Source organism: Alligator mississippiensis, chromosome 3 (genome assembly GCF_030867095.1).
Source record: "Alligator mississippiensis isolate rAllMis1 chromosome 3, rAllMis1, whole genome shotgun sequence".
Lineage (NCBI taxonomy): Eukaryota > Metazoa > Chordata > Crocodylia > Alligatoridae > Alligator > Alligator mississippiensis.
In genome coordinates, this window is record NC_081826.1 from 79,300,732 (window position 1) to 80,247,500 (window position 946,769).

The 946,769-nt window shown below is 43.9% G+C and overlaps 3 protein-coding genes and 3 long non-coding RNA genes across 9 annotated transcripts in view; 2 read left to right on the forward strand and 4 right to left on the reverse strand.

Annotated features, from left to right (window-relative positions):
- The first annotated feature begins 156,779 nt into the window (after positions 1-156,779).
- NOL4 (nucleolar protein 4) lies at positions 156,780-449,495 on the forward strand. Of its 3 annotated transcripts, none has more exons than XM_006267299.3 (11): positions 156,780-158,268; positions 205,544-205,693; positions 234,774-234,885; positions 235,393-235,505; positions 243,318-243,450; positions 328,558-328,841; positions 375,663-375,842; positions 376,540-376,731; positions 399,072-399,185; positions 431,320-431,500; positions 447,580-449,495. In XM_006267299.3, exons 1-11 carry the CDS (start codon positions 158,017-158,019, stop codon positions 447,771-447,773), a joined length of 1,905 nt encoding a protein of 634 aa, XP_006267361.1. In that variant the 5' UTR covers positions 156,780-158,016; the 3' UTR covers positions 447,774-449,495. The 3 variants fall into 3 exon arrangements, with proteins under 3 accessions (XP_006267361.1, XP_006267362.1, XP_019354247.1); XM_019498702.2 differs by lacking the exon at positions 156,780-158,268 and adding an exon at positions 158,449-158,916; XM_006267300.3 differs by lacking the exon at positions 376,540-376,731 and having other exon boundaries at positions 156,784-158,268.
- Positions 447,581-461,278, reverse strand: LOC109285988 (uncharacterized). Its single transcript, XR_002093920.2, has 3 exons — positions 456,836-461,278; positions 453,804-453,981; positions 447,581-447,666 (listed from the first exon to the last, which is right to left on the reverse strand). It is a non-coding gene; the product is annotated as an uncharacterized LOC109285988 (long non-coding RNA).
- A 2,371-nt stretch (positions 461,279-463,649) lies between these two features.
- LOC132249323 (uncharacterized) lies at positions 463,650-517,423 on the reverse strand. The gene is made up of 3 exons (XR_009460735.1): positions 516,707-517,423; positions 513,681-513,764; positions 463,650-469,767 (listed from the first exon to the last, which is right to left on the reverse strand). It is a non-coding gene; the product is annotated as an uncharacterized LOC132249323 (long non-coding RNA).
- A 3,465-nt stretch (positions 517,424-520,888) lies between these two features.
- On the reverse strand, positions 520,889-728,795 carry ASXL3 (ASXL transcriptional regulator 3). Of its 2 annotated transcripts, XM_059724136.1 has the most exons (12): positions 728,453-728,795; positions 671,832-671,914; positions 635,164-635,272; positions 633,728-633,839; positions 608,055-608,176; positions 591,648-591,765; positions 590,603-590,722; positions 586,094-586,257; positions 545,268-545,364; positions 544,680-544,785; positions 532,639-534,589; positions 520,889-529,484 (listed from the first exon to the last, which is right to left on the reverse strand). In XM_059724136.1, exons 1-12 carry the CDS (start codon positions 728,504-728,506, stop codon positions 525,795-525,797), a joined length of 6,726 nt encoding a protein of 2,241 aa, XP_059580119.1. In that variant the 5' UTR covers positions 728,507-728,795; the 3' UTR covers positions 520,889-525,794. The 2 variants fall into 2 exon arrangements, with proteins under 2 accessions (XP_059580119.1, XP_059580118.1); XM_059724135.1 differs by lacking the exons at positions 671,832-671,914; positions 728,453-728,795 and adding an exon at positions 636,234-636,284.
- Positions 728,796-752,916: 24,121 nt separating this feature from the next.
- LOC132249324 (uncharacterized) lies at positions 752,917-767,670 on the reverse strand. Its single transcript, XR_009460736.1, has 4 exons — positions 767,534-767,670; positions 762,459-762,614; positions 762,071-762,235; positions 752,917-754,612 (listed from the first exon to the last, which is right to left on the reverse strand). It is a non-coding gene; the product is annotated as an uncharacterized LOC132249324 (long non-coding RNA).
- The window catches only part of CCDC178 (coiled-coil domain containing 178), a 381,945-nt gene continuing 202,759 nt past the window's right edge, over positions 767,584-946,769 (forward strand). The window contains exons 1-17 of the mRNA XM_059724137.1: positions 767,584-767,762; positions 828,243-828,322; positions 831,135-831,274; positions 833,779-833,810; positions 839,068-839,147; positions 840,329-840,529; positions 841,913-842,133; positions 848,508-848,650; positions 867,854-868,007; positions 886,090-886,185; positions 886,294-886,430; positions 895,818-896,001; positions 897,677-897,739; positions 900,576-900,737; positions 910,488-910,601; positions 927,964-928,109; positions 934,952-935,111. Of these exons, the coding sequence (XP_059580120.1) occupies positions 767,737-767,762; positions 828,243-828,322; positions 831,135-831,274; positions 833,779-833,810; positions 839,068-839,147; positions 840,329-840,529; positions 841,913-842,133; positions 848,508-848,650; positions 867,854-868,007; positions 886,090-886,185; positions 886,294-886,430; positions 895,818-896,001; positions 897,677-897,739; positions 900,576-900,737; positions 910,488-910,601; positions 927,964-928,109; positions 934,952-935,111 (2,139 nt within the window). The 5' untranslated portion in view covers positions 767,584-767,736. The remainder of the gene's footprint in view (positions 767,763-828,242; positions 828,323-831,134; positions 831,275-833,778; positions 833,811-839,067; positions 839,148-840,328; positions 840,530-841,912; positions 842,134-848,507; positions 848,651-867,853; positions 868,008-886,089; positions 886,186-886,293; positions 886,431-895,817; positions 896,002-897,676; positions 897,740-900,575; positions 900,738-910,487; positions 910,602-927,963; positions 928,110-934,951; positions 935,112-946,769) is intronic.

Sequence of the window (946,769 nt, forward strand, 5' to 3'; positions counted from 1 at the left end):
AGAAATCTCATGAGGTTCAACAAGGACAAGTGCACAGTTCTACACTTTGCACTGAAGAATCCCATGCACCAGTACAGGCTGGGGGCTGACTGGCTGGGCAGCAGCTCTGCAGAAAAGGATCTGGGGGTTACAGTGGACAATAAGCTGAATATGAGCCAGCAGTATGCCCTTGTTGCAAAGAAGGCTAATGGCACACTGGGCTGCATTGGTAGGAGTGTTGCCAGCAGGTCAAGGGAAGTGATTATTCCCCTCTTTTCAGCACTGGTGAGGCCACATCTGGAGTATTGTGTTCAGCATTGGGCTCTCTACTACAAAAAGGATGTGGAAATATTGGAGGGTAAGAAAAATAGTGAGGGGCCTGGGGAATATGACTTACAAGTAAAGACTGAGGGAACTGGGCTTATTTAGTCTAGACAAGAGAAGACTGAGAGGGGATTTAATAGCAGTCTTCGATTACCTGAAGGGAGGTTCAAAAGAGGATGGAGCCAAACTGTTCTTAGTCACGGCAGATGACAGAACAAGGAGCAATGGTCTCAAGTCACAGCAAAGGATGTTTACACTAGATAGTAGGAAGAAATTTTTTACTAGGTGGGTAGTAAAGCACTGGAACAGGTTAACCAGAGAGTTGGTACAATCTCCATCCTTGGAGGTTGTTAAGACCTGGCTAGACAAAGCTTTGGCTGGGATGATCTAGTTGGGGATGATCCTGCCTTGAGCAGGGGTTGGACTAGATGACCTCCTGAGGTCCCTTCTAACCCTAATTTTCTATGATTCTATGATAGAAGCCTATTCTGGCTCACCAGCCCTATAGTGTCAACTCATACCTTCAGCTCCTAGTCCTGCCCCTGATCACCAGGCTGCCAGTGGCAAGTCACAGTGGTACAGATGGGGGACAATCAGACAAGGTTTCTAAACTAAGCTTGTGACTGATCCAAACTCCAAGCTAGCATTCACACTGATCAACATTTGTGCATCTTACAGCATAAGATGCAACAAGGCCCTAATGCTGTCACAACCTTACCCCAACAGCATTGTCCTTTGGAGATGGAAGCCACTGGAAACAGCAGCCCCTCTGCTTTTTCTGAGAGCTAACAGATATTTGAGCCCACGTCTCCCCTTTCACACACTTCTTGTAATGCTTAATTAATTGGGGCTTCAGAACCTACCAGCCAGAAGGATTTAGACCCCATTCTTGCAAACAGTTGTTTACATGCTTAGCTTTACTCCTATGAACAGTTTGTCAATGGGACTGCTCACAAAAGCAAGGTCAAATATGCTTGTGTTTGTAGGGTTGGGGCCTCAGGAAGGCTATAGGTCCATAGAATCATCAAGAAGTAGGGCTAGAAGGGACCTTCAGAGGTCTGATGGCTTGATTTAGAAACGTGATGAACCCCAGAAATTCACACTTACTTCAGTGTTTCTGAAAATCCTGATATTTAGATGGCCAAAGATGGGTTTAGGAAGCCACCTTTAAGCACTTGTTTCCAAGTACTAGAATTCACTTATTTTCCCCAAACACAGTTTATCTTACCTGTACAAGAAGCATTCACTGTTGTCCGGATACCACAAGATGCCTAAGGAACAGGGAGTGTGGCACTATGCTGCATCACTTTCTTAAATGTATATTGCCTTCAACCAGCACACACTACCTGAAAACGAAAGGGTGGTATCTTTATTACAAATATAACATGCACTGTTTAAAAAAAACACAGTATTTTAAAGTGGTTGTCTTTTTCTGGTCTGCTTTCACAGATTTTCCCATCTGGTTTCGGCTACATGTGAAAACTGTGACTTGACAATGTGTATAATTTGTTAGATAATGCAAAAATAACCCTTGAGGTTTTGATCCTGCAAAGCACTACTCATCACAAGACTTTTGGGTGAAACTGTGCAGACATGAGGGTCAGTGCTAAATGGACCCTGTTGTTGTTCTGGGATTTTAATTGACAGAAGAGCAACATGAAGAGATGACAGTGTCAATTGGGGTAAAGAGACAAGAAACTGGGTAGAGGGATGTAGAAGATACAGTATCCTGTGAGATATTTAGTGGTTTCATATATACACACACATATAAGATGGTACTCCATCTCAAAAGAGTGACTTTGGGTAAGCAGCATAAAAAAGAAGAAAAGGGAAGCTTTGGAGATGTAGAGTCTTATTTACATTAAAGCCCCTTTACACCACTTCCCAATCATTTTTAAGGCCCTGTTACACTGCTGAAGCAGTGAGAATAGTATAAGGATGTGTGGAGGCATGGAGAATACCATAGACACTGGTCTGATGATACCCTCTGCTCTGTTAAAGTGTAGAGGGCAGGAGTGAATAATAGCTGACAGACCAGAGTTAGAGAAAAGTGAGAGGAGGTGGAGGACACTGGGGTTGAAATGACAAGCTTAAATTTGATATGGCAGGTAATAGTTCCATTGTAGGAACTTTGTGAATGTCAGAAAATAGTTTTTGTGTTAGGAGAGGTAGATTATTTTCACTATAGGGCACAAGAAAAATATTTGGGAACTGTGGCCTGCAGAGCCATCGCATCTAGCTGGTGGGGCTTCCCATGGATCTGCAAATTTGGCAGTGGGGAGCAGTGGCCACTAATACAGACACCCTTCCCCCTGCCAAACCCCAATCCCTGCATGGCTGGTGGGAATCAAGCTATGCCCCTTTCCCCCACAGAGCCTGGCCACATTCCCCTTCCCACTTCTGGATTGGGGTCAAGCCATGCCCCCTTCCCTCCACCAGGGCCAGATCAAGCTCTTTTCACCTGAGGGGCTGCATTGCAGCCAACCTACCCCCTGCTCCCCTCCACACAGCCAGATGGTGCCCGCTGTGCCCATCCCAAACACCAGATCAGGACCACTGCCTGGATCCGGCCCACAAATGGGACCAGGCACTGCCAATCTGGCCTACCAGGAAAAAAGGTTGAGCAACACTGGCATAGGAAAAGGTCAGATGACAGAACAATGTACTCTTTAAATTATCCGTTTATACACACTGTAAAATCATGGAATGCATCGGGAGGAAATTAAGATGCTCACTCAAAATTGATATTTCTGTATCTATGTTTAGCACACACATGTGCATGCACACAGAGTCCTGAGTCTTTAATGTACCACCTATTCATGAGTTTCCTGCCTTGGAAAGTGAAATTCACTGAATCATAATGAGTTCCTGTTAAAAAGACCAGGTGGAATTTTAGCATTCTGGGACTCCTAGTACACTCATATAACAAACTTTTTTTTTTTAAATGACTTTAAAAATAAACTCCTTATAGGGTTATAAATAGTCACAAGTTCTCATTTACTGGGTAACACACATTGCTCTTTGTCCCTGCCTTGGGCCTCCTGCCTGAGGTGGGACAAGGGGCAATGTGTTCCTTCTATCTGGGGTTTCCCTGGGTCCCTTGCTGCTCCGTATCAGGTCCTGGACTGACCCGTGGCTCACAATGAGTCAAAGGTCTTGGTGCAGAGGCACAGGGTGGTGCAAAAGCTGTGGAATTCCCAGCACCCTATGCCTCCACTTAGGGACACACACTGACCTGTGCCCCATGTGGAGCCATGGGTCAGTGTGAGGCAGCACAGGAGCTGGGAAATCCTTAGTACTGCATGCCTCCACATGGAGATCTGTGCTGATCTGTGCCTTTGCCTCTGGCAAGGTGGTGCAGGATGCCAGGGGTTCCCCTGCTGCTGCACAGCCCTGCACTGGAACCAATGCTGACCCATGCTTCAGCTGGTATTACCAATTCCCATGCCACTCTGCACCACCCCACGCTAGGATCCGTGCTGACTCATGCCTCTGCATGAAGCACAGGTCAGTGCGGGTCCTGGCAAGAAAGTTTGGGGTGGTGTGGGAGCCAGGGAATTCCCAGAGCCCCGTGCCTCCATGCTGGGGCTTGCACCAAATCCTGGAATTTCCTCGCTCCCATGCCACTGCATACCTCCTTGCCAGGACCCACGTTGACCATTCTCCACATGGAGGCACAAGTCAATGTAGATCCTGGTGCAGAGTGAAACAGGGGCTGAGAAAAACCCCTTGCCTTGTGCCTCCACATGGGGACCCACACAGACCCATGGCTCCATATGAAGCACAGGCCAACATAGGTTCTGGTATGGGAATGGGCACAGGAGCTGGAGAATCTCAGGTGCTCCATGCCTCCTCACCAAGACCCATGTGAACTTGGGCCACCATGAGACCAACACTGGCCTGTGCTTCACACAGGTCTGCACGGGTCCACATGTGGAGACACGTGGCACAGACATTATCCAGCTCCCATGCCCCTCCCTCAGTCAGGACCCACACTGACCTAAGCCTTTGTTTGAGGCACAAGTCAATGCAGGTCCCATGGAGGCCCAGGGTCACATGGGTTCCAATGTGGAGGCATGGGGTGCTTGAGATTCCCTGGGTCCCAAGCTCCATGCCACCATGTATGCAGACTTTCCCCCACTTAGTGACATGTATCCTAAGCATCACTGCAAGCAGGAAAAGGCAGGCACATGCTATGGGGCCTAGAGGAGCTTGTTCCTGCTTAGGGTGTACAGAATTGGATCCCTCAAGTCCCAGGAGCACCTTCCCACACTCTGGGCTGCCCACACTCTCCTGCCACAGAGCCAATAGATGTCAACTGCAATAAAACTGAACAATTTATTAGTACATTTTATTGTACTGCTGATGTGGCAGAACCAAAGGTAGGGACATCTATTTGCTTGATATTTAAAAACTGTTATGGCAGCATAAATGCAACATCAGACAATGTCTGTTTCTACACTAAGATCTACTGTAAACATCTTTGTCTTTTCCAAAAGTCATACATTACAGTACACAACAGGCCAGATGATTTGGCACAGACCTGGCCAGAGTAATCTCTTTACAGGATAAGGGCCAATGTTTTTTAAATAGGAATTTAGCTTAAAGCTGATTGGAAATGTTCTGATGAACCTCTTAGGTTCAATGAAGTTTTTGTTGAATGTAAGCTGGGTTTTCATAGAAACTAGTCATATGACTTTAAATCATGCTTTTGGGGGAAGGAAGGGAACTGAAAGGCAGGACTTTTCTGAGGGATGTTTCAGATAATGGATAATTTGAAACATATTGATTTCAGTGCCAGGCTATGGGCACAAGAACAGATTACCACTAGGGCAGGAGCTCTGGCACACTTTGAAGCAGATATAGAAGGTGAGTTGGCTGCTTCTTGCTTAGTCTTTCAATAACTTTGCTGAGCTAGAGCCCTCCTTTTTCCTTTTTCATACCTCATCTCCCCAACACTCTGAGTGTGTCATCTTCGTACTGCAGGGCCAAAATTTCGCATATGGTTTCCTAAAGTCAAACACCTACCTGTACACAGGCTCCTGAATACGATGCTGGATTTTCAGCAACACTGGGAGCATTTACACAAGACGCTATATTGCCATAGTGACAAGCTATGGCGATGTAGCTTGTCACTACAGCAACGTAGCATCAGTGGGCACGAACTGTGATGCCAAAGCTGCTGCACAGCAGCAATGAGCTTGTTGCTACTGCACAGTAGGGTTGGAAACAACCTTTGCACTGCATATACACCACAATAGGGTCGGAAAAGACCCATGTACTCGCTAAAGCAAGTACTAAATGACTGCACAGTAGCAATTGTGCAGCCAGGGGCACATATAGACACACCCACTGAACACTCACACCATCTTTGAAATGAATGGGAGCTATAGGTTTTCAACGCCTCTAAAAACTCAGGCCACTTTACATAGATGTTAAATATGGTGTTAAAAATGTCTTGCTTTAGTGAATTTTGACTGGGCACGTGTACATATTCATTAACATGCCGTAGTTACCCCACATTAAGTTTAGTACATGGTTAACCAAGTACTAAATCAATGGGCAGTACTTACACTACTGCGCAGTAGTGCCACTACATGGGTTTTTCGTGACGCTTACTGTGCAGTAGCCTAATACTACTACTCAGTAGTGTATTAGTACAGTTTTTCCCCAGCATGCTACTGTGAGGTATTAGGTTACTGCACAGTTAGCAGCTTGTGCAGATGTGCCCACTGAAAATGTTGCTCTTAACCCTTTTAACTAGCAGCGGAGATAAAGCATCTACTCTTTCCCTAATTCACCTCTTATGACACCATCTAGGCATCCTTTTAACAGATTAAATGTCTGTTAAATCAAATTATAAACTGCATTTTTTCTATTTTGTGACTTTTGGATAAATTATCATTATTATCTTAACTACCAATAGATAGCACAAAAGAGCTATATTATTGTTATTATTTGCTGGCTGCTAACAGTTTGCTTGCTTCAGTATAAGACACAGAGCGAGACCCATGCTTTGTCCCAAAGAGTTTATAATCTAGTATTGATTGATTTTTATATGGATAGTTAAGCTTTTGACTGACAGCATGTTAACAAGAAAGCTCAAGTAATATAGTATATACTGCATTTAATAATTTTTTCATCATTTTTGTAGTATCTGTAATTTGTAATTACAACCTGTAATGTAAAATTTCTAATTTTCTTTGTTCCCTTCCTAAAAAGAAAATGTCTGGGTGTGTTACTATGTGCAGATTGCATTAGTAACCCCTGTGATTTAGGGCTTTATCCAGCTACTGGAGTTGGGGTAACGGCTTTAAGCTGTTACCAAAGAAATAGCTTTCTAGCAGCAGATTTATGCAGAAGATGATAGCAGCCTCTAGAGAAGGCAGACTGCATCACAAATAAATTGCAATTGGACATTTTCCTTGTTTGTTTGCAAATTGAGGGCACAGTTCTTAGTTAAGAAATATCAAGCAGTGGTCAAAGTATCCCTTATTCTAGTCTAAGAGTAGTTTAAAATGTTCTTTTAAACTGTGAGAGTGCCTAAACATTTCCTGTAGTGGATGAAAGCAAGCAGCATCCCTGCCCCCTCTTTTTAAAATTGCAATAGTGTGACTACATTTAAGTTCACTTCTCAAAGACTTGCATCCATGTTGCACTAATTTAGCCTGGTTCCCAGAGAGAATAAAAAACTTCAGGGGACCTAAATAAAACTAAAACGTTTTATAGCAAAAAAGAAAAATGCATGCCATGAGCTACATATGCAGCAGAGGTGTAGAGAACAAAGCTGGAAATACAGAGTAATAAGTGACTCTGAATTAACTGATGTTTCAATAAACTATTTTCCTTTAAAACAGTTAAATTTCCCCATTTCCAAGAGGAGGTATTTTAAGAGGTGTACATAAACTAGAAACATAGTAAAAGACTTAATTGCTCATGCATTTTCTCTTCAGTTAAATAATACACACATCACTGACAGGTGCCATCTTTTTAAAAATCAAGAACTGTAGTGCCATGCAATCATGTCAAAAATACATGCAAGGATATTATTATTGATATTAATACGATGTTGAGAGGTTCTAATCAGGACTGGAGTCCCATTGTGCAGGTGCCAATGAAAGGACCCTTTCCTAAAGAGTTTACAGTTAAGAGACTAAAATAAGTAATGGTAACATTATGGAACTGTATATATCCTTCCATCCCATTAGAATATTGTTATATTCCTTGTCCAAGATTAGCCAAACAGATAAATAAGAGACAATATTTTAAAACAGAAAATAAAGGTAAATGTATTTAATATTAAATTCTGTCTAAACATTAGGAACTTAATCAAAATTCTTATTCCTTGAAGACCAGATGACCTAATAGAGCAGTAGACTGGAATTCAGAATATGTAGGTTTATTTCTTGCCCTTCACAGGATGACCTGGGACAACACACTTTTCTTCCGGTGCCTCAGTTTTCCCATCTGTAAATCATGGGTAATGATACGCTGGGAACCTCCTTCATAAATTGCTTTGAGATCTACTTATTAAAAATGCTATATAACAGTTAAGTATTATTATTGTTATGAGTAGGGTGTAACAGATGCTACAGGATAGTTGGAAGGGACAATTAAGCTCTGCTGTGGAAATGGACAAATGAAATAAAAACTGCCTCCAGCCCAAACACAAGCAGTTTACCATGCAACATATAAGATTTTGTCTCTGCTACAAAATGCTGTTGGTAGAGCTATGTTGGCTAGCGTTATGAAAAGAGCACACACTGTACCCAGGACAGCTTTGCAGGCAAACCCCTAATGTGGAAGCAGCTCTGCTGGTAAAAGATGGTTTCTGCTGACAGAACTGCTGTTTCCTGGGGTACCTGGCATAGCTCTGCTGGCAGAAAATGACCTTCTGGAGACCTCATTGAGGAATAGTGATGAGGTACCCAAGAAATGGAGAAAGGGCAACATAATACCTATTTAAAGGAAAAAACTATGAATTATAGACCAGTCAGCCTGACTTTCATACCCTGGAGACTTTTGGAGCAAGTTACTAAATAATCAAGCAGCTAGAGAATAATAAGCTGATCAGAAACAGTGACCATAGATTTTTTAAGAACAAATCATTCCAAAATAATCTACTTTTCTTGTTTGACATAGTAACTTCCCCGGGAAAGGGGTGAAGCAGTAAGTATTATATGTCTTTATCTTAGTGAGGCTTTTGTCAATAGTCACACATGACAGTCTCTTAAGCAAATAAGAGAAACATGATCTAGATATAATTACTACCAGTTACTATACATCTGACTGAAAAAAAACTATGCAAAAAGAATAGCTATGGTATGCTTTTGGGCTGGGAGGAGAAATCAAATGGGATTTTGCAGGGGTCCCGAGTCTGGTATTGTTCAATGCTTTCATTAATGACTCAGCTGATGGACCAGAGTATGCTTAGAACATTCATAGATGACAAGGTGGGACATGCTGTACGTGTTTTGAAAGATAGGATCAGAACCCAAAATGCTCCCAATAAATTGGAACCATGACTTGAAATCAATAAGATTATATGCAATACAGGCAAGTATAAAGTACCCACTCCTAAGAAGAAAAATCACATGTACAATTACAAAATGGGAAGCAAGCAGTTAGGTTAGGCATAGGAGGTAATTAATTATGCTGCCCTAGTCAATGCTGATGATACATCAACTGGAGAACTGTGTCCAGTTTTGGGCATCCCACTTCAGGAAAGGTGAGGACAAGTGGGAGAGAGCCCAGAGGAAAGCAATGCAAGCTGATAAGCAGTTTAGAAAACATGAACTATGAGGTAAGATGGACATTTCTGTATGTATTTAGTTTGGCAAAGAAAATACCAAAGGGTGACATGATAGCAGTATTCAAATATGTAAAAGATGGTTACAAAGAAGATGGTGATCAATTATTTGCCATACCAACCAAGAGTAGAACTAGAAACAATTGGCTAAATTTTCAGCAAGAGAGATTTAGATTAGATATGAGGAAGAAAGAAATCAACTTTCTAATTATATAGATTTTCTAACTACAATGCTTCTCAGGTTGTGAAATCTTTGTTACTTGTGATTCTTAAGAAATATTTAGACAAAACTCTGGTAAGGGATGGCCTAAAGATACTTGATCCCATCTGGAGAGCAGAGAGATGGACTCAACATCTTGATGTTTCTCTGAGCCTGATATTTCTCTTATGTCTTTGCTTTAGCTTACTACAGAGGTGAAAAAGGAGTAACATTATTATTGACCATTCATTTTTAAAAGGTTGAAATGTTTAGAAACACTTGTCAGATAATTCTGAGGTGATGTTGGACATGAGAGCAGAGGACAAGACTGGGATGTTAATAAAGCAAGATATGTTGTCATAAAGTAATTCTTTCCACTTTGGGTCCAGTTCAGTGAACCTTTCTATATCTAAACAGTCTTTAGTTAACTGGATCGCATGCAGAAGGAAAGACTGCCACAATTAGTATGAATTGCAGGATTAGGATTCTGCTCAATTTAAAAGCATAGTGGCAATTAAATTATCAAGGTGGCATGATCTTTTTTAGGTTTGTTTTTCTTAAAATCATAGAGAAGCATGGCCAGAAGGGACCTCTCAAGGTCATCTAGTACAACCCCCTGCCTAAAGCAGGATCATCCCCATGCAAACTATCACATACAAATCATAATCTAAACTCTACATGAGACTACCATCCCTGACACAACACAGACCTAACATCCTAACTTCCCACAGGTAAAGCAGAGGAACCACAGCAGACAACATCCTGCTTTTATGAAACATCAATACACATTTCACGGGTAGAGGGCCAGGCCCCCACTACAGAGGAAGGCAAAAACATTCACCAATACTTGTTGATTAAGCCCATCTAAAATACAATTTGGGGGCAAATTAAATAACTGAAATGAAGAGTTAGAAATATGAGAATAGTGGGCCAGGTTCTTAGCTTAGTGTGAATCAGTTTTGTATGCTATATTAGTTACAACAGCTGAGGTTCTGGTGTGAAATGTTCTTAACAATATCACTCTGCTGTTTTGATAGCATGGCCCTAAAAGCACATAATTTATTATTACCACATACATTCCATAGTTGTATTATAGTATCCTCCTTTCATTTCTTTCTTGTGTAGTGGACTTACCGATGGTTGCCCAGCACATCCAGGCCCAGAAAATCTTTATTGTGGTTGGCAAAACACATCCACCAGTCAGGTAACTGCTGGGTGTGGCCTGCCCCACCCCTACTCGGGGCAAGGTGAAGGGCTACAGACTGGGTTGAAGCCTGCACTTTGCAGATCTGACAGGTCTCTGGGGCTTGGAGCTTCCAGACAGAATAAAAGGAGCAATGTGCCCAGCACGTGGCAGATGCATCAGGGGGACAGAGAAGAGAGCGGGGCAGAAGAAGAGTAGGGAAGAGCTGCCCAGCAGGTGGAGCCAATGCCCAGAAGAGCCCAAAGACTCCCCATGCCAGTCCAATGCTCCAACCCCAGCTGGTGCACAGCACAGCACACGGTGCCCAGACTGCTCAAGGTGACCTGGGTCTGTAACCCCTGGCAGGTGGCTGGGAGTGTGATGCACGGCTCAGTGCACAGAGCCAGGACCCTGGTAGCCATTTGAGGCAGCTTGGGTCCCCATTGCTGGCTTGAGGCCAGGCCCTCAGTGCATGAGTGGTGCACAGAGTGGACCAGGACCCCAAGAGCTGCACCAGGCAGCTCAGGTCCCTCAGCCTGGCTGCTTGCCAGGGAATTTCTCGGTGCATGGCAAATCAGAGGCCCTGAGAGCCATTTGAGGCAGCTCAGGTCTGTGGCCACTGACACTGGGCCAGTGGCTTGGTGAAGACAGAGGGCCCAGAAGCAGATCAAGCCCCGGTACCACACAAGGCACCCTGGGCCTCCAATCTCCCCCCCACGCCCGAAAACGCTGAGCCCTCAGTGCACGCCACAGTGCACAGGGCATCAGCGGACAGTAGCCCTGGGGAACCATTGGCCTCAGAGGCCTTGATAGAGAGGAGCAGCGGGAATGAGGGGACACAGACCATCCATGTGACTTCCCCTGGAGCATGAGTTACCTGGGGACACGGGATCTCCTGCAGGGGAGGGAACGCCCAGGTCGGGCCTCTCAGGTGGGCTGTTTGGAAGGCGACCTGCCTAAGCCATGGAGCAAGAACACCAGGGAAGCTTCCCTTTCTCATTGGTTGCAGGAGCACTGCCAATGCACCAGGACCAGTCAGGGTACTGGGGGGGCTTAGAGGGTTAAATTTAATCTGAGGCTGATGTGCCTTATATTTTGTTATTCATAGTGTGATTTGTTGTTCAATGTTATTATATATGTGTATGTATATAGTTGGGATAGCAACACTTGGTTGATACTTTCCCTGGGGTCTACCAGTATTTACCTGTACTTATCCAGATTTATCTGTACCTAGTGATTGTTTATTTATTTGGGTTAGTATGTATCTATTGATTGTTTACCTGTATTTAACCTGAATTACCTGTTGTTCACTTGTACACACCTGTGGTTATAATTTCCTAGTCACCAATTATAGAATATAGCCCTATATGTAAAGTATATATTTATTAATATCATTTTGGGGGGGTTTGTGTGTGTGTATTAATAAACCTGTACATAGTTAAACTATTTTTCCCCTGGCCTGACTCCATAGAGAACAGAGGGAACAGGCAGGTATTGCATATCCCTCTCACACCACTCCTGCCTGGCCACCCATCCCTTCTATTTGGAGAGGGGAGCGCATACTTGGGTGCACATAGGTTACACTTGAAAGAAAGACTCCCTGGTTTGGGAGCAGAAGAAGCAGTATTACTGTTTAATGGCATAAAAGCAATCTGGCTGCAGTGAGATTCTTCCATCAGTTTCTCCCTCTCTTCTCCCTTCTTTTCAGCCAGTAAGGTTTTAACCACATTTGCTGAACACTACCTATATTTTGTTATTACCATTTATTAGAATCTGTTGAGAATTCAAGAATTCCATTTCTACCACCCAAGAAAACATAGAGCCCACATTCCATACACTTGTGATAAAAGCTGGATCAAATCTCATCGGGATCAAATCTCATTTGTAAAAGCATGGTGTACACACCAAAATATGATCATTAAACCAAGCAAAGCAACCTTGGACTGTAGATGTAGAACTGTGCGTGTCTATGCCTTTCAAATCATGTGAACTGTGAAATAATTTCCTATGTATTTCTATAGACAGTAAAATGTCTTTTAATTTTACCAGAGCATCTCTCTTGCACACCCCAGCAGGCAGAGAGATGACAAAGGTGACTTTGGGCTGTGTCAATCTTGGTACCAACCAGGACCACTTCAGCTCCTAGTACAAATTAGAACAGCATCAGGGCTCTTATATATGTGCTAGTTAGTAAAAGATACTGCTACACCATCAAAGATTGCTTGAGCTCTGTGCATTCTAATCATCATAGGTGACTGATAGGGAGTCACAGGGGGGCACATGCCCTCCCTGACAGGGCCATTCCCTGACGCTGCTGTCCCCCGCTGCCGCCACTGCTGGCAGCTTCTGCGGGTGCTCGCCAGCCCCACCCCCACCTGCCACCACTGCTGGCGAGTTTCTGCAGGTGCTCACCAGCTCTGTCCCCACTGCCGATGCTGCCACTGGCTTCGGCAGGTGCCTCCCCCAGACTCAGAAGGCACCAGTTGCCCATGCTGATTATTGTCCATTTCTGCTTCTGAGACCAATGCTGAAAGGTTTGGTGCAGTCCAAATCACCCAGAGAAACCCCCACATAAGTGAAATCCCCTTTTATTCTGTTAAGGAATCAGTTAGCTCCTTTGAAGCACAGGCACAGAAAAAGGAGCCAGAGTGAAGACCAGCACATTAACCCCAAGAAGTCAGTTTTGTTTTCTTGTTTTAAAATACCTCCAGCTGAAAAAGAAAGATTATCTTTCAGATGGCACATTTCAATGTTACAAGAAACACTTTAGGGGTTGTAACACTCAACCCCTAAAGTCTCATCCAATAGTAAGCATCAATATTATCTTGCAGTTTCAAAGTACCATAATTTCTCTCAGATAACATGCCCCCACTATAATACACACCTTGTTTTTTGAAAGATATTATGAAGATTTTTTCTCCAGAGTTATGGCTGCAGAGAGCAGGGATAGAGCCTAATCTTCATTTGACTCAGCATCCCTTTCCTGTTTATCAAAATCCCTAACTTCTGCTGAAGACCGATCCCAACTGCTAGACCTATGGGTCATGTCCCCATATACAGGGGCATGTGCTTGCAATAGCACAAAAAGTAGTGGCACAAATTTGTGACACTACTTTTTGCCACTGTGCATGCCCTTGGACGTGTGCTGCAGTGTAGGGCAAAATGCTGCACTTCAGGGAAAATGCTGTTTCCCTACTCCTTCTAGCTTCCAGCACACTGGAGGAGGGGAGATGCTCTGGCTGTCAGCCAGAGCATCTCCCTGAAGGACCCAGCCTCCAGGGAGGCTGCTTTTTTTGTGGCAGTTTTTTTTAATACTGGGATGTCCCAGTATCAAATTTTGGCACTGCACTGCAAATTTCCAGCACAGTAAATGGTTGCACATGTGCTATGTGTAGTTTGAGTCGAAGTTTGAGGTACCACAAAATGCATGTGAGCACTCGTCTGGATGCACCCATGATCTTGAAAAGAGCTAAAGAGCTGTGAAACTGGAACAAAACAGAAGCCCTAGCAGAGAGCAAAATTGCCATAAGAAAAGATAGTTGGATTAGTAGAATCACCATTAAAAAGGAAAGATGTCTGTGATCATCCCTAAAGTGAAGAACAATGGGCCGTTAACTCCATGGCCCATTAATGGACCATTGACTCTGTCAGCTGTTTGAATAGTAGTCCCAGAGCTGCTACACTGGGGACCAAGAAACAAAAGAATTCTTCTATCTCAGGCAAACAATCAGCTTCCCCAAATTTGGGTGGGTTGACTTTGGAGGGGAATAGTGCTTGCTGTATGTGAGAAAATATAAGTCTTGACATAAAATCAGTTACCTCTCTATTCTAGATCCTTTTTCTTTGCTTCTGCAGTTGTAACAAGTGGGCCATCCTGGGGCTGGTCCTGAACATTGGCCCGCCCACTTGTCTAGGGCACCCCACCCACCTGCCTCATCTGCCATGCCTTTAATGTAATTCAAGTTGTTCCCAAGCAGGAAGCTGCCCATTTAATTCTCCTGACGCCAAGGGCAAATACACAGCTCTGAACCTCCCCTAATACCATGTTCCATGCCTTGCAGACAGTATCCATACCCACAAACTCCCCCGGCCCCTTAGCTGGGCTGCACTCAGCCTCACCCAGCCTAGACTTGGCTTTAGGCATCCTCAGACCTACCTGGGCCCCCATGCTTCCACACTGGGGCTTCTTCCCATGCCCCCACACTGGGGTTTCAATGCCCTGCCCTTCACTGGGGCCTCAACACCTGGCTCCCCCACTGGATTCTGGGCCTAATGCTCCATGGGCTTCAGGCCTCACTCAGATGCCCTGGGCCCTGTCTCAGGCCCCCTTCTCCCAGCCTGGACCCAGCCTCAGGCCCCACTCAGCGGGCCTTGGCCCTGTGCTTTACTGTCAGGGTGTGCTTCCCTAGCCTTTCCCCTCCACGGGGTCACCCGCAAGGCAGTGGGGGCTGAGGCTTTCTGGCGTCCCATACTTGCCTTTCACTAGGGAGGCACAGGTGTGGCATTTCCTAGAGACTGCCACAGGAGGTCCCACCATACCATCCTCCCTAGCAGAGTGTAGTTTTAAATCATTCCCCAGGACCAGGGACTTCTTCCATCCCCATAGTTCTTACCCTGAACCTCCAAGCTGTTCTGGGAGCAGCAGATCTCTGGTTGGACGATGTTGTTCCTTTGGTCGCCTGCAGCACCTGCCAGCTCTGCTTTTGGGGCCTAGCCTTATACCCAGACTCCCAGCCTCTCCACCAATCAGGCGGCCTTCTGCTTAACATGTGACTGCCTGATTGGGCCTGCTCCCACCTGCCTGCTTGTTCAGACCCCTTAAAGTAGCAGGCACAACCTGTGCTCTACAACACAGTATACACAACTAAGAGTGCATCATTTTACCTTCAACTTTCCTTAGCATGGGCCTTAGTAAATAGTAAACATGGTTAGGTCTGCAAGTGGTTAGCAGTTCACAAAATTTTTGTTCAGAGTGAGTCACATAAAATCAGATGTGTGATGGAGTTGATCTGTTTAAATTTGGGATCATTGTAATGCACCTACAAGCTAGAATGCTTTTTAAGAGGTGTGACTGTAAAAAGACTATTTTAAAGAGTAAAAGAAAAATATTAGAAAGTAGCACATTCCAAAGGCTTTGTGGCACTCATTTAAAACAATTGTATGCACTTAAAACTGAATAATTTAAAACATCATTAGAGATACTTTTTATCTGCCCTTGAGTTTAGATCACTCTATGTCAAAAGACAAGGCATACAGGGATTTTATATAAGTTATTTTTATTTCTATTAATTGTACTCAGAGATTTCATTCAGGCCTCATTGTGCTAGATGCTCTACCAAGATTCAATCTGATTTATTTTCAAACATTACTTTTGTTACATTCCCATGTTTCCCTACCCTCTACAGTACAATATCTGTTTAAAATCAGTTTGAGAGATCGTACAAAGACAAATTTGAAACTTTAAGTTTCATAAACTTTGACTTTGCTAGCCTTGGAAATTTTAAATGATCTTGGGTAACCATATTACTACTTGGCAGTACTATCATTCCTGCTATTCAGGCTTTAGACACCAGAACATCAAAGGTAAGTGAATAACAGTTAGAAGTAAGAGTGGAGTATCCAATTCTTTTCAACCTTTAAGAAGCATTGGTTAAGTAATTGAACAAAGTGGATTTAATTTTACAAAAGGATTAGACTTGATGAAAACAGTTAACTGGGACTGTAGAAGAGATTGGATTGTTATGTCTGATTTAACAGCATTGACATTAATGCCAGGTGTGTGGTGTGCAACATGCACAATCACTGAAACAGAAGGCCTATTTACCCTACAGAATAGCTTTAAGATCTTACTAGAACAGCCTGAGTAGCATAAGAGTATGTCCAGGAATCTACAAAGTCAAGTGACAAATGCAGTGTGTGGCATTATATGATATGATATAATCTTTTATCTTGTGAAGAGAGGGACAGAAATAGACAGACAAGGCCCAAGGGGTTAGGGACAACTAATGTCTTAGAATACAAAAAACAAGCAGATGGGTTAAACTTTTGTGCACAGTTACGTGGAAACAATGGATAAAAATAGCAAGGCAAAGATAAGACACAGCTGTGCTTTACAACTAATCATGCAAGGAAATTCTGGAGATTATTACTTGAATGTATGTATATCCAGTTAGTTACTGAAATGGCTTATTGGCTTTACTCTACAGCTGATGATGATCCAGCTATGTTTGTTTTATCCATTTAGATACTGATTACTCCTCTTGGTCTGTGTATTCATCCCGCTCCTTTAGTCAAGAGAGGGAATTGGACATAAAAAAGAATTAATGTTAATATCGGCAAGAATGTTTTTCGTGAATAAACACATTGACTTAAAAAAGACTACTCCTACAAGTAAGAGCTTCACAACCTTGCCCTGGATAGAATAAAAGTGATGACATTTTGTTACCTCCCTAATTTAACAAGGCTTTGATGTCTTTTATTTCAAACCAATGATTCAATGGGAGTTGAAGGCCCTCAACTCCATTCTCAATCAGGCTCTATATGAGCAACAGAAAGACAAAGGAATGGAAAGAGATTAGGAGAAAAAATATACAATCTTGTTTTCTGTTCCATCTCATTTTTGCACCTTCTCTTTCTCTGCAAATATTTCTCCCCTGGATAAAAATCTTGCTCACAGAGGAGCCACATTTGGAAAGGCAATTAAACTGGAGATTATTCGATTTTCAGAACAAAGCCAATAATATGTGCATTTTTCTCAGATGCCTATCAACTACTTGAATTTTGTCCAAGTGTCTAATATATAAAGTATTCTTTTCATTCGTTCACCTGTAGTATGTTGAACTATAGTGAATATCAGTCTTATTATTTTACTCTGTTGGAAAGGATTTTCCCCAGAGGCAGAATTTGCTCAAGTTGTAATTTAGGCCAGAAAGCTGAATAAGGCTTAAATAACTAGAAAACTGTCAGGTACATGCTGCTTTTCCAAGAGTTGAATAGAGCTCACAGAGTAAAAATAATCACACCTTGGAGAATAAGTGTTAACAATTAAAATAACATTTGATGGGAGGGGAACATGGTAGGAAACAAGCGAGCAAGGAGTTTCTAAGGCAAATATTCAGACTTTCAGCACAAAATCTTATCAGCCAATGGAGGGGTGATGGGTGCCTTATGTCAACCTGATTGCCTTCTATGATAAAATGACTGGTTCTATGGATGCAGGAAGAGCAGTGGTTGTGATATACCTTGACTTTAGCAAGGCTTTTGATATGGTCTCCCACCACATTCTCACAAACAAGCCAAGGAAGTATGGAATGGAGGAATGGACTGTAATGTGGATAGAAAACTGGCTAGAGCATCAGGCTAAGAGGGTAGTAATCAATGACTTGATGTCTAGTTGGCATTCAGTATCATGTGGAGTGCCCCAAGGGTTGGTCCTTGAGCTGGTTTTTTTCTTCATCAACAACCTGGAAAATGGGATGGAGTGCAACATCAGCAAATTTGCAGATGACACAAAACTGGGAGAAGTAGTAAATATTCTGGAGCTAAGATTCAGAGAGACCTCAACAAAGTGGAGGATTGAACCAAAAGAAATGTCATGAGCCTCAGTAAGGACAAGTGCAAAGTCCTGCACCTAGGACAGAACAATTCCATACACCGATACAAGCTGGGGGCTGGCTGGCTGGGCAGCAGCTGTGTAGAAAAGAACCTGGGGTTCAGAGTGGACAATAAGCTGAATATGAGTCAACAGTGTGCCCTTGTTACCAAGAAGGCTGAAGGCATACTGAGCTGTATTGGTAGGTGTGTTGCCAGCAGATCAAGGGAAGTGATTCTTCCCCTCTGTTCGGCACTGGTGATGCCACATCTGGAGTGCTGTGTTTGGTTTTGGGCCTCCCATACAGAAAGGATGTAGACAAACTGGAAGGCATCCAGAGAAGGGCAACAAAAATGGTTAGGGGGCTAGGGGGCTGGGGTACATGACTTATGAGGAGAGGCTGAGGGAACTGGACTTATTTAGTCTGGAGAAGAGAAGACTGAGGTGGGATTTAATAGCAACCTTCAACTACCTGAAGGGTGATTCCGAAGAGGATGGAGCTAGACTGTTCCTAATGTTGGCAGATAATAGAACAAGGAGCAATGGTCTCAAGTTGCAGCAAGGGAAGTTTAGGTTAGATAAGAATGGTAGTAAAGCATTGGAACACAATGTCCACAGAGGTTGTGGGATCTCCATCTTTGGAGGTTTTTAAGACCTGGGTAGACAAAGTCTTGGCTGGGATGATATAGTTAGGGATGGTCCTGCTTTGAGGAGGAGGATGGATTAGATGACCTCCTGAGATCCCTTCCAACCCTCATTTCCTATGATTCTGTGATACATTCTGTTGTTTTCACATATGCTCCCCATTCAGTCCTTCCATTTCCACTGCCTTCTTCCATCCTTTCCTGACAAAAAAATCTCCCCGTCTTATTTGAAATCTGTTTTTCAAGTTCACTGTTTTGAAAATTGTACAATGAGAACACCCCAGAATTCCACATTATGTTGAGCTCTTACCTCATGTACCATAACAAGTGTGTCTGAACTTTTGCAGCCTTTATACTGTGATACCCTTGCAGTTGGGGCCCTATCTTCTTTATGTTTGTGCAGCACTGAGCACACTGACAGAAGATCTCTCTTGTGCTAACACTAATCACCCTAGGACCAAGCCTGAGATGCCCAACCAGCAAATAATTTAAATAACTAGCTTTGGAAATAGCAGTAACAGGGAAGGGGAGTGGGGCAGGGGGGGAGGAAAGACAAGAAAAAAAATCCTCCAACCTGGGCCTATTTCTGATATGATAAAAATATGCATTTGGTTACAGCTCTCATGTGTTCATAGACCGTTAAATTGGAATCCATAATTATTCTATGGTCTTCAATAGTGGAGGCAAATAAAAACTGAACCCCATTTAGTGATAAGACAGTAAGTGTTTGTGAGTACTTTCTATTACCAGCCTTACATTTTGATCAGGGTTCAATTTGAAGACAGGTCAGTTTCCAGAGTCAGAATAGATGCACTGTATAGATGCACTTTTGTTTAGGACCAATATAGTATCAGCAACATGAACTCAGAATAATTTGATAGGAAATCAAGAAAATTAATTGATTCTTTTTGCTGTCTTTTAAACCTATATTTTCTGAATCAGTTAAAAATACAGCTCCATGTCCCATAGAGGAATAGTTCTGCATTCATAGTATGATCTCAGACCCAGCATGCACCATTCTGCTTATGCTGATAGAAGACTATCTTAGCCAGTCAGTGTGTCTACATGTGCAAATGCTGTGGGGTGGGTTTACTCTAAAGTTAGTCCACCCTGGGCAAGCGTCTACACATGCCAAGATTTGGGACCAGATTTGCTGCTCCTGGCAGCAGTCTGCCCCTGCCCGCTCCAGCCCTGCACTGGCCCCTTGCAGCAGCCAAGGGGAGCTCTATGCTGAGAGATTGCTCCCTGCCCCAGGAGCTGCCTGGTGCCTGGGCAGGCTCTGGTGGTGGAGCCTGGGCAGGGACAGTGTTCCCCTCCCCCAGTAGCAGGGAGCTCCCAGCCCCAGCTCCTTGATTGGGGACAGAGGGCTTCGAAAGAGCTTCAGGGGAGGGGCTGCTCCTAGCCCACTACCCCAATCTGCTTGTGAAGTAGCTAGCAGGGAGCCTCTGGTTGGGCAAGGCTTCCCCATCCAGTTGGGGGCTCGCTGCTAATTGCCCCACTGGTGGATCAGGGCAGAGGTTTGGGGCCTGCCACTCCCCTGCAGCTCTTTCAAGCCCCATGTCTCAGTTGTCTGATTGGGGCATGGGGCTAAGAAAAATATGTGGGGCACCTGCCCTTGACTGGAACAGTTCCTGGTCAGCCCTGGGCTGCAGGGGAAGTCTGCATGTGCAACCTAGAGCTGACTGGGGACTGCCTGAAATGGGACAGTTCCCAGCCACCTCCAGATTGCATGTGCAGAATTCCTCATGCAGCCCAGGGCTGGCCAGGAACTGTCCCAGTCAGGGGCAGGTCCCAGCCAGTTCCAGGCTGGGTGGGGAACTCTCCTATGCAGGGAGCTACCAGCTCTTGCTCCTAGTTGTGGAGTGGGGACTGGGAACTTGTTCCCAGCTCCATGATTGCAGAGTGGGGGCTGAAGAGTTTGTTCCCATCCCCTGTTCCAAGATCACAGAGCTGGGGTGGGAACAACTCTTCAGCCCCTGCTCTGCAATTGCACAGCTGCGACTGGGAACAAGCTTCTAGCTTCCTCTTCATGATCTCAATCTCAGAGCAGGGGCTGCAAATTCCCTGCTGCTGGGCAGGCAGACATTGTCCCCACCTGGGCTCCGGTGGCAGAGCCTGCCCTGGAAGCAGGCAGCTCCTGGGGGCAGGGAGAAATCTCTTGCCTGCTGCTGCCCAGCTGACCAGGAGCAAATTTGCTCCCTATCAGCTGTCCACATGTGCTGTAGTGTGCAGTAATTACTTGGTAGTTAATTTGCTACTTGCATTTTCAGGTACCAAATTAACTGCCGAGTAGAGGAAATTATTGCACAATAAGGGTCAACACATTTAGACAGTGATGCTTACTATGCAGTAATTAGCTCTACTGCTCAGTAAAGCATCTCATGTAGACGTGCCAAGTGATGACTTTATATTATCTAGGAAGCCTACCCAACTCTGAGCTTTTCTATATACATATCTGTAACAGTCAGCATGTCATAGGGTCTTACTGATGTGACAGAGAAAGTTGAAAGGGAGCACACACATCTTATTTTACATGGGCTGTAAACAGACAACTCATCTGAGGTGGTCCTGATTATTCCAGTTTTGGCCTGCATCAAACCATTTACACAGTAGTCCTTCCAAACCACATTGCTGTCCTACTGCCACTAGGTGGCCAGCAAGAGCACACAACCTGGCAGGCCTGTCCCTGGAATTTGTCATAATAACCTTATTAAGGCACACCACAAGGCTGGGGGGAAGAGAGGGAGGTTGGAGGAGTGCTAGCATATTTTATCCCACATTCTTCACAGGTACCTGAAGCAGGACAATGGATGTCTAATATCCCAAGACAAAAGGCTTTCTCCCAGGAGAAATGCTACATCTGTTTACAACCATAGGGGCCTAAATAACTCAGTCCTTGACTTGATTAGTTCCACAAGTAAGTCTGAAGAACACACCTGAGTTGAGGAGGTTATGTACAATAGGACTAGATATTGGTACTGATCCGTCAGATAATTAATGCAGAAGGTTTTAAAGGGTTTGGGGGATGATTAACCATAGCAAAAAGACCAAAGAATAGACAACGCAGCAAAAAGATTAATCAGTACGCAGCACCATCATAAATTGCCATGGAATTTAGAAGGAGCAGTATCAATACGAAAACATGTCAAAATGAGGCTAAACTCCTTTGCATCAGCTGATCATTTGATACAAATGATTTCAGCCTCATTTAGTCTTTTTGCAATTGCCACTTCTGGAGCCCCAGGTATAATTGTATTTCAAGAAAACAAGCGGGCCTTTACAATGTTTGACAGGATGAGATCCATTATGAAAAGACAGTCCTTTTTCAAAGGCCATCACAGATCTAAACATGAGGTGGTGGTTCATAACGTTCTTACAAAAGACCCCTTTAGGTTGAATGGCAGATCCAGCCCCACCTCATTCAATTATAAGGAAGCAAATGGTTTGCAAAGAAAACCTACTTAAAAAGTCTCCCAGCCTGCATTATGGTTGCTGCTCAGTGTGAGTTACAAATTAGGTAAGAGGAAGGCAAAGAAATAACAGGCTTTAATAATGTTAGGACTCAGCTAGGATTAGTCCACTTCTCATCTGAATCATATTAACAAAGACAAAACCCTAGCAGTGCTTAAATTAATATGTAGAGCTAAATGGGCATATAGACTCCAGAACATTGTTTAAGTCATGTTGATCTTTGCTCCCTGCATCCATCAGAATCTCTGATTAATTCAGTAAAGCTTTATTAAACATGTGAGAATTCATATAGTGGAATGAAATTAATTTTAATGCTTGACACACTTTAATCTCTACATTAATTCATTAGTACAAAAGAGCTATATGTCATTTAACATTCATGCAATATATGTCCTCCCAGGCCTCTAAAAAGCTTTTATAATAGAATAAACACTATTAAAGAATTCCATAAAAGAGTGACCAAGAACAGTGGAAAATTGCAGAAAATGATTTCTGAGTATTCAGAAAGTTGCAGGGATTTCCCCATTTTTTTTTATGCACAGACTTTTCTGGAGATTTTCCTAATTAGCACATTGCACAAATGCATGGTGCTGGCTGTTCACAGAGTATGGCCAAAACTTCTTACCTTACTGAACTACCTGCACTATTATTTTGTCTTTCATATGCTGTAAGTACATACACTTAGCCAGAGACGATCCTAGCAGGATGCGGAGCCTGGAGCAAATCAGTCAGTGCGGGGCCTGGATGTGAAGAAGTCAGTGGCGACAATGTTGGGGGGGAGACAGCCAGACACAAAGCCGGTGGCAGCGGTGCAGGGGCCCTGCAGGAGGGGCCACGGCCAATCCGCCTGGCTCTGCAGGGCCCCCCAAAGCACAGGACCAGGGAAGTCACTCAGATTCCCACCCCCCAGGATGGCCATGCACTTAGCCTACAAGCAATAATTCTGCAAGGCTGTAAATGGGGGTGTGTGTGACATTAAGAAGAAAAGACCAACATTTAGATCTGTTTTACCTTCCCCTCAACAGCAGTGTTAGGCCACTTATTAACCCCCTGTTGTATATATGACAGATGAGGGCTGCTTTCATCAGCCAGCATGAATTTGAAACTGGATTGAAAACACCCTTCCCTTCTCCTACCATAACCCAAAAGTATATTAGAGATGCTTTTGCATATGCAGGAGGGATTCTTTCTACCAAGTGCAGACTGTCTGACCCACTAACACAGCACAGATTTTAGCAAAAGAGTGTCATTTTAATAAAGAAGAAAAATGTAATTATCAACCATGAGATCTACTGAGATATGGAAAGACATAGCAAAAATATTAATCACTTCATGCAAAAAAATGAGCTTGAATATCCTGAAAAGAAATTCAATGAATATTTTGTCTTTTGCTTCTTTTCTGCAGCCTGAAACCTCTTCTCCTGCACAATTACTGCATTTTACATGCTAGATAGAAATCCTGGCTGATCATTTTCCAACAGTGGGGATATGGAATGTATGTTTGTACAGCACTTAGCATATTGGGGGTGCTGATTCTAACTGGGCCTCTGGTAGCAGCTGCAATATAATATTAACTAAGAAACAATAATCAATGTCATTAACATTCCTTGAGTATAGATAATACCTAATGCTTCATATGGGAAAATAATAAAAAATGTTGGCATTAGAAGATCTTCATTCAGGCCCTACTTTACCTACTAGGCACTTACATGCACTTGTGAGCCTAAGTGAGATCCTCTTCTACTCTGCTCCAGTTCTCGAAAAACTTTTAATACAAAAGGTGGTTGTCTCCTCCTTGTTGCTTTTTCATGATTCAGTCTTCAGGGAAAGATAGTGATGTGTTACAAAAGTAGATATATTAATTAAATTCCAGGGACATGAGCAAATTGGAACAGGATCACACTTAGGTATCTAATAGGTGGAATACGATCTGGTCTCTGGTGTTTACCTTGGTCACTCAGGGATTTGCACAAAGGGATTTAAAGGACAGTGAGATTCTTCAGTGTCACATATAAATATTGGCTGGCATGGCACAGATCTAAGCAGACAGTATCTAAGCTTTTACTTCACCTTGAGTCATAGCAGCCAAAGCTTTCCAGATGGGTATCCCACTCTCTTGTGTGCTGCTGCCAGCCTTTGTGCATTGCAGACCTGTTCTCATAGCATACAGTGGAATATGAAACAGAAAGTAGCAGAAGATCTCCACATCTGAATATCAGGCTCTAAAATCCATAGGGAGAAAGGAGCAGAAAGGGCCTCCCAGACCACTGAGTCCAATGTTCTGTAAATTATGCTTGGATGTTCCTAGGAAGAGGACCATGTCCTTTCTCAAGAGACAGAAAAAAGTGATGCAATTAGTCCTTTCTTTCCACCCCTTGATCTGATTCTTGGGCTAGGGAAATTACACATAAACCGTTATAAATTATTGGAAACTAGTTCAAATATGAAACACAACAGAAGTTCAGTGCACATAAACTGCCTTTAAAATAGCCGAAACTGGCTTAGGATAAACCTGGATGTATGTAGTATCAGACTTAACTGATTTAGATTAAACCAGTTTATGGAACTTGTGTCCCAGATCCCCTCCAGATTCAAGTTAACTCACAGTTCCTCAGCATCCCATGATACTTTGCACCTCCCTCACAGTTGCTGACTCCATCAGGCAGATACAGTAACAAACAGTTCTTGTTCATTGTTTGGTTTCCATGGTAGCAAAAATAAAGGTTTTTGACCCCATAACTTTGAGAATTCATCTCTGGAGCCTCTTTCTGGACTTGGGAGATGTCGAAGATAAGTGCTTTTCCAGCCCCTCTCATTCTCACAGTGTGCTGGTACATGGAACCTCTTGGGCTTAAAGAGCTGTCATTTTGTGGGATGCAGTTTGGTTATAATTGGTGCTCCATACTGCAGTTATTATTGGTGAGGCTCTCCAGGAGCAGAGGTCACATGGCCTGGGGAAGTTCCTAGGGTGGGAACGGCACCTGATGGGATAGCTTGGTGACAGTATTTGCACTTCCGCAGTCAAACCTAACATTGGAGGATGTCTCTCTCTGTACTGTAATGACCTATTTCATGAAATTGCCTATTTGTGAAGTCTAAGAGGACTCCTGCAAGGTGCACATTCACTAGATAGCTGCCTCTTGTTGACGTTTTGTGTAGCTGGAAGGTCACCTATGAGGGAACCAGAGAAAGGCAGTCCTACCCTACAACGTGAGATCCTTCCTGGTGTACTCTCTGTATGCATAAGTCTATTTTACATCTCCTGCAGCCATGCTCAAAAAGATGTCTGTACCGCTGATGCTGCTTTGCAAACACTTTCAGGAATTTAATGGTGTGACAGTGTTTGTGCCTTATAATCTATGCTTTGTGATGTGCTGCCTGCATGTGATTTGCATATTATTGCTATATGACTCATAGTAAAGCTAAAAACCACATTGATAAAGGCTTTAACATTAAAAGGGCATTTACAAGTTACATTAAGTTAAGAAGAATAGAAGAGATGGAAAAGTATGCTCATTCAGTTGTCCTCCAATATGAAAGCAAAAAAGGGTTAAAGATGAATGAAGCACAAAACAGAAAGCACTAGAAACACTTCATTGTTACTTCAGAGCTGATGGATGGGACTACAAAAGAAGAATTATGCTGATATGAAGAAAAGTCTTTCTAAGATTTCTGCTGATATTAAAAAAAAGCCTTTCCAAGATTTTACTGAAAAACTGCATGATAATATTTTAATGATGAGATTGTAAAAGTAAGACAGAGATTGTAAAAGTAAGACACTTGCATTGGTTTTCTGTACCAATACATTACCAAAATGCTGCATGTACTCTGGCATGGTTTGGATCTGAGATTATGGCATGGAGTTCTGCGCAGGTAGGAGGGACAGCTGGCTTTGCAACAGACTGTGGCAGTGTTAGGAATGGGGCAGGGAAGGGACTGAGTGTAGATTCAATCAGGTAGGTAGGACAGAGTACTGGGAAAGAGAGGTACAGGGCATTTTTGTATATCAGCCAGCAACCTGAGCATTTAAAGGGAAGCCATGACCAGTCTAAGGGGAAGCAGAATGAGGCAATTGCTCATATCAACCAGAAATGGCAGTGTCCAGTGCAGGGAATGACAGTAAATGCCAGGTGGATATCCCGGAATGCATTTCACTTATAATAAAGCTAAATGCAATGTTTCCTATTATTCTCCTTGGGTATGATGCTGGCAACTTGAGTACTATCAAGGGCAGCAGTCTGGCTAGCAGCAGAGATGAGGCATTGTGGGGGGTGATACATCTTCATAGGATGAGAAAGTCCAGGATCTGAGAGCAGGTGTGACCTAGCAGGTAAGGCACAGGGGTAGCAGGTAAAATATGCAAATGTGTTGGCAAGTGTTTGATTGTAGAACATGTGAGTGCAAAAAGGTAGAACCTGGCCACACCTAAGCATTTAAACAAGGAGGTAGTGTGCAGTCACCCTGACCCCGAGGCAGCAGAAGCCACACAAACCAGCTGGCAGACCCTCAAAATGCTTCAGAGCAGAGGTGTGTTCCTATAACCATTCCTATGGTATTATTGGCATCAATGTAAAATTAGTGCTGGTCCCAACAAAGGTTAAATCCCTAGAGTAGGTCACCAGCTACATTAAAGCAAAGAGTTATATCACATGGACACAGTTTTTTTCTGTTGATGCAGGTGGGTTTCCACCTCTGGGAAATTGCTTACAGTAACATTGCCTTGTCTGGTTCCCTGGCTGCATTTTGTCCATTAAAAGTGTATGCTATTTATTCCAGGGATGACATCCTCTTTATCTACCGTATGATCTGTATTACAAAAATAAAATATTAAAAGTTAATGCAAATTATTAATAGTGTTAATATCTATCTAATTCACTGTGCCATAAGTTCTGGGAAGAGGAAATTAATTCCTGACCCATGTGGCTATCAGCTCTTGCATTAGCAAATTATAAGATAACTAAGTACGCCAAGACTCCTCTGCCTACCTAAAGATGTAGACAAAGAAAGCTTCAAGATGATGGGTTTTCAAAGGTATTGAAGGCAGTTAAGAAATAGAGGCAACTCCTCCACTAGTTTATATTGGCTTGGCCACAGTCAAATGAATGTTGATTTATATCCTGTGGAGAATCTGGTCCAATTTGTGCTCTGGGATCAATTAGAGACCATTTTGGATTTAATTTATTTCTGCCAATAACTTCAGTGAAAGCACAATGCACTGAAGCACAATGGGACTTGTGTCCTATCACAATACATATTTTTAATACTAACAATAGTGTTCCACACTGCAAATAACTAACAGTTTACCAGACTCAGAGCTTGACTGTACCAGCAAACATTCCCTCTCAGTTACTCATGCTCTAGCCTGTACGGGATATTGTAGTGGTTTAAATCCTGTTCTTGTCAACAAAGCTGTTGCTTAGAATTAGTGAATGAATGAGAGGTTGGTATACCAGACTGTGTTATATGAGTCTGTGTTCATACCTGAGTTCTTTAAGATTGGGCAAGGGAAGCCTGAGGTACACTGACCTAGTGTTTATTAGTTAACTACTTTCCCATGTTTCCAGAGCAACATTTCCAATTCACATGATCTGCATTTTGCCAGTATGTGCATTCTACACATGGTACTTAAGGAAAAATCCCTAATGCATTGTAGTATATGAAGCAATAAATGGCTGCTGAGATTAATAGGCTGAGCAAAGCTGAGGCATTTAATCAATCTCTAGAAAGTGTTCATTGCCAGCAGACTACTGAGAAAAAATATCCCTACTATACTATAAACCATAATAAGAAAAAGCAAAAATCATCTTTGCTGGTGAGGGTTGAATTGCTGCACTGCCTGCTTCTTCTCTCCGTCAGTGGGAGGGACCGAGACCCATAGCCAAGCTGGAGAAGATTTAAAGGCCAGCATGAGAAATGATCCGCCTGAGCAAATATATTGCCAGTGAGGGTTTATATGCCATTTTGATGGAGATCATTTTTGTATTTGCTGGGATAAGCTACTTGACTGAAACTGTTCTTGAGTTTAAGGCAGACGAATCATAATAACAGTTAGAATCTCTTCCAGGTATTGAGAAAGGACAGGGAGTTTGTATAAGGGAACCTGTTGGGACTTCTTTGTTGAACTCTAGCTTGGACAGAATTTAGAGCAGCTTCTAGGCTGCTCTGAATTTCAGCCCTAGCAGAAGATTCTTAATGGGCCCTATGCCAGCAGGATGAACGTGGCAGATCTCTTCTCTGGCAAACCCCTGATTTGTCCCTTATGCCAGGCACAGGACTTAGCTGTAGTAAACTGGCTGCTGACCTTCATGGAAAAAAACCCCATCTGCATAGATCATATGCTTCAGCAGGTCTTTTTGGCCCTTTTATCTAATAGCTGATTGAATTATGCAATCTATACAGACATTGGGCAAGCCAGGTCAAACCGATGCAGCTCTTCTCCTGGGCATGTGCTGCGCTTGTCATGGGGATGTGCTGAGCTGAAAGTAAAGCTCCATTTTTTTCCGCACACCTGTCAGCGGCCACTGTGACTGCGGTGTGATGTAAACAGAACCAAGCTAGTTTAAACTATCCAGCTCAGGCACTGGTAGCATTGTAAATGAAGTAGCATGGCGCTCAGTTGGGCTGTGAAACCTGCCTGAGAAAGATTAATGCACTACAGCTCAGACTTACCTTACGTGGAAAGGGAGTGATAAAAAAATGTGGCCTGAATGACATAGAGGGCTCATAACATAGGAGGGAGCTTGGCTATAAAAATCCTCTGGAGGCTTTTATTTTTCAATAAAGCAATATATTACTAGTCTTCCTGCAGCATTCTGTCTCAGAAAGTGCTATGTTGTCCAGGTCATTCAGTAACCCAAACCACAGAAGTAATTCAGCCAAGGCCACAGAACAGAAGGGACACCCACCTTTTAGGATGCAAAACAGAGATGATAAAAAAAAAAGAGACAAGCACTGAGGCCAAGGGGATAGGAAGAGGATGGGGAATACCAAGCAAGATATTTGCCACTGTTCTGTGTGCTAAGTTATCTCCACTTTTGCCTGTTTCTTGACTGCTGCTACCTATTAATTTTACTATCATCTTATGCACTAACTGCTACTACCACCATTTACTCCTTATCCTTCCCTGAAGTCTCACATACTCTTTTCCTCTTATCCTTTCACTCTCCCCTTTAACCTCTCGCCAACCATGCTTGCTCCCACACTCCTTTCTCCCTTTTCCTTCATCTGGGCCCTTGGCCTCTCTTCTGCTCCTTTCCCTATGCATGATGGGTGCTGACAGACATGCAGGTCCCTGCTCTAACTCATGGCTTTTAAAAGAAAGTGCCATGAGGTTTAGCGACACCACCTGACCCAACAGATGTTTGTCTGCTGGGTTGGGGGAGGGAGAATTATGCTCCACTTTGGAGCCAATCCGGCAGAGAGAGGATGCCTGCCTGCAGCCTCTTTCCCCTAGCCCTTCCCATGTCCCCAACCCAGCTCCAGTGGTATCTACAGAAAGGGAGGTGGGAAAAGGAGGAGGAGGGAGCTGTGGACTGGGTTTTGCCCAGCCTGAACTGAAGGGGAAGGGGGTTGGGGGTGGGCTGTAAGGCAGGGGGCTCCAATCCACCTGCTCCCACCTCTAGCTCAGGTTGGGCAAACCCCAGCCCAAAGCTTCTCCCCATTCCTCCCTTCCCTCCCTTGTCATAGACAGCACTGGAGATGGGGCTGGACTGCATCAGCCCAGCTCCTATCACACTGATAAACTGACTCTAGGGAACAGAAGTTTCCTAAGGCACTCCACTTAAGAGTGCTTCATCTGATCCCCCATTAGATGAGAGTTAATTTGCCATGCGATTGGACACTTTTAAAGCATTCTGTAGCCATGCACGTGTGTCACAGCATGGCTGTGGAGTGCTTTCAGGATGCTGACGGCACAACAAATGTTACTTCTGTCAGCATCCAAAATTATATTCTAGCTGCTTCCACATCCAAAGCTGTGGTCCTTGTCTCCATCTACAGCTACATCCCTGTTTCCTTCTTCCCCTTCTCCCAAAACTATTGATTTTGCTTGCCTTGAATTTTGACTTTCCAGTCTGAAATATTTTTAACTGATCATCTTCAGAGACTGGGTGCTCAGCTATTTCTGAAATTTGGGCCCTTTTAAAGCTCTCCAAATCACAAGTCACTTTGAAAAGGACACATATCCTGCATAATCAGTCCTTATTGGGCACGTGTACACTTGCAAATAAGTGGGACTAAATTTAATGTGCATAAAGTGATTTTTGGCAGGTGTCTACACGTGCAGGGGCATGGCAATAAAGTTAGTGCCAAGGCCCTCCAGTTCTGCCATGCCCCCCTAGTAGAAGGGCAGACCCAGCACTAAAGTTAGTGCCAGGTTATATCTACACATGCATTAATGCACTTCAATGAATTGCGCCTAAATTTGATACCTGCATTTGCAGCTATCAAATTTAGGCATGATTAGCCTAAGTTAATGCTGTGAAGAAGAGAAAAAAAACCCGCTTAGACCTGCAATAGCTGGAGACCCACCTGCCACGCCAGAATCAGAAATTCCAGGAGAACAAAGGATGCCACCGAAACTACATTTTATCAGCAGCTGTTTGGTCTGGATCAGACTGCCCCGCAGCTGCGTGGGTATTTTTGGCCTGCTGTGGGGACTGGGAGACAGGTAAGACAGGCTGGGAGAGACAGCCCAGATATGGGAGCTCCAAGGAGCTGGAGGAGAGGCTCTGGAAGGTGGGGAGCTGGCTGCCTGCCAGTCTGAGAGCTCAGAGGGGCTCCACGGATCTGAGAGATGCTGGCTTTGAGTCTGCAGGAAGGAAAGCAGCAGGAGCTGGTGGGAAGCCTCGCCAGGGGATGAGCCAGCCATGGGAGAGGTGGCCATGCCCAGTTTAAGGTCCTGTTTCTTTTTCCTTTGTTTTTTTTTCTTTTGGTTGCATCAGGGTTTGCCAGAGGGCTGCCAGCTAGGCTGGACCCCAAACCTGGGAACAAAGAAGGGGAGAGCTGGCGATGCGCCAAGGACAAGGGGAGCGATGCAAGGTGGATGCCATGCTCTTGTCTCCAGGCCTACGTATAATATACGCATGAATAATATAACATGCCAGTTAGGGCTGAGGAAAGGCCCAAGTCCAGAGGTACTTGGACCTGACTGAGAGGTGATGGACTATCATGGAAGCACCCAGGGCTGGGGACCTAAATACCACAGGAAGACAAGCCCAGCTGGGATTTTTCTTTTGTTATTCCTATGGTCTAGAACAGGCTGGCCCAGTGAGGAGGGGAAAGACTCCACCATCTTGTGGGCCCTAGTGTATAGCAGCAGAAAGACTCTGCCTGTAAGCTGCCAAGCCCAAGCACTCAGAAACTTACCTGAGTTTGAGTTGAATGTCCTGTGTTCTTCTTTAGTTCCTTTTTCATACACAATGCTCCAACAGGGGACTGTTTGGGCCCAAGTGGCCATCATACAGGGGAGGTGGGCTCAAAGAGACCACAATTCTGTAAGTCCTAAAAAAGGAAAGAAGTTGCTTGGTGAGATCCAAGGGTGAGACTGACACTGTAACATCTGGGGGACATGTGGTTGGGGTGTAGGGGAGATAGGAGCCCCAGAAAAAGAACTAATCCCAGTGCATCAAAGCAAGCTGCGGTGCAAATGAACATCTCCCAAGTACCATCCAATATCAAGTCATGGCAGGTGAGAATTGGGCAACTCCATGGTGTGACTGAATCAATTGCACTCATGCCCCCACAGCCCAGTCTGGTCAGGGACAAGGCCTATGGATCCTGCGGCTCTACCCTGTAACTGTACCAATAAATGCACATTAAGGACATGTGCATGCACCCGTAATGCATATTAAATTAGGCTAATGCATATTAATGTATTAATTTTGCCCTTTTTTGTTGCAAAATGAAAAATAGTTTAAATACAATTTACCTGCATTGAGCTCAGATGATCAAAAACCAGTATAGGGGGAAGGAGAGGGTAAGAGAAGAATTCCAGTTTAAGCTATTCTACCACCACCGAGTTTATAACACTTACTTCTTCCTTAAAACTTTGGGAAGAACTAGCTGAGTAAACCAAGGAAGATATTAGTTATTCATTATAGAAACTTAAAGAAACAGACTTCCCTTCTCCTGAAGTCAAGGTAATCCATCTTTCTCTAGCATCTTTGTAATGAATTCCCATTTGTTTACAAATTGGGTAGTAGCATTTTATTGTAACTGAATAATATAACATGCTATCTTTTATCTATCTTCATTTGTTTGATGGATGCCAGTAGCATCCAAGGGATGTCCCTGCATTTGACCCCAGGACAGCTGATATTTTTATTAATACTTAATCCATTACACAATACTGTACAAGTTAGTGAAGTTTAAAGAGGAGATATTTGAACAATACTGACTGGCTACCAACAGAGAATTATTTAAGAGGGTCAGATATGAAAAAGGAGCACCACCATGCCACTTTCTGGCTTTATGTTGATGTTGATATTTATCCCGCTTTGATGGCTATATTAAAGATTTATGATGATGTCAATCAGAGAAAAATAATTTATTTCATTTCACTGACAGTGTTCTCCAGAAATATTGCCAGAACAGAGGCAGCTTATGTGTGTTTATCTTTCACTGAATGTAGAACAGTTTGATTAGTTGATTGTATGTTATTTCTTCCACATAAAAACACATGAAAGCTTTTGGGAGATTTCTGGAGCCAATTAAGTTAATCATTCCTTATCATGCCCAGTTCAGAGACTCTTAAAACCCAAGTTAGAGCAATTAGCATTGCCAACTTTGAAGAAAATGGCTTAATGTTACATTCTTCATTATTAGTCTCTGATAAATAGTTTAAAACTATATCCATGTCCCAGAGCTGTTTATGTCTGTATTTTACAGAATTTGTAAAAAAAAGCTGACATCAAAATGTTCATTTGTTCCCTTCAGAATATAACAGCTAGAAAAATTAATGCTAAAGTAAATGGTTATATTTCGACTGTGGCAATTCAGGACTAAATTAATATGATGTTATCAATTAGCTTGGACTCAAAGCTTGACCTGCTTTAAAATTATTCTTGTATAATGAGCTGTGTTCTCTATCTTAAGTAACTATTTTTCATTAATTTTGCTATTTTGTCTCTGAAAAATAAAATAAACACTGGTACATTTGCTATGTTATGCATGATTTGTTCTGTTGCAGAGGGAAAGATCTGTCTAGGTGGAGGAAACATAAATTAATAAAACAAAATCCAATCCTATACTTTTTACACAGACAAAAATCCTGTTAAATTAACTGATAAAGAATAAAGAGCATGGGACCAGACTGTAAATTTCATTCCCAGAGCTCTGTTGATATTACTGATTACATCACAGATACTCATGAAAACAAGCCACATAAAGCAGTTTCAGTTTATGATGCATAAGAAACATGGGATGGGGAAGAGAGAGAATCAATCTATATTGATTCAATGGGAGCATTGTGTCTAGAAGAATTAGGTCCTTAGAAGAACAAATAAAACAGCATGAAAACTCAGGTCAGTTGTACCTAGCCCAGGTATTTTGAAGGACTACTTTCTCCATCCTTTTCTCAACCATCTTATTTAGACTCTTCTTGAATATCTGCAGTGACAGGACCTGATTCACTAGTGCCCTATGCTCTGTACATCCATATATACCAATGAAAAATATATTCCAAAACAGAACTAAATCAGAATGGCAGCACTTTAAAACATCCTAGTATCTTTTTAGATCCACCCTGTACTGCACTATGAACTACCTCTGGAGGAGCAAGGCACAGCTTTGGTTGCTGCATCGAGTAGGATCAGCATAAGTTGTGCTTTGGGCTGGTGCAGCATGTTTGTATGAAGGCAGGGGTATCAAATGTATGAACTGCAGGCCAGTGCTATATCACATGACCTTGGGTGCTGGCCCCATGTAGGGCAAATCAGGGACTTCCTCCCCTACATGCTGGATACAGAACCTGTTGCACCTGCTCTGGCTAGCTTGGGACTGCACACCTGTTTTAGCCAGTCTGGGATGTTAAGCACACTCTGTTCCTGCTGTAGCTGGCCTGGAGCAGGTGCCATGTGAAGTATGGGTCCTGGAGCAGGCAACCCATGAGGAACAGGCCCAGACCAGCCAGAGCAGGTGCTGGATCTGGCATGCAGGGGGTGGGAGTGGAAGGGCTGAGCGGGTCCTCTTCATGCTGGATCTGGCACATGCTCCAGTCAGTCCAGGACCCACGCCACACACAGTGCTCACTCCAGTCCTGCTGGAGTGGGTGCTGCATTTGGCTCACATCTCAATCTGGTCAGAGTGAGTACCATATGGTGCTGTCCTTGATTAGCTGGATTGAGTGATACAGGTGCTAGATCTGGCATGTGGGAGGCAAGGGATTGTGGATCCAATCCAGCCCAGGGGGCTACCCCACCCTGTTCATCTGGTCAGTGGGTCAGTCCTGTGTCACCCATCTGGCCCATGAGCCAGAGGAGTTTGACACCTCTGATCTAACCTAAACATTCCCATCCATAGCTTCAGACTTTTTTGTCCTTGACCTATCATCTTCTGAGACTAAATAATTCCCTTCCTTCATTTATGTTGTTAACATGATGGTATTTATAGACTTTGCTCATGTCTCCCCTGAGTTTTCACTATGCTAGACAGTATATATTTAGCTACCTTAGTTATTCTTCATGTAGTATGTCTTATTCTCCAACCTGGTATAGTTTTGTTGCCCTGCTCCATGTTTCTTTTTTTCGTTCATTCTTTCATTCTGTCTTTCTTCCTGTGTGTCTGGGCCAGGCCAAAATGGTGACTGAAAAGCCACAGAAACTGGCTTATAGGGGCCAGCTCCTAAGACACCCTCCAACTCTTTTGCTTCTGATTTAGGTGCATGTCACATTTGAATGTGGACACTTCATTTTGCAACAAAATGTGGACCAGTTTGTGTCACGCTGGGCCACCCAGAGGGCACTCTGCCAGGTGAAAGACAGACAGCTGGTCCCACATGTGTAACCCCACAAGGCCCATGGGTGAGGGAGTTTCATTCTGCAGTGACATGGTGTTTTTGGTTGTTGACAGGTGTTCCATACTCAGCTCCTGGGAGGGCCACATACTTTGCTTTTCCACCATGTGTTTTTCATATTTGTATAATAAAGGTTTAAAAGGTCAGTCTTCCTTCCTCTCTTCCTTTCTCTCCTCCTCCCTCACTCCCCTGTCATTTTAACAATTTGTGAAATAGAGCCGTTCACAAAATCCTAGACGTGCTTATAACGGAGCTATGAAGAGTAGTTCTACCTCTGGGTTTCCAAAGGATCCCGCCTTAGTTGTACACTGAAAAATGGCAGTGGTGTCACACTGAAAATTCTCATTTAGTTTCCTGCTGTTCAGGAAAGGCCTAATCCAACCCTCAGGGAAAGATGATATTGAAAACATTTAATTAATTAGACATAAAGGGAGGAAACAAAAAGCACACAGAGGCCCAAAGCAAAGGCAGCTAAGATGGGGAAGTCCACAAGAAAAGAAGCAGAAGGGCAGGCTACAGGTATATAAAGTGACTCCCTCAAGGGTCATGAAGTAAACCCCATGCAGGTAAGTGTGAAATGAGGATGTGCAGATTCTTTTATGTTCATACCTTCAAAAGGGTCATATATGGGAGAGTTTTTCAGTGGTGCTGTCTTTGTGAACATGATTCCTTTTTGTGGTTTATCAACACAAGATGGCTTGAAAAATATATTTGAAAGGAATCAGCAAAACTTCAGCTAGATGCACTTCCTACTTATGTTTTGACCTCTGTTTTTGTCGTAATCATTGCCAATGCAGTGAGAGAAAAATAAAACAATAACAAAATAAAAATGCTGCCAAACTGTGAGATGCAACTATGTATTTGTTGGCAGAAGAAATAATTATGGTGTTTTGGTATATAGCTGGAGCAAATATTTTTTCAGTAGGCTGGGATGCAATGGCAGAGTGGTTGATGCATTTCACTATAGATTCAGGGTGTGAGTATGAGACTTGTTCTAGATATGTGCTGAGGGAAAAGTCAGGCCAGTCCAACTATGAGTATATAGATTAGCTGGTCATGTGGCTGGGGAAAAAAGTTGTGCAAATATTATGTGGCTTTTCTGTTCTACAGATATTTACTATAGACAGTCGTGTGCCTTAATCATGCTAGCCCAGAGGGCTGCTTAGGTTTGTGGTAGATCTCGGAAACATTAAAACAGTGATTTTCCACCAGGGTGCTGGGACATCCTGTGGTGCCTTGAGATCCAAGGGTGCTGTGGGTGTCACACAAAGTTAGCAATGTTAGGTGTGCAATCATGCTTCACAATATAAACCAGATGATTTCAAATAAAAATCCATAATGTTCAACAAAATATGACCTGTTGTGACCCTTCTGAGTGCTTTGCAATAGAAAATTGCTATATTTTTCCTTAGTCAAGAAGTGAGTGAAAACTAAGAGTTGGCACTTCTAGTCTAATAAGGAGTGCCTCAAGCCCAAGAAGGTTGAGAACCACTGCATTAAAAAGTTGTAGAGGAGAAACTCTTGCACTATTCATTTTCTGCATTAAGTTTTTCCAAACACCTTCTTCTTTGTTATTTCTAATCCAGATTTCTGCAAAGGGACCTGAGCTAAAAGTGATGACAGTTTCCATTTATTTTAGTGGTCTTTGGAGTGGTCTGTAGTCCAAATAAAAAAGTTTGACATATTTTTAAATCAGACATCTTTGTTTACATTAATAATAATAAAAAAGCATGTGAGAAATATCTTAAAATGTGGACACCATAATACAAAAAAATCACACCCTGATAACTCAGTGGCCAATTAAGCAGAATCATTTCACAATGCTAAAAATTTTGTTCTGGGATCAACAAACCAGTTTCTCCTCAGAGAGTAATTTTTTAAAAGTTATAAGCATCTGATATTATGGCTTCTAAAGAAAGTATTTGCTTCACCATAAATGCAGTGTTACTAAGGGGAAGCTGTACTATTCACTTGAATAATTAGTTTTGTCATAAAGTAGAATAATTTCACGTGTATCTCACACTTAACCGAGTCTCGATGATGCTCTCTATGCCAGACTCTGACCCACCACTTTTATTTGGTATAAATCTGAAGTTTCAATAAAGAACTGAAGCAGCTGACAAGTTCAACGTTCTTACAGTAAGAAACCCCTATCTTATTGCTTTCAGTTTCTTTGTAACTGGGTACCCGGCAGGAGCCCTGCTGCAGGTGGTTAATAAGTAATAGCCTGCCTGCTCCTGAGCACAGGCCAGCTGATAGGGATGATTGCTTGAGAGGGAAGGCTGCCTTGCAGAGGAGGCAGTACAGAGCTGGGTTTGCCCTCTCCCAGTCCAAGGAAGGACCACAGGCTTTGAGTTAACCCTTTGTTGTTTGTATACAGGCAGTCCTTGGACTTATGACACAATTGGTTCCTGAAAACCATGCCTTAAGTCAAAAAGTTGTAACTCAGAACCAATTTGCTCATAAGAAACAATGTTATAAATGGGGAATTGGCTCCTGAACCAAGGCCTGATACCCTATTTTCACCAAAAATACCCCAGAATTTTGTATTCAATCAATTATAGATGAGTAATATAGCTATACTAATGTATATATATTGTAAATAGCAATCATATTGATTTAGAAGAACTTCTCTGAGGTGACTTTGCTGGACTTTTTGAAAGGCTCTTGGCTGGAGTCTTCTCAGGAGTCTTGGCTGCAGGGTTTTCTGGAGTCTTGTCTGCTTTCTTAAAGAAAGTGTCCAAGGATGTTTGGACAGATGTTCTCCAGGGAGATGAGCAACGCAGCAAACTTGTTCACTGGTGTGGCGTTGCATCAGATCAAGCGTTGTAAGTCGAAAATGATGTCATAAAGTTGAAACAGGGTGTTGATTTATAAACGTTGTAAATGCAAAATGTTGTAACTCAAAGCACTGTAAATTGAGGACTGCCTGTATTTGTTTGTTTATTATCAATGTTGTTTCTGGTGGGGACAGGTTTGCCCCCAGGGAAAATAAAAGCTGAGTGACAACCTGCTACAGTCTTGTTGACAAGAGTAATTTTTTAATAACTTCTGATAGTTAAAGTATCCACAAGGGCTTTTAGACATTTCACTACACACTGGAGATGAACAGACATAGTACAGGCTGCCTATACAATTAGGTATTTCATGTTGAAATCTAACGTTGGGAAGATACATTTTCTCAATAACAATCAAACATGGCAAAGTTCAAGTACATTATCATGCTCTGGTTTCGCCTGCTGGCAACCCAGCATCCTAATGGACAAATTTCCAGATAAATCATATCTACTTATATTACTTTAGCATTATTATTAATAATAATAATTAGGATGCTCAGGGAAAGCCGAGTAAATCTTTGTTAGCTGAAACAGCAGTTTGGTAGTGGCTGGAGTTTTATTTCTCATTGATTAAGCAATGTACACAAATTGGTCCAGTACACTCATGTGAAGATTACAGCTGAATACCTTAGAGATTTGTGTGAATTCTTATGGTAGTAAGACAGATAGGTCTATATATACTGTCCAGAGCAAAAGAGCACAAGAATAATGGTTCCGGAGAGGGCTGCCACAGCGCACCATTGCAAACAATTGCTAATTCATTTTAGTGTGAAATTCTCACTTGAACAAAGTAAACCATATAATTCAGGAAGTGAATGCAACAATGCCACCTTTCTGTACAGTGGCAGCGGGTGTATCTCTTATGTTACAGATCATGTGGCCATTGGTTCAATAGTCTTAGATTTACCTTGCATTTTTCTGCTAGTTTTTGTCAGCCAAAACTCCCAGGTAGGAAATGAAACAGATCATGACAAGACAACCTGTGCAACTTGACTGTACTCATTTTTACTTTTTGCCCTCTCTACTCCTTGCACCACAACTGTGACTGCTATACGTTGGCATACCTTTCTGTATCCTTGATGTCATCCCTGGAGACCCTGCGAAGATATAGAAGATACATTCAATCAGCTGGCCAGCCTTATATAGGGGAAGACTTGAGAGGCATAAAGCTGATATGACTAATGTGCCACATATTCCTCTTTCTCTTATCATCTATCCCATTAAAGGCACATGCCCAAAATGCTGTGTGTTCAAACAGCCTCTGTCTGCTTAAATTTTTGTACCAATAGTTCAATATAATCTTACCAGACTGAACTCTTTGATTTAAAAAACGTAAGGGAAAACAATTGAGAGTTCTGAAATTCCCATGTAAAAAAGTGTTCCTCTCCAGTGTTTCTTTTACTTGCAATTGGGGTGTTCATTTTAGCCTTTGATCTGTTGTCAATGCAATCATCTTCAAATTAAAGGCCTTGTCTTGAAAAAAAAAAAAAATTCAGGCATGTTACTTCAACAAAAGAGAAAATTCTTCCTAAAATAATAATCTGAACAATGGTGTATGCCCTGTTTTTAAAAGGGCATATATACAAATGCTTCTCTGGCTGTAGGAGGGTTTGAATTGGCAATAGGGGGGTTCCTAAGCCTCTGTAGGTATGGAGGTATGGCTGCTGTCTGTAGATGGTGAGTACTGGTTACTCACCAGTCCCCATTTGCTGTTAGTGGTAAGGAGGAATAGCATACAGGTATCATTTTTGGAAATATCTTTTATGGTTGTAGAACTGATGGTTCAGTTAAATTTTGGAATTTTTGTACTTGCTGAAGGCTAGAAATGCAACCTTCAAAAGGGAGCCTGAAGACAGAGAATAGTTATTTTCTCCATTATCTGATGTTGCACCTGCTAGCAGTCATGTGACAATTAATAGAGCACTTTTTGCTTTGAGATTTATAAGAACAGCCCCTGTTGACTTCACTGGGAGTTGTACATATATTTACAAAAACTAAATTTGACCCATTGTGTGAAAAGGTCTTGTATGAGCTGTTAGCATGTGCAAATGAAAAAGAGAGCCTGTTAAAACTAGATGGTACTACTGAAGCTGATTTTTAACTGTCTGCAGATGCAAATTTTCATATATTAAATACATTAGATCAGTGCAATCAGATAATCAGTCTATTTTACTGTATTGAACTTACCGTTTTTGCATTAAAATGTATTATGTCATATTCTTGTCTGTGCTAGAGACTCTACAATATGTTCATGTTAGAATGATTCAGGAACTTTGCCTAGGAGCAATACAAGGTCTGTTTATCTTCTTCTCCCTCAGGCAGGGGCCAAGGCATTATTAGTAGCAGACTGTACTGGCCTGTGGGGAGCTCACATTATATTTTTTCCATGATCAGCCAAATCTCCTGATGCTCCAACTTTACCCAACAGGAGATACAGAAACGAGAAAGGGAGGCAATGACAGATGGCATCCCAGGAGGTGGCAATGGCTGCACATTGCACTTTGGCACTAAATAGCAAGGGCAACATTAGAGTAACTAGTTTGCTTATTTATAAAAGGATGACTATTATTTACTACTTTATTTCATAATGTCAGGCTTTGTTGTTTTAAAAACCAGAAAAATGACTAGCTCTGTACTACATTGTGCTACCTAGATTTAAAAAAGCATTACATGAAGGGTCACACTGAAAATTATCACTTTAAAAAAGCACTGATATAATTTTGTCTCATGTCATATTCTCCGCACACTAGGGATCACGTAATTTGGAAAAGGAAAGGATTTTGTTCACCTTAAATAGCTAACCCATATCTAGCCTGTTTCACTTGCAGTTATCACACCAGTTTTAATATGGCTGATTATTTCCTCTCTTTTCTACTAATTTTAACACAATATAAAGCTAATATTTTGCTCTGAGTTGACTAACAAAAATAAATATAAGTCTGATGAAGTGTTAGTTTCTCATGTACAGATCAAGTGGGAGATGATCTTCAGCTGTTGTAGACCAACATAGCTCCATTTTAATTAAAGTTGCAAAGACTGTTTACGGCAGCCCAGCATCTTGTCCTTGGTTCTGAGCAGATAATAAAGGAAGGAAGACAGATGAGACCCAGCATTAGCATTACTATATTTTCTGCCTTTCTGTTCATAAAGAAGTTCTTAGACTGTGGAAGAAAATGGGAATTTAGTTTTTCTTTATTTTCTTGAAAAATCTCTCCTCTCTACTATTGTCCATTAGAATTAATTTGGTATCTAAACCATCTTCTCTGAATTAATTGTGCTCTCTGTTTGTAGCATCTCCCCAAGGAACACAGTAGTGTCATGCAACTGTGTGTTTTGGGCTGACTGAGATATTAATATACCAATAAAGCTATAGAAATAGCTAAAGGGGCAGGTTTCCATTTCTATCTTCCTATTTATATAGGAGTTAAACACCCATTCTCAGAGCTTATTTCTTGTCTTCTCTTTACCCAAATATCTTCTATTGTGTTAATCTTCACACAGCATAGGGTGATAGGGAAGTATCATTATCCCTAGTTTACAAATGAGGAACTGAGGCACAGACAGGGTAAGCTATTTGACTATAGTCATGCAGGATGTCTGTATTAGGGCATTGGGATGTGCCTGCTCATTTTAGAGTCCGCTTGCCGGTGGCAGAGGGGAACTAATGAGGAGCTCACCTTACTGGGAGAGGGCCCAGGCTGGTGCTATATAAGCCCAGAGCCTGCAACCAAGTGAGGAGCTCCTGGCTGCAGGTCTCCTGAAGGGAATGGATATTGCTGGACAACCCTGCAGGTCTGGGAACTAAGGGAAGTCCCCTGGGCAATGAAAGACTGGGTTTACAGGTGAGTGGCTTTTGTTTATGTTAAACCCCTAGAGGGGAGAGGCATCTGCCAGAGGGCAGTGATGCCTCTTGTTTATCTGAGTTAGGCTGATTGTCATAGGTAGAGGGATAAGATATTATTTGGGGGGCTGAGTAAAACTTAAACTTAAAAGATACTTCTACACACGCACAAGGCACACAGACAGATGCACACACAGACAGACACAAACAGATGCACACACAGACAGAGACACACACACACACACACCATCCAACAGGTAAATGTGTGGATGGGAAGGGCCACGGGGGAGGGCAGGGGTATGGGAGGGGCATTGGGGGGCAGATTGAGGCCCCTGTGGTGAAGGAGGGAGTAGGGAAGAGGCAGGGGCATGGGATTGGGTGAATGGGGCCCCAGGGCAGGTTGTGAGAGGGTCAGAGCCAGGGCGGCTCACCCGGGGTCACAGGGGGGTCCTGCCGCTGTGTACAGCCCTGGGGCAGGCATGGGGGGCATGTGCCCCTTGGATCTGTGCACAAGGCTTCGCAAAGGTGGGCTGCTGCTGTGGGCTGGGTTCTGCACCTTGCTGTCGATGCCCTGGCAGCCGCGTAATGCCATGTTCTTCCTGCGTGCTGGCTGTACTGTGTCCCCTGCCTGCCTGGTGATGAGGCATGTGGTATCATGCAGCTGCTGGGACATCGGCAGCAGGGTCCAGAGCCCAGTCCACAGCAGCAGCCCACCTCCACAAAGGCCCATGCACAGATCTGGGGGGGGCCTGCCCCTAAACCTGCCCCAGGAGTGCGCATAGCAGTGGGAGCCCCCTTCACCTCTGGATAAGCCACCCCAGCTCCAACCCTTCCATGGCCTGCCCTGGGGCCCCATTCACCCCAGCCCATGTCCCTACCTCTGCCCCACTCCGTCCCTCACCATGCGGGCCTTGCTCTGCCCCCTCACACTCTTTCCCTTCCAACCTGTGCCCCTTCCCATCCACACATTTACCTGCTGGGTGTTGCTCCACACATGGCCAGGCTGGGTTGAGGTCCTAGCCACCTACGGGCTCTGGCTGCTCATCTGTGTCTGTGTGTGCTCCTCCCCCACAGTTGAAGCCACCCAGAGCCTGTGCTCACGCTGCCCTGCAGTGTTCTGTGTTGCCACCACTGCCCTGTGTTTGCAGGGGCTAAGCCCCGTTAGCCCTGGTCATCTTCCGCCTATGCAGTTTGTTCAGCCTTGAGCCTTGCTGGGGCAGGCTCAAGGCCAGGGCTGGGCAAAATGTGGCCCACCAGGCCATTCCATCTGGCCCTCAGGGCCCCTAAAAAATTAAAAAAATATTAATCTGCCTTAGGCTGCCTGTCATGCAGCCCTCGATGGCTTGCGAAAACTCAGTAAGCAGCCCTCCACCCAAAATAATTGCCCTCCCCTGCTCAAGGCCTATTTAGAGGACTGGTAACCCAATTGCCTCAGACTGAGACTGGGCCCCAGTGAGGAGCCCAGAGCCTAGAGAAAAGCTGAGACCCAAAACCAAAAAGTCCAAGAGCCCAAGGAAAGGTGGAGCTGTGCCAGAGGGTACACAAGCCCAGAGCAGGCCAAGTCAGATGAGGGGGCCCGAAAGCCCAGAGGGGCTGTGTGCAGGACCAGGGGTCCAACAGTGCTAAGGGAGACTGAGTAAGGGACCAGGAGGGGTGAGGGGCCTAAAAGGGGCTGAGTGTATAAAGAGAAAGACCAACGAAAACATCCGTGAGGGTTGGGGTGCAGTATAGGGAAGGTGAAGGAACCATGAAATTTGCCCTTAAGGCTCTTGGTACACTACAGGGGCCTAGTCAGGCTGAGAGGGACTTACCAAGCCAGAGGGCTGGTTTGAGGCCAGTAGGGTCTCAGGAGAGACCCAGTGGGAACTTACTGAGATTAGGGCTTATTCTAAGCCCTGGTGGCAGCCACCCTGAATCAATTTATAACATTTAAAAACAAGGCGTGGCAGAAGAATAATGTAGGGAGAGTGGAATTAGTATAAACCAGGGAAAAGAGACAGGGACACTATGGGGTGGCCATGATGCTCCCATGGCAGTGAGCCTGTCACAGTGGTGCACTGACTGGGAAAGGCCATGTATGGGGAAAAACCTATGTCCCTGAGAAGAGGGAGCAAACCCTTGGGGCAAAATAGAAACCCCGTGATTCTCACTATAGAGGAGCAGTGCCAGGGTTCAGGAAGAAGGCCCGAGGGCTAAGAATACTGCTGGAGGGGCCAGGAGAACCCAAAAGCCTCAACTGGTCTGATGGGTGGGGCCAGGGTCAAAGGAGACCAAAGATCCAGGAGGGCAACTAGGGGGCATCACAGCTGCCCAGGTGGCAACACGCCTGTCACAATGTATATCTGGGAAACAGAACCTGTAACAGGGAGCCAGGGGCTCTTGTTACTTTAAAAGATGCTGCAGCAGGCCACGCTGGCTGTGTGGGGGCCAGCAGCTAGGAAGCAGGCTAGCCTGTAGGGAGCTAGCTGCCAGAAAGCTGGTAGACTAGAAGATGCACAGATAGGGACTACCTTTGGAGGAGTAACTACCCCAGGAACTAGTTGCAAAGCAGTAAGCTATGGCAGGGTAGGCATGTAGGCAGCCCAGAAGCAAAGAGCCACAAACAGCTGAGCTAAGCTGCAGCAAAGGCAAGCTGGTCATCCGGCCCCAAATGAAAACCACTGTGGGTGGTTCGAAAACTACCTGACAGGAGGGGTGGGGCTTTGGAGGTACATAAGACCAGTGCCTGGGACCAGGCAGTCAGTCTGGCTCTGGAAGCAGCAGGGAGAGGAGTACCTGAGAGATAAGGGTTGCAGAAGACAGCCTGGCAGGCACCTAAGCAAACCAGAACCCTACACATTGTCCTATTGTACCTTCCTCTGTACAGCACTAGCCTCATGAGGCTACTGGCTTGGATGTACAGGCTCCTCCACCCCAGCCACCCTGGACCATGGAGGACTTCAGAATGTTTTTGTGGAGCCTGTGAATGCTCGACCCTGGAGTCTTCAGTTAGCGGATGTTTGGGTGCCTGGGAGCCCTGCAGATAGTCTCCTACCCAGACACCTGGTCAATTCCAGCTGGGACTTGTCTAAACACCTTGGTCCTTTCCAGCTTCCTGACACCATTATCTCTGGATGGGACCCTGAGCTGTGCTTCTCCCCACAGAGTGGGTGCCTCCTTGAGAGCTGGACCATCATGGGGCAAGTGAGACCCATGAAACTGGGTTGCCTGATGTTCTATTCTGCAGCCTGCCCATCATCTTGTTGGGTAAGGAATGGAGATGCTCTTCCTCTCCTGAAGACATCAACAAACCAGCTGAAGATATCAAAAAAAAAAAAAGCTTGCAGGGAAGTATGACCCAGTGTAGGGGTGGTTTTATTATACAGCCAGTGGGCTTGTGTTTATGCTTGGATACTTAAAAAATGGAGGATCAGATTGTGGCTATGGGGGAGGTCTGGAGGCCACAGAGAGGTGCCTTGCAGGCAATCAGTAGTGGACATTCTAACCTGGCATCAGGGACCCAGAGGGCGGAGGCTGGTGTGCAGTTTTACGCTAAGGCTAGGAGAGCTAAGGCCAGTGTTAGGCAGCCTGGGGTCAGAGACCCAGAGGGCTGTGGGCTGGTGCAAGTCAAGTCTGGAAAAGCCAACACCAGCAGAGGCAATCAAGCCTTGGGTCAGGGACCCAGGGGGCTGAGGCCAGGAGAGCAAAGGTTAGAGGGAGCAGCCCAGCCTGGGGTCAGGGACCCAGAGGACTGAGGGCTGGGACAGAGGCACAGTAGCCAGAGGCCCAGACAGCAGGAGGCTAAAGTGACAGTAGGGAGAACGAGGCCAGAGCAGGCTTAAGCCAAGGAAGGTTAAAGCCTAGTGCAGCTGGAAGTCAGGCTAGGGCTAAGGGCCCAGGGTGAAGAAAGCCTCACTGGAGCTAGGGGCTCAACAGCCTAGGTAGATTTATTGCTTAACAGATAGGGTCATCATGCCCAGTAGAAAATCTAAGGTAACATCTGTGAGGCATGGGGATGGCTGCAGGACAGAAGGACGCCATCAATTGCCCTTAGTGAAACTGAGACACTAATGGGGCCAAAATGGGTACCCACTTAGGGCTTGAAGGACAGGACTGAGGGTCAGCTGGGCATGGGAAGGACCTCCTGGCCAAAGCAGGCTAGGGCTCACTCTGGGATCCTGGGGCACCCTCCATTCTAGAATAAATTAATTCTAGGGATGGCAGGTGAGAGGACCATGAGATGATGGATTCTTGGACCACAGGATGATGTTCCAAGAAGAAGGATTGCTGGGAAAAGATGGGATCCACCTGATGAAGAGAGAGAAGGCTTTGCAGACAGGCTTGCTAACCTACTGAGGAAGGCTTTAAACTTGGTTAACCAGGGATGGAGACCAAAGCCCTGACATAAGTGGGGAAGTGGATGACCTGGAGGAACAGCAAGCAGGAGTGGGCAACAGGGAAGGTGTTCTCAATCTTCCTGAGAAATCAGGGCAATTAACTAGTTACTTTAGGTGCCTGTACATGAATGTACAGAATTTGGGAAACATGCAGAAAGAATTGGAAGTTCTTGTACAATCACGAAACTATAATGTGATTGGAATAACAGAGACTTGGTGGGAGCTTGCATGACAGGAGCACTGCCTTGGATGGGTATAAACTGTTCAGGAAGGACGGGAAAGGGAGAAGAGGAGGAGGAGTTGCATTTTATTTAAAAGAGCCATATGATTGCTCAGAGCTCCAGTATGAAATTCAGGATAGGCTTCTCAAAAGTCTCTGGGTTAGGGTCAGAAGAGAGAGCAACAAAGGCGATGTCATGGTGGGGGGTCTGCTATAGACCACCAGACCAGGAGGAAGTGGTGGATGAGGCTTTCTTCAAACAGCTAGTGGAAGTTTCCCAATCACAGGCCCCAGTTCTCATGAGGGACTTCAATCACATTGACATTTGCTGGGTAGGCAACACCGCAGTGCACAGGCAATCCAGGTAGTTTTTGGGGAGTGTTGGGGACAACTTCTTGGTCCAAGTGCTGGAGCAGCCAATTAGAGGAAATGGTCTTCTTGACCTGCTGCTCACAAACAGGGAAGAACTGGTGGAGAATGTACTATTAAATGGCAACTTGGGCAGCAGTGACCACAAGATGACAGAGTTCAGGATCCTGAGGAAAGGAAGGATGGAGAGCAGCAGAGTAAGGACTCTGAACTTCAGAAAAGCATACTTCAACTCTGTCAGAGAGCTCATGGGCAGGATTCCCTGGGAAACCAGTCTGAGGGGGAGAGGAGTCCAGGGGAGCTGGCTGTACTTGAAAGAAGCCTTACTGATAGTGCAAGAACAAACCATCCCGATGCACAGGAAGACTAGCAAGTATGGCAGAAGACCAGCTTGGCTTAGCAGGGAACTCTTCAGTAAACTAAATCACAAAAAGGAAGCTAATTAGAAGTGGAAATTTCATAGATTCATAGATGTTAGGGTCGGAAGGGACCTCAATAGATCATCGAGTCCGACCCCCTGCATAGGCAGGAAAGAGTGCTGGATCTAGATGACCCCAGCTAGATGCTTATCTAACCTCCTTTTGAAGACCCCCAGGGTAGGGGAGAGCACTACCTCCCTTTGGAGCCTGTTCCAGACCTTGGCCACTCTAATTGTGAAGAAGTTCTTCCTAATGTCCAATCTAAATCTGCTCTCTGCTAGCTTGTGGCCATTGTTTCTTGTAACCCCTGGGGGCGCCTTGGTGAATAAAAACTCACCAATTCGCTTCTGTGCCCCCGTGATGAACTTATAGGCAGCCCCAAGGTCGCCTCTCAACCTTCTCTTGCGGAGGCTGAAAAGGTCCAGTTTCTCTAGTCTCTCCTCGTAGGGCTTGGTCTGCAGGCCCTTAACCATACGAGTGGCCCTTCTCTGGACCCTCTCCAGGTTACCTGCATCCCTCTTGAAGTGCAGTGCCCAGAATTGCGCGCAGTACTCCAACTGCGGTCTGACCAGCGCCCGATAGAGAGGAAGTATCACCTCCTTGGATCTATTCGTCATGCATCTGCTGATGCACAATAAAGTGCCATTGGCTTTTCTGATGGCTTTGTCACACTGCCGGCTCATGTTCATCTTGGAGTCCACTAGGACTCCAAGATCCCTTTCCACTTCCGTGCCACCCAGCAGGTCATTCCCTAGGCTGTAGGTGTGCTGAACATTTTTCCTCCCTAGGTGCAGCACTTTGCATTTCTCCTTGTTGAATTGCATTCTGTTGTTTTCTGCCCACTTGTCCAACCTGTCCAGGTCTGCTTGCAGCTGTTCCCTGCCCTCCAGCGTGTCCACTTCTCCCCATAGCTTTGTGTCATCTGCAAACTTGGACAGAGTACATTTCACTCCCTCATCCAAGTCGCTGATGAAGACATTAAAGAGTATCGGTCCAAAGACCAAGCCCTGCGGGACCCCACTGCCCACACCCTTCCAGGTCGAAACTGACCCATCCACCACGACTCTCTGGGTGCGACCCTCCAGCCAATTCGCCACCCACTGGACTGTGTAGTCATCCAAGTCACAGCCTCTTATCTTGTTCACCAGTATGGGGTGGGATACCGTATTGAAGGCCTTCCTGAAGTTTAAGTATTTGGATGAACAACTAGGGAGGAGTATAAGAGTAGTGCTCGGGCATGCAGGGATGAAATCAGGAAGGCCAAAGAGCAATTGGAGTTGCAGCTACCAAGGGACATGAAGGGCAACAAGAAGGATTTCTACAAATATGTCAGTAATAAGAGGATCAGGGAAAGTGTGGATTCCTTACTGAATGGGGGAGGCAACATAGTGACAGAGGATTCAGAAAAGGCTGAAGTACTCAATGCCTCTTTCACCTCAGTCTTCACAGGCAAGGTCAGCTCCCAAACTAGTGCACCTGGCAGCACAGTTTGGGGAGGAGGTGAGCAGCCAACAGTGGTGACACAACAGCTTAAGGACAATTTAGAAAAGCTAGACATATACAAGTCCATGTGGCTGAATGGGATGTACCCAAGGGTGCTGAGGAAGTTGGCTGATGTGATGGCTGATGTGATTGCAGAGTTGCTGGCCATCATCTTTGAAAACTAATGGCAATCAGGAGAGGTCCCAGATGACTGGAAAAGGGCATACATAGTACCCATATTGAAGAAACGGAAAATGGTCTTAGTTCCCTAGATCCTCCTGTCAGCCTTACTTCAGTTCCTGGAAAAATCATGGATCAGATCCACAAGGAATCCATTTCTAAGCACTTTGAGTAGAAGAAGGTGATTAGGAACAGTCAGCATGGATTCACCAAGGACAAGTCATGCCTGACCAACCTGATTGCCTTCTATTATGAGACATCTGGCTCTGTGGATATGGGGAGACTGGTGGATGTGGTGTACCTGGATTTTAGCAAGGCTTTTGATAGTCTCCCACAACATTCTCCATCCATACAGTATGGGCTGAATGAATGGGCTGTAAGGTGGATAGAAAACTGGCTAGATCATTGGGTTTGGAGGGTAGTAATCAATAGCCTGATGTCCAGTTGGCAGCTGGTATCAAGTGGAGTGCCCCAGGAGTCCTGGGGCTACTTTTGTTTAATATCTTCATCAACAACCTGGAAGATGGCATAGAGCGCACCCTCAGCAAGTCTGCAGATGACACTACCCTGTGAGGAGTAGTACATATACTGGAGGGTAGGGCTGGGATTCAGAGAGATCCAGAGAAATTGGAGTATTGGGCAAAAAGAAATCTCATGAGGTTCAACAAGGACAAGTGCAAAGTCCTGCACTTAGGGCAGAGCAGTCTCATGCACTAGTACAGGCTGGGGGCTGATGAGCTGGGCAGCAGCTCTGCAAAAAAGGACCTGGGGGTTATAGTGGACAATAAGCTGAATATGAACTAACAGTGTGCCCTTGTTGCCAAAAAGGCTAATGGCATACTGGGCTGCATTTGTAGGAGTGTTGCCAGCAGGTCAAGGGAAGTGATTATTTCCCTCTATTTAGCATTGCTGAGGCCACATCTGGAGTACTCTGTTCAGTTTTGGGCCCCCTCTCCAGAAAGGATGTGGACAAACTGGAGAGCGTCCAATGGAGGGCAACAAAAATGGTTCAGGTCTGGGATACATGGCTTATGAGGAGAGGCTGCAGGAACTGGTCTCCTTTAGTCTGGAGAGGAGGAGACTGAGAGGGGATTTAATAGGGAGGTTCAAAGAGGATGGAGCTATACTGTTCTCAGTGGTGGCAGATGACAGAAGAAGGAGCAATGGTCTCAAATTGCAGCAAGGGAAGTTTAGTTTAAATATTAGGAAGAATTTTCTCACTAGGAGGGTAGTAAAACACTGAAACAGGTTACCCAGAGAGGTGGTGGAAGCTCCATCCTTGGAGGTTTTTAAGGTGCAGCTACATAAAGCCTTGGCTGAGATGCTCTTGTTGGGAGTAGTCCTGCTTTGAGCAGGGGGTTGGACTAGATGGCCTCCTGAGGTCCCTTCCAGTCCTAATTTTTTATGATTCTATGATTGATTCTATGAGAAGGGAGTCTACCCAAAGGAGCTGGAGTGAGGCAGAAGGGAGTCTTGGCCATCTCTGGGGCCTGGTCCTGATAGAAACCTCAGCCTTCTGAGTCCAAAGCTTATGCCCTAAGCAGGGGTGGATTAACACATGGGGCCAGGGCCCAAGGGCCCCTGCCAATCAGGGGCACCCTGGGGCACCAGGGGCAGCACTGGCCACAGGTATCTGGGACAGGGCATGCGTACCTCCTCCCCTCCAGCTGGCCAGGGCCAGGCCAGGAACCCCATGGGTGGGCTCACTCCTGCTCCCTGACATCTATGGGAGGCCACCGGCACCAGCGCCACTGGGACAGGACGGAACAGCCCCATTCTGCCCTGCCCTGCCTGGCCAGCAGAGGGGCAGGTGGGCAGCCATGGGCAGAGCTCATGTCCTCCCATCACCAAGCCAGCCCCAGCCCGTACCACAGCACTGGGGGACTGCAGCTCCGGCTGCGCAACACCTGCCTGGTGGGGGGGGCTTCTAATTTTTTGTTTGTCCAGGGCCCCAATAAATCTTAATCCACCACTGGCCCTAAGCTTCACTACTAGACAAGCCTGTGTCCCCAACCCTCCACTTCTGGCCCAAGGCAAGGGAATGAAACTGTTTGACTGACATAACACTGGACTGACAAAACATTCTTTACTAATGGATTGACACAGTCTTTATTTTCACCAAACTTTGTGAGGGTTGGTTTAGGTATGGTTGTCATTTTTACCTACACTACCATCTCTGTTCACTAGTTAATTCTATTTTCTGTTGTAATTTGATAAAATCCCATTGGTTGTGTTCACTAGGAACTTTTTAAAACCTTTCCACCATTATAAACACCAATTGAATACCAGTGGTATTAGTAACACTGGGAGCCCTATTGGTTGCCAGGGTGCAGACTTCACATACCCACCATGGACTTCCTTCCATGTAAGCAGCAGGCCTTCAAGAAGACAGGACTGGGTAGACCTCACTGATGTCTTGCCTACCCAAGTCTGCTGATGTGTGCCAGAGCCCTAATTTAACCTGTGAGCCTGCTCCAACCTTGTTCCCAGTGCAAGTTCTTAAGTCCTCTGCATCCAGTGAGCCTCAGAGCAGCACTAGGGATGAGTCTGGAGAAGCGTCACGGGTGAATTTCTAGGTCTGGGATGTGTCAAAGAATCAGGTAGGTGGGGCATGCTTAGTTTGGTAATCCCCACTGATGTGGTTAGACAAACTCCATATTTAACTGAACTTGATCTGCACCCAGGGTGAGGAGGAGCTCATCTCCATTAACTTTCCAATATTAAGAGAAAAATGCATCAAAAAGCAGGTTTTTAAAGGCAATTTCAGCTGTTAGTTTCAAGCATACATGAAATTGAGGACATGTCAATTTGCAAGTTACTTTGGCACAAATAACATGATATGCCTGGATTCCCAGGACCATAGACAATTGCACTTGATGGTAATAGTATTGCAAACTTAAAATTGCCTGTATTTACATAAATGCCATATGAGCACAATAATAACTGGTATGTTATCTGAGGAGCTGAACATACCAACAAAGGAAACAACATTTCTTTTAAATGTTACGTCAGTTGACCTGGTTGTTTTTAATTTCTTGAGAATCACCCCAAGCCAAGTGGCTATTATAGACAAAGCTGATTGTCTGACAATTTCTTCTCTAAGTTCCTGATTACAGCTTTAAAACTCTGTCAGTTTTTAACAGTTGGGCTGAAATTTTCCATTGCAGTTTCATTCAAAACTGAAAACACCAGTTGAGAAAAGTATAGTGTTTCTGTCCAAGCTAAAACATTCTGGAAAACTGCTTTTGAAAATCTCTTGCACCCTCACAATTAGCAGCAGGAACTTGAAATTTGTGATGGAGTTGGCTTTTGTGTCAGGGAAGGGGCTTTTTGACATCCCATGGCATGAAATCTGACCACATCTGATAAGTCTTACAAAAAGCATGGTGCATACATGCTCAATAGATTTTAAAAGATTAATTGTTTGGGAGTTCCTTCCACACTAAGCATGCTCCAGCTTGGGACTGAGCAGGACCTTCCTTGCAACTGCAGCTGTAGGCTGCTGCAGGCCCTGTCAGGTCTGGGTAGAAGAAACTGAGCAATGAGCAGGGACCCTGTATATCTTGGGTCCAGGCAGGTGGAGAAAGAAGATGCCCGATTTGAAGGTAAGGGAGACAAAAGCTACACCTAAAGGGAAGGTGAGATAATAGATTTGGTAAGAAGCCTGGTGTTGGTGACTGGGAATAATAGAAAGAGGGGAATGGGACTGGGAGGTGGACTGGGAGTGCTGAAAGTGACTGGATAAGGAGACTAAGACTGTGAGCTAAAGGTGGAAAATGGAGCCAAGGGAAAGCTAGGGCTGGCTAAACAAGGACAATGGAACTGGGAACTGGGAGGGCCTGACTAGGACAGCTGGCAAGGGCACTGGGAGCCATGGAAGTGGGTGGGACTGACTGACTAAGCAAGGAGACTGATGGTAGGAAATGGAGAAGTAAAGGAAAACAGGGAGCCAATAGATAAGGGGAGATCAATGTCAAGTGAGGAGCTGAGGTGTAGATGAGTACTGAGCAGGCAAGGAGGCTAAGACAAGGTTCATATGATCCTTGCATGTATAAAAAGAACAGCGAATAGAAATATGAATGTGATTTTTACCTCTATATGCAGCAGTCACGAGGCAGATACCGGAGTATTAGAACGTGTGTGCTTTTAACATGTTCAAAAAGATGTTGGAAAACTGGAGAAACTGCAGAAAAGAGCCACTAAAAGGACTGAAGGACTGGAGAAAATGCTTTACAATGAAACACTTAAAGAACACAATCTACTTTAACTACCAAGGAAGAAGACTGAGGGGTGACTCAATTACACTGTATAAACTTTCATCAGAGGGAGAAAGAAGGGCTACCAAGAGTTCTTCACTCTAGATACAACAAGAACCAGTGGCTGGAAGCTGGAACCAGTTTAAATTCAAATTAGAAGTAGGGAATATATTTTACTAGTGAGAGGGATTAAGCATAGCAACAAACCATGAAGAGAAATGATGGATCCCCCAACTCTTGCTGTTTCCAAATCAAGACTACGTTCTGGAAGATATACTTTAGAGAAAACAGTTGTATAGTTTAGTCAGACACAAGTTATTGGGCTCAGTTCAGGGTCAGATAAGTGAAATGTAATGGTCTATGTTATATGGGAGAGAAGTCTGAATAATCTAATGGCTCCTTTCGGCACTGAACTCTATGAGGCATAGAAGCTGCAACTGTCTGGAATGAGGAAAGTAGGGCTGGAGTGTGGAACTGGATCGGGAAGAGACAGGACTAGGAAGTGGACAAGCTGGAGGCAACAATGAAGGAGGGTTTCATGATTGAAGACAATGGGTAGACGAATCTATGCTCACCAGGTCATACTCCTATTCCCCTACAGAATTTCCACATGAGACCGAAGTCTCACAATTGTCTTGCTTGTAAGTAGCTTTAAAACCCACTAAGTGGTCCATTCCCCTCCGCTGCTCATCAGAGGCGGCCACTAATTGCATATTGCTCATTTTCTGGATAATCTTGAGACCCTGGGTGCTGATTTGTGGAATGTTGGACACTCCCAACTGAAGTCAATGGAAGCTGTGCTTAGACATATGGGGCATGTCCACATGTGCTATTAGCATGGAGCAATAAACTCTGCCCCCTGTACTGAAGCACCCTCATGCCCCGGCCAGCCGAGGCAGAGTCTACACATGCAGTGCTGCAGAGTAAAACACTGCAATGGGGTAGCACTTGTATTTAGAAGTACTATCCTGCTGCAGAATTTATTAGTTTACTCCAGCCTAATAGCCCTGAATGTGTAGACGCTGAGATGTTTACTGCAAAGCTAATTAGGCAACTGTGCAGTAAATGCCCATGCAGTGTTATACTGGGTGCATCTACACTTGCAATTAATGCAATGCAATAAACTCCGCAGCTGTTTGAGTCAAAGGAAATGGCTCCTAGACACAGCATCTACATGTTCACCCAGGACAGAAGCAATTTGAGCCAGGGTGGAGCAGGCCTTTGACTGGATAGGCTGCCTGGGCACAATTTACACCCGTGGCCAGCATCCACACGTGCGTTTCAGTGCAGTAAATTACTCTGTCATAAGATAGTGCTGTCTCCAATAGTACTATTGTATGGTGGAGTTTATTTAAGGCACCCTGATAATAGCACATGTGTAGCTGGTGATGCTTTAATGCAGAGCTAATTAGTCTACTCCACAGTACAACATACATGTAGATGTACCCTCTAGGTGCATCTATACATGCAATTAGCATGTAGAAATAAACTCTGGTGCAGTTCACACTGGAGTTTATTGCTCCCAGGAGCAGCATTGACACATGCACCCAGGACCACAACACGTTGAACCTGGTTGGAGCAGCCCCAGCTGATGGGGTCTGAGGTTCAACCTGCCAGCCCAGGGCTGCTCTGCCCCAACAACATGCTGCAGAGGTGCTGGCTGGGGCACAAGAGTGCTACAGTGCAGATCTAGCTAGCAGACAGCCCCTGCACTGTAGCACCCTTATGCCCCAGCCAGTCCCAGTCACCATTTACATATGCATTTCAGCTCACATAACTATTCTGCTGTTGGACAGTCGTTGTCCTAGACAGTGCTATCCTATAATGGAGATAATTAATTTACCATGCCTTAATATGGGAACACATGTAGATGGTGATGCTTAACTGCAAAGATAATTAGTTAGCTCTGCAGTAAAGTGTACATGTCTAAGTACTGTCTCTCCAAGTGGGCTCCTCAAATTCTTGAATAATTTTGATTTAACCGCTATGTGCCTTCTTTCCCCTTTTCTAAAACACTTCTTAGTACTGAGGTGGTATGAAAATAGATGTATTCATATTTGTGAAGCAGTTAGGACAGCAGTGAGCACAACTGAAATGTTTAGGAGTAAAGTAATAACTTTGTCTTCAGAGTAAAATAATGTGTAGTAAATAAGGCCTTGGGTAACACTAAGCAATAAAGAGTGAATGAAATTGCACTGCATGAGTATCATCTATCCCATTCACTGAAGAGACAGGAGTCATGTGATCATACAGCATTATAATCATATGGTATCAAAAGGCAGTGTTTCTGAAAATATGCAGAAGTAAAAGGAAGACCAAGGAAAGGTAGGTTCCTTACTGAATGTAAAAGGCAATTTAGTTACAGATGATGCAGAGAAGGTTGAAATATTTAATGCCTTTTTACTTCAGTCTTCACAAAGTCAGCTACCAGATAATGAGTGCATTTAGTGACAAAGATAGGAAAGGAGACAAACAGCTTAGAGTAGCAAAAGAACTAGATTAGAGATTACTTAGAGAAGCCAGATGCTTTCAGTTCAATGGGGCTGGATGAGATGCACACTAGTGTACTGAAAGAATTAGCTGAGGTAGTTTTGAAGCCATTAGCTATCTTCTTTGAGAACTCATGAAGGTTGGGTGAGGTCCCAAATGACTGGAAAAGTGCAAATACAGTGCCCATCTTTGAGCAGAGGAAGAAGGAGAATATGGGGAATTACAGACCTGTCAGTCTGACCTCAATATGTGGAAAGATCGTGGAACAGGTCAAGGTATCTATTTCTAAGCACCTAGAGAAGAACAAGGTGTTCAGGAACAGCCAGCATGGATTCACCAAGAGTAAGTCATGCCTAATTAACTTGATTTCCTTCTATGATAAGGTGACAGCTTTTGTGGATAGGGGGAGAGCAGTGCATGTGATATACCTTGACTTTAGAATGGCTTTTAACACTTCTCACAAAACTTTCTCATAAAAAAGCCAAGGAAATACAGTCTGACAGAAAGATGAAAGTACTGTAAGGTGGATACATAATTGATTGGATCTTTGTACTCAATGGGTCAATGTCTAGTTGGGAGGAGGTATCAAGCAGGGTTCCCCAGTATCTCTCCTAGGTACAGTATAGTTTCATATTTTCATTATTGATTTGGGGAATGGAATTGAGTGTACATCTAGGAAATCTGCATGACACAAAGTTGAGTGGAGCTGGAGACACTATGAATGGTGGGGCTAAGATTCAGAATGAGCTTGATAAACTGGGGAAATGGTCCCAAATCAACTGGGTGAAATTCAAGGAGGACAAGTACAAAGTCTTGCACTTAGGACCGAACAATTGCATGTACAATAACAGACTGGAGAATGCTTGGCTAGGCTGCAGTACTGCAGAGAAGGACCTGGGAGTTACCGTGGATCGTAAGTATACTGGGTTATATGGGGAAATTATCCTTATGCTCTATTTGGCTCTTGTAAGGCCTTACTTGTAGTACTGTATCTATTTTGGGTGTTGCACTTCAAGGAAAATGTAAACAGATTGGAAAAAGTCCACCAGACAGCAAGAAAAACAATTAGAGGCTGGGGAAGCATGGATTACAAGGAAAGAGAATTATTTAGTGTGGAGAAGGGAAGATTGAAGGTGGTAATACACTGGAACAAGCTACCTAGAGAGTCTGTGGAATTTCCATCCTTGGACATTTTCAAAAGTAGGTTAAACGAACACTTTATTGACCCCAAATGTAGTCAGGAATGATCCTGCCTTGAGCAGATGGCTGAACTAGGTAGCTTTGTACAGTCCCTTCCAGCACTACTTTTCAATGATTGTATAATGCATATGTTCAAGGGTCTGAATTAGAGGTTGTACAGGGAACATTAATTCTGGTATTTTCTTAAAGTTGACCTTGCAACTTTAATAATGTTTTAAACATTGTGTTTTTTGTGTATGTCGTCATGTATGTGTCTGTAAAGTTCAACAAAGTCTGATGCATGAAGCTGGATGCTAATTGTCTTTGCCACTAGATAATTGCACTGAGACCATTGCATAAATGTATATAAAATCATAAATATTTAGTTGGAACAAGAAATTAGTGCTTAATGTGCCATATAGCTCCTTACCGAATACTTTCAATTGCAGTTTTCTGTTGCTCAGCAGTAAACATTTAGCATTCCTGCAATGTGCCTATTTCTTTAAAAAAGGAGTGTTTTTATTTTAATACAAAGTTTAGTTTTATAATGTAGCAGCTGAGCTCTGACCAGAAACATTTACATGTAAAAATTCAGCATTTTTTTAACTAAGTATTTTCCAAACAGGCAGGTGTTAAAATTGCCTATGCCCCTACTCAAAAACTACCACCTCCCACACACCCCATCAGAGTGAAATTCAGGTGAACAGATTGTAAATGATTGCAGGTGGATACTTTCCAGAGCATGCAAAAACAAGAATTCCTGTAAGAGACACCTCTTCACAAAGCTGAAAATCTTCCCCAGGATCTCGATGTTTAATTATTAAGTATCTGATACTTTTGAACACGCGAAACCTTTTGAAGGCATGTAGAAGTAAAGTGAGATAATGGTAATCTTAGAAATGGTTAAATTATATGCTAAAGCTTTCTGAGACCATGTAGACCACCACTAGATTGGAAAAGTACCGTCTGTAAGGTCTCCACAAGCTATCCGTTTCTGAGCTCAAGGAGTGTGTGGTCTTCTTAAAAATGTGATGGTATTTATGATATCATTTGGTCCATCATTTTAGGATTCATGGCATTTAGTAGCTTTCCTAGGAAACTGGCACTGTAACTCATAGAAGTATCTCCCATAAACTGTGCAAGGATTAGATTCTGTTCTTGGTTCAATGAGACTAAATCCAGACTAACACTATTAACTTTAGCAATATTAAGCTAGATTTACTCTGGGGTAACTGAGATTAAAATATAGTCCTTGTAATTTCCATAAATTGAATATTTCAGTCTGAGTCATTCAAACTTCATGCTTTGTTGATTTCATGGAGTCTGTAGGTACCATTGGGAAAAACATTCTTGGAAATTACAATGTCTAGATGGTGTAAATTCTGTAAGACTATTTGTTCCAGTTCACCAAAAGTACAAGCTCCACTGTTGGCATTGATACAGGGTGGTTAGTTTTGTCTTCCTAATATTTAGGATTTAAGTATCTCCAGACTTTTCTGGCAAAGCTTTTAGTGCCTGTAAATGCCATAACACTGATAGCCTGTGTTTGAAGGCACTCCTAATAAAGGTGAAGGACCTTCAGATTGAATATGGAGAGTTGTGTGTAGCTTCTAACCTGTTAAAAGAAGAAGGTAGACTAGGCTCCTTTGCTTCAAGTGGAATGGAGGAAGATATAGCAGATGGACTGTATAAGGGAAATAATATGTAATATATAGTCAACCCCTGACTCTAGTAAGAAGTTAGAACATGAAACAACCAAACTTCTGATCTGTGCAGGGAGGCCTACAGGTATGATTTAGGTGTGTCCAGTCTGCCAAAGACAAGTGAAGTGGAGTCTGGTGTGGCTTGGTTTGTGAATTATAACTGGGGTGACTTGACTAGTACCTCAATCTCATAGACAGTTTTGAAATCCTCACTCCTGAAGTCTATTTTGGAAAGGAATATGAGAATCTGTACAAATGTGACCTAAGCAGGTCTGTTATTGCCTGTCTAATGGGATTACTGCATGGCAGTGCATTTGAACATGCCACACTGCTTTGTGCGAGCTGCTTCCTGAACTAAAAGCAGTGTATCTGTGTTTGTGTAGTGCTGAGGGTAAGAAAGTTCAGTCAGTTAGCTTTCTTGTTGGTCAGTGTTTCCCAAACTTTTGCTAGTTTTTTTCTGGATTAAAATTGGTAGTGTGCTTCAGTCTTACACCCACTAAAAGGGTACTCATGTATGTGTGTAAGACTTATGCAGTGGTGCCCAGCATTTTGGCCCTGTGGGCTGGATGAAGAGAACCATATTAATCTTCAGGCTGGATCTGGTCAGTGACCCTGATTCTGCTCTGCACGGTTGGAGCAGTCAGGGCCCAATCCCTCTGCGACGTATGGGCATGGCAGAGGCTCAATCCATCTAAACAGAGCTTGGAAATTTGGAGGCGAGTGAACAGCGGTAGGATTAATTGTCATCACTCCCCCAACACCAGTTTCCAGACCGATGGAGACCCCCCCGTGGGCCAGATGACATTGCTCCACAGGGCAGATCAGATACTGATAATGAATAATTTTTTATGGTACACTTCTGTTGTGTGCCATGGCACACCCTTTGGGAATCACTGTTGTAGACAGCTAATTAGGCTGCCTAAAGTACTATGTAAACTTGGTGATAATGCTTCTTGGTTAGTAGGGAGCCAGTGTGAAGTATCAATACTGTGTTTGAAGGTGCTGCTTCTTGGAACAGTAAGTGTACAGTGCAGACATGGTGTGGGACATCCAAATTCAGATCTAGGTATCTGAATTCTGCAAATGACTCCTATCCAAATGAAAGCCTTGGATCTGAACACCCTCCAACTTCGCTTAAGAATGCTGCAACTTGAGCCCACGTGTATTTATTTACATATTTAGATCTACCTTACTCAATTATTTTGGTTTCTAAATAAAAATTCCATTTTATTTTGAAGCTGTCCTAGCTAAAATATAGGCTTGTCATAACAATCTTAAAAGCTCCAAGATGAAATCTTAGATAAGAATCTGACCACAACTCCCTTTTTTAAGTATTTAAGCGTAAGAAAGTAAATTAATAGTGCTTCTGTCTTGCTAACAACTGTCAAAAGGATGAAAAATAAACCATTTTGAATGTAGGCAGTCAATCACTCTTTTTAGCATGTGTGAAATTCATAAAGACATTTATACTGAATGTTAATGGGTTTTATGGAAAGGTAACTGGTCGTTTTGTACAATAGATGCTGGTCCTTTACATAGCAGTTCCTGGAGCTTTAAGAGGTGCTCTGAGCATGTGCAATTTGTAGGAAAAGATGAGTTTGCATTTTGGCTGTTTCTGTGAATGAATATTTGGTAACCTACACTCAGAGATGTAGCTGGCTCACCAGGAAAATACGCATTAGCCTGTCTTAACGTGCATTAGCTAAAGAGCACAGTTTTTAAGTGACAATGCACATTAGGCTATTTTAATGTGCGTTAACTAAATAGCATGGTTATTTTAGTGACACTTTAATGTGCAGTAAAATAGGCTAATGTGCATTAAAGTACACGTGTAGATGTGCCTAGTTAGTTTTTCTGTGGATACCTTTGTGAATAAACAATCCTTTAATCAGGTTATCAATGACCTGAATCCCCCACCATATACTAATCACACCCCTCTTCAGGTAAATTACTGAGGTTGTGATCTTGAAAATGCTTATACCCATGTGTATAATTTCACTACACTGATTTCATCAGCACTCCTCATGGTATAGAAAGTACAAGTGCATTACTGTTTGCAGGTCTGGAGTCTTAATTTCTCTGTGTGGCAGTGCACTTTTGGGTGCCTGCCAGTTTAAGGGCAGAGTCAAGCAGCCAGCAGGTGCCTGGTGGTGGCAGCCATTTTGAGAACAAGGGATATAAAGGCTGCAGTTTGCTGCTGCCAGACCAGGCGGAAACATTGCCTGGCTGAGCTGTAGCAGGAACATCAGAAGGTAAGAGCAGGAGGCTCTTGGTCCTGGACATGATCTAAAACTGCACCCTGCTGGGGATGGGTGCCCTTGTGGGGCTCCTAGTGGCATGGGAGCCCCCAGGAAATGCCAAGCCAGTTACCACCCCAGTGAAAGGTGGGTCAGAGCGCCTTAAACCCTAGCCCCTGGAATTTGGTAGGCATGTGGGCCAGGCATGGCTATGGCCACCTGAGCCCACAGGGGAGGAAGACCCCAGAGGCCCCTGGTTGAGGATAGTTGTGTGGCCCTGGAGAGAGAGGGCAGTTGTGAAGGCCCTGAGAGGGCAGGGATGTAGGTGGCCCTGCACAGAGTAGGGTTGAATGGGAGCAGGCCTGAAGGGCTGTGCATGACCGGGGCTGGGTAAGGCTGAACTGGGAGTAAGCCTGAAGGGCAGTGCAAGGGCCAGCCCTGTGAGTATTTGAGTGTGAGGATGATGAGAAGACCCCAGGGTGGGGCATGGTATAGAGGCCCTAGAGTGGGCATAGTAGGAACCCCATGTGTGGGGAAGAGACCAAGGTACGTTCATGGGTGCCTGAGACCATAGTTTGGGCCAGAGGTTGAGTTGGGGGGGCTCAGCCAGAGAGTTAGGGGTGAGTCCTGACCCCAGTAAGTCCTCCACTGCAAGGAGGCCAAGTGTGGGTTGAAAGAAAGATCTGAAGGTTGAGCACAATGACCTGCTGCTCCAGGGAAGGAGTGAGAGTCCCTGTGAGACTCTGGAGTACCAGTCATGGTGTGGGTTATGAACATTATGTGGACGCCATCTGCGAGGCATGGGCTGTGGTGTAGGAGAGGTTTTGGAGCTGCAGATAGTGCCCCCTGGCATTGGGGCAGGAAATGGGCAGCCTCCCACCTGGATAATATCTTAATCATTTTCCATCAAGGTGTGGCAGGAGAGAGAGGCAGGAAGTTGGCCCAGAAACAGGTGGTGGGCCAGCTTCTAACCAGCCCCAGGAAGGCCCCCTGTTACAATCTGTTTCAGTTTTCCATTTGTAAAAAGAGGATAGTGTTTCCCAAATCATGAGCCTATGGCTTGGGACTAATGTCATGTATATATCGTATTATATATAAGTAGGTGTTGGAGACCAAGTGGCTAAGCAGCAGCTCTGCAGAAAAGGATCTAGGGAAGGGGCGGGCAAAATATGGCCCATGGGCCATATCTGGCTTGCCAATTGATTCTATTCAGCCTGTGGGTGGGTGGCACAGGCAGTGGCTCCAGCTTCAGTTCTAGTCTCTGCTGGCACGTCAAGGGGCGCTGGGTGGAAGCAGTCCTACCCACCTGCTTATCTGGCATCACTTGACAGACCCTGGGTGAGCTGTGCTCTGGCCCCAGCAGCTCTGGCTCCAGCATCTGCTGGCACCATGAGGGACACTGGGTGGAAGCAGCCATGACTGCCCAGCTCTGCATGGCAGGCACTGGGTGAGCTGCATTCAGGCATTGCGGCCCCTGCTTGGGTTGAACTGGCAGCATCCTGGCTGCCTGTGACTTGAAACAGGTGGGAGCCACCCTGGGTGCTAAAACCATATGGCAGGTGCTCTGCACCTGTGCCTGGAGTCAGCAGAGCTTCCCCAACATATCTTGGCAGGTGAAGCCCCAGTCCCAGCCTTGGCCCATGTCTCATGTCACAACTGCCCTCTCTCTCCTGCCTTGCCCCATGCAGTGTCGTGAGCTGGCCTAGCCACCTCCCACTTCCTAGCTGCAGCCAGTGTGGCTTCCATCCCATCTACCCAGGTGAAGCTGCCCCCAGCACTCTGAGGCTGGGGCTGAGTCTCTTCCTGGGGGTAGGGGGACCCATGGGCTGCAGGTGGCTCTGGTGTGGAGCTGGGGCAGGCTGAAGTGGGCTGATGGGCTTCCCTAGGTTTGGTGGGGGCAAGTGTGGATGGGAAGGGGTGGGGAACATGTGGGTTTGGGGTGCAGGCTGAAGCAAGATTTCCTTTGTGGGGTGGTTGGATCATCGTAGGGCTCTGTTGGGAGTGGGGACATCCTTCCTTGGCCAACTTTCCTACTGGCTGGTTTTGGTTCCCTTTGCAGACAGACTTATTTTGAGCTATTATGTAATTGCCTGTATATGCACTAATCAGAAACATAAATCAGGACAAAAATATTTTTTTGAAATAAAATTAAAATATTTACTATTAGATGTTTGATTCTTAGCTTGTGATTTTTTTTTATTATCTATAATTGTTAAAATGATATCTTCACCATTAATTTTGTGTGCAGCTCTCAGCAGCTCACCAAAACTCACTAAGTGGTCCTGCAGTCAAAATAATTGCCAACTCTTAACCTAGGGGTTATGGTAGACAATAAACTGAATATAAGCCAACAGTGTGTCCTTGTTACAAAGAAAGCTAATGGCATATTGGGCTGCACTAGTACGAGTGCTGCCAGCAGATTGAGGTAAGTGATTCTTTCTGTCTATTTGGCACTGGAAAGGCCACATCTGGAGTACTGTGTCCAGTTTTGGGGCCCCCACTAAAGAAAGGATGTGGACAAATTGGAAAAGTCCAGCAGAGGGCAATGAAAATTGTTAGGGGGCTGGGACACATGACTTATGAGGAGAGGCTGAGGGAACTGGGCTTATTTAATCTGGAGATGAGAAGACTGAGGGGGTATTTAATAGCAGCTTTCAACTACCTGAAGGTTGGTTCCAAAGAGGATGGAGCTAGACTGTTCCCAGTGGTGGCAGACGACAGAACAAGGAACAATGGTGTCAAGTTGCATCAAGAGAAGTTTAGGTTAGATGTTAGGGAGAATTTTCTCACTAGGAAGGTAGCAAAGCATGGGAACAGGTTACCCAGAGAGGTGGTGCAAACTCAATCCCTGGAGGTTGCTAAGACCCAGGTAGATGTGCTCCGTGGCATGGTGGGGAACTCAGAAGCTGCCAGGTGCTGGATTGCGGAGAAAATCCAGCCTGGAGGAGATCCAAGGGAAGCCTGGGAAAACCCCACACAAATGGGATGTGACAAAGAAACAGTGGGCGGAGAGGCCTGTTGATTGGTTGTCCAGTGTCCAGAAGGAGAATTAAAGGTAGCCGTCACCGAACAGAAAGGGGAAGCGAGAAGGAGCAGAGGCTTCCAGCTGCAATGCTCGCAGATGTGGGTGAGAGGGGCAGATGGCCCCAGCATTTTCTGTTATTGTATATTTCTGTTATACAGGTGGATGTGGCCTGGGCACCCACCCCTGATGTGCCCACATGCAGCAAACAGTTGGAGTGGAGTCCCTCAGTAATCTCATCTAGCTATTGGCTGCAGCTCTGTATTCCCCCAGATACTTTGTAAACCCTCACTTTTGCAGAGGGTTAAGGAGCCTAGCCCTGCAAAGTATCTGGATTCCACTGTATCTACCCACAGATACCAGTCTGTTAAGAAATTATGACAGCATTTGTGATAGATGCTACATTGATACTGCTGGAAAGTGAAGCAAGCACTCTATATTTGTACTCAAAGAATATTCAGCACTGGCTGCTGCAGGATAAGCATGCCCTGTGGAGTTTTTCCACTTGTGAGACTGGTTTTACACACTACTGAAACTCAGTGGATTTCATTTGATGTATGCACACATAAGGGAAAGGAGCCTTAATCCCAGAATGTTTCTCCCCTCTTGAAGAAGAAATCACCTCAGAACATTTCTCATTCATAAATATAGTCTTGATCTCTGCCATTTCAGCTGATACTCTCCAGAATGAACTACCCAATTAATGCCAGTTTTCATGGTACTTTGTGAGATACATATCTCCTCACTGGGAATTGATATGAGACCTCATTTCATTTTCTGTAGTCCAACATGGGACATTCACTTGCCTTTGATATTTCCTAGTCTTCATTCTAAACTTGTATATTAAAAAAGATGTAACATTGTCATCTAGGTTATTCCTTTTAAGAATGTTACAGCTAAAGAACTGGAACAATGATCCCTCTTGTCTCCAAACAATAGTATATTTTTCATGCAAGTGGCTTCTAATGCATTGTAAAGGTAAAATTAGTGAAATAATTGGTAAAAATCATATTTTTACCTTTTACCTAATTATTAGTAGGTCAAAATATTAACTAAATTATTCAATACCTTTTGCAGTGTATTTTTCAAATGTATTAGTAGACTGTGCTTGTTATTCACCTTATTCTAATTCTGCAACACTAATCGTAGAAGTCCATGAAACAAACCATACAATTTCTAATGAGAGGGACATGTTCTGAACACATTATCCAAATCTTGACACTGAATTTTCCTTTCAGGGTTTGAAAGGGCATGGGGCATTTTTTATAAGTAATTTCAAAATAGAAATGATGAATCTCAAGATGGCTATAGGGCTAAAACTGGCATCATGATTCATGTCCAGCCTGAGGCCATAAGTAAAATAAGTAGCATGGTCTCAACTCAGTTCCCGGCAGACATTAGTTTGGAGAATGAAAATCATCCCACAGAAAGATAGTCTCTGCAGAGGAAATGGCCAGGGCTGAGCAAGCGTGAAGACTGAATCATCCGCAGAGGTGATGGTTAAACCAGTTCAAACAAGAAGGTCATCTGTAAGGCAAACTTGCATTATGCAACTGCCTGCAGCCTGTTAAAGCAGTAAACAAATAAGGGTGTTCAGTTTCTAGTCCCTCACCTTTCAGGAGCCTAATTGTTTCCTTAAATAATTTACATACTTTATACCATGTAACTTGCTACTTATTTTCATTTTCATTCTTGCTCTCTCTTTCTCCAAGTCCATCCACGTGTTTGCTAATTTTTCCCATTTCACTTCACTCAAGTATCACCCTCATCATATTGTAACTTATACTAATCGTACATATTGGTAACAAAGGTACAATATTGTAAGGTTGACTAACACAAATCCATGTATTTCAGTATGGCTTTGGTTTGGCTTTAGACTACTGTATGTGTGGGTTTTTTTCTTCTTTATGCAGATATATATGTCACTATTAGAGTCACAGGAAAGTAGGGCTGGAAGAGATCTCACAAGGTCATCTAGTCCATCCCTCTGCTCAGGGCAGGATCGTCCCTGACTAAGCCATCCCAGCCAAATGTCTGTCCAACTTGCTCTTGAACATTTCCAGGGATGGAGATTCTACAACCTTTCCTGTTCCAATGCTTGACCACCCTCATAGTCAGAAAGTTTCTCCTCATTTCTCCTGCAGCTTGAGGCCCTTGCTCCTCCTTCTGTCCCCTATGGCCACAGAGAAAAGCCCATCTCCATCTCTATAATTACCCTGCAGGGATTTGAAATCTATTATCAAATCCTCCCTCAGTCTTCTTTTCTCCAGACTAAACAATCTAGTTCTTTCAGGCTTTCCTTGTAAGTATTGCTTCTCAGGCCCCTAAACATTTTTGTCACTTTGTGCTTCTCTCTTTCCAAGCTGTCCACATCCTTTATGAGGTGTGTGACCTAAAACTGGACACAGTACTCCAGGTGAGGCCTCACCTGTGCTGAACAGAGTGGAAGAATCACTTTCCTTGGTTTGCAAGTGGCATGCCTGTTAAAACAACCAATTATGCTGTTGGCTTTTTTTTGCAACAAGAGTACAAGCTGGCTCACATTCAGCTTATGGTCTACTGTAATCCCCAAGTCCTTATTTACTGTACTGCAGCCTAGCCAATCATACCCCAGTCTGTTCAGAGAATGCAGCCTTTGTTCTACTAAAGCCCGATCCTTTGAAGGACTAATTTCTCTTGGTGAGCGCTGAGTGCCCTCCGCTTCTACTGAAGTCACAATTCTTAACTTGCACCAGGTCTCACAGCCGATACTGTTTTGCATGTTGTCTCCTACTGTGAAAACTCATAACTAAGGGAGCTGTAACTTTTGAGAGCAGTTTAACTTTAAACAAAAAAACAAAAACAAAAAAACCTAAAAAGAAAACCTCTTTTACTTTTCAAAGTAGCTCTAGATGTCCATTATGCTGTATCATCCAACTCATGTCTACCTGTGATTCCCCATGACTCTCTATGGGAGTACTAGTCCGTTTTCACTACAGCAGGAATACAGCATTCACTCCCATCTGGAGCTTTTAGCCACAAATATTACATTAAACCTTTACGTTAATTCCAAGTACCCAAGCTTGCATACCTGTGAAGACACCCCATTTTGAGTCAGTCAGTTGGGTTTTGTTTGAAATCATCACAAATATGATGGATTTTAAGCAACTCTTGGATCTTATCTGAGTATCTGCCATTCATTAAGAGTGCAGTCTCATAATCTTTATTCATAATACCCAATTTTGCAACTAATCCCCCTAAAATCAGGTCCTGTGAACTTGCCAAAGATGATCCATATGAGAAAATGCTGCAGAATTGGTCTTTGCATGAATTGCAAAGGAAGAAATGTTATGCAGCTTCAATTTTAGGAGAACTAGACAATGTCCTCAAGGTAGAAATGAAAGTCAAAAGGGGGAGTAGAAAAGTAATGTGCAAATGGTTCAATACTGAAAGGTAATATAAAATAAACACACAGATGGAAATAAATATGTTTTTCTATTAAAATTTATGGACAGGCTTAACCAGTACCATGCAGGCTCCAACATAGATGTTTGTGCTGCTCTATTGTAAGCAAGTATCATGTAGTATGTTATATTCTAATTGTATGCAGATTTGGCATCATGTGTGCTCTTTCTCTTTCTGACCTCAGGAGTGGAGAGCTTTTCTTGTTCTGTTAGACTCTAACTGAGGTTATACTGCCTGGCAGGCATCATCTCTGAGGGGGATGATTTTTACAGGCAGTGACACTCCCACATATGCAGAAGCAGAACTGTGGCCAAAACAATCAAGGGATACCTGGTCACATGCTGAAATACAGTATTATGAAAATCCTACAAGTGAGTTCAGTTTGTAGGTCAGTTGACTTTTCCAGTTTCTGAACAAGTAACTTTTGTTTTCCTGTACAGAAAGACAAACCACAAATTATCTAATTAGCTATGCATTACGTAAAATCAGTCAGGTATGGTTCTGTTAACTATTTAGGATGTTTGGCAAGCAACACTGCTTCATCTTCAGACCCTCACGTTGGCAAAGAACATCTTTTCTCATGGAAGGGCACATATGGGAGATCCCTGTAGGAAATCTCTTTGAGGTTTCCCTTGAGGAAATCCCACATGCTATATTGTTGAGCAATGTGGAAAGGGCCATAAGGCCTGTCTTCAAACTTTAGACCTTCTGGAGGATCCACTGAAGACCAAGTCCATTTATATGATGTCTCTGTATTGTTATACTGATTCTATCCCTCATAAATGGTACTTCACCTGAACTCCTGGCTCTGTGGCTTCACAGGATACCTTAGTGGCTGTGATGTCCCACCAGGGTCTGAGGTAGAAATCCATAGTTTTGGTGGCTCTTATGATATTATTGCAAGTTTTGAGATTTTTGGTGTAATTTTAGGTCCCCAGTTTCTGGAGTAGAGAGATGAAAGAATAACCTAGCCCTCTTAGCTGTGGAAAAAAGCTTAGAAATGTAATCTAAGTAGAACAAAAATGACAAATAGAAAGAACTCCCAAACATACTATTAAATTATATGATAGGCCAGTTACATGACTGAGCGGGCAGGAGGAAGAGCTACATTCTTTAGTGTGGGATTGGCAATACTGGAATTACCTTCACTGGGAATTCATAAATGATCCAATGATGGGGCAATTATGTGCATCCCAGACCACCTTGCTTCTAATGTTCCCAGTATGCCCAGTCTCCATGTCCTTATGCGGAACCCAGCACTACAGAAAGATTTCATGATGTCTAACGAAATGAACACCGCAGCAGAAAGCTAAGTCTCTTATATAGAGCAGAGGAAAGACCCCTATCCCAGCGATTCCTTCCATGAAAAGGTCTGAGTATAGGGGAGGAGTGGGTGGAATAGAAGATGACAAAGACCTGGGCCCCAAGCAGATCTGTTTTTATTTTCACTTTGCAAACCTAGCCATTGTCTCAAATCCCTATTTTAATATGACTGTTAGGCTGGAAAAATCAAAGCTGGATATTAAAGACCTGTCAGGAGCCAAAAGGGGTAAAATATATCTGTAATTCTGTAAATGCAGATAGATGGTAATATAACTTGTTTATAAACAGCAGTGTTTCTATATTACTTAGAAATGACTTCATGCCTGAAGAATTCGTGTAACCTTTTTTTCCAGTTGATTCTTTTATTTTTCTACTACATAAATGTCATGTGAGGATGTGTTACTACATTATGTGAATGTCAAAGAAGAGCCTTGCAACTTTGTTCTTCTGCTACCATAATACTTTCCCTCAAAGTGGACCCTTCTTTTTTGTTGCATTTGTGAAGAAACAGGATTTGACAACAAAATCTTATCCTTGTGAAGTCCCTGCTCCCCCTCCCCCAGCAAATGAAAGCTGTAAAAAAGACGCACTTAAAGTGCAACTCCTGGAGCATGACACATTTACAGCAGTGTGATTTGCATCAGTTTGGTACAGTTGTATAAATTACACTGGGATCCTGTAAATTACACTGCAAGCCCTTGGAGTGGACACACGAGCAGCTCTCCTTGAGTGGCTGCTTGTAATAGGCATTATTTCAGTGCTTCATCATTAGGTGGCAGGGAAGCATGTAATAGTTCATCTGTAGCATATAACTATCCAAGGACTGAGGTGAACAGACAACCCGCTCCATCAGCACCACTTACACTGGTGTATTTTCACTACAATTTTTCCCCCACGGTAACTTTACCTTGAATACAAGACACTTAAAATGGAGTTTGCTGTCTATATTCTTGTTTACACAAGGATAAAGGTTGATTACAATGGTGGAAACATGTTTTGTCCAAGCTCTTTGATACAGTGATCACAGAGATGAACAATGGTGATTGATCATCACTTTATCAAATTGTGTCTACTTTGTTGGAGCACCGTAACGAAATGAAACTTAAATTCTGCACCAGCTTCTGGCCTAGAAAAGTGCTGGAACTTATCAGCTCACTTTGAGCCAGGGACCCAGTCCTTGGGCACCCTGTGTATACACAGAAGACTGCCCCCCGAAAAAGTCTTGATGGCTAGAGGCCTGAGTCTTATTCATTTAGTCCTCATTAACTATTCCTAAATAGCTCCCTGAGTGGAAACACTTGGAAATAAGAGTGACTTATTCTGAATTAGCTCAACCCATTCCTATATCCTATATCTATATCCTATATCTATATCTATCTAATTGTGGCAGACTGTAGACTGACAAATGTCAGGACATTGAAACTTAGTTACACAGGGCCCATATTATTATCTCTATGTTTTTTAAAAAAATCATTATTTTAAGGTCAGCATGAGATAAGGAAAGTAATATTCACTTTGACACTGGATTGCTGGGCTTTTTTCTCCTGTATTAGACAACCCCCCAACAGCTAATTTGCAGTGTGCATGTTTGCAGCTAGGAACCTCATTGCCCATTGCAGTACATGCTTTGTTTCTTCCTTGTCCAAGAGTTCATAAAAAAGCACCACATGGTGGCGCTCTGGTTGTGCTCAAATTAATGAGCTTTTCATTTTAACGAAACAAGTTCCTCACAGTAGTGATAAAAACAAATCCACTTTCCCCTCAAATCTGTCATGTGTCGTAGGGAAGCACTTTCTTTAATGTTTTCTCTGCCTTCCCCCTGTGCTCGTTCCCCTACTGCCTTACAGGGCTGCGAGAGCCCTTTACTCGTCTGCCCATGGTTGCAGTCACTGCTGAACCGAATGGGAAGCCACAGTAGCCCTTCCCACAGCAGTGTCTTTCCAATGTCACACAACAGGAGGCTGGTTTAATGATGCTCCCAACCTCTCCTTCTGAGTTTCTCTTCCCTCATCCATTTAGAACAAGAGGGGCCCTTTCCCATAAAAAGGGCCTCCACTTCACTTTGTTATTTCCAGCAGAGCCATGCTTTCTGGAGTGCGGCATGGGGCAATAACAGCTAAACCAAAAGCAGTATTTAGCAAAGAGGATATAAAAGGTCTGAGTACTGAAGTTCTGAGAGAAAACTATTCTGATGTAAGGCCTGATCCATAGCTCCGTGAAATCTATAGAGAAGTTTCTATTTTGTATCGGGCTCTTAAAGCTAAAAGACATTTAGGAACATAGGTCTGGAAAGGACCTTGCAGGCCATTAAGTCCAGGCCTCTTGATTTGCAGGCAACCAAAAGGGTCCACAAAATCAGCCACTACAATCTTTATGCACCACAGCCACAAAGCACCCTAAGGTGACAAAACTAAGTCCTCTATAGTGACCCACAGGAACAGAGCAGGGGAGACAAGGGTGCCACCAAGGTTTTCCCATGCAATGGCAAGGAATTTGCTAGGTTAATATCTGTTTAGATGACCTGAGGAAGGGGACCACAGAGAAGGGCAGAAGTGCCTGTGGTCCTTGCCAATCTGATTTGGGGGAAAATTCCTTCCCGACTCAAATCTGGTGGTTGGTTTGGTCCTCAGCATATAAGCAGACCTGCCAGCTAGCCACTAAAGGTTCCTAAGCATCACTGAGAGTACCAGTGCACCATCACCTTGTTGTAGCCCAAGTGTAATGTTTCGAAGCAAAGCAAGAGGAACCACAAAAGCCAAATAAAGCATTCATGGGGGGTGGGGGGAACAGATAACCAGAAGAAACTCTGAGGACTGGGATTATCAGACACCACCTACACAGAGACTGAGTTCCTTTTCAACAGCATTTAGGGGACACATGACATGCTTGAAACTATATATTACATACATTGATTAGCACTCCAAGAACAACCATATTGTCCCTTCCATAAACTTATCAAGCTCTATCTTAAAGTAATTCAGGTTGCCTCTTCTACTTCCTTTAATTTCTAGTTTATATCTGTTCATAACTAGTTTGTAGTCATTTGATCTTGTAGCAATATTATTCTTTAAATAACTCGTCTCCTTCCCAGAGAGTCACCTGTAGATGTATTTTATAAAAGTAATCATATCTCATATTTATCATTTTGTCACGCTGTTTTACTCTCCTTGTGTAAATCAGAGTCTCCATCCTCTATTCCCCTAATCTTTCTAGTTGAACTTCTTTCTGCTTGTTAGAGTCTGAATTTTTTTTTTTAAACATAGGTGACCAGAATGGTACAAAATATTGTAAATGGGGGCTTACCAACACCTTGTATAATTGCACTAATACTTTCCAGTCTCTTTTAAAAACACCCTGGGCTAACAGACCCTAGAAGTGAATTAACCTTTGTAAGATCATTAGCAATCCTATGATTGGCTGGTATAACCAGATTCCTCTTTTCCTCTGTTGCTTTCACTCTGTGATCACTTCAGCTTGTAAGAAGACTTGTAGGTATAAATCCCTAAATACAATTTAGGACTTCATACTGTTAAACTCTGTAGCATTTCTGTTCTTCTGCTCTACAAGGCTACCTAATTCTTTCTAAATAATGATTGAATCCTCATTCTCCATATCGGCAATACCCCCAGCTTTAAGTTGTCTGCAATGTAATAAAAATACATCTAATTCTTGCACCGTGGTTTTGGCTGTGGAGCCATACTCTTTAGCATTCAAAGACCACTCTCTGAGAGATGTGATAGTAACTTCTCTCCACCTTACAGTTACAGTATTCATTTTCATCTTCTCCAGTTTAGTTAGTAATTTCCCACAAACCAGTGTCAAATGCTTTACTTGTATCTACAGGCGTGTAGGTTGTAGCCATGTTGGTCTAAGGACATAGGCAGACAAGGTTCCTTGGGTGAATCTGATATCTTTTATTAGACCAACCCAAATAGTTGGAAAATAATTATTAAGCAAGCTTTCGGGTTCAAAAACCCTTGGTCAGGCTAAGGAAGTTTCAGCAGTTGGTGTGTGCTCTTCCTGGATGCAATGAAAAGTAAAGAAGCCAGCGGCTAGGCTGGTATGCATACAAGACAGGTAGTCAGTGACAATGGAGATTGAGGAGTCAATGGGTGAGAGACAGGCTGGGGTGCGGGGGAGGGGAGGGGAGGGGGAAGAGAGAGAAGGGAGATGAAAGTGGAGAGATACCTGGGGAGTCAGATGTCAGGCAGGTTATAATGTGTCATAAATCCAATGTCTATATTTAGTCCATGATTTTTAGTATCCAGGAGGTTGATGTAGTGGAGTTCATAGGCTAGTCTCCGGCAAGTGTTTTGTAAGTTTTCTTTGAGGATCAGGACTGAGAGATTGGAGAGAGAGTGGTTTTCTTGTGAGAAATGTGCCCCCACCGGTAAGTGGGTATTTCTGTCTTTGATAGATTTCCGGTGTGCATTCATTCTGGTGCACAGTTGTTGTTTGGTCTCTTCTACGTATTTTCCATCAGGGCATTTGGTGCATTGGATGAGGTATATTACATTTCTGGAGGTGCAGCTGTAAGATCCAGGAATGCTGATGGCTCTGTTGTGGGGTGTAGTAATTGTGGGGGTGGTGGAGATGTGTTGGCAGGTTTTGCATTTCTAGTCATGGCACGGTCTGGATCCTTTTGATGTGTTCTGGGCTTGAGGAAGTTTGCTTCTGGTGATGAGGTTAGCAAGGTTCGCTGCTTTTTTGAAGGTGGCTCTGGGAAGATCTTTTCAAGAATAGGGTCTCTTTCTAGTATGGGTTGCAATTGTTTAAGGATATCAGATTCACCCAAGGAACCTTGTCTGCCTATGTCCTTAGACCAACACGGCTACAACCTACATGCCTGTAACATGGAAGATATCGAATTCAGCCGTCTGAAATGGAAACTGTACAACATGAAAAAGAAAGAAGCCAAACTCAACAGCGACATATATTTTCTAAGCCTTTGCAAGAAACACAACTTTGTTCTCCGAGGACTAAACTTCTACAATCCTCAGACTACTACACACAACTCCAAATATGCTTCACGGCTATGCAGAAGAACTTCAGAGAAAATTAGAAATCATCTACTTCACCTACTCTACTCCAAAAGAGACCAACTCAGGAAGGAAATCATCACATACTACAACAACTTAAAAGACAGAAATCCAATCATCTTCCCTAACAATATACAATGGATACAAAGAGACTATGAAAAAAACTTTCTACAACATTCATCCTACATAAAAAGAAGAAATGGAACAAATTACTCCAAGAACAAGCTCCCCAACCACAAAACAACCATCAGAGGAACAACACCAACACCTTATAACATTTCAGCCTCAGACTCGATGAAACTGAAAGCAACAACCAACCCACAAATATTACCAATCTCTCCACACACACGCTTACCAAAACTGAAAAATCTGTGCTTTCTAAAGGTCTAAATTTCTGTCCAGAAAAATACCCTAATAAAATACTTCAATGTGGAGAACTAGGAGAATTCTTCCAACGCCTACAACTCAAGGAATATTTCCACAACCAAACTGAACCCATTCCCAACAACAACTCATCCTCTGACAACATTCAGGAAAAGATCAACACCAAAAAGCCCCCAAAAAATCAGATTGGACACCTCACAGTGGACGAAACCCTAACCTTGACCGCTACATTGACTGCTTCAGGGAAAGAATGAACAATGAAATAATCAGTAACACACACCACCACAACAACCTCTCTACCAGAGAAAAAGGCCATAGAATCTCTAAGATCTAACCACCAAATAGTAATAAAACCAGCAGATAAAGGAGGAGCCATAGTCATCCTAAACTGTGAAGACTACATAAAGGAAGCTAACAGACAGCTCTCTGACACCACCTACTACAAAGAACTACAAGAAGATCCTACTCCCCTTTTCACCAAAAAACTCAACAATACCATCAAATCATTCCCATCAAGACTACAAGAAAAACTACAGACCTTGATCCCCCCGCTACCTAACCCGGGGACTTTTTACATGCTCCCTAAAAATCCACAAACAAGGGAACCCTGGCAGACCTATCATATCCAACCATGGGACCCTAACTGAGGAAATATCAGGTTTCGTTGAATCAATCCTAAAACCGCTCGTCACCCACAGAGCAAATTTTGTACAAGACACTACAGATTTTCTATGGAAACTTAAAAACATAGACCACCTTCCCAGCAACACACTCCTAGCCACCATGGACGTTACCAGCCTATATACCAACATCCCACACCAGGATGGCATCCAAGCCTGCCTTACATATCTACAGGAACAAGATTACAACTCAGAATACAGACCCAAAGATATTACTGACCTTATACACTTCATCCTCACACACAACAATTTCACTTTTAATAATCAACACTTCCTCCAGATGATGAGAACAGCTGTGGGCACTAAAATGGCCCCACAGTATGTCAACCTTTTTATAAGCCACCTGGAAAAAGACTTCCTCAAGAACTGCACCATCAAACCCTTGCTATACTTAAGATACATCGATGACATCTTCATCATTTGGACTGAAAACCTACAATCTCTGACTGAGTTCCATCAGAAATTCAACAATCACCATCCCTCCATCCGACTTTCTTTAGTATACTCCAGCACCAACATCTCCTTTTTTAGACACGATGATCAGTATCCAGAATGATAAAATACAGACCACGTTATACAAGAAACCCACAGACCAACATATATATCTGCGCAGAACCAGCAACCACTCTAAACACACCAAAAAAGCTGTGATATACAGCCAAGCCCTCAGATACCACCGCATTTGTACTGAAGAGAACACCCGGGATTGCCACCTCACCAATCTGAAAAAGGCTTTCACCCAACAAGGACACTCCTCCAGAGAGAGAGATTGCACATTTGAAAGAGCCAGCCGGATGCCACATGAAGAACTGCTGCAGTACAGAAGAAAACCCCCCACAAATCACACACCACTGGTTATGACATATCACCCCTCCCTTGAACCTGTACAGAAAATCCTCAAACAACTGCAACCCATACTAGAAAGAGACCCTATTCCTAAAAAGATCTTCCCAGAGCCACCCATCCTAGCCTTCAAACAAGAACCAAACCTCGCCAACCTCATCACCAGAAGCAAACTTCCCCAAGCCTAGAACACACCACAAGGATCCAGACCGTGCCATGACAAGAAATGCAAAACCTGCCAACACATCTCCACCACCCCCATTATTACTACACCCCACAACAGAGCCATCAGCATCCCAGGATCTTACAGCTGCACCTCCAGAAATGTAATATACCTCATCCAATGCACCAAATGCCCTGATGGAAAATATGTAGGAGAGACCAAACAACAACTGCGCACCAGAATGAATGCACACCGGAAATCTATCAAAGACAGAAATACCCACTTACCGGTGGGGGCACATTTCTCACAAGAAAACCACTCTCTCTCCAATCTCTCAGTCCTGATCCTCAAAGAAAACTTACAAAACACTTGCCGGAGACTAGCCTATGAACTCCACTTCATCAACCTCCTGGATACTAAAAATCATGGACTAAATATAGACATTGGATTTATGACACATTATAACCTGCCTGACATCTGACTCCCCAGGTATCTCTTCACTTTCATTCCCCTTCCCCCCGCCCCCAAACCCCCCCAGCCTGTCTCTCACCCATTGACTCCTCAATCTCCATTGTCACTGACTACCTGTCTTGTATGCATCCCAGCCTAGCCGCTGGCTTCTTTACTTTTCATTCCATCCAGGAAGAGCACACACCAACTGCTGAAACTTCCTTAGCCTGACGAAGGGTTTTTGAACCCGAAAGCTTGCTTAATATTTATTTTCCAACTATTTGGGTTGGTCTAATAAAAGATATCAGATTCACCCAAGGAACCTTGCCTTACTTGCATCTAGACAGATTCAGGTCAGGTCAGTCCTGAGGCCACTGCAACTGTTGGGGCACTTTGGATGCTGTAACAACCCTTCTCCATTCTGGCCTGTGTTTGCCTAGTTTTGTGCACTCCCAGTTGAAGCCCTGTCCAGTCCTTAATATTGCTTCCCCAGTTCTTCTTGGGTTTATCTTTTTTTTCTCTTCTTTCCACTGTGCCCTGCATTATGGTGTTAGCAATGGTGTCTGGCCTTCTCATGAAGTGTCCAAACCATTGTAGCTTCCTTTATCGCACAACCTCCAACAATGGTTCGTAGGTTCCAATTTCTTACCTGATTTGGTGCTTGACAGTCTCATTGGTCCAGTACTCAGTGTACAAGACATGCAACAATCTCTTAAAGCAAAAGGAAAATACAAGGAAAATTCAGTGGACCTCATCTGCTAGACAGATGAGAGCCACTGAATTTTTCTTGTAATTCTCTGCTTACTCTTAACATGCTATTTCAGGTGCTTGTTCATCCAAGTAAGTCTGTAGTCCTCCCCTACCAATTTTTTTCCTTTAGCTTTGGATACAGGCACCAGATAGTGTTTGTACATTTGACTTACAAATAACTCTTCCTGTATTTAAGATCTCAAGTTCCCATATCCAGTCACTCTCCCTTCTTCCTTATTTATCAAAATTTGCCATTCAGAAGCCCAAAACCCCAGTTACACATTTATTCTTGTCTATATGCAATTTAGATTGAACTGAATCATCTTATGGTCAGTAGATCCAAGGTTATTTTTCACAAGCAGCTCTTCTATAAGATCCTTACTACTTGCTAAAGCCAAATTAAAAACCCATTGTCTTTTATTGGTTCAGTGACCATTTGATAGAGAAATCTATCAGATACCTCAGCCAAACTTATCTGTGTTCTACCAGATTTGGAAACATTTGTTATTCTGTCTTTGATAGATAAGTTAACTTGTCTCAGTAATTATTTAATTATCACTATCACAGAATTGATGATCATATAGCTAGAGAGCTAATCAGGTTGCAATTTTGTGGATTTTGTGGAAACTGCAAAATCAGGCATTGTCTGTGAAATCAGGCAATGTCCATGAAATAATATAAAATAAAACTTACAAAAATGAAATGCTAGTGCCCCAGTGGCAGCCAGAAGTCCTCATGGCTGCTGTGGCCTAGCCTCACAGCCCATTAGGGTGGAGCACCAGGAAGAGAGCTGCCAGCATGAAGGAGAGCAGTCAAGGTCCTGGACACCACGCCCACCCCTTGCTGAGGATTGGCTGCCCATTGTGCAGGCCCCACCCCTTTCTACTATTGGCTGAGAGGGCTGCCCATTGTATGACTCCACTCTTCACTGCTGGGTGGCTGAGGGGGCTCCCCTCTCCACTAATCAACAGCGTGGGGTGGGGCCTCATGATGGACAGCCCTCTTGGCCAATCAGTAGTGAGGGGTGGAGTCATCAGGCCCCCTCGGCATTGAGGGTGCTGGTACCATAAGCCTGTGAAAATGGTGGCCAGCCCTGTGATCAACCTGTGAAATCAGTCGTCTGCCTCAATTTCAGTAGGTCTCTACATATAGAGCTCTCCATCCATTTCTGGACCTGGGGTGTGTAAAAAACAAACAAACAACAAAAATTTTTACACAGTCCCTTTGGGATCCTTCTTAATGGTTCTTTCTAGTGTAATTTTCACCAAAACGGATTCCGTTTTCTCTCAGCCACTGCATACCATACTACCTCACTGATATACAATGCTATTCTACCTCATTTATCCTGATTTTGATTCTCCCTAAAGAGCTAACACTTTTCCTGGCTCTGGAAAAGTGGGATACTGTTCCAGGCAGAAGCTCCCTGCCCATCCAAAGCTGAACTGTACTTTGGGAATGGGTACAGCACCCCTGGAATACAACTGTACATGAGCCAAGAGCTGGACTTACCCAACCATGGGACTGCACTGCACCAGGCAGTGAGCGAAGTGAGGAGCACTGTCCAGGGAGGGGTCTGGAGTTGGGCCTACTGGCAGATGCCATGGGGGCAGCGTGAATTTCTGCTCTGGTTATTTTTTCCCCAGTTGTTTATGTTGTTCTCCCCCAGCCCCAAGTAATTGTCTTCTGTTTTAAGCCCTTGGTCTCCTGATTTGTGTCTGGGGAGTTGTCTCCCAGCCTCAGTACCTTGAAAGCATCATTTGATTTCTCCAGCCACATTTCTGCCTAGTATCTGGCCAGGGTCTCTAGCTTGTTGTGTCAGTGTTGCAAAAGGGGATCCTAGGGGACTGAACCAGGTTCTTAAAGTGTGAGCAGCATGAGGGAGATGGGTCCTCTCCATAGAGATGTGCTGATTCAGGACTCCTTTTCCAATTTAGTTTGAAGAGAAGAGAGAGGGAGTATTTGATAATGGTTTTCAAAAATCTGAATGGTGGTTATATGGAGGGTGGAAATAGATTGTTTTTTCTGGCTGTGGGAGACAGGACAAGAAACAGTGGTTTTAAATTGTAGCAAGATAAATTTAGGCTGGATATTTAGAAGAACTTTCCCACTATGAGGGTAGTGAAGCATTGGAGCAGGCTACCCAGAGAAGTTGTGGAATCTTTATTGCTGGAAGTTTTTAAGAGCAGGTTAAACAGATATTTGACTAAGGTGGGGTTAGTCAGGGCTGATCCTGAGGGCTGGACAAGCTGACCTTCTGAGATCCCTTCCAACCCTACATTTCTATGATTCTATGATACAATATCCATATTTCAGTTATAGCTACAATTTCATCCTATTTCTAAAATGTCCAGTTTCATGCTGTAAATGAGTTCTATTTCCTATATTTTATTGCCCAGGCTCCTTGTATTGGCATATGTGGCAAAGTGGGGCTCCCCAACTAGCCACAGTGATAGTTTCCCCACTTGCCTTTGGGCATGTTGCCCATCTGACTCACCTGCCACGTCTTGTTCTTAATTAATTACAATGTTAATTAAGGCAGGAGGCTGCCCATTCTTGCCCCGATGCCAGGGGGCGCTATCTGCAGCTCCAATCCTCCCCTACACTGCAGCCCAATCCTCACAGATGGCATCCAGATGACAGTGCTCCCAGCCTACAGCCGGACCAAGCTTAGGCCTCGTCATCAGGCCTCAGTCACACACATCCATACCGCCCTCTTCTCACTAGGGCCTCTCACACTCCACCCTCCCTCACAGGGTCTCTCATGCATCAACAACTTATTCTGCTTTTCTCCCTCTTAGAGCAGGCTCCTTAGGCCATAGGCTTTATGTAGTTCGTACCTTGGGTGGCAGACTTACCATTTTTGGGGCCTCTCCCGCAACCCTCACCAGGGTAGTGGCCAGCCAATTACCCAACCAGGTCTAAACTTGCTCTGGCCCCTTCCTGGACAACTCTATACACACACACACTCTGGGCCCTCTGGTTCTTCTCCCCCCATTGGGGTCCCTCCTCTCTGCCCCATTTCTAGGGCCACCCCTCACTGGGGGGTTCTTATCCCACACCATGACTGGTACTCCGGGGTCTCATGGGGACTCTCACTCCCCACCTGGAGTAACAGGTCATTGTGCTTACCTATGGGTCTCACTTTCGACCCACACTCAGCCTCCCAACAGTGGAGGACTTACTGGGGTCAAGACTCACCCCTGTTTCACAGACTGAGCCCCCTTACTTGGCTTCTCACCCAAACTATGGCCTCAGGCATCCGGAGACATACCTAGGCCTGCTCCCCTTCACTCGGGGCTCCAAACCATCCCCTTCACTTGGGGCTCTACACCCCAGTGGGCTGAGGTAGCCATAACTGTGCCTCGCCCCAACTACCTTTCCTCATGGTCTTGTACCCCACAGGGCTCAGGTGGCCACAGCCATGCCTGGTCCCACTCCCTCCAATGTTACATAACCCACCTGAAGGTGAGGGCTAGGGTTGAGGCACCCCTACCCACCTTTTACCAGGGTGATAACTGGCCTGGCATTTCCTGGGGGCTCCCGCACCACTGAGAGCCCCACCAGGCCATCCACTCCTGGCAGGGTGCAGTTGTAGGTCATGCCTAGAATCAGGAGCCTCCAAACCATCCCCTACAGCTCCTCCCTTACCTCCAGGATGATACATGAAGCCTTGCAGTGAGGCAATGTTGCTGCCTGGCTTGCTAGCAGCAAACTGCCCTATTTATATAGGCAGCCAGAGATCTAAAATGGCCGCTGCAATCCAGTACCTGCTGGCTGCTTGGCTCCGGTCTTAAAGTGGCAGGCACCAACAGTTCCCTGCCACACACCTTCCCCCTTAAAATGGTACCTGGGGGAGGTTTCCCCTGCTGCTCCTCCAAAGCAGGCTCCCCTTAGAGCCTGTGAAAACCCTCACATGGTGAGCACCCCCAAAGGTTCTCCGCCACACACCTCCCCCCTTAGAATGACATTCAGGGGAGCTTTGCTTGGCTGCCTTCCCTGCTGGCTTTGTCCCAACCTTCTGCAGCCCCTGCCATGTGGTGAGCACCCCAAAGGTACTCTGCCACAGCATATAAACATTTCAGTTGTTTCTCTGAGATTATCCAGGGTCCCAGTTGGTACAGGTGCAGTGAACCTGTCAGTCTTGTGTTTCTAACACTGTTGTTGCTAACCATTTTTCTCTCCTTGGTTAACCTTTCTCAATAATCACATTCTCATTCCCCCTATTTCTCTCCTGTTGTATACTTATTCCTGGCATGGAGGTGTTATGGTTCTCTCTCAATCATTTTCCCTGATGTCTTAAAGCTTTTCTTATCAGTTGGGCCAGCCTTGATACCCCAAAGACTTTTTTCTATTTACTTAAGTGAACCATCCTTCAGAATCCATTCACGGAGGAAAGCCTTCAGCCCATGAATGCCTGTGAAACATTCCCAAACCTTCCTGATAGCTCACCTTGCCTAGCCATCCACTAGTCTTCATTATCACGTCCAGCCTTAATTTTTCATCTTTTGAGGCAGGAAGAATCCTAGGAAAGCTCACTTGAGGTTTTACTTGTTCACTTGTCTTTCTTACCCTAGCATAGTTCCTTTATCCTTGTCAGTGAGTATCTGGTTGCATAGGTGGATCAAGGATCTCAGCAAACGGGGAATGGCTGTATGGTGCATGTGCTCACTGGCATGTCTCACTGGCTTCTGTTAGGCTCTGCCTATGCTGCGAGTTGTCTGAGTTCAGCAGGTGATTGGCACAGGCTCTATCTGGAGACCTTTTTTCCTACAGCTCCAGAATCCAGGGCATGAGCACCCCCACTGTTCACCTTCCCTTCTTCCCTTCTTCCTTTCCCCTTGAATTCATTATCAGCTTAGTGGCAGCTTTAGAATCCTCAGTCCTTTTATATTACCTGGTGCTTTTAGCATAAAAAATAGAAGACCATTAATTGATAATGCATCCTCATTTTTTATTAACTTTTTGTTAAATGTTGACATATATAAAGAAATACAAGACAATTATACACAAACTTCTCATAATAGAAAAGAATTTACAACCTGACCTTGACTGCACCTGACATTTGTGTACAATCTGAATAGTTAATTATAGGTCAATTATTTGTATTATAAATATTGCTTGATAAAAATCCAACTAGCTTCAGGTCTTATTCTCTCTGGGTACATCTATACATGCATTAATGTGCTTTTTCTAATGTGCATTAAATTTAATACTTCCAGGCATTCATACACATACGTTTGTCTGTTTCGACGTGCTAAAGATTGCGTGCACTTGTATAAATGGCAAAATGTGTGTCATAGTTTCATAGTTGGTAGGGTTGGAAGGGACCTAAGCAGGTCATCAAGTCTGATGCCTGCCATGGGCAGGAAAGAATGCTGGGGTCAAATGACCCCGGCTAGGTGATTGTCTAGCCTCCTTTTGAAGATCCCCAGGGTAGGGGTGAGCACCACTCCCTAGGAAGTTGGTTCTAGCTCCTAGCCGCTCTGACTGTGAAGTAGTGCCTCCGGATGTCTAGCCTGAACCTACTCTCAGTCAGTTTATGGCTGTTATTCCTTGTAACTCCCGGTAGTGCTCGGGGGAACAGGGACTCTCCCATTGCCTGCTGGTCCCCCTTGGCAAATTTGTAGGTGGCCACCAGATCCCCTCTCAGCCTTCTTTTATGGAGGCTGAACAGGTTCAGGTCCCATAGTCTCTCCTCATAGGGCTACCCTGCTGCCCCCTGATCATGAGAGTGGCCCTCCTCTGGACCCTCTCGATACTATCCACATCCCTCCTGAAGTGCGGCGCCCAGAACTGGACGCAGTACTCCAACTGCGGCCTGACCAATGTTGCATAGAGGGGGAGGATCACCTCCCTGGACCTGCTCATGATGCATCTGTGGATGCATGACAAGTTGCGGTTAGTGTTCCTGACCATGTCCCCACATTGGTGGCCCATGTTCATCTTGGAATCAGTAGTGACTACACAATCCTTTTCTGCCTCTCTGCTGACAAGAAGGGAGTTCCCCAGCCTGTAGGTGTGCTGCTGGTTCTTCCTCCCTAGGTGCAATAGCTTGCACTTGTCCATATTGAAACCCATCCTATTCTTATCTGCCCACCTCTGTAACCTGTACAGATCTAGTTGTAGCCTGTCCCTCTCTTCTAGAATGCTCACCTCTCCCCACATCTTAGTGTCATCTGCAAAATTGAACAAGGTGCTTTTCACTCCCTCATCCAAGTCGCCGATGAAGATATTGAACAGTGGGAGCCTGAGGACCGAGCCCTGGGGAACCCCACTACCCACGTCCCTCCAGGTTGAAAATGACCTGTCCACCACCACTCTCTGGGTGAGGCCCTCCAGCCAATTTGCGACCCATCTGATTGTGTAGGCATTGACACTGCAGTCACCCAATTTTTTAATGAGGATGGGGTGAGAGACAGTGTTGAAGGCCTTTCTAAAGTCTAGAAAGACTACATCCACCACGACACCTGTGTCCAGAGCTTTTGTGACCTGGTGGTAGAAGGCAACCAGGTTCATCTGACAGGACCTCCTTCTAATGAACCCATGTTGATTGCCTCTAAGCATAATCTCCCCTGCTGGTCCCTTGCAGATGTGCTCCTGGATAATTTTCTCAAAGAGCTTCCTCAGGACCGAGGTAAGACTAATGGGCCTATAGTATCCTGGGTCCTCTTTCCTCCCTTTTTTGAAAATGGGGACCACATTGGCCCTTTTCCAGTCCTCTGGCACCTCACCAGAGCACCACGAGTGCTCATAAAGTTGTACCAGGGGTCTCACAATGACTTCTGCCAATTCCCTCAGCACTCTGGGGTGGAGATCATTGGGACCTGCTGATTTGAACATGTCTAGTCCCTCCAGAAGTTCCCTGACTAGGTCCTCCCTGGCCCTGGCGCTGGCTGCGCCTCCCCTGGGTCCATCTGGATTCCCAGTGTGGGGGATGTCCCTGTCCCTGCTCAAAAAAATGGAAGAAAAGAAACTGTTAAAGAGATTAGCTTTGTCACCTGGTGTTACCACCAGATTACCAAGCATGTCCTGCAGAGGCCCCATGTTACTTGGTACCTTCTTTTTACCCCCTATTTATTTAAAAAAGGACTCCTTGTTATCCTTGATCCAGGTCACTAGTTCCAGTTCCATCTCTGCCTTAGCCTTCCTAACAGTCCCCTACTGTCTCGGGCAATGGAGGTATAATCCTCCTTGGTGAGGGACCCTCCCTTTCATTGGGTGTATGCCTCCTTTTTGACTTTCAGACATTCCTGGATGCTTCTGGTGAGCCATGGGGGCTTTTGAGCACTCTTGCCCACTTTGATCCACGTGGGAATTGTCACCCTTTGGGCTAGGAGGATCATCTCCTTAAGGAACAACCATTCCTCTTGGACTCCCAACTCCCCTCTCCCCTGGGACCTCAGTGCCTCCCTGACTAGTCTCCTTACCTCATTGAAATCTTCCCTCCTGAAGTCCAGGGCTGCTGCCTTGCTGCAGGCCTTTGACACCCTGCACTGGATGGTGAATTCTGGTAGGCGATGATCGCTATCGCCCAGGTGGTCAAGCACCCGCAGTCCCCTCACCAAGTCATCACCTGTGGCCAGGACCAGGTCCAACATGGCATTTCTCCAGTGGGATTGTGCACCTCCTGGGTTAGATGGTGGCCCTGTAATTCAGCTAGGAACCTACGTGAGCAGTCCTCAGTGTCAGCACTGAGAAAGTTTTGGTGGTGCGCTTTTGAACTAAAACACCTTCAATATGTTTAGTTCAAAGGCATGCTGCTGATCCACATTTCACTGTTTATACAAATGCATTTGCCTCAGTGACAGGAGCTTTTAAAAGCACCTGATGCTGTGGTGCAAGCATGTGTGAGGTACTCTGGTATGAGGTACTAAATGCCCTCTGATGTGAGGTACTAAATTAATACGCATTAGGCTGTGCTAATGCACAGTAACACATTTGCACACTTTTTAGTGATGCTTAATGCACAGTAGACTATCTAACTGCACGTTAGTGTAATGTCATGGTTTTTTACATGTTGATTTATTGTGTAGTAAAATCGTCTACTGAGTATTAAAATACATGTCTAGATGCGCTCTCTGATCCCCATCTTAGGTACAAAGTGTTGAAATAAATCAGCAATGCTTCCTAATGTAAATGGAGCAGGGTTGGATAATATTTTTCATTTTTGGTATGACACAGCATTGTAAACATCTCTGTGGAGCCAAAATCAGCTCCACAGAGCTGAACCCCCAGCACTTCCAAACCAGTGAACCAGTGATCCCCCAAATCTTGAGTTAGGTGCACCCCCAAGATAGCGCTACAGTTTAATTTTTTTAGTCGTTTTTTACTAAAAGTATTGCTTGCCAGAAGGATATTGAGTTCTCTCACCAGTGGCACACTAAAACAACAGGATATCTACGCTTTAAGCAAATCCGTATTGCTTTGTTTATTCCTTTAAAAGTGAGTTTAGTGCTTGAGAAATTGACAGCACTTAAGACTAATGTAATCTATTTATGCATTGAAAATGTACAGCACAGCCACTTCCCTTGCCCCTGACCCTAGCAGGACCCTGGGTGATGGGTGAGAAAGTAGTTAAGTCTAGTCAATCTTTGGCTCTTTGGTGTGACAGCTAATTGTGATGTAAGAATCTGTCAGCATGGCCTAGAGTGAATGCACAAACTAATTTTCATAGAGTAGTAATCTGCAGTCAGAAAACAACTTATGGTCACAATTGAGACAGATCAGAGGGGAAGCCGTGACCTAGAGGTGAAAGGGAATGCATCCTATTACCAGGACTCAACTGTCTAGTGACCTACACGCCTTCCCACACACTTGCAAGAGAAACCTGATGCCTCATTAGAAGCCACACTTTAATGGCTTTTATCAGCCTGTCAACATTGAAAATAAAACGGAGAAAACTAACAACAGAAGGAGTTGGCAGGCATTTTAAATGGAGTTAAGATAGCCACAGAATTAGAAAATTCAAAATGCATGGAGATATTGTTTCCAGACTAGTGGAGACAATGGAGTAGCTGAGCCCCTGTGTCTAGTTATCACAAAACAGCTGAGGCAATTTCTCTCTTTCTCATTCATGAATTAGCTAGGAGTGTAATTAGTTTAAATATAGATCTGCCAGGTAACTCACTTACTCTCCAAATATCTTATTTGACATTACAGAACTGTTAGTGCTCAAATAAGGCACTGGCCAGCCAGCCTGAAAAACAGGTGCTCTTTGTGCTATTTAAAAATACTGGGCTGAATTCTCCTTTTACTTAAAGATCCACTAAGATCAATGTAACATGCTGTAAGTAAGAGGGAAACCAGACTCATGTGGCTTGATTTTCAGTTAATCTGTTACAGAACTTGAAGAAGGATGGAGCAAGGAGGGGATACAAAGATGCTTTATAGATTCATAGATTGTAAGGCTGGAAGGGACCTTGGAAGATCATTGGGTCCAGCCTCCTGCACCAAGCAGGAAAAACCGTCCAGGTGACCGTCCAGTCTCCTCTTAAAGATTTCCAAGCTAGGCGATTGCATCTCTCTGGAAAAAGCTTATTCCACAGTCTGGACACCCTGACTGTGAAGAAATTTTTCCTAATGTTGAGTCTGAAATGACCTTCCAAGCGTTTGTAGCCATTACTCCTGGTTTTCCCCAAGGGTGCCCTGGTGAACAGTTGTTCACCGAGCCTTTGATGTACTCCCCTAATGTAGCAGTAAGCTACTAGCAAGTCCCCTCTAAGCATTCGCTTTTTCAGGCTGAAGAGTCCCAGGTCCCTCAGCCTTTCCTTGTATGGCTTGCCATGCAGGTCTCTGATCATACGGGTGGCTCTTCTCTGGATTCTCTCAAGCTGGTCCACGTCCTGGTTAAAGGGCAGGACCCAGAACTTTCAGCTAGTCTGGCACTTGTTAATCTGAGGCTGTGCAGTCCTATTCATCCCAAGATCTGAGTTAAACCACACAGAAAAGCCAGCCAATCAAGACCATACTTTAATATGATCTTCTACCCCTTGCTATGTTCCTATCCCAAGGTCTTAAGAGTACCATGTCCCATGCCAGAAATGTACCATCATGAAATACATAGGCACAGGGGTTATTCTTGGGGGTCATTTCTGCCGAATATACTATCGTGCAAAAAAAAATCTTCTTGTAGTTAAGAATCTGGCCTACTGTGCTTTATCTCCCAAAAGACTCATAAATTTAACATCATCATATTAGAAATTGAAAAGTTTCAGGTTTATTTAAATTTACGTTAAGAAGTTACACAGTTCATCTGATTTGCAGTCTGTGGGTGATGAGGACATGACAATGGATAGGGCTGAAGAGGGAACAGACTGGATCAGAGGCTGATGACACTTGCTGATGATACAAAGCTGGGAGGCATCATCAATACAGAGGGGCATCAAAATATCATATAGAGAGAGATGGGCTAGTAAGGGCTAGGATAATAGAAATGCAATGGAATTTTATACAACTAACTGCAAAATACTACACTTGAGGACTAATACTATCTCCAAAGAGGGGACTGAAGGAGCCTGGTTGGGAGGTGTTTCTCTATGATATGCTTTCTCTCTATAAACACACTGAGAGAGGGAAAAGAACTCTTTAGGGTAAAGGAATTGTTGCGCAGGATTGAAGTGTGGGATGGGGTATATAAAGTTAATGCTGGTACACAGGGGGTTAACAGGAACAGAGTTCTCAATTATTGGTCATGGCTGTACATGATGCCCTGCAGAATCTCTAGTTTTAAACTTTTGACCCACCTCCACTTTCCAGTTTTCCCTTCAGGGCATCTTGTTGCCCTGAACTGTGGTCTTTCCTTTCTCATAGTGGGGAAGGCTTTTACCTTGGGGAACCTAACTATCTCCCATCTCACTCCAGTGCTATAGCTCTACATCTGTGTCTCCCAGTGTTGTGGAGAGTCTTTAGTCCAAAAGCCTGCCCACCTACTCTACCTACAGCTACACTAGCTGTACCTGATGATGGCAAGTAATTGAGTCAGTAGACATGGCTTTGGAGGACTTGGCTTTACCTTGAAAAAGGAATTGGGGAGGCTCAGCTGTGAGATGGTGTGAGAGAAGAAGTGGAGTTTGTGAGCTATGAAGTAGCTCAGAAGGAGAGTTAGTGCCAGGTGTGAGTCTTGAAAAAGGTGTGGTGTGTTAGCTCTGTTTCTGTCCTACGAGAAAAAGCAAGGAAGCTGAAGTTCTGTTCAGGAGGAGCTAGAAGTTCAAGGCCAGGGTGGGTAGGAGATAGTTTTGTTTGCGGTGTTTCTGGAGTAGCCAGGGAGGAGCCCTGAGCTTATGATTCTAAGAGAAGAATGGAGCCCAGGTGTGTTGTTGAGAAAGGGTGCTGTGCAGCAGTATTTGTTGGGGGTATATTTGCCTTTATTTAGACTCTTGTAGTTAATTCCTCTCCTGGAAAAGTAGACGTAAGTGTGATCTGTCCAGAGGACTGAATTGCAAGGAAGTCAGATGATGAAAGGCTGGAGCAACATCTATTAGGGGAAATAGAATGAAATCCAAAATCTGCTAAAGCTGTCCTTAGGTAGATGTGGGAGAGGCATGCTTCCCCTATGGTTATAAGCTTGACATGAATAAGGTGAATAAGCTGGAAATTGGAATGAGCCTTTTGGCTACCATGAACAAGGTTCTGGAGCGGGCTTCCAATGTAAGTAGAATGGGAAGGGGCCTCTAGGGATATATCCACTAGCTTCAGGTCGGAGCTGGATCCTTTTCTGAAAGACATTATGCATTGCAGTTGCGTGTAGGGGTAGGGACTGATTTGGGTGTGGGGCTGGAATTGAACTCCTAAGTTGTCTCTCACGCTAGTATACCCTCTACTCAAATGCCTACAAAAGTGAAATAAACACAAGTTCCACCCTGTAAAACTGTAACAAAATCTGGCCATTATCTAACTTAGGAAAATGGACTTTGAGTATCATATTGTTTCCAGCTATCTTTTTCTGTCCCTTGCTTATGTTGTTTATTACATCAATGTTGCTATATAAAAATGTACAATCAGCCTTTATAAGCAGTTATTGGTTAAATTAGCCTTGTAGCGGAAATGTTTCTCACTCCTTGCACTCTTAAAGCTAAATTCTGCTTTCACACTTACTAATGTAAATTCATTGATATTATAATTAGTGTAACTCCATTGATAATATTTTTAGAAAGGTTGCTCTGGGTTTGTGCTGGTGTATGCATGACAGCAGGACTTGAAGTACTAGCTCTGTATAGCACCACTGGACTGTAAGTGCCCCAGAGGCTATGGAGGCTATTGGGGCCTGCATTCACAGGCAATCATTTATCCCAAGAGTTTAAAAAATTGTCCATTCTAATGCTTTGCACACCGTAACCACAAAATAAATTGTGAAAATAGCCAAAAACATCCAACAATGGTCAAAAAACAGGGGAGACCAGGCACCACGAAGACCTTGATATGGCGATACTAGAGATCTTACTTGGCCAGTGTAGGCTCAGAAGATCTTAAGAAGAGGACAATGGAGCGTGCTGTGAAGCAAAGCACATCTTTCCTCTCCCCTCCTCCCCCCCCCCCGCAACACATATTTGTCATCCATTTGATCAGGTGGAAAAGATCCTTCTTGGGCTCGAGTTTGGCAATGAGTTCATGCTGAGTAGAAAAGCAAGATCCGCCATTTTTTTCTTAAAAGAAAATTTCAGAGTTGTTTACCCAAGGAAGCTCCACCAGTATAATTTAAGTTTGTTTTAAATTTATATAAATGAGCAGGTGCAAAAGCCTATGTAGACCCCCTGATGCTTTTATTTAAGTAGCTTACGGGGTTTTTTAATAATTAAAACTGTCCCTAATTTCATACATTAGTTTGAATAGCTTACCGTGGTTTAGCTTATATCTATTAAGTATTACACATACACAGAATTCAAATACAATACAATAGAAATAATGTATCAAAATAAGGAAGTTTCCATAGCCTATCACATTGCTCTTGGTTTAAAACAACTCTATAATTATACTGGTGCAATTTGCTCAATGAAAAAGCTCTGTGTCAATTGAATATCAAATGCCAGTCAGAACGCAACAAAGCTACAAATGCCAAACTAGCCTCTTTCATAAGGTATGATTTGTCTTAGGCTTTAGAAATACCTTTCCACTGTTCTTTTATTGAAGTTGATGTCTTTACTGAACAATAGAAAATTGGAGACTCTTGACCGTTGTATTATAGTAGAGTCCTAGCTCTGCTATAATTATGGGTAAGAAACCATTTCTGTTTAAAGATCAGTACTGTATTTTAAAAGCTATATGCTTGCTGGAATTGGCTATAAAGAACTTGGTGTACCTCATGGGGTACACAATAGGGATGGCTTTGAAATGGGTTTTAGTTGAAGTAGTAGTTCCTAAGATACAGCTCCCTTGGACAAAATACCATCACCTAAGTTGAGACCCTCTACTGACTTCTTTTGCATACTTCCAGGGATCAAACCATGACTCTAGTTGTGCCCAAAATGTTTTCAGTTGCCCCAACTGGTGTTTCTCCATGAGGAGAAATAAAAATGAAAATAGTGTTCTGGATAGGAATGAACCAAACATTGTATTGTACATGTGCACCTGAAAGGCACTCTCATTTGCTGATTTTCACAAGCTGGATGGCTAAAGGGTGAAATAGCCATCAAACCTGACCTACACCCAGCCAGTGTTGGTTTAAATCCAACTCCTGACAGAAATGTCAGAGTGAACTTCAGGCACATTGCTACATTCTGCGTCTGTCCAAGGCAGGTTGTGGGAAAATGTAATCTGAATAAAACTGGAAATTCTGAAAGCAATCAAACTGCTGTTGAATAGAAATAAATCATACATGTGAATGCTTGCTGGAAGTGGAGTTAAAGGGCAAGAGGGAGGGGTAGGAGCTGTGGAAAGGGAGGGTATGCAACTAAATAGGCATCAGTGATGGGGGAGGGGAACTCATACTGAAGATAAGGTAGGGAGTGGGACTGGGAGTGGGGGGCACCAGGTTAGTTTAGTGACAGGGTAAGTGGGGGTATTGGGTACCTGTCAGTGCCAATTTATTGTCCTATGTGTCAGAAGATGGGGAGACCTGCTCTGGGTGTTTCTGAGTCCTTTTCTGTCTCTGTGTGTGCTGGCATTAGGGTTGCTCCCTCTCTAATGGGGTTTTAGTCCTCTCCTTGTCTTCTAGCCTGATCTGGAGTGTTTCTCCTCTGGGAGTACCTAAACCACTCTTTCTGCTTCCCTTGTGAACTGAGGCACAAACTCTCTCCCTGCTCAGCTATGTGGCAGCCATAATCTAAATGGGTTTGCAATTTCTGGGCAAGTCATATTCATGGTCCCTGTATTTGTACTGTATTAAGAGGGCCTTAGACCTTCTTGGCCAGTCTGAACCCATCTCTCTGGCTTCCTGTGTGAGTCAGCATCTGAGGAAGCCCTGCCCTGCTGTGTGAAGAGCTGAAGCATGAACCTAGCATGCAGTGCTGGGACTGGGGTGAGGAGATGAGCATATGCATTTTTGATGAGAACACCCACTGAGATGATAGGCACTTGTGAAAACAATATTGAAGGTGGTATTAAACAAAGGGTTATACTCTGTAGATAGGCCTAATGTTCAGTATCTGGGGGTTCTCTGCCTATATCTGTGCATCCCTCCCCTACATGGCTACATGTGAACTGGGATTGGAGGGGTCTCAGCCCCTTTCCCTGCTCCCTTAGCATAGAACCAGAATCTCTGGGGGCTTTTGCCCCTTGAAGATGTCTGAGCCTCTTCCCACCCCTTGTGCATATGCTGCTCTCTGAGATTTTGTCTATCTTGTGTGTTCTTTGCCTGTGTCCTTCCTTCCATATTAGTTAGGATCTGCACTGACCTTAAAGAGAGCTGAAATTTGCATCTCTGGAAATCAGGAAATGCAAATTTTAGGTACAGACCCATTCTTTATGTGAGGGAACTAGCAGTGAGGGGGAAGCGTGCTGGAAAGGCCAGAGTTATGGGTAAGATGCTGAAGTGGGTTGAGGGTAGGAGAGGTGCAGGGCTTGGTTTGGTGTATAGTTCCAGTTGTATAACCAAGGAAGAATGACCATCCAGGAAACTGCTGCCTGTTATGCATACAGGCAGCAGCTGAGAGTAGCAGCAAGGAGCAACTTCTTACGTACTTAATGGCTTCTAAAATGTTAATGATTTAATGAGGTGGAAAAGGGAGAATGAGTTGGAAATAGAGGTGGAGGTCAGGTTATATGCTGTGGGGGATGGTAGGGAAGGGAGTGAAGAAGGAGAACATTTATCTTCTCTTACATACTTAAGATTATTGTAATCTCTGTCTAATAAAACCTCAAGATTTTGGGACATACATACCACAGAATGCCAATGAATTCTGTCACTACCCCTGTTGGCAACGACACGCTCCAAACACTTCAGTGCTGGCCATTAATCCCTGTTGTGCTCTAACACACTGTGCAGCCTCTCCTCTGCAAGCCTACATGATGGCTATAACTGCATACATGGATACTAACTTCTGCAAGAATAATTTACTTCATTTAAAAAATAGAAAGATTAGAAGTCATTAACATAACGATGAAATTGCCTGGTGGAATCCTGGGCCCATTTACAATGCTGAGGTCAGCAAAACTCAAACTGCTGAACACCAGGACATGCATGTATAGGACTGCCCACATGAGATTAACTCTGACCTCTGTGAGTGATGCCTTTGAACTGCATGAACAAGAGCTACTGACACCCGTGTTACAGTCTAACAAGTAGTATATGTGGCAGGGCACACCTGCCACTTTGAGAGGATGAGCAGCCTGCTAAGCCACTGGCAGGTGGGAGTCAGGGGATGTTGGAGCTTGCTGAGGGACCCAGTGTTGGGGTCCAGAGCCTTGATAAGGGGGATGAGTGCCTGGGGACTATTGAGAGGGTGGATGAGCCCAGAGAGAGAGGGGCTGAGTGCACAGGGGTCTAGTGAGAGGCCAGGTGAACTCTGGGAGAGGGGCTGAGAGTCTGTGGGCCTATTGTGCAGCCATGTGAGCCCTGAGAGAAGGCCCAAGTGTTTGAGAGATCTAGTGAAGGGTCTGGGTGAACCCAGTGAGTGGAGCAGAGTATGGGGGCCTTTTCTGTATAAGCCCAGAAAAGGATGTGTCTGTGGTAAGATCGACCTATGGAGAGATGAAGGACTCTGAGCAAGCCCAGAGAGAGGGATCATGGAAAGGAGTCTGAAAGTGAGCTGGGGGTCAGAAATGGAGGACTCTGATGGGAGATGGAAACAGGGCCAGGAGGGCCAGGAGGCCCAGTAGTTAGGAGCCCAGGAGGGGTGTAAAACATCTTAGGAGGAGCCCGGAGAGGAAAAAATAAGATCAGGAATGCATGAAGACTGGTCCTGGGTAAGGCCTGAAACTGCACCTTACTGGGGCTGGTTAGCACAGTGGGGTGTGGGTCCAGTGTCCCAGTGAGGGGCCGAGGAATAGAGTGCTGCTCAGTGAGGGGCCAGAGAACAGAGTGCAGGATCAGATGGGTCCAAAGGCTTGGATAGTGAGGCCCCATGAGGGACCTACAGCATATAGTTAGGCCCAACAAACATCGTGGGACCAGAAGGGTCCAGCAGTCCAGCGAGGGGCCAGGAATAGAGTTCAGAACTGAAGAGGTTTGGGGGCCTGGAGAGCTGCTGGGAAGGTGGAGAACTAAGAAAGTCTAGGATGAGGGACAAAAGGGCCTGGTAGCCCAGAGAGGGACAAGGAAGGGAGACTGAGGTGTCTGGTAGCCCAGGGAGTGGTTGTATGAGACCAAGGGGTCTGAGGCCCCAGACAGGGGCCAGAGGAAAGACCAAGGGCAACCTGAGCGGGGCCAAGAGGGAGACCAAGGAGTCTGGCAACCCAGGAAGGGACTGTGTGGAGAGCCCAAGAGGTCTGAGGACTCAGAGTGGGGCTGAGACAGAGGTCAAGGGGTTGGAAAGCCCAGAGAGTGGCTGCATCAGCAATTGGTAGAACATCTGCAAGGAAGCCACCTGCAAGGCATGGAGCATGGTGTAGGGTAGGTATGGAGCCATGTAATTGGCCCATAAGGCCAGGACCAGAATCTGGGTGGTCATTATAATAAGACCAGGACAGCCTCCCGCACTCTGTATAACACCTAACATCAAAGCGTGGCAGGAGAGAGCTGGGCAGGCTGCCCATAGAGCAGGTTATCTCAAATTTTTGGGGGGTACCCTGTGACAGTATACTCCCCAGAAAGAATATCATATTTATTAAATGCCAACAGATACTGGATTTTCACTTAGTTATTAAACCCATAGATTATGGTCATCTTGCATGTCATTTGAATCATAGAAAATTAGGGGCCTCAGGAAGTGATCTAGTCCAACCCACTGCTCAAAGTGGGACCATCCCCAACTAAACCATCCCAGCCAAAGCTTTGTCTACTCAGGTCTTAAAAATTCCCAATCTCATGCTAGCTGTCTCCATGGCAAAAAGGCCTATGCTATGCTTCTGTAGTCCAAAATGAGGCACATAGAATCACTCAAGAGACACATGGGCCTCTTTCCTTTGACTCTATACAAGAGAATCAGGTAGGACACCTCTCCTGCTCCCAGGGGCATGATCCACCCAGATTGTTTCATACCAGAATCATAAGTCGAGCAAGCTGCCCCAAGTAATTCTCCACCGTTCAGTGTAGCTACAACTTTCCAATGCTTGCAAATAATTCTTAGTATCTATTATCAGCTTCTGGAAAAAAAAAAAACAGAGTAAAGATAACATGTATATGTACCTCAAGTTGTCATTTGTAGCTTTCCAGAATTTTGATTTCTGTTCAGCCACACATTCCACAAAGGCACCAGATATCATAAGGCAGTACTAACTTTTTGTTAAGTAGGGGTTTTTTTATACTCAATAGTTTGAGGAAGGGCCACTTTTGTTTCCAAAAATGTCCACTTAGTGCACCAGAATACCAGAACCCATCACGAGGACAGTCATTGATACTAATGACTACATCACTCTCCACTATGGTTATATTCTATGCCTCCAAATTGATAAAGGAAATGGCTGTTTCAAGTACCAAATCAGAGGGGAAAAAAGATGCATTGTGGCTATTCTCATTTGTTCTTTGGAAGTCAGTAGATTTTACCTCATAAAATCAAAAGTAAAAGGGCAAGGCCTGGTGTAAAAATTCATTGCTGTAAATCACAAGGAGGCAGTAACCATCTTGGCATCTCTAGCCAGCTTCTGAAAGCAAATGACCGCTCTCACTTAACACCAGTAGCCTGAATATAAGATGTCAGTATTAAAGATTAGCTCAGTATGTCAGCACAGGAAATGTCTTAACGTACTGAGACAGGGTGGAAGACTCACAGCGAGTGATTGAGGACAAGCAGCTCTACTGAATGAGTATAAGACTGACAAAAGAAGAGCAAATCTGATAGAGACGGGGGGAAGAAGGAGAATGAAGACACCCTGATTGAGGTCAGGACGATTTACTTTTTAATGGGGAGAGACAGAGCAACATTAAACAGGTAATGACAATGTAAATGGAGGAGAAAGATGGAGTGATGAGACTGCATGAAAACCAGGATGTTACAGAAGTATTAGCTATTTGTAACTCAAACTCAGGGACTTATATAGTACCCATCAATGTGCTGTCTGAGCATGCTGCACTCTCTGCAATAAAAGAAAAAGATGTTTCAGGTGCTAGCAGAAACAGCATCCACAGCCAGCCATCCCAGTAATTCAAATGGTTCATGTTCTGGACTCAATCTAGTTCTCACATAAGTCAGTTTAAATATCAAAATTCAGAATATATACATGTAAAGGAGAAGAAACTGGGCCCAAACTCTGAGACCTTGGTCTCCCATTTTAAAATATAAGCTAATTGTCACCGAAGGCAATGGGAGACCTTCATATTGGGTCTGATTTAAATCTCACTGGACTAAGTGAGAGACTTCTCATTGGCTTCAGTGGGCTTTGGATCAGACCATTCTGAGTTCAAACAGCAGGACTACTAGAATTGTGAAGAGCTTCAAATGCATCAGGGGTTTTTTGTTTTTTGGGTTGTTTTTTTTCAAATGAGGGAAAATCTTGCAGTGGTGCATAATGCCTGGCAGAGTAAGGTAGGTATCAGGAGGGCATGCTTAGTTGTTACTCTTAATGTGACTATTTGTAATATAATGCTGCTAATGCTCCTAGCTCACAGCCTACTTTCTGACAGTACTCCTTACCATAGTCTGACCAATTTTGAAAGTAAAATCACGTTTCTTTCTGCCTGATACCAAGGCTTATGGAAATTTACTTGGCTTTTACTCTAGCATGTGGTGGCAGCAACAAAGCCATCTCAGACAAGAGTTTTTCATGTTTTGTTCTGAAGGCTCATTTGCACGGACATGTTTTGGGTGTGCATTCCCAAGCTGTGGGCCAGCTGCCCAGATTGCTCTGTCTCCAGCACTTGCTGTTCTCATTTTTGCACTTCTCAAATCCATTCTTTCATGGAGCATAGCTGTTGGGGGCTATCAGAGCTATGGATTGCTGTTGGTCTGTTGTAATTATAGTAGGCAACAAGCACAAAGGATGTTAGTAATACCTTCATTAACATGTCCTACTTATGCACCATTCCCTAGTAGTAATACAGCAATACAACACTTAGCCTTCACACCCCTAAAGTGTCAATAGCAGTCCTACTGGATCAAATACTGTTCTTTTAAGAAGTGCAAGTGGAGACGGAAAGAAAAAAGACCACATGTGCTCCAGAATAATGCATGTAGCAATACAATTTTCATGCAGGCATGCTGTGAAATGTCAGGATGTCAACAATTTTGTTTCCATTGCAACATTTTCTAACCAAGGAGCTGCACATCTGGGAAAGCCCAGTAAAAAAAATCAGTTGAAAATTTCAGCTGTCTTCTACTACTTACTAGATAGAGCCATTTGTAGATCAGAGCATTCAGTCTATTGCTGAATTTCTGGAGGAATTCAGACTAAAGCTGTCAATTTCTGAGGGAATGATTCTTCAGTAGGCCCCTGCTCCCCACCCCCTAAAAAGCAGCTGCAAGATTCTAGTGGAATCTACTGGAATATTTACAAGTAAAGGTGAGCTTCATCTGAAAACAGATTTCCGTTTGAAATGTCAACGGTGTCACTGGGAGGAAGGTCAACTAAAACAACATAATTATACGAAACCTGACACTGTCAGGAGAAGCAGCTCAGAAGGCTCTTGCCAGAATTTTATGACACTTTTGCATCTCCTGTGAACCTACCAGATTTGGCTGCTCTGACCAGTAGGGAGTTTATTCAACATAAATTCAATCTACTGCTGTACCTTAGGCCACCAACTATGGCCCCAAAATGTTATATCGGTACTTTGGAATGCCCTGGTTCCCACAGCCATGCCCCATACCATGGGATGGGGTAGAGTTGATACAGGAGCCACATCCAAGAGGGTTTTGAGAGAACCCTTAAATGGTCATTTGTTCAAGCTTCAGGGTTGCTTTGTGCAACTAGACTGGAGGTTTTCACCCAAATACTTCAGTCCTATATTTACTTCATGAACAATACTCCCACTGAATTTCAGCATGTCAGTTTATAGAGCAATTGCAGAAGCAGGTCTGTTATGTTTTTCTTTGGGGCATTTTTTCGAGTCTAAAGAATACAGTATTGTATTACTCAGGAATAGGAGTTTTCTCTATATGAGCTGGATGGAAAAGTCCTAATATAACTTGAAAATTGACAAGCCATAGACACAGGGCTGGGAACATTATTTCATCCACATTTTATAGCATTCAAAGTAATCCCACCTCTTCTATTGCTACTCACTGAGCGTGTCTACACATTCTTCAGTGCGCAGTAGTTACTGCGCATTTAATTTAGTACTTGCTTAATGAGGTACTAACTAAAGGTGCAGTAACTAGAGTTCCTGTGCAGTAGTGCCGACGAACACCATTTTAGTAATGCCACTGTGCAACAGCCTAATAATACTGCGCAGTAGTGTATTGGCATTGTCCGTGCTGTGATATGCTAGTGTGCAATGTTTTTAGGCTACTGCGTGTTAAGCATCTCGTGTAGATGCGCCATCTAGAATGATCAAGGGAGCACTGCAGAAAGTGTGCGCGCCGGGTCTGACCCCAGGTCGCTTTTGTCGTTCTGTACGCGGGCTGTGGCCAGCAGCCCGGGCAGGCCGGATCGGAGAGGGAGGTCGCCGAGCTAGAATTAGGCACAGAAACGTAACGGTTGATTTTAAGATTATTTTACTTACACTGAGATGGTCGTGGTGTAGGCTGAGAACTTGCTTGAGTTGCAGTTACAACAAAAAACACGAACACACGTGGAGGTTGCAAGGCTCCACGCAGACAGAACACGAACAATCATGTGGAGCTTGCTAGGCTCCACGCAGACAAACTCCGGATGTCCAGGACAAGCTCACATTAAACTCGTCGTTACGTCTTATAGTAGGCTCCGTTCGAAGACGGGAAGAGGTGGGCGGTGTATCAGGCCGCCAAACTCCTCTGAGCGACACACAGGGTTTCTATTACCCTGCCGCGCACACCCAGAGTCCCCACGAGATGGATGCGGAGTCCTCTTCGGCTTGGGCAGAAACTGCTCAAGCCTCTTATAAGGCTAGCAGGCCAATCGCTAGCCGCCACGTGTGAATAATTTAGAACTAGCCAATTGCGGGGCACGAATTTGCATACGACGAGCGGGAAACCTTTGCACCGTGCATTTCTGTGTTGCAAAGGAAATGCACCCTGCAAAGACAACTGCAAAGTGGCGGGAACACTCCCCTGCACGCGGGTTCTCTGCGCAGCAAAACTCCTCTGTGCAGTGAAGTTGCAAACCCACGGGGATAATTCTTAGTGCCGAAGCACACACAAAAAAATCAGACCTTTGGGTCATGACAGTCAGGAGATCTCTCCTCTCCTTGTTGTGAGGAGTTAATGACAAGTGCACTTCAGGATATGCAGAACCTGTTTTGACATTGCTAGTTTTGGGACTTGCAAACTAAGCAATAACTAAAGACATTAAATGAAGGAGCCTGAGAGAACAGAGGAATAATTCTCAGTCACCTTCATGATACAGTAAGAATGAGCGCAGCCACCTTAGTGATTCGTCTAACTTACTGGGATAGACTCTGGTAAATTAAGGCTGGTTTGCACTGTTTCAGCTCTTCCTGTTTAACTGCACTGTGGAAAATTTATGCTGAATGAGGCATCTTCTAGTGGTGTAGGGCCAGTGTACTGGCTCCTGTTCCATCCACATTGTTCATATCATGGAGAGGGGCTGTACCCAGGCTCTCTCCGTGTCCTGGTGATTTCTCTGAATCGTTAAGCATCTGGAGCTAAAGTAAAAGGTTCCATTAACCTTCCTTAAGGCTATTCTAATCTAAACCAGGGATGTAAATGCTGTGCGTGGGAGGTATAAAATATAAAAAGTTGGACGATCTCTTGTATCTTTTATCATTAGCTAAACTACCAATACACCTGTAATACAGCCTGTTGTGGCTTTAAGGTGTTGCCTGCCTTGGGGAAGAGATGATTAAAAACATGCAAGGCAACAGCTCTTAGAGACTGGGCTTGATTCTCTACAGCCTTATAATCATGGGCACTTTGCATAGTGGGTGGAAAATGGTACCAGATCAGAATGCCCCCAGTACCTCCCAACCAGGAAAGAACATGCACACAGCCTTAAAATCTCCTGGGGTCCTTTTTTCAGTCCACTTAAATTGAATGAAGATTTTAATGTTAAGGTGAGTCAGGTGTGTTTAAAAGCAAGTATCAGTAGTTAGCACAGGGACAGGCAATTATTTTGGGCAGAGGGCCACTTACTGAGTTTCAGCAAGCCATCGAGGGCCGCATGACAGGCAGCCCAGGGCAGATTAATATTAATTTCCTAAATGTTTTAGGGGCCCTGCGAACCAGATAGAATGGCCTGGCAGGCCACATCCAGCCCCCAGGCCGCATTTTGCCCACTCCTGAGTTAGCAGTTGACATGAAGCAAGTAAAATGGTAGTAATCTGATAAAAGATCTCTTTACCTGAGACATAGTAATGCATACATGCTGCTGGCATAGTACTGTTTTGTGATAGCATCCTAAGGACATCTCAGTTTGGGGCCCATTTGTGCTAAACCAGTGGTACTTAGCCTATTGGCTCTGTGGGCCAGATGAGTGGTGTAGGCCTGGTTCTCAGGCTGGATTGAACCCCCAACATACTATAATCAGGCCTTGGGGCCCAGCACCACTCTGTCCTGCTGTCATGTGCTAAGACTGAGACCCAGTGGCTTGGTGCTTCCCCCTCCTGCCAGGATTGGGCCCTGGGGGCCTTGTGCCACCCTTTCCCGGGCCCCCATATCAGGATTGTGCCCGGGGCCTGGCACTGCCCCCACCTGGCCTTGCACAGGAATTGGGTGCCCAATCCCAGAACGCACGACTCAAGGCTCCCCATGGGTCTGGACATTTGACAGCAGGAGAGCAGTGCCACCACTCCGCCACTGTCAAATTTCTGAATGAGCTAAATTTGGGCTGTGGGCAGGGGCTTGAGTACATTTGTGCTAAGTTATATGCCCATAATGAAAAACAGGTTCCTTGTCCTGAGAAGTGTGCGGTCCAAGGTCCCAGTCTTGGAAACATGTATAAATGTACTTACCTCTAAACAGGTGACTCATCCCACTGAAGCAAATTATATAACTCATATACTTGGAGTTAAGGACGCATGGATTGGGTGGTAGAATTAGGGGTTTAGTTTTTTCCTTTCATTGTTTTCCTCCTGTTTTCTGGACTATTGACAAGCTTTGTTTTACTTCCCATAGTTTAAGTAAGACTTCTCTATCAGGTCATGCTTTAGCACTGAGAACCAAATGGAAAAACTTTGTACTTGTACCACGGTGTATTCAGTAGGGGTTGTGTAGGTGGCTTTCAGTAAAGGATCAGGGCCTTGGCACATTATCCTTCTCTGCGAGTGTTGTCAGATAACTTTAATCAATTGGCTTCAAGAACTCAATCAAGGTATTTTATCCAAAGGCTGTAATTTCTTGGGGGTTTTTTTAATTCTCAATTAGTCTGGATGGTCTTTAACCTTTTCAATATAATTGCTTAATTAATTTTCAGTTTCAGTTTTTTTCTTAGTTGTAGAAATGTTTTCTAAAACAAGAGAAGGGTATTTTGATCAATTGAGATCAAAGATTGTGCTGTTGCTTCCTTTCCTGAGCAAAATCTTCTCCCTCCCTCTCCCCTTTATGCCCCCTCCCCTCAGCCCTTCTTCTTTGGGTAGGCTTAGCTCTGAGGTCACTTTTGTGTTAGAACATTAGCCATTTTGCCATCCGTTATGTCCTTATTAATGCAGTTAATTCTCTTTGGGCATATTTTTCTCTCTCTGATTGGTGTAGCTTAGCACTTTCTTTTGTAATTTATTGCAAACTGGTTCTCTCAACCTTACTGTGAACTAGATTATTAGTTTTTGATTTGGAGAATATAAATTCAGTCTCCTGAGAGCAAAAGGGATTAATTGATATTTACAACTGCTAAACCTGCGAAGGTGGCAGATACTTAGCTTTTCTTAAAATTAGACTTTAAATTTGCTTAGCTGAAGTAGAGGAAACATTGAAGTAGATTCCTGCTTAAAAAGCAGAAGACATTGAAGATAAATGCATTTTAATATGGCAAATGCAAAGTTATACCTCTTGGAACAAGGAATAAGGGCCATGCCTACAGAGTAGAAGACTGTATCATGGAGAACAGGAACTCTGAAAAGGATTTAGGGGCAACAGTAGATAACCCACTTGACATGAGTTTTCAGCCCAGGGTTCTGGAAAAAAGGGTTATGTAATTCCTGGATGTACTGGTATATCCAAGGGCACTGGGGAGACCAGTACCAGAAAACCACATGAAGCTCTGATGTCTGCATTTTAAAAAAATGTGAAAATATCTAAGAGGGTACAAAAAAAGGTAGCAAAATGGTTCAGGGGATAGAGAAAATGTTTTGAAGTGAGAGATATACTGACCTCAATCTGTTTATCTTATCAAAAAGAAACTTAAGAGGTGAATTCATTACAGCAACTTGATTGCAGAGAAAGAGTAATGGGTACTAAAGGGCTTTTTATTTTAATGGAGAAAGACATAACAGAGAGCAACTGTTTGAAGCTGAATGCAGAGAAATTCAAACTGGGAATAAGATAGACATTTTTAACATGAAGGGTGATTAATTATAGGAGCAAAAGTCCAAGGGAAGCAATCATCTCCAACTCTAGAGGTTTTCAGATGAAGATGGGATGCCTTTCTGGAAGAAGCCTTGGTCAAAGACTAGATAATGGGCTTAATATAAAGTTAACTGGGTGAAATATAATGGCATGAGAAATACAGGAAGTCGGACCGGATGGCATTATAATTTTGTGTTGCTTTAAACTTGATTAGGTAATGAATGATTGATACCCTGCACTCTCAATGGCTTGCAATTGAACATTGGGCAAGTTTCATAGATTTCATAGACATTAGGGCTGGAAGGGAACTCGGAAGATCATCGAGTCCAGCCCCCTGCCCAAAGGGCAGGAAGTCAGCTGGGGTCATAGGATCCCAGCAAGATAAACATCCAGTTTGCTCTTGAAGGTGTTCAATGTAGGTGCCTGAACCACCTCCGGTGGCAGGCTGTTCCAGACCTTGGGGGCTTGGACAGCAAAGAAATTCTTCCTTATGTCCAGCCTGAAACGGTCTTGTAGTAGTTTATGACCATTCGACATAGTCGTTATCCCTTGGGGCGCTCTGGTGAACAAACGTTCCCCCAGATACTGGTGGTCACCCCTGATAAACTTATAGGTGGCCATCAGATCACCCCTGAGCCTGCGCTTTTCCAGGCTAAAGAGCCCCATGGCTCTCAGCCTGTCATCATAGGGTCTGCTTCCCTGACTTCTGATCATGCGCGTGGCTCTTCTCTGGACTCTCTCAAGCTTCTCCACATCCTTTTTGAATTGTGGAGCCCAAAACTGGACGCAGTACTCCAGCTGCAGCCTCACCAAGGCCGAGTACAAGGGGAGAATGATGTCCTGGGATTTGCTTGAGAAGCATCTATGGATGCAAGCCAGCGTTTTGGTCGCTTTACTAGCCGCAGCATCGCATTGCAGGCTCATGTTCATCTTGTGGTCAATGATGACCCCCAAGTCTCTTTCTTCCATAGTGCTAGCCAGCATAGCACTGCCGAGCCTATAAGGATGCTGCGGGTTTTTCTTCCCAAGGTGGAGAACCTTGCATTTATCGGCGTTGAACACCATCAGGTTCTCGTCTGCCCACTTGCTGAGCCTGTCCAGGTCAGCCTGGATCACCTGCCTGTCTTCTGGTGTGGATGCTTTGCCCCAAAGTTTAGTGTCATCGGCAAACTTGGCCAGTCCGCTTCTGACCCCAATGTCCACATCATTAATGAAGATGTTGAACAGTATGGGTCCAAGGACAGAGCCTTGGGGGACCCCACTGGTCACAGGACACCATGATGAGTGACTTCCATCAATTACTACCCTCTGGGTCTGACCACGGAGCCAATTTTCCAGCCAGTGGATTGTGGTGGACCCAAGGCGACAATTGGCCAGTTTCACCAAGAGGTGATCATGGGATACCAGATTGAAGGCTTTTTTGAAGTCAAGATATATGACATCAATCTCTTCTCCCTTGTCCAGGTGATAGGTCACCTGGTCGTAGAAGGAAATGAGATTGGTCAAGCAAGACCTACCCGTGACAAACCCGTGCTGGCTATCCCTTAAGATGTTGGCATCAGCCAGTCCATTAAGGATGGCCTCTTTAATAAACTTTTCTAAGATCTTCCCTGGGATAGAAGTCAGGCTGATGGGCCTATAGTTAGCCAGATCCACTTTCCTCCCTTTCTTGAAGATAGGCACCACATTGGCCTTCTTTCAGTCTTCGGACACTTCACCAGAGCACCAAGAGTTTTCAAAGATCCATGCTAGAGGCTGGGATATGATGCTCGCCAGCTCCTTGAGTACCCAAGTTATTAATCTTTCTGTGCTTTTGTTTATCCATCTGTAAAATGGGGATTTTACTATATACCTGTTTCATTAAGCCTCACAGCATCTCAATGTTTAAATATAATATCAGTTATTATTATAAATATAATAGGACTGTGTGAAACAGCACCATTTTGTTTTGACTTCCATTTCACTGCTTCAAAGGGACAGTGTTTTGTTTTGCTGTTTTGAAGCACTGTTCCATTTCATTTCATCAAAACTGTTTCGCTGTTTTGACACTGTTTCAACGCATTTCGACGTTTTGCCCATAAGCTATAATGGGGAATCATGAAAATGCTTATATCTTTGTTATTTCTTGCCTGATTCAGGTGAAAATTGCAGGGATGGTAGCACCTCCCAAGTTTCAAGGAGATAGGTGCAGGGGTTTCTCAAACTGCTCAAAGCAAAATTTGTATCACTTACTGGCATTGGCAGCCTGCTGTCATGCTGCACACAGATCTGGGGGTCTGTGCCCCCCAGGAGGGGTGCGGGGCTGTGCCAGACTCTTCCTGGGGGGTGCGGCCCCCGGATCTGCATGAGGGATGACAGCAGGCTGCCGCTGCCGCTGCCAGTTGGGACCAGTGCCAGCACCCAAGTCTGCCCGGTGCAGCCCATGTCAAGTGCCAGGAAGAACCCAGTGCTGGTACTGGCCCCAGCTGGCAGCAGCAGCATGCTGTGATCCTGCATACAGATCCGGGGCCCCGCACTCCTAAGAAGAGTCTAACACAGCCCTGCAGCTCTCCTGGGGGGCACAGATCTATGCGCAGGATGACAGCAGGCTGCCACTGCTGGCTGGGGCCAGTGGCAGCACTAGTCTTCCTCATGCTCGGAATGGGCTGTGCCCGCTGCTGGTCCAAACTGGCAGTGGCAGCCTGCTGTCATCCTGTGCGCAGATCTGGGGGCCTGCATCCCCCAGGAGGAGTCTGGCACACCCCTGCGGGCCCCCAGATCTGTGTGCAGGATGACAGCATGTTGCTGCTGCCAGCTGGAGCCAATGGTGGCACCAGTCTTCCTGGTGCTTGGTACAGGCTGCACCCAGCACTGGTCCCAGCCAGCAGCAGCAGCCTGATGTCATCCTGCATCATGCGGGGACCCGCACCCCCCGGGAAAAGCTGGGGGAATGTTCAGGCATCTGAATATTCCCCCAGGTCCTGGTTCAATTCCCCAGCTCCTGGTTTGATTCCCCAGCTCTCTAATCATTTTCCCAGGTGTTCCTGGGGAATGCGGGCCCCCAGATCTGTGTGCTGGGTTTCAGGAGGCTGCCACTGCAGTTTCAGCAGCAGCGTGCTGAAATCTCATGTGCAGATCGGGGGTCCACGCCCCCTGGCAAAAGCTGGGGAAATAATCAGAGAGCTGGGGGAAGAAATCAGAGAGTTGGGGAATCTAACAGGAAGCTAGATGTTAATATCAGAGCAGTCCTTCCCCCCTCTTCCCCCTCCCTCTCCTAAATGAAACTTTCAAACTGTTTTGAATGCCCTCGTTTCATTTTGAAGCTGTTTCAAAGCCTTTTGTTTCATTTCGATTTCACTGTTTTGAGCTTGAAATGCATCGAAACAGCTTCAAAACGAAACACCCGTTTAAATTTTGCACAGGCCTGAAATGTAATGTTTTCAGGACCTTGGATAAAGGCCCTTTCAAGAATGTTAAATATAGTGGAAGCTGTCCCAAATAACATTCTGCTTTAATTTTTTGTCCTGCTAGAAAACATACATCTGGGTGCACTGAAACTAATAACAAAACACCCCTTGATTTCTGAGGAGCCAGGATTTCACCCAAGCTAGAAAGTATACACTGATCCTAGTTCTAGATGAACAGCTAATTATCTTTTTATATGAACTATCATGTGAGAAGAGTAAGCTGGCACTGAATCTTATTCCCTCTACACTGTTCTTGGGGAAGAGTGTTGTTTTTATAGGTGCCTTTTACAGTTTATATAGTATTAATTAACTGCTAAAATTGCAGTTAGACTATTGAATCTTGGAGGACAGAGGCTATGAGACCTTTTGTCTGACAACTCACCCAATAGAGATCTGAGGTGTATTGAAAGTAAAACAGATGTTTGATTTGCTTCTAAATTATTCTTCTCTTGTTTACTCCAGCTGCAGATGTTGGTCTCATTTATGTCCTTGTTAATGGAGGAGCCAGATTCTATAAAGTTACCTCACCTTTTACTTTGATGATTTTATGTTGAAAGGGGAGAAGCCATGACAACAGTCTGTGGGTGGGATTTTAGTGCTTTTATTGTATTATGAATTAGAGTTCCTGCCTTCAATGTAATATGTTACATCTAGAAGACAAAGCTGCTTCTGGGATCCTGCAGTAATACTTACCTGCTAAAATAGGTCCCAAAGCAGTGGGTGCCCAGTTTTGGAGTCTTCAGGAAAAATTCTCTGTTGTATGTTCTGGCTTCTTCAGCCCCTAACAAAGTGTTTATATCAGAATGATTCCTCTTGCTCTGTGAACTGGTAACAACATTCATGGAGTACTCAAAGGGGTTACACTGGGTTGTCCCAGCAGGGCCTGATAATGATGCTTATATTGTTCAACTCTAGATATGAACTACTGCAAAAAAATATGCATTCAAAAATACAGCTTCAATTGTATGTTTTAGATATACATGCAATTGCTAAAGCTGCATGTGTAAATTGATTGGGCAAGTAAACTGACAGTTGCCTTTTGTTTAACAATTTTTCTTTAGCGGCTCCTTTAGAGTTCAAGGAAATCTTTTCTATTGCTTATGGTGGAAATTAAATAGACTAATACTGATCTCTGTAAGGACTGGTGTCTCTATTTTGGTAGCTTATAAACAGCAGTGAGAAGAAGCCAGATCTAACAGGTATGTTCTTTTATAGATGACCAGCACGGATCCTGGTTTTCTCTGATAAAAAAATTGTAAATTTTGGGCATCCTATTCTGGGCTCCACAATTTAAAAAGGATTTGGAAAAGCTTGACAGAGTCCAGAGGAGAGCCATGTGCATGATCAGAAGGCAAGAGAACAGGCCTCATGATGAGAGGCTGAGAGCTATGGGACTCTTCAGCTTGGAAAAGCGCAGGGTCAGGGGTGACTTAGTGGCTGCCTATAAGTATATAAGGGGTGTACATCAGGATCTGGGAGAACGCCTGTTCACCAGAGCACCCCAAGGGATGACAAGGTCAAACGGTCACAAATTCTTCCAAGACTGTTTTAGGCGGACATAAGGACAAACTTCTTTACTATCCAAGCCCCCAAGGCCTGGAATAGACTGCCTCCAGAGGTGGTGCAAGCACCTACTCTGGACTCATTTTGGATGCCTGTCTTGCTGGGATCCTTTCACCCTGGCTGACTTCCTGCCCCTGGGGCAGGGGGCTGAACTCAATGATCTTCCGAGGTCCCTTTCAGCCCTAATCTCTATGAAATCTATGAAATCAAATTCTCTGATAAACCCCCTCAAATCCGTGATTAAAATAAAAGGCCCATCATTCCCCCACACAAGCCCCCTGGCCCTCCTGGTGCCCCTCACCCCCCACTCACAGTCCCTGCCCCCCACAGCCCTGCCAGGGCAATGGGGCAAGGGGCCCTGGTCCACAGCCCTCCACCCCCAGTAGGAGGTGAGAGCTGCTGCAGCAAAGCAGAACCTGCCTCCCCTGCCCCTGCTGCCTGCTTTCTGTGGGCTCAGGCATGGCGGGGCAGCTCCCTACTGCTGTGCATGTGGGCGGTGGGCTCAGGCTCCCACCCTGTTGCCTTCACCTGGGGCCTCTGCAGTCCAGCAGGTGTGACCTGGAGCTGCAAGGAACAATGGGGCCAGGTGGGGAAGCTTGCTACTGGTGTGAGCTCTATGATTCCCTGGCAACATGTCCCCTGTGCACGCAGTAGCAGTGAGGGGTACAACCTCATGCCGCTGCCCCCACTGCTGCTGCATATGCAGGAGGTGTCTTGACAAGGCACTGTGGAGCTCACAGCAGCAAGCAGCTTTCCTGGGTGGCCCCACTGTGCCCTCCAGTGCCAGATCACAGCCACTGGGCTGCAGAGGCCCTGGGGGAGAGGAGCAGGGTGGGAGCCTGAGCCTCCAGTGGGCAGCCCCCCACACCTCCACCCTGTGCACAGATCTGGGGGGCACAGGACCCCCTCCCCCCAGGAATATGTGCAGTGGCAGGGTGCCGGTCCCACCCACTCCACCCCCCAGACAAGCCACCAGGGCCCTGCGGCCATGCATTGCAGTCCCAGGCTCCAAGCCCCACACAGCCCTGGCTGGGTAGCAGCCCCAGTCCTGCCCAACTCCCTCCCTCCCTATGGCAGCCTCAATCCCATCCTCACTTACCTGCAGGAGCTGCAGTCCAGGTTGCCTGGAAGCTATGTGCATATACATGCACATGGTGCCCCTTGCCTAACTGCCCTCCTCCCACTCCTTCCCAGCCCCCTGCAGGATAGAACTCTACCAGTCTGTGGAGAGCTCTTTACAAAACTACAAAATCTACAAATTTATCTGTTAAAATGAGAAATCTGTGCTTTCCTCCATGTAACAGGGAACTCTAGCCTTGTTACCAGAAAGCAGGCTGGCCCCTTTAAGACCAGAACTTTGTGGGCACAGCCTGCTGGCAGGGTAGGGGTTAAGAGCTGAGCTCTGTCAGCTGGTCAGGTGACTGAAGGGGGGCAGGCCAGAACTATTAAAACCCTCAGCTGACCTAGCTGAGGGGGGTTGGCTGCAGAGAGTGTGGACTCTAGATGACTCCCAGAGAAGCTGTGGCAGCCCCACAAGAAGGAGTACAGCAGACCATGGGAAGCAGAAGCACAGAGCCATGGAAAACTGTTAAGGAGCTAGAGCCTCAGAGTCAAGCCCTGTCTGGTGGGTTTAGGCTGGTAGGCCTAGCTAGAGAAAAACATGGTGAAAAGCCCAGGGTGGCTGAGAAGCCCAACAGAGAAGTACAAACAACATCTGCAAAGCATGGGACATGTCTAGGGGTGGTTGGAACATGCAAGGACAGCCCTAGTCATCTGGGCGTACAAAGGGGCAGCCTCCCACCAGAGTAACATCTTAATCATTTTTCTATCAAGATGTGGCAGGTGAGTATAGGCAGAATACAGGACCAAAGACAGGAGTGAAGTATCAAAGGGTGCCCCTCAGAGGCTGCTAGAATGCCACTGGGGATGGCAACCTGTTATACTCCAGTAAAGGGGAATGTCCGTGTTTGCTTCCTTTTTCCATGGGAAATGGAAAACCCAGAACCCTGGTGATCAACAGTAATTTGACCTTCACAAATGGAGCACCCTGGACCAGTTCCTTGCATTGGTCCATTCCTATTACCTTCCATACAATTTTCCCCCTATATTTCTGCCATAGATAAAATTTCAGATGGATGAATGATTATTTCATAGAAATAATGTACAAGCTGTTAAGAAATGTCTATGGGTGTGTACAAGCATTATATTTTTATTTTGCTAAGCTCAGGACATGCAAGCATTCGCAGGCCATTGGCCGTTGGTCGCCCTAACAATGCATTAACCCCCCCAAAAAATGGGTTAACCTGATTACCAGCACAGCCCTGGGGCTAGGAAAGCCTAGCCACTATCTATAGCCCCAGGGCTGTGCTGTTTTTGCACCCTCCCCAACACTGACCAGGCTATTTTTAGTGCCTCCTCCCCAGCCAGCACACTCCCACACCAGGCAGTCCACTTCCCCACCTCTGCAGCCAATAGACATGTTAGCCTCCCTTCCCACACCCTCCATGGACCCATCTACTCCCTCCCACCCCATGATTTACCTGCCTCCAGCTGCAAACATACCAAATGGTCAATACTTGCACACAGCAATCCCAATTCATGTTTAGGCAGCTTAAATTAAGCCTTGTAACTTGAGTTGGTGTCATGCTGGGTTGTGTGTGGCAGGGCTAGCAATCACTCAAGCATCTGGGGGAGAAAGCCAGACCAGAAGAGGAGTGCGCAGAATCTGAATGTTGAGGAGCCAGGAAGTGGGAAGCTTGGTACAAAGAGCTGCGTCAGAGAGCTGGAGGGTTAAGCAGACACTTCCTCTTGTTGTCCAGACACTTCCTCTTCCTGGTTAGGGATTCAAACTGAAAGAGGTGAAGGGCCAGTTGACTCTGGTTGGCCACTTTGGTGGCAGGGAGTGGGCAGGTGGCTAGACCTAGATGGACAGTTTTAGCCACCTGTATCCAGCATGTCTGCTCAGCCAGAGAGGTGGAAGACTGGGATGAGCAGCTGTGTCAGGTAGGCTCAGGCCCCAGGTTTGAGGCCACAGCTTGACAGGCAGGTCCTGTAAATACTTGTTTACACCCTGTATGTTTTAGCTACTTGCTGGACGTGTCTACACATGCACAGTTACTAAGCAGTAACCTAATAATTACTGGACAGTACAGCTGGCATCTACACATTTACGCCCATACTATGCAGTAACTATGGTGATGAACACCCAATTAGTTACCGCACAGTAAGGCATGTGTAAATGCCTTACTGCACAGTAACACTGGGCGTGTCTACACCTGCACCCTTACGGCAATATAATACAATTAATGTTGCATTAGTCGCCTTAACACTATGCGTGATGAGCAGGCTAGAGTCTAACCCATGAGGCAGTATGCTGTCTCCGGGTGCCACAGCGCATGCTGCTGCAGATGCTGGAGCCACAGTTCTGGCAGCAGGAAAAGGTCCCCCTGCAAGTCCCTGCAGGGGAAAGGGGTAGGAAAACCCAGCATGTGCCTAGGACGAGGGTAGGTGTTATGGGGAAACCAACACCAGGAGCTGGGAGCAGATGCATCTCCAACCCTGTCTAGGCGGAGCCAAGCAGAGCAGCTCAGTTGGTGAGGCAGGGAAAGCAGTGCCAGGTGCTGCAGACAGACAATTCAACCCCAGCCATGGCCCTGCTGCACTGCCTTCTTGCCCTGCAGGAAGTCATGGTGGGGCCTTTCCCTGCTGCTGGAACCACAGCTCCAACATCTGCAGAAGTACGCTCTGTGGCACCTGGTGACAGTGTGCCGCCCTGCACTCTGGGCTCCGGCCCACTCTCCTCAGATGGGAGGGTTGAACGTAGGAAGATTAGAGCTGGTGCTGGGGCTGTCCAGGGTGCTGACCAGGGCAGGCTCATGTGGCTACCCAGCAAGCCGCATTACAGCGCCTTAAGTTGTTAATGGCTGCATGTGTAGATACCAGCCTAAAAATGGCTTACTGCTCAGTAATTTACTGTGCAGTAATTTACTGCACTGTAAATGCACATGTAGACACACCTGCTGAGTGAGCTTTTGTCTTTCTGGTCTTTTATATATCTTCTGTTGAAAGTAGGAAGAGTAGGAAGAGTTGTACGTACACAGCAGAAAGCAAAAACGGTCTTATAAGCAGGAATCCTGGTTTTCTCTGTTTAAAAATTACAAATTCTCTGATAAAAATCACATTCTCTGATTAAACCCCCCCAAATCTGCAATTAAAATGAAATGCCACTATCTATCTATCTATCTATCTATCTATCTATCTATCTATCTATCTATCTATCTATAGACATAGATATCAATTGAACATGTTTTATTGATGCATTTGCAATTTTAAAGCAATTTGGAAGCTTACCAGTACCTCAACCACTATAATAAAATAAAGTCTAAGTATTTGATTTTGGATTTTTATTATGGAAAATCAGAATTCCCCCTGCTCCCTTTACTCACCAGGATGCAGGTTCAGGCCCCTCACTCCCAAGCCACAGCCTCCCACCTCACAACCCTGCTGGAGGGGGCCCGAAGATACCAGGGCTACAGAGCCATGGGCCCAGGTCCACAGCCCTCAAGCCCCAGCTGCTGCCTGTGGGAGGCAATAACTGCTGTGGTGGAATGGAGCCTGGATCCCCCTCCCCCTAGGACAACACAGCCAGAGTGGAGCCTGTTGGCGGGGGTGGGGGAGGGCAGATATGGGCTGCCCACTGCGAGCTTGTGGCTTCCCACCCTGTTGCCCTCCCCCTGGAACCTCTGTGGCCCAGTGGGCAGGATGCAGCATGGCAGGGCAGAGTGGAGCCAGGCAGGGAAGCTCATTGCTGCCACTGGGAGTTCCACGTTGCCCTGGCATGGTGCTTCCTGTCCGCCCTGCAGCAGTGATGGGCTGCTACCAGCCCTGCTGCTGCTGGGTGGGCAGGGAGTGCTTTATCAGGGTGGTGTGGGGCTCCCGGTGGCAGCAGTGAGCCTACCCATGCAGCCCTGCTCTGCCCTGCCATGCCAGATCCTGCCCACTGGGCCATGGAGGCCCCTGGGGGAGGGCAGCAGGGCAGGGAGCCCCAAGCCTGCAGAGGGCAGCCCATTTCTGCCCCCACCCCATGTACAAATTTGGGGAGCACATGCTCCCTCTGCCCCCCACCAAGAGTGCTCACAGCAATGGGGAGCCAGCCCCACCCCACCTGCCCCTGGGATGAGCCACCCATGTCTCTGTCTTGCTCCCCGCTGGGACCCTGCAGCCACACATTCGAGCCCTGGACCCCAAGCCCCATGCACTTCCCCAGCTAGGCAGCAGACCCAGGCCCAGGCCCAGTCTCAGCCCCAGCCCTGTCCAACTCCCTCCCTCCCTATGGGGGCCTCAATACCAGTCCCCCCCCCCCCCCCGGCCCAGCCAGGCTTACCTGCAAGAGCTGCTCTCCAGGCTGCCTGGTGGCCATGTGCATGTGTGAGCATGCACACTCATATGGTGCCCCCTGCCTGACCACCCTCCTCCTGCTCCCCCCAGCCCCTTGCAGGCTGGAACTCTGCCAGCTGGCAGAGAGCTCTTTGCAAACGTGGAGAAATCTGCATTTCACCATTAAAATGAAAAATCCGTGTTTTTCTCAGTTAAAAGGGAAATTCTGTTTTTTCCCCATTTGTTTTTTATTTTGTATAATTAGTAATAGTAAATTAAAAGGTTAGAAGAAGAAAGTGCACCTTATTTTAAAGGGAAAATGTTTTTCTTTAGAAGAGACTACCTAGAGTGCCAGTCAATCTTCAGCGTATTAAAGACTGTATGAATACTGCTTGAGATGACATGCAATCCTTCATGGCATGTCACCTCTGTGTTTAGTGATGGTTTCTGCAGAGCAGTGATTGCTTCTCTTGCTGATGTAGTGAAGACTAGACATGTGAACTCTGCCCTTGGCCAGTACAACAGTGCCATCAACTGTGTACCTTCTACACTCAGAAAGGAGGCCATATGGCTTTCTGTGAGTGGTTCATGCCCTCATTCTTGCTGTCTCATTCCTGAAATGAGGTGACATTTATGACCTGTGAACAGCTGAACTGAGCCATGAGGAGGTGTCTCTCTGAACCTGCTGGTCAGGGCAGTTAAGAGGCTGTGCACAAGATTAGGCCACAATTCTGATTTTTCCAGGGATTATTTTTATATCTCAAGCAGGATACTAAGAGAAGTAGTAAATACCAGTACCTGTAAGTGAAAAATACATTCAAGAATGTTGTCATTTTTTTTCAATAAAGCAAACATTAGAAAGCCTGAAAATTCAAAGCTGGTATGATGTTATACTTTAGATCTGAGCCAGAAAGTCGGGGGGGAAAAGAGACATTTAATACTAAGGCTATCTAGTCTCTATGCTGGTCTCCTGCCAGCTTTTACATGTGTATCTTGTATAACAAGGAGGTGTTTGGATGAAGGACTTAACTAGTATGCATTCTATGGCACAAGCATCTGAAAAGCACACAATTTGCCGACTTTCTTGAGAGTATTCATTTTACAGCTTTGTAGATGCATTCTTATGGCCGTTACCCTGATAGTTTATGACCCTGGCTTGTAAGCAACCAAGTATTTGATCTAGTTAATGAGGTTATAGCACTGGATACAAGGCTGCATATCTAGGCCAACTCAAGTCTTTAAATAAATAAATAAATAAATATATCTATATATCTATATAGCTATAGATATATAGATATATCTATATATTTGAAGCCATGCATATTTTGGAAAATTGCTGGAAATGCTATCTCTGGTTGAAATCCTGTATTTTTTTAACTGCATATGACAAGAAAAAAAGGCAAGTTTTCTATAACAACATATAGAACAACGCAATTCAGGCGTACTGTTTAACACTTTACAATTAATATGGAGAAAATACCATTTACTACCTCAGCTTCAGAGTGAAATTTAAGGTGTGGTTGGCCCTGAGGTTCAGATTAACCCACTTTCTCTTCCAAACGGGACTGTTATATATGGGCAGAATTAAGATTGTTTCTGAAGCATTTCTAGTTTTTTTAAAAGCATTTATATGTAAACTTAATTTTGTATTTCCAGAATATTTGTGATCTTTACATTTTCCCCAAATAAGTTATCCTAATTTTTCTTCCTGAAGAAGAACCAAAAAAAAAAATTAATCTACTCAGTGTAACTGTGAGAGGCTCTACCTCCAGAGGATGGCTGTGGTGTGCCCTACCAGCCACTTTAACCCTATCCCACTCCACTGGGCTCTGGAGCCACCACCCTATGCTCTCCTGCCATGTCTTGATATGTAAATAAGAAATATGGAAGGCTGCCCTTGGAAACCAGAGAAAGCCTTGTGTGCTTTATTCTGTTTTGCTAATTCCTGGGAGGTCATGTTCTGGCCCCAGTCCCTGCCTGAGCAAAGCTTACTCCTTTGTCCTTCCTCTCAGTTCTGGGCACCCAGACTCTGCCAGCCCTATCTCAGTGTCACAGATCCCAGAACCTCTAGCTAATTCTCCACACCAAGCAGGCACCACTTGTGCACTGTCAGCACCAACTATGGCCCTAGTCTTGTCTCTCTAAACCCTAACTGCCTTAAAGGCAGTAATCATAACCTCCAGCCTCCCACATAGCCATGCCTATACCTTGCAGATCTTCCTCAACAAACCTCCCTAGGGCTCCCAGCCCCACCCAAGTGCCAGCCTGCTGGGCACTTGTTTGCCCTCTAAGCTTTAGTCCACTCCACCCACCAGAGCCCTGGTCCTGGCAGGTCTTTCCCTATTCACTGGGCCCTGTCTCAGCATCTGCCCACACAGCCTATCAGGTCCCCAAAACTTGCAGGGCTGTATCTGGGCTTCACCCCTTCTCTGCTCATTTCTTGGGCCCCTGGCCCTATCTCAGCCTCTGCCCTTGCAACCCACTACGTCCCCAACCCTTGCAGGGCTCTTTGTCTTGGCTTCGGCCCCTAAGCCATTTAGCTTAAGCCCACTTGAGTAGAATGTCTCCCAGGCACCCTTCCTGTTGTTTCCCAAACACCCCAAACCTCCAGTTGGCACATAACACAAACTCAAAAGCACTTCTGTCTAAGAGGTATTCAGCAGCTCCTCCTTCCTTCAGGGTCAGAACCAGTCTGAGCCTTTAACCCTGGGCTGGGCATATTTAACCCTTCCTCCTTCTCCTTCTGACCTCCAGGCTTCAGGGCTAGGCTCCAGAATTTCCTTTTCTACCTAATTAGCAGGCTCATTGCCCTGGCCTGCCTCTTTACAACCTGCACTTGCTTCCCATCTCTCTTGGCGACACACTTACTGCTTGGTAGCCAGACTCTTTGTAGCACTGCACCAGTCTCTACTAGCAGCGGGGGGCTGGGGGAATGCTCTGCTACAGTAATATAGAAGTTACTAGGCCCTAGAAGCTTGGAACAGAGCAGTATGCTAAGGGGTATGAGACACTTGAAGAATTCATGGAAGGTGTAGTTTCCATAAATTTTAGCTTGGAAATATTGTGTGTATTTAGTGGAAGCATGATCAGCTTTCTGCTATGAGCAGTCCTTTTATAAGTGGCTGAGACTTTTAGAATTTATTTCCAGTAAATACACAAAAGCCCTGCTGCTCCTGCAAGATGCACAGAAGTAGGGAAATCTCATTATCAAAACAAATTCCTTTCAAACAAGGAAATGTTGAGAGAGAGTTAACTTTTGTGCATGGTTGTGTACCTAAGGCAGATCCGCTTTTGCCCTGAGTCTTCAGGGCTGTTGCCTTTCAAAGAGTTTGTGTGAAAAGCTTTTTGTGTTATTTGCATCCATTCAAAAGAAAGTTGAAAAGCAATGAATGAAAAATTTCACATATCCAACCTGAGAGACAATTGTAGGAGGGAGCACAAATCTGAGGCATTGCATGGAATGGTTATTGCCCATTTACAGCTTGGCTTTTAGTAGTTACAGTTTCATGTTTTTTCATGTTTGTATTTCAGCACTGGTACGAACAAGGCCGTCCCTTGTGGGGGGCTCCACAGAGCGGGGCGGAGCAGTGGCTCCGCGTCCAGCCGCTTGCTACCCCCCCCGCGCCCCGGATGCTGCCATTGTCAATAGTGGAGGCAGCTTCTTTGGGTCTGGGGCCATGGGATTGGAGTGGAGGCAGGGCCCTGCATGGGCTGATTTGCCCCAGGCCCTGCACCCTGCTCAGGTCAGCTCTGGGTACAGAGTTGAAGGGAGCACTTTGCTGAAGAAGCAGAAAGTGATTCTTTAACTATCAGCTTTTTAAAAAGTACATTAGCAAGTAAAGATGTTACATCGTCCCCTGTTTTAAATGGTTTTCATTTGGATTTCAATCAAAGCAACACTATAGCTACGCGTTATTCAACACACTACCTATAACAGCAGTTAGTTGGCTGGCAATAACTTTATAAAAACAGAAGTGAAAAGTTCTTGCAATGTAACACACTGCCACAGCAACTTCACATGGTATGAGCAATGAAGGAAACTGAGAAGAGGAGGGCCACAGCTTTGCTACTTTGTTATTTTAGGTCACTGACAGAAGTAGGGGAAAAAAAACAAAAAATGGTGCTTTACTTTCATTTGGTGCACCCTGCACCAAGTGCAGAGCATGCCTGAAGAGGAACTATGTCATTTTACCTGGCTCGCCCAGCTTCTGTATAGATCGCATACTTTAGCGGGGCTTTGTGGTGCTTTTATCTTATTATTCATCTTTCAAATTCAAAGATGACCAAGACTTCACTGGTTGGTTTGGTTTCTGTGAACATGAGAATGGCTGATCAGGCCAATTTGTGCTTTGAACTGTCTATGGCACACTGAGCAAGAGATGCCACTTTGGGTTGCTTGATCACAGTGGACATGCTGCTGTTGTGAGATTTATGCTGTGTGCTTCTGCCTCAGCAGTTCTTCTCAACTCATAGACAGTAGCTCCAGTGTGGATGAAGTTTTGCCAGGTGGAACAATCATAAGTGAGATCTTCCTAAAACTTCAGGTTAATGTTGAAATGTTTCAAGGATGACTTGAGGGAGTCCTTGAAGCATTTCTTCGAGCCTCCCTGAGAGTGCTTTCCCTCCTTTAGCTCACCATAAAAGATCTTCTTTGGCAGTCACTCCTCTAACAACCTGGAGACATGGCCTGCCCATCTCATCTGTGATTTCATCAACAGTGTGTGGATGCTTGGAATGCCTGCCTATGTGAGAACCTCAGTGTCTGGGACCTTGTCTTGCCATCTTATCCTCATCAGTTTCCTCAGACAGCCCATGTGAATGTGTTTCAGCTTCATAGCATGGCATCTGTACACTATCCAGGTTTCACACACATACATCAGGATGGGCAACACAATGGCTTTGTAGACCTCCAGTTTTGTTTGTTGACTGATGCCTCTGTGCTCCCACACATTTGCACATAGTCCACAGAAGGCCACACTTGCTTTAGCATTTCTGGCATTGCTTTTATCATCAATGTGAACTGCATGTGACAGCCTACTGCCGAAATAGGTGAACTTGTCCACTGCCTAGAGGGTTTGGCCAGGCCATTCACTGTGATGGTAGGCTCCACATAAGGTTTTCCTGGTGCAGGCTGGTGCATCACTTCTGTCGTCTTAGTGTTGATTGCAAGACCAAAGTTGTCGCAAGCTAAAGAGAAGTGGTCCATAATCTGCTGCGTGTCAGACTTAGATTTGGCATTCAGGGAACCGTCATCAGCAAACAAAAGATCATGAACAGTCTCTTCCTGTAATTTCATCTTTGTCTGTAGTCTCTCTAAATTGAAGAATTTGCTATCAGTCTGGTCACTGATGTCAATCCCAGTGTCACAGTCATGAAAGGGATCTGTAAGCATGGCAGAGAACATCATATGGAAGAGGGTTGGGGCCAACACACAGCCCTGATTGACTTCATTGGTGACTAGGAATAGTTCAGATGACTCTCTGTCATCCACAACATGAGCTAGCATGCCATCCATGTACTTCTGGGTTATAGTACTTTGAGTCCAAATTGACTGGAAGAGTTCAGTCAGTTTCAAAGCCATGTGCAAGCCTCCAGCCTTGTAGACCTCTGCTGGTATCTTCCCCAGGTGCTTTACCATTTGACAGTAGGTTAATTGCTTTTACAGCCTGAGTCGGCATTGGAGGATCAGCAAGAGATATGTTAATGTCTACCTGGGACAGTCAATCAATTGCCTCCTCACTAATAGATGATTGTTGATTGAGGATGTTTTTGAAGTGTTCTGCCCACCTCTGCAGTATCTTTCCTTTATTGATGAGCTTTGTGGTGCCATCAGCACTCAGTATTGGAGAAGTTCCTGATGACCGTGGCCTGTAGATTGTCCTTAGCATATCATAGATGTTCTTCATATTATTCCTGCCTGCATAGGACTGAATCTCATCTGCCTTTTTGCTCAGCAATGAGTTTTGCATCTCTCTGAGTTTGAATTGATGTTATTGAAGGCTACCTTTTTAGATATTGAAATGCTGTCTTCTAAGAAGGCACTATGGAGCTGATGTTTTTTATTCAGTAGTCTCCCTATGTCAGTAGTCAGTATAGTTTTCATCATTTCAATCTTAATGTTTATGTGTGGTGGGACCGAGGGTATCGGATGCAGTCGAGTAGACAGAGTATGTGAAGGATGCCCAATTTTCCTTGATGTTATTGGAGTTTACATCAATCGTTACTAGTTGGCTGCACAGTTCTTCCATAAATGCCTGTTTCACATTCTCCTGTTTCAATTTGGATACATTGAGCTTCCTGGCTGCTTTTTTGCCTTGTGGTCATCTACTAGGATGTATCTGGATATTTAGCTTGGAGACTATGAGCCTGTGGTCAATCCAGCACTCTGTACTTCTCATGGTCTTTGTCATTGACATCCTGTCTGTCTCTTTTTCTAATGATGGCGTAGTCAAAGAGATGCCAGTGCTTGGAGTGTGGGTATATCCAAGAGGTCTTGTTGCAGTTTGGCAGGCAGAAGACTGTGTTGGTGATAAGGAAGTCACATTTGGCACAATTCCTCAACAGAACGAGCCCAATGCTCTTGCATTTCCCAAGGCCATTTTTTTCCAATGATGCCTGGCCATGCCTGGTGATCTGCACCAACTCTGCTATTAAAGTCACCAAGGATGATGAGCTTGTCTGCCTTCAGCACTTACGCAATAAGAGATTCCAGGTCCAGCCCTGCTCTTTTATTTAATAGCTGATTTAATCACCTAAACCCACTCTTCCCACTGTGGTCATGGGAAGACAGAATCTGCGTCCTCCCCTGCAGTCCTGCATCAGAATTTTAGTGAGAGATCCAATTTAAATTCTTCTGCTGCCTGATTCAAAGGAGGGACCTGAATCTGTGTCTCTTGTAGCCCAAGGGAGTGCCCTAATCCAAGCTATTGGCATTCCTATGATACATCACCTGCCTGTTGGTGCAGCTCCATTCAGCATAATATCATTAAATAATTTGTATAAGTGATAAATAAATACATTTTTTATAAATAAGTGGACTGGAGACACTGACTTGCTGGAGCCCAGGGGTGAAAATGGATACCTGAGAGGTGGGCTCAATTTTTGCACTAATAAATATTGAATTGTTTATACAACCATTTACTCCCCCTGGTTCCTGCTTTCCCCCATCCTGGTGCATGCATAGTCTGGTGCTTGCCTCCCCTGGCACTTTCCCCCCAGTACCTGCCGACCAGCTGCAACCTATCCACCTCTCTTGCACCCTCACCACCCGCTGTCCCCCCCCGGCCAACTCTCCCCAGTCCCTCACCCTCTGACTGCCACTTACCTTCTAGCTGCAGCCCCAGCCCTGCTCTGGCATGGGGCACAGAGCACATGGTTGCTTCAGCCAGGCAGAAGTGGCTGAGGTGGCAGCAACTCCAGCCCTGGGCCCTAAAGCTAGGCCTGCAGCTCCTGCCATCACTGGTGCTGCTGTATGGCCAGGTGGGGGCCAGAGTGACCATGTGCTCTATGCCCTGGTATAGAGAGGGGCCTAGATAGCAAGTAGCAGTAGGAGGCTGGTGAGGCAAAGGTGGTAGCAGAGGAGTAGAAAGAAGGATGGATGTTACTGGGGCAGTGGGGGGAGGTGGGGGAGGGCAGCACTGCACCGTTAACTCTGAATCTAACCCCTGATCAGCGCCAAAGCAAGAGCTGCAGACAAAGGACACCCCCCCCCCCCGACACACAGACAATTTAAATGGGGGAGAAAAAAAACTCCTCTTGGATTTGAGTAAATATGGTAATTCAGTGTCAATCAAAATGGTCAATTAAGTCCTACCACATGGCCTCTTTCATGGCCTCTACTCCAAAGCCCTTCTACTGTCTAGTAGATTTCTCTAACCTTTTTCATTAATTTCTGTGTTGCTAGTCTCCTTCCAAGACCTTACCCTGACCCAGGATCTCCTGTAAGTTTGTCTCTTCCCTAAAGCTCTCTCCCTTAAGCTGCTTGTCAGTCTCTTATCCACCAGCTTGGAGACAGCTGATTAATCACTGGTAGGGGCTAAGCCCAACTCCCTTAAAGGGCCACCTCGCACTGTGACGTATTATAGACATGATAATTTTAACATCTCCTTTTCTGAAGTACATACTTTAGAAAATCTCAGGTTACTGGGATCAATGAGCAAGGGGTAGCTTGGTGAGATTCCATGGCCTGGATTATATAAAAGATCATATTTGCTGATGTAACAATTCCTTCTGCTCTTAACTTTTATTAACGTAATGGTTATTTGGCACCATAAGATATTCTAAAGTTATATTTACTATGTTTTTAAGTTGTTTGGGTTTTATAAATGATATGCTGTAGTAAGGAATAATGTTGTCTCACAGTAATTTTTTAAGTGAAGTGTTTTGCTTTGCGTGTTGAGGAGCTGCCTACAGAAATGGCCTAGCTGGAATTTGCACAGGAGCTTCTCAGTGTATTAATTTAGGATTTTAATGCTATACTACTTGTAATGTATATGCCTGTCTATTCTGCCTCTGTGTATAAAATCTCAAGAAGAACTGGAAAGCACAGAAACTGTTTCCTGGTGGCTCAGCTTGAGTGCTGTGGGAACAGCAGACAGAATCTTGAGCTAGAAGGCCAGAAGGGCTTCCATGGTTAGCTACATTTAAAGGCAAGTGGGCAAGACTTTAAGAAACTGCCCATTTCTTTCTTCGGAGCTACAGCTGCATATTTACAAGCACATCTGCAGCAGAACAGACCTGGTGTTATGCCTCTACTTTTTTCCTCTGCTTCATGCCTTCTCAGACTAACAGTCTCTAAAGGATTTGGTCTCCAGATTGAGAAATCTTGTAGATCCTAGGTACTTTGCAGGGTTAGGTTCCTTATCTCTCTGAGAAAATGAGGGTTTGAAAAATAACTGAAGGTATACAGAGCTGCAATCAATAGCTGTGTACCAATGAAGTCCCCCAACTGTTTGTAGTGACCTTTTATTTCAAAGGGTGCTGCTTCTGTGATCAGCTGCAGGGGACAATGGCTGTGCTCCAGCAGAATGAAGAAACACCACCCATCGAAATCATAGCCACAGCAAGAAGCTGTTAAATTCTTCACTTGGCAACTTGCTGCAAATTAAGCAAGTTGTGAACCACCCAAGTAAGAAAGATCTGAGTTCTACTGTACCTTAAAACAGGGGTTTTCAACCTTTTTGGATCAGTGTACCCCCGGCAGCCGGATGCGGAACAGTGTACCCCCAGTGGCCGGATGCAGAGTGGGGGGAAAAGGGGGTGGCAAGATGCGGAGCAGTGGTAGCCGCCACATGTGAGCTTCCCCTGCCCCCTGCGTCCGGCCAGGTGGGCAGCGCCTACGCAACAGCGCAGGATGGTGCATGGTGGTGCTCTGTCCCCACCCACCTGCATGGACCCCCTAGGGCCTTTAAGTACCCTCAGGGGTACATGTACCTCTGGTTGACAACCTCTGCCTTAAAAGATACCTTGAACAAGCTAATGCCTCTATTCTGCTTGTGGCAGCACCCTTTTGTCTACCTACTCTAAGCAGAAAATGATTTGACCCCATTTGCTCTTCAGGTTTTTCAATGTATGATTTGTGGAGTTGTACTCTGTTTACCTATACCTTCAGACACATGGCTTATAGATGCCCATTTTTGCTTCCCTAGCCTGTGCAGTTCAGAAACAGCAGCAGAAAAATGCTTAGCAGGGCCACCTGACTGTTGGTTGATTGCATACCTGTCTTTCAATGAAGATTGCATCAAAAATACTAGATCTTGGGAATAAAGTAGTCCTACCGAACACTGACTAGTAGCTGTCTTTTTACAATCTGACATTTATTTAGCAATCTGGAAAGGCATTCTCTATGATCTCATCATGGTCTGCTGTCAGTTCCAAAATGAAGCAGAGTAAATTATCGAAACTTCTACTGGTACTCAACATAATTATTTTGAACTAGGCTCAGGTATCTCTACACCATCTTGTAATCAGTTCTGCTATTGTCATAAGTTATATCCTTAGACTTGACCATGAAATTGGCTGTATATGTTTGAGACTAAATGCACATGCTGAAGAAAGGAAATGATGGATAATCACTTTCTAAGTACTTATACTTTAACCGAGTATTACACATGTATGAGACTTGAGACCCACTCTACTTTAGGGCTTCTAAAGTTGCTTCTGCTAGAGAAACTAGTGCAGTTAGCAAAAAGTGGTAACTTTTTTTCCAGAATCCCAATGCTTTACAATACTACTTTGTTCCACACTTTGCCCCGCAAAGACTCTCAAAGTGGGCTGACCATCTATGCGTGCTAATATACATGGGTGTTAATCAGACCACTAACTGAGATATATCCCTCTCGTAATAATTCTCGACTTAGAGCAGTGATTCTCAACCAGAGTGCTGTGACACCTCCACCTCCATGATTCACAAGATAAATCCAGACTTCAAACATGAATCCATAGTGCCAATAACATCCTGACTTGTTGTGGTCTTTCTGGGCTCTCTGCAACAGTAGAATTGCTATATTATTTTTCTATAGTCAAGAAATGAATGAAAGCTAAGAGCTGGCATTTTCCAAAGGGTGCCTAACAAGGTTCAGAACCACTGGCTTAGAGACATGGAATATATGCAAGTTGAGTCCAGTTCAGACATTTCTAACAATGCAGAAGTACAAACTTAAACCCATTCATGAAACAATAGAACAGTCTACAGAATGGAACTTAAAGACAGAGGAATATTTTTTCATTCCTAGAATGGTACTTCCTACCTCACAACTAAATCGTGTAGAAGAGGATTATGACATATACTGTCTAAATTGTGGTTGTTGACTTAATTTGAGAACTTGGTACTTTTTCTATTGGGCAACTGACATAGTTTTTCTTTGATTTGCTACTGCAAGACTTGATTGAGAAACACTTTCTTCTTACTTTTAAATTTGGAGTGAATTTTAGGCCCCTTTCAGGGTATTCCATTACATTTGTGGTGTAAAGCACAATAAAAAAAACTTATTAGGGAACAAGGTAACTGGAGTTTTCGCTCTCTACAGTTTTTCAATTAAATTATATGGGAGAACATTTTAAAAAATATATAGTTTGACTTGCATCATATTTCCAGTGCATGACAGGAATCTGAGGAAAGTGGTAATGATATGACCTTTCTCCACGGAGGTGACTGAATAACCTTTTGGGTGGTTATAGCAAATAGATCCAACCTGTATATAAAGTGTGCATGAGAACATCTTCTGAAATAGTTCAGCTTTTTAAACAATCACATTATGTGAATTGCCTCTTTAATTCTAATTTTACATGTTTTTGAACAACAAATATTAATGTGGGTGGGAAAAACTTTTTTTTTTTTTTAAATACCCTTGCCATTTCATTCTCCTTAAAATGGATCTGAGAACTGGTGACCTCCTCTTTGCTTTTTAAATTTTATTTGACTGATTTTTTTCTCACCAAGAATGTACTACAATTGCTTTTATTATTCTTCTCAGCTTCAATACATTGTGCTGTTATGTAAAAGTAATCAATATTGTTTATGTGGAGATACACATTCTAATGTCTTTACATTAGTTCTACATAACTACACATAGCATAAAATGATTACTTGTAATAACTTTTCTAATAGATAGTGTTTATAAGTAGTGCCCTTCATACCTAGTATCGATGGCTTACTGCCAGAAGGATGTTTGTCAATATATCATACTACTTTCTTAGAGAGTTTTTCACTTTCCTTGGGAAAAGTAATTTTCTAGATCAAACAACATTTCACATTGTACATTGTCTGATTTCTATACTACTGTTCAATGAAATGGTTGTTAAAATCATTGAGAGTAGTTTAGAGAGATGTGATTCTATTCATCCTATCAAAGTAGATGTTTATGCATGGGCATGAAAGGAAAACAATAGAGGGGCATGGGGTAGATGGTAGGTCAGAAATTTACTGTACCACTATCTTAAATTTTTCATATTAAAGCATGAGGGCAACTGTCAATTGTATTCCTGCATCTTTCAAGGTTCTGAAAGGAGACTATAAGTAGCTCTATGGCTGGCCAACACCACTCCATTTTTCTTTGTTGATTCTTAATATTCAGTGTGGACATCTTCTGAGAACAATGCTAATTGTGGTTACTATCCCTACCCTTTCTCTCATCCAGTCCGTAATAGTATTTTGCACAATGGGGTCCTAGTCGAGGACTGGCAGAGACGCAATTCATATTATAATAATAAAAGAAATTATTCAGTTTATCCTTGAATACATCCACATCTTTATTATTGTTCCCAGCCATCAGTACTGGTGTGGAACACACAAGCAGCAAGAGAATGCTGGGCTTCTTAAATGATGCTTTCATGAGTTCCATGAAAGAGCTTCCAAGTTTGCCTGGATGTTCGCTAGGTGCTTTGGAAGCTGAAATCCCAAGCTTGTCCACTGACCAGCTTCAATGTAAGTAGTACACTTGCAAGTTTCCCCCATCTACCCTGTCCTTATTCCTTGGAGAAACAATGTAAAAGAGAGTCATTTTTTTCTCAAGCCCATTCTTTCCCAGCCTTACTAATTGAGGCTGTGAAAAGGGGTATTAATTCTGATGAGTTTTTTTTAGACTGTGGGCGGTAGCAGCTGGATTGAGATGGTCTGTTATCCATTGCTACCTGATAGCTGGTTAATCCACTCTTGTCTTCCTGGAGATGAAAGGTTATTTAATTGTCAGCCCCATGTTATTCATTGCTCCTGAGTGTTCTGTTTGTCAACATGAAAGTAAGCATACCAAGGACCTCCACCTCCCCTGAATTTACCCATGCTCAGGTGGGAGGCAGTCAGCCTACATACTGCTAGTCCAGTCTGGATTGTTTCCATTTCTTGCAGAAAAAGCAAGGAGTGTAGACTACCAGGATATCTGCATCTGAGTTTTTCACTATCATAGAATCACAGAATCATAAAAAGTAGGGCTGGCAGCGGCCTTGGGAGATCATCTAGTCCAGTCCCCTGCTCCAGGCAGAATAATCCCTGAATAAAACATCCTGGCAAATATTTATGTAATCTGCTGTTAGCAATTTCCAGCTTCTCTGGGTAGCCTGTTCCAATGCTTAAACACCCTCAGAAGGAGAAAGTTTTTTCTAACATTAAACTCAAATTTCCACTGCTGCATCTGATGGATCCCCAAGGCAAAGAAGGCTTAGTAGCTTGAAGTTGATCGTATACTCTTCATGAAGTTCTCTTCTGGATACTAGCATGAGAGGTGCGAGATAATCCACTGTTCATTGTCTTCCACAGACAGATCCTTGGACATGTCAAAGCTCCCTATCCTACCTCTGCAGTGGAAAGAGTGAGAGATACTAATACAAGAGACCCTTGCATATTGTTTTCTCTGGACCCTTACTATATCCCCTAAAGTGTGTGCACAGAAAACTGGTTGGGCAAGTTCTGCATGGGCATGTCTTAATGCCTCCACAGTGCTTTCAAGATCTCTAGCATGTAGAGAACAGTGGTAGGTGGACATATAAGAAGTGTCCTCACTGCTTCACTTCTGAGTTTGGAGGATATGGAATCAGAGTAGATAGGAAAGGCTTAATTTTTAGCAACAGCCTAAGTACTGCAGGGGCAGCGCAGACCTGTCTTGTGGGGACAAACTGGGAATTTTTGTATGGTAGCTTGTTACAGACATTCAGAAATATTCATTTCTTTAAGCAGTTACTGACTCCGCACCCAAATATGGGTTTGCTACATGCAGGTAATGGTGCCATTTTTTTTATTTTTAAGGCTGGAGTTCTGTAAATTTGCCCCCTAGGGTCACTCTCTGCTTTGGAACAGAATTAAAGACATTTGTAAAGCAATAGAACAAAGCAGGATTTAAAATTTAAATGCTTCTCAAATAAATGTTTGCTGCCCTATCTTTATGATGCACTGTAAAAAAACAAAACAAAAAAAAAATCCTGAAATAAACATTTCGCCTGTTCTTGCCCTTTTCTGTTGTCATATATTAAAGGTTTCCTTCTTCCTTTATTTTAAGCTACACAGCAGTACCTTATCTTTAGGATCACAAAAATGGAAACTTGAAAGGAAAATTTATTCCTACAGCTGCACTGACTTGCTGGAGATGAACAAATATATTAAAACATCTATTTAGCTTGTAAATTCTAAGAGGCAAAGACTATCTTTTGTTCTGTGCTTTGTTTCGTCATCTGCAGTCCCATTATATGTGGATGACAGTTTTGCAGTAAATAAGGAAGTCACTGAGTCTGGAGTTGACAGAAGAGGCCAATTTGAAATTTGCATGTTTGACTGCAGATGCGGCAAATAGTTCCAGGAAGAAGGAATAGATCCTGGTGATGTTGGGTCACAGCTCTTTTCCTTTGTCTCTCTTGTCTATAAGCCTCCATAATGGGATAAGTACCCTCAAAACCTAGGTACAGACATTCAAAAAGCCCAAGGCAGCATTGATCTAAGTTACGCAGTTTTCTGTAAGCAGCGTAGTTTAGATCAGTAGTGAACAGAACACACATACGCCCTTTGGGAGAGAGGGGCAAATCTTAGATTGGGTTCTGCCATTTTTTCAACCAGTCTACATGTGCTGAACTTCAGTTCTGTTATGGGTATAGACTGGTTTCTGATCACTTATACTGGTAAAAGTGTAATGTCTGTACCTGGCCAAAATGATAAATACTTTGTCATAAATCATGGCTCCACTGGGAACTATTCAGTGCTTGATTCTCCCAGGTGTTAATGTTATATTGCATTTCTTCAGATTGCTGTTCAATGTGTCCTTGAATCTTCTTTTGCCCACCTCTAGAATAGTGACGATCAGTGAGCTGGGAGTACAGGACCTGTTTTGAGAGCCAATTGTCAGGCATCCTTATGACATGTCCTGTCCAATAGAGTTGATACTGTATAAACATGGTTTCAATGCTAGTGGTGTTTGCTTGAGCCAGAGCACTGGCATTCATTTTTCTGTCATTCCAATTGATATGGAGGATTTTCCAAAAACATTGCTGACAGTAATGTTCCAAAGCTTTCAGGTGTTTCTGATATGTCATCCAATTTTGACTTGGGAATTTCCAGTGATGGTCAGTCTACCAACACGTGGTAAGTTGTTCCTGTAGCAACCCTCACTGCTAAAATCATCTGCAATATTTTTAGTATGAAGCCTCTAAGAGGCTTCAAGTTCATGCCAAGACTCCCAACTCCAGTGGGGTCAGGCTTTGAGCTGCATTTTTGGAGCTTCTAAGAGACTTCAACTTTCAGCTCTTGGTTCTTGTTATACTTTTGCCTACTACACTGAAATGCCCTCTCCCGTTAAATTTATTTTCCTCATATAGGTACTTACAGGCTATAATTAGGTTACCCCTTCACTTTGTTAAGCAAAATAGATTGAGCATCTTGAGTTTTTCATTATCATAGGATCCTAGAAAAGAATGGCTGGAAGGAACTAAGAAGACCTGCTAGTCCAGCTTCCTGTTCAAGATAGCATCATCCCTAACTAAAGCATCTCAGTCAAGTGTTTGTCTAACCTGCTCTTTAAAATTTCCAAAGAGAAGATTCCACATCTTCTCTGGGTAGCTTGTTCCAATGCTTAGCCACCCACATGGTGAGAGTTTTTCCTAATATCCAACCTAAATTTCCCCTACTGCAATTTGAGATCATTGCTCCTTGTCCCATTCCTTGTCACCACAGAGAGTAGTATATCTCCATGTTCCATATGACCACCCTTCACATTATTTGATGACTGTTGCTGAATCTTCCTCTGTATTTTCTTCTCCAAATTAAATAATCTTACTTCAACCTTTGCTTGTAAGACATATTCCCAGGGCCTCTAATTATTGCTGTCACTCTGCTTTCTCTAAAACTCTGTCCACATCTTTCTTGAAGTGCAGGGACCAAAACTGTAACAGTACTTAAAGTAAAGCCTCACCAGTGCCAAACAGTGGAAATATTACTTCCCTTGATCTGCAAGAGGCACACGTGCTAATTTAACCCGGTATGCTATTGGCCTTTGTTGCAACAAGAGCATACTGTATGCTTGTATGCAGCTTTTGGTCCACTCTGATCCCCCAGGTTCTTTGCTACTCTTCTGCAATCTAGCTAATCATTCTCCAGTCTGTATTTGGGCATGAAGTTGTTCTATTTTAAGGGCAGGACTTCACACTTACCCTTATTGAATTTCATTTGATTTCAGACCATTTCTCTAGCTTATCAAGGTCATTCTGAATCCTAACCCTATCCTCCGCCCAACTTAGTGTCATCCAAAAATTTGCTAAGTGTGCACTCAATCCTGTCCTCCAAATCATCAGTGTCATTATAAGGCATGTTTGCCAATCCTTTATTCATTCTTGTGGTTTTTCTCTGAAACCTTTCCAATTTATCAACATCCTCCTTCAACTGTGGACACCCAGGGCCTCATTCTATTCCACCTATTAGACACCTAAGTGTTACTTTGGCATGGCGGGGTCAAATGTCATTCTGCCTCTAAGAGGCTTCTAGAGGCTTTTATATGTTTAAATTGATAAATGTGATCCTATTACATCCTGTGAAACAGCTACCAAAGCATTAGGATTTTTAGAGTCCTTCATTTTAATCATATATGTGTTCTCAGAAGCATTCCACTGAGATACTGACCTGCACTTATGCTCTTTTGTGATCCCAGTCTGTCTGGGAAGTGCCTAACTGTAAATCTCCAAATCCTTAGTCAGAGGACAAGCACAAGCAGTGACTACTGTTGGAGGATGACCTACTCACCTTTTAGCTCAAGAGGTCATTGGTTAATGCATTTCCTCATGCAGCAGAACATGGATGTTCTAGACTCTCTTCAGCCAGGGAAGGCTTTTGCTCACATATGGCACTTGGCTGGGAAAAAAATAACTGCCAGGCCATGGGCTAGGTAGCACCAGAAGCACCCTCTGTAACTTCTGGTGAAGTTGGTTCACTGGGCAGCCAAGGTTGAAAGATTTATGGGGCCAAAAGGACAGCATGAGAGAGGGAGTGTGATTCACCAAGTAAGGTGAACGCAGCCTACACAAGCAGGGGTCCCTGGGTTCTGGCTTCTGTTCCCAAGGTTGTTTACACATTTTGCATGGAATAAAAGTCTGGAGGTGCAGCAGGAACTGAATCCAACTGTCTAAGAACAATCCTATTCCATGCTGTTCAAGTCCACGTAAAATGGGTTGATCCTCCTTCTCTACTTTGCTGCCTTTTGTGACATAATCTGAAAGTTATGATGAAGCTGCCATACAGTAGTCAACATGGTAACAGATTCTCAAGGACTTGAGCTGGGTGGAACAAGATGGCATTTCACAATTAGGCACCTAAGGCCACATCCCGATGGGCATGGCCATTCGGTATGTGGTGCTGCAGCACCACACACCATACATTCAGATGTTATCTACACTGTAAGGTGAGGATATCCCAGGGTCAAAAAACCCATGTGGAAAAAAAGATGGGCAGTGCACGTTGGGGTAGTGTGTGCTGCCCAAAACCAGACCCTGGCCAGCCGGAGCCACGCTTCAGCTGCCAGAAAAGCTCCAAGCAGCAGGATCACCATGGCTGCAGCTCCCCAAGGTCCCCAGGACCCCAGGTAAGGTTGCTGGGGCCAGCACAGTGCTGGGCCCAGCCTCTCCTACCTCACCCAAGATAACTTGCCACGTGCCACAGGGCACATGGCACAGGCATTCCCTAGGGACAAGTAGCAGTGGCACAAGGTGTGCTACTGCTTCTTGTCCCTGGGGAAACAAACGTCCACGCTCATGTGGACACAGCCTTAGTGTCTACTTAAATGTCCAAAAAGGTAGAATAGACTACATTCTCTATACTGGACACAGATTCCCAGTAGTATTCACACAAGCACCAAAACTTGAGATATTACAACCTCACTACTCACACTTTTCACAAGTTCAAGCTCAATACTCAAACATTGAAAAAAATGAAAATTGTTTTTCAGATATATAGGGAGGAAAAGGAAGGCCCAGGGCAGTATAGGACCACTACTGAATGGGTAAAAGCAATTGGTGACTGACAGGGGAGACAAGGCTGAACTCCTCAATGAGTTCTTTGCCTTAGTGTTCCTAAACGAGGGGCAAAATAAATCTCACAATGGGATCATAGAGAGACAACAGCAGGGTGCCAGACTACCAAGCATTGACCCTGAGATGGTGCAGAGTCACTTGGAAGGACTGGATGCATTTAAGTCGGCAGGCCTGGATGAGCTCCATCCAAGGATACTGAAGGCACTGGCTGATGTCATTGCACAGCCACTGGCAAGAATATTTGAGCACTCATGGCGCATGGGCCAGGTCCCAGAGGACTGGAAAAGGGCCAATGTGGTCCCTATTTTCAAGAAGGGGAGGAAGGAGGATCCAGGCAACTACAGGCCAGTCAGTCTCACCTCCATCCTTGGTAAAGTCTTTGAAAAGATTATTAAGGCTCATATATGTGAGAGCCCAGCAGGAAAAATGATGCTGAGGGGAAACCATCACGGGTTCATAGCAGGTAGATCATGCCTGACTAATCTAGTCTCTTTTTATGACCAGGTTACAAAACACCTGGACGCAGGAGTAGATATTATTTACTTAGACTTCAGGAAGGCCTTCGATACAGTATCCCACCCCATACTGGTGAACAAATTAAGAGCCTGTGACTTGGATGATTACACAGTCCGGTGGGTGGCAAATTGGCTAGAGGGTCATACCCAGAGAGTGGTGGTGGATGGGTCGGTATCGACCGGGAAGGACGTGGGCAGCGGGGTCCCACAGGGCTCAGTCCTTGGACTGATACTCTTCAATGTCTTCATCAGTGACTTGGATGAGGGAGTGAAGTATACTCTGTCCAAGTTTGCAGATGATACAAAACTGTGGGGAAAAGTGGACACACTAGAGGGCAGGGAACAACTACAGGCAGACCTGGACAGGTTGGACAAATGGGCAGAAAACAAAAGAATGTGATTTAACAAGGAGAAATGCAAAGTGCTGCATGTAGGGAGGAAAAATGTCCAGCATACCTACTGCCTGGGAAATGACCTGCTCGGCAGCACAGAAGCGGGAAGGGATCTCGGAGTCCTAGTGGACTCCAAGATGAACATGAGTCGTCAGTGTGACGAAGTCATCAGCAAAGCTAAATGCACTTTATCATGCATCAGCAGATGCATGACAAACAGAACCAAGGAGGTGATACTTCCCCTCTATCGGGCACTGGCCAGACCGCAGTTGGAATACTGTGTCCAGTTTTGGGCGCCTCACTTCAAGAAGGATGTGGATAACCTGGAGAGGGTCCAGAGAAGGGCCACTTGTATGGCTAAGGGCTTGCAGGCCAAGCCCTACGAGGAGAGACTGGGGCACCTGGACCTCTTCAGCCTCCACAAGAGAAGGTTGAGAGGCAACTTTGTGGCTGCCTATAAATTCATCATGGGGGCGCAGAAGGGAATTGGTGAGGCTTTACTCACCTAGGCACCCCTGGGGGTTACAAGAAATAATGGCCATAAGCTAGCAGAGAGCAGATTTAGACTGGACATTAGGAAGAACTTCTTCACAGTTAGAGTGGCCAAAATCTGGAATGGGCTCCCAAGGGAGGTGGTGTTCTTCCCTACCCTGGGGGTCTTCAAGAGGAGGTTAGATGAGTATCTAGCTGGGGTCATCTAGACCCAGCACTCTTTCCTGCTTATGCAGGGGGTCGGACTCAATGATCTATTGAGGTCCCTTCTGACCCTAACATCTATGAATCTATGTTCCCATGTTTACACATCCAAAGGCCACATTAGCACTTTAGGGTACAGCATTCTACTAGAAGTTCATGTTCAGATGATTATCTCTCATAACTCCTAATTTTTCTCATGAGGTCTTTTATACATAAGGACCAAGTCATGGGTGCTATCTATCATACTTTAAACTGGGCCAGAATGTCCTGCTTGCTTACCTACTCCCTCCCCATTCCTCCCCCCAGGAACCTTTCTGCAAATACTAAATCATATTTAAATTCATGCAGGATGCAACCTGGGACATAATGCAGCAACCCACAGACAAGCAGAGTATCTTGCAGTGAGCACATCTGTACCTACCACCTGTTTTCTGGGTGGAATTTACCAAGTCAGCACTGACCTACAAAGACCTGAATAGCTTAGGAGTTGCCTGCTTGTGAGATAGCCTTTCTCCTCAATTCATGTCCTTACAGTTTAGGGTGTAAAATCCCTAAAGCTGGAAGCCCCTCCCTATTAAAGAAGAACTGCTGCTAGGGTGATCACTACAAAGGCCTTTCCTCTAGAGTTAGCTCCTTTCTGAGCTGTCACAAAATCACCAGAAAGCATTGACCTTCAGGGCATGTGTCAGAGCTCCTCCTTTATAGAGAGTTGATGAGGTAATACCTAATGGAGATTGGAAAGGGCTCTGCTGAGGGAAAGAAGAGGATATAATTTATACCTTTTCTATTATGTGGGTATCTGTTTTTATATCCTCATGAAGTTGGGGTTTGCTTTCTCTGTATATTGATTATATTGATGGATTTATTGTGCTTTTAAATCATTATGGTAGGCACAGTAAATTGTGATAGGAACCCTCCTAATTCATGAATCTAAATAAATAAATTAAGATGACAGGAAAAACTCAAGACAGATAGGCTATGTAACTTGCCAGCATATAAATTTTGGCTGAGGCCATGCTTTTTTGGGTTAATAAGGTTTCCCTGCTTAATTAATAAACTGCATACATGACATAGAAAAGTGTTAACATCATAGCAGGTGGCATTCTACGACAGACTAATAATGGAGCCAGTATTGATATGGAGGAAGAGTGCCCTCCCGCTTTTTCCTTCCCTTTGGATGATGTGGGAGACGTGTAAGAGGACAATTTAGTCTGGCAAAGAGAAGACCGAGGTGGGGGTTTGATAACAGTCTCTAAATACCTCAAAGGTGATTATAGAGAAGATAGAGTTGGGCTTTTCTTTGTGGCTGTAAGGACCAGAAATAGGAGCAATGGCTGTACACTGTAGCAAAGGAATTTTAGGTTGGAAATTAGGAGGAACTTTTTGACTCTCAGGTGGTCAAGCATTGGAACAGGTTACCTAGAGAAGCTGTAAAATTTCCATCCCTGCAAATTTTCAAGAGCAGGTTGGACAGACACTTGGCTGGAATAGTTTAGATAGGAATGATCCTGCCTTGAGCAGGGGGCTGGACTAGATGACATTGTGAGGTTCCTTCCAGCCTTTCTTTCCTATGATCCTATGAACTTTACATAGATTTCCTTCACCAAAGCTCCCTGGGAGGAGATGGCCTGGACTATTAGAATGACTTTCAGTACACAATATTATTCAACATAAGTGTACCTGATGAAAAATGTCCTTTATAGTTATTTCAAAGTGGCTTGAAGCCTTCTCTGATAATTTCAGTTTTATTTCCTATAAGGATCTCATTATGAAGGAGAACATGTTTATTTTGAAGAGCTTAATAAGTACTTTTAGTGGGGTGCATGATGTAATTAAAGCAAACAAAAACAACTTCTATTTCCCATTACATATCAAATGACAAGCTTGGTCTATACAAAAGCCAAAGAACAGAAATACTGGCGACTTAACTCCTGTTTCCTTTCTACACATAATTGGAAAGCAGAGCATTGGGTACCTTGGGTTCTTTAGTGTTTCATAGTTGCATAGTAGCTAGGGTTAGGAGGGACCTGAACAGATCATCTAGCCTGACCCTCTGCCACAGGCAGGAATGAATGCTGGGTTCACAAGACCCCAGACAGGTGATCGTCCAACCTCCTCTTGAAATTGCCCAAGGTAGAGACGAGGACCACTTCCCTGGGAAGTTGTTTCCAGATTTTGGCCACCCTAACTGTAAAATATTGACTTCTGATCTCTAACTTAAACCTATTCTCCATCAGCTTATGACCATTGTTCCTTGTCACCCCAGGTGGTGCCAGGGAGAAAAGGGCTCTGCCTATTTGCTGTTGATCCCCCTTGATGAGCTTGTAGGCAGCCACCAGGTCCCCCCTCAGCCTCCTCTTGCTGAGGCTGAACAGGTTCAGGTCCTTTAGTCTCTGCTCATAGGGCCTGTGCTGCTGCCCTCTCACCAAGCGAGTGGCCCTCCTCTGAACCCTCTCCAGGCTGGCCACATCTCTTTTGAAGTGCGGCGCCCAGTACTGGACACAGTATTCCAACTGCGGCCTAACCAAAGCCGCATAGAGGGGGAGTATCACCTCTCTGGACTGGCTTGAGATGCACCTTTGGATGCATGACAAGGTATGGCTGGCCTTGCTGGCTGCAGTCTGGCATTGGTGGCTCATGTTCATCTTGGAGTCAATAATGACTCCAAGATCCCTTTCCGCCTCTGTGCTTTCAAGAAGGGAACTCCCCAGCCTGTATGTATGCTGTGGATTCCTTCTCCCGAGATGCAGCACCCTGCATTTGTCTACGTTGAACCCCATCCTATTCTTGTCTGCCCACTTTTGTAGTCTGTCTAAATCTAGTTACAGCCTCTCTCTCCCTTCAAGTGTGTCCACCTCACCCCACATCTTAGTGTCATCAGCAAATTTGGACAGCGTGCTTTCCACCCCCTCGTCCAAGTTGCTGATGAAGATGTTAAACAGTGCGGGCCCGAGGACCGAGCCCTGGGGTACCCCACTGCTCACATCTCGCCAGGTTGAGTACAACCCATCCACCACTACTCTCTGGGTGCCCCTCCATCAGCCAATTTTTTACCCATCCAACTGTGCAGGCATCAATGCCACAGTCACTTAATTTATTGATGAGGATGGGGTGAGAGAGAGTGTCAAAGGCCTTTTTAAAGTCTAGAAAGACTATGTCCACAGCGACACCATCATCCAAGAATGTAGTTACTTGGTCATAAAAGGCAATCAGGTTGGTCAGGCAGGACCTGCCTTTGGTGAAGCCATGCTGATTGCCCCTGAGCATGATCTCCCCTGCAGGCCCCCCACAGATGTGCTCCTTGATGATTCTCTCCAAGAACTTCCCGAGCACCGAGGTGAGGCTTACAGGCCTATAATTACTTGGGTCCTCCTTCCTCCCCTTCTTAAAAATAGGGACCACATTAGCCAGTTTCCAATCCCCTGGCACCTGGCCACATGACCACGAATGCTCATACAGCCGGGCCAAAGGCTCTGCGATGACCCCTGCCAGCTCCCTCAACACCCTTGGGTGGAGGTCATCTTGACCTGCAGATTTAAAAATGTCTAGCCCTTCCAGAAGATCCCTAACTACATCTGCACTGACTGAAGGCTTGGTAGAGCTATCCCCAAGATTGTCCCTACCCCTGGTAGGTGGGATATCCCAGTCCCTGTTCAGGAAAACAGAGGCAAAGAAACTGTTAAAAATATCAGCTTTCTTGTCTGGCATGGCCACAAGATTACCATTTGTGTCTTGCAGGGGCCCTACATTGCCTGGTGCCCTCGTCTTGCTTCCAATGTACTTGAAAAAGGACTTTTTGTCATCCTTAATCCTGGACGGTAGCCTGAATTCCATCTCTGCCTTGGCCTTCCTAATAGCCCTTCTACACTCCTGGGCCGAGGAGGAATACTCCTCCTTGGTGATAGCTCCTCCCTTCCACTGGTTTACGCCTCCCTTTTAGTCCTCAGGCATTGCTGAATGCCCTTGCTGAGCCAAGGGGGTTTCTGAGCACTCTTACCCACCTTGCTTCTCTCAGGGACTGTTATCCTTTGGGCCTGGAGGATCGCCCCCTTAAGGTACGACCATCCCTCGTGGGCTCCCATCTCCTTTACCTTCTGGGCCCTTAGTGCCTCCCCCACTAGTCTCCTAAGCTTACTGAAGTTGGCCCTTCTGAAGTCAAGGGCTTTAGCCTTGGTGTGAGCCCTAGATGCCCTGCATTGGATAGTGAAATCCAGCAGGTGATGATCGGTATTGCCCAGGTGGTCAAGGACCTGCAGTCCCCTCACCAGGTCATCCCCCGTGGCCAGGACCAGGTCCAGCAAGGCGTTACACCTAGTGGGGCTGTGCACTTCCTGGATAAGGTGAAGGTCCTGTAATACAGCCAGGAACCTACGCGAGCGGTCAGACCTAGCTGTCTGCTCCTCCCGGCAAATGTCTGGGTAGTTTAGGTCACCCATGACAATAACATCCCTTGACCTAACTGCCTGCATAAGCTGACTGGAGAAGTCCTGGTCTAGTTCTTCCCCCTGGTTGGGTGGTCTATAGTAGACACCCACTGTAAGGTCCCTTTCGCCATGCTCCCCTTGTAGTTTGACCCATAGTGTCTCTGCCTGACCCTCCTCTAACCCAAAGCTAATCTTTGATGATGTGAGGTGCTCTTTGACATAGAGCGCAACTCCCCCCCCCACCTTTCCTCTCTGTCCTGTCTCTTCTATATAGGGTGTACCCCCAAATGCCCACCGCCCAGTCGTAGGTAGGGTCCCACCAGGTTTCTGTGAGCCCTACTAAGTCTGGGTTCTTACTTGCAATCAGGAGGCACAGTTCCTCCCGCTTACACCCCATACTATGAGCATTAGTATAGAGGCACCTGAGGCCTTCTGAGGGTGCTCATGCCTTCCTCCCACTCCCAGGACAGTTGTGGCCCCCTGCTCCTCGGACGTTGATACTTACCTGTGCTTCCCTTCCTCTTGTCACCCTGCATGCTGGTGAAGCAACCTCTCCACTCAAAGCGGCCCCTTCCCCCGGCAAAGCTAGTTTAAAGCCCGCCATACGAGATCAGCCAACCTAGAGGAAAAGATACGTCTGCCATTAGGGGAGAGGTGAACCCCATCCCACCCCAGCATGCCCTACTTACAAAAAACATGGGTCGTTGTCAAAAAAGCCCAAAGCCTGCCTCGTGGCACCAGCTCCAATGCCGCCGGTTAACCACATCAATGCAGGCCTCATGACACCTACCCCGTCCACTTACCGAGACAACGGAGGAAAATACCACCTGAGCTCCCGTCTTCTTCAGTTGGTGTCCCAAGGCCTTATAGTCCTCCATGATGTTATCCGGCTTGCCCTTGGATGCATCATTTGTACCGACATGGACCACAACCAGTGGGTAATAGTCAGAGGGCTTGATGATTTTAGGGATGGTCTCTGTGACATTGCGAATCCTCGCTCCAGGCATGCAGCAGACCTGCCATGACCAGGGCTCCAGGTGACAGATTGGACCATTGGTTCCCCTCAGGATGGAGTCCCTGATGACCAGAATTTTGCGTCTCCTTCTTCTCGGGGTATGCCTCTTCTGAGCCGGTGATGTAGGTCAAGCGGCTTCAATTCCTCTGGGGACCAGTTCTTCTGCCTCCTCCTCCAGGGTGGCCAGGGCTGCATACCTGTTCCTGAGGGGTGTCTGGGGAGCAGGCACAGCAGTTGTTCAGACTGCCCTGGCCTTGACTGGAACCTGCTGCCACCGATTAGTTGGGTGCTGTGCACACAGGGTCTCTCCGGTGGATTCCTGTCTCTGCAGAGAATGGAAATACAGGTCAATTTCATCCTCTGCTGCCCGGATCCCCCGCAGCATGCTCACCTCGGCCTGGAGCTCTGCCACCTGCCCCTCCAGAGCCTGAAGACGCTCACAAGAGGGGCAGGTGGGGGAGTCACCAGACCTCAGTCCCACCCCCAGAGATCCCACCCAGCCACCACCACAGCTCAGGGGGGCAGGTGGTCGCCAGGCCCCCCAAGGGCTCCATCTGGGTGGCAGCCTCAGAGGAGCCCCAGAAGGGCGGCACCACAGAGGCAGGACCCCTGGCAGCACTGCGAGTCCTCACCATGGCTCGCAGGTAGTCCTTACCTCCCTTCTTGTTGGTGGAGTCTCCTCCCTCCTGAGGAAGACTCTCTTGCTGCCCTGCCTGCTTCCGCCTGCACGAACGCCAGCACGCCCTTACAGAGCGTGCCTATTTGCGCGCTCTGTTCGCGCGTGGCTCGGGAGCGCGGCTCCCTGCCGGCTCAGCAAAGAGGGATCCGGGGCCTTCCCCTCCGGATCCTCTGCAGCTGCGCTGGCTCCTGCCCCACTTACCTTCAGGGGGTTAGCTGCTGCTGCCCCCGCTGTTGCTTCTCAGCCTCTGCTGCCTCAGGAACGTTGCAGGGGGCATACGTGTGCTGAGAGCCCACACATATGCCCAGTCAGCCTCCTCTTCCTCCTACTGCATCCAACTAGAGAAATTTAGTTCAGTGTGAGGATGAAGCAGTTATAATCTGAGGATATTTCACCCTTGTTCTTGTTTATGTCACAGTGCTTTGAAAACAAATGATGACTTTCTAAAATATGAACAGACCTATTAAAAATGAAGGAAGCATAAGCAGTGGGAGAAAATAGTATGGGGGGGGCTGTGGGGGTGCAGGAGCACACGGTGGGGGTGCTGGGCACGACACAGAGCTGAAAGTGCATTGGGGCATTGGCCTTGCTACATGCCAAGCGGTGCCAGGTGCTGTGGGACAGTAGTGCCATGGTGCTGCAGCTGTTGCCAGCTGCTGTGAAATAAGTTTGGCGGTGCTAAGGCCTGTTAGCCCCAGGCTTCCTCTGCCTATGTGAAGAAGTAACTTACAATACACACTGAGGGCAAGACAGTTATTTGTACATCTAAAGTAGAAGAGTTGATGCATATGGGATATGGCAATTTCCCCTTCCTCCCCCAAAAGTCACATTACCAGTTCACCAAAACTACTCAAGCTGTTGTTGAAAAAGCTTATAAAATCCCATATTGCATTCCTGATAGAGGGCAGAGGACTGGAGGATTTGAGTAGTGAAGAATCTCCTTGTCATGACTCCACCTGTGCATACAGCAATACAGGAAGTCCACAGCCCACTTGCACATTTGGACATTCCCAGTGTAAAACCCTAGAATTCTTGCCTGCATAATTTCTTCCCATGTATGTGATAATAGGAAAAAGAACAATCTGTGTCGGTTATCTGCAAAACTTTTGAAGAAACTGTATCACAGCTAACAATAGGCATTTTTTTCAAGAGTAAAGGCTAAAATTTTCAAGCCTAGATACCTAAAGTTAAGTTTATAAATATATGTGCAGGTGCTTAACTATGGACTAACTTAACTGTAGGCATCTAGCCTTGAGCATTTTGGTGTATGTATTATATTCTGTCAAACTGACTGTATAATAAGCTGTTACAACACCATCTAGTAACCCAAGTGATACTATAACAGGTGCTAGATGTGTACTCGAATGAGAGATATATTTCTCTTTTTTATAAGGGCAGTGGCCAACCTGAGCCCTCCTGCTTGTGTATATACACTTACGTTCTCCCCTCCTGCCCCAACTAAGTGCTGGCATGCTTGAAAATAATAAAGGCAGCCTTTTGCCATTTGAAGTTATTAGTATATTATGCAGTGAATCGTATTCCCCTATTGAATCACTATTTCTCTAGCATGTAATAGCTGTATAGCAGATTGGGCAAAATTTGAATACTGCATATGGCTTTTTCACACATGAACACATTTTTTATCACTGTACTTATTTGAGACAGGATATCAATTTCAGAAAACAAAGTGCACCTCCAGTTTGTAAAACTTGTTTAAAGCCCGAAGAGCTCCAATTTCACTCTCTTTCATAAAATCCATTATGTAAAGTACAATAGGAACAACATGCAAATATATGGAGCTGAACAGTGCAAAGTTCAGCATGTGTTAAGCAGAGTGTGGTCTTTGCTAAAGCAGCATCATTCTCAATAGGCTAGTGATCATAAACAAAAATATTCATGAAATTCTTCAAATTTTAGGCTTAGTGCCATCCATGCTGAGATCCTTACTAAGCAATTTTTCAGTTTTAGAGTCCTGGTGTACCATCCTTCTAGCTGCTTTTTCTCAAATGGCCTTTTCTTTTCCTCTGGGAAGAAAAAGAAACACAATGATACGAGAGAGCATGCTGGTTCCAATGAATCACTCAGCCTTTGCAGTGATGGGCAAGACTCAAAAGGTACCTTGGAGACTTGTTTCAGCTAAGTATCCAAAATATAGGGCACCAGGGTCTCTTTTTCTCAGGCCACTTTGCATTGCTTATACAGCACAAAGTGGTCCTAAAATGGCTGGAGACAAGCAATGGTGAATTCCCTGTGTGTAAGAGAAGACTGTGTTGGCAGAAGTAGCTCTACTGCCTCCTATTTTGTCTGTCTTCTTCCCTCTCTCCTCGCATACCCCTTTCACAGTTAAGGGAAGAGGAGGAGCATGTCAGAGGCATTCTGGAAGTGGGATGCATATCAGTTGTGTGTGTGATTGCTGGGAGCAAGGAGTTCAGGGTTCTGTTCTCTGCTGTCAGGATAACTTCTATTTCTCCCATGACTGGTTGATGGAAAATGCTTAATCAGTCAATGGGAGCAGGGACCAGCACTCAGGACTCCCCCTGACTCTAGGCTATTAAGTGTCCTGACTCCAGGCTCTTAAGTCATGTTCCTCCTTGCTTGCTGTCTTCCTGGCCATAGGGATCTAGTATTCTTGCCTGCATATTGACAGAACTTCAACCAGGGTCCCCCAGCCAGTCTTTTCCCTAGCACAATGATTAGGACACTCTCCTAGGATCCACAAGAGTGTGTTTGCGCCACTGTGGGCTGAGGAGTTCCTATAGCCCAGGCTCTCTCATCATGAGCAATTGCTTTAGCCACTATATAAAAGATGGGCAGTGACAGCAGCACTACTACCTCCTCCTACAGCTGTGTTTTAAGAGAAATGTCAGCTACAGCTGCATTTTGAGGGGAGCCTGTCAATGTATGTTAGGAGTCCTCTGAGCACATTTACTGAACAGAGATCCTCAAGGACATAGGTGCCATGCAGACATAGGTGCCATGCTACCTAGTTCCTGGATCCTAGTTTTTGACAAGCCCAGAAACAGAACTGTAAGCAACAAGAGAACTTTCCAGTCCGAAAGTAGGCTCCCTCGAGGGGTTAGGTAGCCACAAAGCAGGCATTTTAATTGCTATTTTAGATTTCTGGTTCCTGGCAGTTGTTACATTAATTGTGCAGCTAACATGTTCATTGCATGATAAATGGCAACATGCCACACGTGCCAGATAGTTAAGATGTGCTAAAATGCCACCCACCAACCTCTAAGACATTCTGCATATAATGCCCAGCTGCACACCCACGTTTTAAAGGTCCTGGGGCAGTGTGAGCCAGAGATCAGGAAGAGGCTCCCCAATGTCTAGCTCATGCCTCCTCTGGATCTTTAAGTAGCAAGAGAACAGGTTTCCCCATGGCCGGGCTGCATGACTCAGCTTTTAAGTTGCTGGCAGGCAGGTAGGAAGCCTGCATTGGGGACCAAGTGCCAATACTGGGCTCCTTGCACTAGTAATTGTATGATTCAGATCAGAGGATTTGTATCCCCAATCCCAAAAATCATGCATCTTGCCTGCATGTCTGGCATGGCAGGATGCACAGTTTTTAGGACTGGGCATAAAATTCTTCTGATCACAATTTTTAACATCTGCCAGGAGCCATGGAGGCCTAACAAAGTGCATCTATAGCTGGCCCTCACAGACTTTGCGCTAAATGGCAGAAGCTAGGCTCCTTGCTGGCTCACAATCAGTTGGCAAAGGATCAGGGAATCACAATTCCTTGTGGTCATCATCCTTGTCAGCTGCTTTCAAGTGTTGACCAGGGTGTTGAAATGACCCTGTTGGCCTCTGGCAGTTATTTCCAAATCCCTGAGTGTGTCTACATGAGACACATAATGCACAGTAGCCTAATAAAACTGTGCAGGTGTGTGTCACAGCACAGAGAGTGCTTTTACACTCCTGTGCCATATTATTAGGCTACTGTACAGTAGTGTCACTAAAAAGGTGTTCACTGGCACTGCTGTAAAGTAACTCTAGTTACTATGTGCATTTTGTTAGTACTTCATTAAGCAAGTACTAAATGAAATGCTCAGTAACTGTTGTGCATTAATGAACGCATAGATGCGCCCTCTGTTTCCTATCTAGTTTATATTTGGAATTCCCGTAACAGGAGCACTACTTTCTTCAATGACTCTCTCCTCCTCCCAGCTTACATAAGTCCTTTTCCATGACGTAGGGTAGGGAAAGGTAGGTTGTCCCATTAGCACAAGGAACAGCAGTGGGACCTACCACCTCTGATGAGACTCTATGACAGGATCTTCTACCATGGACCGTATGTGTTGGAAGCTCTGAGGGTCTATGCTTTGTGATGTCTTGAAAGTCCTAGGAAACATGAAGGTTTCATTAAATGACAGGACCCAGTATAGACACTCTTGGTTGTACTGATGAGATCACAAAGAAGTTAGGTAATGAAATGCCAGAAAATGGCTATAGGTCATAGAATCATAGAAGTAGGGTTGGAAGGGATCTTGTAGATCTTCAAGTCCGACCCCCTCCCTGGGCAGGAGGAAAACTGGGCTCAAATGACCCCAGCCAGTTAGGCATCAAGCCTCTTCTTAAAGACCCTCAGGGTAGGAGCCAGCACCACTTCCCTTGGAAGTCGGTGCCAGATCCTAGCTGCCCTAAAAGAAACACAATGATACAAGAGAGAAACTAAAAGAAACACAATGATACACCCTAACTGTGAAGTAGTTCTTACAGATCTCTAATCTAAACCTACTCTCCAACAATTTGTGGCTGTTATTCCTTGTTATCCCGGGGGGTGCTAGGAGAAACAAGGTCTCCCCCAAACCCTTCTGGTCCCCCCTAGTGAGTTTATAGACGGTCACAAGGTCCCCCCTCAGCCTTCTCTTGTGAAGGCTGAACAGGTTCAGGTCCTGTAGCCTCTCATTGTAGGGTCTGCCCTGCTGTCCCCCGATCATGTGGGTGGCCCTCCTCTGGACCCTCTCAATGTTGTCCACCTCCCTCTTGAAGTGGGAAGGTAACTGACACCAGTTGTATGCTAGGACTGCTTTCCTGGTATGGCTATGCTGGCATCCTGTCCCAGCAGGACAGACCTAGTGCAGTTGTGCCTTGTGCCCCAACCCCCTAAAGCAAAACAAGCTATCCCAGTAAGAGCCTTGTTTTGTTGTTATAACTTTATTTAACCTAGGGTATTTGGCCAGCACAGCTATGTTGAACAGAAGCAAGCAAACAGGGGCAGCAAAAAGAGCAAGCAGTTTGCAGGAAGGAAGGGGAAGACACCATGCCCAGGGAACGTAAGTGATCCAGAGCTGCCTCTGCCTTTGCTTGCTGTGTGTTGTTTGGTGGGCTGCATGTGTGTTTGGAGCATGTGCTCTGAGAAGCTGGGAGTGTTACTAGCTGAGTGATTGCTGCCTGTGCCTGACAGAAGCCCTAATGAGGGGGCAGAGCCAAGCCAGGCCCAACAGGGTATAAAAGGAGACTCTCCAAGTGGCCAGGGAGCCAGTAAATGGGGCAAGCAGTTTCCAGACAGTTCTCAGGTCTGTTTCCTGCCCCTCACTTTCAGCTTGGTGTAAGGAAGCAGGGAAAAACAATACTTTGGGGCAAAGGAACAGTAAACAGGCCAACTTCCATGTGAGTTTGCTTGGGAAGGTGTGCTTGGAAGAAGGGCAGTAAGAGAGAAGAGGAAGATTAAGAGACCCAGGGAAATGGCTGGAGGGCATTGCAATGCCAGAGCCACTGCCACTGCCTCTGCTTGCACCTGTGAGCTTTCTGTTCAGGAAGGACCACTGACCATTGAGGCTTCCACCCAGGTCCAGGTTTGGTGCTGTGGGGATTGTGGCTAGCACGTTCCTTCCAGTGATGGCCAGGTGGGTTAGTGCCTGTGATGTAAGCGGTGCTTCCTGGTGGTGTGTCTCAGAGAACAGGCAAGAGAGCTACAGGAGGAGGTGGTGAGGCTCTGAAGCATCCTTCATCATGAGGAGTTCATCAATTTAGTGCTGGGAGACCTCTGGGACTATGGAGGAAGAACTGCCAGAGTCAGTGCTACACAAGGGATAGAACATGGACTCCCAGGAAGGCAAAAGCTGGAAGCTTGTGACATCTGCCAGCAAACAGAAATCTTCATCTCCACCTGCAGCAGTTCATCTTATGTAGCCCTAGCAACAGAGGGAGAGAAGCATGTTCCATTGGTGGAGAAGGACAGGACAGGCCTCCCCAAGGTGAAAAAGATCAAGACAACCGCCACCAAAAAAAAGTGACAGGTGGTGGTGGTTGGAGACACCACTCTGTGGAGGATGGAGGGTTCCATCTGCTGACCTGGCCTGTTTTCTTAGGAAACCTGCTGCTTGCCCGGGGCCTATATCCAAGATATCATGGAGGTATTACCAAGACTCATCCGGCCCTCTGAATACTACCCCATGCTGCTCATCCATGTGGGCACCAATGATACTGACAGGGAAGACCCTGAGCAGATTAAAAGTGCTCTGACAAGGGTGAAGGGGACAGGTGATCAGGTGGTATTCTCTTAAAACTTTCTGGGCAAGGGAAAGAGCCCAGGTAGGATTAGGTAGCATCCTGCAGATCAATGCTTGGCTGCTCAGGTGGTGTTGCCTGGGCTTTGGCTTCTTTGACTATGGGATGATGTTCCAAGAAGAATGATTGCTTGGAAGAGATGGGATCCATCTGACAAAGAGAGGGAAGAGCATCTCTGCAGACAGGCTCACTTACCTAGTGAGAAGGGTTTTAAACTAGGTTTGCTGGGAGACAGAGACCAAAGCCCTGAGGTAAGTGGGGAAGTGGGTGACCTAGAGGAACAGCAAGCATGAGGAGGCAACAGGGGAGGTGTTCTCAATCTTCCTGAGAAATCAGGGCAATTGACTAGTTACCTTAGGTGTCTGTACACAAATGCACGGAGCCTGAGAAACAAACAGGAAGAACTGGAAGTCCTTGCACAGTCATGGAACTATGACATGATTGGAATAACAGAGACTTGGTGGGAGCTTGCAGGATTGGAGCACTGTCATGGATGGATACAAAATGTTCAGGAAGGACAGGCAGGGGAGAAGCAGAGGAGGAATTGCACTTTATGTAAAAAAGCCACATGATTTCTCAGAGCTCCAGTATGAAATTCAGGATAGGCCTGTCAAAAGTCTCTGGGTTAGGGTCAGAAGAGAGAGCAACAAAAGCGATGTCATGGTAGGGGGTCTGCTATAGACCACCAGACCAGTAGGAAGTGATGGATGAGGCTTTCTTAAAACAGGTAGCGGAAGTTTCCAGATCACAAGCCCCAGTTCTCATGAGGGACTTCAATCACCCAGACATCTGCTGGGTGGACAATACAGCAGTGTGCAGGCAATCCAGCAAGTTTTTGGAGAGTGTTCAGGACAACTTCCTGGTGCAAGTGCTGAAGCAGCCAACTAAGGGCCATGCTGTTATTGACCTGCTGCTCACAAACAGAAGAATTGGTGGAGAATGTACTAGTAGATGGCAACTAAGGCAGCAGCAACCATGAGATGATTGAGTTCAGGATCTTGAGGAAAGGAAGGATGGAGAGCAGCAGAGTAAGGACCCTGGACTTCAGAAAAGCAGACTTCAACTCACTTTGGGAACTCATGGTCAGGATCCCGTGGGAAACTAGTCTGAGGGGGAGAGGAGTCCAGGAGAGCTGGCTGTACTTTAAAGAAACCTTACTGAGAGTTCAGGAAAAAACCATCCCAATGTGTAGGAAGACTAGCAAGTATGGCAGAAGACTAGCTTGGCTTAGCAGGGACCGGTTCAATAAACCAAATTGCAAAAAGGAGGCTTACAAGAAGTGGAAAATTGGACAAACAACTAGGGAGGAGTATAAGAGTAGTGCTCGGTGTGACGGGGCAAACTCCTAGGCCTGATCTCAGTATCGGCCCGTCTCCTGTCTCTGGGCAAACCACCTACCTCATTTCCCTGCCACACCTTGTTGTTAATAAATCTGGACATTAATTAGGCAGGAGGCTGCCCTTCAAGTGCCCTGATGTACCAGGGTGATAAGTACATGCTCCAACCTTCCCTTAACATGTCCCATGCCCTGCAAATGTCATCCAGTATGTTAATATTGGTCTGGCTTGCAGCTGGGTTAAATTCAGACCTTCATAAGGCCTCTCACTGTTCAGGGCTCACTCACTGCCCCTCTCTCACAGAGGCCTCTAGCATACTGCCATCCCTGGGCCACACACACCCTGCCCTGCTTCCTTGAGCAGCTCCCGTAGGCCTTCAGGCTTGTCCTTATGCTTCTAAAATAGTCCTTGCTCAGCCTGTTGGGTCCCTTCCTTAGCCCTTATATGAGTGGTGACTGCTCGATTAACCAAACTCTGGGCTGACTCCACCCCTAGTCCCTTACCAGGCCACATCGCCCCTTCCTCGGGCCAACACTGAGGCCCCAGGGTTGAACACCCCTTTAGGCTCAGGTGCCTCTACTCAGCGTGCCTGACTCATCACTGTCAATGACGCACCAGATGGTGGGGGCTGGGTTTAAGGCACCCCCTACCCACCTTTCACTGGGAAGGTTAGCTGTTCTGGCATTTGAGTGGCACTGCCCTGCCACAGGCCATCCCACCAGGCCTCCCTTCCCTATCAGGGTGCAGTTTCAGGTCATGCCCAGGACCATGAGGCCTCCTCCTTCCCCATAGCCCCTCCTTACCTCCAAGATGTTCCTGGAGCAGTAGCTTGGCTGGTTGATATTACTCTTTTGCTGGCTGGCAACAAACTGCTGCCCCAGCCAGCCCTGAGAGCTGGGCTCTTAAATGGCCATCCTAATCAAGCACCTGTCAGCTGTCTGCTCCAGCCCTTAAAGTGATGGAGTACTGAAGCTGCTCTCTCACACTGTGGCATGCAGGGAAGGCCAAAGTGCAATTGGAGTTGCAGCTAGCAAAGGATGAGAAGGGTAACAAGAAGGGTTTCTACAAGTGTGTCATTAACAAGAGGAAGACTGGGGAAAATGTTGAGTCCCTTACTGAATGGGGGAGGCAACCTAGTGACAGAGGATGCAGAAAAGGCTGAAGTACTCAATGCCTTTTTCACCTCAATCTTCGCAGGCAAGGTCAGCTTCCAGACTACTGCACCTGGCAACATAGTTTGGGGAGGAGGTGAGCAGCCAACAGTGGTGAAAGAACAAGTTAGGGACCATTTAGAAAAACTGGACATGTACAAGTCCATGGGGCCAGATGGGATGCATCTGAGGGTGCTGAGGGAGTTGACTGATGTGATTGCAGAGCCTCTAGCCATTGTTTTTGAAAACTCATAGTTATCAGAAAAGGTGCCGGATGATTGGAAAAGGGCAAACATAGTGCCCATATTTAAGAAAGGGAAAAAAGAGGATCCAGGGAACTACAGACCAGTCAGCCTCACCTCAGTCCCTTGAAAAATCATGGGGGAGATCCTCAAGTAATCCATTTCTAAGCACTTGGAGAAGAAGAAGGTGATTAGGAACAGTCAGCATGGATTCACCAAGGGCGTGTCACGCCTGACCAACCTGATTGCCTTCTATGATGAGATGATTGGCTCTGTGGATGCAGGGAGACCAGTGGATATCTTGATTTTAGCAAGGTTTTTCATAGATACAGTCTCCCATAACATTCTCACAGACAAGCTAAGGAAGAACACACTGGATGAGTGGACTGTAAGGTGGATAGAAAACTTGCTGGAGCATCGAGCTCAGAGGATAGTAATCAATGGCTTGATGTCTAGTTGGCAGCTGGTATCAAGTGGAGTGCTCCAGGGGTTGGTCCTGGGACCAGTTGGCCAGTTTTGTTTAATACATTCAGCAACGACCTGAAAGATGGCATAGAGTGCACCCTCAGCACGTTTACAGATGACACCAAGCCGGGGAGAGTAGTAGATATGTTCAGTTACTTAGGCATATTGGGGGATTGGGCCAAAAGAAATCGCATGAGGTTCAGCAAGGACAAGTGCAAAGTCCTGCACTTAGGACAGAATAATCCCATGCATCAGTACAGGCTGGGGGCTGACTGGCTGGGCAGCAGCTTTGCAGAAAAGGACCTAGAGGTTACGGTGGACAATAAGCTGAATATTTGGAGCAGTGTGCCCTTGTTGCCAAGAAGGCTAATGGCATACTGGACTGCATTGTTAGGATTGTTGCCAGCAGGTCAAGGGAAGTGATTATTCCCCTCTATTCAGCACTGGTGAGGCCACATCTGGAGTACTGTGTTCAGTTTTGAGGCCCCCATTTCACGAAGGATGTGGACAAATTGGAGAGAGCCCAGCAGAGGACAATGAAAATGTTCAGGGGTCTGGGGCACATGACTTATGAGGAGAGGCTGAGGGAACTGGGTTTATTTAGAAAAGAGAAGACTGAGAAGGGATTTAATAGCAGCCATCAATGACCTGAAGCAGGATTTGAAAGAGGATGGAGCTAGACTGTTCTCAGTGGTGGCAGATGACAGAACAAGGAGCAATGGTCTCAAGTTACAGCAAGGGAAGTTTATGTTATATATTATTTTTTCACTAGCAGAGTAGTAAAGCACTGGAATAGGTTATCCTGGGAGCTTGTGGAATTTCCATCTGTGGAGGTTTTTAAGACCTGGCTAGACAAAGCCTTGGCTGGGTTGATCTAGTTGGGGATGGTCCTGCCTTGCTTTGAGCAAGGGGTAGGATTAGATTACCTCCTGAGGTCCCTTCCAACCCTAAGTTTCTAAGATTCTATGATTCTATAATATCACACCTCTTCACATCTATGCTGTTAGAGCTATTCTAGCAAAGGGATTCTATTTTTTTTACCTATAGGTCAATGTGGTTGCATGTCTCAGTTGTAGTAGATCAATCCTTCAAAATTCCTTTGGGACACTGGAGATGTTCTAATTTTTTATTTCATCATTTAAAAAAATGTTAAAAAAACAAATAATGTTCAAGACATAGCACTAGGATTATAGGAAAGTAGGGGTGGAAGGGACCTCAAAAGGTCATCTATTCCAGCCTTCCATTCAAGGCAGGATCATCCCTGACTAAACTATCCCATCCAAGTGTCTGTCTAGCCTGGCCTGGAAAATTTCCAGGGATTCAGATTCCACAATTCCTCTGGGTAGCCTGCCCAATGCTTTGACCACCCTAATAGTCAGAAAGTTCTTCCTAATCTCCAACCTAAATTGACCCTGAAGATTGAGGCCATTGCTCATAGTCCTGTCTCCTACCACCACAGAAGAAAGCCCATCTTTATCTTCTCTGTAATCACCCTTCAGATATTTGAAGACTGTTATCAAATTCCCCCTCAGTCTTTTCATCTTCAGACTAAATAACCCTAGTTCTTTCAGCCTTTCATCATAAGTCTTGCCTTCCAGGCCCCAAATCATTTTTGTTGCTCTGCACTGGATTCTTTCCAGACTGTCCACATCCTTCTTGAAGTGCATGGACAAAAACTGGACACAGTACTCCAGATGATGCTTCACCAGTGCTGAATAGAGTGGAAGAATCACTTTCCATATTTGCAAGTGACAGTCCTGTTGATACAACCCAGTATTCTGTTGGCTGTTCTTGCAACAAGAACACACTGTTGGCTTATGTTCATCTTGTATTCTACTATAACCCACAGGTCCTTCGCTGCAGCAGCCTAGTCAGTCATTCCCCAGTCTGTATTTGTATACGCGATTATTCCATCCCAGGTGCAGCACTTTGTACTTGTCTGTGTTGAGTCTCAGCTGGTTGACTGAGGACCATCTCTCCAGTCTATCCAGGTTATTCTGGATCCTAGTCCTACCCTCTAGAGTATCGGCAACTCCATTCAACTTAGTGTTGTCCGCAAATTTGCTAAGTCTGCCCTCAAACCCATCATTCTAATCATTAATGAAGATATTAAACAATATTAAATATATTAAACCTAGAGTTATAATGACTAGAAATTATGCTGTCAGGAACAAGTGGCCTAGTGGAAATGGTCTGCAATGTAGTAAGCAGTTTGGTGTGAGCAGAAGAGTCAAATGCAAGCAGATACTTATTAACACTATTCCCTTGCTCAATCTGACTTCTAACAGCACAGATTCATGATGACCTCATTCAGGATGCCAAAGTTAGTGGGGGAAAATCTTCCCTGATGAGAATCAGGTACATATCACTGAGTCAGAAGCTGTCAATAGTGATAAAATCCAGCATTTTTAAAGTGTACTTCTGTAGGACCATTTTATGGCCTTAAGAAATACCACTCCATATCTTTCCCAGGTCTTTAATTAAAAGAATACAGGTAGCTTATCTTAAACATACAGTGACATGACTTTGGGAAGTGCTTTCAACAGATTTTGCAAGTGAAGCAGGATCAGTGTAGGTCAAGCATCTGAATGCACTTAAATACTGAAGGAAGGTATCATTTATGATTAGAGCTAGCGCCCATTTCTTCTGTAATTTTACACTAAGCTCTGTGGAGGCTCTGTGCAGCTGAAGCTATCTTTTGAATAAATTGTAAAACTGAGATTCTGAAGATGTGAACTAAAGTTACCAGGGCATATTTCTGCAAGAGTAATGGAACACTATAATGCCCCAGTGACCTAGCCAAATATTCAGGTTGAGTAATTACTTTTTTTTCCTACTTAAATTACCTTTTCAGTTCTATTATTCTTTTTTACTATACCATTGTTTAGCATTACCATGTATTAAAATACTATGTCATGCCACACTAGAACTGGCTTCATTTAAGTGATGGTTGAAGTGACCACACCATGGTCATATCTATACTAAACCTTTTTTAGTAAAATTCTCAACAACGGTGGTAACACTACCTATGATAGCAGGATTAGGAATGCTAGTGAAGGCAGATAGCCAGGATTTTAACTTCTGTGTCTTCTAGACATACTACTTTAGAAAACTTGGTCAAAATTTCAATTTAGTTTGTCCAGTGTCACTGCCATTAGTAACAATGCAATAGTGATAGCAAGAGCAGAATATTGTAAAAACTTGTTAATTTACATCCAACTCGTCTCCTCAGATAAGAAGTGTTAATATGCAGTATTATCACTACATTACAGAACAGTTAATGCCACATGGAAACATATGATATTTCCATATTTGAAACTCTTCTGCCTATACTGTGTCATATACTTCGTTTTTTTTCAATCCTTGTAACTAAGGAAATGAGGATATTTGCATGAAAACAAGAGCTTAGTTTCTTTAAAGTTCATCTGTTTCTGCCACATATTTCTCATCTGAAGCCATCAGAACCCTCTATATAGAATATTATTATCATTTCCACAACAATGTGTTGCAATGAATAAGAAGCAGGAGCACTTAAACAAAGATCCTGTTTTCATGCAAATATCCTTAGTAATAAAGCATGGGGAAAGAGAAATATGTTTACGATATACAGACTCACCAATATCAAAGCAAAGCACTTCCACAGGGCAAAGTTCCGGATGTGAATGTTTCTAAAGTAATAAGGGAAAACAAGTTTATGTACTTTCTCCAGTGATAATCAAATATGTATAATTTCATACACTTTTATTTTTCTTGTGTGTCATGTGGCAGTGCTCAAAGACCCTAATCAGGATTGTGGCCCCATTGTGTTGTGTTATACACAAATCCACAGTAAGATATAGTCTGTGTTCCAAGACCTTAAAGTAAATTTTTACAATTCATCTCAACTTCATCTAGTTATAATCCATTCCTAAGTTTCCAAACTACATGCAGCAATGATCAAGAGCTACCAAAGCAAGTAGGGCCAAAACCGAAGTGATATACCAATACTTACACCTGAGTTTTAAAAACCCTAGAACCAGTGAGCACTCATATATTCTTAATTTTCAATGATAATCATAATATATCATGTACTAATGTCTATCTCTCTGCATATACTTCTCAGTTCTCCTCAACGTGTGTCACTAAGCAGTGCCTGTCCTGAATTATCTGCAGTTATTGCAAACAACGTTGTGGTATTTGGCTATCCTTTGCCACTATTATTAGGATTTGAAATGTGTTTTCCTTGTGACCATTGAGTATCATTGAAGATACACCTCTGAAAATTTTGTGAGATGTTTGATTAATTGAATGTTTAATGAGATTTGTTGTGCACCTGAAACCTCAATGGACACATATATGGGAATCCTCTGCTGCATATAAATGCTGACTCTTTATCTCCACCAAAATTAGAACTGCCTGGGTTCATATTCCTGTAGATCACCAAGTTGCGACCTTTTACTGGAATAGCCTTCTACCTCCTGGAGTAAAGGATGTGGTAGTGTTCATACAATATAAAGGAAGTTGTTGTTGATTATAACTTTTCTGTCTTAGTGAAGAAGCTTTCCTTTCAGATCTTACATGGGAGATTGAAATATTAAAAAAATTATTTCCTTTTAACTATGACTAGGGACCTACTGAATTCACGGTGGAAGCAGGCTCCTTTAATTTTGCAGGTTTCCCTGCACACCCTTCCCCCTCGTTGCTGATTGGCTGAAGGGTGCCAGTGGCCCTGCCATACTGAAAATGGTGCCATACTTAAAGCCACGGTTTTGCCTTCCTACCAATCAGGAGCGAGCAACAGGGCCCCTCCACCAATTGGCAGGGGAGAATGCACAGGAGAACCTACAAGATTAAAGGAGCTGCAGCACAGCCCACTTCCGCCATGAATTTGGTAGGTCCCTGACTATAAAAAAAACCCGTTTATGACATTTCTTAAAATGTGTTCCCTTATCTACTGATACCTTTAAATGCCCAAAAGATCAGGATCAAATCTTTTGCAAGCTATCTTTTAGGAGAACAAGTATGACAGATTTCAGGCCAAAGGCTCTTTTTATCCTTCTTGAGGAAGTTATCAATACCTGAGAGTACCTTGTCAACCATATAGCACCAGCACTATGTTGTCATAAGACTGTAATTTCACCTCTAGATACAAATAACTTTAGCAAAAGACACCAGGTTCCCCTACGACCCAGTCTTCACTCTCTTTACCTAATGGAGTTGCTACACACTGTTTGTGTTTGTAACTCCAAATATACAATATTTATAGCTTGCAAATATGATTTATCTTAGAATCCCTTTAACAGTTTTATGCACATGAGGCACTTTAAAAGTTTAAAACTCTGCTTTGTACTGTAGCTAACACTTCATTACAATGAATGGGAAGTTCACACATCTGTTGGTGCTATATTGTTTCAGTCTGGTTGCAAAGTAAATAATACAGCAATGCGCTGATTTGCTGGATGAAAGCTATCTTCACGACCAGTAAGACAAGAAATTTTAGTTTTCCAGGAAAGAAAAACCTTGGTTGTGCAGAACACAGCAGAAGAACCTCTAACCTCTGGAATCTTTGCATGTTCGTAGCCCAAATTCAAAAGGATGCTAAAACAGATATTTAAAGATCGAGATCAAGGGATGTGTGCTTGTGTGTAAGAATTCATACAACACTCCCATTTGTGTGTAATCAGAATTCTAGCTCTTTCCTTTATGGAGATGCTTCTCTATAATACACCATGTTAATCTGGACACAAAACCTGGGCCTGACCTGACTCACTTTTCCTAAGCTAGATAAACCTTAAAAGCTTATATTCAGAGTCTCCTTGGGATCATTTAAAAACGAGGGCTTGCTTCTGTGTTCAAATACACCATAAAATCCCACTGAAATAAATAAAATACAAATGTACATATAATTTATTATATATCAGTAATAAAACGGAACCACAGGCTCTAACAGTCATATTACTTATATTGTAAACTCTTAGTGGCAGGGTCTGTTTTAAGTATGGTTTATTCAGTGCCTAGTACAAAGGAGCCCCATCATGGGCCAGGACTCCAAGGACTTACTGCCAAGCAAATAATAAATAATATAATTATTATACATTGCACCTAATGCTGTACATGAATCACAAAACCTAAGAGTAAAATCAAATATAGAAACAAAACCCTTTGGATAAAAGTCTGTGGTGGGTTACACTCTCCATACAACTCTATTGTTCAGCCTGGCCTGGCTTGTGTGGATTTGCTGCCCATTCCATTATTTCCCTCATTTAAAGGTATTATTGTCCCCTTCAGACCTAAGCTTGCTTCTACTGAAGTTAGTGAAAGTCTGTCTCTGGTAAGAACAGGACGAGGCCTTTTTACAGGATCCCCGTCGGAAGCTGTACTCCTGGGCACAGCCTTATTTTTCCACAAGCTGCAGTTCCCCAGTTCACTTTAATGTGGAATGTTACACGTTAAATTTGCATCACCTGTATATATGCTGTATTTTTTCTTTCCTCCATTGCTCTGTGAGCTTGCTTCAATGTCAAGCATAACATGGTATCAGCATGATGTGGAAATAACTGAGAGACCCCCAGCAGGAGGTTGGTGTTGAGAACAATTATGTCACAGTCTAGTTCAGCAGTTCTGTCCAACCTATATTATGACCTTTTTTCAAACATGGACATAATGTCATGCCAAAATAATGTTACTTGCTGGAAAGCCTTCTGAACAAGGGTTCAGGGAGGTTTTCTATTTCCTGCTTTTCTCTTCTATGTAGTAAGAGGTCCATTGTTGTGCCTCTCCTCTAGCTCCTGCACTAGACACACATGAGCTGTTACCTCATGTTAAAATGGGGATGTCAAGATAGTTTATGGGCCTAGTGGCCAAGAAAAAGTAACAGGCCTTCTTGACCTTCCTGCATGTCTTATTTTTCTCTCTCCATTGTGCCTATTCTTTTCCAAATCTGGATGATGCTAGCCACAGTTCTGGGAACAAAAACATTGCTTCCTAATGCTGTCAGTTTAGAGTATTGCTTTTATAAAAGTGTCATCCTCTTCTTGGCCCACCTGTGCGTATGACAGATTCCTCTGCTCAAAACACAAAACAGCAAAGCAAAGACAAAGATAATGGTGGCACATGAGTACCATTACCAGCACTCCCAACTTCATGCCTGGGTTCCCTCTTGTTGGGTGAATTGTCTGTAAATCCCAGACAATTGGGGGGGGGGGGGGTTAGTGCTTTACAAGATACAGCCAAGATAGAGAGCAAACCTTAACTGAGGCAAAAAAACCCCAATGTGAAAGTTTTAATTTAAAAAGAGCTTTGGCATAGGTTATCTAGCATGAGACTCTACTATGTCTGGATAATGGGAATCCCTTCTATCAGTGCCCCTGTTCAAAGGATTCCTTCATCAGTCCCCCTGTTGTTTTGTTGTGTGACTGTACAATCGCTAGGCATGGCAGTCATATAAATAAAAATAATGTTCATGTAGCACAAACGGCCTAACCAGTAGAGATGGGGAACAATAAAGACTAGTACCTCCCTGCAGAGACACAAGTTTCCTTTTTCTTAGTTGATCTCTAACAGGCCTGAGGTTGTTGAAAACCTAAATACAGCATAGACCGTACCAACTTCTGATATGAAAGAAACACCAGATGAAGCCGAGACCTACATTTCAAGCAAAAGGAACGGTCATTATCGTAGGTCAACAGGAGTAAAGAGCAGCAGCCTCTTCCCTCCATCCCTTTGCTCACCCCCACGTCCATTGTGGGGCAACTCTCTTTCATGCCTACAAATCAGCAGCACCAACAAAAACATTGCCGCTGAAGTTACCCCTGGTGTCGTTTGTGAACAAGCAAATAATGGTGCATTTTTAATCATCTCTTATTCTAGCAGGGATGGGAAATCCTGGCTTCGTGTGGGGCCTTTTCTCTGCATGTGCGACCTGAAAGGTCAAGGCATAAAAAAAAAATCAGAACCCACTTTCCTTTGGACTAGGTGTCTGATACCAGCTGCACACGGGTGAGGTGCCTCTGTGCAAGGTTTCATCTGTGAGGAGAGTCTCAATGCATGGCAAAGTTCCCCAAGGAGGAGGGGGTGGATATTCTTGGTGAGAAGCTTTGCGCAGAAATGTCAGGAGCTGTTCCACCACTGGGAAGGCATTAGAGGCCCTAACAAGAATAAAGAAATACACGAGCGCACGGGTGAGGATTCCCTTTTTTTCTAAATGCAATGAAAACAAGGCGGGCCTTTTGCGAGGGGTGCCGTTTTTCCACGGGCTGGCTGCACTGCCCTCTGCCAGCTGCAGCTGCGCTTCGGGCAGGGGAGCGCAGGCCCAGCTCCACAGGCCAGTTTCTTTTCAAGGCATCAAATGCATCCCCTCCCGTGCATGGCAGGGGTGGGGGAGCAGGAAGGGATGCGTGTGCGTGTGTGTGTGTGCGCGCGCGCGCGCGCGCGGGTGGGGGTGCAGCGATTTGAGCTTGGCAAGTTAATGAGAGCCCACCCGGGACTGCCAGCCAGCGCTGCCTGGTGCAAAGGCAGAGCTCCGGCTCCCGCAGCTGCCCCGCTCGCTCTCATTTGTTGCTCCAATAAGCAATAATTAGGTCCTAAGCTAATGATGTGTCAGCTGATCTGCTCCGCGTGTGCGTGGCGCGGGGGTAGGCCAGCCCCGCAGAAGTCTCCATGGAAACCCTCCCCCCGCATCCTCCCCCCACCTGGCTGGGGATGGGGATGGGGATGGGGATGGGGATGCGCCTCCCCGCGCCACCTTGCTGCGCCGTCCACCCGCCCGCCATCCATCCCTAAATGGGACAGCGCCGCCCGTCACGGCGCCGCTCCGCCGTCTCCACAGAAACTTTTGTCCCGGCGGCCAATCAGAGCGCGGCCGGGCGGGGCGGGGGGGCGTCGGGGCTCCGCTCCGGCCCAGCCCAGCCCGCGCTGCCGCTGTCAGGCCCGGCCGCAGCCGCAAGACCGCCCCGGCAGCGGCGGGAGGAGGCGGCGGCGGCGGCGGCGCCCGCCCGGGACGCGCGTGTGCGCGGAGCTCCCGGCCCCGCTGCAGCCAGGCGGCGGCTGGAGGCAGGGGGCGGCCGGAGGGACTGTGCCGTGCCGCGCCGCGCCGGGGGCAGGGGGCCAGGCGGCCGCAGCGATCTCGTGCCGCCTGCATTGAAGCTGTGGCCAAGCCCAAGGGAGGGGGCTGGGGGGCTCTGAAACAACAGCAACAAAAGGTTTCTCTCAAGCATCTCCAGGCAAACTTCCCGGCCGGGCCGCCAGCCCCGGGAGCCCCGCATGTGCGAGCACCGGCGGTGCCCGGGCGGGGCCGGGCCGGGCACCTGCCCCCTCCCCTAGGACCCGGCTGTGGCGGGGGCCGCGCCCCCGGGTGTGCGAGACGCGGGCTGTGCGAGGGGGACTCCCCCCTCCTCCATCTGCTGGGATATTTTTTTTTAAGTCCACAAATGACAATGGCAATAAGGGCAAGGGAAATCCAGGGAGACTGAATGGGACTGAAAGGCTGCCCCCATCCCCCCAGCCATGTGCACTGGAGGTGTCGGGCTTAGAAAATAACAGGTAAGAACTTTTTTTTTTTTTGCTTGCTTTCCAGGAGCTCTTAATGCCCGAAGCGATCCCGGAATAAAAGGGGGGAGCAAGCAGAGAGAGCCCGATGTGCCCTTCAGTGCCTCCTCCATCCTGCACTGGGAGGCGGCCGGAGCAGAGGCGCTCCCCCGGCTTGGGGGCGCTTCCCACCTGGCCCGGCGGGGCCGCGGGGAGGGGGACAGCAGCCGAGCCCATATTGGATGCGCTCTCTCCCCCCCGCCCCCAGCCACGGGCTCGGATTGTAATGATTTATCCCTCCAACCCCTCTGGGCAGGCGCTGCCGGAGACGCTGGGATGTCCTGCCTCGTGCAATACTAGACACTGATCGCCGGCCTCCACCAGACCCGTCCGCCTCCCGGATCCGGCACTGCCTTTTTTTTTTTTTTTTTTTTTTTTTTTTTTTTTTTTGGGGTGGGGGGAGAGGAGAGAGAGAAAAAATGAAGGAGGACGCGGTTGCAGGGTTGCATTGATCGCTGCCCCCCTCGCCCATCCCCCCAGCACAAAACCCAGCCGGGCTCCGCTTGCACCGGGACCTCCTCTCCTCGCCTCGCCTCGCCTGGCAGCGCCGCGGCGGATGCATTTTTCATGAGCCCGAGGTGAACAGGTGCAGGCGGCGGGGCCGGGAGCGGCAGGATGGAGAGCGGCGAGCGGGACATGTACCGCCACTTCCAAGACTGGTGCTTGCGGACCTACGGGGACTCGGGCAAGACCAAAACGGTGACCCGCAAGAAATACGAGCGCATCGTGCAGCTCCTCAATGGCTCCGAGTCCAGCTCCACGGATAACGCCAAATTCAAGTTCTGGGTCAAATCGAAAGGCTTCCAGCTCGGCGGCCCGGACGACGGCGGCGCCAAGCAAGTGCTGTACGTGCCGGTCAAGACCACGGTGAGTAGAGGCGCCCGCCTTGTTCCCCGCGTGCTAGGGCCCGCCCGCCGCGCCGCGCCGCACCGTTCCTTGCTCCGCTCTACCCCGGCTGCATTGCCCTTCCTTCCTTCCTTCCTTCCTTCCCCCGCGGGCCGGGGTCCGGCCTGGGCTATTGTCCCGTCCCCTCCATTGTAGGCAGGCCAGGCCAGGCGTGGGCTTGCAGCTGCACCTTCTCGCTCCTAGACGATCCCGATCGATCCAGCCCGCTGTCTCCTTATTGGCACGAAGCCCGCGGTGGCGCTGGGCGTTTATTGGGGGGGGTTTCCCCAAGGCTCTCTTATTGTTAGCCCGCAGACGCAGAGAAAATTGTGCCTCGATGCCTCTCTGGAGCGGTGCCGCGGTGCGAAAAGGAAGCGAGCAGAGGAGGATCAACAAAGAGAGCTAGGCTGCTATACGAGCGAATGGGAGATTTGTGTTCCCCTGCCTGGGATTGCGCGAGTCTCAGAGCCATAAAGCTTAAACTCAGGCGATGCGATCCAGTAGCGTTGCAGCCCTTAGCAGAGGCTGCAGCTGAATCGCTTAGATGCGGGGCTAACAGCGGAAGAGCTATTATGCTTGGTGGTGGCAGGAGAATTTCCTATTTAAGAAGATGGGAACTATTGGCTACAAGTAGGTTTGCATCTTGAACTCGTTAATATGTCATTTTTCCCCTCTCTCCCCCCTCCCCCCCTTCTCTTTTAATGCTGCTACCTCACCCGAGGTGAGGTGTTTAAGATGACACGGACAGAAATGTCTAGTGTTTATTTGGGGATCTAAAGAGGGGAAACATGGGCAATCCTGTATTTCTGCCATAGCAGTTCAGCTTGAGGGGCAATATTTTTTTTTTCTCTTGCATCAAAACCTCATTCTGGTCTAATGAAATACACTCCTGGCTGGCACAATAAAGAAGGGTTTTTTTTTTCTAGAAAAGTATCCTAGGTTTAATTATGGCATATGCTGTTAGGGAAAATCCAGAAATTCTGTTCATGCATCTGCTTTGGGAAATAATAAGCTGGTACCCCAAATGCATTGATTTATATTTGTCCCCTTCCAGTCATTGCTGCTTGTTGTCAAGAAGTATAGATGTGGAATTAATTTTTAAGGCATATAAAAATATGAAAATTGAAAGTGAAAGAGAATGTGCTCAGAGCAGTGTTTATGTTCCCTCCCACTGCTTTTATTCACAAAGGGTTCTAGGTCTACCTATTGGTCTGGTCTAGGCATATTACTGTTCAATAGCAGGTTGTTAATCTTTGATCCTAGAATTTATTATAGAGCAAACATATTTGGGAAAGAAGTTTGAAACTAAAGCCTAGATCAAAATCTTACCTAAGACTGAAATATGATTTTTAGACTGATGAACTGCTTATTCTTCCACTTCCTGGGACACCATATTTTGAATAGTTTAAGAAGCAAGATATTTTCATTCTTAAGGGCTTCCTTTCCAGAACAAGTTCATAACTGCAAGCTAATTCCTTTATTTTGTGGTAAAACTTAAATTAGCTGATGGACTAAAGAAAAAGACTTCTGAAAATGAAGAGCTGTTCAGGGCCTTTCAAAGACCTTTCATGATAGCACCAACTAGCACATTTTCTATTATTTTACTAGGCCATAAGGGCTTCATTTCCCTTCCCCAACCTTTTTTTTTCTCTTAGCAGATCCCTGTGTCTGGTGGCACTCTCATGTTTATTTGCTAGAAATGTTATTTAAGTGTTGGTATACATAGTGGCATTACTTTATTTTGATTTGGAACCCTATGACTATGTGTATGCTTGTATATTTAGCTACCTATTTCTAGTGATTATAAAAACCAAAGAGGTCCCATAACAAAAGCAAGACCAGAAAATTACCATGATACTATTTATATGTATTCTAAAAATATGTATACATAATTTTGATTTATTAAATATAAAATATTAAGGAACAGACCCTGCAGTCTTAGATCAGGTAAAGCTTCCAGGTAACTTCTACTTGCCTGAGTATTTTGGTTCCCCAAATCTGCTTTTCACTGTAAACAAGAACTGAATAAGCACAGAATTCAGGTATAACTAGCAGCTACTAAAAACAAACGCCCCCCCCCCCCCATATGCACACTTAAACACATTTAACCAACTTCACGCTCCATTCTTAGAAGGAAGCAATGTTATCAAGCACATCTTTAGAGTGGCATTTATCTGAGAAAATAGTTTGTGTAGATTATGTGCTGAATAATCCACAGAGTATTGTTGTATGTATTATTTGTAGAATCTCCATCCCATTGACTGAATAGGCCTAAAATTTGATCCTGTAACATCAAATGATATTTTAGGCACAGCAAGCCAAGGTTTTCAGGTGGCAACCTTGAGTGTTATTGTTCATCCTCTCATTCATTTAATCAAATCCAGATAACACTTTGAAGGGTTTATTCATTTATGATCATTCAGGGCTATGCTTGTTGTCTTGCACCATTTTTGTGTCAGTGTTGCCACAAACTTGATCTTATCCTGCCCATAGAGAAAGCCACAACTGAATATCAAAACTTAGAAGAATTAAAACAAACAAACAAACAAAACTTTGCATCACTGATCTCTCCATAGGTGCAAGCAATTTCAATGTAAAATTAATTACCATTGGTAATTCTGGCCAGCAGTAGTCTCTCTGAATTCATAACATGGATGAAATTGCAGTTTTAACTCCAGAGTCCTAAGCTGGTCAAAAATAAGCAAATAATATTAAACTACTTTGTTAGGAATTCTCCCCTTGAAGCTTCAAGGTTTGTTGCTCATCTTTGCTGTCAGCCAGAGAGATTTGCTCCTGATGGTGCTATAATCCACTGCTGCTGGTAATTAGACATCATTACTGCTATGTTAAAGGGAAAGAGAGAAGGGGAGAGGACAGGCTGGGGCTAATTAACTACTTGATTCTAATGAAAGAAGGAGAGACTGATAGCAACTGGGAGGTTGCACCAGAACAGACTAGACATACAACACAGACTTAATTGAAGCAAGGGTATCTTGCAGGTTTATAGTAGCTAAGTCTTGGTCCACTTCTCATATTCCATGGACAGTGAGATCCTTGCTAGGTTTTGTTCTATTTTTCTGTTACTACTTTGGTGAGCATTTTGAAATCCCAGGACTGCTTTAAATATCAATTTAAACATGTAGGCAAGGAGAATATATATGTAGATATGTGTAGGCTTAATCTATTTTGCTGGCTTAGTTTCTTCAAGAGCAACAGGAACGAATCAGTCTCTGAATGTTCACATCCCTCTGTGGCCTAGGAGATGCACTCTTGGTCACCAAGCAACAGCATCCTGCAAAACAGCCATTTTAGGTCCAGAGTGGGATAACACTGAGTGAAGTATTTGCATATATGGTCCAGTGAACATCCCACTACTGCCACTTTTCACATTGCTGCCATTCTTGTCAGATGTTCTCTTTCATTAAGCCCAAACTGCACTTCATAAGAACAGTGAAATGATGCTTAACCTAGACACATTACATAAACATGTTAAACTGAGAAATATGCCAAATGGCTGACAATAATTGGTATAAACTTGTAATGGTTGCGACCCAAAATCACTTATGTGTATGAACAGCATTACTAATATAGTATCTTTTAAAACTATATAAATTATTTTTGTGATGGGTTTCCTTGTGGTCTGTCTAGTTGCTTAGCTAAAATTAGTGCCTGATGAATAATTTGAGAACACAGAAAAAAAAAATTATTAGTGTGATTCATAGGCAAAAATGGGGATCCTAAAATCTGCCTGAGTTTAGATATTGTTGTCTAAACTGAGATAATGTCCCATGTCATGTCAGAACTCCATGTTCCAGGTAGCAATCTTTTGCCTAAAAATAAGTGGCCCAATGTACAGCCTATATACTGTGCATAAATCTACAGGAACAGAAACACAAGTGGCAGATTCTTCTATCCGTTACAACCATGTAAATCTGATTTAACTCTATGGACTAGAATGGAGGTACTTTTGTATAAATTAAATCACTATCTACCCCTATGTATGAATTGTCCTGTATCTCCTCATATTTTCCCTACTTGGGAACATAAAACCAATCTTTCAGAAACAAAACTGTGTTAGCTTTGGTTAGAACCTTTGATCTTGGTCCTTCAGGAAGGTCTGGTAGTATGTTGATTTCCATTAGCAGAATAATGGAGCTTTCTGATTACAGGATTGAGGACCTTTAAGGGTTAGTAGATTTAGTAGAATTGGTTGTATCCCCACATATTCCTTGTTCTGCTATTGAGAGAGATCTGAGTGAAAATTTGGTTATAAGAATTCCATTCATTTTAATTTTAAGGGATGTGGGTTTGATTATGAACACTAACATATAAGAAGTGCATCAAAGAGAGATAGTTTAGATATTAAAAGTGGAGATGTTATTGTTATCATGTGGTTTTAAATTACTTTCATTCTTGTGACTTTATAGCAATTTGAAAATGCGAGCATTGCTTCAGTACCTTTTGCTTTATTTTGTAGCAGTCAGGATCACAGATGAACAAATGGGTTTGGAAAATATATTTTGGTAGCTCTGTAAACTAATGAACTGCCAGCATACAACAGGAGTAAGTACCATGTAAAGGTGAAACAATATCATTATTAGCGTGATGTTGAGGGCTGGCTATAATTTATCCCAAAGTATGCTTCTGCTGCAGTTCAGTTCTGTTAAGCACTCCCCTCATCACTCAAGAGCCCTCCTCAATCCCCAGTACCCTACAACATCTTGTTTATTCTGCCTATCCTTCACATCTCTGTCAGACCTTCAAAGATCCATCTCTTCTCAATTCCCATTCCCTATTTCCCTTGCCTCCTTTTCTAATGGGCTCTGTGAGGAGTGAGGCTAGTAAGTCAGATGAACCCTGTTAAAAACCAGGCATAGCTAATGGATCAAAACCACATAGGTGGCTACTCTTGGCTGTAGATGGGTTAGATTTCCATTAATAGTGTTATACAATTTGTTTTTTAAATGTCTTTATTAAAGCTGTTGTTTTTGTGTATGTATGATATTTTAGACTTTTCAGTTAAGTGTTTGTTTAGCTTGAGGTACTTCTAGAAATGTGAAAAAGCCCACTTTTTGGAAAAGGGAGCATTTTTAAGTACTACTTTTGTAAACTAGAAACTATTGTCTATTAACATTACTTAGAAAGTATGGTTGGTTTGAAGAGTCAGTGCACCAGATTTAGAGACTAATGTAAATCATGAAACCTTAAACAGGGATTTTAATCTTATTTTCAGTGCAACATTGCCTCTATACAACTAACTACTTGATGCCTCCATTTCATACACATATACATAAATGTACACACACATAACAAAAGGCAAAACAATATGCATATTAGCATGATTAAATACATTATCTCAATGAAGAGCAGGCATCTGGTTTAAAAGTCCAAGTCCACAATTAATGTGCTTGGTTCTCCTTTTTTTCCAGCAACTTCTAGAAGCAAACTTCATAAAATAAGTTTCCAGTTTAACTTGTGAAAACCTTGTAACTTTGCGGGGAGGATTATAGAGATAATGGGCTTGATTCTCTTGAATCAAGAGAATCTGCTGTGATAACCTGTAGTAAGTGGTGTTACACTGATGAAAAAATGATGCAATACAGTGGACAATGAAGTTCAGATGCTTTCTGTAACGTAAATTTGCTTCAAACGGACCAAGTGCTCCTTTAGCTTGATAAAAGTATTCCCTGAGGATTGTTGATTTATAAGAGGATATTTAGAGCTTAGTGATTAAAAGGAGGCTGGTATGCACTGTACAAGTTTAATACTTGGAGGAATCATGATTCTCAGGGAGTTGCCCACTATGGAGGTCCTATTATAGAGCATAGGCAACAGGGAGGAAGCCTGCTGCTGAAGGAGGAGCTAGTGATTCAAGTTTTATTTTATCTTGGACAGGCTAAAACTGGCAGAAGCCCCAAACTCTTGAGTTTAGGCTTGTCTCGGAACATAAGCTGCAGCTAGTTGTGTGGTTGGCCTTAAGACACAGTTTTTTGGGTCCAGACCAGGGTGCAGATGTTACTGATTAAAGACCAACTCTTAAACAGGTCCACTAAAGTGAATGTCTAGGTAAGCTTACCACAGGGAACGGGGTTGAGCATCCTGATGCATGTTGTCATTTTTTGTCTAATGAATGGAAATCTTTCCTATTTATGTTGGTATGAGTTTTATGGATATTTATGTAGCCTTCTGGCCACTAAAGGCAAAATTTTGTAAACTGTGTAACTAGTCAATTGAACATGTATACTTAAAGAGACTAATGATGGTTCCTAGTAGCGTTTGAACCGCTGACATGTACATGGGGATGTGTCAATATAAGAGACTATCTGTAGTGGACATTTGAGTTAATAACTCTATCATCGATCAGATTTAACCTTAAGCAAAGGCTCTTTTCAGAAATAATGTACAGTATGGACTTGGAGTGGTAATTTTTATTAAATGACCTACTTGAGCTTGGGATGAAACTCATTCAACCATTTCCACTTGAGGCTGTAATTAAGCTTCTCTGGGGAATGACAGGCTAGAATTTTACCAATAAGGTCACTGTATCTGAAAGTTTTGTAAACTGTTGCCTAAAACTCTGATTTAGCAGGAAATCCTCAATATTATTATGATTTGGCTTTACTTAAAATTCGGAGTAGGTGATTTGAATCATTTTCACTACAGCCTGAAGTACAATTTCTATGCAATTGAAAAAAGTAAGCACTGTCAGTCGCAACCTTCTGGCTGTATCCTGTGTGGGACTGTCCACAGGATGTCACTGACTGACTCAGGCAGAAAGTTTCCAATGTAGCCTTTCCTCAAAGCAGATATTTCTCCACTTTCGATTAAAAGCAGTACATGGTATTTTCACCTAAGCTTTTCTTCTGCATAATCACTGTGATGGCATTTTTGGTTGGTGCTAATACCAAAATACTATTTAACTATTACAATTTGAGAAGAAAAGAAGAAACAAGAGCAGAACTGTGAAAAGAATGGCAAATGTTAGAGGTGGTAAATTAATCCAGAAGAAAAAGAGGTGGTAAATTAATCCAGAAGAGAGAGGATTCGTAGAGGACAATGTAGAGCCTTTTACCTGGTAATTTGATAAGAAAGGTCACTGAGCATATGCATTTATGATACATAGCTTGCTTCTTACAAGATGCAACAAGGGGGGACATGTCTACAAGATACTTTTACTGTGGAGTTGCCTAATTTGCTCCACAGTAAACATCTGTTTCATGTATCTGGCCCTATTAGGCCACAGTAAACTAATAAACTTCTCAGTTGGCTAGTACTTGTAAATACACTGCAGTGCACGTCTAGATGCTGACCCAGCTGGCTGGGGCACAAGGGTGCTTCAGTGCAGGGGCTGCCTGCTAGCTAGCCCCATACTGGTGCACCCTTGTGCCTCAGCCAGTCCTTATGCAGCACAATGAGCCAGGTCAGAGCAGGCCTGGCTGACAGGTTGACCCCTGGGCCCCCTACCAGCTGGGGCTGCTCTGACCCAGCTCAACATGCTGTGGTACCTGGCACACATGCAGACACCGTGCTCAGGAGCAATAAACTCTGGCGCCATATACGTAATGCAAATTTGCTGTATGTTAATGGTAGTTCTCTACTTGGCTTTACTTGTTCAACCATATTGACTTTTTTGGACATGTAACTGAGAGGTGAGTTTGATGCAAGGTGAACTTTTCAGGGGTTAAATGTCCATTAAAAAAGTAATACAGATCCAATTAAAATAATACATTTTTCCTTCTTAACTGCCCCTCAGTACAGCAGAATCCAGTATTATTCTCTCCACATCTTTCTGGATGGCAAATTTGGGGCCAAGAGGGTGATAAAATAGTGGGACTTAAAAGATTGCTTTGCTGCTATTCCTGTTTGAACAAAGCTTTTTTTTTCCAGAAAAGGAGGAAATCCCTCCTTAAACAGAAGATAATGAGCTGAATATTTTATAATGTTAGAGTTAAAACAAACAAACAAAAAAGACCCAAACTAGAATTCCAATGGATTTTATTACCAATTTTATTGGTAACTATGGATTTTTCTTTTTCCTGTTTTAGTTTTTTATGCACTTTGCGCTGTGCTGTTATCTGCCTATATGATTTTAAAAATGGTTTAATAAATTAGCAATTATTACCATCTATCATGGTTTGAAAGTAGGCAAATAAAATGGGATGTACCTGTCCAGGTAAAATATTGACTCATTTGTCTTTTATGGAGTGTATTTCATAGGGCCAGAGTGATGTGGAATATAGCATATAGAAAAACTAAGGAAGTAAAACAGTAAGACATAAGAAGGAAATGATTTTGGGAACTGGAAGCTGCCTGTAAGCATCCAGCCAGTAAAATTCACTCTGGACAGGGACAGCTTCCTGCACCCAATTTTGAGGCATATGCACATTTTTGGTTGACCTTATATTGGAATCCTATGCAGAGGTGGAAGTCACCCATTGGCATTCTTACCACAAACAGATCAACTGTATAGATGAGTGATGTTGGCTGATTGGATTGTAAATAAGATTCATGCACATTAATCTTAATATAATCACATACAGAACTTAATGTAACTATAATTCACCTGCCTACCTTGCAATAAAATATTCCAGTGAAACAGGCTATTGTCTAGTGCGTAAAGGGACAAAAGCCTTTGATTTCACGTAGGACTCTGATGGAAAAACTAACCATCGCCTCAGTGATGTTGCACAAGCTTATGCCATTCTTAAATTAGGCCCTTATTCTTTGGTTATAATATGCTCTAACAAAATGCAGTTGTCTCAGCCAAGCACAGTATAGTCATAAATTATTACTTTTTAGTGTGACCCTGTGTTTTGATTGGTTAAGCGTGCCTGAGTTGGAGAAGGTTTGATTGACTTCTGTCCTTTGAACTCTACAGCCATTTTTAATGTGCTTCAATATGTATATCTCATCCTTTTTCCTTCCCAGCTAGATTCTCCTGACAGGGTAACTGAGAAAAAACAGTCTTTATTTTAAAAGTTTTCTTTTCTCCCACTTCTACAACTTCCACCTTGGCAGCTTTGATTGTGGGGAATTCAGATCCTCCATCTCTTTAAAATGACTTTAAATGAGAAGAATACTACTTCTAAATAAAACTGGAAGAGTGGAAGAAGGAGAGCTTCAAAATAAGTAAAATACAAATGCATTTACTTTTCTACAGCTTGAACCTTCCTTGGACAGCAGGGTCAGCAAAGTGTGGCGCAAGTTGAATGGTACAGAAGAATAGCTAGTGCAAATTTCATAATAATAAAAATAATGAGTTAAAACAAGGAAGAAGTTCCTTTTTAATTTGGCCTAACTATATCCTAGACTACTGAACTTCAGCTGCAAACTTTATGAAGGCCAGCATAGAGTGCTACCTAGAAAGGGAACAACCTGAAAGAACCAACTACCTAACCACTAGAACAGGTTGGAATATGGAGGTAGGAAGGAAGATCATAATTTTCTTTTCCTAAAAAGGTTTGTTTCAATGAAAGCTTTCCCTGCAAACTATGAATGCTGCTCTTATTTCTAAGCTTAGTTTGTTTCTTAACATGTAGTTGTAGTGTTAATTATTTTAATCATTATTACAATACCTATTATGGTAGCCTGTTGTTAGTTAACTAGAATACATTTGTTGCTAGATACGGAAAGGTTTCTATCTTTACACACACAAACACACGCACACTTCAGGTATACTTTGCAGTTTATATCTGAACATATTCACAGTCTGATAATAGCATTCATGTTTATTTGATATGTGTTGTCCTACACATTGGCTTCAGTGCTTGTTATTTTTGCTTTTGCTACTGCAGTTTGGTATATACTAATAGGTAAAGAAATGAGCTTTTTTTCCTTACATGGCCTGACTTGTAGACCTTGAAGCTTGCTGCTTTTAATTTTGAATTCCAACCCAATGGCAAGTGCCAAGATTCAAATGCATATCATCTATGGGCAGTAGGATCAGTGTGCTTGTGTAACATTAGTTAGCTGAACTGCTGAGCTGGCTATACTTTAATGTTTTTAATCTTTGCTTGGAAGGCATATTATTTTGGTGAGTAACCAAATGCAGTCTAAGTTGTACACAGAAGAGGAGATGTACTAGTGGGCTTCTAAATCCAGGTTACTGTAAAATGAAATAAAAAAATACTTAACTGGAAAATCTATTGGGTTCAATCCACACCAGCCATCTGGACCAATATCTTATCTATCTTATTTATCTAAACAAAACTTGGATACTACATGAGTAGAAATATGTTAAGCTTAGTTGAAATAATTTGTATGATAATCTTTTCAAATGCCCAAGGCCAGACTCAGTGAATTTAGTAATCACTGAATAATATTACCATTGTAATCTGGGCTTTACTATTTTAGGACCCATATAAAGTCAATAGTCAAGGATCGGTTTTCTCCCCACACTATTCAACATCTATATTCCATTATTGGAAGAGCTAAATAGACAACATAGCCTAAAGTATCAGTAGATAAGCAATACTCTGCTCTGCATCTAATTATGTGAAAAATAAACAGCACTATCTTCCAGCGTAATACTTGGCCCCATCCACACCTAGATTAAAAAGCAACTTGCACACACACAGGCCCTGGCTCTATTGGTAATAAAACTGAGATTCCAATGACAACACTTAACTTACGAGCAACGTGCATGTTTCATAGCAGGATCTGTGCCATGTTGGTTAATGGCTATGGGAACATTAAGGATGTTAATTGTTGTAGGCTCCATTTTTTGCATTATTCCAGGCTTTTGCATTTAGTGTCGCAAGTCCTCTCTATTGGCTTTTACTGTCCTTCAGAACAGAGATCAGTGCCGCAAGTTCTTCTATAAAGTCCCATTATTTATATCTGGTTAGCACAAACACAACTGGAGTGCAGGGCAAACCGTTGAATTTTGAGCCAGAACATTTCTCTACCTACCAAAAAATAGTGCAGTATTGAACTGCACAGGGCAGACAATTGAATTTTGAGCCAGAAAATTTATCTCTAATAGAATAGTGTAGTAATGAACTTGGCAGGTTTTTTTTCTGTTACCTGTGTGTGTGTTTTATCAGAACATGGTATTGAACCTTGTGCTCACCATTGAATTTTGAGGCAGAAAATTTCTGTCTAACAGAATAGTGCAGCATTGAACCTCACAGGTTTCTCGTACCTATGTATCTCTCTCTCTCTCTCTTTAACCCATGTATCTGTCAGACTAGCACAGGATTGAACCGTGGAGGGCAAAGCACTGAATTTCAAGCCAGAAAACTTCTCTCTGTCTGTTTGATAGGACAGTGCGGTGCTGAACCTCGGAAGAGCACGAGATCGAACCTCTTGGGTCGGTGTGTCTGTCTGTCTGTCTGTCTGTCTGTCTATCGGAATAGCACAGTATCGAACCTCATCTCAGTATAGCGTAATCTTGAAGCCAGCAGGTTTCTCTCAGTCTCTCCTGTATGCATCTATCTCATAGGCTAGCAAAATACTTAACCTTTCAAGTTTCTCTCAGAATAGCGCCGTATTGAACCTTGCAGGCTTCCTGCCTGTCTGAACAGTGCCGTGGGGGACCGCCTCGGCCTGTCACACCCGCGCCGGCCTGGCCCCGGCAGGTCCCTCTCGTGTCCGCTTGACACCAAAGCGCAGCGTCAGTCTCGGGGCCGCGCAGGCCGAGCCCTCGCTGGTCCCAGCCCGGGAGCCGGGGAGGTCGGGCGTGGGGCGGCGCTCATACACCTGGCGCGGGGCCGGGCGGGGGCCATATGCCGGCCCCGGGGGACCCGGCGAAACAAAGGCGGGGGTCGGGGGGGGGGGCTGCGGCAGCCGCTGGGCCGCACGCGGAGCGGGGAGCGGACTCCCTCCTGCCCCTGCGCCGGCCGGTTCCTATGGTAACAATGCCGTGCCTCCCGGCCGGGCGCGCACAGCCCCGGGCTGGCAGGGGCGCCGCTCTGGATTGGCCGAGCCGCGGGCGGGGGGCGGGGCCGGGGCAGGCCCGGGGGCGGCAGCTGAGCTCACTCCCGCCCCCCCGCCGCCGAGCCGCGCGTTCCCATGGAGACGGTGCCTGCGCGCGGCGGCGGCACCTGGCCGGGCAGCGCCCACCTCCTCCCTCCCGGCGCCGCCGCCACCTGCACTCGGACAGGCCGCGACGCGCGCGCGCCCAGGCCCTGGCACGAGCCGCCCCGCGCAGGCACCGGCGCGCACACGTGCCGGAACTGCCAGCCTCGCCCGCCCCCGGGCCCTGCAGCACCAGGAGCAGCGCCCGCCGCAGCTGCACGGCGGGGGATGATCGGAGCCGCGGGGCGCCGGGAGCGGAGGCTGCCTCCCTTCCCCCACGCAGCTACACAGGTCCCCGCGGGGACGGGTCACAGATGTCCTTTCCCCCGAGCTGCCTGCTTCGGCAGCGGTATCAGCATCAGCATCCTCCCACTGTCTTCGCGAGAGCTGGAGCCAGCCCCCAAACCGGCGGAGTCCAATCCCGGCCCCCGCACAGAGCCTGGGCGAGACGGTTGGAGGCCTGTTGTGGGCAGCAAACCACCAACCTCAGCTTCACTCTAGAGACATATGGGGGGGGGCAGGAAGACGCTTGTTTTTTTTTTGTTGACTTAGATTGAAAATAGAGTGTTGCCAGCCCTTGTGGGTCCCCAGGGTTTGCCATTTTCCTTAAAGGCCCAGCTTCCTCCCTTACGTAGTTACGGTAACAGCTAGGTTTTCAGATTTCAAAAAAGGAGGTTCCCAAAGCTCATCAAGACTGAAAATGTGGCCAGAGCGGATGCTCGGTGCTCGGGAACCAGGAGACGGTCACGAAGAATGCAGAACGTATCATTTTAAAATCATACGACATTCAAATCAAACTGGTGACATTTCTGGGAGGCCAGACACATGGCTATTGAATGCTCGGGTTGGCATGGCTGAGACTTGCACTTGTTCTGGCACCTAGTGTTGAACTGTATACATTAGTACAAACGAGAATTTGTGGAAAACGTACCACCGATTTCAGTACAGTCGTGAAGACATCAAATGTACACTAAAATAATTAACAGGAAAACAGAAATGGAAACCAAGAATGTGGAGTAAAACGGATATGGCATCTCAGCCCAACCTTTAATGACAGAAGACCTCTTTGGGAAAATTCCCAAATTTTGCCTCTGACTAAGTAACTCGGAGATAAATTGTCTCGGCCTGCTCATGCTTGGACATTCTGCCACCTTCACAAGATAGTCCATGAAGAAGCTTAGATCTGCTAGAAACCTACTGTGAAACATTAGCTTTATAGGTAAATTCGGAAAAAATCAGAAAAGGCTCAAAACAAAGTAGGTTAAAGTTTCATGATGAAGACATGAAAATTAAACACTTCTTAGACTATACATAAGGGGGCATCAGAATCGAAAAGTCATAGATTCAAAGAGACTTCAGAAGATCATCAGGTCCAGCCCCCTGCAGCAAGCAGAAAAGACAGCTGGGGACAAATGACCCCAGCAAAGTGACCATTCAGTCTCCTCTTGAAGATTTCCATGGTAGGCGATTGCACCACAGGCTGAATGACTGGAATGGGACCTGCGTGTAGGTGGATCCTTTGTGGGGCTGGTACACAGGATTGGGCCCACATGTCGAGATCAAGTCCTGTCCTGCCCCAGCCCGGCCCTGCATGCATGGATTGGGGCCCACACAACATCAGCATGGTCACATGCTCCAGGCTCCAGCCATGCACTGCCCCAGCTCCACATGGCCCACCTAGCACATAGGGCTATGCTGTCTAGGCTCCCCACAGATCCAGAAATCTGGTAGCGGTAGAGTGGCAATTAGTGCTGTCAGTGCTCCCCCACGACCAAATTTTCAGACGCATGGGGAGCCTGGCCACTTGAATGACATGGCTTCACGGGCTGGATCTGGCCTGTGGGCCGGGGGTTGAGCACTCCTGCCATAAAGAAAACCTTACCATGCTGAAATAAAACTCTAGCTATAGAATATTTCACAGTGATGACAGCTCCACCAAAGTAACAAACATTGTCTCTGTTGTAAAGTTTAAGATCAAATATTAAAACCATATGGAAACACAATCTACTCGGCATACGGCCATTCTCCGGGCTTCATAATTCTAATGTCCTGACTTGGGCAACCTTGTTTAGAACTAAATGTTCAGGATGCAAGAACAGTATTTAAACCTTTAATAATAAACAATAATTGATTCAGCAAAATTCCATGGTATATGTTATACAGGAGATCCATTAGATTTGGGGTACAGTTCATGGGCCAGATCTAGCCTGTGGAGCTGTGTCATCTGGCCCACCAGGCTTCTCAGAGGTCTGAAAATTTGGCAACAGGAGAAGTGGCAGCATTAATTGCTGATCCCCTGCTACCAAATTTTCTGCCCCGTGGGATGTCCAAATAGCATAATCCTATGTGTGGGGTGGGACAGAGCTGGATTCTGGCACATGGGGCTGAGCCAAAGTGGTGTGGGGTCAGATCTGGGCACATGGGGCCCAACCTTGTTCACCAACCCTGCGAAGGATCTGGCCTGCGGACTCAGCCAGTGCCACTCACCTGTCCCACGGGACCAGAAGTTTGAACACCATTGCATTAGACAATCAGGATGGTTCCTTTTATTTCCCCAGTTAGTGTAGATGTAGATTTTGAATTCATGATGTCCCTGGTCAGGATGAGCATGTTTTACATGGTAGTATGAAAGTGATGTAGCTGTGATGGTCCAGGAATTATGTGAGGGTCAGGGATTTCTTAGGGTGATATCTTTTATTGGACTAACTGCATTTGGAATAAAAGATACTACCCTTAGAAATCTTTGCCTTTCAGAGGTTTTATACATAACTTGGGTTGGATTTATAAGAAAAATAATAAATTCCCTTCAGCCCAGGAAGCAAGCAGAGGAAATAGCCTACTAGTGATGGCATTCCTATAACCATACTCTTTGCATTTCACATTAGACAGTTATTGATTTAAAAAACAGAAATACCCCTAGCAGCAAGGCCCAGAATGCAGGCTTCTCCTCTTCCAGGGGAAGGTCATTAGATTACAGATTCAGGTTTCTGCTTCCCTGATTTCTTTGTGTCCCATGACTCTCACAACCTTGCACATTTTGCTGTTTAGTGGCCCAGCTTCAACAGGAATAGAGAGTGCCCTCATGTACCCTATACTGCAGCCTGGTGGCTAGTGCACTCCCATGAGAAGTAGGAGATATGGTTTTCAATCTCTTTAGGCTGAGGAACGGCTAGAATCCAGGGCTTTCATTTTCTGGCTGAACCAGGTCATTTGGCAAAAAGTGGGTGGCACCATCAGTGGGTTTTAGTTGAATCCAGTGCTGTCAGTGTGAGTAAGGTGGGCTTAGAGCATGTCTAATGGATTGGATCCTTACAGGGACTTAGAATCTTAAGTAGTATTAAGATAGATTGCAACAGAATTAGGTGCCTAGTGGGGCCTCAAAGTCTAGCATGGAAGTGCCAACCCAACTTGTCATAGATTTGGGGGCTTGTGTGTCAGGGCCTAACTGTGTTCTTTGGAACTTAGGCAACTCAATTCCGTCCTTTAGGTACCTCTGAAATAAAACTGGATCTCGCTCTGTGTTAATATCATTCACAGTTGGTAATATAGCCTTTGTGGTAGGTTTTTGCCATAGACTCAATATGAGTCTGCAGTGTAATTCAGCTGTGCAAAAAGAGAATGTGGTTGTGAGATGCATCAATGAAACATTAGGTATAAGGCAAGGGAGGTAATAGTGCCTCTCTACTTGGCATTTGTTAGGCCTCATCTGGACTACTGTGTGCAGTTCTAGGCTTCACATTTAATAAGGATGGAGAAAAGCTAGGGTCCAGAGGTGGGCAGCAAAAATAATCAAGGACTTGGAAGGCAGGTCTCATTGAGGAGAGGCTGAAGGAACTAGGCATGTTCAGCTTGTGGAAACGGTGCTTAAGAGGGGACATGATAGCAGTCTTCATTTACTTGAAGGGTTGCCATAAAGAATAGGGAAGCACCTTTTCTTTCTTGTTGCAGACAGGCAGATGCAGACCAATGAATGGCTTGAAGTTGCAGCAAAGTCTAGACTGGAAAAACTTTTTGACAGTGAGGCAGTGGAATAGACCGGGTGGAGCAGCTGTGGCCTCTCTATCCGGCCTCTCTCCGGGTGGAGGTGTTCAAGAAGAGGTTGGACAGCCACTGGTTGGGGATGATCTAGGTATAGCTATGCCTATGTTCTACCATGGTAAATCCCATGCTTCTGTGCTTTGCTTGTTGTCCCCACCCCTGTCCCTTCCCTTTCTGGTTGCTGTGGTTCCCCTGCTTTATCTGTGACAAATTAGGGTGCGAGGTCTGCATTGTGTCAGAGTTGATGCTAGGCTTATGTAGAGTTTAGATTATGATTTGTATGGGATGGTTTAGATAGGGACGATCCTGTCTCAGGCAGGGAATGGACTAGATGACCTCTGGAAGTCCCTTTAAGCCCTACTTCTCTATGATTCTATGACTCAGCCCGAAATTTTGTATTTCTGTCTCTGGGATTGTGAGAGAGTCTTCCCAGAGGAGGTGGCAAAAGCCCCATTAGGCAAGTCATTTAAAACAAGTGGACAGACACAAAATATTAGACAATAGAAAACACTGCTGCACCATCAAGGGATAGACTAGATGACCGGAGAGGATTTTAGCATCTCTAATGTCTCAGCTTATTTAGTGGTATTCTTCACAAGTGATCCCTCAGCATATCTGAACCTATAGCCCAAGAAATGCAACCACATCTCAGGTGGATGTCAGGAACTATTGTCAGTGTACATGTAGCATGCTGTACAGTAATGAGGAAAAGGAAAATATTATCATTATTGAGAAAATCTGAGTGCTGCATTTTCACGTTCATGCAAGTATACACAGAGGAATGTAAAAATGGGAAAGTCACTTACTGTTGATGCAATACAGTTATGCTGTAGACTTAATGCACTGTCATTTAAAATGGAATAGGAGAAAAAAAGTTCTGGTGCACTCTTAAGTAAGTCACTGTATATAACACATCCTTTATATCCTAACTCCTTGTTGTGCAACCTAACTATGGGTGGTTGAGCCCAATCTATTCGAGTAGGTTGGGGACAAAAGGGTTCGGGCCTTTCCTCCTCCTTCTGTCTTTCCCTCCGTCGACAGAAACACACTGGGGAGGTAGTGAGATAAGAAAATTGCTTTTACTCACTATTCAGGCAACAATCTCGTACAGCTGTGTCTGGAATCTAGTTCGCCGATTCCTCGGGAGCTCTTGAGCATACTTGGGTGGTATACCAAATCGTTATGGGGCCGTCCAGGTTTTCGTGGACGCAGGACCTCCGGTGAGGGTGATCAGTCCTCTCCGATATTACGCGGGTCCCCCCCGTTGTTTTGGCGTGCTCCCCTTTTAACCGGGCAGCGTCTGCCTGCCCCCTGCGAATCAGCACGAGCGGGAATGCTGCTAACCGCGCCCATCACTCCTCCTCCCCATGCTATGAGCATGGCTTGCTCTCATGTTGGTGTTTGGTCATATCTTTCTCATTTCTTTACCACATGCCCCCTTGACCAAATGCCAATCTTGAGCATGGTTGGGCTCAAGAACTCCCTCCAAATACAGCATCTAATACAGGTATATAATAAAATACTAAACAATGACAGTCCAATCAAGTCCGTCTGGATGCAACACGACGTTTCTACTGGGGGTCATCGCCAATGGGTTCACTCGTGGCGACGAACCTCGCATCGTGTTATGCATTGACGACTTCATGCCGCTTTGGGCTGGAAAACAAAACTCGGGGTTCATTAATAACATGTACTAAACTGTACTGCGTCGACTTAGCCAATTATGATGAGCTAAGACGGTGCGTGTGGGTATGACTGCTTCAAGGGAAACAAGATAGGTGTTTGGGTACTCGCCGGGCTCAAGTACAACACCGGGAACTGGAGTCGGACGCTTACTGGTAGCCATGGGAATAGTCAGCCACACTGTTTCTTGGGATGAATAACATGGCCTCCAGGCCGGACGTGGCACCGGGGTGCGTTCATCCCATAAAGCTTTAGTGGAGTTCATGGCAATTAGTACATCGTTATTGTACTTGGTCCAGTTCTTAAACGATCCGTTTTCCCTCAGTCTTAGCTGTTCCTTGTACAGTCCTATCTGCCGCTCCACGACACCATTCGACTGCGGATGGTAAGGTAGATGATGATGCCACTGAATATTGTGCTTTGTCACGAACTGTTCTAAACTTCTGGAGTTAAAAGGTGGTCCTCCATCGGAATGTATGACATGGGGTACTTGCCAATGAGCGAAGGCAAGCTGTAGACATCCCTGAATTACGGGATCGGTGGTCTTCCTTGTGGGGAGAACGAGGATTTGACGGGTTCCCAGGTCCACAATCACTAATCCTTTATTCGGTGGTTTGGCTCCTGGGAGTGGCCCGAGTAGGTCCACTTGCCACACCTTTCCTGGAGCAAAGTGTGCTGGGTCATAGACGCCTCTTTGGTGCTTGTGATGCACCTGTTTCTCTTGTGCACAAGCAGAGCAGGCTTGGACTATCTTTCTCCATTGTTTTACACTCGGTCCTTCGCTGCCTTCTTCCCTCCAGCATGCTTGTGCTCTTTTTGTTCCAAGGTGTCCCCAGCGCTCGTGGAGCCAAACGAGAAAGGGATCAATGTCTACAACGTCGGCGACATGTAACTGAGGCACTTCCTTCTCATCCATGGATTCTTGGTGTGCCAGCAGCTGATCTATAATGGCATGCACAGGCTCTGTATTGGGTTGGTGAGACCATGTGTGTTTAATTAAGGGGCGAACAGAGAAGTGTGACAAAATGGTCTTGACATTGTCCCAGAGAGTCGTGTGTTCCGTAGCTTGCGCCTTTCCGGTGACAATCCTGTATATATATTCTGAATCTACGGCTATAACAGGTACCGGAAGCATCCCGTCGTGGTGACGGTAGGCATGTTCAAGAGCTAGTTGGAAACCTCGTAGTTCAGATGCTTGAACTGACTCTTCTGGATGGGACGTTTTGAGCTCATAGTCATGACAAGGGTCACAATAATATCCATATCCTCCACCATCGCGGGATGTACCGTCTGAAGCTATCCGTGCCAGGGACGTGGTCCCATACAATCGCGGGATGCTGGAATCGTCCTCTTCAGTAACCGAGATCACCTCTCCATCAGCAACTTGCCACGCCGACCAGTGATACTGGTGACGAAGGACTAGGGCGCTCCAAGTCTTCTCCGTGCCGTGATACTCTGGATGGACCCTGCTGGGATTAAGCAGTCCTAGTGTGGTGCCGCTGGGTGCCACAAACACACCTGGGCTCGCTGCGAGGTGCTCCCCCACCTGGGCCGCGAGCATAACCTTCCCTAGACAACCATATCAATGTTGGTGGCTTTAGTGTGCAATGGCCTGTATATGTGAGTTCCCCCGTTTCGGTGTCATTGGCTGTAAGCCAGATATGCTCCGTGGTGTAGCCTACATGGATCGTCAGGAGGCTACCGGCAGGAGGCGCGATCAGGCGCATCGCTTTGACCTCTGCCATAACCTGTTCTAGGGCAGCTTGGTCATGCTCACTCCATGGGACTCTGTGTCGCGTCTTCTTACGGATTTGCTGTTGCAGACGCTGGATAACCTTTAGATGTGATGGCGTCATGAAGTTACGGAACCAATTTAGCTGGCCTAGCATGCCTTGAAAATCTGCCTGCGTAGTCGGCCAAGGCGAGGACAGCTCCGGGGTAGCATTGTGTGCTGTCCCCGATCACCATGGTCCAGTGAATTGTGTCCCTAAAAACTTGATGTCTGAGGACGGCTCACTCATGGACTTTGTCGGATTCACTGTCCATCCCTGATCGCTCAAGTGGTCCTTCAGGTTTGCAGTAGTGATGCGGACCACGGCACGGTCGTGCCCCATAATAACAACATTGTCGACATAGGTCCAGATGTGGACGTCTGCAGTCTTTGGGCGGGTACGGACAAAGCTGTCGATTGTCCCTTTCATCGCTGTAACTGCTAGGGCTGGTGCGTTGCGGTAACCTTGGGGACAAACCTTCCAGGAAAACATCTGTCCGCCCACACACACATTAAGGATCCCATACGGATCATGTATAGGAATTGAGTAAAACATGTCCTTTAAATGTAGCGTGGTGGCAAACCACTCTCCGTCTCTCTGTATGTCGGCCATGCCATCGAGGAAGTCCGAGACAGTCTGCATGGCGGGCATCTGGAGCGGCTTACAGCGACGATTCGCTTGTCGGTAGTCCACCACTAGATGAGCCTCCGTCGGCTTTCCTGGTTTGGGGATTCCCCATCCGGCTGAGAGGTAGTTGGAGGACTTCACGGGCTGGATGCACTCTCGCTTGCACAAATCAGCCAGAAGATCTCGGATCTGGAGCTGCAAATCAGTGTGCGTTGGGATTGGCTGATACCGCCAGGGTGTAGAGCTCGCTAGCACTGGCTGGTGTTTTTCCCTTGATGTCACAGTCAATGGGAGTGCTAGATATGTGACGTTTTTTAAGGCCAGCGTCTTTATCGCAGGGATACCCAAGATATTTATGCCCCCTAAGACTCCATGCAATACCCTTTTGTTGATCCAAAACTTGACCACGGGCACAGATGTCATGGCATTCAGCCCTTGTACTAAGATGACCTTGGATGTCTTAACGTGGGGTGTCTCAGATCTCAACACATTTACTTGAGCTCCCTTATCTAGCAAAAAGCGTACAGGGGTAGGGGTAGAATCTGCAGTCGCACTCACGTCATAAGTTGCATGCGGGCGTTCATCATCGGTAGGTCGGCCGTCGTTACCCGCCTCAACGGCCGCTACTCGTTTTTTCCCCTGTCTAGCGCCTGCTCCCTAAGCTTGAAGCCTAGGTTCAGTGCCAGTGTCCTTTGCCCCTCAACTCCTAACCCACGAAGCTGATTCTTTCTCAGACCGCTCTTGCTCAGCAGGAAACTGAACATAGCGCGTTCCTTAAGTGTGCGATCTGGTGGTCGTCCACGCGGTGAACGATCAGTTTGGGGTTTTCTAGGCGTTGCTTTCCACGCTTCTATGGCCTGTACCTCCTGTACTATCGTTGGCGAGGTAGGCTTGTTTTCTGCTTTATGCTCTGTGGTGAGCTTTCCCAAACTGCTAAGAACATTCCCTATCAGCCCTCCCACTAGTGGGTGTAATAACAAGCGGAACATGAGTGTATTCGTACCTCCATAAATCTCAACACAGGCCTCCACTGCTGACGCTGATACAGGAACTTTACCAGGATCCTTATGTCACAACCCAATTAAGTAGTGCCCATGTCACAAGCAAGAGATACCATTCCAAGCAGTTTTATTTTACACTAGGTTAACTAAGGGTTAACTAACAAGATGATAGTAACAGCTTTTTTTTGCTGCGCATGTCAAAAAGAAATTTATTGCTGCGCCACTAACAGAGATAAAACTTTTGCCTTCTTTGCTTTACATAAATCATTATAATTGGTCAAAGAAAACAGGGATTAGCCGTGTGAAATAACACCCTAGCGAAGACCGCTAGATAATTGGCGATTCTAATTCAATTTATGACGTGGGAAAAGCAATTGGCTATTACACCAATAAAACCCACATACACTTCCGCAAAGAAGAAGAAGAAGGGGGACCTCCGCACCCACCTTGGAGACCTCTGAACGTACGTGTGAGAGTAACTGACAATTTGATCACTTGTCAGTTCCCCCCCCCCCGTCTCGACCCAATCTCAGACGTAAATCAACGACTGCCGGCCCGACCATTTCTGTCCGAACAGCGAACACTTATGCAGACCGACCTGACGAACTCTAAGCTGTAACTAACCAAGTACCTCTGACCTCCGTCTTTCACCACCATGACAGCGTGAGTAAATAATCTTGCTTTGCAACCGATAAGCGTCTGCCTAATTAATTCCACTCCAAGCGTCACAAGTACCCACCTGACGGCCTGCTAAGGCCCTGGACCCCCGGCCCCCCCCCCCTTGCTGCAGTGCACGGCAGCGACACCTTACACCAGCGATGCGGCCAAACATTGTTCGCCTGAAGCGAAGTCAGGGTTAGTGGGTCCTGTCCGGCGTCCCAAGTCAAGTAACTGACCCCCACTATCGCGTACAGCAGCTGTGCAGGTGATGGATCATCGGGCGGGTCCGCATGCCAAACATGAGTTCAGCTCAGCAGTGCTGGAACTGTGGCGGCACACAGGGATTGGCCAAGCCTGATTGCGCAATACTTGAGTCGTGTCTCTACACGCTCCTCCACTCCATGCGAGCTGGCGCATTAGGATAGCACACTCCTCTGGGTCTACTAGGTCTTCCCCGTGCTCTAGTATCAGTCGTCCTAACCATACTGCCAGTGTTTCACCCGGATTTAGTCGGGTATCCTTTGTTAATTCTTGGAGTTCCCCTCTAGTACGCGTGCGGAAGGTAGTGAAGGTGAGGGTTCCTGCGTTATCGATGACAGTCTTCACTATGGCTACAGGGTTCGCATGCAGAATGAATGTGCCTACGTCGGTGGGGAGGGCGGAGCGTGGCTCTGGCGGGATGTTATATGGAGGCGATTCCTCGGGCAGGGCCGACGGGGTCTCTCTAATGTTGGGGTTTCCCGCCCGGGGCTCTTTGGCTACGCCTTCTTCTTCATCCGCGGCGCCATCTTTAAGCAGTGGCTCAGGCTGTGCGGCGCTCTGCTGCTCAGCCGTTCTAGTCAGCGTATCTATTATGCTGGCTTGGTTCGCTGCATGCCACAGCCAGGTAGTCACTGAGCAAAACAGGATATTAATCATTTTCCCCTTGTTCCACCTCTGTCCCGTCCACCCTGCGGCATCCCGTCCATCGGCCTCAAGACTCTCACGGAGTGCCGTTAGGATTTCATTTTCGGTGCCCCCGAGATCGAGATCAGGGCAGCTGAATTTATCGGGAGGGGTTTTGTAGCCGCTCCCTTCCTTTAGGTACTGTATACAATTGGCATACTCTTTTGCAGGAATACGGTCATCCGTGTCTGCGAGCCTAACACGGCTAAGTAACGCCTCAGGCTTTTTATCGGGTGGATGATAAAGAACTGCAAGGCTGGAAAGGAGACATCCTAGGGCCGCGGGACTGAGGCCCGACATGACCCATTCTTTAGGCGGCTCCTCGCTATCTTTGGTCGGGCGGATGGAAACATAGCCTCCCATCTTCCCGTCCTGCCCAGCTTGATGATACACCACATGAGCCCATAAATTGTCGGCGTTTGTGGTTGGGGGCCAGTGATGGTTTCCCCACAGGCGATGCCTAATTAATTCATCGGCATCTCCTTCATTTCCCCTTTTCCCTGAGGATCCCATCCTCGTTGCCATGTGCAACCTAACTATGGGTGGTTGAGCCCAATCTATTTGAGTAGGTTGGGGACAAAAGGGTTCGGGCCTTTCCTCCTTCTTCTGTCTTTCCCTCCGTCGACGGAAACACACCGGGGAGGCAGTGAGATAAGAAAATCGCTTTTACTCACTATTCAGGCAACAATCTCGTACAGCTGTGTCTAGAATCTAGTTCGCCGATTCCTCGGGAGCTCTTGAGCATACTCGGGTGGTATACCAAATCGTTATGGGGCCGTCCAGGTTTTCGTGGACGCAGGACCTCCAGTGAGGGTGATCAGTCCTCTCTGATATTACGCGGGTCCCCCCCGTTGTTTTGGCGCGCTCCCCTTTTAACTGGGCAGCGTCTGCCCGCCCCCTGCCAATCAGCATGAGTGGGAACGCTGCTAACCGCGCCCATCACTCCTCCTCCCCATGCTATGAGCACGGCTTGCTCTCATGTTGGTGTTTGGTCATATCTTTCTCATTTCTTTACTACACTTGTTTCAAATTTGTTCATGTTCTAGTGAACATTTATAGAATAGACAACTTTATAGTCATAAGAGATTTAAAATGTAACTGAGATATCCTGTTGAAAAAAGTTAATACAAAATCAACAGAATAGTGTGAGTAATTATGAAGAACTTTGTAGTGTGCAGGTTATCTGTTGCAGACCTAAAAGGATAGTAGCTAATTGTACAAAAGCAGGTAATTTCATCTAAATTCCTGTGTTGTTTTCACTGATAGTGGTTAAGTTTGATAATATTAACACACTATGCATTAGTAAAAGCATGGACATATATAGAAAAGGGCAGAAGGGTATATGCAAACATGCAGTGAGAATAGATCACTTTCCTTGGAAGTTCCCTAATCTCTCTCTCTTTCCTTTGGAGATCTTGGGTGAATTATCTGGTCTTCTGTTTTTCTGAAGCACAGTCCAGGAAGAAACAGATCTTGCCTCATTGTTTTTTAATTTTGATTTGTTCAAGAACAGGAGAGGCTCAGGGCTTGAGTGCATGCCTTATCTTAAACAGGGAAACAAAGAAAAAAACACCTGATCAAATGGTATTTGCATATTCTGACTATTTCCAGCAAATTACTCTTCTAATTACAGATGTATCAAATTGCTTATTGTTTTGGGGCATGCTCCGGATATTTAATAAAATAACATTTTGAGTAGAATTTGAGTAGCTGGGAGTGCTAACCTCTGTTACAGAGAACAACTTTCTTTTACAGTAAAGTGTTAAAATTCAGAGACCCAAATGCCTTTCATCAGAACAACATTCCTATGGGAAAATAATTCCATTTACAGTCTTGATTGTATGATCAATGAGATGCATACACTGATCAGATTGCTGTAAATTAGGAAGGAAAGTACAGAAGCAGTTCCCTAAATATAGGCTTTGAAAATTAAGAAATATGATGGAATAAGGATCTGAAAAGAGGGATGTACAGTAAGCATGAAGTTCATAAATTTCATTGCTAGTAGCAGTTTAGAAGGAGATTTTCATTCCCAGCCTTCAGAAGAGTGGTGTCTGAACATGTCTGAGAGAAGACACACATAGTTCTTGTGGAAGGTGCTAAGTCTGTTAAAGCCTTAAAAGAAATCCTATGCTTGGAGTCTATGAGTAGCAGCAGACAGACTGAAAGGAGGAGAAAGCAACTGGGAGGAGGTGAGGAAAGTACATTATATCTTATTACTTATCTAGGAAGGGCCAAATCTGGTTACCCTTACTCATAGAAGTATAGTAATTTCATTGCCTTCAAGGAAGGCTTTGAGTAAAGCAAGAAAGGCCTTATTGGAATGGTTGAAAAGAAGGCAGACTGGTTTTATTTGAAAATAACTGAGTCTGTTGGGGCTTCAAAGTAATTAAAAAGACTGTTTTAGCTGGTTCTAGTCTCTTACTATACAGCCCTACAGGGCAAATAAAGTTAAGAAGCTTCATGGCTTTGCTTAAGGGTTCATCAAATCTAATGCTTGCAAGTATTTCCTCCAGTGTGAATCTCTTGAGGGTAACTTTCAACTAAATATTTGCTATTGGAGATTTTTCCCTATCAGATAGGTTACCAAAATGGTTTACAAAGGTTTATTTTTTTGATTACCACCTCATAATGCACTTTCTCTTAGATCCTATTTAGGTATTTGGTTCCTTCACATCACAGGGCTGTAGCAAGCATTAATTGGAGGGGTGACACTGTGCCAGAGATGAAAATTTCTGCTGGGCAAAAGTCCTGTTCACATTGACTCCAATGTACAGTAGCAGCATGTTTCATCTGAAGGGTGAAATGAACTCTCCATCTGCAGATGTCAGGCTCCTAACAATCATGCTGGTCAGGACTGAACATATGGCTGAGCAGTTGTTTTTTCAAAACTTGGTTCTGCTGGCAGGAATTGGCCTGTTTGTGCCGTGGACTTTGTTTACAGTGGAGGCAGGGAAAGTGAAGTGTGGGAGAAAGCCTGGGAATAGATAGTCTGAATATTTCCAACTGTCCCTTCATTGCAGACTATATAGACTTTTTTTGTTCTGTTTTTTTTTCACTGCAAACCTTCCATTTGGGAGGAATGGATTTGATTTCTTCTTCCCTTACAAATGAATAGCTGTTAGAAGACACACAAAAATAAAAGGAGGCTTTTCCTTGGAATTCTAGAGACACAGTCTAGTCAGGAAAAATGATACAAGTAACTCTTGAAACCACATTAAACAAGTATATTTAATTTCTCAAAAGTTTATCTTTACACAAACAAAATATACTGCAAACATGGAGCACATCTGTGAAGGACCAGCAGGGGGGATGATGCTCAGGGGCAGCCAGCATGGGTTCATTAGGGGCAGGTCCTGTCAGACCAACCTGATTGCCTTCTACGATCAGGTCACAAAATCACTGGATGCAGGTGTCGCGGTGGATGTAGCCTTTCTGGACTTCGGGAAGGCCTTTGACACTATCTCCTACCCCATTCTCATTAAAAAGCTAGGTGACTGTGGCATTGATGCCTACACAGTCAGATGGGTGGCAAATTGGCTGAGGGGCTGGACCCAGAGAGTAGTGGTGGATGGGTCATTTTTGACCTGGAGGGATGTGGGCAGTGGGGCTCCCCAGGGCTTGGTTCTCAGGCCCTCACTATTCAATTTCTTTATTAGCTACTTGGACAAGGGGGTGAAAAGCACCCTGTTCAAATTCGCTGATGACACCAAGATTTGGGGCGAGGTGGGCATGCTAGGAGGGAGGGACAGGATACAGCTGGACCTGGACAGGTTACAGGGGTGGGCGAATGAGAATAGGATGGGCTTCAAGACTGGCAAGTGCAGGTTGCTGCACTTGGGCAGTAAGAACCAGCAGCATACCCATAGGCTGAGGGATTCCCTTCTCGACAGCACAGTGGCAGAAAGAGATCTTGGAGTCATTATCGATTCCAAAATGAACATGGGCCACCAATGTGAGGACGCAGTCAGTATAGCTAACTGCACCTTGTCATGCATCTGGAGACAGCAGGGCAGACCCTATGAGGAGAGGCTACGGGACCTGAACCTGTTCAGCCTTCACAAGAGACGGCTGAGAGGACCTGGTGGCCGTCTATAAATTTACCAGGGGGGACCAGCGGGGAATGGGAGAGACCCTGTTCCCCTGGGCACCTCCCGGAGTAACAAGGAATAACGGCTATAAGTTGTTTGAGAGTAGGTTCAGGCTAGACATCAGGAGGCACTACTTCACAGTTAGGGCAGCTAGGATCTGGAACCAACTTCCAAGGGAAGTGGTGTTGGCTCCTACCTTGGGGGTCTTTAAGAGGAGGCTTGACAATTACCTAGCTGGGTTCATATAAGCCCAGTATTCTTTCCTGGCCAGGGCAGGGGGACAGACTTTTAGGGTCAGAAGGGACCTAAGTAGATCTTCATCTATAAATCTATGAATCATGTATCAAATTCAAATATCAAGTGAATTGCTTGTGAAAGGCCGTAGTCCAATAGTCCCAGAGATCAGTCATTTATCCACAGACTGTATATAGCAGGATATAGCTTGTACTGCAGAGCAAGGCTCCATCTTATGCCCTCACTATGGGGCTCAACCACTTTTTATGGGGACATATTCTCAAGCTACTTAATTTAGGTTCCATGCTTATTAGAATTGAGGGTAGGTCTTTGATCTCCCTGGCAGCCTTTTCTACCCATACTGGCAATATGTCTAGGGAGATGGGGTGTTCATGAGTTGCCACTGTGCTCTAGAAATTGCTGGCCCCTTTCCCATCGTGACAGGGCATTTTACTGCATCTTCTCTGACCTGAACTAAGGACTGAACCAGGGACTTGATCTCAGAATGATAAGGGTTTGCACAAGTATGCCTTTTTGTGTGAACCTAGCATCTGCTGCATGAGATACAGTAGTAGTGCAGTTTAAGACCAGGTCCTTGGTATCTTTGCTGTGATTTCTAACAAACGGGCCAATTAATGGTAGCGGTTTTAGTGATGGAGATATCTGTCCTCTGGGAACTGTGCTGAGACAATGAACCCATTTCCCAAAGGCCTCTAAACAGCTGTCACAGAAACATAGATGGAAGAGAGTAGGTCATACAGTTGACCCACTCGTTAGTATAGGATTGTTTCCTACTGGGAATGTCAGGTAGTAGCAAGTTAAATGGACAACAGACCTAGTCAGAATTTGAACTGAAGATCAAGAAACAAAGACTCTGTATCTCATTGTGAGCCCTCTGATCCATCCAATCCCTTTGACTCTTCAAAACTTGAAAAAAAATTAGGCGGGATTATTTTTAAGTAACTTAATTTTTACTTATTTATTTTTTAGTTTTGTTTCTGAGCTGTGTTGATCTATGGCCATGGAATCCTCCTGGAACCTGACTACACAATTTGTGGCTTTCAGAATATGTGTCACATTATTTATTAAAACTGTTCCCTCTGGGAGCACCATTACATCAGAGGATTAAGAGTATTTGGAATATAATTAAAAATTACACATTTAATTTTACCAGCAGCACTTTGGAATAATGAATTCACATCATTTAAACTTTACTTCAGCCTTGGGTTACTTTTGGCATACTGGAGCTGCATTTCGTCAGTCTGAAAAAAGGTGGCATTATAGATCTACATTGCCTTCTCCTAGTTCATGATTACCTGAAAAGTTAAGCGCTTTTTAAAATTTAACAGGGACATTTCTCTATTTTCAATAAAAAATATAGAAAGCAAAAATGTAATTATTAGATTTCCTATTATTTTTCAGTAACCCAAAGAAAACAATTACTATCGAAATTACATATCAGAGGATATAGTCTTTTTTGAGTCCATTCTCATTCTTACTAAATATACTACAGCTTCAGAGTACTGGCAGTTTCCAGATTAGAATAAGCACCGCAGGAAAAGCAAGTTTGGATTTCTAGTATTTTTTTAAATAGAAGTGAATTTACTGTTGTGAAAAGTGTCAAATCACCAACACTGAGTGCTGAAGTGTCCTCTCCTTAGTATACCATATTTACCCAAATCTAAGACAAGAACTTTCCCCACAAAGAGCATGGGGGACACACCCCCTCGTCTTAGGTTTGCGTATGAAGTGGGGGGTAGGGAGGAGGCAGGTGACTGCTGGGCTCTAACTCTCTGGTCCGGAGCCCAGGTTGGGGCCAGTGTCAGGCCCACAGCAGTTGCTTGCTCCCATCTCCACTTGCCTTCTGCAGCTTCTGCCCCCCACACCTTCCCCTTACTGTCAGGCATGTCTCTGCTTCGGCTCAGGCTGGATTCCCCCACAGGCATAGAGCGCAGGGAAACTGTCCCCAGTGGCCAGTCAGCAATACCACCACTCTTGCATGGCCCTGCAAGGGCTGCGCTTCCACATGCTGAGCCCTGGTGAAGAAGTAGAGCCTGAGCAGTGTCTGATAGGAAGGTGTGGGTAAGGGGAAAGGGCAGAGACTGTGAGGATCTGGGGGTGAGAATGGGATGATGCAGGTGGCCAGGAGGCAGGAAGGCTGCAGGGGGAAAAATGGAAGGGCAGAGGACATTCTGGGGTGCCTGACCCCCCAGCCACCACTTTTCCTGTTGTAGCAGTGGGGGGGCGAGGGGGAGAATTCAAGACAGTCTTCTGATTATTAGAATCTATCGTTGGAAAACCATAACAAAATTTCCCATATATAGAATCTAATTAATAGAAGTTCATTTTAAATTCAGGGTCATCTTAGATTTGAGTAAATATAGAATGTAAAACAGTAGAGTCAACATCACTGAATTGCCTGTAGGACTGACAGGTAGTTTAGACACCCAGGCTAAAAACAGACAAAGGATTTCCCTTGGGAGAAAGCCTACAGCTTTGAGATGCTACAGATGTACAAAACGTATTCTCCCACTTTATATAACTGTGAAATATGAGAACTCTTTTTTTGGACAAGGTGGGGAGGGGGCTAATTCTAGTTAATTGCTATTCAAGCTGTATGGTGTAAATGGCTGTCCTGAGCCTGTTTTGATGAGAGTCAAAAGTCCCAGGACAATTGGACTCGGGATTAATCTGATGTCAGTTTTTACCCAGAGTTTAATCAGTTTTTGGCCTTTTCTTTGAAATGCTTTTCACTATTAGTTAAGTAGCTATTTGCAGCCCAGCTGATAACATTTTCCCATACAGTAATTTAGAAAATTTATCCTGTCACATGAAAAATGAATTTAGGGGATTTTCATATATTTTACCATTTGTAGTAGCTTCCAAGTCTTCTGGTTTGTTTTCTATCCATGTCTTGGGTTAGCCAAATGGCATCCTCACTTTTTTTTTTTTTGAAGAGAACATGTACAAGAAGAGGTTACCTTCATCCTCATAACAACTTGCTTGAATGTTTCACACTTTTTTGTCCTTCCAGTGAGTGCTTTATGTGGTCTCATGTTTAATCTTACATCCAGTTTTATTTTTCGGTCATGAACTACACACTAGGTGAGGTAAATTTTCTCATACTTTCTGCACTTCTGAAGCTGAAGTCTTGCAGAAAGTCTTCAAAGTGCCGGCTTTTGTTTCTAATATTCATACACCTGTGAAAAATTACTGTAGAACTTACTCATAGCCAAGCAAACCCTCCAATTAGTTATAACAAGGAAAGAATGCACAAACCTCAGATTCATTTTGGCTGCCTTGCCTTGCCTTTGTAATAATTTTTGTTAATATCCTTTCTGATGAGTTTACTATTAGAAATGTTTACAGAAAGAGCAAGTTTAAAGTGACTATTACTGAGTATTCTCAGAAACTTGGTTGCTGAGTATTCAGGAAGTATTCTGTCACTGACTCTGGGGTCACTGTCTTTTGGGGAATAGAAAACAATATCCTCTGATTAATATGGGAAATAAAAAGTAGCTAAACCTTCTGAAAATTCAGATATAGAATATTCAGATCAGATTGTTAGGAAATTGTCTCAGGCCAAGACTTATTTTCCAGCATAATTTTTTAATAATGTATTCATCAATGAAAATCATGACCTGTAACTTTTAGTGTAATGTACAATTTACATAACAAAAATACAAAATCCATTAAATAAATTATTTTATAATCTTTAAGAATCAAACCTCGACTACCTTTCCAGTGTAGGATGCAAGTATAATGGAACTGTTACATATGCTTCTTTTCTTGCTAATTCTAGCTTTAGTTCAACTGCAGTTGTCCCATCCTCAATCACCAAATATAATTTGCTTAATGCGTTGGTTTATCATTCTCATATTAAACATAAATAGAAACAGTATAGTTATGCAGGCAGTACACAATGTATGATTAGAGAAACAAAGAAAAGAAAAGGGATAGGGTGTGTGATAAGACTGCATCTAGTGATGAAAGTGTAATTCTATAATCTGACATTTTAACAGATTGAGCTCTAGCAAATATTCAAACACATCATAGGTGCTCAGTGGACCCAGCAGTTTGCAGAAAATTCATCACAAACTTCAGTGAAATATTTGACTTCACTCCCTGATTAAAGGGATGATGGTGTTTACTTGATTTAGTGAGATCAGTCTCAAATAGAAATTTGTAATCCGTGCTATGATGATATCAGCTATTGTTGCCTTAAGAAGCATGGTCATAAAAAACAAATCTGAGCACCAGGGTAAGTAAGAGTACAGACACATAATCACATTAAATCAACTTAAAAGAAGTAGGGACTTAGTGTTATATAACTCAGGGTAGTGACAGAAATTACATTTGTTATATGATTGGCTCCCTGAAAGTGCTCTACAGCCCTGCCATGACACATTTTAAAAGTGGCCAATCGCGTGGTAAATTAACCCTCATCTAATGAGGGTTCAGATGAAGGCCAAAGTGGAGTGTCTAAGAGAACTTCTGTTCCTTAGGTTCAGTTGTCAGTGTGATTGGGACAGGGCTGGTGCAGCCCAGCCTCACCCCTGGTGCCAGTGCCATACCTAGATTCCTGGTGGCCCTGGGCAAACTTCTAGTATCAGGCCCCCTTCACCAGAGATAATGATTTTTTTGTTGCAAAAGTGTTTATTACATCTGTGGTATTGACAGCTTTAAATATTTCATTCTCAGCTGAGAACATTGCCAGTCCCATATATGCGCCAAAATAAAACTTTTTTTTTTAAATTGTAATTTTTTTTTTTTCATTTTTGGGTCCCTTTTCTGTCCAGGCTATGGGTGGCCACCAAGTTTGCCCATGCCTGTGTCTGGGTCTGCCTGGTGCTGTCTGCGGGAAGGGAGGAGGGAGAAGGGAGGGGGAGGAAGATGCAGGCTGGGGTTTGTATCACCTTCATTGATGTTGTATGTAATATGTCATCCCCTCCTACATCGCCACTCTTCAGGATGAAAAAGTATCTTCACATCCTATTTATGTAAAGGCCTTTAAATATCTGACCCTTGGAAGCCATATTACATATGGGCATTCATAGATTTCATAGACATTAGGGGCTGGAAGAGACCTTGTGAGATCTCCTCTCCCTGGCCACAGGCAGGAAGTCAGCTTGGGTCAAGCTTGGGTCAAGTGATCCCAGCAAGAAAAATATCCAGATTTTTTTTCAAAGAGTCCAGAGTAGGTGCTTGCACCACCTCTGAGGGAAGTCTGTTCCAGACCCTGGACACTCGCACTGTAAAGAACCTTTTTCTTATGTCTAGTCTAAATCAGCCTTTCTGGAGTTTATGGCCATTAGACCCTGTTATCCCTTGGGGAGCTCTGGTGAACAGCTGTTCTCCTAGGTCCTGATGTACCCCTCTTATATAATTGTAGGCCGTTACCAAGTCCCCCCTGAGCCTTCTCTTTTCCAGACTGAAGAGTCCCAAATCCCTCAGCCTCTCCTCGTATAGCCTGCCATCCAGGCCTTGAATCATATGAGTGGCTCTCCTCTGGACTCTCTCAAGCTTTTCCAAGTCCCTTCTGAAGTGAGGGGCCCAAAACTGGATGTAGTACTCCATCTGTGGCCACACCAAGGCCGAGTAAAGCAGGAGGATGACATCACTGGTTTTGCTTGAGATGCGTTGGTAGATGCACGCCAGAGTTTGGTTTGCTTTGCCAGCCACAGCATCACATTGGTGATTCTTATTCATCTTGTGGTCAGTCAGAACCCCCAAGTCTCTTTCAGTGGTGCTAGTGACTGTAACACTGCTGAGCTTGTAAGTGTGTTGAGGGTTCTTCCTACCAAAGTGCAGCACCTTACACTTCTCAACATTGAAGACCATCGGGTTTTGGTTAGCCCACCTTGACAGCATGTCCAAGTCAGCCTGTATCCCCAGCCTGTCCTGTGGTGTGACCACCCTCCCCTATAATTTGGTGTCGTCTGCGAACTTTGCCAGTTTGTATCTGACTCCTGACTCCAGATCATTAATGAAGATGTTAAAGAGAACTGGCCCAAGTACCGAGCCCTGAGGGACTCCACTGGTCACCCTGTATCACATTGATTTGCACCTGTCAACTAGTATTCTTTGGATCTGACCCTGTAGCCAGTTACCTAGCCATTAGACCATAAGACGATCAAGGCCATAGTTCCCCAGCTTAGCCATGAGGACATGAGGAACTAGGTCAAAGGCTTTCTTGAAATCCAGATATATGACATCTATGTCGTCTCCCTTGTCCAGGTCTCATGTCACCTGGTCATAGAAGGAGATGAGGTTGGTCAGGCAAGAACGGCCAGTCACAAAGCTGTGCTAACTGACCTTCACAAGCTTGCCTTCCGTTAGTCTGGTGTTGATGGATCCCTTGACAATTTTCTCCAGGATTTTGCCAGGGATGGACATCAGACTGATTGGTTTATAATTCCCTGGGTCATCCCTCCTCCCTTTCTTGAAGATAGGGACCATGTTGGCTCTTTTCCAGACTTCTAGGACCTTGCCTGAGCACCACGAATTTTCAAATATCTTTGACAAGGGGAGTACAATAATGTCTGCCAGCTCCTTCAAGACTCTCGGGTGCATTCCATCTGGACCTGCAGACTTGTGAATGTCCAGTTTCTCAAGGTGTTCCTTCACCTGATCCACATCAATTTTGGGCCTGCCACCCACTCCCAGGCTGGTTTGTGTCCTTTCTGACAATGTGATCCCCTTGGGAGGGTGCAAAACCAATGCAAAAAAGTCATTTAGGGGATTGGCCTTTTCTTGGGCATCGGATGTCAGCTGCCCCATTTGATCTCACAGGGACCTAATGCTATCTTTGTTCTTTTTTCAACTTCCCACATATCTGAAGAAGGACTTTTTGTTGTCCTTGATCCCCATAGCTAGCCTGAGTTTGGTTTGGGCCTTGGCTTTTCTGGACCGCTCTCTACAGGTGCGGGCGAGTGCCAAGTAGTCCCCTTTGGTGATGCTTCCCATTTTCCAACTGGAGTAGGCTTGCTTCTCTTTTGAGTTTAATGAGGTCTAACAGTTCCTTGTTCAGCCAAGGGGGCCTACTTACCCGTTGATTACATTTCTTGTGAGGTGGAATGACTTTCCCCTGTGCCTCAAGGATTATGTTCTTGAGCGTTGACCATTCCTCATATACTCCCTTATCTAGTGGGGGTATGGCTTCTAAGTGCCTGACTAACCAAATCTCTGAGTTTGCAAAATCAGCCTTCGCAAAGTTAAGGATTTCTGTTTTACTGAGGGATTTGCCTGCTCTTCAGTGAACTGAGAAGGTGACCATATCATGGTCACTGTCACCAAGCTTCTCCTTGATCCTCAGATTGCTTACCAGGTCCTCCCCTTTGGCCAGGACCAGATCAAGCAATACCTCTCCCCTAGTCAGCCCATAGACCTCCTGTGTTAGGTAGAGGACATCAATGAAAGCGAGAAAGCTGCGCAACCTGTCAGATTTGGTTGTGCACTCATCCCAAGAGATGACAGGGAAGTTGAAGTCCCCCATGATGATCATGCATCAGGAGCATGTGGCCTCGACTAGTTCCCTATTGAATTCCCGATCAAGTTCTTCCTCTTGATGGGGAGGTCTATAGTAGACTCCTATAAGAATGTCACCCTCCCCATGTTCTCCCTGTATTTTGACCCAGAGGGTCTCAAGACGCCCTTTCTGGTTAGAAAACTCAATTTGCAGGGAAGTGTACTGATCCTTGACGTAGAGAGCAACAACCCCACCCCTGTTCCCAAGATGCTCTCCCTGTATAAGGTATAATCCTCCAAAGCAACAGACCAATCATAGGTAGAGTCCCACCAGGTTTCCGTTATCCCTACAAGGTCATAATCATTTTCTCATAAGAGAAGGGCCAGTTCCTCTTGCTTGTTTCCCAGACTCCTGGTGTTTGCGTATAGGCAGTTGAGTCTGTCATGAGAAGTCCCATACTTCCCTGTGGGGTGAGGCGGGACCTTTCCTTGGGCTGTCGTTAGAACGGGTTCTGTTGGGCTGCCCAAGTTATTAGTAATGTGGCTGACATGACCTGGGCTAAAACTGTTGATAGGCTGCCCATCCCCCAGTGATCTTAGTTTAAAGCACTGTCAAGAAGGTCAGCCATTCTGACTGAGAAGAGCTTCTTCCCCTTCCAGTTGAGGTGGAGGCCATCCCTTCTCAACAGTTCACTTTCTTTGAAGTATGGACCGTGGTCAAAGAAGCCAAACCCCTTTTGATGGCACCATCGCCGGAGTCTTCTATTCATCTCACCAATGCACCTTTCTCTCCGAGCGCATGTCCTGTGACTGAGATGATCAATGAAAAAACTATCTGTGCCCCCAAACCCCTGAGCTCAGCCCTCAGAGCCCTGTAGTCATACATGACCTGGCCTGGACTGCTCCATGGCACATCATTTGTGCCCACGTGGATGAGTAGCATGGGATGGTGGTCAGAGGGCCGGACAAGTTTGGGCATCCTCTCTGTCACATCCCAGACATGAGCTCCAGGCAGGCAACAGACCTCACAGGCTAAGGGGTCAGGGCAACAGATTGCTCCCTCTGTCCCTCTAAGGAGGGAGTCACTCATCATGATAACTCTGCGCCTTCTTCTAGGCGCAGGTGCTGGTGGCCCTCCCTCCTCACATGATAGAGCTGGTGGTATGGCTGGTTCAGTTGATATGAGAGGTGCAAAACAGTTGTGCAGCTCCAGGGGAGTGGTAACCCTGGTGCTGTGCCTCCTTGGGCTGGAGACAAATATCATCCAGGCAACCCCAGGCTGGACTTGATGGCGGTTCCTTGGTTCCACCACTCTGTCATCAGCTGTCAGGGGGACAAGAGGGATGTTTTACAGTGCTGTAATTTAGAGCACTTTAAACTGGGGGACAAGATTCCAAGAATACTACAAACTAAATGTGATACAGCATCATTGTGGCCTAGGTTGCTCAAGGCAAAGCTCTTAGTGTTTCTATCAGGAGAGTGTAGAGGGCCCTTTACTGGAACTAGTCACTTCATAGAGAAAAATTGAAAATGCCCATTGCTGTTCTGCATTACTACAATCAGAGTATCTCATCACTTTTTCTATAATGACTACAGAAAACAATAGAACTAACTACACTGATTCATACCAGATGATGTCACCTAAACTACAAAGGAAGCTGTAGTCATGGCTTTGGAGGAATGGCTTCTGGAGACAGCTGTCTACTAAATTTAAGACATAGCTTAGGAGGCTGCCAGTGTTCAGCCTTTTGTTATGTGTAGGGGTTTTGCGTGGGTGCTTTCCAGTCTTCTGGGTGTGTTCAGAAGACTGGAATGTTTTCTATGTATGTTTTACAGTGCTGTGATTTAGAGCACTTTGTACAGCACTATAAAGTTACAGCACTCTTAAACATGACAGACGTGCAATGTTTGTTGGGGTGGGGGGGTGGAGAACTCTGAATCTCCCTGCACTTTCCAGGCTAGGAGGCCAGGGGGAGCTCTGCAGCCTTTTGGGGCTTTTCCACTGGTCAGAAATTTGACCAGCGCACAGAAGTTATTTAAAGCATTGTAGGTTGCTAGTGTTGTAAAATACAGTGCTTCAAATTTAAGACCTCATTTAACAAGGGTTACTCTAAAGTGCTCTACACATTTTTAAAGTGCTGTACAGCTGTGTACTTCTGTTATATCACAGCAATAAAGTGCTTTAAATTGTATAAAAGGCAACACCCTAAGTTAGTCTACATGCTATAGGAGGCAGGGGCTATTATTGGTTTGGTTTCTCTTGGTCCCTGATGGGGGGGAGGGGAGGCAGAAAGCTTTTAATGAATTAAGCATGTTATTTATTTTTAAACTTCTATCTTTTATGGTATATTAAATATTAACAAGGGTTGCCCATTTTACCTCATTTGATTTCTCCTTATTTTCATTACTTATCTTTCTGGATTTTATTCCTCTGCAAGATTCCAACACCAGATTCTTCAGCTGGAAATGATCCCCCTTTCTGTGTCTGATGTAAATTTTTTGATATTTTTTTGTCCACCTACTGGTAAAAGGTGATAATATCCATCTAGACTGGTACAGCTTAGCAGGAACTAAATTTCAGGAGGTAAATTTTCCTCTTCCTGCTATACATATTTTCTACTAAAAAGCAGATGGAGACTATCAATTTATTTCTTAGGCTACTAAATATGAGCTATCAAATGGTAGTAACTTTTGATAATTTATTGACTTGAACTGGATTGGAAGGGTTGACTGAGGTGTTGCTATGTATGTCATTAAACATTCCCTGAAACATTTATTCTCCAAAGTGTGTATTATTTTGAACTGTGTTGAGGTTGTGGTTAGGATTCCTAGTAATGCTCTAATGAAAACTTGCTTTGTTTATTTTGAATTAGGCAGGTGACACTCCTGAATGGTTGTTAATTCCTATACAGAATAGTTTTTTCCTATAGGCACTGAAAGAGCATATCTTATTATGGGATTTTCAACCCCTCCTACTTTTTAAAAGTTTTTTTCTGAAAGGCAGTATATATCTTGTACGATATTCTTCTTGTATGTACACTAAAATTGCTTTCTACTAATAACTATATCAACAATTTACAATGTTTAACAGACTAAATCCTATTTTCACCGTCATGCATCTAAATGGCATTTCTTCCTCCATGTAACTACAGGTGTTGGCATTTATTCACAGTTTGGGATTCAGTAGGCTACAACTTTGCTGCATAGGTGCTTGGCTAGAATAGAATCAGCCAGGCATGCACAAAATGCTGGCTAAGCCCTAACACTTTGATCACAGTGAAAATATGACTAGTGGGCATTAGATACAGGAAGAGAAGATGAGTCTTTCCAACTTTTACCTCTGTAGTCAAGCCACTTTCCTAGGGTGCAGGAGATTCCAGAAGGGATTTGACCCTGCAATTTCTGCTTCCTAGCACTTATGCACTAACCACCAGGCCAATGGTTAGGTATTTCTGAGAGTACTTGCCAGTTCTCCTCTTGAAGCTGTTCCCACTAGGTACCCAGGAGCAGAAGATATGTTGGGTCAGGAGGAGAAGGAGGCGAGCAAGCCAGAGGTAGAATGGATCAGTGACATGGATGCTGCCCCTGGCAGGCAGAGGGGACCCTATGTTCTACTTTGAGCCCCTGTCCCCAGAGGGCCTCAAGCTATCTTGGTGATATTTATTCAGTGAATAGCAAATGCAAGGTACAGTGGATCCTCTTTAAGAAGAGGGTTGGAAGGTGTTGAGTTAGTGCCTGTGTCTGGCTGGTTACATAAATTTGTTGAGCTGCAAGTTAAAACCTGAGGGAGGTGGGTACGTGCCCTTGCCACTAAGCTAAAGGGCTGCTGTTGTCTGGTAGGTATACATGTAAGCTGATACCTTTCCACCACAGGTGGACATAGAATCCAACTTGTGCAATAGAAAATAACATTTTTCCTCCAGTTGGAAACCAGTCCTCAAAGCTGCAAAATCTGCAGCCACTTAACAAAGAGGCAATAATATGCTCCTTGGTTTTACTCTGCCATGTTCATAAACTAGCGGATACCAGAATAATTTTACACATCCTTTCTGTTGCATTCAGAGTGTAATTATGTGTGTGTGTAATTTATGTGACATAATAAAACATTGAGTTGATTGTTGTTAATATTGACTCCTAATGTTTTGTAGGTGCTACTGGTTTTGATGCTTTTACAACAGAAGTTTTTATGCCCCCAAGCAATTTTTATGGAACAACCAGCCAAGTTTTTACTTTTATCTTTTATTTAGATCCATCATATGTTTGTTTTATAGGAGCGATTTTCAAACACTGTAAAGATTCTGGTAGACATAGTCATTCCTGAAGAAAGAGGATGTTTTATGAGACCAATTTCTCCCAAGAAACTTAAACAAGAGATTACTTTCAAACAAGGAACCGCATGCATTTTTGTTTCAATGGCTTTGATTTTAAAGACGTTTATGGGCTGTTCTGCTGTAGAAAGTGACTGTTAAAATGGCAGCTTTTTAGCTAATAGATCTTTTTCCTGTCTTCATTCAGAGTTATATCTATTCCTTTTAGTGACAAAAACATGTATTTTTACTGTCTTTTATTCCTGTTACCTATAGAGACTACACTGGAGTGTGTGTGTGTGTGTGTCTATCCACAAAACCCCCTGAACTAGAGTCTCTCTCCCCTCCTACTTAATTGTTCATGAGCTTTCTATTATCCCCCTTATAAAATGAGAGTGGCACAAGTGTTGCTAAGGTTTTATTTGTCCAACTGAACTTTTTTTTTCTAATGTTGGTATGTGAGAAAAAAGACCAAGTGTGATTCTCCTAATCTAAGTTGAGTTTGCAGGGCTGGCAGGTAGAGGAAACAACAGTTCAGCTGTAGCCTAAAAATGTTTGATAAGGGAAGTTGTTAGCCCCACTGACCACGAGTGCCCCCCTGTTTTATCTGTGGCAGATTAGGGTGTTTTTCCTTGTGGCTGTGTCAGGATTGACTGTGTAGTTTTACTAATAGGTTAGATAATAGATTTGTATAGGATGGTTTCTATGATCCTGCTTCTGGTGGGGGGTCAGATTAGATGATTTCTAAAGGTCCCTTCCAAACCTACTTTTCTGTGATTCTATTGTGACACAAGAAATGTGGTACCTTACAATGTGGTTTTAAAAATAAAAACATTTTAAGAGTACCTAAATGATTTAGGAATCCACATTCCATTCTCAAAAGTTACTTTAAATTAGACTTAGGCTCCTAAATCACTGTTGACAATGAAAATTAGGCTCTTAAGTCATTTGAGGTAAAAACATTCAAAAGTGCCTCAGTAATTTAGAAGGACAAGTCTTACTGACTTCCATGGGGATCTAGGATAGTATATATACCAAAGTCACTTTGAAAATAGGCTTTGGACATCTATGCTAGGGACAGAAGTTATACATAAACTGTTTTAAGTCAACATAAACTGGTTTAAAACTGTAACAAAACAGAAGTTCAGCGCACAAAAAACAGTTTCAAAATGGTTGAAATTGGTTTAAGGTAAACCTGGTTGAATGTAGTACAGGCGACTCTCGCCATTCGCGGGGGATACGTTCTCGTATCCCCTGCAAATGGCAAAATCTGTGAATAAGGCACTGTGTTCACAAACGCAGTCTGTGTTCATGAACACAATACCCCTGGCGGATGGTGGTGGGGCACAGCTCCGGTGGTGATGGTGGGAGTGTGGTGGCAGGAGCTCAGCGGCAGCAAGCGCAGAGCTCCTGAGTAATTCCTGGAAGTGTATAAAGTGTATTTAAAATGCGGGTTCAGCATTCACAAATATTTGAAACTGAGAATGCTAAACCCACAAATAACGAGGGTTTCCTGTATTGAACTTAATTGATTTAGGTCCACCCAGTTTATAAAATTTTTGTCCCAGATCCCTTCCTGGTTCAAGTTAAATCACAGTCCCCCAACATCCCAGGATTCTTGGCAGCCCTGGGCTATGCTGGGCTGTGCTGTCTGCTCCAGAGAGCAGGGCTGCCCCTACTCCCTGGCCAGAGCACTACGGGCTGGCTGACAAGGGGGTGGGGGTGGAAAACCTGGTTGGGTACCTCAGCTGGGTGTGTCTGGGGGTGGGCAGCCCTTGCTAGATATTTCCCTGCTGAAGCAGAGGGGGCAGGGAGCATGAGCGGGGAGGCTCAGGTGGAGGGGAGGGAGTAGGGTTTAAACCCCTTCTCCCAGCAGCATGGGACCCCAGATGGTGACTCCTTGGCAGGGGGCCGTCAGGAGACCAGCAGACTCCATCCCCTCCCACTTCTGGCAGGAGCTGAGGCAAGTAGTAGATGAGGGGGAGGGGGCGTAATTCCTCTCAGCTCCCCTAGGCCATGGGGAGGGGGAAGAGGCTGGGGAACCGGGGCTGGAGAGACCGGTCCCCTGCCACCTGTGAGCACAGAGCCAACCCCTGCAGGACCAGACTGAGATGGGGGAGGTATTGGCAAAGACCTGGCACAATCATCACATGTATGTGCTGGAGATGGAGCTAAGGGAATAGGAGAGGGGCCCAGACTGCATTATAAAGTAGAACCTGTAAAGGTCGGAGACTGGAATACCTAAGTAGAGACAAAAAGCACTGTATGCATGAGAGTCCTGTCAAAGGTGCTATAGGTGATAAGCATACTAATGTCAATTCATTCAATCCAGGAATTTATACACCAACTGCAGATGTTTCCTTAGCCTGACAAAGAGTTTTTAAACCTGAAAGCTTCCTAAGAAAATTTTTTCCAACTATTTAAGTTGGTTTAATAAAAGATATCAGATTTACCCAAAGAACCTTGTCTGCATATATCCTTAGACCAACATGGCTACAACCTACACCCCTGTACTAACAACAAGGCACCCAAGTAGGGGTAGGGAGTGCAAGTTCACCTGTTAAAACCCAAGTAGAGATGAGGCCTGTGGGATCTCCACTGCAACACCTAAGGCCACCTGATGATTCCCCAATAAAGGCTTTCTGAATACCTGGCTGTAAGGAGATACTCTGCCCTCAGGATTACACAAGACTTATGCAAGGCTTTCTCTTGTCTTTTTGGTTTATTACATTCCATTTTAAGTTTGACTGAGTTGTGTGCAGTCTCACTGTTTTACTCAGCTGTATCTTAGCTTAGGCAAAGATTTTTGGTTATTCTTTGTTGTGTGCTTGAGGTTACAAATTGTTGTGTTCAATACATGTTCACTTCAAAGAAAGGACTATTCTTGTTTAAGCTTTTATGAATTCAGTGCCACTACTTCCCCTCCTCCCACCCCCACCTCAGCCTGGCAGGGGCTGTCCTCCCTCTCCTTGAGCAGGGCTAGGGGGGAAGCCTGGTAGGTACTGCCTTCCTGCCTAGGCAGACTAAGGCTGGGGTCCTGTGTGAGCCAGGGAGGGGATTTAAACCCTAACCCTCCAGCATGCTAGCCCTGGGCTGGGGCCTGGCCAATATGCCCCCTCAACTCAAGCAGTTAGTGGGGAAAAGTCTTGGATCTTCAGTCCCTTCCATTTGGCAGTGGCTGGCAGTCTGGGAGGTGTGCTGTAGATCCCCCCAGGTCTGAGCCACTGCAGGCATGTGGCTGCATTTCCTAAATCAAAAGTGAATGTCTGTTCACTTGCTTCTCAGTTTAATCTCTGCAGTTTAAATTAACCTGCAAAGACTGAATTGATTCAGCCTTGGTCTTTTTGACTGCCTGTACTTAGCCCTAGGGATAGGTCTATACAGTCAACTTACTGTGCCCCAGAGCAGAGGTCTTGAGCACTCTGTGCTGCTCTGGGCAGGCTAATTCATAAATTAGATGCACCATAGCTACTTTCATGTAGCATTTGGGGTGTAAAGGGGGAAGCTAATTAGTACAGGTCTATGCCAGTTAGCCTGCACTAAGCTACTTAGCCTCGTTGTCATGCAGCTGTGGTTACACTGCTTCCAGGTTAGGAGGCAGGTTTGCTGGAGCAGGCAACAAGTGTGAGACAGTAAATGTATTATACAAATGTAGCTGAAATCACACATGTAATTTAAAAAATGCTGTCCTTAGGCACTATAGAAAATTTTACTTGGTGTCAACTTTTAAATTAGAGCAGCATGTTAATATTTTAGTCGAGTAGTGATATTAGTGGTGAGGTGGCATAGAGTAGCAAAAACTTAGTATAGCATGGTCCACTTCCAAAATGTGATGATCGGGGTTTGGATTTTATCATTCCCTCTGCCTTTTTCTGACTGGGTTTAGATCATGGTGTTTATTTAATACTGATAAATTATACTGGAATCAGGGTATGGACAAATGTACATTTTAGCTGCTCCAAAAGGGGAGGTGAAACTGCTGCTTGGGAGCACACAGAAGCTGTTATGCTGTAACTGTTAGAGCTGCATGCTCCTGTAGCCATAGAAGTTAGTTAAGTCACTTTAACTTTGAACCTAAAGGAACAGGGATAAGTTAGAGCACATTTGCTACACTTGTATCAGATCATGTGAATGTAACAGTTACAGTATAACAGCTTGTATTGGTATCTTCTGATAGTGATAACATTGATAGGTCTGTCTCTACCAGTGATTCTCAACCAGGGTGCCAGGGCACCTTAGGGTGCTGCAAGATTGTTTTAAGGGTGCCACAAAATGTTGGCACTGTTAGGTGTGAAAACATGATTCAAAAGATAAACCTAGAGGTTTCAAATAGGAAAACATAGGGTTAAAAACATTCTGACCTGTTGTGATCTGAGTCTTTTGCAACAGAAAAATGGCTCTATTATGCGTCTGTAGTAAAAAAATGAGAGAAAACTAAGACCTGGCATTTTCACGGGGTGCCTTGAATAGAGAAAGGTTGAGAACCACTGATCTATATCCTCTCAGTCAAAATCCTTATCCTCATTCAAGTTTATCATCAGAACCTGCCACTGTTGTAATGCTCCAAGGAAACTTCAATTTGATAAGGACTAGGCAGGTGAAATTTCTAACATTTGCACACAAACTACTGGTTTTGTTTTGTTTTTTTATCCCTAATTGCATCTTTCCTTTTCCTTGATGACTTGCTTGCTGATCTTACACACCAATTATGGCTTGTCTTTTAGATTCCAAGCTCTCTCAAACAAGAGCTGTCACTTTATGTTTACAGCACTTAACAGAATGGAGCTTGACCTGACTTTTTTCTAAGGATTACAACAAATATAAATCTTAAATAATAATACTGCCTTCATTTTAAATGTGCCATTTAGTACATGCCATTTATTCTTTTTCTTGGTGTCTGACTAGATTTAAAAATTTGTTTGGATTCCCTGGTATTTGAATTAGAAGTTACAGGTGGCATGGTAGTGAATAGTAAGATTTGACTTGATCATTCTTTTTAAAAGTTGCGACTGCACCACAAAAGCAAAAAGAAATAACACAGCATACTATGGCCACCAAAGACCTCAAAATGCCTTTTCTCACAATTTCCTTTGTGAATATAATCTTGGAATACCTTTCTGATGCTGTGTGTTTCAGCTCTGCTGATATGGCATCTTTGATATTAAATTAATATTGTTGTAATATATTTCCCTTTAATTAAAAGAGAGAACATGCTAGGAAATTTCCTAACAATACTCATTAGTAATACACAGATTAAGTCCTTACCAGCTAATCAACAAAATAGATTTCTAAGTGTTCTGAAAATGTCATGAGATAACACTATCATAATAAGAGTGGTTGGAAACATTATGGAATTCACAGTGTTGTTTGACTAGTAAGCAAGTAATGAAAAAGGTGGGTCAAAACTACAAAGTTTTAATTATAAACTTCCCCAAAGTTTGGAACTGTTCAGTTCCAGGTTTTAGGTTGGACCCATTTTTAACTACAATTTTTAATTGTAGAAACATCTTCAAGGGACATTATGTAATATTGAGAAATGTATTGGTATGACTGGTAACATTATGATCTTTGGGAAGAACGTTCTGTAGAAATGCAAAGCGTTCATATCCACTGTGAATCTCCATAGGAACTTAGATGGAAATGCAATAAAATGAATGCGATGTAACAAAAGACCACAAATAAAAAATTAGATGTTTATGCATACCAAGGAGGCTTTCGGATATAGCTTAATGCAAGTTGAATATTGGTGGGACTACAGTTTGAAGTTAGAGTACAGCCAGTATCTATTAATTTTGTCAGTTTGGGGCTTTCTGTGGTGGTAGAAGTGATCACTGAAAGTGTATTGTTACCAAAAGGTCATTGTGAACCCGTTCCTTAAGTGCATTAATCATTAATAATGGCAAGATGAAACTTGTTAAGTTCTGAGAGCATTTATTACATTAAAAAATACATGTTGGAGGTTTAGGTAGCATTGTTGCCTCTAGACCTAAAGGCAGATTCTGTCTTGGCTTGCAGGTGAAAATGTAGTGGCTGTTCTCATCCTTGTCCACACATGCTTATATTGTATCATAAAGACCAGCCTGATGCCTAGAGTAGGAGACCAGGAGCCTCAAGACTGAGGCTCATTGGCAGGATTATGTGGAGAAACTGGCACAAACTGTGCTTGCACTTTAAGGCTAGTGACAGAAGTGTCCCCTGGCCCCCCAGCCCCACAGTGGGGGAGGAGGAAGAGGGGGAGAGCCCTGCCCACCTCAGCAGCTCCATAACAGTCTGGCCTGGCTTAGGCATGGGAAGCTGGGAGCAATCCAGGTGCACAGCTCCCATGGCCCCAACTTGAGCCCCAGCTGGCTGGGGAGGGCCCTGCCCCCGTAACCTGGCCTCTCTGCACCTGCCCTCAGCAGCACCCACAGGCTGGCCTGGCTCAGCCCCGCAGCCCCAGCTTCAACCCTGGGCAAGGCGGGTGGATGATGGGGATGTGCCAGGCTAGGCCAAGGGGCCCTTCCCAGCTGGATGTGGCTCAGGCTGAGGCCACGGGAGCAGTGTACCTGGGTTGCTCCCAGCTCCCCACACCCAGGCTGAGCCGGGCTGTCACAGAGATGCCGCAGTGGGCAGGGCTCTCCACCTCCTCCTTCTCCCCTGCTGTGGGGCTAGAGGGTGGGGGGCTCTGTTCAGTACTGCCTCGGGGCTCAGGGCTGGAGAGGCACAGTGCTGGGCCTTGCTGTGGGGCAGGGGGTGAAAACCAGCTACAGGAAGCCCTTGGTGGCTTTTTTCCCTAGCAGTACAGAGCCCCCTGGCGGGTGTTCTTAGTTGTGGATACTATGAGCAAACCCTCCACTCTTTAAATTGTGCTTATATGGCATGGGAGGGTCTGGCCAGGGCTCAGGCAGGGGCTGGCTTTCCCCCTACCTCCCTGCTTTGCCTCAGGCTTGGGGCCAGGGTCTGGCCACACCCCTGCTCTCCCTGCTTGACACTTCGGTGCCATCTGGGGGTTGGTGTCTGGCCACGCTCCTCCCTTCCCTCTGAAAAAGCCTGGCAAAGGTTGCTTCCCTCCTCCCTGTCCAGGCATACCCCAGCTGGGGACTGTGCAGGCCCAGCTGGAGGTTTAAACCCCTTCCCAATTGTATTCAGGACCTGTAGGGACCTGGCCACACCCCACTCCCCTCAGTTCATCTTCCCTCCAGTCTTCCAGCCACTGCAGAAGGGAAGGGAGGGCTTGTTCTAGTGCACCATTTCCCAATCTTTTTTGCCCCACAGTACACTTACCTAAATAAAAAAGCATGTGGCCAGCTGGACATCGACTCGTGGGGGGGGGGCACGTGGCCACCTGGACACTGATGGGGAGGGCTGGCATGCAGCCAGCTGGATGACATTTTGAGTTAGAGCTAAGCTCTGTGCCTGGCTGGAGCCACGCTCCCTGTCTGTCTATGTCTGCAGCAGGCGGGAGGTATGGCTGAGCCAGGCAGGGGGTGTAGCCCCAGCGCAAAATGCCGCAGCACATCTGGACGTGCCTGATGGCACACTAGCGTGCCACGGTACACCAGTTGGGAAACGCTGCTCTTCTGATTCCCAAGCTTCTAGCCTGGGCCACTACAGAATTGTGGCTGCATTTCCAGAATTAAAAGTGAAAGCCTAATCACTTACTTCTTGGTTCAGTCTACACAGGTTAGACTAACCTGCAAAGATGAAATCAGTTCAGGCTCAGGCTTTTTGAACATCTGTACTTAGCCTAATTCCTTTCGTTAGCACTAAATTTGCATATAGTTTGAAGAGATCTGATGTGGACAGACTCATCTGAAAGAGAGCTATTGAATTTTGTTCATTTACTCTAAAGATGAATATCTGTAATTTTTTAGAAGTACTGAACATGCGCAGTCCCGTCTCACCTTAAATCAACTTGTACACATCAACAACATGCTGTTACTTGAGTCGGTTTCCTTCATGTTGTGAGAAGCCTTCATACAATAGATTGGCAAATATGTTTTCCAGTGGTGAACCATCTGTGGCAATAACTTCCTTTGCATTAATAGTTATGTGCTATTCAGTTATCAGTGAATTAATACTTTTTATCAGAATAATTCTACAAAATGCTGTTTGGGGATTTGGAGAAACAAGTGTAAATGATTTTTTAACAGATAGCGCAATATAAAGAAAAGTTCTAGATTACATAATATATCAGATCAGCCAAATGATTTATTTTTAAAAGCAGCCTCTTTCAGGATTCTTATGATCTTACATTCATTGTATAATGATGTTACTGTCATTCATTGAATTGTTAAGTATTGTTCTGAAATGGTGAACTTCAGATCTCAATGCAAAGGGTCTTTATCTAATCAGATCTAGCTAAAGGATGTTATGTTATATGATGATCATAATTTATTTATTCATCCTGCCCTCTTTATCCTTTTTTTTTTCAGGATGGTGTAGGTGTAGATGAGAAGCTGTCTTTACGGCGGGTAGCCGTGGTTGAAGATTTCTTTGACATTATCTATTCCATGCATGTGGAAACAGGGCCCAATGGAGAACAAATCAGAAAGCATGCTGGACAAAAGCGAACTTATAAAGCAGTAAGTACAAACAGACAGACCATCTTTGCATGTTCTCTCCAAAGAATAATAATTATTTGGATGTAGCTGCATGATTTGTTTTTCATGGCTGGACTAGAACTATTATACTCCAATACTTTCAGCTTCATTTCTGAGGTCTCTCAATGTATAAGTACCTGAAAACAGAAAGAATAAAAGATATTAGGGTACAATTTTCTGCTGGTGTAATTAGAATCAGCTCTATTGAATGCAATGGAATTCTGCCCACCTATACCAGTAGAAAATTTAGCCTTTATATTGTTATTTGATAGTTTATAAAAATGAAGCTCCAAACTAATTGTATTTTTGAAAATCATTATTAGATCATATTTCACATATTTTTCCAGTTTAGAAAAACTATCAAGATACTAGAACTTAGGCTGGCTTAATAAACTGCTGTACTGCAGTAGATGTCTGAAATCTCCACTATATTTTATTTAACAGTGTGAAAACTTACACCTTCCTAATATCATAGCTGAAAGCAGTAGATTTAGTGGCAAATCTGTTGACGGGCCAGCTGTCATGCCCAAATGAACTGGATTACAAGAAAAATAGTTCTATCTAAATTCCTGAATTGTGCTTTATAGCTTGGACTAGACTCTTCTGGTAAACCTCTGACTTAAAATAATTGTAAATCAATATTTAATGGAGAAATATCTTTCTGCAAAGACAAAATTTTCTTAAAGAGAACTAATAAAATGTTTAGTGCCATTTCCTTTGGTCACTGAAATGTACAACCATGTTTGTGTACTGGTGACCTTCCTCCCACAAATGGCCCCACTGTCTTTAGTCACATGATACAGTCAACCAAGCTTTTGGCACATGAATATACTGGGTTAGAGCAGGAGCATTCAGTAGTTTCCCTTCAGTTAGGGGCTGAACATTGCTCTCCTTTTCTGGAACCACTATGCCAGCTGTTTCCAGCTGTAGTAAACTGAAACTTTGCACACCTGTTAGCCCAGATATAATTTAAAAAAAAACAATAAAAAGGTCAGTTGAGTCATTGTCCACAAAGGGTCAGCAAAAAATATAAAAACTCAACGTTTCAGATACCTATATGTGAAATCAAGCTATTGAATGTAAGAAATAACTAATTTTGTATAATGATCTTTTCAGCTTTAAGTGAAATCTTGCAGATGCACACCTCACTTTATTTTATAGCACATTACTTCCTGTTAAAATATTTTCTTTTTAAACTGTTTTAGTATGGTATATGCAAGATCAGTGCAACATTTTTATAACTTGACAACAGCAATACTATTTTTACTACTTGACCTTAGTAATATTGAGGACTTGCAAAATATAGGTATATGGGAATACAGTTTTAGTCATTGTGACAGACTATACCAAATTTTGTAGTGTTCTTCCTATGTGAACAAACAGTAACTGTCTAAATTAATTTTCATGTGTCACTTTAGCAAGTTCTGTAGCTTGGTCTTCAGTAGTAAAAGGCATTACTAAAAAGTAGTCTTATTTGAATTGTCCACTAGGTATACATTAGTTTTACTACTAGAGTGATTAGTTGTAAAGAACAGACACTTGCCTCATTAATTTAAAAAAATACTTCATTTAGTAGGCTAATACACAAGTATATTGAATGTTATTGCCTATAAATAAAGTACTTTATGGAGTAATACTGAAAATATTTACCAAGTATATTCACCACCATTTACTATCCAATAGATGTCAACTGGATTGGGCATTTATGTATTATGAATAGCATAGAATGGCAGCTAATGTGGTGATGAGAACATTTTATGTAGATTAACTTGTTCAGTAGTTTCATTTGATGTTAATTTTTATTATGCTGGTGACATGAGTTTATTACCTACTTATCAACTGATGGTGCAGCAGTCCAAGTGCAAGTTTCTGTGTAATTACCAACATTTGAAATATGTGTGCATTAGTTTTATTTATAAAATGCATCCAACTACACGTCACTTACATGTCCCGAGGACAGGATGAATATATGTCATTAAAATAATTGTATGATGTCGCGGCGCACCTTGCTGCCCCGCTCCTAGAGAGGGAAAAACTACTGGGGAAAAGCCCTAGCAGCGATAATGAGTACAGCTGTGGGTTGCCAGGGCGACTAATAAGAGTCAGCTGCCTGTAGGGGGCAGGGCCTGGCTCCTATAAAGCCAAGAGTCAAGGCCAGGCTAGCAGTTCTCTGCCAGCGGCCAGGGAGGTAGGAGCTCCTGGAGCTAGGAGGCGAGCAATGCAGGAACGGCTCTAGCTGAGAGAAGGATGGCAGCTCTGAGAGGTTTGAGCACCATGGTTTAGCCAGGAGGCTTTATGTTTGAGTTATAGCCAGGAGGCTCGAGTTTATGTTCAGGCTTTGATTTTACACCGGTGGTTTGGGTGAGGCTATAGGGGTTGGAGGAGGCCTCATAGGGACCCCAGAGGTGTGGGGGCCCTAGCGCCAAGAGGGCGCATTATCCTCAAAGGGACCCACAGTGGTGTGGGGGCCCTAGCACCAGTGAGGGGCGCAACTTGCGGGGTGTGTAGACCCCAGCCCAGAGAGGGGCATTTAAAGAGCCCAGTGTGGGCACAGCAAGTCCCAAAAGAGGGGCGATTTTATTAGAAAGCCCAGGCTGGGCATAGAGAGCCCCAAACAGGGGGCGGTATTATTAAGGAGCCCAGCGGTGGGCCCGGAAGGTCCCAGAGAAAGGGGGACCATGGCGAGGCCCAACACGGGCAATGCTTGAGAGGCCCAAGGGGACAATACGTGAGAGGCCCAAGAGGGGCCAGATTGAGAAGCCCAGGATGGGCATAGTGAGCCCGATAACAGGCTAGCATTATGGAAAACCCAGGACAGGGGCAGGGTGCTGCGGTGGACCCCGATCAAAGGGGTTAGCAGCACAGCGTCCCAGAGAAGGGCAGTGCTGCAGTGGTCCCCAGGAAGAGGGGATAGCAGCACAGTGCGCCCAGCCAACGAGAGGTTAGTAGTGCGGTGGGCCTAAAAGACCGGTGGCTCGAGAGGACGTCCCAAAGTGGACTAGATTATTTTAGAGAAGGCCCAGAGTGGGCCTCAAGAGTCCCAGTGAGGGGCACTGTATATTAGAGAGAGCCCGGAGTGGGCTAGATTACAGAGGAGGCCTGGGGAAGCGGGCGTGTTGACAGACCAATGTCTAGGACAACTATGAGGCTTGGGGCGTGGTATTAGGGGTTGGTAGGAGCCATGCATAGCCCATAAGGCTAGGGTGCCTGGGGAGCACCCATCATATCGGGAGACCCCCAGGGGGTCTGGGAACACACGGGGACAGAGGTCCCAGCTATCCGTGCCCAGGGAGTCGTAAGGCAGTCTCCCAACGTATACTAAACAGCAAAGATGTGGCGGGCATGAATCGAGGGTGCCCTTGGGCTGAATTGGCATGGAGAGAGGGCCTTAAGCAGATCACGGCCCTCCTATAGGACCCCACCATGACATATGAAAAAAACAAAAACTTCAGAGCAAACACATACCAACTGTTGCCACTCTACTCCTAGCTGGGAACTTGATTACAGGAAAGAGGCCCAGACTTTGCTGGACTAACTGAGGAAGCAAATTTCAGTGTCCTAGACTCGCAACTCAGAACCTCTTGTCCCAAGATGGTTAAATCAAGGGTCTATTGGTTTGAGCTACCTAGCTGACTTCTGTTGCTGTAGTGTGTCCCAGGCAACTGGCTCAAACCATTTAAAACTCTTTACAAAATGAAGCTAGTTCTATAGCTGGTCTAGTACTAGTTGAATCAAAATGGTGAAGAATTATTTTCCATGAGTAAGTATTTATTAAAGAGTTTAGGTGAACTGTTTTCAGAGGAGAGGTAGTTCACAAAATGCACAGAAGCTATTTTGTGGCTGGTTTTTCACAAGTTATGCCATGCCATTAGATGTATGGCACTGCTTCTGCTTCCTGATAGGATAACTGATTTTTTTTTTTTTTTGAGGAAGGAGTGATTAAGAGAAAAATCTGAAAGCCAATTCTCCTTTGTTAGTGTAAATTAATTAATTTGGTGAGGGCAGGGTGGGGAGAGGGGGAAATTCAAAAATACTTCCAGAAATTCTAGCAGCTCTTCGAATACTTGTAAATAATGAATAGTATGACTCCCACATATAGCAGCAAGTAGTTTATTTGCTTATACAGTTCCATGTTCGTGTTTTTTAATTATTCAATCAGCTGTAGTCAAAAGTATGAATGGTGTCCAAGTCTGATTAGAATAGTAATGATATTGTCAAAGACATAATAACTTCACTTAACTATGGTTTGTATTTATGTGGTAAAGCAAGTCATATAAGAAAAATATGAATCTTCTCCCATTCTCTGATCTGAACCGAGTCTAGGACTTCTTCAGTTTTGAAAGAGAGCTCTCTATTTCCCCTCGTTCTTTCCCAGATGCTAACATGGTAGTGTGCAAGTCTGTCATGCTGAAAGCAGGCCCAGTAGTCCATGCTGGCTTCGTTTGTAAATTAAGCATCCCTATTATTCTTTACAGGACTTTAAGTTGCAAACCTTTTTGGAAGTGAATGGGCATGTGCATCTTCATATGGATTGATGCTCCTTTTTAAATGTGCATTAAATCCAGTACCTCCAATATGAAGTACTAAATTAATGTGCATTAGACTGCGCTAATGCACAGTAGTGCATTTGCATGCTTTCTTAGTGACACAATGCTCAGTAGACTATTTTACTGTGCATTAGCATAATGTCACGGTTTCTTACGTAACACTTTAATGCACAGTAAAATAGTGTACTGCGCATTAAAGCACACGTGTAGCTGAGCTCAATGACATCTTCACAATTAATTTATGGAGGACTTAGCATAACACTGCTGCCCAGGAAGATAACTGTTATTTGGGAGCCCTAGTATTTTAGAGTGAGCCATTGTAAATTTCATCAGCTGAAAAATATGCTAAAGAAACAGCAGGATCCCTCAATATAGATTCTGTAAATTGCTTCTGAAAACACCTATACTACAAATGCAGTTTTACAGTAAAGTCACATTCTTCTACCTCTACTTGCAGTACCTTCTACTGATCGCACAAATCATTTTATCTAAGAATTTTCACAGTACATTAACTAAAAAATAAGAGCAAGTTTCCAGTATCAATAACGTGGAGAAGAAGTAGAATATACTGAAACTGGTTGACAGTATGCAGCACTCAGTATTCCTCCCTGCACACCTGGAGGCTCCAAAAGGTATTCTCCTGCCTTGAGGCAGAGTTCTTTCTAGAGCATTGGTTGCAAGCCCATTATGGGTACAGACATCAATACCTGAGAGGAATCTTGCAATGGCAAAATGGGGGAAAAAAGAGAGGTTGATGGAAAAGCTCAAGAGAACAGGTTTTTTTTAAAAGATTTTGTTAAAATAGTTTGTTATAACAGCAAATAACATAACATTAAGTAGTAAACAATGCTTTCACTAAAACACCATTTCACTGTTGAAGGAGTAAGAAATTAAATGAAGGCCTGCCTGATTTAAATGCAAGAAGTTTGGTTGTTGATTGTTTTCTTTTTCCCTGAGAAGGCAATGTAGGGAAACGCATGATAGTCTCAGCCTAATTCTTGTGGGGAGCAAAAGAAGTATACCATTTTTTTGTAGGCTCTGGACTGTGCCTCAGACTGTAGACTGGTTGAAAGTTTGATTAGGAAATTAGACTCAAGTCCATTTACGTCACTCCCAGGAAACAGGACACACTGCTTGGTTCTTGTGCAGACAGGTGACCCTTGAACCTTCTTCTTGAACCTGACTAAACCAGACTAAAATTAAGCCATGGTGTAACTGTATTGAATTCAATGGCCTGTAAACATTGGTGCTTACTTTTGCTTGTCTTCTCATTTCTTCCCCCTCTCACCCTTTCCCCCGCTTTACAGCAACGATAAAAAAAAATGTATATTTAGTCTTATTACTGAGTTTACTCAGGAAACTCAGTAGTCTTAGTCTTATTACTTGTTAGTAACACTTGTTAGATTAGAACTCAGGAGTACAGTCAAAGCCTGATTTGCTAATGTTAGCTTAGTATTACACTCAGCTACCTCCCAAACTGAAATAAAGTATTGGTAAATTTAGGGCCTCAGATGTGTTTTGCAGAAGTCTTAATATCTTTATTTTACATTTTTTGTATATACTTTGACATTATCCAGGAACCAGGAGCAGAGTGGTAATTTCTCAGGTTAAAACACAATAAAATCTAACTAACTTTTATGTGTTCTGGAATTAAATAATATGGTTTCTTGTGGCCTATCCAGATCATTGGTCTGCTTTATGTTACCTGGTGGTTCTTTGTGAAAATGCTCAAAAGGGAACAAGGAACTTTAAAGAGGAAAAGAAACTTCATTGGTCTAAATATGCCTGTCCTGTTTCAGTTCATTTATTCCTTTTTCATTCCTGATTTTTATATTTAGTTCTTAGGGGTTTTGGGCTATCAATGATTTAAAAAGAATGTAAGACCAGTTCTTTCCACAAAATCATTCTTTAGAAGTAATATTCATAGTATTTAGCACTTATATTCAAATGCATATTAAGCTGTCTTGGATCCAGGCCCAATGGTGTGTGGGGTTCAGAGGTTCATACACATTATACTTTTGTTACTAGCAGCATTCACTTCATTCTTGTTGGTTTCTATATTGTTAGAGAAGGTAGTGTGTAGTTATAGCAAGATTGTGAATGTAAGTAAAGCTTCTGAGTGAGTCATGTTGCTCGGAAAAGGCCAGAATGCAGCATGGACTTAGAGGGATGACCTAGGATTTGTTGTATTCAGATCTGTTATCCCTCAGGGTTCTGTTCCCTGTTGCATCACTGTATTTCCCTTTCTCCTGACAAGAGAAAGCAGTGGACTTCTCTAGGTCAGTGTTGTTCAAACTGTGGCAGGTGGGTGACTTCCAGATGGTATGTGAGAGGAAGGAGTAGGACAACAGAAAGAAAAAGTGAAATATAAATGGAGGATTGGGGTGGGGGGCAGAACAAATGAAGCACAACTCCATAATAATGTGTCATAGGTTGTTGAAGAGATGATAGTGTGATTTTTAGTCATATAAAGTGTTACTGTGTTATCCATAACACCAAATCATAGGTCTAAACAGCCATATGGCAAAGTTAGATGGTTGGTTGCCCCTTCTGGCAATACAAAGATGTTTGAAAGCCAGTGTGATCAGATACCTGAGTATTTCTCTAGTGTCAAACGGATCAGTCACTGGGCCTGTGCTGTTCCCTGACATGGAGAGCATGTCAGGGTTACGGCTGGAGGACAGAGGGTAGTGCAATCCCCACACGACGTAACAGCCCTTTGTGATCCATTGCAAGCCAAAATAAGTCAGGCACAATGCTTTATATTGTACCAGGATCAAAAATGGCCTTAAGTAGTCTTCAAAATCAAAAGCACATTTGCCTTCTTCTAGGTCTAATGCTGAGCACAGTTAAGCCACACTTGAGGAGCAAGCCTTACATTTTGAAGCACTTTTCCTTTTTCTTGTGTTTCCCCACACAAATTAGCTCTTAACATAGCTCTTTTTCCTTTTCCTTTGGTTTTCATCTAACTTACAATAATACAGGGGATGACTTACAATAACTGCAGTGTGACATGGGGACCTTGCTGTGTATGGTTGCTAGAGCGAAAGCTAAAGAGAACAAGACAATCACAGGGGATTTAGTACCAACTTAATCAAAGCCATATGGAGCTGTCGTAGGTGTTGAGCCCTTTAAGGACAGTTAGGCTCAGCCCTGCCTGTGAGGGACCAGTTATTCCACAGCTGGTTCTGATTACGTGGGGATCAGTTATCAGACTCATGTGGGAAGGAGATGGCTGGTTGCCCTGGTTGGAAAGCTCAGCTGAAGGGGAGTAGTTGTCATAGAATCATAGAAAATCATAATCATAGAAGATTAGGGTTGGAAGGGACCTCAGGAGCTCATCCAGTCCAACCCCCTGCTCAAAGCAGGACCAACCCCAAGTAGGTCATCCCAGCCAGAGCTTTGTCCAGGCAGGTTTTGAAACCCCCTCAAGGATGGAGCTTCTACCACCTCTCTGGACAACCTGTCCCTTTTCACTGGGGTAGAAACTGGTGTAGCAAGGGGTAGTAGGCTTTAAAGAGGGACATCCTGAGCAGATAGTCTGGAGTTGGACTGGGAATAAATTTTCGGCTGTGGAGATCTGAACCTGGGTAAGGAATGCAGGGAGAGAGTGTGTTTTGGGAATAGCCAGTGTTCTGTAAGAGAAAAGATCAAAAGGATAATTGAAGAGGTGTGTCTCCTTTGGGGTTGTTATTTTCCTTGCCAGTCCTAGGTAGGGTATGGATAATTGCCTAAAGATGTAGGTGGTCACAAGAGGCTGATAAGCAAAGGGACTATATCTAGCCAAAAAGTGGAAGGCAAGTTAAAACCTTAAGACTGTTGTCAGGCAGACGGAGTATTCTTCATTTGGAGCTCTATTATAACTTAAGTCATCACTGCACCATGACCAGACCCTGTTGCCACGGAAGGATGGGGAAGAAACTGAGTCTAGTGAGCAGTGCCATATCAGGTCACAAGGGGCTGCTACAGAAAGTGACCCTGTAACACACCTGTATGCTGTTTTCTCTAACTCTCTATTCAAACTATTCTCTCATTCTACCAGTGTAAATTCAAAATTTCCCTATTGAAGTCAGTAATCTAGGTAAGTCAGTGTGTAAGTTAGACTAAATTCTTCAGGCAGGTATAAAACTATGTGGTTAACATTTACACAACTGCAATTACAAGTGCAACTATAAATAATCATCAAAACAGAAATATTTTGTGTTCCCAAAAAGCACATCTTTTTATTTTATTTGAAAAAATAACCTGTGAACAAAGAGTAGTGGAGTTTGTTTTCCTGCCATGGTTAGCCAACGTTTCCCACACATTTCCCACAGGATCGGATACAGTGCTAATTTAAGTCATGAATGACTAAAAATGATTCCAGGAGAGGGAGCAGTACAAGCGTTTAATTTGCAACTACCACATCTCCTATGCTCCTTGTGCTTTCCCAAGACTGGGATGATTCTGGTCTGGGCAAAGTGTGTGCTGCTCCAGTCCTCCCATTCCTGGGGGGACTGGAGTATCAGGCAAAGCCCCCCAACAGGCTTCTCATACCAGGGACTCCAGAATGAGAAGTGGGTAGCAGACTTGAGGTGCCATTCCTCCATCTCGCTTCTGGTGCCTGGGAGCTGAGTAGACAGAATAACCCTGCTGTGTGGAAAGCTGGCAGGGAGCAGCTGGTAACTACTCCTTTTCTCCCCCCTTGGTTCATGGGAGGGGCAGGAACAGCTCCCCCTGTGCCTTCTCCATTTTGGGATGACCCCAGTTTCTGGAAGGCCTTTGCTCTTCCTGGTCCCTGGGAGGAGTTAAGCCATGAGGAAGCATACAAGTGGTTGTTCTCCTGGGAGAAACTCTAACTGGGTACAGAGGGAAGAAGTGTGTGTGTGTGTGTGTGTGTGTGTGTGTGTGTGTGTGTGTGTGTGTGTGTGTGTGTAATATATATATTATGCACATACTATCTCTCTCTCTTTTCCTATACATGAGTTGTTAATGTTGTTGCCAGTCAAAGGAAAGTTATTAGGATGAAATTCTCTGATTGTGTAGGTGGCACAGGTGGAATAGAGGTTCAACATGCTAATATTGGTTATGGGAGCAATACATGGAGGTGTAGCAGTTCACCCAATTGGCACAAAAATAGTTTTTTCATTTGAGTGATTTATTTTGCCCTTCATCTTCCCTCCCACCCTCTCAGGTAAGTGTACAGTGAAACATCTATCATAGCTTAGGAGAAATAAGATCATGCAAACATCTTGTTCAGTTCCTTGTTAGTATTCTGCCTACTGCCTTCAGGGAACTGGTACTCGAAGCTACCATATTCCTATGTGGCGCTGCTTCAGTAGCTAGTACAGAGGTAGAACAGAATAATTGTATCTTGTTCTTGGTTCAGAACAAGGACTGCAATTGTGCCCTGACTTTGCAAAGGTCTCAAAGTATAGAAAGACTCCTTGCGCCTTCCTTCACACAAGCATGCAGGGCCAACCAGTGTGATAAACCCCCTGCAAGTCTGTCTGTATTTGCTAGTCTTATTTTGGCCTCTTGCCCAGGAAGAGGATAGCACACCTTGACTTCCACCACTGATTTACACACTGGTCATCAAGTGATTTGGTTCAGTTACCCATTTGATGATGTGGGGCCTTGAACTATATTATTACTTTTTTTTCTTCCTTCTATTTTGTCCTTATCTGATCATTTAAAAAAGAAACAAAATACCAATCGTTTTTTAAAAACATCTCTTCCATGTCTGAAATGGAAACTGTACAACATGAAAAAGAAAGAAGCCAAACTCAACAGCGACATATTTTCTAAGCCTTTGCAAGAAACACAACTTCATTCCCCGAGGACTAAACATCTACAATCCCCTGACTACTACAAACAACTCCAAATATGCTTCACAGCTATGCAGAAGAACTTCAGAGAAACTTAGAAATCATCTACTTCACCTACTGTACTCCACAAGAGACCAACTCAGGAAGGAAATCACCATATACTACAACAACTTAAAAGACAGAAATCCATGCATGTTCCCTGACAATATACAGTGGATACAAAGAGACTACGAAAAACTTTCTACAGCATTCATCCTACATAAAAAGAAGAAATGGAACAAATTACTCCAAGAACAAGCTCCCCAGCCACAAAACAACCATCAGAGGAACAACACCAACACCTTACAACATTTCAACCTCAGACTTGATCAAACTGAAAGCAGCAACCAACCCACAAATATTATCAATCTCTCCACACACACGCTTACCAAAACTGAAAAATCTGTCCTCTCTAAAGGTCTAAATTTCTGTCCAGAAAAATACCCTAATAAAATACTTCAATGTGGAGAACTAGGAGAATTCTTCCGACGCCTGCGCCTCAAAGAATATTTCCATGACCAAACTGAACCCACTCCCAACAGCAACTCATCCTCTGACAACCTTCAGGAAAGGATCAATGCCAAAAAGCCCCCAAAAAATCAGATTGGACACCTCACAGTGGACGAAACCCTACCATTGACAGCTACATTGACTGCTTCAGGGAAAGAATGAACAATGAAATAATCACCGACACACGCCACCACAACAACCTCTCTCTACCAGAGAAAAAGGCCATAGAATCTCTAAGATCTAACCACCAAATAGTAATAAAACCAGCAGATAAAGGAGGAGCCATATATAATCCTCACGGTTTAGGATGACTAAAGGAAGCCAAGAGACAGCTCTCTGACACCACCTACTACAAAAGAACTACAAGAAGATCCTACTCCCCTCTTCACCAAAAAACTCAACAATACCATCAAATCATTCCCATCAAGACTACAAGAAAAACTACAGACCTTGATCCCCCCGCTACCTAACCTGGGGACTTTTTACATGCTCCCTAAAAATCCACAAACAAGGGAACCCTGGCAGACCTATCATATCCAACCATGGGACCCTAACTGAGGAAATATCAAGTTTCGTTGAATCAATCCTAAAACCGCTACAGAGCAAGTTTTGTACAAGACACCACAGACTTGCTACAGAAATTTAAAAACATAGACCACCTTCCCAGCAACACACTCCTAGCCACCTTGGACATTACCAGCCTATATACCAACATCCCACACCAGGATGACATCCAAGCCTGCCTTACATATCTACAGGAACAAGATTACAACTCAGAATACAGACCCAAAGATATTACTGACCTTATACACTTCATCCTCACACACAACAATTTCACTTTTAATAATCAACACTTCCTCCAGACGATGAGAACAGCTATGGGCACTAAAATGGCCCCACAGTATGCCAACCTTTTTATGAGCCACCTAGAAGAAGACTTCCTCAAGAACTGCACCATCAAACCCTTGCTATACTTAAGATACATTGATGACATCTTCATCATTTGGACTGAAAACCTACAATCTCTGATTGAGTTCCATCAGAAATTCAACAGTCACCATCCCTCCATCCCACTTTCTTTAGAATACTCCAGCACCAACATCTCCTTTTTAGACGCAATGATCAGTATCCAGAAGGGTAAAGGGTAAAGACCACAGTATACAAGAAACCCACAGACCAACATACATATCTGTGCAGAACCAGCAATCGCCCTAAACACACCAAAAAAGCTGTGATATACAGCCAAGCCCTCAGATACCACCGCATTTGTACTGAAGAGAACACCCGGGATCGCCACCTCACCAATCTTAAAAAGGCTTTCACCCAACAAGGACACTTGTCCAGAGAGAGAGATCGCACGTTTGAAAGAGCCACCCGGATACCACGTGAGGAACTGCTGTAGTTCAGAGGAAAACCCCTCACAAGTCACACACTGCTGGTTATGACATATCACCCCTCCCTTGAACCTGTACAGAAAATCCTCAAAAAATTGTAACCCATACTAGAAAGAGACCCTATTCTTAAAAAGATCTTCCCAGAGCCACCCATCCTAGCCTTCAAAAAAGCACCGAACCTCGCCAACCTCATCACTAGAAGCAAACTTCCTCAAGCCCAGAATGCACCGAAAGGATCCATACCGTGCCATGACAAGAAATGCAAAACCTGCCAACACATCTCCACCACCCCCACTGTTACTACACCCCACAACAGAGCCATCAGCATTCCTGAATCTTACAGCTGCACCTCCAGGAATGTAGTATACCTCATCCAATGCACCAAATGCCCTGATGGAAAATACGTAGGAGAGACCAAACAACAACTGCGCACCAGAATGAACGCACACCAGAAATCTATCAAAGACAGAAATACCCAATTACTGGTGGGGGCACATTTTCTCACAGGAGGGCCACTCTCTCTCTCCAATCTCTCAGTCCTGATCCTCAAGGGAAACTTACACAACACTTCCCAGAAACGAGCCTATGAGCTCCATTTCATCAACCTCCTGGATACTAGAGATCATGGACTAAACATAGACATTGGATTTTTGATACATTACAATCTGCCTGGCAACTGATTCCCCAGCCCAGCCCCTGGCTTCTTTACTTTTCATTCCATCCAGGAAGAGCACACGCCAACTGCTGAAGCTTCCTTAGCCTGACGAAGGGTTTTTGAACTCGAAAGCTTGCTTAATAACTATTCTCCAACTATTTGGGTTGGTCTAATAAAAGATATCAAATTCACCCAAGGAACCTTGTCTGCTTCTCTTCCATGTGACACACACATTCTCTATTGTGTCAATGCCTTAGGGGAAGGTTAATAAGTTCAATTGCAGAATCTCACTTCTTTAATCGTACTTGCCCATCCTGTTCAGCCTTATTTATTCTAAAAATCTGCCTTTTACTTTAAAGCTCATTTGATGTCCAAATAATTTATCTAGAAAAACTAAGTCAAAATCCAATAAACATTAAAGGCAGATCATGGTGGAAATTATCTTCACTTTTCATAGTTATGCTGGTGAGGCAAAAAAGCCTCAAGAGGAGCTTAATCCATTTCCCATAGAAGTCTATCTGGTTTCTTAAGTTGCCCCATAATCCTAAAATCGCATCTCTTAAAGTTAGTAGGACTAATACCAGCATGCACCAGTTCCTGTAGGTCAGTACAAAGATTCAGTGATTTTTAATTTTAAGGGCACCTACGCTTCATTTCTGCTACTTTTGTAACACTCAGTAAGTAATGCAGATTTGCAGGAGCATGAGATCATTAAGTGTCTTATCTTAAACTCATCGAAGCTAATGGGAGTAATTTCATTAACCACAATAGGCTTTGGATTCAGCCTTTACACAACAGGTGTTATGTTTTTTGTACTGCTAGGAAGTATTTTGACTCTTTTCCTGTTCCTTTTATGGAATAAAAAACCCATCAAATTGTGTTGCCAGTGTTCACTTTCTGTTCTAGATGTCTGTTTTCTTGTGGGTTGAATAAAGCCAGGATGTAAATTTCTCCTTTGTATTTGCACACATTTCCAGTGTAAAATGCAAGTGTTTCTCTGTGCATGTTTGTAAAATCTGTGTATGGTACTGCAACTCTGCTAGTACGTGCTTATTATATTTCGTGTTAGAAACACTAGATACTGTATACATATAAGTTTATGGGTTTTTTCCATTGGTAATAGGAGATGTACAATAAAAACCTAGCTAAAAAAATATTTTTAGAGCAGCATATGTGAAGCAACATACATTGTCTTATAATTAGTTGGTAAAGCAGTCCAAGTATCCTTCCCTGTGTTGTGACACTAGGAGAGACACATCCAACACAGTGAATAGGCAATTACTGTTCATCTCCTATGATTTGTAAGGGCATTTGTGTGATCAGTTTGCTGTACATTGTGCTAGAGAGAGATTCATCTGCATTATCAGTGTAAGGATACAAACAATACAATACCTCTCATCTCAATCTACTTTTCAGCCTGTTTTATTCCTGTGTAAAAAGTGTTTGTGTGGAAATGCATTAAAGCAACTTTTTGTTGGAGTCCAAATGAACAACCTGTAAATGGGCAAACCCTAAAATACAATGGAGAGCAGGATTGTTTCTTCTTAGTACTAACTTATGGGGGATGTGGAATCTGCTGTGAGGCAATGTATCTCAGGATTGGAAATCACTCTGTGCCTGATGACTTTGAGGATCTTGTGTACACTCCTTTCTGTAGTCTACTAGCTCTACATGCATCTAAAAAGAAGTGGGTAGGAAGATGGCCCCTGTCTGCTTACTTGTTCCTTCCACTTTGTAATGACTAGTACTGCTGCTCAAGCTTATCTGTATAGTCTTTGTGTCCACTGAAAGACCTGTAATTCTACTTTGTCTGTGCAAGCAGGTGGAGAGGCTCTTGTGACTTTCACTCTATGCACGGGCCAGTGAACTATTTGGTGCTGAGCTGGCATGCCTCCACAGAGAGAGGCAGGATTCATAGATTCATAGCTGCTAGGGTCGGAAGGGAACTCAAAGGATCATCGAGTTCGGCCCCCTGCCAGTGGCAGGAAAAGGTGCTGGGGTCACGTGACCCCAGTTAGGTGCTTGTCCAGTCTCCTCTTGAAGACTCCTTAGGTAGTGGAGAGCACCGCCTCCCTTGGAAGCCCATTTCAGATTCTGGCAACCCTAACGGTGAAGAAGTTCTTTCTGATATCCAACCTAAAGCTATTGTCCATCAGCTTGTGGCCATTGTTTCTGGTTATTCCAAGGGGTGCTCTGGTAAACAGAGCATCTCCTATTCCCTGCTGCAGAGCATCCCTATTCCTTGTCTCTCCTATCTGTCACCAGCTGCCCTTGTTTATCCTGTAGGGGTCCTATGCTGCCCTGAGCCTTCTTTTTGCTCTCTATGTACCTGAAAAAGGACTCTTTCTTGTCCTTAATTTTTGTCGCTAGCCTCAGTTCTAATGCTGATTTGGCCTTCCTAAGTGATTCCCTGAAAGTGCGAGCCAAGGAGGTATACTCCTCTTTGGTAGTTACCCCATGACTCTACAGCCTATATGCCCCTTTTTTTGCACTTAGGCTTTCGTGGATTTCCCTGCTTAGCCAGGAGGGTTTCTTAGCCCCTTTGTCCCCTTTTCTACAAAGTGGGATTGCCTCCTTCTGTGCCCAAAAGATCACTTCCTTGAGGAATGACCACCCTTCCTGGACCCCCATTTTGTCACTGCTCTTGAGCTTTAATGCCCCACTAACTACTTTCCTAAGCACACTGAAGTCAGCCTTTCTGAAGTCTAGCACTTCTGCCCTGCTGATTACTTTTCCCACCCATTGCCGAATAGTGAATTCAGTCAATTGATGGTCACTATCCCCTAGGTTGCCTTGTAACCGGCAGATCCCCCACCAGGTCGTCCCCCATAGCCAGCACCAAGTCCATCTAGGTGTTCCCCCTAGTGGAACTGTATACCTCCTGCATCAGGTGGAGGTCCTGTATGCAGGTTAAGAACCTATGTGAACAATTAGACAGGCCAAGGCAGGACTTGAGCTCAGGCTGGCTTCAACAATCAAGGACAATAAAAAGTCCTTCAGGTATATAACAGGCAAAAGGAAAGCTCAGAGCAACATAGGGCCCCTGCAGGACAAATCAGGACAGTTGGTGATTGACGCGGGGAAAAAAGCAGAGCTCTTCAATGAGTTCTTCGCTTCAGTATTTCTGTGTACTGACCAAGCCAATTCCCCCACCTCGATCATTGACGGATGTCCACATGGTACCAGTCTGCCTACAGTTAGTTCTGAAATAGTTAAGGAGCTCCTAGAGGAGCTGGATGGGTACAAGTCAGCAGGCCTGGATGACCTCCATCCATGGCTGCTGAAAGAATTGGCCAGTGTCATAGCTGAGCCACTGGCACAGCTGTTTGAGCACTCGTGGTGCTCCGGCCAGGTCCCTGAGGACTGGAGAAGGGCCAATGTGGTGCCCATTTTCAAGAAAGGGAGAAGGGATGAGCCGGGTAACTTTAGACCAGTCAGTCTTACTTCTCTTCCTGGGAAAATGCTAGAGAAAATAATCAAAGAACACATTTGTGCAGGCCCAGCAGGGGAAACGATGCTGAGGGGAAACCAGCATGGGTTTGTCACAGGTAGATCCTGCCTGACAAACCTTGTAGCCTTCTATGACCAGGTCACATACTGCCTGGATGCGGGAGCCAAGGCTGACATCATCTTCCTGGACTTTAGGAAGGCCTTCGACACAGTTTCGCACCCTATCCTCATTGGGAAGATAGCAGACTGAGGAGTGGACGCCTACATGGTAAGGTGGGTGGCCAACTGGCTCAGGGACCACACCCAGAGAGTGGTGGTGGATGGTTCCTTCTTGGCCTGGAGGGAGGTGGGCAGTGGGGTCCCACAGGGTTCAGTCCTTGGACCAATATTATTCAGTATCTTCATCAGCGATTTGGATGAGGGCATGGAGAGCACCCTCTCCAAGTTCGCTGATGATACCAAGTTATGTGGCAAAGGTAGTACAGCGGAGGGCAGGGAGCAGATTCAGGCTGACCTAGACAGGTTGGATCAATAGGCAGAGATAAATAGGATGCAATTTAATAAAGATAAATGTAAGGTACTCCACCTGGGAAGGAGGAACCCCCAGCACAGCTATAGGTTAGGGAGTGTCCTTCTCAGCAGCTCGGAGGCAGAGAGGGATCTTGGAGTCATAATTGACTCCAAGATGAACATGAGCCGGCAGAGTAACGAGGCCATCAACAAGGCCAATCGCATCTTGTCGTGCATTAGCAGGTTTTCATAGATTTCATACACATTAGGGCTGGAAGGGACCTTGGAAGATCATTGAGTCCAGCCCCCTGCCCAAAGGGCAGGAAGTCAGCTGGGGTCATAGGATCCCAGCATGATAAGCATCCAGTTTCATCTTGAAGGTGTTCAATGAAGGCGCTTGAACCACCTCCAGTGGCAGGCTGTTCCAGACCTTGGGGGCTCGGACAGTAAAGAAATTCTTCCTTATGTCCAGCCTGAAACGATCTTGAAGTAGTTTGTGACCATTAGACCTCGTCATCCCTTGGGGCGCTCTGGTGAACAAACGTTCCCCCAGATACTGGTGGTCACCCCTGATAAACTTGTAGGTGGCCATCAGATCACCCCTGAGCCTGCGCTTTTCCAGGCTAAAGAGCCCCAAGGCTCTCAGCCTGTCATTGTAGGGTCTGCTTCCCTGACCTCTGATCATGAGCGTGGCTCTTCTCTGGACACTCTCAAGCTTCTCCACATCCTTTTTGAATTGTGGAGCCCAAAACTGGACGCACTACTCCAGCTGCGGCCTCACTAAGGCCGAGTACAAGGGGAGAATGACATCCCGGGATTTGCTTGAGAAGCATCTATGGATGCAAGCCAGTGTTTTGGTCGCTTTACTAGCCGCAGCATCGCACTGCAGGCTCCGTGTTCATCTTGTGGTCAGTGATGACCCCAAGTCTCTTTCTTCCATAGTGCTAGCCAAAATAGCGCTGCCAAGCCTATAAGGATGCTGCGGGGTTTTTTCCCCAAGGTGGAGAACCTTGCATTTATTGGCGTTGAACACCATCAGATTCTTGTCTGCCCACTTGCTGAGCCTGTCCAGGTCAGCCTGGATCTCCTGCCTGTCTTCTGGTGTGGATGCTTTGCTCCAAAGTTTGGTGTCATCGGCGAACTTGGCCAGTCCGCTTCTGACTCCAGTGTCCACATCATTAATGAAGATGTTGAACAGTATGGGTCCAAGGACAGAACTTTGGGGGACCCCACTGGTCACAGGACACCACGATGAGTGACTTCCATCAATTACTACCCTCTGGGTCCGATCTCGAAGCCAATTTTCCAGCCAGTGGATCGTAGAGGCATGACTAATAGAACAAAGGAGGTAATATTCCCCCTCTATGCGGCACTGGTCAGGCCGCAGTTAGAGTACTGTGTCCAGTTTTGGGCACCGCGCTTCAAGAGGGACGCGGGGAATCTTGAGAGGGTCCAGAGGAGGGTCACTCGCATGATTAGTGGCCTTCGTGATAGACCCTATGGGGTAAGGTTGAGAGAGCTGAATCTCTTCAGCCTTCACAAGAGACGGCTAAGGAGAGATCTTGTGGCCGCCTATAAATTTATTAGGGGAGGTCAACGGGGAATAGGGGAAGCGCTGTTTACTAAGGCGCCCCAGAGAGTGACTAGGAATAATGGCTGTAAACTAGTTGAGAGTGGATTTAGGTTAGATATTAGGAAGAAATTTTTCACAATAAGGGTGGCCAGGATCTGGAATGGGCTTCCAAGAGAGGTGGTGCTATCACCGAGCTTGGAGGCCTTCAGGAGGAGGCTAGATAGTCACCTGGCTGGGGTCATCTGACCTCGGTCCTCTTTCCTGTCAGGGGCAGGGGGTCAGACATGATGATCCATTGTGGTCCCTTCTGACTCTACAATCTATGAATCTATTAGTTCTGGCTGACTCATCCTCACAGCAGATGTAAGGGTAGTTTAGATCACTCATAACAACCATATCTCTCGACCGTACAGCCTCTGAGAGCTGCCTGGAGAATTCCAGGTCTAGCTCATCCTCCTGGTGTGGCTGTCTATAGTAGACCCCCACTACCAAGTCCCTTTCCCCTCACCCCCCTTGTATCCTAACCCACAGTACCTCAGTTTGGCCCTCCTCTGATCCCATCTTAATTATAGAAGATGTATATTGCTCCTTAACACAGAGAGCTACACCTCCTCCTTTTTTCCCCACTCTATCCCATCTGTGGAACCTATAGCCTTCAATGCCTGCCGCCCAGTTGTGAGTAGGGTCCCATCAGGTTTCAGTTAACCCAACCAGATCGAAGTTGTTGTTTGCAAGCAAGAGTGCAAGTTCCTCCTGCTTGTTCGCCATGCTCCTAGCATTAGTATAGAGACATTTAAGACCCCTCCCCTCCCCCCCCAGTGGGTGCCCTTGGTATTCCCTTGTCCTGATGTCTGTCAGGTCCCTTATAACTTACCTGGGCTGATCCATTGCATGGTGCATGATTCTCTGAATGTAGGTTCTTGTCCACTGCATCCCTGTCCTCCGATGAACCTAGTTTAAAGATAGGTTGTGATGAGCCTGCACAGATGGTCTTTGCAGCCCTTCAGGCTTTGGGGATAATTGAGATAATTTCCTCAATGGGTGGGTAGACATGGAGAGGCCGGGTGACACACTAGCTAGCAGAGACAACAGTAGCAGGATGCAGCGGGGACAAATCAGCCTGTGCGGGGCCCAGACATGGCGCAGGGGAGGTGGGGTGAGACTGAGTGAGTGAGTGAGTAAGACTTTGTCACTTAAAATAATTGACTGAATCCTTTCACTTACCTTTCCTACCTACCACATTAAGCCAGTATTACTTCTGTAGCAACAAAGCTAAGTATGGTTACAGCCTCATATTTATTTCTGTACTTGCAGAATCTCTTAGTGTATGAGTCTCCCTCTACTGTTCCTCTCATTCCATGCTTGTGTAAGAGAAGTTGGTTTTGAGTACAGGGAGAAATTAAAGGGCTCTCCTAGACACTGTTGCTAAGTATAAAGACTAAAGTCAGTGAGAGTACTTGCACAAGTGATTGCAAGACTGACTTCTTGCAGGTTTATTGGAAGACAGAAAAATATTACTTTATTAAGATCACAGATCAAATCTTGCTGTCCTGACTCCCAGTCTAATAGGACTCATTCATAGATTCATAAATTGTAAGGCTGGAAGGGACCCTGGAAGATCATTGGGTCCAGCCCCCTGCACCAAACAGGAAAGACAGGTGGAGTCAGGTGACCCCAGCAAGGTGACTGTTCAGTCTCCTCTAAAAGATTTCCAGGATAGGCAATTGCACCACCTCTGAAGGGAGCTTATTCCACAGTCCGGACACCCTAGTTGTGACGTAATTTTTCTGAATGTCAAGCCTGAAACGGTCCTTCAGGAGTTTGTGACCATTACTCCTAGTTTTCCCCTCGGCTGCCCTGGTGAACGGTTGTTCACCAAGCCCTTGATGTATGCCTCTGATGTAGTGGTAAGCTGCTACCAAGTCCCCTCTCAGCCTTCTTTTTTTCAAGCTGAAGAGTCCCAGATCCCTCAGTCTTTCCTCGTATGGCTTGCGATGCAAGTCTCTGATCATACGGTGGCTTTTCTCTGGACTCTTTCAAGCTTTACCACATCCTTGTTAAAGTGCAGCACCCAGAACTGGACACAGTACTCCATCTGCGGTCTCACATTTTCCCAGTTCAAGTTAACTCACAGTCCCCCAGCATCAGAGGATTCTTTGCAGTCCTGAACTGTTCTGTCTGCTTCAGCAGAGCAGTGTCTGCCCTGCCTCTCTGCTCCCTAGTCAGAGCACTAGTACTCCTCTGGCTGGCTGAGGAGAGGGTGGGATGGAAAAACCCACTTTTCTGGTTCACTGGATCCTCAGCCAGGTGCAACCTGGTGCAGGGACGGGGCAGGGTGAGGAGAGTGTGGGGGTGGGGACTTGGCTTCAACCCCAGCCATACTCCCCTCCTTAGTCTCCAGCCAGCAAAGGGGGGGACGGGACTCTAGCCACACTCCTGGCTCTCAGCCCTGGCAGGGAGGAGCCAAGCCGTAGTGAAGTCTTTTCCTTCCCACACCCCCCACCCAGACCAGGGACTGAGGCAGGGATGGCTGGGGGACTCCTGGCTCCAAGCTCTGGGGGGGCAGAGCCAAGTCTCATTGCTGGCTTTCCCTGCCCCCCACAGCTGGGCCAGAGACAGGTGGCTGGGGGATTCCAGCCTGTTCTTGGCTCTGGGGGGCAGAGCCAAGGCCCAGTGTGGACTTCTCCACCTCCTGACTCAGTTGGATCAGAGCATGAACTACGCATGCCCCCAGAGGCTGGGGGGTCATGGCAGCTGCCTGCAAGTGGCAGCAGGGGCATGGTGGCGGGGAGCGTGGAGCTCCCTCAGGGGGCTGCGGCAGTGCCACTGGCAAGGGGTGGGGGTGGCGAGCGGTGACCACCCACAGGCACCGCTTGCAGCATTGGCAGCACTTCTTTCAGGGGGTACACCACCAATTTCAGGGGGTGCACGTGTACCCGCGTGCACCCCCTACGCATCACCAATGGACCAGAGACTGAGTGGGGCTGTGGCTGTGGGACGCCAGCCCTGCCCCTGACTCTAGGCTCTGGGGGGTGGAGCCAAGCCCCAGTGTGGGCTTCCCCTGCTTCCCCCCCCTTCAGCCAGCCCAGAGATAGACTGGGGGGGGAAGGGGGTGGCTGCAGGACTCCAGCCCTGCTCCTGGCTCTGGGTGAGAGGAGGAAAGTTCCCAGTTTGGGCTTTTTATCCTCCCACTGTGCTGGGCTGCTCCCATCTGGGGGTCCTGTGCCAGGCCAGAGGGGTGGGCTTTTCTCCCCACCCCTTCCTCAGCTGGCCCAGAAGATAAGGTGGGGGTGTAGCTGGGAGAATCGCCTGGTTTCCAGCCATCTGTAGTGGCCAGCATGTTGGGAGGCATGCTTTCATGCCCCTCCAGCTACTGGTATGAACTGCTGCAGGGGTCTGACTGCCTTTTGTGTTTGCAGAGTAGAAGTCCATTCACTCGCTTATTGGTTCAATCTACGCAGTTTAGAGAGACCCACAAAGATTGAATTGATTCAGCCTTGGGCTTTTTGGTTGTCTATACATAGCCATTCTATGAGAGAAACAAGCAGAATCTATCCCCACACTTTCAATTTATTTTCCTCGTTTTTTAAAGCAAAATATATAATTTTCTAAGTTGCTAACTCTGGGAGAGGATATTGCTAGGCATGTCAAGCAGGATTGTGGTAAGCTCCTAGAAAACATATTTTATCCTATAAAAATAAGTGCACACAGATATAGGAGCTATATCTCTAATTGATGTAATTTGGCATTACTACTTTGATGCGGTGCCTGTTGAGTTATACTAATGACATGGACTGCACTTTCACCTCAAATTTGACTAATCTGAGCCAGTTCACAAGGTGAAAGAGAGTGGATGTTAGCTAAGGATTTTAACCTGAATAAATACATAACTACATATACCTACATACATATATGGATTTAGGGAAGGCTAATCTTGACTACATGCTGCATAGGGAAGTTGGAGAGTAAGAGCCATCCACCATGTAGACAAATTTAGTTGTGATTAGGTGAGCTATAAAAATCCAGCTTCCTTATAGTCAGTGCAGCATACTTATCAAATCTGGCCTTAGCTCAGTTACTATCCATGGAGGATTTGCATCTTGTCTGAGCGGAGTGGGAATTTGACAGAAATGCCTGATTAAAATAAATGGAGCATTCCTATCAAATCCAGGCCACTAATGAATCCATGGGTAAGCCCCATTAATTTCAATACAGTTCTAATTCTGTTAAAATGTTATGAGAGGTGGCTGCATATATACATTTACTACTTTTCTGAATGTTACGTTTCTAGATGATTTTAACTTAATCTTTTTTAGATGTTTTAAAGTTTCAATCTAACCAAAATTTCTCCATTTTTGGTGTGTAGAAATGGGCAAAAATGATCTGAAAGAAGAAGCTCAAATGTAGCTTAAGTTAATGTTTTTGGGTTGTTTTCCAAGAAATTTACTCTGGGACCAAATCAGTTTGTGCCAAGTTGAATCTCAGAAGGGAATCTGTTCTTTCTGTTATCATGCCCCTAAAACAGAATTTTACGAAGGAAACAATCACAGTGTCTTAGTAATAGGATGATAAATGGAAGGTTACAGTCAAGGATGTAAATTATTTTTGACATATAATTTCTTGCTATTTCCTCCACAGAGGCTAAATTAACAGGTGAATCTAAGGGTCCTATCAACAAATAAATTACACCAATTTAAACTTGCATCCCTTTATTTACATGTAAACATCACTTAAGAATTTGGTCCACTGAGTTTGGGAAAGTATAACTCTCAGGATACTCAGGTACAGCTAAGGGAGCGAGAGCCCCCTAAAACTGGCCTCCTAGCCTTCTTTCAGCTCTTCAGTAATGCACTTGAACCCTGCTGCAGGCTTCTGAGGAGCAGAATGCAAGTGGGTGTTTACCTACTCTGGTTAAGAAGTGAAGCATTTCTAATCTCAACTGTGAGAACATTCTTGCCGTCTCTTCAGGAGTTACGGGCTTGAGAAATTGGGTCCTAAGCATTGCCTGAGATACTAACTGTATTTATTGATCTTCATGTTATTGATGGCACGCTAGCCTCCTCAGCAAAGATTACCAAATATGTTCCCCATCAGGTGCATCTACACGAGACTTTACTGCTCAGTACTGTAGTTTACTGCAGAGTAAGCGTGCATGTCTACACGTGCACATGTTTACTGTCCAGTAAAAATTGCTACTCGCAAGTAAATTTGCTACTTGCAAATGCAAGTAACAATTTTTTTCATGAGTAGATACTGTGCAGTAACATGCATATAGCTGCCAATCAGGAGCAGATTTGCTTCCTATCAGCCCCAGCCTCAGGCCCTTAAAAGCCTGCAGGTGCTCAGAGCCCTGCAGTACAACCAAGCAGCCTGAGGCCACTCTAGGCCCCTGTGTCCCCTGCTCAAGCCACAGGCCAGCTACACCAGTGTGCCTGCACCCTGGCACCACTGCCTGGCACTGCAGTGCTATGCAGCTGCAAGGCCCATGCTGTCCAGGCCTGCAAGCTGCTCCAGGCTCCTGCTAGGCCTATCAGGACCCAGACTTAGCTGCAGGCAGCTCCTGGCCACTGGGGCCAGCTCCAGCTTCCTGCAGCCCATCCCCAGCAGCCTTCCCAGAACTTGCAGGTTCTGTGAGGCATTGCCTCACCATGTGGCTGCCAGTCCTGTGCTGTGGCCCTGCACTGGGCATTGCAGGCAGCTGCCCAGGCCCAGCAGCACAGGGACAGCTGTGCAGAGACCCAGGGAGCCGGTGCGGGAACCCTGATGACTTCATTGCCCATGCCACACCCCACCATCCAGGGCCCTAACTGGTCACAGGAGGAGACTGGTGACCTCATGGCACTGGGAGCTGAGGTGGAGGTACATCCGCAATTTATGCAGGGCTCCAATGCCCATGTCTGTGAGGGTCTATCAGGCCAGATGCAGGAGTGCAGGCACAACTAGTCGGCATGGCAGTGCCGCATAAATGTCAAGGCCTTCTGGGGACAGTGGATTTCCATCACTGACCACAATCATGCCCTTTATGCAGCAGCTGACAGACATCCTTGCACCCTAGGACCTAGGCTGCAGCCATGCTGTGTACTGCAGCCCAGGCAACCTGCCTGAGCCCCTGCCCTAGCCTGGCACCTGTGGTGATGTGTCACCAGTGGAGGGCCCCTCAGGGTGCCAGTAGCCCATCCCACCAAGCTCCCCATCTGCAGCCTCCACCAGCAGCCCTGGGAGCCTGGGCCAGTGCCTGCCATAACAGTTCTGCAGCCTTGGCGCCAGCCACAAGGCATGGCTGGCCACGTCCATTGCCAGCTGCCAGCAGTGCCAGCTCCTCCCCTGGCTAGGCACCTCTACAACACAGCCTTTCATCCAGTGAGTCCACCTGGAGCCGCATGACGTCACCACCAGCTGGAAATGACCGGAGTTGCTGGCCATACCAGCCCTGGCCATGTGGTAAGCCCTGGACTGGGGGGAGGGCTCTCCTTGCCTCGGCCCCAGCCCTTCCCCTGCCCTAGCCCCTTTCCTTGCCCCCCTGCTTCCCTCCTAGGCTGGCTGCACTTCCCCGGCCCCCTTATTTCCCCCCAGCACCCACAGCATGCAGGGAGGTGGGAGACAGGCTGCTCAACAAATTTTTGCACTGTGCATCTGCAGCTAGGTAGGCATGGGTCTTTCACATGCTGAGGAATATGTCAATGCTGGTTGCGATGTCTTCCTCAGTTGTGGGGGGCAGGCATGTGTAGTGCAGCCACAGGTATCCCTCCAGGCATGGCAGAGGTTGCAGGGCAGCCCAGGCTTCCCCCCACACCATCAAAGCTCAGGGTCCCATGCCAGCTGTGCCCAGGCCATGGTGATCAGCAGCAGCAGGGTATAGTGGGTCGGGAACCCCTCAGTCTGCACAAACAGCTCTTTGTGCAGTGCTGGGGACACACACAGCAGGGACATGCTTGGGGTGCAGCGCTGCTGTGGGGGGAGGCCTGGCCCTGGGGCATCTCCCCAGAGAGACCCCCTGCAGGGAGGGTGAGGGCACGAGCAGCTCCTTTTTCCAGTCACCTTTGAACTCTGCACCCTCCCCCAAGCCTGGGTGCTGTGGGATTGGTGGCAGCACAGGAGACTGGTAGGCCTGCAGGAGGAGACGTGGGGTCAGCAGGGTCTGGAGCCATGGCAGCAGATGCAGCCAGGAGCCTGGCTGGTCCTGGCCTGGGAATAGGGCAGGGGAGGCAGGCTGCTTGTGGCCAGCACCCATGGCCCACTGGCCACAGAGGAGCAAGCGGGATGGGGGGCTGAGCCGGCAGCCTCCTGCTGCAGGCCTATCCAGCTGACCTATCATAGTCCGTGGGCATCCGTGCCGGATAGCATATGTGCCCCGGTACAGAGCATCTTATTTCAGAAATGTTGCAAACTCTCAAAAACAGCTTCTTTCTCATGCCTCTGCAGGCCCTGCAGCTGCACGCAGGGGCGAGGCCACCGTTGGCAGCCAGGATGCAGCCTCAGAGTCACCGCTGCCCATAGCCAGGGCCCTGCAAGTGCACTGGCTTTGCCAGAGGAGGACCCAGGACATGATGCTCCTCCTGGACTGGCTGGTGATGACGTCAGATGACTCTCTGGTGGAGGACATTGCCTGGCAGAACAGGTGGTGGGCGAAGGACGTGGCCTGCAAGGATGTGCGGGACCAGGCAGACTGGAAATTCAGGGCGCAGCTCCTGGCCCTGGAGTGTGAGCATGTGTAGGCCCTGCAGGAGCAGAGTGCAGGCATGGGCAGGGCAGTGGAGGCCATGGAGTACAAGTGTCAAGTGCTGGAAACCATCCTGGCCCTGGCGGTTGCTGCCTCTGCTGCCTGGCCCCCAACCCTAGCCCCACCTGCTTTCTGGCAGCTGCCAACTGCCCAGCAGCAGGCCCCCTCCCTGGGCCTGGGCAAAAGTCCAGCGCTCTTTCCATGGGCCAAAAGCCCCTGCCCCATCCCCTGCCCTGGATCCCCTGCAACCCATCCCCCCGCCCTGGGCCCAGGCCTGTTGCTCACCCTGGCTCCATGTGGGCACAGAGTTGCCTGCAGTGGGACAAGGACCACATACCAGCCCTGTTAGCCTTGGACACTAGTTGCTGGAGGGGAAGATGCCCATGCCAGGGGACTACCGGCCACCGTTGCCCCTGGCGAGCCCCACACTCACCTGTCTCACCACAGCGTATGCACACATAAGGCAATGGCCAGAGGCCAGTGTGATGGCTGTCTGTCCCTGGGCTCTGTCCCCTAGGCTCCCCCAACCCGTGGCCACCCATGCCAGGAGGGCATGCACACAACCACATCACTTCACTTGTAAATAGTTGCGTGAGGAAAAGGGTGTTTTGTTGGTGGTGGAGGGGCTCCATTGTTACAGAGGGAGGGAGGGGGAGAGGTCTGCTTGTTGTGAGGGAATAAAGTATCTTTCTGAGAACTGTCTTCAGTGAGCACGGTGCTGGGGGTGTGTGGTGGGGTAGGGGATACGTGGGCGTCTGTCCAGGTAGGCTACAGCGGGGAGTGTGTGAGGAGGTGGTCGGGCAGTGCCTCTTGCACCCTTTCTGGTGGGTGTGCCACTCACCTGGGTCCTCAGCAGTGGGGACCCACTGGGGCCAGCAGGGCCAGCACCATGGCCAGCAGGAGCCTGGGACACTGGATGTTGCTGCCAGGGGCAGGGGCTGGAGCAGCCATGGTGCACGGAGGCAGAGGCTATAGCAAGAGAGCTGCCATTTGCTGGCCCTGGCCTCTGCACACTGCTCCTGACCAGAAGAGCAGCTGACAAGGCAGCACAGAGTGGAGCTGCCTTTAAAAAATGGCTGCCAGCTGCTGGCAGGTGCTCTGGAGCCTTGAGCTCCCCTTGGTGGTGGCAGGGGACCATTGCAGGAGCAGCAAATTTTCTTCCACCTCCCTGCATGTGTAGTCAAGTGCCCAGGAGCATTTACTCATGAACAGGGATCCTGGTTGTCTCATAAAAAATCAAAAATTCTCTGACAAAAAATTGTAGATTCTCTGATTAAAACCCCCCAAATCCGTTATTACAATTAAAAACCCCCTCCAGCCCCCCCTAGCCCTGCTGGTGCCCCTCACTTACCCCCCCAAAGCCATCCCAACCCTGCTGGTGCCCCTCATTGCCCCCAAAACAGCTCCTCGCCCTACTTGTGCCTCTTCCCCCACCCACAGCCCCTGCCCACCAGCCCTGCTGGAGGGGGCCCCCAGCTCCCAGGGCTATGGGGCCAGGGCCCCAAGTCTGCAGCTCCCTGCCCCCAACAGCAGGCAGCTGCAGCAGAAGCAGCATGGAGCTGGCTCCCTCACTGCTGCTGCCTGCTCAGGTGGGAGTGGGGCTGGCTCCCTCCAGCCCTGCTGGTGCCCCCAGCCATGACCCATAACCCCCCAGCCCTGCCAGAGGGGTCCCCCGCAGCCTGCAAGCCCCATTTACCTCAGGCTCCAGGAGTGAAGAGTGAAGCTGAGCTGAGCAGAGCTGTGGCTTTCTTAGAGCCTCAGGCCCCGCCCTTCTCCCTCTCACTTCCCCTCTGGGCAGGGCTTGGGGTTTCCCGCCCTGTTGGCAAACAGCTCTTGCAGGCTGGAGCTCAACCAGCTTGAAGAGCTGTTTGTAAAAGTAGGAAATCCCCAGGTTTCTCTGCTAAAAGGAGAAATCTGCATTTTCTCTGATAAAAATGGGAAATCTGTGGTTTTCTCTGTTTTTCTGTGGGAAATGGAAAACCAGGATCCCTGCTAATGAGTAGTTTACTTGCAAGTAAACTGATCCCAGATCAAATGCATGTGTAGATGCACACATCAAGAATAACGATGCATAGTTCTTTGTGAACTTAAGGTATGAAGAGGTGATTCTTCTGGAATGAGTGCCCAAGGTATATTATTTCAAGGTGCTCCCAGTTTCAGGTTAAGGGGTACATTTAAGATTTTTTGAGATGGTAAATATAAATTTTGAGATGGTAAATTTAAAATTCCAGAGCTGATAGCAGTAAGAATTTATTTAAATAGTTACATTTATCATTGACTATCTGAGAGTATTTTCAACAATAGATGAAACTTACACAAAGGTAGAACATTAAGGGGACTATCTTCCTTGGTTACTTACCATTTCTAGTATCTTTTTGTTGACTCTGTGAAATATTAAAATTAAATCTGTGTAGTATTAAAATTAAATAAATAATATAAACACAGAAAGTTTTGGTGATAATAGCTATGAGAAGCATCAGTATTTTTTCAGCGCATTTTTCTAGTATATTTTAGGGGGGAAGAGGATTTTTTTCCCCTACATAATGTCTCACTTGGATGTCTGTTACATATGAGTCTTTTTTGCTGAAAAGAAATTACACAAACTATAAACAGACAACTAAGCTGCTTTTGAAATGAGTGGGTTTTCTCAGTTTTAACTATTATTAGCCATTAGATGATAAGTAGCTAGATTAGAAAGAGGTTTCTTGAAATGTTGCATAGTATGCAGTGCATGCTTCCATTATGCTTCCTGGCATTATAGGATAATATGCCTTATTCGGAAATATAACAATCAGCTCTGTTAAATCATGTTCAATCAGCTTATATAATAACACCTATATTTTGTTATTCATTTCAGATTTCAGAGACCTATGCCTTCCTACCGAGAGAAGCGGTGACACGATTTCTAATGAGCTGCTCAGAGTGCCAGAAAAGAATGCATTTAAACCCAGATGGAGTGGATCATAAAGGTAGTTGTAGTGTTAAATAGTGGGATGAAAAGTAATTTTATTCCTAATACCCATTTATATTTTCCTAGTGTAAGTGAAGGTTCATAAAAATTTGGTAGACTGGAACAGTTCAACAAATCAGATCTTCTTATTTACTTAAGTTAGAAGGTAGTGAATCTTTAGTATTTCCTTAAAGGATGGAGTGTAGTGCTATACTTATCCCTAAAAGAAAGATGATTTTGGATAAAATAATTTATTTTCCTATGGAAATGCCTGTATGTCCATATAACAATAAATGATGGATAGGGCACATCTGCTGTAGTCATTTAGGATAGCAGAGTTTATAATTTTTCATGCTTATGCTTGATTTACTTTCTTTACATGGAAATGGCTATCTGTATATTGTAAAAGCAATTGAAAATGCCAAAGTTGGAGCCAACCGAGAAACAGTTTGGCATTTGGCAGCAGATTATACTGAGGTAGCTTCCACAATTAACATATCATGCATAATAAATATTTTTATTACAGATAATGGAAAACCTCCGACTTTGGTGACTAGTATGATTGATTACAACATGCCAATTACTATGGCCTACATGAAGCACATGAAATTGCAGCTACTGAACTCACAACAAGATGAGGTAAAAATCAAATATTCAAAATCTATTCATAGTTCATTGCAGATTGTATTGTTCCATGGTGTGATTCCACAAAATTTAATGGATTAAACCAAGGAGGAATGTGACCCTCTGTTAACAGTTTTGAATACTCTCAATAAAGCAAGATATTTCTTTAAAATGCTGTATGATATGATATAATAAATATCCTGTTCAAAACTTGTAGATCTCCTCATACCCTCTGGCTTTGGAACAGCATACTATTCCACACTGTTCTAATAGAGATCTTGTTTCAAACGTTGGGCATTGTACATCAACTGCTAGGGTCAATTTGGGATGGAAAGAATAAGGCGGCAACATGTGCCACCATGGATGAGTGCTGTGCTTAGCATGAAAGGGCTCTTTCTTTAGCTCCTGAAGTGAATGCCATTCAAATGCGAGGTTACTAGCCATGATGCAGAACAGCAAAGGAATGTGTGTAGGAGCAGTAACAAAGTGATTGGGATCTTCAGGACAGAGGCCCTGATTGGACAGTTTATGGGGAAATAGAACCTCCAACCCTAATACAGCAAAGTACTAAACATGGACTTAAAATTAACTCCATGATTAAATTGATCCTCATCCGGTAAGAAATTCAAGTATGCACCTTGTACCCGCCGGGCATTGTACATCTTAACTTGTGCTTCCTTGATCCGAGTGCTTGCTGGTACTTGCCTTGCCATTGCAGAAGGCCTTCCGGGAGGTCTTCCCACGTGCTGCAATCTGCCCCTTCTCGCCTGCCACGACTTGAATCTTTCAGTGGGTGGGGCTTTGTGCGGCGCGGTTGCCCTCGTTGGTCACCTGCTTCTTAGATGTCTTTTGCGAGGCTCCTCCTCCCCTGCACCTCGCCCTTTACCCAGCCCGGCGGATCTTGGCTGTTTCCGTGGTTGACCGAATATCCCCTACATACTTAAACAATGAGCTCACCTCTCGCTCTAACTTCCTGCCTCCACCGCCTCAGCCCCTTCTAATGCGGGGAAACACAAAACTCCCTCCGGAACTCAAACGAAAAGCTCAACGAGCCTCAAGAGAGGCATAACCCTGCCCCTATTGGACTTCCTTATGGAGCTGACAGCCTCTCTATCCCTCCGCTTGTTGACAGGGCCACCTGCCCGTGGCTCGGTTCTGTGGCCCCGCTCTGCCTATCCCAGCCTCATGCCACTCCTTCTCCGGTATTCTACCGGCATGACCCTCTGTCTGGGTCCCCTGGGAGCAGTCTCTCTCTCTCTCCGGGTCTTCCCCGAACTGCAGCTCTCTTTCCGGGTCTTCTCCGGCCCATTGACCTCTCCACGCCGCTGGGGCTCTTACCATTTCCTTTCCTGGCTCGCCTGCAGCTGTCGTGTTGGCCTCAGGCGCTGTCTCGCCCCCAGGTTCCTTTAGTTCCCTGTGGTGAGCGCGGGCAGTCACCTCTGGCGTTCCACGCCTCCAGCTGACTCCACCGGCCAGGCTCCCTCCCGGCAGCCACGTGCGCGCCCCGCTCCTTTTCGCTGCCGGCCCTTTTATTTCCGCCAGCTGGAGATTGGGAATGACATCATCTGCCAGCCGCAGGTAACTTAAGGCGTGATCCACGCCCCACGCTGGCTTCTCCTGCTGTCCCTGCTCCTCCTCCCATCCTGCGGTGAGCAAGTTACCCTTTTTTGTTTTCCTTCTCTCCGTTCCATCCCTGGCTTCTGGCCCTGGGGCTCCCCCCTTGGACTCGGGAGTCTCCCCGGTCTTTCTCCCCCTGTGACACACCTATACATTTGCATTTGAATTTCTGTCAGAACTAATTCAATACATAGAAAAGGAGACTCAGGCTGAGAACTGGACTTCATCTAAGGAAACTGGAAATAATCTGCTTTTTTAATTATTTCTTTTCTGTGATTCATGCAGATCTTTTTCAAATTTTGACAAGTGCTTCATGAATTGGAGGGGAGCTGGCAAATTATTTGTAATAAACTTATTTTGTGAGAAAAGTGTTCATTTATCATGCAAGCTGCCAAATAGTTAGGAGCCCGGCTGTGTGCCAACCAAAAGCAGTCCTGCATGCTGTGCCCTTCTGCCTGCCTGGAAGAAATAATCTGAATTTGATTATTTTTTTTCCTTTAAAAGAAAAACCTTTAAAAACAACCTAAACAGCTGGTTTATGGCAAAGACCCTGATTGACTCTTGAGTTCTGTAAAGCCAGCCAGATTATTTTTCATAATAAGTAGATATGGACTATTGATGGAGATATATGAATTATTCAAAACCCCACAAACACAGGGAATTGTCAATACTTTTCTAAAAATATCAGGGATCTCTTCTTTTGTAGAAGACATGTCTATCTCTTTTACACTTCTCCAGGAGCACTTGATGCAACTTCAGCTTGGTCTTCTGTTCCCAAAACTAGGCCTTCCTTATGTCGGCTACCCCAAGTTGAGAAGCTGACTGTTGGCAAGCAGTGGGCTGGAGGCTTTATCTTTACAGTGAAGTTTAATGCTACATTATTTTCCTTGTTCCCACAATTCTTTCTTCCTGCTACATGGGGCAAAACACTAATGTTGGAGCACAGCCATCTAGTATAGTACATCCTTCTTCTATCATAGCTTAAGCATTTTAGTATTGTCCTTTCTGGCCTGATGACATGAATCAGGCCCCTTTCAGTGTACCACTTTTTCACTGAAATCAGGCAGCTGATGTGACGGTGGTAGTAGGAAGTAACAACTCCTGCCCTCCCCACACCTATAACTGAGAGCATTCCCACTTGAACTTGGCACACCCAATCTTGCATTGTGACCTTTGGCTCATTGCAGTGAAGCATAGTGTTGCAATTTTTAATGCATTTCCATTTCATGATGTGCACTTGCCAATAAGCACCATTGTTGCAAGTGAAGATCTCATGCTTTTTTAAATTTGTATCTCTAGATATGTACTGTCATTGCATTGATATTAGTCTGGCATTAAGAGCAAAATGGCAGTAGGGAGATAGCAGTGCGAAGTAGGGGTGTTTCTGATATGTGTTTTCAAATTACTTCATACAGTTTTAAAAAAATCCACCCTCTGATTTTACAGTAAGGCTCTGTTTCCAAAGTTTCACAAAGCATCTTTGTATTACAGTGGAGGGGAGGATCTGAGGTGAGAAGTAACATAGTTACCACTGCTAGCATGCCTAGTAATTGAGAATATCTTGTTAGTAGTAATCAGTCACCTTGACCACTTCAGCCTAAGTCATACTGTTAAGCTGAAACCTTTGGAAGGGGTGGTGCAGAACTGCTATGGCCCAATAGAAAGACCCAGCTGCACAGGGAAATTTATTTCAATGCTGCAGCTAGCACAAGGGGACCATTAACCACCAGCTTCAGCCACTAGCACCTGCATGCACACAGATAGGGGTGTAATAGAGTGCACAATATTTATAGAGACAGTGGAAGATTTGCTCTTTAGGGGGCCAGGAACAAGTGGAGGCATAACCACAAATACCCCTATGCCTAGTTATTCCCCAACTAGTCTGTTCTGTATGGGCAGCCAAGGCTTCTGTAGTTTGCACTGGGAGACAAAACAGGTGTCAGCAACCCCAGAAATAGTGAGGTACAAGCTGACTCCAGATTGTAGCCCACCATGCCTGGAGAAGATGGAAGCTTTCCAATGGGTAGAGGTGGTATGTACACTGGTGCAGCCTTTGAAAGAGAGCAGAATGCATTTTCCCTGTGCAAAGGTGGCTCTACTGGCTGGTGCTTTGGTAGGGGGGAGGGGAGAGCGGAGTGAAGGGGGAAGAGAGAGAGAAAGAGGCAAGTTCATGGGAAGTCTGGTGCTCTTGTGGACTCTAGCCTCCGGCATTTCTTACACTTTATCTAAGCTCTATGAGGACATTGTTCATCATGTTATATCTGACTGTTTCCTATGTTAGATTGTATAACCCAAGTACCAGTTGGAGAAGCTTTGCCTTTTTCAACTTTTATGTTGTATAGAGTATTGCTTGGGGTAGGGTGTTTTATCATAAGCTGTTGTGCACAGGTACAAGAGGAGATTCTTGGCACTTTGATTCCACTCTTAAAACATTGGTATTAATGGTAGTTTAGCCCCTTCTATGCCTAGTTCAGGGATTCTTGACACTGACTTTAGGGAAACATCCCCTCAACTCAAGAAACATAAGCGCAGACTGGAAAATCATTGAGATACAAAAGAGTGGAGCTTGCTCAGGGGCCAGCTGTTCACAGAGAAAAGAGACTAAACTATATTCATTTCCATCCAGATAGGTATTCTATAAACATATTGATATCAAATTCTGGCATTAGCTATATATTTCTAGATCACTTCCAGTTAATGAGTACAAAAATAAAGTACTGTAACTGGCAGGCAATTGACTATTTTAGAAAGACCTAATAAGTATAATTCATATTCCAAATAAAGAACTTATTTTTTTCTTTGGTGAATACCAATCATGAACTCAGTTATTCTTAAAGTCTCCTGTCTTTTGTCAGGAAAGCCCTCGGCAAACTTCTGTTCTACTCAGAAAAGTGACTATGAAAAATATCATTCTGACTTTCTGTTTCTCAGCAACTTCCAGATCAAAACTTGTGACCATATTAAACTTTAAGCAGGTGCTTGAACTCATTGACTAAGTACAGACAGTCAAAAAGCCTGAGGCTGAATTGATTAAATCTTTGCAGGTTAGCCTAAACTGCAGAAATTAAACTGAGAAACAACTGGACAGACGTTCACTTTTGATTCAGGAAATGTAGCCACATACCTGCAGTGGCTCAGACCAGAAGCCAGGAGGGGTGGAGAGGGTGCTAGAGCATGGGTGTCTGGCATGTAGCCAGCATGGGCTGTGCATTCACTTCTTCTTCCTGCTGCCCTTGAGGTCTCTGGGATTTGTAGTCCAGAATTACAACAGCAGGACTCTACAGGGTTGCTCATCACCTCCTCTTCATGCTTCCAGGTGCCTCTGGGATTTGTAATCCACAGTTGCAGCCAGCACTATGTTTTTAGCCGTGCAGGGAAGCTCTGTACTCTGAGGAAGGGAAGTTTAACCCACCTCCCTGACCCCAGCCAAGGTTTGCCTGGGGGAGGGCAGTCCCTGCCTCCCCCCTTCCCCCAACAGACCTTTCTAGACACCCCAGCCCAGCCCAGGGCTGCCAAGCATGCTGGGATGCTGGAGGACTGTGATTTAATTTGGACCAGGAAGGGGTGTGGAACAGAAGTTTCATAAACTGGTTTGATCCAAATCAGTTAAGTCTGATACTACATTTGACCAGTTTTACCTTAAACCAGTTTCAGACGTTTTGAAACTGGGTTATGTGCACTTGTCGCGGCACACCTCGCTGCCCCGCTCCTAGAGAGGGGAAAGCTGCTGGGGAAAAGCCCTAGCAGCCATAATGAGTACAGCTGCGGGTTGCCAGGGCGACTAATAAGAATCAGCTGCCTGTAGGGGGCAGGGCCTGGCTCCTATAAAGCTAAGGGTCAAGGCCAGGCTGGCAGTTGCCTGCCAGCAGCCAGGGAGGCAGGAGCTCCAGGAGTGAGGCTGCGGAGAGGAGCCTAGCAGCAAGTACCGCTGATATGGAGCAATGTTGTCGGAGCCATAGGGCTTTGAGTTTAGTTATAGCCAGGCGGTGTGAGTTTGCGTTTGTGTATTTTACACCGGAGGTTTGGGTGAGGCTGTAGGGGTTGGAGGAGGCCTCATCGGGGACTCACAAGGGAGTGTGAGGCCCTGGTGCCAGTGAGGGCGTGCTAGGCCCTGAGAGTTACAGGGCAGAGTCGTGAGGTCAGTTAGCTCAGAGAGGAGCGGCTGAGCCTCATAGGGACCCCAGAGAGTGTGGGGTGCCCTAGCGCCAAGAGGGTGCCGTGTCCTCATAGGGACCCCATAGGGGCGGGGTGCCCTAGTGCCAGTGAAAGCGCAGCTTGCGCGCCAGTGGAGGCGCAATTGAGTGCAACCAGTGGGTTGCGGGCGGGGAACTGAGACCCCGGGTTGTGTGTGGGGTGCATAGACCCCAGCCCCAGAGAGGGGCATTTTGAGAAGGCCCAGTGTGGGCACAACAGGTCCCAGAGAGGGGGACCATTTTATTAGGGAGCCCAGCGTGGGCACAGTGAGCCCCAAAGAGGGGGCGGCGCTACTAGGAAGCCCAAGGCGGGCACAAGGAGCCTGAGAGGGGCAATATGTGAGGAGCCTGAGAGGGGCAATATGCGAGAGGCCCAACGGGGCAATATGCGAGAGGCCCAAGAGGGGCCAGATTGAGAAGCCCAGGACGGGCGTAGTGAGCCCGGTAATTGGCTAGCGCTGCAGGGAAAAACCCTGGACAGGGGCAGGGTGCTGCGGTGGACCCAGACAGAAAGGGTTAGCAGCACAGCGCCCCAAGAGAAGGACAGGGTGTTGCGGTGGTCCCCAAGGAAAGGGGATAGCAGCACAGTGTCCTGCAAGAGGGGAAGCAGCGCGGTGCGCCTGAAAGACCGGAGGCTCGAGGTAAGAGTCCCAAAGTGGACAAGGGTCCCCGAGTGGGACAACACTTTTAGAAGAGGCCCCAGAGAAGAGGGGCAGTGTTAGAGAAGGCCCCAGAGAGGGGGGGCAGCATTTTAGGAAGCCCAAGGAGGGCATGGCGAGCCCCGAAGAGCGGAGTGCCTTGTGAGAGAAGACCCCAGAGAGGGGGCAGACTATATAGAGAAGGACACACCAACGTCAGGTACATCAGCGAGGCTTGGGGTGTGGTATTAGGGGTGGTAGGAGCCACGTGTAGCCCACAAGGCTAGGGTGCTTGAGTAGCACCCATCGTACGGGGAGACCTACGAGGGGTCCAGGAGTTTACGTGCCCGAGGAGACGCAAGGCAGCCTCCCTATTACATTTTCCTTAAGAGCAAAGACGTGGTGGGCGAGTATGGAGGGTGCCCTTGGGCCGAATTAGCGCGGAGAGGGGGCCTTAAGGAGATCACGGCCCTCCTGAAGGACCCCGCCGTGACAGCACTGAAGTTATGTTCTGTTACAGGTTTAAACCAGTTTCTGATCACAAGCCAGTTTATGTGTAACTTCTGTCCCTAACCATTGACATCAATCGGACTACTAAAATGAGTCAATTTAAGCAGGTGAATGAATGTTTGCTCGGCTGGGGCCCAGATTTTCTGTCTGCAACAATCAAATGAGCATCAGAAATTGAAATTGGATTTTTGGCTTACATGTTGTCATCGTTTTCATCATCAGCATTGGAGATCTTTTTAATTGATAGTTAACAAATATATTGGAAGTGTGAGAGCCAGAATAAAATCTTCCCTGCTTTCACACTTGCGAGTTGCCTTGTGATTGAGTTCATTGCGAACAAGATCAGGACTGGACTGAGTAAGACAATGCCACTTTTCAGTCACTTCTTCGAACATATTTACAGTTTAAGGATGAAATCAAAGGAGATTAGCCATTGTCTTTGATAGATACAGCATTTCATTAAAATCTTATGTACTCCCTGGCAATGATTATTCAAATAGAATGAATAATTTGGGCACAAAAATGGAGATGTCTCCTCAACAAAGATTTAATAGAAAAGAGCTGTCATGAGTTCCCAGATCACTAACATTTTTCTGCTTTTACAAAATATTCTAGAAAGCCACTTAGTATTATATTTGGAGTATTATCATACTTGATTAAACTTTAATGGCACCTGTCAAATGATCACAGTCCATTTTGTGATTAATTATACTTGCTCTTCTTATAGCTTGCTTGTTTACTTACTAATTCAATAAGGGTATCTCAGCTATTAATATGAATTACTAAATAATGATTTTAGTTTGAATAACATATTTGGAAGTATTTTTTTGGGTGTTTCCTAATATGAAACAGGGAATTTTGAATTGCAGGATGAAAGTTCCATAGAAAGTGATGAATTTGATATGAGTGACTCAACCAGGATGTCAGCTGTGAACTCAGACCTTAGTTCTAATCTTGAAGAGAGAATGCAAAGTCCTCAGAATCTTCAGGGCCAGCAGGATGGTAAGCCTTTTTATTAAATAAAGAAGATACTGTCCTTTTTCTATGTTATGCCCGCCCTCATTTAGCATCTTCTATACCCTTTCATTGGGAATGCATTTCCTCAGATAACTTGAGATGAGTGCACTTTGCTGCAAAATAAGGATGATTGTGCTGTTTTTTTGGTAGACTAACTATTGCTTAGATTGCTTAGATGACTTAAATAATTGCATTTTGGGTATTTTTATATTAAATATACAGTTGGCCTGCAAATGGGCATAAGTGAAAGTAAAATTCCCCTTTTTCCTTGTGCGACTTACTAAGAATTTGAATCTTGACACATTGGCTCCCAGCAGCAATGCACTTCTCCCCAGCAGCAAGGAGAAAAGAGAAAGGAAGCTGCTTCTCTGAAATTACCTGGGGATGGCAAAACAATGGACTGAACTATTTCCTGCAGGTATATCCTAGCCCATAGTTAAGGTAGCTCATATCTTTTTATGGTTTATTCTTATCACAGGTTATACCTGTATCATAATGCAGTCTGTTCTTGGGCTGCACAAGAAAATTGCAAAAAAATTCACTGTAAAACACTTTCTTCATTATACAGGACATCTAAATAAATGGAAGAATTAGAATTAATAGGCTCCTATTAGAGTTGTGGGGAGCCTGCTCCGACGTGCTGGAAATCCAGTGATTAATCGAGTCTGCTCCGACATGCTGGAAATCCAGCGATTAATCAAATCTGCTGGAGAACGGAAATTGACACGCTCCGGCACTCTTCCGCATCATGTGTATCATCCTTGTGCTGAAAAAATGGCGGCAGGGCACTTTGAAATGAAACACATTTGATGAGCTTTAGTTCAAAGCCCTCCACCTCCATTTTTTCACTGCAGGGATGCTGATACATGTGATGCACAGACATTTTAAATGAATACGGTTCTCTAATTAAAGTATTGTTTCGGTGCTGCGTCCCAAAGCACGTGTAAAAATGCCAAATGTGAGCAAGACAAAGAGCAAATGCAGGTGCAGTACATCTTTAATTTTCCTCATGTGTATTGTAGATACCAGTATATACAATTTCCTTGGGGAAAGGGTTCATAGTTCAAGGCTGTCACTCAAAGCAGTGATGTCAAATATATGGCCAGATCTGGTTCACTTGGTCCTTGTATTTGGCCCAGCAGAAATAGCCAGTCCAGAAACCAAAAATGTTTGTGTTCATTTATTTTTTAAAAATCTAAGTTTCTTGTCTTTAGGATTGCAAAGAAAATGTTGCATATGTGAACTTCAGGTATGGACAAATGAAATATTTACTGTGGGCTAAAGTGGGTAGTGATTTATTTCACAGTACCTGCTCCATGGCAAAGCCTCCTGTGTGTACACCCCATGGGAAGTAAAAGCTAAGCCATGCTAGTGGAATCATATTTCACATGATTTAGCTTCTAATATCCATGGGGTAAGGGCTTACACACAGGCAGTTACTACAGGCTAGCTACTGAATGATAAATCCCTACCCCTTTTAGTCAACACAAAATTGTTCATAGGTACCTACCCTTTCGAAGATGTCACTACTTTTAATTATACTGGCAAACAGCTTCAAACTGTAGCTTAGAAGTGTGAAATTCCTGGTTAATTGTTACTCTAATAGAGAGAAGGCAAGGAGTTTAGTGGCTTTATAGTCTAACTTGTTTAGGGAATATGCAGATGTTACACTTAGATCAGGCAAAAAATGGCTAGCCATATCTAACTTAGTTCACCTAAGGAGTTCCACTACATAGATCAGGCTCACCCAGGCCTGATCTAATGAAATGTATGTAGCCATGAGGAGCACAGCCCTGGAGCTGGGAAAGCCCAGCAACTTGCCTCAGCCCCAGGACTACGCTTTTCTTACCTCCCACCCTGACCAGGCTATTTTTAGACCTCCAATCATCCCAACCCCCAAACATGCAATTCCTCTGGCCTGGACCTACCAAACTCCTCCCTTGGATGTGCTAGCCCCTTCCAATCCTTCCCCCCCCCCCGCACCACCGTGACATAGATCGCATTCCCAACATGGTTCCCAGCACCAATGAATGTGTATAAGTGAGGACCTTCTATGATCATGTGGGTTTAAGCAATCCTCTTGATCATAGATTGGGTCTTGTGAACATGTGCACGTGCCCTCAGAGAGGCATGAGCTTTCATAAGCTACAGCCTTCTTTATCAGATGCTATGGCAAAGTAAGTCTCTAAGATGCCTCTATGACAGAGGCAGGCAATTATTTTGGGCGGAGGGCCACTTACTGAGTTTTGGCAAGCCATCAAGGGCCACATGACAGGCAGCCAGGGGCAGATAAATATTAATTTTCTAAATTTTTTAGGGGCCCCGCAGGCTGGAAAGAATGGCCTGACAGGCCGCAGGTGGCCTGTGGGCCACATTTTGCCCACCCCTGCTCTATGACCTAGTAGTGTAACTAAGGTGTGGAGACCAAGGCAGCAGCCCCAGGTGCCGACTTGAAGAGAAGCATTAAAATAACAGCTGCCACCTGTGCTTGTGGTACCAGCAGCCGGAAGTCATTGCTGGTGCCCTAGATGATCAGCTGCTCTGTTATGCCTCTGCCCCACCTTCAGCTTGTTAATCTAATTGGACTAGAAGCTAGTGTCAATGTTAGCTGTTAAATCACTGATCATTTTACTAAATGGAATGGGGGTAAATTATGGTAATGAAGCACAGTGGCTAGGAGTTCCTGTAAGACAGCAAATTCATAGAAAAGAACAGGAGCGATGAACCAAGATAAGGCAGAGAAAAACTAAAAAGGGAGGATAGTGAAGGAAGAGGAACATAAAAGTAGAAGAAGGGGAGGTACAGAGTTTAAAATCTAATCATTAAAAATGGGTCAACAGATAGCAAACTTCTGCCTTGATATCAGTGCGAGTCTGTTGTTGACATGAGTGGAAATTTTGTTTTGAATTGGGGGGAGTTTGGACTGAGTTTTATATCTTGATGCAATAACCAGTATAAAAAATGGAATTCAACCCTCATTATAGAAAGAATCTGAAACCACTGTCTTAAAGTGTCATTCAGCTTTGAAAATAGAGTTCACATGAGGATTATGCACCACAGATGTGAAGTCTATCATGTGACATGAATGGTGCATAGGCCAGGTGCCAGGCTTTTGCCAGGGTGCCCCAACTGCAATTTGACACTCCCTTTAAAAGGGACTGTAAAAATACTTAGTGGAACTTCATGCTTATTATTCTGTCAGAATTTGCAGACCAAATATGCCCAATAATCAAGTAAAAGAGGCTTCTTTCTAAGTGTCCACTCTGAAAAAGCAATGCAAATATAAACATTAAGCTAGGTTCTTTCCATCTCACATCACCAATAACTGGATTATGAGAGTTTCAGGAAAGGACCATGTCCTCCTCTGTGTTTTATGTGGCATCTAGTGTAATGGGGCCCAGCAAAGATTGGTGCCTTTGAACACTATGATGGCGCCAATAAACAAATGATGACAATAGTTGTTTAGGCTAAATTCCATCCCCAGTTACATCTTTATTTCATTGTTTTCAGATTATTCCCATGGAGTTGTGTAACTGTGAGTGTGTGGCTGGGACATATGCAGCCAGGCCTGTGGATAGACCCTGAGGGCAACTAGCAGGTCATCAGGGCAGGAGCATGGGTTCCTGGAGCATTGGGTCATGGTCTGAGTAGTTGGATTAGAGAGCATGGGACCAAGTTCCAGGGAAAAGCTGGGATAAGGGTCAAGGCAACCAAGGCAAGTCAGGATGTCAGGGAAACCAGAGAAAGCAGAACCAGCACCAAGTTTCAGGGTAGATCCATGATCATGGTCACGAAAAGTCAAACCCAGGTCAGAAATCAGAAAAGCTAGGGAGAGCTATGAATGCAAGGCTTGCCAGAACAGACTGAGGCTGATTTAAGGCTTGCATGGAGGCTGAGGCTGCAGGTGTTGTAAAGGGGTGAGCGGTGCTTTCAGTAGCCGATCTGGTTGCAGAGAACTGGGTCAGTTGCATTAGTTGGGGGTCAGCGGCAGATATGATAACTTCAAATGCTTGGCCCAACCAGGCCTGCTTGATCAGTGTTCCTGAGAGTTTCTGCCCCTTCCCACCCCACCCTCCCAGATGGCCTCTTCTAGGCAGCCTGGGACCAGGCTTTTCTGGGTATTTTCAGTGGAAATCTTATACTAGTTTAGGGGTGTGAACATGGTCATCCGGTTCCCAAGATCATTCTTCCAGGCCATAGCCCTCCCAGTTGATGAATTAATGGAGCTTGCCTCAGACGTCTCTGGAGCCTAGAACCTGCCTTACAATATATTCCTTGTGACCTTCCACTATCATGGGTGCGGGGGGAGCAGGTTCAGGCAGTCAGTAAAGGGTTTTTTATGCAAGGTTTGAGTGGGGATATGTGGAAAATGAGGTGTACTTTTAGTGTTTTTGGCAGCTAGAGCTTGAATACAACACAGCTTATTTGTTCCACAACCTTGAAGGGGCCCAGATATTGGTGATCCAGTTTGGCAGGTGGTCTTGGGATCTTGATAGTCTTTGGAGAGAGCCAGACCTTGTTACCAAGTGAAATGGTGGGGCCAAAATATTGCTGTCATTATTTTTATATGTGGTTGACTGTGTCGAGATGAACCTTTAATTTTTTGCTAAACATCTTGGAGATTCAATACATGGTCATTCGCTGTGAGGACCTATGGGAAGGTAGACAATGCTAGGTAGAAATGAGGATGGAGTCCATAGTTGGAGAAAAAGTGGGTCTGGTGTGTAGAAGTATGGACAGCATTTTTGTACGTGAATTTTGCCAGGGGGAACAAGATCATTCAATTATCCTGATGAAAATTTAAAAGCATCTGAGATCTTGCTCAAGGGTCTGGTTTATGCACTCCGTATGACTGTTAGTCTGAGGGTGATACATAGATGAATGAAGAGGTTCCATGCCCAGAGCCTTACAGAACTCATGCCAGAAGTATGAAATAAATTGGGGACCATGGCCAGAGAGTACCTGAGATGGACAGCTATGTAGGCAAAATATATGTCTCAGAAATAGGTGGGTCATTTAATTGGCAGTGGGGACAGCCTGGGCAAAGATAAAATGGGTCATCTTAGTTAATGTATCCACCATGACCATGATTATGGGTGATGGGTCTAGAGCAGAGAGTTCATTCTTATGGGATAGAGTGAGTGTCTGCCTTCTGGTTCTTGGCTCCTGGGCAATATGTGATTATGAAATTAAAACAGGAAAAGCAGAGTGACCAGTGGACCTGTCAAAAATTCAGTTTCTGGTTTGTGTGGAAATATTCCAAGTTCTTATGGTCCATTATTACCTGGATGGGGTGGCAATCTGCCTTCAGAAGGTGCTGCCACTACTCGAAGGCTGTGTTTGGAGTCTAGACCCTGCTTCATGATGTATTCCTTGTGACCTTCCACTATCATGGGTGGGGGGAACAGGTTCCCAATCCCAAATGTCAGTGTGAGGGGTTTCCAGTATTTCAGATCGAGAAGTTCCCATGTTGATGCAAGGAGTTCCCAATCTGAAATGTTGTAATTCCTTTTGAAGGGAGTCAGGGACCAGCCATAAAAGTGGACGGGTGCAATTTGTTTGGGGTGTCTGAAGCCTGAGATAGAACAGCTCCTATGGTGCAGCTCAAACAGTCAGCTTCCACTATAAATAGGATGACCATAGATCCTGGTTTAGCCAGGATAGTTCTGGATTTTGGAGGCTGGTGAGAATTAAATTGAGGGAGTCTGAAACCATTTATAATTAATCTGGCCATAAGGAAATCTGGGGCATCCAGGACAGTGCCCAGGAAGGGCACAGAGTGAAAGTCCTTTTCAGTATCTCAAAGGCCATTCAGACTTCTGGAAACCATTTGAATGGTACCCCTTTCTTAAGAAGGGTAGTCAGCAGGGCTGCTACGTGCGACAACTCTCTAATTAAACATCTACAAAAGTTAGCAAAGCCCAAGAACCATTGAATCCCTTTAATGTCATATAGTGCAGCTCATTCGGTGATGTCAGTTACCTTGTGGGCCATTACTAGGCCCTTGGTGAAAATAATATAACCTAAAAATTCAATTGAGGTCTGATCAAACTTGCATTTCTCTAGGTTAAAATATAGGTGGTTCTCTTGGAGCTGGAGTAGGACCTGACACACATGTTCTAAATACTGGGCAGGATCATTAGGAAAAACTAAAATATTGTCTAGGTAAATTGTAACAAATTGTTCCAACATACCTTGATATATACCATTAGCAAAGTGTTGGAATGTAACAGGGGCATTGCAGAGTCCAAAGGGCATAGCCAAGTATTCAGAATGCCTATAGTGGGACCAAAATGCGGTTTTCTACTTGTCCCCTTCCTGTATACAGTAGGCCTCTCACAGATCCAATCTTGAAAAAAATCTAGGCTTGATGGAACCTCTCAAATAATTCATTCATTACTGGCAGCAGGTAACGATTATGAATCTTAATCCTGTTTTAGGCCCTGTACTCAACACGGGGATGGAGAAAACTGTCTTTCTTGGCCACAAAGAATATCAGGGCCCCAGCAGGAGATGTAAAAGGCCTGATGAACCCATTACAGAGGTTCTCCCTAATATATACTTCTTGAGCACTTTGAGCTCTGGCTCAGAATAAATAAATGTGTCTGAATGGAATCTGTGCCCCTGGCACAGGATCAAATGGCAATCATAAGGGCAGTGTGGGGGAAGCTGGTCCACTCCTTTCTTGTTGACTACATCAGCCAAGTCCTGGTATTTGGCAGGGAGAGATGGGGGAGGGTCTGGAGCATATGTTCTGTCTGTGAAGGCCAGCCTGGAATCTTATATGGTTGTTGTAAGCCACCTGATATCTTTGGCTCTGCTACCAGCCTTGGGTAATGGCCAGAGAAATCTACTCTAAACCAGAGTACAAGCAGTAAGATAAGTTGAAACAGAGTTCCTTTAACCCACACATGATGTCCCAGGTTATGGAGGAATAATTAGGGGGTTCCCAGTATAACCAAAAAGTGAGGGGAACGGATAAGATCAAAACAAAGAGACTCTGGGTGATCACTGATTGAGACTTCTAGTGGGACCATTTTACTGGTGACAAGACCCAAAGAGGGAGGGAATCCATTCATGGCTTCTGCTATCTTGGGGTTCTATTTTGGCTGACCTGGTAGAGTCAAGTTGTTCTGCAAGGGTCGAGTCCATGAAATTACCCCAAACTCCTGTGTCAAAGAGTGCTGGAGGAGAGGGGTGCTGTAGGTGAAGGGCAACTAGCAAAGGTGAGTCTTGGGGCTTGGTGGCTCTCAAGAGTTTACTGCGAACTGGAGGCATTGGCTGAATGATCCGTGGCAGGCCCAGACAATGCCCCTTGACCAAGGCTGGATCAGGTAGTTTCTCAAAGAGGAGACAGCCATTTCTTTCCTCAGGCAGATCTGGGCAAAATGCCGAGACTCCCCACAGTACTGGCAGAGGCCCTAGGCGCAACAACAAGCCTTCTTCTCCAAGGGGGAGCCTTTTCCTAGCTGCATCTATCTGCATGGCCTCCATTGGGGGTAGTATCAGAGCTTCCAAGGGCCTAGCCAACCCCGAGAGTTGAAGTCCAGTCCTCCTATTGTTGCTTGGACAGAGAGGCATCAATACAGATACTAAAATCAACAAGTCTGTCCAAAGTAGCTGGGAGTTCCACCTGAACCAACTCGCTTTTAATGCAGCCCTGAAGCCCCAGACAGAAGTGGAAATGTTTAGCCACCTTGTTCCATTACATGTCAGAGGGCTCCACAATATGGACCCAATATAGGTCACCAAAGATTTTCACTATGGCCTGGATAAAATCTTCAAGGTTGTCAAGGAGAGGGCTTGCTGATTCCAAAAGTAGGGAAGCCCAGGCCAGGGCATCACCAGTCAACAAACTGCTAAGTCCTACCTTGGCTGTATCTGAAGGATAGGTTCTAGGACAGAGACTAAATGTCAGGCAACACTGATTAATTAACTCCCAGAAACAGCAAGAGTCTTCATCAGATTTGTCAGACAGTGGGACCTGTGGTTCAGGGTATGCTGAGTGCGTTGGCTCCCCCAGTTGGCAGGAAGTGGGGTACATTGGGTGTGCAGGGCTGTAATCTGGGCCTGCAGCCCCTGTAAGGCAGCCATCAGCTTGCCTGAGGCTGCAGGTGTGTTTAAAAAGGGAGAGTAGTGCTGTCAGCAGCCAATCTAGTTGCAGAGAACTTGAATCAGTCACATAACCAGGGACCAGGGGCAGGTGTGGTAACTTCCCTGCTTGGCCCAGCACACAGTATGACTGTCAGCTTAACTGAAACATGATGGGATTCTACACACGACTGGGCGGCAGGCTTTGAGGGGTACAGGTTGTATAGGTGAGACAGAGAAAAGGCGGAGGTGTAACTCTCTATGTTAAGGAGCAGTACACATCTTCTGTCATCAAGGCAGGAGTGGAGGAGGAGAATACCGAGACATTGTGGGTCAGGATCCAGGGGGGTCCAAGGGAAAAGGACTTGGTAGTGGGGGTCTTCTACAGACCTTCTCACCAGGATGATGAGCTAGACGAGATATTCTCCAAGCAGCTCTCAGATGCCTTACAGGCGAGGGGGACAGTGATCATGTGGGACCTAAATTACCCGGACGTCAGCTGGGAGGAACAGGCAGCCAAAACAAGCCACTCAGGGAGGTTCTTACATTGTGTGCAGGACCTCCACCTAACCCAGATGGGGTCCAGTCCCACCGGGGTAGCGCCTTGCTAGACCTGGTCTTAGCAACAGGGAATGATCTCGTGGGGGTCCTCTGGGTACACAGTAACCTGGGTGATAGTGACCACCACTTGGTAGAGTTCAGTATCCAGCGAAGGGTGAGAAAAATATCCAGTGATGCTAAAGTTTTAGACTTCAGAAGGGCCAACTTTAGTAAACTTAGAAACCTAGTTAGTGAAGTGGTGGAACTCCAGAGCATCGAGCTAGTGGGGGTCCAAGAGGGTTGGAAGTTTCTCAAGGGAGTGATCCTTGGGGCACAAAAGGAGTCTATCCCCTTACACAGGAAAGGGGCTAAGGGGATAAAAAAAAAGCCCCCTTGGCTGAACAGGGAGCTTCAAGAAAGACTGGAGGCAGCAAAGAAAGAGATGTATAAGCAGTGGTAGCAGGGGGCAGCCACCAAGGAGGCATACACCACCCTGGTGCACTATTGCAGGGAGTCAGGCAGGCCAAGGCAGGACTGGAGCTTAGGCTGACTACAAAAATTAAGGACAATAAAAAGTCTTTCTACAGATACATAGCGAGCAAAAAGAAGGCGCAGAGTAGGATAGGGCCCCTGCAGGACAAATCAAGTCAGTTGGTGGTTGACTCGGAGAAAAAGGTAGAGCTCTTCAATGAGTTCTTCACTTCAGTATTCCTTAATACTGACCGAGACAATCCCCCCACCTTGAGCATAGACAGATGCTCAACAGGCACCAGACTGCCAAAGGTTAAGGCTGACGTAGTTAAAGAGCACTTGGAAGGGCTGGATGGGTACAAATCAGCCAGCCTGGATGACCTCCATCCATGGGTGCTAAAAAAAATTGGCCAGTGTCATTGCTGATCCACTGGCACGGCTGTTTGAGCTCTCATGGTGCTCCGGACAGGTCCCTGGGGACTGGAAAAAGGCCAACGTGGTGCCCATTTCTAAGACAGGGAGAAGGGGGGAGCCGGGTAACTTTAGGCCAGTCAGTCTTACCTCTATTCCTGGGAAAATCCTAGAAAAAATCATCAAAGAGCATATTTGTTAAGGCCCAGCAGGGGAAACGATGCTGAAAGGAAGCCAGCACGGGTTCATCATAGGTAGATCCTGCCTGACAAACCTTATAGCCTTTTATGACCAGGTTACACACTGCTTCGACACAGGAGCTGAGACTGATGTTTATCTACCTGGATTTTAGGAAGGCCGTCGACACAGTTTCGCATCCTAGTCTCATAGGGAAGCTAACGAGCTGTGGAGTGGATGCCTATACAGTTGGGTGGGTGGCTAACTGGCTTAGGGACCACACCCAGAGAGTGGTGGTTGATGGGTCATTCTCGGCCTGGAAGGAGGTAGGCAGTGGGGTCCCGCAGGGTTCAGTCCTTGGGCTGGTGTTATTTAATATCTTGATCAGTGATTTGGATGAGGGTGTGGTGAGCACCCTCTCCAAGTCCGCGGATGATACCAAATTATAGGGCAAAGTTAATACACCAGAGGGCAGGGAGCAGGTACAGGCTGACCTGGATAGGTTAGATCAATGGGCGGAACGTAATAGGATGCAATTCAACAAAGATAAATGTAAGGTACTCCACCTAGGAAGGAGAAATCCCCAGCACACCTACAGGTTGGGGGATGTCCTCCTCAGCAGCTCAGAGGCTGAGAGGGATCTTGGAGTCATAGTTGACTCCAAGATGAACATTTGTCAGCAGTGTAGTGAGGCCATCAACAAAGCCAATCGCACCTTGTCGTGTATTAGCAGATGCATGGCCAACAGATCAAGAGAGGTGATGCTCCCCCTCTATGTGGCATTAGTCAGGCCACAGTTGGAGTACTGTGTCCGGTTTTGGTCACCGTACTTCAAGAGGGACATGGAGGATCTGGAGAGGGTTCAGAGGAGAGCCACTCACACGATTAGTGGTCTCCGTGAAAGACCCTATGAGGAGAGGTTGAGACATCTGCATCTCTTCAGCCTATACAAAAGACAGCTGAGGGGTGACCTTGTGGCCGCCTATAAATTTATCAGGGGAGGACAGCAGGGAATTGGGGATGCGCTGTTTACTAGAGCTCCCCAGGGAGTAACTAGGAATAATGTGTGCCAACTAGTGGAGAGGAGATTTAGGTTAGACATTAGGAAGAATTTTTTTACAATAAGGGTGGCCAGGGTCTGGAATGGGCTTCCAAGAGAGGTAGTGCTATCACCTAACTTGGATGTCTTCAAGAGAAGGCTTGACATTCACCTGGCTGGGGTCGTCTGACCTCAGTCCTCTTTCCTGCCAGGGGCAGGGGGTCGGACACAATGATCCATTGGGTCCCTTCTGACTCTATAATCTATGAAATCTATAAAATCACAGTCCCTGACACTAAACCTTATTTTTGCTGGGTTTGCTTTGATGTAAATAAATGAGCGGTACTTTTGATGATGCACAAGGAAGAATAGCTCTCAGCGTCCTTTTTCTTAGCATTGCTGGATCTCCAGAATCAACAACTTCAGACACTGCCCTTAAGTTTTTTTTTTCCAAGTTTGTCGATATAATCCTGTGAATACGGTCTGTTGTACTCCTGATATGTGGTCAGTTTCTGCTCGTCTCTGCCCCCAGTGTATGAAGATCACAGCATATGCAAAGATCAATCGCAGGCACAGTTTGGTGGTGAAAACTCAGCAGGATTATTTACAATAACAAGGGTGTCAAACCTATAGTCTGCAGAGCTGCTCCATCTGTCCTGCCGGGTTACTGGCGGGCCAGGGAATTCAGGGTGCAGCGAGAGTGGGTTGGAGCCTGCTGCAAAATCCAGGGCCTTGTTGGACATGGCCTTTGGTGGCAAGGGAGCAAGCATGAGCTGTGCCAACACAGCCATGCTCACCCTGCAGCTGATTGCCCTGCCACATGCACCTCCTCCACTTTCACTGTTGGCCATTATTCCAACTGCTGCTGCAGCCATTGCTGCTGTAGACCCTTCCACCACTGCTCCTATTGCTGCTGTCGCTTGCTCCATAGATGCAGCCTTTGAGGAGCCCCATAGTCTGGATCCAGCCTGGGGTACAGGGTGAGTTTGACACCACTGGACTACAAGACTGTACTGAGATCATTCCAACAGGGCATTTCTGTATTTGAACAACAATGGTATCCATATAAAAACACTTTTTCCAAACAAATACAAGATTCCAGGTTTCCTAGCTCTTTCTTTTATAGACTGCTCAAAGCAATACTAAGCATTACATATTTCTCTGGTATCTTGAATCATTCTATACCTGTTATACATCCTGATCTGTGTTTTACCATTCTGTCCACATTACACGCTTTTCTGGCAGTACGACATATATTGTAACATTTTCATTATTTTTCTGTTCTAAAGCATGTAGTACCAGTCTTATCAGTTGTGATAAATTTGCACAACCTAAATGTGTATTCATATTCCAGGTTAAGCAGTTCATATATCAGTCTCGGCTCTAGTGAGGCCTAAGTTGGGCAATCCTTCAGCAAAGCCTGAGCAATGTACACATTAATTTAATACTTATACTAACCACTGCTCCAGTAAGGCTTACACTGTCCAGAAAGGAGACATGTTTTTTATACATTCATTCATCAGTGTAGAACTACCCTTTAGTGATTGTAGTTTGCTCTTGGGAATTCTTTGTTCTTTGTATAAAAGTAATTTCTAATATATCGGTGTATATTTTGTGTCCTTTCATACATGTTTGCTTGAACATTTTTGGCTAAAGAATGATTGCAAATTAATATAGTGACCTCCCAGTAACGGATTGGTAGGTCACCTCTTCACTTTAAATAATAAAGAACATTTTGTACAAATAAATAAGATATTGCAATTTTTCTCATTTTTTGTTTTTGAATCTCTATCAAAGAGGCTGCAGGTTTTGTACAAGAAATGTTATCATGCAGGCTCCCTTTATATCTCCTCTCCCTCCTTCTCTGAACTCCATCTTCACCTCCTCAACCTCCAGGTAACCTCTTGCTGTCATTCCCCTTCCTCCTTCCGCTTCTTGCTGAAGTGTTTGTTGTGAGTGGGAAAGAGTTGTTTGGGGCTCTTTTGATATGGCATGGCTTAGCTGAGGATGGCTGGCTCTCCTTTTGAAGAGATGGGAGGAGTTTAGTGCCTCGTGAACCTCCCATACTTAGATTGTTTGGTATTAAATTCTAAAAGGACAAATTTAAGAACAGTGCATATACAGGTTGAGAGTTCTGCTACTGTTCTGGACACAAGCATAGTTCTATGTTTCTTTGGAAGTTCTTCATGCAGTAAAGTATATAGAGAATAGTTACCCTAAAAGCCCTCTGATTGCTTCAAAGGAAATTCTGTGCTAGTTTGCAGTAGGATGGCACTGGGGGAGGTGTATTGGAAGAGCTAGAAACTCATGTAGGGTCAGCAGCAACTACTTCACCACATGCTGGGATAATAGTCGTGCAGCAACTGAACTGCTACCTGTGTGTTGAGGATGAATTCTGTCTGTCTCCCATTCTGCCTGGCTGTCACTATATAATGCCAGTTTACTTAGGATTTGTGTGTGTGTGTGTGTGTAAGAGAGAGAGAATCTCCAGTAATATCATTAAGGGAAGTTCCAACTATACATCCTTAAACAATAAGGCCTTGATTCACATCTGCTAGTGAAAGCAATGAAAATAACATCCGAAGCATCTGCAGGGTCACTGCAGCCAGGAAGAGCTGAGCAAAAGGTTCTCCCCTCTGTCCCTAGGGGTTCTGCAAAGAAAGGCAGCTATAATTTGCAATCAGTTTATTTCCCAGCTGCCTTGGTCATATCTCCTACTGGACCAGCAGCTGGACACTTCTGCCCCTGCAGCAGGGTAGGGTGTGGGTGGGGCTGCTACAGCTCTAGCTTCTACATGCCAGTTAGATAATATGGCTGTAAATCACCTAATTCCCCTGGGACCCTGCCAGACACATACACATCTTCTGGGAATCCTAGGTCTTTTTCCTCTTTTCTGCTTCTCATTCCCTTGTCCGAAGCTGATTCTTTGTGAGAACAATCACTTCTGTATCATTCCCTGCATGCAAGTTCCACTCTTCAAGTTATGCTTTGCTTGTATGGCCCCTGAGAGTGCCCTGAGGACACTAGTATTATCAGACTGGAGCCAACAGCCCATACCTTAGACCACAGGCTAAAGAAAAGGTTGATAAACATTTTTAAAAATAAATCACTGTGGTTTTTAATGGGGGATCACTATATTTAATGCCTCAGAACTTACAAAGTAAGGTTTTGGCAAAAAAGCTGACCTTTAACTAGGTCTGTAAGAAGCTAACAAGATATATAACCTTTGTAAGAGGATACAGGAATGGTTTTGTTGGTCTGTCCTGTTAGCAAGAGTTACAAACTCATGCAAAACTGAGCAAAATCCTCTTGTTCATCAGAGCAATTTAACTGCTCTGATTTCGGAGAGCTGGGGGGAAGCCTTGTCTTATAGACAGTTAGAATTAGGAATTTGTACAGGTGAGTCCCTAGAAGCAGTAAGTCTTGGGGAGAAATGTTATGCTGAGGTTTGTGCTGTGTATTATTTGAGTTACTGAACAAAGCAGACTTGGGATGGGGTAAATAGGACTGTTTTATCTACACTTTTAACTAGAGAAGGATAAAACCTTTACCTCTTCATGGTTCTTATCACTATACTAAAAATTCCTGAAGTGAATTAAAGTCTCTTTTTGGATTTTTGTACTTTTTTTGGCTTGCTTCCTCCTAAATTAACATTTAAAAAACATAGTTAATGTTTTAAAATAACCTTTAAAATGTATACAGTTCCTCCATATAAGCATTCTTTGTTAACATGATATGAAACCTATGCTTTTAGATATTAGTTATGATAAATGTCAAGTTTGTACTTTAGCCAGAATTTTTTTTTGTAGGCCCTTATTGATATTGCTGGGATTTTAATGAATATTTGAAATCTATAAGAACAGGGCAGTAGTTCTTTAAATAGTTTGTGAGCCCTCTAGTGGCAATTGCTTTATTCTGTTTCCATAGCAACCAGAACAGGAATGTGTATGCATTGCTAAGTGCTGCATGGTGCTTAGATTTAGTAAACAGTTACTTGGATGTAACCACTTCCATGGGGTTCTGTCATGTTGGGTTTGGGGCTAAAGACCAAGTAGACACAAATGTATGTCTCCCTATGTTGAGAGTGAAACATTTGAAATAAACTCCTGAGAATCATTGTCTTCTGAGTAATTAAACAATAACAGAAAGTCTGCCATACTCACACTGTTCATTTTATTCTTTTTTAAATGAATTCTGAGTTTCAACCAAACATTTAATACAGGTGAGTTACATCAGGTACCTGTGTTCTTCTCTTCATGCAGAGAAAGGCTGTGGACATATTAACAATAAATAAATAAAATAATCAGCAGCACAAAACCCTGCTTAAATTTTTACAGAAATTATATATACTGTGCAGTATGTTAGGGCTGTGCGAAGCTTCGGTAGCCAATTTTATTCGGAGGAGATTCAGCCCAATTCAGTGACAGAATCTCCGAATCCAAACTGAATCAGGAGACCAACTGAAAGCTCTGAATCAATTCAAAGCCTCCAAATCAACTCAGAAAAGCTTTGGGAAAGATTCGGCTGATTCGGAGATTCGGCCACAGACTAAACAGGCAGCTGACAGTTGCCTCCAGCTGGTAAGTCTGTTGGGGTTGGGAGAGGGAAGGGGCATGGGGGAAGGAGGGATTGGGGCTGGGGCTGGGAGAAGCTGCCCAGCTGGGGCAGGGGGGTGGTGGGGGCATTACTCAGGGAGTGGGGTGGGGAGGTGGGATGTGGGCGAGGCAGCACTTGGAGTGGGGCTGTGCCCTGCTGCCGCTTGCCCAGCCGGGTCGATGTGGGCACAGCTTGTTTCAAGGGGAAGAGGGCAAGCGGCAGCAGGGCAGAGCTCCTGCTCCCAGTGCTGCTGTGCCCACATCCTACACCCCCCTGTCCTGGCTGGCAAGTGGCAGCAGGGCAGAGTCCCCGCTCCCAGCGTTGATGCGGGCGCGGCAGCATTAGTAGCGGGGGCTATGACCTGCTGTCACTTGTTCCCTTCTACCCGGAGTGAGCCGTTCCTGTATCGCATGCCCCCTGCCCCGTGTCAGCTGGGCAAGCAGCAGCAAGGCAGAGCCATTGCTCCGAGCGCTACTGCACCCTCATCAGTGCTGGGAGCGTGGAATCTGCCCTGATGATGCTTGCCAGCTGGTGCAGCAGGCACGGGGAGGGGGTCAGATGCTGCCGCTGCTTGCCAGCCAGCACAGTGGGGGCAGGCACTGCCGCTGCTTGCCATCTGGCACAGGGGGATGCAAGGGGGCAGGTACTGTTGCAGCTTGCCAGCCGGGGCAGGGGGCAGGCGCTGCCACTGCTTGCCAGCTGGCACGGGAGGGTGCAAGATGCAGGTCCAGCAGCGCTGGGAGTGGGGGCTTTGCTCTGCTGCCGCTTGCCCCCTTCTGCCCAGAGCAAGCCACACCCTCATCCCGCCCCCACAGCCCAGCTGGGCAAAAGGCAGCAGGGCAGAGCCTCCACTCCCAACGCTACCGCACCCGCATCCTGCACCCCCCTGCCCCTCTCCTCAAGTAATGTGTTTCCGTGCCCTGGCTGGGCAGGTTGTCCCAGCCCCAAGCCCTTCCTCCCCCATGTCCCTTTCTTCCCCTAACCCCAACAGACTTACCAGGGAGAGGCAGCTGTGTCAGCTGCCTGTTCAGTCTATGGCCAAATCTCCAAAGTGGTGCCGAAGAGGTGTTGAATCTTTCAGATTTGATTCAGCCGAATCAAATCAGGACAGCGATTCGAATCTCTGAATGGAATCACTGTCCTCCGAGTCAGCCGAATCCAAATCCAAAGTGAATACTTGCTGCTTTGCACAGGCCTACAGTGTGTTACTAATTAGGGGGTGGAATTCTGTGAAGTGCTTAACCCCTCAGATCTCTGTAGTCAATGGAATTAGAGGTACTCAGGACCATGTTCTCTGTGCACGGTGAAGATTTCCATGGTAAAATGTTAATCTCCTCCCGTGATATCTAGTCCAAGATACCCAATTATGCCAGTGGGAAAGAATGGGAGGAGAATATAAGAAGAATGCCAATAGCATAAATAAAATATTGTATCTGATAGTGGTCCAGTTCCCAATGGACATTTAATTATGTCACAGAAACCACCAACAAAAATGGCATTGTCATCTTTGTGGATAATATCAGCTGGAGGATAAAGAACTAAGTAGGCATAAACACCAAAAAGTCTCTGCTCGTAAAATTGTCCCAAAGTTCAGGGCTGTGGCACATTTGCAGGATGCAATGAGGAAGCTGCCTACTTGTACTGTCTGTCATCCGTTCTGGGTATAAACAAGAGGATTTCTGTCCCCTGGCTGTCAACCTACCACCTTTCACAAACACTGAATTCACTTTAAATAAAGAAAAGAAATATGACATTCATATATGCATGTTACTGAATTAGCCTGGGGGCTGAATTGAGGTAAATTTTGAAGTGTTATCTTATTCATGTCAAAATTGCAAAGGTTTCTTCAGACAGTGATACAATATAGCTTATTCCATTTGAGAGAAAATTAATACCTTGTTCACCTAAACAGAGTTTAAGTGAACTTGAGAACTTGGCATATGGCAACACTATTAATTTCACTTAATGGAGCTACACCCAGAAATGAATTTGGCCCGCTGGTTTGTGAAGATGTGATTAGATGCAGAAATGAATGTGTTAACTGGAGAAAAAAAATACACTAAAATAATAATTAATATCAATGCAGTTGCAGAAAAGCAAGTTCCATTTAAAAGTTAATGATATCTTTGGAGCTGAAATGGTATCAGTGGTAGTGCACAAGGTTTTGTGGACAATATTATAATGGCTCTTCAGCACTGATACAGTGTCAGTGATAATGTATTGTACTGAGTCTGTGCACCAGTTCTAAATGTCAGTGTAACTGTATTAGGTACTTCTAGTTTCTAACATCATTAATGATCCTGTGGAGAGTTGAGTGGAATTTTCAACAAATCAAGTATCTTAATATACCATTTTCTACTAATGTGGCAGTTTATTTTTTTTTCATTGACATAGGAGTATCTTCTTTAGTAGGCAAGTGTATGATGTATAGTACTTCTGTTAGGTGGTAGATGGAAACCTGATTTTGATCTGTGTAGCTCAGTGCTGGTTTTCAATAAAATGTTACTGTCTACTTCCCATAAAAATATTAGTTCCTCCTCTGATATTAATGCTGTTAAGTTACCTCAGGGTCAGATCTGGATTTAGAGACACATGCCCCTCATGGTGATGCTGTACATGAGAGAATGAGTACAGAGAGAGCACATTGCAAAACTCTTTTATTCTTATTTTATGCTTCACGTTTGCAAGCATCCTGTGAGTTCATTTTGCTGAAGAATGTATCTGTTGCCTTTTCTCTTGACTTAATTTCTAACTACATATGTTCTCCAATCCTTTTTTAACTTCTGTTTCTTTTTTAACATGCCTTTGTTTGTTTTTATTTTATACTGTAATTTGCTTTAGAGACTCAAATATTATTAAACATGAATTATGCATTTAGCAGATTCTGTGCTGCATTCTGACTGGTCTGTTGTGACCAGGCAACAATCACATTTTCCACACTACCATCCCAGCTGCACAACTGTCACTTTCTATTACTCCTGCTTTGAACAATTGAGTATGGCTTGTAATGACAATAATTGCCTCAAAATTGTTTGTCGTGTTTGACTTGTTAGCAACAAACTACTAACTGTTGGTTACAATCAAGTTCTCAGCTATTATTGCATAATTACATGAGGGAATACTTTCAGCCAATAATAGCTCAAAAATGAGACTTATCCTTTATACAAACAATACTAAAATATTTGCAGATGCTCCATTCTAGGCAAATCCATCCATTTTGTATCAGGCAGCCAGTGCTGAGTGGATTTACCTCTAGATAAAAGACCAATTCAGGCCTATCTACACTAGCATCCTCAGAATAGATCTTAACTAAGATTTAAGTGGTATTCTGACACAAACCTTCTGCCAATCAATTAATTTCATTCACTGGAAATGACCGCTAACTGACCAAGGCATCTCTTTCCCAAACAGTTATTCACCCGAGCCAATTTTTTATTGATTTCAGTTGAGCAAACCCAAAAACGTTATTCCACTCAAGCTAAATAGCCTTTTTTTTTTAATGTTACATTTTTTTCTAATTAATGTCCTTCCTTACCTTTGCATAGTATCAAAGGTATGGAAATATTATTGTCTTGGTGATAATTTTCCTTGTCCAGTAGACCAGTTTTGACCAGTTTCTCCTTCAGATATGTACTGGTAAACCTCAGTGAGATCTGGATGTATGCCTGGATTGACACTAAATTTGGCTGCCTTCTCTAATCTAAATATAAAATAGATAATAGTTTAAAAAAAACCAAAAAACCCTACTCTTAATGTAAAGTAAGCTTAGACTCCATTGTTTTTGACTATTTAATTCAGTAAAAAGCTAATAAACCATTGCTACTTTAATAAAGATATGTAAAACTATGTGCTTACTAGAATAATACATTTTAGCAATTATTTTTTTACTGTGTTATGTTTTAATTAAGGAAGCTATTAAAATGTTTTTTTCCAAGCATAAAATTTCCTAGAGACATCAGGTTTTTTTTGTCATTGGAATTTAAAAAGTTTTCCTTTGATAGACTATTTTATGATGCTGAATAGCTAAAATTAAGAGTTATTTGCTAAAAACAAAGCAAGTATTTTGCCTATAAAAAGAATGGTACTTTTCAGTGTTTTGTACTATTTAATATGTAGGAAGTAGCTGTATTTTCCTAAAATGAGAAGCACTGTTTTTAAACAGGATCTGTTTATTTTTTGAAACATTAAAATTGTTTTGTTTATTTGAAGGCAGGGAGATGCACCGTCTTTGGTATTCTTTACTATAGGTATGGAAGAAGCAGTACAATCACTTGTAAAATTTGCGGGATGGGATGAATTTATTTGGCCTGAACAAATGTATTGCTTCTACAACAGCCAAAATATCAGTTTTAGAGCAAGAGAAGGTACAAAGGAGAGTTGGAGACTTGAAGGATGCAACAAGAAAGATAGGCCCTATGATCAATGAAGATAAAACTAAATACATGACTGTAGGCCAAGATGCTAAACTTCAATAAGATTAATTAGCAGTCACTAACCACAGATATCTAACAATTTAGGCAGTTTAAATCTGTAGGAGTTTTAAATTCCTAATAAAAAATGATGGAGGAAATTAAAGCATGGGTACACAATGGGAATGCTGGTATTTTAGGGTGCCTAAAATAGGGCAGGCATTTCTAAAGGTGCTTTAACTTTTGCACTTTACGTGAAGCGCTTCAGGTACAGCACCTTCAAACTTAATAGATGTTCCATGCCTTGACACGAGTTTCATGCCTTGTTGTAGTTTGTAGAGTAGGAGCTAGGGGATGCCACACATTGCCTGAGGCTGCAGGGAAGCCCCAGTTAAATACACGTTCAAGACAAACTAGATAGGCTGAGACACACTACCGCAACTTGCTTTACATTTAAAACACATACAACAAGGATTAATTAAGGCAACTTCCACCATTTTAAAAACCTAATTGCTCACATGTATTAAGTGATGGCTTTAGAGCCCTTTAAATGCCTAAAATCATAAAATATCTGTAGAGAACTTTTAGTTTTCAATGCTACTGAGAAAAATCAAACTTTCAGATATACAGGACTTATTCTTTTGTGAGGCATGAGACCTAAAGGTACTTTTCAGCACTTCGGTGTTTTGTACTATTGGATCAGTAAGAAAGAACGTATAGAAAAACATTTAGTTAGGAATTATGGAAGGTCTGTGAAGAACCAGGTAAAGTGAATGTAGCGAAATCCCCATGATTTCATTGGGCTGAACATGTAGTTTGAATGGCAGAAGACAAACCAGCTAAACCTTTCTTGGGTGGCCATTTCTCTGTTATTTGACTTCACAACCAGCTGAAGTAATGGTGGAGGGCTAGTATGGAACAATGCTTGAGTACATATTTTTTTCTATAAATGGTAATGCTTATCAAGAACTCTTGACAGAAAGAAGTGGTAAAAATTCCAAGAGCAGGCAAACAAGGTTCTTTGGGTAGATGTGATATCATTTATTAGACCATCTAAATCGTTGTAAAATTGTTCTTTGCAAACTTTCGGGCACAAACACCCTTCTTCAGGCATAGAGAGAGTCTGCTGGTTATATGTTCCCCTGGGTAGAATAGAAACCAATATGCAAAATGCAGGTCTGTGAAAATGCAAATGCATGGCAGTGAGCATCAGAGGGAATGGAAGACAATAGGTGTGAGACAGGTAGGTGAGGGGGGAAAGGAAGGAATGTTAACCTGGTGATAGAATGTAGCTGGTAAAATGCAGACAGGTTACCTGTGGTTATTAGATGGCAGGCAGGTTATAATGTGCCATAAATCCAATGTCTATATTTAGTCCATGGTTTTTTGTATCCAATAGATTAATAAGTGAAGTTCATAGGCTCATCTACAAAAGATGTTTTGTAATTTCCCTTTGAGGATTAGAAGTGAGGCAGGCTCAGGCAGGGGGTGGGCTAGCTCCCCACTTCGGTACGCACTCCCAGGGGTAAGGGGGACCCATGCCCCCCAAATCTGTGTGCAGGGCAGGGGTGGGGAGGGTATGCGCTACGGGCTTGGGCTCCCATCCTTCTGCCCTTCTGCAGTCCGTGGGTGAGATCTGGCACTGCGGGGTAGAGCACAGCTGCACAGGAAAGCTGCTTGCAGCTGTGAGCTCTGTTTTGCCCTGGCGATGCATCTCCTGTATGCACAGCAGCAGTGAGGGCCACAACCCCATGGCACTACCCATGCTGCCCCCGTACATGCAGGGGACACATCGCCAGGGCAGCACAGAGCTCACAGTAGCAAGCAGCTTTCCTGCACAGCTGCACTCTGCCCTGAAGTGCCAGGTTGCACCTGCCAAGCTGTGGATGCCCTGGGGCAGGGCAGCAGGGCAGTAGCCAGAGCCAGAGCCTGCACTGGGCAGCCCACCCCACCCCCACCCCACCCCACCCCCAGATCTGGGGGGCACAGGTCCTTCCCACCCTGGGAGTTCACACAGTGTTAAGGAGCTGGCCCCACCCCTTCACCCCCAGACAAGCTACCTTGCCCCACCCCCTCACCCGTGGACAAGCCACCTGCAATCCTGTCCTGCTCCCCACCGGGGTCCTGCAGTCGCATATTGTGGCCCCAGACCCCAAGCCCCACACACTGCCTGGCAGGGCAGCAGCCCCAGCCCTGCCCAACTCCTTCCCTCCCTCCCTACTTTCCTCCCTCCCTCCCTATGGGGGCCTCAATCCCTCCCTCACTTACCTGCAAGAGCTGCTCTACAGGCTGCCTGGGGCCATGTGCATATACATGCACATGGCACACCCTGCCTGACCACCCTCCTCCTGCTTCCTCCCAGCCCCCTGCAGGCTGGAACTCTGCCAGCCTGCAGAGAGCTTGTTGGAAAACTGCAAAATCCATGGGTTTCTTTGCTAAAACAAGAAATCTGCATTTTATTTCAGTAAGGGGGGAAATCCATCTTTTACTCTGTTTTTCCATGGTAAATGGAAAACCCAGATCCCTGGTAATGAGGTTGGCAAGGTTTGGTGCTTGTTTAAAGGCTAGGATGGGTGGTTCTGGAATGATCTCTTTAAGAATTGGGTCTTTTTCTAGTATGAGTTGTAATTGTTTGAGAATTTTCTGTGTAGGTTCCGGGGAAGGATGGTATGTCATAACTAATGGTTTGTGATTTGTGGGGATTTTCTTTTTGAACTGCAGCAATTCTTCATGTGGTATCCAGATGGTTCTTTCAAAAGTATGATTTATCTCTCTGGAGGAGTATCCTTGGGTGAAAGCCCTTTTGAGATTTGTGAGGTGACAATCGCAGGTATTCATCTCAGTGCAAATTCAATGGTATTAGAGGGCTTGTCTTATATTACAGCTTTCTTGGTGTGTTTACTGGTTCTGCGTAGATATATATGTTGGTCCATGGGTTTCTTGTATATGGTGGTTTGTATTTTACCATTCTGGATATTGATCAATGGGTGCATCTACACAAGATGGTTTAAGGAGCATTCGCCAACATTTAAGGCACATTAGGGCACGTGTCTACACATGCGCGTCCTTAATGTGGTTTAAAAATGGCCAATTTAGGCTATTTGTGTCTAAATTTGATACCTACAAATGCAGGTATCAAATTTAGCCATGAATAGTTAAAGCACATTAACGAACATGTAAATAAGTTAAAGCACCTTAACGCTATGTGTGTGAACTGACTTGGGAATTAGTCCCAAGTCAGTCCACAGATAGTGTTAAGGTGCGTTAAGGCCTGCACATGTAGATGCCTACCTAAACCTGCTTAATATGCATTAAGATAATGCACATTAAATTAAACATGCTTAAATGCACGTGTAGATATGCCTGTAGTGTCTAAAAAGGAAATGTTGGTATTGAAGCATTGAAGAGAGTCTGATGGATGGGTTAGGGTTATCGAATTTCTGGTGGAAATCAATCAGAGACTGCAGGGTTTTGGTCCAGATGATGAAGATGTCATCTATATATCTTAGATATGGCATGGGTTTAATTGTGCAGTTCTTGAGGAATTCTTCTTCCAGGTAGCCCATAAAAAGGTTGGCATATTGTGGGGCCATTTTGGTACCCATAGCTGTGCTGTGGTCTGGAGGAAGTGTTGCTTATTGAAAATGAAGTTGTGTGTGAGGATGAAGTGTATAAGTTCAGAAATATTTTTAGTTATTAGCATCTTTAGTTATCAACAGAACCATGACAGTTCCTGGATCTTACACCTGCACCTCCAGAAATGTAATACATCTCATCCGGTGCACTAAATGCCCCATGGAAAATGTGTAGGAGAAACCAAACAACAACTGCATACCACAATGAACGCATAACAAAAATCTACCAATTACCTGTGGGGGCACACTTCCCACAAGACAACCACTCTGTCTCCAATCTCTCAGATCTATAATCCTCAAAGGGAATTTACCAAACATCTTTCATAGATGAGTCTATACTTCACTTCATAAATCTACCAGATACAAAAAAATCATGGATTAAATATAGATATTGAATTTATGGCACATTATAATCTGCCTGCCATCTGATAACCCCAGATAACCTGTCTGCATTTTTACATTCTATCACCAGGTCAACAATTCCCTTTCCACCCTCTTCCCCCCACACCGCCACCTACCTGTCTCACACCGATTGTCTCCCATTCCCTCTGATGCTCACTGCCACCATTTACATTTTCACCCAGGGGAGCACACAAAACACCAGCAGACTCTCCCTATGCCTGAAGAAGGGTGTTTGTGCCCAAAAGTTTGCAAAGAACAATTTTCCCAAATATTTAGTTAGTCTAATAAAACAGATCACATCTACTCAAAGAACCTTGTCTGCCTATGTCTTTAGACCAACACAGCTACAACCAACAACCCTAAGAGCAGCCAAGGATTTCTAATTCCAAGCAGAGTAGATACTTGTACAGTGTAGTCAGGGCCGTTAGAGGCAGGGAATAAACTGAAGCAGCTAAAACTTGCATCTCTATTTTAGACACCCCTGCTAGTTCACAGTTGATCTATAAAGTATCATAACTTGCAAGCTATAAGGCACCTTGCAAATAAAGAAAAGTGGGTACTTGTTGATTTTTCTGGGTTTTCTGAACCTTGTGCTTTGCTGTAGGAAGACATCTAATAAGAGAAACTGATGTCAATAGGAGATTTTCTAGAGAATAGGCCGGCATCTTCAAAGGTGTTGAGTAAAACACCTAACTACCTTTGCAGTTCTGGGCCCAAGAATCTCTTGTTCCTATGTCATTGGAGGATGTTAATCACAGATTTCTATGGGACCAGGACTGGACTAAATTCTAATGAAACTGAGCACTTCGAATAAAATCACATCTGCTTGGACCATAGTCTCTTGAATATGCCATGGTCTGGTAAGGCATCTTTCTGAGGCTGTGGCTCTGATGAAGAGTATTATATTTTTCTTTGGAGTCATAACACTAGTACTTACATGCTAACATTTTCAATATTAGGAAGTTGCTCATGCAGTGAATGTGGATGGAAGAGGAATTCAAAACTGAACTGCAAATCAAATCAATAATTATGTTCTTATACTTTCTCATTTATTTCTTCCTTCTCCTAGATTGCTCTAATTCTGTACTAGGTCTGAAGATGCATGTGCTCACTATGAACTGTGCAGATGCTTAGATTTCTGGCTCAGAGTACAATCCCTGATGCTACTTGTAACTCTGTAATCACAGACTTGTACTTGCACGTATTATTGAATTGTTTACAAATTCACCCTCTTTTGATTTTTAAATTAAAATGGAGATATGAAATCTGGTAGCAAAGAAAGAAAATTCTTTTGGTTTTTTTTTGTTGTTCTTTGAATTAGGTACTTTTTGGTGTACTTTCCTTCTCTCCCTGGAAGTAAATGTCTAATCGGCTCGTTTAGTTAGTAAAATGGTAAAATGGTGGCAGCCTAGCATTAAAAAGTATGTAGCGTTGACAAGCATCTCAAACTAAAGATGACAACTTTACCATGGTCTCCACAGTAACTGAAGAAGCAGAGTGTTAAGTTGATTCTTGAACCTTAGTGTCCTGTCTGCCATCTGAGAAAGTGGATTTCCATAGAAACCCACTTAGAATTTTGCCCTGAATACAAGAAGAGGGAGGGTACAGGAAGAATAACTTCATTTTGGGAAGCAGTTAATCACTGTCAAGTAAGCTATGTACATCTAGAATTGTACATGAATTCATTAATTAGTCATACTGCTGCCCAATGCAAGAATAGTCATTTCCTAGAGAAGCAGGTACTTCATGGCTATCTTAGGGATACCTACTTAAGCCCTGAGCAGGCTCCTTGCCTTTTCACTGTCTACTTTTCCTACCCCCATAGCATATCAATTTGTAGAACAGAAGTGGAGGGGCCTAGTAGAACCTGATATAGGGATCTGTGTGATATTCTTGGTATAGCTCATGCATATATGGTCAAGCAGACTGTGCTGCTGAATAACTGTTTTCTGTTGTGTGTTTATGCTTGTGTACTATTCAAGTTCAGTGCCATAGGCAAATTTCCACGCTGCCCTATCTATTAAAATATAATAGAAACAGATATTTTGCTTTTATCCCGTCTTTGGCATATTTTTCTCCAGCAAGTTGTATCTTCTTTCCCTCTTTGGCATGCTCAGCTGCAAGCAGAGCTCAAACAGGTATGCATGCTGGATTGTCCCATTTTGACACTCTGCAAATATGGTCACCCTCATGATCAACCAATGAGTGAGACTGGAAAGTGAGGCAAATAAACATTTCACAAGAGCTGGGTCTAGACCAGCGGTCCCCTCCACCTTTTTAGATTCAAGGCACCCCTCATTGATTCTAGGCACCTTTCAGAAAATGACAACTCTTAGTTTTAGCACTAATATTGCATGGCAATCTTAAAAGGATCTCAGGTACCTTCTCTTGTTGAGAAGCACTGGTTTAGACTGGGGTGCTCAAACTTTGGGCCATGGGTTAGATCTGGCCTCTGGAGGTGGGTCATTCAGCCTACAGGGCTCACAATGGGTCCAGAAATTATACAGTGGGGGAGCAGTGGCACTGCTGTCCTGCTGTCAAATTTCTGAAATTGGATCAAGCTCCGTGAGACAGATAGCATGGCCCTGTGCATTGGATCAGGCAAATAGAGTGGCATGGGGCCTAATTTCAGTGCTATGGGGCTGGATGGGGACAAGTACAGGGCACCGGGCCCCAATTCTTTTGCATGGGAGTGGTGTAGGGCTCTGATCCCGCAAGAAGGGACCTTACTGCTCTGCTGGGGGGTCAGAGCCAAAGGGTTCCCCTTCTAGTGACTGGGACAGAGCAAAAGGGTTTAGTAGTATTTGTGTGGTTGTTTGCTTGTTTGTTGCTTAAAGACTGTGCTTTATTTGGGAGGACTGGCTGAGGAAGTCTTCAGGGAGCAAAGCATGCTTGCAGAAGTCAGAAAGCTAGGCAACCCTTTACAGGGGGTTCTTTCTTACACTAACTCCAAAGGTGTATAAATTTATATATGTGTCACATGCCACATAGTAACAGATGTTTGTGAGCATGTCATGTTAATATTCAGAATTGGAGACTTTCTTGTACTGTTCCAGCAAATTCTTCATATATACATCCAACGCACTCCCTCTCATATTCTAAATACTATCAGGTAATTGTTCCCATTCTCTTACAGGTTGGGAAAACGTGAGTAGAGTGAGATTATGATCTAGGTCTAGTTCTTTCCTTATGAATAAGTGTTATTCTAGTGGTCACTAATTTCATTGGTCGAATAGATGGTAAGTTTTAAGGAGAGGTGGTGATCACAGAGGGAGACATATTTTTCCAAGTAACTAGAGCTAGTCTGATCAAGGATATTAGATTAGGTGGACAGAGCTAGTGCAGAGAACACTGCAATGATGTGGTCATGGCAACCTGTACTGCTAAGCAATGGGCTGCTATGTTTTCTACCAGCTACAGCTTTTTTATGTGACTTCATTCTTGGATATAAATAACAAAACTTTAAGGTCATCTCTGGTTGTTCCAAGGTAACTTTTCTCCTGTAGCAGCCATTTTTGCTGTGGGAGAAAAATCCTGAACTTCTGTACGCTCATGGTTTTTGGGTTTTTTTGGAGGGGGAGAGGGGTGGGAGCCTTGAGAGAGAGAGAGCAGTGACTCTTTCAGGAGAAACTGAATGTCTGTACATGGCCTAGATCTTCAGTGGAACTATGCTTTGTTATACTGGCTGAAGACCTGGCCCTAACTATTTAAAAAAATCCAGGCTACAAAGTTGTTTTTTTAATGGCAAGTAAGAAGAGTAATCATCTATCACATCAATATAAGCACACAGGTCCACATTTACACCCAGGCATTTTGTAGACATGTTGAGAAGCCCAAAGTGGAGCAGTAAGTCAAATGTCCCTGCTACTGCCTACCAGTCCACCATTCTGGTCTCTGTATAGTAAACTGGTCAAATAGATGTTTGTGCTAAACTCCAGATTGACATGGTACATCAAAATCTGTTCAAGATTAGTAACTACTAAGTAATATGGTAAAAATGGCATTTTATGTTGTCTAAATTCTGAAAGAGACTCTGTTACCTGTTCCCTCTTAATATGGAAAGCCTAATGTTTTCAAGGCAATATGACAGTATTTGCTTGTGCATTTAAATGAAAAGCCTGATTCAGTGGCTTTGTCTTTTTAATTAGCAGTGCTAAAGGAATCATTTTCAACTGGAGCATTTGGGGGAATATTACCAACTTTGTCAAAAGTACCCATCCATACAACTAGAATGACATCAATTTCAATCGAGTCAGAGCACCTGGAGTGACAAGGAACTATGGTAATAAGCTGATGGAGAATAGGTTTAGGTTAGAGATCAGAAGGCAATATTTTACAGTTAGGGTGGCCAAAATCTGGAACCAACTTCCCAGGGAAGTGGTCCTCACCCCTACCTTGGGCAAATTCAAGAGGAGGTTGGACGATCACCTGCCTGGGATCTTGTGAACCCAGCATTCATTCCTGCCTGTGGCAGGGGGTCAGGCTAGATGATCTGTTCAGGTCCCTCCTGACCCTAGCTACTATGAAACTATCATTAATCTGTAATGTTCAGTGATATTATCCAGAACAGCAAGTATCAGAAACGTTACTTTCATATCTTCCTAGTTAAATCAGAAGGCCAATGGGGTCAGGGCAATGAAGCAAGGAGGGGTCTTTGACAAAAGAAAAATGTTTAGGGACTCAAGTCAATCTTCTAGGTTATTCAGAGTCCTGAGATACCAGAATATGCCAGTAAAATGACTGATGGTCAGAACAGAGGTGGTAGGCACTGGCAGTAAAATAAGAAAATATAATCCAGAAGAGACGGTTTTAAAAACTGAGTTATTTATTTGGGGATATTGGAATTTATTGAGAACTCTAAGTAGCATGTCCAGGAATTCCACTGAAAGGATAAAGAACAATAAAGGAAGGACTTGTTACTTTCATCCCTCTCTGGAGAATGAAGGCAGGTGAGGGATGTTTCCTGGCTAGTGTAAAAGTTGGGGAGTGGGAAGAGGAAGCTGTAGAGTCAATTGATAAAATTCTACCCTCAGCTAAATCTGTGCTACACCTCAATCAGACATGAGCAGCTTGTACAAGGAAAGACCGTCCTTGACAACTGGAATTGATTTGGAATTGCTTCTTCCAGCATGCACTTGTTTGACAACAACCGCACATTAAATGTGGGTTTCTTCTTATTGACAAAGAGGTAGTGTACTTTTCTGGTAATAAAGAGGACTGACTTTCAATCTCAGCTAGAATTCTGAATAATATTTTAAGATTCATATTTTTCTGGGATGTCATCTTTACCTCTATAAATGAAATAGAGGTACATGACCAATAAGAAAACAGCCAGTTCACAAACGTATAATATTCTAACCTTTGTTATCAATTAAGCATTCCACTTCAATTGTGATGGACCCTTTTACGGGTATTTCAGACCTGGAACAAAAAAAGATGCTAAAAATACAGTCCAGGAAGATTTGCTGACATAATTTTTACTCATTACATGCCATTATTGCATACTGACCCATGTAGGGTCGAATATCTCCAATATGTCTTCAGGAAAAGGCTGTTTTGCTTGGATTCAGTTTTTAGCTGATAATTGCAAGCCTTGTTGAGTCCTAAATTGGTTTTTCAGCCAGTGAACCTGTTCAGGTGTTTTGTGGCCATAAGACCAAATACTTGAATTAGTTCATAGATTTCTTAACTTTTTAATTCAATTACTACTGAACTTTTAAACAAAACTTTGATAAAAATTATTGTCCTTAATAAATTAAACAAGCTAGGAACCTCACTTTACTACAAGAATCATATTTTCCCAGCATTATTTTATAGTTCTTTTGGCTAGTTGCCAACTCAAGCAAATAGAAGTTAGTCATTAATTGACTGTTTCCTCCTTAATATCACTATATCTCTGGCATAACTGCCATTCTCTGGTTTAATATGTTATGAAGTTGCTGAATTGTAATGGTTTGAAAAGGAGATTCGTTACTTTAGTACCTGCTTGAGAAGTCAACTCTAACTGAGACTATTCAGTCCTAGTTTACAGTAGAAATGCTAAATGTACATATTAGTATATTCAGTACTTTTCTGTCATATACCATCCCATTAATTGGGGTTCTCTACAATTAACACCATTCTTTATTTTAGGTGCTGATTGTCTTTGTAGGGTTCCAAAACAAAAAATACCACATGCTTATTACATGTATTACTTTTAGTCACAAGTGTGAACAGAGCAGATCAAGAGCAGATATAGTTGGTCATTTAAATCACCTCTTACGGTTTTAACAAATGCATAGTAATTAATGCGCTTTTGATAGACACCTTTGGGTGCTAAAATCAATTAAATATTGGGGACTAAGGCATTTCTAAAACTATTTGGCAGGCTGTATTTTAGCAAACATTGAAAATCCTCACAAATAAGTTAACTAAATAGTTACAAATCACTTACAGCATCATTCAGCCTGCTGTAAAAAATGGCTTGCTGTAGCAGCATTGTATCACTGCTGTCACACAGTAGGAAGTTTCTGCAGAGTAGATGTTACATCTGATGTTATACAGCCTGCCCAGCCAATCTTATCATTAGCAGGTTTGGCAACACCCTTAGGCAAGGATATGATTTGCTTATGAGCTACCATCAGTCTAGCTGAGTAGCTAAGCATGACATATACACAACCAAGCAATCATCTGTTTTGGAGGCTTGATTCCCAACTGAAAAAAAATTATAAATTTTATCTTGCATTTCTCAGGGTATAGTAATCAGGGAAACAATGGAAAAATACCTTCAGTGGCCTTGTTCTTTCTCGAAGGAAAAATTCTTGGTGTGATAAGTGGAAAATACACACTATGAAGCACAAGTACTTTATGAGACAAAACTTATGAGGAAAAGCTGTCAGAGCTAGGATTATTTAGCCTGTAAAGAGAAGACAGGTGGGATTTGAGAACAGTCTTCAAATACCTAAAGAGTGATTACAGAGAGGGTGGAGATGGGCTTTTGTCTGTGACTATAGGAGTAGGAACAATGGACTCAGGCTGCAGGAGGGGAAATTTAGGCTGGAAATTACCCTCATGGTCATAAAGTTCCTTCTAATCAGGCATAGGAACAGGCTACCTAGAAAAGTGGAATCTCTATTCTTGAAAGCTTTCAAAAGCAGGTTAGACAGACACTTGGCTGGGATGGTGTATTCCAATCCTTATTCAAAAGTCTCACTTTTGCAGTGTTTCTTCAGTGAAAACAAGGAAGTTTTGAACACCCCTAGGTTACTTAACTATTCATAAAATATTAAGTTGCCATACAGCCCTTCCTAGCTGTCTTTCTATTTTCAAGTGTTGTCAAGATCCTTTCTATTTTAGGTAACAGATGAGAGACAGAGGCAAAAAATTCAGAAGGCCAAACAAAGTCCATTGTCTGTGTCCCACTAGCTTATATCATCATGGGAAGATGCCATGACAACAGAAAATTCATTGCACGTAGTACATTTAATATGATTTAAGTCACAACCATTGTAAGGCTGAAAAAGAGCCATTTGTCCCATCCATTAAACTTTGTTTATTATTTTCTTCAGTAATGAAGGAGTTCAGTAGAAATTCACGTAAGTCCTTTTTAGGCATTTTAGGCTCTGTTTGAGTCTTTTAATTGCTTTATGCAGGTTTTCAAGGTTATAAAATTGTCATCCAGTTTGGCTAATTATATAAGCACCAACATTATTTCCTTTGTAAATTAAGTTATAGGTGAATTGTATCCATTCAGTATATTCAGAGTAACCATAATGGAAGGATTTAATGAACTCTACCTCAAGTTGGTAATAGGTATAATATGCAAACTGACTCCTAGAAAGAGCCAGTGGAAACACTATGATATGATATACTTAGATGTTCAAAGTTTTAAAGTTGAGTGCCTATATTCAGGCAGGGGTGGATTCAGAGAAGATGTGATGGTATGGTTGCATCCCCCTTTTGGGCCACACTGCAGGAGCAGAACCCAGAGACTTTAAGTCATCAAAGCAGATAAGAACACATTTCTTGCTCTTGGTACCCCTCCCCTTCTCTTTCATGCTCAGTGGTACCTCCCTTTCATTCTCATTCCTCTCTACCACCACCTGTTGCTGCTGCTTTTACAGGCTGACCTGGAGTCAGGGGAAGCTCCAGAGCTACTGTTGTCTTGTTCCAGCAGGTTTGCACAGAGAGCCAGGCTCAGCCCAGAACAGCAGCAGTGGTTGGGTTCCCCTTCCCTTTCAGCCCAGGAGCAGATGAAGGGAGGAAGAACGTGTCTGCTGTCACTACTATTCCTGGCTGAACCCAGCTCCCTGCACAGTCAGTCCCCATAGCCCGGACTGCAGTGGGGAGGAATGGCTGGGACAGTGGCAAAGGGAGGCAGGCCGCCTCTTCTGGAGTCCAGAGACATAAGTAGAGAAATTGAGGGGAGGGGAGATGGGATGGGAGATGGGATGGGAGCTGCTGCTGAGTATCGGGGAGAAGGAAGGCAGTGCCAAGAGCTAGGGTGGGGGGAGATTCTTACCTGATTAGGGGACTTTGAAAGGTCCCTGGTTGCTGCTTCTGACATGGTACCTTTGTGGGGAGCAGAGGAGACTGGGAGTGGGGGTGTAGCTACTCTGGTAGCACTCCCACATACCCCCTTTAAAATCCTGGATCCACCTGTGTATTCAGGTAGTTAAATTTATGGTTGTGTACTTGCCTAATTAAAGGTAGCTTGATTTTCAAATGCCCTCGCAATTAACACTTCCTTTACTGGGCATTGGAGGCACTCAACACCATTGAATATATTACACTGCTTTATTTAGGTGCCTAATAATTATTTTAGATTCCTGTCTTGGGCATTCAATTTTGCTATTTTTAGCCAGATCAAATGAGGCTATTGTAGAAATTTCACAAAATGCTAATTTTTTACCATAATGACTCTAAAATATTTCCAGTTGTCTGAAAACAAAATGTTTTAGTGTTTATTTTAGTGTGTACCCAGGGCAAGTTTGATGGTTTATGATCTGCAGCTCTCACGGAAATTTATGGAAGTTGAGAACCTGAGTGATTTTAAAAATCTGGATGGAAATGTAGTGGCTGTATTTTTTGTTTTGTTTTTATTTTATTTATTTGTGGGGGGCAGTCAAAATATTTGTCTGAAAATGCATAGACTCAGAGGAAAGTAGGGCTGGGAGGAAAGTAGGACTGCAGTCATCTAATCCAGTCTGCTCAAGGTAGGATCACCCCAACTAAACCAGTCCAGCCAGGTATCTGTCTAGTCTGCTCTTGAAAATTTCCAGGGATGGAAATTCCACAACTTTTCTAGGCAGCCTGTTTAGAAAGTATTGTATAAAATATTCTAGTGTATATTTTAAAACATTGTTATGCTGTATATTTCATGGAGCATAAGATTTGCTTTATTGAAACAAAATGTTAGTTAACTTACTTTTGTATTTGGCCCTTCATTGGACCCTTGAACAGATGCATCAGGACAAGTGAAACTTTCATAATGAAACTGGCACACCATACAGTGCCTGACTTTGGAGTGTGATTCTGGCTGAGACTTAAGACTCTTGAAAATGGGCTTTGTAACAGGAATGCTGACACAGTCTTACCTAGCGTGGCTTTGGGGACACTGAAGTAATAGTGTTATTAGAAATGACAGTTCCAATTTTTTCTGTAAACTATCCACCTTTATATTCTCCACTTGTAGATTTGAATGGCGTGACTGATGCTGACAGATTGTGCTTTGACCACTGGTCTATGAGATCCACATTCATTACTTTTCAAACTTGTTTAGATTTAAAGTGAGGCTGTTGACAGTCTCACTTTCAATCAGGAAACATACTGCGCGTTCATGAAGCTTTGGACTTGTTTTACCATAGGAATATATTTTACTGCTCAAGATTAAACCTTATCTTCTAGCAAACATTAATGCATAATTTGATTTAGCTAGATCACAGGATATTGAATATTCTTTTTGTGAAGTTTTTTTCATTAGATTATAAATTTCAATTGTCAAAAACAACTTTCTTTATAGGAGAAAGTGGAGAATATTCTTCCTAATAAAATTGGAAAATATTGCAATTTTGTTAGTTAAATATATTACAGAGAATGCAGGAACAAATATTAAGAGATGGAGAATAATCTTGGGGTTCAGAGTTTACTTTTGGTGACAGTATAGAATTAATGTACCTAATACTGTCATAGGGACTAGTATCTAACTATGCATGGTGATTTTATTTGTAAACATTATTTTCATTTTTAGAGGAAAATAGTAAAGAAAAATAATCATCAATTACTGTAATAACCACTAGAGGTCTACGGATATCAAAATTCTGCCAACATCAATTATCTCTACAAGTATTAAAAATCTGCTGTTTCATCCAATATAAAGTGCATCTCATTAGACATTAATTGTTTGCTTTGTGATGTGTATCTTTTAATCCTTAGATTTTTTTAACCTCTTAGGCTTGTTTTTAATTAAATAATGTTTTATTGTACTAATGAAGTAAGGAGCAATTACAATAAAAAACACGTAATTGAATGAAAAAGTGACAAAACAGATTTCCAAGTATATCCACCTAGGAACTACATCATATTGTCATTCACTAGATGAGTTGTTTTCTTTTTACTGTTAGCCTTGCAGCAAATTCTGCCTTAGTGCATCTTGTTTTTGAACTTACTCATTGTATGATAATTTTGAATGACTCCTGATTTGAGACTCATTTTAATTTTCTGATCATTTAAAAAAACACAAACACGATTTTCCAATCCATCTTTTAAAGTTCTCATTTTACCTTGATGCTGTTAATTTTTTAAGGAAATTGGTAAATTAAATTAAATTTGATTTAGGTGCAGCTTGTTCTTTAATATAATAATGGTAATGTGCCCATTAGAAAAAAAGAGTAACACCTGAGATCAGTGACTTCCCTTTGGGAGATTACCCAGTAGCCAAGAGATAAGTGTTGCTGCTGACTGAGGAAAAACAAAATAAAACAAAACGTTGTATGGCCTGCACATTCATGTGGTGATCTGCGAATATATTTTCCAAGAGTTTGCAGGTGTGCACGCGAATCAAGCAAGGGCATAGGAAGTCCCCTATATGGGCAGCTTGACCTTTACAGCTGAATGTGAACTGATCTCTTCTTGTTCAGTAATATGATATTAGGTACCATTTTGCTATTGTTCCAGAAAATGTTAATCCAGAAACATATGGTGCGCACTTCTCAGTTGCCCTTTACCTGCTACTTTCTATTATTATGTTTACAGTTAGGATTCGTTCTTTTTATTCTCCTTTCTTCAGAGAGAGAATTTTTACTTAAACAATTTTCAACAAATAAGAAATAGGTTTGAATGCTCTTTTTTTGTCCTCCTCCCAAACAAAAGAGCCAGGTCAGGTCAGTTTAGTAAGTCATGCAGTTGTCATGTGGAGGATCCATAGAAGTGACAGTTCAGCACAAGTGAAGTTTTGCTGAATAGGGCCAGGCAGTGGCATAACTAGAGTAGGGCAACCAGGGCATCTGCCCTGCGTGGCCGACTGGAGGTGTGGGGGGAGGCACGAGAAAAAACAGCTGCTGCCAGCACCCACACAATCATGCTAGTAGCACAGTGGCAACCAGAAGTCGCTGCTGGGGCCACTGGTGGGGCACTGGGACCACTGCTGGGGCCACTGCTGGGGCTCATGCTTTAAGTATTTGCTGAAACAAATATTGATGAATATTTCTCAGTGGGACTGTAGCAGGGTGGCATCTCCAGGGGAGGTCGTAAGCCCCTGGAGGCCCCAGAAATTCCCTTTTTGCCCTGCTCACTCCAGGAACAGTCTCCCTTTCACTTTCCTGCCATGTCTTGGTGTCTTTTATGGTTATAAAAGGGAGGCTGCCTCAGGGCTTCTCAGACTTGGTCTTGTTCTAGTGATCACCTGGTGGCTGTGGTCCTTTCCCTTATGAGCTAACTGCATGGCTTCATACCTCCCACACACCATGCCCCATGCCTCACAGATGGCATCATCATGGATGTTCTCTTTGCCATACTCCTACACACTTGTAGCCCTCCTCTGGCCCCTCAGACCATCAGTCTCTCACACAGCCTCATTCTGAGTCCTCAGACCTCTCAGCTTCTCAGCCAGCCCCTCTCTGGTCTGTCAGGACCCCTGGTTTCATTCTTGACCCCACTCTGGGATCAAGACCTTTTTGGTCTTTCACGTGACCCCTTGCTGGGCCTCACTATTCCTGCCCCTCGCTGGGCCACTAGACCCTTCTTTCTGGTCCCACTCTCTCATGGCCCTGCCCTGGGCTGCTGGACTTTTTCAGCCCCTGCCTGGGCCCCTGGGCCATCTGGTCCTGCTCTTCCTTGGCCCCTTATCTGGACCTCTGTACCCTTGGGTCCTGCTCTTGCTTTTATTTTGGGGTGTACTCCCCTAGCCTTTCCCCACCAATGGGTTAACCTGGAAGGCAGCAGGGGCTAGGTTTTAGGGTGCCCCGGACTCACCCTTCCCTGGAGTTTGGGCCTGATGGCACTTCCTAGGGGCTGCTCCACCATGAGCAGTCCCACCATTGTGACCCGAAACCCCAGTAGGGTGCAGTGTTCAGTCATACCCAGGACCACTGTAGGCCCTGGCCTTTTTCCTCAGAGCCATGCTGTCTTTCTGGGCCAACAAACCTAGCTACGAGCTCTTTGGCCCTTACTCATGTCATCCCTCAGGGCTCCTTTGGGCCAGGCACTCTTTCTTTCTGAGCCCTGATCTCACTGGCTCTCATGCATCCCCCTTCTGGGGTCAACTCTTTCCTCCAGGCTACCTCTGGCCCTGGTTCTCCTACCTCTGGGCTCCCTGGTCTCAGTGCTGTCTCAGACCCCTTCTCAATATCTGATGGCCCTGTTCCAGCCATCTTCATTCTGGGCCCCAGTTTCTCTGGCCCCTTCCTCTCTGGCTGTGGCCACACCTGTACCTTTAGCCTCTCCCAGGCCATGGCTCCATCTTGGGCCAGTCGAGAACTCTAGGCTCTCTCTGGCTGTGGCAGGCTCTTGCTGTGGCTGCGTCCAGCCTTTGGCCCCTCTCTGAGCCTTGACCCTGCTAGCAGGCCAGCAAGATTCTCTGGGTCACTCCCTTTTCTACCTTCTGCTTTGTGCCCTCCTACTCTTCAAGTAATCCTGGATTGCCCATCTTCATTCTAGGCTGCAGGTCCTAGAATGATCCCCCTTTCTCTCTGGCAGTGGTCCTTTCTGACCATGGCCTCTCTTAGGCCCTGGCCCTGACCCTACCTTGGGCCAGTTGAGAACTCCAGGCCCCTCTCTGGCTCCAGCAGTGTCCTGCTGTGGCTGCCTTCAGCCTTCATCCCCTCTCTAGGCCCTGGCCCCACTAGCAGCGAGATTCTGTAGGGCTCCATTCTTCCACTTACAAGTCCACACGCACTCGCAGGTCCGCTCAGGATAATTAGCAGGTATCTTAAGCTCTCAGCCCCAGTCTCTGGGCTGACCTGAGCCCCATTCTAGGTCTTATATACTGAGCCCCTCTCTCTGGGCTTCACTTGGAGCCCACAATCGGTCTTCTATGCTGAGTCCCTCAATCCAGGCTCCCCCAGGCCTCACAATATGTCTCATGTCTTAGCCTCTCACTGTGGGCTCCACCTGGGTCCTAGCCTGGGTCCCTAGAAACTTCCTCCAACCCCTTAGTTACTACCCAAACCTCCAGACTGCTTCAGCTGTCCTCTCTGTGGTAGTGCTCCAGAGTTGCAGTTCTTCTGCTGAAGTAATGTTCTCTTAGCAGGGTCCAGATCTTACTGTTGGGCTTCTCTCAGGGCCTGAGCATATACCTGCACTAAGCCTAGCCCTTCTTTGGTTGCAAACTACCTATCTACTGTTAGGATAGCATTTAACTGTTGCCTCATAGCTACTTTCCCGGACAGAAGGAGGTGATGGTGGTGGTGGTAGGTGACTAGCATTTAGGAAAATAAATACACTGAAAAAGGACAGATTTTTACAGGTATCTTAACATGGCTAACATTCCCGAGGTCATATCTGTCAATCTTCATCTGTCAATCTTCTTGTAAAGCATTGTGCATTCTCTGTACATACTGTTTGAAAAACAATCCTCTTACTGGTACAGAACACCTTGCCTCAGAAAGGTGGCATCATTTATACAGTACTAAAACAACTTTAGGTAAATATTTTATGAACTGACTTGGTGACCTTTTGTTTAAATCATTCATATTAGTCATTTTTTTTTCTCCTTTCTGCAAGCATTCCATTTTCTTTTCTTTTTGTATTTTAAACAGCACTTACCACATAGACGGCAAGGTCTTTCTCTTCTTTAAAAGCCACCCACAGAATCGGTTAATTTAATGGCCTTCTCATTTCCACCGTAGAACAGTGCAGTAGCCAGTTACTCTTTTGTGCAAAATGACAAAAGACTATATTCATTCAAGCTGGTCCTAGAAGGTGTAATTACATCTCACCCCAACATAAATTCACCTTGAGGGAGAGCAGGTGGTGTAGCTGCTACCACTACACCCTGAGGGTTTCTGGAAGGGAAAGGTAAACTTAAGTTGCAGCTAGAGCTCAAAAAGGAGTTTTGCCAGTGTAGCTTTTTAGAGGATGTACTGCATTTTCTAGCCACTCTGGCTACGTCTGTTCTGTTCAGGTATTTATTATGTACCCTGACATCTAAACACCTCCCTGGATCATACTATCTACTCTTTGGTCCATGCTAACCCACTGTTAGAACCTGTGGATAAGAAAGATGGCTCTAACTTCTCACTACTACAACCTTCTTTTTCCTAACCCTCATTAGACATTCAGCCACCAGGGGCCTCTAAGAGCATCTATACTGGGATAACGGTTTATATCCTTTAGGTTGGCTGGGATAGGAGTCGGGTGAAAAGCAAAATAATGGATTTGTCTAACTCCTCGGAGCATTCTCTACCTGGCTGGAATGAATTCTACAAGTGACTGGTGAAAAAAATGTTCAAGATATATTATCAGTATGGGCTATTATGTTTTTTATATTTAAGTAAAAGCAGATGTAAGCTGTGTGAGGCTAATGGAGCATCACTTACAGAGCCTCAATGTAGCAAAACTAATGGAAACGTTTTTCTTTTTAACTCGAAAATATAGTGTTTAAAGGAACTGCCTGGCAACAGAGGTGGAGCTTTCATGGAATTTATTTTTTCCAGATGTTTGAATTCCTAGTTAACCTTGCCTCATAATTTTTGTAATTTCCCTCTTCAGGGGTTCTTTTCCTACATTCAGAGGTCTACCTCACACGTTAGTTAGTGTATCCTCAGTGTACATTGCAGCAAGAAACCTCCAGTGCAAATGCCAAAGTACAATCTTCACAGGCATCCTAGGCAGTAGATCCTTTCTCCTCATAAAGGAGGGGGTGGGGAAGAGAAGGGACATGTATAATAGGAAAGCCAACCTTATGTGTCTTCCATGGTGTGGCATGTTTTTATTCTGTACTACTTCTTAAGCAAAGAATGAGAAGACAAGTGGCAGCTCATGGCAGTACCTACTCTCTCCACTTTCCTTGCCTGGGACCTTGATTGGAAGGCAGGCCCAGGCCTCAGGCAGGATTGCCAACTGTGTATAAATTTATGGACGGTCTATTAAAAACACAACTAAAAAAGCTTGTTAGTAGTCTGTTAAGAGATCAAACTGTCCATAAAAAACAGACAAACTGAGAAGTCCTATGCTTGATTGAAGATGGACAGACAGGCAGAGCAGAGCAGAGCAGAGCAATCTTGTGTCTGAGCAGGAGTATAGCTCAGTGCCCTGTAAAGAGTCCTCTGGGCTTTGTGGCCTCCATAGTCCCCAGATGCTGCCTCTGCTTCCTGTTGGCAGTTTGCCTGGGTGGTAAGGAGGAGTGCTATGCAGCTGAAATGGAGCTGCAGGGCTGGGAGTGGGGAAGAGGCAGCAAGTGAGGGTACCTACCAGGTATGGGGGAGCAAGGGTGGTGGAGGGTAGGCTGGGGGAGAAGCATGGTATGGGGTGCGGTTGGGGTGTATCAGGGTTTGGGAGTGAGTGGGGGGACCCTAAGGATGGAGGCAGCATGGTATAAAACTACTGGTGAAGTCATGCAAGACTAATTGATATTAAACCTCTAAATTTGGACCTGGCCCAGCTTACTGCCATCCAAGATCTGGCACAGGAGTTGCATTTACATAATGTGAAGCATCTGTCAGCAAAAAAGTTCTGTCATCAGTAAAAAGCTTGCAGATTTTCAGTTGAAAAACATTTTTGGGTGGGCAACTCTGGCCCCAGGAGTAAGCAAAGGGAAGATTATCACTGCAGGGCTCTAGCCTGACTTCTATATCTGCCAAGGCAGCCAGCAGATGAACATTGATACATGTCTGGAAGTATCTTCTGTCCCATAAAAAGCCAGAAACCTAAAAATACCTCCAAAACAACAACATCTAAAATCTCCACTCTAGCAGGATCAAGCCTCAGGGATGGCCATGATGCCCCTTGGTGACTGCACGGTGCCTGTCCCACTCCAGCCCCTCGTGGTACCCCCTGTTTTTCTCTTCCCTGCCATGCCTTGATAGAATTATTTTGTTGTAAAAAGGGAGGCTTCCCCAGGGTCCCAGTAAGCCCTGGCCTACTTTGTCCAGCAGGTTCTCCTGTGCCTTCTTGCCCTGTTGGCCCCATCATTGCTTCAGGGCACCGGTTGCCTTATGAGGCTATTCATGGCCTCCTTCCACCTCTACCCCTATGCCCATGCCTTGCAGATGTTACTTTAAGTTGTCCACGGAGCCTGTTGGCTCCTTCCGTTTCAACCAATCTACCTAGCTTGCCAAGCCCCTGGCACTGACAAGTCTCTTCTCCCCGGGCCCCAGGCCCTAGTCTGGCTTCCACCCATTTTAAGCTTCAGACTCTTTCCAGGCTTTAGCCCCCTTTGGCTTAAGCCTGCTCTGGCCAAAGCCTCCTTCTGGATTTAGCCTCCCTGCTGTGGCCTTAGCCTTCCTGTACCTGGGCCCCTGACCCCTGTACAGTTGCTGTACCTCTATCCTTACCCTCAGCCCTCTGGGTGCCTGACAAAGCCAGGCTGTTCCCACTGCTCTAGTCTCTTGCCCTCAAGGCTCCTGATCCCAGGCTGGACCACTCCCACTTGGCTGGGCTGTCCCAGCTTCAGCCTGCCCTAGCCTCAGCCCCCTGGGTCCCTGACCCCAGGCTAGGCTGCAAAACAGTGAGGACCCCACCAGGCACCTCTCTCTGGCCTCCACACCTCCCCTGTAGCCACAACCCAGCTGTCTGGGTAGCCTAATCAAAACAGAAACACAAGCAAGCTGCTTTGCAAACTAAAAGTCTTCCGCATTCTGGGTCAATGTCCCCATAAGCAAATGTCCCCTTGGAGTCCTCTCATCCTGGCTCACTTAGATGCCTGCCAGACTGCCTCCTGAAGCCCTTTTCTCTCAGGGACTTCTCTCCCTGCTGCTGGCAGGGCCAGATGAACCACCTGGTCTGAGGCATTGGTTTTATGTGCCTCCAAAGCCCCACCTCTCCTTTCAGGTGGCTTTCCAACCACCCACAGGGGTTTCTATTTTGGGCTGACAACCAGCCTCCCTTTCTTGGCTGCGGCTTAGCTCAGCCCCACGCAGCAAGCTCCTGGGATAGTCCTGTCTCCAGGGTAGCTCCTATCCCAGTTATTACTGACCTGCTTGTTTCCCAGCAGCTAGCCCTTGCTCAGGGGCTGGTCCCACCCAGCAAACTTAGCCTGCTGCAACATCCCTTTAAAACAAGGGTGGGCAAAATGTGGCATGTGGGCCGGATGCAGCCCACCAGGCCATTCTATCTGGCCCGCGGGGCCCCCCCAAAATTAGAAAATTAATATTTATTTGCCCCTGGCTGCCTGTCACATGGCCCTAGATGGCTTGCCAAAACTCAGTAAGTGACCCTCTGCCCCAAATAATTGCCCACCCCTGCTTTAAAGTAATCTCTGGCTCCCTGCTACAACCACAAAATATCAATATGAATAACTTAGGGAACTATGGGCAGAAGTACTTAAGCATTACTTTAGGTTTGGGCACTTGAATGAAACCCCAACATCTCTGGACTAAACAAAAAATCTTTCAAACTACTTGCAACACAGAGATGAATCCTGGGGTATAGGTTGTAGTTGTGTTGGTCTAAGGACATAGGCAGACAAGGGTCTTTGGATAAACCTGATCTCTTGCATGCATACCAGCCTCTGGCTTCTTTACTATTCATTCCATCCAGGAAGAGCACACACCAACTGCCCATGCTTCCTCAGCCTGATGAAGGGTATTTATACCTGAAAGCTCGCTGAGACGAATTTGGGAATTTTGGTTCTTGTTTTGGAACATTGGGTAGTAAGGTCATAAATGCAGAAGTATTTATCATTTTAAACTCACTTCGTATATTTCTTGTCACTTATATGTAAAGATCAGAAACATTGGATCTAAACCATATAGGTATTATGTTCATGTTAAATAAATTAATAAATCTCATCAACTCAGTGAACTATATATAGACTTTATGGTAGAGAAAGTCATCTTTCATTCTGGTTTTATTAACTGAATCAATGTACTGTATGTTTTACTTAAGGCTAAGGTATCTATACATAGAATGTTCTTGAACCTTGGTGATACATGTATAAGCCCTTGGTTCATGTGCATCAAGTTGGGCAAAAAGAAGTTTGAAAGGGTTTTCTTACAATTTTGAGTGATATTCATTTTAAATGTGAGAAAATAAAGAATATTATATATACTATACATTCAGCATGTTAACATATTAATATGTCTATGTTTAATAAAACACTCAGTATACTTATTGTCTATTCTAGATTGAGTGTCTTGCATCATATTGTTTATGTTGTATGGAAGGATGCTGAAGTGAGGTTGTCTTACTGCTGTCCCCTTGGGAAACGCAGGAAGATGAGATGTACTGAATTTTCCTTGAGGCTAGCCCAAGAAGCAACACTTTATATAAATAATCATATTGTCAGAAGGATCATCTAGGACAATAGCCATTATATTATTTACAGGGTATTTTCCTATTATAGGACTGCAGCTAGAGTGTGAAGGTAGGGTGCATCACTTTAACATTACCAGTGGTGCTCAGTGAATTGCACTGACCTTCTAACTATCAGTGTAATTTAAGTTGTATGTATTATGTGGGGATGAGGATCAAGATTTCTTAGGGTTCCTCTCTCCCTGTTTATCATCCCATTGACTGAGGCATGTTGTCTGACATTCCTTAGATATATATCCTTGGAGAAGGTATCAGTGGTGTGCATGTGTGTGTTTTAATGAAAAGCTCTAAAATTTTGTTCCTATTGTTATTCTTCCAGAACCAGAATTTGCAGAACTTCAGGGCATGATTGAAGACATGTTTTGTTCAAATATGTCAAATATTTACATTAAGGAATAGTTAGGGTATGATTGGAGGCTACCTGTCTGCATCTTGTGGGTTAATATGAACATGTGAAGTGTTTTACATAGTCGAGCACTCAGAAGCCATAACAATGGGGGCATATGAAAAAAAATAAAAAGTAAATGTAAGCACAGAATGTTGCTGTACTTTTAGTTAAAAATCCCATCTTGAGTTGGACAGACAGGAATAGAAAACTGCTGTTATCAGTGTCCTACTTTTTTGTGCATCAAATAATTTGGCCTCTAGTCAGATAAGGAGAAATACTAGATACAAATCTGCAACACTATTAAAATAAACTATAATGCATTTTAAATACTGTTTAAAAAGTCATTATACACCATGAAGACACAAAATCTCTCTAATTTTACTTCATCATGTGCTCTAGTCCCTTGTTTCATGGTATGTGCTATAAAAATACTGAACCTTGAATAGTGAGTTTAGATAACAGCAAATATTGAGTTAGATATTGCAAGGCACAATAACTTGGGCTCTGTATGGCATGTACTACACAATATGTGACAATAAAGATTTTCTTTTGCAAATCGAAGAGTTGATGAAATTCACTTGTCCTGGTACTGCAGTTGAAAGGCAATCCCTAATAATTCAGAAAAGGTGGCAAACTTGCATGCACTATAATCAGTGTACTGTTTGAACCTACAAACAAGGTTTGTTAATTATCATTATGCATCATCATAATGCTACAGGTATCTTCATTTTGTTTCCTCCAGCAGTATCATACATTTGCAGAACATCAAGAGAGACCAGAAATTTCACCAAAAGTATCTGGTCGTTGTATTCAAAAACCCACCTGTGTTTTTTCTTATTACTATGCATTTCTTGCTGACAAAATTATAACCTATTTCATGATCGTTTAATTGGTGTGTTAGCTAATTGAACCAAAAATCAAATATGTTACTCCAAAAAATGTAATAATTTTGGTGTGCTGGAGAAGATAGATGATTAGAAAAAAGGATAGCAAGAAAGTGAGCAGATTTTGTCCCAGTTATTGACTGTTCCAATAAGAGTCGATCTCTTGAACAAGACGGAAGATTGGATTGAGGAAGTTGAATTCAGGACAGAAGTTGAATTCAGGAAAATTTCAATCCAATTCCTGACTGTGCTACTGGCTTCTACATGTGACCTTGGGCAAGCCATTCAATTTTTCCTTGTCTCTGTTACCCATCTGTAGGGATTATAATGCTTGGTTGGGGTGAGCAATAGGAATAATAATACTGTCTTTATTCCACTGTTTATTTTACTTTTTTAGGCTATGAGGTCCTCATGCCAGCTTAAACATTCTGTGCATGCACAGTGCCTTGTTTAATGCTCCGTGTTCTAAGATGGGACATGTAGATCCTTCTGTAATAAAAGATCATTTAAAAAATCTGAGCTCAAGTAATAATCTCAAATCCCCTTATTTTACATGTCTTTTTCTCCTCTTCTCCTTGTTCTCTGTCCTTCTATCTTTGTATTCTCCGTGTTTGTCTCTAGATTCCTTTCTGTACTCTGATTCCATCCTCTCACTCTTTCCTTAATTTCCATCAAGCAGCAGCAAAAAATGTTTTTAAAACAATAAGCAAAATCTTGGCTCCCTGTTTGAAAGAAAAACTTAAAAGTTTTATGGAACTGCTGTCTGCAGTCAAGAGAGCTCACCTGCTTTCTCTAGCTTACTTGCATTGGTACTTAAGAATGCTGCTTAATGTTCCTTTGATGTTGCAGCTGAACCCACCAGTGCTGCTTGTGAAAACCTCTACTCTTCTCTCCAAACTGCCACACACCTACACACCACAAGGAAATATAAGAGAGGCACAGGTATCTCAGGCAGCACTACAAGGTGGGCCCACTGGCCACATCAGAGCTGCATTACTACATTGAAAAAAACCAAAAAACCCATCTTTCTCAATGGGGAACACAAATTGACCCCCCAAAATGCCCTAAATTGCTCCTGGCCCTTAATGCTTCCTTTTTTTTTTTTTTTTTTGTGGGGGGGGGTGGAGATTTAAAAAGTGTGGTCTCTTTCATCAGTGAAAAAGTGCTTGTGAATAATCCAATATTAAAAATGAGGTGAAGTTTTATGTGTGTAGCCCAGGTACACCCTTGGGGTGTGCCCTGTCCTCAGTTGGAAGGGATGGGGTGGTCAGGCAAGAGTGCTGTGAGAGGAGTGTGTCATTGGAGGATAATTTCCTCTTTCCTCTCTAGAGCCAGGCCAATACCAACTCTTAACTATATACAGATGTCTTATTATTAACCCAATAATAAAATAGCTATTAATATACAATACAACAAGAATATTTACAAATTGATAAGGATTATAAAAGAAACAAATATATACGATAACCACAGATAAATACACTTAAACAAATAAACACAAATATCTGTCAATAAATTTACACATCAAACAAACCAACCAACCCGAATCATCTTAATATTATTACAACACGTGTGTGTGTGTGTATCAATATCTATAACTATCTCTAAAGTATAACTGGTTCCCACACGGAAGGCACCAGTCTTCCCTCCCTTTTCTACACACTCTATTCGGTGAGACCTGTCAGCATTCCCTCTGGGTAGAGAACCTGGCACCTCCCCTGTTCCTGTTAGGGGAAAAAGGGGGACCTGTTCCCCAGGTACTCAGAAACCCAAGGATCCATCTGGGAGGGATCTCCCAGAGTCATGGGTGGTTTGTTGTGCCATCCTAGTCCCTGCCCTTTGGATCCTCCGTCAGGGCCTGGACTGCCTTGTGAGGGTCCCAATGCCCGCTCTTGCCTTCTGCCATTTGTTGGGGCTCAGGCCACTTAGTGCAGGTCCCGAAACCTGGACCTCATCTTCTGCCTTTTGTTGGGGCTTGGGCTGCCTCATGTGGGTCCCAAAACCCAGACCTCTAGGCTCCTGTCACAACCATCTGGTGCCTCCGGGTGCTTGGCCTCATGCCAGGGAAGTGGCTGCAAACTCAAGCGGCCTGGCACCACTCCAGGGTTTGGGACACTGTGCACTGCCATGTGCACTGGGTGGCTGACTGGTCCTCAGGAGTTGCAGGCTCAAGCCGCTGCTTGCATCTCCCAAAGCCTGAGCTCTGTGTGCCACACTGCGATGGACCCGAGCAGTCCCACACTGCTCCCAGGGCCGTGTCTCCGCGCACCAACAGCCCGAGTGGTCTCGCACTGCTCCCAAGGCTGCTCCTCCAGTGGTGGCTTCAGGAGCCTGGGGCCTATTGCCCACTGGGAAAGAGCTCCCCAGCTTTTCTTGGCTTCACTCTTCATAAGTGCCTCACCACATCTCCCCAGCATGCTGAGCATGTTCTCCTTTTATACACTTCAGGGGCCCTGCCCCTGAAGTCCGGCGGACCGGCTGTACCACAGTTCACAATCATGTCAGGGAGCTCCTCTCCCCCTCCCATTGGCAAAAGGGGCAGTGTCTGCTTTCCCCAGCTTGTTTCTGATTGGTGGCTTGGCTCCACCCATCAAAAGTGTGAATTCCTGAGCCCTGAGATGCGTCGGAGCTTGGTCAGATGAATCTGTCACATGTGGGAAAAATTCATTGTGCTTATTTTGACTTTTACCCTGTAATTCCACTGTCCTCAAAATTCTGTATAGTTTAACATCTCTCATTTTTCCAGTCCTAAATTAGAAGTTCATGGTGCCCCCAAAGTTACAAGTGGGCTATATATAGCTAAGACATGAAACACTGTATGGCCAAACTCCCTAGCCAGGTTTCAGAATCTCAGTGCATACCCTTCTCACAACTGGTTTCAAATTATCCTCTCCCTGGAGTCAAATGTTGCACCTTTGAAACACTTAGGTTCCAATCCAGAACCTATTCAGGTCTTTCCATTGACTTCAATGGGCATTAAACCAAGCCCTCAATAAGAAATGAAGGTATTCTGGCAGCATGTATAATATATGCAATTAAAAAGCTTTCTTTTATCTTTGTAATGGTAGGTAAAATATTGCCAGTTGTATCAGCAATTTTGTATTATGAACCTGATCTAAAGCCCACTGCAATCAATACAGATCCCAAGTGACTCCTCTATACCACCATATTTTTGACTAACCAATCTGTCATAGCAACTATCCTATAAGTTTCAGATCAGCTTTTTTATCCTTCTCTCCAAATGCTGTAAGTTACACTGTTGTATTATCAGAGACATTCTAGGCCCCCTTGCATTGTACTTCAGTGATCCACCTGCTGCATTATCTGTGCCATATTGCTTGAGTTTCTAAGAGAAACAGCCAAGGGAAAGAACTTTTCAATTTTTAGTCCACAGAAGGTGAGACATGTAAGACTTTTCACTGAAACAAATTGTTAGCAAAGTTCATGGATTTCACCGGTCTACTGAAAATGTCAGCTACCATCTTGACTTGATGTCTGTTTCTCTTTTTTTTGGCCTGCTATGGTGTTATTCATCTAGTATTTATGTAGTTTACTTACTTTCAGCATTGTGATATCGTATGTTTATGATATTTCCACTCTCTTATTTTAGAACAATCAATCTTTGGTCATTTCTGTGATGACCTTTTAATTCTGTCCTTGTGAGAATGTCCACCACTGGAGCATTGTCTTTCTGTGAGAAATGAGGAGAAATGGAGCAAGCAGTCAAGGGTGTAACTCCTATTTTTCCTTCATATAAACATAATTACCTCCGAGGAAATATCCTTAAAGAATTTTTCTGAGCATAATCCTCTGTTTCTGATGCTCATTGAGATTGTATCAATCAACTGCTATCTCTTCTAAGAGGTATTTAAGAGTAAAATTTAAATCTGGCACTTCCACAATCCATACCCAGGACACAGCTTAGCAATTGTTTTCACATAGGTCAAAAGGTTATTCTCTATGTGTTCAGTGAAAATGAAACCTAATATAACCAGTTGTAGATGGCATACTTGTTTCTTTGGTATTTCTGTTTTGTAGTAGTAGGGCCAAGTTACTGCTAGTTCTTCTAGTTACTAGTACAGTACTGCAGCCAGTCTTTTTTTAGATGCATTTCTAGGCAAAACACATAGTTAGTGTAGTACAGTAATCCCATAATAAAGAAGCTGTTACATAGCCTGGATCTCACTGCATAGCTGGATGCTTAGAAAGCAGCTCTCTTATGGCTTGCATTTTCTGTTGCTTTACTTTATTCTCTTTGTCCCCATTTTCCTACTTAATGGACACATCTACACAAGATGTTTACTGAGGAATAGACTAATTAGCTCCACGGTAAACATCTTGTGTCTACATGTGTGGCCCTATTAGGCCACAAAAACTAATTAACTCTGCAGCAGGGTAGTACTTTTATTTACAAGTGCTACCCTGCTGTGGAGTTAATTAGTAAATACAAGTACTACCCTGCTGCAGAATTTTTTTACTCAGCACCTCACATGTAGATATTGATGTGGCTGGCTGGGATCCTTCAGTGCAGGGGCTGCCTTCTACCTAGCCATGCACTGGAGCACCCTCATGGTCCAGTGAGTCCCTCCGCAGCACATTGAGCCAGGTTGGAACAGCCCCAGGCTGGCAGGCTGACATCCCAGGCTCCCCGCCAGCCAGGGCTGCTCCAACCTGACTTAGTGTGCTTCAGTCCTGGGCGCACGTGTAAATGCAGAGCCTGGGAGCAATACATTCCAGCATGATAAGCACCAGAGTTTATTGCTTTGCCTTACTAGCACGTGTAGTCGTGCCCACTGACTTGAGACCTTGGCATAGTCTTGGCAATTTATTGAGCAGAAATACGAGTGCTTTAATTTTCTTGTATCTTACTTATGAGGTTTTATGCAGTCAGGTCTTGCCAGTATCACTATTCTTTACAGGTATTAAATATTTTTTCTTCCTTAAAGACACCAATATGTTCTCAAGGTGTTTTTGGCTTTGTTGTAGTTCTGTGTTTTGATACCACAGAACCCTCCCCCACCCCCCCCCACCCCCGTTTTGCACCTAATACTCATGCAAATCCATTCTTAAGGTTCACATAGTACAGTCAAAATAAGTTCTTCTGCTACTTTGCTGCCTTATTAACATGGAGGAAAGGGTGTCAACCAATGTCAGACCTGTAGTCTTTTTCATCTTTCCTTGTTCACTAAGACAGCAAGTTCTTGAAACATTCTCCTCAGTTCAGCATTCAGAGAACTACGAGTTCAAAGTCTTACCCCGTATAAGGGAGAGCACTGTGCTTTTCTTTGAATCACGCTTGGCCTTTCAGAAATGCTTGTGTGCAGAGAGCCTGCCATAAAGTCATCCTCATGGTGAAGGGATTTCAGCCCTCAAGGGTGAAACCCATTTACAATACTTTTAACAGCAGAACTTTTCTTCTGACTGGTTAAACAGGAGAATTATGTTTCAGGTAACAAAGTGATGGGGCAAAGAGATGTACACACAGGTGTTAGCTTTCAATAAAACTGAGTACTAGAAGCCGGGAAATTCACAGCTAAGGCTAAGCTTAAATCTAAACATATTGGAATGCTCAGCTATGGCATCTGAATAACCATAGTGAACAATCAGAGTAGCATGAGAATTTGTTCTTTCTGAAAAAAAAAATTGATTGGAATCACAAACACAAAAATGTCTTTTAAACATAGCTATATTGTTATTGCTTGATTCATTATTCCCTGGTTGTGTGGAGATGTTTAAACAACAGGAAGCCTTATATTAGGACAGCTATTACTGCTACTCAACAGGCAGCAGGCCAATAGGAAATATATACAAAAGATGAGAGAAGAGAGGTGAGCCCTAGCATATTGTCCACCATCCCTTGTTGTGAGCCTTTTAAACTTGGGGAAGGGTGTTTATTTGTGAAGTGGATATACAGTTTAAAGAATACACCAATGGTAACTTGAGCTCACTGTTTTTGGCATTGAGCTTAAAAATTCAAGATGATCAACTCTAAACCAGAGTGCTTCACTGTGCACAGTGCCTCACTCAGACTCACTAGCTCTTTTAGGATTTGGCTAGATTATGGATGAAGACTCATTTTGTCCTCAAAGTAAGATGCACATAAATGAAACTAAGCAGAAATTCATAACTTGTTTTAATAGGGGTAACTATAACTGGCTTTATTAATTCCTTTCAGGTTATGTAATTTATTCTAAATAGTTTCCTGTGTAGCACAGAATAATGGCAAATACCAATGACACCAGAAATCATACTCATATAAACGAACTATTATTCTGGAGTTTGGATATGGTTAAATATATTTTCCTAGCTAAAGTGTTTTACTAGTAAAAACCTATTTCATTAAACATTTTTCAGCTACGATAGCTTAAATTTATTTCTTAAAAGGTTGCAAACTCAATTTTTGTGTTAAAAAATAAATAACTAGACAATTTTAACTTCTTTGCCCCCAACCTGCCAATTTGGCATCTAAAATGTATGTGTACAAATCCATATTTAGTTATTTACATACATGGTCTGCTCTTCAAATATCTTTGGCACCCATATATCACATTATATTTAAGGGAAGTTGTAGATGCTCAAAATCAATTAAAGGGAAGCCACTTTAATTTAGGTAGCTAAATATGGACATGTGTGTCTTTTCTCAGGTACTCAAATTTGAAACTCTTAACCTTTGTCCAAAAACTAAAAGAGGTAATTTTCCCTTTTAACCTGGTGACACCTATTTTCAGTATATTCCCTTTTGAATAAGCACATCTATTGAGTGAGAATATAGTAAAACCTTTTATCATCAGTCTTCCTCACGAGAGACTGCTCTTTCTCACAGTAGCCTCATGCAATTGCCTGCTTTAAAAAGTGATGAAATTCGATTTTTAGATGTATAAATACTTACTGGAGTAGTTTTATCACTCTGGCGTTTCTCAACCTCTCTCAGCCTAACAAACCAAACTCCCAGAGCTGGGAAGGAGTACATTCTATTACATCTTAATTTCTGACCTAGTTCTACATTTCTGATTTTCGTGTAGAAATGATCTTGTTTAACGTTGAAAAATATGCATCTTCCTATGTGACACTTTTTGTAGTCTATACCTATTTACACGTCTACATTTAATGGTACAAATAGAAAATGCAAAGAACCTAGTTGACTAGACACATTTATAACTAGACAGATATTTTGCATGTGCAGTCCTGTTTAAAAATTACATGATCTTTTCTTTTTATAAGGGATGACCCATTTATTCTGATTCACAAACCCTGAAACCTTGATTCAGCTATCTCTAATCTCACATTGTCATAAATGTGAACTATCTGTGCTGAAGTGAGAGGAATTACAGATGGAGAAAAACAGGGAAAATGAGATTAGAATTAGGCCTTGATAGCTTAAGTGATAGAGGATAAAATTACAGAGGAAAAATGCTAATTTAAATTACCCATGTTCAAGAATTTAAAAGATTGTTTATTATGTTATAGTTTTGTGAGTCCTCCATCAGATTTTCATATGCAATTTTCTTAGTATTACTTCAAAATCACCAGTTTGTATGTTTTGACTGTTAAAACTGAAGTTTTGAACCTGTGAGGTGCTCAAGACCTTCACCTGTGGTAGACTTACTATTGACATTTATTCACTGCCCAGTTATGGGCACTCAGCATCTCATATACAGTACTCTTGTGATGGGATAAGGTACTGAATTAGCAAGGCATATGAAAATATTTAGAATTAGAGGTGATGAAATTCCCTATCATCCAAGCAAGGAGCATTTTGCCTCTGTTCCAGCAAGATTTATATGTTTAAACACTTTGTTCAGGCAAAGTGCTTTGCACAATTGAGTTTCAAATGAATAGTACTACCAAAAAATGTGATATTTATAGCATATGGTAAATGTCATCCAATGATTTCAAAGTACTCTTAAAATAAAGGCATGGAAAAGTTATATGCAAGAATCTATGATGATTCAATGTTTGTTTCATAGTTAAGAAAAAGTTAGGAAATATAAAAGTGTTTTCTGCACGCAATTTAATTTTTCCATGTTGGACTCATAATCTTTCTCTTATTTTCTTCTTCATAATAGAGCAAATCTGTAAGTCCTTTTTTATAGCTACAGAATGGCTGAATCTGTGCATCTACAAAGGTTTGTAAGAAACATCCCCTCTATACTCCTGGATGGTCCAGTGTCCCCAACCTTTGTTTATTCTACATTTTGTGGCTCCGGTTGCTGCCCAAACATATAGTCACAAAGCAGGTAAAGTTTAAACTCCACTCTAGATGCCAGGGAATACAGCAGAGCTGGCACAGGAGCACAAGAAGTAATTGTATTATCTTGAGGCTTGTGATCTGGAAACAGCTCTTCTTTATTATGTACAGAAACTTGTATACAACTATTTGAAGTACAGAGGTAACAGGTTTTTTACTACTGTCTTGCAAGGGGCTTGTGGCATCCTATTCCTGTTCTGCCATCCATCAGTTCCTGCTGATTTCACTTGGGGTGTCTCCTGGGAGGTCACACATCCTGGACACACTGGGCGCATCCACACATGCAGGCACGTGTGCTTGCAGCAGGTCAAAAAGAAGCGGTGCAAATTTGAGCCTGGGCTTTTTGCCTCAGCGCACGTGCCCAGACTGCACTTTGGTGTGGGGCAAATTGTGCCACTTGGGGCAAAATAATAAAAAGCTGCCCTGTCAAGTAGCTCAGGGCTACTCGCTCTCAGGAGCTTCTAGGGCCCAGTCAATTGGTACCTGGGGACACTACCCCTTGGGCTAGCTGGACTGCTGAAGCAGCCCTGAGAGTTCCCTGCACCCTTTACTCACTGCAGCAGTCTGGCAGTGGGGGCTGCTGCCTGGCTGTGACCTGCTGCGCACCTGCCAGACCCGGATGGGGACTGCACAGCCAGTAGAGGCATCTGCCCCTCTGGACCAGCTGCCAGTGGGCTGTGGCTGCAGGGTTGGCCTTTGTGTGGCACTGCTGCCATGTATGCTCCCTCCTCGGCCATCTGGGCAGCTATCACCTGGAAAATGTTCCGGGTGTGGTGGCCTGCTTTGAACTGTCAAAGCATGTCCTTCTGGCCCCAATTGGCCAGGAGGTCAGCCACAGCCAGCTGGTCCAAGGTGCCAACTCTGAGCAGGCAGAGTCCTGCCAAGGGCCTCCCTAGCAGGAATCCTAGTGTTCCCTATTGGAAAACTGAAAAATCCCTGATAAAATATCCCAAAGTCACTCTGTTAAATACCCTGAAATCCATGTTCCTCCATAATTAAAATAAAAGTCCACTATATATATAGAGAGAGAGAGAGTGAGAGACAGTGTTCAGTTGGGCAAGGTTTTATTGATATATCTACAGTGTTAAAGCAATTTGGAAGTCTACCAGTGTCTCTATCATCATAATAAAGTGAATTCTAAATACCTATATGTTTTGCTGCCCCCCACAGAGGCCACAGCCCCCACCCCCGTAGGGGTTACAGCCCCTCCACAGGGGCCACAGCCCCCCCTCATGGGTCAAATGGCCCCTGCAGGGGCTACCACACCCCTTGCAGGGCCCACATGCCCCACCCCCACTTGCTCCCCCAGCCCCCTGGGTTACTGCCCTGCCTGGCCTCATCCCCCACTGGCTCTTGCAGCCCCCGTGATGGGTGCCCCACCCAGCCCCACCCCCCACCTGCTTCCCCAGGCCCCCCAATGGCTGCCCCACCCAGCCCCATCCACCACTTGTACCCCCAGTCCCCCATGGCTGCCCCTCCAGCCTCCTGCACTTCAAAGGAAAAAAAAAAGCATCTACTCACCATAGGAGCAGGGGATGTTGGGGCTCTGGGGCCTCCTGGCAGAGCCCACCCCACCAGGTAACAGGGGGCAGCAGGGCCTGGGCTGGGGCTTCTGGGGCTGTCACCCGGCCCTGCATTGTGCAAGGGGCCCCAGTGACCCCTGACAGCAGCTGATGGTGCTGGTGAGTGCCAGTGTGTTTTTTGGAGGTTTTTTTCCTTGCCAGGATGCTGGGGTGGGTGGAGGCAGCGATCAGGAGGGCTGAGAGGGCTAGGACTGGGTGGGGTAGTGATGGGGGGTTTGGGGGGCTCGGGGGCACGCAGGGGATGGGGCCAGGTGGGGCAGGGATTGAGGGGGCTCAAGGGGCAGGCAAGGGTTGGGGCCACATGGGGCAGCCATGGGGAGGGCTCGAGGGACAGGCGGTGAATGGGGCCAGGTGGGGCATTGATGGGGAGGCTCAGGGGCAGGGGGCAGGGGGCAGATGCGGAGTGGAGCTGGGTGGGGCAGGGATTGCGGGGACTGGGAGGGATGGGGTCAGGCGGGGCAGGGACCAGGGAGTCTGTGGGGAATGGGGCCAGGTGGGACATGGATCGGGGGGGCTCAGGGAGTAGGTGGGGCTGGGCAGGGCAGGGATCAAGGGGCCTGGGGAGTGGGTGGGGCCAGTGGGGATTCCCCTCCTCATGGTCCCCTCCCCCTGTCCAGGCCTCCCGAACCCTTACTTACCAGCACTGGAGCCTGGGTCCTGCTTCCTGTGGCTGGCACGCTGCCTGCCCTGCCTGCCTCTATGGTTGGTGAGGGCCAACCATAGAGATGCTCTGGCAGCCAAAGCATCTCTGTGGAAGACCCTGTCTCCGGTTGCCTCAGCTGCCCCGCTCTTTTTCTCTGCGGGCTTTTTTGACCCCTGGATATCCAGGGGTCTAATTTTGCCCCCGTGCTACAAATTTGCAGCACGGGGAACATTTTCTCGTTCCTGCACATGCCTCTTACAGCATCTCCACAGAGTTTGAGACGATGCAAGAGGCACATGCAGGCTCGCCTGGATGCGCCCTCTGTGTCCAGAAGACTTACTTTATCTCATAGCAATGTGATTCTGCTCCAGACTGATTACTGGTCTCTTAGAGCAAAGGCTAAATGGGATAGAAATGTAATTCTGGTCTGTAACCAGGTGTTACAGCCACATGCTGCCTTTTTCTCAGACCACTTTCCTTAGTTTTCTCAGACTACTTTCCTTAGTTTTTTGTTCAACCCATGCCTAGGTAAGCTCCTGTTGAAGAAGTTGACTTTCTAGAGGGGCCCCGAGGGGCCCTGTGGAGTGATGATAGCTCTGGCTTCCTGTACATCACCAGAGATCTGTGAACTTTGCAAATTAAACATCTTTTGGTTCTACAGGAAAAGGGCAATGCTTTTGCTCGAATGGTCTGACAAAACTTCTGAGATTCAGCTCATGAAGCTTCCAGTCCTGTGTGGGAATAATTTGTGCAATGGATGATTTGGATCCAGTTTATTAAACTAGCTGATGTTTGGCTTCAACATAGTGGGGGAAGGGTGGAATATAAAAGTCCTCAGATAGTCAATGACTGAAAACATTCAGGATTTCTATTTCTTTTGAAATGTGGTATTTGTGGCAGCATAGCATCCTCCAATCTTGCTGCATTATCAACTGGAAGCCTAATCAACTGGAAGTCTGCAGGCAAGAAATGTTGATATTCTGAGGCCATTATTTACTGTCTTCTACTGTGATATCTGGTGGTTCTTCACTTTCATTAGCTGCAATAGTAGGTTAGCTATTGTCATGGTGTTAATCTTCCTGTTAGCCATTCCCTTCATGTTGTGAAGAGACATGAGATAGAAGAAATCTGTAACATCCAACGTCTGAATATATGCCCTCTCCTCCCACCCCAACCAATTTGCATGCCTACAAATATCAGAGTTTCCCAATGGAATAGAGGGTGTAGAAGATTACCGTTTAAGCTGAAAATCATTTAGCCAAGAGACTGTTCAGTGTTTGAGACTTCTGGTTGGTTGGTTACAAAAGTGAAACCATATGTCATTTACACAGTTCGGCTTTTCTCCAGTTGTGTAGGACATGAGTGGAAAAATCCAAAAAGAAAAGATCGCACTCTAATGAAATAATAATGAATACAGATGCTATAATTGTTTGGCTATAATTAATTACATTAATACATCTTCATAGCAAGCTGTGGGAATAGAGTGAGGGCCAATGAGACTTAGGCTAGATACAGATGTTACACATAATCATCATTAAGTGATCAGAATTCAAAGCAAACCTATAACCGTACAGAAGTTTGGAGCATGTAGTCCAAACTAAAAATGGTGGAACCCAGTACAAGGTAGTCCTGGATCTACATGCACTTGAACTTATCTGAATTAGGTTAGTCCAGAGCATCAAACTTCTGTACCAGATCCCCTATCAGATCAAGTTAATTCACTGTTCTCCAGCATCCCAGGCTTCTTTGTGGGTTGCCGCTAACCTCCCCACCCTGCAGGATGACGTGCTGGAACTTGGCCTGTGCTTGGCTGCTCTGGCCAAGTACCCAGCTGGCCTTGCCTCTGGGTTTTCATAGACCAGAGTCAGCGCAGTGCCTGACGATGATGGCAGGTGAGGGGTGCTTGCCCTACCCAGCAGGCTGCTCATGCTCCATGGGTCTGTACCCATTCACGGGGTCATGGGTCACTGGGTGGGTGTGATGCTTTTCTGTAGCTGACAGATGCCTGTGGCTGACCAAAGACTAGCAGGGGGAGAGGGGTGTGTGCACAGCAGGCAATCAGGGGTGGCCTGGCTCCTGAGCTGTGCTTAGCAGTGCAGGAGTGCCCCCAACCTGCTGATTTCAGCCAGTGCAGGCAGTTGCATGTCCTTTCCTCCCCGCCCCCACAAAAGGGCAAACTTGTATTCTGTTTACTACCAAACTAACCTAGTCCGTGGTTAGAGAAACCTGCATAAGTTAGTTTGAATCCACCTTGGGTTTTTTGAATGTCTGTACCTAGTCTTATTGTTTTGAACAGGTATATTTGCAGAAGTATGCCAAGATTCAAATCTAAATGCTTTGCATAATTCTACAAATGCTGTAGCAAGGCTCAGAGGGGCTATCAAATGCAATACTATGTGGCCTTGAAAAACATGTTGTACATAATTTCTTGTTTGTGAGATTCTCGCTGAACATACATTAAGTGCAGCATTGAAATACAATGTACCTTACTGACAAATCGCAATCTATATATATATGTGTTTGGTATACAGGGAAAGCTGTCATGCAGCCCACACGTTGACTTGGCTGGCGGAAAAACAGATGACTGTAATCAAATCTGACCCCTGTATTCTTGCTCCTTTGGTGGACAAGAATTTTTCTGTGGTCCTTTTTTAATTTCTCTACTCAGGGAGACATAAACCAGATCCATCTATATCTTCTTTACTTATTGATACTGGGAATCGCTAGAGACTGAGGGGATCTGCTGTCACAACTGCTGCAACATGCATGTAGCAGCACATATGACATGTAGCAGAAGGGAATGAGACATGAGGATGATAATGGATAATCAAAGGGGAAGGGAAATCTGTTCCGTAGAAATGGATAGCTGAAAACTCCATTTCATACAGCTCTGATATCTTAAGTTGCTGTTTCTCAGAGAAAAAAGATTCGTTGCATGTACACATGGTTGAGATAGTAAATGATACGATTATCCTTAGATTTTCACCCCAATTTTTTTTAAATTCAAGTTAAACAAAAAAACCTCCCTCAAAAATATTTTCTTAAAAATTTAAGATTAAATATTTAAAATAAGTAAATAAAAAAAATACACATTCTAACAGCTTTATTGAACTTTCATTGAGGAACAAGTTTTTAAAATGTAGCATCAGATATTGTTTTGTGGCTGTAAATATGTTATATGCCATGTGGATTATTCAGTTTCCTTTTCCCTTGATGATCAGGGTTCCTTAAGCTTATTGTGGTTGTACTCTGGTTTATATGAGAGATGTGGTTGCTGGGATTTGCTTTTGTCAGCATCCCTTCCCCCACCTTTGAAAATCTTAGAGCTTCAAACACTGGTGCTATATTCTGCTCTGTGTGTGTGTGTGTGTGTGTGTGTGTGTGTATAAGCATGTATGTATGTGTGTATCTAACCTTTACAAGTATGGATAAATGGATAATAAACAACAGGAAAACAAGAGTTGAAGGACAGGACTTAGCTCATGACTTTATTTTTCTCTTGTTGGTGAGAGGCTGGTACAGGCTATGTGTAGGACTAATGTATATGAACATGTGGTGGTTTAAAAACAGCTACGCTGCATAGAAAATCAGCAATTTAATATAACCAAGAATGGCAGTTTTATTAAATAATGCTGTGATCTTTCAACCATATTCTTAACTAGTAATCTCCCTGTAGCAAAATACATAGATAATCAACATCCCAGCCTGTCAGTAAACTTGTTGGGGATTTAAATCCTAGAGGAAGAAGCCCGTAGCCCCAGAGGAAGGCTGAGTGCATGTTTCGCTGTCGTCTTTTCGGCTCATCTCAGTAGTCCCACTGCTAGAATGTGCTCTGTTGTCATAGCAACACCATCTCCTGCTTCATACAGGAAAGATTAGCTCTTACTGTGCAGTGGAGAGAATTTAGGGGAAGTCAAGCTAATCCCTGGGTGCACTGCAAGAGAAAGGTTGGACCTCGCCTGAGGGATGCTGTAGCTGCAATGATAGAATTGGCCTGCCACAGACACTGGTATTTAAGTTGAAGAGGAGAATTCACAGTAAGTGTCAGCTCCTCCAGAGTGGAATATTGAATGAGGTTTTCTAAGTCTTGTTGAAGACTGTCCCATGCCAACAGTGGAATGACAGCAGGAGGCTGTGTTTGGAATACCAATGTTTCAACTACTTTAGATGGCATTTCATTTATTAGATGCAAAGCTTTAGCTCCTAAGATCTAGGAGCTATAATTGTAAAGCTTCACCTTGAGATGCACACCTAAAAACTCTAAGCACATCTCACTGGGTGCACAAAACTGGACAAGTGATAATGAGTATGGCTTACGAATTTTAGTGAGCAGGCGGTTGTGTACGCAACATACGGCAGTCCTGTGTACTGAAAAATAAGCGGGAAAGCATGAGAGAAACCTGTTTGTGTGTGCTGCTACAATCCTCAACTGTAAAAGTGCTGAACTATCAATTTTAACCATGAAAATGTAGAAATAATTTTGCAACATTGATTTTTAAAACCTGCACAGAGAAAATAAGAGCTTTCTAAAGGTACAGTCATATTGTAATATACTACCTTTTCTTTCAGGAAAAGTAATTCTGATTTAGTTTACTTCAGGTGATGCTTGACACAATACAGCATAGGCAATGTGGCTATCTTTCTCTGTTATTTTGCCGGTAGCTGAATAGATAGCGCATTTATGTCAGATGTTCTGCGGTGTAATTATTTTGTTGTTTTACCTTTTCTTTCATGTCCGTTTTCACTTTTAATACTTAAGCATTCTAGCTTCTAACAGAAGTGTTAGCTGTAACAGAACTCTGATAGTGACATTTTAATTGTTATCAGCTTTCTCTCAAAGTTGATTTTTTTGTGAGCAGAGTTTATACATTCAACATATGGCTCATTTATTTGTATGTAGTGTTTTATGTTGATTTTTTCAAAGATGAAACAGTAGTATTATAAGTATCTGAAATGTACAAACACTGCAATTGAGAACAAAGATAGATAGATAATTTTTTTTTATCGAGAGGCCTTTGTTAAAATTCACAATAATAATATAGCACAGGTTTTACACAGGTCATCTTAACATTATCTTAAACTACTATTGAAACAGATCTATTTTCTTTGTCTAAAGAGAAACATAACTAGAATACTTTGTATGTCTGAAATTTCAATTTGCATTCTCAGTCCACTGAAGCTATTTTCCTCTTTTCATGAAGTAAAAAAACAAACACACATCTTTGTTGGCACAGTGACAGAACAGTGTGTGTGCAAAAGACCTTAATTCTTGATGGAAAGGACCCAGTGGTAGAGATGAAGAGGCTTTGGGTCTTTTATATCCTCTGCCTTTGGAGCACAGGAGTTGACATACTAGAACCCTAGTTTCTGGAACTAGAATCCCTGTTTTTATCATGACAGTATCCCTCATTGCAAGCATTTTCTCTTGGCTAATGTGGCATTGGTACTCAGGGATGCTCATCTCTTTTGCAGGTGCTGAATTCAGTAAAGGTGTGTACTATACAGAGAGAAAGAAGAATGTTGGAATACATAAGGAAAAATGCTAAGGCAGGAGGCCACTAAGATGGCCTTTGAGTCAATGTTAGTCATATAGTGTTGGGGAATCTACAGAAATGGCCAGCAAAGAAGGGATGTTGAAGAAGGGGGGGTTTGGGGTACCCTGACAAAGAGTTCACGGAAATTCTTTCCCTTTAAATATAAAAGAACTAACACATTTCAAAAATCCTACAAGATTAAAAAACACAAAAGATTTATCAGAGAGCTCACTATGTGTTTTCAATCTTTCTTCAAGGCTGTGTATCGAATCACTGCTTAACATAGATGTTTATACAATTATAAAAAGTGTAGGCAATAACTGGCATGAACTCACCAGGCTGTCGATCCCTTTGTTAATCTGGATGTTGGAATCTTTCATTCTGAAATCATATGATTGTGTTTTTTTTCTTTTTGGGGGTTTTATTTGTTTTTCTCCAGTCTTTAACCTGTCTCACATGGAATATGGTTGGGTGATTGCTTGCTGGATTGATACTTCAGAGAGCTTTTAAATGGCACAGGTTTTGCTTCTGAGATTTATACTGACTTCATTCTTCTGAATTCTCTCTGCATCCATTCCACAAATGTGATTTTAATATTTTTCAGAAATGATAGTCTAGTGGTTGAATATATGTGATTTTCACATAGTTTCACTAAGGGAGTTGAGTTCTGAGATAGATAGATAGATAGATAGATAGATAGATAGATAGATAGATAGATAGATAGATATTTCTACACAAGTTTAAAAATGTGCAGACACAGAGCTGATTGTGGAAGTAAGGTGTCAGTATAAAGGGTAAATGTTGCCTGAAGTGTGTATCCAGTACATGTGCTCGTGAACTTCCCCTCCCCCAGAAAAGGAATTGCCATAAGGGAGGCTTCATAGAGGTTTCCTCTCCAAAACCACCTCTAGTTTCTGACAGAGTGGGATGATATAGCTCTTGCATGGTGAAGCACATTCAGTGAATGCAGGTATTATAACTATAGTTGGTTGGAATTAACCATCAACATTTTTTCAGTGGAAAATGTAGTTTTCATAACATTAACATTTTAATGGAAATTTCTTTTACCCGAAACTTTCCATTTTTTGTCACCAAAATCCAAACAGTCCAAATCAAGATGTTCCAGATCAGCTCAATATTAATCTGGACTTACTAGTGCTTCTGTAGTTCCTCAGGAGAGTTGTAGTTTGAGTGCCTTGTGCCCCCATTTTTCTCATAGCATCTAAAGATTCAGGCAACCACAGTGGATAATAGGAGATGTAGACTTGCTGGGGAGCCCAACCCACAGAGGAAGATAGAACTACAAGGTCTTGAACTACATTTCCCATGAGACATTGTGTTAATAGAGGAGGACATATTAATACTGAACCAAGCTGGAAAAAATATGTATTTTTATTCAGTTCAGTAAATCAAAAGGAAATGTTTTGATATGAGAAATTAAAAACATCTAATCTGAAAATGTCAAAATGAAATACAAACTTTTAGTTTCTGATCTCAATGATGGATATAAACAAACTTCAAAATACTTCTGTTTTATGCATGTTCTGATTTTTCTCTTATGCCCTCTCCTTTCTGTACCACTTCTCCTTGTACTCTGTGGATTATGACTAGCTAATGGATAGATGTTGAACAGGGCAATGGAGTGGTTTCTGCTAGATCCTTCTTCTCCTGATTAGCCAACAAGGAAAGTTCCCTAGTAATGAGCCAAAAGGTTCATTCCAGTGTGAACATGGGTAATTTTGTTTAAAAACCAGTTCAACAGCCTCAGAGCAAGAAATTGTAGGTGTAATTAACAAGTATTATTGTTAGTGTTTCACTGCACTGATGCTTTTTATTTTCTTTGCTTGAAATGTTTCTGTTTTATTTACAAATGTTAAATAACTCAGCCTCCACTTTCAGCTGGATTCTGCCTCAATTGAAGTTGGTGAATGATTTGTCTCTGGATAAGTACAGACAGTCAAAAAGCCTGAGGCTGAATCAGTTTAATCCTTGCAGGTTAGTTTAAGATGCACAGATTGAACAGAGCAAGTGAACAGACATTCACTTTTGATACTGGAAATGCAGCCACATGCCTGCAGTGGCCTAGGCTAGATGCCAGGGGGTGCTATAGCACACCTCCTTGTTTACCTGTAGCAGACAGCTTGGGCCAGGGCTAGCCCACCCATCCTGCAAGGGGGCGGGGGGATGGCAGGCAAGGTGCAACACATCCTGGGATGCTGGGGGACTGTGAGTTAACTTGAATCTGTAGAGGATCTGGGACAGAAGTTCAACAAACCGATTTAACTTAAATCAATGAAGTCTAATATTACATCCATCCTGGTTGATCTTATACCAATTTTGGCCATTTTGAAAGCAGTTTAAGTGCACTGAACTTCTGTTGTGTTACAGATTTGAACCAGTTTCCAATCACTTACACCAGTTTATGTGTAATTTCTGTCCCAAGTCTGTGTTTCATTGAGATCCCTCAGAGGGCAACATACACAAGCCATTCAGCACCTCCCAGGTTGCATTCTTCACTTCCTAGGACTTGGCTTCATATTAACAGCCACAAGTATGATAAAATTAATGTCTGCTCTGTCTTAGCAGGAATTTTACTGATGTTCTCATTAAAGCAATTGCAGAAGTCACAAAACGCCCCAATTTACAGCTTTTACTACCCTCAAGCCACTTTGCATTTATGCACACACAGTACATGTGCTTCTTCTAGCTGGGTGTCTGTTTTTCAGAGATTATTAAAAAACTGCCCCTAACACTGGTGGGATTTTGTATTTCAGTTTGCAGACGCTATGCTTCAGATATGCGTGCATACCCTGAAGTCTTCAAAAAATGTTTATACAAGATCTATTCAGAGGAACCTTACATGGATAGAGAAGGGCACAGAGTTCACAAGTAGAATCCAAGAATTTGGGTCTGGAAGCTGGAATGGAGAGTTTAATCTTACTGGGTTTGGAGACCTAAGCTCACAGTCTATTTTTCAATGTTTTAAGTTGAAAACGTTCCACATTTTTTCATAGTTAAATGAGGAAAATTATTGATAACTTTAAATCTGCTTGTCTATTACCTTTTTCTTCCTTTGCAAAAAAGGTAAAACACAATAGTCACTAATTTTGTGTGACGTAGATGAAATAGAACAAATTATTCTTTGGGCTGAATGCATTGGAGCCTGTTGACTTTAGTGAAGTACAGTCTCATAACTGAAGGTAGATTTTGGCCCTGTAATTTGTATTCTTCTGGCTGACTTCGTAGCAATTAATTAAAAAACTATTCTCAGAGCTGTGCTGCTGACCTTGTTTTTGCATGACAAGTTTTTATATTAGCTGAAGTAGTTATTTATTGTTAAGCAAAACAATTTTGTTACTTTTCAGTAATGCTTAAGAGACAAGGATGGGAAAATTGAGTGGGGGTTTCCTAGTCATTCCTCAGGATTTCTCTTTTTAATGGCAGTGGAGACCAGAGGTATTCTCTTACTTGTAACACTAATATAAAAGGTCTGGCATGGTTCTTCTGACTTTCAGCTACATTGGTTTCTGCTCTGTGTGCTGTTAGCCTCAGGAAACTGAAGTATTTCAAACTGGCCTGGAGGCCATTTGTGAGGTCATGAATACTTCTGCCTGTAATGGCAGGAGTGCTTGCTTCTGTGCTGGCATTAGGAAGCTTTCTAGTCCTCCTGTCCTTCACTGTCAAAGTTGCATCTGTGGTAGGAATTGCCCAGTTGGAATACAGTGGTTCTTCTTATCCCCTTCTCAAAGATGCCCCCTGGGGCTGAGAGGTGTCAGGAGAAGAATTCTTGATTTAAAATTTGGAGCAAGCAATCTTTGTTTGTATGTACAAAGCTTTACACATTCTTAGTCCCTGCTGCACAATGTGATGATTTTCCTTAAGTGGAGAGTCTACTTTTTATTAAATGTATTGTTTATAAAGTCATTCTAGTTATAATGTATGTTTTGAAACTTGCCTAGTGTGTGGAAGAAAGATAGCACTGACATTTATTTTAATGCTAACAGGTTGCACACTTCATTATTTAACTAGGCAATCTCTGGGTGTTATCCAACTTGTAAGGGCAAATAATTTTTCAGTTGTTCCAAAATACAAAAACCCCCAAATCATGTATGGATTCTATAAGGTGGATTCTATAAAAGTACAGGCAGTCCTCGGACTTATGACACAATTGGTTCCTGAAAACTGTCTTAAGTTGAAACGTTGTAACTCGGAACCGATTTTCCCAAAGGAAACAATGTTATAAATGGGGGATTGGTTCCTGAACCAAGGCTCGATACCCGATTTTCACCAAAAATAACCCAGAATGTTGTACTTAGTCAATTATAGATGAGTAACATAGCTACACGAATGTCTTTATATTGTAAATAGCAATCATATTGATTTGGAAGAACTTCTTTGAGGTGACTTTGCTGGACTTTTTGAAAGGCTCTTGGCTGGACTTTTTGAAGGGTTCTTGGCTGGAGTCTTCTCAGGAGTCTTGGCTGCAGGTTTTTCTGGAGTCTTGTCTGCTTTCTTAAAGAAAGTGTCCAAGGAAGTTTGGACAGATGTTCTCCAGGGAGATGGGTGATGCAGCAAACTTCTTCACTGGTGTGGCGTTGCGTCGGATCAAGCATTTTAAAGTTGAAACTGATATCAGAAAGTTGAAACAAGGTGTCAATTTATAAAAGTTGCAAGTGTGAAATGTTGTAACTGGAAACATCGTTATTCGAGGACTGCCTGTACTGAACTTTTAGCAAATTTACAGCATACCTAAGTTAAGTGACATCTCTTGTTTTATCAATTTCATATATAGCTTTGGTACTACCAGTCCTTTATCTGTCCACAGATTTGTTCTTAGCGAAGTCAGTATTCAGTACCAAATAACAACTTAGCTTCTGGTTTTTGTACTGCATTGCAGTTTGCTTTAGCAAAAGTTGTATTCATCGCATCTGACAAATTAAATTGTTACCTACCAAAGCTTACACTTCTCTGAACCAGTCAGCCTCTGAGGTGCCATCCTGCCTTACCTTCTGCCTGACTTAAGATTAGAGGGGCTAGAGAACATGTTCCAGGGTTCATGACGCTTAGGTAGGTGTGGGAGATGCCAGTCCAAGTCTTTTCTCTGATAAATATTTAATTATTTGTACAAAGATGAATAGCTGTACCACAAGAGATTGAAAGGCCCATTCCAAAATTATCAAGTCACCTGGTTTTTAGCTCATTTGCTTGTTTTGTGAGAGAGTGCCAGAGTGAGAACTAGAACCTGGGTTTCCCATAACTGACCAATAGCCATGACCACAACACTAGTCTGGCTATCCTGGGGTGGAATTTTCTCAATGTTCATGAAAAAAATTGTAATCTCTGAGTCAGAATAGGACTTTTTTGAAAACTTGAGAAAAGCTGTGCAGAGTAGGAGAGCCATTTCCTTCCCAGTTCTACTCTCAATACTTGTTCAGTCTATTGTCAATGATATATGAAAACAAAGAATCCTTTTGAAAAATTTCTAAAAGACAGTTGTATCCTCAGAGATCAGACAGTCAAGACTTGATGGCAGCTGTTTCAAATTGCCAAGCAAAGAAACAAACATTTCTTCAAGTGGTTCAGCTTACACTTGTGGCATCATTTGTCTAAATCTTGGATCAATATTTTTAAGTAATGAACAGCCAACTATCCTCATTTAATCAGCAATAATCAAATTGTCATTTTCCAAATTGGTTTATAAGTTCTGAGCCAGTTCACCATTTAACTCTTTAAAATTTCTGTCATTCTCATTTGCAAAGTAGAATGAAAAGTGGTCTTGGAATCATTTATAACTGAAACACTTGGAGATGCCAACACTAAAAAAGGTTTCAGGCCCAAGTTCACTGTTCAAAGTGCAAGTAATAGATTTGATCATAATGCTTTTACCAGCCCCGGCTTTCTCTCAGATTATGATTCTTTTTGTCACTCCAGTGATATTATTGTGTCTGATGGCAGCTATTTGCAATTGTAGAAAATCAAAAATCTGCTGTTCTGCAGAAAAGACCATATTTGGCACTTCATACTGCTGAACATCAGTATTGTTGTTGTTTGCTTTTGCAGTACATATAAAATATAAAAGTCCACCCATATTGTTGCAGTTCTCATAACTGGTACTCCATTTATGACTGAGATCTGTGTCATGTGTTTGGCATTTCAGCATGCATTACTTTTGCTTTTGGTCCTCTACTAGCAGCTACTGTCCTTTTGTGAGTTACACAATTATCCTCAACAACAATGGCAATATTTTACAGTTAAGGTGGCCAAAATCTGGTACCAACTTCCCAGGGAAGTGGTCCTCACCCTTACCTTGGGCAAATTCAAGAGGAGGTTGGATGATCACCTGTCTGGGGTCTTGTGAACCCAGCATTCATTCCTGCCTGTGGCAGGGGGTCAGGCTACATGATCTGTTAAGGTCCTTCCTGACTCTAGCTACTATGAAACCATCCTTATAGTTGTCTCCAGCTTCTGGATTTCCTAATAACAGAGGCTGTTGCAAAACATCTCCCTCAAAATTCTCTCTCCCTGAAGAGAATGTTTTATTCCTCCAAGGTTCACTAAGATGCCTTTTAAAATAACTTATTATTTAAGCTTAACCAGTGTATGAAAGGCATCATACAGTGTATTTTCCTGCAACAGCTGGGGCTTGGACTTAAAAGTCCAAGGGGATCCCTTTAAGTCCTATCTGTATTTGCACTTAATTTAAGGCTCACAGAAAATCTAAGCAGGTGTTCATTTAACCCATACTTGTCTTCTTTTGTTATATTTTGAGAGCAACTCTATTATTGACATATAATCATCTGGATGCTCTGGGTAAATTTCTAGTAAATAAGTAATAGTAGCATTGTCTGCTGCTCTGCTTGCAGCATGGATTGCTGCTGGCCACCTATATGATTGAACATAAACTCATACAGATGCCATGTTGCAATGAAATAATAGCCATCACATTACAAAGTAAACTTTTATTGGGTAAAGCATTGTGGGCCATACAAAATTTGAGTGGTGGAGGAGCCTATATTGCAATTTTTGCACTATTGTTACCCATTACTTCCTTCTTTTGAATATAGTCACACAATTCTATGAGGATTTTCACCTAGGACTCCCTGTTCCCTTACATAGTTAGATATGTATTTAAATACAGCAGTAATGGACACATACATTTTTTCAGGGTTGACACTCCAATATTCAAATGTAAATCTATCATGTCAGTTCATAAAATGGTCATTTCTCAGTTTTATGCTGTCCTTTACTCTTGGTATACTGGAGATAAAGTGAGCACTCTTCATTACTCTTGTTTGCTTGTTTGTTTCCTGTTCTGAGCTTCAGTTACTAGCTGTACATAATTTTCGTCATGATCCTGTATTTATAAGTGGTTATGGGAATGATAGCTACTAAAATTTCATCATGAGGGTTTCATTAACTGACATTGCAACCTTGCCAAAATTGTCTCATTGATAATGGTTCCTCAACAGTACGGTCAAGGTGTCAAAGGTGCTTCCTTGAGCTGTAAAATACCATGATTATATAGACTTGTGCATTTTGAGACTTACCAGGTTAAAAAAAAGTCTTTAATATTAAAACACAGTCAAATTATTTTATGCATAAAGAAACTAGCCTAATCTTGAAAGAATCATGAACAATTAATGGTTTTGTATTAAGGGGGGTTTTGTGCACCTGTTAAATATGTAATTTGCTCCTAAAACTAACTGCTGGCATTGCATAAATCAACTGGGCTTAATATGAAGAAAAGTGTTGGGAGTCCTCAAATTGTATAATGTCCAAGAGTTCATCCCATTGTGTGTACCAGGATTCCCCTCAGATAGGAGTTTTAAAACATTAGCTTTTATGCAAGTGCAAGTTCTCTTTTGAGTCTTTCCTTCAGCTCATTTTCCACCAGTTTACTTATTCTTTATATCTTACATTGTTTAGTGCCAACAAGCAGTCCACTGTCTTGTGAAATCCACGGGAAAGAATCTAAATTTAGATTTTTTTAGCAAATCTGCCATCACTACAGTGCATCAAATATTTGAAATAGTCGGATGGATTGACAGTCTTAACTCTGGGCAAGTATATACCCATAACTCCAGTGGGAAATGGATTTGGAAATGCCATAGCAATGTTTCCAGGAGTTTTAAACTCATTGACAAGTGCTGTGGAAGCCTCTGGCCATGGTACCCACTCATTTTCTATATGGAGAACATTTGTTAACTTTTTCTGTTTGTAATGGTGTATCAGTGATGGAATAGCTAATGTCCTCACTCCTTTTTTATTTTCAGCTACCTCTGAGTGTATAAGGCAGACAAACTGTACCGCTCCTATCATGGTGTGTGAGATAACTAAACTGTGGTAACTTTAACCCCTGTTGCAGTTTCCAGTTACAATGGGTTAGGAATGGACACACAGAACAGTTACTTACAGTTACAACTGAAATGCCATGTGCTATTTAGAGAAGCAAAATGCAAAATTATATGGCACTGATTCAGCGTTGTCTTACACCTGTGCTTCATTTTCTCCATGTAAATATTACCATTGAAGACACTGAGAATATTTGTAAGCATAAAGTAAAGCATAATTGATCTCTGAAAGACTCCTGGTTTCCCCTGGATAGAGATTTGACATAATTCTAAGTTTTATAACCAATTTTTTGCCAACAGAACTAGAGTTCTGATTTATCTCTGGCTGGAGGTACATGCAATAGGAAAAAAAGATGCACTCCTTTTTGCTTGCTCCCTTCTAGAAATTAGGCAAGTTATTGAAGGCAAACTATAAGATCCTGCTTTCTCCTCAGAGAAATCTACCATTAAATTTTATTCGTGGTTAGGGCCTACTACAGTTTGGGGCATCATGCAAATTGCAAGTTCTAACAATATCAACAACTTAAAGCAGTCATAAAGGGGGTGTGTGTGTTGTGGGGGGGGCTTCCTTTCTGGTCTTGCTGTTTAAGATATGTACAGATGAGTCTGCAGCACCACATACCACACATGCATGCTTGTCTGGATGGGCTCCCTGGGTTCAAAATTAGGAACTAAACTTGACCCTTTTGTTTCTGTTCCATTTGAGCTGGTGATGTGCCAGTTCCTTGCTGCTGTGCACAGCAGGCTCTAGCTGGAAGCATGCATATATTTATTATGCTAAGCAAGAAAGGGAAGAAGGAAGTCAATGGAAGCTGTTGAATGCTGAGCACTTCTGAAAATCTAAATATGTATGCAAGCAGCTAATAATTGATGTTGGATGAGACTAACTTTAGGCTCCACTTTTTAATGTTTCTTGTGCACTTGTTAATACTATGCATTATTTTATCTTAGTTGAGCTCCTTGTGTTAAAAACTAGTCTTTCTAGCACTCCAACCATGTTTTTTAATCCCATCTTTCACATTACTCCTTTTTCTTTCTGGTAAATGCTCCGTGTCTTCTTCTCTGTCTCTTAAAAGTGCCTCTATGTCAGCCTTCAACTTTTTGATGTGTCTTCCTCATTTGGTTCATATCTTGTTTACATTTACAACCTTGGGTGTCATGCCTGTGCATATGAAACCCAGCATTACATCAACCTTAACTCCTCTTCTAACTTTTCTATCTCCCATTTTTCCTAACTGTTCCAACCCCATAACTTTATGTTACTAAATTTTTCAGAGACCAGAGCCCATTTTTTGCAAAAATGTTGGTCAACTGATGCCTCTGGCATCACTAACATTCTCTTTATTGCAAAATTTATTATTTCAGCCCTTGTTTAGCCAAGACTCTCAGCAAAGTCAAGTCACAGCTCTTGACTTAGGGTCAGTATTTTGCCTGAGCTGCACAAAACCCTAAATACAGAAAAGTGAACTTAGCATTGCAAATTTTTTGTGTTAAGACCTGGTCAAGATAGGCTATCATTGCAGGATAATGCTCCAAAATAATACCTAAGGTTGAACCTAGGGGTTCAGGACCACAATTTTTAAAGAAGATTCACAGGTTCAGTATACAACCATGTGCACAGAAGTGCTAGTTAAATTGTTCATCCCAACTTGTTGTCTGGCAATCCCTTTATTAATACAGATATCTAAATCGTCATTATGTTTTGTCATTCCATTTACATGTGCAGTTATGGTAGCTGTGCATGCAAAATAAGCATACTATTATGCACATACATTTATAAATGTGTCCTTTTCCCATGACACTTTTGTACTGTGACTGTCTTGACTATCTTTGTGTGTCTAGTTGCTGGTCAAATTCTGAGGTTGTAGTATGGCTATTATTCATTGTATTATTTTTAATTACCTTACATTATAATGCAATATAATATAAAATTATTGTTATTACATTGTAACTGGAAAGGAATATCTGTCTCTTTTGTTCATCTCCCAAGAAGAGAAATTTGTCAAATTTTCTCTACTCTTCTGAGTAACTACTATTTTTAATTTGTATAATGAAAGAAGACTTGTGCTCTTCCTAATGCATCTACATTCATGCATGCACACACATGTACACACACACACACACATACATGCACGTGTGCATGCATACATACATTGAAGTATCTGTGTGTGAGACAGTGAAACCTTTTATTTAAAAACCATATTCTACTTTGATTGAAAATGGTGGGAACCTTTATACTGAATTCAGAGAGAGAGATCAGTCCTAAATTCTGCTTTGTTCTTTCTTGCTTTCTATCCATTGTGAATGGTCATATGAAGTATCCTTGAGTCTAATCCTTGTAGCATTGAAGGTAGTGAAGAATCATTCTTTTTATTTATTTATTTTTGAGTAGCATAGGATCAAACCCTGGAAATATAAGCTCCATAAGTTAATTAACAGATGGAATATTATGCTGGACAAGTGAGAACAATTTTGGACTGCATTGAAAAGGGAGAACTGGTTGATATTAGTTGCCTTGGATAAATAGAACTGTGACAGGATCAGGCCCAAGGGCACTCCTGATGTCCCCTGTTGGCCAAATGGCAACTGCCAGCCCTGGCACTAAGGTATGCTTCCTTTAATGTTCACCCACCATGCCTTGAAGTAATTGATTGGGTTTGGGTTTGTCGAGGGAAGCTGCCTAAGGGTCCTAAAGCAAGCCCCAGGCCTACAGTCTGCCAGTGGATCCCTTCTTGGAATCCTGCTCATCTCAAACATCATCTTCATGCAAGACGGGGCTCCCTAGCCCATGCATGCCCCAGGGCACCCACTGTCCAATCAGTCTTCCTTGTTGGGACCTCAGCCCAGTGGCCTCCACCCCTTTTCTGCTGCTGGGCCACTTAGCTCAAATCCACTGTGATGGACCCAGCTTCTGGGTCCCAGCCCTAGTTCTGCCTTTTCCAGTTCTGGCTTAGCCTCTCTTAGGCTTCAGGCCCCTGGCCCTGGTTCTCATCCCTTGCATCACTGCCTCCCCACCCTCCTCCCCCCACCAGCCCAGTTTCTCACCCTTCTCAGGCACTGGTTCTGCCCTTCCTGGGCTTTGGGCCCCGGCCCTGTCTCTACCCCTCCTGGGTGCTGAGCCTGCTTCAGCTCTCACTGGGCCACTGGTGCCTGTCTCTGTCCTTGACAGGTGCTGGACCCCAGGCCCTTTCTGGATTCCACCCAAGCCAGGCTTCAGCCCCTACCCCCAGTAGGGCTCCAAAACATGGGTGTTCCCCTGGCACCCTGCTGTGGTTAACCACCATGCACTCCTCAGGCACCCCACTTTGGTTACCTGCAGTATGCCCCTCCTGGGCTATAAACCTCTGGGGTCTCTGGCCCCTCTCCCACTTTGGGGCCAGCTGGGACCTCCTTGTCTCATCTTAGGTCCCTCCACAAATCACCAGTCTATCCATCAAAGTCAAAGAAAAGCACATAGGTACTTCAACTCTAACAAAACTCCCAGCCAGCAGGCTGTCTGCCAGGCTTCCCCCTGGCTTAGGTCCTATCCCCATTGCAGTAAGCAACCTGTGTCTTACTACTAACACATCATAGGTATCCCAGAGGTCAGCAGAGTCTCCCAGTGTAGCTTTCCAGGGCAGGAGCTCTTCACTTGGGGCTAGCAGGGTCAGGCTGCCTTTTTCCTCCCAGAGACAGGCTTTAAGAGTCTCCTAATCCCTGCTCCATCTGGTCATGTGACTCTGGGGGCACTACCAGGAGTTTCCCTCCTGTGCCTGATGACCTGCCTGCTCTCCCTGCTAGAACTAAGGTCACTGGTCTGCAGCCCATTTCTGGGCTGACTCCCTGACTGCCCTTGCTGAATTTTTCTGCTCTGCTCAGGGTGTTCAAGGCAGTTTCTCTACCTGTGCCTTGTACCCTGGGCTGGCTGCTGGCAGCTATTTCACTAGCAGTTAGCTTGTTTCCTATCTGCCATTCCTCCCTGGTTCAGCTCAGCCTGGCATGCTTTCCTTTTAAAGTAACAGGAGCCTTCTGGCTTCCTGTTACAAGCATATATACATATTCTTTATCATAAGGTGAAAAAGCATAAAGGCATTGATGAATAGTTACAGTTGCTTCTGGTTTTCTTAAAGTTATGAATTAAATTTGTGCATAGAGGTATCTTGTGTTATAAATAAACAATAACTGACTACAAGTTTTTGACAAATTAATATTAAATTATCACTCTCAAAAACTGGTAGGAGTAGAATTTGATCTACCCTTTTGATTTACCCTCGTACCCAGATGCACATTAATATTGCACATTGCCATGGATTCCCTTATATTACTCAACATGCTGCATTCCATTCCTGTTGTAAAGCTCAACTTGCTCATTTGGTTGCATTATAGTAGTCTTTTTGATAGCCAAATCTGGCAGGATCGTGCCTCTCTGATATACAGAACTCGAAGAGATGCAGTATTTCTGAAAGGAATTTAACTGGCAACTTAAACTTTAAAATATTTATTTAAATACAATGTGGATATCTTTCAAAAAAATAAGTTACCACATAAATACAAAACAGGAACTTCCAACATACAAACAAATAATATAAAAAATACAAAAATACCTAGGGGCTGATTTCTGCCCCAGTTATTTCATGCAGAATTGTACTATTCACCCAAGGATGACACTTGCCAGAATCTGGCCATAAAAAATTAAAACAATCTTTGTTGTTCAGGATTTTAGTACACCGTCTGAAAGAGTGGGTTTTATGACAGACAACCCTATGTTTGCACATGCATCAGTTTCAGTCTTGCTAATCTTGCTCTTCCCACTCAGCTCATTCATGTCCAACCTTCTACTTTAAGAAAGAACGGTACTCCTAAAAGATGTTCTGTCTGTGACAGTGCTACTTTAGGTGCTCCGGCAACCCATACAAGTGAGATTGGAACCTTTAGCCACAAGTGACTGAATTACACATGTGGCTTTGCACAACCTCATGCTCACCCGTGCACTGTGATAAGCATAAAGGAGAAAGTAGACACAAGCACCAGTCGGTTCCCTGGTTGTACTGAATCCTTGCTAACCAAACTCCATAACAGGTTCCAGGGTTTTGGGGTTCCATGTGGTCAGAGCATCTCCAAGAACCACAGTTTACTGTAAGGTTAGTAATAGTTTCATAGTAGGTAGGGTTGGAAGGGACCTAAGCAGATCATCAAGTCTGACCCCCTGCCATGGGCAGGAAAGGATGCTGGGGCCAAATGACCCCAGCTAGGTGGCTGTCTAGCCTCCTTTTGAAGACCCCCAGGGTAGGGGCAAGCACCACTTCCCTTGAAAGTTGGTTCCAGCTCCTAGCCTCCCTGACTGTGAAGTAGTGCCTCCTGATATCTAGCCTGAACCTACTCTCAGTTAACTTATGACCGTTGTTCCTTGTTACCCCTGGTAGTGCTCGGGGGAACAGGGACTCTCCCATTGCCTGCTGATCTCCCTTGGCAGGTTTATAGGCAGCCACCAGATGCCCACTCAGCCTTCTTTTGTGCAGGCTGAACAGGTTCAGGTCCCATAGCCTCTCTTCATAGGTCCTGCCCTGCTGCCCCCTGATCATGCAAGTGGCCCTCCTCTGGACCCTCTCGATACTATCCACATCCCTCCTGAAGTGTGGCGCTTAGAACTGGATGCAGTATTCCAACTGCGGCCTGACCAATGTCGCATAGAGGGGGAGGATCACCTCCTTGGACCTGCTTGTGATGCATCTATGGATACATGACAAGGTATGGTTAGCCTTCCTGACTGCGTCCTCACATTGGCAGCCCATGTTCATCTTGGAATCAATAGTTACACCAAGATCCTTTTCTGCCTCTGTGCTGACAAGAAGGGAGTTCCCCAGCCTGTAGGTATGCTGCTGGTTCTTCCTCCCCAGGTGCAACACCTTGCACTTGTCCATATTGAAACCTATCCTATTCTCATCTGCCCACCTCTGTAACCTGTCCAGATCTAATTGTAGCCTGTCCCTCTCTTCTAGCATGTTCACCTCTCCCCGGATCTTAGTGTCATCTGTGAACTTGAAAAGGTGCTTTTCACCCTCTTGTCCAAATCGCCAATGAAGATATTGAACACTGTGGGCCCTAGGACCGAGCCCTGGGGAACCCCATTGCCCACATTCCTCCAGGTTGAAAATGACCTGTCCACCACCACTCTCTGGGTGTGGCCCTCCAACCAATTTATGACCCATCTGACTGTGTGGGTGTCGACACCACAGTCACTTAATTTTTTAAAGAGGATAGGGTGAGAGTCAGTGTCGAAGGCCTTCCTAAAGTCCAAAAAGACTACGTCCACCGCAACACCTGCGTCCAAGGCTTTTGTGACCTGGTCATAGAAGGCAACCAGGTTGGTCTGACAGGACCTGCCTCTAATGAACCCATGTTGATTGCCCCTAAGCATAATCTCTCCTGCTGGCCCCTTGCGTAATCTCCCCTGCTGGCCCCTTGCAGATGTGCTCCTGGATAATTTTCTCAAGGAGCTTCCCCAGGACTGAGGTAAGACTAGTGGGCCTGTAGTTTCCTGGGTCCTCTTTCCTTCCTTTTTTGAAAAAGGGGACTACATTGGCCCTTTTCCAGTCCTCTGGCGCCTCACCAGAGCACCATGAGTGCTCATAAAGCTGTGCCAGGGGTCCCGCAATGACCTCTGCCAATTCCCTAATCACTCTGGGGTGGAGATCATCAGGACCTGCTGATTTGAACACATCTAGTCCCTCCAGAAGTTCCCTGACTAGGTCCTCACTGACCCTAGGCCTGGTTGCGCCTCCCCTGGGTCCATCTGGAATCCCAGTAGGGGGGATGTCCCTGTCCCTGCTCAAAAAAATGGAAGCAAAGAATCTGTTAAAGAGATTAGCTTTGTCATCTGGTGCTACCACCAGATTACCAAGCATGTCCTGCAGAGGCCCCACATTACTTGGTACCTTCTTTTTACCCCCTATGTATTTAAAAAAGGATTTCTTGTTATCTTTGATCCGGGTCGCTAGTCCCAGTTCCATCTCTGCCTTAGCCTTCCTAACAGCCCCCCTACAATCTCGAGGCAAGGAGGTATAATCCTCCTTGGTGATGGCCTCTCCCTTCCATTGGTTTTTGTAATGATTTTTTCATTTTTTGAATATGTGTCTGTGATAGGGTGCCTGAAGCACCCTGCCACAAGCACAGTCAGGGAGGCCTTAAGGAGGAAGACTTACCTTGTGGAGCCGAAGGAGCTGCAGCGAACTCCAGCGTGACCTGGATGAACGGAGAAGCTGGCTGGGGCCACGGCAGATCAAAGGCTGCTGTGGCAGACCCAGCCACTAGAATCCAAACACAGGGGAAAAAAGGACCAGCGTGGGAAAAAAACAAAGGGAAAGAAAAAAGAACCACACCGGGGAGCAAAAAGGGAACAGCTGGGTCAGACAGGCAGCCAGTGGGGAACTGCCATGGGGAACCCAGCTGGAGAGAGGGAGATTTAAGGCACGAGGAGGAAGTGTCCCAGGAGGGGAGGAAGAAGAACTAAAACAGAAGAGAGAAGGAGAGAGATCCAGCAAGTGAAGGTGAGTGGGTAGAAGGCCAAAGGATAAGTCCTGACCCTACTAATTTTCAGATGAGGTTCAGCTGAGAATGGGAGCCGGTGAAGACCCCTGAGTGACCAGTGAGTCTGATTCTGGGGGGTGAAGGGAACCACTCCGGGGACCTAAAAGAAGAGGAAGGAAAAGGTGACCTTACTTTCACAGAAGGGAAGAAGAAGAGGAGGATCCCAGTCATAAGAGGCGGATGAGAGGAGAAACAGAGGAAGAGGTAGCTGTTTTGGGACCTATGCAGGGAAGAACAGGGCAAGCAGCCAATTAGGCAAGGACCTTAGTCAGGATCCTTCTAGTAAAGATAGTGACAAACCTTTGAGGTAATCAACAGCACCCAGAACATCAGGTGTGGTGAGGGCAGGGGATGTGGATGGTGGAGCCCTGCGAAGAACTTCAGATGTTCTGAGCCCATAACCATTCTCAGTTGTCTCTCAGTAGTGTCTAGGTACATCTCCCCTAGCATTGAAAGCATGGCAGGCAATCTATTACAAGACACTACTGTTCCAGCCAGGAGGTGACATGACTCAGGGCGGCATGGGAAGCCCCCATACAGTGCCTATATGCAGTTAACCTGATAACAACTGTTACAAATCTCATTTCTGGAGACTATTTAAACATGTCCTAGAAATTTCTTGAGCTCCGGTTGAGTGGTATTTAATTTGAGATGGGAGACGTAGTTTATTCAAGTCATATGTGATCTTAATGCAGTCTGAGAGGTCACAGAATACTTCAAGTAGATGGTTTTGCCTCTCCAGATGACTGGAGCTGGTATCTTCACATATTTGTTTGGTGAAAATCTGATACTACCTTTGGTATAAACTTTGGATGATATTTTAGTCACTGTGTCATGAATAACAGTGATCAGGTAATTACCAGAGCTATAAAAAATGTGTGTGACAGCTTTGGTGTGAAGACAGTTCCATTAGAGATGGAAGAATCATATTCAAGTTGCAAACAGGAGGAATCGTTCTAATTGGAGTGAATGCATTTAAGTTCATTCAGACATCTAGATTCCATTTGTTGAGATAATTCAGTCCAATGTATCAGGGATGGATAAAGTTAATATTGAATTGCCCACTCTGAAAAACATTTCCATTATGCCTTGTGTGTTAATCTAGAGGATGCATTCTCTTGTGCTGAATGAGAATTTTGTGAACCTCTGCTGAGCAACTTTTACCCAAGCTGCTAAATGCAGAGATAACCAGATCTGGGTAAAGAATTATACTGTGGTTTTGTAAACCTATATCTAGAAAAGATGGTAGCATGATGGGTAGTTGAGCATTGCTGAGAACCAAATTGGCACAGCTAATCGGTGCTATGAGCATGAGTTGGTTCTTGTCTTCTCTTGCATTCCAAAGGATTTGAGGAATTAATGGAAATGGTGGAAAGGCACACAAGAAATCTTTGCTTGTGTACTTGATCAGTCATCATATAGACACATTTTGTAAATACTCTTGTAGAAATGGGAAGAACACAAGTAAATGTTCTTAATTTGTATTGTATGATTGCTGCTACAAATCACACCTAGTTCTCATGTAATGGGTGAACAGACACATGGAAGAAAGCATCCTGTAAACTCACAATTATAAACCAACTCATTGGATCTGGAGATAAAGTTATCAGATGGATAAATCTGCTGAATTTCTTGAGGACTTGCAAGGGAAGGCGTGAAGGCAATCTCCTTCTTCTTCCTAATTCCTTCTTGAATTAGGAAATAAACAGAAAAGAATCCTTCACTGCAAAAATTGAAAGAGACCCTTTCTCACGTATCTGATGCCACATTTAACATTGAAAAAGACTCACATGAGAGATTCCCAAAGAGGAATAGGGGTAAAATTGAAGTAAAGGCAGACAGTTGTATCATCCACTTTCAGTTTCTCAGTTGACCAGGAGCTGTTGGTTTATTGCAATTTGAACCCATGTATCCTTATTCAAATGAAAATGTATACCAGGTAAAGAGGAGCAGAGATAAAGATTCTTGCAGAATAGCTTATAGTGTTTGACTATGCTACCAAAGCTGCTGCCTTTTGGTAAAGAAATTAGGTGACCTCTGATGACAAGACTAAGAATAGAATGATCTCTGCCTGAGGTCTTCTGAGGTTTGAATTGTTTTCTTATATAAACCAAGACATAGAGGCCTATATAACAGATGGCTACTCTTGAATTCTGGAATGAGTGTAATGCTTAATTTTTTTGTGAATGATATAAACCATATTTTTGAGAAAAACAAGTTTTCTATTGGTAGTTGCACCTCTTTGGGGCTTTTAAATGCAATCAGCCAAAATACTCTTTTCATTATGGTGCCTTACACCATCAATCTTGCAGCTGTATTTTCAGCATCGGGTACTGCTGTCAATTAGGCCTGTGACAAGCAGCAAGTATTCACTTTGGATTCAGATTTGGCTGATTTGGAGGACAGCGATTCCATTCAGAGATTCGAATCACTGTCCTGATTCGATTCTAGTCCAGGGTGGGCAAAATACAGCCCATGGGTCAGATCCAGCTCACCAGGCAATTCTATCCAGCCTACAGGGCCTTTCCTTTAGCCCTTTGTAAGCCCTGGTCCTGGGCTGCCCCTCTGCAAGCCAGCACATCCCTGCAGGAGGTTTGTCTCTAGTTGCTAAGCAACCAACCCCCACCCAGCCCCAAGCCGCAGGACACTGGAGACAAGAAGCCTCCACATGGCAGAGCTTGTGCCTGGCCATCCCATGGCTGTTCCAAACCTTCCTCCCTAGAAAGTGGGAATTCAGGTACACCCTTACTGAGCCAGGGCCAGGGACTCCCACTGGAGGAAAGAGGGCTGGGAGCATGAAAAGCCATGTGCTATGGGGCCAGGCTGGGCTGGCCCCACATGCTGCAGGAACACAGGAGCTACACACTGTGGGGGTGAGCCAGGCTGGACTGGCTTGCTGCCAGTACATGTGGCCAGGGACTCTGGTGGGAGCTCAAGGAGTAGCATGTTGTGGGGCCAGTAGGGCTGACCCTGCATACTGCTATCACATGCAGTCAGGGACTCAGGCGCGATCACAGGAGCTGTATGTTATGGGGTGGGGTGGGGCTGGCCCTGCACCCTGCCACTGTGTGTGGCCAAGGACACCCATGGGAGTGCTATTGGGCTGGATGGGGCAGGCCCCGCACACTGCTGCCACCTGTGTCTGGGGACTGGGGTGGGAGTGTGGGAGCTTCATGGTGTGGGAATGGGTGAGGCTGGCCTGGCTTGCTGCCACCGCATGCAGCTCCAGGGACTCACACACTCAAGAGACTCCAAGCCCCCCCCACTCCAGACACACACACATCCCCACCCCACACCATCCCCACACATCCACCTTCTCACAGCCCCCCCACACACTCCCACCTCCCCACCCCCCCACCATACCCATACACACACATCCATACCTTCACAGCCCCCACAAACACTCCTACCCCCACCATAACCCCACACACCCCCACACCCTCTCACAGCCCCCGCACACCCCCCCACACCCCTCCACACTTTCCCCCATACACCCCACCCACCATACCCACATGCACACACCCCACCACACACACAGACCCATTCCCCAACCACACCTCCCCAAATACAACCTCTTTCCCTCTTATACACAATATAGAAGAGTAAGACTGTATTTTGAGCTATTATGCAATTGCCTCTAGATACACCATGAAAACACACATCAATCAGGATAAAAATATTTTTAAAATGAATTTAAAATAAGTTATAGTAGATGTTTGATTTTTTTAGTACATTGCTTGGTTTTTTTTCTGGTTTCAAAATGGCAAGCCCATCTTCCAAAAAAAGTACTCCCAGGGCAAGGGGAGGGACTTCTGCTGGCAAAGATCAGGAGTTAGGGGTGGGACTTCCAGTTCCAAGATGCCAACCAGGGCACAGGGGACCTGTCAAGGGGCGGGGCTACCCTTGCAGCCTTCAACGGCTCACCAAAACTTGTTAAGTGGCCCTAGAGCCAAAATAATTGCCCACCCCAGTTCTAGTCACTTTCAAGCCAGACAGTGCAGATGGCCCAGTGCTGCTTGTACTGTAGTCTGTTGCCCTGAGTCAATGATTAGTGAAGAGTTGGTACCAAGGCCATTTAACTGCAGTACTCATATTTAGGCATTGTTAGCTGCTGCTTTGATGGTTCATATGAGGGAAATCAATACCAAACCCCAGGCTTTTTGACAGACCACAGGAGGTGCTGACTGATCTGAAGGAATCTGCAATGCCAGCGTAGAGACCTTTCCTGAGGGGTGTGTGTGGCTCCAACAGATACAGCAGATACAGCTGTTAAAAGTGCCAGGGCACATATACACAGGGGTGGACCCAACAGGGACAGATTGTCAAAGAAGTAACTAAGTCATAGCACAAACCAAAAACTCAACTGCCATCCTGACATCATCATCTATGAGTGAGCAAGCGAGTGAGCACAATCTTCCTGTTGGTTGCTACAACAACCCACATTCTCTATGTTGCTAAGGGCCCTGGATGATCATATTTTTTCAACTTCTTTTTTTCTCCTTGTAGAAAAGCTTCAGTGCTGTGTATTTCTAAAAATAAATCACTGTAAACTGTCCAGTAGAAATATTCACAGATAGCAGCATGAGTGTATTTAAAACCTAATTGTCTATGTGCACAAGATGGTGTCAGGCCCACATATATACATATTAGGACCCAACGTATATCTCTATTTCTGAACTTGTTATCAACTGTTCAGTAACAAACCAGTGTCTCTGGATGATGGAGGGAAAATATTTGGTAAGAAAACAGATTTTGCATGTCAATCTATTGCTTGATGGGGTTATGATACATAAGCATTAGAAAAACATGCCAGTACAACTATTAAAATTACCTTGACCGTGCTTTGTGTGGAAGGAACCTTAATCTGGATGCTTCAAAAATAAAAGAAGATACATTTTCAGTTCCAGAGAGATTTTATAATCTAAGGACTAGATTGTGACAAGCTTTTCTTGGAACGGTCAAGACACAGAGTGCAAGTTGTCTGCTTCTCCCTCCTCCTGTATGTTGGCCAGGTACAGTCACAAACTCTAGATCTAAGCACATGGTGAACCACCCTGAGGGCACAAAGCACAGCACAACAGACAGGAAAAGAAGAGGAAGTTATCAGGACCATGGCAGTAGAGACTATGGAAGTATGCTTCATCTTTTAGGTCAGGCTCCATAACAGTCTTAAGTCAAATGGTTATGTATATGAGTAAGGCCTACTCGCTTGAGTAAGGGTCTGGAAGCCTTGTAATTTCAGTTACAAAACAGCTGTAAATTGTTATTTTATTCTCTGCAAAGTAAATCAAGAATGAAATGTGCTAAGAGGTGAAATTTAGTTACTGTAGTAACATCTATAAGCAGAAATCAGTACTAAAATACTGTATTTTTCTGACTGCCTTTTGGTAATACATCTTTTACTCCTCAAAAATGAGCTTACAAGATGCTGTCAGACATGGAAGAAAATGCACTCCACTGGAAGCAGCAGTGCATTATTTCAACCCAGCTCCTCAACATCTGTATAGATCACATGTTTCAGTGGAGCTTGTTGGTGTTTTTAGCTAAAGCTGATTCAGTCAGATAATTGAATAGATAATTAGTGCCAAATTAGATAAAAGCACTAAAAAAACCTCACTAAAGTGCCCGATCTCTACAAATGTTGGGGAAGTCAGGTGCAGCTAACATGCTGCCTCTTCTGAGCATGCTGTGAGCTCAGTGCAGGAGCATGCAAAGTTTAAAGTGCCCCATTCCCCCCCACCACCCCCACAAACATCTGCAGGCTGCTACAGTTTCTGAATATTTTTCTGATAGAGAATAGTTTTTCCTTCTAGTGAGAAAGGTGGAAAAAGGGTTGTTATATTTGTTGTGTTTGACTTTACAATAGAAACAGAGGTTTACCATTCAGTAACTGAATTACTATTTAAGGGCAGTCCAGGTTATGTTGATGTCACTTGACCTTCTGTTTAAAAGTTGCAGAGCATTTGAGCACATTTTTTAACCAGAGGAATTTTAAAAAGAAAATGGCGCAGAAATGGCTACTATTCATTTTGTAGTCTCTTTTTGTAAAAATATCAAATATATATGTTAAATTGTCTGTTTATTGCATTTGTACTTTTCTTAAAGTAATTGTTGAATATTTCTTTCTTATGCTTTACTATAAGGCCTTTTTTGGAAAGAGTTGTAAATATAACTATTTACTGAGAACAATATGCATTCTGGAGAAGGTATTGTGCTAGAACAGGGGTGGGCAAAATGCGACCCACTAGGCCATACTATCCAGCCCGTAGGGCCCCTAAAAAATTTAGAAAATTAATATTTATCTGTCCTTGGCTGCCTGTCATGCAGCTCTCGATGGCTTGCCAAAACTCAGTAAGCAGCCCTCCGCTCAAAATAATTGCCCACCCCTGTGCTAGAAGGTGACATATGGATTTCTTTTTTCATAATGTGATGAAACTGCCTATTTCTAGAGTTGCATTTTGAAATGTTTAAAATATTTATTTCTGCACAGTAGGCACGTGTCCAACCAAAGGCTGTCAAGTACCTATTTAGTAGTTTTATATGTTCATTTATGAGGAAAGTGATGACGTGTTTTAGAAACTAACACATTAACAGCTGTTGCTAATAAAGTATTCCATTATGTACCTTAATGTAAAGCATTAACAAAATATTATCACTATTGTATGTGTCCATGAACATGTATATCTTTTCAGGAATCATAAAACAAATTTGTATATGCAAAACATGAGCCACATCCTACTTGCTTTATTCAAACAAGAAGCTGTATTGGATAAGTACAGAAATCAGGGCAGGGATATATATTGGTTTCATGTATATGATTCTGAAAGAATCTTCATATTCCTCTCTAAATATTGGATTGCTTAATTATATCTGATTACTTTTGTCTTATACAGCATATTTTTTTAATTCCTTTATATCCTTGATCTGGAGGTAGAAGGAAGTTAGGTAACCATTAAACCAATGACAAAGAGACATAATATCTTTTTTTTAACAGACTAATTTCAAACAATTACATTGTCTGATAATGCATGCTTTAAAAAATGTCCTGAATATTAAAACAAATCCATTTTACACATGCTCATGCATATGTGAAATACTTTGTTTACTAGAATCCAAGACAACTTTGAATTTAAGATGACCTCCCAAAAATTAGATTCTGTACATGGAAAGTTTATAAATGTATTATAAATGTTCATTAATATAATATAATAATTGGAAGATCATCTTAAATTCATCTTCCCCACTGCTGCAGAAGAAAAAGCAGCAGCAGGGGGGTAGACAGTGGGCGAGTCAAGTAGCCTGCCCCCTGCTGCCTGTCCCCCCACCACTTGTCCCCCTTGCTGCCTTCCCCCTGCCCCTGCATGCCCCACCCCTCCTCATGGTGCCTGCACCCCCAAGCACTTGCCCTGCTTCTGCTTGCCCCTCCTGCATCTATTCCCCACCAAACTACCCACTTAAAAGACTGCCCCCCCACCGCTGGCTGCCCCACCCTCTGCTGCCACCTAGCCTTTGTTGAGGCTCTGGATCCAGCTTTTCTCTGGCCCAGGTCACAGAGAACATAATTCCTTTGGTCCCAACCTGGCTAGGCAGCAGTAGTTGCAGGGGCAGCTCTGGCCCTGGCCTCAGTTTAGAGCTAGGGCCAGGGCCAGAGCTGCTGCCACTGCTGCATGACCAGGTGGGGGCTCCATGCCTTGGGCTGGAGTTGGAGCCACATCTGGAGTCATGGTGGAGACTATGTGGAGTGTGGCATGAAGGCAGCAGTAGGCAGAGGCGGCACCAGAATCAGGCAGGGGAGCAGAGGCTGCAGCTCCATCTCTGACCCCAACCCTGAGGGATTTGTACTCAAAGCCAAGATGAGGTGCTTTTTCCCCCTCATGTTGAATTATGGAAACAGCTTATCTTGGATTCAAGTAAATATGGTAGTGTGTGTATGGGAAAGGAGGATTTTTCTGTTCTCCAGTTAATGTTTAGAAGATCTAGTAACTATTACGTGACACATGCTCAGATCCATTCCCTTTTGCACTTACAGTGCAAACCTATATTTGCTTTTGGCTTCAGGTTTTTCAGTTTCAGTTTCAACTTTGCTTTCCTGGTAAACCAAGCCTTGTACAGCCTGGGGAAGAGCATGAATCATTCTCAAATTAGTGAAAAAGACAAACCAAAAACTGCTGCAGGCACCAAATAAGCAAATGGAGGACCAGATTCTTCCACCTTTTCCTCTACTGAGAAATACAATATGCAAATAACTAAGTTGATTTCAGTGGGACTGTGTGTAGAGAAAGGCACTACTCAGTTAAAGTTCCAGTGTGAAAAAACTGAAAGAAGAGGAAAAATATACTTACATTTTCAGTTCAATCTTCAGTTATACCAATCTCAGGGGCTAATTTTTTTCAACAGAGCATACCAAGTTTTCAGGTTAAAAGGTGACTTTGAAATAGAAGGTGTCTGCATAATCTTTTATTAACCAGTATTTTTTATTATTTCAGTTTTGAGTGTCACATATATAATTTGAGAACAAGGAAAGAATCTTTGGTCTCAGAATTCAGCTTTCCCAGAATAATTTCCAATGCTAGCAATGAATACACCAGATTAACTGATGGCAGGGCACTAAGAATTTTTTATAATTGATGGGGTTTTTTAAATGGGCTAATTTTTATGTCGCTTTTAAACATCTGGTTTATTGTACATTTTCCACATCCTTCAGAACCGAGTCAGATTCTGCTCCAGCACCACATGCAACTGCATTGGTTTAAAAAATATGTGATACTAGTGATGGACTTGGATGGATGGACATATGGACTGACAGATGGATAAGAATAGAATTTGTGCCCAAAATTCCAATATGACATACTGTTGGGTTTTTTTGTTGTTTTTTTGGGGCGGGAGGGAGGGTTTGGAGGGGGGGAGGTACTCACAATTGTATTAGGACATGAGCCTTTAACTTTTTCCATAACTTTGTCAGCCTTTAACTTTTACCATAACTTAGACTATCATTTTATCATATTTTGCCCCAATCTTTCTTGAACATTTTTATTTGCGTGTTGCAAAAACACATTTGGGGCTAGTAATCTTTTAAACCATTTTAATTTTGCTATTGGAAAATGTATAAATTCTGTTTGATTTGGTACAAGATAACAATGGTGGCATGTTACTGAAAATATATATATTTTTAATAGATGATTCAGCTGCAGAGAGTTTTAATGGCAATGAGACCGTGGGACACAGTTCCAATGCTTCAGAAGGAACACACTGCAGGGAGATGGCAGAAACCAACAGTAATGGCAAAACAAATCTGGAGCAGGATGAGCAGCCTCTGAACCTGAGTGATAGTCCCCTCTCTGCTCAGCTGACTTCAGAATACAGACTAGATGATCACAACAGTAATGGAAAGAACAAATACAAGAACCTCCTAATTCCTGACCTCAAGATGGAACAAGAGGCAAGAGAAAATGGAAGCAAGGTAAGATTTCCATTCTCCAAATATGCAGTGTTTAGTTTAGGAAAAGGAAGTATTAACAAGACTGACCCAAATATGGTCATGAGAAAAGCCCATAATGGAATCTGTGTGGTATATGTCGCATCATTACCCAAATAGTATTCATAAATTTGCATGAACTGTTATGTGTATAAAGTATATATTTATGTCATGTATATGTATCTTACAGCTATACCCTGATAAAAATGAATGTGGTTCTCTTTCAAGCACGGACATGATAAAATGCTTTGTTTTGGGAACTGTCTATCATTAGTTATCTTTCTACAATGTTTTTAGATGACCATCATTGTCACATGTAACATATGTCTACAGAATATATCAGTTTGAATATACTGTGTGTATGCCCCTGTGGATTATCTCATGGAAATTGTCAACATCAGAACAGATCTAGTTTTGGTCGCTGTCTGATTGTTTATGTATTATAGAGCCACCATACTTTAATTAAAACTGACAAGTTTGCTTTAAGAAGCTGGAATTCCCTGAAGGGTTTTTTCTGTGGCCTTCATTCTGTGAGCAGGAGAAAAGTGATGTGGTTACGTTGTGATAAAGACAGATTTTACAGATTATATAGGTAGCCTTATAGGAAGATATTTGTCAGGAGTGTGTATTTTAAGGAAGATGAGGAGAAGGTCTATTTAATGGAATTTTTCCATTGATCTTCTCTGATCTTACTGATGACAGGTCCTGCTTTTTAACTGAAACTCCCAACTAAACTACCATTTTTACAGTAGGAATAATTGAGTAGTACTGGAGAGTACTGGATCCAAATACTATTAATGTTTGTCCATAGCCTTCAGTAACATATCATAAATGAGCCTGACAGCATAGCTATGCTTTGAACTCTGCTACATTTTCTTGCAGGGTTTTGCAATTGGAGTGATGTGGGCAACAACTTTTCTAGGTGTTTCCAGAAATGTCTCTTAACTGAGAGATATCTGGAAGATAACAATACAGCATCTTTTTCGGATCTGGCATTTGGTTCTCTTGATTTGAAATAAAAATGAAAATAAAATCTTTCAAATGTTTTCATATGATTTAATTTCTGATTTTGAGGGGTGCAAAGAGAGAGACTCTCTACTTTGCCTCACACTCGGTAGCCTGGTGGTTAGGGCACTGGGATGGGCTGTTAGAGACTCAGGTTTGTGTCTTCTCTATCTAATCCAGAGTAATCTGGGATGAAAAATTTAGCTCTGAATCAGGCAGAGCAGGTCCTTGAACATGGCTCTTCCATGTCTCTTGTGAGCACTCTATCCAGAAGGCTGTAGAGTTTAACACTCTCTTTAGCTGTTCACATTGGGCTAGAGTGGCGTTTCTCAACCTGTGCATTGCGACCCAAAAGTAGGTCTCAAGAATATATGAAAGGATTGTGAACAAACTTTTAAAATGTGGATTCTCCTTTAAAGAAGAAAAACTTGTGAAACTGGCTTTTCCCTTGCAGGATGGCAGAGTTCCAGCCTGCAAGGGGCTGCTTGGGGTCCCCCCTGCCCCATTCCTAACCCACCCTACCCTGCACACCCACCCCCTGCCCCACACACTGGGACCTCGGGGCAGCGGGCAGCGAGTTGGGAGTGAGAGGCACTATGTTGGGACTGGCTATTGATATTTACAAATGGGTCCTGGTACAAAAAAGGTTGAGAACAACTGGGCTAGAGAACCATAGATGCAAAAAGGCTTCCTAATGAAGGTTTCAGCAAAAACAAATGAAGTGTCTCCCACTAAATGTTTTGGCTCTGAAAAAACTCTATTCAGTCAAAAATATTCCAGACACTTCTAGTCTTAGTGTGTACATATATTGTAGTGCTGAATTTACTCAACACTTTCAGTAATGCACAGTGACTCCTAAGTTGGCTAAATGTATGCTGTGCCTTCACTTACTGTAGGGCATATTGTTCTAGTGATCCCTGTACAAGCCAGTTACCCAAATATTGATAGACACATTGGTTCATTTGCCTGAGGTATACTGCCGCTACTGTCATTGCTTTTGCAAACACACAAATAAGCTGGTGAAAACAGTAGGGAAAGCTTAAGGAGCAACTAAGATATAGCTAAGACCACAACATGGCTTCATATTGCACCTCCAAATGTAATCAGAGCCACAGGACCTGAGAACAATGGTAAAAACTGAAAGTCCTGTTTCATTGAATCCCAGCTTCCACCCAGAACTGACTTGAAACTTCCTTTGCTATAATTCTAGACTTTAAAAATCAAATCCAGTCAGTCCCTCAACAACCATGCTATCTTTCATCACTCATTTTAATATTACCTAGCTTACAGTGCCCCAGAAACTTAATTTGCTCCTTCTTTTGTCCTGGAATGGAAAAAAACCCAAGTGTAGGATGTAAACTGTTTGTTTTTATACGTGTTCACTAAATGTTTAGTGGTGATTGTAAAAGAATGGCTGAAGGTGTACTAACTTACGTAAGTTTACCCAAAGTGCAGTATGTTGGTAGAGTAGAAGAGTAGTTTTATGAATAAATGACATCTTTATTAATAAATCCTACTCTAACTTTGTACATTTAAAAGTATTTTTAATTTACTTTTTAGAAGCAATGCCAAAGTATTGCTCTATAATTGCAACTACTATCATGCCTTTGTGCTGAATATTAGCTCAAGAATGTTTGGATATCTAGTGTACAACTTGACAGCTGTTAACACTCTCACACACTAGCCATATGTAGCTACTAGCTACTCATAAATATTTTGTTTTTTATATAGCCCCTTACATACTGAAGATCTCAAAATGTTTTGCAGTCTCCAAGTATGAACAAGGAAGTCCTGAACACTCAACACTTCTCACTCTCTTCTCCCTTTAGGAATTGAGGATATTCAGCACTTCCCATGACCAATTTAAAGTTCATATAGATATCTCTCTCTATATATACCTATAGAGAGAGATATCTATTAATATAATCTGTATCTATATCTATATGAACTTTAAATTGCTCATCAACATGTCAACCCTTCTTTTGAAGCCCTGACTCTCTTTCTGTCTCTCTTTATGTGTGTGTGTCTCTCTCTCTCTCTCTCTCTCATATATATATAGTGCCATGCATGGTGCTGAGCCAGCGGTGGCCCAGTCCTTTACAGCTGCATTAGTCCTAGCTGGGCTATTCCTCAGTGTATGCATTGGGCCCTGGCTCAATCCAGGTGCATGGGTATAAGGCTGGATCCCTCTGCATTGGGCCAGCTCGGCTAGGGCCAATCCAGCTGTCTGGGGGCTTGAAAATTTGGTGGCAGGGGAGCAGTGGCAGTGTGAATTGCCACCAGTCCCCCACCACCAAAGTTCTGGACTTATGAGAAGACCTGCAAGCTGGATCTGACCTGCACCTGGGGGTTGAGCACTCCTGCTCTAAACTAATACCAGGGGCAAAGCTGAACTTACTGCAAAATCAAAGAGCTTTAGTTTTTTCTTTATGTTTTCTGACTCTGTATATATAGAACATCTGACTCTCTCTCTCTCTCTCTCTCTCTCTCTCTCTATATATATATATAAAGAAAAAACTTTATGCTTTCTCTCTATATATACAAGTCAGATTTTCTATATATACAGAGAGTCAGAAAGCATAAAGAAAAAACTTTATGCTCTCTCTCGCTGTATATATATAGAGAGAGAGAGAGAGCTCTTTGATTTTGCAGTAAGTTCAGCTTTGCCCCTGGTATTAGTTTAGCAGTTAACACTGCCACTGCTCTCTTGCCACCAAATTTCCAAGCCCCCAGACAACTGGATTGGCCCTAGCCAAGCTGGCCCAATGCAGAGGGATCTATCCTCATACCCATGCACCTGGATTGAGCCAGGGCCCAATGCATACACTGAGGAATAGCCCAGCTAGGACTGATGTAGCTGCAAAGGATTGGGCCACCGCTGGCTCAGCACCATAAATTGGATCAGGCCCATGGACTGAATCTGGCCAGCAGATGGATCTGACACTGGTTATCTGGCTTGTGGGCCAAAAAGGTTGAGCACCACTGATTAAGAGCTTCTTGAGTGCTGCTGTAATTCACTGGTGCTCAACCTTTCTCCACATTGGGCTGGGTGAGCACTGCCTTGTCTGATCATGGACTGGAGGGGGTTGGGGGGCAGCCTGGCCTAAGCCCAGCCCCACAGGGGTCAGAAGGGGCTTGACCTGGCCCCATGGCCACTGCTCCCCCACCACCAAATTCCCTGACATGTGGGGAGCCCTGTGGGTCAGATGTGATGCCTCCATGGGTCGCATTTGGTTCATGGGCCAGAGGTTATGCACTCCTGCTCTAATTTATGTGTAGGGACCTACCAAATTTATGGCAAGAAGTGGGAGGTGTGCAGCTTGTTTAATTTTGCAGGTTCCTCCACACATTCCCCTTCTCCCCCCCATTGCTGATTGGCTGAGGGACCTGGGAGGTAAAAACGACGCCATATTTTAAACCACAATTTTCGCCTCCCTGCTGATCAGGAGTGAGTGGTGGGGCCAGCTCTGCCCACCACTCACTCCTGATCAGCAGGGAGGGGCCTTAAAGGCCCTCTGCCAACTAAAGAATAGCAAGCATTAGTCTCTGTCCAACCCCCACCTTCTATTGTTTTTTAACCCTGATGCATCTACCCCTCATGTTGAGGTGGTATACAGTTCACCTGAGCATTTTCTCCATCCTAAGGAGTTCTGGCTGCTTACACATCTAGCTCTGCACTACCAGGATAGCATGAGGCTATTAGACTGCAGCAGCAAATCTGATCCTATCCCAGTTTATAAAAGTATTGTATTTAATTGAGCCTTAGCAATGGCATATTTGCAATTGTGGTTAAGTATGAAAAATGTACTTAGTGATGCCATCTAGAATCCACCTGACTGTGACTTACATCAGAGAAAAAATAGATTCCTGTTCACCAGGCATCAAATTGATATGCATTTCTTATGCGTGTTAAAATTGTCCCCTTAATTAATTGAGCTATATGGGCCACGAATACTGAGAAGAGTTGCAGGAAAGTTTAGAAATATTATTAGTTTCTAGAGTATAGAACAATGGTGGGCAGGTGCGGTGAGGGGATTTGAAACTACAGGGCCACCTGTTGCAGGAAATGACAAAATATACTTCCTTAAACCAGCTAATCTCTCTGTGGCATAGTTGGATTCTCCTTGCAAGAGACATGAATTTATTATGGCTAAAGCAGTCATGAAGCCCAGCTGGCAAAACTTGCTGATAGGGACATTCTTTCCTCTGTTTTAGCACTCTCAGTTTTTTGACCATTCCACCTGGCCATTCCACATGTTTTTGAGAGAACTTTTTCTATTGTTTTTTGCATCCAGTCAGACTTGATGATGTAAACTGGCACAGATCACAGCTGAATCCAGGCAAGCACATTTCTTTGGAATGATAAAAAGTAGGGGAATGCAAGAATGTCACATTTTTCTGGAAAGAGATCAACATCTGTAATACATCAGCTATGAGTATTAACTTTAATACTACCTGAAGACACTTATTTTCCTGGAGAGTGAGCAATTTTACATAAATCACATTGTAGATTGGGATTGACTTTATCCCATTTTCAGAAAAGAGCATTTGGGTTTTTTTATTTTTGAAAAATGGCTTGATAGACACCTTCAACTTGGAAATCCTACTTGCTTAATACTTTTATATTATTAAAATAGTAATACACTGCCCCAACCCATGTTTTGCCTTTTTCTGAGCTTGGTGACTCCTGGCTTAATATTTTCAAAAGCAGCTTCAGTTTTGTGTTCTCAGCTTGAGATACCTAACGGATCTTGATTTTCAGGCAAAACTCAGAATTTTTTTAAATCAGTCTTCTTTAATGTATCTTGGCCCAAGATCATAAACCACTTTTAGAAATCCTGGCCTTTTGTATAAAGTCACTCATTTTCACTTTCTGTGATGCACTATGTCGCCGTATGGTGTGCTACAGTGGCGTGGCAATCATATGTGTCTAATCACCCATACTGCACCGTGCTTTAGTTCTTCCTAAAAGAATTATGGCACCATAGCAATGTCGCCATATGGGGACATGTAGATACACCCAAGAACGGACATATTAGGAGTCTTCAAATATTTGAAGGGCTATCATGGAGGGAAAACACCTTTTCTTTCTTGGTACAGAGAGTGTAACGTGGACTAATAGCTTGAAGTTGCAGGAAAGTAGATTTAGATTGGATACCAGGAAAAAAAATCATTGTTAGAACAGCGAGGCAGTGGAATAGACTGCCTAGAGAATTTGTGGAATCTGCACCATTGGAGGTGTTCAAGAAGTTAGCTAAGTGTTGATCAGAGATAATCCAGGAGTTGCTATGCCTATGCCACACTGTGGGTATTCCCCATGCTTCTAGGCTTTGCTGACTACCACATGGGTCCAGGAAGGAATTCCCCCCCAACCATCCTCAAAAGCGTTGGGTATTGTCTGTGGCCAAGGCTGGGGATTCTGACTGGGGCATGCCAGAGTTCCTGCTGGGACTTTAACCTGAAGATTCCTGGCCTCAAGGGTATGGCCCCTACACTCAGGGTCAAATTTATCACCATATTTGGGATCAGGAAGGAATTTTACCCCATGGTCAGATTGGGACAGACCTTGGGGGGTTTTGCCTTCCTTTGTAGCCAGGGGCGTGGCCCTCTTGGGTCTCTCAAGCATATTCTAATGTCTGCAGCAGCAGGTTGTTGGCTACCTCGGTCCCCCTGGATTACCTGTGTCAGGTTAGGGTGTTATGTCTTGCTGGTGTATCAGGATTGGCTGTGTAGTTGCACTAAAAGGTTAGGCAATGGATTTGTATTAGATGGTTTGGATAGGGATAATCCTGCCTCAGGCAGGGGGTTCAACTAGGTCTCTTCTAGCTGCACTTTTCTATGATTCTATGGTCTCTTAGCATAGCGTTGTTGAATTTAGTGGAGTTTCATACAGTTGTAGGAGTCGATCTGCATTGTTTCCTAGGCAGGATCATTATTGATTTCCTATAGATTGTAAGAGTCATTTATTTAAAAAAGTTACAGTGTGTAACTTATCTGTACCACATTTTTATTGAGATATAGTAAACTATATTTTTCTCATCTGCTCTCTGATAATAAGATTGGTATTCTGATACAGAATGTCAGAAATTGTGGTTATATAATTCTGCATACTCTTCTTAGACGAGTTAAGTATGATGAATTATATTTATCTTATTAAATTAGGTCATGAGGCCAATATTGCAAAATGCCTTGTTAATGCCTTATGATTAATTCACATGTTTAAACAGTTAAGCAGTACCACAGTTTTAAGGGTCAGAGCTATAAATAATGAATATTGTAACGTATGACCTTTTATTATAATGTTGTTGTGATGTTATATATTTATAATGTGCACATCACTGTAGTTTCTACTTGCTTTACAGAAATATTGAGCTTTATCAGTATGCCTTTAACAGGAAATGCTTACTTTCTGTTACAACTTTAAGGCTGCTGTTGAATCTCAACAGTATCAATTATAATGGTGATATATGATATTGCTACTTGAGGATTGCCTGGGCAATAAACAGTGTTGCATTATGCTTTAAGGGACAAATGCCTACCAGTCAGTGGAGGGTCTCCCGACTTTTTTGGTGCCCTGCAGTGTTATACTGTTATTTGGTTCCAAGGCCATAAGCCCAGGAATGTCTTGCTCTCAACCTGTGCATGGTTAAACTTTGGTCCTGCTGCTAGAATCATTCCCATTGAGCATGGCTGCCATGGCAAGATACTGGAACAGAGTCTGTTTCTGACCCACCCAAGATACTGGGTGGATCCTGTTCCAGATAAGGTCAGGGATGGGGAATGGGATCTTGATCTAGATCTGCAATTATACTATAAGTCATAGCATTATAGAGCCCTGAGCTGAAGTTTTCTTATAGGTATAGTAAAAAATAAATGCATTTCTGCAAGTTGCTCCAGATCAACTTTCCTAATTAATCCCAGTTAAAATATTTTGCTGCACCTAGATCACTGGAACTAGGCCTGTATACAAGAAGGAAGGGGCATAGTCATCCAGGCACTTTTGAAGTGAATATATTAGTTAGTATTTCAATTTGATGGTCCATACATCTCACTGAATTCCAACAAAGTACATCACCTTCAGCAGAGGAGGGCAGGCACGGTCAGTAGTGATAAAGATGATAGTTTCAGCCTGGTTTTCAGAGCTATGATTATATCCTAGCACAATATTAAAGGTTAGACTTAATGTCCAAAGGGAGTCTCATCAGAGCTGACATTATGTCTGGGAGGCATGTGGAATCATCATCTAGCTAGTTGTCTTTGACTGTGACTCTGTTTTCATTCTTGCTTGGGGGAAATTTTTAGAAATGGGGGTGCTTACAACCTTTTCCAGAGAAAATGGTCCCTTTAGGAGGTTATAGCAGCCTTTATACACAGACTGAAGTCTTTAATGGAGGAGTTTAGAAATCAGTTAATTAACTTAACTAGAAAAGAGAAGCCGTTCAAGAAGACGGAGACATGAGTTATCCAGTGTCTTCCTGAAACGAGGTGCATAAAACATGATCTGCTTGAGTATGATGGATGTGGCTGTGAATACTTCTTTCTTTTTTGGTGCGCAGCTGAAACCTTTTTTGCCCCTTATCATCTCTTTTTTGCTTTACATTACCACCCAGCCAAGACTGCAACACCATTGCATGGGCCCTTGAATCTGTCCTGGAGACCATATTTGGAAATGGCAGCAGAGTGCATTCAGCCACTCTTACTTCTCTAACAAGACCCAGTTTTGGTTTTGTGCAAAGAAAGTAAATTTCTGTCTTCTATTGTTGTCGTCCCCCCCCAACAATCCAACTTGATAAAGCTAAAGAATAGAAATGAGCTCATATCCAGATTCACAAGCTTTGCAGAGATGGGATAAGTCTCCCTTGCATTTGGGGAGCCCACTCCTTGCCTAGAATATAACAGGTTACTGATTATTTTTTTAACTCTGAAGTGTTCCCTTGACCTCAACCCTGCAATGTCCTTGCAAATGCTTCTAGTAATTGTGGGTTTTGTTGCACGTGGGATTTTTTGTTGGTATAAGTATTGCACGAGTTTAATGCATAGTTGCCAAGCAGGATGTTAACAATGAAATTCTTTTTCATTACTGTATTAGCTCTAATTTTCCAGAAAAAAAACAAACAAAACAAAACAAATAAAAGAAAAAGTATGGAGAACACACCATTACTCTTGGTCATGTTTGGTGTGACCTTATGCTTTTGATCGCTCATAAACATTATGGTAGGCACAAAACTATCCCAGTACAATGTGTGTCTTCTAGTGGAGTATTTTGTAGGATCATGCTGAGCTTGTAGCAAACTTAAACATCCTCTTGCAGCCCACTTCCCCCAGCACAGAGGGAAGAAGGGTGAATTCCTCCAGCTGGTCATTAATAGTAATGAGATGAGTTCTGTAATCAACATCTTTCCCTAAATAGGCAAAAATAGTTTGAGTTGAGATTCTAAATAGGAAATAAATGACTTAAAATAAGTAGCTTTCAAGGCAAATTTACACCTTGAGCAATAATTAACATAATGCCATAATGTACATGGTTTCAAGTATGGAAGACATGAATTGAAAGTTACTGTATCCCAGGGAAAACATCCCAGACTTCTAGTATACTGGAGATGAAAAGGAAGTGTCAGGGCTCAAACAGCCTTCTTGTATGGTGTACCTAGCTTTCCCCTATGTCCTCAGCCAGCTCTATGGGCCATTGCAAAGATCATAATTAAGCCTCTGCTTCTCTCCAGCCCCTTTTGAGGTCAGTTACAGCAGACAAAGCAGTATCTCTTTCCTCACTCTCTCCCACTTACCAACATGAGAGCCAGGGGTAAGCTATCCCTTTGTCCCTCTTTCCCTGGTTCTTGTATAATTTGTAGTGCTTCCATATTATCCCTTAATTGTGAATAGTTAATTCTTTATATATTCATATACAACTTATAAACGTAATGCTAATTTTATTCTTCCCTACTGTTAGGAAATGAGAGGGGCTGCTGAGAAAATGATTTTGTAGTCCCAGAAGTCAGTCTATTGGCAATGCTGGAGAAAGCACTATAGTTTTAAGAACAACATTTTTCTAAAATGGTTTTTGTACCACATCTGTCACTGTTTCTTTGTAGAGGGAATCAAAATTAATGGAGTAATGAAGATTGCTGAGATGCTGCTGGTCACTAAAGTATTCCTTGTTCTTTGACAGCAGTGGTAGACCAAGTCTTTCCTTTGAGAAGAAAGTATATTGTATTAAGCACTATCTTTGTCACCCTCTTTCAGCTGTTGATCTTAATCCTGGAACTGGCTGGAGAGAAAAGGATTACAAAGACAGACTGAACCACTTGATGTACATATGCTAAAAGCCATTTTTGTCTGTTCATTAGGAACATCTGACTGTGGTAGCAAACACATGTGCATCATCAGACTCCTTTGTCAGTCTATGATAATACTGGTGCTGTCTTCCATCCCCTTAGAGGTACAGTTGGTGACTGGAGATTCAGTTCAGTGAGAACTCTTAACATTTCTCTGCTTGGTGTACATTACACTGTTGTAAATACAAAATAAATTATACTGAAATCCATAAAATTTCTCCAGATTCATGCAGTTGTAATGGAGAGTAGAATCTGGCCCAAATACATGTGTAAAAACCTTGGCCTTCTAGTATACTACTCTTCTGGTGGAGGATCTTTTCGTGTGATCCTCCTTAAATTTTCTCTGAGATGGGAAACAATGCATTTTGGTCACACGCTGTATAGTGGTTCTGTTGATTCCTGGTTGCCTGTGCCTGGCTCACATATTAATCTGTTCACTCCATGAATTCATTCATATTGACCTTAGGAGATACTAAGCCCTCACACAGAAGCAGAAACAATAGTAACTGAAGAGGACAATAGAGCTCTGTTGAACTGCCTCTAAATTCAGTAACCAGACTTCTGCTTGGACAAGGGTTAAAGTTATTGAAGGCAACAGTAACAGCAAGAGAGGTAAGTCATTTACAAAATTCCTCCCTGCTTCCATATGTGTAGACCCAACATTTTTAAAATTCCTCATGTCTGGCACCCAAGTCTGTACCTTTCAAGCAGGCTCTCTCTGCCACCAACGGGGCTTGCTTCTGAGTGTGGGGGGGTGCAAGGTTGGGCATTATGTTTGTATTTGAATGTCAAACCATGTACCTTTGTGTTTTTTCCACCATTAGGAAGGAGGATGACTTTTTCAGAATAACTTCCACTGGGTCAAAGGCTTTAGAGAAGCTGTCTTCTCATTGTTGCTTATATGGCTCCTCTGCTAACTAGAGAGATTCTGGAAGAATGAATCTTATTTTTGAAAGATTGAATGCTATTTGATGGTAAATTAAGTAAGATATAATGGGGGTGATAACTGCTATTCATAGTAACTGAATTTAGTCTTAATATTATTGTCAGCTAATGAACTGTCATCTTTTATTTTTCAGATGTCAAAGGTTGAAGAGCTGGCCCTCACACTATTTTCTGATGGATAGCTTGATAAGTTGCCACTCCCTACACGCTTTATGGTCCTCCAGAACTGCCCTGTTATTTAAAGAGCTGTCAGTCATGGAAGACTGTCCTTCTTGCTTAGTCATTTTAAATTTCAAATTAAGACGGCATTCTTATTTCTTTTTTTTAAATTTCTTTTCTTTTTTAATACCAAGAACCAGTCAGGAAAGAGGGAAGAGAGGAAAGAAGGCAGTGTTTTTGCTTTTCATTTTTGTGGTGACATGTTTGTAGTCTGGTTTTAAAATAATTTGTTAGGGCATTTTTTAAATACTATTTTATTACTGATTTTTAATGTGTATCTTTCTTTTTAATCAGGGGCAAGACATTGCCTGGATTTTCTTAAATAAAATCTGAAATCAGTTGACTTACTGTTTGCTTGACACTACTGAGACATGCTTGCTATGAAAAATTGCTCTCCTACCTACAGGAAGAATTAGTAAAGCTCATTAAAAATTCCAACAAATTGTGGGAGGGGCAGCACAGTACTTCCAGTGACCCAGAGGCATTGGTTACTGCTGAATCTTTGCAATTCAGACTAATTCCTGGGACTGAACATTCAGGAATACTGATGTGTATTTATAAGTGTAGAGACTTAAGGCTCTGCATCAGAAACTGCAGCAAGAAATCTTGCAAGTGAGGTGCAGTATCATTCCCTTATTCGGTGCATTGTAAAACATGAGACCAGAATAGATAGCCAGCTAGGATGAGAGAAGTGAATTATTGCACTGGGGTCTATTTCCATCTATGGACAAAATAGTTTTTGCAAGTACAATCAAAACAGAAAACATAGATGGCACAGTAAAATCTGGTTAAAAAAAAAAAAAAAGTATGTGATGACACAACATCACTACTGATTCTACTGTTCTTAGTATTGTCCAGTATACTATAAAATAAGGAATATAGATAGTGCTGCTTCCTAGTTGAGGGACCTCAACTTTCAATACGTGATAATTCTGTGGAGTTATGAGGTCTACAGCTTGGCTTCTACATTTATTGCTCCCAATTTATTTGTATAAGTACCTACTAATGGAAAAAATCAACACTTGCCAGGAAATTACCTTGTTACCTCAGTATAGGCCTTGATTCACTTAACTCTGTTGTCTGTGTTGTCCTTAGAATTAGTCTTGTCCCTGATGATTTCCAGTGTGAGAAGGCTCTTAGGTGAGGTCAGTGAGGAAAATGTTCCTTATGTTTTGTGATCTAGATCCTTACCTAATCTTCCTGGAAACTGCTTTTCTGATACGCACTTGCAGAATCCCTAAGCAGAAGTGAAAGGTTCTGGAGACTGAGTATATCGTAAATTGGCCATATCAGGCTGATAATTTGGCCAATAAATGGCCCGCACATGTTTGTAGCCACAGTGCAGCACAGGCAGCAAGGAGCACAGCCCAGCAGCAGGGAGAGCTGCCTCCAGCTGGCAAGTCTGGTGTGGTGCAATGGGAGTGGGGAGGGAAGGGGCATGTGAATTCAAGGCCCCTGCAGTGAGGGAGGAGTGGGGCTGGGGCAAGAGCTGAGTCAAGTGCTGCCCAGCCGAGGTGGAGTGGGCACAGGACAGTGCCATGGCTCATCCAGAGGGCGCAGGGAGAAAGGGGCAGCTTCCGCCACTGCATGCTGCTCATTCGGGAGCTCCTGATCCAGTGGCTCATCTGGCACTTGCCTGCTCATCCTGCTGCTGCTCCCGCTGCTCATCCGGAAAGGCATGGCAGGGGCATGTGTCCCTGGATTTGGGTGGGCTTGGGCCGGGGCTATGCCAAGCTCTTTCCGGCAGGGAGCAGTTGCGCTGGGAATGGGGCTACAGGAGAGACACTGCAGCCACAAATTCACCGTAGCTCCTTCCCAGAACAGTTCTGCCCTGCTGGGAAGAGCTTGGCACAGCCCCAGCCCACCCCACCATGACCCATGCAGATCTGGGAGCACAACCACACCCCCCACAATCTGTCCTGGATGAGCAGTGGGAGCAGAGGTGGAAACTGCTGGATGAGCTGCTGGACCAGCAGCACCCATATAAGTGACACACAGCGGCGGGAGCCACCCCACCTCCCTGTGCCCCCCAGACAGGCTGCAGCACTGTCCCTTGCCCATCCCACCCCAGCTGTGCAGCACTTGCTCCAGCCTCTGCCCAGCCCCAGCCCCACTCCTTCCTTACCATGGGGGCTTGATCTGCACCCCCATGCCCTTCTCTCCCCCCTCCCCTTCCACCACACCAGACTTACCAACTGGAGACAATTCTCCACACTGCCAGGCTGGGTATCAGAAATTGGATCAGTATCGGTGAATATTGCTCCTTAAAAATCGGGTATCAGCTGCAAAAATCTCTATCAGTGCACCCCTAGTTGGCATACAAGGCTGTATAGGGAACACAGCTGTTTATATGATTGCTTTTGACTTTCTGACACAGTTTGTCTTGCCTGTACAAGAGGGAACCAGCAAGACAGGAGCCCTGAAATGCAAAAGTTGTTTTAATACTGCATAAATTCCATTCATGACTGAAGTTTAGAGACTGCAATATTGTTTAACTGGACATCCACATACTTCTATTACATAATCTAAGTCACCACATAGAGTACCTGATGGATATCAGGCATAGTTCTGATGCTTCCACAGGCATCTGGGGTAGGAACAGAAGTTACACATAAACCAGCTTAAGTGATCAGAAACTGGTTTAAACCTATAACAGAACAGAAGCTCAGTGTACACAAACCAGTTTCAAAATGGCTGTAACTGGTTTAAGATAAACCTGGTTGAATGTAGTATCAGACTTAACTTATTTGGGTCAAACCAGTTTATGAAACTTCTGTCCCTGATCCCTTGCTGGTTCAAGTTAAATCACAGTCCCCCAGCATCCTAGCATGCTTTTTAGTCTTGGGCTGGACTGTCTGCTTCAGAAGGCAGGGCTGGCTGATATGGGGGAGAGGGGGCAAGCCCGGCTGGGGATACAGCCCAGACTGCCCCTGCCCAGGCAAACCCCAGCTGGGGTGTGAGGCCAGGGAGGGGAAGGTTAAACACCCTTCCCCTGCTCAAACTTACTGCTAGCTGCAACTGTGGACTACAATTCCCAGAGGCACGTGGAAACAGGAAGAAGAAGTGAAGAGCAACCCTGCAGAGTCCTGCTGATGTAATTCTGGACTGCAAATCGAAGAGACCTTGGGGGCAGCAGGAAGAGGAAGTGAACACACAGCCAGAGTTGTATTCTAGCACCCTCCCGGCTTCTGGCCTGAGCCACTGCAGGCATGTGGCTGCATTTCCTGCATCAAAGTTAAATGTCTGTTCACTTCTGTTTCAATTTAGTCTGTGCAGTTTAGACTAACCTGCAAAGACTGAATCAATTCAGCCTTGGGCTTTTGACTATCTCTACTTAGCCCTGGTCCTTCCCATCCACCACTTCAGGCTGGACTGTCATTCTGTGTATCTCTGCACCTATCTGGTTTGATGACCCTCCCCTCACCACCATGCTTAGTTCCCTGGTTCTGGTGGGTGTGTAGAGTTTTATATTTATATAATTATCTTCTCTCATTATCTAATACAAGTAGTTCCATCCTGCCTGAAGCTGCCTGGGTACTATCAGAAACAGCCACCATGTCCTTACACACAAAGACATCAGAGGAGAGTCAGAAGTGTATCAAGAACACCCTGGCTCCCTTCCCACATCTGTGCATGTCACACTGGGATCCGTTATAATAAACACCATACCTTTGCTCAGCCAGGTAAGATTCAGATATATTTTAATTAAAATCAAGATGGTGTCCTGTTTGTCACCAGTCTCTGTTTTGCTTATCAGAGTTTGCTATTGCTGACAGTCATTTTCCTCCCTTCTGTTTCCCTCTTGTCGTCATCCTTGGCACTTGAGAATGATCTGGCTCCAACAGGAAGACATCTCATAGTTCCACTGGCACTGTTGTTTCAGGCTTTCTTCAGTCCAGTTGAGTCTGTTGTTATGCATCTTGGAAGGGAACAGGGGAAGGCCAGTAGCTGTTTATAAAATGCAGAGGTAAATGGATTTACTTGAGGGTTGCTGGGGATGGAGTGGCTCTAATGCTGTGTCCTTAATAATGCCCTGTACTGTGTTTTCAATCCCAAACTCTCTCTTAAATTATACAGTTACCCATTTGCCTTTTAAAATATTGTTTTGCAGATGGAGCCCCGTGGGACCAGATCTTCCCCAAAGACTATGTTAATTAAGGACAATTAAAGTCTTTAAAGCTAATTAACTTCTCTGTGTCATTGCTTGGAAAAGAAGGAGAAAGTAGAAGGCTTGTTGAGAAAGACTGAGCTAAGGCTACATGTGTGCTTTCTACTATGCTCTTGGCACAACCAGGAATGGAGGAGGAGGGTGGGTTGTGGATGGCAGAAAGAGAGGTATCAACATGCTCCTCTGAGTTGCACCTTACAGATAACTATGTCAGAGAGAGCATGACACTTGGATTGGGTCATAGGGTATCCAGTAAGCACCAAACAATATGAACATATCGCCATTCTTGCTTTAGGGAGCACATTGTACCCAGAAGATTACCCTATATTGAAAAAAGGTAGTTGGAAAACTTGGGTGAGTCCAAGGGAGAGTTACAAAACATTATTTAAGAACTTAGTAATTTACTGTACAGTGAGTGAGTGAAAGAAAGTTGAACAGGCACTTTGGTCACAATCTGTAAGAAATTACTGAGGAAAAACATATCTAACATTAAAAAGTCTTTCTGCGTAGCAGACAAAGACATAAGATTAATTAACTGAAAATCAAAGTTAGAAAAAAATCTTAGGATGTAACTAGGAGTCTCTTAACAATGATGCCAATTAACTGTTCCTACAGCTAATGAATTAATGTGTTAAATTCATCATCCTAAAGAATCATTGAATCAAACAGGGGTGTTTTTTAATTAAAGGTATGCTTTTCTACACTAAGGGTACAGACAGAAGTACAGCTCCCAGCTCTAACTCAGAATGCTTTCTTCAAAGCTTTCTGAGGTACACCATTACCCCAGACCAAACAGAAATTCACTCTTGGTTCCAGGGGGCAGGGGGATCCAACTGCGGGCTGGGAGCCTGCAGCCAGGGTCCCCTAGCAATGGCCACAGCTCTTTGCCAATGCTCACTGTTTTCAGAATGGGAGAGGGGAAAGAAAGTGGAGGGAGCTCATTCTTGGGGTCTCCCCAGCTGGTGCTGAAGGGTGGGGTGAGTGAATTGGAGCCCTTCTACCTCGGAATGAGGGGTCAGATTCTCACCTGATTGGCCATTTTTAAAGATGTCTACAGCTATGCACTTGTGTTTGGTCACAGCTATAAACTGTTTTCTGTGGCCAGATTGGGCAAAAAATTGTCACTTCTGTCTGCACCCCAAATTATTGGGCATTGTTGTCTCCGCTTTTGAAGTGAGTGGGATTAATGCCTTCCACTATAGGTCTTACTGAGTGAAATTCTATTATCTAAAGGTCAGACTAGATTATAGACCCTTTTGACCTAAAACCTGTGAATCTATAGAAATGTCCTGAGTACTCAAAATAGCCAAAAATGGTTTTAGCATCCAAAACAACATCATTCTACATAAATGATAGAAAGCTCTGTTCTAGATCACTAGGTCTGATGACCTTTACTAGATCTCAGCACTGTTCTGTCCCTGTACAGGGTACTCAGCTACTCTGCTCATCAAATAAGATGTCCCTTAATATTTATCAATATAGTGGGTAAGTTACGTTTATATAACATCCCCACTATATTAGAGAAAATCCTTCTCTTCCTAATATAATTGTCACCATCATGCCAATATGTCTTAAGAATTCCTTGAAATTCTATAGCACGTTATATTTGAGTACCTCCAAACATGAACACAAATAATGTAATCTCAGAACATTTCTGTCAGGTAGGTATGTTCTAAGGCATGAAGGCAAATATACCTAGAAAAGAGACAGTTTATTCAAAATCACAATTAAACCTCTACTGAAAAGATTCATAGCACTTCCATAAAAGCTATGTTCATTTATCTTAAAGAAACATAATCAACTTAAAACTCAGACATCTAAAGAAAAGTTTAACATATTTTGGTACAATTAAAACCTAACATAGAAGGTAGAAAAAGGGATTAAAGAATAATGATTTTTCAGTTTATTTAACTTTGTGCTTTAAAAACATTTTGCTTATAATCATTTCCAGTGTTCCCCTGGTAAAGCCAGTTGGCCTTTATCCTACGTACACATAGGCACATGATTATATTTAAATATACAAATGATTTCATTTCATTCATTGGTAATACTCATGTGAATAAAGATAAGCAGGTGTACAAGTGCAGTTTCAGTGCTAGTTTCTGTGGTTTTTTTATAGTTACAAGGATAAAGGAAACTTGATTTTTTGGAAATATAAAGATGTTATACAATCATGAAAATGGGCAGGTAACTGACTTTGGACTAGGTATAGTATTTCATATAATTTGTAATTTTTAAGTATGTTTTTGTTTAATTTGACTTTTAGTCCAAAGGTAACTTGAGAAACAGAAGGCTAAATCTTGTGTGAATAAAGGAAATAAATATATTTGAATTGTTATTAAGCATTGTACAGAGAAAAATATTGCAGAATTTGAATCATAAATTAAATATAAGCTTTAATATTGCATAGAAAGGGAAGCCTTAAACACATCTCATTAACATTTACAGAAGAGCTGTGAATGCACTTGACAGTGGATTTACCCTCTGAATCTATAATGTCAAATGTTTGCTAGTAAAGCCTATATAAGCCAAGGTATCAATTTGAAGAATTTTGCTGTAGATTCCATCATTAATTTTACAAGAATGCTTTTATTATTTCACTTGTATATGCATCAAAACGGATAGTGCGCAAGTAGTAATTGACTATTTGAATTACTTTATGGGGTCTGTATGTTACATAGAGTATGTTACATGCTTATACATAACAGCAGCTATATCCTAATATGGTTTGGTGAAGGGTTGCACAGGCCTTGATTTTTTAATAGGAAAAAGCATAGTATATAGTAAAATAATTATTATAGAATTAATTAATTAAAAATGATAATTCGGTAACAGTTTATAACAAAATGTTTAGTTTTCTTAAAATTAACTGTTTTGATTGTTGGCAATATATTACAATTGATTATGGCTGAGCTTTAAATTTAGAACTAATTTTAGGACTTTCCAGACAACATTAGAAGATGAATGCGATGGGTGTAAATTAGATAGTCTGTCACTTACATAGACTTCTTTACATCATGTTTGACCCTTTAGCAGCTCTAGACATTGGTCCAATTGCAGCATAGCTTTTCTCGCATGATGAAGACATTGCACCATGTACACAGCTACACAAGCATAGGGCAGGCTGTCAGAAGGAGGAAAAAAGGAACAACAGCTTGCAATGACTAGCTGTGGGAGCTCTCACTGGTCAGCAGCACCACTGAAATTAGATGACTGTACAAAGAATTTATCCCCCAGAACCCCTGGGGTCTCCCAAGGAAACAAGCTGTGGGAGAAGGGTAAATCCTCCCCAACCTGTACATGGATCTGGGGACACCCTGCCCAGCTGGATCAGAGCCCAGGGTCTCCCAAGCATGGGGGAGAGGGTGTTGGGAGGGGGAGGGGAGGGGAATCTGTCCTCTCCACCCCACCCCACCCCCAGCTTGCTGTTCCCCAGGCGACCCAGGCTGCAGTGAGGCCAAATAGGGCATCCCTGGCTCCCTGCACTTGTGTGGGAAAGTGAGGGGAGCATTCCCCCTTCCCCCATGCTTCTGCTGCCTGGGGTACCCTGGGCTCAACTCCAACAAGGCAGGAGTATCCCTGCTCGCCTTCTCTGTGCTCACATGATCTTTGTCCCAGATCTGTGCTGGGACATAGGTTTCTGTCTTCATTTTCAGAGAGGTTTACATTGGAGATGGATACCTGTGATGTCAGAGGACTGTTAGATTGCTATCAGATAATGTATTCCTTGCTACATGTGCATAGCACTCAGCTATAAAATTAGTACACGTCTTCAAGATCTAACTTTATAGCTGGTTTGACCTTTTAATAGCATGATAGGTACTTTGTACATATACTTGGTGTCAGTTAATTGTGCAATTAACCAGTTAATTACACAATAATTGTAACATGTATCAGGGGCCTTTAAGATCAACTTACATATCCTTTGGCTGTGAATTTAATTTACATGCCAAGAAACCAGGAAGTATAAAAACGTGCAGATTGCAATTTGGAAGGTGTAATTTAATTCATACTTTAAATATTTGCTTTTCTGCTTACCCTCATTTCTTCTGGCTCCTAGTTATTCAGGTTGGACCAGTTCAATCAATTAGACTAATTTTGGCCAAATTTAATGTTTTGTAAGGGGAAAGGTATAAACTATTGATTTTGGTTTATATCCCCTTTCTAAAATATAGAAGGTAGTCTTGAGCGGATCTCACAAATGGGAATGTGCAGTTTGCGGCACCCGAAAACCTTTTAATGTTAATTCAAGTGCAACACTGCTTATTAGCAGCACAGAGGCAAAATTAGATACCAGAAAATCCCCCATGCACTGCCAGAACCTGGCCAGCCAGAGCTTCAGGAAGGCTGACTTCAATGAGCTTAGGAAAATAGTAGGAGAGACCCTATGGGAAGAGGGACTGGAGGGGAAGGGAGTTCAGGAAGGGTGGTTGTTTCATAGATTCATAGATGTTAGGGCCAGAAGGGACCTCAATAGATCATCGAGTCCGACCCCCTGCATAAGCAGGAAAGAGTGCTGGGTCTAGATGACCCCAGCTAGATACTCATCTAACCTCCTCTTGAAGACCCCCAGTGTAGGGGAGAGCACTACCTCCCCTGGGAGCCCATTCCAGATTTTGGCCACTCTAACTGTGAAGTTCTTCCTAATGTCCAGTCTAAATCTGCTCTCTGCTAGCTTATGGCCATTATTTCTTGTAACCCCCAGGGGTGCCTTGGTGAGTAGAGCCTTACCAATTCCCTTCTGTGCCCCCATGATGAATTTATAGTCAGCCACAAGGTTGCCTCTCAACCTTTTCTTGCGGAGGCTGAAGAGGTCCAGGTGACCTAGTCTCTCCTTGTAGGGCTTGGCCTGCAAATCCTTAACCATACGAGTGACTCTTCTCTGGACCCTCTCCAGGTTATCCACATCCCTCTTAAAGTGAGACGCCCAAAACTGGACACAGTATTCCAACTGCGGTCTGACCAGTGCCCGATAGAGGGGAAGTATCACCTCCTTGGTTCTGTTTGTCATGCATCTGCTGATGCAAGATAAAGTGCAGTTAGCTTTGCTGATGACTTCGTCACACTGACGACCCATGCTCATCTTGGAGTGCACTAGGACTCCGAGATCCCTTTCCGCTTCCGTGCTACCGAGCAGGTCATTTCCTAGGCAGTACGTATGCTGGACATTTTTCCTCCCTAGGTGCAGCACTTTGTATTTCTCCCTGTTAAATCGCATTCTATTGTTTTCTGCCCATTTGTCCAACCTGTCCAGGTCTGCCTGTAGTTGTTCCGTGCCCTCCAGTATGTCCAGTTCTCCCCACAGGTTTGTATCATCTGCAAACTTGGACAGAGTACACTTCACTCCCTTGTCCAAGTCACTGATGAAGACATTGAAGAGTATCGGTCCAAGGACCGGGCCCTGCAGGACCCTACTGCCCACATCCTTCCAGGTCAATACCGACCCATACCACTTTCTGAGTATGACCCTCTAGCCAATTTGCCACCGACCGGACTGTGTAATCATCCAAGTCACAGCCTCTTAATTTGTTCACCAGTATGGGGTGGGATGCCATATCGAAGGCCTTCCTGAAGTCTAAGTAAACAGTGTCTACCCCTACTCCTGCATCCAGGTGTTTTGTAACCTGGTCATAAAAAGAGACTAGATTAGTCAGGCATGATCTACCTGCTATGAACCCATGATGGTTTCCCCTCAGCATAATTTTTCCTGCTGAGCTGTCACATATATGAGCCTTAATAATCTTTTCAAAGACTTTACCATGGATGGAGGTGAGACTGACTGGCCTGTAGTTGCTTGGATCCTCCTTCCTCCCCTTCTTGAAAATAGGGACCACATTGGCCCTTTTACAGTCCTCCGGGACCTGGCCCGTGTGCCACAAGCGCTCAAATATTCTTGCCAGTGGCTGTGCAATGACATCAGCCAGTGCCTTCAGTACCCTCGGATGGAGCTCATCCAGGCCTGCCGACTTAAATGCATCCAGTCCTTCCAAGTGACTCTGCACTATCTCAGGGTCAACGCTTGATGGTCTGGCACCCTGCTGTTGTCTCTCTACGATCCCATTGTGAGACTTGTCTTGCCCCTTGTTTAGGAACACTGAGGCAAAGAACTCATTGAGGAGTTCAGCCTTGTCCTTCCTGTCTGTCACCAATTGCTTTTACCCATTCAGTAGTGGTCCTATACTGCCCTGGGCCTTCCTTTTCCTCCCTATATATCTGAAAAACAATTTTTTGTTATCCTTAACTTGGGATGCCATCCTCAGCTCCATGATAGCTTTGGCCTTTCTAACTGCCTCCCTACAACTGCAAGCTGAGGAGGCATACTCCTCTTTAGTAATTTCTCCCTTTTTCCACTGCTTATATGCCCCCCTTTTTGCCCTTAGGCTGCTCTGGATTTCTCTGGTTAGCCAAGGAAGCCTCTTGGCCCCTTTCCCCCTTTTCCCCCTCATCGGGATCGTCTCCCTCTGTGCCTGAAGGATCGCTTCCTTAAGGCACAGCCACCCTTCCTGGGCTCCCATCTCACCAAATCTCTCACCCTGCAGTGCGTCATTGACTAAACAAACACCTGAGCTCGCTGAAGTCAGCCTCCCCAAAGTCTATCACTTCCACCCTACTAGTTAGCTTTCCCACTCTACGCCTTATAGTGAATTCTATTATTTGGTGGTCACTGTCCCCCAGGTGACCACTGATCTGTAGGTCCCCTACCAGATCATCCCCCGTTGCCAGTACCAGGTCCAGTAAGGCAATCCCCCTAGTGGGACCATGTACCTCCTGCGTCAGGTGGAGGTCCTGCACACAGGATAGGAACCTGTGTGAACAGTGGAAATTTACTGTCTGCGTCTCCCAGCAAATGTCAGGGTAGTTTAGGTCCCCCATGACTACCGTTTCCCTAGTCTTTAGGGTCTCTGAGAGCTGCCTCAGGAGTTCCAAATCTAGTTCTTCCCCTTGGTGTGGGGGTCTGTAGCAGACCCCTACCACCAAATCCTTTTCCCCTTGACCTCCATGTATCCTAACCCACAATCCTTCTACTTTCTCCTCCTCCAATTCCATTTTGATAAGGGTCAATGTATAATGGTCCTTGACATAGAGTGCAACCTCTCCCCATCTCCTCCCTACTCTATCCTTTCTGTACAGCTTATAGCCTTCAATGTGTACCACCCAGTCATGGGTAGAGTCCCACCGGGTTTCTGTTAACCCCACTAAGTTGTAAGTGTTTTCTGCAAGCAGGAGTGCTAGTTCATACTGCTTGTTCCCCATGCTCCTAGCATTAGTGTATAGGCACGTGAGCCCTGCGACTGGCGCCTTTGTTGCCCCCCCGGCTCTGATGCCCATTGGGCCCCTTATTGCTTACCTGCTTATTGATTACCTGTGCTGTACTGCTGGATGTTTCATTGATTGCGGGTTCCTGATCTCCTTCTTCTGCCTCCCCGTCCCCCATCTAAGCTAGTTTAAAGCCTGATGTAGGAGATCAGCCAGCCTGTTGGAAAAAAGACTTTTACCTTTTGCTGAGAGGTGAAGTCCATCGTGTCCCAGGAAGTCCCTTGCCAGGAAGTGTGGGTCGTGGTCCAGGAAGCCAAATCCTGCACAATGGCACCAACTCCTGAGCTGCAGGTTGACCTCTCTGATGCAGGCACTGTGATGCTTACTGCGACCTTTGACTGGGAGGATGGATGAGAAAACCACCTGCACCCCTGTCTCCCTAAGCCTGGCCCCCAGAGCCCTGTAGTCACCCATGATATGGTCAGGACTACTCCTGGCTTCATCATTGGTTCCCACATGGATGAGGACCATGGGATAGTAGTCCAAGGACCAGATCAGGTCAGGAATCCTTGTCGTGACATCCCGGATCTTGGCCCTTGCCAGGCAACACACTTCACGCGCCTTGGGATCTGGGCGGCAGATGTTTCCCTCTGCTCTTCTTAGTAGGGAGTCGCCCACTACAATCATACGTCTCCTCTTCCTCCAGTAGCTTGTCTGGCCCTCAGCTTGCTCGGGGATAGATTGGGTTTTCAAAGGGACAATCCTCAGAGCACAAAAAAGTGTATGCAGGAAAGGTTGGAAAGGGGCTGGGAAAACCTCTTGGCTTACCAGAGGAGTCAAGGACTGTTTAAAAAAGAAAAAGGAGGCTTATGGACAGTGGAAACAAGGGCTTGTCACCAAGGAGCAGTACACAAGTATAGCCCATATTTGTGGGGAGAGGATAAGGAAGGCAAAGGCAGCAACCAAGATCTAGTTGTCAACTGAAATCAAAGACAATAAGTCCTTCTTTAGGTATATAGGGTGTAGGAGGAAGACCAAGGAAAATGTGGGGCCCTTACAGAATGGAACAGAACAGCTGATAACAAAGTCATGAGAAAGCTGAATTCTTTAATGAATACTTTGCATCAGTGTCCCTGCATGCAACTGGTGGTCACCCACCTGTTCAGATACTGGATGGATGCAGGGCGGGCAGAGGGTAATTGCCAACCAGTGATTCGTGTCTAACTGATGAGGGAGCATTTGGAGTGGCTGAATGTCTTCAAGTCGGCAGGACCATATGAACCACACCCAAGAGTGCTGAGTGAATTGGCTGGGGTCATTGTGGAACCATTGGCAAAGGTATTTGAACAGTTATGGTGCTTGGGAGAACATGAGCTGCCAGTGCGATTCTGTAGTCAGCAGCACATCGGGATGCATTAGCCAATGCATTGCGAGCAGGGCTAAGGAAGTGATACTTCCTCTCTACTCAGCATTGGTGAGACCTCAGCTGGAGTATTGTGTCCAGTTCTGGGCACCACACTTCAAAAAAGATGTGGAGAATCCTGAAAGAGTCCAGAAAAGGGCCACAAGAATGATTAGGGGACCAGGTGCTGGTCCCAGCCTCTCCCACTCAACCCAGGGCAGTTTTCACATACTAGAGCACACAAATATGTGCTGCTGCTAGTTGTCCCCAGTGAAACACACATTCCTGCTCACAGGGATGCACCCATTAAGGGGGTCAGAATACACTGTTACAAAACTCTATTTATACTTATACATTAATTTATATTTCCATGTATTAGAGATCAAAATCTGGCCTAAAGACCTACTCAAGAATTTGGTACTTGATCTGTAGAGTTGGAAATTGTACTTTTGTTTCCAGTGGTTGGACTAAGTGGATGCAGTGAGCTTATAGCTAAAAATGAGAAAAACAGAAAGAAGCGACTGCAAAAGTGTCTGCCTTTCCTCACCATCTTAGTATTTTGTTTTATGGATGTTCTTTGCATAAGTTCTGAGAATATTGTTAGAGAGAAGGTTCAGGCTGGACATCAGGAGACATTACTTTACAGGTAGGGCTGCCAGGCTCTGGAATGGGCTCCCAAGTGAGGTGGTACTCTCTCCTACCTTGGGGGGTCTTCAAGAAGAGGCTGAGCAGATACTTGGCTGGGGCGATATGATCGCGGCACCCGTTCCTGCCCGGGGTAGGGGGTCGGACCTGATGATGTGTTTAGGTCCCTTCCAACCCTAAGTATTATGATACTATGAATACATAATACTGTGATGGGAATTTTTCTTTTTTTTCAAACAGAACCTGCACATAAGTCAGAGAGAAAACCAGTTGCCCAAAGCGCTGGAGTGTTGACTTCTGCAATGCAGGTTTCAGAGTTATCATATAGCTTATGCACTGAGTCCAGTGTGCATATTTTGGATGATGTAGTAAATTTCTGGCCTTCCTTCTTGGAAATATATAGTAAGAAATTATATATAAGAGCAAGGTTATTATACCCCTGGTATGGCTTCCTTGGCTGGACACTCTCCAGACTGCTGTTTAGACCATACATGTTGAGCCTGTGTCTGAATTTGAGCAGAGTCCATACACTGTCCCTGGCTTTGTGTCTTTAAGCACACGCAGAGGGGATAGATTCTCTACCTTGTTCTCCTCTTCTGAGATGGCAGGATGCTGAGACCTAATGATCCAAATGACTAACTTGTGTGATTATTGGTAGCTGTTACAAATTCCTCAATAACTTCTCTGGAACACAGTTTCTTGTTGCTCCTGCAGCCAGATTTTGCTTCTACTCTGTGGCACCTGGATCAATGGTGAGAGACAATTATTATTAATTTACTAAATAGCATCATTTACTATGTGAACATTTGTTAAACTATATAATATACATAGATTTCATAGACATTAGGGCTGGAAGGAACCTTGGAAGATCATTGAGTCCAGCCCCCTGCCCCAGGGCCAGGAAGTCAGCTGGGGTCAGAGGATCCCAGCAAGATAAACATCCAATTGACTCGTAAAGGAGTCCAGAGTGGGTGCTTGTACCACTTCTGGTGGCAGTCTGTTCTAGGCCTTGGGGGCTCGGACTGTAAAGAAGTTCTTCCTTATGTCCAGCCTGAAATGGTCTTGGAGGAGTTTGTGACCGTTTGACCTTGTCATCCCATGGGGCACTTTGGCGAACAGGTGTTCTCCCAGATCCTGATGTACACCCCTTATATACTTATTGGCAGCCACCAGGTCCCCTCCAGAGCCTTTGCTTTTCTAGGCTGAGAAAATAGTCCCATAGCTCTCAGCCTCTCATTATAAGGCCTGTTTTCCTGCCCTTTGATCATGCATGTGGCTCTCCTCTGGACTCTCTCAAGCTTCTCCACATCTTTTTTAAATTGTGGAGCCCAGAATTGGATACAGTACTCCAGTTCCGGCCTCAACGAGGTTGAGTACAGCAAGAGGATGACATCCTGGGATTTGCTAGAGAAGCATCTATGGATGCAAGCCAGAGTTTTGCTCGCTTTGTCTGGGGCAACATCACATTGGTGGCTCATATTCATCTTGTGGTCAGTCATGACTCCAAAGTCCCTTTCGGCCATGGTGCTAGCAAGCGTAGCACTGCCGAGCCTATAAGCATGCTGCGGGTTTTTCTTCCCAAAGTGGAGTACCTTGCATTTTTTAGTGTTGAAGGCCATCGAGTTTTTGTCCGTCCATTTTCTGAGCCTGTCAAGGTCAGCTTGGATGGCCATCCTGTCCTTGGGTGTGGATTCTTTACCACAAAGTTTAGTGTCATCAGCGAACTTGGCCAGTCCACTTCTGATACCCATTAATGAAGATATTGAAAAGAATAGGCCCAGGGATGGGGCCTTGGGAGACCCACTGGTCACAGCGCACCACAATGATTGAATTCTGTCAACTACCACTCTCGGACTGGGCCTGACCTCGGAGCCAATTCCCCAGCCAGTGGACTGTGATATAGCCGAGGCTGCAGTTAGCCAGTTTTCCTTTGAGATGATCGTGGGATACTAGATTGAAAGCTTTTTAAAATCAAGATATATGATGTCAATCTCTTCTCCCTTGTCCAGCTAATGTGTCACCTGGACACAGAAGGAGATGACATTGGTCAGGCAAGACCTACCCACAACAAGCCCATGCTGGCTATCCATCAGGAAGTTGCCTTCAGCCAGTTTGTCAAGAATGGTCTCTTTGATTATTTTTTCCAAGATCATATAGCTTATGCACTGAGTCCAGGCTGATGGGCCTGTAGTTCCCTGGATCTACTTTCCTCCCTTTCTTGAAGATAGGCACCACATTGGCCTTCTTCCAATCTTTGGGCACTTTGCCTGAGCACCATGAGTTCTCGAAGATCCGTGCCAGTGGCTGAGCTTGCCAGCTCCTTAAGTACCCTGGGGTGTAAGCTGTATGGGCCAGGTGACTTGAAGGTGTCCAGCCTCTCAAGGTGTTCCTTTACATGACCAACATTGCTGAAAGGTAATAGTTCTCCCTTGCCCTGGCCGTCCCATACCATATTGAGCAGGGCCATCCCTTGGGGCTGGTGAAAAACTGATGGAAAATACCCATTAAGCAGGTTGACTTTTTCCTGGGGTTTGGTTGTCAGTTGACCCATATGGTTTAGCAGGAGTCCAATGTTACCCTTGCTTTTCCTCTGGCTCCCCACATATCTAAAAAAGGACTTTTTATTGTCCTTGATACATGTAGCCAATTGGTATTCAGTCGAAGCCTTGGTTTTCCTAGTTCGCTCCCTACAGGTCTGGACCAGTGCAGAGTACTCCTCCTTTGGGTTGGATCCAGCCTTCCATCCTTTATAGGTCTTTCTTTTTAGATGCAGGAGTTCCCTGCAGAGCCAAGGGGGCTGCTGTGCCCTTTTGCTGCCTTTCCTCTGAGCTGGGATAGACATTGCTTGAGCTTCCAGGATTGCTCCCTTGAGGAGCAACCACTCTTCCTGAACTCCCTTCCCCTTTGGATCATGGTCCCTTAGGGCTCACCAACAAACCTCCTGAGCTTTCCTGAAGTTGATATTATAAAACCCTAAGTCTGTCTGTGTGTCTTTCTGTCTGTCTGTAACACTTTATTCGTGTTCTAATTGGCTGGCCTTGCACCTCCCTGCCCTGCTCCTTGGAGGCAGTGGCAACAGAGCAGAGGCCCTGCGGGGGGGCCGAATTGAGGGAAAAGCTCCCCCACCGTGGGGGGGGCAGGGGGGGACAGCAGGCCTGGCCTGACAGAGTCATGGCAGCAGCTGCGAGAAGGAAGGAGCAAGCCTCCCCCCTCCTCGGGCCAGGGCCCACTCCTCCCCCACCCTCCCCCCATGTTGGCCCTGAGCCAGCTACTCCCATCCTTGAGCGGGCCCAACACAGGGTAGGGAAGAGCGGGCACACTGTGGCATCAGCAGTGATGGTGGGGCCAGGAGTGGGCCCAGATGGGGAGGGGGGCCCAGGTCTCCATCCCCCCTTACTCCCCCCCCGTAATTCTTGACAGGCAATTGGCTAGTATAAATATATTTGTACATATTAAATACACTAACATATTTATTAGTTTAATATAAGTTAATATATTTATTAAAATATTATCTCAAATAAGTTGATATTTTTATTACCTTTTGATCCCTTTGCCAAATGACACCCCCTGTCCTCCTCCTCAATCTTATTAGCTAATCAAGTTGCCTATGAAGTGATCCGTTGCTCAGCCACTAATCACGTAGTTCAGAGTTGATTTGACTTATGTGGTATCTTTCTCTTTGACTAAGAGTATCAGCTTTGAATAGATGATGATTGGTTTTAACAACCCGCCATGGTTAGACTTGTACCAGGTACAAAAATTAAATCTACCACTTTTCATGGCTTTTTGCTCAAAATGTAAGCAAAATTCAACAGCAGAGGAAAATAAGTCCTTAATTCAAAATGAAATTCACATACAAAATATGCTTAGAAAATTTCCCAATAACTCAGTTTATAAATTATACATATATAGATTCCTCAAACTTTTACACAGAAACTTATTTTACTTATTACTGCATTACTTTAGCAGATTCTTTCTCAAATATGTTGGCAGTTATATCCAATAATAAGTAATACAGAGACCCATCAGAAAGGTAGAAAATGCACTGAAATCAGAAATTGGCATCTTCATATGGCCATGAGGCACCACTCTTCAGGTAACTTTTATTTGTACGAATGTCTCACTAGTTTAGTACAGTAGAGCCAGCTCAAAGAAGATGGAAAAAAATGCAAAAAAATGCAAGAGAAAAAAGAAGAAAGAAGAATTTTGTAATGTACTAAAGTATAATATACATGAAGTATAAAATGAAGCCAATGGGACATCTGGGTTTCATTGTAATGAGAACCTGATGTAATGCAAGATTTTGTTTTGAACTGCCAGACACACATAAGAACAAATGAGAGAATCATGCAATGGAGAGCAACTCACAAGTATACAAACATTAAGGTAAAGGATTGGTAGGGAGTGTAACTTTGGCTGGCTTTACATATGCTTCAGAGTGGAGGGAAACCGCTCTAATTAAAGCGTCTGCAGCATCATGTGTATTCAGCATCCCGTACATCAAAACAGCAGTGGGGGCACTTTAAATCTTGTTTGATGAACTGTAGTTAAAGTGCCCCTGCTGCCATTTTGATGCACAGAGATGTTGAATACATGTGACATGGAGGCTTCTGGAGTGTGCTAATTAGCACACTCCAGCATACTCAATTAATCGAGTTGGCTCATGCGTCAGAGAAGATACCTGGCACATGTATAGGTGCCCTTTGTAAATGGCATTCTAGGACTTGCAATTGTTTTGAAGGACCATCTGTGACTCAATAACAGAAAGGTGTAAGTGGCAGTTTACTACTGTCAGTACAAAAAGTTAAAGGGCCAAATTTAGCCGCTACTCAAACCCACTTTTAGAGGGCTCATACTTATTTTGCAAAAACAGAGTTTCCCTGGGCTTCTCCTCAGATTAGACCCAGCTGTGACACCACATTTAGATGTTTGCTTCTCAGACATTGAAAAGCCAGGTAAGGGTTGTAATTGCAAGAATATCTGAACTGCACTACATGATCTCACTACGTGATCTTGTCTTCACTGCAACAAAGCTGTGTTCTTAGCTCAGCTCAACTAATATGAATTAAAATCCTGATGAAGACAAAGGAGTTTATAGTTTCATATGTTTCAGACTTGCTTAGAAAACTATGACGGAGCTAAGAAAACACCCTTTGGTGCACTGAAATCAAGGTCTAGAATGACTTTTCATAGTTCCAGTTCAAGAATTTGTGCACCATGAACTCTGCTAGGTGTAAGGGAGCAGGGCACAATATTTGGCCTGTAGCTCTCAGGAATTTTCATGAACATGCCACTTTAGAGCCCAAGACCTGTATTAATCTTTGGTGACCAGTTCCCTACAGATGCTTCACATTTTAGGATCAAAGAGATTTGAACATGGTGTAGTTTTTAGCATTGTTCAGTATGCCCCCCCTGTACACATGTAAGTAAAGGCATGTTGGGATCTAATGCATGATTCACACAATCACACCTACTGCCATGCCTTGCCACTGGCAAGAAATTAGCTCCCACAGCTGTGAGCCCTATTGAGCCATGATTCCCCAGCCCCAGGGATACGTAGGGCATCCCTATAGCTGGGAGCCCCTCAACTGACAGGCCTCCCAGCCACAGAAGCTTGCTTGCTTCTTGCTGGTGCAGGGGGAGCCCAGGATCGGGCTCCCCTTGCACCTGCAATAAAGTGAAATAGGATCTAACGTATGATCCCACAATCACGCCTCCTGCCATGCACATGTGGTATGGGAGGAGGTGGTATTGTGTGGTTCACCCATTGGATTCCATTGTACCTTTACCTGCACATGTAGAGGGGGCCTTTGAAATGCAACTTGTCAGAAAGTTAAGGCTTACACGAAGATCAGATAGTGATCATTTTTTCTTGACGAGGATATACTTTGCCTTTAAAGCATAGCTTTTAGATAGCATGCTTGATTGTGCTTTACATTTCCCCTCCTAATTTTTATTTGATAGAGAATAGAAATTATATATTTTCTTAAGATACTAGAAGGGGTGCTTTATAAAATGGGGTGATAGAGTGGGAGTAATAGTTTGATACTGAAATATGAAGTGGGAAGCTAAACTAACCTATGGAGAGATGTTCCTCTTGGGACCCAGTGCAATGGTTGGACAAGATTTGTCATGGGTTTCAGTGAACCTGGAGGGGGTTAGGCTGAAATCCTCTGGCGAGGCATGGTAAGAAAAGAGGCTTGAAACCTTAGCAAAAAAGTTGCTTTTTCTTCCCAGTGGGATAATAATACCTGAAGGAATAATTTTCAGGGAAAAACCTCTTGAAATTCATAAGTTTAAGGGGCAGATGGACAGTGGGTTTCTTACAAAACCACAGCTGCATGCTTCTCTCATTTTCTTTCCATCTGTAGGTCTGTTTAATCAGTAGTTTTGCCTACTTGTGTGCTTTATTACTTTTGCTCACTTTGGGCATGTCTACACATGCATTATTGAACCATAATTACAGAGCATTTAGTTTAGTACCTGTAATTAGGGGTGCACTGATAGAGATTTTTGCGGCTAATACTGATAGCTGATTTTTAAGGAGGCATATTGGCCAATACCGATCTGATTTCTGATACAGCATGGACAGCTACATGCAACTAGTAAGTCTGTTGTGGTGGAAGGGGAGGGGGGAGGGAAGCGGTGTGGGGGAGCAAATCAAGGCCCCCTGCAGTGAGGGAGGGAGTGGGGCTGGAGCAGGGGCTGGGGCAGGCATGGGATGGAGCCGCAGCTAGTCCGGGGTGTGTGGGGAGGGTGGGGTGGCTCCTGCTGCTGTGTGAGCACCAGGAGGGCACTGGGGGGGGGGGCAGGGTTATGTGCCCCCTGGATCTGTGTGGGGCAGGGTGGCTGCCACTGCAGGCTGGGGTTGGGGCCAGGGCTGCACCAGCTTCTACCTCATGGAGGCTGGGCCTGGCTACACTCGGGGTGGGTGGTGGTGGTGCTGGGAGGAGGGGCTATGGGTGGGGGCTGCAGCCACCACCCCAAAATTCACCAGAGTCCTCTCAAGCCTCCCTCCCAGCACTGCTGCCGCCTGCTCCAAGTGTAGCCTGGCTTCAGCCCCAGCCTGCAGCGGCAGCCTCTGTGCCTCACACAGATCTGGGGGGAACATGTCCCCCCCTCTTGTGCCCTCCCAGTGTGTGCACAGCACCGGGAGCCACCCCACCCTCCCCGCACCCTGCTAGATGAGCCGCGGCAACGTCCCACACCCATTCCGTTCCAGCTGGGCAGTGTCTGCCCCAGCCCCTGTCCCAGCTCCCCTCGCTCCCTCACTGCAGGGGCCTTGATCTCCCCCCCCCACACCCCTTCCTTCCCCCTTCCCCATCCACCACAACAGACTTGCCAGCGGCACACAGCTCTCCAAGATGCCAGGCTGTGCTCCTCACTGCCTACATGCTGAGCTGCGGCTGTGTGTGTGCGTGGGCCATTTATCGGCCACATTGGGCCGATTTTCAATACAGCCAATTTTCTTAATATCAGTGATGACCCAATATCAGACAGATGTATTCATGCACCTCTACCTGTAATAACAGGTATTAATTAAATGTGCCATAATCAGTGCTCCTACGCACTGGCACACACTTCTTAAGTGACACTAATACACAGTATACTAATTCTGTTGTACATTAGCATGATTTTTTTGTGCCATGCTAATGCACGGCTGAATTAGTCTACTGTGCTGCTAGCGTCTCATGTAGACACGCCCTTTGCATAGAAAGACTGTTTGCAACTGGTGGAAATCAGGTGTGGTTTCAGTATAAAAGCCAGGCATATTCTCTTTAAGAAGCTAATACTAAAGTCACCCTAGAACAAGTGTGGCAACCTTATTAAGCATAGCACATAACATTTACTAGCAATTACAAAATACTGAATGCTCCATTTATCATATACTATGTTTTAAGAGTGGGCCAAGTAGATACTGCATTGATGGAAATATGGTTCTGTACAGACATATTGTTTATATCAGTTAACCTACCATAGATTTGTTAAATATAAGTAGCTGCTTGCAAAGTCAGACCTTTTTCAAACCATTACCCTTTCAAATCATTTTCATGAAAGAGTTATTTCATGCCTTGAGCATATTTTGTATAACCATCACTTTACTTTTCTGGCCTTTGATCAAGCTGTGAAGTGAAATTATATTAAATAAATATAGAAAGATTCTCTCTCAGTCCCATGCTCTGTTGTGCTTTGCATAGTAATGCCAAGTCACAAATGCATACTTCACCACATTTCTAAAAAAAAAAAAAGAGTAAATGTTCAAAATAGTATAAAGGTGATTAACAAATACAGGCTTCTTCCCAGACCAGTCTCACACCATTCATCAGGCTTGGGGCCAAAATACTGAGCACCGCTATTCTAAACAAATGACTCATGTCCTTGTGTTTTGGGGTTTTTTTAATTATTATTTCATATTGATGAACAAGTTTGCTGCGTGGAAAAATTGAAAATCTAACTCAGGTTTATGTTTTACTAAATGAGTTGTTCATAAAGAAAGAGCCAGTAATATTGGAGATCTTCGGAACAAAAACGAAGAGAGTCATATTTATCATAGAAAATACAGTTCTATGCATCTTTACTGCCAGTACACAGCTACTCCCAATATTTTAGAAATAATTACGGAAAACAATCTACAATAATATAAACATTACTGGCCCCGAGCTGCAATCTCTTGCATGTGGACAAACTACCTGTGCCTGCATAGAAGTCTGCCTGAGTGTAACACATTTTAGGATGAACACCTACAATTTTAACTTGTGGCATTCTTTGCTTACTGAAGTTAGGAGAGATTGAAATATACAACAAAAAAAAAACAAAACAACAAAGCTAGGAATGATTACAAGTAAACACTACTGCTTCAGAAATTCTTAGCTGACAAAGCTTGACTGCTTACATTTAAAAAAATTACACTGGTACAAAAATGTTTGAGATATATATACCTGTGGCTTGGCAAGATATGTCATGTATGATTAAATTTGCAAAAAAAAAAAAAAAAAAAAGAGTAGGACTTCTATTTAAAGTAACTTTAATCTCCTGAATCACAAAAAAAAGTAATCTTGTTAAATCATCTTCAGATTCTTTGCAATGCTGAATCATAGTCTGGTCGAGGGCTCTTAAGTGTATGGATTCTTTAATATTGTTGTCCAGATTCTAATTGAAGAAGCAACTGAGATGCATTCCAATCCCAGATGCGCTTCAGGTGATCTCATAAAGATCTGTTGCTATGTGAATGAGAATAATGATATTAGATAATGATTTGACCCTTAATTGGCTACAGCTGATTGTAAGAAGCCAGTAGAGATTATGATATTAAAGGTTTATTGCATTTCCTTTAATATACTCTTCACAGAGCTTTTGCTCTCTTTTATTTCAAAATCTACTTAGACTCTTCTTAGTTTGTCCTAAGTCAGAGCCATTACATCTTGTAAATGAAGATGTGGGAGTGCATTAAGAATCCAACTCTCAAGTCCCTTAGACCCTGCACACCCTAGCTCTAGTTCTGAATAACATGAGACAAATGCCAGTTTTGACTCAAGTGTTTAAATTATTCAGAATCAGCATCCTGCTAAGGAAAAGGTGCTGCCTGTCTTGAATTGAATAAAGTTCTGTTAAGAGGAAGAATGAGCGAGAGGAAGTGGTATCAAATGGGTCTCTTTCTAGGCTTTCCAAACTAGAAATATTGATAGCTTTTTCTCATTTTTTATTCACCTTTCTCCATCATTTAAAATTCTGTATACTGAAGCTGAAAACTCCTTGTATAAGTGAGTGTACTTCACTTGTACAAGAAAATTACTAGTGACATGCCAGGACACCAGTGATATCAGAGTTTGAGCAAGTTCAAATTCCAATCTGGATCTGACTGTTTCAGATAATCCTATTGCCATCATACGCTGAATTTAAACCCTGGATCAAAACCCTTTCCCTCAAGCTTTGAGAAGGTTCAAACCTACATTCAGGACTCCATTTTTCCAGTGTCTGAGCTTTGCTTGGCACAGGATGAGGAAATATCTTCATGCAGCTGCTTACAGGTCACTAATCCTTCACTGATCCAATCTTGGCATTGAACAGAGAAGTCTAGGGCCTGGTCTGACTTATCCCACCCCCAGATTAAGTTATTTTTTTCTTCCAATTTGGTGGGTTGAGGATGGTTGGGGCAGGACCTGGCTTTATGCCTATGCTTTATGCCTGGGAGGGTTTAACAGGCTTTATGCCTGGGAGAATTCTCCACTAGCCAGCTGTGACCAGATTCCAGCCTTTTGCACTGACCTTAGCACAGAGGCCAAAGGTCAGAGTGTTAAGCTAAAAACAGACATCTGGTTTATCAAAGTCTGATTGTCCTTGCATTTGACTTGTATCAAAACAGGTGGGAACAGTAGTTTACATAAGCAGCTTGAACAGCAGTTCAGTTGAATTAGTCCTGATTGTCCCAGGGAAAAAGTGTTATCTTGGTACTTCACGAGTACTTTAAGTAGGACAGTGGGTTTGTACCTCTGTAGGATCCAAGAATAAAAGGCTTTGTCCAGGGAGAAGTCCAACATTTGTTTTTAGCCTCCAAGTGTCAGCAGAATCTGGTTCCCAGATTTAACAATTTAGGCCCATGTCTAATAATAACTAAAAATAGCCTTCATCTATCATTTACCTTAAGCAGTATTGCAGTAAATCAGACCTGTATTTGTTTTCAACTGAATATGAGAGATAGGTAATCTTATAATTCGGTGCTTCTCCTGAATTGTGCAATTTCCTCTAACTGAGCTGCAAGTATCAGTGTGACAAAGACATCCTTCAGACAGTAGCACCGAGATAGCAAAGAGAAGGCATGAAGAGAAATGCAGTCAGATGTCAAATTCTGAAGTAACTTCTACTGCTCTGCCAGGCAAAAAAAAATGTGCACAGTTTATTGGCCAAATCAGTAGATGTTATGGGAGCTCACCACATACTCTGCTGCCAAGCTACCAAGAGGAAGAGGAAGGGCTCCAGCAGCCTGAGGTTAAGAGGTTACATGTAAAATCATGATAATGCTGCCCAAAGGTTCCAGGTCATCTTTGTAACAAACCCTACCACCGAATGTTTATATAAATTCAGAGTTTGATGCTGTTATCATACTGCAGGAGAAATTATGGACTTAATTCAGACTTTTTTTTTTATCAGGACTGAAGTATGATGGCTATTACATGTCCAGGTTGAGAGAGATTTCATTTTACTGATGGGGACATAAAAGGAAAATAAATGTGATGAAAGGAGGATTTCTCTGGTTCTTCCCAGAGAGAAGTTGCATCCACACTTGTTGGCTGGCTATTAGCAAAGTTCCTCTGAACAGTGTAAACAGGGATTTCCTTTCCTCTGGAGAGCGAGGTTAGATATTTGTTATAATAGATGTCTTTAGTAGGAAAGAATGAGGAAGCTACATAGGGATCCTTTTGTCATTGTTGCTTCTTGATTCCATTTGTGTTAATGCCTAGGATGAACTTGACCAGGGAGCAGAAGCTAGAGGTCACTTCCATGATATTAGAGGAAACTTCCTTTACCACTCCTGTGCCCATGAGAAAGCTGCATTCCTAGCTTTCTTTCTTTTATGTCATCTGATGGCCAACACCAATTTGTAAAATGGCTGTTCAGTACTGAACAGATAATTATGGATAACATGCATGTGATTAACCAATTGGCTTTGTTTTTGCATGAGTCTGTCTCTCAATGTGTTACCGTTGCTGTCTTTTTTCCTCCAATGTGTACTTCTCAAGATGTAAATGATCTGTCAGACTCACATGATCAGAAGAGCAGGAGTGACAGGACTGTCTCCTCTCACCTATTCTGGCATATGACTCTAATGACTGAGCAACACAAACTGAAGGAGGGAGAGCCTAGATTTGTTTCAAAGGATGGAGACAGGTGAGTTGGAGTTCTCTCCTCCACTGCTTCCACCAATTGTTTTTGAATCTCCTCCCTACCCTGCTGTACTTCTGTGCTTCCATAGTGCTCAAAGTGGGAAGGAGAAAGGTGAAGGAACCTTTGTGATGCTGCTATGCAGGCATGCAGTAAGAAAGGGAAGCCAGGATGGATATAGGGAGGGGGAGGAGCTAGGCTAAATTAAGAATGAGTACACCTAGAAGTTTCTCAGAACCAGAATTAAACTGTTCTCTTCTATCTTCTTGCTTTTCAGTTTTAGTTCCTCAATGCATTCTTTGTTCTCTGCACTCAGGGTTTTATACTCATAAAATTTAAAGGAAAAAAATAAGAAAGGCTGATGCTCCTCCTATACTGGGGAAGACAATACCATAGCTCAGCCAATAGCTGTCTGCACTTAATGTGTTCAGTAGCTCTGTGATCAGAAACTGGGTTTTGAACCTATATCAGCAAATTCTCAAGCCTCAAAGAGTCTTTGTGCCTCCCAACAGGGCAGCTTGTCACAGACAGCCCCTGGCAAGAGGGCAGGACATCACTATTATTTTTTCTTCTGGTTTGACTCTGGGTGAAAAAGAAGATATTGGTGACAGTGTTTAAAGTCTTAAATGGGGTGCAGTTACCCCAAAGAGTTGGGCTATTTTATGGCAGGCAAGATAAGCTGTACAATATTTTCCTTCCGTTCCTGGGATAAAACTTTTTGGAAGAGATGGCAGAACATATCATTTGAGAATCCTTGCCACTGAAATTTCAGTCCTCTTGGAGATCTGAGACCTAACAGCCCAATGAACTTTGGAACATGCTGGTAAAAAGTCAATTAAGTCTTTGTTTGACTTTGATCCTGTTTGGCTTTGACTTTTTAGTCCCACAACGGACAGCCTGTCTTACAAAAATGTCTATAGGCAACAAAACTGTTTTTTGTAATAAATAGACAATTACAAAAGATGTTTTGAGCACCTTGATTACAAGTGCCTAGCTTCCTCCACCAATTTACATATAAATCATAATAAAAGAGACCTTTAGGAAGCATGTAGGCCCCCAAAATTATTAAGTCTGCTGTTCTGATTTGTGTTTGGCTTGAATTTGATGGAATAACACTACTTGCTAATTTTGATGATCAGCCAGAGATTCCTGCTCTTTCAAAATGACTGGGACAGAGTTAAGTGGATGAGTAGGATGTGGACAAACCAGATGAATAGAAATGAGTTCTGGAGGAATTCAGAATTGGGAAAAGGTTGGTTAAATTACTGTTACTAAGCAGATTTGCTGTTAGTTTGGCAGGGGTATTCTGTTTCCTCTATTGCTTCACACTGCATTCAGGCTAATTTCTGAGATTATTTCTGTCAGGGAAAAGTGATGTGCCTCAATAATGTGGGTCAGTACCTGTGGGGATAGACCAAGAATACAGTGTCTTTTAGTTAAGAGAAGAAAACATAGAGGGGAGAGCTCTGTTTCAGAGGGCCTTTCAATTATCTCTTATCTTTCAATTATCCAGACTTGTATCTATCCTGATAAATCCCTCTGGAATAGAAGTGTCTAGATAATTGAGAGTTTACTGTACTTATTGTTAATAAATATATCTCTTGTAATAGGGAACATCACCAACAAATAGATAATATCATGTAGTCTGGTTAATTAACTTACTGAGAAATGGGGAATAGGTGGTCTTTGGTATAAAACAAGCCACTGTTCTCTGAGTGACTTTTGCAGAAATGCAAGGGATACAGAAATAGCTTGTCTGAGGTGGTTCAGAAAAATAAACTCTTCATTTTCCAGGTATTATAAGAGTTAAGCGAGCAGTTGTCTTTCTGGGCCTCATACTATGAACTCATAAAGGGTGTAAAAGAGCCATTGATATTATGATTCCATAAAATACAATTCCTGTTTTATGTGGCTTTTTCATATAAACTGTACTGCAAAGCACTAACCCTTTGAAATAATTAATTTACTGAATCATGTTTATGTAGCATAATGCCATTTTTGCACCTCTTCATTTTCCCACAATAGCTCCCAGTGACAGGAGCTAGAGAGGACAACTTCTTCTACCGTTAGGGATAAGATTGTATGAAGGAGCTGAAGAGGCCAGCTGTGGTCTAGCAGATGGAACAGGATGTTCACTTACCAAATATAAAGTTCCAAGTGAATCTGAGCAAGGCAAATTGCAAGTTTAAAAACAATGAAAGTAAACTATAATTTCGATCCTGAAATGTGTGGAGAGCTATTAGATTTTTTTAAGGGTGAGACATCAGACTTTGTACAGTGAGAAACGGGGATATTAAAGTTCCATATACAGTGTAGTCTGAAAAACTGGGGCATGAAGAGAACATGTGAAGACCATTACATCACTCAAGGTTGAAGAAAAGGAAGCCATGAAGAATTGTAGTCCAAGAAGAGTCACAGGCAAAATAGGCAAATGGGAAGACTAAGTGGAGGGGTTAAAATACATTATGCATGATTTTTATTTTCAAATACATTGTCTACTTCTTTTGATTTGAAGAACAAAAATTCTCCTGTATTTAAACTCTATCCATCCTGACAAACTCACAATCTGAATTGTAGAGGCATACAAACTTAGAATTTAATAAAAGAAGTGAATATTTGAGCCAATGGATAAAATATATTTCATTTGTCTCCCAATACTTGACACTACTAAAAAATATCTATGACTGAGTTTTTTCTAATGTGCCTTATGTATTTGATTTTTTTCTAGCAAAAAGCACAAAATGTACCCTCACTAATTCATAGTATTGTCCTTTCCAAAAACCTTATCATAATAAACATAATTGGATTTTTAAAAACATTGTTTTTCTGTCCACTGAAATTTGAAATTTTGAAAAAAAATTATAACCAATTTTCAGAACAAGTTTACCTGGTTTAAATGCAACTATTGTCATTTCTTTCTTTTCAAAGGAGTGACTTCAAGAACTATACCTTCATTACTGTATTTGGAAAAATGTGTATGGAAGTGCATACCTAATATGCAAGCAATTTTACTGCATTAATTAATTGAGATGCATTCAGTGTGGAGGAAAGATGAAAGAGACTGAGATGTGGAGGGAGGAAAGAGAGGGAAAGAAAAAAATGAAGTGAGGGGAAGGCAGAGCAATGTAAAGGGAAAGGAAAGAAGGTGGTATGAGGAAGTAATTTTAAAAAATATAATTTTTATGCATCGTTTGGTAAAAATCAGAATATGGAAAACCAGAATATTTTACCATGTGCATCTGCTGGGAGAGAATTACATGACTTGTAACTTCACCCAGTCCATTTGCAAGGGTGTGGGTGAAAGGACTGGCATCTTTTACATTTACACAATCAGGAATAGAGAGCTTCCTGGTAAAGTTTGCAGATGACAGAAAACTGGGCGACATAGCAAACACTTCGGAGGATAAGTTAGAATTCAAGAGAACTTGATAAACAGGAGGACCTGATTTTAGACACACAAATTTAATTCAACCAAACAAATGTAAGTTCCTGAGCCTAAGGAAGAAAAGCCAACTGCACAAATAGAAAATGGGGGTTAACTGGCTGGGCAGTAGGGCTGCCAGGTTGTGGTAGATCACAGACTCGACAGTAGCCAGCCATGTGGTGCAGACACACACAAAAAAAAGTAATTGGGTCTGCTTTAACAGGAGCATTTTTTGTAAGACACAGAAGGTGACAGCAACACTCTACTCAGCACTGCTGAATCTCAGCTAAAGTACTGCAAGTAGTTCTGGGTTCTACATTTATGGAGGATGTAGAGAAACTGGAAAGAATCCAGAAGCAAGTGACAAAGATGTTGAAGATTGAAGTCTCTACAAGGAAAGTTGAGAGAGTTATGTGTAGTTTGGAGAAAAGCAGATTAAGGTCGGGGGAGGAGAGTTCATGATAGCAGTTTTCAAATATTTGAAAGGCTGCCACGACAAAGAGGGAAAACAGTGGTTCTCCCTTGCTGAAGAGAGCAGGACATGAAGCAATGGGTTTAAAATGAATCAAAATAGATGTAGATTAAATCTCAGAAAAAAAAATCCTGGCTGTCAGAGCAGTAGTACAGTGGAACAAGCTGCGTAGGAAGTTAAAGTATCTTCTTCGTTGGAGGATTTCAAGAAGCTGGCTAAGCATTTTTCTCCACTGGTTTAGGAATAGAACATTTTGCATTTGTAGAGGGAGTTAGACTAGATGCCCCAGGAGATCCCTTTCAACCCTATGATTTTGCAATAGGTGGACAGCTGTGAATACTTGAGAATCCCTAAGCTCAAGTTGCTGTGCTTTTTCTTTCCAGGTACAATCCAGGTTCTTGATTATGATTAAAGCTGGTTGTTAGTTATGCTGTCATGGCTTATCACTGATGCTATGAATTTGTGCAATGTCTGCAAAAGTCATGACTGCTCAATAACTGCCTGGAGGGCTCTGTGACCTTTTATTTATTTATTGGGAAAAATAAGTGTGTAACCGTTCTGTTGTGAAGACAACCTTCAAAATGTGAACTATATGTAACCATCCCAACTTCACTAATAAACTTGGTTTTTTTCTGTAGGGTATTTCTGCCTTTACAGAAATATGTGTTTAGGCATGACAGATCTACAAAATCATGTAGCTAAAAATATAACAACTACTTTATGTAAAAATAGAATCCAAAGGGATGTCTGGCATACCAAGCTACCACTCAATCCAGTTACTGGGGCAAAACTGAGCCCTTAAAAATATTCTTCTGAGAGCATTCAGCTAAATTGAATCTTTGCTTTTTTTTTTTTAATTTGCAAATTCAGGATTTTCCTTATTTAAGAATACTAACTTGATAATAACCTTTAAAACCCTAATGACCCAGGTGGATGTGACATCTGGCAACTTGCTATGAGACAGCCTCTTGCTGTCAACACCTAGGACTGGGTTTTCTGGGATCAGTGGCAACATTTTCTAAATTTAGCTTTACTGCCTACAAAATTCACTCCACTTGGTCATCCCCAAGGCCTTGAGCCTGGCAGACATAGAAACACTATGGAAGTTAATAAATTATTGACTTAATTTTCCCAACAAAAATTACAGTATGGTTTCTATTGACAGCAACAGTGTTTCTGTATTGCAGTCCATTATGTGTAGCTATATATTAAGTACATTTTTAAAAGGGCTGCTTCAACAATATGCAATTTACATCTGGGTAATTCTGATACTTTCTTACCTTTGATAGACTTGTTGCCAACTTATGATTTTTATATTACATTTTGCAACATTTGGTGCTTTTCATAAAGCCTTCTTTCTGGAGCCACCTTGTCATGTAAGAAGCTTTGCTTCCATTTTCAAAAATATAAGTTTCTAGCTCTTGTGGTTGCAGAATGGTTTGAATGAGTAAACCCTAAAGGCTCAAAAATGAAAAGGCAAGCAAAAAGCAACCAGATTTTATTTATTTTTATGTATATAATTGCTCAATTTTTAACACAAGTTCAGTATTTCTTGGGGGCTCAACTGATGTTGTATGCATTTGGTTGACAATACTCTTGGCTTGAGTGGTCACTGGCCCTTGTCATCATTTGTTCTGCTTGGGTGCAACATGTGTTGATTGTACATTATGCTGTTTGTTCTCTCTCTCTCTCTCTCTTTCTTTCAGCCCATACATGTCAAACTACCACAATCCCATAACTTATGCCTTATATTCAGAATTTAGGGGAGAAACTAAGAAAAAATGTGGCTATAAAAATGGTGACATTATTCTACCAACCTGTTCCCTGTGTTTATTTAGAATTTTACATTTTTACCTAACTGTCAAAAGTAAATATTTACTATTTTTAGTTTATACTTCTACTAACCCTTCATGAAGAGGCAACACAAATGAAATAGCATGATTGCCACACAAAAAAAGAAAAGACAAAAAAGAAAAGAAAAAGTTAAGAAGCTGCTAAATCCTGCTCTCAATTTAATTTGTGGAATGACTTTGCTTACTTTACTTGTGTTCACAGGCCTAACAGCTCAAAAATCACCTACAACCCTGAGAACTTGGAAGTCATATTGAACCCTGCAATTCTACCCTTACACTTTCTCAGAGTATGATAAAATCTACAGCTTAAATTCAGAAGCTAACATTTTTTTTCAGACTATTTTTTGGTGCAAATAGTTGATGGGCTCTATAAAATGCTTTTAAAAACAAAATAGCATTGCTATTTTTGGAGGGTGATATTTAATCCCATTTGGCCTAAATTTTAATTTCCATCAACAAAAGGAAATTCTCAGTTCAGGTTTATGATTTATGTAATCTCCTTGGTCAGTACAAACATACACACATGTGCTGTATTTTTAAAAATCAATATTGATATGATTAAATTGTTGCACTTGATAGTCTTATTAAATTTAGTTTAATAAAGGGTATGTCTATAGGAGATGCTTTGAGGACAGTAGACTCATTCTACTGCACATTAGTGCAGTGGGCAAAACACATGTTAATGTGCTAATGTGCATTAGAATTAGTCTACTGTGCATTAGTGTCACCAAAAAAGCATGCGTCGCCACTAATGCACAGTAGGACCGATTATGGTGCATTAAGGTAGTACCTGTAATTACAGGCACTAAACTTAATGAGCCATAATTACAGCACATTAATGAATGTATAGACACACCCAGAATGACTCCAATGCATGAAGTTAAGTATATGCATTTGCAGAATGAGGGCTTGAGACTGTAAACTCTTCATGTAGCAATCATCTCTTCCTATGTGTTTAAGCATTGCCTAGTGCAATGAACGGATTCTTAATCATGTTGAAGCCCTATGGGCATTACCCACAGTACTATAGCTATGTAGTAATATAATAATAAATACGTTAAATAGAGGAGCAGAGTAACGCCAACTTTCCAACCTATATCATATCTCCAACTGCATATTGTTTCAGAAGTTATTAAAATATGAAAACATTGTGAAAGTAACCAGTTTCTATGCCCACTTTTTATCCTAAATAACAGCTCTATGCTGGGATTCTCTTCAGGATCAGGAGAAAGGAATTATCGCCCAAGGCTACCTAGAAGCTGCAGTAGTCCTTGAGACTCCTCACGTTTCTTATCTAGGTGCTAAAACAATGCTTTTCAACCAGAGTGCTATGAGATTGTTTTAAGGGCGCCATGAAGTATTAGCACTGCTAGATATGCAAATACCTATACACAAATCACAGGATACACCCAGTGTTATCAAATAAGAATCCAGAGTGTCAAAAAGATTCTGACCTGTTGTAGTCTTTCTGAGTGAGTTCTTTGCAACAGAAGAATTGGTCTACTATTTTTCTGTAGTCAAAAAATGAGTGAAAGCTAAAAGCTGGCATTTTCCAGGCGGTGCCTCCAGTGTAACAAGGTTGTGAACCACTGACATGCTAGGGAATCTTCAGAGTGAGAGTTCAGTCTGTTTTGTCCCTACACCCCAAATCCCCTTGTATGAATAGCACAGAAAACCTACAGGGAGCTCTCCATGGTGCTCGTTGATCTCTGTTTACAGGCTCTAGAAGCTTGGCCCTACAAAGCAAACATCACTAGCACTTGCTATAGTGATCTCTGCAGCAAGATTGTCACATTTGCTTGGTGGTCTCTGCAGTTGTGGAAGGATTTGCTTCACACTGTGGAGATCTGATAACTCCATGAATTACAATTTACATGTGATTGCTTTTAGGATAACTCCATTCATACTCAGTACAGTATTTACCTGACAGCTCACAGACACATAAGTTAAATAGTGTTGCTTGCACATGCTAAAGTTTTATGTGGCTTTTGACAGTTTTAACTGTCATCTTTTCCAAGGCAAGATTATATTTCTCTCAGGGCCTGATTCTGTGGTTAGTTCAGCACTTTCTATGAGCAGGAGTCGACCTATGAACAGGAGTCCTGCACTGGAACAGGTCTTCACCCATCACTGGCTCCTTCAGGTCCTTATTTTGCCATCATAATCAGTCTTGGGCCCTCTGACCTACAGGGAGCACTAGCAAACCTGCTTTGCCCCATGTAGGTTAACTGTAGGAGAAGGAGTGCTGCTGAGCTTCCTTCTCTGCTGAGTGTCATGGACAGGCAGTTGGTTTCCTGTTGCCTCATCTGTTGTTCCTCCTAGCCTTCCTCTGTGTTGCCTACAGCCACCACAGGGAAACAGAGTATCAAAGTTCAGGTGATCTGAGAGTCCAGGAGAAGGGAGGGACTCTAAAAACCATCACTGAGGGCAGGAAAGCCAGTGTGAGCAGGACACAAGGGTTCTAAAAAGAAGACTGAGGTACCGGGTGGGAGGATTAGAGGATTTGTTCTGTAGGACTCTGAAACCCTATAGTTTACCCCAAACCTAGAGCATACAAGGCAAAAAGGGAGTAGGAATTGGAAACAGAGTGTGAACATCTAAAAGATAAGGAAGTGAAAGAGACAGTTGCAAAAATAATATGGGAAATAAAAGAAACAAGGTAAAGAGAAGAAAACGAGAGTAAAGGGAGAGGAAGAGAGGATTAAAGGCAATGGAGGAAGAAAGAAAAGCCAAGAAAGGAGCCGTTAAAACTGCATTTTTATATTGGTTTTCGTGTCTAGATTTTTCCCATGTCCATACTATGGTTCAGCTATATGTTGAAATCACAATAAATTGCCCCTGTCTGCAAGATACAGGGTAGGTGCCATATATTCTATTTTATAAGTGGGGAGAGAGGACAGATAAGGTAATCTCTTCAGGTCCCTAAATCTGGATCAGGCATCATAATTGTAGGCACTTGTTTGAAAATATGACCCTTTTTGTTTTGAGCTTTGTCCTCATTCTTGTGAAATGTTTAGATATTCCATTGCATAAAAAACCCTAGAAATGTGTATGCTGATCTGCTGAGAGTCAGCCTATAGGATTTGATACCAAGCTGTCTGAAATTAATGGACTCCAGCATGCTTTGGAGTAGGCCTATAAAATTATGTAAATACCAAAAATAAAAGAGGGAAAGTGGAGATGTTGCAGATCAAATTGAGATCTAAATAACAGTAATAACTTCATTAGAGTAGTTTCAGATTTTCATTTATGTAGCAAAGAACAGAATATGGTTCTGTACTTCTGTCTTTAGGTGGCTTTTTCTCTTACTATTTTTGCACGCTATGATTTTCAGTACAAAGTATATGCACAGAGTAACCATCCAACTAAAATCTGATACCATTATGGAAAACCTACAATATTTGACTTACTTAGTAGCTGCCAAGTTTCTTGACACTCTGAGTGAATAAATGTTTAATGAATGTTCATCTGAGATTTATCCAAAATAAAAAGGCTTCTGCTCAGGGAAAAATTCTGAATAAGGATATGTGAATTCTTACTTCTGAAATTCTGAATACTGTTATGTGAAAAGAACAACTTCAAGGATGAAACACAGATGTGTATGTTTGTTACTATTATTAATGCCTCTTAGAATTCAAATCTGTTTGAATTAATGGAAATGAAAACAATAGCATTATTATCTTCATATTATGAACAACTTACTGAAGCTCTAGGCAATAAAGATTTATGTTGATGGATGAACATCACTCCTTCTCCCTGACTTCTGCCCTACCTTAAAGTATGTCATTTTCATTTAGTTCTTATGTAAGTCTTCAGGAATTTATTTACATTTTAGCTGATGTATCAGAGGTAATCTGGAATAGTCTTAAATTAACAGTTCAAACCAAGACTTCAGCAAACAGTTCATCTTGCATTTAAATATCACAGGAGAGGCATATGTACACTGATTTACTTGACTTTACCTCATATGGCTGCTTTCAGGTTTTGGAATGGTAAGACCATGGAAAAGTCCCCCTATATGGTGAACTTTTATGCCAGGGCTGGATAAATAATTTTATGCAATAAATCATGGAGTTTGTTCTATACACCGTTCACCGGCATGCTAATTTAAGAAGGACTGTATTTGACAAAAAGGAGCAAATTTGATCACTTGGTGCAGTCTTCTTTTAAAAAAAAATCAATTTCTCTTTTTTATTCTCAGTCCCCAGCACATAGTTACTCCAGTTATGACTCTGGCAAGAATGAAAGTGTAGACAGAGGTGCTGAAGATCTGTCTCTGAACCGAGGAGATGAGGATGAGGATGACCATGATGAACAGGAAGATGCTGAGAAGGTTAATGAATCTGATGGGGTAGAAGCTGAGCGACTGAAAGCTTTTAATGTAAGTCCCACAGCACTTACTGCCTTGCTTAATTTTACTACTTTCCTTTTGTCTTGTTGTTTATGGATTTGGCAATATTAGAGGCACATTGATTTATCGAAGGATTTTTTTAAAGCACATTAAACTTATTATTTGTCTTGCCAACAAATACCAGTTTTACTTTGTTCAATTTAGAACTTTAAGGCAAAATACCATCTTTATCAGTGAGGAAAACCTAACTGTGTTTTGTGTGTGTATGTGTGCGTGCATGTTGGCCCAATAGATGGAAAGGGGTTGCAGCTAGTTTATCTTAAGAGCAGTCTAGTGGTCAGCTATTTTTTGTTGCATTCCCAAGATATGTAATTTTGCATGATAACACGAGCAATTGTTCAAGGTTGAGAAATAGTCAGATGAAGTTCAACAAACAATATAGCAATCATAGCTTATTGTTAATGGTGAAGTTTTGAAATAGGCACTACTTAATCTATTGTGATTCATCTCACAATTTCTGCACACTATAGTTTATTCTTTTCTTGTCTTTTTATCAACACTAAAAAGTCCTTTAAAGAGTTGTCTGCTTAACATTTCTGGCTTCCCATTACCAAGCTCTTCAGTACATAGAAAAAAGTGTCTTCCTATCAGTATTCAAGACAGGAAACTAGGAAGAGAAGAGAGCAGCCCTCCAAACCCTTCTCCTCTGTCTCCCTCTTGCCAACAGATGTTTGTCAGGCTGTTTGTAGATGAAAACTTGGACCGAATGGTCCCAATCTCTAAGCAGCCCAAAGAAAAGATCCAGGCTATCATTGACTCATGCAGGCGACAATTCCCTGAGTATCAAGAGCGTGCCAGAAAACGCATACGTACTTACCTCAAGTCCTGCAGGCGGATGAAAAGAAGTGGTTTTGAGATGGTGAGTTTTGATTTAAAACCCAGCCCTAGTTTCCATCAAAACCCCATATGTAAATCCATGACACTATTTTGTTTTCATCTTAGTGTCTTTTTATTTATTTATTTATTTATTTGGTAATGTCAGGTCAGAGGTTTTTTCCCCCTCACACACCTTCCATCTTTCCTGAATTTATTCCCTTTGTTCACTAATTTAAAAATATCTTGACAGTTTGCAGGTTTGTCTAGCATGAATCCATAGGAAATTAAGATTTGAGCATAATTTGAAGAGAGAATTGGGAAGCCTATTATCTCATTCATATACTTTTCAACACCCTTAGAGAAGCTAGTAATTTAGTGAAGGCTTCTGCTGATGTGGAATTTCTTTGGAACTCTTCTGCTAACACTTTTTTGGTGCGATCTATGGAAACAGGGAATAGAATCCATCAGGGTAGTACAGTATCCATGGTATGGTCAATGTAGAAACAGATTGTGGAAGCTTAGAGCTGGAAAATGAAAGAATTAAGGAAGCGTTTAGGGAAAAAAAAGATGACCAATGCACTGGTTGTGGCTTTAAGTTTTAGTTTTATTTATTTATATTTTTATTTATTTAGCAGTCAGTTAAAGACAACTTATTAACCTCTTCTTTTGAGTTGATAACCATTATAAAACATACCTGGAAGATTTTACATTTCTGTCATTCCCATAATTGATTCTTCATGATTTATTCACATACCATGATACTATGTTAGTATATTAAACAGGTAACCTTTTTTAGACAATTCATGTCCTTGACCTGTTGTATTGCATAAAAATGGCAATGAATAGATCTCACAGATTCAATTCGTCAACTTCAGAATTTTCAAACAATTTTGAAATTTAAAAAAGCCAGAAAAGTCACCAGCAAACGTAATAGTGATATATGCTATGTTTGATTTATCTCTTTTCCCTTTGGATAAAAGTAAAATCACTTCATCATTATAAACAAACATTTGCCTATCAAGTGTCTATGCTTTTATAAAACAAATCATCCAAAAACCCATCCACATATTGAAAGTCTGTGGACATTTTTAACTTTATTCCTGTTTCTTTTGCTTTCTCTTTCTCTTTCTTTTCCTTCAGTCTGTGTGTAGTACTGATGGCATTCATATATGTTGATTAGCTGACAGCTTTAAAAACAAAGTAGTAGATTTGTTTGTGGGGTAAGACTACTGTTCTGTGACACAAAATATAGAGGCAGAAACATTTCTCCTTTATACATTTCATAATTCTAACTTACCATGCTGTTTTATTGTTTGAAACACTGGGCAAATGTTATTTGCAAACAATGGAAAGAGAAACAGGTAGAATAAAGGACAAACAGATAGAATAAAGGACATATGTACAGATATAAGTGCTGAAGCCTGACTGACTGGTGTGTCAAGTTGTATAGTCACCCAGCAAAAAAGATGGACAAAAAGGAATGAACTGTTTTATCCAATGTAGTATACAGCATATGTTCACATCCATTCCCATTGGATAAAAATAATTCAACAGTAGCAGATCTAATGATATATGCCAAGTGATACTGGTAACTGTCTCCATTGTGTATATACAACCAGCTTATGAACGCTTTGCTTGCTTTGGCGAGCACCGAGGTCCGTTGAAGTCACTGGGGACACTTGTGTGAGTAACTGCTCGTCATTTAAGGAGTTTAGAATATGACCTATAACAATCTACTTCGGTAGACTACTAGTGTTTACCAGTCACCCCCAAGAGTAAAGGATGCAGGATCAGACTTATTCCTTATTATAGAAAGACTCTTATGGTATTTTAAAAAAGCAGGTAATTTTTCATGGCACAAAAAAATTCCCCACTTTGGAAATGTTCAGCATGTTCTTTTGGTAGTTTCTTTGTTTTTGGATCATATAGATAAATTGTACAATCTAACATTAAAAGTATGTGCTTTGGTCTCTTCAAATTTGGATGGTATAGCATCATATTCATGCCAAGAATTGCAGCCCTGACCACCAGTCACCTACCCCACAGACAAGAGCATGAGGAGCAGTGTTGGAGATCAGTGGCAATGCTGCCATTGACTTAAAGAAACAATGGATCTGGTCTCTGCAAAGCTAGTACAGTAAAACCTCGTTAGTTCAACTTTAGATAGTTCAAGTATCAGATACTTCAAAGCTATGGTCACTCCCCAGCCAAATGGATACATTTATGTGTGCTTTACAATATGCATAATTCAGAATACAGCTACAGGAGACCCTCGCCATTTGTGGGGGATACATTCTCGTATCCCCGGGGAATGGTGAAATCTGTGAATAAGGCACTGCATTCATGAATGCTGTCTCCGTTCATGAACGCAGTGCCCCCGGCAGCTGAGGAGGGGCCACGGCTGCACTGAAGGTGGCGGGAGTGCGGTGGCAGCAGCAGGAGCCCTGCGGCGGCAAGTGCAGAGCTCCCAAGGAGCTCATTTAAGTGTATTTCAGATGTGGGTTTGGCATTCACGAATATTTGAAACAGCGAATGCTGAACCCGTGAATAGCGAGAGTTTCCTGTACTTTGAAATTTGAAACATGTTCTGGTCCCTTGGACCAGGAAACCTTGTTAAATACATTATCTACCATTCAACTGCTGCAGCTTGGGTTCAGCCATAGACACCAACTATGAAGTTGATTGAATGCAGCCTGCACTGAGCATGCCTATAGAACACTTAGCACAAAGCAAAGACCCATAATTGGCAAACATGCTGGTGGAACCTGCCCATAAGCTTGGGTTAATTTTGCCCATCTGCATAAAGACATAGTAGCCATTGCACTCAGTCGCCCTCAGCATCAACTCTTTTCCAAGCCATAGTGAACCACTACATCAAATATATTTTGATTTCCCCTTCAGTTTCACAGCTGAGAAGTGCCTTTCTTTCCTGTTTCCAATTATTTCAGTTTCTTCACCAGCCTTAAAGGTCTGGCAAGCATCACCAAATTCTGTGTAGATGAGAGGCTCTGTTCCCCCATCTCTTGGCCTATTGCATGTGACTGGTGTGGCTCTACCCTGCATGGGGTAGAGATAGATGAGGCAGCCCTGTGCCTCATCTACACATAAATTTTGGGGGTGTCCTGAGACTTATGACAAGAATACCTGGTTTCAATCATGAGTGGGAGGCTACTTAGCATGTGGATCTTTTGTTGGGGGATCTAGATTACAGATGCATACAGAGTAGTGCTGGGCTGTGGGTTCACCATGCTTGAAATGTTGATACTGCTGGGGCGAAGCCCAGTGAACTATATGCTAAATCATGAGCCTTTCGGCTTTGGACTAATACCACATGTAGTGGGCACATCTACACATGCTATTACTGTGCATGAATAAACTTGAGGGCTTATTGCTTCAGAGTTAATTGCCCCCAGGGGTGCCATTTGGACATGTGCCCAGGGGCAATTATGTCTGGAGCAGTAAGCTCCTGAGTTTATTCATGAGGAGCATGTGGAGCTGGGTCAGAGCAACCCTGACTGGCAGGGGGCCCTGTGGGTCAGCCTGCTAGCCCGGAGCTGGTCCCAATGGCTCAACATGCTGCATTGGGGCTGGCTGGGGCACAAGGGAGCTTCAGTGTAGGGCTAGCTGGCAGGCAGCCCCTGCACTGAAGCTCCCTCATGCCCAGCCAGCCCCTCCAGCATTTACACATGCACTGTGGTGGAGTAAACTAGTTTACTCCAGCCTAATAGGGGTGCATGTGTAGACGCTGAGACATTTACTGCACAGCAAATTAGTCTAGTGTACTGTAAATGTCACGTGTAGACATGCCCAGTTTGTATTATATATAAGCAGATACAAAAGTGCTGCTCAGAAGTGTGTATGCAGAATACCTGTGCCGAAACTTGCAGTGTTTTGCAAAAAGATAATCATCAATTGCGAGTGAACGAAGCCTGTGGATACCAATACTGATTTGCATCAATATGGGTACATTTATTTCAAACCTGTTTATTTCACTTAGTATTTTTTTGGTCCCCTGCATTTCAAATTTAACAAGGTTTTATTGTATTGTGTTGCTTTCATAGTTTGATTTCACCTATTTCTGAAATGTAATATGGATTGTTTAATGAATTTTAATTGCATTCTAATTTTTAAATTAGCTTGTCTGCTCATAACTGAAAGCAACTTTGAAAAATGCTATCTTGGGTAGAGACATTTGACCCACTGATTATTTTAAATATTGTAGGGGAAAATAATTTGTCTGGATAACGCCATTTTCACAGGACTACCATTTGAATCGGGTGTTATGCTGAAAAACAGCCAAATAGGGTAATGATACCTTCAGGAACTGGTAGTGCCACTGGTATAGTAACTAAGAGGTCACATAACGATTCCAATAGGAGATGCCTTTTTACAAACTCATTAAATTTTATGGTAAAGAGTCTTTGTCATCTTGTTCAAGACAAAAATGCTACATTTTGAGTGTGTAGTTGCAAGACGAAATAAAATAATCTCAAAGCCCTTGTGGCAGATGACAATTCAACAGTGTTTGTGGAATAGTTTGACTATCTATGGCTTGGTGTTCTGGAGTTTAATAGAAAATGTAAATACTAAGGTTAATTAGTATATATGGTAAAGATGAGCGAGAATGCCTGAAGCTTGCTTCTGTCAGTTATTTGCCATCTGTAATCCAGACAACACCTCCAACTGCATAAGAGGCCAGTTGTACTTCTGAGGCAATGGGAAAGGCTCAGTCTCATGTTGTTAGCTACCATGTCTCTCAGTACTAATATCCTCTTTTTAAAGCATGGCTTACAGTGAGGCCATATCAGTTTGTGACAGCTGACCATTGCAGAGACCCCAAATCATTTTACTTAATTTCCTGTTAAAAACATTAATCTTGGGAAAAGTAGGATATGCTTTTACCCTTTGACTATTTTATTCTTATTTGCATGCTTCTGTTTTTGTTCTGTCTGAATATATCCATTAACAGCATGCTGTCAGAATATTTCTTGTCAGCTGTAAAATTAGTTTCCCTCCCCTTCTTTCTCTCTCTCTCTCTTTTTCTCTCTCTTTTTACAGTAACCTATAGGAAGCTTAAAACCAGATAATGTGACTTCTTAATTTTACCAAATTGTGTTTATTATACATGCATGCATGAGGATGACAGTAAGCTTACGTAGCTATAAAAGCAGATTAAATGCAGTACATCTGAGCTATAGTTTTTAGCTTTGCCACTTTCTGAACTTGAGGAATTCTTTTAGCTTCCTTCTATTTTTATTTCCCCTTAGGTAAAGGTGGGTTCATAATTCTTACCTATCGCACAGGGCTCATGAAAGGCTTAATTCAATAACCCCAAGTTTTCTTGCATACAACATGCACCCTTTTCTTAAAATGCAGTTGCTGAAAATTGGGTTCCACATTGAGTGAGACAATGCAGTAATAGTAATTCCAGCCTCTGCCACAGGAAAGCAAAAGTGCTGTGCTGAACATGGAAATCTTTAGCTGTTGTCCGTGGACACTTTCTCTTCCCCTCCAGCAGAGATGCCTTCTGCAGAAGCAAAGAAAGCTCTATTTTCTTCTTTTTTCTTCATTCTGCTTTTCAAAAACAAGCCTAGTACTAGGCAACAAAACACTACTCAGTATTGTTTACTTATTCAGGCATGTGTAGCATGTGAGACAATACAGCAGGGGCAGGCAATTATTTTGGACGGAGGGCTGCTTACCAAGTTGTGACAAGCTGTCAAGGGCCACGTAGGTAGCCCTGCCCCTTGACAGGTACCCTGCCCCCTTGTCACCATCTTGGGACCAATGTCCCAATGTCTTGGGACCAATGTCTCAGGGCCAGCACCGGTGGGCCCCAGAGTGGGGTGCAGGCTGGCAGGGGTTTGTGGAGCCAGGCTGGACTGCACCAGCAGGGAGAGGGGGAAGCTGGCCTGGCTCCATAAAGCCCCTGCAGGCTGAGACCTTGTACCTCTGCCACCCTGCTCTGGGCCCCGCTGGTGCTGGTCCTGGGACACTGGTCCCAAGACATTGGGACATTGGGACCCTGTGGCTTGCGCTCTCTGCTGCAGCCTCTCGCAGCCCACACAGGGCTGTCCTGAGCAGGCACAGGCAGCCCCAGGCAGGCTGCGAGCAGCTGCAGCGTGGGGCACCAGTGAGGAGCTGTTTTTCCCGTGCTTAGCACCAGCTTGTAACCCACCCCCACTGCCAGCATGGACCCCGTGCCAACTCTGGGCTTGCCCATCGGGGCTGCGCTGCGGGGGCGGCAGCTGCGGGCCCCCCCCCCCCGCTTGCCACGCCGGGCAGCATTTGCTGCTGCTGTCCAGTGTGTGAGCTCCAGGCAGGCAGCAGCAGCAAACACTGCCCGGTGGCAAGCGAGGGGGCCGCAGCTGCTGCTGCCACATGCAGCCCCAATGGGTGATCCTGGAGCTAGCGCGGGGCCCAGGCTGGCAGCAGGGGTGGGTTATAAGCTGGTGCTGAGTGCGGGGGGAAAAGCAGCCGAGGCCAGCGCCCCACACTGCAGCTGCTCACAGCCTGCGTGGGCCTGCCTGTGCCTGCTCAGAGCAGCCCTGTGCGTGCTGTGAGTGGCTGCAGCAGAGAGCTCTGGCCACAGGGTGGGGGAGGGGCTGCTTTTCCCCCCGCACTGTGCACCAACTTGTCCCCTGCCCTCCCCCCATCACCTTACCTGAGCTCCCTGTGCCAGTGCAGCCACATAGTCCCAGGCCAGAAGCCTCTGCTGGGGCTCCTAGCTGTGGGGGTGGGACCGGGCAGGCCCTGCTGTTGAAGGAACCTGCCAGGGCTTCCCCTGGGTCCTACTGCCCTTGGTTCCCGTCATTTTTGGAACCACACGTCATTTTTGACAGGAGCTAAGGACAGATAAATTTTAATTTTCTAAATTTTTTTAGGGGCCCTGTGGGCCAGATAGAATGGCCTCGTAGACTGGATTCGGCCTGTGGGCCGTATTTTGTCCACCCCTGCAATACAGTGTACATATAATGTTTGATGCTTTTGGATGGAAAGTGTTCTGTAAGAGGGAGAGGTGGCCTGGCTCGGTGAGGTGTTATGTGCCTTCGGGTAGCTCCAGGCAGTGTGGGCTGTCACTCGGGGTCCCATGCCACTTGTGGGGACTGCCTGTCGTGCCTGGCTGGGTTCTGCGTGTACAAACTGGTCAGTATAGTTATTACTATGCTTCATATCTCTTCTTAAGGCCTATGTGCCTACAATAAATTGCCTACTGAAAATAGTTAAGTCAGATCCCCCCATGGAGCTGGATGAGTGGTGCAGGGCCAGTCCTCACACTGGATCCAGCAGCAGTGTGCCCTGGCCTGTGTGCCATATTCAGGCTTTCACACTGTGTGCACTACACTCTTGGTCCGGTCTGAGACCCACGGGCAACTCTGTGGGCCAGATGATAGAACCCTATAGACCAGATCTGACTTACAGGCCATATCTTAAAGGCCACTGTGGATACCTGATGTGTATTTACTTGTTTACCGTCTAGATAAGTGACCACTTTGGAAACTATCAAGTCGTGCATTTACTCTTTTCCTTCCCCTAGCCATCTATCCTAATTCTCACTTGTTGTATCTGCTCTTAAATTAGGTTCTGATCCTGCAGCATGATATGTATGAGTGGAGCCTTTTGGCCATGTGTATTTATAGTACAAAACTGAGGCCTTAAATTATGAGCTGTTTGGGGCACAAATTGTTTCCTTCTGTGTGTTTTTACTATACCCAGTACAATGGAGTTTGGATGCTGACCAAGGCCTTTTGGGTACTTTTATAATCTAAAGCAACACTGTGAAAAGTCAAAGTAGAGGTACTGTATTGTCTCACATACAGCATGCACTGTTTTTCCAAAAACCATATGCTAGAAATTAGTGTGTGCAAGGAAATACAATAACAGCAGTTTCTGCCACTTAAGTTTTATCTGGGCAAAAGCAATAATAAAGTCTGCACATGATCAGACTTGGCTCGGTAGCTGCTGCTATTCCATTACTTACTGGTGGAAAGACATTTTTTCTTTCATTGTGCCTTTCAAACACAGGGTGTGTATCTTGCTTTGGGGTGTGCTGTATGTGAGACAGTAGGATATTATTATTAATTACAATCTGGCAAGTAAATGTCTTTTGTGTCTGAAATAAAAAATTCAGTTTGCCAAGGGCTCAGGATGCAGTCTAATCCAAACCCCTGCTCAGGACAGGAGCATCCTTGTTTAAACCATTTCAGCCAAGTATTTCTAGAGTTCTGTTAAAACTTCCAGAGAGAGATTCCACAACCTCTCAGGGTAGCTTATTCCAATACCTAACCCTCGTAGTTTGGAAGTTCTTCCTAATATCCGACCTAAATTTCCCTTGTTGCAATTTAAGACTGCTACTTCTTCTCTGTAACCCCACAGAATACTCCAGTGGTTTTCCACCTTTTTTAACAAGTGTACACCTTCTGCCTCAGAGTTTCAGCTCATGTACCCCTTTATATTTTTCCTTATTTTTAAGGGGCAGGCAGTGGGGTGCAGATCAAGGCCGAAATGGTGAAGGAGAGAGTGAGAGTGGGGCTGAGGAAGGGCAAGGGGTAGGTGCTGCACAGCCAGGGCAGAGTGCGGGATGGAGCCATGAGAGTAGTTTGTCGGGGGGGGCCTGGGCAGGAGGTGGGGTGGCTCCCGCTGCTGCGCACACCCTGGTGGAGGCCCAGAGGGTATGTGCCCCCCAGATCTGTTCTCAGGGTGGAGGCAGCTGCTGCTACAGGCTGGACTCTGCACGCCACTGCCATTGCCTCAAGAGCCGTGCGACGCCATGGGCTTGCTACCACTGGCTGGGCAGGGGCAGACACACTCACACACACACTCACACAAACACACACGCAGACACACACACATGCACACAGATGCAGACACACACACACAGATGCAGACACAGATGCAGACACACACTCAGAGGCAGAAACACACACGGACACCCCTCCACCAGCAAGTAAGTGTGTGGGGGGGGGAAGGGGCAGGGCGAGGCCAGATTGAGAATGAGGAGGGGAGTGTGTCTCTGTGCCCACTCCCAGGAGCAGAGCTCAGGGGGCAAAGGCAGCAGTGCCTCTCTGCAGGCCACACACAGGCCACCTGGATGGCTGGATCGGGGGGGCGGGACTCACATGGAGCAGCCACCGCTGCCATTGTCGCTGCCATCATCACCATCCCGTGCCGCCGCTGCCACTGCTGCCATGCCCCATGCCTCTTTATCACAGACGGTCTCACATGCAGTTTCCTGGGCTGCTGACAGGCCCTGCACTTGCCCAATTGCATGCTGCCCATCAGCAGCCCATGGAGCCACACGTGCGACCGACCATGAGAAAGCAGTGCAGGGTGCAGCAGTGGTGGTGGCGCACAGCGTTGATGGTGGCAGTGGTGGCTGCTGCACATGGCCGGCCAGGTTGTGCATGTGCAGCCTGCAGAGGGGAACCACTGCCCTCGCTCCCCTGGCCCTGCTCCTGGAAGCGAGCACAGAGAGTGAGCTGAAGTGGAGGGCAGGGAGTCATTGTGGCGTGCCATGTGGGGCAATGGCACCCAGCGCACCCCTCCCCTTCCCCCGGGGTAAGAAACAAAGTATGGGAATGCAATGGGGGAGACACCACTGCTGCATCCCAGGGTGTGCTCCATCCCTGCCTGCCTGCACATACCCCCTACAGCCTTTATAAGTACCCCTGGGGGTACGCGTACCCCCAGCTGACAACCCCTGGAATAGTTTATTGCCATCCCCTATAGTACCACTCTTTATGAACATAAGGACTGTCATCTAATCCCCATCAGTCTTCGCTTCAGCAGACTAAATAATCCCAGTTCTTTCAACCTTTCCTTGTACGTCATGTTTCCTAGACCTCCAAGCTTTTTTGTTGTTCAGCATTGGAATCTTTCCCATTTGTCTATATTTGCTAATAAAGATTAAAAAATCATTGTTATATATGATGTGAGGGAGCGATCCTCAGTGCACAAGCTAAGTCTATTCCATCTCGGAGGAAAGGCAGCAAGAGGGCACAGCAGCCCCCCTGGCTCTCCAGGGACCTAGCAGACCTCCTGAGGCTAAAAAGAAAGGCCTACAAAGGATGGAGGATGGGAGTCACCTCCAAGGAGGATTATTCTGCACTGGTCCGGTCCTGTAGGGAGCATACCAGAAAAGCCAAGGCTGCAACTGAACTCCAACTAGCTTTGAGCATCAAGGACAATAAAAAGTCCTTTTTCAGATATGTGGGGAGCCGGAGGAAAAGCAGGGGCAACATTGGACCCCTGCTGAACCAGATGGGGCAACTGACAACTGACGCCCAGGAAAAAGCCAACCTATTAAATAGGTACTTTGCGTCAGTCTTTCATCAGTCCCATGGGACACCCATGCCCGCTACGGGACAGGGAAGTCCGGGTGAGGGTGATCCCCTGGCCTCCATTAATGCTGACTTCGTGAAGGAACATCTTGAGAAGCTGGATACCTTCAAGTCAGCCGACCCTGACAATCTTCACCCCAGGGTACTCAAGGAGATGGCGAGCATCATAGCCCAGCCTCTAGCACGGATCTTTGAAAACTCTTGGTGCTCTGATATAGTGCCCGAAGACTGGAAGAAGGCCAATGTGGTGCCTATCTTCAAGAAAGGGAGGAAAGTGGATCCGGCTAACTATTATTATAAGTTTATTAAAGAGGCCATCCTTAATGGACTGGCCGACGCCAACATCTTAAGGGATAGCCAGCATGGGTTTGTTGCGGGTAGGTCTTGCTTGACCAATCTCATTTTCTTCTACGACCAGGTGACCTATCACCTGGACAAGGGAGAAGAGATTGATGTCATATATCTTGACTTCAAAAAAGCCTTCGATCTGGTATCCCATGATCACCTCTTGGTGAACTGGCCAATTGTCGCCTTGGGTCCACCACGATCTACTGGCTGAAAAATTGGCTCCGTGGTTGGACCCAGAGGATAGTAATTGATGGAAGTCACTCATCATGGTGTCCTGTGACCAGTGGGGTCCCCCAAGGCTCTGTCCTTCGACCCATACTGTTCAACATCTTCATTAATGATGTGGACACTGGAGTCAGAAGCGGAGTGGCCAAGTTCGCCGATGACACTAAACTTTGGGGCAAAGCATCCACACCAGAAGACAGGAGGGCGATCCAGGCTGACCTGGACAGGCTCAGGAAGTGGGCGGATGAGAATCTGATGGTGTTCAATGCTGACAAATGCAAGGTTCTCCACCTTGGGGAAAAAAAACCCACAGCATCCTTATAGGCTCAGCAGTGCTATGTTGGCTAGCACTATGGAAGAAAGAGACTTGGGGATCATCATTGACCACAAGATGAACATGAGCCTGCAATGCGATGCTGTGGCTAGTAAAGCGACCAAAACGCTGGCTTGCATCCATAGATGCTTCTCAAGCAAATCCCGGGACGTCATTCTTCCCCTGTACTCGGCCTTGGTGAGGCTGCAGCTGGAGTACTGCGTCCAGTTTTGGGCTCCACAATTCAAAAAGGATGTGGAGAAGCTTGAGAGAGTCCAGAGAAGAGCCACGTGCATGATCAGAGATCAGGGAAGCAGACCCTACGATGACAGGCTGAGAGCCCTGGGGCTCTTCAGCCTGGAAAAGCGCAGGCTCAGGGGTGATCTGATGACCACCTATAAGTTTATCAGGGGTGACCACCAGTATCTGGGGGAACGTTTGTTCACCAGAGCGCCCCAAGTGATGACGACTAGGTCGAACGGTCATAAACTACTACAAGACCGTTTCAGGCTGGACATAAGGAAGAATTTCTTTTCTGTCCGAGCCCCCAAGGTCTGGAACAGCCTGCCACTGGAGGTGGTTCAAGCGCCTACATTGAACACCTTCAAGAGCAAACTGGATGCTTATCTTGCTGGGATCCTATGACCCCAGCTGACTTCCTGCCCGTTGGGCAGGGGGCTGGACTCGATGATCTTCCGAGGTTCCTTCCAGCCCTAATGTCTATGAAATCTATGAAATCTATGAAATATATGGCATTGTACAGGTGGAACAAAATACAAGACCCCCACACATGGTGGCTACATGGCACATAGTTGGCACATGTTGACACAGTCTAAGACATGCAGTTAGTCAGCCAGCCGACCTTAGCCTGGTGTATAGGGGTTAAATTCCAATGCTATACTGTCATAGGAAAACTTAGGATTTTATGCATGGTAACCATATTGGTACAAAGTAGTAAGGCGGCTAGGTGTTCTGTGGCAATAGATTTAGTACACGATATGCAGTTGCTGAGATGGGGAAGAGTCAAAGACATTAAAAGTTGTTGTCAGTATCATGTGATTTTCATAGATTTCATAGACGTTAGGGCTGGAAGGGACCTCGGAAGATCATTGAGTCCAGCCCCCCGCCCAAAGGGCAGGAAGTCAGCTGGGGTCATAGGATCCCAGCAAGATAAGCATCCAGTTTCATCTTGAAGGTGTCCAATGAAGGCGCTTGAACAACCTCCGGTGGCAGGCTGTTCCAGACCTTGGGGGCTCGGACAGTAAAGAAATTCTTCCTTATGTCCAGCCTGAAACGATCTAGTAGTAGTTTGTGACCATTCGACCTCGTCATCCCTTAGGGAGCTCTGGTGAACAAACGTTCCCCCAGATACTGGTGGTCACCCCTGATAAACTTATAGGTGGCCATCAGATCACCCCTGAGCCTGCGCTTTTCCAGGCTGAAGAGCCCCAGGGCTCTCAGCCTGTCATCGTAGGGTCTGCTTCCCTGACCTCTGATCATGCATGTGGCTCTTCTCTGGACTCTCAAGCTTCTCCACATCCTTTTTGAATTGTGGAGCCCAAAACTGGACGCAGTACTCCAGCTGCGGCCTCACTAAGGCCGAGTACAGGGGGAGAATGACGTCCTGGGATTTGCTTGAGAAGCATCTATGGATGCAAGCCAGCGTTTTGGTCGCTTTACTAGCCGCAGCATCGCATTGCAGGCTCATGTTCATCTTGTGGTCAATGATGACCCCCAAGCCTCTTTCTTCCATAGTGCTAGCCAACATAGCACTGCCAAGCCTATAAGGATGCTGCAGGTTTTTTTTCCCAAGGTGGAGAACCTTGCATTTATCGGCGTTGAACACCATCAGATTCTCGTCCGCCCATTTGCTGAGCCTGTCCAGATCAGCCTGGATCATCCGCCTGTCTTCTGGTGTGGATGCTTTGCCCCAAAGTTTGGTGTCATCTGCGAACTTGGCCAGTCCGCTTCTGACTCCAGTGTCCACATCATTAATGAAGATGTTGAACAGTATGGGCCCAAGGACAGAGCCCTGGGGGACCCCACTGGTCACAGGACACCACAATGAGTGACTTCCATCAATTAGTACCCTCTGGGTCCGACCCTGGAGCCAATTTTCCAGCCAGTGGATCGTGGTGGACCCAAGGTGACAATTGGCCAGTTTCTCCAAGAGACGATCATGGGACACCAGATCGAAGGCTTTTTTGAAGTCAAGATATATGACATCCATCTCATCTCCCTTGTCCAGGTGATAGGTCACCTGGTCGTAGAAGGAAATGAGATTGGTCAAGCAAGACCTACCCGCAACAAACCCGTGCTGGCTATCCCTTAAGATGTTGGCGTCGGCCAGTCCATTAAGGATGGCCTCTTTAATAAACTTATAATAATAGTTAGCCGGATCCACTTTCCTCCCTTTCTTGAAGATAGGCACCACATTGGCCTTCTTCCAGTCTTCGGGCACTACACCAGAGCGCCAAGAGTTTTCAAAGATCTGCGCTAGAGGCTGGGCTATGATGCTCGCCAGCTCCTTGAGTACCCTGGGATGAAGATTGTCAGGGCCGGCTGACTTGAAGGTATCCAGCTTCTCAAGATGTTCCTTCACGAAGTCAGCATTAATGGAGGGCAGGGGATCACCCTCATCCGGACTTCCCGGCCCTATAGCGGCCCTATATTTTGCACTCTATAGGGTAGATTTTAAGAGATTTTATAGATTTTAAGCATGATGATCCAGCCAGTTATTTATCCACCTTACAGTAGTTTCACATAGACTGTCGGTGAGGAAAGAGAAAGAAAGGAAAGACTCATCTTTTCTGAAGAAAACCCACATCCCATTTGAGATCTTGGTACGATATGTTATTTTTGGGATCAGAGATAAAATTCCTAAGACCCCAATCATGGAACTGCTGCTGCATCCCTGATTCAAGGCTCCCCACACCGGGACCTTCAAAGGGCAACACAGTAAGTGTGGTATCAGGGATAGCTCCCCAGTGCTGTACTTCCTGTGGTGCCCCTTTAAGCCACAAAGATGTTCCATCTTTTGAACATTTTTGTGACTGGTTTGTCATTTTATCCTGACAAATTGCTTGCATGAATGGCCTGTTACAGTTTATCATACGATCAATAATGTAATATCTGCTGAGGGCCTATGTAGCCAAGATTCTGAAAAATAGTTGTTTGAAGTATCTTAATTTTCTGCTGCTGAAGCTGAGGGGATGATTTTTACAGGCTGGGTGCTTAGCACTTTCTGAAAATGTATCTCAAGGTAGGCACCCAAAATCACTAGCCACACTTGAAAGCTTTAGCTTTGAGAGGAAGGGCCATTCACAATTAATTGAGCTGACTGCTGAAGGTCAGGTGGCCTTGCTAGTATATACAGCCTTCCAGATCTTCCAACCCACCTTGTCTGGAAAAGGTGATGGGCATTTTTAGCAACATTGTAACCTAAGGGTGCAGAGATACATAGTTAATGCTGATTGAGCTGGGAAACATTTAGAAAATTACTGGAAAGACCAATGTATACAGATCTTCCATGTGTAGCTGTAAAAGGTATACTACTTTATTTATTATCATATTGCTTCCTTTTCAAAGTGTGCAATTCTTGTCTGTAAACAGGAAAACTTTGACTAGGTCAAACAAGCTTGCTAAGCAGAGCTAGTTGAAAAAGGAAAAATGGTTTTATGAAAAAAATGACCAGGTTCTTTGGGAGAATCTGATATCTTTTTTTTTTTAAACCAACTTAAGTAGTTGGAAAAAAATATTTAAGCAAGCTTTAGGGTTTAAAAACCCTTTGTCAGGCTGAGGAAGTTTCTGCAGTTGGTGTGTGCTCTTCTTGGATGGGATGAATAGTAAAGAAGCCAGAGGCTGGGCTAGGCTGGGCTGGGCTGCATGCAGAACAGGCAGTCAGTGAAGATGTAAATTAAGGAGTCAGTGGGTGAGAGACAGGCTGGGTGGCGGGTGGGGAGAAGAGAGGTGAATGTAGCAGTTAAATAGTGGAGAGGTACTTGGGGAGTCAGATGTCAGGCAGGTTATAATGTGTCATAAATCCAATGTCTAGATTTAGTCCAATAACATTTAAATTTTTTCTCTTTCTCAAAAATTGTAAAATCCAAGAATATTTTCTTAAGAACTTCTAATTTTTTAATGTTTCATTTTCCTTCTTTGCCTTTCCTACAGTGGAATAAATTATTATTGAGGTGGTGTTCAGGTTAATTTGTTTTACCTGCAAATGTGTGAGGGCAGCAGGCAACAGAATATAGCTGTGAGTGTTATACACAAGCATACCTGTGCATATGTTGGTTGAACACTACTACATATGTCAGTAGTGTTCAACCAACATCCAGCAATTCCTATGGCCCCCTTATTTCTCTATGCATGTCTCTATATACTTAAGTCCAAACCCTATTTACTCTTCCAATGCAAATAATTTGACCTCAATGAGATTACTCCCACGAGTTACTGGAATATATCCTGGTCCTTTGTGTTGGTAGAACAGTAGGGAGGAGATTTGTAATTTTAAGAGACCCAGGGAAATGGCTGGAGGACATTGCAATGCCAGAGCCACTGCCTCTGCTTGCACCTATAAGCTTTCTCTCCAGGCAGGACCGCTCACCATTGAGGCTTCTACCCAGGTCCAGGTTTGGTGCTGTGGGAACCTGAAGCTTGCAGGTTCCTTCCAATGATGGCCAGGTGGGGGAGTGCCTGTGGTGTAAGCAGTGCCTCCTGGTGGTGTCTCTCACGGAACAGGCAAGAGAGCTACAGGAGGAGGTAGCAAGGCTCTGAAGCATCCTCTGCTATGAGGTGTTCATCGATTTGATGGCTTGTAGTTGTCACTTAATTGCCTTTACCTCTCATGGTTTTCCTATGCATGCTGTTGTTGCCAAATGGGTGCTAATGTAGCTTTATCTTTCTGCCTTAGACCAGAAAGGGAAGTTCTAAGGAATGCTTGAAGTGAAATGGAGGCCATTATGGAATATGGAGTGGACTTGAGTCCATGAAGTAGCCCCCTTAGATTCTCAGATTACTGCATATATGAGCTGTCCTTAGGGGTACACCGTACAAATACAGTTGCACACACACATCAAACTGGGGTCTCAATGTCAGCAAAGAGAAAGCATGCACATTATTAAGAAGCATAACGAAAAGTATAATGTATAGATAGAAGGGTGGTGATGCAGTATTTCAATTCAATATATTTCATTTCTGAAAATGGAAAAATGATATGGTCTCCACAGAGCATATGACAAAGTCCCTAATGTGTTTAGAATGTTTCTTATATTGTGTCTTCTGTTTCCATAATAGATTTTGTATATTTATGACAACTTCTACATGGACTGCAAGAATGAACAAAATATGTCAACATTCAGGACAATATACAGTGTAACAAACATTAAAATAATAGTAAAATTCTTCATATTTTACTAAGGCCTACCCTGTACTAAATAAAAATTAATCTAGTTTATCCAATAGAGTGCAGTACTGTACTTCAGTCTTTAGGCAGTATAACGCTCAAACAAGCCTTATGAGTAAGGTTTGAATAGCACAGTTCTAATCTGTTGAAGTGCTACAGAAGAAAACGTAATTCTTAGGAAGTCTTTGACATCCAAATTCTTTAAAAATATGTTGGTGAGTGTAAATTGTATGGTATCCTTATATGTTAGATTTTTTCTAATTTATTGACATTAGAGTGTTATGTTGACCTGAAAAGATGAGATAATACAAATATGCCAGTACAGCATATTTATCTATAATTCAATTATTTGTCTTATCCGTGTTAAAAATGTATACCTTGAGGATAAAATACTTACCCTCCAGTTTAATGCATTTTGATATTTTCATATGAGACATGCTCTGAAAGTGCTAAATATTAATAATATAAATATGCTGAGGATCTTAACTATTACTGTGCAGAAGTTATGGCAACATTTTTGTATTAATATTTAGCCAGTTTTATCATGTAGATAAGCTAAAGTGTATTTAGTGTACTCTGACCCAAAATTTTAAACATACTTGGATGACGAAAGATGCAGTAAGTACCTCTTAGGCATCTTGGCACTTCTGAAAATGCTAAATTGAGGGAAATAAAGATGAGGTAGATACCCTGAGCACTTCTGAAAATCAGATCTTTAGGCTCGTAAAAACCTTGGCTCAAATGCTTTTTCTGTTAGAACACATTTGTACCAGTGCCTCTAAGCTAAAAAGAAAATATGTGCTTGTTCTATGATTATAAATATCTCATATTTTAGAGGTTCTGTTTTTCAGCGCTATTTGGTCTTATAGGGGAGTATTTTTGTACAAATATCCTGACATAAACTTGGTGTTCCAACAGTTCATGCGCGGGTGAGGGTGCGCATGATCAATCTGATTGTTAACCGCCTGCGTTTTACAGATCTATTTAGACCTGTTCAGAACAGACCCTTGAATTATTAGACCAAGTTTCTGTATGAAAATGTCAAGGTTGATGTTCTAAGTAAATGCTAGTACTCATGAAACATGTAAAACTACTACCCTTAGAGACTATACTTTTCTATCCACAAAACAGTTTTAAGCATGTGCTATACACAAGTTTATCATGTAGTATCACAAACTTCTCCACGTTGAATATTTAGATGGTCTGTTTAGATTCCATTTAGAAACACAGTGTTGCACTTGTACGGTAAAAGGAGTATTTATGAACATTCCATGAATGCAAGTCACTCTAAACTGAGGACATGGCTGTATCAAGTGTTGATATCTTGTGCAACAGATGCAAATTATACACCTGAAAAAAGAAAAATGACATTTTTTATGTATTGAACAAACAGATAGTATATTCAGTCCCATCAATTTTTAGTGACTCAGGATAAGACTATTTGAATTTCAAGTTGCATTGTATTAAAATATCAGACATCTTGCAGGATGTCACCAATACAGTGAGTTTCATTAATTAAATATACTTACTGATAATTGATTTACCAATATTGAGTTCCCTATGCAAAAAGTCAATGAAGAGTTTGTGTTGACTGCCTTTCCCAGCAGCAGCACTGTGGGGCAGCACGGCTCAGCCCTGGCTGGCTGGCACCCGGCGCTGCCTGTGCCAGAATGCGTGGCCCTGGCCTGGCTCGGTGAAGTGTTATGTGCCTTCGGGTAGCTCCAGGCAGTGTGGGCTGTCACTCGGGGTCCCATGCCACTTGTGGGGACTGCCTGTCGTGCCTGGCTGGGTTCTGCGTGCACAGAACCAGCCTGGCCTGATGGCACATTGGGCCCATGCATGCAGAACCCAACCCAGCATGACACGCAATCCTTGCGAACAGCGCCAGCCCCTGGGTGACAGCCCAAGCAACCTGGAGCTGCCTGAAGGCACATGGCACTATGCTGCACTGGGCCAGGTCCATGCTATGTGGCACAGGCAGCTGGGAGATTATTTATGAGACAAAAGCAACAATATCAATGACAAAAAGAATAAACACATAGCATGACAAGTAATAGCTTGATAGGTATCAAGCCTTACAGTTTTACATACATACATATGGAAATAGATACCAAACAAGGACCACTCACTTGCTATATCCCAAAAATCTCAGTTGACTCCCACTCCACTCTCAGATAACCCTCAACCTCCTAGGAAATGGGAGAATGAGACCCTTCACTCGATCACTCTTCAACCCTGATACCTTTCTTTAGCTGAGGATCTTCAAGGAGCAAGTTCAATCAACAACAGTCAGTCAAAAACAGTCAACATCAGAAGTCTCAGACACCACACATACCAAAACCCAACAGCCAGCTGGAACTACACACACTCCTTTGGTCAACATCTTTTACACTGCTCAATCATACCATATTCTTTAGCCAGTCATTGTTCTTTCTTACCTATTAATCATCTTGTCAATCATACATCTGATACATTTCTCTCTGTTCTCTTTCCAATCATCTTTCAGACCACCTCAGTCAGGTAGCTGTCAATTATCTTGCACTTTTCCAACACTTATTGCTAGGAAGTGTGTATGCTTCAACTAATGTCACTGGGCAGATTTTCCTAAAAAGTCAAAAGTTCGAATATTCCAGCAATTTCTGGAGATTACCTCAATGTAGGCACATCTGCACATGTGCAAACCATCAATAACCATCACATCAAACTGAAAACCAGAGGCTATACTTTGGTGGTGTGTGTGTTTGGGGTTCAACCTAAGGCTCTGACCTGGAGAAACTTCCTAGTTATTTGCTCCTGGATTTTTTTACTCTTGAAGAAGGTTTCTCTCTGTCATTACATGACTGTTTCTAAGAAGCAGACATGCCAAGCCCCACAGGCAATATTCCTTGAGGAGTAGTAAGACAGTGACATAAACAGGGAGACTTGGCCATCTAAAATATAGAGGGGAGCACAGCATGAAAGGAATATGGTTAAGTATTGGACTGATATTTGTAGTTATGTGTTCTGAAGAATTCAGTACTTGTAAAGGATTTCAGTAGTGCAAGAGCTCTACATCAGTTAAAACTTCTTGTTCTGATAAAGCTACTCAGTGCTCTAGAACAATGGTGCTCAATCTTCAGGCCCCACAGGCCAGATGAGTGGCATGGGGCATGAGTCAGATCAGGCCCCGCACTGCCTCTGCCCAGACCCCTACATCTGGACTGGCCCTGTGCCATCTCTACACACCAGGGTCAGGCCCCACAGCTCCACACCACTCCCACTTCCCAGTATAGAAGCTCAGTGCTGACCCCACACACCAGGATTAGACTCAGGGGTTCCATGCCACCCTGCCCAGCCATGCCTGCCAGGATCAGGCCCCATGCACCACAGAGCCTTGCTATCCAGCCTGAAGGGCTCCCTGCAGGTCCGGAAATTTGTCAGCATGAAAGCAGTACAACTGCTCCCCCATCTCCAAGTTTTGGTACTATGAGAAGCCCCATGGACCAGATGACCTGACGTTAAGGACCAGATCTGGCCTGCAAGCTGGGGTTAAGCACCTCTGCCCTAGACCTGAGGAAGGCATTTGCTTAAGTTACAATATTTAATTTCCTTCATAGTTCATGACACCAGAATTTAATATCAGAGATTCAAGTGTCTTTTTAAACAAATTTGATTTTCCTGTTAAGCTTATGGGCACTCACTGCTGAATATGTTGAAAAACAAGTTCTTGAACTTGACTTCTAGATTGCCTATTATCAAATCTCAGTAGGTGCAGCTACACATGCCATTAAAGCGATGTGATAAACTCCAGCACAGTTTGTGCTGGAGTCAGCTGCTCCTGGGTGTAGCATCTGCATGTGTGCCCAGGACTGCAGCACTTCGAGCTGGGGCAAAGCAGCCCCAGGCTGGCAGGGGGTCAGCACTGGGCTCTGGGTGGTGGCATCAGGGGGACTGGCTGGGGCATGAGGGTGCTAAAGTGCAGGCTAGGCAGCAGGCAGCCCCCACACTCATGCCCCAGAGAGCCCCTGTCACTGTCTACACATGTGTTTCAGCGCATATAATACTCTGCTGTAAGATAGTCCCTGACAGTACTATTCTACAGCAAAGTTAATTAATTTACTGTGCCCCAGTACTGGCGCATGTGTAGACAGTGACAATTTACTGAGGAGCTAAATAGTCAACTCGGCAGTAAAGCACATTTTGTAGATGCACCCAGTATCTGCTTTATCTCTTATCTGCAGTAGTTTTACAGCAGAGGGACTTCACTGATGTTAGTGGATAGGCTTTTTATTATACGCTTGTGTAAATGTGGGGTTTACTTGTGGGCTTTAGGGATTGAAAGTCAGTCTTTCTGAAAGGACAAGACATAGTCCCATCTGTTATAAATAGCGCAATATCAGATACTAAAGTAATGATGCTACATTTTAAAGTACAAGGAATGTAGTGTGTTGTGTTTTTATTTAGTAATGGTGAAGTACTGGTAACAGAATGCTCATAATTGTAGTATACTTTACAAACTGTAAAATCCATTGTGCTAGTTTAAAGACTCTGCTCTGGGGTTGTTTGAGGGGTAAGTGGAAATGCCTTAAAATTTGTTTTCAATACACTGTAGCATTTCCTGGCATGTACACATGGATTGGCTGTCTCCAGATAACTGATACAATTAAAAAAAAAAGAAATGTTGGGTCAGTTCCTCCATTGGTATAAATTTACACTGCTCTAGTAAGTTCAGTGTCACTATGCTAGTTTAACAAAGCTGAAGATCTGCTCTGATATTTATTTCCAAAATACATGTATATATGTATAACAATGTGCATGGCATTATCCTCATTTGGCTTATTCTTCTTGACATTTTTTATGTACTTTGGTATGTGTCTTAATTAAGAAAATTAGTTTAGATATTCATTATGAGATTTATCATTCAGTCAGATGATTTTGAATATAATTACTGAGAAAGGAGTGCAAATAGTCTTGGATTCTCCGTGTTTAATTGATATAGAAAGTCATACTGCATTCACAACCAACTGCAGAGCTAATAAGACTCCAAGACTGATTTGTTGCCATGGATTATGTTCAGTTTTACACCTAAAACAGGTCAATGTAAAATAAATAAATAAATAACACGAGTCTATGACAGAATAACTTGCCGTCTTCAGAAGGCCCCATAAAGTACCTACATTTGTTGAAGGACTGACACAGTATTGTGTCACACAAGATATCGATTTAAAAAAAACCCAAACATTTGAATCATGTCAGTCATATTGCAGCTGGGAATGTAAATATCCATAACTTTACATATTGAGACTGCTCTGAAATGTACTGGCAATCTGTTATGTTTTGAGTGATGTCTCAACCTTTTTGCTTGGTTTTTCATGATTTAAAAGAAGCGCTACTCATCTCTGTCATATTCTGTACAGGATAAAAGGCTTTTCACTTTTCTTAGCAAGAATCAGACAGAATGCTGCTGGAACACAGAGAATATGCTGCTGTCTGTTCAAAATACAGCCTAATGAGGCAAACTAAATATAGTGGACAGTAGAGCTCTGGAAAAATGTGCTTTTGATGGATCTGTGGATCAGCTACAGCTTTAACTTCTAACTAGTTTCATTTTTCATCTTTACAATTTCCATTTCCCCTTTTTGTTGATATAAATTACATTTCAATGAATGGACTCTCCTGCATCTGTGACAGTTTTGTGTGCTCTGGTAAGGACACCGTGGATCTGGCTCTTGTCCTAGTCATAATTTTTTCATGTTTTTTCTCTCTCTTAGTCGCGACCTATTCCCTCACACCTCACTTCAGCAGTAGCAGAGAGTATCCTGGCTTCAGCCTGTGAGAGTGAAAGCAGAAATGCTGCAAAAAGGATGCGACTGGATAGACAGCAGGTACGATGTTATTTGGGGGGGTCTACCTCATCCATATCTATAATTAAGTAAAATGAAGATAATTTGCAATTCTTGTTACATGAAGAAATTGTGCATGTCAGATATGTCATGTTAGCCAGAATAATTAAATGTTTATTGATTTTATATTTAAATAAATATGTGCAATATATGAAAATGCCTTATAACATTATATACATATGGGGTTAGCATATCTACTGTACATGTATGGATAATATTGTACATTAGTATGTATTCTATACTCTATGTACAACGTGTGTACCTATATTACCTATAGATACATATGCATGCATGTTAACATGTATAACATGCAGCATAAAGTATATAAAACTTAAAATATAAACTGTATGTATAGATGTACATGTACACACACACATCTTTTTCTGTATATTTGTAAAGATAACAAGTATTCTCATAAACTACGAAATTTGTACAATGTGCTTCAAGTAGAAAGGTTACTGGATTATTTCCCAAACTATAGTGTGCTCTCAGGTTCCTTGTTAATCAGCGTCTTAACATCCATATCAATTATTTTTCCATACATGATTCAGTATCTAGCATACTGCACGCTAAATTAAACTATTGCCTTTTATTTGCTGAAAACTGCATGTTTCCTTTCTTAACTTCTTGAAACAAAAGTGGCAGTCAGTTGTAAGGTTTTGGGTATTTAACTGCTCTAATGACATGTCTGATGAAATTTTCTTGTATACGGTTGTTGGAAAAGATGGACATTTCCCCCTTAGAAACAGCCTGCAGCCTTTTTTGACACGTGTTTCTAGAGCACTGCAGTTTAGAATTATCTTTACAATGCTGTTAGTTGGGACACTGGAAATGGATATCACTGTGTCATTTTTTGATGTATTTTGTCTTTTGTGATACTTTCATTAATGCTATGGAAATGCCTTAAGGTTTACAGATTTTAGTGAAAGTAAAAAGAAAAAAATCGTACTTTAAGTACAGTGTTGGTCTTGCTAAAATTGATTGTGAAGATTTTATGACTTGGCATCAAGTCTGATCATAAAGAGGAATAGGTATCAAATAATTCTCTCCAAAGTGATTCTCTCCAAGGTATGAAATGACAATTGAAATAGCCCTTTAAAGGTTTAGGCAGTAGCAGATCTTGGTGTCATAAAGATATTTGCCAGGTTTAAAAAAATTCTTTCACCTGAAAGTTTTGGTACTGGTTATTGCGGTTTCCTTTTGAATCTAAAATTCATAAATTACAGCACTTGAAGCCCCTAATTAATGATGTAAATGAAAAAGCAGGTAGCCAATGCAATAAGGACTTGTTTGGTTTATGGTATTTTTTTTCCACTCCTATCCATAAGCTTTGTTATTTTGGGTTTTTTTTAAAGCAGGAACTTGCAAAGCAGTTGTACCTACTATGCATACAGCATCATAATTCAGGGCTGCCAAATGTCAGTTCAGTAAAAAATGTTGTTTTATTTGTCCTCCAATTATTTGTGAATCCAGGTCAATTTTGCTGAATAGTTCTTACTGGAAAAAATGCAGCTAGAGTCATAGACTAATAGAAAAATATGGCTGAACGGAACCTCAGGAGGTCTTCTTGTACACCTTGTAACCTAGTCTTAAAATTACATGAGCAACCCTCATCCACAACTGCCAGTCACAGTACCTGAAAACACCCTAACTTACCACAGGTAAAGCAGGGAGGCAAAGGCACTGCAAGGACAGAGAGAAGTTTGTTAAAATACACTCCAATGAAGTGCCATGCCCCCTACTACAGAGGAAGGCAAAAACCCACACAATCCATGGCAGTCTGACTGTGGGGTAAAATTCCTTCCTGATTCTAAATGTGGATCAATCTGACCCTGAGTGGAGGAGCAGGACTCTCTAGAAAATTATCTCTGTTCTTTTCTTTTTTTTTCTTTCTTTTTTTCTTTAATTCCTAGCAGAGGCACAGGCACACCCCAGTCAAAATCCCCAGCCATGGCAACAACAGCAGTGGAAGGAAATAAAGGAAGGAAAATAAAAACCCCTCACACGTGTAGCAAGAGAGGGGATAAAAATCCTTCCCAGCCGCATGTGGCAATCAACAGATCCCAGAAGCGTGGAAAAAAAAGCCAAAAGCCTCCACTCTGCACTGCGGTTTGGATAGCACAAGCACAACTCCATGCATCACAGACCCTAACCTAGGACTTGTGTTTCTGTCATCCTATCCCCTCCATAACCTTGTCCCAGCAATTCAAACTTGTTTCATAATCAAGCCAGTTATAGTTTCCAAAACATCTGTGGAATCCCAACTGTTGCTTCTTACAATCCACTCCAGGAATTGCTACTCCTAATCGTCACTGAACAATGCTTATCTAACTTGTTCTTGAAAACCTCCAGTGAAGGAGACCCCACAACTTCCCTAAGCAGTTTATTCCACTGCATCAGTGTTCTAACAGTGAGGACTTTTTCTCCTGTTATGCTGTCTAAAACTATTTTACTGCAATTTCAAGTCATTGCTGCACATCCTAGTATCAGCAGTGAAGGAAGAAAAGGTGTTCTTGCTGTTCTTTGTGGCAGCCCACTAAATATCTGCTATCTCTTAATCACTTTGTGCAAGCTGAACATGCTTAGTTTAAGATTCACTAGCCTGATGAAGAGAAAATTACTCTCTGAGCCTGTGGGTAGGACACTCACTTGACAGGAGAGACACCTTGGTTCCAGGCTCTGCACCAATTATTGTTTAAACATTTATACAAAGTACAACAGCATGAAGAAGTGAAATTGGGAGCACCCAATTTCACAGTATATCAGGGTGCTTTCCTGGTGATGTGGGCACTGTCCTAGAAGGTGGCTGACATATTCAAATCCATATAGGCAGAGGAGGTAACTAAGCCTGGGGCTGTACACATGCTCAGAAAATCTTGGAGAATTCCTGGTAGAAATACTTATGTGGAGATACTTGTACAGACATTCAAATTATAAGCCCCTGAAGAGCAAAGAGCTTTCAATGCTAACGCTGTAGAGCCAGGAAGGTTCTGTGCACACATTTCAGCATACTGTGCGAGCTCTGTCAATCTCCCTGTAGACAGATGGCAGCAGTTCATAGGAAAGTCCTGATTGGCTGACCCAGATTGCTGCATGTGGCCTGGGTCTCCTACAGTCTAGTTGAAAGATATTGGATAAAATGGTCATGTCATCATCACTACCTCCTTCAGTTTTTGCATCTAGCCTTTAAGCTCATTTGCTGTCCTGCAACTGCCCCAAAATGAAACATCTTATTCTGTATAAAATTTAATTAATTTTGTTTTTAATTTGGTGGGGAAAAAAACCAAAAATGTAAATTGGGTTTGTATAGAATTAAGTTCTATTTTTCAGTTTAGCAACTAGCCCTAGTCATAACTGCAGTATTCCATTCTAAATGTCTACCACTTATTCTTGATTTATTTGCCCACGTACACTAGCAGGGCCTTAGGCAGAACTCCCAGCAGTAGAACTTAGTAGGTAGATGAGGTTGTGGTAGTGACATAATTATGTTATCAATTATCCCAGGGAGACCTTCAGAGGCAAACATAGAGTAGCACAGAAATCAGGTAGTCATATCTGAAAGGAAGATTGCTGAGAGTAGCTGGTGAGAGCATTCATCTAGCAGTTTCCCTCGGTCTCAAACTTAAGGACCCTTGGATTATTACTGTCTACTCTCATGCAAACCCATTGTGGGATTCTACCATTTCTTTTCCAGAGGAATCAGTTTGCCCTGGGATACAAAGTGAAATTTGCATTCTTAACAACAGTTGCTCAGAGTATGGTCTATTAAGTATTTGTGTGTAGTTGTATCTATCATAGATAGATTGTGTGTGTGTATTAAACACACACATGGGATTTTCAAAGGACCCTTAGGGGGTTAGTCAACCAGATCTCATTGAAATCTGATAGGAGTTGAGTACTTAACTCCTTTAGGCTCTATAGATAATCCTGGCAATGGTTGCTATATATATATCCAGCTATGCAGAAAATGTATATGCATCTATGCTGAAAACTGCCCAAGGCAAGTCTATGAGAGTTATAAGGGTTGTGGAGTTGACAGTGTGCATTTTGAAAAGATAGGATGTTCCCATTGCTTGGGGCCACATCTGCTTGGAATATGGAAGGGACTTAGGCCTCTTGCCAAACACTTTAGGAAGTCTAATAAAATCAGACTTGGTGGTAAAATCAGCCTGCGGTTGTGCCTGACCCCATACCCTGGGCCATAAATGAGGATGGGTTCTTGAAATTAATTTCTTTGCTCTAATAGGCTGTTCTGGGTGCATTATGTATGGATCTCAGATAGGAGTCTGAAATCTTAAAATATTTTACTTTTCGAAATAATTCATTTTAAAATGACTTAAAGAGTGTTAATTTTAGTAATGACTCTGATGAGCAATCAGCTCAAGAACTATTTAGCAGAAAGAGCTAATGCACAAGTCAAATTAAAGAAAATCTCCAATTGTATTACTCAATTTTTCTTAAAGCCTTACAGAATCATTGACAACCTTAATGTATTTTGGTCAAATGTATTACTATAGAAGACAAATAATATAAAAGTATTTGAGGTTTTTATTCATATACTATGCATATGTGACTTCTTATCCACTGAGGAAAGAAAAATGCTTCAGTAGTATATAAACAGCTCTATAAAGATTCAGACTCAGTCTGTGCACTTCTTTGATGTGACAATGACAAATATTATATTTTATAAGCAACTACCTTGTTGTATTCTTGATAAAGGATGAAAGTTTCCCTGATGCGGCAAAGCACTTACATGTTGTTTTGTTTTTTTTACCTGAAGGAGGGAGAAATCATTAAGGTCTTCCTTTGTTTAAAACTCAGCAGGCACGTTCTTGCATTTTGCTAAATCAGGGCTTAAATGCTTTCCCTACAAACTAATATTGCAAATTAAGACGAGGAAAACTGATCTGCGGGAAGTAGCTACCTGTTTAAAAAATTGGTGATTTATTAAAATCAGGGTCATAATGGGAAACTAGTTTTAGCTTTTACTAAGGACATTTCCATAGTACCCAGCATCTTTCCATAATGCTTGAATGTGTGATAATAAAGCATTGTCAGTTGCAGAGATTTTTGTTCCTGTTAGTATAAATGTTAGGTTATTGTAGTTGTATGTAGTTGTATGTATGTAATGTTAGGTTATTGTAGTTGAAGCCAAAATGCTTTAGGTGTCTAATTGTGTTAAATGTTGTACTGTTCTTTTTAACTTGAATACTTCTAGGTTATTTTGAGGTACAGTTAACATGGTTGGCCTGGTATGTGAATAAATGTAGAACAGCTACATTTAAAGGTTGGATATGCATCTAGCTGGGGTCATCTAGACCCAGCACTCTTTCCTGCCTATTCAGGGGGTCGGACTCGATGATCTATTGAGGTCCCTTCTGACCCTAACATCTATGAATCTATGAAAGCACATATTACCTAACTTCAGAGTATTATAGTTTACATTTATTTTAATCTTTCAGCTATTAAAGTGTGCAACATGCAAAATTCCACTATGTTGTTAGGTTTATATGTTCTAACTGCATATATTTATTCTTTACTGCCCCTGCACTAGTAACTGTCAACAGAAGAAAAAGCTTATGGACAAGATATGGAGGTATGTCCAATTGGCCCAGAACTCAGGTCAGGAAGTGGTGTACAAAGGTAATAGAGAGCTGGCTTTCTATTATCATGGTCCTGCCTCAGAACAGTTCAAGATCAGTTCCCTGGCCTGGGATTTTAGCCAGAATGGACCAACTGTGTACTGTATTTTGAGGGCTCCTCTAGCTTATGCTGACGACAAATGGCCACCAGGAGCTCAGACTATAGCAAAGAATTTCATGGTTCTTTTTATCTTCTTCTGTAGAAGCAGTCAGACATCCTTGCTGCTGCTACATTAGTGTCCTCTGTCAGCTCTGCACTAAGGAAGGATAATGCTAATGCTAGGACAACCTTTCCAGAGCCACTATCAAGCTGGATCAGGAGCCGTATTCCAATGGTGGAATATGGTGCATAACAGTTACATTGTACGAGAAGGTCCTGGATTGCTGTGAGCTAGACAGTGTTGAATGAAACTTAGGACAGAAATACTTTTGCATATATGTCTTGCATATTGTAAATAGGATGTTGTGGTGACAATATTCAACACTTGATAAAACCTGCCAGCACTGCCTTTGGCATCTCTGAAATCATGTCTTCAATTATCAAGACAGCAGGAACCAAACCAAACTTCTTGTCTACCAACCTGTTGTCATCCCTACCCTATTATATGCATGTGAAATTTGGGTAACATATCAAAAACACCTGAAAGCTTTGGAACATTATCATCAGTGAAATCTTTGGAAAATCTTCCATATCAGTTGAAAGCACAGAAGAACAAACCACCAGTGTTCTGGCTCAAGAAAGCGCCACCAGCATTGAAGTCATGTTTATATGGCACCAGCTCCATAGAACAGGATGCGTCATAAAGATGCTGACAGCTGGTTCCCAAAACAGGTCCTATACTCCCCACTCACCTATGGTCACTGCTGTAGAGATGGGCAAAAGAAGAGATTCGGGGACACCGTGAAAACCAATCTGAAGAAATGCAATATTAACACCAATACCTGGGAGTCCCAAACACTGAATCATCCCCAGTGGTGCTGTGATATACTACAAGACATTGATCATTTGAAACAAACTCACCTCACTGTGGAAGCAGATAGATGAACGAGGCAAAAAGGAAAAATACAATATCACTAGGATCTACTCCTTCCTCCTGAAATACTTGCCACCTCTGCAGTCAAACGTGTAGATCTTGGACAGCCTCCTCAGTCATCTGTGGACTCACTGATGACTTCTCTATTTTCTGGCTGACTGTAATCCTTTTATCTAGGGACTGCTGACAACAGCAATTCTTTGTGTTAGGCACTAAATTATGTCTAGGTTGACTGGACTGATAGAGAACGGTTGTGTGTAGCAAACTATGAAATAGACTGTTACTTCACTAACCCCACAGGGCAGGCAATCTGTATTGAAGTTAAGGTGACTGTGGCAGCATCAAATTTTGTGTGCAACTCCCCCAAAAGGGTTGCCTGCTGTTCCATCTTTGCTCATTTAGGTGCTTTGGATTTCAAATCTCAGCTATGGTAGCATTGCTTTGAGATCTCAACTTTTAGCCATTTCTGACTTTCTATTATTTTAGTGATTTAAGGGGAGTATATATTAAAGAAGCATGAGCTGATTTTATAAAACTATGCCAGGAACTCCATAAGAACAGCTTAGACCACTTCGGGGATCTGATTCTCAATGAGAAAAGTGTGCTGAAGGTTAGTTTCAGGATCCTGTCGAACAAAAAGCAGAGACTGTGGCCTCTGGGGAGTCTCCCAAAACCTGTGAATGCTCTAGGCCTTTGGGAGAAGGTAGAAACGTTGCCCTTCCCTCATCCTTCTCTCCTAATGGAAGAAGAAACGCTGATTTGTTTTCTTTGCTTCTGTATGTCACTGACATGCCTATGGGAGTTCCTGCCCCCTCCCTCTTATAAAAGTGAAAAGAACTCATTCCGAAAATGGGAAAATAAAGAAATCAAAACATTTATGGGGAAAAACAATAGTGGATCCAAGAATGGGGCAAATGGAATGCAGTCCCCCACTTTGATCTTATCATGTAGGCATGGTGAGCTCTGAGCTTACAGCCTGGACAATGTAGGCTCTGGGCAACTGGGTAGGGTCTGGCTTGAGTCCCTGCTTTTGCATGGCTCCAGATGCCAGGAGATAAATGCTGTTGCAGTTTGCCCTTCCCTTCCCTCCTCCTTCCACTGAATTGAGCAGCAGGGGAAAAGAAAGGATGAACAGTGTCAGCAGCACTTACCCACTGGGCTCTAGACCCACAGGAAAGCAGGGGCTTTTGCAGCACATCCAAAGGGGGAATGCAGCTGCACCATTGCACTGCCTCTGGATCTACCCCTGGGTTAAATATAATGTCTTGTTGTTTATACATACACGTTGTATACAACTTTCTGCATTTTTTCCTGGTACGTTTACAATGACTTCTTGTTGCTTTCCCCATTTGCTTGCATGGTAGACTTTACAAATGACCAAAAAAAAAGAACAAAAGAAAAAAAAAAGAAAGGTGAAATGAAAGGACACTTGCCAGCAAAAGAACTCCTGGGCTCATGAGATGCTTAGGGTGGAAAGAGGAAGGTAGCAGATTAAAATAGACCAATCAGTGTCTGATTTACATCAAGCCACATCTATAGGAGTTATCTATAAGAGCATCTGTGCATGTATATATAAATATATACATATGTGGCCAGTTCCTCATCTGGTATAAATTGGCATAGCTCTGCAAATGTCAATGGAGCCACTGATTCATGCTAGGAAAACGATACATCATGAATTTATTAGTATATATGTGTATGTATGAATAATAATCAGATATATGTTTGAAGACAGTGAGCCAGATTCTATTCTGAGGTCATGATGGCTCTTTATGCTTTTACTGCTCATACAAAGTGATCCTCAAATTAATATATATTCTGCCATAGAAGGATCACTTTAGGGCATAGAAATCCTCCTGTGGTGTACAAGGCAATGCCTTGTACTCTCTTTCCTGCTCTGTGCTCAAACTAAGGTTATGTGGCCAAGAGAAGATGTCTAGCCAGAATTTTTCTCATTATAGCAAAAAATGGGTCACACAGATAGTCAACTCAAGATTAGAAAAACATTACAATTTTGTAAAAACCATATTTGCACCCAATTTATTTGCACACTTTGGGCACGTCTACACATTCATTAATGCTTTGTAATTACGGCGCATTAAGTTTAGCATTACAGGTACTAAACTTAATGCACCATAGTCGGCACTGCTGCGCTTTAGCTCAGATGAGCCTATTTTAGTGACGTTAATGTGCATTAGACTATATCTGCACATTAACTCAGTAACACGGGCTTTGCCCACCACTCTAATGCACAATAGAATTAGTCTTCTGTGCATTAAGCATCTCATGTAGACGCACCCTATACTATGTATTCCTTGACCACAATTGAGAGTTCAGCCTGCTATATACTCACTACTTTTAATTTTCAAACCAAAAATAAAACAGCAAGCATTTGTTATTTCAGAAGATATCATTTTCATGTGGCTTCATTATAACAAAATAAGGAGATTTCAGATCTTTAAATTAGTAAAGCCCTTCAACATTGCCAAGCTGTCAGTATTTTACAGAATATACAAGTTAAGAGCCAGGCTTCTGTATTTTCCTGTTTTATATTTTTTCCCCTTTGATTCCAAAGACCAGTTCTGAGTAATGAAAATCTGACTGCTTCATAGCTAACCAAAGCTGGTGTCCTCATACATTCCTTGCATAAAAATATCAGAATAATATGTCTCATGCAAAATGAACAAGTCCAAATTAGTTTAGTTTGATTGAATTCAGCTATTATTTAGTATTGCCTATAAGGCAAATGTGAGGTAGTACGATGAAGCTGTCAGGATATGTGTATGTCTCCATATGTGCACAGGGGAGAATTTTTGAACAAACCAGCAATATACAGATTTTCTTTCTTTTTATTATGGGATCACACGCTTGTGATGGCTTCAAGACAATTCTACTTCCTATCTATCTCCAGATTTATTATTTTTCAACTATAGTGTGTCTAGAGAAGGTTCTCTTCATGTAGGTGTTAAATCACTTATTCTGAGTGAATCACAACATAAGAATTAGTATGCATATTATATTGTTAAACTCCAGGAGAACAATCACTTTCTTTAAAAATAAAGAGAAAACTTTTTAAATTAGTCAATCTGTTCACTACCTTTTGAGCCTGGTAAATTACAGCAATGATGGTGCATTCTTTGTAATTATTTAACAGTCTTTTAATTTCATTTAAATTAATTTAGTTGTATTTTATTTATTTCTTGAAGCAACCTTTCCTTCTTAAAGAAACCTCTGTCTTTCCACACTATGATTTGAGGCCCGGCAGATAACTTATCAGTATTGACCTGGTGTAGTCGGAGGAAGTATCTAGCTCCCAGAGGCAGTAAATGTTTGAGAATCCTAGGTCTACTCTATACAGAGCAGCATCCTGGAAAGGTAAATTGGCAGATAGGTGGATAGTTTAAACAAGATACGCCTCTCCTCCACCATTCTTATTTCTGGCAAAATAGAAGCAATGCTCTATGAATACTCTAGGAAAGGTTGGGTTGGGGGGGAGGTTTACAAGATTTTGCCTTGTTTAGTAATTTTAACAATATTGCTTTTAGTTGTTGGAGGAGTAGGAGTAGGTGGCTATTAGGTTTCTGACAAAGCAATTATGGCCTAGACACATATGCTGGGAGATGACCTGACATTTGCCTCTGGATAGTTGTCATAGCAGCAGCCTGAATAGAGCAGCTGGAGACAAGTGCAGACTGGATAAAAGTTCTGCACTAATGCAGTACACTTGAATGTTAATAAAAGTGCACACACATTGCCACTTAGTTGAAGTTACCAGTCCAGTGTTTCCTTTCATTCCTAAATGTTCAATTTTAAAGAAAGCTGGGTTTACAAGGTTATGTTAATCTCTATTTCCAGACAATTTATGGTGCCATTCTCTGTAGGTAGCTCAGCAGTTCCAAGGGGGGAGCTGGGGAGGTGATCCTAGGGGGAAGACTCTTTGCACAAATTTATTAACAAAAGAGATGTCCAGCTGCTGTAAACTACGAGCAGCCTGTATCACCATTAAGAAAGGAATTATCTGTGGACAAATTATAGATAATTGTGAAGCTGCTTTGGAAGAAACTAATTTATATCTCAATGGCAATGAGGGCATGGGGCATTCCAGGATCACTGTATCTCATCTTCTGCACCAAGGAAAAAAAAGGCCTCTGATCCTTTGTGTTTTCGAGCTGGGCGTCTGACTCTTAATGCTGCCACTAAAGCATAGGTTCTAAATCTTGACACTGAACAGCTATTTCCTGTATTACAGTACAGACAGCAGGAAAGGAGGAAGTGGGGGTGGGGGGGCAATATACATTTGTGTCACTGTGCGTGTGTTGTTCTCCTTCCTGATCAATGGGCACTGGAGCTCATGGGAGGAAGGAAGAAACAAATTGCTGGGTACTTAAAATGCCTCTTTTTATTGAGTTATTTATATTCTTTATTTTTATATCAAGTGCAGATGTGGCCAATGGTACTTTGCAGAAAAAGAAAGCACAAAAATGCTCCCAGGAAAAGGTTTCATTTCATTTTTAAAGGGATGGTTGCAGTAAAGAGCTATATGAAGCTAAACTGCCCCAAAGAGAACATGAGGAGGTGTTTTGCCTCAACAAGGCAGAATGATTCCCAGAACTCTTTAGTATAAAAGGACAGTATGTATGCATGCCATCGTACCCCTCTAAAAGGACAGCTTATTTTCCCTCCTGCTTTACACACTGATCCACATCAAGTGCTATGCTGAAGGTGGTGGAAGCATTGCCAGCCACCAGCTATGTTGGTGGTTATTTATGTACCCCACCTCCAAAGGCAGTGCTCAGGGCTGCTACCCTGGTTATTATCTCCCTCCCCCTCTCAGTTGTGCTTGCTGTTGATTGGTCTTATCCTGATGCCAGTGCAAAGGGTTGTAGAAGCAGAGCTCATGTGCTATCTCTCATCACTGTTTATCTGTATAAGGAACCACCAGAATCGGGGTGAAGTGACTGACCTTTGATAAGGCTTGCTCATTGAAGTTTGGGTATAAAATAGCAATTAGAAAATTCTGGTCTAGGAAATCAAAGGCAGCCTGGTAAAAACTGGCATCCTAACAAACACATTAGGCCAACAGGGAGCTGCAGAAGTATCAACACCTCTGGAAAATCCACCCCCTGGAATAAATTCAAATATGCATTTTGTCCTCTGGATAGGGTTTCAGGTACTTTATCTCATCTATCCAAGTCAGGCAGTTTTGGTCATTGCTCTAAAAAATAACATAGTGTCCTCAGTTTCACGGACACTAGCTGTCGATTTAGGTTTTATTCCTTTCCATCGCTTCCCACCTAATGGTTGTTTCACTTATAATTTGGTTTACAGTTTCCTTTGATAGAGCCAAATGATATGTTTGAACAGGAAAGGCACAAAATGTTATGCAGGCACAGTTTAGGTAGACATGGATTATCCTTAAGAGATCCAATTACGTATAATCATTGAGAAATTTAGCATTTTACCCACAAAGTAACAGCCATATTGTCAGGAGGAGGGATATAATCAGTATGCATTGTATGTTTAAATCCTTTAAAGTTGATGGCAAAGCTTTGAGTCATTGCAATGGTACACGGTAAGTTTCAGTTGTTAACACATACAGTTGGAATGAACTATTCAGCAATACAGACAAAAATATTCCCCAGTCCAAAGTATATTAAATTTGATAGGTATATTTGAAAAGAATTATTCTCACCGCATGCATTTACATGGCCTGGACACATAGTGAGGCTTAAGTGTGAACACATAATTTTTTTGCTTAAACAAAGATATTGGATTAGAAAGGGTATGGGTTTATTTTTTTGAATATTGTCGTCTTCTCTTTAACATTTTCTAGAGGAACTGTCACATAGCAGAAGCTAAGCACATACATTTGAAATCCAAGCTGATTGTTTCAGACAAGACTTTAAGGATCCAGAGCTGTAACAAGATAAAGTTTGAAGAGGTTTAAAAGTAATACATTTTTTTTCTTTTTGAGATGGAGAGAGCTGAAGGATCAGGGCTGAACTCAAGTAGCCTACATGGTATCTTTACAGCTCCTGCAAAACTTGTTTTTTTTCCCTTTTTTGTTTCAGGTCAGAGGAAACTGAACATGAATCATTTTCTCCCTAGTGTCTGGGGGTATGAATCTTGGGTTCTCTTTTCCCTTCCCACAAACTGGGTAGGAAGAAAGGCAGACCTCTCTTCCTCAGCCCCAAAGATGGAGCTAACAGAAATGTACTCTTGAGAAAGAAAGTTATGTTTTTGAGAGTGCAGCCTTATCTTCACACAAACTTACACTGGTTTAGTTAAACCAATACAAATCTGTGCATAATAATGTCTTGATATGAGTGGCTTCTTTTGATTTAGTTTAAACCTATTTCTAAATGGGTTAAGAGAAACCAAAAAGTGGGATATCCTCACAGAATTCAAGTACATTGCCTTAAATCCTCACCTTCAGTTAGGCCAGTCATGTAACTGAGGCAGGGACAACCAAGGCAGCAGTCTCCAGTGCTGCTATTAGAAGGGGAGGGAGACACAAAAATTGCCACCACTGCAGTGTGGCTGACCACGCTGCCACCATCAGCAAGGAGGCAGTTGACACTTTCCCATGTGTTATATCTGCCCTGGGCCTGGAGCTGCCCTGTTACATCTTTGAGTTAGGCCACTACAACTCTACATAGACAAACTCCATTTGGCCAGACTGCTGATGCAGTAGTGGGAGGGTTAATTTCATCCAAAAATTACTCTGTTGCCTCAAAAATAACTTAGAACTAATTTAGAACTAACCTTTAGGGCAGTGCACAAATGTAGTACTTGTTACTTATTGGTGTTTATTAATAGCTGCAGACCTAACAATGCCATTTGTGAACTATCTTCCTAAGGCCAGAAAAAGTTTGTATTTTTTTGCCTTTCCCATAGTTTATTTATTCTATTATGAGGTTTTATTGGCACTCTCTTAAGAAAAGGAGAGGGTCATTCCCCAAGTTGCTGTCTATTCATCTGCTGAATCTTACTTATAATGTAGAGAGCAAATCTTATCAAAAAACATGGAAGTGAATTAAGCCCCCAAACTCCTCGATTAACACATGGAAGTGAATTAAGCCCCCAAACTCCTCGATTATCAGGGTAAAGCAAAATCTGTACTAAGAGAGTTTTCTTCCATTCAGCTTTGTTTTCTTCTTTCAGTAGCCAAATATCTCCTTTCCATTAAATACATAAACAAACTAACAGTTAATTTGTAAGGATTTTTTTTACTTCATAATGTAGAAGGCAGGTAATACCTCTGTTTGAAAGAAGACAGCACACATGAAATGCCAGGAAAAAAAATTAGTTTTCACAGATTTATATTTCAAATTTTAAAAGGCAGACTTGAAATAGAGTAGCTACACATCAAACAGCTGTTATGAAATACAAGGCAAACCACTGTAGTGTGTATAATTCAGTATGTTCATTTTATACATTAGCTATTCAAAGCTCCCCAATTGTTTTCTTACTCTGCAGTGAATTTTACAAACTGGAACCAGGCTGTAAGCATTAAGTAGGATTTAATTCTGTTTAACTTTAGAACAGAATAATTCCAAGCTGCTAAAAGCAAACAGAATAAGCTTGAGAGGCACAGTCCAAATAGCAGAGATCCCTTTAAATATCCTTTTTCTTTAATCTTGCAAATTTATAAATCTAAATGATAAATAGCTATGCCCATGTTTCAAAATAAGTAGTAGGTATCAAATGCATGCAGGAAGGTGTTCACTCACTTCTTATTTTCTTTAGGAGAGGAAAAGCAACTTTGTTAGAGAGTTATCAATCACATAGTACAAGAATTCACCCATCAGGGACACAGTTTACATAAATTTTGCAATACCAAAAATCCTATTTTTCTTCTAAAAATGTAACTATTAACACACATATATTTTTATTTAGTTCAAACCAATAAAGTTAATAAAGTTCATGCAGCATCACCCTTAGAGTATCCATGTCAAGCCTGTCATCTTCTCTTTCTTAACAAAGAAGAATTTAATTCAGAATCAGATCTAAACAATCTAATCTGCATATTCCAACATATGTAACATGAATACTCGAAAGAATATCTAGCTAGAAGAAAATCTCAGGCATGATAAAAGAGAAAAAAGCTCCAGCCAATGTGGCAGATAACTCTGTCCCCCAATTTTTTAGCGCAGACCTTTTTAACAGTTATTTCTCCACACCCCCAAAGCTGCTTGCTATTAATAAAATGGGCTGTTGGTAATTAGAACTGTATTGGTTGCAATGCTCCTGCAGAAGAGATCGGAGTATGATGACCATACAGAATTGCAGTAATACATGCTGCAAAACTGTTGCAAGCATTGCTCCCCCCCAAAAAACAATTTCTAAATATTTAAAAATTCTTTTTTTTTTAGTACTGTCGTACTCCCATTGACCACAATGGAGTTATCCAGAGCTGCTCTACAGCAGCTGAAACCAAGCCTCACATATTAATTGCAAAATATGCATATGTCAAGTTAAAAAAAAAAAAGTTTGTCAACTTAACTAGTATTGCTAGGATAAAATATGTTCATTTTAATCAGGCAATCTAAATATTTCAAAATAATCTTCAGATTTATATATGCCATGTTCAAAAATGAATCACAGCAGAGGAAAGCTTGTACTGAATGAGAACAATAAACAAGGGGTGAGGAATTCTTCCTGCTTTGCATCCTTACAGTTCAGCAGGAAATACTACGTTGTTGTCATCATGCATCAGTATCAGTAGTAAATTGATTCATCCAACACCATTTCCTGAAGGCGAAACTGTTCAAGGGATGGGAAAAGATGACATTGTTTCAGTGGCTTTATTTTGCTTTCTGTTCTGAAGAAAGGTCAGATATTCAGACTCATCCATTTGTACTGCCCATACATTAGAAAGTAGGAAAACTGATCAGCCTCTGTCCTCTGCACACTCTTGTCCATTGCATAGGATATTGGCTTTCAAAGGTTTCTAGACCCTAAGAATGTTTCCTGAGCAGAAATCTATATGCCTTCCCTGTTAAATCTTTGTCTTGCATTTATGTATGCTTTCATATTTTCAGTTAAATTAATTCTACTAGGAGCTGTCCTGGAAACTAGACGCCTTTATTTAGTGATTCAGCTTTAATGACAGCATAGCCATTATGTTACAACCACATAGAGCTGGCCTGGTGTTTTATAAGCTAGCTGGTTCCATATTTCCTTACTCAGATGCTACTGGAGATGCTTTGCTGTATAGAGGTGGCACAAATTAGTATTTTACATCTCTTCTAATCACTGTTTTCTGGCAGGCTTAAGGAATAAGTGCTGTGAGTCTCTTGTGGCTTTATTTACATATTAAACACCCTACAGCACACACAGATCTCAGCCATGTCTGGGGTTACAGTCTCCCTTTGTCACAATAAAAAATTCCCAAAGCAATTGGATGAGGCTACTAGTCTCTACTCAAGACTAATATAACAGAGCCTGCAGAACTAAGTGGGAAATTTTGCAGTACGCTTGGCTCCATTATACCTTTTCTAAGCAAATGTGAATGCTGAATTCTACCATCAAATTTAAATGTAAATTATTTTTGTTTTGTGAGAAAATCAAACTAACTAATCAGTTTTCTAGACTTCAGCTAAGGAAGGGCAAATTTTCTTAGATACTGTACTGATAAAGAAGAAGGATTTTTCATTTGAAAAGGTGTGGAGGTCATACTCTTTAAAATAAGCAAGCTTCTCCTCTTGTAACCTACTCCCACAGCTGTCCAAGTTACAGAAGTATCTCATTCAGGTTTTCATAACTGACCACCTACACTGACCTGAAAGTTTTTCTGAAACTGAAAGGTCAGAAAAAGGATATTTTGGTCATCATTTATTACAGTTGATAATGAACTGGCTAAAATATACATTGATGTAAATGATCCTAAAGCACTTCACCACCACTTGCTGCTTTCACCATTTTGGATTGACTTTGAGTGATCCTTCTGGGAAAAAAAAAGATTTTAGAAAGATGAGAGACTGCAGTGACAAAGAAAGGCAAGATGCCAGTGACAAAAGAACAAGACTGAAATAGTGTAACGTAGAAATGCTAACATTTTTATTTAAGGTTAACTCATCAATTTTGGTCTGGAAATCAGATGTCATTCTCAGAAATGCAGAAGATTGAGGTCCACTTTCCATTCTCCTATACAGTGGTACATTTTTATTTTGATATTTTTGCAGATCAATCCCATGCTTTCAGTTCCTGACAAACAGTAGCCCTGTATGTTGCAAGTGACTGTTGACAATGGCGATGTTGACAGTTCATTTTAGTCTTTATTGTCTGAATGTGAAAGGAATTTGCTGCCTTTCTAACCTGAAATTGTAGTGCAATATATTCTTTTTCTTGTTCTATAAGCTGTAAAGGGTCTTTATGCAAAATATTTACTATGTTTTTCCCTTAAAAATCCAAGGAGTTGCAGAGAAGAACCAAAGGTAAATATCTGGGCTCCAGATTAAATACTGTAGTCCAGAGTATTTGCATGGTAGCTGTATTTCTTTTTACAATGTTATGGCTATACCAGAAAAGTTTAAGCTATGGCTGAAATGCTGCCCTTCTTTGCAAGCTGAAAAGGTTCAGTTTGTGGGTAGAAAAGACCTGAAATTTTGGATTTGGAGGTCTGCAAAATGGGGCTGTAAATCTCATGAGAACAGGCCCTAACCAGATCTCTATTAGTGTCTATTTCTCTTTAGGCAAGACATACCACAACGACAACACTTAATGTCCATACAGAACTATGTAGAAGTGAGGAAAATAATAGGAATGAAGTTATCAAAGTTTTTTTTTTTAAACTACAATGTTTGGTTGAACTTTTGATGGACAGTGCAAGTTGAGTTCAATGTTCTGTTTGAAGCATCTGTATCTTTAAATCAACCTTTGGGGATAAAAGAACATTGAAGTCCTTCTCGTGGCTCATGTTAAGAATTAGTTCTCAATCCTAGCAACTTGCGTTCTCACGGAGACTATGAACACAGCCTTAAAGGGAAGGAGTCTTTGCATCTTTCAATAATAGCTCATTTACCAGACCTATCAAAAGACTGGTACATAGTTTATGAGGCTTTAGAGGAGTGATACATTTAAAGGATTATTATGACCTAGCCCAAGATATGGCAAACCTTTTGGCATTTCAGTCTTCCTTGAAATATTATTGGAGAATGAGGACTTTCCATCTAATAAAATACATTTTTAATAACTATTTATTAAATAAGACTATGAAGAAAGATTATGTTGATTCATTTTCTAGGTAGAAGTTATGCAGAAGTATTTGCAACCCAAAGTAAATGATCTTAGCCAAAAGGCTGAGATGTGAAACATTAACCAGATGTATTGAAAGGAAATGTTAAGTCTCTTTCTAGAGACATGAAATCAGTATTCAGTACAGAGGTAGACTGATACTTCTGAACATGCAATAATCTGTGCACTGTGGGACAGGACCTCACCTGGTGTAGGTGGGAATACGTCTGCCAAAAACAATGGAGCTATCTATGGTAGTATTGGAGCAATGTAGCTGTAATGGTCTGGGAATTATGCAAGAGGCAAGAATTTGGGGGGGTGATGTCTTTTATTGGACCAACTGCATGATTGGATTAAAGTTAGAAAAGCTTTCAAATGGAACTGTGCTGATCTACATCAGGTGAGCATTTGGACCACTCCCTTTTAACTTTTTCTCCTTTTTAAAGGAATATCATAGAATTATAGAAGATTAGCATTGGAAGGGACTTCAGGAACTCATCTAGTCCAACCCCTTGCTCAGAGCAGATTAAGTCCCAACTAGTTCATCCCAGCCAAAGCTTTATCTAGCCAGATCTTAAAAACTGCCAAGGATGGAGATTGCATCACCTCTGTGGGTTACCTGTTGCAGTGTTTTACTACCCTCCTAGTGAGAAAATGCTTCCTAATATCTATCCTAAATTTCCCTTGCTGTAACTTGAGACTGTTGCTCCTTGTTCTGTCATCTGCCACCACTGAGAACAGTATAGCTCCATCCTCTTTCGAACCTCCCTTCAGGTAGGTGAAGCCTGCTATTAAATCCCCTCTCAGTCTTCTCTTCTTCAAACTAAATAAGCCCAGTTCTCTTAGTCTCTCCTTTCAAGCCATCTGCCCCAGCACCCTCCACCATTTTTGTTACCTTCCACTGGACTCTCTCCAATTTGTCCTCATCCTTTCTGTAGTGCGGGGCCCAAAATTGAACACAGTACTCCAGATGTGGCCTCACCAGTGCTGAATAGAGGGGAATTAATCACTTCCCTTGACCTGCTGGCAACATACCTGACAATGCAGCTCAGTATGCCATTAGCTTTCTTTGAAACAAGGGCACTGGTGTATGGGATTGTTCTGTCCTAGGTGTAGGACTTTGCACTTGTCCTTGTTGAACCTCATGAGATTTCTTTTTGCCCAATCCTCCAATTTGTTTAGGTCACTCTGAAGCCTAGCTCTGTCCTCCAGCATATTTACTACTCTCCCCAGCTTGGTGTCATGTGCATACTTCCTGAGGGTGCACTCCATGCCATCTTCCAAGTTGTTGATGAAGACATTGAACAAAACCAGCCCCAGGACCAACCATTGGGGCACTCCACTTGATACTGGCAGCCAACTAGACATTGAGCCATTGATTACTACTCCCTGAGCCCAATGCTCCAGCCAGTTTCCTATCCATCTTACAGTCCATTCATCCAGCCTGTACTTCCTTAGCTTGCCTGAGAGAATGCTGTAGGAGACCGTATCAAAAGCCTTGCTAAAATCAAGGTGCACCACATCCACTGGTCTCTCCACATCCACAGAGCCAGTCATCTCATCATAGAGGGCAGTCAGGTTGGTCAGGCATGATTTGCCCTTGGTAAATCCATAATGACTGTTCCTAATCACCTTCTCTTCAAAGTGCTTAGAAATGGATCCCTTGAGGATCTGCTTCATGATTTTTCCAGGGCCTGAGGTGAGGCTGACTGGTCTGTAGTTCCCTGGATCCTCCTTTTTCCATTTCTTAAATGTGAACACTATGTTTGCCCTTTTCCAATCATCCAGGATCTCTCCTGATCGCCACGAGTTTTCAAAGAGGATGCCCAGTGGCTCTGCTATCTCATCAGCGCTCATCCCATCCAGCCCCATGGATTTGTATACATCCAGGTTTTCTAAATAGTGCCTAACTTGTTCTTTTGCCACTGTTAGCTACTCACCTTAGCTACTCCTGTGTTAGCTTCCCCAAACTGTGCTGCCTGGTGCAGTAGTCTGGGAGCTGACCTTGCCTATGAAGACTGAGGTGAAAAAGGCATTGAGCACTTCAGCCTTTTTTGCCGCCTCTGTCACTAAGTTGCCTCCCCCATTAAGTAAGGGACCCACACTTTCCCTGATCCTCCTCTTGCTACTGACATACTTGTAGAAACCCTTCTTGTTACCCTTCACATCCCTTACTAGCTGCAACTCCAACTGTGCTTTGCCCTTCCTGACTTCATCCCTGCATGCCTGAGCAGTGCTCTTATACTCCTCCCTAGTTATTTGTCCAAGTTTACACTTTTTATAAGCTTCCTTTTTGTGATTTAGTTTACTGAAGAGTTCCCTGCTAAGCCAAGCTGGTCTTCTGCCATACTTGCTAGTGTTCCTGTGCATTGGGATGGTTTGTTCCTGCACTCTCAATAAAGCTTCCTCCAAGTACAGCCAGTTCTCCTGGACTCCTTTCCCCTTCAGTCTGGTTTCCCAGGGGGTCATGCCCATGAGTTCCTTGAGTGAGTTGAAGTCTGCTATTCTGAAGTCCAGGGTACTTACTCCACTGTTCTCCATCCTTCCTTTCCTCAAGATCTTGAACTCAATCATCTCATGGTCACTGCTGCCCAAGTTGCCATCCACTACTACATTCCCCACCAATTCTTCCCCGTTTGTGAGCAGCACATCAAGAAGAGCACAGTCCCTAGTTGTCCGTGCCAGCACTTGCACCAGGAAGTTGTCCCCAGCACTCTCCAAAAACTTCCTGGATTGCCTGCACATTGCTGTATTTCCCTCACAGAAGATGTCAGTGATAGAATAAAACCCTGAGGACTAAACCCCCGTCATGTGTACAAGCACCCTAAATGTATTGTTGTGTGTCTATTTAATTTGTTCAGACCCCACTGAGGTTAATACATCTTTGTCCTATTTAGTAAATAGTGATGCTAGAACAAACATCAGTAATAGGGTGTAATGAAGTGAGAACTAAAAATTAGAGACAGACAAAATCACATCCATTCCCTTTTCACAAATAAAATTACCATCACTGCTGATCTTACTTAGTTGACAACATTATTAAAATTAAAGGGGAAGTTTGCTCTCTATTATATTCCAACATATTATTCAGCTACCCCAGCTTCCAGAATATTTTTCATAAAATTTAAATCCTAAAGAATTAATCTGATGTAATGAAAAACAGCATTTTGTTAGGCCAATATATAGTATAGGTTGGGGCTGGAAATACAAAGACCAGCACTTCTCAGTAGAAGACCCAATTTTTAGTTCATAACTTTACTAGACCAACTTCTTGAAAGATATTTTCCATTCCAGGCTGACTTTTTAATGGAAAATATAAGCCAAAACACTGCAGGCCTTTTAAAAAATGAAGCCAGGGAAAATATAGAGCTTTGCCTATGTTAAAAATGTTGTTGGTTGTTTCTTCAAGACCTCTAGTTCCTCCATGCTTTGGAAATTAAATTTGAAAAAATGGTCCTTCTGTCAAGAATGTGTCTTTAACTATCCTTATGAAAAATCCACTGAAATTTAACAGTTTAAGCCAAATATCCATTCAGACACAATCATTAAGGAATTCATAGATTTTAGCAGCTAAATTCCCGGAAGATTCTGTCCTCGCTGGGCACTGCAGCCTAGGCCTGAGCAGGAGTTTTCCTGCAATTGCAGCTCTGGGCTGCTGTGGGCCTTAAAGCATATAGGTCTGGGCACTTGAACTGTCTTTCCTGTGCTCTTATGATCTCTGTGTTTGACCCAAGGAGTATGAATTTGTATGATCTGAATGCAGAGGGGAACAAGAATGGTACCTCCAGGAGGGTAATCTTAAAACAATGAATCTCCATGGGATAATTAGAATAAAGGGTGGCAACATGGGAAAAGGAAGATAACTTTGAGTTGTGTATGTTTGTGGGGGGCAAGTGACTGGGTATGAGGACTGGATCTGGAACCAAGAGGAAACAGGATCTGAGAACAATGAAATTGGAAGAACAGGAATGAAACTGGAACTCTCTGGGTCAAATGGCAAAGGAGAAAGATCTATGGGAATGCTGAAACGGGACAAAGGACCTGAGGAAGGAAATTAAGAGCCTGTGAGGATAGGGAAATTGCATGGAGGGGCAAGCTGGAGACTGGGGCAGATGGCCTGAGACAAGATTAAGTAAAGGGATAGAGGATGTGAAGACTGAGACTTAATATGGAGGAGAATAAAGCAGGGATTCTGGTAGGGTAAGTCTAAGATTTGGTGAGCAAGAGGCTGGGACTGGGATGAGAACCTGAAGATTAGAGAATGGGACTGAGTAAGCAAGGAAATAGGATGAAGAGCTGGGATAAGAGAAAGGACTTTGGGGGAGAGGGGGTGCAGATTGGAGGGGACCGGGAATGTGTTGCCAGGCTTTAGGGAAATCATCAGGAATGACTGTGCCCAGTAGAGCATAATTCCTTTCAGAAACTGCAGTTGAATGCAAGATTTCTGTCTGCTCTTGTGCTGGGAAAGTGTCTCATCCTCCCCTGCTGCAGTCCACAGACAGTATGGCAGTCTGCACTGCAATCAGCAGGGATCCAGGTTTTCCATTCCCCATGGGGAAAATGGAGAAAAACATGGATTTTCCCCTTCACTGGATGAAAACACAGATTTCTCATTTGAATGGAGAAACCTGTGAATCTTGCAGTTTTGCAAAGAGCCTGCTGCTGCGTGCACTCCCAGAGGGCAGGGAGGACCTGTGACAGGGCTGGGGCAGGCTGCCCACTGTGGGCTCGGGCTTCCACCCTGCTGCCCTCCCCCAGGGCCTCCGCAGCCCAGTGGTTGTGACTCAGTGCTGCAGGGAACAGCGGGGCCACGTGGGAATCTCCTTGCTGCTGCGAGCTCCATGCTGCCCTGGTGTGGCATCCCCTGCCTGCATGGCAGCAGTGAGGGGCACGATCCCTCACCACTGCCCCTGCTGCTGTTGCATGCACAGGGGATGTGTTGCTGGCAGGATGTGCCCACCCCACACAGAGATCTGGGGGGCACAGGTCCCCCCTACCTCCCTAGGAGTGCACATAGTGGCAGGGAGCTGGCCCTACCTCCCATTTGAGCCCACAGTGGGCAGATAGCAGGTGGGGGTGGGACAGGCTCTGCTCCTCTGCAGCAACCACAACCTCCTGCTGGGGGCAACAGTCTGTGGACCTGGGTCCCTGGCCCCATAGCCCTGGCAGCTGGGGCCCCCCTTGGGCAGGGCTAGGTGGGGCAGGGGGCTGAGGGTGGGAGGCAAAGGGGCACCAGCAGGGCTGGGGGAGCAGTGAGGGGGAGGGAGGCGCTTTTCATTTTAATCACAGATTTGGGGGGGTTTATCAGAATTTGCAATTTTTTTAAATAGGGAAAACCAGGATCCCTGACAATCAGTTTCTCTCTTAACTCAAATAGGAAACTTCTGTACCAGGGTTCTAAAGGTTTCAGCCCTTCTGGTGGTCAGTGTGAGTGTCACTATGATGCCACTTGAAGGAATTCCTGGTTTTGAATTTGCTTTTTTTAATGTTACATAAGAAGAACCCCTTTTTTAACGATTATTAAGGTTGTAAAGTCAGACACTCATATGCTGGGAAATGACAGAAATTAGGTTTGGCCCTCTATGTGAATAAGCTCTGATATGGTCTTCAGTTAGGGGTCACATAGCACCTTTCTCTAAGCCCTTGACCTTGGGCAGTTCTTAGGGTGGGCCTGCCTTGGAAACAAACTGGGGTGGTTTAGATCAGGGCTGTACAACTGGTGGCCCATGGGCTGCATGCAGCCCACAGGGGGTTAAGTTGCAGCCCCCAGTCTGGAAGCATGATGCACTGTGGGTGGGATATCTCTGCAGCGTGCAGTCCCCAGCTGCTTAGAAGTTGGACAGCCCTGGTTTAGAGAAAAAGATTTATCTGTATGAGCCTGCTTCATTTTTTGCAGGGGTCAGAAGATAAGTGTATACAATAGGAGATTTCAGGAAGGGGAAAAGATGGGCCCCTGGGCAAGTTTGTCCAGAGTCTGTGACAGAGTTCCTGTGTGATTTTGGGCAAGTCACATAAATTGACTTTTCACTACTTAGGTGTTCATCATTTTCTGGGTGCCTACTGGAGAACCTAACCATCTGATCTGCTTACATGCTGATCAGTTCCAGCTGCAGCAGAAGTCAATGGGAAATATACTTTGGTCACAGAGTGCCATATAACGTTATCTTCTAAAAAAAATTGATCCTGGGTGTCTTAAATTGAGTACTCAAGTAGATGCTAAGGAAATATGTTTGACTTTAATCTCTCTCTCCATTCCCCATCTGTAAAATGGGGAGAATAATACCACCTTACCAGTCAGGGAAGCTGTTTGACTTCATTAACATTTGTAAAGCACTTACATGTGATAAAGATGAGCACCACAGAAATGTCCATGAGGCACTTAATCATTCTGACTTCAGAACAGTACTACAATAAAGTGAAGTATATGCAGCCTGTGTATTAAAGCACATTAAAGTTTATGTGGCTTTTTAATAAGTATTTTATGTTGTTCAAAAAATGAGATGATGCACATGGTGGGTTTGCAGCTTGTCTAGCTGTTTCAATGCTAATCTGCATTTAGGTTTTTGTAACCTCAAAATGGTGTTCTAAAAGAAATATTTATTGACTGTAGCAACAAGGTATCCTCCCATTCAAACAGAAAGTTTCAAAGAATATAAGGCAACATTTTCTATTTGTTTTTTTCTCCATTTTCTACTTAATTGAAAAGATTTTCCTTGACCCCTGGGCACTTAAAAGCTGCCAGCCTAGAAATTAGACATTTATCAATCTGATAAGCAGAACATTTATAAAAACAGTAAACTGAACACATTTTGTCATCTTCATTTTATTTAGGTATTAGTATTTACAGACTTAGTCATAAAAGTTTTATCAATTGTTGGTAGGCCAATATCACAAGTATGGGGTGTTCAAAGAAATGTAAAAACCCAGTAGGGATCCATACAAGGTACTAATGTAATCTATAATAAATATTGAGTCACTTACAGATTCACTACTCAAACTATGGCTACAAGAGACCTGCACACTGGTAGGACAAAATATCCATCATGTATGTAGTGGTTCCACAGGTGCTATTACAGGACACAGATCACAGAATCATCTAGCCATGCACTCTCTCTGGGTTTTTTATTGGTGCCTGTTACTGTAGCACCTGAGCATCCTACATGCAAAAATCAACGACTACAGCAAAGTATTTGATGGAAGTTCATAGTAACACTTCTCCTTGGGGAAGGATTAATGAGGCTTTTTAAAAAGATTTTATTAATTCCCTTTGTCCTTGGTGGTGGTGATCAGCACTGCAAGTGTCATTCTTATTATGGAAAGGCTTTGACAGAGAAATCTCTGCATTGTATCTTCTTAAGACTTGGGAGAAGCAGTTGTGAAGCAATGCTCTGTGGCATACATTTTTACAGTCTCTCAACCTCTACCTGTTTAGTGGAACCATGCAGGTTCTGCTGTGCTTCAGATCTTACACACCCACAGACGATTGGAGGAAATAATGTTTGGTCCACCTTCTTGTGAACATTATTTTCTTTTAAACTCATCTTTAGCTGTTTTGTATTTAAAACACTGAGGTTTTCCTTGTAATGCACATTTGATAGAATATAGGTACATTGTTTAGAGCAAGTATGTCAAAGATATGGCCTGCGGAGCCCTAGCATCCAGCCCCCTATGCTGCCTCTGGGTCTCAAGTGGACCCACAGGAATCATGTGGGTTGTGCCAGCTGGCCCTGCGTGCCCATGTAGTGCCTGCTCTGGCTGCTCTAAAAGCATGCTGCATGCAGCACCCATTTCAGCATAAACCTGCTTCAAGCCAGCCAGAGCAAGCACTATATGCAGCACCCTGGAGGTCTGAAGTGGGCACTGTATCTGGCATGGTCTTCGACTGGCTGCTCTGGGACATGCACCACACACAGCACCCACTCTGGGACACACATTGGATCCAGCATGGAGTGGAAGCGCACTGCAGCAGGTGCTGCCTGCACTATGGCACTGGAGTGGCAAGAGTGGGTGCTGCATACAGTGCAGTCCTTAAGCAGCTGGTCCAGGACCACACTCCACACAGCACCCATTCCAGGGCCACACCACATGCAGTGCCTGTTCTGCCACTCCAGGATGCATGCTGGATCTGGCATGGAAGAGATGCACATTGGAGTGGGTGCCATGTGCAGTGCAGATCCGAGCTCCAGGACTTGACACCTGCTCTGGGGCACTCATTGGATCTGACATATGGAACCAGCCCCATGCTACTAATCCAGCCCATGGGAACAGATGAGTTTGACACCCTTGGTTTGTAGTATAGTATCCTTTACTGGTTTCTTAATTTCTTCTGTGATTAGAAGTGTGAATACACAAGCAAGTTATTGCAAAGTAAACAATCCCTCTTTCACTGGGGGCTAAGCTACTGTGGTTTAGTATTCATTTACTGTGGGGTGTGAGTACATGCACAGAATAGCTGATGTACTACAAATCTCCATCTTTGTTTAACCCATGGTAACTTCATCCTGTGCCCACACTAATATCTATGCTTTTGCTCCCTCTCTCTCAAGAAAAACTGTCAGGGGGATGATTATATGAAGCACTGACTTATGCTTCTGTTGTCTAAAACAATTAAGTAACTGATATTTCAACTTCACATTGCTTCCCATTAAATGTGTTTATTAAAGGTATAAACAATTTAGAAAGGATTAATAAATGTTTACTAAGTTGTATAAACAGGTAGTATATTTTCTAGATGGCTTTGAACAATCTTATAATCTGTTGGACTCTAATAATTTGGTACAATTGACTAACCCCTTAATATAACCCATACTAATCCTTTATTAACTTTTCTAACTTTTTCTTTTCTTCTATTAACTTTTTCAACCTTTTTTTTTCTTTTCTTCTAACTTTTCGCCTAACTTTTTCCTAACATTTTTTCTAGCCCGTTTTTCCAACTTTTTCTAACCTTTGTCTATAAATGTGCTGTCGATATGTAGTACAGTCCATGTAAACTATTTAATGTGCCTTTCATTGTGTCATTTGTGTACATCACAACTAGTCAGCACTTGGCAACCTAACTAAAAAGAAAAAATCTAAAGTGCATGCAGTGTTCTGCATTTGTAAGCTATATACACCTTATTGCTCTAAAAGGCTAAACTTATTTTGTATTTCATGTTACAATATGTGCAATGAATCTAAATTCAAAATGAGACAAAAAGTCGTGCCAGTTTCAACAACATAAAAAGGCCAGTTTGCATCGTTAAAGCAGGCAGAAATGGAATTGTAAGGAGGTACAGCCTTCAGGGGCTGAGACCCCAGCGGCAGATAGGCAGCAGTTCATAGATTGCTTGGCTGGAAAGCTGGGGGTCATCTGCAACTGGTGATGAGTGAAGAAGAGTAGAGTCACAGAAGTGAGAGTAGAGGGTTAAAAGCTGCAAGAGCAGAGTTGAAAGGAGAGAGAGGAAAGGCTGTGGTGCGGGGAAGAAATACAGATCCTGGGTTGCCCTCTCAGAAGAAAGATAGCAGGTTTTAGTCTGTTCTGTCTGTCTGTGTTTGCACACTTAGTTGTTTGTTTTGTTTCTATGGGCAGTGCCGTAGCAAGGGAGGGTGAGCGGGTTGACTGCCCTGGGCACCAAAGTGAAGGGGCACCAACAGGCGCTGCCCAGCTGGGGCAGGGCGTGGGACAGAACCATGAGAGGCTTGTTTGGGAAGGTGCAGGGATGGCGGCAGGGCAGCTCTCACTGTTGCATGCACTCCTAGGCAAGCATGGGGGGCGTGTGCCCCCCAAATCTGTGCACGGGGTGAGGGTGGGCTGCTGCTGCAGGCTTTACCCTGGTTGACAAACTTCCTTGCCATGGTACTGTCTGTGGAGACAAGTTTTCCCCATGACAAAATCAACTGGCTGAAAAAATGAAAACTCAGAGCTGACTGTCCTTGAGAAGGGAGCTGAGGGAGTGACCTGCTTACAGGAACAGTGCCAGTTTCTTATCAATTGTTGTTAGCTGTTATCTGTTCCAGCATTATTTCATTTTATTTGGTTAAATCAAAGGGCATCTGACCTTCCTGTCTTGTATGAAAATTGTGTGGCCCCATCATTTTGTCTTTAAAAATACACACGGAAGTTGCAACCTCTCTGGTTTCAAAAGCATCTAAGAGCTGGTTCAGATGCAGGCAGATTAGGGTTTTAATCTTTCCACGTGGGAATACAAAGTGATGCACTGGCTCCCACCCCTTTCTGTTATGTTACCAATATAATGGAAATGAAGGTTAGCCCACATGTATTTAGGGATAAGTAAATGCAAATTCTTGGAAAATAGGGTCCTATTTTCTTACCCAGCTATTGAGTTCTGTGTCTTTTTCAAGGTGTTCATAGGCCCTGAATATTCCAGAGCGAATAACTGAAACAGTTCTATATTTTGGGTTTTAGACTTAATTTGGTATAGGTGTATGGCAAAAAAAATTGAATGAAAGTGTGCCAGAAATATTGTTTGTGCCTGAATGGAATGGCAACAGTCTCAGAGTTCTGGACCTGTAGTAAGTATGTTTCATTTTCACACTTTTAAAAAATCAAAAATAACTAAACTAATTTGACCCCAGCAGCCTTTCCTGCCTAGAGCAGGGGGGCTGGACTCGATGATCTCATGAGGTCCCTTCCAGCCCTAAACTGTGAATCTGTAAAGAGGAAGGAATAGAAAAATATCTGTCAGATATGAATTAGATATACAGTGATGAATATGGCAAAAATACATATGTCAAAAGTGAAACAGGGTCATTTATCCAATGTACAATTGCAAGAAGGAAGGAGGATGATGCTATTTAAAGCAATCTAAGTCCTCACTGGGTCTAATGAGATCCTTTCATTGGATGTAATGGGAAATGAATCAGGCCCTGGTGCATCTGAGTCTGGAAACATCATCCAGTTTTAAAAGAAAGCGATTTCCCATCAAATCAGAAAAGAAAGTGTCAGTTTTGTGAATTTATGGAACGGTTGATGTTTTAAGTTTGGCAAGAAATATTTCCTTATTCTCTGACTTACTAAATATTTTTTCACAGAAAACATGCATTCTGTTTTGTTAGAGACAGCTATGATCTATGCTGATTAAAAAGTGAATTACATTAAAATGTAATCTCTGAAAAATCCGTTACTGTTTTTTACCCCTTGTTTGGAACTTTGTATGTGTATAAAACAAAATATAGTGCAGTTTGGTACAGCTGAGTATCTTAATGAAAAACTATGCCTCAGTTCAAATTAGTACCCACAAGGCCACTATCTGGTTGTTAATGGAATGAATTTTCTGGCTGCTCTATGTTCTGCTGTAACACACATGGAACATTTTCTCTAAAAAAATGCAAATTGTTTCTCTTGAATGATCTTAGTTGTGTCTAAATCTTTAACCTCATTTATAACATCAACAAGTGTAAATGTATTGTCTCAGAAAGTTTTGTAACCCCTAAAATGGAACATGCGAGTTTTATGTGTTCAAAGGAAAAGCTACGTTAGGTTCTTCTTAGTTGCAAACAGAAATAGGCTAATTGGGCTATTGTTCAAAGTATTTGAGGAACCCAGGAATGCATTGTGCTGATAAATAATCCCTTGCTTTAATAAAAAAAAACAAACAGTGGGAAGAAGCTCCAGGACATTTAATCAAATTCACTATAATTCACCATTTTAGTAACCATAATAGAACCATGCAGAAGTGGAATAAATTGAACAAATTATTACATGGGGGGGAAGTTTTCACTACCAGATGCCAGTTCATCCCCGTTAACCACTCTGAAAATGCTTGCACGTTAGATCTGGCTTGTGTACTTGACAGGCATGTCTTTCCATGGATCTATTATTTTTTCAGACATTGAAATATATTTCACTGAATCTGTATCAGGAAATTATCCTAATTATTACTGATTTGTATCTAATTAGTGCCTAAAGAAACTCAGGGACCAGGATTCCATCATGGTTCATGGTAGACCAGGGATGGGCAATTATTTCGGGTAGAGGGACACTTACTGAATTTTGGCAAGCCATCGAGGGCCACATGACAGGCAGCCAGGGGCAGATGCATATTAATTTTCTAAATTTTTTAGGGGCCCCACGGGCCAGATAGAATGGGCTGGCAGGCCGCATCCAGCCCACAAGGCCGCATTTTACCCACCCCTGTGGTAAACGCATGTAGGGTCAGATTTTTTCCTACCTATTAGGGGCCTATGTGTGATTCTATTCCACTCTGCTTGAGCCGTGAAAAAAACATTAATACAAAAGATGGGTAGGTCCTCCTCATTGTTTTTTCTTGACTCAGTCTTAAGGGTAAGATTGGTAGAGAAGCATGTTACAAAAGTAGCTGCAATATAGATTTTCAGCAGCTTGAACAGGGTGGAATAGATTTGCCCTTAAGTCTTTAAGTCCACCTAGAAGTTCAGTAGGTGGAATAGAATCTGACCCATAGTCTTTGCTTCTAAATAGCTTACAATGCAACTAGTATATAAAATCAGAAACCATGTCTGTTAGTCATTCAAATTATTCCTGAACCCTACTGAAGTACAGCAATCTCAGCTGAATTTGCATGAAGTACTCTACAGATGTATACTGTCATCTTAGTCACAGAGGGCTAGTTCAGGTATCTTTACTAGGCTCACTGAAATCAGCTAAACTACCCAAGGAGTTAAGTGTTACACATCCAGAATGGTGGAGCCATAATTAGACTGAGAAGAAAACAGAAACAAAGAGGTACATAATAGCTTTTAAAAAAACAAGTGCCAAATAAAACTAAATCAGAGGTTCTCACGCAATGGTCTGTGAAGGGGCTATCTGGTAACATGGTGCTAGTTCTCCTTTTTCCCAGCATCAGATATTTCCACTGTAACTTTTCTATGTAAGTAATTGCTCTTATTGCTTTGGGAATGTTCTGTGGTCACAAATGGTAAGAGGTGGTCCATGTAACAGTAAACAAGTGGACAGGTAGTACAAGACAATCTCTCTAGGTAAATGTGATCATACTATGCAAAAGTTTGAGAGTCCTCAGGCTAAATCCTGCCCATCCTCATGCAAAAGTACCTAAGAGGTAGACAGGTTCCTTCCTTTTCCTGTCCTTGTGACAGGGTATTAAGCAGAATTTGCAGATTCACTGGAGTCTGACAGGTTGCACCGTGAGTACTTCTACTATGGCCTCAAGTTTGTAATCTCTGTCTACCATGTGCCTTAGCACCTCCACCACTCCAGCCCCCATTAGACAAGTAGTATGAGGGGACTGTATGGTACAAAAGCTGTTGCATACTATTGAGCCCAGATGAGTTACTGGCAGTGAATGCTGGAATGATTTAAAAAACCACCACATGGGGCTACGCATGAAGGAATGAGCACAAGGTGTGCCTGCTATACAAGGTGTGCTTGCTAAACTGGTCAGCTCATTTGCTCATGTCCATATCTTGCTTTAACCATCAGGAGAAGAGAGTACCTCCAGCAGGTTCTCTCACCACCCCACAGTAAATGAATATTAAATCACAGTAGCTTAGCCCTCAATGAAAGAGGAATTGTTTACTTGGTAGTGTCCTACTGTGCAAAGATTGGTTTCTTCCACAAGCAGATTATATATTCATATATCTATATATTTATTTTTGCTGAGGCTACCCATTCTGCTGGCCCATTTGTGTAGGGGCAGTAACAGCCCTTTGCAACATAGTATCTTGCAACATGCCACACATATAGTAATTCCATTTTTTTCCCTGCTGTTACCAAGCATTCATGATGCTGATGCATCTATGGAATATATGAATGCATTTTATAGTGGTTGTTATATCAGGAAAAAACAATTCTTTGCATCAGGAGGGTAATTTTTTTAATACCAGAGAGCAGTCACTTGCTCCCAGTTCCTTCCAGTTTTGGGGGGTTTTTTTGGAATCCAGTTTTGAGGAAGATTTCAAGTACCTTAAGATAATGACCACATCTTCTTGTGTGTTTGGATGGTGCTGAACACATTTGGATGTTCAAGCACAATACAAAGAAATAAATAATAATAGTGCATGTGGGGAATCTGGGTCCCAAGCTATTCTTATTTCTTTTCAGGTGGAAATCTGTCAATTGGAAACATGCATGTTCTTGTTTTGTGTTTATTATCCCATTGTGGAAGCCATGCATAGGTTTTTAAATAACATTAAAAAGCCCCTCTGGTTCAAGTTGTAACGCAATAAATAATTTGGTGCCTTACAATGAAATATTGTTTTTTTCAGGATGAGACTGCTCCAGCTGACAAACAATATAAACAAGAGCCAGCCCAGGTCACTTACTCAACATCGGCTGTTTCCAGCACGCAGGAGGTGTTGTACATCAACGGAAATGGGACCTACAGTTACCATAGTTACAGAGGGTTAGGAAGTGGGCTGCTAAATCTCAATGATGCTTCTAACAGTGGTGAGTTTTCTTATAGATGTGTATGTTCGCATGTTTGTACTTCTATCACTCAGTTGGCTGATTCTTAAGGCCCAATTTTGCAAGTACTTTAAAAAAAAAAGCTTAATTTAAAGAAAAAAAACACCCAAAAATCTATTAGGTCAGATCAACAACTTATAGCTATAGCTTTAGTAGGACCTACCCCATGAATACATTGTCTCTTAAGTGAAGCACAAAAGGCGCACATTAGTGTTTTTGTAGTTAATGAGTGAAAATACAGTAGCCTCCTTTCTAAAACGTAGACCTAATTCTCAGCTGTTAGAAATCAACTTGGGTTCATTGCCTACAGTAATTTACACCAGTGAGGATCTGGCATGACAGGTGTTAAATTAGTAATCAACATTTCTATTTACCATCGTCTAAAAATAACGCAGGTAATTGTGCCACCACAAAGGATAGGGGGGGAAGGGAGTAGTGGTGTCATTTCTTTCACCAAGGTTTCTTTCTCATTACAATAGTAAACAACAGTAGCAAGCAATGAATTGTTTGTTTGGAGTAGCAAAAGCATTGTTTTAATATGAATACAGAGCATAGGAAGTGATTTACCCTTTGTGGTAATAAAATTATACTCTTATCTGCCAGTCCAAAGTGATCACACTGAAAGGCTGGGGATTTCTGCCTGCACTTCTGTTCTCCAAGAGGAGGATTTAAAGAATGTCTCAGAGGACAGGGATTAATGGGCTTTTGTCCTGGTTGATCCTTCTCTGGATGAGGAGAGTGGTGCCTCAGGTATAAAAGGAAAGCAGTGTTTTTTAAAGAAATTAATGATGAAGGCCTTTCCTTGATTTTGTGTGCTAATCAGTTTTCTTGAGCATTTTCACAGTGTTATCAATGCTATGGGGACTACTGCTTGTACAGAGTTAGCAGAATGTGATGTTCCTACAACATGCAGGCATATCCTGTGCTTAGAAATATCCTCTGTCTCTAAAACTGGTAAAAGAGTTGCACGGAATTTTTTAAAGGCTTTAAAAAAAGAGCATTTTAAGCTGTCAAAACTCTTAGGCTTAAAGTTGGTAAATTGCAGTTGTAATTTGTTTCTGCATACACAGAAGACATATTTAAAAACATATGCTGTAAATGACCTCTGATAGAATATTTTCATGGGAGTAAGACACCCTGTAGAGAGCTGGAATTCTTAAGTATATCTCTCACCTTTTCCATTGCCTTTTTAAATTGTGGGCACAAGGGGATTGATCCATTTCTCACTGAAAGCAGTGGATGCCTTCCCATTAACTTGGACAAGAATAGAATTGGGCTCGTAAACAGTTAGCCATGTCTTATTACTCACCCGAGGCCATCAGTGCTGTCTTGTTACACCTTACATAATACTAGATTGTGATAAATTACTACTGTTTTTAACTCTGCTCTTGTCTTCAAGATGTTTATAATAGAACACATTTCCATTATTTCCATTTTTATTGAACTACATCACTTGGCAGAAGTATTCTATTTGACTTCAGTAGGCAAGTTAAAAAATTAGATGAAGTTGTCAGCACCCCTGTTACTTTAGCTATTGGTTGCGACGATAAGCTTCCTTTCCATTATTTTCTTTTTCTCTCTCTCTCTGTGATTTTCAGGCTCTTTACCACAATTAACAATCAAGTTAAGTTAAGTGTTTTGCAGCAAACCAAGCACTGGTTGAAACTTTCCCAATACTACACAGCTGAACGTATTCAAGAAACCAAGCATTAGTAAATCCACTAGAGACTGTAGTTTCACTGTGGGATGCTGCTGTTCCACCTCATGTGCAGTCCCAGTGGATGCTCACCTTCTGTGTACTGAATCTTCCCTCTTCACCCCACCCTCCACCATTGTGTGTCTTGTACTGAACGGTGCTTTCCCATTTCCCCTGTTCCCCTGGGTGGCTAGCAAACCATTTCTCAAATCTGGCGTAGACACATACTTAAACAGACCCTGGCAAAAGAGTGCCCACCCCTTCCACTAAAAATAATTAGGCTTTTTTCAATGGATATTACTCCCCTAAGGATATATGCATGTGTACAGCTGGTGAAATAAATCACATAATCCAGACCCATTTCTGAAATCCTCTTATCACAAGAACTCTGGGCACCAGAGTTCAGAAACCTAATGCTACTGTCAACAATCTGGCTAACTATTGACCTGTATCCCATCTGCCAACTTTAGGGAAGGACACTAAGAAAGTTTTGTCAGGGCATCTTTTGCAGATTCTTGATTCTTCAGATTTCTGTGACAGCAATCAGTTGAGTTATTGGCTCGGCTATTGGGTAAAAGCTCTATTGGCTGCATTACTCCTTCTGATAGTGGAAGAAGCTAATGATTCCTTTAGACATTTGAGACAGCTGACCATGAGATTTGCTGACTTGGTCAAAGGCACTAGCAGGAGTGGATCAGATTGCTTTTGAGTGGCGCTGTTGATACTTACCCTCCCCTCTCTCCCCAGCTCAAAGGAACAGTTGTGGGAAGTTTTTGCTCTGCTTGAAGGGCTCCTATTCATTGTGTACTTGAGGCTGCTTGCAGGCATCGTGAGTTCCCTGTATAGAGCCGAAGTTTTGTTTGTTGATGTCTTCACTGAAGGAGTTGTTCGGAGAATCGTTTCCTTCAGAATTTAATAAGCACCATCAAACATTCTTGCCATGTTTGCAAATGTTCTGATAATGTAAAATAAGTCTACACCTTACCCAGGATGTGTGTATAAACACATGCTGTCTGTTGTCTATATCTGCTACAAAATAAGCCTTATGCAAAAGCTGGATAATTCTTATGGTTTGAATACCTATTTCTGTTATATTCCCAGTAATATAACATCTGCATCAAAATTGACATTTCTTTGACACGTTTTGACTCATGCATTTGTTTGCCCCCTTCCCTGATGAAATTCTTCCCTAGTCTGAACCCATCTTTCAATCTTAGCATCCCCCAGCTCAGCTACTCCCTGTCCCGCTGCCTGTCCCCTTTATACCTTGCTGTTGGAGGATTTGCCTCCTAAGCCAGTGCTTCCATCTGTGGCTAATTATAGAATGGTAATTAGCTGCTTATACAAGTGAATGGGATGAGCCATCATGAAACTGCTCAGCATGAGCCTCAAGGATGGGGAGAATGATGCTCCAGCAGCTGTCAAAAGGGGCACCTTATTTTTCAAAGAGGGAGTGTGGGGCAGAGCAGAAAAGGAATTGAACAGAGCATGCCAGATTTTTCTCTCCTTCTCAGTAAACAATGGCCATTTTTTTTCTCTTTTTTCCCTTTTTTTTTGCAAAGTCTACAATAACATGCTTCACTTCTCTCTCTTGCTATGCAGTTGCTGGGCTGGCACAGCCCCTGACAGCCCCTGGGCACAGACAGAAATGCAGGTCCCATGAGTTAGATCGATCCTCCTGACCCAACAGACATTAGCTGCTGGGTTGGGAGGGTGGAGGATCAAGCTGCAATTCGGAGCCAATCCAGAGAGAGAGGTTATGTTTCTGCAGCCTCTTCCCCAGCCCCAGCCCCAGCCCCTCTTCTAGCCCCCAGTGCTGTCTCAGGATGGGAGGGGGAGAAGGCAGGGGAGGAAGGTGCTGGAGGGTGGGGTGGGTGGATTAGAGTCCCCACCTTGGGAGTGGGGGGCTCCAATCCACCTGCCCCACCCTCCAGCTCCAGCTGGGCAACCCCCTACCCCTTCGCTGCTCCCTTCCCCCACTCCCATTCTGAAAACAGCACCCAGAGCTGGGCTGAGCAGCCGTGCTCCCAGCACATGCAGACACAAGTTAGTGAAGGCGCTTCGCTTGGAAGTACCTTCATCTGGACCCTCATGTAATGAGGGTTCAGATTGTCAGGGGATTGGGCCCTTGTAAAGTGCTCTGCAGCCACTTGAGTTAGATCACAGCTGTAGAGCACTTTCAGGGGCCAGATTGGGCAAACATTGTCACTTCTGTCAGCACCCTCAGTGTGAGTCAGGTTGTCAAGGAGCTACAGAGAGTGGTGGAGAGGCCAGGAACCTTTCAAGCAGATTGCCATTGGCTCTTGTAAACTGCTGAAGGGGGTCTGACCTTTTAGAAGGTTGAACCCTTTTGGGGCAGAGAGATTTCCTTACTATGCAACTGAATAGAAAAATTCCCGGAGACCAAATCTGGTCATGTAAAGGGGCTTTAAAGTGTAAAGGAGCCAAAATGCAGCTGAGAATCAGCCTGCAATGAGTTGTGCAAGTTGCATCCCAATCACAGAGGACTTACTTAGCCACAGCTTACTGCACTTTGGCCATCTGTTGAAACCTGGGCAGTCATCTTAAAAGGACAACAGGCCAACAGTTAGGCTGGTCCTGTGTAGCGAAGGAAGAATCCTGGCTGGAGCTACAAGTCATCTGGGTACTCCAGCTTGTTTCTATTTTTAAGGCTCTGCCTACTGAATGTGCCCCTCCTGACAGAAGCAGAACTACTTGGGTTGATGAAAATGACGCCACCCACAAAGACGCACAACCCGTTGCTCAAAAGTACAGAATTTGAAGACTGCCATTTGGCCTTAGCTTTGCCAAGCTTGGAAATGCCTTTTCAGAGCCTTCCTTTCCCAGAGGTTCCCAGTTGACCCCTGGCTCCTTTTTCTTGACAGAGTACAGAGGCCACTCTTCTTACCAGCACTGATCTTCCTGCTGCTTTTGCAGTCCTTGCTGGAGCAGATTTAGGTCTTCTCCTGCTGCCTCATCAGCTGGAGGGCCCCTGCACTCCATTTGGTACTTTACATATGCAGAAATCTCAGTTGCTGCCCTATATCCCTCCTTCAGAAAACTGAGGTTTCAAAACATCAGAAGTGTCTACTAGTGGCAGCCTGCCCACCACTGCATACCTCTTTGTTGGATGCATTGGCAGTGCAGCTACTCTGTCTCAATTTCTCCAGCTGATGCTGAGCTCATATCCTCCATGGATATGACCTGTAGCCCATTTGCCACAGAGCAGCCAGTCAGCTTGTGAGATAACAGAGTCCTTCAGCCAAGTTCCAATGGACAGACAAATCTTCAGCCCACCTGCTTTCATCCACCTGCCATGACTGACTGTCCCCAGGACCAGTTACCTGTTCCTAGCTTGCCGCCAGAACAGCAGTCCTGGCCCATATGGTTCCTTCATACCAAAGACTTGGACAGACTGTAGTCCCTAGACACTTCTTGGCTCTAGTGGAGACCCCCACTGCAGCCTGTTGGTTCTCTTGTCCTCAAATGCTGAGCTTCCTCTTCCTTTTAAGTCTACTTTGCAAGCCTAATAGCCAGTCCAATGACGGTGGGACAAGACTAATTAAGTCCATGCCAAGTCCTTTGTTGAGACTGTTGCAGAGGTGTTTCTCCCCATCTGATTGCCTCTGCCTTCTGAGTTCCCAATATTTGAAAAACAAGGGTGTGAAGAATTGACATGCATACCTATGCTACTGCGAGTCAGCCTAGGAATTGCGTGTAAGCACATCAGCTGCATTTGCTGTGTTAAACATCACTGTACTGAAAGATGGAGGGATTCATAGTCCTACTTCTCCAGACATGAGTGACTAGTGCCTCCTGAATCTCGGGAGGACACCCACAGAAGCTGCCCCCTGTCAGGCAGGGCAGCAGCCCTACTGACAGTATCAGTGTCAGCCGTCTTGAGGGCACCGGCCCCGTTAGGTGGGGCATGTGCACCCCCTACCAGTCGCCTATGTCTCCAGAGCTATTTGTGATATGAGGCCTTGATACTTTCTGGTGGGGTGGATGAACATGACCCCCTCAGCATGACCACAAACATGCAATCAAAGGAAAAGGTTACATGAATCTTTTGGGTGATGATGAGTCTTTTCAGAGCTGCTTTGGATTGATTGTATTAGTAGCAGGACACAGAGTAGGGAGGTTTGCCCTGGAACCTGTTAGCGGTTAGATGGGACATGGGTGTGGCCAATGGGTTTAATGATGACTAAATGAAAGTGTTGTATTTGGTGTCATCATGTGCATACAAGTGATGAGGTTTGAAAATTTAGCAGATGTGGTGTTCTTTTTAATAAGTGAGTTAATATTTGACTGCAATCAGGGGTGTAAGCAGCTCTTACTCATTCCTGTTCAAAGACAGTGTGAATATATATATATTATGGTCATATTGGAGCATCATGCAAAAAAGGCAAAGTGTTTATCCTCTACCTTAACTGGCTGCATCCTGGTTTTCAGAAACTTGAGTTTTGCTGAGGTTGACATCCTGGGCGTGAACAAGTAGCAACTCTAACTCTGCTTTAACAAAGTGTTTTCATCCCTGAGGTTCCTCGCGTATTTTGAACAGAAGGAATTTTTTTGTAGGAGTTATAGACCATAGACACAATTGTATTTGTTGTGTTGGTTTCTGTGGGAGATAGTGTGATTGGGTAGGGAAAGTCAAAGAGTGCTGCTAAGTGATTCCTAAATTCTCCTGTTTGCCTTGCTATAGTGGAATGGAGATTGTGGTTACACAATGAAAAGCTTGGAGCTGTTAATAGAGCTAGCAAGAGAAATCAAATGTTGACAGTTTTATTATACAGCAGTTATAGTAACTTCAAGCGTGTGAGAAAAAACGAGCGTGTCTTTTTCCTTACCCGCTCTCTCCATTATACAGCCTTAATTTCACTGGCTTATAACCTTACTGAGCTTTAACTGTTTGACCTGAAATTTTCCACCAGGCATCTGCCTCGGGATAAATTTTTCTCAAGATGTTTCATAAAAAGGTTAATCCATTCTAAGGAAAACGGTAGAGGAAGAATATTTGTTTTTTCCCATGTTTCATTGAGAAGTTCCAGCTCCTCCACGATATGACACACTAGTTTCAAATACTGTGCATCTGAGAGGGGTGGCAGGTGTTGCCCTGGTATCAGGGGTGTGCCTTTTGCTGTCTGCATGAAAATACTTTAACATTTGATCAGCCTATACATCTCCTTGGATTTGGCAGCTAAACTCTCTACAAATTCTGTCTGCACTGGGCACACTCTGACTCCTAACAACTCCCACATGTGTCATCCCTCCAATGTGACTGGGCAAATCATAGGTATAGCTGGGCAGCCATGATGCATGGGGCAGTGCTGGCTGCTGCCCTACCAATTGCAGCAGGTAGGGTCTGCTTTTTTGCCCTCTCCCCTACATCCCCCACACACACCCCCAAAGGTAGCTCCCAGGGCTGTCCCAGTTGCCCCTTCCGCCTTGGTCATACTACTGGGTCATGTTTTACCCAGGGCTGTAGGAGCTGACCAGGACATTCACTGCAGTTTCTTCTGGATGGTTAGGCCTGCCACCCTGCCAGGTACAGAAACTGTGAGTAAGGAAACCTCTCTTACTATGCTCACATTGATACCCCATGGGCATGCAGCCTGGGTTAGAGGGGAAGGAGTAAGGGGCTTGATTCTCATGCTGATGAGGGAGAGAGAAAATGTGCTGGGTTGCAACAATGGATCAAGAGTTGGGGCAAGTATTACTGGCCTCCTTTTGCAAAGGAGAAACTGAGACTCAGAGAAGTCAACTGACTTGACCAAAACTAAGACACTCCACTTCCTATATGATTTAGTAATATCATCCAAGCTTTCCTTCCCTTCACAAACAATAAAAGGAACAGTTGTCAGATATGCCCGTTCCTTCATAAATTGTTTGGATACCAGTTGGTTTATAAGGTTTTAGTTATGGTGATTCTTGCCGACATACCTAAATCTCCATATTTGGAGTCTGGATGAAATACCTCTGATGGTATATATGGGAAGGTACCTTATTTTTTCACCTTTGTCCACACAACAAAGCAATCCATTCAGATGGATTAACCTACATGCCCATGGTTGCTGAGAGTCATGCTCACTGGAGCTGGAAGTAGCCATTAGGAATTATCTGCAAGCACTGCAGCTATATTTGCATTGTTAGGTGTAGCTATACTAAAAGAAGGAGGGATTCACAGCAGTAGTTCTCTGGAGCTGTCAGTGCACTGGGACATATTCCACCCACCAGTAACTTGGCTCCCCTCAAAACATCCAACGTGGTCCACCCTTTCAAAATCCTTTGACTTTTCCTTACTTACTCGATGGCATGAAGAATGGTCAGCACAAGCACCAATTGATCACCACATCATCTCTGACCCTACAGTCAGTCAACCAGGATTTAACTGGCTGTGCCATTATTGGGCACTTCTCAACCATTTTCGAACTGGACAAGGTCATTGTGCCTCAAACCTATACCAGTAGGGCCTCCACAATGACAACAAATGCCCTTCCTTGTGGGCAAGTTCAAACTATGTCCCACATTGTTGACTCGTGTCCATTTGCTATGCTACCTGGTGGCCTTCAGGTTCTTCACACTGTGATGACATCACCTTAAGATGGCTGAAACAATATGCTGAAACCACATATGCTAAATAAATAAATCCTGAGCTGTTTGACCAGGGACAGAAGTTACACATAAACCAGTTTAAGTGATCAGAAACTGATTTAAACCTGTAACATAACATAAGTTCAAAGCACATTGACCAGTTTCAAAATGACCAAAACTGATTTAAGATAAACCTGGTTAAATGTAGTGTCAGACTTAACTGATTTAGGTCAAACCAGTTTATGGCATTTCTGTGCAAGATCCCTTCCTGGTACAAGTGAAATCAACATCCCAGCATGCCTTGCAGCCCTGAGCTGGGCTGGGCTGTCTGCTAAGGCAAAGCAGGGGTGGCTCTTGCCCCTCTGCTCCCTAGCCAGAGCAGAGAAGGCTGGTTGACAAGGGGGTGGGGGTGGGAAACCCAGCTGGCACAGCCCAGTCTGCCTGGTGAGGATGGAACTGCCCCTACCAGACTTCCCTGCTGGAGTTGAGGGGGTGTTGGGCATGGGCCAGCAGGCTTAGGGGGAGGGAGGGTGATTAAACTCCCCTGTCTCCCCTCTCTCCCACTGGCACAGGGACCCCAGCCAGGGTCTGCCTGGCTTTCCCCCTTGTGCGGTGGGTGGCATGGCCAGAGTTGGCCCAGGCAGTGCCTCAGGCTGCTGCCCAGGCCAGTTCTGGCCATGCCCCCCTGCTGCACCAGTGGAGGAGAAAGCTGGGCAGACCCTGGCTGGGGTCCCTTCTGGTGGGGGTGCACGAATCAGACATGTAATCAAAGGAGGGGGTGCATGAATCTTCCACATTACTTCCTGTAGGGGAAGGGACAGATACTGGCAGATCTCAGTTAACACTTCTATCCCCAAGGGAGTGTCATTTGAAAATATGTGATGCCAGATAGCTATAGGCATCTTTCTGTTCTACCATGTCTGTCCTCAGGCTACAAAGCTGTTTTCTACCAGTTAAAGTAGCTGAGGTTTTTTGCTTCCCAGTGAGTAAAAAAAGTAGTAGTAGTGAAGAAGAAAAGCATACGGGTGGAGAGAAGGGGAGAGCTAAAACATGTGCATTTCATTAGTCCCTTGTATTATTGATCTGAAATGTCCCAGGACTTAGAACAGTAGCTTCACATGCATCTGCCTGTGAGGAGAGGGAAGAGGAAAGAGAAGTATAGTAGATGTAAAATTGTAATAATAAATCTTACATACAATAAAAATGTGGCTGATTTGGAAACAAAATCACAGACTTTAATATTTGTGTTTGATTTAATTTTATTGGAGTAGAATACAGAACAATCTGAATATATGTTAACCACTTGTAGAGGCACTCAAAGAGGAAAAGTATTTCAATAAAAATTACACAGTAAAAATGCTACACATAATAGATTTCAAGGTATGGGCATTCACCCTATTCATGAGGAACATGTCTTTTGTTATAACTAAGTGCCATTGCTTTTTGCATCTTGATTGACAAAAAATGTTGGTTAATTGTCGGGGGGTGGGGAGATGGGGGAATAATTTTACATCTTAACACAGATGCTTAAACATACTTCAGTCTTTTTTTTAATGATCTACTGCTGTTATAAATTAATGTCTACAATAGTAACAACCAATTTGAGGGTCACTGATACGTTTATTAGAGCATTATTTGCTTCCAGTGGGCTATTAACTATCAAATTGGTTGTTACCACTGGTAGTAAACAATTCTGAAGGGATTTTTGCTGAAATAGTTCACATATGGCTTTGCCATTCATGAGCTATCAGTGTTTTAGCACCATTGGTGAAATAAACTGCCATATCACACATCTTACCCACATTCTGGACTATTAAATAATTTACACAGCTAGCAAGGAGTGTATGAAGCAATAACTAGTTCACTTCAAATCTTGCAATTTACAGCAAAGCCATTTATCCAACACTGTATTTAGTGTCTGATAATTGATTGTCTCGTCTGATAAATTATTGTCTCTACCCTTGAAGAGTGGACTCCTCCAGTTTGTATATTTTGAATGATTTTGGTTAAAGCTAGAACCATTTTAACTTTACAAAGGAAATGAGGTTTATGTAATGGAACTGATGCGCAAAATTCAGAGTATTTGCTAGTTAAAATGTTAGTCAGTTGGTCTCTGTGGTGGACAGAGAAATGATACCCAGAGGGTTTCATAAATAATATAAGATGGAATATCTGTACTAGCACTTTCAGCTGCTTAAGAATTTGTGCTGTAGTAAGTGTTCAACAGAGAACAGAACTAACTAGATAGAAAAAAAATCTGCAGTGAAGGGAATATGATACTTTCTTCTTTATTTCATGAAGAAACAAGTGTGACCAGTGAAGCAACATATGAGTCATTATGTTCATAAAGTAGGCATGCCTAGCATTTAGAAACACACAAGAGGGCTGCTGTGTATCAAACCACACCATTGGGGTAGAGGAGTACCAATAATGGGCAGGGTTTTTTAGCCCAAACAGAAGAAACTCCACCACCAAAACATGTTTGGAAATCTGCCCCTCGTGAAATCCATTCCCAGCTCCTATCATAGGAGCTATTCCAGCTCATTGCCGGTGCTGCCAGCCTTGTTTGTTCCTGTCACTTTCTCACACAAATGGCACTGTGTCTCCCTCCATGCTGCTCCTCACATGAGACATCCTCTCTGGTTTGATTTATTAGGCCACAACTCTCCCATTCAGCTTTTTGACTGAATAGATATAAGAAACAAGTTCCATAACTAGCGGCTAAGTTGACAGCTGATAGAGCCAGCTGGCACGTCACTGAGCTACAGTCCCCCAAAATGCAATACCTACAAATGCATACTTGATGCCATCTCTTTCCTCTTATCCTTCCTCAGTGAGTTGTCTCAGTACAAACTTTTTAGGGTAGGGATCATGCATGTGCTTGCACAGTCCTCTGCACAGTGCAGTCCCTCTCCTGGTTGCAGGTTTCAGTGATATTAAATCATTATGGGGATGGACCCAGAAAAGAACTGCCATTTTAAGCATCTAAGTCCAAAAGTTATCTCCTAAAAGCCTGAAGTCCCTAGGCACATGTGCCTTTGCCAGTGCAGCCCCGTACATGCCTAAATGTCTGCTGCTGGGTGTGTTCAGAACTGCTTACATTTTGACACTGCCAAAAAGCTAAGCACCTCTCTCATGTCTGAACCTGATAGGAATTCACAGATGGGGCTTCTCCCTCTGTTGCATGCAGGGCTCAGTCTGGCAGGCATGTTTACACTTACATAAAACAACCCACAGGAGGAACTGGTGGTGGTGGTGCTGGTTGCAGCTTCTTTCACTTGTGCTCAGTAGTTAGAACATTCACATGTGAGAAGGTTCAAGTCCTTCCTTTTTCTAGGGGACTTGAACCTATATCATTCACTGTGGTAAGGAGAAGATCCTGATCTTTCTTTTTTCCCTAACCAATAACCATCTAACATAAAATGCATAAACACTTTTAGGAACAGGGAGCTGAAGCCAAGTAGTTTCCCCCTCCTCTCAAGGAATGCCCTTCTTCACAAGGTTACAGGGCCAGGCCTCTCTGAGGATCATCACCTTGTTGTGGAGAGGCTTGTGTGTTCCAGTGACCCTGAGAATGATGCTATCTGAGCTCATGTTCCTGGTAGGGCCACCCATGGCAGTAAGGTTGAGGGGGAGGTTCCAGACAAAGACTGATCCAAGAAGTCCTCAATGGTGGAACAGGCGGAGGAAGGCTGTGGTCCCAACAGCTATGAAGTCAGAAGAAAGCTGCAATGGAAAAGTGGCCCCAGTCATCGTGGTTTGCCATGCCACTGAACCCAGCCACCAACCACCAAGACTGCATGGACCTGACTGCGCACCAGAGTCCCCACGCTAAACATGCCACAGGCAGGCTTCCATTAGGTCAAAAAAAGCCCTGTGGCAATGGAGGATTGGCAATGGGGGCAGGGCTGTGATACCTGGAGGCCCCCAGCCAAGAATCTGCACACAGGCGACAGATGCGCAATGGTCGTCGGGCACCTGTGTTGGGACAGGGGTGCTCTTCAGCAGCTGCATCCATGGCTGAGCAGCCCTTTTTAGGATACCCTCTGCTCACCCTGCTGGGGAGGGGGCTAGAAAAGGTGCCCCAGAAATAGGCTGTCCTATCTCTCCTGGCTGGGAAACTACACCCAGCAGGAGAAAGAGACCAACCTGGGGCTGCAAATTCCACTCCCCTGCTCAACAACATGCCCCCATTGCAGAAGAATGTGTGTATCCAGAATCGAGCTTCTCAGTCACCTGAGGACCCATCAAGTCTAACGGACATCAGCCTTGACTTTGAGGGACTGCTGACAACATAGGCAGGGTCTCTCTTGCTTGCTATCCTGATGTTCTCCTCCCTGCCTGGCACCTATATGCTCCAGGTCACCCTTTGGAGGCAGCTCACTCTTCCATGCCTGCAGAGGGATTCTGAGTGCCTAAACCTGTCAATTTGGGTCACCCTCCTGGGGCCAAGTGCCTTAACTGTAGGCACTGCGATGTCTAAGTGACACTAGCTGCAAGAATAATTTGGATCTGACTCCATGTGCCTCAGTGACCCCACTGATACAGTGAATGAGACAAGGGCTCAACCTTGCCTTTAAGAAGAGATAATTAAAACATCAATGAAGACATGATTTACTCATTTACAACATTTAAAATAAAGGAAAAAGAGCAGAGAGGAGGATGTCATGTTTGTGCCTTTAAGGCCCTTCCAGATTGCATGCAACACTTTTCAGGATGTACCTGGACCATCAGCCCTCCCAAAATCTGCTCACTGCATGACAGATTCTAAACTTGCAGCATATCCCTCTGTTTTAAACAACACCTCTTCTTCTTTGACCAAGGGCTGTGTCTATACTGGATGAGTCCTAATTAATCAAAAAGGTTCCAGAAGAGTAGCACACTGTCAGGGTGTGAGCTTTCACATCTTTTGTATGCTAGCATTCCGTTTACCATACATATTGGTTTATCAGAGGAAGGCAAATTCTGATTGAGTCTTGATGATTCCTTGTATATGCAGAATGCAATTTATTTTAATTAGTGTATGACTTGCATCTGCATAGACTTTTCCTTCCAATTTCCTGAAGGAGTATAGAAAAATGTATTCAGCAGAGTTGAACAACGTTCTCTGTGGGATTTAATCAGCCCATTTACAGATCCTGAGTCAGAACCTCAGCTCATATAAATCAATGTGTGGCTCCATTGACTGGAAAGAAGCTAAACTGATTTACACCAGGTGGGCATCTGGCCTCCTGTTCAGAGGGATGCTTTAGTGCATGGGTTGAATTAGAATAAGTAAAAGCTAAGGAGAACATCACAGCAGTTTTGTACTTTGGAGTGAAATAAATTGAATATCCTATTTGGCTATTTTAAAATCTGGATTACTGAGGAGAAAAGTCCTTCATTCTTCTCTTGGAAAAAGATTTGTTCTGCTATATATATTGTGTGTTTTTGGCATGACATAAATGAGAGTCAAGGAAAGAACATAAAGTAGGTTCATCTGGAGCACAGTGCCCTCAATATGTCAACAGTCACTTTTTCAGCACTGGCTCAATAAATATAGAAGTCTTTAATGGCTTCTTACAGCCATTCAGTTGAGCTGACTCTGATTTGTGCACTGTTCTTCAGTGGACTGTGCTTCTTTCTTAGTATTCTCCTTTTGAGCTTCATCATGATGTAGTCATTGCACTGTAATGTAACCCAGGTACACCCAAGGGTGTGCCCTATTCTCAATTGAATGAGATGAGTAGGCAGGAGGGGGGTGCTGTGAGAGAGATGCCAGAATTTCAAGCAGATCCCTCTTTCATCTATAGATTTAGCCCAAACCCAAAGTTCTTAACTATATACAATTTATTGAGTTATAATATACATAATCATAAAACTAAATATTATAAACATATATTTACACAGTGAACATTAACCAATAACCAAGGTCAAACCCTAAATAACACTATTTACAACATCACAATACAACATTTCAATTACAAAATATAAGGTGCAAACATGAACAATCTTAATAAAACCTATTCCTTAATATAGTCTCTGACCCATGACAAGAGATAGTCCTTCTTCCAATGGGGTCCCTTGGGGGTGTCCAGGAAGCACCAGGGACCTCTCCCCTTAGGGTCTTGACTAGGTGGGGGGGGCTGCTCACCCAGCCCCTTCTCTGGGTTTGCCTGCCCCAAATATCTATCCCTGTGGGACCCAAGGGCCCAATGACTTGTGCTTCCTCAGGTGACGGTGGTCAGGGCGCAGCTCAATGGCGTCTCCTCTGCTGAAGCATCTCTCCAGGCCTCTCCTGCACCGCTGGGCTCCTCCCCACCCTGTGCCCTGCTATGGACACCAAGGGCTCAGCTCCTCTCAGCTACTGCACCACTGCTGCTGGCTCCTGGGTGCTGGGCCTCACGCTGCAGCACTACCATTTCCCCATGCCCTGGCTCGGCACTGAGGACTCTCTTAGTGCAGGCCGGGCCCTTCAGGCTCCGGCTGGCTGTCCTCACACCAGGTGGCTAGCCCAAGCAGCCTCCACTGCTCCCTGGCTCCCAAGGCTCAGGCCCGTGTGCCGCCCTGTGCACTTTGGGACCTGGCCGCTTGCTGGGAAATGAGGCCTGAGCCGCCTCACTGCAGCCCCAAGGTCTTTGCCCTGTGTGCTGCCCCATGCACTGTGTGGTCCACTGGCCCTGCTGGGGTTGTAGGCTCAAGCCGCCACTTGCAGCTCTCAAAGCCTTGGCTCTGTGCACCGAACCGCACACCATGAGGGGCTCGAGCAGTCTCACACCGCTCCCAGGGCTGGGACTCCGCAAACCATCCCTGTGCGCCGTCAATAGCCCGAGCGGTCTCGCACCGCTCCCAAGGCTGCTCCTCCAGTGGCAGCTTCAGGAGCCGTGGGCCTATTGCCCACTGGGGGAGAGCTCCCCAGCTTTTCTTGGCTCTGCTCTTCTCAAGTCCCTCGCTGCATCTGCCCCTCGTGCTGGGCATGCAGCTCCTTTTATACGCTCCAGGGCTCCACCCCGAAGTCTTCTGGACCTGACAGTTTACAGTCTTCAATCAGGTCTGGGGGGAGCTGTTCTCCACCCCCTCCAGCAAAGGGGTGTGGCTTTATTTCTCCTGCTGCCTCCTGATTGGTGGATGGGCTCCACCAATCAAAACAGCAGGATCTCAAGCCTGGGACTCAACCCAAGCTCTGAAAAATGAGCCTGCTACAGTAACATAGTGACAGTGAGGTAGATTCACAGGCCTAATTCTCTTAATATCTACCCTATGCATTCAAGAGAAGCTCTATTAAAGTCCATGTAGTTACACCACTATAAACTTCCTTAAATAGGAGGGATAGGCCCTCTGTACGCTTTATATGTTCATGCTGTCGATTCCAAAGCTGGAAGTAAGAGTTGTCTTAATGGTACAGGCTGCGGGTTATTGGTTCTTTTTCAAAACTCTATATGTAGCTCCAAGTCTCCTACGGGAGAGGTGGTTCTTGGTGATTTACGCTGCCGGAGGAGCACATGAAGCAGACTTTCCAATAGCGCTAGTCTGCAAACCTCCCTGGATTACAAAAGCAGAGCAGAAAGAGAGAATGAAGCTTGTTTCATATAAAAATGAATGGTTTCATTTCCTACCTGGGAAATCAAAAAGTGAAAAATAGGTGCCGATCTACAGTGCTTCTCACCATTTACTAACCTTCAGCTGTGAGCTATAGCTGAAGCTCTTGAACTCCATTTACAAATATTTCTTAGTAAAAATTCTCTGGCAGCAGAACCTTATGCTTCCACTTTTTTTCATTTTGTATTACCAGGTCCAACAGATCTCAGTATGAAGAGGCAGTTGGCAACCAGCTCTGGATCCTCCAGTAGTACAAGCTCGAGACCCCAGCTGAGTCCAACTGAAATAAATGCAGTGCGTCAACTTGTGGCAGGGTATCGAGAATCAGCAGCATTTTTATTGCGTTCTGCAGATGAACTGGAAAACCTTATTTTGCAGCAGAACTGAGTCATGTGACATTCACACTGGTCTGGTCTTAGCTTGGAGTTTCCACTAATGACATTTTGATTTCCCAGAGCAGACACTTCAGTTACTGCACAGTCTTTTAGGAGAGTTAATTACCATAATGCCACACTGTTCTTGATCCATAAAGTGATGTGTTAAGGTTCTTCAAGTGAACTTCGACCTCTGATATTTCTGAGGTACTTTAATGTGTCCAGCATACTGCTTTTTGTTTTAGTGTGTCAGCATAAATATTGAAAAAGTGGCTATAGATTGTTAACTCATTCTAACAAGTGGAGGAAACAGAAGATGCTGTGATGGCAAATATTGGTTCAAGATCCACGTGCAATATTAGTGGAATGTGCTACTGACTCATTGGACTTAAAGCTGCAGTATATGGCAAAACATTGCCAAATGTCCTGTTACTATAGGACAGAATCGCAATTAAAAGGATCTTGTATTTTAAAAAAAATGTAATTTTTATAAAAAACAAAACAAAAACTTTTGTTTTCATTCAGAATTTTTCATTTTTACTTTGGTAAACTTTTTCACTGGTCCTACAAATGTTTTGAGGAGCTATTGTAAGTCCCCCTTTTCCTCTCTGGAACCCCTGACTGTGCCCTTGTCTCCAACTTCATATTCTTTCTACAAGAAGTAACTCAATGCTGGATAACCCTTCCCCTGTGTACTGTAAATTCTCATCTTTGGAATGCCTTCCAAAAGAAGCATGCATTTCATGCATTCATGCCATTCTCAACTCCATCCTGTAATATATTGCAGCTTTATTAGGAAATTAATAAAGGGTTAAGGGTTTTTTTAAAAGACATATCACTGAAAAAAAAATTGATTTCTTACAGCTAGCTCATTTAACTCCACAATTGCTGCTGATGTCTTGTATAAGTCCCTCTAGTAGTGATTGGATGCAGATGATTGAATGTGAAGAGGTTGCAAGTGACAATCTGAAAATTTGCACTCCTGTGTGTATTTATTTTTTTCCTTATTTAAAGAAAATACATACAGAAAAAGGCCATTGACAATTCTGTTATGATTTGTATAATTCCCACGCCTAACTACGGTAAAAACTGTAAATGGATGCAGCTGCAACTTTAATTAAACTCTTTCCCCCTTCTCCATTCCCCCATCCCCCCTCTATTTCTTATTTTATAATGTTGATTACACATTAATGGTGTTTTCTTTGTGCACTAAGGCAAGCTTATTTTTAAGTATATAGAGAAAAGTACTTTAGTTCTTGCTTACTGTACTGTCTGTTCTGTTGTTTAGCTTTTGTTGAATAACAAGTTCCTTGTGCATTCCTAAATTTGCCTTATTTCATGTAATTCAGTTTTTGACAATGAGTTTAAGGCATCGGTGATATTTTATATCTACTTGTTACATATAGTTTTCCAAGTAATGACTGTGATTGTGACTGAGTAATGTGCACTTTTTCTTGTAACTGTGGACATTGCTATGCTTTTTTTTCTCTAGTGTTTCTAGAATTACTGTTGCTTACAGTTATGTAAAAGAAAAAGAACTTTTGTGATACTGTTGGTGAATATTAATGTGAAAAAGCCTATGAAATATGAGTATTTTGCAGGTACATAGATACACAAACATCTCTACGCTGTGGACTATTGTTCACAAATTTAAATGAAAATTCAAAAACTGAGGGCTGGAATCATTTCCTCTGTTTTGTTTGGGTAAATAAACAGATTTCTGTGTTTAAATACATGATTGTGAAACGTTGTAACATTTAAACTGCTTAATGAGTTATGAACACTGTTTTCTTTAAACAGGAAAAATGGACTTCCACTGTAGTTCATACAGGTACTGCAGTCATTTCTCAAAATTATTAAGCAAATCCAGGAGGGTGCCATAGCTTTGTTTTAATGAAGAATTTCTTCAATAAGGGCAGAAACAGGTGGTGCATAAATCATGACACTAACATTTACAATTTAAACTTGGCTTTAGGCAACAACATTAACTGGTAAAATGCATTGAATGTATCTTAATGGCACTTGTATATCAGTGTGTGAACATTGTGAACATTGTAACCAATTCTTGTTAGTTGCTGCCCATCATTTAATAGATGTATTTTCCCGTAGTGTGAATAACCATATTCTCACTACTGTCTACAAGAGAGTTCTGTAGCTGACTCCCTAATAGAGATCATGTGCTAGTCTTTCCCTCTAGTGTCAGTCAGGCATTGAAGGATCAGTGAAAAGCTAGAGGCTTGATGCCAAGCCCCTTCCATTTTTAGGCAGTGTCTTCAGGCTCTTTTGTCTCTTTCTGCCTCTAAATCAGGCTGGTAGCAAATGCTTCTAGCTAAGGTGTCATCTCTAGTCCTTGGTTACAAAAGCCATGGAAGTGAGCACAGTTAAAAGTGGGGAGTTCCTGCAGACATCAGCAGCGGGGGGGCCTGGCAAGTGCCAACCAGGGGTTGATGACCACTGACAGACACCACCATCAACGTCAGCGGTGGCCAGCAGCGATCACTGACCACCCGCAGGCACCACTGGCAGTGTCAGTGGCGAGGAGGGGGGGGTGGCGAGTGGCAACCACCCACAGGCCTTTTCATAGGGGGTGTACTGCCACACTCAGGGGGTGCACATGCACCTGCATGCACCCCCTACGTGTCACCAATGCTCTCAGAACTAAGTCTCGCTAGCAGTGACTTAGAAGAAGAAAAGCTCACTCATTATTTCACAGTGCAGTATGGAATGACTGTAGTCTCAGCTACAGTTTAGCCTTCCCCATTTCCAGGAGGATCATATTATAAGATTATATAGTATATTATAGGATTATATTAGAATTTATGGTGTAACCAGAAGTTCTAACAAAATTATAACTCTCAATCTACTCTGCATGTGAAAACTGGGTACCCAAGTATCCTGCCACGATTTGGTTTGCTGTGCCCTGCGTAATTCTCAAACATCTCTGCCCTGAAAGCCTTTCACATCCTAATGAACTAGAATCTCCAGATTAACTGGCTGAGTAGCTCTCTCCCCATGGGGGAGATGGGTCATTCTGCACAGGAATCATTCAGAACCTTGATTCCTTTTTTCCCTGAACCTTTTTGAATCCTGACCCTATCCTGTCTAGATAACCCAAACTAAAATCATACGAACAGAATGCCCTGTCTGCCCTTATGTTTTCCTTCTTCCCAAAGCTCTGAAGGGTTCTAATGAAAGCGCAGAACAATGGGTGTTAAATAATCCAAATTACTGCAGAGTGATGGAGGAGAGTCTGGTTTGCTCAGCTGCTGTGGAAGATGCCCTGTCTTCCTTCTAGACAGTGCAGATCCATTCCAGCAAGGACCCATTCTTCACTCCTGTCCCCCAGTGTTCATATTCAAGCCCTGATTTGTAAGAGCAGCATCCTTTAAGAATCAGGGGTGTGATCTTCACGGTCTTGTTTCACTAAATATACGGTTTAGTGCAGAACATATGCTATAGGTTCTGCCTAGTATAGGTCCCACTAGGCCCAGCCTAAAAAAGCGTTCTTCCCAGATATGCTAGATTTTCCCCACAGTTGGGCCTGCAAGCCCAACCTTTGATTCTTGATGCCCTTGTGACTGTTATTAGTGAGGAACTGATGAGGCTCTATCCCAACTCACTAGATTTCCTAAGGCCACATCCTAATTTAGTCCAGGTGGTAAAATCCCTCTCATATTGATTCCTATTCTCAAAGGGCTGTAGGCTTATAAGACTTATCACCCACATTGGGAATGCATCATTCAAGCACTCTTTTTCCTTTATTTTTTCCTTAACTGCCAACTGGTTTTCTTTGGATGGCCACTTGTAAACACCTACCTTATTCCTCAATGTGAGGGCAAAGGGACCAGTTTAGGAACTAATCAGATTTATTTGTAGTTTCTGAAGTCACCACAGGGAGAGTGGACATGGAGTACTTGAAAACAAAGTCACTTGGTGTCACATTTCTTGCATGTTTTGGTGCCTGATTGTCAACAGAGGAAAGGAACTGCCCATTATATATACTGGATTTCAGAACCACAGAAAACCAGTTATCAGGTAAGGAAATGTCTGTTCTGCTTACTATTTGCCCGAGTTCAAAGGCTGAATCCACCACTGGCTGTCTGCTCAGAAACTGAGGAACTTAGCCATGTTAGCCTGAAGATAGGCAGAAGGCAGAGCAGGTTTTCTTAGGCTAAGTACAGACAATCAAAAAGCCTGAGACTCAATCGATTAAATCTTCACAGGTTAATCTGAGCTACATATATTGAATTGATAAGCAAGTGAACAAACATTCATTTTTTATTCCAGAAATGCAGCCACATGCCTGAAGTGGCCGAGGCCAGCAGGCAAGGGATGCTAGAGCATGTCTCCCTGCTCCATTGGAGCAGACACCTTGAGCTAAGGCTAGCCCACCCATCCTATGAGAGAGTGTTTGTGGGGGAGATGCAAAGCATCCTGGGATGCTGGGGAACTGTGAGTTAACTTGAAACTGGAGGGGAACTGGGACAGAAGTTCAATAAATTGATTTAACCTAAATCAGTTAAATCTGATACTACACTCATCCAGGTTTATCTTAAACTGGTGTGGGTCATTTTGAAAGCAGTTACTGTACATTGAACTTCTGTTGTGTTACAGATTTGAACCAGTTTCTGATCAACTATGCACATTAATGCGTAATTTCTGTCCCTAGTCTTATAGACTAACTGGTTTAGAGAGGCATGAAATTTTGTAGGGTAAGATTACTTCATCACTATGAAAGTGTGTGAGAACTAGAAGACTAAGGTCACATCTAAGAACTGTGAAAACAAGTTTGGAGTGTATAATCCCAGGTGTTCCCGCTACCTCAAATGCCACCCTTCCACTTCTAACCCCAAAGTAGGATGCTTTTTTTACAATGATCAGTGAAATTTCTGACTATAGTTTAAGCAAAACTTTGTCATTTGGCTCCAGTGTTAGGGCTCCATTGAAAAGAAGGAACAAATCCCTCTTCTTAAAGATACTGACATGTTTTAGACTATCTGTAGATTTGGTGAGACATTGCTATCCTCATCTTCAACAGATTGGCAATCACAATGAAGAGAAACTTATTTCTACTTCAATCTGATATTCTAAAGATACAGAAGATGTTGGGCTACCAGAGAAGGTCTACCTTCACGTTCAGCAAATCAAAATAGTAATAAAAACCCCAACCGCAAGAAACAATGCCACTAATGCAAGGTGAGTGATGGCACAATTCAAACAATGCCCTGCATGTGATGGTGGCGGTGATTATTTGTTATGCAAGTTATGATATCATGTAGAAGGCCAAACATGATAAGGGCCCTTTACAAATAGAGTCAGCCACAACCCTGTTCCAGAAACTTGTAATCTCCATGGATAAAATTAATGCTGGGGGAAGAAAACCAATGTCACACAGCAAAACAGTGGCTGAACTAATAATAAAAGCCAAAGATTCTGACTTCCAGTCCTATATTCTATCCACTAGACCACAGGCTACTATAGCAAGTTGTAGATGTAAGATATAATAAAAGATATAGTTGTAAGATATAATACTTTGTTCCCTGAAAACTGGTCACTGGACAGGAACAAAAGTTGAGGGTTGGAGGAGGATACAAGGATGGTTTAAGCCTTGAGCTTCCCAGGAATCTGTAATGCCCTTTTAGAGCACTGGAGCAAAACAAAAAAACTGGAAGGAATGATGAATTGGCCCCAAATCTATGTGTAAAGAGTTTTAAAACTGCCAACAATTCGGTTATTTTCCATGAATGTAGAAAGATTTGCATATCCAATGTTTTTCATTCCCTTCCCTAATGATGAATTTTTGAAAACAAACTTGAAAAGTTTTCTAATAATTGTAAATTGATCCGTTTGTCTTGTAAGTATACCTTTGTTCTTATACTGTATTTATCTTATTAAAATTATGTTGCTAGAAAGTTCAAGGAAGGGTCCAGTATATCAAATTACATGTAAATCTATTTTTCCCTGATGCCCCCAAGGAACCAAAAATGCAGCAGTGCTATGAATTACACTGGCTAATTAAGAAGTCATTTTTCAAAATACTTACAAGGTTTTAAAAAATATTTTTACTTGAAGTTTTTTGTTATATCCCACTGGAAGCTTAGAACCGATTGCTGTTCTCCTTCATTGTATATGGCTGTCAGTTTATTGTTGCAGGGTTACTCATGAGTTCTCAGATGCTGCCATTTTTGTATAATTGGGAGTAAGAGCACTTCATCATTGTTCTAGGGGAAAACAGAGTGGAAACACAGAAGGAAAATAGGGATAAGTCAATTCTGGTTCATCAACCTCAACAATGCTTCAATTACCATTTTTTAATTTGATTTTATTACTTATGATTACAGACTTCCGAGAAATTTAGGGCTGTAGTCCTGACCTACTTATTTCCTTTTATTTTCCATAAAAAAGCAGAGTAGGATTTGATGTATGGAAGAACAGAACAGAACTGCCTAGCCAGCAGGCAGCTTTACTTTGGTTCATTTGCTGGATCTGATATTTGGAAAATACAAACTTTGGTTGCAGTTCTAGGCCACTCACTCAGTAAGTACAGCTGCATTCTGTTGGGTTTTTGTAAAAAAAACAAAAAACAAACAAACAAAAAACAAAACCAAAAAAAAGCTTATTTTTTACTTTTCAGTATCAAATAACAGAAAAAAATTTTACGTGCAAAATTAGCATATGTAAGGTTCAGCTTAACATTCAGCAGAAAACATTTTAATAATGTTAATATTAAACTACAACATATTAATCAGTATTTTACACGGAGTAAATACAGAAAAAGCAGGGAAGGGGAGTGTAAAAGCAAGGGATATGCAAAATGGGAAAGAATCAGGATCAGAAAAGAGGGAAAAAAAGATCTGGATCAGATATGGGTGTTCCCTTAGATAACCATTCCTAAAAATGCACTCCAGCTTTCTTTTCTTCAGGTGGGTGGACCAAAACCCGATGATGTTTAACAACAAGAAATGTAAAGTGCCCCATCTGGGAAGAAATAATCCACAACACACTTACAGGCTTGGCAGTGCTACACTTACTAGCATCACAACTGAACGAGAGCTGGGAGTCGTGACAGACCATAGAATGAACATGAGCCACCAATGTGATGCCGTAGCCAGAAAAGCAAATAAGACACTGGCATGCATCTATTGATGCATTTCAAGCAAAACTAAGGATGTCATCCTTCTACTCTACTCTGCTTTGGTGAGGCTGCAACTGGAGTACTGCATCCAGTTCTGGGCACCGCACTTCAGGAAGGATGTGGAGAAGCTTGAAAAAATCCAAAGGAGGGTTATGCATATGATTAGAGGTCTGGAGAACAGGCCATATGAAGAGAGGCTGAGAAACATGGGACTGTTCAGCCTGGAGAAGAGAAGACTTAGAAGAAACTTGGTGGCAGCCTATAAATATATAAGGGCTGCTCATCAGGGCCTGTGGGAACATCTCTTCACCAAGGCCCCCCAGGGGAGGACAAGAAATAACAGTCATAAATTGCTAGAGGATCGCTTTAGGCTGGACATAAGGAAAAACTTATTCATGGTCCAAGTGTCCAGGATCTGGAACAGACTCGTTCTAGAGGTGGTGCAAGCACCTATTCTGGAAATCTTCAAAAAACATCTGGACGCTCACCTTGCTGGGGTCATCTGACCCCAGCAGTCTTTCCTGCCCAACCGCAGCAGGGCTGGACCTGATGATCTTGTGAGGTCTCTTCCAGCCCCTAACATATATGGATCTATCAATCTATACTCAAGTAGCTGAGTTCAGTAGCAGCCAAAGAAAGTGGGACCTACTAAGTCAGATGTTAGAATACCATTGCTGTAGTCTGTGAATTGGCTTCCATTTCCTTCCTGTAAAATCATGTGCTTCCTGATCATGCCCACTATCAGAAATCATGAATGGTTTGCTGATGAGAAGTTCAAATTCATAGTCAAGTATCTTCAATGTATATTAGTTCCAGTTGGGATGAGACATTGCATGAGCTTCCCCAGGGGTCATAATAACTTCATTAATTATTTGGAGGATGGAACTAAGTAGCAAACTTAGCAAATTGGTTGATAATACCAAGTTGGGTGGAATTGTAGACTGAAAGTAAGGCTAGGATTTAGAATGACTATGATAAACAGGAAAATAGTCAAAAATCAGTGAATTAAATTCAACAAAGAAAAATGCAAAGCCCATAGAATGGAACAATCGTATGCACAAATGCAAGCTGGAGAATGACTGGGCTACAGTACTGCAGAAAAGGACCTGGGGGTTACATCCAACCATAAGTTGAATATGAGTAAAAAATGTGCTCTTGTTCCAACCCTCCCCCCCCCAAAACCCCCCCCCCAAAAAAACAAACAAACCCCAAACCAAAAACTAACAGCATATTGACTGGATTTAACCTGTAAAACAAAGAAAATGCTCCTTTCATTCTATTTGGCATTGCTGTGACCATCTGAAATATTGTGTCCACTTTTGGGCCCTGCACGTCAATAAAGATGTCAAGAGACTTAAGAGGATAGGCTGAAAGAACTAGAATTATTTAGTCTGGAGAAAAGATCAATGGAGGATTTGATAATGGTCTTCCAATACGTGAAGGGAAGTTATAAGAGAATGGAAGTAAACTCTTCCCTGTGGCCACAGGAGACAGGACTAGGAGCAATGATCTCAAAGTACAACAGAAGAAATTTAGGTTGGATATTAGGAGTACTTTCTTACTAGGAAGGTGATTAAGCATCAAAACAGGCTTCACGTAGAGGTGATGGAATCTTCATCCATGGAAGTTTTTAAGAACAGGTTAGACAAACATTTAACTAGGACACTTTAGTCAGGCAGGAGCCTTGAGCAGGAGGTTGGACTAGATGACATGTTTAGGCCCCTTCCAGCCCTATTTATAATCTATAATCCTATTATTTTAATTTGTGTCAATTTCTTTCTGCAGATGAGAAACCAGACATTATTCCTGCAGTATTTGCAGGAGTGCACCTACCCACAGTACCCACATGTACCTGAAGAAAGAAAGAGCTTTCATCTTATGTAGTATTTGTGGTGTTCACTACTGATGATAGGTAGGCAACTCAAAAATGTTCATCTTACCGGCGCTAATTTTCCCACCAAGGTTCAAAGAAAGTACTCGTCACTGATTGGTATCTTATGGTGTCTATAGGAGCACAGATTCTAAATTCATTTTATCAAAATTTTTTTTTGGAGATTTTCTGCATTTTCATCCCTGGATATTTAATTGACTCTGAGTCTTCATGCAAGTTCCACTGGAATAAAGCCTGCAAATGAATCAAGATCTTGGGTTAGTACTAGAAGATGGGATTTGAGATTTGGGGAGTAGGACATAATTGGCATACAGCAGGTGCTCAGACTTCTGGATATGTGGGCCAGATAAGTGGCATGAGGCTGGATCCTGCAGGCAGGGTCTGTTCTCAGGCCTGATGCAGCATGGGATTAGTGCACGGAGTCAATCCACAGGGATCTAGCACATTGAATCCAGCCGTGGCCCAACCCTGTGCACCAGATCCAGCCACAGAGCAGTCCTGTACACTGAAGTGATCTAGCCCATGGCGTCACATCATTCAGAACACAAGCCTCCCCATAGGTGTAGGAATTTGGTGACAGAGGAGCAGTGTTAGTGTTACTTGCTGTGGCTCTAGAAGGCATGGCAATTAATATTGCTACTGCTTCCCCATTGGTAAATTTCCAGACCCATGGGGAAGCTCCACGCGATGGATGACTTGGCCCTGAAGGCTGGATTCTGCCTGTGGGCCAGAGGTTGAGCACCACTGGTGTACAGCATCAAACAGTACTCTAATGGGCAAATCTTGATAAACGAAATATTTGAGTGAGTGTACGGGTATCACCAGAGCCTCTAGGACCAAAACAAATATGAAAGAGCATGAGTGTTCCTGGTACCTCTGAATCTGAATCTGAGTTAAGTTTCAAATCTGAATGGTTTTATCTCATAATCTAAGAATAGGCCCAAATCTAAGGATAAATAGAATGTATTCAGAGTTCACTTGGTCAAAGGTCTTTTCTGCGTCCAAGGTTAGAAGTGCAGGAGACCAGGGATTATCACATTGTGCTGCTATTATAATTACCAAGGACCACATTCACAAGCATATTTAAGTCTCTAACTCCCATGGAAATGACCTGCCTGTAGACCTTTGTAGATTTGTCCCTAACTGTCTTAAAGAATCTGGACTGTGCATGACACTAGGAAAACATTTCCCACCTCACCTGCCAAAATCTTGGCCAATGCTCGTATATCACTACTTTTGTGTGAGACTGTGAATGACAGATCAGTGTGAGATTCCACCTCAGGGTAAGGAATAACCCAACTAAGGCCTCCCTCAACCTGAAAGAGATGCTACTTACTGGAGGAGTTACTGAACAATAAAAACATTCAAAATCAAGAGGATGCCAACTAGACCAGGGTCCTAATTCAATCCCATGGATTTCAAGGTACTGGGATTCTCTGTTTCTAATGAAGTGTCCATGCTCTCCCACTGGACCACAGCATTTGTATTTTAGCAAACACAGCTTCCATGTGAAGAAGCAGAGTCAAGATTATATCCTAAGAACTAAAAGATTGCTTCTTTCTCAGGGTTCTGTATATAATTATATTGCGCATCTCTCAGACTGTAGTAACAGTTCCTCCCACAGTGACAACCCAGTTGGTAAGCCAGTACAGTGTTCTTTCTGCATGATGCTTCACAGAGAGTTGGCTGAAGTCTAAAGCAGAGATAAAAGCCCTATTACTGCTGACAGCTAATGAAGATTTTTCCTTTGTTCAGAAGTAGAATCACCTAGTTTTAGAGACAAAAATCCTAATTCCTTGGATGGTTCCCGGATAACCATGATGTTTGCTGCTTGCCAGGTTCAGATTAGTTAGTGTAGAGTAGTCACTGAGTACTAAACTACTGTGCACAGGATAATGAAGGGTAAAATGTAATCTGAGCCCATTGAGTTGCAGTGATTGCCACTCAGACAAATTGGCGCATAGTGCCAGCATCTTGTCACCCATGTGCCATTTCAATCTCACAAAGAGCAGGGCTTCCTTGGAATAAAGGAAGCTGTAGAGGTAAATATAATGCTGTAAATCTCACAGCATTATTCAGACTAAACAAGGGCCTGGTTTTCACTGGTGCTGAGTAGCAGGAGCCTCAGTCAACTTTAATGGGAGGTTTGGCTGTCCAAGCACTTTACAAATTAGGCCCCAGAAATGGAGCAATCCTGGGCTAGAAAGAGAATAACCACTCCTCTATGCCTACACTGGAAACAGAAATGGAAAATAACAGTGCTGTGTATACTAAATGTTACAAAATACAGGCCATCACCTCTTCTTCCCTGCATGCAGAAAGGAGTAGGGTTGGGGTTGCTACTATAACTGGGCTTTATGCCAGGAACTCTGCTAAGTTCTGGGGTGGAAGTTACATACTAGTACCTCTGAGAGCCTATGGGCAGCTTATGTCTGTTATTGGTCTTCCAGACTCTGACCTGAAACAGTAATTGCTGCTGCTCCATGACAGTTGTTTAGGGCTTTTCAACCACTGCTGATCTTTGCTGCTGCAAAGGTTCCCACTATTGGTTCATCCCTAATGGCTCCCCACATAATGTTGTGGTGAGCTCCCCACATAATGTTGCAGGGGTGCTCAACTCCTGGCCTGTGGGCCAGATACAGCCAATGAAGCCATGTAATCCAGCTGGCAGGTCTGCCAATTTTCCAAGCCCTGAGCAGCTTAATCAGTCCTGGCTGGAGTCCCATTCCCCTGCAACTGAATTGAGCCAGGGACAGATGCCACCATGCAGGAATGACCCAACTGAGGCCGAATGAGGCCAGCTGGAAATGGCCTGGATGGGGCCTAGCCCAGCCGTGCATGATTGGGATCCAATGCAGCCATGCAGGAATGGGTTAGACCCTATGCAGCCATGTAGGAATGGGATAGCTGAGACCCAATGCAGCTGCATGGGGGCCAGCCTCCAGCCAGGCTGTTCCCACAGGACTGCATTGGGCCCCCACTGGGTTATCACTGAGTGCCAAATCTGGCCCACAGACCAGATCCAGTCTTCATATGCAAGGTCAGCTTTCAGACTACTGCACCAGGCAGCACAGTTTGGGGAGGAGGTGAGCAACCTTCAGTGGTGATAGAACAGGTTAGGGACTATTTAGAAAAGCTGGATGTGTATGAATCCATGGGGCTGAATGCAATGCACCCAAGGGTGCTAAGGGAGTTGGTTGATGCGATTGCAGAGCCACTGGCCATTGTCTTTGAAAACTCATGGTGATTTGCAGAGTCCCAGATGATTGGAAAAGGGTAAATCTAGTACCTATCTTTAAGAAAAGGAACAGGAAGGATCCAGGGAACTGCAGACTTGTCAGCCTCACCTCAGTCCCTGCAAAAACCATGGAGAAAGTACACTAGGAATTCATTTCTAAACCCTTGAAGAAGTAGGTGATTAGGAACAGTCAGCATGGGTTTGTGCGGGCCGGGCCCCGCTCCCACCGCCACACGCAGGTCGGGAGGGGCGATCCGCGGCCCGTCTTTCGCGCACGCGGGCTGTGGCCAGCAGCCCGGGCACGCGGGGTTGGAGAGAGCCGGCGACGAGCTAGAGTTAGTCACAAACGCGTAGTGGTTGATTGAAAAGATTGTTTACTTACACCCAAAGATAGTAGTGGTGTAGGCTGGACAGGTTTCCAGGCACAGCTCCCGCTTAGATCCTCGCTAGAGGACCACGACAAATTCGATTGCTCCCACGGAGTTGTTTAGGCTCCGCGCGTCCGATTCGGTTGGGTTCGAAGGGTTCCCCGGAGTTGAGGCTCTGCGGGTTCGAAGTTCACAGGAAAGGGATACGTCTGGGATTGCGATAGGTGACGGGGAGAGGCTAGAAGCGAAAGCTCCATAGGATCGGTTCTATTGCCTGCTCAGGGGAGGCGCGTTGGGTCCGCAGCTCTTGGAGATCTTCACACAGAGTTCTCCCTCTCCCTCCTCCTTTCTCTCCCTCTCCGACTTGGGCGGAAACTACCCAAGCCTTTTGTACAGCTAGCAAGCCAATAGCTAGCCACCACGTGTGCCTACATTTGGAATTGGCCAATAATGTGGTGCGAATCCAATTACAAATGGCGGGAACTCCTTTGCAACGTGCATCACTAGTATGCAAAAGAAATGCACCCTGCAAAGAAGCTGTAATTTGGCGGGAAATCCCCGTTGCACCAGAGTTCTCTCTCGCAGCAGAGAACTCTACCGTGCAAAGAAAGCTACAATCGGCGGGAAAATAATTTATCGGTGCCAAAGCACACACACAAACAAAAACCACACCTTTGGGTTGTGACAGGGTTCACCAAAGGCAAGTAATGGCTAACCAACCAGATTGCCTAGCATGATGAGATGACTGGCTCTGTGGATATAGGAAGAGCAGTGGGCATGATATACCTTGATTCTAGCAAGGCTTTTGGTATAGTCTCCCAGAACATTCCTGCAAACAAGCTAAGGAAATATGGGTTAGATTAATGGACTGTAAAGTAGCTAGAAAACTGGCTGGATCATCAGGCTGAAAGGGTAGTAATCAATGGCTCAGTGTCTAGTTGGCAGTCGGTATCAAATGGACTGTCCCAGGGGTCAGTCCTGGGACTAGTTTTGTTCAATCTCTTCATCAGTGACCTGGAAGATGGCATAGAGTGCACCCTCAGCAAGTTTGCAGAGGACACCAAGCTGTGGGGAGTAGCAGATCTGCTGGAGGGTAGGGCTAGGATTTAGAGAGACCTAAACAAATTGGAGGATTGGACCAAAAGAAATCTCATGAGGTTCAATAAGGACAAGTGCAAAGTCCTGTACTTAGGACAGAACAATCCCATGCACCAATATAGGCTGGGGGCTGGCTGACTGGCTAAGCAGCAGCAGAAAAGGACCTGGGGGTTACAGTGGACAATAAGCTGAAAATGAGCCAACAGTGTGCTGCTGTTGTGAAGAAAGCTAACAGCATATTGGCCTGTTTAGTAGGACTATTGCCAGCTGACCAACCAGATTGCCTACCAATTGCCAGCAGATCTAGCTATACGTGTACTCTTTTCTATGGTGATGGCAGGGTTAAAAATATGGGTTAGATTAATGGACTGTAAAGTAGCTAGCAGATCAAGGGAAATGATTCTTTCCCTCTATCTGGTGCTGGTGAGGCCACAACTGGAGTACTATGTCTAGTTTTGGGCCCCCACTACAGAAAGGGTGTGGACTAATAGGAGAGAGTCCAGCAGAGAGGAATGAAAATGGTTAGGGGTCTGGGGCACACAATTTATGAGGAGATGCTGAGGGAACTGGGCGTATTTAGTCTGGAGAAGAGAAGACTGAGAGGGGACTTAATAGCAGCTTTCAACTACATGAAGAGGGGTTCCAAAGAGGATGGAGCTAGACTGTTCGTAATGGTGGCAGATGATAGAATAAAGAGCAATTGTCTCAAGTTGCAGCAAGGAAAGTTTAGGCTAGTATTAGGAAAAAACTTATTGTGTGGAGTATAGTAAAGCATTGGAACAGGTTACCCGGAGAGATTGTGGAATCTCCATCCTTGAAGATTTTTAAGACCTGGCTACACAAAGCCTTGGCTGGAATGATCTATTTGGGGATGGTCCTGCTTTGAGTTGGGGTTTGGACTAAATCATCTCCTGATCCCTTCCAACCCTAATTTTCTATGATTCTATGATTATCTCAAAATACAGTGGCAACCATATCCTTTTATAGAATAGCCAAGGGCAGGGGTGTCAAATGCATGGCTTCCAGAGTTATGTCATTTGCCTTAGGTGCTCCAAACAGTGGTCTATCTGTATCCTACCAGATGTAAACTTCTTGAGGATGCACGCCATCTGATCTTCCAGGTTGTTGATGAAGATATTGAACAAAACAGACCCCAGAAATGACCTCTGGGGCTGGTTGATACCGGTTGCCAACTGGATATCGAGCCATTGACTACTACACTTTGAGCCTGAAGATCCAGCCAGTTTTATAACCACCTTCAGTCCATTCATCCAACCCATACATCATTAGCAGAAAATGAAGACTCAATTTCTCATTTTAACCCTCTGATGCTTGAAAGTTCAGAGCTTCTACCACAAACATTAGAATGTTACAATAACAGCCCGAAGATATTGGTTGTGGATGCATTAATAATACCTAAAGTAGATTTAAACTATCTCAGAAGCTTAAAGAAAGAACTCTTCAGAGAACATGAAGCAAAGGCTTTATGGAAGATTTATACATCTCTAATAAGATGTTATATTCCATTTTTTTTCCTTCTCTCACTGAAGAGTAACAGATTCTTTAATGTAAGCTGCTTTTTTCAACCATAGCATTTGAGACCTAGGATATATAAAAGCGTGCTCTAACAGGTGCTACTGCATTTTGGGGAACACATGTTAAAGAGCTAAAGTCAGAAGGGCAACAATTTCATTTAATTTTAAAGCAACAGAAGTTCAGTCCTTATGGCATATACGTGTAAAAGTCTGAGGTCTGAGTAACCAAAGATCTCATTCTGTATGTTGATGGTTACTCCGAGGCAAGGGACAGACATTCAAAAAGCCTGAGCCTGGATTGATTCAATCTTTCCAGGTTAGTCTAACCTGGCTAGGCTAAATTACTTTGTAACTACATAGACATCCCAGACATTCAGTCGCATGCCTGCAGTGGCTCAGGCTAGAAGCCAGGGGGTGCTAGAGCAGTCCTCCCTTCCCTTCCACAGGCCTGAGCTGGGGGGGAGGGCATGGTCAGGCCCCAGTAGGATTAGGGAGGGGTTCCCCCCCCCCCTTGATAACAGAGCATTTATCAGCTCTGTTATAAGCATTTATCACCCCATCAGAAAACAGCCTCTCTCATTAGTTCAACCTCTTCTTAAAGAAGGAATGCAGGGACATTACCAACTGAGCTGCTGATTAGCTCCAAAAAGCCCTAAGCCGACACTGCTGTCTCCCACAGTACAGACTGTAAACAGCATGTGGTCTACTAGCTAATGCTGAGGTGTCTGTGTAAGGCAGAGGGGACAGGGGATCCCTACTTGCAGGGAGTGGTGAGGGGAGGGGGAGAGCAGGAGGAAGCCAGGCAGATGCTGCTGTGCTTGCAAGTCTCTGCCAGAGCTGCAGCCAGGGAGCAGAGGGGAGGAGCCAGCCCTGCTGTGGAGCAGAGAGCCCTGCCCAGCCCAGAAAGCATGCCGGGATGCTGGGGGAGTCTGATTTAACTTAAACCAGCAAGGCACAGTTCCCACTGAAAGCTTACTGCCTATTCAGAACACAAAAGTGCCAAATGATATAAATTGCTAGTAATTTCTTTACGTAAATGTAGGTGTGCATGTGCATATTTTCCTATGCTCCCCAGTTGTTCTCAGTTATACCCACAATCCTACTCATTTCAGTAAAATGAACAGGGCTATACAGGATAGCAGAAACTGACTCATTACACATATACCAACTGTAGTCCCCAAACTTGTATTATTAGTATTACTTGAAATGAAGTTTTTGGGAGCAATAGTTATTGCCAAGAAGATGAAACCAAGGTCATTTTAACTTTTAACAGATCTAGCTATACGTATACTTTTTTCTGTGGTGATGGCAAGGTTAAAAATATCTACATGGATTGGATAAATAAATATTACATAAACATGCTACATCTATCATCAGTTTTCAATCCTTCTGTACATCAGGAGAGGTTTTAGGTTGTTGTCACTCTTCATTTTCTTGCTCACCCCATTATTATTGCGTTCCACTGAATAGCAGGTGAGGTGCCTCGTGCACGTAAAAACAGCTGTATGAGAGTCATCAAAAAGAAAATTGTTGGGTAGTGACAGCTGTTTTTAATGTAACACTGTATCACACAGACAACAGACTCCCTGTTTTGGGATGCTTAACATCATTAACCACTATTTTAACCACCAGCAACTAATAATTTAGCTAGCATTCATTTATTGATAGTGTATGTTTAACCATTTAACCCTCTAGTATATTAAGAAATTTCACAGGTTGCTGTATCATGACACCTACTGGCAGAGAAAACCAAAAATTGAAACAGGTACAACTCTCTCTAAACAGTGGTATGTACTCTTTTGTCACAAATCATTTTTTTTAATTTGGTTTGAGTTTTCCCTTCCTACAAATTACATTTCTATTTCTGTTTTTTATTTTTACAGGAGGAAAAAGGAAGAAAAATAAGTGTATAAACAATTTAGTTGCCACCTGAAAAGGATAATAAAGAAATGGTAGAAATTTGAACACTTAAAGCTATTGCTTACCGCAACTCTTTTGATTAGTGTGAACAGGCTTGGTATGTACAAGGTGCTCTGTTTAAAATTAATTTTAAAATACCAAAATGGTGTAGTGAAATAACTAATTAATTCTAGAATTACAAAGGCATGTACAAATAACATGCTCCCCCCAGCCTTAATGCAGAACCCATGCACAGAGTTCAATACTGCACCAGTGTCAGGCACTGGCACTGTATGACCCTGAACCAAACACTGTGCACCTTTGCCAAGAGGGTGAATGCTGAGGCCTGTGCCTGAATGTTGTAGGTTGGACTGATTGCTACTTCAAGGCTAGATGAAACACTGTCTTTGTGTGGTACATATCCCATTGTTTTTCATTTGCTACTTGCTGTGAGTATAGGATCAGTGTGTAAAACAGGTCTCATTAGCTCTGTAGACTTCCTCTGGGACGTACTGTTCAGCAGCAAATTGCTTCTCAACTGAAGTACAAAAGCTGTAGCAGTCTTGTCACTAAACCACCATCTCCAGAGATTTCTGGCTGTTACAACCCCTGCTTATTTACCCTGTGTTACAGTCAAGTAACAAACACTGAGTCTGAAAACTTCTCTCTGAAATCTTTGCTAAAGGACACTGTTTTCTTCATTAACTTGTGCCAGATAAAGAGGTCTCTCAGAGGCATTGTTCCTTGAATGAAAAATAAATAGTACAATCACTTCTGTAATCTGCCTGGCATAATCACCTCTAAGATAGTTCTTCCTCCTGGGTACACATGTACATAAATTCACATGCAGGCCAAATTGCTTTTCTAGGGATTGGCTGTCTTTTTAACAGATAATTTCCCTGGGCAAATTCTTTGCTGAATATGAATCAGAAAGGTACAATTTATCCCAACACTATATGCTGTAGGAGCGCTCAAATGATTGTTCATGAGTCCAAGTATATCCATGGGCTGTTTCAAACTTGAGGAGCCAGCCATGTCTTGTACAACTGTGCACTCAAGCAGACAAGATGATTGCTTGAAACACATTGAATACAGAGCAGAGCATCTGTTTGGTTAGAGGGAGGCAATTAAGATAGCAGTGGTTGTAGAAGAAGAGGTAACTAATTCAGGTAAAATTCTGGTTAGTTTTATAAATGCTTTTATTTATTTATTTATTTTTATGTATTAACACTTTTTAAAGGTTATATGATGTATTTTGATTCATCATCCTTCATTTTTCTTTCTTGTATTTTCCCTCCAGGAATTTGGTGACTAAAGACCCTTGGTCTGATGCATGGTTCTGAGGGAAGTGATCAAGGGAAAAAGGACCAAGAGAGCACTGCTCAGTCTGGGCTATCAAACACATGGCAACCTTTCTTTCTTTCAGACATATACAGAAGTCATTCCCTTAAGGATTCCAGGATCCCGAGATACAGCAACCATTTTTTTTACCTCCATTCAGGCAATCAAAATCTGAGCTTATCCTCCACACATTGAATCTGGCATTTCTTTCCTTCATGCGGCATTGTGTGCAAGAAGGAAGAGCATGGATCAACTGCTGCCTTTAGTCAACACAGTCAATCGGCTTAAGAATGTAATCGTCTAGAGAAAGGAAGGAAGGCTGTAAACTGCAGTCACTTGCTGCTAATAAAAGTTACAGTATTAAGCAACAGCAGGAGACAAGCTTTTGTTCACTAGAACAGAGCATTTGGTTCTCTGTGTGCTTTATATTGTGGCATATTGCACATTGAGAGAGGCTCTTACAATGCAAAAAACGTGGAAGATACATTTATACAACATGCTATTCATGATGTCAAGCATTTTCAGTGTTCCCAGGCCAGTACTGGAAACATTTGGGCAAAGTAAAGACAGTCAAAAAGCCCAAGGCTGAATCAATTCAGTCTTTGCAGGTTAGTCTAAGCTGCAGAGATTGAACTAAGAAACAACTGGACAGACATTCACTTCTGATTCCAGAAATGCAGGCCAGAAGCCTGCAGTCAGAAGCTTGGGGGCACTAAAGCACAGCTCTCTGGCACGTAGCCAGCATGGGCTGTGGATTTGCGTCCTCTTCCTGCTGCCCACAAAGTCTCTGGGATTTGCAGCCCAGAATCATATTGACAGGGCTTTGCAGGGTTGCTCATCACTTCCTTTTCCTGCTTCCAGGTGCTTCTGGGATTTGTAGTGCACAGTTGCAGCCAGCAGTAAGTTTTTACCAGGGCAAGGCAGCTCTGTACTTAGGGGAAGGGAAGTTTAACCCCATCCCTGCCTCCCCTATACCCCAACTCTCCTCTGTTGGAGCAGACAGCACAGCACAGCCCAGGGCTGGAAAGCATGCTGGGATGCTAGGGGACTTTGATTTAACTTGAACCAGGAAAGGGTCTGGGACCGAAGTTTCATAAACCAGTTTGACCCAAATCAGTTAAGTCTCATACTACATTCAACCAGGTTTATCTTACACGAGTTTCAGTCATTTTGAAACTGGTTTATATACACTGAACATCTGTTCTGTTACAAGTTTAAACCAGTTTTTGATGACTTAAACCAGTTTAACTGTAACTTCTGCCCCTAGCCTAGGAGCTTCCCCATTCCTTACCTTATATTTCTCCTTAATCAATCACAATGCAGTATTTCTGACATCAGTTGATTGGGCTTGGTATAGTAATTAGTGGGTACATCTACACATTCATTAATGTGTTGTGATTACTGCGCATTAAGTTTAGTATCTGCACAGTAGCGCCAGCACACACCTTTTAAGTGATGCTAATGCTTAGACTAATTCTACTAAGTATTAGTGCAATAGCCTGGCTTTTGCTGTGCTCAGTAGAATTAGTCTCCTGTGCATATAGTTCCTCATGTAGACGTGCCCACTGTCACATAATTTCTGTCAAGCATAATGATTTCACTGGAGGACCAATCAGGCTGACTAGAAGGTCTTGTTTAAACAAACAAACACAAAAGATTTTCAATAAGAAGTAATAATTGCAAGAAAAAATACTGCAAACATTTGAAGTAAAAACTTCCTGAGAGTTACCTGAGAGATGCCACACTCAATGCTTTCCTCTTTTCAGAATACTATTTCTTTCTTTTACATGTATATTGAATTTATTTCTTGTTCTGCATGCTGGAGTCATATTTATCCAAAGAACAGTAAGGAACAGTACAAAATTCTCTGCACTGCCCAGACAATATGGCTAAACCCTTACATGGAGATACCATCTCAAGGTAGGAGGAAGTTGATTTTCTATGATCATTTGTGCAGCTGAGATTATCAACAATGGTGCCGGTTCTGCTGGTAGTTTCTGTGATGTGGATACTTACTTTTCCAATGCAAACTGAATTGAAACAATCAAAGTCTGTTAAGAGAAATTCAGAAGCAACTTCAAAATGGTAAAATTGTTATTTTTTGTGAACACTGACTACATGTTGATTTGTGTAAGTTGCTGCAACACGTCAGTGTTTAGAACGGGAACTAAGAATGGCATCCAGATACCATTATGTGGTAACTGTGGATGAATGATAACTGTAGTTATATCAATTAAAGTTAACTCCCTCTATAACTTTACAGCTGTTTTCCACTGAATAAATATACAAGAGGTTAGTGATATATATTTCAGAACAACATGCCTCAAATGCCTAAGGGGACAGGATTATAACAGCAACAACCAACAGCTTCTCATTTGAATCATGTCTGGTCATTCCCTGTAGGACAATTCCATGCTGCCAGAAACGTTTTTGCCAGCTGAGGAGAATAGGGACCTACTGAAACTGCAATTTCACAGATTTTGTGAAATCTGGCATTGCCCACAAAATCCAACCCCCCCTAAAACTTACTGAAAATAAAATGCTCCTTAGAGGGCGCCAGTAGTGTTCAGGGTGCTGCAGCAGTGCTCTGGGGCGAAGGGGGAGGCGGGGTCTCCCCACTCAAAGGGCTACCAGTAAGATGGCTGCTGTCTCCACCCCTCACCACTGATTGGCTGCAAGGGCAAGGGGTGGGGCTCCATGACAGCCTTCACAGGCAGTGGTAAGGGGCAGGGCCATATGACAGACAGCCCTCACAGCCAATCAGCAGTGAGGGACAGGGCCACTAGGGCCCCTTGGCCAATCAGAGGCATGGGAGGGCTCCTGCACTCCACCTACAAAATGGCTGCCAAGCCCCACATTGTGCCCTCAAAATCAGGAGCAGCCACATTGATTTCAGTGGGTTCCCAGCTGTGGACCACCAATAATGGTATTCTGGAGGTCATTCAAGGAGGATCACACACCTAAGTGAATCTGATAGTTTCCCCTCCAGGGGCCGCACGTCACATTGCCTGCATTCCCCATCTTCTGGAATTCAGGCTTTGGGTCTTGTTTGGATGCTGATGTTTTGAGGCCTAAAGGCTTGCTCTTTTTGAGCTAGGATTTAAGCAGCCAGTTTCTCTCTAAGTGAGGCTTACTAGGTAGAGTTTCCTTCACAATGTGAAGTACTGCCTCATTCCACCTAAAAGTTTAGCACTCAGCCTAAGTGTCTGAACTGAAAGTGACAGTCTGAATCTGCAGAGCCACTCAAGGAAGAAGAGAAGAGGAGCAGTCTTTAAGCCTGACAGTTATGTGCCTCTCTTGTAGGGTAATATCAGAAACATGTCATGGGAAGATTTAAATAGAAACTGTTCCATTTAATGGGATTTTGGTCACAGTACTGTGGATCTTTTTAGCAGCGTAAAATGTGTATTTGAAGCACTCCCCCTTTGCCTTGAACCTCTGGCTTGCTTTTCTTCGATGGAGGTTTAATGGTGGGCTTTTTTTGCAGTTTTTTCAGAGCACTCTGAAAAAAAGAAGAAAAAAAATCTGCAGTACACGTACAAGATGTGATGGCTTAACATATTGCATTGCCTGCTGCTGAAGGCAAAATCCTGACAAATGCTTTTTCTCTTTATCTGTGTTATATGCTAATTGATGTAACTGCAAGAAAAAAGAAATTAATTATCGGAATATACAGTTAATTCCATTGAATTTGAACGCTACACTTGCTAAAGCAACCAACATGTCAAGCAAGTTTTACAGCATTTTTTCCTGACCCCTATTAACAGCAAGAGGTTTTATTTCTTCCTCCTCAAAAAAAAAAAAAAAATCTATTCTTGGCTCTAAGCAGGCAGGAGAAATAGGCTGGGTGGGCAGAAGGGATAGTGAATGAGGTGATGAGTGAATTGACAAGTTCAAAGTGCAGTAGAGGTCTCTATAGATCAAGGGAGGGGTGGGAGTTGGAGGTAGGAAAGAAGTGGGTAAGAACGGCCAGAATGAAATGTTGATTTTTCTCTTACCATGCCTTTTTATTGCAAATATTTTAATACCAGTGAAGATCCCCACTGTTGAGGAAATCCTAAATCCTGTCCCAACCATCTGAAACACAACCCACTTGCTTCCAGCAAATACCAGCGCCCTTAGGAAGGAACCCGAAAGATGAGTACTGCTCCCAACAATGCACCACAATTTTTATCTAAACAGGGCCTGACCTCAGGCCATGTGAGGCAGTGAGACCCCATGGAAGTTCTAAGGGTTAGGTGCACATGTACATTCCCCAGCAATCGCACAATGTACAGAGTGGTACTCTCCAATCCAATTCATATTTCACCCAGCCCTGCCACATCTTTCTCTGTGGGAACTGCAAAGTTGTCAAGGACTTCATTCTGAAATCTTTCAATGGACAGTCTGTTCTCATTGCCGCAGCTCAGTCTGGACCTCTCAATTTAGTCCAGCTGCTTTCTGGACCAACACCCTCTGTGTTGACTTCCAATCGAGTCCACCCATGCTAGCTCTAGACATAGAAACCAGGGTGCAGTGTGGATAATTTCCACGGGTGCAGTGAGACATACTGCTGAATCCTGCTCTATTTCTTAACCTCCCCCATTTCTGCAGGCCCCAAACCTCCATTTTGCCTCTTGGCAGTGCTGAGCTCAGCTGGTATCTGCTTTATTTTATTCTGACTTCTAAAATATTCATCCTATGTTTCAATCCACAAAAGGGACTGTATTCCTTGTTCTTGAAGCATAAGGGTGCATATTCATATTTAAAAATGCTATTTTGGACTTCATTTTGAAATTGCAGCATACAGTAATCACCCTTAAAGGATTCAGTATTTATGTATCATTACCACTTCGTGGTAACTAAGATAATGCAGTTACTTCTAAGGATTAGAAGAAACAACCTCAGATACCACTGACTTATTGACTTTTTATATTCAAGAGAATATTTTTGTTCCATTTGAAATTCAGATGCTGCCCTAACCTTCAATTGAAACCTCTCCCTTTCTAGCTCCCTCCCCCCAACAACATCCTCAGCAACTTCAGGGGGTCCTACTTAAAAAAGAAATTGTAACATGACTCCTTTCATAGTCAAAACTAAACTTAAATACATTTTAGAAAGTAGTTTCAACTAAAGCAATGAGGTACATGGCAGAAATTTAGAGTTTGTGGGTAAATGGTAGGCCAATTTCTCTGAAATGAGGTAATCTCTGCATCACTCTGTGATAGTCCTTTAAATGCGACCTTAATTACGAATGGTGCATATTAACGAAGGTTCTCATCGGTTGAAAGAGAACATTGAAGGGTGCATGGAGCTTGATGAACTAACTTTAAGATGCGAGAAAATTGAATCAAATGGCTTTTAGCTACTTTCTGGAAGGATTAAAAAAGGACAGATGATCTACAAAGCAAGGCTTTTTTCACAGAAAGGAGTAAATGATTTACATACAGTGTTCGCTAAAAACTGCAGGGGGCAAGAGACTGCAGGTTTTCCTCTCCAAAAGCAAGAAAAATGTGTGTACAGTAATTGCTGGTTCAAAATTCATTGCAAATATATATATATACACTCTACATGTTAAAGAGATCTGAATAAGAGCCATTTCCCTTTCCATTCACCATACAGAAATATGGCTAAGCTGTTCACAGGTTATCCACACAATAATTGTGGGATCTTTTTGTCTCAACCAAAAGACATTTGCATATAATTGTGTAAATGTTCTAAGAGGGTCACGAGCATCAATACAAATAGGCAACGACAGACAGCCCAGGCAAAACAAGCAAAACACGTACCTCTGTATGTAGACAGTGACCCAGCAATGCTGTGTGGAATCACACCAATTACACATGCAGGGGATATTTTATTGGTTTAATGCTAGCATTTTTGTTGAACATACCATCCTAGTTATTTAAAAAAAAATAGATGCTGAATATCATTCCTTTTTTTCCCCCTAAGGAAAGAATACAGATCAGATCATTCATTACCTCAGTATTAAATATAAGGAAAACTGGACATGTATATGCCTGTAGAAAATGCTAGGTCCTGATGTAACCCAGCTGGGCAACATTGAACTGAAAAGTCCAGGACTCAGCGTCTCCTCTCTGGTTCCTCCTGCGTGCTTCAAGCAACACCTACACTTTTTTTCATATTACTGCTCTTTCTGGGACCAGGTTCTCTAGCCAGCTCCCATGAGCATCCAATTCTCCCAGTGCAGACTCCTTGTCACCACAAAGACAATGTAATTGGCTACTAACCCTTTCCTTCTTCCCTACTAGTAACAGCCCCAAGGCTAAACCTGAACACAACCAAGGGACTCTGAATAATTCCTTTCTCAGGCTCGTAGGTTTGGAAGGGACCTCAAGGGTCGTTGAGGCCAACCCTCCTGCTCAGAAGCAAGACATATTATTTCTAAACCATCCCTGACAGGCATCTGTTACAGCCTGCAGAAATGGGATACAGCAAACAGCCTGGGCCTAGATGTTTAATGGAGTATTTTCCAAAGGTGCTGTCCAGCATATACACTCCGCAGAGTTTGTTTTATATAGTATTTCAAAGGACAAGTTTTGACCAATTGCATCTGTTTTTTTCAGGCAAAAAAAACCTGCCCAGACTTACTAACTTTCACTGTTGGCCCAAGTATAAGCAATTAGAAATCTGAGAACATCTGCACATCAAGTAGATGTCTCTGTGCTAGTGCGCCTGAAATCATCAGACAGCACATGTGTGCTCCCAGAAAAGCAGGAGACCAGGGATGAACAATCTGGCCCCCTGGCAATGCACACATGGGGCTAATCTGTCAGGGTGTGTAAGTCAGTGCAGCTCCAGTCATAACAGCTGAGGATCTAGCCCTGAGGGTATAAAAGGGTAAAATCTGAAGGGATCGTTTCATTTCGCAAACATCCAGGTCATGCATCGGTTGAAAGTAAGGCCCCGCTTGCATATCTTATCTTTTCCAACTCTTACAGAGATAGCTAGTGTGCACACTGCACTGTCAGCTAAACCCACAAATGCTTTAATGGCAGGTACATAATAACCTGTTAGTACAGGTTTGTCTGGGATCCTGGCAGGTGTTTACATGAAATTTTGCCCTGCTTGTCATAGCATATAGGACAGCCAGCACCTGGCAACCTCCTGCCAAACAACACATTCTTTAATTGCTCTGAAGCAGCAGCAGCAGCTGCTGCCAACCTTGTTAAATAAACAACAGGTTCTGCACCTGCTTGAACAAAAACCTGACCTCACTCTCAGCCAATCCGGCAGCACTCAGGTAACTCTGCCTGCCTGCCCTAATACACAATGGCCTCAGGGATTAGTAGGAGTCTATCAGTATTGATTTGTCCTTTCCCTGCTATGATTTGCCCTGCCTTTCTCTTGAGAGTATTCCATTCAGCCAAGAGACATGAAACTCTCACTAATTAGATTTCTGTTTTATGGCCAATTTTTCTTCATACACACACACACACACACACACACACACACACACCCCAGACATAAAGGCAGAATGGTAATGAGAAAAAATGACTGAAGCATAATATCCACCTGTCTTTGGGCTTTGTAGGGCACCCTGATTTAACACGCAATGATCACAAGGACTTTCTGCAAATATACAGGCTCACTGCATAGTACCATCTATTCTCCAAGGGCAAGGTGAGATCATCATCTCGTATAAAATGGCTCTGAAGTGAAGGAAGCTATGTATGACAACTTAAGACAGCTGAGGATCTGCCCCAAAAGCTATAAAGCAATTTTTTTTTTAATTCCAGCTGCAACCAGGGACAGTTTAATTAAATCTTAATGACTGCTGAATGAGCTCCCACAAACAAACACATTTGTTTGGATCTGTGAACTAAACAGAACCAGCAAAATTACCTGACATGGATCTGTAGTGCCAGAGGCTTATTTGCCTGCTGAAGGTGTTCCCCCTGCCCCTTTTATTCCACACTTTTGAAGAAAACACATTTTGACTTACGCAACATCATAATTTATTTGAGATTTGTGCCCATGACAGAGGCCTGTAGGGGCTGCACGTGAAACACAAATAAGAAAAAAGGAGAATGAGTGCAAAGATCCTGGTTATTCGTATGTGAAACAAAAGGCCAACTGCAGAAGGGAAACTCCTTGGTAAAGCCAGGGAGGGGAGGAATTCCCAGTGATGGTAAAAAAAAAAAAACCAAACAGGTGACAAAATAGCAAGACTGCCCACATAAAAGCTGCAGAACGCTTAGGTCAGCAAACACAGTGTCTTTGTAAGAAAGAGGATCATACGAATTGTATATATTCTTTTGATCCATGGAGCAAAATTTCACCCATTTAGAGGTTTTCCTGGAAATTAAAAAGAAGCAAGTGGATAGAAGCTGCCTTTATGCAACATTCTCAACAGAGAAAGGACCATCTGCTGGGACTCTCGACAGTGCAAGAGAGAAGATGAAAGGAAAGAGGTGAAACAGGAGTGTTGTGACTATTTTCTAATAAAGAAAAGCCCCAGACTCCTCAGTGTATGAATGTGTATAGCTACTGATCCCAATGATGTTTTAGGTCAAAAACAATAGTGAGTTTTACCTGGTTGCATTTTTTGATCTAATAGAGATCTGTAGATGGGGACTGCATCGCAGGGTGCATTAACTCCCTGATGGGGGAAGTTATTTATTTATTACTAATGATTCTAGGAAGCAACTCGGCAGAACCAATTTTTTCCCCCTCACAGCTGCAATTCTAAGAAATAAATAACGATTCCCAAGAAATGTCATTATTTGCAGTTAACTATTTTTCGATAAATTGCCTTAAGCTCATCAGTTTGCAAACACAATAATACACTATATTTAATTTAAATACAAAAAACTGCTGTTACAACACAGCACCGAAAGGCCCACGTACTACATTAACCAATGTATCTTCCTATACTTAGCTTTGAAAATGCCATATGCTGGAACACAAATGTTGAGCTTTTAATGGCTCCCCTTCTAATCATGCATCTAGTTAACAAAAGTGGCTACGTTAGAAAAGAAGAGCAGGATTTGATTAATTAGTTTGGTGAGAGTTTAGGTTTTAGCTTATTTTGTGTGATCATGTTGCCTTCTAGTGGCTGGCCCCATATCCAAAGCACAACATTTGTTTAATTTCGAAGTGGAACTACACTAAAAAGTTAGCATTATTTCATATGTAAAAGTGTATTGATTTCATGACATGGTCTTAACTCTTCTGGAGAGCTAAATAATGGCCCAATAAGACCCATGTACTGTAACTGTACACAGACTGTAACTTTGTCCTTGCTTTTTTTTTTTTTTTTTTTTTTTGTAACACATCCCTGTTTGTTCTCATTGTCTTTTGGGATAACTCTGAATACATAACTAGCAAAAACAATGGGAATGCATCAGTTATGTAAATATAGTGAGCCGCTTTCTCTCTCCCTCTCCCACCATGACTTCACTTCTGTAAAAGCAGGGTAGGCAATGTTTTGGGGGTTGGGGAGAGGGTGCAGAATGACCTGGTTCAGGTCAGAGGTAAGTGGGCATTAAGACCCAGGGGCCACAGTAATTTCTCTCTACCATCCTGCTGCATTGTGGGACAGTGAAAGCTCTCCCTTCACCAGAGCTCCAGGCAGCTGACTGTAACACAGCAGACGGAGAGCTCCCTGCCACCCAATGCTGCTGAATCCACAGCTCTGCAGGCCAGATCCAAAGGCTCCTGGGGCCAGATCTCGCCCACAGGCTGTGGGTTGACAACCAGCATTCTCTCTAAGCCAGGGACAGGCTATTATTTCGGGCGGAGGGCCACTTACTGAGTTTTAGCAAGTCATTGAGGGTTGCATGACAGGCAGCCAGGGGCAGATGAATATTCATTTTCTTAATCTTTTAGGGGCCCCATGAGCCGGATAGAATGGCCTGGCAGGCTGCATCTGGCCCATGGGCCACATTTTGCCCACCCCTGCCTAAGCTGTGTGGCGTGCGTGGCAGTGCAGGTGTGCTCATGCCGCGCTGCCAGGTGCACCTGCGTGTCTGCGCGCACCATGCAGCTTAGAGAGAACGCTATTGCTAACCTGTCTACAAGTATATAAGCTAAAGAACTAATGCTATTAGCTAGTAGCAGGAGCAAACTCTTGCCCTCTTATACAGCCCACTGAAAAAGAATAGATAACCAGCATCATCCAGGACCATTATCTTCCTTCCTATTTCTAGAAACAAAAAGAAAAAGTTGAAAATCCAAAGTAGCTGATTCTACCTAACACTCAGCAAAAGTCTGTTTCTCCTAATGTAAGCATAAAGTAAGAAAATAAGGAAAAAGAAGTTAGTAAAAGCAAAGAAAAATGGAGATTGGCGAAACAGAGCGAGGCAGTGTGTGTGACAGATGCTCTATTTCTCTACGTATTGCCACAGTCCTTGTGTATCTAGTTCTAAGCAACTTGCACTAAGATAATGACAGAGCTTATTCCTTTAACCAGGCATCTAGCATGGATATGGAACTTCTTAAAATCTATTTTCAAATTATACAAATCCCTTTGTGGGCTGGGGAAACCTTGTTTTAATGAGGCTGAATTTGGTCCACTGGGCCACAGCACAGATGGGCAGACATTAGTCAGAATAATGGTAAAATCAGTAGTGGTCATCAATACTGATAATAATGATATAAGGAAAAGAAAAAGGTATCATGGGAAGTTGGGAAACAAGTCACATTGGAAAGATTTAGAAATGAAGGGCAAGGATTTTTGTGGGCAGTATGTCAGCTGTAATGTTGGGAGAGATATACAGTTGGTCCAATGAAAATTATCACCCATAAAAATCCTTGCCTTTCACATTTGTCCTGGACCATCATGTCTTTGTCAACCCAATTCTTACACATGATTTTTTAAAGACATCTTCTTCACACAAGACCCACTAAACAAAATAAAAAGAGCAAGAATGCAAATAGTAGCTAAACATGACTGGGGTGAATATTTAAATAAGTGAATGTGGGGAAAGTTCCAGAAGAACTATCCATAGTGTTAAAGCCAGAAGGAACTATTATGATCAGGCAGGCTGAACTCTGGCATAATACAAAGAAAGACGTTTCTAACATGGTAAATAAACAAAACCACACCACAAGATGAGTCCCAACATGCTCATGTGCAAATGCAAGAAAATTCATTAAGAAAACAAGATCTAGAGATGCTACAGAAAATGCTGACTTCAGTATGTCCCTGAAAGCTGGTGCAGGGAAGGATACAGGCTATTTAAAAAGAGAGACAGGGGAAGACAGTTTTATATGTCAAAAAAGACCAGGGAAAATGCAAAAGTTGGCCACACTCCAGAAACAGGAAGAGGAAACAGAATTAGGGTGGAAGCTGGAAGCAGTACTAGAAACAAAACAGAACTCATCAACAGCTCAGGAGGAGGAAGCAAATGTGACAAGTGAAATTTCAAAGGCTTCTTGCAAAGGAACAAAGAAAAATGAAAATATAATTTTAAGAAACGTGAAGATGTGACTTTACAACTGTACAGAATCAAAGGAGCAACAGGTCAATGAAAGACTGCACACTACTTAAGGGCAGTGTGGGAAACCAAGTGACAGGTGAGGTAGACAAATGATTTTTTTTTCTTATCTCAGTGAGTAACCAAATTATTACTACATATTTTTGTATAGCAAAATCAAGTGAAGTTTTTCATCACTTAGATCTACAAAAGCTTGGCCCTTTGCAGCATTTGAAGAACTGTGTCCATTCTTTTAAAACTATTTTGAAGTATTCTGTATTACTTTATGGTTTTGACAAAGTATCAATGAATGTGAACAACCTTGTTAGCAGTAGCTGAGTTTTGATCCTCTTCATGTATGCCATCAAGAAGACAATAGAAATCTCTCTCAGAACATCTCACTTCCACCAGTTTTCTAGGTTCTTGTTGGTCAATGTTCAACCTTCAGCATGACACCTGCATTCGTGGATGATCTAAGGCCCATGGACAGTGTCAGGATACCGGCTTTGATGGAACGCCATGGCTCATATGACACTACTCATCAGAGGGTATTAACTGGCCTCCCTGCAGAGCCTAGCTGAAATCAAAGAGATTCTTCATTCCTCTCAGAGGGTCATTAAGGGGCACACCCTTATCCTCACCACAGTTTTCTTCCTGCAAAATCACACAAGGTGTTCAGGAGACAGTGTAAGATAATATAGTCTTAATTGCAAGCAAACTGTCACCTGGGCAATTAGAGGCCTTTCAGCCTGACAGCAGTCCAAGGTAAAATAATGACTAAGGAATTAAAAGGCAGTAACAGAATTCATACCAGTCACTATGGATTTATGGAAATTAGATCCTGTCAGACTAACTCAGTATCTTTACTGATGAGATTACAAGTTGAGCTCATAAAGGTAATAGTGTTGATGTAACTGACTTCTGCAAGGCATTTGACTTAGTACTGCCAGATGTTTTGATTAAGAAATCAGAATAATACAAACCAACATGGGATACATTAAATGCTGACTAAGTGACAGGTCTCAAAATGGACCTCTAACTATGGAATCATTGTTTAGCAGATGTGCCAATAGCCAGACCACAGTGGGCTTGATCCTTGACCTGACAAGGTTACAATTTTTTTGTTATCAATGACCTGAAAGAAAACATAAATATAAAATCAGCGCTGAAATTTTGAAAATGAGACCTAGATTGAAGGAATGGTGCATACTGACCTGGCTACTTGGCAAGCTGGGCATAAACAATATAGATGACAATATTCTCAATGTGAAGTTATACATCTAGGAACAAAGAATGTAGGTCATGCTAACAGGATAGTAGGCTCTCTTAGGAAGCACTGACTCTGAAAAGACTGGGTGGTCACAGGGAATAACCATGTGAACAAGAACTCCCAGTGCAATGCTGTGGCCAAAACCCCCCAAAAAACAAATATGGTTCTTTGAAATAAGACAGAGCGCTATCCCACAGGGATAGTGAGGTTATATCACCTCTGCATTTGGTAGCAACACAACCATAACTGTGAAACCCATGCCCAGTTCTGGTTTCCACAGTTCAAGGATGCTAGAGACCATACCTTACAGCAAAAGATTTAAAGAACTCTATTTAGTTTATCAAAGAAGTGAAGGAGTGATTCACCCATAGGCTATAAGTACTTATCTATGGAACAGAAAATTGATAATATGGCTTTTGAACCTTCCTGGCAAAGGTATAATAAAAACCAATGGCTGGAAATTAAATTTAGACAAATTCAGACTTGAATTAAGGTGCAAGTTGGTATTGGCGAAGTTCATTACATGTTAAAATAGTGTGCCCAGGATTGTGGCAGGATTCTCAACACTGGGAATCTTAAAGTCAAGACTGGATGATTCTCTAGAAAGGTGTGATCTAATTCAAACAGGAATGAATTCAGGGAAGTCCCAATGCCTCTATTATACATAGGAGATCAGTTTAAATAGGCCCTTTGGCTTCATTGGTCCTAAAATCTCTAAATGTATTTATGATACATATCTGAGCCATCATTCTCATTTGAAGCACACGATGGTGTCATTCCCCTGTCTGGAAAATGGATGCACAACAGCTCATTCAGACTTCATCCAGAAAAGATGCTGTTGGACCAAGGAAAACATCTTGCAGAATCCAGGACTGTGTGTTCAGTTCAGAGCCAGTGACTGCCAGGGACATGCACAGTCTTAGAAAGCTTGAACATTCAAGCTGCAGAAGTGGCGAGAACTAACTTTTCCCCATCTCTGGTTGACAAGAAAGCTGTACCTGCTCTTCGCAAACATGCACTTTAGTGCAATGAGCCACATCTTTCTTATTCCTACATTATACGGCTTCAGTGCTTTCTGCTGGAAAATGAAAGACAGCCCACAGAAACCAAACAGCTTTAAAGAGCAACTGCAGTGTGACAGCTGCCATTTTAGCTGCACAGACTGAACAAGGACCTTTGGAGATAAAATTTTCTACAACTGAGCTAAAATTCCTGGCTCTGTAGCTGGAGGCTGTAAAAGACTTACATGTGACATAGTTGTACACACAGACCAGTGGGTTACAAAATTCCTTTGGACAAGCTTAGCACAGGTCTCTGTTACATGGTCATTTCAAATCAAAATGTTAGTCATAATAAAGTCTTTAATAAACTAGGGTCCAGCTGCATTAACAGCTGGTTTGACAATGAGTAAATATGGTGCTAGTAGCTGCAGCATTGAGTATGTCAAGATAAGTGAACCAACAGATTCTTTGTGTAACTATTCAGCATACCTAATATTATTTGAATTTCACAAAATTATTAGTTGCAAAATAGGGCCACTAAAAGACAACCCAGGTGCTAACATTTTTACTGGAAACTTCCTGTCCATTTCAATTCCTTGAAAAAAGGGGGCCAAAAATTATTCCTTTGTTTTAATCTCATGCCACCTGAATGTGTTCAGAGACAGAAAATAACTTAGAAAGAGGAAAATTCCTGACTAACTTGATCGCTATGGGCTAATTAACAAGAACTACCAGAAAGGTAGTGAGTGCCATGAACTTCCATCAAAGTCAATGGCAGTAGATGTTACTCATCACTTTGTAGGAATTGTTAACACTTTCATCAAACTTTACAAATGACAACCTTTTATCACACAGACCAAATTAAATTAGGGTGTGGTACATAAAGGCATTTTTGGAAAGATTTAGTAATTACAAAGGCAGACTTTCACAGTTGGAATAACATGGTATACAAAAACTCACTACATTTGAAAACACTAGCAACTTCTGAAGAAATCTGTTCTCTTTCCTTTGAAAAAAGTAACAGACTTTTTTTTCCCCCAATATTTTGATAGCTCTGATAACAGGGCACAAGGTTTCTGTCAAAGAGTTTTTAATTTAACATTTAGGAAATATGTTTCCTCCCATATTTTACATAACTGGTCATAATGACTAACACGTACACAGCCAGGCAAAATAACGCGACAAACTGGATTATCATGAAAGCAAAGAGTTCATATTTTAATTATATTTTTAAACTCTACAAATCTCAGAATCTATTTGATAATGATAAGGCACAGGAAGACCAAAAAGCTTCTGTATTTATGTTGTCTGTAGCATGCTAATTAAAAATAAAAATACTTATTCTTTAAGTTTCTAATACTTCAAAAAGATGAATGGATACACCAAGCATTAAGGAACCCTGTTAGCATTATTATCCAGGATCTTAGCTGCTGTCTCTGCAGCTCTTAAATTTCATTTTTAAATTCAGTTAGCTAGGGTTACCATATTTTCAGTTCCAAAAAAAGAGGATAGCTGTTGTGTGGGGGGAGGGGTGGTATATGATTGGGGGGAAATGTTATATGGCAGTGCCCTGCCCCTACCCATTCTGTTACCCCTCAATCCCAAGCCACAGCCCCCTATCCTCCCCAGTGCCCCTCACTCCAAAGCCACAGTCCTCACAGCCCTGGCAGTGCCCCTCACTCCCGACCTGCAGTTCCCTGCTCCTCCCAGCCCTGCCCCTGTGAGCACAGGCAATGGCCCCAGTGCCACTGGGCCAGCCATGCAGCTCCCTGCTGTTCCCTCCCCACCCCCTTCCCTCTTCCCCTTCCCCCACTGGAGAGGCATGAGTCCGGGGCATGCTCCTCCCCTGCCCTGCTGCAGCTCCGGACCCCCCCCCCCCACACACACACACATGCATAAAGACACACATGCACACACACAACCCCTGCCCCCCACAGACTTACCTGCATCCAACTGCCAGGCCACTCCCACCCCCTGCCTGGCTACTGCCGGCCACGTACATGTGCGCCCTGCTTCCAATCACCCTGACTCCAGCCCCAAGAAGCTCCTTTCTGGGGCAAGCCAGGAGAAGAGCAAAATCCCAGATATTTGATCATATTTTAAAAAACCACCTGGACCAAGATCGGAGGACTAAAAAGAGGACATGTCTGGGAAAACCCAGATGTATGGTAACCCTAAGTTAGCAATCTTTGTGACTGAGCACAAAAAACCAGGCCTGATCCTCCACTTCTTAGAACCTTAGATAATTATAGAAAGCTTGAGGAGAACCCAAGATCATTCCAACCCATTCAGTCCCTTTAGAGCTGGCTTTGTCTGCAGTGATTTGCCACTCTAGCAACTGTACATCAGTTTGTTGTTAGTAGGAAATGCACAATGCAGAGGCTAAGTAATAGATTCCAACTGCTAGATTGCAGCTTCCTAATTATTATTTTGGTCAGAGAGGTGTGAATTTTCAATCCATGAGTCAGTCCCCTAAATGTGGGGAGCTCAGGGGCTCCAAAGACAACAAAGAACCCCAAGAAGCTGTTTACCTGTACTCTTGACTCCATAGACCAGCTCCCTGAATACCCCTGAACTGCTTGGATCCTGGAAGAGCAAGGACTCCCCAAGTTGAAATAATTGAGTCCAGAATCACTCTAACAACATACAGAGAAATATTGGCCTCCATGTTTGCACAGGATGGGAAGTGGGGTGGGGAGAAACAGAAGTTTCTTAGGGTACTGGCATTCTCAGACATGCTCCTCAGTCACAAGTTCCCCTCCCCTGACTGAAGCAGACAGGAGCCTTGGTGCCCAAGTAGGCAGTTGTGCTCTTCACTGTAAATCAGTGGTCTCCAATCTTTTTGGGTCGGAGATCACTTTTGGAATTTAAGAGGAACCAAAGATCTACCTCCCTGCCCACGCCCAGCAGGTAAGTCTGTGGGGCAGGGAGGGGGGAGGAGAAAGGGCCATAGCGGGGGAAGGGCAGATTGAGGCCCCAGCCCTAGCCCCACTCCCTTCCTCACCACTGCGTCCTCAATCAGCACCCCCCCAACAGCAGTGTGGGACGGGCAAGCCCTGCACAGCCAGGGTGAGGCAGGGGACAGAGCTACAAGTAGCTGGCCCAGGGGGCACAGGGAGGGGAGGCACACAGCCCAGGAAGACATAGGGGTGTGTGTGGGTGGGGGGAGTGGTGGGCTGGGGCAGCACCTGGCTCTTCCTGCCCGGGTAGCTGCGGTGGCGGTGCTGGGAGAGGGACCACAGGGGGGTGTCCCCCACTCCTAGTGTTGCCACTGCTCACACAAAGCGCAGAGTGAGCCAGGCCCAGCAGGAACAGTCCGGCACAGCCTTCCAGCCTGCAGCTACAGCCTGCCTTCCCCCATGCCCACCAGCCCCTGGCCGCCATGTCCTCAAGGGGAGGGGAAGGCTGTGCTGAGTGCAGCCTGAGTGCAGCCTGACCAGGAAGAGCCCAGCACTGGCCCAGCCCCAGCCCATCCCACCCCACCCCACCCCACCCCACCCTATGTGCAGATCTTTTGTATGCCCCCTCCTGCCCCCCTGGATGAGCCACTCATGGCTCCATCCCCCACCCCACCCCAGCTGTTCAGGGTCTGCCCCACTCCCTACCTGCAGCCTCTGGTGCTGCCCCATGTTTGGGGGGGGCACATGCCCCCCTGATGTGTGCGGCAGAGGTGGCTGCTGCTGCAGGATGGGCTTTGCACCCCAAATCCCGATGCATGTGCTCCCTGGGCCTCCGCCCCTTCCCTCCCCCACTGACTGACCTGCTGAGCTGCGGGGGGGGGGTGGGTGCACACGCATATACATGCGTGCTCAGCCCCGCCAGCACAGGATCAACTTCAAGAGGCTCCAGGATCCATCGGTTGACCCCAATTGACTGGTTGGTAACCACTGGACTGTAAACAAAGCTTCCTCCAGCATTACATTAAAGTGAGCACAAATACAAAATTCTAAAGTGGTTCTTTTAGCATCATCAGGAAGAAATAGGCTTTTAGGAATCCTGTGGTTGGGCGCACACTGGTATCTCTGTACAAAGATGAGATGTTCATGTCAAGGAACGTATAATACAGGCTTGGATTAACAAAAGAAGCTGACAATAGATGGTTGGTTGATTTAGCACAAAGAGTCATGAGAGAGAAAATCCTTTGAACTCTAGTTTCGCAGGCAGGGTTGATGCAGAAAAATATCTCTCTTTTTTTTTTTTTTTTACATGAAGCCTTCCCAAGTGAAAATGTTAAAGGAACAAACTTATTAAAAACATGAAAAATTCATAGACTGAAAGAGAACATGAGCAAAGGAGAGAACTTTACTAAATACACACCAGAGGCTTACATAGATAGAGATTTGGCTCCAACCATTCTCCAGCATGCCAGCCAGCCCTATCTCACTGGCATAAGAAGAGGCTAAGCTTTACCAGTAGCAAACAAGGGGCAGAACTTGGTCTATTCCTGTATTAACGCAGCTATGTACTGAGTCTGAATGCCTTTGGAAACAATTGAGACCACAATCTACCTGGAATAATTTGGTCTCTTATGTGCATTATAATTATGGAAAAATGAACTTTATAATGTCTTAGAAAAATGATGCACTATCAAATTCTTGGGCAGGTTTTTTACTGTAAATTAATCTATACTTTAGTTTTTAAGCCTTGTAAACCTCTATCACAGATTCCCTCCATACTACAAGCATCCGACAAAAACAAAGCAACACCAGAATATGAAATGTTGCATGTCAGAAATGTGATGTGAAGACATGTGAGTGTTTTATTTTCATTTTTATGCTATACCTTACAGAGGAATGTATTACACTAAAATATTGGCAGCTGCCTTTCAACATGGAAGACTGCCTTTCACATTCCATGAACTCTTCAGGCTTTTGACTGTAAAATATTTAAGCAGGCTCCTGTATATTGATATTCATTACCTGTACAGTTTGCATATCAGGCACACAAACAGCCTAATCAATAATATCAGCTCATATTGACTAGCTATTTCTACTCTGAAATAGGAATGCCAAGCTTCAATTGATTCACATTCATACTCTATGTAAACATAATTTAAAATTAACATGTACAAGATAGAGCACATGCTATTAGTATCATGTAGAATAACCCAAAGGATATACTAATATATGGAAAGCTGGTATATTAGATAAAATTAGTCAATAAACGGTGAGGTGTAATTTACCATCTAGATGTACTATGGGCTCCAAATGCCATTGACTGCTACAAAACAATAGTGATAGCTTTGCCTGCAGTACAACACATTGTTCCTCACTGCTCTGAAGGAATGAATTCTAACATATATGTTGAGCAACCAATTAGAAAAATAAAGATCTATATCCACTATGTTGTGGGATGTAATTTATATGGCTGCATTTTAAAACTGAATTCTAGAACTGCTCACAGTGGGGGATGAAGGCATGATAGCAACACTAAGGAAGTGGTCATCAAGGGCTACGTTCAGTGCACTTTCCCCTGTTCCAGTAGTACACTGAATAACAATGTATGGGAAACCTAGGGAGGTAAAGCTGCAGAGTTGTGGGGTGAATGGGAAGGTGAAAACACAACAAGCAATATAAAACTAATTAACTGGATAATCAAAATATAATTGGAAAAGGACTTCCTAACTTGCCTTAATTTGGCAGAATTTCTGATTTCAAATAACCTACCACTAGTACATGCAAACTAGGCATACTGAGAGTCATGGCGAATTAGAGCTAGCCAAATTGAAACAAATCTGTCCTAGGAAACTGGCTCTTTCATGGGAGGCTGCTGCCAGTGCTGGGGATGAAACCAAGGGAATCTTGTCTGCAATAAAACTAGTTGAGACAGTAGAGGCCAAACTGACTTTGAGAACAGTGAAATCATTCTGCAGTCATACGGAGACTTCAGGCAGTAATCTCTTGTAGTTAAGAATTCCTTACCTTCTTGAAGCCCAATGGCATCTGGGGCATTTTTTTATTGAGAAAAAAAACAGTAAAGAAGAATCCCAAAGAATGATAGGAAGGGAAAAAAATGACTAACAGAGAATCCACAGCGGTCAATGGTAATTGACTTAAGAAACAGAGGGTGCATCTACACGAGACACTACCGCAGTCGTTACTGCGCATTTATTTAGTACTTCCATTACCAAATACTAAATAAAAGTGCAGTAATCGGAGTTACTGTGCAGTAGCACCGGTGAACTTCTGTTAGGTGACACTACTGTGCAGTAGCCTAATAATACTGTGCAGTAGCGCATTAGCACTGTCCGTGTTGTAACGCGCTAATAAGCAGTATTTTTCAGCTACTGCAAAGTCAGCGGCTTGTGTAGATGTGCCCAGAGAAGAAACAAAAACCCAAGAGTGTTTTCACTGGAAGGCCAGTGAATTTTTCTAGCCCAACTAGCTGTTCTGTTCTGACAAAAGAAGAGCAATCCCTTCCTTAAGAATTGCTGTACTACAAAAGGAGAAATAAAAAGCCACAGGATTTACGTTTCTGTTTTCTTTTTCTGAATTTTAGCATTAAAGATAAATTCTACATTTCTAAATCTAATATGAATTTTAAATTATTCATTAATACTTTGGTTGGTGAGTTGCCCCCAAACAAAAAACAATATAAACCTGATTGTATCCCTGAGATTCCCACACAGCTGAGAATGCTGCCTCATAATGATACATACTGTTGCTGTTACCATGTTGGATAGACTTGTGGACTCTAGAGAAGATGGGTTCCTCACTGGAAGATAATGGCATCAATAGCTTTGGATCAGCCCTGTAGTGAATCTATGTATTCACTTCTCAGCTGTGTTACAATATACATACAGGACTTTACGCATGACAAAAATAGGAAATGCATTATGAAGGCTCCAGAGAACAAGTGTACCTTTCACTCTGTACTTTCTCTGATTCTGTCTCTTCTAGTATTCATAGAATCATAGAAAATTAGGGTTGGAAGGGACCTCAGGAGGTCATCTAGTCCAGACCTCTGCTCAAAGCAGGACCATCCCCAACTAGATCATCCCAGCCAAGGCTCTGCCTACCTGGGTCTTAAAAACCTACAAGGATGGAGAGTCCACAACCTCCCAGGGTAACCTGTTCTGGTGTTTTACTAGCCTCCTAGTGAGAAAGTTTTTCCTAATATCTAAACTAAACTTCCCTTGCTGCAAATTGAGACCATTGCTCCTTGTTGTTATGTGCCACCATTGAAAACAGTCTGGCTCCATCCTCTTTGGAACCCCCCTTCAGATAGTTGAAGGTAGCTATTAAATCCCACCTCACTGTTCTCTTCTCCAGACTAAACAAGACCAGTTCCATCAGCCTCTCTTCAAAAGTCATATGCCCCAGCCCCCTAACCATTTTCACTGCCTTCCACTGGATTGTTTTCAATTTGTCCACGTCTTTGAAAAGATTATTAAGGCTCATATATGTAAGAGCCCAGCAGGAAAAATTATGCTGAAGGGAAACCAGCATGGGTTCGTAACAGGTATGTTATGCCTGACTAATCTAGTCTCTTTTTACAACCAGGTTACACAACACCTGGACGCAGGAGTAGGGGTTGACATTGTCTACTTATACTTCACGAAGGCCTTCGATACGGTATCCCACCCCATACTGGTGAACAAGTTAAGAGGCTGTGACTTGGATGATTACACAGTCCAGTGGGTGGCAAACTGGCTAGAGGGTCATACCCAGAGAGTGGTGGTGGATGGGTTAGTATCAACCTGGAAGGACATGGGCAGTGGGGTCTTGCAGGGCTCAGTCCTTGGACTGATACTCTTCAATGACTTCATCAGTGACTTGGACGAGGGAATGAAGTGTACTCTGTCCAACTTTGCAGATGATACAAAACTGTGGGGAGAAGTGGACACACCAGAGGGCAGGGAACAACTACAGGCAGAACTGGACAGGTTGGACAAATGGGCAGAAAACAACAAAATGCAATTTAACAAGGAGAAATGCCAAGTGCTGCACCTAGGGAGGAAAAATGTCCAGCACACCTACTGCCTAGGAAATGACCTGCTTGGTAGCATGGAAGCGGAAAGGGATCTTGGAGTCCTATTGGACTCCAAGATGAACATGATTTGTCAGTGTGATGAAGTCATCAGAAAAGCTAACTGCACTTTATCATGCATCAGCAGATGCATGACAAACAGAGCCAAGGAGGTGATACTTCCCCTCTATCGGGTGCTGGTCAGACCGCAGTTGGAATACTGCGTGCAGTTTTGGGTGCCATACCTCAAGAAGGATATGGATAACCTGGAGAGGGTCCAGAGAAGGGCCACATGTATGGTTAAGGGCTTGCAGGCCGAGCCCTACAAGGAGAGACTAGGGCACCTGGACTTCTTCAGCCTCCACAAGAGAAGGTTGACAGGCGACCTTGTGGCTGCCTATAAATTCATCATGGGGGCGCAGAGGGGAATTGGTGAGGCTCTACTCACCAAGGCACCCCGGGGGGTCACAAAAAATAATGGCCATAAGCTAGCAGAGAGCAGGTTTAGACTGGACATTAGGAGTTACTTCTTCACAGTTAGAGTGGCCAAAATCTGGAATGGGTTCCCAAGGGAGGTGGTGCTCTCCCCTACCCTGGGGGTCTTCAAGAGGAGGTTAGATGGGCATCTGGCTGGGGTCATCTGAACCCAGCACTCTTTCCTGCCTATGCAGGGAGTCAGACTCGATGATCTATTGAGGTCCCTTCTGACCCTAACTTCTATGAATCTATGAATCTTTCTGTAGTGGGGGGCCCAAAACTGGGCACAATACACCAGATATGGCCTCACCAGTGCTGAATAGAGGGGAAGAATCACTTTGCTTGATTTGCTGACAGTGCTCCTACTAATGCAGACCGCTATGCTGTTGGCATTATCATTAGCCTTCTTTGCAACAAGGGCACACTGTTGGCTCATATTCAACTTATTGTCCACTGTAACCCCCAGATCCTTTTCTGCAGACCTGCTGCTTAGCCAGTCAGTCCCCAGCTGTACGGGTGTACTTAAGGGTTGTATACTAACCCTTAAGGTCTGCTCTGAGCTCCCTCCCCATTCCTTGCTGAAAGCCACATCTGCCCTGCTTACAGAGCCACTTCTGTCTCAATCCCAAACATCCTGGTGATTTTGGACAGCTGCTATGCAACACAAAGGAACAATTCAAGAAGCACCTATTGTATCTTGGATTCTCTCTCCAGACAATGAGGGTTTTTCTGTTTAGTCACACACCACCCCATAATTACTATGGTTTTGGACTTTTGCTAAGGCCCTTTTATGTTTAATCCTTTTAGGGTTAATATGCTAATATCCTGCATAAGGCACCCTGATAATTCAGTATACTGCACCATTTCATTAGCACCATTGCCCTAACATTACTCACACCAAAGAAAATAATTATTGGAAACCCTGCATGTGCTGCAATCAATTAGAACTAAAGACATTTACTGTCATTAAAACACTGTGGTGTATTGTTATGCTTCTTTGGCTAATGTTGCTGTGCTTGAGCAAACTCCATGGCCCCAGTGCTAGTAAAAGCCCTCAGTCTACCATTTAATCCGTATCAGCGGGATGCATATTTAAAATGAAACAGGAAAAAGAGCAGGGAAAAACAGAAAACTACAAAATCTTCCTCCTAAAGAGGAGACTTGGTATGAATCCACTTAATGAATAGATTGTTTCCTTTCCAGTGACATTTGTACAAGCCAATTTGCAACACTGCATGCCTCTTTGCAGTGAAATACATTACAAATCTTCCTTATAGAGTCATTCAAGTGCTTAACAAACATGCAAACAAATATTCACTACAGCATTTCCTTCTCCCCATTATTCAAATGATCTCCCCTAGTAATGTTAGACTTAAGCTCTAAAAGACCATTTAAGAATAAATTTTCAGTATCTTGGATCTCATCAAAGTGGAGACCCACTTTAGTTTTCATTCCACTGAGAAGAGATTGCTTCACTACTAAGATGTGAGATAGAGCATGAGATGGCATTATTTGTGATAGAGCTTTAAAACAAAACAAAAACAGAGGCAAACTCTGTTTATGAACATGCATGAGGTAATTTTCAAGAAGCCTTTCATTTCCTCCTGGGAGAAAAAAGATCTAGCTAGGAAATAGGTCTAAAAACTGTAATAAGTCTGGTATTTATGAAATGGCAATATTTCAAGATAGCCTTAAAAACTCTGTTTGACTTAGCATCCTGCATCAGGTTGGGTACCTGCAGGTGACCTGCAAAGTGGGTCTGGTTCAGGTGGGAATGTGAACTACCTTGCATTTTGTAGTTTGGGTACAGGCCTGAAAAAAAAAATCAGGTTAGACTTGGGTCAGAATATAATCTCACCGCTAGCTGCTGACAGATGTGAAAAAATTCACTTCACCAGAAGAAGTGCAAATAAGATCAAATAAGGAAGAATGGCTGCAAAGGAGATCAAACAAAAGATGGATCGGGGTGTCTTGCTGGGTGTCACACAGGGTGAGATGCCCTGATCTATCTTTTGTTTGATTCTCCTTTGCAGCCATATTGAATGCTAACGCACTCCTTCCATGCTTTAGCATTGTACAGCTGCTTTCAGACATTAAAAAAACCAAAATGGTGCTTTACTTTAAACTCAGCACACTCCTCCTGAGCTGAGCCTAACATATGCCTAGAAGCAGCAGTATGTTAGCTTGACCTGGCTTGTCCAACATCTGTATAGATCACATGTTTTAGCGGGGTCTTTTTGGCACTTTTACCTAATTGTTGATTGAATCAGCTTTAGATAAAAGTGCCAAACAGCCCCCCTGAAGTGCCCAATCTATAAAGATGCTGTGGAGCTGGGTTGAAATAACATGCTGCTGCTTCCAGGAAAGTATTGGGGAGAGGGTTTTCACATCTGTCAGCAGCATTTGACTTGAACAGAGTTTGGGTCAGGTTGCAAGTTTGCCTAAAGTGGGCTGGGTCAGTCCACGGGTAAGAAGTTGTTGCTAATGAGGGTTGTGGGTTTGGGTCTCTTTGCATAATATTGAGTGTGCATAAGATGCAGGCCTTTAAAATCAGACCTGCGCAAGTCTCTAGTTTGACTGTAGAGGAAGTTAGATCCTGGTGAAATGGTATCTGTCAGTTTTAGTTCAGTTCTTTTTTAGAAGCTGCACCAGTCAAACTTTTCTATCTCATTGTTTCTGAATTAATAATTTCTCATGCACAGAACTATTGTCCACAAAATAGGTGTACAAAGAATATCAAAATATCACTTCTAAATATTATTCCTATTTCTGCTAGTGACCTGATATGCAAGTTTGAGAAAATTGCTTAACTTCACTTGGTCCCTTATTTCTGCAAAAAGAGATAATATTTACCAAAGGTATTGGCATATATTACGCTAAAGAGATCGTTGTTACCAACAGCAATAATTTTGCTGGTGCACAAAGCCTTCTCTTAGGCTGAGTGAAAGTTTGCTGGTGCCAGAAATATTTTCTTAACATGGGCCCAGCTCTGTTAACCAGTATTGTTATAATTTTCATTTTGAATTTGACATTAAAACTGTGCATTATTTAAGGTTCTAAAAACCTGAGTTGCAGAAATACCAATGCTTTTAACATCATAAGAAATAGAGGGTCATAAAATATAGAACATGAAACTTCTTGGTTAAGTGAAAAAAATACATGGTTGGGCTTTTGGAAAAGAATCTCAACTCAGTTGTCTTGGAGAGTTGACTGTTTCAGTAGAGTAGCAAGTAAGGAAAAATATATTCTTATGTAATACTAATTTCCTGGTTTCAGTCAATCCAATAAAATAAAATAAAATCAACAGATGATGGTTTACCTACTCAAGTGATTCATAAAGGTCCTGAAATGGCAGTACTGCAACACGGTACACCATCTGTGCTGGAGATTTTGTTAAAATAACTGATTGACCAAACAGCAGTGATAGCCCATTATCTGTCAAGCAGAGGACAAAAAGCCTGTTATTCTTGTATCTATATATCTGAGGATAAGTGGGCACAGACAGGATTTTCTCTAATAATTTTCTATCTTTTGATTTTGCAAACTCTGTAGCTACAAATAAATGAAAAACCAAAGAAATAAATAAAGACTGCTTCCATGTTTCCATTTCTTCCAAACATGATACTGTTTGGCATGTACTGTCAATAGCACCGTTAGTAGAAAATAATTAAAATCCAGATGGATCTACACACAGATAAAAATAAATAATGATAATTATATAAACCTTCTGGGTAGCTGGATGTGGGTCAGGGATCAAATCTGCAGTTTAAAATTAAATACTCTATCAGGTCTACACACAACCAGTAAGAAACATTAAGAGTCTTTAGAGTTGCAGAGTTTTTCCTCCATGCTTTGAATTATTTTATTTAATATTTACAAATTGAACAGCATGAAATACCATATTTCAAAGCCAAATACTATAATTTATAGACTTTCTGTAGGCAAAATATCCAATTCAGTGGAGTTTTGTCTGCAAAAGCAAAACATTTGGCCTTCAGGAAACATCTTATTTAAGAAACTCCTAGAGCACAACCTCAAAAATGTCCTTGGAAATTTAGATTCCCAGTCAGTAAAACACTAAGGGCACATGCTCACCTGCTTTGCTGAAGATGGATCGAGTACAGGCATAACAGTTTTGCCAATCCGGACTGTTATTTTAGTGAGTCAGACCTTTAAAGATTGATTTGAGATTGTGTTCTAATATTTCTGAATGAACACATTCATGGAAGAAGGCCCAATCTGGTGCTATTGAATTTAACAGAAGCTTTGTCTTTAACTATAGTGTGAACCAATAATCTTACATCCTTTATTGATAAAAGACCATGAGTTCTCACAGAAGCTGACGGGGAAACTGAAAATACTCATTCCTCGTACAGATCATTACACAACTTTGCTTTCATATAGCACTTTTCTTCCTGGTATATCAAGTGACTCTTATGTTGCTTTATTGTTCAGACTAGGTGCAAGAATGCAAGATGCTTATAGAATTTTAAAATTGGTGTCTGTCTTGCTATATAGTAAGTACAGACTTGCAAACAGTGTAAATTAGTTTGGGGTAAATGGTTGGTCCCTATGAATAGTACTATCCTACCAAAAACAAAAGGCACATCCAACAATTTATAGATTAGAAGTGAGAATAGGTCACTGTGGTTAAACCAGTCACTTCCATAGATTCATAGATGTTAGTGTCGGAAGGAACCTCAATAGATCATCGAGTCCGACCCCCTGCATAGGCAGGAAAGAGTGCTGGATCTAGATGACCCCAGCTAGATGCATATCCAACCTCCTCTTGAAGACCCCCAGGGTAGGGGAGAGCACCACCTCCCTTGGGAGCCCGTTCCAGTTCCGGTCAACCACAAGCCAGAGGACATCACTGAATAATTGCTGCTTAATGTCCAACAGCATTAGTTGAACTACCATTTCTTTTAGGAAAAAAGCATCCAGTGAGTCCTAATTTTTAAGAATTTCGAGTGATCAGGAGTCCACCACATCCCTTGGTAAATTGTTCCAATGATTAGTTACCCTCGCCATTAAAAATTGTACCTTATTTCTAGTCTGAATTTGTCTGCATCAAATTCCAGGCACTGGATCTTGGTGTACCTTTGCTCACGAAACCAAAGAGCCCTCTATAATCAATTTTTTGTTCCCATTCTGAAATGTATACTCTTTGTGAGAGATGATTTATTCTTGTGGCCAGCTTACTAAGTGATCCATATCAATCTGCAGCAGTGACTTATCCTTCATTACTAAACACTCCCCCTAGTTTCTATGTTACATGCAAACTTTTTGCAGTGGTAAATTTATATTTTCTTCTAGATTACCTATAAAAATGTTATATCACTTAGGCCAGGGGCTTCAAGGTCGCCCCTCCTTGTGGGTAGGAAGTAGACTGCAGGGCTTTTTGCAAGCCAGATCTGAATGTAGTGGCAGTGGCAAGATGAACAGTGGTGGCAAAGGAGCAAGTAGCGGGGGTAGCCATGGAGTCTACCACAGATGTCATTCACTTTCACCTCCAACACTTTTTGCACTGCAAAAAGGGAGTGTACAGCCATTCAAACAGTGGAGCAGGCGAGAGCAGGGAGGACAGTGGGGGGCAACAGGGTAGAGGTGGGGAAAAATCCCTCAGTGGGTGTAGTTCCCAGATAGCCAACCAATTGGCACTTTCCTCTCCACTGAAGCTGTCCTCAGGAAACTCTGAAGACTGGGACCCCACCACAAAGCATACTAAGGTCACTGCACATCAACCCCCCAGTTGCAGTTACAGCAGTACATGCTCTTGCCATGCTTTTCAGGGCTGTGGATGACTGGACACTTGAATGGCTTTATGCACATGTCACACATTTTCATGACACTGCAAAACTCCCAGGAATTTTTGGCACTTCAAATGAACACCCCTTAGATAACTATGTCGAGAATTAACCCCACTAGAAACACAACCACTCAAGGATGAGTGTAAAATTATATTTTGAAACCTATCATTTATCCAGTTTATAATCCCTTTAATTTCTGCCCTGATGATTTAGAAAGATTCTAATTTCTTAATCAAAAAGTCATATAATACTAAGCCAAATGCCTTTTCAGAAATCTACTGCATTGCATTATTTTACTTCTCCAATCAACTCTCTATAAATCTAATCTTCTAATTTAATTTATTGCCATAAACCAGTGGTCTCTAACATTTTTAAAGTGAAGATCACTTTCTGAAGGGCAATCCAGGATCTACCACGCCGGGCCGAGGGAGGGTTGGAACCCAGGCAGCTCATCCAGGCACGCAGGGGAAGCTCCTGCTGCTGCATGCACCCCGGCAGAGACCTGGGGGGCACATGCCCCCCAATTTGTGTATGGGGCAAGGCGGCTGCTGCTGTGTGATGGGCTTTGTGCCCCAGGCTTTGCACCCCAAGCCCCGAGCTGCAGCCAGCAGTGGTGGCAGGGGGCACAGAAGGGGACTGTCCCACTCACTTGCCCTGGCCATGGTGGCAGGGGGCATGGCTCAAGCCAGGCACTGGTACATCCTACCGCTGGTACATCCTGCCACTCCTGGACTGTGTCCCAGCCGCTCCCCACATGCATCCCGCTGCTCCCAATTGCAGAGCCTCTGACAGTCAATCTCAGTCTGTCTGAGATCAAGTGTCAGGGGGTCCCCAATCAACCAGTCAATCGGAATCGACCAGTTGGTGACCACTGCTATAAACTTTCCCTTTGTTATACATTATTTAATACTTCCATTTCCAGCTATACTTTGCTTTTAATATGCTCCCAATTTCAATGTAATCAGTAATGTATGCCAGTAAAAGACACGTCGATTCATTAAACGAGCATATATGAAAGAGGAGCACATTTTCATATGGACCTTAGGACTGCACCTTAGGACTAAGTGAACCCAACACACATATTAGATGAGCTACACAGTTGCTTACTTTCCAAAGAAAAATATCTGGCTTACGTTTTGGGGTTTTTTTGGAGGGGGTTACATAACAGTTTAGGCGTGTAAGTGATAAAATGGGTAAAAATAATTCAGAATAAGTCATATATTTAAGTGCTGTGCATTTTTTAAAAATATGCAACTAGCAATTATAGCCAAAAAGTGTTTTTTAAAACAGCTTTTTTTTCTATTAAAGGAGATATGTTAGGTTCATACAAATTTCTGATGTCATAAAAAAGAATTTAAGAAATCCAGTTATCCAGCTAACATACTCTCTGGCTTCTTGTATAGTTTAACCAGCATAGAATCTCATCAGTTTAACTTTTTGACTGAGAAGTTATTTTTATAGTGAAATTCTAATTCTACTTGCTAGGAGAGAAAAGCCCAGGACTAGGCTATTTAAAATCAGTTATAAGCAAAAGATAGTGGACACGTAACTGATTTCTTTATATAGCTGTACCTCCATTGAAATACACTTCCTTGAGTCAAGTCACTTGTACCAGAGATATATCTAGATATCAAACAGAAGTGAAAATGGGGCAACACTTCAATAGCTTTAGATTTACCATATTAGTAATTATAGATGTCTCTGCGGTGCCTGAGGCATTTTAACCTATATTAATTCATTTCCACGTGTCTATGTCTCTTATTATTTTAAAGTGAGTTCTGCTCAAAGGAAAGTACATTCAAGGAATTCAAAACCAATAAGTACCTGCTTAACCACTGAAAAACATTCTTTAAGTTAATCCTATTTACCTATGTCATATATAATTGTCAAGCTTATGACTTACACCATATATGCATGTCAAGTGGGACTTTGGTTTCTCAGGTCAGGTGAGGCATGTCTATACTACAGCAATAGCATACCTTGGACATGATGGTCCCAAGCAGGCCCCGATCACCTGCTCCCAAAGGAATTCTCCAAACCTAGAAATATGCTGGTGAAGCTATTTTTGGCCTTCCATATGAAGTCATTCTTAAGACCTGGTTTCCAATGTGGTTGAGAGGCTGCTGGGGGTGGGTGGGTGGGTGGGTGGGTGGGGGTGTGTGTGTATGTGTGTGTGTGCGCACACAAAGAGAAAAGAGGAGGAGGAAGGGAGGGAGGGTCCAGTGGTGACAATACTGGAGCAGTATTGGCTGCATATTCCTGAGTCTGGTACATGGGGGTGACAGTGGGCATAAGGGCATGCTTAGGGCCATCCTGGCAGTAACATGCCATTACTGCAGTATAGATATACCCCTGGTGATGACCTGACCTGGCAGGACTGATAGATGGGGTTACTTATGCAGGCTGATTTCCAGGAAGGCAACTTATTTATTTTGCACATCTAAAGTAAAACATAAAAGTTGGAGCCAGTGCAAAAGGAATGATCATTGAGTGATTTCTTTTTTCTTCTTCATTGCATGCTCTTTTAGCAGAAAATGATGAGATTTTTATTTTCCTATGCCTGGTATTATCCAAGAATAAGAAAGATTATTTTAGGACTTCTGAAGATATGTATAGTTTTTTTCTGTAGCAGGGCACCAAACAGATGGACTGAAGAGAGTTTAACTGAGATGCTCTATAATGAAAAACAGAAGGAAAGGAAGAGAAAGCATGAACAACTTTAGGGATAAAAACTGTTTCTTATTCTAAAGTTTCCACTTCAGTGTTCGGAGAACACTGCATCCTTCTTCTCACACAACACTGCTGAGAAAACAAAATTACAATGTTCAAATTAAGATGGAATATTTTATATGGTGGTGGCACTGATGAACATTATTAATTATATAGAATATTACATGCCTAGGAGTCTTAGACATTGACCAGGACAGTCCTAGGTACTATACCCACTCAGAACAAAGATCAAAGAGATCTTTACATGACAAAACAGAGCAGCAATCTTACCACTCCAAGTTTTCTATAGGCATTGCAAAAAAGAAGAGTGTTAATGATGGCTTTGAAGGAGGTTAATGAGCTTGCTTTGTGGATTTTTACAGGAAGCTCCTCCCAAGTGTGTGGGCCAGCATGAAAGAAAGTATGAAGGTGACTGTTTGAAAAGCTGCCAAGTAGGCAATGAAGGCAGACATCATGGATCTATTGGAGTGGACAGCTTCGCCATATTGAACCAAAGATGAGAAGTAAAATGGGGATAAACTGTGAAGTACTTTGAAAGTGAAGAAAAGCAACTTATGTTTGATGCAACTAAGGAGGATTCAGTGAAGAGTGATATAAAGAGAGCTGAGTGTTAAGAAGCGACAGGCCAGGAGAATATGCAAGCAGCAAGGATTTTTGTGAATGATATCTTTTATTGGACCAGCTGCATGGTGGGATAGATTTAGGGAGGTAGTTAGCTGTGTTAGCCTGAAGTCAGTCAGAAGGCAGGGTAGATTTGCACCTTATAGACTAACTAAATTAGACATATATGTAGCATAAGCTTTCATGAGCTCAAGCTCAGTTCATCAGAAGTTGTAAAAGGACATATGCAGAGCAGTGCATAAAATAGAGAGAGTGATCTGGATATAAAAGGCAGGAAGCAAGAGAAGGAGGGAAGGGGGGGGGCAGGGCTGGGAGGGGCAAGCAAGGAGGCAATAGATCCATAGGACCAAAGGGGTAATAAAAGCTAATCTAGGTAATGAAATAAGAATCCATAGTCCCTGTTTAAATCATACTTAACACAACCCAGTCTGTGGATGATTTCCTGTTCCACAGTTTCCCATTCAAGTTGGTTTTTCAAGTTTTGCTGCCTAAAAACAGCCACTCTGAAGTCAGTAATGGAATGTCCAGTGACGTTAAAGTGTTCTGCCACTAATCTTTGTTTCTTTCTGGAGCTGATGTCAGATGGCTGCTCATTAATTCCTACATGTAGGGATCACACTGACTGGCCAAGATACAATACAGAGGAGCACCGTAAGCAGGTGACGGTGTATATGTTGTTGGTAGAGCTGCAGGTGAATAAACATGTTATTCAGTTCAGTGGTGATGTGGTCTATATTAAATGAAGGGGGCACAGCTAGCATCTGGGTTTGCTGAAAAGCTTGATGCCTCCGTGAGAATGGGAATTAGGTAGCTTGTTGCTGGAGAGATGCTGGTTGAGGTTGAAGGGCTATCTGTAAGCTAAGACAGGTTTGTCCCCCATGGCTGCCTTAAGACATCTTTTTCAGGAGGGGTTGGAGGTCATTAATGATGTGTCTAAGGTGTTCAAGCTAGGGACTGCAGATAACAACCAGATCGACTCTCTTCTCCTTGTCCATAGGTTGGTCAATATCCCAAGTAGCACGTCAGAGCAAAGTTTGAGTCTGGCTTTGTTGATTTGAGTTGCTGCAATATTGGGGTTGTGTTGTGATTGTAGGAATACCTGCTCCAGATCCTTAAGGTATGTATCTTTGTCAGTGGTATCAGAGCAGTTGTAATGCAGAGCTTTACTGTAGACAGTGGATCTAGTGTGCTTAGAATAAAACTGGTGGCACAAAAGTAGTTGTGACAGTGGGGTAGTTTCTGATACAATCTGGTGGCAATGCAGCAATTGTAAACCTTCACTGTAGTATCTAGGTAATGAATTTCATAGGTGGAGTATTCCAGAGTTAGCTTGATGGAGGGATGGAAATTGTTCCAGTCCTGGTGAAATTTCTCTAGCAATTCCTTCCCATGTGTCGATATAATGAAGATGTCAACAGTGTACTTTAGATCAAGGGAATGAGAAAGCAGCTGCAGAGACTTCAGTTTGTCAGTTTTCCAAAGTCTGTTATAAATATGTTGGCATATTGGGTGGGTTATATATGTGGGATAGTCTTAAATAAGCTATCAAGTGCAATACATTCTTCTTCAGGTCTGAGAAAAGACAGGCACAGTAAAAATTAGAGACAATCTGCAGGCTAATTTAAGTTCAACCCAACCATGCAGTTGGTCCAATGAAAGATATCACCCACAAAAATCCTTGTGTATTTCCTGGATCATCATGGCTACAACATCACTCCAACACCACCAGGCTGAGAGAATGATCTTTCCATCAGCATTTGGAATGTAGGGCAGCTGCATCTGTAAAGGCCAGAGAAAGATCTTGTAATAACTGATATGCAAGATGACAAGAGCCCGGATAGAGCTTTAGCTGTATGGATAGAAAAGACAGGCCTTATCTGGACAGTCTGGACAGACTGGACAGTCACCTCACTGGGGTCACTTGACCCCAGCTGTCTTCCTGCATAGAGTGGGGGGACTGGACCCAATGATCTGCAAGGTCCCTTCCAGCCCCTAACAATCTATGAATCTGAGCGATGTTCTATGGAATGAATCAGCAAGACTTATACACAGGGGGCAAGTCTACATCAGATGCTTAACTGCGTAGTAGCATTGTTTACTGCACAGTAAGGACATGCTTACTGCACAATAAATGATGCAATTTACTGGGGAGGGTGGGGGCACAGGCAGCTCCTTGTTCCAGTCATCTGGAAGCACTACACCCTCTGAGCCCAGGTGCCATGGGCTGGGCAGCAGCACAGGAGAGCAGCTGGCCTGCAGAGGGTGGGCAAGGGGGTCTGAAGCCATGGCAGCAGGTGCTGCCAGAAGCCTGGCCTGTCCTGGCCTGGGACCAGGGCAGGCTGTCCACAGTCAACACCCAGTGGCCCATCTGCCCCGAGGAGTGAGTGGGGACAGGGGAGTTCAGCTCTGCCTGCGTGACTTACCATGGTCCCTAGGTACCCATGCACACCCAACCCCTGATCTGAGGCCAGGCAGTACAAGGCCCCTGGTACAGAGCATCTAATCTGAGAAATGTTGCAAAATCTCACAAACAGGTTCTTTCTCATGGCACTACAGGTCCTGCAGCTGTATGTGGGAGAGGGGCCACACTTGGCAGCCAGGATGTGGCCTCAGGGTCGCTGCCACCAACAGCCAGGGTCATGCAGATGCCCTGGCTCCACCACAGGTGGTCCCAGGAAGGCACTGTCCTCCTGGACTGGCTGGTGGACAAATGGGGCTGGCAGGCAGAGGATGTCGCCTATCAGGATGTGTGGGACCAGTGCAAAGAGGTGTGGGATTGGGCAGACCAGGAGTTCTGAGTATAGCTCCTGGCCCTGGAGTGTGAGCAGTTGGAGGGAGAAGAACGTTATCTTAGGCAGGGCAGTGCAGGCCATGGATGATGACCACCAGGTGCTGGACACAGTTCTAGCCCTAGCAGTTGCATTTGTGTCACCCACTGCCTGGTCCCCAACCCTAGCTCTGCCCATCAACAGGGCCCCCCACGGGCCTGAGAGGAGGTTGCAGCAGGTGGTGCTACCACTGCCAGGCATTCTTTGCCCAACGTGCCTCCTCTGTGCAGGCCTTGTGGAAAAGCTCTCCCCGGGCCTTGCAGACATTATGCACCATGCAAACTCTGACAAGGACCTGGGGTAGGTTGTCCTTGGTGAACTCGAGGCAGGTGGTGAGGGTGTACCAGCATCCCTCGAAGCAGCTGAAGCCGCACTCTAGAAGGGCGCAAGGTCTGTCCCAGGCACCAGTTAAATTGGGCCTGGTGTGGGTCTATCTGGCCAGTGTAGGGCTGCATGAACCAGGGAAGGAGTGGACAGGGTCCCCGATGAGGAGGGGTGGGACCACCATGGCACCCAGCTGCAGGTCCAGCATCCCTGGCCCACTGCACCAGACCTGGAAGAGCAGAGGGTGGAGTTCTGAAACACACAGGCATTGTGGGTACTGCCTACACAGCTGACACTCAGGTGTGTGAAGGCATCATGGTGGTCCACAATGGCCTGCAGCACCATAGAGTGAAAGCCTCTCCAGTTATAGTAAGGTGGTCACCATAGGGATGGCAGATGAAAGGGATGTGGGTCCTGCCCAGGGCCCTGATGCACTGGGGGAATCCCAGAGCACAGAACCCCGCCACCACCACCAGGGGTCATGCACATGGAGCACCATGTGCTCCAGCACATCCTGGAGGGCACCACACACCTTCAGGATGGCCTCCCAAGCAGCAGCTTTGCCCACCTCACTGATGGCCCATATAGCGGACGCTGGCAGGCATGGCCAACTTGAGCAGGGCAAGGGCCAGTCGGAGGTCTGTAGGAAGGAATTTCTGTGGGGAGGGATGGCCTCATGGCAGTGTTCTGCCACTTCAGGTGTGGCCAGAGCTGCTCTAGGAGGTTCCAAAAGATGGCCCAGGTCATCCAAAATGCCTCCAGCCACTACTCATCTTTCCAGGTCTGCTGGATGATGTGCAGCCGCTAGTCATAGCTGGCCTGGTGGGTCCAGATGGGGGCAGGGAGGGGGCTAGAAGCCCAGGAAGGTGAGGGTGGCTATGGTGGTGACATTCAGCAGCGTGTCGTCAGTGTCCCTGCCAGGGTCCAGCCACCCGGATGGGGTCTAGGCAGCAGCTGTGCAGTGGCAGCAGCCCTAGGATGGTACGCTGCAGAGAGGCAGGTAGTCACTGCATGTGGTGGATCTGGGCAGGCCCAGACACCCATGGGCCAGCCAGTAGTTATCACAGCAGGCCACCAGAACCAGCGCAGTGGCAGGGGTTGGTTGTTGCTGCCAGGGGCAAGTGCTGGAGCAGCCATAGTGTGGGGAGGCAGAGTTGGGCAGAAGAGACTTGCTATGTGCTGTGCACACTGATCCTTCCCAGGGAAGTGGCTGGCCAGGGAGCCGAAAGATGTGCTGCCTTTTCAAGAGGGCTACTGGGCAGCTGGAACCTGGAGCTCCCCCTGGTGGCAGCAGGGGCCCATTGAAGGGCTGTAGGAAGTGGCACGAGTTTGGTACTAAAAGCAGCAAATCTGATGCCAAGTCCCTGCATGTATAGACGCGTGCCCAGGAGTACTTGCTTACTCACAAGTAGTCTTGCAAGTAAACTGATCTTGGATCAAATGCATGCATAGATGTGCCCAGGCTTGATGTAAGGACCTAAAGAGTGGTCTGAATAAAAGATGAAACCAAGACTACTGGTCCAAATGACAGACAGGTAGCAGTGTCAAAAATTATTAAGAAAAAAAAGGCAGTGGAGAAAATTTAGGGAAAAAACGAAGAGCTCTTGTTTAGTCATGTTGAGCTTGAGCTGATGACTGCAATTTTAGGTTGAACAGAAAGGACAGGTTTGGACTAGAGAGAGATCAGAGTCATCTACCTGGAGATTTTAGCTGAATTTCTATTTGTGGATGAGATTACCCAAAGAGAAGTTGTAGAGGGAAAAGACAAAGAGACCAAAGTTAGAAAATTGTGCAACCTGGACAGAAGGTGCCAGGGGTGATGAGGAGGATACTCTGAAGGGAACACTGAAGGGATAATTAGACAGATACAAGAAGAACCAAAAAGGAGAGCCATGGAAGCTAGGGAGACAAGATTTCAAGAAGAGCATTGCTGACTGTGCCAAAGGCAGTTGACTTATCAAGCAGGATTACAGTGGTTCATTGGTTCCGAGTTTTGACTGCAAGGAGGCCCTCAGACACTGTGGTAAAATGGTTCCAGGTTGTACACATGGGGGTAAAGCTGAATTGAGAGGATCTAGAATGGAATTGAAAGGGAGCTCCAGAGTACGAATGTAAAGAGCATAAGCAGTTAGCTTACAGATTAAAAGGGTAAGGGAGCTATCTGGAGAGACAAGAGGCCACAAGAATAGTTTTTCTTTTTATGAGTTTGGAGACTAAAACATGTTTATGTTGTGAAGAAAAGGCAAAAGCAGAGGGAGAAGTTAAAAAAAGAATAAAGGAAGGATGAGTGTGGATGAACTGGAGATCAGTAGTGGGGATAATAGGGCAAATGGAAAGGTTAGAGGAGAAGAGCAGCTAAGAACTTCTGTGTCAACCCCAGGGGTGAAAGAATGGAAGAGTTGTAGAAAGCGGAGGAAGGCCAGCCAAGGAGAGGAAGAAGGGGCACTGCACTTTGTCATTTTTTTTTCTTGGGAGATCCTGTAAGGTGAGGGAAGGGAGGGTTTCAGGTAGGGGGAAGGGATGGTTCCAGTGGTGGATCTGAGATGATGAAGATGCTCCTAGGATTGCAGGCATAGGATTTAATCACATGGGAAGAGTACAGTTGTTTAGGGAGAATGACAACAGAGCTGAAGGAGCAGAGGGTGAATTTGAAGTGGTAGAAGCCACAAGATCTCAATTAAAGTTGTTCCACAGCACAAGAGCAGAAGTGGGGGAAATGGCTGAGATGGGGCTGGAAGTTGGTAGAGTATAACATTGCAATGGGAGAGAAGAGCAAAAGAATCAAGGATGGAGGAGACTAAAAAGTGGAGAGAATCAGCAATGATGCCAATGAAAGGAAGAGAAGGGAAAAAAAGAGAGGGGCATACTTGCTTGTGTGACCTAACAGACCATATTCAAAACCCCTTGCACCATCCTTTAAGAATACAGCAACCATGAGGGGCTGGCAATAGACAAAAACTATCCTTAAATACCCAGTCCATTTGCTGGGTCCAGAACATGGGCAACAGTGAATATGACCTCCTAAACCCTGAAAACATGATACTAAATAACCAGCTCGATTAGAACACATACAACAGAAGAGATTCATGGGATTTTGACGATATACAAAAGGTTGGCAAGATAGAGTGGGAAGCAAGGAGAAAACTAGCTGTGGAGAAATGAGAAAGATGGGGTAGGTAGGGAAAGAGAATAGAAAACATGAGAAAGACTGCATTGATGAGAGACAAGAGATATGGGAACATTTACCTTATGACTGTTTGTATTTGAGGAAAAAGTCAGATTCTGCTTAGGACAGTGAAAACTGAAGAAAATCCCCACCTCTGCCCAGTCAGTTTTATGTTTTGCTTCCTGCAAGAACAGAATTTGCTATTTCATATTTAGGACTAACAGATGCTGCATGGCTAGAGAGAAGAAATAAAGAATCCAAAGAACACTGAAAATACTGCTATCATCTTGAAAGCAAGAATTAAATAAATAACACGGGGTCAACAGAGAGGGGAGGTACTTATGTGTTGTTTCTGTTCAGGGAATAAACATAGCATATAATAGAATAGCAAACACTAGTGGGAAATGCAATGAAAAAGAGAAAATAATTAATAAACCAATGGTCATATTAGACCTGCAAATCCAGTTGTTTGTCTGTTTGTTTGATTTAAAAAAACAGTGGTGAATTATGTCAGGAAATCCATATTCCTATTATCAAAGGATTAATAAAATGCTTGTTGTTGATCTAAACCCAGACTATATTCTTACCACCACTCTAAACCTAAGTTGTAGATATCTAGCATTATAGGTCAGACTGGCAGCTAGACCTCAACCCAGTCTCTGTTTGTTTGTTTTGAAGTTTACACCCAAATGCACCTGTAATTAATTAGTAACAAAGGTAAGTAGGAATTTAACTCCTTATGGACATTTTGATGTATATTACAGAACCTGCTTACATTCTGTAACATTTTCTTTCAGATTTATTCATTCACTTACATCAACGGCACTAATTGTGGAGTACAGTATGTTTCTATGTGAAGAACTGTATCCAAATTTGGCCCTTTCTTTGTGGGTATAAAGAGTTAACCAGTGAGATTTTAATATTAAAATGTGAGGAGGATCCTGATGAAAGCCTGAGGGTATAACCACAACAGTATCATTATCAAAGGATGTTGGTGCAAGTTGTTATGCCAAAACATGCCTGTGCATTTTTGTAACGATACAAGTACAGCTAAACTGCTCCAAATTGGACCCTCCTTCATCCAGAATCAATGTTGGGTTTATTTAGCTTTTTTGCACCACCATGGGACCACGTAAACATAACAGAGCATAACAGCCATTGTGGACTTCTGAGCAGCCACTTTCCCTTTTTTTAAGTGGCTAAAACATATGTTTGTCTATGTGCGGAGTATACCCCCAAGAAATACTGTCCATCTTTTAGGCCCAATATAACTTCTTCACTAAGTCATAATTTTGACATATGCATTCACAACAAAATCCATGTCTGAAAAATGCACTTATATTCAATAAAGCATTTTCAAGATCCATTACCATAATTGTTTTAATAAGTAAAGAAGGAAAGGATTGAATTTTTAATAAGTAAAAAAGGATTAAAATTAATTTCCTCTGCTGTTGTTTACTTGCCATACCTGGGCCTTGCTCTTCTAGGTAGGATGACAAAGAATTCATTTCTCTTCAGCAATAGCTGCTCCTTGGCCAGTTGACAGGGGGCATTACTGCACTGTGCTTTGTGCTTACATCAACAGCATAAGTGTTTGCCTTTCTGTATTTTGTGGACTGTTTATGTTTAAAGAGATTCTTGGTTACATATTCTTTCTATATATTAATTCTGACCGCAATTCCACACCAGCACATTCTGAATAAAAAGCTGGTCAATCAAAACATAAGAAACACAGCATTTTTTTTTAGTCCATGCTCTGAATATCTATGCATCAAAAACAAAAACTATAAATCTGCACAATATGAATACTTCTGTAGTGGTCCAGAAGCCAATACTTAGAGTACAGGCACCAATTTATTGCTTCTTGGCATCTTGTATATTTATTTGTACTAGCATAATGTAAAGTACATTATGCTGTGATATCCATTTACACACATTTCATGCTAGAACAAATAACTACACAAGGTGTAGAACTATAGTGAATCAGAACCATACTGCTCTAGTTACTTAGTTCTGTAAAATTGTTATGAAAGTAACAAGTTAGTGTTAATTTCAGAGTGAGGAAATTTTATGAATAATTCAAATAGCTCCTGGCAATGTGCATTACCTTGCATTATCTAAAATGAATTCCATCCATTATGTTTTTCAGTCATTCTGCTTTGTTGGATGTTTCTACAAACCCTACCAATCTTTTTTAATCTCAGCTGGTATTTTCAAATAGTATGTGAGGCTCTAGAACAAAGTTTGTAGTAAAGAATAATTAAGGTCTTGAAGGTAAAAGAGAAATAAAAGAGAATGCAACAGACTAACCTAGTATTTATCTCTGTTAAGATAGGAAAGAGGAGCAATTTTTTAGACACGGGAAATGTAGCTGTTCTAATTTATTTGGACTTCAGCAAAGCATTTGATATAGCAAGACGTGGGAACTTAGTTTAGAGGGAAAAGAAGTAGATTGGTACAAACACTGTAAGCTGGGTAGGGAACTGGCTAAAAGGGGAGATGACAATCAGTTGTGCTGAAAGGAGAATTATCAGGTGCTGCGAACTTACTAGTGGAGTTCCTCAAGGACTGGTATCAAGACTAATCTGATTTAATATTTTAATTAATCATCTTTGCCATAGAAGGAGAGTTCAAATAAAATTTGAGGGCGATACAAAGTTGCGAAGCATCATTAATGCAAAGGAAGCCTGGACTATCCAACAGGGACAACCGAATTATTGGGAAGACTGAAGCAATAGAAATGGAGTGAAGGTTAATAGTACAAAGTGTAAGGCCATTCACTTAGAGACCAAGAACAAAAAATTCTGCTTAAGATGGGGATCATCATTTGGAAACAATAAGGACGAGTCTTTGTATTGATCATATAGGATAAGCATGAGCCACCAACATGAGGCAAGGCCTTACTGAGGTACTTTGGTAATGTGGTACTTGGAGCCACACAAATGTTGATCAGTGTTAGTGCTAGTTTGGGATCAGAGCAATCACACCCTTAGGCTAGAAATCTTCTGTGGGCACCTATATATATGCAGGGAGGCTGCTCCGACATGCTTTAATTACAGCTTGCCAGAACAGACTTGATTAATCGAGTCCGCTGGAGCGTGATAATTACCGCACTCCAGCAGACACCAGTATCATGTGAATCATTGTCCCCACCACCATTTTCAGCGCGGGGATGCTGATACACATGACACTCCAGGAGCTTTAATTAGAGCGACTCTCAGAGCCATTTTAATTAAAGTGCCCCACCCCACTCTTGAAGCACATCTATAAATGCCCTTCCTCCCCAACCTGTATGGCTGTGACTTGCCACTAAAGGGCTAGCAAGCAGGGGCCAGGCTAGGAGCTGTCTGTGTGAGATGCCACTAGATGGCTGGTGAGCCAGGATAGGTTTCTATCCCTGCTCTACATGCGGGTGTCTGAGAGATGGGTTGCGGGGGTGGGTGGGAACATGAAACTGGGAAAGTTAATGGGATGTGGGTAGGTAATGAAATGGGATGTAGAAAGTAAATCAGGTGGAGGAAAGGTGGTAAAATGAAGGAAGTCTGCCACTGTTAAGGATAAAATAAAATAACAAGAAAAAAAGAATCTAAAAATAAAGAATAAATTAAATGAGGTCTCACATTCTGATGTATTGTGATTAGGGATTAGGGTGTCAGGGGGTGCTGGCTGTGCTTCCAGGGGAGGCTGGGAGCAATGAGGGAAGACACTTGGGAAAACTACTGCCCCTGCCCTGGGAAGGAAACCTCAGTTCATGAGGATCTGATTTGCCCAACCTTGTTTTCCTCTGCCTAGAGTGTGGGGCTTACTGGAGCCAAGCCAGGTTTGGAAGCTCTTTGACTCTGGCCACACACTCCTCTGCTCTTGGCGCGGAGGCTCAGTCCTGGTAGAGAATGGTGCCTGGGCCCATTCTTCATCGACTAGGTGCCAGGATGGGTTGGGGGCTGGAAATGTAAATGCCACTCCTGTTCGTTACTGTAAGGAAAGCAACACAGATAGTAAATGGTGCTATGGCTTTTAATGGAGTTTAATATACAGTACAGTGTGATGGGGTCCTCTAGAATAAGGATCAAAAGATGTTTCCATAGTTTTATAGATTGTTAGGGGCTGGAAGGGACCTTGCAGATCATTGGGTCCAGCCTCCCTGCTGTAGGCAGGATGACAACTGGGGTTAGGTGACCCCAGCGAGGTGACTGTCTAGTCTCCGCTTGAAAACCTCCAGGGTAGGTGACTGCACCACATCTGGAGGGAGTTTATTCCAAGTTCTGGACACCCTGACAGTGAAGGAGTTTTTCCTGGTATTAAGCCTGAAGTGGCCTTCCAGGAGTTTGTATCCATTGGTCCTGGTCTTCCCCGGGGATGCCCTAGTTAACAGTTGTTCACTGAACTCCTGATGCAGTCCTCTCATATAGCGGTAAGCCGCTATCAAGTCCCCTTTCAGCCTTCTCTTCTTTAAGCTAAAGAGGCCCAGGTCCCTCAGCCTTTCCTCATATGGCTTCCCTTGCAAGTCCCTGATCATACGGGTGGCTCTTTTCTGGACCCTCGCAATTTTTTCCATGTCCTTATTGAAGTGCAGCACCCAAAACTGGACACAGTACTCCAACTGCAGTCTCACCAGTGCTGAGTACAGTGGGAATATCACTTCCTTAGTTTTACATGAGATGCATCAGTTAAGGCATGCCAGCGTGTTGTTTGCCCTGCTGACCACCGCCACACACTGATGGCTCGTATTCATGCGATGGTCAATCATTACCCCTAGGTCCCTTTTGGCCATGGTGCAAGTCAAGCTATCACCACCGAGTCTGTATGTATGTTGAGGGTTGTTTGCCCCCAGATGGAGCACCTTACACTTGGGCAGACCGGAACCAGATGAAATTTAACAGGTCCAACTCTTGAGCCTGTCCAGGTCTGCCTGTGTCTGCAACCTACCTTCTGGCATGACCACATTGCCCCATAACTTGTCATCCACAAACTTGGCCAGCGAGCTTTTCACTCCTCCATCCAAATTATTGATAAAGATGTTGAAAAGCACCGGTCCAAGCACAGACCTCTGAGGGACACCACTGGCCACTTTGTGTCAGGATGACACAGATCCATTCATGAGAACCCTACCCTGTAGCCAGCTTCCCACTCACTGAACCATCAAGCAGCTGAGCCCGCAATCTTCCAGTTTTCCCACAAGGATATCATTGGATACTAAATCAAAAGCCTTTTGGAAATCTAGGTATATAACCTCTACCACATCTCCCATGTCCAGGTGGCGAGAGACCTGGCCATAGAAAGAGATGAGATTGGTAAGACAAGACCTATCTGCAACAAAGCCACACTGGCTATCATTCAGAATCTTACCTTCTGCGAGCATATTGCACACAGATTCTTTAATGAGATTTTCCAGGATTTTCCCTGGGATAGAGGTTAGGCTGATTGATCTATATTTGCTTTTCAAAGTCTTGCTTTTGCTGTGTCTTCCCTACCAAGCTGAGTTGGTAGTTTACACAGGTAAACAGACATCAGGCTCTTTGTGTGAGTTTTTGCCTGGCTGGGCTGACTGAGGGCTGGTGGAGAGAGCCAAAATGTACTTGATTGGTCAACTGCCAGCCATGGGCAACTCATGCCACCTTAGTCGGGGGGGCATGTGCTCCCCCAGCGACCAGTCAGCAACCGAGGAGGGGGTCCCCCCGCAGCCAATCTCATTAAGCGGGGGAAGCGTGGCCGGTCAGGGGGTGCACCAGCACTCTCAGGGGGTGAATGTGCACCCCTGTGCACCCACTACACATCGCCACTGCTGCCAACAGCTGGAAATTCAAATCCCCTGGCCAGGCACAGGTCTGGTCTGATTCTAATCTTGACCAAGCTGACTGTTCCAGCTAGTTTTGGATCTTTGAGATGGTGGTTGGTGGCATCACAGCAAACACTGCCCTGGCTAAACTCAGATGAAAGATGCATCGGTGTCATCAGCTGCTAGCCTGCAACATCTCGCTATGTTGAGGACAGTTGCGATTGGCACACTGATAGTCCTGCTGCACAAGGCACAGGATGACTGCCTTGAAGCTGCAGCTCTGCATGCCCAGTTTTACATCCCACTGAGGTGCTGGGCTCTACCTCTGCATTTGAACTGGTGGGCGCATCTGTGTTTGGGACCTGGGACAATGAGCAATGGAGACAGAGTTTCAGAATATCCTGTGGCACATTCATGGACCTTTGCTCCAAGCTCAATCTCCCGCTCCACCACCAGGACACTGGGCTTCGGTACCATATGTCCATGGAGAGAGAGGTCGCAATGATAATCTGGAAGCTGGCAAATCCTGACAGCCCACAGTGCATGCCCAACCAGTTTGGCATGGGGTGGACAACAGTGATACTTGCCATGCACAAAGTGTGAGAGGCAGTCGTTGGGGCCTCAGATACTCTGGCTTGGGGATCCACAAGAGGTGATAGCTGGCAAGCAGTGGTGGTTCCCAAACTGTGTGGGGGTGGAGGGTCACATTGGTGGGACCCACATCCCCATTCTGTGCCCCCTTCATTGTGCCTTGGATTACATCCGTATGAAGGTCATGTTCTCTGTCATCCTCTAATTAGTGACTGAGCAGCTGCTGGATGGTTAGGGCTGGGCTAAATGCTCAGGTGGCATGGCCCCATCCTCTGAAAACCTGGCGCCACTCACAGGGGACAGGGATGGGGACAGGGACTGGGCTAGGCTTGGCTGGTGCAGCGCCACCCCCTGCGAGCGGCGCTGGTGCAGCCCAGGCAGCATCGCTCACAGGGAAAGGGGCCACACCAGCCGAGCACCAAGCTCAGCCCCATCCCCTCTGTGCAGCACCAGCCTCAGCACCACTCACAGAGGATGGAGATGGGGCCAGGCTTTGTGCTCAGCTGGGGATGCACCACTTGCAGAAGATGGGGATAGGGACAGGCTTGGTACTCAGCTGGCATGGCCTCATGCCCTTCAAGCGGTGTTGGCAGGGGATGGAGCTGTGCCAGCCAAGCTTGGCCCCAACTTATATACCGTGCCTATGAAAATCCTTACCTTTCAAATTGGAAAGCCAGGGGCCAACCTATACACCATGAAATATGGTAATTGGAATTCTCCCACAACTGCTCCAGGTTGCAGGGCACAGCTCAGTCCAGGAGGTGGGGCTGGGAGTGTTGGTAGTGGGGAAACAAGGCTGGGCCAGATTGGGATCTTGCACCCAGGGATTGCAACCACTAGGGTGTAGGGGGCAATCAATCAGCATCTCCTGTAACCCTAGCACCTAGCTAATCCAATGTGCAGAAGTGCCCATCCACAAGCTAGCACCCAAGCTAAGAACCACCCCAAATCTCCAATCTCCCCCAACAAGCCCCCATCCACCACCTTCCAAAGCTCCCAAACACAATGCTAGTCAAAGATTAGCCACCCTTTCCCCCACCCAAATCCCAAATTACCAGAGAGGCTTCCTGCAGGGTTCTTGTCCATCTTCTGAGTTGTCACCATCCTGTCCCACGTCCAGCTCCTGGGTCTTCTGAGGATCAGACAAGGGCCACAGGGACGCCAAGTCCTTGAAACTTTCATAGGGTGGCAGAAGGTGACTGCTAGGAGGAGGCTGACTCACTGCTATGCCTCTCTTGTGGGTCACAGTGGACCTGGACGTTAGGCACTGGATTGCACAGCGAGGAGCCACAGTGTGATTTCTCTCAAGGATATCTGCAAGCACTTCGCAGAAAGGGATCAGGGTTCCGGCTGCCCTAGACACCCTGTTGGCATCCCTGCCCCACACAGTGTGATTTCAGGGAACTTATCTTGATCCTGACCATGAGCCAGACCTGTCGATGCCCCCATGCCACCATCTGCTGCTGGGGATGGTGGCAATCCTCTCATAAATGGCCTGATTTTTCCAATTCCCTTTAGTTTCCTTCACTGTAGTTCCAATGCTCCTCTCCTCTCCCCATATTGCAGTGAGGTTCAGCACCTCAATGTGGCTCTAATTAGAAGCCTCCCTGATGGAGTCCAGAGGGGACATGCTTTGGTTCATGCTGGCTGACTTGGAGGTAAATGGACAAAAAGTTTGTGCTTGCTAGCCGACTACCTGGCTTGTTGTCTTGAAGTTGTTTGCATGGGGTTACATCCCTAAAGGGTGGGAAGGTCATACCCCGAGACGTGGGGGAGTGTATGGGATAGTACTCCAAGAAGTAGGAGAGGGAGCTGGCTTGGTGTTAGTACTGCCCCCTGGGCAGTACAGTTCAGGGAGTAGAAAGTCTGTCCACACAGAACAGGAAGGTGGGGGAGGAACCACTGCATCTTAGGATACTGGAGGACTTCAATTTGGGCAGCTCATCTGTGAGGAGTGGCCACACCATAATGGAACATGAGCTGGATAGCACATATCAGAGATAACCCTGCCCTGGAGTGGTGTAGCTTTAGTGACAAGTACATAAAACTACTTTAAGGTGTTAATGTGTGGACAAATTAAGTGTTAAGAGCTCCAAGAGCTGCTCAAAATTACCACGTAACAAGGTTCTTAGAATATACTGCACATAACTTTAAACAAGAAAATTGAATTCAAACTGGAACAGGTACAGAGAGTTACTGCTAAAATGATCAGTGGAATGGAAAGCTTATCTTACGAGAGAAAACTAAAACATCTTGGCTTGTTTAGACAAGAAAAATGAGGGGTAAAAAGGGACAGAGGAGCTATTTAAGATAAAAGACAATGCAGGCACAAACATTAATTGTACAGATTGGCAATGAATACATTTAGTCCGTAATTTAAAAAAAGGTCTCTTAACAATTGGAATTATGGGGCAAGAAAGTGAGCTAACTTCAAGATGGAAATCAATAGATTTGTGAATGGGATCATATGACATGGCCACGTGAAATAGCAGGGGGTTGGGCTCAGTGATCCAGAAGGTCTTGTGTACTACTATGTTTCTAACCAACCAAAGTAATTTTGTTTTGCTCATAAATTTTGCTAGTACACTGTTAGTACCACCTAATCTATCCAACACTGGTTTGCCATTCATTTTTGGAACCTATGGCATGATAGAGACAAGGTCTGTCACTGCTTTTGCTAGCGACAGAAATATTGTGATATATATACTTCTCTGATTACTCATCTTAGGCCACAGACAAACATGTTGTTTGAAGCACGCCAAATACCTTGGACACATTCCAAACAGCCAGGATGCCGAAGGTGATGGCTGAAGGAGTATTTAAAACATGGCTAAAGGGGTTAAAAACAACAACAAAAACAACCTTTGAAACCTTTGTATAATGAGGAACATTTTTTAAATCCTTCATTTTGATGTTGTTCTTGAAATGTCTGTTCCCCTTTGTTCCCCATCTCAGGGGTGCCCTCCTGTGTACTGTGCAGTCCTCAGGAACCTCCAGAGATCAGAGGTGCTATTTACTCTTCCTCTTACAATTCCTTGCAGATTGTCAAATAAGAAAGGACTTCATCTCAACTCCAAAAGACACTACATAAGATAATGCCCTTAAAGTCCTTTGACCAAGTTTCAATCCACAAAATAGTTCTGCTATGCAAGCCAAATTAAATCAGGATTATTAGAGTAGCTTAACCAAAATCCAAATGTATTAAGTACTGTATTTCTCAATTTATTGTGTGAGATGGTTTTTAAAAAATCAAGTTTGTTTGGCAACACAAAGCTTTAAGAAAAATAGAAGTCTAAAGCTGGGCCTCTATATTCCTATTTAGAAATTGAAAATAAAGATCATGATTTTTAGGAGGGTTGAGCACCCATCAGTTATAAAGGATATGGACTAGTGAGGAAATTACACTGAGCTAAAGGGAGAGGAGTAGACTTACTGTGCACCAGGTGCTCCACAGTAACTGTTGTGTGCGTCTGTTCTTATCCCATGGTAAGTGAGATATAAACCAAGGTGGCTTATCCTGAATAAAATAAAGGTAGGTTACTGGCATTTAGCTTCTACTTCTTGTAAGGAACACATTAGAGGCCTTGGCGTAAGCACCTCTATTATACATGCATCTGCTGTTATATAAAGATAGGAACTGTATGCAGTTGTTGTAATTGTATACGTAATAGAAATTCTGGTCATCTTTATATAAAGAGAAGCTTGTAAGGTGATTTTCAATGTTTTTGCTAATTTGAACAATGACTAAAGGTTGTGTTACATGTTCAACTTAACACTTACAAAGCGCAGTTGAAATTTAAGCAGCCACACGTTCTATCAGTTTAGTACGTGTTGAGCGCTCTCTTAGGGTAAAGTTACACATTACACTAGACCCTGCTAAATCTCTGATATGTTAAGCAGTGTTAAAATTAGAATGTGCTGTAAGCAGTTGAATGTTAAGGATTAATACCTTTTCTTGCCTGCACAGCTCTGACTTCCCACTAGAGGGCTGGTGAGCAGGGGTATGGCTAGGACTCAAGACACCTGGGCTTTATCCCTGCTCTTGGTAGGTGGGACTGAGAGCAGTACTTCCAGAAAGGCTGGAGAACTGCAAATTGCTTGTTTTATCTCCATAGTGCAGAGTGAAGTTGCCTTAGCTAAGTAGCATGGCCCAGAATTAATCCTCACCTGAAGTAGTGTAACTTTGAGATTCTCAGAGGGCATTTAGCATGAGTTAACAAGGCTTTGTGTGTAGATGCTCATTTTTTAAGTGCCCTTAGTATGGTCTAAGTGTAATGTGGAACTTCATCTTTAGCACTGCAAAGTTATTCCTTTTCAGGCAAGGATTATCTCCTTAGCACATACTAACTTTAACAGATGACTACATCCCAATGATTTGCAACTGTGAGAAGCAAACACACCCTAACTTTAATACACCACAGTACAATGATTTGCAACTTTTGAAAGTGAATGTGTGACAAGGCCCTAAGTGTTTTACTGTAGTAACACAAAGTAACTGAAAACCATCAACTTAAGCAACTCAACTGTCAAGAGCTGAGACCTGATAACCTCTGGGCTGTGTCCAGGTGAGCATAGCTGTGCGGTATGTGGTGCTGCAGATATGTCTGCAGCGTTACACGTGCCACATTCAGCTGTTCTCCACATTGCAAAGGAGCAGCCCAAGGGTATTTAGACCCCTGGATATCACTGCAGCTGCTGGCCAGGCTCCTAGCAGCAGGATTACTGCTGCTGCAGCCCCAGGAGGGCCCCAGGTAAGGCTGCTGGGGGGGTCAGTCCAGTGCTGTCCCCAGCCTCCCCTACCCCACCTGGGGTAACCAGCGCACCAGCAGGTACATGGCACAGGCATTCCCCAGGGACAACCACCAGTAGCACAAGGTGTTCCACTGCTAATTATCTCCGGGGAACAAAATGTCGACGCTTGTGTGAATGTGGCCTTGCAGACCATCCTAAACAAACTCTTGGTTAAACCATGAACGTGGAACCTTATAATAAATTCTTCACTTAGCTGGAGTGGGGCAGTCTTTATGACCAAACACAAAGTAACAGGAAGGGATGCAGGGGAAAGAAGGGGCATGGGGGTGCAAATCAGGGCCCCCGCAGGGGCAGCAAATGGGGCCCTGGGGCAGGTCATGGGACACTTGATGCCCAGGTGAGTCATACAGAGGCGTGGGGGGGCTCCTCTGCTGCCTGGACCCCCTGGGCAGGCACAAGTGATACGTGCCCCCCAATTCGTGCTGTGTGTGTGGCGGAGGTGGCTGCCACTGCGGGCTGTGCTCGGCAGCCCCACGACACCATGTGCCTCCAATCACTGGGCAGGAGGTGCAGCCAGTGTGCAGGAGGCACGTGGTGTGGCACTGATCCTGGGGCACCAGCAGCAGATTGCAGACCTCAGCTCACAGCAGCAGCAGCCCGCCTCTGCCCCGCACACACAAATGGGGGGCATGTGCCTGCCCCAGGGGTGCACACAGTAGCAGGAGCCCTGCAACAGCCCTGGATGAGCCACCCGGGCTCTGAGTCCCACAACCCACCCTGGCCCCAGGGCCCCATTCACCCTAACTCTGCCCTGTCTCTGCCCCACTCCCTCCCTCACTGTGGGGGCCTTGATCTGCCCCCTCACACACACACTCCTTCCCCAGAACAGACTAACTTGCTGGGGGGGTGTGCACGTGCGCGCACACAGCCCCCCCAAATCATATTTTCTTCCTCTGCCTATGTTTGGAGGAATGAAGGGCCCGAGTTGAAAGATCAACCAGCAAGAACTCAGGGATCCTGGGGGCCAGCTACACCTATCCTCCCAGGTGTGAGTATGTTTCCACATTCCTACTGCCTTATCTGAATGCCGTTTAAACTTACACTAACTTTCAATGAAGTGATTCTCTTGAGAAAAGACAGAAACGCACTCCCTCAATTCCTAAGCCCTGTCAGACAAAGCAAGTACCTTTGCCCTATTTTGGGGACAGAGGGCTTCTCTTTACTCCCAAGGGATAGGGATGAACATAAGAGTTACCATGGGGTACCTGTTGAATTGTAACTTCCTCCCACAATTTTACTTGGTGTTGTTTGTTCATACCCAAAGTTTCTTAGGAACTTCGCATACATCTCTACATTTTAATTCTTAACCATCAATTTTTAAAATGTTATGCTACCCATTACTGGCAGTTCCATTTTCCTCTAGGCATTTATGGTATTTTTTACTTAATATTTGTAATTTTAAGATGGACAGATACCAGATTCTTGGAATAGTATTTGTTTAAACCATTCTTTTGAAAATTGGAGCTTCATTTGCTTTTCACTAATCTTATACTCTCCAATTATCATACTGTTTTAAACATTCTTCCAGCATATTAAGTTTGTTAGCTATATTCTCTGAACACTCCAAAAACTGTAATTTGGACTTGCTGATCAGCAAATACTCACAATCTTCTAAGTGTCATTGCTGGATAAGAAGTCAAGTCCTACCTTGCCTGTTAGGATTTAGCTGCTTACAGCCTCAGAAAGCTCAATCTCTGGCCTTTTTTCTGCCCAACCTGAAAGGAGGCAAAAATGAATGTTAAGATTATCACATTTTAAAGGACTTAACTTAGTCTTTGCCCCTAGCCCTATAGGTTGCTCAGGCTCTGTAATATGCGGAAAATGTAAATTTTCTGTGGGGATGGAGAAGCTCAATCACCCATTCTGAAAATCTCTTCTCTCTTCATCTGTGTTTACTTAAAAACCAAAACAGCATGCATGGCTGGTAAGGATCCTCATATACAATGGGCATTGGGTTGAGGGTTTGGAATGATGCAAAGATAAAAAGAGTCTGAAGGGAAAAACAGCAGTTCTCAAAAAAGTCTGAGCCAGAAAAGAAAAAATGCTTGGTTGAAGGGCTAATAGTTTCCAACATCATGTCCCTGTTCTTTCTTAGATTACCAGGAACGCTGTCAACCCAACACACCAACATCATCTTTCTAAAGAAATGGAATGTCCAAAATATTCATTTTTTCTTTGGATGCTATTTTTCTTCTTTGGTTTCCTCATTTGTATTTATTTTCATTCTACCTGCATGAGGATGCTGAGCTACACACAGAAGAAAACTGTTTCTCCAGGATGAAGGCCACAGAAAGGAGAATATTAGGAAGGTGCCCTGCACATGGTATGTTTTCACCCAGGTTGTCAGCATCTTGGCCCTGCGAGTTGTTTTCCAGAAAAAAAAACTTAGGCTTTCCGAGACCAGCACAGTTAAGAGGAAGTACATTTCTGAAACGCTTAATTTTGAAGCTCTTTTGTTCTTAGATGGGAATAGTATAGGAAATTACTGCAATTCAATGGCACTCAATTGCCAGCCAGGTGGAATTATGGAGCAAAAGCTGTATAAGAGTAGGGCCAGGAGCTTTCTGTACATAAGACACTGAAAAGTGAACATACTGGACTTACCCTGAGACAAGAACCAATACAATGAACTGCTACAATTTACTGATGTTGTCTTTTCAATCTAGCCTGGTCATACGTTCTCAACCACCCCCACCCCTCCCCAAGTGCCATATCTACCCTGCCACAATAACTGACAAAGGAAAAACATCCTGCTTCTTGCCCAAAAGAATCAGTATCAAAATAATTACAATAAGAATTATAACAAGGTGCCTAACACCATAACAGTGATCTTCAGAACTAACATAGCAAAATATTGCTGGGCTCAAAATGACTTTGATGTAGACCAGCCAAGACAGGAAACCAAAAGTCTGTGCAAGCAGGTTAAAGGAGGGTAGGGCTTTATTTACTTTAGTCTGGCCTCAATAAAGAGCGGAGGGTCACATTTGCAGTAATGCCTATCATCAATAAGACGTACCATTCCTCAAGAGCCATCTGTACATGGAGCTTTGGTAAGCATAAGAAAAGAATTAAAACTATTCTCCAAGAAGCATCCTACCCTGGACTGTTTAATCTTAACAAGGGGAAGGTTTGTTGTGGCAGAGAGAGGGAACCTACCCAGAGCTGCATCTTTCCTACCAAGGAAAAAAGTTCTGCTTATGCAGAAAAATGCCATGTCCCTTTACTATGAGATAGGGAAAGAGAAGTGAGACAATCATTCTGAAGGAAATGAAGTGGCACATGATTTTCTCCTTTTTACACCTATTGATCCCGTCTGGGCTGACATAGTCCTGCCAGAGATCCACATGTGATCTTTGAAGAGTTATTTCATTTCTCATAGAACCACAGGGCTGGAGGGAACCTTAAGGGTCATTTACTTGAACTCTACACTACGAGCCAGGTTTTACTGTGCTTAAACCATTCCTGACAGATGACTATCTAGCCTCTTCTTAAAAATCTATAATAAAGTTCTATAATTTCCCTAGGGAATTTTTACTAGTACTCATCTATTCTGACATTAAGAAACTTTTCCTTGGGTTTAAACCCATTGCTTCTTGTCCTACCCTTAAGCATCCGGAGAGAACAATTGTTTACTATTATGTCTATGGCAACTGTTCAAATGCTTCTTTGAGCTCTAAGGTTAACAATTCAAAAAGATGCTGCGAGGCTTCATTTGAGGGCACTTATGCTAGAAATAGATGTCACTGAATGAAGCAGATCAACTAGACCATGTTGTTCTGTGGCACAGCTGATCCACTTCATTGGGTAAAATACATGTCTAAGTTGTCCCTTGCCTCACCCTTGATGGTGCAGAACAAGGGACAATGTTCTTTCTGGAGGTGGTTTTGGCTGAGTAGGGAAGGTGAGGCTTTCCCCTCTCAGCCAGAACCATCTCCTGAGATTGCAGGAGTGAATTTGGCTGAGCTGGGAAAACCCATTTCCCCTGCTCAGCCAAATTCTTTCCTGTCATTGTGGGGGATAGGTCTGGCTGAGCAGGTAACCTCAACCCCCCTCTTTGATAAAGAACCACCCTGAAATTCCCTAGGGTGCCCCCCCTGTGAGTGGGGAAAGCTGAACATGTGTTCCAGGGCCTCAGGGAACACTTATGCCCCCAGAGCAAATGCCTGGGGTGGCTGGAGAGTGTAAGCAGCTTAGGTTGCCCATACTCTCTGCCACAGGTCTAATAGATATCTGCTACAATAAAGTGGCAGAGTCTATGACTACCTGTTGTTGAGCCACTGATTTTTATTTGATGTGGGGTGACTAAAGGTGGCAATGTCCATTCGCTCACAATTTGTGCCCCCTTATAAATTTTTATGGCAGCACAAATGAGACATCAGATGTTTATTTCTGCAGTACAAGACAGAAGAAAACTGAAGAAATGCTACATGTGGCTTAAAAAAAGTCTGGTTAAAACTTAAAAACTTATTACACATTTTAAACCTAACATAAGCACAAAAGTAAACATCTAACTTTTATGTGGGTGGAAAACATTATTTGAATTCTCTTAATAAAGAGTCGAGATGAAAAGTGTTACTGTCTATGGCTGAAAACCAGTTAGTGAATAAAACAGCCTGGCACAAGGCATTGCCAAACCCATTCCGAAGACAGGCATCTAAAAAGATGCACATAACCTAAGAGACAGCCTACATAACATAACCGAAGGTGAAGGATTTGTCAGCTGGGTGTGGAACTTAAGATAACTGTTATCAGGTTAGTGCAGACACTGTTTCCGTTTTGTGTTTGACTAGTGCCTGCCATAACAGGCCCCACTCCATGGCTGGGGCCAGTAGGTACTACTAAAATTCAAAAACTTAATACAGTAAAGGGGAAGAGAGGATTTGCTGATCACCTTAACATTTCTAAGTGGGTCTACAAAACAAGCCCTTGTTGCCTACTACTCAACCCTAACACAGTGGCCACGTCTACATAAGCAGAGGACTGCACAGTTGTTACTGTGCAGTCATTTACTACTTGCTTATGCGAGTAGTAAATGACTGGGAAGTGACTGATGTTATTGCACAGTACCATCACTGTAGTTTTTTCCTGACCTTGCAGTAGTAATGAGTTACTGCAGTAGTAATGAGTTACTGTGCAGTAACTCATTACTACTGCATAGTATTGGTGCCGCACAGTTAGTGCCTGGCAACACTACTGCACCATAGCGTCTTGTGTAGATGCCCCCAAAGTGCACTTGAAAAACATTTCAAGTGTACTTACATAGGTTTCTTTGCAAAGTACAATGCTGAAAATTTTCTTCCATCCCCATTTCCTTTTAATTTCATGACTATCTCCATTATTTTGCTAGCTTGTTTAGGCACTGATTGTTTAGAAGCCAACTCTCATTTCATCATAAGGTAGAGGGTATGGATTGAAAACATTTCACTGAGGGGCCACTGAGCTATGGATCTTTAAGTTCCTTTTTAGTAAGAGAGGGGGCAGATGCTCAATAGGAGAATAAGGAGTGCACAGGGTCCTAGTTCCCAAATTTACACAACATATAACTAGAGGTAGCAAAGGAAACAATGCAATCTAATTGATCTAATTACTCAAATCTACTTAAAACACCACAAAAGACCTAGTTTTATTCTCATAATTATTTTAAAATGGCAAGAGCTGTGTTATATTAAGATACTGCTCAGATACAGTCAAACAATAAATGGTCTTCACTTTTGGGATAACATACATTTTCCTTTTGTGTTTCTCTTTCACCAAAACAAATATTCAGTGAAGAAGCAGACAGAATACCCCCCTAGCACACTGAGCATAAAATGAACAAACAAATGATAATATATTTTACTTTTTTATTTTTTTCCAGAATATTTTAATATTGAAGCCCAAGTTGTTATTTTTCTGAGACAGGGAAAATGGGAAAGGGAGGAGAGAGAAAATAGAGACACACAAATCATTTTACTTCATTTATGGTTTGGTGAGCGGTCATTTTTGTAGGCAACAAATGTTTTGTTTTTTAAAAAACAAATAAAAATGACAGCACCATTAAAGAAAGCATGATCCCTGAATTTTAAAGAAAACACTGTCCTTAAAAAAAATTGTTAAAATGCTTGTTTCAGTCAGTCACATTTATTCAGGTAACAAAGCAAGCATAACAGTATTAAATTGTAGCAACCCCATTGAAATCAACTACTCCCCCTTCTGAGGATTCAGAGAACCATTTCTGGGCTTGTCCTATGGGAATAATATTTTCTTTGGTAGAGGACTGAAGGAGGGTTTTTACTTCATGGTATGTTGATAGAAAAAAAATATCTATGCATGTCAGGGATTTCCCCCTTAAATCTATATTTCTCATGCATGTTAAGTATGAGAGGATTTCACATTGCTGTTATACTGTAGGACTAATACTGCCTATAAAAAGGCATTGAATGGCTAATGTCAAACAGATGTAAACATTCCGAATACTGACAAATAAAAAAAAAATACATACAAACACCCCCCCCAAAAAACTGTACTGAAAATGTGAATTGAGTTAGGTTTCTGTAAAGCAGAAAAAAATGTACAGCAGTACAAGAGAATCATGGCAACAAAGTAAAGCACTTTTTTTGTAACATTCAGGAACAGTACAAATACAACAAAGTTATTCTACAGACTAAATTATTCTGTAACTATCAAATATAGTACAAAGCGAATTATGTGCTATAAAAGAAGCAGCTCCGTTAAATTAGACTAAAAAAATGTTTTTTGTTGGTTTTACAGTGACAAAGCATGATGACTGAAGACAACAGGATTTTTAGATTCAGAAACATTTAGCTACACAGGTCCATGATATTCCACTGAATATTGTTTTGTGGGGGTTTTTTTGCTTCTCTACAATGTTGTACAGAAACACAGATGGACAACTGCTGTGCTGCTGTCACAAAGCTGTAGAAGTTATTCAGTGTTTAAAGCAGGGCCATTCACATGTGTCAGCTAAGATGATCCCTTTAGATGACATTTCTGAGCTCTTGTCTTGAGTGTTTATCCTGGTACTTCACCACACCTTGGAGAAACTGTTAAACCAGAGGCTACAATAACTATTTTGAAATTGTGCGTGTGTTTGTAAGGGGGAAGAGGAGTGCAGCATAAGGTAATTTTACTTCAGAAATTGCATTATAAAGCACCATATGCACCAGTTGATAAACTGTGCAAGGAATTCCAGGGCCCTGAAAACACCTGCACATTCTGTAGCTTACCCTGACAACACACATCACCCTCATCGAGCAAGTCTATAGTACAGAGGATATAATTTCTGCTTTATGGCTCAACCTTGATTTTTAAAAGTTTGTTCATTTCATACACTAAACCTCAGCAGATAAACAGAATGCAGATCGGGAATGCCCAGTTCAATTTTTAAACATTATTTCAAGAAATGGAACAGGGAATTTCTGCTTGGAAAAATGAGTTGTGCACAGGAAAACACATACACACACATGCTGCAAATGCCCTAATGTTATCTACACACCTCAAGGATATGCAGATTTAAAGAAAAAAAGGAGGAGAAAGGAGCAGAGTAGTGTTTTTTCTTTCTCCCCCCAAAAGTGCTGCTACTAGGGAAAAGGCTTTGGAGATTTTCCAAAAATGCATTTGTTAGATTATTCCTGCTGGACAACCCCCGGACTCCCCCCCAGCAGTGCGTTCATAAGCAAATCTTTCTCACCACTTTTCAGTGCATAAATTATAAATGCTCAGTGGAACAAACTGCATGATTAGGAGAAACTAGAGGCACAAAGACTGAAATCTAGTGAAAATAAGAAAAAAAAAAGAGCAATACAAAATTAATTTCTAAATGTAGCTGTGCTCTCATTTGGATTAAGACAATGGGTAAAAATTTGCATAAGCACGCGTGTAATATATTTTCACAAGGTACTCTTGGCTGTCGTAGCCAAAGTCCAAAAAAAAAAAAAAAAAAAAAAAATCAATGGGATTTAGGTTCCTAAATCAGTTAGGGCTCTGATAATTTTACCTCAGAATTATCTATCATTAACAAATACTCTATAGTATGTCTAAACTGTGGGTCAAATTTATCCCTGGAACAACCCCAGCGACATCAAGAGAAGCCAATGGAATTGCACCTTGGAGGAGTTTGCTTAATTGTGTTATAAAACTCTTTAGGTTCAATGCCGTTTTTAAGATGACTTCATCTTATCTCAAACATGCAAGTTGCAATCACAGTACAAACACGGCAATATGAATTTTCTATCAGATTACTTACATTCTTATCCTTCATTCAAAATTAAATAATTCTGAAGCTATTATTACTTTCAATCACAATTTGTTTCATTCCGTTTTTACAGTCACTGACAGAATATATTTCAAGCTGCAAGTACACATACTGCCATATGTGCTGCGGACAGGGAAGTCTGAGCCAGAAATAAAGATACCCAGCTCTGAAAGGGTTCATATAAACACAGGTTATCATCATTCTAAAACTGGTCATTCTGCCTATTTAAATAAGAGAATAAACTACTTTATCTAGCCCATGTACAGATACAATATAAGTTCAATACAAACATCTCCTCAAAAATGCAGTTTGATATGCCTGAATATAATATCCTCAGGTTTACCCATTTGGTCAGCAATTGATTAGCATACTGCTGGAAATTCATTTCCAAGTGTTTATCATTTAATTATTTTATTTATTGTACAGAAAGGTTCAAAAGTGCTGATATGCTGCATGATTTTCACCTTTCCCAAAGGAACACTTTTTAAAAAGAAGAAAATAAAACATTGTATCAAAGCAAGAGTTCTGTTAATTATCAATGGCTTTTGTAACACATGGTGTCAAAAATAATGTTTAGACATACTACTAAAAGTAAAACAGAAATCAGGTTGCACCATAGAGCTCTTGATGGCAGGAAGGTAATTCCTATACGTTCCAATTCATTTGTAAGACAACCCAAGGGAATGGTATTTTTCATGGTCCCACAAGAAAATAAAATGTGGCTCTCCCATTCAGTAGAACCTCACCAATATACAGTTCTCCCAGGGAAACTAATTATAAGTGACAAGCTTATTAATGAGTAAGCAACGGTAATACAAACAATATAAAGTACAGCAATGCACTGTTTAATTTGCTAAGTGTAGTCTTAATTATCATACTTCAAATTAATGGCAAATGTTGTATTATAGGTTTTATATAAACAATTAAATCTAAGTAATATAACATCGTACCCATCTCACTGCTATGTTTCAGTGAGAACTGGGGACGAAACCATTTTTTGTGTGCAGACTGTAACATGGATTAGTGAGGTCACACTGTAAGGGTTTTTTCCCCCATGCTCTCATTGTTTGGGTGGTCCCAGCCACGTCAGCATATGGGTTACTTGCACTCCCCATTTTGTGTTTGTGACTCTGGAGTGGAAAAAAGACAGGCATATTCATCTTCCCAACAGCTGCATATGTTTTATCCCTCTTTAATTTCCATTTAGGTGAAAAGGGCCCCAAAATTACTGCTGCTTTTCTCTGATGTTATGGTGGCTAATGCATCTGGAATGCAGCTATAGTTCTCAACATAAATACAGTACTGGATAAATACTGAAGATTATTTAAAAGATGCAGTATCCCTTTAAAATGCCCCTTTTACTCTCTGCTTTCTGAAAGATAAAATAAGTGGCCTGAATTCTTTGAGAACAAAATGGTAGTGTTATAAGCCATTAAAAAATGTTTTAAAGTCAAAACATACTTAAATAGAAAATAATCACATAAGAGGCAAAGTAACTTTGATTTCCTACTATTCAGCTCAACACACAGTTAGAATCTCTCCTTAAGCATTCATTATATCAAAGAATCAATTTTAGGCCTTGGAAATGCTATTAAAATCCAGACCTTACTTATTACATAGATATGTACCATATCAAAGTTTGGGACAGACAGACAAAGAAGGTTTGGATAGGGTCAGGAAAAGAGAGGAAAGTGCTTAGCTGTATAGAAGTATTTACTTTCTCCAAATTCTCTTAAAGCCAAGCAGATTCTAGAGCTGGTCCAGGTAACTCACCACGTTTAACAAAACTAAATCTTTCAGGGAGTCAACAGCAAGAGCTGACCATTAAAATCTCACCTTCATAATGTCTTGTGTAGGAGCAAGCAAACTCCTCTAATTTAAATTTAAGTTTCATTCTCATTTGCTAGGCAGACTGTCTGTAAATTAGTCATGGAGAGGAAAGGTGAGTTCAAGAAAGCAATCATCCTTAGAAAAACTGCAAGCCAATTTTAATACCCATGATGGTTGATATGTAGCAGAACTTCAAGCTACCCCAAACCAAGCAGTCTTTTCTCAATTAATTACTCTTCTTCTTACTTCTGCACTTGCAGTTCACCAGCAGCTGCAATTCACGACACAAACCTGTTGTTTTTTAACCTGGTGGTTATGTTACTTAAATGACAGTGGGGAAAGCATGCTGCACTTTGTGCAAATAAATAGAAGCTAGGAATGACATTTTAATAACTTTTCTTTAACACAGCAAGAATGCTCAGAGAAGCTTAGTGACGAGTTTGTCATTTTTTAAAAGCAGTTCTAAGGGTTTCTTCTTCTTTCCAGGGAATGTCATCCAAGCAGAAAGAACTAAATCCTGAAACAAAGTATCACCAGGGAAAATAAAACAAACCCTCCCAAACCTGTTATGGCCTAAAATGTTACAATTTTTCCACTTCTTTGCTCCATGCTCCCATGTTGACAAGGGATACTGCATCTTTGATTCAGTTTCTACCGTACAACCAAACAAGCTACACACAGTTTGGAAGGGCCTATGCAGTCATCATGGCAGAAGGCTCCGCAGCCTTTGCACACAATCATGGCTTTCAGCCTGCAAGAGCATTTCAGTTCCAGTTCATCTGTGTTGCTACTGTCAGCAAATTTCTGAACTGGAATCTGAGTGTTCGGATTAGGCAGGCCTGTGGCAGGATTTGAACCACTTCCTAAAATTCCAATAGATTTTTCAATTGCAGATGCTGCCCTTTTGAAGCTTGTGCTACCAAAGTGTATGGTTGGATAGTTTCCACAGAGCTGCTGCTGCTGCTGTGGGTGCTGCGTCTGTATTTTCTGAGCAGCTAATTGGGTAAAAGGCTTCTGTGGCTCAGATAGTAAATAGGAAGAGAAATCTGCATTTTTTAATGCAAATGCTTTTAACTGTTCTTTTACTTCGTTCTGATCATAGGAAGCTTGTTTCATGCCCAGTTCGCAGCTGCTGCTTAGACCTTCCTCAAAAGAAACAGGTTCAGATTTTATATTGCTACAGATGCTTGCTGGCTGAGGCCAACTAAGTCTTTTAGTGGTTTCCATAGTAACTGTAGGTTGTTTTTGATCAGATGGGACTTCTGTGTTAGGAAGAGAAGGAGGAGGGGGTGGTGGTGGGGGGGGAGGTGGAGGCAGCGGTGGGGGAGGGGGAGGGTGCACTAATGTTTTATTCTGTAGTGTTTGTGAGGCACTGGCAATGTCATCACTTTCCTTAATTTGAATATTAGGGGAAAACACACTTCCTAGCCTCAGCTGGTGAGCGGCTGTAGAAAGACTGACCTCCCCCAAACCCTTCTGTTCCAGGTGTCTGTTGAAAGCAAACGCACTGCAGCCAGATGGGGCTTTTGAAGTAGGTTGCAACAAAGCTGCTGTAGGGATGGGGCCTCTTGCAGCCATGGACATTTGGTAGAAATGCTGTCTGTGTGAGGTACTAGCTTCTGCATGAAAGCTGCCATTTTTGTCAACATGAAATAAGCTCTGTTGGAAACTGCAGGAAGCCAGTGGCCTCTTCTGCTGCTTGATCTCCGGGCTGTGAGCAATTCTGTTCTGAACTGCATGCTTGTTCAGCCACTCTTGTTTATATGGCTGACCGTGCCCTAGTTGATTCATGTTGGAACTGATTATGCAAGGAGCCACTTTAACATCTGTGTCCATTGACATCTTCCCAGGCTCGCATTTAATTTGAGCATGGTCCCCTACAGTCCTGGCCAGCCTCTTTTTTGGATGGTTTTCACGCTTTCTGATCTGCATTGGGACTATGCTGCTTGCTGTAAATCCTTTACCATCTGGATTGGGAGAGCTGGAAGGATTTTCAACAATATTTCTCTCAGACGCTGCTGTTTTACATACTGAGGTAGTTTGCAAAGGCAGGGGAAGCCTGTTAATTTCTAGTTTGGCTCCAGATCTGGGCTGCGGCAGCACTTTTTCCAAAGGCAGGTTGCCTTGCAGTAACTGGGTCACTAGAGGGTTGTTGGCCTCTACTGATGATAAACGACAGCTAGAGCTTCCAGCACTTGCAACTCTTTTTAGGGTTTCTGTTGTCAATGACAGAGAGTCCTCCATGGAATCTGTAACAGATGTCTTGGAGGTCTGTGTCGGCTGTGCACTTGTGGCTATTTCTGCAGTCTGCGAAGGCATTTCGGGTCCTGTAAAATCTTCAGTGTCCATCCTAAAGCACTTGTCAGATTCATTAGTTTCTGATTTAACAGAAACACCAATACTTGTCATCAAACTCCTTGACTGCAACTCTGACAACTGCGTGTAATTCAAAGGTTCAGTTTTGACATTTTTTAAACAGTTTTGCTCGGTATATTCTTTATGCTTACTTGAGTTTAGATGGCTGACCACTGGTTGGTCCATGTTCATTACCTCTTCATTGTGCCAGCAAATTCTGTTATTAGTGTTATACTGATTGGCACAGGCAGCATCTGTTTCATTTTTAAAGGATGAAGGACCTCGTAACTGCTCAGCAAAACCTTGGCTAGGAGCAACAACCTCAATTAATTTTTCTTGAGGAGTAAGAGGCACTTCTCGAAGACTTGAACAACCTCCTGCCTGCAAGTTTTTGCCACCTTGCTTTGTTGCAACAGTGATAAAGCTGGAACTGTGCTCGAGACCTTCATTAGTGACTATTTCAGGCCTGCTTATTACAGACACTTGAGGACATGCTATATTTTGTAAGGCAGTTTCTGTCCTCACAGGTCTGCTTTGCAGGTCTGTGCTGTTTTCTGCATTTTCAATGGAAGCAGCCAGCGACAAACTGGAGTTCAGTGTTGTAGTGTGATCAACAATGACTTTGCATGGTATAGATCTGTTCATGGCTGTCTGCGTAAAGTTCACTGCCTGGGATTTACCAGACAGATCTATTCGGTTTCGTGTTCCAGAATTTTTTTCTAAGATATCAGCACTTAATTTAGTAGCATTGTCATAAGAACTTATTGTCACCATATTACCAGTAAACATTGAAATGGTTGGCCTTGCAACAGAGTCTGCTCCTGGAACTGCATCACCGCAACTTAAAGCTGATCTAACAGTAGTGTTAATGGATACAGTACTTTGCTCATTACACCCACTTATGGCTATCTTGTCAGAAGAAAATCTGTTGGTAGTCCCCACTGGGGGAATCAGTACAGAACTACCAGAGAGATGATTTGGCAAATTACTTGCAATGGATGAAGCTGGCACAGTGGTATATTGACTGGAGGCTGCATTATTTGCACTGCTACTTGATATTGGCAACCTTTTCTCATCAATGGAATTTGATAAGACTGCATTGTCTATCGAGACTGGAACATTACTGTTATCAATACATTTTGGTGCAACAGCTATGCACGGAGTATCAGCCCCTTGGATGGATTTCAGCATGTTCATATTACAAGCTGACACCGTTGGATTCGTACTGTCAACAGACATTAAAACAGAGGATTTATCAACAGAACTTGCAAAGGGAAGTTCTTTAATTGCTCCTGACATAGCAGTGTTGCAAATAGACACAGAGACTGAATTTTTATTATAAAGCACTGGCACACTGTTATTTTCAGTAGAGGTAGATGAAATAATTTTTTCACACAAATGTGGCATAGGTATATTTTCATCAGAACTGTGCACAGATATGTCGGTAGCAGTTTCTGGTAATGTAGCTGTATTAAGTGACTGCTGCAATAAAGTGGTCGTCTCACGGAGGTGAGTGGACTTGTTGCTAGGAGACCTGCAGTTAGGGTTAACTATAATGACACCAGTAGAACCTTCAATCTTTGTGTCAGAAGAAGCTGAGACCTCCAAGGATGAGGTACCTTCCTTTGAGCTCAGCTGTGATTTTGCTTCTTTACTGGTCTGGAGTAAGTGGGCTCTGGCTTGATGCTTTGCAAATAGCTTGGCCTTGGTTTGCTCCTTGATATGTGCCAGCGTTCTTGTCTTCCCACCTTCGCATGGACTCCCCATAGCTCCAGAGACTATGCTTGCGGCTGCTGCCACCGCAGCTGCAGCTGCAGCCTCTCTCTGGGCTCTAGCTTGCTGAGCTCTTGCCTTGATATCTGCAAGAGTTCTAGCCCCAGTGTTCCTCCCGCTACTGACTGACGTACTCGGGGAAACCCGAGGTTCTGGTTTGGAAACAGGCTGGCTCTTGATAATAAAAGGTGGCCCAATTTTTGAGAGCTGAATCTAAAAGAAGAAAGAAAGTAATAAATGAACAGGATCCTATACAAATTAAATTTCTTTACTGTCTTCTAAAAAGTTCAAGAACTTTTTTAATGAAGGCAATTATTCTTCATTGTACTTAGGAAAAAGCTAAGTATTAAAGATACATTTTTATGATTTATCATGCTCTAACAGGAGTAATGGTCATCTGTGTCAGCTTCTATGGGACCATCCTTTCATTGAGAGAGAAAGAGGACTGAAATGAATGCAAAGAAAATGTTTATCTGATATAATTCATCATGCTTTGTTGACCTGCAGTGTACCTAGGAGGAAGAGCTCAATGGGCCTAGTGAAATGGGGCAGAAAAAGGGCCTCCTACTCAGTACTTACTGCAAGTATAATAATAATAGTCATGTAATGCTTTTTCTCCACAGTCTATTATTGGAAATTACTCTCCTTCCCCTTATGACACCAAGGTCAGGTACAGACATTACACTTTTACCAGGATAAGTGATTGGGAACCTATACCCATAACAGAACAGGACTTTGGCACACATACACTGGTTTAAAAATGGCAGAACCCGGTCTAAGATTTGCCCTCTCCCCTTCCCCCTCCCCACAAAAGGGGGAATGTGTGTTTGTTCACTACTGATCTAAACTACACCACTTACAGAAAAACACGCAACAAATCAATTCCACCTCAGGCTTTTTGAATATCTGTACCTAGTATAAGCACTTACTGTAATAAGCAACTGTAACTAACAAAAATTTTCTCTAGGATGATGGAGGGCTGAGTTTCCCCTGAGACTGATTCACATCATGCCAAGAATCAGTCAATGGCAATGCCTTAAAAAGAGTAAATCTAAAAAAAAAAGAGGCTATTTTCCTCCCTGACTCACTAAACCTTGTAGGAGATCTACCTAGTGTATCACCTGCCCATCACACATACACGTGTTTTCAGAATTAGGGCATAGGATCATTTTCCAAATCAGTTTCTATGCTGGTCAGCCAGGAATGCATCAAGCCAGCTGGATTTTAGCTTCTTAATACAGATGTGCACCTATCAGCTGCTAGCCTCACAGGGTCTCAGTGCTAACTCTCACAACTTCCCTTCTAGGAGTAATGGAGATGGGAATTGTGGGTGGGTTACGGGAAATAAGAAATACATCAGAATGCTTATGGGATATAGACAGGATTGTTTTTATAAAGGAAAGATAACAGCAGTCAGTGGCATCGCCTCTGAGAATTAAATATTTACTCAATAAAATAAGCATTAAAAATGAATTTCCAAAATAGTCTATAGAATTGCCTGCCTCTTGCAGTGTCTTGCTTCAGTGAACAGTGTCCCTTAAACAGTCTTTAAAGGTAGGAACTGTAGACAGACTAACTTGCTGTGAAGGACTGACAGAATCCCCCCCACATTACAAAGCAGTGGGAAACAAAGTTCAAATACTACAACTTATAAACTTTATTCATAGTACAGAAAAGACCATAGCAGCTGAACCTTAGTCAGGCAGCTTAACCAACAGGCTTCTCCTTGTCAATTCAATTCTTGACCTCTGCTTAGTTACTGGCCTATGCCAGTTACTTCCCATTAAGGTGGTAGTTTGTGTAATGTGGAAACTTCTGCTAGGAACTGGATAGAATGAGACCAACTCATTTTGCATGTGCCAACAAAGACCCTTCAGATGGTAGCAATTTTTGGTTTCTACTGAATGTTGATGGGTTTGTACTAGCAAGATGCCATTTTCTGCAACTACTCTCTTAAATCATTTGTTTCCCCTCTAATTTAAACATATTGGACAGTTTAATAGTTAGTAACTCTAACATACTTTTCAACATCTGTTCATTTACCACCTTACAGGTACTTTGAAACATTTTGCTTCCCATTTCAGCAGCACAATATTTTGTATAAAGATTGATAAAATGGTAGCAACCTATTTGACCATTAATTTATTGTGGGGGGGGGGGGGGTTCTCTGTAGTAACATATTTTTGTGACTACATAGAATCCACTTATTAGGAGAGAGTCCTTCAAAAAAAGAGAGTACTACTAAACTTAGAATGGACAAGCTTCTGGTTGCATAACTCCTTATGAACTACCACTGCTCATAAATGCTGCACTAGTGTGGTTGATACATTTCCTGTATCTGCCCTCCTGGCCAATGTAAAAATGTTCAATGATTGCAGCAGTTATAAATAAATGTAAAAAGGAACAGTTCTGACTAATCAGCAACTTGCACTGCAAAAGAAATGGTCTGCGTATTGCCTTAAATAGTTGCACACAAAACTTTGAATGGACAAGACATAAGAAAAACTGAGACACTAAATAAAATTACAACTATATTACAGTTAATCTATAGTAGAATCCATACGACCATTATCCATACGACTTCCTCCTAACTACGTATTAGAAGAACTTTTCTACTGCAGTTAACTTAAATAGAAGAAAGAGATGTATAAAGGAATAGGATGTTTTGCCTTTTGTTTTACTACTAACAAAGCTATCTGCATTCTATTAAAGATGTTCTTTATTATGGTTAAGCTTTTGTTTAACATAAGTCATCTGGGGAATCTTATACTTCAGCCATGGGTCCCACCGTGGCAAAGAAATGGATATTACTCAAAACAGAGTCCTACAGTCTTTGCCCTGCCCCTTTACTGGATTACAACACTGATTAGTTTTCATGAGAATGGTGCTGGGGTAATCACTTTTCTAGTGTAACTTATTTGAAGGTTGAAGGTCTTCAACTTGAAGAAAAACAGATGGTGAGAAAATAAGCCCCTGATTGTGAGTATTGTAGATGTATTCATTATCAAATATAGCAGGAAACTTTGTGAAAATAATGGGAAAGTTCCCTGAATTTAAGTTAAATATATCTGGAAAACTTTTCCTCATGTGAATGCAGAATTAGAATAAAAGAGCTTGCTCAACAACTTCAAAACACAGAAAACAATTACAGAGGACAGCACCTAAGAAAAACAGGAAAAAAAAACCCAACATGGAATCAGGCAGGAGGTAACTTATCTTTATGCTGTATACCACTGGTCCTCAACCAGGGTGCCATGGCACTCTGGGGAGCTATGAGATCCATTAAAGGGTGCTGCAGAGTGCAAACCCAGGGATTTCAAACAGTCTAATGAAACTGAGAACCACTGCTTTATGCTGTTAGCATTACCTTGAGGGGTGGGACACGTGGCTCTTCTCTAGGTGGCTGCTCTTTCTCAAAAGGACTCGTCAACAAAGCATTCCGATTAGACAGATCGTCTTCTATCCTAGCTCTCTTCTCTTTGCAGATTCCAAAACTGTGCTGCTCTGCGGTCTTCCTCTTTGGGATCTCTGGGTCTCTAGTTTCATTTCTTACTTCAGGAGACTTTGTTGGTTCTAATGACTTAGAAGAATGTGAATTCTCCAACCGGCTCTGTGCATTGGTTGGTGGTTTGTAAGCCTTACTTCTGCACACTTCTGAGAACGAAGCCTTCTCTAAGGATGAGGTATATAGTTTATCCTGGGGTTTTGACGGAAGGAGTTCACTGTTTTTACCCACCGTTGCTTCTGATAAAACAGATACCTCTGATGGTGAGAGTGTATTTTTCTTTTCAGCTCTTTGCTGAACATTATTTTTAATTTTGATCACTTCTGGAGAAGAGTGTTCTGGAATGGAGACAACATAGGATTTCTCAATTTCAGAATGCGATTTGCAAGACTGATGACTCAGGTTTTTGCTCTGGGACTCTTCCAATAATGACATTTCAGGTATAATGGTCTGCGGACCCACTTTCATATTTTCAGGTATATTCTGAAACTGTTTTTGATGCACAAGATTTTCCTCTTGAGGAACCTTAGGAATGGAAGAGGTTTCTTCTCTTAAAATGGGAAGGGACTCTTCAGACAAACATGGGGATTTTCTTTGCTGTAGAATAAGTCTTTCACTCCTTGGAGAATTAGAAATTGGAGATGTTTCTGATGGAAGAGGTAAACTGGTTGCCAGAGATGTTTCAGAAGTTAGAAGCACAGAAGACACTGAAGAGGTTTCTGATGTTAAAGGTACATCAGACATTGGAGAAGTTTCTGATGTTAAAGGTAAATTAGAAGCTGGTGATGCCTCTGATGTCAAAGGCAAGTTTGACATCAAAGATGCTTCTGAGGTTACAGGTGAAGTGGACATTGGAGATATCTCTGACATTAAAGGTGTGTGTAGATTTTCATCAGAGGTCTTCTGCTGACTATCAGCATCAATATTTTCAGTGCTGGAAACCTCAGATGAGCAAGCTGTTTCAAGAGATGCTGGAGTACAGGGCTCCTCAGAAGTGGACTGGGTATCACCCCCTGGGGATGCAATACTGACACAAGGCCCCTCTGGGCTTTCAGAAGAAAAGGAAGTTTCAGAAATACAAGCATTTTCAGACAACCGTTCCTCTGGATCACTCTGTAGTTCCATATCCACAGCAATGCCTCCAGCAGCGAATAACGAGCCCTCTAAACTGGTGCTTTGTGTCTCTGAAGTACTTAGCTCCTTTGTAGACTCAGGATCCTTCCCTGCTGCATCACTGACAGAGTTTATAGATGAAGCAGACTGTGCAGGTGATACACAGTCCTCCAGCTGGTCAATCACAACTGACATTTCTTCCTGAGGACTTTCTGATTTCAACTCCACTTTAATTTCAATGTGAGACAAAGTATCTATTACATCATTCATCACAACACAGGACTCTGAGCTATCTGCAAGTTGCACTTCTGTTTCATAGTTTGTAGCACTAGGATTTACCGGATCCTCAGAAAACTCATGTTCTGTTTTATGGTTCTCCTCCTGGCATTCACAGATACTGGTCTCAACCTCCTCAGCAATCTCCTCCTGAATTACTGATTCTTCAGGTATCAATATATCCTCTGACTCTGATTCTGTCATTAGATCTTTGACTGGAGCCTGCTCCATGTTACTGAGAGAGTGACAATAATCTCTTTCTTGGGGAGGTGGAATTTTAGTGCTTTTCTGTTCATGCTCCTCAAATGTTGCTTGCTTAGAAGGACCTGGTGTACCAGAAGATCCACATAGTAAGCTACTCTCATCTTCATTACTGATCTGTACTGAAGTGAGCTTCATAGATTCTCCTCTTGACATTCCCAACCTAAACACAAATCATGCATGTTAAAATGTTTTTCATGACAGAAACAGTTAAGGCGTGGCTTCATTTTTCTCTTATGCCTATTACTCAATGCATGTCATAAAGATGATACCATTGTGTTAAAAATAATGGGTTAGATTCAACATCTGAGCTGAACATTTCATTTTATACAGTTTGGAAAAAACACACTTCTTAACCTATATTACCAACACTTTGGGATTTGGAAAACTTTAGAAATGTTAAATATGCAATTTAATTTTCACTATTTAACTGTTTCATAATTTCGTTCAATTTGCACATAACAAACAGATTGTATGGATTCACTTTTATTTATAATCTGTTTCAGTTCTTGGTTATATTATATTAGTATCGCAAATTCCATAGAAGAAATGTTAAACTAAAAATATTTCTACTAATATGAGTTTTAAAGAAACCCTCTGCGCTTCCCCTTTCACCTATATTTTTGGACCAAATTAGCTGACATCATGCATTACAATTGCACTTCAAATAGTCATTAGGTTTCAAATGGATAAAAGAATGCAAGTATTTCACTTCGGTTTTACAAACCTCTAATTATTTTTTTTAATGAAAATTGCATTAACTTGACTTCATTCTCATTTTTTCACATCGAGTCTATTTTACAGAGTATAAAAATATCAGTTATACACCTGCATGTTTTTCATTACATTCTGTTTCAGCAGACTATAACTACTTCATTTAAAGTATTGAACTATTTTTAAAAGATATGTCTATGCATAACAGATTCATCAGATTTCATTACAATTATAAAAGTAATAATATCCTTAAGTACAAAAGAAGAAACATTTTTATAATCTGTATGCTTTCCATTTTTCACAGTACAAAGACCTGAACCAAGAGCCCTTGTTACCTTTTCATTCTGGCATATATTTTTTCTCATTCTTACCCGAGATGGATTTTTCAATAATTTATGTATTATTATGTTTCTCCACAGAAAGAAAACCAAAACAAAACTAGGAATTGCTGATCATTGGTTTAAGTTCAAAAATGACAACTGAATCTAAGAAACAGATCTACCTCAGAAAAAAACTTACTCAAAGCACCTAAACTCGTGAGGCCTCCAACATCCTCATTTTTCTTTGAAGTCAATGGGCTTGGATGATACTCAGAACCTTTAGGAAAGGGGGCAGATAACTAGATGCTGTATAAGCCTCTAACAAAAGCTAAGCTATGGTAGATGAATAGATATCGTAGCTCTACTGATCTTATGTCAATCAGGAATAATTGTCTGTGGCCCCATTTTCATATTTTCGGGTTTATTCCGAAACTTTTTCTGATGCACAAGATTTTCCTCTTGGGGAACCTTAGGAATGGTAGAATATAACTGAATAAATAAGAGATTTTATGCAATCACGAAAGATATTGAGAAATTAACCAAGAAACATGGATTTGAACAACTTGTACAGTATGGATAAAAGACATTGAAAGTTCTATATTATCCAAGCATGGAATAATCAATGAACAAATCCAACTTTTGGTCGTATGTTCTAGAAGTATAAAATAGACAGTATCGTTGACTGTGACAGTAAATAGGTGTGTTGCAAAATAATTGATCAAACATTTTGAATGAAGAAAAAATTCTAGTCTCAAGGAAGTGAGGGAAAAAAAACCCAGATAAACCAAATATATTTGAGAGTTTCTGTCACTGAGATGTGCTCAAATATATTTATCCTAATAATTTCACTGAAGGGAAGATGTACAAAGAAAATAATAAAAGGACATAGGATTAACATGTTAGGAATATCTTCTTGCTCCTGACAGGACAAATCAGAAATACTATATAGTCTTAGAAGAGAAGTTCATATGAAGAAAGAAACTTGAAGCACAGGAGAATCTAGATATCACTTTTTTAGGCAATGATTTGCACAATAAATGGCTGTAACTTAAAGAAAAAGAGACCCCAAGCTTGTAGTAAGGTAGAAAATATCCCCACGACAATAAAGGTGTCCATTGTACTGACAATGCCTAAACAAGCAGCTGTAGGATTACTTTGGCGAAGTCCGATAGCAGCCAGCCTTCAAATTAACAACCCCCCACCACCGAGCAGGGAAATATAGGGGATGATACAGTAATCAATATCAAAGGGAAAATCAGTGGGACAATGTTGGCACTTAATTAAATGGTTAAATCTGCATTAAAGGTCAGAGGTTATTGGTTTAAAACTTGGCCCTAGAGCAGGGGTGGGCAATTATTTGAGCTGAAGAGCCACTTAAGAAGTTTTGGCAAGCTGTTGAGGGCCAGGGAGATGCCAATTGAGCCTATCTGACAGAAGCCTGGGGAGGGAGGGCTGCACCCTGTACTGTTCTGCTCTGCTGCAGCTGGGGCACGGCTGGATAGCGCACAGACTCCTCCTGCTGCCCCCCCCCCCCCCCCCGCAATGCCCATCCCTTCTCCCCCTGCCTGGCTTTTTGCTGGTGCTGCGCAGTCCTGGCACCATGGCCACTGGCAGCAAGGCCTGCATGGGACAGGGCATGATGCAGTATGTTAAACAGCCATCTCGCCAGCTGCAATAAGCCACTATTGCCTCACCATGCTGGGAAAGTCAAGGGTAGCTGCCCCAGGCTAAGCGCCCCAACAGCCAACATGGATGCACTTCTTTGTGCTGCCACAGCAGCAGCAGTTCATTGCAGCAAGTAGGCAGCGGGACATACTGAGCATAATGCAATGCATCTCATCCTGTTTACGCCTGGCTACCAGCGGCTGCAGTGCCAGGAAAAATTGGAAGTCCTTCGAAGTCACTGCACATTCATGGAACGATGATGTGACTGGAATAACAAAGACTCTGTGGGCCTGGAACAATGTTATGAATGCATATAAACTGTTCAGGAAGGACAGACAGGAGAGAAGAGGAGGAGGAGTTGCAAAAGAGCCATAAGATTGCTCAGAGCTCCAGTATGAAACTGGAGATAGGCCTATCAAAAATCTCTAGGATAGGGTAAGAGGAGAGAGCAACAAGGGTGACATTGTGATGTGGCTCTGCTATAGATCACCAGAGCAGGACGAAGTGGTGGATAAGGCTTTCTTCAAACAGCTAGTAGAAATTTCCCCATCACAGGCCCTGGTTCTCATAGGAGACTTCAATCATCCTGAGATCTGCTGGGAGGGCAATACAGTGATGCGCAGGCAATCCAGGAAGCTTTGAGAGAGTGTTGGGAACAACGTCCTGGTGCAAGTGTTGGAGACGCCAATTAGGGGCCATGCTTTTCTTGACCTGTTGCTCACAAACCAAGAAGAATTAATGGGGATGTACTAGTAAGTGGGTCCCAACCTTTTCTACACTGCAGACCAGCACAGGAGCAGGACAGGGCACATGGAGCCGGCCACCCCCCACATCCCTCCCTGGGGCCTCCCTACTGCCCAGCTCCAACCCCACATTTGACTACTGGTGGTGGAAACTGACTACCCAGGTGGACAGATGGGGGACCAAGTGGGGGGCCTGCACCACAACTCAGCAGCCAACCCTTTGTGGCCCAGTACCGGGCTGCAGCTGGGTGGTTGGGAACCTCTGTACTAGTACATGGGCAGCAGCAACCACAAGATGATCGAGTTCAGGATCCAAAGAAAAGGAAGGATGGAGAGAAGCAGAGTAAGAATCCTGCACTTCAGAAAAGCAGACTTAGACTCGCTCAGGGAACGCATGAGCAGGATCTCCTGGAAAGCCAGTCTGAGGGAGACAGGATCCAGGACAGCTGGTTGTACTTTAAAGAAGCCTTACTGAGAGTTCAGGAACAAACCATCCTGATGTACAGGAAGACTAGCAAGTATATCAGAAAACCAGCTTGGCTTATCAGAGAACTCTTCAGTAAACTAAATCACAAAAAGGAAGCTTATAAGAAGTGGAAACTTGGACAAACAGCTAGGAAGGAATATAAGAGTATTGCTTGGGCATGCAGGGATGAAGTCAGGGACAGTGTGGGTTCCTTACTGAATGGGAGTGGGGTGCAACCTAGTGACAGGGGAGGCAGAAAAGGCTGAAGTACTCAATGCCTTTTTCACCTCTCTCTTCACAGGCAAGGTCAGCTCCCAGAATACTGCACCTGGCAGCACAGTATGCAGAGAAGGTGAACAGTCAACAGTGGCAAAAGAACAGGTTACGGACTATTTAGAAAAGCTGAACATAAACAAGTTCATGGGGCCAGATGAGATGCACCTGAGGGTGCTGAGGGAGTTGGCTGATGTGACTGCAGTGCCGCTGGCAACAATCTTTGAAAACTCAAGGTGATTGGGAGAGGTTCCAGATGATTGGAAAAAGGGAAATATAGTGCCCATCTTTAAGAAAGGGGAAGAGGATCCAGGGAACTACTGACCGGTCAGCAGATCCTCAAGGAATCCACTTCTAAGCACTTGGAGGAGAAGAAAGTGATTAGGAACAGCCAGCATGGATTCACTAAGGGCAAGGCATGTCTGACCAAACTGATTCCTTTCTAAGACAAGATGACTGGCTCTGTGGATGCAGGAAGAGCAGTGGGCATGATATACCTTGATTTTAGCAAAGCTTTTGATATGGTCTCCCACAACATTCCTGCAAGCAAGCTAAGGAAGTACGGGTTAGATGAATGGACAGCATGGTAGCTAGAAAACTGGCTGGATCATCAGGGTGAAAGAGTAGTAATCAATGGCTCAATGTCTAGTTGGCAGCCGGTATCAAGTAGAATGCCCCAGGGGTCAGTCCTGGGACTGGTTTTGTTCAGTATGTTCATCAACAACCTGGAAGATGGCATAGAGTGCACCCTCAGCGAATCTGCAGATGACACCAAGATGGAGGGAGCAGTAGATGCACTGGAGGGTAGGGCTGGGATTCAGAGTGACCTAGACAAATTGGATGATTGGGTCAAAAGAAATCTCATGAGGTTCAACAAGTGCAAAGTCCTGCACTTACGAAGGAACAATCCCATGCACTGGTTCAGGCTGGGGACTGACTGGCTGGGCAGCAGCTCTGCAGAAAAGGACCCAGGGTTTACAGTGCACAGCAAGTTGAATATGAACCAACAGTGTGCCCTTGTTGCTAAGAAGGCTAACGGCATACCGGGAAGCATCTGTAGGAGTGTTGCCAGCAGGTCAAGGGAAGTGATTATTCTCCTCTGTTCAGCACTGATGAGGCCACATTTGAAGTACTGTGTTCAGTTTTGGGCCCTCCACTACAAAAAGGATGTGGATAAATTGGAGACAGTCTAGCAGAGGGTAATGAAAATGCTTCAGGGGCTGGGGGACATAACTTACAAGAAAAGCCTGAAGGAACTGGGCTTATTTAGCCTAGAGAAGAGGAGACTGAGGGGATTTAATAGCAGCCTTCAACTACCTGAACAGAGGTTCAAAAGAGGATTGATCTAGACTGTTCTCAGTGGTGAAAGATGACAGAACAAGGAGCAAACATCTCAAGTTGCAGCATGGGAAGTTTAGGTTAGGTATTAGGAAGAATTTTTTCACTAGGAGGGTACAAAGACACTGGAACAGGCTACCCAGAGAGGCTGTGGACTCTGCATCCTTGGAAGTCTTTAAGACCCAGCTAGACAAAGCCTTGACTGGGATGATCTAGATGGGGATCGTCCTACTTTGAGTAGGGGGTTGCACTAGATGACCTCCTGAGGTCCCTCCCAACTCCAATTCTCTATGATTCTATGACTGTGCAACTATAGTGCCCACAGGAAGCCAGGCAGGGGGGATGGATATGGGGGTTAGGGGATGGAGGGGAAGAGGAGTCTGCACACTGCATGGCCAAGCCCTGGCTTCAGCAAAGTGGAGCAGCATGGGGCACAGCCCTCCCTCCTCAGGATTTTAGCCGCAGCTGGCAGGCTGGAAAGGATCAATTAGCAGGCTGGATATAGCCCATGGACCATATTTTGCCCACCCTTCCCCCTGAACTAACAGTATCACCACTGCAACATAAATCTCTTAAAAAGAGTAAAAAGAGCATTTGCTATGGAATGAGGCCAATTAAATGAAAAATCTATAAGAACATAATATAGAAAGTACCATAATGGGTCAGACCTATAGTCCATCTAGACCAGTATCCTGTCTCTGGCACTGGTAGGAGTGGATACTAAAGCGAGAACATTGAAAAAAAATCATGGTTTGGTAACAGTGGAAAGAGTTTATGTATCTGGAAATACACATACTGGTCAAGGATAATATGTCTATTGAGAAAGGATACAGTATTTCAAGGAAAGTTGAGGAGATGCATAGAGTAGACACAGGAAAAGGGACAGAGAAAAGGAAAGCAGGAAATAAAATGGATATAGGTGAATGACAATAGGAGATCTTATATTAAGGGAAATGAGCAGATGTATGAAAAGGTATAAAAGACGTAATGTCTACAGTCCAGATAGAAAAGGCTCTCCAGTACCTTTGAGAGCTATGAACTCAAAAGGGTTGTAAACAGAGTGATCCCAATGGTTCTCCATTTATTAGAGGTTCTCCTCTAAGTAGATGATGAAACTGCAGCCAAATAATGGAACATTTCTAAGCAAATTAATTCAGCTGAGGGGATGATAAAATGCCACTGATTGGCGAGCAAAAAGTCAAATTCCAGTATGAAACCTATTTTTCTGTCATTATAGCTTAGTCACGACTTGGATCTAATGGAATGAATTAGCTCAGTGACAAATCAAGAGTTAATGGAATTAAGGTATTTGAAAGTACACAAAAATCTAAAACATCTAGAATAAGCCAAAGAAAAAAAACAAAACAAAAGCTGGAGACACACAACATGATTACTAGAGTATTTTAGCATATTTATTAATCTACAGTAAATTTAGTCTGTAGTAAACAGTAGGGCTGTGTAAAGCTTCGGGTGCTGCTTCAATTCGGAGGAGATTCGGCCTGATTCAGCGGCCGAATCTCTGAATCAAAATCGAATCAGGAGACCAATAAAAAGGTCCAAATCGATTCCAAGCTTTCCAAATCAATTCGGAAAAGATACGGAGAGCTTGGCAGATTCAGGCGGTTCCCATTTGCCATTGCAGGGAGCTGGACCTGGACTCCGTGCTGTTAAGTAGGGGGCAGGGGTGGGAGAACAGGAGAGGGGACCATGGGGGAACCCCTGCCAGGCCCCATCCCCTACCTGCTCCCCCAGCTCCCCTGAGTACCTTTCATCTGCTTTCCCAGCCTCACCCCCATGGCTACCCCGCCCAGCCCCAGCTCCTGGTTCTTAAAAGAAAAGCCCCCATTCACCAGCTGCTGCCAGGCGGGGGGGCATCCCCATTGCTCCTCACTATGTGTGTGTGTGTGTGGGGGGGGGGGGGGGCTCTGCCACAAGCCCCCATCCCCTGCCCACTCTCCCAGCCCCGTTGATAGCTGCACCACCTGCCCCCAGCTCCCGCCTCTTTAAAAAAAAAGAAAAAGCCCTGCACTCACCAGTTGCTGCAGTGGCCATCGGGGCTTCTGGGGGCCTGTGGCAGAGCCCCCCCACGCAGTGTGGGGCAGCAGGGATTGCCCTCCCCCCGCCCCAGCCCTGAATGACAGCAACCATTGAGTATGGGGCTTTTCTTTTCTTTTTTTTTTTTTTTTTCAAAGAGCCGGGAGCTGGGGCTGGGAGAGTGGGCGGGGGATAGGGGCTCGTGGCAGAGAACCCCCAAGCAGCATGGGGCAGCAGGGATCGGCCTCCTGCCTGGCAACAGCCAGTGAGTGGGGTTGTTTTTTTTTTAAAGCCAGGAGAGGTTGGGGCCAGGCAGGGCAGCCACTGACAGGGCTGGGAGAGCAGGTAGTGGATGGGGTCTGTCTGATTTGGAGATTTGGTCGATTTGGCGGCAGCTGAATCTTCAAATCAGATCAACCAAATCAATTTGGGACAATGATTCAAATTACCAAATCAAATCACTGGCCCCTGAATCGGCCGAATCCGAAGCGAATAATAGCCACTTCGCGCAGGCCTAGTAAACAGCAAAGTACCAGCTCTCCCAAGCTATCTGCAATACATGCTTTTAGGGCTCTTGGCCACCAGGTGGCAGAGACTTGTTTGGTTGGGATCAAATACTCAGTCCTGGATGAAAATAACATAGGGTGCAGACATATGACATCCCACATACTAAACCTCCCCACATAACAAAAGTTGCTACTTATTTTTTTCAAGGAATAACTTTGCCCTCAAATTGAGCAGGGTTCTTCATCATACATCTGTTCTATTTTTACTTACACAGTACAGTCAATTTATGACAGTGAAAGTGTCATATGTCTACACCTAAAATAAAAAACAGACCTAACAGACTGCATGCGACATGAAAGCCATTACAGAAGCTGCCAAATATTCAGCAGCATGACATGGCAAGAAGCAGAGAAACCAGAAACAATGAAATGGCAGCAGAAGTAGCCAGCTAAGTAAAACATAGGTGAAAAACAACAGGTGGAAGAAAAAATAACTCAAGCTCTGTACTGTGGTTATAAGAAATGTTGAGTGAAATGGCACCATGCATAATGATCTGCAAGTCAAGAACCTCTTGTAACAAATGACATGTGTCATCAGCATTGTAGACTGAACATTATCTGTCAACCATTGTGGCAGTCAGTATTCAGCCAGCATGGCAGGACTCCTGGCTCCTTTTAAAATCATTAATACTACCCGCTATGGATGTGTTACCCATCAGTGAATTTGGAACACTGTTTGCTAAAAATAAGGGAATTGTTTTTTCATAGTTGTGCTTAAGCTTCTAGTAGTCGTAGAAAGTCCCAAGGCAATCCCTATAAGCAGCCTTCCCCTCAATACAGAGTTCTGTAACTATGCCTTTTGTACTAGCATGCATAATTAAAGGCCACTAGGATTCTTATATAAGTGGCTAACTAATACATATATTTACATGAAGAGGTCAACAGCTGGAGTAGATCCAGTTCTCCAGGCTTTCAAGGAGAATGCTTTGCCATTTAATCAAAAAGAGCAGTTCTGTTACACTAAGGCATCAGAGATGCTTTCCCAGTAGGATAACACAAAAATGGTGCAGAAATAATGCTCCTGTAGTGAGAAAACTGCCAGCACAAAAACAATGCTAACTTTAAATTAAGTCCTTCAATTTCCTGCCTTGTTTTGCCCAAATACAGCAGGGATCTCAGACCAATAGCTTGTAGAAGTTTGATGTGTGCTGCAAAGTGCAGACATAACGCTCTGGTTAGCACCATAATCTTACATGTAGTTGTACATAGGCTTTGGTGTATGAATACCCATGATTTTGTAAACAGATGGTGCTTTAAAATAACAAAATTAAAACAACCCCTCAAAACATCATAATGTTCATATTAAGCATATGAATTATCCAGAAGCTTTATATAACGTACTAATACACTAAAGCCATTTCAAAGTTACAATTGCAAATAAACTGCTTGGACGTAAACTTCAAAAGAATTCTAGTATTAATGGAACTTGAGACTCCTGGATTGACTTTTTTAAATGACATTCTTCTAAACCCCTCCCCCCCCCGAATAAAAGACCATACTTATATGGCACAGTCATAATGACATCAGAGGAAGGATGCTGATTTACACCAGCTAAGAACCTGGACCAATACACCTAATTTTCTTTATCCATTTGTTGCTGTTTGTTTATCTTTTCATCTCCTCTCTGAGGATAAGATTAGTAAAGTTTTACTTTCCTAGTTATTCTCTAGGCCATATCACCTCCACCCCTCTATGTGACTAGCACAATGAAGCAATGTATAACCTAAAAACATCTTATTTATTTAAACAATTGTTCCAATGAACTCCTCTCACCTTAAATCACCTATTGGTATTAGGTTTTTTAAAAGCTTTGTTTATAATGTTGGGTAAAACTGAAATACTTTCTTTTAAAACAAATAAATCATGCCTATACTCAGTTCTTTTCTTGTGTCTTAAGTTCTTCCTAGAATTATTTTTTATGGATAAGCAACAAATACCTGAAAATGAATTTTAATGTAAGTGCCGACACACCACTATGATTTCAGCCACAATTTCTTATACGGGGGGACTGCTACCTTCGATACTTGTTTTACTATATTTTATAGCATGACTGTGCTATGTGAAGCAGGGAAGTATCTTTTCATTTCCTTCTAAAAGAAAATGAAAAATGTTTTTTTTTTGCTTCAATACTTACTTTTCACCATAAAACCTCTCAAAGAACTTTTCTTTCCAAGGTTCAGTTTTCTTTTCTTTTTCAATCTCTTGTCTGATGCGCAACTGCATTTCTGGAGTAAATTCTCCTATAAAACAAATACTAACATATTGAATAAAAGTGGTCAAGGTTTACTCTAATCTGGGATTATTACATATTACACACAGGTAAATTATACTGCTGTTTGTGATAGTCATCAACCAAACCATTCAATAAGAATTTGATGCCAAACAAAAGTGAGTGTGGTCTGCAGGATTTCCATAAGGGTATAGCTTTTGGTATTTTCAAAATGTATTGGCAGGATTTAGTCACGTGGATTTACGTTTCCGAAGCTGACAGTGATGAAAATGCTTATTATGTGCATTTTTTAAATTGCCCACATAAAACTACCATAGCAAGCTGTAAATTATTAACTGAAGAGAGATTTTTTAGGCTAAATTCAAGTTCAACTATTACTGTAGCTGAATTCGCTTTATTACATTTTTCATTCTAAATGTTTTTCTCAACTGAAAAAGGCTCTCTCTATTAACACTATTAATATTTGTTAAAGCTGATAATAAGTAGAGTTACCTTCTGCCAATCGTTGTTTCCATCCCTGTGCTGCATATGCAAAGAATTCATTATTTAGAGCAGAACTACTGAGGCGCAAAACTCCATCACTTCCCATCTAGAAAATAAGTTGATAGTAGCAGAAGATACTGTCAGAAATAGCTTTAACTAAAATTACATAAGAATAGAGTTCCAATTAAGGGAAATGGGGAAGGATGGGAAGTGGGAACAACAAAGAAAATCAACCTACTAGTATTAAAACAGCATTTCATTATGGTCGTTATTGTAAATGCAAGTGGCCTAATCCAGCATCAATGTGCCTACTCCAATAATCATCAGTATTACTGGTAACTCAATTTACAAGTGATTGATGTAGTTTAATAATAGCCCTCTATCTTGAGCCTAATATGTCTAGTTTTATACAACTAAAAGTCAAGATCATTATTCTACTCGTGCATCTGCCTGAATACAGTGAAAAACAAATTAATTAAATGTAATGAACACAGTAACTTTACTATATTCCTCAGTGCAGAAGAAACCTGGCTCTCATACCACAGTATACTATGCATACTGACAAGAGAGCAGTTAACAATAAAGTTTGCATAACAGAAACTATGAAAAGCAAAAGAAAGTAAAGAAAGAAAGAAAGAACTAGTGCAACCTCATTACTAAAAGCAAAAACATGTACGTGTAACGTTGACTGCATTATAAGGTTGAAAATGTGGGAAGCGTACTATAATTAGTATTTATTTTTACTAAATTTGTAAAACTCATAAAATTATTTTAACTACCTAATCTGATTAAGAATAATTATAATAATGAGTTCCCTTTACTGTCTACTGAACAATTCTTTTCATTCCATGGGGATATGTTGAAATAAAGTATTTAGGATTTTACTAACTGGGAAAAAAAATCAATAAATAAAATATATTAGCTGTTAGTATCACACAGCCATTTGCTTTAAAAAAAGGATAAAAGAACACCACATAGAAAGCAGGTCAATTTTGCCCAGTCAAAGGCACCTCCACACCATAGCTTCTTACACATCCTTTCAGGTTGCTAAGAGATAAATGCTTGACAATGTCCTCTGTAATCTGGTGGTACACAGTGGTACACTTCTTAGCATGCCAGCACACAGGTTTTAACTACACGGACAACCCCAGGCACCCTCTTTTTTCTCAAAATGGGACACAGAAAAGAAGCTGAGTACACAGCCACAATTAATAACATATAATTAATCAATAATATATAGATTGAAGTCCACCAATTGACCCTACTGAACAACTAATACCAACTAATTCTGGTATCAGGCTTCAAACCAGTTCTTACTCATTCAGTTATTTCACAGCACATGACCTACCCCACAACACCTCTTTCATGAACAAAGGTGCACAAGATACATTTTAAGATGTAAACTGGCGAAAACAGGAAGACTGTGACAAAGATGGATTCTGGAAGCCAGGTGAGAACTGTAAAGGCACTGATACAGCAAGAAAAAAACAGAAATGTGTGCTAAGACATTATCGTGGTGCTACAGAGAAGATGGCCCTGCAGCAATTATTGTGATTCTTTACTATGATTAGCCCATATGACACAGAATGGAGAATCGCAAGCAAAGGATTAAAGTAATGAGGGAAGTATCAAGAAATATCAAAGCGTAAAGAACAATGAACGTAGAAAGGAAGGACAAGAAGATAAGAAAAGACAAAAGCTGACAGAAGAGGGCACAAATGCTGTAGGAGAAAGGTGATATGATAGGAAAATGCCCTTGATTCTCCCTGGACAAAACAACTAAGGGTTGAAATATTTAAATTCTAACTTCATGTCTTAAAATTAGATGTTTTAAAAGCATGCTGCTTTTGCTTACAAGCAAAATATTGTTCCCTTGAAATTACCATCTGCTAACTTCCTAAGAAAAATTCCATGCAGCACTCACACATGTTGAATATGTGATCCTAAAGCAACCTTAATTTAAAGGCAAATGTCTAAGAATAAACACCTGTGCCCTTTTAAGTCCATGCAAGTTTTATTGTTGGCTACACTAAGACCATAATTTCATCCCAAATCTTCATAACAAAAAGAATAACAGACATGAAACTGCATCAGTGGAAACGAAAAGGAGCTCCTGTCACGAACTCTGTTGGCTATAAAGCCAAAACCACAGCAGAAGGTTGCTAGGTTGCTCTATTGCCTCTCCCAATATAGCAGGTTTATGTATTGCTGCTGCAGTGATCTACCCTCTATGCATAACCAAATCAAGGTTTGAGTCATGCATTATTTGGTCAGTTTAGATGCTAGTATGAGTCAAAGGAGGGGCACCATTTTAAAGGTACCTTCAAGAAAGGGATGCTGTAAAGCAGCAGAAAAATAAGTATCTATTGTGATATTATACAGTTTACAAGGACTTAGGAATTATGTTGAGATGACAAAAATAGTTTTTAGAGTTATACAAAATTATATAAAGATATGGAATGGGAAAACAAGGTTAAATGACTGAAAACATCACCTTTAGACTACAATGGGACTAAAAATTCTTGAGCCAACTTTGCAGAAACCAGTCATTGGGTAAAAATACAGCATAACAGGCAAAATGTGAATACTTCCAACATGACCTAGAAAACCACCTTGTGATCCAGAAAATGGAATCATCTTAATTAGAGGAGCTGCTGCCCACAAACTACTTTTAAAATAATCTGAAGGAACTGATTTAGAATGAAAAAATAATAATAAAAATAACCATGGAAGCAGTAATCACTAGCTAAGTTAACACAAAGTCAAGCAGTGATTCTCAAGTGGTGTCACAGCACCCCCTTGAACCCTGGTTCCCCTCTCACCTCCCAGACCTCATGTATTCTGCAGCTCATTCCCTGCCCCTCTGACACTCAGAGCCACCCCCATGTGCCATGTGTGCAGCCCAGCACCTCGTCCCTGCCAGCTGGATGTCCCCAAGCTCTGTCTGCTTTGGCCCTAGAGCTGGAGATCAGGGGGGATTGGCATAGGATAACTAAGGGCAGAAACTGGCCTGCCAGCTCCTGGTTCCCAGCAATGACATAGACCCCTGTATAGGGAGTCCAGATGTACTGGGAGAAATATGCAAGGCTAGGCAGAACCAGGGGAGCACTCCTCACCACTGGTCTGAAGAGGTGAATATTATAATTATACTTTATATTACATTTTAATATAGTAATACATTAGTAACATGAATCAATACTATAGTTCTAATGCTACTAAATTGTGAAAACTTAGAGAGGTGACTTGAATCTAAGTTAAGAATCACTGAAGTTAAGAATGGAATAACACAGTGCAGGAGTAATAGATTTCAAGTGAGTGAATTTTGAGTGACTCAGAATTCTAGCCGCATGCAGCTGCCATTAAAGTCTATCAGCATGAGAAAATGCTGCCGAATCCTAAGAGTCACTGGGCTAGATCTGACTCCAAATTAATCAAGGAACAGTCAAAATCTCGCTCTGAAAACAAACAAGAAATAAGAAATGGCCAGCAAGTGTGACTTTGCCAGAGGTCCTCAAAAGATTGAGAGTAAAGAAAACCTTCTCTGGAAATGGAAAACAACAAATGTGCACATATAGTTAAAGCTTAAAAGGAAAAGAGAGAACAAAAATAGCAAAGCAAGTTATCAGCAGCCAAAAAAGTTGAAGTGAATAAAAGACAACACTGTAAGGAGAGAGGAAAAAAACAAGTGCTAAGGAGAAAGTTGGCTCACTAAAAAATGAAGAAAGGACTCAAGTAAAAAATAGCAGGGATTCTGAACTCCTTTTTACATGTTTTCAAAGAAACAAAGAAAAAATATGAACATTCAAAACATGCAAAATAAGCTACTGGTCATAGTAGCAGTTAAGGAGAAGACAATGGAATACATGAAAAAATAGCATCTGTTATATAAATCAGTTGGCTGAGTGACACAAATCCTGTAGGATTAAAAGAAGTTGTTGAATTTATAGCAGTTCTGACATTATTGCTGAAAATGTATAAACAAGATGCTGCAATACTGGAGAAAAGTAAACATGATTTTTTAAAAAGTAATCCCGGACAGTTAGCAGCCTGAAAATCTCACTTCTCTCTCAAGTAAAAGCAAAGATCAATTACTAAAGAAAAAACATTGCATGTTTGAAGTTTGGATTCTCTAGTTTTTAAATCTACAACACTTTCATCAGGTATAACAACTGCAGAATTGAGTCTGTGGGGGGGGGGGGGGGGAGGACAACTATAGCACTAAGCAAAAAAGCTTTTATAAATCCAATGCGCCTGGTGTGATTTATTGATTGACAAAGATAATATTATTGCACAAAAGGAGCATACAGACGTTTTATATTTGTATTCTATCTGTTACTGTTTCAAAACCAGAGCTGGATAAAGTATTTACTCTATGGATCAATCCTATATCACCACAGAAAAAGACTGGATGACCAAATAAGTCACATTCTATATTCATTTAATTTCAAAATGCTATGAACTACTTTATTCTGAGTAGTAAAGAAATGGGTTCAAGGATTGCAAGGGAATATTGTCTGCTTTAAAATATTGAGCTACTCTGCATTCAATGGAGCAAACCATAAATAAGGAAGTGTCCAACAGGTATGAAAAAGAAATAAGGTTTCTCACATGCTCTTCAAACAAAAAGTCTAGCAAGCATTCATGCTGATAAGAAAAAAATGCATGCTTTTAATCCTATTCTTAATATACTAGCCAAGTGAAATTGAACTTAAAATTTTCTACAGGATATTAAATTTAAAAGGAGGATTAAGTGTCAGGTGGTGAATAATGTATCAAAACCTTTGTGTGTCTTGTCTACCTCCAAGGATGCATTTCTACTTGACCTGAAAAAGCATAAGTAAGAATTAAAATTTCTGAAGCCAAAGGGAGTATTTACTTCTGTATCCTCTGTCCATAGAGACAGCACAATTAACCACTAGAGCTAAATTAGAATTTGAAGAAACATGCCAATAAAGCACTTTTTAAATACGCTATTAATTTTTATGGTCTTTAAGAAATGCTGTCCAACAGAGACAGTGTGTTAATGAGCTGGAACAACAAACATTTCTTGAAAGGTTTATGTTTTATTCTGTTGGGCTTTGAATTCATGTTTTGTCTGATTAAGCACAATGGTGGTGTTAATTTTAAAACACAAACAATTCTTTTATGAAGAATTTGCATCAAAAACTTTAAAAAGTAATTCTTCTCTTTTCATTAAGGGAAAAAAAACACTATTTTCCCCAGCTGTAGTGACTGTTACATTACAGTGTTAAACATTAGTAACAAGAAGTTAAATTGACAAGCAATTTTCCTGTCAAACTCTAGCTTAAATCTTTTTCTGACAGTTTCCACTGAAAGATCTGCATGGCGATAAATGTGGCAAGGTTTTCTGTAGTTCCACTTGAATGTGCAAGCTGGCAGTTCAGTGGAGACGCAGCAATATTCACAGAGGTACATTTTGCTCCATACAGTTGGTATGTTAGGAGCCTCTGAACTTACAAGTCCATCACTTCTTCCACCAAGGCAATAATTTTTTGCCCCATTTATAAAGCCATCAATAATTGATATTATGTAACTAAGTTGAAGTATCTTATGTATTATTAAATTAATTATTACATACATGAGCACCTTTCTCCCAAGAAGCAATAACATATATAGAAAATTTGAACACAGTAGATTACAATACTAAAATGTATTACATTCAATATTAAAAGAAAGGTCCTGTTTAAGTTAAGTGCAGTATGTCACATAATTATTCACTTACACACTGCTATTAAAATTAAAACCATACAAATGGCCCTTCTCTGGACCCTCTCCAGGTTATCCGCATCCCTCTTGCAGTGCGGCGCCCAGAATTGCACGCAGTACTCCAACTGCGGTCTGACCAGCGCCCGATAGAGGGGAAGTATCACCTCCTTGGATCTATTCGTCATGCATCTGCTGATGCACAATAAAGTGCCATTGGCTTTTCTGATGGTTTCGTCACACTGCCGACTCATGTTCATCTTGGAGTCCACTAGGACTCCAAGGTCCCTTTCCACTTCCGTGCCACCCAGCAGGTCATTCCCTAGGCTGTAGGTGTGCTGGACATTTTTCCTCCCTAGGTGCAGCACTTGGCATTTCTCCTTGTTGAACTGCATTCTGTTGTTTTCTGCCCACTTGTCCAACCTGTCCAGGTCTGCCTGCAGCTGTTCCCTGCCCTCCGGCGTGTCCACTTCTCCCCACAGCTTTGTGTCATCTGCAAACTTGGACAGAGTACACTTCACTCCCTCGTCCAAGTCACTCATGAAGACATTAAAGAGTATCGGTCCAAGGACCGAGTCCTGTGGGACCCCACTGCCCACACCCTTCCAGGTCGAAACCAGCCCATCCACCACGACTCCCTGGGTGCGACCCTCTAGCCAATTCGCCACCCACCGGACTGTGTAGTCATCCAAGTCACAGCCTCTTAACTTGTTCACTAGTATGGGGTGGGATACCGTATCGAAGACCTTCCTGAAGTTTAAGTACACGACATCCACCCCTCCTCCTGTATCCAGGCGTTTCGTAACCTGATCATAAAAAGAGACCAGATTAGTCAGGCACGATCTGCCTGCTATGAACCCGTGCTGGTTTCCTCTCAGCATAATTTGTCCTGCCGGGCTCTCGCAAATGTGAGCCTTGATAATTTTTTCAAAGATTTTGCTGAGGATGGAGGTGAGACTGACTGGCCTACAGTTGCCCGAGACCTCCTTCCTCCCCTTCTTGAAAATGGGGACCACATTGGCCCTTTTCCAGTCCTCTGGGACTTTGCCCGTGCGCCACGAGAGTTCAAATATTCCCGCCAGTGGCTCTGCTATGATGTCGGCCAGTGCCTTCAGCACCCTCGGATGGAGCCCATCCGGGCCTGCCGACTTAAAGGCATCCAGTTCTTCCAAGTGACTCTGCACCATCTCAGGGTCTACGCATGGAAGTCTGGCGCCTTGCTGCTGCCTCTCTACAACCCCAGTGTGAGATTTGTCCTGCCCCTCACTTAGGAACACTGAGGCAAAGAACTCGTTGAGGAGTTCAGCCTTGTCCCCCCTGTCCGTCACCAATTGTTTCTGCCCATTTAGCAGGGGTCCTATTCCTCCCTGGGCCTTCCTTTTACTCCCTATATATCTAAAAAACAATTTCTTGTTGTCCTTTACTTGGGATGCCATCCTCAGCTCCATGGTAGCTTTGGCCTGTCTAACTGCCTCCCTACAAGCGCGAGCAGAGGAGGTATATTTGTCTTTGTTGATTTCTCCCTGTTTCCACTTTTTATGTGCTCCCCTTTTGGCCCTTAGGCTGCTCTGGATTTCTCTGGTCAGCCAAGGAAGCCTCCTGGCCCCTTTCCCTCTTTTCCCTCGCATCGGGATCGTCTTGCTTTGTGCCCGAAGGATCATTTCCTTAAGGCATAGCCACCCTTCTTGGGCTCCCATCACTTCAAAACTCCTACTGTGCAGTGTGTCTTTGACTAATCGTCTGAGTTCATTGAAATCAGCTTTCCTAAAGTCTAGCACTTTCACCCTACTAGTTACCTTACTCACTCAACGTTTTATAAAGAATTCTATTATCAGGTGATCACTGTCCCCCAGATGGCTATCGATCTGTAGGTCCCCTACCATGTCATCCCCCATTGCCAATACCAGATCCAGTATGGCATTCCCCCTAGTGGGACCGTGTACCTCCTGTGTCAGGTGGAGGTCCTGTACACAGGTTAGAAACCTGCGTGAACGGTGGGACTTTGCCGTCTGCGTCTTCCAGCAGATGTCTGGGTAGTTTAGGTCCCCCATGACTACCGCCTCTTTAGCTTTTATGGTCTCTGAGAGCTGCCTCAGGAGCCCCGAATCTATTTCTTCCCCTTGGTGTGGGGAAGAAATAGCTTGCATACATTTGTTGTCTTTGAATACATTTATATTCAATTATTATTAAATAGCTCGCATACATTTGTTGTCTTTGAAGAGTGTTGAGCCATACTACAATTGAAGGAAAGCAGGACCATGGGAAGACGGGCTGTAGATGGCTTTTGTTGCCTGGAAAAAGCTATACATGTCATGTTTGTCATCACAGAGCTAGATCTCCTTGGCTTTATCTTGCTACCGCTGATTTTAATTTTTCTGGATCCTCCCCTTTGAGCTTCAGCTTTGAGGAGCTGATAAAATCTCCTTCTTCTGCTGAGATGAAGTGTCATCTTGCCAAGCAGAACGAGGGCTTCTCTTCTGGATGAGGAGGGCTTGGATATCAGAATCACTCTCATCAACAGTTTTGCTGTTGACGGGTGGTATAACCAATGTATTCAGCAAAGACTATGTGGACAGTAGTTTTAAACCACTTCCAGAGTTGTCATCATTTGTGGACAGGGCAGAGAGCTTTTTATGGAGAAACTGTTGTAGATCCTTACAGACATTTGGCTCCTGAAGAGATCTGGTGTTGAGAGTCCCTTGAATTGTTTTTGGCTGTCTTTGGTACTTCGGAGCATGTCAGATGTTCATGATGGCATGTGTCCAGCAGTCATCAGTTCTTTGCATGGCTCACATGATACAGACATCCATTTGATTATGGGCTCTAATGATGACATAGTCATAGAGGTGCCAGTGCTTAGAGTGAGGGCATCTCCAGGTGGTCTTGTATTTGTCACTCTGAAGAAGGTGTTTCCGATACCAAAACTGTGCTCTGTGCTTTTGCTCAGGAGAAGGATGTCATTGGATTTGGCTTTCCCTACTCTTTCCTTCACAATGGTGCCATTCCAGAGTTCCAAGTCACGTCCATCTCTGGCACTGAAGTCACCAAGATGAATGATCTTGTCCTTCTTGCAAGTATTAGTCAGTGGCTGGAGTAGAATTGTTCTTTGATATCATCAGCAACATCCAGCATTTGGGCATACACATTGATGACAGTGGCATACTGGTTGTTGCTGAGCTTAACAGAGGGTCATAAGAAGTTTGTTTAATGCGCTCAGGGAGTTGATTCTTAATGGAAAAACTAGTGCTGTGAGTATTTCCATCCTGGACCAGGTTCCCCTTTCAGAAGGAGGTGTAGTCTTCCTCTTCATGGACTGAGACATTGTAGTGATGGAGAGACTTGTGTGTCCAATGATTCTCAGAGCTGACACCTGGAGTCTCATGCTACTGGCAGCATCATGCATGGTGAACAGGCCTGAGCAGAGGTTCCAGACAAACCATGGTCCAACCGCAAAGTCCTCAACAGTGCACCAGGCAAAAAGATGTCAGGACCTCAACAGATGTAAACACAGAAGGATGCAGCAAGATGGAAGTCTCCTGTCATCTAGGGTTCCCCCTTGTCACTGGACACCAGATCTCCACTTTGTCAAGATCATGTGGCTGCTGTTTCTGTGCACCAGCTCCCTCATGTTAAACAATGTCATGCACAGACTTCTACCACAGGAAATAACACACGCCCCTGTACCAACCTCCAAAGCCCTGCAGCAATGGATCAGTGGTGACAGAGACAGGGCCAGTGTTCAGCAGTCTCCAGCCATGAATCTACATGCAGGCAGATGGTCATCTTGCACATAGGTTGAGACAGGAGTGGAATTTGGCAGCTGCTACCGTGACTGAGCGGTCCTATTCAGGATCCCCTCTGCTCACCCTACATGGGGAAGGGGCTAGAAAAGGTGCCCTAAACCTAGGCTGTCTTATCTGCTTCTAGATGGATAACAGTGTCTAATGGATCACTCACTCTGCAGCGCAAAACATCATAAGATGACAATGATTTTCATAACATAGAATGTTCTCACCTTGATGGATAACCAAGACAACAAATGGCCAGAAAGAACTTCAATGGTCTCCCGGGAACTAGTGAGCTATAATACTGATATTGCAACTCTGAGTGAGACAAAACTGGATGAGGGTCAGCTCAGAGAAGTGCGCCAAAAATGCCATGTAGATAACTAAAAATTGCTACAAAGGCCCCTGGCAGATGTTAAAATAATTGTATGATTTGAATCTGAGAAATTTTATGTCTAATCCCCATAATCATGCATTCTGTCATGCCAGATGTGCATAACAGGATGCATGGTTTTGGAGATCAGGCATAAAATTCCTCAAATCCAAATCACACAATGGAGCTGGGAATTGGGAGCCCCCCAACTCCAGCTGCCTGATCTGCAGTGAGGCTTTAAATATCCCTAAATGTGGGGAGCCAACAGGCTGTCCTGGACCCTGGAGGTGTTCTCTGCCTTATGCTGACCATCAGCCAATCATTGGTATTAGGCAGGGGGTAGCCCTGAGTTTGGAAAAGATGTTACACATTCAATTTAAAGCTGGATACAAACCAGACATAAAGATGTTCTATATTTAATGTGGAATGTGTTCCATTTAAATTGGAACATCTTTGTGGCTAGTTTGCCATTTTATCCCACTAAAAATACACTGAACATGTGGCATGTTATAATTTATAATGCAATCAGATGACTAAAAAGGAGCCTTGGATGACTTGGATGAAAAGAAATAAAAGTCAAGGAATGAGGAATACAACATCAGACACTGGAGATATGACAGCCTAGGGAAACACTTAGCTACAAAGAGAGACATTGTAACCATACTAACTCCAGCTTTAGGATAAGGACATTTAATAGAGTAAGACCAGCCCTTTGGATAGAGAGCCTAGAACAGGAAGACATCACCTGTCCCTGTGGTACCTGAAAATTCATGACAGGATAGAAAAAATGAGGCTGGAAGCCTTATGGCTTATATACAAAACTGGCAAAAATTTAGATTAGCTCTTTCCAGAATCTGATCTCAGGCCCAACACCTGACATTACCTGCATCGGAGACCTAGTTAGATGGTGTGCTAGGTTTAACATATATCGATCTTCTGTTATGCAGTACAATGCAACCTAGTGGTGGCAAGCACGGAGTAGTGTCCGCATTCTCCATGCCGTCTCCAGTACACAATAGGATTAATTCTCAAGACAGAATTGCTGGACCATAATGGTAGTGGACCAGAAATGCTGGACACACATAATGCCCGAGTTTAGAATAAAATCAATATAGTATTCTGAGGTATACTGGATGCCAACAACACTCTCAATGGATTTCTTCAACATGGCAACATAGGACTTTGTATCCATGGTGAGTTCCAGCAAGATATTAACCCCAACTGGAAAACCAGACATATTCTTCATGTAATCTGCTCAGGTGCAGATACCTGATAGTTTGATCATCTCCTTTTGGATACCTCACACTTATTGCACGGGGAAGACCAAGTAGGCCAGGTCACAATCATATGATCATAGATCTCATACATTTCCATAATTTCTGGTTGATGATCAATGACCAACTGCTAGTCTGGGGAAAACAGAGCCTGGTAGGAATGTTACAACTACTTACCATCCAAAAGCATTATGGAGTCTGTTGCATCAAGTGCTACTTCACAACACATGTCATCATAAAACATAATGGCACTGATGAGAAAACACAAGACCCACATTTAATTAACAATGGCCTTACAAGCACATGCTGTGATGATGAGTGAAGGTCTTTTCTCTAACCATCACTTTTGCAAAATCCTTGTGGATTGCCTACTGCTGTCTCCACTCCTGAGCCCACCTTTCCCTATTAAAGATCTAAACATCCCCTATTTGGAGCTACCAACCAACTTAATGAACCAGATTTACCTTGACAAATATTTTTCCAAGCCTTGTTGAAGCACTACTTAGAGTGGAAAAGAAAAAGGTCATGGATTGTCCCAAATTAGTTTTGGCTTGACTCACAAGCACAGGTTCACAGCATGTCAGCAAATATCTGTGCCACTATGAACTAACTGGATCCTTGCTCCTTTCAATTAGCAGTTCTGGGGCCATAAATGACAGACATCAATCATTCCATTTGGAAAGGGTACCAGCTAACAACTATAAAAAATCATTATAGGTTGATCTGAAATCATCACTCACTGGCAGTGATCTTGTTAGTTATTATTTTTCCCAATTAATATTTCTATTATGGTAGTGTATGGAGCACTACTTAGAAGCAGGGCTCCCTCATTTTACATAAATATGTAATAAAATCTAATCGCAGACAGCTCATAAATTTTATGAAGAAAAGATGTAAAGAGAACAACAATGGAATTGTAACAACAAATAAACTATTGGAATTGTAACAATAAATAAACTATTGGCACTGTTTTATTTGCTTTTTTAAAAGGAACAATTAATTAATCTCTGTAGGCCATCAATCTACCCAGTGCCAGTTGGCAGCTTATCAGGGACATCACAATAAAAGCTGGTCTTGAGAAAAGCAGTGTAGTTCCTTAGTGAATAAAGTTTGGAGAATGTGCCGCATGCATAAGCAGTAGCAAATGTGTTTTTGGCGCATTGGTGGAGTGGTGGCAATGGTCACAATGCAGTAAGATAATTGTCCTGGACACTGAGGGTCATATTTTTGCTCTTTCAAAACAGCACATATAAAATAAGCAACTGCATGCTTAACAGATACTTTAAAGCATAACAACTTATTTTAAATGTGCAACTGCTCATTTTCCAAGTACAAAATGCACATATAAGTGTAAAATGCACCTAAAACGCATTCTGTATTTACTTGAATATAAGATGAGGTCGTCCCCTCCTCTCCCCCCCCCCCTTTTCCCACCAAAACAGCATGGGGGTGAAAAGCTCCTCATCTTGCATCTGCATACAAGGAAATCTTATTACATATACTGCCTATCATTAAACTGCTACCAAAACAGCATGTGCTCAGTCAGGGAAACCAACTATGAAGCTGATTTAAATACTGCCAACACTGAGGACAACGATAAAACACATGGCCCATATGGGGCAAAAAAGGTGAGGGCCAGAGCCAGCCCTGACACCCTCTCCCCTTGGTGCCAAAAATGCTACATTTGACCTTTGCCAAAAAGGCTGCGATTCTGATGTTGATGGGAACCTACCACAACAAGTTAATGGAGCCCATCTGAATAAGATATATGATTGTGCCCATTGAACATTCCTCCTCAGCATCAACTCTTTTTCAAGTCATGGTGAGCCACCACATTGCATACATTTCAACTTCCTCTGCACTCTCACAGCAGAGCAGCACCTTTCTTTCTCATTTCCAATGATTTCTGTTTCTTCTTCATGAGCCTTAAATGTGTCTGGCAAACATCACCGAGTGGGACACCAAATAATTTATCCAGAATCCCTGTTGGCCCCTTTCTCAGCCTATTGCATATGATTAGTGTGGCCCTACCCTCCATGATGAGGTACTGGACCAGGTTTCCCTGCACCTCATTTGCATATACATTTTTGGAGGATCCCAGGACTCATGACAAGAGCACCTAGTTTCAGTCATGAGCAGGGAGCTACTTAGCACACAGATCCTTTTGGGGGGAGGGTTAATCTGGAGTACACATGCATACTGAGTAGTGCTAAGCTATGCGGGGACCCAGCCCGATGAACTACAAGGTAAATCATGAGCCTTTTGGCTTTGGACTAATAACATGCATAGTTTGCACTACATATAAGTAGGCACAAAAGTGCTGCTTAAAACTGTGTACTATAGACACATTACTAGAGGCATGTTTATTTCAAGGTCAGTGCTTTCAAGTTTGCCCCTCACTTTCATATGATTAGGGAAAACAGGATCTGACAGCAAGGGACGGTGGTGGGGGTGAGGAAGAGGCTACAGGGGGAAGGCAAAGGGGCTACTTGACCCCCCTCCCCAGATTTATTTGCCCTGGTATAGCAGTGGGAGGGAGACAAATTCAAAGAATCTCCAATAATTAGGTTCTATACCTGGAAAATTATAACAAATTCATAAAATCCCCATATAATCTAATTACTGGGGAGGGGGTCATGTTATACTTAAATAAATATGGTATTAACAGGCTTAAAAACTCTATATTTAGATACAAGCATAAATATAAATATTTAACAATGCTTTAAAGTCCCCAGAGTCTGTACATGTCATCACAGTCCTTCATCTATACATTTGCTATCCAAGTGCATCACTTCAAAAAACTTTTAATCTTTTCTCTGATCTCCTCTGACCAAGTGCTAATATACCAGTTATAAGAAAGTAATTTTTTTTTTAAAGTTAGCTGCATTCCACCTTCAGACCAATTTATGTTAATATGTCTTTCCACTTTTCGACTTGCTTTCCAGTTATGACAGTGCAGAGAAGCTACCATTGCTGAGCTACAGAGCAACCTCTTTTATGGTATGATTGACTACACTTACTGAATCACTGCAGAAACAACCAATATGTCTGGATTGCACATTTTGGGAAATACTAAGATGCAGTAAAGTGTTATTTTGGCACTTAACTGAACCTTGGTATTTCCCATGGATCACACATTGTTTCCTATCTATCATAAGTGAATGCCCTCAAGTGGCATGCAATACCTCAACTCCTTGCACACAATGGACAAAGATGTGTTTCAACTTTAAACCCCTTATTATGGCCACTGTTCCTCTAGCTGAGAATGGCTGATGACTATTTATAGTACATCAAAATTCCCTTTCTTTAACAAAGGAACTTTTTCATAAAGCAAAATGAGGTATTTCCTTCTTCATAGGCTAGGTATATCATCTCCACAGTACATACTCCCCATCAGGCCAAGGGAGAAAGAGACAAGTATTAGGATTTGAATCACAGGTCTAAAGCATAGCTGCATGTGTGCTTTTATCAGGCCATCTGTCTTGCCCACTACAATTCTTTTTAAAATAAATATGCCGCTATTGCAGATGGCAAAGGGTATAACAATAAGCAAGCAAAACCTAAATATACTTGGCTTTTTATGTTTGCTCCTGTCAGTCTATGGATTGCTTAACTATTCAGTCTTCAGAAGTTCCTAACAAGCCTTTCCTCTAAGACTCAGGCCTGCACAAAACTGCAGATCAAGGCTCTTTCCTGGCCTTCACTTTGTTTACACCACTTGGGAACCTATTTTAACCAGGGAGTTATCTGAAACTGTCAGCTTTCCATAGTCGAGCACAGGATGAACTACTGGAAAGTAGCTACATAAGTAGGATTGGGTAAATGGGATACCAGTGTGAAAATGACAGCCACTGCTGCTGCCAAACCAGACACCACAGCCACCACTGCCAACCAGCTGCTGCTGCCAGTGCCACCTAGGGCATAACACCTGGTTGTTACGCCTCTGCTGCCAGGCTCTACCTTTTATTTTTTGAAAAACATCTGCAGTGCAATATACCTGCTGTCTAAGCAGAAGCTGTATGACAGCTTTCCCTATTGTGTTCTTACTAGTATCTGAAATATTTGCAATTCTCTGTATTCTTCCTATGCCACTCTACAAGTGATATTATACTCATTCAAAAGGCCTGTAATAAATAGTACCATTTTAATCTGCTTCCATCTAAAACAAGTTTGTTTTTTTTAACCAATCTACTTTTCCCAGAAAATGTAAATGCTTTCTTAAACAACAGCTACCTTAGTGATAAAATGTCCATGTTTCTACTAAACAGCAACCAACATGCTGGGTTTCTCACTTGTTAAGAGTGTGGGACTGATGATATTAGAGCAGACCAGTGGTCTTTCAAGTAAGGTATCATGTTCTCCAGTCACAAGAATCACATTCTTCAGAGGAAGGTGCAGAAGGACTCTGCAACAGCTTATTGCTAATTACTAAGTGAGCTGCCAAAGTAGGAGGTTCCTCCTTGATGCCAGACAATACCTGGCATACATCTTGAAACAAAGAAGTTTTTATTGCTTATGAAGTTTAGTTTATGAAATGTATTTATCCTATTTAATGCAACTGTGGATGTTTTGTTCATATAAGCAGCATTTTTAATTAAAAAACAATAAATTCTTGGCTTACAGTATTATCTTGTAGTATAACAATGAGTTCCATAGGTTAACAGGATATTGTGTAAAAGTAGTATTTCATTACTATAGGTTCTACTTTCAAACTTACATGTATTCTGGCATTGTAAAAAAGATGGTATTGAAGATCTTGATTTACTTTCTCTACACTTCATTATTTTATACTTCCACCATGTCACCTTTTATTTATCTCCTCTCTGAATTACATTATCCTAATCTTATTTTCTTTCAAAAGTCTTTTCACAGCACAAATATCTTTTGCTGCCCTTCTTTGGACCTTTTCCATTTTTGCTTTATGGCTTTTGAGATTGGCTAACCAGAAGTGAACACAATGTTCTAGGTAATAGTTTACTACTAAATTACATCATTAAGTAAATTAAATACACATTTTCAACATTTTTTCTCTCTCTGTCCAGCCTAACATATTATTTGCTTTATTGTTCATTAAACAGGTTTCCACTGACTTAGCCACAACAACAGTGAGACCATAATTTCTGAGCTAACTTAGAATTGACCAAAAGTTTATATATTTCAAACTTCCAGTGCAAATCACTTTACACTTACCTACACTGCATGTCATCTGCCATCAACATGCCCCACTTGTCTCAGTCAGCTACGGATCTCTGTCACTCCTCAATCTTGACTAACCTACATAGCTGTCTGTGATAGGATATGTCAATTCCACAAGGACAAAGGACTAAAGGGAGTCTGAGATTGCAGTTATCCCTTACAGGGGTACGTGGAGGTGATCAGATTTCCCAGAGAAGGCTTAGGTTGGAGTATTCTCTCAGAGAAATGAGGCTTAGAGATCTACTTCATTCAGTGATGGGCCGTACAGAAGGTTTAAGGCTCTGAGGTGAATGTTTTGGAAAAGGAAGACAAGAACTAGAAGAACCCACGAAGGACTAGAAGATCAGGCTTGAGGTAAATGCAAATTACTAAAGCTGAGTTTGGTTTGTTACAGGTTTTCTTGATTGCTGCTTGCTGGCTCTAGGGAGAGGCCTTGGGTCTTTTGATTCTAAAACAACAAAGGAATTGAAGAGAAGCACAGGAGGGAAAAGAGACATGATACTGATGACCCATATGGTATGTGGAACAGGTAGGATTGCATGTAACCTGGCCATGGAGCTAAACTATGGAGAACAGTAAACTACCATAAGGGTAGTGTGACTACTGGCATAAGTGACCCAAGAAATAAGTCACATTTTAACATGCTTCACCTGGTGAGGGGTGAATGGAGTTACAAGTTTAAGTCTTGTATGATATTACCTGCATATTTTGCAGCCTCACTGATCACTTGGTTTTCTGGGTATTATAAAACCAGCCACTCTACTGTAAAACTGCGGATCACCATGCTACTTATCTTCACTGTAGCTGTAGGCATTCACATTCACGACTTATCCCCATACCATGATTCTCTGTACTTCTGAGTAGACAAGGGAATGGAATTAAAGAGTAGGTCATGCCTGACAACCTGATTTCTTTCTATGATAAAGTAGCAGGCTTTGTGGATAATGAGAGATAAGTGGATGTAATATCTCTACCTTAGGTTTCTGATACTAATCACCCATGGTATCCTGATACTATCACCCTTGTTATTTTCATTAACAAGGTAAGGAAATACAGAGTAGATGAAGGTTCTGTAAGCTGGATACAAAACTTGTTGGATCATTGGGATCTATGAGTAGTCAATGACTCAATTTCTAGTTAGGAGGAGTTATCAAGTGGGGTTTCTCAGGAACCTGCCCTAATTCCAGTACTGTTTAATGATTTCGAGGATAGGACTGAGCGTATGCTCTGGAACTGCAGACACTCTGGAAAGTAGGGGTAAGTTCTAGAATGACCTGGATGAACTGGAAAAATGGTCTACAATCAATCAAATTAAATTCAACAAGGACAAGTACAAAGTCCTACACTTGGAACAGAATAATTGCATGCACAAATACAGACTGGTGAATCATTGACTAAGCTGCAGTAATGTAGAGAAGGAACTGGGGGTTATAGTAGACTATAAGCTGAATATGAGCCAAATGTGTGTTCTTGTTGCAAAAAAAAAAAAAAGAGAGACAACAGCATGTTGAGTTTCATTAACAGGAGTCTCTCTTGCAAATCAAGGAAAGTCATTCCTCTGCTCTATTCAACACTGATGAGGCCTCACTTGGTTTACTGTTTCCAGTTTTGGGCCTCATACTTCAAGAAGGATGAGGGCAGATTGTAAAGAGTCCCATGGAGAGCAAAACCTGATTAGAGGCCTGAAAAACACGACTTATCATGAAAGGTTGAATGATCTAGGGCTTTTTACTTGGAAAAAGGGAAGACTGTGGTGGGATTTGATAACAGACTTCAAATACCTAAAGGGTGATTGTAAAGAGGACAAGAGAGACTTTTTCTGGCTATGAGAGACAGGACCAGGAGCAATGACCTCAAGCTGTAGCAGAGGAAATGTAGGTTGGAGATTAGGAAGATGTTCCAACGAGGGTGGTCAGGCATTGAAAAAGGCTACCTAAAGAGGTTGTGGAATTTCCATACCTGGAAATTTTCAACAGCAGGTTATACAGACACTTGACTGGATGGTGTTGTCAGGGATGATCCTGTCCTGAGCAGGGGCCTGGAGTGCATGGCCTCCTTAGGTGCTACTTTCCTATGATTCCCTAAAACATCTTAGAGCCCAATCCTGAAAAAATAACCTTTATTACAGTGCCAAATGCCTGCAGTATGCTCTGTAGCCATGCACAGATTACAAGGGAAGAAAATCCAGTGACATTTAGCCTGACCTCTTGATGCATATTTACTTGATTGAAAAGCTCTGCTTTACCAAATTTCTATTCCTCAAATAGGTACTTAAAGACTGATCAAGTCATCTCTTAACCTACTCTTTGATAAGCTTTTACTATAAGGCATGTTTTCTTAATCATTCTCATAGTTGTTTTTAGAACACTCTCCATTTTTTCCCATGTCCTTTTGGAATTATGGATTCAAGAACTGGACACAGGATTTTAGGCAAGGTTGCAGGATTCCCAAATAGGTAACAGAACCTTCAATTCCACTGTTAATAAATCCAAGGATCACATTAGCCTATTTGGTTACAGGAATGTGGGAGGTGCTCATCTTCAGCTGTTTATCTGCCATATACCATCCCCTTCAGGGTTACCACTACCCAAGTTAGTCACACATTCTGTTAGTATGGCCCACATCTTTTGCTTCTAGATGTTTGTCTTTATATTTGGCCATATTACAAGAAAGTTTTCTTCCATGCAGCTTACCATGCATTCCAAATCATTTTATACCATAACTTGGTCCTCTTCATTAGTTAACATTTCCCCAATCCTTGTGTCATTTACAAACCTCATCAGTGATGATTTTATACTTTCTTTCAGCAAATTAATGTTAAATACAGTAGGGTCAAGAACTTAAGCCCAGCCTGAACTGACTATAAATTCTCTTACCTGATGATTCCCTGTTTAAATTACATTCTGAGACTTATTACCTCATTTTGAATCTGCCTTCTACTGTTCTAATTTCCAAATCAAAATGCTATACAGTATCAAGTGAAATTCCAGGTCTAAGCATTAAAACCTAAATAAACCAAACCTTTATGATTATCAAAAAAGATATAAAAAATATTTTACAGCAGTTGCTTTTCATAAATCAATGCTGATTAGGATTAACCATTTGTCCAGACTTTAATTCTTTCTTAATCAAGTTCCTTATGTGCTATTCCATTATTGTGTCCAGAACTACTGCCAAGCTGACAGATCTATAATTAATCAAGTCATCCTGCATACCCTTTTTAAACACTGGTATAATGTGAGCTTTCTTCCAATATTCTAGACTGTTCTAAGTGTTCCAAGAGTTACTGAAAAGTCATTATTAACCATCCAGAGAGCTCTATACCCAGCACCTTTAAAATTCTCTGATTCAATGTGTCCATATCCAACAAAATAAAAAATGCTAGCTGCTGTATCTTCCTGAGTTTCCACTGTGATGGAAAGCATTTAATTATCATCCCGTGATCTGACTGTATTTGATTTTTCCCAAAGAACAGAAGTATTTATCATTTTTTTGGTTTCTTTATTGAAAATCCTATTACAGTATAATCTCTGTTATCTGGCATGAGTAGGAAATTGGGGGGGGGGGGGGGCAAAGTGGGGGGTGTGCCAGTTATATAAAAATTCCAGTTATCTGAGAGAGATACTCAAGGAAGGCAGTGCCATACTTGCAGGGCAAATTTTCAAAGAATTAGTGTACAGTACATTACAGTATAACATACTATATAAAGAATAAAATAGTATACAGATAAAAATGCGATAATAGTCAGACACCCCAAATGCAGGGCAGCCTAACTAAACTATACTGCTAAGCTATAGCAGGGGGGAGGGGTGCGCACACTCAGATACCCTGTGCAGGTACCCTCAGAGCGGCGCAGCAGGCAGCAAAGAGGCACAGCACCATATGTGTCCTGCCACTAAAATTCTGGTTAATTAAGTATTCTGGTTAGTTAAATGCTAGATAACAGAGATTTTACTGTATTTATATCTAGTAATAGACCCATAATTTTGTTAGGATTCCTAGGAGGTATACAAAACTATTCCTTATTGTCCTTAATTCTTAGTGTAATACATTTCTCCTTATGTCTAAGTACCTACTTAATTCGTGGTTTCAGGGGAAAACCAGGGAATGTCACTAAAATCACAAAAATCAACCAAAAAAAAAGCCTTAATAAAAATAAGTGGGAGCCAGTGGTCCTTGCTCCTGGGAGGGGAAGGCACTGGCTGGTAGGGTGGCATGAAGGGCAGCAGACAAGATGGAAGTTGCCCCCTCAACCCTTTCCCCCCCACCAGGGCCTCTTCACAAATCAGTGCCAAGGACAGCCAGCAATCAAAATGACAGCCACCCCCTACTCCCTCCTCCCCACCGGGGCCTCTCCATGAATCATCAGTGAAGAGCAGGGCCTCTCCACCAATCAGTGTCAAGGGGTAGGGCTGCCACAAAATGCTTATGAAATTGTCTCTGCACACTGCAAAAACCCTCCGTCTCACCATGATTTAAGTAAGTCCCTACTTATGTCCTTTCCTTTCTCTAACCATTTCCTATAATTCACAACTTCTGATTTATATTCATTACTATCAACTTCCCACTTCTTCCAGTTGTTATTGATGGCTAGAAAAAGAGATTTGCTTTTAGGAATTGGCTAGTAGGTAAAGTAGATATGTATTAGAACAATGGTCCAGGGTTATTTTGTTTGTCTTGGCTTAGAAGAGAACTTATTGGTGAGCTTAAACGTAAAAAGGAAGTTTACAAGTAGTGGCAGCTTGGACAAACAACTTGAGAGGAGTATAAGAATATTGTTTGGGCATGCAGGGATGAAGTCAGGAAGGCCAAAGCACAACAGGAGTTGCAGCTAGCAAGGGACGTGAAGGGTAACAAGAATGTTAGCAGCAAAAGGAAGGTCAGGGAAAGTGTGGGTCCCTTCCCAAATGATGAGGAAAAGGCTGAAGTACTCAATACTTTTTTTTTTACCTCTCTCTTCACAGGCAAGGTCAGTCCCCAGACTACTGCACCAGGGAGCACAGTTGGGGAGAAGGTGAGCAGCCGTCAGTGGTGAAAGAACAGGTTGGGAACTATTTAGAAAAGCTGAATGTGTAAAAGTCAACGGGGCTAGATGCAATGCATTCAAGGGTGGTGAGTTGGCTAATGTGATTGCAGAGTTGCTGGCCATTATCTTTGAAAACTTGTGGCAACTGGAGGAAGTCCTGCATGATTGGAAAAGGGTAAATATAGTGCTCATCTTCAAGGAAGGGAAGAAGGAGGACCCAGGTTGCTACAGACTGGTCAGCCTCACCTCAAGTTATCAGAAAAATCATGGCACGGGTCTTCAAATAATCCATTTCTAAGCATCTGAAGAAGAAGAAGGTGATTAGGAACAGTCCGCATGGATTCACCAAGGGCAAGTCAAGCCTGACCAACCCGATTGCCTTCCACGATGAGAAAACTGGCTCTGTGGATGCAGGGAAAGCAGTGGACATAATATACCTTGACTTTAGCAAAGCTTTTGATATAGTCTCCCACAGTATTCTTGCAAGCAAGCTCAGGAAGTATGAGTTACATAAATGGACTGTAAGGTGGACAAAAAGCTGGATGGAGCATCACACTCAACATGTAATAACCAATGGCTCAATGTCTGTTTGGCAGCCAGTATCAAGTGGAGTGCCCCAGGGGTTGGTCCTGGGGCCAGTTTTGTTCAGTATATACATTAACAATCTGAAGGATGGGATGGAGTGCACCTTCAGTAAGTTCACGGATGACACCAAGCTGGGGGGTAGAGTAGATACACTGGAGGGTAGGGCTAGAATTCAGAGTGACCTAGACAAATCGGAGGATTGGGCCAAAAGAAATCTCATGAAGTTCAACAAGGACAAGTGCAAAGTCCTGCACTCAGGATGGAAGACTCCCATGCACTGTTACAGCCTGGGGACTGACTGGCTAAGCAGCAGCTCTGCAGAAAAGGACCTGGGGGTTACAATGGACAATAAGATCGATATGAGTCAGCAGTGTGCTCTTGCTGCCAAGAAGGAGCATTGCCAGCAGACTTAGGGAAGTAATTATTCCACTGTAGCCTTCACTGGTGAGGACAAATCTAGAGCAATGTGTCCAGTTTTGGGCCCCCCACTACAGAAAGTATGTGGACAAGTTGGAACATGTGCAGTGGATGGCAGTGAAAATGGTGAGGGGACTGGGGGACATGACGTAAGAAGGAGGTTGGGAAATCTGGGTTTATTTAGTTGGGAGAAGAGAAGACTGAGAGGGGATATGATAGCAGCCTTTAACTACCTGAAGGGTGGTTCCAAAGAGGATGGAGCTAGACTATTCTTAGTTATGACAGAACAAGGAACAATGATCTCAAATTGCAGCAAGGGAGGCATAGGATGGGTATTAGGAAAACCTATGTCACTAGAAAGGTAGTGAAACACTGGAACTGGTTACCTAGAGAGATGGTAGAATCTCTATCCTTGGAGGTTTATAAGGCCCAGCTTGACAAAGCCCTGGCTGGAAAGATCTAGTTGAGAATAGTCCATCTTTGAGCAGGGGGCTGGATGACCTCCTGAGGTCCCTTCCAACCCTAATTTTCTATGACTGTATGAATGGCAAGGGTTAATTGGTTTCTAAAAGCTTTCTGGTGACAAAGTTTCACAGACTTCAATGTCTGAGGCCAGTGGACAAACAGGCTGGGAAATCTGCACAGAGTTCATTGAAAATCCATAACAAAGATAAGAGACTGAAGCACTGGCATTTGGTCATAGTGACCAGCTGCAAAGCCCCTGGGATTTCCAGTTTTGATAAATGACCAAATTAGAAGGCTGGGCATGTCCAAATTAAGACACCGGTAAATGACCAAATTAAGATGTATACATGTGATGGGTTTGTGGAAACAAAGGAATATCCTGATAGGAAAGAACGTGGACAGTATGACAACCACAGGGAAACCAATCAATGATACCTGGAAATGTGGAGTCATCAGAGGAAAAAGAATACTAAATGAGGGATTTCAGAACAGCAAAAGCATCCTCAAGGGAAGAACTGGAGGCCACCATTGGCAGAGGGCTCACCACTGGCCCGTCTCCCCACCCCATTGGGGGGGGTGGGCTTCTGCCCTCAAACTCGAAGGGTGCTGACATCTGACATTCAAGAAAGAACCAGAGGGTGAAGCTCATGTACTTGCCAGGCATACCTTTCCTTTGTAAACCATAAAACTGGTAGATCTAGAACTGGGGAGGGGGGCGTCATTTTGTTTGCCTTGCCTGCATTACTCTTATCTGCTATCACTGTGCATCAATAAAATTTACCTATTATCGAGTGGAAGAAGTCGTGATCGGGCTGAGGGTTTGGGTACGCCCAGAATAAGGTATCTGGGTCATAAATCCAGTGTCAACAATTATATATGGTTTTCTTTTTTTTTTACATATATCTGCTTCCCTTTCTTCATTAAGCTAAACTACTTGTATAACTAATATAGCCTTCTTTACCAATTGGTAGGGCTGTGCAAAACAGCACCATTTTGTTTCAACTTCCATTTCACCATTTCGAAGGGACAGTGTTTCATTTCACTGTTTCAAAGCACTGTTCTGTTGTTTCATTTCATCAAAATTGTTTAGCTGTTTCGATGAGTTTTGACGTTTCACCCATACGCTATAATGGGGAATCATGAAAATGCCTATAACTTTGTCATTTCTTACCTGATTCAGATGAAAATTGTAGGGATGGTAGCCCCTTCTGAGGGCATGAAGCCTGCCAAGTTACAAGAAGATAGGCAGGGGTTTCTGGGAAGCTGCACCTCAAACTGTTCTAAACAAATCTCGTATCATTTGCTGGCAGTGGCAGCCTATTGTCATCCCGCACGCAGATCTGGGGGCTTGCATCCCCCCCAGGAGGGCTGCAGAGATATGCTGGACTTTTCCCAGATCTGCGTGTGGGATGACAGCATGCTGCCACTGCCAGCTGGGGCCAGTGGCAGCACCCAAGTCTGCCCAGTGTGGCCCGTGCTGAGCACCAGGAAGACTGGTGCTGCCACTGGCCCCTGTCAGCAGTGGCAGCATGCTGTCATCCTGCGTGCAGATCTGGGGTCCCATGCCCCCTGGGAGAGTTGCGGAGCTGTGCCGGGATCTTCCCATGGGGTGCAGGCCCCTGGATCTGCATGCAGGATGAGAGTAGGCTGTTGCTGCCAGCTGGGACCAGCACTAGGCGCAGCCCATGCTGAGCACCGGAACGACTGGTGCTGCCGCTGAGCCCAGCTGGCAGTGGCAGCCTGCTGTCATCCCACATGCAGATCCGGGGGCCTGTGCCCCCTGGGAAGAGTCCGGCACAGCCCCACAGCTCTCCCAGGGGACGTGGGTCCCCTGATCTGTGCACGAAATGACAGCAGGATGCCGCTGCCAGCTGGGGTCAGTGGCAGCACCAGTCTTCCCAGCACTTGGCACAGGTTGCGTCCAGTACCAGTCCAAGCTGGGATCAGCAGCCTGTTGTCATCCCGCATCATCTGGGGGCCCATGTCCCCGAGTAAGAGCTGGGGGAAGGATTGGGGAGCTGGGGAATCCAACCGACAACTGGGAGAATGTTCAGGGACTTGAACATTCCTTCAGCTCCCGCTTCAATTCCCCAGCTCTTCCCTGGGAGCACAGGGCCCTGGATCTGTGCACTGGGTTACAGCAGGCTGCCCCAGCCCACAGCGGAAGCCTGCTGAAATCCCACACGCAGATCAGGGGCCCCTGGGAAGAGCTGGGAAAATGATTAGAGAGCTGGGGGAAGTGATCAGAGCTGGGAAATTGAACAGGGAGCTAGATGTTAATATGAGAGCAGTACTTTCCCGCTCTTCCCCCTCATTCTCCTTAGTTTCTGTTTAGCTGCAAGCAAGCCCAGCTTTGAAACTCGAAACATTTCAAGTACCCTTGTTTTGCTGCAAAGCTGTTTCTAAACATTTTGTTTTGTTTTGATTGTGCTCTTTGGAGCTTGCAATGCATCGAAACTGCTTTGAAATGAAACACCCCTCAAAATTTCGCACAGCCCTACCAATTGAAGCTAGACACAGGGAATGCCCACAGATGTGTGGGATGCTTGCTCCGATGCACTCTAATTGCAGCACATTAGAGCAGACTCCATTAAGGCTAATTAGCATGCTCCAGCAACTTCAGCGTCTTGTGTAACCAGAGTCCCCACACTTTAAAAATAGCAGTAGGGGCGCTTAACTAAAGCTTGTCGAACAAGCTTTAGCTAAAGCACCCCTACCGCCATTTTGAAACACGAGATGCTGAATACATAAGATGCTGCAGGTTCTTTAATTAGAGTTCTTCCTAAGAGCCACTCTAATTAAAGCGGCCCCCACCACCAAAGCACTTGTAAAGACATCCACAGTTTCTTAAACGTTAAACAGATTTAGGAATCAAGCCCTTTGAGAAGAGGGCACAAGTATGGGTTGCTTCTCATTTGTTTCTTAGATGGAACGGATGTAGTCAAATCCACGCCTAGCATAATAGCTTTGAGGATTTTTCCCATGGTATATTGATCAAGATGACAGAATACATGGAAAGCAAAAACAAACAAACACATACATGCGGAAATCTAAATAAGTTTGATAACCTAATTACTATGGCATATAAATACAGTCCCTACAGTGAGATGCATAACTTGCCTCATGTAATTTACAAGACTTGTAAAAATGTATTTTCTTCCCTGAGCTTTTCTACCCTAAGTGATTGGTGGGGAATCTGGTGCTCTCGCCCTGCCTATGCACTCTATTATGGCATATCCAGTGCCTTCTTATGGAATAATGGTATCACCAATGCCAACCTCATGGTATACCACAGGCTGTCAAACATTCCACAGAGGAAAATCAAACAGGAGAGAGAGAGAGAGAGAAGGAAAAAAATGAAAGTCATGAACCCATTTTACCACAGAACTTCTAACCTTATCAGCATATCATACATATCCATAAAAATGGTTCAAATAGATTTCAGTGGTCATTTGCATGCCAGTCACAATGCTGTTGGTTAGTCAAGATCCGACGTGATTTGATGTGATGAGTCAGGGTTTGTCTAAACCCAACTCATTACATATATCACTATAGTGTGACACTTCACTATCTCCACTAGTTTTCCCTTCATCAACAGACTGATATTTTTTTTAAAAGGAAGAACCTTCATATGAAAACAGGAGAAGAGAAAAGAGAACTAAATACCTACAAAGAAGAGTGATGGAGGAGGAATAAATAATAACAGAATTAAAAAATATGAACTACAGTACAAAACACATTTCAGGTTCTCAAGGACACAGATGGTGGGAATATGCAGGAAATAATGTCAGCTGGAAACTAAAGAACATTTCATAAACTTGTCAAATTTGCCAAAAACTAAGACAAAAGGCCAGCAACTGGTGTTTCACTGACAGAAGATGAGAAATATTGAGAGGTTAATATGTAACTCAGAAATAAAAGTATGTGGGGTTATGCAAATATGCATGCACATACACATTTATTTTTTACTAGCCAATTGCCCATCAAGAATGACGGGGGAGGGGGCTGAGCAGTGATGGAGCGGTGCCACCCAACACCCTGCGCTGCCGCTGCTCTGCCTCTGGCCCCATGGACCCTTCCCCCACCCCTGGAGGGCTGGCGCTTTTCCTCAGCTGGCCCCACCATTAATTGCAAAGGCTAATTGATTTATTTCAAGTGGATGAGAAAGGGGTGGAGGGAGCCACTGGACTGAAGCATTGAGGAGGTGGCAGTGTCAGCGGAGAGGCTATCATTTTAATTCAAGTAGCCCCGCCCCCAGTGAATACCATTTGGATAAAACTGTTACAAAGGGGCTTCTGCTTCAAATCAACTGGGCTCACCCCTGTCTGGGAGGGGGGGCATAGCCATCCCTTGGATGCGGCAGCAAGGCATGCGCTACATGGCCAGCACCCCACACTACTGTCTCCAAGGAGAATGGGGGGGGGTGGGCCTCAGTCCCTGCTGACACGCTAGCACCGTCCCTGACATTCCCCTCTGCCTCCTGAGAGGCCCGAGGGGCAGGGGGGTGACAGTGGGGACTGAGGGGCTGGATCATGTTGCTGGCCTCGCCTTCCTGCTCCAGACCCTCAGTCCGAACTGTCATGGTGGCACCATCCTTGCTGTCCTCCTCTGTCTCCAAGGCTGGGGGGGGGGGGGGGGGGGAGGGCGGCAAAGTCAGTGTTGTGTTTTTTTGTGCTTGTGTTTTTTTTATTTTCCTTTTGCATCTGTTGGATGCAGCAGTGAAACTAGATCTGCCTCCAGCCCCGTGTGCCCTCCCACATCCTGCATGTCTGGCCCTGTGCACCAGAGCGGGAGGACGAGGCCAGCTGGCCTCACCCACCCGCTCTGGTCCCTCAGGATATTATATATATTATATATAACAGGATATTTCTTGGACAATATAGAAGTCAATATGAAAACAAAATATAAAAAATATATACATATTCAAACATGCCAAACAGCTATAGCCTCAAAATGAGGGTAGCTGACAGTAATCATGCTTTATGCAAGTAAATGTATAACTAATTATTGCCCTCAAAATGCAGTATTTTTTCATACACAAAACACACTCAACGTTATATTTCATCTATCTGGCAAGAAAGTATCAAAATGAATTTAAATTACACCTCTCAACTCTCAACCATTTTGATGCAATATAACGAGTACATTTCTTTATTCAGTAATAATGCCTCTTATAAAGGTGTCATCCTACATCTACAGAGATTATTTAGTCCCAAATATGACTATTACCTCACTGGCAGAACAGAAACTAATCTCAGAGGATTATCAACATAGTACAAATTGGCTACAGCTGAATATAAAAGGAAAGCCAGATTCTGCAAATAATGGTAAACATTATTTTAACTAAAATCTAAATTTGAAGGGGAGGTACAGAAAGCAAACTAAAGAAAGGCTGCTGATAAATAAATATTTGTTCCAAATGGGATACTGGAGCAAAGTACAAAGCAAAGAAGCTCTCCCTCCCCTCCAATTAATGCAGGAAATATGCCAAGTTAGACTGCAGAAATGCAAACATATGTTTTCAAAATGAAATGTGACTTGGTTAATTTAGACCTTGCCTAAATCAAGAAAACAAGTGGGATAGCTATATTCATTCCAATACACAGTGGTGTCAAAATGACAATAGGATTCAATCTGGTTGAGCTGAAATGCAAGAAAATAAATGAAGAATTTAAACACTAATAAATCTGGCCAAATGAAGAGATAAAGCAGCAGATTTTTAAACCAAGCAAAAATGAATTTAAAAAATGGGAAAAAATAATGTGCAGCAAATAGCATATTTTAACTGGATCCATTTTAGAAGAACTGAAATTTATTTGCATATAGTACCTGTCATGCAAGTGGAGCCACCAAATGCTTCAGACAATGTCAATGTAAGAGAGGCAGAATTTATTAAGATCATATGATAGGGGGATAGAAAAGACAAAGAAAAATGAGGTATTGATATGTGATCAGCATAAGTATGAATCAACATTTATACAAAAGTTCTAAGAATTTGCAAAAGTAGAAAATTGTAAAGTTGCCAAGGAAGGCTGAGGGCAAAAATGGGGTAAAGACCCACAGATGCCTTTAGATTTATCCACTGATAATAATAAAATCCATAAACATTTTCCCCTAGAAAACAGGAGACTAGTAGAGTATTAGGGATATACATTTGAAACTAGTCAGCAATTGCCACTGACACTGTATAATTTAGCTTACAAAAGAAAATGGAGTCTTTTACAAAAATAAAAATGCTTTAATGAGAAGAGCTTACACACATATTTAGTAACGAATTTAAAAATCTTTATGAGAATTCAAAATAGATATAAAACTCTTAATTCTGCGAGGAAAAAAAAACTAGCTATACCTCATCCAAAAACAAGAAAACAAACAGCAGCACTATTCTGTATTGCATTTGGTGATTTTAGGGTTGACAAAAATATCCTTACAACCCTGCTGCAATGGGGTATGTCCAAAGTCATGGGTGAGTGGCAGAATTGGGACTAAAACTCTGGAGTCCTTCCTCTTAGTCCCTTACTCATTAAATAATACTGCCTTCCTATGTTTCGGCTGAGCAATATATCTCTGGTAAGTACAAGAGTGACACAGAAAATTTCAGTTCAAACAATCCAAAGACAAATAGAAGTAGCTTCACAAAAGGAAAGTATAGAACAAAAAGCAGATGAAATAGTAAATACTTGTCTCTTAACCCCCCTTTTGCAGGACACCATGTGAAAGGAGAAAAGGTAACTGGGAAAGAGAGAATGAGGGTTTGTTTGGCAAGTTAAAAGAGGAGAACATGGAGGATACCCTCCTCCCTCTCCACCATCTGTGAAAACCATTCTGCCGATAAACCTTTGTCAGGGTCCCCACAGATAATTTTAGGGAATTCTAAAACTTCACTGTCAACCTAGCCCCAGTGCAATTCCACCGAGGGCTAATACTGCTGCTCTTAACATTTTACTATTATATGGTTACAGCAAGACAACTGAATCATTTTTATTTGCTGCAAGGCAAAATGTTCTCACCAGTCATACTATTTCAGAAGCACCATTCATACAGCTTCCAGGTATGCCAGTACCTGCTACCATAGCAATACCTCAGCCAGATGTGAGCAACTATACCAGGGGTGAGCAAAATAAAGCCTGCAGGCTGAATCTGGCCCACCAAGCAATTCCATCCAGCCCACAAGGGCCCACCAACTAATTGTACATAACTTTGCTCCCACCCTGATATGCAGCAGGGCTGGCCCAGCCAGCACGCAGCTCCCAAGTAAGACTGCTGCAGCTGCTGGGGGACCTGCTCAATTTCCCCAGCATCCAGCAGCTCCTTCTCATCTCCCTGCTGCACCACTCATTCCAGGCAGCAAGTAGGGAAGCAGCTGCGGGAGGGGGGCGGGGGGTGGAGCTGCAGCTGGGCAGGGAGCATGGGGCTGGAGCTGGTGGGAGCATAGAGCCCATGCCCAGGTGGCTGGCAGGAGCGCAGACCTCAGGTGGGTAGTGCATGCGTGTGAGGGAAGGTGGCAGGGTGGGAGAATATCGGGGGGGTGGGAACCCCCACCACCCATGGTGCACAGCCCCTGCCATCAGTGGTGGCAGCAGCAGCAGGAGGTGGGCTCTTAGGGCACTCATGGCCCTGAAGAGAGGTGAAATATATATCAGGAGAAAGAGAGAGAAAGAGACTAGGGAATCAGAATAGGTAGCTAGGCACTGCCCAGCCACAAGGGGGTGCCCGGTTGTCCTTGGAGGAGTAGTCTATTAAAAGAGTAAGAGCAAGCTTTTCACATGTGCAAGGTTACATAGGAACCTGAGTCCCATTTTCAGAAGTGGCTTTGGCACTTCAGGCTGCAACTGAAAAAGGGACTAAACCGTGGTGAAGCTCGAATGGCCTGTTAGGTTCCCAACTCTGGTAGTAGAAGTCATAAACTTTATTTAGACATCTAAATTATCACAGACTGAATGACTAGAACTGGTCATCTACAAATGAGATTCATGACACCTAGCAGCTTGAGCAGCTGACACTTAAGCCAAGTGACAGAAAATGCTGCAGACAGGGGCATGTGCCTAGAAAATGGGAGACAGGGAATCCAGACCCTCCTTAGCCCTGAAGGATTCAAATCCACCTCCCAAGAGGATGACATAAAACCAAGCTGTAGGCTAGGTTCTCTAGCCTTCCTGTTCAAGCCAAACATTTAATCTAAATCTGCTTTGCTGCAATTTAAACCCACTGCTTATGAAGCCCATGAGAACCATTGTTCACCCATTTCTTTAGGGGCAGCCTTTGAAATATCTGAAAACTGTTATCTTTTCTAAGCTCAACCTTCTTACTTCTCTCAATCTTTCCTTGGACAGCTTACCCAAATCCTGTTATCATTTTTGTCATTTATCATTGAATCTTGTTCACTTTCTCTACTAGAAGTGTGTGGTTGGTGCATCCCAAGCAGCTCTTAGGCAACAGATAGATGACAAGACACTTAGCTCAGTCAAGATGTCATCACATATGGCCATGCACAACTGCAAATCCTTAAGTGCCTAAGTACCTTTTGCTAGTGAAAAAGTAGGTACCTCCAAACTTTTAGCCACCTACACAGTTAGGGAGGGATTTTGTGGACTGTTTGCTTGAACTTAAATGCTAAATTCCTCTTAAATTACACTTTAAGCATCTAAGTCTTCTTCTTGAATATGGCCATGAAGACCCTAAGGACATGTCTAGACTGCAAAGGAATGCATGAGGGTGCACCGCAGGGAAGCAGGACATTCCCATTTTGTACACATTACTCCTTGAAATGCATTTAATAGAACTGGCTAAGGACAGGAATGGGAAAGCATCCATAAGCTTCCTCTCTTGGAAGAGCTCCTTGGTGTACACTGGTAACACAATTAAGGGGGCTACATTATGTGCGCGCCGGGTCTGACCCCGGGTCACTTTCGTTGCTCTGCACGCGGGCTGTGGCCAGCAGCCCGGGCAGGCTGGGTCGGAGAGGGCGGGCGCCGAGCTAGAATTAGGCACAGACACGTAACGGTTGATTTTAAGATTATTTTACTTACACCGAGATGGTCGTGGTGTAGGCTGAGAACTTGCTTGAGTTGCGGTTACAACAGAAAACACGAACACACGTGGAGGTTGCAAGGCTCCATGCAGACAGAACACGAACAATCACGTGGAGGTTGCTAGGCTCCACGCAGACAAACTCCGGATGTCCAGGACAAGCGCGCATAAAACTCGTCGTTACGTCTTATAGTAGGCTCCGTTCGAAGACGGGAAGAGGTGGGCGGTGGATCAGGCCGCCAAACTCCTCTGAGCGACACACAGGGTTTCTATTACCCTGCCGCGCACACCCAGAGTCCCCACGAGATGGATGCGGAGTCCTCTTCGGCTTGGGCGGAAACTGCTCAAGCCTCTTATACGGCTAGCAGGCCAATCGCTAGTCGCCTCGTGTGAATAATTTAGAGCTAGCCAATTGCGGGGCACAAATTTGCATACGACGAGCAGGAAACCTTTGCACCGTGCATTTCTGTGTTGCAAAGGAAATGCACCCTGAAAAGATCGCTGCAAAGTGGCGGGAACACTCCCCTGCACGCGGGTTCTCTGCGCAACAGAACTCCTCCGTGCAACGAAGCGGTAAACCCACGGGGATAATTCTTAGTGCCGAAGCACACACAAAAAAATCAGACCTTTGGGTCATGACACATTACACTAGTGTCAGGGTGCAGATACATTTGAAAAAAAGACTTTGGTGCTTTTAAATATGTTACTGTATACTTCTTCACAGGCTGTTTATTATAATAAATACACATATACAATACTACATTTTTCCACCTATATAAGCAATTTATACTGTGAGAGACACAACAGTGCACAATACAAGTGTACAGAAAAGTGCCTGACTTGAGCATTGTTTTTTAACCAATAAAACCAAAAGGAAAAAGAAAAAAACAAAAATCAATCAAGGATGATGTTCCTTTCAGTTACCAAATACAATAGGGTCTCATTTTAATGACTTTAATGGCTAGGTATAGAAGACATATGGTCCGTTTCATGCTGTACTGTAAATTTTTCCTCTGAGCTTGTGTATGTTGCTGTAACAACCTTAAAATTAATTCAGTATAATTCTCGGTTGGGTAAACAAAACATTTACATGAACAATTATAATAAATATCAAAAAGCTCTGTACCTACCCAACAATACAGAACTGAGAATGATAATCAAAAAAATTAGCATTAGCACAACCAGGTAAAAACAAACAAATACAAAAAATGTATGTAAGGTAAGATAAGGTAAAAAGTATAGTTACTGCTATTACATGGTAATTCCATGGAGACAAATGTAAACTGAATCATGAAACAAACAGTACAAAATAAAGAATGACTTCTGAGTAACTAGATGTCTTAACACAAAAAGGTTGGTAAGGTACTGTGGAGAATGTCAAAGCATTTGCCTGAAGTATAAATGCAGCAAAAAAGCAATCAAAATGATGTGCTGTGTTGTGCTGCTGAAAGGAATAAAGTGTGAAAAGTAAACTTGCTCTCTCCTAATATAACAGAGTTATACATTACAATAGTATTTACAAAGATGACAAAATGTGAGATACCTTTTCAGCACAGCTGGTATGTACTATGCACTGCCCTCTCTTTACTGCAATATTCAGATAGATCAACCTAAACATATGTGCAACTTGAACATAAATAACACATTACAAAGACGACATTTAAAAAAGGAAGTTATTTTTATAGATGTTCATTTACTTTTGCATAGCTCAAGAGAAAGAGTATTTCAAAAAAGAGTTTTGTAGGAGACTGTTCCCTAAATTAGTTTTGAATTAAAAAAAAACGAGAGAGATGAAACTTATTTCATTTCAAACCCTCTACACTTTTCCAAGGGAATTTTAATATGGAGTCTTGGTCTCAACACAGTGTCAGCATTAGTCCAATGGAACGAGTCAATGACAAGGAAAGGAAACTAAACATTCACAAGACAGAATTAACCTTACCATAGCAGGACATGTATTAACTATGCATTAAAGCAGCAGTCCTGGCACAAAAGCAGTAATGCAATTAGGGGCAGGGATGGGCAGGGCACTAGCCTTGGGTGCCAGCTCAGGGAGGGCAGCTAAGTGGCACCCACCTAGGGAGTCTTTGCCATGGCGGGCACAACCCTGCACCTACTAATGCGTCAGGGTGGAGGCGTGAGTATGGCGAGTGGAATGAATGGTGCTCCCCCTGGAGTCTTTGCCATGGGAGGTGCCGCTTCCTTCCCTCCCCCCCACCACACTTCCTAACCTATGTAATCTCCTCCCTCTCTTAGGGCACTGAAGGAGCTCGCTATGCCTCTGTACAGAACCACCAAAAGATATGTATCAGTTGTGGTGTCACTGAACAATAAACCAGGAGAACTTGGTAACATCTTGTCATATTATTTTGATTTAGAAGTCATTGTGAAGTGCTTAATATCAAGAATTAATTCTTACACACTTTAAATATTCCCATACTATTGTTAATTATGTTATTTAAGTAATTTTAATGGTATTTAAATGTAAAATTCTCCATACTGGAAGACTGATCTGTACTCCAACCAAGAGACTTCTTACACTATTGCATCAAAACAATTGTGGCTAAGAAAAGACTTTTTGCTAAGGCATCTACTATTGCTCTTTTAAACGCTCCAAAACAGATATCTCATCGATGCATTATTTACGCAATTCCAAGATGAGGTTTTTTCCCCCATACAACACAGGGAAAAATTCCCCTTGTCTTGGAATCGAGTAAGAGGTGGCAGGAGGGGCAGGTTGCTGTGGTGCTCTGCCCAGGCCCCAGAGCTGGGGTGAGAGCTACCATACCCCTGCCTCCCCTGCTACCGGGCTGGAGCACACTTGCTGCATGCTCCAGGATGCCCAGAGCCAGAACAAGAATAAGTGGCAGCTGGGGAGGGTTTGGGGGCAGGCACAGGGAGGTAGGCAGCAAGGACAGCAAGTGATGGAAGGACAGGCAGCAGGAAGTGAAGTTTGGGGCCACAGGGCAGGGGGTCAAGCTGCTTGATCTGTTTCCTGACTGCCTCCAATAATAATTAGATTCCAGGCATGGAAAACTGTAACACATTTATAAATTATCCATGTTTAGAATCTAATTATTGGGGGATCAACTTAAATTTAGGGTTGTCTTGGATTTGGATAAATTTGGTAAATTAAGACTGTTAATGTAAACTGACATACAGGTCCAATGAGGCTTCAAAGTCCTTGCAGCCATCTATATAGGATGAAATCCAACTGACCTAGATGAATGTACTGGGCCAAGTTCAGATGGAGGCTTAAGGAACCAAGTACTATGCCAAGAGAAACGATGTTGTTAAGAGTTATATTTCCACAAAGCAGCACTTCTAAAGAGCACACTCTGTTATAATGAGGGAAAGATAGAGTTTTTCCTGAACCTTAATCTATCAAAGCTGGTGGCACTTACATAATAAAGTTCCTCATTAGAAGGCTGCATTTCCCTTCTAAGGTCTTGTCTACACTAGGAATTTTTTTTCGCATTTGTTGCCTTGCATTCAGCTTCATCAATAACAGCAACAGAGGAAGCACTGGTGTAGAAAAGATGCTGCCACCTGACAACCCTTTAAGCTATACTTAATATAAATCTGATGTACATGTATGTGTGTGTGCGCGCGTGCGTGCGTGTGTGTGTGTGTGTGTGTGTGAACACATACGGTGTATGTTTAATGGAGGCAAGAATTGTTGTAAGTGATATCTTTTATTGGACCAACTGCATTTTTAATAAATGTTTACCTCAAAAAGTTTCTGATGAAATCTGATAATTCTATATGGAGAGGGACTTGGTGTTTCCAACATGAACACTGGCTGGGAGATACTTACAAGTTTGTGGAATAGACTGACACAACTATGCAAACTTACACTAAAAATATGTGTTTCTTGATCCTAACTCCAGTGCTGAAGAAGAACAGAAATATCCTTAGTTGCGTTGGTCAGAACAAGTCTGGTGAAACTTTTTTTTTTTTACTAGAATTTGTGATTATCAAAATATTTCCTAAAGGCAGTTTAGTTTCAGCAACATTTCAAAAACCACATGCCTGGTTTCCTGCTGGCTTGTCCACTCAGCTCCTTGGCAGCCTGCCTAATGGGCTAATTGGGAGCCTAAGCTAACAGACTCTTGTACCCTTCAAACTTCCCCAGATAGTACTGGAGCTTCCAGGCAGGCTTCTGCTAGGAGTGGAGATTCCTAAGCAACCCAGGCTATCAGTTTTCTATGGTCCAGCAACATCCCACCTTGTTAACTTTCCTGGATCCATGATTCCAATCCCTGTTACAAGGGATTTCATAATTTTTTGGGGGGTGGGGGGGAGGGGGTTAGTACAATGATATCAAATTTTGAAAACAACATTTTCCATACCACCAAATTTGCTTTACCAACTCTAGTCCAAATTTCCATTAATGGTGTTATAAGTACAAAGAATTCTGCACAGGAATCTTCACTACTGAAATACAAATTAAACAGCATGCAACTCAAAGCAGCCTAAACAGAAATTGTGAACAGCAGATGGTGTTTACAGAATACATAATTCTCTAACAAATACCTTGGATATTATAAATAAATGCTTTAAAATTACAAAAACAATCCTAGCATTTACTAAGGCAAAATTCTGCCACACGCAATGCTAATGTAGTTTTTCTCAACCTCTTTCATATCTGTAGCTATTCAGCAATATGGAAAAATTGGGTGGTTGTAACCCCCTACACCAAACTGCAACCCCCTCCCCATTATAAACCTTTGCTCTAAAGTTCACAATTTGGTCCTACACTTTTCAGACAGGTCAGCACAAGCTGAGTTAAACAGAGTTAATATTTTTTGCTTACAAAAAAAAAGGGAAAAAAAGGACTTTCTTTACTTACATAATGGCTGCTAAAAATGCTTGCATTTGAACAAACACATATGACAGGTTTCAGCCCAATGTAATTTAAGAAGGCGGACTTATATGGTCTAGAAAAATGGTGTTTATGACAGAAATGACAATTGACCATTCATCATATATTTGTTCTATCTGGAGCAGTAATAAAGCCTAAATGAGGCTGCACTTTGTCGACAGTACATTTCACCGATCATTGTATATTAAAAATAACATCATTACATTTTTATAGCATTTCACGTTATATCCTTATAGCTCTACAGAAATGAAAACAAATTTAGGGAGGATGGCAGCAGTCAACTGCTGACTGCACAACAGTGTGGGCACAGGGAAAATATTTCTAGTAAGTGTAATACAAATAGAAATTATGAGGCAAAAAGTTGTGGATATATTTCTGTGGAGTCTGGACATCTCTGGGATTAGAGAGGTAGCGATACTATCAATGGGCAAGGAATGTGGCAAAAAACCCAACAAATTTCCCCACACATCTTCTTGCCTCTGCTATGAGAGCGGAAAAGTCCCACCTGCTCAAACAAGAGAACCAGGAAATTAGAATCCTGAAAGAAATTTTGGCTGGAGCTCCCCCTGTACCTCACTAGGTCTGTGGCAAATGTACGGGTGCCCTGAACTCTACCTTCAGAGAAAGATGCGTCAAGAGTTCAATTACTTCCATCCACTTACGACAGAGGACATCTAAAAAGATGCCCTACCAGTATATACCTCCATTTGCTATTACAACCCTTTTAAAGTGAGGATCAGGGACAGAACAAAATTCTGGGCCTTCAAAATTTCCACCCTCCACCAGCCAAGTATCCTGAAACAGCTGCCCTCTCTCCCGTCTACTTTCACAATTCCTTAGGCATGTTCCCACTCCCGCCTTCCAAATATATGTGGAAAAGACTACCTGTGCTTTTTACAGATACATACAAAACAAGTAAATCACATCTTTAAGTTGTGACCCAGGCACAAATTCAATCACTTAATGGCATGATAAAAGGAAGAATAAGCCACTAAGTTATTCCACAAAAAATGTGTATTAACTAACTTTGTGGCTGGGTCCTATCATGCCATTAATTGAACATGTGGCCAGGTATGCCCCTATGACTGGGAGTCTGGTCAGCTGAGGGTGCTCCCAGTCACGAGGGTATGCTCCTTGCCAGAGGAGCTAACCATGATCCCAGGCTCTGCCTGCATCAACAGTAAGGCACAATGGGATCCAAAGCACAATCCCACAATTGTGCCACCTGCCATGCATATGTGGCATGGCAGCAAGCACTTCTGTGTGGATCACACATCAGATCCCATTGCACCTTTACCTGCACAACTGGAGGGACCCAAAGAAGAGCGGGAATAACGTTAGAATAACATGTATAGATAAAAAAAAAGCCCTACAATGGCATGAGAGCAATGGATATTTTTTCAATAACTACTTTTCATGGAGATTGAAAGAGTTGAGCTCTGTAGTAGGATCCCAGGCAGATTAAATGCATGTGTGTGTACTTCACCGTGATTTACTGACACAAGATTTAGAGTAGGGCTGTCCAACTGGTGGCCCCCAAAGGGTTGGCATGCAACCTGGTGGTTTCCAGTACATCCACCACTGCCTTCCCCCTTGAGTGTTGCTCCAGCTGCAGCATCTGGGTTCTTCAGGCTTCCCCACCTTCCTCCAGCTTCTACTTCCTGCCTCCACTCCTGGGGACAGGGCAACCCAGTGAGAGAGCCAAGGTGCCAAAGCTGCAACTGTGGCAGGGGAAAGAGCCAGGCTGCTCACACTATGTGCAAAAAAGGCAGAAGTTAGGTGGGGGCATGGGCCAAAAGAGGGGTGCTGCATGTGTAGCAAAGGGGAGCCGGGCTGCTTGCGTTGTGTGTAGTTTGAGGGCTGGGGGCACTGTCTGTGCAGCCAGGAGAGGGAGGAGGCACATTAGGCCACCCACATGGTGGGGGAGGGCCACCCACACAACAAACAGACCTCTATCTGTGGCCCACACAGCATGCAGCCCTCAGCTAACTGGAAGCTTGGCAGCCCCGAGTTAGAAGAGAAGGTTTTTGAAACATATCTTAGTAATTTAAGACCAAATTAAAAACATATTCTTCCCGTCTGTCAGGCTAACAGCCATGCCACTCTCAAAAGATAAAATTTCCCTAGCATTGATAATGGGTAACGTTCTTTAGTGAAAGCTGATCCATTATGCTCTCTGGCCGTGTATAGACTAAATGAGGGGCGTGTGCACACAACACTTTAAAGTGGGCTAAATGATTTTGCACTTCTTTAACGGTGTCAGTGTTTGCACGCCTTGGTGACATATTGCGCATTAATTCCAGCTGCTGTAGGAAATTCAGTGGCATAATGCACCTTAAATGACTTGGGGATGCAGCAAACTAAAACTCTGAGGAGGAGTTTTAGTTTGCTGCCCCTACAGCCGTGGAGCGAAGCACCAGGCTCCATGGCTCTGCAGGAAGCCCTGCAGGCATCCTGGCAGCAACCTGGGAAGGTGGCTCCGCCCAAGAAAAGCAGCGACCCTGCTTCAATTTAGGGCCCCCATTTCATCTACACACGGCTTCTTATGTTATCTTCACATTAAGAGACTTGAAAACAAGGCCAGGAGTTTCACCAGTTACAGTGGAACTGGATAGAAAATAGCATCTCATCTAACAGGCAATCTTACTTCTGTTGATACATTAAGCAGAGGGGACTAGAAACATGAAAACTATCAATAAAATTGTATTTGTGCGCTAAGTTTAAAATTTAAGTAATTTTGTCATTAAGTTTAAAATTTAAGTCAGTTTTCTGTCACAGAAAACATTCGGTTAAAATTGCTAATACCAATTCTAAAAGCACTTAGGGAACTTGAGAATAACAACATTCCTTAAAATACAGTATCTACATTGTTAAACTCTTGAGTTAATCTACATCCGTGTTTATTCTGTTGTGACTCTCAACCCTAGAAAGCATCTGCTCTTTTACAGCGGCCACCATCTCAATGAACACTAAATAAGGAAGCAATGACCTAAAGAGCTAAAACCATGAAATTCAACAGGCAGAGATAAAGACAAGCTCTGCAGCTTGGGCAGTAAGAGACTTGCATCCTCTGGGTATCAAGTGAAGACATGTAGCACATTAACCACCTGAGCACCACCTGCAGCCCTGACTCAGCAAAATGCTTACGCGTATAGTCCCACTGAAGTCAACAAGACTCTTCATGTACTTAATATCAGGGAAGTGCTTGAATATAGGTGCTTAGTGCCTAAGTAGTATTGTGCTTTGCTTACCAATTAAAACAGACATTCCCTGCCTGTCCCAAGCAGCTTACAATCTAAACAACGGCTGCAAAGAGCACAACACAATGAGAAACCACACATAACTTAAAAATGTTTTCATTTTTCCTCCCACTTCCGGTATAGTTATGTCCAGAAAAATGGGTATATAACTAACATGAGTGTTTGCAGGCCTTGTACAAGAAGTAAGTTGTTATGAATAGCTTCAAAGGTGAAGGCAAAAAGACAGGTGCCTAGTACAGTGGAACTGAGATGTGGAGTACGGAAGAAGGCATGGACACAGTGGGAGAAGGAAACAAAGTAGGACATTTACATAATCTTTGTTGCCAAATACAGAGGCAGAGGGGGAAATGAGATCTTAGGTGGAGCTGTGCATGGCCTTAATGGCAAAAAGCACAGGGGGGCAATGTTCCCTTTAAGCTGTGTGGTGTGCGTGGCTGCGCAGGCGTGCCCCTGGCAGCACGGCATGAGGACTCCTGCATGGCTGCACACACCACGCAGCTTAGAGGGAATGCTGCTGGGGAGCTGGTAGAGAGATTCAGCAGGTTTATTAGACTGCATAACCAGCTGCATTTAAAACAAACTGAAAGGAAATGCCCTGGGTTCAGGGCCCTGGGGGTGGGGGTTGGAGGCAGAAGGGAGGCAGCAGCTGATGCAGCTGCAGGTAAACATTACTACTAGTATACATCTCCTAGTTTTAATCGGGAAAAAATATGTATTTTGCAAGTTTCATTCTTCAGAGATTTAGGGAGAAAAGTCAGCTTTCAAAAACAAAAGGCTCATTAGTAAGGAAGCAAACATTTTATGTTTCTACTTACCTGCCTGTCTACTTCTGGAAGCAAAAGCAGGAGGTATTGTTGAAAATGCTGAGGTAAGGAAGCAAAGGTGTGTTTGTTTATTAAAGCCCTCAGGTTAGTGTTCACGAGAATAGATCCTGGTGTTTCTATGTCTATATCCTCAGCTTTGGTCCATTTCAAATGACCTAGAGTAAACAAAAAACCAAATTTAACTTTACCACAGATGCAAAGGGGGAAGGAGCTAGTCTTCTTTCAAACATGCTTTTCATAATATGCATATTATATAATATAGGGCTCTCCAATTAAGTAGGACTTTGTAAAAGGAGAATATACAGTCCAATTAAGTAGGACTTTGTGAAAGAATTTTTCTTGGAATCTAGGAGCTTCCTTCTATACATCCCATGTTTATTTCCTCATCTTCCAGGGCCTCCACATTCCAGTCCACACCCTAAAAATATGATCCTATTTCTTGTTCAACAGAATTAAGATTCAGCTGAACAAGCAAATGCTTCTGTCATTTCATCAACCTATTTATAAAGCATCTATTGCCAAGCAAAATTAAACATAAGAATGAACATTTGTTAAAACAAGTGGATGAATCATTACACAGCATTAAGATTTTATCTGTGCTTCTGCATCTGCAGCCAATCGTTGTCCACGTAACATTCATTAGACTTATCCATATGCTACCTCTCTTCTATTAATTATTATTCTCTCTCAAAAGGTGCGGTTATTAACGTTTGTAACTACTATGACGTCTAAGTTATTGGTGACATTAACTTACTGCAGAGAACTTTGTATTTTTGAATGTTCATAAAATCTAAAAGATGTAAAGAACATCCCGCAATCATGCACTAGTCTGCTAACAATTGGTTATATGACAACAAGCAGACTCAGGAAAAGAACTATTCAGTTCCAGCACCTCCAAAAGAAACTATAAATTCCAGTTGAGATTAAAAGAAGAGATTTCAATCCTGATAGAAGCACAAGTATGAGAGAGAAACTATAGAAACATTCCCATTATCATGGTTTTCTTTTTTAATATTTCAAAAATTCCACAAAACATAAACTTTATCAAAATCACACTTAAGTGCCAAGGTGAGTCATACAAAGTTCCTAGGGAGCCTCCATGAGAATTTCTGCATTTTTCCACTTTTATTAACAATAAGGACACTAAGCATTTTTACAGGGCCTTTGATGTGAGAATCTCCAAGTAAGGAGAGTGAATATCCCTATTTAATAGACAAATGCATTAATCTCTCTTTGCCCAAATGTCAGACAGCTTTAATGGCAATATCAATAAAAATGCAGAATTCTTATAGATTTCATAAAAGCCTTACAGTTTACCATGTATTAGAAAGCTAAAATTCTCTATTGAAAAGAATGAAAATTTTGCAGACAATTTGAAAATGTGCAAGTTTCTCCTTTTGAATGAAAAGAAAAACCACAGCCTCTCAGATTTTCTTGCTATTTTTTGCTACTTTTTAGCACATAATAATGACAGAATGAGATTAGGGGTTAGTCAGCCTTCAGCATACTGCAACCTTATGCAATTTTTACTTCCAACGCACTGTATTTCAGTACAGCAAAAGCATCATTAAAACCAATGAATGCCCTGTTATAAAGGACAATCGTGTGGAAGAAGTGCTCTTTTTAATGAGTGCATCACATTAAAATATCTTCACCATCTGTTCCACCCACCAACTATAAATGCAGAAGGAATATAATTCCCAAGTGTAACATGAGTAAGTATGATATATATGATTTAAATGCATGTGTGTGTTCTTTTCTTTAACCAACGTGGGATGCATCTGTCTTCATTTTTTAAGTGTAAATTAGAGGAGAGTTGTTTTCCCTTGTTCATATAAATAAAACCATAAGAAGGGTTATTTTGCTCTTCAAAATAAGATTGAGTTTAACATTGCAGAGTTGCTACTGAAATAACTTCTCTAGCATGAGAGATTATGAAGTGACATCAGGAGATGCCTTAATCCTGTGAAAACCCAAAGAAACAATCAGAAAATTGGTCCTCCATTCCAAAACCTGGGGCAAGTACATTGTCCTGATCTCCTTGCATTACTACCAAATTCAAGCTCTAAGAGGTTATAAGAACAACTGCTTTAAAACCATAGCATATCAAATACAGATTACTGGGCTGACAAAGTTCCAATGAAACTTTGAAAAGCCATTCTCCTTTTGTTCAGGATGATGCTTAACACCAAAATTAGATTATCTATCCTGTGTTGTTTTACAAAGGTAGATCTCAAGCAGCCAGCTTCAGACTATTACATGATTGCTAACCAAGAGTCCCCTTCATTATTAGAGCTCTGGAAACTGGAGTCAATTAAAAATAGAACCTTCAGTTACAGACTATGCCTTGAAGATAGGAAAAGCTTATTCAAGCTTACTGAACTGACAAAGGAAAATCTAACACTGACACCAATAAAACTGACAACATGGTATAACTGGGCCAAAATAATTAAATATAAAAGTAGAAGAGCTTTGCTTCTGCTCCAGAGAAGCAAGATTAGGTTAGATTGCAGAATGGAGGAAAAATGTAAAACAGGAGATTTCTATATTATGAATTACTTCACCCAATAAACTACAAGAGGAAAAACTACAATGTGTCCTTTTATTAGAAGGGTTTAATGAACCTCATTTACATTCAGGTTTCCTGGCAAATGGTATATCGGAAGGCAGCCCAGGTGAAATATACTGGACATCTAAAATCTCTGGGAACTCAAAGAGTCAAGCATTCTCTGGAACTGAGCAGGCACAGAATAGATATTTGTACTTATTCGTACAGCAATTTAATTATTTTGCTAGTAATCCAAGACATACTATGGCACTAATTCACACAATAGTTTCCAAGAGCCATAAACCCATACGAGAGGTTCAAGTATGTATACAAATGGATTATACCTTTGGCAGAAAATAAAAAAGAAAACATGCTTTCCTTAAAAGTTATCGAATCTTAGTAGCTATTGCATAGATAGGGAGAATCAGATTCTGTATATACTCCAGAAAAATTAAATGTCATATCTATGTTTGGTAATTATCTGCTGGCAAGAAATGACAAAATACTATAAAACTGGATTTGGAAAATATATTGTAACTCTATTACTAAGCAAAATCACTGGAAGATCATCTTGGATGCAACATCTGATTGTATACAATAGAAGCTGTAACCTGCTGGGATTTCTTCCAGTTTATTTATTTGTTCGACATGGGATACCAGATACTCTTCAAAGATTGACAGATGATCAGCTGAAAGATTATGTTTTAAAAGGAGATACATAAATGGGATACCATACTGGTATTTAGCAGGACTCTGATAAAATATTTGGTACACTTAAAAGTAGTAGTCTAAGATTTGTAACAGATTTAATAAGCAACCTGGAGAAATGATGTAAACAGAGAAATAAAATAACCGTATCTTGGGTTTACTGTGCACAGCTTACCTAAAAAACTAAAGCAAGACAAACTAGATCATTAAGTAAATGCAAATTTCCTAACCTAAGGAAAAAATTGCATCCTTTTCTATGATTAGCCTACTATTATACTGTTTATTCCCAACTTGTGCAAGATGGCAGCTGTACTAGAATATTTCAGTAAAAGCAAGTCAAAAGGATTTAGCTCCTTGCTGAATACGAACAATCATTTTCAGAAATAATAAAAGTTATGGATTATAATGTTTAAAAAAATCCAGACTTTGAAAAAAAAAAAATCTTCTGCATACAGATGCTTCTAAATTTGGTATAGGAACAGAACTGAACCAAAAATATCAATAAGCAGAATACTATATTATGTACACAAAGAGAAGGCGGTTCCCTAATGAACAGAAATAGTCAACATTAGAGCAAGAATATCTGGCTATCAACTGCGGTATTGAAGAAGTTGCTCTATGATCTTTTAAGATAAGATTTTATATTAATTAGAAATCATCATTTATTATCCTAGATAAAGAATATGGAAAATAAAAATGTCTAGATTACTAAAGGCTATTTAGGACCCCACACATACAGTTTTAAAAAATAGGTGGGTAAAAAAATTAACATGAAAATGAAGGGACCACATCTTAATATAAGATGAAATACAACCGAAGAAACAGGTTTGGTCCTAACAGGACCATCCTCTCTAAAAATAAGAATAGAGAAGACAGAGGGAATGCACAACTGAAGGCAAGAATACCTGCTAGCTAGTAAAAAAGGATAATAGAGCAATCAGCAGCTGGCTGCATATTCGTCACATTGCCCTAAAGCTTCTTGGGTTTGTCATATTTAAATAGACACGTGCCTCAGAAAAGCATTCTGGGAAAAATATTTCAAGAAGAAAGGAACTCTGCAGGGTTCAGAAGATAAAATAGCCACCAAAGAAGTCATGCTCCTGGGGAAGAGCCTATCTCTGAACTGAAGCCTATCTCTTACAATTATAGCAAGGAACTTTTCTATATGAAGGGTACACTTAAAAAAAGAATTAAAATATTATAGTAACAAAAAGGTACAGAGGGTACCTCAGAGTCCTACTCACCTAAACCAGATTTTTTTAATCTCTTTAAGTGCTGACTTGTTTGTTTACCAGTTGGAGATTTTTGTCCATGTTTCATTTCCTTATCAGAACTGTCTGCTTCACCATTTTTAGATTCAGACCCTTAAAAACAGAAAAACAGTATTAAAGTAATATTTTCTTCTCCCCCCCCCAAACAAAAAACAAAAATAACATTTTTTTTTAAATCAAGAATGACATCTACTTTGTTAGTTACTAAACATAATGCACTTTTTTGGTCACAATGCAATTCTGCAGCACTGGAGGAAATAGAAGTAAAAGCTCAATAAATCAATTAAGTGTTGAAAACTAAAGTTTACTGAATACTGCAGTCAATAAAGATGCTCAATGATCTAATATAAATAATGGTTTACTATGATGCCCAGGAGATATCTTTAAAAATAATTAAGCTCTATGTTATGGGATGCTAAAGCAATCTAAGAAAGAAAAAAATCATTCCATTGCAGAACAACTGTTACAAAAGAGGTAAGCTTGGAAAATACAATTATCAATCTGCGATAAACACAGATGTACATCTCTGTAGAATCCTTTTAAAATGAAGCAACTAACAACCAGAACTAAAGGTCAAGGTTGCGCTGTGGTGATAAGAATGGTGCCAGAACACAAAAGCTAATAAAAGGATCCTGGTATTGCAATGGAGAACTGAGACACAAATTCACACTCACAGAAGAGCTGTTTTTTTGATGGCATTGAATGCCAGCATGTGGTCCCCTCCATTAGAGTTCTACAGCCAAACAAAAATGTTACTGTGCATTCCTTTAAAGCTGCTGCTAGTATCAATTGTCATTTTATTATGTACTTTCAGCTCTTTATTAAAATAAAGGGAAAAAAACCCTCCCTCTTTGCCCATTTGAGTCACTACATTTAATAAGGAAATACAGAAGTTAAACAAAACCACTGTGTGGAAACATTATTTTTAGCAATTCTAAATTTTGTATGCTACAGATCTCACTCGGAGGAAGGCTTTGTGACTAGAACTGATCTTGCACACAGTCCTTTAGCTATTTACCTGAAGGTGAATCCGACTGCTCATCAGACACCTTTAATGGTGTCAAAACAACACGAGGAACAGTCTTGTTTACCATCATTGAGACTCCATTTCTTCTTTTCTGCTGTTGTCTTAAAGCCTATAAAATGATAACAGAACATAAAAATGTAACAAAAATACTGCTTGTAAGTGAATTACATGAGACATTTGCCTATCATTAAACTGAACCCCCTAAAATAACTATAATTTACATAATTATTGATTTGACAAGACTTCACACTAGTCCCCTTTATGTCATTTTCCTTTAAAAACATAAAATCAGGCTTTTGGTTATAAAGATAAAGAAGATGCACCTCAGATCATTTTCCAATACAGTTTTGACAACAAAGAAGCATATAACTGTTTGCTCTACCTTAGCAGCACAACATGATAACCCAAGGAATTTGAAACTAAGACTTCCAAGTAAAAAAAATGTAAAATAGATGTTTCAAAACCAGAATAAAAATATATGTGTCTGCACATCTCTTGCAGGTGCATCCTCTCCAGTATACTGCTCAGTCAATCAAGTTAACACAGAGTGTCATCAGTATGTACAGCATGTAAGGACTACAGTATTGATGCACTCACTCAGCCGTGAGTAGTGCTGCACAAAATCACTGAACATGGCAGGAATCATTTATTTCTGTGAAGGGAATCAGTCCTAATCTTGGAAACCTTGCAGCACTTGGCTTCTGTCTGCTTGACTTTGGGCATTAACCTTCAGAACACGAACATGATGGTGTTCTGGCAAATCTCGGGAAAAATGATACACGAATAAATCTCTACAAATGGGAGTGCTGCGTGTTTCATAAATGGATCAAGTACAAGGGTGATAATGTAATACAAAATATTAAAGTTTAGAAACAGTGATCATCTGTCCAATTGTTTTATATAGAAATTTGACACCACATTCAAAGGTCTTAAAGTTTAAAAATATGAATATTTGCCAGTTAAAAATTAACAAATAATGAAACCCTGGAACAAATCAGAATGGACTGGATTCAATACTGATCTTTTCGTCTTCTATTTTTTTGTAATCTCAACAAAACATTCCATCTTTCTCCCTGTGATTTGCGAGGACAAGAGGATATGGTTGGAATGAGTTATTCCTTTAGCCTTTACGATCAAAGACTGATGACTGATGAAGTTAATTCTTTCATAAAAATTCACTTGTAGTATGTTTGTAAAATATTTTAGATAGGTAAAACCCTTCAAAAACCTAAAGCAACAATTTCACCCCATTTTGCTAAATAGCATAATATAAAACTCACATAAAATTAAATATACTATAAAATGGGTTTGTACATATCATTAATACATTTCTAGGACACTTTTCAAGCCAACTAAGTCCTGTACAATAAAATACAAAATACAATATTTGAAATCAAATAAGAGAGAAGCTGCGCACATCCACATGACCCACAGAGTTAACCACAAGCAGAAACCAGTCCAGTGAAGATCAACCTCAAATTTCACACCCAACTCAGCAGGGGCAGTTAGGTGAGCGTGTAAATAATAGAAAAAAGCTCCTTAAACAGTTCTTTCAATTCATAGTTTCACATGGATAAAATTTAACCAAAATGTCCAGCATCCAAATAACAATATCAGCTAGTAACTGAAAATCAGCTCATAACAGATTAACTGAGAAGGAAGCTAAGGTATGTGGTGGTATCAGAATACTGACATATCTACAACTCCACAACTCTATGGCTTATCCCCATCAGCTTCATACATTTTCAATGGCAAGGAGAAAATATAGAAAATGGCCATAACTACACACTGCTCCTCCAATCAAGACAATCTCAACTTGCCTCCACAAGCAACTTGAATTTTGTCACCAGCACCTCATGACAAAGGGAATTTTCTATGTTACATTTTATGTGCAACCCAAAAGCAGATCTGCTTTCCAAAGTAACATAGCTTATCATCACTAGAGGTGCACTGATACATTGGTTCGATATCGGATCGGTACCAATATAAAGAAAATTGCTATTTTGAAAATCAGCCCAATGGGGCTGATAATTTGGCCGATAAATGCCCACTCTGTGCACAGCCGCAGCGCAACATGCAGGCAGCTAGGAGCAGAGCCGGAAGCTTCAACAGCTACCTTGAGCTGGTAAGTCTTGTGGTGGGAGTGGCTGGGGAGGAAGGGGCACAGATCACAGATCAACACCCTCCGCACTGAGGGAGAGGGCAGGAGCAGGAACAGGTGTTGCCCAGCCGGGGCAGCTACCAGGGGAGGGGGGCTCCCACCGCTGCTTGCACCTTGGGAAGAGGGAGAGGGCACGTGCCCCTGGATCTGCGCAGAGGGGGTGGGCTGCAGCTGCGGGCTGGACCCAGACTGTGCGGGGCGGGGTCAGAGCGGGCGCTGGGAGGAGGCTGCAGCAACCCCAAATCTTGCCACAGCTTCACTCCCAGAGCTGCCACTGCGCACCCACCCACCACAGCCCAGGCTCAATGCCCACCTCCACCCAGATGCCGGGAAGCGCCAGGGCTGCGCTGAGCGGCTACGCAGCAATGGCACTGGGAGCAGAGCTGCGGCAAAATTTAGGGTGGCTGCAGCTTCCTCCCAGCATGGCTGGCACTTGCTCCGAGCCCGGCCATGTCAAGGAGAGCCCCACGCAACCTGGCTACAGCCAGCAGCTGCAGGTCCCCCACCCCACCCTTTGCAGATCCACGGGCGCACCCCCCCCCTCACCTTCCTGGGGTGCAAGGAGTGAAAGCCACTTTCTACTCCCCACAAGCCACAGTTCTGTCCCGCACCCACCCTGGCTAGGCAGTGCCTTCCCCTGCCCCTCCCTCACCACAGGGGGCGTTGATCTGCCCCCCCACATCCCTTCCCTCCCCCCTCCCCTTCCACCACAACAGACTTATCAGCTGGAGGCAGCTGTATTGGAAATCGGATTGGTATCGGCCAATATAGATTCATAGATGTTAGGGTCGGAAGGGACCTCAATAGATCATCGAGTCCGACGCCCTGCATAGGCAAGAAAGAGTGCTAAGTTCAGATGACCCCAGCTAGATGCCTATCTAACCTCCTCTTGAAGACCCCCAGGGTAGGGGAGAGCACCACCTCCCTTGGGAGCCCATTCCAGACCTTGGCCACTCGAACTGTGAAGAAGTTCTTCCTAATGTCCAGTCTAAATCTGCTCTCTGCTAGCTTATGGCCATTATTTCTTGTAACCCCCGGGGGCGCCTTGGTGAATAAAACCTCACCAATTCCCTTCTGTGCCCCTGTGATGAACTTATAGGCAGCCTCCTTAAATATTGGCCCCCAAAATCTCTATCGGAAATCAGATCGGTACCGGCCCCCAAAATCTCTAATCGGTGCACCCCTAATCATCACTGATTCATACTGACCTTAAAAGAGATTGCCATGATGCAAGGAAAACAAGAGATGGGCCATTTTCTATCAACAATAGAATTTAGTCCATTTCTATTTATGCGTGCATTTCTAGCATGACCCTAAGCACGATATCCGGGCATCACTAACAAAATTATGGGATTTTTTTTCACTCTGATACAAAGATGGGTGGGTTGTTTTGGTGGTGTTGGGGTTTGTTTGGGGTTTTTTTTTGGCGGGGGTTGGTTTTCGAGGTGGGTTTAATGCCAAACATTTATTATTTCAAGCATTCCTGGTCTTCTTTTGCAACCAAGCACCTAAGTACAGGAACAACTTTGCCAAGTTTTCTCTGTGCATGGACCCTTACTTGAGTGTGCAGCTCAAATCTTCCAGCGGGACTCTGACTAGAAGACAGATATCTGCAGACTGGGTTTCAGGATAATGAAGATTATAAAGATACACTGACATTTATATCCAAATCTAGTTTTAATACAAAGCACCAAGGAAAGATGTTGTTTCCAGAAGGGAAAAAAAATCTAAACAGGTATCCCATCCCCTGCCTATCTGTCTTCTTACATTCCAAGGGAAAGATATGGAAAAACAATCATATGAATAATTTAGAGTCAATATCTACTGTAAGGGGCTAACAGGCCTTTGTTGACACTGCCTGTTTTGCAGAATGTGCTGACCCTTGCTGACTCATCTTGGCAGCTGCAGCTCATTAATTCCATCCTAAATTTAAAGCTCTGTGGACAGTGACATGATGCAAGGTCTAATAGGCACACGTCTTTGCAAGACGTGTCCCTATGGGCAGCCATATTTAGGGAGGAACCTCAGACTCCTGCTTGTGCTTTTATCCTTATTTTAGTCACCAATAAAGCCAGAAGGAGTTAAATCTGAACCAAAGACAATATCATGTGTACCCTAATCCAAGACTATTTTGAATTTAAGGCGGTTCCCCTAAAAAAACTCTATACAAGAACAATTATAAATTTGTTATAATTTTCCATGTGTAAAATCTAATTAGAGGAAGGTTGTTTTAAAATAATTTTACCCTCACTGTTGTGGTAGGAAAAGGAGTAGTGGGGGGCAAGAGGCTATACACCTGCCCCTTGCTCCCCTGTGCTTCTGTCTGTCCCTCCCCACACCTTTCCTGCCCTATGCTGCCTGTCTGTCCCCATGAGCCCCCTGCTCCTCTATGCCTATTTCTGCCCGCCATGCTTGTGCCTGCCTCTCCACTCTAGTCTGTTCCCCTACCCTTTGCTCACCTCATGCCAGTCCCCCATCCAATTTACCTTCTGCTGCCGGTCTGCTTTGGCTCCTGGGCAGTCACCAGCAGTGGCAGCCCTGACCCAGCCCCAGCCAAGCCTGGCCAAGGAGAAGCAGTGGCAGGTTGGGGCTGGAGGGACCAGAGTTGGAACAGAAGGTAAGGGGGGGAGGAGGAGGCAGGCTTTCAGGGGAAACAGGGGATGGAAGTAGGCACAGGCATGGGAGGCAAAGGATGGGGTGGAACAGCTGCAGGGTTTCCCCCATTCCATGATTCTCTGACACTCCCTGTGGCTACATGCTCCTCCTGCCAAATGAGCCATTCCTACCTGGGGCAGATAATGGCTCAGCTCTGGATTCAGCCCTGAGTCAGGGACCAAAGCCAGAGCTGAACCACTGCCTGTCCTGGGCTAATAGTCAAATCCAAGACAAGTCTTCTCCTTATCCTGAGTGGGAGAAAAATCCTCATCTTGGAGTCATGTAAATACAGTATATGCATACTATAGAGGAAGATTCTAACATATGCCTAGCCTGAGGGGTATCAATGTTACAATACAAGACTGTTGTAGGATAAGACAAGAAACTTGTATTCTAAGATTAATTCTACTTAGCTTGAAGTCAATGGGATTATTCAAAGTGAAGTATAGGCTTAAATGCTTTACAAGACTGCAATTTAGTATCCCAGACTAACTTACTATTTCCACAATCCACCATTACCACAGAAATCTCTAGGCTCAGATCATCTGATGAACTGGGAAAAAAAGAAATAAGCTAATTTTTTAGATAATATTGAACAAAATAGGAAATCTTACAATTTCTTTCAAAACAAAACAAAGTGACTCCAGATATCAGAGTGGGTACAGAAAAAGTAACTGTGAAAAACTACATCTGCATCTTTTACAGACACAGCCTATCCCTTGTGCTAGATCTTTAAGACGCATGAGCTTCTGCCTGGGTTGTTATCAAATTTACAAGAGAAAACCTATGGTTCCACAAGAGGGAAAAGAGGGAAGGCATCTTGGAGCCATTTTTAAAAAGGAAATTAGGTATAGAAACAGTCATACCCTATGTGAGATGTATTTTTTTATTTAAATAACATAGAAGACTTAGTTTTAAATGCATCTAATCATTAATTAAATATTTATATTTAGGACAGATGCTAAAGTTTATAAAGCAAACATGGAATATGATCATGGATCATGTTTTAACCACTCCTTGCAATCCTATTACCATCTATCTATTATGTAGACACATGTTAAAGAAAGAGGAAGAAAGAAAAAAAATGACAGAACATTTAGTTAACAAGTTAAACATAAAAAGTTGCCATTAATATCAAATATTATAATATTTAAAAAACCCATCAAGCTTATATTAAAGCATTCACAAACAGATTTGGAAAGTACATGCCCAACCTATGGATCTCTTACTGATAACAACTGTTAATATTCCTTATTTCTACACACAAAAAACAAAATTATTGATCTTCATAACCATCACAGAATTCAGCACAATAAATTTGTTTACCTTTTTAGAAATAAAAACAAGTCTTAGTAAAAGTAACTCATCCAGCATTCAATCTTCATCCAAAGAACTCTAAATGGCATACAAAGGGAAATCGAGGTACAGTGACTTCCTTTTGATTATATCTTTAAAGCAAGACCCATGTTTTGTGACATCAAGTCACCATAATAACTGTAGAATTTTCATTCCAAACGGCTTCTTACACAGATGTTGTAAAAGGAAGGCCCAAAGAGTAGAAGTGTTTTTGGAGGTTTTACCTGAAATATAGACCTTTCATATTCAATTTATTAAGTTGGGAAAAGGCTTTTCACCCATGTTGGAAAAAAGCAGTTTCTCCCTAATAATAACTGTAAGGAAAAAAAACCAACTCCTCTTAAGGGAGAAATAAAAGAAAACAATACAAGCCACACTGTTACTGAAGACAAGAGGAAAAGCACATCCCCTCAATAAGTATTACTTCCCACCTAAACCCAGAACATCAAAATGTCAAGCTTTGTGTTTCTACTTTACACTGTTCAGAAATCCATGTTTTCTGACTGCAACTTTATTTTGGTACTACTCTAAAATTCATAACAAAACAATGCAACATAGAGATAGATCAACCATTAACGCAGAAAAAAAAACAACATTTCCACTTGAGTTTAACTGGATGACATGCTGAGAATGTTAAAAATTAAGTTATTAACAACAAAGATATGTAACACTTGGCTGCAACAGACATCATCATTCTGGATTGCTATTTGTTCCATAAATGTCAAGTCTACAGTCTGAAACTTCCGTCATGAAACATGACCTTTGAAATTTCACACATTATGGATCAGAAATGCAAATCTATGGAATTCTGTTCCGCCATGTAAAAAAAAAAAAAAATCTATGAAATGAAGAAAATCTGTTACAAAAATACATAATGAGTCTACATCACAGCCCTGGATTCTAAATTGGCAAAAATGAAACATTAATATTTTATCATAAATTTATTTAATACCACCACAAAATTCAGTCTTTGTCCTTTCTCTCACCCTCATACTCTGAGCAAATTTAAGCTTATCAAACTTTCATTCCCATCTGCCCACTAAATTGTCTCACTGACAACTTCTTTTATATTTACATACAACAGAAAATGGAAAAATAACAGAAAGCACTAAAAATCATCAAAATTCAATGTGCCGTATGTGCTATGCTGCTGCTACATTCATTATTTTTAAGATCTATTAAAACACTGGAATGAGAAATGTATTAATATAACAATAAATGTCATATACAATAATACTAAAGTTATCTCATGAATCCCCCTATTAAACATTAAAGTAAGATTGAAATACATGGGAGGAATTAATTTACTTCACTCCAGGCTCATTGATCATGATTAGTTTTATATGCGAGCATCAGAGGTAACAACCTGGAATCAGTGTAGTCCTGTTCACAGAGCAGGTGACTGAAACTCAAGAGATCTAGGTCCTAATACTTTTGGCTGCTAAGTTGTATGACCTCTGGAAGTTCCACTTCACTAACCTGTACCTCTGCTTCTATTTCTACACGTTATGTCACATCCACATAGATAAGTGTTTCCCAACCTTTTTAGACTCAAGGAAGTGCCAGCTCTTAGTTTTCACTCATTTTTTACTACAGAAAAAAATAATAGAACAATTCTTCTGTTATTAAAAACTCAGAAAGACCACATGTCATAATGTTTTTAACATTATGAATTCCTATTTGAAATATGTGGGTTTATCTTTAAAATCATATGGAGGTTTTTCCATACCAAACAGTGCCAGCATTGTGTGGCACCCCATGACACCCTTAAAAGGATCTCACGCAACTCCTCTGGTTGAGGAATCACTACTATAGACGGCTTCTGTGTTAAATTGTATTAACAGCAACTCATCATGTGGCAGCCTTTGTGTTATGCCAAAACTTTCTTTTATAGGTGACAGGATCATACGTTCATAGCTACAATTTCCACAGGTCAATAGAAAACTTAAACCTTTTATGTTGCTTTTCAACAGTAGAAACATAATAGAAAAATGAAAGAGATGAGGCAGATAATCATTCTGACTTGCATGTGAATGGGAGAAGAATGACATGGGCACTGACTCACTAATGGATTTTGCTCTCTAAATAAGAAATGTTTGTCTCAAAACAAAAAATGGTTTCTGTAGTATTAAACTATTAGCATTGGTCAATTCAAAAATGTTCAGCAGGAAAATCTCTCTTTCAACATAGCAAAAAGCAGACCAAATATGCAGGAAGCAACTTGTATCCCAAAATTTTGATTATACATTTTATAAAATGGCAGCCGTAGAATAAATTCACACCTTTCCTTTACAACAAACACCCCCAACACAGGATGCACAAGGCATAAGGGAGCTGCCCAGAAAGATTAACTCTTTGCCTCTGCCCAGACAAAGTATGTATCATGCCATTATTAAAAGAAACCCCTAACAATATTGCACCAGTGTCATCAATAGGAGTGTAATGTATATGTAGTAGGCATTGTTTTAGCTCCACTAATGCCCCATGCCTACATGCAGTAAGTCAGTTAAACACTTCAGGCATACTGTATTCTGTATCTATCCCACAGGATACATTTCCTGGGGTAATAGCTTGTGAGAGATTTGGAAAGGAGATCTCAGAGCCTACAGGAGGGTCCATAAGCTAGTGGTCCAACTCCTTTTTGTCCCAAGCACAATCATTTGTAGAATATATTTTCAAACTGGCAGCCTGACTGAATAGGCCAAGGCCAGGTACAGACATTACACTTTTACCAGTATAAATGGTAAGAAACTGGTTCATATCCATAACAGAACAGAAGTTCAGCACATACAGACTGGTTTAAAAAGGTGGAACCCGGTCCAAGATTTGTGTCCCCCACCAAAGGGTGAATGAATATGTGCACTGTTCGCAACTGATCTAAACTATGCCACTTACAGAAAAGCAAGTAACTTAGATTCCATCACAGGCTTTTTGAATGTCTGTACCTAGCTTTTAAAAGTAAAAGTTTACTTTTACTGAGACAGACTTTTATGTTAGAAACAATGAAAAGCATTTTGCATGACCAAAAGCGGCAGAAGAGCAAGTTTGAGTAAAGAGCCAGATGACCAGTGCACAGAAAACATGTCATAACTAGGTCTCTAGCATTTAATCATAAAATCATGGAAAAGAAGGGCTGGAAGGATCCTCCCTATCCAAACCATCCTATACCAATCCATAATCTAATCTAAAGACTACATAAAACTACCGTCAACTCTGACACAACACAAGACAACACCCTAACCTGTCAGGGTGGTAAAGAAGAGGAACCATGGCAGCCAATATCCTGCTTCTATAAAAGGTTGTAAATGTTCACACAAGAGAATCCAGGTAAAGGGCTATGCTACCTGCTACAGAGGAAGGCAAATACCTCCAGGTTGTACCAATCTGTCCTTGAGGTAAAATTCTTTCCTAACTCCAAATACAGTGGTTGGTCTGACCCTGGGCAGAGGGGCAAGATCCTCTAGTTAGGAACCTCCCCACATACATAGCAGGACACGTGATTTTGGGATCAGATCAAAATTACACCATTAATACTTGTCAGTGCAGGGGAACCATGATTCTAGGCTTCCCTTGTACTTGCAAGTTGAAAGCTGGGTACTCTCAGCCCAGCCTGAACCAGTGCAGGCCTAGGGATGGAACAAACATGGCAGTCAACCTGTCAGGGTGTGGGGATCACCATGGTTCCCCCAACCCAACACCCCAGCCCAGCTGATGAGCTCCCCTCAACTCAACACCCTGAAAGCAGGCAGATGCAGCCTCATGCAGGGCTGCACCACACAGCAGTCAGTCTGCTGACAACTGGGAGCTGTCAACCAAGCCCTGACATACAGCTGTCAGTTAAGATGTGATGGAAACCAGCCACAAAAATGTCACATATTTTGTAAAATATTTTTTTTGCGTTTTCCTGTTTTGTCATGCCATTAATTGCCTGAATATGTGACAAGGTTACTATTTAAGATATGATTAATGGGTTAATAGCGTCTTAAGCATAACAACTTCCAGAGGTCTTTGTGAAAGGAACTCAAATCCATGATTTGTACAGAACCTAGCACAATGGAGTCTAATCTATGTCTAGAGCTCCTAAACACTACAGTAACAACAAAAATCCCCATCCTAGGCTAAATGGCTGCCTGAGCTACTTAAAAAAATGTTTATAGACTGCCACATTTAGGCCAGACTTTTGATGACCAACTGGTATAATGAAGCAGAGGGGTGATTTAGCACAGCAATGCTTTAAAGCTTAATAAGAAATTCTGCTTAATAAAATCTCAGAGAAAGAAATACTGAAAGCAACATTTATTAAAACACAAAACATGCAGGGCCATCTACAATAACCAGCCAATACAGACCACCACACAGGGGAGAAAAAACAAAACAAAACACCTTGCAATTAATTATTACGCATAATAAAAACAGAGAATGCACCTCATATGAATTCCTATTCTCTGCCTCTTGGTAAAAGGCAAGTTCTGAGTTCCACGGGTCTTACCAGGAGAAGAGTCCTATGAACACTGCTACAGTCCCACACTTTGGTATCATGTTGAAGAGCTGATATATGCTCCCCAGGCACAGTGGCCTGTAGAGGAACACACTGTACAATTTGCCTTTGGGCTCTGTATGTACTCCCTGAAGAGCTCCCTCTGGAACTCTTGTCCTTCCAGCCTCATTTCCCTGTCACACTGTTTCCTTGTCATGACAGTTCTGTCCTCTTCCTTATATGACTTGACAATCAAAATAGCAATACAGATTGCCATCTTCAAACTTCTATTTCTTGATTACATCTCTCAAGTTCTGTCACTGTCCCTTTTCCATGTCTCTCTGAAAGGCAAGAAGTAATTCATCTCTCGTTTTCCACCGATTAAAATGGATATTGTTCAAGCACCTTCCCACATCTGTTGCTTGATCTCTGGTCACTCTTAGGTTATGTTGGGCCTGCATTTCCCAGTTGTGGCTTTAGTGTCATGGTGCTGTCTGAAATGAGATAAGGAAATGGTTAACAAACATTATAATAGCCTGGACAACTGTAGAATACTAAGGAATGCAATACAACTAATGTTTTTCAGTTTGTGTTGATATTTGAAAACCTTTAATGAGGGCACTCTTTACTGGGATTTGAGACAGTAAAGGCATAATCACAATGATCTTCTGCCTAGCATTCATTTCCTTTTCTTCACTCATTGCAGGAAGGAGTAGTTAGGAATAAAAGGGTTTGTAAGGTGTGTTCCTGGGGGTAAATGAAAGCTGTATACTGCAATACAGAGACAGTGACACAGAATTAGTTACTGTAGGCTGCAAGGTGCCTGGAGAGCACTCTACATCACATTCTAACAAAGGAAAGAAAGTCCTAATAGAGTGAACGCAGGGGGCAAGACTGATAAGTTTGCTCTAGTTATTCTCTCGAGTGGTAATAAAGGATGTGCACTGAAGCAGAAGGTGAAGTGAGTTTACATGAGGGTTCAGAGAGTTTAGCAATACTCCTTATAATTTGGCTGCCAAACCATAGCACTGTCTTTATGTCAGAGATTTCCTTGAGATTACTCCCAAGAACTTGGCAATGTTAGGGCTAAATTTCATTATTATTTCTATTGCTCTTTTGAACTTACTGGTTTGTAGGAGGGACCTTGGACACAGCCATATTGTTTGACCTTTTGGTCCTGCTGGTGCTTTAAAGCAGCTTACATTTGATAGAAAGGCATCTTGAAATGTGGTTAGAGCTAAAGAAGTGCCTACAGTCCTTTTCCTCAGAAGCAGCCCATGGAGTCCACCATAGTTCTCACCACACAATCTTTTTAAAGTATTCTGTTTTTCCATTTTAAATATATATGTGTATCTAATTCTGTTTTTTAAGCCTTGCTTGGTCACTATTTGGAGTCTCTTCATGTGGTACAGCTCAGTAAAACATTCTGAAGAACTCACAAATATTTCTATTTTTATTTGAAATAGGAATAACTGCAGCTAACAGGAAGTGTGCTGTGCATGTGATTTATAGAGGGGGCTGCTGAATATGGCAACATCCACCTGAGGAAGGTATATGGAGCTGTATCGTCTGCTACTGAAACAGAAAAGGGCAGAAGGGGTTCTCCTCCCTCACAAGAGGCTTCATCTACTCTTTTCACAGCTACAGGGGCACACACTCATGAACCCAGCCACCAAGCATGCAGACAAAGCCCAAAGCAATAAAAACAATGGCAGTAACATACCTTGTGTAGAAGTCCCCTTATTTCCTTAGCTCTCTCCCAAACCCTCTGGCTGTTGTCTTTGGAGCTCTGCATCTAACAAGAAGTTTTGGGGCCCCAGCACAAGTCACAAACATTTCTGGTCCACACACCGATTCTAATCCTCCTTCTCCTCTTCCTCCAGTCAGCAGCCCATTGCTGTGTGGTTTGGTACTGATTCCAAAGTGCCAAAAATGAGGCAGGTTTCTTTTCTTCTCTTAAGGTCTACTGACATCACAAGTACCTTCAGTCTCTTTATCTTCTCTTGGCACTGCCTCAGAGACCAAGTGATAACAAAGAAGGGATCTAAGATGCTCTTATACACGGTCATAAGAGAATGCAGCAGACACCATCACCTCAGTATGTCTGAAGTCCATGTGTGCCCTGGGCCATCTGCATGAAGCCAGTTTGCAGACAGGATCATCAGATGGTTCTTTCTGAGCAATATTTCAAGCGTAGCTTGGCAGACACAACCCAATCTGCACAGCTAAGGGTTTCCATAAAATTTGAACTCAGGCCAACAGAACAGAAAGTTGACCAGAGAGAGGCAGTATGAATGGAAATGTATTGTTGCAGTGGCCATGCAAGGATTTGAGGCTTGTACTTGAGTTAGCCTTGTTCAGAGAAAGTACAATTCACAGTGGTGCAATCTGTGGTAGGATCTATGAACATCTGGTGTATTGCTGGCACATAAAGTGGTTCCCATATTAGTCAACATGTCAAAATTAATCTTCTTATGTTCTTAACATGCCAAAATTCTTTAAAGTAGAAAAATTTATTGAGGGCAAAACAATGTAAGAATGCATGCCACATCACTTCCCAAGGGTGCTGGGTAAGCAAGAGCTGTACAGTAAATATCCATTCGCAATAACAAGGAAAGAAACATCTAGTAAAGAAGAACCTGCCACTGGAAAGCCAAACACAAATAAGAGCTTTGCCCTAGGTACTCATTAAGCACAAATCATCCTGAACAGAAACCAAGCTGTTCCAGCCTCCACTCAAATACCATCAGGAGCAAACGTCAAGTGGTAAAAATCCCACCCCCATCCCTCCACAGAAGACACAAATGCACCATACACTGAAATACACAAACCCTTGTCCCAACAGAATGACCAAAAAGTATGACAAATGTTAAAAAAATACCTGAGACTGGGACACATAAGCACAGACCCTGTCAGATGAGGACATGAGATGCAAGTCATCACACACTCTTTCAAAGTAGACTAGCACTGCAAACCTCACTGTCTCTGAAAAGCAGAGGAAACCAGGGATTCATCAATAGATCCCTCACTGCCACTCTGAGCGAGTCAAGGGCAGGAGGCATGGCTCAAAGAGTGCTCTGGCTCCTTAACATACCAAGCATTGCTGAGGAAATGCAGTAATCTTGGCTCCAAGCCTAACAGAAGGCAAAGGAGTCCTAAGACTGTTGTAGGAGAAGCCGAGATTACCATCAGTGGCCAGGATTACCATCAGTGGCCTAAAATAGCTTTCTAGAAACCTTTAAACAAAATAAGTCCAGCCTATAGTATTTTAAAGTAGTACTTCTTCAACATTTTTTTGGCTAAGTACTACTTTACCTGCAAAATAATGCTGCCTGTACCCCCTGTATCTGGCACATCTGTGCATCATTCCTTAGAGTGTCAACACAAACATCAACATGCAGCCATACCATACCTTAATACACACTGACCAATCAGAAACCCCACTGAGAATATTAAAATTTAGGCATGTATATATTTCAAAGCATCACACTGCCCCTCTGTAAACCAAATTCCACCTGCCTACAGTAGTTAATGTCTCTCTTTCTCTCTCCCGCTACACACACACACACACACACAAAACTGCTCTACTAAGGGGGGGGGGTGTGTGTGTGTGTGTGTGTGTGTGTGTGTGCGCGCGCGCACGCACCACATAATTTCCTCATGGCTTTGTGTATTCATGTAATAGCCAGGGCCGAATTAACGCATAGGCAAGCTAGACACATGCCCAGAGCCCTGAGCTGCGGGGGCGGGGGGGCGCCGATCCTTCCCTCCATGGCAGCAGCACAAATGGCCCCATCCACCTCCCTTCTCTTCCCCTCCCCTCCGCTGGCCTTGCCACCACTGCAGCTCCTTCCCAGCAGCAGCCCTGAGTCCCATTCCCCATGCGCAGCAGTGTTGGGCTGGGGAGGGGGGGGGTCTCGACCAGCCCAGGACCCATGAGTTTGTTTGCCTGGGGCCCACTAAAGGATTAATCCAGCCCTGGTAAAAGCACAGGCTCTTCTTGTACAAATTTAACACATGGTGTCCATAAAATCCACAGAAATACTGAAGATACATGATAGGTAAATACACTTTCAAGAGCAATTTTCTCAATAAAATCGCTTCATCTATCTCACATGACTTACAGTTCTGGAAGTGGCAGTGGCAAATATCTACTGCTTTAAAGCAAAGGAAGAAAGTGGGGGGAAAACCAAACCACAAAGGCATGAAATACATATCCAATTCTGTAATCTCCATGGAGAACCTATTCTTTATAGACAGCTGTAATAATTAGCTCAAAAAACAAAGTACGAGGTCTAACTGACATAATATTAATTATAACTGTTTTCTGTTCCTCCTACTGATTATTTACCTTTCTAATGCTGCTGAAACAATACTGTCCTATGGAAAGTGTTGCAAGGACTTCCAGCCCTGGTCTTTATGTTCATTATCTGTAATATCTTTTTTGTTTGTTTTGTTTCCCCACAGTTACGCATACCCTATGCTTCCCAAAACAGCTGGAAAAGAATGCTAAGCCTAAAAGTTCAGACATATTTTACAGTAGAAAAAAGCCAAAATTTAACAGGAAAACAGAAGTGGATTAATGAAATTTCAGTACATTCATAAAAAAAAAAAGGCTTCCAGATACAGTCTGCCTCATTCACAATTTAACCATAGCCTTCACAATTAGTGAAGTCTGTTATACCCACTCCTCCACTTCATCTGACTTACTGGGCCAGTTCTGCAAAGTGTTTAAATATGACTTAATGGGACTTCTGATTAAATTTATGGATGAACTTAAATTATTTAAAAAATTGTTTAATGGGAATTAATGTAAGCATGTGCTTAGGTGCTTTGCTCATATGGGAGCTAAATTAATATGTAAGATACCATATTTCAGCTATCATACATTTTTTGCTAAATGCAAAAACTTGGATACAAGGTCAAGAAAAAACTAAAGTAACACAACCTCATGCAATCTTTTAGAAAGGTTTTATTTTACAAATCAATGAGTAAATAAAATCTTTATGAAATGGGGGACATTTTGCACATGGTAACAAGATGGAAGGGATAGAGATGTCTTCCTTTTTTATGAGATTTTCTGTGCTTTTGTCATTACTTCGTTGTGATGTAAAACCAATTTAGCAGCATTTGGAACACATCCTTCACACAGCTTTGTGTTCAGTTTACAATACCCAAATCACATGTGCTAGAAGTTTCACTATGTATTGCATAAACTACACACATGCCAATGCAGTTTACTTAAAACAAAGACTCTCTCAGATACAGTATTTACCACAAAAAAAGTATCAGAATATAGACATATTCTACTTAACAAACTATTTGTAGAAACTGAACAGCCAATGTATTCGTTACTGTAACCTCTCAGTACACCTTCTCTGAGAACATATTTTGCAAAGGTTTGCTTTGGGGTGGGGTTTAAGTTTAACAATGTTCAAATAAAACAAAATATGGGAAGGCAATAAAGTATAAGAAAATCAGCTTGCTTGGAAAACATCTTTTGGATCCCTGAATTATACAGTTAGAGGACTATGGCTCTAGTGAACAGAACACACTCCAAAACTTTCCTATAATGTATTGTAGCTCAAGTAGCAAAAAAAGCTCAGATAGTTAAGCTAGTAATTTTATTTAAAATGTACCAGTAATTTTATTTAAAATGTTTCCGAACCTTGCTGCAGTTTTTTTCAACTGGTTTCTTTCTTAAATAGTCTGTACGATGCCACACAATAATCAACCAATACCAGCTTACCTGCTTAAGCGCCTTTTTGGTGTGCTGCTGAAAGGAAGACACTAGCTTGCTTTGCACTGGTGTGTTAGTAAGGCTTGAGTCTCTATTGGAAGACGCTTCTTCAGGTATCTGCTTTGGACAAACTAGAAAAAAAATGGATTTTTAAGAAGTGAAGTTCATTTGTAATCTTAAAATGCTCCTGAAAAAAATGGAATAATGTCTTCTGCCAACAGAAATCAGTCTCCTTGGATGATTGTACATGAAAGCAGCAAGCTCTAGGGTCTGCATAGATATGAATTTTACACTTGTGTCCTAACCTGTAATGCATTACTTCATAAATGTTTGTTCCTATTCATGTCCAAACCTGGGCTGCAGGAGTCCAGTTCCAAAAGAGCATCCAAACAAGTAGTATTTTCTTGTGTAGACAAGCTGTAAGCCCTAACTGCTAGCACAGCCTGGACGATCCATATGAAATATTAGCACTGCTAGTGATGCAACCGTGATTCACAAGATAAACCCAGAATTTTCAAAAAGGAATTCATAGTATTAAAAATCATTCTCCCCTGCTGTGGTCTTTTCAAGTTCTTTGCAACAGAAGAATTACTCTATTATTTTTTGTAGTCAAAAAAAGAGAGGGAAAACTAAGAGCTGGCATTTTCCAAGGGGTGCCTCACATCTGTCAAGGCTGAAAACCACTGCACTAGGGTGTGGGAAGCTAAATTACCTACATCACGCTCTGATCCATAACCTACCAGACAACTCTCTAAGTCAGCAAAATAATTATTCTCTTGTATAAGCTAGCCTGCTATAGAGTCAAATTCTGTATCCTTTTGGATGGCTTGCTAGGCCAAGGGTACTGTCTATGCAATCAAGACTGGAAACAGCAACTGAAATATTTTAGAGTTTTACTATGGTTTCTATGTTGAAGGTAGACAAGAACTATTTTCTCACAAGCTTTATAATGCATTATTCTGTGGCTAAATGCACACTTAGAAAAAAAGACACTGACAGCCTTGTGTTCTACAAATATTTATAAATATGTAACTGCATAACAGATTGTAATAGCTTTTAAGGAGCCATTCTAGTCTATCTGGTAAATATGCCTTGGTAAACCAACAACACACACATTCTTGTTTAAGTGATGGACTAGAATAGCTCACAAAGAAGATTTCTGGTCTCAGGCAAATACATGTTGCTATTTTTCAGCTCTTGATAATATATATATTTAATCAATAAGTGTTACAGTACTCACTTTAAATAGCCACTTGAATGTATGTTTGCTTGGGAGACTGTAAAAAGTCTCTCAAGCCACCTTGATTTTAACAATATTAAGACTGCAAACAGCCAAAGAATCCTGTTAGGCTTGCTCTTCAGCAGATTTAACCAAAAAGGGTACTGACAATGCCCAACACCACTGAAATCATATCTTTTCTTCTACTCCCACCCATTTTAAACATCAGTGCAGATGAAACAGTTCAAACTAGTTTGAACCCAACTGATAAACTCCCACAATCCCCTGTGGTGACTTCTTCTTTGATACGCTGCAAAGGTTACTACTTGCCTTGGAATGCATTATTAGCACTATGCAGTTGTACAGAATCTGGTAGATGGTTTCCTAACATGTACAAGTGTGCATCACATATACCAAAGCAACTCTAGTATCTCTGAAGAAGCTGCACCTGCCTACAACACCTGGAAATGTTGGCCTCTGCCTTACTTTATTGTGGGACTTTTCCTTTCGCATTGTTCACTGGGCCAAGCAGAAGAATAAATTCCATTCTGTATTTCCCCGTCTTCAAGACTGCATTCTAGCATTGATGTTATTTAAACGTTTCTTGTATTTATGAGATAAAGTATGGAATTTGGGCAACCTAATTGTCAATAATTCACTGCCGGCATGAAATATGACTAGTAATATATTGATCATTTGTTTTCATCTGGAAAGGAAAAAAACTGTCAATACTCATCTCACAAATGGGACAAAACTGCCTACTTTTTATGGCTATGTCATTATGTCAATATCATTATCATAGTGAATTAGAAAACCAGGTCACTGAAATTATGCTTCACAATATAGGGGGGAGCCAAATGGCAAAGGATCCTTTGAGCTTACAGTATTATGTGGTTTGGATCAATCTTTTTCAGACAATCAGCAAAGCTCACTATAAAAAAGCAACTTAAAGGAGTAGGGAGGTGTCAAAAGTCAGCATACACAGCATTTATTGCAGGTGTTTATATCAGTCAGATCACTGTAGCATCTGAGGACCTGAAATATTGGACAGACAACCCCCCAAAAATAGAACTGTTCAATATTTGTTTCCAAATCCTATCTTTAAATAGAATGTTCAAGACTTTATTTTTCTATTAGGTTGTTTGTTTTGTCGGCAATGTAGAGGGGTCAAAGAACTGAAGAAACAGCAACTGCTGTGAGCAGATAAAACCCTTCAAAGTGAAAAGAGGTAGAATAATGGAAGCAGTTATAAAAACAAACAAACTTTAGAAAAATTATTACTGCAAATCCACAAAGTATCTTCCATCAGAAAATAAAATGCAACATGTCCAATCACTAAGCATTTGTCCTATTTCTCTAGGACAACTAGGAACCTATATACCTCTTATTTAAGTGGGCAGTCCCAGTTTTGATGGATCTGCTTCCAAAAAGGTTAACTCAAGAATCTTGCTTTTACTGCAGTGATGACAGAAACTCATCATGTGGTTATACTGCATCACCATGTGGTGATACCGCATCACTACATCTGAATGACAAAATGTCAGGGAGCAAATGTCAAACTCCTGACACAACAGCTAGGATAAAAAATATGACTGTTAATGTATGTATCACATCAATGACGTTTAGCCTAGATATCTTTCTTCCTTTTAAAAAATAAGCTTATTTAAAATTAAGTATGAAATTAATATTTAGGTGTATATTAAGGCCTAAATTTACTATAATGTATTAAAATAATTTAAATTCCTTAAAAAGAGTATACACATGCTGCTGATTTTTATTTTATGTTACATTTGGATAGCCAAATCACTGAACAGAGGAAAGTTACTGGCTAAGCACACTGAACCATAATTCATTAAAGTGATAACCTAGTTTTGAGCTGTAGTCTGCAGGTGCAGAGAAAAGATTATAGTTTATTCAGTTTAGAACAGTTCTCTATCATTTCTATTCAACGGTTGTGAAATCAGCTGGAAGTGAATAAGCAGATAAGTTTGTTTCCTTCTTCCATAAATAAATCTATAAATCAATTAATCTATAAATACAAATGAAGTTTGAGAGCCTGAGATCTACTAGTTCTAAAAACCTGAAGGATACAGGAACCAAAACCAACCAGTTCTATTTGCTAACTACAAATATTTCCTCGTTTAAAACATCAGTTATTGTTAAATGAAACATGTTTTGATAAACCTTTTTAATGTACCCATCATATTTCATACAGTTCCACTTGACTAAAAATAAACAGTTTTAAAATGCTTACTTCCTGCATTTTTATTGAATTCCAATGTTATACAAAGCATGTTGACATAAACCATGACTCAGAAATAGCCACCTAGGAAACAGAAAATATTGGATGATCTTTCCTAACATGATATGACTTAAACATTTAGAATAACAAGATATATATATTTAAATATATAACTACTTAAATGCATAGACTTTCTACTGATTAATGAAACGTGGAACTAAAAGTAGCAAAAGCTATATTTATTTAGAAATTAACACACTGTAGTGGTTATAGTCTAATGAAAAAAATCAACCTTCCTTTAAGAAAAAATGTAAAAGTATACAGAACACAATCAATGTTTTAACCAAAGTTCTCTCCTACTTGGTTATTTAAATCGGTTCACCCTACAGAGAAACAATCTCAGAACAGAGGTGAATTATTAAGCAGGTTTCATATACAGATGAAGAAATATAAAAGCTTAATATTGACTATGAAATGGGGAGGAGAGGAGAGGTCTCCTCTTTAGACACTGACTTGGTTGAGGGAGCAATTTTGATGGAAGGTGAACATATGTCTTTATTGTATACTTTAGGCCAGGGGCATCAAATTCATTTGGCTCCTTGGGAAGGATGCCTGAGTTTCTCTGATACCTCAAGGAGCCATGGGCATTAATGCCATTTTCGATTGCCCCACTACTGCCAAAATAAAATCCCAGTGGTGCTCCACACCTCAGAATGAAGCCACAGGCCCCTTAGAAGATTGGATGCATTTTTAAATCTTAAACTTGTTACTTGATAAGCTGGATTTGTTATAGATAAAGTTAAAAGAATACAACTCAGAACAAACAATGGCTGCAACCATAAAAAACAATGGGAGAGGCATCCAACTTCTCATTTCTTTCGACTGAGAAATGATAAAAAGGCAAGCTAACATGGAAAAAGTCAAAGTGAAGCAACAGCAGTAGTCAACAGCAATGTTATATCATAAAAAAAAATTACCACAACAACACAACAGCCAGTTTCAACATGGAATATAGAAGAATAGCATAACAAAAGAAAAATACAAGAAGATATATTAGCCACAGGGTATATGTCCACATACACAAATGGTAGGTAGCTGTAACCACCACAAATACCTACATCTACAACTCTCAGTAAAATGGGATTCTTATTCTTCTGAATTATAAATTAATACAAGCAATGCTGGCAAATATAAATCCTAAGAATTATACAGAGTGGGTAAAAGCATCCGAGTAGGGAGCAGTAACTACAACAGGCATTATTGTGTTTCATTCTTTATGTCATCTCCTCCAAGGGCATAGGATCCACAGGAGAAAATGAGTAAAAGTGGCTACTGAGTCATAAACAGTTAGGTATGTAAATTAGAAGATCATCTGGGTTACTGGAAAACAGGGGGAAGGGGGAAACCTCCTAGGGCACATCCAGATGTGCGGACATGTGAGGTTTGTGGTGCCACAAACCACATATATTGCACATTAAACCATGCACAGCACTGTGAATTTGCAGCATGGGGGCACAATTTGCTACCAGGATTCCACCCCCCATCTTTTCTCCCCCCCCAAAAAGCGACACAAAGCATGCGAAAATAGTGTATGCTGGGACAAAGACAAGAGCCAGGGGCACAATGAGGGCACACTGCACCCCAGCCAGCCGAGGAGTGGAGCAGTTGGCTGGGGTGCTGTGTGCCTCAAGACAGGGGAGTAGACAGCCCTGGGCTGGTGTTCCCGTCCTCACATGCCTCAACCTCCGTGTGCTGCAAGACAAGGGAGCAGGCAGGCCTTGGCTGGTGCTCCCCTATCTCAGTGTGCCTCCGTGAAAGGAGAAGAGGAAAGAACAGGTTAGAAAAAAAATTATAAAATGAATATGCCAAAAAGTAAGTTCACTTAAGTTTTTACTATTTTCTTTTATTTTTTTTCTTTTTTCCTTCAGCAGGAACTATTTTCATCCAGGAAGGGTATGCTTTCTAAAATCTATGAAGCCGTCTTTTTTTTAAAAATAACATATATAATTAATGATTTACCCAGAAACATGGTGGTTTTCTATAATTCTCTCCAAAACTTTAAAATTAAATGAGGATGGGTATATCTTCATTTACAAAGCATATCAACCAGGAAAATAATTGTTAAAACCCTATAGCCTGAAATTATACTGCAGTACTAACACCGTAAGCTATTAGGGATAATAATAATCAGATGCATTTATGTCTACAAAAGAAGAAAACTTCCCTGAACGCTTTAGGGAGATTTTTTCCCCCAAAATAAATGGTACAGTTCATTTTGATTTCAGGCAGAACACACTGATTTAAAATCAGACCCAGGAAAATCAACAGCAATCCATGTCCTTCCCTGTCATGGTAACCGTAGCAGATGAGAAAGATTATCTATTAATGGCCACATTACAAAACACAAATACACTAAATATCTGCAGTCTGCCTCAAGCATAAAAGTATGCCTATACTCTTGAGGCATTAAACTACATACAAAGCCACCTTGGAAAACATGCACACAAATCTCTCACTAAAATATCCTATAAAATTCAATACATTTTATTTAGGTGACACAGATATATACTTGTATTGACATAAATGGTCATGGGTTGTCAACACAGATATATCAAGTAATTCACCTAAATCACTCTTTGATCTCTAGGGTTTAACTTACAAAATCACAGCAGTTCACGTTTCCAGTCCCAGAATCTGGTTCCTGATTCTTTTTAAAATGAAAAACAGTTTGCAATTTAGTTAATTTTACCAATATACCAGTTATACTAAAAACAGATGCATTTAAACAAGATACCTGAGAGTCTTAAAGTGACTGCTGTTCTTTCTGAAGAGCACCTACTTAGATTGGGAAATGTTTTGAATGATTTGAAAAAATATGCAAATAGCTTACTTTGAAGGAATCAATGTAAAACAAAATGCTTTGGATCTTAAGGACTACACAAATCCCCCCAAAACTGTTGGTTCTCATTCCTGACCACTTCTTTCCATCAGAAGTATATGGTCTAACACTAATGAGGCACTGGCTCTTTAAGCTCCATTAAATCTACTTTCTTATAGAGAATAGCAAAGCTTTGAAGCTCACTCAAACTAGCTCCTTCCTTCTAACTTCACAGAACTCTAGTACTTGGGACCTCCCACCTCTGGCAATGAAACACAGGGTGCATCTACACGTGCAATTAATGCAACTGAATATACCCTGGCTCAATTTGAGCCAGCATAAACTAACCCTGATGTCTTCATATGCATGTGCACTTAAGCGCAACAATTTACTGCAGCACAGGATAGTATCTGTCTGATGGGACTATCCTACACCAGAGTAAATTAATCTACTAACCACTAAATGCAGCACACATGTAGACAGTGATGCTTTACTGCACATTAAATTAGTCTCATGTGCAGTAAAGTGTATATGCACCCACAGGGTAGTAAAACCTGCTTTATGCTGGAATAGTTTTTCTTTATAACTACTGGTGCAGAGATGAAGAAAATCAATGAAAATCTGGCTTTCTTTCTTTGATACGTCAGCTAGAGCCTATATATTCAGACTACATTACCATTATACTTTTACTAAGGAAAAATCTGCCTAACACTCAGCTATCAGGAGGTATTCCAAACATGTTTGGTAGAATCATTCAACATTACCTTCAAGAGCTAGAACGCTATAAATGATAGGCTGCTTTGAAGGAGTCGGAACTTCCTTTCCTGAAAAAGTTTGGTATTTATATACAGTCATAGCAGTGAGAGGGACCAGCTCTTCATGACAGGATTTAACGTTGTGGCTTCTTAGTTCAGAAAACACCTGGAATTTCAACAGACAACCAGTTGCCAAGCCAATATTTCAGGACTCAACATGAATCTGGCCTTCCAACCACTAGCCGCTTTTCTGCTACTTACAACAGTGTTGCAAAGACTGAACTGTACTCAGCTTCACTTTTGCACCAGAAGAACTATGAAGTGTACTGTACTGTATTTACAAATTAAATGCATTGTATTAAATGCATTAAAGACATGACGAGAATTTCAGTCTCTCTTGGCAAGGAATTAAATCATCAGTTCATATCCTGGCAACCTTCAGAGCCCATGTTTGTACAGTGATTGGGGTGGCTGGCCATCCTCCTGTTTGATTCAATATCACTGTTGTACTGGGGTCATGGTTATTGTAACAAAGAGCCCTGGGCTCTATGTTACTTTAAGACAAAGGCATCCCAGCCAGGGAGCACTGAAGGGCAGGCAGGACACAGCAGCTGCCAGTGGCCAGGGCAACAGGGCAAATTAAGGCAGACAGCAGACACCTGCAAGTGGTCATCTCACCAGATATAAGCAAGGCCCTGGAAACATACAAGCCCAAGAGGAAGGAGCTCCTGCCCACGGGAGCCACCCAGAGATGCTGGGCTGATTGTTTGCTTTCAACAGGAACAGGGAGGCTCAGGGAACTTGCGAGGTACCCTGGCTAGGAGGCACACTATGCAATGGGTAAAGGTTTGCCCTAGTAAAGGGACAGGGAGCTGTTACTTTGTTATTATTATGTTATAGCCCAGGGGCTTATGTTATATTGTTATTACACTGGTAGGTTTGGGATGAAGCTGGAAAGGGAGATAAGGAGGCTTCATTAGCACCCAGGGGACACTCGACTGACTGCAGTTATTGAGCCCAGAACAGGCAGAGAAGCCACATAAGAGGCCTGGGGCCTGGTGACAGAAGGGACAAAGAGAGCTAGAGCCTTAAGGCCAGGTCCAGTTCAGTGGGCGAAGGCCTAGCAAGATTAAAAGGGCAGAGGGCATGGAGGCTGAAGCCCTACAGAGGGAACGTTGTTTCCATGGGTGACTGGTGCCTCTTGAGTCAGGGGGGGCATGTGTTCCCCTGATACCAGTAAGCAACCGGGGGTGAGGGGGGTGTCCCCTGTGGCTGATCTCACTCACCAAAAAGTGGCCGCACTGCTTCTGCAAGTCCCACAGCTTTTGCTGGCAGCCCTGCTCTCCAGCCAGCCCTGGTGCTCCCACCTGTCCCCCTGCCCACCGGCTAAACAGGGTGTGCAGCCTGACAGGGGGTGCACCAGTGCTCTCAGGGGGTGCACGAGCACTCCTGTGCACCCCCTACACATTGCCACTGATTGTTTCTGTAATACCCATGAGGCATGGGGCGTGATAAAGGGGAGGATTTGGAGCCATGCAATTAGCCCTCAAGGCTTTGGTGCCCTTCGGTGGCACAGTTACAGACTGAGGCCCGGCAAGGGGCCTGGGTACAGACAGAGACCAAAAGGGTCCAGTTGGACTGAGGCAAAGGCTTGTGGGCAACCTCCGTATTCATTTATATTTCCATCAAGGAGTGGCAGGCGAGACAGGAAGGCACCCTAGGGGCAGAGCAAGGCACGGTCACGGAGCCACTAGGGGGTGTCACAGCTACTCCTGGGACTCCAATGTATTACATTCATCCCCCCTCCCCCCCCAACCCAACACTGGAGTGAAGGTCTTCCTTTTAGGGCAGACGGAACTTTCTTTATTTCAGACTCCAGGGATGAATGCTAGTTTGACTGCAGACCTTAAGTAACACAGTACAATATTAAAGTCACCTTCTCTCCACAACATTAATGTTTTGGATCTTAAACGCTCTTTTCACTGTTTTCATTTTTACAAGCAGCCATGGTATTCAGATAATCTGCAATTTATGAAGGAAGAGAGAGGATGATGAGACAGCTTGTGGTAGGAATCATGTTCCAATCATGCATATCGTGATAGTGCAAGAAGAAGAAAAGGTTTCCTATAAAATCCTGATGTGCAGCCATTCCAAGCATGGCATTAGTTGATCATCTAAGATGGTGACATACCACTCATTTGAAAATTGTGTTGATCATCATGAGTCCAGGTCAAGTAGTTTGCAACTAAGGTGGAGAAAACTGTACTGACTAGAGACTAATAGGATTCCTCTCTGCTAGAATTTCAGCTGGTAGTTTTCCCTGAGAGAGGGAGCTGAAGGCAATAATCTAAAAGCAAATGGAGAGAAACTGACTGAAGTTAGTACCTCCCCTCTGGGCATCAGCAAAAACTACAAGCACTAGCTAGGTCAGTGATTTAATTTTTTTTTTCAACCAGGATGGCATGTAAGTCACAAAATAAAACCAGAGATGTCAAATAAGAATCCAATGTTGAAAACATTCTAACTTATTATGATCTGAGTTTTTGCAATAGAAGAATTGCTCTATTATTTTTCAATGATAAAAAAAAAAGAGGGGAAGCCTAGACTTGGCATTTTCTGAGGGGTGCTGAGGCTATCAAGGTTGAGAACTGGTAAGTTAGATCCTTCCTCAACAAGTTCCCTGTATGTTGATGATTTCTCCAATTACCGTCATGTTTTGACTCCTCTGTTGGGGGAAATATTATGAAAAAAGATGGCTGGAACTACTTTGGTTGCAGCTGAAACAGAACTCGTAAGTCCCCTGATGTCAAAAGCCAAGGCAATAGTCTAACTAAATTGCCCCCAGCTGGCCTTGGTTACATGAATGGCCCTGGTTGCCAGCTAGCCTCCGTTGCCTGCATAAGTGTGGCTGCCTACTTATAAACAGCTGCTCTTTCAGCACCCAGAAGACTACTCAAAATAGATGTCTCTCTTTCTAGCCCTGGGTTCCTGATTCCTTTTCCCTAGTTTTGTGGCTCCCACCTTGATTTTTAGTATCGCAGTCCCTGGGTCCTGCCTATTTACTTCTAGTGTCCTAGGTCCTCCTTGCTAGTTCCTGGTTTCCTGTTCCCCCTGTCATGCTTCCTGGCTTTGTGGCTAAAGGTATACCAATACATCAGTCCCATATCAGATTGCCACCAATATAAGGAAAATTGACAGTACTGGCAATAGGCTTTTTTGGCTGATGTGGCCAATGTTGCCAATAAATGCCCCATCCGTGTGCGCAGCCCCAGTGCAGCACACAGGCGGCTAGGACTGCAGCCAGCAGCATAGAGAGCAGCCAGGTCTAGCTGGTAGGTCTGTTGTGAGGGAAGAGGCACGGAAAGAAGTGGGACAGATTGAGGCCCCAGCGTTGGGGGGAGGGAGTGGGGCTGGGGAAGGGGCTGCCAAACTGACGGCCCCATGAGTGATGGAGCCATGAGTGGCTCATCTAAGGGGCATGGGGAAGGGGGGCCGGGCTCCCAAAGCTGCACGCACCTGGGAGGGCATGGGGGGCATGTGCCCTGGATCTGTGCACGGGGCGAGGGCAGGCTGCCACTACAGGGTAGGGCAGCAATGGACTCTTCCCAGTGTGGGGACTGAGCTGGGCTGCACTCAGGGCCAGTGGCACAGAGCTGGAGGCACACACCTCACCCCATGCCCTCCCAGGGTGCGTGCAATGGTGGGAGCGCCTCCACACCCACCAGACGAGCCGCTCGTGACAACTGACGCCCAGGAAAAAGCCAACCTATTAAATAGGTACTTTGCGTCGGTCTTTCATCAGCCCCATGGGACGCCCATGCCCGCTACTGGGCCAGGAAGTCCGGGTGAGGGTGATCCCCTGCCCTCCATTAATGCTGACTTCGTGAAGGAACATCTTGAGAAGCTGGATACCTTCAAGTCAGCCGGCCCTGACAATCTTCACCCCAGGGTACTCAAGGAGCTGGCAAGCATCATAGCCCAGCCTCTAGCGCGGATCTTTGAAAACTCTTGGCGCTCTGGTGTAGTGCCCGAAGACTGGAAGAAGGCCAATGTGGTGCCTATCTTCAAGAAAGGGAGGAAAGTGGATCCGGCTAACTATAGGCCCATCAGCCTGACTTCTATCCCAGGGAAGATCTTAGAAAAGTTTATTAAAGAGGCCATCCTTAATGGACTGGCCGACGCCAACATCTTAAGGGATAGCCAGCACGGGTTTGTTGCGGGTAGGTCTTGCTTGACCAATCTCATTTCCTTCTACGACCAGGTGACCTATCACCTGGACAAGGGAGATGAAATTGATGTCATATATCTTGACTTCAAAAAAGCCTTCGATCTGGTGTCCCATGATCGTCTCTTGGAGAAACTGGCCAATTGTCGCCTTGGGTCCCCCACGATCCACTGGCTGGAAAATTGGCTCCGGGGTCGGACCCAGAGGGTAGTAATTGATGGAAGTCACTCATCGTGGTGTCATGTGACCAGTGGGGTCCCTCAGGGCTCTGTCCTTGGACCCATACTGTTCAACATCTTCATTAATGACGTGGACACTGGAGTCAGAAGCGGACTGGCCAAGTTCGCAGATGACACAAAAACTTTGGGGCAAAGCATCCACACCAGAAGACAGGCGGATGATCCAGGCTGACCTGGACAGGCTCAGCAAGTGGGCGGACGAGAATCTGATGGTGTTCAACGCCGATAAATGCAAGGTTCTCCACCTTGGGAAGAAAAACCCGCAGCATCCTTATAGGCTCGGCAGTGCTATGTTGGCTAGCACTATGGAAGAAAGAGACTTGGGGGTCATCATTGACCACAAGATGAACATGAGCCTGCAATGCGATGCTGCGGCTAGTAAAGCGACCAAAATACTGTCTTGCATCCATAGATGCTTCTCAAGCAAATCCCGGGACGTCATTCTCCCCCTGTACTCGGCCTTAGTGAGGCCGCAGCTGGAGTACTGCATCCAGTTTTGGGCTCCACAATTCAAAAAGGATGTGGAGAAGCTTGAGAGAGTCCAGAGAAGAGCCACGTGCATGATCAGAGGTCAGGGAAGCAGACCCTACGATGACAGGCTGAGAGCCCTGGGGCTCTTTAGCCTGGAAAAGCGCAGGTTCAGGGGTGATCTGATGGCCACCTACAAGTTTATCAGGGGTGACCACCAGTATCTGGGGGAACGTTTGTTCACCAGAGCGCCCCAAGGGATGATGAGGTCGAATGGTCACAAACTACTACAAGATCGTTTCAGGCTGGACATAAGGAAGAATTTCTTTACTGTCCGAGCCCCCAAGGTCTGGAACAGCCTGCCACCGGAGGTGGTTCAAGCGCCTTCATTGAACACCTTCAAGATGAAACTGGATGCTTATCTTGCTGGGATCCTATGACCCCAGCTGACTTCCTGCCCTTTGGGCAGGGGGCTGGACTCGATGATCTTCCGAGGTCCCTTCCAGCCCTAATGTCTATGAAATCTATCCTGTGCTCCACCCCAGATGTGCAGTGCCTGCCCTTGCCCCAGCCCCACTCCCTTCCTCACCACAGGGACCTTGATCTGCCCCCCCAACATGCCACTTCCTTCCCCCCTCACCCTTCCCACACAACAGACTTACCAGCCAGACCTGCATATCGCCAATTGGATGGGTATCAGCTAATATGGTTTGTTAAAAATCGACCATCAGTATTGGCCCCCAAAAAATCTCTATCAATGCACCCCTACTTGTGGTTCATGGTTTCTAGTTCCTGCCTGCCAGCTGCTTGTTCCAGACTCCAGCCTAAACCCCTGTGCTTCCAAACTATTTTGTCAGCTTCTGGACTCCAATCCAGAGCCCTGTCACTTGACAATCAGTGCTTGGCTCTTGGCTTAGCTTGGTCCTATAAAGCTACTCTACTGGACCCCTGCTAGCTACGGACTGTGGTCTAGATCCCCACCTCCTATGAGTGGCCTTCCCTCCCTTGATCTGTGGTTCTATCCATAGTGACTGCCTACATCCCAGCCATTTACAAACATCAGCCTCCTGACCTCAAGGCTCTTGATCCCCCGGCCTTTGGTTGGGGCCCTTGCTTTCCTGGCCTTGTCTGTTCCAGACCTCCTGGGTTATGACTCTTTAGGGCCAAGCCCCAACCACCTGCATCCTGGTTGTCCCTCTGACACCTGAGTACAACATGGAGATTATGCCAGTTATGTCTGGAGGCTGGTACCTACTAGCAAGGGAAGAAGATCAGGGTGCTCACTCTGATTCGTTGACACTACTGACCATGAAGCTATATCGACTCATTTGCAAAAACAACAAAAGTGTAGTGTAGTTTAAGTGGCTATATTCGCTTGGTCCAGGGAAAATCCAAAAGGTAAAATATGACAGTTGTTCTTTTACATTTAGTGCTGTCATGCTAGGCCCCATATAGGTCCTGTCTGCCATCTTATCTGTTCAATATCTATCAGAGTAGGGGCCATTTTACCCTTCTACATTTGTCTAGAACTTAACACAGTGGAGTCTTGATCTATGCCAGAGATTACTAGGTGCTACGATGAAACATCTGGTAATAAAAGAAGTAGAAGTATCTGGGACAATTAAGAAACACAGTATGCAAATGATACCCAGTCTTAAATAAGCTGTACAAATTTATAGATTAAAGGGCAAAAGGCAAATAGACTATTAAAATCTTCTAGGCTAATTCCATGTGCAACAGGCAAAGAATTTAATGCAAGTATACCAACGTGAAGGCTCAACTGTTGTTTATGAGCCACAGAACATTTTATTTAGAAGGTCATCCAGTTTTCATTTTAAGACACCAACTGAAGGAGAATCTACCATATCCTTAGTACACTGTTACCTTACTTCTAGCCTAAATGGATCTAGCTTTAGATTCTAACCACTGGATCTTGTCATGCCACTGTTTGCTAGATTGAAAGGTATTCCAATGAAAATCTTCTCTTTGTACAGACTATGGACCAGATATTAATCCAGTTTTTCTTAGTCAGTAAACACAACCCTATTTCACCCTGTATGATGAGACTTGGCCTACTGTGCATGCTCAGAAGCACTCCAATACAGTCACCTAGACATCTAATTTCTGTATCATGATCCAATTCTATCTGGGAAAGTGCATAAATTACATGCAAGACCCTGAATCCTTACTGGTTGCATTAGCAGTGCCTACCTTTTAATCAACAGTGTACTGGTTAAGACACTTGCCCAGGAAGTAGAAGACTGGGTCCTAGGCCCATCTTGCCTCTAAGTTATCTGAACTCATGTCTCCCATTTCCCCAGGAGAGTGCCATCAACACCAAGGCCTGGCTAGGCCAGACAGAGAGCACCCCTCCACCCCTCCTTTTGAAGCTGGGTCACTGGACAACAACTGTGACGGATACATGGAGCCAGCAAGAGACAAAGCAAAACAAGTTTGGCTCTGTATTTGAGTACAGAGGGTACTCAGGGAGTGCCCTGGAATGATTTATATAGATATTAAACAACAGTGCACCAAGAAAAAGATGCCTGTAATAGCATACGAGGAACACCCGTCTAGATAATGATCCCCAATTTACTAACCTTTCAGAGCATCTACACATAGTGCTACACCGCTGTATGGCGCCCTACAGTGACATAGCAATCATGTGTGTCTACATGTGATCGCCAGCTACGTCACTGCAGTGGCACGCTGCCTGGGTACAGCGCGCCACTACGGCAACATAGCGGTGATATCTAGCCATGCACCCTGTGCATGGCACAGTAACCACCCATACTGCACCATGCTTTAGTAGTTCCTTTTGGAAGTACTAAAGCATGAAGCCATAGCAATGTTACCATATGGCAACATATAGACACACCCTTTGAACTGTATAAGTTGGCTAGTTTTTCAGCCAATGAACATGAACTACAACTACACTGACCATGTATGATGCTATATTTTAAGATTAATTTTGTAAATCAAAAAACTTACAGATTTCTAAGCATACTGTACCAATTCAGTTACCTTCATTAAACAAATTATATCATGCATAACTATTTTCCATATAATTCTCTGCTAACTGTATCCTTTACCATTACATAATTTTGCCTGGGAACAATGTCAGTGTAACTAGAGGATAGTCAGCTGGGTCAGCCTTCTTACTCTTTTAAAATACTGATGAAACATTAACCTTTTTTCTAGTCCTCTGTAATTTCCCCATGTACTAAAAGATTTGTTAAGAGTCAGTAACAACACTTCAGAGAGCTCATTAGCTGATGGATGGATGGATAGATTAATGGATGAATGTAGTGATTTGATTGATTGATACGCTACCTTTCCAACAAAGGCTCAGGCAGCCAGGCATAAGAGAACAGAGTAATTTATAACTCTGGAGTGGCTCCTGGGCCACACATTGCATGGGACAAGATGAATGGGGCAGGTGCCCAGCATCTCCCCCCACCTTGGCCTCACGGACAGTACTAGCAGCACATGGCTCCCTGCCATACAGACAGCATGCGTCCCCATCACCCCCCCCCACCCTTACACCCCTAAGAAATGCTGGCAGTGCACAGCCTCCCCCTCTGGACTTTCCATTACTGCACAGATGTGGGAGAAGAGGCTGCCAGAACCCACGGGCTGCCACTTGGACAGCCCTGACTTCTTCTTGCATATGACTAGGACAGGCAACAGCAGAGAAGGTGCAGATTAATTAAAGTTGAATGTTGAGTTTTGATAGCCAGTTGATGATATCTGGGCCAGTTAAATGGATTGATTCAACCCCTCCATGATATGCAAATTCAGGGCAGGAGTTTGTAATGTGGCTCCTTGACTGTACCTCATTACATATGCAGTTTGGCAAGTCCTTAATGCCCCATTTGCTCAATAAATGGGTACACCTTCCATGTCCTATACAAATGGGTTCAGCATGGTCCAATATCTACACTGCAGGTAGAAATCTGGAAGCTTGATGGATGGGTCTACAACCAATTTTTTGTTGCACACTGTTGCTGCAGACCAGATTTTGCACCAATGGCTCTCAGTGTCCAGATTGTTTGATGAAAGTTGGAAAGTGTGTAACCAAAAAGGTTTTCTCAACTTAAGCTACATCTTGATGGGTGGGCAATAACTTCATACAACAGAAGTACTGGAACAGCCGTGATCTTTTCATGCTCTCTAAGTATCGCTGAATCCCTTCTCACCGTGGAGGGAGCGATATTTAATAACACTGGCAGCCATGGAAGTAGCATGAATTTTAGAGCACCGCTTACTACTTGTATGACAGCATTCACCTATGTGTCAACATGACAGGTGTGAGGGCTTTGGCATCAGACAGAAGCACAATATTCAGCTGTAGAAAGTACCAGGGCCTGGATCAACCGACGGAGGATAGGAGTATCATTTCCCCAGGATGTTCCAGCAAGCTTCTCTACATTTACCCTCATCACAATCTTTTTGCCAGTAATCTCAAGGTGCTGGCAGTAACTGAGAGCGTGATCTAGACTGACTCCAAGGTACCGTGGACGTTTTTCATGCATTATTTTAGTTCCACAAAACTGTATGTTTAACTTTTCATTGGCCTGAGTGTTGTTTAAGTGGAACAAGGAAATGGCTGTCTTAGCTCCCTAAGGTTTCAAGTGCCAAGTTTGGAAATAGTCCTCCAGGGTGTGCAGATTGTTCTTGAGGACTTTTTCCTGTTGCCTCGAAATAATCAGCTTGTGTGGCTAATAAAATACCATCAGCATAAATAAATTTAAGCAATGTTGTCAGCAGGATGTCACTGGTGTATAGATTGAAAGGATCAGAGAAAAGACAGACCTCTGAGGGAAACTGTAATTTGCACTCACCAGCAACTCAAATCCTGGCCAAGATGTACCCAGAATCTACTGTTTGATAGTTACGTGTTTATTAGTGCAGAAGCTGGTCTGTACTTGATGACATATGCCAAGTTTAGCAAAAGTCCTTTTCTCTATATAGTGTCATATGCAAAGTAAGGGTCTATAAATGCTGCACTTGTTTTTAATTTGGACTGAAATCCAGCCTTAATACGACTGGTCAATACGACCTGATCACAGCAGCTTCTGTTTGTCCAAAAGCCGGCATGCTCTTTGGGTATGAAGGCTACCTGGGTGGGTTTCAGACAGGCAAGGATTAACCACTCCACAAGTTTATAAGCTGTGGACAGAAGAGAAACTGGCCTGTAGCCTTTCGTGTCATCAGCAAACTTTCCAGGCTTGCAATGACTTTCACATCTTTCCACTCTTTAGGGAGGCAACCAGTGGTATGCATATTGGTGAAAAGATTCACAAGCCAATTCCATGAGAATGGTCCCAGGTTCCTAAGGAACTTTGGGATTACTCCACCAGAGCCAGCCGCTTTCACAGACTTTGTGGCTGCAAGCCCCGACTTAGAAAACAGGAGAACAAAACATCTTAAAAGGCAACTTAAAAGTATCAAAATAAAACAGAGGTTCCCCCTTCACCCCCACCTTAGCTCAGCTTAGCTTTGTTTCCTAAACACCTGCCCAAATAGGAAGGTCTTCAAGCAGTTTTGGAATATGTCCAGTGTCAGGCTCTGGAAGCCCTCAAAAGATACCATGTTCCAGAGCTGAGGAGCTACAGCTGAGAACAACTTCCCATGTGTTTTCACCAAATGGACTTGATGTATTGCTAATACTTGCAGGAGGTTGGTCTTGCCTGACTTTAGGGGTTACAATGGGACATAAGGGAGGTGGTCCCCTCAGTACATAAGGTTCAGCCCATTTAAGACCTTACAGGTTAAAACCAGCACCTTGAGTTGTGCCTGGAAAGCTATTGGGAGCCAGTGCAGCCCCTGCAGCCCTAGGCTATGGACAGATATTACAGATAAACCAGTTTAAGTGATCAGAAACTGGTTTAAACCTGTAACCAAACAGACGTTTAGTGCACATAAACCAGTCTGAAAAGGGCTGAAACTGGTTTGAGAATGTAGTATCAGACTTAACTGATTTGGGTCAACCCGGTTTATGCAATGTCCTGATTTAAGTTAAACCAGAGTCCCCCAGCATCCCAGATGCTTTGCAGTCCTGGGTGAGGCTCTGCTCTCAGCTCTGCAGCAGGGCTGGCCCTGCCGCCCTGCTTCCTGGCTGGAGCTCCAGTACAGACTGCAGGTACAGCAGCATCTGCCTGGCTTCCTCCTGCCCACCTATCCCCTCCACCACCACTTCCTGCTGAAACAGGGATTCCCCCCTCCCCTCTGATTTACACAGATACCTCTCAGCATTAGCTAGCATACCACATGCTGGCTATGGTGCATGCTGTGGGAGACAGGACAGTGTCCGCTTAGGGCTTTCTGGAGCTAATCAACAAGTAGCTGGTAATGTCCCTCTGTTCCTTCTTTGGAAAAAGTTGTTTAAGAGCTTGAACTAATGAGAGATGCTTTCGTTTTGTTTGATGGGCTGATAAATGCTAACAACTCCATGTTTTACTCCCTGCTGTGTAACTCAATGCTCGATTATCAACTGTGGCTCCCTAATCAGAGTACCCTGCCAGGGCCTGGTCATGCCCCTCTCAGCTCAGCACTGTAGAAGGGAAGGGAGGACTGTTCTAGCGCCGCCCAGCTTCTAGCCTGAGCCAATGCAGGCATATGCTGGCATTTCTTCAGTCCAGAGGAGATGTCTGTTTGGTTACAAACCGGTTCAACCTAGCCAGGTTAGAACTAACCTGCAAAGACTGAATCAATTCAGGCTCAGGCTTTCTGAATGTCTGTCCCTAGCCCTGGAGTTAGGTGCTCCTGGTAACCCACCCCTCTAAAAAGATGAGCCAGATTCAAGGGCAGCCCTATGTAGAGTACACTAGTACTCTAGCCTCAAGGTTAGCAAGGGAATGAATGATGGTGGCCAGATCTGAATCTGAAAGAAAGAGTTACAGCCTTCTCACCAAATGGAATTCACAGAATCATAGGAAAGTAGTGAGCGAAATGACCTCAGTAAATCATCTAATCCAGCTCCATGCTTGGGGCAAAGTCATACATGGCTAAAATATCCCAGTCAAGTATCTGTCCAATCTGCTCTTGAACTTTTCCAGAGATGGATATTCCATAACTTCTCTAGGTAGCCCATTTCAATGCCTGACCACCTTCATACCCAGAAAGTTCCTCCTAATCTCTAATTTAAATTTCCTCAGCTGCAGTTTGCAGTCATTGTTCTTAGTCCCATTCCCTACGGCCACCTCCACCCTCTCTATAAATTGCCTCTCAGGTATTTGAGGCCTGTTTTCAAATCCCCCTTCCGTTTTCTCTTTTCTTTCAGTTTTTCCTCCTAAATCACGTTTCCCAAGCCCCTAATCATTTTTGTTGCTCTCTGCTGGACTCTCCCAATTCTGTCCACCCTTCTTGAGATGTGGGGCCCAAAACTGGACACCAATACTACAGTGTCAAACGGAGCAGAAGAATCACTTTGCTTGGTTTCTAATGATCCTCCTTGTAACAGGACACTGGGGCAGTTCCCCAGTCCCCATGTTGCAATGTACCCAGGCACCTGCACTGACCTGGAAATTCACAGAACTTACCCTTCAGACGACATCTGACCAGGAGCCTGGCTCAGTCAGCACAGTCTTCAGCTCTCTGAGCCTGACTTGAGGGTGGATGTCGTATACTTAGACTTCAGGAAGACCTTCGATACGGTAAATTAATCTACTACTAAAATCTAGTAAATAGTAGTAAAAACTAGTAAAAATCTAGTAAAAGATATCTACTACTAATCCCTAACCTATTCTTTCACTACTCCAGGTTGTTTGTCTTCTTACCTAGCTTTGTTGCCAACTGTACTCATCATCTTGTAGTTGACTATATTCATGAACACTGAAGTAAAAAAGACATTACATACTTTATCCTTCTACATATCACCAGTTACTAGACTATCTTCTACATTAAAGAAGGCCCCAACACTTTCGTTAGCTTTTCTCATACTTCTAACACACTCCCTTTTTACTGCCTTTTATGTCCCTTGCTAGTTATATCTCAAAACATGCTTTTGCCTTTGTCATATTCTATCTGCATGCACACACAATAATCTTATATTATTTCTTGTAATATTACTAAGTTGGTGAAAGGTGCTTGTAGTCACCAGTGATACCCGAGATCCAGATACTGTACAGAATCCACAAGCACCCCAGGGCTGCTAAACTGAGTGACAAAGGGAGGCTGAATCCCATTAATGATAAGTGTCCCAATCTCGCTTCAGTCAAACAGTGTTACCACCACCATAATCTCTGTCTTGTCTGGATTCAGTTTCAATTGGCTCACCAACATCCAGTCCCCAGCTACAGCCAGACACTGGGGAAAAGACTAAAACTATGGGACCAGTGTCAAAAGAGAAGGAGAAAGTAAGCTAAGTGCCACCAGCAAACTGATGACACCTCACTCCAAATCTCTGTGCAATCTTGCCCAGCAGTCTCATATACTAAATGAATTGGAGTGGTAACAAGATGGACCCTGAGGAGACTCAAAAGGAAAAGCCCTGAGGAAATGACAAGAAGTTGCCCATCACTACTGTCTGGAACCTCCCTACTTGGAATGAGCAGAAACAATTTAGAGCAAACCCATGAATACCTACTAGGGGACACACACTTTATCAGCACCTCATGGTCAAACTCTAAGAAAAGCGACTGAAATGTCTAGTAAGAGCAGGACATAGTTTCCCCTGTCAATCTCCAGGCAAAGATAAATCAACCAAGGCCACAAATGCATCCCCTGTGCTATATCCGGGGTGAATGCCAGAGTGACAAATGTCCAGGAAACTGATGGCATCTAGTTGAAGGTTGGGGACAGGGCCATGACTGGCTGGGGAGTTAGCATCAAGCACTGGTTTCTTAAGTAGGGGCAGGCAATCAGACTTAAGAATGCCAGGCACCCTGTCCTTCCCAAAGGGAGTTGTTGACAACCCCTACCAACAGTGGCCCCAAACTTCCCCCAGGCTGGCTCCCCACATACTGATCCAGTTTGCAACTGGTTACCCTCATCCCTACCCCAGCATATCCCTACAATGTAATGGATGTCTACCCAGGACCTCTTGAGTATATACTGACAACATTTTCTAGAAGCAGGACACTGGCTGCCATGGTTCCCCTGCTTTACCTGTGGCAGGTCAGGGTGTTAGGTCTATGTTGTGTCAAGACTGACAGCAGTCTTACACAGAGTATAGATTATGGTTTGTATGGGATGTTTTGGATAGGGATGATCCTGCTTCAGGCAGGGGGCTGGACATGATGACCTCAGGAAGTCCCTTTCAGCCCCACTCCTCTATGACTATATGACTATGAGAGTAGCTGTCAAGGTCAGTGGGAGTGTCCTTTAGGGAGTGCTGGAATCCCAATGGCTCCATAAAACTCTAGAACCAAAGCAGCCTTGCTGGTCCACCATCTTGATGGGGATGATACAAGAAAAAGACCTGTACTTCTAGGAGGCAGTGGTCCAGTCATGAGAAACGCTTCTTGACAACATTCGCAATAAGCTTCTGTACCTAGACTTGTATAAAATGTTAGGTTGAACATGTGCCCCACTTCATCAGTTGTCCCCCATACTGTCTGAAAATGCACCACAGTTGACACAGATGCCATTCAGTCTTATTGCAGACCTGAAGAGCCGACTTCCGCCTGGATGTGGAAGTCCTACAAGACAGCAAGTGGGTGGGTGTCCTCAACTTCTGCATGTAAATTATCAGGCCCCAAAGTTTAAAAAAATGCTTAGTTTTAGCTACTGGAATATGAAGCATTTCTTTATCATTATAAACTGTTAAAATATCCTCATGCTTCTTCACAAATAAAGAACCTGTTGCTTCTGCCATTGCTGACAATTTATTATTCTTATGTTGTAACAGATGTATGTATGCCTTTGCAAGAGTGTCTTTTCTTTTTAATATTAAAAAAATCCTTATCATCCTAACTGTTCTTGATCATACAGATTTCACTGTCAAATTTCACTTCCCTTATCCATGGCCTGCTTTCCATAACTGCTAATTTATAATCATTATTACCAATTTCCTTTTTCTGTTCCCAATTACTTCATTCCTTATGTAAAAGGCAAGGATTCTTGGGGGTGATATCTTTTATTTGACCAATTGCATCGTTGATCTAGACATAGGCAAACTTTTGGGTATCACAGTATCTTTCCTCAAGCCTCTGAGACAGAACCAAACAACTAAGCTAAACAGAAGATAAAAGCTTTTTAAACAGGATCATGATCTATTAAAGTGTAGGGGTTAACATTTCTAGATACTGTCTCCAACTCATTTAGCCTATTTAGTTTGATTTAGCAAATTACCTAATCCAAGAGTGACCAAGATATGGGCCAAAGAGCTGTCATCCGCAGGCAAGCAGTGGCACTTCCTGGAGACATGGCAATTAAACAATCCCACTGTTCAATCTGCTGCCACATTTCCAGAATGATAGGGAGCCCTGCAGGCCAGATCCAGATCATGGAGTTGCATACCTGGCCCACAGAGCTAGAAATTTGGTGACAGGAGGAGTGGCGGCTGCTATGGCTGCAGGAGCCACAGCAATTAACATGGCCATCACCAAATTCTAGCTGCACGGGCCAGATAACAGCTGCAGATCTAGCCTGCAGACTGGTCCTGTGCCATTGATCTGACCCATGAGGCTAGAGGAGTTGGGTGCCACTAATCTTGTCTGAAGGCATTAGGTTTGAGATGGCTGAAATGATAAAAATGCCATTAATTTATTTATACACTGTATACAGCCAAAGTTAGTGGACACAATGCACCCGACACAAAACTTCAAATCAAGGGAATGTAAAATAGAATCATTTAACAGTACATGACCTCTACAATCTAACCACCGTTCATGCACATCACTATTAGATTCACATCGCACTAGCTAGCCAGCTACTTTAGGTACACAAATGACATCCTGGCACTAAAATATGAGCATCTTACAATAGAAGCATATAAAATTAGGGTTGGAAGGGACCTCAGGAGGTCATCTAGTCCAACCCCCTGCTCAAAGCAGGACTAACCCCAACTAGATCATCCCAGCCAAGGCTGTGTCTAGCCAGGTCTTAAAAACCTCCAAGGATTGAGACTGCACGACCTCTCTGGGTAACCTGTTCCAATGCTTTACTACCCTCCTACTGAGAAAGATTTTCCTTATATATATCCTAAACTTCCCTTGCTGCAACCATTGCTCATTGTTCTGTCATCTGTCACCACCCAAAACCATCTAGTTCCATCCTCTTTGGAACCACCCTTCAGGTAGTTGAAGGTTGCTATTAAATCTCCCCATAGTCTTCTCTTTTAACATATATGTCCTAGCACAACCATTATAAAGTACAGAAGTGGTAGTATCCTCATTTTACATATAAGGAACTGAGATGCACAGAGAGGCTAAGTGACTAGTCCAAGGTCACAAAGGAAGTCTGTGGCAAAGGCAGAACATGACTCAGTGTCTTCTATGCCCAGGATCAGGGCCCTAATTCTCTTCAGGAGCATCCTGGAGCCTTCCCTATATTATCTGAATAGTAGAACCCATAGACATTATAGAAGTCTAAATAATGCTATTCATCTACCCCTGCTAAACTTACTGTAGCTCCAAAATGTGATAGTTTACTTGTAGGACAGGATCCAAGAGAGAAGGCAGAAGACAGAAAATGTCAAAAAGGTCTATTTCAGCAGCATACAGTCCTATAAAGTTCCATTACACTGTAAAGTAAGCATAATGTAAACGCTTCTCTCATTAGTCTTTAATGCTTATAGCATTCACAGTTATTTATCAAGAGTCAGTTAAGTGGTTATATTTGGTAATATAGACTCCCACTGATCCACTTACACACCGTAGGACTAAGAGCAAAGAAGAAAAATAATAACCTAATTAAAGGTGCATCAGTACATAGGTCCATATCAGATCAACACCAACAAAAGGAAAATTGACATCATCGGCAATCAGCTTTTTTTTGGCTAATGCGACTGATAACATCACCGATAAATGCTGTGTGCAGCAGCGTGTCCACAGCATGCATGCGGCTAACCGGCTTGTAAGCCTGTTATGGGGAAGGGGCACAGGGAGGGAAGGGGCATGGGGGGAGGGTAGATCAAGGCCCCCCGAGGTGAGGAAGGGAGTGGGGCAGGGGTGGGGCTGGCACTGCTCAACTGGGGCAGGGTAGGACATGGGACAGAGCCGTGAGAGGCTTGTCCAAAGCCCGCAGGGTTGGGGGAGCAGCTCCTGCCACTACATGCATCCCTGGGGGAGCCATGGGGGCCATCTGGCCCCCGGATCTGTGCACGGGACACGGGCAGGCAGCTTTTGCAGGCTGGGGCCAGTCTTGGGTCCTTCCTGGCAAGGGGGTTGGGCCGGGGCTGTTCTTGGTGTGGGCATCAGTGGTGCTGGGAGGGGGAGCCAGAGCGAATTCTAGGGTGGTTGTAGCCTAGAAGAAAAGACACTCTTGCAAAGGCATACATCCGTTACAACATAGGAATAATAAATTGTCAGCAATGGCAGAAGCAACAGGTTCTTTATTTGTGAAGAAGCATGAGGATATTTTAACAGTTTATAATGATAAAGAAATGCTTCATATTCCAGTAGCTAAAACTAAGCATTTTTTTAAACTTTGGGGCCTGATAATTTACATGCAGAAGTTGAGGACACCCACGCACTTACTGTCTTGGAGGACTTCCACATCCAGGTAGAAGTTGGCTCTTCAGGTCTGCAATAAGACTGAATGGCATCTGTGTCAACTGTGGTGCATTTTCAGACAGTATGGGGGACAACTGATGAAGTGGGGCACATGTTCGACCTAACATTTTACACAAGTCTAGGTACAGAAGCTTATTGCGAATGTTGTCAAGAAGCATTTCTCATGGCTGGACCACTGCCTCCTAGAAGTAGCGCCCCCTTGCCCTCACACCAGCACCACCACTGCCCTACCCAAGCACAGCTCAGACTAGCCACCCCCCCCCAGGAAGAGTCCAGCACTGCTCCCAGCCCCAGCCCACAGCTGGCCCTTGCCCCGCGCACAGATCTGGGGGACATACACCCCCTGGGTCCCCCAGGGGTGCACACAGCGGTGGGATCCGCCCCACCCTTCCCTGTGTTCCCCAGACAAGCCACACGGCTCCAGTCCCGCCCCACCCCAGGTGGGCAGCCCCTGCCCCAGCCCCACTCCCTCCGTCCTCTCAAGGGTCTCGATCTGCTCCCTATTCCCCTTCCCTCCCCTCCACCCCTTCACCTGCAACAGACTTCCCAGCTGGAAGCCGCTCTCCAAGCTGCTGGGCTGCATATCGGCAATCAAATTGTAATTGATCAATATGGCTCACTAATAAATTGGCCATCAGTATCGGCCTAAAACATCCTTCACGGTGCACCCCTAAACCTAATAGTGGGGGTGAATATTTAAACATGGATCTAACCAGAGCGCTAAAAATAGTACAAAATTGTCCCGCTACACATTTTTTCTTTTATAAACAAAAAAATGTCATGTTTTCCATATGGCTCCAGCTCCTTTACAAGGACAAAACTGAAAGGAAGCTACTCAAAAATATTTTACTCAACTGCAAAAGAAAAAAATTATACTTCAGTTTGAAAACATGAATAACCAAAATGAAATTACCAAATAACAGGCAGGTATACATTCTCTCCATAGATAGTTGTATAAAATTAAATTAATACCCACCTCCATTTTCTTCTCCATTATTATTGTTTGTCTCTGCCATTTCAGTGCCATCTAACTCAGATTCACATCCTAAATCTAATGTTCCATCTGTAGGGCAAGTTGATTCTTCTTTCTGAAATTTGTAAGTAGGAAAGGGGGAAAATATCTATAATCACCAATAAAAAAGTATTATTATATTAGTTATGTTTCCCTGAAAATAATTTGGTCCAACACATTTGGGTATCTACATTTCAAAAACATGTCATGCTTTCTACATGAGTTACTGTAGGGAAGAAGTAAAATATGACCTTTATGCCTTTGTGAGATAACGTGAAAAAAATGCAAAAAAGAGCCATTTTATAAGGTCACAGTTTCTGCTTCTATACAAAGTTATTAATCAAAATGCCCTTCATATATATGTGGTAGAAACAGAACTGTTTGGCTTTTAAAAATTGTAACATATCCTTAGTTTGGGAGGAGAAACACAAATCCTTTAATGTTTGTCTTTTGCTTATGTCTGTTTCCTGAATTCCAATAGCTGCAACAACCTGAAACTCACAAGCCATGGGAATAATTGAGAATACCTGGATTTTAGCCAAAGATGTCTTCAGACTTTAAATAAAACAAAAACACTTGGTTTAGTAAATGAGAAAATGGTGCTTCTGAAATCCATTAGCTAAATCAAAAATATACCCCGTTAGTTCTTAGGACCAAGATTAACTATACTGCCTTTGTTGTTTCTAAGTATAATACAAAACACAATTTGTCCACTATAAATATTAAAAGATTTCCTCTGAAATTTCAAGAAACCAAATCTAGTCTGCAGAACATGTATTCTCAACATCATTGTTTTCTTGCCTATATTTTACCCTCCCTTGCTCCATTATGAAGCCCCTGAAGTTTGATCATATATCAGCGAGGAAATTTTCACACACACACACACACACACACGGTGGGGGGAAAACATTAGTATCAAACCAGTCAGGATTTTATTGCTGTAATTATATTTCCAATTAAAAACAGTAATATGACCTATAACTTAAAAGCTATTTATACTGAACTTGGAAACATTCTTCTACTGCTCAAAAAAGAAAACCCCCAAAACCAAACATTAATACAATTACTTAATGAAAAAGTCAGCGATCCTCTTGAGCTCCCTGCTTATAAAACAAAGGCCTTTCTGTTAACAACTGAGAAAAAGCAGCATTTTAGCTAAGCTACAACATGCTTTTTTTACCATATGCCAAATTCAAGAACATGTATATTCTTTCTAAGATAAAACGTTCAGTGTTTGCTTTCATTATAAATTCTTTTATAAGACATCTGAAAGCACTTAGGAGGACTTTCAAGTCATTTCCTCCCCAAAGAATCTAATCTGTTTACCTTTATATCTATTGAGACATTCATAAAGTGGATTAATAGCACTATGTACTTTCTATATACAAAATTCAACTTACTTTGAGAGCATAGAGTCCCGACTTCCCAGGGATTTTGAAGAATGTTCCATCACCTACACGAGTGTTAGTATGAAGCATTGCATTCAGACAAGCTAATGGAGAGGTTCCACTGAAAAATAAAAATGTGCAAAAATAAAGCAGTCTGAGATTGAGTGCCTTTTGCAAAAGTATTCCCTCTGTCTATTTTTTAAACTCATGCTTGCCTTGCCTTTTTTTTTTTTAATTCTCCCAACCCTGAAAACATCTACATTACAATAACAGGCCAGTTTCAAACTTAATCATATGCATCTGTCCCCAAGGCTTCAGGCAAAAAGTCTGTAAATTATAATTATGATTTTCTTCATAGAGCAACCAGCTCCACATTGTAAAGGAACCAAAGTCCAAATATTTATGTGAAATTACTTCATAAATAACACCATAAGCCTCATTTTAAAAATGTTACAGACAATGTGGCTGCTGCACATGAATGATCAAAACAGCACCAAGTTCAAGGGCAGCTGTATCCCATAGGATGAAAAGCAACAAAAGAATAATAATAAAGAGCCCAGGAAGAACACATTTAAAATTACAAGCAATATAGTTACCATGGGCAGCATTCTCCTGACCCGGCGAACAGAAGTTACCCCACACACACACACACACACACACACACACACACACGACCTGCAACATTTTCCTCCAATTACAATCTTTTTAAAAATTAGGAGACTGACCTATTCAGATCAGCAACGAATTTAACACGGTGCTGGAATGCACTCCAAGTACCTTTTTAAATAGCTTAATTGCAATGCACTCAAAATATTTTCAAACAAAAGTTAAATATTTACAAATACCTTTACTTAATGTACACATAAGATCAGTTTGTATGAGAATCAGAAAAACAAAGTATGCATTTTCATCTCAGAAGAATTTAAATTATCATGAAAAGCTGATTAGGGGTTATGCTGTGGGACCACAGGCATTCCAAAACTTGTCCTGTTCTATATTAATGTAACAATTAAATTTAACTATAGGGTTGATAGTTGCATCATCATTATATCTATTTTCCCCACATATGCTGTTGTACATACTGTGCTCAGAGACTGCATTTGTGACTGTGCTTCTTCACACAGACCTTTATCCTGCAAACACAAACACATGCTTCATTTTATCCAGGTGGATAGAATTAGTTAAGTGGAATAACACTTGTGTATAAAGTACATGTACGTGTTTACAGGATCAAGGCTACACTTTGGTAAAAGTCACAGCATGAGCTTTAAAGTCCACTGGAAACTAACCTTCTTCATTAGGCAATATAAAAAAATACAGTAATTATAGTTCAGAAGTCCATTATAATTCTAAATCATTTTGATCCCGATTCAAAACTGATTGGCTGAAAAAAACTGGCGTACTGCCCTGACAGGAACTAAATTTTGTCCTCTGATGAAAACAGTTTCTATGGAGTTTAATGGTGGAATGACAGCAGAAACTGTCCTTGCTGCATGTAAATTCACTTTATGGCAAGATGGATAGTGTGCTAATATGGTGTTCCAGTAAAAAAATTAGATAAAAATACATTATTCAGTGTTTCCTGTCTTGAGGATACCTTAAGAATTTATTACTGGTTACCTAATGTACCACATTACTATAATATCCACTTTTATCACACTGACATTTAGCTTACATAGTCATTCTTTATTAAAAGCCAATAATACAGTTAAAGATGTTGCTTGGAGACTGTCATGTCAGATATTAAATAGTAACTTTTAAAATATTACGACATTTTACTGATCTATTCTTAAAAAAACAAATTTTATTTTTCCCAGTACATAAAACTAATTCCATATCTGTTTTTGATGTACTACTGTGACCAGACTAGGAATATAAAAAGATTACAAAACAATTATACTAGCAGTAAAGCAGAAAACCCAAAAAGGACTTGTTTGTTTAGAAGTTACCTAGGACACACTTTAAACAAGGTGTGCATCTCTAGAATATCTGTCATTGAATAAATGTTTGATATATTGTTTGTGCGTGGTATTTAACAGAGCAAGGCAAGCTGATTTTTTTCTAGTTACATTTTTCAGATAGCATCTCTAACTTGAAGATACTGATAATGGTGTCTGATTCTTGGCATTTCTGCTTAGTAAAATGCTGTTAGAAATTAAGACCTTCAAGATGGCAGGAAGATGACAGCACAAAGGAAACTGAATTCAATTAATGAAAAAACAAGAAACAGAGTTGTGTGTGTCTATATATTTAAGTTTTGCTTTTTCTGTATTTTTTAAGTCCGCCTGGAGAGAGTATGGTCACAACATTTGTTTTTAGACATCACATCATTAGGCAATTAAAATGATACAAGATACAAGAACTCAAAATAAAGGATCTGGCTATATCCCATCACCAGCACTGCCGTCACAGTGGGTATCATAATCTTCAAATTCTGGCCAGTTGGCAAGTAGACAATAGTGACTCCTCTCAGAGTTATAAAGGAATCCATGTCAGCTACTGAGCCAAGCAGCATTTTAAGTACTGTTATGCATGTTTCATACATATAGCTGATGTGCTAACTTCAGCAATTCTTGCAGAATTTGCTGAAAAAAGACAGGGGTTTAGGTTGTAGACGTGTTGGTCTAACGATATAGGCAGACAAGGTTCCTTGGGTGAATTTGATATCTTTTATTAGACCAACCCAAATGGTTGGAGAATAGTTATTAAGCAAGCTTTCAGGTTCAAAAACCCTTCGTCAGGCTAAGGAAGTTTCAGCAGTTGGTGTGTGCTCTTCCTGGATGGAATGAAAAGTCGACCACACTCTCCTCTTCAACAGAACACCACAAGAGAGGGAAGTGGAGATCACTAAAGGTTAAGCCTTTTAATACAAGTTAATAAGAAGATGTGGCCTTAATCTGAGTTGAGTAATCTGAGTTAAGTAACTCAATATTAAAACAGAAACGAAGAAAAGGCAGCGTGGGTCTTAACACTGGTTAGCAGATCAAGCTTGAACCAACTTGAGCTGTTCACTCACAGCTTAAACCCAAAGTTGCCTTGTCTTCAAAGTTACTTAATTCGGGTCAGTCAGTTCAAGAGCACACCTGTTTTTTATTTTTTTTTATTTTCAGTGAAGATTTCTTTTTTTCCATCATAAATGCCCAATGTTTTTTATAAAATGTTATATAGGATTTTTTTTAAACATTTCCTTTCCCCAAATATTTTGTGACTTCAGTTGCCCTTATTTTATTCTTTGAGTGTCAAAAGGGAAGGACAATTTGACCTGAAGTTCTTAGAATATCTTAAATTGAGTTAATTCTATTTTATATAGGACCTATGGCTCTTCAGAACCACAGCATGTTTTAAATGTGCATAACCTTTAAATACTGTTTTGTTTTGTTGCTGCAAATCAGCATCTGTGAAAAGTATTTTAGACTTTCAACCTTTAAATGCAGATATTTTACTATATACAATTTTTCTGATGAGGTGGTTTTCAAAATATTTTGCCATTACAAAAAATACACTCTCCTTTGCATTAATATGGTTTTGAGGTTATTTGCTGTTCCCCACAAGAAAAAAAAATCAGTTCACTTGTGTACACATTCTTCTCAACCAACATACTTTTAGAAAAAAATTCAAAATTATGAAATATTTTTAAAGATACTTACTTTCTGTGATGACGATAAGAAGGCACAGAACAACCAGGTATGAAATAAGAAAGAGAAACAATAAATTGGTTAGTCTTTCAATATAGAAAGGTGTCAGGACTTTTTGACAATATAAATAGTACTTTAGGGTCTAAAATTTTGTTATTTTCCACATTTGTTATAATGTTATAACTCTGTACGCCATCTTTCTTCTCATTATAGAACTCAAATTTCAATATACTACAGGAGCCAGCTTCCCTTCCACCCTTCCCCCCCCCCCCCCCCCAATCTGTATTTTGTAAATTTGAGCTCCCTCTGCTGGCTCTGCAGTAGGAGTTAACCTCAGCAGACTAGGCGACATCAGACTACTATTCTCAGCTATGCTCCACAGAAACATCTAAAGAGAACTGAGAAAGGAATTTTACAAAATCAATTGAGGGAAAAAAACCCTTACTTTTATGCTAGTCTTATTAAACCCCATCTGCAAATAAATTAGAACCTTTAAATAACTTATAGCTCCTTTAATTCTAACCATCTCTGCTAGACCGATTCCAAGGGGAAAATTTTTAAACTCGCCAAAGTATATTGTTTTGAAAAGGGAAAATGGATTGACTCACCATACAACTACAGAACAGCAGACAGCAAAAGCTTCCCTACACTGCATAGTTAAGGAAACTCAACTCCAGGTGCCTGAAAACCACTCACTAGAAGTAAAGTAATTCAGCCTCCACATTCATTGTTTACTTCTCTTCACCTAGGCAGCAAGATACCAATTTGTTCCAAAGATGATAGTGATTTTTGTAATGTGGTTATCTGACTACTGTAAATGGTACCAAAAAAATAAATAAATCACCTACTCCTTTTACACAGGCCACAAATTAGCCACAAACAGCAACAACTTTGACCGCTGCCAGAAACAACAAGTAAAAAGCTCTATAGCCCAATTCCTAGAACCAATACAAAGTCACATCTTAGTAGGACTTAAATTCTGTACAGGATTAAGAATGGTATAAACGTAACAATGTATTTCAATACGCACAGCGGCCAGAAATGATGGGAACAGCTTTAAGTAAATGTGTTGCTTGCCTGTTGTAAAGAAATACACACAAGGCGCATCTACAACTGCCCCTACAGTGCCATTGTTACTGCACCATCAATTAATGACAGCACAGTAATGGCCATTATTGCACCTTGCACAAGGTTGTTTTTAGCCACTACATTGCTGTAAAGACGCGCTATAGCGAGGGAGTGCATCGCTATAGTCTCAGGTAGACATGCCCACAATGTCTGATCCAAAGTGTGATGAGCTCAATGGAAAGATTATTATTGATTTCAAGGAACTTTGTATCATACCCTTATCCCATAGTATTCAGCATAAGTTACTGCCCCTCCTTTCCTCAAGGATTGGCCAACAACCTTAAAAAGAGGCAAACATTTTAAACTAAGCAAAAAAACTACATAAGAGTGCTTCTTATGGACAGACCCTGAACCCTCAAAATACTGGGCAAAGCAACAGAACCTTGTTTGCAAGCACATTTACTAAAAAGTCTGATTTTAACACCTTTGTTAAACACCTTTGCTTGTCTACCACCATCATTTAACAGCTACACTTATAATGATCCCTTAAGGGAAAAGTGCTTCAATATCATTTGCCACTAATGAAAAGCTTCAGATTAAGCAAGTAAATGTAGCAGGAGGCATAACCTCACGATGTAGGTATTGCAGATGCTATGACATATGAATAACTTACATAACGTATTCTTTTAACAGTTTTCATGGATTTTTTGGGTGGGGGAGTTACCCACAAATATAAGCAAACTGGTGATAATAAAAAGTAGTGCACTTTACTCATACAGACTACAGTATATCGATAGACAGTAGCCTGCTCTACATCTATAATTGAGGCACTACTGAATATGAATTTCATGCTTAACTAGAGACTGGTGAGGTCTTTAAAACTTCTGCAGCGCATGTGTATTGTTTGAGTATTATTAATCTCTACAACTACATAGATGACACTAAAATTTAGAGTTTATCAATTGTCACAATTTTATACTTCATTTTAAATCAGCTTATTTTTTTAAAAGACTACTGCACTTAAACAAGATCAAAAAACTTGTTTTTTATTTTATTTTTATCCATTCTGTCAAAACTAACCCTGATTTTATGAACATTTATAGGTCATCCAAGATTAAAGGATCAATAAAATGTTTGCTGGTGATATCTTGTCAGCGATGGCTGTGAAGTACCCTTAATTTGTCAACTTGGGAGATATTAACTCATTTATCACACAGGCCATAAATTGCCCCTAAATTACCTCCTAATTTGCCCCACCCCAGGACTTCTACAGTTTATTTTTGATCCAACCCATGTACCTGGTTTTCAGCCTAGACATCAAGACCAAGGATGTCAAACACAGCCACCCTCTCAAACCAACATCACCTCATGAAGGACTTCATCAGGGAGCAAGAAACATTAGCAAGAACCTGTATCAACCAGAAAGACTTCTGGTCTCCAAGTTTCAAGCTAAAGGACAACTCCTCCCAAAGGCTGAGAAGTCATGACTTGGTAAACCACTGACACAAAGACACACAAAATGCTCCTCCATCCCCCATTGCCTGATACCCACACATTTTCTTCGTTTTCTGACAGTGTCAGATGAAAGGAGGAAAGAAACTCAAGAGCTGTAAAACAAAGATTGATATAGACAGGATGTCATAAATTCCTTTAAGTCTATTCTGGAGCTGTATTACAGACCAAGAAAGCCCTTTTATCAGTATACATTGAAACTGCCCGATTCCACCCAAAAGAGCTATACAAAGTGACAAACTCATTAAATCTAGTTACCTAGCACAAGCAAAAAATCTGAGAACCAAGCACTGAAAAGAACTATATATTAATTTCACTGACTTTGGGGACATCTTAAAGAGCACAAACCCATTCCATCTGAACTTAGTATATTAATTCACCAAGAAGTTCTTATACCCAAGATATGAGAATTCAATCCTTGTCCTTCCTAGCTTGTGAGAGAGGGTCATACAACTTAACTGAAATAACCAATACACCATTAAAAAAAATAATCTTCCTTCTTTCAAACATAAAATAGTCTGAATGATACCGAAGCAGTTAACCTTGGAAGCAACAGTTCTAGCTAAAAACCCCAGGCTGTCAAACCTCCATTAATAGATAAATTCATAGATTGTAAGGGGCTGGAAGGGACATTGCAAGATCATCGGGTCCAGCCCCCTGCACTAGGCAGGAAAACCAACTGGGGTCAGATGACCCCAGCAAGGTGACCATCCAGTCTCCTCTTGAAGATCTCCAAGGTAGGTGACTGCACCACCTCTGGAGGAAGTTTATTCCACAGTCTGGAAACCCTGACTGTGAAGAAGTTTTTCCTAAAGGTAAGCCTAAAACAGTCTTCCAGAAATATGCAGCCACTACTCCTGGTTTTCCCCAAGGGTGCCCTGATGAACAGTTGTTCAGCAAGCCCTTGATGTATTCCCCTGATGTGGTGATAAACTGCTACCAAGTCCCCTCTCAGCCATTTTTTTTTTAGGCTGAAGAGGCCCAAGTCCCCCAGTCTCCTCGTATGGATGCCTTGCAAGTCTCTGGATCATATGGGTGGCTCTTCTATTCATTCCTGAATAGTTGCTCAGAAAAGCTCACCGAAAATTAAGTGCAGACTTTGCAACTGAAACTAGCATTCTGGTTTCAGTCCATTCTGGATTCTGGCAAATATGAGGAACCAAAGCTGATTTAGTAGCACTACTGATGCTTCTACTAGTAATGGATTGAGAGGAGACATTTAGTTTCATCATCCTGGACCTCTCTGCAGCATTCAGCAATACTCTTAGAGGTGAGAGAGTGAACAAAAATTATGAGAGCTCTTCTCTGAGGGACACACCCAACAAACAGTAATAGGAAACTATACTAAATTATACGGTGAGATGACATAGACACAAATATCAACAACACGCAGTTGATATAAAATCATACAACATATAGCTGCATAGAATATACAATATCTACAGTTAAAACGCTATTACGATAGCTCTGTATCTGAATAAGTGGCAACCGTCGATCCTCCTGGATCGTACTGTATGCATGAAGGCCTCCCAAAACTTTGATGCATACGCCTAGGCAGGAATGTTTGGAGGAGTAGAGACTGTATCTGAGTAAAATTATTCATGAATGAAGAGCAGCAGCCTGAACCTGAACTGGGGAAAGACAGATGGCTATGGGAAGGGCAAGCATCTTGATTAGCTCACAGTCTACAACAGTGTTGCTTCCTTTGGTTAAAAGGTTTACACCTGGCAACTGCTCAATTCAGTCTATAGTTTAGAACTACACTTGGATTTTCTGTTGAAGCTATACTGTTATATAAGCAGCTACTAGTAACTACGCACCAGAATTAACGATCACAGAAAAAAAGATAAACCACAGATGCACACAAAAATGGATGGAAGAACTCTTCACAGAACTACCTCTCCCTTTCTGACCTCATTATCCTTGTGCTCAAGGGAAATTTACAAAGCACTTTCAAAAGACAGACCTGGGACAAAAAACATGCAAGCTTACTGGACACTAAAAATTAGGAAATGAATACAGACATTGACTTCATGGCTCATTATAATCTACCTGCTAAGACCTTGATTGATGGAACCATTAAAAAGGAGCAAGGGTTGTTAACACCTGTGGAATGAAGAATTTAGAAGGAATTCAGTAGATTATGAGGAGACATGAAGTGACTCCCACGCTGCTGCCGGAACTGAAACTGAAGAGCATCACCATCTTGTACTCCAAGAGCACAACTCATTTCTTTGACCTCAAATTCTTTTCCTTTTTTGATAAAAAAATGCAAAAAACTCACCTCCCTCCTCCCCCAACAAAAAAGCCATACCAGCTTGATCACCAAGCACTGTTGATATCAATCTTTAGCCTAAAACGTGAAGCTATTTCTCTGAACAAAGAAAAACCTTTTTATATGGAAGTATAGTATGAACAAAATTTCTTTTGCTTTTCAACAGGATGCCAACAATAATGTGGGTGGCTAAATTAGGAAGAGGATGCAAATATATAACATTCAAATGTCATGATGGGATTTTGTATAGACAGAAAAGATTATGTTTTACTAACATTTACAAATCTTTGGTTTTTATTTACTTATTTTACTGATCATCAGTATCCCTTTGTCGGACACTCTGCTTAATAAATTATACTGCATATTTTTAATGTTGAAAGGTTCTCAAACATGCAGCATTAGGATACATCTTTAAATAACATTCACATATGGCAACAAGTATGTCTTGGCCACACAGGAAATAAGAATAGAGTTTACAAAATATTTTTATGTTGTATGTTATTCAGTAACATTTAAGGAGGAGTACCAAGGAAAAACCTCCTAAAGATGAGACACGTTGTAAACTCATTTTCATTCTTAGGAATCTTCTCCCTTACGTTAGGCAGGGTAGAGGTGCACCTTACAGAGTAACTGAATCAGAGCTGTGTCTGTGTCTGCAAAGTGCTCCTCTGCTCCACCTTCTGCCTGACTTCAGACTAACATCAGCTATTACCTCTCTTTGCTTACACTAGATATATTAAATGGAATACAGAAATAATGCAAAGTCAGTAAATAAGTATAAAATATTCTTAAAATAAACATTTATGAAATAAAGCGTCTACACACGCACTTTAAATGTGCAGTAGCCTTTATTAATGCACATTAAAGTGGCACATAAAAAACATGCTGTTATAATAATGCGCAGTAAAATAAGTTACTGCACATTAAGCATCACTTAAAAAGCATGTGCCTGTGCTACTGCGCATTACCACAACCTAACAACCATTAATTTAGTACCCCACACTGGAGATACTAAATTCAATGTGCATTAGGAAAAGCTCATTAGTGCACATATAGATGCACCCACTGGCAAAATTTGTTTAAAAGCCTTTTGAAATTATCACTAAAACATTTTTTTTTAGAGAGACACTGAACAAGCAAGAATTCAGCATATGTTAAAGGTGATCAGAACAATCATTAGCTAAGGTGATGCAAGACATAAGACTTTCTTCTTATTTATATTAAATCAAGACCTGGTATTAGATTTTTTTGGCAGCAAATACTTAAGTTAGTAAAACAGTATAAGGATTTTGTAATGGTAATGGTTATTTCCTTTATAAAACAAGATGTTATGATTTCGCTTTTCTGTTTCAAATATAATTGGACTTATTAATAACTTCAACTGATTTCACTTATTAGCAAATCTAGCATTTGATTTTTGCTCCAGTGTTCAGGGCCAGTACGAAGGACAAAATGTAACAGAAAATCAATTGATGAATTCCTGCCACAGAAAAGGGAGAAGAGGTAAGAGTCACAAAAGGTGGCTTCCCTCAGGACCACTAAAACAATTCCTTTTACTTGAGACATTATAGTTCTGAGAGTTACTTATGTCTCATTTTAGAATCAAACTTCACAGGCATGCGGTTTTAAAATATATCTGTTTAAAATGTGAAACAGCTACTGGGCAAAAACCAGAAATGTATTCATTTCAATCTAAGTACTGCCATTTATAAGGGTGAGAGATAAAAAATAAATGTCTCCAAATCTCATCCTTGAGCTGAATATCACTTGCATATAATTTTTCTTAAAGAAAGTTTGAAAGTAAAATAACCACATTGAACTATATATAGTTAGCATTACTTTAATGCTCTTCTTCTCTAGAATGTAAATCATTCCACAGGGAGCTCTGAAAAGTTATCCCAAACTTTCTTGTTTAATTTGGTTATGCAAGTAACTCCTACCACACAAACTTCTTTGAATTGTTTTTGGAAATGCTACACCGTGACCTTTTCTTTCTCTAATTGTGCGTGTGTGTGCATGCAGACACCAGTCAACATTAGACTAGCTAACCAAAAAGGAAGACTAAGAAAAATTATCAGAGATCAGAAAAAGAACTGTGCTCTTCATAGAGATCCACAAGGACCTGAATTTTAGTAGTAGGCTAACCAACTTTGGTACATAACAGCAGCAGGAATTTGAGTGTTTGGTTTTCCATAGAGGGAGCCCATTTTATCTCTGAAAATGGCTACTGTCACACATACAGAAAAGGGCAAATTTATCTGGCAGTGAAAATCCAAACAAGTCCAGTATAGGCCATCTACCCTTTGAAGGTTTTGCTGGTATAGCTTACAAGGGTATATTACACCTCCACCCCTGTTCCTACCATAAGAGAGCTTATTCTTTTGTGGTTTTGCTGACGTAGCTTGCCTAGTCCTGCTTGTAGCCCTATCTAGACACTTTTCTCAGGACCACTATGTCAGTCACAAATCACACCTCAGCTCACTTATGACCAATGATGCTACACCAGTAAAGTTTGTTGTGTGTTTACCAGGCTTAAATTATTGGAGTTGTACCTTTTTACAGCTCTAGAGATTTTGACCCCTCCCCCTTTTTATGACTTCTCTAAAAATATATTTTTTTCAATTCAGAACAACTGCCAAGACAAATGCAAAACATAAGTAAAATTAAATCAGGGAGATGAGAAATTCCTATAAGTGGAAAAGCGTAGATCAGTTCTCTTCACTCTTATCTGCAGCCCAAAAACTCTGTACACATTCCTAAATTATTGTAATTAGATTAGAAAGATAAAAGTATTTCAGGAAAAGGAAAATAAAGTGTTGTAAAGTTGTTCCAATATCTAGCCATTTTTTAATTATTCCAAGAACACTATTTGGTACAACACTATAATTTAGAAATTGCTTAGTGTGAAAATGTTGTATGACAGAAGAATTTTCTCTTTTCAAAAGTTTTTAAACCTTGAGTAAGTAATTGCCAGTCTGATCACTAGACTGTGATATAAAATTGATGGCTTTACTAATGGAAAGATTATTTTATACAAAAACTGAATTATGTTGATAAGGCCACTTTAAACGCACTGTACAAAAAATAATGTTGCTGATTCCACGGCATCAAATTTCAATATATTTAGCTGATCCCAAACAGTTTATTACTTTAATCTTGTCTGTTAAAACTGACGAGTGCCAGACACTGGCATGTTTGAACCTGTTATATCAATGGCATTTCAAACATATGCTTCTGAACTGGTAAGACAATTTGTGATTCCCACTTTAAATTTCTAAGGAAATTTTTCTTTCAGTCATATTCCCAGAGGCATACCTGGGCACTGCTGCACCCTGAGCCACAGTAGCAGCACAGGGGCCAGCAACACAACAGCACCTATGTTTCCACATACCCCCAAACTTGGTGCCCAAACTGGTACCTGGTCTCTCCCCATTTCCCACCTGCTTAGACATTGCAAGCATAATTCAACTTTCTCCGCACTACATCCATCCAGTATCAAGAAATCAGAGGTATTACAATAATGTGAAAAAGTTACTGTTCTACTTAGCAAAGGTGACTTCTTAGGCCTTGCCTAAATGGAAACCCAAACAATGTCCGAATAGCTTCATCCACTTAAACTGGACCTTGCTGCTAGCAGCAGTCTAGCACAGTTCTCCTTATAGCAGTAGATATAGGATTTGTTCATTAAAAACTTTGAAATACATTTTGTTTGGAAACAATTCTGACCTCGGTGACTGAATTCCCCTCACCTGATGCCACCCTTTCCTCTGTACAAACAATATTTAATAGCACAAATGGGATCTTTGTTCTTCAGCAGTTCATCTATTCTGTACTTTATTCCTCAAATGCTGTGTTTCTGAAGTCACAGCAAAGATGAGGCCAAGAAGAGAAGACAGATTTCAAATGAGAAAAAAAAAAAATATCAGTAGAAACATACAAACTAAGGAACAAAGACGCTTTCATGGTAATGCCATTAGTAACAAAAAAACATAGGCACCAAGCAACTGGGACAGTGGAGGAAGGTGTGGGGGAGGAGAAGCAAGGAAAATACAAATTAAATTTGCTCCTATTATGTTCTTCTTCCTCCACACAAAGCAATTTATTAAATATTTGCAGACTTTTCCAAATGTGCTATAATTTTCTTTTTTGTTTTTAGATCTAAGGTGATCTGAGTGTTCAATGACATAAAGCTACAGGGGTTAAAAGAAAATCTGATCGCTATTTGCAAGCTGTTTGCATGTGGCGCTTCTTGACTTTCCTCATAGTGCAGGAAGGATATAATAGCAGATGCTAATGCTAGAGAAAATAGTCTTGAGGTGACATGTGGCTTCCTGGCAGTAGGGGGAGGTTGAGCATTATAGCAGTTTTTGTCATGGCAGTGGTAGGATGGCAACACCTCAATGCTCTTGAGACAAATTCAATGCCTCTCCAAGGATACTGTTAGTTTAGATGGCAGGAAATTCTGCAGTTTGTGTGCAAGTGAAAAGGGCTGGGCTGGGTAGCTGTAACAGCCCCTGTCTAGATGAGGTTTCCTTCTTTTGTTAATCCTCTTTCCTCTTGAGCTTTCAGAGTGCCTGGGATACATCTTGCACTGTATTTATATTGCATTTAATCATATTGTATTTAATTAATCTCATGCTTCAGAGCTTCTGCTGATAATCTGTAGCATCTTGGAAGATTTCTTTCTCCTCTGAAAGTGTAGTTTGGCTTGTGGGGGGCAGGCTGGTTTTAGTCTGATGCTTCAAAGATTGGCTAGGGTTCACTGGTTCTGCCTGCTACTCTGAGAAGCTCCAAAGATACCTGGCTGGTGTGATCTTCCTCTCACACTTAAAGCAGGAGTCAGGAAAGAATATTCCCTTACATTAGAATGGCAAAGACCAATAGAGAGGAGCTGCTTTCCTCTGATGCATGGGGGCAAGACTCACTTCCTAGGATGACCTGGATACACTTTATCTAATGAATTCCCTGACACTGGATGGGCCCAAAGCACTGATGCCACCCTTGGTCTCTCTTGCTCTCTTTCTGTGGCATGGTATAATTTTTTAGATATTTTTTTTTTTTTAGCAAAGATCCTACATTTATGGTGTGCTTTGTGGTTATGGTATCTAGGGCAAGGAGGATAGGGTGGATGTGCTTGTACATCCTTCTGGGCTTAATGTCTATAATATAGTTGGCCAAGATTACAAGGGTGTACCCAGTGACTCAGGTGGGTCCCTTTCAGTTCCATGTTACTGTACCATTAGTGACTGACATGTTGAATATGTAACTGATATACTCTGAATGAAATCCCATTCAACTGTCTTGGCCAGGAGGAAAAACACCATAGCGAGAAGAATAGCAATGGGATGCACAGCAATAACAATAATATTGAGGGAAAAAATAAAATCCCCAAATCTGCAACAACACAGAAAAATGTTATCATGGGGAACAAAGTAATGGATATCAATACAGCAGGTTTATATAAATCATTTAGAAACCAGCTAACTTGTTAGGTCAATGTACTCCAGCATTCAAAAGTAATATTGAATCAACTAGCTAAAGCTAAAAAGATTAGCTAGGTCTTATTGTTTCCCTTACTTCTGTTCAAAGCCTTTGCATAGACAGTATTCTTTATTCCACCTTTAAAAGAGATGGAAAATAGCTTTTGCCTTGGTTTAGCCATTTAAAAAAATTTTCTCTGCTTAGCCTTTTATTTTCAGTTAAATTGTTTGTTTCGAGTGAGCAATGATTCTGAATTTTGTCACTGAATATCAAGTTATTTTTTTCAAAATGTCATATTTATTTCTAAAATATAATCAACATTTTTACATGCTAGGGGGAAAGGAATACAAGATGTATAGGAAGATACCCTCCTAAGTCTGCATCTTCATTTAATATTTACATAATAAGTATAATTACTTTAAAATAATGTTGTATAGAAAAATCCTATTTTGTGATGTATTAGACTAGAAAGTAGAAACCACCCCCCTTCCTTCCTCTGTAACAGGACTCTCCCAATCCAGCTATATTTATGGAATAATTTACTCTCTCTCTATCCTTAATTCATAACTCTTTGACATGTAGAAAAATGAAATTTTATTATAAATGGAGTATCTATCCTTAAAAATCCTAATATGGAACCTTATATCAGATTAAACTATATCAACAATATATTCAAATACATATAACTGCTAAGGTTTTGCAGCTTAACAATCAAGCATGTCTTTAAAATGTTTTTGTTTACAAATCTTGTTATTTTACTAACAACAAGGAAAGACTAGAAGAAATATGTATTGTGCCATTTCAGCATATACTGCATAATTAAGGGGAAAAGAAATCAAGTAATACATGGCCTAACATATTCACTCAAGCTAAGATTCCCTTTTGGGCAAAAACATATTTTAAATATGGAAGCTATGTTGCTTGTTTTGGAATATGCACAGCTAACTACTATTTTGAAATAGTTATACTTGGCTGGGTTCCATTACAGAAGCCTCTTTCTTCCACTCTGTGAAAGCACTAGGCAGATTATTTAATCTTCATGTTTTACTTTAGCCCAGCTGCAGATATTGCAATTGCATTTTATGTTATCATGAGCCCTTCTTTTTTCTTTTCTGACCTAGAGTGGTTTATTAATTCTAGGATCAGCAGATTTAAGTGCTTAGTTTAACATCTGCATTAAATTAAAGTCAAGGCAATTTTGAAACTTCCTTACATAACCAGTTAAGACTCTTAAGTGACAACAGTGTTATCCATCACATCATTTGCTAAATGTAAGCGCTGAATAGGAAAGAAATGAATAGTTAAACACATAATAAATCTCAAACTGCCATCATAATTTAAAAGCATATACTTCATCTGAGGAGAAATTGTGAGCTTACATGTCAACAACAATCAAGTCCCATTGATTTAAATGGGACCAAGAAACATGAAAAGTAAATCTGGTCCTAACACAGCCTCAACTCTGATCCAGGAATTAAGACTTCATTTGTTATTGTCCTTAGGTTCAGTTTCTAAATACTCCTTTTAAAGGAATGCCAATATAGGGTAACCATTATACTGTATATACTTTAGTAAGGATCTACTTAATCTTTTTATTAGTTATTTATGGTAAAATTAAAACCCTGAACCTGCATGCACTTCTGTAGACTGCACCTATATATGTATACTTGCATCAAAGTTTGCTCAATATGCATCTCTCAAATATACAATTCATAGGATTCTTTTAAAAAAACAGGGTTTTTTTCTTTATTTCTTAAGTATTTATTTTGGCTTACAGTTATAGATGTCTGTTATTGTGCATTACCTAACACTTGATGACAGTTGCATTTGTTACCTGATAACTATAAACGTTTTGATTCCTTTACCTATCCTTAAAACCAAATAAATGAATGAGAGGTTTATAAACTGAGAGAACAGGCAACAGCATTTGGTGGTTGCATGTTAGGCATCTTTATTTTCTTTTATTAACACTTTGGGACTTTGTCCAAGGTAATAATGACGGGGCACTTATACACATGACAAAAATTGCCCATTTTTGCAGTTTAATTGCATCATGCTGTATGTGTGCAGGGTTGTTTTTTTTTACGATTTAAATGAGTTTGTTATTTTGCAAAAACCACATCCACATGTAGTTTAGCTTCCCAGAATCATAGAAGTAGGGTCGGAAGGGACCTTGTAGATCTTCAAGTCCAATCCCCTGCCTGGACAGGAGGGAAACTGGGCTCAAGTGACCCCAGCCAGGTAGGCATTGAGCCGCTTCTTAAAGACCCCCAGGGTAGGAGCCAGCACCACTTCCCTTGGAAGTCGGTTCCAGATCCTAGCCACCCTGTGAAGTAGTTCTTACAGATGTCTAATCTAAACCTACTCTCCAACAACTTGTGGCCGTTATTCCTTGTTATCCCAGGGGGCGCTAGGGGAAACAAGGTCTCCCTCAAACCCTTCTGGTCCCCGCTAGTGAGTTTATAGATGGCCACAAGGTCCCCCCTCAGCCTTCTCTTGTGAAAGCTGAACAGGTTCAGGTCCCGTAGCCTCTCATTGTAGGGTCTGCCCTGCTGTCCCCGGATCATGCGGGTGGCCCTCCTCTGGACCCTCTCAATGTTGTCCACATCCCTCTTGAAGTGGGGTGCCCAGAACTGGACACAGTACTCCAGCTGCGGCCTGACCAGTGTCGCGTAGAGGGGGAGGATCACCTCCGTGGCCCTACTTGAGATGCACCTGTGGATGCACGATAAGGTCCGGTTAACCCTGCCGACCGTGACCTCGCATTGTCGGCCCATGTTCATCTTGGAGTCAATGATGACTCCAAGATCCCTTTCTGCCTCTGTGCTCTCAAGAAGAGAGTTTCCCATCTTATAAGTGTGCTGCTGTTTACTACTGCCCAAGTGCAGCACCCTGCACTTGTCAGTATTGAAGCGCATCCTGTTTTTGTTAGCCCACCCCTGCAACCTATCCAGGTCTCTCTGCAGTCTTTCCCTCCCTACTTACTTGCCCACCTCACCCCAAATTTTGGTATCATCAGCGAATTTGAACAGGTTGCTTTTCACCCCGTCGTCCAAATCGCTGATAAAGAAATTGAACAATGCGGACCCAAGGACCGAGCCCTGGGGGACTCTGCTGCCCACTTACCCCCAGGTCGAATATGACCCATTCACCACCACCCTCTGAGTATGACCCTTCAGCCAATTTGCAATCCATCTGACTGTGTAGGCATCTATGCCACAGTCGCTTAGTTTTTTAATGAGGATGGGGTGGGAGACAGTGTCAAAGGCCTTGCTGAAGTCCAGAAAGACTACATCCACAGCGACACCTGCATCCAGTGCTTTTGTGACCCGATCATAAAAGGCAATCAGCTTGGTCTGACATGACCTGCCCCTAATGAAACCGTGCTGGTTGCCCTTGAGCATCATCCCCAATGCTGGCCCATCACAGATGTGCTCCTTAATGATCTTCTCAAAGAGTTTCCCCAGGATTGAGGTAAGACTGACAGGCCTATAGTTGCCCGGATCCTCCCTCCTCCCTTTTTTAAAGATGAGGACCACATTGGCTATCTTCCAGTCTTCTGGAACCTGGCCCGAGCACCACGAGTGCTCATAAAGCCGTGCCAAGGGCCCAGCAATAACCCCTGCTAGCTCCCTCAACACCCTGGGGTGGAGAGCATCTGGACCTGCTGACATGAACACGTCCAGCCCCTCCAGAAACACTCTAACCCGGTCCTCCTCAACCTTAGGTCTTGAGGCGTTCCCCTCGAGTCCATCTTGAAACACGGTGGGGGAGTCCCGGTCCCTGCACAAGAAATGGAGGTGAAGAATTTGTTAGAGAGGTCTGCCTTCTCCTCTGGCGCGACCACCAGATTGCCCAGCGCATCTTGCAGGGGCCCCACATTTCCCGGTGCTTTCTTCATCCTCCCTATATATTTGAAAATGGACTTTTTATTATCTTTGATCTTGGACGCTAGTCCTAACTTTATGTGCACCTTAGCTTTCCTAACAGCCCCCTTCAGGCCCGAGCAGTGGACGTATACTCCTCTTTAGAGACAGCCCCCCCGCTTGCACTGGGTGTACACTGACTTTTGCAACATAGCTATTTGTAATGTTGCAGCCCTTTGCTCACCCTCCCACCCACCACCACAGGAGAGGCAGGCTGAAGGCAGAAGCAGTGAGGGCCTCCCCCCCATGGATTCTGCTCATATCTCCCACGGCTGAGGGCAAGCTGCAGGCGGGCCAAGCAGCCCCTGAGCTGCAGCCAGCCCCGGCCATTCCTTGCATGGGGGCAGCGCCTCCTGGGTCTGCCAGGGTGGGCTGCTAGCAGGCCAGATGCTGCCCCAGCTCAGGTTCACAGAAAAGTTGGATTGGGCTGGGTGCTGCCTCTGAGCTGGGGCAGCACCCACCCATTCGCCAGCCACCCACCCAGACAGCCCCAGGGGTTACCACTGCCATGGAAGGAAGGACCAGGGCCCCCTGCAGCTCCAGACCTGCCAGCAACTTGCCCCCAGCCATGGAACAAGCAGGCAGGCTCTGAAAAAAAAAAAAAACCAACAAAAAAAACTCAGGCTTCTCACCCCTTTCTTCCCTCCCCCCCACTTCCCCGCAGAGCCTGCCCACGCAAGCTGCCACTGGGCCATGCAGCCCCTAAGCTTCAGGGGAGCCCAGTCCTTCCCTCTGCAGTGGCAGTGCACCCCAGGCAGGGTGCTTGCAAGCTGGGGGCTGCCCCAGTTTGGAGGCAGCACCCAGCTGGATCCAGCTCTTCTCCGAGCCTGCCCATAGAGCAGTGCCCAGCAGATTTCCAGAGGGTGGGCTTGGGGAAGATTTGGATCTGGCAGGGTGCTGCCTCCAAGCTGGAGCTTTCCTGGCTCACTAGCACACTGCTGCCATGGAGGGAAGGACCGGGCCTCCTGCAGCCCAGGGGCTGTGTAGACCCCGGTCTTTCCCTCTGCGGCAGCGGCACCCCCCCCAGAGCTGCCTGAGTGGGTGGCTAGTGGACAGGCACTGCCCCTGCTTGGAGGCAGCACCCAGCCTGATCCAACTCTTCCCTGAGCCCAAACTGGTGCAGCACCTGACCACTAGCAGCACACCCAGGCAGCCCTGCCCCCACAGAGGGAAGCACAGGGGCCTCCTGCACCTAAGGATCTGCTTGGCCCAACGGCAGCTTGCCCCCCCAGCCACAGGCAGGCTCCACAAAATAAAAGAAGAAAAAAAAGGATCAGGCCCCTTGGTGTAACAGTGACAGAAGCCCCTAAAATTGACAAGGTGGTTTTTTAATTGTTCCAATTAAAAACCCACCATTTCAATTTAGGGGACTAAACTCTAGTCACATGTACAAGTGCCCACACTTGTGGAGTCCTTTGTTCTAACATAGCCTTAACATGATACATAAAAATTAGATACAGCTATAAGTATATGATGAAATCCATCTATTTCAAGAAAGACTAACTCGGGGGTTTAAAGCCATGCATGTGCTAAGTACGTTTCACGGGATCAGGGCCCAACAACGTACACTGGAAAATACATCCAGATCGCCCAATGGGGTAAGCTGGACCTATGAACCTAGCATAGGAAGTATAGCAAAACTTCACTTTCAATGTTAATAAAATGTGACAGCAAGTTAAACGATGTACTTTAGAAGAGAACCACAGCCAGTGTCAACCCTGTATACAGCAGCAGTTACTTCCAACAACTAGGAAACGTTGCAAGTGGCAAAAAGGAAAATGGGTTTCTCCCCTTCTCTCACCATCCAGGAAGTCCATGCTCACTCTCATTAGCAGAGCAGGACTGGAGATCCTCCTTAAGGATTGCAGAGGAAAACATAAATGTTTTGGTGTTCAGAGGTTTCAATAGATGAGGATATGGATGAAAACAGAATTCAGGTGTAGTTCTTCAGCTCATCTCCAATCACATCATTGCATACGTCCCCAGCAGAACTGGTAAAGGCAAGCTGAATGGACAGGGTAGGAGATGTCCCCCCCTCTCCCTGGGGCTGAGGATGTTGAAGATAGGAACCCTCACCCATTAGGGAAAAAACTGTATTTATCCTCCCTTCCAAAACCTTTATAAAGGAAATTGGGCAGTTGGCTACTAGGTTAAGAAAGGCTACATTTGTCACACAAACACTTTAAAGCTAGTCTTAGGAGGTCCCTATTTCGCTGTAGTAGCTGCTGGCAAAGAAAGCTGAACATGAACATTACATGCTGTGGATATGGAAGCAGGATATCTGCAAAAATCAATTACAAAGATATTGATCCTCACAGCCCAGTGTTATTGAACAAGGAAAAGAAATTGTGTGTAATGTCGGACTGGAATAAAAGAACGTTAACTCAGCTTTCCTAATTTTTCCCTTCAGGATATTAGTCTGCAAGCACCAAAGTCCCATTCTTTAATTACTACTGTTAAATAAAAGATCTGAAGTTAATAAAATTTCAGTTGTCCATCATTCAAGTCAGGACAAGGTCACCTTCTTCTGGGGCACTGGGGGGTGGGGGGAGGAATCAGTGCTATAGCTGTTATTTGCATCGAAATATGAAAAGCAAAAATATACAAAAATAGAACTGAAAGTAACACATTCATATTATACATTAAAAGATCCCAGAAGTTTGGGGGAAGTTCTGGTGTATCCAACACCCCACTCTGCTTCTTGTGCTAAGGAAGGCACACAACATGCTAGCCTTGATGTGGATGTCAGATATCTCCAATGAAAAATCATTTAAAAGTCAAAGAATCTCACAATCCGTGTAGAACTGCCATAGATGGATATCAGCTCAACTGATAATAAGTAGTCACATTTGTCGATTTAGCTTCTACATTCACTTTGGAGGCTGGGCATTTACAATTTTAAATGGTGTCAAGGGCAAACCATTACTTCCTATGGTTTGAGAGTGGACTACTTCCTTTCTGTTTGAGTGAGGTCCTTTGTTAATAATTGATCCTTCAGGTCACAACCTGTGACTTGGATCTATTTCTTTTTGACTGATAAAGGAATGAAAAAGGATGAAAGGATTTAAATACTGGTGGCTGTCAATGTCTCCTTTTGGAAGGGCAAGTTGCTGGCCCTTTCTCAAAATCTATGCTCAAGAAATTATCACAGTTTGAAACTGGCAATCAGCAAACTGCATCTAATCTTCTATTTCTGGGTAATATTGTGGAACAGATTATAGCAAAATGATTCTCAATATTTAGATGTCTTAGATCCCTTAAACTTTATCAAACTGAGTGCAATACTAGGAACAGCTATTCTCTGCTCATAATACCACCACTACACTTGATGCAACAGGGATTCTCATCAAGTAACAATGCTATGTTATGTTGATGTCCCTGGTTAGGTTTACAACTTTACACTATTAAAAACAAACAAAAAAACAGATGTAGGAGAACTTGTTTTAAGATATACGATGAATTTGAAATTGGACTAGTTTTCGCATACTATCAGTTTATCATATGACCAAAGTTCAGTATTCCTTTAAAAAACTGTTTAATTGCATTATGTTTTGTAAGCAACTTTCCCAGCCTTTTCACAAGAGTTGTTTTTCTCCATAGGTATTACTCTCTTTTTTTATTCACCCTTTGGGATAATTATAGAGGAGAGATAGCATTTTTGACACAACGTGCTTCCATTTTTAATTGGCTCAGCTATTTAAAGTATTTTAATGGTTTATTAAAGAGATGGATTGGTAATACAACTGAAAGAAAGAAACATAAGTAGCACAACACAATGGTGGTTATTTTCAGAACAAATGAATTGTCTTGAGATTTATATAAGCTACATGATGATAAGCGACACACTCTTGTAGAAAACCAATTAATATAATGGTAAGCCTTAGTTAGATTCTCTGTAACAAATTAATTTATATCAGTAGTATCTTAAATATCCCTGTAATGAAACAGGTAAAAGCTGTAATTGTGGCTATGCAGTAACAGATATATAACTACTAGAAGCTTGTTGTTGTTTTTTTTTTTTTTTTTTTTTTTTTTTACAGGTTTCATCTAGAAGAAAAGCTACTAGATTTTATATACTTGCTCTCCAATTGCAAATAAAGTAGAGCCCACTTGAAAGGAGAAAAGGCATCCTACTTTGTCTCTTTTACCCTTTTAAAGCAAATAACTGAAAGTCGGTCTCTCAAAAAAACTCCTCTCTCTCCTCACATCTTTGCAGATCAGAAAATGCTCATGAACCCAAGTATTGTTTGATTGAACTGTATTTACAAATATAGAAAAAAGTTTTTGCTTGCCAGATCCTTCTTTGAATAGGTGCCAATCAAAAGATTATCAGCGTTAGCACACAAACATCATGAAGTGATCCATATTGACGAATACTGATTTTATGTAAACTGCATGCAGATGATGGGAGCTTTCCACATGGCTTGCCTCAAAATGGATTTTACATAAGTGGTAAATTTTCCCCCTTAGTTACCATTTTAGTAGCTAAGAAAAAAGTTACTATATCAGGATGTTAACTGCTTTTTATTGTTTGTATTATTTTTTATTTTATCATTTGAAATGTCTACCACAAGCACTGCTGACCTATGCCATAAGCCTAGCACAGAGAAATTTTGCAATCTTTTCTTGCTTTACATTCTATACAGGCATGCTCTGAAAGTTAAAAAATAGATTATGCCGATGCATAAAGAAGTGACAAAAAATATTCCGTTGAATACAAAAAGAAAAAAAAGTGCAGGTGAAAACTAAATACAAAATCTCAAATACTTACACAAAACTCTTTTTCTTTTCAATTAATTATTGGTTTGATTACAGAGACAGAACTACAGAACAAAGATTCTCACTGTGAACTGTTCGAGAAGTTACAATTATGACCAGGAAATGCTGCTGCCTTAAGAATCCCGATAAAATTTTCTCCGTTTAAAATGAATTTCAATGCAATTAACACAACATATGGAAAATGTATACATTCCCCCTATACCAAAACAGGTTAACAATGGAAACTAAGATCTGGCAAGTTATCGAATAAAATGAAAATTTATAATGGATCATTACATGCATTCCTGGTAAATCTAAGCTTCATATCTTTGTGAATGATTTTGATAACTGGGGAAACAACATATCAATTAGTAGATTACACCAATCTGTAAGGTATCATAGACACTAGTGAAGACACAACATTAGGGTTGCCATACATCTGAGTTTTCCCGGAAATGCCCTCTTTTTTGAGTCCTCTGATCTCTGCCCAAGTGTTTTTTTGAAATAGGAACAAATGTCCAGGATTTTGCTAGCAGAATTGCATTTCCCAGTTTGCCCTCGCATCATGCATGTTTATCAGGGATCCAGGTTTTCCATCTGCTGCAGAAATTTATTTTCTAGATTTTCTTCTTAACTGCAAGTTTCCCCTTACCGGCTGGTAGCCTTCCAGCCTGCAAGGAACTGCTTGGGGTGATTCAAGGCAGGGGGCACCAGTGTGCACCTGCACATACACACAGCCAGCATGCAGCCAGATAGGGTGGTGGGAGGAGCCCCGGCAGCTGGATGCAGGTAAGCGTATGGGGGGCAGGGGTTGGAGGGCTTAGGGACTGTCCAGGGGAGAAGGGAGCCTGTGCACACGTGTGTGTGTTGGCAGGGGTGTGGAGTGGATGGGTGTATGTGGAGGGGGGGAGGGAGCAGGGGGGATGTGGGTCAGGAGTGAGAGGAACCAGCAATGATAAGGGGTTTGCAGGTCAGGAGTGAGAGGCACCAGCAGGGCTGGGGGAGAGGGGGTGCTGCATGTTGGGAATGAGGCGTACAAGCATGGCCTGGGGGAAGGGGACTGTGGGTTGGGAGTGAGGGGCAGCAGCAGGGATGTGGGCTGTGGTTTGGCAGTGAGGGGCACACCAGGGGAGGTGGGAGGCTATGGGTCAGGAGTAAGTGCAGGACACTGGCAGCGCCAGGGGGCTGCAGGTTGGGAGTAAGGGCTCTCCCCCTGCCCAGACAGGTGTCCTCTTATTTGGAACTGGAAATATGGTAACCCTAATTAATTGCTACTTCTCGGTTTCTCCCAAAAATATTCTAACAATGTTAATAAGTGTGACGAATGATTTCAGCTGGTTTCCTTTATTGGATTAGTTATCAAAAACAAATGCTAAGCCTATATGTTTCAATATGAAAAAAAAATGCTGAACTCTGAATTTGTGAATAGGTATAAACGATTGAAATTAAGCTGCTTGAGTTTTTCCCCCATCTCTAAACATTTTTATTGTACCATATATTTGATAATTTTTACAAATAAGACTATCAATTTTTATACTGTTAGGCATTATTAATTGTAGCATAGCTGTTCAAACTCCCATTAGTTAAAAAATGTGAGAGCGCAAATTTCAGCAGTTACACTGGAACAATGCATATGGGCATTTCTTCAAAGCCAAAACATTCTTTCCATTTATATTTGAAAGGACAGAGTTTTGTAAAGTGCTAAATACTGTTATGTTTACAATTATGGCAAACGCATGTCTTGGCTTAAAGTCCTTATCAACTTTCACTAACTGTGTTATAATTTCACTTTGTAACCAAAATAGAACATCTTCCCGTTAAACAGGCTTCAAGCATTTAAGCAACATTTTTAGCCAGCCTTGGAAAAAAAAAAAAAAAAAAAAAAATCACACTGTTAAGGAAACCTAAAGTATTCTAGAAAAACGAAAATATTTTCATAGATTCATAGATTCTCTTGTGGTTTTTTGTTAGTTATACCTAGGAAAACTAGCTTCTCATGCACTCCCATTTTTTTAGTCTTCACAGAAGCACTTTCCAGTGGTAGTTCTTGATTTCAAATACGTTTATAATTTTATTGCCCACCATTTAGGAAATAATGTTGCTTGGTTTTTTTATTAATCCCATAAAAGTTGGAGAGGTCACTGTGCCCATATACACAGAACTATTGTATTGATGAGTAAGTGGAAGACTGAAACTGTGCAAACAAATATAAAGGTAAAGATGGAATAGGAAATTAATAATGTTAATTAAGAGAACCAAGCATTCCAAGAGCCTAGGTCAACAGCAGCACATAAGCACAGGCTTAAATGATTTGATAATTCAGCCCAAAGGGGAAGAACATTTTAACTGTTGGGAAATTATCTTCTACTGAAGAGAGAATAACTATTTTGTTGCTTTTATTTTCCACTTAATAAATAAAACTATAGATGATTTCTGTGGTTGGACACTCACCTAAGCACACAGTAGACAGAGTTACAAACTGTACACTGGAATGTCTAGTGGCTAAATTACTGGACTAGGAGTTATGAGACCAGGCTTTCTTCACAGCTCTGCCAGTGACCCACAAATCACTTTAGGCTTTGGACACAACTCACAAGTTACACTCGTTCCATTATAAATGCACAGCACTACACAAAGCTTACATGCACATGTTCAGGGCGCCTGCAGTGCTACAAATGTGGTGGATCTATTACAAAAAGAGTTTCTGTTTCAGACAAGAACTTCTTTAAGTATTATGTTTTGTGGTGCCACATGTAAAATGTGGGCAGTTATATATCTCTGTCATTATAGAAGGTCTTTTGGTCCCCCAGTGTCTTACAGTGAAGGGCTATGGCCTGTGGGCCAGATCTGACATGCAAAGCCACTGGATCTGACCCTTGGATGCAGGGGGCTTCAAAGCAGCAGGGAGCACTTTGCTTGTGCCACACCTAGGCAGCACAACGATGTAGTGATGGGGTGATGACAGCAGTGGTAGCAGGCAGGTCCTAACACCAACCAACCTCAGACCCAAGCTGCATCATTCTGGCCCACTGCCACAGTGCTCCACTCTCCCTCCCAGCTTCCAAAGGGGAGAGAATGCATCCGATTCCCTGACAGCTGGTGGGAGCACAGCTGCAGCTCTTCTCCTGTGGCAGCTGTCATAGGTAAAGGCTGTATCTGCAGGATGAAGGCAGCTGGAACAGCTGATGCAGCCCTATCTGCTGGTACCACTGCAGCTATGGAAGCAGGGTCCCCCAGCAGAGCTGCTAGCCTCAGTTCAATCCAAAGGAAGGGACTGCTGTTTGTACAGATACTCCTAAGTGCACCTAAGTATTCCTAGCTTTAAACTGGCTAGCTTGGGTACTAATAACAGTGTGGGCTACCAAAGCTGCCTAGGTTCAGGTTGCTATCCTGTCCCAAATTATGGGACATCATGGCTACACAGCCATCATTACTCAAGGTAGTGAATTTAAAGGTAGCTGAGGCATGTTTTTTGGACTGCAGTGCAAACAGGCCCACTAGGTTATACCCTGGCTAAGTTCCATTTTGCCTGAACAGAAGTCCCAGAAATGACTGTCTCTATCTCAGTGTGCTTGAGCTAAAAAGACAGAAGAGAAACAAGAAAAACAGGGCAGGGTAGAATGGCAGACAGCGTTCAACAAATAAATACAATAAGGACGCACAAAGTCCTTGGGTGGTCAGCTGCAGTGGAAACAGTTGCCAGCATCTTAATCATGATCCATGAAACAAATTTTCTGTTACCTGACTGGAAGAGGAGAGTTGAGAAAATATTTCCAGGAGGACAAGATAGCAGATGTGTGTACAATGAACGGAAAGATGTTACCCAAAGCCAATTTCTCACTGCACCCAAGAGCCAAAAGCAGAGGTATAAACATCAATTCACTCAAACCAAGGGAAAGAATATGAGCTACAGCAGTCTCTCTCTTGGGAGCAAAAGGCATGAGAAGGATCTTTGGGCATCTATACATATGCTCAAGGGTGGAGGGAGGGGCACTTTAATTATAGTGGCCAAGAGACACTCTAACTAAAGCGTCCACAGCATCATGTGTATTCAGTGTCCTGTAATTCAAAATGGCACCAGGGGTGCTTTAACTAAAGCCCCCGCCACCATTTTGAATCATGGAGATTCTGAATACTAGATTTGTGCAAAGTTTTGGTAGCCAATTTGATTTGGAAGAGATTTGGCAGCTGAATCTCCTAATCGAATCAGGAGACCCATTACAAGGTCCAAATTGAATCAGAAGCCTTTGAATCAATTTGGAGTGATTCAGAAGGCTTGCAGCAAACAGAAACTGAGAAGAGTGAGGGGCATGGGGTGATCTTCCATAGATGGAAAAAACTGAGGGGGAGAAAGACAGCTCAGGTGAGGCAGGATCTAGCCACGGTTGCCCGGCAACACCTGTCCTGTCCACCGACCAGTGTTCCAAGCGAGAGGATGTTCAGCATTGCTGGGGATGTAGTGACACCCCACCGCACCTCCCTGGATCCTGGTTTGGCGGAGCAGCTGGTGTTCCTGACAGTGAACCTCCTGCTGCTGGGGTTCCCCAAGCTCCACCTGCAGACGGAGCGAGTGCCACCCTCCCCACTCCGCACCCATTTGCTTTTTTAAATTTGGCTTCAGAACCTTGAGGCGCACTTTCACAGAAACCCCTGGACCACTCTGCCTGAAACCTGGCAAGCCTCATGCCCGCATGAGGGGCTACCAACCCTGCTGCATTCATCCCACTCCTGCTTAACACACACAACTGATACCAGTTTTGCTTTCAACAGTTTGAGGTACGCTTCCACAAAAACCCCTGCACCCATCTCCTTGAAACTTGGCAGGCTTCACGCCCACAGAAGGGGCTACCATCCCTGCTGTTTTCATTCCAAGTGGCAAAAAAATGACAAAGTTATAGGTATTTTAGTGATTCCTCATTATAGTTTATGGCCGAATCTCCGAATCTGAATCAGCTGAATCGAATCAGGACAGTGATTCAAGTCACTGAACTGAATCGCTGTCCCTCTGAATTGGCTGAATCAGAATCGAATACTTGCTGCTCCACACAGGCCTACTGAATACACAATGCGGAAGCTGCTGGAGCGCACTAAGTAGCACATTCCAGCAGACTCAGTTAATCAAGTCTGCTCCGTGTGCTAATTAGCACGTGTCAGAGAACAGCATCATCACGTGTAAGGTGCCCTTTATTTCTGCATGACTAAATCTGACTGCCTTTGCTGCATAAAAGTTTCCTGGGCAGCTAGCTCATTTGCCCTACTTGCAGAAAAAGCAACTGGGAAAGGATTTTTAAAGATATCAGCTCCAAGGATATACAACTCAAAGGCTTAAAAAGAGAGAGGCAGAAAGATCAGGGGATGATGGTAAAATGCGTAAGAGGTAAAACTTTCAAAATGATTCTTCTCATTTAGGAACATATATCCCTTTAACTTTTAAGGAGGCTTGGACTATTAAGTACCAAAACCATTTTGCAAGTTTTATCCAAAATGCTTGAGAGGCCAAAAGACTAACTGGCCACATGAAAACAGGCTGCTAAAATGTGACCCACATGTATTGTACTGAGGCTCCAGTAAGTTTCTCAGGTCTACCTGTGCCTTCATTAAAGGTCTGAATTTGAGAATCCTAATGCAACTTTTTCCTGGGGGGTCGGGTGGTGAAGGTGAGAGAGTCCTCTTTTACCTGGCTCATCTTGCACCCAAGATTGGGACTGATCATTACTAAAACTCAATCCAGGAGATCCACTTAACTAGGTGATTTTTCTTTAATCAGCAAAACAAGGACACTTTCCACAAGTACAATCTATGAAAAGGGACTTGATTTTGGTATGTGTGCTCCAGAAAAGATGAGAAACTGACTGAGAACTTGAAGCTACCAGACATTTCAAACAGTATATCAGGTAAGCCAGAAGATGCAACTACTTCTGTTGGATATAACAGCAATATTGTAACTGAGATCAGAAAAAAAATAATGAAGATTAAATATAATCGCCTGGGCCAAAATCTCTGTATCAAGACATTTGAGAGCTAAAGGGTGTATCTACATGTCACCATATGGTGACATTGCTACAGCGCCATGTTTCAGTACTTCCTTTTGGAAGTACTACAGCATGGAGCAGTTCAGGTGGTTACTGTGCTGTGCATGAAGCACATGGTTAGATTTTGCCGCTACATCACCATAGTGGCACACTAAAACTGGGGAGCCTGCCACTACAGCAACGTAGCTGCTGATCACATGTAGACCTGCGTGACTGCTACAACACCGTAGCGTGCCATACGGCAATGTAGCACATCACTACATCACTGCAGGGAGACGTGTAGACATGCCCAGAGAGACGGAAAACACATTCAGACATATCAGGTTCCTATACACAGAACAGGTGGAAGGAAAAAAAATATACCACACTCCAGTTGATCATCTGTTTCACTTTTGTGTCCAATAAACACACTGTTCAAGATAAATCAGGGAGGTTCTCATTTACTGATATACGACTCAAAATTGCACAGTCAGGTACTTCCTTCTTGACTTAATAGGAAGAAGTGGACTCAGGTAGCCTATTCATTTAATAATCCGCTAATGGATTTATGCAGGCACATCTTGCACATGATCACGGTCTTTCTCTAGTTCCAAGTCTAAGTTCTAAGGCTCAGAAGACTCCATATCAGTCTAACAGCTGAAGGGGGTATTCTCACCTTGGAGGATAAGTAGGAGAATGCTTGTCACTGCTGGCTCAAACCATTTCTTCTTGGTCTACACAGAGTTTATCATTAACAGAACATGTCTGAGCCTAAGCAGAAAGCATGGCTTTGGCTTGTAGAGTAGCAGCTGCATAAAGACCATCACCAAAATGCAAAATACTGGTAGAGTAGCACAGGTGATAGATCACTCTATACATGCTTTATTTTTCATACTCCTGTGAACAAACTGCCACTTGTCAAAGACAGGATACTGGATGTCTTCAATGGACATTTTGTCTAACCTACTGTGGCAAGTCTTATATTTTGAAGGACAAAAAGGGGGGCTTTCTTATGGTAGCTGGAAAGGAATTGAAAGAGAAGTCACATCAGAACTCATACTGTCAAACTGAAAGGAAGAAGTAGAGAATAGGATTTTTTTTTTTTATTTCTTCAATAGATTCACAGGACACAAAAGACCTTGAAGCTACTGAGGTCAAACATTCCAAAACCACAAGACAACTATGTCATGCCCCAGGGTTCAGAGTCCTGCGCGCAGTGGGGGAGGACAGCAAGTAAGCAGAGAACCTGTCTGTGGCCTAAATCTGCACTCTAAAAATTAAACACCTCCCACCCCCTTTCACAGTTGGTTCGCTTTTTAACTCATGTTAAGTAACTTTTCTTGCAATCTTTTCCAGACAGAACAAGGGTGAATTTTTGAGCATTACCAACCAAGAATGAGGGAAAAACAAGGTCTGATCAGAAGTTATTGGTACAATTTAAATAGGTATACTCCTGAAAACTCTTAGAATAAGAATGAGTGAGGCCAAGCACTGCAATTTCAAGATCCGCATGGGAAGAAACAGCAAAACACCAGGTTACAATGCTGCTAACATATCTACACCTTCTATTATACACTTTAAAATGTCAATCTATATATTATTCTGTTATTACTGTCTTTCTTTTCTCAGATGAACAGTTACTCTACAGGTGTGCAGCTTATGGTGTTCTTTATCTACCATATTCAACTATGAGACACGTTTTGTAATGAAACAGAAAGAACACGCGTTAAAATAACTCCTAATAAATTTTCAGAGTAGAAATCAGAACCTCACAGCCTTTTGCTTCCTTTTTCCTGGGGCCTGAACTGTTTTCTCTGCTTGGGCTGCAAGTATCTTTCTACAAAGCAGCATGCTCTTTAGGGCAGAAGTTCACTGCTGGAAGGTAAGAGTATGCATGCACACATATGCACATGCATGAGTGTGAGTGAGTGTGGGAGAAATTCAGTTTATGTGAAAATGTGTGAAAGTAAGCGTGTGCTGTTGAGTACTGCAAGTCATCCATGGTAAGTACTCCAAACACAGCTTTGGACATTATAATACCTTCTACACTTTTCCTAAATAGGTTAACAAAAACTGCAGCTCAAGGAAGCAGAAGTCAGTAGATAAGCACAAATGTAACAAGCAAGCAAAACAACCCCCAGAAAGATCATGGAAGAAAAAGATAGGAAATGGAGGAAGCCAGTGGGTTCATAATATTTTTGTCTTATTTAGGAGCTTCCCCACTCCCCCTACCCCCTTTCTTTAAAAAAATAATAAAGTAATAGTACCGAGTCATTAGAACCAGAAAACTCAAGACACATTTAGCACTTACTTTTAGTGCTTTTTTTTTTTTCTTCATTCTTATAGAGCCTTTTCATCCTTGGGAAGCCCAATTGGTTTTCATTTTCCTCAACACTGAAAATATACTTATTCAGTGCAGTATACTTATGTAATGCACCCTAGAAGATTCTCCAAGGTGTGTACACACACCAGGACTTGAAACTTCACTTCCCTTTAGAGAATAGTTAAGCTTTTTCATGAGTGTGAGAGTCTAAGTCATCAATTTTGGCAAAATTTAAGCTTTCACTTGAAAGAAAAAGCTCCAAGCCTTTATGGATCTAATGAAAACCTTCCAAATGTGAATGAACCATAAAACAGCATAATACATTTTCCTGAGTCTGCAGACTGAAAGCTCCAATGCCTTTACTGCTGTTCACAGCTTTCTCAAACAGAAACAGTGAATTAAGTTGCTATAGATCAGTTTCACTATCGCTGTTCAGAAACCCATAGGTAGCACTGAAATTACTATGAATCATATCAACTTAGGAAACCTGTACGAAGCAAAGGTAGTCAGATACAGTCACAGAGGAATAAAGAACCTTCTCACCCCCTAACTGGAACAGGTCTACAGGTGGGTAGAGCAGTCAGGACCTGCCTCTTAACAGGGGCCAGAGTCCTCTGGAAGCTCCAACTAGCTAAAGAGCATTGGGGGAATGGCAGAGGGAAAATGAAATATATCAAACAGTTAGTAGACAGGCTCATTGAAAAGCAAACCCCACAACTTAGCTAAGAGTCATCATCTCCAGCAAACAGGTGAACAAAAACCCCTCCAATTTTTGAGATCACACAGAACTGTATTTTTCATTACATCATTTCTGTAGACTTCATGGGTAGAACATCCTTCTTCCTTCATTTACTGCTAGTTTGTAGATTCCTGGTACTTTTCCCCCTCAGTCCCTGTAAGTTCTTTTAATAATAAAAGATGTCCATTTTCAGCAAGTTGCTTCTCTTCAAAATCCTTTTTTTACTCAATTTACCATAATAATTCTCTTTAAGTAGATAGCATCCCAAGGGCTTCTGCACAAAGATTTCTCATGAGTTCTTCCCAACTATGAACCTTCTGGATTCTGACCGGTACACAGAAAAAGGAGTATAAAACCAAAAAAATATAGAAGCCCCCCCTAAACAAACCCGGGGACAAATTTAACTGCGAGTTAGAAGTCAGCACTGTGAATGGTTACCAGAACATTAATTTTGCCCCATCTTTCTAGCTCCCTACTAAAATAAGCACCTATATTCAAGTACAAGGTCATCACCAAATACATATTTTTTCATGCCTGAATATCTGCAGCCTTAAAGGATGCAAAGCTGATGTTCCCTACAATATAATTAGCATAACTGCATTATCTGTCAAAATTTAAACATTTCCTCCCCAAATCACTGTGTATTTGTCTCATTTTAATTATAACAAACCTTATGTCCCTTCTTAAGTTCATCTATTCATCTTTCAGGTTATAATAGGCTAAGTGGGATGGAATTAAAGAAACATGACAGAAAATAGAGAATTCAACTAAAATATGTGCCACCGGATACACTACTAATTAACTATTCTGAGTACACGCAAGCATTTTTTATTTTTAAGAGGAAAGAAGTAGGTTGGAATGTCATGAAAACTGTTATGGGGACAGGGAACAGTCGTCACCAATTCAAATTTGATCCACCTCATTATTGTCCAAAAGCTGCTATCACCAGACTCTACTTAAGGGCCCAGGTGAAAAAACATGATGGTTTCAATCCAGTTTAAAAGTTGCCATGTGCTGCAACTGATACCTTCATTTCAAGAGCAGGTTATAGAGGCACTTGGTTGGGTGATTTAGGGAGGTATGATCCTGCCTTGAACACGGGGCTGGACTAGATCTCATGAGGTCTCTTCCAGCCCTACCAGTCCTCTGATCCTATAATCTACATCCTAGCAAGGGATTCTTTCCAGGTAGGACTCAGAGATACCAGGTCCTATTTTACACTTGCTCTGTCAAGAGAAAATTTCAGTAATATTAAGCAATTCCAAAGCAACAGCCCTTGGAGACTGAAGGTGTAAACAGATTTTAGAGCTATACTAGTATTAAATTATATTGATACAAGATATTCTGACAGCTCTGTCTGCTCCTATAGCAGTGTAAGTGGGACAAAACTGTTGTAACTTTGTTTTATTCTGTGTTAAAGTTACAGTGGTTTAACTCATTTATACCACTACAGGAGAGGGCAGACTTAACAGCTGAACCAGAACAATAGAGGCAGACTTCTGAGCTCCAGGTCCCCCCTCCCCTTTTAAAAGTTTAAAGTTATATCTGCCCACAGCCCATAAGTATGTCCACAAAACATTTTTTTTAATTTGGCTATGAAAATCTTCAACCTTTTAGGTCCCAAAATTGTTTACCTTAAAAGTTGTTTTTCCTTCCTGGAACTGAGAGGAGGATTGCCCAGATGATGATCTTTTTACAACTGATTGTCGCAGCAGGAAAGATATTTAAAAAACAAAAACAAAAACTGAAATGTGTACCCCAAACACAATATACATCTATGTAAGTGTACTCTCCATCAGAGCTTGTGTTGATTTTTTCTTTTTTATTTCTGAGACGTAGCTGGGTGTGTGCTACCCATTTTTGTTTTTTAATTTTCTCCCTGCTGCATTCAATGATTTAGGCAGAAAGAATGTTAGGAAATTGTACCTCTTTATAGGAACAAGAAATAAATGAAAGTTTTTAAGTCTGATGGTATCTTTCCAAAATGGGCAGCTCAACAGTCCCAATTAAACTGACAGAAACCTAGAAGTGATTAATTCTGAGTTGCTCATAGAGCAAGAAGTATAGTTACTTTCACAGCATACTTTAAAAGTGACCAAAGCAAGTAGTTCTGTTCAGCTATACACTGAACAGGACTAGGGGTGCACCGATAGCGATTTTTGCGGCTGATACTTATAGCCGATTTTTAAGTGGGCATTTCAGCCAATACTGATCCAATTTCTGATACCAGCCCAGCAGCTTGAAAAGCAGTGTCCAGCTGGTAAGTCTGTGATTGGGGGGGGGGGGGGAAGAGGAGGGAGGGAAAAGAAAGGAAGGGGCATAAGGGGGCAGATCAAGGCCCCTGCACTGAGGGAGGGAATGGGGCTGGGGAGGGGCAGGGTGAGGGACAGAGCCACAAGCAGATCATCCGGGGAGCATGGGAAGAGGGGGCAGCTCCTACTGCTGCGTGCACCCTGGGAGGACCCGGGGGGGGACATGCACTCCCCAGATCTGCGCCAAGTGGGGTGGGGCAGGGCAGGCAGGGCGGGCTGGGCTGCCGCTACCGGCTGGGGTCAGGGCTGCACTGCGCTCTTCCCAGCGAGGGCTGGGCTGCACTCAGGGCAGGCAGTGGCAGCACTGGGAAGAGGGCTACAGTGGGGGTTGCAGCCACCCCAAAATTCACTGTAGCCACCCCAGCCTTCCTTCCCAGTGCCACCACCTGCCCCACCCCGAGCACAGCCCAGCCAAAACCCTGCCAGGAAGAGCCCAGCACTGCCCCAGCCCCAGCCTGCACCTGCAGCCCACCCTGCCCAGCCCCACGCAGATCCGGGGGACACAACCCCCCCTCCCCCCTCCCCCAATGCCCTCCCGGGTTGTGCACAGCGGCGGGAACTGCCCTCCGCTCCCTGGCACAAGCCACAGCTCCGTCCCACCCCCGCCCCACCCCAACTGAGTAGTGCCTGCCCCAGCCCCACTCCCTCCCCCACTGTGGGAGCCTTAATCTGCATCCCCATGCCCCTTCCCTCCCCTCTCCTCTTCCACCACAACAGACTTACCAACTGGACGCAGCTCTCCAAGCTACCAGGCTGTGCTCCTTGCCGCCTATGTTCTGCACTGCGACCGTGCATGCACAAACCATTTATCCAGCACATTAATCAGCCACATCAGGCCAATTTCCAATGCAGGCAACTTTCTTTATAATTGGTGCTGATCCGATATCGGACCGATGTATTGGTGCACTTCTAAACAGGACAGTGGAGAATTTCAAGAGAACTTAATCTAGAATTGTTACAATTTTGCTCATAAAGATCACCAGTAAAAAATGGAAGAGGGTAAAGAATAAAGGAAATTTTAAGGCTAAACTGGAGGTCATTAAACAACAAAGTCATTACACAAATGGAAATTACTCAGTGGCCTATTACACACATTATGATACTTCACAAAATCTCCACTACTTGTCTGTCTTCATAGATAATGGTGTGGGAACACATCTACACCTTCTCACCACTAACAATTAATAACCTTTGGGTCATCCTATAATGGGGATATTTCCACTGCTGGCTATTGCAGATAGAGGATTGTAGCCTCCAATATTGTGGATCTAGAACTTTTCATGATCTCCAAAATAACTTCAACATTCTTTATATGCAGCAGAAACAATATTTTTGTATTATTTAAATTAAATTCTAAAATAGTTTCAAAATAGAAAGATCAGGATAATTATTTCTAATAAACTAGCTTCACTCCTTGCCCAAACACAGTATGCAGCACCCCATTCTGAAAAACATTCTGGGAAGACAGGAATTATAAGAATTAAGAAAAGGTATTATAACAGCACAACTGGAATTGTTGGCAAAAAATACAAGAAGAAACAGTAGCTTATTTGCAGCAATGGAAAAGAGCATCCTAAACAACTTTCAGGTAATTGTTTTTCAAGGTTTTGTTTATTGTATGCATATCCTCGTGGCAGAAAGCTTATGCACAGACATTTATTTTCTGAGGTTTTCTCCTCGTTTCTTGACACTGACAAATATTTTGAATGACTTCTTAACAGCAACTATAACACTTGAGAGCCTTAGGGCTGGGAGGGGGGAAAGAGGGAAATCAAAGCTCCACTTGTATACTGTGCTATCCACTCTTGCTTTTTACTCCTCCACCAAAACACTTTATTATACCTTACAATGCACTCACATCTAGTTTACCCGTAAATTGCATGTTATGAATTGTGAATGATTCTGTACTGCATTATTACCTCTGTTTCTTTGGAAATGCTTCTGAACAGCAATAAATGCAGCATAGTACCTCAGGCAATTTTTTTGGGGTCACCAAAATAAATTCAGAAATAGCAGATATATCGTGTTACTACTCTTCTAGGATTCCTGTCTGTAAAGCCTGCCCTATATTTGAGGTGCCAGGCAAAAGGGCACAATTAAACTAAAAGCAAATGCCTCCATCAGTTTGCTGCCAGAGGTCAACACCTATTAAAACAATTTATTCAAATAGAAAATTATCTTACCAGCAAACAGAAGCCAAGGAAAAGATAGCCTGAACTGGAGAATATTGATACCGTTCTCCCATAACCAATATGTTGTTTGCTATTAATCTGTCTGCTGTGACTAAGGACTGAGAAGCTGTATGCCCATCTGAAGTACAGTGTACCAACCTTATCCAAAACCCACTAAAATGAACAGAAAGTCTGCTATTGGCTTCAATGAGCCTTGGACTCCCATTAGTTCTAACCTGGTCATCATCATAAGCTTTAACACCTGCAACCTATTTCTACATCAAAATCACTGTGCCATTACTTAAATCAGTACTAAAATAATTTAAGAAGTCCAGACCAGATCATCTACAGCTCATGATCCCACCTAATGTAATGGAATAATGAATTATCCTATACCCATTGCTTCAAGAAGGGTACACAACTTTCACAAATGTGTTATTTTTGGCGAAGAATTCATACAAATACTGACCTTGTTTCTTTTAACCCTTCTTTCTGAATGACTTCTAGTATTTGTTTTGCAGTCATTGGTGAGTTGGGGTGTTTTTCCAATGCCTAAAAAGAAACAACAGACATATAAATGACAAGACAAAGTCATTCTGTAAATTTGAAAGATTGTGATTTCATGCACTTTTATTTAGTTATTTGTGAAGGATAGGGAACTGTGGTATTGAGATTGGAGTCCTCTGTCTGTTGAAAGGCCAGATATAATCCAGGAAACTGCAGCAAGAACCAGATTTACTTGCTGTTTGTGTGGACTGGATGCTGAAGCATATGGGAAAATTCTTTCAAATGAACTAAAAAGAGTTAAAATATGAAACCTATTTTAGGAATTCAGCAATATAGTTTCTTTGAGACAGGAAAAGAAAAAAAGAGATACAGAGATTGTAATTTTTTCTTCACCACTTTAAAACAGTCTGAGGTCAATGAAGTACTGTACATAAACTTTGATATGACCTCAAGAATAAAAATAAGGGCTAAAAATGTCCATATGCAAAGGATGAGCTTTGGTCAGAAGTAACACGATAGGTTTCAAATTTTAAATGCTTTTTGTTTTTAAAAAGATTAAATTTTAAAATGGTCAAAACAGTCACAGAAGCACACAAGATGCTACATGACTTGCTAGAGTGCGGTATGTTTTCCAGTTCAGCTCAGTTTTCCACTCCTTTGCCTTTTCCAATCAAGCGCAAATTAACCCATTCCTCTTCCCAATTCAGACCGACTTGTATGGAATGTGCTAGTTTTCCACTTGCTCTTTTTCCCCTTTCAGTTTTAGCCAGTTAACTCTTCTGCCATTCTTTTGCTCATATGAAGTGCCAAATTGACAGCCCTGGAAATGGATCCGTTATCAACACAAAAAGGTACAATATAGGCAATGGCAATGCAAGCTTCCCCACAGTGTCTTGCCAACATACCTCAGTAATAAATTCTCACTTCTGCCTCTGGTAAATAAGAAATCCATGTGAGCTCCATACTCATTCAAGCCTTAGCTTCTCTCTACTGCTTACCAATTTATGCCAATTGTGATAGCAGCTACCATGATATGGACACCTGCCCACTAAGCACTAGAGACGTAACACCAAATCATGTAACATAAGTCACCGAACAGTAGATGGTGAACGTTTTCAATCACTACTAGCCAGGGCTGTAATTCAAGCAGATGACCTAGAGCCAAAGCCTCCATATTCACTGTTAATTCCTTGAGCTCCTGAGCCGTCTCTTGCCATTTGACAATTCTGTTTAGCTGCCTGTTCTCCCCTTTCCAATTCAAAACACAATTTACCAATTCCCTTGCCCCACACTGTTTTCCGTTACAGACCAGCTTCTTACTCTTTACCTTTCAGTTCTACAAAAGGAAAATGCAGAAGCGAGGGCTGCACTAGAAAGATTTGGGAGCTGAACTGGGCTTATAATAATGTGTACATGAATAGGAAAGAGTAAAACTGGACCTGGCAGGAAAAGAAAATAGAAAGGTGACCTGAAAGGGGAAAAGTAGAAATGGACAGGAAACAGGATGATAATGAAAAGGGGCAGAGCAAACTAGAAGAGGGATCATTACAAAGGGAATAAAATAGAAAGCATTCATGAAAAGTCAGAAAAAGTGTACTAAAAAGAAGACAATGTGCCTAAAGATGTAGAGGAAAATGAGAGGGAAAAATGTAAAAACAAAAAACTTTGGGGAAAAAGAAAGAAAGGAGAGCCAATAAAAAGAGACAAAGTAAAATAAATGCACAATGAAGTGGAGGGGAAAGAAGGGAACCGAACTGAACTGAACTGGGAGCACTCCAGAGGGCAGGCTGGGTAAAACTGGAAAGGACAGAAGAGGAATCTACACTGTACTGGACACGGCTATGAAGGAAACTGGGTGCACTTGAAAGTGGGGTTACTCACTGTGGAGGATTCCCTGTTTCTCTTCCTGAGTACAGGCCCCTCAGCACACCTGGGCAGCTCCTCCCTGGAATTGAGAAAATTTGGGTAGCCCTGTCCCCTTCTCTATGACATCACATCCTACTCTTTAAAGGAAGTAAAAGTGCCATGTATTACAGTGTGAGTTTGATGACAGTGGGGAGGAAACAATAAAGCTACACAGAACATCAGAAATCACCCCTGTCCTGGGAAGCAGGAAAAGGGAGGGTAGTTTGTGCTGAGGAAGCTGCACTGAACTGGTTGTAGAAACAATGGCCAGACACATGGATATGGAAGACTGTCTTCACAGACCAGAAAAAAAAAATGAAGCCAACAAAGCAATATGTATACAGAGACCGTAAATTAAACCCACAAAGCAGCTTTTAAATACCACAGTATAAAACAAATACATTCAGGGTATAATGACATATTAAAATGCAGAATACGTTAGAAAAGCTGAGCATGCCGGAGCAAACAACTGCCCATTGTGTGAACTGGTTTTAGTGCTGGACACACAGCGTGGGCTGTGGTTTCATATGTCCCATGAATGTAACTTTATTCGTCTAAACCTTCAGAGCAGCAATTTTTTGTTTTAAAAATATTTGTTTTTTACCCTAACAAAGACCAAAGATATCTTGAAGAAACTACCGAAACTGAGGGCAACGTTATGCCTGAAGCTTTTCAACAAAGGACGTTATTTTAGCAAAGCCTAGTAACAAGGCAGCTCTTATGCTAGACAAAAAAATACAGGCTTAATTAATGTCGGTTGTATGATATGAGAATAAAGCGAAAACAACTAGTTGGACACGATTGTGAGGGCCACTGACATTTCCTCATTATGGAAAATGGGTACATACTTTAGGAGAGAACACAACATGCACAACAGGATTATTAGGGTATTTCTCCACTAAGGGATGGATTGAACCAATAAATGCACCTGCCCTGAAATCACCTACAAAATAAAAACAACACACAATTCCCTCTCTCTAACACTTTTCAAAGTAATGTTAAAGAATTCAAACTGAACAAGCAATTGTGATTAAGACAAGTAAAACAACAGGACAACCTCACATCATTGCTCACATTTTGGTCAGACACTGTAACAAAGATCACAAAAGAAAAGCCTTTATATGTTTTAATTCTTTCTCCTCTCTCCCACAACATCAGTTGACATTCATACCTTCTAAAAGGAATCTACAGGTAATGACTAGTAGTAGTTGGGATTACCATGTATAATCAGGTCCAAAGAACAAGTCAGACTACTGACAGGCAAAATATGATTTTTCTTGACACTGGTTCTTTGGATATATGCTAACGTATTTTCTTGGTGAGGAAAGAAGAAATTGGTTTGCAGCAGCTGAACTCTGAAGTCTTTGTTCTTCCAGCTAAGCCACAAACAAAAATGAAAATGAATCATCACAATGGAGGGAGAATTAACAAATCCCCCTTTGACCATCAAAACAATCCTTAAAGGGGTAAAAGTAGTCCATGCTGAGACACAAAGATGCTTCCTTAATTTGGTCAACCTCTATTGACTTGGAAAGTGTAAAGACCAGACATTCCCAAAAGTATTCATAGGTTTTACCAATAATGACACAGGAGGCCTGTACTTTGAAGAATCTGTACTTTGCATCTCTACTTTTGACCCTTCACATCAAACCCTAACTGTGGAGGTGAGGTACAGCATGCACAAACCCAATGGTTTGTGGGAAGCTCAAGTTAAGTGACTCTGACAAAAGTAAACAAACACTGCTTTTGTGGGCATGGTTTGTTGGCATTGTTGTGGGTACGCCCTGTACCTATGCATGTATGCTTACTTTTCTCTGCATGAAATCAAACCTGCTCAATAGTTTGCAAATGATAACCAGCAGTGCAAACTAAAAATGCAGCATTCCTAGCACCCGTCAATTATCCTAGCACCGTTCTCTGGGAACTAGGAAGCTTTCCCAAAAAAGTGTTACCTACTTCTGCAATTTCCAGCTATCACACTCACCAAAAAAGCCTCCTTCTAGGTATGACGCCATTGTAAACTGATACAGTGCTGTCTTCCTAGGCCACCAAGCAGCTCTGCAGCTATTCAAAGCTGTGCCCACCTGCATCACGCTGAAAACTGACCAGAGTCTTGTCAGTTTCCACAATACAATCAGATGGGGACAGAAGCTAAACTGACAAAAATCAGGCACAGTTCACTATTGCTGCTATGCATTTGTGCTGCTGCAGAGACAACTCAAATAAGAACAGGAGGAGGAGGACAGGAGTTACTATCTAGCCCTCCCACATAACAACTAAAACCCTGGGAGAGGCACCGAATGGCACAAATCACACTTTACAGCCAATGGGCACTGGGATGGATACGGAAAACAAGAAAGAGAGAAAGAGAATGTTCTCTTCTGCAATCAGAGAATATTAAAAACTGTAAGCAGCTGTCAATTAATTAATGAAGTGAGAGTCCTAGGCAGAGTACAGGAAGAGCATCCTGATAGGAATTCCAGTTTTCTTTGTTCTATGTGGCAGACAGAAAAAACTGACTTCTTATCTAGGCAATTCCTCTCAAAAATCACTGGGTTTTGGTTAAGGATGTATTCTTCTGGGCACTAGTTGCCTAGTAAAATTTCAAGGCCCTCTTGAAATGCATAATGGGTAAACTAATGAGGAGAGAGGGCTTTGGGGGAGTAAAGGCCTAAGACTAAGAATGGTAGAAGCAAAGAGAGAGGGGAGAGAGAGAGAGAAGGATAATAAGGTAGAGGCAGTTAAGGAACACAACATATGAAAAAAAACAAATTAAATGGACGTGATGCAGAAAAAGATGATAATGGCAGATGAAGACAATGCAAGAAGATACACCAGGATCTAGCACCCGTTCTCAAATGGTGGTTCATGGAGCACTTGCTTGCTGATGGTCTGCAGAAAGCTGCTGGGTCACATGATGCTAGCTCTCTTCATTTCCAGCTGCTAAACTGCATTAAAAGAAGCTAAAAATACATTAACAATTTTCCTAATATGACTTTTCCATGTGAGCAACTGTGGTTGCCATAGGGATGTTATACAATTCAGAATGGGAAAGGATGTGTCCATGAGATACTTTCTTTCAAGATGTGGTCTATGCTGTGAAAAAAATAATTTAGTACTCGTGTATTATTAAAGGCAAGAAAAAAAATGGTAGGAAAGCCAGCAATGGAATGAAGATATAATAAAAGCAAGAGATATAAAGCAAAATCAGTTTTTAAAAGTATATTAAAGTTTTAACAATTGATTGACCTATTACATGCAAACTTTTTGAGCTACATTGCTGCATAGTGGTTTCCAGATGGAGATGGTATTGACCAATAAAGCCCAAATGACTTAAGACATGCCTTACTGGAAGTCCGTGTTCCTGCCAGTCACCATCCAAATTAACAGAAATATTTAAATTACAGTTTCTTCACTTTGAACTGAAGGAAACAGATGGCAGTGTGTTTTCTGAAACAGGATCTCAATTTTAGAATACATTTCCCAAATCGGTCTGGAAGAGCCCAAACTTGCCAAACGTCAAGAAACAAAAACATAAGAAGTGCCACACCAGGACAGACCAATGGTCAATCTAACCCAATATCCTGTCCCTGACAGTGGCAGAAATAGATGCTAGACAGAGAGCACTGAACTGGATAGATATAGAGTGATCTCTCCTCTATTAATTACCCTCCCTGCCATTCACTATTGTTGGCTTAGAGAGACCAGAGGAACTCTAACCGTTCTGCTCAACAGCTATTAATACAACAACCATCCCTAAATTTTTCTAGTCCCTTTTTGAACCTGACTGTTATCTGCCTCTACTACCTCCTATGTCAATGAATTCCACAAGTTAATTTTCTCTCTCTCTCTCTATACACACACACACACAGTGTGTGTGTGTGTGTGTGTGTGTGTGTGTGTGTGTGTGTGTGTAAAAATACTGTCTCTAGTTTTAAATCAATCTCCCACTAATTTCAGTGGGTGCCCCTTAGTTCTAGTATTCTGGGACTTGGTGAACAATAGTTCCCTGTTTACTTGGTCCAACCCCTTCATAATTTTATAGCCTTCTATCATGTCCCCCCTCTTCAGCCTTCTCCTTTCCAAACTGAAGAGTCCTATCCTTTTTAGTTTCTCCTGGTATGGCAACTACTCTGTACACCAGATCACTTTGGTTGCCCTTCCCTGTACCTTTTCTAATTTTACTAAATTGTACTTGAGATGCAGGGAACAGAACTGCATGCAGTATTCAAGATGTGGATGCACCACAGATTTGTATAATGGCACGATGATGTTCTCCATTTAGTTTTCTATTCCCTTCTTAAATGATGCACAAAATGTTACTGGCTTTTGTGGCCACTGCTGCATATTGAGATGACATGTTAGAGAACTATCTACAATGACTCTAAGGTCTCTTTCCTAAGTTGTAACAGCTAGTTCAGACCCCAGCATTGTGTAGTTATAACAGGTTATTTTCCCCCAGGTGTATTACTTCATACTTATCAATATTGAAGTTCGCTGCCATTTTTTGCCAGCTCACTTAGCCTGGTAAGATCTTTCTACTGCTCCTCTCCATCACCTTGGGATTTTACTACCTAAAATGATCTGGTATCATCTGTAAACCCAAGAAGATCTGACTGTTTACCCCCATTTATAGTTCACCAATGAAAATGATGAATAAAACTGGACCCAGCACAGATCCCTGTGGGACCCCACTTTTGACCTCCCTCCATCCTAAAAAGTGACCATTTACCCCCAACCTTTCCTTCCTACCTTTTAACGAGCTCTAGATCTCTGAAAGTGCCTTCCCTTAATTTCCTGTGGCAACACAAGTTTTTTTTTTTTAAAGACTTTGGTGAGGAACTTTGCTGAAAGGTTTTTGTAAGTCCAAATTCATGTCAACTGGATCCCCTCTGTCCATGTGCTTGTTAACACCTTTAAAGAATGCCATCAGATTGGTGAGGCAGGATTTCCCTTTCCAAAGCCACGTGGACTCTTGCCCAGAAAATCATATTTGTCAATGTGACTGCTGAATTTATTCTTTACCACAGAGTCTACTAACTTGCCATGAATAGAAGTGAGACTCACTGGGCCGCAGTTCCCATGATCACCTCTGGAACCCTTTTGAAGATGTGTGTAATATTGGCAACTTGCCAGACATCTGGCACAAACCAGTTGGTAACCATACGTTACAGTTTACATAATATTGCCAACAGTTCTTCAATTTCACCTTGGGGCGCCTTCAGAAGTCTCAGGTGTATTGCCAGAAGGTCCTGAAAATATTATTATTTAAATGTATGATTTGTTCTAAAACTTCTCCTGTTACCACTTCATTGTAATCCAACTACAAGTTGAATGTGATTCTGTTATGGTCACAACACACCAAAAAATACCTCTTGAACAAAGTCCTGTGTGTTACTCAGGATAAGGTCTAGAACTGCTTCTTGTGGGTTCTAAGACAAGTTGTTCCAGAAAAAAGTCATTTATTACAGCCAAAATTAACTCCACATCTCGCCTCGATGAGATGTTTACGCAATCTATGGAAGGATAGTTGAAGCCTCCCATTATTATTGCTTGCCCCATTTTAGCAGCTTCGTTAACCTCCCTAAGCAAGTAAGACTTACCCATCTTCTTAGACAGCTGGTAAAGGTTAAGAGTGAGAATGGAACTCTGACATAGAGCTGGTCAAATATTTGTTTTGCGACTAGGACACCTGGGTCATTCATTATATGTTGCTTTATCATATGTCACATTTGAACAGAGAAAGAGGCAGCAAGGATACTTTGGAACTTCGAAATAAGCATTATACTCGCATTGACAATTCCAAACAAATCTAAAGTTACTATTCAATACAAAACTGTTTCATTCCTTTAAGTAGTACAATATCAGCTAGTATAGGCATAAATCTTGTCCTGGCTACTACACTCAGGCTTCACATTAGTACATATATAGTAGGGCTGCGCAATGCTTCAGTCGTTGATTCGATTCGGCAGAGATTCGGCCACCAAATCTCTGAATCCAAATTGAATCTAGAGACCCACTGTCTCTCCGAATCAAATCGGAAGCCTCACATTCAATTTGGAGAGATTCAATGATTCAAACATAGACACAGCTTTATATGTTCTTTCTATATAGCTCAAAGTACGAGGCGGCTCATGAATGCCGAGATGGTGGGGCAGATGGAGCATCTTATGGGAGCATGGGGGTCCCTAGCCCGCTTGGCGGCGGACCTGGAAGCGGACCAGAAGCACTTCTGGTCCACTTCCAGGTCTGCCACGGAGGACCCCCACCCCCCGGCTCAGCGACTGGTGCCTCCTGGGTCTGGGGCAGGAACCCGGGGTCCCCCCATGGCCGATCGCCGAGAGGGTCTGCTGCCTAGCACATGGGGGGGGCCCCCCCTTGAGCTCTTGTGGGATGCTCCATCTACCCCACCATCATGTAGAAAAAACATATAAAAACATATCTATGGCCGAATTGCTGATTCTCCATATCAGAACCAAATCTTCAGATTCAGATTTGGCCGAACTGAACTGGGACAGTGATCCAAATCAACAAATTGAATCACTGTCCCCCAAATCGGGCCAAATCCGAATCGAATACAGCCACCTTCGCATACCTCTAATATACAGTAAATGTTTCACCCCCTGAATAATGAATTTATAGCAACAGTCAGCCTATCTTATTACACTGTAGTAACAGGAAAATTTCCCATCTTACCACTTTTAAGTGATCCATCATTAGGATCCCAATCCTGTACTGAGAGACCTGTTACCATAGACACCTAAACATCTCATAACTATATCAGAACTTCACCTAGGCACAGGGGTCCAAGCTAAACACTACTATGGGAAAAATTAATACCTACTGCCCCAGCTATAGGGACATACGTTCTGTTGTTATTTACAGTTAATATACATTCTCTTTTAACTCTAGTAACACAGGCCTATTAGAGCAGGACTGTCCAACTTCTAAGCCCGCAGGGGCCGCGTGCCATGGGAACCACATAAGTGGGGCTTGCACACTATGGAAGCTGCACCACATGAACAGAGACTGCATGGATGCACACCTCCATTGCTACATGCAGGCACCCCACCCCCCCAGGCACACCCTACACTGGGTGCCCCTCCGCTGCTGCACTGTATGGGCAAAATTCCTCTCTTCCTGCTTCAACATGTGGGCAAGCAGGCCTCCTGCCACCACAGCACTGGGTGTCCCACCTCCCCCTTGCAACCTGGACTCACCCTCAGCTGCTCACACAACACCACACTGCCCCACTACTTGGGGCAGAGACAGGAAACAGCTGCTGGAGAAGACTGACTGCTGATGCAGCTGGTGTGATAGAGACAACAGTGGCCAAAGGAGAGCCCAGAAGCCACAAGGTAACCCTTCATGGGCCACCAGTTGGACAGCCTTGGGTTTTTTCTACAAGGTTGGGAGTTCTAGCCTCTGAACTACATGTATGTAAGTTCAAAACAGCCTGAGGCTACGACTCAACTTCATAATGGAGAGGACAAGGAACAAAAGGTAGCCCCGCTATTAAGAGAACGGATGAAAATTGCACTGAAACCAAGGTCAAACTGGCCAAGATCCTGAAATGCCTCCATCTCCTGCAGAAAGATGAATGCCTCCTCCCTGTGCAAGGGAAGAAAGCAACCATAATTAGGCAACTGAAATGGTTCCTTCCCACCCTAAATGTGGCATCAGCTGCCTTTAATTTACAGTGTAGATAATAGAGAGGAAGAATGTAAACAAAGAGTAGGGACACACTCATCACTACTCAAGGGATGAAAAAACAGAAAGAAAAAACATCCAGCATGCAAAACCCTGAATATATTCATTTTTTCATGCTATATTATTCTAATGCAAGCTAATATAGATTTTCTCCGAGACACTAAAAGGTTTCCTGTACTACTGATGTTTCAGCGGAGCAAGAAATCAAACTACATAAAGAGGAAGACTTCTGAAATCAATAGAGAGAGGGTGAGTTTGTTTTTAAAAGCCTCCATCGAATCCTCAGGCAAATGTAACATATAAGAGGTACTCCAGTGTGAGAAACAAAATTCCTACTGGCTACTCTCTGAACGTACCAGATTTAACAAGAGGAGACAGTTATGCTGGCTGTCTTACCAATGTTCTGCGACAAGAACTTATCATGTTAGACAGTGTCCTAAAGATATATGCCTAAGATTTCAAGAGAGAAAAAAAGAAACACTAAAGCAGGATTAGTAACAGAATATGTTTTATCCTAAGCTATAAACTTCACTTAGATTCTTTGCACCTCGGTTCTATGATCTGCAAAAGGCATCTAATCATACTCTCTCTTCTTTGCAAAGTACATTCTGGGGATTAGATGAAAAGTCTATTTACATACTATGCTATACGCTCTGCTTGATAGGGAAGGCTTTATCCTCAGAGATCCAGGATTTTCCCTCTTCCTCCCATATCAGTAGCTACAGAGAAACAGAGGTGAAGCCATACTCTGTAGAGGAACAAGCCTCTGGTAATTTTATCTTTGCAAGGATGACCAAAGTATGCATCTGGTGGGTAGAAGACAGGATACATAGGCCCCTTTATAAAGTTACTAAGATTATATAGAGAGAGCACAAGCTTCTGTGAACCCAAATTCACTTCATCAGATGCTCATTAGGCTGAACTAGAGAGAAACACCAGAGGTCGGGAGAAATAACTAGGGCTGTGCGAAGCTTCGGTAGCCGATTTGATTCAGAGGAGATTAGGCCCAATTCAGCAGCCGAATCTCCGGATCAAATCAGGAGACCCATTAAAAGGTCCGAATCGAATCTGAAGCCTTCAAATTGATTCGGAAAAGATTCAGAGAGACTCAGATCGGCCAAGGAGAGGCAGGCACAGCCAGGTGGCTGCAGGTTCTCCGGCAGCTCCTCCAGCTATGCCTGCCTCTCCCTGGGTTAGGGGAGCTATGGGAGAAGCTCCCATGGCTGCCCTATCCAGCTTCATCCCCCACCCGGCCCCAGCCTCCCAGAACTTAAAAAAGCCCCGCACTCACCAGATGCAGCAGGGGCTGTGGGGGCTCTAGGGGCTCCTGGCAGAGCCCCCTCGCACAGACCCTACTCCCTCCTACCTGGCCCCACTACCAATGGCTGCCCAGCCCCAGCCCCAACCCCCCCCAGCAATTAAAAAAATAATTATAATTAAAAAAAGCCTTGCACTCATTGGCTATAGCACTGGCTATGGGGGCTCTGGGGCCACATGGTAGAGCCCCCTCACAGCCCCACTCCCTGATCTCCCCCCCCACACCTCCAATGACTGCCCCACCTGGCCCCAGCATCCTGGCAATTAAAAAAGAGGGGGGGAAAAAAAGCCCCACACTCACCAGTTCTGGCAGTGGAGATCAGGGCCTCTTGGGGGCTTGTGGCAGAGCCCCCCTTCCCCCCCCAGCATGGGGCAGTGGGGATTGCCCTCTCACCCAGCCTGGCACCCACGCAGCAGCTGCTCCATGGCACAGGTGTAGCATGACTCAGCAGGGTGCCATGTACTGTGTGGGAGATGGGGCCACTGGGGATGAGCGGTGCCGGGCTCCAGGTGACACATGGAGCTGCCCCAGCTCTCAAGCAGCGCACAGCACCCTGCCGAGCCATGCTGCACTTGAGCCATGAGGCAGTTGCCGTGCGGGTGCCAGGCATGGGTGGGGGTGGGATCCCCACTGCCCCCCATGGCTTTGCCACAAGCCCCCAGAGGCCCTTATGCCAGAGTCGGTAAGAGCGGGGCTCTAAGTCCCAGGAGGCTGGGGCAGGGCTGGGCAGGGCAGGGCAGCCATGGGGGCTTCTCTTGCAGCTCCCCCCACTCAGGGAAAGGCAGGCACAGCTGGAGGAGAGCCTGAAGCCTGCCTGACTGTGCCTGCCTCTCCCTGGCTGATCCGAATTAGCGCCGAATCTCTGATTCTGATTCGGCCAAATCAAATGGGGACAGTGATTCAAATCACTGAATCAAATCACTGTCCTCCGAATCAGCCAAATGCAAATCCAAATCAAATACTTCCATATTCGCACAAGCCTAGAAATAATCATAAAACTGGGACAAAACAAGTGACTCTCTCCTTCCCATGTACAAAATATTTAAAACAAACAAAAAAAGGTTAAATGTACCAAACCCTATTGTGACAGTGTCGCAGGGCATATCGTAAGCATCAGATAATCCCCTTCACAAAAAAAAAAAATGAAATCCATGCATCTTCTTTCCTTCAGGAAGAAACAGTTTAATTTCTGAAGGAGCTGGCATAACAAAGTCAGGGACTTCAGGTTTTGAATTTTTTTTCTTCCAAAATTACAGAATGATTTCAAGCCCATTTAGAACACTGAGTTTTTATATTGCATCACTGTGTTCAGAGCGCAATGCAACTTTTCTGCTTAAAATGCTCTGAAAGTAGACATCAAAAGTCATGTTCCCTGAACGAAGGAAATACAGCCTTCTCACAGCATGTGTAAAGAGAAAATTCTTTTGTTAGCTGTCAATGGGATTTTGCTATTTCTGTTAAATATATAATGGTTAGTGTCATAACAAAGATCAGCCATCATGTTATGGCATTTATCTCCCTGAGTGAAGAGAAGAAGGGCTACTGTGAGTTATTTCATCTCTCATCATGAGACGATTAGTGTCATAAGAGATTAGCTGTCAGTACTGAGTGCATGGAGAATAAAATACATGATGGTGTAGGATTCTATACTATTTTAATTGTTGCGAGTTGGGGAAACCACCTTACTGCATATGGCACAGCTGCCTGTTACTCACAGAACATTTGCAGAAGGGAGAAACTACTTCATAGGACAAAGTATCCGTATTTCTTGTCACATATTTTGAAAAGTTCTTTTAATCTCTCTGGACCCTCTAATGTATACTAGTTACAGCACAGTATCTGGATGCGTTTGGGTCAATCATAGTGACATTTGTACAATTTGTCCGAGGACTTGAAAAATATGTTGCTTGTCAAACCATTATTTGCAAGAGTTTGTCATGGTGCAGGCAGATTAGACCACGATGGGGCCTCTGTATATAACGAAGGGGAACGTTAAAGATTTTATTGCCTGACATTTTGGAAGGATCATCATGGTTGCTTATACTTATGCTTTGTTTTTTTTGTTTTTTTTGGTTTTTTTTAACCTAAAAACACCCTGTCAGCCCTAAACGTTTAACAATATAAGTTTTCCTAGCACTTTACAGCATCACATTTAGAAAACACACACACACACACACACACACCTTGAACAGGCTTTCATTTCTACTTGTGGAAATTTCTGGGAAAATTTCATCACCAGGAACAGCACAAGGGATCAACCATGCAACTCCCCACCTACTACTGGGGAGAAGGAGGACAGAGAGAGAGGGGTAGCTAGCTGCTCCTCCGCTCAATTACCAGAGATGCGAGCAAAAGGAGGGAGCAGTGGAGCAAACACCCCCACCTGCTCCCTAAACCAAGGAACCCACTCTGGGGATTTGGGGAGCAGAGGGGGCAAAGAGCAGCTACTCCACCCCCTCCTAGACCTAGACTTGTGCTAGACCAGGTGGATACCTGGAATGCTTGTAGTTTCTACTAGGAGAGCAGCAATTCTCCCAGTAAAAACATAATGGCAACAGACACACACACACCTCCTACTTTTCCTTATGGTAGAGACTGCAACTCTGGCAAGCTGGTAGTAATCAAAAGTTTTTATGAAGAGGACATGTTTCTGGTGGGGAGGGAAGGGGTGAGAGACTGCTTTAGCTTATTTGGAAAAGTTCTCCTTCTCTGGATACTACTGCTAAGCCATGCCTGCCATGGATAACCTTGACTGCCAATTCAAACAGCATTTCCAGAAAAAGCATGATCCTTTCAGTGTATGCCAAATGGTATGCATCATCAGACAGTTTTCCCCAGGGAGCATATTTTTTATCCAGACTACCCTGATGAGGACTTTATCAAGGGCAAGCATAAGGCTTTCAAAAAATATTTATGATGTAATCAGTGCCTGACCCAGACCCAGCTGTCCAGCTCAGGCACATAACAAGGTAGCATTACTGTGAGAAGAATGCCTCCTATGATATTTGGGAGCCACTGTACCAACAACAGTGGAAAAAAGAAAAAAAAAAAATCAATGGTCACCTCATCAATAGAGCAGTTTACCAGCTGAACGTTTTTCCCCCTTGGAGATTTAAACCCAACAGAAGCTATCAATCTGCACAGTTGGAACAATTATTAAGGGTCCTTAGCCTTTCAAGAACAAAGATGAACTTTGACTTCCAAATTACGGCGATGACAGTGAAACAAAGATAAAGATGCAATCGTTACACCAACAGTCAGTAATCCCAACGCACTCCTAACACGCAGAATACACTTACCTATCTGAATCAAACTAAAAGCCACTGCTTGTCTTGATAGCCATGAACTCCAGAGTAAGCTTCAAAGAATATACTATCCAGAGACAATAGGAGAGACTGTCTCCACGATGAAACTAGACAAAAGCTCAGCAAACTGATGGGACTATATATTTTGCTCCCCTCCCACCGGGGCTACAGTCCCCTAACAGGGGCTAAATAGGGGCTATAGCCCCCCCCAACAGGGGCCAAATGGCCCCCACAGGGGCTACCACCCCCCCTGCAATGCCCACATGCCCCACCCCAGACCCCCAATTGCTGCCCCACCAGGCCCCATCCCACACCAGCTGCTGCAGGCCTCTGATGGCTGTGGAGGACCCAGCCTCCAGCTGCCCTGCTTCTTTTTAACTTGGGGTTTTTTAGACCCCTGGAGGTCTAATTTTCTCCCTGAGCTGCAAGTTTGCAGTGCAGGGAACATTTTTTTGTTCCTGCACATGTCTCTTTCCCCATCTCAAAGAGGTTTGCGACAGGGCAAGAGGCACGTGCATGCTCCTCTGGACGCACCCCACAAGATTTCTTTTGGTCCGATCCCCCAATTTGTTGAAGTCTTTCTGAATCCTAGCCCTACCCTCCAGCATATCTACTACTCCTCCCAGCTTGCCGTCATCTGCAAACGTGCTAAGGGTGCCCTTCATCCTATCTGTCAGGTCACTGATGAAAATATTGAACAAAACCGGCCCCAGGACCAAACCCTGGGGTACTCCACTTGATACTGACTGCCAAGTAAACATAAAGCCACTGACTACTATCCTCCGAGCCCAATGAGCCAGCCAGTTTTCTACCTGCCTTAAAAATCCATTCATTCAACCCATACTTCCTTAGCTTGATTGTGAGAATGTTGTGGGAGACTGTACCAAAAGCCTTACTAAAGTCAAGGTATATCATATCCACTGGTCTCCCCACATCCACAGAGCCAGTCATCATCATAAAAGGCAATCAGGTTGGTCAGACATGACTTGCCCTTGGTGAATCCATGCTGACTGTTCCTAATCACTTTCTCCTCCAAATGCTTGGAAATGGATTCCTTGAGGACCTGCTCCATGATTTTTCTACAGACTGAGGTGAGGCTGACTGGTCTGTAGTTCCCCAGATCCTCTTTCTTCCTTTTCTTAAAGATGGGCTCTATATTTGCCCTTTTCTAATCATCTGGAATCTCCCCCAATTGCCATGAGTTTTCAAAGATAATGGCTAGCGATTCTACAATTACATCAGCCAACTCCCTCAGCACCCCTGGGTGCGTCCCATCCAGCCCCATGGACTTGTACACATCCAGCCCCACCAACTTACACACATCCAGCTTTTCTGATTAGTCCCTAAGCTGCTCTTTTGCCACTGTTGGCTACTCATCTCCTCCCCAAACTGTGCTGCCAAGCACAGTAGTCTGAGAGCTAACCTTGCCTGTGAAGGCCGGGATAAAAAAGGCATTGAGTACTTCAACTTTTCTGCATCCTGTCACTAGGTTGCCTCTCCTATTTAGTAAAGGACTCGCTTTCCCTGATCCTCCTCTTGTTATGGACATACTTGTAGAAACCCTTCACATACCTTGCTAGCTGCAACTCCAATTGTGCTTTGGCCTTCCTGACTTCATTCCTGCATGCCTGAGCAATGCTCTTATAACTCCTCCCTAGTTGTTTGTTGTCCAAGTTTCCACTTCTTCTAAGCTTCCTTTTTGTGTTTTAGCTTCCTGAAGAGTTCCCTGCTAAGCCAAGCTGGTCTTCTGCCATACTTGCTAGTCTTCCTGCACCCTCAGTAAGGTTTCTTTAATGTGCAGCCAACCCTCCTGGACTCCTTTTCCCCTCAAACTAGCCTCCCAGGGAATCCTGCCCATGAGTTCCCTGCCACATATATTCCTATCTTCTTCTGTACCAAGTCTCTGAGGGCTGGCTCCATGCTCCAGAGAGCTTCATTGGTACCTGAGGTTTCACAGCCCATCAGTACAGTAATAGAACTGGGATGAAATTTAACAGCACACAGCGCAAGGTCATGTACTTAGGGACTAACAACAAGAGTTTCTATAATGAGCTGGGAGCCCATCATTTCAAAACAACAGAGGAGAACAATAATACACTCAGGTCTATCACAGAATGACCATGAATCACCTATGTGATCCAGCTTTGAAATAGAAAAATACCCTTATTTATACATGCTAAGATGGCATTTCCAGTAAAGATAATTACTAATGCCACTGCACATTGGTAGACCCAATTTGGAATGCCATGTAGAAAATCTAGTCATCTATGCTGAAGACAGACAAACAAACTGGAATAAATGCAGAGAATGGCTAATAGGAAGATGAGTGGTATTAAGAGCCAGTATTACAATATGAGACAGTCTGAAGTATTTAGCCTAAAAAAAGAACAAAGGCTGAAAGGGAATACAATTTCTCTCAGTAAACACAATACATTGAGGATGTAACCAACTGGTTGGGAGAAGAGCTATTTAAGCTGGAGGACAATATTGGCATCCAAGGGTATAAATCATCCATCAATAAATATATAGGCTGCAAACTGGAAGGTTTCAAACTATCAGGGAGCTTCTGAAATAGCTTTCCAATACTATTACCAGAAGCAAAAACCCTGCCTAGTTTTAAAATGGAGCTCCATCAGTTTCTAAAAGACATTATCTGATGTGTTTGCCTGGAACAGCAAGAACTGGAATCAACAATTCAGAAAACCCCTTCTGGAGTGGACTAGCCTCACCCCCAAATAATGACTAGGAGTTGACTGGCTCGGACTTGAGTTTCACTGGGGGAAGCAGCTGACATTCCAAAACCAAGACCAACTTCAGGTCATGCGAGTGACAGCAGGCCAATCAACTGGCCCCAGGGCAGCTAATAGAGATGATACTAAATGCAGATGGGGGAGTCTGTTTTTTCATGCTGACAGGACAAGATGGACTTAGTGAGGAACAAATGTGGAGCAATATCCATTTCTGCAGTTAGGAGCTGATGCTAGCCAGGTAGAAAATGGTGGAAGCTGTGCAAGCTAGGACCTGGGACCCCCTCAAACAACCCTAGCAGGTCCCCAATTGACAAAAAGCATCATGAACAGGATTCAGGGAATTCATGCAAGAATCACTGGGCCCATGTTGAGACAGCTTCCCCCATCCTACCTACAACTAAGCTATGGCCAAGTCAAGACCCTCCAAAGTTCTCCAATATAATTCTTAGGGCTATGGCAGGCCACATGGAGGTCCCCAAGGATACTAGAGTTTACAGGGGGTATCCAGACCATCTTCCTAGCTTCTAGAAGGGCCTGGAATCAGAATTCAGACATATTGCGCCAAAGAACACCTGAAAGTTGGACTACTACAACCCAGTTGAGGTGAACCACTACAGAGGACATAGAGATTTCATAGACTAGATTTCACAGACATTCGGGCTGGAAGGGACCCCGGAGGATCATGGAGTCCAGCCCCCTGCCCCAGGGGCAGGAAGTCAGCAGGGATCATAGGATCCCAGCAAGATAAGCATCCAAATGTGTCTTGAAGGCGTTCAAAGTGGGTGCTTGAACCACCTCTGGCAGCAGTCTATTCCAGACCTTGGGGGCTCGGACAGTAAAGAAATTCTTCCTTACGTTCAGCCTGAATCAGTCGCGGAGGAGTTTGTGATCGTTTGATCTTGTCATACATTGGGGTGCTCTGGTGAACAGATGTTCCCCTAGATCCTGATGAGCACCCCGATAAACTTATATGTAGCCACCAAATCACACCGTGAGCCTGCGCTTTTCTAGGCTGAAGAGTCCCATGGCTCTCAGCCTCTCATCATAAGGTCTGTTTTCCTGACCTCCGATCATGAGCGTGACTCTCCTCTGCACTCTCTCAAGCTTCTCCACATCCTTTTTGAATTGTGGAGCCCAAAACTGGATGCAGTACTCCAGCTGCGGCCTCACCAAGGCCGAGTACAAGGGGAGAATGACATCTCGGGATTTGCTTGAGAAGCATCTATGGATGCAAGCCAGCGTTTTGTTTGCTTTACTAACCGTAGCATCACATTGAGGGCTCATGTTCATCTTGTGGTAAATCATGACCCCCAAGTCCCTTCCATCTGTAGTACTAACCAGCGTAGCACTGCCAAGCCTATAAGCATGCTGCAGGTTTTTTCTCCCAAGGTGGAGAACCTTGCATTTTTCGGTGTTAAACGCCATCAGGTTCTCATCCGCCCATTTCATGAGCCTGTCAAGATCTGCCTGGATCACCCTCCTATCCTCAGGTGTGGATGCTTTACCCCAGAGTTTGGTGTCGTTGGCAAACTTGGTCAGCCCGCTTCTGACACTAATGTCCACATCATTGATGAAGATGTTAAACAGAGCCTTGAGGGACCTCACTGGTGACTGCACACCAAGATGATTGGCTTCCAACCACCACCACCTTCTGGGTCCTACCACGGAGCCAATTCCCCAGCCAGCGGATCGTGGTGAGGTCAAGGCTGTAGCTATCCAGTTTTGCCAAGAGGTGATCATGGGATACTAGATCAAAGGCTTTTTCGAAGTCAAGATATATGACATCAATCTCTTCCCCCTTGTCCAGGTGATAGGTCACCTGGTCATAAAAGGAAATGAGATTGGTCAAGCAAGACCTACCCACAACAAACCCATGCTGGGTATCCCTCAGGATATTGCTGTCAGCTAGTCTGTTAAGGATGGCCTCTTTGATAATCTTTTCCAAGACCTTCCCCAGGATAGAGGTCAAGCTGATGGGCCTGTAGTTTGCCAGATCTACTTTCCTCTCTTTCTTGAGGATAGGCACTAGATTGGCCTTCTTCCCATTTTTAGGCACTTCACCAGAGCACCAGGAGTTCTCAAAGATCCGAGCCAGGGGCTGAGCTATGATGCTCGCCAGCTCCTGGAGTACCCTTGGGTATAAACTGTCAGGGCTGGCTGACTTGAAGGTGTCCAGCTTGTCAAGGTGTTCCTTCACAAGGTCAGTTTCGATGGAGGGCAAGGAATCTCCCTCACCCAGGCCTCCCTGACCCACAGTGGGCAGGAGCGTCCCATGGGTCTGATGAAAAACTGATGCAAAGAACCCATTAAGCAAGTTTGCCTTTTCATGGGCATCGGTTGTCAGTTGTCCCATCTGGTTTAGCAGGGGTCCAATGTTGCCCTTGCTCTTCCTCTGGCTCCCCACATATCTGAAAAAGGACTTTTTATTGTCCTTGATATTTGTAGCTAGCTGGAGTTCCATCGCAGCCTTGGCTTTCCTGGTTTGCTCTCTGCAGATCCAGACCAGAGCAGAGTATTCCTCCTTGGTGGTGGTTCCAGTCCTCCATCCTTTGTAGGTCTTCCTTTTAAGACACAAGAGGTCCACCAGTTCCCTGGAGAGCCAAGGGGGCTGCTGTGCCCTTTTGCTGCCTTTCTTCCGAGACGGGATGGACTTTGCTTGCGCATCCAGGATTGCTTCTTTGAGGAGCAACCACTCATCCTGAACTCCCCTCACCTTTGGGTTGTGGCCCTTTAGGGCCTCAATGACAAGCCTTCTTAGCTTGTCAATGTCAGCTTTCCTGAAGTCAAGGACTTCTGTATTACTGACTGACTTGCCAGCTTTATGGCAGATGGTGAAGGTGATCAGCTCGTGGTCACTGTCACCCAGCTTCCCTTCTATCATTAGGTCACTGATTAGGTCATCCCCGGTTGCCAGTACGAGGCTGAGCAGCGTCTTACCTCTCATCATCCCGTAGATTTCTTGTGTCAGATAGAGGTCATCCACACACGAGAGAACGTTTTGTGACCGCTCGGATTTGGCTGAGCACTTCTCCCACGAGATGCCTGGGTAGCTGAAGTCTCCCATGACAATCATGCACCGGGAACGTGTGGCCTCAGCTAATTCCCTGGCAAACACCTGGTCAAGGTCTTGACCCTGGGTAGGGGGTCTGTAGTAGACTCCCAGCATCGTGTCCCCTGTGCCATGTTCCCCACGGATTTTAACCCAGAGGGTCTCAAGTCGCCCACTGTGGGTGCTAATGTCAGCTTGCAGGGACAAGTAGCTTTCCTTGACATAGAGAGCTACACCTTCGCCCCTTTTATCCACTCTATCCCTCCTGTACAGGGTATAGCCGTATATAGTTATTTGCATTTAGCAGGAGGACAAATATGGACACAGCCAACAGCTAGAAGGATACAGATGAAATATTCTTAGGTGGCTGAGAGATGGAAGGAGAGTCTTGTTATTAGATTCGAAAAGCCACTCAAGATGCTCAGGGTATTTACCACCAGCCTTCAACTGACCCTCTAACCTGTCAAAAGAATGGGCAATTCTTCCCTGCTGGTAAAAACACAATCTAACTGGACAATTGGCCAAAGGATCCAAGCACCTTTTACACTCTCTGCATCCCCCAGTAGCCAAAAATGGATTTTAGAGATCAAGTGAATTAGGCCACATCAAACTTGAAGGAGCCTAAATAAGTTAGTACTACACTGCCATCCACAAGTTGACCTTCCAGTTGCTCACACCACCAGTTGGGACCCAACCAGCTGGCATGGAAAGCCACATCATCCTGCAAGATATAGCAGCAGTTCAGCTTCCAAGAAGTGTTCCTCCACCCTGGTGCAAATTGATGCAGGTGTTATTCAATAACTCAAACACAAATTACATGGGGAAGTGAAAGCTCAGCAGCCAGAGAAAGGCCCAGGAGGAATGCCTAAGTCCAGTCTGACCATGTAGGCTAATTCAGCTATTGGCAACTGAAGGAAAGATGGGCATGGAGCAAGAATGTGGTTACAAGGGTGGCAGCTCTAAACAGCTCTGATGGTAGGAGTACTTAAGGGTACTTATTACTAGGGCTGATGTCTGACTAGGAGCTATCCAAATTCATTGGTAAGTGCCCAATCATTCCTATCTGCAGGTGGGTACACAATAAGGCAAAACTTCCCAGGTATCAGTAACTATGTAGAAACAGAGGTGAAGCCATACTCTACAGGGAACAAGTCTTCTCTGGTAATTTTAACCTTGCAAGGTGACCAATGTATGTGTCTGGTAGGTAGCTACCATCTAGGAAAGAACATGCATCCAACACAGGTGTCCAAAGAACTTATCAAGCCCTCTGTAGCAGGATGTATGGCTCTGGGGCTACAACCCAGATGCTGGCATTAAGGGGGAAAGCCAGCTGATGGGGATGATTGGATGACCCAGAGGAAGTTAAAAGGTCCCAGAGAGGGGAGCTGAGGGAGAGAGGGAAGGTGAAGATACTGATGAAGCAGCACAGAGCCATGGTTAATTTCAAGGTCTGGGAAAAGACCACAGGGTTTGTTTTAATCTGTTACTGTTTATAGTCTTACTTGTTGTTTCTGTGGGGACAAGTTTGCCCTACAGAAAATAAAAATTATGCTGAGAAACTGAAACCCACTACACCTTCCTAAAAATGGTACAGTCAATTTCCAAGAATGGGCTCAGTATTTACTACCCTAGATATGTGCTTGCAGACATCTAGATGTATTATACCACATGACCCCAAATAAAACACATACCTTGTTCTGGAAAGGCAGAATAAAGAAAAAAGGTTTTTCCAATACCTCTCTCTCAGTCTAGACTCGTTAGGGCTGAATGCTGCCACATGCAGGAGGAGCAAACTATTCCTCAGCATTACTCATCTCTAGCTGCAGCTCTACAGCTACAGGTTTAACCCTGTTACAGCCACTGCCAAACAAAAAGTAACTTTTGGCTGAGTACCCAAATTGGCATTGGCTGTGATGGTTAACCCTGTACCTGAAAGAAGAGGATGAATGATGTTGAGGGGTGAATTTCACCCCCACCTTACACAGGAAGGAAGGAAGGAAGGAAGGAAGGAAGGAAGGAAGGAAGGAAGGAAGGAAGGAAGGAAGGACTTTGACTTTTGACAACTTTATTTCACAAAAGATCAGGTACAGAAAGCAAAAAAACCATCAAACCACACCAAAGAGAAACCATTCCCAGACGTTCAGAACATCACACCGTGACAAACACCTTCGCAGTAATACACATCGTGTCTAACATGCTATTTATATATATAGCCCTCGAGAAACGAACAATTCCACCCTTCCCTGTCCCATAGTACACGTACAAAACCCTTCGACTTCTCACCCCGAGAAAATGAACAAAAGCAGCTTGGTGAGGGCCCAGGGCACGGCACAAGCCGGAAGCCACAGTCCGCCACCGCGCCCGCCCGGTCGCCCAGACCGGTCACGACATCAGAGCGCGTATTTGAGACGGCCGTCCTCCACGTGGCACAGTGCTCCCTCAAGGGCCCAGAGTGCCTCGAAGGCGGGCACCCCCCGCCGGAGCACAGCGTGCTCAAACTCCAGCGAGAGGCGCGCCCGCACTAGGAGGCCAAAGAGCCGCGGGGCATCGTCTGAGCCGGTGCCGGCAAGCCGGTTACGGCGGCTCTTGAGGACGGCCACCTTGGCCTGGCCCAGCAAAAAGTTGGCCAGGCAGATGGCGCCCCGCTCGGCCGCCCGGTACGGGTAGGAGCATATGTAGGTGGTCTCTGAGAGGCTCCTGCCCAGCGCCCGCAGCGGCCGCTCGAGGGTGGCAAAGAGCGGCCGCAGGCGGGGACAGTCCAGGAAGGCGTGAAAGAGATCCTCCTCCACGCCCCCAGGGCAGAAGGGGCAGGCCGTCGAAGCGGCTGGGTCAAAGTGGGACGCAAACGTGCCAGTGGCTAGGATGCCGTGCAGCAACCGCCACTGCAGGTCGCCAGTCTTCTTGGCGGTCGGCGGCTTATACAATGTGCGCCACGCCGGGTGGGCCGGTGGGGAAGCCGGTGGCCCCAGGCGCCGTCGCCACGGTGTATCGGGGCGTCCCGCCAGCACCTGAGCATGGCGGACACAGACCACCCAGGCATACAAGCTTCTACGCGATAGAGAAGCAAAGGGGCAACCCGTGTCACTATCGGGAGGCATGGGGAGCCGCAACAGAGTGCCCGGCCCACCGGCCAACTCCGCGGCCACAGCCGGGGTGACCGGCAGCGAAGGGAAAGCCTCGCTCGCGGCATCCGCGGCCCGCGGGATCTGGCGCGCACGGAGATGTTCGTCCAAGGCGGCCGCCGCCACCGGCGGGAGGGCGGCGCGGATGTCACGCAGGAGATGACCCATGGTGCGGATGGAGCGCACGCCCAGCCGTGCGGCCAGCGCCTCGGGCGAGAGCCAGGCTGACCGAGCGGGGTCCAGGAGATGGTGCAGGCGGAGGACACGCGCCTGGATGAGGGTGGCCGTGAGGCTGGCAGAGGCCAGGCTCGGCACGGAGCCCCACAGGGCTGAGTTGTGCACCAGAGGCTCCCTCAGCAGCTGCGGGAAACACAGTGTCCGGGCTCGAGGCTGGAGGCGGAAGGCGACCTGCCAGGCTCGTACCACGCTGCGATAAAAGGCCGGAAGCACCACCCAGTTCAGGAGCGTGGGTGTCAACAAAAAGAGCTCCCGGTCAAAGCCAAGGGCGCCGACCCTCTGTAGGAACCGGCACGCCAGTTGTTGCCATGGCAGCTGCTCCTCGCTGTAAAGCAGTCGCTGAAGGGCCTGCAGGCGGAAGGCCGCCACCCTGCTGGCCAGGTCAACCAGACCCTGGCCCCCCTCGGCAACAGGCAGGTGAAGGACGGCTCGTGGGAGCCAGTGGCGCCCATCCCAGAAGAAGTCCACCAGGTTGCGCTGGAGTCTCTCCAGGAGATCCGGTGGGGGGTCGAGCACGGCGCACCGGTGCCACAAGGTCGCTGCCGCCAGGTTGTTGATGACAAGGACGCGCCCCCGGTAGGAAAGGCTGGGCAGGCGCCAGCGCCACCGCTGCAGGCGGGCCTCCACCCCCTCCTCGAGGTCGTCCCAGTTACGCGCCATGAAGGCCGGTGGCCCCAGGAACACGCCCAAGATCTTGAGGCCCTCGCGGCGCCATGTGAGCCCCCCCGGCAAGTCCGGGGGGAGCGTGCCAGTCCATGCGCCAAGCAACAAAGTATCGCTCTTGGCCCAGTTGATGCGGGCGGAGGAGGCGCGCTCATAGGCACGCTGGCAATCCGCCAGGGCCCGCACGTCTTCCTGAGTGTTGAGGAAGACGGTGACATCATCCGCATATGCCGACAGCCGGAGACGAGGCCTAGCGGACGGGCCGGTGGCCACTGGCAGGGCCACACCACTCAGGCGGCGTCGCAGCGTGTGCAGCAGCGGCTCGATGGCCAGGGAGTAGAGCATGCCCGACAGCGGACACCCCTGACGAATGCCCCTGCGTGCGGGGAACGGAGCACACAGCACACCGTTCACCTTGAGCAGGCTGGAAATGTCTCGGTACAGGACCCGGAGGGCCCCGGTGAAGAGGGGCCCAAAACCAAAGGCCTCCAGAGTCCGGAAGAGATAGGCGTGGCCCACCCGGTCAAAGGCCTTCTCCTGGTCTAGAGAGATGAGGCCGATGTCGAGGCCAAAGAGCTCGCTAGCCGTGACTAGGCCCCGCAGCAGGAACAGGTTGTCTTGAATGGTCCTGCCCGGCACGCAGTAGCTCTGCTCGGGCCCGGTGAGAGAGGCCATGACCGTGCGGAGGCGGGTGGCCAACGCTTTGGCCAGGATCTTATAGTCCGCGCACAGCAGGGAGACCGGCCGCCAGTTCTTCATGTAGCCCAGGTCTCCCTTCTTGGGCAGCAGGGTCAGCACCGCTCGGCGGCAGCTGATCGGCAAGACCTTGTCGGCGAGGCTCTCCTGGAAAACGCGCAGGAGGCTGGGGCCGAGGAGAGGCCAGAAGGTCTTGTAAAACTCAGCAGGCAACCCATCGAGGCCCGGGGCTTTGCCGGAGGCGAGGCCGGCCGTGGCGGCCGCCAGCTCTTCCAGGGACAAGTCCCGCTCAAGCTCTCCGGCCTCCAGGGCATCGAGACATGGTAGGCCCTCGTGGAGTTCCCGCGTGGCCTCGGGGCACGACGGCTCGGCCGCAAACAGGTCACGATAGAAGGCGACGGCATGTTCGCGTATTTCGCCGGGCTCTGTAATGACCCGGCCCTCAGGAGTCTTGAGATGGTCCAAGACTTTGCTCGCTGCCCTCCGCCGCTCCAGGTTGAAAAAGAAGCGGGTCGGGGCGTCAGTTTCCGCCAGTTCCTGGCAACGGGCGCGGATCCTCGCGCCGCGGGCCGCGCTCTCCGCCAGGTCGCGCAGACATCTCCTGCGGAACCGGAGGCTCTCGCTCAGTGCCGCGTCGCTGCCAGCGGCCAGCAGAGCAGCCTCGAGCTCCGCCACGTCCTCCTCCAACTCCCGGATACGTCGGCGCGTCTCGTTCGCGGCCAGCTGGGTGTACTGCTGGCAAAAGGCTCGGATCTGTACCTTGCCCACGTCCCACCACAGCTTCCAGGAGGAGTGGCTCGATCTCGCAGCCTCCCAGCTCCTCCAGAAGTGGGCAAAGCAGTCCCGGAAATAGGAGTCCTGAAGCAGGCTGGCGTTGAAACACCAATAAGGTGCCCGCGCACAGGCTCTCCCCGGCAGGCTCAGTTCACTGAAGGCTAGGTCATGATCTGACAGACCCGAGGGAGCGATGCAGCTGCTGCGCAGGAGTGGCAGGTGGTGCCTGGTGACATAAAGGCGGTCGAGGCGAGCCATGGTGACACCACCGGCACCCATCCTGGCCCAGGTGTACTGGCGCGCATCAGGATGCAGGGCTCGCCAGATGTCCACGAGGTCTGCCCCCTCCAAGGCAGATTGCAGCTTGCGAGCGGAGGGCAGGTGGGGTTCAGGCCCTGTGCGGTCGAGGCGCGGGGCAGTGGTGCAGTTGAAATCCCCACCGAGGAGGAGCAGGTCATCATCCTCGCTAGCGTCGCGCAGGAGGGCAGCCAAGGTCTCGAAGAAAACGACCCTCTCCTGACCATCGGAAGGCGCGTAGACGTTGATGAGCAGCAGGCGGTGTTGTGCGAGGGTGACGCGGACGGTCAGCAGGCGGCCGGGGATGACCTCCCGCGGCACCGCCGCGTCAAGCTGCAGCTGTGGTGATAAGAGAGTCGCGACCCCAGCGCTAAGGTTGGTGCCATGGCTCAGGAACACCTGTCCTCGCCAGGCAGCCCGCCAGGCCGCCTGGTTGAATCTGTCAGAGTGTGTCTCTTGAAGGAAGGTGACGGCCAGCCTCTTCTGTCGCAGGAGCTCCAGGACGGCTTCGCGCTTCACCGAGTCTCGACAGCCGTTGATGTTGAAGGTGCCAATGATTGTGGCTGCCATGGATGTGGGTGTGGGAGAGGAAGAGCAAAGCAAGGTACGGGTGGAAGAACGAGCACCCAAGAGCAGAGCAAGGCAGTACAGACAGGTCAAGGAAGGCCTACTGTGCCCTACTCTAGTCGAGGGACCCGCCCAAGTCCCACTCAACTCTCACCCTCTGGGCAAGCTTCTCCAAACGGTAAGCCATCTGGCGTGTGCCCAGATCCCGCTGCATGAGCTTGGCAGCTGCCCTGGCACCCTTTACGAACACTTTGGGGTCTGTGCACCACTGAGTGATGCGTCCTGCTACGTTCCTCTGCCCCTTAGTTAACTTCAAGAAGGACAGGAGTCCCCCATAGTCTGGAGGGACCCAGGGGGGCTCCGCCAGCTTGGGGTGGATGTTGCCTAAGGAAGAGCGTCGAGTCCGCACCCCCGGCGGGAGCTCGTCTGCAACCGCAGCATCGACACCCTCGATGTCTAGACACATCAGCCGCCTCTCATCGTCCGAGTCAAGGACCGGCTCCACGAGGGCATTCCCTGTCTTCCTAGGGGGGGAGAGGCCATCCCGCTCACGACGCCTCTTGCGAGACTCAGTGAGCTGGACCTCCATCTCGTCAACTTCTCCATCTAATCCACCAGGCTGGGGCATGACCAAGGGGGTAGCAGACTCTCCCGCCACCCCCGAGGCCAGGCCACCAGAAGAGAGGCATTCGCCACCATCCCCGCCGCCGCCCGACTCCGGAGGCTGGGGGACAGGCGAGGGGAGAGGGACCCCTGAAGCCCCCTCCCCCTCCGCCAAGTCTGCCCCGCCGACAGCTACATCCAACGGGGTGGGTGGTATGGCAGCCAGAGCGGGGCCAGGCTCTTCAGTGGGGGGTCCCTCGGCACTGGCCGAGGAGGGCAGGGCATCCTGAGAGGCCCCCTTCATCTTCCTCTCTTTGTCCTCCTTCTTCTTCTTCTTGGTGGTAGTGGGCAGCTGCCCCTGTGCTGGGGACGGGCCAGACTGCCCTGCCCCCCCAGCCGGCGGGGCCCCCGCACTGAGGGCAGGGGGCGCCACAGACGGGGGAGGCGGCGGCGGGGCCTGGGTAGTAGCACCAGCCTCTCCACTGGACGATGGTTTCACACCAGAGCCCCCCGTCCCCTGAGATGGAGTAGGGGTGGAAGGAGGCTGGGAGGAAGAGCTCCCTGCTTCCCTGGGCCTGCCGCGTGTCCCAGAAGTCGACACGCCGTCTCTCGGCGCTGCCGCAGGTGGCGATGGTCCGGCCGCCTTGCCCTGAGGGCACTGAGCAGCCAGGTGGGAGGAGCCGCCGCACTTAAAACACGTAGTCTCTCCCACAGACAAATAGATAATATACCTCCGACCCTCGAGCGTGAAGCTCAGGGAGCGAGGTAGAGACTGGGGGCCCTCCTTGAGGAGCATAAAGACCTGCCTCCGAAAAGACAGGACGTGCTTCCGCTGAGGGTCCTTGCTTCCCATCGGCAGCCGGCGAAAAGGACTCGTAAGAACTCCATAGGCCTCGAGTCCCCTGGCCAGCTCCCGATCAGAAACATGTGGTGGGATGTTAGAGATCACCACCCTCACTGCCTGAGTCTCTAGGGGCGTGACAGGGTAGTGGATGCCCGCAATGTCTAGGCCCTCAGCACACACCCTGTCAACCAAGGCAGGCGTGCTCAAATAAATCATCGGGACCGTGTTCACACGACCCGCATAGCGGATCGTACGCCATCCCAGGAGCGCAGCCAGAGCCTCCATGCAAACCTCAAGCCCCACATGGAGAGGGGCATGAACCCTCAGGCCATGCGTCAGCGGGAGGTCCCGAGAGACATCCTCATGCCAACTGCCAGGTGTAGGAGCAGCCATCCTCACTAGGACAGGGTTAAACTGCAAAGCAAAAAAAAACTAAGGGAATGAAAAGAAAACTTTAACACAGGAGCTCAAGGCCAAGCTCCCGGGAATGCGGCCAAAACAGAAAGTGAAGATAAGCCACTGAAAGGGAGGGAGGGATTTGGGGGGTGGAAAAAAAAAAAAAAAAAAGCGTGGATAGAACAAAAAAAGAGGGGGGAAAGAAGAAAAAAGCACCCCTCAAGCGGCAAATGATAATAGAGAGCTCCCCACAAAGGGGGAGGAGGGTGGGGGGGGAAAAATGCGGCAGGGGAAGGGGGGGGGTTAAAACATTGAAAAAAAGAAAAAAGAAAAGGAAAACTAAGGGGTGAGGGGGGGATGGAGGGTTAATTAAGAGCACCTCTGGAAGGCAGGCTAATGGAAAAGGTAACTCCCCGTAACAAGCAGACAGAAAAAAGAGAAAGAGAGGGAAAGAGACAGTAAAAGAGAAGGCTGCGAGAAGCGTCTCACAGACAAAGAAACCGGAAGCAGAGGGGGAGGGAAGAGAGAGGAGAGAAAAGTGGGGGTAAAAGCTGCAAAAAAGCAAGAAAAGAGTCAGAAAGCGAAATAAACAGAGGCTAGAGACCTTTAGAGAGGTGGGAGTGAAGGAAGAAAAGAGATAGGAAGCCGGGGAGTCTTACGCTCGGGATCGCCCCACGCAGCTCCAAGCGAGCCTGGTCCGAAGCGTCCAAAGCGGAAGGAAGGAAGGAAGGAAGGAAGGAAGGACTTTGACTTTTGACAACTTTATTTCACAAAAGATCAGGTACAGAAAGCAAAAAAACCATCAAACCACACCAAAGAGAAACCATTCCCGGACGTTCAGAACATCACACCGTGACAAACACCTTCGCAGTAATACACATCGTGTCTAACATGCTATTTATATATATAGCCCTCGAGAAACGAACAATTCCACCCTTCCCTGTCCCATAGTACACGTACAAAACCCTTCGACTTCTCACCCCGAGAAAATAAACAACAGCAGCCTGGTGAGGGCCCAGGGCACGGCACAAGCCGGAAGCCACAGTCCGCCACCGCGCCCGCCCGGTCGCCCAGACCGGTCACAACATCAGAGCGCGTATTTGAGACGGCCGTCCTCCACGTGGCACAGCGCTCCCTCAAGGGCCCAGAGTGCCTCGAAGGCGGGCACCCCCCGCCGGAGCACAGCGTGCTCAAACTCCAGCGAGAGGCGCGCCCGCACTAGGAGGCCAAAGAGCCGCGGGGCATCGTCTGAGCCGGTGCCGGCAAGCCGGTTACGGCGGCTCTTGAGGACGGCCATCTTGGCCTGGCCCAGCAAAAAGTTGGCCAGGCAGATGGCGCCCCGCTCGGCCGCCCGGTACGGGTAGGAGCATATGTAGGTGGTCTCTGAGAGGCTCCTGCCCAGCGCCCGCAGCGGCAGCTCGAGGGTGGCAAAGAGCGGCCGCAGGCGGGGACAGTCCAGGAAGGCGTGAAAGAGATCCTCCTCCACGCCCCCAGGGCAGAAGGGGCAGGCCGTCGAAGCGGCTGGGTCAAAGTGGGACGCAAACGTGCCAGTGGCTAGGATGCCGTGCAGCAACCGCCACTGCAGGTCGCCAGTCTTCTTGGCGGTCGGCGGCTTATACAATGTGCGCCACGCCGGGTGGGCCGGTGGGGAAGCCGGTGGCCCCAGGCGCCGTCGCCACGGTGTATCGGGGCGTCCCGCCAGCACCTGAGCATGGCGGACACAGACCACCCAGGCATACAAGCTTCTACGCGATAGAGAAGCAAAGGGGCAACCCGTGTCACTATCGGGAGGCATGGGGAGCCGCAACAGAGTGCCCGGCCCACCGGCCAACTCCGCGGCCACAGCCGGGGTGACCGGCAGCGAAGGGAAAGCCTCGCTCGCGGCATCCGCGGCCCGCGGGATCTGGCACGCATGGAGATGTTCGTCCAAGGCGGCCGCCGCCACCGGCGGGAGGGCGGCGCGGATGTCACGCAGGAGATGACCCATGGTGCGGATGGAGCGCACGCCCAGCCGTGTGGCCAGCGCCTCGGGCGAGAGCCAGGCTGACCGAGCGGGGTCCAGGAGATGGTGCAGGCAGAGGACACGCGCCTGGATGAGGGTGGCCGTGAGGCTGGCAGAGGCCAGGCTCAGCACGGAGCCCCACAGGGCTGAGTTGTGCACCAGAGGCTCCCTCAGCAGCTGCGGGAAACACAGTGTCCGGGCTCGAGGCTGGAGGCGGAAGGCGACCTGCCAGGCTCGTACCACGCTGCGATAAAAGGCCGGAAGCACCGCCCAGTTCAGGAGCGTGGGTGTCAACAAAAAGAGCTCCCGGTCAAAGCCAAGGGCGCCGACCCTCTGTAGGAACCGGCACGCCAGTTGTTGCCATGGCAGCTGCTCCTCGCTGTAAAGCAGTCGCTGAAGGGCCTGCAGGCGGAAGGCCGCCACCCTGCTGGCCAGGTCAACCAGACCCTGGCCCCCCTCGGCAACAGGCAGGTGAAGGACGGCTCGTGGGAGCCAGTGGCGCCCATCCCAGAAGAAGTCCACCAGGTTGCGCTGGAGTCTCTCCAGGAGATCCGGTGGGGGGTCGAGCACGGCGCACCGGTGCCACAAGGTCGCTGCCGCCAGGTTGTTGATGACAAGGACGCGCCCCCGGTAGGAAAGGCTGGGCAGGCGCCAGCGCCACCGCTGCAGGCGGGCCTCCACCCCCTCCTCGAGGTCGTCCCAGTTACGCGCCATGAAGGCCGGTGGCCCCAGGAACACGCCCAAGATCTTGAGGCCCTCGCGGCGCCATGTGAGCCCCCCCGGCAAGTCCGGGGGGAGCGTGCCAGTCCATGCGCCAAGCAACAAAGTATCGCTCTTGGCCCAGTTGATGCGGGCGGAGGAGGCGCGCTCATAGGCACGCTGGCAATCCGCCAGGGCCCGCACGTCTTCCTGAGTGTTGAGGAAGACGGTGACATCATCCGCATATGCCGACAGCCGGAGACGAGGCCTAGCGGACGGGCCGGTGGCCACTGGCAGGGCCACACCACTCAGGCGGCGTCGCAGCGTGTGCAGCAGCGGCTCGATGGCCAGGGAGTAGAGCATGCCCGACAGCGGACACCCCTGACGAATGCCCCTGCGTGCGGGGAACGGAGCACACAGCACACCGTTCACCTTGAGCAGGCTGGAAATGTCTCGGTACAGGACCCGGAGGGCCCCGGTGAAGAGGGGCCCAAAACCAAAGGCCTCCAGAGTCCGGAAGAGATAGGCGTGGCCCACCCGGTCAAAGGCCTTCTCCTGGTCTAGAGAGATGAGGCCGATGTCGAGGCCAAAGAGCTCGCTAGCCGTGAGTAGGTCCCGCAGCAGGAACAGGTTGTCTTGAATGGTCCTGCCCGGCACGCAGTAGCTCTGCTCGGGCCCGGTGAGAGAGGCCATGACCGTGCGGAGGCGGGTGGCCAACGCTTTGGCCAGGATCTTATAGTCCGCGCACAGCAGGGAGACCGGCCGCCAGTTCTTCATGTAGCCCAGGTCTCCCTTCTTGGGCAGCAGGGTCAGCACCGCTCGGCGGCAGCTGATCGGCAAGACCTTGTCGGCGAGGCTCTCCTGGAAAACGCGCAGGAGGCTGGGGCCGAGGAGAGGCCAGAAGGTCTTGTAAAACTCAGCAGGCAACCCATCGAGGCCCGGGGCTTTGCCGGAGGCGAGGCCGGCCGTGGCGGCCGCCAGCTCTTCCAGGGACAAATCCCGCTCAAGCTCTCCGGCCTCCAGGGCATCGAGACGTGGTAGGCCCTCGTGGAGTTCCCGCGTGGCCTCGGGGCACGACGGCTCAGCCGCAAACAGGTCACGATAGAAGGCGACGGCATGTTCGCGTATTTCGCCGGGCTCTGTAATTACCCAGCCCTCAGGAGTCTTGAGATGGTCCAAGACTTTGCTCGCTGCCCTCCGCCGCTCCAGGTTGAAAAAGAAGCGGGTCGGGGCGTCAGTTTCCGCCAGTTCCTGGCAACGGGCGCGGATCCTCGCGCCGCGGGCCGCGCTCTCCGCCAGGTCGCGCAGACATCTCCTGCGGAACCGGAGGCTCTCGCTCAGTGCCGCGTCGCTGCCAGCGGCCAGCAGAGCAGCCTCGAGCTCCGCCACGTCCTCCTCCAACTCCCGGATACGTCGGCGCGTCTCGTTCGCGGCCAGCTGGGTGTACTGCTGGCAAAAGGCTCGGATCTGTACCTTGCCCACGTCCCACCACAGCTTCCAGGAGGAGTGGCTCGATCTCGCAGCCTCCCAGCTCCTCCAGAAGTGGGCAAAGCAGTCCCGGAAATAGGAGTCCTGAAGCAGGCTGGCGTTGAAACACCAATAAGGTGCCCGCGCACAGGCTCTCCCCGGCAGGCTCAGTTCACTGAAGGCTAGGTCATGATCTGACAGACCCGAGGGAGCGATGCAGCTGCTGCGCAGGAGTGGCAGGTGGTGCCTGGTGACATAAAGGCGGTCGAGGCGAGCCATGGTGACACCGCCGGCACCCATCCTGGCCCAGGTGTACTGGCGCGCATCAGGATGCAGGGCTCGCCAGATGTCCACGAGGTCTGCCCCCTCCAAGGCAGATTGCAGCTTGCGAGCGGAGGGCAGGTGGGGTTCAGGCCCTGTGCGGTCGAGGCGCGGGGCAGTGGTGCAGTTGAAATCCCCACCGAGGAGGAGCAGGTCATCATCCTCGCTAGCGTCGCGCAGGAGGGCAGCCAAGGTCTCGAAGAAAACGACCCTCTCCTGACCATCGGAAGGCGCGTAGACGTTGATGAGCAGCAGGCGGTGTTGTGCGAGGGTGACGCGGACGGTCAGCAGGCGGCCGGGGATGACCTCCCGCGGCACCGCCGCGTCAAGCTGCAGCTGTGGTGATAAGAGAGTCGCGACCCCAGCGCTAAGGTTGGTGCCATGGCTCAGGAACACCTGTCCTCGCCAGGCAGCCCGCCAGGCCGCCTGGTTGAATCTGTCAGAGTGTGTCTCTTGAAGGAAGGCGACGGCCAGCCTCTTCTGTCGCAGGAGCTCCAGGACGGCTTCGCGCTTCACCGAGTCTCGACAGCCGTTGATGTTGAAGGTGCCAATGATTGTGGCTGCCATGGATGTGGGTGTGGGAGAGGAAGAGCAAAGCAAGGTACGGGTGGAAGAACGAGCACCCAAGAGCAGAGCAAGGCAGTACAGACAGGTCAAGGAAGGCCTACTGTGCCCTACTCTAGTCGAGGGACCCGCCTAAGTCCCACTCAGCTCTCACCCTCTGGGCAAGCTTCTCCAAACGGTAAGCCATCTGGCGTGTGCCCAGATCCCGCTGCATGAGCTTGGCAGCTGCCCTGGCACCCTTTACGAACACTTTGGGGTCTGTGCACCACTGAGTGATGCGTCCTGCTACGTTCCTCTGCCCCTTAGTTAACTTCAAGAAGGACAGGAGTCCCCCATAGTCTGGAGGGACCCAGGGGGGCTCCGCCAGCTTGGGGTGGATGTTGCCTAAGGAAGAGCGTCGAGTCCGCACCCCCGGCGGGAGCTCGTCCGCAACCGCAGCATCGACACCCTCGATGTCTAGACACATCAGCCGCCTCTCATCGTCCGAGTCAAGGACCGGCTCCACGAGGGCATTCCCTGTCTTCCTGGGGGGGGAGAGGCCATCCCGCTCACGACGCCTCTTGCGAGACTCAGTGAGCTGGACCTCCATCTCGTCAACTTCTCCATCTAATCCACCAGGCTGGGGCATGACCAAGGGGGTAGCAGACTCTCCCGCCACCCCTGAGGCCAGGCCACCAGAAGAGAGGCATTCGCCACCATCCCCGCCGCCGCCCGACTCCGGAGGCTGGGGGACAGGCGAGGGGAGAGGGACCCCTGAAGCCCCCTCCCCCTCCGCTAAGTCTGCCCCACCGACAGCTACATCCAACGGGGTGGGTGGTATGGCAGCCAGAGCGGGGCCAGGCTCTTTAGTGGGGGGTCCCTCGGCACTGGCCGAGGAGGGCAGGGCATCCTGAGAGGCCCCCTTCATCTTCCTCTCTTTGTCCTCCTTCTTCTTCTTCTTGGTGGTAGTGGGCAGCTGCCCCTGTGCTGGGACGGGCCAGACTGCCCTGCCCCCCCAGCCGGCGGGGCCCCCGCACTGAGGGCAGGGGGCGCCACAGACGGGGGAGGCGGCGGCGGGGCCTGGGTAGTAGCACCAGCCTCTCCACTGGACGATGGTTTCACACCAGAGCCCCCCGTCCCCTGAGATGGAGTAGGGGTGGAAGGACGCTGGGAGGAAGAGCTCCCTGCTTCCCTGGGCCTGCCACGTGTCCCAGAAGTCGACACGCCGTCTCTCGGCTCTGCCGCAGGTGGCGATGGTCCGGCCGCCTTGCCCTGAGGGCACTGAGCAGCCAGGTGGGAGGAGCCGCCGCACTTAAAACACGTAGTCTCTCCCACAGACAAATAGATAATATACCTCCGACCCTCGAGCATGAAGCTCAGGGAGCGAGGTAGAGACTGGGGGCCCTCCTTGAGGAGCATAAAGACCTGCCTCCGAAAAGACAGGACGTGCTTCCGCTGAGGGTCCTTGCCTCCCATCGGCAGCCGGCGAAAAGGACTCGTAAGAACTCCATAGGCCTCGAGTCCCCTGGCCAGCTCCCGATCAGAAACATGTGGTGGGATGTTAGAGATCACCACCCTCACTGCCTGAGTCTCTAGGGGCGTGACAGGGTAGTGGATGCCCGCAATGTCTAGGCCCTCAGCACACACCCTGTCAACCAAGGCAGGCGTGCTCAAATAAATCATCGGGACCGTGTTCACACGACCCGCATAGCGGATCGTACGCCATCCCAGGAGCGCAGCCAGAGCCTCCATGCAAACCTCAAGCCCCACATGGAGAGGGGCATGAACCCTCAGGCCATGCGTCAGCGGGAGGTCCCGAGAGACATCCTCATGCCAACTGCCAGGTGTAGGAGCAGCCATCCTCACTAGGACAGGGTTAAACTGCAAAGCAAAAAAAAACTAAGGGAATGAAAAGAAAACTTAAACACAGGAGCTCAAGGCCAAGCTCCCGGGAATGCGGCCAAAACAGAAAGTGAAGATAAGCCACTGAAAGGGAGGGAGGGATTTGGGCGGTGAAGAAAAAAAAAAAGCGTGGATAGAACAAAATAAGAGGGGGGGGGAAAATGCACCCCTCAAGCGGCAAATGATAATAGAGAGCTCCCCACAAAGGGGGAGGAGGGTGGGGGGGGAAAAAAGCGGCAGGGGAAGGAGGGGGGGGGGTTAAAACAGCAAAAAGAAAAAAGAAAAGGAAAACTAAAGGGTGAGGGGGGGATGGAGGGTTAATTAAGAGCACCTCTGGAAGGCAGGCTAATGGAAAAGGTAACTCCCCGTAACAAGCAGACAGAAAAAAGAGAAAGAGAGGGAAAGAGACAGTAAAAGAGAAGGCTGCGAGAAGCGTCTCATAGACAAAGAAACCGGAAGCAGAGGGGGAGGGAAGAGAGAGGAGAGAAAAGTGGGGGTAAAAGCTGCAAAAAAGCAAGAAAAGAGTCAGAAAGCGAAATAAACAGAGGCTAGAGACCTTTAGACAGGTGGGAGTGAAGCAAGAAAAGAGATAGGAAGCCGGGGAGTCTTACGCTCGGGATCGCCCCACGCAGCTCCAAGCGAGCCTGGTCCGAAGCGTCCAAAGCGGAAGGAAGGAAGGAAGGAAGGAAGGAAGGAAGGAAGGAAGGAAGGAAGGAAGGAAGGAAGGAAGGAAGGACTTTGACTTTTAACAACTTTATTTCACAAAAGATCAGGTACAGAAAGCAAAAAAACCATCAAACCACACCAAAGAGAAACCATTCCCGGACGTTCAGAACATCACACCGTGACAAACACCTTCGCAGTAATACACATCGTGTCTAACATGCTATTTATGTATATAGCCCTCGAGAAACGAACAATTCCACCCTTCCCTGTCCCATAGTACACGTACAAAACCCTTCTTCTTCTCACCCCGAGAAAATAAACAACAGCAGCCTGGTGAGGGCCCAGGGCACGGCACAAGCCGGAAGCCACAGTCCGCCACCGCACCCGCCCGGTCGCCCAGACCGGTCACGACATCAGAGCGCGTATTTGAGACGGCCGTCCTCCACGTGGCACAGCGCTCCCTCAAGGGCCCAGAGTGCCTCGAAGGCGGGCACCCCCCGCCGGAGCACAGCGTGCTCAAACTCCAGCGAGAGGCGCGCCCGCACTAGGAGGCCAAAGAGCCGCGGGGCATCGTCTGAGCCGGTGCCGGCAAGCCGGTTACGGCGGCTCTTGAGGACGGCCATCTTGGCCTGGCCCAGCAAAAAGTTGGCCAGGCAGATGGCGCCCCGCTCGGCCGCCCGGTACGGGTAGGAGCATATGTAGGTGGTCTCTGAGAGGCTCCTGCCCAGCGCCCGCAGCGGCAGCTCGAGGGTGGCAAAGAGCGGCCGCAGGCGGGGACAGTCCAGGAAGGCGTGAAAGAGATCCTCCTCCACGCCCCCAGGGCAGAAGGGGCAGGCCGTCGAAGCGGCTGGGTCAAAGTGGGACGCAAACGTGCCAGTGGCTAGGATGCCGTGCAGCAACCGCCACTGCAGGTCGCCAGTCTTCTTGGCGGTCGGCGGCTTATACAATGTGCGCCACGCCGGGTGGGCCGGTGGGGAAGCCGGTGGCCCCAGGCGCCGTCGCCACGGTGTATCGGGGCGTCCCGCCAGCACCTGAGCATGGCTGACACAGACCACCCAGGCATACAAGCTTCTACGCGATAGAGAAGCAAAGGGACAACCCGTGTCACTATCGGGAGGCATGGGGAGCCGCAACAGAGTGCCTGGCCCACCGGCCAACTCCGCGGCCACAGCCGGGGTGACCGGCAGCGAAGGGAAAGCCTCGCTGGCGGCATCCGCGGCCCGCGGGATCTGGCGCGCACGGAGATGTTCGTCCAAGGCGGCCGCCGCCACCGGCGGGAGGGCGGCGCGGATGTCACGCAGGAGATGACCCATGGTGCGGATGGATCGCACGCCCAGCCGTGTGGCCAGCGCCTCGGGCGAGAGCCAGGCTGACCGAGCGGGGTCCAGGAGATGGTGCAGGCGGAGGACACGCGCCTGGATGAGGGTGGCCGTGAGGCTGGCAGAGGCCAGGCTCGGCACGGAGCCCCACAGGGCTGAGTTGTGCACCAGAGGCTCCCTCAGCAGCTGCGGGAAACACAGTGTCCGGGCTCGAGGCTGGAGGCGGAAGGCGACCTGCCAGGCTCGTACCACGCTGCGATAAAAGGCCGGAAGCACCGCCCAGTTCAGGAGCGTGGGTGTCAACAAAAAGAGCTCCCGGTCAAAGCCAAGGGCGCCGACCCTCTGTAGGAACCGGCACGCCAGTTGTTGCCATGGCAGCTGCTCCTCGCTGTAAAGCAGTCGCTGAAGGGCCTGCAGGCGGAAGGCCGCCACCCTGCTGGCCAGGTCAACCAGACCCTGGCCCCCCTCGGCAACAGGCAGGTGAAGGACGGCTCGTGGGAGCCAGTGGCGCCCATCCCAGAAGAAGTCCACCAGGTTGCGCTGGAGTCTCTCCAGGAGATCCGGTGGGGGGTCGAGCACGGCGCACCGGTGCCACAAGGTCGCTGCCGCCAGGTTGTTGATGACAAGGACGCGCCCCCGGTAGGAAAGGCTGGGCAGGCGCCAGCGCCACCGCTGCAGGCGGGCCTCCACCCCCTCCTCGAGGTCGTCCCAGTTACGCGCCATGAAGGCCGGTGGCCCCAGGAACACGCCCAAGATCTTGAGGCCCTCGCGGCGCCATGTGAGCCCCCCCGGCAAGTCCGGGGGGAGCGTGCCAGTCCATGCGCCAAGCAACAAAGTATCGCTCTTGGCCCAGTTGATGCGGGCGGAGGAGGCGCGCTCATAGGCACGCTGGCAATCCGCCAGGGCCCGCACGTCTTCCTGAGTGTTGAGGAAGACGGTGACATCATCCGCATATGCCGACAGCCGGAGACGAGGCCTAGCGGACGGGCCGGTGGCCACTGGCAGGGCCACACCACTCAGGCGGCGTCGCAGCGTGTGCAGCAGCGGCTCGATGGCCAGGGAGTAGAGCATGCCCGACAGCGGACACCCCTGACGAATGCCCCTGCGTGCGGGGAACGGAGCACACAGCACACCGTTCACCTTGAGCAGGCTGGAAATGTCTCGGTACAGGACCCGGAGGGCCCCGGTGAAGAGGGGCCCAAAACCAAAGGCCTCCAGAGTCCGGAAGAGATAGGCGTGGCCCACCCGGTCAAAGGCCTTCTCCTGGTCTAGAGAGATGAGGCCGATGTCGAGGCCAAAGAGCTCGCTAGCCGTGACTAGGCCCCGCAGCAGGAACAGGTTGTCTTGAATGGTCCTGCCCGGCACGCAGTAGCTCTGCTCGGGCCCGGTGAGAGAGGCCATGACCGTGCGGAGGCGGGTGGCCAACGCTTTGGCCAGGATCTTATAGTCCGCGCACAGCAGGGAGACCGGCCGCCAGTTCTTCATGTAGCCCAGGTCTCCCTTCTTGGGCAGCAGGGTCAGCACCGCTCGGCGGCAGCTGATCGGCAAGACCTTGTCGGCGAGGCTCTCCTGGAAAACGCGCAGGAGGCTGGGGCCGAGGAGAGGCCAGAAGGTCTTGTAAAACTCAGCAGGCAACCCATCGAGGCCCGGGGCTTTGCCGGAGGCGAGGCCGGCCGTGGCGGCCGCCAGCTCTTCCAGGGACAAGTCCCGCTCAAGCTCTCCGGCCTCCAGGGCATCGAGACATGGTAGGCCCTCGTGGAGTTCCCGCGTGGCCTCGGGGCACGACGGCTCGGCCGCAAACAGGTCACGATAGAAGGCGACGGCATGTTCGCGTATTTCGCCGGGCTCTGTAATGACCCGGCCCTCAGGAGTCTTGAGATGGTCCAAGACTTTGCTCGCTGCCCTCCGCCGCTCCAGGTTGAAAAAGAAGCGGGTCGGGGCGTCAGTTTCCGCCAGTTCCTGGCAACGGGCGCGGATCCTCGCGCCGCGGGCCGCGCTCTCCGCCAGGTCGCGCAGACATCTCCTGCGGAACCGGAGGCTCTCGCTCAGTGCCGCGTCGCTGCCAGCGGCCAGCAGAGCAGCCTCGAGCTCCGCCACGTCCTCCTCCAACTCCCGGATACGTCGGCGCGTCTCGTTCGCGGCCAGCTGGGTGTACTGCTGGCAAAAGGCTCGGATCTGTACCTTGCCCACGTCCCACCACAGCTTCCAGGAGGAGTGGCTCGATCTCGCAGCCTCCCAGCTCCTCCAGAAGTGGGCAAAGCAGTCCCGGAAATAGGAGTCCTGAAGCAGGCTGGCGTTGAAACACCAATAAGGTGCCCGCGCACAGGCTCTCCCCGGCAGGCTCAGTTCACTGAAGGCTAGGTCATGATCTGACAGACCCGAGGGAGCGATGCAGCTGCTGCGCAGGAGTGGCAGGTGGTGCCTGGTGACATAAAGGCGGTCGAGGCGAGCCATGGTGACACCACCGGCACCCATCCTGGCCCAGGTGTACTGGCGCGCATCAGGATGCAGGGCTCGCCAGATGTCCACGAGGTCTGCCCCCTCCAAGGCAGATTGCAGCTTGCGAGCGGAGGGCAGGTGGGGTTCAGGCCCTGTGCGGTCGAGGCGCGGGGCAGTGGTGCAGTTGAAATCCCCACCGAGGAGGAGCAGGTCATCATCCTCGCTAGCGTCGCGCAGGAGGGCAGCCAAGGTCTCGAAGAAAACGACCCTCTCCTGACCATCGGAAGGCGCGTAGACGTTGATGAGCAGCAGGCGGTGTTGTGCGAGGGTGACGCGGACGGTCAGCAGGCGGCCGGGGATGACCTCCCGCGGCACCGCCGCGTCAAGCTGCAGCTGTGGTGATAAGAGAGTCGCGACCCCAGCGCTAAGGTTGGTGCCATGGCTCAGGAACACCTGTCCTCGCCAGGCAGCCCGCCAGGCCGCCTGGTTGAATCTGTCAGAGTGTGTCTCTTGAAGGAAGGCGACGGCCAGCCTCTTCTGTCGCAGGAGCTCCAGGACGGCTTCGCGCTTCACCGAGTCTCGACAGCCGTTGATGTTGAAGGTGCCAATGATTGTGGCTGCCATGGATGTGGGTGTGGGAGAGGAAGAGCAAAGCAAGGTACGGGTGGAAGAACGAGCACCCAAGAGCAGAGCAAGGCAGTACAGACAGGTCAAGGAAGGCCTACTGTGCCCTACTCTAGTCGAGGGACCCGCCCAAGTCCCACTCAACTCTCACCCTCTGGGCAAGCTTCTCCAAACGGTAAGCCATCTGGCGTGTGCCCAGATCCCGCTGCATGAGCTTGGCAGCTGCCCTGGCACCCTTTACGAACACTTTGGGGTCTGTGCACCACTGAGTGATGCGTCCTGCTACGTTCCTCTGCCCCTTAGTTAACTTCAAGAAGGACAGGAGTCCCCCATAGTCTGGAGGGACCCAGGGGGGCTCCGCCAGCTTGGGGTGGATGTTGCCTAAGGAAGAGCGTCGAGTCCGCACCCCCGGCGGGAGCTCGTCTGCAACCGCAGCATCGACACCCTCGATGTCTAGACACATCAGCCGCCTCTCATCGTCCGAGTCAAGGACCGGCTCCACGAGGGCATTCCCTGTCTTCCTAGGGGGGGAGAGGCCATCCCGCTCACGACGCCTCTTGCGAGACTCAGTGAGCTGGACCTCCATCTCGTCAACTTCTCCATCTAATCCACCAGGCTGGGGCATGACCAAGGGGGTAGCAGACTCTCCCGCCACCCCCGAGGCCAGGCCACCAGAAGAGAGGCATTCGCCACCATCCCCGCCGCCGCCCGACTCCGGAGGCTGGGGGACAGGCGAGGGGAGAGGGACCCCTGAAGCCCCCTCCCCCTCCGCCAAGTCTGCCCCGCCGACAGCTACATCCAACGGGGTGGGTGGTATGGCAGCCAGAGCGGGGCCAGGCTCTTCAGTGGGGGGTCCCTCGGCACTGGCCGAGGAGGGCAGGGCATCCTGAGAGGCCCCCTTCATCTTCCTCTCTTTGTCCTCCTTCTTCTTCTTCTTGGTGGTAGTGGGCAGCTGCCCCTGTGCTGGGGACGGGCCAGACTGCCCTGCCCCCCCAGCCGGCGGGGCCCCCGCACTGAGGGCAGGGGGCGCCACAGACGGGGGAGGCGGCGGCGGGGCCTGGGTAGTAGCACCAGCCTCTCCACTGGACGATGGTTTCACACCAGAGCCCCCCGTCCCCTGAGATGGAGTAGGGGTGGAAGGAGGCTGGGAGGAAGAGCTCCCTGCTTCCCTGGGCCTGCCGCGTGTCCCAGAAGTCGACACGCCGTCTCTCGGCGCTGCCGCAGGTGGCGATGGTCCGGCCGCCTTGCCCTGAGGGCACTGAGCAGCCAGGTGGGAGGAGCCGCCGCACTTAAAACACGTAGTCTCTCCCACAGACAAATAGATAATATACCTCCGACCCTCGAGCGTGAAGCTCAGGGAGCGAGGTAGAGACTGGGGGCCCTCCTTGAGGAGCATAAAGACCTGCCTCCGAAAAGACAGGACGTGCTTCCGCTGAGGGTCCTTGCTTCCCATCGGCAGCCGGCGAAAAGGACTCGTAAGAACTCCATAGGCCTCGAGTCCCCTGGCCAGCTCCCGATCAGAAACATGTGGTGGGATGTTAGAGATCACCACCCTCACTGCCTGAGTCTCTAGGGGCGTGACAGGGTAGTGGATGCCCGCAATGTCTAGGCCCTCAGCACACACCCTGTCAACCAAGGCAGGCGTGCTCAAATAAATCATCGGGACCGTGTTCACACGACCCGCATAGCGGATCGTACGCCATCCCAGGAGCGCAGCCAGAGCCTCCATGCAAACCTCAAGCCCCACATGGAGAGGGGCATGAACCCTCAGGCCATGCGTCAGCGGGAGGTCCCGAGAGACATCCTCATGCCAACTGCCAGGTGTAGGAGCAGCCATCCTCACTAGGACAGGGTTAAACTGCAAAGCAAAAAAAAACTAAGGGAATGAAAAGAAAACTTTAACACAGGAGCTCAAGGCCAAGCTCCCGGGAATGCGGCCAAAATAGAAAGTGAAGATAAGCCACTGAAAGGGAGGGAGGGATTTGGGGGGTGGAAAAAAAAAAAAAAAAAAAAGCGTGGATAGAACAAAAAAAGAGGGGGGAAAGAAGAAAAAAGCACCCCTCAAGCGGCAAATGATAATAGAGAGCTCCCCACAAAGGGGGAGGAGGGTGGGGGGGGAAAAATGCGGCAGGGGAAGGGGGGGGGTTAAAACATTGAAAAAAAGAAAAAAGAAAAGGAAAACTAAGGGGTGAGGGGGGGATGGAGGGTTAATTAAGAGCACCTCTGGAAGGCAGGCTAATGGAAAAGGTAACTCCCCGTAACAAGCAGACAGAAAAAAGAGAAAGAGAGGGAAAGAGACAGTAAAAGAGAAGGCTGCGAGAAGCGTCTCACAGACAAAGAAACCGGAAGCAGAGGGGGAGGGAAGAGAGAGGAGAGAAAAGTGGGGGTAAAAGCTGCAAAAAAGCAAGAAAAGAGTCAGAAAGCGAAATAAACAGAGGCTAGAGACCTTTAGAGAGGTGGGAGTGAAGGAAGAAAAGAGATAGGAAGCCGGGGAGTCTTACGCTCGGGATCGCCCCACGCAGCTCCAAGCGAGCCTGGTCCGAAGCGTCCAAAGCGGAAGGAAGGAAGGAAGGAAGGAAGGAAGGAAGGAAGGACTTTGACTTTTGACAACTTTATTTCACAAAAGATCAGGTACAGAAAGCAAAAAAACCATCAAACCACACCAAAGAGAAACCATTCCCGGACGTTCAGAACATCACACCGTGACAAACACCTTCGCAGTAATACACATCGTGTCTAACATGCTATTTATATATATAGCCCTCGAGAAACGAACAATTCCACCCTTCCCTGTCCCATAGTACACGTACAAAACCCTTCTTCTTCTCACCCCGAGAAAATAAACAACAGCAGCCTGGTGAGGGCCCAGGGCACGGCACAAGCCGGAAGCCACAGTCCGCCACCGCACCCGCCCGGTCGCCCAGACCGGTCACGACATCAGAGCGCGTATTTGAGACGGCCGTCCTCCACGTGGCACAGCGCTCCCTCAAGGGCCCAGAGTGCCTCGAAGGCGGGCACCCCCCGCCGGAGCACAGCGTGCTCAAACTCCAGCGAGAGGCGCGCCCGCACTAGGAGGCCAAAGAGCCGCGGGGCATCGTCTGAGCCGGTGCCGGCAAGCCGGTTACGGCGGCTCTTGAGGACGGCCATCTTGGCCTGGCCCAGCAAAAAGTTGGCCAGGCAGATGGCGCCCCGCTCGGCCGCCCGGTACGGGTAGGAGCATATGTAGGTGGTCTCTGAGAGGCTCCTGCCCAGCGCCCGCAGCGGCAGCTCGAGGGTGGCAAAGAGCGGCCGCAGGCGGGGACAGTCCAGGAAGGCGTGAAAGAGATCCTCCTCCACGCCCCCAGGGCAGAAGGGGCAGGCCGTCGAAGCGGCTGGGTCAAAGTGGGACGCAAACGTGCCAGTGGCTAGGATGCCGTGCAGCAACCGCCACTGCAGGTCGCCAGTCTTCTTGGCGGTCAGCGGCTTATACAACGTGCGCCACGCCGGGTGGGCCGGTGGAGAAGCCGGTGGCCCAGGAAGTGGGGCCCCCAGCAGCCATTCCAATGTCCCCATGCCTCTAACCTGATGCAGACATTCAGCTCCCTAGCACCCCAATTTTAGAGGTGATATTTTGGAGTAAAGGTGCATATGGTATGCAAGTAAATATGATAACAATGCCTCATTGCAAGTGGCTGGGCCAGCCAGGTTCCAGCTTCTCGTAGTTCAGCTTTGTCCCTGGCTACACATAATACTATTAAGTTTAAAGAAGTGACAGAGCAAACAGAACTAAAGAGCTACTAATTACTGTCACCCAGCTGACTGGCTGGCAGAAGGGAAATGCCGAGGAGTTTTATCTGAAGTGAGATAGAGAAGTAACATCTTCTATACCTTTGTAATACATTGAATGACTACAGAAATAAATCAGATTGTAATAATTCCACAAGAAAACAATACCAGTTACCACACAGTTAACCATGCAGGTGTAGCTTATTTCACTGCTTTGGTGTGCGTAGCAATTTGTTGTCCCTTCATTTTTACAATCATACAGTCACAGAAAAGTAGGGCTGGAAGAGACCTTGAGAGGTCACCTAGATCAGTAGTTTTCAATTCCTTTATTTGTGGACCCCTAAAAAAATTTGAATGAAGGTGTGGTCCCCTTTGAATGGTAAGTGTAAGTATTCACATGCTTTTGATTGATCATACTCATGTTCTGCAGACCCCCAGGGGTCTACAAATAAGTTGAAAACTACTGATCTAGACTAAACCCATGCCTGAGGCAGGATCATCCCTATCTGAACCATCCTATACAAATACATTGTCTGATCTTTTAGCAAAACTACAGTCAACACTGATACAATGTAAGACACAGCTTCCTAACCTAAAACAGATAAAACAGAGGGACCACAGCAGCCAATGTCCTGCTGCTGTAAAGTTTCTTAACATACGCTCAAAAAATTCAAGGATAAGGGATACACCCTCCTCTCTCGTCCCTGTCCCCCACTTACAGAGGAAGACAAAAAAAAACGCCACAGCTCATACCAATCGGACCATAGGCTAAAATTCCCTCCTGACCCCAAATATGGCAATGGGTCTGGCCCCAAGCGGATGGGCAAGACCCTCTAGTCAGGAATCTCTGGGTTTAACTCTCAGCAGAAGCATTAGCTTCCCTTAACTTAGACTTCCCTACCTTCTAAGAAGATGTATCATTTGGCTTATCATCCAGGTATGATTTGTAAAGAGCTTGAAACTCTCTGCTTATTATATTTCTGACAGCCCAATCAAGCCTGGTACCATCTTACCTTGGTATCTGTAACTTTCCAGGAAGGGAGAGGAATATAGTTAGAACTGAGACCTCACTAAACTAAGGAGAAGGGAAGGCATGAGATGAGGACTGAGGTCTGCTAGAAGCTGATGCCTTATTGAGCCAAGGATTTACCAAAGCCTTACCAAGACCTTGACACAGCACAAGGCCTCTAATCTATGCAATAGTTCTTACCTGTTATTCTCAACATGAATATGTTCCAGCATTGCTATGGCAAACTGACAAAAGCACTTAAAACATGCAAGCCCCAAGAACCCTGAAACTAAACACTGAACTAGCGCAGAACTATTAACATTTCACAAAGAGGTGAGATCAGGAAAACTGGGACTCAGGAAACTCCTGTTCTCTGTATAGGACCAAATACAGTCTCCTCTCCAAAGTAAAACAAAGGCTGGTTTTGGAGGTGGAGGAAGGAGTAAATCATCTTTTTAGAGTTGTCCTGTGAGACAGAAGCAAAATCAATTATAGTGAGCACACACTTTCACCACTACTAGAAAGGGTTGGAGGGGTGCAGTAAAGGTCCTGAACCATGCCCTTTGGGTCCATCAAGCTGTGTCAGCTGAGTGCTCCAACTGAACTACGAAGACCCCACAGACCATCCAAAGACCAGATGCCAAGACTGGGCCTTTTACCAATGTTGCTTTGGGGACAAAGAGACCTAGCCTGAAAAGGTAGCCATGGGCAAAGAGAACAGGAGATCCAGTTGAGCTGGAAAGACTCCACTGCTTTCTTCAAAACATCCAGGTGATTTTGAACATGTTGCTCAAATCGAACACTGGGTCCCCTCCCAAGAGTTTCATAAAAGGTTTGGACAGGGCTACCTGCTTCATAGCAATCAGTGAAAGAAATTATTATAAGGTGAAAAAAGACAGATTGGTCACACCACCTGGTTTTTCCAATGTTCCTGGAACAGCCCAATGGCTGGCAGAGCATTATCTGAACAATGAGAAAACTCAGATGGCCTCCTGATCCTGAGCAACATCAGTGTCTATTCAAAACTACCATATCTGTGGGAGTCCAGTGCGAAAAATAATGCAGCAGGGAAACCAGCCTGGATTCGTAGCAGGTAGATCATGCCTGAACAATCTGGTTTTGTTTTATGAAAGGGGCACAAAATGCTTAGACGCAGGAGTAGAGGTGGATGTTGTTTTCTCGGACATTAGCAAGGCTTTCGATACAGTATCTCATCCCGTTCTCATAAATAAATTAAGAAGCTGTGATATAGATGTTTACACAGTCCAGTGGGTGGCAAATTGGCTTAGCGGTCACACCCAAAGAGTGGTAGTAGACGGGTCAGTATTGACCTAGAACGATGCAGGTAGTGGGGTCCCGCAGGGTTCAGTCCTTGGATTTGTACTCTTCAATATCTTCATCAGTGACTTGGATGTGGGTGTGAAAAGTATTCTGTCCACGTCTGCAGACGATATTAAATTACAGGGTGAAGTGCACACTCCGGAGGGTAGGGAACAATTGCAGACAGACCTGGACAGGTTAGAAAAGTGGGCACTACACAATAGGATGCAGTACAACAGGTGAAGAGTGCTGCACCTAGCGCACAAAAATATCCAGCACACCTACTGGCTGGGAAGTGACCCTCTCAGCAGCACAGAAGTGGAAAGGGATCTCAGAGTCATAGTGGACTCCAAGATGAACATGAGTCGTCAGTGACGAAATCACCAGCAAAGCTAACCACACTTTATCATGTATCATCAGATGCATGATGAATAGATCCAAGGAAGTGATACTTCCCCTCTGTGTGGCATTGGTCAGACTGCAGTTGAAGTCCTGCGTCCAGTTTTGGGTGCCGTACTTCAAGAAGGATGTTGATAGACTCGAGAGGGTCCAGAGGAGGGCCACTTGTATAGTTAGGGGCTTACAGGACAAGCCCTATGAGGAGAGACTGAGGGACCTGGACCTCTTCAGCCTCCACAAGAGAAGGCTGAGAGGTGATCTTGTGGCCACCTACAAATTCATTATAGTGAGCACTATAGGGGGACACAGCAAGGGATCAGAGATGCTCTGTTCACCAGGGCGCCTCTTGAGGTAACAAGGAACAATGGTCACAAACTGACAGAGAGCAGATTTAGGCTAGAAATCAGAAACAATTTCTTCACGGTAAGGGTGGCCAAAATTTGGAATGGGATCCCAAGGGAGGTGCTGCTCTCCCCTACCTTGGGGGTCTTTAAGAGAAGGCTAGATAGGCATCTGGCTGGGCTCATCTGACCCCAGCATTCTTTCCTACCTAGGCATGGGGGTCAGACTCGATGATCTGTTGAGGTCCCTTCTAATCTTAAGTGTAATCTACGAAAACACTTAAGGAGCCCCCAAAACCTCTAGGGGTGATTTTAACCCAACTTACCTGGAATAGGCTAACTTTCTAAACTTCCAACATCACTTGTTGAAGTAGAGAGTGATATAAGTTGATGGACAGAGGTTAGACAGTCACTTGGCTGAGATGATTTAGTCATGGAAGATCCTGCCTTGAGCAGGAGGCTGGACTAGATGACTTTATAACCCTTCCAACTCTACTTTCCAGTGATCCTACTAGTTGTGACAGCAGCAGAATTCCTGTCATATGCAGAGAAGTTTCAAGTTGTCAAGACTTGGCCAACTGCCACCACAAGACATACAAAGGTATCTAGGGTTTATAAGAAACTATGCAAACACTTAAAAAAACTTGTGAAGCAGGCTGCTTCTTTACATGCCTGTCTGTGCAGGCTTTCTCCATGGACTGGGCTGGCAAGAAGAGTAAGATGGACTAGAATGCAGGTTGCCAGAAGACTCGTGAATGGCTGAAACATTCTCTGGTAAAGGCATCAATACTAGCCTACCCAGATGATACCCTTCCTTTCAAATTGTATGTAGATGGTAACAAACTGTTGACTGTGCTCTCCCAAAATGAGGATGAAGAGGAGAGGGTGAATGCCTATGAAAGCTGAAGACCAAAAGGGCTGGAACTGAATAACTGGAACACTAAAGTTCCTTCAGATTTCTAGCCCTGGTCTCGGTTACTATGAAGTATTTTAAAGGGCCACCTAGCAGCCACCCTCATTACTGCGTAAATGAGCAATCACCCCAGGCCTAAACCTGCTCAGCCAGATTAGCCACAGTGAAACAATACCAGGCATCAAACCTAGGCAAGTATACACTCACTGTGATATTCAGGTCTGGCTAAAGAACACTTAATACAGATGTTCCATCTAGGAAGGCAACAACACTATAACAAGAAATGATGACAAGCTGAAAGAGTAGAGGATGTTACTGATATGCAACTACCTCAGTTGAAATGGTACACCATACTGTTAGGACTAATATCTCACACAAAGACAACCGCAAGCTCATCAAAGAGTCTGACAGCCTCTGGATCCAGACCTAGGATCAAAGTCCTTTCATTCAGAAATCCCTATACTTCAGTCAACAGTACCACACATTCTACCTCTGACTAGAAAACTATTCTCAAAGGATATATTTAAATTACCAAGGGAAAAGTTGGGACAGGGGAAGATATACACATAAGACCAGAAATCCTAAAGCAGAAGTAGTCCCAAATAGCAACCAAGTCAGCACACCAAGCCTATCATAATACTTCAGATCACTTAGATGCCCAAATGACTGGTCACAGTTTTTACTGAACAGAGCTGATACAAACTGTACAGGACTGATGTAACAACTGTCAGGATTGCACCAGAAGAAGGAAGCCCAAAGTAGTAGATGACGTCCCTTCCAACTGACATACACTAGTAATCCTTTGAAGTACGTAGCATCAATGGTACAGCCATATCAGAAAGGGGCAAGACACCCTGACCACAGTGAACTACTATGCCAAAACCCAAAATGCAAACGGATTGCAGAAACCTTTTGGCACTGCACTCCATCTACAAGGCAGTCAACTTTGAAATAAGCCACATGTGGCTAATGGTGCTGAGGACCTTGTCAAAGCTTCAGAAGACTGACCTCATACATGCCTGTGCTGCTATATGCATCTAACAATGCAGAACATGCCTATCATGAAGAACGCATCCTCATGATGCTCAGCAGGCAGAGTCATAACCCCTGATGTTCTGCTGAGGTGTCCATATGCCCAAAAGTAGATCCAAGAGTATTATCAGTCTTTGAACTACCAATCTGACTTTGCAATAGTGAAGTAGGATAGACAGAAACAGAGCTATGACCAATAAATGGTCTTCCAATGCCAGCGTCCTAGCACCAAATCTTAACAAAACAGAGGTATACTAATTGGGAAGCAGAATGAGACCTACAGCATACCCTAAGTATCCAGTCCACAAAGTCAAGTAGAACCAAAAGATAGATTTGAGAAGTTTTTGCACCAGAATGGGCTTAACCCTTGCCACTTTGAACAAGAGCATAAACAGGATACAGAATGGAGACCAGAAAATATCACCATTAACAACCAGAGCATGGCCACAGACCCAAAAGAGTGAGGAACTGAGGGTGCCATGGTACTCTCTTAAGGAGGCTAAGGGGCTCTGTAATCCCAACTCAAGACAGCAATGGACAGAGAAGCCCACCAAGAGCTCTTTAAATTATCAGCAAGTATTAATTTCTATTTCTGATATTGAGAACATTGTATCATGAACAGCAAATGTGCACGTGTAGCTTCCTATACAGGTCTCTACCTGGTATGAGCCTCCCTAACAGTCTAAGGACTTGACCTGCTTTAAAGTATTGTTATGGTGTTCAAAACAGTTTCCAACCCTGAGGTTACTTCCTGCTCCCTAAAGGAAGCAAGAGCTAGTGTGGGCAAAAGGGCTGTCTCAAGCATGAGAGTTAGAACCTGAGACTGCCCTCACCTAAACTCAGGAGACCTCAATTCAAGAGCTGTAATAAATGAAATCTGCATATGAATAGCAAGCCATCTTGTTAATATTTAAAAACTCCCACTAATTTCTAAAATGATCAGTACAAACAAAAAAGAAGTTGCTGCCACATACATACAACCACAAAAGTAAAGAAATAAATGCAGGTATGACCCTGCTCAGCAAGTACTGGAATTGCTTTGAATAAAGAAAATTTGAGGAAACACTAGGGCAAAATTTGAAAAAAAATACAACTCTTCAAAGCAGCATTGACTGTGGATCAAAGGGAAAGGCTACCAAAACCTCCCAATGCAGCAATGTTTCCACATGTCTAAAAAAGAATTAACTTTGAACAAATATGGGAATAATAGTAGGCCTGTGTTAAGCCAACAACAAAGAAACCCTTAGTATAATAAAGCAAAGTCATGACAAATCCCCCATTTTTAGAGATGCATGAAACTCCTTCCTGACTGTTTCACGGTTTTAAATTGCATTTACAGTAACAAGAGTTATGTAAGATAAAAGTCAAATGAATCACAGTCAACGCTCCAGCTATACAGAAATTCCAATTCTGATTTTCAGTCTCACTGTAGTATTCATATATGATTATATACTGTAAGATAACACTATATGATTTGCTTCAAGTACACTATTATCTCGGTAAAACAGAAAATAATGAAGCAGCAATCAGTTTTTGAACAGCTGGCTGCATTAAACAGTAACACATAGTCTAAAAACCGCAACTCCAAAATGGCATTTTAAAAAAACCCAGTAATTTATTTAATTAATTGGCATGCAAGGTCATTACTTTAAAATGAATCGATTTTCTTTTTTTAAATTATACAGGAGCAGCAAACTATTCATATTAAAAGCTGACTGCTGCCTAGAGGCTACTGGAAAAATACTAAGAAACAGGCAACCAGTACCAGACATTCAGGATTCTCTTACCCTGAACACCAAGAAGATTCTGCACAGCACAGCAAAACACGTATAGTTTTCGGTGAGCCATGAGCAAATCTGAACATTCGTAATGAAATGAACAGGGGTTGGAGGAGGAAAAGCAAGTGTGCTAGAGAATGGATGCAGCCAGACACGTGGATGAACACAAGCAATGCAACGTGTACAGTAGTCATCCTTAAGATTTTCATTCACTCTTCTATCAAGTGGAAGTAGTGACTTACTCAAGTGTGATTCAGATCTGCACTTAGAGGAATATGAAAAGGGAAATTATGAGGGCAGCCTATTCACACAAATGTTTCCAAAAAGTTCCCATGAAATATCATCCTTCCTAAGATGATGCCCAATGTCTCATGCTAGGCACTGCATTTTTGAACATACACTAGCCTGCAGCACCTGCTCTATTCAAGCTTATTTTACATTACTGGATCATGAGGAACAAAGCACCATGTCTGACAGCCCTAACTGATGGTTCTGCATAGCTCTGTTGCAAGCTTCATCCACACCCTCAGAAGCACAAACCCCATCCACTGTTCACACTTTAAACTTCAAATTTTGAAATTTTCCAATTGATTCCTCATGTAACATAATTATTGTTAACATCTAGATTTGTATAATATCTACCTTTATTGTCTTCCTATATTCTACAGTGACCAGTGAATTTAAGAGAAATGTGAAACTATACAAAGATGAGTTACCAAAACAACTGGCTCGCTATGTCCACTAAAAACAGATATTTGGTCTACAATCAGTTCCTGCATGCTATGGTAACCATACACATTTTGTGCTAGGAAGATAAACTCAAGCTGCTGACTTAATAAGAACCCCCCCCAAAAAAGTACTTCAGGACTTCCAATTACTACATTGTACACTTCTGGGTCTACGAAAATCAGGATTAAGGTTGCACAAACATTTCCATTCAAGTGAGTCATAGGGTACAGGATTTTCAGTGTTTCAGATGAATATCTCAACCCAGTTGGGAACACTTCAAATTCAGAGTGCTTCATCTCTGTTATTTGTTCAGCTCTCCCTGCCCCAGAGTACTTCAAAAAGGGCAAGAAAGCATGCACAGGTAGCGCTTTCCAGTCACTGGACTGGAAACAAGTAAAGATACCTAAAGGTCTCTGATCTCCAGAAACTCCTGAGGTCAGCTGAGGACACAGGACAGCACTCTTTAGCCATGGGAGGGAATGGGGTCAGATAAAGGACTGTGGGATGCCAGACAAGTGAGCAACCACATGCTGCACCAACGTCTGGTTGGGGCAGACATTTTGGAAAGCTCTTCAAAATTAAACGCTTCAAAAATGTTCCTCTTTTCTTTTCTTTTTTTTGGCAGTCAACTGATACACTTCACCCAGGTGAAGGTCTGCATCCCCACTGTCTGTAGAGCTCCAAGGGCACTTGGAGAAGTTCATACAGTACACCTATCCATGCCCACTATCAGTGTCTTGTAACTATTTTAGTCTTCAAACTTTTGGTGAAATATGGAAAGTCTTCTTCCATTTTTTTTATAATTTGAGCAAAAAATGGCTCAATGCTAGGAGAAAGAGGCTGCCTATATACATGCTTGGGGGTGGGTGGGGGGAGGATGTTGTACTTAGAGAAGTTCCCAGAGACCCTCTCTAATTAAAACGCCTCACCATCGCATAAATTAAGCCCCAGTGCATTAAAAAATGGCCACAGAATGCTTCATCTAAACCTGATTTGATGAGATTTAGATAAACGCCTCCACAGCCATTTTAGAACACGTGAGGGCTTATATATATGATGGTGAGGCCATGCTGAAGCATTCTAATTAGTCGACTAATCGAGCCTGCGCCATGCTTTACTTAGAACACGAACAGGACATGTATAGGCAGCCAAAGAGCCTTTACCAAAAAAAAAAAGTGATTGAGCGTGTCAGTGGCGAACAATAGAAATCTTGAAAGAAGATAATGTCCAGGCGCAGCACATATTTTTTAGCAATCTGGTAAAAGCTGACTGTGATATGACTTATTTGTCCTAAACCAGAGTAACCTTGTGAAATCTGACAGCAGTTTTCCACAGTTAAAATATGTGCGTTACACAATGGTTCTATAATGTGATCTGCTAAAGCTGTGCCGCCATTCTAGTGATTCTGCAAATGCATTCACTGCTTATGAATGCCTATGTCATGCAGACATGCAGTGCTATGTCTTTCTCTACGATCAGTGAAGGTAGATGAAGAGAGGAGGAAGTGTTGCGTATGGAAAAAAGTAAGACTCAAAGGAGTCTCGCCTTCTGCCACAGAAGGGTTTAAATGTGCAACATTGCCTTACTGGTTGCACAGTACAAAGCATTTTACTACTGTACAGCAAATAGACAAATATCATTGTTCATCTGCTTCCATTTAAAAACCCATACAAAAATCCCTATGCTGTAAGAATGCCAAGACTACTAAGATCATTTTCTTAAGTATCAGGACATAACAAATGTAAGGTCACCTGTCAAACTTAAGCCTGGGCACTTGGATGTATCCATTATAATGTACTTTTTTATCATAATCTATTTTTCTGTAGTACTCCAGTCTCTTGCATTGTACATGGTGGAGAAAGGATAAGGCAGGGCTATGTCATGATCTGGATCTCGGTTCCCCCTTTCTTTATTCAATGTAATTGTTGCATGATGCACGAGCGAGATAAAGATGACACTAACATCACTCTGTTTCTATCATGATTAGCTTACAGTCCAGATGAGGCATGGGATACAGAGAAAAGAAGATCATCCTGGGACTAAACAACTGGACTACAACCCAAGAAATCTGGGTCCTACTTTTGTCTCTCCCTATGCAGCTTTGGGTAAGGCATTTAACCTCTTCATGCTTCTGCTATATACAGGCAAAACAGAGGTAGTAATGCTTAACCTCACATGCATGTTGTAGAGGCATATCAATTCATGTTTGCAAGGCCTTTGGGTATTACTACAACAGTGATGTGTTCCACAGAAAAGCAAATAAAAGAAAAATGTTCCTTGGTCTAAGCTAGATTTGGAAGCTGTAGTAAATGAGGCATGGGGCCACACACTACACAATAACATGAAAAATTGAAAGCTGTTTAACTCACTGAACACTTTCCACATTCTGTACTGAATAAGCAAGATGTTCTATGGAAAACAGTGAGCAAGCATGTTATTTAAATGCTAAACTTTAATGCACAGGCACGCACAAGCGAGCAGAATTAAGATTACTTAGCAATCTCAGCTGTGACATTTTGGAATGCCTGAACATTTCACTTTCCACACTTCATCCTCTTGTACTTTTTTAATATGAAACAGTACTCATAGTAAAAGTATTCATAAGAAGCATGTTTAAAGTCTGTACAGATCCAACCCTCTTGCTCCTAAAAATAAATTAATTCAGTGGCCATACAATTTTATAACATATTGATCTGGATAGCTCATGAGTCGTTATTTGTGAGTACCTATCAATCTCTTCATTGTTTACTTGTCATTGGAAAGAAATTGATTCAATCAAGCTTTGCAGTAATATATTATTGATGTATCCCAAGAAAGCAAAAACATAATGAACCATCAGATCCTTTCCATAAAACATTATAAGGACTGACAGTTTTGGCCTCAATCCTGCCTCAGGAACTTCTAGCATACATGAATCCATGGAGTAATATATCTTGATACAGAATTACAACAGAACTGACCAACACTATGCATTACTTGTCCAGGGAACAAGTTCGGGACAAGCTGCAAGATTACTGGGTATTTCTGGAATGCTGGACAAGATACTATACAGTACGCACCATGCTTCACCTCCCACCACTCATCTAGCAGCTACCATTTCCATTAGGTTTTAGTAAATGAGGTTGTTTAGGGGAAAAAATCTTAACATTTCCACCTGTTAATAATTCAGTCTCTGTCACAGAGGTCAATTTTCCCTACAGATTTGGACCACAGCTTAAGCATGATTTTCATATGTGCCGATTCCCTTCCTATTCACGGTGGCTTATTTTTCCTGTGGCAAGTACAGCAACTGCTTGGTAAGATAGCATTCAATACAGTTGATAAGTGTTTCAAAGCAGTTTCAGGGTTGTACCTTGTAGCCATGGGGGTCTAAGAACATGGGCAGACAAGGTAAATCCGGTATCTTTTATTTTTTTATCTTACTTTTATTAGACAAACTCAGTAAACTTAATGCAGTTTAGCAGCATGAAATACAAGGAAGCCAGCATCACAAGATCAGCTGCAAGTCGCAATCAAATACCTGCAGATCAACTTTTTCAGAACCTGTTATCTACTTACTACCTGGCAAACTGAATGCATCCTTAGTTCACTTACTCTTTTGATTAGTTCACAGAGTTAGAGAGAGACAAGACTAAGATTTTAAGACCCTTGTACCTAGCACTGTTTCCTGTTTTTAATAAGCATATTTTTTTACAACTCAAAGTGCCCACACCAAAACATTCTTGCTAAAACTAATCATACTAAATTTTTGCTTCATGTGTAATGGATCTCAAGTGTTCAGTCACTGCTAGGCTCCTATGATGGCATGCAGATGGAACCGAAAGAGAAGCCCTAGATAGGGTTGACTAATATTTTAATTTTTCAAATATTTGTGCTGTGGAAACCCTGAATGCAGTCCCTTACAGTAGCACAGGACATACTACAAGGATCAAAAATATCTCCCCAAAAGGAACCCACTTCAACAACCCTCTCAAAACAGCAAAAAATAAATATATTTAAAAAACAAAACACCCACCACCCAAAAACAGATCTGTCATCACCCCAGTAACATTCCTTCAACAATAACATCTGTATAAAAACAATGGGTAAAATGAAGAGCTGATATGGGTGCAAAAGAAAGAGAAAAAGAAAAATACAGTCAACCACCAGCAGATCTTTCTAGCTCTGCACTGAGTTTATAATCACATCCAAGTGAAGCTGAAATGGACCCAACTTCAGGAAAGACACACACCAAAGTGAACAACCAGATATGCCGCGGCACGTGTGCACACGCACAATTTATTTGCAAAATTCCCAAAATGGAGAAAGCCCTTCCAACGCCTGGGAGCTGAAGAGGGATGTAAATAATGCATCCTAATTATGCTGACCAAACAATAACACGCTGGTGAAAACAAATACAAGAGGAGAAGGCAGACAACTCCCTAACCCCTTGAGAATGCACTAAGTCTTCTGAGCCAGGCAGCTTTTTTTTTTTTTTTTTTTTTTGAGGAGGAGGATTGATTGCCCTGGATATCTGCCTGCAGAGTGGGCAAAGAAGAAAGGGTGCAGGGGAATCCCAGGATTAGCAGTCCCCTCTGGTCCCCTGCCACCCAGCTGGGAAAGATGTCACTTGCATCCAATCAAAAGGGGGGACGGGACAGGACGGACTCTGCTAGGATGTTTCACCCATGAGAACGTGGCAGAGGGGCATGGCTGTGGGTAGTTTGCACTCACATCTAGAAAGAGGGGAAGAAAAGCCATGTCCTCACGCACATATGGGAGGGGGGAGGGGAGGGGGGGCATCTGCCCATGCCTTACAGAGGAGGGCTGGCTCTGGCTCTCCCTCTCTATGGCACTAAGTACATGTTACCCCGGCTATCACACACACACACGTGCACACTCACACACACCCACCCATAGACACCACAAGCACACGCACCCCACCACACTACGCTACACGCACGCACGCACCCCCGGCAATGAGTCCCGTCGCCCGCCCCACTGGACCACAACAAAGCAGCGGGGGCGGGGCGGGGCGGGCCGGGGACGGGCGGGGAGGGTCGGGGGCCCCCGCGCGCCCCGCGCCGCCGCGGCACCTACCAGGCGGGCAGCCTCGGCCCAGGTGCGGTCCTTCTTCTTCCTCTTGTCTTTCATGTTTGCATCTCATTGAGATGGTTCTGGGGGCGGGGGCGGGGGCGGGCGGCTCGGCGGGGCGGGGGCGGGGGCCCGCGGGGTCCACCCGGCCCAGGAGGCGGCGACGCGGAGCTCTCGCAGCCCCGGGCGGGCGAAGGGGCCGGGCCGGCTGGGCTTCCCGCGGCGGCGGTGGCAGCGGCACAGCTGACAGCTCCGGGGATGCTCCGCTACGCTCACAACAATGCACTATGACGTCACACAGGGGAATGGCGACCGCCCCAACCACCCCGGCCGCGGCGGGCCGCCCTCGCGAGACAGCGCCGGCCAAGCCTCGCGAGAGTTGCCGGGAGGCGGAAAGGGGTGGGGGCTTCTCCGACCCGGAGGAATGGGGTTTGCTCGGCTGGGACTGCATCTCCCAGGATGCTGCGCGCTGCCAAGCGGGTCCCGGAGCACTGCCCTCTGGGACGTGTAGTCTACGAAGAGCGCCCCTCAGGCATCCCGGTCCGCCCCCCGCCCATTAGCTATTGTGACGCCACGTTCTAAGCCTTTGTGACGCTACGATGACGTCACTGGCGCGGCATGCGAAGTGCAGTTGCCGGAATGTCGAGCTGCCATTGGTTCCCCGCCTCCGTCGCTGTCTCGTGGGCTGCCCCTTGCATGAAACAAGTGAACTGTATAGTTAGTCCCTGATCCTCCAGACCTGATGACGGGGAAGTTCAGAGCCCAGGGACCTACAGAGGTTGTTGCACATCCGCTTCTTTCTTTCTTATCATTTCATCCGAGCCTTTGGGAAAACAACTATAAAGGAGTACGCCCGCGATTTAGAGGAACAGAAGGAACCACTCTGGGTTTCTGCTCCTGGTGGGTTGGGTTTGTTTTTTAATATCAGAGGCAAATTTCAATTCCCGTCGTCCCTAGGGTGACAGATGCTCTACCTTCTGCCTCTGATGCTATGAAACATTCGTAGCATGATCCTGCCCCAAGCAGTGTCTTCTAAATGGCCATCGTGGGATTCCTGAACTATTATGTCTCAATAATTTTCATGCTGAAGGTTGTGTTAATAACTGGGGGGAGGGAGGGTTTTGGTTCACCAGCAAACCAAAGAACTTGGAAGGGGAAGGAAAGGAAAGCTGTTTGGCTAGACCCAAAGTAATTGAGGGAAGAGAAGAATTCTCACCAAAATGAAAATCATAGTATCTTGTTTCATTTAACCCAAAACATAGCATTTCATTTTCACTTGGTACAAAAAAGGAAGTTAAATAAAGCTGCTGAAGAAGGTTGCCCTTATAATCAACAACCTGATGGCTACAGCACTCTCTCAGGATCTGGGAGACTAGGCTCAAGTCAAGTTCCTCTTCTTTCTAAAGCTATAAGCTATTTTCATGTGGGTCTCCCTCCCTGCTTTTTGTATGGAATGCTTAAACTTTGGAAAAGGAAGTAGAAGCCATGTAGCACCCCTTCCAATCATCCTGAATACCAAAATAATTGTCATTTTATTTCCACAGAACATATTTTAAATTAATTAGTCCCTGTATATCCTATTGTCATCTGGCTTCATTGCTACTATCCAAAAATTTACTATTCACTGAAAAAAAACCAACCCCTAACTCATAATCTGATCATCAGTTGCACTGTTTTATCAAGACACTTTTATACCATCATCATAGGCAGAGGGAGAAAAAAAATGGGGGGGGGCAGCTAAGTGCACGTGCACATGCACACGCATGCCACCCCCAAGCAGGAAAGTCTGCGGGGAAGGAGGAGGGGGAAGAGAAAGGGGGAAGGGAGTGGGGCTGGGGCTGGGACCGGGCAGGGATTGGGAGGGAGTGGAGCCAAGCCAGGACCAGGATCAGGGCCGGAGCCTGCTGCACTGTGTAGCTGCCCCTTCCCCCACACCTGGGGTCATTGCTCGGTGCCGGCACCCCCTGCGCCAACGAATCCACAGACCCCTGGCCCCACACCAGCCCTGGCTGCTTCTCTGCACCGGCCCCGGCCCTGCACCACCCAGGAGGGCCCAGAGCCAGGGGTCAGAGCAGGGCTAGCCTTGGGGGGCAAGGAGGGGGTGGCAGCTCCCACTGCTGCACATGTTCCAGGAGGCATGGGAGGGTGTGCCCCCAGATCTGTGTGGAGCAGGGCAGGCTCTTCCCAGCAGAGGGGGCCAGGCTGCGCTCGGGGCAGATGGTGGTGGCACTGGGGGTGTCAGGTGGGCTATGGTGAATTAGCTCCTTCCCAGTGCCACCACCGCAGACCCAGCCCCAGCCCGCAGTGGCAGCCTGACCTGCCCCATGCAGATCCAGGGGCACATGCCCCTCATACTTCCCAGGGTGTTAGCTGAGTCCCCTAGAGTAGCTGCTCATGGCTCAGTCCCATGCCACTCAGGCTGTGCAGTGCCTGCCCCTCCGCTAGCCCCAGGCCCACTCCCTCCCCACCCCTGCTGCAGCCACCAGAAGCCCTCGGCTGGTCTGCCTTGCAGCCCTCCCACTGCCCTGTGTTGGTGGGGGATAAGCCCCGTTAGACCCTGCTTCCACCATGTATGGCCATCATGGATGGCTATAATCAGCAACTTTGAAAGAAGTGGACAGGATCCCCTTAATGGCATATACAGTTTCAGTTATACCCCTTTTTTACCACTGATCCTAGTCTTTATGCAGTAATTAGAGCTGCCTGGAAGATGGCAAAAATCCATTATGTCACTACTTGCAATATTTAAACATTTGCATTGATTCTGCAGTGAAATTTTTACAAAAGATTTTGTGACATTGAATTGTGTCAAAAGAGCTGTTTACAAATAAAAACAGTTTTGATTTGTAGTCAGGGCTCTCTCTTTCTTCAGAAGTGACAAGAGACCTCAGAACTTTGGAAATCATCCTGACAAAAAGTGTCAGCTGAGATGAAACATCACCAGAGACCCTGGTGTTTCCCCGATTAAAAAAAAATCCCAAATTCTCTCATAAAAATTTGCAAATTCTCTGATAAAACCCCCAAAATCCATGATTAAAATGAAAGGCTCCCCCACAGTCCCCCAGCCCTGCTCGTGGCCCTCACTCCCCAGCTCCACAATCCCCGCAGCCCTGCTGGTGCCCCTCACCCACAGCTCCTGCTCCCCCAGCTGCCAGGGCTAGGGGCCAGGGCCTCAGGTCCCCAGCCCCCTTCCCCTGGCAGGAGGCAGCAGTTGCTGCAGTGGAGCAGAGCCAGGCTTGCCCACCCCCTGCTGCCTGCCTGCTGCAGGCTTGGGTGGGGGTGGAGCCAGCTCCCCACCACCGTGTGCACTCCCAGGGGGTAGGAGGAATCTGTGCAGGAAAGATGCTTGTCACTGCTAGCTCCGCGCTACCCTGATGATGCGTACCATGCACACAGGGCTGCAGCAGGGGCAGCAGAGCAGGGTTGTGTGCAGGTGATGTGTTGCCAGAGCAGCATGAAACTTGCGGTGGCAAGCAGCTTTCCTACATGGCCCTGCTGTTCTTTGCAGCACCAGGTTGCACCCACTGGGCTGCAGAGGCCCCAGGGGAGGGCAGCAAGGCAGAAGCCAGAGCCTGAAGCAGGCAGCCCACATCCATGCCCGACACACAGATCTCGGGGGCATGGGTCCTCCCTGCCCCCCAGAAGCACGTGCAGCAGCAGGGATCCAGCCCCACCCCTCCCATCCCCAAGATGAGCTGCCCACAGCCCTGTCCCACTTCCTGCCGGGGCCCTATGGCTGCACGTTGTGACCCCAGGCCCCAAACCCCATGCACTACCCTAGCTGGGCAGCAGCCCCAGCCCAGCCCAGCTCCCTCCCTATGGGGGCCTCAATCCCTCCCTCACTTATCTGGGGGTGCTGCTCTCTAGGCTGCCTGGGGCCATGTGCATATACATGTACATGGTGCCTCCATGCCCCCTGCCTGACCACTCTCCTCCTGCTTCCTCCCAGCCCCCTGCAGGCTGGAACTCTGCCAGCCTGCAGAGAACTCATCGCAAAACAGCAAAAGCCATGGGTTTCTCCTTGCCTCCAGTAAAAGGTAAAAGCCATGGCTTTCTCGTTTTCCTGTGGGAAACAGAAAACCCGGATCCCTGAACATCACGTTCAAATGCAATTGCATTTTCTCAAAAAAAATGGTTCTGGCGAGCTCTAACAATAACAAATTGTTACTTAACATCATTTCTTATTTGTTCAGAACCTTAATTTTACGTTCAGCTTTGCTTTTAGGCTTGCTGTTATTTCTGTTTGTTTCTTTTCTTTTCCCATTCTTCTTGTACTTCTTTCCCTCTTCCTTCTCTTTGTGCCTCTTCTGTTTTTCTTTCTGAATTTCCTCCCCTTTAGTAGCTTCCCATTTCCATACACTGTGGACTTAACTTATCACCCCCTCTAAAAATTCCAGCAACAAAAATATCAGCAATTAAATAGCTAATTAAGGGTAGCCTTGAAAGACCCTCATTAGATATTAGTCTTAAAAATCCAGCAATTTTAATGGAATATAAAGGGTTTACACACACCCAGAATACTTGTTTCAGGCTATTTTCAGACTCAAGAAAAAGCTTTTTTTATTACTTTTAGTGAAAGCTCGGATTCTGAATGTTACATAAGGATGGCACATACGTATACATACATACAGATCCAGCCTGTGAGACAAGTATCTGGCACTCCATTGTACCTAACATTCTGTAAAAAATTGTGTTGAAGAAGTGCAAAATGGAAAGGAAACCAGTTCTCAGATCTATGTTGGCTAGTTGACGTATAAAGCAATAAAAGAATTTGTTTTGCCGCTAAAGGTAGCAGCCCGGGGCCAAATACAAAAAATTCAACTCTATTTAGTAAGTCTCTAATCCTGGAAGTGACTCCACATAGGCAGAACCCTGCAGGATCAGGGTTTAAGTTGTCATTTTACATTATTGTATGCTCCCAGCCAGGTCATGAGGCACTACAGGGATTTGGGAGCGGGGCTAAAGGGTCTGGAAGGCACAGGTGGTGTTTTCTTCGTTCCTCCCAGTCTCGGGCTATGGGCTGAGGAGGGAGAGAAGGATCCAGGTAGTTAACCGAAGACTGCGGCGTTGGTGTCACCGGGAAGGCTTTGGCTTCCATGACCACAGTCCACTCTTTGGTGAGAGAGGCAGCGAGCTGCTGGGAAGGGATGGCCCCCACCTCTCTCCACTGGGGAGGAGGCTATTCTCAGCCAGACTGGCTGACCTGCTCGACCAGGCTTTAAACTAAGCCCACTGGGGGAAAGGGGGACTACCGCCACTCCTGGTCCGCTGAGCAACCCTTGAAAAGCCAGCAGGCCAAGGCACTTAAGGGAGCCCACCCATGCCCCAGCCCTGGAACAACAGGTAGGCAAGGCAAGGGCCCCCAAGGGGACATTTGCCTGCCTGTACACAAATGCCAGGAGCTTGGGGAATAAACAGGAGGAACTTATCATCCTGCTTAGCGCAAAAAATTACAATGTCATAGGGATGACGGAGACCTGGTGGGACTCCACCCATGACTGGATCACGGGTATACATGGCTATATCCTGTACAGGAGAGATCGAGTAGACAAAAGGGGCGGGGGTGTAACTCTGTATGTTAAGGAGAGCTATGCGCCCTTCAAGCCGACATTGGCAACCAGGGTGAATGGCTGGAGACCCTCTGGGTTAAAATCTGTGGGGATCACAGCACAGGGGACACAATGGTGGGAGTCTACTACAGACCTCCCACCCAAAGTCAAGAGCTTGACCAGGAGTTCGCCAGGGAATTGGCTAAGGCCACATGCTCCAGGTCCATGGTTGTTATGGGAGACTTCAACTACCTAGACATCTCGTGGGAAGAGCGCTCAGCTAAATCCGAGCAGTCACAAAGCTTCCTTTCATGCATGGATGACCTCTATCTGACACAAGAGGTCTACGAGCCAACGAGAGGTAAAGCGCTGCTCGACCTGGTACTGGCAACCAGGGACGACCTAATCAGTGACCTAATGATCAAAGGTAAGCTGGGTGACAGCGGCCATGAGCTGATCACCTTCACCATCCGCCCTAAAGCTGGCAAGTCAGTCAGCAATACAGAAGTCCTTTACTTCAGGAAAGCTGACTTTGACAAGCTCAGGAGCTTGTCAGTGAGGGCCTAAGGGACCACAACCCCAAGGGGATGTGATGCTGCGACCAGTAAAGCAAGCAAAATGCTGGCTTGCATCCATAGATGCTTCTCAAGCAAATCCCAGGAAGTCATTCTCACATTGTACTCAGCCTTGGTGAGGCTGCAGCTGGAGTACTGCGTCCAGTTTTGGGCTCCTGAATTCAAAAGGGATGTGGAGAAGCTTGAGAGAGTCCAGAGAAGAGCCACACACATGATCAGAGATCAGGAAAACAGACCTTACGATGACAGGCTGAGAGTTATGGGACTCAAGCCTGGAAAAGCGCAGGCTCAGGGGCGATCTGATGGCCACCTATAAGTTTATCAGGGGTGTTCACCAGGATCTGGGGGGAGGATTGTTCACCAGAGCGCCCCAAGGGATAACAAGGTCGAACGGTTATAAACTTCAGCAAAACCATTTCAGGCTGGACATAAGGAAGAATTTCTTTACTGTCCGATCCCCCAAGGTCTGGAATAGCCTGCCACCAGAGGTGGCTCATTCACCTACATTGAAAGCCTTCAAGAGAAATCTGGATGCTTATCTTGCTGAGATCCTATGACCCCAGCTGACTTCCTACCCCTTGGGCAGGGGGCTGGACTCGATGATCTTCCAAGGTCCCTTCCAGCGCTAACATCTATGAAATCTATGAAATCTATAATAAAATATACTGTTGTAATAACATCTAATTAAACTTAAAAATACCAAAAAAACCCTTTGTTTTATTATCATAGTTAGACCAAAGGGGAGGCTTTTATTATTGGTAGGATAAAAATATAAATATTGCAAGCCAGATTTGTCTTCAGTTCACGTTTTAGAGCACCCAGCAATAGTAGGCTTTGGTCTCTAGGCAGGGCCAGTCCAAGGGTAATTGGCACCCTAGGCGAACTGTGTACCTCGGTGCCCCCACCACTTCCAATATAGAGGAAAATAAGAAGTCTAGAATGAACTTTTATCTCTGAGAGTTTTTCAGTAGTCTTTCTCCCCTTACCAAATCAAAGTTCTTAGATCAAGGTGTAGCTGTAGCCAGCCAGGTCTGTTATTTAGAATGATGTTCCTGTTATTTTGTTCTACGCATAATTTTGGGGCCCCCCAAATTTGGGCACCCTAGGTGATCACCTAGTTTACCTAATGGTTGGACTGGCCCTGTCTCTAGGCACTGTAACAATATTGTAATGTAAATCTTCATTTATATTAAGGTTTGTGTAGCTTTGACACAATACCCGGTCATTTTAATTTTGGAATTTTGAAAAAATATTGTCTAAAAGAATGCTAAGGCTGCCACCAAAGGAATCTTGTAGGAAGTATATATATATTTAAACAATCAGAATAATTTACTTAAAACATTTCAAAGGCAGGATATCTGAGGTTAGCTTTTCAAAACAGCCTTTACTTTGCTCTCTGTTCTCTCAGAAACATTTCCCGTGTATTCTCAAGATACCCTTTCACACACCAGAGCTCTTCTGCATTTCTAGTATGAGAAAGATACTTTAATTATGCCTTCCTATGTTCTTTCTATGAGCCAGCTGTTATTTGTTGCCATCTGCTGAACAACAGATCCTTTTCATTTCCTTAATCCTTCATGGGTAAGTGATATTAAGGGCCAGATTATATTCTACCTATTAAGTAAGCATGTGGAATTAGGGTTTAAAGGCAATTCTATTCAACCGTGCTCAAATCCCTGAAAAAGTTGGGCTGAAGCTCTCCAATGGTGACCCAGAAGCACAACAAGCACGTCCAGGGACGCCAGCCCCAGGAAGAACCCAGCTAAGAGGAACCCACCGGGCCTGGCAGGAGGGGGAGAACGCAGCGGCAGAGTTCAAAACCCACCCAGGCATGGTGGAGAGGGGAACTGGAAGTGGACGGCAGCCACATGCTGGAAGACATGCCCCAGCAGGGGCGAATAGTGGGAACTACAGCAGCAAGCGGCTCTCACTGGAGCCAGGTCAGAGGAGCCAGATCAATTGCTGGAGAGCCAAGATTAGGCCTTGGCAATGACAACTACTAGAGACATGCCAGGATGACCTGCAGGCAACACAGTGTAGCCATGAGTAGTCGGGCTGAATAGTGAGGAAAGAAAGCTGAATTCCCCTAGCCTCAGTATGTGGACAGCAGTGTGAGGAGGACTTTTAAGCTTCCGAGTGGAGGGGGAAATGTACCAGTGCGAAGGATTGTGTATACCTTCACAACAGCACCAGGAAGAGACTATTACAAATTCTGATTGAACATTATTTTCCTGTGTTGTCATCTGGGAGGTGCTAGGTGGGGTATAGGGGAGGCAGAGCCCCAAAACATGGGACCTCTGCTGTCTGTGTGGAGGCTACACGAGGATAAAGAAGATCAGCCTCTCTATTTTTCATGCAACCTCAAAGTTGTGGCAGGCGAGAACTAATAGCACCCACACAGATGCGCTAGCTAGCAAGCTGACTATGCATCGGAGAACAAATATCCACTCTCCACACCAGGGGTCCCAACGGTCATTGAAGGACACACGCAAGAGATTACAATGACCTATTCCACAAACAGAAAATAAGACACATATATAAAATCTTACAGTATTATTTCATTTATATGGAAAAGTAGCTATGATATGTAACCTTGCAATGAGGTATGGATTGTTTATATATAGTACTTAATATCTTAATTTTTAATTTTGAAAAAAGTTTATTTTTCTATATCAAAAGATCTTAGTTAAATTTGATTTTATTTTATATTTAGACATTTTCAAATTTTTACATTTTTATACACTATATATAAAATTAAACTCACACATACCCATATGCTTTTATATATTTTCCTAGAAAAAAGGTTAACTACAAATGTTCTTGTAAAAAATTTTGATTATATATATAACTGTTGGTTGGGAGCAAAAAATGCTCTAAGCCACCTGATAAATGTTTAATGGTTTATTCAAGCTACTTATTTAGAGTACAGAAAATTCCAGGTGATGAATAATATACAACAAACTCTTATACAGTCAAATAATATGGAAACCAGTAATGATCCATTACCTGCTGTGCTGAGAATACAACAGGTTGTAGTAAATGCTTTAAGAAATGCTATACTTCCCACCTGAGGCTCCATTCACTCCTATTTATTCCATCTTTTACATCCCATCTTACACATGTGCCCTGCCTAAATGTTTATGTAAGATTTCTTTTCCAGAACATTCTACTTCAGGGGTGGGCAAAATGCGGCCCACGGGCCAGATGCAGTCCGCCAGCCCATTCTATCTGGCCCGTGGGGCCCTGTGATAACTGGGGCCTTATGGGTGGCACGGCCTGTCAGGTATGTAGCCCCTCCCCTCGACTCGCCTGCCACGACTTTGCTGTTAAGCTATCAAGAGAGGGGGTTCAGTGGAGATCTTCACAAGGGAGCTTCCCGACAATGGCTGTACTCACGGTTGCTTGGCATGATGTTCCACGGAGCTCCGCCTCCCCTACACCCCGTCCACTCGCCAACCAGTTACGTGATGGTACGACGTGGGTTTTGGCCTCACGGGCTTGCCTGTGGTCTGCTTTGGGTGGAGGGGAGAGCACCTGGCTGAATGGGCTCCGTTGGCTCATGTCCCTCTAGTCTTGATGCCCGAACCTTCTCTCTCTATCCCTTTGACTTTCCTCCTTTTCCCTTTTTTTTCTGTGATCTTCAAAACAAATATTCCTCTGGGGGGGAGCGGAATGTGGAGCCACCTCCTTTTCCCCAGCTGCCTACAGGGGGCTCAAACCCCTCCCCTGCTGTACCTCTTCCTGGGGGTGTGACTGCTTCTCCTGGTCTGCCTCCCACAGGGAGCTGCAGTGCTTCCCCTGCTCTGCCTTCTCCAGGGAGCCAAAGTGCTTCCCCTGCTCTGCCTTCTCTACAGGGCTAAAGTGCCTCCCCTGCTCTGCCTCTGGCAGGGGGCTCAAAGATTTCCCCTGCCCCGCTTGCCAGTGCTGCACTGGCTGCACTGTGCCTCTTCCAGGCAGGAGCCTCAGTACATCGGGCGTGCCCGCCAACTCTCTCTCCCTCTGGCTCCTCCTCCTCTTCGCTGGTGCTGTCAGGGCTTTTAAACTTCCCCACGGCAGCCGGTATGGCCGCCGTGATTGGTCCAGCTGTTCCCTGCACAGGGAACAGCTGCTTAAACAGCTGGCGTAACGCCAGCTCATGCAGCTGTGGCTGCGGCTGCGGCTGCAGCCACAGTCCTGGCTCCTGCGCCGATGGACTGACCAGAGGTAAGTTCCCCCTGCGGGGGGTCTGTTTCTGGGTTTTGGGATCCACGGGGTTTGCCCTTGCCTCTTTTAGAGCCTGTGGGGGCATGTCGCTGCCACAGGCCCCTAAAAATTTTAGAAAATTAATATTTATCTGCCCCTGGCTGCCTGTCATGCGGCCCTCGATGGCTTGCCAAAGCTCAGCATGCAGCCCTCCACCTAAAATAATTGCCGCCCCTGTTCTACTTTATTCTGTATCACATAGTATCCAAACAAGAAGTTACACTACATATAAAGAGTACTAAGTCAGGGGAATACAAGCAACTATAGCATAAACTCCATTCCCAACAATAATTATCTTGGTTTTCACATGGCCCTTGTGAAGTTTATGTATTGAAAACAGTTTCATTAAGGTATTACAACTCACTGGGAGGCTAATTGGAAAAATTTCAGGATTTACCTGCTGGACAATTCCTCTGTTTGGGGCCTGAAGTTAGGGCCAAGAGAGGGAGAAAGGTTATAATATAGGTTATATGTTATTACATGTTAATTACATTGCCATTAAAACACGTCATATGTTTTATAGATCGACCACTTCAATAGCTGGCAATTAAGTTATACTCAACAATTAGAGGACAAAAAATGCCTCTTTGGAAGTTATTTTGGGAAATGAAAGAGTGAGTCTAATGCACATTATTAACAAGAGCATAACATTTTGATCAGCAGCTTTTAATGCTGACTAGGTTGGTCCAGTCAATTTACATTTAAAAGGGGATTGAAATGATCTCATTATTTTCAGCATTTACAGAAAGAGACAGAAGAAAGTTAGGCATAATTACTGAAAATGGTTGCAAAAGAAAAAATATGCTTCATACTTAGCATCTGTTTTGATTTCATCAAGGCCAAGCTTCTACATGCAGAAGGGAGAAGAAATCAACAGGAAGACATTTCATGCAGCATGGCATGCTGTAGAAAACTTTGCTTCTCTAATAAATGCTAGATTTGATTAGAAGAAATCTAACATAATTCACTTAATAAAAAGCCCTGGAACAAGAGGGTGTTTCAGTCAACTGTCCAAAGACTAGAAAACAATCTTCTATATTCAATAAGTAAACATGGATTATTTCAGTTCAAAACCAAACATCAAACATGGACATTTCACCCTAGGCATGCCTACACAAGATGCTTAACTATGCAATAGCAGAGTTTACTTATCTATACATGCACATGCTTACTACACAGTAAATCTCCTTATTCTGAAGTAAATTTGCTACCTACAAATTCAAGTACCAAATTTAATCAAGATTAGTAACAGCACAATAGTTCTCATGTAGATGTCTGACTGGGAGCAAAATCTGCTCCCAGTCAGTGATCCACTGTACGGAGAGAGATAGCACCCAGCCCCCGGAAGTTCCCTCCTGCCAGAGTGGGCTCTGACACAACAGCCTGGGTGGGGACTATGTCCTCCTGCCCCAGCAGCGGGGAGCTCCAAGACCCTGGCTATGAAATCATGATTGGCGGGTGTAGCCTGGGAGATCCTTATATCGCAGCCCCCACTCTGCCATCATGATCAGGGGCTGAGGGACCCTTATCTCCCAGCACCAGCTTCACAACCATGGGGCCAGTGCTGGAAGATCCTGGGAAATAAGGGTCTCCCAGCACTGGCCTCACGGTTGTAGAGCTGGTGCTGGGAGCTACCTGCTGGTGTGGACAGGGGAGCCTATTCCTCCCCCACCTCCAGCTCTGTGATCATAGAGCCAAGGGAAGGGAACAGGTTGGGGAACAAGATTTGGACTGGCAGACCTGAGCAGGGAACAAGCTACCCAGCCTCTGCCTGGCATACAGGGTGGGGGCTGGGAACTCTCCTGGTCATGGACAGGTCCTAGCCCCACAGTCTTATTTGGTGATCAAGGCACAGGGCTTGGAAAGAGCTGCAGGGTGGACGTAGGTCCCAGCCCCCTGCCCCAATCCACTGGTAGGATAGCTAGCAGTGAGCTAGCTGCTAGCTGCCCCACCAGCAGATCAGGGCAGGGGGCTGGGACCTGCTCCTCCCATGCAGCATTTTCCAAGTCCCCTGCTCCTGGCTCGGGAGCCAGGGCCAGGAGCTCCCTGCTGCTGCCCAACCCAGCAGCAGGCAACCCTCCCCCCCAGGGCCAAGAGACAGCTGTCTCCTGGCCTGGTGCTCCCTGTTAGCCTCTGGGCTAGAACTTAGGGGGAGCCTCAAGCTCCCTGCTGGTGGTGGCTGGGGCCCATTGCAGGGCTTCAGGAAACTTGGTGAAAAGAGCTGCAAATCTGTTCCCTAATCTCCGCATGTGTAGACACCTGCTCAAAACCACTTACTCCAGACTATTTTACACCAGAGTAAACTTAGGCCAGATCAAATGCATGTGTAGATGCACCCCCCGCTAACAAAAAGTATTCCTTAAGGCTTTCTTAAGCCTCATGTTAGATAAGCTTGTTTTAATCATGAGGTTATTGTACAAAAGATGGGTGGTACATACATTTTAAAAGAAAAGAGTGAGCCTTCTTAGTTCTGTCAAAGATTAGTGCAGGTACCTGTCCTCAGGAGAAGTTTCTAGGCTTTGGCTAGTGAGTAAATAGAAACATTTGCTTTAAAGCCTGAATCAGATGCCTAACCTTCAGAGTCAAGTAGGAGCTCAGACAAAACCTGCGAACAGAATTTCCTATTAGCTAGTTCTGAGATGCTCCTTACTCAGCATGTGGGTTTTTTGTCCTTAGGAAGTGCCTAGCTCTCCCCATGTACTACATAGGAGCCTAGGTGACAGTGGGCACATCTATTCATGATGCTACGTCACTTTAGCAATGCACTACGGTGACGTAGCATCCACAGAAAAAACTATGATGCTGCAGCTATGTCGCCATAGCAACACACTCCCTTAGTATAGCATGCTGCTACGGCGATGTAGCAGCTAAAAATAACCATGCACCACACACACAGCACAGTAACAACAGCATCATAGGGGCACGTGTAGACACGACCAGTATTGCAGTACCTATCTCAATGATTTTCTACCAGGGGCTAGAGAGCCATAAGATCCTTTTAAGGTTGCTGTTGGATGCTTCACAATATGAGCACTGTGAGGTATGCAGACATCTACATGATTCACGAGATAATCCCAGAAATTCCAAATAAGAATCCAGAGCGTCAAAAGCATTTTGACCTGTTGTGGTTTTTCTGAGTTTATTGCAATAGAAGACTTGCAGTTAAGGAATGAGTGAAAGCAAAGAGCTTGTATTTCTGAGCTATGCATGAATCAAATAGGGGGTACATCAAGTCTAAAAGGGTTGGGAAATACTGGCTTAACTTGTAGATGCCAAGGTCCACATCATGTTCTACCTATTAAGCATGTCAACTTAGGTGCCTTTGTGTGATTCTATTCCATCCCTCCTGTTTAAGTCCCTGCAAATCCATTCATGCATCTATTTCTGTAACACATTGGCTGCGTCTACATGAGATGTTTACTGTGCAGTAGCTCATTGCTACTATGCAGTAGCTTTGCCAGGCATGAACTGTGATGTGATGCTACTGCACGGTAAATGTTACTAGGCAACTATGCTGGGATACTACTGCACAGTAACACCAGTTACTGTACAGGCATTTAGTACTTGTTTATGCAAGTACTAAATGACTGAGCAGTTGTTACTGCTCAGTCAGTGTCTTGTGTAGACACAGCCACCATCATCTAACTCTTAAGACTGAATAACAAAAATAACACCAAGGAGGAGGAGGACACATCAACTTTTATTTATTAAAAGTTTTTCATGAACTTGAGCATGGTTGAATAAAATTGCTTTTAGGCACCTAAGTCTAGTTGTTCACCTCAGAGGTAGAATAGAATCTGGCCATAATTCTATCTAGATCTTAGACTTTGTAGAACCGGGTACCTAATTAGTTGCCTACAGTACAGCACATGAATGAATGCAAAGAAAACATAAACAAACCCATCATCATAACATTTAACAAAACCCTGACAAATTGAAAGAGTATTAATAGATTCCATATCCACTTCTGAGATTTGGAAGTTTATACTCTCATTTGTCTCATGGGATGTTATGGTTATACTTCCATGGGTGACTGGTGCCTCCTGAGTCAAGTGGGGTACTTCCCCCCCCCCCAGCAGACAGTCAGTGACTGGGAAGGGGTCCCCCCACAGCTGATCCCGCTGACTGGGGGGGGTCCCCCGTGGCCAATCCTGGCGACCCACAAATGGCACTTCTGGGTGAACCACTGGCACTTCTGGGTGAGTGTGATCAGCTGTGGGGGGGACCACTTCTTCTGGCACCCCTACTCCCCAGCTGGCACTCTTGGGGAGGCACCAGTGCTCTCACCTCCCCACCCCCTGCCTAGGAATGCTGGCTGTCAGGGGTTGCACGTGCATCCCCGTGCACCCCTTACTTGTCACCACTGTATACTGCAATACAGGCTAAATACTAAAATATCTTACATTTCTGATATCAAAACTTACTCAGGCTTCATTTCTGTGGTTATCACTGTGTCATCAGAATCGTTGATATCTTACAATTACATCTACAATCTCCTTGTCTTTTCTAACTTTTTTAAAAATAATTTTTGAGATCCCATGATTCAGAAAACAATATATTCTTTTTGTTGGATCCCGCCCATAGTGAAGGGTGAAATCCATTTTTTTTCCAGCAACATCATCCGTCTTTTCATAGATTCATAGATTCATAGATGTTAGGGTCGGAAGGGACCTCAATAGATCATCAAGTCCGACCCCCTGCATAAGCAGGAAAGAGTGCTGGGTCTAAATGACCCCAGCTAGATACTCGTCTAACCTCCTCTTGAAGACCCCCAGGGTAGGGGAGAGCACCACCTCCCTTGGGAGCCCGTTCCAGACCTTGGCCACAAGAACTGTGAAGAAGTTCTTCCTAATGTCCAGTCTAAATCTGCTCTCTGCTAGCTTGTGGCCATTGTTTCTTGTAACCCCCGGGGGCGCCTTGGTGAATAAATCCTCGCCAATTCCCTTCTGTGCCCCCGTGATGAACTTATAGGCAGCCACAAGGTCGCCTCTCAACCTTCTCTTGCGGAGGCTGAAAAGGTCCAGTTTCTCTAGTCTCTCCTCGTAGGGCTTGGTCTGCAGGCCCTTGACCATACGAGTTGCCCTTCGCTGTACCCTCTCCAGGTAATCCGCATCCTTCTTGAAGTGTGGCGCCCAGAATTGCACGCAGTACTCCAACTGCGGTCTGACCAACGCCCTATAGAGGGGAAGTATCACCTCCCTGGACCTATTTGTCATGCATCTGCTGATGCACGATAAAGTGCCATTGGCTTTTCTGATGGCTTCGTCACACTGCCGACTCATGTTCATCTTGGAGTCCACTAGGACTCCGAGATCCCTTTCCACCTCCGTGCCACCCAGCAGGTCATTCCCTAGGCTGTAGGTGTGCTGGACATTTTTCCTCCCTAGGTGCAGCACTTTGCATTTCTCCTTGTTGAACTGCATCCTGTTGTTTTCTGCCCACTTGTCCAGCCTATCCAGGTCTGCCTGCAGCTGTTCCCTGCCCTCCGGCGTGTCCACTTCTCCCCATAGCTTTGTGTCATCTGCAAACTTGGACAGAGTACATTTCACTCCCACGTCCAAGTCGCTGATGAAGACATTAAAGAGTATCGGTCCAAGGACCGAACCCTGCGGGACCCCACTGCCCACACCCTTCCAGGTCGAGACCGACCCATCTACCACGACTCTTTGGGTGCGACCCTCTAGCCAATTCGCCACCCACCGGACTGTGCAGTCATCCACATCACAGCCTCTTAATTTGTTCACCAGTATGGGGTGGGATACCGTATCGAAGGCCTTCCTGAAGTCCAGGTATATGACATCCACCCCTCCTCCTGTGTCCAGGCGTTTCGTAACCTGGTCATAGAAAGAGACTAGGTTGGTCAGGCACGATCTGCCCGCCACAAACCCATGCTGGTTTCCCCTCAGCATAATTTGTCCTGCCGGGCTCTCACAAATGTGAGCCTTGATAATTTTTTCAAATACTTTACCAAGGATGGAGGTGAGACTGACCGGCCTATAGTTGCCCGGGTCCTCCTTCCTCCCCTTTTTGAACATGGGGACCACGTTAGCCCTTTTCCAGTCCTCCGGGACTTGGCCCGTGCGCCATGAGCATTCGAATATTCCCGCCAGTGGCTCTGCAATGACGTCGGCCAGTGCCTTCAGCACCCTCGGATGGAGCCCATCCGGGCCTGCCGACTTAAAGGCATCCAGTTCTTCCAAATGACTCTGCACCACCTCAGGATCTACGCATGGAAGTCTGGCGCCTTGCTGCTGCCTCTCTACAACCCCAGTGAGAGACTTGTCGTGCCCCTCGCTTAGGAACACTGAAGCAAAGAACTCGTTGAGGAGTTCAGCCTTGTCCCCCCTGTCTGTCACCAATTGTTTCTGCCCATTTAGCAGGGGTCCTATTTCTCCCTGGGCCTTACTTTTACTCCAAATATATCTAAAAAACAATTTCTTGTTGTCCTTTACTTGGGTTGCCATCCTCAGCTCCATGGTAGCTTTGGCCCGCCTAATTGCCTCCCTACAAGCACGAGCAGAGGAGGTATATTCATCTTTAGTGATCTCACCCTGTTTCCATTTTTTATGTGCTCCCCTTTTGGCCCTTAGGCTGCCCTGGATTTCTCTGCTCAGCCATGGAAGCCTCCTGGCCCCTTTCCCTCTTTTGCCTCGCTCGGGGATCGTCTTGCTTTGTGCCCAAAGGATCGTTTCCTTTAGGCACAGCCACCCTTCTTGGGCACCCATCCCATCAAAACTCCTACTCTGCAGTGCTTCCTTGACTAATCGCCTGAGTGCAATGAGATCAGCTTTCCTAAAGTCTAGCACTTTCACCCTACTAGTTACCTTACCCACTCGCCGTCTTATGTTGAATTCTATCATAAGGTGATCACTGTCTCCCAGATAGCTACCGATTTGGAGGTCCCCTATTATGTCATCTCCCATTGCCAATACCAGATCCAGTATGGCATTCCCCCTAGTGGGACCATACACCTCCTGTGTCAGGTGGAGGTCCTGTACACAAGTTAGAAACCTGCGTGAGCGATGGGACCTTGCTGTCTGCGTCTCCCAGCAGATGTCCGGGTAGTTTAGGTCCCCCATGACTACCGCCTCTTTAGCTTTTATGGTCTCCGAGAGTTGCCTCAGGAGCCCCGCATCTATTTCTTCCCCTTGGTGTGGGGGTCTGTAACAGACCCCTACCACCAAATCCCTTTCTCCTTGCCCCCCATGTAGCCTAACCCACAATCCTTCTACTTCCTCAACCTTGGATTCTGTCTTGATGAGGGTTGATGTATATTGCTCACTGACATAAAGTGCAACCCCCCCCCCTTTCTTCCCCGACCTGTCCTTTCTGTACAATCTATAGCCCTCAATATGTACCGCCCAGTCATGGGATGAATCCCACCAGGTCTCTGTTAGCCCCACTAAGTCATAGGTGTTTAGTGCAAGCAGGAGCGCTAGTTCATCCTGCTTGTTCCCCATGCTCCTAGCATTAGTATATAGGCACTTGAGCCCTGCGACTGGCGCCTTTGCTGCCCCCCTGCTCCCAGTCCCATGGGGCCCATTGTTTCTTACCTTCTTGTTCCTTACCTGGTGGTTACCTATTTACAGTCATATTTGTGAATGTGGTTGCAACAGAAATAGAAGGAAGGGGGAGGGGATCTGGGGCTCAGGTTGTATTTTCATCAATCCTTCCAGTCAAGGGAAAGGGCCTGGGCAAGAGCAGGTGCATCCTGCAGATCAACACTTGGCTGTGCAGGTGGTGTCACCAGCAGTGTTTGGCTTCTTCAACCGTGGGATGTTCTTCCAAGAAGGGTTCCTGGGAAGAGATAGGATCCACCTAATGAAGAGAGGGAAGAGCATCTGTGCAGACAGGTTCACTAGCCTAGTGAAGAGAGCTTTAAACTAGGTTCACCAGAGCATAGAGACCAAAGCCCTGAGGTAAGTGGGGAAGTGGGACCCTGGAGGAACAGCAATCAGGAGGGGGCAGCAGGGGAGGTGCTCTCATGCTTCCTGACAAATCAGGGCAATCAATTAGTTACCCTAGGTGCCTCTACACAAATGCACAGAGCCTGGGAAACAAGAAGGAAGAATTGGAACTCCTTGCACAGTCATGGAACTATGTCATGACTGGAACAACAGAGATATGGTGGAATAGCTCACATGACTGAAGCACTGGATCGGTACAAACTGTTCAGGAAGGACATGCAGAGGAGAAGGGGAGGAGGAATTGCACTTTATGTAAAAGAGCCATATGATTTCTCAGCGCTCCAGTACAAAACTGGAGATAGACGTATTAAGAGTCTCTTGGTTAGGGTTGGAGGGGAAAGCAACAAGAGTAATGTTGTGACTGGGGTCTGCTATAGACCACCAAACCAAGAGGAAATGGTGGATGAGGCTTTCTTCAAACAGTTAGTAGAAGTTTCCCAATTACAGGCCCTGGTTCTCATGGGGGGACTTCAATCACCCAGACATCTGCTGGGAGGGCAATACAGCAGTGCACAGGCAACCCAGGAAGTTTTTGGAGAGTGTTGGGGACAACTTCCTGGTGCAAGTGCTGGAGTGGCCCACTAAGAGCTATGCTCTTCTTGACCTGCTGCACACAAACAGGGAAGAATTAGTGGGAAATATAGTAGTGGATGGCAACTTGGGCAGCAGCAACCACAAGGTGACTGAGTTCAGGATCTTGAGGAAAGGAAGGATGGAGAGTAGCGGAGTAAGGACCTTGGACTTCAGAAAATCAGACTTTGAATCACTCAGGGAACTCATGGGCAGGATCCTGTGGGAAGCCAGTCTGAGGGAGATAGGAGTCCAGGAGAGCTGACTGTACTTTAAAGAAGCCTTACTGAGACTGCAGCAACAAACCTTCCCAATGTACAGGAAGACTAGCAAGTATGGCAGAAGATGAGCTTGGCTTAGCAGGGAGCTCTTCAGTAAACTAAATCACAAAAAAGAAGCTTATAAGAAGTGCAAATTTGGACAATAACCAGGGAAGAATATTTGAGCATTGCTCGGGCATGCCGGGATGAAGTCAGGAAGGCCAAAGCACAGTTGGAGTTGCAGCTAGCAAGGGATATGAAGGGTAACAAGAGTTTCTACAAGTATGTCACTAGCAAGAGGATGATCATGAAAAGTGTGGGTTACTTACTGAATGGGGGAGGCAACCTTGTGACAGAGGATGCAGAAAAGACTGAAGTGCTCAAGGCCTTCTGCATCTTAGTCTTCACAGGCAAGGTCAGTTCCCAGACTACTGTACCAGGCAGTGCAGTTTGGGAAGGAGGTAAGCAGCCTTCAGTGGTGAAAGAACAGGTTAGGGACAATTTAGAAAAGGTGGACGTGTACAAGTCCATGGGGCCAGATGGGATGCACCTGAAGGTGCTAAGGGAGCTGGCTGATGTGATTGCACTGCTACTGGCCATCATCTTTGAAACTCATGGTGATCAGGAGAGGTCCCAGATGATTGGAAAAAGGCAAACATAGTGCCCATATTTAAGAAAGAAAAAAGAGGAGCCACAGAACTACTGACAAATCAGCCTCACCTCAGCCCCTGAAAAAATTACAAAGCAGATCCTCAAGGAATCCATTTCTAAGCACTTGGAACAGAAGAAGTTGATTAGGAACAGTCAGCATAGATTCACCAGGGGTAAGTCATGCCTGACCAACCTGATTGCCTTCTGTGATGAGATGACTGGCCCTGTGGATGTGGGGAGAATGGTGGATCTGATGTACCTTGATTTTAGCAAGGCTTGTGATATGGTTTTCCACAACATTTGTGCAGACAAGCTAAAGAAGTATGGGCTGGATGATTGGGCTGTGAGGTGAATAGAAAATGGGTATACGGCTCAGAGAGTAGTAATCAATGGCTTGATGTCTAGTTGGCAGCCTGTATCAAGTGAAGTGCCCCAGGGGTCAGTTCTGGGGCCAATTTTTTTCAATGTCTTCATCAATGACCTGGAAAATGGCATAGAGTGCACCCTTAGCAAATTTGTAGATGACACCAAATGTGGGGAGTCATAGATATGCTGGAGGTTATGGCTAGGATTCAGAGACCTAAACAAATTGGAGGATTGGGCTAAAAAGCAATCTCATGAGGCTGAACAAGGACAAGTGCAAAGTCCTGCACTTAGGACGGAACAATCCTATGCACCAGTACAGACTGGGGGCTGACTGGCTGGGCAGCAGCTCTACAGAAAAGGACATGGGGGTTACAGTGGACAATAAGCTGAATATGCACCAGCACTGTGCCCTTGTTGCCAAGAAAGCTAATGGCATCCTGGGCTGCATTGGTAGGTGTGTTGCAGTAAGTCAAGAGAAGTGATTATTCCCCTCTATTCAGCACTGGTGAGACCACATCTGGAGTACTGTTTCCTGTTTTGGGCCCCTCACTACAGAACGATATGGACAAATTGGAGAGAGTCCAGCGGAGGCCAACACAAATGGTGAGGGGGCTGGGGAACATGACTTATGAGGACAGACTGAGGGAACTGGGCTTATTTAGTCTAGAGAAGAGAAGACTGAGGGGATTTAATAGCAGCCTTCAACTACCTGAAGTGGGATTCTTAAAAAGATGAAACTAGACTATTCTCAGTGATGGCAAATGACAGAACAAGGAGCAACAGTCTCAAGTTGCAGCAAGATAAGTTTAGGTTAGACATTAGGAGGAATTTTCTAACTAGGAGGGTAGTAAAACACTGGAACAGGTTACCCAGAGAGATGGTGGAATATCCATCCTTGGATGTTTTCAAGACCTAGCTAGATAAAGCTTTGACTGGGATTATCTAGTTGGGGGATGGTCCTGCTTTGAGCATGGGGTTGGACTAGATGACCTCCTGAGGTCCCTTCCAACCCTACTTTTCCATGAGTCTAATAAAAATACCAAAAAGAAGGGCACCAAAAACAAAATGGGTAAGGTACATTAATAGGTGTCATAGTTCAGGCTTTAGCCAATTAATTTAGTAGGTAAAAGTAAAAGTAAGGTGCAGTCTTATGCAGCATTTCTTCTATGGAGAGGTTTCCACCCTTGATGACACCAGAACTTGGAGAGACAAAGTCCACAGGAATGGAAAAGAATTGTTCTTGTATACAGAAGAGCAACCAGTGGTTTTTGTAGTTAAAATTTCAAAGCAGTTTCCAGTTTTAATAAGTATATGTAAATTCCCAGCAGCTATCAAGAAAGAATAATCAGCAATTAAGGCACAAACTGGGGACTCAGGAAATCTAGGAGTGATGTCATGTTTTCAATGTTACACTTATTAAGTGCAGTTAAAATGCAAGCAGACACATGTGCAAGCATTCAGCAAACATTAAATACCCTTGGTGGTGGTGTTGCAACGTTGTTCTATTTCAGGAGAGAGTTATTTCTTAACTCATACTACATTTAATCCAATGATTTGCAACTATTTCAAATGAATGTGTGACACAGACCTAGGTTCAGGTACTGGTTACAACACAGATTTTTGTGTGAACTGTGGCAAGTCAGTGCCTCATGAGGGTGAAGTTACATGTTACACTTACACCATACTAAATCTGTGGAATGTTAAGCAGTGTTAGATTTGGAAAATGCTATGAGCAGTTGCACATTGAGGGTTAATAACATTTCTTGCCTGCACAACTCAGACTTGCCACTACATCAGTGGTTTTCAACCTGTGGTCTGAGAACCCCCTACGTCTAAGGGGTTTGCAAAAGATAACTATGATTAATCAAAAGCATGTGAATACCCTCACTTACAATTCAAAGGGGTGCATACCTCCATTCAGGTTTTTTTAGGGGTCTGCACATTAAAAAAGGTTGAAAATCACTGCAGTACTACACTAGAGGGCCGGTGAGCAGGGAAATAGCTAAAAGCCAGAACACCTGGACTCTATCCCTGCTCCCAGTGAGGGGAGGGTGGGAGAGAGGGGTTGCTGCAGCAGAAGAAGGTAACTGGGAGGGGGATAGGCATAGGGGCATGAGGCCCCCTGCATTCCCATCTTGGGTTACAGGAAGGAGGGAAAGAGTTATGCTGCTGGGAGCCCTCCACCAGCCCTGGCTGACCTGATCCCAGCCTCCTCCCCGAACCAATCTCAGTTCTTCACTGCCTTCACCAGAGAAGGCTGTGCTTTTGCCCAGAAACAGAAAAAACCCACAGAAAAGTTACTCAAGGTTAATTGAAATTTCCCCATGGCACCTGGCCCATTTCCCCCAAGTGCTGCCAGCTGTTCAGGTGGCTTAATGGAAGCTGTGACTTCCCTCCACACCTGCCCCTCATTCCTGTCCTGGGATTTGGGGCAGGGGAGAGCAGAAATCTGTACTACTAGCACAGAGCCCCTGGCATTTAGTGTGGTGAGAGCATGGAACTACAGGGAATGGGGAGTGCAGACAGAAGTGATCATTTTTCCCTTATCTGGCCAAAGAAAGCAGTCTATGGCTGTGATCAAACACAAGTGCATGGCTACAGACTGCTTCAAAAATGGCCAACTGAGTGAAAAATATAACCACTCATTGCATGAGGGGTCAGATGAAGATGTTTCAAAACAGAGCATTTTCTGTAACTTGCATCTGCGCTGCCTGCTAGCCTGCTGCTGTTTTCAGATTTGGAGTGCAGAAAGGGAGTGAGGGAGTTCAGTCAGGGGGGTTTTCAGCCCATGCTGGAAGGTGGGATGGATGCACTGGAGCTTGCCCAAAGTGGGAAGCTCCAGTTGACCTACCCCACCCTCCAGCACCATCTGGGGAACCCATAGAAAAAGCTCCCTCTGCTTCCTTTCCCTCCTCCTGTTCTGAAACACAGGCAGACTAAGAAAGGACCATTGCTAGGGGAAACTGGATGCATGCTGGCAACCAGCACCTGTATACCCCTCCCCCCTGGAACCAATAGTGAACTGTTTGGTTCAAGGGTTCATTGTAACTCAGAATGCTTCCTGCAAATTTCTCTCAGTTGTAGCAGGGAGCTGCACTTCAGTCTGCATCCAAGACTCTGATCTGTGCTACCACCACACTAAACCCCAGTGGCTCTCTTATTAGCATGGAGCCACTGGAGCACAGAGTTGCAGGGAAGTATCCTTTCTCCCTCCCACCTACATGCTCCCTATACTGCAACCCCCTACTGTAACTGGCAGGGCCATGAATGATGTATGCCCCTGGAGGCTGGCGGGGCACGCCGACTGCCTGCAGGTGGTGGTGGCAGTGTCAGCGGTGGGGGTGTGGTGGCAGTGAGCTCCCACAGGCAGCTTCAGCGGTGTCAGCAGCAGGGGCAGGCCAAGTGGGCAACCCCTGCAGACAGCTGTGGTAGTGTTGGTGGAGGTGGGGAGTGGTGAGCGCTGACCGGTGGTCAGCAACCACCCACACATACTGCCAGCAGCATTGGCGGTGGCCAACGGTGATCAGGGACTGCCTGCAGACACCGCCGGCGGTATCAGCAGCAAGTAGTAGCTGCCTGCAGGCACTGCTGGCAGTGTTTGTGGCGCTTTTCACAGGGAGTGCACTGACAATTTTGGGGGGTGCACATGTACCCGTGTGAACCCCCTATGTGCCACCAATGGGCAGGGCCCTGCCTGATCTTGGGCAGTAGAGTTCAGGAGGATGGAAAGTTTTTCCATGAAGTGTGTGTGTGTGTGTGTGTGTGTGTGTGTGTGTGTGTGTGTGTGTGTGTGTGTTGGGGGGGGGGGCGTACAATGCTGGATAACTGCAAATTGCTTTGCAGTTATCTTTATAACTGTTTTATCTCCATGGAGCAGTGTGAAATTATGCTAACATGTGCTCCTAGGTAGCACAGCCAAGAATTAACCCTTGCCTGAAGTGGTGTAACTTTTAGGTGTTCAGACAGCATGTAGTACAAATTAATGAGCTTTAATAAATGGACATTCACCTTTTAAGTGCCCTTTGCATGATCTAAGTATAATGTGCAATTTCACCCTAAATGTCTTATCTATAGATAGAGAGCCTATTATTTTCTTGCTCCATTGCTGGATCTCTCTTGTCTAGATGATAAACATTTCAAGAAAATGATTGGGCTTGACAGGACATAGATACAAAATCTAGTAAAATGGAAGGAAAGAAGGAAAATTATTGCCACATTTTATTGTTATTTCATTTGTCACCAAATATATATATATTTAATGTGAAAAAGTATATATTTTCCAATATCAAAATCAAGAGGGAAAGAGTGAGATTGCATTTACAAGATGAAGTAAACTTTGTTAACAAAAAGTAAAAATGTCCATAAGCACACAACACACAAAATAAAATGTATTGGCACTTTAAGTCATGATTGTTCCACATGCAATAATATTCCTTCTGTTACATTTTAGGTTTTCCACATTCTGAATGCTATCTATTTGATGCTCAGTGGGAGTCAACGTCTTACTAAGGGCCAAATTTAAAAAGCTTTCAAGTGCCCCATAATCTTCATGGCACATTTCTTCCAAATTTTTATATTTCAGTGCGTTTCAAAATTGATTAAAAATGTAAAAAAGTTGCGATTCAGAGCAGTTGGTATATCATATGTGTTTATACTTCAAAGTCAAACAGTTTTCTCACATTTATTGGGAAAATGATATGTTCTTAAAAAGCAATTCAAATATCATACAACATTCTTGTAACTCACAAATGAAAGGCAGTACTGTTTGTAGAACTGTTGATATGTCTGGTAATAATTTATGGATTAATTATGACCACACTTAAAGTATAATCTGTTCCAAATACATGATTTCTAATTTGTGTTGATCCTTAATACACTGACAATGCTGTAATTTGCATATACCTGTATGACTAAAAATATTCAAATACCAAACAATTCAGTCCCAATAATTAAACATAAAAAACAACCAAAACAAAATTTTGAAGCTGACTTCCTCCACATCCACAATAGTCCTTGGTTCACAATATTCAGGGCATGCTGTAAGGTCTACTTAATCTTCTGTGTCTTTCCCCTGGGCGCCATGTGTGTGGGTTCTTCTCGAGCCTCGCCATGGCTCTTTGGGCTGAACAGCTTGGTTATTGGAGTGACTTTGGGTCGGTTCCCCAGGGGACTCACCTGCATGTCTTTGATGATGATTATATTTGGATCAGGAGGACAACGTTTGGTCCCACCTCCCTGGCGCCTTCCCTTGGTCGTTCCTGCTGTTCCTTCTTTGTGGGGCTCTGCCTCCCCTATACCCTGCCTAACACCAACTGTGATGTTGTCACTTGTGTCGTCGAGGCTGATGTCCTGAACCTTCTCAGCGCTCAGTCTTTCAGGATCTTACAGTCGCAGGCTAGTGGTGATGCTTCTATGCTCTCTTGCCTATACGGCGTCCGGCTTTGGCACCGTTCCATCCTCCACCACGTCGCCTTTTCCCCAGGTTTGGTAACTGCCATCTGTCAGATCCTGATACTGCAGGGTCCTGCCTCGCTCCAGTCATTGCTGCAGCCTTCCTCTGTCCACGTCGATCCTGTAAGTAGATCCTCGGGCCCTCTCTGGCCCTGTGTTCTCATAGTGACCCCTTCCTAGGGTACCCACCAGGTCCCCTTGCTGGGACCACTTGAGAGTTCTGGCCCCTCTGGGCCAGTTGGGGACTCCACTTCCAGTCTCCACTGCTTTCTTTCACTGGGTCTTTTATCCCAGCTCCAGGCATCTGGCCGACCAATCGGTCCCATCACGCTCTTATAAAGCATGCCCATGTGGACGCGGGAGCTGTTCCTGGCTCCTCTTGGCTTGGCTGCTTCATTTTCTTCTGATCTCCCATGGTGGCTCTGCCTGCTGTGGTTTCACTTTTGCCACGTTTGGCTTCCAGCATGGCATCCTGTCGCCTCCCTATCTTATCTGGTAAGTCTTTTCCACAGTCTATCTTTTCTTTTTTTTCCCCCTGAGAAGATAAGCAATATATAGGTCTTTGTGTAGCTTCTAGGTCAGTGGTTCTCAACCGTTTTTGTCCCAGGACCAAGGTTCCCTCTAAGGTGCGCACGTGCGCATGCATGCACAACTAAAAGTGTGGCCGTGCACAGCCTTTTCAAGGCCGTGCACCAGGAGAGGCTGGAGTGGGAGCCAGGTGTGGGTTCTGCCGGCTCCAGGAAAGTGCTCTACTCCCCCGCATGAGGGCTGGGGAGTGGAGCACTTCCCTGGAGCCGGCGGAGCCCGCACCAGCCCCCAGCCCCAGCCTCAGCCTCCGAAGGAGTTCGGTGCACAGGTGGTTTTCTCTTCCATCCTACCAGTGACCGGACGAGGAAGACGGCAGGAGAACTGCATCCGAGAAACCAACTGGCGGCTTTGGCAGTGGTGTCTCGAGGCAGGCTTCGGCTTCCTGGACAATGACCCGCACATCACAATGAGGGACATGCTCAGCTGGGATGGGCTTCACCTGTCCCCCGAAGGTAAGCGTGTGTTTTCTACTAGGCTGGCGGATCTCCTCCAGCGGGCTTTAAACTAGGCTCGTCGGGGGGAGGGGAGTACGAGGGCAGGGGAAGCTGTGGACCACCAAACGATGTGGCACCCACAAGGACAGCCCAGCCTGAAGAAGGAGAACATTGGAAACCTGAAAGCCATGGGGAGACCAGCAGTACAGAACAGGTAAGAAACAAGAAGGTAAGAAACAATGGGACCCTTGGGACTCAGAGCGGGGGGGCAGCAAAGGCACCAGTCACAGGGCTCAAGTGCCTATATACTAATGCTAGGAGCATGGGGAACAAGCAGGATGAACTAGCGCTCCTGCTTGCACTAAACACCTATGACTTAGTGGGGCTAACAGAAACCTGGTGGGATTCATCCCATGACTGGGCGGTACATATTGAGAGCTATAGATTGTACAGAAAGGACAGGTCAGGGAAGAAAGAGGGGGGAGGTTGCACTTTATGTCAGTGAGCAATATACATCAACCCTCATCAAGACAGAATCCAAGGTTGAGGAAGTAGAAGGATTGTGGGTTAGGCTACATGGGGGGCAAGGAGAAAGGGATTTGGTGGTAGGGGTCTGCTACAGACCCCCACACCAAGGGGAAGAAATAGATGCGGGGCTCCTGAGGCAACTCTCGGAGACCATAAAAGCTAAAGACGCGGTAGTCATGGGGGACCTAAACTACCCGGACATCTGCTGGGAGACGCAGACAGCAAGGTCCCATCGCTCACGCAGGTTTCTAACTTGTGTACAGGACCTCCACCTGACACAGGAGGTGCATGGTCCCACTAGGGGGAATGCCATACTGGATCTGGTATTGGCAACAGGGGATGACATGGTAGTGGACCTCCAGATCGGTAGCCGTCTGGGGGACAGTGATCACCTAATAAAAGAATTCACCATAAGACGGCGAGTGGGTAAGGTAACTAGTAGGGTGAAAGTGCTAGACTTTAGGAAAGCTGATCTCAATGCACTCAGGCGATTAGTCAAGGAAGCACTGCAGAGTAGGAGTTTTGAAGGGATGGGAGCCCAAGAAGGGTGGTTGTGCCTTAAGGAAACGATCCTTCGGGCACAAAGCAAGACGATCCCCAAGCGAGGCAAAAGAGGGAAAGGGGCCAGGAGGCTTCCATGGCTGAGCAGAGAAATCCAGGGCAGCCTAAGGGCCAAAAGGGGAGCACATAAAAAGTGGAAACAGGGTGAGATCACTAAAGATGAATATACCTCCTCTGTTCGTGCTTGTAGGGAGGCAGTTAGACGGGCCAAAACTACCATGGAGCTGAGGATGGCAATCCAAGTAAAAGACAACAAGAAATTGTTTTTTAGATATATTTGGAGTAAAAGTAAGGCCCAGGGAGAAATAGGACCCCTGCTAAATGGGCAGAAACAATTGGTGACAGACAGGGGGGACAAGGCTGAACTCCTCAACGAGTTCTTTGCCTCAGTGTTCCTAAGTGAGGGGCATGACAAGTCTCTCACTGGGGTTGTAGAGAGGCAGCAGCAAGGTGCCAGACTTCCATACGTAGATCCTGAGGTGGTGCAGAGTCACTTGGAAGAACTGGATGCCTTTAAGTCGGCAGGCCCGGATGAGCTCCATCCGAGGGTGCTGAAGGCACTGGCCGACATCATTGCAGAGCCACTGGCGGGAATATTTGAAAGCTCGTGGCGCACGGGCCAAGTCCCGGAGGACTGGAAAAGGGCTAACGTGGTCCCCATTTTCAAAAAGGGGAGGAAGAAGGACCCGGGCAACTATAGGCCAGTCAGTCTCACCTCCATCCTTGGCAAAGTCTTTGAAAAAATTATCAAGGCTCACATTTGTGAGAGCCCGGCAGGGCAAATTATGCTGAGGGGAAACCAGCACGGGTCTGTGGCGGGCAGATCGTGCCTGACCAATCTAGTCTCTTTCTATGACCAGGTTACGAAACGCCTGGACACAGGAGGAGGGGTGGATGTCGTATACTTAGACTTCAGGAAGGCCTTCGATACGGTATCCCACCCCATACTGGTGAACAAGTTAAGAGGCTGTGATGTGGATGACTACACAGTCCGGTGGGTGGCGAATTGGCTAGAGGGTCGCACCCAGAGAGTCGTAGTGGATGGGTTGGTCTCGACCTGGAAGGGTGTGGGCAGTGGGGTCCCGCAGGGCTCGGTCCTTGGACCGATACTCTTTAATGTCTTCATCAGTGACTTGGACGAGGGAGTCAAATGTACTCTGTCCAAGTTTGCAGATGACACAAAGCTATGGGGATAAGTGGACACGCCGGAGGGCAGGGAACAGCTGCAGGCAGACCTGGATAGGTTGCACAGTGGGCAGAAAACAACAGGATGCAGTTCAACAAGGAGAAATGCAAAGTGCTGCACCTAGGGAGGAAAAATGTCCAGCACACCTACAGCCTAGGGAATGACCTGCTGGGTGGCACAGAGGTGGAAAGGGATCTTGGAGTCCTAGTGGACTCCAAGATGAACATGAGCCGGCAGTGTGACGAAGCCATCAGAAAAGCCAATGGCACTTTATCGTGCATCAGCAGATGCATGACCAATAGGTCCAGGGAGGTGATACTTCCCCTCTATAGGGCGCTGGTCAGACCGCAGTTGGAGTACTGCGTGCAATTCTGGGCGCCACACTTCAAGAAGGATGCAGATAACCTGGAGAGGGTCCAGAGAAGGGCGACTCGTATGGTCAAGGGCCTGCAGACCAAGCCCTACGAGGAGAGACTAGAGAAACTGGACCTTTTCAGCCTCCGCAAGAGAAGGTTGAGAGGTGACCTTGTGGCTGCCTATAAGTTCATCACGGGGGCACAGAAGGGAATTGGTGAGTATTTATTCACCAAGGCACCCCCGGGGGTTACAAGAAACAATGGCCACAAGCTAGCAGAGAGCAGATTTAGATTGGACATTAGGAATAACTTCTTCACAGTTTGAGTGGCCAAGGTCTGGAACGGGCTCCCAAGGGAGGTGGTGCTCTCCCCTACCCTGGGGGTCTTCAAGAGGAGGTTAGATGAGTATCTAGCTGGGGTCATCTAGACCCAGCACTCTTTCCTGCTTATGCAGGGGGTCGGACTCAATGATCTATTGAGGTCCCTTCCGACCCTAACATCTATGAATCTATGAATCCATCCCTACCTTGCCTCACCTCAGGGAGCAGCCGCTGCCTACCCCAAGTGAAGCTCCGCCAGTTCCAGGACACTGCCCCACTCTCCCACATTGCCTTGGGGAGCAGGGAGGCACGTGGCATCAGGGCCAGGGAGCGGAGCAGTGTCTTGGAGATGGCGGAGCCTCACTTGGGCAGGCAGCGGCTCCTCCCCGAGGTGAGGCAAGGCAGGGATGGAGGCTGGTGCGGGTGGCTGGCGCAGGCTCCGCCAGCTCCGTGGAAGTGCTCCACTCCCTGGCCCTGATGCAGGGAAGTGGAGCACTTCCCTGGAGCTGGGAAGCCCGTGCCAGGCTCCAGCTGCAGCCCCTGGTCCCTGGCTCGAGTACCCTAGCCCCAGCCCACAGCTCCCAGCTCCAGCCCCTGCCTCCAGCCACCAGCCCCTGGCTCCAGCCCCTGGCTCCCTGCCCCCGGCTCCAGCCCCTAGCCCCATGTCTCAGCCCCTGGCTCCCGGCTTCCAGCTCCAGCCCCTGGCCCCAGCCTCCAGGCCCCAACATCCGTCCCCAGCTCCCAGCTCCAACCTCTGGCCCCTGGCCTCTGGCCCCCAGCCCCCTTTGGTAAGTATCCCATGCCAGACCAAGGAGGCTTGTTCACAGACTGAGGCAGCGTGCTCATGGACAGCTGCTCCTTAGAGGGAACATTGCCCAGGACCCATTTGTAAATGTCAATGGCCAGTCCCAACCCAAAGCCCCTCGCTCCTGACCTGCTGCCCCCCACCCTCAGACCCCAACCCCCCAGTGTGTGGGGCAGGGGTGTGTGTATGGAGCATGGAGGGTGTGTGCAGGGCACGGGGGGCCCCAAGCAGCCTTTTGCAGGCTGGAACTCTGTCAGCCTGCACGGTAAAAGCTACAATTTCCCACATTTTTCTCCTTTAAAGGAGAATCCATTTTTAAAGTTTTATCAAATTTTAAAATTTGTTCATGACCCTTTCATACATTTTTGTGACCCACTTTTGGGTAGTGACCCACAGATTGAGAAACACTATTCTAGGTAACACCGAGGAATTTGGTTCATGCTCATATGTATGTATATGTACATGCATTTTTTTTTTAATTTTCTTGTCAGTGATTTCCTAATAAAGTTTCTTATCATACAGTACTTTTAGGCTGGTGTCACAACTGCTGCTATAACTCTGGCTCTAGCCCCAGTCTTGTCCTTGGCCCATATCCTGGCCCTGGCTTTGGTTTAGAGCCCGTGCCAAAGCAGCTGCCCTGAATGCTTCTGTTGCATGGCTGGGCAGGGGTCAGAGCGATCATGTGCTTCATGCCTGCCACCAGAGTGGGGCTGGAGGTGGAGCCTCGATAGAAGATAAGTGGCAGTCGGGCAGGGAGGTGTTCAGACAGGGGGAGGGTAGAGTCAGCAACAAGCAGCAGGCGATGGGAGAGGGGATAAATATGGTAGTATCAGTGTAATGCTCCTGCTTACCCAATGAACGATTTCTAGAGAACCCAAAGCAGATTCTACTCCCCTTAACTTACCTGCCACGACTTGATGGAATAGAAGTCAAAGGAGGGGTTCAGCACTGTAAATATGGAAATCTCTGCTTTGGGTACTTGTGGCTTTTGGAGCAGTTCACACTGGGGCTCCAACTCCCCAATACCCTGTCCACACACCAACCGTCAGTGTCGAGATGCTATGATCAGCTGTGGCACTTCAGCCTTGTCCGGTTCCGATCTATTGTAACTATGTCCCAGCTTCTCCTTCCTCAAGGAAAAATTGGCCGAGTCTGATAGTACTTCCTTGCCCTTCTCAACCTTACTTACCTAGTCCTCGTGCTCAAGGAGCTACTCCTTACGACAGGTCTTGGATAAGGGCCAACTTGTTTCCTGGCCCTTGTGGCCTCTCAGAATAAAAATCAACAAAAATAGAAAGAAAAAAAAAACAAGGAAGCCTCCACTCCAGAGGGGTTATATATTTGGGACCCAGCATCCCCATTAGGATTTAGTTAATTCTCTCCACTCCCTATAGGACCTGAGCCTTGCCCTATGCTGAGGTTCAATTTCCCAGCCTCCGTCCACCAGAACCTATCTGCGCTGTACTAATAGGGCTCTCTTTGCCCCAGCACTGCTCTGCCTCGGTGCCTGGAGACCATCTCTGCCCCAGCCTTGGTCAGCCTGGAGGCATTTCCCTCTCCCTGTCTCCCCCTGCTGGCACTCTGAGTGCCTTTTAAATTACTCACAGAGGCGCCTGTGGCTGACGTCATCTGCCAGGTGCTGCTGAGATTGATCGACAGGGAGCTTTTAAACTGTAATGGTGGCGTCATGTGATGCTGCAGCTACATCTCTCCCTGCTCTAAAGATAAGTTTTCCCCTCTCTCCAGGGTTTTTTGTTCTGCCTATTTGGGGTCGGCCAGGTTCTCGGGGTATTTGGGGGGGTGCATGGCCACCATTGTCACAATCAGAGTTAAGGCATGAAATATTAACCTCTTAGAAAGAGAGCAAAATGTTGATGTTGACTATGTGAAACCAGGATTTTCATCCAAGATGCACTAAAAGCTCAGATAATTTTGTTCCAGAACACGTTGCAATGAACTTTATCCAAAAAAGCATCATTTCTGTTGCATGGTCCTTGGAACTTGCTAATAATAGCAAGTAAAAATGCAATTAATGCATGTCACCAGTGTAAAATGTTCTATCTGTCCTAAATGTATTTTGTGGCTCATTATCATCTAAGAATGGCATTTTATTAAACATGACATAGCTAATCACTTTGAAAAAGTACCTCATTTTTAAAATATCAGCAAAAATCAACACATTTGTCATATTCTCTGAAGTGAGTAGCTGAAAATATAATTAAAAATATATCTATTGAGATTATTGAGAGTTATAAATATAATTAACAGATTCCTTTTTGTTTAGATTGCCAATTTTGCTTTAGGAGACCATTGATAATTTATTTAAACTAATTCCTCATTAAAATTAAGTACTAATTGCTAAATTATTACTTCATAATGTTACCATAGAAAAATGCAGATCAAATGCAAATAGAGACTGACATATTTAAGTATTTTAGTATAATAGCTAATTTTTCCTTCATCACAACTGAACAAAATACAATTTGTAGTGATTAACAAAATATTTAAAAAAATCAAAATGGTTTTAAAATTTGCAGTATTGCTAAAATGCATCTGTCACACTCAAGCGATTAACTCCCTCTATCCTCAGGATTCTGATCAAAGAGTATTACTATTAGGATTATTTTATGTAGAATAGTGCAGTTAATCGATGCCGTTTAGTAAACAAAGCCAATGCTATAGTCAGACAAAATGACAGAATGTGGATATTTGATCAACTTTGCTATAATTAGTTACTGTCGGGCTGTCACTGTGTAAGGGCATACACCCTGACATCCTTCTGACATTCACTGGCCCCTTAAGGGGGCTGTGCCCCTATGGCTGAACTGGAGGGGATTTGATGGGGGATTTGATGCCCCTTCTTTTCCTGCCTGCCATGACTTTGATGTTATAAGAGATCTGAAAAAGGGAAGTGGTGACTGCCTGTCTCCTACCCAACTCAATCTAAGGGGCTGCCCCACACGCCGGGGGGACTAACTCTGGGACTGAAGAAAGGACCAGCTTGGAGCCAACTTTCTGATTCCCTCTTCTTTAATTTTTTTTTTTTAAAGGGAAAAAAAAGAGTCCTTGACCTTTGGCCTCTTCGGCCTCAGGGGTCTTCCATGTCTAGTGCTCTCTTGCCTGGGGTCATTACCCCAGACTCTTCTATGATCTGCTCTCCCTGCCCGGGTCTCTTTCCCGGGACCTTCAAACCGTGCTGCAGGGAACTTAATTACCTGCAAGTGCCATTCCCGTGGCAGGGGATTCCCTCAGACGTCATCAATTAGGGTGGACACAGTCTTCGTCGCTTGGGATCTTGCCTGTCCTGCTTCAGCGATGAAGGCTTCTGGGGGGGGGTGAGCCCCTACTCTCCTTTCCTTGGGCAGGTGCCTGTCCTCAGTCTGGACTCTCCGACCGGCCGGGGAATGTCCACAGGAGGTGAAAGGAAAAAAGAAACAATGCAGAAAAAAAATGCCGTGGCGTGTGGTTCAGGCGGGTCCGCCACCTCCGCCATTCCCAAGGGCTATCCTTGGATTCCCTTCCGGTGCCCGGCCCCTTCCACCCTCCGCTTCACTCCTGTGGTGAGGGTGCCGACGCCTTTTCAACCTCAGCCCAGTGGCTTACCCAAGCTTCTTGTTCTTCGGCTACTCGCCCACGCTCCTTCAGCTCCCCTCTGCGTCCGCCCCCGGCCTCCGGATATAGCCCATGCTGCAGACTGGCCCGAAATCACTTCACGTGATGTGGAGGTAAAGCTGAGCCGGTGCAGACCGGGAGTTCCTGCTGTAGAGTAGACGTCGCCACGTGAGGTGGTTCGTGTCCCTGGCCGGGGATACACCCCTGGTGAGTGCCCTCTGGGCTCTCACAGTTATCATCATATTTTTTCACATAAGCTGATATTTTATATAACTTTGATTGTTTCTGGTCAGAAAATGTTCTTACAAGATACTACAATAAGACACAATTTCTGAACTCACTTGATATAATCTTAACGAACACATAGAAAAATACTATGTACCCATCTGCACTCTACTCATCTCATGGATGCAGTCTTTGAGATCATCAAGATATGTAAGTTTAAGTTCCTATGAATATTTTAGTTTCTTCCCATATAGGTGCAGTACTGAGTACTACTGGAAATTGTAACATGATAGAAGCATTTAACTTCTCAGATGTAGGTTTAAGAATAAATGCTATAAATAATTATAAACCCAGATATTTTGAGATGCAATAATCAGCAGATTTCTTCATCAAACAGTCCCGATGGCTAGGTACAGACATTTGGAGGTGTTAGGAGGAGGTTAACTTGGTTCAAAATTATATGAGGTAGGTCAGGATAGGGGGCTAATGGAAGGTTGGGGGTCCAGCAGGTTGGAGAGGATTGGAGGTCTACCAGGGCGTGGGGGGAAGGCATGACCCATGAGGGGTGAGCGACAGGTATGACCCATGGGTGGGGAGCCAGGCACAACCCACAGGTGGGGAGGGAGGGCAGGTATGACCCATGGGTGGGTTGGGGGGGCAGGTGTGACCTGCAAGGGGTGGAGAAGAAGGCAAGACTTGTGGGAGAGGTGGACAGGGTGAGGTGGGTGAGGTGGGATGGGGAGCAGGTGTGACCCACGATGGGGGGAGGCACAACCTGTGGATGGGGTGGGGGGGCAGCCATGACCCATGGGTGAGATGGAGGGGCAGATATGACCCGTGGGTGAGGGAGGGGCCAGCATGACTTGCAAGGGGTGGGTGGGGCCAGCATGACCCACAGGTGGGCTGGGGGGCAGGCATAACCCATGAGAAGGGGAGGCACAACCTACTGGTGGGGTGAGGGGGCAGCATGAACCCCAAGTGGGGTGGGGAGTCAGGCATGACCCAGCAGATGGGGTGGGGTCCCTCCTGTGAACCTACACCCCAATCCCCCCTGCCCCTTCCCACTTATGTGCTTGGCTCTGGCAGTGGCAAATGTTGATAAAAGCGGCTGAAGCCAGAATGGCTTGTGGGATGGTGGTTGAGAGGGATGGCTGGTTGTGAGGGGGCAAGGGGCCAGAGGGCAAAAAATAACTCAGTGCAGTGGGGGGGCATGAAAAGAGAAGCCCCAGGGCTGAGGCCAGCAGCTGGGTTTTCCCAGCCCTGGGGCTGTGCAGGGGAAGTGGACAGAAGTTCCATGCACTGGTTTGACCTAAATTGAATGAGTCTAATACTACATAGATCCAGGTTTATCTTAAACCAGGTTCTGCAATTGTTAGACCAGTTTGTGTACATGGAAATTCGGTACAGTTACAGGCTTAGGCTGATTGCCTGTCACAGAGACCAGGTCTGTAAATGTAAGGTCAGCACCAGGATGAGCTAAATTTAAATTGGGTGGCCATTTTGAACCCAGTTTAACCTGAATATCTGTACTTGGCCTAATGAACAAGAGATCATTGTATTTTAGACTTAGTTTTGGTAAGCAGTGAGATCATTATAGATGAAAAGATCAGAGGGCACATCTGCATGCAAATTTAAGCAGGTTTAAATTTAATGCACATTAAACTAATGCAGATTAAGTGGATTTTGGCAAGTGCCTACACGTGTTGGGAGCTGGGACTAACTTTACTCCCATGTTGCTTCAGCCCTGCCATGTGCCCCGTGGGCACCAGGGGAGCGTCAGCCTCCAGACACATGGCTGTCAGCATTTGGCAGCCATGCTGAAGCCAGAGCCAGCACCAGCTGTCAGCATTTGGCAGCCATCTTGGAAACACAGTCCTGCCCTCTGATCTCTGGCCAGCCCCTTCCCTGCCCAAGAGCCGCGTGCTCAGTACAGGAGCAGCATACAGCATCCTCCTCCTTGCCCACCCTGCCTCCCTGCATCAGGGCTGCCCCTGCCAGTGATGCTCAGCACCCTGCTGCTCCAGCCGGGACCCTGCCAGCGACGACCAGTGCCCTGCACTCATGCTGGCTATGGTGCTGGCCCTGCTGGGCCCTAACTGTAGGGTTACCATACATCTGGGTATTCCTGGACATGTCCTCTTTTTTGTCCCGCTTAAATTTGATACTTGGTTTGTATTGATATCAAATTTAGGCTCACATAGCCCAAAATCACCATTTTTAAGCTGCATTAAGGATGTGCACATGTAGACACCTCTCAATGCATCTTAAATTGGGCTAATCTGCATTAAATGATCCTATGTAGACATGCCCATTGAAAATAATTCTTAATGGAGTGATTATGAATTGATTACATTTAAATTAAAGGGCACACAATTGTCAGTCTCTCAGTAACGATAACAATTTCAAAAAAGCAAACTTTGAGAAATTATACTAGTTAATGAAGTTGACTGCACTGAAAAGCTTATGACTTGAATGAAGAGAGTTTTGGAGTATGGATATGCAGTAAAAGGAAAAATTGTAGGGAGCTGGATAAACAGGCAATATCCTAATAAAAGGCAATTAAGGTTAAGCAGAAGGCCCATAAAGAGTGGAAAAAAAGGCCAAGCAGGGAAAGGCACATAAAGATAAAGAAGTGTCAATATAAAATGAGAATTGACCAAAATCAAGTTGCATTAAGACTTGTAGAGACATTTGAGACAGAGGCTGAAAGATATTTTAGTCATATAAATAAAAAGAGAACAAGGAAGAAATGGGACCTCTAAATCAGAGGTGACAAATATATGGGGCCAGAAGGGCCCTAGCCCTCCTTGGGAAGAGGGCTGTCACCTGAAATGAATAAAACTTTCCATATGTCCTTCATCTTAACCCCCCCACACTCTTCCCCTCCCCCACAGCAAAAATTAGGCACCTATGCTCTAAATCAGGGGCAGAAGATTACTTCAGGCGGAGGGCTGCTTACTGAGTTTTGGCAAGCCATTGTGGGCTACATGGCAGGCAGCCAGGGGCAGATAAATATTAATTTTCTAAATATTTTAGGGGCCCTACAGGCTGGATAGAATGGCCTGGTGGGCTGCATCTGGCCCGCGGGCCATAGCTTGCCCACCCCTGCTCCAAATGATAGGATAGGGAAAAAGAATAAAGTTAGTTTAGGCTTTACCCTAATATTGAACGTATACTTTATCTTGGTTTTCAATAAAAAGAATAATGCTGAACATAGAGACAGAAGCAAGATGACTAATAACTACATGAAAATCAAAACTACAACGTTCAAAGCAGAAACAAAACTCACAGAGTTCAATTTATGCAAGTTAATGGAGCAAAACTGAAACATCTACCTCCTAGAAGTGTAGCAAGTAGCAAATACCTCCAGTAGGAAATATTTTAATAAATCTATATGGCTAAGGTAGTACCATCTGATTGGACAACAAAATGTGATACCGAAATTTAAAAAGGGAAAGAAACTATCAGGCACCTAGAGCCCCATTAGTTTGATTTCAATTGCACGTATGCAAAGCTTTACAACTATTTTTGAAGGAAAAAATAATTGAAGACATCCAAATGCAAGTGCAAATGCTAAATGAAATGCATCTCTAAGTACTGTAGTTAAAAAAACTCAAAACATCCCTGCAAAATGTGAAATGCATTTGTATTAGTTGTATGTACATTGTCACATTTTCATCTTATAAAATATGCTTGTTCTTATTTCATCTGTACTTGCTTATCAGGTGGAATTAGCAATGACTGGAAACAAGTAGGCCCACAGTAGTTTATACTAGAAAACATTCAAACATTTATTGGCATGGTTAGAGAATCCACTTTCCCTCTTCTCTTTTGCTGTTTAGTTTGTATAGTTCTGCTAGGCAACTTTGATAGCAAGTAACACAATTCATTAACAAAACAGAAATAATAAAATAGTATTTTATTCCACAGTGAAATAAGAAGCTTTGGAATGCTTTGCCAAAATATGATACATATCTATTATTTACATTTAAACACCAACACAATGCTCTTCCATCAAATATTCTTTAAATAAAAACTCAAAAGTTTTTTTTCATTCATTCATTAAACTGTATCATAGCAATGATGTAAAAATAGTACTATCACTTTTAGCCAGTGAACATAAATGTTATCAAGAGTACATATTTTAGACTAATGTAGAATGTTAACTAGATTAAAGATTCATTTAGATGCTGTGGTAGAGATCTTTGATATTCAGAAAAATAATTTTACTCTTTATTGGATTTTTTCTTACTTTTCCCATGTGGGCTATTTTAATAAGAGTTCAATCTATAACGTATAATCAAGGATATATGAGCATCACTGCCTTGCATACCTGTGCATCACATATAAAAAAATCTTTGCACTTTATAGATAAGAGGGTCTGGGCTAGGGATAGAAGTTACACATAAACTGGTTTAAGTGATCAGAAACTGGTTTAAACCTGTAACAGAACAGAAGCTCAGTGCACATAAACCAGTTTCAAAATGGCTGAAACTTGTTTAAGATAAACCTGGTTGCATGTAGTATCAGACTTAAGTTATGTGGGTTAAATGAGTTTATGAAACTTCTGTCCCAGACCTCTTCCTGGTTCAAGTTAAACCACAGTTCCCCAGCATCCCAGCATGCTTTCCCGCCCTGGGCTGGGCCGTCTGCTCCAGAGACCAGGGTTGGCCCCACCCCTCTGCTCCCTAGCTGGAGCAGTAATGGCTGGCTGACAAGGGTGTGGGGAGATGCACCCCAGTCTAGGGTGAGCGGGGGCTCCCCCCCCCCCCCAGCAAACCTCAGTTGGGGTCTGGGGCTAGGGAAGGGGGTTAAACACCACATCCCCTGCTCTAACTTACTTCTGGCTGCAACTGTAGACTACAAAGCCCAGCACCACATGGAAGCAGGAAGAGGAAGTGATAAGCAACTCTGCAGCATGCTGCTATTGTAAGTCTGGACTGCAAATCCCAGAGACCTTGGAGGCAGCAGGAAGAGGAAGTAAACACACAGCCAGAGAGCCATTTCTAGCGCTCCCTGGCTTCTGGCTTGAGACACTGCAGACATGTGGCTGCATTACCTATATCAAAGGTAAATGTCTATTCACTTCTGTTTCAATTTAATATGCGCAGCTTAGACTAACCTGCAAAGACTGAATCAATGTAGCCTTGGGGTTTTTATCTGTCTGTACCTAGCTGAAGACAAGATTGCTTACAGCATTGAATAAGATATTTAATCTGCTTTCCTGTTTTAAAGTCTTCTTGAATTTAAAAGATAATTTAATTCAAAGAGAAGGGATTCATATTCATCAATTATCTCTTGAAATAATTAAAGAAAATGTTCCCCTCTTAATCCTGTTTCTGTACATTTTTAATGGTAACACTGAACTTTTATTTCAACAACATAGTGAAGAAATAAAAATACAAGTTTATTTACTCATGTTCAATTTAGCTGTAAGAGCTTCTTGGCATTTTTTTTATCTTAGACAAATGGAGAGTATATTTTTTGTTAAAGGTACATTTTACAAGGTATCTGAGTTTATTGATAAAATGTTAAAAAGGGGCCATTATTTGACTGAGAAACCCTTTTCCCGTCTAAAAATATTCCCTTATTTGTAATAGATAGAATAGTGTTTTGTGGCAGGCAGGAAAATGGATCTTTAAGCACTGAGGCTTAAATATGGCTGACAGAGTCATTTGATGGTTACATGAAAGCAAGGTGAATGTCATAATAAACAGTATGGTCTCTTTACATTTCATTTATGTAATACTATATTAAATTCATGTAATCTGTTAAGTAAAATTCAAAGAATCTATGTCTGATTTTTCTCTGTGTGTTTGTCCAGATATTTATGTTCACAGGTCCTGACCCTAGCCAATTGAACCAATTGTCTCCAATGGCTCATGTATAGTAAAACAATATTATGTTGTTGTGGAGTAGACCTAAAAAAAGGCAATTAAATGACACTGGATCAATAGAACAGCAAATTGTAAATGTTGCTAATGGGCAGTTTCTAGATTATGATGTTCAGTATTTCTTTTTTTGCTATAGTGGGTTTTGGGGGGTTTTTGGGTAGAAGGACTGGGTCAATCTCTTAGCCAGCAAAAATTGGGGTAACTCATTATTTTTCATCATAGAAACCAAGGCTGTCTAACTTCTAAGTCATTGAGGGCCTCATGCCCTGTGGTCCAGAATGACAGGGGCCACATGCTGTGAGCCACAGGCCCCTTGCGCTATATGTAATGCAAGCATTGCACCATGCACACAGAAACCCTCCCATTATAGCATGGCCATAAACACCCCAGCACCACCTTCATGCCCCCAGCCACAAGCTCCCCACTTCATAAACACTCTGTGCCACCAGCTCCTCTGGCACCATGGGTTACATTGTGCTGCCCTGCCCTGCCCCCAGAGGTGGAGACAGAAAGTGGAAGCTGGAGGAGGAAGGAGGAGTTCAGAAACTTCTGGTTCTGCTTCAGCCAGAGAAGGGGGGAGGGCCGTGCAGGGTTTGCCAACCCTACTAATACACTGTTAGGTAAGTATAAGATTGGAGAGTAACCAGGGGTGGGTGAGTGGGGCATATGTCCCAGGCACTTACTTAGAGGAGGCACAAAATTTTCTAGTCATGCCTCTTTATATGATTTCCTACCATTCTATAAATAAGAAACTTCTTCCAGAAACATGCTATCTTCCAATTATATTATTTATGCGTTGTTTGGTACTCTCTGGGCACATCTACACAAGATGCTATGTCACCATAGCAATGCGCCACAGCAATGTAGCATCAGCAGGCACAACACGTACGTTGCCATAGCAACACGCTCCCGCACTGTAGTGCGTCGCTACGGCGACATAGTGGGTAAAAATAACTGTGCGCCACCAGCACGGTGCAGTAACAGCTGTTACTATGCCATTGTTTAGTATTTTCTAAAGGAAGGTACTGATGGCACAGTGACAATGGTACCGTAGGGCACGTGTAGATGCTCCCTCTGTTTTAAATTTCTTTGTACACAATATGTATTTGTATGTATTATCTTCAGATAACTTTCTTTCTTTTCAAGTAGTAGCAAATGGAAGACTTTTTTTAAAATACAAAAACAAGAGTTTTTGCATTACTTACAACTTCATAACAAGAATATATTTCTGTTAAATCTGAATGGTAGGAAGGCCCTGTATGTCTAGGGCCACCATACGTCCCAGGTTAGCAGCTACCTTACCAGATGTTTATCAAAAACCACTCAATCTGATTCAGCTTGTACAAATAGTCTTTCTAGAGACTTATGGGAATCAATATAAATTGGCTAGGCATAGAAGGCCATAAGATAACTATATAAAACTGCTATTACAGAGAGATATAGCAGAAAACACAGTATTTACAGTGGAAGGTAGACTATCTGTCTAAACACCTCTCTGCTAGCCACAATATGCTGGAAATGAACATACCTACATTTATACTTTGTGAGAAGATATAGTCGACTCTAATGCATAGATAAAAGTCTAGGCTGCCAAGATACTTCATCTGAGCATCACATTTGATTGTGTTGAGTAAAGAGACTGCTAGCCATAGAAGATAGTTAGCTGCTGTCCTAAGTAGGTCTGTATTGTTCATTTGGTTTGGAAATCAAAATTAAAAACAGGAATAGAAGGAATGGCTCAGATCAAACCAAAGTTGATTTTTTTTTTTTAATTTTTATGACTAAAGTAGAAAACTAAAATATTTCACTTCATGTCTACAAAACCATCCCATTCAGCCTGTAACAAAATTATATTTTTGGTAAATGTACTATTGGCCTCTCATCCCCTCCCCCTCACTCCCAAATCTACCTGCTCTATTTTGGAGCCCCTCCCCATTAGTAACATGTCTGACCTGACTTATGTAAATATTTATGAAAGTAAATGTTATGTAAATACTTAAGAAAGGTTTTCACATAAAAAAATGCAGATTTAGTTGTATTTAATCTGCCTCGGTGAGTTGTTTTCATTTTTCATCTTTACAATATGACATCAAAGAACAAATTGTTTGGTAGGACAGTTAAATTTTATTAAGTTGCAAAGCCAAAAAACTAAAATCAAACCAATAAACAGAAAATCTATTTTGAGAACTTTTCTGTGACACTTTTGCTAGAAACAGCACTTCAGAATAATAAGATTTTGGACAAATGTATATTTTAGCTGCTTTGAAAGGGAAGGGATAACTGCTACCTTGCAGTGTACATTAGCTGTTACAGCTAACTGTTACATCTGCATTATGCTGTAGCAATACAAGTTAGTTAAATTGTGATAATTTTAACTCGAATGAAAAAGGATTAAAGTTCTAGCAGTTTTTCTATATATGTATCACTATAGAATTATGCAGATGGTAACAGTTGCATCATAACAGTTTATATCAGTTTCCGTTCCTATCAATCTGATAATTGCTTCATCTGTCAGTACTGTAAGACTCCTCAGTACTGCTAAGTTTGACTACGGCCCAATAAACCATTATTCATCAGGGCCAGGCAGATATAACAGTTCTTAAGCCATACTCATGTTTCTTGTGACTCACCTCCTATAAAGTAAGTCTGTTGTTACAAATGCAGATTAAACACCCCTGGTATTCTCCCATGTCAGAAGAACCCTAACGTAGTTGAATTTAAGTCTGCTTTGTATAGCTAAAATGGTAGAAAGTGGACTTTATTAAGTAAATCTAGGGCCCCTGCCATATGTTATAGAGTCATAGAGAAGCAGGGTTGGAAGGGACCTCCAGAGGTCATCTAGTGCAACCACCCTGCCTGAGGTAGGATCATTCCTATCCAAACCATCCCATACAACCGTAATCTAAACTCTACATAAGACTATGTTCAACCCTGGCACAACATAGACTTTACACCCTAACCTGTCACAGGTAAAGCAGGGAAACTACGGCAGCCAACATCCTGCTTCTATGAAATGTTGTCAATATATGCTCAAGAGGTTAATTTAACTGTACAGTGGGATCTGAAAATTTTATCCCAGATCCCCAAAATTGTGCCTCTTGCCATTCTGGATGTTCAAGGTCTGGCATGGCAGGATGCTCAGTTTTGGGCAAATCCCATCACATGTCTGCCAGTGCTTGGAAAACTTGGGGAGTTGCTCCTCAATGCTGGGCTGCTCTCATATTCTTTAAAGTTATCAGAGAGCCTTGTAATGAAGACCAGCTCCCCGATGCTGAAGAGCTTGCACATCCATTTAAAGTTTCCCTTGAACATGCCAGTGGGGAGCCTGAGATCAGGGAGCTGCTTTCTGATCTTGGGCTCTCCATGTGCCAGCCTGTTCAAAGGGTGCAAATGCAGCTGGGCTGCACACACAGCTTTCAAAGGTCCAGACACACAGGGAGCCTGGGATCAGTGAGAAGCTCCCCAGTCCTGGGCTTCTCACTGTTCTGAGTGGCTCCTCAGTTCATCCAGCCTCCTTGCACACCCTTTCAACTGAGTGACATGCCAGATGTTAAAATTATCCCAGGATGCTTCTGCATCAAAAAGAAGTTGCTTCTCTGAGGTAGATTTGTAAACTTTGTTGTGGGTTCACCATTTTTATCATCTGAACATCTGGCATGTTACAAAAGATTGTGACCTTTGGAGGGGCCTAGCTCACATTGAGATATTTCTGGATACTTGATAAGTCATCGGCATATCAATTCACCTTCAGAAAAAATCTTTATAATCCTTAAAGCCTAAAAATGTATTTGAGTTTAAATGAATATGTATTCTGAAAATATGCAAAACTGGTACACTGCTAATCAAACACTTCTTGTGTCTACTGAGTCGTATGGAATGCTTAAACTGACAAAAACGTTTTTGTTTTTTTTATCCCTATTAGTATTGAAGAGTGATCTGGATCATCTTCTTTATATAATCAACAGTTCTCTTGGGAACATATTATGGTTGGTTGCACTTTGCACATATGTAACTGAGAATACAGCTTGGTCTTTAGAAAACCTTGATTATTGGTGATGAAGTGTAGGGACATCTTAGGTTACTAACCTCTGACAGATAGCAGTTTTTGTCATACACATAAAGTACGCTGGGCCAGATTCTATGCTCTTTTTTTTCTGAAAGGTGCAGCACAGAGGTATAACCCAAACAAGGAATTTTATAGCACTTCTGTGATACCCAGGCTCCAAACTGATCTGAGTCTTAAAATGTACTCAGCCTTACAGACCGCTAATGTGCATGAGTTTCCTTTTCTGTATTGTCTTTACATAGGTTTCAGTATTCCACTCATCACTGTAATGTCTAATGTCTAGATCCACAGAAGTATTTAGGAGCCTAACTTCCAGTGAAAGTAACTGAGAGTATGGCCCCTAAATGTGTTTAGAGCTGGACCTCAGATACCACATTGGTGAGTTCAGGATGAGATTTCCTGGGTAAACTAAAAAACTGGTGATCTGTAAAAAGCATGGACATCACAAATGCTGAACAATTTCTTGCCCTGGTTATGTAAGCATAGCTCTATAATTGTTAGAATACCCCCTCCCCCTAAAATTTAAAACTAAATATCTATCTACATGCAGACAAGGTTCCTTGGGTGAATTTGATATCTTTTATTAGACCAACCCAAATGGTTATCTACATACATGTATGTAAATCACTATATGCTTATTCTTTCTCTTATTTAATTGGAATTGAACAAATAGGTATAGAAAAGGGTCCAAAGTCTGAAAATATTTAGCAGAAGACTAACCTTAATGATATTCTAAAAAGCATTTATACCAGGCTTCAGTTACTTCAGCTAAAATTTAATCAAGGAGATTAATGAATATTTAAACAAACCATTCAAGTTTTATTCTGCTTCATGAATAAATTGTGATGTTAACTACAAAAGACACTCAACCTTTGGGTAAATCTAAGTTTTATTAACACCATAAAAATGACAAATTGAGCAGGTACCTGGAAGCTAAATGATTTTTTAAAATTGTGTAAGCAAATTGTATTATTGAGGGGAAATATGTAACTTCCATGATGATAGTTAAAAGATTACATTTGCCATCCTCCTCTTTGCCTTATAATCGTTGCCAAGAGAAACAAGAAGGCATATATGGAAACACCTAACATATCAAGTATCATTGCAACTTGTCACAGAAAAGCTCCTTTAATTTCTTTAGCTCTTGATCTTTTCCTATAGTCCAGGAAGAACTTGACAATCATGTATTACCAATGAAGTATTGACAAATCCAAAGGAATGATGATTTACAGAGGTGGGGACTTCAGGAACTAAAAATAGCCAAAAGAGCAATGAAGAATTATCCACATCCTTTTTACAGCCAGTCTTGTTTAAGGTAAATTGCATTCTTTAGTCTTGTTTAAGACAAATAGCTTTTATGTCAGTATTTGTAAATTGTTAAGCAAAGCATATAATACAGCTAAGCATATAATAACAGCGAAAGAACATGGCATGGCATGTTCTGTCAGCTGTTTCTGAGGGTTGTCCATATATGGAGACTGTCATCACCCCAAAAAAGAGTTATTTATCCAGAGAGATGTGCCTTAATGAAATATTTCATTGAAGGCAGAGTACAGGTACTCCCACCTCATTCTGTGGTTTTGATTTGAATCAATTTACTGATGTAAAAAACTGTTTCTGGTGGAAGGAAGGATAGATTTGCACCTAAATCAGAGATGTGTAAGCTTTCATAAGCAGCAGCTTACTTCATCAGATGCTAGGCATCTGACTTCAGACTAAAATGGCTAACTACCTCTTTCAAACTATTTCTGTCTCATTTACCCTAAAGTTATCTTGTTAAGTTGGCTCTTTGGATATAAAAAATCACTTTTCTCAATGGACACACAAAGGTCTAAAGCTCACCAATGTGAGGAAAAAGAGTGCTAGATAAAAACTCAAGGCAAGAAGCACTGAGCAGACAAGAAACACAGAGGAAGTTGATTCTTCGTTAATGGATGAGCTGCCACTTGGCCAAAAAGTTTTCTTAACCTAATAGAGCTAAACGACTTAAACAACAGGGAAGTAAAGAATAATTAAGGATTAGATGTAAACCCAGGTCATTTTGTTGTTGAGATCAGTATTATTTATTATATGTCCTATAAAGTACTTGGGCATGAAGAAGGTTTGAGATGTATTACCTTGTAGCATGGAAGAACATCTCTAGATTTAATTTCATTTGAATCTCACTAACTCTACTTGCACTTGAGTACAACTGCCTTTCTCACTAGCTCATGCCTTGTCCAAAAGCTCTCGGGGATGAAGCCCGAATGATAAGGACTCACAGCAAGATTTGGAGCTGGATTAGAGAACAGGAACTTAGTCCTATAAAATAAGGCCCCTTCTAATTGTTGCCATCGGATTTATGATGGACAGACCCAAACGCTCAGACTGACCATGACCTTTCCATTTGATAATAGGCAAATTTGATTGATACACAGTGATAGCAGATAAGAATAATGCAAACAATCCTATATCTACCACTCCTAAAGCTGCACAGAGTCCAGGTACATCTGGCTAGTACTCAAGCTTCACTCTGAGGTTCTCTCTTAAATGCCAGATGTCAGCAGCCTGGACGTTCGAGGCTGAGGCCAACCCTCCCAGTGGGGTGGGTGAGACAGGCTGGTAGTGTGTCTGTGATGGCCTCAGGTTCCACTTTTGGGGACCGTTTTCTGCTCTGAAACCCCTCCTTTTGTATTCTTTCCCCCTCCTGATGACTCTTCATCTCTGGGCACTGCTGATTCCCCTCTATTCAGCACTGGTGAGGCCACACACGGAGTATTATGTTCAGTTTTGGGCCCCTCAATACAGACAGGATGTGGACAAATTGAACAGAGTCCAGCAGAAGCCAACAAAAATGGTGGAGGGACTGGGGGACATGACTTATGAGGACAGGCTGAGGGAACTGGGCTTATTTAGTCTAGAGAAGAGAAGACTGAGGGGATTTAATAGCAGCTTTCAACTACCTGAAGTCAGATTAAAAAAAGCATGGAGCTAGACTATTCTCAGTGGTGGCAAATGACAGAACAAGGAGCAACAGTCTCAAGTTGCAGGAAGGTAAGTTTAGGTTAACATCACAATTTATTCATAAAGCAGAATAAAACTTGAATGGTTTGTTTAAATATTCATTAGGAAGAATTTTCTCACTAGGAGGGTAGTAAAACATTGGAACAGGTTGCCCAGAGAGATGATGGAAGCTCCATCCTTGGATGATTTCAAAACCTGGCTAGACAAAGCTTTGGCTGGGATGATCTAGTTGGGGAAGGTCCTGCTTCAAGCAGGGATTGGACTAGATGACCTCCTGAGGTTCCTTCCAATGCTAACTTTCTATGATTATGATTTGTCTACCTGTGGTCATCATACTGTCCACATTCTGTCCTGTCATCATATTCCTTTGTTTCACAAACCCATCACAACCTTGCACCATGTCATGGGAGACTTCAACTACCCTGACATCTCATGGGATGAGCACTTGGCCAAATCTGAATGGTCACAAAGCTCCCTCATGTTTGTGGATGAGCTCTACCTGACTCAAGAAGCCTATGGAGCAACAAGAGGCAAAGCGCTGCTTGACCTGGTATAGCAAAGGGAGATGATCTAGTCAGTGACCTAATGATTGAAGGGAAACTGGGAGACAGTGACCAGGAGCTGATCACTTTCACTATCCACTGCAAAGCTGGTAAGTCAGTCAGCAATGCAGAAGTCCTTGACTTCAGGAAAGCTGACTTTGACAAGCTCCGTAGGCTTGTTGGCAAGGCCCTAAGGGATCACGACTTGAAGGGGATGGGAGTTCAGTATGAGTGGTTGCTCCTCAAGGGAGTGATCCTGAAAGCACAAGCAATGTCTATCCCATCTTGAAGGAAAGGTAGCAAAAGGGCACAGCAGTCCCCTTGGCTCTTCAGGGAACTTGTGGACCTCCTGTGTCTAAAAAGAAAGACCTATAAAGGATGGAAGATTGGAATCACCTCAAAGGAGGAGTATTCTGCACTGGTCTGGACCTGTAGGGAGTGAATCAGGAAAGCCAAGGCTGCAACTGAACTGCAACTGGCTACACATATTAAAGACAACAAAAAGTCCTTTTTTGTATATGTGGGGAGCCGGAAGAAATGCAAGGGTAACATTGGATGCCTGCTAAGCCAAATGGAACAACTGACAAGCGACACCCAGGAGAAAAACAACCTGCTTAATGGGTATTTTGCGTCGTTTTTTCACCAGTCCCAAGGGACTGCCCTGCTCAACATGGTATGGGCCGGCCAGGGTGAGGGAGAATTGTTACTTTACATCACTGTAGACCATGTGAAGGAACACCTTGAGAGGCTGGACACCTTCAGGTCAGCTGGGTCAGGTTACACCCCAAGGTACTTAAGGAGCTGGCAGGCTTCATAGCTCAGCCACTGGAATGGATGTTCGAGAACTTGTGGCACTTAGGTGAAGTGCCCAAAGATTGGAAGAAGGCCAATGTGGTGCCTATCTTCAAGAAAGGGAGGAAAGTAGATTTGGGGAACTACAGGCCTATCAGCCTGACCTCTATCCCGGGGAAGATCTTGGAAAAAATTATCAAAGAAACCATTCTTGACAAACTGGCTGATGGCAACATCCTGAGGGACAACCAGCACAGGTTTGTTGTGCGTAGGTCTTGCCTGACCAATCTCATCTCCTTTTATGCCCGGGTGATATATCACGTGGACACGGGAGAAGACATTGTCATCATATATCTGGACTTTAAAAAAGCCTTTGATCTGGTGTTCCATGATCTCCTCATGGAAAAATTGGCCAACTGCAGCCTCGGCTACATCACAGACCGATGGCTGGGGAATTGGCTCTGTGGTCAGACACAGAGAGTGGTAGTAGATGGAAGTAAGTAATTGTGGTGTGCCGTGACCAGTGGGGTCCCCCAAAGCTCCGTCCTTGGGCCTATACTCTTTATCATCTTTATTAACTATGTAGACCTTGGTATCAGAAGTGGACTGGCCAAGTTCACCAATGACACCAAATTTTGGGGTAAAGCATCCACACCTAAGGATAGGCTGGTGATCCAGGCCAATCTCAACAGGATCAGAAAATGGGTGGATGAAAACCTGACGGTGTTCAATACCAAAAAATGCAAGGTACTCCACCTTGGGGAAAAAAAACCCTCAGCACGCTTATAGGCTCGGCAGTGCTACGCCTGCTAGCACCACAGCTGAAAGGAACTTGGGGGTCATGATTGACCACAAGATGAATATGAGCCACCAATGCAATGTTACAGATGGTAAAGTGAGCAAAACTCTGCCTTGCATCCATAGATGCTTCTCAAGCAACTCCCAGGATGTCATCCTCCCACTGTACTTGGCCTTGGTGAGGCCGCAGCTGGAGTACTGCGTCCAATTCTGGGCTCCACAATTTAAAAAGGATGTGGAGAAGCTTGAGAGAGTCCAGAGGAGAGCCACGTGTATGATCAGAGGGCAGGAGAAAAGGCCCTGTAATGAAAGACTGAGAGCCATGGGACTCTTCAGCCTGGAAAAGTGCAGACTCAAGGGGGACCTGGTGGCTGCCTATAAGTATATAAGGGGTGTACATCCAGAATCTGGGTGAACAGAGATCTGGGTTCAGAGTGCCCCAAGAGATGACAAGGTCAAATGATCACAAATTCCTCCAAGACCATTTCAGGCTGGCTATAAGGAAAAACTAATTTACTGTCCAAGCCCCTAAAGCCTGGAATAGACTGAACTCCTTTAAGAAACATTTGGACATTTATCTTGCTAGGATCCTTTGACCCCAGCTGACTTCCTGCCCCTGGGCCAGGGGGATGGACTCGATGATCTTCCGAGGTCCCTTCCAGCCCTAATGTCTATGACATCTATGAAATCTATGATATACACACATCCTAATTTGGACTTTATCAGTCTTCTCCTAATTTGGTCTGTTCCCAAAAACTGGAAATTTCAAGGGCTATGCAGTTGGGCACTATGACCTAATGCCACCTTATCTCATGTTATGGAACACTGTGGTACATGACTTGTCTTCAATTTCCCAGCCTGCATGTCTGCTTGCTACTTGCCTGTCAGATGCAGTGGGTCTTGAGGAAACTGTCACAAACAGGCATTTAGAAATCCATTAACCCTTGCCCTTCCCCTGGACCATTGTCCTAATGCATATCTACTTTATCTACAAGCCAATTCCTAAAAGCAAACCTCTAAGTACTATTTTCTAGTCATCACTAATGATGAATGAAGGGAAGGATTGTCTTCTTCTGAAATAGGGCTGCCCAACTTCTTGACAATGAATTATGACATTGTGGCAGTTTATTTGGGGGCCAGGTGTCAAATAATGTCATGAGATATGTGTGTATCAAACAATAAAATAATAATTAATTACTAAAATAACTATATTTGGCTTTTCTAGAGCACATTTCACCCCAGCCTCACTGCTTCTGGATTCTACAAATGGAGAACCTGTTGTGTTTGTGCTATTAACATAATGGTGAGAGGAGAGAACTCGTTGCATTACTGACCCCAGCAGCAATGCAGGTTTTTAGAACTAAGGGGACAGGCTGCTGTTTCATTCACTTCAACCCCTAGCTATCCCTGCCATAGGGGTTGGGCTTGGACATGGTCCCTTGTCACCTTGACACTTTGGTTGCTGAAGAGGTTGACATGTACCACTCACTGCAGTTGAAGGAGAAATGGGTATTGTTGAAATGGGTATTATTTGTATGGCACAAGGCACCCTTATGCTAACTGTGCATGCACTAGTTCCAGAATGCTAAGCAATATAAATTAATTTGTGTATCACTGCACCTGGATGATAAACCAAGCTAATTAGCCTGGGTCTTGTGCTTTTTGTACAATTCTGGACCTGGCACGTACAAGAGTGAGCCTAGGGAATCTGTGTATGGCACTGCTTTGTGCTACATAGACATAGCCTTCTGTGATGACTGTAGGTGTTGTAGGGCTTGCTGCCACTGCCCTTAGCTCATTTTCCTACAGGCAGTGACAGGGTGGACCTTGGCTTCAGATCACCTGGTCTGCCATGAAGTTGGTCTTATGTTTCTCGCCTTCTATGACTTTGATATTTTATTGCTAAGAGGCAATGTCCAAGGTGATCCTACCCAGTCTCACTCCCTGTTTTCTTCTGTGGGGCTCCAAACCTCCCCTTTATCCCACCCTAGCCTCTCCAGATGGCACTTATAGTTCTCTGCAGCCAGATCTTAATGCTGCCTGTTGGTCTATTGTTCCACCCTCAGCCACCAGGGTGACCGTCGGCTTTAGTTGGGCGCATACCCTTCCAGGACTGGCCTTGGACTGCACTCCAATATCCAAAAAAAAAAAAAGAGAGAAAGCAAAACCCAACTGCTCTCAGTCTCTTTGTCTGACTCAGTCCATGTCCCCTTCACCTGGAGTCAGGCTCTCATGTGCAAATCACAACAAAAAAATCAGTTAATCCAGTCACTGCCCTGGCTTACTCATGAGCATTCACAGTCCAAATGGGATCTTTCCCATGTGCAGTGAGGCTCTAACCTGAAAACAGCAATTCTTCTGGCATCTCCCCCAGATCCTCAGCAGTCACTCTGGTCCAGGGATTATCAGAAGCCTTGTGTGTGCAGGCCTCTGCCTGCCTCCTTCTCAGAGTCACACCTGCAGCCTTTCTCCTGCAGGTTTTGCAACACTTGCCTGTCCGGACACTCAGCCATTCCTCTCTCTGCGGCTTGCAGGGAATTGACCTCCCTCTGTCCCTCTCCAGGGCTAGAAATACCTCTGAGCAGCCTCCCTCCTCCAATCTGGAGCAAGACGCTACTCTGGAAGTGTGGTGATTGCTTCTCTTCCTTTCCGGTCTCCAGGTGCAGCCCTGCTGGCCCTCCATGCTATGTGTTGCTTGCTTTCACTTTCCCTGTCTGTTGTTGCTGGCTGCTTTTCTTCTCCTGACCTCCCCTGCCCAGCATGTAAGGCTCCTCAGGGCTTTTGTTTACTCTCTCTCACTCCTTCACACCTTTGTAGACTTCAGAGTCTGGATAAATAAAGTAACTTATCAGACCATCAGTCTGCTCACAGGCAATCAGTCAGTCAGCCCTGAACTAGAAAATATAGTTGACTCATAACTGAGTTAGAAAACAGTTGCCTGGGAGGCAGAAAGGGAGTAGAGGTTTTAAACACAGGTAGAAACATCTGAACTGGGAAAGTAGTTAGCAGAGGTATAGCTGGGCAGTTTGGACCTTGGATGCCAGCAGTGTACAGGACACCGACAGTGGTTGGGCTGTTGGTGGCAGTAGTTGCAGCTGCTATTTTTGTACCCTCCCAATTTGGTGCTTGGGTTGGGGCCCAGCTCAACCCCCACCCATAGTTAGGCTACTAGCAGAGAGCTGATTGATAAATCAGTTTAGGAGTGTTTAGTGAACCTAATAAAAACTGGTCTTTTTTTAAGTTCAGTTGATTAAAAGATTAAAATATTAAACTTAATGTGCATTTTTTTGGTGAAAATACTAATTTTTAATGGAATTAACTTTCTTAATTAAAGTTTGGTTTAAAAAATTGAAATTTCTATTTCTAAGTTTCACTTTGGATTTTTGTTATGCTTTGACTTGAAATAAATACTTTTTCATGTGTAATGAGGAAGAAGTAAGAAGTATACAATGTATGGGTACTCTGTTATCTTTTCCTGTGTGTGGGGCGGGGGAGTAGCAGAATTAAAAAGCAGTGGGGGAAAACACTCTCTAATATTTTAATTTTGGCATTGGAAAAAGTCAAAGTGTTACTTTAACTCACTTAAAATCAAGTTAAAAAGTGACAATGATAAATAAGCCTGACCTACATTAAAAAGTACTTATTATCATAGCTATATCAGGTAAAAATATTATTTTAGTTTTTCTGATACATCTATGCCAGTAAGATCCAGTTAGATTGAGGTAATTGTGCTTGTATCAGTATTTCTTATGCTAGTTCTCTGAAAAACTAGTTCTCAGCAAAAGCTATACAGCTATAAGCACTTTAATACTGATATAAGTGTGTCTATGCTAGAAGGATTTTGCCAGTATAGCTATATCAGCATAATTATACCAGTAAAACCCTCCTAGTATACACTTTTAACACTTCATTTCAGGGTGGAAATACTGCATTCTCTCACTTTTTAACTGATTTCATTTTACTTTCCCCTTATTTTAGTAATAGGAAAAGAGTAAAAGACTTCAAAGAACGTGAACATTTCCCAAAATTCAAAATATAGTTTTGGAATTAGAATTGGTTATGTTCTTTTCCAAATTATTTTCATTTTTTAAATTGTTTGGAAAAAAAAATAAATCTTACCCCATAAATGATTCTCCAAAGAGTTTTTTTTGTTTTTTTTTACCATATCCCATTTTTATTAAAATGTTTTGAAGAAACTTCCACCAACTGTCAAATTAAGGACTTTTAATTTGCTTTTTCTGTATATGCTGCAGTTAATGCAATTCTTGATAGCCTTTGTTAGATAATTATAAAAAATAAATCACTTTTGTAATAAAAACTTCATGTCTATGCAGCTACCATTTCCTGTGGTCATTCCTGGGAATGGTGGTATAGCATGTGTAACAAGGATTTAAAAGCTGTCAAAACTAGTTAGAGATGGTGAAACAAAACCATCTTTACTTTCCTAGAGTTTTGTAGGTTAATTTCCAAATTACTCATCTTGCCACTTTTAGCACCTAACAGCAGGCAGAGACATATTAAAGATAGGATGCTTTCTCTCCATGTTAAGTTTTTCAAATAGGAAACAGAAACCAGAGAACATGAGTATAAAGTTTGGCAAGACATGAGCAGTTCTATCCCAGCTGGAAAGATTGCATTCATTATCAACGAATGTACATTTTGGCAAAAAGTAAGACACAAGGTGTCTTACTTTAAAGCTCCCCGGTGCCTAGAATTGCAAATCTGCACGTGTTCAGAACTTTCCCCATCTTGACAAGGTTGAGCAGCTCTGTGCCTAGCTCCCACCTAAACCCAACTGGTATTAAGAAATTAGGCATAATTCTACTAAGGTCCCTGAAGACCTCAGTCTGTAGGCATTCTTACAGTATGTGCTATACACTTAGAAATAGAGTTGGGAACTTCATAAAATGCAGCTGTAGTCACCATTTTTGTTTTAAGAAAAAAAAGCAGGGTGCTGTCACCTTGTACAGTAATATCCTAGTAGTTAGAGCACTTGACTACGAAGTAGGGAATCCAGGTCCAAATCTTACCTTTGCCAGAAGTGTTATAAATGCACATCTCTCACTTCCCAGGTGAGTTTCCTAACCTATTAAGCTATAGCTTCTTGTGTGTGAGACTCTTCTTTGCCCTTTCAGAAATGAATTCAAATTTATTTGGGCAGGAGAGAGAGCATAACCCTGGAACCTAGTGGTTAGAGCATTTGTAATTGGAAAAGGCTATGTTATAGTCACAACTTCTAAGACTGCTCTCTAAGAGAGCATAAGACTTCCCTACCCCAGGTTATTTTTTTTCTGCTCAGTAGCAGTGTTTCATCAGTAGGAGTGGCCACATAATATATGCTATAACCTACTGGTTAGAACACTCTTTTGGAGGTGTGAAATGTAGGCTTGAATTGCATGACGATGTGAAGCAACTTGAACTTGGGTGAGTGCTCTGTCTATATGAAAAGTACCTCCTCTTCCAGCCATGACTTAAAAGAATAGTGAAATATGCTCAGTTCTCTGAAACAGTGGACACGAGAACCTATTTGCAGGAGAGAGTTCTGGGTTATGGATCCTGAATAGGGGACAGCATCTTGTGACTCTATGATTGAGGGGTGGGGTTGTAAACTCACACTTGTCCTGATAATTTCTGACTGGCTAGCTCAAGGCAACTGCAGGCTGACCTTGTTGACTTTAAGTGGCTCTCTGGTTCGACATGGACTTAACTGTCCCCATACAGTGTATATGGAGCTTAAGGGCACATCCACACAGGTGCGTGTGCGTCTTGCAGCATCTCAAAGCCCTTTGAGATGCTGCAAGAGGCATCTGCAGTAATGAAAAAACATTCCCCATGCTGCAAATGTGTGGCATGGGGGCAAAATTAGACTCCTGGATATCCAGGGGTCAAATAAAACCGCGGGGGGAGGGGGGTGGAAAGCAGGACAGGGCACGGTCCTACTGAGGCAACCAGAGGCTTGATCCTCCACAGAGATGCTCTGGTAGCCAGCCAGAGCATTTCTATGGCTGGTCCTCGCCTCGTCCTCGCTGGTTCTCGATGCTGAAGCACGCTGTCTGCCCATGCAGGGAGCTGGACCCGAGCTCCTGCTGGTAATTGGGGGAGGGGGGGCCTAGAGGAGCGGGGAAGGGACTATGGGGGGGACCCCTGCCAACCCTGCCCACTCCCCTAGCCCCCCCATTGCTGCGATGCCTGGCCCCATCTCCCGCCTGTTTCCCGAGCCTCCCCGATGGCTTCCCTGCCCAGCCTCATCTCCTGCCTGCCCCGCTGAGCTCCCCCAATCACTACCTCACCTGGCCCCATCCCCTGCCTCTCTCCCAAATGGCACAATTTGCCCTACACCAAAGTGCATGTCTGGGCACATGTACTGAGGCAAAAAGTCCAGGCTCAAATTTGCATTGCTTCTATTTATGCAGCTGCAAGTGCACGTGTTAGCATGCGTGGATGTGCCACAAGTGTCTAATATAATCTTTTGATTGCCATTCTGGGGCAACTGTCTATGTTTAGGTATTGTGGTATATAAAGTTTAGGCCTCATATCCTTTGTTGATTGTGGACCTAAATGTTGGCAGGATTGGGACTTGGACTTGTTCTATGGTTAAAAAAAAAAAACCCAACTGTTTTCCAGTATGTGTATAGCTTATTCCTTTTCTTACAGTCCGGTGATCAAATTCAACCCTCTTGTGAGCAGATGCAATTAATTTATATATTTGAAATAATTCAGATTTCTGTGATGCAGAGAAAAGAGAATAGAAAAACTGCAAAAGGTAATTGTTTTTATATTAGATGTTTAGAATTTAGAAGATCCTTTTAACCCTGATTTGCTGCATCTTACGTCTATTCATAAAACATTAAATTAGGCCTACTATAAATATTTCTGGTGGGAAAACAGGTGAATTTGAACTTGGGATTTAGGATTCATACTCATAGATTTCATAGACATTAGGGCTGGAAGGGACCTCGGATCTTAAGATCATCGAGTCCAGCCCCCTGCCCAAAGGGCAGGAAGTCAGCTGGGGTCATAGGATCCCAGCAAGATAAGCATCCAGTTTGCTCTTGAAGGTGTTCAATGTAGGCGCTTGAACCACCTCCGGTGGCAGGCTGTTCCAGACCTTGGGGGCTCGGACAGTAAAGAAATTCTTCCTTATGTCCAGCCTGAAATGGTCTTGTAGTAGTTTATGACCATTCAACCTCGTCATTCCTTGGGGCGCTCTGGTGAACAAACGTTCCCCCAGATACTGGTGGTCACCCCTGATAAACTTATAGGTGGCCATCAGACCACCCCTGAGCCTGCACTTTTCCAGACTAAAGAGCCCCAGGGCTCTCAGCCTGTCATCGTAGGGTCTGCTTCCCTGACCTCTGATCATGCGCGTGGCTCTTCTCTGGACTCTCTCAAGCTTCTCCACATCCTTTTTGAATTGTGGAGCCCAAAACTGGACGCAGTACTCCAGCTGCGGCCCCACTAAGGCCGAGTACAAGGGGAGAATGACGTCCTGGGATTTGCTTGAGAAGCATCTATGGATGCAAGCCAGTGTTTTGGTCACTTTACTAGCCGCAGCATCGCACTGCAGGCTCATATTCATCTTGTGGTCAATGATGACCCCCAAGTCTCTTTCTTGCATAGTGCTAGCCAACATAGCACTGCTGAGCCTATAAGGATGCTGCGGGTTTTTCTTCCCAAGGTGGAGAACCTTGCATTTATCGGCGTTGAACACCATCAGATTCTCATCCGCCTACTTGCTGAGCCTGTCCAGGTCAGCCTGGATCACCTGCCTGTCTTCTGGTGTGGATGCTTTGCCCCAAAGTTTGGTGTCATTGGCGAACTTGGCCAGTCCGCTTCTGACTCCAGTGTCCACATCATTAATGAAGATGTTGAACAGTATGGGTCCAAGGACAGAGCCTTGGGGGACCCCACCGGTCACAGGACACCACGATGAGTGACTTCCATCAATTACTACCCTCTGGGTCTGACCATGGAGCCAATTTTCCAGCCAGTGAATCGTGAAGGACCCAAGGCGACAATTGGCCAGTTTCGCCAAGAGGTGATCATGGGAAAGCAGGTCAAAGGCTTTTTTGAAGTCAAAATATGACATCAATCTCTTCTTCCTTGTCCAGGTGATAGGTCGCCTGGTCGTAGAAGGAAATGAGATTGGTCAAGCAAGACCTACCGGCAACAAACCCATGCTGGCTATCCCTTAAGATGTTGGCGTCGGCCAGTCCATTAAGGATGGCCTCTTTAATAAACTTTTCTAAGATCTTCCCCGGGATAGAAGTCAGGCTAATGGGCCTATAGTTAGCCGGATCCACTTTCCTCCCTTTCTTGAAGATAGACACCACATTGGCCTTCTTCCAGTCTTCGGGCACTACACCAGAGCGCCAAGAGTTTTCAAAGAGCCACGCTAGAGGCTGGGTTATGATGCTCGCCATTTCCTTGAGTACCCTGGGGTGAAGATTGTCAGGGCCGGCTGACTTGAAGGTATCCAGCTTCTCAAGATGTTCCTTCACGAAGTCAGCATTAATGGAGGGCAGGGGATCACCCTCACCCGGACTTCCCTGTCCCGAAGCGGGCATGGGTGTCCCATGGGACTGATGAAAGACCAAAGCAAAGTACCTATTTAATGGGTTGGCTTTTTCCTGGGCGTTAGTTGTCAGTTGCCCCATCTGGTTCAGCAGGGGTCCAATGTTGCCCCTGCTTTTCCTCCGGCTCCCCACATATCTGAAAAAGGACTTTTTATTGTCCTTGATGCTCAAAGGTAGTTGGAGTTCAGTTGCAGCCTTGGCTTTCCTGGTATGCTCCCTACAGGACCGGACCAGTGCAGAATAATCCTCCTTGGGGGTGACTCCCATCCTCCATCCTTTGTAGGCCTTTCTTTTTAGCCTCAGGAGGTCTGCTAGGTCCCTGGAGAGCCAGGGGGGCTGCTGTGCCCTCTTGCTGCCTTTCCTCCGAGATGGAATAGACTTAGTTTGTGCATTGAGGATCGCTCCCTTGAGGAGCAACCACTCTTCTTGCACTCCCCTCTCCCTGTGGTCATGGTCCCTTAGGGCCTCACTGACAAACCTCCTGAGCTTGTCGAAGTTGGCTTTCCTGAAGTCAAGGACTTCCGTGTTGCTGACTGACTTGCCAGCTTTTCGGCGGATGGTGAAGGTGATCAGCTCGTGGTCGCTGTCACCCAGCTTCCCATCGATCACTAGGTCGCCGACTAGGTCATCCCCAGTAGCCAGTACCAGGTTGAGCAGCGCTTTGCCTCTCGTTGGCCCATAGACTTCTTGAGTCAGGCAGAGGTCATTCGAGCACGAGAGGAAGCTTTGCGACCACTCAGATTTTGCTGAGAGATCCTCCCACGAGATGTCCGGGTAATTGAAGTCACCCATGACAACCATGGTCCTGGAGCATGCGGCCTCAGCCAGTTCCCGGGCAAACTCCTGGGCAAGCTCAGGACTTTGGGTGGGAGGTCTGTAGTAGACTCCCACCATTGTGTCCCCTGTGCCGTGTTCCCCACGGATTTTAACCCAGAGGGTCTCCAGCCGTCCACCGTGGCTGCCAATATCGGCTTGCAGGGACGTGTAGCTTTCCTTAACATAGAGAGCTACACCCCCGCCCCTTTTCTCTACACAATCCCTCCTGTACAGGGTATAGCCATCTATACCCGTGGTCCAGTCATGGGTGGAGTCCCACCAGGTCTCCGTTATCCCTATGACATCATAATTATTTGCATTGAGCAGGAGGATGAGCTCCTCCTGCTTATTCCCCAAGCTCCTGGCATTTGTGTACAGGCAGGCAAGTGTCCCCTGGGGGGCTCCTTCCTTGCCCACAGACTTTACCAGGGCTGGGGCAGGGGTGGGCTCCCTGAAGTGCCTGAGAGGCTCTACAGCAGGGGCGGGCAAAATAGGGCTTGCGGGCCATATCCGGCTTGCCAATTAATTCTATCTGGCCTACCAGCTGGCACTAAGAGCCTGAGGAGGGAGGGCTGCGTCCCATGCTGCTCTGCTCTGCCGCAGCCAGGGCTGAGCCAAGCCAGGCTCGGCCACACAGTGCAGTGCAGCTCACAGACTCCTCCACCCCCCTGCATCCATCCCCCCACCCCTGCCTGGCTTCCTGTTAGTGCTGCAGCTGTGCAGTCCTAGCACCACGGCTACCAGCAGCCAGGCCCACATGGGATGGGGAATGATGCAGCACGCTGAGTAGCTGTCCTACCCACCTGCATGCCATAATGAGCTGTTGTCACGTTGGCACCATTAGTCTATGCCGCCCACTGAGCGGGGCTTGGCCGAGGGCAGCCACCCCTGATTTTCTTGGTGTGGTGCAGCAGCAGCAGCAACGGCTCATCGCAGCAGGCAGGCAGGCGGGATGGCTACTTGATGTGCTATATCGTGTCCTGTTCCATGTGGGCCTAGAGCCAACAGGAAGCCAGGTTGTGGGGATGGATGCAGTGGGTTGGAGGACTGTTGTGTTGTGTGGCCCAGTCCTGGCTGTGGCAGAGTGGAATGGCACAGGGTGCAGTCCTCCTTCCTCAGGTTCTCAGCAGTAGCCAGATAGGATCTTCCTGGGCACCCCCACTGCCCCTCCTTTCTCCACCCCTCAACAGTTCGCCAAAACTCCTTAGGTGGCTCTCCAGCCCAAATAATTGCCCACCTCTGTTCTACAGGGACCCTGCCCAGTAATCTTTGTTTCACAGTATGATAACTGTGATACAAAGGAAATAGTTAAACTGGCAGGCAAATGGAAGATCATACAAGGGCATAGAGATCTCGACAAAAAAGATTTGAGAAGCAGGCAATAGAAATTACCCGACATAGGTAGATTTCCTTAAGTAATTAGGGAATGAAGCACGTAGAGCTAAAAGAACAGATTAGGTGTTATTTACAATTGGTCATGATTACATTTCTGTTATTATGTTGGGTAAAAATAATGATCACATTTTAAAATGTGAATATTCGAAAAGCTGTGGCAATTGATTGTTCCAACCACTTTCCAAAAGCAGCAGAGAAGATGTGAAAAATGTAAGCCATTCTCTAAAATGCTTAATAATATGATTTCATTTAGAATGTTGAAGTTGATGTGTCTGATATTTCTGTGTGGGTTTTTTTTCACTCATGTTTTCCAAGGAAGATAAAGAAGTGAACTACTAGATTTCTTTCTCTTCAGATGTGAAATTACAGTTATCAAATAACAAATGTATTAAAAACAAACCTAAAATTAAATAAATGAAATACAAGGTAACAAAGAGACCCTCAGTGTTTTAATAAGGACTTAAACAAAAATAGGCAAAACTATTGCTTGTTATTAGTGGATTCTCAAGTGGGCTTCCTTTTGAGTTTCTGAACAGGCCATTAATCCATGGAAAGAAAAATATCTTCCAATAAGTGTTGTGTTAAGAAGCTTACCACAACACATGAAGACAGGTTTTAGTTTCACAGTAATCTCATTGAAATGTTAAGACCAAGAAGTTGCTTCTCCGAAGTATTACTACTTCTATGTAAGTTTTACTGCTTTTTCCACCTTGTTTAAAACACTAATAAAATCTAAGTATGCATTGCAACAAAATTAGTAAAGACTTGAGTCTTTGCCATTTCTTTGCCAATGAAGTATTAACTCCCCAGAGTGGCCGGCATAGACTTGATTATTGTCGTTATCAAGGCAGATGCAAATGCAGATGTTCAGACAGTTCCGAAATACTGCCAGGTTGCGTTCATCCTATTCATAGATTCATATATGTTAGGGTCGGAAGGGACCTCAATTGATCATCGAGTCCGACCCCCTGCATAGGCAGGAAAGAGTGCTGGGTTTAGATGACCCCAGCTAGATGCCTATCTAACCTCGTCTTGAAGACCCCCAGGGTAGGGGAGAGCACCACCTCCCTTGGAAGCCCATTCCAGACCTTGGCCACTCGAACTGTGAAGAAGTTCTTCCTAATGTCTAGTCTAAATCTGCTCTCTGCTAGCTTGTGGCCATTATTTCTTGTAACCCCCAGGGGCGCCTTGGTGAGTAAAGCCTCACCAATTCCCTTCTGTGCCCCCATGATGAACTTATAGGCAGGCACAAGGTTGCCTCTCAACCTTCTCTTACGGAGGCTGAAGAGGTCCAGGTGCCCTAGTCTCTCCTCATAGGGCTTGGCCTACAAGCCCTTAACCATACAAGTGGCCCTTCTCTGGACCCTCTCCAGGTTATCCACATCGCTCTTGAAGTGCGGTGCCCAAAATTGCACGCAGTACTCCAACTGCGGTCTGATCAGCTCCCGATAGAGGGGAATTATCACCTCTTTGGTTCTGTTCGTCATGCATCTGCTGATGCACGATAAAGTGCCATTAGCTTTTCTGATGACTTCGTCACACTGACAACTCATGTTCATCTTGGAGTCCACTAGGACTCCGAGATCCCTTTCCGCTTCCGTGCCACCAAGCAGGCCATTTCCTAGGCAGTAGGTATGCTGGACATTTTTCCTCCCTAGGTGCAGCACTTGGCATTTCTCCTTGTTGAATTGCATTCTGTTGTTTTCTGCCCATATGTCCAACCTGTCCAGGTCTGCTTGTAGTTGTTCCCTGCCCTCCGGTGTGTCCACTTCTCCCCATAATTTTGTGTCATCCACAAACTTGGACAGAGTACACTTCACTCCCTCGTCCAAGTTGCTGATGAAGACATTGAAGAGTATCGGTCCAAGGACCGAGCCCTGCAGGACCCCACTGCCCACACCCTTCCAGGTCAATACCAACCCATCCACTATGACTCTCTGGGTACGACCCTCTAGTCAATTTGCCACCCACCGGACCGTGCAGTCATCCAAGTCACAGCCTCTTAACTTGTTCACCAGTATGGTATGGGATACCGTGTCGAAGGCCTTCCTGAAGTCTAAGTAAACGACGTCAACCCTTACTCCCGCATCCAGGTGTTTTGTAACCTGGTCATAAAAAGAGACTAGATTAGTCAGGCATGATCTGCCTGCTATGAACTTGTGCTGGTTTCCCCTCAGCATAATTTTTCCTGCTGGGGTCTCGCAAATGTGAGCCTTGATAATTTTTTCAAAGACTTTGCCAAGGATGGAGGTGAGACTGACTGGCCTATAGTTGCCCGGGTCCTCCTTCCTCCCCTTCTTGAAAATGGGGACCACATTGGCCCTTTTCCAGTCTTCCAGGACCTGGCCCATGCACCATGAGTGTTCAAATATTCCCGCCAGTGGCTGTGCAATGACATCAGCCAGTGCCTTCAGTACCCTTGGACGGAGCTCATCCGGGCCTGCCGACTTAAACACATCCAGTTCCTCCAAGTGCCTCTGCACCATCTCAGGGTCTACGCTTGGTAGTCTGGCGCCCTGCTCCTGCCTCTCTACAATCCCAGTGAGAGCCTTGTCTTGCCCTTCGTTTAGGAACACTGAGGCAAAGAACTCATTGAGGAGTTCAGCCTTGTCCCCCCTGTCCGTCACCAATTGCTTATGCCCATTTAGTAGAGGTCCTATTCCACCCTGGGCCTTCCTTTTACTCCCTATATATCTAAGAAACAATTTTTTGTTATCCTTAACTTGGGATGCCATCCTCAGCTCCATGGTAGCTTTGGCCTGTCTAACTGCCTTCCTACAAGCGCGAGCAGAGGAGGTATACTCCTCTTTAGTAATCTCTCCCCATTTCCACTTTTTATATGCCTCCCTTTTTGCCCGTAGGCTGCTCTGGATTTCTTTGGTCAGCCAAGGAAGCCTCTTGACCCCTTTCCCCCTTTTTCCCCACATCGGGATCGTCTCCCTCTGTGCCCGAAGAATCATTTCCTTAAGGCACAGCCACACTTCCTGGGCTCCCATCTCTTCAAAACTCTTACTCTGCAGTGCGTCCTTGACTAAATGCCTGACTTCATTGAAATCAGCTTTCCTAAAGTCTAGCACTTTCACCCTACTAGTTACCTTACCCACTCGATGTCTTATGATGAATTCTAATATTTGGTGATTGCTGTCCCCCAGGTGACCACCGATCTGTAGGTCTCCTACCATGTCATCCCCCTTTGCCAATACCAGGTCCAGTAAGGCATTCCCTCTAGTGGGACCATGTACCTCCTGTGTCAGATGGAGGTCCTGTACACAGGATAGGAACCTGCGTGAACTTGTTGAAGTATGACAAGATGTAAAACTGAAGACCATTTCCATCTGTTTTAAAAGGCACTTTCTTAAAACCCCATGCTGTGCCATGAGAAACAGAGCAAAATGTGAATGACCCACTAAATGATAGGTATAAGGAGAGTCTGCTGGTGTTTTGTGTTCTGGGTGGAATAGAAACGAATATGCAAAATGCAGGTCTCTGAAAATGCAAATTTGTGGCGGTGAGGATCAGAGGGGATGGGAGACAATAGGTATGATACAGGAAGGTGAGGGGAAGAAAGCGGGGAATGTTGACTTGGTGATAGAATGTAGGTGGCAAAATGCAGATAGATTTCCTGGGGTTATCAGATGGCAGGCATGTGCCATAAATCCAATGTTAATGTCTATATTTAGTCCATGATTTTCTGTATCCAGTAGATTTATTAAATGAAATTCATAGGCTCACCTATGAAAGGTGTTTTGTAAATGCCCTTTGAGGATTAGAACTGAGAGATTGGAGAGACAATAGTTAGTTGTCTTGTGAGAAGTGTGCACCCACAGGTAATTGGGTATTTTTGTCTTTGATAGATTTTTGGTGTGCATTCATTCTGGTACACAGTTGTTGATTTGGTTTCTCCATCAGGGCCGTTAGTGCACTGGATGAGATCTATTATGTTTCTGGAGGTGCAGGTGTAAGATCCAGGAATAATGATAGTTCTGTTGTGGGGTATAGTTATTATGGGACCGGTGATGTGTTGGCAGGTTTTACATTTTTTGTCCTGGCATGGTCTGGATCCATTCAGTGTGCTTTGGGTCATAGGAAGTTTGCTTCTGGTGATGAGGTTGGCAAGGTTTGGTGCTTGTTTAAAGGCTAGGATGGGTGGTTCTGGAAAGATCTCTTTAAGAATTGGGTCTTCTTCTAGTATGGGTTGCAATTGTTTGAGGATTTGTCATATAAGCTCCAGGGAAGGATGGTATGTCGTAACTAATAGCGTGTGATTCATGGGGATTTTCTTTTTGTACTACAGCAATTCTTCATGTGGTATGTGGGTGACTGTTTCAAAAGTGCAGTTTATCTCTCTGGAGGAGTGTCCTTGTTGAGTGAAAGCCCTTTTTGAGATTTGCAAGGTGATGATCATAGGTGTTCTCCTCAGTACAAATTTGCTGGTATTGGAGGGCTTGGCTCTACACTACAGCTTTGGTGTGTTTAGGGTGATGACTGGTTCTGTGTAGATACGTAAGTTGGTCAGTGGGTTTCTTATGGTGGTTTGTCTTTTACCATTCTGGGTATTGATCATAGTGTCTGAAAAGGAAGTGTTAGTGCTAGAGTATTCAAGCAATAGTCTGATGGAGGGGTGATGATTATTGAATTTTTGATAAACCTGCAATCTCTGATTTGATTTCTTTGGTCCAGATGATGATGATGTCATCACCTATATCTCTTAGGTATAGCATGGGTTTGACGGTGTAGTTCTTGAGAAATTCTTCTTCTACCTCTCTTATCACTTCTGATCTTCACTGCCATGCATTTGCATTTTCACAGATCTGTATTTTGCATATATATTTCTATTCCACCCGGAATACAAAACACCAGCAGATTTCCCTATGCCTGAAGAAGGCTGTTTGTGCTGAAAAGCTTGCAAAGAACAATTTTTCCAACTATTTAGTTGGTCTAATAAAAGATATCACATTTACCTAAAGAACCTTGTCTGCCTAGGACATTAGACCAACAGGGCTACAACCAACACCACTGGATGATATACACATCCTGGTAAAATGGCAAGAGACTTAGTAGCTGCAATAGCTGTAGATGAGAACTTACCAATAAGGTGTTTTTCAGTGCCAGAGAAATAACTTTAAGTCAAGAAAACAGATCAGAAGGTTAAGAGAGATTTTGGGTTAAGTTCTGATGAACGCAAATATGTTGAAAGCATTGACTGTCATCTAGCATTTCTCACAGCAAGAATGACTTGGGGGCAAGGTTTACAGGCTTCTTTGTGACATTGAATCCCATCCCAAAAAAAAAATTGTGATTAAGCAGGAACAGAGCAAATTTATGGATTTTTTTTCATGTTCCTTTTTCCCCACCTAGAAGTGAATGATAAAATATTTCATGAGTTTACTTTTTTAGTAAACCTTACCGATTGATACCTATAACAGAATTCTAAATGCATTTTGGTGCAGAGAATGACTTTGTTTTAGGCTGTGTTGTTTGGAATGGTTGGTTGTTTTTATTTCATTTATCCTATAAATAAAACTTGTCACTTTTATAATATAAATGCAATCAATACCACTCCCTGGCTAGTTGTTTCACATATCAGAAAAATAAGCTGTTGTTGGTCAGATGACACTTTGTATAACAGTAACAGCCACTTAGGATCAACATAACACCAGGCCACTGACATGTTGTTACTAATGGGTATTGACTGTATTTCTATCTAAGTGCAGTAAATCTTGATGTTTAAACTCAAGCAAGCAAAATGTAATGATATAGAAGAATTCTAAAAAGTAACATGCATAGATGCATGGTTCTTAATACATTATGTTACAGTTTTTTGCAATTTGGGGATTATAAGTAGAATTAATGTCACAAAAGTTTTGAAAATTGCTGTATACTGTTTTTAAAACAATATTGCTTGTACTATAAATTCTCTTTTTAAAGAATTTATAGTTTGGTCATAAAAATTGACTTTGAGCAGAAACTTGGCATACAATGGATGGTGCAAGAGCAAATGTTTAATTCTTTTACAACACTAAAATGAATTTGTTTCAGCTGTTTAACTTTTTACAATGCGTAAACAAATGTATTTCATATGCCTGATTTGTTGAACACTAGAGGGAATGTAGCTAACTCTATGTTTAAAAAAAGTCTAAACATTTTAGGCATTTAAAATAAAAGTCAAATATATGGGATAAAGACAATTAGAGTTTGAAAATTGGTTTCTATTAGAGGTGCACTGATTCATCCGTCTATATTGTACTGGCACCAATAAAAGAAAATTTAACATTATTGGCAATTGGCATTTTTTTTGGCTGATGTAGCCAATCATTGGCGACACATGGGGGTACATGCGGATGCACAAGCTCCCCCTCAGATTGACTGTGCACCCCGAGAGAAGCACCGGTGGCACTTCCGATTTTGCTGCCAGCATTTCCGCTGGTGGTGGCAATCATCCACTGCCCCCCGCCCCCCCAGTATTAGGAGGCAGCAGTTGCCCATGTGGCCAATTATGTCGCCAATAAATGCCGCATGCATGCACATGGCCAACCTGGCAGCTTGGATAGTGGCGTCCGGCTGATAAGTCTGTGGGGGGGGGAGCAGTGGAGGGGAGAGAAGGGGTATGGGGGGCATATCAAGGCCCCCATGGTGAGGGAGGGACTGGGACTGGGAAAGGCATGGATGTGTACAGTGAGGGCAGGCTGCTGCTGCGCACTTGCAGTTGGGCTCTTCCTGACAGGGGGGGCGAGAGGTGCTGGGCCAGGGCTACGTTTGGGGAAGGTGGTGGTAGCAGTGGGAGTGGGGCTATGATGGGGGAAGCTACAGCCACCCCAGAATTCACTGTAGTCCTTACTCCCAGTACAGCTACTGCCCAGCCTGAGTGCAGCCTTGGCTGAACCTCTTCACCAGGAAGAGCCCAGCACTGCTGCAGCCTACCCTTACCCAATGCACAGATCTGGGGGGCACATGCCCCCCATGCCTCCCCTGGGGGTGTGCACAGCAGTGAGAGCTGCACTGCACGCCCCTCCGATGAGTTGCTTACAGCTCTCTCCTGCACCCTGCCCTGCCTGGGCAGTACTTGCCCTGCCCCATTCCCTCCCTCACCGTGGGGGGGCCTCTATCTGATCCCCCCCCACACTCCTTCCCTCCCCTGCCCCTTTCCCCCAACAGACTTAGCAGCTGGATGCTGCTCTTCAAGCTGCTGGGCTGCATATCAGCAATTTAATTGGTATTGGCTGATATGGCTTATTAATAAATGGCCATCAGCATTGGCCCAAAAAGTCTTTATCAGTGCACCCCTAGTTTCTAAGTTTACAAATTGCATGTTGTAGTAATGTTTATAACATCAATTCAAACTGCAATGTAACATAATATTGTTTCATATTCTACCAGAAGGAAGCTTTTGAGGCAACCAGATACACACTGCGTGGTGTCATGAAACTGGAGCACCATTAAAAGTTGTAACTATTAACCAGTGCCTGATTTATGAAGCACAGGTAGTAAATAACTTTATTTCTAGGCTTAACCATTTCAACTTCATAGTTTGATGAAGGAAGCAGACTTTTTAGCCCATGTGCAGCCTGCTTATTCCAGCATTATGCCATGTAGCTGTGAATCTGATTGTAAGCATGGCCGTTCAGATGTGAAAAGCCACTGTCAATTTAAATCTGGCTCAAGTGTTAGTTGCTGCAATAAACAAATAAAATCCCAACAGCCCATATACCTTTCCAAAATCAAATACTAACAGCTATGCTTTCATTGTTGTTTCATTTTAATCTGCTTTTTCTTGTACCTCCATACAAGTCTTCAACCCAAAAGTTTTGCATTGAAAACCTGAAAGAGAAACTGACCATAAGTAAAAGTGAAGCTAACCTACACAGTTTTCATGGTCTTAAGCTTGCAGAAATGCTAAAGTAAGACTTGTACAAATAATAAAAGAAAAATGGGTGTTTTGCTGCTTAACTCACTGGCAGCTGCATGATCTTTAAAGACTTTTTCAAAAATGCCCTGCACTGGTCTCGGTCTCATAAGCCATTGGGAATTTACCACTGATTTCATTGGAACGCCGCTTTTAACACTTTTGGAAAACCCTTTTGGGATCTTTGAAAATCAAGACATATTTTCAAAAGTCTAAGGTGTTATTAACAGTATAGGGAAGGAAATGTGTTTGTTTAAATTGATTCTGATTAGTAAATTGATTTGCCGGTATTACCAGCTCAATTTTATTATAAGTTTCACAATATTTCTGTATTACCACTCTAGCTCCTGCAGTCAGGCGGCTGTAAAAGCCCTTCGTTCATTTTTCCTAAAGAAATACATAGTCGCAGAGTTGTATGGAAAAGTCTAGAAAACCGTTTCTTTCCTCCTAGTTGTGAAGAAACGCTCAGCACCCCGAAGGCTTAAAATCAGAAGGTCAAGAGCAAGGGGAAAAAAAGGACCTCAGGTCCGTGATTCTTAAAATCTGATGGATGTTTTGTTGAAGGTGTGACCCGTCATCTGAGAGGCCGAAGGCAGGTCGAGGGACACGCTCCGCCTTTCTGCACAAGCCGCACGGCTGGACCAGGGGCAGCTCAGCACAGCGGCCGCACGTGTGCAGCTGCCCCGGGCCGAGCGCAGCGCCCGCAGGGGAGGGGAGGGGGCGGGGCTGGGCCGGGGGCGGGGCCGGGAACCCGGTGAACGAGGCCAGTGACGCCCCCCGCGCTGCGACTGCCGTTGCCTGGCGACCGCTAACGGCCCCGGGGACGCGGCGCCACAGCCGCCAAGGAGGGCAGGGGCGGGGCCGCGGCCCCTGGAGGTCCCTCCTGCCGCCCGAGCCGGTGAGTTCGGGGGGGGGCGCTGCCGCCCGGCGTCACTCCCTCGACTGCGCGGTGATTGGCTGCCTACGCCCCCCCTCCCCCCGCGCGGGTTCCACTACCCGCTGCGGGACGGCTTCGGTCCTTCCCCTCCCTCCAACCCCCTCATGCGGGGGCGGCGCGTGGAGCCCAGCGCGAGATGGGGGCGGACTTGGGTCTTTCCTCTGCGCCGCCCTGCTGTGGGGGGGCTGGGTGCTGGAGCCTTCCCCCCCCCCAGCCTCCGGGAAAAAGAGAGGGAAGCAGGTTCAGAGCTCCCCTGAACAGTGGCACCCAGTGGGGGTGCATAGACATGTGTATAGGTGGGGTGTGTACACACACGTGTGTGTGCATGCATAAACGTGTGTATAGGTTATGTGTACACATGTATATATGCACGTGTATTTGTTTGTGTATATAGGTGCCCGTGTGTATGCATGCATAGTGTGTGTATGCACGTGCATGTATGTACACTTGTGTGCGTGTATGTGCACACATAGCTCACATGTATCGCAGTTTGAGATGTCTCATCTCCAGCTTTTCCTCAGTGGCAATGGCCATGACCACTTTCTCTTCCTTTTGTCTCCCTCTGCCAACAAGCAAAATGTTGCTCGTTGCTTTCCAGCGTCTCATTTGCCCAAGGAAGGGGACTCTGTGCTCCAAACCGGGGCATTGCCAAGCCTGCTGGGCTGTGACTGTCCAGCAGGGTGCCAGAGCAGCCTGTAGTGCCTTGCCATTCTTCTGAGGGTGCCTTGAGGTGCCCTGCAGGGTTAGTGCAGTTAGGTGCACAAATGTGATTCATAAGATAAACCCCAAGATTTCAAAGAGGAATCCAGAACAGTCTGACCTGTTCTGGTCTCTCAGGGGTCTTTGCAGTGGAAGAGTTGCTCTGTTTAATCTTGTCCAAAATTCAGTGAAAACTAGAGCTGACACTTTCTAAGGGGTTTCTCTAGTTTAACAAGTTTGAGAACCACTGGTGGAAGTGTTATGCTCATGTTTTCCAGCTTAATGATTTAGCTGTTCAAACTGGGTTCCAAAGACAGACTTTGTTCAGCCTCTTGAATGGCTCCAGTTCTGCATTTAAGGGACAACCATACCACTTTTTTTTTTTTTTGCTGGGTTTCCAGTCAGCAAATAGCAGCTGGTAGAGGCACATCTCCTAGGCTTCCTTTATGCTCCGTTCCTGGTTCTTAGTTCTTGCTTCTTGCCTCTGACTCCTGCCCATGCATTGTTTTTGGCTTTGGTCTCTGATTTCTGACATTTCAGCTTGATGTCTTGGTTCAATACACCTAGTATAGGCCCCCGACTTAAGGTATTGGATTGAGTTCTTGCTCTTTCCTTTGGACTTCGCATTTATGGACAAATTGGAGACAGTCCAGCAAAGGGCAACAAAAATGGTGAGGGGGCTGGTGGACATAACTTATGAGGAGAGGCTGAGGGAACTGGGCTTATTTAGGCTGGAGAAGAGAAGATTGAGAGGAGACAATAGCAGCCTTCAACTACCTGAAGTGGGTTTCGAAAGAGGATGAAGCCAGACTGTTCCCAGTGGTGGCAGATGACAGAACAAGGAGCAATGGTGTCAAGCTGCAGCAGGGGAAGTTTAGGTTAGATATTAGGAAGAATTTTCTCATAAGGAGGGTAGTAAAACACTGGAACAGGTTACCCAGAGACGTGGTGGAATCTCTATCCCTGGAGGTTTTTGAGACCCGGCTAGACAAAGTCTTATCTGGGATGATCTTGTTGGGGATGGTCCTGCCTTGAGCAGGGGGTTGGACTGGATGACCTCTTGAGGTCCCTTCCAACCCTAATTTTCTCTGGTTTCTGACTTCTGACCTCTGGCTTGTGACCTCTGCCTGACTTTGAATCACCTACTATGGTCCTTGGCTCAGGCTGAGGGAAGAGATCAGGGTTCCTAACGCAAAAGCCGTTATCATATCATTTCTTTCTCTTGGATTTGATACTGTTCCCTCAAGTTACCATAGTCAAAGTGTTTTTGGATGGCTGAGCTGTTTTCACATCCTTCTAGATCTTAATTATGGTTGAATAGGGATTACTGTTAAAATGTTTATCTTGTAGTAGGGGTTTAGGTTGTAGCCGTGTTGGTCTAAGGACATAGGCAGACAAGGTTCCTTGGGTGAATTTGATATCTTTTATTAGACCAGCCCAAATGGTTGGAGAATGGTTATTAAGCAAGCTTTCAGGTTCAAAAACCCTTCATCAGGCTAAGGAAGCTTCAGCAGTTAAGAGCACACAGAGTTCTTAAGAGCACACACCAACCCTTTGTCTTCCTTAGCCTGACAAAGGGTTTTTGAACCCGAAAGCTTGCTTAATAACCTTTCTTCAACCATTTGGGTTGGTCTAATAAAAGATATCAAATTCACCCAAGGAACCTTGTCTATCTTGTAGTAAGAGTTTTGTGTTCATCACAGTTTTGGATGTATCCGTTTGGAATCTGTGGACAAATCTGAATCACCCTTCATTTGTGAGGAGAGTTGGAATCCCAAGCAATTTGAATGGGAAGCTATTAGGGCTGTGCAAAACAGCAGCGTTCCACTTCGACTTCCGTTTTGACAGAACAGTGTTTCGTTTTGAGTTTTGTTTAGTTTCAAAAGCACTGTTCTGTTTCATTTCCTTGAAACTGTTTCGCTGTTTTGATGCTGTTTCGCTGTTTTGCCCATAGGCTATTCCGCACCCAGCGCTGGGAAGATCGGTGCTGCTGCTGGCCACAGCTGGCAGCACCAGCCTCCTGTCATCCGGTAGGCAGACTGGGGGTCTGCAACCCTGGGAGGAGTCCAGCACAGCCCCCTCATCTCTCCTGTGGGGGCAGGTGAGCCCCCGATCTGCCTGCTGGCTGACAGGACGCTGGTGCTGCCACCTGGGGCCAGCAGCAGCACTCATCTTCCCAGGTCTGGGTGCAGGGTGCACTCACCACCATCCCAGGTGGCAGGAGTAGCCTCCTGTGATCCGGCAGGCTGATCAGGGGCCCCCTGTACTTCCAGGAGGGCTGCGGGGCTCTGCTGACTCCTCCCAGAGATGCAGGGCCCACGATCAGCCTCCTGTCATCTGGCAGGCAGGTGCTGCCAGCTGGGGCTGGCGCTGGGCACAGCCCATGCTGGGAAGATTGGTGCTGCCACTGGCCACAGCTGGCAGCACCAGCCTCCTGGCATCTGGCAGGCAGGCCGGGGACTTGCTTGCTTGCGCCCCTCCCCAAGGTCTGCAGGGGCTGTGCCAGTCTCCTCCCAAGGGTGCAGGCCCCCAATCTGCCTGCCAGATGACAGGAGGCCTGCAGCACTGATCTTCCTGGCACTGGGTGTGGGCTGTGCCCAGCGCTGGTCCCAGCCAGCAGCAGCAGCCGCCTCCTGTCATCCAGCATGCAGATCAAGGGGCCGCACCCCTGGGAGGAGTCCGGCACAGCCCTGCAGCTCTCCCAGGGGCGTGGGCCAGCCCCTGATCTTCTTGTGGGATGACAGGAGGCTGCTGCTGCTGGCTGGGAGTGACGCTGAAGCCAAGTAAGCCTGGCTTCGAAACTTGATACGTTTTGAAACTTTCAAAATGTTTTGAGTGCCCTTGTTTTGTTTTGAAGCTGTTTTGAAGGCTTTTGTTTTGTTTTGATTTCGCTGTTTCAAGCTCGAAACTCATTGAAACAGCTTTGAAACGAAACAGCAGGAGAAATTTTGCACTGTCCTAGAGGCTATGTCAGTATCTGTAAAGACATCAACACATGAAAAAAGCCACTATTTTCAAAGTGAACAGAACTTATATGGCATCAGCGTAACCTATTAAGCCTCCTGTTGTCTGGCAAAGCTTGTGTTTTTTTGTGTAAGTTTCTGTAAGTTGCTAAATGAGTAAAAGTTAGTAAAGGTACCAGAGATAAGGTGTATGTGTCAATAGTGTACAGAGCCCTCCACTGCTTTCCACCATGTTTGGTCAGAATGTAAAGGCTATGGATTGGGTTAGAAGGAGTTTTTCACAGTCTTTATGATCAGATGGGGGCGCCTAGGCTAGGGACGGAAATGATATATAAACCAGTATAAGTGATTGGAAACTGGTTCAAATCTGTAACACAACGGAAGTTCAGTTCACATAAACTGCCTTCAAAATGGCTAAAAAAAAGTTTACAAAAAGCCTGGATGGATGTAGTAGCAGACTTACCTGATTTAAGTTAAATTGTTTTATTGAACTTGTGTTCATAGTAATACCAGTACAAAGGTACTTGTACCAGTGTATTCACTTTCTCTGAAGAAAGGGAAGTGAGAACAACAGTAAGGATTAAAATGCAGTAACTATATATTGTTCAAAATCAAAACCTGTTACTATATAGTAATATCAGTTACAAAAACTGGACTAGACTAAGAATTTATATCAGTGTCTGAACTATAATATCTATGATTTAGAATAGATGCTATTTAATTTAGAATACAGGGGCTTCTAGTGGAAGACTGATATTCTGGACTACTGTTTTCTTATTCATTTTATTTTATTTTATTACTAAATAATTAGAACAGTTATCTAAAACCCGCTAAGTTTAGCCATCTTAAAATAACCTCTTTCCTGCACTCAGTGATTTTGTATTTAATTCACTAAATAAAATTCTGGATTTTTTTCAATAAACCATATTCATAGCCATATCCAAGACTACTTTGAATTTAAGACAACCCCCTGCTAATTAGACTCTACGCACAGAAAAATTATACATTTGTTACAATTTTCCACGGATAAAGGTGTGGTTGGGAAGGGTTGGGGAGCAGAGGTGGCTGTGGGGAGCGGCAGTTATATCTCCAACTATGATTCCGAGCCTGGGTCAGCTCTGCAGCAGCTGCCTGCCCCTCTGCTTGTATTTAAATCCAAGGTGAAGGGCTTTCTTCCCATGTTGAATGGGGGAAAAAACCTTGCCTTGGATTTGAGTAAATACAGCACTTATATTTTAACACAGCTAAAAATAATTATCTTAATGTAGAATGGGGTGCAGCGTATTAGTTTGTACCTGAATTCGTCCAGTCACTTTTGGGATACTAAGGATTTCCTTACTATCTTCCTTACTTGCACACCTTTTTTCCTTTTTAACATTTCTGCCCATTAGGAATGCTTTCCAATGGCAGACAAATAATATAGCATTCCTATCTTGAGAGTAGACACAGACACTGTGCATTAAACCAGATGCTGACTGCGCAGTAGCACTGCATGGCATGAAGCATGATGTGATGCTACTGGGCAGCAGTAATGAGCTGCTGCACAGTCAGCATCACCTGAAAGCTGTTCAGTGATGCTACTGCACAGTAACTCTAGGTACTGCGCAGTCATTTAGTACTTGTGTATGCAAGTGCTAAATGACTGCGCAGTAATGACTGTGCAGTCAGCAGTTCGTGTAGGTGTGGCCCCTGTAATGCACTTTCTCTTCTAGTATTGCATCAAAATAAAAAGCAATCTTAGAATTTATTCTTCTTCAAAGTAACTTTTTTCTATTAATTCTTTTTTCTAACACAACAATTTCATGCAGCACAAGGAAATAATCCGTTGCCAAGATCTGAACGTTGCTGCAAATGATTTATGTTCAAATGTAGTCAGAAATATGTTTAAAGTTACTTAACACTTGATGTGGGTTTTGGCAAGAGATGGCTTTTAAAGTAGAAAACACACAGATGCAATTTCATATTATTTGATAGCATGTTCTGTTCTCCTTCTGCTTTAAAATAACTTGTGTGTTCCTGCCAAAATTTCATCTCTATAGTTTTTGCAAATAAATTCAGTTTATTTAAGTAACTTAAGTAGCTTCTAGAAACAAGTATGCTTCTCTAAAAGGCAATACCTTTTCTCTTTCAAACATGTAGTAGTTTTGAAATATACAATCTAAAATAGGAAATCAAAGTGGGGTGGGGGCTCTGTTTAAGAAAATGGCTTTGTTGATTGGGTTGTTTGTTTTAAAACTGTAATGTTTTCATATGCAGTGGTGGACCCAGGGAGGGTGTATTTCCACCCCACTTTGATTCCTGCTCCACCCAAACTTTAAAACCATCTGTCTGAGGGGGACAATGGGATTTCTATTCAGGTAGTATGAAGTGAATCAGTTAACTTCATGACTCATTATCATCTCCCTGATTCCTGTTAATCTCTCTCCACTCCACAATTGTTAACTGTCCTCTTTCCTTTTTAATGGACTTGGTCTTGATGTTTCACTATTCAAACTATACTTTCTGCTGCAATTTTGCTGTCTTAGCCATTCCTGGTCCTGTCTCTCTTCTCTTTGACAGCCCCACAGACTGTTTTTAGCTCTAGCTAAAAACCTAAACTCAGGTGTGATACTATTATTGACAATGGTGTAGAAATGACTGACAGTGAAGTATGGAAGGCATTTTGTCAAGATGCTCGAAAGGGCTAGATTTTGTTTTATGAATCTGAAAAAGAAATGTACATTTAACTATAATGACTATAGGACTAATAATACAAGCTTCCTCAGCCTGATGAAGGGTATTTATACCCAAAAGCTTGCTAAGAAGAATTGTTTCAACTATTTGAGTTGGTCTAATAAAAGATATCAGATTTACCCAAAGAACCTTGTCTGCCAATATCCTTTGACTATTTTCTGCCCAGTTTGTTGGTTTTTTAAACTTTAAATATAGTCTAACAAATTTATGCACGTTGCAGTAGTTACACTTCTTTTTTACTTTTATCTTAAACTACCATATTAGTAAAGCATCTCGTTTCTCTTTAACTGGAGAAAAATGTGTTGTGTTATATGTGGTGATGATGATGTGCTATACCATCTGCACATTCAAAATTGTAGCTCCGACCATGTTCATATGTATAGTTTTGAATGGCTCATGCATTACTGTTACTTAAATAGAGCAAAATCTAGAATAGCTCTCTACTTAAAGCAGAATATTCTCCAAAAAGTCTTGTTTTAAGAGATGTGCCTTCTTAGGCCCTAATCCTGCTAAAATTTGTGTATTTTCTTAACTTCAGGCTCAGGGCCTAGATATATGACATTAGCACCCTGGTGTGAAAAAACATGGCTATGGAAGAATACATAACTCAACACCAGCAATTTACTAAAATTCTACGTAGGTTTACCTTCTGGTAAAAATCTGAATAAAAGTACACTGGTATAAGTTACACCAGTATAGGTGGTATGTGTCCACATTTAAGTAACCATTTGTTATGCGGGTGGCAGAGCATTGGAAATATTACCTAAAGAGGTTATGGAACCTCCACCATTGGAGTTTTGTAAGTGTAGGTTAGACAAACATCTGTCTGGGATGACTGGGAGTTTGGATTAGATGACTTCTTGAGGATCCTTCTAGCCCTCAATTTTTAGTGGTTCAATGCAAATAGGCTATTACATTCTTCCCCATAGTGCAGTGTAATAGCATTTATTGCAGCAGTTATTGTAGGAGAGCTAGTCATCTGTCTGTTCTGGATTTCAGTGTAATTTACAGTGATGTGCAAAATGTGATGTACCCTGGCATGCGTGTATGCATGCAAATACACAGGCCTTCATTGAAATCAGTGGAACTTTGGTCTTTGTTTACATATTGGCAGGATCTGAGCCCAAAATGAAATTGGTATTTATCAGTTACCTCCCATTCATCATCTGAGAGAAATGCTCTTGTAAGTTTTCTGTAGCCTTTCAACTTACCATATGAACTCTAATTATGGTTAGGAGCTATTAGTAACAAGCTCTAACATTGCACATATTCCTGGAATAATACCAAAACAACACCTGAGAACACTGTCAAAGTGTTTAATATTAAAAATGTCTGAAGCTGTAAATTGTAAGTGTTTTAATAACATTCTAATTTTTTGGTCCCTTAGGTTTTTGCTGATTTGGGGTTTTTCAGGGAAGATGTTGCTTAATCTAGATATTGGTTATTTCTGGCTCCAATGAAGTCAGTAGGATATTTATCACTTGAGTTCAGCAGAGCTAAGATTTCATTCTTTGCTTTACTAGGAATTTAAAAAAAAAATCTCTTTTAGCCCTTTTATTCCACAAGTTGTTGTTTCCCATGTTTCTTTCTCTCTCTTTACAAACATACAGACTTTTGGGGAGGTTAGGGGGAGATTAGATTGTGTTAAATGGCTACCTGATCTAAGTTTGTCCAGTTGTGGATTTACACTTAGATCCATAGTTGGGTCGATCTTAGCGCAAATTGTACAAAAGTTCAGGACAGTTAGATTGGTCTAAAAATGGCCAATCCAATCTAAGCTACCTGTACCTCCAAGGTAGTCTAACTTAGATTCGGTCACACAAGACCAATCTAATTGAATGTCTGTATAGCCTCCAGCACTGCCCCAGGGCTAGAAAAGTCTAGGTGCTGGTCCCAGGCCTAGGGCTGCACACTTCTCCTCCTCTAGCTGGCACTGGGCTATTTTTAGCCCCCAGGCCCCTCCCTCCACACCCAAATGGACAGCCCTCCTCTGCAGACTAGCTAACCCTCCTACCCTGAGCCCACCAAACCCCACATCTTGTAAGCAGCTTCTGGTGCCAGTTTTACCAGCATTCTCTGGCACCAGGAGCTGATGGAAATAAGTCAGGGTGGGGGAAAGGGGGCCAGAATGGGAGGGGTTGATTTGCTGGGTTGGGGGGCAGGGGTGGCATTTTTCATCTGGGGATGGGGGGCCTAAAAATAGCCCTTGCTCCCAGGGGGTGGGGGAAAGAGACCCCAAATGCCTCCGAACCCCTGTGTGGACCCTGCTAGTCCCTGTGATCCTGAAAAGCCCTCCTAGACCCCATTATTCCCCCCTCAACCTCCCCTGGAATTTAGTTGCCACCCCAGTTCCCCATGAAGACTGCCCCCCCACTAACCCTCCTGATCCCTATTTCCCTTAGATTGGGGTCCATTTTTAAATTGATGTAACCACCCCAAATGTCTGTACATACACTTTGTTTTTCTTCCATGTTGCAAAGTTTCTTACCTTTTCCCCCCGTAATTGATAGATCATGTCCAGAAAATATGTTTCAGTTATACTTTCTGTGTGCCTGTGGGGGTTTTATATTATAATTATTATTCAATGGGGATATATTTGCAGTTATCCTGTTATTTGCTATGGATAAGATTTTCTCATAGGTCTAAATTAGTCCTCTGAGAGATTATTTTGAAAATGAAATCTGTTTTCATACCATTTTAGCCTGCTGCCTAAAATGCAGATGTTTTTACTCTAGTGTTTTGTTTTGTACTTTACCAACGTATTATACCTCTCCCCCATGTTTGGATTCTAATCTCATTATTTTTTACATATTTTCACTCCAGCTGATTTAAAATCTAGCTGTTAAAATTATTTTTCTCCTTCATTCAGTTCAGTGTTTCTCAACCCATGGGTTGCAACCCAGAAGTGGCTCATAAGAATATATGAAAAGGTCATGGACAAAGTTTAAAAATGGATCAATGAACTTGGAAAATGGATTCTCCTTTAAAGGAGAAAAAAGTGGGAAACTGTGGCTTTTCCCTTGCAGGCTGGCAAAGTTCTAGCCTGCAAGGGGCTGCTTAGGGCTCCCCATACTCTACACACTGGGAGACTGGGGCTTGGGAGTGGTGGGCAGTGAGTCGGGAGTGAGGGGCACTGGGTTGGGACTGGCTGTCAAATAAATTGGTCCTGGTACAAAAAAGGTTGAGCGCCACTTATTTAATTTACTGTTACATTCACTACTTTGCATTTTTCTTACTAATTCCCTCTTACAAATAGCAAGAAAATGTCTGCTTTTTGGCAGAGACTTACAAAATATAATTTATGTAAAAAAAATGAACAAAAGCTATTAGTAATTTCCACCTTGACTCTTTTTTTGTATATCTTTTTGTATACTTTTTTTTTGTATATCTTCTCTTTCTACATGCTTTTCCTCCTCTTTTATTGACTGTAAGATGTTTGCTGGAGAAATTTACTGAATGTGTTTTGAACAATACTGGGCACACTGTTGTTCAACATGTTGTGGCAGGCCACTTGGTGTGCCTGCCACCCTGAGAGGTCAGGCAGTCTGCTGTACCACTGGCAGGTGGGGTCAGGCCTAATTAGAGAGTCAGTTGAACCAGGGGCTGGCAGGTGAGGCTAAGCCTGATCAAGGGAGTCACCTGATTGTCAGGCAGACACCTGATTGGAGGAGGGTTAGGCTTAGACTGAGTATAAGCCCAGACTCTGAGAGCAGGGCTGGCAGTAACATTTGGGGAGCTGGTGAAAGAACATCACCCAGCAGGAAGGCTGCTGCTTCTGAAGTCCAGCAAGGGAAATGACATCTGGAGGTTTGAGTAGGAGCTAAGGGGGTGGAGGAAGTTCCTGGGGGACCCTGCGTTGGGATCCAGAGCTCTGAGAAGGGGGCTGAGTGCTTGGGGCCTAGTGAGGGACCAGGCCAGCCCACAGATAAAGGGGCTTTGTGCACCAATGCCTATGGAGGGGCCTGGCCAGGCTAGAGAAAGAGGGGCTGAGAGCAGCTGTGAGACCTAGTTCAGGGCCTGGGTGAACCCAGTGAGGGTGGCCAAATATGGGGTCTGACTGAGGGGTCCTGAGGAACACAAGGAAGAAAGGGGTTGCACCAAGTAAGGTCTATAGAGGGCTCTGGGTGAGCTGCAGAGTGGGAGTGACCTATGGAGGGGTCTGGGTAGGTAGACCCACAGAGATGCGAGGGCTGACACCCAAAGGGCTGGCCCTGATGGCCTTCATTGGCCTATGCTGGGGCCAGTGCCCAGGAGGGGCCGAAGAGTGAAAAAGATTACAGCAAGAGACTGTCAGAACTGGGAGCCTGGAGTCTTGATTGGACTTGAGGCATGGACAGGGCTTAGGAGAGACCAAAGGTTTGTTGGGGCTACAGCCGAGAGGAAGGGGTTAAGAGGCAGGCAGCCCAGGATGACGATGGCTGGTGCTTGGCCATCTGAGGAGGAGGGATCAAGGGCAGGGGTTTGAGTGTGAGCTGTGGCCACAGATGGAGGACTAAGATGTGTGATGGAACTGGGGCCAGGGGGCCCCGTGGTTAGCAGCCCAGGAGAGGTGTAGGACATCTAGGGGAAGCCCAGAGGAAGATGTAAGATCAGGTAGGCCTGAAGACTGGTCCTGGGTAAAACCTAAAACTGCACCCTACTGAAGTTGGTTGGTGTGATTCATAGATTCATAGATGTTAGGGTCGGAAGGGACCTCAATAGATCATCAAGTCCGACCCCCTGCATAAGCAGGAAAGAGTGCTGGGTCTAGATGACCCCAGCTAGATACTCGTCTAACCTCCTCTTGAAGACCCCCAGGGTAGGGGAGAGCACCACCACCCTTGGGAGCCCGTTCCAGACCTTGGCCACTCTAACTGTGAAGAAGTTCTTCCTAATGTCTAGTCTAAATCTGCTCTCTTCTAGCTTGTGGCCATTGTTTCTTGTAACCCCCGGGGGCGCCTTGGTGAATAAATCCTCACCTATTCCCTTCTGTGCCCCCGTGATGAACTTATAGGCAGCCACAAGGTCGCCTCTCAACCTTCTCTTGCGGAGGCTGAAAAGGTCCAGTTTCTCTAGTCTCTCCTCGTAGGGCTTGGTCTGCAGGCCCTTGACCATACGAGTTGCCCTTCTCTGGACCCTCTCCAGGTTATCCGCATCCTTCTTGAAGTGTGGCGCCCAGAATTGCACGCAATACTCCAACTGCGGTCTGACCAGTGCCCTATAGAGGGGAAGTATCACCTCCCTGGACCTATTTGTCATGCATCTGCTGATGCACGATAAAGTGCCATTGGCTTTTCTGATGGCTTCGTCACACTGCCGGCTCATGTTCATCTTGGAGTCCACTAGGACTCCGAGATCCCTTTCCACCTCTGTGCCACCCAGCAGGTCATTCCCTAGGCTGTAGGTGTGCTGGACATTTTTCCTCCCTAGGTGCAGCACTTTGCATTTCTCCTTGTTGAACTGCATCCTGTTGTTTTCTGCCCACTTGTGCAACCTATCCAGGTCTGCTTGCAGCTGTTCCCTGCCCTCTGGCGTGTCCACTTCTCCCCATAGCTTTGTGTCATCTGCAAACTTGGACAGAGTACATTTCACTCCCTCGTCCAAGTCGCTGATGTGGTGAGGCTTCCTGTGGTGGGGCAGCCACCATAAAATGCTGCACGTGGGCCACTCCAGGGAAAGGCAAAGATGGGGTGCCAGAAAGCCTCAGCTCCCACTGCCTTATGGATTTCCCTGTGGAGGGGGAAGGTGAAGGGAGCACACCCTGACAGAAAAGCACTTGCCAGGAAGATTGGGACCACATGGATCCAGAGGCCCAGTGAGGGGCCAGGGAAGACCAGGACCATGTGGGTCCAGTGGCCTAGCATGGGGCCTTAGAATAGAGTGCAGGCCCAATGAGAATGGTAGAGACCTGAGTGGAGAGAGGCCCAGATACAGTGTGGCTCACTGAGGGGTTGGAGAGCAGAGTGTAGGGCTGCCTGGTTCTGAAGGCCTGGAGAGTGACTGGGAGAGCGAAGAACTAATGGGGACTAAGACAAGAGACTAAGTTAGGGGCTGGCAGCCTGGAGAGGGGCAGAGAGAGAGAGACTGAGAGGCCTGGTAGCCCAGGGAGTGGTTGTGTAAGACCAAGGGGTCTGAGGGGCCAGAGGAGAGACCAAGGGGTCTGGCAACCTAAGTGGGGCCAAAAGAGAGACCAAAGGGGTCTGAAGTCCCAGAGTGGGGCTGAGAGAGGCTGAGGGGTCAGAAAGCCAAGTGAGGGGCTGTATCAGCGAGAGGTAGATCATTATGTACAGATGCCATCTGTGAGGCATGGGACATGGTGTAGGTGAGGTATGGAGCCATGTGATTGGCCCATAAGGCCATGACCACAAGTCAGGTAGTCATTAGAGTAAGATCAGGGCAGTCTTCTGCAACATATATATTTAGCAACATCAAGGCATGGTGGGCAAGAGCAGGGTGGACTGCCCCTAGAACAGGGTATTACAAATTTTTTTTCTGGGTGACCTGTTACACATGTAAATAGGCTTCAGTGCCTCTTCTGCCATTCAGAACTTGAAGTGAACTGTTTTCATAAGTGAAACCATTCCTTCATAAAGATGTGTAAATTAGTTACAAAATGCTAATTTGTGATAATGCTAGTGTTTCTGGCTTTGAGTGAGACTGTGTAAACTAGCTCCTTGATTACAGTTCTTAGCAAACTCAGTATTACTATTTTTTTGTTTTAAACCTTAGAATACTTCTTTAGCTTTAAAATCAATTTTAAAAGGAGTTTTACAAAGTTATGAAAATTTTATAGGGAGGATTTAATATGTACCAAAGTAAGAGAGGGAGTGAAAATTCCCCAAACACCTTTTTTGGTGGTTTGTTGTCCCCAGTTATTTCAAAATTGGAGCCTGAATTCAGTGGAAGATCTGTCAGACACCCTTCCTTCTACCTAAAGTGTCCATGAACTTTTGTGATATTTTAAGGTCTCACAGGCTAATGTTCCCTTCTTTAGGGATCTAAAGATCCCTAAAGAATGAGGCTCCTTCCTAGAGGTAGGGAGCAATAAGTATGGCAGGGTACATGGCATGTGAAAGTCAGTGTTTCAAGTGCATTTCATTACAGAAACTTTTGTTGTATTATGTCGCACAATTTTACTTCCCTGGACGTTTACCTGTATTAGCATTTTTGAGGAAACAACCATTCAGTATAAAATTGTGATGTTATAAGAAACTTGACATTTTTATTCATGAAAATGGTACCCATTATTCTTGGAAATGGGTTAATTTTTACTAAGATGTGCCTAGTTTTAGTTATAAAAATGCTTTGAAATTATAGGCCCATTTTACAGGTGAACAGTGAAATACAAAGCATTTGAAAATTCTGTATCAGTGTACATTTTCTTACGAATTTTAAACACACTTCTATGGTATGTATTGTTGGGAAATCGCCCTTTTCCAAATAGTGAGAAGCTGACTCTTATCTATATTATGTAATCTAAACGGGCAGAACTAGCAAGGATGCAAAATGCTACTCGGTGTTTGGGCTTGCTATATAAAGCAGGCTACATCTATATGAGATGCTGACTGTGCAGTTGTTGCTGTGCAGTCATTTAGTACTTGCATACTGCTTCGCAGTAGCATCCCCTCATTGCTTCCTGGAGATGCTGATTGCACAGTAGCTCATTACTTTTGTGCAGTAGTGTTGCATCATGGTTCTTGCCCTCCAACGCTACTGCGCAGTAGTAAGGAGCTACTATGCAGTAAGCGTCTTGTTTAGATGCTGCCGCAGTGGACAAAAAATGATATTTGCCTATTGTTATAATTAATGAGTACCAAATGGTACAAGCTCAGCATGAGTTTCAGCAATAATAAAAATGAAGCTAAAAGAATTCAAATAAAGCAGTGTGGTTGAATGAATTCTAGTGTTGGACCAAAACTAAATATTTGGAGTCTTTACTATATGTTTGATGTAGGGATTTTGGAGAAAGTTTAAGGTATGTTCAGGGAAACAATGTAGAAATCCAAAATTGTTTTAGTTTTGCCAACTTGCAGGCTGTTTTGAAATGAGTTAATTGGTTCCTACTGAATGATCGCTTTACGGTCACAGACTTCTCCAAGACGGTTTCAGGCTGGACAGAAGAACTTCTTTACAGTCTGAGCCCCCAAGGCCTGGAACAGACTGCCACCAGAGGTGGTGCAAGCACCTACTCTGGACTCCTTTAAGGGTCGACTGGATGTTTATCTTGCTGGGATCCTGTGACCCCAGCTGACTTCCTGACCCTCGGGCAGGGGGCTGGACTCAGTGATCTTCCGAGGTCTCTTCCAGTCCTAATGTCTATGAATCTATGAATATGAATAATTTTTCTTTAATGCTGCTGGGTAAATTATGCTGTTGTAAAATTAAGTGAGTATCAGGGTGCCTAGAGCTTTTGTATATTATTTATTTAGATTTAAGTAATAATATAAAAATGGAACCGGAATCCTACATGAACTTTATTCAAATGAAACAAAATTGTCTTATTATAAATTTTTTGTGCTAAATTTTTTTAACCTTTCCAGGACACTGGACTCAGAATGCACTTATGAATTAAAAAGCAAAAATTATTGCATTTTAATTGTTAGGGACATGTATTAATATTGCACAGAGATGAGTTATCAATGAAATATAAAAATAATTGAATTAGGACAGATTAAGAGTGTTTTTTTTTCTTCTTTTAATATATCCATTCAAAACGAATAAATACACATTTTCATTCATTAGTATTTATTAGGTAGTAAGCATTTTCAGTGTTTCTTCTACTTGTTTCACCATTATTATTAATTTAAAAAATGGTGTTCAGAAGTGTTCTTTAGTTTTAATGTTCAGAGTGTGAGATGATTTGTAGAAACATATGGAGCAATTATGCAGAAACTAAATTTCCTCAATTCTGCTGTTACTATGGTAACCAGTATTCACGGTATTTCATTTAGACATAAAACAGAATGGAAGATTTGGAAGGTTTAAGATTTGGTGTTCTACTGAGCAGAAATTGTATTATATTATATTGCATGATATTTTTAATCGCATGTTTAAAAGGGGACAGATTAAATGTGCCTAACAGCTTGAATATCAGCAGAATTCATCATATGTAGTTGTTATGGTAGTATGATATGGGTTACTCGTCCTCAGCAGTTGAATTGAGCTAGATTAGTGGTCTGAATTATTTGCCTGGGCAGAGAAAGCTCTTCTATCAGCCATACTTCCCTCACTTCAGAGGGATAAGAGAATATTTCTTGTACTGTCATCTTTCTGGTCTTAGAGATCATGGGAGTGAATCTAAGATGGGTACTCCAATAGATCTTCACCCCAGGATTATTTAGGGGTGAAGATATATGGTCCTATAGCCATAGTGTCAGTACAATTAATTGCAATTCATATATATTCAATTATCCTCTTCACCCATTTTGAAGATGGGGAACTGAGGCTTAGAGAGACAAAGTGCCTTTTCACAGTCACATTGAAAACTAGGGCTTACTTTAACTCTGCTCTGTCAGGCTAGCACTATAACCACCTGAATGTCCTTCCTCTTTAGATTATGGGAATAAACTGTCACAGATTCCTGCCTCAAATGCTTTTAATAGAATTTTGATTCAGTGTTTGCCAAGTGACATAATTTGAAAACTGTAAGGGGTATACAAAGTTATTCACCTTTTACTACATTCTCTGCTTGTCTTGGAATAACACAAAGGTTTTGCTGTGTATTTGAGGATATTTGATTCAAGGCTTTCCTGTTTGCCTACACAATGGTGTCAAAATAGCTCTGTCTGTAATGTGGTTGTTCTCTCTTGGGTGACATTCCTGGAGTATATGATCTGAGACGATACAATCTTAAATAAAAAGCAGAGAATGGGAGAAAACAAAACACTTAAATTTATTTCTCCAGTTATTACCACCCCCTCTTTTGTCTTATTTCCCTGCATGGAACTCCAATTTTTTATGAAAAACACTTTATTAAATCTGTCAGATCTTGTTTTCAGTGAGCTGGATAGACTGCTGGGTCCATGTAAAGGATACCAGGAAGAATTGCTTTAGTTTCTGTTTATTTTCAACTTTAGGCCCAACTTGATTCCACTTCCTCCACTCAAAATATTTCTCTGGAGGTGGTAGATAGATTTAGGCTTTTACTTCAGCACATATATATTTTTAAATATGGTTCTATTATTCTCTTACTATGTGCAGGTCTACATGACTATTTTTCAGGAAATGATTTCAGCCTAGACTTTTGAAAATTTATATTATAGACCACAGACTTACTTGCTGACATGTCTGAAGATCAGCGATGGACTTGGGTTAAGGTCCTTTACCTGGGATCACAAAAAAATCTATTCCCAAAATTGTTCTTTGGAGAAGTTAAATAAAATCCCTATCCTTTCACTCAGAACAGCCTTTCAGAGAGAGAGATGGAAATTCAGTGGAACATATAGTATTTGTAGTATTTTCTTGCCTATAACTTACCTTTTTCCTCAAAAACAGCCCCCCAAAATTGGGGTACAATTATGTGTATTAAAGAAGGAAGCTGATTTTCTGCCTGGGATAGGAATCAAGAGGGTGCTTCTGCTCCCCAGTGCAGCAGTTGTAGCATTGCTAGTTAGACAGCTAAGGGAGTTAGTTGATTTAATAGCTTATTGTTCTTAACTCCAACAGGTGTTTAATCATGTCTCCCCTCTTTAATGGTCTCAGTGTTCCACTGAGCAAGCTAACTTTCCTTAGGTCAATTTTGCTGTCTGCTAACTCTTCCTGGTCTCTCTCCTCCTATTTCATAGCCTGGAGATTATTTAGCTCTTTTCAAAAACATAGCTCCAACCATGGAAACTAGTCTTCAGCAGTAGCTGAATTGATGGTAGCTCTGAGTTCACCTTCAGTTAATCAGGAGAGGGAGGGTGATTCAGCTGAAGATTAAACTCTGCCCTGTGCAGCCATAACTCCAGAAAAATCTTTTTTACTTCATTTTGCCTTTCAAAAACAAAGATGTTTATAATATTTCTATGCACCAAAATATGGTAAGATTTCAAGCTAGTCTAGAGAACATAATGGACCATGTCCTATAGGTAGGGACCACTGGAATTCACACTGGAAGTGCACTGCATGGCAGCTCCTTTCCCCCATGTGCCCCTCTGCCACTAGTTGGCAGAGGCACTTGCCGCTTGTCCCTGATTGGTGGGGAGGCAAAAACCATGGTTTTAAATATGCTGTGGTTTTTGCCTGTCACTGTGATTGGTGGAGGGGCCCTGGCGGCTCCGCCATTTGCTGCTGACTGGATAGGAGGCAAAAACTGTGGCCTATTTAAAACTGCAGTTTTCACCTCCGTGCCATCAGGAGCAAGTGGCAAAGCTGATGGGGTGCCTCCACCAATCAGTGGTGGGTGAGGAGGGTGCACTGGGGAAGTTGCAAGATTAAAGGAGCTGCTGCACAGTGCACTTCTGTTGAAAATTCCAGTAGTCCCTACCTACAGCAGTACTGTCTTGCATTTGTCCTAGAAGTAAAATGCAATAGACAAGCTAACGTATCCTTTTTGTTACCTTCAAGAGTGTGTGTGTGTGCATGCGTGCTCGTGTGCTCCTGCTTGCTTGCTTTAATAAATAGTAGCTAAACAGACAGATAAAGTGATGATACTGTTGTTTAATTTTATTCTGAAAACAGTTTGGCTAAAGGCTAGTTAGTGCCCAGGTGGTTTTAGGAGAAAAACCCCACACTTCATATTATATAACATCTCCAGTTGGTCCATGTAATGATTGAAAGCTTTGTGCATGGACAGGAAAACAGGATCCTACAAATATTTTCTTCTACCTTTCAAACAGTAGTAAAAAAAACGTTTACACTTTGACTCAAGCCAGTGCTTCTGAACCAGGGGTGGGTGGGCAAAGTCGGGTCCATGGGCCAGATTGGGCCCACAGTGGAGTCTATTTCCCAGCAGCCCCTGCTCATGTTGCTGGAGTTGTTTCCATGGAGACCCTAGCAGCGGTGGGGCCGTGACAGCCAGGGTTTCCATAAAAACTGGCCCTGCACTGCTGGCAGGGTGCATAGCTGGGCAGGGAGCTGCTCCAGGGCTGGGATCTTGTGGCGGAGACAGCATGGTCTGGAGCTGAGCCAGAACTGCGATCTACTGCCTGTGTGGGAAATGGAGTGCAGCTGCCAGCCGGATCCACCATTTTGCCCACCTCTGTCTTAAACCATCCTGTTTGGTAGAACTAGACTTGTGTAATACAAAAAAAATACTATGCCCTTCTATGAAAAGAATTATTCATTTTTCTTTCGAACATACAGGGCACATCTACACGAGACATTTACTAAAAATCTGGCTAGTTAGCTCCACAGTAAAGTCTCAGTGTCTACAAGTGCAGCTCTGTTAATTAGTTTCCTGCAGCCTAACTCCACCATAGGCTAGTACTTGTAAGTACAAGTACTGTTCTACAGTGGCATTCTTTAGTGCACAGCAATGCATGTGTAGCTGCTGATGGGGCTGGCTGTGGCACGAGGATGCTTCAGTGCAGGGATTCCCTGCTGGCTAGCCCCATTGGAGCACCCACATGCCCCAGCCAACCACTCCACAGCATGTTAAGCCAGGTTGGAGCAGCCCCAGGCTGGTAGGCTGACCCCCCAGGGACCCTGCCAGCCTGGGGTTGGTCCAACCTGGCTCAATTTGCTGCAGTTCTAGGTACATGTGTAAACATGGTGCTAGCGAGCAATAAACTCTAGCATTATATGCTCCAGAGTTTATTGTGTTGCATTAATTGCACGTGTAGATGCGCCCACTGAGTCATATCAGTATTATATTTATGCTAAAAATGACATCCTACATTAAATTTTCATAAATATATACTTGAGTTTTGCACATGATGTGCAATTGCCTTGCCACGTAGCAATACAGTTGAATTTCTGCTGCTTCTTTGGGTAATACTGGAGAGAAAAAACACTATCAAGTACCCTCCTGTGGTTGTGGTTGCTTATATGGATAAACCAGAATGCAATGAGAGATACTTTCCTTTCATTGCATCCTCTAAGGCAGAGGGTCCCAACCCCTGGGCTGTGGTCTGGTGCCGGGCCACGAAGGGTTGGCCACTCGACTTTAAGTGATCGCAGACCGGCAAACTGCAGACTGGCAAACTGTGGACTGAAAGTGACTGGCATACTGCAGACTGGCAGCCAACCCTTTTTTATACTCAGCACTGAGTATAAAAAAGGGTTGGCTGCCAGTCCACAGTATGCCAGTCACTTCCAGTTTGCAGTTTGCTGATCCGTGGTCACTTCTAGTCCATGGTTTGCCGGTCTGCGATCTAAAAAGGTTGGGAACCGCTCTAAGGCAGCCCTTCTGGTTCTTCTTTTCATATTCCTTATACAATACATCTGGTTGAAAAATCCATTTCTCTTGGGGTGGATTTATATTTTTGTGTGTTACCTACCTATCCCTTGAAACTTAGATTTCTGAGTATAAAATTGATGGTAGAAGATAAGTTGGCTGCTTTAGTCCCAGTGTGAGCATGTCAGCTTTGGTTCTTGGCCTGGTGTCCACTGATTGTGGATTATCCATTCTTTTTCACCTGATTTTTCTGGTTCTTATATTCCCCTTGGCATACTTTTATTCTCCATCCTGGTTCAAGATTTGTGACTTGCAGGATAACTGCTAGCTAGCTGGCTGAACTGCCTAAAGGAAGGCTGTCCATCTTCTAAGCAGCCAAGGACTACAAGCCCTGTAGGCTATAGCAGTGGAGATCATTGGCCTGTGAAGCTGCACACTGCATGTCGCCCACATGCTACACTGCATCTCCTCATTGTACCACATACCTGGGTGCCCTCCTCCCATTACACTGCACATTCCCCCCCCACTCCACCAAATGCCTACCCTTCCCAGAGCCATGCATCCAGTGCTGCCCTACTGTACTGTGTCTTTCCCCTGCACCTGGTGCCCCCCTTCACTGCAGTGCACACATGGTGTCACCGCAGGGTCCTATAGGAGGGCTGTGATCTCCTCAAGGCCCCCTTCCCGTGCCAAGTTGGCCCAAGGGCACCCTTGGATTCTGCTCACCACGTCTTTGATGTTCAAATCTGTTAGGGAGTCTGCCTTACGTCTTCTTGGACACGGTTCGCCGTAACCTCTGGCCCCGTGGACTCCCAGACCCCTTGTGGGTCTTGTCCTGCAAACAGGTGCTTCAGGGCACCCTAGCCTTATGGGCTATGCGTGGCTCCAACCACCCCTTTCACCACACCCTAAGCCTCGCAGCTGGAATAGACGTTGTTCGGTCTCTCTCCGTCTCCACTCCTTCTCTGTCACTTGGGCTCTTGGCACCCCTGTCTCTCTCTCTCTTTCCACGCCCTCCTCTCTGGGGCCTTCTCTGTAATGCCGCCCTCCTCTGGGGCTCTTCTACAATGCCGCCCTCTTCATCCCACAGCCGTGTCATGTGCTGCTCCTTCAGCAGGCTTCTCCTCGCTTCTGCAGCAGAGAGCTCCTTCCTCCGTGGCTGCTGGCAGGGAACTCCCTCTGGTCTCAGCTCTTAGGGTTTATAAGGGAGCTAGGCCCTTCCCCTTTCTGTCAGCTGACCGCTGGCAGGTGTAGTTTGCTTGCTGACTCCAGTTGCCCTGGCAACCAACAGCTGGGCTCCTTATTCACTGCTAGGGCTCTTTCTCTAGCAGTTTCCCCTCTTTAGGAGCGGGGCACCTCGGTGCTCTGCGACACATGGGTATCCTGCTTTAACCTGAACTCCCTGGCTATGGGCTCCTCCACTGCATCACACCTCTCAGGCACACTGGGCTGAGAGCTCCTTCAATAATGTGGGCTAAACCATACTGTACTGCCCCACTGCCTGGGGCAGAGAAGGAGAAGCCAGAGGATTAGGGAGCCCAGAGACCCCAGCTGCTGCTTTATCTGGAGCAGTGGGGATAGTGGCAGCTGGGTAGGAGTCTGCAGGGCTGCTGTTTAAATCTCTTGCAGACCACATGTGGATTGCTGGCCACCAGTTGGACGGCACTGGCTTAGCGCATGATTGCTTTATAAAAATATGGAAGATATTTTAAAATGGGAAGCTAAAACTGTATGTTGGCAACATTTACAGTTTTGAAATAGCAGCAAATGCCTTTTATCTAAATGAAAAATCTAATACTGACTAGTGTTCCTTTCTGTTTTGTTCTGGACTCCTGGCTTTACTTGAAATCGTTTGGTCTCTTCTTTGATTCTATAAGAAGGAACCTGACTTTAAATTTACATTCTTACCTGCTAGCATGGGACTATTATGTTCCCTTATCTTCTAGTGACAAGCTTTCCAAAAGATGTTTCATATGCTGCTTCCTAGTAGGAAGCAGTGTCTGTCTTTGGAAGTTGATTGTGATGCCTAAATAATTGGAACCACTATGTGAATCATTGTCAGAATGTTTCCTAAATCATGTTTCATTGGTGATCCAGTAGTCTTGGAGTGTTTCTGAAATTTACTGATAGTCCTTCTATATACAGTGCTCCTTTAATGAGTGCAAGGTAGCCTTCTTGCTAACAGCCTACATTTTTGTCTGAGGGTTGTTTCTATTTTCCACCTCAGCCACACCATCACCCTTTAATAGTTCCCTCCATCTCTAATCTGCAGTGGTATAGTCCAACTATCTGTAAGAGCCTTAAATGGAGCTAAACATTTCTTCAAGAGTGATAGGTTATTTGTAGTTCATGAGACTAACCCCAGAGGACCTCATTTCACTCTGCATGATCTGCTAATGTGTTTCAAATGAGTCTTGTTTCATTCAGTGCAAGGAAAGAGTTGTTGTCTCACTTGATTTTAGAAAAACACCCACAAGACAATAAATCCTTGGACACTTGCAACAGGATGGGCCATTGGGTGGCTGTGGCCCATACTCCTGCCTATACTCCCGGTCCTCTATGTAAGTCACCCTTATTTATGTCATCTGCCACACCTTGATGCTCCTATGATATTAATAGGGAGGCTGCCCTGAGTCCTGGAGTGCCCCCACCAGTGCTTTGCCTACCTTCATTCATTTCTCATGATTGCTGGGCCCTCTGCCCACTAGCCAAAATCATGCAGTTCCTCAGGGGTATCTCTTGCACCCTGGCAGACCTACTGGTGTCTACTTGGCACTGGTAGACCAGTGGCCACCACATATAGCCCTTATTTAAGCCTTATTGCTTTTAAATGTGGCTTCCTTCCAGCCCTACAATCGTACCCAACTATTATTCTGTCCACATTTTAGTTGTTTCATAGAGGCCTCATCCCTCTTGTCCTTAGCCCCACTTTTCTCTGGCTGTAGGCTTCCAGTCCTGTCCACTGATTTGGGCCCAGCTCTCTTGACCTCAGCCCTCTCTGGTTATCTGGTCTCCAGGCTCCTCAAACCTGTTTTATGCCTTATCTCAGCTGTCTTGGCATCCCGGAAGCAGGGCAGGGTTGATCTCGGTTCAGCCCCACCTGCCCCCCCCCTCTCCCCGGGGTGTCCCTGGTCCAGGGCAAGGCTGGTCTTGATTCAAGTCAGCTCTCCCTGCCATCTCTGACCCAAGGCATGGCTACTCTCAATTCAGTCTCCTTCTAAAGTGTTTGGACTTCTTCCCCACACAGCATACCAAGTCCTAGACCCTGCAAGAGCTCTATGCTGGGTGCCCCCTGCAGTCTCCAATACATGCCCATCACCCACTCCCAGTCCTCTGGTCTAAAACTAGAACAACCCCCCCCACAAAAACATAAGCAGTAATTTTAAATCTTCCCCTCCAGGTCAGCCTAGCACTGCCCTCCTTGGAGTATGGCCCACACAGCATGCACCCGGTGGGCAGTGGCTTTGCACCCCAGGCGCTGGCTTCAGCACGGACCTGCAGGCGGGGCCAGTCATGGCTTCTGCCCTAGGCCTGAGGGGGCAGTACATCCCACTCCAGCTGCTGGTCCTGCTGTGCTGGCCAGGGATGGAATCCACTGCTGCAGGACAGGGTGTGGGTCAGGCGGGGCCTGGGCCCAGGGCCCCTATGAATCTTAATCCACTTCTGGGCCAGCTCCCTCTTCCCCATCAGTCTGAGCTAGTGAGAGCTCCTCTTCCAGCAGCATTTAGGGCTACACGGGTCCTCAGGAACTCAGGTTTATATCCCCTGGGCTCCTGATCCTTCTGGTCAGGTGTTCTTTTGACTAGTTGCAGGGGTGCCTCTTCACCTTAATGGGGAGCAATGCTGTGCCTTCTGTCCTGCAGCTAACCTCTGTTCAACTGCCTGGGGCTCTTTCTGCTGCCATCTCCCCCTTAAAGGAACAGGGACTCCTGGCTTCCTCTTACACACAACATAAAAAAGTTAAAGTACTGATGTTGCCAAAAAAAAAAAATAAAAATCAAGCCAGGCAGTGACAAAAACAACAAAATTAAGGTTGGGGTTTATTTTGTTTTTTTTCTGTGCAGTCTAAACTATATAGCTTTTTTTCTTTATGTATCACTATGTTGCTTTTGGTTTACCTGACTGCATATTTTCCCCCACACCCCAAGGACAAGACCCTTATCTTATTTACAACATAGATTAAATGTTGCACAGCTAATGAAGCATGGACATATGAATGAGAAGTGTTTTGCTGATCTTCATTTTAATTTGGTCAAAATATTTTTATGCATATCAGGAACAGAATGTGCATTTTCAATGACTTCACAATGATCCAGCAGTAACAAACAGTGAGTTTGGAACTCAAGTTAGCAAGTATGTAGTGGGCAGGCATATAATGCGGACCACAGTGATGTCTAGTCAATAGATTTGCAGCAATTTTTTTTGGGTGTGACAGCTGTTATGAATTGTAAATTCTGAGAGCCTTGATGGGAATAGGATTTAGAATGAAAAATATTAATCATAATTTGCGTTATCTAGAGTTACTCTAATTACTAGACTGCTAATTTCTTTTTCTTTAAACTTTTTAAAAAAATTTTTACAAAATCTTTAGCAAAATATAAAATGTATTATGTCCTTTCTCTCATTGAAGAATTCTGCTTCTGCTGATCACTACTCCTTCTATTTTGAGATGTTGCCATTATAAATTTGGTGTCTTTAATAGCTATAGTGACAAATTATTATTTCGGTTACAGTAGTTTAAAGTACCAGAAAGTAATTAAAAAAGTTGTATATGTGCACTGCGGCTTCAGACATATTTAATGAGGTGTGAAATAGAATGTAGAAGCATTTACCCATTTATATACCTGATGAAGCTAAGCATTCACAATGCTTTTTTCCTTTTTTTCCTCCTTTTGTGGAGTAGCATATAGTGACTTCAAAAAGGTGTATTGTGGCCACAATGTCATGTTTGTCTTTGTTTCGCTTAAATTTTATTTTTTTTTATGTAAATTACCGTGATTCTTTGCAACTTGTTTTGTGCGGGATAACGTTCCGAACTGTCAACTGTACAGAGAAGTACTCATGGAGAGGTACTGGTGCTAAACACATTGATTTAACAGATTTGTTATTGTAATACTTCTGCTGTTGCTAATTTGTCCCATCATACCTTATATCTGTGATAGGATTTAATGCTTCAGGTTTCAGTTGCTTCTCTGTGTGCAGTAGTATTAAGGAAAAGCAGCTCATCACCAGTTGGGCAGATAGTGTTGTGAATATCTGTTCTAATACCAGAATAGTTTGGGAGTGGGCTTTTCAGAGGAGCCTAAAGGAGTTAAAGTCTAAGGAAGCTCACCACCTCTGAAAATGTCATGCTGAGATGATAATCTTTGCCATCCATTTTGGGTGTCCAGTATGCATTCTTTATAGTCGAAGTATTTTGCAGTTTTTTTTCAAGAATGTCATTGTTTTTGTGAAAGACAGGCTATGGAATTTTAAGCAGCTGATATTCAGACCCATGTCTCAGCCCAGTACATGTATACTAGATAATGAACAGATCTTACCCTTTCCCTGTTGTTTGCCCTTTGTTGTTTAATCAGTGAGAACCAGAAGATGCACCCTAAGTTCCTTCCAAAGTTTAGCAATTCCTATTGTTTTCCCTGAAGGCTTCTGTCTGTCTCTACTTCTTCTCCTTGATTTGGGGATACACTCAACCTCTTATATACTCCTGGGTTGGAGTTAACAGGGCCTACCTGCATTTGCTGTCAGTGATCCAGCAGAATAGTTTTGCATCTTTTTGTAGGGTCCTAGAAGCTGATACCCTTTTAGACAAGGGACAGAAGTTACACATAAACAAGTTTAACTGATCAGAAACTGGTTTAAATCTGTAACAGAACAGAAGTTCAGTGCACATAAACCAGTTTCAAAATGGCCAAAACTGGCTTAAGATAAATCTGGTTGAATATAGTATTAAACATGACTGATTGAGGTCAAACCAGTTTATGGAACTTCTGTCCCAGATCCATTCCTGGTTTAAGTTAAATCAGAGTCTCCCAGCATGCTTTGCAGCCCTGGGCTGGGTTGTGCTGTCTGCTGTAGCTGGAGCAGGGGTAGAAGTGTGGCCAGATGCTGGCTGGCATGGTCCCCTGAGGTGAAGGGGGCAGGGAGAGGGTTTATTCCCCCCTCCCTCCCCTCTTCTGCTGTGGGATCCCAGCTGAGGTCTGCCTGACAGGGCACAGCAGGCCCTCTCAGGCATTCCCCACCACACACTGATGGATAAGTGTGGGGCATGGCTAGCCCTGAGAGCAGCCGTAAGGGAAAAAGGGATGGAGGGAAGTTTAATTAACCCCACTCCCTTCCTCTTCTGTCCCACCGGTAGAGACCCCAGCCAGGGTCTGCCCCGCTTTCCCCCCTTGCTCATATCTCAGCACGGCCTGGGACGCGCAGAACCCCACTCCCAGCCGGGGGACGATCCCACTGCACCTTCCCAGCTGCCGGGAATGGGTTGTTGCTTGGGGCAGCCCAGAAGCAAAGGCCTGATCGTGGGGAAGGAGGGGAGCCAAATGGCCCTAATCCCAGGTGGGGATAGGCACAGAGGGATCATGGCACTATCGACCACCCCATCCTCATTAAAAAAACTAGACGACTGTGGCATGGATGCCTACACAGTCAGATGAATTGCAAATTGGCTGAAGGGTCGTACTCAGAGGGTGGTGGTGGACAGGTCATATTCGACCTGTGGGGAAGTGGGAAGCAGAGTCCCCCAGGGCTCGATCCTTGGGCCCACACTGTTCAATTTCCTTATCAGTGATTTAGATGACGGGGTGAAAAGCAACCTGTTCAAATTTGCTGATGATACCAAAATTTGGGGTGAGGTGGGCACACTAGTGGGGAGGGAAAGACTGCAGAGAGACCTGGATAGGTTGCAAGGGTGGGCTAACAAAAACAGGATGCGCTTCAATACTGACAAGTGCAGGGTGCTGCACTTGGGCAGTAATAACCGGCAGCACACTTATAAGATGGGAAACTCCCTTCTTGAGAACACAGAGGCAGAAAGAGATCTTGTAGTCATCATTGACTCCAAGATGAACATGGGCCGACAATGCGAAGTCACGGTCAGCGGGGCCAACCGGACCTTATCGTGCATCCACAGGTGCATCTCAAGTAGGTCCAAGGAGGTGATCCTCCCCCTCTACGTGACACTGGTCAGGCCACAGCTGGTGTACTGTGTCCAGTTCTGGGCACCCCACTTCAAGAGGGATGTGGACAACATTGAGAGGGTCCAGAGGAGGGCCACCCACATGATCCGGGGACAGCAGGGCAGACCCTACAATGAGAGGCTACGGGACCTGAACCTGTTCAGCCTTCACAAGAGAAAGCTGAGGGGGGACCTTGTGACCGTCTATAAACTCACTAGGGGGGACCAGAAGGTTTTGGGGGAGACCTTGTTTCCCCTAGCGCCCCCCGGGATAACAAGGAATAATGGCCACAAATTGTTGGAGAGTAGGTTTAGATTAGATATCCGTAAGAACTACTTCACAGTCAGGGCGGTTAGGATCTGGAACCAACTTCCAAGGGAAGTGGTGCTGGCTCCTACCCTGGGGGTCTTTAAGAAGCAGCTTGATGTCTACCTGGGGTCATTTGAGCCCAGTTTCCCTCCTGCCCAGGCAGGGGGTCGGACTTGAAGATCTACAAGGTCCCTTCCAACCCTACTTATATGATTCTATGGCAGCAGCGGCTCCATCATGGATGTGAGCCCCACCAATCAGAGGGACTCAGGCTGGTGGGCAGCGGGGAAGGGGCTTGAATGTGTCAGCTAGCTGAGCCAAGCATGCAGCTGGGGAAACAGCTGCTGCCTTGTGGCCCCTTTTATGTACTGGAGAGCGGTGCCCAGGCTGGCCCTAGTTTCTGCAGCAGCGCGCACAGTGTGGGCTTATCCCTTCAGCCCGAGCCCTGTTACCTGTGGCTGCTGGGCACCAGGCTGGGCGTGCACTGTTGGCTCTTCCTCTACCTTGGGGTGGGGGACACAGCACAGCCCCATGTACCAGGTGTGGGGTTCTACCCCTACGGCTTCCCTACCACTGCTGCTGCTGTCATGGGGGCCCACGCTGGCTGTACAAGTAGGCGCCACCCAGGCCAGCAAGCTGCAGTCAGCCATTGTGTGAGCAGATGGCAACGGGCAAGCCATAGGCGCAGCATTGCCCTGTGTACTGGCAGCTGACTGCAGTTCGGCAGCTTGTGTGGCACCTACTAGTACATCCAGAGTGGGCTTCTATGATGGCGGTGACAATGGTGGGGAAGCAGTAGGGGTGGCGGGGAATCTGTAGGGATAGTACCCTGTGCCTGGTGCCTAGTGCTGTACTGCACCTCAGGCTTCCCTGCTGCCACCACCTGAGGCACGGCCAGACACTGATACGGCATGGCCCCCTGAGGCAAAGGGGGCAAGGAGGGGGTTTATCCCTCCATCCCATCTTCTACTGGGGGACCACAGGTGGAAGAACAATGAGCAGGGCATGTCCAGCTTGGCGCTTAGTGGCCTGGGGGACAGGTAATAGCACTGGGGCTGAAGGGGTGAGCCCACACCATGTATGTTGCTGCAAGGGCAGGAGCTGGGGCCATCCTGGGCACCACTTTGCAGCAGGTAAAAGGGGCTGACAGGCAGGAGCTTTCCTTTATGGAATTTGGCTCCTGGGCCCCTCCCGCCCTCTGATTGGGCCTTTGCTCCTGGGCTTTCCAAGTGAAATCCTGATGCCGGCAACTGGGAATGCACAGTGGGATTGCCCCCTGGCTGGAAGGGGGGCTCTGGGGTGTCCCAAGCCATGCTGAGCCATAAGCAGGGGGGAAAAGCCAGGTAGAGTTCGGCTGGGGTCTGTAACAGGGTGCCTGCTCGTGGCCGATCTCCGTGGCCCGCCCACCTGTTCTTGGGCCAACCACCCGCCTTCTCATCTGCCACGCCTTGATGTTGATTGATTGATTAATTGATGTCAATTAAGCGGGAGACTACCCATTTTGCTGCCCCTATGCCAGGTGGCACTCTCTGCGGCTCCTTTCCTCCCCTATACCACAGCCCAAGCCTCGCAGATGGCATCTTGATGTTCATATAATCACCGGCCCCCACACTGGGCCCCAGAATCCTCCTAACAGGACCCCTGCATGATCCCTCCACTCAGGCGGCCTCCCCACCTTCATTCAGGCTACCTAGCCCCCTGAAACTATTTTCCCCTCTCAGGTGTGGTCCCCCCGGGACCTCTGGCTACCAGCCCTGGCCCACCTCCAGGCCAGCCGGGACCCCAGGCCCCCGGCTCTTGGGCATTCCTCGCGGTGGCCCCTGGCCCTTTTGACTGTCCTGGTCCTGGCCCCAGCATGGACCAGTCGAGGGTACTCTCTTGTTCAGGTCACGTCTCTAGCCCCTCACTCTCTCTAGGGGTCTGCCCTCTGGGCCCTTCACACAAACACAGGGGTTACCCATGCGGTGGTGGAGGCTAGGGGTTAAGGTGCCCTGATCCACCTTTCACCGGGGTGGTAAATGGCCTGGCATTTCCTGGGGGCTCCCACGCCACTGAGAGCCCCACCAGGCCACCCACTCCCGGCAGGGTGCAGTTTTAGGTCATGCCCAGGACCAGGAGCCTCCTGACCATCCCCTACAGCTCCTCCCTTACCTCCAGATGATCTCAGCAGCCCTCCGGCCAGGCAATGTTGGTGCTTGTCCTCCAGCAGCCGAACTGCCCTGTTTATATAGACAGCCCCTGACTCAAAATGGCTGCCTTCATCAGCCCAGCACCAGGCCCTTAAAGTGGCAGGCACACACAGTGCCCTGCTATAGGGTCCCTTCAGGGTGGGAGCTTAAACTCCCAGTCATACTTGCCTACTGGGGCCTGGCTTCCCTCCAGCCTGAAGGGAAGGGAGGGCTCATTTTAGCTCCCCCCCCCTTCCAGTTTCTAGCCTGAGCCACTGAAGGCACATGCCTGAATTTCTGGAATCTAAAGTGAATGTCTATTCACTTGCAAATCAGTTCAATCTATGTGGGTTAGACTAACCTGGAAAGATTAAATCAATTCTGGTTTGGGCTTTTTGAATGTCTGTTCCTAGCCTTACAGATATATTTAAAATTCTATGCGTTAGCTAAATTAGTCAATTCCTTTGCAAAATATTAGGACCCACCACTGGAAAAAAGTACTTTTGGAAAATGGAAAAAAGTGCCAGATTTTACAAAATCTTAGTAGTATAAGAGTACAGGGCTTTCCACCTTATATGTTTGCTGATCCATCATGACTAAAACAAAACCCCAACCTTACTAGCGTAAGTTTGCATGGGCGGTTGAGTTGGCTTATTAGACACTTTTCCACATGCCATTCCCATGTAACTTTTGTGCTTAGAAAAATCTGCAAGCAAACAGCATTTTGTGCATGTATTGTGAACCTGCGCTCCTAAGAATCTGTTTTGCACCAACAATCAGGAACTAATGTGCTGGAGTTTTTCAGGGCCTGTTACATTAATATAAAAGAAACAAATCCATGCTACTCATGTGCCATAACGTCTTTGGCATTCCATTTAGCATATTTGGTACAGTTTTATTTCTCTGGCAGTCTTTCACTTCTTTATTATAAATGTTCTTGTCTTTTTTTTAAACTGTTTAGAGTATTTACTGTGGTAACTTTTGCTAGTTAGTTTGCATGGGATTTAGCAGGTTTTTCTTTTTTCCCTTGCCTGGGTCTCTCTATCCCTGCAGACAAACACGATTATCTTTTACAGACTTTACATATTTATGGATCATCGTCAAATGGCTATTATGTTTGTTCAAAATAATATTGTAGGTCATCCATTTTGTCTCTTAAATCTTTGCTGTTATTAATTGTGCTCATGGCTGAGTACAAAATAACATGCATAATTTAAACATTTAGGCTATATGCATGAAGACTTGACAGCCTGTTCTTTATCCACAGTTTTAGCTAATTAAATTATGATTGAGATGGTTTCATTTGGTGTTTTGTAATATCAAAGTCACTCGCCCATATGCTTTTCTCTATATTTCTTAGCAGAAAATGTGCCTGCCTTTTATTACCAATATAGTTATGTAACCCTGCAGAAATACTATTTTCTAGGGTGATGAAATAAATGCACTTGTCTTCAATAAATATTTAATTAATTTCTTTAAATTAGGCTGCAAGGTCTAGCGACAAAAATGTTTGAGACGCAATCACTTTCCTGTTCTTCCAAGGATAGTAGTGAGCCCCCACCTGGTAAGTCATCTGTCTAAACTTTTATTGATTTAGGCTTTGAAAGCCTTTTAAAAGGAACTAATTATTTTTATGAATTTGTAACTGATTTAATAATTTAAATTTTTTTTTTTCTCTCTTCCTACTTGTAATAATGTTTGACAACTTTTGTGGAGCTAGGGAGAGAGGGCCGGCCCTAGTGACCTTAAATCCAGGCATTATCTACCTCCCTGTCTTTCCCCTGAAATCAAAATTATTTTTTCTGTCTGGAATAACTATAAAGTTAACTAGAATTACATATCACTTTTAAATTCTGCAGAAAATAATAAATGATTCTCTTTCTCATCAAAGTACATTTTACTTGCCATTCATAAGTGGATTTGTAAAGTTGTTCATGTAGTTTGTGGTTACAGTCTGTTGAAGATGAATTCTTGTTAAATAAGCTGACTTTAAAAAAATCATTGAGAAAATTTAACTTAAATAATATTTTAAAGAGAATCAAGAAATGCAAAAAGCGGCAACATTATTTTGGCCACCTTTTTATGCATTTGGAAATGCATTTGAAAAATCCAGTATTAACGTATTATAGATTTAACAAGGACAAAAAGAAGATTCTAAATATTTTCACCAAAGTTGAAATAATGTAGCTTTAGGAATCTTAAATCTTAGATTTTCTACTTTTTTTTTTTCTACTTGAGTTGTATAGACTTTGAGCCAGATTGTGCCTTTTAAGCACTGGTTTATGTAGAACATGATGCAGAGATTCAGCACTTTAGAGGAAAATGGAAAGAGCAATTGTGCTTCTGTATATAGGAGAAGTACAACTGCTGTACTACCTACCTGTTAGGGAGTGCAGCATGTGCACCTTGCACAGACCATTAGCTTCCCATATAGAGTCATCCAAAATTCCTTCCAGAGGCAGTGTTGAATGGTCACCTTAGTCAGTTATCCTGCCAATATTTTCTGCAAGCTGTCATTCCCATCCTGATGAGACTCTTCACCACAAATTGAGGTTAAAAGGTCCTTGGCTTTTATCTGGAATGGTTTGAAGTCGCACAAATTTCTGTTTCATTTGCTGCCAAGACAATAAGTGAAACTTTCTCCAAGGGAAGAATTGTTGTTTTGTTTGTTTGTTTGTTTTGTTACATCGTAACTTCAGTTACAGTTACAGTTGAAATTTTTTTCAGGACACAGTGGGTAACGTGCAAGTAATGCAAAGCAGTAAACTCAGAACCAGTTAGAGCCAGAGTAAACTGCTTCCGGGCACAGTGTCTACATGTGCGCCCAGGACAGCTGCAATTTGAGTTGGGGCAGAGCAGGCCCCTGGCTGGCTATGCTGACTGGGCACAATTTACACTCCCAGTGAGCATCTACATGTGTGTTTCAGTGCAGCTATTTACTCCTTCATAAGATAGTACTGTCCCCGATGATACTATCTTACAGCAGATTTAATTAGTTTACTGCGCCCTAATATGATTTGCGCATATGTAAACAGTGACACTTGATTGCAGAGCTAATTAGTCTACTCTGCAGCAAAGCACATGTGTTGATGCACCAATGACATTAATTAACCTCACATGATTTTATATCTAGGGGATTTATAGGACAGCCAATTGGAATTCTCTATACTACTTAAATGTGAGTCAGGTGGCATAGTCTGGGTCTGTATCAAGCTGTAGAACTGTATAAGGGGAGAGGAAAATTGAGTGGTAGTTTAACTTGAGTGACTTCATAAAATACTGTATTTTCAGGTTGTTTTAATTTTGTAAATAGGGTAATGTAAATGAGGTAGTTTCCAGAAAATGAAAAGTGTTTTTCTGTGCCTCCATCCCTTTTAAAAATAAAAGGTTACTCTGGCTACAGCCAGGTATAATGTATTCGGGAGCACTTCAAGTTTGCCTACAGATCCATTAGTGCCCTGTGATCCCTTTTATTTTAGTCTCAGCCTTTCTAGAGGAGAAAGTGGTAATCACATCCTATTATTTGTTGTCATTTTTGTTTTGGACAAGTCTGCTTGGAGGAACAGATGAAAACCATCAAACTCATTTCAATTATGGTAAATCTAGAGATGGGGGAGCATAATAAACTGCATTTTGGCCTTTTAAGCCCTTTGTCTTGTCTCTCTCTCCAACATTTTCCTCTTTTTATTTCCCCCTTTTCTTATATTTCCTTTGTCTCATTTTAGATTTTATTCCTTAACCCAGGGATGTCCAACTTATTTGGCTTGATGGGTCGGATCCAAACATCAGGGGTTCTCAGAGACTGGATCTCTGGTGGTGGGGCAGTAGCTTGTTGGTGTGGCTGACAGCCATTGGTTGGCATGGCCTTAGAACCAGGGGTAGGGTGAATGTCATGGCTGCTTACCCCCCTTTTCTGCTGCTGCCGACTTTAGTAGCCAGTAGTGACCAAAGGCCCCAACTTAAGCAGTGGGTAAGGGCATAAGGGGGCAAGCTGTAGTGGTGTTCACCCCCTGAATTGTGGGGACGCACCAAAATGGAGGCTCCAGCAGCTGTGCTAACATGGTCCATAGCTGCAATTTAACCACTTTTAGGATGTGTGTGGTGTGCAGGACATCAGTCAAACAGGCCTGCTTTTAATCCGTGGCCATTTTCTACTTGTAGTTTCCTAAAATCTGGAAAGTTGGTTTGATCTGAGATTTGTTTTGTAAATCAGTGTAGGATAGAAGTTTGTACAGAATGTTTTAGAGTTAGATGCTTTATCTTTTTAGTCATTCACAATATCTATATTGTTTGCAGATTTAAAAGAAAAAAAATCTATCCAGTATTACTAAATTGCTGAGTTTTGTACATAATCTTCCATATTCTTTTTTTTCCAGGCAAGAGCAAAGAGGTGCTCTTAGGTTATCCAACCAGGTGTCGCAGTTGCGCTTTGGTAAATACACCATCGTTATGTGTTAACAAAGTTATTCATCTTATTCAAGAGCTGGAAGTAAAGCTTGAAAAATTCTTTCAACAGGTACATATGAACTAAAAATGCCCAAATATTAGTACAGTCTTAAATTTCTAGACAACAAGATTATATCTTTAGGAAGGATTCCTATGTTCATTTTTAGACCACAACGTGATGAGCCATGATGACATGGTGTTAGTTCTGTAACTCAGAAATGTATCCCTTTAGATGTATGTTATTTTGGCCAAGTATGAAACATCCTCTTTTCCTAGTGGTTTGAATGATAAGATTCTGAATGACAGCTGGCATAGCTTTTGTCACAGGCAGGTCTTGGCTTACCAACCTCATCTCCTTCTATGACCAGGTAACTCTCCACCTGAACACAAGAGAGCAGGATGACATTGTATACCTTGAAAGGCCTTTGATCTAGTATCCTATGTTGTCCTCATGAGAAAATTGCAGGATTGTGGGCTTAACTCCTAGACAGTCAGGTGGGTGAGAAACTGGCTGCAGGATAGGACCCAGAGAGTCATAGTGAATGGATCTGTGTCATCCTTGTGAAGTGGGCAGTGGTGTCCCACAGGGGTTGGTGCTTTGGTCCAGTACTTTTCAACATCTTTATTAAAATGATTTGGATGTGGGGGTGAATTGCTCACTGGCCAAGTTTGCGGATGATACCAAGTTATGGAGAAGCGTGGTCATGCTTGAAAATAAGCTACAGATACAGGTGGACCTAGACAGGCTGGCAAATTAGGCAGTTTGAAACCTGATGAAGTTCAACATTGAGAAATGTAAAGTGGTCCACCTCAGGATGAGCAACCCCCAACACACCTACAGACTTGCCAGCACCAAACTGACTAGCACCACAAATGAAAGGGATCTGGGGGTAATAATACACCACGGTATGAATATGAGCCGGAAGTGTGATACTGTAGCCAGTAGGGCAAATAATACCCTGGCATGCATCAATCAGTGCATCTCCAGCAAAACCAAGGAGGTGATTCTTCCACTCTGCTCAGCGCTGGTGCGACCGCAGCTGGAGTACTGCGTCCAGTTCTGGGTACCACACTTTAACAAGGACCTGGACAAGCTTGAGCGAGTCCAAAGAAGAGCCACCCGTATGATCAGAGTTTTACATGGCAAGCCATACAAGGAAAAGCTGAAGGATCTGGGAGTCTTCAGCCTGAGGAAAAGAAGGCTAAGAGGGGACCTGGTAGCAGCTTACTGCTGCACTAGGGGAGTACATCAAAGGCTCGGTGAGCAACTGTTCACCAGGGCACCTGAGGGGAAAACTAGGAATAATGGCCACAGTCTCCTGGAAGACAGATTCAGGCTCACCATTAGGAAAAACTTCTTCACAGTCAGGGTGTCCAGACTGGAATAAACTCCCTCTAGAGGTGGTACAATCACTTACCCTGGAAATCTTCAAGAGGAGACTAGACAGTCACCTTGCTGGGGTCACCTGACCCCCAGTTATCTTTCCCGCTTGGTGCAGGGGGCTGGACCCGATGATCTTCCAAGGTCCCTTCCAGCCTTATAATGAATGTATAGGACTTTCTAAAAATGCCTTGCTAACTTTGGCACAGGGCATGAACATAGCTGGCAGCTAGCACTATATGTTTCTATACAGAAGACTGAAGAGAGAAACAAACTGTAGGGAGAGAAGAGAGGTTATCTATGGGCAGATAAGCAGAGGGAAGTGGAAAATGCATAACTGTTGATAGTATGGTAGGAAATTTACAATGGTCATCTTTGGGAATGCAGTCAGGGCTGCTGTGAGAATATACCTATACACAGTACATGTTTTCTAAAATAGTAAATATATGTTTACTCTGCAATACCAATATATGAGCACTCAAATTACCTAGCTCAGGCCCTTGTAGCAGTCTGTTCATAGCTGCATTGGGTTAAGCAGAGCTGTAACACCTAACAGGTCTTGTGTAAATACTTAGCCCTTAAAGTTTGACTTGTGTACCCATTCAACACTCCTGCAGTTGCAGTCTCTATGGGCTTTGTCAAAAGTTCTTTGAATTCAATGGAAAGATTTCTTTTCACTATAGAGAGCTTTGAATTTTGCCACAAATTAAATTAAACATCTGCTAGAGAACTCTGCTGTCTTTAGAGAATAAAGATTAAGAGGAGATAGTTAAGACTAAAAGTAAAATAAATTCTCAAAATTCTGGGATATACAGACACTGCAAAGTTAGGTTAACTTACATAGGTTGGTTCTATTTTTACTTACAGAATATTTTGGTTTACTTATTTTTAGCATAACGTAGGTCACTTACTGCTTAGATTTTACGAAGATAGGAATCAGTATTTTGGTATCATATGTTTTCTTTTCTTTCTGGATTTGTATAGAGGTTTGTCTGAAAGGATATTGAAAGGTTTGTTTTGGGAACCTAATTCAAATTCATGGTTTTTGTTATTTTGAAAAATGGTCAAAACTGTAATTGTTTGATGTGTCCAGCTTGCAATATGAAGTTTAGTAGACTGTTAAATTTGTGTTAGAAATTAGAAAATCTATTTGATCCATATGTTTACTAACATTTACTTTTTTCCATTTGCAGTATGATCACATACTTAAGGAGAAAATTCTCTGGTAAGAATCATACATACATTGCATTTTAATGTCAATAATTGTTTGAGAAAGTAGACAAAGAAATACACATTTTATGAACTTTAATACTATATTTTTCCCTGCTTCAAATGAAAATAAAATTAGTATGCTTTCTTGTATAGTTTTTTTAGAAAACTAAAGGATTTGGGAAACTGGTAAGGGGATATGAAACATCTCAACTAAATTTTCAGTTGATTTCAGTGGAAGCAGTTAAGTACTCAGTGCTTTTGGGAATCGGGTCCCTTCCACAGCTACTTGAATATGGATTTTTAAACGTTCTTATTTTTTTTTAACCTTGGTTTGGAAATACTAACTGCTAAGAACAGATTGTCTGTTAAACTCTACTTCAGTGAAGTGTTCTGTGCTATTTGTAAAATCATTCTGCTTAGTTTACAGTTTCTTAATTTTTGATTGATTTATATAAACCATTTACTGAATTTGTTTAAAAGGTCAGTTACTGTATTTTAACTTATCAAAGTTAAAAAGTCCATGATGTTTCAGATTTATGTTGTTCTCTGAGGCTATATACCCACATGCATATGGCTTAGGTCTGAAATACATTGGCCTTGTTTAGCTTGTTTGCCAAGAGAACCTTAATAAAGCAAATTATTTCTAATCCTATCATGTATTTTCAAGGTATTGTTCTGGTAGTTATCCCCTAGTAGTTCCCTGAAAGTGTTACTATTTGAAACCCCCTTGCCATCCAGAGCACTGGTCACAGATGCATCTGAAACAGGATTACTTGGACTGTCTCCAAGTAATGAGGGACATGTGTTTAATATGCGTGACATGGTCCCTGAAGAACAGAGGACTGCACATAAAAGTATTTAAACTACAGGCTGAGAGGCATTCCCCATTCTACAGTAATTAGTAGTCCACATACTAACTACCTAGCTGCATCTCTCCTACTGTCTATCAGAGTTTACCATGCAAGAGCACAAACAATGTCTTTGGCCTTTTTACAAAATGTTTCAGTATTGGAAATCTGAAAGACTTCTGCATGAATCATACTGCTCATATTTAAAGAATTATGCAGTAGATTTTGCTGGAAGATCTGATGTGAGATATTGGAGTCATTCTTCAATCCCTGTTTGACTGTGGCAGGCACCCTTCATTCCTGTCAGCCCACATTCTAGTGGGAGGCAAAGATAGGAAGTAGTGATGAAGTTTTCAGAAAGGAAGATTGTATATCCTTTCTGCCATCCTGAAGAAGATAATTCTTGCCAGTCGCCTAAAGTAGGATCTGTGTTGACGCTTAACAAGTAACTATTTTTTTCTTTTTTATAAAATAACTTTACTTCTGTAACGGTATAAAATAACTGTTCGTTTGAGAAGTAGTCATTATGGATCCCACAAATCCTTCTTTCTCGAAGCATATTGATTGTTGGCTAAAATGGGCTTTAGATGATAAAGAAACTCGGAGGGAGTTCTGGTTGCTTCACCTTTTGGGTCCTCTCAAAGGGTCATGAGAAGGTAAAGAACACATGCCACCGGTAGAGATGGATTCACACTGACTATAATATTTTAACTACAGTTACTGTAGAACAGGGAGGGGTGTCAAACTCATCAGGCCTTGCAGGTGGGATGCTGCATGCAGCATGCACTCTGGACCAGCCTTGTGTGCTGTATGCAGTGAGAGGCATACGAGGGAGGCAGAGCACTCCTACTAGGGATGCAGAGCCAGGCCCACATATCACCATGTGGTTGCATTGTTCAGCCTTCTTCCTTTGCGGATAAGTTCCTTCTTTACTGAGGACAGAGCAGGAATCCACATCCTAGACCCTCCTGCCGTGCCTGAAATAGCTGTTCCTCTCGCATCAGCATTTCTGACATTATCTGCAAGCCAGCTTGGAGGAAAAGCACTAAGCAGGGGACTGTTTCTGCCTGTTTTTGAACTTGGGGCCTTTGTGAGGCAAATAGCTGCTATGCTACAAGGTATCAAGGTACTAGAACTCAAGGTACGAGAAAACAAGGTCACTGATCAGGAACTCATGGCTTGTGTGCAGGTCCTTCAACAGGCAGCTCTCTGTTTTAACGAATAGCAAATGTCACAGCTGGGATGAAGGGGAAGACTCCTTAGTGCCTTGCCTGGCATGTAGGCAGTGTCAGGTCCCTACAGGGCAGCAGTGGGGTCAGGAAGTATGCATGTTCTTGGTGCATACACTGACTGCTGTAGTTTTTAAAGGCTATGGCTTGGGCAAATGTGAGTCCTTGCAGTCCCCATTCCTGAAGTAGAGTCAGCATTGGAGCTTTCCCCCTGCTGCTGACCTCCTGTGGGTTGATGAGGCTAGTGAATCATGGTGCCAGCACCCATTGCATAGGCGGGAACACCTCCTACATTGCCTTTCTCGCTGGGGACTTGCCTATGTCAAACTGGTTGGTGAACCAGAGACCATGTGACCATAGCCTTGGTCATGTACACATAACGGTACTTGGTGCTGTGTACCACCCCTCGCAGAAGCTGAACAAGCTCTCAAAAGCAAAAGTAGCAGGCTTTAACTCTGCTTCAGTGGGAGCATAGCATTTGGCATTCACTGTACCTACTGTACTGGACTTAGAAATCCAAGGTCTTCTCCTGCATTCATTTCCTTGGACTTTTCTTTCCATGTTACTTCACTGATTAGTTCCCTTAATTTGTCAAAACTTGTCCTTTGGAAATAATAATAGAAGTAATTATAGACCTACTTTTCTTATCTCCATTTATATGTAAGTGAGTCAACTCATGACTAAGGTTGTTTCTGATGGTGCCTTCATAATTTTCCAAAACCAAATCTAAAATAGTCATCCATTATGGGCTGAAGTAAAATTGATGAGTCTTTTTGGCAGTGGAAACTGTGAACAGATACACTGGCTCTGCAATTCCAGCCCTGGGGGTTACGGTTGGTCCTGGGTGGGTGTGGTTCTCCGGGTGGTCAGCCAATCAGTACTTTCCTTTGCTCTCAGCTATCCTCTGGAATCTCTGCAGATTGTGGGGGAGGAAGGGGGTGCTTGCAAAGCACACCAGGATTCACTGCACACCAACCCCCTAGCTCTGGATTGCCAGCACATATAGAGTCTTCGATGCTCTGGATGATCAGGTGCTTGAATGGTTGTACACACATTTCTTTCTCTGTTTTCATGGTGCTTCAAATTCCCCAGAAAATCTTCTGTGTTTCAGGGGTGTAGTTTGTCACTGTGTTGGTCTAAGGACATAGGCAGACAAGGTTCTTTGGGTAAATCCGATATCTTTTATTATCCCAACTCAGATAGTTGGAAACATTTTTCGTTGCAAGCTTTCAGGTACAATTACTCTTTGTCATGCAGAGGAAACGTCTGAAGATGGTCTGTGCTCTTCCTGGATGGAGCAGTAAAGCAGCCAGAGGCCAATACCTATGCAAGACAGCCAGTCAGTTAAAATGTAAATTGAGGTGGTCAGTTGGTGAGAGATGGGTCGGGGATAGGTGGGGGTAAGAAGGGGAAGGCATATATTAATTCTCTTCCCCTGTCCTCCTGTGTTTCGTCCATTGGCTAAAGCTACATTCATTCCCCTCTGTCCCTCTTTCTCCCCCTCACTTCTCTCTCACCTACCGACCTCCTCAATTTACATTTTAACTGACTGGCTTTCTTGCATAGGTACTGGCCTTTGGCTGCTTTACTACTCCATCCAGGAACAGACCATTTGCAGATGCTTCTTCTGCCTAACGAAGGGTAATTGTACCTGAAAAATTGCAAAGAAGAATTTTTTTAACTATTTGAGTTGGTCTAATAAAAGATAGCAGATTTATCCAAAGAACCTTGTCTTCCAGAAAATCTTACCGCTTCAAATGAATATTTGTCCATACCCATCCATGATATATTGCTCTGAGATCCCACCTGTCCCACCCCATTAAGTATGTTCTTTTTGGTAAGAAACAAAGGATGGCCTTTCTATATGCTCAGTAAGGTGTCTACGGACTGCTGGGGTATGTATCGGGGGGGTCCCACAGCTACCGTATTGCCTGTTGATTGGGGAAACAGGAAACCTGCTGCTTCCACTATTTCCACTTTCTTCAGAGAAGAATTAGATCTCTATTGATGTTTCTGGTCTGGAAAAAGGTTCCGATTTTGCTACTGGCGTAGAATGATTCCCACCGCTGCAAGTAGAGCTTTCAATTTTCTTAGCTATAGCATCACCTTAATAGCTGACGGTATTTTCTTTAAGTATCTGGCAGCAGTTAAGTGGCTGGGGACTCCCAAAGATTAGGTGATACCCATATAAAAGTTGGCTTCCTAGCTGTCAAAAGACAACTTCACAAATAGGTATTGACTTATAAAATAAACTTGTAAATGTTACCCTGCTCAGTTAGTTACTCCTGAACCGTTGCTAGAAAAGCCAAGACAGAAACATAGGATTTTTCACACAGGATAAAATGTCACTGTTTCTGATTTTTTTTTTTTGCTTTTCAGTTTTAATATATAATAGCAGTAATGTCTTATTTTTCTGTCACTTCCTCTCCTTTTGAAATATGTTGTTGCTTTTCAGGTGTAGGTATTAAGAATAAGGTGTTTGCTTTTTATTTGTATGTATGAAAGTAGGAACACTACCATCATGTAAGCAAAATTCATTCCAAGTAGTACCCTTCACTTCTTAGGTAAAAGTGAAGATAGATAGTACGCAGCTAGATAGTATTTTTCGAGATATAAAGTATTGACATTGGAAACGTGCATGGAATCAGATTTTAAACATTCTAGAGCAGTGCCATAATGAGAGGGGAGAGATAGGGGCAACTATCCAGGATACCAGTTTTGCGGGGAGGGAGGTGGGCAATAAAAAAAGCAGCTTTTGCCAGCAACCTTACAGTTGCATTTGTGATTGTGATGGCAACCAGAAGTGACTTGACAGTGTGCCTACATTGCTGTTCCAGAGTGTCTCGCCAGATACCTGTGTGGAGATACAGAAAGGAGGACAAAAACTTCTGTGTGTTGAACCTGGATATATGCCTCAAGAGTTAAGAATCCATAGTAAATAAAAAGTTTAGAGAAGCATATGTAGTATGAAATAAACTTTCAAAACAATACATAAATGGAAGGTGTGTAATTATAATTTTCTCTGTACTGGTTTCTTTACTTGTCAGATGCTTTTAATTCTGTTTAATTAAAATTGTAAAAAGTGTATGTTTTGATTTTTGTCCTAAAAAGGAATACCCATTTGATAGTATCTGTTTAACAGCACACCATTTTGAATGATCAGATTTGTTCTCACAATTGACTCTGAATTCAGGATTTCAAAAGTGGGAAAAGATGGTCAGTTATCAAGCTCCTCTCCATTGGATGTTAAAGAGACTCCGATATATTGTGAAGGTAAAAATATTTTATGGTAATTCTGAATAATTAAGTTTTTCCTTATTGAACATATTTTAAAACTGTCATAATGTATGTAACATGTAAATACTTCATAGATTTTTATATTTTTCATAGGAAATTTAAAAGTTATGTTAAGTACTGTTAAATTGTACTCATAAATTACTTTGTTTATACTGAGGCATATTGTGCTTCTGTGATAAAACCTTTACTATATTTTAAGACCTTTAGGGTTCAAACTTACTAAGAATAGGTCTTTGGAACTGCTGGAAATTCCAGAACTCTTTTTCTTGGTATCTCCACAGACTGATTGCAATAATTCCACTGAAGAATATTCATGTTATTCCCTTGAGATAAAGGCTGAAACTCTTTCACAGTTTAGAACAATAAAATAGCATTTAGCTCGGACTTCTTAAAATACTGTTTTAAAAATAAAATAGACTTGACTGTCTGATTATTCAAAGGACGCCAATTACAACTGTTGTAAATAAGTATCAACAGCTAGAGACTTCAGCAAATCCCATTGACTTCAGTGAGGTCTGAATTTTAACCCCAGCTTTTAAACAGTGTCTTGTCTTGTGCTTGGAGTTATTTGGACAAACATGTTTAGCTGAAAAATGAGGGGCACATGCAAAGCCCTAGAGATTGTATTTTAAAATAGTTTTATATGGATCTGATTAATAAATGAGAACAGCATTTTTCCCTTCAAAGATTCTTTTATGGACATACCAATTCTTTAGTGCTTGAAGCATTTTAGTAGTTTTTTTGACAGAGGTTAATTTTGGTGTTTAATTTAAATTCCAGTAGTTACACAGTGATGTTGATAGACCCCACTTAGTATTATCAGAACCTGATGTTTTGTCAGTGTTCTAAGGTAGTCGTTAGTTCTTCAGAAATTAGGAAAAAAGTTTTAAAGGAAAATAGAGACATTGTCAGTTGTACCTTATTAGAGTGGTCTTCCTGTTCCTGAGAGAAGCACAGAAGAGGTTTTTCCTCTAGCTATTTTACTATATATTTTCTCTATGCTGGGTCAGAAATAAGTGAGGGATATAGAGTACAATTTTTGTTTTGTGACTAATTGTATATGATCTGGTATATGTGAACAGGCCAACTTTACATTGTGGATGAAGCTGAGACAGCATGTATATGTTTAAGTTTATATAACTTTTAAATATATTTAGACAGCAACATATTAACCTTGAAGCAGGAAACTGAAGCTCTATTATCAGAAGTCATTGAGCTAATTAAGCGGCTAGAAGCTGACCGTAAAGAGGCTGAAGAAGCTTTGAAGTTCGAAAACCAGCGCAAGAAAAACCTTGGCATGAAAATTGATTGTATATCGCTCTGGAGACTTCAGCAGCTTCCTGCAGTGGTGCAAAAAGGTACTGGGGTTAAAACTAAGAATATTTGTTATATTGCAGTTAGTTAATTTTGAAGGAAAGACTAAGTAATTACAATACAGGCTGGAGTTGCATTGACTTGGATAGCACTGCAACGAACTATATTGTCTTACCTCTAAAAAATTAATTTAGCTGAACAATTCTGCAAGAAAAACTACTGTGGAACCTTTGAGCATTGTATAAGAAATTATATAATAGTTATATTATAATTATATATAATTATAATAATATATACATATAATTATAATGCATGTAATTAATTATATAGTGTGCTTGCTCCTTGGCTAGAGAGCTACAAAGGCTCTCATCTCAAAGGCTAGGTCTCCAGCCAGGTGATGATAGGGCCTGAGGGGAGCTCAGTCACTGGTAGCCTGCCCCCTCTCCTGCTGCAAAAGGGGACAGGCTGTCAGTGATCACCTGACAGAGCCCACAGTTGCTGGGACGTGCTGCAGGGGGCTGTGACAGCTGCTTTTGCATGATTCTGCTAATCAGCTTTTTGGCCAAATTGGATGGGGATGCAACCAGTGTGGCCAGCAGAAACCCTCCAGGCAGGGCTTCCTGACAGTTGGCTGCTGGGTGGGCTCTCAGGGAGCCAGCCATTTTCTTTTCTCCCTCCCCCTTGGAGGTACTAAGGGGGAATGGAGAACAGTGGGGGTCCTAAAGACCACATAATGCTCTGGAACATAAAAGTTTGTCTTTGAAAGAATTACTGTTTTTTAGTCTTTTTAGTGTCTTTGTAATGTTACAAACAGATTGAATGGCTGTACGCTTGTATTTTTGCAGCACTGCAAAGATAGATTTAGCACTACAGTACAATGCCTGTGTATGGCCATAGACCTGTTTCTCAAGAGTGCTTGGACACTTAGCTCTTTTTACTTTCAACAGGTGTCATATTACCTCCATCAAAATATCTAATTTTAGAATTTAAAGACAGCAGTGACTGGTGTTACAATTGGGGAAGTTGTACAAAGCTGGTATAAACTCTTCTAATAGGTAGTGGATTCCACAGAAACTAGCTCTGCTCTCTTATTCACTCCTTCATTGTAAACTTTTTCAGCTTAAAAGTTTGTTTGCTTAATGTACTGGACATTATTAGACATGAGTTTCATATTGCTCTTTATTTCATAAAATATTTTATAGTATTTCTTGTAACATATATATTTTCTCTAGTCTTTAAAAAATAATTTTCAGCAATCTGTTATAACTCCTAAAATATTTTGAATCCTAGCAACACATTTTATAAGCTCATTAAATATATGTTGCATGTGTGTAGGTGTGTGATATATATTCTATTTACATACATAGATCTATATCTATATATACACACATACACCACTAATTAGATTTTTCCCCCTTTCTTTACAGAATATGAAGCTTGTGCTCAAGATATTTCAGAGTTGCAGTGGTATTTTGACTGTAAAAATCATCAGCTACAACAGGTACAAAACCAAGTGCTTAAGATAAAAGCAGTTAATAAAAAGATTCAGGAGCATGTAGACTTCATGAAGAAACACAGCCCTCTGCTGGAAGAAAAGCTGAATCTTGAAGGCAATGCTGTAAAGGATGTATTAAAGGAACATGGAGAGGTAAATAGAAATAATGCAAGGGTGTTTTTACTAAGAAGCACTCTAGTTATTAAGAGATACTTTTACAATAACCATCCATTGTTCATGCAAACTTTTTTTTTCATATTCTGTGAATGAGAGGATTGGAAACGCTGCTGAGTACAGGAATATTCTGCTTGAATGTATTCTGTTCTGCCTTAATATTCCTTCTTTTTGGTTTTGTACATTGCCTTTATTACTAGCAGGTTTTCTTTTTTTCCCCCCTTTTTATCCTGAAAAAATTGTAAATTTGATCCATTTAGAACAATTTGGAGTATTCTTCTAGAATTAATACTTTTAAACGTGATATAAAGGAATTGAAACACTAATGATACATTTAAGATCACTGCTGTCTTGCTTTCTCAAATGTTCAGCAGGACTTGAAGCACCCAGTGTAATTGATAGAAAAGGTTATGAAGTTCAGAAAATAGAAGAAATATATGTTTTGGAAAACTAAACACATTTCCAAAAAATATTTTACACTGTAAATCCTGCTCTGGTCTCCAGCTTGTGTTCTAGTCATTTAGTTTTTCTCCTCTAAATTTACTTATTTATGCCCATTTTTCTCCAACTTCCCAATTTTAGGTACTGTTCCATTAGTTATATGTGGATGTCAACAGCATTTTTTATGGATTAAAAAAAAAAAAGAACCAAATTGAAAATCTTTTTACCTCACTTTCTAATCACGTAGCTGTAAAAGCTTATGAATTAAGGTTGGAAGAAGGCCTTGTAGTAACAAGTTTCTATAGAGATATTTTAAAACTTTTTGTATTGTTGCCATTTGGATAAATGAATTATACATAAACCCCAACTCAAGAATTATGAGAATAAGTGAGGTTAGAAGACAAATAATTCTCTTTTAAATATTGGGGAGAACAGTTAAAACAGGTAGGAACATTTTTTTTTGCTCCAGTTATTCAAATTCAGTTAATGAATCAGGAAAATCCCAAATCTCTGAATAAGGGAATGTGCGTGCTGCTACTTGGAGATCTATGTAGGTGGACCCTTGTGTCTGTATGGAATGTCATAAAAGTCAAGAACAGGATGTTCAGATGGGACAGCAACAACTGGTAGAATGTCAGAGAGAGCTTGCACTTTAGGACTAGCTAACATGTTTTAAAATCATGTTAAGGTAAGCTGTTGCTTAGCACACTTTTTGTTCATTAATATAGGACCAGCAATGGAATCTTGAATGTGTTTCCAAGATTCCTGATATGTACATTGAGGCAGCATAACTTCTTAAAAATGCCCAAGCTTTCCTCATTTCATATGTTATTATGATGATTCACACTAAACTGCTTAGGAAAAGCTGGATTGAAACTCAACTGCTGAGGTCGTAGAATCATGGAAAATTAGGGTTGGAAGGAACCTCTGGAGGTCATCTAATCTAAACCCCTGCTCCAGGCAGGATCATCCCCAACTAGATCATCTCAGCCAAAGCTTTGTCTAGCCAAGCCTTGAAAACCTCCAGGGATGGAAATTCTGCCACCTCTCTGGGTAGCTTCTTCCAATGTGTTGTTATCCTCTTAGTAAGAAAATTCTTGCTTCCTAATATCTAACCTAAACTTTTGTTGGTGCAACTTCAGACTGTTGCTCTTTATTTTGTCATCTGCCACTACTGAGAATAATCCAGCTCCATCCTCTTTTGAACCCCACTTCAGGTAGCTGAAGGCTGCTGTTAAATCCCCTCAGTCTCCTCTAGACTAAATAAGCCCAGTTCCCTCAGTCTTTCCTCATAAATCATGTCCCCCAGCCTCTCACCCTTTTTGTTGGCTTCTGTCATTGGATCCTCTCCAATTTGTCGACATCCTTTCTGTAGCGGGGGGCCCAAAACTGAACACGGTACTCCAGATGTGGCCTTACCAGTGCCAAATACAGGGGAATAATCGCTTCCCTTGGCCTACTAGCGACACTCCTACTGATTCAGCCAAGTATGCTGTTAGTCTTCTTGGTAACAAGGGCACACTATTGGCTTATATTCAGCTTGCCCATTGTAACCCCCAGGTCCTTTTCTGTAGAGCTACTGCCCAGCTAGTCATCCTCCAGCCTGTACTAGTGCATGGGATTGTTCCATCCTAAGTGCAGGACTTTGTACTTCTGCTTGTTGAACCTCATGAGATTTCTTTTGGTCCAGTCATCCAATTTGTCTAGCTCACTCTCAACCCTAACCCTACCCTCCACTGCATCTACTACTCCATCCAGTTTTTCCCCAGGTGTGCCTTTTGACACCTTCAGTAGCACAAGCACCATCTGATTGGTTGGGAAGGGTTTAGATAATTAAAAAAAACAAAAAATGTGTTATGAACTCATATACCATGAGTTATATATATTGCCTTTCTATTTTTCTGTCTTGTTTATTTAGATTATAAGAACTTTTGAGGTGTGAGCTATGTTTCCCTATGATAGATCTTTAAGAAGCACATAGCCTAGTGGGTCTTTGGCAGTGATTGAATATTTTGGTGTAGTCTTAATATATAAATAATGTATTACATACATAACCCAGTTTTAAAGAACAAAAAGACCAAAGTCAAACAATCAAACTGGGGAAAGATCAGAGTAAAAATTACCCATACAACTTCTGATTTTATCTTTGTAGTCCCATTATTTTAATAAAAAAGTTGCTATTTTTTCAGTGATATCCCTGCCTTATTCAGTATACATCATGATCAGGGCTCATAGAATTCATAATCAGTGTATTTTATAACATTTCGTTGTATTGCACTTCCTGTGTCCTGACAGGGTATTTAGCAGAATTCACAGATTTGTTGGAATCTGAGCACTTCTAAAAGCTCTGTTGTGGCCTTGAACTTGCAAGGTCTGGACTGTCAACTAACCTCCTAAGTGCCTGTGCCACCCAAGTTCCCACGGTGTTGTATCCAGCATTATTTAATACATGCCATCCAAATTGTTTACTTGGATGAAAAAATATCCATTTCCTTTTGTACTTTTATGTTGCTATCTTAGTATTTGAGTGTTTTACAGACACCACAGGCAATAAATCCTCTTCATATCAGTCTGAATAGGTGAGGTGGTAATATTGCCTCACTCTTCAAACAAAGAATCAGGACAAGGAGATTAAAACAAATTTGTCAAAAATGTCCAGGTATTTTAGGTACCTGGTTGGAGACATGTACAGCTATGTTTTTTTTTTTCCCCCCAGAGTACTTAGCGTCTTTATTGCATGTTGTATGTTCAAAACATAGCTAAAAATTACTTCAGTTACCCTTTTGGGCATTAAGCACTTTTACAAATCTGATTGCAGTTACCTTAAGTTGAGCATCCAGGGTATAAGAAACATAATTATAGTTATTTAAAGTTTTATTGAATTGATTTGTCAAACATCACAAAAACTTTGTTGCATAAATAGCGCGCTTTAATCCTCAGATAATCTTTATCATCCTGCAGTTCTCTCCCTCATTCACTACATACTTTCCGTAAGGCAAATGTACTAATGAAAGCAAATTTAGGCTGTGTCTATACTGAACTCAGCAGCCTAGTGAGCTGGCTTTAAAAAAGCTAGACTGGATATCTCAAAAAAGACTAAACTGGGAGGGGAACGTACAAATGTTCATGCTTGCAAGGGAGATCTTCCATGTTGACACATAGAAGACCTTTCTCCTGGAAGGAGCTTGTTGAATGAATGTTTGTACACTCAGCTGTAATCTTCTTCAAAGGGAATTTACAAAACACCTTTTGTAGATGAGCCTACGAACTTCACGTCATAAATCTACTGGATACAAAAAATCATAGACTACATACAGGCATTGGATTTATGGCACATTGTAACCTGCCTGCCATCTGATAACCCCAGGTAACCTCTCCATATTGTACTAGCTACATTCTATCACCGGGTCAACATTTCCCATCCCCCCCCACACCTACCTGTCTCGCGCCTATTAACTGCCATCCCCTCTGATCTTCCCTGCCATGCATTTGCATTTTCATAGATCTGCATTTTGCATATTGGCTTGAGCTTCTGTTCCACCCAGGAGAGCACGCAAACACCAGCAGACTCTCCGTATGCCTAAAGAAGGGTGTTTGTACTTGAAAGCTTGTAAAGAACAATATTTGTATTTAGTTGGTTTAAAAAAAGAAATCATGTTTACCCAAAGAACCTTGTCTGCTTGTATACTTGTCATTTCTACTAGGAGAAGAAAGATGACTTTTCTCTGCTCCTATTGTCATCTCCTCTTGTTTTCATCCCTCATTTCTCTGCAGTCCTTTGCATTTGCATTAGGTTGCGCCTTCTTTCTTTCCTTTGGGCATGAACAGTAGAAACATGAACAGTGAAGAGACATTCTCCTTTCTCTCTGTAACAATGCCTGCTCTAAAGCAAGCCTTAGCAGTGGGAGGAGAACTCGCAAAAAAGGTCTTGTCCAGTCAGGGTATAGCAGCTGTATGGAAATGCAGCTTCCTTAGTGCAGTTAAAATGTTAAGAGAAAAATGCTGTTAGTGTCTAATAAATGTTTGCTGAACATGTATAGACTGTGATTTTTGCATGGCTTATACCTTTGTCAAATTTCAAAGCAATGGTTAAGGTACATCTCTTTAGCAGGTGTAACTCCTGTTAAATTTCCTATAGTTTTCCTTAGTTCTTTCTGAGGAAAAAAATTAACATCCAACATGAAATTTCAGCCTGAAACCGATTCATATTTTTTCAAAATTAAAGGCAACTTCAAAGAGGTTCTTTTATTAGAAAGTTTGAATAAACTTAACTATAGGTATAACTCTTACTTTGGGTTATATTTTTCTAAGATGTATAGGATTCATTTTAATGACAAATTTGAGGTAGACCTGTTTCTGAATAATGGTTAACAGTAGTTTTCCTAATAAATTGCATTTATGTAATAGCATGAAACTTTGGATTTAACATTTGTTATTAATAAGCCCTGTTTTATGTGTGTGTTTTTTCTAAGTTCTTGTATTTTTAAGTAAAGAGTCAACAATTATATATCAAAATAATTAAACTTGTCATAAAAACAATTGCATTTGAGAAAACTGCACAAAATATTTTGATTAACTTTCTTCAACATGATATTGGTCCATTTCTCTCTCAGTTAAAACATCAGCTGTGACCACTGCATCATAACAATACAATATATCTGAATCGGAGCTGGTAGTAATAATAAAGTTTTTTTGTGTTTTTTTTTTTTTTTTAAATCATTCTTATAAAGTCTGGGAGTACATTTCTGTGCATACTGAGGTTATGTATAATTGAGTTGAGTATATACTCTATTTTTAAAAACTAACATTTTTGTTATATCAGCTTTTGAGGGTATTTTCAGACTATTGGCTAATTAAAGGTTACGCCGTTATCTTTTTTTCTTTTATTTCCCTTCTCCCTGTTGTTGCCTTGGGAAATACTTGATGCAGTAAAAATGTTGAGATGATCTGAAATGCAATTTGGAAAATAGACTTTTTAAAAACTTCTTTCCTAAAGCAATTTTAAATTAGTACTTTTTCTAGTATTGAATTTTTTCTTTCCATTGTTACATGGAACAGCACAAAAGAAATCTAAACATAGCAGTTGTAATGCTACTTAATATGGTAAGGATGTTTGTTCTGTGTTGTGACAACTTATTTTGTCTCAAAGTTATTAAATTTTAGAATAAAATATTCAAGTCTTGCAATGTGCTTTAATTCATGTGTTTTAAATTAACTGATTAATCCAATTTTATTAGTTTTACCTTCTCAGTTCCCTTAGATCTTGGCAAAAATATATTAAGCATATATTTTCTTTTTTCAGAGAAAGATTTAGATTATAGCATATTCCTTGTTTTGCTATAACGTGAATTTAACTATGGAGGGATTTTTCAAAGGCAAAGTTATTATAGGCTCAACTCATTTTGAAGTTAATGGGAGCGGGCTGCTTCACTCCCATTTATGCCATTGAAAATCTCCCTCATTGTTCACATTGTCTCAGGGTGTCTTTTACATAGGTGAATGTCAGGCCTGTACACTCACTCTGGGACCTGTAAGTAATGATCTGTCAGGTGGCTGATTAAAGCCTTTGTGGCTTCTTTCAGGTTTTTGTATTCTGCTGCATAGGTCACTGTCTTCCCATGCAAGTAGGCACCTTTTCATAGAAAACTTTCAAATGTTACAACAAAATGAGTCTTTCTGTTAGCTCTTGCTTCCTGATGGTATAAGACCCTATACCTGCTCTGTTATTTTCTATTTTGACTATATATGTACTTCATGCTTTATTTGTTGTGGAGCATTATGACATCATAAAATACTATATTCTCACTTCAAAATTGTAACCACTAAGTCATAAAACAGAACAGTTTTTGTATGTTAGAATATAATGCAAATTTAATCACAAAACGTTGTAGAAGATTTGTTTTCTTTTTCAGGCATCAGAAATATATAACAATATTTATCAAGAACTTATGAAAGTCCAACAGACTTATAAACACGTCTATGAAGAAGCAGAGAAGGAGAGAAAATCTATGTCTCAGAAAATTAAATATGCTGAGATGCTGTTGAATCAATATGAGTAAGATTCTTTTAAAATAATGCTCTATTTCTACATTTCGGTGGTTTTCAATGGTCTGACAATTGAGAAGCATAATGTGAAGCACAATGATCTACATTCAGAACATGTGTAAACATTGAACATGGATTTTCTATAGATTTTGACGTTAAAAGTTGTTTAGTGGAGTGATTTAAATGAGGAACATATCTTAGGCCCTAGATGCACGTTATCTTTGTAATGCTATGACATGTATAGTGCTACAAAAATAGATTATGTGAAGGCCATGCCTGCACAGTTCCCTGACTGGAGTGTAACAGTGTTGCCACAAAGGCATGCTCTCCTTTCAGTAGACAGCAAGGGGGTTGATTGCTCCTTAGCTCCTCCTGCCCCTATTAGTGAGCGGGATAGACTTGCTGACAGGCTCACCTGATCAGCTGTTACTCCTGTAGCAATGGCTGACAGCTGCCTGAAAGCCACCCTTAGTGGCAGTAGCTGATTGGGCTGCCTCTGTAATTACCCCTGTCCAGGACAAAAGTCCAGTTGATTTCAGTGACATAGCATCAGGCCCCAAATAAGGAATGTTCTTTAAAAAAAAAAAAAAAAAAAAAGGATGACTAATTTTGTTTTCAGGTTTCCTGCAAACCAATTTGGAGGTTTGGCTCTCAGTATAGAATCCCTCTGACCTTTTCTGAATAACTAGTTGTAGAGAATATTGTTAGCAATGACTGTAGATCGGGGTGCCCCAGATCCAGGTCCAGCTTGTGGAGCCATGTAATTTGATTTTCATGTATCCCTAAGGGTATGGAAATTTGATAGTGGGAGAGTAGTGGCAGTTAACACTATTATCACTCCCCTGCCACCAAATTTCCAAGCCCTACGTGGCTGGATTGAACATGGCCAGGCTGGCCCCATGCAGAGAGATTGGGCCATATTCCTGCATGGGTGAATCAAGTTGGGACCTGATCCATCCATGCAGAAAGGACCTGGCCAGGGCCCAGTGCAACAGCGTGCAGCCCAGCTGGGGCTTTATGCAGCCTCATGAGATCAGGCTGCAGCTGGGCTGTTCCTGCGCAGCTGTGTCAGGCCCTGGCCAGGCCCTTCCCATATGGTTGCATTGGCCCCAGTCAGGCTGTTTCTGTACAGCTGGATCAGGCCCTGGCTGAGCTAGGACCACAGGCTGGATCAGGCCTATGGGCCAGATCCAGTCCACACATGGACTTGGACTTGGCACTGCTCATCTGGCCTGTGGTCTGAAAAGGTCTGGCACCACTGGCATAGATAAATTGCTGATCATAGTTTATCTGCTTTAGATGAGTGCAAACTGTTTAGAAACATTTTAAAAAATGTGACTCTAACTTTTGCCTTAACCAGGTTTTAACCATAGTTTCTGAACTGGTACTCAGCATAGCATGTTCCAGTTTACACTTGCATTTAAACCATGTTTAGTCTCAGTTCAGCTGAATCTGCTGCTTTTGGCAGAAATTGGTTACTTTTCTAGTGTAGGCATATTATAATCATTTGGGAGTTCGGAGTCTAGAATACTACAGGAAAGACTAAACAATTAGGAACACTCATTCACTAACCTGCACTGTTGATGACTAGATAGTTCAGTCATTTAAGTTGGTTAAAAGGAAAATTGATCAATTTTTGTTTATTGCAGGAGTGTAAACAAAGGAATTGGTATTATGCTGGATCAAATCCAAAGTCCATTATGTTTTGTATCTTGTTTCTGGCATTGGTCAAAACCAAATATACAGGAAGGTATAAAAATTCTGTAATAGGAAGATATGGTATAATCTGCATTTCCCTGGTCTTTGAGGCCCCTTCTACATGTGCAGGTAATGGTGTGATGGGAATCTAAAGCATGAGCCACATAATTGTGCCTCCTGCTATGCATGAGGCATGATTGTGGGATCATGCCTTAGATCCCATCCCATCTTATTGCTGGTGGTACAGCTATGGCCAAGAGTCCTGTCAGTTGTGGGGACTCTTGGCCCCAGAAGCTGGGGGATGCTGTTGTGGTCTCCTAGCCATGGGGGACTGCCTATAGGTACAAATTTAAAGCTAGATAGAATGAGGTTGTGATGTCTATGGGCCCCACGTCCGGTACCACCCTTCGTCTGGTAGCCCCTCCCCCTCGTCCCGCCTGCCACGACTTGGATGTTAAGTGATTCGAAGGAGGGGTTCAGTGGAGATCTTCTGCCAGAGGGGCTTGCCCGACGTGAAGGGGGGTACTCACGGTTGGGTCCTCAGATGTTCCACGGGGCTCTGCCACCCCTACACCCCGTCCACTTGCCAACCGGTCACTTGTTGATGAGATGGTCATCTGCCGCTACTTGCAGCCCTTCTTATTGACAGGCCTCCCCGAGACCAACGGTCGTCTTCAGGCAGCCTGGCTCAGCCTCCGCCTGACCCGGCTGCTAGCTCAGGTCCTTTCCTTTCTCAAAAATACTGCTCCTCGGGAATGGGGGAACTTCCCGAGTTGCTGCTCTGGTCCCAGCAACCCCTGGGGGTCACTCCTCCTGCCCCCACCGGGGCTTCCGGCTCTTGCCTCAGCTGCTGGGCTGATGCCCAGTTGCCTGCCTGAAGCTCTGGCTTTGGGGAAGCCGCAGCGGCAGTGACGTGCTGCACGCCTCCTCTCCCCTCCTCTGGCTTCCCCCTTACCACGGGGTTTGTCGGGGCTTTTAAACTTCCCGCGGCAGCCGCAGCGGCTGCTGCGATTGGCTCAGCTGCTCCCCTTGTCGGGAACAGCTGTTTAAACAGCTGGCGTAGCGCCGGCTCGCGCGGCCGTAATGGCGGCCGCCTCTGCTGCTGCGGTCCCAGCTCTGATGCTGCCATCCCTCCCGGGGGTGAGTAGCCCGGCCGGTGGCTTTCTTGAGGGGGTGTTGTTGCCCCCCTATCCTGCCTATCCTCCGCCTGCACCCATGACGGCGGCCTGCCGCCATCACAGAGGTATAAAGCTATTACACATTTTTGAGCAATTACTTTATAGCTGGTTGGAACTTTTTAAGGTGCCGTAGTTAATTTGCACATGAAGCCAGTTTAATTTTTTTGTGCAGTTAACTAGTTAATTGCATAATAACATGTAGGGGGGTGGGGGGACCCTAAGAATGAAAGATTGGCTTAAATCATGAAGCAGAGGAGTTAATATTCCTTATAAAAATGTATATTATTGTTTAGATACTTTTGGAATTTCCTGATAGCTTTATAAATGCTCAATCCCTTTTTATAACTCTTGGCTTATTTCTTCGGCCACTTTGTGGAAAATGTCATAGTTTAATCACACACCGTTTGAAAAAATATTTCCTTTAACTGGTTTTGGATTTCCCATCTCTGAATTTCTTTGGATGTACCTTTTGTTCTTGGGTTCTGAGAAAGGGAGAAGGGAAATTCCTCATCAACTTTCCAGGCTATTCATTATTTTATACTCTGTCCCCTCTTACTGTGTTCCCTTAACTATAAGAAGCCCTTGGGCTAAGTACAGACAGTCAGAAAACCTGAGACTGAATTGATTTAATCTTCACAGGTTAGTCTAAGCTGGCTAGACTGAACTGATAAGCAAGTGAACCAATGTTCACTTTTGATTCCAGAAATGCAACCACATGCCTGCAGTGGGTCAGGCCAGAAGCCTGGGTGGGTGTGGCAATAGAGCACGCCACCCCGCTTGGCTGGAGCAGGTAGCTTGAATCTGGAGTATACCTGGGACAGAAGTTCAATAAACTGATTTAACCTAAATCAGTTACGTCTGATAATACATCCATCCAGGTTTATCTTAAATTGGTTTTAACCATTTTGAAAGCAGCTTATATGCACTGAAATTCTGTTGTGTTACAGATTTGAACTGGTTTCCTATTCACTTATACCAGTTTACGTGTAATTTCTGTTCCTATCCTTGAAATTTAGAATACACCAAAATTTTCTAACTCTTGTAAGGGAAAAAATTCAAACATTTTTACTTTTTGTGACAGGGTGGCTGAAGCACCCTCCCACAGGAGCACAAGGAGTAAAACATAGCAAGGGAACTTACTGGGAGATGCCGAGGAAACTGTGGTGAGCTGGGGCAGAAAAGACGCCGCACCCCGACTGATTAAAGGAACCAGCTGGGGCCGCGGCAATTCAAAGGCTGCTGTAGCAAGCTCAACTGCCACATTTGAGCCTAAGACAGGGGAAACAATGTGGCCAAAGGAGAGGAAAAAGCCATGCTGAAAAGTTAAAAGGGATAACAGCTGGGTCAGGGAGGCAGGAAATTGGATGCTGCCACAGCAGACACAGCCAGCTAGGAAGGACATTTTAAGAGTTGCTGAGGGAGTGTCTGGGGTTGGTCCTGGGAAGAAAAGAAGAGCAAAGAAGCAGAGAGGACAGTGAAAGCCGAGACAAGGAGGGACCGACCCTGTAGCTCAGAGGAGAGTCCCATTGCCTAACTTACCTAGTAGAAACCAGTGACAAGATGGAAAAGACTGCCCCATCAGAGGGTTCAATCCTGATGAACTCCCTGATGAGGGGTGAAGGTAACTTCTTTGGGACCCTAGAGGGAGAAAAAGGAGCAGGGACAAGATATCCCCCCAGAGGGGGGTAAATCCATCCCAGCCCTGAAAGTTAAGGGCAGGATTAGCATGGAGAAGTGGCTGATTTAGGACCCATGCAGGGAAGAATGGGGCAAGCAGCTGACGTAGAGGAGTAGCCTCAGCTGAGGAGTCCATAAGACTGGGGCCAAGCCTTGGGCCCATAGGCAAGTACAACATGCCTGGAACATCTGGTATGGTTAGGGCAGGGTATCAGGATGGTGCAGCCCTGCAAAGATAAGTTGACCTATTGAGCCTATAACCAATCCTTTGTCTTCCAAAAGTGTTTTGGCACCTCTCTCTCTAACATCAAGGCGTGGCAGAAGATTTTTCCAAAGAACAGAACACAACTATTCCAGCAGAGAGACCACTTGGCTCCAGGCGGCATGCCACTGACCTCTTACACTTTTGTTATTCCAGTTTTAAAGTGCACAGTATTTTTAGAAGACATATTTTCTTTAAAAAGTGTATCTTATTCAGAAGGGTGCACTATTTATTTGTTTTCTTACTATAGAAAACATTTTCAAGCCTATCAGTTTCTCTTTTTGTGATAATTTTTTATGCTCTTGATCATTCTTGTTGCTCTTCTCTGATATCTTCTCATTTCTGTAATATTCTTTTTGAAATAATACTCTACACAGTATTTCAAACAATACCAGACTGCGGGATATGCATAAATATCAAAACATCTTTTTCAATACTTCTCATTCATGTTCTTTATGCACTCTGTTAACTGTCTTGAGCACGCAGGGTAGAAAGCTTTCACTGATCTACTTGTAATGATTCTCAGATCCCTTTTTTTGAGTTGACATAATCAATGGAGATTCCCTGTAAGGTATGCAAGTAGCTTTTCATTTTTCATTTAAGGGGTGAAGCTTTGGATTTATTACATTAAATTTAATTTGCCATTGTTTTACCCATTCATCTAGCTTATTTATGTGTGTATCTGTGCAGCTCCTAATAATTCTTTCTGGTCTTAACTAACCCAAATAACCATTACATGCAAATTTTGTTAGTTAACTTCTTGCACCTTTTTCCGGTTGATGGATATCAAACAATTTAGAATACTGAAACTTGAGACACTCCACTCTTGATCTTTTGCCATGATGAATATTGACCATTTAATCCTATTCTTTCTTTTTCTGTCATTAGCCAGTCTTTGAAGGCAATATTTTTCCCTCTCAACCAAGGGTTCCTCACCTCTAGGCCTCTAGTGTTACCTTATGTAGGAGCTTTTGGAATTGAAACTATAAATGTATACCATATACATTAATCAGCCTGCTTAACCATAACTGTATGGGTGCATTAAAGGAAAATTTCCCATTCTCTTCACCGCCACTTTTCAGCAGTACGAGTCAATAGATGGTTTCATCATGAAATCTATTTTGCTGCTCTGCATTATTTCATACATTTTTCTACATTTCTTGGTCCTCTATAGAGGGCTGCTTGATAATTTAGAATATGTGTTCCAGTTCTAGGCATTTCCTGGTCTTGTAGGCTGAAGGCACAGCAGAACAGAACTACTTGCAGAGGACAGCACTCCTGAAATCATACAAAAAAAAGGAAAGTAGCAGGTAGTGCCTTTGTACACTGTTCCACTGAACAGGAGAAAGACTGACTTGGAGCCTTTCTATGCACACAAGTAGTGTTCTTCTGTCTAACTAAATTGCTAAAACTAGCTGGAAAACCTGTTGGCTGCCCAGTACCACACTAGCTTTCTGTGGTAGAACTTGAATTTGTTTTATGGGACAAAGTGTATGCAAGTTACTGGTCTTGTGGACAAAAGATATTTATTAGAGCCAAATGATTTCAGTGATCCTTGGGAAAGTTCTGTGGTCTAAGAAATCCATAATGGGAGATGATGTATTGGAATTTTTTCTGCCTATAAAGGAAGTCCTGCTAATCAGTGATATGAATATTTTGAAATTATGTAGATATGTAAGTCATGTTGGAAATTCTTCAGTTATGCTGGATGGAATTTACGTCTGCATTACTGTTCCCTTTATCTAACTATAAAATATTGAAGTTCAAATCTTACAACCATGGTTGTACGTGTATCTGTGGATCACAAAGCCTATTTCATCAGCATCCTAGGAGACTATTTCAGCAGTATAAAGTAGTTTAAGATTGTCATTATTTACAGCAAGTAACAGAGCACAGGTCTTTTTTTCCCTCTATATCTCATAAGTAACATTAGTGGTGTGTTTTATGTTATCTGTGCTTCTGATGGACCTGACATCCTTTGCTACAGCAGTAATTAAGGTTACACCTTGATTGTTCCGAGCTTGGGCTTTCAGTTGCCATCTGACAAGGAACAGAATGAAATATGCCTTTGATTTATTCAAAAAGAGTAGTAGTACACTGAAGCAAAATGACACAATCCTGAAATGTATTCCTGCAGTTGTTACTGTTTTCTTTATGTTCATTAATGTTTGTGAAGAATTCAGTAGTGTAACCTGAATGACGTTCATCCACTCGCTCATTCTACCACCCCTGATTATTGTGCTTTTACTCATTGTGGCTGACAGTGCTATACAAGCAGGACCTGTAACGCTAAAAAAAAATGGTTTCGATGAATATTTGCATAAAGTATGCTTTAAGTGGAAGTTTGCATTCTGTGCTATATTTGCTATCAATCCTGTAACTGTATTGGGTTGAACCCATATGATGCATTGGAATAATGAATGGTGATTAGTAAAATGTTTTCTTATTGAAGTTTAATATTTCCCATATAAATTATTCTGATAAATGGTAGTAAGAATATAGAAAGCTATTAATGTTACCGAAACCAAATACAGAGCATTGATCACACTCTCAAAAATGTGTAAGTATTTAAAAATACTGCACAATGCAGACTCTCAGAGTTGATATTGCCTCATTAATCTCGTGTCATTTCATATGGTTCTCATGGGTAGTGATCCTTTCAAGGGTGCTGTGGGGTGCCATGTAATATTAGAACTGTTAGGTGTGCAAACATGATTCACAAGATAAACCGGAAGATTTCAAATAGGAATTTATAGTATCAAAAACATTCTGACCTGTTGTGGTTGTTTTGATTTTTTTGCAACAGAAGAATTGCCCTTTTATTATTATTTTTTTGTAAATGTATCTGAGTGAAAATTAAGAATTGTAATTTTCTATGGGGTCTCTTGCATCTAAAAAGGTTGTGAACCACTGGTATAGAGCCTTAGGAGAGAAGGGGAAGAATTTGAAATGGTGGAATTCATCCAGATAATATGGATATCCAGATCATATATTCTATGATGACATTGGAAGATAAGGCCTCAGTCCATCACTAGCACCAGCGGAAATCCTGGAGTAAAGAAGGCAAGAGTCTTTGTTATAGGCTGCTTCTTAAGTTACTTCTCTCACTCATCCACTCTTTCCTAAACCCATCTCTCTCCCAATTTTAGGACTCATATGCTTTTGCCTCCTTACTGGAAGTCTTCATTTGAAGCTCTAAAAAGTTAAAACATCCTTTTATTTGCTCTGCCTGTGATATTACTTAGGCTTTCCAACTTTTTTTATACCTCATGTTGCTGCTGAACACATACTGGTTATAGGCAGTGGTTCGATACCTCTACATGACATTTACACGTTCCTTCCTTTTTTATGCTGGCTAGCCATTTGAAAATGTCTTTAAATAGAAGCAAATATAAAAAGAATGTATTAAAATACTCCAATTGCACATAAAATTTAACTTATTTATAGTAAAGGAGAAGGTTAATGTTGGAAGGAGCATAGTCAGTTGAGAGAATTCTACAACATAGAATAGTCATGTCCTAGAATCAAACATGGTAAGGGAAATAAGAGGTTGCTAGCTATCAGATAAGCCCTTAATGTTATTGAACCTTCCTGAGAACTGTGCAAGATATGAGTCCTAGGGAATTGATCATTTCCCAGTGCTTGTAATTGTAATTCTTGTAGCCACTAAAAGATAAGTGAAACTTTTAAAATCACTGACTGTTTTGAAAAACTATCGGAACTTTTAGTAATGGAAAAATTATCCTATACAATCAGTGTTCTGCAGGGGAGAAAGAAGAAGAAAATATGTTTACTTATAAATTTGGTGGAGATTCTTGAACTTTGCTGAAGAATATCTTTTGCTTCCAAACCAGAAAGTCTAAAAAACTTCTTTGTATACTGAAGGAGAGTAAAAGTTGTACAAGCTAATAGTTAAGAACCAATTTGGAATGTATTTGAAATCTGAAAGAATTGGGTAGTAAGCCTTGTATTATGCAGAGTTCTGAGGAAAGAGAGAAGGCAGGAATTATTAATCAGATTTCGTAAAGATGGGAAGAAACACAAAAGCTTAACATTGATTATGTAATCTCCAACAGGATCTTTGTTTCAAGGAAGAGAAAAAAAACATAAGACTCCTCTATAGCTAGGTTGGGGTGCTCAGTGTGGGCAGGCTTTACTGTAAATACTTCTGTAAATAGTTCCTTAAGTAGGACATCTATATGCCCTTTTCACCCCAGGGGCAGATGGCAGTCCTGGCCTGACAGGCCACAGAGACTGTTCTTTGATTTGTTTTCCGTGACGCACTGTTTCGTTAACCTGGGGACAACAGTCACCCAATGTAAGACAGTAGTTTTATTGCAGGTGTGGCTGGCTGGGCTTGAGGAGAATGAGGGAGGTTCTGAGAGAGAGAGAGACCAGGAGAGAAGGTCCCAGAGTGGACAGAGCAAGACTCAGCAAAAGTCTGAGTTAGGACAGAGGGAACTGGAATGGCACAACAAAGACCATTTGTTTTGGACCAGAGTCATCTGAGGGTAATGTAGGAACTGGCAAGGGAGATCTAGGAGCCCTTAGCAATGATATTCATGAAGTTGTGGGAGATGACCTAGACAGATTGGAGGACTGGGCCAAAAGGAATATCATGAGGTTCAACAAGGACAAGTGCAAAGTCCTGCACTTAGGACAGAACAGTCCCATGCATCAGTACAGGCTGGGGGCAGACTGGCTGGGTAGCAACTTTGCGGAAAAGGACCTGGGGGTTACAGTGGACAATAAACTAAATATGAATCAGCAATGTGCCCTTGTTACCAAGAAGGCTAACAGCACACTGGGCTGCATTGGTAGGTGTGTTGCCAGTAGGTCAAGAGAAGTGATTATTCCCCTCTATTCAGCACTGGTGAGGCCACATCTGGAGTACTGTGTAGAGTTTGGGGGCCCTCACTACAAAAAGGATGTGGATAAATTAGAGAGTCCAGCAGAGGGTGACAAAAATGGTGAGGGGGCTGGGGGACGTGACTTATGGGGAAACTGGGCTTATTTAATATAGAGAAGAGGAGGCTTACTAGCAGTCTTCAACTACCTGAAGGGGGGTTCGAAAAAGGATGGATTTAGGTTATTAGCGGTGGCAAATGACAGAACCATGAGCAACCGTCTCAAGTTGCAGCAAGGGAAGTTTATGTTAGATATTAAGAAGAATTTTCTCGCTAGGAGGGTAGTAAAACACTGGAAGAGGTTACCCTGAGAGGTGGTGAAAGCTCCATCCTTGGGGGCTTTCAAAACCCAACTAGACAAAGCTTTGGCTGGGATGATCTAGTTGGAGATGGTCCTGCTTTGAGCAGGGGGTTGGACTAGATGACCTCCTGAGGTCCTTCCAACCCTAACTTTCTATGATTCTATTAATGAGGTAGCAGAGGACTACAAAACAGCCAACACAGTACACCACCTTTAAAAAAGGTAAAGAGAAGGACCTGGAGAACTATAGGTAGGCTAGCCTCATCTTAGTACCTAGGAACTTACTTGGGTACTGGTGGATATCCCAAGAAAGTCCATTTGCAAACATCTTCAGGAGGAAAAGTTGATCACGAGCGCCAGCATGAATTTACTGAGAACAAACGGTGTCAGACAAATTTGATCTCCTTCTTTGACAAAGTAACTACTTGGATGGATGAAGGGAATGCTGTGGATTTAGTGCAGCAGTGTCCAACTTTTTTATCCCATGGGCCAGATGAGTAGTGCCAGGCCTGGCTGTAAGCCAGATCTTGCTGGCACAGCAGGGCCCCATCCAGCCATGGAGGGTGGGGCAGGTAGGCAGCCAGACCCTGATCCAATCACCAAGTGGCATGGGATGAAGTAACCCCTATACAGACATATGGTGAGGGTTAGGACTGAGCAGTCCCAGTCTGGATGCTTGTGGGATGGTGGAGCAGCTTGGCCCTGATCCATACACACTGGAGAGGGGGGAGAGGGAAGGTGAAGCCTTGATCCAGGGTGGTGGGAAACCTGGATCTGATCCAAACACACAGGGCAGAACAGAGTGGAATGTCCCCAATCTGGACACATGGGGAGCAGACGCACAGGAGGGGGAGAAGCCTGGGCTGATCCAGATGCACAGTGGGTGCCCCAACCCTGATCCTACCGTGCGATAATGGTGTAGGCAGGGCTGGACCCTGCCATGTGGAAGTTCCACTGCTCTCCAGCTGCCAGTTTTTCCTGACCTGTGAGGATTCACATGGGAGCACCCCTAATGTATTGTATGTGGACTTCAACAAGATGTTTGACATGGTCCTGCATGACCTTCTTATAAACAAATTGGAGGAATGTGTGCTGGACAAAACTACTGTAAGGTTGGATAGACAAGTGGCTCAATAGCCTCAAGCAAAGGGTAATTATAAATGGACCCATGGCAGGAGGCTTTGAATGGGGTCTTGCAGGGGTCTGTCCTGGGCCAACTGCTGCTTAGTGTGTTTATTATTAATGATTTGGGCACTGGAATGGAGAGTTTCATGAGCAAATTTGTAGACAACATGAAACTGGGAAGCATTGCAAACACTCTGGAGGATGGGCATGCAACTAAGAAGGAACTTGACAGACTAGAAAGTTGGGCTGGAACTAACAGGATGAAATTCAATGCTGACAAATGCAAGGAGCTACACCTCAGGAAGTATAATAAAAATAGAAAATTGGTGACACCTGGCTGGATGGCAGTACTACAGAGAAGGATCTGGGAATCTTAGTAGATCACAGACTTATCATGAGTGCAGTGTGATACAGCAGCATAAGAGGTGAATACAGTTTTGGGTTGCATCAATAGAGCTATTAGGTGCAAGACATGGGTGATAATAGTGCCTTTCTACTCTGCACTGGTTAGACCTCAGATAGAGTATACTGTGTAGTTTTGAGCAGCACATTTTAAAAGGCTTGGAGAAGTTGAAAAAGGGCTTGAGAAGCTCTCCTACCTAGAGCAGGGGGGCTGGACCTGATGATCTGTGAGGTCCCTTCCAGCCCTAACAATCTATGAATGAATTTATGAATCTATGAAATAAGTTAGAGAGGGTCCAGAGGCAGGTGACAGATGATCAAGGGCTTGAAAGGAAAGTCTAGCTCCTTCAACCTCTCCTTGTATGACATGTTCAGTTTGAGGAAAAGGCACTTAAGAGGGGACATGATAGCAGTGTTTAAACATTTGAAGGACTGCCATAAAGAAGAGGGAAAACATTTATTTTCTCTTGAGGCAGAGAGTTGGGCATGAGCCAATGGCTTGAAGTTGCAGCAAAGTAGGTTTAGTTTGGATATCAGAAAAGCCTGCTTCACTGTTACAACAGTGAGGTAATGGAACAGAGTGCATGGGAAAGTTGTGGACTCTCCACCACTGGAAGTGTTCTAGAAAAAGTTAGACAGCCATTGGTCAGGGATGATCTAGGTGTAGCTATGTCCATGAACGACTTGTGCCTCCCAAGACGGGAGGACACCATGATGGCGAGTGGGAACTGCCCACAGCCGCCACTGGCAGTGTTGGCGGCAGCAAGCGAGGACCTCCTGCAGCCGGTGTCGGCAGCAGAGTGGGGGCCGGTGGCAACTGCCTGCAGCTGCCGCTGGCCACATCAGCAGCAAAGGGGAGGGGCAGCCGCCAATCTGAGGGCGGGGTACATGCCCCCTGTGCCCACCCTGCACATCGCCTATGGCTATGCCTGTATTCTTCTGTGGCTATTTCCCATGCTTCTGAGCTTTGCTAGTGCTGCATGGGGCTGGGAGTGAATTTCTATGCCCCTTTCCTGCTGTTACGTGTATAAAAGTTTTTTAAAAGCCTTCCTCAGAGATTTTGGGTGTTGGATGCAGCCAAGGCTGGATATTTTGACAGGTGTGCTCATGCTTCTGCTTCTTCTGGGACTTTAAGCTGCAGGGATCCTGGCTAGAGGGTCTTGCCCTTCCACTCAGGGTCAGACTTACCACCAGGGATCTGGGTATTCCATTCACCATGGAAAAACATAGTAAAACCTGGACTTTTGCATTTGTGGGGGCCGAGGGGGATCCGGGAAAGGGTCAGCTGGGTTGTGGCCACAAACCCGGCACGTACAGATGGGTACTTTTGACCGCTGGAGTAGAATTAGGCACAAACACGTACTGGTTCAAACAAAGATGGCTTTACTTACACTGTCGAGATGTACAGCATAGGAAGAAAGTTAACTTCAAACTTCAGTTACAGTTTAACCAAGGAGCTCTTATTCGACGAGATATCTTTAATATGAGCATGCAGGACACGGGGGTACGTTGGGGTCGGTCGGCGATGGGGAGTTGTCAGCGGTTGATCAGTCTGCCACGTTCACTCCGAGATGGGGACAGAGTTCTCCAACTTGGGCAAAAACTGCTCCAACCTTTTATACGGCTAGTGAGCCAATTGCTAGTCGCCACGTAGGAATAATTTAGAACCGGCCAATAATAATGTGTGAATTTGCATATGAGTGGCGGGAACCTTTCTACGCCGGGGTTCTCCACCGTGCCGAGAAATTCCCTCGTACAAAATCTCACCGTGCCTTGTGCTAGAAAGTTCCACTGTGCCGAGGCACTCAACCACTAAGCTCTGCTCTGACAGCATTTTAAGGAGAAAAGCTGGATTTTCACATTTTAAGGAGAAAAACACGTTTTCTCCTTTAAAGGAGAGAAACGTGGGAAACTGGCTTTCTCCTTGCAGGCTGGCAGAGTTGCAGACTGCAAGGGGCTGGGAAGTGGCAGGAGAGTGGTCAGCAGGGGGCACCATGTGCAGTTGTATGCACAAGGCTGCCAGGCAGCCTGGAACCCAGTTGGTGGGACTCAGCATGACAGGGAAGCTTGGTGCTGTCCCCAGAAGCCAAGCACTGCCATGGTGAGGCACCCGCTGCCTGCTGGGTAGCAGTTGGAGGCACAACCCTGCACTGCTACCCCTGCTGCTGCTGGGTGGGCAGGGGGTGCCTTGCTATGGCAGCACTTGGCTCGCAGTGGCGGCACCAAGCTCTCCTACCCTGCTCTGCCCTGCTGCACCAGGTCTTGCCTGCTGGGCTACAGAGGCCCTGCCAGGAGGGCAACAGAGTGGGGAGCCCCGAGCCTGTAGCGGGCAGCCCGCACTCAGCTCTGCTCCAGCCGTGCCACATGCAGGGTAGGGGAAGCTGGGCTCCGGGCTCCACTCTGCCACAATAGCTGCCACCTCCCACGAGCAGCAGGTGGGACTTGGGCACTGCTGCGGGGGTAGGGGGCTGCAGACCTCAGTCCCTGACCCTGTAGCCCTGACATCTGGGGCCCCCCTCTGGCAGGGTTGGGGGCAGGGAACTGTGGGTGGGGATTGAGGGGCACTAGCAGGGCCCAGGGGCTGCAGTTGGGGGTGAGGGGCATGAGCAGGGTTGAGGAAGCTGTGGTTGGGGAGTGAGGGGCACCAGCAGGCCCAGGGGGTATGGGTGGGGAGTGAGGGGCACCAGCAAAGCGCAGGGGGCTGTGGGCGGGGAGTAATGGATTTTGGGGTTTTTAATCAGAGAATTTGCAATTTTTACACAGAGAAAACCAGGATCCCTGTTGATCATATTGGGGCTCAGGAAGGAATTTTACTTCATGGTCAGTTAGATTGGTACAAACTATGAGGGTTTTTGCCTTCCTCTAGCAGGCAGCATGGCCTTCTCCCTGGGATTTCATATATTAACAACCTTGCAGCAGCAGGATGTTGACTACCATGGTTCCCCTGCTTTACCTGTGGCAGGTTAGGGTGTTATGCCTTGGTTTTTGTGCCAGGGTGGACTGTGTAGTTTTGCTAAGAGGTTAGACAAGTAATTGGTATAGGATGGTGCATCCGTCTGGCCTCTTATAGGTGCTTTCTAGTGGTTTTAGAGTGCACACCCAGCTCCAACCTCATGGTGTGTCCTTAAGGCCTAGGCGTTGGGTTGCATTTGCCCCTGAGGGAGGCCCCACCACTTTCCTGCCATGATTTGATCTTTTCTTCAGTGGCAGGGCTCCTTCTCATAGTCCAGGTGCTGCCCTTAGGGGGCATTCTTGGGGCTCGACATCCCCTACACCCCAATCATGCGCCAGCTGTCAGGACGGCCGGATGATGGGTTGTGGCCTGTCCCTTGATGTCGTTGCCTGTGCTCTCTCTCCCTGCCCATTTCTTGTTGTCCCTTCACTCTTCTCTCGAGTCATAGTGGTATGCTGAGTTGCCTCGCCTCTTTCCCTTTGACCCAAGGGGGCATCTAAAGTCTCCCTCTCTGCTCTGGGCTCTTGTGGGCCCTCTAAAACAACAGCACAAAAAAAAGGAAAATAGAAAGGAATAGTTGGGGGTCGGGGCTTCAGCCCACCCTACTCACAGGTCCAGCGTCTGTGGTCCTCAGGATTCCTCGATGCTGTTGTCCTTGGCCCAGCTGCCCAGCCAAGCCAGAGAGATGCCTTTTTTAATGGAGCTGGTGTTACACAAATTGCCAATTGCTCAAATCATGAGTGAGACTTTTATAAAGGGGGATAAGGCAAGGTGCCCCATTTATTGATTACATGAGTTAGACACAGAGGTTCAAGCACACTGTTCATACAAACACACACAAATCATCATACACATAATCACACACAGGCATACACATACAGAAAACAACCATTTCATCCACACATATACCAGATATAGTTGCCAGCAATAGTTGCTCAGCATCAGCCCAGGGTGGCCAACCCAGGTTTATTGAGTAGATGATGATTTGAAGATAGCAGATTTAAAGATAACAGCTGGAGTGGGGTGAACAGATGCATCTGTGGTCCGATGGAACAGCAGTAGAGAAAGAGACTTGCCCAACTTGGCATTTTCAAATTGTTCTTTTATAGGGATTGGCATCCTTTGTTTCAGTGCTTTGGGGTTTTTCCATACCCAGCTTCTGTTTTTGTGGTTGTTCTTTTGTCCTCAGCTTATCTTAGCCTTGGAGTGTTTTTGTTGCCTGTCTGGCAGAATTTCTTCTTCTGTTATGTCCTTTGTGCCTTCAGGCTTCAAAGGGATTCTTCAGCCTTTTGTTAGTTAGTGGTTGCTAACTTACATTTGGCGGCTTGTTGCTTACATAAACAATTGAATCTTCTTCCGTCTCTATGCCATTCTCTCAACATTCACCCTTTTACACGCACTCATACATAAAGGCTATGCAAAGTTCATTCACTTATGTCAAGGAGAAGGATACAAAATGGAGTTTTCAAGTTGCTTACAGGACAAGACTAACATGGTTACATTTCACTATTATTACACTCTATGTTAACATCAGCTACGTTAATTCAGTTCATGCTATACTGGGACCCCTCCTGTGGGTCTCCGTCTGGCTCCTTGTCAGGCTGCTGACACAGCCCGTGTTCAGCCCAGGAGCAGCCTTGCCTCCTGGCTTCAGCGTTGCTGGTCCCCTTTCCATTCCTTCACTGCTGGCTTTTAAATTAGCCAGGCTGCGATTTTTGATGATGTCATTGGCTGGCACCACTCCCAGCCATCAATAAAAGTGGCTGACGAACTGTGCGGGCGGTTCATCCCGGCATGGCTCCATTCTTTCTGAAAACAGTAAGTACGCCCCATTTTCAGGGCTTTTCATTTCTTTCTTCAAGTGGGTCAGCCCTGTCTCGGGTCCCACCATGGGAGGGTGCCCTGGGGCCTCCGCTTGTGTCCCCCTGGGACAGATGGTTTTGATACGGATGATTTTGCCTCAGGCACGGGTTTGGACTAGATGACCTCTCAAGTTCCCTTACAGCCCTTCTTCTTTGTGATTATGAGGAATCTATTTTAAAGCACTTGGAGGAGAACAAGATGATCGGGGACACAGTATTGCCAACACTCATGATTTTTGGCATTGTTCTTAAAATCTATGCTTCAGGAATATGAAAAACTTAAAAAAAATTTTTTAATTTTTTTTATATATATATTCCCCCCCCCCCACAATATTATAAAAGCCTTACTCTCTTTGTCTGTAACGCTTTATTTGCAGTCTGATTGGTTGTCTCGGCAGCCAACGACAGTGCTTACTGAAACAGCCAATCAGAGTGCTCTGTGCTGACAGAAGTTTCACCATGACTGTGGGGACTGAGGGGCAGGAGCGGCATTGGCTTGTCCCCTCCCAGCCCTTCAGTCCCTGCTGTCATGGCGGCACTGTCCCCCAGCAGGTCTGGAGTGGGGTGGTGAGGCCAGCTGTGCTGGCCTTGCCCCCCTCCATGGCCCTGCTCCTTGGAGGCAGAGGGGAATGGGGGTGGGGGAGTGGGAAGAACAGCGAAGTTCCATACCATTGAACGTGCTCAGCATATATTAAAGACTAGCCAATTGCCCGTCAAGAATGACCGGTGGGGGGGAGCGGGGCCACAGGGCCAGAGGCAGAGCGACAGCAGTGTGGAGCATTGGGTGGTGCCACTCTGTCACTGCTCCTCCCCTGTCATTTTTGACGGGCAATTGGAGTGTGTGTATGAAAGAGCTAAGTTTTTCACATTCCTGAAGCATAGACTTTAACAACAACACCAAAAATCATGAGAGTTGGCAATTCTGCTAGCCATCATGGATTTGCCAAGAGCAAGTCATGCCTGATCAACATGAGTTCCTGTTATGCTATGGGGAAGAGCTGTACATTTGATATATCTTGATTTAAAGGCTTTTGACAGTTTCCCATGACATTCTCATTAATAATCTAAGAAAATACAGACTATATGAAAGTACTGTAAGATAGATATACAAGTTGTTGAATCATTGTACTCAACAAGTAGTCATCAATGTTTAAATGACAAGTTAGGAGAATGTATCAAGTGTGGTTTCCCAGGGAGTCTCATCTTGGGTCTGGTATTGTTTAACATCTTCATTAATACTTTGAACGATCAGATTGAGTGCGTGCTTAGCAAATTTGCAGGTGATAGTAAATTGGCTGGAGTTGCAGATATTCTGAAGGGTTTGGGCCAGGACCTAGAATGACTTGTATAACCTGGAGTAATGGTCCAAAATCAATCAGACAGAATTCAACAAGCACACAAGTACAAATTCCTGCAGTTAGGGTGGAATAATTGCATGAACGAGTACAGACTGGGGAATGATTGGCTAGGCTGCAGTACTGGGGGTTGCAGTATTTTTAGAAGCTGAATATGAGCTAATAATGTGAACTGGTTGCAAAAAACCCAAAACCTGATGGCATACCTTGCATTAACAGGAATGCCACTTGCAAAGGGAAGTAATTCTTCCCTTTGTTGGTCACTGGTGAGGCCTCGCCTGGAGTACTGTGTCCATTTTTGGGCCCCATACTTGGAATCTACCAGAATGACCAAAATGATTAGAGGTTTTGCCAACATTACTTATGAGGCAAAGTTGATAGAACTAGGACTATTTAGTTTAGGGAAGAGAAGAGTGAGTGGGGATTTGGTAGTCTTCTAAGATGTGAAGGTTGTAGGGGACAGGACTGTGGCAGTGACCTCAAACTGCAGCAGTGGAAATTGAGGTTGAAGATTAGGAGGAACTTTCTCACTGTGAGTGGGTGGTTAAACATTGTAGCAGGCTACCTAGTGAGGTAGTGCATTATTAATCCCTGGAAGTTTTCCAGAGCAGGGTAAACAGACACTTGATAGAGATGGTTTAGGGATAATTCTGCTCTGAGTAGCCATCTTGACTAGATGACCTCATGAGTTCTCTTCTAGTCCTATGATCCTGTGATCTTACAACTTCTGTGCAAGGTTTCAGAAAGATTCAAGTTGATCTAAATGTTTGTTTCCTTCATCATCCTGACCAATATTGGTACTGGAAGAAGACAGGGTGCAGGGAGGATTGGTAGCAATACTTTGACCAAACTGCTGATGTACCAAAACAATTTACCTAAATTAATTCAGTGATTTAATTCATTATTGTTCCTGTAGTCTTTAAAATTTATTAGACGTACTGTGACTGATGGGACAGAGGGTCCAATGTGGTTGTCATACTCCAAGGGCATATTATCATACTTCTTTTATTAAAATTTTACCTGTGCTATTATGGGATGGATTTATCTTCTGTTTTGAAATAAATGGTGACTTTGTTGAGGTAGATGTCATTGTGAAATAATTTATGTAGAAAGACCATTCTATTCTAGAAGATGCTTTTTGGAGCAGTGGCTATCATTTATCTTGTTTATACCATGACTAGCACTGTGGTGCAAAATCTGGTGTAGATGCTACTTCAAGATAAGTGATATAATACTTATCTATTTTGTGTGGTCTTCAATAGTGATATTTGAGTACCTCAGCAGATAAGATTGTATTCTGACTAGAATCAAGATAATCTTTCCTGGATTAGATGGTCTGAAATCCATTAGTATATAAATGTTCAAGCAGTTTACCCAACAGAATCACAATAATTCTTTACTGATTTAAAATTGTTTTACATACCTTTATGGAGAGGAACTGCCTTGGAACAATTCTATCTAGCTGGATGATCTTACTCTTGTGTTTCTATTAGGAGTGAGTTAAAACACTCTGAATCTTTTTGGACTGAATACTGTATGAAGTTAAAAGACACAGAGGAGAAGATTATAAAAGATAAAAAACACCTTGAAGAGTTGATGAAGCAAAAAATAGAGATCCAGGAGGACACACAATCTTGGAACAGTAAAGTGAGTTTTGAATATTTATAAACAAGTAATTGAATTTCTTTTACTGAAAAAAAAGAATATTTTGTATGTTCAAAAGTTAGATTCTTCTGCAGTCTGAAATGAAAATATTGATTTTGAGTGAACCAAGAATGTTTGAGGTACTATAATAATTGTATGGAACCATTGAATATATTATAGTAACTATAGTTTTAACACTGTTTATGAAAAAAGTAATAATACATAGTCTGATAGTTCTTTAAATTACCTCTGCATTTTTGCACTTGACTGCATTCCCACCAAGTACTGCCAAACTTTAAACTTTCTGTGGGGCTGCATAAGTGTAGTCTAGGATCTGGAACATTCAAAGTTTAAATTACAAGTATTATGCTTCTAGAGTGATTTTTGTTTTACTGCAACATTTATCCTTATTTTTGTTTTCTGCCTTATATAGTTGATTTACTATAGTTTTGGAACCTTTTAAAATCAGAGCTGTAGATTCTTATTCTGATGAGCTAACAATTAAACATCTTGATCACATTCGACTTAAAATGTACTTGTAGAGTACAATATAACAGATTATAAAATTTACCAGTATAAAGGTCACCTATTTAATTATTTTATCAGAGAGAATAAAAAGAGAATGGAGCAAAAGAATGTATTTTTTTTACCTAATTCATATTCAAGGGGGGCGGGGGAGGGAAACTATTTCTTCCAGAATCCAGAACTTCTTAAATAAATATATTGTGTACAATCTATAAAAACATGGTGATTATAGTCCTCTCTGAGCTACATACATCTCCACATGGGGAGCCATTTGAAGAAATTATATGCACTGGTCTTTGGCTCATCCATCCTGGAGACCTCAGTGTGGCTAAATTGATTAGCTGTATACTAGGAGCACAGCTGTAAACTTTTTAGCAGAAACTAAAATGGCAAATGATATTTTCTTATGCAATGACATGCTGGACTTAAAGCTCTGATATTTAGAGGCTTTAAAAAACAAAACAAAACACCAAAACCTGCATTTTCAAGATATTCATGTAATTGGAAAATGAGGGTGTGGATGAGTGTACATCTTGGCTGCCTTAAAAATATAGGGGAGCTGCTTCTTGGAAGTACATATGCTTATTACAATCTAACTGCTTTTATAGTCCTGTAACTATTCAAGTTCCTATGTCATCCTAATTCTGACCCTGAATGAAGCAGGGTTAAAATTGGAGTGGTATTGTTATAATTGTCACCACCGTGTTGTTCAGGTGTAAAAATCATGTTTACTGCGCTTTCTTTTAGGCTGCATCTTTGTTGGTTTGCTGTATACTACTTTGCAGCGACTAAGAGCAAGATCCAAAAAAGGATTAGGTGTGATGTTGCTCAGCATTGCTACACCTACCTGTAGGTGCCAAACTCCAGGAGTGGCATTCACTGAAATTCAATTTTACAGTTATGCACCTAAATCGTGTCTTTAGGTTCAGGTGATTGGCTCATTATTTTTTTAAAGTACAGTGGGGTAGTGCTAGAGGTAGGAAAAAAGTGAAGGGATTTTGTTTTTAAGATTCAGTGGGAATAAAGTGCCAATTTAAAATAAATACAATATTTGTCAGTAACTGTCAAACTCAGTTCACAATCAGAGGTAAGCATGACATCCTTTGTAGTAGATAAATTGTTTATTGAAATGTTATTTTAAAATGGTATAAATGAAAATTTCATATATTTATAGTAACGTTTTATATATTACTTATGTTTTAATAATTGTGATTTTAATTTTGGCATGTCAGTAGGTTATTAACTAAATACTGTGCTAATTGATGGTTTAATCTCAGTAGGCTTCCAGTCTTGAATATAGACTTTTAGTAATTTATAGGGTAAACTTTTTAATGTGCATTTCATTTAGTTATCCTGAAGAAAATTAAATTAAAAGGGCAGAAAAGTAACTTCCTACATATGCTAAGGATACTTTTAATGATTATATGCAATTAGTTATCAGAAATATATGCCTAAATCAGGGTAAAAAAAATCTGAATGACTGAATTTTTTGGAAAGCAGCCATACTTTCAACTAATTTCAGTTCAATACATGATAAGTTAGACCACTGCATTCTGGAGAGATTTACTTTATAAATAAAAATGGACTTTTAAAAATGTGCCCATTAGTACAGCTTAAAGTTACCACTTAAGAGGGTAGACAAAACAACCATTGGCCTTTTCTGATTAGACTTCAGTAACAGCAAAACAAAAGATGGTACTGAGCTGGCTATTAGCTTTTAAATTAACATTTGTGTCTGGCCACACTTCATATGGTATCTTCTGGCCCTCGGCTCTAACTAATAGGAAGGTAATTCTTTAGTTTTCAATCTTCTAATTAAGTGAAGGAGAATTTGGAGGAAAGCCTTAGCACTATGATGAAGAAAGAGGATTCTGGAAAGAACTGCAAAACTCAGTGAGTATACTCTATAGAAGGCATAGGGGAGATTTGCAGAAGAAAACAGAACACAAGCAAAAAAAAAGTATAGTATAGATCTAGATTTTATGGAGTTATAGCTAGTCTTTCTTGCCACAAGAAAATAAAACTTAATATAAGAAACAGCAATTTTCCTGTTTAATTTGGGGAATGTCTTCACTGTGCCATCATGTCACATAGCAGAGGTTTAAATGAATAAGATGGCATATGTGTAGGAATCAGCGACTGAGAAAGATGAAAACAGTAAGTAATAATACTTCATTAGCCTTAGGCACCATTTTAAGAAAAAGATAAGCGTAGAGGACTCTTATTAGGAAGAATGTAAATGAGGACAGTGCAAGAAAACAATTACATTAGAGTACCCCATTTGTAAATACATTTAAAAAAAATGACACACTGAAAACAAACACTAAAACAAAAGATTTAGGGATAGATCAGAAGAGATGTAGGTGCTTGAAGCACAATTTAGGCAGAATTCAGGCACCTAAATCTAGTAAGTAATACACAAAAACCCTATCTAACCACGTGTGTGCTTGAGAAATTTTAGATGCTTAATTTTTTCCAGCAAATAATTTAAGCATCCAAAATTCCTACTATTATACATGCTCAGAACTTTCACCATCTTGGCTAAGCTGAATGTCTCAGTTCTGATCTTTATACTTAAGGCTATTTGGGGTTCACAGTGTAGGCATCCCTGTGCCTGAGTCCACCAAGAAACCCAAGCTGATAATCTGTCCTTTTTTCTTCTGTTTCTTGATGATGATGAAGCAAGTGTCACCACACATATTTTGGAAGCATGAGGGCCAGAAAGCCAGCAATAGGAAGAATGGTCAATGTCAATGAGACCTTGCGCACCTGAAGGAGGGCTGCAAGGGTATTCATAGGTGATGTGGTTGGCCATCTGAGCTATTTTCTGCTAATGCCTAACAACAACCAGTTATTTCCCCTTTTTCTTTTGGCTAATGGAAGCAGAGACCTGAATTGTGGTTGCTGCTAAGACTTAGGTCCCATTCACTCATTATACTGTTTCCAGAATTCTCTGCTGTGCAATGGATAGGAACAAGATACTCCTTACAGTGGCAAACAATAAAAGCTCCCTGCTCTCCTGTAAGCAGTGGCTGTACAGGTAGGTGTATATGTTGCACAGAAGAGTGGGCATCATGTATAGAACAGGACATTTCCTCACCTTAGTTGTGATTGCTGAACATGTTTACAAGTCTGACTTAAGGCCAGGAAGGTTTCTCCCGACTCTTGCCAAGACTATTTTCAACCTATTTTCCTTCTTTGCAGAAGCCATTTGACCATAGGAAGCAGATAGAACAGGGTAGCATCTTAGAGAGAAACTGATTCAGAGAGGCCATTTAACTTTAGTTCCACTAGTAGCTTCTGTTCCTCCAGTGGCTCAAATGTCCAATGCTACAAAATATCATCAAGAGTTTTAATTTAGAAACGATTCATTTTTGTCTTCCAGTGATAGTGAAGCAGAGTCCTTATTGAATGAGGACTTGAAAGAGAGCTTTTGTTAGTCCTTTCTAGTCAGCTCTTGAAGACAGTTGTTTGCAAGCCAGTTAAAACTGCTGGGTGTCATCTTGATATCTCAGAAAATGTCCTGGGAAATGTTTCTGTGCTATATAGTAGAAAATAGCACAGTTTGATAAATGCTTTCCAGACCCAAATATAAAGATTAATTTGCTTTGCCAGTGAATGATTTTATGAGTCTGCCCTAATATTTTATTAACATATAATTTCAACTACTTTATACCTACTTTAGAACTAGAGAAGTAAAATTCCTGGCAAGGAATTCCATGAAGAAATAGGTTCTCTCTTAGGGGGAACAAATTTTGGAAAAACTAAAATAACTTCATTTATTACTTGCTTATTGAACCAAAATATTGTTTCACTCAGAATGATAATTATACTATATATAACTTAGCAAATAGTACTATTAGCTATGTGTGTGACATAAATAAATCCTTCTTTTGAATAGAGATGGAGCTTCATGCTAAGGTACCTGTATGTATTTTTTGCTTATTGCAATCTCTCTCAAATTGGGGGACGGGGGAAATGAAATGTTGAAAATAGAAAGTATTGATATTGTTGACTTGTAAACAAAAGAAAGGTTAGGTCATTAGGCCCCAGAAATAATGTAAAGAGAGAGTTTGGTACAGATACAGAAGAAACCTGTGTTTCTAGAGATAAAGCTCAGAGTATCTCTATTACATACTCATTATAGTGCAGCTTAAACTTGTAAGATCTTCATATAGCGCTGTTACTTGAAGAGTCAAGTTCCCCGTGATGGCATGGAGGAAACACGAGAAGCACTTTACCTGCTGAGTCAGCACAAGGTGGTGAAGCAGCGACGAAAAATGGTGCTGAGTGAGACGACAAGCGCCAAGGAAACCCCAGCATGTGCCACCAGTGTTTAAAGAGCAGGAACCCTGCGCCTGGGTTAAAAAGCCCAACCTGAGGAGATGAGCGGACCAGAAGTGTGGTTTGGAAGCCCTGGGAGGGGCGAATGGTTGAAAGCAGCCTGCTAGTAGGAAGCCCACTGAGGCAGCTCAGAGGAGCCAAACAACTTACTTGCAGGTTTGTTCTGGCACTTGGGGACAAATGATTGGGACCTGACCAGAGACACGGGACCTGAAAGAGAAGACAGAGAACAATTTTGAGTACAGTGGGGGCAAGAGTGGCTCACAGTGGACCATTCTGACTGCAGATCCTACAGTCCAGGCTAGAGGACTGTGAGAAGGGACTAAGCCCTGGAGTGATCTTCGAGTTGTGTATTGTTTTGCTTTATCTTTATTACCTACCTCAGAAGGCACTATAGGAAAGCATAGTCTGTGCGCCCTGGAACATCTATTTAAGATCTTGAAGGTTGGTGTAAGGCAGGGTGCAGGGGAGGCGGAGCCCCAGAAGAGGACGCCAGGGCTGGATTAAGGACAACACGCACAAGGATTAAGATCTTCCTCCCAAGTTATATAGATGAACAAATTGTGGCAGGAGAGAGTGGTTACCCTTACCCGAGTGCCGTTTTTACAACGCTAGGAGCATGCTGTTCGCTTGTAAGAGAACCGAGACCCATGGAAAAGTTGAGACGCGCCTCATGGGATAGGCACGTGCACTTCTACATAGCATTTGTTCACAAGCACTTGTTTGTCCAAAGTGCGTGCAAGATCATTCCATCTGACTATTCTTATACATCATAGCCACAAAGCACCCTACTGCATGCCACAGCAAAGAAGAGGGGAGACAAGTGTACTGTCAATGCCTAGTTTCTACACTGACAGGGAGGTTGTAAGGTTAAAATATAGGTTAAATGGGAGGACAAATTCTTCCTAGACTTCATTGGTGCTTAGTAGAAGCCTTGAAGTTTGGGGTTATTAGACCCCTGTAAGGCCTCTGCGCTGCAGCTGGTCAGCTAGGTCAGCAACACTTATCCCTCTTAAGGAGGACAGCTAACACTGAGCCTGTTGATTGGTTCCAGGGTTGCTTTTAAGAAGCTGTTGCAGCATCTGGCCCCTGGTGCTCAAACTGGCCCCAGTCTGTACATAGCTGTCATCTGTATGACTTCCCTGGTGCCTGTTCCTGCATACTGCCCATGTACCTAGTCTCTGCACTTCAGAGCACTGGTTTGGCTTTGGGTTGCCTCCTCACCTCTGCATCTGGTAACCCCTCTGGCTCAGCACATGAGCACTAGTTTGACTTTGGCTTGCCTCTGACTGTGGACTCTGGTAACACCCCCCAGCTTTAACCACTAAGCTGAACACCTCTGTGGGCCCTGCAAACCCCTCTTGAATGAAGATCCAAGTTTTTTTCAACCTCTTTATAGGAATATCAAATACTTGAATTCATATATCATATCTGCTGATCCAAGACTGCCCTTATCTTATCATACTGCTCCTTCCATAAACTTGGTGAGCTCCATCTTGAAACAATTTGTTTATTGCATCCAATACTTTGTTTGGAAGATCATTCCAAGTATTAATTGTTTTGATTTTTAGGAACCTTCTTGTAACTTTCAGCCTCTCAACTATTTGTAGTTATGAGTTGTGCTAAAAATGGGAGCCATGGGAGGGTGGATAATGAAGGACTCTGGAAAGTTCTGCTGCATATTCCAGAATATTGTTTGTGGACTTAAGTGACAGTTTTGATGCAATTTACCAATGGGCAGTTTAGAGCGTTATTGCTTTGCCTACTGAAGGGATTAACATTGATCATTCTCCTCCCCCAATGCTCAAGAAGAAAGAAAGCTAGAATGGTTTAGTTAGGGATAATCCTACTATAAGCAGCATGCTGGAGTAGATGATTTTATGAAATCTTTTTCTGTACTACTTTCTTATGGTCCTGTGTTCCTAATTTTGCCACGCTCTGCTGACTTGAACACGTACAACACATCTGCTGTTCTTTAATCTATTCATTTTCTAGTCTGGCCTGAACTTCTGCTTCCTTGTTACAATAGATCAAGGGTAGCCAACCTGCAGCATGTGTGCCACAAATGGCACAGGCAACCTTTGAGTGGTTGGCAGCAGATCAGGGAGGGGAAAGGCAGCACAGTGGCAGATAGGACAGGGAGCAGAAAGCAGAGCAGCAGATCAGGCAGAGAAAGGGGATCAAAGTGGCACTGGAGAATAGTACAGGGCTAATTTGTGGCATGACTGCTGTGGCAAAGTGGGGAACTCCCTGACTAGCCACAGTGCTAGTTCCAACTTGCCTCTGGGCACACCACCTGCCTTTCTCGCCTGCCATGCCTTGTTGCTCAAAAATTAAGGTCTTAATTAGGCAGGAGGCTGCCCTTCATACACCCTATCAGCTCTTGCCCTTACCTTCTGGTGTTACTGGAACAGCAGCTCTACCAAGAGATGTTGTTTCCTCAGTGCCAGGCAGCAGAGTGCCGCCTCAAGCTCTGCTGGCCTGGATCTTAAAATGGCCGCTCATCAGAGCTGGGCCACACCTGCCAGTTGACGCTTCAGGTTCTTAAAGTGTCAGACACCAGCAGTGCTCTGTCACATCTGCCAAAAAGGATGGCCCTAACTGCAATAAATGTAGCTAAGTACGTAATCACCTTTTTTTCTTTTTTTGTGAAGACCAGGGATCTGGGTTTTCTGTTTCCCATGGAAAGTGGAAAAAACCACGGATTTTCCCCTTTACGAGAGGAACATACAGATTTCTTATTTTAGCGGGGAAATCTGTAGATTTTGCAGTTTTGCAAAGAGCTCTCTGCAGGCTGGCAGAGTCCAGCCTGCAAGGACCTGGGAGGGAGCAGGAGAAGGGTGGTCTTGCAGGGTGGTCAGGCAACCTGCAGGAAAGGGGAGCAGGGGTTGAGGCCTCCATAGGGAGGCAGGGAGTTGGGCAGGGCTGGGGCTGCAAGTGGAGCTGCAGTTGGGGCTTTGATCATGGGGGCTTGGGGCCCGGGGCTCCAATGTACAGCTGCAGGGCCCCAGCAGGGAGCGGGACAGGGCTGCAGGTGGCTCATTCAGGGGGTAAAGGGGGAGGGGCCAGCTCCCTACTGCTGTGCACTTGTGGAGGCAAGGGGGAGCCATGCCCCTCAGATCTGTGTGTGGGTGGGGATGGGTGTGAGCTGCCTGCTAGGGGCTCAGGCTCGGGCTTCCACCCTGCTGTCCTCCCCTGGGGCCTCCCTAGCCCAGTGGGTGTGACCCGGCACTGCAGGGTAGAGCGGGACCATGCAGGAAAGCTGCTGGATACTGCGAGCTCTGCACTGCCTTAGCAAGGTGCCCCTTGTACATGCAGCATGCGCACAGGGGGTGCATTGCCAGGACAGTGCAAAGCTCATGGCAGCAAGCAGCTTCCCTGCATGGCCCTGCGGTTCGCTGCAGTGCCAGGTTGCACCTACCAGGCTCTGGAGGTCCTTGGGGAGGGCAGCAGGGTCGGAGCCCAAGCCTACAGTGGGCAGCTCACACCTGCCCCCACCTCTGCCCCACTCACAGAGCAGGGGGTCACAGGTCTCCCCTGCCTCACCTGAGTGCATGCAGCAGTGGGGAGCTGGTCTTCCGTGCCCTTCCTGTAGCAGGCAGGCAGTTTGGGGGAGGGCGCAGGCTCTGGACCACTGCAACAGCCACCACCTCTTGCCAGGGGTAGGGGGCTGTGAACCCTGGCCCCGTAGCCCTGTCAGCTGGCCATATAGAAACAAGCTGGCAGAAGGTACTGAGTTCCTTCAAAAGGATTTTTGTGTTCTTATTCCCACCTGTACTAGGATCATTTGTAGTAGCTGTTGTCTAGTGGAGGTTGAAGCAGGAAGAGTCTGCAAGTATACATCCAGGGAAAAGACATGCAGTGTTGTAAAGTCTGTTATCTGTTAGTATCCAGATGTGCATGGCTGACCATCAGGTGGTCTTATCTAAATGTGATTTATCTGCATTTCTAAAGCCAGCTCGGCAACCTTAATAAGAACTAAAAGCTCCCATGGCCTACGACAATTGATAATGATCACATCCATTCAGCTGCCCTATATGTGTCTGATACAGTAGTGCATACTATGGTCACATCTGGAGCAATGAGAAAGATCTCTTTAGTTTCAATCCTCAGGGGAGTCCAGTGTTGTACAAACCATAGGTGAGGACCTTCCCTTTAAAGGACATGAATTGACTAATTCAAAAACAAATGAGACTTTCTTATTTTTTGGACTATTCCAAATGATGCTGCATTCTCTGGGTTGATTTGTCTTAAGTATGAAGCTGGTAAGACTACAGACTTTCTTTAAGCAGTGTTCATCTGCTCAGTACTGTTAACTGTTACCTTGGAGATGCTAAGAGAGAGGCAGGCATTCCATGGTGATGACCCGCTCCCTTTTCCTCTGCAAATCTGCACTTTCCACCAAGTGCAGGTTTGATGCCTGGGTCAAAAGTTTGACATACTGTCTCAAGGATCTCCGTCAACTTTGGTAACCATTTTTTAGAAAGTCTGAACTTTGTTCACCTATGGGTACTGGACATTGTCAGCAAGCACTAGCTCATCTAATTTCAGTTCTTGCCTTCCTGCTTCCTAAGCTTTTCCTCTGTCCATTTTTGGAGACTTGATGTGAGATGCTGCATAGGCAGTGACTCCATGGGTGCTCCAGGGTTCAAGCACCCACCAAAAGAAATTAGTGGATTGTCAGCACCCAGGGAGCCATGCTTATGAATGTTAAAAACAAACAAAAAACCCTGCAATTTACTGGAAGGATTGAGTGCTTCAGCTGGTCTTTTTGGTGCTTTAGCTAAAGCTGAGTCAATCAGCTGTTAGATACAAGTCCTGAAAAAGCCCCACAAAAGCACCCAACCTATACAGATACTGCAGAGCCAGATAGAAGTAACATGCTGCCTCTTCTGGGCATTTGCCAGGCTCACACAGGAATGCGCCAAACTAAAAGTAAAGTACCGTTTTTTTGATTTTAAGTGTGCAAGCACCCACCGGCAAAAAACAAAGTCAGCACCTATGAGGTGCTGGTCAAATAAGACATGCAACCTGAAGCAGTGAAGGTCACCTTTGGAGTTTAGGAATAGAGGTTTCCTGAAAGAAAAGGGGTTAATGTTGTACTAGAGACTGTCTTAAACTCATTCATTGTTTCAAGTTAGTTCATGACTTTTGACCTTCAAGATATCTCTTTTCACATCTTTTTGTTCAGCTTATAGGAAATACTTCATTTTTATAGCAGGGACATCTTACTAGCAACAACAGTGTCCTGTTCTTTAGTCTTTCAGCTGCACCATAGTTATTCATGAAATATTTAGCTTTTGGTGGATGTTAATTCTTAAAAGCAGGGGATCCAAGTCTATTATTCTTTCATTGATCAGTTGAACTGAGGTACATCACCACTGCAAGTAACAAATTAAATCTCTTTTACACTAGGTTTCAAAATCAGAAAAAACATCTAAGTGTACTTGTATTGAAAGAATAGCATTCACAAGAACGTTGTCAGATTCCAAGTGATTGAGAGTTTACTTTTCAAAGAGGAAATTGCAAAATGCAGTGAACCCCATCAACCAACTTTAAGCTCACCCAAAGATACTAGTAAAAACCTACCTTAGGCTTCTGAAATATGTAGCCTTTTACATGTGTGTGACTCAGTTTCCCAGACTTTTCCTACACTCCAAGGATGGCTGAAGTCAGTGTGTTCACCAATAAGCACCATGTAGAGATGATAGTCATGTTCATTCAAGAAGTTATCTTCTTGTTAAACTTGTAGAAAAAAATCCACATAAGATATGCAATGGAATATCCTTCTCTGTATCTCTGCTGCTCTGTACTACATGTATACTACTCTGTTAGCATATGCCTCGTATGCTACCAGTCAGAGTGGTATACATCATTTACATCATTTTCATATTTGTGTCATCGAATCCCCTCTTCTGTATAAATGTTTAGAAATGTGGACCTGTCCACATGACATACAAATCATTTCTCTTTTTCATTCACAATCAAGATGCTGACAGAAAACACCACATCCATTTATTACATCAACAAGGCTCTCCCTGGGTCATCTTCATTTTGTCAGGAGGCTGCTTGTATCTGGACTTCATATCTGCTATATTTATTACTAAATCATGCTGTTGTCTTGCATCTACTTTAGCAGATCACTTCAAAAGACAGTTTTCAGACAACCATAAGTAGCTAATCAAGGTTCAAGTATTGCACATCATCTTTCAAAAGTGGGATCCTGATCAGTTAAGACACTTGCTCTGCAGTTGGGATATACAGAGACATAACAGTTATTCCTCTAAGTTATTATAAGATTTCCTGATATAGTCAATATTTTTGTCTGCTCTGTAGCAGTATTAGTGAAATGAAACCACTGAGACTGTGTATCTCTGTTTCATTCAGAACTAAAGTTACAATGATAATGCTTGCTTTCAGGAGGAGTACCAGTTAAATAGGAACAGCTGATATGTGTTGCAAGTGACAAATTCCTCTACCCTTTTAAAGTGCTTTAAATTTACATCTGTTCACAGCCTAGAATGAGAACTGCTGTGTTTAATCCTGTTTAATCCAACCAGAATACTGTCTACATGTTAGATACTTTTCTCATCCCTTGGACATGATACTGAGATATGCCTTCTTTGGGAACATCATACCAAGGTTCCTGAAGAAATTGAAGCAAGATGTTGAATTGATCATCATGGAAGTCCTAACTTTGCTGGGCATTTCTTGTACTTGGGTTTAGAGAACTTCTCAATGCAGTTCCAATCACTCTGTTCATTATAGCTTTGCAAAACAGTGACCAGGTACAGCACTGTTATCTCCAACAAATTGGATTTGATGGTCTGACATCCATCAAAAAAAGCTTATTAGCTGAAGTGTGCTGCACCAAAGCAAGAAAGCGTCAATGAGACTGACTTCTAATAGTTAAGTAGAACAGGTATTCTATTTGGGCATCCCTCATAAACTGTTTCCCTTGGCAGCACACTTGTCAACGATATCAGGTTGTACTTACCAACTATAGAACAATATGGACTTTCTGGGTATGTCTATACCATGTGCTCAGCATTTTTCTACAAGAATGTTTTCCTTCATGCAGCTAACCGAGAAATACACCATTAAAGCCAGTATGGGGGCATCCCTACAGGGTTGAGCCCAAATATTCCATGAGGTGCCAAAAGGGGCCTTAGGGGAACACCCCTAGAGCATTTTCAGCAGTTCATTTCTGGGTCAGACATATGTGAGAGTGTGGCATATCTGGAAAATCAGTGCAGATATACAATTTATTAATGCTACAGGTGGCTTTATAGCAGCTGTATATAAACATCACTCTCCTATCCAGGGTACAGAGTGTATATATTTTTATAGCATCTAGCCACTGTAAGAGTTATATTTATGATTTTCCCTGGGTTGGGAGGCTCTTCACCTCAAAAGATAGGGGAGATGAAGACCTTTGTGGTGCATCTGCCATGTTTTCGTGTAAGTACAGGTCACTCATCCCAGATTCGTTCCAAAGATGCATATGAAACAAATTATTCTCTGCTGGCGCGTGAGTTAGCACGGAGTTTGCACGGGAGGGCGCACTGGAGGGCCCAGGACCCTGCCAGCGCGCCCCCCAGGGTAGACAGTCCCAGCCGTAGCCAGCCTCCAGAGGCATGACACGGATGGGCACGCACCACACCCCAAGGGTCCCCTCGGGCTCTGCGGCCCCCCCCTCTGGCACCTCAGAGACGGCCACCCAGACAGAGCCCCTGGTTCCGGGCTCCACGCAGACGGAGCCCCTGGCTCTCGGCTCCGGGGGCTGCCTGTCCCTTTTTCAGGCTCTGGGGCCTGGGAGCATGGTGACCTCCCCTTGTGGGGTCTGCTCTCTTTTGGGGTCTCTGGCATGCCAGCTGGAGGAGCTCCAGGCCACAGTCCAGAGACTGCTTGCCATCAGGGACAGCGAGCAGGAGATAGACTCCTACTGCCAGGCCCTTCTCCCCCGGGAGGCGGAGGGTAGACTACAGTCTTCCTCCACGCCAAAGGAGGACTCCAGGACCTCCTGCTCTGTCCAGGCAGGGGCATGGACCACAGTGGTCAAGGGCCCTAAGGCCCGCCGCACCAAGGCCCCTGCCCCGCCGGAGCTGAGCAACAGGTATGCACCTCTTGCCGCTCCAACAGAGCCTGCTGAGTTGCTGGCTCCCGCAGGCAACATGGACCGAACTGCAGCTCCCACCCCTGCTCTCCCCAAGACAAAACATAGGGTGTTTGTTGTGGGAGACTCTCTCCTGAGGGGGACTGAGGGGGCAATCTGCCGCTCCGACCCCTTAGCCCGGGAAGTCTGCTGCTTCCCGGGGGCCTGCATCTGGGACATTGCGGAGAGGATCCCAGAGCTCCTCAAACCCACAGACCACTATCCCATGCTCCTAATTCGTGTGGGCACCAATGACACGGCTCGGAGCGCTCCCAGCCAGGTCATGAGGCGCTACAGAGATTTGGGAGCGGGGCTAAAGGGTCTGGGGGCACAGGTGGTGTTTTCGTTGATCCTCCCGGTCTCAGGCTATGGGCCGAGGAGGGAGAGGAGGATCCACGTGGTCAACCAAAGACTGCAGCGCTGGTGTCGTCGGGAAGGCTTTGGCTTTCATGACCACAGCCCGCTCTTTGGCGAGAGAGGCAGCGAACTGCTGGGAAGAGATGGCCTCCACCTCTCTCCCCTAGGGAGGAGGCTGTTCTCAGCCAGACTGGCTGACCTGCTCCACCGGGCTTTAAACTAAGCCCGCTGGAGGACGGGGGCACTACTGCCACTGCTGGCCCGCTGAGCAATCCTTGCAAAGCCACCAGGTCAAGGCACGTAAGGGAGCCCACCCCTGCCCCAGCCCTGGCAAAATCTGTGAGCAAGGAAGGAGCCCCCCAGGGGGCACTTGCTTGCCTGTACATAAATGCCAGGAGCTTGGGGAATAAGCAGGAGGAACTCATCCTCCTGCTCAATGCAAATAATTATGATGTCATAGGGATAACAGAGACCTGGTGGGACTCCACCCATGACTGGACCACGGGTATAGATGGCTATACCCTGTACAGGAGGGATTGTGTAGAGAAAAGGGGCGGGGGTGTAGCTCTCTATGTTAAGGAAAGCTACACGTCCCTGCAAGCCGATATTGGCAGCCACGGTGGACGGCTGGAGACCCTCTGGGTTAAAATCCGTGGGGAACACGGCACAGGGGACACAATGGTGGGAGTCTACTACAGACCTCCCACCCAAAGTCCTGAGCTTGACCAGGAATTTGCCTGGGAACTGCCTGAGGCTGCATGCTCCAGGACCATGGTTGTCATGGGTGACTTCAATTACCCGGACATCTCGTGGGAGGATCGCTCAGCAAAATCTGAGCGGTTGCAAAGCTTCCTCTCGTGCGTGGATGACTTCTACCTGACTCAAGAAGTCTATGGGCCAACGAGAGGCAAAGCGCAGCTCAACCTGGTGCTGGCTACTGGGGATGACCTAGTCGGCGACCTAGTGATCGATGGGAAGCTGGGTGACAGCGACCACGAGCTGATCACCTTCACCATCCACCGAAAAGCTGGCAAGTCAGTCAGCAACATGGAAGTCCTTGACTTCAGGAAAGCCGACTTTGACAAGCTCAGGAGGTTTGTCAGTGAGGCCCTAAGGGACCATGACCACGGGGAGAGGGGAGTTCAAGAAGAGTGGTTGCTCCTCAAGGGAGCGATCCTCAATGCACAAACTAAGTCTATTCCATCTCGGAGGAAAGGCAGCAAGAGGGCACAGCAGCCCCCCTGGCTCTCCAGGGACCTAGCAGACCTCCTGAGGCTAAAAAGAAAGGCCTACAAAGGATGGAGGATGGGAGTCACCTCCAAGGAGGATTATTCTGCACTGGTCCGGTCCTGTAGGGAGCATACCAAGAAAGCCAAGGCTGCAACTGAACTCCAGCTAGCTTTGAGCATCAAGGACAATAAAAAGTCCTTTTTCAGATATGTGGGGAGCCGGAGGAAAAGCAGGGGCAACGTTGGACCCTTGCTGAACCAGATGGGGCAACTGACAACTGACGCCCAGGAAAAAGCCAACCTATTAAATAGGTACTTTGCTTTGGTCTTTCATCAGTCCCATGGGACGCCCATGCCCGCTATGGGACAGGGACGTCCGGATGAGGGTGATCCCCTGCCCTCCATTAATGCTGACCTTGTGAAGGAACATCTTGAGAAGCTGGATACCTTCAAGTCAGCCGGCCCTGACAATCTTCACCCCAGGGTACTCAAGGAGCTGGTGAGCATTATAGCCCAGCCTCTAGCATGGATCTTTGAAAACTCTTGGCGCTCTGGTGTAGTGCCCGAAGACTGGAAGAAGGCCAATGTGGTGCCTATCTTCAAGAAAGGGAGGAAAGTGGATCCGGCTAACTATAGGCCCATTAGCCTGACTTCTATCCCGGGGAAGATCTTAGAAAAGTTTATTAAAGAGGCCATCCTTAATGAACTGGCCGACGCCAACATCTTAAGGGATAGCCAGCATGGGTTTGTTGCGGGTAGGTCTTGCTTCACCAATCTCATTTCCCTCTACGACCAGGTGACCTATCACCTGGACAAGGGAGAAGAGATTGATGTCATATATCTTGACTTCAAAAAAGCCTTTGACCTGGTTTCCCGTAATCACCTCTTAGAGAAACTGGCCAATTGTCACCTTGGGTCCTCCACGATCCACTGGCTGGAAAACTGGCTCCGGGGTCGGACCCAGAGGGTAGTAATTGATGGAAGTCACTCATCGTGGTGTCCTGTGACCAGTGGGGTCCCCCAGGGCTCTGTCCTTCGACCCATACTGTTCAACATCTTCATTAATGATGTGGACACTGGAGTCAGAAGCGGACTGGCCAAGTTCGCTGATGACACCAATCTTTGGGGCAAAGCATCCACACCAGAAGACAGGCGGGTGATCCAGGCTGACCTGGACAGGCTCAGCAAGCGGGTGGATGAGAATCTGATGGTGTTCAACGCCGATAAATGCAAGGTTCTCCACCTTGGGAAGAAAAACCCGCAGCATCCTTATAGGCTCGGCAGTGATATGTTGGCCAACACTATGCAAGAAAGAGACTTGGGGGTCATCATTGACCACAAGATGAACATGAGCCTGCAGTGCGATGCTGCGGCTAGTAAAGCGACCAAAACGCTGGCTTGCATCCATAGATGCTTCTCAAGCAAATCCCGGGACGTCCTTCTCCCCTTGTACTCGGCCTTAGTGAGGCCGCAGCTGGAGTACTGCGTCCAGTTTTGGGCTCCACAATTCAAAAAGGATGTGGAGAAGCTTGAAAGAGTCCAGAGAAGAGCCACGCGCATGATCAGAGGTCAGGGAAGCAGACCCTACGATGACAGGCTGAGAGCCCTGGAGCTCTTTAGCCTGGAAAAGTGCAGGCTCAGGGGTGATCTGATGGCCACCTACAAGTTTATCAGGGTTGACCACCAGTACCTGGGGGAACGTTTGTTCACCAGAGCGCCCCAAGGGATGACGACTAGGTCGAATGGTCATAAACTACTAGAAGACCGTTTCAGGCTGGACATAAGGAAGAATTTCTCTACTGTCCGAGCCCCCAAGGTCTGGAACAGCCTGCCACCAGAGGTGGTTCAAGCGCCCACATTGAACACCTTCAAGAGCAAACTGGATGCTCATCTTGCTGGGATCCTATGAACCCGGCTGACTTCCTGCCCTTTGGGCATGGGGCTGGACTCGAGGATCTTCCGAGGTCCCTTGGAGCCCTAATGTCTATGAAATCTATGAAATCTATTCATCTTTTTGTTTTCTTCCCCAAGCCTGTGTCAGTCCTTAGGGATTCTAAACTTTATGGACTTAATGTAGGAAGGGTCTTTTAATATTATCTTAATAGGGCAAAAACATTGGGGAACAGACTTATACTATCCATGGCTGTTGCTGAAATGGTCAGACAGTTTTACAAAGATTATTGAAGTGGATCCCAAGCCTAATTAGTTGTTATAAGCCAGTTGGGTTAATCCATGTAGAGCTCATTTCACTGGGAACCAGGCACCCACATATTTATAAGACTTTTTTTTTCTGAAGAGGCTTTCAGATTGGATACCCATTTTGGAAGACTGTTCTGATGTCATTGTTTAAATTGGACTCTTAATACCCATTTCCAAACAGATGGCTGCCTGTTAGTCATCAAGAATGGAATACATGTGGGCAATCAGTTAAAGAGGAATGGTTTATTAAGTTATATTAATGGGTTTGTCATGATGTGTTATCCAAGTGGATTCCAGTATCTGCTATCCTTTCTTGCTGTTAGGGCCCCTATTTCTCTCTCTGGGATTCTGCATTTTTGAAGGAACAAAGAATTGTTTAAATCTACTTTGTCTTATACAGTGTCCTTGTGCACTTTTAAACTTCAATAACTTAGGTTGTAGGTATGATAGAAACAATCTGTAAACGGCATTTAAAAGCAAATTTATTAAAGTTTTAGGACAATTAGACTACACAATGCTAGACTTCATAAATAATAACTAATTTATTATTAAATAAAATGGAGCTCCATGCCACTACGTTCTGAATGCATGACAGTTCCTAAATGACATTGTCCCACAGAAGTGGATAGGCAGAGGTGGGCCAATTGCTTGGCCACCTCGTTCACCTGACCTGTCACTGTTGGACTTCTTTTTAAGGGGATATGTTAAGTGTAGTTTACTTGTTAAAACCATGTTCTTTGGTGGAACTTAGGGCTAGGATCACCAACACAATTAGTGCAGTAACTCAAGAGCAACTGGGAAATGTTTTCAAGGAGTTGGAAGGTTGCATTGAGCACTATATCATGATGGATGGTGATTATGTTGAAGCATAGCATTGTGTACTCTAGTTGTCCTAAAACTTTAATAAATTTGCTTATAAATGCCATTTACAGATTGTTTCTATCATACCTACAACCTAAGTTATTAAAGTTTAAAAGTGAACAAATACTTTATGAAGACCCTGTATATCCTTAAGCCAGGCACTTAAGATCTTCTAGAGTTCAGGCATAACTTCAAGCAATGCTAATGGCCAAAGAAATCCTACCTTGCCCACATGGGATGCATGTATACACACCAAAAGTAGAAACTATATGGAAAAGGTATCTTGATGACTAAGTTACTATAGTTTTTCCTTTTTTAATTGAATTTCTTTGTATATCATTATCTTGTTGCAAAGAAATATTGAGGATACTGGTTTTTATTAACTTGTAAAACATATATATATATATATTTCTAGGTAAAAGATTTGAACAATAAAATACCTGCTCAAGAGAATGAGAACAACAATTTATTCTCTTCTTGTTCTGAAGTGATTACAATATATGAAGATTTAGTAAGTTTTTAAATGTTTTAATGAATTACACATTTAATGAGTTTGTGCATTCTCTGTTAATTTTAAATGATCTTTAGAGCATATTCAAATTACCTTAATGTTTCTTAGAAGTCTGGTTGGGAATCTGAAGTATCAAATATGAAGCAAACCCTCCTCAATACCTTTCAAGTAGTGAATGATTTGGAATGTGAAAATAAAGGTTTAGCGAGAGAAAATGAAATATTTCTGCAAGAAATCAGAGACAGGTAATTAAAACATTAATGAATACCTGCAATGTAAATAGAAAAGGGATCAATTTTGAATAGAATAAGTATTATTCTGCCTCTAAAAACAGCACTGTTGATAAGAATTTTCATGATTTTAATTCACAACAAGCTGAAATTTAACATTTAAATTTTTGGCCTTCTATTACAAACCCCTAGCCCTAGACCTAGCTCCCCCCCCCCCCCTTCCCCCTTCCAAAAAAACAAACCATAAACCAAAACACCAAAACTCAAAAGAATTCACAAGCATAGTTTGGCAATTTGAAAAACAAAAACATATAAAATAAGAGATTCTAAAATTCTCTCCAGATTGCCATTTTCAGTAAGTTTCTGTCAGCTTTCTTCTAGCAGTTTACTCTATTTTAAACTTTTTTATTTCATATCATTATGATAATGGGACCTAGATCATTGGTTCCTAATGTTTTTTCCACTTTGCATCCCAAATTCTAGTTGGTCTGTGGTTATGAGAGGCACCATTTCTGGTCAGAGTCTGTCTAGCATAGTTGAATATCTCTGGGATATTTTATAGCTTAAAGTGCAATTAATTGGATTCCTAATTTTTATATTTTTATTGTTAAAATAATAAAGCACTTATTAAGGTAAAGTTTTAAAATCTTTATTAGTGATTGCTGTCCTGTTCCCTTTGTATTGAAATTGGAATTCAATTAAACTGCACAAAGCCATTATTATAAACTTGATTCTTAACAACTAAATAAAACTACCCTACATGTGTTGTATGCATATGTTTTTTAAATCAAAACATGTTTTGCATTTAACACTGATTTATTTAATGAAGGAGATGCTATCTGTAGTTGGTTAACTGATTGTTTGTAGTCAAGATTATAGCTGCAAAATTTTTAGGACTACTAGATCTCATCCTCTAGACTACTAGACCTTATCCTCTTATGCCTAATTTTTATTCAGGAGAGAGAGAGGATTTTTGGTGAGTTTGTTTCTTTTTACTGGACATACTGTATAGTTGGGAGAGAAGTTTGACAAATTTTGGGTATACAGTGCATTTCCCTTAATATCTGTTGTCTTATTAGGATGGTGGCTTAAAACTGAGTCTAAGCTTAGTCCTTAGAGCCCATTATAAGCTCCTGATATTTTGTCAAAGTGTTTCCTTTTTCGTCCTTTTTGAGTTAGCTACTCCTTTTTATATAGTCTTTTATAGTAAAAACAGGATAAGAACCATATGGGACAACTGACAACCGACGCCCAGGAAAAAGCCAGCCTGCTTAATGGGTATTTTGCATTGGTTTTTCACCAGCCCCAGGGGACGGCCCTGCTTAATGTGGTATGGGACGGCCAGGGCGAGGGAGAATTATCACCCTTCATCAATGTTGACCATATGAAGGAACACCTTGAGAGGCTGGACACCTTCAAATCAGCCGGCCCAGACAGTTTACACCCCAGGGTACTTAAGGAACTGGCAAGCATCGTAGCTCAGCCACTGGCACGGATCTTCGAGAACTCGTGGCACTCAGGCAAAGTGCCTGAAGATTGGAAGAAGGCCAGTGTGGTGCCTATCTTCAAGAAAGGGAGGAAAGTAGATCTGGGGAACTACAGGCCCATCAGCCTGACCTCTATCCTGGGGCAGATTTTGGAAAAAAGTATCAAAGAGACCATTCTTGACAAACTGGCTGATGGCAACATCCTGAGGGACAGCCAGCATGGGTTTGTTGTGAGTAGGTATTGCCTGACCAATCTCATCTCCTTCTATGACCAGGTGACATATTCCCTGGACATGGGAGAAGGGATTGACATCATATATGTTGATTTAAAAAAAGCGTTCGATGTGGTATCCTGTGATCATCTCATAGAAAAACTGGCCAACTGTGGCCTCGGCTACATTACAGTCTGCAGGCTGGGGAATTGGCTCTGAGGTTGGACCCAGAGAGTGGTAGTTGATAGAAGTCAATCATCGTGGTGCGCCATGACCAGTGGGGTCCCCCTAGGTTCCATCCTTGAGCCTGTATTCTTTACCGTCGTCATTAATGATGTGGACATCGGTGTCAGAAGTGGACTGGCCAAGTTCGCCGATGATACCAAACTTTGGGATAAAGCGTCCTCACCTGAGGACAGGATGGTGATCCAGGCTGACCTTGACAGGCTAAAAAAGTGGCTGGATGAAAACCTAATGGCCTTCAACACTGAAAAATGCAAGATACTCCACCTTGGGAAGAAAAACCTGCAGCATGCTTATAGGCTTGGCAGTGCTATGCTTGCTAGCACCATGGCTGAAAGGGACTTGGGGGTCACAATTGACCACAAGATGACTATGAGCCACTAATGTGATGTTGCAGCTGGCAAAGTGAGCAAAACTTTGGCTTGCATCCAAAAATGCTTATCTAGCAAATCCCAGGATGTCATCCTCCCATTGTACTCGGCCTTGGTGAGGCCACAGCTGGAGTACTGCATCCAATTCTGGGTTCCACAATTTTAAAAGGATGTGGAGAAGCTTGAGAGAGTCCAGAGGTGAGCCACGCACATGGTCAGAGGGCAGGAAAACAGGCCTTATGATGAGAGGCTGAGAGCTATAGGACTCTTCAGCCTGGAAAAGCACAGGCTTGGGGGGACCTGGTGGCTTCTTATAAGTATGTAAGGGGTACTCACCAGGATCTGGGGGAACACCTGTTCACCAGAGTGCCCCAAGGGATGACAAGGTCCAACGGTCACAAACTCCTCCAAGACTGTTTCAGGCTCGACATAAGGAAGAATTTCTTTACTGTCCGAGTCCCTGAGGCCTGAAATAGACTGCCGCCAGAGGTGGTGCAAGCACCTACTCTGGACTCCTTTAAGAGACATTTGGTTGTTTCTCTTGCTGGGTTCCTTTGACCCCAGCTGACTTCCTGCCCCTGGGGCAGGGCGCTGGACTCGATGATCTTCCAAGGTCCGTTCCAGCCCTAATGTCTACAAAATCTATAAAAAGAACTGTCCCTTTCTTTCTTTTATAATTAATTTATTAGCTTATTTTTTGCCATTCAAAAGCTTTTGGAGTCTTCTTCCAAATTCAGAATACCTCTGAAGATTTACTGAAAGAGATCTAAAAACTTCAGAGCTGATGAAAGACTGTCATCTCCTAGTATGCAGAACAAGAATCTTAAGGGCTTCCCTGTATGCTAGTCTGTATTCTACTTATAGAGCACATGCACCCTGGTCACTCAAGATTAGAATCTTTTGGTTATCAGTGTCCATTATGGCCACAAATGCCTCCTTAGTGTCCTCATTTCTTTTATCACAGTTTAAAAGGCAGGGGCAGGCCAACTTGCCCATTTTATTCTCTGTGGTTCTAGGAAAGAACCCTGGTAATGCCTGAATGTTAATGAACTTCAAAGTATTTTTCATGTAAATATATCATGATAGGATTAGGATTTTACTGTAGTTCATGTAGTTTGTCCACTGGCATTTTAGATGCAATAAATTTTTCTTTTGTTTTTCAAGAAGTATTTTTCCATGGTATTGCAACTTAGTCGTGATTGAACTTGTCTCTTGGTGTTTAAAATTGCCAGTCCACGACAGCCACATGAGATGCTTGTTTTGCCCAAAGGAGTATAACTCTGATAAAATTTGAAGATGCAGAAGTAGGGCTCATCTCAAACATGTTCTTTTAGATGGGTTTATGGGCCCCCTAGTCTCTGGACTAACTATCTTTAGACCACCTGCCTCTGTCCAAAACTTTCTCACTGAGCTCAGCTGTTTTTAGTGCTGAATTTTACTTGTAACCTTCTTTCTTGAAGAGGACAGGCACAATCTTATCAGACACACTGAAACCAAACTGAACACCAGCATCAGAGTGGCTAAAACATTTCTTTTAGGTGATTTCTCTGGTCAGTGGCTCTGCAGAGCATGCAACCATAGTTGGTTAAAGCAAACACTTTTAAAACACGAAGGTTGAGAGAGAGATGGAAGAAGAGAAATAAGGATTGGAAAGATGGGAGGGAATGACAACAGGAATTTAAGCCTCACATTCCAGGTGGTGATCATGAGTCAGCTGAACTTTGCTGAAGTTGGTGGAAATGGCAGTATAATGGAAGGTCTTCCCTCCTGCCTCTCTGATTATTTCAGGATTGGAGTGTTGAAGGTTTAGCAGTGTCAGTGTGGATCCCAGATTCCAAAGATGCAGGGAATGGTAGCCAAAGTAATAATACAGTTTATGCCTTCATGTATCCATGTATTTCTGGTATCAGTGTTAAATCACTAATTTAAAAAAATGAGTGAACAACCCATCTTCTCTTATTTTGTCTATCAGTATGTCTCTAGTCATTTAGATAAAGACATGATAGGATCTGATGTGCGAGCCGCACAATTATACCTCCTGCCTTGCATGATCATAACTTGCTACATGAGTAAATTAAAGCTGGAAAGAAACCAGTTATAACCAGGTTGACACAGGGAAAAAAGCAGAGCTCTTCAATGAGTTCTTCACTTTAGTATTTCTCTGTACCGACCAAGCCAATTCCCCCATCTTGATCATTGACGGATGTCTACATGGCACCAGTCTGCCTACGGTTAGTTCTGAAATAGTTAAGGAGCTCCTGGAGGAGCTGGATGGGTACAAGTCAGCAGGCCCGGATGACTTCCATCCACGGCTGCTGAAAGAATTGGCCAGTGTCATAGCTGAGCCGCTGGCACAGCTGTTTGAGCACTCGTGGTGCTCCGGCCAGGTCCCTGAGGACTGGAGAAGGGCCAATGTGGTGCCCATATTCAAGAAAGGGAGAAGGGATGAACTGGTAACTTTAGACCAGTCAGTCTTACCTCTATTCCTGGGAAAATGCTAGAGAAAATAATCAAAGAACACGTTTGTGCAGGCCCAGCAGGGGAAACAATGCTGAGGGGAAACCAGCATGGGTTTGTCACAGGTAGATCCTGCCTGACAAACCTTGTAGCCTTCTATGACCAGGTCACACACTGCCTGAATGAGGGAGCTGAGGCTGATGTCATCTTCCTGGACTTTAGGAAGGCCTTTGACACAGTTTCGCACCCTATCATTGGGCAGCTAGCAGACTGTGGAGTGGTGGTGGGTGGTTCCTTCTTGCCCTGGAGGGAGGTGGGAAGTAGGGTCCCACAGGGTTCGGTCCTTGGACCGATATTATTCAATATCTTCATCAGTGATTTGGACGAGGGTGTGGAGAGCACCCTCTCCAAGTTCGCTGATGATATCAAGTTATGGGGCAAAGTTAGTACACAGGGAGCAGATTCAGGCTGACCTGGACAGGTTGGATCAATGGGTAGAGAGAAATAGGATGCAATTTAATAAAGATAAATGTAAGGCACTCTGGGAAGGAAGAACCCTCAGCACACCTGTAGGTTGGGGAGTGTCCTTCTCAGCAGCTCAGAGGCAGAGAGGGATCTTGGAGTCATAATCGACTCCAAGATGAATGTGAGCCGGCAGCGTAACAAGGCCATCAACAAGGCCAATCACACCTTGTCGTGCGTTAGCAGGTGCATGACTAATAGAACAAAGGAGGTGATGCTCCCTCTCTATGCGGCACTGGTCAAGCCGCAGTTGGAGTACTGTGTCCAGTTTTGGGCACCGCACTTCAAGAGGGACGTGCGGAATCTCGAGAGGGTCCAGGGGAGGACCACTTGCATGATTAGTGGCCTTCGTGATAGACCCTATGGGGGGAAGGTTGGGAGAGCTGAATCTCTTCAGCCTTCACAAGAGACGGCTGAGGAGAGATCTTGTGGCCGCTTATAAATTTATTAGGGGAGGTCAACGGGGAATAGGGGAAGCGCTGTTTACTAAGGCACCCCAGGGAGTGACTAGGAATAATGGGTGTAAACTAGTTGAGAGTGGATTTAGGCTAGATACTAGGAAGAAATTTTTCACAGTAAGGGTGGCCAGGATCTGGAATGGGCTTCTAAGAGAGGTGGTGCTATCACCTAGCTTGGAGGTCTTCAGGAGGAGGCTAGATAGTCACCTGGCTGGGGTCATCTGACCTCGGTCCTCTTTCCTGCCAGGGACAGGGGGTTGGACACGATGATCCATTGTGGTCCCTTCCAACTCTACACTATGAATCTATAAAGTTACTACACATTTTCCAGCTCTAACTTTATAGCTGGATGGACCTTTTGATAGCATGACAGTTACTTTGCATGTGTAGCCAGTCTAAATTAATTGCACAGTTAACCAGTTAATAACATATATATGTAACGTGTAGAGGGAGACTTTGTGACTCACCAGTTTTGGCCAAGTAATTTATGGTCTTGTGTTCCTCATGTTTACCAGAGGTTATCTTAAGATAGTCATTGGATAGTTCCAGTGACCATTCTTGTTTGGAGTTATTCCGTTTTTCTGTCTTCAAGTTCTGCTGACATATAGAATATTTTATTTAACAGGTTAAGTTAGATTATTTATTACAACAATTTAAAGTTGAAAATAGGCCTCTGCATGGCAGCACCTATTGGACCCTTGGTGTTACATGTTCCTTATTGCATTGGTTCATCAAAATTTCCATTTTAATGGCTGATAGTGATGTCAATCCAAAGAACTGGGAATGTAAAGCACTTATGACGTGCTATCCTGCTGTGATACTCCACAAGGTTAAAGTCACCTTTAGGCTCATTCAACATTTTTGCCTAATGAAGTCTCTAATTTACTTAAACTGAAAATTATTTATTTGTCTTTGTTTTTCTCTAAACCATAGATACTCAAGCTCTAGTCTGAGGACCAGATCTAGCCCATGGCACCTTGTCATCCAGCCTCCACGGATACCCATGGGTCCAAAAACCTGGTGATAATGGACCAGTAGTACTACTCCCCTGCTGCCAGATTTCCAGACCCATGGGGATCCTTGGTCATGTGCACTGAACTGGGTACCTGATCCTAACATGAAGGGCTGGGTGGGGGTGATGATGGGCCCCAGGGTTCAGTTCTGGCACACGCAGGCAGCATTAGCCCCAAAGGCTCAATGTGGGGGGGCAGAAATGTGTAACACTGGCTCTTGATCCTAGCCTGTGGGGCAGAAGGTGTGCTGCCATGTCTGCAGGGCTCAATCCGGCCCATGGACAATCCCCGTGCAACTGATGACTTTAGCAAGGCTTTTGACACTGACTCCCACAATGTTCTCACAAGCAAGCTAAGGAAGTATGGGTTGGATGAATGGACTGTAAGTTGGATACAAAACTGGCTGAATCATCAGGCTCAGAGGGTAGTAGTCAATGGCTCGATATCTAGTTGGCAGCTCGTATCAAATGGACCGCCCCAGAGATTTGTCCTGGGGCTGGTTTTGCTCAGTATCTTCATCCAATGAGCTAGAAGATGGAATAAAGTGCACCCTCAGCAAGTTCACAGATGACACCAAGCTGGGGGAAGTAGTAGAGCTAGGATTCAGAGAGACCTTGACAAATCGGAGGATTGGACCAAAAGAAATCTTATGAGTTTCAATAAGGAAAAGTGCAAAGTCCTGCAGTTAGGATGGAATCATCCCATGCACTGCTACAGCCTGAGGACCAATTGGCAAAGCAGCAGTTTTGCTGAAAATGACCTGGGAGTTACAATGGACAATAAGTTGAATATGAGCCAACATTATGCCCTTGTTGTGAAGAAGGCTAATGGCATACTGGGTTGCATTAGGAGGAGTATTGCCAGCAGATCAAAGGAAGTGATTTTTCTCTTCTCTTCAGCACTGGTAAGGCCACAGCTGGAGAACTGTGTCCAGTTTTGCTCCTCGCCAACTACAGAAAAGATGTAGAAAAAGTTGGAGAGTATGCAGTGTCACTTGGAGGGCAACAAAACTGTTTTGGGAGCTGGGACATGACTTACGAGGAGAGGCTAAGGGAACTGGGCTTATTTAGTTTGGAGAAGAGAGGATGGAGGTGGGATTTAATAGCAACATTCAATTACCTGAAGGATGGTTCCAAAGAGGATGGAGCTAAACTGTTCTCAGTGGTGGCAGATGTCGGAACAAGAAGCAATGGTCTCAAGTTGCAGCAAGGGAAGTTTAGGTTAGCTATTAGGGAAAACTTTCTCAGTAGGAAGGTAGTAAAACACTAGAACAGTTTACCCAGAGAGGTTGTAGAATCTCCATCCTTGAAGATTTTTAAGACTCATGTAGACAGAGCCATGGCTGGGATGGTTTACGTGGGGGTGGTCCTGCTTTGAGCAGGGAGTTGGACTAGATGACCTCCCAAGGTCCCTTCCAACCCTGATTTTCTATGATTCGATGATTCTATTTGTCCCACTGATCTAAACCATATTCTTCTGGAGAAGGCTAGAATATATTCTGGATGCCTTCAGAGCCTTATTTCATTTATAAAGGATTAAATGATTTGGAGTCTATCGCTGAGACTCATAGAAGTGTTTGTTGACAAGTTGAAGGGGCAAGCCATATTAACTAAGAGGTTCTATAGAGGGTAGTCCAGTTGTATTAAGGTCTGTTATGAGTTAACCAATTAGCCAATTATATGAGACAGCACAGTTTAGGACACATTCTGTTAGGTCCTTGGGTAGCCTCTATGACTTCCTGGAAAAGCCTGTTTCAGAAATATTTTCAACATTACTTGAAATTCAATCCATACATTTGTGTGATTTTACTTTTTGGATAAACTATTGATGTTGATATTGCTTTTCCAAAACTTGGCTGCAATTTTTATGTAAATAGATTCTAGGAACCTCCTACATTCTTAACAGGTTATTGCTTCTGAGTCAGGGTGGCATATACATATGTATATTCTAAAACCTGCCCTCTTTCCCCACTGCTACACACTCTTACACCTTGATTTTATGTTGGCAAAGGAAATTGAAGGATACCATCTTGTCTTTGTTATGGGGCATGAGGACAGTCCGTGTGTGTGTGTGTGTGTGTGTGTGTGTGTGCGCAGTCTGAAAAAAAGCTGCTGGCCAAAGGACTCTATTTTGAGTGTTTGGGGTGCTTGGTTCCTATGAGAGATTGTCTATGTATATTTCCACCTATGTGTATGTGTCCTTTGTAGCTAAGCGAAGTGTGCTAAACAAAATACTTACGCTATCCAATGTGCCCATTATGTAGCAAGAAACCATAATCTATTGGGCTAAAAACAGGTTTTTCTTTGACTGTCAGTGAAGTGGTAGTGGTGGTGGTGGTTATTAATATTATTTGATTGGATGTAGTCTTCAGCAATAGTTTCAGTTGGTCTAGCTAACCAGTATCTTTTTCAGGTTTACATATACCAAAGTTATTCTTGTCTACCAGCATAGTATAATTGCTTTACATTACTCAAGGACTCAGTAAGAATGGAATCCATAGGGCGTTGATCTGTCAGTCAGTTGTATGGCTACTTGGTGTCATTGAAGTCGTACTGTTTAACACATTTTTCCTTTTAGCTCATCTAGTTTTACAAACATTAAAAATTATCAGATAATTTAAGACTCTTTTTTTTTAACAGTTCAAAAAGAAAAATTGCATATCAGTCAGAAATCCAGGCTATACACAAAAACATCCAGAAAACTGAAGAGCAAATAAGAAAAGTGAATAAAGAGCTATATAATATTGAGATGTCTTATGCAGAAAGAAAATTAAAACTGGAGGGATTGGAAGAAAAAATAATTCAAGAAAAAGTCCAGTACAAGGTTGTATATAGCATTACATAAATGTATTAAGTTATATAAAAATGGATGATAAAGAACATTAGTTTTAAAAGAGTACAGTAGAATGCAGCCTTTTAACCTGCTCTTGCAGTACTGCATAGTACAGGTGCTCACAAACAATACCACATAAATAAGGAAAGGGGTCTTGCTACCAGATCCTATTCACAGAGATAGGAAATCGCTGGGTCTGATGTATTCAGCATGACATTTGCTCAATAGACATCTGTATGCATGGCCTTTTTTTATAATATGAACATGTTATATTAGACAAGACCATACAGAGACTAACGATCTGTCACAGATACACTGGTTTTGAACAATACTCATATATGCCTTCTTTCAAATTTCCTTAGTTCCCCAGGGTGACAACAAAAATCTAATGTCATCTTAATAGTAGCAGTGTGGTTTTACCAGGCACCCATGTCCAGCAGTTAGCCAGGGAACCATATAGTTTAACTTTCTCTGCTTCCAGGTCTTTTGTTCCCATAACAAGGGAGAATCTTTCTTCTAAATCCAGAGCCAATCCATCTGGTAGCTTTAAATATTGTGGTGGAGTTCTTATTTTCAGAGACACTTTAAAGTGTTCTTTTCTAGTTCAAAAATACTCAAACAGATAAGGCAAGGTTTCAACTTCTGAATAAATAACAAATTAGTGATCCTACCTCTAGCAAGCATACTAAATACCTTTTATATTAAAAGTCACAGAATTTAGCCCTTGCCTCCCTAGAGATGCATTTGGTAGTTGTACAGGTGTTGTGTTTATGTTTGTGATCTAATTAGGCTAAACAGAGGACTGGGATGGGATGTGGTTATGGGGGGGATGTGTGGAGGCCACATAGGAGTGCTTGGCAGGGCACTCCGTAACAGGGAGCCTAGCCTGAGGTTAGGGACCCAGAGAGCTGTGGGCTGGGAGAGCCACAGCATGTATCTGCAGGGTGAATCTGGGAGAGCCAAGGCCAATGGAATCAGCCTGGCCTGGTGTCAGTGATGCAGAAGGCTGAGGGTTAGGATAGAGTTACGAAACATGTGCTGGAGCCAGGGGCCCAGAGGGCTGAAGTGTGAGACCAGAGCAGCCTTAAGCCAAGAGGGCCAAAGCCTAGGGAAGGAGTAGGGCCAGGGGCCCAGAGAAAAGAAAGTCTTGCCAGGGTTAGGCTGATTGGAGTGTTTGACAGGTGGGCTGGAAAGCCTGGTGGACAACATAAAATCTGCAAGGCATAAGCATGGCTACAGGGATAGAAAGAGGTAACTGGTGCCTTGGGGTGCTAATAGGGCCAGAAGGGCTGTAGCGTAGTGTCCGAGGAGCAGGGCAGAGCTAGACTGGGTTCACTCGGGCCCTAATAGCAGCCTCCTGAAACCTTACAAATAATATCAAATTGTGACTAGTAGAAAGGGAGGGTACCCTGAGGAGCCAGAGTGAGAGACAGAGGTCAAGTGGCCACCAGGGGATGTCATGGTCACCATGGGCCCTGATCCTGTCACAGGGTTCTATAACTGTTGTTAAAGTGACATTAAATCCGTTGTTTATTTTTATCATACAGTATACACAGTTTAAAAGGAGCATGCATCTTTTATGGTAACATTATTATTTAGAACTTCATTGTTCTTATTTTGATCTGCTCATACATTAGATTGTAGTTAATTTTTAATTTTATTTTAGAATTTGGAAGATAATTTAAAATGTGTAATTCGAAGTGAAAGAGGAACTTGGCAAGCAACTCAGGTAAATAAGACAATAATTAATTTAATCTAATGTATAAATTGCCTTTAACTTTTTCTTTTCTTTTCTTTTTTTTTTGCTAGCACAGTGAATTTTTTTGTAATAAAATACTGTTTAAGGAATTTAGATATTAGCGAAAGTTTTTTTCTCCTTAGCTGATGATGTTTACTGTTTGGACATCTGGAAAAATCTGAATAATGATGAGCAATTGGAATATAATAAGTGAAACTTGTTTTGTAAATTATTGTGAATGTCTAATTTTTTTATTTTTTTTTTTAAGGGCAGAGCTATCCTGAACCTAAACCTGAAAGACATTAGTTTATTTTGCAATAATGATTTTTCCTCTTTCATTCTTTTGGAGTCTTCCATGTCTAAATAGAGCAATGACTAACTTTTCTTATTAGTAATGTCTTTTTGCTCTAGACATGACATTTTCACTACTTGGATTCCTATTTCATAGATTTCATAGAGATTAGGGCTGGAAGGTGTCACAACCAAATTAAGTAGTGCCCATGTCACAAGCAAGTAAAACCATTCAAAACAGTTTTATTTTGCACTAGGTTAACTAAGGGTTAACAAAAGTTTTTGCCAGTAACCACCTTTTTGCTGCGCATGTCAAAAATAAATTTATTGCTGCGCCACTAACAGAGATAGAACTTAGCCTTCTGTGCTGTACATAAATCATTATAATTGGTCAGAGAAAACAAGGAGTAACCCTATAATAGCACCCTAGCAAAGACCGCTAGATAATTGGCGATTCTAATTAAATTTATGATGTGGCGAAAAGCAATTGGCTATTATACAAATAAAACCCGTCTTCACTTCCGTGAAGTGGGAGACCTCCACGCACACACCTGAAAAACCTCTGAACGTATGCGTGAGAGTAACTGACAAATTGATCACTTGTCAGTTTCCCCTGTCTCGACCCAATTCTCAGACGTAAATCGACGACCTGCCAGCCCATTTCTCTGCCCGACCACCAAACTCTTATGCAGACCGACCTACGAACTTTAAGCTATGACTAACCAAATATCTTTGACCTCCGTCTTTCACCACCTTGACGGCATGAGTAAATAATCTTGCTTTGCAACCGATAAGCGTCCGCCTAATTAATTCCACTCCAAGCATCACAAGTACCCGCATGACGGCCTTCTAAGGCCCCAGACCCTTATCTGCCCGGGTGGGAGTCAGGGAGAGCTGCTGGCCGGCTGCCCTGGGTCCCGACAGAAGGGACCTCAGAAGATCATCGAGTCCAGCCCCCTGCCTAAGGGGCAGGAAGGCAGCAGGGATCATAGGATCCCAGCAAGATAAACATCGACATTTCTCTTGAAGGCGTTCAAAGTAGGTGCTTGAACCACCTCTGGCGGCAGCCTATTCCAGGCCTTGGGGGCTCGGACATTTAAGTTCTTCCTTATGTCCAGCCTGAAACGATTGTGGAGGAGTTTGTGACCGTTTGACCTTGTCAACCTTTGGGGCTCTCTGGTGAACAGACGTCCCCCCAGATCCTGGTGAGCACCCCTGATAAACTTATAGGTGGCCACCAGATCACCCCTGAGCCTGTGCTTTTCTAGGCTGAAGATTCCATAGCTCTCAGTCTCTCATCATACAGTATGTTTTCCTGACCTCTGAACATGTGTGTGGCTCTCGTCTGGGCTCTTGCAAGCTCCTCCACATACTTCTTGAATTGTGGAGCCCAAAACTGGATGCAGTACTCCAGCTGTGGCCTCACCAAGGCTGAGTATAACGGGATAATGACATCCTGGGATTTGCTCAAGAAGCATCTATGGATGCAAGCTAGCATTTTGCTCGCTTTACTAGCTGCAGCATCACATTGAAGGCTCATGTTCATCTTGTGGTCAATGATGACCCCCAATTCTCTTTCTTCCGTAGTGCTAGTCGCTGTAGCACTGCCGAGCCTATAAGGATGCTGCAGGTTTTTCCTCCCAAGGTGGGGAACCTTGCATTTTTTGGTGTTAAACACCATCAGGTTCTCATCCGCCCATTTCCTGAGCCTGTCAAGGTCAGCCTGGATCGCCCTCCTGTCCTCAGGTGTGGATGCTTTACCCCAAAGTTTGGTGTCATCAGTGAACTTGGCCAGTCCGCTTCTGACACCGATGTCCACGTCATTAATGAAGATGTTGAATAGTGCTGGCCCAAGGACAGAGCCTTGGGGGACACCACTGGTCACGGGGCACCATGACGATTGACTTCTGTCAGTGACCACCCTCTGGGTCTGACCACAGAGCCAATTCCCCAGCCAGCGGATCGTGGTGAAGCCGAGGCCACAGTTAGCCAGTTTTGTAAGAGGTGATTGTGGGATACCAGATCGAAGGCTTGTTTAAAGTCAAGTATACAACATCAATCTCTTCTCCCTTGTCCAGGTGATAGGTCACCTGGTCGTAAAAGGAAATGAGATTAGTTAAGCAAGACCTACCCACAACAAACCCATCCCGGCTCTTCACCTAGATGTCTCCACAAAGAATAGCAACTGCTTAAATAGTACTGTAACTTCATATTCTGCTTAAGTGAAAAGAAAAAAAAAAATATATATATATAGTTTCTTGCTTAGGACCTTTACTGTTTGTGTCCAAAATTCTGCCAGCCACTTGGACTGTTTTTGATGCATTCATGCTCAGTCACTAATTTTGGTCTTATTTTATAGATATTTCTAAAAACTTTTGTGTTGGCATGTATATATATGATTAATTTGTGGTGCTGATGCTGACATTTTGTATAAGCAAGTGTACTTTTATCATTTTTTAAAGAATTTTAATAGATTGTTTTATGTTCCTCTTCTGCTTTCATTGTAGTTGACAATAGTTTTATATCTTATAAACAGGTGAAGATTAAAACAATGTCTGCTGAATTAGAGGAAAAGCAAAGAGAAAGCTTGAAGAATAAAGAAGCAGCTTTAAAGAGAATAGCTGACATTGTGGAACCACTGGCTGACCTGGAAGCAAAATTTAAAAAAAGTAAAAATACATATAAAGAAAATAATAAGGTGATTTTTTCTTAACTTCAAATGGTAATTTAGAATGTATCTCAAAATATTTGTGCTAGTAAAAATGTTTACTAAAACTTAGTGGTTTTTAATGACTAAATCAAGAGAACTTACGAGATTCAGCTTTTTAGGCTGCATAGTTGTGCCTTATACTATATCTATCTGTATGGGGAATGAGAAATATACAACAGAAAAGCTAACTTGGAATTAATTAATCTCAACAGACATCTTGTCTCATTCTCTTCTAGCTTTTATGTTGTTTATTTCAGGAGAAAATTGAAGAACTATATATAGCACAGGCTTTGTATATGTCTTCTGCAACCAGCTTTTCAGTTGCTGCTTCTTGGTCACTCTTTTCTTCTCAGCCCAGTGGGTCAGAATGATGGAACAAGAAATTCCTCTGTCCAGGAAGAGCTCCATCAGAGCCAGGGGCAGGAAAAGGAAGTTGTGTGCCAGATCTTTACTCTGTTTCTGTGCTCCCATGCATTTTGGCTTTTTCAGATGCATCATACTTTTCCAGGCTCCATTTTTCTTGACAGCGAATTTTATCTTTTTTGTCTGAATGAAGGACCCTTCCTCATTCTTCAGTTTGGTGCCTTCCAGCGCACTTCTCTTGTCATCCTCAAAGGGAACAATGAGTAAATAGCCTTGCCTCTAATCAGCTTTTCACTGGTGGCTACATAGCTTGCTTTTCCACATTTGAAAAGTATGGTGGCAATGAGGTGAGATGCTTTTCTCTTTATCCAATAGGAAAACTGTCAGATAAGCAAAACTTCTGTCCATTCCAATAAACAGGTCTGGCCCACAGGCCAAATCTGGCTGCAATGCCGCGGCATATGGCCTGTTGGAATCCCTATGGGTTGGACAAATTGGCAGATGGGAAGCGGTACAACCTTCATGAAACAGGGTCCAGCCCTGCCTGGGCAATTGCAACACGGCAGGATCAGGGCCAGGGCTGTCCACCATGCATCTGAATTGGACTGGGCTGCTTCATAACCCCACCCCGGGCTGTCTGGGCCAAGCTGCTCCCTGTTTTTCCCCCCCATGTGTCCATATTAGGGGCATTCCACCCTACCCAACCCTGTCCTGTCGGTCCAGATCAGGTCTGAGCTCCCCTGCATCCTTCCCCTGTGCATCTGGGTCAAAGCTGCTCTGCCCCTGCCCCAGTGTGTTCGGATTGGGACTGCTTCCCCCACCCCCTATATGTCTGGATCAGGGCTGGGTTGCTCTCCCCTCTCCCATGTATCTAGATTGGGGCTGCTCCACCCTGCACTCCCTGGTGGTCAGATCAGGGTCAGGCAACATAACTCTCCTGTGACTGGATGGGGCCCTGCTGTGCCAGCCAGATTTGACCTGTGGCTAGGCCTGGCACTGCCCATCTGATCCATGAAGCAAAACATTTGAGCACCATTGGTTTAGGTAAATAGAACAAATTACTCGGCCATATCCAAAGGGTGACAGGAAGGGAGAAATAAAAAGGCCACAGGCTGCCTCCTTCCTATAAGACATCAAATGCAATGTAATTTAAAGGTTGAGAATTAGGCACGTACTGCTTCATTTCCTTACTTCAACTTCCTTGTAGGAGATAGGCTCAACAAGCAAAAGTTCCTTCAGGGCAAACCATTTCCAAGCCCACCCCGAAGAGGAACATCTTCTGCATCACTTATCAGGGGAGTTGGCTTTAGAGGATCTCTTGATTCAAAAACGTTCAGCCACTATAATGAAACATATTGCACCTAATTACAAGTAATTAAAGAGAATACTTTTGTTGGCACTCTTCATAAAACATATCTGGGCAGCTGCCCAGAAGCAAAGTAAATTCTCTGTGTGGCTCTGATTACAGTAGCAGAACAGGTCGACAAGGCAGAGAAGGAACAAACACACAAAAACAGCACTAAACACAAAGAAAACCAATATTGGTGGTAAGGCCTAATGCAATTGTTATTTGAGAGTCAGGAAAATACTATAGCATTTGAGATATAGGCCTCCAGTACTATACCATCTGTAAAAATAACCAATATAATTGGGCGGGGTGGAAGGTGTAATGATGCTAGTAACCTGTCAGCTGGCACTGTTTCCACCTCTTCCTCATCTTTATTTTTCTGTAAATATTTATAGCATTTATGCCTCTGACTTCATTCCTAAGAGCAGCCACACCACTTCTATCTTCAAATCCTTTATTTTCTTCTAATATTGAAATCCTTTTCAAGAAGAAAACATGCAAACAAAAAAAAAGAGTTGTGAACAGGATATACAACTTTTTTTTTTAAATTATGGAAGACTATTTGTAGATCAGTGGTTCTCAACGTTGCTGGACTGAAGGCACCCATCAAAATGCCAGCTTTTAGCTTTCATGGGTGCTTGTACATGCAACGAGGGTTTAATTCTCCCTAAATTGAAATGGTGGGTTTTTAAAAACCCACTGTTTCCACCCTTTCAACGTAGGGAGAATTAAACCCCTGTTGTATGTACAAGGGTGAGGGGGCCTGACCGCCCCCCCAGCCTATCTGCTTCTCCCACGGCCGGGCAGGGGAGATCTTGTGGCCGCCTATAAATTTATTAGGGGAGGTCAATGGGGAATAGGGGAAGCGCTGTTTACCAAGGCGCCCCAGGGAGTGACTAGGAATAACAGGTGTAAACTAGTTGAGAGTGGATTTAGGTTAGATATTAGGAAAAAAATTTTCACAGTAAGGGTGGCCAGGATCTGGAATGGGCTTCCAAGAGAGGTGGTGCTATCGCCTAGCTTGGAGGTCTTCAGGAGGAGGCTAGATAGTCACCTGGCTGGGGTCAACTGACCTCGGTCCTCTTTCCTGCCAGGGGCAGGGGGTCGGACACGATCTATTGTGGTCCCTTCCGACTCTACAATCTATGAATCTATGAACCCTCACCACAACTACACGATGGGTGGTGGCCCACTGGCTGGCACAGCATCTGAGTGAGATCTGGGGGTTACGATTGACCAGAAGATGAATATGAGCCAGTAGTGCGATGAGGTCACCAGGAAGGCAAATAGAACCCTGGCATGCATCAGCCAATTTGTGTCCAGTAGAGCCAGGGAAGTGCTCCTCCCTCTCTATTTGGCACTGGTGAGGCCTCAGTTGGAGTACTGTGTCCAGTTCTGGGCACCGCACTTCAAAAAGGAAATGGATAAGTTTGAGAGAGTACAAAGAATAGCCACCCACATGGTCAAGGGCAAGGAGGATAGGCCCTATGAGGAGAGATTTGGGGAATTAGGCCTGTTCAGTTTGAGTAACAGAAGGCTGAAAGGTGACATGATAGCCACCTACAAGAACATCGGGGTGAACACCAAGATTTAGGTGAGCAACTCTTCAGGAAGACACTTCAAGGGAGGACAAGGACCAACAGACATAAGCTTATAGAGGGTAAATTCAGACTATATATAAGGAAGAACTTCTTCTCTAAGGGTCGCCAGAATCTGGAACACACTCCCAGCAGATGTGGTGCAGTCACCATCCTTGGAGGTGTTCAAGAGGAAGTTGGACAGGCTCACCTTGTTGAGCTTGTCTGAGCCCAATAACTTCCTGCCCATGGCAGGGGACCGGAATTGATGATCTTATAGTTCCCTTCTGGTTCTACAATTCTGATTCTATGATCCTATGATACACACGTCCCTTCTCTTATTTAGAAGCAATAAAGAGCACCCATCAGTCCTAAACTTGTGATGAGGCCTATGCAGTGTTAGTTGAAAGCCTTGTGATTTTTTCCTTAGCAGAATCATTTAGTCTTTTGAGACTATGCCACAAAAGGCCATAGCTTTTGTTATAGTGGATTATACTGAAGATTTATGCAAGGATGAGGAAACCCACCAACTATTCTCATCCTGCTATACTGTTTGCCATAGATGATGTAATGCAGTGTAGTTCTCATTTAGATGATCATACAAATCATATTCCTGAAACTCCTGAAAAGACTACCTCATCAGTATACTAGATTTAAGCTTTGCCTATTCAGTTTTGGGGCCCCATACCTCAAGAAGGATGTGGAGAGTTTGGAAAGAGTCCAGTACAGAGAAACAAAAAATATTAGGGGCCTGGGAGGCATAACTTATGAGGCAAGGCTGCAAGAACTAGGGTTATTTAGTTTGGAGAAGAGAAAATTGAAGGGAGATTTGATAACAATCTTCAAATACCTGAAAGATGACTATAGAGAGGATGGAAATGGGCTTTTCTCTGTGATACCAGGGTATAGGATTAGGAGAAATGGCCTCAAGATGCAGCAGAGAAAATTTAGGTTGGATATTAGGAGGAACATTTTGTCTATGAGGGTGGACAGGCAATGGAACAGGCTACCTAGAGCAGGAGATGTCAACTGGAGGTATTTGGAAGGGTGCTGGGGGTATGTGTGGATGGGTGGGGACAGAGTGCTGCCACTCACCACCCGTGCCGCTGCCTCCCAGGAGCAGGGGGCAGGCCAGGGGTAGTGGCTTCCCTCTGGAGGCCACACAGGTGCCACCTGGCTGACTGGATGTGGGGGGGGGGGAAGCTCACATGCAGCGACCACTGCTGCTATCCACCACCCTGCACCACTGCAGCTGCATGCAGTCTCCCCCTACCTGCCACACTCTGTGTCTGGCCACTGCCACCAGGAGGGGTACACTCCCTAAAAAAGTTTGATAACCCCTGACCTAGAGAAACTGAGGAGTTGCCATCCTTGGAAGTTTTCAAGAGCAAGATAGACAATTGGCTGCAATAGTTTAGTTGTGGATAATCCTGCTTTAAGTAGGGGCTGGTTAAGATGATTTTGTGAGGTCCCTTCCAGCCTTGCTTTCCTCTGATTTTTCATAACTTTCCTTCTTTTGATCAGTGTCAATGTGCAAAGCCTTGCAGACAATTCTACTGCCATATATTGTGTAAACAGGCAGGCAGAAACAGTAGCATGACATAGGGTGGGTGAGCGGGATGTGCTCAGAGTGCTGGGAAGGTGTGGGAGGGGGCAGCACTTCAGTTTTCCTTGCTAATCTTGCACTTTCTGGTTGCATATTGCAGTGGCATGGGCTATTTATGTCATGGAATCCAAGGTGTTCTGGAAAACAGTTTCATAGGGTGTCAGTGGAGTTTGCTGCTGCTGGGGGGAGCACTGACCCTGTTTGGGGGTTTTTTGCTGTTGAAATCAGCAATATTTTGTCCTCCCAACATGGTCTTCAGTGGCAAAAAAATGGGATCAAGATCTCCCATCCCCTCCAGCAGCAGTGAGTTTCACAGCCATTTTAGAGAACTACCATTCCCAAAATACTTTGCACTCTGTGACATTGCCCATGATGTTGCTTGCTGCTGCTCCTGAATGTTGCCTAGTGGAGGAAAGGTAAGAAAAGACTTCCTTGAGCACATTTTGCCCATGTTATGCCTCTAGGCAGAGGCTTGCTTTCATTGTACCAGCCAAATATTTTTTTGAATACGTGAGAAGAGAGATGATGCTTTACATGTCTGACAGAAAACAACATGAATTTAAACTGCAGTAAAAAGCATGAATTGTCTCTCAAGATCACAGCTTTAATTTTATCATAGTGTGAACTTCTCCAAAGGATTTCTTTCTTACAAAAGAGAATGCGAAGTATTTGCATTCTGTGCTAGTCAGTACAGAACTTGGCCATTGAACTGAGGCTGTTGTAGAGGACTGGCCCCAAGAGTTTCTTGATGCCTTCAATGCTTTTGCTACAGCCAGGTTTCAGAAAAATCTTGTGAACGTATTATTTTCAATTTGGATATGTGAATTTTGGTTCTCAAACTGAACCATGGGTATAAGAACTTCTATGACCTCTTTCAGCCCAATCTTTTGCTGTCAAATTACAGTTGGATTCTACTGTTTAGCCTTGTGTCCACTGAAAGAATTTTCTGTGCAGACTCACCTTTGTTTTCATTCTTAGTACAGTTTGCTGACTATTGAGTAAATAACCTGTCAGTCCAGACCCTTTACTTTCTCTGTGGCTGCCAGGCTGTGGCCTTAAACTTGGGGCCTTGACCTTCCCAGAACAGCTGCTCGTCCTGGTCTGCCCCCTCTCCGACTGATGAGTTATGGTGAGCAAGCTGGCCTAAAACCTCCGCCCAGATCTAAGCATCTGCCCACTCCCTGCCAGAAGAGCAGCTGACCCATCACTCCCTCCCATATAAATCCCTGACCCAGAAGAAGGTGTGTCTGAATAACAGGGCTTGACCTGATCCCAGACTGCCTTACTGTTCCCTCTACCTCATGTTCCTCATCTGCTCCTGGTCTGATCTCCTGGCTCTTCGGCCCAGCTTGCCTCTGACTGCATTCTGTGTGATCCTTTGGCTTCCTGGTTCAGTTCGTTCCCAGACCCAGTTCTTGGTTTGAACTCTTGCCTTCCTGACCTGGCCTGTACCTGAATTCTGTTTGCTCCTCCTGACCCTGGTCAGCACTTTGTTCCTTGAGTGGCCCCTGACCTAACTGCCTGTGACCTGGCACTAGTTTGCTCAGACTGAATGCTCTGTGAAGAGGGGACAGCATGAAACATAATTCCCTGCCAGAGTGTTCGTACCCATCCAACTTGATGGCTGCAACTTGGGGTGTCCCCAGGCCAGACCAGATCAGTTGACTCAGTTAGCCTCTTCCCATCATACTGGAAGTCCAGGTACAGCAGTTGCTTGCAGAAAGCCAGTCCTTCCAATCCCAGGCAGTGTACCACCAGGAGAACCAACAACACTGGTGTGAGGAGGCACGAGGGCTTGTGGGAGGCTATTGCTGCACTCCAGGGCCATCCAGAGGAATCCCCTGCCTGTCTCTTATTACCCAAAAGGTTTGATGGGGACCTGCAACACTTCAGGAGCTTCCTTATTCAGTATTGCATTTTATTCTTAGTCCTGCTCAACACTTACAAGGAACAGGCAAGCCTTATCTTAAGTCTTTTGAAAGGGCATGCCCTCAACTGGGCCTTCCTGTTAATGGATCATAGCAGCCTTGTCCTTCAGGACTGAGAGGTATTCCTGCAGGAGTTTGACTTCAACTGGGCCTGGACAGCAAAAATCACACTAAGAAATCTCTGGCAGGATACTGCCACTGCCTATGCATCTCTTTTTTTTTTTTCTGCTGTTATGCTGCAGATGCCCACTAGAATAGGGCGGTCCAGCATTACCAATTCCAGTAGGTGCTCCAGGAGTGGAGGGAGCAGAAGAGGTATTTGCTGCTCCCTCTGGTTCTTTACCCCACTGTTGCTAGTCCAGAACCCAACAGTGGGGGACACTGTTGCTGTAACTTATATGATCAGGAATGATGCTGCTGATGCGAGCCAGGTTTCCATGGGAGAGATTCAAGGACACAATTATGCCCTGTGCCTCAATGGTAGGGATGACACACTAGGCATTGTGCTTTCACAACAACAGGGTGTGAAAAAGGCCTTCACCCCTGCACCTTTTTCTTCCTGCAAGCTCACCCCAGCAGAACAAAACTATGAGACCTTGAAACACAAACCCTTGGCCATCAGAGCAGCTTTTAGGGAGTGGCATCATTACCTTGAAGGACTATACTATGAGGTACAGGTTCTTATGGGCCATTGAAAGCTGGAATACATTTGAAAGGCTACTTAATCAGAGGCAACTCTGGTGGACATTCCTTTTTCTCTCAATTCAGTTTCAACACAGCTTACCAACCCAGGCCTAGAAATGGGAAGTCAGACACCCTGTGTTGGAAGACTGTATGATATAGACTCGTCTCAAGAGCCACCAGAACCCAGGCCTATTCTGAAGCCCCACAACTTAATTGGTGCCACATGACCAACAGACATGCTTTCTCTGCCTCTTGCTACCATCTGAGAGAAAATGCTCCCAGAAGAGCAAGCCATCTTTGCTGAATAACCATACCAGGTCCAGAATGGGGTCATATTTACCTGGGTTAAGGTCTATGTATTACCAGGTCAGGTGAGGCAACCTTCTTTCACCTAAGTCATGACCCCCAGTTAGCAGGCTACCTTGGAACTGAGGAGATCAGTTGGTAGGTCTTTTCCTACTTTTGATGGCCATGGACGTGGAAGGCAATGCAGCCTTTTGTCAGTTCTTGCAATGTTTGTGCCCAAACTAAGAGACTCAGTCAAAGACTGTATGGACTCCTTCAGTCCCTTCTCACTCTGCCTGCCATAGTCTGTCATATCTTTGTACTTTATTACAGAGCTATCCACATCAAATGGTTGTTCTGTGATCCTGACAGTAACAGATCAGTTGACTAAATGGCTGATTTTATCCTATGCACAGGTGTTCCCTCAGCTAAGGGGAGTGCCTGACTGTATAGGTTGTCTCCACGGCCTTCTGGACTGAGCATCTGAATTGCATCTGCTCACAGTTTAACTCTTCAGCCCGGTTTTCCACTGACTCTGCACTCTGCCTGATTCTTCAGCTCCCCAACTCAGCTCATTCCCAGACTCAGTTCTCAGACTGACCTCCTAGCTTCCTGACCTGGCTTATACTTGGATTCTGTTCACACCTCCATGCTCCGAACAGCACCTTGTCCCTGAGTGGCCCTTGCATCTAAGCCCCAGGAGCACACAGGACCATGTTCAGCTATGCAACAATTCAAATATACAATAAAAATAAAAGTAAAAAATATGTTAAAATTGCTGATATGATAGTGTATTTTTGATGCAGGTATAATATATCAAAATGGCTCCATAAAATTACAAAAAAGATATTTCTAATAGCTAATAGTATTTTCAAAACAACGTATTAATGTCAGTGAGTAATGTTGTTAGCCCTTCCCCAAGTAAAATTTAGTAGAAACAATGTGACAAAGATCACATTGTTAGTCTTCTAGAGACTTAGAGGGGTGTGGTTTGAGTTATGTATCATTGTCTTTAGCTGTACATTTGTTTCGGTCTTAAAAGCTTGGAAACAAAGTTTGTACAAGCTGATTTATATGTGAATAATGTGCAAAAGATGCTGGTAATTTCAAAGAAGAGATGAGAGTGATTAAAAGTTAAAAGTATTGTTGCTGAATGAGAATATTAATGTTTTTATTTAGTGCAAGTAGTTACACACAGCCTGTAATTTTAAAAAATCTTCAAAGTAAAAACTTTAGGTAACTACCATTTTACATTTTTGTTTATGAACAGAGTAATTTACAAATGTTATTTACTGCAAACATTAATAATAACTTGGATAATGTAATATTTTGTATTTATGATGCAAACATTTAGTACAAAATGAGACACCTAAAATTAATTTTGTTCATATGCTAATTAATAACAGACTGGATTAATGAGCAATGTAGAAGGAGAGATCTCAATACATTATTTTCTTCTACCAGTTTTTTGTGGCTGTCTTAAGTGGTATTCCTTGTGTTAGTTTGTAGTCACTAAACCTTAAGTGTTTTTTCTTTCTTTCCTGCTATTTTCATGCAAACTATTCAAAATACACATTTTGAATACAGAAAATCTACTCATTAGCTGGCAAAATAAACTCACGGAACCATGAGGAGGAAAGGCTTTTGTGAAGCAGTGATATTCTGTTATATGACAGTATATAGTATGTGAACCAATGTAGCTATTTTGTCTGTTTTAAAATGTGTTATGTAGTTGAAAATATATCAGAAATCAAACTCCTGAATGTACAGCATGGCTAAAGAATGAACCACATGAAATAATAGTTGCTTTAGGGAAAATAGGAATGAACTTATAAATGGTAACTTTTAAAGAAAAGTATTTAATGGCTAATATATTTTATAATTTCTGCAGAAATAAGGGCAATTATTTTGCATACTAACACATCTCTCTATGCATATATTTTCCAGAAACTCTCCAATTTGAATCGAAGGATACAAGAACTAGATGAACAGCAGAAACAAGCAGAACAACAATTGGAGCACAGAAAGAGTATTGTGCAGAAACAATTAAGTGATACACAGGTGAATAATTTAATATCTGGAAGTTATTTTTGAACTAGGTTTAATTCCAAAGGTTTGCCTGTCATTTCTACTCAGTTGCTTTAGATGTATATGCATATTCTGCATGTACTATTTTCTCTTTCCTGCTTGAACTAACCTATCAGGTCCATAGCCTTGAGACAGGGTAAAGTACAAAGCAGAATTGATACTGAGGTCATTGAGAAGTCCTCCGCTTTCTTCATTTGCTACAGTGGCTGAGATTGCTTGGGGGGCTTTAGAAAAGCAATGGAGAAAATCAATAAAGAAAGAAAAAGATTTGGGCTGTAATAGAAACTGCCTGCTGATTGCACTTTTGCTCAGCAGATGGCATCTTTTTGTAAATGATGGCTTATATTTGCTATATTAGTTACTAAACTGTATAATCTACCAAAGGGAATTATTTGAATTTTATTACTGAACACTACATTTTATATAAGTACGGTTATAAGCATTTGTAAGAAACAAGCATTTTCTTTTAGGAATTTTCATTGTTGTTATCCTTTCATTACTATAGTGTATATAAACTTTAGATAGATATTATGGTATCAGAGATGAGTCATATAGTTTATAGGTAAACAAAGAAAATGTTTTTAGTTTATCCAGTGTAGTCTTTTTATTTTATGCATTTAGTAGTTCTGGTGAGGAAAACTTCTGGACTATCATCCCCTACAGAGGAAGAACTTAATTTGAGGGCTTGATTATTTTCTCATGTTGCTACATTGAAGTGGGAGGGCAAAGTTTCTTTCCTCTTCTTCAAGTTGTAGTGCTTGAGATCTACAAAAGAGACCAGGTGTTTTTCATTGGATCTTCAAATAGCTGCAGAAGGCTGAAGGATTAGCACGGAGTTCCAATGACTGCACAGCTCTCTAGTGTACTTCTTTCCAATGCTAATACTACTTGCCTTGGCTCTCTGTTTTCTCCCAGCCCATCATGCAGATTTGTTGATGGAAGGTGCCAGAGACAGTACAACTTCTGACCTTGCAGAGTCAAAAATATATGATTCTCTCAAGGTGAATTGTATTTCTGGAAAAGACGTGATGTTTTAAGTAGGGTTAGCAAACGAGTTAGTTGACTGGTGAATTAATATCAGTTGACTGGTCAATTTACCACCTGTTATTTGACCACAGTCAAAATATTCCATGAAATCAAGACTCTACTTGTGTAAGTGGTAACCTACCTTTTTATTGCATCATGGTGAGGGCTTCTTGCCCCTCAATTCTGCATGAATCGGGATACTCAGAGGTAGAGACATGCATGCACACACTCCATTTAGGAGTAGGCATCCTGTGTCCTATTCTTTTTTCCTGAGATCTCTCTGCCTCCCTTCCTTTCCCTCTATTAAGCCATGTGTGACTGTAGGGCCTATTTGTTGCGTAGTGACAGCAAAATTAATCCCATCAGGAATTACAAGCCCCTCTCAAAGGCTAGATGGAGACTACTAAGTGCAAACAAGAGATTCCCTGGGACAAATGACAGAACCGAAATGAGGGTGAAGGTTAGAAGTTAATGACCAGCCAGTGTCCATTACTCCCTACAGGCATCTTAGGAGCCGCCCAGTGAAACTCTGCTCAGAGACACTTATGGATAGGAGAAAGAAAGATAGTTAGCCCTGCATTTGCTCATGTTCCATGTCACCACCATCTCTTTTCTGGTGAGGTAAATGGACAGATTGGCCAAGACCAGAAGGGAGATTGACCAAAAGGTCCTTGGATTTTGTGAGGCTACAATCGAACTGCCTGTGCTGAGGGAGGAAGTAGAACCAGCAGCATGGAAAAGATTCTCCTGCTGGCCATCTGCTGTAACTGCAGGCCTCTCAAAACAGGAAGAGAAACACTTGGTTCAGGGAGTAGGAAGTAGGAAGGCAAACCTGTACAGAAGCAGTCATCTGATGTAGGTCACAGGTGCCCTTGGGCCCAGTGCAGGTGTTGTGGGGAGGAGGGGCTACCAAGGCCTTCCAGGTGGACTGGCCATCTGTTCTGGGAAGTCCTTGGAAGCACTGGACTCTTGAGTTTTCTAGGAGATAAAGTAGCTGTTAGAAACAACTGAAGGCTATAGGTTGAATTGAATACAAGAGATACTGTGAGAGTGGCTATCCCACAACTCTCCATACTCATTTTTTTTTTTAAAGCTTTTTAGTCAAAAGGTACATGGAAAAATGGTTAAAGCTCACTGCAAGTTCTGTTCTTTTGAGGATGTAACACATGCAGATAGAATGGAGAAACAGCTGAAAGGATAAACTGGTCTGCATTACAATTTGTTTTTCCTTCACATTCTCCTTCTACTTCATCCTCAGTAGCAACATCTTCACAAAGCACAGTGTCTTTTAATGAAGGTGCGAATGATAATGGAAGTGAAGGTAGTTCAGTTTCTACATAGCCCAATAACATTTTGCTACTCTGTGTGTTTCAGTATCAAGAATTCCTGAAAAGTTTCACTAAGCTAGTAGTATGAGTTTTTTAGATCACATGTCTGATGACCAGAAAAATGAATTTGATTTGTATAAATTGCCAGAGATATTTATGCCAAGAATATACCATTTCAGTTAGCTGAAAATTGTTATGCGCTAGAATTTTTTTAATTGTGTTGAATTCGCAAAATTCCAAGTAGCAAATGGCTTACAGGAGCTGTTCTAAATGCTGGACTGGAAAATGTGAAAAAGAGAGTTAGTGTTCTTATTGCACAAGGTCCTCATTTGTCCTTACTGTTTGGTGGATGGAGCAGAATTCACACTGAAGGATGTCGTTACCTTCATGGTAACAACTCCAGACTCAGACTTACTAATTCTAATGCACAACTGAGCATCGCTGCACAACCCAATATATTGCTCACCAGTTTAAAAATATCATCAATAAATGGGTTTACAGAAGATTATTTCAGTTATAACTGACAGTGCGACTAATACAGTTACCCAAGCCACCTCTCACAAAGTGCCAGCTCATAGTTTTCACTTGTTTTTTTGACTATGAAAAAATACCAGAGCAGTTGTTCTCTGGCAAAAAACTCAGAAAGACCACTACAGGTCAGACTGTTTTTGGCACTGTGGATTCCTATTTGAAATCTCTGGGTTTATCTTATGAGTCATGTGTAGGTGTTTGCACAGCTACCAGTACTAATACTGTGCACTCTCTGTGGCACTCCTAAAAGGATCACATGGCACCCCAGGGTACCATGACGTCCTAGTTGAGAATCCATTGTACTAACATACAAGCTGCCTAGGCTTTGTTGATAAATTAGTATCCATACTTGTTTTCTGGATGCCCATGTGATGCAGCTCTTCATTCATGATGCTGAAGATCTGGCAACTTCCTCATCACAGGTGTCAAAACTGAACAACATTTTCAAGTTTTTCAAAAATAAAAAAGTACCAACAGCTATATTTGAGTGTCACTTAGTACAGCACTCAGTTGGATCCACACTGAGTAAGCTGCGTCGTACTCACTGGGCATCCTATATTAAATCTCTCAGGGATCTTCAGAAATGCCAGAAAGCACTTCAATCACCTACTGTTGAAGAAGGTATGGTGAGGTTTTGCCCTCAGACAAACCACAGTTGACTTTCTTGATGATCATGTTTTCTAGCTGAGAAAATTTATTTCACTGCCTGAGTTTGTTGCTCAGTTTGTTCACGATACAGAAAATGATAGCTCTATATTGTCTGATGCCAAGAATGAGTTCCTGATCGTTAAGAAACTTATTTACAAGAATACTGAACAAAGTCCGCTTACAAAGGTCTAAGTGGGAAAAAAAACCCAGACAAGATATTATCAGAGAAAATCAAATGATCACTCTTCCACATAATGTTGCCTACATTTTTGATCCATGTTTCTAGGGCTGTGATCTTTCTGATGATGAATTTAGTCCTGCTTGCAGCCTTATATTGGCTATTGCAAGTTTTAAAAGATATAAAAGCAAAGAAATAATTCTAGTGGAGGTAGCAAATTGTAAAGCAGACAGAAGTCCATTCAGTTGTAAAACAATATGGAGTGCAGTCCTAGCAGTTGAATCAAAACAGCTTGCCTCTTCATCATAGTAGAAAGAGTTGTATCCTCCTTGCTGACTAGCGAGTATGGTAGAAATGCTTTTAATGCTTCCAGGGATATATGTTGTAGCTGTGTTGGTCTAAGAAACAGAGACAAACAAAACTCTTGGGTTAGAAGTTATATCTTTTATTAGACCAACTAAACAGTAGCCAAAAAAAATCTTTCTTTGCAAGCTTTTGGGTCCAAACTTTCTTAGTTAGGCTGAGGAGAATTCAAAGATTGTAAGAATTCTCCCATGTAGGAAAGAAACTTCATTTTGCACAGGGGAGGCAGAGGGTGGAAGTTTCTTTCCCCTTGGATTTTTTCCTCTGAGTAATCCAGGGGGAAAAACTTCCACCCTCTACCTAACCCTGTGAAAAATGAAGTTTCTTTTCTACTTGGGAGAACGTTTACAATCTTTGAATCCTCCTCAGCCTTATGAAAGGTATTTAGACCCAAAAGCTTGCAAAGAGAATGTATTTTTGCTACTATTTAGTTGGTCTAATAAAGGATATGGCCTCTAACCCAAGAGTTTTGTTTGTCTCTCTAACGCCTCCATGTGCTACTATATGTGCAGAATGAAATTGGTCAGTGTAACAGGCTTGGAGTATCCAACTTTCCCCTTGTGGTCAGACTCATCTGCCAGTGCTCCCCAGCCTCCTCTACCTACTGTCTCACCTGCTTCAACTTTATCTTAATACATATTTAAGGGAAAGCTGCCTCCAGAGGTTGGGGTAACTTCTTTGGTGTTTTCTCTTCTTTTAGTGCTAGTTACTCACCCCTACCTCAATCTGCGGGGGTACTCTGCCCAAACTCCATGGGGTGCACTTTCCCTTCAAGATGACCTTAATCATGCCTTATGGCTATAATTTTGGGCTCCAGCTGCCCCCATAGCCATGTCCATACCTCAGAGATGACTCTGTTGCTACTTGGAAGGAACCTCCAGGCTCCAAACTAACACTGGGCCCTTCAGACTCCAAAAACCCTTGTCTGGGCTTCAACCTTCCCAACTTCAGCCCTTTTTATCTGACAGCCCCTTCAGCCCCAGTCCACTGCCTCAGACGCTGGGTTCCTGGGCCTCAGCCCTACATATCTGACCAAAGCTGGTCTCAAAACACAGAGCACCCCTGGCACCCTGCTCTGTGGCCTCCAGGCTTTCCCTGTAGCTACCACCTGGTCCTCCAGTATGAAACTTAAATACAGAAAAGATAACTGGAACACAAAAGATTAACCATCCAGTTAATATTCAGCCAAAAATCCCCTCAGGGCCATAATAATAGCAACAGTCATAAGGAGCTGACTTGATTTGCCCCAGTCTCAGGGTACCTCCTTTTCTCTGGCAGCCAGCTCTGTCCTGAGCTCTTTCTGCTGCCTGCAGTCATGGACTACCGGCCCCAGCCTAGAGACTGGGCTTATATGCAGCCAAGCCCTGCCTCTTCTAGTCACCTGGTGTAACACGGGGCCTGCTTGGGGCTGACTTCTCAGTGGCCCACCCACCTGTTTCTGGGCTACCCGCCTGCCTTCTTGCCCACCATGCCTTGTTGTTAATTAATTAAAGACGTAATTAAGCGGAAGGCTGCCCATTTCCTGCCCCAATGCCAGGGGGCGCTATCTGCGGCTCCATTCCTTCCCTGCATCGCAGCCCAAGCCTTGCAGATGGTATCTAGGTGTTATCATAAATCACTGGCCCCCACTCTGGGCCCCAGAATCCTCCTAATTGAACCCCACCTGGATTCCTCTCATCAGGCGATCTCATCCGCCTTCATAGTAGGCAGCATAGCTCCCTGAACTGCTTCCCCTTTTGGGTGTGGTTCCCCCCCCGGGACCTTTGGCTCCTCAAGCCCTGGCCCACCTCCAGGCCAGTCAGAACCACAGGCACGCAGCTTTTGGGCATTCCTCACGGTGGGCACAACCAGTGCCCTGCCACACCTGGCCACCACCTGTGACGATGTGTTCACAGGTTCCTGTTTAGTCTAACAAACTGTTTGGATTCCCCTGTGCTGCAGCATTTGAATTGCCATGGCTGTGGCAATTACTGTTGCTGCCATTCATCAGGGAAGGCAACCTAGCAACTATAGCTGGCTGGAGCGGCTGGAAGCAATTGGTGCACCATTAGTAAAATGTGGACCAGATGAAAGAGCTGGAGAATTGGCACAACCTTAGTAAAACATTGGACCCCTATACAGGCTGGATCCCTAATTGAATCCCTATACAGGCTGGATGTGGTCCACAGCTATCAACCTACGATGTAAGACATTTGCCTTCACAGGTGGAGGGATTAAAAATCTCTGTAATATCTTTTAAAAATCCCCCAAATTCTCTAAAAAGTATATCTAATTTGTGACGTATACAACATTATGGGAGGTACAGGTAATAGTTTCAGTGTTAAGACTACATACTATTTAGCTCTGAGAACATAGATTCATTATTTATGTAATGTATAAAAAATATGATGTATAGGTGTATATAATCAGAACTTACAGGAACAGGTTTGAAAACTCTGAAGAACTGGTCCTTTTTTCATTAATTATCAGGATTTCTTCTTATCTCCATCCAGATGCAATACAAGTCCTTTAGATTGATGGTGAAAGGACTTTTTCAAAACTTTTCATCTGGTACCAGACCTGTATTTGCCTCTATACTCACAATAAGACCAAAATGTCACTGTTTAAAAAAATAAACTCTCCACTAGGGAGAAGTCATGAAATCTGGTCTGTTTGGGACACAGTTTGCTCACCCCCTTTAGAAATCTGCTAACAGGTTATGGTTGGGCTCTGTAATAAATTGCTAGTTTCACTGTAGGTGGAGTCCATATAGATCAGAAGTCTTTGTAGGGCAAATGGTCTAAGAGCAAGGAACAGTTTCAACTAAAGCAATTCATCTGGCATATCTACTTTTTCTTTTCTGGTCCTTTTTCTTTCACTAATGCAATGATAGAGGATTTCACCAACTAAGAAGGATGAAGAGTACAGCTTGCCCATTATCCATCTTAGAACCAGGTATGTTATTCAACCCAGTCAGGAAAATAAACATCAATCCCAATTAACTGAGCCATTAAAAGAAACTATAGGGAAACCATAGGGAACTGAGAAGACTCAGTTCATCACTATTTTATCAGGGTTGGATCAGGATGTGGAAAATGTCAGTAATAGACCTGTTTGCTTCCATAATTGGAGCAGATATCAGGCTCTACTAGCAGTAGGAACAGATGAATTCTCTATTCCTGGAACCATAATTTTTTTGTCCTTTAGTCTTAAAGTACTGAAATAAGTACAGAGGAACAAGGAGAGACCTATTTTCGCATTACTAACTTGGTTATAGAAAAGAAGATTTTAAGACCTAATCTTGCTGATGAAATTATTTCGTGATTCCTGATGTCCAGAGCTTTAAAAGTGGAATGAGGCAGCTTCCCCACTGTGGACTTTAAACTCTGGCCAGGCTGCCAAGTGCCAGGGATTAGAGGCTCCCAGCAGGGTTCAAAATCCTCAGTAGGGGAAGCACTTTGCCTTACACCCCCACCCCCGACACCTTTCCCCCTAAAAAGTTTAATTCATGCTGTTTAATTCAAATTGTTCCTGTAAAAACTAAAAAAAGGATTTTGACAAAATGATTTTTTTAACTAAAAAAACATCGTTTTGAGAAATTCCAAAAAAGCCCTGGCTTTTTTTTTTACAGCCAGGTGCAAAATTATTCCTCCAGAAATGCGAAGTACAGACTGTTCTGCAAAATCAGGGACAGACTCTTGGAAAGCAGTAATTGAAAAGATTGAAGGTTCAGAGTGGACAAGCAACTCAATATGAGTTCCCAGTGCATCGCTGTGACAACCTTCCCCCTCCCCCACAAAAAACCATGATCCTTCAGTGTAGAAACAGTGGATTCATGATTTGGAACAACAAGGAAATTTTACCTCTGGCTATGTTCGTTGTGATACCAACACTGGAATACTATGTACATTTCCAGTACCCTCCACTTTTAAAGAAGATGCTGAAAAATTACAGGGGTGGCAAAAAAGATCCACAAAAATGTTTCAGGGGCTGAAGAAAATGCCTTGCAGCAAGAAACAAAGAATTCAAATGGTTTCGCTTATCAAAAAGAGGATTGAGGTGACTTAATTATAGCACATAAGTACCTTCCCAGGGAGAAAATAATCGGTAATAAATGCTCTTTAATTTAGGCATAACAAGAGCCAATGGCTGGGATTCTTAAGTGAGTTAATTTTTTGAGCCTGTCTTTTAGTTTAGATTACAGGGAAATCCGCATCTGCAAGAAAGAAAGGTGCGCTAGGTATTTGGGAGAGCTCTTTCTGCCTCAGGTTTCATTGCTTTGTTCATTCTTCAGCAATTTAAATTTTTAATGTGCTTATAATACTTGCTTTCCTGTTTTCTACTGTATAAATCCTGCGCTTCAGAACTGCTTGTGGGCTGCCTGTATGGGCCAGGAAGAATAGCTTTTTTCCTTTGAATGTATTCCTTGACAACTAGAGGTTATTTTCCCCCCCAAAACTTCCCCTGAAGCACTGGACATTGGCCACAGTTGGGGTGTAATGGTCCTCCTAATGGTATGGAAAAACCTTTGAGGTGTCTTGCTGATGAGTCTCTCTCCTGCCCTGAGGAATAAACTGATTACCATATTTGGAATCAGGAAGGAAAATTACCCCTTGTTCCCCAGGACTAAATACACACAGTCAAAAAGCCCAAGGCTGAATTGATTCAGTCTTTGCAGGTTAGTCTAAGGTGCAGAGTTTGAACCGATGAGCAAATGAGCACACATTCACTTGTGATTCAGGAAATGCAGTCATATGTCTACGGTGGCACAAGCCAGAAACTGGGGGGGTGCTAGAACATGCCTTCCAACCACTCCAAGGCTTTTCCCCACTCCTGCTGGAGTGGAGGGGTATGGCCAGGCGTCAGCATTTGCTCTTCCTGGGTGGGGGTAGAGAAGGTAGTAACAGGGCCTTCCTGGGGGGGTGGAGGGTGAGGGAATCAGGGTGACTGTCCCGGGCCCTGCACTTTGGGGGACTCTGCGGAGCCGGGCCAGCTTTGTGTCTGGGCGCTCGCCAACCCCCTCCCTCCCCACTGCTACCACCATGTCTGAGCCCTGCTCAAGCTGATTTGCCCTGGGCCCCACACCATGCCACAGTCATCTCTGGGTAGTAGCACTGAATTCATAAAAAATTAAACAAGAATTGTTCTTTTTCTAAAAAACTATAAACTGAACATTATAAATGCATCCTGGGAAGTGTGCTTGCTTCCTCTTCCTGCTGCCCCTGAGGTCTCTGGGATTTGCAGTCCAGTATCAGACCAGCAGAACTCCACAGCATTGCTCAACTCTTCCTCTTCCTGCTTCCAGGTACCTCTGGTATTTGTAGTCCACAGTTGAGCCAGCTCTAAGTACTCTGTACTAACTGTTCTGAGTACTCCGTACTCAGCACTTCCATCTGTGTGCTCTGGTGAAAGTGAATTTAACCCTCCTCCCTGGCCCCAGGCCCCAGACCCCAGACAGGTTTTGGGTGGTGGGGGGTGGGAGGGGGCAGTGAGCCGACCCTTACTGCTCCAACTAGGGAGCAGAGGGGTGGCACCAGCCCTGCTCTCTGGAGCAGACAGTACAGCCCAGCTCAGGGAAAGCATGGTGGGATGCTAGCAGACTCTGATTTAACTTGAACCAGGAAGGGGTCTGGGACAGAAGTTTCATAAACTGGTTTAACCTAAATCAGTGAAGTCAGTTAAGTCTCATACTTTCAACCAGGTTTATTATAAACGAGTTTCAGCCAGGGACTCCAGGCAAAGCCAGTGCCAACTAGCAGTGAGCTTGTAGAGCTTGCAACACATGCAGAGTTCACAGCAGGAGCTGCACTATTATGTATGTGAGCTGTGATTGCTCGCTACACATACAGTGCATAGCCAAAAAGAAGTGCTGCTGGCACTACTCCTGGATCCACCTCTGTGAATGGTCTCCTGACAAGCATCCTTTCCAGGTCTCTGATATCATCAGGCCTTTAGTTAGAAATATTTTTGTATGGGGACTTGCGTTCTCTCTCTAGGTTTAAAGCTAAAGTCCTGTTCCACATAGTGTGATCACCTAAGCCAGTCTGACTTCTAAGACAAGTCTGACTCTTTTTCCCTTTTGGATGGTATCATTCATTGGTGACCACACCATTTTCATGAAACACAGCATAATTTATTTTAGGATAGAAGCATAACAGAGAAACTAAATAGTTTATGCACATGCTAAGCTTACCACATACTGCATACTATCCAATTGGGCCCTGTCAGATACATGATCCAAGTCTGCCAGCTTTTTGTTCCAGAGTGAATAATTGTATTATAACTGTGTCATGTCACTTCTGGGTTAAATGAGAGCAATGTCTTCCTGATTGAAGACTAGTCATTTCTATCATTTTCATTTCATTGTTTGAGCACCTTTAACAGTTCAAACCATGGTACAATAAAAGCTCGGTTATCTGGCATTCCCCGGAAATGGGGGATGCTGGATAACAAAATATGCTGGTTAATTGAGTGGCCCCAGCTGCCGCTTCTCGTGCCGTGTCTGCAGCATCCCTCTGCCCTTCCCGCGGGGCCCGCAGGGCCCGTGGGACAGGGAGGCCAGTCCCACACAGCCCCGCACAGTCTGTTACATCCCAGGCCATGGGGGCTTGGCAACGCAGGCTGCTTTGCCCTGAGTCATGGGGCTTAGAGAAGCCATAAGTGCCGCGGTGGGCACTTCCAGTTTCACTTTATCTTACAAGCTGGCATACTCCAGTAACTGGCATGCCAGCTTGTAAGATGCCGGATAACAGAAATTTTATTGTATGAAGTTTCCACCAGAGGATGGGGGCTTTCGCCAGATGGTTTACCTGAACCAGGGATTTGCATTAATTACCCCCTAGTGATTTTACATTCCTGCAGGACACACTTATAATTTCCATGACTTGACATAGAGGCCTTTATTTCATGTACCCATAGCCCTTGCCACATCTCAGTGCTTCCATGCTCCCCTTGTCTTGTGTGTTATGAAAGCATTGATTTCTGGATGGATTTTTTCTGATACTTTTCTAATATTCATCTAAGACAGGGGTTCCTTTACCACCTTTCATCAAACCATGTGTCAGGCTACCATTTGCACAAAAAGGGGAGTATGTCAAGAAGTGATCTCTGAAGCAACTATCTTTAGGGCTAGGGACAGACATTCAGGAAGCCTGAGCCTAAATTGATTCAACCTTTGTAGGTTTGTCTAACCTGGCTAAGCTGAACCAGTTGGAAACTGGACAGACATTCTCTCTGGACTGAGGAAATTCAGGCACATGCCTGCAGTGGCTTTGACTGGAACCTGGGGGGTGCTAGAGCATCCTTCCCTTCCCTTGCACAGAGTTGAGCTGAGAAGGGTGTGGCCGGGCCCCAGCAGGACTTTCTCAATAGGGAGGTCTGTCTGCACTATCCCAGGCTTTTCCCCACTGGCTGCTCAAGGGGTAGGAGAGTTGTCAGCCCCCAGTCCCTTGCTAGCAGTCTGAGGCAAGGAGCGGGGTGCAAGTGCATTTCAGTCTCCCTCCCTGCTTGTCAGACTGTCTGCAGCAAGCTGACAGGCGAGCAAGGTAGCCTGAAGCTAATAAGAATCTTTTATCACCTGATTAGCAAAACAATCGCCTCTCTGCCATTACTTCAAACTCTTCTTAAACAGCTTACGGGGTGACCTGTTGATTAGCTCCAAAAGCCCTGTTCTATCTGCCTGCCTGTCCCAATGAAATTGGAGACACACAGACACCTCTTGGCATCAACTAGCACACCACATACCTAGGGTCCATGGGGCAGGGGTCCGTGCTGTGAGAGATGGGAGGGAGGGAGGGGGATATTTTCTGCTTGAACAGCAAGGCGGGGTGGGGCAGGAGGAAGCCAGCAGACCCTGCTGTGTCTGCAGTCTCTGCCAGAGCCTTATACAGCACTAGCTAGCATACCACATGCTGACTATGGTCCATGCTGCGGAAGAAGGGAGGAAGGGATCCCTGCTTAAGCAGCAAGTGGTGAGAGGGAAGGAGATGGGGAGGGGCCAAGGAGTCTGGGACAGACATTGCATAAACCAGTTTGAGCCAAACTGGTTAAGTCTGATACTATATTCAACCAGGATTATCTCAAATTGGTTTCAGCCTTTTCAAACTGGTTTATGTGCACTGAACATCTGTTCTGTTACAGGTTTAAACCAGTTTCTGATCACATCAACCGGTTTATGTGTAATGTCAGTCCCTAGTCTAGGTGTGTCTGCTTTTTTACTACATACTGGAAGTTAGGTATGAGTGTGTTGACTGATGCAGTTTTTGTTTGATGAGTTAAAAGGGCTGTAATTCAGTATTCACATATATATAAAAAAGTAATCAAGAAGTATGTTTCCTCCTCCTTAATTCAGCTCATTTATATTGCTATTTAGAGCCCATTAGTGTGTATTACTAGAATTACTCTCTGTAATGTTTTGTACATGTAAAATGGGTTTATGTAAAAATAACTCTCGGTAGTCCAGACTCCCACCTGCTTATTGCTTTCTATAGCTCTGATGTGTCATGTTTTGATTTGTTCCTTTTGGGGCAATTGCAATCTTGGTTACTCTGTGAACTATGAATATTAGCAGCAGTATTTGCTTATGTATTTTTCTTAAGCTTATAATGTATGTATTTTTCTTCATTCGATAATTTTTCTTCATCTACCTGATTGTCACTTACCTGTATAATTAGAAAGAGACTTCAAATTTTACTTGAAGATAAAATTCTTCATTAGTCTGTGTGTAACCATAAACATCCTTGCTTTTTTGTTTGGATGCAGCAGAGACCTCCTTCATATCTGTGATGAGTTACAGGGTATTTAGTGAAAACAGTTGCTCATATTAAGTTTTTAAACAATGCGGTATCAGTTTCTATTTGAGAGGCAGCATGTCTGTTCATTGGAAAAACAGACAGAATGTCAGGATTCCTGTTTGCTTACTTGAAGTTTTCCAGCTGGTTATAATACAGGAGAAGAAACTTAAGAGCAATTTTCAACCTTGTATGTCCAAAAATACTTAAATCTTTATTTAGGTAATGAAATAAACACTGAGTTCCAGAAATACTGAGCACTAGGGGTGTGCGAAATAGCTGTATTGTATTCAGATTTGGCCCGAATAGGGGGACAGTGATTAGTTGATTCGGCTCACGGTCCTGATTCAATTCGGCCGAATCTGAAGTTTCAATGCTGATTCAGAGAATCAGTGATCCAGCCATAGACACAGCTTTAAATATTTTTGAATGCTGTGATGGTGGGGCAGATGGAAAATCCCACAGGGGCATGGGGGGGGAAGGGGGTATGTGCTCGGCTGCGGACCCAGAAGCGAACCAGAAATACTACTGGTCCACTTCCGGGTCCGCTGCCAAGCGCATGGAGACCTGCCTCCCCCCCCCTCCCCGCGACCCCTCTGGCTTGGTGATTGGCTGTGGGGGGACCCTGGGTACCTCCCCCAGACCCAGGAGGCACCAATTGCCAAGGCAGGGGGTCCCACGCATGCTCTATGGCAGACCTGGAAGTGGATCAGAAGTGCTACCAGAAGTGCTTCTAGTCCACTTCCAGGTTCGTTGCCAAGTGCAATGATTTCAGCCAATGTCTCAGGAAAAGCATGAGCTGCCTTGTCCTCAGCACTGGCAGCTTTACCCGAGACCTTGATGTTGTGCAAATTGGCCCTGGCTTTAAAATACATAAAGCACCCCTTACTTGCAGTAAAAGACTCAGCATTAGAACTCTCCCCCTGTTGTTTCTTTAGGAGTCTTTATGATGGTCTAGTCTTTTCCTGAATGATGCCTACACTCACAGGAACACGGCATTTATTTTGATCCTCCAGTCAAATGATTAGCAGTTTCTCAACCTAAGTAATAAGTCTAACATATTGCTTAGTTATCACAGTTAACTGCATAGGAGCTAAGTCCTTAACATGCTCCTGAATTCTTGCTTTGTCTTTCAGGATGGTCACGATAGTCGTTCGGGGGATATCCAAAGCTCTACCCATTTCAGTTGGGGGTCTCATCTTCTTCAGACCTCTTAATTATTTTCATTTTTGTTTCTATAGTAATTGTTATATCTTTCTTAGAAGAAGAAACATCACTTCCACCGGATTTATGCTTTTTTGCCATTATTATGCGCAGTTTGGAAAAAGTATGGAAACAGAACAGTGCATGGGCAGCACAGTGAACTTGTTGTAAAGTACTATACTGTACAGTGCTGGGACTTATTCTTTTTTCAGTTCAGGTACAGTACTGTACCATAGAGCTGTAGTTCTAGCAGCAGCGACTAAGCGCCAGAGGAGCTGCCTAGCAAATGTCTCCCAGATGAGCGGCACAATGCTGCTTTGACCATGTGTCTGGAAGTGGGGGGGGGGGGGGTTGTGCCCTTGGATCTGCCCTGAGCGCAGCCTGACCCTCCCTGACCAGACCAGATCTGGGGGTCACGGGTCCCTCCCCCACCCCACCCCATGCCCTCCTGGACAACGGCAGGAGCCACTGAACAGGCTGTGGCTTCTCCTGTGGCCGCCTGGCTCAGCCACAGAGCTGCCTGCCTTGCCCCGGTAGGGGCAGCCGCGGGAGCAGGCAGATGAGCCGTGGCTTCTCCTGCAGCTGCCCAGCATAGCCCTGGCACTGCCTGCTTCGGGAGAGCAGCCGGACAAGCTGCGTCTTCTCCTGCCACGCATAGTCCCTGTTCCAAGAGCCCGGTAGAGCTCCAACTGGGCAGCATTTGCCCCACCGCCTGTTCCAGCCCTCACCCTACCACAGGGGCCTTGATTTGCCCCCCCACAGCTTTTTTCTTATCCCTCTGTGACCACCTGGCCTCGAAAAGCTGGTCGCGTGCAGGCTTGGCCCGGATGCTCGGCACTGGATGTCCCTAGGTTTCTTGTAAACTGAGAGGCAGATGCTTATCACCTAGTTGGCCACCCCCAGACTTGCCTGCCACAACTTTGAATGTAATTTCAGTGGTGGGGGGCAAACTACCGGGGGTTCCTCTGCGGTGGGTCATCGTCAGGTGGCTGTCCGTGGGGCTCCACCTCCCCTACACCCCAGCCTCATGCCAACCTTAGGCGGGTCACGGGATTCTATTGGCCACTTCCCCAATGCTGTTGTGTTCTTAGCCCTGATGTCCTCTAGAGCCTGTTGTATCCCAAGCATTTTTTTCCTGGGGTGGCTCAATTGATCTGTTATCCGGCCTGTACTGGTCTTCCCCTTGACCTAAGCTGCCTGGAACCTGAAAATTAACCAATGACCCAAGGAAAAAAAGAAAGGGCAGAAGGGAACCCCTTTGTCAGCGCCTTTACTCTGTGTACTGTTCTGTCAAACAGGGACTTCCTTTGTAGCTAGGAGACTCCCCTGGCATCGCTGCTCCTATCGCACAACCCCTCCAAAAGGTGGTAAAGAAAAAGGAATGAAACCAAAATCACGGATTTGGGAGGGTCCGTCTCATTTCCTACCCTAGCCCTTCTGCTAGGGCACAGAGGTACCTCCTCGTCACTCTCACTATAAATATCTGCGTCCTCATCCCTACTAGACGGAACCCCATTCCCAGTACCTGGGACTTCTAGGGGAGATGACCTGTTGTTTGGCCAAGGATGGCCACACCTTCTCTTCTTGGGCTGTCACTCCCCTCATGCTGCCGAATGTGGTTTGCGGAATCGTTCTTCCCCGACGTTGTCCGAGGCATTCCGCTTCCAGCGTCCCGCAGTCCTTTTGAGTCTAATCAGCCATTGTTCTTGTTGCAGCCTGCTGCAGCCCTGCTGGGCTTCCTCTTTGGGTGCTCACACCACTCTCCATTGGTGTAGAGAGCCTCCTCTGGCTCTCTTGCTCCCTGGGCACGTCATCCTTCGCCGGTGCAGCGAGCCTCTGCTGGCTCTCCCTTCTCCTGCACACGCCAGTCACCATTGTTACAGAGAGCCTCTGCTGGCTCTCTCTCCTTCAGTGCCCGTCTGCCGTCCTCAGTGCTGAGAGTCTCCACTGACTCTCACTGTCCTTCCCCAGCCTTCACCGGTGGTCCTTTTTATTTCTGCCGGCTGGTGATTGCCGATAATGTCACTGGCCAGCTTTAGCTGAATAAAGGCACAGCTTACAACCTGCGCGGGATCCCTCATTCGCTCTGGCTGTGCAGTGGGTCCTGCTGCAAGTAAGCATTTTTATTGTGTTGTTTTTTCTTCTTTCTTGCGTAGTCTCCACGTTAGGGGTCCCCCGTGTGTGGTTTGGGGCTCTTTCAGCTGATGGCCCCCTTGACACCCTCCCCTTCCACTGACAGACCTGCATCCTGCCTTCAGCGTCGTAAAGTTGAAACTGTGTTGGACTTCGAAACCCAGGTGTCAGTTTACAAATGTCGTAACTGTGGATTGTCAGATCTCGAACCGTCATAAGTCAAGGACTGCCTATATGTAGAAAAAACATTTATGGTTGTGTTTATGTCTGGATCATCGAATCTCTGTGAATTGATTTGGAGGGTTCCAATTTGATTCAGAGATATTAAAGGGTCTCCTGATTCGATTTGGATTCAGAGATTCAGCCTCCAAATCAAGGCAAATCTCCGCCAAATCGAATCAGTGACCAAAGCTTCGCACGGCCCTACTGAGCACTCCCAGCTCCCACTGAAGCTGATGACAGCTAAATGTAGTCAGTACTCCTGAAATCTTGTTGCTCAAGTACTTGCTTAAACATGCAGTTTGGTGCCTAATTTAAGCAGACAAATTTGAAAAATAAAAATACTTTTAATATATTGCAATTCAACTTGCTAATGCATAAAATTGGAAAAATATTTTCTATTAAACAGCATGAAAATTTTACAGATTTAAAAATTCTTAACTACATTATTGAATGAAATTATGCTAATAAATGAATTCTAAATTGAATTGAGTGGGTACAGAATTGGCATTTATCTTTTACCTCATCTAATGATTTTCTTGCTTATGCAAACTATTGTTTACTTAATGAAATAGCTGTTGTTCTTTGTGTATGTGAGGCTGCAAATCAAAAGGGGATACATATGTTTATAAGGAAGAAGATATTATTTGATATGTAATTACAAGAATATAAGCACTTTCACAAACCTTGTGTAAATCTTCTGGTGAGATTTGTGCAACAGGTTGGGGAACTGGAACTTAGATGTGCAGCAAAAGTGAAGCCTTACAGAAGTATAATTATTCCACTTGCACTAAATGTTTCAAACTGCCCTTCTGAAAGCAGTTTTTTCTTTGGGCATGCAATTTCGTGCATCATTGCCCATAACTGTGCACTTAAAAAACAGTATCTGGAAATCTAGCCCAGCCTCTCTTACACAGTATTGTGCTTATAATTTCTAGGGAAAATATTCAGATGTTTCCACTCAGCTTGATGAAACAATTCATAATATTGAAAATTTCCAAAATAGAATTTGCGAATTAAATGGATTATGGGACTTGAAGCAAAGACAAATGGAAACTACAGAGAAATCGCTTATAGAGTTAAGGTAAGAGATTCTTGTAAAAGTTTTTAAGATAGTTTGTATGTTGTTATGTTTACATGCTATTGCCTCTTATATAATGCAGTTTTCATCATTAACTTGAAAGTATTTTTTTATTATTATTATTTGTAGTTTTACACATTTTTAGAAGTCAGTCATGATAAATTGTTAGCCTAGTAAGTGGTATTTCAGGCATCAGAATTACTTTCCAAAATCTAATATCCATGGTCAGTTGCATCTTTAATTAATGGAGGATTCCTTGCATTCTGCTTTTTCTCTGTTTTAAAAAATGTGGACCTATACTTACTGTGACTGATGAGTCCTGAAAATAGTCTCAGAAGGCTCTATCGAACTGAAAATGTATGCTGCCTTTTAGGCCACGCAAGCCTTGGAGGGCCATATATGCTGATTGCACAGCAGGCTCACCCTTCAAGGATAAAGGTGAGCTTGCTGTGCAATGTCAAAGAAAAGCAGCTGGTGTTGAATAGTACAGGATGGGGAAGCCCTGAAAAAAGATTTCCTTGCTTTTGCACACTACAGCTCCCTTTCTGCAGTCATGTTTACTTTCTTATTGTCAGTGCAACCCCAGTAGTAGTTCTCTACCTTTTTAGACTTGAGGCACCCTTTAGAAAATGCCAGCACTTAGTTTTTCGCTATTTTTTTGAGAATGGAAAAATAATGAACTAATATTTCTATTGCAAATAATTCAGAACACATTAAGTCAGAATGCTTTTAACACTATGGATTCCCTCCTATTTCAAATCTCTGGCTGCATCCAGACAAGTGCAGCTGTGCAGTATGTGGCACTGCAAACACGTCTGTGGCACCACATACCACACGTTCAGATGTTGTCCATGCCGCAAGGGAGCACTGCCAATGTGTGCACTGCTCCACCATTTTTTCCCCACAGGTTTTTTGACTCCTGGATATTCAGGGGTCAAAAAATCCACAGAAAAAAAAAAAGCAGAGCAGCGCACGCATGGGCAGTGTGTGCCGCTCAGAAGCGAAGACGGGCCACCCAGAGCCAAGTTGTGGCTGCCGGCCAGGCTCCATGCTGCAGAATCTCCACTGCTGCAGCCCCAGGAGGCCCCCAGAACCCTAGGTAAGGCTGCTGGGGCCAGCACAGTGCTGGTCCTAGCCTCCTCTACCCACCCATAGTAAGTTGCAAGGCACCTGGGGACAAGTAGTGGTGGCACTTTGCACTGCTGCTGCTTGTCCCTGAGGAACCAAACATCCATGCTTGTGTGGACACAGCCTCTAGGTTTATTTTGTGAATCATGTTTGCACAACTAACATTACTAACATTGTGTGACACCGTACCACACTCTTGAAAGGATTTCAAGGCATCCTAGGGTGCCACAGCACCTTAGTTGTACATGTAGCACAGTGATTCTCAACTGTTATAAAGTAGTTTTCTACAGTTATTTAAACTCAACTGCCTAAAACTGTTGTGTGCTCTCAACTTTTGATTTAAGAACAATGATTCAAATGAATCCAGAATTCAGGCCTCTAGACAAATGGTTTCAAAGAGCACAAGAGAACAATATTCAGACCCCCTTTTTGCTTCCAAGGGCCTTGCACCTAATAGTTATTAATATCTGTTCAATTGATGTCAGTGATTTTTAAATATATCCTTATTCCATTGTTCTGGTTAGGAAACAAAATAATAACGGAAAGTTTCAGTGTAACTTACGGGGCTTGTTGGTGTCTATCAGTATAACTCCCTGAATCTAAATACTTCTCAAATTCAGCACATCCTCTGAGGAGTGATTTCTCAGCAAATTCTGTTGCTTACATTCTTGAAACAGAAAGTCATATTTGCAATTCTAGAAAGGAAACTTTGCATATTTCTTGAGTTCCTTCTTCCAAGGGATTGTATTTGTGACTGAATTACGAAACCAAGAAAAATGGCTCTTCAAGATGTGTTATCTAAATTACTGAAGTCACTTATTCCCCAACCTTTTTTCATTCTCCTCTCCACAGAGAGCATATAGCACATTGGAATTCCTCTACCATGTGACTTGCTGGAAAACTAGGACAGTGCACTTATGGCCTCTGTGATTGTTGGAGCATACAGCCTGTATTAAAAAAAAAAAAAAAAAAAAGCGGGGTAAAACAGGAGAGCAAGTTTCTTTTTCATTGCTTGCTACTTCCTATTAGTGAGGATCACTGGTGACAATGTGCAGAAGCAAGGATCTTTTTTGTTTTAACTTCTGTAAATTTATTAATGCTTTTTATAATTTAACCAATATGCTGGCTTTCCATCAAATTACCATAAAGAAAACTATCATTTGAGCCATTTTTTATTATTTCCTGGGTAATGTGAATAGTTAAATGTTAAACACATTCTTCTGTTTGAATTGAAGCTTCTACTTTTGGGGGTAGGAGGTGCTTGTTATAGTTTCAGTAATAGTAATATTCAGAAAAATGCTACTAATGTGTTGTGGGATAGGTTTGCCACTGGTCCCCAGCATTTCCTTCAGCTTACTCTGTCTGTGAAGAGAGTGTTCCATTCAACGATAAGTGAAGATCTGAAAAATTAAGGAAGGCAGCAGGAAATAATCTGTTCTGTTTGAATTTGTTCCAGTCTCTTAGTTAAGGGATCAAATTTCAAGTACTTTACCTGTTTTCAGTGTGTTTATCAGCAGAATAATGGCATATGAGTTTCTGTTCCTATGAAGAAAACATGGACACTGCTGGGAAACAGTTAGAGGCAATGGGCTTTTTTTTTTTGGTCAGATGCTGATTTTTGTCTGGCTTGATGGAGAAACTACCTTTGTGTGTAGTTGTTGCTTTCTTTTCACTTCCTCATATTTCCATCTAAATAATAGTATGTCATTCATTTTTTAAAACTCCGAACAGGTAGTAAAAGCCTAAACAAACTGCAAGAATGAATTAGAAATGTTGACTTAAATGTTACCAAAACAACATTATACCTAGTTGAATATTTTTCTAGAATATCAGTGGCTGTGCAACTAAAAAAACAAGGAAAGACACCATAGACGTTCTAGTTGAAATCCAGCCAAGACAACCTAATAATGATCATCAGCTGATGTGGAAAACTTTTATTGCTTTTAATTCAGACTGAAGGGGAAAGAAATCCCCCCCCCCCCCCCCAAAAAAAAAAAAAATACAGTGTACCAGGAACTGGTATTTCCAATAAAGAAGATATCATATTCTTTCTCCCTTGGTCTTATTGAGACTTGGAGGACAAGAAGAAGATAACTGCTCTGCCCCATACAGCTAAGACATCATGTTTATGGCTCCTGAGCTATGAGTTTGACACCTGTTATAGACTTGTGCTGAGAGTTGCTTCTAATCATTCATGTTTAAATGTGCACCTTGTCTTTCCAGTGGGGGATTCAAAACCAGCTAGATGTTGTGCTAGCCATATCATTCCCTTGGGTACTGTTGGCTAGCATGTTGTAATTATGCTAGCCCAAAAGGTCGTTTGCCTTAGGATGGACCTTCACATCTTTACTTGAAATCATGGAAAACTGAATTCTGTGCTATTAAACGTAGGGAGAACGTACAGATTCAATTGTACTTGAGTTGTTCTCTTTTTGCTGCACTCAGAGCCCATATAATGGGTCTAGATGTGTGTGTGTCTGTGTTTGTATGTAGAGGGGTAGGAATAGGAACAAAAGGATACAAGGTAAGATGTGAAAGGTTAAGGAGATGAGGTGAAAGGGTATATAAGTGTTAGAGAGATTGTCCTCCGAAGATTGATAGTGAAGTGAAGGTTTATGAATAATAACATTTCTCTGCTATCAGCAAATAACTCTTAAACCCCACTGGAAAAGCATGTGTTTTATTTGCCTTGGTTGGTTAGTTTCAGGGGTGGGCAGTTATCTTGGTTGTAGGGTCATTTAATGAGTTCTGATGAGCTGTTGAGGGCTGTGATGGTAGCCCCGCCCCTTAACAGGAGCCCCGCCCCCGGTTGCCATCTTGAGACTGGAAGTCCCTCCCCTTACCCCCAGAAGGACTCCTTTTGGGACAGGGGTTTGCTATCTTGGAACTGGAAAAAACCCAAATTATATACTAAGAATCAAACATCTACTATAACATATTTTAATTTTATTAAAAAATATATTTTTGTCCTGATTTGTGTTTGCATAGTGTGTATAGAGGCTATTGCATAATAGCTCAACCTTAAGTCTTACTCCTGTATATTGTGGTGGTGTCAGGGGCATGGGTGTGTGTGTGTGGGGGGGGTGTGAAGAAGGGTGTGAATGTGTATGGGGTTTCTGGGGGGCTGTAGGGGTGTGTGGCTGGGGAGCTATGTGTGTGGGGTGTGCATTGAGGTGTGTGGGTGCATGTGTATGGTGAGGGGTGTGTGTGGGGGCTCCCTACAAATGCCTGCCTCACGCATGCCCCCGACATTATGCATAGCCCCTGCTGCCAGCGGTAGCAGCAGGTGGTAGGTCCTCGGGGCGCTCATGACCTGTGGCAGGTTTAGGCCCCTGGCAGCATGCGGTCCCAGTGAGCCCCAGGACTGCATGTGTCTGGGCCGCTGGCTCCATTGTACAGGGCTCAAATGCAGTGCCCTGGTTCTCTGCCGGAGCCCTGCGTGATGAAGCTAGCGGTGCTGGTCAAGGGGCTCAGCCAGGGAGGCAGGGAGAGGGGCGAAGCTGGCCTGTCTCCATAGCGCAGAGCTCCCCACCATTCTCCATGACCTGCACGTGGCGGTGAGCGGGGCTGGGCTGCTGGTTCCATTGCACAGCGCTCCCTCTGGTGGCACACAGCTCGGGTGGAGAACCCAGGGAGCCCTGCGCAATGGAGCCAGGAAGACTCCACGCGCCTGCTGGCCCTGGCTCTGTGCTCCTGCCAGCCCACCCTGGACCCCCAGCAGTCCTGGGGCACCAGCACAGGCCTTGTGCTCCCACCCACCACAGTTTCCCTGCTGCCCATCTGCTCTCTGCCGCTTTTTCCTCCATTGCCTACTCTTTGCTGCTTTTCCCTCCACTGCCTAATTGTTGCCACTTCTCCCTCCCCCGGCTGCCACCACCGCTGCTTCCCTTTCCCCCACCCACCTCTGCTTCCTCCCACCTGCTGCCACTGCCCTTCCTCCACCTGCTGTTGCCACTTCCCCACCCACGGGGCTGGGGTCAAGACCATCCTTTGTGTGGGAGTATAGCGTGTGCTGCTTCCGCGAAAGTGAGTGGGGCTCAGCCTCTTGACAGCACAGCAGGGGCCGCCTGGGGCCAGGCTGGGTACAGTGAATTGATAGGCACCTGCCTGCAGGCTGGATGAAATCACCCGGTGGGCCATATCCAGCCTGCAGGCCATATTTTTCCCACCCCTGGTTTACATAGAAGATAACAGCTTAACACAGTTAACATTTACTCTCTTACCTCATATAGTAGAGGTATGTATGACGGATCTAGTTTCCAATCCTGCTTATAGCTCAGATAGAGTAAGTATGGTCTTAAATGATGGAACATTTATTTTTTCAGTTTCTTTTTTTTTTAAATAGAAAATTTTATATAAAGATGAGGTAAAAAGACTGATTCTTCAGTAAAATTTTTAATAGTTAGGAAATGCCAGAAAAAAAATTGCCTGTGAAATGTTCATTTGACATTGTGCATCTTTGTTGTCATGTTAGTCTTTCATTACATGATCAACTACTATATTTTCTATAGGATCTCTGGTATACTATTATATTTTACAGAATTAAAAAAAAATGTTCTATTTTTCAATATCCTTCTATCTAAATGAGGGTCCCTTAGTAACACAGATATATATATACAGACTTTTGAGAGAAAGATAAATTATAACAGCTATATTTCAGAAACCTCTAAAATTGCCTGTGGTAGCTTTCATGTTAATCTGAAAGGTACAATTTTAAGACATCATGTGAAGGGATTGATCCAGGGTGAAAACCAGTATGACATGACATTGGCAGATTTTATATTTATGTAAATCTTTTTTTTTTTCTTTAACTCTAAGTCATGTGACATAGGATGTTCAACCTATCTCACATCCAGGGTTTATTACCAACTGTTCTGTCTCTCAGACCAGTATATTTGGAGGAGTGTGGGGAAATCAGTCTTTCTCATGGAAAATTATTTTTAAAATAGTAGTTGTTTTGCAAGTTACTAAGGGCTAGGGACAGAAATTACACATAAATCAGCAAAAGTGATCAGAAACTGGTTTAAATTTATAACACAACAGAAGTTCGGTGCACATAAATTGCTTTCAAAATTATTGAAACCAGTTTCAGATAAACCTGGATGGATGTAGTACCAGACTTAACTGATTGAAATTAAATCAGTTTGTTAAATTTCTGTTCCAGACCCCCTCCAGATTCAAGTTAACTCACAGTTCTGCAGCCTCCCAAGATGCTTTGCACCTCCCCTGCAAGCCCCACCTCACAGGTCTTGGCCCAAACTGCCTGCGCCAGCCAAGCAGGAAGGCATGCTTTAGGCACGCCTTCCCCCCCCCCCCCCCCCGATATGAGCCACTGCAGGCATGTGGCTACATTTCTGGAATCAGAAATGAATGTGTGTTCACTTGCTTCTCAGTTCAGTCTGTGCATCTTAGACTAGCCTGCAAAGACTGAATTGATTCAGGCTTGGGCTTTTTGACTGTCTGTACTTAGCCTAAGAGTTTACAAGTTAGTAGTCCTGTTGAAGATATATTAATGGACAAAGTGGAGGTGATTTGATCTAAAGATGTGATGGTAGATCTGTCATATGGCTCAAAAATTTTCAAAAGGGCATTAGTGTATGTGAGATTAGTTTTTCTTTTCTATTTATTTGTGATAACATTAAACTATGAGGTGTTCCAGAAAAATCAGAAACATATTTTAAATTTTTATTGAGAATATTTTTCTGTTCTTTTTAAAGGGAAAATTTAAATGTTGTAAAGTTTAAGCAGCAGACTTCTCAGATGATAACTGATCATCTCCAAGATGAACTGGAAAAATATGAAAAGAGAATAAAGTATGAGGAGAAAATATATGGAGAATTACTATGGATTAGACAAAAAGATCTGGAAGATTTGAGGGTAGGTACTGTTAGAGCTAGTATTTTAAAATGAAAATAAAACTATTACATCTAATTTGAGTAGTTACTGACATTTTAAGTACTTCAAGTACTAAATTTTTATCAAATGTTTAATATGCAATCTTGTCAGAATTGAAGCAACACTGCCATTGAAATCCATTGGTATTTTTCTGTATTAGTACTTGTAGGATTGGTCCTGATCTTATTTTTAATTAATAAAGTAACATCCTTTACCATATTAAAATTAATTTAACATTGCAGCTTTAGGGTGGTTTTGCTTTTTGTATTTGTTTGTTTGTATGTTTGTTTGTTTTTTACTTGTGCTTAAAGTGTTAAAGGAGAGTAAAATGGAAAGCCTGACTTTTTACTTGTGGAAACTATAGCCTTCTTCAGGAGGCAATGAAAGAAATCTGGCATCTAGCTAACTGATACATTTGTTGTTAATTGACAGGGAGCAGCTATTCTGTAATACAGTATTATCTTCTGTATGATATTTGACTGGAGCTCTGATATTGCAATTGAAACTAAGTAGTTGGAAGTTGAGTTTGTGGAAATTTAATTACAGAACCAGAGCCTTGTGGAATAGATATATAGAAAGGATAGGGGCTCTGGGTATAAAGCTCTTCAGAAAGATTAAATGTCTTGAAATCTCGTAAATTTATTACTGAATTGTTCTCACACATTAATTTTTCTTTTTAAGAAAATGGATAATTGCTTTAATTTTTGCTTTTGTTTACATTAACCATGTTACATTTTTATTTGTTGTGTTTTCTTTTAAATTAGCACTATTAAAAAGTACATATATGGTTAATGGTAGTGTAAGAGTGATGTTGTAGGTGTGATGGTACAGAAATGATATGAGAGACAAGGATTTCTTAGGGTGATACCTTTTATTGGACCAACTATATAGTTGGGGTAGAGTTCGACAAGATTTCAGATGCAAGACATTCTCATGTGAAGAATTTCTTGCATCTGAAGGCTTATCTAACTCTATTCCAATTATGCAGCTAGCCCAACTATGATACTACTTTGCCTATCCCAACTATGCATACTACTTAGTACAGGGGTGGGCAAAATGTAGAAAATTAATATTTGTCTGCCCTTGGTTCCTGTCAAAAAATGACAGGAACCAAGGGCAGTAGGACCCAGGGGAAGCCCAGCATGCTCCAACAACAACGGGGCCTGCCCAGCCCTGCCCCCCAGCCAGAAGCCCCAGCCATGGTTTCTGGGCTGGGAGCACGTGTTTGCCCCAGCACAGGAAGCTCAGGTAAGGGGGGGGACCCCAGGCAAGGGAGGACCGTGGGGGGGGGAAGCAGCCCCTCCCCACCCATGCCCGGTGCCCTGTGCTGCAGCTGCTTGCAGCCCACACGGGGCTGCCTGTGCCTGTGCCTGCCCCGGACATCCCCATGCAGGCTACGAGTGCCTGCAGCATGGGGCACCGGGTGTGGGGCAGGGGAGGGGCCGCTTTTCCCCACGCTCAGCACCAGCTTCTTCTCTGCTGGTGAGCAGGGGGTCGGGGCTGTGTGCTGCCCCCTGCCTATACCACAGGGCTGGGGGGCACTGGGTGTGAGCGGGTGGGGAGCTAGTGGGAGCACAGGGCCCGCACTGGTGTCCCAGGGCCAGTGCCGGTGGCACCCAGAGCAGGGTGGCAGGAGCGCGGGGTCCCAGCTAGCAGGGGATCTTTGGAGCTGGGCCAGCTCCCCACTCCCTGCTGGTGCAGCCCACCCTGGCTCCACAGACCCCTGCTGTCCTGTGCCCCTCTCTGGGCCCCACCGGTACTGACATTGGGACGTTGGTCCCAAGATGGTGACCAGGGGGCGGGGCACCTGTCAAGGGGCAGGGCACCTGTCAAGGAGCGGGGCTACCCATGCAGCCCTTGACAGCCTTCCAAAACTGGGTAAGTGGCCCTCCACCCAAAATAATTGCCCACCCCTGACTTAGTAATTTAGCTATGAAAAATTAAGGACGCACATGAAGATTTCTTGACCTTTGAAAACTTAAGGTACTTGCCTTGATACAATTATCTGTTATCTCTTGGGTCTCATATTTCTCTCTGTGGGTTAATCGTTTTGAACTTGCACTGGTCTTGAGGCGATGCCACTGAATAGCCTGGTTGTTGCATGCCACCATCTGTCTTCTGTCCCCAAAAGATCTCAGTTTACAAATACATATAATTCCTCATGTCTGATTAACATGCACATCTTCCTTAGGAATCTTATACACAACTCTCCCATGTGTGATCACACAGAACTCTGACCTTTAAGTTCACAGTTCTCCTGATATAATGCAAGCAGGGTTGACAGATCCCCATCACACCTGTATTTGCAATTATTTCATGACAACCATTTTTGTCGGGTGTGGTAATGTGATTTTTGATAAGTGGTAATGTGACCAACTTTCTTGCTAAATCCTGACTCAGATTCACCCTAATGCAAACCCTAAAATCTTTTTTCCCTTAAATGAATAATCAAGGCATTAGGCTGATGCCATTCATTCATTGAGGAGTACAGAAGCTACATCAGCTAGTCTCAGAGCATGTGGTAACCCCCTCATTATGCTGTTGTACTGTTTTGTGGACCCACAAATACAAGTGCCTACAAATCCAGACATTCACCCTGTATTTTATAGCTCTTGAAAATAACAGGGAGAAAAAGTTAGCTCATTTTCCATTTGCCCACACTAGTTTTCAGTGTAGGGTGAGCATATACTATAGCAGGGATGTCAAACTTGCCATGTTCCCCAAGCCCAATCCTGCCTGCAGGGCTTCATAGATTCATAGATGTTAGGGTTGGAAGGGACCTCAGTAGATCATCGAGTCCGACCCCCTGCATAGGCAGGAAAGAGTGCTGGGTTTAGATGACCCCAGCTAGATGCCTATCTAACCTCCTCTTGAAGACCCCCAGGGTAGGGGAGAGCACCACCTCCCTTGGGAGCTCATTCCAGACCTTGGCCACTCTAACTGTGAAGAAGTTCTTCCTAATGTCTAGTCTAAATCTGCTTTCTGCTAGCTTGTGGCCATTATTTCTTGTAACCCCCAGGGGCGCCTTGGTGAGTAAAGCCTCACCAATTCCCTTCTGTGCCCCCTTGATGAACTTATAGGCAGCCACAAGGTCGCCTCTCAACCTTCTCTTGCAGAGGCTGAAGAGGTCCAGGTGCCCTAGTCTCTCCTCATAGGGCTTGGCCTGCAAGCCCTTAACCATACAAGTGGCCCTTCTCTGGACCCTCTCCAGGTTATCTACATCCCTCTTGAAGTGCGGCGCCCAAAATTGCACGCAGTATTCCAACTGCGGTCTGACCAGCGCCCGATAGAGGGGAAGTATCACCTCCTTGGTTCTGTTCGTCATGCATCTGCTGATGCACGATAAAGTGCCATTAGCTTTTCTGATGACTTCGTCACACTGACGACTCATGTTCATCTTGGAGTCCACTAGGACTCCAAGATCCCTTTCCGCTTCCGTGCCTCCAAGCAGGTCATTTCCTAGGCAGTAGGTATGCTGGACATTTTTCCTCCCTAGGTGCAGCACTTGGCATTTCTCCTTGTTGAATTGCATTCTGTTGTTTTCCGCCCATATGTCCAACCTGTCCAGGTCTGCTTGTAGTTGTTCCCTGCCCTCCGGTGTGTCCACCTCTCCCCACAGTTTTGTGTCATCCGCAAACTTGGACAGAGTACACTTCACTCCCTCGTCCAAGTCGCTGATGAAGACATTGAAGAGTATCGGTCCAAAGACCGAGCCCTGCAGGACCCCACTCCCCACACCCTTCCAGGTCGATACCGACCCATCCACTGCGACTCTCTGGGTACGGCCCTCTAGCCAATTTGCCACCCACCGGACTGTGTAGTCGTCCAAGTCACAGCCTCTTAACTTGTTCACCAGTATGGGGTGGGATACTGTATCAAAGGCCTTCCTGAAGTCTAAGTAAACGACGTCAACCCCTACTCCTGCGTCCAGGTGTTTTGTAACCTGGTCAGAAAAAGAGACTAGATTATTCAGGCATGATCTACCTGCTACGAACCCGTGCTGGTTTCCCCGAAACTGGTTTCCAGCTTCTTGTGAGCTGGATCCAGCATGGACCATGAGGAAGTGGTGACAGTAGCAGCAATGGTAACAGATCCAGTTCCAGCTCTGACCTAGAGCATGTGAAGGTGATAGCAGCAGTAGCTCTGACTCTGACCTGGCACATGTGGCAGTGGCTCCAGCCCTCACTGTGTTACCCCATGCCAAAGCTAGAGTTGCCATCACCTCATGTTCCATGTTGTGGTGACAGCTCCAGCATGGGATGTATGGGAAGGGCCAACAGTCAGGGAGGTAAGGCAGTGCCCAAGTGGCTGCAAGGTAACAGGGGCTGTGTGCTTGCCCTCCTGTTGCCAATTGCCATGTTTACTGGGTCCCAAGGGCCCTAAATTCGATGGCAGACCATGCTCTCAGCCCCACACCCTAATTTCCAGTGGCTCAGTGAGTCAGCTAGACTGGCACTGCAGCCATATGTTTGACATGTTTCTACTATAGCCTTCAAGAGTAATAATGCAGTTTTGGAAATATCTGAGAATCAATAACAATAGCAATCCAGAAGGAAGTAGTAGAATTGGAAGAATTGTGTCCCAAAAAGGCTGATGTCTTCCTCAGTGCTGCAGGAGATAGATCATTGGCTAAATAGCTATCACTCTCATATATGATAAAAGGCTTGGCTGTCTACAGTGTCAAAACTATTTTCCTGGATTTCACTACACATTCTTGTTCACCTGGACATTCTTTTATTTCAGTTAAGGCTTGATAAGTCTTTGAATTTTCTTTAACCTATGCCTTGGTCAGTTTTTCATGTTCCTAGCATGATTTTACTAATCATAAAAACTGTGAAAAGCCATAACAAATGTTGTATAATAGTGCACTGCTTCTGCTGAGTAGGAGCATATCCTTGGCATTTCATTATCTCAGATGAACACAAGTGCCTGGTTACTTTATATTTCTACCACACGAGAGCCACATGTCCTGAAGCTTATTAACAACAGTCTCCTAACAGATTAACAAATCTTGTGAGTCTGAGATAAAATGAGAAGTATGGACATCACCTGAAGTGGTGGATCTTTCCAATTTGTGCTGTGTTAAAAACCATGTTTACAAAGGGCATTCATAAAGTTTCTAGGCTGATAATGAAAGAAGCATTGTTTGCATTCAACCATTTACTTTTCAGTACAATTCCCTGTGATATCAGTGCTCTTGACTCAGTGCTGTTGCAGGTTGTCTTTCTGTAGAAGTCCTTGTCCAGCATATCTAGAAGAAACTCACTGACTGCTGAAATCACTTCATTCTCATTTAAACTCTTTCCAGTTTGAGGAATGGACAGAAATCTGGGGGAGCCAAATCTAGTCAAGAGCCTGGATGGAGAAGCAGTTCAAAATTATATTTGATTGCTGTGATCACTGCAACTTGGGATATGTGGGGTCATGCATTGTCTTTGACATGTTTTCCATGGTTCTTGTCCTTGATGGTTTCTGAAAAGTGCAGCAATTCAGTCTCACATAATACTCATTAGACAGTCTTGTCTCTTGAGGAGCAGTAAGTCACGATCACCACTTTGTTGTCCGAAATAACACAATGGTGCTTTACCAGCTAATGCAATCTTTCTGATTTCCTTGTGAGATGATACTGTGTTTCCATTGCATAATATGCTGTTTGATCTTAGGATCAAAATGGTGAAGTCATACCTCATCCTGAATCACAGTTCTGCTCATGAATTTTTCCGGGTTCTCTAAATTTCTCCAAATGCTCCTTAGAACTATCATGTCAGCGCTCGGCATTCTGGGTAGAAATCTATTGACACTTTACTCATACCAAAATCTTCATTGAGCATGTTTTGTACCGTTCTCGTGTCCTGCTCTCATTGATGTGCCTAGCTGTTGATCTTCTGTCACTCATTACCATCCTGTAGATGGCATCAACTTATTCTGAGGTAGCGGTCTCTCTGAAGTATCTAGATCATGGCTTTCCCTCAGTAGTATTTCTCTTTTGCTTTCAACTGCCCAGGTTTTCTGGGGTTTTTTACTATGGTATATGATGTGGTGTTATCCCCCAATCCTGTCATGATCTCCTTGTGGATTTCCTTTGGTATCAGGCTTTTCTTTGGAGGTATTTGATTATTGCTTTGATTTCATTTGTCTCTTTTTAAAATGTTTGGTGGCTGATTTCCTTCACATACAAGTTCTACATGCATAAATGGTGGCTAGCAGAGAAACAGATCAAAATATTAGTATTTTGATCTGTGATATCTGTTTGAGCTCTATCATATCATTAAATAGGTCAGTCTAGGTATCTTCTAAATTTCCCTCATGTCTTGTCACCTGTACTCACGAATGGACTCAATACAATAATGTGTTTCCTTAACTCTAACATGTATACACTCCATGAAACTAACCTGATAAACTTAAAATGTCCTTGGACAGTGGAGGAATGTTTTTTTGCCTAACAATGACTAATGCTGAGATTCGTGAAAGGATGAGGTTGGCAGTGTATCTCAGCTGGCAAATGGTGCTAGATTGATTAAGCTATCCTGAAGTACTGTTAACCATACCAGTATCACTGTAAGAAATTTGTTCAGCACTAAAAAAAGTTTTAATATCACTTAGCATAACATATGTTGATATAAGATGGTAAAATCCAGTTCTGACAAAAATCCATCTGACAAAAAACGTTAGAGTGGTTGGAACAAACCAATAATAAGGTTCTTAATATCTCCAATTTACTTGATAGTAGAGATTTTTGCAGAAAAACTGTTTCTACCCATACTACTCCAGTACACCCATTGGGCACCTGAGACCACCCCATTTTTATTGGACAGATTTTTTCTTCTTTCTCTAGACTAGACGTGGATAATATGCTTGCCTCTGGTTTTCTTACACACGTTTATATTTGTATGAAGAGTGAAAATATATGTTTTCCTAAACCCCTGAATGAATCTTGTACCTCACAGCTGCCTCTAAAAGTATAGCTGATTACCAGATAACTTGCCGATCATGTAGGGAACATCCAGATGAGCACGGTTGTGTGGTGTGTGGCACTGCAAACATGTTTGCAGCACCACATACTGCACAGTCCAATGTTCTCCACACTGCAAGGACATGCTGCCTGAGTGTGCACTGCACTAGGTTTTTTTACCTCTGGATATCTGTGGGTGCAGGCTGAGGCTGCTCCTCTGGTCTAGGTCTGTGTCTGTGCCTGTGCATGTGCCCCCCACTGCAGCCAAGGGGTAGGGGGTGGTTTTGGGGGGGGGCACCACGCGCCTACCCCCTTGCAGCACACATCTCCTGGCACTGGCAGCAGCAGCCAGCCAGGGCATCAGGGCACTCATAGTCTGCTGCAGGCAGAGCTCTGCAGAGATCCAGTGGCTGCACACAGTGAACAGAGCTGGCCCGGCCTGACTTACTGTTCTGCATCTTCGAACAGGACCAGGACAGCTCCTGCCACAACCTGGTGTTCCTGGTACTGTACACAGAAGCAATGTGCCATCGGGCTGAGCATGTGGAATGTTGGGCCCAGCCCAATGGCAGCTAGCTTCTATGTGCAGTGCCAGGAGCACCACGTCATGGTAGGAGTCATCCCAGTCCTGTCCAAAGGTGTGCACCAGTGGGCCACCTCCATTCGTCATGTGTAGCCACTGGGTCTCAGGCGGTGCCACACTGCCATGGGACTGCCTGCAGTGAGCTGTGAGTGCTCCAATGACCTGGTTGGCTGCTGTTACCATAGCCAGGGGCTATGTGCCTCAGGGGGGGTGGCAGGGTGGGGGGGTGGCAGCCCCCCCTGCAAACCTCCCCACAACCCCCCCACACACATACACCCATGAACCCCACACTCACAAACCCCCCAGAAGCCCCCCAGTCCCCCCCACCCCCACATCCCCACTTACAAGGGACAGAGCCTTGGTCCAAGCCACCGCTGCCAGCCTTGCCCCACTTCTATTTGCTCCAGCATGGTGAGGCAGCATGCTGGAGCAGCAGGGGAATGTGGCAGACATATGGACACTCTGGCCGGGTGCTAGAGCATCATCTTGGAGGACCCAGGCTCTGTTTGTCTCCAGGCATGCCACTTTATCGCAGCATGTTTTCTTTTCATTCCAGGATTTCCTGGTATCAAATTTAGAGCCCATGCTGTAAATATGCAGTGTGGGGAACATTTTTTCATTCATGGCATGCCTCCTGCAGTGTCTCAAACTGCTTTGAGGTACCACAACAGGCACGTGCTCACTCGTCTCGATACAGCCTAAAGGATCACAAAAGTCAAACCTGGAATGTATGCAAGGAGGTGTAGAGGATTTTGTGTTAATCATTGTTATCCAGACAGGCATTTATCTGGGCTATTGTTACCCCAGAGGCAGTGGATCTAGAATGTGACCTGGGTGGAGAGGCAAGTCAGTTATAGCAGAGCACTGACATGCCATGTCATAGCAGAAGAGTGTGCTCCAAAGTGGTAAGATGCATAAATATTGCTGAAATGATGCATCACAGCCAAAAAGTATATGTGCCTTTTGCTTTTCTGATGCACATACTGCTTAATGTGGCAAACTTAACTGCACAATGATCAAAATGTACTTGTCAGTCATATTTTATTTATAGCTGCTGTCATAGCATCTTTAAATTTTACTTCCCACAAATATAAAAAAATGTGTTGTCCCAAAATGTATATTACACCTATAGTATATACATTGGCACAGAACTTAATATTTAACTAGATAAGCATTCTTTTGCATTACACACTGTTGCACTGTCTATAAATGATATTTCCAATAAATATTATTAGGGGTGATCCCCTGATACTACATTCTTTTATCCCTAATGTAAATCTGCTTCAAATGGTTACTCCCTGTTTCTAAAATGATTAGTGTATGTTCAACTCAGGTATTTGCAAATAATATTTAAGATGAAACAAAGAATTTTGAATGACCTAAAGAACCAAAATTTAAATATAGTTCTCTGTTTAAGGCTTCTTTCAAGCAAAGTCTGACTTTGTACTTCTGAAATGGTGATTTATGTACCTGTCAAATAGACATAATTGCATATAAAGAATTGGATTTGTGATAACCTGAAAGAGAGCCTGTGGCCCACAGCATCCTGACATATCGTGGCATTAGACGTATTGACATTTATTTTCCTTCCAAAGGGTAGCAACAGGCATAACTGTCTATTTCTATAAATTAATATTAATTTAATTCTAAACATCCTACATGCCCAATAATTGCTCAAGAAGATATTCTAGTAAATAATTTGAGTATTATATGGTACTATGGTGATGATAATAAACTCACTATATATTTTTAAAAACAAAATTCATTTACTTAAAACTGTTTAATCTATTATTGAATGGAAACATCCAAGATAAAAATATATTTGTTTGGACATGATTCCTTTAGTAAGTGATGTTTTCTTTCTCTTAATCATTAAGTAAAAATGTTAAAGTGTAAGAAATACTGAATTGGAGCTGTGTGTGGGAACCCAAATTTGCATTGTGGGCAATTCTACAAATTCAGAAATGTGTTTCACTTTACTTTTGATTGAAGAAATTATATTTCAAATAAAAATGCCATTGTGTGTAAATCAAAATGTTTTATTTTGATTTTGACTGATAGTGAATTATAATGTAAAAGAGATTTTGAAACCGTTATTTAAAACAAATAATCAAAATTCATTCTGAAAATAATTAATGTCATTATGTACATATGGGGAGACTGTTTTCCTGAAATCAAATCCATGCATTACTGTGGGAAGTTTTGGTTTTAATAAAATGACATGTTCCATTTGAGAAATGTTCCACCTGACATTTTTTACTTAACTCTAATACCAAGTCATGATACGGAGTTTCACTAGCTAGAGATGTTAATGAAAGAATTTACAAAGTGACAGATTTCTGGAGTGGCAGTTATAGAAACATGATACCCCGATGATGGTACATATAATAAAAATACTTAGGGAGAAGCTGAATTAGACCAAATATGTTGCTTAACAATATAAAAAAAAAATACTAGCTTTCTTTTGTGATTTATTCTAGATCTATTTAGGTCATTTTCTTTTTTTTGTATCCATTGCTTTGAATGTTACTATAGTTGTTATTTTCAGGACAGTCTTCAGCATATCTGTACCAAAAAAAAACATTAAACAGTAAAAGATGTGTTGTGGAATATACAAAGCATTTCATTTTAAGATGTGGCAAAATGCAGAGGATTTTTTTTTTTAAGCTGAAAAGAGCCACTGTTCCCTTTAGGCTATTTTTTGTGTGTGCAGGGTAAGGGTAACAAATCGTCTGGCTATAAAATTGTCTTTAATTAGTTGACTCAGTGGCTTCCAACAGTGTGCTACACTGGTATGTGGGAGTCCCATGTTACAAGATAGACTTCTGAATCTTGCTCCCTGCTCCTGGATAGACTTAACATATCGTGAATGTGACTTACATGCTGTCCTGTGGGGAGTTCCGGTAGTATTACCCAAATAACCATCCCACCATCTGATTTTATTGGCTTATAGGGAAGTTGCACACCTGCCCTCCTGAGGAATATGTTGTACAATTGTAGACTGGGTATCATCATAACATTCTGAGTGAGAATGGAAGGAATATTGGAGGGGAATTTTTTAAAAGTTAGTTTTGTCTTTTTTGTTCTCAAAGAGAGGTGAGCATATGTCAAAAATACAGTAACCCTAACTTGTAAAAGTAGACGTAAAAAATATATGAAAAAATATTGCGTATGGTGTCAGGTAGTGAAAGCTACATTTAAAGCTCAAAAATATTTTTATTACATCTCCCTTACTCATAACCTTTTAAAATAAAATGTTGATCTTTGCCTGAAGGTTTGGGATTCTGTCTTGGTTGTGTTTACTTGGTTGTGAGTGGGAGCGGAGTGGGGGGGAGAGAGAGAGATTAGGGGGGAAGAGGGGAATTGTTTTTTTATTTTCTGTTTGCTTTCTTTTCTTTTCTTTTTTTTTTTGATTTGAAAGAAAGTGCCTCTTGCAGTTTTTGACCATGTCTAGACAAGCACTGATGTTTGTTTCCCCGGGGACTTGTGCCGCTGCTACTTGTCCATTGGGAACACCTGTGCCATGCATGCTCTGGTGTGTGGCAGGTTACCCCAGGTGAGCTAGAGGTATCTGGGGCCAGCAATTATGCTGGCCTTAACAGCCTTACCTGGGGTCCTGAGGGCTTCCCGGGGCTGCAGCCACAGCAGAAAGGCTGGCCAGCAGCCGGGGCATGGCTCTAACTAGCCAGGCTCCAGTTTTGGTTGCATGCTACTGCCATGTGTTGCCCCACATTTTTTTTTGGTGTGGGCAAGGTAGCAGTGTGGGGAATGCCTGTGTGTGTGGTGTGTGGCGCTACAGATGGGTCAGCATATCCACATATCTGTGCTTGTCTGGACACGGCCTTTGAGTACTGATACATAACACAGGAGTAAAAAGGCACTTCCTACAGTTTACTGCCATACAGTGAATTGAAAACCCCATGGAACTTTGAAACTTGACATCTGAAATAATTCTGTTGAAAATTCCAATCATGGCTACAATTTTAAAAAAATCAGCAAGAAAGAAAATAATGAACATTTGAAAACTGCATCCTGGGCATGCACAATTTATTTCACTAACTCTGAGAGTTTGCATTTCTGGAGATTTGGTCTAAATTTTTTTCCA

Bases quoted from the DNA above. Each gene is read 5' to 3' on its own strand.
- ASXL3 (XM_059724136.1), bottom strand. From the start codon at position 728,506: ATGAAAGACAAGAGGAAGAAGAAGGACCGCACCTGGGCCGAGGCTGCC. The intron at 544,786-545,267 runs GTAACTCTACTT...TTTGTTTTATAG, and splicing joins GAAACAACGATTGGCAGAAG to GAGAATTTACTCCAGAAATG. The intron at 529,485-532,638 runs GTAATGCTAACA...TTCTTCTTTTAG, and splicing joins CACGTGTCCCACCCCTCAAG to ATTCAGCTCTCAAAAATTGG.
- NOL4 (XM_006267299.3), top strand. From the start codon at position 158,017: ATGGAGAGCGGCGAGCGGGACATGTACCGCCACTTCCAAGACTGGTGC. The intron at 158,269-205,543 runs GTGAGTAGAGGC...TTTTTTTTTCAG, and splicing joins ACGTGCCGGTCAAGACCACG to GATGGTGTAGGTGTAGATGA. The intron at 328,842-375,662 runs GTAAGATTTCCA...TTTTATTCTCAG, and splicing joins CAAGAGAAAATGGAAGCAAG to TCCCCAGCACATAGTTACTC.